Raw genomic sequence first — 1,153,433 nt, forward strand, 5'->3', positions numbered from 1 at the left:
GTAATGGGAGATTCATTCCAGAGTATTAGCACCCCCTCACTCTGGTCCATCGATACCTCTACAGTCTGCTGCCTCGTCCACACAATTTCTTTTCCCAGAAAACTTAATACAGCAAGAGAAAACAGAAAACCTAACAACTCTATACAACAGATGACAAATGAGACATGCAAACATACACTAGTGCTATGAAGCAGTGACGTGTTAGATGACCTGACACATTCTTTCCTTTGATCTACATTGATACTGCTACGGTAGATGTTACTGTGTTTTAAAACGTGCTGCCAAGCCATGTCCACATCAAGAGGCTGGAAACATGTTCAAAGTTCAGTGGGCACTTCCACCCTCTTTCTCACCCCGGACGTCCCTGAACCAAGTGACCTCATTATTGGCAACAAGCTGAAAATTTTGTGCCAGTGTTCTCTGTTTACGAAGACTACAAACTTTTAATTAATATAGTGGTAAAAGTTCAAAGTACAGTAATATTATAAGAAACCATCATCAATAATAATCTCACATTAGAGCACAAATATCTTTTTAATGTGGTTTCACGAAAGACCTTTGGTTCCATGTTTTAATTACACCATTTGACATTATCGGAACATGAGGGAAATCTGCATGTGCGTTTGTGTGTCAGCCCTCAGCCACTGCTTTTGTGATTAGTGCCTAGTGCACTGTAGAGAATGAGGTCGAGAGAGGTAAATGCTGTTAGAAAGAAGAAAAAACAATTATTTCATATTTATTAATAGGCAAAATTTGACATATTTTAATTTCATATTTTGAACATTGTAAAGGAAACAAGTTACAGTAATTTATTCATTTTTGGTTGTTGTTTCCAATACTTTCCTGCATTTTACACACTTTTGGATCAGTCCACTGAAAAGTGTAAAAATGGCGTTTTCTTTACAGGGCTGCTGGATGTGGTGGCAGGAGGGTGCAAAGGTCATGTCATACAGTAGGGACTGTCGCAGCAGCATGAGTTACAGGGTAAGGAAATTGCTGCAGAAGCGGCATAAGGTCAGATACGGATATTGTGGAGATTGCACGGGCGATGAAAATCTATTCTAGGTGTGGTGGGCAATGTCATACAGAGTGGACCTCAACTCAGGACATGATTTTAGGAAGTCATAGCCTTGTTGAAGTATGTGACTAATATATTCAAGACCAGGATAAAACTGAGTGGTAAGAAGTGTACTCCTAAATTATTTTCTGGATGTATCAGCAGTAAAAGGATTGGATGTGATGGCTAGGGACTCCGCTTTTACACTAGGCTGGCATGGGTAATTACATCCACTAAAGACTTAAGGGATAATGGCGGTATATTGCTGTAAACAGTCTGCATCTGAACAAATACATTTGTCTCAAATACCAGGGCTGTGTGTGAGGCCGCATTTAATGTGAAAAGGATGACAACTGTCAAAATGGAAGTACTTTTTGTTGGTAGGTTTAACATGGGAGAATGTATTTAGATGCCAAGAATTTTAACAAGTCAGCCTCACCCTGAGTCCATATGACAAAGATTTAATCAAAGTATCTAACCAAATCAGGTGCTGAGGGCTTATGGAGCCCAAGGAAGCCCCCCTCTGAGAGACCTATGAAAAGGTTGGCCTAGGAAGGAGCTATTTTGGTCCCTATGGCCATGCCCCAGATCTGTTTGTAGGTCAGCCCCACAGAGGTAAAGTAGTTGCTGGTAAGTACAAAATTAAGATGAGCAGGAAGGAAGTCATCTTTGGAATTGGGCCAGTGCTGATTGAGAAGTCATTCAGCGGTAGACAGACTGTGTACATGGGGGATATTGACACAGGAAGAGGTGGCAGCAATGGCGACAAACATGGTGTGAGTGGAATGGGCACAGATTTCAGATGCTCTAGGAAATGGTTGATGTCCTTAACATAGGTGAGAAGACTCTGTACTGTGGGTTGTTGGTGTTGATAAACTAAGGCAGATATATGTTTGGTGAGTGCTTTGAAGCTAACAGCCTTGTGGTGGCCAGGGTGGGTTTGTAGATTTTAAGAAGGTAAAAGGTGAGGGTGCTCCATTTGGGTGGTGTAAAAAGTTCTATGGATTGAGGTGTTAGTCCTTCAACAGTTCCAACCACGACCTCAGCTTTATGTACCAATACCACCTTAAAATCATTTCTTACAAGCCTTCCAAGACATATGACCAGAATTTTTTGGATTTTGTTCAGTGTCATTTGACATTCTGCTATGATGGTCATTGAAGGTGTCATGCATTGTTCTCTTGACAGCCAAATGTTTCATTCAGCATATATCTATAGTCCAGAATGAGATTTCCACTCTGCAGTGGAGTGTGCGCTGATATGAAACTTCCTGGCAGATTAAAACTGTGTGCTGAACTGAGACTCACTCGGGACCTTTGCCTTTCACAGGCAAGTGCTCTACCATCTGAGATACCCATGCATGACCAAGGTAGGAAACGAGGTACTGCAGAATTAAAGCTGTGAGGATGGGTCACGAGCCGTGCTTCAGTAGCTCAGATGTGCTGGCCAGTGTGGCTGAGCGGTTCTAGGTGCTACAGTCTGAAACCGTGCGACCGCTATGGTCGCAGGTTCGAATCCTGCCTCGGGCATGGATGTGTGTGATGTCCTTAGGTTAGTTAGGTTTAAGTAGTTATAAGTTCTAGGGTACTGATGACCTCAGATGTTAAGGCCCATAGTGCCAATAGTGCTCACAGCCATTTGGACCATTTTTGCATCCTCCTCGGTAGTATAGTGGTTAGTATCCCCACCTTAGCTGGCACAGTAGCTCAGTGTTCAGACAGCTGGTTGGCCTCTGTAATAAAAAAACTGAGTGAGATCAACAAAGAACTTGAACGTATGTCAAGTGACATCTGCAATGACCAAACACAATGATCAACAACAAACAAAATGCAAAAGAAAAAAGATGGTAGAGCACTTGCCCACGAAGTCAAAGGTCCCAAGTTCAATTCTTGGTCCAGCACTCAGTTTTAATCTGCCAGGAAGTTTCATCTATCTATAGTCTTACTTTTGCACCTATTATGCAGTAATCTGTTTCTTTACAGGGACTGTATATTGTGGAGGTTCCCATTATAAACTGTTCTTCTGGGTACATATATATCCAGTGCATGGTCAAATATTCTTTTAAACTTAAGCCAGAGCTCCTCTACATGATTCTGGCCTGTGCAGAAAGTTTCAGGTTCCTTATTGAGATAAGGCATTGACTTTTTATCTAGTTTACTGAACACACATCTTTCTGTTTTAGTTCTCCTTTGTGCTTTGTTAATGACAATATCCCTGACCTGATCATGCAGGGATCACAGTGTTGGTGCCTGTGCTGACTCCTCCCTATGTATGCCAATGATTATGTGCCCATCGTCACTGGGGCATGGAGACTCTGAGCAATGGATTACTGGCCAGGTGGCTGTTCCTGAAGCTTGGTGGCACTTACAGCTAGAGCCCCTGTTTGAAGTGGGTGGCACCCTGGCAGATGACTCACATAAGAAGTGGATGAATCTTTCCCCCACAAGTAGTCATATGGCCCCAGGAGTATCTTTAAAAGGGAAGAACTTGGGCAATGCATATCGATGTGACCCCAAGACACTTCCTTTCCTGGCTGTGCTGTGGAAGGAACATCAGGCTAAGTAACAAGCAGAAGAATAGCCCCCCCCCCCCCCCCCTCCAATACCTGTTTTTGTACGAGGACATGTGGGGATTCTTTTTTGGCATCCTCCTTTGTAGAGACAATAGAGGACAAGTCTTTGGAAGTTGTAACCATCTTTGAAATGAAGAGACGATCATGATTGGTTTTGATTAAAACAGCATTCTCTGTTCAGTCAAAGGTGTCACTTGCTGCTTGCTTATGACAAGCTGAGTAACATTCCAGTGACTATCACTCCCCATAACAGTCCAAACATGGTTCAGGGCAGACCTCTTGCAGTCTGATAATGAGCTACATGTCAGCCTGGAATAACACTCTGTATATTTTGTCCATGTCCATAGGGGCCAAAAAACAATGGGATTGCTACTGGGCCTTCATCTTGGGCTTGCAGGACACTTCATTGCCTGAAAAGGTAAAGGTAAAGGTGTTGGTACATTGATGTGACATGAAACCCTGTATCTCCTCGCCCCCCCCCCCTTCCCCTTCCCCCGAGTTACTTCAACTGTAGGGATTGTGGATGATTGTTGCACATAGGCATTCCTTGTGCTCCCTTCTGCCCATCTGTCAACTGCGGAGTGCATCATTCTCCCTGTTCACCAGACTGTATTTCAGAGAGAGAGCCCTTCCTGTCTCCTTGGTCCCTTCACACTCTCACAGTATATTGACAGCATGATTCTCCAGTATAATTGTAGTGGTTTCTTCCAACACCTGGCTGAGCTATGACATCTCTTAATCTCCTCTTCTGCTTTCTGCATTGCCCTTTGTGGCTACTGTGGGTATTTTGAGAATTGTGCTGATTATGATAGTGTCAGGTGGAGTTCGTGCATATGTTCTGAACCCTGTATATTGTGAACTTGTCCCTCTTGGTGAAACTTTGAAGGCCGTGGCTGTTGAAGTAAGGATATCTCAGAATGTTACCATCTGTGATGTTTATCTTCCTTGTGAATGGGAAATTCCTCAAAATATTGTCTGCATTGATTTTTCAGCTCCCCCTACCTTTCCTAATCAGTGGCAAGTCCAATGCCCTCATCCCTTTGTTGGTCAAACCACAATCACTGACCGCAGTAACTACATCAAAAACATACTGACAGATCTCTATCTCTCTTGATTACTGGTGCCTCTACTCATGTCAGTGTGACATGTGGAACTTACTTGGTCATTGCTATCTCTGTTTACAGCTCTGATCTTTTCCCATCCATCCACTGGAGGATCCACAATAATCTGTGTGGTAGCAACTACTTCCCAATTTTACTGTCCCTCCCTCAGCATCACTCCCCTGGGTGCCTGCCTAGATGAGCTCTCCATCTTCATTGTTTTTCTGAGCTCCCCACTAAATGGAAGCATTGACAAAGCTGCACAGAATGCAACAGTCATTTAATCAGCAGCTGATTTAGTGAGCCCCTATTCTTCAGGAATCCCCCACCCCCCCTTGCCCCTGCCCCCTCCCCCTCCCCCTCCCACACACACCCATTGTCAAAGGCAGTAAGTTGGTGGACCTTAGAAATTGCCCAGGCCATTAGAGGTTGCAGCTGGGCTCTCAAGTGCCATCCATTGATCGAGCACCTCATTGTCTTCAATCTTTCAGACTTGAATTCTTCCTGAAGGAAGGAAATCTTTCCTTTGTGGTAATCCTCTTAGGTGGTTTTTTTAATGGTTTTAGGTACAGGATGTATAAAAGAATCTGTACCCATTTTCAAAACATTGTTTGAACACTTGCCTTCATTTTATGGACCAAAATAACACAGAATATTCTCTATTGTAGTAAATAGTAAAATGATCATTCAGTAATTATCATGCAAAATAACAAAAACAATATTCATTTTTACAGTGGAATATAGTGAAACAACTACATTGTCTTCTGGTGGTCATGAGCTGCTGTACATGGCTACATTAACTTGCTGAAATTTTCATAGTGATGCCCCTACATTTGGCAGTACTTGTGCATGATGGACGTTGTAGCCAAATATTTTACTCTGCATTATGCTCAGGCCTCTGCATCGGAGAACTACCAACCTGCCTTTCTTGTTCTTAAATGGTGGATCAAACAACTGCATTTATCTTTCACTACGTTTCATTTGGAGCCTTATAATGCTTCATCACTGAGTGGGAATTCTTCAGTGCCCTAGTCATTTGCCATGATACAGCCCCAGGGCACACCACATCCACATCCAAATGCTCAAACATTTGCCAGTGGATTGTAGTGTCATACCCTTACCATCATCAACCGTAGCCGAAGTGAGGGAGAGTTCCCATCTCATCGGTGAGAAAGCACTATCATCTCAGTACTGAAACCAGGCAAGCGTCTGCTAGAGATGGACAGCTATCATTCAGTTAGCCTCACATTGTTGTCTGTAAGTTGCTCAAATGCATAATGAGCGAGTGGCTGTGTTGGCTTCTTGAGTCTTGGGGCCTTTGGGCTCTGTCTCAGGGCAGTTTTTGCCAAGGCCATTCCACTGTTTATAATTTGGCTTGCCTGGAGTCTGCCAGACAGTGGACAGCTTTTCACCACTGTCAACACCTTATTGTGGTCTTCCTTGACCTACAAAAAGCTTAAAGCATCACATGGCAACACCATTCCCTTGCTAACTTGCATGACTGTGGTCTCTGGGGGCCACTTGAGATTTTCGTCCAGAACTTCTTGTCATACCATACTTTCTGTGTTTGAGTTCATGCTTCCCACAGTACTGCCCATATCCAGGAGACTGGGGTCCTGTAGTGCTCTGTATTACTCTTACTAGTGGCAATCAACAGTCTAGCAGCAGCTGTGGGATCTTCAGTATCCCCTTACTTATATACTGACAATTTTTGCGTTTACTATTCTCCTCTAGTGTGGATGGTGCTGAATGCCAATTGCAGGATGCCATTCAAAAGGTGCAATTATGATGATAACTCATGGCTTTGTTTCCTGCCCCAAAGACTCATGTCATGCACTTCTGTTGCAGTCATACTGTTCATCCACAACCATAACTTTACTTTGACGACAGATTACTCTATGCAGTGGACACTTGCCACTTTTTGGGACTGGTCTTTGGTTCCTGAATGATGTGGCTTTCCAATCTTCACCATTTTAAGCAAAGTAACTGGCTGCAAGTTATTAAGCTTTGCTGCCTCAGTGACACCAGCTGGGGTGCAGACTGTTCTAGCTTTCTGCAGCTCTACAAAGCCCTGACTCTGTCCTGTCTAGATTATGGGAATCTGGCATATGGTTCAGCATTGCAGTCACTGGACCCAACACACCAGTGTGGGGTCTGACCTGCAGCAGGAGCCTTTTGAACTGGTCCTGTGAACAGCTCACTTGCTGAGGCTAAGGTCCCTCCACTATGGATCTGTTGCCAACAACGGCTACTCAGTTATGCTATACATGTTTGCAGCTCCCCTAAGCATCCCAACTATCTTGTCCTTTTTCCTACTTGGGATGTACACCTCCCACAACAGAGGCTCAGAACTTGGGGTAACAATTGCAGTTCAGTTACAGTATATCTCCTCTGAACTCACTTTCCCTACTGTCACCTATTGTCAGGGAGCAATTGCATATGTCCGCAGGGCATGTACCCCTTTAAATCAGTCTCGATTTAACCTGTGGACTGAAAGATTCAGTTAACCCCATGGTGTTTCACCACGTCATTGCCTGTCCTCGGTGCATGTACAATTTCGAAAGTGGTATACACTGACAGCTCAACGGTTGGACGAACTGGTTTGCATACACATATACAAGGTGAAGTGAACTACACTCCTTGCTGTGTGTTCACTACTGAATTGGTGGCTACCAAATAAATGCTGAGCCAAGCTTGTTCTTGCACAGGCAAGATACTTCCCATCTCAGTGACTCCTTGAGCAGCCTTCAGGCTATAGACCAGTGCTACTCTCGTCAGCTGTTTGTCATGACTACCTAGGATCTTCTGACTTCCGTCGAGCTTGATGGCCAGTCATCTTTGTTTGAGCCCCTGGATATGTTGGGATCTCATGGGACAAACATGCCAACCACTTGGTAACATTAACTACCAATATATCAATTTTGGAAATGGTGTCCCAGAACTGCACCTTCAGTCGACATTGTACTGTCAATTGTTGGATTTCTGGAACTTGGAATGGGTCACCTTGGACTCCCGAAGCAAACTGAGACAAGTTTCCCCTTTACACTTGTCACAGGAAATTGTTCTTTTTTTTGGCTACACATTGGCCGCACTTGGCTGATCCACAGCCACACTCTCAGAAGTGACGACCCACCTTACTGCCGATGTGGTGCCTTCCTGACTGTGGCACACATTCTACTAGACTGCCCAAATTTGGCTCCTTTGTGGCAATCTCTTAACCTTTCTGACACACTACCTCTGGTGGCAGTGGATGATGCCAAAGCGGCTGACCTGGTTTTATGTTTCATCCACGAAAGTGGTGTGAGGTGCTTTGTCCTCATCGACTCCTTGAGGGGTTGAAGTGGCACTTCTCACTAGTTCTGGCCCAGGGGTCCTATGGTGAATCTTTCTTGGTATTGTGGACTGTCTCCTATTCTTCCAACTTTTTATCCTACTTGTTCTTTTACGTTTGACATTTTTAATTTTTTATCATTTCTAAATTTTATCATAATGTTTATGCTGCTCATTTTCTTGGGTAATGGATAGTGAATGAGGACATTACCTCTGTTGCAGTAAGGAACAGTCTAGCTCATGCAATAGCAACAATAAAGCTGTTGGAGCTGTGACTGGGCAGCATCTGCTTGGCATCCCATCATGAAGTGGGGCCATGACACTGCTGCAGAGGATGATTGAGGTATTGAGCTGCTGGAAGCTTGGCATAGTGCATGCGAAAGGTTGAGTCCACCAGATCCCATGTCAGACAGAAACTTGCAGTTTCATTGTTATGATGCCTGTAGAGTGGTACTGAAGAAGGAACCAGTGGCTCTGAGAGCTTGCTAATTTCAATACCTTTATATGTGCTTGCTACTGCCACCAATTGGTGAGATTATTTTTTTATCTATGCAGTTGGTCAGCACTCAGTAATACCACATATAAGTAATATAATGTTGATGAATAATTCCACTATGTGGATCAATGAGAAAGCTGAGATAATTTACTCATATTTCTCAAATACAGTTGGATGTATTATGTACATACAAAAATGAAAAGTACCTCTTGTTTAAGAACTTGATGCAAGGGTAAAGGAATTGTGGCACAACTATTCATCTAAGTAATTATTACAATGTGGACACTTTATTACAAAATCCATTTCATTTAGTACTTAAGCTAGATACAGTCACTGAAATTGTCTTACCAGCACTTCTGGAGTCAATAAATGTCTTGGCACAATAAGCAGGTGCTACAGATGCCAGTCTTCTACGTACTCATATTTGTTACCACAAGTAGTTGTAAAAAATAATTTAGATATAGTACTCAGCAAAACCATGTAAATATTAATCTTAAGCAAGAAAGTTTTGTAAGAGTACAAATTCCTAGCTTCTTGTGGTTTTGAACATTGTTCAGTTTGGGCCTTTATTTTCCTTCGCATTTAGTTTTGCAGTTGATATACCACAAATTGATTTGATGTGACAGTCTGTGTCAGTCTTGTTGCTCTACAAATAGAAAATGTCAGCTCAACCTTTCTAAAGTGTCCTAATGTAAAGTAAGGATATATGCTGGTCAGGTCTCATTGTAACTGACATGGTAAAACTGTTGTAAATGTATTCTATTGTAATTTATGGCAGCAATCTTCATGCCACAAACTGGGCTTACTGTTTTGTAAATACATGTTGGTTAGAAAAACAAGCAAAAGGCACTTCTATTCTGTGGGGGAAAAAAATATAGACTGAAATGTTGAACTATTGGACTATGATGTGAGCTCAGTTTCTTGGAAACAACTCTTCAGACTGTGAATAAGTGACGTGATACAAACAGTGATCAACATTTCAAAGATAATATTGGCATGGTCTGAGCTACCATGGTGATGAAAGGTGTTACGAACTGCAACATGAACTAACATACTGCCAGTGCACACCTGTTATGAAATATGGCACTCACCAGTGATGATTTAGTCAGCAATGATTAATTTGCTATTTGTGTCATACAAGCTTTCTGACAGTGTGATCTGGTGTGAAGTAAAACATCTGCTCACACAGAGCATAAGCACTCCCACTGACTGGTGCACAGTTACGAAATGTTGGAGTTGGCAACCACATTCATGTGCTTAACGGGTTTCCAGATTGTTGCTATGAATATGTAGCGGGCCAGGATTGTCAAGTTGGAATGTGTGTCGTGAAAAACTTAAAAGGACTTTCTAACAGAGACACTAAAGATGTGCATGATGTTACAGGCATTACGTAAAGTAATGACTTTACTTCAGACTAGTTCATCATGAACTTCAGTAACTGTAAGCTCTATAAACAAAACTGAAATTTTAGAAAATGTGAAGTATAAAATGATCTTCTGTGTATCATATAAAGAAAAATCTGTTATGGCATAATATAACTCTTGATATAACTTGAATTGGCTTTCCTCTACATAGTAGTAATAGAATCATACAATTATTTACATGATCCGTGATACGATGGTGTATGAGGCAACATGAGACTAGAAACTCTGGGCAAATTATCATGCCTGCTGTTAGATAGTGAACTCTCTTGCCCAAAATAAAATCGTTCAGGTGGGACCGATCTCATCTGGCAACACCACTTCAACCAAATTCTTGACCTGCCACATCTGATCATCCTGTTGTAACCTTCAACCAACAATCATAGTACAACCAACCTGAACTGTTACCACAATTTTGTAAAGCAAGAATAAAATTCATACTATGCAAGATCTGTGATCACCAGCATTAATACATTTACAAGACTGTTAAAATCATTGAACTTCACTTAAATTACAATTTGTTTCAAGAACTAGACTATCTGAAATATATTGTATTCTAGTCATTAAATCAGGTTCTAATGTGTTATTGATGGAAAAACTAAACTATGCATAGTAATGACTGACTTGAAAGAAGTTATTAAAAAAATCCTATGTATTATGCCTTGGACTTAAAATATTAATGCAAGAAACATAATATAGTGTAACCTCACACTGAATGAAATGTTAAAATGTATCAACTATTGCAATTCATATGTACCATGTTATGCAAAATTTACCCCTTCCCCTGAGATGACTGTTGAATGGCTACTTCCAAACTGATGCCAAATGTCGCCAATATTCAAGGAGGCAGTGCAAGCAAATATTTCGATGTCACTCACATATTGCCACTACATACCTACAGCAATCTTGGGTGTGAATGAAGACTTTATTTTGTAAATAAGAGAGACAATTCACCTCTTATTCTTTACTAGTTCTCTGTAATTCTTCTCTCTCCTGCAGCAGTTTAGCACATCAGCATCAATTTTGTGTGTGTGTGCACGCTTGGTACACACAGGGCCTCTGTTCTAGTAGTACTCCTTCCTTTCATATGCTGTGTGTCTATCCTATTCTTTCCCATCTTCCTTGGGATCACGTCTTGTGTAAAATTGGGAAACTGAAACTTTTGTGGCGGGGTTCGTAGCGACAAACACTTCGCTGTAGAAACGGCTTACGAAGTCACCGCCACACTTTTAATAGTGGGCCGACCAGTCCGCTGGAACAGTGTACAGAAAGATGACAACCCAAACACTCTGATTAAATAAAAGTCGGTACTTATCTTTATTAACGAAGATACAGAAACACAGTAGTGAACTCCGTGTCTACAGAAATCTGTCTAGTTCGAGTCGGAGCGGCTAGGTCAGCGTCGGCTGACGACAAACAACAACTCTGCTGCGATGAACACACAACTGACTAGCAAGTACACAAATCGGTGGCGAGTATACCACTGAGCAGCGAATACAGAACTGTCCTAGCGCTCGCGACTCCAGCGCTTAAGAAGCCAGAAGCCAGCGGTGGAGCGCGCGCAGACTTGCGGCGATTTCCTGTATCACTGGCACCGCTTATGCGGATGGCGTCCGGACTTTGATGCTGCCAACCTTTTGGCAGCGGGCTCGGTTGGCATTACTGGCTAGGATATAACAGAAACTTGTGAAAGTTTTGGAAAACTTGGGTGGATTTCAGATTTTTCTTCCTCTCCTTTCTGGTTTTGACTTCTCTTGTCTTTCACCCACTTTGGCATTTGAGGTCTCCCTCTGTGTATTTCTTTCCCCTGTGTGTGCCTGAAGGCCAGGTCATGTGTTTGACGCATAATGGGAGACTGGGTAGTGCAGAGATTCCAGCACCTGAGTTGACAGGTAGGGCTAGCATGTACCATCTGATAAAGGCCAGGCGAGGGGTGACTGTCTGAGCTGTTACCTTCCCAACATCCAATTTAGCCCTCTATCTGGAGTTTAGGATGTGTGACCTGAGCTATTATCTTCCCAACTGATCATGTTGTCTAGAGTTTGGTGTATCTGACATAAGGTGTAAACAATCTCATAAGGTGGGTATACTCCCTTCTGTGGAGCCCCCAGCAGGAAGAAGCATGCTGTTGGAGATATTTGCAATCTTGAGGATTCACTTAAGATGGGTACATAAACTCCAGCAATGCAACCTCTGTCTAATAAACAGAAATGAAATGTGGCAAAAGATGGAATGAACCTTCCAGTTGCACTCTGCTATCTTGTGGTGTCATGCACAGGAAGTTGTCAGAACTTTTCTGCAATGAACCTGTTCATCAGAAAGGTTTGGATACAGCTGCAGTCATCCTAAAGTCCTGCAATCTCTTATGTAACTTGTCTTCTAGAGACAGTCAGTGACTTCAAAGCCCAGAAACTGCTTAGTTATGCTCATCCATGGATACCCTGTTCATGTTCAGACTCATCAAACACTGAATTCCTCACACGGTGTCTTATACACTCAGCTGATTGATGGTATGGTTGAGGGAGGTATAAAACATTCTCTCTCTGATGAGGGTGTGATCAAAAACCATCAGGTTATGAGGAGAGTTGATGCAGAATTAGTGTCTACCTGCACCCTTTTCTTACTGTTTGATTGAGTGGAACTCCTGTCAAAGGTCAAGCTGGGCTATGAAATCAACCTGTGGATGCCCAGTGTACCTCAAAGAGCAAGCCATTCAGGAGATCTGTGTGAAGGAAAACATACCCCTGAATGTTGTTCACGAAACATTACCTAGCCAAGCACTTTGAATACCACTATCTGGCAGATAAAGTACCATTGTTGCTGTGCCACAACCCATGAAAGATATAGCTGCATAGCCCTGTGAACTTCAGGTCAGTGATACACGTGTGAAATTACATAGTGCTGAGGTGACGTCCTCACCTCTGCACACTGCAGTTGCTAAACACACAAAAATCCTTTGCTCACACTGGTGAAGTTGCTTGTGATGCAACCACAAGAACTGAAATTCACAAGGAGTATTCCTGAGATAATTTTGTGCACACCTCAAGTCAGAAATGTCAATGTCTGACAAATGCAAAGGTACCAATAAGTTGAACAAAGAACAATGTTCTTCCCCTTCTCCAACTCAGAGATCCTATAAAACAATGACACCATACAACACCCCTGTCTGGCCACCTTCCATTTGATCGATGGGATTTGTCAACTGGTTCTCTACCCTGAAGTCAGCTGACTTGCCCAAGGAGAGTACTGATACCTCTTAATGATGGAACAGTGTTCTCCAGCCTCAGAACCCTGTAGTAGTATGCAGCCAAAATCTGGCACTCGGCAATCATCTAAGTAATTTCCCCATACAAGGGAAATATCTCCAATCATCTAATATGGCTTTTCTCCAATGAAACATTTGTAGCATAGATCACACAGGGCAGACTTACAGCTGCTATTGCAACCACAGTGCCCAGTTTTATGCCTCCAAGAAATGAAATTATGCCCTAAAGACTGCTTTGAATTGTTACACTTCACTCCAGTATGTTTCGACCTCCCTTCCAAGGGACAATCATGCTCATTTGAGATGACATCCATAGCCAAACCAGTTTGTTGAACACCCAGCTACTAGCTTTTGCTGTCTTTCTTGCTGGTGGTGAGCCGTTGCCTGTTGGCTACACTTAAGGGTTACTACAACCCCCAAATGCAGATACTTATACTAATGTAATGCCTCAGTTCAGGGAGACAATACAATTTAGATACTTCAGCATTACTGACTATATAGAAGATATGTGCATGCAGGGTGAAATTGAATATGAAGTGAAGTGACCAGGCACCTGAAACATCACATGTTTGATTGGGCCTCCTTCCAGGCTGGTCTCCTTTTATGAGTTGACAAGCTGGAAGACGAAATACTGGGAGATAGTACAGAGAAATGTAACAATGTCATTTAACATCCTGAGAATGAAGATGTCATGGAGTTCACAAGAAATCCAACACCACAAGCAAACACACACAAACAAAGACAATTGCACACTACCCGCACAAGTAGAATAAGATACAACCAAATGTAGACCTTATATTACACCGGTTTGTTTTGTCTACGTGGGTAGCACAGAGTCACTACAAAAACAGAACAGTAAGGTAGCTGAATGGAAAGACACATTCTGCACTAGCACAACACCAGACATAACCACCCCAGAAACAGACATACAACAGTCACCTTACATGAACAAGTACCTGGTAGAGATAAAAAACAAGAAGTCACTGTCGGGGGAAATACTCAGCAAAAATGCATGAAACTCCATACTGCCAGAAAAGATAAAGCAGGAAAAACATTCTGCACTCAAAATTACTCGAAATCAGAGCAACAAACAAACTTCAACCAGACACAACCAAGGACTCAAAGATGAATACCGTTAATCACGTTAACTACAAAAACTTAGAAGCTAACCTACAGCTCAGCAGACTAGAAAAAAAGGATATATTTCAAACAGCTCTTTGCTATGTGATATGAACTAAGCATGAAAATGGGGATAAAATCTGCTTCCCAACTACAGGACGAACTGACAGGATATCATAAGACTTGAAAATCTGCCAACGAACACCCCAAAGGACTATGCAAGCTTTTGCGGAGGCTTGTGAACAAAGGGGTTAGGGACTAAACCTACGGGAGAAGTATACAAGGACTTTGTGAGAGCATGTGGATGTGTTTCTGGATTTTAAAGAACCCACACCAAAGAGGTTTTCCTTCACTAGATATTCCTTATGAAGTTGTATATGTCAATACACATAACGTGGACCATGAACAGCAACATTTACTCACAGGAAGAGCCGACTGGCAAAATATTAGAGATGTTGTTGACATGTCATTACTACACTGTTGAAGGCAGTGTAGATTACAAAACACATGTACTGACAGGTCCTACAAAGAGCACAGGCAGCAGCTACACCAGTGGCAAAAACTGGGTGGGGCAGAAGCAACCGTGGTCAACAGAACTGGCAAGATTAAGGAAGGATTCACTGGACAAAAAGTACTACCAACAAGCAAAGACAGCTCCTGAAAGACAGATAGGACTTGACCTGTATTGTGACACTAAACAGAAATACCAGAAACAACTAAAGACAAAACAAGGCAAGACTACTGGACCAATTTTGTCAAAACCCCAGAATGACATCTGGGCACAACCATTCAAGATAGAAACAGAATGAGTTAAGACAGTTCTGTCAACACCAAAACAAGCTGTTGGTACAAAGGCCAGAGGATGTAGGAGCACAGCAGAATATCTCCTGAACAGCTTCTCTCAGATGACGAGCCCCACAGAAGACAGGTCAATGTGGTGTCACTTAAGGCAACCATACATCTGACAGTGTAACCGAACCATTCTCACAAGAAGTCACAACAGCAATCAGCAGGCTTAAAAACTGAAAAGCACCCAGACAAGACAAAATACTTTCAGAAACATTAAAACAAACAGTAACATTAAAACAAACAGTAACACAAATCACACCTTTTCTTACTAACATGTTCAAACCTCTGGAAAACTGCTAACTAGTGATAGTACAGAAATGGCAAGACAAAGAGCCAACAGACCCCAAAATATACTGACATATCGGCCTCTTAAACACACTCTCCAAGGTACAAGACAGGCTCCTTTGTGACTGGCCTAATGCCCCATTGATTCAGCTTCAGGGAAGAGACATCAATAGTTGATACCATCAACCAAGCACTGACAGTTACAAATAGCATCAGCCACAGATACATGGCCACCATACTGACACATAGCGGGGGCTTTTGACAACTTGTGGTGGCTGTCCCTCTTTCCCAGGTTAAGAGAAATGAGGCTATCAGCCTCCCTCTACAATAGCATCCTCAACTGCTGCAGAGGCGGAGTGGAGGGCTGGTACACGTAAGGTTGTCAAGAGAATAACAAAGGGACACCCACAGGGATTGATCTGTGGACCAATATTTGGGACATCACAATCGAGCCCTTGCTGTATGGTGACGACAGGGTAAGAGGTGTGTAATGGTGTCAGCCAACTCGAGAGCAGTATTAGACAAAAGGCGCACAGCTGCTTCAGAAAATTAACAGTTGGTGCAAAGAAAATAAATTAAAAATAGCTTTACTGCTCAGAGGGACACTACAGAGGAATCCAATTCTAAAATTAGACAATACAAGCTTACAGAGGAAGCAAGTCACATATTATCTAGGACTGCATATTGACGAAAAACAACTTTCAACTATCATATCAAATTGAAAATGCCTCCAAAATTGTGCACAGACTAGTAACACTCAACACAAATCAGTATAAATTACCTCTTAAGACAATAAGGACCTATCACATTGGTATTTCAATCCATTGCATGCTTTGTCATAAGTGCTTGGGCTCAGACAGAACATACAGATAAGACAACTGAAAGATTAGGTCAATGTAGTGTACGCATGAGAATGAACAGAGCCTTCAACACCACTCCACTAGAGGCACTTTGTGTTGTGATAGGGACTGGCCCTTTAGACATAACAATGTTATAGAGGCCCCAACTATAACTGAATGGGAATCACAGTTCTTTTTCAAAGACAATGACGAACCTTCTCAGTGTCTATTAGGCAGTCACATAATCAAGTACTACAGATTTGTTACAGAATGACATCACAATACCATGCACAAAAAATGCAAGGATTTGGATGGCACTGAAAGAGCAGGAAATTAAAATGATCAGTAAGTAATTTGAACTGGATCCATTGTTTTGTCCATGGAGAAGCACATTGCTCCAAATTTGCAGGCATGGAGTTTGTGATGAAATTGGTGAGATGAATATAAAATTTTCTGAATCCTCAAGGTTATTACATCATCAGCTTCAACAGTTCTGGATGTAACTGAACACAGAGTACATCACTGAAGTACATTTGTTAAGGGGTAGGACATGCCTAGAATAACTTTTTTGATTGATGTGACTGTTATGAATCTGAAAGTAAGAAAAAAAGGCAGAAAACAAAATTAGGTCTGGATGGCTTGCAGATTTAGCATTTTTAGTGGATTTCAACACTCAGTAAGTTGGATTTGATTTAATGGAGAAAATGGAAGCATTTGAAAAGAAAATCGGATTGTGAAAGGAACAACTTCTAAAAGCAAGGCTGTCCATTTTCCTAAGCCTTCTGGTCTTAAAGGAAGTACAAATTTTGAAGAACTGACTGTGGCATTAAAAGAATTACAGGTACAGGTGACTAAATATTTTCATAGCATGACCAGTTAACATCTGTTTTTTGAGGCGTTTGTTTGTTGAGGCGTTTGTTTGAACTGGTTGGTGGTTACAGTTGAAAACGCCTCTGTGCATGTGCAAGTTGGAGCTGGTAAAACTGTCCAGGAGTACCATGAAGTTCTCCTCAAGAAGACTTTTCCACTTCTCCATAATGAGGCTGCAAGAATAACTGTGTGTGAAAGATGTTTGAATTATGAAACTAAATAAACCACAATTAAGTGGCAATCTGAGTGACGCAAATCTGCAAAACTGTTATCATTTGTTAGTGTGCTGATGATCCAAAGCAAGCTTAAATGTTGTAAGGCTTTTACAGGAAATGTCACTCCCAATATTGCTGGTGTAATGCAGTTGCAAACTGAGCTTTGTTATTACTTTTGAAGGTTTGTTGTGTTGTCACAGTAGTCAGGAACAATATACTGTAATATTGCTCTTCATGTGAGTTGTAAAGAACTTCAGATTTTATAATATAGCATAATATTAGAAAACAAACCACATACGAGCCATTCATTGATCTGCACCAGTCAACAACCTATATGGTGAATCACCCAGTAGGTCCTTCATGTCATCACCCACCACATGATGAAACAATGTCAGTCACCAGTAGGTACTACCGCCTGACCTTTTGCTGATTATGACAGCAAGTCATTAATTTGGCATGACACCCAAATGCCACCTCTGCTGCTCAGCACAGCAGATGAATTTGCCACCACTGTGACATGAACAGTTGCCTTCTACCAAAGCAGCTGGGAGCTAGGGTGGCCCCACACTTTGCCTCCATCCTGGGAGTACAATGTAAGGGTACAGCTATGGTATCAACAGAAGACAGCTGTGGTATCAACAGAAGACTTACACTCTGGACACTGGAGCATTATGCAGCCAGACATTGTCACAGTAACTGCCTATGGCCATGCCTCTACTGACAGCGGCAGCAGGGTACACACTAAGCAGATGGAGGCCGAATGGGAAACTCTGCAAGATTCACATTGATCACCATTGTTTCTACATTGCAAGCCAATATTTGTAAACAAGCTGCAATAAAGAAGTTATTGTAACCCTGATAGGACCTTCTTTGACTGTACACATTCTTCTTCAGCATCCAGGAGATTCCACTGTAATCAGTGGTGTAGAAGCAAGTCAGCCAGCCAGTCTGCCTCAATACTGTTATAACTGATGTCAAAATACTGTTGAAGTCAAAGGTAGAGGACAGGGTAGCAGCCAGAACCATGAATCTTCTGCAGCTGGGATAAACTATGTGACAATGCCAGTAAGTACCAAGTTTTAAATATTTTTGGGCCTGTATGGTTGTTCCCCTGTTCTTTTTTTTTCTACCTTTATATTGTCTTTTTGGGTTTATTTTACATTTGTATTGGCAGTAGGTTGACAATATGGAAACACAAATTCCTGCTCAAAATCCAATTCAAATGGGTCGGTTACAGGCAGATTAAGGCAACTAAGGGAGGAAAAAGGGCAATTATCACTTCCTAATACAGCTGTCCTGAACACTAACACCACCGCATTTTCAATAAATGTATTCATACATGATTTAGAGACAGCTGCTTTGTTAGGAAATTGGAATGAGCAACAATTGAGTGTGGCCAAGGCAAAAGTAACAGAAGAAACTGGGACACATGTTAAGTGCCACAAAAAGTTGAGGGAAGAGCAGTCATTTAATGAATTAAAGGAAGGGTTAGTGGAAAGATATAGGAGAAAAAATACATCAAGATACTACCATGAGCAACTTACTGAATTGTTTCAAGAGAACAGAGAATCAGTAGAAGGTTGTGTAGATCATATTTGCAAAATAAATGCCAGTATGTGAGAATTTTCTGAGGATGGTAATGCTGACAAAGCTATTCTGCAGGAAGTGGTATGTTAAATCTTGTCTGATGGAATTTCTGAAGACTTTTAATGAGGCAGTAGAAGCCACAGCAGCATTATCAGAGACAGATGTGATCATCAAGCTGCAGGAGAAGAATGTAAAACTTGGTGCCCTGGATGGCACTGTTCCAACTCTCCCCAGGGGCCTCACTGTTCTTTGGCAGTTTTATGCTTGGCATTTTCAGCTTCTTTCCCCAGCCTTGCTGCTCATCTGAGATGACGTTCATAGTCAAGCCATCTTCAAGCTGCTACAGTCCACATTTTCCTTCCTCACTTGACCTTTCCCCTTTGTACTGTTTGTATCCCTCTGTCATTCAGTGCCACCAGGGCAGACTTCCTCCAGCTCATTAGGCAACTCCCTCATCCCTTCCTGCTGCTCAGTGATCGTCCCCTCTGAGCTTTTCCCAGAACCTGTCCGAAAGGTGCCCTCATGGCTGACCTTCTCAATCAACTTAAACTCATCTGCCTTAACATGGAAACACCCACTTTCCTTTCAGACTCCATACACACTATTCCCATTTGGTCCTCTCCTTCTGCACTGCCTATCTTACCCATCGTCTTGAGTGGTCGTTTCTCCCTGACAGGTTCCTGAGCTATTTATTTGCTGACTCCTACCTCATGTATGTGCACACCAAAATGGCAGATTTATAGGTCTGAACTTTGACAAATTGGTTGTGATAACAAGATAGAATATCTTATAAATGTTATCCTTACCACCACGGAACGTACCATTCCCCGCACTTCCTCTTTACTGTGCCATGTCCCTGTCCCTTGGTGGACTGAGGTATGCTGTGACATAATTTGCACGTGGAGGCATGCTTTCCTCATTTTTAACCATCATCCTATGATGGCAAACTGCATTCATTATAAACAGTTTTGTGTGCAGTGTCATCGCAGTCTCCATTTCCCATTTTCTGGATTGACCATAACAGGTGATGTCACAGTGGACCATATTGCTATCTCTGTCACCTTGGGCTGCTTTTTTACAGAGATTTTGAGCACCAACCACTATCACCTTGTCTTCCTCCATCAGAAACTAGAAGAGGAGGCTTGGGCAGTACTGTTCTCCTCTCAGAATTGAGTGCTACACTGCTGCCTTTACTATGAGACAGCTAGATCAAGCTCTCACTTCATCCTGATCCTCCACCCCAGGACTGGACAACGTTCACATTCAGATGTTGCAGAACCTTTCTCTTGTGGGCAAGCACTTTCTCCTTCATACATACAACCATATCTGGGCAGAGGGCACATTTCCCAGATGCTGGCATGAAGCCACTGTCATACCCATACATAAGCCCAATAAGAACAAACACCTTCCTTCTAGTTATTGCTCCATTTCTCTCACAAGCTGTTTTTGCAAGGTGATGGAATGTATGATTCATGCCTGGTTAGTATGGTGGCTCGAGTCTCAAAATTTACCAACCACTGCACAGTGTGGATTTCGAGCAAGCTGTTCTGCAGTTGACCATCTCATCACTTTGTCAACCCATGTCATGAATGGTTTTCTGTGTAAACACCAGACTGTGGCCATGTTTTTTGATTTGGAGAAAGCCTATGATACCTGTTGGAGGACTGGTATTTCCATACTTCAGGAATTTTTAAAAGATAGAGTTTTCAAGGTACATGTGGGTTCTGCCTTGTTTGACACCTTTATGCAGCAAAACAGTGTGCATCAAGGTTTCATCCTGAGCATCATCCTCTTTGCTATCGCTATTAAGCCTATTATGGTCTGTCTTCAACTGGGCATCTCTGACTCCCTTTTTGTTTGCGATTTTGTGATCTATTGCAGTTTTCCACGGACTTGTCTCCTTGAGCATTATCTTCAAAGATGTCTCAATTGTCTTTACTAATGGAGCATTGACATTAGCTTTCACTTTTCCAGTGGCAAAACCATTTGTATGAATTTCTGGTGATGCAATTGGTTTTTTCCATCGTCTTTACATCTTGGGCCTGTTGCTCTTCCATTTTTTTGAAACTACAAAATTCCTGGGGCTCATGCTCAATACGAAACCTCCTTGGTACTCCCATGTGTCTTACATGGCAGCCTGCTGTGTATGGTCCCTAAATGTAATACTTGTTCTCGGCAGTACTTCCTGGGGAGCTATTTGGACCACTCCCCTCTGTTTGCACCGGTCCTTTCTCTGTTTAAACTTGACTTTGGGTGTTTCATTTATGCTTCTGCACTTACATCCCTCTTACACTGTCTCAATACTATCCACCACTGTGGCATCTGTTTGGTCACTGCCACCTTTTACACTAGACCAGTTGAGAGTCTGTATGGAGAAGTTGCCAAACTACTGCGGTCATACTGTCATGACTTCTCCTCAACAGATATGCATGGCGTCTGTTTACCATGCCTGGCCACCCATTCTATGCCTCCTTCTTTGATGACTCCTTTGACTTTTGACTTCCAGTACAGGGTGTGTCCCCCTTCTCTATTACCTCCTGGAGTTTGCTTTCAGCACTTGCTCTGGCAGCTTAACTTCACACTACTTGCCACTTTCCCAGTGCCTGTGAAACCTTCACCACCTTGGCTTTGTGCAGCAGCCTTCATTTGCTTCCTAAGGACACTACTGCAGCCTTGCTGTATTGCCATAAGTTTCATGACCTTTGCAAGGAACTTTGTGATAGTACCTTAGTGTGTATACTGATGGCTTTTGGCCTGTTGGGGGTGTTGGGTCTGCCTTCGTCATTGGCACTGATGATTTTTGGTATTGGCTTTTGGAACACTGCTCAGTACTTACAGCAGAGCTCTTTGCCCTTTATCAGGCCATGCAGTACAACCGGAGACACAGGCTTTTCAATTGTGTCATCTGTTCTGACTCTCTGTGCCCTTCAGAGCCTCTGTGTGTTGTACACCATCCATCCCTAACTGCAATGGGTCCAGGAAAGTTGTCACTTGCTCACTCTTGATGGAACCACTGCAATATTTATGTGGGTTCCCAGTTGCATCCATCTGGTGGGAAATGAGGCTGCTGACACTGCTGCCAAGGCTGCAGTCCTCGTATCTCGACCCACTAGCTCTTTCATTCCCTCCAATAATCTTTTTGTTGCCATCTGTCAGTAGGTTGTGTCACTTTGGCATCACCACAGGTCCTCCCTACATGGGAACAATCTCTGTGAAATTAAGCCTCTACCAGCAGCTTGGATGATCTTCTCTTGGCCTTCTCGCTGAGACGAGATCATTTTAGCTAGGTTGCATATTGAGCACTGTCCTTTTAGCTATCACCATTTATTAAGTGGTGGTCAGCTGACCACTTTGTGCTCATTGGCCTTAACCTTTGACAGTTCACCATTTCCTGATGGAATGCCCTTTTTTTAGCCATTTACATTCTCATTTATGTTTGTTGTCTGAGTTTTAGCGAACTACACGCAGGCTGTTGACTGCGTTTTACTTATTACTCATTGTAGCAGTATGGCGAAGGGCATTTAATCTTTAGTTCAGGACCATTTCTCTATGGCATATTTTTTGGACCTTTCTCCAAGTCCCTGTTCTTGGCTGTCTTTCTTTCCATCAACTGGGTTAATATGTAGTTGTTTTTAACTTCTTTTTTCCTTTGTGTTCTATGGTTTTGACATGTGTGTGTATTTCACTAGTTGTTTTTGCACCCTAAAACAAAACAGAACAAACTGCTCCAACTAGTAACCTAAGTTGCAGTACTTCTGCCAGCATTAAGTTTGAGCAATGGCAAACTGTACATCTAGTGTTAGTTACAGAGTCAGTATCCTAGTGGGCCTGTGGTACAGAAGAGTGTGCATATGTTGCATATTTAGTCAGCCTGGGCTACTCAAGCTCATCATGTTAACAGGTACTGTTATATTTGCTGGGTTCTGTTATGGATCACAGCTACCTGTGACGAGTCCACTGGCAGACTGTGTTCTTGTTTTTAAAGGCACAGTGTGTTTCAATTGGCTTTGACATGTCTGCATATTAGCTTCTGAATCCAAGTTGGGCTCATGTAGTTGACAGTCAGTTACTAGGCTGTGTACTGGTATATTCATGGGGCCACATTTGTAGTCAACAGAAGAATTACTGGATGGCCTTGATTATAAGAAAAGTGGCGACCAGTTATTAATTATAGTTTGTCACAGGTTTGGCTCCATTGTACATGCACTACTTGAATGAATCTTGAATGCCTACCACATATAGGAAGGAGGGCTGTACCAATGCAGCACACAGTGAAGAAAGGAAGCTAACATTTTCATATCCTTACATAAACCTAAGTTACTGTTTCTCTTGCAATAGTAAGTTGCTCACATTAGTTGGATATGTTAAGAATACAGTTCTTTTTATGATTACCTAAACAGTAATCATAAGTCTTTTTCTTATTGATAAGAACTGTATTTTGAATATTGGCTGATCTTATTTTTCAGATAAACTTTTTCAATTAAATGTTACTTGCCAGTCTTTTTTTAAGTAAGTACCGTGTAATTGTTTCAAGTAAATATTACTGGAATAGCTGCAGAAAAATTTGGCTGTTGTTTTTAATTGTTATATGCCAGCCTATTTTAAATAACTGAAAGCATAATTGTTTCCTGGATTATGTGTTGCTGGCAAACCAGTTTGAATAACTAAAATGTATATTGGCTGATGCTGTCTCAATGGAACATTACTTTCCAAGCTGTTGAATAATTAGATTAATGTTTTGTTAATTGAGTGTTGGTCATCAATCTATTGAAATAACTGTTGTGACTTGAAATTGGCTATTTTGTTGAGACTTCCTTATAGTGAGCTGTGAGTCAATGTTGAATTGAATTTTTTCCGCTGGATTATGGTCATGTTACAGTTTATTAAAGTTTTTAATAAATGTGATTATGCAGAATGTGAAACCCCAACTCAGTCACTCCATCCTTTTATCCTAATGGCCCTGTACTCTGCTAAACTTAACACAGATGTAAAGTGTTTCAGATGTGGTCATACATTGCATATGAAGCATAACTGAAGAGAGCAACAGTGTTGGATGCACAAGTGAATTGGGCTTTGTAAGTAGAATTGTAATAGCAGGACTTCGCAGAGACAGAGAAGATGGTCTCAGGTTGGCTCTTGTATCCCACTGTTAAATGGTGCAGGGGGCAGTGTGTCCACAGTACAATGCTCCAAGTAAGAGTTAATACAGGTCTCCTCTGAGCAGAATCAGAGACGGACTACTTTCTGACCTGTTATGTGAAAGGGAAGTTGCGTAAATTCCTATTAGATACTGAATCCCAGGTATCTGTAGGAAGTAGGGGCATACTTGGTAAAGTAGAATTAAATCCACCAGATTTGGCACTAAATGGTGCAGGTATGGGTCATGTACATTCACTTGATTCAATGATAATACATTTCTAAGTGGAGGGAGATAAATTACAAGATACTGTAGAAGTCCTTCCCATAGTCAGCAGTGGCTATGAAAGCATTCTCGGGTTAGATTTCTTGGTTTTGCATAACTCCAATGAACAGCATATAGTGGAACTATTTGGAGCACTACACCATTGTGGCTCTATGGCTGGAAAACCATTGCTGTCACAAAGAACATCCTGGATATTGGGTGGACAGCTGAAACAGGGTACAAGGTCCCTTAAAGTTGACTTAGGGAGTATCACACTGGAAGGTATTTGAAAGTTAATCTGGTTTGATGTAGGAGATGATCTGTTGGTGAATTCTTTGTTTACTGTTGAATCTGTGTCTGAAAAATGAAGCATTGAATAAAGTGATGTGATCTGCACAGTGTAGTTTCCTAAATGTGGGAAAGAAGCAAATTAGTGCTTGTCAGTATTGATAAATTTGGCCAGGGGTTAGTATAGTTATCAATATGGTAATTTAGAAATGTTAGATGAAGATGAATTGGACAGGGATCTCACAACAAATTACACAACACTGGGACAGTCTGTCAGTCTGACTGCACAAAGGGTAAACAGCACATCTATAGGGACCAGACAAAGACGTTACAAGAAAACATAGGGTTATTTAATCCTCCTGGAACACTGTTTACCACACCACTAACTCAACCTTATATTCCCACTGAAAATGAAGCACTTGTCTATAAAATACCATATAGAATCCCACAACTACTACAGCCTGTGATGGAAGAATTTATAAGTCAGCAACTTCAAGATGGAATTATAGAAATAAGTAACGGACCATAGTCATCACCTGTTGTCACCATCCTCAAAAGAATAATAATAACTAAATAAATCACCAGACAACAGTAAAACATATAGGATCTGTTGCAGCTACCACTATTTAAACTGGAATATAATATTGGAAGCTTAACTCGCCAAAATATAACAGAATCCTTACGTAATCTGTTCCAGTATTATTATTTTACAACTATGGGGCTATGAAGTGAGTACCACAAATTTGAGGTAGCACCTGGAGATCATCCAAATACAGCAGTCTCAACACCATCTGATCATTATCAATATTGTCACATGCCTTTTGGGCTGAAAAATACACCAGCTACTTTCCAGCAACTAATGATGAGGATTAAAACTGAAGCAATGCATGACCTATTTGGATGATATAATTAAGACCACCATATACATCCAGCAGCATATAGTGCATTTTGTGTGAAGCTTTTGATGGTGAACACTTAGTCTGGAAAAATGCTATTTTTTTTGCAAGAAGTTGTTATTTGGGCCACATAATTGGCCAGAATGGCACATGCACTAATTGATAATTTGGTGGTGCCATGGAAAAATTTCTGACACCCACCACAGTAAAGCAATTATCATTTCTAGGCCTCAAAATTTTTTTTATTGAAAATTCATTCGAAAATTTGCTGAAATTGCCAAACATCTCACCCAGTTACTGAAAAACAAATGAAATTCCATAGCTCATCCAACTGTAAAGTAGCATTTCCAAGACTAAAAGATTTAGTAACATCTAGTACAGTTGTTGACTTCCCAGATACTGTTTATACCATCGTGTAACTCTAACAGTTTTGTCTTAGGCAGTGTTTTAAGTCAGGAGGTACATGGACAAAACTGCCCCATAGTGTATGCACCCTGAAGAGCTTAACAGAGCAGAAAAGAATTATCTGACAAAGATATACTTGCATTTATACATGGAATAATGTATTTTTGATGTTACTTTTATGGATGATGTTTTAAAGTAACAACAGATCATGCATAACTCAAAAGGCTATTGGAACCCAAAGATCTAACTAGTAGATTAACTAGACAGCATTGTCTTTCAGTGAGCTTGATTTTGAAGTTATAAATCACCCAAGGAAGTCACTTGCAAACACAGTTTTAGCTGAAAAATACATGATACAGAATGTGCTGGGATAAATGAGGATGAGTGGAAAGAAGCACAGAGCAATGACGCATATTGTTGATAGTTCACCAGACAGCTGCAATGCATCATGGAAAATTGAATGCTGTACAGAAAGATGGGATGAAGATTAGGCGTAATAGTACTAGTAAAATTAAGAAATGAGGTGCTGAGGCAGTCCCATGGCTCTATTTTAGCCAGACATGGTTGTCAGAGTGCAGTGGAATGCAAAGCAGTGCAACATTACTGGTGGCTAACATGTAGACAGGATGTTGATCATTAAGTCAAGAATTGTATTCCTCTCACACAAAGGGTGAGGCTCACTCATGAAGGATTGTTCTACATAGGTTACCTGAGGCAGACAAGCCGTTTCAAATGATTGGAATGGAGATCCTCGGGTCATTTGTCTGAACACCAGCAGGTTATCGTTACGTATTGACAATAAATGATCATTTTTTGTGTTTTGTGTATCTGATAGCCGTACCAAACTAGCAGGCAGAAACAGTAGCACATGTGATGTTGAACCAATGGATACTAAAATTTGGAATGCTTGAAAAAGTAATTTCTGACCAGAGAACAAATTTTATGTCCGATTTCATGAACCAGTTATCCTGGTTGTTGCACATTAAGAAAGTTTGGAGCAGTGCTTTACACCCACAGGCAAATGAGTGAACGTAGAGAAGCCATCATGTGACTGCAAAAATGCTAAACTACTACATGTTCCCAATATACTGCTGATTGGAACAGTGGCCAATATATTAGAACAATTATTTTTTTTAGCCTACAGTCACACTTTTTCTGCAATTTGCCTACTTTACTACTGGTTTCAGTACATAGTACCATCCTATGATAAAAAATATCACAATACATAGTTAAAATAATAATATGAGAAACATTTGCATAATACTTTCTCTCTATAATGGCGAACAATTGGCATTAGTGCAAGCTTAAAATATATAAGCAGCCCTTATCCCTAGAACAGAATTGGCCTGTTTGCTTCCCAAGTAGGAGCGTCAAAATTTAAATGTAAAAATCGATGCTAACCTTTAAAGAAATGCAAATTGCTGCCAGCAATGATAAGTGTGCCCCCTATACACAGAATTTGTTTTTCTTCTTAAAAAGAGTTACAAATAATATCTAAAATTATTTAATTGGATAGATAAAAAAATCTACTCTAAAGTGGTGGCAGAAGACACAATTCAAAAACTGTTGTGATTGGCAAGCTTTTGGAGCCAGTGGATCCTTCTTCAGGCAGAAGGGTTGATGGGGAAGGAAGAAGGGTGAAGGAAAAGGACTGGAGAGGTCTAGAAAAAGGGGTAGATTTTGGGCAAGTCACCCAGAACCACGGGTCAGAGGAGACTTACTGTACAGGATGACAAGGAAAGACTGACTGACAGGGTGTTCCATTTATCTTGACCACCCTAAATAATTGTTTGTCCAGATGCAAATTACAAAATGTTTCAAGCAAACGTTCTTTAGACATCAGGAGGACATCAAACAGCATGATTGCCTTCATTGTAGCTTTATTTTTTACGAAGATATAAACAGTGGTATGACTTTTTTAAATGGCACCCTGTATTTTTTATTCAGTAATTCAGTTTCTCTCCTAAAGACCTATTCAGAAATGTATCACAGTGTACCATTCACTGAAACACAACATTATTAAGTGCATAACACAACAATGACGTTGGAACTCCCAGCGCTTAGTGCAGGTACTTGGTGTAATGGAACACGTCCACATGCTGACATTGACAGAGGACAAATGTAAACATAAGTAGAACGCACACCCATCATTCCATCAACCATCGTCAGTTGAAGAGTTGTGCGAGTAGAATGTACAGCAATGAAGAGAAGGTAGAATTGCTACTCATATATGGGGAATGTGAGTTAGCAGAACAGTAATTGCAATATTGTTTTCTTATCCACAGGTACATTTAGTACAGTAGTTTAGTACTTTTAAGTACTGTTGTGTAGAGTAGGCATACAATAAATGTTGTCCTTCCTACAAACTGTATCGACATAAGATTCCTTTTATTGTTGTTGTTGAAGGTAGGTGAAATTCTACGCAGGCAGGAGAACTGTACAGAGAGCAATATCCTGACAAGAACTCACCTTCCCAATGAATGTTTTCTCATCTTGTTGCAACGTTTCAGGAAATGGGAAGTTTCAACCCATGACAACGCAATCGTCATAGCACTCACACAGACGAAGCTGCTGAATTTACAGTTCTCACTTCCATTGCTATGAATCCACTTGTGAGCACACAGCAGCTTGAACATGAGATTGGCATTCCTAAAACCAGTGTACATCATATTCTCACATGTCACCAGTTCCATCCTTACCATGTACACCTACACCAAGAATTGCATGGGAATGATTTCCAGAATCGTGTACAGTTCTGTCAGTGGACACAGCAGCAAATCCTTGCCAACATGATCTCCAATGTTCTATTTACCAATTTCCTTCTCAAACAAAGGACAAGTAAATACAAGGAACATACATTATTGATCCAGCGACAACCTACGATGGTTTAGACAGGTGTAACATCAACTTCAATGGAGAGTTAATGTCCGGTGTGGGATGCTTGGTACTACAATTATTGGTCCTTATTTCATCAATCATAGTCTAAATGGCACAGAGTAAGCCAACTTCCTCAGACAAATACTTCCTCCTCTTCTGGATGAAGTGCTGCTAAGAACCAATCAACATGATGGATGTCCAGCACGTAATGCCTTGTGTGTGTATCATGTTATGAACCAGAGGTATCCTGCCAGATGGATGGGTTGAGGAGGAACAATTAGGCAGCCTGCTAGATCTCCTGATTTAAATCCTCTGGGGATGCATTAAAGATGTTGTCTTTTGTGATATTCCAACAACTCCAGAGGACACGGAGGAACGTATCATAATTGCTTGTAATTCTCTTCAGCAGGCAACACTGGAAGCAGTAAATAATTCTTTCATTCAATGAGTGCACCAGTGTATCAGTGCCTAGGGTCACCACTTCGAGCACCTTTGAATGTCCTACTCCTGGGCGGTGGTGCAGGAGAGTCAGTCAATTTTGTTATGTTTTTACTTGGTTTTCATTTGTTTTCTGACAACTCCAGCAAGTGGATGAGTTTGTGATCCTGGGCTCAGTCAGTGTTGTGTTATGTAATTAATAATGTTGTGTTTCAGTGAATGGTACACTGTGATATGTTTTTGAATAGGTCTTTAGGAGAGGAAATGAATTACCAGATAAAAAATACAGGGTACTATTTAAAAGTCATACTGCTGTTCATATCTTTGTAAAAAAAACAGAGCTACAATAAAGGCAATCATGCTGATTGATGTCACCCTGATGGCTGAATAACATCTGGACAAACAGTTATTTATGGTGGTCAAGTTATATGGACACCCTGTATATAAATTTACAAACTCACATAATAAAACAAAGAATAAAACAGTCCCCACTGTAATAAATCATTAAAAGAAGCAAAATTGCAAATTTTTGCTTGTCATGTTTACATAAACCATTTGTAATATGACTTATATCACTTAAACATCAATATGATCACAAATCATTTTATCAAGTAAGTATCATCATAACAGCAGCTTTATTCACTGAAAACCCAAATCATTCTTACTTAAAATGTGTGTAAAGCATCCAGGAAGAATAGCAGTGCAGTGTGGTTAAGTATTACTCTGCAACTGTCAGTTGAAAATCTTTGACAGCATTTCCTGTTTATCCCAACACTGTATGTGTGTACTCTGGGCTTTCAATGGAACTACATCATGCTTGATGCATGTTGTGTCACTGAGCAGCCAGCCATGGCCACGATAGTCATTCCTCATATATACTGTGCAGCTGTGCCATGTTGGATCGATGGGCATTGGTATTAAAAGACCATGATATTAATTTGTACAACTGCTTCATGCTGTGAATGTTATTCTACTGTAATAGTTAAATCCAGTACATATGTTCTAAACTTTAATTTTTTAAAAGTGGTGGAGCCCCTCCATGCTTACACTGGCATGATGGGCAACACAGAAGGTCTACTGCCATCTCTGTATAAGGGTTAGTTTTCACTAAAGTGAGGTCTTGCAGGATGCAGGTACTGTGGTGTTTGCATATGTCTGGTTAAGGTTAACCATTAATACATGCTCATTTGGAGATAGACTGGGTAGAAAGCTGAATGAAGGGTAGCAGTTTGAAGGGCAGAAGGGAAAACAGTGCTAAGGCAAGACCCAAGGGAAAAAAACCTCTCTGATAGTTGGGTCGGGTTGTAAGAGCAATAGCAGTTTTCTTGCTGCCTGTGACAGGTCATACAAGGGTAGGCTTTGTTAGCAATGGGTATAATGCAGGTCGATACCTCTGACATTGTGTGGTGGTGTTACTTGGGGTCTGCCGCTGGGTGCTGCTAGTGATTTCTCTGTCAGCATCAGCATCAGTTAAGCTCATTATTGTTTTGTGTCCAATAGGTCATATATCAGATTCAGTGCAGGATAATGTTTGCATTTTGTTTTTGTGTCACTGTGCGAGCTTGTTGGTTTCCCTGCTGTAGCCTGTTGGTTGGCTTTAATAGCAGCTGACATATCCAGTAAACGTTGCTGATATGCAGGGGCTTGCCTACATTGTTGCTTATGGGTGTATGTTAGCTTGCTATGGGTGGTTATGTCCTAGCTAGTAGAGTCATTGGCCGCTTATGCTTTCACCTATGGTTGTGGTCATAGTTTCCCAAAGTATGGCTGAAAGGATTGTTAGAGGGTCTCAAGTTCCTGTATAGTCATGTGGCATGTTTTTTTGAACACTTCCTTGAGGGTTTCAAGGCAGTATTCATTGTGAAGATTCATGGTGCATGTATAGCACTTCGTTCTGTATGATCTGCAAGTGGTGCAGGTGTGTAGGAGCTGTGTATTGCCAGATGGGAGCTGTGCACATCATAAGAGGTCTAATCAGTGTCATGTTTATGGCCCTTGACACCCCCCCCCCCCCTATTCAGTGTACTTTCCCTGTCAAGCATTGGGTAGTGTTGTTTGAGCCTCGCATGTGCTCTGTTGGCAACATATTCAATGTGGTCCCCCATGTAAGTTTCTGGTTCAGCCAAACACTGAGATATCTGACATTTCTCTCGGAAATGTATTGGGCATGTATATAGTGTTACTTGTTGACAGTGTTGATGTTTATGCAGTAGTTTTGGTCAGCATGTGAACAGAACTGCTTTGCACTTGTCGACATTGACTTTAATACACCACCGTTCCAACCAAGGCTTGGCAGTTCTGAGTGTCATCTGTATTCATGAATTTATGTTCGACGGTTTCCAGTCTTGCACAAGGATGGCTGTGTCATTGTCATAGATGGCTAACATCATGTTTTGTATTGCTGGAAAGTCATTAATGTACAGGTTCAACAAGATGGGCCCCAGGATGCTTCTCTGGGGTACTCCAGATTGGATACCATGTTGTTGAGTGTTTCCCCTGTGCATCAGTGTTAAAACATCCATTTGTGAGATATGAGATGTACGAATCCATCTGCAAAACCAGCTTCACTTAGTTTGCGTATAAGGACGTTGTGCCAGAGATGGTCGAAAGCTTTTTTGATGTCCACGAATATGGCCCCTGTGGCTTTGCTCATGTTGTAGCCATATGTTATATGTTTGATTACATGGGGGAGTTCTAAACTTGGTAATGCTGTGTATTTATAAATGATGACACCACTTTACATCCCTAGTTATCTTGTGCATCTCCTGCTTAAAACAGTAGGTCTACTGCATTTAAATCATCATGCTGTTATGACCCCTGTCATCTTAAAATCAATTTTGATGTCAATAATTTTAAACATAGCAGACAGTGGGGTATATAGGACTAAGTACCATACATTTGTGTATTATATTGTGTAGGTCAGTTCTATTGGTTCCTCCTTTCCCTATGCCTCTTACTTTGCATCTCCTCCCCCCCCTCCCCCCACACACTCAATGACACAGCCTAATTTTTTAAAAATTCTTTAGATATTTTTTTTACAGAGTAACTTTTTTTAAAGAGAAAAACACTCTCTTTAAATCTTAGTCAGACAAGTACAGAAAAAAAGAGTGAAAACTTTGCTAGCTTTCAGATGAAGCCTTTAACAAGCCAAGACCCATTAATTTTTTATTTAAGGATAATAAATTCCATTATTTTAGGATTCATAGGTAGGTAGGTGAAATTGAAAGATGAACTAAATAACATCAGATACAATTGGATTAACTGAAGCATTGGAGAAAAAAGGAAAATAGAATAAAGATCAGGAAATAACATTTTACTACAGAGTATCAAAGAAGAAAGAATAACAGCATATGTTTTAATAACAAACAAAAGACATTTAGGTTCATGCACTAAGATGAACATTATTAGGTCTGTAGAAATATTTGGAAGAACTTTCTTGAGAAACACCAATAAATAGTGTTCCCTACCTACCTTCCTGCCTGTCTGCTAAAACACAGGAACTGTTTAGTAGTGACTAGATTAGCATCCACTCCTTCCCTCACATGGACTGTATGGCCTGCAGAGACTTTTTTGTTTTTATTTAATTGAATTTTTATGTTGTTCACAAACTGCAACACCTTCTAAGCTCTTCAGACTAATTAAGGCCATATAAGCATGGTCTTCTCTAAATGTACTTCTGACTATAAAGTGATTCTGGTAAATGGAGTCCAAAGTTTTTGTTAATTATGGCTTTTGCATTCTTTTGGAAATATTTTCATAGTAACTTTAATCCCTTAACAATTATTTCTTTGTGTCTAACCCAGAAGTGAAATACCAATTTTCATAAATTTAGTGTTAAAATTTTTTTAATGTAACAAAATATTTTTTTAAAAATTCTCTTCCTCTATTGCACTCCCTTAGGGAGTGACTCTCCAGAAACACTGAAACATGTCAAATACCAATTGTCATAGATTTAGCCTGAAAAAATCCTTTAGTAGTTCCTTAGTAATTATTTATCTTTTAAAAGAAATTTTCAGCCACTATTTTACCTGCTTAGTGGCTGAATTGTCAAAAATGCTAAAACATATACTTTTTATTTTCCTACTGGAAAACCAAATACCAGTTTTTGTAGTTCTAGCTTCAAAATTCTCTTAAAACTGACATATTTTCAAAAACACTTTCATCCCCTATTTCACCCCCCTTAGGGGGCTCAGTTTACAAAAACACTGAAACACATTTTTTTTTAATTTGTAGCTGAGAAGTAAAATACCAGTGTTCATAGACACAGCTTTAAAAATACTTTAGTAGTTCTTTAATAATGATATATTGTCAAAAAAAGCTTTCACCCTCAGAGTGTTAAATTTCCAAAAATGCTGAATCACATATTTCTTTATTTCTGGCCTAGAAACCAAATACCAATTTTTGTAGATCTAGCTTCAAAATTGCCTTAATAGTGACTTTTTCAGAAAAACCCCCACCCCCTTAATGTTGGCATTTTGAAATAGTCACTTCTTAAACAAGGCCTACAGTATAAGATCCACACCTTATCCAAATTTCAAGTTATATCCTTAGTGATTGGGACTGAGTGATGATGAGTCAGTCATTCAGTCAGTCAGGACGATGCCTTTTATATACAGAGACAAAGACAAGCTCACACTGAGTACACTTGATGTCTATCAGATCCCTGGCCAATGCAGCATCAAACATGTAGAGTTTGAAGACTGCTGCCAAGAATACCAGCAGCATACTTGACAACTGTAATGGAACATGCCTGTGGTCACATAATGATGTCTGTCCGCAATACCTGGAATAGATTACAAATGGATAAACATTATGGTATAAATGCCAAACTATTCGGATTACATCAATCCACTGAGACATCAGTGACAGATAGTCACAACCATCACTAAATCTTAGTAAGGTCTGGGCACCTGCACTTTGATCAATTAAAAATCAGAAAGAAGGAAACTTGGGTCTGGAAACCAATGGTTTTCCCTGATATTACATGTGAACAAGTGCAGCCATGCCATTGGTATGTAACTGTTAATGTCTAAGGCTACAATTAATTCAAAATATCATACTTGAGGTGTAAATTGCAAAGTTATAAACTGCTCTCAGTTACTCTTATCATTGTTCTAGATACCCAAGTACTGATAAAGAGCATCTGAACAAGTACATCAGTCATTAAACTTCCTGGCAGATTAAAACTGTGTGTCAGTCCAAGACTCGAACTCAGGACCTTTGCCTTTCGCGGGCAAGTGCTCTACTTGCCTGCGAAAGGCAAAGGTCCCGAGTTTGAGTCTTGGTCCTGCACACAGTTTTAATCTGCCAGGAAGTTTCATATCAGTGCACACTCTGATACAGAATGAAAATCTCTCTGGATATATCAGTCATGGCTTATCAACACTGTGGTCTCCCAGGTCCTCCTCCATGAAATCTTTGGGTTTTTCATGTGGGGATATTTAAAATATGTTGTGTATTCCACTTCTGATGCTAGTGTTGATGAACTCTTGGTAATGCTTTGTAGATGGTTGTCAGTTCATTCAGAAGCCTGGAATGTTTGAACATGCATGGGCACAGATGAGGAGAGGTGCTGAAGTCTGCCTTCACATGAGCAGTGGCCATGTGGAACATTTGTTGCTGTGTGTTTGTTCTCAAGTGAATATCTGCATTTTGGATCCTTGCTGGCTCTGTTATAGGTTTCACATGTATTCACTCATAATATGTGGTATTGGGGAAGCCATTCTATTCTTCTCAAGAACCATTGATTTTCCTGTGGTGGGGTGACTTGCACACCTTGATAATACAGATAGCCACTATGCAGGTACAACCATGTTTCAGGAACATTTGTGAGGAGGCAAGATTAACCTATGGTTCCTGAAGAGGGGCAACAACCATTTTACTAACTGCAGGGGCAAGTGATTAACCTTTAAATATCATCCAACGTAGCCTTGCTTATGTTGGTACTACAGCACAACTGAATGCAAGGCACTATATTTCCTCGACACATACAACTATAGAAGATAGTATCATCATGGCAACCACATAATTATAGGCCTATACTGCTGATGTCAATCTACTGTAGAATTATAGAACATGTTTTACACTCAGATATTATGATTCTTTTGAAGAAAGAAAATCTTCTCTCTAAAAATCAACACGAACTCTGAAAACAGAGAGACGGAGCACTGTAGATATTAGCACTCAGTTTCATGTAGTGCCTCTTGACTTCAGGAAGGCATTTAGCACCTTTCTGCTCTAGTATTTAATAATAAATAAATAAATAAATAAACAAGACAAGTGTGACAGGTGTGAGTAGGACTCACATTCTTAGGGTTCCATATAAAATTACTTACTTGTATAGATATTTCATCTATAGGTTTTGATGAGTGGGTTTGTACCAAAATATGTGACATAAACGGCCATATATTTTAATTGCACTGACTTAGAAGCTTAGATTTTCTACAATTCCAAGCGACCTCAGACCTTAGCATTTGACACAAACTTCAGCTTCATAACTCTATTCATTTTTGAGAAAAAGTGTTCTTAACAGACAGACAAATGGAAAACAAAGTGATCCTATAAGGGTTCTGTTCTTACTGACTGAGGCATGGAACCCTGAAAATATGAGATTAGCAAGTATTGGACTGGATTTGTGACAGGAGTTAGGAGTTCCTTGCAGATAAAATTCAACATGTCACTCTGAACAGAAAAAAATTGACAGATGTAAAATTGATTTTGGGAGTTACCCAAGGAACTGAGATAGGGCCTTTATTGTTTACAACATATATTGAATATGTAAGAATAATGCTGCAGGGCCTGTGAAGCTAATCGTGGATGATATTGTTATCTATAGGATGGCTGCCATGCCACCATACTGCAGCAAAGTGCATGGAAAGCAACAGAGAGTTGATTGTTGTATGGACTGGCAGGTGTACATGAATGTAAATAAATGTAACATTCATGCTTAAATAGGTGAAATAGTCCACTACTGTCACACTTTGTGACAAATTACTGGAAACAGTAACTACCAGGAGTAACGATCCAGAGTGGCATAAACTGAAATAACCAATAAAATAAAGTAGGAAAAGCAGATGCCAGGATGATAGTGAATTTACTCGCCAAGCTGTGTAAGAACACACACACAAAAGGAAGTTACAATTACACAAGCTTTTGGAACCAGTGGCTCCATCTGGCAGAAGTGTTGAAGTGGAAGGGAGAGGGGTAAAGGAAAAGGACAGGATAGGTCTAAAAAAGGGTTAGATTCAGGAAAAGTCTTCCCTGACTTGCAGTTCTGGTGGCTTTTCCAAAATCTACCTCTTTTCTTAGACCTCTTCAGTTCTTCTCCTTCATCCCTCTTCCTTCCTCCTCAGCCTCTCTGCTGGAAGGAGGAGCACTGGCTCTGAAAGCTTGCTGAATTATAACCTTATATTTTATTATAACCATTTTTATTTTTATATTTTATTATAACCTTATATTTTATGTGTGTGTTCTGACCCTGGTTGGTGGGTAGATTTTTTTATCTGTCCAATTACATTATTTTGTCAAAAACTGATTGTTTTCATTGTTATAAATGCCATGCTGAGATTTATAGGAAAAGTCAGTGACTTACAAAACAATTCAATGTATTCTTGAATATTGCTCATCAGTCTGGGACACGTACCAGGTTGCAAATTTTCAACAAAGAGCGACACATTTCATCACAAGACTGTTTAGTTAGTGTGACAGTGCTATGTAGACACTCCAAGAGCTTCAGTGGTAGATGATAAAAGAGAGGCGCTATTCATAACAGAGTGGTTTACTAATCAAATTCGAAGAGAGTACATTCTGGGAAAAGTCAGGCAACATATTACTTCCTTCTATATACACCTTATGAAATGACCACATCAAGAAAATTTGAACTAATGCAGAGGATTACCAACAACCATTCTTCCCATCTACCATTTGCAAATGTGTTTCTACAGCTCAGAGTGTGGTGTGATAGATGCCTTAATTTGGTAGCCATTTCGAAAAGAGAAATAGATAGGTTCAATATCAAGATAGTGGGATGAAGAACAGGACTTATGCTCAGTTGGATACAGGGTTGTCAATGCAAAACCAAATAGAGGTAACGCAAGAGTATGTCTAATACTAAAGCAGATACGCTACTATGAAAAGCAGTGACTGGGGGATAGAAATGGAAGTGGAAGCTGCCTGGTGGAACTGTACACTGAGCACACTTTAATCAATAGAAACACTTGGTTTAAGAATCATGAAGGAAGACTGTGTAATTGGAAGAGCTTGGAGACACTTGAAGAAGACAAGTAGGAAACTAAGGTCCTAGGACCTGGATAAGTTGAATGAACCCAGAGATTGTTGGTAGTTTCAAAGAAAGCATTAGACAAGTGCTAACTGATATGTTGTGAATGAAAAATGTGTAGCTTTGACAGATGAAATCAAGAAGGCAACAGAGTATCATATATGCAAATGGAGAAGGCCCAATAGAAATCCATGCATAGCACATGTGACAGTGAATTTGATGGAAGGAGGAAATATAAAAATGCATCAAATGAAGCAGACAGAATTACATTTACACCTTTTGTACAGTTAGAGAAAACTTTTTACTATGTTGATTGACATATATTCTTTGAACGGTGGTGGGGCAAAATATAGTGAGCAAAATGTTATCTACAACTTCTTCGGGAACCATACTGCAATTCTGTGAATCAATGGACATGGAAGGGAGGCAGTATTTGAGAAGGGAGTGAAAGATGATCATATCCTATCCTCCATATCATTAACTCTAAATGTTGACCAAGCAGCAAAGGAAAAGATGAAGAAATTTGGAAGGTATGTTTGTAAATAAGTTCAGGGATAATAAATGCAAACATTAAGGTCTGCTGACAATATTGTAATTCTGTTAGAGAAAGTGTTGGAGATGGTAGATAAGTTGCATGGAATTGATAATGACTTGAAAAGAGGATATAAGATGGACATAACAAAAGTAAAACAAGGGTAATGGAATGCAGATGAATTAAATCTGGTAGTACTATGGGAATGAAACTAGGAAATGAGACACTAAAAGATATAAAAGAGTTTTGCTATTTTGGCAGCAAAATAATGGACAATGATCAACATAGAGAGGGTATAAAATGTAGACTGGATATAGCAGTGAAATCATTTCTGATAAAAGAAATTTGTTAATTTCAGACATAAATTTAAGTGTTAATAACTCTTTTTCTGAAGGTATTTGTCTGGAATTTAGCCTTGAACATAGATGATAAGCAGCTTGTACAAGAGGAGAATAGGTGGTTTTGAAATGTGGTGCTACAGAAGAATGCCGAACATTAGATGCAGGGACTGAGTAACCAATGAGGAGGAACTGACTCAAATTGGGGCGAAAAGACATTTATGGCACAACTTGACTAAAAGAAGGTATTGCTTGATAGGGCACATCCTAGTGTACCAAGGCATTGCCAGTACAGTAATGGAAGTAAATGTTGTGGGTAAAAACTCTAGGAGACAACCAATGCTAGGCAACAGTAACTAAGTTTAAATGACAGTAGGTTGCAATAGCTATGCACTTGTGAAAGGATTTGCACAAGGTAGACCAGTATAGGGAACTGCATAAAAACAGTATTTTGAGGACCACACAAGAAGTTCAGTGTCCTAGAAAATGAAGGTGAAATTGGTATAGGAAAAGAGGAAATTATTTATTTCTTAAAAATAAAAGTGTTTCAGATACAAGAAAAATAAAATAACAGAAAATCTCTCATGTAAATGGCAATTGCAATGAGAGCTTCAAATAAACAATATTATGAATTTGATAGAATATATTAATTAATCAGATGTTTGGAAATGTCTGAAAGAGGTCATAAAGAGATATGAAAATATGGCAACAGAAACAAATGAAAACGGTGTGGGTATGACAAATACAAAACAGACCCTTGTGTTTGGTAGACACCACAATTTAAGAGTAAAGAAGGGATAAACATCCAAAATAACCAACTACTACAGGCATTCTATAAATGTATTAAATATTTGTACACATTAGAAATTCTAGATGAGATATTTGAAGGTATTAGAGTTGTGAAGCAAGGGAAGGTATCAGGAGGTGAAAGAAATGGTTAAAACTGGACAAAAATAATGCAAGAACTTGCAAAATTGATTGTTTGCTGTTCTGGAAATTAATGCAGTTCCCTAAAACTGGAACACTGATTTATTGTACTACTTCTCAAGGGATAAAAAAATCTGTAGAGCTGTCAGCCTAACATTAACACCAACAAAATAGAAAAAAAAACATTCAATTTCAACTGGGCAATGGAACAACATAAGTTTACAAGTGTTTATAGGACAAAGGATCTTTAGTAAATCCTGAACAAAACTACACAAAGGACCAAAAACTAAATTACTACATTTGAGATTTTGGAATTACGGGAAAATATTTGTCTTAGTTCTAATAGAATTGGTACAGTCAGTACATGTAAAGCTAAGCATTAGTTCAACATGTTGATAGCCCCCATTACTTTTCATCACAACAGTATAACTTTTATAATTGAAAGTTAAACCGTACAAGGAGATTCCACACCATCAAATCTCAGTTTTAAGATACATAAACTGTATAAACAAAGAAAGGGTGTCGTTTAATTGAATATATTGTTTTAGTAACATTGTACCATTTGCCTCTAGTGTGGATTAACTTCAGTAACTATTCCAAAAATTAATAAAGCTAACCTGAAGATACTACCAGAATCAAGGAAAAAGTAGAGTCCCTAAAGAAAAAGGTACTAAGGGGCAGATCTCTCCTTCAAATAACACTAACTGCTGTCATGGAACTAGTCAAGATCCTAAAGAGAACAGACATAAAAGAATGTCCAGTGTACTGAGGAACTATATGAAAACAGAAAAAAAATCATTAGCAGAAGCAATATCTTGTATGTGATGCCTAAGGATGGGCTGTTAAGGCACTGGAAATACGTGATATGTTCAAAGAGTTTATTAAGTGATTTGAAGTTAAATATTTTCAGAAGTTCAACAAACAGGTAAGTGAATGTGGTTCCACTTCTACATCTACATCCATACTATGCAAACAACTGTAAAGTGTGTGGTAGAGGATTCATCCCATTGCACCAGTCATTAGGGTTGGTTCCTGTTCCATTGTCATATGGAGCACAGGAAGAATGATTGTCTGAATGTCTCTGTGCATACAGTAATTATTCTATTTCACTGTAAAAATACAGCAACCAGCCACTTTTTAGTGGCTGATTGCTGTATTTTTACAGTGAAATATCATTATCCACGGCCACGGAGCTCAACAGTACAAATATAATGGACAAATTGTTAGTAATTATTCTAATCTTATCTATATGATCCCTGTGTGATTGATATGTAGGGGGTTGTAGTATATGCCTAGATTAATCATTTAAAGCCAGTTCTTGAATCTTCATGAAGACATTTTCTCAGGATAGTTTATGTCTGTCTTAAAGAGTCTGCCAGTTCAGTTCCTGGAGTATCTTTGTGACACTCTCTCATAGATTAAACAAACCTGTGACCATTCACACTGCCATTTTCTGTATATGTTCAATATCCTCTCTTAGTCCTGTCTGGTACAGGGCCCATAATATTGAGTAATATTCTAGGATGAGTCACATGAGTGATTTGTAAACAATCTCTTTTGTAGAGTGAGTGCACTTCCCCAGTATTCTACCAATAAACTAAAGTCTAACACCAGCTTCACTCACAATGAACCTATGTGATCATTCCATTCCATATCCATACAAAGTGTTACACCCAGGTATTTATATGAGTTGGCTGGTACTAGTAGTAACTCATTGGTATTATAGTCATAGGATACTACAATTTTTCGTTTTGTGAAGTGCAAAATTTTCCATTTCTGAACATTTAGATGAAGTTGCCAATCTCTGCACCATGTTGAAACCTTATAAATATCTGAATAAATATTTATGCAGCTTCTCTCAAGCAGTTCTTCATTACAGGTAACAGCATCAATACACTTCCCTCGGGCACATCCAAAGTTACTTCTACATCTGATGATGACTCTTCATCCAAAATAACGTGCTGTGTCCTCCCTACCAAAAACTCCTAATCCAGTCACAAATTTCGCTTGACACCCCATGTGATCTGACTTTTGACAATAAGTGTAGGTGCAGTACTGAGTCAAATGCTTTTCAAAAATCAAGAACCACTCCATCTACCTGGTTGCCTTGATCCAAAGATTTCAATATGTCATGTGAGAAAAGAGCGAGTTGGGTTTCACATGATCAAAGCTTTGGTGTTGAGGAGGTCATTCTGTTCAACATACCTCATTATGTTTGAGCTCAGAATATGTTCTAAGATTCTACAACAAATTGATATAAAGGATAATCAATGGTAAGTTTTGTGCATCACTTCTACTACCATTCTTGTAAATGGGTGTGACCTGTGACTTTTTCCAAGAACTGGGCGTGGTTTTTTGTTTGCAGGATCTATGATAGATTATAGTTAGAAGAGGCAGTATAGAATTTGACAGGGATTCCATTAGGGCCTGGAGCTTTGTTCAATTTTAATGATTTTAGCTGTCTCTCAACACCAATGGCAGTAATACTTCTTTCATTCATCTTTTCAGTGGCACAAGGATTAAATTGGGGCAATTATCGAGTTTTCATTTTTAAAGCAGCATTTGAAAATGGAGTTATTCATTTCACACTAATTTTGATGCCATTAACAGCCTTTACATATGACCAGAATTTCTTTGGGTTTTGTGAAATGTCGTTTGACAATATTCTGCTATGGTAGTCATTGGAGGCATCATGCATTGCTCTCTTGACAGCCAAATGTGTTTCATTCAGCATCTATCTATAGTCCTACACTTTGTTTTACACCTATTATGCAGTAATCGATGTTTCTACAGCAATTTCTTTACAGGGACTGTATACCATAGAGGTTCCCTCTGATTACGAACTGTCCTACTGGGTACATATCCATCCAGTGTGTGGTCAACTATTCTTTTAAAATTGAGCCAGAGTTCCTCTACATGCTCCTCATCTGAAAGGTTCAAGTTCCTAATTGTGATATGACACTACTGATTTTTTATCTAGTTTACTGAACATATATATCTTTCTGCTTGTTTTAGTTGTTCTTTGTACTTTGGTAATTATCGTTGCCACTACTGTATCATGGTCACTAATATCAGTTTTGATGTGGACACACTCAAAAATGCCAGGTCTGTTTGTTACCATTAGATCCAACATATTTCCATCATGAGTGGGGCCCCCTAACTATCCATTCTACATTGTTTTCAGGCAAGGCATTCAATAAAGTTTCACATGACATTTTATTGTGCCCACCACTAACAAAACTTTAACTTTCCCGTTTAATTGTTGGATGATTACAGTAAATGATAACAATAAGATGGGGAAACTCATGTACAAGTGAAGGTTTTCTCTAAATTTTTAGCTTACATCAGGAGATGAAGCTCATAGGTGATAGAAGGATCCAATTGTCATTTTATGCCCACCCCTGATACTGTGTCTTGCCCAAACAGTCTCACATGCAACTTCAGTTTCTATCTCGGTGGATTTGAGTTTCTCATCTACTGAAACAAATACACCTTTTCCATTCCCCACTTGCCTGTCCTTTTGATACACAGTTACATTTTCTCCAAAAAATCTCATTGCTATCAGTTCCAAGAATATCAACAAAATTAATGTAATTCAATGAAAAATACTGTGAATGGTTGTCTAGAATTGTTCATTACATTAATTTACCTATGTGTGAGCCCACAGCTTGTGGTCTAGTGCCTATCGTTGCTGCCTCTGGATTGCAGGCTCCCAGGTTCGATTCCCATCTGGGCCGGGGATTTTCTCTGCCCATGGGACAGGGTGTTTGTGTTGCCTTCATCATCTTTTGGGAAGTGCTGGTGCCGAGACTGGAAATGGAAAGACTAGGACCTTGTATGGGTACTGATGACCATGATGTTGAGCGCCCCACAAACCAACATCATCATCAACACCCATAGTGGAAACAATGAGGTGGATATTATTATAGGGAAGAAAGCTCTTATTATAGGAAAGGAGCAAAACACAGGGGTAGGAGACCAGTAATGATTTTGGAATGAGATCTGTTCAGATTGGTAGAGAATTTGATGCAGAAATGAGAGGATGAAGAGGTCAAAGATTTTATTGATGCAGAAAGAATCAAGATGATAGGGAACACAACATGGGAAATGGTTCTCCACATCAATAAAGAGATCAAGTGGGGCAAAAGATGAGCAGTGGCCCAATAATGTTTATAGACAGTGTACACTGACAAAGAGAAGATGGCAGACTATATTACTCAGAAACAGAAAAGTTAATGGCTGGAGTGAGTTTAATTGCTGGGAGTCAGTTGCAAGAAGAGCATACTTTTGGACAAATAATGTAGGGGATTTGTGAGAGGATGGAATTGAGGTCAACAGAAATGGAGTCCAGAACTCATTGTTGATGCTCAGAGGAGTAGCAGAAAGCAATGTTGCTGAAGATAGCACAATCTTTCTGCATATACTTGGAAGAGGATATATCCATTCATTTTTCACCTTCGCACTACTTGTGGGTTCAGGTGGTATGAACTGTGTACTGTATAGTGGAAAACTGTTCACTACCTGTTCAAAAACCTCAAAGTATACTATCCATTTGGCTTAATTACTGTGCACATATGTTCTAATGAACCTGTTAAATTATCAAAATATATGTTCACTCAGATGTCATGATGCAGGAAACATGATACTAGTACCTGTTTAATGCCATATTCATGTAAAAATGTATTCCTTGTTTGACAAGGGAAGTGCTGACATTATCTAAATTACTGCAGTCATATTCCCTTCTTCCACTGTCAAGGCAGTAGGCTTACCAACTGTTAATGTATCACTGTTTACTATTCATTTGATAATTGGATAGGCTGCAGTAGACCTTGTAACATACAGTTTAATATACTTGTTGAAAATGTCGTAAATTGATACTATGTACTTTACTCCACCTCTAGGTGATGATAAAGGCCCTGCAACATTAATCATGACAATTTGTAGTGGTTTTGTTGGTATTATAGGGTGCAATCTGTATGATGGCATTTGTTTGTTGGCTTTGCTTTTTGACATATAAGGCATGTTTTTAATAGCTGCTTATGCATCTTCTCATGTTTGGGAAATATCAGTATAAGGTGATGTTGCTGATAGCACTCAGATGCACCATAGTGACTCTGTGTGTTATATGTGTACCAGATTATGGCATCCTCCCATGCAGTTAGAATACAAATACAGCACATGACAGATCATGGAGTGTGTTGTTTTAGTTTATCTGTAGGTTTAAAGTACTTTGTACCAGTATGGATCAGTATTCTATAGATCTGCCACATTTCTATATGTATCTAACAAATATTGACGATAACTGTTAATTTTCTGTCCATAAGTATAATAATTAAATTTTTAAATACCTTTACTACCCCTTATGTTTCCAGTTCTGCGGCTGACTATGCATATTCAGACTCTGACAATACTTGACTTGCAAAACTAATAACACAAATATTTTGATTTCCATCTTCATCATTTACTTGAAACAGACAGACATGTCTGGGTAATGTAAAGTATTTGAGTTAACTAAGGCATCTTTGGAAGCGGGACACATTAGTGACCCCAGCAGGAGTACGATTCCTGTATGTAGGTCAGTAAAGGTCCAAATACAACTCTGTTACCTTCTGCATAAAATCTATAATTTTAGCCAAGTTTGGAGTCATTGTTGGAGTGCAGATAGGTCTAGTGATGACAAACCATGCTAATTATGAGATATAATGTGACAAAGTTTTGCTTTACACAAAAAAAATGTTGATCGGACTTCATGAAAGAAATTTAGACTGCAAAGTTCAACTTGTAAGAATATAAACCTGCAACAATGGTGGGTGGATGACATGCAAGTTGGTACATCACCAAACCCATCACTTCCCAGTGTGATTAAAATGTGGAAACATTAAAACCAACTTTACACATCATTAGTAAAGGATAGTGACATCATTTCCAATAAATAAAACATACATAAGGTCAGAAAAAGGTCACAGTAATTTTTTTTTTTTTTTTACCAGACAGCGAAGTCATCAGTCTTATTGGATTAGGGAAGGACAGGGAAGGAAGTCAGCCATGCCCTTTCAAAGGAACCATCCTGGCAGTTTCTTGGAGTGATTTAGGGAAATCACGGAAAACCTAAATCAGGATGGCCAGACGTGGGATTGAACTGTCGTCCTCCCGAATGCGAGTCCAGTGTGCTAGCCACTGTGCCACCTCGCTTGGTTATTACTATCTAAAATTTACAACAAGCAAATAAAATGGCATGTTTAAAGTATGCAAGATGACAGAAGGTAGATAAAAGTCAGGAGATGATATGTGTCTCATTTATTTATTTATTTTTTTAGCCAACAGTCAAAGATATGTTATGAATGTTATGTGTTTACAAAGAAACTTGATATATTTAGATTTAGGATCAAGCATAATGAATTAATTTATTGTATACCCTTGGATAAACATATCTGATGCAACTGCTCCTCTTAGCAGCTGTAAATACCTTCCTCAACTCAGGATGTAATTAGTTTCATATATGGGGATGTTCACATTATATCCACTGCTGTTGGCCTCAACCATGGTCTTTGGTTTCAAGGTGGGGAGCCATCACTGTACATAATGATGCTGTAATTGCCAATACATGACAAAATGATTTCTCCTATCTGATCATTTATATAGCAATGCTACGCTGTGCGATGGAGCTCCATCCTGTTGGAAAATGGAGTCCTGGGAATCTTCCATAACTTGAGGGAACAGCCATTGTTCCAACATGTCCAGGTACGTGATTCCTGCTACAGTTCTTTCCGCAATGAAAAATGGTCCATAAACCTTTGTATGGGATATGGCACAGAACATGTCGATCTTCAGTGAATCTCTTTCATGTTGCAATGGTGAATGTGAATTTTCCAAACCAAATATGTGAACATTGTGTTTTTTGACTTGTTCAATAAGGTGGAATGCCACTTCATCGCTAAAAATTACACACTATTGAAAAGTGTTATCATCCATCTTTGTTAGCACATAACCACAAAATGCAAGAGGCTTCTCTTTGTCATTGGGGTTGAGAGCCTGCACAAGTTGTAATCGGTAGGGCTTGTACAGCAAACGCAATCTCAGACCTTTCCATACAGTTGGCTGGGGTATTCAAAGTTCTCGACTGGCTCTATTGGTAGACTTACTGAGACTGAGCAAAAAACTTTCTTGCATCTGTCAGACATCATCATCTGACACACGCGGTCGGCCTGTGCTTTTCCCTTTGCACACGCTCCCAGTCTGTATAAATTGCTTAAACCCTTGGCTAATGCTTTTGTGATTTGGTGGTTGAATACCTAACTTGTTGCAAAATGCCTGCTGCACTACAATTTGCAACTCACTTTTTGCGAACTCAAGAACACAGAAAACCTTGTGCTCCACAGTCACTATCTCACTCACAACTGGCAGTGAAATGGAAAGACAGCCCTATTGCCATGTAAACTCTACTGGCCACTTCTGAAATGATCAGTGCCTGCCTGCCACAAACTTTGAAACTTCCTGTTTTTATTGGTATAAAGCTTATTCATTTTGGATTTGTACTTGAATACGTACAAACTTTTGAAAATGGCTCCATCATTTACAATTACCCTGTATTTCAGCGAGTTTTTGTCACTTATTATTATTATGTTCATGTCATCTGAGAACAACATAATTTTGGTAGCAATATTTGAACTCTTTATATCATTTATATAAAGCAAGAATAACAAGGGACCAGTAACACTGCCCTGCAGGATGCTGACTATTTCACTTTTTTTTTTTTACATCTGAAACCAACTTGATTTTCTGGTTATTATGATCTAAGATGATTTCTACAACCTGAGTTCTGTTTTGAAGGTAAGATTGAAATCATTCCCACACAACTCCTCTTATTCCTATTGCCTCTACCTTGCTTAACAAAATTTGGTGATTTACTGTATTGAAGGCTTTCAAAAGATCTAAGTTAATTCCTACTACACATTTTTTATTGTAAAGATTTGTGACAATCTCTTCAGCATAGGCACAGATGGCTGATTTTGTGCTGTGGCCTGAATAGATGCCATGTTGATTGCAGTCCAGAAGTTTGTATGCATCTAAGTAATTTACGAGACTGATTTTCATAGATGCCTCTAAATGATTTTCATAGGTGTCTCTAAAATTTTGGAAAATGATTGGAGAAGGGAAACTGGTCTGTAATTTTCTACCTTATATCGATCTCCTTTTTTAAACAGAGCTCTAACCTTTCAGATTTTCAACCTCTGTGGAAACACCTCTTTGCTGAATGACAAACTGGCAATATGCACCAGGGGCTTTTAATTTGTTGGGCAACTTTTTTAATTAGTGACATAGGCATTTCATCCAAACCTGCAGACATTTTTTGTTTCAGACTCTTCACCACCTTTAATATTTCATTTTCATTTGTGGGTGTTAACATGATACTACTTTCTATTTTTGAAGCTGTTAATTGCTTATGTTCGATAAAGTTTATGCCTAATGATAAAGGTACACTTAAAAACAGTTAGTAATGTAATTTACCAGAGTTTCATCTTTTAATTCAATATTTTTACTATCTTTGAGTACTATTTCCTGATCCATGAGGCTCTTACCTATTTCCCTTTTCACTATTTAGTAAAAAGGGAAAGTAGTTCTTGATTTATTGCCTGAGTTTCTTACTTAGTAATTTTGCTTTTGTAATTACCTTTCTATATATTTTTTGTAGTTTATTATATTTTCTTTAAACTTGTGGTCAGTACAACTTTTCAATTTAGAGTTAAGCATTTTCATTGTCCTGGAGGAATGTCTAATACCTGTCATAATCCAGGAAATGCTCTATCAGTTTGTTCCAACAAGTTTTTTTTTTAGGAAAAACACATTTCAAATTTAAAAATAAAGAGGGAAGAGAAAAAATTATATGCAATATTTGTGCTTGTTTTTAACAATACTTCTACCCTTGACTGGTTAAACAGTGTAGTTATGAAATGACAGCACCTGTTAAAGGAGAAAGTTCTTTTGTACATTTGATGTGAAGCATTTTTGTCAATGTGGCTGTGAGAATTTTAAGGATTAGTGTATTGTGATTAGATACTCCTAGGTCGACATTAATTACTACCTATGGCTCCTATATTTGTACAGAAATTATCCACGAGATTTTCTGAAGAGTTTGTTACTCTTGTAGTGCTAGTTATATGTGCATACAAGTTGAAGCTCTGTAGAACATTTAGGAATTGATCTTTAGTTGCACTTTCGGTTAACAAGTTGACATTAAAATCTCCACTATAATTATTGCTGTTTTTTTAATCATGTAATATGTTGAGCAATGCTTCTAGCATATTTCTAAATATTTCAGGATCACAACATTGTCATCTGTACACTGACATTATTATTAATTTACTCTTTTGCTTACTCAAGTGTACTGCTGTGACCTCAAAATGTTTTTCTTCACTCATAGATTCAGCTACAGACAAGTTTTTAACTTTTACTCCATGTTTTACATAAATGCAACCACAATGTCTTTTTTCCTTTCTGCAGTAATTACTGACTAAATTATTTAGGGAAATGCTAATGTTCACTAGTTCATAACCAGCGTTCTTCAACACAAATAAAGTCTATATTAGTTTCACTGGCTGTAATCTCAAGTTCTAATATTTTAATTTTAATACACTGTATATTGAGTCTCATTATTTTTAAATGATTAAAAATAGCTTGAGAGGGGTTTGTAGTTATGCTATCTGATGTCACCAGCTGTTCCTTGTTGAGGCTGCATACTAAAAATCCTTAAGAATTACACGTCTCCTGCTACTTGCATTTCTTACCTGTAGAGGTGCTGCAATTCTTGAAGTTGCATCTGATGTTGTAGCTAATGTTTCTGTGGATGATGGAAATATTTCTGAATCTAATGTTTCAATGGATGATGGGGATCTTGCCAGTTTTGATGTTGGATCTGTTACTGCAGCTAATGTTTTGGAGGATGCTGGAAATTTTGCTGAAGCTGTAGTTTCATTGAAAACTTGAACTGTTGATGCCACTGGAGTTTCAAAGGATGGTGGTGCTGCTGTTGAAGCTGATAATTGATGTTCTGATGATCATCATTTGGCTACTGCTGTGGCTGATGTCTGTGTGGCAGTTTGTAGCACTGGTCTTCACTCTGTTCTTCCGATTGCTGGACTAGTCACTGACCCTAGGCTTGCTGTTCAAACTGCTGCAGACAGTGATAAGTCCGTAGCTGATGGAGATGGTTCAGCTGTTATTGATGATTTTGAAACCACTGATGGGTTGCCTGTTGTGGCTGCTGTAGTGGGAGACAATTCAGATGCAGATTCAGATTGTTTTACTTCATTTAATGCTGAAGATTCATCTATTGTTACCAATGATTGAGGGACATCGGTCCTTTCTGATTCTACTGACACTGATGCTGTAGTAAGTTCTTTATCAGACAGGGTGATAATGTGTTGCACTACTTTACAGTCTTTGATAGCATTCAATATTTCAACACAGATGGCTTCTTTCCCTTTCATGTTTCTGTGAAGACCATGCTTTGTAAAATGTTCTCTGCAATCAGTGTTTATCCTTCTACCTGTAGCCTTAGAATAACCTCTACATATCCTGGCAAAAAGTCTGTTGGTAATAATAATCTCAGTATTTATGCACAAGTTTTCCATGAGATCAAACCTATGAGGAATACTGACAATGAAAAATTTAACTTCAGGGATTTTGCAGATTATTTCCTGTAAAATTTTCATGGCGTGTCTAGTTTCATTGTGGTGTGTCTAGTTTCACTGTGGTTTTTGTGTAGAAATTGCAGACGGAAATAAATTAATGCGTCAGAAAATTTTGTATTTATTGGTATTGCCGTTATAGTTAAAATTCCGGGCATCTGTGGCGCATCAAAACTTGGGCTAATGGAAAATTATATGTGAAAGGGGCCTCTGCGCAGTATCGGTACATCAACGGAACACACTGGAAGGGGTACAGACGTCACTGTTATTCCCTATTCCTCGAATAGGGATGACAGAGGTTGAAACGTATCGTACAAACGATGTATTTTTATTATTTTTTCACGAAGAAACCCTCATCCAGTAAGAACTTTTGTATCACAAAATGTCCAAGTTGTAACGAAGATCGAATAACGGATGTCAATTAGAACTCAGTCAGTATGCATAAAGCTTAATAAGCAATTTTTTTTTGTATAAAACAACCACCACCTTAGGAAGCGTGGACCACCTCTTCTGGCTGCTTTTGTTTCTGACTGAGGCATTAAGAGGTACGTGTTGTCCTGTCTGTGTAATATCTCATTTATTCAGTAATAACTGTTTTATCCACATTATCCATAATTGCTGATGTCTGCCTTCAATGTAGAAACCTTTTTTCATTACTATATTAATTTTATTCTGGTGATTTCATGCGTTCCAGGAGATGTGTCAGCAAATAGTGCAAACATTGATTGAGGGCAGAACGGCTGATTGCCTATCGCACCGGGTTGATTAAACACCGTAATCTCAACTAGTCGAACCTGTAGATTTATTTTTATGAATCGGAGTTAATACTGATTACCACCTTCTACGTGGAAGTCCATGTAGTATTTTCATCGTCAACGAGCCTTCAAACAATGATGTTGTTCAATAGCCACGAGGGGGGTGGGAGGGGGCGGAATACATCAAAACCTCATGATGAGCGATGGTATGGCATTTAATGACAGTGATTCAGTCCAAAAGAAAATTTAATTGTACTTTAATTCGCGTCATATTATTAACGACATCGCGCCATCGCATTTGTAGTGTCTCTTTCCTGAGGTAAACCTTCATTCATGCACTGCATAATTTCAGCAAGATTTATAGTTTTCTTACTTTTATCTGCCAGAAAGGAAAGATACGTTACAAGGTGAAACATACTTTGCAAGTCACTATAAATTACGAATGAACGGTAAATCGCACCAAAACAGCATACTGGATCCACATCTGGTTTCAATTCAGTGTAATTATTAGATTCTCCCTGATTCACTGCCATCTATGCTTACGTTTATTTCCGCATTGCATGAGGACTCAACAGTCTGGAAATGGTGTCACACGATTTCATGTTACTGGTGAAACCACGGTAAAACTTTCTTAAAACACTAAATAAAAGATTATGACAAAATTTCACGTCTAGTTTGCAAAATATCGTGGTGCTAAATTACAACAGCTGCAGATTTGAAGACAATCCGAAGATCGCGATGTTAATAGTCTCGTTTCTACTACAGGTCTGTTTAACCCCAGTGTATCAACTAACTTTTGCGTAACCTTGGTGTTTAATAGTTAGCTAGAAGTCATCAGTGCAACTAAACAATAGTCTATGTGCAATTTATACCATGGGGTATGATAGTACTTAGTGTGGTGTGTGTGTGTGTGTGTGTGTGTGTGTGTGTGGTGCACGCGCACTCTGTTAGTTTGAGGTAGTTTAAGTAGCGTGTAAGTCTAGGGACCGATGCCCTCAGCAGTTTGGTACCTTAGGAACTCTCACACATTTGGTATTACTATTTAAGCTCTTGATTTACGCGCCTCTACATATAATTATGTGGGCTCTTCTGCTCTTACGTAGGGGAGAGGTATTTGTAAAGGGATGAAGATTCTTTCCTTCGCATTATGCCTCGGTCATAAAACAGAGACCTAAGGTTCTCACGCGTTGTGATAACAGCGGCGTCGTAATTTATTACGAAATATTTTATACTTACTTTGAAGTGAATTTTCCTCAAGAACTATCTTCTTCCAAGACGAAGTATCTCGAAGAGAAATGACCTCTTCCCTGCTAACCAGCATGGATTATGAAAACATCGAGCGTGCGAAATCCTTCTTCTGCCTTTCTCACATGCCTTTCTGAAAGCATGGGTCGAGGGAGTCAGGGGTATTTCTTGACTTCGGGAAAGTATTTGGCTCCGAACCAGACCTACACTTGTATCTAAAGTAGAATCATATGAGGCATCAAGTGAACTTTGTGACTGAATAGAGGACTTCTTGGCAGGGAGGACCCAACATGCTATCTTGTATGGCGAGGACTAACAGATGATGTATATTAATGATCTTGTAGATGCGCAAATATTCAGTCAGATATTGATAAAATTCTAAAGTGGTGCAAATATTGATAACTTGCTTTGAACCCTCTGTAGTGTTAAACAGTACACTTCGCAGTACAGCAAAACGTAGTATACTACGAATAAAGTATCAATGAAGCACAACTGCAGTCTGTCAGTTCGTACAGTTAGCTGGTAGTCAATCCATCACACACGTTTCAGCCTTTGTAAATCTGCGCAAGTCAACTGTCGGTGAAGTGACTGAAGCGGAAATACAAAGGAACAATCACAGATGAATTAATAGCAGGCAGACAGGGACCGTCGAGCATAGCGGAGGGTGGCTCTAAAAAGCTCATAAATTCAACGGAAGGAACCCCTCTTGCTCCAAAGTGCTATCTGCAATCCAGCTAGCACACTTACTGTGCGCAGGGAGTACAAATGATGAGGTCTGGTTTGTGGGGCACTCGACTGCGCGGTCATCAGCGCCCATACAAAGTCCCAATTTTTACACAGTACACTCTAGCGACTGTCACGAATGGTGGTGGTGATGAAAATGATATGATGAGGACAACACAAACACTCAGTATCCTGGCAGAGAAATCCGCCAACCCAGCTGGGAATCGAACCTGGGCCACTATGGTTCAGAGGCAGCAACGGTAGCCACTAGACCACGAGCTGCGGACGCAGGGAGTACAAAGAATGGGATACAGTGGTCGAGCAGCCTGACATTTCTGTAGCCAGTGTTAAGCGGCGCTTGAGGGGGTACGAAGAGTGACACCACTGGACAGTGGATGACTGGGATCGAGTGATCTGGAGTGATGAAACACGTCAAACCATGTGGCAGTCCAGTGGAAGGGTTTGAGTTTGGCGAAAGCATAGAGAACTCTATCTGCCGCCACGTGTAGTGCCGATAATGAATTACGAAGGAGGTGTTATGTAGTGAGCCGTGCGTGACTCATTTTCGTGCCATCTATTATGTAACATCTTATTTTACCATACGGCCGCCTCGTCACTTTAAATTTCAGTTACTGGTGTCACTGAATTACTGTCTTGCCTGCCCATGAGTGGCAGCAGCGCGTATCGATATTTGCCCCGCCCTATTATCTTTGCTGGACGGCTATTACTTCCTGGTCGTGTTGTGTCGTGGAGAGAGATCGGACCTGGAGTAGGAACGCGGCAGAGGTGCAGTCGGGGACGGAGCGCCAGGTAGGCGCGGACAGCCAGTACTAGGCGACAGCTCGCGACACAGGATGAACTGTCCGACGAACGGAGATGGCAGCGGGATCGACCGTTGATCGGTCGTTCAGTTGGTCCCCTCTTTCGGCGACGTGTGTTCGGTCTTTTGACCGTTTCTGGGCCTCGTCACTGGGTCATCTTGCTGGACGTGGCTCGGTTCCTTCTTGTGCGGAGACGTCGTGGCCGATGCATGATTGGGTCCGAGCCAGTGTGCCCGGATCACCGTGTCTCCCAGTTTCCGGAAGGACAGCGGACGCACATTGTTTGAGTGCCAACGACCTTGGTTGGTTGTTGGTCGGTCGTCTGGTCAGACGTCGTGTGTTTCGCCACCGACCGTCCTTCGGGTTTGTGTGAGTGTCCGCCGGTGAGTTGTTCATCAGTGATTCGTTCTACGAGTAGTCGAGTTTCTTGTGGCAGTGTTTCGTGCAACACTGTGTACCTTGTGTCAGTTCGACTGAGCAATGCTTTAAATGCTGTCTGCGTACTGCAGTAGCCAGTTGGTCGGTTGCGACAGAGCAGCGAGTGAGTGTTTTCTCACCGTGTTGATGCTGTCCGCCACGGCGTGTAGGTCCACAGCCGTAGCGATGTTCATGTATGTCAGTAGTTATTGTGCCCGGCTTATTAACAAACCAATATTTGAAGACGTGTGTTACTGGTATCTTCGCCTCACTGGCAATTTGGTTGTAGTGTTTTTGGTCTGGTCACCGTAATCAGGTAGTTGCTTGGTTCGTCGGCTGTCTGTCGGTTGGGTTGCCCTCCGATTTAGAGACTGTTGGTCAGGCTGCCTGCCTGCCTGCCTCGCCTAAACGTGTGTTGGTGTTACAATTCTAGGCCGACCCTTGGAAACTCCAGAGCGCCGTTCCGTGTCTGTCACATAGTAACTTCCCTGTTTGAGTTTTAGTTATTTGGTTGATGTGCGGCCTTCAGCCGAGTTTTTATATATCCTGAATTAATGTTCCTGTCTTGCCCTTTAGAGATAAGCTTGTTATTCCTTATATGGGGCTTTCAGCCGAATTTTACATCAGATCTTTTAAGGCCTTAACCCGTTAAATCGTTTCGTTGATGTGTGGCCTTAAGCCGAGTATTAATATCTCTTAAATTAATGTCCTTGTCTTGCCCTTAAGGCATGAGATAGTTATTCTTTATTGTATGAAATGTTTTAAGATAAGGCCTTCTGCCTTTTGATTGAAACTCCTCTTATTGCTTAATATGCGACCTCCAGCCTAGTTCCATTAAAATTAAATTGCTAAGGCCTTCAGCCGATTAGATTGAAGATTTAGAAAATATTCTTGGGCGAAACCTCCAGAAGAATCTTGTATTTCAGTTTTGCTTAGGCCTTGTGTCTTGGATTTTCAATGTGGCCTTCGCCGATCTAAAGTTAATCAAAGGAAGTCTATTAAAGTTTTGTAATATTGTGTGTTGATAAATAAAGTTTGTATGTTGAGTGCAACTGACAGGAACTCATTTTGGCCCCTTTCCACAACCTAATCCGCTCTGACCTGCTAGCCCAGGCATTTCATGCATAGAGGTGTTTTTTGTGGTTAGGATGTGATTCAGTTATTGCACTTACGAAAAGGCTAAATGCCGAAGGGTATAAAAGCATTTTGCGGCACTGTGTACTGTACACAGAAGAAGAACAGTTCGCGGACTGCTTGTTTGCAATGCTTATTTACACTAGCACAACAATGCACTTAATCGAAAAGCAGCATCTCTGAGGCAAAGATTTCTTGGCAGCAACATTCCTGAAATGGACTGGCCTGCTCTGGGTCCCGATCTGAAACCAGTGGAACACGTTTTGAATGAATCAGAACGTCGACTTCATTACAGATCGTAGCGTACAACGTCACTATTTTCTCTGGTTTCGGCTCTGGAATAAAAATAGGTTACCATCTCTCCAGACGTTTAGACCCATCACTGAAAGTGTTCTCAGCAGAATTCAATCCATCAAAGGTGGAGTGAGCACACACCTTATGTTAATGACCAGTAAGAGGTTCAAATGGCTCTGAGCACAAAGGGACTTAACATCTGAGGTCATCAGTCCCCTAGAACTTAGAACTACTTTAACCTAACCAATCTAAGGACACCACACACATCCATGCCCGAGGCAGGATTAGAACCTGCGACCGCAGCGGTCGCGCAGCTCCAGACTGACGCGCCTAGAACCGCTCGGTCACTCCGGCCGGCCTAGTAAGAGGTGTCTGGATTCTTTTTACCAGATAGTGTTTAAGACCCTTTTGAAAAATACTGACAGAATTATTTACAGAAGAAAGGAGAAGCTGGCAGAAGCCTACCTCAGGGAAGATCAGTTTGGATCCCAAAGAAATGTAGGAATACGAGAGAGGGAAGACCCTGTGACTTGGCTTGGAAAATAGGTTGCAGAAAGGCAAACCTACGTTTCTAGTATTTGTAGATTCGCAAAAAGCTTTTGATAATACTGACTGAGAAACACTCAAAGTCTGAAGCTGAGAGGAAAAAAATACAGGAAGCGAAACGCTATCTACAACTCGTACATTATCCAGACTGTAGGTTTGAGATACGAAGGTCTTGAAGTGTAGGCAGTAGTTGAAAAGGGAGAGAGACTGGTTGCAGCCTTTCTTCAATGATATTCAATCTGTGAACTGAGCAAGCAGTAAAGGAAATCGAGGAGAAATTTGGAAATGAAATTGAAGTTCATGAATAATAAATAATAAGTTAGCTGCTTACTGAAGACACAGCAAACGACTTCGAATGGCAGTTGAACCTCCTGAAAATGGTTTATGAGATGAACACCAACAAAAGTATAACGAAGGTGATGTAACGTAGCCGAATCGAATTAACTGATTCTGTGGGAATAGCTCTGGGAAAAAAGTCACTAAAAGCATTATACGATTTTGCTATTTGGACAAAAAAAAAACCGATAATAGCAGAATTAGACTTTTACAGAAGTGAAACGTGGAGGATACGTAGTTCAGACAAGAAGGTAATAGCTTTTGAAATGTGGCAGTATAGAAGAAAGTTGAAAGTAAGATGGGTAAATCAAATAACTAATGAGGAGGTACTCAAATGATTTGGGAAAAATGAAATTGAAGAAAATGGCTCTGAGCACTATGGGACTTAACTTCTAAGGTCATCAGTCACCTAGAACTTAGAACTACTTAAACCTAACTAACCTAAGGACATCACACACATCCATGCCCGAGGCAGGATTCGAATCTGCGAGCGTAGAATTGAAGACACTTTGTTATATAAAGGGACTGCTTGTTAGGACATACATTAAGGAATCAACGAATCGCCAGTTTTGTGTGGAGGCAGCGGTGAAGGGTAAAACTGCACTGGGAAACCAAGACTTGAATACTATATGCAGGTTGAAATGGAGGTATAGTTTGTTGTAGTTATTCGGATGTGAAGAAGTTTTCACAGGACAGGAAAGCATGGAGAGATGCATCGAACCAGTCTTCGGACTGAAGACCCCAACAGCAGGATTAAGCTAACATTTTAATAACGCAGAAGGCAATTTAACCCCCATACAGTTTGGGAAGACCAGTCCATAGAGAATACGTTTCTTTTATTTCTTTAAATTTAATTTAACGCTTCGAGTTCTCTAGGTGCAAACTGAGGAGTAAATGTCGTGTGACTAGGGCCTCCCGTCGGGTAGACCGTTTGCCGGGTGCAAGTCTTTCGATTTGACGCCACTTCGGCGGCTTGCGCGTCGATGGGGATAAAATGATGATGATCAGGACAACACAATACCCAGTCCCTGAGCGGAGAAAAATCTCCGACCCAGCCGGGAATCGAACCCGGGCCCTTAGATTGACATTCTGTCGCACTTACCTCTTTTTAAGCCTCATTTTGTTCGTTGTATCTACTCGGGGCGGACGTCGCAAGACATCCGTTTCAGTTCGTCGTTGGTCCATTAACTCAGTTTTTTTATTTCAGAGGGCAGTTAACTCTCTGACCGAACACGCAGAGGTACCGTGCCGGCGTCACTCAGCTACTGGGGGCGGACAACTGAAGAGTAAATGTTTATGGTCGTGGAACGAGTCAATACAAGAAATTATCATAGATAAAACAAAATGTAGACGAATCCTATGCAGATGACAAGCTGCGACTATATATTACCATAATCAACAATGTAACACAGACATTAATTTCTTTCCAGAAACTCCTGGACAGAATAGAAGGAACGATCCATGAGGGAATTCTCCAATTTAGACTTAAGTGTACCAGGATTTCTGCTAAGGTTTTTTTAATTTTTGTAGTAGCTTACAGAAAATTGACGCACCTGAATTCTTTCTGCAAAGGAGGTAAGGAGGTGCAATCCAAATGCCGATTGGTTTTCTGCCTAGTATTTAACTGAAAGAAAGCTGATCGTTGAGAATAACCTCACATTCTTAACAAACGACATGAAGGAAAATAGATATTGAGAAGCCACTGTCAGAATTCCCAGATCCATGGAAAGGTTTCGACAAGAGGTTCGCGAACTTACACGAAATATTGCTTGACCTGCCCGTTTATGAGCCAAAAATCGCCTTTGTGAATTGGAAGAGTTAACCCAGAAGATAATGCTGGATATCCTAAGTGAACTAAAATAATCAAAGTAGACTAATTTTCGGATTGCACCCTCGCTTATTGCAGACGCTGTTCTAATGGTAAATAGAGCAGCATTCAGGTTTTGAACAAGATCCTGAACACAGGTTTTCCATGTCAGTTTACTATCTGTCAGAACATCTAGAAATTTAAATTGTTATTGACTGCATCACTATTAAAAGTTTGTTTCCATGCAAGGCAATGTCTAACTGCCGGTTTCGACTGTTAGGAGAAGATTATAGGATGCAAATACCCACGAAAACACACACACACACACACACACACACACACACACACGTATATCATCATATTGCTTCCAAGTATTTAGTATAATTTGAAACCTGACTCATCCTGAAGATCGTAGCTTACTGACTGGGGATGCGATAGATGCTTCCATCAGAAGTTTGTCACGAGGATGCATCCCCATTCACCAACCACAGAATAATAGACTCTCCAACTTGTTCCCGAGACTCAAAGTTTTTTAAGTCGCTTATTATTTTCCTGTGAGAAGTATCACGATCAACGTGTCACCATGCACAAAAGACCAGCAAAGTTGAAATACCAATTCCCATTACATTTACCATTAACTTCTCTTCAGGATATACAACCTACGGCATCAAAATGGTTCAAATGGCTCTGAGCACTATGGGACTTAACATCTTAGGTCATCAGTCCCTAGAACTTAGAACTAATTAAACCTAACTAACCTAAGGACATCACACACATCCATGCCCGAGGCAGGATTCGAACCTGCGACCGTAGCAGTCGCGCGGTTCCGGACTGCGCGCCTAGAACCTACGGCATCATTGTGGACTTTTTAACAGATTGTAACTCAGCGGATTTTTATTGAAAGTCTTTGTAGTATGTCATTGCTCTCAGTTGATGGTGTTAGGCCTACTCATTGCTTAATATTTGCTTTACAGGAAGCCATCGTATAACCTCATGATAATGTCGTAATATCACTTCAGGACAAAATAAGTGTATTGGTACTAGTTTCTCAGACATTTTACCTCAGTAATCTAAATAATATTGTATGTTACCTGCTACCATGACGTTTTATAACGATCCGTTATCAGTTACTATATGCATACTTACACAAATTTGTTTTCATCGTCACATGTCTCAAATAATATAGCACTGACCACATGGTCTGTGCAACACACGCCAAAAGATAAAAGAACAGGAAAGATTAAAATGTCTTATCTACCGCGAAAACTTTGGAGGTCTTAAAATGTGCTAGAAAATTTTGAAACGAAATGAATAGCTATTTGTCTTATGAAAAAGCGTATGCATCGCAATCTTTGAACCAACAGAACAATCCTAGACGCGCTATCGACTAGCCCTGCGCAGAGTGAGTGATGGCACCTAGATCTACGGCCTTTCTGCCTTACCCGAGGAGCATTGCCAATAACAGTGGTTGCATTTTGCGGAAATACGATGTGAAATGTGTTTTCTGACCTTTATCTAAGATTAGGATCCTCTTACGTTCCGTTAACGGTGATTTTCGTTTGCATAAGTCAGGTGTCTGTCTTATTCCTTGCAGTTGCGACTAGTCTGATATTGGTCGGTGGAGGACCGATGTACTGAGCACAAGAGTCATACACGCTTACAACAGCCGAGCAAATCTGCTGTTGTGTAATATTTCCTTGGCACTGGTCATCATATGGAATGTAACAAATCAGATTCTGGCATGCACTTCCAGCTATTGTGGCAGTGTTATTAAGGAAGCAATAGCAATTAAATTAGCAAGCGAACTTATAAGTAAAGATGGAGGTTTTCGCTTAAATTCAGGGTGGAATCCTGCTCTCTCCCTTGTTAATGAACAGAGGAACACGGTTAAAGCTACCTCGGTACTGATGACCTCAGATGTTAAGTCCCATAGTGCTCAGAGCCATTTGAGCCATAAAGCTACCTCACTCGTTGGTTGTTAATTCTCTCCCTCGATGACTTCTGATGGCGGCCGTGTGTGTGTGTGTGTGTGTGTGTGTGTGTGTGTGTGTGTGTGTGTTCGGGAAACAGCCCCTACTTGCTGCAGAGTTTTGCCTTGAAAATGATAGGGTGTGCACCAGTAGGCGTATCGGCGGTTATCGACAACGTTACCCGGCTGCATTCCCGAAAGTTATTGGAACGTTGTGTGCACTGGGAGAAACTCAGATCTCAGAAAGCTCAGATACGCTTCGAAATCTGTGGAATAACGATGACTATCGTATAAATACTTGGCGATGTGTTTCATGGCAAATATTCCGGATTAATGATACAATGGATTTTAAAGAATAAGAAGAATTTTACGTTGCCGCGAGTGAGATGCCACCTTTTGGGGAAATTCTTCATGATAGCTACGCAAAGCGTATTACCGAAGCTTAAAGAAGACAGTCTAGGAGGAAAATATCCCAGTTTTGAAGAGACCACCGGAAGAGCCAGATTTAAATTCTATTTAAAGTCTAAGATGATACCGATAAAGCAAGAAAACTTTCCGCAATCTAGAATGCGTTAAAAAACACTTTGTATTTTCTGTGATGATGAGTATAGGTGTTTGGTGAGCTCAATGAGCAGAACATATAAAGCTACGCTGGATATTACAACATTCCCTGCTAGAGTAGTTGTCTGAAGTACAGGAATCAGACAGTTTATTAAAGTTGGGTTAGTTATTTCGATCCAAAGCAAAGGACACTTAACATAGCATAGTTTAATTTAAGTACTTGCATTGTTATTGGCAAACAGGATAAATAACTTAATTTTTTTCGAAAATACAAAAGCGATTAATCTGTACCATCAATATTTGCTGTTATTTCGTTATAATTATAGCATGTATACTTTTCTTGTCATTGTAGACTGAAGTGAAATTAAGACTGAATACAGTATCATGGGTTTGAGAAAGAGGAGAATTCATTTTGGCAGGGAAAGATCTTCGGAACAGGAGAAATTTACCAATGGTGTAGTGATAGTCCTTGTTATTCAGCAGAAAGACAATCTGGTTTACCAAAGAACGAACATGTTCAGACTGTAATTTAGGGGAGTGAAGGTGATATTTTGTGGCACGGGAAGAAGGTAAGAAGAAAAATAACATGAAAGTATGACAGAGTGGACTAATTTCAAAGAATCATCTGTGCTAGGTTACAATAAACGGTGGCTGCTCAACATCACCATAGTTCACTACTTGATGCTTTTCTGCATCTATCCTTCATACGGACTAAAGTGTTAGTTTTGTTTAGAAAGTGTCATGGGTAAGTCATAGTTGGCACGCTACCTTTATTAATATTGATTAGGAATTTTACTTTTCATTTTGGAAAACGCCAGAAATAAAATCTGATTTCTTGATACATTGGACTAAAGGTAGCTGTATTACACCTTTGATAGTGATGTTTCGAGTAATGAGAACTTTTTGATGTAGTAGAAATGTTATATATTCAGTGGATATGATATACTGTCATAACGCGATAAACACGGGTTGGCCCGCTTCTAAGATTTGATTTTTTTTAAAAAATGAGTTAAGTCGTATAAATTAATTTACGGGAGCCACACTGATCATGTAATCAATAAGACGATATTTAATTCTGGTTGCGTTTATGTCTTATTCGAGTACAGTGCATTTGGCTACTTTAGTATTCACTGAGATCAGTGCTTAAACTATCTTAGGAAAATAATATAAAATACAAGTATTTTGACTTTTTCGAATTCCACTTCACTTCATACGTGGGCACACATTGTTGCAGCCGGCATCAAATTAAGTGCTTTCCTGCGCAGACAGACATTCAAGCTAAACTTTGTGTGTCAATTTTTGAACGAAATATTCCATTTGGGACGCCATACACGAAAACACTGATGGTTGTGCAGGTACATAAGGTACAGATTGCTCTGTGTTTTAAAACTAAATGAAATATCTCTTAATTAGGGTATTACTTGGTATATATATGTATATTTCATAACTAAAAGTAATCACAGAAACAATTACATTATGAATGCTGAGCAATATTAAAACAGTATCAAAACACGGAACACACTTCTTCAAGCAACAAACACTTTTTTTTCTAGATGCATCAGGTTTACTAATTTAGTTCACAATTATCAGTTTTTATATGTGAAACGGGCTTAATTGACTTTGGCAATAGTGAACATTGTCTCATTTATATGCTTCCTGAAAACTCTTATGTGAATATGAAGAAAAAGTACACATGATTTTTTTGATTCAAATTCTGTGGCATTGTGCAATATTTACTTGATATGATTTGCAGTGCTTCTGCCGAATAAAATTTTAGTACAGTTTTGAATTGGGAGACTTTTTCCATTGATAAAAACAAATTTCTCATGAAAAACATTTCTGGTTTCTGAGTAAAATTACTTCCTATTCATACTTTTCCTTTAAATTAGTCTTATACATTATTCTTCTGTCAGAATGTCCCTACTTTACTACTTGAGCAAAGAGTACCAACGTTCTCTCGGCAATAATCTCATATTTTAGGTGAAGTAGCCATTTCAGCTCAACATGTTAATACAGACTGGCAAAAGAATAGATATATGTATAATAATGTTTGTTCTGCTTTCCTCCACGTTTGGCTTACTGGCTTAGTTTCAAGACTATTCGCGTTGACTTCTCTCCACAGGCTTCATGTTCACCGAAGTAGTTAATTTTATATGAAATTTCACTCTCGCTGACTCTTCACTGGCGCTCATATCCTGGAGAAAGACACGTAGTTTTTCAGCTCGCCGAGAAAAGCGAGCAGCGGTTATCGGCTGATCGGTTAAGATGAACAACATATCAGTATAACAAATATTATCTGCGAGTGGCGGTAACATGTCCATCACTTCCGTCTCTCGGCTGTCCCGAAATGCTTTTCTATGCGCACTTTTTCCTGCGCTTGCCCACCGTATTGTGAGCAGTGCAGGAGTGAGATGATGTGAAAGGGGATGAGGTTTCCACCTCACAGGCAGACCCGGATTGGTCGCAGCGCGGGGCACAGTCTCTGGGCTGGCCAATCACGATTCGGCTTCGGGGTCGGGGTCTGTGCTGATGTTGTTGAGCAGAGTGTACGAGTCCCGGAGTATGAGTAGCCGGTGCTGGCCGTTGACGATGAAACTGCTGCCCCGGCGCAGAGTCTTTTTGCCCCTTTCCAGGGTCTCCTTCGTGAAGACGACGTTCTTGTATGTGCGCACGAACATGAAGGCTAACACTGCCAGGCCGGCTACGATGCAGCCGTAGTTCAGGATGGGTACCGCTATGTCAGCCACAGTTGTCGCCAAGAAGATCCACCGCTTAATCGGAGGCGTCAGTTCTTCAACCCCCTGTCGACAAAAACACACACATTTGAGAAGTTATAAAAAATAAGTTATAAAAGATATTGAATATAAGTATCCAAACAGAGAATGAACGTCATCTACATCTACATGATTACTCTGCGATTCACAATAAAGTTCCTGGCAGAGGGTTGAATGAACCACCTTCATGCTGTCTCTACCGTTCCACTCTCGAACGGCACTCAGGAAAAACGAGCACTTAAATTTTTCCGTGCGAGCCCTGATTTCTCTTATTTTATCGTGATGAGTCCTACACACTGATGAAATGGTTCAAATGGCTCTGAGCACTATGCGACTTAACTTCTAAGGTCATCAGTCCCCTAGAACTTAGAACTACTTAAACCTAACTAACCTAAGGACATCACACACATCCATGCCAGAGGCAGGATTCGAACCTGCGACCGTAGCGGTCACGCGGTTCCAGACTGAAGCGCCTTTAACCGCACGGCCACACCGGCCGGCACACACTGATGAGCCAAAACATTGTGATCGCATGCTAAACATCTTTTATTTCGTTCGTAAGACGGACAGACAACACTTATTTTGCGCGCCAGCGATCCGAAAGTTCGTGGAGGTATGTGGCATTGGATGTCTACGCACAGGTCATGAAATTCGCGTAAATTACGGGTCGCTGGTTTGCGTTTGCGGTGATGACGCCCGATAGCGATTGAGATTGGTTCCGTAAGATTTACTTCAGGCGAATTTGGTCTCCGAGATATCAATATGAATTCACTATAATGCTCCTAAAACCACTGTAGCGCGGTTCTGGCTTCGAGACATCGACAGTTATACTGCTGAAAGATGACATCACTGTCGGGGAAGAAATCAAGCGTGAAGGGATGCAGGTGGTTCGCAGCTGTCAGCGTGTCTTCGACTACTACCACAGGTCCCATGCAAATGCAGGAGAGCGTCTCCCGTAGCATAATACTGCTCCCAACGGCCTGCGTCCGAGGCGCGCTGCACTTTTCGAGCAGCCGTTCACCGCGATGACAGCGCTCGAGACGACGACCCTCTACCTGTTGTTGTTGTTGTTGTTGTTGTTGTTGTTGTCGTCTTCAGTCCTGAGACTGGTTTGATGCAGCTCTCCATGCTACTCTATCCTGTGCAAGCTTCTTCATCTCCCAGTACCTACTGCAACCTGCATCCTTCTGAATCTGCTTAGTGTATTCATCTCTTGGTCTCCCTCTACGATTTTTACCTTCCACGCTGTCCTCCAGTACTAAATTTGTGATCCCTCGATGCCTCAGAACATGTCCTACCAGCCGATCCCTTCTTCTAGTCAAGTTGTGCCACAAACTTCTCTTCTCCCCAATCGTATTCAATACCTCCTCCTTAGTTATGTGATCTACCCATCTAATCTTCAGCATTCTTCTGTAGCACCACATTTCGAAAGCTTCTATTCTCTTCTTGTCTAAACTATTTATCGTCCACATTTCAGTTCCATACATGGCTACACTCCAGACAAATACTTTCAGAAACGACTTTCTGACACTTAAAACCATATTCGATGTTAACAAATTTCTCTTTTTCAGAAACGTTTTCCTTGCCATTGCTAGTCTACATTTTATATCCTCTCTACTTCGACCATCATCAGTTATTTTGCTCCCCAGAGAGCAAAACTCCTTTACTACTTTAAGTGTCATTTCCTAATCTAATTCTCTCAGAATCACCCGACTTAATTCGACTACATTCCATTATCCTCGTTTTGCTGTAGTTTATGTTCATCTTATACCCTCCTTTCAAGACGCCGTCCATTCCGTTCAACTGCTCTTCCAAGTCCTTTGCTGTCTGACAGAATTACAATGTCATCGGCAAACCTCAAAGTTTTTATTTCTTCTCCATGGATCTTAATACCTACTGCAAATTTTTCTTTTGTTTCCTTTCCCTCGATGTAGTGTATCAAAAATGTGATTCACCCGAGGATCCGACACGTTTCCGTTGATTAACGGTAGAATCCCGATCGTCCAGTGTCCACTGCAATCGTAACTGGCGAAGTCGTCAGGTCAACATATGAACACGTAGTGGTGGTCTGCTGCGGAGCTCCATGTTCAACAATGGACGATGAACATTGTGCTGTGGAAAACTTGGGCTTGTATCAGCATGCCGCTCAGAAATGCCACAAGTCACCATCTATTCTACTTTACAGAGCAGACAAACCTCCGAACCGCACGTTCTGTGTAGACTCGTGGACGTCCAACCATTTAGCGCCCAGTGGTGGTTTCACTGTCCTCCTTTTCGCAGATCTCACGACAGTAGCACGTGGACATTCGACTATCTTCGACGTTTTTGAGATTTTCGTTCACAGGCTGTGCGTAACAATAATCTGCCCTCTGTCAAAGTCGCTTATCTCAATGGATTGCCCCCATCTGCAACCCCTATCTTCTCTAAGGTGGTCCCCGTCCATGTCCTCTCCATACTTGTGTTACCGCGTCACCTGCCCGCAACGCCCCCAGGCGGCATCCAATGTCGCGGTGGGCAGTGATCATAATGTTTTGGCTTATCAGAGGGTTACTATGGCGTGCAAGTGGGAAGGCGGGTGCACAGAGGGGGTTGGAAAATACTTTCCGATATCACAAAAGTTCTTTTTGTCTTTGTCCGCCGGCCGGTGTGGCCGTGCGGTTCTAAGCGCTTCAGTTTGGAACCGCGTGACCGCTACGGTCGCAGGTTCGAATCCTGCCTCGGGCATGGATGTGTGTGATGTCCTTAGGTTAGTTAGGTTTAAGTAGTTCTAAGTTCTAGGGGACTGATGACCTCAGAAGTTAAGTCCCATAGTGCTCAGAGCCATTTGAACCATATTTTTGTCTTTGTCCCATGCCGCTCTTTTGCTGTTTCCTACACTGCTAGGAAAACCTACGTGACCTTTATAGATTTACAAAAAGCATTTGACATGGTTAATTGGAAATTGTTATTCCGAACAATGAAGGAAATAAATCTTGATTAGAGGTACAGAAGATTAATCTGGAACCTGTATAAAAGGCAGGAAGCAGAGGTAGAAGAGAATGGTGTGAAGAGGAAAGCAAAAATAAGGGGGGGGGGGGAGTAAGGCAAGGATGCCCATTATCACCATATTTGTTCAACTTATTTATTGAAAAAACCATTGAAAAATTGGAACGAATAACCAAAGGAATTAAAATTAACGGGGAACGAATGCACTGTATCCGTTTTGCAGATGATATAGTAGTATGAGTACTTGCTGACTCAGTAAAGGAAATGGAGTTTATGTTGCTAAAATTTGCCAAAATCCTAAGAGAATTTAATCTAAAAATAAATAAGAAGAAAACAAGAACTATGGTAGTATAGAAGACAAAAGAAAATGGTAAAGTTAATATTAAACTAGAAGATGATGTTCTACATCTACATCTACATCTATACTCCGCGAGCCACCTTACGGTGTGTGGCGGAGGGTACTTATTGTACCACTATCTGATCCCCCCTTCCCTGTTCCATTCACGAATTGTGCGTGGGAAGAACGACTGCTTGTAAGTCTCCGTATTTGCTCTAATTTCTCGGATCTTTTCGTTGTGATCATTACGCGAGATATATGTGGGCGGTAGTAATATGTTGCCCATCTCTTCCCGGAATGTGCTCTCTCGTAATTTCGATAATAAACCTCTCCGTATTGCGTAACGCCTTTCTTGAAGTGTCCGCCACTGGAGCTTGTTCAGCATCTCCGTAACGCTCTCGCGCTGACTAAATGTCCCCATGACGAATCGCGCTGCTTTTCGCTGGATCATGTCTATCTCTTCTATTAATCCAACCTGGTAAGGGTCCCATACTGATGAGCAATACTCAAGAATCGGACGAACAAGCGTTTTGTAAGCTACTTCTTTCGTCGATGAGTCACATTTTCTTAGAATTCTTCCTATGAATCTCAACCTGGCGCCTGCTTTTCCCACTATTTGTTTTATGTGATCATTCCACTTCAGATCGCTCCGGACAGTAACTCCTAAGTATTTTACGGTCGTTACCGCTTCCAATGATTTACCACCTATGGCATAATCGTACTGGAATGGATTTCTGCCCCTATGTATGCGCATTATATTACATTTATCTACGTTTAGGGAAAGCTGCCAGCTGTCGCACCATGCATTAATCCTCTGCAGGTCTTCCTGGAGTACGTACGAGTCTTCTGATGTTGCTACTTTCTTGTAGACAACCGTGTCATCTGCAAATAGCCTCACGGAGCTACCGATGTTGTCAACTAAGTCATTTATGTATATTGTAAACAATAAAGGTCCTATCACGCTTCCGACTATCATATCTGACCCACCTTTGATACTTAGCTTAACCCAGATTATTTCACATTCGCATTCGCTAATAACTTCACTGGATATTATTGAATTCTTTACTGCTATAAATACTCCTCCACCATTGGCGTTTATCCTATCCTTGCGGTATATATTCCATTCTGTGTCTAGGATTTCGTTACTGTTCACTTCCGGTTTTAACCAACTTTCCGTTCCTAATACTATATGCGCACTATTTCCTTCAATAAGAGATACTAATTCAGGAACCTTGCCCTGGATACTCCTGCAGTTTACCAACATTACGTTAACTTTTCCTGTTTTTGGTCTCTGAGGACGGACGTTCTTTATCAACGATGATAATGTCCTCTCTGGTAAGCCGTCAGGTATTTTATCGTTTCGCCCAAGTGGGGGTCCCTCTAACCTAAAAAACCCCCGTGTGCACGCCACACGACTCTGCTACCCTAGTAGCTGCTTCCGGTGTGTAGTGCATGTTCTAGAACAGGTTGAGAACTTCTGTTATTTGGGGAGCACAATCACTGACGACAATAAATGTATCACAGATATAAAGAGAAGAATATCCTTGGCAAAGCAAACTTTCCAAAATAAAAGGAATTTACTAACATAAATCATATAAGCCTAGAAAGTAGGAAAAAGTTTGGCAAAACTTTGGTCTGGAGTGTCTTAACACACGGATTTGAAGTGTGGACTTTGGGAAAGGCAGAGAAAGAGAGACTGCAAGCAGTGGAAATGTGGATATGGAGAAGAATGACGAAAACAAGCTGGATAGATAGAAAAAGTAATGAACAGGTCTTAAGAGAAGTGAATGAGAACAGAATGCTGCTAAATTATATAGGAAGAAGAAAATAAAAAATGATAAGGCACATAATGACACAACCAGTTCCTAAAGAATGTATTTGAAGGAAAAGTTTTAGGGAAAAAACCAAGAGGCAGGCTAAGAGCAACGTATTTTAATAACTTCAAAGAAGATATAGGGATAAAATTGTAAGAAGAATTGAAGTGGATGAGAATGGAGAGAGGGACTTGGCTAAATCGACAAGGCATAGCCTTTACTTTGTGATGACTCTTCCTAGAAAAAATAGTATGCTCTGAAAACTCTCACTGGTTCTTGTTTAATGAATACTTGTCATCGGGATGAATTTTTATTCTGCAGCCGAGTGTGTTCTTATTATGCAACTCGTGGCAGATTAAAGCCGCGTGCCTGACCGTGACTTCCACGTGTGCTAAGCCCGCAAGTTTTGTAAGGGAACGTCTGTGAAGTTTGGAATGTAGGAGATGGGGTGCCCTCGGAAATAAGGCTGTGAGGACGGGTTGTGATCGAGATTGGACAGCTCCGTTGGTAGAGGCAAAGGTCCCGAGTCTGAGTCTCTGTCCAGGACAGTTTTAATCTGCCCAGAAGTTTCAGTACTTTTGTTTTTTGTCAACTTCGATAGGAACCCACACGACCATGCGAATATGGTTTCCATTTTTTTTTCTGCCGGACTGTTTCTTTGCCCTGCTTCAAACTCAACAGCATTAAGTGTGCATATTTGCGCAACGTTTTTCTGTTCATTATCCTTCCACTCGGCGGCAGTACATCGTCCTACATGTAACTGAGTTTTATCAAGACAAAGCGCCATCCTGCCACTAGATCAGTAGTTGGTAACTACGTTAAACTGAGTTATTTTACCGACCTAATGGGTATGTTTATTCGGAAAGGAAATAACTGGTGTAAGGTGTGCTATCAAGAGTAGCAGTAATCCAAGTCTGTGCGTAGCAATTTTGCATTAAGTTTGTACTAAGACATTTGTCCGTTTTGGGTACTGCACTTTATAACTTCAGACTTTAACAGATACGCCGGCCGGGGTGGCCGAGCGGTTCTAGGCGCTACAGTCCGGAATCGCGCGGCTGCTACGGTCGCAGGTTCGAATCCTGCCTCGGACATGGATGTGTGTGCTGTCCTTAGGTTAGTTAGGTTTAAGTAGTTCTAAGTTCTAGGGGACTGATGACTTCAGAAGTCAAGTCCCATAGGGCTCAGAGCCATTTGAACAATTTTTTTAACAGATACGGTCGTTTAGTTCCACTATCTTTGTTATTTGTACATTTTCTTGAGAAAGATTCTGTGCTGAGTAGTTTTGTTACATGCCAGTTCAACAGAAGATCAGATTCCCTCTCAGAGGATTCTGTTTTCAGTGGCGCTTTGTCGGAGTTTGCTGCATATTGTAAATCTTTCAGATGACAGCTGCTGGTTTCAGTACAGAGAACACTGCCGTTAGAACAAAGTGGCAGAAAAGAGCATTTTGGAGCTTCTTAAACTTAGGGTATATCTGCTAGATGCTCTGTTGGCTTGTCTAAACAGGATGAAGGGGGGTGAAGCACTTTTAGAAGATGACTTAGGCACCTGAAGAAAGGCTAAAATATGCAAACATACTCCAAAATCAGGTTTGAGTAAAGGATATGATGGATTCCCTCACTGTCTGGCAATGGATAGCATTTTGTCACCATGCACGTGTCAATACGAGTACTGCCGTAGCAGAACTAAAACTACGTAAAATGCAACCAGTAGCTCTGTCTTGCAAGACGATATGATTGATTGGAACTCTTTCACAAAAAGCGAAGCCTAGACCATGTCTTTGTATGACAAAAGTTATAATATTTTTGTTGGTATTACATTTTAAATATGAGTTGCAATCTGTGTAATACTTTTCTGGCATTTCTCTCAATGTTAAAATAAGAACAAACTTGTATTCGCTACTGTTATCTACAATACCTGGTATGTAACAGTTAGTCATTGGCCAGTTAAGCTGGAAAAAATGGTTCAAATGGCTCTGAGCACTATGGGACTTAACATCTATGGTCAGCAGTCCCCTAGAACTTAGAACTACTTAAGCCTAACTAACTTAAGGACATCACACACATCCATGCCCGAGGCAAGATTTGAACCTGCGACCGTAACAGTCGCGCGGTTCCGGACTGAAGCGCCTAGAACCGCTAGGCCACCGCGGCCGGCAGTTAAGCTGAAATAAAAACTAACCTACGTGATCGTGCTAGCGGTTTTCCCATTAAATTTTTAGTGAAAGAATTTTTTCTCTCTTTTTCAGTCTGATATGCCAAAACATTCAGAGAATTGAGTTTAATCATCATATGAAAGAGCGTGTTCTGTTGTGGAAACTGATACGCCAGCCATAATGAACATTGCAGTGTCTGAGTACCTTCACCACACCTAAGTTAACATGAAAATCGACACCAGATGTCCTACGCGCAGCCAATGCTACAGGCTGATGGGACAGAATGACGCCGTTGGCTAGAGCGTCACGATGGCAATGAACAGCTCCTTGTCACTGCGCATCGCATCGCTACCCACCTTCTTACGTCTTACGTGCACACCCCGGCAGCAATGGCAAAAGGAAAGTAATATAAGTGAGCCTGGGTATTCGCGGACGGGGAATATTTCAATGAGATTCTTCTGAATCTGGTAACGAGGCCGTGATGTAATGTGATTAAACTGACGACGGTTCGGCTACTATCGCAAACCTCGGTAGTTTAATCGCATCATGACGTGGCTGCAGTTCAAGGAGAATTTTATTGAAAAGGAAAATACAGTGTTCTGATATGATGTGTAAAACTGCTCCACTGAAAAGCTGGCGAAGTTAATGGAAATAAGCCCATGACTACAGTGAACTGTAGAGAACAAGAGTGAGGAAGCTGTGACGCAAATATCAAAGCTCATGTGGAAACCTACTTTGAGAAAGCTCAGTTTTATAGTAGTGCAAAACTGAAATAGCGAAAAACGTACGGCAGTTTAAACTGCGATGATGCTTCACACTGATTACGCCACTTGACTCTCATTCTGGGTTATTGTGTGGAATATCAGAACTTTATGCCTCCTAAATAGGGAGTGTTGCGGAGGAGCCAGTTGTACCTCAGCCGGGCATCTTAATTTAGTTTCCTTTGGCGAAGCTCGGATAGTTCCTTTAACAACACCACGACAAATTACTTCCTCACTATTTCTACATCTACATCTACATCCATACTCCGCAAGCCACCTGACGGTGTGTGGCGGAGGGTACCTTAAGTACCTCTATCGGTTCTCCCTTCTATTCCAGTCTCGTATTGGTTCGTGGAAAGAAGGACTGTCGGTATCTACATCTACATTTATGCTCCGCAAGCCACCCAACGGTGTGTGGCGGAGGGCACTTTACGTGCCACTGTCATTACCTCCATTTGCTGTTCCAGTCGCGTATGGTTCGCGGGAAGAACGACTGTCTGAAAGCCTCCGTGCGCGCTCTAATCTCTCTAATTTTACATTCGTGATCTCCTCGGGAGGTATAAGTAGGGGGAAGCAATATATTCGATACCTCATCCAGAAACGCACCCTCCCGAAACCTGGCGAGCAAGCTACACCGCGATGCAGAGCGCCTCTCTTGCAGAGTCTGCCACTTGAGTTTGTTAAAAATCTCCCTAACGCTATCACGGTTACCAAATAACCCTGTGACGAAACGCGCCGCTCTTCTTTGGATCTCCTCTATCTCCTCTGTCAACCCAATCTGGCACGGATCCCACACCGATGAGCAATACTCAAGTATAGATCGAACGAGTGTTTTGTAAGCCACCTCCTTTGTTGATGGACTACATTTTCTAAGGACTCTCCCAATGAATCTCAACCTGGTACCCGCCTTACCAACAATTAATTTTATATGATCATTCCACTTCAAATCGTTCCGCACGCATACTCCCAGATATTTTACAAAAGTAACTGCTACCAGTGTTTGTTCCGCTATCATATAATATTGCGCCAGAGTCAATATTCGCTGCAATATTGTTAGATCAACAGCTAAAAGTTTGATCTCTCAGAAAGAAAAATACGTTTACAACAGTGAAATTGGCTCTTTCACTGCTCACCTCTTCCAACCAGATGATGGGAAACGTTATAGAGGGGAAGTTTGAGACTACTGACGAGCTGGAACGCTCTGTCCTCAGATTAAGCTGCACTCGAACTTCGCCTTCGACTGGTACTCCCAGTTTCTGAAAAAGAAAAGCATAATTAGATGAAGTTGTTATGTTAGCGTTATAACGAGTTGGATATGTTTATTCTACTGGCGGTAGAAGGGATATAATACGCTCCACTTTTTATTGTTTTTCAGTACACAGATATGTTAATAATGATTTTGTTGATGAATCATATTCAGTATCTGCTGATATATCCAAAAGATAGCCACTCATACCTTTTGCATACATTTGTGTGCTATTAGAAATACATGTTTAATAAAATGTTCGTTGACCCAACGATTGCTGTTCGCACTCTTATTTGGTTGTTACGGCACTACAAAATTTCTTGTTAAAGTTAAGTCGTGTAGCTTGGTTAGCAGGGATACGGTGAGGGGCAGAGAGAGCTACCCAACTGAAAAAGCTATTTTCTTTTTTTATTCCCGCAAGCTGGAACGTTTCGTCCCCAGATTCTGAGTCTTGTGTCAGAAGTGTACATGTCGAATGTAGATGACTGTGATGAATGTATGTGCACAGTCGAGTGCAGTGTTCATGTTGCATTTCAGTGGGTGAGGGAAGAGGGTGAAACCCGATGCCAGTAAATCGTCTGTCCATCTCTAACAACACTGGAAAGGGTGTCGACAGAAGGACAAATGTATCCACATCAACAGTGTCAAATGCTCTCACACGACGAGACACTGCGGAGGCATTAGGAATACAACCCAGGACATTGGCGAAGGGCTAATTATCAGGAAGTGACCACCACCACCACCACCACCACCACCACCACCACCACCACCACCACCACCACCACATTATCTCCTCTGCCACGTACTAGCGATGAAAATGTCTCAGTATTCGAAGTGGGTACTTCTGAATTGAGCGCCACTGCACAAGTGTGCATTAGCGTCCTAGTATATGGAGCGAGCATGCGCTTTCCTAACGTTCGGAGCACATATTTGTGTTCTACTACATACAGAGAATCTCTCAACAGTCATCCATTTTACTACTACTACTACTACTACTACTACTAAAAAAGACTTTAGGAATCACAAAACACACGACTTTTACAAAACGTTCGTAAATTATATCAAAGAATACATTCCATCAAACCTTTGTTTCAGGAAATAAAAGGAGAAATTCACAATAACTAATAAGGAAAATTGTCAAGAATTAGTTAAATATTTCTCACGACTTCTGTACTGCTCACATCCAAGGACGAGATTCCCTGGATTACAACCAGAATACGCGAATGAAACTTTACTACCGCCAACACAAGAAGAATTTTATTGTCAAAGTAAAAAGCTCAAATATAATAAGTCATCGGGAGCAGATGGAATTGTAGCTGAACTAGTGAAGAACATTGTTCCAAATTCCTTAAAAGAGATCACTCAAATCATCCAAGAAATTTGGCAGACGGAAAATGTTCCAGAGAATTGGAAATGCGCACTAATTCATTCATTGGACAAAAAGGGTGAGATCAGATGTAAAAAAAATAAAGAGGTATTTCACTTCTGACGGCCACTTACAAAATTTCATCCACCTGTCTCCTGAAGAGCGCGCAAGAACAACTAGAATATACAATTTCAGATTACCAAGCAAGCTTTCGACCTAATAGGTCGTGACCGGAACGTATCTTTAATCTCAAAATTATTTTAAAATTTAAACCAATACTCACATTCGTTGATTTTCAAAGAAACCTACGATTCTATAGACAGACAATCTCTATGCAGTTTTCTAGAAGAAGACGGACTAGACATCAAAACTCTAAAACTGATCAAACAAACACACACGAACCAAATCGAAAATTAAATTCATAGATAAAATTTCGTAACATTTTTAGTTAAAATAGGAGTAAGAGTAGGAAATGGGATCCCGACGCTATTATTCAACAAGTTTTAGACGAAGTAGTGAAAGAATGAAATAGGAAACTAAGAAAATAAAACTTTTGGAATCAAGTCTAACTAGGAACAGGTCAAGGGAAATTGAACATTCCAAAGTAGATCCTCAAAGAATGTGCAAAGGAGGTTGGCCCGTAAAATCTCTTTTGAGGAGACTGAGTTCATGTGTACCAAGTTAGATACTCTGAAACTTAAATTATGGTGAAATTAACAGAGTCAAACACTTTAAATATCTCAGTGAAATTATTGAACCAACAGGACTTGAAAAAAATAGCACAAAAAACAGATTGCAGAAAACCAAGAAAGTGTCCAGGCTTTTTTCACATTTTTATGACAAAAAATGCCTGTCAAGAGGCACTAAGATAAGACAACAATACAGTAATCAAACCGACAGGCATATAAGCAAGTGAAACACTCTCATTGAATTGAAAACTAGATTTACAAGAAATTAAGGAAGTAGAGAGAAAGATTATCAGCAAAATTCTAGACTACGATTCACACAAGATGGAAACAGGCTGCAAACAATCGAGACAACAGAATTAGTATCAAACATCAAAACTGATATAAGAAAGAGACGAATGAAGTTCTATGGACATCTAGACTGATTACCTGGAAACAGAGTAACTAAAAGTGTATTGGACTATGTGACATCACTTCCAGCATCAATACTCTTGGTAACTGATGTTGAGGAGGATTTGACAAAAGCAAAAATTGACGTAAGAAACACATCAGACAGGGATGCATTCAGAATCAAAATTGATAACTGGAAGTTTACTCTAGAGACGGAACCAAAACCATACCGAGCAAGTGGATGAAAGAAAGAAAGAAAGAAAGAAAGAAAGCCTTTGGGGAGAAAATGAAGAAATATTGGGAAAGTAAGAACAATGCTAAGAAAGACTGAAAATCACGTGCTTATCGTTCTCGGTTGGGGACATTCGCTAATAATAATAACAATAATAGTAATACTAAACAGACGTGATATCTGCTAGCTGAGGCATCTCACGCTGATGTCCGTTGTCTTGGTGCAATGGTTAGTCGGCAGACATTTAAATGTTCTTTGATTGTATTGGTAAATCGGTTGCGATCATTGGTATGCGGGGTATAAGAGAGAAGCTTGTCCAGTTGCTGGATCTGTGATGGTGGCAGTTTCAATGAACTTATTTCGCATGGTTTTAACTCTTCAAGCCGGTAACAGTATACAGTTTTGCACGACTCAGACTGTGCAATACACTTGACAACATTGGCCAACGTACCGTAACTATAACCTTCCTAATTTACAGGTTTTCTGTTAAAATCGACTGCGAAAAAGAAAACTGCATATTTGTCATGGCGCAGCGCAACCTTTTCTTTCTCATAATCCATCGTTAACAAAAACCCTGTATATCACTGTTTAAAATAATATATAACCTACGTCGGTCCGAATGTTTATTGGAAAGCATCGTGTAAAATTTGAAGTATATCTATGAAGAACTTTGAGATTTTTGCTAAAACCGTTTCCTCACTGTACGCTGGTGTGCAAAAATTAAGGCCGAAATAACCTTCGTATGATGGTTCAGACTTCGATGAAACTTCGCCCATGCATGAAAGTAACTGCTACGATATAGTACAGAAGGTAATTGACAGAAATATGCAATGCGACGAACAGAAGCGACAGTTCTATTCGAAGACAATAATTGTACTGAATTATGCGATGCGTGATGTATTCTCATATGGTGAGAGACGGGAACACGTAATCCACTCGGGAACATAGTCGACCATGATACGTTGGTGGTCCAGGAGTTATGGTGTGAGGAGGAATCATATTGCACTGACCTCCAAATCTAGGAACACTGCGCACTCATCGGTCAACGTAATTGAGGGTGCTGTACTCTTTCGCCTGTGCTTATTTTCAGGCGTGCATTCCACCCCGACTTCATTTTTATGGGTAACAATGCGCGACCGCATCGAACAGGGCAGGTGGAAAAGATCTTGGAGCGTGAGATATTCGGAAAACGGACTGGCCTGCTCGTTCATCCGAGTTAAATCCCGTCGAGCACGTATGGGATCCGTTGGGAAGATTTACTGCAGCGCGTCCACACGCACCGACACCATCCAGCTGTTGTTTCTTGCGGTAGTTGAGGAATGGAACGCCCTACCACAGTAATTCCTTACCGATCTTGTGGTCAGCATGGGAGCAGTCTGCAGACCACGCATTGCCGTTCGTGGCGATCTTACACCCTATTAATAACCGTGTTCTGCCTCTTGTAGTGTCTGGGTGACCGTCATGAATCGCGGTGACTTCAGTATAATTATTGACCTCTAATAAAAAGTGACATTTCTGTTCGTAGCATTCGTATTTTATCAGTTACCTACTGTACTATATAGTACCAGTTTTTTTCTATATGTGGTCCAAATTTCTTGTAGCTATATTACTAGATGTTCCGTCAAAATCTTGTCAATAGACGTTTTGCTGACATCGGGGATCATTTCGGAGAGCTCACGAACCGTCACTCTTCAATCTCAGAGCACCGCTGCCTCCACTTTTGCGACTGTTTCGTCAGAAACAGATGGCCGTCCGGAACGCTCATCATGGACGCCAGTACGCCCGTTCTTGAACACTCTGCGCCATTTGCGCACATGTTGTACGCTCATACACTTGTCTCCATAGATTTCGCATAGCTGGGAATGGATTTCTGTCGGCGTAATGTTTTTTGCAGACGGGAAACGGATCACCGAGCGCAGCTCACACCTGGCGGGCGAAGCGGTGGGGAGATGCATCACGTACAGCTGCTAGGAAGGGGATTTGGAGTGGGGGAACCAAGGTACACCACAGAATCGCGGGATCCACCGTAACAGCGCTTCTCAGGACTGTAGCGCCATGGGAACCTTTTACGGACAACCCTTGTACTTGGCAGTGACATGTGCGAACGTTATTTTCGGTCTTAAGGGTTCTGCACACCAGAGTCTTATTAGTATAGATTACTACTACTACTACTACTACTACTACTACTACTACTATTATTATTCGCTGTTACGATTTGTGTTAGTCATTATAACTGCTCTCGTTATAATTTCTTAGTTGTACGTAATTGAACCATGAGCATGCACAGAGGCAGAGAGAGTTATTGAAATATTTTGTGGTACATCGTGTGTTATTTCTGGACTGATGTAAGAGAGGCACTTACGGCGTCAATCTGGTCAAGCCAAATAAATAATTAAAGAATTAATTAAACAATTAACTAAACAATTAATCAAACAATTAAATAAGTACACCAATAAGTACACCAATAAGTACACCAATAAGTACACCAATAAGTACACCAATAAGTACACCAATAAGTACACCAATAAGTACACCAATAAGTACACCAATAAGTACACCAATAAGTACACCAATAAGTACACCAATAAGTACACCAATAAGTACACCAATAAGTACACCAATAAGTACACCAATAAGTACACCAATAAGTACACCAATAAGTACACCAATAAGTACACCAATAAGTACACCAATAAGTACACCAATAAGTACACCAATAAGTACACCAATAAGTACACCAATAAGTACACCAATAAGTACACCAATAAGTACACCAATAAGTACACCAATAAGTACACCAATAAGTACACCAATAAGTACACCAATAAGTACACCAATAAGTACACCAATAAGTACACCAATAAGTACACCAATAAGTACACCAATAAGTACACCAATAAGTACACCAATAAGTACACCAATAAGTACACCAATAAGTACACCAATAAGTACACCAATAAGTACACCAATAAGTACGTACTCTTAAGGAAGTACATAAATAACATACCTGAAAGTTGATTGCTAAGAAATGATTTTGGTTCATGGTAATGATGAAACATGTTTATAGAAGATGACCGACGTGTTTAGATAGTTACGCAGCACGCAACATTGACTTACAAATATGTGACATATTTCTCCATCGTTAATGAAAACCTGTATGATAATTTAAAAACCAAGTGTCTTTAGTTTTGAATTTATAATTATCTTAGTTAGCTGTACTCAGGAACTGAGAGAAGAGTTTGTCAATGGTCAGTGCAAAACAGCTTTCACTTACCGGCTGAATCTTGAAAAATGTCTCATGTTTATCCTTTTCAGGTTTCAGTCCCACGACGGCTTCAAGGAGAGACGGGTCAGCTTTGTAGAAGTGCGGAAACGACAGGTAAACTGGAGCGGCTGCGAAGCAAACAAATTCATCGGTTATACTCATTTCAGTTTGTGCATTCAACGACGTAGATTTAAACAAACTGATAGTTTAGTCTCTTTATGCTTATAACCAGTCAGTCTACAACAGACAAGCATTACTGTTGTCGTAGTCTGTAGTTTTTTGTCAGAACTGTCCTGTATATTGTCTTAGAATATGCTACTAATAGAAGCAGAACAGAAGTTATAAAACAGCGTTCATATATAAATGTAAACTGTATGCACGAAAGTTTCGGCACCGCATACGTTCAGAGGGCTATGAGTTTCGTTTTAGGAAGGCTAAAGCCACCCGTGTGGAAGTTATAACGTTATTCGTGGCAAAGGAGCAAGACATACGGAAAACGAAGACTTAAAGTGCTATTGGTTGACCTATAGCAATTGTTCAATAGCATGAGGTTCTGTAGGATGATCGAAATTCTCAGGATAATACTAATACGCTATGGGTAACTGGAACGAATTTGGGACAGTAAGAATAAAAGTCCAAGAACGAAGTGCTCCGGTTAAAAAGGATATAAGCCAGGGATGCAGACTTTCTCCTGTACTGTTCGAAGAAGCAAAGGAGGATATTAAGATAATGGCTCAAAAAGTAGAATTAAAATTCAAGGTAAAATTGTGTCTCTGACAAGGTTCACTGATTACATTGTTATCCTCTGTGAAAGTGAGGAGAAATTACAGTACCTATCTAATGAAGTCTAATGAGCAGAGTATGGACAGAGTTAACCAAAGAAAGACGAAGGCATTGAGGAGTGACAGATGTGGGATTAGGGGCACACACAACATCAAAGTAAGCGACCGATTCTCTACTAAGTTGCAAGCAAAATAATGTATAACGAGCGTAAGAACAGTAAGAACACAAGGTAAAAGAGAATTCCTCGCCATAAGAACGCAAGTATTATCAAACGTAGGCCTTAATTTGAAAAATAAATTGGTGAGAATCTACAATAAAAAAATAAAATAGCCTGATGCACCACGAAGGAATTATCCAAATTGGACGAAAATAGGTACATGTGATGCATATGTACAGACAAATGATTACAGTTACAGAAAACACAAGACATTTGGTGCAAAATTTGCGGTAACAGCTCTATCTCATCGTAAGGTGGTTCGTCGACTTAGAAATTTCGGAAGGCAGACTGAAACTCTAAGACTACATAAGCTAAACGAACAGACGTAGTTGAATATTTCTACATCTAGCAAGTAATTGAGGACATAAGTTGCAAGTGCTACTCTGAGATGAAGATGTCGGCACAAGAAAGGAATTTGTGGAGGGGCAGCATCAAACCAGTGATGACTCAAAAGCGGCTTGCGAAGTATACAGGGTGGTCAGAAACAGCCTGAAAAGCTTGTAAGGATGTTGTTTGGTAGGCTGTGTTGAGAATTAATTGTTAGGAAATAAAATTATATACCTTGCGGCGTTTTCCCGATTTAATTAGCATTTAGATTAGCCAATCAGATCAATGCAAAAGAAAATTCAAGTGGCCGGCCAGATACAATTATGGTCAGTTGATCACATACTGTAGATGATAGTGCACGAGTAAGGGTACCAACTCTCCCATATTTCCTCGTATCTCCAGTATAATAGCAATTTCTTTTAAATCCTCCCTGCTCCCTTACAGACAGCCTCTCTCTACCGTGTATTTCGTCAGTGATCACTGTTATAAATGTTAATCCCGTGAATTACTATCGATAGTTCGAACGTCCTCTCCGACAGATCTCGAAAAGTTTTCTTGTAATAATCGGTACTGTTGTCGAGATAGAGTCGTTTTTCTGTTCGTGTTTCTACGGGAAGAAGACAGTGTGACTTAAGTGAATGAGAGGAGCGGAGAAAGAATGACATAGCCTACGCGTCTCGAGAGATCGTGAGAGGGATGATTTTTGTTTGTTTCTCGAAGCCCACGGAATTGCATGACGAGTACAGCTCAACAGCTGAGGTATATATATTACACACTGAAGTAAAAAGGACTCACTAAAGCGGATTATAGAGACGTTCATATTTACGCACACTGATTACAGATCGTATTTCTCAATTGACACACACAACAAAACATTTTGGAACGCTTTGAAAGGACCAGTACTTATGGATCGCATAAGTTGTGAGCAATCCAAAACAGAGGACGTTCAACACCAAATGTTCCGATTTGTTTGGTCGTCCTTCTGTGAGTGTACTTATTACACTGTCAGCGTTCAAGTGTGTCTGCATTTGCTGCTAAACTGAAACAATTTCCATCATGTGCTCTTCCAGTGAAAATGGAGACATAAAAACTCCACGAAGCACATGGCCTCCAAAGTTAAATGAGCTTGCTGCGTACTATTTTCTTCCTCTCGCTTTGTGAAGTAACGCCGAAATACGATACCGTATGACAAAAGAGTAAAAGTTAGCAAAGTACGCCAGTTTTTTTCATATTTTTATAATGCCATTGTCACCCATTCCAAGAAAATACCATCTAGTTGTGCTGTTGCAATTTATCGCTACTGAATCTCCCTTAAACCTCCCTTAACATCATAGATATTGGTCATATCCCATAAAACTATGATAAAATGTTGGTCGTCTTACTCACGAGACAGCTCAGCATTTAGCTCGGGTATGATATCTACCATATTTTACAGACAACAAGACGCACGTTTTTCTTCGGAAAATTGCCTAATTCAAGTGCGTTTTATGCTCGAAATTAGTATACAAAATCTAGCGTTTGGTTTAAAATTTCTGCCAGTCTAAAAAATAACCATGTATTTGATGGCGCGGGAAACGTATCATAGGCTTGCTAACACTGTCTCCCTCCCACCCGTCATCACAAACCTGGAACACAATCTAGCCTATGATGCGTCACTGCAGTGCACAGTGTCAGTGAAAAACAAAGAGGAAGAGGGTGGTGAGGAGGAGGAAGAGGGCGGTGAGGATGAAGAAGAAGAAGAGGAGAAGGAGGAGGAGGAGGAGGATGAAGAAGAAGAAGAGGAGGAGGAGGAGGAGGAGGAGGAGGAGGAGGAGGATGAAGAAGAAGAGGAGGAGGATGAAGAAGAAGAAGAAGAAGAAGAAGAAGAAGAGGAGGAGGAAGAAGAAGAAGAAGAAGAAGAAGAAGAAGAAGGAGGAGGAAGGAAGAGGAGGAGGAGGAGGAAGCTCAGAAGACGATTTTCAGGGATTTGAAATGTAGGTTCGGTTTCTTTTTTTTTTTTTTTTTGTCATCAATCTACTGCTGGTGTGATGTGGCCTGCCACAAATTCCTTTCCTGTGCTAACCTCTTCATCTCAGAGTAGCACTTGCAACCTATGTCCTCAATTATTTGCTTGACGTATTCCAATCTCTGTCTTGCTCTACAGTTTTTGCCCTCTACAGCTCCCTCTAGTACCATGGAAGTCATTCCCTCATGTCTTAGCAGATGGTCCTATCATCCTGTCCCTTCTCCTTATCAGTGTTTTCCACATATTCCTTTCCTCTCCGATTCTGCGTAGAACCTCCTCATTCCTTACCTTATCAGTCCACCTAATTTTCAACATTCGTTTATAGCACCACATCTCATCGGTTTTATGAACTAAAAAAAAAAAAAAAAAATAGGCCAGCTTTGAAGTCTAATAATAAAAATGGTAATATCATTTTTTTTAAAAATGCTTAAAATTAAGGTACGCCTTATAGTCCGTAGCATGTTATAGGCTGTAAAATACATTACTTCTGCACTATGGCCAGTTTTCGTGCAGCTCTTCTTTGATTTTAGAAAACCAAAGTAAGAACGCAGTTGGCGACACTGTCTCTGGCGAGCCGCTTGAATTAGAGCGTGCAACGGCCTGATTGGCTGCCTTCAATGTTAATTAACCTTCAATGTTAAAACGGAGGAATGTATCTAATATTTCTCTTAATTTTTTTTTCTTCGCACAACTTACCCTGCAACAGCCTTGCAAGCTATTCAGGCTCTGAAGAAGAGGAGTAGTGGTAGAGAAAGTCTGCAGTACTCACAATACTGGCAGGGGCTGATGTTCTGCAGACCTCGGGGCGGGCAGGAGCCGTCGGACGCGGGACAGAAGCAGCGGTTGTCGGGCTTCTTGTCGGGCGCCTCGAAGACGTCGTCCGGCGGGACGTAGTAGCCCGCCTCGATGCCGTCCTTGGCGGTCATGTGCGTGAAGCGCAGCGGCAGCACGCGGCACAGGTCTTTGTCGTAGACGTGCACCACGTCGGCGCCGGTGAAGTAGCGCGGCGGGAAGAAGGAGCCCTCCGAGGCGCTGATGCTGTTGCACGGCGCCTCGGGCCAGTACGGCAGGTGGTCCAGCCCGTTCAGCCGGTTGATCAGCCCGAACTCCTTCATCGTCGTGTGGCCCGTGTAGATGGTGGACACCTCGTCCAGCGTGCCGTTCCGCTGAAACAGGCCGGGGAGCTCCAGTCAGTGTACTCACTAGCCCCAGGGTCACTAATGTCGCCATCACCCAGTGGCGTGTGTTATTACGCTTACTGCTCATCTTGTACACATGGTGAACAGAATATGAACTTAACGGATTGGGGGGGGGGGGGGGAGGGGGGAAGACTGACCGAAAAAAGGTCATTCCCGTTTTTAAGAAGGGTTGCAGGACAGATGCACACAATTATAGACCTATATCGTTGACGCCAATCTGTTGCAAAATTAAGAGACATGTTTCATGCTAAATAATTATGACTTTTTGGAGAATGAAAATCTCTTCTATAAAAATCAACATGGATTCCGCAAACGGGTCTCCTCCGATACTAGGCTCTCTATTCCTTCGGTGGATCCACAGCGCCGTAGACAACGGCGCTCAGTTTGATGACGTACTCCTTGACATCAGGAAGGCATTTGACACCGTCCCGCACCGCCGTTTAGTGACAAAAATACGAGCTTATCGAGTATCGAAGCATATTTGTGACTGGTTTCGAGACTTCCTGGCAGACAGAACTCAGCACGTCTCTCTTAACGTAATAAAATCGACGGATGTAAAGGTAATTTCCGGAGCACTCCAAGGAACTGTGATCGGACCGTCACTGTTTATAGCATATATAAATGACCCAGTATGAAAGTGTCGGATGCTCTATAAGGCTGTTCTGTAAGACTGTAGCAATGCCAGTAGATAGTATCGTAGTAACAATTTGCAGAATAATCTCCAGAGAATTGATGAAATGTGTAGGCTCTGGCAGTTAAACATAAAGGTAAAAAAATTTGACATCTTGGGATATGTAGGAAAAAAATCCGCTATTATACACCTATATTGCTAATGACAAAACGCTGGAAACAGTATATACTGTAAAATATCTAGGGGTAAATATCTAGAGCGGCCGTAAGTGGAATTTCCATATAAAGCAAATAGTGGGAGAAGCAGATAGCAGACTCAGATGCATAGGAAGAATCTTAAGGTAAAGTAACTGATCCACGATGTAAGTGGCTTATACGGCGCTTGCTCGACCTATTCTTAAATATTGTTCATCTATCTCGGGTCTCTGCCAGATAAGACTCATAGAACCGACATAGAAGATGCAACGAAGAATGGCGCATTTCGTCACGGGATCATTTAGTCGGCACGAGAGTTTTACGGAGATACTCAACGAACTCCATTAGCAGGGGTTACAAGAGAGGCGTTGTGCATCGCAGAGATTTGCAATTGAAACTTTGAGAGAGCACTTTCTGGGAAGACTCTGACTACATGTTACTTCTCTCTCTCTCTCTCTCTCTCTCTCTCTCTCTCTCTCTCTCTCTCTCTCTCTCTCTCTCCCGCCCGAATACGTCTCGCGTAATAACCACAAGGGGAAAATTCGAAATTAGAGCCAATACAGAGGCTTGCCGACAATCAATCTTCCCACGCGCTTTTCGCGAGTGGAACAGCGTTTCAGGCCTCAGTTAGTGGTACAAAAAGTACACTCCTCCACACGCCATTAGATGTCTTGCGGAGTATTATGTGGATGTAGATGAGTAGCAGTGGGATTAGCGATAAACTTATAGTTGGTGACCAAAAAGTAGATGGAATGAAGGATTTCGGTCAGCTTGAAGACAAAATGATTCATGATGGCCGAAGCAAGGAGGATATAAAAATCAGGTTACCCGAAAGGAGTCTGCTAGCATCAAACACAAGTTTTAGTTTGAAGAAGAAATATCTGAAAACTTAAGTTTAGAGCATAGCATTACATTTGAGTGAATCAGAAACTCTTAGAAAGCTGACAAAGAAGAATCTAAACGTTTGAGATGTAGTGCTCTAGAACAAAGTTGAAAATTATGTGGACTGATACGAAATCAGGAGTTTCGTTGCAGAAACGGCGAGGAAAGGAATATATGGAGAATACCGACATGAAAATCGGATAGAACCATGGGATATTTTTTAAGAGATCAGAAAATAGTTTCCATGGTGTTGCATGGAGCTATGGAGGGTAGTGAAAACAGAGATCTGAATATCTCCAACGAGAATGCAAGTGTTATTCTTAGCTGAAGAGATTCGCGTAGGAGAAGATCGCAGGCCGCAGCAATGCAGTCAGAAGTGTGATGGGAGAAAAAGAAAATAGTGTGAATCCGAGCCTCACAGACAGGGATAACTTCGATACAACGGCGGAAGGGTCTCCGGTGAGCCTACATCTATATTCTTTAAAGAATGTCAGAGTGTGTTTCCCATACCAATTCTTATTAGTGTGACTTCGCGATCCACACCCATGTTGAGCATAGGAAGAATGACTGCTGTTTAAACGGCTCTGTGCGTGCTGTGATCGATATAATTTTGCCTTAGAAATCTCAATGGCACCAATATATATGCGGTTGTAGTATATTCTAGCTGCTTGACTTCGAGCTTGTTCTAGGAACTTTGTAACTAAGCTTTCACGAGATAATCTGCGTCTGCCTTAAAGCGTGTGCCAGTTCAGTTTCTTCAGTATGTCTGTGACCTGACAGGTAGGTCAGACGCACCTGTGACCGTTCATGCTGTCCTTCGATGTATACGTTCCATATCTCCTGTCACTCCTATTTGCTGCGAATCCCACGAATAGCAATATTCTAGAATGGGTCACACGATCGTTTTGTGAGTAACACCCTTCGCACACTGACTGTATTATTCCAATATTCTGTCAGTGAACCGAAGTTTGCCATCTGATTTACCTGCGACTGAGGCTTTGCGAACGTTCCATGTCGTACTTCTACAAATTGTTACTGCCAGGTATTTATATTAAGTAACTGATTGCAATTGACTCTGTGATACTGTAATCTTAAAATGCTACATTTTTCCGTTCTCTGAAGTGAAAAAATTTTACAAGTTTGATTATTTAGATCAAATTGCCAATATTTGCACCACTTTGAAATTAATCATAATGTAACAGAATGTTCGTCCAACTTTCTTCACACAATACTTCATTACAGATAAAAGAATTATCTGCGGGAAGTCTGAGGTTCTGTTAATATTGTTAGCAGTACCATTAATATACAGGATATTCGGGTTAGATATGTAATAATATAAAATGTAATAACTTGAGAAGTAAACGAGATATTTATTGACGGTACATTTCTACAAGTATGGTAACTTAAAAAGTATTTTACACATAACACACGTCGATATGCGCATTATTAGTGGCGCGACAGATATCATATCTCTATTCCACTCCTGCTCAAGTGTTCTCAAACATTGAACACCTGACATTTTGTGGTATCTGCGCGAATGCGAAGGCACAGATCTGGTATATTACAAACTAGTGTCTGGTACACCTATTTCTTGATAAACCCCCATAGAAAGGAAAGTATGGATAAATGCAACAGTAGCCTCTGTAACTTCGTGCTTGGCGTGGTGGTCCGATATCGAAATTCCCACTTCCTTAAGGCTATTGTCCTATTTCTTGATTGTTACGTAAGTGGGATAACCGGCAGCTGGACGCAGTGAATACTCACGCAGAAAACGTCGTTGTACCAGTGTGACAGACTTAGCTCCACGACAGAAAGCACACAGAACACCTTGTGCTGCGGAGTCCACATGTGTACTGATGCCCGTTTGCATGAACAAAGCAGTTACGTGCATGTGTACGCAGTACCAATTGCAGCAAGCAAACACAGTAAACATTTCACAATTAATAAAATGTTCCCAGCTATTATGCCGCGGTCGAATGGATTTAGATTTAAAACCTGACCTTTCGTTCCCATCTGCGGAGAACATTTTCAAGGGGAATCGTATCTTTGCTGAATGTCCGATTCTCACCCTGGCTCGATACCGATTACAGCAAAATTCCGCTTCCGTGTGACGTCACATGTTTTGATTACGCGGTCGCAATTGGCCGTTGTCGACTGCCGTCGTCCGCTGTTGCTGTCATCCTGTTGTGGAAGACTGATACACATCTTCAGCACCGGAATCCCAATGACAATTTCACGCCCTTCTCCTTCCTATTGAAATTCCTGGGGTGTTTTGCAATCTCTACGATCTCACTGTATAGCCTTTCACGATATCCGCTTGTAACTGCCAGTACTTGAGTTTTATCAAAATGAATGTGGAGGTTTCCTGGCTGTAAGGCATGTTCCGCAACAGCATATCCGTCAGTCTCCCTTCTTCTGCAATTGCCGACTCATCGAGTCGTTTTTGGACAGTTCTTTTTACGGAATCCTATTAATTGTAGCTTTTACCAGCGGTTGGCATCCTTGGCCGATTTTAGGTGATCTTTTATCTTTCGTGTAGATGTGTACATTACCGCGATGTTCCGCTATCTCAGGATTTTTCCCTACGCGGTCAGTCACGTCTTTAATAAATGGCAGGAAAACTTTCGATTTCACCGGCGCTGGAGTATCGCTATGATTTCTAAGCGGTGGTACTAACGCTTTTTCCACTTCAGTGTACTAATAACCATTCTTGAGCAATGCATTGGTGAGATCCAGAATCCAGTTTGGAAGGTAGGTACTGGCAGCAGTACAGCTGTGAGGACGGGGTGTTGGGTAGTTTAGTTAGTAGAGCATTTGCCCGCGGAAGGCAAAGGTCCCGAGTTCGAGTCTCGGGATCGCCACCAGCCACCTCACCACACTCATCACAAGAAGAACGTGTGCAGTGATAGTGAATAAGTGCAACAGAAAATATAGTGATTTCTGCTCTCGCCTCAAATAGGTAAGTGTAGTAGTATACAGTTCAAATGGCTCTGAGCACTATGGGACTCAACTTCTGTGGTCATAAGTCCCCTAGAACTTAGAACTACTTAAACCTAGCTAACCTAAGGAAATCACACAACACCCAGCCATCACGAGGCAGAGAAAATCCCTGACCCCGCCGGGAATCGAACCCGGGAACCCGGGCGTGGGAAAGAGAACGCTACCGCACGACCACGAGATGCGGGCTAGTAGTATACAGTGTTTCTTATTGGTGAAATCAGTGATACAAAGTGCTTCTCACCGAACATCTGTCATGCTCGCGGCCAAATCAGTGTCAAAAGTATGCCCAGTAGTACTACGAGTGTTTTTCTTTTTATTTTACTGTATTGTGTAGGATAAAAGCTTTACTTACAAGGGAACCTCCCCATCGCACCCCCATCAGATTTAGTTATAACTTGGCACAGTGGATAGGCCTTGAAAAACTGAACACAGATCAATCGAGAAAACAGAAAGACGTTGTGTGGAACTATGAAAAGAATAAGCAAAATATACAAACTGAGTAGTTAAAAAAATGGTTCAAATGGCGCTGAGTACTATGGAACTTAACATCTGTGATCATCAGTCCCCTAGAACTTAGAACTACTTAAACCTAACTAACCTAAGGACATCACACAACACCCAGTCATCACGAGGCAGAGAAAATCCCTGACCCCGCCGGGAATCGAACCCGGGAACCCGGGCGCGGGAAGCGAGAACGCTACCGCACGACCACGAGCTGCGGACTAAACTGAGTAGTTGACGTGTAAGATAGGGAACATCAAGAACACTATGAACGCATGAGCGCCGTGGTCCAGTGGTTAGCGTGAGCAACTGCGGGACGAGAGGTCCTTAGTTCAAGTCTTCCCTCGAGTGAAAAGCTTAATTTTTTATTTTCAGTTTATGTGACAAACTCTTATGTTTTCATAACTTTTTTGGGAGTGATTATCACGTCCACAAGAAAACCTAAATCGGGCAAGGTAGAAGAATCTTTTTACCCATTCGCCAAGTGTACAAGTTAGGTGGGTCGACAACATATTCCTGTCATGTGACGCACATGCCGTCACCAGTGTCGTATAGAATATATCAGACGTGTTTTCCTGTGGAGTAATCGGTTGACCTATGACCTTGCGATCAAATGTTTTCGGTTTCCGTTGGAGAGGCACGTCCTTTCGTCTACTAATCGCACGGTTTTGCGGTGTGATCGCAAAACACAGACAAAATACTTATTACAGTTAACAGAGACGTCAATGAACGAACGGGCAGATCATAACTTTGTGAAAATAAAGAAAGAAAACTTTTCACTCGAGGGAAGACTTGAACCAAGGACCTCTCGTTCCGCAGCTGCTCACGCTAACCACGGGACCACAGCGCTCGTAAGCTGAGGCTATCCTTAATGTTGCCTATCTTGCCCATGGACTATTCAGTTTGCATATTTTGCTTATTTTTTGCCATAGTTCCACATAACTTCTTCCTGTTTTCTCGTTTGATCTGTGTTCAGTTTTTCAAGGCCTATCCACTGTGCCAACTTATAACTAAATCTGAGGGGGGTGTGATGGGGAGGTTTCCTTGTTAGTGAAAAGTGCCAACTACTCATTTTTTCTTTAATGATTTCCTTTACTATGTGCCCTATAAAATTTTTACTCACACTTCGCTCTCTGCTTCTCTTATATGACATAAATTTCTCTCCTTCAGTCTATGTATAATCTGTAGTATATGTAAAAAAGTTTCTTCCACTTCTGCTCCATCTATCATACTGATGTTTCCCTCATACTGCCCCACCTAACAGTGCAAACAAGAGAAGAGATCAAACCAGAATGCCTGTGGCATCACAAGTGCATGACATACAGAAACATGAACTCAAAATCAATGTATCGATGCTACATATAAATTATTATGCCTGTCCTGCAATGTTTTACCCAAAAAAAGATGACAAATGGCCATGTAAAAGGGTTCAAGAAATAACAATAAGAGCAAAACGGAAAAGAAAAGAATATACAATGGAAAACCTATAAAATGACAGTAATGTTAACCAACACTAGGAATATAATAGGTTAATAGAATAAATTGTTTTTTTAATGCATCGTTGTTAATATATTTAAATAAATATATATGGTTACAAAAAAAAGGTCCGGCACACAGTTTTAATCTGCCAGGAAGTTTCATTGGTGAGATGTTTTAATTCTGCGTTAAGCAGCTGTGTAACATTTCCGGCCATGAAAGTTTACATTTTACCATACTTTTAGAAGCAAACCGCCAATAAATATTCAGCTACATCTCAAATTACTACATATTGTATTATTATACGTTTAACCCGGTCACCATGTACAATGTGAACAGTAAGGTAAGAGAGAGAGAGTCGAGCTCACACTGCGGCTTGCCAACACACGCTCTTCCCGAGCATCAGTCACGACTGGACCGGGAAAGGAGAAACTGTCAATGAAACACAAAGTACACCACAAGGTGGCTCGCGGAGTACTCACAGTGAGCAGTAGGCCCATCTTGGCGTTGGGCCGCTGGCCGCGCGGGAAGACCTTGCTGGCGATTTTGGTGAAGGGGTCGTCGTAGCCGAACATGAGCTCCTGCGCCGTCACGTGCACGAACGGCTTCTGCTTCCACACGCGCAGCACGATGTTGAGCGCCCTGGCCGCCAGCCGCGGTATGCTGTTCATGTGCGAGGACAGCGTCTGCAACACACCAGCTCCACTTACCTACCTGTCACTCTCTTCCGTTTCTACAGTACTCATCTTTCGGGAATCCTCTACATCAACATCTGTTAGCATTACTACAAAGTTGACAAATTGACGTTACTCGTAATTTGGCAGTTTATGTCGGTATAATATGCAGTCAGTCGCTTTCTGAATTTCATACGATTTCTTGCACCTGAGGGGTGGGGACGCATGAAAAAAATACGTGGGTACATGTAAGTTAATGTAACTTTTTCACATGTCACTATGTTACTGGCTGTAAACTGTCTTTTTTCTTTTTTCAAATGATTTGCTCGTGGCATTGCTGGATACTTTTAGAACACACACTATCAGATGAACTTTTTCTTTACCTACAAATTCCAGAATGTGGTAGGTTATTCTTAGTAATCAGATAAATTGGGTACCAGTCTTTTAAAATCAGTCTTAGAAACCTTGCAACAATTTTTTTTAAAAATTTGTTTATCATACATATTTAAATTTTTATGAAATAAAATTTGCTAAGTCTGATAGTAATGCACACTGAAAAATTCTGTACCACAGAAGGTTGTTTTATAGTATGTACATGGTCCGTAGCTAATCTCACCTTTTTATCTTCAATGGTTCAGCAGTAAATGTTCCTTATACACCTAAGAATTAAAGTTGCGAGAAATGCAGAAAAAAGATTTTATCAGCATTTATGCCGGAACCAAACACTTGATCTTCATATAGCTCCATTCTTCTAATCTGACCATCCCGTCACGCCTTTTTTGCAATATCCTTCACTAACCATTCAGAACTAGCAACACGCACATCATCTGTCATCTTCAGCTGGTTTTAGTGAAGTAACCAGCATCAAATCTCAGTCTCTTAACGGCCCTGATTCTTCCAGTGTTATCATCATTAAACACCAGACAACCATCATATGACGAAATTCTGACGATAGTACATGAGCAAACGTTTTCTTCGGGCGTTTCTTGTAAACAAGTATATTAAAGATTTCGTTCGGGTTGTGTGTTCCACCAAGTGTGCATTCCTTTAATGTATCGTAATTAATCACACAGTAAATGGCTCACAGCCTTCTGTATTCTACACATGTCTTCTCTGATGACACGAATCTATAAAATTTTAGCCGGCCGCGGTGGTCTAGCGGTTCTGGCGCTGCAGTCTGGAACCGCGGGACTGCTACGGTCGCAGGTTCGAATCCTGCCTCGGGCATGGGTGTGTGTGATGTCCTTAGGTTAGTTAGGTTTAAGTAGTTCTAAGTTCTAGGGGACTTATGACCTAAGATGTTGAGTCCCATAGTGCTCAGAGCCATTTGAACCATTTTTATAAAATTTCCCAAACAAGGACAGAGTCGTGTAGAAAAGTAGGCGTGGCACTCGCGAATTGTTTGAAACAAGATGGGTTTTACATCTTTGTATCACGAATTAAACTCTGAAAATTGGAGACAGTATTTCTAACATGCTATAGAAATATCTTTCTAGCCACTGCAGGCTCATCATCAGTTAGAAATGAAGGAATGTTATTTTCTGGACCGTGTGCAGTCAGATAGTAGAGTAGTCGTGATTACACTGCTTCGTCGTATCCACGACAAATTCATTCTGATAATGCACCTTTAGTTAGGTTACACACACACACACACACACACACACACACACACACACACACACACACACACACACACACAGAGAGAGAGAGAGAGAGAGAGAGAGAGACAGAGAGAGAGTAAAGAGGCCTTGCGTTTGTTTACTGTGAGCCAAGTGCACCTAAATAGAGTGTGTGTGTGTGTGTGTGTGTGTGTGTGTGTGTGTGTGTGTGTGTGTGTGTGTGTGTGTAAATGTACATTATTGGCTTGAGATTCTCATGGATACAACGAAGGAGTGTAATTACCACAACTCTACCGTCTTACTGTACATAGGCCAGGAAATATTGCTCCTATAACGCCTCGATCAGATGATGAACTTACAGTGGCTGGAAAACTATTTAATGGTGCAAGGAATCTTATCAAAGTCAGAAAGCGACTGATTGCGTATTATAACTACATAAACCATCAATTTAAATCACAGACGCTGTTCGCCATTGACAATAGCTGTAATGAATTCACTCAGAACTGTTTCTGCCTTAATCATTGTCTCACAACTCGTTATACACTGTTTGATACAAAGTGTCTGATCTCGAGGTCTAATTTACATTCAAAGGTGATTGATCCTAGTTTCGATGTGCGTGGACGCCTTCACGGGAACTGTCTTAATCACGGCTCGGTAGTCATGGCAGAATGCGCTCAGGTGAGAGCAGTAATGAATACTTACCAGTAGAGGGATGTTGGGCACAGTCAGCTTGAGGTTCTTGTCAGCAGAGATTTCCGGGACGAACTGCAGGATCTTGTTGTGCTGGTAGGTAACGGTGCCATTGTCGTGGAACTTGATGTTCACCTTCTCCATGTCCTCCCTGCCAGGCAAACAGGAAAACTATTTAGCTCACGATTCGTCTGCATCATCGTGTTTCGCGCACTGGTTTACTTGCGTCATATTTATATCAAAAACTACAGCAAAGAAGAATATTACTCCAATCACAGGTAAGTGAGTGGTTCATCTACAACAGTTATTAACAAATAGACGACATAAAAGTACAAAAACATCTTGCATTTCGTTCACACAAAGCGGGAATACGGATGGGTAACTGCAAAATGTTTCTGCATTGCCTTGACAATTGTTAAAATATTGTTTGGAGTGGTTTGTTGTTACGCCCTGTATTACTTAATATTTTCCATCATCATACGTTTTTGACCCATTTGAGTTTCAGTAACCTGTTCAATAGTTTATTGGCTATTCGCTTGTGCAACAGAACAACATACGTCGGAGATGTTTCCTGTTTTATTTGTAAGACCATAAACAGACCGCTGAAGATTAAACGATACTAGTAAACATCTTTCTGCGCTTCCAGAATGAGTTCAACACTGTACATTACAGTGTACACTGTTGTCGAACTTCCTGAGAGGTTGACATTTTACGTTAGATAGGAGATTCAACGTTGACACTTGCTGTAGAATTAATTGTCTTACCGACTAAGGTGTCTGGGCTACATTGCCAACCGTGTTCACGATTCCTGTCTATAAGTAAGTCTGCCATGGAGGTATCGTACCAATTTTTTTTTGGAATTCCGACATTTATACTGGCGAAGACTTAGTTTCTTTTCTTCTTCTTTTTTACTGTTCTGTCAGAGCAAAGGACCATAAATTTACTCTCTTATACACGTTTCCGTTTCACACTGTATTAGAAAGGCGCATCTCAATGTAAGTAGGATAACTAACGAACCGTTTCAGATCTAAAAAACCAACGATTTTATACAACGAACAAGGCTTGCAAGTATTAAGTTCTTTTGTACCACTGATGAGGTGATTAAAAGGCGAGCTTTTTCTGACGTGAACATACACCGTAGTACTCGGTTGCAGAAGGGACAATAGCAAAAACTAAAAAAAAATCTTTAATATTTACATTTAACCGTGTTGTACATCAGCAAACAGTGTATTATCTACAACAATATTACAATATTTTATGTAAAGACAATAAAATCAATTATCTCTGTAGCGTGTCATTTTTAAATGTGACTTTCCTTCGATTTATTTTATTTTATTTTATTTTTTTTTTTTTTTTTACAGGCTTATTGCTTTGAAAACTTCTGAGTTCAGATTCGTAACAAACTATTTTCCCTGTAGAACGGTATATGAGTTCGATCTTTTCGTCGTTGTGTTATCTATCCTTTATTTGTATTCGCTTATAAGAATCTGTCATCTCTTATCTATACTGTTAGTAATGTTGTCGATTAATGATGTGGAGTGAATACTGGTCGGAGTCTAGCAGAGCAAAACCATCAACCCTTATGCCATTACCTCCGGAAGTCCTAACATACATTTGCGTGATAGATGCTGACACTCGAGGAACACGATTGAAAATAACTCGCCTTATTTGGCTGTTGGTATTAAAGATACCAAGCATTTGTCTCCTTTTAGATGTACAGGCCATCTGGTATTGTCCTAGTAGATACTCTCTTCGAAAACATTGAAGTCATCACGATGTGATAGAAGACGTCGTAATGACAAAATTGACAGCTTTGGTTTAGCGCGAATGTTAAAAGAGACTGCGAAACAGGTTTCCAATTGGAAAAGAATCAGATCTTTACATTCCACTAGGGTCATTGCGGGCAGAGCACAAGTTCGGATTGGGGGGAAACTGGCGACGGATCCGGCTTTGCCAATTTAGATAATCTGAAATAAACAATGCTCCCTGAAAGTGCCTATTTTGGAATTCCTAAAACAACTTAGTTCACCCACATTCGCACTTAGAATTATTACGAATCTTGGCGAAAGACAAGTCAATAAGTTGACACATTTTACATAGTATTATTTAACAATGTGATTAGGATATTGTTCTGTGGTGCCTCATCTTTCAGAACGTCTTCATAGCTCAGAAACATTGTAGAAGAATATGTGGTGCTCACCCACTATCATTTTGTTGACATCTGTTTAAGAAGGTGGGTATCTGATATTGCTTCACAGTATACTTATTCCGTCATGAAGTTTATTAGAAAAAATTCATTTCGGTTCAAAGGTAACAATGATGTGCATAATTACAATACCAAAAGGAAAAATGACAACCATTACTTCACATTAAGGTTTTGCTTAGCGCAAAAAGTGGTGTACAGTGCTGCAACTCAAATTTTTGTTTATTTACCCGGGTACATAAAATTGAGAAACAGCAAAGTAAAATTTGAAAATAAACTGATACAGTTTCTCCTTGACAACTACCCCTGTTCCGTAGCAGAATTTCTGTTATTGTAATCTGTAAAAGGTGGTGGGTAGATACACATACCTCCGTATATATAAAAAAAACCTTACAAATGCTCATGTGTAGCCATATTTACAAATTAATTTTCAATGTGAATGTAAAATGACTTGTTCAACGTCATTAGGATTACTCGTCCAAAACTATCAATGAAACACTAAGTTAACTAACTCGTTCTTCAGTCACTGTGCTGCGAGCTGTGAGTCTAATGCTACCATGTCCATCATGCCACTGATTCGATCTTTCTCATGGTCCGAAAGGTAACGATAAGCTACACATTCGCGTATTCTGTTGAAGGTACGTTACGATCTCCGCTTGAAAGTTTCCACTCTTATTAGACACCCAATAGCCATAAAGTACTCACGCCATCCTTCATCTGTGGCAGTGACTTTTCCCTAGAGGAATATCTTGTCGGTAGCAGCTTCGAGCACTGTAAAGGTGACTAAGGCAGTTGATAATGACGGTGCACTGGAGAAAATTGGTACCAGGACATTACTCTTTGAAGGAAGCTACTGGATAATGAGGAAGAAAAACTTGTCCACGCTGTTGCCAATTCAGATCATCTGAAATAAACGATGCTCCCTGAAAGTGCCTATTTAATCTCTAAGCTATTTGAAACGGTAACCACATTTTCAAAGAATTCTGACGGGAGGATGTTGCCAGCAAAGGAGAGGGATGGAAAGAAAGCTTTCTCGTTCATAGTGATGTCTAATATATAAATAAATTTCAGAATTTTTATTTTTTTTCATTTCCCATTACAGGTCTGTTGAGGATCATCTTTAAGAAGCTTATCAAAGATTTCATTTCTTCAATTTTATCTTTCCTTTCTCTTCCTTCGGTTCCAGGGTTAGTAATGTATCTAAAATCTTTTCACTTCATAATTTTCTTACTATATGTTATGCTGTTTTTAATGGCTTTCTTATTCATGGTAACTTCCTTCGGCTATTTAACCAGTTCCTTAAGAGAGTTATTTTTACATTTCAATTTTAAAATGTTGTTAATTTTTTCTTTTTAGTCTGTTAAGTTCCGTTCATTCGACGTGCCTGTAAAAAATTAACCTCTGCTAATTTCATGTGCATTTGTGTTTGACTTTAACGGTGCAATATTATTGTTAGCTGTAAGACTTCCTTATGTCTTTAGTTTGTCATACATTGTTTTTTCAAGTTTTCTGTATATAGACAATTTCCATCTTTGATTTTATAGTGTTACGTCCACACTAGCATCTTAAAAAATGGCTCAAGAACGAGAAGATATAATTTTCCACCTTCAACACTGCCGTGTATTTAACAACAGCGCAGAGACCAATTACGGGTGCAGATTTCTAACAGATTAAGAGCGTCATCATAAAAAAAAAGCGAAACCGTTTTATCTCATACAACAGGCTTTCTGACATGCAACAGAATGTCAGGAAACAGCAATTTGTGACAGGTACTCCATAAAATCCTTAACTGAGATCATGAGAAGGTTCCGAGACGGAGTAAGATACAGATTCACACTTTGGCTAGATATTAACTACAATCGCTGACAATATGATATCACGGCAAATGTTTGGAAAAAATAACATACATCCAGCGTAATAAGTCGCAGATACTCTACAAAGACACGACAGCACAATGATTGTTATTCATTTCAGAATAGTTTTTGTTCCCATAACAGCGATATCTCGAAATTGTAGATCTCATCAAAAAGTGTCATCTACAAAGAAAAAGTGTTTCCGGAGATGCATGTCCCCGACTCTCTTAACAGCTTAGCTAGCTACTCCTGCTATTCAGTTCGGAACCACCTTATACCTCAGATTTATTGTCGCTCCGGCCTTCATCGATGGTCACTTCGTTCTCGCACTCTCCTTACCCAAGATCAGAACTTGTTACATTGGATTCCGCACTGAACATTAATTAGTTTACGCAACTGACCTTGGCATGACCTCTTTACTGATACGATTCGGTTTAGATTCCTAGCATAACCTGCGACTACTATTGTATACAAAGGTTTACTCCTTACTTCCGTAACAGTTTTTCACTCTTAGAAGACTCTGGTATGAGGCAGTTTCAGCGACATGTTTTGAAGGACACAACTGAATAACAGGTAGTATCGTTCAAACGTGTCACGCACATTGCTGCTTCCACTATAAACACTGTTCACATGGCTGTAAAAATCGCAGGGGAATCTCAAGGAGCCGAAGCCCTGAGTTCGAATATCGGCATCTAAAAGCTTGCTTTAAAATTTCTTTATTTCATGAGATCATTCCAGACGAATGAAATGTTTTCTTCAATACGCTTACCGCTGATATCTAAACCAATGATTGTCGGCCAAGTGACTTAAGCAAATACTCTCCTTAAGTTAGTTCCTTGTCAGAAATAAAGAAAGGTGAGTCGCATTAGCTTGCTCACTACCACGTTTCTGAGATATGAAGACTTTATGAAAGATGAAGCACCCCAGAAGAATATCCTAATCACATTGTTGAATAATACTATTGTAAAATGTGTCAGCTTATTGACTTCTCTCTCGCCAAGATTTGTAATAATTCTAAGTGCAAATGTGGCTGAACTAAGTTGTTTTAGGAAATCCAAAATGTGCTTTTTACGGTTTAAATTCATCTATACGGATACTAAAAAATTCTGATGTCTGCACCTGTTTATAATTTTCTCATCATGTATTACACTTATCATTGGTTTAGTACCCCCAGATGTGCACAGCATTTTCAGTTTTGTCATTTTAAAATTGCGGGTGAGGCCATCCACAGAACACCAGTCAATGATACTTTTAAGAATATAGTTCATTTCTTCTGTTTCTCTATGTATGCCTGGACTGATTACAATACTAGTGTCATCTGCAAAAGTAACTGGTTCTGCTTGTAGTATATTAGACGCAAGGCGGTTTACACATATGAGGATCGATGATGGATCTAAGACTGAGCCCCGGGGAACGCCCATACGTTATTCTCCCCAGATATAATAAACGAGATAGGCTCAAGACAACTGTGTGGCAAGAGGAATGGACACGAGTCTTTCCAGAAGGCCTACACCACGAGGAGAAGCATGACTCTCTTACTGGTTGTGCAGAATATGCGTGTGAAAAGATGTGATGACAGGTCCTAGTGGTACACGAACTCAACTCTGCTCGCAACACAGGTTGGCTGGTTTGCTGAGACTCTAAGATGTTCTTGGTGGCGGTTGAAGGGCATCGCAGAAATGCGTAAAAGGACTCAGAACTGCAGCCCTCACTAGGCGGTCGGCGCTTTGGATATCTTCAGGTGCGGTAAGTTCATCCATCAGAACAGTTCAGAATGAACAGGCTTTATCGTCTGTTTAAGTGTGCCTTAGAAAAGTCACAGATATGGTTCAGTGCCTTATTTCTGTGACACCGGACATTAATTTTTTTCAGACCACCAACAAAGACAAGAAGCTCTGTACTCACATCTAGTGTGTTTTTCTACTCAAAAGCATAATGAGGTTACTGAGGGAGAGGGTAGAGTAGTATCTACACCCAGCATCCTCAGTTACTTGTTGCGAAAGTTCTACTTTATGTCTTCCTGTACAACATTTTGTACATTTCGGCAGCCTCAAGTACCATCACGTCAGGTGCTTAAGTCCTGTTTGTTATGTTATCAGCTCAGTTTTCAGCATCGTACTTTATTATATCGTCGAGGCAGGCCTGATAATCTAGTGGTAAAGTGCGCGCCCTGAAATCGAAAATTCACAGTATCGAGTACCCATCGGGCGACAGAATATTTCAGTCTAACTTAGCCTTCAACTCTCTATGATATGAAAATTCACTAGGGACGAAACATGGTATGGATTCCAGTTTAAACTGTAGGACCCATTTACGAGATAAAATTAATAGGGTAGGAACACACAAATCGACGAAACGACGTCGAGCTGAAAGACTTGCACCAGGTTGTGATTCTCGAGTTTCTCCCGGCGTATTTGATAATCAAAATATCCACGGATGTGCTGCCGGTCTATAGTGTCCAACGGGCACCAGGTTGTTAAGCAGCACGAATTTATTATTATGGTACAGCATCTCAAACGTTTAGGTTCTATTTTCCGGTGTTCACTGATTCAATGATTGAGTTGCGCACATTGCTGTATTTTCTTTCGCCCACTCCACGTACAACTGAAGCAGTCCTCCGGTTCTAAAGATATCGACGTCCACAGGACTTTCAACCTTAACATTCTCGCCTCTATTCTCTTCAGAAACTGTTGGTACGCTTGGGTCCAACATTTTTCTAACATTATTCCTGTCTTGAAACGACGTAGAATTCGTTAGAAGCGAATAAACGGATGACGTAGTGATATATAATTGCGAGCGAAACATTTTGGCACTCTCCTGTTGTTTTACATAATACTTTCTTATATACAATATCATCAAGGTGTTGAGACTCCTATTTGTGAACAAGCCTTTACGACAATTTTAACTACGCTGGAGATATTTTGAATGACGTGTCTGAGTGTCTTTGGACCCATTCTACCTGAAGAGCCGAAACCACATAAGGCACTGATGTTGGACACTGGGGTCTGGAGCGAAGTTAATGTTTCCAACTCATCCCAAAGGAGTTCCATTGGATTCAGGTGCGGGTTCTGGTTTGTCAGTCCAATTGAGGACCACTGTTGTTCACAAATCATTGTCTCAGAGATGCTGCTTTATGGCAGCAAGTATTTTCATTGTGACACAGTCATTCCCTAGGAACTGTTTCGCTACCGTGCACAGTACACAAATCTGTAAAATGTGCTCACATCCTTACACATTTAGCGTTTCCTTAAGGGCAGTAAGGGAGCCACACTTTTATTACGAAAAAATTCCGATGTCTTGCCAACACCTGCTCCGCTCTTCATTGTTGGCACTATACATGATGCCGGGCAATGTTCCTCAAAACCTTCCATTGGATCTGGGCGTAGCACGATTCATTACTCTAAAGCACTCGTTTCCATTCGTCCACTATGGCGTCGTTCTTTATATCACCCCGAACGTCGCTTGAAATGTGTGGTTTATGGGAACTCTCTCCGCCATTGCATACCATTCTCTTTAATTCCCTACACACAATAATCGTGCTGATTGGGCTGCTGATAGGACTTCGGAACTCACGAGTTACTCCCTCCGCTGGTATCACGCGATTTTTCACAACCACACTCCACAATGAAACTTCCTGGCAGATTAAAATTGTGTGCCGGACCGAGACTCGAACTCGGGACCTTTGCCTTTCGCGGGCAAGTGCTCTACCATCTGAGCTACCCAAGCACAACTCACGCCCCGACCTCACAACTTTACTTCCGCCAGTACCTCGTCTCCTACCTTCCAAACTTCACAGAAGCTCTTCTGCAAAACTTGCAGAACTAGCACTCCTGGCTTATCCACAGCCTGGGGCATGTTTCCAGGATGATATGTTCGCTCTATAGCGGAGTGTCCGCCGATATGAAACTCCGCTGCAGAGTGAAAATCTCATTCTGGAAACTCTCCACAATGCTCGACGATCCCTGTCCGTCAGTAGATGAATTAGGTGTCGCTCTTCCTTTCCACTGAACAGTCACATCGCCAACAGTCGCCCCGGGAAGCTGTAGGATCCTTCATGGATCTGTTACTCAGGTGACATCTAGTGGCTAGTCCATGTTAGATTTAGTGAACTCTCCTGACTGACTCATTCCGCTGTTACTGCTTCTCTGTTGACAAAACAGTATTCGCAGCCTCTTTTTATATTGGCGCGTTCGCTTCTGCTGCTGACATATGGTTGTCAGTTCCCATTACGTACGGGTGTCCGGATACTTTTGATCAGATAGTGTACGTCGCCCATGGATACAGAATAGACCATTCAGAAAAATTCCATAGTTTGCACTTGAACCACAGTGATTAACACCTTTCTAACCGGCATCGAATAACCTTTGCTCCTAATAATCTAGATGACGCGATACCACGTACGCAGACCTTGACCGCCTTCTATCACAAACATGCGTCTAATCGCACATATTTTACATTAGCGTAATAGAGGTTAACTGCAGAGATACTCGCCGCTCGTAAAATGAGACGGCGCGCCGCAAGCGACTTGCTACATCGATGAAGTACGCAACGCACTTGAGACTGAGGGGCAGTCGGACACGATGTGCGTACACGTGTCTTGATGTGAGAGCCAGACGAAGAGGTCGGCCTCGTGGATGCAGAGTAAGTGTGTTCTTAAGCGAGGCACATGGCAGGCCTCCGCAGTATTGCGACAGAACCGCAGCACAGATACGTTCTTAACAGCACTCGCTTTTAAGGGCCTAGCTGTTCTTACCAGCAGACAACTGCCGTGACTGACGTCTAAATTTACAAAACAAATTACTCCTATGGTTTTAACTGACTGGATGTTAACCAGTCCTTCTACACCACTGTAACTGAATGAAGGATCTTAACTACTTCCAAGCTCTTCTAACCTTTTGGCCAAATGCATTCTAAGTGGGAAAAAAACGACAAACCACGAAGGTTGAAATGGCTCTGAGCACTATGGGACATAACATCTGAGGTCACCAGTCCCCTAGAACTACTTAAACCTAACTAACCTAAGGACATCACACACAGCCATGTCCGAGGCAGGATTCGAACCTGCAACCGTAGCAGTCGCGCGGTTCCGGGCTGAAGCGCCGAAAACTGCTCGGTCACCGCGGCCAGCTAAACCGCGAAGGAATTATCCGAAGGGACGGAAATCGGTAGATCTAATGTACATGTACAGATAAGCAAATGATTACAATCTCAGAAGAACTGGATGATGTATTCAGAAAATGAGCAAGTCAATAACGCGTTGGTCCACCTCTGCAAGCACCTTATGCAAGCATTTAGTCAGCTTGGCACTGATTGATAGAGCTGTTGGGTGTTCTCCTGACGGACATCGTGTTTAATTCTGTCCAAATGGCAGTTGGATACTACCCATAATGCTCCACACTTTCTCAGTTGGGGGAGACACACGGCGACGTTCCTGGCTAAGATAGCGTTCGCAAGCATAATTACAAGCATGATTACAAGCGTGATTACAAGCGTGATTACAAGCGTGATTACAAGCAGCAAAAACTCCATGTTCGGGAGGGCATTATCTTGCTGAAATGCAAGTCCAGGATAGCTTGCCGTGAACGGGAATACAACGTGACAAATAATATCGTCGACGTAGAGTAGTGCTGCAAGGTTACCACGGATGACAGCCACAGTGTACTGTTATGAAATGAAATTGCACTCCAGGCCATCACTCCTAGTTGTCGGGCTGTATAGCGAGCGACAGTCTGGCTGGTATTCTACCACTAACCGGGGCAGCTCCAGACACGTCTTCGCTTGCATTGGGGCTCAGTTCGAAGTCTGACTCATCACTGAAGACACTTCTGCTCCAGTCAATGTGACTCCAGGCCAAAGACGTAAATGGGTGGATCAGATTAGTATAGGGAAGGTACCCAATCAAACTGGGGAGAAAAGAAATTTATGGGGCAAGTTGGCTAAAAGATTGTATCAGTTGACAGGACGCTTACTGATGCACCAGGGAGTAGTCAAGTTGCTAATAGTGATGTGCAGGGGGGTGAGTGACAGTTGTAGAGAGAGACCGAGACTTCTCTGAAGCAAGCAGATTCAATTGGACGTAGCTTGCAGTAGTTGCACAGAGGTATGGTGGCTTGCACATGGTAGGCTAGCGTGGAGAGCTGCATCAAACCAGTATTTGGGATGATGATGAACACCACCACCACCACCACCACCACCACCACCACCACCACCACCACCACCACCACCAAAAAAAACAGATTGTATATTCTGGGCAAGTCCGAATGGCTCACTGATGGCAACCAAATATTGCAGTTCTTATCTCGTCTGATAATCAGCGTAAATTCCAGCACTTTATGGGGCTCATAAAGACGGAAGCCAGGAGTGTATGAGCATTCGCAGTGAGGGCCAGGAGAGTCCCTCCTTCCACCCCTGATAAAGCAAATCTCTGCTGAAACCGGTCTAGCACCCGTCTCAGAGACAACCGTATCAGTTCAGTACAGCGCAAGTTTGAAGAAATCCAGAACGCATAATGGATACTGCCCAGTAGCTGATGTACTCAGAACTATTCGTCTCAGTAGCGTTGCACCTTCAGTTCACCATTTTTTCCCCTCCTATCACCGGCCAATGTCGAGTACTACTAAAAATAAGAACAATGAAAGTATTCACATGTGACTGAAAATTTGGCAGGCTAGCCTAACATCAATATGATACGTCCAAATCTCATACAGGATATACCCTTTCAATTAAATACTTTGTATGTACCTATTATAAAGTACTAGCACAAGTATGTTAAGTGATTGATAAATATAGTTATTATAGAGTAGTAGTTGTGTTGCTATTTCCAGTTCAAGAATGGTTTGATGCTGCCCTCCGTGTACAACCCTCTTGTTCTCAGAGTAACTACTGGAACCTACATCCCTCTGAAGCTGCGTACTGTGTTCATCTCTTTGTCTCCATCTGCAGTTTTTACCCCCAACACTTCCCTCCAGTACTAAATCGGTGATCCCTTGATGTCTTAGAATGTGTCCAACCAACCGACCCCTTCTTCCGTTCAGGTTGCGCCACAAGTTCCTATGCCCCCCCCCCCCCCCCCCAATTCTATTCAGAACCTCCTCATTAGTTACGTGATCGTCCCCTCTAATCTTCAGCATTCTTCTGTAACACCACATTTCAAAAGTTTCTATTCTGTTTACTGTCCGTGTTTCATTTCCATACATGGATCCACTCCATACCAATACTTTCAGAAAAGACTTCCTGACTCTTGAATTTATACTCAATGTTAACAGATTTCTTCAGAAAAGCTTTTCTTGCCCTTGGCAGTCTACATTTTATATTCTCACTACTTCGGCCATCAGTTATTTTGCTTCCCAAATAGCAAAACTCATCTAGTACTGTGCCTCATTTTCTAATGTAGTTGCCTCAGCATCACCTGATTAAGTTCCGGTACATTATTGAGTTATCAGTACAATTTTATGACAAGCCCGTAATGTAATGTTATCTCAGACAAAAAGCGGTTAATAAACAGTCAAGAGGAAGACAGTGACTTAATGTTATTTTGAATATTAGAAGCATTTGACTTACTATGTATAAAATACTCGTTTTTTGTAAACATGAAAATAATATTCGTTATAATCTGGCTACAGCAAGATAGAATCTTATCAGTGGCGCATTTTGGCATTGTCACATGTGCAAATATAATGGAAAGCCCTTTAAGTGTAATAAAAATTTCTTAGGACCGATGGAGAATTGTTCACTCGCTCTTACAATTAGAAGTCTGGAACTTAAGCTCACCAGAGAAAATTTCAGCGTCTCCCTTAAGAGAGCATCGTGGTCATTTAGAAGCTCCGTACCAGGTGTATATATGGTACCAGGTGTCCAGGTAGCCCTCCACCTCTTACGTAATCACGACATTGCAGTGATGTGCGTGTGTCCGTGGGTTGTATGGAGTGAGAGCGTTACGACTGGTCCACGTGTAGGCATGACAGAATGGCAAGAAGGACTTATCGTGTTCGGAGGTGTCATCGCCAAGCAGAGTGAAGTTGTCGCGTTCTGTTGGTATATCAGCGCGAATTGTTGAAGGTGTCTACGAGGAATTGTGTACAATTCGCAACCAGGGGTCGTAAAAGAAAACTAACTGACGAGAACCGGCGACGACTGGCACTCGCTGTATTAAATGACTATCGGTTTCAAACGCCACAAGAATTAATGCCATCAGTGAACGGAGGTGCATCTTAACCAAGATTCTGAGCGAACACTGAGAAGACCACAGACGGAGATTTGGGATCGGGTACCTTGCAAAAAGCTATTGCTCACATGTGCACATAGAGCTGACGACGTAAATGGCCCGAACGGCAGAGAAGATTGACAGGAGCTGATTGAAGGTCTTTAGTATGAAACTTCCTGGCAGATTGAAACTGTGTGCCCGACCGAGACTCGAACTCGGGACCTTTGCCTTTCGCGGACAAGTACTCTACACTTGCCCGCGAAAGGCAAAGGTCCCGAGTTCGAGTCTTGGTCGGGCACACAGTTTTAATCTGCCAGGAAGAGTCATATCAGCGCACACTCCGCTGCAGAGTGAAAATCTCATTCTGTCTTTAGTATGGTCTGACGAATCACGATTTTTCCTCTTTTCAAATGAAGCAAGACGCAGAGTGCACCGACGACCTAATGATTTCTATACACAATATCAAGCGCTTTCAAATTTGTTCGTATTTGATTGACAACTAACAAGAATTTGCTTTTCGTGAAGATGCTATTAAAATACTTTCAATCGTACGTCGCCAGTTTCCAGCACCGATATTTACGAAAATATTGCGTTACGCATGATTTGCACCCAGATTCTCTGAAGAAAGAAATTTTTCAAAATTTCAGCGAGCTCTGTTTTTCCTTAGAAACTCCTAAGATTCCTTGTGCATGAGGGAAAATTGCATTCATTTGATGTAGTAGACGCCGTTTTAATTTATGTTTTTGGTGTCTGTCTGAAAAATCATTCTGCAACTTGTAATGTATAAACATCCGACTTTAATTGTACACTATCCCCATAGTCTGCCGTAATGTAACTGGTTGTATTATCGGATAGAGCTATTAGCATCTTTATTTATCGACGTTTGACGTGTGCTTTCCAAACCTATCCCTCGTCCTTGAAAATTGTATCTGTACCTCGAAGGGTCCAGGTGCAAAGCAGTTCTCGGTTGCTTACCAGATTGCAGGTACAAGCGATTTCTGCAATCACGACAGGCATTCGTTTTCAGGAAAACGTTACCTGTTTTTTTGTTTACTTGTTGATAATTACAAATATAGCATTTGATGTGATAGTAAAAATTAGCAAATAACCAAATGACATTGTAAATTCAGTAGTTCATGCAAATATACGTGTCGTTTCATAATGTCACCTTTCAAATGTGAGACGCCTGAAATAATATGACTAGTGTTGAAAAAATACAAAAAACATGAGCAGGACTCAATCCAGCGATCCACGGATAAGAAGGCTGAATGCGAACCACACGATAGCAGCCAACCCATGCTCAGTATAGCAACATCCCGGCAAATCACTGACACGTAAGAGTTGTCTTTCGTAGTACGCCTTACTACTTGCACATTATGTTGTCCTAATGAACTACTAAAAGTGTAAGAAGTCTGAAATGAATACATGATCCAAGTGTCGTGGCCACCCATTGTTAATTCCATAGAAATAGTTGAACAACTTTGAGAGAAACACGATTCTTATCTGAGTCCGGAGTTACTGCCCATGTGCGGTGTTACAAAAAGGTACGGCCAAACTTTCAGGAAACATTCCTCACACACAAATAAAGAAAAGATGTTATGTGGACATGTGTCCGGAAACCATTAGTTTCCATGTTAGAGCTCATTTTAGTTTCGTCAGTATGTACTGTACTTCTCCGCAGCTCGTGGTCGTGCGGTAGCGTTCTCGCTTCCAACACCCTGGTTCCCGGGTTCGATTCCCGGCAGGGTCAGGGATTTTCTCTGCCTCGTGATGACTAGGTTAGTTAGGTTTACGTAGTTCTAAGTTCTAGGGGACTGATGACCATAGATGTTTAGTCCCATAGTGCTCAGATCCATTTGAACCATTTTTACTGTACTTCCTCGATTCACCGCCAGTTGGCCCAATTGAAGGAAGGTAATGTTGACTTCGGTGCTTGTGTTGACACGCGACTGATTGCTCTACAGTACTAGCATCAAGCACATCAGTACGTAGCAACAACAGGTTAGTGTTCATCACGAACGTGGTTTTGCAGTCAGTGCAATGTTTACAAATGCGGAGTTGCCCATTTGATGTATGGATTAGCACGGGACAATAGCCGTGGCGCGGTACGTTTGTATCGAGACAGATTTCCAGAACGAAGGTGTCCCGACAGGAAGACGTTCGAAGCAATTGATCGGCGTCTTAGGGAGCACGGAACATTCCAGCCTATGACTCGCGACTGGGGAAGACCTAGAACGACGAGGACACCTGCAATGGACGAGGCAATTCTTCGTGCAATTGACGATAACCCTATCGTCCGCGTCAGAGAAGTTGCTGCTGTACAAGGTAACGTTGACCACGTCACTGTATGGAGAGTGCTACGGGAGAACCAGTTGTTTCCGTACCATGTACAGCGTGTGCAGGCACTATCAGCAGCTGTTTGGCATCCACGGGTACACTTCTGCGAATGGTTCATCCAACAATGTGTCAATCCTCATTTCAGTGCAGATGTTCCCTTTACGGATGAGGCTACATTCCAACGTGATCAAACTGTAAATTTTCACAATCAACATGTGTGGGCTGACGAGAATCCGCACGCAATTGTGCAATCACGTCATCAACACAGATTTTCTGTAAACGTTTGGGCAGGCATTGTTGGTGATGTCTTGATTGGGCCCATGTTCTTCTACCTACGCTCAATGGAGCACGTTATCATGATTTCATACGGGATACTCTACCTGTGCTGCTAGAACATGTGCCTTTACAAGTACGACACAACATGTGGTTCATGCACGATGGAGCGCCTGCACATTTCAGTCGAAGTGTTCGTACGCTTCTCAACAACAGATTCGGTGACCGATGGATTGTTAGAGGCGGACCAATTGCATGGCCTCCACGCTCTCCTGACCTCAACCCTCTCGACTTTCATTTATGGGGGCATTTGAAAGCTCTTGTCTACGCAACCCCGGTACCAAATGTAGAGACTCTTCGTGCTCGTATTGTGGACGGCTGTGATGCAATACGCCATTCTCCAGTGCTGCATCAGCGCATCAGGGATTCCATGCGACGGAGGGTGGATGCATGTATCCTCGCTAACGGAGGACATGTTGAACATTTCTTATAACAAAGTGTTTGAAGTCACGCTGGTACGTTCTGTTGCTGTGTGTTTCCATTCCATCATTTATGTGATTTGAAGAGAAGTAATAAAATGAGCTCTAACATGGAAAGTAAGCGTTTCCGGACACATGTCCACATAACATATTTTCTTTCTTTGTGTGTGAGGAATGTTTCCTGAAAGTTTGGCCGTACCTTTTTGTAACACTATATATATATATATATATATATATATATATATATATATATATATATATATATATATTTATTGTGTGTGTGTGTGTGTGTGTGTGTGTGTGTGTGTAGAGGAGGAAAAGCTCACTGCATTGAAGGGGTGCAGGGAGAAGTATTTTCGCCTCTGCATCAATGCTGACAACCCACACTCGTTATTTACTGTCTGTGCTACACAATGGTAGGTCGCAATCGTTGGTAGTAGGCGACAGTGGCACGGAAATTACCGACTACTCCCGAAATGTGCCGATTTGAACATAAAGAAACAACATTCAAGACGCGTAAATAAAAGTAAACATCTAGGGATGGGTTGAACATAAAATGAATGTGCTGCCAAAAACGCATGTTATGAGGCAGGAAGTGTTGGTGTGGTGTGTCAGGAAAGAGAAGCCGTTCATCTTAGTCCCTTACCCCATTAACATTAACGCCACGGACTCTGCAGTTTTGACTTTATGCGCCAGGAGCGCTGCTGCCGTGTCGTGGCGAGGCGGTTCGCGAGCTAATATGTGAATCAGGCCCGTGGGTCACCAATGTTGCCCGTGCATTGTCTAAACACACCTCTCTCCCGGCCGTTTTCAGCTTTCCCGATCTTGTAGCTCGTAGGTCTCATTCAAGTAACCCGCCACTTTGCCTCACGAGGCTAACAGAGCCACTTTACAGTGCACCCACCTATGCCAAATCCCTAGCGATATTGGGAATTGAACCCGGTACTCCGCAAGGGACTCCGTCACGCTGGTCTTTCAGCTACAGAGTAGGGTATTTTTATCCACTGCTCGTGTGCTATAGTTGCGATACCAAAACATAATAGCATTCTTAAACGTAGCAAGAAAGCATCCAGAACTTTGGTGATGTATTTAACAGCTGCAGAGGCTATTATCCTTCGCACAAGAGTAGTGTCGGCTGATTCGTTTCCTGGACGTATTGTGTGAGCGCTGTCTGATGTAGAGCGGTTGTCCACCTCCTCCTCTCCCTCCTCCCCGCTCTTTCTGTGTGTGTGGGGAGGGGGGGAGGGGGGGGGGAGAGACGTGTCCAGGGCGGGAACCGGCCAGCCCACTTTCGTTTTTATCTCGCTACGGCCGCTCGGCGTAGTCTCGTAAACTGGAACCACACTGGCCGGCCTCCAGCAGCGATATCCGCTGTGCTCTGTGACTGCACACGTGAAGGTGACGTTCACGGCTGAAGCACTTTGTGCACAACGCAATCTACGTCGTCCCGATTCCGTTCTTACAACTTCCTGAGCTGCTCAGCTACCGTGGATCCTCTTCTTAGCTTTTCGCGTGGTTTACTAGAATTCAAAACAACCAAATCAATGTCGTGAGATATTTTGCATATTTCTACTTAATGTCTTTTGTAGTCTGCCTGTGTATCCTCAAGCGGCCACCCGGGTTCGATTCCCGGTAATGCCATGGTTTTTTACTTGGTGGGAGGAGTGGCCCTGCGTGCAGCCAGCCTCGTGATGCCAATTGAGGAGCTACATGACTGAGAGGGACTCCAAGGTCGAAACGTTGACAATGAAGGGGAGCGCGGTGTGCTGACCCCATGCTCCTCCGTATTGCATACGATGATGAATGACTGAGGATGACACGGCGGTCGGTCGACTGGCGCGAGATCTTCAGAACCTTATCGCCTTTGTTTTTAAATGTCTTTTGCTATATTCTCTGTGGTAAGTCATCACTTATGAAGAAAATACAGGTTTAAGGTGGGAGACGAATTAGAAAGTGTTGTATTCACCCAAATGCATCTTGCAGGCGCCTCTTCTAAGCGCATCTTAACAATATATGCATTTATTCATTAGTGAATTTCATTATAAAGAATCAACTGAAATTTAGTACTGTCCACAGTGACCCACCCGAGTAACCAAGAATATTAACACTCAGCTTCTGCGATTTGTGGAGACGAGCTTGCCCTGGATAAAATCCATCTCGCCATTTAACAACGAGGGCTGTTTAGTCGGTCAACCCGGCTGACATGACTAAAGCTCTCATTGACTTTGGAAGGAGTTCAGTATGGAACCACAAAAATCTTATTTCTTTGCAGGGGAATCGTAAGACCTGAACACCTCTGCTTTCAAATGCTTCATCTCCTTGAGGAAGAACTGTAGTAGGAAAAATACCAGGACCTCTTGCAACCTTTGCTAAATGTCACAAAACCTAAAACAGACAACAAGGTAAAGAGTAAGAAGAGACAAAAGCACAAACTCGAGTTCAAAATTCAAATGGCTCTGAGCACTATGGGACTCAACTGCTGTGGTCATAAGTCCCCTAGAACTTAGAACTACTTAAACCTAACTAACCTAAGGACAGCACACAACACCCAGCCATCACGAGGCAGAGAAAATCCCTGACCCCGCCGGGAATCGAACCCGGGAACCCGGGCGTGGGAAGCGAGAACGCTACCACACGACCACGAGATGCGGGCACAAACTCGAGTACTGTAATGAGAGGCAGTCAAATTATAATCGAACACCCGTCACAACGCCGCCACGGAATGATTCCATTCAAATGTTATCAGCGCACCTACTGAGAGATGAGACGATCAATTGCTGTTGCGTAGAACGCAGTCGACCGCTAACCGATCCACGACCACACATATTCATGCACTTCGTCTTACTGAAATCGATGTCCACGCTTGTCTTTCTTCAGGTCGCCAGACTTGTGAAAATCACACGGTCGAAGATCCGGGCTACACAGAGGATGTTGCAGTGTTTCCCAAACAAATCGCTGAAGCGTAACCTTCGTTCGATTGGTAGTGTGGGGGCGGCCGTCATCGTGCAACAAAATGATTCCGTCCGATAGCACTCCTGAGCATTTCGAATTTACAGCGCATCGCAGCTTCTGCAAAGTGTCTTCATTGTGCTGAGCATTGATTGTGGTTCCACGCTCGAGGAACTCTACCTGCAGTTGAAGGAGGTCATCACGACCTTACCGGAACTTGTGTGACGAGCGTTGCAATTCTTTAACGGGTGAGACTTCGCTAGTTTCCACTGTCGACTTTGCCATTTGCTCTCGGGCTCGAAATGGTGGCACGATGTTTCGTTCCCTACGACGATGCAGGACAGAAAAACATGCCCTTCCTCGCTATACCACAGCAGATGACTCAGAATTCACGCCATTCTGTCTAACTTTTTTCCTCCGTCAAGTGAAGTAGCATCCACTGCGCGAAAATTTTGCGATAATGCAAGTGCTCTTTGACGACTGCATGCACAAATCCATGCGTAATGCTGACCCGAATTTCATCCTCTGTGATTATTCGTCGGTCTCCCCGGATAAGGCCATCAGTTCTGCCCCCCTCCCTCCCACACCCCCTCCCCACCCCATTAGATCAGTGGTAATGACTAATGGGCCTGTTCCGGGCACAGATTTTCTTGCAGTGATATACGCCCGTTGTATTATAATAAATAAAAATAAATGGAAAGAAATTTAAAGAATAGTACAGATGCATTATTAGAAATGTTCTGCGTGTAGGAATTTAGGCTATTCGGACTTCCTCTCTTACATTTCAATTGTAGATGCAGGCAGCCCTTCAAGGACACCAGTGAGTGTCAAAAAATGAAGAAAATCCTCCTTACTTGGCTCCACTGCAGTTCATTAAAAATTCTTAATACTGTAGTTAAGTCTTCCCTTATTCAGACTCACATGTAGTACCTAACACTCGTAATGCTTCATACTTTGAGCTATATATCTTAAGCATCCGTCCACACACGAGATAGTCAAACAATCATGTACAAAGAAAAATTATGTTTCTTGTTCATTTGTCTGCGCCTTCCCGCGAATTCATAACTAACGTCTCTGCCGACGCTTATGGTCGATCGCTATTTTTTTTTATAAATTTACTATATCGTGGGGTCTTTCATCATGTACCTACACACCTTCTCAATCTCCGCTGCCACTCATATACAAACGTTGGGGATATGCGGCGATGAATTCCGTGTACTCCAGCACCGACAACCACCAGAAAACGGATCATACCTCCAAGTTCTCCTTTGCATGTCTTCATGTCAACGGCTGGACTGACACACTAGACCAGTCCCTCAATAACGAAGGTCATAAAATAATTGCATGCACCTGTGATGTGGCGCTTTGCCATTCCCCTACCGCAGCGGTGACAGTATCGAAACGTAACAACAGTGAGGCCACCTGTCCTACGGACTTGTGTATTTCAGTGAGTGTTCGGTTTTCATCTGGCTGCCCCTTGTTAGAGTGAGTGCGGCGAGAATTGGTTAAATTCCGTTATCAGGAGTCGGCGCCACGGTCTCCCCGTTTCTGCGCAAGCACTGTCCGCGGCCACGCTGCGTGGTGTGTGGTGGCTGATTCACATGCAGGCACGTAACACGCACCCAACACGAGTTTATTTAGACCTGCAAGTTGCTTGTGTGTACGCGCTTAAGCTATCTCTACTGATAAGTACCAATAAAATAAACACTCAGTTCATTATAGTCTGGCCTGTTGTACGTAACAGACAATTTAAAATTTTATATTACGCTTATACGTGAACAAGGCTTCTCGACAGCTTGGTCTAGCGTCAGAAAATGCGTCTTACGACATGAACGAGCATATCCTGGTCTGAAACTGTTGAATGTTTCTCCGTTTCAGTCGTATGTGTCATGCACTTCTGCTGGCTGCCTCGCAGTAATGCAGCTTGTATCGCATTCCGGTCGGAGGTTCGCCTACGGCAGCGAGCTGCATCGCCGCCCTCCGCGGTGCCGGAAGTTGGCGGGCCCGTGCCGTGTGTGCGCGGCCGCCCCCGGACAGGCTGACCACTTTCGCTGTCGCCCACCTCCGCCGGCTTTCTCGTTAGCTGCAAAGTGGACACTTGTCTCATCTGTACGCGACTGTCCAGGCCATGTCTCCGGCTAGAGGCACCTTTGAAATGCCGTCAACAGGTAGGAAGCAAAGGCAGAAGATTAAACCAAGACCGGAGGAAGGACAGCATCGTCGTAAATCTTGATCGGTTTATTGCAGATCGATTTCAGCTACCGTGTAGCTATCTTCAGTACAATTATATCCAAGTAATGACAACTCATCCTGAATATAATAGCACAGACAACACAGTCTTGTACGTAATATTTGTAATACACTCCTGGAAATTGAAATAAGAACACCGTGAATTCATTGTCCCAGGAAGGGGAAACTTTATTGACACATTCCTGGGGTCAGATACATCACACGATCACACTGACAGAACCACAGGCACATAGACACAGGCAACAGAGCATGCACAATGTCGGCACTAGTACAGTGTATATCCACCTTTCGCAGCAATGCAGGCTGCTATTCTCCCATGGAGACGATCGTAGAGATGCTGGATGTAGTCCTGTGGAACGGCTTGCCATGCCATTTCCACCTGGCGCCTCAGTTGGACCAGCATTCGTGCTGGACGTGCAGACCGCGTGAGACGACGCTTCATCCAGTCCCAAACATGCTCAATGGGGGACAGATCCGGAGATCTTGCTGGCCAGGGTAGTTGACTTACACCTTCTAGAGCACGTTGGGTGGCACGGGATACATGCGCACGTGCATTGTCCTGTTGGAACAGCAAGTTCCCTTGCCGGTCTAGGAATGGTAGAACGATGGGTTCGATGACGGTTTGGATGTACCGTGCACTATTCAGTGTCCCCTCGACGATCACCAGTGGTGTACGGCCAGTGTAGGAGATCGCTCCCCACACCATGATGCCGGGTGTTGGCCCTGTGTGCCTCGGTCGTATGCAGTACTGATTGTGGCGCTCACCTGCACGGCTCCAAACACGCATACGACCATCATTGGCACCAAGGCAGAAGCGACTCTCATCGCTGAAGACGACACGTCTCCATTCGTCCCTCCATTCACGCCTGTCGCGACACCACTGGAGGCGGGCTGCACGATGTTGGGGCGTGAGCGGAAGACGGCCTAACGGTGTGCGGGACCGTAGCCCAGCTTCATGGAGACGGTTGCGAATGGTCCTCGCCGATACCCCAGGAGCAACAGTGTCTCTAATTTGCTGGGAAGTGGCGGTGCAGTCCCCTACGGCACTGCGTAGGATCCTACGGTCTTGGCGTGCATCCGTGCGTCGCTGCGGTCCGGTCCCAGGTCGACGGGCACGTGCACCTTCCGCCGACCACTGGCGACAACATCGATGTACTGTGGAGACCTCACGCCCCCACGTGTTGAGCAATTCGGCGGTACGTCCACCCGGCCTCCCGCATGCCCACTATACGCCCTCGCTCAAAGTCCGTCAACTGCACATACGGTTCACGTCCACGCTGTCGCGGCATGCTACCAGTGTTAAAGACTGCGATGGAGCTCCGTATGCCACGGCAAACTGGCTGACACTGACGGCGGCGGTGCACAAATGCTGCGCAGCTAGCGCCATTCGACGGCCAACACCGCGGTTCCTGGTGTGTCCGCTGTGCCGTGCGTGTGATCATTGCTTGTACAGCCCTCTCGCAGTGTCCGGAGCAAGTATGGTGGGTCTGACACACCGGTGTCAATGTGTTCTTTTTTCCATTTCCAGGAGTGTATGTTATCGGCTGGTCTAGGCGGAGGTTCGAGTCCTCCCTCGGGCATGTGTGTGTGTGTGTGTGTGTGTGTGTGTGTGTGTGTGTGTGTGTGTGTGTGTTGTTTGTCCTTAGGATAATTTAGGTTAAGCTGTGTGTAACCTTAGGGACTAATGACCTCAGCAGTTCAGTCCCATAAGATTTCACACACTTTTTTTGTTGTTGTATGTTATGATATAATTGCCCTGAAAATAGCCGCACAGTAGCTGAAATCGGTCTACAATGAACAGATTAAAATTTACGACCGACAATGAACAGATTAAAAATTACGACCGATGTTGCGCTTCCTCCTGTCTCGGAACTCATTGACTCGGTCGTGGATACCTTGCTCCTCATGGAAATAAATCTGAAGAAAATTAACCTTCGAAGTGACGTCGACTGTGAATAAAGCAATCTAGGCCACTTAATATACTAATTTATTTCGGGTCCTGCCATCGGAACAAAAGTTAAAACTTTTAAACCATCATTTGTGTATCAATCAGATCTATGCCTATGCGGAACAAGAGATGACACCTCGTTCAAGCATAGGTTTCATTGATACAGATTCTGAGCATTGTTTTACAGGCTCTAAGATTTGATCTGATGACGGCAGTATTCGGAACTTCATTATAAATAAAGAAACATCATTAATCAGTCTAGACGGCTTGATTCACGAAAACTGAATGGTCGTAGACATAGTCGAGATATTTATTTACATTATTAATAAGAAAGGAAGCGTAATTACCCCACATCTAAGTCATTAGAGACGTAGAACATGCTCGAATTCGACAAGGAAGAGGACACTGAAAAACTGTTCGACAAAGCATGACCACCTTAACATGTCGTATCGTTCAAAATTCTGGATTTTTAAAAAGTGATTATCTTTTTTGTGTCAATGTCCTGCATCTGCGCAGCGTCGCTGTGGTGATTACAGTATGTGGCATAGCTACTTTAAGGCGTGGCTTGTTGCCCTTCCTGCCACCAGCCCGTTACACCCCACTACCCACTCCCCGCGACAGAACATGTGTACTCATGCTGTCTGCGTGTAGTGTTAGTCATGTAAAATTGTGTGAAACGGTTCTACAAGTTTGCGAATCGTTACTGAGGCGACGATTTAACGCGTACAGTTATCCGGGTAGGTATTTTATATAAAAACGGTGCGCGGCTATAACCAGTGACAAATCGTCTCGTGATTTTGACTTTTAATGAACGCTTTTCTAGACAGATATTTTTCGTATTTTTCCTTGACTCTGACGAATGTGCCATACTTACGCCAGCTAGTCCAAACCTTTTTTCCACTTCCTTCAAGTCTTTGTGCGATTATTTGCTCTTCAACGATTTACTTTAGGCGAGGTGTAGAACTCCAGCCTTCTCCTACCTTGTAGATCGGTGTTAACTTATTGTCGATTCCTGAGCAAGCAGTTTTCGATTTCTAAAGGTGTGGGTTGGTAAAATTATTATGGTTACGGATCAGCGTAAAACGAAAGTATTTTCAATTACTCGCATACCACGTCAAGAATATTCTCTTCTACTACGAAAGATTTACCATAAATTGAGAACTTTTTAGTTTCAGTTTTAGTAATCCTGAACTTTATGTGCTCCATTCCGCTTCCATATGACACTTCAGCTGCGACGACACCGTTCTGATTATACTGAAGAAGAAAAAAAAAGCTCAAATGTCTCTGAGCACTATCGGACTTAACATCTGACGTCATCAGTCCCCTAGAACTACTTAAACCTAACTAACCTAAGAACATCACACACATTCATGCCCGAGGCAGGATTCAAACCTGTGACCGTAGCAGTCGCGCGGTTCCGGACTTAAGAGCCTAGAACCGCTCGGCCACAACGGCCGGAAAAAAACCTCTGAATTAGCCACAAATGGTTTTATTGCTATAGGAATGCTGATACTATTTATGAAAGATTTAGAGCAATGACATTAAACAACTGCATACAAGAGTGCAGAATGAATTTTCATTCTGCAATGGATTTACGCTACTTTTGAAGTTCGTGGCGGATCGAAAGTTCGCGTCGGATCGGGACTCGAACCTCGGACCTTTGTCTTTCGCGGGCAAATGCTCTATCTACTGAATTATCCAAGCGCAGTTCACGACTTTGCCTCAAAGCTTTACTTTCCCCAGTACCTCTCTCCTGAAAAACTTGCGGTCTAGCACTTCTGGAAGAAAGGATATTGTGGAGAAACGGATTAATCACAGCCTACAGGAGTGTTTGAAGAGCGGATTTTCGCTATACAGCGGAGGGTGGTCAACTGTGAAACTTTCTGGCAGACAAACTGTGTCGGACGGGGACTACAATCCGTCGTACCCTATCTTCATTGCCTCGAGGCGTGTTGGTTTTGCATTTCTCCGTCATGTGATGCAGTGATTTTTTGAGAAACAGCGTAGACATCTAAGACCTGTTAAGGTAAACAATACAAAATGCTATAGCTGATAACTCTCATGTTATCTGGCTGGTGTGTGATTGTCTTTAAACAATCCATACATTTATAATCTACAAATTGTTTAATGTTATTCCCATAATGGCATTTCAATTGACTTAGAACGGTAATATATTTCACACATATCATTCTTGTCTGTACTGCAAGACTGGAAGCTAATTATTTGCTTTGTTTACCATCCACGGACGTCTGTGACGTGTTCGGGAGGGCCGTGAGAGAAAAATGATGTGTAGGGAGTCCCCTTTCGACAACAAAGTTGTGTCACTCCAGATCGGACTTTTACGTCTCTAAGAGGCGAAGATCACGCAATAAAGTTGCGAAGTGCTGCGGCATACATCATCTGTATGTAACAAGGCTAGACTGTGCTACCAACCGTCACAGCTCGATAACATCTAGTTTCCGAATGCGAAATAATCTGGGGGAATGTGTGCGTCAGAGATAGGTCAAACATTGTAATAAAATGCTTTTATAGACCACCTGCCTCTGTAGATGTTGCTGCAGAATGCACAAAAGAGAACTTGGTATCATGGTTAAAGTTTTTAGATCATCTAATAACTAATACACCCAAATACTGACTGCTATTCAGTTACCGTAGAGAAAAGAATGTGTGTCCAGCATGCTGTTGTAGCATCTATTACTAAGGATGGAATTTTAAGATACGTAGGAAAATATTTGTGCTTAGCAAGCCTGGAATGACACAAATTGCAGAATATCTTAACAATGATTATCAGTCAGTTGTCTCTGAGATGGTGGGTGTCGCTGGATAAAATTCGAAAGTATTGTACGTCGCACCTTACACGTGTATGTGCCGCGAAAGATTGTGATGATGGGGAAAACCCACCGTGGTTCAATAACCGTGTTAGAATGTTGCTTCGAATGCAAACATAGCTTCACCATATATTAGAACGAAGTAAAAGCTCTGTTGGGAAACAAAAGCTGAATGAAGTCAAAAGGATCGTGAGGAGAGACATGCGAAAAGTGTCTTATGTATTCGAAAGTAAACTTTTGTTAATCGGTGTGATGAAAAGTAAGTTTTTTTGCACTTAATTAAAATCAGAAAACATAAAAAAAATCAGCTATTCAGTCACTCAGTAATTCTTCTGAAATCCAAAATCACAGAGCAGAGGCTGAATACAGTTTTCGGTCTTCTGAAATGGTTGCACAGCAAATAATCATACTCAATTTCCTCCTGTCAGTCATCAAATGTAAGCTTAAATGATAGATACAGAGACTGGTTACCGAATAGAAAACCAAGTAAAATTGCTCAACACAGTAATAGCAACTGGACTGTACGATTCCTTACAAATTAAGTAAAAGAACTTTATGGGCTTCTAGCTGCAGTTTGTCGTACGTCCGCGGAGCAAGTGATCGGAAAAAGACGAGGGTCATTCCCGCTGTTGTGCTGAGAAATTGTTGTAGAAAGAAAGTAGGTAAGTTGTGCCGTTTGCGAGTTTGAAGTTAGCCAACCAGGTCGCTGCGCGCGAAAACAAGCGTCCCGCCACATACAAGGAGAGAGAGTTGCATAGCGTAGATGACTGCTCAACCTTTGGGTCAGACTCTATCCTTACTACCGTTCCATCTCCAGTTTTTGTATCGCTTCCTTGTTCGAAGTTAGGAAACCAAGAGACTAACACCTTTGTCAACACCGTTTCTGGGTGGCCGCTTGAACGTTTTTACGAAGCTGACAAACGCTCAAGATGTATTATCACTTGTTATTTAGAATTCTGATTTGTCTTATTAATTTTGTAAAGGGAACCATAAGAAGCATTTTGTCCTGTGTTATTTGTTTAAAAATGAATATTATGTGAAGTTTGATTTCTGGAACATGCAACCAAATAAAGAACAAGTACTGGGATCAATAGCAATTGGCGTTTACTTAAACGCATCTAAAATTTCGGCAACCCCTAGACTATAACAGCAACATGATTGTACTTCCAAATGGTCTTAGAGCTACCAACACTGCACCTAAGTACCTTGAGTAAACATTGTTATAGCACTAATTTTCCATTGTTTCTGATTATATGCTTAAATAGCTGTAAATAATGATAAATGTATTGGCACGATAGAAGTACGTCGTTACTCAGGAGTGCCGATTAAGTCTTGTCACTGTCGCATCTTTTGATTACACCATAATGTCATCATCACCGAAGACAAACTTTGAGAATAACGACGGACATCGAGTTCCCTTCTAGCTATCCACGTTTACGTTTTCGTGGTTTCCCTACATCATGGAGGCGAATGCTACCTTTCAAAAAAATACGTAAATGGCCAATCTCCTATGCCACCCTCGGGTCTTTTAGTCTAGTGGTAAAGCACGTACCTGTAAATCGAATCCCGGTCGGACGCCGGAAACATCGAGTCTACCTTTAATCTAGCCTCCATCTTTCAAAGAAGTGAGTTGCTAGCAATGACAGGTGGTTCGGAGTCCAAGTCACGCTGTTGGTTCCCTTTCGCTGACTGGACGACTGTGGTAGACTAGGGACACTGAAGTCGACGAAGTAGCGTCCAATTGAAAGACTTCCACCAGGCCAATCAGCAACTTGAAACCGCCACAGCGCGGAACCTGTAGGTCTGAAAAGGCCGCGCGCAGTATCGCTGTTGGCTAGGGGGAGTCTCTGAGTTTGGCTTCTATGTCCTTTCGAACAGGGAGTATACAGTTTTTTTGTTTTTCCCGGACCAGTGGCCATTTCTATAGCCATTCGAGCATCTGTCTTACTGCAGCTACGTTATACAGTATATTAAGCAAGGTTAGAATGGCGAACGGGAGCTGGCGCCCCGGAAAATGGTGCAAATGTATTAATTACTTTTGGAAAAGATTTTGTCATGAGATTAATAAATTGACCTGAAATTAATTAAAGGCGTCATTTGTATATACAGCATTCGGATTTACGTGTTAAAAATGCAAAATGCCAATTTTTTGAGAGTTTTTGAAGTGTTCCACTTCTATGTTTCAAATTAATGCGAGTCAGTTCTTATTTTGTAAATATGTGTGATTAATGGTCGTCCAGCTTTGTGAAATCTTTGTCCGTTGCCACAAGTTAAGCAACATGGTCTGAAAGACAATAAAAAAAGACTTTTACCGGATCAATTGCCATTCAAATGAACAAAAATATGACGATATAGTGTCTAAATTATGGCAGAATTTGGATTCAAAATAACAAATGCTCCTATCATAGCAAGAAGAAAGGCGAATATGTCCAGGGCAGAGTTATGGATGTCAAAGGAGGAAACTACAGTACTGGCCATTAAAATTGCTACACCACGAAGAAAGAAAGAAGATGCTGTGATATGCAAACGATTAGCTTTTCAGAGCATTCACACAAGGTTGGCGCCGGTGGCGACACCTACAACGTGCTGACATGAGCAAAGTTTCCAACCGATTTCTCATACACGAACAGCAGTTGACCGGCATTGCTTGGTGAAACGTTGTTGTGATGCCTTGTGAAAGGAGGAGAAATGCGTACCATCACGTTTCCAACTTTAATAATGTTCGGATTGTAGCCTATCGTGATTGCGGTTTATCGTATCGCGACATTGCTGCTCGCGTTGGTCGAGATCCAATGACTGTTAGCAGAATATGGAATCGGTGGGTTCAGGAGGGTAATACCGAACGCCGTGCTGGATCCTAACGGCCTCGTATCACTAGCAGTCGAGATGAAAGGCATCTTAACCGCATGGCTGTAACGGATCGTGCAGCCACATCTCGCTCCCTGAGTCAACAGATGGGGACGTTTGCAAGACAACAACCATCTGCACGAACACTTCGACGACGTTTGCAGCAGCATGGACTATCAGCTCCGAGACCATAGCTGCGGATACCCTTGACGCTGCATCACAGACAGGAGCGCCTGCGATGGTGTACTCAACGACGAACCTGGGTGCACGAATGGCAAAACGTCATTTTTCCGGATGAATCCAGGTTCTGTTTGCAGCATCATGATGGTCACATCAGTGTTTGGCGACATCGCGGTGAACGCACATTGGAAGCGTGTATTCGTCATTGCCATTCTGGCGTCTCACCCGGCGTGATGGTATGGGGTGCCATTGGTTACACGTCTCGGTCACCTCTTGTTCGCATTGACGGCACTTTGAACAGTGGACGTTACGTTTCAGATGTGTTACGACCCGTGGCTCTACCCTTCCTTCGATCCCTGCGAAACCCTTCATTTCAGCAGGATAATGCACGACCGCATGTTGCAGGTCCTGTACGGGCCTTTCTGGATACAGAAAATGTTGGACTGCTGCCCTGGCCAGCACATTCTCCAGATCTCTCGCCAATTGAAAACGTCTGGTCAATGGTGGCCGAGCAACTGATACAAGATGTACTGATTTAAATGTCCCTTCTTTTGCATCCCTTAATCTGCCCAGGATATATTCGCCTTTTTTGTGCTACGATAAGAGCATTTTTCCTTTCTGGTTACTGCTACGTGCTCTGTCTACGACGATCTCGCCGAGGGCGCAACAGTAAACCTTGATCCTGCTTCCTTCATTCCTTCCTTCCTGCCTTCCCGCGTAAATCTGGAAGTGTATTCCAGCGGGGCCCGGGTCATCCTCGTGTCTTTGTCGATGGCCCCCTCCGGCCCTGCCATTAATACAGGCGGGTCCTCGCGCTTAGGTAAGCAGCTTGCGTAAGGCGGCTGGAGACACACGCGGACCCGCGCGCCGGCCGGCGGCGCCCCGGGCGTCGCGGTAATTGCGGAAGTGCCGCGCGGACGCACGGCGGGCGGGCTTTCTCCGCTCAGCGCGCAGGCTCGGAAATGGCACGGCGGGATACGGCAGCCCGCACCAGACAGGTGGCAGGCCTCCTACTTACTGATCGTGGAGCCCTGCTGCCTAGAAGAACTAACTCTGGCTAGATCTGACGCCGTCGCACTGTACAGTCAGCGCACCAATGTTCCCAGCAGACCTAAAACTGCCAATAGTATGTCACTTCACAGAAATAATGATATTCAGTCTATCGTCTTCCTTTCTTAAAGTAACTGAAAATATCACGTGTGAACAGTTGCCTTACATACATACATATCATAAAAATGTACATGTATGTATGGATGAACGAATGAAGCAATGAATGAACAAATGAATCAATGAATGAACAAATGAATGAACGAATGAAAAAAATGAATCAATGAATGAACCAATGAACAAATGAATCAATGAACAGATGAATGGACGTTCCACATCTCCTCCACCGGCCGCGGTGGTCGAGCGGTTCTAGGCGTTTCAGTCTGGAACCGCGCGACTGCTACGGTCGCAGGTTCGAATCATGCCTCGGGCAGGGATGTGTGTGGTGTCCGTAGGTTAGTTAGTTTTAAGTAGTTCTAAGTTCTAGGGGACTGATGACGTCAGAAGTTGAGTCCCATAGGGCTCAGAGCCATTTGAACCATTTGTTAAGTCCCGTAGTACTTAGAGCCATTTGAGCCACATCTCCTCCTGAAGCATTAGACCGATTTCAACCCAATTTTGTAACGTATCACTCAGTGCCTGGAAGGAATTGCTGTGGGGCAAGAACTGCGTACCTATCATGCCCTATGCTTTATTTTACACTTGTTTGCTGTAGTCTCTGTTGTTTCAGAAATTTCGTTATGTGACATTATAGCATAGAAGTTTATTCTGAGCCTTGACTGTAATATATTAGCCTCCAACAATGACACAATCACGGAAAAAAGGAAAGTGAAACTAGGAAAGGTGAGCAATCACCCAACGTCACCGCCAATGTTTACCTACAAACCCTATTTGCTCGCTTTGTATAGCGAAGGACTACTTCATGCTGTGAACAGCGGGGAAACCGAAGGTAAAAACAAACAATTCATGAGACCACTCATCTTTCAGTCTTGTTTGTCAGTTCGTAGTGAGCAGAGTGTGGTCTGTTGGTGAAGTTAACAACATAATGCCACGAAGACGCTATCTGGATCTTGTTTTATAGGACCGAATACTCGACCGCCTAGAAACAGGCCAGATACAGATCGAAGTCTCGGTATCCTGAGATGTGCCACAGAGTGATTTCCAGGCTTTGGTGACGTTTTAGAGATACAAGTGATGTTCGTCGTAGGTCAGTACAAGGCCGACCAAGAATAACCACCCCACAGTAGGACCCATATCTGGCCTTAAGATTGTAGTTGTCCGACCAAATCTGAGTACACCTGCAAGAAAACTGGCTGCATAGCTTGCAGGTGCCTCAGGAGTTGCTGTTTAACGACGAACTGTGTATCGCAGGCTCGGAACAACAGGTTTTTTTTGCAATACGTCCAACCGTGTGCGTCCCGCTCACTCCAGCACAGATTAGAGAAAGGTAGATTGATGGGCGGTCTAGAAGAAACTGAAATATGTAGCGCCTTCATAGAACAACCGGAATACGTACTGAGTGAACAGGATGAAAAAATTTCTAGACAGTTTTAGACATTTTCTCAAACATCCTATAAGTATACATTTTTAGTTCTGCGACATTTACAGTCCACTCAAAATCGCAGGACATGAAATGGAATATTGACTTGTAGCGCTGTCTAGTTGTTCCTTGATGTGCAGTTGTGCATATTACGTTGTTATCTCTGCCTGTATGTCAATTTCCTGTAAATATAATATACGAATTTCAAGTAATTATAAAACTGATTGTACCTATTGTTAATCCCACTGTACATTGTTCTTGTTACATTGTATTATGTTTTGTAGTTGCTTGATAATGGCTTAACGTCGAGATTCTCTAGAGAATCTGGTAGCCAATACAACCCCAGGGACGTAGTGGAAAGAGACTAGTTTGGTGGTGATGGCGTCATGGTGTGGGCAAGCATCATATGGAACGCCTGTAAGGAACTGCACATCGTCGGGGGTGTACTGTAAACGCTCAGAGGTACAGAAATGACAAACTGCTACAACATTTTCAGTTGGCCCAGACTTCCACTATATCGACGATAATATCGGTCCGCGTCGACCTGTTCAGATGGGTGGTTTTCTTGAAGGTGAAGACCTCTGTCACATGGACTTTCCAGCGAAGTCTCCAGATCTGAATTCTACAGGACATGCCTGGGATGCATTAGAGAGACGAATTGCGTCCCGCTAGCCTCCACCAAGGCCACTTCCAGACCTCCGCACCGCTTTTGCTGAGGAATGGGATCGACTACCGAGAGAGCTTTCTAACTGCCTTTTAGAGAGCGTGCCATGTCGCTGTGTAGCATTAAACGCTTCATGTGTATCTTAGCTGTCAGAACTTTTGTAACACTATGTTTCGGGCACTGTTGTATGCCAAATGTCTTATGATTAAGCTGCAGCTTGTTCAGTAATCCTTCCGGCATCCTGATAAGGCAATGGTCTTCTTTTCGTTAGTATGCTTAACTTTTGGACACTCGTGTACTAGGTATATATTCATCACAAGCGTGGTCTACAGTTCGTCTAAATCTGTGCCACAGTTCTGCCACATGCTCCTCTCCAGAGCCAAATGTTCCGACCTCCTTGTGATTTCCCTAAATCACTCCAGGCAAATGCCGGGATGGTTCCTCTGAAAGGGCACGGCCGACTTCCTTCCCCATCCTTCCCTAATCCGATGAGACCGATGACCACGCTGTCTGGTCTCCTTCCCGCAACAACCAACCAACCAACCAACCGACCTCCTTATTGAGATATGATACGACTAGTAAGTAGTACTCACTACGATCATCATCTTGACACCTGCCTAAGAAGTAATGGATTCTGACTACTGTTTAAAAGTATATGCTTACTGTAAATAACCCACTATAGCGCAACAGGAGCAATTACATACACAACTACAGCACCAGACGAAAAAGTGACTCCTGTTATTCCACATAAAAGTTGACTGTAAAAGTTTTAGGGGCAGCATTTTGCAGTCCTTTCTGGGATAATCACCTCGCCAATGATATAAAATGTCGGACAGATAGAAAAGGTAAATTTGATAAACTGAAAAGCTTGTTCTTGACAACCTCTCCTATTCCGTAGAAGAATTTCCATTTATTTAATATTTAAATGGTGATGGGTTGGAGTTACTAAATTAGATGTAGAAAAAAAGACAACTTGTAAATGATCAGCATGTAGCCACATTTACTTAAGAATGTCTACTGTGAGTGTAAAACGACACGTTACGATTAATCGTACAAATGATCCATGGAACATAAATCTAACTAAACTAAACGCTTGCAGCAAGCTTTGAATGCTACACACCAAATTTAATTTGTGAGGTGTTTCTAGACCTATCTAAAACATCTGATGTGATCAATCATAATCTACTACTTAGGAAATTGTACATATACAGCACGCATGGAGTTTGCAACGAGTGATTTAAGTTTTATCTTGCTTGCAGATGATACTAACATTTACTTTCATGACTCGTCAACCACTTACTGTCTATTTGCAAGACTGCTTCTGCTGTCTACAAATGAGAAAATAACATTTTTATTGAAGGATACAAGCAAGCTAATTTACAGCACAAGGTCTCTGGACAACAAAAGTAGCAGAAATATGATTTACAGTCTAATGCATGGAGGTAAAGAAGAAAAAGCAGTACGGATGAGGTTCAAAGAGCAATAAAAAGTACGATATGCCATGTAATGATAGAATTAAGTGGCTGAAGCATCAAACACACATCTTGCAAGATGTTTCTAGGAGTTTGGTTTGGTGATAGTTGGAGGTGGGAAAACATGTTGCACTACTGAATTAAAGGTGGTGTAAATACTATAATGCCTTAAGAATGCACTGAAATAGTACTGTGTGCTTACTATGCAAATGCGCGTAGTCTTAAGATATAGTGTGTTCTTGAGGAATGAGAGATTTCCATGATTCCCCCGAATCAAAGCGAATTCCGGGGTGGTTCCTTCGAAGAACCGCAGCCGATACCTTCCCCATAATTTTTGAATCCCTTTCTAATGGCTTCGTTGTTGACGGGACGTTGTAACCTAGTCTTTCCGTCAAGTCGAGTCGAGATCACCCTACATTCTTACATTAATGAATGCTACGTTCCTCAGACATGTGGTAACAATTCTGTCAACACTAACGCAGACTATGTGCTGGAGGGTATCTTTAGTTTTAAAACCTATTAAGGTTTCTGTGAAACGTACCTTTTCCTATCCTAAATGAGTCTTTTTAATAGCTCATATTTATACATACCCTTTGACACATTTGCTTCTGTATTCGGAAAATCACTATATATGAGGAGGTAGTATTTATATCCCGGTTGTTTCTGGAGGTAACAGACATGCCTTAACAGCTTAAAGAGTCAAATAAGTATGTATTCTGTTCCCCACGGTTCCTGAAATATAGGAAGTTCAGATACATCAGAAATAAAGGAGGCATAGGTGACAGCACGTCACCAAGTCGGCTTTGTCAGACGACCTTTTAAAGTGCGGTTGGTTCAGGTCCGAAGTCTACAGGCGACAGAAGGGAGAAACTGTTAATTGGCGTCTCAAATGTTTACACACAGGTTAAAAAAGAATGTAGGCATTAACGCGGATTAGTAACGCAGTATAGGTCTATAATAGCTACAAAACATTGAAGAAGGCGATGGCAATTTCGAATATGATATGCAAAGAAAACTGGACAATGAAAAGTACCAAGTGACTATCTGTTAATTCGTTGTTACCTGCGCCTTTTTTGACCTGGGTAACAATAGGGTCAGCGTGTCCTGGTAGAAGTTTCCTGGCGATTCTTTAATCCATCTCAAACGAAAGTCGTAATGATACAATCGATTTCCGCTACTCGGACAGTCCGAGATATTGCTTAATAACAAATTACCACGCTGTCTGAGTGTGCAATAACTACTTCTTTGAGCAGTTTCCTTTCCTGACAGAGTCAAAGAGCTGCATCTCCAATATCACTGAGAACAAAGCATCCTTCTGCATTATCCATATTCCACAGGATTTCGACTAAAGCTGAAAACAGTAAAAATCGAGTGACATGTTTTACAGATACACTGATTAGTAACCAATAGCCAATAGCAAACTCAGCCACTTAGCTACATGAATTAAGCGGTATTTTATAACCACTTTTGGAAAATCTTCATTCCTGGACTGTAAAGCATACAGCACAATTGTGAGCATGTCTTTCACGCTGTAGAACCATTTTGCTGACATTTTACAGATCCATTTGCTTGCTTTACGAGAGTACGTAACTTCAACATCAAATACGTAGTGCTAATCTTTGCAGTCCTCCGTACCCATTACACTCAATATTCTCAATAAGCTGTTCAGGTATATTAATCTTAAACGGCCTCTACAACTTTCCCCTCGCTAGGTCTTTCCAGTGCCTAATTAACCATTTCCGAAAACTTCTAGAAAATTTTTGACAAATAAATTACTTTTTACAAAATTTTGTGTTTGTCTTCCTATGGGTCGAGAATACGCCGCAGCTAAATACAAAATTGTCCTGAATAAAAGACTTACTTCATTACTGTTTTCGAGAGTCACTAATTTTAGTACTAGATTTAAAAACAGATTTTGAAGGCTAGACGTAAATGACTAAAGGAACACATGAAGAAATGAGACTTACCTGTAGACAAAAGGACCCACTTCGACGAGTATAGGTTTCTCGCCGTTGTTGAGAAAGCCATCAGGATTGGTGACATTGAATACGTAGACCTTAGTTAGTCGGATAACGCCTGGCTTCTGCCAGTAGTGGTAACTGATGGTTCCATTCCACAGCCGAAGATGCTGCAACACGAAACCATACGCTACCGTAAGCATTGTTACTTGTTACTAGTCGTAAGGATACTTCTTTGTCACAGTGGCGCTTGACGTCAGGAAGCGCGCAGCTTATCGTTAAACTATAAATACTGCCAGTAAGGAGGATCTGGTTTATTTTAAATTTTTTTATTTGTCTCCTTTTTTAGGCTCTGGTGAAGCTTAGCTCAGTTTTTGCGGAAGGATGAGTCTGATGTGTTAATGTTGGGAAAACTTACCGATCAACGAATTATTGTTGATGCACTGTTATTTCCTTGCCTTGTAAAAGTACTATAAATATCGGCCGGGGAGGGAGCCAAGTTCTTTAGGAAGAGGAGATCCATTGGACATTAATTTGCTGTAAATGAGAGTTTTTCAGATTGTCGAAGACTGAAAATCACGTGTACAAGATGCGAAATATTAACTACTAAATACGACATTTCATCCGAACTTCAATAATTCTCATGCAGAAATTTCCAAAACGGTAGTAACTCGAGAGAAATAGTATTGTGAAAATAATGAACGCGAATGCGAATGGAGTATTGTTACGTTGTAATTCTTTTCTAATAAACAGAGGCTATACTGTAGAAGCGTTGTTCATCAAAATTATTGAATATAATCAATGTGCATCCTATAATTCGTGAAACTGAGATATAACTGAGCAGCGTGAAAGTCTAAGAGGGACATGGCATTGATAGTAGACCCACGGTCACAGCTCTTCAACGTTTCATAGGTTACCTTCGAGTTCTTCGTCCCCCCTCTCTCTCATATCCGCCAGTACGCACAGAATTATGACGTACAAGCGTAATTACTGCAGAGTTTATAGCTTTGGTGATCTGTAATTTGGAATAAGGTTCGCACTTCATTTTAGGAACAATGTGAACTCTTAAGGCTTCAGGGGTGATTGCCTGGAAAAATTAATAATGTCGCATTTAGTTTGCCGATAAGTGTAAAGGTACTCCAATTTTAGGGCTTTTGGTATTCTGATGTTTCTAATTTTACATTGGTCAGATCTCTTTATATTACTTTGTACATTTTTCGTGTGTCTCTCATGACTGTACTACAGTTTTTGGTTGCTTGCATTACAATCGTCGTCCGCCCCCGGTAGCTGAATGGTCAGCTCGACAGAATGTTAATCCTAAGGGCCCGGTTTCGATTCCCGGCTGGGTCGACCATTTTCTCCGGTCAGGGACTGGGTGTTGTGTTGCCCTAATCATCATCATTTCATCCCCATCGACGAGGAAGTCGCCGAAGTGGCGTCAAATCGAAAGACTTGCATCCGACGAACGGTCTAACCGACGGGAGGCCCTAGTCACACGACATTATTATTATTATTATTATTATTATTACAATCGTCTACAGTTCACATAATTGAGTCCTGTACTTTCTGTAACATTTCATGTTCCTTGGTTTCATGCCAGACATAATATATAGAAACCTCAATCGAGGGTCAATGGCTTCTTTTTATTATTTACCTCAGCGGTGAAGAAATTGCTATGAAGTGCTTGTAAGTGAACTTGCAGTTAACGTTTTGAAGGTCAAAACTCAGGAGACTGGTAAGCACTGTTTCCCAAAAACGCTAATCACGGCGTCGGCAGCACAATGGATACAATTTTCTCAAATGGCGGAGACAGCTGAAGGATTCGTTGCCTGTCGCACGAAACACCAGACGGACATGTACTGGCAGATGCTGAACTGCTGCCGTCCCTGGTAGGGGAAGGATCTTCTCCATTACAGTAATTTCGGCGGTTTCACTCCAGCGTGTGCACTAAGCAGCTGGCCGTCACTCGACTGCAGTCACTGCACAGCGGGGAAGCCGTCGCATCCCGCCTGCGTTGCGTGCTGGCCGTCACAGGCGGAAAGCGACGCGTTTCTGAAACTGACTTGTCTTACTTTCTAGGTTGGTTTCCGTTCGAAAAGACAACAACCGTTGTATTGGAAACTCTCCAAGCAGTTATTCTAAATGTACACTACTGGCCATTAAAATTGCTACACCAAGAAGAAATGCAGATGATAAGCTGGTATTCACAGGACAAAAATATTATACTAGAACTGACATGTGATTACATTTGCCGGCCGGGGTGGCCTAGCGGTTCTAGGCGCTAAAGCCTGGAACCGCGTGACCGCTACGGTCGCAGGTTCGAATCCTGCCTCGGGCATGGATGTGTGTGATGTCCTTAGGTTAGTTTGGTTTCTAGGGGACTGATGACCTCAGAAGTTAAGCCATAGTGCTCTGAGCCATTTGAACCATTTGATTACATTTTAACGCAATTTGGGTGCATAGATCCTGAGAAATAACTACCCAGAACAACCACTTCTGGCCATAATAACGGCCTTGATACGTCTGGGCATTGAGTCAAACAGAGCTTGTATGGCGTGTACAGGTACAGCTGGCCATGCAGCTTCAACACGATACCACAGTTCATCAAGAGTAGTGGCCGGCGTATTGTGACGAACCAGTTGCTCGGCCACCATTGACCACACGTTTTCAGTTGGTGAGAAATCTGGAGAATGTGTTGGCCACGGCAGGCCCGTACAGGACCTGCAACATGCAGTCGTGCTTTATCCTGCTGAAATGTAGGGTTTCGCAGGAATCGAATGAAGGGTAGAGCCACGGGTAGTAACCTCCACTGTTCAAAGTGCCGTCACTGCGAACAAGAGGTGACCGACACGTGTAACCAATGGCACCTCATACCACTACGCCGGGTGATACGCCAGTATGGCGATGACGAATACACGCTTCCAATGTGCGTTCACCGCGATGTCGCCAAACACGGATGCGACCATCAGGATGCTATAAATAGAACCTGGATTCATCCGACAAAATGACGTTTTGTCATTCGTGCACCCAGGTTCGTCGTTGAGTACACAATCGCAGGTGCTCCTGTCTGTGATGCAGCGTCAGGGGTAACCGCAGCCATGGTCTCCGAGCTGATAGGCCATGCTGCTGCAAACGTCGTCGAACTGTTCGTGCAGATGGTTTGTGTCTTGCAAACGTCCCCATTTGTTGACTCAGGGATCGAGACGTGGCTGCACGATCCGTTACAGCCATGCAGATAAGATGCCTGTCATCTCGACTGCTAGTGATACGAGGCCGTTGGGATCCAGCACGGCGTTCGGTATTACCCTTCTGAACCCACCGATTCCATATTCTGCTAACAGTCATTGGATCTCGACCAACGCGAGCAGCAGTGTCGCGATACGATAAACCCCAATCGCGATGGGCTACAATCCGACCTTTATCAAAGTCGGAAACGTGATGGTACGCATTTCTTCTCCTTACACGCGGCATTACAACAACGTTTCACCAGGCAATGCCGGTCAACTGTTGTTTGTGTATGAGAAATCGGTTGGAAACTTTCCTCATGTCAGCACGTTGTAGGTGTCGCCACCGGCGCCAACCTTGTGTGAATGGTCTGAAAAGGTAATCATTTGCATATCACAGCATCTTCTTCCTGTCTGCTAAATTTCGCGTCTGTAGCACGTCAACTTCGTGGTGTAGAAATTTTAATGGCCAATAGTGCAGTTTGAAAAAAAAACCATACAGAATTAAGGTAATTTTATTAAAATATAGCCACCCCTTTAAAAAAAAAAGCACGCTGTTCACTTTGCAGCTATGTAGTCCGTGTAGAACTGGTACCAGGAGATCATGTGACCCTCCAATGCTGAACTCAGTCATGGCAGTTAAATGGTGTGTACGAGGTGTGTTCGGGGAATGTTCTTTTTTGGAAAGAAATTTATTTATTCGTCTACATTGATGTTATCTTCTTCACTGCAGTCACCATTAGATACTATGTACATTTGCAGCGTTTCTTCTAATCCTCTAAATACTTCTGAAACTCTATCTTTGGGATAGCACTTAGCTCTTTCAGCTATCCGCTTTTAATCTCATCTAAGCTTATGAAACGGTGTCTCTAAGATTCTCTTTTTTTTTAGGAACAGAAAAGAGTTACACGGTGCCATACCTGGCGAATATGAGGGCTGAGGGATCATTAGTGATGCTGTTCGTAAAAAATTCACGAACAAGCAATTAGGTGTGAGCAGGTACGTTATCTTGATGCAAATGCCTCGAATTGTTTCATAACAGATCCGGGCGTTTTCTTTCACATGACTGTCCGCAAACTGTGATCTTTTAGATAGTACTCCTTATTGATCATTTGGATTTTTGCAAGAACTCTTCAAGCACTGTGTCGTTAAAATCGAAGAAAACAGTGAGCAGAGCCATCACATCCGACCGCACTTGCCCAACTTTTTTCGGTCTTGTCTATCCAGCCTGCCTCCAGTGGGACCACTGAGTCGTCGTTTCGTCGCCATACGCTTACAGCCGTGTTTCGTCACCTGTTATGACACGTTTCTGTAGTTTTGCCTCGTTGTTGACTTCATTTAGCAACTCCTGAGTAACTTCCATTGGCGCAAATTTTGCTGTCACACGTTTATAAAACAACATTTGAAAAGATTTTATGGCATGAGCCAGTCGATACGCTGACATCATCATAAACTTCTCCGATTGTGATTCGGCGATCGTTCGTAATAATTTATTTCACTTCTTCAAATGGTTCAAATGGCTCTGAGCACTATGCGACTTAACTTCTGAGGTCATCAGTCTCCTGAAACTTAGAATTACCTAAACCTAAGTAGCCTAAGGACATCACACACACCCATGCCCGAGGCAGGATTCGAACCTGCGACCGTAGCGGTCGCTCGGTTCCAGACTGTAGCGCCTAGAACCGCTCGGGCACACCGGCCGGCTTTCACTCCTTCCATGTTTGCGAGTGGATGTGCTGTTGCGTGGATGTGCTGGGGCGTCCAGAACGTGTGCCATTTTCAGCTCCTTCAAAGCCATATCGGGAACGCTTATACCGCTCGTAAATCCTTGGTTTACTCGTACCAGACTCACCAACAGCAATATTCAACATGTCTAAAACTTACGTTTTTTCCTATTTTATAGCAAAATTTAATACAAACACTCTGATCCACTTTTATAGCGAACGGTAAGGCAAAATTCTCTGCTCCATCAGTTTAGTAATCGCCATTCGTAAGCAAACACATGTAACCTTTTCGACAACTGGCTACAGACTAAACATCTAACATGCCAACAGTGTACAGATCCCTTTGATGCTCTTGTTTTTCAGAGCTCGCACAATTACTCAGCGTTTCTCAGCTTTAGTGGGCGTGATGGACGGGAAGAACTTAAACTGAATTCCAGGCCCAAAGCCTTCTTTAAATTTAAACCTCCGCCTTTGTTTAGCAGGTTTTCTGACATATTTAACTCGATAGACTCTAAATCACCATATTTTATTTCTTGATTATATTAGAGATGGTCCCTAGCGAGAGCTGATTTGCTTGTTTTAGTCGGGTTTGTCGATGTTCTTTGCATCTCTCCTCGACTTCTCTAACAGTCTGCCGAACGTGAGATATGCCACATTTGCACGGTATGAAATACACACCCATCTTTCTGAGGCCTAGATCCTCTTTAATGTTACAAAGATGGCATTTTTATGTTTGTCGGCGGGAGGCAAATACACTGGATACCAAGTTTCCGTATGAATCGACCAATTTTTGCAGATACTGGACCAGCATTTCTCCTTATCTGTCTTAGTTTTAAACTGTTTCGCAGGTGTTGTAGATATTGTGTTAAACATCGATTTAATTTGACGATCTGATTAGAAATTCCTTGGGAACTGTATCCGCAGGTATTTTAATTCTTCAGTGAGGTGCTTCTTAAGAGGAAGTGTTAGAGCTCTATGGAACAGAGTCTTTAGCACCCAGTTTTAATGTGGGCTTTGGAAAAACAAGAGCGTCAAAGGGCGTATCGTACGTCAGCTCAACGATGAATAGTGGTGCACGTTGGCTTATTTTTATTTTGAAAGCCGCGCGCTGCTCTGCCCTGTATCACTACACTCGCCCTACCTTCTCTTTGCTTCTACACACACACACACACACACACACACACACACACACACATATATATATATATATATATATATATATATATATATATATATATATATATATATATATATATATATCTCACCCACAGCCGAGGTGGAGTCCAGCCAGCATGTTCACTTAGCGGTGCAATTTACAGCACCCGAAGGAGAAGACTGAGTAGTTCATCGAAATATTGTCCGGAAATTGGAAACAACAATTCGGCTGAACACCTGGAAGAACATTATTACTCTACCACAGAGAGGAGTCCTGAGAAATCACACAGTGTTACGATAGTTTCGCTGCCATTTCGCTGACCAGTCTGTTTATATTTATTTTCGCGCTGTCTTCTGTTGGCCCAGTGCGTTTCAGAGGCAATACCAGCACTAACTTATTTTAACAAGTTTTTCTTTGGACGCTTTCTTGTCTGTCTGCATTCCGTACGATTTGTGCAATAGATTTTAAACTATCTTCCCGATGAGCTACAGACTTGAAATTTTAAACAAAAATCCGAACTGGGTTACAATGAAATTTTAACTCGCTTTCCTATTCTTCTGTTCGTTAGGGATAGGGGTATGGGTTGAAAGAGGTTGATGAAGCCTGACATCTCCCTGTTCTGCAGAACTGGTGTGAGGGCGATATCTGAATGTGTCCAGGTGGACTGCGACCAGATGGGCACAGCTAAGAGAAGAGAGAGGGGAGAAACTGAAAGAGGGGGAGGAGAAGATGTGAGTAATACTCGTATATGTGGCATACATACGTGTACACAGGTGACGCCTTGGGTAAAGAGCTGGTAATATCTACAAATATACATTTTTCTAAATATCAAATTCTCATGAAAATATTTAAAATTCTTTGATAAATTACACACACACACTAAAAAAATCAGGAAAGCATTTAAAAGATAATTTTTAATAGGTATGAAAATACTTATGAGGTTTAAAATGAAAAACGTCAGGTGCAAGCATTACACAATTATTGCATGAATAGTTCTCCTCCTCAAATTATCTGCTGGCGTGCACCCACATCTTTCGTTTTATTTTACCGGTATTTTCATAGGTATTAAATATTTACAGTCAAAAATTCTAATAATTATCTGTATGGGTTTAGGAGTCTGTATGTGACATACTTTTTAGTATGATTTGAAAACATTATAGAACACATTTCTATTTAAATAATTATTTATTTTGAAAGTCATGAGCTGCTCTTCATTTTCGCTGCCTTCTCGTAGCTTGCGTACACGCTAAATGTTTCGTGGTCTATTTCGTTGTCAAATTGCAGTTGCCCAGTATTCTGCCAATGAAATGAAGCCTACTACTTGGTTAGACACAAATGAACATATCTCATCTCCCAGTTTAATATCGCTATGCTTTGTAAGTTGGTCATTTGTGTATCTGTGTCTCTTATAGTATTCCACTGTTTTCGATAGTTTTGAGGTGCACTACAGCTGGTTCAGCTACCGGAACACGCGGCAGGTACCTCTGCAATTGTCTGCGGCCTGAAGAGGGGGGGCTGGGGAGGAGGAGGAGGAGGAGGAGGGGGGAGGTGTGGAGAGAGAGAGAGAGAGAGAGAGAGAGAGAGAGAGAGAGAGGAGGAAAAAGGGGGGGGGGGAGATAGAGACGTGATTGTGTGACCGGCGCACCTGCTTCTCGGTAAGTGGCGCAAAGTCATTCGTGCTGCCGCTATCCTGGCCCCGATTTGCCTAGATGGCGATTGTCTCTTTAATAGCGTAGTATTTCGCAGTGTGGGGTTTTGTTAAGTCGAAAGTGTCAATAAATAGAGTCCACAGTGTTGCGAACGTCGTCTCAGTGCTCTGCTAGAGCAGGCATCGCCGTGCAAAATTATGACTCACCAGAGGCGAACCACTGAAAGAGCTAGCGCATTTATTGACCGCAACTCTGGCACAGAATAATACATGTGGATCCAGCTGTCTTTCATGGATGCGACTCTACGCACGCGATTAGCTTCTCATTCGCATTAAACTTTCAGTTTTCGGATACTGACGCGGCTCTACATTGTTATAGATACGTCGAACGTCCTGAGAAATGTTTAGCACATGCCATTATCTGTGTAGCACATACACATAATACCTCAATCTAAAACACTACTCTGCAGTTCACATTTAAGTGCCTGGCAGAGGTTTCGCCGGACCACCTTCAAGCGTTCCAGTCTCGAACAGGGCCTGGGAAAAACGAACGCCTAAATCCACCCGTGCGAACTCGGATTTCTCTAGTTACAATGATCATTTCTCCCTTTTTATGTGGGCGTCGACAGAATTTTTTCGCCTTCAGAGGAGAAAGTCGGTGATTAGAATTTCGTGAAAATATTTATTGCTACCAGTTTGGGGTCGTCTGTATTTGGCATCAGGATTTTCGATTGAGCTATATAGGTTAAGTGATTTTTAGTTGCCATAATTCTTTGACGTGGCGATTTTTGGCCAACTGTATTTTATCTGATTTTTCATTTGAGCTACACTGAAGAGCCAAAGAAACTGGTACACCTGCTTAATATCGTGTAGGGCCTCTGAGAGGAAGCAGAAGTGCCGCAACATGACATGGCATGGACTCTACTAATGTCTGACGTAGCGCTGGAGTGAACTGACACCTTGAATCGTGCAGGGCTAGGGCTGTGCATAAATCCGTACGATTGTGAGTGGGGGGGGGGGGGGGGAGGGGGAGGGGGGAGGGGGGGAGATTTCCTCTGAAAAGCACGTTGCAAGGCATCCCATATATGCTCAGTAAAGATCATGTCTGGGCCGTTTAAACTAAGAACAGTGTTCCTGGAGCCACTCTGTAGCAATTCTGGACGTGTAGGGTGTCAATTGTTCCGCTGAAATTGCCGAAGTTCGTCGGAATCCACAATGGGCATAAATGGATCCAGGTGATCAGACAGGATGCTTACGCAGGTGTCGCCAGTCAGCATCTCATTTAGACGTATCAGGGGTCCCATGTCACTCCAACTGCACACACACACCACACCATTACAGAGCCTCCACCAGTTTCAACAGTCCCCTGCTGACATGCAGGGTCCATGGACTCGTGAGGTCGTATCCATTCCCGTACACGTTCATTCACTCGATACAATTTGAAACGAGACTCGTCCGACCAGACAACTTGTTTCCAGTCATCAAGAATCCCATTTTAGTGTTGACCGGCTCAGGTGAGGCGCAAGGATTTGCTTCGTGCAGTCATCAAGGATACACGAGTGGGCCTTCGGCTCTGAAAGACCATATCGACACTGTTCCGTTGAATGGTTCACTCGCTGATACTTGCTGATGGCCCAGTATTGAAATCTGCAGCATTTTGCAGAAGGGTTGCACTTACGTCACCCTGAACGTTTCTCTCAAGTCGTCGTTGGTTCCGTTCCTGCAGGATATTTTTCCGGCCCCAGCGATGTCGGAGATTTGATGTTTTATCGGATTCCCGATATGCACGGCACACTCGTGAAGTGGTCGCACGGCAAAATCCCCACTTCATCGCTACCTCGGGGAGGCTGTGCCCCGTCGCTCGTGCGCTGACTATAATACCACGTTCAAACTCACTTAAATCTTGATAACCTGCCATCGTAGCAGCAGCAGCCAATCTGACAACTGGGCCAGACACTTGTTCTCTTACAGTGCCGTTGTCGACCGCAGCGCCGTATTCTGCCTGTTTACATATCTCTATTTTTGAATTCGCTTGCTCTTCAGTGTATATAGATCAAGTTAAGATTTTGCCGTACCAATTACATTGTTTTCTCTGTAATGTTGTATTTTTTGTGTCTTTGATTCTACCATTGCAACGTGATTTTCTGTTTGTTTTGTATATTTTGTTACCTTAGTGATATTATTTTAGATTTTAGTGTGTCACAGCACAAGACCTCGAAGTTCCCGCGTTTGCCCGGTTAGATTCAATATTTATTATTAAATGATTTGTATGATTTTTTCGATATTTACATTTTCGTGCCATGGGACGAGTTTTAGCACAGTCGCTATTTTGCAATCATGTTTGTGTTGAGTTTTAGTAGTTTTGATGACATCATTCATCAAAGGCGACGGTTGGTATCAATCTCTGGTTTATCTATCCCAAGTGGACGGTGGTAATATTTCCAACATTTTTCCGCAAAGAGCAAATATTAACAAGTCTACCATTTAACGAGGTACAGAGTCAGTAATGGACAAAGTCATATGGCTTTGTTTTTGCCAACACATCGCAATCTACCCACCATTTGAAGTAAGAAAAATAGAAGTCTTACGAGTACCTCAGACGCTTCCTTTATGAGGCCTAAGTGTAACGCGACAGCTACACGCACCAAACTATCTTAAACAGCCTGAAAAAACTGGTATGTTGTTCTTCTAGTCGTGGGGAATGTATCTTCTAATTCTGGCATTATCACTGGAAGTGGGAGGACGCAATCCAGATATTTTTAGTGAAGGAATTCGACGGCAACAAAATCAAACACTCTGAGATCCGACCATGGAAGTGAGTGCGTGTGCAGAAGGTAGTTTCTCTTCCCACAGTGCACGACCAACATGTCGACGTGCAAGTGTCGATTTACGTACTCTTGAGCTTTCGTAATCGAATGTAGTATACGGCTGCAGTTGTGGGGAACGAATCCCCATTCATTCTACAGCGCTTTGACTAGTGGTAGCCGGCCGCGGTGGTCTAGCGGTTCAGGCGCTCAGTCCGGAACCGCGCGACTACTACAGTCGCAGGTTCGAATCCTGCCTCGGGCATGGATGTGTGTGATGTCCTTAGGTTAGTTAGGTTTAAGTAGTTCTAAGTTCTAGGGGACTGATGACCACAGATGTTAAGTCCCATGGTGCTTAGACCCATTTGAGCCATTTGCTGTTTTCGTCAATCAGCTATAAGTAGGCTGTTTAGGTTTTCTTATTGGTAACGCCACGTAGCGCGCTGTCTGAAAATCACTGGCTGTGCTGTGTGCAGTCTGTGGCTAGTTTGCATTGTTGTCTGCCATTGTAGTGTTGGGCAGTTGGCTGTTAACGGCGCGTAGCGTTGCGCAATTGGGGGTGAGCCGCCAGCAGTGGTGGATATGGGGAGAGAAATGGCGGAGTTTTGAAATTTGTAAGACTGGATGGCATGAACTGCTATATATATATATATTATGACTATTAAGGTAAATACATTGTTTGTTCTCTATTAAAATCTTTCATTTGCTAACTATGCCTATCAGTAGTTAGTGCCTTCCGTAGTTTGAATCTTTTATTTAGCTGGCAGTAGTAGCGCTCGCTGTGTTGCAGTAGTTCCAGTAACGAAGATTTTTGTGAGGTAAGTGATTTGTGAAACGTATAGGTTAATTTATTCAGGGCCATTCTCTTGCAGGGATTACTGAAAGTCAGATTGCGTTGCCCTAAAAAAATATTTTGTGTCAGTTTAAGCACAGTCTTGTGTAATTTTTCTAAGGGGACGTTTCACAGCTAGCAGTTACGGTGCACTGTGGTGGTCTTCGTTACAAAATGGCCGGCGATAACGTGCGGATTATTTCACGCGGGTAATAATGGGCAGGAAACTGTAGGATCGATGAATGGTGACGATTGTAGCCCAGGATACTGGTAGTGGTCACAGCACTGTTTCAGGTGCATGGCAGCGTTCTGAACCACATGCACTGTGCCCAAAGGATAGGAGATGGTCGACCACGGTTAACTGCAGCAGTAGTTGACCGCTACATTGTGCAACAGACGAGAAGAGACCGGTGGCTGAAACTGGAAACACATTTAACAGGGCTGCAAGGCACGCAATCTCGCGCTGCACAGCGGCGACTGCCTAGTGGTGGTTTCTTTGCCCGCGACCAGTACGTCATGTTCCCTTGACATCCGCATAATGGCGGCACCGTTTGCGATGGTGCCAAGAGCAACGAGAGCTGGGCCGCGTACTCTTCTAGGATGAGAGCACATTCGGTCTGATCAGTGATTCTGGACACACGCCCATGTGGAGGGAGCTGAGTACACGTAATGCGACCACGAATATTGTCTAACATGATCGCTTTGGTGCTCCAGATGTTATATTGTTGGGTGGCATGATGTTGCACGGACGTGCTCACCTCCAAATCTTTGAACCAGTACACTCTCCGGTCAACATCATCGTTGCATTTTACTATTTCCCTATGTATATCTTTTCTGTGGTGCGCTTCGCCCTGACTTCATTTTTGTAGAGGACAGTGCACGACCGCATCGAACATCGCAGGTGGAGCAGCTCTTGGGGCGAGAGGGTATTTGGCCTATGGACTGGCCTACTCGTTCCCTCACCTCCTCAGACTTAAGTACCATTGGATACGTAATGCTGCACGTCCACATGCCCAACGACCATCCAGCAGCAGTCAATCGCGCTGATGGAGGAACTGAACATCCTATCACAATAACTCGTTACCAGCGTTGTGGCCAGCATGGGAGGACGCTGCAAACCATACACTGTCATCCGTGTTGTTTTATTTATTTAATCGTATGGCTAGGGCCCCCCGTCGGACAGGCCGTTCGCTGGTTACTAGTCTTTCAATCTGACGCCACTTCGGCGACCTGCAGTCGATGAGGATGATAGGATGATGATGATGAGGATAGCGCAACACCCAGTCCCTGGGCAGACAAAATTCCCCGACCCAGCCGGGAATAGAACACGGACCCAGGGGATTGACAATCCCTCACGCTTACCATTTTTTTTGCGTTGTGTTCGTTGTTGATTGTTGTGTTCGGTCGTTGCGGACGTCACATGACATTCGTTCAGGTTCGTTGTTCATCCTTTCACTTTCTTTTTTTATTACAGAGGCCAACCAGCGCTTTGACCGAACACGCTGAGCTACCGTGCCGGCAGAATTTGTGATGTGTGTCTGAGGGTTGGTTTGTTTGAGGGAGGAGACCGGACAGCGAGGTCATCGGTCTCATCGGATTAGGGAAGGCCGGGGAAGGAAGTCGGCCGTGCCCTTTCAAAGGAACCATCCCGACATTTGCCTGGAGCGATTTAGAGAAATAACGGAAAACCTAAATCAGGATGGCGGGACGCGGGATTGAACCGTCGTCCTCCCGAATGCGAGTCCAGTGTGCTAACCACTGCACCACCTCGCTCGGTACCATTCAGCTATTTGGGGCGGACATCCGTGTTGATTAAACACCGTATTAAGAACCATGTCCCGCCCACTGTATGAGGTGCATTCAAGTTCTAAGGTCTCTGATTTTTTTTCTAATTAACTACTCACCCGAAATCGATGAAACTGGCGTTACTTCTCGACGTAATCGCCCTGCAGACGTACACATTTTTCACAACGCTGACGCCATGATTCCATGGCAGCGGCGAAGGCTTATTTAGGAGTCTCTTTTGACCACTGGAAAATCGCTGAGGCAATAGCAGCACGGCTGGTGAATGTGCGGCCACGGAGAGTGTCTTTTATTGTTGGAAAAAGCCAAAAGTCACTAGGAGCCAGGTCAGGTGAGTAGCGAGCATGAGGAATCACTTCAAAGTTGTCATCACGAAGAAACTGTTGCGTAACACTAACTCGAACTGCGGGTGCGTTGTCTTGGTGAAACAGCACACGCGCAGCCCTTCCCGGACGTTTTAGTTTCAGTGCAGGAAAGAATTTGTTCTTCAAAACATCATTTTCGTAGGATGCACCTGTTACCGTAGTGCCATTTGGAACGCAATGGGTAAGGATTACGCCCTCGCTGTCCCAGAACATGGTCACCATCATTTTTTCAGCACTGGCGGTTACCCGAAATTTTTTTGGTGGCGGTGAATCTGTGTGCTTCCATTGAGCTGACTGGCGCTTTGTTTCTGGATTGAAAAATGGCATCCACGTCTCATCCATTGTCACAAACGACGAAAAGAAAGTCCCATTCATGCTGTCATTGCGCGTCAACATTGCTTGGCAACATGCCACACGGGCAGCCATGTGGTCGTCCGTCAGCATTCGTGGCACCCACCTGGATGACACTTTTCGAATTTTCAGGTCGTTATGCAGGATTGTGTGCACAGAACCCACAGAAATGCCAACTCTGGAGGCGATCTGTTCAACAGTCATTCGGCGATCCCCCAAAACAATACTCACCACTTTCTCGGTCATGTCGTCAGACCGGCTTGTGCGATCCCGAGGTTGTTTCGGTTTGTTGTCACATGATGTTCTGCCTTCATTAAACTGTCGCACCCACGAAAGCACTTTCGACACATCCATAACTCCATCACCACATGTCTCCTTCAACTGTCGATGAATTTCAATTGGTTTCACACCACGCAAATTCAGAAAACGAATGATTGCACGCTGTTCAAGTAAGGAAAACGCCGCCATTTTAAGTATTTAAAACAGTTCTCATTCTCGTCGCTGGCGGTAAAATTCCATCTGCCGTACGGTAATGCCATCTCTGGGACGTATTGACAATGAATGCGTCCTCATTTTAAAACAATGCGCATGTTTCTATGCTTTTCCAGTCCGGATAAAAAAAAAAAATCGGAGGCCTTAGAACTTGAATGCACCTCATAATGTACAGGTGATCATCAGTAACTGCGGTGGCTTTAGAGCAATTATTGTCTTTGAACAGAAGTGTCATTTCTGTTCTTATCGTTGCCTATTTCTTTCAGTTGTCCCCTTTACTACACCGTAGCAGTTCTTTCTATATATGCTGCAAGTTTCATAGAGCTATGTTACTTGGCAGTGACAAATCATACGAAAATTGCATCCCAGCGTATAATTTTACAATCGCATAAAAAAAACCAGTGTTTCGAGATGATGGCAGCACCACGTAGACTATTCATGTTTAATATTACTGAAAACATTTCCTTTGAAGTAGCCAAATAAACTGCTACCAATCTGCAGTGGATATGAAACACGTAATGGGAAAAAAAGTCATGGAGCAAGCGGAGTGATTAACTGTTAGGACCTGGCCAAATGCGAGCTTTGTTCCGCCTGTAGTTAACAGCGGCTGCGTCCTCACCTTCAGGATGATGTAGTCCGCCCAGGGGATGGTGGACAGGATGATACCCAGCACCAGAGTGAAGACGCCCACCACGATCACGGCAAGCCGACCTGCAACAACAAATGGACGTAAGTCTACCGTGCAAAGCAAAAGGTACACAGGAGAAGATACGAAAAATAATTAGTTCGACGTGTGTCAAAAATGTGTTCGCGCTGCAGATCTGTACAAGAATTAAGTTTAATTGTGGTGTGTTGCAGCTCTCACATATGATCCTGGCGCGACGTGGACACCACGCAAATAATCTATTGTATCACTAATCGACTAAGTCGGTTCATGGCTCGTGGTGCACGGCTCCAGTTCCTGGTTGCCAAACTAACCGTTTCCAGAGACGACAAAAATTTGATTTTCAACACTTCGTGTAGTTACTGACGAAATTTAAAAATTTAAAGTGCTGTTATTTTCTCTTCATTGAGAGGTGTAATCTTATGTAAAAGTTCAACACAGCGAGGGAAGTATTAAAGTTAGAAATACGTTGAGGCAACGTAGGTCACGACATGCAAGTAACCCAGACTATATTCATCCAGAATTTGAATACGAGAGCACTTCGCGACTTCCAAAGAACTTCAAGCAGAATTCATAAACTTATCTCACTTACATGCTTAGATTCAAATATTTACCACGTTAAATCATTTGTGAAGTAATCAGTCGTTTGGAGCTACTTTATACGTGGGTGTTCGAGACTATAAAAGATCCAGAGTGTGAGTTTGCTGGCCTATGAATACTGCACCCACACTCGCGGCTGCAGGAAGATACTTTATCTGTCCACTTTAATCCCAAGGAAGTCTGTGAACAATGTTTAGACAGAATGCACTCATGTCATCTCAAACAGTAACAACTAGTCTGCAACATTGTTAAAAATAATTAAGTTCTTTATCACCAGAAAAGCAGAAAATCCTCATTGTCGTCTCAAAACAGTTACGACAAAATGGAAACGCATTCTGTTGCGACGGTAGGATAACCGTGGAAGCTTTTGTGAAACTCTTTACTACTGGTTACACAATTATGACTTACTGGACTTACAATGAAATTCACAATAACTGCTACTTAGTGCTATGGTCATTTGTGGAAGAGCAACAACTGTTCATTTAAATTCGATATACGGACGAATAGCATTCGTTTACAGATGTGTTCTTATAATAAACGATCAGTTTATCTCTTGTCTAAGCAGAATGTTACTGAAATACGTCAATAAATTCAATTATTTAAGGTTGGTTGGTTTGGGGAAGGAGACCAGACAGCGAGGTCATCGGTCTCATGGGATTAGGGAAGGACGGGGAAGGAAGTCGGCCGTGCCCTTTGAAAGGAACCATCCCGGCATTTGCCTGGAGCGATTTAGGGAAATCACGGAAAACCTAAATCAGGATGGCCGGACGCGGGATTGAACCGTCGTCCTCCCGAATGCGAGTCCAGTGTCTAACCACTGCGCCACCTCGCTCGGTGCCAATTATTTAACCAAAAGTCCTCATTTCATCTGTCTGTCATGGAAATACGAAGGGCGTCCACAAGCTTCGGTTACTGATCCTCTTCGCAATACGTAAACGGCCATTCATTTCTATCGAAACAAGAGGTATATCTACAGAGCACCAACGCGCGAGCGATCTTTGAAGTCGCCTTCTAAAATATGCCGTATTTTGTTGGGAAAGGCTGAAATAGAAGACTACTGTTTGAGAACAGACCAAACTATTTGGTAGTATTATAAGTTGATATCGATAACAACTGGTTATTTCGAAGCATTTCGCAAGGTAGCAAGTTAGCGAATTTTTCACCCGCTGGGAGAAACGAAAGGTTAGTTATGCATAATACTCTTTCCTTGGTTTCGATGTCATTCGAGGCTGTGAGAAGCAAAGGTGGTTTTTATCTTCCAGTTAAGGATTCGAAAAAACGAATACATGAGTTTCTAGTCGTAATTACATCCTTGATAGAGATTTCTGGCGTACGTTAGGCCCAAGCGATTCGGCCTCAAGGACTCGTGCATCCTGTAAACCGGTCCTTTGTGTAGACGAGGCCTCCCATGGACGCAATTACGCCTTTTTCTCGTTAGTCTTGACCCAAGTGGCTCGTTAAGAAGGCTGGTCTCACTGTCAAGGACACAAAAACTGCGTGTCAAATGAGAGTTCTTCGAAGAGGGAATATAGTAACAGACTTTGTTCTGTTGCTGCTTAGTCACAACATCTGTAAAGTTCACTGGTACACAAGATAATATCATACCTGACATATACAGTCGCTATTCTCTCTGCTCTGAAAGTTACCGTTTCGCAAGTGAAGACGTAATGGCACACCTAGTGGCAAGACAGCCGTTCATCACTTAACATCGTATGTGCCATACCATTAATGTCTGTCTTAATTATTTTTCTACTTGATTTACGAAATGATTGTTATATTTTTGCGCACCAAGACTTCGGAAAATATCACGAGTCCTGAATAATCGTAAAATAAATGTAAACAGAGCCCAAACTCATGGACAAAATAACATGAGCTATAATGTCTTCCTGTAGAAATACTCGAAAAACTGTATATAACTGCAGCTCGGCCCACTGAAAGCAAAATAATATAAACACAGTATTTCACTCCTAAGAATCATGCAATTATTTTTCCCGAAATCTACAGATTTGATCATTGCTGCCCTTCAGTCGTGTTTCTGAATTAATATACAGTGGTAAGTTGTTCTTCAACAAAGGAATATGTTGAATAATTTTTACGTTATAGCTCTGATGCAGCAGCAATCACGGAAATAGTTTCTTTATAGAGTCGGCAAATAGTTTTATTGTTTTTGTCGTTTTATCATCATGGTAGTTTCCTCTTCAGCTACGGTTATAGCAACTTATTTGTAACGTTAAATAATACAGAAACTGAATTCAATACTTGTTTCCCACTTAATGCAACCATAAATTGATTTACTTTCAACTGTAATAAACAAAACTTCACGTTCTATAGATGTACGACACCTTCCTGCTGTTCGCCGTGTCTTCGACTGTTTGCTGTTTATTTCTTGCTCTTAAAAAGATACATCATTCTTCAGTAAATATCTGTAGGTTATAAGAAAATCTTAACTTATTGGACCTGTAATGTGCTCTTTCGCACCTCCTGTAATGCTTAGGAAACCTATAGGATGACAAATGTTGTGTGTCCTTTCTGTTATTGTTACAACTTATTGCGCTACGTTAACTCCCTTTTGGAAAAGCCGTGTTACAGATCATCATCATGTTCAACAATGCAGCTTACGGTACGCTTGGCGCATTACAGTAGCAGTGTATAACAAAAGTGAGCGGAAGTGTCGCGACAGTATGTGCTAAATTGTAATAATATCACAGTCTAATAAACACAGGCATGACGCACATCGGTGCTGGTGTCACTGCTATTTTATGGCTGGAGCTACACTAGCGCTCCAAGCGGTGAGAAAGAGTGTCACATGCGTCGTAAGGATAATGTTTGTTTTTAATTATTTTCTACTTAATTAACAGAATAGTTTTTATATTTTTGGTTTCCATGTGTTAGTAAGTTACCTAGAGACATGAATTTTGAAATACATGTAAAAATAGCCGAATCACACTGATTCAGTGACATAAGCTACAACGCATTTATGAAGAAATACATTATAATGTATCTGTATTAACAGCTTATTCCGCTGAAAACACGTTTCAAGCATGAAAAATATATTTCTGTTACTGTCTGTTGTTATTATCGTAGACACTTTCCTAGACAAAAATTTTTTTACGCAGTCCAATGAGTCGCCCATTCTTACATTTCACTCAAAATTCTAATACACTAGTTTTTTTTGTAAATGTAATTGCTTTTGCTTCAAAAATGAATGTGTTGAAGATTCTTGCGTATTTGGCTCCGATTGAGGAAGAATTGTGGAATCGATTTCTCCTGTACCGGGAAAGAGTTTTATACCATTTGACGATTTGTTATCATGTCTACCTGCGGTTTTGCCTTAAGCTACAGTTGTGATGGCTTATTTGATACGTTAGATAATGCACGTATTACATTCCGTTCATGTTTCCTTCTTTCCACATTCACTGATTTGGCTGAAAATGTAGCGAACTAAAAATCTGCTTTGTTGAGTAGATATACGATGTTTTTCTGTAAAAGTCCGGTCTTTTGGTGTTTATTGGCACATTTTTGTTATTAATGGAAAACGATATTATTGAACAAGTGTCGACGTTATAACATAATCTTAAACTGTCCTGTAATGTATCTTTTCGTATCTCCCAGAGTGTTCAGGAAATCTAGCGCTCACAAATGTGGTGTAATTTTGTGTTATTGTTGATTTTTATGCACTGCGTGCATTCCCTATTGTAAAATAACTGTTACAAATCAATATAAACGTTAGTACGCGAATTCATCCGATATCGTATTCAGGAGTGTCACTTGCCGGCAGCTTGGGACGCTGCTGTCGCTGAGATAACAAAAACGAGACGAGAGACGCGACTGTTATGTTAGACGGTGGTAATATCTTTGTATCTCTGCTCTATAGTAGCTCTTTGGTTACATATCATAACATTTTCTGTTGTAAACTCCTAGAGCAAGAGTATCTGTGGAGTGTGCATAGCGCTTCGACCATAGATACTAGTAGACTGGCCTTGCTGTGCAGAAGCTATAGGGCTGGTGTGGCTCCAACATAAACCACGTGACTGTTGCCAAAACGTGGCGGGATTTCAAATCAGCGGTCTGTCATCCTATGTTTGTATCGTATTTTACCCACATTTCTCAGTTGACTGCCAAACGCTTCCAACAAAAATTACTTTATTTGCGAGAAATTATGTCAGAACTACATTTGACCTGGATTTGTTCATAGTACCATTTATAAAATCTAACAAATACATCGAACGCCCCTCTGGTGGCCAGCGGGACGAAATTAATATAAACTAAGTAAAATGTCGTTAAAATTCTTTTATACGGTAAGAGTGGGCTCGTGTCAAAACTTCTAACATTGGATTCGCCGCGTTTTGAGCTCTAGTCACTTATAAAAGAAAATGGGATATGGGAATTACGTCAACTATAGGTGCCAAAATTGTCGACTTTAGGAGCAGGTCCGTTTTAATCAATTTTAGGTGCACTCTAAAGGTTCAGTTCCTGCTATTTTTTCAAAAGTTTAAACTATCAGTTTAAAAAAAATGACATTTTAGATGAAAGGTGAGACTTTGAAGTTTCAGAAAATAATTTTGGAGCCTACATTTATTTAATAGTATCAGAAGGTAGAAAAAAATTCTCTTCATGTGTCGACTATAGGTGCTCTTACCTTATTATAATCTCACTTGTATATACAAAAAGGCGCGTATGTGCAGATGGCTTAAAGTTTTTCCATTTCAGGGCCTGTATCCAAAGCAGCCTTCGGTTTTCATCCTTAGGGAACCTATGAGTAGGAACGAGAAACAGTTATACTTACTTCTGTAACCGAATTATCACAGATACTTTCGAAAATGGAATATGAGTCTGACTTCACAGGCATCACTTTCAACACTTTAATTTACGTGATACTCTATTTCAAGTGTAAAAAACATAAAAGTCACTTCAGCAGATTTCCATAAACGCATCTGCACCATCATAGGAACGCTTACACGTGAAATGTAATGCCATTTCCCCCGACAAAACGCTGAGTACAGCCGAAAGCGCAACACGAAACAACCATGTTTTGCCAACAGTCACGTGACTTTAGCCCTGAGATGTTGGAGCCACGAAAATGACGTCAGGGCCAGTCTATTATATTTATGGTCGAAGGCATAGCGTAATTCATATGTACATACACTGATAGTTCCAGTAAGATGGGTTACTCTAACTACGAGGAATGATCTGAAGATGGGCGACATTGCCGGAAACCAGTCATGAAATAATAAACAGAGAACAAGGTAATTTGTTAAAAGCATTTTACTGTATTCAGATTGAATTAATGTTTTTTGAAGGACAGCGATTTCGTGTTTGCTTGTCAGCCTTACGTAAGACACCAATACTTATAGTCATACATACCGCGTGAGAACTCTTATTGGAAAATTGGTTCACATACAAAGTTTGTACGGTAGTAGGATTCAATGATATTTTTTTTGCGTTTCACGAAACTTTCAAATTTTAATCTGGGCTGTAGCACATTAATGTGAATAGTTCGTAGTTTCTAGGGTATCTTTTGCACTAGCGGCGTCTGAATCGAATGCCATGTGACGGTTCTAGCTGCGCTCGATATTGTATCGTTGTGAAATACAAAAATGTGGGTGCAATAATTGACGATCACAGGGCAGAAGAGTTCGAGGCTAAGAATCCGTTGAACCTGTTACGAAGGCTGCCGCTCTGCAGCATAACAACCCTTACATCTCGCATTTGGTTGTAGCGTCGTTAACGCTGTCAAAGACGTGCAGGGTGAGGAACGAGCGAGGTAGCTCAGCGGCTAGCGATAGAAAAACCGGACCGTTTAAAACTGATACCGGTATTTAAATTCTGAATAACAGGTATTATTCGGTGTTTGTTTGTTCTTGGTTATAACAGGTATTCATTTTTGCTAGTAGCCGTGAGAAAGACCGAAATTTCATTAGCCATGGTAACAGTGCTAGAATTTTTAGTTTTTAAATAACTTTTTTTTAAAAAAAAGGAGTAATTTTTGTTCGTAAACTTTACATTGGTTTGAAGTATTTCGTTATTGTAATATGTGAAAAGCGATCAGTGCTAAACTATCGAGAGAAACGAACAACAAACACCTGACATAAGCACTGGTACAGCATTACTGTCTAAATTTCCCTGTTGACGTAGGTGGTTCGTTGGTTTAGGGGAGGAGACCAAACAGCGAGGTGATCGGTCCATCGGATTAGGGAACTATGGGAAGGAAGTCGGCCGTGCCCTTTCAAAGGAACCATCCCGGCATTTGTCTAAAGCGATTTACGGAAATCACGGAAAACCTAAATGAAGATGGTGGTGCGTTTGAACTGTCGTTCTCTCGAAAGCGAGACCAGTGTGCTAACCACTACACCACCCCGCCCGGTCCCTGTTATCGTATGTCGTGGCATAATGTAGGCAGTACGTGCAGTGTACAAGACTTGCCCTCACTGGTCTATACGGTAGTTTCTCGCTATCGTCGTCGTAGTTCAGAGTGGCACCGACTCTACTCTGGAAATATTTTTACGAAGTGACGTAGCAATGAAGTACAGTGCTTCATTTGCTTTAAAATTTTCAAGATTTGTCTGCCATTCTTCGAAACAATAAAAGAGGAAGGAAATTATGGTAACAGTAATAAATTAGAAACTTAGCAATTCACTTGTTGTTTACAATAAAAATAGAAAGTAGCTGACCTGCTGTCTATGTCTGCATAATATGCCTGTATCTACTTGAGCCCTTGAAAACGACAAATTAGCACGAAAAATATTTTTCAGTCGCAGTTTGTACCCCTTAATACTGACTATTCGTAATGCCCAAATGGTGGTGGTATTCTCGTTTACGTGATTTTTGAGCAATCAAAAAATAAGAATCAATGGGAAGATATGGTGATTTTTTTTGTAGTATTCACTTATCATTTTTAGAGAAAAGCAACGAATGGTGGAAGGACTATTCTGTTTTATTAGCCTATTTAATATTCTCATTCTATATGCTTGAAACTGAGTCAAAACTTTTGATCTTTATTCGAGTTTTACGTTTATTACAGGAAATAATAGGAATAAAAAACCGAAACCTGTTATTTTGAGCGATTTTAAGTCTGGTTAAGGTGGTGTGAAAAAAGAAAGATATAACCGGAAAGTAGTCGTTTCAGTGATAGCCGCCATCCATAACTCTTGACACGTGCGGAGCTGTTTAACGTCGATGCAGGGACAGTAAAGGGTCAGGTTAGTCGGCAGAAATAAGAGAGACCACCGTGAGCAGTCTCCTCGCGCCTCTTAACACGGGTCATTATCACATCCAGCACTGGAACTGCAAGCTACTTCGACAAAAATGACGCCTCCAGGCCGGGGATTTACCTCTCACCCAAGGCGCCTGGAATTGTGGGTTCCGACACAGCGGCCTCGGCGTTGTATGAGTAATTGGTTTTCGGGCGCAGCATGGCTTGAAAAAGTCACGTAATTAGCGAGAAACCGCAGTAGCAAGAATGCAGGATTATCCGTCTGTTGATTACATGTAATTCAGTTTAAAGACAGAAAAGCGGGTGTCCTGCTTGATGGGCAACTATTGCTGCCGTGAGTAAGAGGCTATTAAATGACAACTTGATAGAGGCAAGGGCGCGGTGCGCCAGAGTTGACACATCCACGTTACTACACCTATATGAATATCTATGTCTCGAAAGCCACTACTCGAGAATATTGCGCAGGAGAAACGACTTTACCATCTGATTTTCTCGTTGTGGTCACTTCACGAGACATGTGTGAAGGAGTAAGATGTCTCTGGCTCTTCTTAGAGAGTACGCTGTGGGAATTTCAGGAGTAAATCTGTTCATGATGCTGTGATAGCATATACCACTGAAGTTCGTTGAGCATCTCCGTCGAGCTCTCGCGCTTACGGAACGATCCCGTGACAAATCACTTGTCTATCTGTTCTATTAATAAAGTCTGTTAAGGTTCCCAGACTGATGAGCGACACTGAAGAATCGGTCTTCAAGAGTTTTGTAGGCTTCTTTTATGGATGAATTATACTACCGTAAGATTCATCAGTAGAGCGGTGATTTTTTCTCCTGATCTCTGAGCTGAAACTGCTGCCGACCAGATTGTGTCGTCGATGAAATAAAATGTCTCCCTTGTTCTCCTTGAACTTTTGTTCTTGTTATGAAGCTTTTCTTCATTATTTCTTGCTTGTACCAGTGAAACAACAGTACGACGGTATTTTTCATGTTTTTCTCACGTAATGGACTGCAAATGTTGGATTAATTCCCAAGGATAAATCTCGTTTATACTCATAATTGAACTTGATAAAATAAGATAAATTCATGTAGTGAATGTTTATTGTTACTATTTTAATTTTGGCATTTCATATTCAGACATTGATTTTTGCGTAGTTTTTCCATTTAAGGCGGTTTTATGTCATAGGCAACAGGAGATGAAATACTCCACATTTGAGAAATCAACCAGTTTTTGCTGTATATGAACATTAATTTACAGGAACACGACCAGTTTCGTGATGTCAAATTACATCCACAGGTGGTCATATGTAAGCAAAACATTAAGCCCATAAAAGTGTGGAGGAAGAGGACTCTACTTGCTCCAAAATAAAATGATGTTCCCACAGCAAGAGGGCGTCACAGATTAAATTCACCAGTGGAAAAACTGACATTTTCCACTTAAGAACTTCTGGCTAGGTGTTAACATGTGCTATGATGATGTGTCACAGACACAAAGGTCCAGTGGAGGAAACATACTCAAAAAAATAAGCTCTCTGGAACACTGTCTCGTTTCACAGTCTTAGAAGAAATTCCACTGTTTGCAGTCCCGCTTGCAACAGTAAATGTGGCAGGTTATTCGTTCTCATTAGTCTCGAGGTTCTGAACCTTTACCTTCTCTGGCAATGTTAATGCTCACAATCAGAATGTAAATATCCTGGTTACCCTTATTCTTTCTATCATTACTAAGCACTGTCTTCCTCTGGCAGATTTTATCTTCCATGAAGTCAAACCGATCTACTCTAATTCACAAGGTGCGGCATCTCTAAACAAATAACACATTATAACAAAACGTCCTCGCCTTTAGAATTTCACAGAATGATATTTTTGATCAAAATAAGCTTTTGGCAATATTTATATATTAGCAGAGCACTGACAGCAAAGACACTGTGGAATCTAATGAAGCATTGACATGACACCTGTTTCAGTGTGCTGAGGTGTGCACTTGTTACTGTGATCGCTACTTATCCTGCTCAGGATCGAACTAACCCATTTGTGATCTTTTCAAGTTTTACAAAAATGATATATTTTATTCAGTCGTGTCAGTGAAACCTCCAGCAATTTCGACTCATGTTGCTCTCTGCCCTTCAGGGAGTTTGTGCACCTCACACCGAAAACGGAGATCTCGTTATTCAAATCTTGCAAAGTTAACACCGTATTTGATATCCCGCAATTTCTCGTTTATCAATCACAGAGACAGTCGTCGATTTCGTGGCAACATCTTTCACACTTTCTCGCAGCTGATCGTTTTACCGGTGCAGGTTCCTCTTCATTAATATCCTTCCTGCGCAGTACGGTTTGAACCTATCGTAAAGACGTTCTCTCTCTACGTCTGCAGTTGTGTGCACTTGCGTTAATATTGTAGATGTTTCCGTTTTCGTTTTTCGCAATTTGTAGCAAAACTTGAGATTGTGTCTTCCTACCTTGCAGTATGGTAACAGTTTTGAGATTTCACAACTTTAGGCTTCCATCAGGCGTATATTTTGACATACGTTGCCGCGTAGATATCTGTCAAATCAACAATTATTTGCGACACAGAAGCAGTATGTGTGCTACCCGCCACCGTAGCCGAAGTCGCAAACGCACGACTGTGCATGGTGATGGACTCCGAGGTGAGCCCGTTCGAATCCCGGTGATGGTGACTGCCGTTATTGGACTGGTAAGCGGAGGAGAGGTGGTAGCATAACGTTCCTGATCTTGCGCCAGTGTCCTGGATTAGATTCCAAACGTCTCCTCTGTGTCTTATGAAGCAAGGGCATGTGACACTATTGAAGGTGATCCGTCCGTCAGATGGGGGTGTTCAGCTCGGCATATACGGTGGTGCTGTTCGAGAAAAGTACGCTATGTGCCGATACTCCCTTCACTCGCTCGCTCATCCATCATCATCATCATCATCATCATCATCATCATCATCATCATCATCATCATCATCACCACCACCACTCCCTTCACTCGCTCGCTCATCCATCATCATCATCATCATCATCATCATCATCATCATCATCATCATCATCATCATCATCATACATGAACATAACGCTACACTACACATACATCCATTACCCTCTACAAATACACACAGGAAAGGTGGGCAAGGTACTCTGAGGAAGGAGACACTTTCTGAACCTTCCTGGCAGATTAGAACTGGTTGCCGGACCGAGACTCGAACTCTGAACCTTTGCCTTTCGCGAGCAAGTGCTCTACCAACTGCGCTACTGTGACCCGTCCTCACAGCTTTACTTCCGCCAGTATCTTGTCTCCTACCTACCAAACTAGGTAGGAGACGAGGTACCGGCGAAAATAAAGCTATGAGGACAGGTTGTTGGTTGTGCTTGGGTAGCTCAGTTGGTGAAATTGTAGAGCACTTGCCCGCGAAAGGCAAAGGTGCCGAGTTCGAGTCTCGGTCCGGCACACACTTTTAATCTGCCAGGGAGTTCCATACAGCGCAAGGTCCGCTGCAGAGTGAAACTTCATTCTGGAACACACTTCCTGATAGGCGGTTGAACCTACGCCGTGGGATATCCCAGGCAACAATGCCATACGACATTTGCACTTATATTTAGTGTGAGCGCTGCCACTGGATACATTTTAGATTAATACGATTTCCAAGTTGACACTATTCGCAGTTGGAAACTGCTTTTTTTTTTTTTTTTTTTTTTTTACCCCGAGGATGTTACGCATTAATGGATGGAGAACTTGAAAGTCGTGCACAGTAACTTTCTGTGGAGCGCAGTGGGAGGACTGGAAGTGGGGCAAAGGCAGGTCGATATTCCAAGGCGGGGCAGTGTACGTCCTTCCATGTTCTGTAGGCATCTGCAGAATTCGCAGTAAGGCCGAACGTCCCACAGAATTGCGCTGGAGGTCGAACGAGTGTGTACGCTTAGGTGCGCGATGCGACAACGTGATTTTGTACAGTAACTGTGCCTAGCTTTGCCAACCTGTACCCTGAATTTACATTCCAAGGAAGTTCTCAGACGGAAAACGTGCATTACGAGGCAAGTAATGTATAGATTGCTAGAACACATACTGTGTTGAGGGATTTCGTTAAATTGGATGCTACATAAGTTGTTATGAAAGCACCTCGTTGTGCTACTGCTTGTTGTTTTTATTAATTAATAGTTTTTTGTAACTTTACATTTCTGTATCAATAGACATTACCACAGAATGTATCACTGAAGTAAAGAATTTATTAAGATGAAAATAATAAAACTGTAAATCTGAATTAAGGAATTTACGAACTTTCAGCTTAATGGAGTACCCTGGGTCAGCAACTTCTATTAATCAGTAGAACGGAAAACCAAAGCTACAAACTTTACTTTTTATTCACTCGACGACTAGTTTCTGTGCGCGACCTATTTCCAAATTGTCTTAATCTAGTCGAAAATGGCATGAAAATGACTTATTTCGGGCTGAGTGAATAAAAAGTAATATCTGCAGCTTTGGACTGGTTTTTCTGTTCTACTGGAGTACCAAATGCCTATGTAAAAATGATGAAACAACAAAAATGATAGTACTACAAAACAAAATAATGCCTAAGGAACGGGAAACCGCCGGGTAAATTTATCAATTAAGGCTCGCCCCAAAATTCGATTTAAACGAATTGTAAGAACCTTCGAAAATTTGAATCATTATGAGGTTAATCTTCTTCACATGGACAGCCTGTTCCTACTTTCCAGCTCACTGAATTACAATTAATAGAACATAATTAATCAAGCCTGAAATATTTAGGTACAGTACTTTCTACTTTTCCACTTATTTCAGTCAACTACAGCCCCATAACACAAGAGTACCTTTCGTGTCACAGCGGTAAATATTAACAATTTACCACCACAAAATGCTTAAGTTTGCGTTTGAAACTGTTAGTTTATCCGTAACTGGCTTCAACAACTATGGAAGCCTTTAAAAAAAGGTGTTTTTTGGACAGTTGCTGCGCATGTTGATATAAGGAGCATAAAGAAGCAGAGAGAGAACTCTTCAGCATTTGGTGACGTGGATGTAAGTGGCACAACCCTGCATCATGGCAAATCATATCAGGAAACAAGAAGCGTATAATCTTCACGAAATTTTGAATGAATGTCGTATAATCCGTGTACGGAAGTAAAATACGTAAACGACTTCTGTAGTATAGGAACATTGGGTTTAACAATGAAAATCAGTGGTGGCAAGATATCACTTAGGGTAGTACCAAGCGACGGAATGGATGAACTAGTCGCGTATTCAACACAGCAAACAGATATATGTGACGCTGCCAGGACGTCCTAGGGTGTAAAATCAAAATTAAAGCTATGTGGAAACGATGGAAGTTCCGTTTAAAGTACAACAGATTTAGAAACCAATGTATTAACGTCACATGACGTTTCAGCACATTAACTAGAAACTTCTACATATCACTGCAAGATTTCTGTGGTCGAAACGAACCAGAAATGACATCACAATAGCTATCGACTGAACTATTTAATACAATTTCTACGATTGAAATTTCTATCTTACGTCATTTTCTGGTACTTAAATGTGCTGAAAACATCGCTTCGAAAAGAACTAATATCGAAGTTACAATCGTAGAGATTGCAATAAGTTGTTGAGTCGAGGCGGATTAGCTGCAGTTTTAAAACTTCTACGAGACTACGATACCATAAGAAATACGCTTGTGTGAACGGGAAATGGTTTACTTCTTGGTGCTGCTGCAACTGATGTTGAATTCTTCGTTTCTTAAAATGGTTCAAATGGCTCTGAGCACTATGGGACTTAACATCTATGGTCATCAGTCCCCTAGAACTAACCTAAGGACATCACTCAACACCCAGCCATCACGAGGCAGAGAAAATCCCTGACCCCGCCGGGAATCGAACCCGGGAACCCGGGCGTGGGAAGCAAGAACGCTACCGCACGACCACGAGATACGGGCCTTCGTTTCTTAGTTTTATCTGTTTTACTCTCTGTTAAGTATCGAAAAAGGCTACGACTGTTGACAGCAATAGAGCAGTTAGTGTCCGGCAATATTTTATTGTTGGATCCTGGGAACACCGAATCTGCCTGTGGCGCTACAGTATGTACACACATTCCGTGTTCATAGGCTGTCTGTAGTTATTTCAGATAGTTACCCAGTACATCTCTAATATCATCTACCTGTCATTGTTTAATAATCGAGCAAATGGGCACACATTAGATATTTGTAGTTAGGATAACGTTCAGGAAATTAAACAGATCCAGATCCAGTTTCTTCAGTTTCAAAGAATGTTTTGAGGTTGGTAAGGGAGTAGGAAAAGTAACAGATGTACTTGCAGTTTCGTGTTCAATGACAGTAGATACCAAGTGACTGAATGGTTCGACCGGGAAACGATGCCGGCCGAAGGGTTCGAATCCTAGTCAAACCACGAATATGAAAGATAACAAATGCCTACACATTTGTAAAACTCTGATGCTAACAGTTACACTCGACACGTTTGCACAAGCTCCTGTATTGCAAGCAAGAAATTCGCCGCCTTACGTAAAGCGCAGAGAGTTTTGGCCCGGATGCTGGCGGTGCTGAAAGCGACAACAGGAACGTTATCCGCAGAGATCCTGCACCGCCATCCAATTAGGACCAGTTCCTTTCTTGAGATACTTTCTCTGCAGATACCTGCCCCAGTAACTTGCTCACTTGTTACAAGAAATGCACAGGACACGGAGCAATCTCAATGTCGTTAATGAACGATCCAGGCTGCGAGTGTGTTTCAATCATGGCGCATCAGACGATGAACTGTGAACAGCGTAGGACTCAAATTCATTCGCTTTTATATGTTCTGATGACGAATGAAGAAACTTCTTGATAGTTTTCGGTTATTTTCCACGATACATACCCTTTGTGATCAAAAGTATCCGGACACCTGACTGAAAATGACTTCGTGGCGCCTTCCATCGGCAATGCTCCAATTCAGTATGGTGTTGGCCCACCCTTAGCTTTAATGACAGCTTCCACTCTAGCAGGCACACGTTCCATCAGGTACTGGAAGCTTTCTTGGGGAATGGCAGCCCATTCTTCACGGAGTGCGGCACTAAAGAGAGGTATCGATGTCGGTCGGTGAGGCCTGGCACGAAGTCGGTGTTCCAAAACATCTCAAAGGTGTTCTATAGGATTCAGGTCAGGTCTCCATCAGGCTAGTCCATTACAGGGATTTTATTGTTGAGTAAGGACTTATGAACAGGAGCTCGATCGTGTTCAAGAGTGCAATCGCCATCCCCTAATTGCTTTTCAACAGTGGGAAGTGTGTGTGGTATCGATAGCTAGGATGCCACAACGTAGGTGCGCTCTGCCAGGTTGGCACTACGATACCGACACCGACGACAGCGCCCTCTAGGCGGCGCTGTGCAGCTCTACGAGCGCCGCTCCAGATTCAGCCCATTTGACTCCGAGTAGACAACCAAGCAACATTGTTTCTAGTTCATAGTGGGCGAGCCACTACAGATTTTGCCTTTGTTACTTCTAGCCGATGTTAGATGTGATGGATGTACAGCTTCGCACCTACATGCTCCTCAGTGCAAAGTTATGTATTCACATTCTTTCTATAGTAAAGGTGATTTAAATTCAAATGCAGTACCGAAGCATTTCACCTTTTTCTGCTCCTACTCGGTTCCTACATTCTGCCTACCCTTCAGTTTACAGTAGCAGACCCACGTGCCGCCTTCCAGGCGAGATACAAAAGGAAGTAAGCAGGTGCTTAAAACATCAATATAAGCCTGTGTTGTGATAGTGCCACGCAAAACAAGGGGTGCAAGCCCCCTCCATGAAAAATACGACCACACCATAACACCACCGCCTCTGAATTTTACTGTTGGCACTACACACCTTGGCAGATGACGTTCACCGGGCGTTTGCCATAGCCACACCCTACCATCGGATCGCTGCATTGTGTACCGTGGTTTTCACTCCACATAACGTTTTTCCACTGTTCAATCGTCCAATGTTTACGCTCCTTACACCAAGCGAGGCATTTTCGGGTGTGATGTGTGGCTTATGAGCAGCCAAGTTTTCTCACCTCCCGCCTAACTGTCAGAGTACTTGCACTGGATCCTGATGCAGTTTGGAATTCCTGTGTGATGGTCTGGATAGATGTCTGCCTATTACACGTTACGACCCTCTTAGAGTGTCTGCGGTCACTGTCAGTCAACAGACGAGATCGGCCAGTACGCTTTTGTGCTGTACGTGACCCTTCACGTTTCCACTTCACTATCACATCGAAACAGTGGACCTAGGGATGTGTGGAAATCTCGCGTACAGACGTATGACACAAGTTATACCTAGTCACCTGACCATGTTCGAAATCCGTGAGTTCCGCGGAGCGCTCCATTCTGCTCTCTCTCACGATGTCTAATGACTACTGAGATCATTAATATCGAGTACCTGGCAGTAGGTGGCAGCATAATGCACCTAATATGAAAAACGTATGTTTTTGGGGGTGTCCGGATACTTTTGGTCACATAGTGTAAATAAGCAGTGTTTAGATCACAAGTATTTGTTACCGACTACCAGTTTGGATCTGCGGTGCAGACCATCTTCGTCCTAGGTTGGAACGTGCAAAAACGTAACAATAAAAAATTTTCGTAGATGTGTCGTGACAAACACTTCGCTCAAAGGTTGCACAAATAAAATATTGTGAACTAACACATATCAAGCGTCGCAAATTGCACTTTGGCAATAGTCGTCTAAAACTAAAGTAAAATACAAAGACGTTGTGCGGAAAGAAACTTCTTATAGTTAGGTAACGTGTGTAATACAACAAAATAGTGTAAGAGAGATTCTTCCATCATAAAATAAATTAAAATCATTAATAGAAATCAAATATTGCATTAAGGTGGACAAGATTCTTATTGAAAACAAATCACTGAATAGTTTTGTTCTAAATCACAAAATAGAAGACCATAAACAATACTAGAAGGAACATGTGGAGCGGATGCAAAGAACAATACAAATACAATACAATACGGTCTATTTAAAAGATGGAACCGAGGACAGAACAAGATTATAGACCTAAGAGAAAGAAGAATAAGAATTCAAAGACCAATTAATGTAATACAGTTCAACACGTGTGATGCGTTATTTAGCAAATGATGATAGATAGAGGACAAATGTAACAAATAATTTCACAGTACATTGTGCGTCGTTCATTTTAGTTATTGTTTGTATACTTTTTTAAAGACATTATGAAATTAACGGACGTATTTCATTTGTAAAGTTTGAATCCGCCATCTGTTTAACAAAGCTTTGAGACTTTACCCTCATTTCACTAAATAAAAAAGGAGAGAACGAAGGAATATAGCTACAAAAATAAATTTTGCTTTTAGCTAACATTGTCTAGAAATTAACGATTGTGTTGAGTGATAATACTTCGAGAAATGAAGAGTAGTCTATAGAGTGCGTCACCGCGGATAACAGGCTGAGTGACAAAGATACTGAACAACATGTGACATTACTTAACGGGAAGCGGCGGTTCTTAAAGCTGCGGCGATACCCGACGCGAGTGCTAATGGAGTGTGGGTAACGGTAGTGAAAACGTGCTAATCAACGAGCTAGTCTCTTTCACCGACAATTGAGTACCGTTGTTGTGTTTACCTTCGCAGCTACCATAGGCGGAGGCAGCAGACTGGTGTAATGCGACGTGTCAGAGCCACAACAAGTAATACGGATTTGTAAGAAAATTTTTCTGGGTCAGAGGCGGATGCTGACGTATGTTTCTACCAGAGGGAGAGTCTCAGATTGCTTAGCATAGATGCTGTGCTGCTTTTGTATGTTACGATGATTAAATGCAGTGGAACTTCACTAAGGGTGTAAGGATTGTACCATTTATCATGACCACCACAAATAACTTTTTGCCCCAAGGCAAAACAAAAAATGTGTCATGAAAATGTTGTATAGCTACCGGAGGGATATTAACTAGGATGATTGCCTTTCTTCGTTCGCTGCGAAAATATGAGCAATAACACGTCTGTTTTAAAAAGCGCCTTATATATTTTTTATTATGTAGTCCACTTCCTCTCCTCAAGATCTGTTCAAAAGCATGTTACAGCGTACCATTCAGTAAACATGACATTAGAAAGGTAGCATAAAACTGACTGACTCTCCAGTGCTATACCCAGTGCAGTACGAGGGGTAACGTAGCTCGTCCCCTTGCTACAGTTGACTGTAAACAAACGGAAAGACGAGGGGGAAAACGAGGGGGAAAGACGAGAGGAAAAACGAGGGGGAAAAGACGAGGGGGAAAAGACGAGGGGGAGAGACGAGGGGGAGAGACGAGGGGGAGAGACGAGGGGGAGAGACGAGGGGGAGAGACGAGGGGGAGAGACGAGGGGGAGAGACGAGGGGGAGAGACGAGGGGGAGAGACGAGGGGGAGAGACGAGGGGGAGAGACGAGGGGGAGAGACGAGGGGGAGAGACGAGGGGGAGAGACGAGGGGGAGAGACGAGGGGGAGAGGCGAGGGGGAGAGGCGAGGCGGAGAGGCGAGGCGGAGAGGCGAGGCGGAGAGGCGAGGCGGAGAGGCGAGGCGGAGAGGCGAGGCGGAGAGGCGAGGCGGAGAGGCGAGGCGGAGAGGCGAGGCGGAGAGGCGAGGCGGAGAGGCGAGGCGGAGAGGCGAGGCGGAGAGGCGAGGCGGAGAGGCGAGGCGGAGAGGCGAGGCGGAGAGGCGAGGCGGAGAGGCGAGGCGGAGAGGCGAGGCGGAGAGGCGAGGCGGAGAGGCGAGGCGGAGAGGCGAGGCGGAGAGGCGAGGCGGAGAGGCGAGGCGGAGAGGCGAGGCGGAGAGGCGAGGCGGAGAGGCGAGGCGGAGAGGCGAGGCGGAGAGGCGAGGCGGAGAGGCGAGGCGGAGAGGCGAGGCGGAGAGGCGAGGCGGAGAGGCGAGGCGGAGAGGCGAGGCGGAGAGGCGAGGCGGAGAGGCGAGGCGGAGAGGCGAGGCGGAGAGGCGAGGCGGAGAGGCGAGGCGGAGAGGCGAGGCGGAGAGGCGAGGCGGAGAGGCGAGGCGGAGAGGCGAGGCGGAGAGGCGAGGCGGAGAGGCGAGGCGGAGAGGCGAGGCGGAGAGGCGAGGCGGAGAGGCGAGGCGGAGAGGCGAGGCGGAGAGGCGAGGCGGAGAGGCGAGGCGGAGAGGCGAGGCGGAGAGGCGAGGCGGAGAGGCGAGGCGGAGAGGCGAGGCGGAGAGGCGAGGCGGAGAGGCGAGGCGGAGAGGCGAGGCGGAGAGGCGAGGCGGAGAGGCGAGGCGGAGAGGCGAGGCGGAGAGGCGAGGCGGAGAGGCGAGGCGGAGAGGCGAGGCGGAGAGGCGAGGCGGAGAGGCGAGGCGGAGAGGCGAGGCGGAGAGGCGAGGCGGAGAGGCGAGGCGGAGAGGCGAGGCGGAGAGGCGAGGCGGAGAGGCGAGGCGGAGAGGCGAGGCGGAGAGGCGAGGCGGAGAGGCGAGGCGGAGAGGCGAGGCGGAGAGGCGAGGCGGAGAGGCGAGGCGGAGAGGCGAGGCGGAGAGGCGAGGCGGAGAGGCGAGGCGGAGAGGCGAGGCGGAGAGGCGAGGCGGAGAGGCGAGGCGGAGAGGCGAGGCGGAGAGGCGAGGCGGAGAGGCGAGGCGGAGAGGCGAGGCGGAGAGGCGAGGCGGAGAGGCGAGGCGGAGAGGCGAGGCGGAGAGGCGAGGCGGAGAGGCGAGGCGGAGAGGCGAGGCGGAGAGGCGAGGCGGAGAGGCGAGGCGGAGAGGCGAGGCGGAGAGGCGAGGCGGAGAGGCGAGGCGGAGAGGCGAGGCGGAGAGGCGAGGCGGAGAGGCGAGGCGGAGAGGCGAGGCGGAGAGGCGAGGCGGAGAGGCGAGGCGGAGAGGCGAGGCGGAGAGGCGAGGCGGAGAGGCGAGGCGGAGAGGCGAGGCGGAGAGGCGAGGCGGAGAGGCGAGGCGGAGAGGCGAGGCGGAGAGGCGAGGCGGAGAGGCGAGGCGGAGAGGCGAGGCGGAGAGGCGAGGCGGAGAGGCGAGGCGGAGAGGCGAGGCGGAGAGGCGAGGCGGAGAGGCGAGGCGGAGAGGCGAGGCGGAGAGGCGAGGCGGAGAGGCGAGGCGGAGAGGCGAGGCGGAGAGGCGAGGCGGAGAGGCGAGGCGGAGAGGCGAGGCGGAGAGGCGAGGCGGAGAGGCGAGGCGGAGAGGCGAGGCGGAGAGGCGAGGCGGAGAGGCGAGGCGGAGAGGCGAGGCGGAGAGGCGAGGCGGAGAGGCGAGGCGGAGAGGCGAGGCGGAGAGGCGAGGCGGAGAGGCGAGGCGGAGAGGCGAGGCGGAGAGGCGAGGCGGAGAGGCGAGGCGGAGAGGCGAGGCGGAGAGGCGAGGCGGAGAGGCGAGGCGGAGAGGCGAGGCGGAGAGGCGAGGCGGAGAGGCGAGGCGGAGAGGCGAGGCGGAGAGGCGAGGCGGAGAGGCGAGGCGGAGAGGCGAGGCGGAGAGGCGAGGCGGAGAGGCGAGGCGGAGAGGCGAGGCGGAGAGGCGAGGCGGAGAGGCGAGGCGGAGAGGCGAGGCGGAGAGGCGAGGCGGAGAGGCGAGGCGGAGAGGCGAGGCGGAGAGGCGAGGCGGAGAGGCGAGGCGGAGAGGCGAGGCGGAGAGGCGAGGCGGAGAGGCGAGGCGGAGAGGCGAGGCGGAGAGGCGAGGCGAGAGGCGAGGCGAGAGGCGAGGCGAGAGGCGAGGCGAGAGGCGAGGCGAGAGGCGAGGCGAGAGGCGAGGCGAGAGGCGAGGCGAGAGGCGAGGCGAGAGGCGAGGCGAGAGGCGAGGCGAGAGGCGAGGCGAGAGGCGAGGCGAGAGGCGAGGCGAGAGGCGAGGCGAGAGGCGAGGCGAGAGGCGAGGCGAGAGGCGAGGCGAGAGGCGAGGCGAGAGGCGAGGCGAGAGGCGAGGCGAGAGGCGAGGCGAGAGGCGAGGCGAGAGGCGAGGCGAGAGGCGAGGCGAGAGGCGAGGCGAGAGGCGAGGCGAGAGGCGAGGCGAGAGGCGAGGCGAGAGGCGAGGCGAGAGGCGAGGCGAGAGGCGAGGCGAGAGGCGAGGCGAGAGGCGAGGCGAGAGGCGAGGCGAGAGGCGAGGCGAGAGGCGAGGCGAGAGGCGAGGCGAGAGGCGAGGCGAGAGGCGAGGCGAGAGGCGAGGCGAGAGGCGAGGCGAGAGGCGAGGCGAGAGGCGAGGCGAGAGGCGAGGCGAGAGGCGAGGCGAGAGGCGAGGCGAGAGGCGAGGCGAGAGGCGAGGCGAGAGGCGAGGCGAGAGGCGAGGCGAGAGGCGAGGCGAGAGGCGAGGCGAGAGGCGAGGCGAGAGGCGAGGCGAGAGGCGAGGCGAGAGGCGAGGCGAGAGGCGAGGCGAGAGGCGAGGCGAGAGGCGAGGCGAGAGGCGAGGCGAGAGGCGAGGCGAGAGGCGAGGCGAGAGGCGAGGCGAGAGGCGAGGCGAGAGGCGAGGCGAGAGGCGAGGCGAAAGGCGAGGCGAAAGGCGAGGCGAAAGGCGAGGCGAAAGGCGAGGCGAAAGGCGAGGCGAAAGGCGAGGCGAAAGGCGAGGCGAAAGGCGAGGCGAAAGGCGAGGCGAAAGGCGAGGCGAAAGGCGAGGCGAAAGGCGAGGCGAAAGGCGAGGCGAAAGGCGAGGCGAAAGGCGAGGCGAAAGGCGAGGCGAAAGGCGAGGCGAAAGGCGAGGCGAAAGGCGAGGCGAAAGACGAGGCGAAAGACGAGGCGAAAGACGAGGCGAAAGACGAGGCGAAAGACGAGGCGAAAGACGAGGCGAAAGACGAGGCGAAAGACGAGGCGAAAGACGAGGCGAAAGACGAGGCGAAAGACGAGGCGAAAGACGAGGCGAAAGACGAGGCGAAAGACGAGGCGAAAGACGAGGCGAAAGACGAGGCGAAAGACGAGGCGAAAGACGAGGCGAAAGACGAGGCGAAAGACGAGGCGAAAGACGAGGCGAAAGACGAGGCGAAAGACGAGGCGAAAGACGAGGCGAAAGACGAGGCGAAAGACGAGGCGAAAGACGAGGCGAAAGACGAGGCGAAAGACGAGGCGAAAGACGAGGCGAAAGACGAGGCGAAAGACGAGGCGAAAGACGAGGCGAAAGACGAGGCGAAAGACGAGGCGAAAGACGAGGCGAAAGACGAGGCGAAAGACGAGGCGAAAGACGAGGCGAAAGACGAGGCGAAAGACGAGGCGAAAGACGAGGCGAAAGACGAGGCGAAAGACGAGGCGAAAGACGAGGCGAAAGACGAGGCGAAAGACGAGGCGAAAGACGAGGCGAAAGACGAGGCGAAAGACGAGGCGAAAGACGAGGCGAAAGACGAGGGGAAAGACGAGGGGAAAGACGAGGGGAAAGACGAGGGGAAGACGAGGGGAAGACGAGGGAAAGACGAGGGAAAGACGAGGGAAAGACGAGGGAAAGACAAGGGAAAGACAAGGGAAAGACAAGGGAAAGACAAGGGAAAGACAAGGGAAAGACAAGGGAAAGACTCACCACCTAGGCAGGCAACCGTCTTCAATTGAAGATTTTTGTGTGAGTGCAATGTACAGACTCGACGGTATTCAAGCAAACCTTCAAGTGAAGACGGCTGGTTGACCGATGATCTAGCCCGTCATGGGACAGAGCCTTTCCTTGCAATCCAACGAAGAGGGCATATGCTGTTTAGATGCTGTCGGGCGTTAATACTGAAGTGAGGTTGGACAGCGTCTTGTTGAAACAACGTAGTAGTTTCAGACTGCACCACTTGCTGTGCCAGTAACTAAGGCAATACATCTCTATACACACCACGTAACTTGCTGCATTCTAGAGTGGTGGAAACAAAATTTACATCTGCAGCTACACAGATACTCCCAAAGTCCCGTGCGGTGTGCGAGTTCCGCGAAGCGCCCTATTCTGCTCTCTCTAACGATTGTCTCTGATGAACACTTGTTGTTGAGCACAATGTACAAGGTTCTTTTGCTTAAGAAGTCTCCGAGCCAGTCACGTATCTGAGAACTTATTCAATACGCTCGTACCTTCGTTAACAGCTTGCAGTGGGACACCGTAAATATAGAAATATCGAATTTGCCTGTTGTCCTCCATCCACAGTTTCTAGGATGTCGTGAGAAAAGGGCAAGCAGAATTTCGCACTAGTTATGCTTTCTAAAACCGTGCTGATACACAGACCAAAGATTTTCTGTCTCATGGAAATATATTCCATTTTTTCTGAGAATATCTTCAAGAACTCTGCAACAAACCAATGTTAAGGATACTGGTCTGTTCCTTTAACTTTCTTATATACAGGAATCACTTAAGTTTTTTTCAGTTACTTGAGACTTATCTCGGGGCGACAGATTCGCGATAAATGCAAGCGAAATCGTGTTACTTTAACTGCAGTGCACATTTGATAAAGAATTGATGGTGAGACGGTCGTGGCGCCTGGATATTAGTCAGAGCAGAAGTGGCTATTGCATACCGGGAGTGGTATCAGCTTAAACTGTTGTTACACTGATGGCCATTAATGCTGCAACACCAGAAGTTGTTATTCACCCAATGTCACTTTGGCACACTTAGATATGCAAACAATCTACTTTAAAATGCAGGTCTATAGAGTAGGTAGGATCGTCGGTATTTGTGTTTTATTAATAAGGAAAGATCACGTAGCCAGTTTCTAATTAAGAAATCGCATTGTAAGGTTTCAAAAATAGTTTATTTATGTCGTGTAAGGAGGAGAAACTTCTGTTCCGACGTCTGGTTAAGTTTGTCACTTATCGAGATTATTTATCGTTACGCGATATTTCTGCTCATGTTACTCGAGATAAAACGACTGTCAGGGAAACATGGTATAGATGCTTATAGATGGGTCGTACTCAACGTGTTACAGAACCCTACGGCCCCACTCGATAAGCGCCCGAGAGGGCAGTCCTAGTGTTCGCTCAGCCGTGCAGGATCGAACAACGTCGTCACGTACCTTCCATCAGAGAACTGTTTCGAGTGCAGCAAGACAAGAAACTAAACTGATAGTGCAACGACTTTTGAGCACCACAAGCTTGGCGATCATTGTTGCAGCTTCCCTTGCCGCTGCAGCAGAGAGAGAGAGAGAGAGAGAGAGAGAGAGAGAGAGAGAGAGAGAGAGAGAGAGAGGGGGGGGGGGGGGGGTCGAACGACAACACTGGATAGAGGAGCGTCAACACCACGCCCTCGTTTCAGACGAATCTCGGTTCCGAGTAAATCAAGACGGTGAAGGTATCGTTGAGTTGAGGCAGTGTGCCAGATTATATTTGTCATCTTCAAGTGGGCCCAGTACCTGTGGTGATTGTCAGGGTGCACAAAACCACCACCTCCGGTTACTACAGCCTGTAATTGGGACAACAGCCACTTTCTTTGAGGTCTCCTTGATGTTATCTCGCGACGTGCTGATGCAAGACCTCATTTCTACTGGGCTGTCTTGACCTATCTCAGTAGAGGGCAGTCGACTGTTTCTGTGGCAAGCACGTTACTGAGAGCACGCAGCCATTAATAATACCAGATAATGGATGTCCGAGAGTGGAAAGTCACTACCCTCCAGCCACTGCGATCGATGACTGCTGACATGTAGCTACCGTCCAAGCTCAGTCTGACTCAACGCCCCGGCGGGTTAGAGCCTGTGAGAATACGGGTGTATTTAATAAACTATGAGTGAGCAGAACAATTCTACCACTGACAATAATTATAAGGATTGTTCAAATGAAAATCGAGATGGGTTGTCCCTTATGCTGTTCAACTTTGCCCTCGAGAAGATCGTACGCGAGACCTTCCAAGAGAACGAAGGGATTGAAATCGAAGGAAAGAGACTGGCATACTTAGCCTATGCAGACGACATCTGTTTACTCTCTAGGTCGGAAGAGGAGTTGGAGCAAATGACCAAAGCACTAAAGGAGGCTGCCAGCAGATTTGAGCTAAACATAAACGAAGCCAAGACAGAGTACCTCGTTATGACGTGTGGTCATTGTCAGACTGCTGATCATCTATAATCACTGCAGGTTGGGGACCACTCCTACAAGAAAGTGCAAGAATTCAAATACCTAGGGGCACCTTTCACTGAGAACTCGTCATGTGAAGCAGAGATCAATGCCAGAATACAAGCAGGAAACCGATCTTACCACAGCCTAGCACAACTGCTTCGGTCCAAATATCTCTCCAGACAGTTAAAGATCCGACTGTACAAAACCCTGAGCCAGCCTGTTGTTCTATAGGGCTGTGAGACATGGAGTATCCGGAAACAGGACTTCCATAAGCTCCTTGTTTTTGAGAGAAAAGTGCTTCGGAAGATCTTCGGTCCGGTTCTGGATGCAGATATAGGGGAATGGAGGATCAGAGACAACCAAGAGCTTGAGGAACTATACCAGCAGCCCAACATAGCAGGAACTGTCAAAGCCAAACGAATGCAGTGGGCCGGCCATGTGGCCCGGATGGAGGATCACAGATGGTCTCGGAAGCTCCTGGATTTCACACCTACAGGGAAGAGACCGCCAGGGAGACCCAAGAAGCGTTGGAGGGATGGACTCCATGAAGATTTAAACCAAGTGTCAATAGATGTGAACGGATGGCAGATAGCAACAATGGACAGAATACAGTGGAGGAGGAAACTTGTAGATGCGTGCCGTCCACTGGGCCTGATTACGTAGTAGTAGTAGTAGTAGTAGTACAAATGAAAAGGTACGAAACGTTGTAACAACCAAACCGGCTGTAATTTGCGTATGCCACATTGGGATAACTTAGACATCTAGAAACGAAAATTTAATGTTTGGCGTGGTTTTGCATCACCTGCCGCTAAAAAATTCAAAGCTCTGCCCTCAGCAGACAAGATGATGCTGTCTTTTTCGATGTCCGAGGCCCAATACTGATCGAATTCTTGGAGCACGGAAAAACCATTAACAGCGACGTGTAATGTGAGATACTCCGTAGTATATGCAAGTCAATCACGACAGTACATCGTGTGCTGCTCACGGAGGGAATGATTCTGCTCCACGATAACGCGCGTCCACGCATCTCTAAGGCCACCCAAAGTGTAATGGCCAAGATCAAGTGGGAGCAGCTTGAGCACCCACGCTAGAGCCAGGACATGTCGCCATCCGACTTCCATGTGTTTGGTCCACTAAAAAAAAAAAAAAAAAAAAAAAAAAAAAAAAAAAAAACCATCACAAACGGAAGCACTTCGACGATGAACTGAATGACACAGTGAAGGACTGGCTCCGGTCACAGTCGCAGGAATTCTGGGAACAGAGAATCCTTCGGCTCAGGTCTCTGGTGATTACTTTTGAATAAATACTTCCATTACACATACAGTGTTGTTTCGTACCTTTTCTTTTAAACACCACTGATGTAACTGAGTAATTGTGAATAGCTTCAAATATAGGACGTTCTGATAGGAAGAAGAAGACTATGGTTTCACATCTCGTCGACATCGAGGTCATTAGAGACAGAGCACAATCTCGGATGGCGTCAAGGAGGGGGAGGAAATCAGCTGTGCCCTTTTCAAAGGAAACATCCCGGCATTTGCCTGGAGCGATTTAGGGAAATATCTGTTAATCTAAATGTGTGTAGCCGGACACGGGTTTGAAACTTAGTTCAAATGGCTGAGGTCATCAGTCCCCTAGACTTTGAACTACTTAAACAGATCTAACCTAAGGACATCACACACATCCATGCCCGAGGCAGGATTCGAACCTGCGACCGGAGCAGCAGCGCGGTTCCGGACTGAAGCGCCTAGAACCGCTCGGCCTCAACAGCTGGCTGAAACTTAGTCCTCCCGAATGCGAGTCCTGTTTGCTGACCGGTGCGTTGCTTCGCTCGGTTGCGTTCTGATAGGTTTGGTTGGTATTAGATGAAGTGTTAGTGCGATTCTGGGTTTGTTTGCTTGTTTGTTTGTTATTTTATGTTTGAGGTGCTACTGGAGCGTCGTGCGGCGTTGAAAGAACTCCATTCGACATGCTTACGTCGGCGTAATTCCTCCGAGTCTGTAGCCCCACCCACCGTATCGTGGAGCCCCTCTATCATGAAATTTTGTGGCTTGGGCTTCACAGTAGTTCAAGAAATTATCTGTGTGAATCCATTCGACAAAGAGAACATTGTTCGTGTGAACTGAAGTGTTTCGTAGGTCAAGCGTTTCGGTTATTGAACGTTCATGTTGTAAAGGAGATAATAAATCCAAACTTTGTTCGGTATACACGATCTTTTACTCCGCAGAGGTAGTAGCATTAAATGAAAAATGTCTGGCAGCAGCAAGGATTCCGACTGGCACACACAAAAATTCACTTCACTGCTGTCGAAACCCTCGCGAGGCGTTATTGTTGCGTGGTCTGTATTTACTAAATTTCGCACCCCATGCAGCCGCTTCCTTTCCCTCCCCACTTTTGCCTACATACTGGGTGTCCCAAAAAGAATGATCCGATTTTAACTTGTAATAATATTGAGACAAACGTCACTAGGTAATTGAAACAGCTCTAGATGTAATCGGCATGGTCTAGAGTTTCAGAAAAAAGCGCTAACCTAGAGCGTGGACATGGAAGATGACACTTTTATATCACGGTTGATATTCAGGGATGTGGCAACTTTCCATATTAGTGGTAAGGTTCACCGATATAATGAGCGTATATGGGGGCTCGAAAATCCTCATGATACAACTGAACACGAACGTGATTCACTAAAAGTGAATGTTTTTGTGCTGTTTCGCAAAGCAAGGTTTATGGACCATAATTTTTTGAGGAAGAAACCGTAACAGGGCAATCATATCTTGCAATGCTACGGAAATGGTTATTCCCCAAACTTGACTCTGACAATTTCATGTATGAGTAAGATGGAGCACCACAGCACTGGTACAACAACATGCGCAGTTTCCTAATGGCCAACGTGCCTCAACGTTGGATAAGGAGTACAGGACCGCGAGGCCAGGCTTTACACTCTTGGCCTCCTAGGTCCCTTGGCTTAACACCATGTGATTTCTTCCCGTGGGGATATGTTAATGGGGATGTGTTAAACTATGTGTTTACGTTCCTCCCTTACCTCGTGACATTGATGAACTAAATACCAGAATGTCAGTTGCTGTAGCTTCAGTGACAGGAGACACCTTACGCTCAGTTCGGGATGAATTCGGCTATCGGCTAGATGTCGTCCGTGCAGCCAATGGAGAACATATTGAACATTTATAATTGATTTTTATAAACTATCTTTTCTGAGTAATTTAGTATGCAATTTGTTGGTGTTAAGCCCTGCTTCCTAATAAATAATTCTATTTAAAATCGGGTCATTCTTTTTGGGACACCCTGTTTTTAATAACATTGTTTATGCTCAGGGAAGTTCATTATTTTCAATCCTTCCTTGTGCATCAATTTTGACAGCTACGAGTAAATGAGGTGTTTGCTGTAGGGGTAAATAGAAAGTATTCATTGCTGATCATTATTGTCTGACCTCGTCGTGCTCAATTTAGGATTGTCCTTGTTAAAGTGACCGTGAAGGTTTGTGACATCCAATACTGTATAGTTCTTTGCTAACCAATTTGTTCCGTCTTTGCAGCACTTTTGACTTCGCGTGCACTGGCTGTGCGGTGTAGCGTCCAGCGTGCAGGAGACGTGACGTCAGAGAGCTGCGAGGAGGGGTTGGTGTGCTGTCTGCGGCGCCGCCGGGCTGTGACCACCCGGCGCCGACTTCCTGTGCGGCCCGGCGCCTCCTTTCCCTTGTTTCGTTCTGCTCCAATGTCAGGAGCGCCATTACCTCGCCGGATTGCACAGTAGCAGCCTCGGCAGCCACCACGATCACGACAACCGCCGCTCGGGACACGAACTCTTTTGTCTCGAGGCCGCTGACTGAGGCTGTGTTTCGACAGGTGACTTGGCCCTGACTGACGAAGAGCCAGGCGAGCTCAGGGGAATAACCTGTACATAGTGGGAATGTCTTTAGTATTAAGATGTGATCATTCTTAACATAAACTTAAGCGTGCAATTTTTAGCACCTAGCGTACGTATTCGACAAAATAGGAAGAAAGAAAATGACTATATTTGCCGGCCGGCGTGGCCGAGTGGTTCTAGGCGTTTCAGTCTGGAGCCGCGCGACCGCTACGGTCGCAGGTTCGAATCCTGCCTCGGGCATGGATGTGTGTGATGTTCTTAGGTTAGTTATGTTTAAGTAGCTCTAAGTTCTAGGGGACTGATGACCTCAGCAGTTAAGTCCCATAGTGCTCAGAGCCATTTGAACCATTTTGACTATATTTGGATATCACGTCCCAAACTAGTGCTTTCTACTACTGTAGCCAACTCTTAAGGTTCAATGTTGAATTCATTCATTATTTCTATAGATTACGATTTCACCAACAAATCTGATTCTACAGTCTATGTTACACGTCTCACACAGCTGAACCTAAAAAAGCGTCGTAGTTTATCATTCACATTGCATGGGGGCTTAATTAATAAGAAAATGACTATAATATTAATGAATAAATGCAATAATTTTAGTAGCTGTGTGACCGGTTACGAAGTTTCGTAACCGGTTGGCCCTGACTAGTATTAGCACGCAACATGACTGCATAAAATAAAAATAAAGAATGACAAGTAATTTCCAGTAACACAATTGATTGATTAAGTTCCCTGCAACTGTAAAAGCTACGAAACAACAAAGCACAAGTGTAACTGTTCTGTGTGTGGTAATGTGACTCAACGTGCTTGTATCTGGTTCGGTTCTTTCTCAATACGACAAAATATTTTGAACACCATTTACAATGAACTAATTGAAAAACCAGAAATACTATAATTGCACATAGAAACCAGAATTACAAGTGTAATAAATGAACACGAGCCAGATGCTTTGTTGTCTGTACCTGTGAGGAAGAGGGATTGTCATTAAAGAAAACTGTAATACCTTTTTACCTAATTATATATTGACGAAAATATTCCATTACACCAGCATCATAAATCAAAAGCCCATATCCTTTCTCAAATATATTCTGACAGTTGCAACTTTTTCCATCTGTACATTACACCAACGGAACAGCGTCAACTCTCTCGTCCAACAGAACAACAACTGCCCTCGACATCCTCTGAACTACTACTGCCCAGGGGAGGCGGCGGAATAATAATCTTTGGCGCAATCTCTGGCGCTGTGACTCAGTGTAGCCAGCTTTCAACATAACTCTCAGCTACTCTTTATTCTATACAATGAAATTTATTAAGTTTAAAATCAGTTTCAGGAAGTTAACAAAGGAACATTTTATAACCCTCATGTGGAAATTTGGAAAGGTACAGCAGAAATTTTCTACGAACGCATCGCTCAGGAACATACACCACGTAAAGTTTCGCCAAATTATATGTTAATCAAGTTTAAAATCAGTCCCCGCATTACCCATCAAATTACAAATCTTTTCCGTATATAAACTGATCTTAGACCACAAATGGCAGTTATAAGATGAGGCCTCAGTACGGAATCATGTATGAACCATCTGACTGTGGATTAAAGAAAACCCGAAATCGGATAAATGTATGAATATTTCTATACCTTACTTATTGCCGATTGCTGTATGGAAGCGATAATCTTTGTAATTATGCTACAGAAATATTTTAAGAAATGTCTGTTTCCGACAGGAAAGCGGTTTTACTTTTGTGCACAATATTCCACTACCGATGAGATCGCAAATGCCTGCTTCTGAGAGTTCCGATTTTTCATGTGATCGCTGCCTAGACTTCAACCAAAGCACTGCTCGGCAAGGTCAGTGGTCAAAAAATTGTGCGCCCAGATCGGCGAAGGAAGATATTCTGTCGGTAACACTCGAACGGACTGTTCAAAACTGAAATAAGGGACGAGACAAATAATCTACAGAATTCAGATTGAGAGCAACATATATCCAAAAACTAATAAGTAGAAATTCTCTTTAAGAAATGTATAGGGCAAGATTGTAGTTAACTGCCGCAACAATTTGCGCGGTGTGACGCATAAAAAAAGTAGATTAAAACTGAAGAAACTGCAAAAAGGTGGGAATTTAAGGAGATGGGACCTGGATAAACTGAAAGAACCAGAGGTTGTACAGAGTTTCAGGGAGAGCATAAGGGAACAATTGACAGGAATGGGGGAAAGAAATACAGTAGAAGAAGAATGGGTAGCTTTGAGGGATGAAGTAGTGAAGGCAGCAGAGGATCAAGTAGGTAAAAAGACGAGGGCTAGTAGAAATCCTTGGGTAACAGAAGAAATATTGAATTTAATTGATGAAAGGAGAAAATATAAAAATGCAGTAAATGAAGCAGGCAAAAAGGAATACAAACGTCTCAAAAATGAGTTCGACAGGAAGTGCAAAATGGCTAAGCAGGGATGGTTAGAGGACAAATGTAAGGATGTAGAGGCTTATCTCACTAGGGGTAAGATAGATACTGCCTACAGGAAAATTAAAGAGACCTGTGGAGATAAGAGAATCACTTTTATGAACATCAAGAGCTCAGATGGAAACCCAGTTCTAAGCAAAGAAGGGAAAGCAGAAAGGTGGATGGAGTATATAGAGGGTCTATACAAGGGCGATGTACTTGAGGACAATATTATGGAAATGGAAGAGGATGTAGATGAAGATGAAATAGGTATTTCAGTGCTCTGCCAAACTCTTCACGCAGTATCGTATCTCCCGAGTCGAAACAAGGCCCCTGGAGTAGACAACATTCCATTGGAACTACTGATGGCCTTGGGAGAGCCAGTCCTGACAAAACTCTAGCATCTGGTCAGCAAGATGTATGAAACAGGCGAAATACCCTCGGACTTCAAGAAGAATATAGTAATTCCAATCCCAAAGAAAGGTGTTGACAGATGTGAAAATTACCGAACAATCAGTTTAATAAGCCACAGCTGCAAAATACTAACACGAATTCTATACAGACGAATGGAAAAACTAGTAGAAGCCGACCTCGGGGAAGACAGTTTGGATTCCGTAGAAATACTGGAACACGTGAGGCAATACTGACCTTACGACTTACCTTAGAAGAAAGATTAAGGAAAGGCAAACCTACGTTTCTAGCATTTGTAGACTTAGAGAAAGCCTTTGACAATGTTGACTGGAATACTCTCTTTCAAATTCTAAAGGTGGCTGGGGTAAAATACAGGGAGCGAAAGGCTATTTACAATTTGTACAGAAACCAGATGGCAGTTATAAGAGTCGAGGGACATGAAAGGGAAGCAGTGGAAGAAGAAACTGGTAGCGTTTAGGATGTGGTGATACAGAAGAATGTTGAAAATTAAGTTCAGAGTTAAAGCACTGTATGAAGAAGTGAGAGAGAGAGAGAGAGAGAGAGAGAGAGAGAGAGAGAGAGAGAGAGAGAGAGAATAGATGAGGAGATGAGCTTAAGGAAAATTCTTACTAGTAGAATAGACAGGCTAGTGAGACTACTGCTCAGACATTCAGGAATAGCTTGTCACTGGAAGAAACTACAAAGAGGACAAATTGTAATTGTAGACAAAGAATAGATTATGTAAAACAGATTGGTAGGAATGATGGATACGTGTACTGACCTACAGTGATTGATTGACGACTGAAGGCGACTACTGTACAACTACACTACCGATGAGGAACTGCTGGAAACAGCATCCACCGTAAAATATGTAGGGGTATCTATCCAGAATGGCCGTAAGTGGAATCACCACATAAAACAAATAGCAGGAAAAGCCGATTCCAGACACATTAATAGGAAGAATCTTAAGGAAATTTAACTGATCCACGAAGGGAGTATCTTATAAGCTTTAGTTCAACCTATTCTTTAGTAGTATTCATCAATATTTTATCCTTATCACTTAGGACTAATAGAAGAGATTGAAAAGAGCCAACGGAGAGCGGCTCGTTTCGTCTTTTAGTCGACACTGGAGTGTTACGGAGACGTTCAACAAACTTCAGTGGCATTTCGAGAGAGCAGTTTCAGGAAAGAGTAGGACAACATATTACTTCCTCCCATATACATCTCGCGAAATGACCTCTACGAGAAAATTCGGGCCAGTACACAAGATTACCGACAGTCAATCTTCCTACGCGCCACTCGCAGGTGGAACAGGGCACGGTAGATCAGTTAGTGGTACCAAAAGTATCCTCCGCCGAACACCATTAGTTGGCTTGCGGAGTGTGACGTATATTTAGAAACGAACAATTAGTGCGAAGGAGCTGATGTTTCTGGGTGATGATCCTAATTCTGGTCCATGAAGGTAGTCCTTTCTCCCGTGTCAGATTGGATGCGTCGAGAAAGCCTCTCGTCAGCGCGCTGATGCACAAAATAAACTGCGGACACGGAAAAAATTACGAGGGAAATTGCGTATCAGACGACGCGGGGAGAGCGCGCAGCGGCGACGTGACCTGCTTGCCAGAGTGCATGAACGCTAGGCATTCTGGGAAGCGGGGACCTCAGGGGCTTGTAGCGAGTGGTTATTTCTTTTGTAGAATACTGAGGAGGCACGCTCTGCAACTGCCTGCCTCATCTGAAAGTGTGTCGCAGCATATATTTCCATCTTTGCAGCCGAGCTGAACATCCTGACCACCTCTTCTTGACGAACTTGCGTCCTGACAGTACAAAGCGCAACCTGTTACCATCTTCACACCTCTTACATCACACGTTATGCTCGTGCACCTGCGATCGAATGCCACCAGCGACTTGAAAGTAAATTTTATCAACTCTCTATTGAAATAGCGACACGGGCTGTCAATGTCAATGAAAACCCGCACAGCTGTATGTCACATCCGTTAACGCGCCCCAACTGGTTTCGTTCTAAGTGAATATCATCCTGTGACGCCGAAAGTCCCCAGAAATCTTCGCAATTAATTCTCATAAAGTAGCAGAAATGTGTCGGCGTTATTTTTGCTACTTTGTGAGAATTAGTTACGAAGACTATTGGTGAACTTACAGTGTCGTCTGAAGATGTTCATTAAGAACGGAACCGATTTTTGCGTATTAACGTATCGGAGCTACAGCTGTCGTGTATATGTGGTGTCTGTTCTTTCAGACACCATTTTCATCCTGCAGCAGCTATGAATTAGTAAGCAGGAGACACAGGGTAGAATCCCGCTCTGTCACAAATTTTCAACTTACCCCCACTGATGTAAATCAATGCCCAAGGGTAGCTGATGTCTTTAATTCCTTTGTCTGCAGCTGCAGCGGTTTTAGTTAAGATTTACTTTAACTAACTGTGAGTGCACGAAATTATAAATATTATTTCGACAGACTTTCTTTTACGCCACTGTATAAACAAAGAGGAAGAAACTGATAGCATTCCATTACAAGATCAGTGTCGAACAATCGTCTTGGAAATATCACGTTCAGCTATCTTGTGCAGAAAATGAATACTGCTGTCGTCACTAGCAGTAGTCTCCACTGTCTCTGAATCGGGAAGAGGAAGGCTTGTTTACTTTCCTCAGTTACACTCTATTAGCTCCTATGACATCATATTTTGTGCAGTTCTCCGCACTCAGCAAGAATATCTCTTGCACAGAGCAGGACGGTCAGGCAGACCAGCGGTGTGAGTTCTCAGTTTTCCTGTGGACACTTGTTTAGGTGTCCCAGAATTAGACTCTGCCATCCTTATCCGTATATCCCATCCCAGGATTTATTCTTGACAAAAAGACTGTTTCAGAATAAAATACTAAGTTCATTCTGTGAATACGAAACAGACAAATATATGCAAATGGATAACACTTCCTTAAGGACTGAACGTAGGTATGCGAGCTATTCACTTGGTTTCATTTTCAATCGCTTTCCAGCAGCCAGAAAAAACTGAGTTATAGACCTTAACGTCAAATTGAAGTTGATAGGCTCCTTTGTCGCAAACTCTTTGCATTCTGTACAAGAGTTCCTCGCAATAGTGGAGAACTTTCCTCTGTAATGTGTTATAAATCGGTATACCCTCTCCAATGTTTTTCCTGTTTTATCGATTGTTTAGCTTCTTTATCTATAAATTTTATACCAGCGTTGTGTAAACGATGTATGCAGTAGCTATCGCTCGCACGGAACCTGATAAATAAATAAAAAATCAGTAATAAGGAAGGAGAATCTAAGAATTAGGTTTGTTCCAAGTGTTTGGAACATCACTGCGCATCTGTGAAGCAAATGGTAAATAAAAATCCGTATGGCAAGGAGTATTGCTTCAGAAGTTGAGTCGAACCTTATCTAGCAGGCACAATAGCAGTTATCGATCGAATTTAGAGACACACGTAATGGGTCAGTGAAGAGCAGCCAAAAGTGTAAAGAAATTCTCGAAGAAATTTAATTAAAACCTTTGGAAAAAAAGACGTTCTCGTGAACGGTGTTGGGAAATTCAGAGAAATGGTATTCGAGCAAAAAGGTGCAGCTGTTGCGCTGCGATAATATGATTAAGGCAATAGGGACAGAGGTGCGTACCGAGCCATAAAGGCAGTCTCTTTTCTCTCGCTTATCGCGTGAATATGAGAGGACAAAAATCCCTAATACTGGTAAGAAGTTCTCTTCAACACCCACTATACAGTGGCTTACGGCGTTGTAATTGCATTTAATCCCGCTCTAGAAAAGGCAGCGACGATTATCAAGAATCGAATCTGGGAATTTGTCTTAAGTTGTCAGAGACGCTGTAAATACGGCCAGGTGGTTGCGATGTTAAGAGAACTGCGATGAGAAAACCTTATTCTGATGCTCACTTCTTTGTAAGCATTCTTATTAGCATTGGGTGTTCGTGCTCGGGAAGGTAATAGTTAAGACTGGAATTTGAAGTACCACAGGTGACGATCTGACAAAATTACTAACATCTGTGTGACTGAGTTAGAATCATAATGCCTAACGGAAATATTTGGTTACTAGGTACTTCTGGTATGTTTAACGCAGCTTTACGGATTTCACACTTGAATCGAAACGTGTTCATTGTGCTTCTTTTGAATGAGATCTCTACTCTGACCTAGTGAACAATGTCTGAAGTTCCTTAAGCTGTCGTATGCAGAGAAGTCACAACGCTAGAAAATTGTAATGAAATGGGGAAAGACTTTTATAGGATGAAAGCTTCGTCCAGTTATTGTCACTTGACCCTCGACCTAAGCAAATTTACCGTACTGCGCATTGCCAGAAAGACCCATTACTGTATCAAGCGATTGCAGAACAGTCACTGGAAACAACTAAATTCTTGTAATAGTTGAGTGTATGCGTACATATCAGTTTAATGTGGAGCGACCACATAACACTGATCGCAGGTAAGGAAGTGCCTGATAAAATCATTGGAAGCATTGTCGGGAAATGTAGTCAACCCACGAAAGGTGGTAGCTTACAAAAGCCTCGTTCCACCAATACTCTAATATTGCTCATCAGTCTGGGATCAGGACTAACGCCGCAAGTATAGAAGAGCAGCGCGTTTCGTTACAGGTACGTTTAGTAAGCGTGAAAGCGTCATGCAGATGTTCAGCCAAAACCATTGGCAGAGACTGCAAGAGCGGCGTTCTGCATGACGCTACTTACTGGTGAAGTTAAAAATGGTACGTTCCCCGAAGAGTCAATGCATTTGTGCTTCCTCCTACCTGTATCTCGTGAAAAGGCCATTAAGATAAAATCAGATTCGTGGTTACACGGAGGCTTACCAACAATTATTTCTCCCGCGAACCCATTCGTGACTAGAACAGAGAAAGGGGAAAGTGACAATCGTACACAGGATATCCTCCGCCACACATCAAAAGGAGCTTGCGGAGTACAGTTATAGATGTAGATGTAAATGTTGGTCATGATCATCTTGCTTCAACAACCTATCCTCCTCCATCGGTCAATCAAATTTGAAATATTTACTTTACTTTCTTCTGCCTACAGAGACTTACATTCCGCTCGTGGAATGTTTCCTTGAAATTTGGAAGAGATACTGTCATGTGAGTGTGCTCTTCACATTTTGCTTTACATATGTATAATACTGTAATGTTCAGCTTAGAACTAAGACAGTCCCTTTATGATTTCTGTTTACGATACCGTAATTTAACGGTAGCGTGACTCAAGATTGTTGCCTCTTAGGATCACCAACTCTTAGACAGCTCAAATAGGGCAGTATTAGCCACGTTTTTGATGCTCGCATCTGTTTGCAAGTGCTCTTCTTTCTAATTTTGGTAGACATGAAGGGACGACTTATAGCATGTCTTCCCCCTCTGTTACTGGGAAGCTGTTTTGTATATTCTTTGTTACGTGAAATTTCGTATTGTTTTGGATAAGATTTACTATAAAATGGTTATTTTTCGGCTGAACTTTCCACGTTCCTCAATGGGATGTCTATCTAGATTCGGTGCTGCGTGTTAACTAATGTTCAGATAAAGCCTTCGTTTATATCTTTATTCTCATATACAGGAAACAGCAATTGTCGCTCCAGTCGCTCTGTACTCCTTGTACCAATGTACGGTTCTCCTTTCAACACCGTTCTCTCTAATCTTTTCGCTCATTTATTTTCGTCTCATATTCTTCGTTACTCAACGACCGCAAAGCAGAAAATGTGTTTGCAAATGTCTGTAAATCGTGGGAGATGGTATTGTAGCTACGAACTACAGTCGTGTTACAGCAGATTGGAATTTACAGATCTCAATCTGAGCAGCCCATTTGGGATGGACCTCTAAATACATACACAGTGTATGACGCTCCTACTCTGATCAACTGTGCTAGTGCTGCATCTCGAGAGCTCTCGACTACGTGGGTCTTCAAACTTTAATTTTCTTTCCTTATAACAATTTCTAGCGCAGTGGCATCGCTTGAAAATGACAGTGTATTCTTCGCATTACTAAAATTGACAAAATTTACTGTTTATAACTAGACGTATTTGACGTAAAACTTCGGCGGATGGCCGTATCTTTGAACGGAGAAATGAGAACGATGTATCAGTATCGGATAGCGGACGATCCCATTAGAAAAATAAATGTGTACGGCTTAGTTGGCTGGGAGACCCCCAACGGCACGTTATGCCTCCTAAATGAAAGGGTTTTCGTATCTTTAGCCCACAATAATACCTTTCCTTTGCGATGAGTGAGAGTTGTCTGTTAAAGAGTACAGTATTTGGGAAGTGTAGGTAACTAATTGGTGTGTAGGGTGTCGTGCCATTTTTGGGCGTGATGATGATGATAGAAGTGAGAAGGTGCCAGGTCATAGCCTACTCCTGTCGAACGGCATCAAGGGGGTCGCAGAGCTTGAAGTCTCATTTCACAGACGTATCACCGTCTAGACTGTTGCCGGCCGGAGTGGCTGTGCGGTTCTAGGCGCTACAGTCTGGGGCCGAGCGACCGCTACGGTCGCAGGTTCGAATCCTGCCTCGGGCATGGATGTGTGTGATGTCCTTAGGTTAGTTAGGTTTAATTAGTTCTAAGTTCTAGGCGACTGATGACCTCAGAAGTTAAGTCGCATAGTGCTCAGAGCCATTTGAACAATTTTTTTCTAGACTGTCAGACGCTCTCAGTGACTGAAATATAGAGGAGATGTTTTGAATTTAATCCAGGCCATTGCCGCAAAGACTGGTCATCAGGCACTTCACGCCCCCCCCCCCCCCCTTCCCCTTTGCCGTTAAACCGTTAAACTGAGGGAAAGCGGCCAACAGCGCCTGATGTACATGGGCGATTACCAATCCAAGGACGGGTCACGCCCGACTTTGCTTAGCTTCTGTGATTTAGCGAGAAGCAGTGTCTCGGACGAGGCAAGACCGTTGGCTCACTAGCCTAGTGAAGAGCTGGGACGGCGCTCCAGGCGCGGTCGCGTGGGGGTTCCGGAAGTGGTCCAGCAGTCAGCGGTCGGCTCGGCTGACCCTCGGCGAAAGCTGCGAGGCGGGGGCCGCCACCACGTAGCGCCGTCTTTCTCCCGGCCTGTTACCTCACACCGTGTACCCGTGGCCGGTGGACAGGTCCTGCACCAGACCAGACCCGCTCTCAGCCTTGGCTGGTTACAACGTCTGTTGCCGATAGCTGCCACCAGCTGTGGACTGCTTCAAATAGCAACTTTTGTGCTATATAAGCGACCGTAATTTATATAGCATATTTGAAGCATCCTGTTTACACTGATGACCCGTATCATTATTATCACCTGGCTAATTGCGCGCTGGTACGTCTTTCACGCACTGTACAACAGCGATTCTGCGTGGCGTGGAGCCGACTTTGTTCGTTTTCGGAGGTATGTGGCACCAGATGTCTATGCCATGTCACACTATTCCCGTAAACTACGGGCGGTTGTTGGCTCGAGGCTGGCGTCCAATAGCGTGCCAGATGTGTCCCATCGGATTCATGTCAGGCGAAACTGGTGGTTGAGTTCACTATAACATTCCTCAAATTACTATAGTACGATTCTGGCCTTGGCGACACGGACAATTACCCTGCTGAAAGATGCCACTGTTAGAGAAGAAATTGTTCGGAGTTATGTTCGCGCGGTCCACAGCTGTGTTGGTGCCTTCGATTACCACCAAAGGTCCAGGGAAGCCCAGGTGAACGTCTCCCATAGCATAATACTGTTCCCATAGGGCTGCACGGTGCATGTGTCGAGCAGCCGTTCCCCTGGATGATGGCACATCTGGAGATATTCCTTATCTGTAACACGAAACGTGATTCATCCGACCACGCCACACGCTTTCACTGATCCGGAATCCACTCTAGAATATCCCGCACCCATTGTAGTCCGAACTGACGACGTCGTTGGGTCGACATGGGAACAAGTAGGAGTCGTCTGCTGCTTGACCCCATAATCTACAATGACCACTGAACATGGTGATCCGAAACACTTTTTTCTGCATCAGTGTTTGTCGTCATACCTGTCACAGATCATCGCCTGTCTTACTTTACAGAACAGGCAAGCCACAGAATTGTACGTTCTGTGATGAGGCGTGAACCTCCAACATGTTATCACCTACTCGTGGTACACCGTACTTCAACCTCTTTCCGTAGATGCTAACGGCAGTACCATGCCAGAAGCCGACTAGACTCTGCTTCCGGAATACTTTTCCGGAGTCGCCGGACTGACACAGTCAGTCCTTTTTCAAAGTCTATTACGTCAGGGGATTTCCCCATTTGAGGCTCGTATCTTCACTAGAATGATTCCCCATTCATCTCGCTACACTTACGTGCAGGGGGTGGACAAAAATGTGCAAACACCAAAAACAACACAATACAGTACCATGCCTAATACGGGGCAGGAAAGCTGTTGGCATTCTTAACAGCTTCCAGTCGTCTCTGAATGGATAAATACAGGTCCTGGATGGCTTTCAATGGAATCTTAGACCGTTCTGTCTACAAAACAGAAGTAAGTTCAGGTAACGATGACAGATGAATAGCGATAATGCATCCTTCTACCCCAAGTAAAGCAGAAGGGCTCAATATTATTGAGATTTGGTGATTGTGGCGGCTAGGGGAAATGCTACAACTCCTCCTACCGCTCAAAAAACTGGTGCTGGACGATGCGAGCTGTATGAACAGGGGCACTGTCTTCTTAGAACGCATCACCACCACTGAGGAACAAACATTGTACCAGTGTATGCACCTGATCAGCCAAAATGGTCACATAATGGTTAGCAGTAATGGGACCTTGCAGAGCACCTATGAGGTGCATGAAATACCACGATACGTCTCTCCAAATCGTCACCGAACCTCCGCCATGTTCCACTCCTGGTACGTAAACTAGGCCAGAAGTTGCAAACAGTACGAAACAAAACTCATCCGATCAAATTACGTCGTTACATTGCTCCATAATCCAGTTTTTTACAGCTTCGCCACCACGTTTTCTATACGACCATCTGTATCACTAAAGGGTGGCTGTTGAATTCCAGCTCACCCCGAAATATCCTGCTTATTGGCCTCCCGCCGTGTTTTTTCGGTGGTGTCAGGGCTCGCGAGTGCGACATTCAATTCTGTAGTGATTTTCGCAGCTGTCGTTCTGTTATTTGTCGTAACGATCCTCTTCAATGACTGTCCGTCACTACATCTCAACACACACTTTCCTCGCATTATGACGTAGTGAATGATGACTATCCGCTTCTCCTGTATGCGGTATAGTCTTCAGTACGGTGCCTGTTGAAACACCCAACGCTTTGGCTGCCTTGGTTACGAGCGTGCCCAGCATACGAGCACCAACAAGTTTCCCATGGCCGAATGCACAGAACTCCTACTAATACACTCTCTCCTACACGGAACACTGTTCTGAGCGCGAGACACACTTGCAACATATTGAGGACATTGCACAGGTGATGCTTGTGGTCAAATACAACAGCGCCACTTGCAGGTTTGGTTAGCGTCTGCATTTCTGTTGAACTCTCATTTCTCGCTGTGTTCCCTATTTTTATCCACCACCAGTATCTTTCGTATCGCGAAACGCACCAAGTCTTGCGATGTGCAGTGCGAACAATATTTTGTCTCATATTCTCTACAGTGGGTGGCGGAGATTACTTCGAATTTATCCTGTCTCTCTCTCTCTCTCTCTCTCTCTCTCTCTCTCTCTCTCGTAATCCGCATCCGTACGGAAAACAGGAGAATTAACTGTCTGCCACTGTTTCTGCTTACTTCTCTTATTTTCCTGTCGCTATGCGAGTTTGCTATGGTGGCTCTAGAATAATTCTACAGTCTACCTAGAATACCAATTTCAAGGCTCGTTTCATCCAACGACTTCGATTTCAGTTGCCTCACAACGTCTCATATTTTCGTATGGGCTACATCGGTTTGTTTCGATATGAGAAACGCGTCTCTGGTTTCTTGTTACGTCCTCTGTCAGGATAACTTTACAAGCGTGCCAAGAACTGGATCTGTACGTAAGAACAGGGTGGCTACAGTCTTGTACGTAATCTTTTCACCAGCTGAACTGCACTCTCCTAGAATATTCTCGAGAAATCTATGTCTTCCATTCACCTTCCTCATTAACGATGTTACGTGATAATGCCATTTCTCTCGCATTGAGACACATTAAAAAAGTCATTCCACTCCGTAAACAAGCTCGAAATTGTTAAGTGTCACCTTCCACAGCACCCTCTTCATATTACATTCCTAAGTGGAGCCAAAGCAAGTCGGTATGCCTCCGAACAGTCAATTTCTTCAACTTTAGAGTCGTGGCCATTGTATGAAGTATATCTGTAATTATTAAGTCGGATATCGTTATGTTAAGAGTAGGCCTATCTGGATTTTTTTCACTATTTTCTCGTACGTGATTCTCTCCTGCGGAATATAGAAATCTGTGAGAATCTTACTGCTCGTCTTTGAATCTCTTATGTCCACTAATTGAACGTTATCGAAGACCCAGGTGGACGATTAGTATTCGTAAAACGGTTGGACAAAACGGCGGGAACGTTTATAGGCACATCTGCGTAATCTAACATGAGGCAATATAATAAGTAAATATTTTTCCACCTGGCAGTATGCCACGGCTTTATATATTTGCGTTACGCAACAGATGCAAATGTGTTACTAAATAGCACGAGAAAAGTGTAGACAATTAAATTTTCTTTGATGTGTTAGCCAAGAGAGTTGGATGGCAATGGTAAACGCTGCTAAACATTTTACAGTGTTTTGCGTTCTGTTTTGCAAGAGCTGTGACGTCCGTGTGGTTTGCTGCCGTAACAACGACCGTCCTTGATAGAGTAATGACTTTGTGGGAGCAACAAAATTACACAATCTAGAAGTCAAGGGGGGAGGTTGAAACGCTTGTGTCTGGGTTTTTCCGGGTATGGCTGGGAAAAAGAGCACAGCCTAACCTCAGAAATGCGCACATACTGCTCGCTGCTGGCTATGGTCAGTGATCTCTGTGGCGGAAGGAGGACTACGCACCAATCGCTCTGACGTCACTGAATGTCTCGTTCTCAGCGCTCTGTACCTAGTCGTTTCCTTCAAAATGGCTCAAATGGCTCTAAGCACTATGGGACGTAACATCTGGGGTCATCAGTCACCTGGACTTAGAACTACTTAAACGTAACATAAGGACATCACACACATCCATGCCCGAGACAGGATTCGAACCTGCGACCGTAGTAGCAGCACGGTTCCGGACTGAAGCGCCTAGAACCGCTCGGCCACAGTCGCCGGAGTTGTTTCCTTCACTGGCGGTGATTCGCAGCTCCCGTGGTCTACATCAACACTTCGAAGAATGACGAAGGGTGTGATTGTCCTTGCTTGGATAGCTGCTGATATAAATGAAATGAGATTCAAGCTACCTATGGAACTAACTGTTACGACAGCTAAACTCTTAGCTGTGCAATGAGCTCTTCAATACTCCAAGAACCATGTTGACTAAAAGTTCATTATCCTTTCCAGATCAGTGCTAGGATTACTAAGACATCTTCACAGCGAACGATCCAACTATGGAATAGCATCTGGTATCATAAATCTCATGTTAAAGATCGTAATTCTAAATCGGGATATTATCATGTATAGAGTAAAAGCGCAACACGGAATGACAGGATAACTAAATACAAGACAAAGATTATATTAAAGCAAAATCAGTGATGATTACTAAATTGTAGCATGAGGAACACCGATGCTTCAGACAAGTCAGTATCACTGTATGACCCCTAAACTTTAATTGCAGCTGTTACAGGAAGCATCTACATCGTGAAGGTCTGGTCGCATTCCCACTGTGAGACTGCTGTGAAGAAGAGAATGTCAACAACATCGTTTTCGGATTCCCAAACAACTACAACAGTAATGATCATCTAGAACAACGTATGGTCACAATCTGTGGTTGTTTGCCTGTAATAGTACTGGTTTGTTTGAAAGACTTGAGGACATACCGCTTTTTATATACATTTTTGCGGAAGGGAAAAGTCAGATTTTAATTTTGTTCTACTGTAATTTTATGTTGTCGTCGTCGATGTTGTTGTTGTGTCACTCTCGTCAATAGCAAAGTTTGCCCCACTGGTTAATATCTACAATATGTTGTCTGCAGTGTTCACTGTTGCCGCCTAGGTAACTCTGTACGAACAGGGTGATGTTTGCCTTTCAAGGACAGACGAATTGGAAGTGATGAATCCTATTCTAGGTTATGAACACACTGAGCCTGTGTTTAGACGTCTAGCCTGGGTTGTAAGTTGTGTGAACCGCTATTAAAGATAAAAAGATAAGAGTGACTGTGACATTATATCTCTTGCCCCGAGAGTAAGGCCCCGCAATTAAGCGCCGTAACGGCTCGGGCAGTCGCAGGCTAGTGAGCTAATGACGGCGCTCTGGCAGGTAGTTTGCTAGCCACGTGACCGACCAGCAGCCGAATGCGCGAAGCCGCTGCTTTCACATTTCTGGTCGCCTGTGATTATTTCCGCCATCGGCCCGTGTTCCCCTTTCGTGAAGTTTCGACCGCATTGCCTCCATGCCCGAAGAATAAAGCATAGTTTTTTTATTTTTCTTTTAGCGATGGTAAGAGACAGTCCATTTCGAAATAGAGTGCTGAAAGCTGTCTAATAACATTCCCAGGTACAGGGAAACAAATTTCTCTTCTCCAGATGGTCTGGACTGAATTAAGAGTAGCCGAGGCAATGTTCAGTTAGCATTGTTTAGCAGTCCCTGCCAGTATTCCGAAACACTGTGCTTACTTCTTGGCATAAGGGAATGATCCTAACATTTCATTTTCTATGAGTTCAAAGGTCTGTACGTTCAAACTCGTGTATTACTTGCTTTCCATGGACTTCAGACTAATGGAGCCATTGTACCACCAAGTCTATCCTAAATTCTTCACCCTCGTTCTGATGATGCTAATGTAGACATGAAGTTCAGCGAGACGACTACGTTATATCACATGTCAGAATCTCTGTTTAGATTTTCGGATGACATCTCTGTAGGAATTTGCAAAATTAGTCTTTTTTGCAGTTTAAAAAATTTTAAACACTACGTAGACACAGAAATTGGAGACGACGAAGTAGAAGCAATGAAGGAACTGCCCTATCTTGAGAGTAAAATAACAACCGATGGTCGGGGACATGAAGAGACTAACAAAAACGAAGATGGCATTCCTGGGAAAAAGATTTGCAACGGTCTTAATTCGAGGAAAGAATTTCTAAGAATCTACGTTTGGAGCACAGCATTGTATGGTAGGGAGTCTTGGACTGTGGGAACACCGGAAAAGTAGGGAATCTAAGTGCTTGTAATGTGGTCCTATATTAAGGCCGTTGAAAATTAGGAGTGGTGAGATAAGGAATGAAGAGGTTCTTCGCAGAATCGGCGAAGAATGGAAAATGAGTGATATATTGACAAGAGGACGGACCACGATGATAGCACTTGTGTTGACGTCAGGGAATGACTCCAATGGTAGCAGAGGTAGCTGTGGGACAGTGGTGGTCAAACTTCTGCTCAAGAGCTAAAACTGACATTGTGGGTCGGCATCTCGGGCAGCATATGTACCAATCTTAGTACTAATTGGTAAAACACATGAAGTGGTATGTTGTGAGCACTGTATTGAATCATATTTTTCTTTCTTTTCTTCTATATAAGCTATGTGTAAACTGAATGAGCTAGAAACCAAGAAGACCGCCAAAAGTAAATTAACGATTTTTTTTGTGGCGAGGATAATGTTTCGATACATCGTTAAATATCAGTATGAGACAAAGTAGGAAATACGCTCTTCAATTTATTAATTCACGTATCTTCACCCTTTTGTTTCGGGAAGTGGTAGAGCACGGACATGTGCTTGGACCTTTCGTACTAGCATTGTTAAAAATGTGTATTTTAACCGTTTATTAAAAGTATTATAAAAAGTCATTAGAAAGGAATATTTATTGGCATGATTATAAATTCCACTTCTACTTGTTCATCATTTCACTCGCTGGCGAGATCCTGCATTAAGAGTTTCGGTGCAGACAGGAATAATTAACGCCGTATGTGGAGGTGTGTTCTTGCTTCGACGTTGTCACACTCAAGACTAAACACAGTGGAATTAATGTGAAGGTAATGACTCAGACATGATCGGCACCTGCTTGATTAACTTATACTAAAAATATTGTGCTTCGTGTGTTTAAAAAGTTTTTGACAAATAGTTTCAGTGGTTGCGGTGATTATTTGGTACCGCACACTACTGAAACTGCACTACGTAATGCAAATTATGTTTATTGACTTTAAATGTAATGATGTACAAGGTCTGTTGATAATGGTAGCAGTTAAATTTCATCCAAGATTGTGCACATATTCATAAATTACCTTCAAAATTTTCTCGACTGTTTTTTCCAATGAATTTTACCAATTATTCAAGCAATTATTAATCAATTTCAATTTACAAATGCCTATCCAGCACGTAATAGACTCTCTGTAGAAAGGGCGTGATTCTAGGCCGCCGGCCCCTTGATAATGATCGTTAAAAGTCGTAAAACTTGGTTTAAACTGTTCTGTCCCAGACTGCTGCCACCCTCGGTAACCCTAAATTGCGACAATGTAATTGACTGACGTAGTCTTGTGTTGTCTGAGGGGATGATTAACTGGTTAATAACAGTAATAGTACTGTACTTAAATGCATTGCGCAATACGAGACACGATCAAAAATGTTTACTAAATGTTCCTAATATTTTCCTCTGTTCATTACACTGTATTACAAAAGCGTTGATTTAATTTCATATTCCTTGCTAGAAACATGTACCGAATTTGAAGATGACTATTTTTATAAGGCGCATTCACGATTCCATGTTACTTCCTTCTCAAGATTTATGTCATACCATCTGTATGGTACTTCCGCTCGCGCCCATGTGTCGTCACTACTGGAAGACAGACGACAAAATTTTCTCCCTATCATAACCTCTAATCCCGCAGTGGTAGTCCTACTTGCCCCTATGCCCCTGAGGTGAGCGACCAACTTTACTCAGCTGGTAGCTAATTAACTGACATGAATTAAAATTAAGCATGTCTTAAAAATACTGAGTCTGTAAGTTATTTTTGCTGTTACTGAGCATGAAATTACTCACTTATGTATGCATCGTGGGAGCAGACAGTGATCAATGTTGTTACTAATAGTTACTATTAAAATCAGTCTTGATCACAAATTTATTTATTCTGGTAACCGTTTTCGACCACGCCGGTGGTCATCTTCAGACCAAAATGCTGTATGAGCAGGAGCCTTCTCCTGGTGGTAAATCACTGCAGTGCTTCTGCTCATACAGCATTTTGGTCTGAAGATGACAACAGGCGTAGTCGAAACCGGTTACCAGAATAAATAAATTTGTGATCAAGACTGATATTAATAGTAACTATTATGAAATTACTCCGTTAAACAGCTTTCAACGTTAGTTGATGTTTTGATTTCGGCTGTTAGTCGCTTGGATGCATGTTGTTGTTGTTGTTGTGGTCTTCAGTCCTGAGACTGGTTTGATGCAGCTCTCCATGCTACTCTATCCTGTGCAAGCTTCTTCATCTCCCAGTATCTACTGCAACCTACATCCTTCTGAATCTGCTTAGTGTATTCATCTCTTGGTCTCCCTCTACGATTCCTACCCTCCACACTGCCCTCCAATGCTAAATATGTGATCCCTTGATGCCGCAAAACATGTCCTACCAACCGATCCCTTCTTCTAGTCAAGTTGTGCCACAAACTTCTCTTCTCCCCAATCCTATTCAATACCTCCTCATTAGTTACGTGATCTACCCACCTTATCTTCAGCATTCTTCTGTAGCACCACATTTCGAAAGCTTCTATTCTCTTTTTGTCCAAACTAGTTATCGTCCATGTTTCACTTCCATACATGGCTACACTCCATACAAATACTTTCAGAAACGACTTCCTGACACTTAAATCTATACTCGATGTTAACAAATTCCTCTTCTTGAGAAACGCTTTCCTTGCCATTGCCAGTCTACATTTTATATCCTCTCTACTTCGACCATCATCGGTAATTTTACTCCCTAAATAGCAAAACTCCTTTACTACATTAAGTGTCTCATTTCCTAATCTAATTCCCTCAGCATCACCCGACTTAATTTGACTACATTCCATTATCCTCGTTTTGCTTTTGTTGATGTTCATCTTATATCCTCCTTTCAAGACATTGTCCATTCCGTTCAACTGCTCTTCCAAGTCCTTTGCTGTCTCTGACAGCATTACAATGTCATCGGCGAACCTCAAAGTTTTTACTTCTTCTCCATGAATTTTAATACCTACTCCGAATTTTTCTTTTGTTTCCTTTACTGCTTGCTCAATATACAGATTGAATAACATCGGGGATAGGCTACAACCCTGTCTTACTCCCTTCCCAACCACCGCTTCCCTTTCATGCCCCTCGACTCTTATAACTGCCATCTGGTTTCTGTACAAACTGTAAATAGCCTTTCGCTCCCTGTATTTTACCCCTGCCACCTTCAGAATTTGAAAGAGGGTATTCCAGTTAACATTGTCAAAAGCTTTCTCTAAGTCTACAAATGCTAGAAACGTAGGTTTGCCTTTTCTTAATCTTTCTGCTAAGATAAGTCGTAAGGTCAGTATTGCCTCACGTGTTCCAACATTTCTACGGAATCCAAACTGATCTTCCCCGAGGTCGGCTTCTACCAGTTTTTCCATTCGTCTGTAAAGAATTCGCGTTAGTATTTTGCAGCTGTGACTTATTAAACTGATTGTTCGGTAATTTTCACATCTGTCAACACCTGCTTTCTTTGGGATTGGAATTATTATATTCTTCTTGAAGTCTGAGGGTATTTCGCCTGTCTCATACATCGTGCTCACCAGATGGTAGAGTTTTGTCATGACTGGCTCTCCCGAGGCCATCAGTAGTTCAAATGGAATGTTGTCTACTCCCGGGGCCTTGTTTCGACTCAGGTCTTTCAGCGCTCTGTCAAACTCTTCACGCAGTATCTTATCTCCCATTTCGTCTTCATCTACATCCTCTTCCATTTCCATAATATTGTCCTCTAGTACCTCGCCCTTGTATAAACCCTCTATATACTCCTTCCACCTTTCTGCCTTCCCTTCTTTGCTTAGAACTGGGTTGCCATCTGAGCTCTTGATATTCATACAAGTGGTTCTCTTCTCTCCAAAGGTCTCTTTAATTTTCCTGTAGGCTGTATCTATCTTACCCCTAGTGAGACAAGCCTCTACATCCTTACATTTGTCCTCTAGCCATCCCTGCTTAGCCATTTTGCACTTCCTGTCGATCTCATTTTTGAGACGTTTGTATTCCTTTTTGCCTGCTTCATTTACTGCATTTTTATATTTTCTCCTTTCATCAATTAAATTCAATATTTCTTCTGTTACCCAAGGATTTCTATTAGCCCTCGTCTTTTTACCTACTTGATCCTCTGCTGCCTTCACTACTTCATCCCTCAGAGCTACCCATTCTTCTTCTACTGTATTTCTTTCCCCCATTCCTGTCAATTGTTCCCTAATGCTCTCCCTGAAACTCTCTACAACCTCTGGTTCTTTCAGTTTATCCAGGTCCCATCTCCTTAAATTCCCACCTTTTTGCAGTTTCTTTAGTTTCAATCTGCAGTTCATAACCAATAGATTGTGGTCAGAATCCACATCTGCCCCAGGAAATGTCTTACAATTTAAAACCTGGTTCCTAAATCTCTGTCTTACCATTATATAATCTATCTGATACCTTTTAGTATCTCCAGGCTTCTTCCAGGTATACAACCTTCTTTTATGATTCTTGAACCAAGTGTTGGCTATGATTAAGTTATGCTCTGTGCAAAATTCTACAAGGCGGCTTCCTCTTTCATTCCTTCCCCCCAATCCATATTCACCTACTATGTTTCCTTCTCTCCCTTTTCCTACTGACGAATTCCAGTCACCCATGACTATTAAATTTTCGTCTCCCTTCACTACCTGAATAATTTCTTTTATCTCGTCATACATTTCATCTATTTCTTCATCATCTGCAGAGGTAGTTGGCATATAAACTTGTACTACTGTAGTAGGCATGGGCTTCGTGTCTATCTTGGCCACAATAATGCGTTCACTATGCTGTTTGTAGTAGCTAACCCGCACTCCTATTTTTTTATTCATTATTAAACCTACTCCTGCATTACCCCTATTTGATTTTGTATTTATAACCCTGTAATCACCTGACCAAAAGTCTTGTTCCTCCTGCCACCGAACTTCACTAATTCCCACTATATCTAACTTTAACCTATCCATTTCCCTTTTTAAATTTTCTAACCTACCTGCCCGATTAAGGGATCTGACATTCCACGCTCCGATCCGTAGAACGCCAGTTTTCTTTCTCCTGATAACGACGTCCTCCTGAGTAGTCCCCGCCCGGAGATCCGAATGGGGGACTATTTTACCTCCGGAATATTTTACCCAAGAGGACGCCATCATCATTTAATCACACAGTAGAGCTGCATGTCCTCGGGAAAAATTACGGCTGTAGTTTCCCCTTGCTTTCAGCCGTTCGCAGTACCAGCACAGCAAGGCCGTTTTGGTTAATGTTACAAGGCCAGATCAGTCAATCATCCAGACTGTTGCCCCTGCAACTACTGAAAAGGCTGCTGCCCCTCTTCAGGAACCACATGTTTGTCTGGCCTCTCAACAGATACCCCTCCGTTGTGGTTGCACCTACGGTACGGCCATCTGTATCGCTGAGGCACGCAAGCCTCCCCACCAACGGCAAGGTCCATGGTTCATGGGGGGGCTTGGATGCATATTGCTAAGCAATAGCTTGGATGCATATTGCTTTAAAATACGGCTGCACGAATACTCGACTACGGCCGTATGCGGCCGCAGTTTGACAGCCACTGCTATAGGGGTAAAAATTGTAGAAGACGTCAGAGATTGGAATAGATGCAATTAATAATTAAGGACTTACGGTGCAAGTGGTACTCTGACACGAAGAGGTTGGCACAGGAGCGGAATTCATGCCATGCAGCATCATACCAGTCAGAGGACTGGTGGAAAAATAGTTATGTTACAAACTGTACTTCACGAAACAGTTTCAACCTCAACACTGAGGAGGTCTTCCTGATGAACTAAGCGGAACGAAAATAACCGTGTTCGATGGTGGAACAAGTTTCAAGTTAGGTAAATCAGATTAAGTGTACCCACAATCGGCGACCATCCTGAAACCTAGCAGCCATTCTGTTATTCGGCTTTGTGGATTTGCCCAGGAGAGAGCATTGAAAAGGCTAGTAGCTGAACAGCGGCCAGGCAAATTCGCGTTACAGATCTCATCTCAGTCACGAAGCAATCGTCCGTTCCAGTAGTTTCGCACGTGACTCACGGTGTAGGTTGTCTGGGAGCCTCGGGGTTGGCTCATATTTCTGTCACAGGAAGGCTGGTTAGGTTGGCACAGAGTGACCAGATTTCCTCATAATGAATACGTCCTATCAGAAACCCTACTAGACTTACACCCGCTACCAAAATAATGCTGAGGAACATGAGTTACGCACTTAATTTCACCCATAAATGAACGAGTTAGAATTACTGCCATAATGGAGACACGGCGTTCCAGTCTCCTCTAGAAATGCAGTTGTTACTATTTAAAGTTTGACGTAAGATCATCCATTCTGCCCTTTTTAACGAATTGTGATCAATTACAACGTGCGCTATGAATTAGCCTACATTGTAACTTATTTAGACAGCATATGTAGTTTCAAGATTGGAAGGAAGATTCGGATTTAACATCTCGTCAGCGGCGGATCGTTAGAGAGCACAAGCTCTGATACCGCAAGGGGAGTAGAAATCATCCATACACTTTACGAAAGAACGATCCCAGCATTCGCGTTAAATGATTCTGCAAAATTAAGATGACCGTATGAGGATTTGATAACCGCTCTCCTTGAACATGAGTTCTAGTCCACTGCATATTATCGTTCGGTACGAATCTGAATCTCGAATCTTATTATCGTCGTCTTGCATACAGTGATTAGGCATTTGGCTGTTTCCTTATCCCGCTATATTCTATGAATTGCATTCTACTTATTTACGGGCCTTGCGCATACCAAGTTCCTCTCTATGAAGCAGCGACGCTTTTCAGAGACCAGGCTGTCGGCAGTTGGAGTTGTTCGCTATGTGTATGTCCGTGATGAGTAATTTTGTGCTGTCCATTTGGGAGACAAGACGGTGAATACACTATATCCCAGCGACTGTGGACAGACATTCGGATATTTCATTTCTGTAGTCGTATAGGTACTGGACATTTCACAGGCCGTCTTGGCAAACATTAACAATATGTACCTCGACTCGAGTAGAACTGCCACCGCTGCGCCAGGGACATTTGAACAACAAGAAACAGTTCGGAATTTTTTCGATTACAACAGAGGAATTCGTGGAGACAGTGTCACAACTCATTTATTTGATCGTTGACAACAGTGCAGTCGTTGTCGTAATGCGAAAAGGGTGCGTTTTTTCTGAGCTCCAAAAGAGCATGATCATTGGCTTTCGGGCAAAGGGTGGAAGCATTTCCGAATAGGCTAAGTTATTGACTTCAGAGGTAAATAAGCCTTCTAGTGACAATTGCTCCGTACAGTCATCATATAGTTAACAATTTTATTGACTGTGATTATTCTGCAACAGCAACTTGCAATCGTTTACATCATGGTATAACATTCCTGCCATTTATGCCTGCTCAGCTTGAAAATTCTCTATGGCCGATACTAGCTGGACTATGCAAAATAAGACAGCTGAATGATTTCCACCATAAATATCAACGATTGTTTAGCAGCTGATTTTCTCACCTATATGCATACTACAGGGTGACAATTATTGAAATATATGAAATAAAATTGTCGTAACTTCTGAACGGTTCGCGTTAGGAAGTCCAAAATGCATGGTTGGCCGCGGGGCATGATGGTAATTAATAAGCGCTGTGTGGTTTGGTTTAGCGAAGCAGCCCAATTTCTTTCGGGTGGGTTCGTCAATAAGCAAAATTCGTGTACTTGCGGGACTGAGAATCCGCATTTCGCGTACGAGAAGTCTCTTCACCCTCAATAGGTGACTGTATGGTGTGCAATGTCCAGTCAAGGAGTAACAGGTGCGATATTCCTTGATGGCACGGTGACTACCGAACCGTACTTGAAGATTTTCGAAGGTGATTTCATCTCCATTATCCAAAGTGACCCTGATTTCAACAAGCTGTGGCTCATGAAAAACGGAGCTCGACCTTATCGAAGCAGAAGAGTGATGTCCTGGAGAAGAACCTTGGGGACCGCATTCTGACTCTGGGGTACCAAGAGGTTACTGGAATGCGTCGCGATTGGCCGTCGTATTCTCCGGATCTGAACACATGCGACTCCTTTTTGTAGGGCTGTACTAGAGACAAGGTGTACAGCAATAACCCCAAAACCATTGCCGAGCTGAAAACAGCCATTCAGGAGGTTATCGATACCATCGACGTTCCGACACTTCAGCGAATCATGCTGGATTTCGCTACTCGTCTGCGCCGCATCACTGCCAATGATGGCAGGCATATCGAACATGTTATAACCTAATTGCGAATATCTGTTGTGGCGTTAACATGGTCCACGCCGTAGTTTGTAACTGATTTACATTTCTTCTTTTTTCCATGTAGTTCAATAATTGACAACCTGTACCTTCACTGGTTTTGACTCTTGAGGAAGAATGAACTGCCATTCCTCTACAGACACTGAGACACTGTATGCGACCCCAGCAGTTCTAGCCGTCATAAAGGCGTAGGGTAGACGTTTCCGGATACTTTTTGTCAGGACTGTTCTTAAATCACGATCACGATCGTCGAAGCAAGCACTTTTGTCTCGCCTCTGGAGGAGGCGGAGCGAACGTGACCAGCGCAGCAGCGACGGCCGGCGTGCCCAGAGGCGAAGGCATTGTGACTGCAGAGGGCGCGCGCGCGAGCCGGCCGTCCAGAAGTGTGTCAGTGTGCCGGCGTCCGTAACAGATCTGCTTGCCGCCTGCAGCGTGGATCCACCGATGCCTCCCGGAAGTCGCCGACGCACAGTCTGCAGGATCGCGCTCTTCTCACGTTCTCCAATGCCAGTAACACAATAAAGCGCTCCCAAGGCGATACTGCCAAGTACTGCCATATGTCACCGAAGTTACGTTCATTGCAGTGGAGTGGGCGCTGATGTGAAATTTGCAGGCATATTAAAACTGTGCTGGAGCGGGACTCGAACCTGGAACCTTTTACCTTACGCCGGCAAGTGCTCTACTGACTTAGCTACCTGCGAACGACAGCGTGCTCGTCGGTGATTGGCTGTCTTCTTGTGGCCGTAGTTCAATAACGCTGCATTTTCGAACTGTGTTCATCTGGAGAACTTTCCTTTTATTATATGACCATGCAATATATCATAGAATTAAACTTTTAATAACCTGAAGATCATTTTCCCCACAACATGACATCGTAAGTTCAAGAACTGTAAGTGGTTTTACAGGGTGAAAATTATCGAATTATATGGAAAAAACGTAAATTAGCTACAAACTACGGCATGCACACACTTTATAGCATGTTCAATATGCCTGCCATCATTGGCGGTGATATAGCGCAGACGAACAGCGAAATTCTGCATAACCCGCTGGAGTTTCGGAGCATCAATCCTGTCTGTGACCTCCTGAAGGGCTGTTTTCAGCTCAACAGTTTTGGTTATTGTTGTACACCTTGTCTTATAATATACCCCACAAAAAGGAGTCATGTGTTCAGATCCGGAGCATATGGTGGCCAGTCGAGGCCCATGCCAGTGGCCTCTGGGTACCCCAGGATCAGAATGCGGTCCCTAAAGTGCTCCTTCAGGACATCAAATGCTCTTCTGCTTTGATGGGGTCGAGCTCCGTCTTGCATGAACCACGTCTTGTCGATATTCGGATAAATGGGATGAAATAATCTTCCAAAACTTCACGTACCGTTCGTTAGTCACCGTGCCATCGACGGATATGGCACCAGTTTTTCCTTGACTGAACGTTGCACACCATACAGTCACCCGTTGAGGGTGAAGAGACTTCTAGATGGAGAAATGCGGATTCTCAGTCCCCTAAGTGCGCAAATTTTGCTTACTGATGAATCTATTAGAAAGAAAATGCGTTTCGTCGCTAAACCAAACCATGTATGCGCATACTAATTCCCATCGTGTCCGCGGACAACCGTGTAGTTTGAACGTCCTAATGCGAACCATTCAGAAGTTATGATGATTTTACTTTATGTAGTTGAAAATTGCCACTCTGTTCATGTGCACAGACTTTCACCATTTTAAATTGTACTGAATGCAAAGCCGACAAAAACTGCATTTCAGAACAGACATCGCTTTTGCATTTCACTTTTCCAACGACACGCGCGCCACTAGACGATATTACGGCATTTCGACATTCATGTTATCACCAGCTCCCTCTCCCCTCCCCAAATGGTCCCAATAATGAGCCTTTGAGGGACACCTCATGTCTCTCCACTAGGCTCTATCCAGCATAAAAGGTTGGTGACTTTGACTACACAATTCATTCTATGCTGACTTGTGACGGAACCCCAGTTACATCGATTTGGCAAATATTTTGTAGAAATTAACAGTACGAAATGGGTTCACGATATCATTAACAGTTTGGTAACATTTTTCCTTCTCTTCCACTACCAGCTATCAGTAACTAACCAGTGATGAAGGTCCTGCAGAATTTTACCCATTAACTCCCTCTTTTCAGGAAATATTAAGCTGCTTAATCGCCCAGAAGATTTTAGCTTTGCTTAACACGTAATTTCACATAGTTTGTCTGTCTGCGCGTAGTGGTGTTGCAATACTTTCCAAATATACAGTTGGGAGATGGTTGGTTGGTTTGGGGAAGGAGACCAGACAGCGTGGTCATCGGTCTCATCGGATTAGGGAAGGATGGGGAAGGAAGTCGGCCGTGCCCTTTCAGAGGAACCATCCCGGCATTGGCCTGGAGTGATTTAGGGAAATCACGGAAAACCTAAATCAGGATGGCCGGACGCGGGATTGAACCGTCGTCCTCCCGAATGCGAGTCCAGTGTCTAACCACTGCGCCACCTCGCTCGGTACAGTTGGGAGAAATGAAAGTGAAAATTCAGTATGTGCAACCGGGCAAGTGATAGTATACTGTGCAGCGTAATCAACGTAATATTTGCATCCATAGTACTTCACACACAGGACGCGACATTTAGATGATTTCGGCGTACGATATTACGTAGGAGGGAGAATATTTGACTATGTATACCACTTTCAATAAATTTTTTTTCTTGTGATGTGGTGAAAGTGGTATACCTCTCAGTGACACATGGAGAGAGGAATTCATTGTCACAACTATTAGTAATTTTTAGAGTAAAAATTTTTGCATAAATATGGAGGAAACTTGTAAAACGTGGGACCAAAGTGTGCCGGTACAATGACGTTTCAGTCCCGTTGTACTATTTTTACTTGCTAAACTAAGTTGTTACAGCGGCATTAAGAACATTTAAAGGAATAGGCAATACCTTTAAAACTTATTTTGGTCTAATTAAGGAAACTATAATGGCTGTAGTGTCTGTACATATATAGGACACTTAACATTACAGGAAAGTATTTACCTCTGTTTGCACTGTCAGTTTCCGGAAACATTATTTCTTTGACGTTAACCATTTGTTTAATATCACGCTCATCCTCGTTACGTGTGGCATCCTTTATGCTCTAGCTACATCTGCAAGTGGTGTAAAATAGATGAACACATGATCAAGCCCAACACTTAGTGAAAGTAAATAATTCCACATTTTACTACAGAGTCGGTAGAGATATTTTCTCGTAGGTTTCGTATACAATGTAGATTCTGCCGATCGCTGGAATGGTCACTTTAACAAGGGGATGCCACGATGTTGGGATTTACTTTAAACTTTGTACACCTTCAATTGAAACAACACAATGTGCAAGTAGTCAGGTGCACTACTCTGGCAATTCTGAGAAAAGCAAAAGAGAAGTTTTACGCTACTATTATGTAACTGATGTATCTGTGCGTAGGTGCCGGACGCTAGAGTTCATGGTGGTCAAATGAGTAACGTTCTGCCTTCGTAAGACATATGTATGAGGCGACGGTTCGACTCCTGCTCAAACCATCATTTTTGTGGTACAAGTGTAAATTCTGTGTTAAAAAATTTGCACTTACACTATTCGTTCTTGCTTCATTAGCAACGTCTCACCGCTTTGCAGGTTAACTACCAAATGGGGCCTGCTTTTGTGTCTGCAGCTCGAAGCGTCGAGGTGCAAAGGAGATCCGGGTACCTTACCAGATTTCGCAAATCACGATAGGCATACGCCTTCAGGAAAACTGAGTTTCTTCATTTACTTGTCAAAAGTTTTGGTATGTTTGTTCCAATAATTAAATTTAATTAAAAATAATTAAAATTAGTAAGTAATCAAATAACATGAAATTAACGAAAACTTCATGCAAAAACATGTGGGTTTTTTAATTATATTACCTCTCAAATATCATAAATAATATGACCAGTGACGAAAAAAATAAAGATTAAAAGTTAATTGTGAATGGGAGTCGAACCGTCGCTTCATACACGTCCGACTCACAACGCTCGAACGCTAACTACCTTTTTTGTTGATCTCATTTTGGTCGTTATTGTTCGTTGCATTTGTTCTGAGACAACGTCCTGTGACACCCTTTCAAGTTCATCGTTGATCCGTTCACTCCATTCTTCTTTCTTTTCTTTCTTTTTTTTTCTTTAATTACAGAGGGTAGCTAACCTTCTGACCGAACACGCTGAGCTACCGTGCCGGCACCGCTTGACCACCATTAACTGTAACGTGTGGCATCTACACATACATACATCAGTTACATAATAGACGCGTAAGACTTCTCTTTCAAATTTCTCGGAATTGCCAGAGGATTGCATCTACTACTTTCACACTATGATTTTTTAACGCCCTACTAAAGGACTGAAGTTGTACAAAATTTGAAGTCAATCCGTCGTGCCCCCCCCCCCCCCCCCCCCCAACAAGACTGAGAGGTTGTCGAAGCTCATGTCCCGTCTCGATTAACTTTGATGTCGTTGGAACACTTCGCTATAAGTTGGTCATATGTAAAATAAAGCTACGAAGGAATGCCTTGTAATGGTGAAAAATAGTTCTATCTGTGACATCATGTGAAACAAGAAAAATACGTCGTAATGTACAGGGACACGTTTAGATAGAGGAGGAGGGGAAAAAACTGTTTTGCAGCGAGTCTGATCACTGCGTTTCATTTCTCAAGCATAAACAGGGCGCAGAAAAAACTCGTTGTGCCGCGAGCAAAACACACGTGCTACATTTTTCTTGCTGTGCAGGATGACGGAGCCAGTGTTCACCCGTCGCCTTCGCGACAGTTGAGTTTATTCTGTCGGAGGAAGAAGGGGCGCTGCAGGTTGAGGTTTTATGGGGGTGGGGAGTGGACGACAGAAAAAGCTGCCCGGTTAATACCACCAAAGTGCCCGCCAGTCGGCAAACATCACTTTTATAGAGCGACCGCGGGCCGACAGATCGGTAAGAAGCTACGAACTGGCGACACACAGACTGTGCAAAATCACTGCGGCTTCCAGCAGGTACGAATAAGGAAATTCAGAATGGACTCAGTCGGGAACAGTTAGCTTTAATTCGCGGTGTATCTGTGCCGTGGCTTACGAGTGACGCAGAAAGCGTCTAGAGTGTAGTGTCATAGTTTTTTTTGTTGCTGAAGATAAAAAAGGGCTACTATGCTGGATTCGTGGTGTACTGGTTCCCGGTGAGCACATCAGATTGTTATACAGTGGTGAGGCGTGCAGGAATGTCCATCAGTTTCGTGAAGCCAAAAGAAAATAGCTTGAAAAAATAAGCAATTAAATTAATACACAAGCTGCCGAAGTGGCATAAAATCAAATTTTTTGTTCCATTCTGGGAGCCACTCGAAATTTATTATTTACTGAGCAAACTCTTCTCGAATGACCCTTTTAGACTGCTGGGTCTGATTTCCCCATCTGACACGAGCTCTGCTATATGCCATCACTGCACGTAAGACTGTAGACGTGATTATAATGCAGCGCACGATACTGGCGTACAGTTTAGCGTTCAAAAAGTGTATACCAGGACCTCTGCACACATTTCCATCCAAATACTGGTGATGAACATGCGTAGGACTCGATCCAGCCTCAGGGTCTCACATCGCTCCATATCATTTAGCATTTGCCTTTGTCGGCATTAGCATTATGCTAAAGATATTGTCTACTCGACGTCGTTTCTTTCTTAAATATCAATTTCTTCGTGCAAATTTTTGTTGAAAAGATGAAACGCAAATACAGAGTTATTTATTAGCAACTGCAGCGTCCTTGTAGACGTCTGTGTGAAAACTCCAAGGCATACGAAGAAATGACGCACGGCGGTGCATGGAGGGTCTCTCGAAGTGTGGAACACACATTACAGGTGCCCAATAAGGCGGCCGTTTTCGACACGGCGGAAGTCAGTACATGGGTGCAAGTCATTGAAGATGCAGACACGAACTGACCGCCAAGGTACGACAGCAGCCTGCTGTAGAAACCGCCTCATCGGGCTGCCTGTCTGCAGGCACGAACTAAGTCGATGCATCAATATTAAGAGGATTTGTCTACACGTTCTGATAAGCCTGGCTCTAGTGCAACTACAGGATGGCAAATATTACGAAGCGAAACTTGGAGATATGCTCTATCCGCTGATATGTGTCTTTTCATGATTGGCTTTTAGTTTTTATGCAGTCAACTTCTGGAACCTCTGAATAACCTGTAAATGCCTTCTCATGCGTTAGCATTCCGTCAAAGAAATTTTCTTCTCGAGGAGATTTCTTCTTTGTAAAAATAAATTAACGCCTGCTAGTTGCTGCTTTTAAAAAAAGAAAGATACGATAGCTTTTCCTGAAGATCTTTTCTTGAGATGAACAGGAGGACATCACCTTTCCAGGGCATGGGGAAATTAATGAACAGGAATTTTACTTCATGGGGATGAAATGTCTTCTTCATGCCTTCTTAATGTTGTTTAAATTGATCAAGAATTTGAAATATACTTCTTGTGAATGGCTTTTAGTGATGACCATAATAAAAATTATTATTAAGAAACAATAAAGCATGATAATAGGTTCTTTTTTCTTGGCGAATCTTTAACTTCGCCTTCAGATTTCATTGTTTCTAGGACTTTTATGGATGGGGAGGATTATATCTACAATATTTTGAAACGGTTTTCTGTATCTCTCTCTAAATTTTGTTTGAAGGTTTCAGTGCTGACCAGTTAGATACAGTGATAAATAAGTATTGGGGTTTGATGTGTTAAGTATGTAATACGTAATATGACTGGCTAACCGAGCGTAGCTGTTGCATTTAGTTGCAGGGAACTTTCGGCATTCGGCTCTCAGAACATGCGTGTTGATCATAATTCCAGCGATTCTGTCCGGATCAACTAATCTCTTTAGAGGCCAATTCTGTACCTCAGACTGTAATTCAATGCTCTTCGTTTCTTAATGTTGAAAAACAAATTGCGTTTTTGTTTTATTAATGTTTATTTACTTCGAACGCTCATAGGACCATCGTCAGGAAGCAACTAAATAGCTCTTACAAGAGAAACCCAACACTAGAAATAAAGATGGTGCCACAATAGACTTTTCACACTATTTATTTGGTTTTTCCTCGCAACCTATAGTACTGTATTTACACAACTTGTACACTTTAATATTGTGCTTTTCCTTACATATATTGTTTAATACTACCGATATTGTATATTTTAACACCATAATTTAACATATTTAGTGCATAACATGAGTGATGAGTGCTCGATTTGACTCTGTTGTTGTTGATAGTGTCTTTGTTTCTAATGTTTGGTTTCTTATGCGCTAGAGGCTCTTGTGAATGCTGGTCAGTTGTTTCCTGATGGCCAAAAAAGCTGAAAACCAGTTTGAAATAAATATTAGTAGAACAAAAACTGTTTTTCCAACATTAAATATGAAATTGTTTTACCATAAAGTGACGGAAGAATCGATTAATATTCTCTTCACTTTATTTTCCCATGACTTATTTCAAGATTTCTAGCCCAATCTGCAGAGAGACATTCCATGTCATGACCAAGGTAGAAGCCTTGAAATAGATCATGATATAGGGACGATTAAATAGTTTTCGTTCGAAGGCCTTACACTCCAGAATCGGTATACCAATCATGCAAAACTGTAGTGAGCAACGAGACAGCAATCTCACCGAGACACCAGGTTGAAAATACTCGTTTGGAAAAACACCATGTCGTGCTACGTAAGTCCGTAAGTGCCTGCTGCAAATCTTCGTCCGCGAGGAATCTTCGACCCTTCAATGCCTTTAAGGGATTAAAGGACTGTGGGGAAGGCGCTGGAGTGTCTTCCATGTGAGTTGGCGCAACTTCTGCATTAAGACATTTGCGATATGAGGACGTGCATTATCATGAAGCACCATCATCCCTTGTCACAGTTTGGCCAGACACTTCGCCTTAACTGCACGCCGTAATTTCTCCAGCGTTGCGCAGTACCGTTCCACAGTGATGTAGACACTAGGTACCTGAAATCAATAAGCATTGGGCCCTGGTAATCAAGGAATAGTGTGAGCATCAACTTTTCAGCATATGGCTGGCTCTCTAACTTCTTGGGACAAGAGGAAGGTGTACGACACTACTGCATCGTCGATTCTTTCGACTCAGATTAGCACTGGTGGCACCAGATTTCGTCGGCTATAACAGTGTACTCAACGAACGTTTCGCCTTCAACACTGAAACGCATCAGGTGCTTGCCATTTGTTCGCCATTCAACGTCCGAGGCATCCGCTGGCCGCAGACCTTGCGTTGGTTGAACTCCTGCTGCATAATGTGTTGCACCCTGGCGAAGCTGATGTCGAGATCGTTTGCTGGTTACGAATGATTAGGCACCGGTCCACCCTAATCGCAGTATCAACCGCACGATTGTTGTCTGTAATGAATGACGCTGGCGTCCCAGATCGTAGCGCACCATTCCTCAACGCTGGACGTGCTGTCCCATGTACATTATTCTTTCTCCGACGGATGTCTACCGGTGTTTGTCCTCCAGCAGCCAAGAAAGGTCTTGTTTGGACGATTTAGGTAGTAACGTCGCTGTAGTTTACGTTTCCGCATTTCCCTTGCTTACATGTCGATACTTATTTAGACGCATCGAATTCGTGCGATGTTGCATATACCCTGCAGCAACGCCCACAAACGGAAATTTTTTGTTAGCGTCTTGGATAACAAAACGAACATTTAACTGAAGTCCGTGTCAAGTTCGTTTTTCGTTATTTAATGAGATGACCATTCCCCGACGAGGGAAGGTTTAAATATCTGTTTCATATCATGCCAGTCGAGATTTGATAGGAAGTTTTGTACACTGAGGTGACTAAAGTCATGGGGCAGCGATGTGCACATGTACAAATGACGCCAGTATCGCGTACACAAGGTGTAGAAGGGCAGAGCATTGGTGGAGCTGACATTAGGACTCACCTGATTCATGCGAAAAGGTATCCGACGTCAGTGTGGCCATACGACGGGAGTTAACAGACTTTGAACGCGGAATGGTAGTTAGAGCTAGAAGCATAGGACATTCAGTTTCTGAAATCGTTAGGGAATTCACTTTCCCAAGATCCACAGTGTCTAAAGCGTGGCGAGAATACCAAATTTCAGGTATTACCTTTCTCCATGGACCAAGCAATAGCCGACGGCCTTCGCTTAACGACCGAGAACAGCAGCGGTTGAGTAGAGTTGTCAGTGCCAACGGACAAGCAACAGCGCGAAAAGTATCACAGAAATCAATGTGGGGCGTACTAAGAACGTATCCGTTTAAACAGTGTGGCGAAATTTGGCGTTAATGGGCTATGGAAGCGGACGACCGACGGGAGTACCTTTGCTAACAGCACATCGCCCTCAGCATCTCTCCTGGACTCGTGACCATATCGATTGGACCCTAGACGACTGGAAAACCGTGGCCTGGTCAGGCGAGTCCCGATTTCAGTAGGTAGGAGCTGATGCTAGGATTCGAGTGTGGTGCAGACCCCAAGAAGCGATGGACCCTAATTGTCAACAAGGCACTGTACAAGCTGGTGGTGGTTCCAAAATGGTGTTGGCTGTATAAACATTGAATGGACTGGTTTCTCTGGTACAATTTAACCGATCATTGACTGGAAATGGTTATATTCGACTACTTTGAGACCATTTGCAGCCCAAACAACGATGGAGTTTTTATGGATGACAATACGCCCTATCACCAGGCCACAAGTTACGCGATTGGCTTGGAGAACATTCTGGGTAGTTTGAGCGAATGATCTGATCATCCATTGAATATTTATGGGACATAATCAAGAGGCCAGTTCGTGCACAAAATCATGCACCACCAACACTTTTGCAATTACGTACGGCTACAGAGGCAGTAAGGCTCAATATTTCTGCAGGGAACTTCCAACGACTTGGTCAGTCCTTGCTTCGTCAAACTGCTGCGCTACGCCGTGAAAAATGTGGTGCGAGATGATATTAGGAGATATTCCCTATCCCGGTGTATGTTGGCCCAGATTTCAGTACAGTCCTTTCTTGGGCATGTTGTCACTACTGGATTAGTGGAGGAATGTTTTGCGAAGACTCGATACATTTCCACAGTCGCGGTTGCAGGGAGGAGCGTGAATCTCGGCGGTCACAGGATTACAGACTCCACTGGTTGGCTGATAGTGGACAAGCCATCAGTGCGCGCTTGAATCGACTCTGTGCCTTGCCTTCCCCTCCCGCTGCGACGATCTTACGCACAGTAGCTCTACGGCGACATTCCTGCTCCCTACCGGTCTACCTGCTGCAATAACCGGGGGCTTGCCGCTTTCTACTACACGCAACGGACTCTGTTTCGTCAGAGGTCGCTACGCCAAGTCCACCATCTCCGCATTTTGCTTTGGAAGGTTTCTCCCGTTTTTGTCTTTGTCCAGAGCCTACACTCTCCGGCGTTTTTAGGCGCTCGAAGAAATGCTAGGGGGAGATCAGGTAACATAGGATTCATAAGCTCTTTCGAAATTATAATATATTCTAACTATTGTATTGCAACATTCTTCACATTAAACAATACTACGATACATTACTTAATGTATACTACTATATGAAGACAATTTTTTAATTTTCTCACCAAAAATTTCGAGAAGTTCTCGGCCGATCTACTTAAGATTTCTACACTGTAACAGTTTTCGATCTGTAAACCCGAATTCCTTTGTCCGACACAACCCGAAGATGCCACTGAGTACTTTCACATTCCCATAGTTATTACTTCTGATTTACATATTGTCACACACTACAATGTACATCTACCTCTACATTTCGCAAGCTCTGTGTGGTGAAGGGTTCTCAAAGTACAACTGTCACATCCCTTCCTTTCTCGTTCCAGTCAGGAATAGCTAGCTGGAGGGACGATTGCCGGTAAGCATCCATGTGGGCTCGAATCTCTCTAATTTTTTCTTCTCTTTTTGCGAGATATACGTGAGAGAGAACAATACGTTTATTGACTCTTCTAGGAACATACGCTCCGGAAACTTAAACACTAGAGCACACCGCGGTTCAGGAAACCATTCTTGCAGGGTTTGCCACTGGAGTTGATCATCCCTGTGATGCCTCAGCGCTTACTAAAAGAACCTGTAGGGAAACCCGCTGAAGTTCTTTGGATCTTCTATGCCTTCGGTTTTCAATCCTATTTTGTACAGATCTCGTGCTGACGAGCATAATTTCGTTAAACTGTATAACTCGTTTCACCCACAATGTAGTCTTCCAGTTGTTCGTACAGTTGATCACGAAAGTCTCAAATGTCATCTTGAGGGCAGTGTTCCACACGTGCTGATTGCACTCCTCTGGACTGAACTCGGTTCCTCTCTCATCAAGTGACATCTGCTTAGTAACTGATATACCTATCCGTATGAAAGTCCGTCCCTCTCCAAGTACCGTGTTCGCAACTGCGCTCTGTCGTTAACCTAATTCGCGTATGCCCTGTTCCAACAAGATTTTTAAAATGTACAGTACCTTGTGCTCTGGTCATTGCAGTTCAGCTCCAGTGCCGAACTCTGATACGAGAATTAGAAAGAAGAATAGGAATCAATGACTGTCAATGTCGACGTTACACTCTAGCAAAAATTCGGATGAGGCAACACTAGGAAGGTAATCGGTCGAATCCTTTTCGAGGGAACCAGCACAGCACTCACTCTGAGGAGAGAAAGGGAAAACCACAACAAACCTGCGTGTTGATAGGCGAATGAGGATTAGAAACCGGCTTCTCCAGCATAAGCAACACATCGTTCAGTTTACGATTGTTCTGTTTCTATTCTGAAAGTATGATATACAGGATGGGGAAAAAACAACCTCATAATTACTTCAGAGAAGGGTAGGGGGCGTCAAACAAAGTATTCTAAATAACCCCAGTGGTCGAAAACGGACCGTTGTGGTTTTACGGCTATAAAAGGATAGCGAATGAACGACAAGCGTGTGAAAATATGTCCGCTAAGAGAACATTTTTGGGAGTGTCTGGCAGTGTTCTCCGACTAAGCTCTTGCTGTTATGTTGCGTTTGTTGCGCTCCACTGCAATTTTTGTGTGCTGCCAGACATGCGAGTTAAGGAACGAGATAGGTTAAAAATTTTGTATCTGTGTTCACCCTTGCCATACTTCAGAAGCAGCACAGCAGTAAGAGTGTCGATATGTGATACAGTAAGGTGGATTGGTACGAATAATGAAGTCTAAATGCCATTTATAATTATCGTTAGAATAAAAGTGTATACGGAGGTATATTTTCATAAGATTGCACCTTACAGTATCATATGTCGACTATCTTACTGCTGCGCTGCTTCTGCAGCATAGCTTAAGTAATGGCATTACGGTACTTTCAGGGAAGTTGATTTAATAGACAAGGTATACCCAGTAAACGTACGGAAAATTCGCATTTAACGTAACCAGCCGTGGATACGAAGTTGAATTGTGTGTTCAGCTGAAACTATTCTCTTCAGCTGATTTACGCAGGCTGTAAGAGAAAATGGTCAATGGTTCACTTTCACTATGTATTTTACTTCTCGAGAAATTGAAATAAATATACTACCCGATTCACTGACATTCATTACAGACTGCAAAGTTCAAAATCCATATTTATGAGTAAACGGACAGTAGTACATTGTTTTATTTACATTAAATTACAGAAATATCTAAAGAAGAATTATTCGAAAGAGAAAAAGAAAATACCGAAAAGTTTCGATAAACATTTTTCAAAATTTTGAAGGTATTTTAAATAATTATTATTATATCGATGATTTGAAAATATTATTTAAGTAGCCTATTCATCAGATATGACTTCCTTTGGATGTATAAATCGGCACCTGGTAATATTTTTGTGCTGCGAGATTCGTAATCTAGCTGTCGGCGCATGTTAATGGATTTTTGCTGGAGAAGTGCTGTTCCTTTTAACCGTTATTTTATCTGTTTGAGTGTGATGTGCTAAGATATTTTGTATGAAGCAATAAATAGTGAAGATTAAAGGAACAACGTTTTATTATACAACTTAATGTATATATTGAAAAACCTATATAACGTTATGAAGTTGAAACCTACTCAAATGAATATTGAGAAGCCAAATAAAAGGAACTCCGAGGAGTTTCCATAGAAGAGAGAAACTAAGTACCATAATTTTTCTCATAATATTCTGTTCGAATCTTCATGATCATTTGCCTCTCTTTTATACTTTGTCATGTGCAGCAGACAGCAATTCACGCCCATGTCTGCTGACGTGCTTCAGTTGCTCGGTTTTAGTAAATTGCAAACCAAACGGACGAGGTCAGGGGTTGGAGGAAGTTAGTTTAGTTTAAAAACAAACACCCGTTGCGCGCTCGTCACTAATTGGTTGTTTTATAGCTGTAGATCCACAACGGTGCATCTCTGACCTACGATCGTTTGGAAAAGTTTTCTAGATTCAACATTCTCTCTCCCCCCCCCCCCCCCCCCCCCACCCCCACACATCCCATTCTGCTCTGCCCTTATCAGGTTTTCTTCCGTGCAGTATATGGTAGCAACTGTAAGGTCGTCACACATGTTATCTCAACTTTTAAGGGGCTGTCCTTGTTGCCTCTGTCCGTCAAGTACAGGACTACTACAAATGATACATCAGTTTTCGAAATTCTGTATTATCAAATTATTAAACGAGCCAATAAGACTGATGCAGAGGTTTGCATTGTGCTCTCCAGTTTCCGCAACGTGTCGAGTGCCTTGTCAAAATGGCGAAAAGGAAGAAAAGAGTTTCTGCGTGTTGGAATATGCGAGATGTTTATTCGTTGCAACAGAGCAGCGTGCATTCAGAAGGATATGTGGAAAAAAAAGCCAAGTAAAGAGCTTTTTGAGTTGGTATCGAAAATTTAGGGACACTGGTTGTCTGTGTGAACAGGACAGTACCTGTCGACCAAGTGTACCAGATGTAACCCTGGAGAAGGTTAGGGGAAGTTTCGTACGCAGTCCAGAGAAACTAAAAAAAGGTCAACGGCCCACACAAGGCACAAACTAGGAATATCGCAGCACACTTTGTGAAAGATTTTATGACGGTGGTTATATTTGAAAACGTGCAGTTCGACCAATAGTTACAATCTGAAGTTTACGGCTAGGGCCTTCAATTTGGCATCACAATGCGGGAAGCAGTTTAAGATGGACATTTCCCCTCCAAGCAGATGTTCAGGGCGAAGCAACCTGGCTAATCGCTGTGAAAGAGTGGGGCACCGACCATCCTCATGAAATGGTGGCGCATGCACCGGATTCGCTGAAGGCGTGTGCCGTGCCACAGACGCAGCTGTATGGGCCGTTTTTCTTCTCTGGGAAGGCTCTGACGGATAGCTCTTACCTCGATGCAACCCTGACTGCTGATACCAATAGTTTGATCTTCCAACGAGACAGGGCACCTCTTCATTGGAGCATCTATGTTCATCGGCACCTAAACGATGAACTTCCGTATCACTCGATTGGGCGTAATGGTGAAAATGATATGGAACTGTGCCCTTGCCCCCCCCCCCTCTCTCCTCTCCTCGCCTGACCTAACGCCTTGTGACTTTTTCGTTTGGGTGTACCTCAAGGACTGTGGTGGCGTACCACCACTGGGAAGAACTGGAACAGCTCAGAGAACGCATCAATGTTCCTAAGACGAGCAGTGGCAGGATGTTACAGCATAGGATATAGAACGAACTTTACTACCATCTTGGCCGTGCGTCGTGTGACCAGAGGGGGAGGGGTTCAATCATAGAACATTTTGAGAGTGCAGAATGCAAATTTTGTGAGTTGAAGGTTTCATATTTGTAGAGGGTGACAATTGCTGAACTATATGAAAAAAAAGTAAGTTGGTTACGAACTAAGGCGTGCACAACTTTATTCAACATGTAAACGTCACTTCAGATATTCGGATTTAGGTTATGACATTTTCGATATGCCTGCCATCATTGGCGATGATGCGGCGCACACGAATAACGAAATTCTGCATGACCCGCTGAAGTGTCGGAAGACCTCCAGAATGGCTATTTTCAGCTCAGCAATGGTTTTGGGGTTATTGCTGTACACCTTGCCTTTAGTATAGCCCTACAAAAGAGAGTCGGATGTGCTCGGATCCGGAGAATATGGCGGCCAATCAAGGCCCATGCCAGTGACCTCTGGGTACCCCAGGGTCAAAATGCGGTCCCCAAAGTGCTCCTCCAGGACACCAAACACTCTCCTGCTTTGATGGGGTCGAGCTCAGTCTTGCATGAACCACACCTTCTCGAAATCAGTCACTTTGGATAATGGGGATGAAATCATCTTCCAAAATCTTCACGTACCGTATGGCAGTTACCGTGCCATCAAGGAATATCAGTCCCGTTATTCCTTGACTGCACACCACATTACCTGTAGAAGGTGGAGAGACTTCTCGATCGTGAAACGCAGATTCTCAGTATCCCAAGCGCGCCAATCTTGCTTACTGACGAACCTATCCGAAAGAAAGTGGGCTTCGTCGCTAAACCAAACCATGCATGCGTATACTAATTCCCATCGTGCCCTGCGGCCAACCGTGCAGTTTGAACGTCCTAACGCAAACCTTTCAGAAACTATGACCATTTTATTTCATATAGTTCAATAATTGTCATCCTGTACATGCAATACTTTGGAGAAAACGGTGCTTTGATAACAAATGAATCATTTACAGTAGCTCTGTATTTACGGTGACTGCTAAATCACTTTTGCTTGTATTTCAGATGCTTCTAAAATAATAGCTGTTCCTTACAATGAGTAACAACACGTTATTAGGGCACGTATGTCAGTAACTAGCTAAAACCATTTAGTAATTGTAGTTCTCCGAGTGTAAAGTTATCAGCACGGCCGTATAGTAATGTAAATATTTTATATACCGAATAAAATCTGTCAATGACAAGCGAAAATGATAGTATTTGTATGCGGAATTATTTTACGCTTTTATACACAGTTCCAGCTAAGTCATGCTGCAAGTAACTACAACAGGAAGAAAATTAACGAAACCGAGGACAGTCTAAAGCCTATTAAACCGCATGTCTGAAACAGACGCTAGAGGTGCGGAGCTCCTACGCTATTAGCACCAACCAGCAGGTAATGACACCGTTCGCGAGACGACTTCCGTATACAATTTGTCTCTCAAGACGTGTTCGCTCGAACCCATTAAATTGAGGCGGAACTGGCTTGCGAGTTTGCAGTAAAGCAGAATCTTAAGTACAGTATCAATCCTTAATTGAACAGCAGGCGAGCCGCCTGAGAAACGTACATTAACTTCCACTTAGGCTAATAAGAATTTCAGTTCACTCCTGTCGAGGCCTGATAATATTAATCATTCTAGAAGGGAGAACTGATGACGAGGTTAACAAGGCAGTTTGAAATATTCGCTTTTTTGCATGTGCTTAAGTTCGCTCCGGCAGCAAGGTCGGTCAGTTTAGATATATAAGAACAACACTTTACGTAACTATGTGGCTGAAGACTAAAAAACCAGGTATTTGCTAGTTCGGAATTGCCATGTATTTTGAGATGTGTGTATCTTACCAAAAGTTTTAACTGATCGTATTTCTGTGTTGATCATGTTCTACGTTGATGGTCTAAGCTATATTGGTTAATATTGTGAAGAGGACATCACATTTTGTGTACTACAGCTATTCGGAAAGTAAGTTCCGATTGGCCGTGAAATGGAAACCACTATGAAAATCCGATAAAGCTTTGCACAGACGTGTTGGGCAGTGTTTCTAGTATGCCCGCCGATCGCGTCACGTCGCTCTTATTAGTTCTGAGCTCACAGTGAGCACGTAAAGATGCCTAGAAAATAGTGTCTCCCGCCGAGTACGAGGGCCCGGTGAGAAATTTCGCCTGAAGTAATAGAATCCACATAACTGACATGCGTTTCTTTCAAGAGAATTCTCAAACACATTCTGCAGGGGCAATGAAGGTGCTCCTAAGAGTTTTCGATGGGAAGCGTTCGATCACCGACAATACAGCTCGTAATTGGCTCCGTCTGAGTTTCATCTCTGCTCACATGAACCGCTGGCTATAAAGACAACATTTTGGCACAGATAACTAGCTGAATAACAGCGTAGAGAATAGGTGGAAAGCAGTGCCGGCTGCCTCTCATGACGAGGGCGTTGGAAAGCTGGTACAACGCCGTGACAAATATTTAAGTCTGAGTGGCGACTATGTGGATAAGTAGCTGGAGGCTGTAGCTAACTGTTGCAAATAAAACATTTCTGATTTTCGCAGTGGTTTCATTTCGCGGCCGATCGGAATTCTCTCCCCTAAAGCCCCCTTATAAATTAACTCAAACCCAGGTTCGTCGGTACAGAGAGAGAGAATAAAAAGGATTGTGATGTACAGTAGGAAATCCATTTCACATTGGTTGTTATAAATCAAGAGCAAACCAAATTCTTATTGATAAGTCGGCAACAAATAACCATATTGTGGCACGAAATCTGAGTGTGGTTTTACCCTTTAAGAGCAGTAGAAAGCTATCACATGAAGTGGAGCTGCAATTCAGTTATGCCATCTGTACATATCAGTGTTTGAAAGCAGGACTGCAAGAGGAGACAGATAGGCAGCAACTTGGTCATTTACTGCTATGGTAGACCTGTGGGACACTGGAATCGCTTCAGACTCTCTCTGATGTGGCCGCCAGGTGGTTAAATTTTCATTTGTAGACTGTTTATTGTGGCAACAATATGAACCAAGTGTTAGGCTTTTAGTAAGTTTAGCAGTAGGCGGCGGAAAACTATGGCGCTTGACGATGAGCGGTAACCGCTGTTATTCGTTTGAAGAAACAGTACTGCGAACTTCAATCTGTTCTTGCTGTGGCCTAATCAGTAGAAATGCGACTAAGGAATAGTGTAAACGGGAGGCTTTTGAATGTGGTACGTGTACTAGGAGATCAGCCACGTATCAACTTTCATATACTAATAACATGAGACGTTGATACTTCACTTTGTCGAATCTCTCACGGATAAGAAATCATTTCTCTAAGGCCATACTTTAAAATTAGGTCTCCTAATCTGCTAAATATGGCAACACCTTGTACAAGAAAGGTGCAAGACCTTTTTCTCGCTACAATTAACCCACTGAACGTAGTGCGTCATAGTTTTGAGTGATAAACGAAAGAATAATTGAAAATTCTTACACTAAAAGTACAGAATACCAAAATACTTATTAATGTAATGGAAGTATGTGACATACACACCTCACTCTGTGGTGTAAATGATATGCTAAGCTAGTATTATTGCATCTATGATTTACTCACACGAAACTGGAAAGTACAGATATCATCATAACCTCATTTCTTGACAAGCATTTCTACCACGTTTTCTGTCTAGAAGCTTGTGGAGACGTCTCAAAAATCTGTTTCTCCACATTACGACGCGATCATTTTCATAAATCTACGAGACCTCGTAATTTTTACGTTAATGTATTTCCGTAGAAGAAAATTACTAACTTATATTGAAATAATAATGTGTCTGGCTGTTGGGAGATACTCCACAGTACAACAACAAACCGAATCTGTTTTAACCAGAGATGGCTAACAGAGAATACATAAGAATTACAAGTACTTATTTTTAATTAAGTGTGTCAGCTACTTCACTGAAATGATATCAAAACAGTATTTTAATTGTGTAAATCAGAAGAAATAAGAGAAAGAAGATGGTCTGCCTGCACAAGTGACGATGTCGTTAGAAACATAACATAAGCTCGGACTGGAAAAAGGTGGGGTAGAAAGTAAGCTGTGTGCTTTCCATATCACCTGAGAATCCAGTAGAAGCGATTCAGGAAAACCATGGGACACCTAAACTAGAATGACCAGTCGGAGGTTTGAACAGCGCTCCTCTTGAAGTGAGTCCAGTGGCTTAAACACCTCATGAAACTCAATGAAGATATCTATCCAGTTTTTAAACTCTAAATAGGTTTATTAAGTAACTTTCAAGCTATACGTCTTCATGAACTTTGAATTTCTCGAGTTACAGAGCCTCTTCGCCAAATATAGTTCCGCTGTTTCGGTTTTTTAAAGCATTCATAAAATTTCGTTTTGCTCCTCTTCGTGGTTTGAAGCTTTGATCATTAGAATTCCTTCAATTTTTTCGTCACGAATTTTTGATGATAACTGAAGATTCAATTTAAATACATCTTCATATTGGTCTGTCAGAAGCTATAGATGAAGTTCAGAGGCGCTTTTTTTTTTGAGATTCAGCACAGACGGGATTCATCGCCACCATGCAGATATACCAGTAGCACATGGACTCTGATTAATTTTCAACTCGCGTCAGCGCAGTTATGAGTAGGGAAAGCCATCCGCTAGTCTGACAGCAGCGATATGTAGCTACTTGTCAGGGCGCAGTAGAATGGTACATATTAATACTCTCCATAAAGTAATGCCTTCGTTAAGGAGACATAGGAGGAGCGTGTTAGGAGATTAGCAACTGTAACTCACATGCGGCAAATTGCTCTGTGCAGTCTACTGTACGACCTCCTGCGTCAAGTCACTATTTGGATCAGCTTGTCTAGTGTGGTTCATTGCCTGCTACTCAGATTCTGCCACTGTATAAATCTTAATTTACCTGATTTTACCATAATTATTTATGGGTGATACGTGTAGGAAGAATCACTATGCTGATTGATTAACTGGAATGTGGGCTCTCGAAATTTTTAATAGTAAGCCTCTCCGCAGTGCACAATGGTTCACTTGTAACGTCTGCCACTACACTGGGCTGCGCATTCCTCTGATGATTCCACAGTTCGTCGTCTACTGCTTACCAGTTTCGCAGGTCACGGGTTCGAATCCCGGTCGTATAGGAGATTTTGTTCGCTCCGGAACTGGGTGTGCTTATTATCGTTTCACCTCATATTTACCAAGGAGCAAGTCGCCGAAGCGGCGTCAAATAGGTCTGCCGGGTCTCTCGACCAGTAATATCATTCAGTCATTTCATTGTAGTAGTTGGAAAAGTGAGCCAGTGGCGGAACGTATAGCTATCTTTTAAATGGTGCCTATTTCCTCTATTAGTGTAGTAATACCTGGTAAGCGTCCCAGACTAAGAAATATTACCTACACCAACCAGTCGAACGAGCGTTCTGTAGGAAATTTCCTTCGTAGATAAATTTACTTTCGTAATAACGCTTTCAACGAGAATTTATCGCTAAAAGCATTACCGGAGACCGCAAGCGTCTAGATTTGAGTCCCGGTAGGGTGTACAGATTTACTCTGTCAATTTCTTAAGAACTAGTTGACCGTTGTCAGGAAAGGGAATCTTGTACTTTGTATTTATTCAGATTTTCTTGTGGATAGTGGTACGTGTACAGCCGTTCATAAAGTTAGGGTAAATAATGTGCTAGATAGGGTATTAGTGTTGAATCTAGACAGAAAGCGAAATTCGGATGAGTTGCCACTGTCTAAGCTAAATATGTAGTGACCTACATATTGTAGGTAAGAGCCTCTCGCTTCCGTTTATTTGTCGAAATATCATAGCAGCTCCTGGATGAATTTCGGCTGAAATCCTTTAATGACAAATGTTTCAGTATATGGATAACATCCCTTGAATGGCACTTTAGCCAATCGCACCAGATATCAGCAGTACCCAAATACTGGACGGGCGGTCATCAATTATCTATCGTTTACGAAGGACGTTATACAGACATCAATACAAATACAATGAACGAATTAAAACACTAATTACGGATCATTCTTTGTTTCTTAAATGTCGAGGAGGTAGGCGATACAGTACATTTGTAAGTATACACCTAAAAGAAAAAAAATGCAGTTCCACTATTTCGTTTTGTGTCGATGACTTATTAGTAGCTCCATTACATGCAAATTTATTTGTACGTCGTGCATAAGAATTGGAAAATATCCATATGCACTTCTGTGGAGTTTTTAGTAACAATTGGATTATATTTTCCTTTTGCATGATTCCACTATCATCATTGGTGAAGGGTGGACTCTGTCACTGATGTGGGTCCATTAGTAGATACGATTCTCCACAGGCATAATGAATAATGTTTACTGGAAAGAAAACAAAAAGCAAATTATAGTGTGATCACATTCATTAACACGTGTGTCTACATGTCCGTCAGCATATAATTTATATTAGAGAAGTTATTAATTCTGTAATAATCTTGTCGGGTTCGCAGCTGAATCATACTGTCTTCTTGACAATATTTGAGCGGTCCATCTGACCTCCATCTACAGCGTTCTCTCCTCTAGATGGCGGCCATATGGACCTCTGAAATATTGGGTCAAGAAGACAGTATGATTCAGCTGCAGATCAGAGAAGACAACAGTTGTAACAATAATTTCGTGTGGCTCAACGACCTGTTGCAAGTCTTTCAATTTTCTTTCGCTTCGGCGATTTGTGTATCCCCAACCTATCCCAGTAATCCTATCGGGTAAGGAGGCGTACAGTTTAACTTGGAATGCGAAGCACATGTCGTTCCTGGCAAATCTTCACCCCTTTAAGAGGTGAACGGTAGGTTAAAGGCAAAAAAATATTCCCGTGATTCGACCGGGATTCGATCCCGCGACATCTGTTTCCATGTACGCGATTCGCCGCTAAACCAAAACCGCAAGACCCGACATTAACAGTTAATACTTTGGGACAGAAGTCACAGCATACTAATGCTGTATGATGAGGATAAGTAGCACACAAAACTTAGTCGATTGTCTTCCTGTTCCACTCATGAAGGGTGCGTAGGAAGACCACCACCACTAAGATATGATTTCTCTACTTTCACCTATATTTTTCTGTAATTGACGGAAGTCCGTATGACTTCTGGAGGTAATTTAGAAGTACGTGGAAACAGTGAATAGGGGTTTTTCACTGTTTCCGTATTCAGCTACACTGCTGTGCATAAATTAAGGACGAAAGTCACTTTTGCACACGGTGTCACTGGCAAGTAACGTAGGTCTATGAAACTTGGACCATACATAGAACATCTACACTGTAGTACAGAAATTAATGAAAGAAATAGACAAAGAGACGAACAGAAATGACCCTTTTATCCAAAAGTCACACCCTAACATCTGGACCACCGAAACCATCGTGTCACTCAATGCTGGAAGTATGGTGATATGCTGAGAGGAAACGTTGTCGAGTATAATCGTTTTGGTGGTCCAGATGATGATGTTAAGGGAGGTATAATGTTGCATGGGCGTATTGCCCACCAAATCTTTGAACATGGTGTATTCACCGGTCAAAGTTATTACAATACTGTACTACTTCGCCATGTACGTTTTCTCAGGGGTGCCTTCGGCCCTGACTTCATTTCTACAGATGACAATGCGCGATTCCAGCGAACATCGCAGATGAAGGAGCTCTTGGAACTCTATTATAGACGACGTTCGGCGAGTGGGCTGGCCTCCCCGTTCCGCCGACTGCGTGTGGGGTGCGTTGGGGAGAGGTAATTCAGGACGGCAATTGAGTACGGCTGTTTAATAATGTTGCTCCTATTTCTTTCGAAAAATTTCCATTTTTTTCGGGGTTCCAGGTCATAGTCCTGTTTGCATGTATTATCTCTGACTTCATGGAGTTAATTGTCGATTTTACAGTCTGTTTTATAGCCTCCGTCCTAGTTATTGACGTGACGCTGTGGCGACCATCTGGCTCTTGTGCTTACAAACCACTTCTTGGACAACACACCTATTTTCGCCGCTCTATTGTCGGGTATCAGCTTTCACTTTGTGTAAATAGCACGACGATCTTCTTTACGCGTTCTCTCTCTGCCTTTCTTAATTCTTTCTTTTACGTGTCCCGCACAAAGGCACATAAACGGCTGATTTATTAGCGGCGGCTGTGATTCGGTCGGTCGGCAGAGATGGTGCCCTTTGCGCGACTACAGTCTGGACCAGACGTGCCGACTTTCACCGCAGCACTTCCTGTACGTCTGCATAGACTTCCGCTGTCACACACATTTCCTGTGCCACGTAACGATTTTGATGGCTGTTGGCAATGAAATCTTAGTAGAGGAATGGGATATGTTGTGTACCAGTTACGCACGTCAAGAGTCAGATCATAGCGTTCCAACTATAGGACAACAGGTTTTCTAATTCCCTGTTATATTAAGCATTTACCTGCATTACTAATAAAATGGTAGCCGCTGTTATTGACGAATATATCAGATATGCCCAGCGTGTCTCCAGAAAGGGAAACACATACAGAGACGTGTAGTCAGATGCCGAAAAACGTAAAGATGTTAGTTTACTGACATACTGGGCGTTCGAAGTCTACGAAATACGTTTCAGGTTGGAGCTGAATTCATCATAGACAGTGCTACAGAATAAAAGAGGGGATCAAAAAGTGTCCGTTCGAAGGCCGTGCTTTCCAGAAGTGATATGCCAATCAGGAAAAACGGCCATGAGCACTGAGAATCATCCCATCGACGCACCAGGAGAAAGATACCCGTTTGGCCGGCCGGTGTGGCTGAGTGGTTCTAGACGCTTCAGTCTGGAACCGTGCGACCGCTACGGTCGCAGGTTCCAATACTGCCTCGGGCGTGGATGTGTGTGATGTCCTTAGGTCAGTCAGGTTTAAGTAGTTCTAAGTTTTAGGGGACTGATGACTTCATATGTTAAGTCCCATACTGCTCAGAGCCATTTGAACGATTTTTGATACCCGTTTGGTAAAACATCATTTCCTGCTGCGTGAGGAAGTCCGTGACCGCTTGCTCCCATCCTCGTCCGACAGTATTCGTCAGCTCTTCAAGTCGTTTTTTAAGGGAACGAAAACATGATAACCGCATAGTGAGAGATCAGGACAATGAGGAGGGTGCTCGAGTGTCTCCCGTATGAGTCATCGTAACTTTTGTGTTTCGTTTACGGTGTGGGGACGTGCGTTATCACGAAGGAGCAGCACCCGTTTGCGCACCGTTCCACAGTGGTGGTTTTCGACAGAGATGCTGTTCCATGTGTGGTGTTCATTCTCCGATGAATGTCTGCCGGAGTTTATCCTTCGCCAGCCAAGAAAAGAATAACATCACGTTGGTCCTGTTTGGACGACATTGGTGACAACATCGCCGTAGTTCACGTTTCCGCATTTACCGCAAGCACAGGGGAAAGACACGAATGCCACACAATTCCTTCCCTACTTAACCGCGCTTATGTGTCAGCATCGAAGTCGCCCTACGTTGTATATTCGCTGTAGCAACGTCCTCGAACGAAAACCCTTTTTTGCCCCTTCTAAAAAGAATCAGCGTCCTTTAATTTCACTCCCATGAGCGATGAAGACGAGCCTCTTTCATACAAACAGCTTCAGAAAGTATTTCTGACAAAACCGTGTAGCATACAAAAAAAAAAAAAAGGCTCTGAGCACTATGGGACTTAACATATTAGGTCATCAGTCCCCTAGAACTTAGAACTACTTAAACCTAACCAACCTAGGGTCATCACACACATCCATGCCCGAGGCAGGATTCGAACCTGCGACCGTAGCAGTCCCGCGTTCAGGACTGCAGCGCCTAGAACCGCACGGCCACCGCGGCCGGCTGTAGCATACAAGGAATCGAATTCTAACTATTGCATTTGGTCGGTATACTCACAAATAGACACGAAGTTCCAATTGCTCAACCGATGTATTAAAAATGTATCTTTTAAATCAATATGTTGGCGAGGTTTTAATAAATAATTGTTGCAAGCAATAAACTGTACTTTCACTATTAACTTTATACATGTCATAACGACCTGATGTAAAAAATGGCTCTGAGCACTATGGGACTCAACTGCTGTGGTCATAAGTCCCCTAGAACTTAGAACTACTTAAACCTAACTAACCTAAGGACAGCACACAACACCCAGCCATCACGAGGCAGAGAAAATCCCTGACCCCGCCGGGAATCGAACCCGGGAACCCGGGCGTGGGAAGCGAGAACGCTACCGCACGACCACGAGATGCGGGCGACCTGATGTAAATTTTACAAAAGAATTACCTAATGAAAGCGATAAGACTGAAGAGCAATCCCAGGCTCCCCAGACTCTGGTGCTCAAACGAATGAAGTTGCAGCTGAGTATGATGTAAAAAAAGAAAGAGAATGGTACTATTTGCGTTACGCGTGATTACATCTAAAATGACCATAAAAATGTTTGCCGTTACACGCAGAAATCTAATTACATATCTGAAGTATGATTTTTAAGTGTCTGAAATCGGGATATCTTTAAGCGAAGTTTCATAGCCGTCTACATTTGTGTTGTGTAACTAGACGAACACTGATTCGTACTCATAGAATTTATGCTTCCACAGCCGGTGTTTACTTCAGTTACGACGTTCCGGATGAGAGGCGTGGCGGAGATAAGCTATTCCCCGACGTTTCGTTTCCGACTGGTGCAGACGTGTTCTGAGGTAGAACTGTAGCTGCATCAAGGGTTTCAGAGTGTCCCTTAATCTGTTTAACTGTGCGGAGGACACCACCATTCGTCAAGCGACGTCGATTGCGCCATTATTACTGGCTGGTGTCATTGTTGTCAGTCGAAAGAATGGCGATCGAGTACTTCTAATCGAGAATAATGACCCCCAGAAAGATTATAACGCAACTGACATCACATAACGAAAGGTGGTGCTCTCTATCCAGCTGCAGAAATTAAGAAAACCTTTAATGAAATTCCAGTTTTACCTCCAAAGATACAGTCGGAGATGAAACGTCAGGAAATAGTTTTACATATCCATCACGTCTCTCAGCTTGGAAGTTTTGATTTTCTAGATTCCTAATATTCAGTAGCATCTCTATTCAATCTCCAAATAAACTTTTTGCCACGTTACACGTATGAGAAATATGAATTATAGCTTTTCGATAATTTTAATACACCGAATCACCCGTCGTAAGTTTTTTCTGTGATTTAACGATATTTCCAGTCTTAAATTATAGGAAGAATTTGGGTATTGCAGGGAAGCTAACGTGGGAGCATTGATACATGTGAAAAATGTGGATTAATTTATAGACATCAAGTTCGAGATACTTCTGATACTGCAATTGTTAAATATCTCTTAAATTAAAAAAAATCAGAGGGAAACGAATTATTGGACCGTGAACAATTATTGAACTTTTTCAATGTGCAAAACATTATATGACGCCAAATATAAATTTAACTATTTGAAAATGTGAGGTGCACGATTAGTGCAATGTTAACTGCAAGTTTATGTGTAGGGACGTTCCTCTTCAATCTTTTTGAACGAACTGCGTCTCTAATGACCAAATAACGCGATAATCACTGTTCGGCATAAGAGGTCATCACTAAAGTGCCACTTTAGCGAACTGAATTATAAATCAGCGGTAGCCAACAACATGATGAATGGTTAGCAATCATCCATTGGATACGAAGGAAAGAAGTCTATTATTCTGGCATTACGCCGGTATCAAGACAAACACAGGGAACGCAGGTAAAGCTGTTTACGGATTACGTCTCTTTTATATGACGAATTCTTTGGCAGTATTCTGCATTTATAGTTTCGTATCTACCTATGCAAAAATGAAACGTGGCACACTTTTTTGTGTCAATGATTTTTTCATGGATCCATTAATGAAAATTTCTTCCACGTCGCGCACAGAAGTTAACAAAATATCTGCATTCTCTTCCGGTGGTTATTAGCAGTAACTGAATTTATATATTTTTGCATGGTTCTACTGTTTATCACTGTTAGTGCAAAATAAACAGCTTTGTCACTGTCGTGTGTGTATTAGTAGCCAGACTATTGTTTGACATTCGTTACATGCGTAATAAACGTAGTTTACTAGAAAGAAGGCACAAAGATCGCTGTAGGGTGTTCACTTCCGTTGTAATGTGTATCTACATGCCCACCAGCATCTAGTTTAAACTTGAGAAGTTACTGACACTGTAAATTGAGGATAAGGAGTGTACAAGAGTCACTTTATTATCTCACTGTTCCACTCATTGATGGTAAGTTGGAAGAATCACAGTTCTTAGGCAATTTCTCTAATTTTACGTTTTTTTTCTGGGTGACACCACAAGTTCGTAATACTTCTGTCACAATTTCGACATACGTAATTATTGTGAACAGTGGTTTTTCCATTTTTTTCGTACTCAACTGTTCTCAATCTTTATTCTTGTTAACACACTTCGCATAAGTTATATCTATGCTGATTATCGTCTGCCAGTTTACCAAGCGTGCCGTCACACTGAAAAACTTTCCGAAGTACATTTAAGGAACATATAAACATACTTAAAAATTAACACCACAGAAATATGCCATAGACACACAACATTAATGAAATAGGGCTTGCTTTAGATAATGCAGACGATAATCCATTGACAAATTTTAAATTAAATTAGGTCCCATAAATGAATCCATTTTAAGTGTTCGAAAGTTTCATTAACAACAGAAAACATTGACTGAACGTATTCAGAGTAGAACCTGGGACTATGGCAGTGAACATTTATAGACTCAATATATTAGACGATATTTCCTGTCAATTACTCGTTAATGACTGAAATTATGGGAGCCAACACTCAATATCTAAAGCGTCAAGCCAAATCATTATCAAATATATATACTATAACGCATGTAAAACGCTTTTTTTAATAATAGCTATCTTTAGGTGACCAATATGTGCATATGTTAACACATATATGCATGGCATGTGTACCATTGATTCACAGTGTAAACTGATAATTTTCTCTCATTTACAAGGCACATCTATACTACGATATCTGGACTCCTTTTGTTTTAGTTACGTTTTGTATTCTCTGATGCAAATGTGTGCATGTAACAACGTGCAGTATTACTTTCCTGAAATATTTTGTACGTAGCTCTGTTATTGTTTATAATGTACAATTTCAGTGTCGTGTTTCGATAGCAGCTAACACATAACTAATTTCTAGCAAAATATTGAGTGGGTGGTATCATCCAGGAAAACAAACTGATGTAAACCAGTTATCTACCTGAAGAGTGGGTTTAAGTATTGAACACGGGTCATGGACGAGAATGAAAGTGACTAAAACAGGTAAGTGTTTTAATTTGCTTTTATATCAAACAGTCAATTTCCTGAGCACGAGCAAACATACACGAACTAACGTGATGCCATTATTGAGTGAGCGTCGTCAAAGTAGTGTTGTTGTGATGTTCATTTCGAAGACTGAGGTGTTTCCAGCTAGTCTCGTGCAAGCATAGGGGTCCGCAAGGGAGGGGCGGTGTGGGGGGAGGGGTAGGGAGGGTGAAATGAGGATGCTTGTCCCCTGCTGGGATATGGGGGTATAAACTACTTTGGTCATTACAGAATTCTAACGAATTTTGAGCGACGATTGTCTGTCACCGTATCAAACTGCGCATTGAACCTTGTCGAGCTTGATGGGAAACACGGTGACTTTAGCAATTACTACATCTTGGGATTTTTTTTTTGTTGCCGTACTGTCCACTAGAAATTATGCCGATTCACTGGTGCGGCGAAGGTTTCGGCACTATTCTGCAATCAGGATGGACGCGAACGTCTACAGAACAGTGTGGAAAAAATGTCCTCAGACTTCTCTCTGTCCTTTCCACGTACACCCTTTCCCGAACAGCGGCCCAACATCCTAAATGTCCAGATTCCCAGCACATGGCGGTCAGTCCCGCATTTAGTATGTTTGTGTGTGTGTGTGTGTGTGTGTGTGTGTGTTTGTGTGTGGGGGGGGGGGGGGATGCAAACCGGCGTAACTGCCCCGGGTGGCAACTTCAGGGGGCATCAAATTCATATTGTTGAAGTAGAAAGACACAGCTTGTTTCACAAAGCGCCTAGCAACCAGCGCACCTTGGTCTATCGATTATTCGTATGATTTTGAAAAGCATCTCAGTTGGTTTTTGAACGCAATCATATCGCGTCCATCTTGACGGCAGAATAGTGTCGAAACCGTCGTCGCACCAATGAATCGGCATAATTTCCAGTGAACAGTGTGACAACCGAAAAAGCCCAAGATGCAGTGATTCCTAGTCACCGTGTATTCCGTTACATGAGCTGAAAAAAGAAAATACGATTCTCTGCACTAGAAGAATGGGGAGAGTGTCACATTTCAAGATCGAAAATACTTCCTCCCCAGGAATTGGGACCTTCTCAACTTAATAGTCCTAGTCTTATTTTGGTCCTGAACTACATTTTATTCACCCAACGCCAGAAACGTACGTTTGACAAAAATTATTTTGTACAGCTTTTGTTGCCGCAGACAACATTAAAAAAAAGCACGAAAACATGGAAATCGTGTAATAAATCCATTAAAATGTGAAGCGCAAGCAAACAAAGCAAGGGCGCCCATATCCGTTGTTGGGGAAGAGTCTCTTCCCCCCCCCCCCCCCCCTCCCCTAGCCCCAGTTTTCAAGGAAAGGTGATTTTCTTTCCAGAAAGTTATTAGAAAGTAGGTATTACACAGGGATTTAACAGGGTCATAACTGATTCTTTCTAGTGGCTAGTTTCCAGTTGTCATTCGTGTTCCAAAATAATTGAAATACTCCGTGTCCCAGGTCTTGCCGCCCTCCCTCCTCCCGCAACAGACTGTAGTATGGGCGCCCTTGAAATAAAATAGTGCATTTCGGTTGCGTAAGATTTTTCTTCTCTTTGCCTCCAGTTCGAGGAGTATTAATGGGGCATTATTTGTTAGATATTTTCGATGGTATCCAACAGGATTTTACCAGCCGTACTGATTTTTACTTTCTAGTTCGGATTTCTAATTTTGAATTTCAACCTAGCGTTATCAGAATGTTAATAACATCTTGTGGATACATTCAAGCTATATATTCCGTAACTCGTTAGGTATCGTGGATTTAATTGTATATGGACGTATTTTTAGACTTCAGGAAATATCGCATCCATATTCATCCTAATAAAGTAAAATGTATTTTGGGTGTATGATTTGCGTACCGTGAACGTATCAATTTACGTTAAAAATTATAATGAACATAACTGTCAATAATTTCACATAATATAATTTTTTTGTACTTTGTCAAATTTAGTTTTCAAACCAACTGAATCATTTCTGTAGAAAACTGCTATTTTAGAATCTTTCCCTCTCTTGGAAAATTGCTGAAGACGTCCATGTGCACAAGAGTATTTATTTCTGTGTGACTACTGCAAGCCATATCCGTTTGAACCAGCTAATTATAGTGGAGTCCTATGGTACAGCCAGAAATATCTCCCATCGAGATACTGTATGTGACAATTATTAGAATAAGACAGAGGCACGCATGTCTCACTGCGCACTTGCACCGAATGGGAATGATCGACTTCTCTACATGCAGCGAACACCCAAAAGACGACGACATTCTTGATAATAGCATTTTGGGGAGTTCCAAATACACTCCACATTAATGACTGGGAACAACGCCAAAATTAACGATTTAACAGTGCGTCACCTACGATAAAAGGATATAAAGCGTTGAAGTACCAAATAATGAATTTGTGATTTTATATACGTATAGAATAGTTCGGTTTTAAAATTTAGTCGTAGTCAGTAACAGGAGCAATTGCTCAAATGGTTCAAATGGCTCTAAGCAGTATGGGACTTAACATCTGAGGTGATCACTCCCCTAGACTTAGAATTACTTAAACCTAACTAACCTAAGGACATCACACACATCCATGCTCGAGGCAGGATTCGAAACTGCGACCGTAGCAGCAGCGCGGTTCCGGACTGAAGCGGCCGGCTAGAAGAAGCAACTGCATTGGCTGTATTGCTTGCTGCGTGAATCCAATAAAATTAATCAAGTACAAAAAATGATTGCTTCTCTTTAATACCCTTAGACACACTATAACTGCTGTCTAATACATGTTGTAAATTACCTTTCACTCCCTGCATTTTACCCATTCTACATTCAGAATTTCGAAGTATTCCAGTTAATAGTGTCAAAAATTCTCTCTAAATCTACAAATACTAAAAAGATTGGTTAACGAGCTCCTTGGCACGCCGTAGAGGCCCAAGGTGTATCTACGGGCCGCAGTGTCATCCTCTGCTTGCAACGTCATATGGAGAGTCACATTTACATAGAACAACATTTTCCTGTTGTTTTGCAGTCTTTCCAGAGCGTTTAGCCGCTACTTCTCAGTCACGTAGCTCCTTAATCGGCATCACGAGGCTGAGTGCACCACGTACCAATCCTACCACCATGGAAATGTCACCGACAGTACCGGAAATCGAACTTGTGTCTTCTCCCTGGCAGCAGTCTACGCTGACCATTCAACTACGGAAGCGGACATAAACATCGGTTGGCTTTCCTTTAACCTATTTTATAACAAAATTCGTGGAGTCAATACTGGCTCTCGCGTTCCTATATTGCTCTGCATGGCAAACTGATCCACCCCAAGGTCGGTTTTTACAAGTTTTTCCGCTCTTTTCCAAATACGAGGGCGTGCTGAAATGTAATTGTTTATATGAAAACTGAAATTTTTAAATAAAGCAAATGCTATTAACATTCCGCATCTTTATTCTTTATGTCCAAATATTTTCAGCCATCTGCCTCTAGAGAACCCCTAATTGTAGCGTGTAACATGACGACGTGTGTGAGAAACAATGTGCTGTAATAGAGGTTCGAATTAGAAGAGTTTGTTTACACGTGGAGCACTCTCTCCTTCAGCACGACAATGGCAGACCACAGGCGGGCGCTGCGAAATCAGCAACAAACCGACGGCCTTGGAATCACTGTCCTCCGTCCCGACTTGCCCCCATCCGATTTTCATCTGTTTCTGTAACTTTAAGAACGCCTTCGAGGACTCCACTTTGATAATAATGAAGCAGCGAAACCAGCGGTGAGGTGAGGTCAACAACGTCAAACATAGTACAATGACGGCATCAACAAACTAGTCTCGCGTTGGGAGAAATACGTTAGTCGTCAGGGTGATTGTTCAGAAATAAATACGTATACATAAGAAAGATGTAGATTATTAAAAATGTCCATTAATTAAAAATCTTTGTAGGTTTTCACATAAAAAATCAGAGGTATTACTTTTTAGCACTCACGTGTAACTGATAATCGTTTCATTTGGGAGTGAAGATGGTAGGCATTCCCAATATTTCGGGCTAGTGAGCGTGCAAGGTGCACCGAGAAGAAATAGAAACATAACTGCCAGTACTTCATAAGTTGCCCTGGTCGTTACGAGTACCGTACAGCTGAAGCTCCCAGGATAGAGAAGTGGATTTTAGAAGCAGTGAGGCTGTGGGAGCGAGGAGACAACCTAATTGTAGAGCTGCGAGCGAGTTCTGCCTTAGGCGGGCCCGACTCGCCTGCCAAGGCCGCGGCGGGGCGTACAACGGCCCCGCAGTCTCCCCACACCAGGTAGGCAAGCGCTCGCTACACGCCGAGATCCGAGATCACGTGCCCGCTCAGCGCCTTCCCGTTCACGCACACAGTGTAACCGTCCTCACTAACAGTAACCATCTGCGGAAGGCAGGGCGGAGTACTTTTGACATTTCATTACCTGGCTTCCCATGTGTGCTAGCGCTACTGACTTACAACCGCCTGGGCCGTTTACCGGCTGCACGGGGTAGGGAGTTGGTCTTCAGCCTGCAGCGCAAGAAAATTCAATGGGTTGTGACCGGGGCCTATACGGCGGGGTTACAGCAAAAGTGATTTCCCCACGATGGGTCGTGTTTCCACAATCCGTTGCACAAAAGATGCTTAATGTCTTGGCAAGAGGCAGCACCTCAGACGATCGTGTTTTCTTGGCAGGAAGGTCACAGTTCGTAGTAACTGCCAGACTCCTCGAGAATAACAGAAGTGGCAACTTGCGTTCAACAAGGAAGTGTCATAGGCCGTCTGCTGTTTCTGATCCGTATAAACGATTTGCGAGACATCCTAAGCACCCGTCATAGATTGTTTGCAGATGACGCTGTTGTTTACTGTACAGTCATCATCGGAAGATCTAAGCCAATGGCAAAATGAAGATACGTAAGGCAATTCTCATTTATTGTTTCGTCTCAGTTGCCCATTTTTAAAAATTTGATTACTCTGGATCATCTTCAGATGTAAGTAATTGAATCAGCAACACGTCTTATTTCTCTGAACAACATACCAGATTATGTTCTGAGTAGACAAGGCGGGTGCTGATGCTATCAGCTAGATCTGAAGATAACTCAGAGTAACTGATTTAGAAAAGTGTACAACTGACACGGAGCAATAAATGAGCATTATCTGAAGTATCTACTCGTATAGAATTGCAATTTTGTCATATGCTGACATGTTGGAGACCGTGGCTGTTTTTGAAGACAAATGTTGATGGTGTAATGACAGCAACCAGCCACAAATTTACTTTGAGTTCCTTTATTCAAAGGAAACCGTTACCGGTTTCGAATCGTTGCGATTCATCATCAGACGGTTTACACGCTTTCTTTCTGACATTTGGTGTGTTTTTATAGATTAATTGTCGTGAAACGTCGGTTTCGAGTGATTGTTTCCATAACGTTTTGTAAACTCTTTGTATGTACCAAAACATGTGTTGCGTGGTTGGAATGATCTCAGCGACAAATCTAAAGTGTACAGTGAGAACTATTACGTGTGCAACAACGAGGATGCAGTGGAAATGCATTTACATCGATTGGATGAACGTTATGGAAACAATCAGTCGAAACCGACGTTTCACGACAATTAATCTATATAAACACACCAAATGTCAGAAAGAAAGCGTGTAAACCGTCTGATGATGAATCGCAACGATTTGAAACCGGTAACGGTTTCCTTTGAATAAAGGAACTCAAAGTAAATTTGTGGCTGGTTGCTGTCATTACACCATCAACATTTGTCGTATAGAATTGCTGAATGTTCTTAAGAAGATTGTGTTGACTACAAAGAATTGAAAATGATTTGGACAAATTATCTGCACGGTGCGAAAAGTGGCAACTGATCGTAAATAATGAGAAGCGTGAGGTCATCCAGCTAAGTCCTAAAACGAATCCATCCAGTTTCGGTTACAGGATAAATCAACCAAATATAAAGGCTATCAGTTCAACTAAATACGTATCGATAACAGTTATGAACCACTTAAATTAGTACGAGCACATAGAAAATGTTCTGTGGGAGGCGAACCAAAGATTACGTTTCATTGGCAGAACACTTAGAAAACGATACAACAGGTATACTAAAGAGACTGCGTATACTATGCTTGCCAGTCCTCTGAATATTGCTGAGCGATAAGGGATCCTTACAAGGAAGGACTGACGGAGGAAGTCGGATAAGTTCAAATAAAGGAAGCTCGTTTTGTATTTTCCCGACTATACGCAAGGTGGGGTGGCAATCCTTAAAAGAAATGCCTTCCTCGTGGCGGCGGGGTCTTTACATGAACTTTCAATTTACAAGATCAAATTAGGCATTAGAGTCCAGACGGAGGCTTACCAACAAGCGTTCTTTCAGGAACCACACGCGACTGGAAGAAAAAAAATGGATGGAGGCGCCAGTGGTATCTAAGGTACCTATCCTGCACAACACACCGTAAGGCGGATTGCGGAGCATGAATGCAGACGTAGATGTACTCTCAAAACGTCTGTTGTAAAAGAATACAAGTCGCTTTAAAAAGATTCATCTTCTTGTGCTATTTTTCTACATCAATGTAGGTAGGCGCTTGTGGTAAATTTTGCTTACGCGTAGCCCTATGAAGCTTATTCAGAAGTATCACTCGAATCTATCTTTCACATGAATGCGTATACAGAAATAGTGCACTGTCAACAATTACGCTTAGAATGTTCAACGTTCCCTTCATAGGATGCACAACAAATATGCGGAAGATATTATAACTCGGTCGATACTACTGCGAGCACGTCTTCAGTGGTAACCACCTGTTTTATAGCGTTTATCCACTTCTGGAACGCAGTACGGAAGCGATTTTAAGTGGCATGGATTCAGTAAGTACTCGGTAGGTTTCTGAAGGTATGTGGCACCCGATGTCTTCGCACAAGGCACACAATTTACGTAAATTACACGCCAGTGGTTTGTTGGTGCGGAGCTGGCGCTCAGACGTGTTCCATCGGGTTAAGACCAGCCGAATTAGGCGGCCAAGACGTCAACGTGATTTAACTTTTACACTCTTCAAACCACTATACACCATTCTGGTTTTGTGACACGAAGAGTTATCCACCTGGAAGATGCCACACCATCGGGGAAGACATCAAGCACGAAGGGAAGAAAGTGGTCAGCCATAGTGTTCACGTAGTACACGGTTGTCATGGTTCCCGAAATTAGTACCACAAGTCTCATGAAAGTCCACACGAGTGTCACCCACTTGTCTGGTCCTTGGAGCGGTGCATGTTTCGAGAAGCCGTTCGCCTCGATGACGATTTATTCAGACGCGACCATCGGTCTGGTGTCACGAGAAACGTGTCTCATCCCACCAGACGACGTATTTCCATCGATCCACGGTCCAATCTCTATGTTCCCGCGTCCAAAAACCGTACTCCTGCACTGTACACTGTCATCATACATGCCACAGATAGCCGCATATTTTAAGTGTACATTTTTCGTATTTTGAATAGGATGGTATCCCCAGACCTCGATTGATTTTGTTTCCAGTACAACAGCTCTTCCTTTCCTAGCCTATATCCCTTCATAGGAAGGCCACTGTTTTCGTGCTGCAACTTCTAGTAAGAGAAATTAATGGAAAATCTGTGTTACGCTCTCTTGACACTGCCGTACCGGTTTACGAAGTGCCAAATGTAGGTAGTATTTTGCCTAGATTCGTTGATTTTTTTGAGCTAGTGTGAGCCTGAGTGCTTCATTTTTCGACCAATAGATAACCATAGCACGTACATCGTTATTTTGTCTATAATCTCGTAGATTTAATTATAGATATCGGCTGAACTGAAGATTAAGAACTCTTCAGGAATAGCCAAGGCATAGCTGGTGACTAATAGAGCAGGAAGCCCGAACGACCGCTGGGAAGCCCTGCTGCTTACTCAGACAGGTCGTCGGACCACTGTGAAAGCTTCGCTCTGCCGACACGCACCTGTTTTTACGCAACTGCAGCCCGCATTCTTCGTACAGGCCGACCGCTTGACCGCGAAACTTTGAAGTTAATTCTACGTTCTGCGTAATGTTACTTTCGTATGGCTCCAGACGCACCATATGCTACTTAAAATACTTTATAAATGTGAAGCCATGTGGGACTGTCCGTAGGAATGTGACTGGATTGGCAGTTGATCCGTATAAATGGAGAGGTTTCCTTTACTCGACTGATTGAGTGATTGATTGATTAATTGAGAGGGTTTATGAGACGATTCTGAAGTGAGTCATAAAAGAAAGAGCGTCTGCGAAAAAAGGACGCATCTAGTCTGGGGAGTCAAATTGTAAAATATTAACAGCAAAACACACAGTAAAGGCATAAAAGGTGAGACCAAATACAGAAACGGGGGTCACAGACCGAGAAGACTGTAAAAGAAGTCCCAACCACAACCAACCCGCCCCTGCTCCGAGACTACAGGATAACCTTTTATCTGGAAATAAAAACCACTTTCTCGGAGGAAACCGAGGACCAGTTCAACCATCCATGAATCGTCTGCTGATATTACATTTAAGGAATCGGGAAGACTATACTTAACACGAAGGGCCGAGAGAAGGGGACATTCCACCAACATGTGATATATCGTCAGTCTGGATCCACAACCACATTGTGGGGGTGGGTCGCCACGTAGGAGGGAACAATGGGTGAGCCGGGTACGACCAATGCGCAAACGGCGTAAAGCAGTGGACTCCTTCCGAGAGGAGTGGAAAGAAGAGCGTAGAACTACAGTAGATTCCTGGATTGCTCGGAGTTTATTACTGAGAGCAGTAGCGTTCCAGATGGCATTCCACTTTTGGGCAAAGAGATATTTGACGTAGATCTGCATATGCGTAGTTGGAATCATGAATGGAAATGGGGAGTAAGTATCTGCTTCTCTAGCCAAACGGTCAGCCAGTTAATTCCCTGGGATGCCCACATGACTTGGGACTCAGAGAAAGACAACTGAACAGGCGGTATGTTCAAGTGCAGAGAGGTGGTCATGGATAACGGACCAAAGGGGGACGAGAGTAACATAGGTCGATAGCCTGCAGGCTGCACATGAAGTCTGAAGAAATTAAAACAATGTGGAGGGAGGCCTTAGAAACAAAAAGGAGGGCCCTGTGAATGGCTAGAAGCTCTGCCGTGAACACGCTACATGGTTCCGGCAATAAACGGTGTTCGAAGCCAGTAGGAGACGTGAAAGTGTATCCCACCTTATCGATAGTCTTTAGAACCATCAGTGTAAAATACGGTGGCACCCTGGAACTCTGCAAGATTGGCACAGACAAGATTCCGGAAAACCTTAGGAGCGACAGAGAACTTAGGAGCCTGGAATAGATCAGTCCTAATCCTTCACTCGATTGCGTCGGCATCGTTGCTTCATCGTATCTGAGTGTTATCTGTCCGATTATGCAAATTGGCTACGTCTATAAGCATAGATGTTAGCGTATCCCTGAACGATAGGCATTAATATTAATGATAGTCAACGCGAAATTTCAGTCATAGAAGGTAAAAAATGGTGTAGGATATCTTTATGATCTACCCTAGACGGGTTTTTACAAAAACATGCCCGTAATTTCATTATTTAAAGTTCTCAGTCGTCAGGATTGCAAAAATATTTTTTGATAGACCAAGGTCGTTTGTATCTTCATTCTTGTCGAATTGTGAAAGTAGATCATTCGTGACCAAGCCATTGGTGAGAATGTGTCTTAACTCTGTCATTTTCTTTTCAGATCGTTATCAGAGGGTGTCAGATTTTCAATGAACATTGTATTAATCACAGAGCATATCAGAACTCTCTCTAGTTCACTGCCTGTCTTCTTTAGTACTCTCTGCATTGAACAACAGCCTCTAATGTGCCAGTCCAATTTCATGTAACTTCCAGAATTAAATGGGAACAAATACGCTGATATCCAAGTATGTAGTATCTGATTAGCTGACTGTGCGGTTTTGACGGAAAAAGCGTGAAAGAGTGTGTATCCTGTAATAAATGAAACTGCAGAAGGAAGAGACTGGAGAGGTTCAGTTTGCTTTGTTACATGTTCGTTTATTTGTACGTTTGGGATGGGAGGAGCGCCAGATTCTTGCTTTGAGTGAACGGCTTGCAGTCCCTGGAGATTGCGTTGCGGTTTGACTGGTCAGTTGCTAATACCCGCGGCTGGACCCAGGTAGCGGGTAACGGAATCGCTTGCCGAGCCAAGCAGCGTCGCGTCGCGTGTGGTCTACCTCACAGGCGCTAGGTCGTCGCAAGGTTACTGCAGCCGTGCTTGCGAAACGTGAAAGGTGGTTTCCAACGGAGAACAGAACTGTAAATTAACATAACAACAAGTGCACTTAATTCTATAGTTATGTTCGTGAGCCACAGAGTCAACGGCAAGTTCAAGCGAATGTAATAGAAAATAGTCGCATAGCTCTGAAATAATTTATAGGTTCTTTCTATCGTGGTGCGCCATATTCTTACTATAGTTGCCATCGTTTCGATGCCACTGGACAAGCACTCCTCGGAGCTATTATTCACTTCTCAGTTTTTAATTCTGTCGTTGACTCGACGTTTTACTAATGAGATAATAACATGAGTGTAATTTGCGGTTTTCTGATGTGACACCTATAAATGGTTTGCTTGTCTACTTACTTTCGTATGCCGGCTGAGCTTTCTAATTTCGTTCTATAAAATGACTGAAGTCTTCCTTATAACTGTACGAATACAATTTTCAATTTTATACGATTTTTAGCATACAGAGAAACAGGGCAGAGGAAGTACACCAGCAAGAAGTTAGTCACGGCCAGGAGACACCTCGGTAATATCGTGTAACAGCGCCTCAGATCTTGATAATGGCTTCAGTTTGGCGAGGAAGGGAGACCACAAATTTATCCAGATATGCCGGATGCATCTGAAGCTACACATAGACGACTGGATCCGTACAACTATAAAATTGTGTATCTGTTGACTGCTACAGTCGTAGATATTTTCTATGAGATTAAGGTGGGTAGTTATGATGGACCAACTTAGGTGCGTTAGGATGCCTAAGTGTTTGTTGAACTAGAAATAAATGCCTGCAGTCCTACTTACAGAACTTCTGCCAACTCTGAAGACGGGGCGTAACCACAGCAGATACATCACGAAACTGTGAAAGAGATAGCACCACTTGGACCCAGAATATTTATTTAAATATTGTTCGTGACCATCTTCACGGTATCCTGAATAAGGTGGCCCAAGTCATGTTAAGAAGAACACCCCCAAAATCAAAACAGAGCTATTTCCAAGACGAACTATACCCTACTCACATTGCGGGTGCGGAGGCCTCACTGGGCCATCTGTGCAATTTACGCGTTGCATCATTTGGAAAGAGGGGAAATAACGACTAGTAGGACACGCCTCCAATGAGCTACTGTCCAGTTTCTGTTTTGTTTGGCGCACCGAAGACGTGCAGCTTTATACGCCGCTGCGAACAGTGGTCTCTCGCATGGTGACCAACGCCAAATGCCCGTTTCATGCAATGTTCGCTCGTACGGAGGTTGAGACAAACCTCCATTCACTGATAGCCCCCGAGAGTAATTGATACAACGCGACATGACATTCGTCACCAATCCCTGCACTAGCGTATGTTTACGGCCACTGTTCTAACGTCGTGCTACATGGCTGCGAATGGTAAGCCATTCATTGTAGAATCGTTGGATAGAATGCACTGATTCGCCAACAAATCTGGCAGCTTCACTCACTGTGTGGTCATGGGCATGTCCAATTTCAGCCACTCTCACTTCTCTACGTCTACTTATAAAACCGATTGGTAGATACCAGTTTCCCACCATGGCTTCCGTTGGTGGCGGAGAGTCACCTGTCCACCTAATGCTAGTTCTACACCGCGTACCGCGCTCCAAAGCGGCCAGCTTGCTCTTTTAAGAGGAGTCCAGTAGGTCAAACGCGAGAGGAGTGTGCGGAGCTGTAGCATATTTGGGCGGCTCCGCGCTCAGTTTGTCCCGGAGGGTGTACGTGGTCAGTGGCAGCGGGTGCTTACGTAACGGAGACCGGCTGGACAGGCCAGCAAGCCAGACGAAGGGAGCGGGGTGGGGCGACTAGCAGTTTCTCTGGCGCGCGGCTTCGGTCTCCATCTGACGGCTGCAGCCGTGGGAATCGGCAGCTGCCAGCCACTGCTCTGCCCGCGGTAAACAAGCCGCCGAGCCGGAACAGCGCGTGCTTATGCACAGTGCTTATACACTCTTCCGGCTCCAACAAGAGTAGCACGCGATGGCTAATAGGCTGATTGCTGGTACAGCTGAGCCCATGCACACCAAGTCAACGAAACGATGACAGCTGGTGTCATTGATAACCTGTACAAGGATAATTTTGCTACTGAAAAAACGTCGTCGAAACACCGAAAAGTATTGAAATGTGTTGTGTGTTTCAAACGACAATTCTGAGGTTACAGGCTAACAGTACGTCAAGCTGCTGGGCCTCGTAATCTGGCGATAGCGTTTCTGTAAACCGAGAGATCGCGGAATCGAATCCTCGTCGGACTACGGAAATTTTCAGTTCGCCTCAAATCTAGCCTCCACCACTCAACGATGTAAGGAGGCGCCATAAACGACACGCGATTCACATTCCAAGTTGTACCGCAAGGTGGTTTGTGAACCACAGGGAGTGGACAACAATATGGAAACACCAAAAATAAAGGCTTTCAAAAGAACTTCTAGTCGTCTCGGAATGAATAAATAAAGGTCCTGTATTGTATTCAGTGGAATATTATTCCATTCTGTCTCCAAAACTGTGCATAGTTTAGGTAACTATCATTGAAGTGGATAGCTATCACTCATCCTTCTCTTAGAAGTAGACCATAAAGGATCAGTAATAGAGATGTGCCGACAGGTGGGTAATTTAAATATGACAGTTCATCCTGATTATCGCCAAACCAGTCCTGGACGATGCGAACAGTGCGAACTGGAGCCCTGTCGTCTTTGAACACAGCATCACCATTGATGAACATTGTACCATGGAAAGGACCTCATCAGCCCAGATATTAACATCATCCCTGCTGTAGTGCAGCCTCGCAGAACAATGGGGCCCATGAAATATCATGATGTGGCTGCCCAAATTATCACTGAACTCCTGCCATGTTTCATTCTTGGGACGTAAACTAGGCCAGAAATTAGAAAAGGTGTGAAACAAGACTTGTCAGAGCAAATGACTTTGTTCCATTGCTCCACAGTCCAAATTCTATGGCTTGGGTACCACGTTTACCTGTTATGGACATTTACACCACTGATGAGTGGGTTTGGAATTTCATATCGCCCTGAAATTCCCTTCTCATGGAGCTCCCTTCGTATTGTTTTGACGTGGACAGGGTTCACAAGTGACACATTCTGTTATTCAGCGACTTTTGCAGCTGTCCTCCTCTTGTTTTTCTACACAACCTTCGACGAAATTCCATCACGATCATTCAACACACTTTCGCTAGCGCTGTGATTTAGCGGATGATGTCTTTTTCGATTTCCCTGTGTGCAGTATAAATCTTTGACACGATGGCCTTGAAACGGCAACAAGTGAAAAACAGGGCATCTAGTGTTAAGGCCTATGCCTGGAAACCGGGAAATCTCGGGATCTACTCCTGGTCGGACCACGGAAAATCTTCATTTTACTTTTCATCTAGCCGTCACTGCTCATCGAAATGAGGGGGCGCCAAGGAACGATGTGGTTGTACTGTATGTGCTCACACCGTATGGTGGGTTGCGGATTGTAGATGTATTCGAACGCTGAATCCGTAGAATCTTAACAACAGTTCCTTCAGAGGTCTACAGCGGTTACGTTTCTCCAGACTACTGTCTCTTTCTTCGGGGTAACTGTATCTGCCATCTTCCGCGTTAGCATCTCTCGGTTCAGCGCCGCGCCAACCTATCTAGACAGCGTTATCTGCTAGCCCCATCGACATAAAGTTAGTACGCTCCCTTCCAGCTGTGTCACTGGCCGTTTGCGTAAACGGTCATTAGTATCTGCTTTCGATCTGCGCTTTCTGCTCGCAGGCGGAACAGCTACCTGCCTGCGTCTGCTGCGGGCTTTCTCGCAAGCATCGGAGCGAGGCCGACTGTTTCTGTCTGCGACAACGAATCATCTTGGCAGGTGCCTGCGCGCTGCTCATACTACTGCTCTCCTCGTTCCATTTCATTTCAAGTGTGCCAGACAGTTGTTGCTACACTATATGATCAAAAGTATCCGGACACCTGGCTGAAAATGACTTACAAGTTCATGATGCCTTCCATAGCTAATGCTGGATTTCAATATCTTGTTGGCCCACCCTTAGCCTTGATGACAGCTTCCACTCTCGCAGGCATACGTTCAATCAGGTGCTGAAAGGTTTCTTGGGGAATGGCAGCCCATTCTTCACAGAGTGCTGCGCTGAGGAGAGGTATCGATGTCGGTCGGAGAGGCCTGGCACGAAGTCGGCATTCCAAAACATCCCAAAGGTGTTCTATAGGATTCGGGTCAGGACTATGTCCATGACAGTCCATTACAGGGATGTTATTGTCGTAACCACTCCGCCACAAAAAAAAAAAAAAAAATGGTTCAAATGGCTCTGAGCACTATGGGACTTAACATCTTAGGTCATCAGTCCCCTAGAACTCAGAACTACTTAAACCCAACTAACCTAAAGACATCACACACATCCATGCCCGAGGCAGGATTCGAACCTGCGACCGTAGCAGTCCGCCGTTCCGGACTGCAGCGCCTAGAACCGCAAGACCACCGCGGCCGGCCACTCCGCCACAGGCCGTGCATTATGAAGAGGTGCTCGATCGTGTCGAAGAATGCAGTCACCATCCCAGAATTGCTCTTCAACAGTGGTAAGCAAGAGGTGCTTAAAACATCAATGTAGGCCTGTGCTTTGATAGCGCCACGCAGAAAAAGGTGGTGGAAGCCCATCCATGAACAACACGACCACAACACCACCGTCTCCGAATTTTACTGTTGGCACTACACACGCTGGCAGATGACGTTCACCGGGCATTCGCCGTACGACACCCTGCCATCGGACAGCCACATTGTAACCGTGATTCGTTACTCCACACAACGTTTTTACACTGTTAAATCGTCCATTGTTTACGCTCCTGACAACTAGGGAGGCGTCGTTTGACATTTACTGGCGTGATGTGTGGCTTATGAGTAGCCGCTCGACCATGAAATCCAAGTTTTCTCAGCTCCCGCCTGACTGTCATAGTACTTACAGTGGATCCTGATGCAGTTTGGAATTCCTGTGTGATGGTCTGGATAGATGTCTGCCTGTTACACATTACGACCCTCTTCAACTGGCGGCGGTCTCTGTCAGTCAACAGACGAGGTCGGCCTGTACGCTTTTGTGCTGTACGTGTCCCTTGACGTTTCCAGTTCACTGTCACATGCGAAACAGTGGACCTAGGCATGTTTAAGAGTGTGGTCATCTCGCGTACAGACGTATGACACAAGTGAGACCCAATCATCTGACCACGTTCGAAGTCCGTGAGTTTCGCGGAGCGCCCCATTCTGATCTCTCACGATGTCTGATGACTACCGAGGTCGCTGATATGGAATACCTGGCAGCACAATGCAATATGAAAAACGTATGTTTTTGTGGGTGTCCGGACACTTTTGATCACTTCGTGTATTTCAAACCCTAGATGCTCAAGATGACTTCCACCATAATGGCTGGAAAGTATATGCAAGATTTGCTCAAAAGGCTATGTAGGATTACAGTAAAAGGAAGTGCCCTAAACCACTCACCTAAAGTGGACCATCTGGTTTCTAGGCTCTGCATTTTCTCTACCTCTAGTGGGATTAAGTGTAAACTGTAGTTTACCACTTTGTAATGGGGTGCACAAATCCCCCATTTCACTTTTTGGGCGTTCGCAATCATGTTTTGACAACGGAGACATTTTTTACGATTTGCTACACTTCCGGTCATTTCTACTAGATATTGGCAGGTAAGCCTTTCAACATACGAGGGCGTGCTGAAAAGTAATGCCTCCGAATTTTTCATACGAAAACTCTCAATGCTTTTTTAAATAAAACATCCCTTGCCAACATTCTGCATCTTTATTCTAAATGTCTATTCTCTGCTGCTTGTGGGCTCCAAACTGCAGCGTGTAACATGGCGGTGTGCGATGAAAGTATGCCGATGCGTGAGAAACAGCTTATTGTAATCGAGTTTCGATTTAGGTGAATTCGTCCAGACACTGAACATCCTCTCTGTTTCAGTATGGCAATGCCAGACTACACACGAGCGCTGCAACATCTGTAACAGTCCGACAACTTGGGTTCATTGTAATTAATCGTGCTCTAGTCAGCCCCAGGTTGGCTCCATCCGATTGTCATCTGTTTCCAGAACTTTCGAGAACATCACTCTGATAGTGATGAAGCGGTGGAGGTGGAGTCAAACATTCTACAGCGACGTTATCAACAATCTGGTCTCCCGTTCCGAGAAATGGGTTCGCCGGCAGGATGACTATGCTGGGAAACGCATGTAAACATGAAGAATAAAGTTAAAACGTTAATGATGTGTGTAACAGTTTCACATAAAAAAATTGGAGGCATTACTTTCAGTTCACCCTCATAAATGTATTCTTCAACAGTAGGGTTTTAAGTTTATATCTCTTACTAAATCATTCCATTTAGACTTTTGGTTCAAAATTTATTCTGTTAACAAAATGTAGGCTCTAATCACGGGAAGTGAATACGAAAAAGTGAGGGGTTTGGCTTAAGGAAGTGAAGGGGCATCCAAAGTCTGCCTGAATTAGTACACATTAGTTTTCTCTTGGTATCTGTAAGTGACGTCAAAGAAAACTGAGCTCGCCTAAAGTAACTAAAGCTAATGAGTTGTTCACATAAAGCTGGATTGGAAGAAGAGAACAGTCTGATGTCAAGCAGACCTACAATTTTGGGTACAGATATTGAAGAGGAGCTGGTAGTATTTTCTTGCTGTCATAACTTCTTCGGTGTTCCTCGTAATGACTTGTGAAGAATTTCCATACAATTAGCAGAGAGAAATGAAAGTGAAAAATCTTTCAAAGACATAATTGCCGGGCCGCGCGTGATTAGCCGAGCGGTCTAGGGCGCTGCAGTCATCGACTGTGCGGCTGATCCCGGCGGAGGTTAGAGTCCTCCCTCGGGCATGGGTGTGTGTGTTTGTCCTTAGGATAATTTAGGTTAAGTAGTGTGTAAGCTTAGGGACTGATGACCTTTGCAGTTAAGTCCCATAAGATTTCACACACATTTGAACATTTTTTGAACATAATTTCTGGGAAAAGTGAGCTGGTCGTTTTGTTAAAGGCTATGAAAGCAAGCTGTCAGAAAGAAAGCCTACAGGTACACCCTGTAACAGGGCATACAAAGCTCTTGTTTTCAGCAAATACTATAATCTTCTTCAAGACGTTATATTAAACCAGTTTTGAAACTACGTTGTATTTTCTCTCATTTAATACCCATCGAGGCACGTCATAATATAAGGTACTTTTAGTGTGAATTTGCGGCAGTGAATTGCAGGCGTACCCGTAAGTCGGCCGCGGACTTGCTGATAATTCCTTCTTGCAATGTCCAGCAACGAAGTATGTCGGGCCGACACGGGCGCGAGACTGCCGAAACGGCCTGTACAGCGGAATTGCAAGTAACTCTTGCGCAAACCGTCATCGAAACCAGCGCAATGGCGCTAACGTTGTGTGTTTCAGTACGTGACTTGAAGAGGCGCATTCGGAAGCATATCCGGACTGGCGATTTTTAAAAGGGGGGGGGGGTGCAGTCAAGTAACAGCAGTGTCTTTATCGTCACAGCTCTCTTGGATGACGGTGCTGTGCTACACGGCTGGCCACATAATGCTTCCCACAGAAGACCACAGTTCGGGTCTGTGGTGGGGCCACGGCTCGACCCTCTGAGTTCGCAAGAGACTCGGAGCGAGCCAGCCAGCAGCGGGTCAGACCAGGCCTTCCAGCAGCACAGTCGGCTCCTGCCCTGAGGCAGGAGGGTCGCATCCCGGCTGCTGCAGAGGATGTCCACCCACCAACTTCTTCCTTCCGCCGTCGCGGAGAGCGGGTCGCCGTAGCCCGAGTGCCACTTGTCACAGGAGGTTGGCGCCCGGCCGGCGTCGGAAGTTTCGCTGCTGGGGTAGCGCGCTTCGCCGCGGCTGTCGCAACTGGGCCACGGGCAACGGGGCTGCGTCCTTAGCAAAGCAGAGCGACCAAACAGCCGAGTGAGCGGAATTAAAAATGATCGGGACAACGCACACCAGTACCGCCTGAGGCAAAAGAAAAAGAAATGTTTACTGATTGCCGCAGCGTCTCTCTGCAGCTATTAACTGCCCAGTGCCCCCAAAGCCTCCACGCCTGCATTCCCGTACCTCTGGCACCTTCACCTTTTTCTGATTTTTTTATTTTGGTATTTATTTGATCATTTTTGCAATGGGTTCGATTCTGGTAAATGTAATGTTTTTTGGTAATTTTTTCGTAATAACTTGTCATAAGTTTTCTAAGAGTAAAATGTAAATGGTGCATAACATCGTGAAGTTAACACTAAAAGCTTTTAAAACGTAATTTTTTATGATTTTTTTTATCTTAAAGAGAGAAAAAACACAAGGGGGTCCAGTTTAGGGCACTTTCCTGTTTTATTCACTGTATCGAAATCGATGATTGTTAACCCTGTGTCAGTAGCGTATATGATTTATCATAAATAATAGCGAAAGCTGACGTGTGTGAAGTTTATGATAGTAGAGGCAAAAACTTTCCAGTTAACATGGATCCCGAAATGCGCCATTCGCGAGATAATTGCGAATGTTTGGTCACCAGTAGTCACTGCGTTAGTGTGAAGTACTGATCTTGTTAGTACACATGTATTGTATTGTATTGTATTGTTTTGTATATTAACCGGGGACCTAGAAACGACGGAGAGGCTTCTGTCCCCGCGGCAGCCGCACTGGTCCACAACCCCACGACGACTACCGCAATCCACTTCACCCTTCCACCGCCCCACACCGAATCCAGGGTTATTGTGCGGTTCGGCCCCCGGTGGACCCCCAAGGGAACGTCTCACACCAGACGAGTGTAACCCCTATGTTTGCGTGGTAGAGTAATGGTTGTGTACGCGTACGTGGAGAACTAGTTTGCGCAGCTATCGCCGACATAGTGTAACTGAGGCGGAATAAGGGGAACTAGCCCGCATTCACCGAGGCAGATGGAAAACCGCCTAAAAACCAACAGACTTGCCGGTTCACCGGACCTCCACACAAATCCGCCGGGCGGATTCGTGCCGGGGACCAGGCGCTTCTTCCCACCCGGAAAGCCGTGCGTTAGACCGCACGGCCAATCGGGCGGGCGGGTTAGTACACGTGTATTTGAAATGCAAAATTTTGTATATAGTCCCCATCAAATTTCACCTATTGCTCGTGGCTGGCTGGGTCGAACTGTTAGAGGGACGGAGGGAGTCCCAATTGGGAATATCTGGGAGGTAATTTTCCGTTCCTACATTTGCACTAGCTCAAAGGAAAACGTCCCGAAATCCTTGGTCAGAATCCGAGGGGAGGGGAGGCACTATTTTTAGTTGTATTCTGGGACCTTGAGCCCCAGACAAAATAATTCTGTTAATTCCAATTGTAGGTAATAGTGCGTATGGCTTGCTGAACATGCGCAGTATTGTATTGTTGTTATGTGCTTCTCAATTAATTATGGAGATGAAGCGAATGCTGGTTTTTGGAGTAAATGCTGTCGGTGTAGATTAGACCCGCGTTTCAGTTGCTATTATCTACATTTACTCATTTAGAATTATGTAGTTTGCGCTGTCGAAGTTTACAGAGCTCGTATTTAATACAAATGCAGACCTGTGAACTTCATTATACATTCGGAGCAGCAGTGCATGGCTGTAAGTCTCTGAAGGATAGCAATTCGAGAGGTATTCTCGTTTCGCAGAAAAAGGAGAGACGCTTTGAATGCCATACCCTCCATCGTTCGGCATACTTGTCTTATTTGGACGTTCAAGGCAACTGCCACAGTGCCGTGTGGTGACCTGGAGGTCGGAGAGACCTCTTCTCTTCTGCCTCGAAGCCTTTGTATGCAGCGCAAAAAAATTGGAGGTATCGTTCTAAGAACAGTAATTTTTGAGGAAAAATTACTGCTGCAAACGGCGTGTCACGGTTGAGTAGTTGGCAGCCCCCTGTTTGCCTGCAGACGGACCACTGTGTGGAATCCCAAGAAGCCGACGAGTTGTTAGTGCGGTGGCACAGATTACGTCACGAGAAAATTTCCCAGTCTGACCCCACAGATGGCTATCGGTGTTAAGGCTATCGTGCCATAAATTGCATGTGCTCTGCACCACTATTCTCAAGTATGTTGCAGCGTCGAGGAAAAGATGAGGGCCCGCATCTCGTGGTCGTGCGGTAGCGTTCTCGCTTCCCACGCCCGGGTTCCCGGGTTCGATTCCCGGCGGGGTCAGGGATTTTCTCTGCCTCGTGATGGCTGGGTGTTGTGTGCTATCCTTAGGTTAGTTAGGTTTAAGTAGTTCTAAGTTCTAGGGGACTTATGACCACAGCAGTTGAGTCCCATAGTGCTCAGAGCCATTTGAACCAATTTTTTTTGGAAAGATGAGGTATTTTCTCTAACAACACTATCACATTGTTTATTGTCTTTCAACACCTAGATCTACTGTACGTCTGTATTCTGTTGGTCGCCGTACAGCGTGCAGTGGAATGTACATTCTGAAACACACAATTTTTTTTTCCTTCCTGTTCGATTCACGAATGATACATTAGAGGAAAGACTGCTGGTACCAGTCATCATAGTTACTAATTCCTTTAACATTACTGTCGTGGTCATTTCGCGAGATGTGTACTGAAGGACTACTGTACATTTTGAATTTGTATTCAGTAACGTTATTTAGTCATATTGAGGTAGGCCAGTGAGCGAAATATATCGAGAATGTTCTCATAGGCCATAAAACATCTAAAGCTTCTTTGGAGCTGCGTGAATTGTGGAGACCACACCAATAAACATACTCTTATTAACGCTGAAGCGTTTTTGCTTTTAAATGCGTGAAACAAAGTTTGGAAACGTGTGTGTGGACATTACCAGCAGCAGGGTAAGAGAAATTTTGACTTCTGTCGTTTTTCCATTCATCGTTTTTCGTATCAGAAGGACGACGCTATTTTATAGCGGGCGGTAATATTTGTGGATGCTATCATCATTGGCTTTTAGCTATCTTCAAAGCGTCGCCTGATTGTGTTGTTTGTCGACCCAGTAAACGTCTGAACTCATATGGACATAATTTTTTTGGTGTTAAATATTTCGTTAGCGACTCGTTCCTAGTTGACTGGTCGTAGCCATCTTATATGCCGCCAGTTATTGTAGAGTTTTTCGTAAACGGTAAAATGAGTGCGGAATACCATTGTATTCCAAGAGTGCACTGTCTCTTGTCACGTACCTACGTGATATCTGAGGCCTAAGGCGAAAGTTACGGTAGATCCCAACGATGTGTGTGTCTAAGGCGTTCCGTGATTACTTGTGCGTGTCGGAAACAGATGGAAAATTAAATGAAACTTTGACAAAGAGAGGATGAAACTATTATCTAGGTTTGTACACCATTAGATTCGCTCTTTATGTGGTGTAGATGGTTAAATGAAAAAGGTCCGACGTCAAGTTTCCTTGAGCGAAAGGAGGATAATTTTCTTTCCTAAGCCTTCGTGCCTGCAATGTGTGTACTAATTGTTCTTGCTTCCCCCCCCCCCCCCCCCTCCCCTCCCCTGCTAACCATCAGCTAGCAGTGTAAGGCTATAACGGCTGCAGCTTACTCGCTAATGTGAAGCCCAGAACATCCATATGTATGGCATGAACGAAAACAATGTTACTCTGACGCTGAACATCTGCTTAGGAATTTTTGCATTCGTAGTATCCCACACATTCATTCACATAGTGCACAAACCGCTACATTCTTTCCTGTTGGCCACTCAGCTTGGCCTAACGGAAACAGGAGAAAACATCTGTTCATGCGGGAATTCTAAACCACAATGACTACTGCCAGCAAAGCTTTTACAGGTGTTTGCCCCTTGATACTTATTTTTCAGCTTTCTTTTATTGAACCGTACTACCGACAGTTTGGTAAAATATGAAATATACGCACAGAGATGTCTCAATATAAAATGTTTGATCATTAATTTAAAATTATTTCACAATGTCTATAAGAGTACAGTACATATAGCTAAGGAAAGATGACTTACTAACCGGGGACAAGACTGAAAATTAGCTCAGCAGAAATTAGAAAACGTATACCGGAAGCTTCGCGTGAGTATTCAACCACAAAAAACATGAAGCAAAAACAGGCATTGTATATTTGGGGATCTTCGTGACATGGTAGGACAGGAGCACTTGTGGGCAGGGGCACCTTCAGTTTCACAAGGTTTTTCAGTAAGCGATTTTGCTGTGTTCCGAAGAAACTGCAGGAAAACAGCAACTGGTTGACATCACCTTCTTCATTGTTGTGACAGCCGCAGGAAGATTTTTCCTTGATGTGTATGCCATGCAAGTGGGTTGGAGTTTAACCGTGGTTAATACGTATTAGTACCAAGGTTCCTACTCACCTAAAATTCTCGAACTCCGGGGGTGCTTCCAATTCCTGGTACTATTGTTCGTTATGGTGGACTGTAAGGTGTCTTAGAAGCAGGAGCTCAGTCAGTGTCAGAGCTTGGAGCTCAGTCACCTGTTCCCTAAAACATTAGAGTCATATAAAAGAGATCGAAATGAACGGGCGCCTGGTGGGGTTTCAAAAGCAACCTGCTCCGCGACGACGCTCAGCAGTACAGTTTAGGGGAAAGCGATACTGCGCCGCCAACTCGTTGAGCAACAGACACCTAAGAAACGCAGAGTCGACCTGGTATTTCGCCAGCTCAGTAAGTGTGTTATATTGATATCGGTTGGTCTACGGAGGGAAAAAAAAGAGGGAAGGGTGTAGAGGTAATAATTATACGAAACCAATTAATAAAGTACACGTCGAATCAGTTACCAATTTTTATTTACTTTTAAACTTCATCCATGTCTCGATACCATTGAGGATATCTTCTTCATAAGGAGGAGTTATTTGGTTTACATTACATAAGACATGCTACATCTATCACTAGCTGAGGAGCTCAAGTCACTTACGGACAATATAATTAAATTCCATTAAAAATATAAAATAAAAACCGAATTGAATAGTGAAACGTCATACTAGTCGTGTCGAAAGTATTTTATTAATTGGCAACTTACAGTTGCTACTAACCTCAGTGTTGAAGACTGAGTTACGAGAAACTTTATGTGATCTGGTGTATAACACGGACACGATATTGTGTGTAGCTCCATCTTTTGCAGCGGACTGCGGGAGACAGAGATAAAATAGAACACGGGTGAAACACTGGCAGCTTTTGGAAGAACGATCTACACGATCACTCAGAATTTAATGGGCAGTGGTGAAAAACATCTAATATGATACAGCAGGAGTGTAAAATTATTAACCTAGTTTATAACAAAGTGAAAAGCGAACGAAAATTATGGAATTAGACTGGTACATGCTCGTGTTTTGTTGTACTGGTGTACCGGTTATTTCCTTCCGTCTTTCGTCTGATTTGTCTACATTCCTACAATATTTAGCCATCGTGCTCGTGGTGTCCCGTTCAGACCATCGGATCCTACGGGAACAAGCTGTTCCGTTCAGCGACAGTGGTGTAATTAGCAACTTATACTTACCCACAGATTCCTTATATTTTTGTTTATCCTTATTGCTGTGTAAGAGGTTTTAAAACAGATAAAAATACTTCGAAACGCGCAAAGTTTTACAATTATTTGTGTATACTTTCTTTAGGCTTGTGTACGTATTTTTTAAACACACAATTAGTGTACTATATGATGAACCCAACAGAAAAGAAGGGAGAAAAAGTCTGTAGTACACCATATGAAAAGGAGACGTCTCCATATGGACATTTCCTCCCGTATCAAACGAACATTAAGCAAAATGGGAAAATGGGGTCCCAAGCTGAAGTAATCATCTGAAAACCAAATAAATTTTTACGGGCATGTTCTAATTCGTTTCCTTTCCCTTCTGTTATCGCCTTAGTGTATTTTTTTCGAATTTATAAACTTCAAATGTCAGAAAAAATGGTTATCACGGTTTTGTTCTTTAGGTGTTCAGTTGATTCATACAAGGATTAGCTTAGATCACTACATGTTGAAGAGGCCTTTAACAGAATTTACCTACCTGGTTGGACAATTACTTTGACACCATGCGTACTTTTTTGTGAATCATTATATTTAGTATTAGAAAGACTTTAGTAGACCTTGTACTACTTCTCGAAATATCTTGCTACGTATTTTATGAACAATGCATACAGAGATCTTCAACAATAGTTTGGAATGCAGGGAAAGTTATCTGCTAGAATGAAAGTATTTAAGACTTGCTTCTTGGTGCTTATTTCGCGGTATCTAAAAGAACTTCTTTGGGAACTAAGGAAACGAAACATCGTAGGTTCCACCAACGACGGGTCTAACTTATCGAGCAAAGTGTCACGATTGTAAGCGACTGACCACATAAGAAGAAATGGGACAGTGCAGACTCCATGACACGATAATAATTAAGGTTTTTCACAGTTTCCAGTCCACCTCGTTAAACAATGATTCTCCCCTCCAGCAGTCAGACACCCTCCCGCCCCCCTCCCCAAATCCTTACGACTCGCCGCGAAAACAGAATATGGTAACAGTCGGAACATTTGAAGTACGTTTCGTCGAGTCAACCAGCACAATGGCACATGGGAAGTCATCAATAGTGCTGAAACGTACCAGTGTGTACTCCTGACACTTTTTACCGCTGTTGTTATCTGCGGATTCCAGTGATTTCACGCGCTGCCCAAGAGAAGCTGCAGTATTAATTAACACCAGTTCGGGTTAGAAGCGGGATAACGACACTGAGGGAATTCCAGGATGCTCGGTTTTCCCGTAAAAGTATCTGCAGGTGAGTCTGCTCGCGGAAAGACCGGCTTATTTCAAACCGGTGCTTGCTTTGACCTCACCGTGACTTCAGCTCGGGTTTCGACCAGTCTGGGAACCGGTCTGGGGAAAAAGGTGATGCGTTCCAAATGCCATACATATGACTAGACTGACATGCTCCTACAGTAGGGGTTATAAAACATATTTCTCAATGTCACTATATGCTAAAGTGAATATATTTTAATCAGTAACCACTAAGTCAAATAAATGCTGACTTCCCTATGTTTGAAAAGAATTCCACTGTATGTTGCTCTGAAGTAGCTATTGAGAATAAACAAAAACTGTGATTTATTTCGTAGGACTCAAACAATTATGGAGATAAAAAAACCGTGTATATTACAGAATTTGCTGTTCTTCATGCGGGATTTGGAGTGGAAACACCACATGCGACTTCAAGATAGGAATTTTCGTTCCCAAGTACGTTCTCTCCTTCGAAAGATTTTAATGGAATGCAGCAGAACCACTGTATATGTAGGTCACAATAGTTGCGAAATTATGTTGAGTTTATTTACGGCATGTTGCTATTAATGTTTTGACAGTAGCCCCTACTGATTTAGGGAGCCCATTGCATTCACCTGCCACGTTAAATACTGTGACTTCTTCCACTGCAGGCTCGCATCTGTTTCACTACGAGAGAGAGAGAGAGAGAGAGAGAGAGAGAGAGAGAGAGAGAGAGAGAGAGAGAGAGAGGGGGGGGGGGGAGGCAAATGGACAGTGAGTGAGTGAGGCGGTGGAATGGTTAAGACACTGGTCACACAATCAAGGTGATCAACGATCAAATTCCCGCCCGGCCGTTCTGACGTAAAGCTTCTCAAAATGTGATGTACTTATCGACACTGAAGCGAGGAGTTAAAATTTGTACACAGGCCAAGATTCGAACCCTGGTCTCCCGCTCATTACACCTGTCTGGGGTTCTCCAGAGGATCTGAGGATACTACGACCACTAATGTCTTTCTTCAGGACTCCAAAAATATGGAAACCACATGGGGAGAAATCGGGACTGTATAAAGAGTGCATAAGGGTTTTCCAGCGAAACTTCCTCCAGCATACTAGAAACTCCCTTGGCAACATGTGGGTGGGTATAATCCTACAGCAGAATGATGCTGTCCGTCAATATTCCTGGGCCTACGGACTTGATGGCGCGCTTTAGTTGTTGCGAACAGTCCACCTAACGCTGTGCGTTCATTGTATCAACGTGTTACGGACAGTCACAGCAGCGGGGCCTTGCATTCAAAGAAAAAGGTGGTCCTGACTTTCACGGAGCTGGTGTGCCTGTTCTTTCGACTACGGTGCAGAAGTTTTGCTGCGACGCCCCTGTACATCCTCCATACAGTCCCGATCCCTCCCCATGCGATTTTCGTATCTTTGGAGCCCTGAAGAACGATATCCGTGGCCGTCGAATTACTTCAGGTGAAGATGTGCACACCTGGATACAATCATGGTTCCGTAGGCAACTGCAAACATTTCTCCATGAAGGCACCGACGTTTATTAACAGTTATGCTGATTATTTTTAAATAACAAACACTATACGTAGTATTTTTCCATCTGTCTTGTTTTCACTTGACTCTCTCTTATCGGAATATGGAGTCTGCCTGCTCCCCTTTACCAATCGCAAGCTGAGTTTTGCACGGGTGATGTTTTCTAAATTAGTGCTTATTTATGAACAACAGCTTTCCTGTGTCAAAAGAATGTTATGTTAGAAAAAATATGCTTAATAATTCTGCAGGAAATTCATGTCACGATATGGGTTTGTAATTTTGCGATTAATTTCTTTTAGCCTTATTATATAGGGTCACTCAAACTAACTGTTTACACTTCATAGGTGTAATGTGTCGATCAAAATAAGAGTAGAATGTTAAACAATATTTTGCCTGAAATAACTTTATTTCCGAGCTATGATGCATTATGTCACTTGTGGTGTGCATTAAATCATCGGCCAGTACAGGTTTTTGGCACGTCGTGTTCACCTGCATATCGGCTGATGTTGCTTTGTCGGCAGCGGTCCTGCACATTTCAGTCGAGAAGCAAGAGTGTGTCTGGAAGTTTCTTATCCCGATAAGTTCACAGGTCGTGCAGAACCAGTTGCTTGGGACGCCAGGTCTCCGGATCTTAGCCTCTGGACGTGACTGCAAGGCCCCGCTGCTGTGACTGTCCGTAACACGTTGACACAATGAACGCACAGCGTTAGGTGGACTGTTCGCAACAACTAAAGCGCCGTCACAGGGAGCTCGTGTTTCATGTTGTAAATGGGAATGTAGTAGAACTACAACAACGAATTGAAAATGGCCGTGCAGAATGAAATGAGCAGTGTCTGCAACCTTCCGAGAGCAGGAAGTAGTCGAGCACATCACTATCATCGTCTACACGGATATCATTTTGAACGTGTGTTATGGTAAATATACATGACACAGTTGTGTTGAATTGCGTGTCCCTCCGTGTCGTTGCTTTCCGAGAGGAATTAATTTTGTGTTGTTTGTGTTGCACTTGTGATCTCTACTTTTCTCCGTAACTCTGAAAAAGCTTTTTTTGATGCATAGACTATATCCACGAAGTTTTTCCAGTTAGATTTGAATCGTGCTGTATTCAGGCTCTCGTGCGGTGTTTGTTTTTCTGTCATTTGGAACTTTGTACTGGTTGACAGATTCCCGATAAATCCAAGCTTGCTTTGTTTGCTGGGTCATGATTGCATTAGCGTTTTTGATTTTATTATAGTATCCCTTTATCTATAACAGTTTTCGATATTAATTAGCATACTTCTTGATATCAAGCATTTGAAGACAGTCTCCGTAGCTGAATGAACAGGTGGCACGGCAGCGTGTTCGAAGGCCACCCTCTGTAACAGAAGTGTGAATAAAGTTCTCATCCAGAGAATCTGAAAAACTTCATGCGACATCCTTTGACGGCAGAGTGACGGGAAAATAAAAAAAGAATACACAAAAAATGCATAGCCTTGACGCCATCGATTCGTAAAGACTGATTCGATTCACGGTACCTCCTGTTGAGTCTACGATGAATCGTGGCAAACACTGACAATTTCTGCTCGGCGACGCCAGACAAGTAGGAATACGTGTTATTATTGTGTGTTACAAATTTTATATGAACTGATGTACTGAAAATTTTTGTTTTGTATTTTTTCATGATCCACGATCGATTTCGGCAAGGTGTTCCAGTGCTGTTCTGAAGACGCGCCAGTGGGTGAACCGGGCGCTGTTGGAGTTCAACCGTCGACAAGCGGGCGGCAGACGAGCTGGAAGACACAGCCGAGATATGTCTCCAAATTTGGAAATTAGAGACTGCGTGAGTTTTGTGACTCAGTGTCTGAAGTGTACAGTAATTATTTTTTATCATAGACATTGAACAATATAGCTACCATCGATGACAAATGCAATTATAGACCATAATATCTCCCGGAAAGCGATTGACTCGGTGCCCCACTGCAGACTCCGAACTAAGGTACGAGCATATGGGATTGGTCCCCAAATATGTGAGTGGCTCGAAGACGTCTTAAGTAATAGAACCCAGTACGTTGTCCTCGATGGTGAGTGTTCATCGGAGGTGAGGGTATCATCTCGAGTGCCCCAGGGAAGTGTGGTAGGTCCGCTGTTGTTTTCTACCTACATAAATGATCTTTTGGATAGGGTTGATAGCAATGTGCGGCTGTTTGCTGATGATGCTGTGGTGTACGGGAAGGTGTCGTCGTTGAGTGAGTGTAGGAGGATACAAGATGACTTGGACAGGATTTGTGATTGGTGTAAAGAATGGCAGCTAACTCTAAATATAGATAAATGTAAATTAATGCAGATGAATAGGAAAAAGAATCCCGTAATGTTTGAATACTCCATTAGTAGTGTAGCGCTTGACACAGTCACGTCGATTAAATATTTGGGCGTAACATTGCAGAGCGATATGAAGTGGGACAAGCATGTAATGGCAGTTGTGGGGAAGGCGGATAGTCGTCTTCGGTTTCATTGGTAGAATTTTGGGAAGATGTGGTTCATCTGTAAAGGAGACCGCTTATAAAACACTAGTACGACCTATTCTTGAGTACTGCTCGAGCGTTTGGGATCCCTATAAGGTCGGATTGAGGGAGGACATAGAAGCAATTCAGAGGCGGGCTGCTAGATTTGTTACTGGTAGGTTTGTTCATCGCGCGAGTGTTACAGAAATGCTTCAGGAACTCTGGTGGGAGTCTCTGGAGGAAAGGAGGCGTTCTATTCGTTAATCGCTACTGAAGAAATTTAGGGAACCAGAGAACCAGTACAATGTTACTGCCGCCAACTTATATTTCGCGGAAAGACCACAAAGATAAGAGAGATTAGGGCTCGTACAGAGGAATATAGGCAGTCATTTTTCCCCTCATTCTGTTTTGGAGTGGAACAGGGAGAGAGGATGCTAGTTGTGGTATGAGGTACCCTCCGCCACGCACTGTAGGGTGGATTGCGGGGTATGTATGTAGATGTAGATCTTTTCTTGTTCCATAACAGAATCGGTCGTAATTGCCGCTATGTCATCCGTCTTTCTTATCTTTGTTTTCGCCGTTTTTACAGTAGTTTACATTGAGGTGGTGCGTATAACATTCAAACCTTGTTATTATTGAAAGGAACCTCCCAATCCCTCATGTCGATGTTCAGAACATTTAAACAATTTTTAGCAATTTATAGACGCCGCACAGTCAGGAAACAGAATCTCGCTGATGTGCAACGATCAGCCACCATTACACGGCAATTTCAAATATTATAATTATATTATACAGCAGCATCCACAAAGCAGTTCAAACCATTTCATTTAATAATAGCTTGCGTACCAAAGAGTTTATTTTTTATAGTGTCAATATTTACAAAATTTTAAGTCCAAGTTAGATACAGCAGCTTCGGCATTGACTACGAAGAAAGAATCTTAAAATATATGAACTGTTTAGTCGTGTTGTATGATAAAAATTAGCCCACCAACAAAAAGTAAATACAAAGCCACTATTTTGTTCTCTTTACATTTTCTTATTTCATTGGCTTGCCAACTGAAGTCTGACCACTATTGCGTAATTTATTGGCAGACTTTGTGTTGGAATATCAATTAACAGGCCTGTAAGCAAGAATAAAATGAAACAGACTGAATTTAATTGTTAAAAATGTCTTACCAATAAATGAAATAATGAACTGTATTCACTTTTGTACCTGAGGTGCGACTGTGAAGCCTAAAAAGTTGTGATGTATCATATTTGTGTATGTTGTTTGATTGTACGTAATAAGAGCTCAGAAGATATGTTAAGGTATCCCAGTTGTGAGAATTACTTAATACGACTATAATTAATTCTGATAGTTTCGAGTTGAATGAAGATAAGCCAACCAGCTTTGAATGGAGACCCTTGCAGCTCAGGGGCAGTAAGTAGAAGTTTAAATTGAAATTCAAATGAGAGTAATTGTGACTTTCCTAGGTTACTGTTGTCTTGCAAACCACTTATAATTAACTTAGGAGTGACATTTTGTCACGCATTACTCCGATTATCAGTAACCGTGTTATCTCCGATTGCGATTCATAGCTGACGTGAAACCTGACAAATTCTAATAACGAAGTGTAGCTAATATCACTGAGTTATTGAAACGCTTACGTACTCAAGAAAAGGCTTACCGTTACATACTTTCATTATGAAAGTGTACGAAAGAGGAAATTGACACCAGGAATTATCGCGTTACTGGAACATCGATGCATGAAATATTAGTTTGTTTCAAAAGATTGCAAACTTTTCCCACGAATTTAGTTCAACATTCTACATCCAAGTTGTCCGGATACCTCCTTGGCGCTGCCGCCCATGCCTTGGCCTTCAGGACAATCTCTGCCCACTTCTCTGCTGGCTGCCTTGGCTCTCCATCCTCTAACTCCCATTCTTCTCAAGTCGCCCTCCACGCTGTCTGGCCATCTGGTACTTTGTCTGTTCTCCACCATTCAACACATGTTATTTCCAATTCGCCAAAACCTCCTATCATTCACTGACTCATAGAGTTTCGAAAGTATCTTCCTTTCCCATCTCTCCAACAACTCCTCCTCATTTTGCGTCATTGTCCAAGTCTCCGAACCATACATCACCACAGATCTCACTACTGTACGATACACAGTCCCTATGTCTACTCATTATTAGCGAAAGAAGTTTGCTATTGAGAATCGTATTTCAATAGAGGAAAGTTTGACTTATAAGAATATTACTGCGGGTTAGTGTGGGTCCTGGCTATACTGCGATTTGCACCTGCTGTGTGGCAGCACACGGTCACAACAGCAGCTGTCTGAGAAATGACAGACCTTATCCTTTTATTTGTCGCAGGCAGCTTATAATTGACGACCGGAGAGGAGGGTCAGTGCTATCCTCAGACTTTTTTCTGAGGTAGTGAGGTCTGGTACGGGGTCTACTCAGCCCTTGTGAGGACAAATGATGAGCTGGTTGAACGAAAAAGCATCATATTCATCATCATCATCATCATCATCATCATCATCATCATCATCATCATCATCATCATCCACCTATCTGCAATAACGACTGGAGGAATTGACGATTGATCACAGGCCCCAAGTTCGTAGACGCCTCCTCGCACTGCCTTGTAGATAGCAGTGGGCCAGTTGAAGAGGTCTAAGGCCTAATCTGTAAGTGGCGTTTAAACTTGTTTAATTTGAACATGAATTTTAACGCAAATTTAGATCTCGAGTTACAATATTTTGTTAAGTAGCTCGACGCCTCTCGCCAAGATAGGTTTACTGCAGCAGGCGTAGCGTCGAATTCTCATCTAAGAATCTGTGCTGTGCTGTACCGGTCAGACTGGGAGTAGCCGACGCAACACGTGGAGCGCGTCCTTGGAAGGCCGGCCTGTGCGGGGCTATTGAGAAGCGCACGTGGCGAGGTTACCGCGCCCGGGGGTCCGTCTGGACCCACTGAACCGCTGCTTGCCTCACCAACGCTCACATTAATGGGCCACACCTCGCACAAAGGGAGATCGCCGCCCCCCCCCCCCCCCACCATGACACTATAGTCTGTTATCAGGCATCTACTCTGCCAAAAGGCCATTACTGTGCGTGCTGTAAGCACACCGCTAAAAAACATCAGTAGCGACCAGGAGATATCGCGCTAATACCGTGCAGCACAGCGTACGGTCTTGATAATGGCCTCAATTTGGAGAGGAAGAGTTTGCAAGTATCTTCAGGTATGACGTATCCAACTGAACTTCGGCTGATTCCGATTTACTACTGCTGTTTGGCTAAAACTGCTTATGAAAAAGTGGCAGGCACTGTCATTTGGGTACGTGTTTTATAATGATCTGGGCCGTGTCCTGATACTTTCCCCCCAGCTTGTCAATTAACTTGTAAAATTTTAAGTGCTTTGCTATACGTAACACACACAGTTTCTGTAAGGAAAAAATAAAAAATCGAAACAGCTCTTAAAATGTTGGGATTAGAATGTCACAAACCTGTTCATTTAACCCAACCTCTAGACGGTCTGTTTCTATCCTGAACTAAAGCGCCTCTGATATTATCTGGTAGATTTCGTGTATTTCCAACGAAGGTATAGTGAGATCGCAGTTACGGGACAAGCATACTTCAATCACGTACAAAATTAATAGTGTAATTGGGACGTATAAACAGATAAAATATCTACAAATAGTACTTAGCAAGAGCTGCTGTAAAAAGAAGAATGACTACATTACTGTTTGCTAATGAAGGTAGATATGTGGGAAGACAGTACAACTTTGTTATAAGGAAACGTCTTTTATGAAACTAATAAATCTAGTGACTATTGGCTTATTGTTGATTACAATTCAGAAATGTCAGAATTCACCAAGTCTTTGGTGCGAAATTTCAGTTATTAGGTAGTGAATCATCAAATAAGTAAATGATCCTTCGCTGGAATAAAGTTAACATCAGCACTGAAACATGAGTGATGACCTGGCTGGAAAAGACATAGCCGCAAACAGTTTCAAGTCGTCGTGAATCATCAAATAAGTGACTGTATTGTTTCACGAACACCATCTTCAATAATTTGAGTTCACAGCATCAACAAAGTAAAATTGTTCCATTTTTATCAGAATAAACGTTAGGACAACACACTTCGTTATCTGACAACTACTAAAATTTCTCACATCCACATTGTCCTCAACAGCACAAATGTAATTTTAATTTGAGCGGTTTCTGAATGAAAACTGACTTGAGTCTATGTAACACACTTTAATAATATTTGTCTATAGATGTTTGCTTATATTGATGTCCAGTAGCAATTAAATGTCTGTTGACAGTTGACAGTGTGATTGCGTCGATGTGCGATCGGCAGGTTCCCATCTGAAACAGCTGTTGCGATATCTCTGGTGCCCATGTTCTGTCGTCTCATCGATCGCCGGTTCGTCGGAATACACTATCAATAAAACCTCTCTGGTCCAAACGTAAAACAGCCCAAGGACAATAGAGTTAATTTAATACTAAGAACGCAGATCACTAGGCGTAGTCCGTCCGTTTATTTTTCCACTCACCAAAAATTAAACCGTTCAGCATTCGACCCTTTCACAGATTCAGATTCAGTTTTGACCGTACCAAGTCAGACCATAGACGACAGCTCACGGTCCCAAACGAAGACAATCCGTTCCACTCTCAATATTCAGCTTCACTCGTAGTTGCAAGGCAACATAGCTCAACATTGCTCCTCAACTATCTTCCTAACATTATTCAAAGATATTAACTTTCCTAACGGGTCGAAACTCCTAAAATTTACACACGCATCTGGAATTAACATTACACAATAAATAACAATACTGACTGTACGGAATATGTCATACTGCGTCTATACGTACAAATTCATTACAATCCAAGATAAACAACGTTAGCAGAGGAAAGAGAAAGAAAACAAAAAAAAGCAAAAATGCGTGTTGACTAAACGGTTTTTAATAGTAGTAGAAGATATAGAACACAATAGCATAAGCTGATAAAGCCCGTTACAGACCCGTTCATGATTCGATCCCGCAGAGCAGGAATATTGACTGGTAGAGCACTTGGGTGCCCTGCAAGGGCGGTTGTTGGCGTCTTGGAAGATGGGAGATGATCAGAGAAAACTGATGAGTATGTAGAAGAAAGGGCAATACTTGGGCACCGCAAATGACGAAATGAACTTCCTGGTTCATGTTTACGGAACCCTGAATGAGTGACATCAAGTGATGGTCAGAAAAATATCCCTAAAATACCACAAAATCATCTCCAGAACCATCTATGTCCTCCACTCAGAGAGAGTTAAGCGACTCGTTGAGCCCACAGTGTACTCTCCTTATATTTCTGAATTGCTTGCCCATTGAAGGGACATCATTATGTGCCACTTTGAGCAATGGACTTTTACAACGTACCTGACATCAGATGTCCGTTGCATACCGTTCCCTTCCAAAAGGCCCCTCGAAAAGTGCTTGAGCTGGACCTACATTCCCTAACAGCAACAGTTTCTGTCGAATTTGAAAACTGACTGTAGCTTACTGACAAGAAATGACACTTGCATCTTGTCATTATTGGTTATTATCTCTTTATGTTCACTGTTCTTCCACCGTGTTAGATGGCTCTGTGTGGTACACCATTTCCTGCAGACCCTTTGGACAGTCCACGTTGAAACATCAACAAATTTGGCATCTTCATTCAAATGTATGAGTACGCCCAAAAATGATAGCTCATTTTCGCCACCATGTTACGTTTCAACGTCCATCCATCTTACAGCTCTCATTCGATACGACCGACTGGCACGTACACATAATTTGATAGCCATGAAATATCAGCGATGGAAGAACTCATGACGAGTTCTACGGCATCTACAATGCTCCAAAGCAATCGGTGTGTCCGTTAAGGGAAGGTGTAACGTTGGCACCTCTAACATACCAGTATCTGAAATAATCGTAGAATGTAGGAAGTTGGTATGGTTTCTCACGAATCGAAATTGTCCTACCTGTCTGCTGCCAGTATAGAATAAGCCCACCGAGCGAGGTTCTGCTCAGGTAAGTCGCAGTCACGGTGACGGTTGCTCAAATCACATTCGAGCCATCCAGATTTAGGTTTAGCGAAGTGTTCCTAAATCGCTTAAGGCACTATCGCTGTGATTTCTTGTAAAAAGAGGCAACCGATATCCTTCCCAAATCCGACATTAGTTTCGAAAAGCTTCGTTCTCTACGGGGCATTTGAAGTATATCCCTCTTTTTTTTCAGTAAATCTATGATTCTGCGTATGACTAAAAGCAATGCGTTCCAGAGATAATACTTGAGTCATGTTTATACTAGCTATGAACAGCATGTAGTCTTATGATGAAATTTACAACCGGATTCACGAAGATTTTCTCTTTGTGGTAAGCTCTTCAGATTGTCATTGAGACGGTGAGCTGTATTTACCTGAACTATAAGTTTAGAATATTGCACTCAAATGTCTTCATTTATGATATTCACATTTAATTACATCACCGATTTTGGAATTCTATAGTTTGACTGTGGAGTAAATACGGTAATTAACAGCATATCCATAGACGATCAACTGTACGAGCCAAGTTCAGAAGACACAAGAAAAAGTTATACCGAAGTCTGGACACACACACACACACACACACACACACACACACACACACACACACACACTACAGGTGAAAATGGGTCTTATCAAGTAGCCAATGCTGCTTCATTATCTTAGTAGATAAAAAGTACTCGTGCTTGAGTTTTCTGTAAGATGCCGAAAAATTCGTTTCACTGTGTAGATGCAGAGAAAAATTCTACTTCTGTCCCACAGTATTAATCAATGAAGCCTGTTCAGGTCAGCAATTTGTCTCGCTTCTTGCTGTTCGTAGGTTACGCAAGCACAGGTGCAGCCAACGCACAGCTCTCTACTCGATTATAGAGTGAACAATCAGTCAGCCTTGATCTAACAATACAGCAGCTAGGGCTGGAATCTGGTAAGTCAACATTCCGGAGCGCGCTTAATTAATCGTCGTATTACGAGCGCTCGTTACAGCTAATACCCGGTTCCTTCGCAGCATCGATCAACACGCAACACGCCTCCAGCTTGTGAAAGATTCCTTGCTCGACTAAACGGTAGCAAATCCTTGTCTTCGGTTAATGTAGTCAACTTCTTCCCCCCACCATGTTCGACACATATGCCTATAATGTGTTCTTTCCTTTCTCTGTGGCCGCGACAGCTACATTGCTATCTTTTATCACCGATATTTTTCTTTTGTCCGTCTTACGGCAGTGCGTTTGCTGCACTTCTATTGGCCAACCCTTTTCTTGCCATTCCGCGAGTGTGCTGACTGACTACCGAAAGCTACATGGCTGCAAAAATGTGTGAGAAGTTGTCTTTTCGACAGATCTTTCTGTTCTATGGATGAAGAGATACGCAAGTACTTGAACAATATTGGTTTCAGCATACAATTGTAGCACTTGTTTTATGCACTGAAGCGCCGAAGAAAATGATATAAACATGCGTTTTCAAGTTCAGAGATATGTGAACAGAATACGACGCTGCGGTCGGCAACGCCTATATTTGACAACAAGTGCCTAGAGCAGTCGTTAGATCGGTTACTGCTGCTACGATGGCAGTTTTATTAAGATTTAATTGAGTTTCAGTGTGGTGCTATAGTCGGCGCACAAGCGATGGGACACAGCATCTCCGAGGTAGCGATGAAGTGCGGATTCTCCCGCACGGACATTTCAGGAGTATACCGTGAACATCAGGAATCCGGTAAAACGGTCGGTCTCCGACATCGCTGCGGTCGGAAAAAGATCCTGCAAGAACGGGACCAACGACGACTGAAGAGAATCGTTCAACTTGACGGAAGTGCAATCCTTCCGGAAATTGCTGCAGATTTCAATGCTGGGCCATAAACAAGTGTCAGCGTGCGAACCATTCAAGGAAACAACATCGATAAGGGTTTTCGATGCCGAAGGTTCACTGGTGTACCCTTGATGACTGCATTACACAAAGCATTAAGCCTCGCCTGTGCCCGACAACACCGATATTGGACTGTTGATGACTGGAAGTATGTTGCCTGGTCGGAAGAGTCTAGTTTCAAATTGTATCGAACGGGAGGACACGTAAGGGTATGGAGACAACCTCAACAATCCATGGACCTCGCATGTCAGCAGGGGACTTTTCAAACTGATGCTCTGTAATTGTGTGTGGCTTGAGCAGTTTGTGTGATATGGGACCCCTGATACGTTTAGATAAGACTGATATGATACGTACGTAAGCATCATCATGTCTGATCACCTGCATCCATTCGTATCCATTGTGCATTCCGACGGACTTTGGCAATTCCAGCAGGACAATGCGACACCCCACGCGTCCAAAATTGCTACAGACTGGCTCCAACAACACTCTTTCGAGATTAAACTCTTCCGCTGGACGCCAAACTCTCCACACATGAACATTATTGAGCATTTCTGGGATGCTACGCAACGTGCTGTTCAGAAGAGCCTCCTCGTACTCTTACGGATTCATAGTCTCAGTTCCCTCCAGCACTACAGACATTGCCCGCAGCTCGTGGTCGTGCGGTAGCATTCTCGCTTCCCACGTCCGGGTTCCCGGGTTCGATTCCCGGCGGGGTCAGGGATTTTCTCTGCCTCGTGATGGCTGGGTGTTGTGTGCTGTCCTTAGATTAGTTAGGTTTAAGTAGTTCTAAGTTCTAGGGAACTTATGACCACAGCAGTTGAGTCCCATAGTGCTCAGAGCCATTTGAACCATTTTGAGCTACAGACATTAGTCGAGTCCATACCACGTCGTGTTGTGGCACTTCTGCCTGCTCGCGGGGGCCGTACACGATATTAGGCAGGCTTACACGTTTCTTTGGCTATTCAGTGTATATGTATGTGTATCTAGTTTTAAGTAAAGAATGTCATTTTACAGAAATAGTGTCGAATGCAACGTCACATAATAGATATTTTTAGAAATGATTTGTGGAACATTGAATTAAATCACTAGTATCAAGGGACTGATATTCAGTCGACGTCGAGATGACTGCAAATGCTACACTAGAAAAGAATAATGCCTATAGCGGCGGGTACTCTTTAAGTGTGACAAATGCTTAACTGTAAGCGTAGCCAGAAGGCTCATCAGGGTACACGGAATAAAATTTTATTGATTACGTGTTTGTAATAGAAACACCAAATGCTACAAAAGCACTATAGAAGGTTTCCTATTTAGAGGGAAGTAGGTTTGCTCCATGTCATGTAAAGACACAAGAAGAAAGTCGATAATAACTGTTTTGGAGAAATGTCGTTGCCACTTCTTATTTTTATTTATCTCCTCTGTTCTTCAGTCTCTCACAAGTTGAGGAAGGTGTGAGATATGTAATGGCCACTAAATACCGATTTTCCCGTAGAGCTTAAATTTATACATTTGTCGGCGTGTTGGCGGGAAGCCTGCCGAAAGATGATGAGAAAGAAGATAAAATTAACTTAACTTTATTCAAATATTTCATTTGTCCTACGGCAGTATCGCAAATGAGAAATATTATGGAAAAAATTAGCCTGCCCAACTGCAGATGTCTAAAGGTTTCCGGACTGAAACAAACTCTGAGTGATATTCTTTGTAGCATTAACACTCTCAATTTACCCAACTACCCTTTGATAGAAACAGATATATAAAAATTGAAACTTTTTCTGGCAAGCATTTTTTTCCTACGGGAAAGTGGACGTGTCATTACGAAAGACATTCATGGGGTACCAGCTTAGCATTCGTGCAGAAAAAGGTGGGCCACAACAGAATGGCTCGGGGCGACGCACAAAAACAGCGCAGCGTCGTGTGGGCGACAAGAATAGGTGGCGGCGAAAGCTGCCGTATTGTGCTTACGAAACACGCGGCTCCCTGACAATAGATGCACGAAGCGCCCGGCTGCAGCAGGGACGCACGCCATCAGGCACCAGGAAACAAACCACAACCTGTGCAGTCCGTACGGAGGGCATTAGGTCGTTCACTTAAACGTCCAACTGAGGCGAAATTTATGTTGTTTTCCATTAGTAACAGTAGTAATAGTGAGAATAATGAATATAAAGATCAGTTTTTCGTACACCGGAAGTAGTGTTACGCTAAATTTTTGGACTACTCGACGTAGTATAGCAGCACCTTGATGGGATCACTGACGAAATGTATTATTTAAACACGGGTTCCATAACTGCCAATAATGCAGGTTAATTGGATGGTGTCTGATTCGGAATAGCTAGTTCGAATCCAGGGACGGAAAAAAATTACCTTTATTTATTCAGCGAGGGAAGAACAGACACACAGTTTTACATCAAAAGACTATACAACAGTGTCTTAGGTTAAGTGCGCGTCCTTGAACGAAAAAAAAAAATCAACATCTCTACGGAGCCCCGTGGACTGAGATATGCTGCTTTTGCTTTTGACAAATTTGGTTGCTGTTTTGGTGCTATTCAAATGTAATAAGCAATGTGCTGGCATTGGATTTCGCGAATTGCTTGGTTCAAATGGCTCTGAGCACTATGGGACTTAACAGCTGAGGTCATCAGTCCCATAGAACTTAGAACTACTTAAACCTAACTAACCTAAGGACATCACACACATCCATGGCCGAGGCAAGATTCGAAACTGCGACCGTAGCGGTCGCGCGGTTCCTGACTGACTGAAGCGGATTGCTTGTGTAATAGTCATCTACATACCGAACGCAACTCTAAATTGTATCCACATTCAGAATACTCACGCTAAACAGACCACTTGTGCAACTTCTACACTTCGTAGAGGGCAGGTGCTCAATGAGAGCGAAGAAACAAACAGTTGATATCTGGGCGGTTTGACCCCTTGAGATATCCTAAGCAACAACGCCACTAATCTTTGTATTTTATTTATACTACATATTTTTTGTAAATATCCGAGACTGGAAAACAAGTCCCTTCAGCTGTTTGGTGACGACTTTTATTACTAGTTGTTCCAGAAGTTTCTCATACATACCCATATGCTTGCTGATTTTGGACCTTGTATTGTTAACTGCGAAACTACGGCAGAAAATTTGCTATTTGCCATAACCAGATTTAGGCATTTATACTGCCGGAAAAGAATTCAGCAGCATCAAGGAATGCCTTCAGTGACACCAGACTACACTCCTGGAAATGGAAAAAAGAACACATTGACACCGGTGTGTCAGACCCACCATACTTGCTCCGGACACTGCGAGAGGGCTGTACGAGCAATGATCACACGCACGGCACAGCGGACACACCAGGAACCGCGGTGTTGGCCGTCGAATGGCGCTAGCTTCGCAGCATTTTTGCACCGCCGCCGTCAGTGTCAGCCAGTTTGCCGTGGCATACGGAGCTCCATCGCAGTCTTTAACACTGGTAGCATGCCGCGACAGCGTGGACGTGAACCGTATGTGCAGTTGACGGACTTTGAGCGAGGGCGTATAGTGGGCATGCGGGAGGCCGGGTGGACGTACCGCCGAATTGCTCAACACGTGGGGCGTGAGGTCTCCACAGTACATCGATGTTGTCGCCAGTGGTCGGCGGAAGGTGCACGTGCCCGTCGACCTGGGACCGGACCGCAGCGACGCACGGATGCACGCCAAGACCGTAGGATCCTACGCAGTGCCGTAGGGGACCGCACCGCCACTTCCCAGCAAATTAGGGACACTGTTGCTCCTGGGGTATCGGCGAGGACCATTCGCAACCGTCTCCATGAAGCTGGGCTACGGTCCCGCACACCGTTAGGCCGTCTTCCGCTCACGCCCCAACATCGTGCAGCCCGCCTCCAGTGGTGTCGCGACAGGCGTGAATGGAGGGACGAATGGAGACGTGTCGTCTTCAGCGATGAGAGTCGCTTCTGCCTTGGTGCCAATGATGGTCGTATGCGTGTTTGGCGCCGTGCAGGTGAGCGCCACAATCAGGACTGCATACGACCGAGGCACACAGGGCCAACACCCGGCATCATGGTGTGGGGAGCGATCTCCTACACTGGCCGTACACCACTGGTGATCGTCGAGGGGACACTGCATAGTGCACGGTACATCCAAACCGTCATCGAACCCATCGTTCTACCATTCCTAGACCGGCAAGGGAACTTGCTGTTCCAACAGGACAATGCACGTCCGCTTGTATCCCGTGCCACCCAACGTGCTCTAGTAGGTGTAAGTCAACTACCCTGGCCAGCAAGATCTCCGGATCTGTCCCCCATTGAGCATGTTTGGGACTGGATGAAGCGTCGTCTCACGCGGTCTGCACGTCCAGCACGAACGCTGGTCCAACTGAGGCGCCAGGTGGAAATGGCATGGCAAGCCGTTCCACAGGACTACATCCAGCATCTCTACGATCGTCTCCATGGGAGAATAGCAGCCTGCATTGCTGAGAAAGGTGGATATACACTGTACTAGTGCCGACATTGTGCATGCTCTGTTGCCTGTGTCTATGTGCCTGTGGTTCTGTCAGTGTGATCATGTGATGTATCTGACCCCAGGAATGTGTCAATAAAGTTTCCCCTTCCTGGGACAATGAATTCACGGTGTTCTTATTTCAATTTCCAGGAGTGTATAATTCACAGCTGGAAAAAAAAATGCTAGACCCAGAAGAATTGTGATCTGTGGCACCAGGGCATAATGAGTGGGTGTGGTGTTAATGATTTATTTGTCACGGTCATCGGCGATCAGTTGGGTCTCAGGAGGCCTGCCTGCGCACCCTCTGTTTCGTCTTTGCAAGCAGTAGCTTTGCTGAGTTTATAGGCGAACAGTGTTGGCAATAGTCATTCTGGGGTACAACCATGTCCCACCGACGAGTACGTACTTCTTTTGAGCACTTTCAAGCATTTGAATGAGGTCGCATATTGTGCCTGCGGGAAGCTAGATGGAAGTATCGACGTATTGCTACAGGTGTTGGGCACGATGTATCGATGGTGTGTCGCTGCTTTCCACAGTGGTCTGTGGAAAACTCCACGTCAAAATCGACGGACTGTGTGAGCAAACGTGACCGACCGAACAAGCCACGAAATTGGGGCACGTATTGCGCCTGCTGTAGCAGGGACTATTGGGCACCATCTGCTTGCAGCGGCATTAAGATCACGTGTGCCTCTCGCCAAGTTCCCACTCTCACTGTGACACCGTCAAGCATGGCCACTCTGGGGTTGCGGAATAATTGAATGGAGTGTGGAAGGGCGCTCTATTGTCTTCAGTGACGAGAGTAGGTTCCGTCTGTATGTGAGTGATGGACGTACACATGTATGGTGTAGACTTGGTGAGCTGCCTACTTCATACTGCATTCGTCCACGTGACACAGGGCTCTTATCAGGCTTAATGGTGTGAGGGGGTTATCAGATACAGCTCGCTATGACATTTAGTGTTTCTGCAGGGTTCAGTCATCAGCGCCCGCGACATTGCTGTGATGCTGCCATTTCTTCGACAAGAGAGTGGCGTGCTCTTTCAGCGGGACAAGACACGTAACTTACTGCTGCTGGGACGTATCGTGATATGCATGCTGTGAACATCTACCATACACAACAAGACCAAGAGATCTTTATCCAATTTAACACGCATGCGACATGATGTAGAGGGAACTTAATCGTTTTCCAGGGCCTGCCGGAACCATTACCAAATTGCAGCAAAAGGAGCTAGATTCTTGGGACAATCTATTGCAGGATGCCACTGGGCATCTTTATGATCGTTTGCATGCGAGAATACACGTCTGCAACCCCCCCCCCCCTATAGGGGAGGTGCACTGTACTGATGCAACTGTTTGGGCACATTTTTCGACAAGGTGACGGATGAATTCTCAGAGTTCCACAGTCACAGTTTGATGTTGGGAGCTTCCGTCAACAGTATAGGTTTTATGCACAAATACTGTGTCCTGTGGGAAATCTGTTTAAATGTTCCGTATACGATGGAGCTCAGAACCAATAACCATTTCTGAACTCTCTTAGCTAGTAGGAGGCGTTTTCATTTCACATTTCTAACGATTTGTCACAGATTGTAGCTGTCACCAGCGAGCTGTTGAGCACGACGCCAATGTACGTTTCGGATCGTAGCCGATTTCTTGCTCGTCAAGGCCTGTCGTGGTGAATGAGCAGTTCAGAACTGTTTCGAGAATGAATTTTCACTTTGCAGCAGAGTGTCCGCTGATGTGAAACTTGCTGCCAGATTTAACGTATGTGCCGCAACGAGAATCGAAAGGGAGACCTTTGCCTTTCGTGTGCAAGTGCTCTATCAACTAAGCTAGCCACGCACGGCTCACGACCCATGCTCACAGCTACACTTCGCCAGTACCTCACTAGTAATGCTGTAAGTGTGGGTCATGTGTCGTTCTTGGATAGCTCAGTCGGTAGAGTACTAGCCCGCGAGAAAGAATGGTCCAGGTTCAAATCCCAGTGCGGTACACTTATTAATGTTCAAGGAACCTTGAGTTCAGGGTTTGGTTCAAATGGCTCTGAGCACTATGGGACTTAACATTTGAGGTCATCAGTCCCCTAGAACTTAGAACTACACAAACCTAACTATCCTAAGGACATCACACACATCCATGCCAGAGGCAGGATTCGAACCTGCGACGTAGCGGTCGCGCGGTTCCAGACTGAAGCGCCTAGAACCGCTCGATCACTGCGGCCGGCTCAGGATTTGGGGGGAGGGGCCGGGGAGGTGGAGCTGTGGAGCTATATGGCTGAGTGTTGGAAACGAATACAGTGGAGTAGACGTCATGCACTTGGAAACTATCCTCTTTGTCATATGTAACTGGACATACATCATTTTTGAGTGAGAACTATTCAACCAGTCCAGCGGATAGTTTGCAGTGTATCCCAAGGTTAGTGCGGAACTTTGTAATGTATTTGCCTAAGCTCACCAAGTACCGCCACAAGGCTTCCTGGTAAAGTTCTTACATATCCGTGTCTGGGAGGGAGAATTTTCAAAATGCTGTGTTAAAGATGATATTCTGTCCAAAGCCACTCCTATATGCATACCTGGAGGCTATGAGCACATTTTCCTGTTCGCTGCTTTGAAACACACATCTTCTAATGCAAACTCTTTGCTGTTACGAACGACCTACGGAATGTAGTGAAAAATAAAGTCACGTTCCATTGTTACCGTCTGTGCATGCAGTAACCATTTATTAGTTCGAGGTGCGAACAGTGCATTCATTACTTCAATTGGAACCAGTTTGTGTTTTGATAGGTTTGTGAAATGATATTACATTGTAGGTTGACTTCTGCAAGGTATCGCTAGTTTCTGTTAAAGTACTTGTCAACCCTGGTAGAGGAGGTACCACTCCAACAACGTCTAGAGATTTAGTTAATGCATGATGGAGTACGAGTCTATTTTCTCAGAAATATCGGAGAACACCGCACATACAGGGTGTTTCAAAAATGACCGGTATATTTGAAACGACAATACAAACTAAACGAGCACCGATAGAAATACACCGTTTGTTGCAATATGCTTGGGACAACAGTACATTTTCAGGCAGACAAACTTTCGAAAGTACAGTAGTTACAATTGTCAACAATAGATGGCGCTGCGGTCTGGGAAACTCTATAGTACGATATTTTCCACATATCCACCATGCGTAGCAATAATATGGCGTAGTCTCTGAATGAAATTACCCGAAACCTTTGACAACGTGTCTGGCGGAATGGCTTCACATGCAGATGAGATGTACTGCTTCAGCTGTTCAATTGTGGATTCTGGCGGTACACCTGGTCTTTCAAGTGTCCCCACAGAAAGAAGTCACAGGGGTTCATGTCTGGCGAATAGGGAGGCCAATCCACGCCGCCTCCTGTATGTTTCGGATAGCCCAAAGCAATCACACGATCATCGAAATATTCATTCAGGAAATTAAAGACGTCGGCCGTGCGATGTGGCCGGGCACCATCTTGCATAAACCACGACGTGTTCGCAGTGTCGTCTAAGGCAGTTTGTACCGCCACAAATTCACGAAGAATGTCCAGATAGCGTGATGCAGTAATCGTTTCGGATCTGAAAAATGGGCCAATGATTCCTTTGGAAGAAATGGCGGCCCAGACCAGTACTTTGAGGATGCAGGGACGATGGGACTGCAACATGGGGCTTTTCGGTTCCCCATATGCGCCAGTTCTGTTTATTGACGAAGCCGTCCAGGTAAAAATAAGCTTCGTCAGTAAATCAAATGCTGCCCACATGCATATCGCCGTCATCAATCCTGTGCACTATATCGTTAGCGAATGTCTCTCGTGCAGCAATGGTAGCGGCGCTGAGGGGTTGCCGCGTTTGAATTTTGTATGGATAGAGGTGTAAACTCTGGCGCATGAGACGATACGTAGACGTTGGCGTCATTTGGACCGCAGCTGCAACACGGCGAACGGAAACCCGAGGCCGCTGTTGGATCACCTGCTGCACTAGCTGCGCGTTGCCCTCTGTGGTTGCCGTACGCGGTCGCCCTACCTTTCCAGCACGTTCATCCGTCACGTTCCCAGTCCGTTGAAATTTTTCAAACAGATCCTTTATTGTATCGCTTTTCGGTCCTTTGGTTACATTAAACCTCCGTTGAAAACTTCGTCTTGTTGCAACAACACTGTGTTCTAGGCGGTGGAATTCCAACACCAGAAAAATCCTCTGTTCTAAGGAATAAACCATGTTGTCCACAGCACACTTGCACGTTGTGAACAGCACACGCTTACAGCAGAAAGACGACGTACAGAATGGCGCACCCACAGACTGCGTTGTCTTCTATATCTTTCACATCACATGCAGCGCCATCTGTTGTTGAAAATTGTAACTACTGTAATTTCGAAAGTTTGTCCGCCTGAAAATGTACTGTTGTCCCAAGCATATTGCAACAAACGGTGTATTTCTATCGCTGCTCGTTTAGTTTTTATTGCCGTTTCAAATATACCGGTCAATTTTGAAACACCCTGTACATATTTAATGTGGAAAGGATTTCTCGGGGAGGTCCAGTACTTTGGCTGGCTTGTTCCTCCGATTCTGATCTCATGGAATTTTGATTGTAGGACACTTCAAATCTTTGGTGTTTACAAGCTCCATTAATGATATACAATCTCTACAGGAACGCAAGGCCTGTGAGCGCATCCGTGACCAACCTGAGTTTCTTCAGAGAGTGCTTCTTTCCCTAACACTACAGACAGAAGCCTGCCTTTGTAGGAACTTAAACCATATTAGGCAACTCCACTAGTGATAGCTCACAAGTGCAGGTCGTACCTAATAGCAAGCAGATCACATTGAAATGTTTTCTCATTTGCTTACTCAGTTGTTTAGTGCATTCTGTAGGTCGTTTGTGATGGCTAAGAGCTTGCGGTAAAAGATGTTTCACAGTTGCAGAGACAACCAAATGCACGCAGCTTTTAAGGTATGCATTTTAGAGTACCTGTTTAATGAACGTTTTTTGTCTTTATTTGGTCTATACTAGCACTTATCAAATTGCGTACTACCGTTCTTAACGTCATATACACTACAGGTCATTAAATGCAGATGATAAACGGGTATTCATTGGACAAATATATAATATACTAGAACTGACATGTGATTATATTTTCACGCAATTTAGGTGCATAGATCATGAGAAATCAGTACCCAGAACAACCACCTCTGGCCGTAATAACGGCCTTGATACGCCTGGGCATTGAATCAAACAGAGCTTGGATGGCGTGTACAGGTACAGCTGCCCATGCAGCTACAACCCGATACCACAGTTCAGCAAGAGTAGTGACTCTCGTATTCTGACGAGCCAGTTGCTCGGACACCACTGACCAGACGTTATCAGTTGGTGAGAGATCTGGAGAACGTGCTGGCCAGGGCAGCGGTCGAACATTTTCTGTATCTAGAAAGGCCTGTACAGGTCCTGCAACATGCGGTGTTGCATTATCCTGCTGAAATATAGGGTTTCGCAGGGATCGAATGAAGGGTACAGCCACGGGTCGTAAAACATCTGAAATGTAACGTCCACTGTTCAAAGTGCCGTCAATGCGAACAAGAGGTGACCGAGACGTGTAACCAATGGCACCCCATACCATCACGCCGGGTGATACGCCAGTATGGCGATGACTAATACACACTTCAAATGTGCGTTCACCGCGATTTCGCCAAACACGGATGCGACCATCATGATGCTGTAAACAGAACCTGGATTCATCAGAAAAAAAAAATGACGTTTTGCCATTCGTGCACACAGGTTCTTCGTTGAGTACACCATCACAGGCGCTCCTGTCTGTGATGCAGCGTCAAGGGTAACCGCAGCTATGGTCTCCGAGCTGATTGTCCATCCTGCTGCAAACGTCGTCGAACAATTCGTGCAGATGGTGGTTGTTTTGAAAACGTCCCCATCTGTGGACTCAGGAATCGAGACGTGGCTGCACGATTCGTTACAGCCATGCGGATAAGATGCCTGTCGTCTCGACTGCTAGTGTTACGAGGCCGTTGGGATCCAGCACGGAGTTCCGTATTACCCTGCTGAAGCCACCGATTCAGTATTCTGCTAACAGTCATTGGATCTCGACCAACGCGAGCAGCAATGTCGCGATACGATAAACCACAATCGCGATAGGCTACAATCTGACATTTATCAAAGTCGGAAACGCATTTCTCCTCCTTACACGAGGCATCACAACAACGTTTCACCAGGCAAGGCCGGTCAACTGTTGTTTGTGTACGAGAAATCGGTTGGAAACTTTCCTCATGTCAGCACGTTGTAGGTGTCGCCACAGGCGCCAACCTTGTGTGAATGCTCTGAGAAGCTAATCATTTGCATATCACAGCATCTTCTTCCAGTCTGTTAAATTTCGTGTCTGTAGCACGTCATCTTCGTGGTGTAGCAATTTTAACGGCCAGTAGTGTATATACCGGGTTGGTATACTTAAAGTGTAGCTATTCACAGTGATCCATTGTGGACTGTAATCATCGTATTGCAACTAAACTTTGTAGATATTGTAATGCGTTAATGCGGAATCTATTTACGCTCAAAAAAAATTGTTTCAATTTTGTCCAGCAGGATCAAATCTGGCGTTGTGAAAGCAAGAAAGACGTATTGAAATATTTTGTGTGTAATGGATTAGGAACGGGACGTAGGCAGGAAAGGTCAAACAAGGGGGAAAGTGATTTTATTATTAACTCCGCTTACACACTTTGCTGAATATGAGCACCAGATACGAGGGCGAGATACTGTACTGCGGCAAACCTACATCTGGTAGCCAAAATAGAAACTAATTTTTTCCCTGCGTAAATCGGTTCCGCATTAAGGCATTAGCATTTCTACAACGCTTCAGTGCCATTCGATAATTACAGCCTACACTGGACCTCTGTGACTGGCGGCACTTTAATTATGACCATCCAGTATGTGGTGGTTTTTGGTGTTTGAACACTGTGCTAGTAGAAGTGTTTTACAGTTTACGTTCTACATTTCTGTTTATGTGGAAGTAATTACCTTTGATCTTGTTAAGATTTGATACAAATGTCCTTTTTCTATCGAGAATGTGACTCTGTATAATGGAATAGCGGTGGCGAGGGAGGTTCATTTGGGCGCGTATCCGAGCGGCGGCCAGCGGCCAGCTGACGGTCGCAGAGACAGAGGTGCAGATGCGTTACGTGAGCGTCGCGCCGCGCCGCGCTCGGGTCAGCCCGCGAGATGTCCGGAGAAAGCTGGTTGCGCAACGCGCCGGCTCGTCCCGTGGCTAGCCCAGCCGCAGCCTCCAGAGCTGCAGCTGTTGCGCAACTCCCGCCCCGGCGGCACGCGCATCGGTCCCACGCCGCCACCGGCCACGAGCCACGGGCGCGCCTTACGGCCATAGTAACTCGCCGACACATTCCCGCCCAGTCTGCGCCGAGGTCGTCGCAGGCACCTAGGCGCGTCTCGCTGAACACATTCGAGAGGTGAGCGTCCCCTAAGCGTCTATAAATACACACGGCCCACTGCACGAGCTGGCAACACTGCGAGCCATGTCTGCTGTCCTCTGAGATCTATACACGGTGGTTCAGTTGCCCCTGCCTATAGTTTTATGCAACCCGCAACGCCTTCAAATACCAGAAGCAAGATTTTCGTATTCTCTGCCTCTATGTGCAAACTACTAGTTCTACAGCAATAATGAACAGTACCTTTTCGTAGACAATTTGACGTAATTAAATTTTGTACTGGCATAAGTTTCCGCTATAGGCCGTAGCTTTCGAATTACTCGAGAGAAACGTTCAAAGGTGACCTTCAAAAGCATTTTTCTTGAATAACTCTACAACTGCCGTATCCTGTGAAAATGTATGCCAGTAAAAAATTTAGCTACAGTAAATTTCCTACAAAAGGTCTTTTTCATTTTTTCTGTAAAACAACATTACTGGCCATTAAAATTGCTACACCATGAAGATGACGTGCTATAGACGCGAAATTTGACCGACAGGAAGAAGATGCTGTGATATACAAATGATTAGCTTTTCAGAGTATTCACACTAGGTTGGCGCCTGTGGCGACACCTACAACGTGCTGACATGAGGAAAGTTTCCAACCGATTTCTTGTACACAAACAGCAGTTGACCGGCGTTGCCTGGTGAAACGTTGTGTGATGCCTCGTGTAAGGAGGAGAAATGCGTACCATCACGTTTCCGACTTTGATAAAGATCGGATTGTAGCCTCTCGCGATTGCGGTTTATCGTATCGCGACATTGCTGCTCGCGTTGGTCGAGACCCAATGACTGTTAGCAGAATATGGAATCGGTGGGTTCAGGAGGGTCATACGGAACGCCGTACTGGATCCCAACGGCCTCGTATCACTAGCAGTCGAGATAACAGGCATCTTATCCGCATGGCTGTAGCGGATCGTGCAGCCACATCTCGATCCCTGAGTCAACAGATGGGGACGTTTGCAAGACAAAAACCATCTACACGAACAGTTCGACGACGTTTGCAGCAGCGTGGACCATCAGCTCGGAGACAATGGCTGCGGTTACCCTTGACGCACGCTGCATCACAGACAGGAGCGCTTGCGATGGTGTACTCAACGACGAACCTGGGTGCACGAATGGCAAAACGTCATTTTTTTCGGATGAATCCAGGTTCTGTTTACAGCATCATGACGGTCGCATCCGTGTTTGGCGACATCGCGGTGAACGCACATTGGAAGTGTGTATTAGTCATCGCCATACTGGCGTATCACCCGGCGTGATGGTATGGGGGTGACATTGGTTACACGTTTCGGTCACCACATTGACGGCACTTTGAACAGTGGACGTTACATTTCAGATATGTTGCGATCCGTGGCTCTACCCTCCATTCGATCCCTTCGAAACCCTATATTTCAGCAGGATAATGCACAACCGCATGTTGCAGGTCCTGTACGGGCCTTTCTAGATACAGAAAATGTTCGACTGCTGCCCAGGCCAGCACATTCTCCAGATCTCTCACCAACTGAAAACGTCTGGTCAGTGGTGTCCAAGCAACTGGCTCGTCAGAATACGAGAGTCACTACTCTTGCTAAACTGTGGTATCGGGTTGTAGCTGCATGGGCAGCTGTACCTGTACACGCCATCCAAGCTCTGTTTAATTCAATGCCCAGGCGTATCAAGGCCGTTATTACGGCCAGAAGTGGTTGTTCTGGGTACTGATTTCTCATGATCTATGCACCTAAATTGCGTGAAAATGTAATCACATGTCAGTTCTAGTATATTATATATTTGTCCAATGAATACCCGTTTATCATCTGCATTTCTTCTTTCTGTAGCAATTTTAATGGCCAGTAGTGTAATAGTTTGGGCATAGCAAGCGGGAGAATATGAATATCTCGCACGTGGTTTTTGAAGGTGGTGTGGATTGCACAAAACCCATGGGTAGAGGCATCAGCTGACTCAGCATGTATGTGTAATCGCCTCGTAGTGTTCATAGTCGAAAAATGGGTAATATGATTTGTTTGTGCTGTGGATCAAGGACGTTCTGGCAGAGAGCACTGATCAAGGAACTGGTGATAATACTGCTTCCAGTACACAGGATGATCCAGAAGTATGTTAACATTTGACAACTTAGTACTTCACTGGATAATTTAGGTAGAGGGGTTAAAACTGCAACACATGCCTGAAATGACATGGAGGTTTTTTTTAAACCAAGAAAGTCCACAAAATGACCAACAGAGCCTGTTCATCTGATACAAGAGCAATATTTAACGTAGCAAGTGATTTTTAGCAAAAATGATGTTCTTTAAAATAAACGCTCAATATGTTAGCCATCATTCATCAACAACACCTGTACTACTCGACCATAGTAGTATTGCACTTTATATCCTATGGCCGTTATCGCAAACACACGGCGACGATACAATAAACAAGTATAGTAGTGACTACGAAAATGCATCATGTTACGTATCATTTCAGGAGAGTTCCGCATGTTCTATCAAGTGTCCTGGAAGTATCACGCGAAGAACTCTCGGTAAGTTTACTGAAGCGCCCTCACTCCCAGGTGTATAGTATTGTGGTCGACTAACACAGCGTATCGGTGTGTATGGTGAGAATTGCCGTCGGAAGTTGTCTTTTGGCATCCCTAATGAGGTCGGACGATCGCGGTAAACTTGCGACATCACAGCCAATAATCACACAGATATAGGTCTGATGGCCTGGAAGGCCAAGCATTACGAACGTGGTGGCTTAAAAAAAAAATGGTTCAAATGGCTCTGAGCACTATGGGACTTAACAGCTGTGGTCATCAGTCCCCTAGAACTTATAACTACTTAAACCTAACTAACCTAAGGACATCACACACATCCATGCCCGAGACAGGATTCGAACGTGGTGGCTCAACACGCGATCCTCTCCAAACGATTTGCACAACCTGTCTTTCACACGTGTAGCGATGTCAGGTGGGGCGCTATTCCCCACAAAAGTCGTACCTTCCAGCAGGTGTTTATCAGCCCGACTTGGGATGATCTCACTCCCTCTCTACTTACAGCTTATTTTATGCGCGATTCACATGCGGCGTCACTGAAATTGTTGTCCAGCGCCAGCTGTTGGCCATTTTTGCACTCTTTGCTTGCGATGAAGCCAAACGCCATTTCAGGCATGGTTGTCAATTTTTACCTCTATCTATTTTATTTCGCGAATTAGTGCCGTTTCAAACGTTAATGGACATTTGGGTCACCTTGTATCTATTCTTGATCAAATCTACCGTAAATACTGCAGGGTGGCCGAGAAGTGTTTCTTATTTTGAGATGTGGTAGTACAGGCCAAAACAAGGGAAAAATGCATAGTAAATATGAGCTCTGAAATGCATACCTCAAGAGCTATGAGCACTTGTACATCATCGCTACTGAGCAAAACAGCCTTTGCCACGGTAAGCTCTTTGCTAGTAAGTATTAAGTACTTGATATTAAGTAAGGAAACAAAGATGAACTTGGGAGTTCATCTAACCTAATTCCTAGCACCACTAGAAGCAATAAACAAACAGTATCACACTGAATAGCAGGCAATACCCAGCCAGTAAACACTGCACCATCAGTAGCGGGCAATTTACCCTAGGCCTGCTTGGCTGCCCTACAGATTGCAGTAAGCAAATGACACATTCCTGTTAGTGTCCATGGACATGCATACAGTAAACATGTGTTAAGTGTTACTGTAAACCGTATTTACAGTTATGGGTAAGTGTAGCACATATATTAACTAGTTCTAATGGTCTCCAGTTCGTGTTTGTTAATTTTTTTGAAATGCTTCTTCATTGCAGTTTTATCTTTGCAATGCCCAGCATAATGAAATCGTGTTATTTCACACGGGAAATAGTTGATTCCATATGTCGGACCGTAACAGAAGACACATCTGACATTTCCTGTATGGAATAATAGGCTTTCATTATGCTGGTAAGAGTAAAGATATAACTACAACGCAAAAGCATTTCACAAACTTACCAAATCACAAACTGGATAGCATTAGAACTAACGTATCTGCTGCACTTACCCTGAACTCTGAATACGGTTTACAGTAGCGACACTAACTGATGTTTACTGCGTGCTGTATTCAACGACAATCAGAGAGGAATGTTCACTTATTATGTAGGCCGTTCGTCATCATGAAGAACTTTTAGTGTTAGAGCTGTTTTTCACAGTAGCTAAGATAAACAAGTGCCCATAGCGCTCAAGATTGCATTTTAGTTCCCGTGTTTACTGGACATTTTTTCTAGCTTTTGCTCATACTACCAGCTAGCAAAATATGGAATACTTCCTTAATATCTACCATGTCCCTTTTTCAGTCCAACATTTCAGTTCATCGAATCAATACTAAAAATAAGAGCAATCTTCATAAAGATTTAAAGTAACTCATCTGTCCAGATACATTTCCGTTATTCAGGAACACACGCTTTCAATAACTTTCCAACAGTCATAAGAAGTTCAGTTTAAGATGAGCCTAAACTAATTTTTGAAGGCTAGTTCCCCCTATGCAACTGAAGAATTTCTGAGTAAGACCTCTGATAATAATTACATATATATCATCATCCAATAACGTTACTGTTACATGCAATCTGAGTCCTGAACATTTTCTGTGCGGCAATGTGATCAACTGGTTTCCTGTTTGATGATGCGTAAATACAAAAACCCAAAAATTATCATATAAACCGCTGTGTTATACATTTACAACTTTTAAGAAAGTTTATTACCTCTTAAATGAAAATGTGTTTAAGATTTTTTGACTTAGTCCACGTCTGTGAGAATAATTTCACTTGGGATCTGTGGAAGAGACTTTTGTAAATACGTATTATTTATTCTTGTTTTATGAGATACAGCCTGGAGGATCTGTTCACTATGGGTCTGTGGAGCAAAAGAGGTATCTCACCTTCAGTTCAGATGGAAAGCCGGTGCTAAGCAAAGATGGAATGGCTGAGGGGTGGAAGGAATATACTGTCTTCAAGTTAAATGAAAAAGGGAAGGAGAAGTAGATGAAGATAAAATCGGCCGGCCGGAGTGGCCGAGCGGTTCTAGGCACTTCAGTCTGGAACCGCGCGACTGCTACGGTCGCAGGTTCGAATCCTGCTTCGGGCATGGATGTGTGTGATGTCCTTAGGTTAGTTTGGTTTAAGTAGTTCTAAGTTCTAGGGGACTGATGACCTCAGATGTTAAGTCCCATAGTGCTCAGAGCCATTTGAACCATTTTTTGAAGATAAAATCGGGGAAAATATACTGAGAGAAGAGTTTGGCAGAACAGTAAAAGCCTAAGTCGAAACAAAGACCCCGGAGCTCACGACAGTTCCTCAGAACTAGTCAGATTTAGAGACAGCCAGCCATGATAAACTATTTCATCTGGTGAACAGGACGTATGAGACAGTATAAATGCCCATGGACTTTTAATAAGAGTGTAATAATTCCCATTCCAAACAAGTCAGGTGAAGCTGACAGGTGTAAATACTACCGAACCATCAATTTAATAAGTTTTGGTTGGAAAATACTGACAAATATTTACAAAAGCAGACCGAGTTGAAAATAAATTTGATCCGGAAAATTTTAGGCCAAACAAGGCCCTTTAATAGCATTGCGGACATTACGGAGGCCACCGAGTTTTGTCTACCAATCCAATCTAGAGAAAACACCCCCCCCCCCCACACACACACACTATCACATGTCGTCAGTCCCTCAAGACGATGTGCACTGGTTTCCATTTTAATCCTGGACATTAGTACGCCGGCTGACGACCTTTTTGCACATGGTATCGAACCACTTACTTCGGGTTGTGCTACCTTAGGGTCCGTTAGCAACCGCAGTTACAGACACAGTAGTGAAACTGATGATTTTTAGTTAAATCGAACAATGTCTGTGTTCCATGTGTTTTAGTAGGAAGCAGAAATGACAAATATGTCACACGGCAGTTTGGGTTAACAGAGGATGCGCAGGAGGTCCAAAAATGAGCCGCTCGTTTCGTCACGGGTTCGTTTAAAAAAGCTAGGGTGTCATGAAAGGGCACATCCAACTCTGGTGGCAGATGTCCGAAGACAGCTGCCTCACGGGTTGGTTTACTATTAAAATTACGAGAAATCACCTTTCAAGCAGAGGTGAGAAGCAACAATTCCTCCCACTCACGTTCCGCAAAATGACAAGTATAACCGGATTCATACGAAGGTTAACGCACAGCAATTATTCCTGCGCCCTTTTTGCGAATGGGACAGAAAAAGGGCTATAACGATAATCGTACGTGTATGAGGAACCGTCCGCCACATATTCAATGTAAAATGTAGATTTTAAATGAAAATACAGATGTAATTGTGTTGTTTTACATGTAAACTGCTGCAGAAATAGAAACTAGAGGTAGGCCTACGTGTTGCTAGTTCACAGCACTGGAACGGGCCAGCAGCATTTCTTCATTCATTCATTCATTCATTCATTCATTCATCCATCCATCACCATCACCATCATCTTGCAATGATATCAGATGTCATTAAACTATAATGAAATCTAACCGCTCAAAACACACACACACACACACACACACACACACACACACACAGGCAATATGTAAGTATGATTTGCTTTATGAGGCTGGGACAGATATCCCGCTGTGGCCTTAATAAGCGATCACAGTATTTGCCTGAAATGATTTAAGGAAAACCACGGGAGACCTTAACCAGGATGTCCGGAAAGGCAGAACCATAACTGTCCTTTTCGTTCAGTGGTGTGATTATTGTTCAGCAGAAACCACTTTATCTATGTTCTGAAAGGTAACCTCTGATGTGACGCAGGAAAGGTTTGTCACTTAATGCTCATCACATAATTATTTTTCTTGCACGTGTTCCTGAGCGTTACTTCAAATCTGTTTTAGCATCCAGTCTGAATAATTTATCCACCTATGTATCCGTGATGGATAATGGACGCTAGCGCGATGACTGTCGACCTGGAGAAAGCCAAAGGAGTATAGTATATGTACTCTTAAATCTACAACTACAGCGAGACTCCGCAATCCACCTCCCGGTGCGTGGCGGAGGGTACCCCGTGCTACTACTAGTCATTTCCTTTTTCTGTTCCACTCGCAAATAGAACGAGGGATGAACAGCTACCAATATGCCTTCGCATGAGCCCTTATTTCTCGTATCTTCGTGTTGCTTATGCGAAATGTATGTTGCAGGCAAAACAGTTCTTCAGCAGTCACTTTTAAATGCTGGTTCTCTAAATTTTCTCAATATTATTCCTCGGAAAGAAGGTCGCCTCCCCTTCAGGAGTTCCCATTCGAGTTCCCATTCGAGTTCCCATTCGAGTTCCCATTCGAGTTCCCATTCGAGTTCCCATTCGAGTTCCCATTCGAGTTCCCATTCGAGTTCCCATTCGAGTTCCCATTCGAGTTCCCATTCGAGTCCCCATTCGAGTCCCCATTCGAGTCCCCATTCGAGTCCCCATTCGAGTCCCCATTCGAGTCCCCATTCGAGTCCCCATTCGAGTCCCCATTCGAGTTCCCATTCGAGTTCCCATTCGAGTTCCCATTCGAGTTCCCATTCGAGTTCCCATTCGAGTTCCCGAAGCGTCTCCGTAACACTTGCGTGTTGTTCGAACCATCTGGCAGCCCACCTCTGAATTGGTTCGATGCCTTCCATTAACCCGACCTGGTACAGATCCCAAACACTCGTGCAGTACTCAAGAACAGGTCGCACTAGCGTCGCATATTCGCTCTCCTTTACAGGTGAACCACTCTTTCCTAAAATTCTCGCAAAAAACCTAAGTCTTCTATTAGCCTTCCCTACAACAGTTCTCACATGCTCGTTCCATCTCGTATCATTTTGAAATGTTACGCCCATATATTTAAACCACTGCGTTAAGTAGGACTCTACTAATCCTGTATCCTATTCATCCGCATTAACTTACATTTTTCTGTATTCGGATCTCCTGATTACAGCAATGCTCGCTAATGTCGTGGGTTGTCTCATACATCTCCACAATTTCTCACGAATAAGTGCGTAACAAACTATGATCTATGCGTCGGATGCCACTTCCGTTCTCAATTTTCATACGCAATACCATACTGTACACTCACTCACTCACTGCAGTCCACAACTCCAAACTGATACTCAGTTAACACACTTAAGAAAAAACATTTCAGTTTGTACTAAAAACAGTCATGAAATTTTATCACTGGATTCGATATCAAAGTAATGACTAGACGTTACCAGTAAGCGAGAGATTTGTGTGTAAGTGAATAGGACCTTAACGGTTCGTGATTCCTCGCACGACTGCTTCTGGTTCATCCGGTATTTTTTTACCGGGCGGACTAGCTCGGCTTCCATTCGGCCAGCCTATGTGGGACGCCGGCTAGTTAAGTCGTCCGCGATCTCTGAAACCCACGGGGGACCGCGCGAGCTTCCGGCCGCTATTCTGCCGTGGAAGAGAGGCGGCGTGCGCAAAGCGACCCACTTGCTGTCACATCACATTACAGGAAGACGCCGCTCTCTGGAGAAGACGCGCGGGCCGTTTGAGTTCAGCTTTACTAGGCCATTAAAACAACACAATGTGCAAGTAGTAAGGGGCGCTACTCAGGCAATTCCGAGAAAATAGCAAGTGGAGTTTTACACGTCTATTATGTGGCTGATGTGTCTGTGTTAAGTGTCTGGCATTAGAGTTAACGACGGTCAAGTTGTTAGCGTTCGAGCGTCGTAAGACGAACCTGTAGAAGGCACGGTTCGACACCTGCTCAAACTTTATTAGTAATCTACCTTTTTTCATCGTTAGTCATATTATTTAATTTTCAGAACGTCAACGATGTGTGTTTTTCCTTAGAAACTCTAAAGATCCCCTGTAAATGCGAGAAAACCACATTCATTGGATGTAGTAGTTGCCGTTTTAGTATGTGTTTCCACGTCTGTGTAACAAATACCATTCTGCAACTTGTCGAGAGCACATCCGACGAGTAACTGTACGTTACTTTTGTGGTCTGGTACACTGCGACTTACTGTATCACTGATTGTGAATAGCGTCATTCGCATCGTTATTTATCGAGGTTTGACTTGGGCTTTCGAAGCCTGCCCCTCGTCCTTGAAAATTTAATGAAAATAGTAAATAATCAAACAATAATTATGAAATACACTACAACTTCATGAAAACGCACGCAATTTTTTCATTATATTACGTCTCAAATGCCAAATTAAATAACGTGACCAATGATGAAAAAAATATAGTTTAAAAAATAAGTTTGCGCGATTCGAACCGTTGCCTTGTCCACGACCCTGTCGTCACGCGCGAACGCGAACCACTTTTTTTTTGTCTCATTTTGTTCGTTATTGTACGTTGCATTTGTTCGGGGCGGACGCCTCATGACGCTTGTTGAATTCACTTGTTTTAATTTATTTGCAGAGAGCAGCTAACCCTCTGACCGAAAACGCTGAGCTACCGTGGTGGGGATTACTCGGGCACAAACACTTTTTACTACCTTCCCCTTCGCGTAGATACGTCATTTGCATAATAGACGCGTAAAACTTCTCTTGCGACTTTCTGGACATTGCCAGGGTAGTGCACGTTGTGTTGTTTTAATGGCCTACCGAAGGTGTACAAAGTTTGTAGTAAATCCGCGATCCCAACGTCGTGGCCTCCCGTTGTTAGTAACAAGCTCACAGAGCGCTGTACTAATCTTGATGTGGTGCGTCATCACATTTTTTGTAAAAAAAGTAATCAGTAAATAGTAATTACTTTTTTTTTTACAAAAATCGCAAAGTGAACTGTTTAATAATCTAAAACTAATAAAACTGTATCCTTATAGATCCCACAGATGATGCCTTAGAACAGGAGAAGACTAAACGCGTATGGGATAAATAAAGTAACTAGCAGCACGAAAAGGCAGTTTTATTTACAAAACAAATATATACACTGTTGGATACCAAAACTGCGACTTCGTGGACAATAGTAAATAATGAAAGTTTACTTATTGTGCATATTCATTACACACTGATGAAAAAATCGCGACACCAAAGGGGAGTTATACGACATAAAAGAAAGTCGGTAGGCGTGTTTCTACATCTGGAACATGACGTCTGTTCAAATTTCGTGCCAGTCGCGTAAGAGTAACGCTAGTAGCGCCGGTATGAGAATGCAAATCAGGTTTGCTTTAAATACGCACTGTAACGGTCGTGAGCGTTACTTACTTTTGAGATTGGACGGGGTGTGTTGGTAGTAGTGAAAAATGCCTTTAAGGCGACAGAGACGCTATATTATCAACAGCTCACAGTTTGAACCAGCTCGTGTAATAGAGTAGGTGGTGTTTGTTAGGAGGAGGCCAGTGGAGGACCTGCAACCAACCTGTCTGCGTGCTGTGTACACTGGACCTATACCTTGAGCTATGGTCTGGGGGGCGCGATTTCGTACGACAGCAGGAGCACTTTCGTGGTTATCCCACACACCCTGACTGCAAATTTGTACGTCAATTTGGTGATTCGCCCTGTTTTGCCGCCATTCATGAAGACATTCTAGGGGGTGTTTTCCGACGCGATAACGCTTGCTCACATACCGAAACTGTAGCTCAACATGCTCTACATGGTGTCTGTATGTTGCCTTGACCTGCTCGATCACCAGATCTGTCTCGAAACGAGCACAATTGGACACTCCCACTACTCCAGCGTCATCCTCGAACAGCATTAATCGCCCCTGTACTGACCAACGAAGTGCAACAGTCTTTGAACTCCATCTCGCAAGCCGGCCGTGGTGGCCAAGCGGTTAAAGGCGCTACAGTCTGGAACCGCGCGGCCGCTACGGTCGCAGGTTCGAATCCTGCCTCGGGCATGGATGTGTGTGATGTCCTTAGGTTAGTTAGGTTTAAGTAGTTCTAAGTTCTAGGGGACTGATGACCTTAGAAGTTAAGTCCCATAGTGCTCAGAGCCATTCCATCTCGCAAACTGACATTCCGCACCTGTACAACAGAATGCATGCACATTTACATGCTTACTTTCAACATTCTGTCGGTTACATCGGTTGTTAATGTACCAGCGTTTCATATTTGCAATAGCGTATCTAGCACTTACATTAACCTGTGATCCTGCAATGTTAATTACTTAAATAAGTTACCTAGACAAACGTGTTCCCGAAATTTCATTACTGTACGTTATTTCTTGGTGTTGCGATTATTTTCCGTCAATGTAGTAGGAAGAAGAAATCGTTGACTTTGTACGTGAGTTGGGGGTGGACAATATGGTGATATTTAGTGCACAGAGGTGCCACCTCTGGTACCAACAATGGCGCTGACGCAGGTATGTATCAGGTCGGACTGAGTTTGATTGACAGGCTGCGTATTGCTTGAACTTTGTACTATAGTTCAGTGTTAGCGGTGGCGAGACCGTGTCCCGGAACCTGTGATCAGATGTTTTCAGTGAGTGGTGGTCTGGAGAACTTGCAGGTCAGGACTCCAGCTGAACGCCCTCCGTATTGAGGTAGATATGGTCAGCACGAGCAGAAGTTAAAGATAGCGAAGTGGAGAACTGGAAAACAGGACACAGCCATAGAACACAACACGTGAGAAATTTGAAGGCTGCTCTCCAAAATACCGACTGTGTGAGCCAGAAGAGATCGTGCTGTGTACTCAATTGTATCACATACAAGCACGCCAGGTGCCTGCATGACGACGACGAATGCCGTATGGTGACGTTCTTTCTTCTCGGACCCTCAGCACACGGTATGTTCATCTTGATACTTTACGCAGAACGGGGAACCGTCGGCTCTCAGTGTTGTCGTTCGGCGCACCACAGCAACACCGACTCAAAGGAAGGCCTCGGCGCTTGTTGGTGACGTCACGTCAGCTAGGCACGGCGAACGCCAGGTCTGTTGCAGGCAGAAACGCCTGGGCGTGCTTATCACTATAAATCATTTTTGGACAAACTGTTTGGTATTGTTTTGGATTCTTCTGTTTTATTTAGATGAAAGATTTTCTTACTATCGTAAAGCTACAAATGAAGGTCATAGTTCTGTATTACTGAATCCTGCCGAAACAAACGTAGATCAATGTGAGAAGATGCTTTGCCGCATTGCAAGCTTCGGAAATTTTACATTCAAGAACTGTATTTACTTCATCCATTTTGTTATCGAAACTTATCTCAAACCCCTTTACAACGAACTCGTTTCTTTCTTTATTTATTTATTTTCGTTTGAGATTGTCACTGGAAATGTGAACTAATTTACATGTGTAAATGTCCAACTGTTGCCAGTCATTAGATTACAGTCGTTTTCAACGAAATGAATTCTAAACAGGAAACATAATAGCTTCATACATCGAAAATGCTGCTGAGCTTAAACTTTTTAAACATGCACATTAGAAAAGATAAATATTCCCCTCTTGCAACTGAAAGGAGAAACTTTATAAGATAAAAAATTTTATTTGACAAAACAAGTATCTCTCTTTTGCCTCTTCTTCTGTCCCCCACCCCGTCGCCCAAAGTGTACAATCGCAAGATATTTCATTAACATTCAGTGCTTCTCACCCCATAGGCAACCAAGATACCTAAAGAAGAGCACCAATATGTTCACAGTTTCTTGTAAAAGCAACCCAGTACAAACGTACCTTCCTCAGATTTACAAACAAGGTAAAGAAGCACGAATTCTGTTGCTGCTGGACCATGAAGTTCTTTTGTATGTCAATCCTTAAAACAGGTGGAAATTTCATTTCAGGAGTACACTATTTGTTAAGAAGTGTAATGAATTGCACAATTAATTGATTGCAGAAATCTCTCAGAACAATGTGTGTTGGTCAACTACCGCCAGTAGTTTCACATTTTCCTGTGTCATAGAGGGGGACACCATTATGAGTAGGCCTGCAACAGACCTGGCGTTCGCCGTGCCTAGCTGACGTGACGTCACGAACAAGCGCCGAGGCCTTCCTTTGAGTCGGTGTTGACCACAGTCGGCACCCTACTGCCCACTGTCGCAATGCATACTAACTCTGTTATACAGAGCCAGCACTTAACGGCAATAGAGATGTTAGCAGACTTTTTCCGATGTGTAAACGAAAGTGTTTACTGGAAGTTGCTGGTGAAAAATTCGTAAACTTGAGCAAAGCAGACTCCGCGGCGCTGTCACTGTGTGCTGCTGTGTAGCCCGTGCCTCAGTTGCAGCCTCACTTCCGCCAGTTGCACGCCGCGTGCGTATTACCGTGTTCGCTATTGCGCTTCCTGCCACTCTCGCTGTGTTACGACTTGATTAACTTTCCTTCTGAGAATTTCTCTTTTCCGTCAGAATCCGGCCTGCAGAAACTGCGGTCAGGCACCATGAGAGTACTGCGGTTACAGACGAGGACACGTAATTTTTTCGCAACCTTCTACACTCTGGTTTTGCCTTCATGCTTCAGCTACGTGGAATGATGAGGAGAGAGAATTGACGAATGCAACCTTTCGAACGACAAATTTAATTAATAGTTAATGCTTGTTATTTACTGAATGCTTAAAAATACGAACCACATCGCTAGTCGTGTGCTGTGTCTTTGGTCGTAATCAGATGGAGAGACTTTATTACGTAAGACTTTATTACGTCCAGAAAATTATTAAAATAGTTTAATGCTGTTACGGGTTTATCGTTCTTTTCTTGATCTCATTTTTCATGCAGCAGGCGACCCTGGGAATTAACAGCTCTTTAGGAAAATTCGAGGTTCGTGTGAGACTAAAGAAATTCTTATTTTTCGCAGATCTAAAACATACAAAAGGAAGTTATTAGTAACAAAATAAATTTTCAAGAGGCGTCGTGTCAAAATAAAACTAAAAAGCTCAAAGCACGCTGACATCTCAGTTTTCTGAATGACAGCTTACAGGATTAGTAAACACCCACAATAAGACAACATGAGAATGTGTGTATTGCTCCTCAGTGGAGTGCGTACTATCATGAAAGCTCCTGGTAGATTAAAAGCTTGTGCTCAAAATTCAAAAATTGTTCAAATGGCTCCAAGCGCTATGGGACATTACATCTGAGGTCATCAGTTCCCTAGAACTTAGAACTACTTAAACCTACCTAACATAAGGACATCACACACATCCATGCCCGAGGCAGGGTTTGAACATGCGACCGTAGTGGTCGCACGATTCCACACTGTAGCGTCTAGAACCGCTCGGCCACTCTGGCCGGCCATGTCAGGTGTGACAATCGTCTATGGTCTTCCCGACCGCTGCAAATCGTGGAGCTATGCTGAAATGACTTCTGATGACTTCAACCTCCGTACCCAGCGAATAACTGTACTACTGTCTTCAGCAGTGTGGTGTCACCGCCAGACACCACACTTGCTAAGTGGTAGCCTTTAAATCGGCCGCGGTCCGCTAGTATACGTCGGACCCGCGTGTCGCCACTATCAGTGAGTGCAGACCGAGCGCCGCCACACGGCAGGTCTAGAGAGACTTCCTAGCACTCGCCCAGTTGTACAGCCGACTTTGCTAGAGATGGTTCACTGACAAATTGCGCTCTCATTTGCCGAGACGATAGTTAGCATAGCCTTCAGCTACGTCATTTGCTACGACCTAACAAGGCGCCATTATCATTTGCTATTTATCTTGTGATGCATGTACTGTCAGACCGATGTTCACCAATTATGGATTAAAGTTAAGTATTCCAGAAGCTACGTACTTATATTTATTAGACTCAATTCCCTTAACTGTTCCAGACCTCACGCCAGCCTGCGTGAGCTTAACGCGTGCCTTTCGGCTACCAATCATAGTGGCTTGGCTGTCTTGCCAAGTCACAACAAGCAGATGCTCCATAGGCTGTGCACAAGCGTTTGCAAATATTTCCACACTTTCTTTCTCTGCAGTGAGAAAATCAATGACGGCACGTTGCTAGTAACGTGCATCACCTGCAGCTGCCATTTTGAAACTGCCCTGCAGCTACGCTATGTGTCGGAAGTGACGGAAACTTGGCGCGCTCACTCAGGAGACTTCAAATAATATGTACGTAACTTTTCGCATTCGTAACATTGTTATCGGCTGAGAAAATAAAATGCGGTACATTACTTTCTGGGCAACGCTCTTATATTATCTGGTACACCCCTAAGCTGCTTGTTCTCACTGTGACGTCCAGCAGAGGAGAGAACAAACATTGCACTCGCTCATTTTATACGAACTAAAATTCGTTTTGCGACGAGCGTTGCAGCTACGCTTCTTGTGTGGTCAAGACCTGCGACTTGATTTTCTAGTTATTTCCACATAAACAAAGGAAATGCGGTTAAGAAACCGAGTAAATCATAATTAAGCCATTACTTTGTAAGGAGCTACCACAGATAACGGGTTCATTATACCAAAATAGAAAATGTCCCTGTACGATCTTCGAAATTTTGGCGGTGCAGTTCGGGTTCCGCTGTATAAAGTATGTCATCTGTCAGGCATTACTAATGCTTATTACCTTCACTAGATGCTCGGCTACGCGAGCTGGGATGATAAAAGGGAGTACCATGAGGATTTAACACCTCGTCGACGAGGAGGTACTCGGCTAGGAAAGACTAGGGAACAAGTGAGGTCATGTCCTTTTCGTAAGAACGATTTCGAGGTTTGCTTTAATAGAATTAAAGCAGATGCCAGACAGATTCATTGGAAGAATCCTAAGGAAATGCAATCCGAAAACAAAGGAAGTAGGTTACAGTACACTTGTTCGGCCACTGCTTGAATACTGCTCACCAGTGCGGGATCCGTACCAGACAGGGTTGATAGAAGAGAGAGAGAAGATCCAACGAAGAGCAGCGCGCTTCGTTACAGGATCATTTAGTAATCGCGAAAGCGTTACGGAGATTATAGTTAAACTCCAGTGGAGACGCTCAGTAGCTCGGTCGGTCTTTTGTTGAAGTTTCGAGAACATGCCTTCACCGAGGAATCAGGCAGTATATTGCACCCTCCTACGTATATCTCGTGAAGAGACCATGAGGATAAAATCAGAGAGATTAGAGCCCGCACAGAGGCATACCGACAATCTTTCTTTCCACGAACAATACGAGACTGGAATAGAAGGGAGAACCCATAGAGGTACTCAAAGTACCCTCCGCCACACAACGTCAGGTGGCTTGCGGAGTATGGATGTAGATGTAGACCGCAGGAACCTTGAGTCTCGATGGAGGGACTGGGATTTGAACCCCTGTTTCTCCTGAATGCATATTCATAGCTTTAACCACTGCGCCACCTTGCTGTTGCAGCAGCCTATGTCTGTGGACCACACAGCGATCAGAACTCTTATCTGCTGTCGAAAGCAAGGCTGGCTGTTTTGGGATCAGGGACTCCCTCGGGTTAGTTTCTCCGGCTAATAACATTCCTTCAGTGACCTCCACTCTTAATAGCCGCTCCAGTTTAATATTTACTTTTCAAACGGTCCACTACACGGTTCTGTTGTAATCAATTGCTTGACATTACCGAATAACACAGTAATTATATTTCTGCTCCCTGTCTTACGTGTGGGTCTTTTTCGAGTCTTGGCCTTAATTAGGAGGTTCACGTGCGCTACGTGCGCATTGCAGTTATTGACGCGATACACGGCCCTGACGCAGAAGTAGTTTCGCAGTCTACGTATTGACTTGTGGTCTACAACGATTCCCCCGGCGACGGCGTCCGCACCAAATAAAGGCCAGGAGACAGGAGGCCTACTTATTTGCAGATCAGGTCGCTTTTTTTTCTCTTTAACGTTCCTACCTTTCTCCCAGCGTCGAAGGAATGCCTGCTGCTTACAAAGGAAAGCTTGTCTGCTGACACCCCTTCATCGCAGTGTATCACCACCTGAATCGTAAAAGTCCTTGCGACGAATGTATTTACATAAGCGCACAGAGAACAGATCTCAACGTAAGTGTGAATCGTTGAGTAACTCACTTTGTTAACGAAAAGAGATAGTTTCAGTTAACGGTGGACGACGTTACTCGTTTCATTTTAGTATTAAAAATGTACAGAATATCGTAAAGGAATAGCGTAAAGTGTTAAGTAATGTTGTCAAGGCCATATCAGCACCCAAATCGTAACTTAAATAGGTCCGATTTTATAGTAACGCACTTCGTATTGAAATGAGAACACACAGGAGCCTAAAAGGGAGTAAAAAAAAGACCTAAGGAACTGTTTGCAGGCAGACGCCGAGGGCCATATTCGGCCGCCTAATTGGAAAGATTTTTCCAATCTTTCGCGCTCACTGGCACCGGCGAGAGAGAGAGAGAGAGAGAGAGAGAGAGAGAGAGAGAGAGAGAGAGAGAGAGAGAGAGAAATGGTTCAAATGGGTCTGAACACTATGGGACTTCATCTGTCATCAGTCCTTTAGAACTACTTAAACCTAACTAACCTAAGCATATCATACACGTCCATGCCCGAGGCAGGGTTCGAACCTGCGACCGTAGCGGCCTTGCGGTTGTAGACTGAAGCGCCTAGAACCGCTCGGCCACACCGGCCGGCACCAGTCACTTCTTAGGTTTATTTCTGCAAACTAGTTTTCAAGCCTTTTCAGGCTCATATTCAGATGGGGAATGATGATGTTACTTATTTTTGCAGGGTGATGCTAGATTATGGTTCTGTGACCACATAATGGGAAACACGTATCATCACGGGAGTTCCGTGGCGTTGTGTTGAAAATTAGTTCTCTTACGGTACGGTATTTTAAGTGTTATCCACCTGCTAGATACACTGTAATTGCCCATTTCCCCCAGAGTTAAACACTTTTACCTTCAAAATCGGATTGTTCCTGTAAATCTATGAGTATCCAGCGTCCGCTGTAGAACTGACGTGTACTATAAACATTTTCACTCGACGATATAACATTTTTCTCTTGGGAACAGTTCTTTGGTTTTTGTATATGTAATACGTTATAAACGAATGTATGGTTTCACGACGACATACATAATGTTTCAGGCGCCTAGGGGTAATATATCACACCACAGAGAACAAATTTTGGAGACGGTGTTCGTTCATCGACACTACCCGGCGACATAGGCGTCCTTTAGTATTCGCTAATCCTGGGACGTAGAGATTTCAGCGACGTAGGAGGGTCTGCTAAACAGGTATGCTGCATATTACGTACCCAAGTAAACTACAGGATTATTTTCAACAAGAAACCCTAAGTGGAGAAAGATATTTTTGAAGCGAATCAGTACCTGGAATTAGCCCGGTTTGTCCCCTTTCTGGCAAGGCAGACGACTGGTTTATAGGCAACACACATTGCTGCCGTCCGTCGGGGAGTACCAACGCCTTGCCGCCTCTGAGGGACATCACCAATACAGAATGACACCTTGCGCTGCCGGAAAGCATGGGCCAACATTTTGTCCAGAATAAAAGTTGTCTCCCATGGCGTGCTCTATGACCCCTAGACGTTTGGTGCAAAGATTTTGAAACAACCTGTATATGTGTAAAATTTTCACGGGCCTCCAGCCGCATGAAGTCGTTAAAATCCATAATCTGCAGGCCAAGTGTTTCTCGGCTTTGTGATATGGTGAATGTTGTGTGTTTACTGCTGCCGTCGTTATATGGTCGTACCATCACCTCTGACGTCACTGGTGCCCTCTCCAGCACCATATGGAACAGACAACAGTGACGTTACGGCAGCAGTACTCTCACGAATGTCACCATTTGGTACTGGCTGAGGAGAACTCATCCGAAAGTTCGTGCACTTTGTACCGCAAGACGCGGTTGGAAGCTCGCGAAGATTAAATATGATCATTGTATGGCCAAAAAAATACTGGAAAAGTAACCTTTCGTAGTTATCTGTATTTGTGCTCAATTTTAAAGCCGTACTCTGCCAGTTGATGGCTGGCAAGCTTGTTGACCTTTAACAGAATGCCGTAACAACAATATAAACAGTAGTAGTACTGAAGATGAGTGCACACCGCTCGAACACGGTGTGAACGGAATTTAAACACGGTTGCTGAGAGGTTTCCTTTGTATCCCTAAGAAAGAAATAACCTTGATGCCTCAGTCTGCTGCACTGCGGAGTGAATGCATCTTGACTAAGAAGTAGTGCTCGGTAAAAGAAGTGCCCTTATTTGAATAGCTGTGAACACAGTGATAAGTGAGTCTTGGGCCGGAGTGCCGCTGAAGTGACGAGTGTGTGGCTGGCTGGGGGGCGGGGGGGGGGAGGGGGGGGAAGTCTGTTGTGCCGACCACAGTTGCAGCTGACGCTGACGCCTGTCACTGACGCTCTGTGTTTAGACAGCTTGCAACACGCGCTAGGGGGAGCCCACAGTGAGGCCTCGCACAGAGAAAGTCGCACATTTATTAACGCCTCTTGAGAAATCACGTAAGAGTTCTTCTAAGTGGACACTCTGCAATTCCTTCGGGCCACACGAGAGGTGCGTATTCGCTAGTTTCATTTTGTAACACGTGGGCTCCAAATACGACTTCAAGATGTCAAACAAACTGCTCAAGCAAAGGATTTGCATCACTTGGAAATTTGAAAACGCGTTTGAGCTTAGATTCAAAAAGGAGCAGGGAATGAGGAAAAGAATGTGATGAAACTCAGAAGAGACTTCGCTGTTTAGAACCAATCAAGATCTGCTGCTGGGTAACATTCAGTGTCCTGTTGCTCCTCTCTATACACTGTAACGTGCTTGGATCCACCTCACCATGCTGTCCAGTTTTGTTGAATTCTCTAGGCGGTACCTTAGAGCGATAATTTTTAGGTCGCGCTCATCAGCCAGTACTGGTGACCACGGACGATCACTACGAGACAGATCTTCAGTGTTTCATGTTTTACCATAGTGATTCGAACGACAACGCGACGATGTACATTAATTCATCGGGCAGCTTCCCCTGTTCTTGACCGTTCTGACCGAAAAATGAAAATACACTCTCTAAGGTATAAATGATCCTTCGATGCACGTAGACTGAACAGTGCATGTGAGTCGTAACGTTTACGATTGAAGACACAGTAAGCTGTAGTGAAATGCATTAAGAAATAAATTTAACTTTTCCTCAATTACAAAGAGACATTCTGTAGCGATGACCTGTGGTCAAAATAACATTGATGCTCAACGAACTCCATTGGGAGACGCTACAAGACTGGGTTTGTACCATTACAGTGATTTTGTTGTTGTGGTCTTCAGGCCGAAGCCTGGTTTGTTGCAGCTTTCCTAGCTAGGCTGTCCTGTGCAAGGATTTTCTCCTCTACATTACTACTGCTCACTACATCTGAACCTGCTTATACTAGACATCCCTGTGTCTCGCTATACAAGTCTGGTCCCCCTACTACGCCCCCTCTTCCATACTCCACTAAATTACCAAACTAACGATTCCGTGATGTCTTAGGATGTGTCCTACCAGTTTATCCTTTGTCAAGTTGTGCCACAAATTTATTTTTTCCCCGATTCGATTCAACTCATTACTCATTCTACCCATCTCCAACAGTCTTCTGTAGCACCACATTTCAAAAGCTATTTTTTTTCCTTGTCTGACCTGCTTATCGTCCAAGTTTCCGTTGCATACAAGGTCGCACTCCCGACAAATATCTCCAGAAAAGATATCCGCATAGTTTAATTTGTATTAGACGTTAACAAATTCATCTTTTTCAGGAATGATTTCCTTTCCATTGCGGATCTTGATTTTACAACCTCTCTACTTCGCCCACTATCATTTATTTTATTAGCCAAGTAACAAAACTTATGTTTTACATTTACTGTCTCATATCCAAATCCAAGTCCCTTAGCATCGCCTGACTGAAATCGACCACTTTCCATTATTGTTGTTTTAGTTTCGTTGACATTCATCTTATACGGTCTTTTCAAAAAACTATCCATTCCGCACAACAGATCTTCAAAGCTCTTTGCTTTCGTCTGAAAAATTTGTAAGATAAGAAATACTCGTCTTTTATTTGGCTGCTTATTAGTATCCAATGGCCAAATTAAATAAAAAAAAAATATAGAGCTTCAGGCAAATTCTCGGATGGTGCCAGTTTGTCCCCCCAAACCAATTGAGCGACATACGCCTGAAGACCTACACAAAGACGAGGTATTTAATTCTAGCCTTCCTTTGTTGCTAAAGATATTCCCATTAAGCTTTAATTCTCGTATGAGAGTTCGGAAAGCGAAAGGTGGTGGTCCGATCGAAATTTGTTACAATAGCGGCAGTGCAAAAAATTTACTGCGCGATATAATTCTCGGAGAGCTGAATTGAGAAGAAAGATGCTGTAACACATCCTGATAATGAGACAGAGATCACACTGCGGTATTTATTTTAAGGGCTCTGACAACAACCATCAGATCAATAATTCTGACGTCTAGTCGTTGACTGACGGACGTCTTCCATTTAACTTCACAGTTGGTGATGGAGTTGCTCCGTTGTCGGAGGACTAGTCTTTACTTTCGGATGTTGTGTAAGTGGCGGTCCGCACAAGGGCAACGTTTGCAGCAGCGCGACCTTCACGAGATTAGTGGCCGTTGGCGGAGAACTGCGAGTTCCCACCACATGTACTGGTCACGAGAGCTGTTGGCCTCCCCCCAATTTCCCTGCGAGTTCAGCTGTTTTCTGGCGGCTTAGCCTCCGAATACTAAAATCAAAAGTTTCGTACATGAGCGACGCAAATTTGCCCACAGAGCATGAGGCACACTTCCGTAAAATACAGCTATTCAACAGCTCTATAATTTATTTGCGTATGTCCGTCTCACTATTGTATTATTAACACTTCATGAGATACCAGTTTCATCTACATACATCTGAGTGCCTTAAAGTTACGAATCCTGAGACGTAATGTTCACTTCATAAAATTCGATTTTATCTCCGTCTATATCGCCGACTGCTGTGGCCGAGCGGTTCTAGGCGCTTCAGTCCGGACTCACGCTGCTGCTACGGTCGCAGGTTCGAATCCTGCCTCCTGCATGGATGTGTGTGATGTCCGTAAGTTAGTTAGGTTTAAGTAGTTCTTAAGTCTAGGGGGACTGATGACCTCAGATGTTAAGTCCCATACTTCTTAGAGCCATTTCCCATCTATATCCGTAACCACAAACCATTGTGCTGTGCACGATATTTCCCAGTGTACCACGTCTTAGAGCTTCTCATAATTCTATTCGGATATGTATTGCAGCTAGAATGCTCAAATGCTATGTCTTCGCGGACAGTTTGATGGCTTTATTCCTCGCTTTATACGGTTCTTGATACTTGGTAAGAAGGATTTCGCGGGATTGACGTTTATCTCAAAGCGCCTCCAGTTTAAGGTTTTCATCATTCGCGATACATTCTTCTGTTGGTCAAACAAAGCTGCGACAATTCGTGGCTCCCTTTGTCGTGCACATTACAGATTGGCTCTGAGTCGTATTTTGTATGGATCACACACATGCTACCTATTCCCCAGTATGGGTCGAATGAACGATTTGTAAGCAACCTCCTTTCACAGTTGGCCTTTTGCTAGTAAAATTCATAAATTTTGTGGATTTGTCACTGCTTAGCTTCCGAATGCTAAGGGAAATTAATTGTAATGATTAATCAAACAATCTCAGCTGTATTATTATGCATTTATTGTGTTAACATCGGTTTCGTTTTTAGAACATCTTCAGGTTGCCTACAGGTAAACAAATCGAGTAATTATGATAAAGCTATAGCATCTTAACGAACAAAATAAGCAACTCACATTCTCAGCAGCCTTATACTAAATTTGTGCTAAGGGCTTTATATAAATGGTATAGCTGTTCGATATAATGTTAAGGACAAATACGGAAACAATGGTCGCAAACATTCACCGATCGCCTCGCTTAAGTCTGGTGAGCAGACACGGCATGCTCGGTGCAACAGACTGTCCAAGACAGGGCCGCTCCACGAGTGGTAAACATGTACGATTCTGTCGATAATCTATCATGATCGTTACAAGCAATAAAAAAAACCAAGTTCAGAACCGACATTAAAGTGTAAAATACCACTATACAATTATTCAAAACAACTGAACAATAAATGCAAACAAGATATTTAGTAAAAGGCTGTTAGCAGTGTGACTTGCTTGTTTTATAGATTAAAATACTGTAGCTTTAGACTATTTTTATTTTTGTTTTTACTTCTATTTAAAAAAGACTCTAGGCAACCTGAAGATGTTCCAAGAACGAAACCTGTGGTAACACAATAATTGTTTAATACTGAAGTTGAGGCGTATTTCATTAGCCACTAGAATTATGTCAGTACAGCTGTGGTACTCATCATGATCAAGAAAATAAATGACATAATTCCTTTTGAAGAAACGTGTATGACGTACATCGATAGGAGTGCTGAACTAATGTTCTCAATTTTCATTCCCGAGATACAGGTTTTGTGACTGTTAGCTGCATAAACACCTGGAGATATTTTTAACTTCTTCTCACCGTATGTTAACCACGTAACACAGCTGAATACATGCAGTCAAGAAAGGGTTGCTCAGTCATCTCGTATCTTTTGCATTTCATGTAGAAAATGTTTCATTAGTTATCAAATAAAATTCTAAGGAACGATGGAATGTTGGCGTGCCACACGCACTGAACGTTATTTTGATCAAGAAATGAGATCAATCTTGCAACTGATTTCAACATTCAGGATATGAAGTGAAACTGCGAATTGGAAAGCGTGAGGTAATGTTATCTGCAAAGAAAGCTGGTCGTGGAAACACCGTAGTAGGCTGTCAGAGGATTATTGTTTCTAGTGCTGTCTGCGCTTGTGTACTGCAACGGACAACAGAGTCGTATCCGTAATGATGTCCTTTCGTAGTCCGTAAACTTTTCGTACGGCAAAGGTGAAAGACAAGGAGCGATCAAAACGAGCGTCGCTGCGTCATATGCGCAACGTAACGCTACACCAATGCAGGTATATAACTACCGACATGTAGGAAACTGTTTAGTATGGCATTTGTGTCTTTCCGACGAGCATGCGGTAAATGCGGAAAGTGTTCTATGGCGACGTTATTATCAAATGCGTCCAAATAGGACCAACGTGCTGGCAAAAGCAACTGTTGTCGAACGGTGCGCAAACTTCCGTACTGCTTCACGACAACGCATGTCTCCAAATTGCAAATGTCGTAACGCAGAAGTTACGCCAGCTCAAGTGAGACACACTCCAGTACCCGGCCAATACTCCTGATCTCTCCCCATGCAGTTTTTACGTCTTCGCTCCCCTAAAACAAGGGTTGAAGCGTCGACGGCTGCTGTCGGACGAGGACGTGAAGCAGGCAGTTACGGACTACTTAACGCAGCAGGCACGGTGTTCTACCAAGTGGGTATCTTCAACTTGGTTCGTCTATGGCACGATTGCCTGAATACGCACAGTGATTTTGCCTGATTGGCATATCGACTCTCGATCGGACGGCCTTCTACGGAAACTTTTTGATCGTCCCTTATAGTACAGATTTACCCGTTAAGACCAAATGCAGTAACTGGGACTTCTACCACGAACTTCTGTAACTTCAGTACTTAAGATAGTTCTCTCTTGTCACATTCAAACATAGGAACTGTAATCACTGCTACAAATTTATTAATTACGGAAAATAATACTTTTGACTAAGTGGTCATATTCGGGACTCACATATAAACTTCAAGGACGTGTCTGGATGATCACAATTTCATTTACATCGAGAGTTGAAGTAATCTGAATATACCGGCTGATCAAAAAGTCAGTATAAATTTGAAAACTTAATAAACAACAGAATAATGTAGATAGAGAGGTAAAAACTGACACACATGCTGGGAATGACACGGGGTTTTATTAGAACCACCCCATATTGCTAGATGCGTAAAAGATCTCTTGCGCGCGTCGTTTGGTGAGGATCGTGTGCTCAGCCGCCACTTTCGTCATTCTTGGCCTCCCAGGTCCCCAGACCTCAGTCCGTGCGATTACTGGCTTTGGAGTTACTTGAAGTCGCAAGTGTATCGTGATCGACCGACATCTCTAGGGATGCTTAAAGACAACATCCGACGCCAGTGCCTCACCGTATCTCCGGACATGCTTTACAGTGCTGTTCACAACATTATTCCTCGACTACAACTATTGTTGAGGAATGATGGTGGACATATTGAGCATTTCCTGTAAAGATCATCATCTTTGCTTTCTCTTACTTTGTTATGCTAATTATTGCTATTCTGGTCAGATGAAACGCCATCTGTCGGACATTGTTTCAACTTTTGTATTTTTTGGTTCTAATAAAACCCCATGTCATTCCAAGAACGTGTGTCAATTTTTACCTCTCTATCTACATTATTCCGTGATTTATTCAGTTTTCAAATTTATACTGAATTTTTTGATCACCCGGTACAACTATAAATTAATAATTCTTTAAAATGAAGGATAAAAATACACATGTAAGTAAGGCGCAATAAGGAAATCCAAATTATGTCATAACAGGAAGCGTGTGAAGGTTACAATGGGGCGTTGTTAGTGTGTAGGTTTAACAACTTTGTTGCTGCTTTAGAACATGTCAAAGATAGAATATGGTATAGGCAGTTCGTCTTAATAGTTACTGCCCCATTCTCAGTAATACTGTAATATGAATACCAAGTTTTGCTAGTTTTTTTTTTACAACAATCTGAATATTTTTATAAAATCGCTGTGACCGTTGTTAGGAAAGAACGCATGCGACAACCTTGTATTTATCGTTTATCTTATACCACTTTTTCATTTAAGTGTTGGATTTACATTTGTCATACAAATCTACTGGGGTGGCACACGGGCTGGTGGTTTCTGAGCGTGGAGTTACTACCTGAAGTCCCATTGAAGCCTTGACTGTGTATGCGGACACGATCATCGACCTCGTGTAACCAAAAACGTGACTCGTCCGACCAGGTGACATGTTTTCATCTAGCGACGGCGCAGTCTCAATGTCCCAAGCTTAACAATGTACGCTGAACGGTGCACCCCGAAACACTTGTACCTGAGCCAGCACTGTACTCCGTCGTGGGATCTTCCACCGATCGCCGCCTACCCTATTTCACAGAGCGGGCACGCCTCCGACGTCCACTTTCACTCGTGAGACGCGGACACCCGAAACCCTGTAGTCCGCTCGTGGATTCACTGTCCTTCAGCCACTTTCAGTAAGTGCGGGCGACGATACTCAGTGGCACGCGAACAGCCGACCAGCTTCGCCATTTCCGAGATTCTCGTTCCCAGGCGCTACGCTGTAACAATCTGCCCTCTGTCAAAGTCGCTTATGTCAGTGGGTTTTCCCGTACGCGATCCTTATCATCGCTTAACTTTCCATACTGGTTCACGTGCCCTCAGCGTCACCAGGCCGCATGCGCTTTCGTGGTTGGTAGTGGTCATGATGTTGACTTATCACAGTAGTTATCCTGCTCTCCCTAAACTATAGTCCTCCGCCTCCCGCAACGCACGTACAGACGATGAAGAGCCAACACACTTTCGGCAGTTCCCATCACTCCACGCTACACGATACTAGCTACATTACTGGCCATTAAAATTGCTACACCACGAAGCGACGTGATACACGCGCGGCATTTAACATACAGGAAGACGATGCTCTGATGTGCAAATGATTAGCTTTCCAGAGCATTCCCAAAGGTGGGCGCCGGTGGCAACACCTACAGCGTGCTGACATGAGGAAAGTTTCCCACCGATTTCTCATACACAAACAGCAGTTTACCGGCGTTGCTTGGTGAAACGTTGTTTTGATGCCTCGTGTAAGGAGGAGAAATGCGTACCATCACGTTTCCTACTTTGATTGTAGCCGATCGCGATTGCGGTTGCGGTTTATCGTATCGTGACAATGCTGCTCGCGTTTGTCGAGATCCAATGAATGTTAGCAGAATATGGAATCGGTGGGTTCAGGAGGGTAATACGGAACGCCGTGCTGGATCCCAACGGTTTCGTATCACTAGCAGTCAAGATGACAGGCATCTTATCCGCATGGCTGTAACGGATCGTGCAGCCATGTCTCGATCCCTGAGTCAACAGATGGGGACGTTTGCAAGACAACAACCATCTGCACGAACAGTTCGACGACGTTTTCAGCAGCATGGACTATCATCTCTGAGACCATGGCTGCGGTAACCCTTGACGCTCCATCACAGACAGCAGCGCCTGCGATGGTGTACTCAACGACGAACCTGGGTGTACGAATGGCAAAACGTCATTTTTTCGGATGAATCCAGGTTCTGTTTACAGCAACATGATGGTGGCATCCGTGTTTGGCGACATCGCGGTGAACGCACATTGGAAGCGTGTATTCGTTATCGCCATACTGGCGTATCACTCGGCGTGATGGTATGGGGTGCCATTGGTTTCACGTCTCTGTCACCTCTTGTTCGCATTGACGGCACTTTGAACAGTGGACGTTACGTTTCAGATGTGTTACGACCCATGGCTCTACCCTTCATTCGATCCCTGCGAAACCCTACATTTCAGCAGGATAATGCACGACCGCATGTTGCAGGTCCTGTACGGGCCTTTCTGGATACAGAAAATGTTCGACTGCTGCCCTGGCCAGCACATTCTACAGATCTCTCACCAACTGAAAACGTCTGCTCAATGGTGGTCGAGCAACTGGTTCGTCACAATACGCCAGTCACTACTCTTGATGAACTGCGGTATCTTGTTGAAGCTGCATGGGCAGTTGTACCTGTACATGCCATCGAAGCTCTGTTTAACTCAATGCCCAGGCGTATCAAGGCCGTTATTACGGCCAGAGGTGGTTGTTCTGGTTACTGATTTCTCAGGATCTATGCACCGAAATTGCGTGAAAATGTACTCTCATGTCAGTTCTATTATAATATATTTGTCCAATGAATACCCGTTCATTATCTGCATTTATTCTTGGTGTAGCAATTTTAATGGCCAGTAGCGTATTTGTGAAGCTGTAAAACTAAACAAATGAGAAATGTGTGCAGTTGTGAGGGATAGCCTGGCCCCTGCTGTGTGCCATTTAGCGACCGTGTTCCTGGCCGGATGATGTGGACTTATGCAAGCTGGAAGCGATGTGTCCGTGCCCCAGTATTGTGGCGCCGGGCGGCCTTCGCCGAGATCTAGCCGTTCACAGATCAAGAGCGCGCTCCCGTACCAAAATACCTCCACGCTGACACTGAACGGAGACATTCAAACAACACCGGCTGAAACACTAACCCACTAAATCCCGGCGGGCAGATAATTTGTATCTCAGTGTAATGCGTCAAAAGTCCACGGGTTGATATTTGCGAGCTTTCACAGGGAGCCAGTTACACAGCACAGTGTCGGGTAGTAAACCCAACGTTATCTGTTTTCCATCAGTTTATATCCATTTACTGACAGGTGATTTTCCACTCTCTCATATCTTCCCAACAAGCCAGAGTCTTCCATTTGTCTCTCATAATACTAATCTGAAATCTTCGTTGGAGTGTCACATATTCTGATGAAATAATGCACCATCTGTGGGTATGTAAACAGTCAGATTTTGAGGCACTCTTTCAAGAGACCAACTATTCACATTATATACCCACTGAGATCAATCGGTATCCGTAAATGCAGTACTGACGTAATATAGATAGATTCAAAACAAAAATTTTTCCCCCAAAGTTAAATTCGTAATTATCGGCGCCCTCAAACAGTCTGTCGCGTTGTTATCTATGGGGTATTAGGCTGCCAGTGTCTGCGAAAAAGGTCAGTGTTTTCGTAGGAAGACAGCTGAAAATGGTAACAATTCAAAAATGTCAGAACTCCCGCCTGTGCCGTAGAACTTGCAGCTTGCAGTTAACATTTAATTTTATAGGCTGCTAGACACCATACACGCCAGAAGTAGATAGTGTCCGGAAATTCTCAACTTCATATGTTGAAGTCTTAAAAGAATTCTCGTTCAGTAAGTAACTGTAATTAAATTGTAAAGACAATTTAATTTTTTTTTTGCAACTATGTATTGTTTAGTAATTAAAACTTCCGGGCTAAGAGGCCGTGGTCCAATAATAGAAATACTTCTCCCTGACGTTTCGTTGCCAGCTGCGGGCAACATCATCTGAGGTGAGTCTACGACTGGCTGCTAGGCCGTGGAGGTCCTGTTTATATAGAGCGCGTAGAGGGCGCCACCACTCGTCACATGTTGTCAACAGTAAAACTATCTCTGGCTGGCGTCATTACTCTCGATCGAAGGTAATCGATTGTCACATCTTTGGTACAGAGTCGATCGCCATACCTTATCTAGCTTCAAGCCTTCTTCTTTCCTGTTAAAATTATTGTGGTGTTTAAAAATCTCTACAGCCTCTCTATACATACGTGTGTAATAATGCGATGTCTTAGCTAGCACGCTCGTCTCACTAAATTTTATTTCATGGTCACCCGTTTCGAAAACATGTTCCGCTACAGCCGATTTGTCCGTGTGTCCCAGTCGACAATTCCTTTTATGTTCAGTTAGGCGAGTATTGATACTTCTTTTTGTGGTTCCAATGTAAACCTTCCCACAACTACACGGAATCTTATAGACACCAGGAGTAGCTAGAGGGTGTCGTGCATCTTTCGCCGATCTTAAGCATTCACTAATCTTCTTTGTGGGTCTGAAGATTGTTTCAACTCTGAACTTGGCCAGCACTTTCCCGATACGGTCCGTAATATTGTGGATGAATGGAAGAAAAACTTTCCCCACCGATGGTTGTTGTTGTTGCACGTTTTCGGACATTTTTCTTCTGGGATGGAGTGCCCTATCTATCTCCTTGCCAGCGTACCCATTTTTCTGGAAAGCGGTTCGCAAGTGGTTTAGTTCCTCTTGCAAATAAGCTGGCTCACAGATTTTATTAGCCCTGTCCACCAATGTCTTGATAATACCTCTCTTCTGCCTGGGATGATGGTTTGAATCCTTATGAATATAACGATCGGTATGCGTATCTTTTCTGTAGACTTGGTGACCCAGAGTCCCATCTGCTCGTTTAATTACTGAGACGTCCAAAAAATTTATCTGTCCGTTACTTTCTGTCTCCATAGTGAATTGTATTTTTGAATTGATGCTATTCAAATGCTTCAAAAAACGGTTCAGTTCGTCTTCACCGTGATTCCATATGACAAAAGTGTCGTCCACATACCGATACCACTTCAAAGGCCTTTTTCTAGCTGACTGCAGTGCTTGCTGTTCAAAAAATTCCATAAAAATATTAGCAACGGCTGGACTTAGAGGGCTACCCATTGCCACTCCATTAATTTGTTCATAGAACTCATTATTATACTGAAAATAAGTCGTGGAAAGGCAATGTCTAAACAAAGCTACTATATCAGTAGGAACTATGTCAGATATGCAAGCAAGAGCTTCGTTGACAGGAACCATGGTGAACAGAGACACCACATCAAAGCTGACAAGAATATCACTGGGGCTGACGGTAATCTCCTTCAATTTTTCGATGAAGTGCATAGAGTTTTTAATATGATTATCAGTTTTTCCAATAAACGGTTGTAACAAGGTGGCAAGATATCTAGCCAGCTCTTGAGTAGGGGATCCAATAGCACTTACTATTGTTTGTAGCCTAGTACCAACGACAAACAATGCTCACTACTATAGAAAAAAAGTGTACTGTAATTTCAGAATAGTCCCGTTTGTCACAAACTGCAAAATATTTTGTCACTGGTCTGCATGTTATATTAAAATTATATCTAAATTCTGATTACTTGTAATACTTCTTACACCTAATGTGTCCCAACAGTACATCCAGAGCAATCGCGACTGGACTACTACAGTTAATCGCATCGTTCGTTTCTGATTCCATGACGAGCAAATATTCGTGAGGTACATTATATAATTACTCTAGTAGCGTATCATCTAATAATCTTTGCAAAATGTGTAATCCGAATTATCCTTTTATTCACATCCTAAAATATGCATACTGACCATCGATGGAAAATTTATTTTTTAATGAGCTGTTACATATCTGAGCATCTCGCCATGGAATAAGCGTAACAAATATGCAAATAAAAAGAGAAGATTGTAAAAGAAAGGAAGAGAATGGAAACAAAATCCAAACTATGAAAATGACGTACCTGAGGTGAGTTACAAGAATATAGAGAATGAGAACTTTGGACAGCTGTACATTTGAACGATAGGGAAAGGAATGTAGCTTACACAAATAAATGGTCGAACCCTGTATAGATTATTGAGAGTGAAATATTAAATAATTATAATTAAGAATGCTCAATTACCACCCAAGAATAATAATAAATATTTGCAAACCAAACAAGTTCTATGTAACACGCACAGATTGAGACTCAATGGAAATCAAGAAAAGAAAGCAAGAAAACGAAGGAGTAGAAGATTTAGAAAAAAAAGTTACGACGTTTTCCACGCCAATTAGATTTGCAAAGTAGTGAAGTAGATGTGGACGTAAAGACAGATGACACAGCGGTACCTCACCTGCCACGCCCACCTTTGCGCAAGTGCTTCCTCGCCTTGTATAACTAAGGCGACAGTGCGAAACACACACACACACACACACACACACACACACACACACACACACACACACAAAGGTACTACAAATAACAGAGTGGCGACGTCGGGTGAAATAAGACGCACTGAGCAGTGTGGCCTTAACACGCTTCCTTCGGCAAAACCGCGCGTATTTGCATACCACGGCCGACCTGCGATTGAGGGGGGGATTGGCCATGACCGCAGCAGTGGCGTAAGACGGAAAACTACAGAGACAAGCAGATACAAACAGATACAAACAGATGAAACTTTTATCTGTAGCCACTTTGTTTAAGGCATTGTCTGGACCAGAGCTACAATGTTTCTTTTTTCTGCTACAGTGCCTACAGTTAGCATTACAACATTTAACATCGCAGTCATCATACGGTTATACTCAGAATCTAAGTTATTACTAGTGATTTCATTATTTTGCATTTTATGTTGTATTTCGAAGTAGGAGGCATACTGTATGAGGCCTCTGAACCCCTCACATTCATGCTCGAGGCACTACCACGAGATCATATAGCGCCAGCACAGAACTTAACTATGCTAAGAATTTTGCATTAAGACTACAATGGTTACTCCGCAATATTTTACAGTGGGGAAAAACTGTCATGAGTGGTCTTTGAATGGAACTGTTCGATAATTCGTATCGTTCGCTCACAGCTTGTGCCGTGTCATCCAGTTGACTAACTGTGCATTCTGTTTCTGAGGATGTTAGAGGAAATCAGTTCACATATATACAGCCTGAACAACACACACAGGCTGGTCGAGATGAGAGCCTTGGAATCGACCGGGGTGTCCGTCACTTCTGTATCTCACAGAGAAATGTACTGTGTAATAAGTTGTACGCGCAGGGCAGATAATGTTATGTTGCATGGTTTATATACCCATTGATCCAGAAGAAGTTTTTCCATTGACTTTAATAAAGTTGTACAAAGAATGTTTGCTACATTTTAATCCTATCACCAGGGAGGGCATCCGACAACGTACACACGATAACGATACCAGATACGAAATAACACGCCGAACCCGTGGAGACACGGCATAAGGCTACGAAGAAAGACTGTGTGTAATAGCGGTACCGACGTGAGAGTCTATGAGAGTTCTTTATGCTGGACTGTCAGCCTGGTAACTTCCAGTTCATGAGGACAGGAAATTGTTCATTATTCCATACATTTTGAATAAGGCTGGTAAGTTTTTGCGTAAAACCCTCGCAACCGATTTCGAAGCATCCACAAAGCTTAACGAGACAGAGATGCTGGCTTCACAATGAACCATGACGAAGTAAAAGGAATTTTCCAGAAATTTAGGTCGATTCATCATGTCGACGACAAATGGTTCAAATGAGCACTATGGGACTTAACATCTGAGGTCATCAGTTCCCTAGAACTTAGAACTACTTAAGCCGAACTAACCTAAGGACATCACACACATCTATGCCCGAGGCAGGATTCGAACCTGCGACCGTAGCGGTCACCCCGTTCCTGACTGAAGCGCCTAGAACCGCTCGGTCACAGCGGCCGGCTGTCAAAGTCAGTCTTCCATTTCTCCTCTATATCAAGTAGTAGTACCGTTTCAATTTATTTAGTGTAGGCAAATTTTAACTGTGCCACATTTCTAATAGCAGGAATGGCACATTCACTTTTCACGGTCTACTGGGTCCTTTACTTGGTAGAAGCCATGAAAGGGACTTGCCTAACGCCTTCTGGTACCGGATCGTCCTGTGGAGGTCGGCTTGTTGGCTACGTGTCCCCCAAGACGTATCTCACGGCCTACATCTCCGACGGAAAGGGATGTAGTCGTCCGCGATAGCTCAGCATCTTCCGAGAAGCTCACGCAACTCGTTACGTCGCTGGCATGAGAGTAGCAGCGCACGTATGCAGGTAAGGCCCTTGCTTACATCTGGGAAGGTGGCTGCGCCTTTGACTTTGTGACTTGCTCAAGAACTGGATGGTTGTAAAACTATTTTAAACATATTTTATGAATAAATTTCCGTCGAATATTTTAATTTTGGTTGTTTAGATTTTTATTTCTGATAAGTTTTTGCAAAGGAATAAAAAGTGGCATTTGACATCACGTCGATCGCAGAGTTATTAGAGATGGAGTATAGACTCTGGTATTGAAGGGCGGAGAAGCAATTCAGCAGTGCCTTTTCAAAGGAACCAACCGTGTACTTACCTTAAGTGATTTAGGCAAATCGAGGAACACCTAAATTTGGTTGGCCAGACGGAGATTTATACCGTTGTCCTTCCCAATGCGAGTCCAGCGTGCTAACCATTGCTATGGCGGCCCGGCACAGGTTCCTTCCCCTGCGTGATCCATCAGGACGTTAACGACATTGTGAATTTGGTTTGCTTTGTAATTAGCCTTTATAACGGAGATGAAAGGAAGAAAATCTCCTCGGTTGGAGGGGTTTAGGTTACAGAAGAATGGCAACTCTCGTGGAGAAGACAGGAATGGTTGTCTGAAGCAGCAAGTCTTTCTTTAATCAGTTGATTGTTCTAGCGAACAAATTTACCTAGTGAGGTGTCTGAACAAAACTCCTTATTAGAATGTCAGATGCTTGTAATAATTACTGGAAAAGATCTCTATCAAAGACGAGCTCTATTGTCACTTGGTCTGCGAGTTGGCCTAAGTAATGGATCATCAACACGGTGCACTACTTCTCTAGTACTCATCCGGCACTTTGCCTATCGTAGAAGAGACAAATACCAAGCAGTAACTTGTTTCTGCCATTCACTGAAATTCCGCTATTCTACCTCTTTGAGACAGTGACACACTCACTGTTCAGCTCTACTCCCTACGAATACTGTAAAACGCTGGATAGTTTGCACTTACTGACTGTCCATCAGAGTCCATCAGCGTCTGGTCCTGGATGAAGTGTTTACTACTGCAGCGGAGCGCCACTGCTCTCTGCATGCTCGGTACTGAAACTGATTACTCACTCTATTCACTACATGACTGACTGCAGACGTTCCTCTTCAATCTCTTTGGAGCATTCCCTTCTACCCTTCCCTCGACATGGAATCGCGTTAATGTTTGATTACCTCTCTAAATCCTATCCGGGATTCTTCCATCGCGCGTTGGGAAATTTCCTCTTATTCCGTTGACCTCGATCCTCGGCGCCGTTGACGCCATTGTCAAATGTAGTGCCCAGCTGCTTTGGGAAGCGTCATCTCTCCTCGATATCCTGTTTGGCTTCCCTATGTAACGCACGAATGTTGTCTTGCATAAGAAACCTGGCTCACTTCTCTCGTTATGATCTGTCTTGTAATAAAATTTATTACGCTTTCTGAAGTCACTACATTGTTAAGCTAGCGCGTAGATACATATTTCGGAGCGAAAGCTCCACAGTCGCTAAGATTCACTCGAGGCTTTTCGTATGACCTGGTAAGATAGTCGCACCAGAGTAAGACGTGGAAACGGGAACAAACATATGAGCGTTATAAATGGCCAACACTTGATAATGCTGCATTGCTTGCGTCGTAATCAAATTTAAGACTTCAATGTTGGCCAATTAGGTTTCAGCCTGAGTCGTTTGTTGAACTGTAAGACATGAGCGAATGTTGCTGTGGTCCTTCCTGCAATGGTTTCTCTCCGTCGAGAAGGAAAATATTCTGCGCGTGGGCAAGCGAGGAACTGGTACGTCTCGCTTTCCGATCCTCGCACGAGACTGGGCTCGAGTAGCGCAAGATTCGAGTTTAGCCAGATAACTGCTCGCCTGTGTCGTACAAACGTTGGCATAACATCGTTACGTTGCCGGTGGGAGTGGAGCGTAGATAGCTCAATTTAAGCGCCACACACACTTAATACATTTAACTCTAGCGTCTGCCGTATACCGAAGCGTAATAGTGACAGAGCTACATCTGGTGGCGCGTGTGGACACAGCGTCGTGACGATGTCTTAGCGTTCAGCAAACACGGCGCTCGACACTTGCCGAAGCAGTGCGGCTAAGCGAAGGGCCGTGTCTCATAGGCGACGTGACGGTGCACTTCGTGCCGGACGATTTCTAAGGCGCCGTTACTTCTGCCAGCGTATTTTTGCAACATTTTGGCCGAAAACCTTTGTTTCTCGTTCACTCGGGAAAACCCGCTTTCTCCTGTGGGGCGATGTCGACAAGGAGACTTTTGCAGATGCTCTATTGCAGGAGCTATGTTGCTGCGGTAAAAGAAAAAAAAAGTTTCTACTGCGCAATTTGGTTTGGTACTGCAATGAAGACGTCTCATGAAAGAAGGAAGGAAAGTTGCTCTTTAATCTCCTATCACCATCAACTTCATTTGAGCCCGAGCTCAAATAGACTATTCACAATATATTAAAATTTGGTGCATCAAACAGAAAATAAAATACATTTCTATTTTTAGAAGTTGAACACTATTGTTGTATATAGTTTCTTCATCTAGCGATGAGGCGTATAGTATCGCGGTATGAAATTTTAATTTATCTTCATGCACTTAGTAACTAAAAATAGAAAAACGTTATTTTTGCTACAATTAAGATTTAGTATTTGACAATTAGCGCATCCATTTGATAATAAGTATAACTTTTAAGTAAGAGTAAGGAAACTGAGATTAGAGAAACCCGAACCTGCTGTTTCGCGTTTGCTAGAGCAATACGCAATCCACTCAATTACAGACGACATTTATTCAAATGTTTAAAACGTGTACTTAACAGCACTCTGAAATCTTTTAATCTTCAAAGCTATTTTTGTAAGTGTTTTTTGGGAATTTCCCCGTGCAGCTTTAGTAAATTCATGTTCGGCACAGAACTACGAAGGAATTTGAAGAGGAACAGCTCATAAGATCCACTTGTCAAATCAGTTCAGGTGACTTGTAGGCTGTGTATGGTGTAGGCGAGCTTGAGATTTCGATCAATATGCAAACATCGTATCTTGTGGAACACGTCTGATTCATGTTACAAATAATAAGAACCACTACTGTTGCTGTATGAAGCAAATGCAAACATGTGAGTTTCTGAAAGTCTGCTTTTGTCTCTGACAGGTCACCTGTATAGATTCAGATGTGCATCCTGCACCAAACCTTCCACATCATCGCATTCCGGATGTAGTCCTACTCATGTAGTGCAGTCATTTCGATCGTTTGCTTTCGGCATGAAAGATGTCTGTGCAGTTGGTTAGAATCATAATGCATTTCTGAATATATGCATTTACGTTTTTGTCAACCGTATATACAGCAAATACGACACTCTGTTAGCGTTTGACCTTTTGTTCTCAGCAACTTGTTGCGTGAAAGTGCTGAGAAGTAGTCTTTCATGAATGGACCATGAGTGAAGACAATGTCTAGAGGTACGGTTGACAGTAGTGTTAACCACATTCAATTTGGAGGAAACAAACTTAGGGACTGGAGATTCAAAAAGTTAGCGGATTAGAGAACTATACGACAATAACAAATAAACGACGTAAATTTCCAATAATTAGGTAAGTATTTCCTTATAATGTATAATGAAAAAGGTACACTCGTATGACTATAGTCAGAAGTACCATTTTTCGAGTGCGAACTCAAGGCTTGTAATAGAAAAAAAGTTCAGCACAAGTCAAAAACGCAATGATTGGCGTGACTGGAGAATCCGTGGCCAGTCAGTGGTCGAAAGTGGAGGGGGGGGGGGGAGGGGAAAAAGTTGAAACAATATCGCTATTCAGAAGACAGCGCCATGGTGGTACGAATACACCATCGGAAGCCATGCGTACAGTTCCGACATGCGCTGAGGAGTCAGTTAGTTCATCGGCTGTTCGGAACCTCTGAGGGCACAGCGTTCTAACTTTCTTGGTTACCATCATCGTCGCCTTCAGAACTCATTTCGGAACTGACACGTGCTCGACCATGTCTGAAGTCAACACACACTATATTTGGAATTGTTAGCAGTGACCAAAAATCTAAACATTTAACATCCCACATAAGGTTTATGCAATACGTGTTAACACCGCTAATAATCGGAACATCTGACAATACTAGATATGGATTTCACCTTCAGGCCAATTACTGTTCAGGGGTTGGTTCCCTTGATGTTACAGTCACCAATTCAACGACATATCTTACGTAACACTTCTGAACACCACTGATTTGTGTTCAGCTACCGAAGACACCATTAACAGGGCTACCTCCAATGATTGAAGCATTTTTCACGATAATACAAGGACGAACGACAATCGCACAAGGGCGGCGATGGACTTGTGAACTTGTCTGTAATATTGGTTCACCTTCAGAGTCAAACACGACTTTAACGGCTCCGGTTTCAGGGTTCTCAACTAATCAGGCAGGTGGCAGCAGCGTCGCCACACCAGTCGGATCTCAACCTATCAGCCTTCTGTTGTTCCAGCTCCGGTCAGGGGCAGTGCTTCAGCGGATTCGTGGAAATTTGTGACAGCTCCGCAAACAGTGACCGACGTATATTTTTTTACTAGTGAATGAAGTAATGAACAGCTTTATTTTGATCAGGATTAAACATACCTTTGTTCTCAAAGATGGCGATTGGTAAGTTTTATTTTTAGTTCATTTTCTGTTGTCCTCTTCCAATGATTTTCATGTCACGTAACTTAAGTTGGCTTAGTATGATGTATATTGATCCTTCAGTGATAATGAATCTCAGTTCGCTTTCATATTTTAGTGCATTAAATTTAACTATCTGCATAGAATTCCGCATCAAATGAGTTTCTTTCTCCTCATTATGTCTTGCTGTCCGAACGATCTAACGAACGATCACGTTTCATCTTCAGTTTATCTTATTTCTAGGCTCTAGCTTGCTTTTCCGATGTGTTGTTATATTATTCCATATTTTTACTTACTTTATACTTTTTGTACTGCTCCAGATTTCGTACCGTTTTATGCACAGGTGCCTAAACTATGTATTTTGTTTTTAATGTGGTAGCCCTTTATTAATTCCATTTATTTGACCATTCTTTCTTGATATTTGTTTCTGTGATCCAAATAACTGGATATTTCTTCTTTTAAAATTACTCGTTTGTTAGTCTCGCTGATACGTCCTCAGTGAGTCCGTAAATATATCCAGAAAAAATTAATTTTATTTTTCCCCACCTTTTTTCCTTGTTACCTCATCGTTTTGTGTTTTGCACGTATTTTTACTTTTCTCCTATTTCTTCTTTTTGCTTCCCTAGCTTACGTGGCCTACTACTCGCTTTTAAATGTGTAGATACGTTCTGGTCTAATTCTTTTAGCGAAGCGTTCTAGATTTTTGTTACTAGACGTGCATTTCTTGTTGCAGGTATTATAATTCAACTTATAAGCTCTTCATTATTATTTCTATTGTAGATCTTTGTTCCACTTCATTTGTGTATACCTACAAGAAAGAGAAAGCTGCTTAGATTATCTATTTAAACTACGTCTGTTAGCAACTATTTTTGTGAATTTTTGATATAGCATGATTTGCAGGTCATAATTATTTTTCTGTATTTGTTATTATCTCAAACATCAACTACTTATGTTACATATTCTGAATGTATATAAGCTAGTATTTTCTCTTATTAAAATAGTTTTATCTTCAAAATTTAATTCTACAGTTCCTTCCAAACATAAGTGGTAGTTAATGTGCGTTTTTAATTATATATCGGCTCTAACGAAATCCAGTCGTTTTTCGTGTTTCGTGTTTCGCTAATGTCTGAATTATATTTTATTTATATATATTTCAGTTTTGAAGACACCACTTCGGCATTACACATAGGTTAGAGCTGGTCGCACTACTGATGCTATTAAATGTGTGACAGAAGGTAGACTAACTCCGGATGTATTCTGGGCAACTAATGATTCTGTAAATCATACTTTGGTGAAGAGAACATTGCTATTAGTGTCTACGTTAGTCGTCAAATTAGGTACACTGCTACTAAACCATCGTAAATTTTACTAGTACATGTTTTATTCGAATGACGTAATTTATAGTTTCTGCAATAATTAATTGCAATTTTAAGGTCCCAAATGGTACGTCACATGCCATGTAGGTACAAAATGTCACGTTTTACATCCAGTGCTGACGATACCAGATTGGTGGGAACCGTAAAATGGTACCAACTGCAACTGTAAATTTTACGAGACTGTACTAATTTAGAATTAAGATGTTCTGGGCAAATTTTTGTTCAGAGATTGGCTGACACACTATATAATCTTCCAAAATACTAATATTTACAACATTCTTGGAACGCATAAGAATCTCTTTCATTGTGCTCTATTCAAATTAAACATGGCAGTGCGAAAAATCATATTTCATAAATGCTTGAAGATATCGAAATAAGAATTTTTGAGTGCTTGTAAACATAAGGCGTAATTATTTTATCTACGAATTGTTGATGAAAATACCTTTTTAAATGGTTCTTCATTTGTTTGATGACAATCAGTATCTGTAGGTAAGTATCGTGGTATATGTTTGTCACCGTTTAGAGCGAAACGTTTCGCGAAACAACTGGGACGTGAGAGTTTTGTGCGGCCCAACTCTCCTGCCATGGCGTTAGAGACATTCCATTACATTCCATTCCCGAACATACTGTTTCTTTAAGTGTCTGACACTGACCTCATGGAGCTCAGGTCGGGACGCACTATGTGTAGTTCCAGCGGAAGCTTCTGTCTCTCTGCTGTTTCTTCATCTGAGGAGTGTTGGCTTGTCGCGTGACCTCCCGCGGTGCGGCAGCAGCCATAAAACGCCGGGCACGACTTCTTCAGTTTGCGGGCAGTCACGAACCCTTTGTTGTACAGTTCGCAAGTGCTGATGAGGACAGACAGCGGTGGAGACACGCTAGGCAATCACAACGCAGAAGACTTCCTCGACACGCCTCGCCTAACCGGCTGGTTTACGGCGCAGCCGAGACCCCACGGGCAGGTCGTGCCTGAGCAGCATGTTTACATTCCGGCACCGCAGACAAAGTGTTAGTCCCAGGGAAGGGGAGTATCGTGTAGCAACCAATACTCTCGTCCCACTTTCAGTTGTTGAATTCAGTGTCAAGTATCCGCAGGTGTTCCCTTACATCCTGGCACTGTCCAAACTATGTTGTTCGCACATTAATGAAGAAGCCGTTCTGGTTGATATTCATATGTTTACCGAACCTTTTTATCTTCGGATCAAACGAATGGAACCATTAAATAGTTTCGACTTTTTTTTTAAAGTAGTGCAGTACGGATCCTTTTGATGAGATACTTTGTGGCATATTCAAAGCGTCTTATGGGAACATGTGAAAACCTGTTACGACGCCATTTGTGTGAGCCGTACTTTGCTCACGAGGCGGCTAGACAGTATTTCTCGAGTGACTGTTCCGTAGTTCACGTACCACGAGATATTGTGACGACGTTTGTACGTTAATTGGTTTATAAAAAATATCACATTTTGTGACTGTATGGAAAGGAAGGAAGAGTAGTGTTAAACATCCCAACAGCATTCGGAGAGACACACACACAGAGAGAGAGAGAGAGAGAGAGAGAGAGAGAGAGAGAGAGAGAGAGTAGATTGCACGGAGCGTTTACACAGTATGCTAAAAGAAGTCCATTGCCTCGAGTTTAGAATCATCAAACAGAAACAAGGATGCACATGTGTACTCGTATTTCTATGTATCATTCCACTAAAAAATATTCTCTTGAATATTGCAGTTTTTTTAATGCAAAGCAGAAACGATAATAATATACTATTTTACCCATGTTTTATCATCTTCTGTGCTATCTTCTTTTACTTAACACCGTAATAGTCTTACGTCGACTGCACCATATGATACATAGTAACTTTTTATCATCTTCGGTCGCTTGTATCTGTTTGTACCGCAAAAAAGCAACCAGAAATTGGTTAAAAGGAGCACAAATAACCAGTATTACATGAGTTGAATAATTTATAAAACACTACAGGCACTTCAGTTCGCATTATTGAATGTGTTCATTCATTCAATAGTGGGAACTTTAGTGCCTGTAGTGTTTTATAAATTATTCAACTCATGTAATACTGGTTATTTGTGCGCCTTTTAACCAATTTCTGGTTGCTTTTTTGCGGTATTGCTGCGGAATAGAATGAAAACAGTTGTGCTACGCATAATACGAAATTCCTAGAAAAAGATATATGATTTGTATCGATACCTAGGTGCAAAGATAAAAGAGCTTTAAACATACTACAAAATTCTTCTCCCTTTCCACACCAACTCTGACTTATAACCTAGTTGTAGTATCCTGAATAGAAGTATTAACGGTATTATCGTTACATCTGACAATGGATATTCTTCACGGCAGACAAAATCAAAAGGAGCACAGGTGAAAGCTCTGTGTACAACTACCAACGCATCTCTTGAATATAAGTAAATTTCAATGTAAGTAAATTTCAATATATCTCAAAATGATACGCGTGCAACCAATAATAGTTATAGCTAAATATTGTTGAACGTATTTTAAGTAGTTGTTCATATGACAACAGAGATATTAAAAATTCACCCATCCGAAAAATTTTTTGCTGGTCAACGATTCTGGTATGAATCGCATAGGGCTGCATACCAACGTTTCCACTCTGAATGATTTATGCTCAGTGCGGTGTCGATACTCATAAAGGTAACACTGCTCTTTTTTTTTAAAAAAATCAGGATATATGGGGATATAAACATGGCCATTAACACTGAAATTCTCTTTTTTTGGTATCGGATTTCATTTTCGAAGTGGCAGTGTAATACTAAATTCGTACTTCATGAGGCATCAGCACTTTCCTGACACCTCGGACCAATGTAGTAAGATGGGATTACGTAAGTCCTAAACACATTGCACGTGAAGTGGTATCCTACCCCTTATGCAGAAGGTCAACAATAACGTTTTAACCTAATAATGAATAATTCTGCCTCTTTATCATCCCAATATTGGCACCTTCGTACATGACTATTACGCTCATTGCCTCATCGTATTTTCGCACCAGGCCATTTAAACGAGGCAGGATGAAATGCAAAGCTCTTGTTTCACGGGATCTCAGTTGCGTCAGTACCCAGTTTCGACCTGAGTTTCTATCATTAGAGACACGTAACAGCGATCCCATGAACAGCAATTATGCGTTCAATTGGCTATTGAATTTCGTCTGCAGGTTCTGCAGGTCTGTTACGCAAGCTCTAATCACACATCGTGTCATTACATGGAGTCGCACGCCAGTAGTAAAACTACCCACCGTCCTCGACCCAGTCTGACGTCGCGAAGTCTGAGGTGAGGGCTTGCCGCGTCAACCAATCATCTCCAAATTTCCCTCCAAGGGCAAAGCAAACTTTCCTGACAAGTGTCACGGCTATTTGGCCGTGCTGACATTCGCTTACTATTGTTTCCTTGCAGTCGGATTCGTTCTTGTAAGTTATACTTGGTGTATAGAAATATAATACTAAGGAGTGTTGTGAAATTGAACGAACATGTAAAATCAGAATTAGGGAAGGGAAAAGGAAGACATATTTCTCGGAAGGATTCTACGAAAGTGCATCACTAAAGTAAACTACATTCTCCAGCCAGCGAGAATATGATACGAGAAATTAGGATGCTTACAGAGGCATGTAATTTTTTCCTTGCTCAATACGCGAGTGGAACAGGGCAGCAATTACGTTAGTACGAAGTACTCTCCGCCATGCACGGCACAGTGAGGTAAGGAATATGTATGTAGATATAGCTGTGGACAAGTACAGTGTTCATGACCTAGCATTTCTGGCTTTCAGCTGGAGAGCAACTTCAATATTAATGAATAGAAGTGCCAGCAGCTCACAGATTTTGTCATTTTGCTCTGTGATAGTGCACACTTATACACTGAAGAATCAAGGAAACTGGTACAACTGCCTAATATGTGCGGTCACCGCGAGCACGCAGAAGTGCCGCAACACGACGTGGTATGGACTCCACTAACGTCTGAAATAGTGCTGGAGGGAACTGGCATCATAAATCGTGCAGCACTGTCCACAAATCCGTAAGAGCACGAGGGGATGGAAATCTACATCTACATTTATAATCCGCAAGCCACCCAACGGTGTGTGGCGGAGGGCACCCTACGTGCCACTGTCATTACCTCCCTTTTCTGTTCCAGTCGCGTATGGTTCGCGGAAAGAACGACTGTCTGAAAGCCTCCGTGCGCGCTCGAATCTCTCTAATTTTACATTCGTGATCTCCTCGGGAGGTATAAGTAGGGGGAAGCAATATATTCGATACCTCATCCAGAAACGCACCCTCTCGAAACCTGGCGAGCAAGCTACACCGCGATGCAGAGCGCCTCTCTTGCAGAGTCTGCCACTTGAGTTTGTTAAACATCTCCGTAACGCTATCACGGTTACCAAATAACCCTGTGACGAAACGCGCCGCTCTTCTTTGGATCTTCTCTATCTCCTCCGTCAACCCGATCTGGTATGGATCCCACACTGATGAGCAATACTCAAGTATAGGTCGAACGAGTGTTTTGTAAGCCACCTCCTTTGTTGATGGACTACATTTTCTAAGGACTCTCCCAATGAATCTCAACCTGGTACCCGCCTTACCAACAATTAATTTTATATGATCATTCCACTTCAAATCGTTCCGCACGCATACTCCCAGATATTTTACAGAAGTAACTGCTACCAGTGTTTGTTCTGCTATCATATAACCATACAATAAAGGATTCTTCTTTCTATATATTCGCAGTACATTACATTTGTCTATGTTAAGGGTCAGTTGCCACTCCCTGCACCAAGTGCCTATCCGCTGCAGATCTTCCTGCATTTCGCTACAATGTTCTAATGCTGCAACTTCTCTGTATATTATAGCATCATCCGCGAAAAGCCGCATGGAACTTCCGACACTATCTACTAGGTCATTTATATATATATTGTGAAAAGCAATGGTCCCATAACACTCCCCTGTGGCACGCCAGAAGTTACTTTAACGTCTGTAGACGTCTCTCCATTGATAACAACATGCTGTGTTCTGTTTGCTAAAAACTCTTCAATCCAGCCACACAGCTGGTCTGATATTCTGTAGGCTCTTACTTTATCAGGCGACAGTGCGGAACTGTATCGAACGCCTTCCGGAAGTCAAGGAAAATGGCATCTACCTGGGAGCCTGTATCTAATATTTTCTGGGTCTCATGAACAAATAAAGCGAGTTGGGTCTCACACGATCGCTGTTTCCGGAATCCATGTGGATTCCTACATAGTAGATTCTGGGTTTCCAAAAACGACATGATACTCGAGCAAAAAACATGTTCTAAAATTCTACAACAGATCGACGTCAGAGATATAGGTCTATAATTTTGCGCATCTGCTCGACGACCCTTCTTGAACACTGGGACTACCTGTGCTCTTTTCCAATCATTTGGAACCTTCCGTTCCTCTAGAGACTTGCGGTACACGGCTGTTAGAAGGCGGGCAAGTTCTTTCGCGTACTCTGTGTAGAATCGAATTGGTATCCCGTCAGGTCCAGTGGACTTTCCTCTGTTGAGTGATTCCAGTTGCTTTTCTGAACAGCACGTTGCAAGGCATCCCATATATGGTCAATAATGTCGAGGGAATTTGTTGGCCAGAGGAAGTGTTTAAACTCAGAAGAGTGTTCCTGGAGCCACTCTGAAGCAATTCTGGACGTATGGGGTGTCGCCTTGTCCTGCTGGAATCGCCAAAGTCTTTCCGAATGCACAATGCACATGAAAGGATATAGGTGATCAGACAGGATGCTTACGTACGTGTCACCCGTCAGAGTCGTTATTAGGGGTCCCATATCACTCCAACTGCACACGCCCCACGCCATTCCAGATGCACCGCTAGCTTTAACAGTCCCCTGCTGACATGCAGGGTCAATGGAATCGTGAGGTTGTCTCCATACCCGTAAACGTCCATCCGCTCTGTACAATTTGAAACGAGGCTCGTCCGACCAGGCAACATGTTTCCAGTCATCAACAGTCCAATGTCGGTGTTGACGGGCCCAGGCGAGGCGAGGCGTGTCATCAAGGGTACACGACTGGGCCTTTGGTTCGGAAAGCCCATATCAATGTTTCGTTGAATGGTTCGCACGCTGACATTTGTTGATGGCCCACCACTGAAATCTGCAGCAATTTGCGAAAGGGTTGCATTTCTGTCACGTTGAACGATTCTCTTCAATCGTAGTCGGTCCCGTTCTTGCGCGATCTCTTACCGGCCGCAGCGATGTAGGACATTTGATGTTTTACCCGATTCCTGATATTCACGGTACACTCGTGAATGGCTATACGGGAAAATTCCCACTTCATCGCTACCTCGGAGATGCTGTGTCCCATCGCTCGAGCGCCGCCAATAACAGCACGTTCAGATTCACTTAAATCTTGATAACCTGCCATTTTAGCAGCAGCAACCGGTCTAACAACTGCACCAGACACTTGTTGTCTCATATAGGCGTTGCCGACCGCAGCGCCGTGTTCTGCATGTTCACAGATTTTTGTATTTGAATACGCATGCCTATACCAATGTCTTCGGCGCTTCAGTGTAAATAATACTATAAATTGCTGTAGTGTGATGCGCTTCTCAAGTGTTTTTGAGAAACTGAAGTCATAAGGTTTACGAGCCTGTTCAATACCGTACTAGCGCTACCGGACCCCTGATTGGCCAGCGCACGTTGCACTCAGGGAATCCTACAGGCGAAAACGGAACAGGAGCTAACGGCGAAAAAAAGATAATCGCTGAAACTAATGACTTTTCTTTGGGAGGAAGATACGTGTTATTACTTTTGTTTTCGACATGGATAGCGCGTACTGCCGATTGTTGATCTGGCTATTACAAAGTTGATCAACGGTTTTGTATGTATTTTTGTTCGGGACGTGACAGAACATCTATGGATATAGTTTCGTATTCGAATGTTATGGTTTGGTTGTGATTTGTCGAAGCCGACGCAATTGACTGGAGGAAAACTGGCGATAGTAACGGACCAATCTACAGCGCAGTCCGAGACATGGGTTAGATTGAAATGTTACAACATGGCTGTGAGATGGCGAAGACAACGAATGTGAGTCGAAGAAGACTGCCTGTGGTGATAGACTGGTCTGTAGCGTAGGCCCATGATTGTTCCAAAACGTTTGTCAAGTGTTTTCAGACGCTCCCGATTTCCGAGGTGGTTGTTACGCAGGAACAGTTTAAATTTTGCGGTATATACTGTTTTATACTCCGCATAATATGTACAATTATGTTCAAATGTGTGTGAAATCTTATGGGACTTTACTGCTAAGGTCATCAGTCCCTAACACACTCCTTAACCTAAATTATCCTAAGAACAAACAAACAAACAAACAACACACACACACACACACACACACACACACACACACACACACACACACACACACACACACACACACTCATGCTCGAGGGAGGACTCGGACCTCCACTGGGACCAGCCGCACAGTGTACAATTATGCCACTACGTAGTTTCATACACTCTACATTATGACGATGTTGATTGAGCATTATTATCTCATTGGTTCCACCGTCTTGTCTAACACCCGACTTATGATTCGTCGTGTTCAGCTCCCATTATTCACCGCCGAAACCCTTACCAACAGCGGCACACAATAGAAAAGTTGCGGACACCGTAAGTGTGCTTTCGTCCAACAATCGATGGCTCCAACTTGGGAGTCACCAGTTGTTGAGCTTTCAGCCGTGTGACGCGAGCATAACGACGCTGTTCGATGACTGGTGCTTTCCCGTGGTATTGAACAGGCTCGTTAGAAACTTCCTGGCAGATTAAAACTGTGTGCCGGATCGAGACTAACTCGGGACCATATCAGCGCATACTCCGTTGCAGAATGAAAATCTCATTCTGGGGGCTCGTTAGACTTTGAACACTGATTTCTCTGGACCGCTTGGTAATTGCGTAATGACAGAGTAGCATTTGCGCCATCTTAGTGTATACTACAAGCGTATGAAGGAAGAGGAGTATCTGTGACTTTTTCGTGTATATGCTTCCCTTGTAGGTGTAAACTTCCACTTGATAATGCACTTGTGGGTAGAGATGGGTAGTTCGTGAACGAACGGGTGCAAAGGAACGGTTCACCAAGATGAACGAAAGGACCGAGGAACGAATTCCAAGGAACGATCGGTTCATAGTTCACTAGTTCACTTCGGTCGCGGCGGTCACTTCGGCAGTTCTCGTTCCAGCCTCGGTCGCGTGCTCGTCTCAGTCTCGGTCTCTCTCGGCCGCACTCGTCGTTCTTCGCATAACCGCCTGTCTCAGTTTCACTGCCGAGTGCTCCTAGTTAGTTCAGTATCCAGTTGTTCGTTTCGTTCATTGCGCTCGCCTATTTTACATGTGTTCCAGACTGTTCTTGCACTTGGTTCTGGCTATTCAGCGTCCACGACCGGTACTCAAAAAGTATTTTATAGTTACGTAAATTACATAAAAATTACGTTGTATGTAATAGGTACGTCTTTTCAGCTAACAAAAGGACATATCAGCTCACTTCATTATATCGATGAACAGCAGAAGACATATTTATAGCAAGGCAAGATTTTGTTATTCATATACTTTTTGGTTTCATCAACAGCAATTTAGCAGCTAACTTTCAATAATTTGCTTACTTTTTAGTGTAAGAAAATTCATATAAAACGATTTTCGAGTATCTTTCATATACAAAACATTACATTTAGAAAAGCTCCAATTATTTTTAAGTTTGGTTGTTTCCAATTTGCATTACCTGCTAATTTGGTTTCTTTGAAGAGAGAAAAAAAAAAGGTTGGTTGTGGGTCATTTTGGCTCAGTAGGAAAAGCAGTGCCTCTCCATTTGAAAAGGACAAATTGCCATAAAATCGTATTTACTTATTATCTCAAAAACATTTGTTCAGAAGGAGCTTTCAAACCAAAAACTTTATTACTGCGAACTTATTATTATTATTATTATTATTATTATTATCTTTTTGACTTTTTTTTTCTCAGACTTAAGTCTGGTTAAAAATGGAACGTGACGCAGACCTTGGTCAAGCGTGACTTCCTTGTAACTGTATGGTATATGTTATATTGCATTTAGGAACTTTCGGGTAATTGAACATGTATCAATAATAATAATAATAATTATTATTATTATTATTATTATTATTATTATTATTATTATTGCTGAATTAACTTTAGTAATGCAACAAAAAATTGTTCAAATGGCTCTGAGCACTATGCGACTTAACTTCTGAGGTCATCAGTCGCCTAGAACTTAGAACTAATTAAACCTAACTAACCTAAGGACATCACACACATCCATGCCCGAGGCAGGATTCGAACCTGCGACCGTAGTGGTCGCCCGGCTCCAGACTGTAGCGCCTAGAACCGCACGGCCACTCTGGCCGGCAATAATGCAACATAAAAGCCTAATTTTTACTAAGCGTGTGACGCAAGTATGAGAAAACCACATTTTATTTTATGCTTCCATAAAGTCTCTACTTCGCCTACGAACTCAGAGACAACGTGAAGTATTTATAGGGTGTAAACCGTTATTGTTTACAACATAGCATAGCTATGTAGTGGAAGTCGAAACGAAGAATTTTATACAAGACACTTGTGGTCTATTAAGTTGGGAAACAGCCACCAACAGGTTTACAAGGCTACATGAGCTATAGCCGTCATCGATTGGTTCGCAATTGTTGCTTGCATTAGCTTGTTATTTCTTCACTGCCTAATTATTACGTATTTGTCTGTTTGTTATATCTGCTCGTAACAGGCAACACATCGTCCGTAATTGGCAAGCAGTCCGTACTCAGGGGCCGGTTTTCCGTGTGCCACCCTATATAATTTCCCTTCGATCAGCCACACAAGGCTACCATTGGCTAAACGAGAGGTTCTGCAGAATCACAGAAATTACTTCTAGAAGTGTGTAATAAATCTGTAGTGAATAAAAGCTCTATGCTCCAGGGGGGAGGCAAGTGCCCCCTCCATCCTTCAGTCACCTACACTAATAGTTTTCAGTTTTTCATAAGAACCATATACCAAGCACAAATGAACTGTGAACGAGGAAAAATGAACGGTTCCCAAAAAAGAACGATCAGCAGTGAAGTAGTTCCCAAGGATGAACGAGTTTTCCCACCTCTACTTGTGGGGCACCCTGGTAGGGGCTCGCGCAGGTCGGCAGCGGCGTGCTCCCAGTCGGCTGCGGCTGCGCCCGCGGTGTTCTGCACCAATCGTAGCGCAGCGTGCGGGGGCCGCGCTCCACACGGTGCAGACACCTCCCGGCGTCCGCTTTCTCCTCGCCGCCTCGGGACGGTAGCTGCAGGGCATTCGCGGACCAAAATTCGCTTCCGGAAGCCTGCTGTCCGTTCAAGCCTATCAACCTGCCCCGCTCCCAGACATTTGCTTTTCAGTTCTAGTGCCCATTTCCCAAATTATCTGCGTCCGGCTCTGCTATCGAGAGCCGTGTAAAGCTTGAGATATGATAGCTCAAAATATCTATAACAATGCTGTATTACGTACAGTGAAACCTGGGACTGCCGCGGCAGCTTCACGCGTCTAGTCAAACGAGTCACATAATTGTATATCTCTACAACGGCTCTGTGATGTCGCAATTTTATATCGTGCCAGATATATACAATACATGCATCGGACGAGAATCTCTTTTACTAGTGCTAGCATTCAAGTCTTCAGCCACAAAACGCCAGTGGATAAGCCGCGCGGGGTAGCAGTGCAGTCTAGGGCACCTTGTCACGGTTCGCGCGGTTCCACCCCCGTCGGAGGTTCGAGTTCTCCCTTGTGTGTGTGTGTGTGTGTGTGTGTGTGTGTGTGTGTGTGTGCGCGCGCGTGCGTGCGCGTAAGTTGGTTCAAGTTAGATTAAGTAGCGCGTTAGCTTAGGGACCGATGACCTCAGCAGTTTGGTCCCACAGAACTTACCACACATTTCCAATTTCCTTTTGCCAGTGGATCGGCTGGAGAACGTATAGGTTACGTTTGGCTGTTCGAGTAACGATGCAGTTGGAAAGCACAGAGTGCCCCAGTCGGGAATATTTGGGAGGGGAGCTACACTTCCGGCATTCGCCTTACAGCCTAATGAAATCTCTGTAAAACCTTGATTGAAGAGTGGCAACTATTTTAACACGTTTTTATTACGTCGCTTTCCTGCGAGACGGACTAACCCCAAACAGATAGTTATGAAAATTTGTGACTGAATTTTTATTAACTGCAAAAATATTTTTAAGATTGGAAACGAAGAACATAGGTCGCATGCGATACATAATTGATGCATGAATAGTTCATCTCCTTAGTATTATCTATTGCATGTGCTCAAAAATGCCTCTGAGCACTATGGGACTCAACATCTGAGGTCATCAGTCCCCTAGAACTTAGAACTACTTAAACCGAACTAACCTAAGGACATCACACACATACATGCCCGAGTATTGCATGTGCTCCGCACGTATTTCCATAGCGAATAAGTTGTCCTATCTTCAAACTTTTTTATATTCAAACTACATTTCCGGACATAAGTTCCTTTTGAAAACGTTATCTAGTAAGTCCCATCTACAACCCATAGAAACAGGTAGTGAGAAGAACTGTGTAAGACCCTGCATTGTTTTCAGTCACGTAGCTTCGGTACCGCCATCAACAAACCTTTACTCGTCGCAAACGTATGGTGGCAACAGAGGTGCCAGCTTCAAGGCTCCTCCATTACAACAGGCAGACAGTTACATGAATAAAGATTTTCTTAAACAAAAGCTTATTTTGTATCAGACACTACTTTACCATGCGTTGTCCTCAACAGTTGTACTCTTGCGATTCTATGACTACTTCTGAACTCACCTAGACGTTTGTAGGAGTACATACTGCCTCAATCACTTTTCAGCTTTGCATTCTCCACCAGTGTATATATATCCTCTGAACCATAGAATTTGCAGTTCGACATTCAGCAATTTCTTAAAGGACCCTATTGTCTTGACTGTAAAAAATTAACTACAAACTTCATTTTTGCAATTGCAGCCTATTACCGTTTTCCAGCACAAAAATAGTGCTTGGATGTGGCTTACAGGTGAAATTTCAATCGTTTACTTCGTAAATAAATTTATTTTTACAATCGTAGATGACAATGAAGTTTTTTAAATGTTTAATATCAGTGTGAACATGGACACTAGCAAGTACTGATGAGCAGCAACCGAGCACATGATACTTGAAATCAGGATTCTGCGCTAGATCTAGTTCAGGATAACAATGGCTTCTGGAGATCTAGAACGAACAATGCGTCGGGTCGTCTCATGCAAGGTAGGAGAATAGCCTGGCTTTGACAAGTCCTTAAGATGAATGCTGGGAGGACAACTAAAAAGGTTTTTGGATGAATGCAAACTGGAAAACAGAGTAAGACCACAAAAGCGGTGTATGGAGGATGTGGAATGAGCCATAAAATCTTAGAGGATGGCGGAGAACCATGCTGGAGAGTTCTGAATAGACGAAACTTGTTGAAGAGGGTAAAAACCAGACAGGATCGTGACAATGTGAGGGAAATTATGATTTGAATGTGAATCACAAGAAAGAAAAGTAATAACTTAAGCATTTAGTCACCACGTCTCCCACTAACACAAATTTATGATAAAGGACTGTCTGTACAACATTAACTTAACCACAGTCTGCGCTTTATAAAACGTGGATATTGGAAGGAGTGGTAGAAAGGTTAACGCACTGGGCTGTCTCTTTTTGTGGTAAGATCCAGTGGCTCACACACGAGCAGTACCATCTAAGGCCCCTGACTTTTCTCTGAACTTAGCGTGAACACGAGTATGAAGCCAAGCCTCTTTCCCGAACTGAGTTACTCATTTCTGATGGGTACTTTTTTATTAATTACTTCTTTCTAGCTTTCGTCAAGCTTCTACTCAGTTTAATACGGGGCCCCATGTTTTTCGGGATTTGGCAAGTTTTCGTTTATTATTCAACTTTGTCACAGGATAGCCTTCCGCACGCCACATTCGTTAATGTAACCTAATGGAGGGAAGTCGCTTGCATTGTCTGCCTGTGAATTGCGGAAACTTTGCTCTGTGTTTTGGCTGTTTGTGTACAGTGCTCTGTGAGGCGGAAGTTTGGGACCAGCCCAGTATAAGACTAATAGAGCAAACAGAGCAGATTCAAACAAATGCAGCACGTTTCGTCGCACGTTCATTTAGTGTGTGCGAAAGCGTCACGGACACGCTCTGTCAACTCCAATGGAAGGCGCTGCAAAAGGTCTGTTCTGAACCTCGGTATGGTCTACTGTTAAAGTTCCGAGAGCGTCCGTTGCGAGGAAAGTCAACATGTTGCTTCCTCCGAAATATATCTCGCGAAAAGACCCATCAAGATAAAATCAGTGAGACTGGAGCACACACGTAGACTCACCAGTAATCTTTCATCCCGTCACCGATACGCGGTGAAAGGGAAAGTGATACCGATACACGAGTACCGGAAAGTAAGTTGCGGACTGTAGATGTAGATTAGTCGAAACGAGCGTTGGAAAGCTCTCAAAAGTGTCATTCAGTCCAGCCGGTGTACCAGCCCATGGTGGTTAATCAGCTGTGCCTCACCTCTGTCTCGCAAGCTAGGGCGCTTTGCATTACGCTTACACGGACAGGTTCTGTATCTTTTTAAGTAATAACTCTGAAATTAAAAGTAAATCACTTACTGTGGTACATTACATTACGTGAAACCGTACATAATTTGACCTCAACTTTGAAACTCATAATCCAAAAACAGTTATCGATTAAAATTGTAGGCAAAAATACACTACTTGCCATTAAAATTCCTACACCGCGAAGATTACGTGCTACAGACGCGAAATTTAACCGACAGGAAGAAGATGCTGTGATATGCAAATGATTAGCTTTTCAGAGCATTCACACAAGGTTGGCGCCGGTGGCGACACGTAAAATGTGCTGACATGAAAGTTTCCAACCGATTTCTCATACACAAACAGCAGCTGACCGGCGTTGCCTGGTGAAACGTTGTTGTGATGCCTCCTGTAAGGAGGAGAATTGCGTACCATTACGTTTCCGAGTTTGATAAATGTCGGATTGTATCCTACCGCGACTGCGGTTTATCGTATCACGACATTGCTGCTCGCGTTGGTCGAGATCCAATGATTGTTAGCAGAATATGGAATCGGTGGGTTCGGGACGGTAATACGGAACGCCGTGCTGGATCCCAACGGTCTCGTATCACTAGCAGTCGAAATGACAGGCATCTTATCCGCATGGCTGTAACGGATCGTGCAGCCACGTCTCGATCCCTGAGTCAACAGATGGGGACGTTTGCAAGACAACAACCATCTGCACGAACAGTTCGACGACGTTTGCAGCAGCGTGGACTATCAGCTCTGAGACCATGGCTGCGGTTACCCTTGACGCTGCATCACAGATTGGAGCGCCTGCGATGGTGTACTCAACGACGAACCTGGGTGCACGAATGGAAAAACGTCATTTTTTCGGATGAATCCAGGTTCTGTTTACAGCATCATGATGGTCGCATCCATGTTTGCCGACATCGCGGTGAACGCACATTGGAAGCGTGTATTCATTATCGCCATACTGGCGTATCACCCGGCGTGATGGTATGGGGTGTCATTGGTTACACGTCTGTCACCTCTTGTTCGGATTGACGGCACTTTGAACAGTGGACGTTACATTTCGGATGTGTTACGACCCGTAGCTCTACCCTTCATTCGATCCCTGCGAAACCCTACATTTCAGCAGGATAATTCACGGCCGCATGTTACAGATCCTTTCTGGATACAGAACGACTGCTGCCCTAGCCAGCACATTCTCCAGATCTCTCACCAATTGAAAACCTCTGGTCAATGGTGGCCAAGCAAGTGGCTCGTCACAAGACTCCAGTCACTACTCTTGATGAACTGTGGTATCGTGCTGAAGCTGCATGGGCAGCTGTACCTGTACACGACATCCAAACTCTGTTTGACTCAATGCCCAGGCGTATCAAGGCCGTTATTACGGTCAGAGGTGGTTGTTCTGAGTACTGATTTCTCAGGATCTATGCACCCAAATTGCGTGAAAATGTAATCACATGTCTGTTCTAGTATAATATATTTGTCCAATGAATACGCTTTTATCATCTGCATTTCTTCTTGGTGTAGCTGTTTTTATGGCTAGTAGTGTATAAGGAAGAGAGGAAGATTAGGGTTTAATGTTCCGTAGTGAAATCATGGACGTCTAATATTTCGTGAGAATATATTTCTTATGGGCATCACAGTTAGTGCAATTTCTTTTCAGCTGTAGAAGACGGCATCCTGGCGTTTCTGAAGAATACATATTTTTAAAACCGCGGTACGCAATCAGCGACGTGCTGTAGAGCGTCGTTTTAAGGCGAATTGCGTAAGTCAGGAAATTAGACTGACTGTGAAGTTCTACAGGAAAGTATCATGCTGTACTGTGAAAATAGATCGAATGAGTATTCATTGCCCCCACGTGGGCGCCTTCCGCGAAAATTTCACAGACGGATCCGATGCGCCTAATCGAGCGTGAAGGGACACTGATCGTATTCTGTCGGCTTAACATCCAAGCCGCGCCGCCGCGTCGTTAATGACAAAGAACTTCAGCGGCAACAGTAACCTCAGCGCACAGTCTTAACAACGACCGTGCCTACGGAGTTCTGTCAGTTGTGAAATATCCACAAAACGTGTGGCGCTCAACAGCTCACTACACCTCATTTCAGCTGACAAAAATCACACTCAAATTCATTTCGTGCCATGTTACTCGCCGAAGCTGTTAAAAAACCTCAACTAGAAATCAATTCTCCATAAATCGAACTAGGCACACTACAAACTTGAGGTACTTAGCACTACTGTATAGTCAACTCTATCTTGACTCCTAGCTAAGCGAGGTAGCGCAGCGATAAAATATGAAACTTTTGTGCCTCAAACCGCGAAACGATCACCCACGTTTCGGTTTATAGTGGTTTTCGGAATCTCTTCAGCCTTATGTCGTCATGCGTACTTCAGTAATACTAAACCGTATCTTTTCTCAAAGTTCATCCACCTGACAAGAAGAATCCTCCATATGTCGTTCTCTAACACAGACGAAACGTTGCACGGCGGAAGAAGGATGAAAACAAAGGAACACCTTTTCACGTGGGTGACAAGATTCAACAATTTCTGAGAAGACAATTGTCAAACTTTCGACGCAGCTGTATCAGTCCGCTTGCGCAGTGTGAAAGAAAGTGCGTTGCTAGCGTAGTGCTGTAGTCCCCAATTTTTGTTTCCGGTGTTGAAATATAATACTGTTTTTTCTATACATTTCGTTGTCGCCGAAGTATGACATTTTATGGGGCAATACGAAATAGAATTGTTTAAACAGATTTTTACCATGCAAACTCATTTCTTTGCACGATGGGCTGTTTGCCTATGAAGTCAGAGTACCAACGTGTTCATTGAAAGTAATTACAGTGAAGTGAATGCTATTCTATCGCCCCTGGGCCGTGTAAATTAACATGTAAGTAAAGAACTACATCAGCAGAGTATGGAAGATCCATAATCTCATCGGACAGCAAAGAGAAATCTTAAATGACGCATTTGAAACACTTGCCTTCATCCATAATCAGTTACAGGCTCCATATTTCGCCAGATCGCCAAGTATTTAGCAACGATAACGCGGGATTGCTTTTCCTAATGATATTCACACTGATAAATGCGGCTGTGGTAAATGTGCTTTTGTATCTTTCTTGTGGTGTTCTGATATTTTTTTGTTTAGTTCACGTTTTTGTGAGATAGTTACCGCCATGGGGGATGCAAAAATTTATCTTGAATCACCTGAAACTCGACCGCAAATATTGCGAAAATAGAAAGTGCTATCAACGTGCGGTTTTCACGGGATGTATTGGTAGTTAGGGGCTAGTATTGTTAGGCAGTCAACGGACTCTAACAATACTTAGTGTATTTTTGTACAAACAAACACTTTTCAAAGTAGGACGTTGCCTACTTACGTTAACGGACTAAAAGTAGGGTAAATGTCAATGTTGTTTGTCGCTGAATTCAATAATTGCCACCATGTAGTTTTACACTACGCGAGCAGACTGATAAAGTAGCGTGCAGACTTTAATCGTAGTTTCGTCGGAAACTATTGAATGCTGGCACCTAACCCAAAGTAAGAGTCCTTTTATTGTGACCCTTCTTTCGCCGTGCGATGTTTGGTCTCTGAGCGAGAGCTGCCTACAAAGGTTTCTCCTTGTGAGATAGAGCTCCGCTTCTAATGATCGTTACACTGACAAGATATCAAGATCTATTTTTTCTCCTTTTTCCAAAAGCTACAGGGTTGTCCTAAAAACTACGCAGAATAGGCATAGCTGACACAGAGGATGCTGAATTTGAGCCATAAATCCATAAATTTCTTTTATTTTTCCAAACTAGTCTGGCGTAAAGAAGTGGCTGTTAGCTTATTTGTTTTCAAGTGGGGTATATTATTAGGTGATAACACAGAGGGCTATTTTTTATTTATCTATGTATTTCACCTTATAGTCTGTTACGTAGTGTCCGACAACAGACAAGTTTCTCTCGTTATGTTTATGTTTCTTCCTTGTCTTCGGTAAGAAATAAAATATAAGCAATACCAGTACTGTGCCCAGTGCCTCTGCTACTGCTATGTCTACTAAATCTGCTACTGTACGTGTGTGCCTTTATTATTGTTACGGACGGAGAAAGCTGCAACAGAGGTAAACACTCTGGACTTTTCTTGGAAAATTTCTTTATAGCCACGTAGATTTTTCTGCCGATTCCTTAAATTAGTCCATGAGAATGCTGTGATGTTTTCTTTTTAAAGGGAACGACCGATTTCCTGCTCCGTTATTGACTAAGGTTCAAATTCATCTCTTCATTTTCACGGATCTCTAAACCTTAAACTGACTTCCTTCACCAAAACTGCGGTTGTTATCTTAGTGATTGCTGACCTGTAGAGCCCTACATCAATGATAAAAATCAACGCAGTGGGCCTCGTCATGGACAGGGGCTGCCCTAGAAGGCCACACCAGCTAGGTGTGGAATCCCTGCGTTCTCCAGAAATGGAGATGGTGCGCGGCCGCAGGTTCTGCCTCGACCTCCGCCTGCCTCAGCTACGAAGGGTTACGCTCCACGGACTCCCCATAATTTTCGCCTCTGTCGGCAGCCCGGACCACGCCTCCGCGAGCTGGCCGTGATAATCAGATAATCACTGCCCTTACGCCTACTCTCATTAGCGATCTCCGCACCCTTGCACCTCATTTATTACCTGGATTTTTTATTTGTGGTGTCCTTCCTACTGCGCATATTTCAGCATATAAAGGGCAAGGCCACTGCCTCCTCTCTTGTGCTCTTCTTCTACATCTGCACGGTCCAGTCGCATTAATGTGACCGCCGCCTACGTTCGACGTCAACGTGCAATAATCACTCACACACGACAGGTGGCAGCTATAGTAGCGGAGGGCATATAAAGCGTGTCGGGGGCGACGCAAAAAACGCCGCAGTCGTCGTCGCAATGCTGGAAGGAAGCCATTTATCTTACGTCCAAAAGGGCACTATTATTGTTTTGTTTTTTTTTGGGCCAAGGGTGGAAGCATTTCAGAAACGGCTAATTTTGTGTGCGTGGCAAAATGGCGCCATCCAAAACTGGAGTCGAGGCAAATGTGATGCACTACCGACCATTAGAAGGAAGTGGTTAACGACGGCTGCGGAGATTTGTACGGGCGAATAGACGTGCAACTGTTGAGCAACTGACAGTCCAGATAAGCCCAAGGAGCTACCAACAATGTCTCCGCAACTATCATTAAGCGATCATTGTTCCTTATGGGCCTGCGCAGTAGGCGGTTAGTTCATGCTGACTGCCATGCTGGGTGCTGTTCATCGGCAACGAAGGCTGGGATTTGCACATCAGTACAGCACTGCACGTCCACTGAGTGGCGACTGGTGGACTTTTCAAATGACAGATGGTCGTTAGCGTGTACGGCGTGAAATGTCTGGAAGCAAACAATCTACAACAATTATCGGAAGGGCCGAGGTCAGAGGAGAGTGTGTTACGATCTGGGGAATGTTTTCGTGGTACATCCTGTGTGATCTCGTCATTCTGGAAGGCACTATGCATCAAGTATTCTGTTTTTGGGGACAATAGCCACCCCTACATGCAGTTTGTTTTCCTTGGCACGATGGCATCTAACAGTTGGACTGTGTAGTATGTCACACAGTTCACAGTGTACTTGCGTTGTCCGACGAACGCCAGGATGAGCTTACTGTACTCCCCTGGCCACCAAACTCCTCAGATTTAAACCCAATCCAGAATCTGTGTTATCACCTCGATCGGGCTATTCGCGCTATGGATCCTCATCCGAGAATCCTATTGCAGATGGCCGTGAGATTGGAGTCGTCATGGCTTCAGATCTCTGTCGGTACCTTCCAGAATCTCAGCAACTACCTTTCTGTACTTCTCGCGCTGCAAAAGGTGGTTATTTAGGGTTCTGAGAGGTGGTCACAATGTGTCTGAACAGTGTACATCTACGTCTATGCTCCGCAAGCCAACGCATTTTACGTCCATGGCTTTTTTTTGTTGCGAGATATACGTAGGAGCAAGCGATGTATTGGTTGACTCTTCTAGAAACGTACGCTCTCGGAACTAACGGTGAACCACTCCGTGAAGCACAACGCCTCTCTTGTAGCATCTGCCACTGAACTTTGATGAGGGTCCCCGTAGCGTTTTCACGCTTACTAAATGAACCTGTGAGGAAACGCACTGCTCTTCTTTGGTTCTTTTCTATTGCCTTCTTAATGTCAAATCCTGAACCGGGAGAACAGCATATGAGGTCCTGTTCCGACGAGACGACACAATCGTGTGCAGCGCTTGCGAGTTTGTAGTGCACGATTGTCATTAAGCCTCGCGCTGGAGTGCCTCTAATTCGTTTATGAGAATGAATCCCACAAATCGGCAGCAGGCTTCTGCTTGACACTTCATCCCGTGGATTGCGTGTGTGGTAGAATTACGTCTGTCTAATAAGGTTTTATAAAAAGCTGTTCTGTTGGAACACTTACTTTCGTCATAAGAATGCCTTCTATCAATCAATCTTTCCTGTCAGTGAAGGCTACAACGTTTTATAGCTCTTGTGTAAGTGCCTTTCGGTATACCCTTCACTTTTGCTTGTTTTATTGATCACTGTATTGGCGGCCGGAGTGGCCGAGCGGTTCTAGGCGCTTCAGTCTGGAACCGCGCGACCGCTACGATAACAGGTTCGAATCCTGCCTCGGGCATGGATGTGTGGGATGTCCTTTGGTTAATTATGTTTAAGTAGTTATAAGTTCTAGGCGACTGATGACCTCAGATGTTAAGTCCCTTGGTGCTCAGAGCCATTTGATCCCTGTATTTTTAGCTTTTCCTTCCTCTGTGGTAATTATGTCCTAGATTACAGTATTTTCACTTTTTTGTTTACTGGTGTTTGGGCGCCAATGACGCCAACACAAGTAAGATGAACTGTACTAACATACCGCTGTTTTCGTATCGATTCTTGCTTTTGTTAGCGTGTCACTCGCGCTGTATGCTATTTCCGCCCTGCCTTTTTTTTATCAACCGTTCCGCGCTAAATACTTTTGCGCAAACTACGCGCTCATGGTTACTATCTAGTACAATTACAGAGCATTGATGTGTATTGATGAGCGTCTCCGTAGCGTTTTCACGCTTACTAAATGAACCTGTGAGGAAACGCACTGCTCTTCTTTGGTTCTTCTGTATTTCCTTCTTAACGTCAAATCCTGAACCGGGAGAACAGTATATGAGGTCCTGTTCCGAGACGACACAATCAGCTCGAAACAGTGGTCGCTAATACCATCTTAGAATAATTGGAAATGCTCCATCCTATATGATTCGACTTCTGTGGAATGAGGATCTTCGAGGTCCACAGTGGTTGCTGTGGGCCTTCGCCACTAGTAAGGAATTAGTTAATTAGTTGCTCAGGTCAGAGAAGACAAGCAAGAAATTGGCTTAGAAAGCAATGGATGGGTTTCACAAAGTAAATTACTGTAGGTCAAGTCCTTGAAAGACAGATTTATGTACTTCCGCGGACGTTCGTGTAAGGTGTGCTAGTGCAGTGTAATTCGTCCATTATCTCCCTAGACTTGAATCTGTACGAGTCGAAAGTATCGGTCGATAGCCATTGTTTGGTTGCAGTCGACATTACCAAGCTTAGCATTGTGTGAAGTTACCTAATGTTGTCTGCCGTGTTACGGCATTGGACATCTCTCTGTCGTACATTTCCTATTCCTATGTTAAGTGTACATACGTAGGGACTTAGCAAACTAAGTTACACGCGTCGTACCCAGCTAAGACAAGACCATTACGCAGCTAGGGTGACTTATTCTCACAACAGGGTACGCGTTCAGTTTTTCCTGCAGACACAGTTATGCTGCCGAATGGATAAAGAGGTGTATCACAGTGAGCGGAAACTGGAAGCGTATTCTGAAGCTGATCTGAGCGGGACAGTACCATCCTTGTGGTCAATACGACTTAATTGCACACCAGCTCTGTGAAATACTGATGGTATGTGGACGAATGTAATGTCGAATCCAGACGTAGTGAAATGGTTTATCGACGCCACACGGGGGAAAAGGGAGGAAGATCTCGCAACAGGCGGTTTATATCTTGTAAGAAATCTGAATAAAGATCTGGGAGAGGAGACATTTCCCAAGGACGAGAACGTTCACACAGCGTTTCTCGAATGGCTCCGTAACCAAGGAGCTTATTTCAGTTGTCGTGGAATTAAACATTTGGTAACGTTTCGACTGTTTTTTAGACAAACTTCGTTGAAAAATATTGTCGTACATCTGTGTCACTTTGAAGTGTGGCGTAGCATTGAGTGGAAGTTACTTTGTCTGCCATAATAACTTATAACTTAGTTTTTGATGTCCCCTCGTAACTGTTGCAATTACGATCTTTATCATACAAGTCAGCACATAAGACGAACAACTTGTAAGTGAATCATTCCATGTAGGCTTTCACGGCCGGCGTCTTCATCAGTAAACACTTCCGGGCTAAGTTGCCATGGTCGACCTGTAGAACTTCTTCTCCCTGACGTTTCGTTCTCAACTACGGAGAACATCTTCCGAGGTGAGTCAACGACAGTCGTTGACTCACCTCGGAAGATGTTCTCCGTAGTTGAGGACGAAACGTCAGGGAGAAGAAGTTCTACAGGTCGACCATGGCAACTTAGCCTGGAAGTGTTTACTGATGAACTTGTAAGTGACTTTTATATCCGTACGAGAGTTCTGTTGTCGCGGGAGCACGAAACACAGATGAATGAGCCAGCGCTGCGGGACGCGGACGTTTCGACCCCACAGCCAATCCGTGGCTGTCCATGTGGTGGCTGGGCTTGTTTTCCCACAATTTACAGATTTGATGCCGTATATCTACTACTGGTGTACCAACCTCTTCTACTGATCACAATCAGCTTGAAACAGCTGATTTACTGACATTTTGTTTTGAGGAACTAGTATCATATATTCTACAGGACAATGCCCGCCTATGTAGCTCAGCGGTGACGCGCTTGCCTACCACGCAGCGGGTCCGGGTTCGATGCCCAGACGGGGCTGGAGATTTTCTCCGCTCGTGAACTGGGTGTTGTGTTGTTCTCATCATTTCATCCTCATCACCGGCGCACAACTCGCCCAATGTGGCGTCGATTGAAATAAAACTCACACTCGGCGGCCGAACTTCCTCGGATGGGGCCTCCCGTCCAACAACGCCACACGATCATCTCATTTGGAGGACAATGCGTGTGAGATAGGCCATAATGTTGTCATGTCAACCATTGATCCTATTATCGACAGGACTACTCAGAATTCCGTAAGGGGGAGATTGCAATTCCCACTCCGGTTATAACATCTTCCAAGAACGATTTTCAGGCAGTACGAGAACTTTTCATCGCCTTTATTTAATTTTAATTTTTATTTTATTGGAATTATGAGCTGTTTTTCGGCAACAAGCACGAGGCATATCGAACTTAAATATTTGGAACAAATTACAATTACCATAAAGACAACTGCATACGTCCCGTAGTTTGTTTTACTCTTGCAGCAGATAACGACGGAATATCAAAAACTGAAGTTTTTCGGCGTAATGCAAACGCGCACATTATTCGTTTTCTGTAGGTCACGTTGCCCCTCAGGAGAAAATGTGCAACTGAAACAGAGCGATTGATAGTACAAATGATATTGGGGTCTGCAGTTTAGAGATGCTTAGGTTGCTGATTCAAAGCAGCTGTTCGCTGCTCGTGGTCTCGGGGTAGCGTTCTCGCTTCCCGAGCACGGGGTCCCGGGTTCGATTCTCGGCGGGGTCAGGGATTTTTCCTGCCTCGTGATGACTGGGTGTTGTGTCGTCTTCACCATCATTCATCGCCATTACGGTCGGAGGAAGGCACTCCACTAGGACATTGCCCAGTAAGGCGATGCGGGTCTCCCGCATCGTCCCCCTACGCTCTGTCAAGAAGCGTGGGACTTCATTTCCATTCATTTCATTCGGTATTTACCTCAATAGGTAGACAGTGATCGCGGTGGAGCGGAACAGGGAAAGATGGTACACGATACAGATTTAACCTACCCGTCGTTCACCTAACTCGATTAAAATCAATGTTGGGTTCGCTTGGTTGAAAAGATTACGTCAGATTTCCTACCCCAGTCTCATGTCTTATCCGAGCGTGCGGTCCGACTCCAATGATGTTAAAAACCCGTTTTTTTTTGTGGTCGTGAGATGGGGATGCTGGGAGGGGGCAGGGAAAGGACAGGGATGGGGGGAGCTGCCCACTACAGTAGCTGAGGCGTCAAAACCTTTGCTCGGACGTGGCGTGAGGTGGCGGCGTTTCGACACGCTGACCTTAAGCGCGGCGGCGACTTTCTCTGGCGGGCCCACTGGGGCTGCGACGGGCGAGCTGCTCCCAGCCGGAGGCAGCAGTCTGACCACCAGCCGGGGTGCCGCTCCGCACGTGACCGAATTCTCTGAGACTAATAGTAGGAGAGGCTCGAGGGGTACCGCTGGTCTCCAATAGTCATTCCGCTATCACCGGGTACAATGGCGCAGTGGTGAGGCACTGGATTCCATTCGGAAGGACGGTCGTTCAAATACAGGCACAGTCTTCCAAATTTATGTTATGCGTGGTTTCCCTAAATCGGGTGGAAACGAATTGCCCCTTGGATAGGATTGTACAGGTTCCGCGCCCATGCTTTCCTGACCCTAACTTCTCTCTCCAATGAAATGAAACTATGTAGTTTCAGAGAACTTTTCAAGTCCCAAACACTTAAGATGTATACAGGGTGTTACAAAAAGGTACGGCCAAACTTTCAGGAAACATTCCTCACACAGAAAGAAAATGTTATGTGGACATGTGTTCGGAAACGCTTACTTTCCATGTTAGGGCTCATTTTATTACTTCTCTTCAAATCACATTAATCATGGAATAGAAACACACAGCAACAGAACGTACCAGCGTGACTTCAAACACTTTGTTACAGGAAATGTTCAAAATGTCCTCCGTTAACGAGGATACATGCATCCATCCTCCGTCGCATGGCATCCCTGATGCGCTGATGCAGCCCTGGAGAATGGGGTCTTGTATCACAGCCGTCCACAATACGAGCGCGAAGAGTCTCTACATTTGGTACCGGGGTTGCGTAGACAAGAGCTTTCAAATGCCCCCATAAATGAAAGTCAAGAGGGTTGAGGTCAGGAGAGCGTGGAGGCCATGGAATTGGTCCGCCTCTACCAATCCATCGGTCACCGAATCTGTTGTTGACAAGCGTACGAACACTTCGACTGAAATGTGCAGGACCTCCATCGTGCATGAACCACATGTTGTGTCGTACTTGTAAAGGCACATGTTCTAGCAGCACAGGTAGAGTTGTTGTTGTTGTGGTCATCAGTCCTCAGACTGGTTTGATGCAGCTCTCCATGCTACCCTATCCTGTGCAAGCTTCTTCATCTCCCAGTACCTACTGCAACCTACATCCTTCTGAATCTGCTTAGTGTATTCATGTCTTGGTCTCCCCCTAGGATTTTTACCTTCCACGCTGCCCTCCAATACTAAATTGGTGATCCTTGATGCCTCAGAACATGTCCTAACAACCGATCCCTTCTTCTGGTCAAGTTGTGCCACAAACTTCTCTTCTCCCCAATCCTATTCAATACTTCCTCATTAGTTATGTGATCTACCCATCTAATCTTCAGCATTCTTCTGTAGCACCACATTTCGAAAGCTTCTATCCTCTTCTTGTCCAAACTATTTACCGTCCATGTTTCACTTCCATACATGGCTACACTCCGTACAAATACTTTCGGAAATGACTTCCTGACACTTAAATCTATACTCGATGTTAACAAATTTCTCTTCTTCAGAAACGCTTTCCTTGCCATTGCCCGTCTACATTTTATATCCTCTCTACTTCGACCATCATCAGTTATTTTGCTCCCCAAATAGCAAAACTCCTTTACTACTTTAAGTGTCTCATTTCTTAGTCTAATACCCTCAACATCACCCGACTTAATTCGACTACATTCCATTATCCTCGCTTTGCTTTTGTTGATGTTCATCTTATATCCTCCCTTCAAGACACCATCCATTCCGTTCAACTGCTCTTCTAAGTCCTTTGCTGTCTCTGACAGAATTACAATGTCATCGGCGAACCTCAAAGTTTTTATTTCTTCTCCATGGATTTTAATACCTACTCCGCACTTTTGTTTCCTTTACTGTTTGCTCAATATACAGATTGAATAACATCGGGGAGAGGCTACAACCCTGTCTCACTTCCTTCCCAACCACTGCTTCCCTTTCATGCCCCTCGACTCTTATAACTGCCATCTGGTTTCTGTACAAACTGTAAATAGTCTTTCGCTCCCTGTATTTTACCCCTGCCACCTTCAGAATTTGAAACAGAGTATTCCAGTCAACATTGTCAAAAGCTTTCTCTAAGTCTACAAATGCTAGAAACGTAGGTTTGCCTTTCCTTAATCTTTCTTCTAAGATAAGTCGTAGGGTCAGTATTGCCTCACGTGTTCCAACATTTCAAACGGAATCCAAACTGATCTTTCCCCGAGGTCGGCTACTACCAGTTTTTCCATTCGTCTGTAAAGAATTCGCGTTAGTATTTTGCAGCTGTGACTTATTAAACTGATAGTTCGGTAATTTTCACATCTGTCAACACCTGCTTTCTTTGGGATTGGAATTATTATATTATTCTTGAAGTCTGAGGGAATTTCGCCTGTCTCATACATCTTGCTCACCAGATGGTAGAGTTTTGTCAGGACTGGCTCTCCCAATGCTATCAGTAGTTCTAATGGAATGTTGTGTAATTCCGGGGCCTTGTTTCGACTTAGGTCTTTCAGTGCTCTGTCGAACTCTTCACGCAGTACCGTATCTTCCATTTCATCTTCATCTACATCCTCTACCATTTCCACAATATTGTCTTCAAGAACATCGCCCCTGTATAGACCCTCTATATACTCCTTCCAGTTATAGACTAATTAAGGATGTCTTTATTTCGTACGCTGGGCGCACTACTTTTGAGCGGTGTGTTGCCGCTGCCACTCGGGAGCGTGGCCAGATTAGGTAGCAGTAGAAGGGAACAATGGCACTTGCTGAGGACCCCCATAAAAAGGCCCGCCGAGTCCCGGACCGCCACGGGAAAGGGGTTACACGGTTTCGGAGCCGCGACGTTCGTGCTCGTCTGCCCGTGACGCTGCTGCCGCCTTTCTAGCGGACAAAAGGTGAAGGAGCTGCAGAGTTACGACTGAGGCAGAACCCAGACGTGTGGCTGAATAGCCGCCACGGCGCTGTAAACAGACACGTGCCGCGCGCAGCCAGAAACATACATTGCGAGAGCGATGTGAACGAGAAACCGCGACACTGTTGTAATTTTTGTAACTGACGTGGAAACCTTTATTGCTCTGACATGATAATAATACACACACCTATTAGTGGACGCTAATGTGGGTTGTGTCAACCCCTCGCCTTTATGACAGCTTGAACCCTGCTGGGGACACTTTCTGTGGAGGAATGGCCGCCCACTCGTTCTCAAGAATCGAAACCAGAGAAAGTAGTGAATTTGGACGCTGGGATGTCGATAGAAGTCGGAAAGGTGTTCTACTGGTTCTGGTGGGGATTCTAGGCTGGCCAGTCCATTTCAGGAATGTTACTGTCCACAACCCATTGCCTGACAATTTTGCTTTATGACAGGGTGCATTGGCGTGCTGACACCATCAGCTTCTTTGGACTGTTCCACTAACATATGCAGTACACAGTGTTATGAGATGCGTTCATATCCTTCTGCATTTAGAGTTCTCTGAAGTATAACAGGACGACACACTAATCATTAAAAACGCCAAAATATCATACCACCACCAACTCCTCTGTCACTGTTGACACTACACATGATGGCAGGTAAAGCCCTGCAGGTATTCACCAAACCGAAACTGTTCCATCGGGTTGCCACAGGGTATAGCGTGATTCACCACTCCATGTCTCTCGTTTCAAGTTTTCCACGGTTTAGTGGCGCCGATCTTTACACCAACTGAAGTGTTGTTTAACACTGACTATGGAAATGTGTGGCTTATATATTTTCAACCCCTTACACACAGCCATTGTGTCAGCTTGTCTGCTGGTAGCTCTTTGGAACTCAGAAGTGAAGCATTCGGCTGATTTCATGCTACGTTTTACAACCGCGCTCTGCAATGTTCGACGGTCCCAGCCTGTCAGTGCGTAAGGTCACTCCGTTCCTGGTACAGCTGTGGTTGTTCCTTCGCATTTCCACTTCACAACCACGTTATCAAACGTTGGGTAGCTTTTGAAGGGTTGAAACGTCCTTGGTGGATTCGTTACTCAAGTGACCATCCAGATTTGAAGTATCTGAGCCCTCCTGACCAATCTGCTCTGCTATTGCTGCTTTTCTGTTGACAACACAGCACTCACTACATCCTTTTATACCGGGAGGTCCGCCTCTCATGGCATGTATTGGCCAGTTCCGCATTACATAGAGGTCCCCAGTTACTTCTGTTCAGATAGTGTACATAACATTCATTTCGGTAAAAATGCATTTACTTAAGGAATACTGTCAGCTCACTAAAACACTGAGTGCACAGACGTTAAGGGAAGCGTCTTTCTATTTGAAGAAGGGCGTGAATGACATCTAAATGCTTCAGAATAACATTGCATATGGTGTGGGTAAAGACAATGTGTGTGTGTGTGTGTGTGTGTGTGTGTGTGTGTGTGTGTGTGAGAGAGAGAGAGAGAGAGAGAGAGAGAGAGAGAGAGAGAGAGAGAGAGAGAGAGATCCCAAACTGCTGGATCGATTTGGTACAGAAACAGCAGGCCTCTTGAGTATTAGTATTGTGGGTTTTTCCTAGCTACAATAGGAGCAGAGATATGGGCAAAAAAGTTTTTTCTCCAGCCTCTGACATGACAGGCATATTGCACGTGAACAGTATCTACCTACCGCATCAACCTACTTTGTAGGGCAGCATTCATGTCAGGGGCAAGGAATAGTTTTCTGGGACCTGGCATGTAGGCTACCCTACATGACAGGCATGTTGTGTTGGAGTACTATCAGCCCGCTTTATCGACCTGTTTTGCATGGCGGCCTGTACATCAGGGGTAAATAAGGGATTTCCAAGCCTTTAATGAGTGGCCTGCACTGCATGACAGATGCATTGTGGGAGTAGTATCTGCCTGCTTTATTGGTCTGTATTGTAGGGGATGTGTGTGTCGATGAGCTTGACTGGGGACAGTTTGAGATGGAGGAGGGGATGGACAAGAGGGGGATGATGGGGAGATGCATAAGGCAGTTGATAGGTGTAGAGGGGCAGTGAGCAGGTGGAAAAGGAAGACGGGAGAAGCACATGGTAACAGGGAGAGGGGGAGGTGATTTGATATGAGAGAGGGGATGAGAAGATGAAGAAAGGTTGGGGAGGTTTCCTTGTTTGGTAAGTAAATACTGTAACTGGTTATTCCTCCCCAAATATTCCCTATTGGAACTCCCTTTGCCCTACTGCCTATTTCTGCCTACTCCGTCTTTATCGATGGAAAAGGGAGAAAAATAGTTAGAACAAGCTTCTTCAGCAGGTCACTGGTTTCATGGAGGTTGCCTCATCTTTGTAACTATATGTTAGGACAGTAAAATTAGGCAGCGTATCCTTGTCTGCTCATACCAGGCGACTGCTGTTGGCTGTTGTAGAGAAACCCCCCTCCCCCCCCTCATCCTCCTCTCCGCACTCCAATAATGACATTATTTTTGTTCTTTATTTGTAAATGGCAAGAAGCAAACAGCAATATCATGAGAGCGGCCACCACTACATAGGTACATTCACACGCCAGGCATCCTCTCTGGATGATGCTCGCTCATTGAGATTACACTCTGCTTCCGTGCCACATCCATCAGCTCATATTTGTCTGCCAATAGTGCTGTCAGCCGCCTGAGGGAAAGTGCTGTCAACAGCGCACTATTTCTCTTCCGCCTAGTAGCGATGTGTATGGAGATCCATTTGCGAACAGGCACAAAGAAGATGCGTCACCGTCTCTTATTACCTACAGCGCCAATAGTGTATACACTTCGTGCGGTTCGCCTAGTTACAACAACGCAGCAGTTCTGACAATTACGCTATGGCACATAGATCCACAAATTACGTTCAGAAAACAACAGTTCCGACATAGCAGTCGCCATTTCGGGAGCAGCAGAGAAATTTATGAGTCTCTGCGCAGTACTTTCAGTCATAGTGACAAAATCAGACAAAAGTTTTATAGAATTTCATTATGTTAGGTATAGGACCTAAAATGCCACTTAAAGTTAAGTAAGTTTTAGGTATCACTATTAATAAATGTTATTGATCATTTCTTACTGCGCTGTCACATTTCTGTTCTAGTGATGCGCTGTCAAAATGTTAAGCAGATTTTGACTTGCGTGCATACTGCCGCCTTTTTAGTGAACTGTAATAGAAATAAGTTTTCTACTACCGTCAATGTGTGTGGGTTGAATTGATATTAACATTCAGTTAAATCATCCGAACAGCTCTGAACGGACTTTCCTTGGCGTGCTGGGTCGTTATTGTGCGAAGGCAACAGAACGACTTAATATCTGAGCTGCAAGCCGGGCTGGAATAGTAATAGAATGAAGGACTGGCAGTAACTATTTCCGTTTTCTAGCAATCAGAAACGACACTAAATAAATTCTATGAACGGCGTGGGCTGTGGCTGCTGTCACAGCAGGCTGCCAACGAATGAGTTAGATTTCACCTCCTTGCGGTACATTCTGATTTATCTGGGGCAGGTGCAGTTCTGTATTGTAGATGTGGGGGTATGGAAAGGTACTAGGAAGCATCAGCCTGAAATAGCTCACCTGCAAAACGCTGCAATACTCTGCGAATGTTTGGGTCGCATGTGACATCGGTGTAGCGGATGACATCGAGTGAGTGTGATAAAAATTTTGAATAATTCATAATGCTGACACCAGGAAAGTATATCGCGGCAGTTCGTTTATGAAATTTAAAGAGGCGGCTTTAGGGGCAATATCTATGACTCTACATCATCGTACGTGTGGTTATAGGACTGAATGGGAGAAAAACTCTTATACAAAATGCCCATGTTGCTTTGAACAGCGAATTCTATCAGAATGTTTTCGGAATGCGTGCTGCGTCAGCCTCTATCCTTTCATCAGTCAACATTCACATTACTGGAGCAACAATATTGCTGCTATTACTTTACGAAATATGGCTCCTTCGTTCAGCGTAGCCTTCAGTACACCATCTCCAACTACAGGGAGTAGACTTATATCCGGAGCGAATCAGTCAGGTGGGTAAACGCACCGATTCGATCCTACATTAACTATACTTGGTGTAGGCTTTGAGTAGTTTTCCTCGCTCGCCTAGGCAATTACTAATCTGGCTGCTCATCTCCAAACCAGAAACGTGATGTGCAATTAACTCTACCCCAACACACCTCATGCTCGTACCGACTGTTACAATCTACAACTCCTCTGCAGCTATTTTGTCACATTTGAGTAGATACATCAAAACGACAAGAAAATTATTGTAACTCTCGCAAATAAAGTAACTAAGCGTAATTAGGATCAGAAAATTATGAGCAGGTGTTTGAATTCAGAAGTACCTGAGAAACGCGTTAACCATTGAAATTGTGAGCACCAATACGAAGGTTTCTTGTTTCGCCAGCAGAGGCGACAACCATTCTAAGGCAGAAGGAAAGCAAAGATCGTTAATTTATGAAGCTGCCTGACAGATAAAAACGGTGCGCTGGAACAAACGGCGATGTGAACCCGAATGGTAAGAGGATTGTCTCAAAAAGGCAAGGATCTGTGTTTTAGTCCCGCTTCGAGGTATGCTTTTCTTCCGTCAAGTATGTTAACGCCGTTGCGGTGTGAAGGGCGCATGCTGGTTCGTAAATTAATACTCTTCATTTTTATCTCAAGATTTGTGAGAGACGAAAAGTGCTCTCTCGTGTGTGTGATTTTAAGTGAGAAAAACAACAGCAGTGAAACAGGTTTTTAAATCGTTAGGGATTGGGGATGGAGTCCATTTCAAGAACAGATAGGTCATAAACAACAAAACACACAACGATTGCAGAATCGAATCATCCTAGTATTGATTTACTAAATTTTTGTTATTTATTTATGTCATATTATTACTTATTTGGCGACACCTGTGTCACCACTGCGAATAAATCGTTTAGAGCACTGGGAAGGTACGAAGGTTCATTCCGCCAGGTATACAAGATATTAGGAGTGTAAGTGCAATTATTGTGATCGTTGGTATCCTAACATGAACCTGCTTAAGGTTATTCTTTTTTTACCTCTGCAACTGGCAGTCTTTCCGCGAAAACGTCACATAATTTACTACCTAACGTTTTCTGTGCGGTCATAATTGCACCAAAAAGTAGACTACACCTACCAGTATGGACTAAACTTTTTGCGTTCATCCGTCCGCGATTCAACACCTACCTACTGCCCAGGGGAAAATAAGCATTAATTGCTTGCTCTTGACACATGTACTTGGAGGTACTAAACAACCTAAAAAATACTTCTAATAGCTATGATATTTAATCTGGTATTGAAGTAAATACTAATGTAATTTTATTCAGTACACTGTCCTCAGTCGTCAGTAAAGATATCTGCATTTACATCTCTTACACCTGTGTTAACTAACCAACGGGTACCCACAAATTCCAGCGACATCAGTGCCCTACCCAATGGAGAGATAAGAGTCGATAGTATCGGTACCTGAAGGTGTCTAACATGAGTTAGATACTTTTCGGTTGATACAGTTTCCCTAGACATTGTGAAGAATGGTACATGCAGCTTTCACACTGACGACGCACACGACTGATATCTGTAACTGATGACCGTGGCTCCAAGAAGTGCTTTTGGCCCCAGATTATAAGTAACTGTTGAAATAAAGCATGCAGCTGTTGATCATTGACTGGCTCTGCTGTGGGGGGACAGAAGGTGCTTGAGAGGAAGATCAACCTGACGCTGCCATCACTGGAATATGTGGAGCAAGTGATGATGCAGTACGCATAGCCACAGACACGTTCCAATACGGCGATGGCAATTAACGCGGTGGCGGCAGCGTCTGGCACGAGGAAGTGACCGGCCGGCCACGTGAAGATCAAATTAAGGTCGCTTTCCACACGCGCGCCACGCCGCCGGTCATTCCCATTGACAAGACTCTGACTCGAAAATAGCACCACTTAAATCCACGGTGTGACGAAAGAGGAGCCGAGCAGCTGTTCCCGCTGCAGTGTGTCTGTCTCCACTCTTGTCCGGCCTTACCTCTAGGCTCATGAGATGCAAAGCCATAACGGTAAAAAAGAACAGTCTTGTTTCCAGAATAGATTTTATTGCTTTATTCAAGACGACAGTTTCAGTCAGTATAAGGCATTCTCAGATTGACCGTTGTAGTGTAGGTTAGTGGGATTTTGGTACCACGATCAAGCCATCGGTAAAAATAAGAACCGAAGAAACTGAGCATCCGAGGACTACAAACAACAAATTCAGGCTGAAGTGGAGATTTGGTCAATTTGAGATGGTCATCACTGCACGAAACCATCAAAAGAATTAGACCACGTCCCTCTCGAAAACTGGGAAGCCTGGAATCACTCGACGGGGACAACGAGATCGAAAGTAAATCATGTAAAATGGTGTACGCAGCAGAGTCTCATCTGAGCAACTGTTGTGAGGTCGAAATACTCCAACACATTTATGATCTACCCCGTCCAGTATAGTTTCGAGGACGTCTTGTTAGTAAATTCTGACGCAATTAACAGCACCTGCTTCTGGAGCTAAACTAGTCTAACTAGTACACACTATCTGTCATTGTAATGCGTGCTGTGAGCGTAGAACAATTCTGTTGCTTTGAATTATACTTTTTTGTAAATTAGTAATTTGTCGTTTGTGATGTGAAGAGAAAGTAAGATTTTACGGCACAACGGTCCTTGCGTTCAATGCCTGAGAAAAAGACGAAACCATCAAACCATGTATAATTCAAATATTTTCCTAACAGGTGACGTCTCACCCGTAATAAATTGTTGAATAGAAGGTTTTATCCGGTTCTCACTGTAAAATTCTTATAGCCAGCGATGGATATCCACTGCCATGTCATTCTCAAGCAAGCATTTTCGCTCGAGTGCGTGCGTGTCAGTAATTACGTCTGCCGTATGTATACTACATAGAAAGAACTGAAATTCGCCACCGAGAAAAAAATTAAAGAGCGCAATTTGACCCTTACGAGCGTTATCGTCACATGAAGAGGAAGTTTGGAACAACTTTGTTTCTGAAAATTACCCACATGTGGCTGCAGTAACCCCCCCCCCCCCCCACCCGCCGCATCGCTCCATTCGCCACCCCCTACTACCCTACTAGTAATCCAGCCATCAACGAGAACGTGAACCTCGGTTACACCGTCATCATCATCATCATAATGCCCCATCTCACAAAAACCCAGCTACGGTCGCAGGTTCGAATCCTGCCTCGGGCATGGATGTGTGTGTGTTGTCCTGAGGTTAGTTAGGTTTAAGTAGCTCTAAGTTCTAGGGGACTGATGACCTCAGATGTTAAGTCCCATAGTGCACATAGCCATTTGAACAAAACCCCATACACACAACCACCACCACCACCACCACCACCACCACCACCACCACCACCACCACCGTATTGTTCTACTACATTCATTCACATGACTGTACGGCGACTTCTTAACCTTCAAGCGAACCTAGAACGACAACTTCTTTGAAAACTGATATATTCATCTTACATTAATTCACGGCCCATCTTTGATGTTGCTGAATTAGTAATCAACGGGCACGTGTCTGAACTGTTGCGAGCTGAACACACGCTGCCACCCGTCATGGGCTTCAATACGCAATCATCCGTACTGGACCTAAGGGCTCTCCGTTCAGAAATCTAACGTTTCGTCACTAGCGCACGGTCGTTTACCGCAGTACTAAACTGTGCGGAAGGAGTCTAGACAGGTTATTTTGCTCTGCTTGTTATTTTACACGTTCAGCCCAAGGCTGTGGCTAGGACATAATACAGAGCTTTACGACGGTATTTTTCCTCTGGCGAGTTTCAAAGCCACGTCTGTAGCAACTACTTGTTGTTGTACCCTAGTTTATCTCACTCAAAATGCTACAGAACACTTTTTCTGCTTCACTGTGATGTGGCAGACAAAGCATATCGGGGATACCATATATTACACTGGAGCGACAAAGAAACCTAGTATAGACATGCGTACTCGAATACAGAGAGATGTGAACATGTAGAATATGGCGCTGCGGTCAGCAACGCCTGTATAAGGCGAGTGTCTGGCGAAGTTGTTAGTTCGGCTGCTGTCGCTACAATGGCAAGTTATCAAGATTTAAGTGAATCTGAACGAGGTGTCGGCGCACGAACGATGGGACACAGCATCTCCGAGGTAGCGATGAAGTGGGGATTTTCCCGTACGTCCATTTCGCGAGTGTGCCGTGAATTTCAGGAATCCCCGTAAAAACGTCAAATCTCCAACATTTCTGCGGCCGGGAAAGATCTAGTGACTGTCGTTGTCGTCGTCGTTTGAAATAGATTCACCTTTTCGCTGTATTCTTTGTGACGTCGTTCAAACAACGCAAACTATTTCGGGATTGTGTGACTTGTCTTAGGCACTTCTAATACATTATCCAGACTTTCAACAAAAAAGCAATGTGTTAGAGATGAAAGAATTGCTTTTCCTAAGGAAAACTAGCTCCACGTTAAGGCATCCATAGACCAAGGGATGTCGACGGGCTGCATTGCAGCGTCATGCGGATGCGGTATTGAGGGGCATGTGGTCATGACACCTCTCCAGACTGTTTTGCCTACTTTCCAGATGGTGGAGCCGCTACTTCTCATTCAAGTATTCTCTCAATTGACATCACGAGGCTGAGTGCACTCCATACCATTCCTCCTCTATGCTGACCTGTCAACTACGGAGGCGGAAATTTTTCCATCAGTAGAGTGACAGGGTAATTACAGAGAATCTCAATCTAGGAAACAGGAAATAGTCTGCAGACTACGGCTAAAGAGCAAATGGGAGACGACGAGGCATGTGGGTTGGTCACGAGCCTGGGAGGCAGTCGACGGCTATAGACGGCACTGATATGGACTCCTCTTTTAATAAAGAAGAGAGAACAGTGGGTAAGAGAAGGGGTAGAGTAAATGAGGCGCGACGATGGTGACAAAGAGAAACAGGAAGAGGAACGGAGAGGAAGAGCCCTAGAGAAGAGCCTTCAGAAGACTGATGTAATCTCTACGGGAAGGTAAGAAACAACAACTAAACTCCACTAAGGGGTTATGTGAATGGGGCAGAGATCTGTGTATGTGATGTATATGTACAGATAAACAAATGATTACCATTTCAAAAGACAAAAATGTGAATGATATAATCAAGAGAGCTCTTCGCAAATTGAGTGTTGGTCCACCTTTTGCGCTTAAGCAAGCATTTATTCGGCTTGGCATTGATAGAATTGTTCCATGTCCTACTGAGGCTGGTGCGTTAGATCTGCAAAATACCGACCTAGTTACAGAGCCTGACCATAATGCCACTAACATTCTCAATTGTGGAGAGATCCAGATACTTTGTTGGATAAGACAGGGTTTGGCAAGCACGAAGACAAGCAATAGAATCTCTCGCCGCGTGCGGGCGGGCACTGTCTTGCTGAAATGGAAGCGCATGTCGTCTTGCCATGAAGGACAACTAAGCGTGGCGTAGGTATCGTCGACATACCACTGTGGTGTAAGGGTGCCGCTGATTACAACCGAAGGGGTACTGCTGTGGAAACAAACTGCGGTCCAGGCCATCAGTCCAGGTTGTCGAGCCATATGGCAAGCGACAGTCAGATTGCTATCTCACTGCTGTCTGGAGTGTTTCCAGAAACGTCTCCGCTGATTAATAGGGATCATTTCGAAGAGGGACTCATCACTGAAGACTGTTCTACTCCAGTCAATGATATTCCCAACCGCAGACGTGTATGGAGACGCACTAGATAGCGGAGGGATACTAATTTATCGTCCGCCATACGGACTGACAACCAGCAGTGCCATTTCTTTTCATGGCAGGACTCCTTTGGTTTTCATCCGCGGCACCCTTACAGCACAGCGGTGCTTCGACGATCTCAAGTCAAGCCATCTCAGGCTTAAATTTCAGCAAGACAATGCCCGCCCGCACACGGCGAGAATCTCTAAAGCTTGTCTTCGTGCTTGATAAACACTACCTAGGTCAGAAAGGTCGCTCGATCTCTCCTCAGTGGAGAACTTTCGGAGCGTAACTGGCAGAGTCCTCCAACCAGATGGGGATTTTTAAGATCTAACGCACCAGTTGCACAAAATTTGGCATAATATCCCTCAGACAGATATTCAACAACTCTATCAGTCAATGTCAAATCGAATAACTGCTTGGGTGTACCAATGCTTTATTGACTTGCCCAAACTGTGAAGCTCTTTCTCTTGAATAAATCATCCAATTATTCTGAAATTTTAATCACTTGTTTGCCTGCATATATCACAGCGACCTTTTCGATCCCATTCGGATAATTCCTTCGTGGTATGTCTTTTTGTCATAGAGTGTACAAAGCCGCTTGTAGAATTACTTGGGCAGAGTGTTACTTACGCAACAGCATAATGACGTGGGCGTAGACAAAGACTCCATTGCGTGGTACGAGGCGCCAGTGCAGTCTGCCGGGAAGGAGATCAAGGTGACCAGCCGCGCGAGCGAATTATTCGCCAAGGAGCCCGTCACGTCACCACGGAGTGCCCAACCTGTCAAGAGACGGGCCCGGACAGCGCGGTCCATTACGGCGTTGTAGCAGAGCAAAGGCGCAGGGTCAGCTGTCACCGGCTTGCAAATGACGCCCAGCCAGAGTACAGCCTTGTAGCTCCGCGTATCGCCTCACTCCAGACACGGCTGGCTGCACTCTACACGCTAACGCTCGACAGCGCTTGTTTTTATCTTTGACACTACCAGTATTAATAAGTTTTTAATCTCATGATGTATAAGTATTTGATACACCAGTACGCCTATGTGCCAAGTATGTTGTTGTGTGCTCTTTGATCTCCTAAATAACCTGAATCCTTTTGAAGATTTTTGATTGGATTGCAGAGTTACTAGCAAATAGAACATAGCATGTTATTCTTAAAGGAGACAAATATTCTGACGTAAAAATAACTTCAGGATTAATCTAAGGGATCGTTATAGGACCATTGCTGTTCACAATATTCGTATAACGTGGCGTTTGAAAGGTTTTGCGTCAAAAGTCTAGGAGTGAGACATCACGCCTTGGCGAACAACTTTTATTATAGAAGTAATGTTTACTGACGTTTCCTGGTGACGCTAGCCATCCTTCGGTATTCTCCGGCAGTGGGACGCTGAGATTTCAATAGCAGGGCCTACTGAAAGATGTGCTGCATACTACCTACTACAGTAAATCCACAGAGTAAGTTTCAACCAGTAACCCTTGAGATTGACTATCTGTAAGCGGAGAAAATTATTTTAGAATCGAATCAGGAACTGTGATTTTGCTGGGTCTGTCCTTTTTCACAGAGAGCGGGTGGCTGGAGCACAGGCAACACACAGGGCACACACATGATGCAGAGTGACTACGCCCTGTCACCTCTCAGGGCCATAATTAATACAGAAGGACGCCTAGCATAGCTGGAGAGCTTCAACAAACACGTTATCTTTAAGGAAAGTTGTTCCCTCTGATGTGATTTATCACCAATAGACATGTGATGCAAAGCCTTTGAAACATCCTGCATATAAATGACCTATTTGAGAGGGAAGTTCCATGAGGCTACGGATGATAAATACAGCAAGTCACAAACATGTAAACTTGTAGTAAGACATACGATCTGCAGAATATCCATGCTTGGTGCAGAGATTGACAGTTAACCCTTAACATTAACAAATGTAACTATTACGCATAAACAGGTGGAATAAATCATTACTGTGTGGTTACACGACCACCAACAATAAACAAACACATCCACTAAATATCCGGGAGTATGCATACGGGAAAATTTAAATGGAATGACCATTTAAAACTAAACGTAGGGAGAGGAGATAGAGTTTCATTAGAAAAAAGCATTACCTAGTCAACTCACGAAAGAGGTAGCTTATCAGTCTGGGACAACCACCACAAAGGTTTGATTGATGATGATGGTTAGATGCAAAGAAGAGCAGCGCCTTTCGTGACAGGTTCGTCTAGTAAGAGGGCAGACACTACAGGAGAGGCATTTTGGTATCCTGGAGAAGTTTACTGCTACAACTATGGGACCTTCCGTTTTTAGAAGAGTAAACAAGTATATTACTCCCTCCTACATATATTGCGAAAAAAATATAGAGATGAAATTAGAGAGATTTGGGTTGACGCGGATCTTATATCTGAGGGCCTGTTAGCAGGAAACAAAATTGACAGCGGTGCACAAGTGCCCTCCACCACAGAACAACGAAGTTGGCTTGTAGTCTAGAAGTAGGTATAGGTGTGAATGGAGCCAGCCGTCGCTTTCGTATTAGTGGGCTCATTGTTAGAGGTTAAATTTTCTGTGATATACCTCTATGAACGATGGACCTTGCCGTTGGTAGGGAGGCTTTCGTGCGTAAGCGATACAGATAACCATACTGTAGGTGCAACCACAACGGAGTCGTATCTATTGAGAGGCCAGACAAACGTGTGGTTCCTGAATGGGAGCAGCAACCTTTTCAGTAGTTGCAGGGGCAACAGTATGGATAATTAATTGGTCTGGCCTTGTAACATTAACCAAAACGGCCTTGCTGAGCTGGTACTGCGAACGGCTGAAAGCAAGAGGAAACTACAATCCGAGGGCATGCAGCTTACCTGTATGGTTCAATGATGATGGCGTCCTCTTGGGTAAAATATTCTGGAGATAAAACAGTCTCCCATTTCGATCTCCGGGCGGGGACTACTCAGGAGGATGTCGTAACTAGGAGAAAAAAAACTGGCATTCTACGGACCGGAGCGTAGAATGTCAGATCCCTTTATAGGGCAAGTAGGTTAGAAATTTTAAAAAGGGAAATGGATAGGTTGCAGTTAGATATAATGGGAATTATTGAAGTTCGGTAGCAGGAGGAACAAGACTTCTGGTAGTTGAATACAGGGTTACAAATCCGAAATCAAATAAATGTAACTCAGGAGTGTGTCTCATAATGAATAAAAAATAGGAACGCGGATAAGCTACTACGAACAGCATAGTGTATGCATTATTGCAACCAAGAAAGATTCGAAGCCCACGCGTAGCACAGTAGTACAAGTTTATATGCCAACTAGCTCCGCAGATGAAGAGATAAGAGAAATGTATGATGCTATAAAGGAAATTATTCACATAGTTAAGGGAGACGAAAATTTAGCCGTCATAGGGGACTGGAATGGGATTGTAGGAAAAGGAGGAGAACGTAAAATATGTGAATATGGACTGGGGATAAGGAATAAGAGGAAAAGCCGCGTGGTAGAATTCTGCACAGAGCATAACTTAATCGTAGCTGACGCTTGGTTTAAGACTCATGAAAGAAGGTTGTATACATGGAAAAGGCCTGGAGACACTGGAAGGTTTCAAATATATTATATATTGGGAAGACAGATATTTAGAAACCAGGTTTTAAATTTCAAGACATTTCCAGGGGCAAATGTGGACTCTGACCACAATTTATTGGTTATGAATTGTAGATTAAAACTGAAAAAACTGCAATAAGTTAGGAATTTAAGGAGATGAGACCTGGATAAATTGAAAGAACCAGAAGTTATACAGTTTCAGAGAGAGTGTTAGGGGAAGATTGAGAAGTACAGGGGAAAGAAATACAGTAGAAGAAGAATGGGTAGCTATGAGAGGTGAAGTAGTGAAGGCAGCAGAGGATCAAGTAGGTAAAAAGACGAGGGCTAGCAGAAATCCTTGGGTAACAGAAGAGAGATTTAATTTAATTGAGGAAAGAAAGACAATATAAAATGCAGTAAATGAAGCAGTGGAAAAGGAATACAAATTTCTCAAAAATGAGAGCGACAGGAAGTGAAAAATGGCTAAGCAGGGATGGCTAGAGGACAAATGTAAGGATGTAGAGGCTTATCTCACGACTGGTAAGATAGATACGACCTACAGGACAATTAAAGAGACCTTTGGAGAAAAGAGAACCACGTGTATGAGTATCAAAAGCTCAGATGGAAAATCCGTCCTAAGCAAAGATGGGAAAGCAGATGGGTGGAAGGAGTATGTAGAGGAGCTATACAAGGGCGATGTACTTGAGGACAGTATTATGGAAATGGAAGAGGACGTAGAGTTGTGACGAAATGGGAGATGATATACTGCGTAAAGAATTTGGCAGAGCACTGAAAGACCCAAGTCGGAACAAGGCCCCGGGAGTCGACAAAATTTCATTAGAACTACTGACGGCCTTGAGAGACAAAACTCTTCCATTTGGTAAGCAAGATGTATGAGACTGGCGAAATACCCTCAGACTTCAGGAAGAATAATTCCAATTCTGAAGAAAGCAGGTGCCGACAGGTGTGAAAATTACTGAACCATCAATTTAATAAGTCACGGTTGCAAAATACCAACACGAATTCTTTACAGACGAATGGAAAAACTGGTAGAAGCCGACCTCGGGGAAGATCAATTTGGATTCCGTAGAAACGTTGGAACACACGAGGGAATACTGACCCTATGACTTATCTTAGAAAACAGGTTAAGGAAAGGCAAACCAGATTGTGGAAGAGGCGGAGAGAAGAGGATAACTAAGAGCATACTATCGATACCCACTGTAAGTCGACCTGAGTACGGAATAGTTTGTCATATTAGGGTTTGTATCTCTTGTAAACCAGTCTTGACTCAAGAGCTGAGAAAGTGAGCTTGCGAACGTATGCATTGCTAGCGCCTCTCCGGGTCTGAGTACAAGTTAGTCTGGCTTGTAATTTACTTTCCTATTATTTTACTATTTTTTTTACAGATAATGTAGTGATCAACTGGCTGTAAGCAGAAACTTATGATACCGTTTGAAACCGAGAGTTGAGGGAGGTATGGAGGGAGGGAGGACGATTAGAGTGTAACGCATTGTCGACATCGAGGTTGTGAGGTTGTTAGAGACGAAACACTCACTGACTCTCTAAGATGGGGAAGGAAATCGGTCGTGCCGTTTCAAGGGAATCGCCCTCGCATTTGCCCGGAGCAATTTATGGTGATGCTGAAATATACAGGGTATTCCAGATCCTCTCAAATAACTTTTCTGTCCAGAAGCACATTAAGAAATGTATGAGCAAATGACGTTTAGCCACGAGCGTAAATTAACCAACATGACTGCTTTTCCCGCAACTTTCTTCGCTACGAAAATATGAAATACAGCTCGCCTTTTTTTAGCAGCACACTATTTTTACGGTTCCGTACCTCAATCGGTAAAAAGCGGAACCCTAGGTCACTTTGTTGTCCATCTGTTTAGCCCCCTTTTTTCTCAGCTACGGGTAGAGGTAACGAGTTTAAATCAATGTCAACTATTAAGGTGCACGGGCAATTGCCGGTATAAAAATTTAAGGTTTAAAATCAATGCAGTAAAAAGATACGGATATTTGTGTCACATATTTTTATACTTGCGAATTCTCGCAACAAAACCTATAGATAGAGTAACTATACACATAAGTAAGTTTGTACGGAACCCTCAGAGCGATGGTCGTACTCTGATTTATCCAGATTTTATTCAGTAATTTACTTAGTGTCCTCAAAACCTGTTCAGAAACTTATCACAACGTACCATTTACGTAAACGTGACGTTATTAAAAACGTTGCACAAGACTGTCTCCTGTAGCTGTACACAGTGGAGGTACCCGGAGTAACGCAACTCGCCCACTTGCTGGAGTTGGCAGTAAACAATGGATACAGAAGGAAAATGCGCGAACGTCAGCCACTCAACCATGTACAGTTGAAGGATTGTCACTAATAAATGACACTGCTTCTACTGTCCACAATATATCGTTTAAAAGTAGTACGTATATTCATATTGTAAATAATGAAAAGTAACTGCTGTTACTGTATTGGTAACTTGCTTTCTCCTTGGATGAATACCATTGCTGTCTTATCTTCGTTGTTCGTTGTACTCAAGCCTTTAATAATAGACGGTTGCCTGGGTGACCACTGAACATCTTCCTCTTGTTTCCATCTTTTTACAGCACGTGGACGAGCAACATTACCCCGCAGTGTGTGCGAATACAGTAGAGTTAAAGTCAGTTATGTGTCACGTTGTTAATAACGTTATGTATACGTGAATGGTACTTCGTCACACGTTTTGAACAAGTCTTAAGGAGAGGAAGTAGAACCCCACTTAAAATGTCTTCGTGACGAAGAAAGTTATGAGGGGCTACATAAAATTTCCGTTCGAAGGCCGTGCAGTCCAGAATCGGTATGAGGTATGAGGAAAAATCACAGTGAGCACTGAGTCAATCATCCCTCCGACGCACCAGGCTGAGGGTATCCGTTACATGAAACACCGTGTCCTGCTGCGTGACCGCGTCCGAAACTGCCTCCTGCAGATCTTCGTCCGATAGGACTTGTTGACCCGTCAAGGCCTTTCGTAAGTGGCCGAGGGCCGGATATTTGCATGGGGGAGAGATCTGGATTGTAGAGCGGGTGCCTGACTATCTTGCACTTTAGTTGGCGTAACTTCCGCTTTACGATATAGAGAAGTGCGTTCTCATGAAGCACCAGGACCTCTGCTCGCCGTTTTCCCGGACGTGTCCCCGTAATCGACAGCCTTAATTTTTCCAGCGTTTCGCAGTACCGTTCACCAGTGATGGAGACACCAGGTTCCTTGAAATCAGTAAGCAGTGGGCCCTGATAATCAAAGAACAGGGTGATCACTGCACTTGGCGCACCATTCCACAAAGGTGGTTTTCAGCGGACATGCTGTCCTTCACATCATTTTCACTCTCCGATGAAGAAAAACAACAACACCGCGTTGGTCCTGTTTGGACGCATTTGATAATAACGTCGTCGTAGTTCACGTTTCAACATTTAAAGCACGCACTTCGGAAAGACACGAATGGCACAGTAATCCACTGCCTACATGTCGGTGCTTATATACACGCTTGGGAGTCGTTCTACGTTGCATACAGGGTGTTACAAAAAGGTACGGCCAAACATTCCTCACACACAAATAAAGAAAAGATGTTATGTGGACATGTGTCCGGAAACGCTTAATTTCCATGTTAGAGCTCATTTTAGTTTCGTTCTTCCACCTACGCTCAATGGAGCACGTTATCATGATTTCATACCTGTGCTGCTAGAACATGTGCCTTTACAAGTACGACACAACATGTGGTTCATGCACGATGGAGCTCCTGCACATTTCAGTCGAAGTGTTCGTACGCTTCTCAACAACAGAATCGGTGACCGATGGATTGGTAGAGGCGGACCAATTCCATGGCTTCCACGCTCTCCTGACCTCAACCCTCTTGACTTTCATTTATGGGGGCATTTGAAAGCAACCCCGGTACCAAATGTAGAGACTCTTCGTGCTCGTATTGTGGACGGCTGTGATACAATACGCCATTCTCCAGGGCTGCATCAGCGCATCAGGGATTCCATGCGACGGAGGGTGGATGCATGTATCCTCGCTAACGGAGGTCATTTTGAACATTTCCTGTAACAAAGTGTTTGAAGTCACGCTGGTACGTTCTGTTGCTGTGTGTTTCCATTCCATGATTAATGTGATTTGAAGAGAAGTAATAAAATGAGCTCTAACATGGAAAGTAAGCGTTTCAGGACACATGTCCACATAACATATTTTCTTTCTTTGTGTGTGAGGAATGTTTCCCGAAAGTTTGGCCGTACCTTTTTGTAGCACCCTGTATAAGCTGCAGCAACACCCGTAAACGCAAAACTTTTTGGCAACCCCCTCCCCCTTATACCCTTAAGGCAATTTGCTTGTTAATGTTTCCGGGTAGCTAAACAACATTTGTATCGTACTCTTTTTATTTTGGTTCTGGACAAGAAGTTGTTTGGTGAGGTAAAGGTAAATTAGACACCCCGTATAAGGCGCTTATGGTGTTTAACTTAGGCAGTATACCTAGCCTGTGCAACATTTTCCGCCTTAACACGGTTGGAGTGGTCAAGAGAATGGCGAGTGAGCAACCTTCGCAGCGTCCGGCCTGGCGTCGAGGTGAGCGCGGTGCGAGCGGGCAGTTGCGCCACGCGAGGTGTCCGGCAGGTGGATGGACCAGGGGGCAGTCCGGAGAGCGACCCTGGCAAGGCCGGCGGCTGCCTGCAGACGGTGTCACGGTAAGTGGGGCGCGCCGCGCCGAGCCGCGGGGACGCGGTCGCAGTCGCAGCCGCTCGCTCTTGACCCTCCTACGCCGCTCCTCCCACGCAGCACGGCGGTGTCGGCGCAACGCAACACCCCGCGCGCCCGTAAAACTCGCTGCTTCCACGGCTGTCTCATTTGAATACGCACACAAAGCGAGACCCGAGACACTCACCTCTGGGAAGCTGGCTGTTCCGCACACTCTGTTGCCGCGTTTACTTCAAATGCGAATGTTTCAAAGTTAGACCTAATCGTGACTATGTTCATGAGTAACACATCCGCTAAAGTTGTACAATGACTTAAGTTTTTACGCTAATAGGATCCAAGGACTCATCTTCAGGAGTACGTGTAAGTTAAAATAAAACATCTCTTTACTGAAAGACCACAAGCAAGGTATCAGTGCTGGAACAAAAACGGTAACTGTGGGTCACTGAAATCCACTCTATTGAGCGTATCTGTGAACAGCACGTCGAGGCGTCCACGTCAAAGCTAAATTACAGGAAAACAATTCTACTGTACATAGCTCATCAGATTGAATACCTAAATGTGCCTTCGTGACAAGCGCCTTTCAACTGTGATTGACGGAAGTACCGGCGACACGGGCGCTTCGACCTACTGTTTATATGCATGCTCTCTGGAGTGCATTTAAGCGATCTTCATTTTTTTCGCTCTATTACTGTTAGCTTGTTTGTGGTTTTTCAGTTCAGAGGTACCGGTTTATTTTAACTTGCACCAGCTAGTTGCACCAGCTAGTTGCACCATAGTTGCACCATAGTTGCACCATCTAGTTGCACCATTAGAAAATTGCATCGAAATGCAGGAAGATCTGCAGTGGATAGGCACTTGGTGTAGGGAGTGACAACTGACCCTTAACATAGACAAATGTAATGTATTGCGAATACACAGAAACAAGAATCCTTTATTGTGTGATTATATGATAGCGGAACAAACACTGGTAGCAGTTACTTCTGTAAAATATCTGGAAGTATGTGTGCGGAATGATTTGAAGTGGAATGATCGTACAAAATTAATTGTTGGTAAGGCGGGTGCCAGGTTGAGATTCATTGGGAGAGTCCTTAGAAAATGTAGTCCATCAACAAAGGAGGTGGCTTACAAAACACTCGTTCGACCTATACTTGAGTATTGCTCATCAGTGTGGGAACCTTACCAGGTCGGGTTGATAGAGAAGATCCAAAGAAGAGCGGCACGTTTCGTCACAGGGTTATTTGGTAAGCGTAATAGCGTTATGGACATGTTTAGCAAACTCAAGTTCAAAAATGGCTCTGAGCACTATGGGACTTAACTCCTGAGGTCATCAGTCCCCTAGAACTTAGAACTACTTAAACCTAAATAACCTAAGGACGTCACACACATCCATGCCCGAGGCAGGATTCGAACCTGCGACCGTAGCGGTCGCGCGGTTCCAGACTGTAGCGCCTAGAACCGCTCGGTCACCCCGGCCGGCGCAAACTCAAGTGGCAGACTCTGCATCGCGGTGTAGCTTGCTATCCAGGTTTCGAGAAGGTGCGTTTCTGGATGAGGTATCAAATATATTGCTTCCCCCTACTCATACCTCCCGAATGTAAAATTAAAGAGATTCGAGCGCGCACGGAGGCTTTCCGGCAGTCGTTTTTCCCGCGAACCATACGCGACTGGAACAGGAAAGGGAGATAATGACAGTGGCACGTAAAGTGCCGTCAGCCACACACCGTTGGGTGGCTTGCGCAGTATAAATGTATATGTACTCTTGAATAGTGTTCAAAATGGTTCAAATGGCTCTGAGCACTATGAGACTTAAACATCTGAGGTCATCAGTCCCCTAGACTTAGAACTTAAACCTAACTAACCTAAGGACATCACACACATTCATGCCATAGGCAAGATTCGAACCTGCGACCGTAGCAGCAGCGCGGTTCCGGACTGAAGCCCCTAGAACCGCTCGTCCACAGCGGCAGGCGCTCTTGAATAGGAGGCTGAGTCCTTGAAGCTTGGCAGTGTAAAAACTTTATAAATCACCATACAACTGTAGCGAATGTCGTAATTATGAATATTAAATGTAACAATTGTGAGTGGCCCCCCCCCAGCAAAAATTTATGCTAATCGTGACTACTACGTCGCTGAAATAGCATTCAATTAAATGGCCTGTACCACGATTTTATTATTGTTATTATATCAATTGAAAAATTGATTACTATCGATAGTCACATTATTGACCTTCCTGCTATGCAGTTCTTAGAATTGTTTCATAATTGATGAATAGATATTTACTGATAAAGAGATACGCAACCTGGGCCACTGTATATGTTTGTAAGGACAACCAGTTTCGATCACTGATAAAGGCGACACGCAGATCCATACATCTAATTAATGCGAAGCACATTATTTCAACAGCTCGAAGATTTAGTTCTAAACGGAGGTTTTTGACTGAACCTTCTCTGTGCTGACAAGCTGCGCTTTGCAGTATTTGGGAGTACGGACGTAAGGAGGATTTGTACCAAAGGACAAAACAGGTTATCCTAATGAACACACTAACTTCCCCAGGCGGTGTATTTCTCCATTAACTATGGACTGTACCTGCATCATCAGATTTATTTAAATTCGCAATACGTATCTACTTTGCAGCATTTGTACATTTAGAGGAAGCTTTAAACGAAGTTCCTTGGATTACTCTCTCCGGAATTAAGAAGGTATTAGTGATAAACAACTGGGAGCGAATAGTTACCTGCAACCAGAACAGAAACTGGGCTGCAGTTAACAGTCTGAGGTCACGAACGGTAGATAGTACTTGAAAAAGGAATGAGATGTCGGTATAGTCTGTGGCTGATGTTATTCAATCTGGGGAATTTGGAAAGGGAATTAAAATTCAGGGAGGAGAAATTGAAACTGGACAGTTCGCCGATGACACTGTAGTTCTGTTAGAGAGCGTAGGACTCTGAACAGAAGTTGAACGAAATGTGTAGCGTCTTGAAAATATATGAGGAGTATATCAATAAAAGTAAAAGGAAGGTAATGGAATATAGTCGAATTAGATCAGGCGAAGCTGAGCGAATTTGATTAGCAAATGACAAAGTAAAGGTAGTCAGTGAGTTTTACTATTTGGGAAGCAAAATAACTGATTATGACTGAAGTAACGCGGGCACAAAATGCAGGATGGGGATAGTAAGAAAAGCGGTTATGAGAAAGAGGTCTTGTTAGCTTCGAATATAAATTTAAGTATTGGGAATATTTCCTGAATGTATTTGTATGGAGTGTAAACATTTACAAAAATGACTCTGAGCACTATGGGACTTAACATCTGTGGTCATCACTCCCTTAGAACTTAGAACTACTTAAACCGAACTAACCTAAGGACATCACACACATCCATGCCCGAGGCTGGATTCGAACCTGCAACCGTAGCGGTCACGCTGTTCCAGACTGAAGCGCCTAGAACCGCACGGCCACACCGGCCGGCATAAACATTTACAGAAGTGAATCATGGACGATAACCAGTTCGGGCAAGGAGTTAATAGAAGCATCTGAAATGTGTTCCTACAGGAGAATGTTCAAAACTGGGAGAGCAGATCGAATAGCTAATGAGGCGTTGCTGAAACTAAAGGAAGAAAAAGAAATTTGAGGCACAACTTGATGAATGGAAGATAAGACACATCCTACGCCATCAAGAAATCGTTCAATGACTAACAAAAGCAAGTGTGGGAGCTAAAGTAGTAAAGGGACACCGAGGACTGAGTACAGGAAGCAGCTTCAATTGGGAGTAGACTGCAGATGTTATGCAGAAATGAAGAGTTTTCCACAGTATAGAGACTCTTGGAGAGCTGCTTCAACTCCGTCTTCTCACTGGGGGCGACGGGGGTGACGAAGGACTATAAATTAAACACTTTGTGTTGACTGTGGTGCCGAGGTCTAACCTCTTGTCACTAGACAATACATAAGTGAGGATGATCCTGTCTAATGAGGGGAACTAATCAAATAAGTCAAATAATATGTGACATGTGGTGGTTTATCTGTACATTAATTACGACGGTCGTCGAGTCCCACCTGGGCGAAGCCTGATTTTGCTGCTTCACTGTGGTCTCACAAAGAACGACAGTTCCTTCCGGTGATCTAGATGGCTAGTGTTTCAGAGTACAAGGATCGATGTCTCTCGGCAGTGCTAACAGTGACGGCAGAAAGATAACGAGTGGGCACGTTGCAGGAGTGGCCGCTTTCTTATTCCACTTTGCGGCATATGGCCGCCTTTTTACTTTCTCTGTAGGCGCGCCCCGCAGTCGACAAACTGCCGGACAGAATGGGCAACCAGAGCGAAACCGCCAGATTCCGTTCCGCCACGCTGCCAACCTAACGCTTCAATTTCTACGCAACATAGCTTCGCTAGAAGAGTGCTACGTCACGTCAATGCTAAATTGGTCTGAGTAGTCTTATCTAGTGTTACGTAAGACATTTTTCTATCGCTTGTAGGCACCATATGTTACATTCCACAACTTTCCCGTCTTGTGTAACAGTTTATTTACGACTATGAACACTCACTGTCATGAAGCGTTGTTAAATAAGTAACGAGTTTTGCAGGTTTTGGTGGGGTGCATTACTTTGTCAGCTTTCCCTGAACGGTGACGAGCGGTGGGACGACGAAAGGGGAGTGAACATTATTTGCAGGTTGTGAGGAGACCGTGCTAGCCACACTGACATGCGTATCTACACAGTTGCTTTTTTGTATCACTGAGGTACACTGTTCTAGATCTCTATACTCAGCTCCGAGAGAAGACTATACTAGTTTTCTATAACACCATCTACACTCAAAATGAGATCTCTTCTGATTCCGTGAGGTTCCTATCTTCCTACTGTTACATGAATGTCGTTATTCTTTATCAGCTACGTCTTGTCTATAACCATTTTTGCTGCTTCTACATTCTGAACAAATGACTATGCTTTACAATCCTATCTCAAAAAATGGCTCTGAGCACTATGGGACTTAACATCTATGGTCATCAGTCCCCTAGAACTTAGAACTACTTAAACCTAACTAACCTAAGGACATCACACAACACCCAATCATCACGAGGCAGAGAAAATCCCTGACCCCGCCGCAATCCTATCTCACACGTAAACTTATTGTTAGAAACTTCTGTCGAGACCTTACCTTTATACTCGAGCCTACACAGTAACCTATCCGAAATTGCTGAATAGACATTGTGCCATTATCGCTCCACCTTCCCATAAGAAAAAACCACACGGCAATTTCAGTTTAATAGTTAACAACGAAAAGAAATACTAAAAGCAGTACGCATACTATGATTGTAAAACCGACGTGTGACTAAAGAGATTCAAAGACCAAGAACGAAATTTGAAGTGAACGTATGAAAGAGTCCACCACAGATATGAAACACGTACTTCGAAGACTGAGTCGATTTTATTCGTGAGTCGAGCAATGACTTGTGTGAAACACTGTCGTGTTCGTTGATCTCTGGTTTCTGAGACCGATGGAGGTGGGGCAGTGATCACGCCATTAGACTCGCATTCAGTGAGAGGCTGCTCAAAAGGTCGTCCAGCCATAGAGATTTAGTTTTTCATTAAGTCCCCTACATCTGTTACGGGATATACTAGGATGTTTCCTTTGAAAGGAAAAAAGGAGAAAAAGAGCGAGGTGGTGCAGTGGTTAAGCTACCGAACTTGTATTCAGGTGGACGTCACTTAAAATTCCCGTCCTGTCTTCCATATTTAGATTTTCCATGCTTTCCATAAATCACTTAATGCAAATTTCGGGGTGGTTCGTTCGAAATGGACACAGCCAATTGCCTACCCCACCCGGTCCTCACTTCACTTCAAGTTCGTGATTCGTTTCCAATGATCCAGTTTTGAAGGGACGCTAAGCCACAGTCATTCTTCCTTCATTTCCTTCTGTCTGACAACAAGGATCATACTCCTATTACTAAGAATATATGCCGAAAGTGTTCAGGGAAGTCATATTGGGGTCTGTGATAAGTTGACACTGAGAGGATACATTTTACCCAAAATAAAAATAAAAAGATATCCTTATTTGTTACTTTAATTTCATATTTTTTACACCACAGAAAATGCGTCAGGACGCTGGCTAGTTTACCGTTCACCCGAAAGAGTAGAGATTCTCTGTGTGCAGTAATAGTAGTATGACGTTAGCTAGAGAGCTACATTGTATCTACAGCGTAGGTTAGTCCATATTTTTAGAGGTCGTAGCATGGACCAAACAAGAAAAAATTGCCCAGTAAATATGGGCTCTCAAATGCATTCCTAAAGAGCTGTGGGCGCTTGTCCTCTTTTGCTACTTTGAAACACATCTCTCCTACTGCAAGCTCTTTGCTATTAATAACGATCCAAAGAATGGAACTAAGTAAATGAAGACACGTATGTCTTATCGTCCATGCAAACAACATACAGTAAACACCTATTAGTCTTGTTGCAGTAAACGGTATTCACCACACTATAGGTAAGTGCAGAGCATACATTATTTCTGATGTAATCAGTTCATGATTTGGTCACTTTTTAAAATGCTTTTACACTTTAGTTTTGTCTTTGCTCTTGCCAGCATAATGGAAGTCGTTTATTCCACCCGGGAAATAACAGACATGATCTTCTGTTATGTTCTGATACCAGCCCATTTTCTTCCGAAATGTCCGAAAACACCTCACGTAGACATTTAATGTGCAATGGATCGGTAGGGAAGGTCCAGTCCTTTGGCCATCTCGTTTCCCCGACATTAAAACCTTGAAATTTTGGCTATGGGGACACTTGAAATCTTTGGTGTATGCAAGCCTCATTGGTGACATACGACGCTTTTTTGGGTAATCACCGTTTTGAAGTAGAATAAAACAAACAGACTTTGCTTAGCAGTTTTTTTATGTGAAAGCCTGTGCTTTAATTTACATTTATACACGATTTCCGTCAGTGTTACGGCGCTTATCGTGTCGTGAAATCAGCTTTTGAATTCCATTCTCGTACAAATCTGACGCCAAACAGACAATAACTGCATAAAGCACACTTCTTGACACTTGAGGACGTAACGTCGAAATCGTAAAGCGCCTGTTCTCTTTCACTTTTTCATCAACCAAATAGTCTGTATTGACTGGAGATCGCCCATTTCTTTTCTCATCATGCACATTCGCACGGCCATCTCTAAAAGCTTTCAACCATTTCCGTACCATACTATCATGTTTTCCCCGTACACATCATTGATCTGACGAATTCATCCACTTTCATGCCTTTAGCACTAAGAAAACGAATCACAGCACGTATGTCACAGTCGACGAGCAGGAATTTCTCACAGGCAAACGTAGACACGGCGGATATAGACAGGAATTATGTAGGAAACTAGATTACAGTAGAGACTCTCACGTAAAAATGAAATTGAGGAAAGTCAGCTTGTTTTGTTTTACTTTATTTCAAAACTATACGCACTTAAAAACATTGCAGAAACTCGTCAGCAGTGACTGCTAGCGGATCCGTGACCAAGCTGGAATTTTTCGGAGTGCATGATTCCCTAACACGTCAGACAGAAGCTTGCCTTAGTATGAATATTAATAGCAAGCAGATTACATGAGAAGCTCAGCTGTTTACCGCTAAAAGAATGTGTTCTCATTTGTTAACTACATTCCGTACCTCAATAGCTTACTGTAGAAGACTTGTTTCACAGGAGCGAAGATGAAAAAGTGCTCATATCTCTTAAGGCGTGCATTTTTTGAGCCCATGTTTACGGTCATTTTTTTCTTGTTTTTGTCCATATTAACACCTGTTAGAATATGGAATACATTTGTTTAAAACCATGCACACTCCTAGAGCCAGCGTCCAGTGCGTAGAGGAGGATACATCTTATCAATATTTTAGATCATGCAGAATGAGATTTTCACTCTGCAGCGGAGTGTGCGCTGATATGAAACTTCCTGGCGGATTAAAACTGTGTGCCCGACCGAGACTCGAACTTAACAGAAGCTCTCCTTCGCAGGAGAGCTTCTGTAAAGTTTGGAAGGTAGGAGGCGAGGTACTGGCGGAAGTAAAGCTCTGAGGACCGGGCGTGAGTCGTGCTTGGGTAGCTCAGATGGTAGAGCACTTGCCCGCGAATGGCAATGGTCCCGAGTTCGAGTCTCGGTCCAGCACACAGTTTTAATCTGCCAGAAAGTTTCATTTTAGATCATGTTTCTTATTCTATTTGCTTATGGAATGAAGGAAATCGTTTGCATTTCGTCTGTACGTGCCCTTATCACACCTCATTATCATGATCTGTAACCCAGATATACGATCGCGGCAGCATGTTGCTCGCACAGTCATATTCGAATATGGATCCTCTACATCTAAACATGGCTTCTCAAGAACTACGTCTTCTATCCTCCAAGGGTTTCCATTTAAGCTGCCCTCGGTGACCTCCACAAAGTAGAAATATGCCTTCGTTTCTGGCGTACCAGTATCGAGTACGGGGCCGGCAAAGAATGCCGTGTCCTAGAGGAGACGGCGCAGCTGTATGTCGGTTGCTGACCTAGCCTCTTATCTGCTGCTGAGGCTCTCTAGCGAGACGACGTGCCGCTTGCTAGGACGCAGAGCACGCCCACTGCAATTCCTCTCCAGTTTGCAAATGCAGTGACTACCATGTCTACGTGGATTGTTATAACGGCAGCATTAACGTAGGATGAAATATCGTACTTTATTTGTTTACTTCTTATGTCTATGGACTTGCTCTTCTTCGCTCCTTTGAAACTTAATTGTACTAATGAGCAAGTGCTCACAACTTCTAAGGTACGCATTTTAGAGAATATCTTGGCTGGACTATTTTTTTTCCATACCACCACTTCCCAAAGTATGTAAAGCAAAGAGGCTGCAGAAGGAGAGATTTGTTTCACAATATCGAAGATCAAGAATTCCTCATAGCTCTTAAGGTATACGTTTTAGCGCCCATGTTTACTTGACTTTCTTATTTCGAATGATCATCCCTGTCATATCCCCGATTGTTGACCATCACTTCTGTATGTTTTTCATTGTTTTCTAAGAAAAGAGAGCGAGTGGTGTATCAGGTGTCTTGTCGTCGAAGTAACGGAAAGAACTTGTATATCGAACGGGGCAATGCCTCGTAGTTGTATGGGAACTGGATGTACATCCAAATCACCTTCTCCCCACTCATTGTCCATCTTTTCCTCCTACCTCCTCCATTTATCTGTCCATCAACTTCATCCTGTTGTCTCTCTCCATCTTTTCCTCCCCAATGTCTCCCTCCATCTCCAACCCCTCTTCACAGTTCCTCTCCACAGAACCTTCCCCCCCCCCCCCCCCCCCCTCTTCCGGTCTCCTCTTCTCCCCACCGATCTTGGGTCTTGTGTATTGTGATTGCAAACGGAACCTTGATTGGAAACTGGTGTAACTTTAAATGAATGTGTAAATCGGTTGAGATTTTTGGTATATGGGGTATGAGACAGATCTCTCCAACTGCTGTATCTGTGAGGATAATACCTTCGATGATAGTATTTCGCCTAGTTTTAATCTGCGCATTGGTAGGATTACAAAATTCCGAACCATTCAGATTGCATAGTGATACTCTAATGATAAGCCGAAAAGCCATAAATGCAAATTTGCTATTTTCTGTAAAACGACAGCGACGAAGAAAATGAAACCGCACTTTGTTGTGTACACAGTTTTTGTTTAAAATTACATATAAGGAGATAATATGTATTCGGGAGAAAAAATTACTTTTGTGATTTACATGCCCAGCATCGTAGCTAAAATAGAAAGAAAACGAATCATCACAATTACACACCCCAGCAGTTTCTTTCAAGCAATCGGTTTTGACAGAAAACCAGTATAGTAATTTGAAGTAAGTCTGTCAAGAGGATATCAAGATTTTTGTTAAAACGTTTTAAACTTTATATTTTACACATACAATTACACATTAAGTTTATTAAAATAAATAGCCATACGTACGTCCGAGCATCGTATAAATATTAGAAAAAAATCTGTCCAGCAGTTTCGAGATTTTTGGTAACAACATTAAACGGCTTGCCTCATACTATCCTGGCAATCTGTACACACAACAGGTGATGAGATTTTGTTACTTCACGATTTCCGTGTATTGTGCATCAGACGTTACACTGTGATAAAAAGAGCTTTCACCGTTGGTTGCGCGGAAGGAAGCTGTTAAAGAACTGCCTAGCGGCGTCTATGGAAAATCCAGGGTATGAGAAATAACAGTGCCAGCAAGAGAACGATGCTACGGCTTAACTGCCGAACAAACTGCATTAGCCATGCTTTCCCGTTGCTTGAGGACCAGCTGAGTTGACTGACAAATACTTACATCGCTACGGTACAGTGATTTCATCCTGACCTAAGCGTGTTTTCGAAGCATCGGAGAAGTTTTTAACGAGACATACTGGCAGGTTGCTGTCACTTTTATAATACGTGAGCATCTTTTGTGGACGTAAATATTATAGACGGCTGACAGTAGAGGCCGCAGATGAGATAAGCACATTTGCGGGATTCATGACCCGTATAAAAAGGTCAATGGCGAAGACCATGCACTGTCGATGAAATTCGTGCCAAGGAGAGCCGTTTTCTTCCACATCTAGCGAAACGAAAAGCTTGTTCGTGCTTGTCGTCTCTCCCATCTCAGACATGCATTTCACAGCAGTCGGTAAAGAAATAAAGAAAAATTGCAGAAGGTTTCGTTGCACAGTATCAGGTGCAGCTCCTGCTTCAGTTGGTTTAGCAGGTGTAGTAATTAGCGCACCAGTAAGAAAATAAATATTGCAGAATATTTAGGAAATTAAGTTAACGACAGTTTCGATCACAAATATTTCAAAACGTGGCGAAGTTCAACAACACTAAGAAACATGAATAAGCACTTCCACTACAAAAATAGTGTAATGACATGGATTTACAACTGCCGCATCACGCGCGATGTTTAAACTTGTTACTTCTTTGCTACTATCTGTATTCGCAACATTGGATAGCGGTGTTCAGTGCTAAGAGCGGAAGCGGTCATCTGCAGCGTCACTGTGTAAGATAAAAAGGCTTCAAGGAAGGCTAGAAAATGGAGTTAAGAGAAAGCATCTACCTTTGCAGGAAAGGAGCCAGTCACGCCAGGGAGCTGCTTAAGTTGTCTGCTAGCCATGTAAATTAACTCTCAGCCTGCCCCATCGAAATCTTGAAAACTGTGCAGCGCGTAGGTCAAACACTCATGAAAGGAAAGATTGTTCATTTCCTTGACCACAATGGAGGTATTCAAATTTTTGCGACACGTAAGTGATTGATAGCTCAAAATGGTTCAAATGGCTCTGAGCACTATGGGACTCAACATCTTAGGTGATAAGTCCCTTAGAACTTAGAACTACGTAAACCTAACTAACCTAAGGACATCACACACACTCATGCCCGAGGCAGGATTCGAACCTGCGACCGTAGCAGTCCCGCGGTTCCGGACTGCAGCGCCAGAACCGCACGGCCACCGCGGCCGGCAGCTCAAAATCTGCAGTGGTACGCGGCCTTGTCAGGACATGATTGATCAAGAAAAAAATTAGGATTTTCATTTCACTTAAGCACAAGGAATGATTCTAGTCGATTACTTTTCCATGTTTCGGAAAGTAAAAAGTTGGTTCTCTTGCACGACAGTAAAATTATTCGATATGCTGACAACGTGTACGATCTTTCATCAATATGTCACATCGTATTCATGTGTCTGTTTTGTATGGGGATTCGTTTACGAAATGTATATGTGAACTGAGTAAGTTATGACTAGTATGCGTGAGCAGAACACAGAGCGGCCGAAATAAACGGTCATGTCGTGTTTTCAGTAAAATCGCGAATGGCGTGGCAAGCATTCTAAAGTTAAGGATGAACTGAATATTTACGGGACCCTGGAGTTTTTAAGGAGAAAATGAAACGATGCTGCGATTCCTCTGTCACGATTGTTGGTTTCAGCTGATATTACAGCTGTTTCAAAAGTAATGATACTATATCACTCATTTCCTGTTGATCGCAATTGCCATCATTTTTGACACTGACTACCAAGCGTTATATTACGAACGTTTTTCTCTTCTTCCAGTAGTTTGTATATTTTCAGTACACTCTCATTTTCTAACAATGTTTTCTTTTTATTACCATTCCATACACTTTCTCATACAAATGTTTTTAAATCTTACAGATATAATTTAATATTTATTTTTTTAAAATATTTCTTCCCTCATTTCTTTGTTTTTCTCAAATTCTAGATTTCTCCCATAGAAACTATCTAGGATTTACCGCCTCATAAATAGCGGAAAATTGTATTGGTTTACTGCACTAGGAGAGAGAGAATCTACGTCTTCTCCCGGATAAAACAGACGCGCATAAATACCCTTTACTGTGTTATTTCCCTGATGAGGAATGTTTGAGACATTAGAGACTAAAATTATGAACCTCATGTATGAAAAAAATCTTCTCTTATCATTACTGTTGTTCATGGAGTAATTATAGTTATTGCCGTAATAACCGCTTTAATGTTTACATGCATTTAACTGAATAAGAAAGTCTTTAGTATTGTGGAAGTTGAGGTCAATGTTTTCTAAAAGTTTTATGTTTAGTTCCTGAAGGCCGTAGCCTCATTGTAACACACAACCCAATAACTATATATACAAAAATAAAATGAATATCATATGTGAAGTAGAAAAATGATAACCGAATGCATTGTATATTCTCCTATTCAGAACGAATGCACATAAGAAATGTTTGATGCCTCGAACCTCCCTGTTCATTTTTCGATATACGTCCCCTCAGTACAGAAAAATTTATTAAGGGGACAGTTGTAATGTATAAACAGTAGTAACACGTGTCATGTCGGCTAATGTTTAAAACAGTGCAGACGTGGATGTCTGCTGTCACCCTTAAACTGCTTTGGACCGAGCGCTCGGAAATCGGAAGCAGAACATGTTCAGAAACTGTAGCATCACCTAACAATCTGTCATTATGGTACTGTATATATAGTGCTGAACAGTGTCAGGAGGTAATGTTAGGTTACTGGAGATGCGACGCTAGCTCAGGTTTAATACTGTGACTGAAAATTAGCTGTGCGATTGTTTACAAGCGCCACCCGAACATTCACGTACAGTGATATCGGTTGTGGTATCACATAATGTTTTTAAGTGGCAGAGAAGGTTGAGAAAAGCCTGCATAGAGGTGGTCTCGAGGTCAGTACATGGCTCCAAGAGCCCACTGCGCACAAGCGCAACTAATCTGCATTTCGATGCAGTAGAAAGGCAACAGCTTGGCAGAAATATTCTCTTCCGCCATTTGTGCGCTGCCCCCCCCCCCCCCCCCCCCTTCCCATACGTACCGTGCGGTAATGAAATTGCAAAACCATAGGCCACATATCAGAGTTAACGCTGTACACTGTTATATCTTCGTGTTCCTGGTGCTACAACGGTTTGACAGCTGTTATCCGTAAGACCCCCCCATGAACCATAGACCTTGCCGTTGGGGAGGCTTGCGTGCCTCAGCGATACAGATAGCCGTACCGTAGGTACAACCACAACGGAGGGGTATCTGTTGAGAGGCCAGACGAACGTGTGGTTCCTGAAGAGGGGCAGCAGCCTTTTCAGTAGTTGCAAGGGCAACAGTCTGGATGATTGACTGATCTGGCCTTGTAACAATAACCAAAACGGCCTTGCTGTGCTGGTACTGCGAACGGCTGAAAGCAAGGGGAAACTACGGCCGTAATTTTTCCCGAGGGCATGCAGCTTTACTGTATGATTAAATGATGATGGCGTCCTCTTGGGTAAAATATTCCGGAGGTAAAATAGTCCCCCATTCGGATCTCCGGGTGGGGACTTCTCAAGAGGATGACGTTATCAGGAGAAAGAAAACTGGCGTTCTACGGATCGGAGCGTGGAATGTCAGATCCCTTAATCGGGCAGATAGGTTAGAAAATTTAAAAAGGGAAATTGATAGGTTAAAGTTAGATATAGTGGGAATTAGTGAAGTTCGGTGGCAGGAGGAACAAGACTTCTGGTCAGGTGAATACAGGGTTATAAACACAAAGTCAAATAGGGGTAATGCAGGAGTAGGTTTAATAATGAGTAGGAAAATAGGAATGCGGGTAAGCTACTACAAACAGCATAGTGAACGCATTATTGTGGCCAAGATAGATACGAAGCCCACACCTACTACAGTAGTACAAGTTTATATGCCAACTAGCTCTGCAGATGACGAAGAAATTGAAGAAATGTATGATGAAATAAAAGAAATTATTCAGATAGTGAAGGGAGACGAAAATTTAATAGTCATGGGTGACTGGAATTCGAGTGTAGGAAAAGGGAGAGAAGGAAACGTAGTAGGTGAATATGGATTGGGGTTAAGAAATGAAAGAGGAAGCCGCCTGGTAGAATTTTGCACAGAGCACAACTTAATCATAGCTAACACTTGGTTTAAGAATCATGATAGAAGGTTGTATACATGGAAGAACCCTGGAGATACTAAAAGGTATCAGATAGATTTTTAAATTGTAAGACATTTCCAGGGGCAGATGTGGACTCTGACCACAATCTATTGGTTATGACCTGTAGATTAAAACTGAAGAAACTGCAAAAAGGTGGGAATTTAACGAGATGGGACCTGGATAAACTGAAAGAACCAGAGGTTGTACAGAGTTTCAGGGAGAGCATAAGGGAACAATTGACAGGAATGGGGGAAAGAAATACAGTAGAAGAAGAATGGGTAGCTTTGAGGGATGAAGTAGTGAAGGCAGCAGAGGATCAAGTAGGTAAAAAGACGAGGGCTAGTAGAAATCCTTGGGTAACAGAAGAAATATTGAATTTAATTGATGAAAGGAGAAAATATAAAAATGCAGTAAATGAAGCAGGCAAAAAGGAATACAAACGTCTCAAAAATGAGATCGACAGGAAGTGCAAAATGGCTAAGCAGGGCTGGCTAGAGGACAAATGTAAGGATGTAGAGGCTTATCTCACTAGGGTAAGATAGATACTGCCTACAGGAAAATTAAAGAGACCTTTGGAGATAAGAGAACCACTTGTATGAATATCAAGAGCTCAGATGGAAACCCAGTTCTAAGCAAAGAAGGGAAAGCAGAAAGGTGGAAGGTGTATATAGAGGGTCTATACAAGGGCGATGTACTTGAGGACAATATTATGGAAATGGAAGAGGATGTAGATGAAGATGAAATGGGAGATACGATACTGCGTGAAGAGTTTGACAGAGCACTGAAAGACCTGAGCCGAAACAAGGCCCCCGGAGTAGACAACATTCCATTGGAACTACTGACGGCCTTGGGAGAGCCAGTCCTGACAAAACTCTACCATCTGGTGAGCAAGATGTATGAAACAGGCGAAATACCCTCAGACTTCAAGAAGAATATAATAATTCCAATCCCAAAGAAAGCAGGTGTTGACAGATGTGAAAATTACCGAACAATCAGTTTAATAAGCCACAGCTGCAAAATACTAACACGTATTCTTTACAGACGAATGGAAAAACTAGTAGAAGCCGACCTCGGGGAAGATCAGTTTGGATTCCGTAGAAATACTGGAACACGTGAGGCAATACTGACCTTACGACTTATCTTAGAAGAAAGATTAAGGAAAGGCAAACCTATGTTTCTAGCATTTGTAGACTTAGAGAAAGCTTTTGACAGTGTTGACTGGAATACTCTCTTTCAAATTCTAAAGGTGGCAGGGGTAAAATACAGGGAGCGAAAGGCTATTTACAATTTGTACAGAAACCAGATGGCAGTTATAAAAGTCGAGGGACATAAAGAAAAATTCGGAGAAGGTATTAAAATCCATGGAGAAGAATTAGAAGCTTTGAGGTTCTCCAATGACATTGTAATTCTGTCAGAGACAGCAAAGGACTTGGAAGAGCAGTTGAATGGAATGGATAGTGTCTTGAAAGGAAGATATAAGATGGACATCAACAAAAGCAAAACGAGGATAATGGAATGTAGTCGAATGAAGTCGGGTGATGCTGAGGGAATTAGATTAGGAAATGAGACACTTAAAGTAGTAAAGTAGTTTTGCTATTTGGGGAGCAAAATAACTGATGATGGTCGAAGTAGAGAGGATATAAAATGTAGACTGGCAATGGCAAGGAAAGCGTTTCTTAAGAAGAGAAATTTGTTAACATCGGGTATAGATTTAAGTGTCAAGAAGTCATTTCTGAAAGTATTTGTATGGAGTGTAGCCATGTATGGAAGTGAAACATGGACGATAACTAGTTTGGACAAGAGAATAGAAGCTTTCGAAATGTGGTGCTACAGAAGAATGCTGAAGATTAGATGGGTAGATCACATAACTAATGAGGAAGTATTGAATAGGATTGGGGAGAAGAGAAGTTTGTGGCACAACTTGACCAGAAGAAGGGATCGGTTGGTAGGACATGTTCTGAGGCATCAAGGGATCACCAATTTAGTATTGGAGGGCAGCGTGGAGGGTAAAAATCGTAGAGGGAGACCAAGAGATGAATACACTAAGCAGATTCAGAAGGATGTAGGTTGCAGTAGGTACTGGGAGATGAAGAAGCTTGCACAGGATAGAGTAGCATGGAGAGCTGCATCAAACCAGTCTCAGGACTGAAGACCACAACAACAACAACAACAACAACAACATCCGTAAGACGATATTTTAAGTGTAATATTTCGTGTAAAAACTGATTTTCGTAGGATTTCTTAACTATATAAAGTTGTCCTGATACTGCTACAACAGCATGTCATCTACAATGTCACTGTCAGTTTCAGTTGTCGCAGTCCTAAAACAGTCGTCTATTTTATTATTAATGCCTATCTTTTCCAGAAACTTTTCTAGCTGTTGCTTTAAATCTTATCTGCTTGTGTAATCGTCAGTTAATTTTGAGCCTAATTATGGAAAGCCATATATCTACAGTAAGTTTCTCATTCCCTTGTGTAATTCCCTCAGCACCGTCTTATTTAATTGGACTACAATCCGTTAGACTTTTGATTGCCATTCATCTTATCTCTTTTCAAGACATTGTATGTTCCATTCAGCCCTGCTCCCCTGTCCTTTGCCGTCTCTGGTGATATTACAATGACATCGGCAAACATCAAAGTTTTTATCGCTCCTCCATGAACTCCAAGTCATTTACGTGCTTGAACAGCATGACTAGTAACGGTCGTACGGGAAAGTCGATGAACCACGAAGGACTTATCCGAAGGGAACGGAAATCGGTAGAAGTGATCTACATGTGCAGAAAAACAAATGATTACAAATGGAAAAATATTGGAATTTCATTCAAGAAAAAGGGGTTCGCAAATTGAGAAAGTCAGCAGTTCTATCATCCACCTCTAGCTCTTACGCAAGCAGTGCCCCTCTTGGCACTGATTGACAAAGTTTTTGGGTGTCCTCCTGAGGGAAATTGTACCTAATTCTGTGCAATAGGCGCGTTAGACCGACAAAATCCCGAGCTGGTTGGCGGGTCCAGTCCATAATGCTCAAAATGTTCTCAACTGGGAAGAGATTCGACGACACTGCTGGACAAGGTATATAGTTTATCAAGCACGGAACAAGTGTTAGAAACTCTCGTCGTGTGCGGGCAGGCATTATCTTGCTGAAATGTAAGCCCAGTTTGACTTGCCATATAGGTCAACAAAACTGGGCATAGAATATCCTCGCCGTACCTCAGTGCCGCGGATGACAACCAAATGGGTACTGCTATGAGAAGAAATGCCACCAAAGACAATCACTCCTGGTTGTCGGGCCGTACGGCATGCGAGAGTCAAGTTGATGTCCCACCGATTTCGAGCGTCTCCAGACGCGTCTTCGGCCTGGGATCTCATTGACTGGATTGAAACCGTCTTCACTGTTGAGTTCCACTTCGAAATGAGCCCCGATAACCAGCGAAGGCATGTCTGGGTACCAACCTGACTGTCGCCCGACATACGGCCCGACAACCAGGAGTGACGATGTGGTGTGGTATTTCATTTCCTAACAGAACCCCTTACGAAAAGTCCTGGCAGATTAAAAGTGTGTGCCGGACCGAGACTCGAACTCGGGACCTTTGCCTTTCACGGGCAAGTGCTCTAAAATCTGAGCTACCCAAGCACGACTCACGCCCTGTCCTCACAGCTTTATTTCTGCCAATACCTCGTCCCCTACCTTCCAAACTCTACATGAAGCTCTCCTGCGAACCTTGCAGCAGTAGCACTCCTGAAAGAAAGGATATTGCGGAGATATGGCTTAGCATATCAGTGCACACTCCGCTGCAGAGTGAAAATCTCATTCTAGAACCCCTTATGTTGTCACACGCGGCATCCTTACACCAGAATGGTTCGTCGACGATATTCTGCACCCAGTTTTGTTGCCCTTCATGGCAACCCATCCTGAGGGTTGCATTTAAGCAAGATAATGCTCGCCCCCTCACGGCGATAGTTTCTACTGATTGTCTATGTGCTTACCAAGTCCTACATTGGGCAGCAAGATCGTAGGGTATCTCCCCAGTTGAGGACGTTTGGAGCATCATGGACAGGGCCCTCCAGTTAAGCATTTTGGCGATGTAACTCACAGATTGGATAGAATTTGGCACTATTTCTCTCAGGATGACATCCAGCAACTCTACCAATCACGAATAACTGCTTGCATGAAGACAGCGGGGACCAACGCATTACTGACTTTTTCAGTTTGTGAAGCTAGCTCTCTCTCTCTCTCTCTCTCTCTCTCTCTCTCTCTCTCTCTCTCCCCGAATAAATCATCCATTTTTCTGAAATTCTAGTAATTTGTTTGTACATGTACATCACAAATACCAAATTTCTGTCACATTCGGATAGGACCTTGGTGGTGGATCGCTTTTTGTTCTTTTGTCTTAGAGTGTGTTACTTAAATACAAATAAATAGCCGGCATGAAAGTGTTGTCTATATGATCCCTTCTACACGCTATTGTTTATCGTCAATATGGTTTGTCGACACGACATGCAGTTACTAAGCAAATGAACTGGTAAATACACCAGACTCACTATCGCGAGGAGTGTTCGTTATAGCAGTTGACTAATTACAGTTAGCTATTGAACTACAGTGAATATGCTAGGTTAAGGTGATTATCGCAGTTCCCGTTGAGGGGTGATCAAAACAATTACTGAAGTCACTTTAATGAAATATGATTATTAACTTCAAAACCCCCACCTACAATCATCATTGTCCTCACACACTTCCCACCAATAATCCTTGTCTTATTCTAGACGATGGTCTGCACTTTTAACCCCGAAGTGGAGGGTACGGTAAACTCCAAGCCCACCACAGTTCGCTTTTTCTACCTCGTAACTTTCTTCACATTCGATTAATGGACGGCGACGGAGTTATTCTTGAGTCAGAGGGAGCACAGCAAGGTGCGCGGGTTCGTCGTTTAGCCACAGCCCTGTCATCTGGCCCCAGCCACACCTCGCCCGTTGTCTCAGGGACGACGTGTTGCAGCGGTCGGTTAGAACACCTTCCACCTGACGTCAGTTAACCTCCGGATGTAACACATTTTATTTTTGTACGAAACGGAGACTGTGCGAGGTTTGTTTGTCAGCTTCGCCGTGGAAGTTTTCCACAGCGCCCATCTGGTTTTTCCAGTACTCTGTGCAGCTTATCGGATTACCGAGGAACGTGCTACTAGCGTGCGCTAGTTTCTTGTAGCATTTCTAAGAAGTGCTTGCTGTGGTCTTCCCACCACACTATACTGAACCGTATCAGATTTCCGAAAACATATTTTAAGGGATCTGCAGGAGTCTTGCGTAAGAGGCACACATGACTCGTTTGAAGCGTCGGCGGAAACTACGGGAAACCGGAGTGAAGACAATTTAACCGAGGCTCTAATCGTGAACGAGGTCAACATCGCACGCCACTCGCGCGCCGCTTCAGTCGGCGGCAATTACAATCACGCAACGAAGTCCCACGCAAATACGCACCTTTTCTAGGAAACTAGTCGAGTCGTTCGTGGGAGGAGAAAGGGGGAACTTGAACTGTGGGTCCTAGAGCAGCACTTTCAGAGACGAAGTGGGCCAGCGCGTTCACCTGAAATGACCTACTCAGACGAACAGAGTTGTCGTGTTCCTAACTCATCGACGTTTTTTGTAGCTGATTTCTATCATAAATTTTTGAAATTTAAATTTAGTTTTTGAAAAATTACAACAACCCTATACGTAGCTAAAGGTGCAGTTGTTTATTGAAAAGTTTTTGAATATATTTACAGTCAAACAATTCAATTAGGTTTGAAGAGAAATTACACATTTCAGTAAAACAAACAGTTCCTGTATGTAGAGACTGGATTCCTCAGATTTTTTTAGCACAATGTGTATGTTATTTTTGCCGATTTTGTAGCTAATTTCTGTATCTTATGCTGAATACGAAGACCATTACTGAGTGAAGAGAACACTGAACAAAAAGCTCATAGTGCTAATGGAGACGTCAGAGGTATTTCATGAAACGAACTGATAAGTGATAAGCCTTTCTGAAGTGTGTGATGCAAGGCGTACGAATTTCACGCGGAAGAATTACTTCATTGCTTCTTCCAAGTGAGGTAGCGCAGTGGTTAACACACTGGATTCGGATTCGCGAGGACGACAGTTCAAACCCGCGTCTGGCCATCCCGATTTAGGTTTTACGCGATTTCCCTAAATTGATTAAGGCAATGCTAGAATCGTTCTTTGAAACAATACGGCCGATTTCCCACACTGTCCTTCCGTAATTCGCGCATGTACTCCGTCAGTAAAGACCGTGATATCGACGGGACGTTAAACTCTAATTTTCGTCTTATTTTACTTCGTTTTTCGTATATTCATTGTTGGTATACTTGCGATGAGGTGCTGTAATCGAAAGATGCTCAACGTTGTTAACATTTATGCTCCATCATCTAGTTTTGATACGCTTCAAGGATGTCGTGTGTGAGTATTTAAAGATGTTGGCACAGTCCACGGGAAGTGGTCGTTTAATCATAGAATCATTACTGGAATGCAGTAAATTGAACATTTGCTTACAAGATGAGACCAAGGCGTCCGGATCACTGATTTACTTCCAAATTTACACACATTTAGTAGTCCATTAGGACAATTCAATGTGCAAGTAGGAAGGCGTACTACTAAGGCGACTTCAAGAAAATCGCAAGGAAAGTTCCACGCGTCAGTGATGTAGCGGTACGTTGCGACCCGAGAACGAGCCGGCGGCGGTGATGTTAGTGGCGTTCAAGCTCCGTAATCGGTTTATCTGTCGCTGGATCCAGTCCCAATCAAGGCCCTTTTAATATCCTCTTCAATACCAGTCCTCTTATTTCGTAGATATTACATTTTAAAAGCAATATGATGAAAAGAAACGTGAATTTCTATGACCTTTTATTGAATTTGCAATGTTTGGCTGTTTACTAATTTTTTACTATTACAACGAATATCATGCGATTTCTTCTATAGGCAAGTTAAAAACTTGATCAAGCACCTTCAAACTCACTCGTATGTGATTGAGAACGAACAAGAAATTGCTTTTCGTGAAGATGTTATTAAAATACATTCACGCGTACGTCGCCAATATTCGGCACAGATATTTACGAAAATATTGCGTTACAGATTCCTGGCCAAGGAAGTCTACTAGAATCAAACACAGGCCTTAATTTGAGGAAGAAATTCCTGAAAATGTACATTTTGACCACAGTATTGCATGGTAATGAATCATGGACTGTGAAAAAACCGGAACACAAGCATTTGAGATGTGGAGCTACAGGCGAATGTTGAAAATTAGGTGGACTGATAAGGTAAGGAATGAGCTGATTCTGCGCGAAGTGACGTGGAAAGGAATGTGTGGAAAACCCAAGTAGGAGGAACAGGATGGTAGGACATCTGTTAAGACATCGGGGGATGACTTCCATGGTACTAGATGGAGCTGTAGAGGGTAAAAACTGTAGAGGAAGACAGAGACTGGAAACAAATAATTGAGGACGTAAGTTGCAAGTGCCTCTCTAGATGAATTCATGGCGGGCTGCATCAAACCAGTCAGAAGACTGATGACCCCTCCCCTCCCCTCCCAACTCCCCCCCCCCCCCCCCCCCCTCAAAAAAAAGTATCTGTTAAGATTGTCGGCGGAAGAACGGGATAGTTTTCAATATAACAACGAGCTCCATTTTTCCTTAAAAGTTCTGAAGATCCTTTGTGCATGCGGGAAAATATCATTCATTCCATGTAGCAGATGTTTTCTGCGTCTATATAAAAAAATACCACCTGCATCTCGTATTGATGAAACGGCATCCGACGATTAATCGTGCATTACCCTCATATTCTGGCATGTTTTAACTCATTACATTACTGAATAGAATTTTGTATACCTTTATCGATGTTTCACTTGGGCTTTCCTAGCCTGACCCTCGTCCGTGAAACTTGTGTCTGCAGATCGAAGCGTCCAGTGCTAAGCATTTCTCGGTACATTACGCAATTGCAGATACAAGGGATTTCGGAAATCACGACATACATTTTCAGGAAAATTCCCTGCGTTTGGCAGTTTACTTGTCGATAGTTACAATATTTCTTGTGATGATAAAAATTATAAGCAACCAAATAACATTGGAAATTCAGTGAAGGTTCATGCAAATGTATAAAATAATGACTAGTGTTGAGGACACACAAAAAAAGAAAAAGCAAAGGCGGGACTCGATCGAGCGATTCACAGATTACGGAGCTTGAACGATGGCCATATGACCGCCGCAATCTCGTGCTCAGGTCTCAACGCACCGGAACATCACTGACGCGTAAAACTACACTAGCCTTTGCCTCGAAATCGCCTAAGTAGTAAGCCTTGTTACTTGCACATTAAGTTGTCCTAATCGACTACTAGAAGTGTACGAAGTTTGACAAATCCGTGATCCGAACGTCGTGACCTCCCTTTGTTATCAGAAATGTTTACCTGTATGGAAACCAATCTGAAAGAGATGGGAACGAGATCGCTGCTGGAAAGACTCACTGAACAACTCAATAAGCTTCATAAACCGGTCGTGACTGAACCAATAAATCTGTTTACAAATAAAGCGGTTTATTATCTGATTTCTCGATAAACTTCATCATAGATCCAATAATAAACGGTGAATCTGAACAGCAATGGATGCGATTCCACAGCTCTTTAGTAACCATGTGAGATTTATTATGGAGAGATGCGGAAAAGACGTGAGATAAAACAGTTTAACACGTGAACGTGACCTATGCGTTGTTATTTGCATCGAATCAGCAGTCGATGGACCGAGATGATATGCAAATGGACCAGTGGAGGAGTTAACCATCTCGGAAGACCGTAACCTTCAGACACACCTGCTGTATGCTGTCACTACATGTGTTGGGAAAAATACAGCAGACCTTCAGAGACATTACTTCGTTTTACTGGAAACCGGCTGCAGTCCATTGCCACGTATCCTTGACTTCCTAACGGACCGGTCGTGCAAGCAGAGCAAAAAATAGCCCGAACGTCGCGGAAACTTCCTATGGGTTTCCATTGCAGTCATTCGTGAGTATGTGGACCTGTCCAGAACGATTATTGGGGCCGTTGAGCACTATTGATGTGTACGTCCGAAAGAACAGACACCATATATATGCCTCGACGGCCCAAATAATCCGATATCTAAATTTCAGAAAAGTTTCCTGCTCCTCACACAACAGAAGACGAACAACATCAACTGTTTCAGAATCGTGAAATGTGCTCAGTAGAGGAGCCATGACGAAATATAATGAATTCTGAACGACAGAACACACCAATAGACATGGTAGAATACTCTGAAAACTTCTGTCTTTAACTAACTCTGGCCGTAGAAGCCTAAACACTTATACCTTTTCATTAGTTTCATATTTTTTAGAGTAAGTTTAAAAAACAGCTATCTCCTTTATAGCAACATTACATACTGTTTGCCGTGACACTAAACAAGATGTCAAACGTAGCAAGTATTATTATTATTATTATTATTATTATTATTATTATTATTATTATTAAACATTTGTATGATTAGTCGGTAATTGTAACTGAAAAGTGAAAATGGAAAACGTTGTAAGCGTGTTTTTTCAAAAGACGTGTTTTCAGTGCTGCTGTGTTGTCGGTACTCTTATGTTCCTAGACTTGAGCCACCTGCAAAACCATGGAGAAAGTCTCTCAAACATGCGTTAGTGGATGGCGCATGGTCTTTCTGTCTAACTATGCTTCCAAATTGGAGTTCATGAGAAGTGGTTTCTGTTGACTGCTGTTATATTACTTGAAAATCTAATACTGTATTTCTGTACTTTTATTATGACAAACTGAACGTTGTGTGTCAGTATTAAGAGCACATTAAGCAGGAACTTTCTTCCTGCTTTTTGTCGAAAACTGACATTTTTGAGACTGTGGCTGTGTACAAAATCCAAGTTGATTCTTGGAAAGAAGGAAACAGCTAAAAGTCGTTGTTAATGATGGTATTTTTTTAAGCAAATAGCGCCGTTTTCTGTTTCGAACCAATGAGTTTATCTTCAGTCGGCTATTCACTTCGGTTTTTGTTGACACTGGTAGTTGGAGAAAAATAGCCGAGACCTAATGCAGACAACAACAAATTTTATACAATCTGAACAGTCATGTCACAATTTGGCTAAATAAATTTGCATAAATAAATGGTTGGTTGCTGTTTTCTTTTCAAGAACTGACTGATAATCATCTTATTGGCACCTAAAACCAGTCAGTATCCTGGTATGGCACTTAACGTTTTCAATGAAATATTTGTTTTTTAGGTTGTCTCATGTTTTGCGGAGAGCAGCATAATTCAGTGCTTTCAGAATACATTCTGAACTTTTTGCATACAGATCAGGATCTACAAGGGGAGAGGCATTGTATTTCATTTACCCGTCAAAAGTCAACTTAGGTAATTAGAATGTTTCCCCATTCACACTCTTCAATAGTTCTCACGATAGTATGTCGGATGTTTATGTGACTGAGCCACAAGCAGGTTTGTAAATAATATTAAGTAAGATGCAAGACTCATTCCAAATGTGATTCACCATTCGGTTCGTTATTAAAGCCCCGTTTCTACGCCTGTGTACAATTGGAAAAATTAAGAAAATAAAATATGCCACACCGCAAGTCTAGAATACAACCTACATAGTCGACGTTGACAGTCGTTCCGAGGTACTGATATATCAGATATCTTGTTTTACATGCACATATTTTCGCCGTCAGAGAGCGACGAAGCTGTGACGACCCAGCGAGTCGGTCCCTTGTCACCGTGCTTGCAGCGGAACCGAGCAGCCGCCGCTAGAACAAATAACAGGTGGCAGCGTGCAATTTGCTAGCAGTCAGCTTGTCAGCGAAACGAGTCTTTTGAAGGCGGCCGCCATTGTCATACCCGTTTCACGAAATCCACAGGACTGCCCGCCTTGAAATCCTCTAGGTGTACAGAAACTCAGTTTATCCCGATAGTAAAACAGCTTGTAGGTGACCAAGGTACAGAGAATTGTGTGTCTGGTGTCCTAGCTAACACACTAGTTCGACGGTGTTATTACCTAATTATTTCAGTTAGCCTTATCAAATTAGCTGTAAACTGAATGAAACTAGGTCGGTTCGGAGTTTCAACTAGATTGATGGTAAAAAATCGCTAAAAAATCTCAAAATTGAACATTTCATGTGTATAAATATTTATAGTAGTTGATGAAAATTCGATAACGCTTAATGAGAGTAATAAAATGTATTCTAAGGTTTTGGGCGTCCATTAACACATTTTAATGTTGTTGTGAGAAAAAGTGAGTTTCTCATACCTTCAATTTTAAATGAACTACGTTTACTTATTACGTTAAAGACATTGTAATTAAAAATTATTAAATTTATTTATATAATTATAAAAGACCGCATTGAAATGCTCCAAAATTTGAAGGTAGCAATAATTTGTTGGTTTCATCATTTCATAACATAAGAAGCAAAAGTAACGTTTTAAACAGCTAATTGGATGTCGATGACTAAATTTAAAACGTTACATTTTAGATTCAATTAATATTTCACAGTATTATCCTGAAATTACGCGAAAGTAGGTATTTGCTTTTTTTTTTTTTTTTTACATTTAACAACTACGTCGCATATTTTTGAACAGGGAACTGCCACAAAGTATGCTCGACTGCAGTCTATCCCAGATGAATGAGAGCGTCACCAGCTGTAGGGGTTCGCTATTAGATTGGCGTGCTTTCCCATACAAGGATACTGTCTCTAGATGTCTAAAACCTCAGAATACTGTTTTGAAACCATGCTTCGATAGATCTAAGTGGCAAGTTACTCAACTGTTTTTCTGGAACCGCGTATCTTATATTTTTGTCCTCTATTTAGCAGACCTGCATGGACGTAACTGCATCCCGTCACTCGACACCGAAATAAAATAATGTCCTTACGTAAACAAATTGTCAGCAAATCCTCTGTGACACCGCTTAGTAACAGTTCTCGTATTCGTTTGCACTTTCTCAACAGTCGTTCGACTTGTTTAATGATCCTTACCTGACTAGCACATCTACTAATCTTTTCATCGCAGCCTAAGTGCTACACTCAGCATCATGTGTGATATCTTCCACATTTTCTAATCTTCGTCTCGGCTACAATTTTTGCCACCTGTTCTGTGTTCTGGTGCCAATTTAAATATTCTTTAATGCCATAGCAGATGTTCTGCTAACTTGTTTTGTCACTTGGTAAGCGTCTTACATAAGCTTCTTTCTCTTATTATTTTTAGTGCTACACTTTTTCTGCTCACTTTATTTTTAACATTATTTGATAGCAATATACTTAGAACGTTTTGAGTTTCTCCTTCTTCGGATTTCCGACAGACCTTTCACTAGCTTCTGGTCCAGAAGACATTTCCAGGAACCTGTTTCTAAGCTCCATACCAACATCTGATACCAGTAAAAGCCTCTGTGTTTGAAGGAAGCTTTTCTTCGCTTGTGACACTCACTCTATCTTCGTGCTCTGCCATCCTGTGTAATCTTAATTCCTAGTTACAATTATATTACTTCTTCCACTACTGTAATAAAACAGTAATAAACATTTATTTTTTGTGTTTCCCAAATTTCATAAAGGCTATGTACGTCTGGAAGTTTAACTGTAACTTGTTTCATATTTTACCGGATATCTCACCTGGATTCTAAGCAGAATAGTTCGTGTAACGCCGTAGGAGACTGATTCGTTCAGTAGTATCAAACGAGTTCGTTTCTTTAATGTCATCCCTTCCAATTCTGAGACTAACATTTGTATTACTTCTCCGTCAAACTGCTTGTTTACCGAAAGAATAATTTGTGATTGTAATTACAGTGTACGATGAATTATCAGGAGTACCACCCTCTTAATGCAATCTAAACGAGTTTTGGAGTTAGCTGGTTCACATCGCGCTGGCAGTTGAGCTATCTTTCTCTCTGAGAAGAGCCAAACGCATTTCCAGTTCGCTCAGGGGATAAAGCTGATGCATATTTATAGTTTACATCCAAACGTTACCTACAAAATTTTCGATGGTTTGTTGGGTTTGTTTCGCAGATGTTTACCACACTAGTGCAGTTACAGGAGGGGCAGAATGTGCAGTGAACAGTGTTGACATCATCATCCAACAAAGCTTTTTTTCACCGACGCACATTTCACAGAATACGTTTCTATAACAGAGTGGAGTGCAGTGCAGTACAGACTCTATGTTTATGATAAACTGAACTAATTACTCTTTATCAGTACACCGGAGACCGACGTTGCTTATATGGAAACGCTCAGCAAACAATTCCGATCAGCCTAAGAAAGTAATTCGGAGTCGCCCTGTATATAAAATGTATCTCCCAATTTTCAGCGTATTGTGTGCTGTAGTGAGACTTCCTAAAAGACTGAAAGTGACTGCAGATTCTAGATTCGATCTGAAACCCTACCTTTTCGCAGGCAACGATCTTACTATATGAGTTACGACTCACGACCTGCCCTCACGTATGTAATGCTGTCAGTAAAGCACAAGGGACCTGTTGCGAGTCCCACCCCGGCACACATTTGTGTCTGTCAGTACTTTTAAGATACAGTGTGTTTGTGGCACTGAGAACCGGATGATAGTACACAAACATTCACTACAGCCATGGCTCTGAGTTTTACGTCCCAGTGGCTCCTTAATGCATTGATAAGTATAGTTCCCAGAATGAAATTTCATTCTGCAGTTGTGCGTGCGGTGTGCGCTGATTAAAACTATGCGCCGGACCGAGACTCACTCCGTACCTTTGCCTTTTGCGGGCAAATGCTATAGTTGTCAGGATATATCAGTCAGTGCAGCCAGCGAGTTTTGTTATTCGCATTTTTGTTGGAACTGAATCAGATGAATAGTTTAAAAGAAAAGAGAAAAGGATCTGTGATTACACGGACCAACAGACAGCTGGGTGACATTACGATTTCAGATTCCTTGCGCGACCGTCTGACGCGATACACAACAACATGGCTAAGTAATTATAGCTATAGTCGATAGCAATAGCCTGAATTTTTGTAGATAAATGGTTAACCGTGCGTACAGACCTACCAGTAGTTCGCATGAAGACTGCAGTCGTCCTATGTCCTAAGTTAGTTGGGTCCAAGATTAAGCACGGACGTCAGCTATGTATTGGCTGTGTGCGAACCAGCCGCGTCCCATGCACCGGCAGCGGCCACGCCCACAAAGCCGTTCGCGTTGTTTTTCTCCTCCTTGTCTCTATGCCAGGTCTCCTTTTACCGCCCGCAGCACCCCCACCTAACAGTTACAACAGGCCGCCGGAAACGACTTTGTCTGGCCTTATTGTGCGTAGGAGACTGAACTTTGCTAAGAACTTATCAGAGGTTGACAATGATTATTTGTCGTGTATAATGAACACAGGTTCTCCAGCAGATTGTTGAGGAATGATTCATTCTAATTGCCACCAAAGCTACTATAGTAAGTATGCAGTTATACATTTCTTAAGAGGTTATGTATTGTTAGGTACCATACGGGAGGGTAGTATTTTTGTTGCATAACACTTCTCTTTATTCTACTAACATGGACTAGCGTTTTCAATGTACAGTCCTGCAGTAGTACATTTAACTGTTTTATTAACAGCATGTACAATGAATCAGTGAATGTTTTACTTACAAACACCATACACTCACGTATATTAGTCTGCAAGTGTTTGAATACAATTTAGTCAGAAGACAAATGATTTAATTAACCGAATGAACCTCTCTGTAATGTGCCTTGTCGTTGATATAAATAACTGAAAGAAGAAAAATCTGAAAAATACTTCAGAGCCAAGATCGCACTTTAACATTTATTTTGAATTACAATCTGCAGGTCGCCCCATGATCACACTGTCTAATGTATGAAAGTACATTTTTCTATCCTGCCTTTTCATTTTGTGGTAAAACAAACGTTGAACAACAAGAGCATCTGAAATTTATCTTTAAAACTGTTGAATCTGTTAAAGGAACAAGTTACGTATATTGATGTTCCGAGAGATTTAAGGAAACATAGTGCGTAATGAAAGTCCAGTAGCATGCAGAAGCTGAATTAAAGATGATGTAAAACACTTTAGTCACACGTAATTTGATTTGTGTCATGTTTCTCACATATCCGGATAACTATCTTCTAACGTTGATATCTAAGTTTTCCTTATGGATTACGTATCATGTATTACGCATTTAGAACTAAATCGAATTGTTCAATACATGTCTGTAAACAAAATTCACAAATACACTCTTAGGGGAGACCTATTATTGAGCTCTGCACGTATTTCCGTACATTTCATTGTATAGCATCTGGAGATTTCAATGCTACATTAAGACACTAACTCCTACAGTATAGGTTTGGTAAACAGGGAGAATTCAATGCAAGGCAAAGACACGAACTCTTAATGTTTCTTCAAAGCTTGTGTATTGCGGCTTACGAATAAACTGACAGCAGACCATACCGTACAGGAGATGTACCCCCGTCAGAGGGCAAAGAGGTGGCACAGAAAGACAATACACTAAAATGAACAGATATATACAAAGAAGCACCACATAGAGTGTAAGCACTTACCATGGTTGATCTTGCCCTGCTCGGAGATAAGCATCTGAATCGGGGAGACTGTGTCACCATTAGCTGGCGTCCTTTTACCAGAAGGAGGAATACCGAAGAGGCGGTTCTTGGCTGACCGACCAACTTGCAAGTACTGCTTGTGTAGGCCCATTTCTAATGGCGAAACACTCACTCCTGTTGTAGCAGTTATCAACAATAGTATATTCACTTATTAATCACTAGGCAGAGAGTAGTAGCTGCGGAGTAGCTTTCACTCTTCAGTTAATACTTGTCACACTTTCGGAGAACTGGCCTTTTGAGGTAGTGCAGTGAAAAACACAGCACGGTCGCGGAGGACTACAGCGTTTGATGTGCGCTCGTCACTAGCTACTTTAGAGAGAATCAGTCACGGCTGCTTCGGAACGATGCGATGGTCGCTAACTACTCGCGAAAGAAACAGCGTGGGTACTGGTCCTGGGAGCGGTTACGGAGCACAGCGGAAGGCTCTCCATCCGGGGTCCACTGCACTTCACTGGCGTGGTCGCGTGGTCCCGTTGTCCCGCGGTGCTCGGTGGAGCGTCGCGGAGATGCCGCTGCGCCGTCGGCTAAACACCCGCGGAGGCGCGCCGTCGTCCAAGTCTTCGCTCCAGAGGGTGCGCTGCCGGCTGGTGGCCGCTGGAGCTGTCTCGGCTTCGTCCTGCTGCGGCCGGCTCTCCCCCGGATGGCCAGAGAGAAACTGCGCCCGCGCCGAGTGGTGGGGCTCGCCTCGTCTGCAACACAGGGCACCCGCTCCGCGTCACTCTCGCGACGGCAAGTAGGTCGTCTGCCGTGGACCCACACTGACACACACACTCACGCACACACACACACAGACGCGTGGCCAGCGCCTCCGCCGTCACGGCCCTGCTTCCAATTACACCCCCGTTACTCACCGTGACGTCCTTAGGAATTCCCCACCAGCTGCGTCTATATGCGACGCGATACATACCTGTCTGGCTGGAGACGGCCTTGGCGGAAAATATATGGAACATAGCGTGCTGCTGACTTATTAAAAGAAAAGTGACGTACGTTCTTTTGTACGAAAACTTCTCTCTAGTTCATCACTGCCTACCTCGCACTTCCATAGCAGAAAGTGAATACGCTTTCGGCAGAAGTTTAGTTCAGATCACAGTTCGGTCATTCAGAATAGTGTTACAATTACCATCTTGCTGGAGAGGCGAAAAAAAGTCTGGTGACTTAAGCTGCTGTACTCTCGTTGCGCAGAACAATGAATTATTTATTTTTCTTACGATACAAACTTCACACAGCAGAATTTAATCTTGTTTATTAATCGCTATCTATTTCTAAGTGTACAGGTTAACTTTAATTAATGAGGAGCGTTACTTGAAAACGAACCGTGATTATGAAATAATCTTTTGCGAATAAATAATAGTTTGACTGTCAATACTGATGCTGATGATGCCTTCGGTGATACGAAATCGACAGCAGTTAATAAAGAATATCAAAGACAACCGTGTGAAGCGGAATTAATAAAAAAGTGCATAAATAGTTCAGAATTCTCCGCAGCGAACAGAATACAGGTTTCTGTTTTTCTATAAATTACTCGGACGATTGCTTTCGAAAAGCCTCTGATGGTTTCCTTTTTCCATTCTTGAAAAAACTGATCTCATGCTCAGTCTCTAATGAGCTGGTCTGTAACGATAGAGATATTCCTAACTTCTTCGCCTTTTTAAAAATCTGATGTCGAACACTATGTAACAGATCACAATGGTTCACACCTCCCCAATAAACTATAAAAAGTCGATGTCGGTGATTAATGAATGAATACTACTGCTCCTTTGAAAATTATGAATGTTCGTTACAGATATAAGAACGCGTGTGTTAGTGTTAATTGGATATAAGAACATAACAGCCATCAATTAATTTCGAAATATTTGGTTATATCCATACTAGGTTTCTAAGACTTTTCAGGCTTATCTGCCGGATGGAGCATACAGAAATAACATTTATTCGGGAGCAACTAGCTATGTGGCAAGAAGAGAGGAAATACGTTAAAATATCGCCATGACAACGTCGAAGAACGAATTTGTTTACTTACTGCTGCAGTAAATAAAGAAATTCGTTTTTCGACTCAAATTACCTTTTATCTATCAGTTATGGTAATACACTAAGGTATTTCTTATATGCGTGTCAGAGACAGTTCACAACAACATGTTACGAAATTATGTATCCAGCTGCCTTATGAATTTCATAAGGGTTTTAAACTAGTTTATGGAAATAACAAATATTACAAAAGTGACTAGTCCGCAGAGGTACACACACACACACACACACACACACACACACACACACACACACACACACACACACACATTCGAGTTTTGGAGTTTTGCGAAGCAATCACATAAGAAGAATACTATATTACGAAATACTGGAATTATATTAAACTATTATATACATATCACAATTATAAATACAGAATACAAAAAGTGTTTTCTATTTTATTTTTATTGTGTGCATTAGAATTCAGTCCAGGCAAACACTATTTACAGGGTATTTAACGAGCACTCCAGTACAAAAAGACATGTTTCTATTTCCACTGTAACAACAGTGTTGATTCCAATGTAATTTTTATGTGGCCAATCGACAGAACGAGCGATATTTAGTTCAAGGACTCTTACTGATGAGAGCAGCAACGCATAAAGGATAATCAGTATTTTAGCTAGTAACTGAGTATTGGGAGTAACTGGAACAATTTAACGTTTATTTTACTACATGTTCTCAGCTTTGTTTTTACGATATGTGTCAGCAATCAGGCGTGTATAGTATTTCAAAAAGAAAAGTCTCGGTTGGGGCATCATCACGAGATCATCTACAAAAGAGGGCAAAAAGAAAAATATTAATACGAAACAAGGGACAAGGTCGTTTCATAAACGTCTACAGTGAGTAAATAACTAATTGAAAAATCGTCCCAAGGGAAAACTTCCGCATTATTCTGCAAATAAGCATGCGTCAAAAACGTGCGCGGTAGGGCATGGACCTATAAATAAAGTATAGCGGTGAGACGTTCTGAAAGTAATAGGCAAAAAGAGACAGAAAATTCAAAGAAGCCAGGGCAGAAAACACAAACTTTACCTTGAACACACCAACATCCGCAGACGTGTAAGCGATAATATAGGACCACTTTTACAAATCTGTGCAAATGTGGCATAAATTGTGTGCACAGCAATAGTTTCCTCAAAACACACTTAAACATGTACGTCGAACTGGAGGAAAACCGTACGCCGCGAGAAGTTTACTTAAGGGAAACTACGCCTAGGTGGCGCGGATGGACGTAACGTAGCGATTACAGCATTTAAAGGTCCCTACCCATGTACCAATTCATTCGCCGACCGACGGACCGTCCTATGTTGCGGCAACCTACACGCGTCCCGAAAGACTGCACTCAGCGATTTTTTTTATCTAATGTGTATTGAGGTTTACGAGATCCCCTTTGGTTTTACACAGGAACAGAAATTGGCATTTGCCTTGGCTGTTTTAGAGCAACAAGAATAAAAAAAGAATCCGAGAGATAGAGCTGTGGACAAAGCAGTGGCTAACGCGAAGAAAGAAATTCACCCACGTTCTGTTACTTAAGAAACTAGGAGCCGATGATTTTCTTAATTGTCTAAGAGTGGATGAAACATTCATTTCCGAGCTGCTGAATATCATTAAACCATTCTTAATGAAAAATAATGCAATCACGAGAGATGATATTAGCTATATTACGGTTTCTAACCACTGGCAAAAGTTAAGAGGATCTGGAATTAAATGCTGTTATCATATAAAACGGTAGCTGAAACCTGCAATGTTATTTATAGTTGTCTGAGGAAATACATTGTGCTAAAGCAAAATAAATGGAACAAAAGATGTTCATGTATACCTTAATTTATTTGTGTATGTAGCATAAAAGATGCCTCTGTACGTTTTAGATATTTCAAATGAGAAAAAGAAAGACTTCAAATGGTGGTGACTCGCATCATCTAATAAATACAACATTTAGCAACTGTCAGAATTGGTTCAAATGGCTCTGAGGACTATGGGACTTAGCTTCTGGCGTCATCAGTCCCCTACAACTTAGAACTACTTAAACTTAACCAGCCTAAGGACATCACACACATCCATGCCCGAGGCAGGATTCGAAACTGCGACTATAGCGGCCGTGCGGTTCCAGACTGTAGCGCCTAGAACCGCTCGGCCACTCTGGCCGGCCCAACTGTCAGTATAGAAAGATCTGATAATTTGCTTTGCATAACTGAACGCTTGCATACAATTTGGTCTTTTTTTTAACAATTATAACAACGGTGTACGAATATTTGACGAATAAAGGTCCATTGACTGTCAATATTTTGGTTTTTAGGTTCTACTGCCAGTATGTGTCGGAAAGGAAATCTAAAACCCAATGTGTCTGTACTTCGGTTTTAGATTTCATTTTCGATGGGTATCTAAAATCAAACCTGGAAACCGAAATACGGAAGGTCACGTACTTTATTCGTAAAATGTATATCTTTTACTGCCTTTATGTGCCACATAAACTATTATGGATTCAGGTTTATAATTTATAAAAAACAGCTACCAGCCACATGTATGGTTTAAAAAGGTTTATTATCTTCAGACCATGTCCGGTTTCGGATTTTTCTTTACAAATCCATCTTCAGATGGCAGTTACAAGCATTCTAAGTTGGACCTAGTTTTGTTTTTGTTATTCGTTTGCTGCAATGGGAAAGAAAAGAAATATTTTTGGTGTCATATCGGTAATGGTATTTTTACAAAAGATTTACTTCTTTTACAAAATCTAATTGCTCATGAGATAGTTTTCTGTTTTAAACTTAGTAAACGTGCACGTTATTGTACTTACGAGCTATGTAGTTCTGCCTGACGAAATATTACTGCGTTTATGTTTTCGAGCGCAAGCTTAATACACTTTCCAATATGCGTTATGTGAGTGCTATTCCAGTCAATGGACGTCACTTTCAACCTCATCATCTTAATTACACATGCAGCACACACGAATAACGTTTACAAAACGTGGCCCAGCTTCATATTATTTGTAGCGCCTAGAACCGCTCGGCCAAACCGGCCGGTAGCGAAGAACAATCGATATTTTCAGTAACGACTACTTAAGGCTGATGGATGACGGCAGTCATTTTGCTCAGTTATTCTTCGTGCGTTGTTGCTAACACTCAATAAACATCCTCTCTTTTCAGATCTTTTTCGTTGACAATGGCTTTTGTATAATAACACCATGCGTGACCTATATTTGGAGTGACTATTTACTCATTACCAGCATTACTATCTCCGGACACACTAGAGAAATTTAGAAAATTTTGTAGTCATTGTGGTTGTGTCAATGGTCAGAGACGTCATGGAAGATGACGTGGTGGAAATGGAAGGGGCACCTGATTTCAGAAATGAAAGAAAATGTGAAACTATCTGTCGGCTGTACTCAGATTCTTGCATAACGAAGAAAAGCAAACGGAGTAACAAGTTCGAAGGCAGATGGATCTCCCTATGAAACATATGCAGGTAGAAAAGGAGAACAATTTATCTCTACTACACCAAGTAGTATTAACCATGAGGTCTCTAGCTACATGCAGCTGCACCTGAAATCTCTTTCGTTCGTCGAGTTTGACTCAGCACTAGTAGACCATAAGGATCACTACACGGGTGCAACCGTTTAATCCCAACGGCGAATGAAGAAATCAGGTTGATCTTTGTTGAACAAGTCTGTCGCTAATACATGTTGTCATATCGTTTCCACCACGAAATGAAAGAATAACGAAATCTACATAAAAATGCGATTAGTTCAGGTAACTCATGTGGGGCTGCTAATATTCTGCAATAATTTTTACCTGAAGTAGTGATGTGTGTTGTAAAATTTTTGATTTATTTCATGAGCTGTTATTAGAGCCCTGATCACTAGTTACGACCACGTGTCCAGTTTGAAAAAGAGCACCACCTTTTAACGGATCTTTTGCGACAGCCACCGGAGCTCCGGAAATTGTTTGCAGTAAGGCAGTAAGGTCTAATATTAACCTCTATAAAATGTATGTCAGCAGATCGTGGTCTCGCGGTAGCGTTCTCGCTTCCCGAATACGGGTCCCGGGTTCGACTCCCGACAGGATCAGGGATTTTCACTTACCCCGAGATGAATGGGCGTTGTTGTGTCGTCATCATCATTATTCATCCCCATTACGGTCGGAAGAGGGCAACGGCAAACCACCTCCACTAGGACCTTGCCTAGTACGGCGCTGCGGATCTCCAGCGTCGTTCCCCTACGCTCTGTTAAGAAGCGTGGGACTTCATTTCCATAAAAATGTGTGCACGAAAGGCAATGAGCACCTTCCTCGTTTATTGTGCACAGATTTTCTGTTATAATATTGCAAATGTTTCAGCCAGGATTAAAAGGTTAAATATTGCTGCTATCCCGGGAAGTGCGGCGAGCTTTTACCAGGTATTTTTGTAACAATAACTAAAGAATAAGAATATAATACGTAGCCGATAGGGCGGCCAATTGAATGAATGACAGATACTGACGTTCCTGTCCGTAACGTAACTATTTAGCAATTAAATTTGTTGTCAGTTTAAAACGGTATCCTGGGCGCGTATTCCAAGGCACCACGTTCTGTTTTTGTAGGCGACGCACTGCTACTCAGTTACCCCTACACGATACAGACCTTACTTCATATCTGTAGATGTTTGGCAGCAGTAGGCGGCCTACTGACTGATGGAGGTTTGAGATATGGCGTGAGAAGTACGCAACTGGCTAAGGATTGGAACTCTTCTAAAAGAGTCAAAGATCCAAGGTTCTTTCTGTATCACAGTTTCAGTCTGAGTTGAGGAGCGCTTTTTACATACGTAGTATTTTAGATTTGCGTTAAACTTTGCAAAGGTGAATGTATACGTCCAGGAAAGTGAAATCAACAGGAAAGTGAGATGAAAAAGTATCTACAGCATTGAAATGTGACTTTCTGCCATGTTCGACGATGTACCCCCTCTCTTGGCAGACATGTATGTTAACTACAAGGATCACCTTTTAAGTCATTATTCAGTTTGAAGATTACGTTAAAAACGAATGAAAGTTGTTAGATATACACACTGGCATGGGTTTGCCTTAGATTCATTCAAGGTTTATGAGGCTAATCATTATGCATTTGAAAGTTCAACATGGTCCGTAGTAGGCTGTAATGCGATGTTTATTTAATCGTGCGATTAGCTAATTTCGACTAAGCGTCATTGTCAAGCATATTTGTAACATCTGTATTTCATGTCATTTTCAAATCACTCTTAATTATAAGTAAAAAGTAGCCACATGCCTGCAGTTTACGAAAGGATTCACATTACAATGACTCCTTTTAAGATCGTGTTCTGAACTGTGCTCTATGTACAACAATGTCGCACAATTAAATAAACATCGCATTACAGCCTATTAAGGACCATGTTTACGTTTATTAGGCATCTGGAGGCTGTGGATCCCCACCAATAAATAAACTTGTTGTTTTCCTCGTACTATCGAGGTCGTATTTTCCTCATTTACGTCAGTATGAGTTACTCTCAGGATCGTACATTTAAATACTGTAAGGTCTTTCGCTTGACTTTATTTGTGATGACTGTATCATCTTTGATCTCATAAGTTCATTAATTTCGTCTTTTTAGGCGTAAAAAACTGAAAAGCAACTCAAGGAAGGCCTTATTTGAATACTTGCTGGTTTAAGTAGCCCTTTGGCGGCATGAACAGTTTTTACGTGCTCAGAAACCCTGTTGATGCGACATTGCACCAAGTAGGCGATGTCAAGGAAGACGCTATTCAGCAACGTGAGGGCTTGGGCACCATCCATGAAGGACGTACCTGTTGGCAGGAGGACAGAAAGACGAAAGAATTACTGCACACGGCGGAACGGAAACCCCCACAGTTGGCGGAGAGTTACTGACCTCGAAGAAAATAAGACGACCCGGTGTTTCCCTGTACTGTAGCGTAACAAACGCAACGATTAACGTTAAGACACAGCCTGCTCATTATACATGCACGCCGTTTTTCTCCAACCGCTGTGAAGACTAATCTCACGAAAGCATGTTTTCCATCTTTTGTTAGTGTTTTTGTTCCGTGAGGTTTAACTTCCTTTCTATGTAACTCATTCGACAAGGAACATTAACTCCGTGATACACAGTAAATTCTGCGAAGACAACGAGCAGTAACTTATTAGAAGGAATACTAAGTGCTCTTTGACTGGCATTGTAAAGAACTTTAATCTATATAAATAAAAATCATTTGCCGCTTGTAGGAAAGACCATCTTCGAGAACAGCTCGACCGATTTTTTTGTTGTGTTCAGGTTTGTAAGAAACAAAATTGTTGGAAAATCCACCGGAAAAGTCGGAGATTTGGATCGTAATCTTCTATCAAAATCTCAATGAAATAAATGTAACGGTCAGTCTGACAGTTCAGCTGTCTCATGTTTTCATAGAAGAAAATGTGACGTTCAGTTTGAAAATTCTGTTGTCGCATATTTTAATAATAACGACAAATTCCGCATTGAATATTACTTTGCAAAAAAAGATTATATTTGAAAGCGATGGTCATCGTATCGTTGGTGCGTTGCAAAGATTGAATTGAAGTCACTTCGTAGTAATTTGGAGTGTAGTAAACATACAAATGATTTCATTTCGTGGTTCATTTCTTTCGGTAAAATGTCTTTCGAGAGAAGTCGAAATATCGGTCGGTGTACGCGCAACGGAAGCGAACTCAATGATCATCCCCAGTCAATGATTCTGACGAAGTGTGTAGACAGCTTTTGGAGGCAAGTCGATTAAAAATTATACAGTACACACTTCCTGTTAAAATGGCTGCCAGAAAGACCGTGCTGCGCTGTGCTGTGAAAATGTGCTGATTTGTTTACCTTCTCGCAGTAATTTTTAACAGGAAAGTTGAGTTTGCGGCTAACTTTATAACTCATCCTGTTCGTAGATTAAAACCTTGCGACATACTAGCCGGCCGAAGTGGCCGTGCGGTTAAAGGCGCTGCAGTCTGGAACCGCAAGACCGCTACGGTCGCAGGTTCGAATCCTGCCTCGGGCATGGATGTTTGTGATGTCCTTAGGTTAGTTAGGTTTAACTAGTTCTAAGTTCTAGGGGACTAATGACCTCAGCAGTTGAGTCCCATAGTGCTCAGAGCCATTTTTTTTGCGACATACTGTCATTAAACCTGCTATTCTCACAGATGCAGCCCTGGAAAAGTCTCACACGCAGTGTATTAATAATTCCAACAGATTTACCCATTCATTTTGACTCTTATTCCCAAACAAGGATCTGTTTGCAACAATACATGAGGTCAGTGAGGGGGGGGGGGGGAACGAGGAGATGTGGACAGAAAGATGATTGAGGAGGAGATGGATAGAGAGAATGTGGGGTAAGAGATGTACAGGGAGGAGGTGAAGGTGATGGACAGGGCTAGGGACGAGGAGGAGATGGACAAAGGGATGGAGGGAAGAGAGAGAAAGAGAGGGAGTGGAAGGAGATTTGGACGTATATCCAATTGCCATGCATATGTAGCAGCTACGAAACATTGCCAGGTTCACTAGTCTCCATGTGTAAAACAGAGCGTCCTTACTGAATGAATGACAGTTTCATCATTGCCCAGCTAAGTGTAAAAGCTTTTAAATTTTTAGAGCGTGTTGATCTTATTCTTTAGGCACCGTTTAAGATGGGATCTTAGAAATTCCATCCCTAAGGCGGTGAATTATTTGATGAAACGCTATTAAGGTAGTTTTGAAACTGGAACTACGAAAATTGGTATTTGGTTTCTCAGACAGAAATAAAAAAAGGTGCTTTAGCATTTTTTGAAATTCAACCATTAAATGGGTAAAATGTTATGTGGAATTTTATTTTGAAAATAAATCATTGTTTAAGGTCTACTAAAGTATTTTTAAAGTTACGTCTATGAGAATTGCTATTTGACTTCTCGGTTAGAAAAAAAAATGTGTTTCAGTGTTTTTGGAAATTCAACGCTTAAGTGGGTAAAATAAAAGATGCAAATTTTTATGAAAATATTTCATTATGAAAGTATTTTTAAAGCTAAATCGATGAAAATCTGTATGTGGCTTTTCGGTCAGAATTTTAAAAACTACATGATTCTGTGTTTTTTGGAAATAAAAGTGACGGGTAACATAGGGGGTGAAAATTTTTATGACTATATTTCGTTATGTTAAAACACATTTAAAGCTAAAGCTAAGAAAACTGGTACTGAATCTAAAGAAATATGTGTTAGGGGATGAAAGTTTGTATCGAAATATCACCACAAGAACTCAAAAGGCAGGTTTAACAAAGAGCTCAGATCCCATCTACCAGCATCGCTTTGTGGTCAGATGTACATTCGGTAAAGATCATGCTTCTATGGTCATAATCAGTGTGAAAAGTTTTGAAGACGTTGAAATTTGTGAACAGAAGAAAAATACGATTAAAAAAAATAGTGTGCAGACCATACAGTCTACGCCAGCAAAGCTGTGGGCGCTAAGCTACGGAATAGACACCGATCAGACAGAGCATTATAGCCACCTACCTAATAGCCGGCATGTACACCTTTGGCACGCAAACAGAAGCGACACGTCGTGGAATGGGAGCAATGAGGCCTCGGTAGGTCGCTGGAGAGAGTTAGCGCCACATCTGCACACGCAAGTCCCCTAACCCCCGTAAACACCGGGGAGCGGCCGATGAGCTCTGGCGCCACGTTCAGCCACTCCCCAGATGTATTCGATCAGGTTCAGATATGGCGAGTTGGGCCGGTCAACACGTCAACTGGAGCTCGCCAGTGTGTCCGTCGAACCACTTCGTCACACTCCCGGCCTTGTGACATGGCACGTTATCTCGTCGAAAAATGGCACTGCCGTCGGGAAACATGATCGTCGTAATGGGGTGTACCTGGTCTGCAACCAGTGCACGGTACACCTTGGCCGTCATGGTACCTTGCACGAACTCCAGTGGACCCGCGGATGCCCATGTGAATGTTCCCCAGAGTACAATGGAACTGCCACCAGCTTGTCTCCGTCCCACAGTACAGGTGTCAAGGAGCTGTTCCCCTAGAAGACTACGGATACGCGCCCTCCCATCAGCATGATGAAGAAGGTGTCGCCATTCATCAGACCATGCAACGCTCTATCGCTGAGCCAACGTCCAATGTCGATGATCACGTGCCATTTCATTAGTAGTTGGCGATGTCGTGGTATTAACATTGACACATGCATAGGTCGTCGGCTGCGGAGGCCCATCGCTGGCAGTGTTCGGTGCGCTGTGTGTTCAGACACACCTGTACTCTGCCCAGCATTAAAGTCTAATGTTAGTTCCGCCACAGTTCGCCGCCTGTCCTGTTTTATTAGTCTGCCCAGGCTACGACGCCCGGCATCTGTAATGAGGGATGGCCGCCTAATACCACGACGTCTGGATCACCCGACAAGTTGCCCAGTTTGCGAAGTTCTCGTGCCGAGCCTCCGGGTCACCAGAGTCTGTCCTCAGTAAAACTTGGATAGATCGCGCAACCTCACCATTCTACACACCGACAGCACGCTCACTAAAACCACATTCGCCGTGCGTGTGCCTGACTAGCAGTCATTTCTCGCCAGGTATGGACGGCTTTATGTCGATAGTAGCCCGGTGGTCATAATGTTCAGGCTGATCAGTGTATAGTAGTCTGAAATATTATAAATCTACTTTTGTGGGACTGTTTTCGAAATATGCAGCAAGATCTGCTGCGAAACTATTAACAGGACTTTCTAAATCTGACACATATTCCTTTGCTATTTGGCCTTGAGCCGGCCGCGGTGGTCTAGCGGTTCTGGCGCTGCAGTCTGGAACCGCGGGACTGCTACGGTCGCAGGTTCGAATCCTGCCTCGGGCATGGGTGTGTGTGATGTCCTTAGGTTAGTTAGGTTTAAGTAGTTCTAAGTTCTAGGGGACTTATGACCTAAGATGTTGAGTCCCATAGTGCTCAGAGCCATATTTGGCCTTGATTATGCAAAAGAACTTCTCGTTGTTTATGTAGATATATAGTTACTGCTAAGTCTCTGTATCGTCACGGGTAAAACTGTACCCTACTGAATGTTAGTAATATCATGATCATCATTTATTCGCACTCGCTTACTATGCAATACGTTTTCGAATGAATGAAACTGATTTTAACGTATAAAAGGCGAACATAACAGAAGGAAGACGACAAAAAATTTAAAGTTATACAACGTGCAACTGTTATGCTCCGGTGATCTTTCTGTCAACTTCGACTGCCGTGCCGGCCACTGTGGCCGAGCGCTTCTGGGCGCTTCATTCCGGAACCGCACTGCTGCTACGGTCGCAGGTTCGAATCCTGCCTCGGGCATGGATGTATGTGATGTCCTTAGGTTAGTTAGGTTTAAGCAGATCTAATTCTAGGGGACTGGTGACCTCAGATGTTAAGTCCCATAGTGCTTAGAGCCATTTGCACGATTATTTTGACTGCCGTTAATTGTTGCGTCTCAATCTACATATAAAAACGGTTTTCATGTTACCGATCGACAACTGTGCTAAAACTTACACGCACAGCTACCGAACAGTAAAGTGACGGAAGCTGAAACTGTTATTAGTCTGAGTGGTAGTAATGAGTTGTTCCTGTTATGGGCCATGAAATGAGTCATTACTCTTTTCCAAGCTAAATAATTGAAGCACAACACACTAACAGGAATACTGCAATGGTAGCTGTGCAACAGTTTGGTTATGCAGACTGGCGAACACATCATTTTGTCGAAAATTTTCGATTACTGGCTGTTCAGGATTAAGGAGTGGAGAGGCAATTCGTATTTTTCTGTATGAAGATCCAGTTGCTAATACTTGCACCAAGTTAGACATTTATCAACATCTCAACGGTTATTTACGAATTTTTAAAAAAATATAACACTGCAGCTAATTCATTGTCTATAAAAAAGTGCTGACAGATCATTAAGATGTGATATGAACGACAGGTGTCTTTTCATATTTTATGGGGTCAGAGTCGAAATCTCAGCTCCATCTTGGAAGGCTTAATTTCACTAAATTTCTGGTATGTATTTATTGCAGCACTGTGTGGAAATAGGAGTTAATTAAGATAAAATTTTCCTTTTATTATGACTCAGAAGTTGAACATTTCATGCAATGCTAGAAGGAAGAACGGTTAGGCCGCTCGTCGTTTAACACATCACTAGATTTTTAAAACTAAGCTCATTTTATGGTTTGAAAGGGAACCAGCAGTACACATTTTGAAAACTACGTCCGAGAATTCACTCGAAGTGACTTGGAGAAACCACAGATAAATAAAAATTGGTATCGTTGAACGTATATTTGAACTTCGCTGTTCGCTACGAATGGACCCGTCTCATAAACCATGCGGCACCTCGCGCTGTGAGTATGTTTTCGACGTACATAAAATGCTGCTCGATATTGATATACAGAATGTTTCTCTCTGCTTCTTTTTACGTAAGGCCAACGATAGCCGCTGTCCGAGGATATGGAAATTTCCTGTGTAGCTGTTACGTAACAGCGTCGCCAGCCAACCTCTCGAAAGCTGGTCGCTGAGAAGAAGAAGATGCCGGTAATTTGGAGGGGTCAGGGCCATCCATACGAGAGGGCTTGCAGGATAAATGTGTACAGCCCACTTTGAGAGCGTCCTAAATACCGTTTCTATTGTCTGCGGTGGATCTATCGTATTTGTAGTATTCAAGCCGAGGCATAAAGCCAGGCTGGTATAAGGTTTGTCCATAAGGTGAGAAAGGAAGTTATGGCTTGTGCGCACTTAACAGAAAAATGGATTTGCTTCTCCTGACTCGTCAGATTAAATTTCCCATTTTATTCCACCTAGTTCTATCTGTGAATGTTTGCGTGCACTTTACGTAGCCACTCATTTGTTAATGCTACATGTTTCGACGAGCTGTCCAGGTAACACGGCGTTGGATATCAATGAACGAAAACAGTGTTTACTGATACAATTTTGTGACGGCTGTGAAAATTCAGCACATTGGCTCTTAAATGTAGGCTCCAATAGCTAACAGCTTACTTGTTTCTTCTATAGAAGTAGCGTTGGCGTGCACAGGAGAGTCAGTTCGGCAAACTGCCTAAGAAATTTGGAAGTGGCATGGAAAAGTTGTAGCAGTAAATAAAATATCTGAGACGATCCAAAAGGCGTCCTTGTCTCGTTTTTGAAAACTGTACAAAGAAAGGTAGGGCTCCGGGTTTGAGTATAAAATTTTACACAATACCAGCGAGAAAATATTTGGAAAAATTGGAAATTAAGGTCTTATGGGACCAAACTGCTGAGGTCATCGGTCCCTAAGTCTACACACAGCTTAATCTAACTTAAACTAACTTACGCTATGGACAGCACACACACCCCTACCCGAGGGAGGACTCGAACCTCCGACGGGGGGAGCCGCACGGACCATGACAAGGCGCCTTACACCGTTCGGCTAACCCGCGCTGCGAGAAAATATTTCTTCTACAGCTTCAGTACGAAAACAATGTGAAAACATTAGCTTTTTTAGTCTACTTTTGTAACAGGAGGCATCAATATTTTTTAACAGCAGTTGGTAATGGGTACTAGTTATCCGCTATGGGTTTTCATGGCTCACTTGTGGATGGTTTGTCTAAGGACTGATTTTATAGACAATCATTGGCTCTTTTACTCAGTCATAAACATACTAAGCAGTGTCATCATAGTGTTTTATGTCAATCGATTAGTGTTAAAGAGCAGCGGAATTTAAATACCCATCCACTCGCCCTGATTTAGTTTCAAAAGATTTCCATTTGCTTCTGCATCGGCATAATACTCCGCAAGCACTGTCCAGTATGTGGTGGAAGGCAATACGTGCAAATATTTTCCCGAGTTTCGATTCTATTACATTCGCGCTTAGAAAGACGCAACAATAAGTGTTTGTGTGACTCGGCACGTGCAGTAATCTCACTAATTTTATTCTCGTATTCCTCAAAGGCGGATGAAGTGTTATACATTCTAACGGTTCTTTAAGTTCACTCAATGGGGTTATCAGAAAAACAACGCCCCTTTCCTTCATCACTTTTCATTTAATTTATCTATGCATGCCTGTCACCAAGAAACAGGGCGAGGTGATTAGCACTTGGACTCGCATTTGGGAGGACGACGTTTCAAATCTCAATTAGGCCATCCAAATTTACGTTTACCGTTGGTAGTTAAGTCGTTTAACGCAAATGCCGTGATATATCGTTAAAAAAAGGAAATGACTGATTTCTTTCCACATCCTTCCCCAAGTCAAGTTCCGTCTCTAATTACCTCGTCAACGACGTTACGTATAAACCCTAATCATCCTTTCTTCATTGAATATCTCTGCTACACAGTCGTATAGGCTATACCAAGGTCATAGCAAAAAGTCTCTTATAATGACTTCCATATATGTTGCCAGGTATACTTGTTAAAACACTAAAGCTGTTCTCACGAATACGTTGTACTGCAAGTCGTGGATGCGGTTTCCTTTTTAGATGCAAAGCAGTTTGTCAGAACTCCCTCATGAAATTAAGTCTTCCACTCATCTTCCTTACTATTCATTAGCTATGTTCGTTCCATTTCATACACTAGCTACTGAAACGATGTGACATGCTTCTGAAGCTTAACACGAATATTGTAAAATGATATTATGTTTCTTGTCTTTGCTGCGGGCATTATCTTGTATTTTCTCGATGCAGAAAAACAGTTTAATTGCCTAACTGCGGCAACGGAGTTGTAAATGATCGCAAGAGAACGAAATAAAAGTATCGGTAACCACGCCGCTGTTCTCGTACATTACTGCTGCACCATCGTTGTGTCACAGTTCCTGTTTATATATCTTTGCTTAGGTTCGCCACATGAAAAATTTAACAGCCTTGATCGCACTAAAAAATAAAATTACAACTTGCTAACTACCGGTTACGTTTGGCTAATAACCATCAAGGCTATGAAAATAAACAGAGAATTGTCTTTTACTTAATGTGGAATTCACAATCTTTGAAAAACACAGCTTGCTTAAAAAGAATAAAAATACAAAAATAGTAAAAAGAAAACCGCACTGTGCTTACTAATGAATCAGTACCAATGCGCAACGGTGGCATAGCATCATCGTTACTAGCAAGGAGACCATACGACTATCGGGTTTTTATAATTTTTTATGTTTATGATATATGAGATTTAGAACTCAAATATCAATCCTCTCAGAGCAATAGAATACATCCTTCAAAAATTGTCGCGAAAATCGACTTTAAAGCGTTTCGATGATATTAAATACGATAAAGTAAGGTTGATTTATTGATAAGTAGTGTGGCCTTGGTTTTTAAACAATGTTACGCGTTCTACGACCAGTACTGTGAAGCATAAAATATATGAAAGTGGAAAAATTCGGTAGCGTTCGAGCCATGTAATCGCTGGCACGAATTTCGTTTCGATCGTGGTTTTTTAGTTTTTTTTTCGTTTAGTTTGAATGTCAACTCATTTAATATCAAACTCATGAATGTATGGTAACTAACACATGTACAATTGTCTTTATTACCAAAAATGCGCGTATTCTTATTTCTAATTCCACATCACAGACAAAAATCAAGCTCTCATTGTAAACATAAATTCTTAATCATTGACCTTTATAAAAAGATTTTTAACCAAGATTGTTTCAATTAAAAAAATACAAATTAATTTTCTCCATCTTTATGTACTTTAAGGTTTGCGCAAATGCTTGTAGAAGATGCATCATTGTTTAAAATTTTTAATCCGCCATGAATATATTTTTGTTATCTTTATCAATATGTTTATATGCTTTATCAGTTACTTATATTCCAGAAACATGTATAACTTTAATTCAAGGATTATATTTTTCATCGATTAACACTAATACTTGTTTATCATTGTATGTTGGTGATTTTTATTTGAAAATATTATTTTTATTAGAAATTTTTTGTAATACAAATAATAATGAGAAATAATATTTTTATATCATCTAATATTTCAGCTACCTCTTATAGCATTTTTAAAGAATACAATACAGAAAATTGAACATTTAGCTACTATATAATTCTTTTATCTTAGTCATTGTTTTTCTATTAACTGGAAACGATTAAAACTAAAAAGTTTAAAAATGTGCAGCATTGAGAAATCGACTGATAATTTTAATTTAAGAAATTCACAAAAGATGGATATAGGACAATGTGGACAATGCTGTAACTAGTATCATAAAAATGTATAATAGTAAACGACTTCTGTGTGTATGTGGAAAATATATTTCTAAATGTTCTTGTAAGGAACATTTAAAAAAATTTCCAATGATGAATATCCGAAGATATTATTATGGATGGAGAACTTAAGAACACACTGAGTGTGATAGAAAACAAAAAATTAAAGATTTGATTGTTTTTACACAAATCCATCATTTAAAGACAAAACATACAAACAGATGTAAAAATTGTATTCGGGAATATAACAAAAGGAGATGTTTGTGGAAGTATCGGAATTAAGTTCAAATTCAGTTCCTCGACCCCATCACACCGACGAACGAAAACTGTACCACACAGCATCAATACTTTTACTAAAGCGATCTTACCATAGCTTATTACAGATGTTTGCAAAACGTCAAAGTCTATTTTCTCGAGAAGATTTATATTTGAGTTCTGAATTTCACGCACAATAAATATAAAAAATACAAACATCCGATCGGCGTGTGGTCTCTTTGAGAGTGTAACTCACATCATAGTTACTAAGAAATCGGAACGTAAGTACAAAGTTTGCTGGATCGTTTGTCTTCTCAAGGTTTCATACATCAACAGCCACACTTTGTCCAGTTTTTTACTACTGACGCGTTACACATAGTAGCGTTGGTATTGTGGCCAACATTTCACGTTGTTCCCCATTATTCAGCATAGCAAGTTAGTTCTTATTTTCATGTTTTGATACTTTTTAAATACTGTTTTTTTTAAACATTGCTAAGTTGACGTGAACTGAAAGGTATTATATTTTTATTTTCGTAGACCTGAAGATGGCTATTAGTCAACCGAAATCGGTAATAAGCAAGTTTTAATTTTTTATTGCGATCAGGAATACGGAAATGTTAACATATAATAAAGATCACTGTATCTCCTTCACCCGACGATGTCATGCTTTACGAACGTAATACTAGATGTTTGCCTTGGACAGTCAGAAAACGTCCCCCATATTGAATAACGCGTGGAAAATATTAATTCTGCGGAACCGACTTTGTTACCGCACAAAGACCTTGTCCGTATTTTTCTTCGACGAATGTTTCGATCGGTGCGTCAACCGTGCGTCTAACTCCGAGAGAGAATACTGCGAACGGTTCGCGCCAATTTGGCGAGCACGGGATTTCTGGTTTCGCAAGAGGCGACAGCAACGCGCAAACCGGTCAGGTGCCTCGCAGAAGTGCGGGCTTCAGAGCTGTATTCTGTCGTTCAGAACCAGTTGCGTGGCCAGCTGCGAGGAAAGTGAGGGTAATGTTCTCCGGAGCGCGGTGTATTCCGCGCAGCCATAGGAGGCCTGTGCGGGGCCAGTGCTCAGTGACCAGAGGACACTCCGGGAGCCACAGGGCACGTCGCCCTAGAAACGGCGGCTTCAAAAACGTCTTCCGATACCTCAATGTTAGTGCTCACTGAACCACCGTCATAAAGCTCTAAGGAGGAACGCATCCGTGTTGCAACCACGCTTCTCTCCATCTACAATTTTCGGCTGTAATTGCTGCAGTTCACACTTTGCAGTATACATTTTCTATGCCTTCGTCTTCAGTTTCTTGCCAGGATTTTTACTTCGAAGTTGTTCTTTACAAAGTTATGTGCCAGAGTAGCGAAATTAGTTGCCCATTTAATGTAGGAGTTATTTTCTGAAGGGTATTACTCTCCTTTCACGTTTATTTATTTTAACATTTTCCTTTTGATTTTTCCTGGTATTTTTGCCTTTCTCTCCAAGTCGACGTCTTTATTACATCTACATTTTAGTTTCACACTTCCGGAGAGCGCGCTCAAATCTACGTCCCAACTCTTACTGTTTATTTTCAGTTTCTATTTCTCCGCTTCCACTACACAAAACTATTGCTTAAAACAGTCCAAATAGATATCTGCATGAATTTCTTCCTTATTTAAATATCAAAGTGATTATTTGTTACTCTGTTACTTTTATTGCTGAAACATATTAAGTGATTTTAATTCTTGCAATACAAATTAGACATCATTTCTGTTAACCCGTAATGGTTGTAATAATAACTTTTTCTACTTTCTGCGACGCCGATCCTACACTCCGGCCTCGCAGTGTATGTGGAAGTAACTCTCCTCTCCGGTGTTGAGTATTGTTTTGCACAGTACTAACAAGCATTAGGAACTCGAGATAACTTTAGATATAGAAAAATATGGAAAAAGAAATATATTCCATATACTGTGCCTATTGCTTGTTTCTGTGAAGTACAACTGAATATAAAATTGAGACTCTATAAGTATATTGTATATAATTATGAGCGAGAAACCGCCACAATCCTAGAAACCAGTAGGGAAATAAAAACTTTTTTCATGAAACTTTTATGAACACGTTTTTATTTTTCGTAAAAGTGATCTGTATATTATGATGTTTGTTTTTACAGTTTTAATGTTATTTGTAATCCAAATAACTGGGTTATTGCGTAACTTTTCTTTGTTCCCGTATGTCAAACCAGACATGCATCACCAGTAATTTTCGTCGGCGCAAGGACCTTTAGAATGCTTCCAACATATTTTTGAGACAGCAACATTACAGCCCCAATATCTTCTAACGCAAACCACTGCACGTGTTTTGAGAAACGATTTTTGCAAAAAATCTTATGTTTCATTGTTTTTGTAAAAATTTAGAAGGAGAGCGATTAGTCGCAGCTTAGACAGAAGCACGTCACCTGATTTTCCCGGCGCGCTACCCGCTTCCTAAGATTGCGTGAGTCTTACCCATCCGGCACGCGTCGATGCTTCCATCCTATTCCCGCCCCCTCCCTCCTCCCCCCCCCCCTCCCTGCGCAACCAATCCAACTGCAGCACGAGACGGAAGAGAACGGAACCGGTTGTCTGTGAGGTCTCCATCTCCATCCGGAGTGCACTTTAGCGCGCACCTTTCTCCGGAGTCGCAGGTCTTCTTGTGCTACGCAAGAAAAACCTATTTACTAACACGTACTTCAAGGTGTGAAAAGGTCTAGGAAAAATGTGCTCCCAAGAAGGAGGCAGAGGTTTACGAAAAAATCATCATCGAATTCACACTTAGAATTTCGTAATGTAAAAAGTTTGCCGTGAGCTTACCAGCGTTATGAAAAATAGAATAAGCGACTGTGACGGTCCACTATTCGGTTTTGAGTTACGCTACAGCGGTCAAAAAGTAAATCACAACTATAGAGGTGCCTGCACATCACGTCGTCTGGCATACGTTAGAAAATATCTTGCATCTATTTTACAGCAGTTAATAGCACCTGTACAAAGGAGATGAACTTGAAGGCAATGTTATAGAAAGAGAAGAAGACGTAGATGAAGATGAGGTGGCCGATATGCTACTGAGACAAGAATATAACACAGCACTAAAAGACCTACGTCCAAACAAGACCCCTGGGGTAGACGACTCTCCGTCAGAACTGCTGATAGCCTTGCGAGAGCCAGCCATGACGAGAACACTCTTCCATCTGGTGTGCAAGGTGTATGAGATAGGCGAAATACTGTCAGGATTCATGAAGAATGTAACGATTCCGGTTACAAAGAAAGCAGGTGCTGGCAGGAGTGAATATTACCGAACTATCAGTTTAATAATTCACATTGCTAAATGCTAACACGAATTATTCACAGAAGAATGAAAAAAACTGGCAGAAGCCGACCTTGGTGAAGACTGGTTTGTATTCTAGAGAAACACAGGACATGTGAGGCAATATTGACTCTACGTGTTGTAAATTTGGAGAAAGATTTTGACAACGTCAATTCGAATACATTCTTCCAAATTCGGAAAGTAGCAGGAGTAAAACACAGGGAGCGAAAGGCTATTTACAGCTTGTACAGAAAACAGTCGGCAGCCGTAACAGTCGAGGGGTATGCAAGGGAAGCAATGGTGGAGAAGGGAGTGAGACATGTTTGTAGCCTATCCCAAACGTCCTGCAAACTCTAAAGGAAACCAAAGGAAATTTGGAGTAGGAACTATAGTTCATGGAGAAGAAATAAAAGCTTCGAGGTGTGCCGATGACACTGTAATTCTGTTAGAGACAGCAAAGGATGTGGAAGAGCAGTTGAAAGGAATGGACAGCGTCTTGAAAGGAAAATATAAGATGAACATCAACAAAAGCAAAACAAGATAATGCAATGTTGTCGAATTAAAGCAAGTGATGCTAAGGGAAATTATATTAATAAACGAAACAATAAAATCAGTAGATGAGTTTTGCTATTTGGGCAGTAAAATAAATGATGATGGCCGAAGTAGAGAGGCAATGGCAAGAAAACCGTGTCTCATTAACAGAAATTTGCTAACATCGAATATAAATTTAAGTGCACGGAGGATATTTCTGGAGGTATTTGTCTCAAGTGTAGCCATGTATGGAAGTGAAACATGGACGGTAAACAGTTTCGACAAGAAAAAAATAGATGCTTTTGAAATGTGATGTTACAGAAAAATAATGAAGATTGGATGGATAGATAGATCGCGTAACTAATGAGGAGGTACGGAATAGAATTGGAGACAAAAGGAATTCTTGGCACTACTTAAAGAAGTGTGTGGTTGATAAGATATATTCTGAGACATAAATGAATCACCAATTTAGTATTAGAGGGAAGTGTGTAGGGTAATCATCGCAGAGGGAGACCAAGAGATGAATACAGTATGTTGATTGAGAAGGATATAGGTTGCAGTAGTTATTCGGTATTGAAGAGGCTGGCGCAGGATAGAGTAGAATGGAGAGCTGTATCAAACCAATCTTCGGACTGAAGATCAAAGTAACAATTGGGTGTTTAGTAGATTCTCGCTCTCTTCCCCTACGCGAAGCGTCTACTGAATCTACACACAAGTAATTTGACACTCTAATGAAAGCATGTACACAGACACTGCACATTTTCTTTCCTCGCACGAATAACACTCTGCGTTGACGACAGCGCATTATAACGTTAAGTTCCTTCCTCCTCCTTACGGATTCTGAAGTAACCTTGATTCATCGTCGTACGTACACCAACGATAAATATCATTTGGAACCGTTGGTCATGTATTTAGTACGCGTGATTTTGTGTCACTCGGGCGACAGTTAGCGATGCTTGACAGCATCCTGGCAGCTAATAATGCCTACGTAAATGCAATCCTAGTCGGAAAAGTAGTTTTGCACTGTTTGAGGTGTTACAGAAATTCCTATAATTTTTTGAGTTATTACATTTTTTTCATTTTACGTACATTTTTTACTGTTGTACTCCTATAATGTTTTGAAGCATTTCTCGATAATTGAGGACCACAGAGATGAGTAAAGAGGAAATGAGCACTGTTAGTGTTTACCCGTTCCAGTCTCTCTCAAGTTTAATGCTTTTCACTGGGTTTGAAATTTCTTTCCAAATAGAAAACTCACCGAAATTTAAGGTAATAACGAGAAAGAACAAAAACACCAATTGCAGTTAAAATTATAGAGCTGTTAATATCTGCTATACAATTAGGATCTTGAATGGCACTTGAGGCTGACGTGGATTTGCATGGAAAGCTCGTCAACATACTATGTGTATACTAGAGGACAGATATAAATCGTAGAATAAATCATTAAGAACACATGCATATTTTTCTTCAAACAGTAGAAGTTTGTATGACTGACATTTGGAAACTAAAGCTGAAATTAAAATTCAAGCTTCAGAAATTTTTGTGTAACACACTTGGATACACTTTCTGAGGGAACTACAAGGAAGGACTTTAATCTTGGACAAAGTTATGAAACTTGCTTATGAGTAAGATAAACACAAACAACAGAATGTACTACGAATGTTTACAGAATGTCCTTGGACACAGATTGTCAGCAATGGCAACATATTGTGAACCAAAGAAGAACAAAGGACTTAGGGAGACAGAAGAATAAATGGGTATCGCCAATAGGTTTTGTCCTCACCTGACCTCTGACATGAGGGTTTACAATCTTTGAAACAGTGGCGATTCTCTACATCTTTCTTCGAACAGAGGGTTCATACTACTTTGACTATTCCTCTATCATTCCACTCCTCTATCATTCCTTTCCGTGCAAGCTCCGGATTACCATAATGATCTTCACTCCCTACGAAGGTGAGAGTCAACAAAATATTTTGGTATTCGGAGGAGAATGATGGTGGTCGAAATTTCGTGAAAAGATTTCACCGCAACGAGAAAACGGCTTCGTTTTAACAATAGTAACCCGACTCACTAATCATATACATGACACTTTCCCTTATTTCGTGAACATTTTTGATGTCCACCGTCAATCATATCTGCTAAGGCTACCATATAGCGCAGTTATGCTCCAGAAGAGGATGAACAAATGTAATTCAGAGAGTTTCTTTAATAGATTTGTTGCACATATTGTTCTATCGATGAAACAATCTATGGTACGCCTTTCCCATAATATTTTATATGTGATAGTTTGAATCTAAGTCTCTTTTCTTTGTGATGGTTTGAATTTAAGTTTCCGTAACTATGATCCCTAGGTTTATTAGTAGTATCAACAACATTTAAATTGGAGTTACTTATCGTGTAACACAATTTAAGGTGAATTTTTAGTACTCATATTGAAGACATTGCAATTTTTACTGTCCAGGATAAATTGCCGCTTTTCACACTATGCAGATATCTTGTCTAAATAATTTTGCAATTTATTTTAATCTTCTGATGACTTTACTAGACAATATATGACATCATAATCTACAAACAAAGAAGTCTGATCAGATTGTCTCGGATACGGTTAAAAAATTAAGAATAGCAGAAGGTCTGTAATGCTTCGTGGAGGAATCTCAGGCGATAGTAGTTGACTTTCTGCCAGTTTCTGCGCGCTATGACGTCTGTGACCTAAAATCACCGAAAGTATGTAAAGATATGATTTGTTGCGAAACAATAGAATTTTCTTCTTGGCAGAGACTTTTCAACACAACAGAATGCACTACGCGATGAGAGCGGTCATATACTCTGATGGATGAAGTACATAGGTGTCCTGTTGGACTGAAGTTTGGCTGACGAAGTAAAGTGACCGTGCGGTACTTTCTCCCGCGGTCAAGGCGTAACCGCCCTTAAGTACCGGGTACCTGCACCTCAGAGGTCACGGACATGAACATGCCTAGGTTTCGGAGTATCCCTCCGCCGCTAACCACGTCAAGGACGCACATTAATTTAGTCCTGTGCGGTAGCACGCACGGTGCATGAGGAGGAAGGATCGGCATTCCAAAAGATGACAGAAGGGGTCATTTGAAGCAAGTATGTTCTAAGCGACAGTGCATTTTACGAATATTGAATTTTTCTGCTAGTAGCGCATAGTTTCCATCTATATTAACTAAACTCTACTTAGAAAGCCATTCAGCTATTAGTAGTCCTTCCGCTGTGTGCACAAAATACAATATATTTCCAGCGTTATATAATGGCTTCCAGTGAACCATAACCTCTAATAGCAGAATTATTTCATTGGTGGCTGCAGTACCATTATTTAGCCTTCAAACTCTCCAGACCAAACGTCATGGTTGCAAGAAATGAACTGCTATGTATCATCGTAACTACTATTGTTGGCCGTAGAGCGGTCATTCACTACTGTTGAACAACAGTCAACACATAATCTTGTCCTCTGAATGTAAAGATGTAAAGTAGCTGACGGTAAACTTAAATAAAATTTGTGGACTGTTTACAATAAACTAGGAACTGCAGGCAGTTTATTTACAGCTCTTGTAATTGTGTGATGTATTGTTCCTCAATTTGTTGAGACCTGTTGGAACTGTATTAGTAACTAAGTATATTTATGGTCTGGAAAATAAATATTTATCACCAAACACTTTTGTGACTTGCAAGTAGGAAATGTATGGTTGTAAGCAGCTGACACAGTACCGTATTTATAAAAGTTCTGAATCAACAATAAAAACCTGCGGCACTCCCCTACCAACAGTAAGTAACAAAGTTACATCGCCGTACTGAAACGGAATACTGTCACAAACTATAAAGCGTCAAAGTCTACAATGTACACATCCGAAAAGTCGATAGAGACGGCGACCATTTCGAAACCTAGGACGACTTTACGTCGTGTCGTTCCTTTCGATCAACGTTTCCATTCAGCTTGTTTAACTGGATTTCCCAATTAGTTCCTCAGCTTTCAGTATACATGTAGTCATTTACAAATTCAGGACCAAACACGTTTCAGTGCCATTTTATAGTTACTGCCAAGAACTGACCGAAGATTACTTACACGGAACTCAAGTTCAACTAGGAAAATAACTACCACATAAAGAAGCCCCTTCCTAAGTTCATAACTTACTCACAACTTCCCGACGATTGACAGCTCATCTCGGAAGGAGTTTGTATTGTACGATTTGTTCACCTGACCACTTAAACCAGTCGTTAAATTACCCCCCGTTGGTATTCCACAAGGTGAAGGTCAGCCAGTCGCAAAGTATTGTCGTGGCCGGGGAATTTCCGCCTGCTCCATCACAAAGAATTCCGATGCTTGATATAAGAAATTTAAAATTGTACTTTCATATTTAACAGTTGCATATAAGAAACATGATATATTTAAAATACTGTGAAATGCACTTGATAGCTGAAGACAAGAACAGGCATTCTGTTGTAGATTTATAGCGCAAAGAAATATCAGTCGACCGTTTCGAAAGCATTCTTTCCCACGATGAGATGTTGATGAAGTCTGAGTGCGAGTGGGACGTTTGGAATGTACTGGATATCCGTCAACGCAATACTGCGAATAAAAGTGTTTCCTGTTTTATAAGCAATTGCTAACTTCATTCGACTGTATATTACGGCGCTGAAATAGAAGTTTGCAGGCAGTTATCAAAATAACAGAACACCTGAGCTGACATAATTGACATGTATTTCACAACCGTTAACATGCAGCACTGAATCACTGAGGAATGGATAGTGGTACTCTTAAATAGCTTACTAAATAATCAAGTACTTTTTGTCATACAGCGCAGTACTCACTTCCATCAACGATATTTTTGGGTATGTGTGCGTGTGTTTATGTATGGGGTGAGGAGGAGGAATTTACATCAGCTTCTTCGCCCTAGGCCGACTAGATATTCGATACGTATAATTATTATTATATTTTTAATAATGTCTACTTCCACAATGGAGACTGGAATAACTGAATGTAACTGACATCCATATTTAAAGACACAGGGCGGAAGAATAATATAGGGCGGAAGAATGATATACAGAACAACAGGAAAGAAAATTGAGGATCTGTTAAATGACGATCAGTTTGACTTTACGAAAGGTAAAGGTAACAGAGACGCAGTTCTGACTGAAGAAAAATCAAGAAACGTTCATAGGATTTGACGACCTTGAAAAAAAGTTCGACATTGTAAACTAGATGTTCGCAATTCTGAGAGAAATAGAGGTAGGCTATAGCAAAAGAGAATGTGTACAAGAACCAAGAGGAAACAATGTGAGTTGAAGACCAAGAGCGAAGTGTTCGGATTTAAAATATGCAAGACGGGGATGTAGCATTTCGTGCCTACCGTTCAATCTATACATCGACGAGGCAACGGCAGAAATAAAGGAAAGATTCACGAATGCGATTATATTTGAAGGAGAAAGGATATCAATGATAAGGTTAACTGATGACAATGAAGAAGAATTACAGGATCTGTCGAATTGAATGAACAATCTAACGAGTACTGAATATGGATTGACAGTAAATCGGTGAAAGACGTAAGTAATAACAAGTAGCAGACATGAGTACAGCGAGAAACTTAACATCAGAACTGATGACCACGAGGTTGATGAACGAATTCTGCTACCTAGACAGCAAAATAACTGATGATGACGGAGCGACGAGGACATAAAAAGCAGACTAGCACTAGCAAAAAGGGCATTTCTGGCCAAGAAAAGTCTACAAGTATCTGTGGGAAATCAGAAAAGAGTCGAAGCATTTGAGATATGGTGCTACAGACGAATATTGAAAATTAGGTGGACTGAAAGGGTAGAAATGAGGTGGTTCTCCACGGAATCAGTGAGGATAGGAATATACGGAAAACAATGACAGAAAGAAGGGACAGGATGATAGGACGTATGTTAAGATATCAAGGAATAGTTTCCTTAGTACTACAGGGAGATGTAGAGGGTAGAAACTATACACGGGGACAGAGACAGGATTACACCCCGCAAATAAATGAGTGATACTCGGAAATGTAACGGTTGTCAGTGGAGAGAAATTCATGGCGGGCCGCATCAAACCAGTCAGAAGACTGATGTCACAAAAAAAGGGGCGGTCCAATAATTTTAAGCTACTCTCTGTTGAAGGTGAGTACAAACGTATAGACGGACTTTCCAAGGTTCATCGAGGTTGAGTAGTGCTTGTTTGGATCTAATCGACTAGTGGTCTCCAGTGGCCAGTTACAGGCAGTAAGTTTGTTTCGCTGCGTAACAAAGACTGTTTCCTCACATCAGCTGTTGAATATTTCACCCATCTTGATCGCGAAATGTTGTACATTAATTCAACATAGAGTACTTTAAACATTCCGTACCGTTAACTGTTGTGTTGACCGGTAACAAGGTTGCTGGGGTACTCTGTTTAACTTTCTGTCACACCTACTTTCTTAATGTAGTTTTAGGCGATTTTCCGCATGTGCACAGAAAAATATCGGGTCGTTGGCCTATCTATGCCTCAGGAACGCTACGCAAACTCAGTCAACACGAAAACAAACACAGCCGAGTAAACAATGGTATCGTGACAGCAACGATCTATGCCTGCAAATTAACTGTAATTCCAAAATCTGAGATTATCGAGTGTCTGTGATATGAGGGTGGGAATAATACGAGATAGTGATAGTGTAATACGAGATAGTGATAGTGACACGTACAACGAGCTGTTACAACAACTAAGTACCGTCAATTTAAATCACATTTCAAGAGTTATTACCAATAGTAAATTTGATTGTAACCTGGAGTGGAGTCTAAACAACTTTTGCCGCAGTAATAAACTGATTTAAAAACATGCAACGGGACCTTTAGCATGCATAAATACGTGTAACCTAATTTGCAGACAGCAAAACATATTACCATGACCCGTAGGAGAGGAATAATAAAAGCGAACGAAACGATACAGGCAGGCAAAGGTAACGTCAGCACAGGAGTATTAAAATTTTCAGTAAATCAGATTACAATAATATATGGTAGTTCGTCCAGTGTAATGCAATGGTCATGACTGGGTACGTGCGGAGTGCAGGGTCACGGCTAGCGTAGCTACTTAACATTGCGTTGCGGGTTGCGGAGTTTCAGGGGACACGGTGATACTGAGCAGTCTCGCTTGCTATGTCGTGAAAGATTTTTGCGGAGTTTCGTGAAGAAGGATCGACCTGGAAGAGAACACGATTTCAGAAGTTAATTTTTTGCTAGAAAGGACTTACTTCTTCTATCGTGTCAGCATGAAATACAGAACTTCTACACTCGATAATGCAGAAAATTTCGAAGAAAGTACCAGTAAGGTAAGCGCTAGATGTGATATAGCGTATGTTACTCGAAAACCATAAATAGTATGCTTATTATGTCATTAATTAATCTAATTTATGAAATGAATAAATAAAAATAAGATATATTTTGTGTGCAAAATATGAAATTTTTCAGCGCATTTCACGACGGACTGTAAGTTAAGAGTTTGCATTCGTTCCCGGAAGTTTCGTGCTTCAAGTCGTTGTCCAGCCATCTAGATCCAACGCCTATTTTGCAGGAGGTTTCCAACAGCAGTAAAAAATATTTTTAAATGCATGACACAGAGTTGTATTAATGACTTTTGTCACAATCGGTTTCGGTACTTCAGTTTGTACTCTGTATTCGTATCAGCCAAAAACATTAGAGATACCGAGAAGATGGGACATTACCGAAACATACTGCAACAAAAACACAGATCTGTGCAATGCATTTCAAATAATATATCTAGATTTCAGTTTTCAGGGCCTTTCCTAAAGGCGAATGTTGGGATGGCTCGTTCTGCGTCCTTCTTCAACCCGCCTATAATAACCTTGTCGTAGATGGAACATGAAACCCTGATCTTCCTTTTTATCCATTTACCACTTGAATCATAATGTTCTCTGAAATTCGTCAGACCTGTGCTTGAAACCATTTACGATCATGACTCACTCAGGTGAGCACTAGCCCGTCTGCGACCGTCTCTGTGTTGAGCTGTACTTGTGTGAGTCACCTGAGGCGAAAATTTCATTCTCTTACGGCAGTTTCTCGACGGTAGTCAAGGCTTTACAATATCGCGATTTCAGTATTGTTGGGTCAACTCGGCAGTCACAGGAATAACTGAGGAACCCAGCAAAATTATAATGAGAGATTTAGTTGTTAACTTCATAACTGGGTCAACAGCCATCAAATACTGGTTATCCATTTCACTACCATTGTCACGTATGTATCCCACAATAGATTATCAATTTAGAAAATTTGCTGAATTTTATTGCTATCAATGCACTACTACTAAGTAGAAGCCTGCTAATGCCTTGGAAAATCATTATAATTCAATTTTGGTCCTGTAGGTGGGACTGTCAGCAAGTTTCATTGTTAAGCCTCTGCTCAGTACTCTCGCATCGAATTACTTCGCCTCAACAGAGGAAACCCAATGAACATATGTACAAAGCGAGCTGTTGTCACGTCTTAGTCGACATTTCTTGTCAACGGATCGCATGCATCTATACTGATGTGATGAAAGTCATGAGATACCTCATAATATCGTGTCAGACCTTTTCTTGGCTGGCCCGGTGCAGCAACTCCATGTAGCACGGATTCAAAAGGTTGTTCGAAGTCCCTTGCATAAAAATTTAGCCATGCTACCTCTGTAGCCGTCCAAAATCGCGAAAGTGCTGCATGTGCATGATTTTGCGCACCAACTGACTTCATATGTCCAGTAATATATGATGGGATTCCCATCAGACGATTTGAGTGGCCAAATCATTTGCTCGCATTGTTCCAAATGTTCTCACATGACGCAGTGTCACCCATAAAAATTTGTCTTTGTTTGGGAACAGGAAGTTCATGAATGACTGCAAGTGGTCTCCAAGTAGCCGAACATTACCATAGCCACTCAATGATCGGTTCATTTTAACCAGAGGATCCAGTCCAATCCTTTGAAACATAGCCCACACCATGATAAAGCCACTACCAGCATGCACCGTGCCTTGTTGTCATCTTGGATCGACGGCTTCGTGGGGTCTGCATCACACTCTAGCCCTACCATCAGCTCTTAACCCCTGAAAACGGGACTCATCTGACCAGGCCCTCAGCTTTGCCATAGGCTAGGGACCAACTGATATGGACACGAACCCAGGAAAAGCGCTGTATGTGATGTCGTACTGTTAGCAAAGGCAGTCGCCTCGTTTGTCTGTTGTCATAGTCTTTCGGCAGTTGTTTTCCGCAGTGTTGCTTGTCTGTTAGCACCGACAACTGTACCCAAACGCCGCTGTTCTCTGTCGATAAGTGAAGGCCGTCGGCCGCCATTGCGTTGTCCGTGATGAGAGGTTATACCTGAAATTTGGAGTTCTCGGCACACTCTTGACGTGTGGATCGCAGAATATTGAATTGTCTAACTACCCGAAATGGAATAACGCATGCCTCTAGCTCCAACTATCATTCTGCGTTCAGAGTCTGTTAATTCCCGTCGTGAGGACGTTTGTGTATTGAGGTTTGCTGCGTCACAAGCGGTGCTCATACTGAGCATCCGCAATGTGGATTAAATATTTGAAGAGATGCTCCATCGGCGAATGTGTGTCTGTTTTCTGTATGTCGTGTAGTCTCCTGAAACTCGGAGGTAATCCTGTACCTCCCATCCGTCCCTGCGTTGGAAAACGAAACGGCCTCAAATATTTTATTCATATTGATACTTTCGGCTACAGCATTAATTAAAATAAACAATGACTTTGACATTGAAGAAATGAAATTAAATAAGTTAACATGAATAGAGAGGAACTGTTTAGATGCTCGTTTGTATTTTTGTACTCAGTAGATTACTATCACTTAATTTAAAAGCTCTTCCTATTAATTAAGAGAAGACACGTGTCCTAAGAGTCTGTAACTGTATATATTACTTTTATTTTGTACTGAATAGTTTCAACTACATGGCGACTATCAAGCATTTGAATGTAAGTGGTTGTATCCTGATCAGTTCCCCTAGTAGAGAAATATGTTCACCCATTTAATATTTCTGTAACATGTAACTGACGACATGGAGCTCTGAAACTTGTAGCAGTTGGTAATATCACCTTACGGAAAGTGAGGAAATTGTTGACTTGTGTATCTTTGGCTTTACATGGAGTCTTTACGTAGATAAGTTACTAGTTCAGTATGTCGTATAAGATACGCTGTAAGCGAAGAGAGGGTTTGTAGACTATAAGTGGAGCCAAAAAATAAAATATTAGAAAGAACGCCGTTGTCGAACCGTGAAATGTTTCCGTGAAAAACGTAACAGCGACACATGTGCTCACTTAATTGCTAATAAAAGCCTTTAAATTAAGACAAGAGTAATCTACAGAGGAAACAAATATAAACGAGTAGGGAAATAATAGCTCTGTCTCCGCGTTACTGTACTCAATGGCCGTTTTGTGTAATGCTTGTATTGAGTGCCCTAGTTCTACCAGATAGAGAGTTAAGGAGAATACGTGAGGAGTCCCTGTGTTCACTGCAGCAGTGCAGAACACAAAGGCACAGCGAGTTGCAGTCGGTGAGAGGGACGCAGGCCAGAATATGCTGAATAGCCGTAGAAAGTGCTGCCGAGAGGCAGGCGGAGACAGGCCCAACATCGCGTGGTCTGGTGTGAGTGAGTGAGAGAGAGAGAGAGAGAGAGAGAGAGGTGAGGCTCAAATGCAAGGATATCGGGACCGGTGCTCGCTAGAGCAGAGCCCTGACGCCTGTCCTTGTGCCCATAACACAGAAATACTTGTAGCCAACACAAAAAGTTAAAGCAGCTCTAGAGCTCACACTAGCCTAGTCATCACTCACGGCGGCCACTTAACGCACTTCATCACTTACCTGTCTTCCTTCAGCTGTTTACGTGAAAGCAGTAGTCCAGAACCTTGCTGCAGCGTGAATTTCTGAATTTTAAAACATTTATATAAAACTGACAAATAAAAAACTGGAATGATGAATGAGTTTACGAGTCTTAAAATATGTAACGCATGTAGCCGTATCTTTCGATTGCATTGGCTTAGAACTTAAATGTTTTACATAGCCAAGGGACCAAAAGACCTTGGTGTTTCACATTGCCGGCCGGAGTGGCCGAGCGGTTCTAGGCGCTACAGTTCGGAACCCCGCGACCGCTACGGTCGCAGGTTTGAATCCTGCCTCGGGCATGGATGTGTGTGATGTCCTTAGGTTAGTTAGGTTGAAGTAGTTCTAAGTTCTAGGGTACTGATGACCACAGAAGTTAAGTCCCATAGTGCTCAGAGCCATTTGAACCATTTGTTTCTCATAACTTTTAACTTGATACCTCTAACCGCTCCTGAGAAAAAGGAATCTTAAGAGAACGGGTTCCGTTTTAATCCAATGAGGTACGGAGCCTAAAGAAATGCACCAAATCCATAGAAACGCCAGTAAGAAAAAATACAGTGAGTTGGTAAACTTAAATACCTTGGAGGAATCGTATCACAGAATAGACTAGGAAAACTTGCAACAGACGTATGAGTTAATAACATGAAAAGAACATATGGTTTGACAAAACGACATCTACCATAAGAAATTCATATACAGAAAAAATCTAAAGAGCAACACCACAGTGGTATCACCAAAACGTTTAAGTGCATGTGAATACTTAACGATGAATTATAAGCTCGGTAGAATAAAGGTACCTGAAAGACAGATTATAAAAAAATAACATATGCAATACAAACTACAGATGCTTGGAAAAGGAGAAGTAACCAGGAGTTCTATAAAAACACAAAGAAAAAAAATCAGAAGCAGTGGCAAAGCGAAGATTAATATTCTTTTGACACCTCTATCGACTGAATGAGAAGAGGCTAACGAAAGAAACTTCCTGTATTTCTGGTAAAATAAAGTGATAATGACATGAATTACAGAATAAGAACAGATCTATAAAATAATTAATTTAGAAGGCTTTCGAGGCAGTAGAAATAAGAAATACGCAACGAAATTCACAGAAGAAAGGAAACTAAAACATGGAGAAGATAAAGGAATACTTAAAAAAAATATGAAACGGAGAAATAAGAGGAAATTGGTACGTGTTCTACTTGGGAGTACGAAGATAAAAAATCAGCACATCAGTGCATCATCACACACTCTATTTTCTGCTCGTACTGTAAAGAACTATCCTGCCAAGGTGAAGCCCGAAGGCTCGATTACCGAACAATATGTCTATTCTAACGTCTACTGAATAATCATACTCAAAATATCTGCCATCACATACAGGATTCCTACTACGACAGAACTCTCGAGAAAAATGAATCCATACATTCAAAATCACTGGAGAGCAATAAACGAGGAAATGGGAATACCAAAGACCCATGTGGGGGACAAAAAGGACAACAGGGCTCAAGTGGACTGCCTAGCCTTTGCAGATGACAGCAATTGTAAGTGAGAGGGAAGAAGAAACAAAGGCACAACTCGACAACTTAAGTAAGGTAGCCAGAAAGGTGGGACTGAGGATCGCCTATGACAAGACAAAGATATTAAACACCACTGCAAACTGGGAAACACCGGAAGGCACTGTGCAAATGGTGGACAAATTTAAATTCCTGGGAAAATTTATAACAGGAAGGAACAGGAGCAAGGAGGGAATCACAGAGAGGATAAAGAAGATGAGGTCAGCCTTCTGCATGACGAGAGAGGTATACAAAAAAAGAATATATCCACAGAGGCAAAGATAAGCCACTACAAGGCAACATTGAGGAATGCAGTATTATATGCTGCTGAGACGATGACACTAGGAAGAAATGGGGCAGAGCAGCTAGAGAAAGAAGAGAGGAAAATACTGAGAAAAATACTAGGTCCCAAAAGATGTGAAGAGAGGTGGATGCGAAGACCTAGGGAAGAATTGTACCGGAACATGAGAACAATATACGGGGAAATCAGACTCGAAAGGACAAGGTTTGCTGGGAATGTAGTTAGGATGAGTATGGACAGAATGACGAAGAGAGTGTGGGAAACAACAGGGAGGACAAGGGGAAAGACAGGAACCAAGTGGATTGTTGAACTTCGAAAGGACTGGTTGGAATTGCGGATCAAGGTCGAAGGAAAGGAAAATTGGAGGAACAAACACCGACAAATATGCTGGAGCTCAATGACAGAGAAGAATACAGGAAAAGATTAGAATGTCACCAGTGGAGCCGCCAGGAGAAACGGAAACTGAAGATCTCGGAAGAAGAGCGGGAGAGGAGAAGAGAAAGAATGAAGAGGTTCTGGGAGAAGAAGAGGAAAATGCAGTCCACAAAGGGGCTACCCGTGGTTCTACAGAGGTCGTAACGCAAGAAGAAGAAGAAGAAGAAGAAAATCACCTTTCTCACAAATATTTTCACCAAGTTCCAGGGTGTAACATCGGCGCGGCAGCTACCCCCTTACATCGTAAAAGTTACGTATGTTCACAGTTTAAAAAAATAAACTTATGCTCTTTCTCGACTCTAGGTAAGGATGTAAAGATTATAGACAGAGACTAAGGAATAACGAAATCAAACAGGTTCGGATGGTTTGCTGTAGCTATGTAGAGGAGAAGAGCCTTGTACAGTATAGGCTGGCGTGGAGAGCTGCATCAGACCTATTTTCAGGCTCAAGCCCACAACGAAAGGAAGAAGCAAACTTGATTTTACTAAACTAGAAGGTTGCTTTGTGAGTCACCGCCTTTTCAACCGCATTGCAATCAGCGTTGCTGCTTCTAAGTGGCTGTGCAAAGAAAGTTTGATGTCGTTATTCGCGTTTTGGCAGCGCGAGATGACGCGGGGGCCGATGGTAACGCAGCGGAAAACACGAAGGCCTCGGGGCAGCGGCGTGCTAAGTGAAAGTTCAAACAGTTTCCCCGGTAAGGAACAGCGCGGCGTTCTTAAGAAATGCAAAGCACGCAGTCTGCTCGGCGCCGCACCCATCAGCCGAGAACGCACAGTCGGCTGATTCGGGTGACGCGAGAAACGGCCCGAGAAGCGGCGGGGCTTGCTACTCTCCGGCTGAAGCGTCTGCCGCGAAGAGAGAGGAGGTGCAGCGATGTAGCAGTTAGCAGCTAGTAGCCAGCCACCGTGTTCCGGCATCGCTGTAATTAGCGCGCGTTTTACGACGGCGCTTGGTCAATCGAAGGGCAGTAGTGAATGGAAATGTAGCCTATCACGCGACAAGAAAACCAATAGCTTGATTCCGCCTGTTCAGTCTGACTCTTGCGTACCTGATGCGCATATGTAACGTCGCTTTCCTGTTAGTTTATTCATAGTCTGATTTAAATTACCTGGCATCTGACGGTCAAGGTTCGAAGTTACGACGTTGTCGAGACAAATACTGTCTGCATGGAGTCGCTGCAACTCTACACGCTCTACGACGGTATAAAAATTACTTTAGTCTCTATGCTCTACGAAAAGCACATAAAAATTCTAAAATTCACATATGCTTCGTGTCTCTACAATTTTTTTTAAGATGCCTATTTCCTACTGCAGTGCCGGAGAAATTAAAAGAAAAGTTCCTGTGACGGTTTTTCCGAGGAACATACCTACTGACGTTCAATATGAGCCGTTGGAATCCGTATCTCACAGCCTGTATTTTACTTATACGCAGATGAGACAGGACCCACAAAAGATGGCAGAGCAAATTACCATAATACGTACGTGTGGGGAAATGCAAAGCCTGGAGCAATCACGGAGGTGAGGTGATGATCGCCTCAGCATCAGTGTGTGTAGTAGTAGTAGTAGTAGTAGTTGAAATAATAGCAGCTTTATTCATCTGTAGATCTCTTTTTGCAAGGATGTAGGACATGTCAAAGTATTTCCAAGTTTAGACAAATTTAAAATAAGGTAATTCGTACACACATACACTTACAGACTTCTAGTTAGAGACAATCATTAGATTTACTCCCGGTATACTTCTCTTACAAATAACTTATTAAATAATGTAATGTCAAACTGTTCACTCATATCTCACTATCAGTCACTGGACACACTATACACACATTGTTTCATAACACTTCACTCACAACACACACACACACACGCACACACACACACACATACACACACTTGTGATATCTGGGCCATTTTCTGTACCGCAACTTCCCATTTGCTCTCCTGAAAGACTGAGTCAGCATCCCTCTATAATGAGTGAGATGTTGAGATCAGAAAGAGGAAGCGGTGCTAGTATTGTGCTTTGCATAGCTTGGGGTAAGTTTTTCTAGAAAAGAAAAGAAGAGGGAAAAAACACAGTGTGAAGGTGTTATATGGACTGTTGGATGTTTTATAATCATTATTATTATTTATTTGTATAAAATTTTTTAACCAAACCCCTACTCTGTTTTATCTTAGTAATCCTTCAATCTATAAACTTTTAGCTGCCTTTTTAAATAAGTGTATTTTTGCAATTTCTTTGATCTTCAGTCCGAAGACCTCCGAAGACCGGTTTCTTGCAGTTCTCGATGCTACTATCTCCCGTGCAAGCGTTTTCATCTCAGAATGACTACTCCTATCTACATCCGTTTGAAACTGCTTACGGTATTCATTTCTTGGTCTCTCCGTACAGTTTCTCACTTCCCGCTTCCCTCCCCCCCCCCCCCCCCCCAGCTCCCCCGCCCATGCACACACACACACACACACACACACACACACACACACACACTTCCCTCCACTGCTAAATTGATAATCCCTTGATGTCTCAGAATGTCCCATCAACCAATCCCGTCTTTTAGTCACGTTGCGCCACAAAGTTCTTTGCTCCAAAATTATATTCCATTTGTCGTCACCAGCTACGCGATCTACTCACATAATCTTCGGCAGTCTTCTGTAGCACATTTCAAAACCTATTCTCTTCTTGTCTTCGTGTCCTTAAAAGGCTATATACCAGACCAGCACCTTCAGAAAAGGCTGCTATAACTTAAAGTTACATTCGTTGCTAAGAAATTTCTCTTCTTCAATGTATGGGCAGAAGCTGTCGGTGACAGACTTAGCCAAACAGATTAACAGGCGCTATCGCTGATTTCTGCGCGGCAAATTACCATCCGAAAGACAACGATCGTGACTTATGCATATTTCCTACGAGTCATGCGACAGTACCTCGCCGAAATGTTTCGTAGGCGATGGGTTGGACGCGGAAGTCCGGTAGCGTGACTTAAGCGTTCAGGGAGTTGAATCCGTCGAATTTCTGGCTGTGAGGACCCGTCAACAATGTGCAGACGTTACAGGAGCGTGTGACCAATTTTTGTGACGAAATCCCAATATAACGAAGTGTATTTAAAATAGTACGCAATTCACTGAGAAGAATGTCTGAAAAATGTGCCAAGATGCGTCATAACTACAAGCAGCACTTTTACGTAACTTATGGGAATGAGAGGAGTGGTTAGCCCATATCTTAAGAGGTATTGGTTTCTGTATATTTCACTTAGGAACTTTACTTCTACTTTTAACCAACACTACCTCCTACAGAAATATGCGGCCTTTTTCTTTAAGAGCATGTATATTTAAATAAAAGATGTATAGTGTATATTCCCACAAAGGTGACAGTAAAACTGCAAGGAAATGAACAACTGGTTGTATAAAAATGTTGCTGTGATTCTAATGCAGCCAAGGTAAAAAGAAAATGGAATTATCTTTTAAAATACGTAGCTTTGGCACCGTATATTGAACAACATACTGAAATCTGTCGGGTTATCCATCTTCACTGGGAATTTTCAGCATGAGAAACAGCCAGATGATGGACAGATCGTAGCCATGTTAGATAGTGGAGTGATGGAAAACAGAGAACTATCAGAACGCTGAATGATGCCTATTTAGGCTTGGATTGCTGATTATTGAAATAAGTGGTGCCGGTGGTGGTGATGACAATGATGAAGATGCAGATGAAGATAAGGGTGTAAAGTTGCTGATATCACGGAGAAAAAGCTTCCTCGATGCACTCTTTGAAGTTTTGTTCGGTTAGTTTGTAAAATGTATCCGCGCACTGCCAATTCAAGGCAGGTCTGAACGCACAAACAAGCGGGGCTTGGGCTACCACGAATGTAAGCATCGAGTAAACATGGTACAGATATCCAATGAGTACGCTGGCGTGTTCTTAATGCTTTACGTTCTGAACAAAATCTAGAAGCAAACAATTCGAGAAAGGGTGGTGGTAAGAGATGAATACCAGCAAAAAGTGTGTGTGTGTAGAAGTGCTTATTTTAGCTGCAATACACCACGAGCCTAATATCACCTTAAGAGAATTTGCTGCAGACACTGGTAGCAGCCTCACTTCCGTGTGGCAAGGAATATACGGTCAGAAATTTCTCCAGTACCTGCTGTTACCGACACTGCAGCTGTATAGGAACGATTTCAGTCGGAGAGTTAGGTTTTGCGAATGGGCTGTGATAAATTTCACTCCGAACGCGTGACAAAGTGTTATGTGCTCTGATGGACCCAGGTTCCCAAATTAAGGTGCATTGGTCGGTCATAATACGCATTTTGGGACACACAAGATCCTAGGTAACTATGTCATGTCGATCTCAAAGGAGGTGAACTATTAAGACATTAGAAGTCGTATGTGGATGCAGTATGATGATCACCCAACCCATTATGCTCGTGATTTGCAAGAACAACTGATTTCCTGGAAGATGGTTAGGACGCCGTAGTCCTCAAGAATGGCCCGCACCGTCTCCAGAATTAACGCCAATAAATCTCGTTTTGTGGGGATGTAAGGAATCGTGTTTATGTAACCGAACCAAAAACCTTTAGATGGCTTCAAACAGCGAACTGAAGAAACTTGTAGCTCAGTGACATCGGCAACTTGACATATTTTCCGCTCAGCCAGCAGATCTTCCATCTGATCACAGCTAATTCACCTCTAAGACTTTGAAAGTTTCTCGCTTCCTAACTAAAATTGACAGAAACTTGATTTTTACGCGGGTGGCTTAATTATATCGGCTGCATGATAGATAAAACTAATGAGCTATTTAATAAAATTATAGTTTGTTGCTGTAAATCTCTGAAAAACAGCTAAATAAACTCTGTACGTAGCACCGCACAAAGAGTAACGTTTCTTACGTTTACCTACCTAAATAAATAGTCATTTCTCTTATTACTCTGTAAGTTATAGAGAGAAATAACTTATCTCAGACATGTTGTGCGTGATGTGAACAGTAACAGTCCTGGGATAGTCGTTTGGGATAATCATTGAATTACTTTTTCATTTGACGGCTCCAGTCTGTTAAGAAAGACAGCTTGAGTTTTGAGAAGAGCTCCCATTAAACCTTACCTACACACGTGGGGACTTGAGGAAAATAAGTTAAACATGTAGTCCGACGCTACGACCATTGAACGAAAAGATGGCGCTCATAGTGTGCGATTGAAGTCATCCAGCTTGTGGACAATAAGTCTAAATATAATCGGGATTTTCCATGAAAATTTGCCGGTTTGGGAATTAGGTGAAATGGTGTCAGCAATTTGACCCACGTTGGACAGGCGTGGATGATGCTAATCGATAAGTACAGATCTCGGTCTTGGGCGAAAGCGTATACACAGTCGTTTTACGCTCTCCCCACTTGCGAACAGTACAGGGAAAGCAAGGACTAGAAGAGGTATATCGTACCATCCGGTATGCACCCTACGACAGCTTGCGAAGTATCTATGTGGGTGTATTTGTAGATGTTAGGAACGCACGACAGGGCGAATGAAGAGGAAAATCATAAAACAGTGTAGTTCATCAACAAAGGAGTCGGTTTATAAATTGAGTGAGTAAAAAATTCGTCAAGGATGGTCCAGGTTGTAGGTTCACGTGTATGATGATCGAATGTTGCTGATAGGTGTGGGATTTGGCTCTAGAATAGACACGATATCCAATGTGGCTGTGAATTCGAGAATCTACTGGCGGGGGCTTATATATACACTGCTCCGCAAAACTAATGACGAGATAGATAAGAAGCATAACATATTAACAATTCTATGGAAATGAATGAAAATGGTGTTGCCTGAGGTCTCCCAGTCGCGCACAGAAAGTTAGACATCGTACGATGTGAGGTCAGAGTGGCTGTAGCGTCAGAAGGGGCTGGCTCCGCAACACATGGCACTTTAAGGAACGGAAAACTGCAGTGTGTGTGTGAGCGTGCGCGCGCGCGTGTGTGTCAGCGAGCAGTTGCGTTCCACTGTGGTCGTATTCATAATAGCGTGGCGTAGAAACAACACCTGGATGACTTCACACAGGGAAGAATCATTTGGAAACGGGAAGGAGAACAAAGTGTGAAGAGTGGAGCTCTGGAGTTTGATATCGCTGACAGCATTGTCTCACGTGCATGAGGAGCATTGTGAACTACAGGCAGTGCTGCCGGAAGGAGAAGAGATGGTCGACCACGTTCAGCTACAGCAGCAGACGTCCGCTACATTGAGCAGCACTCGAGAAGGGAGCCACGCTGAACAGCGGTTGCTGTTGAAATCGCATTTAACAGGATTGCAAGGTACGCAACTCAGGCTTCACAATAGCACGGCGAGCGCATGGGGGTGGTCTCTCTATCTGGCAACCGCTGACATCCGCACATCGGCAGCAACGTTTGCGATGGTGCCAAGAGCATAGGACCAACAAGGCGTGAGATCGCGTGCTCTTCCGGGCGAGAGCAGTTTCGGTCTGAGTAGTGGATCTGAACGTACCATCATATGGCGAGAGATGGGAACAAATATTGCTCACAAGAACATCGTCGAACGTGAGCGTAAGTGTTATGATTTGGTGAGGCATAACTTTGAATGGGCGTGATGACATCCAAATCCTTAAGCACGGCGTACTCGCCAGTCAATGTTACTGTTACACTGGACTCCTTTCGCATGTGCGTCTTTTATGGATGTGTTCGGTCCTGATTTCATTTTTATGGCTGACAGTTCGCGACCCTATCGAAGCGCACACGTGGAGGAGCTCTTGTAACGAGAAGTTATTCGGTGAATGGACTGGCCTGCCCGTACCCCGACTTAAATCCGGTCGAGCACATATGGATGCATCTGGGAGACGCATTGCCAGATGTTCACATGCACCAACAATGGCCCAGCAGTTGTCAACAGCTTTGATGGAAGAAAGGAATGCCCTACCACAACGACTGTTTACTAGGCTTGTGGCCAGCATTGGCGCACGTTGATGAGCGTGCACAGTTGTCTGTGGTGATCACACACTCTATTAAGGACCGTGTCCCTCATTTTGTAGTGCCCACGGGACCATCATTAATCGCGGTGACTTCAGTGGAATTATTGTCTTTGAATAAACGTGAGATTTCTCTTTATCTCATTGCGTAGTTAGACTGAAGAGCCAAGAAACTGGTAGACCTGTCAAATATCGTGTACGGCCCCCGTGGGCACGCAGAAGTGCCGCAGCACGACGTGGCATCCACTCGAATAATGTCTGAAGTAGTACTGGAGGGAACTGACACCCTAAATCCCGCAGGGCTGTCCGTAAATCCGTAAGAGTAGGAGGGGGTGGAGATCTCTTCTGAACAGTACCTTGCAAGGCATCCCAGATGTACTCAATAATGCTCATGTCTGGGGTGTTTGGTGGCCATCGGAAGTCTTTAAACTCAGAAGAGTGTTCCTGGAGCCACTCTGTAGCAATTTTGGACGTATGGCGTGTCGCCTTGTCCTGCTGGAATCGCCAAAGTCCTTCGGAATGCACAATGCACATGAATGGATATAGGTGATCAGACAGTATGCTTACGTACATGTCACCTGTCAGAGTAGTATCTAGACATATCAGGGGTCCCGTATCACCCCAACTGTACACGCCCCACGCCATTACAGAGGCTCTACTAGCTTCAACAGTCCCTTGCTGACATGCAGGGTCCACGGATTCGTGAGGTTGTCTCCATACCCATACACGTCCATCCGCTCGATACAATTTGAAACTAGACTCGTCCGACCAGGAAACAAGTTTCCAGTCATCAACAGTCCACTGTTGGTGTTGACGCGCCCAGGCGGGGCGTAAAGCTTTGTATCGTGCAGTCATCAAAGGTACACTAGTGGGCCTAAGGCTCCGAAAGCCCATATCGATGACGTTTCGTTGAATGGCTCACACGCTGACACTTGTTGATGGCCCAGCATTGAAATCCGTAGTAATTTATGGAATGGTTCCTCTTCTGTCGCGTTGAACGATTCTCGTTGGTCTCATTCTTGTAGGATCTTTTTCTGGCCGCAGCGATGTCCGAGACTGTACCGGATTCCTGATATTCGCGGTACACTCGTGAAATGGTCGTACGGGAAAATACCCACTCCGCCGGCCAAACAATACAACATTGCAGAGTAAACAATGTAACTGGTACGGCAAAATCTTAACTTGATCTATATACATTGAAGAGCGCCGGCCGGGGTGACCGAGCGGTTCTGGGCGCTACAGTCTGGGACTGCGCGACCGCTACGGTCGCAGGTTCGAATCCTGCCTCGGGCATGGATGTGTGTGACGTCCTTAGGTTAGTTAGGTTGAAGTAGTTCGAAGTTCTAGGGGACTGATGACCTCAGCAGTTAAGTCCCATAGTACTCAGAGCCATTTGAACCATTTGAAATACCCACTCCATCGCTACCTCGGAGATGCTGTGTGCCATCGCTGGTGCGCCGACTATAACAATACGTTCAAACTCACTCAAGTCTTGATAACCTACCACTGTCGGAGCGGTAACCGATCAAACAACTGCGCTGGGCACTTGTCTTATATAGGCATTGCCATCCGCTGCGCCGTATTCTGCCTGTTTATATACCGCTGTATTTGAATACGCATGCCTGTACCAGTTTCGCGCTTCAGTGTATACGTTTATCTTCTGTACTACCTATAGCTGTTCTTCCTTTGTATGGTCCTACTTTTATGGAGTTATTTGCTTACCAGCGACACATCATGCGAAAATTACTTTCATCCTCAAGTTTTTCACGCCAGTGTACTTCGTAAACGAGAGACGCTCCTACAGAGCACAAGAGAACAGTCTGGTACAGGGAGCGATGGGTGGAGGACACGGTTCGCAGCGCGGCGGTGGCCGTCGTGTGCGCGCGCGCCTTCCGACTCTTGCTGACTGGCGGGCGGTGTGTGTCCGGCGCGGCTGGCGGCGAGTGGCTCTGTTGCCCAGCGGTTCGTAACGCGGCGCCGCGCTTTCTCGGCCTTACACTCTCGCGTATTATGCTTTGCAGCACAGGCGCGCCATATGGGGAGCACTCGGCCCTCACCGCTCTGGCCGAGCGGAAGAGTGGCGAGACGCGGCCGCTTGCTGAAATCCGCAGCCGGGCCCCGTCTTTTCGCCATCCGGAGGACTCGGCGGAATGTCAGTGAAACTCAGCACCACATTACATAACGCTCTCTCTCCCTTGTAACAAGGCCCAGTTCTTGCACACACAGATGCCGAAGGGGACCCGGACGCAGAAAATGAGGAAAATTTCGGTCTTTTTTGTTTTGTCTTGCACACTGAAATGGCAAAGGCTTCGCTCTTGAGAATGACATACATAATCTGCTTTTAGTTTAATTCTAGGCAAGAAATTTTGGCAACGAGTTAGAACATCAGCGAGTGTTACTTTATACACGGTTCTTAACAGTTCATGTTACTCATCTTTACAGGTTGTAGAGGGAACTTAGTAGATCAAGTTTTACGTAGGACACCATAAAAACGTCATCCAACGACGCTACAGAGCATCAAAGTTACAGGTACCGAGGAGTTAAATGTAGGCATATGAATATACAGGGTGATTCTGTGATGATGTTACAAACTTCTTATGACCATGGAAAAGGATAAATGTATTAATATGAGATAAAGGAAACGAACCAGCCGGAAGTTATACGCGAAAAACATTCCGATACCTCTTACATTGGCATACACGTACCCCTATTGTTGCTGCTAAGATTGTAGGGTAGCAACTTTCAGGGGTGGTATTATGGACCAGGCCGGCCGGGTTGCGCGAGCGGTTCTAGGCACTACAGTCTGGAACCGCGCGACAGCTACCGTCGCAGGTTCGAATCCTGCCTCGGGCATGGATGTGTGTAATGTCCTTAGGTTAGTTAGGTTAAAGTAGTTCTAAGTTCTAGGGGACTTATGACCTCAGAAGTTAAGTCCCACAGTGCTCAGAGCCAGCCAGCCAACCAGCCAGCCAGCCAGTATGGATCAAGACAATAAAAACGTCGAGTAAACATGGGCTCTGAAACGTATATCTAAAGAGGTATCAGCACTTGTTCAATAGAGGAGATGTGGTTCACACTAGAGAAGATTAACATGTGCTCATAGTTCCTCAGGTATGCATTTGACAGCCCGTATTTACATTACATTTTTTCCTTGTTTGGTCCATACTACCACCCCTGAAAGTTTCCTACCCTACAATCTTACCTACAGCGGCACCGGTACATGTATTCCACTATCAGCTATAAACGAATGGTTTTTGCTTAAAACTTGCGTTCCTTTCCGGTACAGGGACGCAGATCTCAGATTGATACATTTATTCTTCTCCATCATCCTAGAAAGTCCGTAAGATCATCATGGAGTAATCCTGTATATACATACACATGCAGGAGCCGGCGCCTATAACTTTGACGTTCTGTAGCGTCGTCGGATGACGTTTTAGGACATGGATTCCTATGTAAGACTTGATCTACTAAGTCCTTTCTACAGCCTGTGCAAGTGTATAACACGAATAGTGAAACACCCTCGATAAGTATAAAAAGTAAGTCTAAATCGGAAGGAAAAGAGGCATCGGTGGGTTACGGGCTGTGAGAGATTATCGTGAGTCCTGCTTGGATAGCTGACTCGGTAGAGCACTTCCCGCCTAAAGGAACGGTCTCCATTTCGAGTCCCAGTGCGGCACGCAACTTTAATCTGCCAGGAAGTTTCAGATCAGGTGACACTCAGCTGCAGAGTGAAAATTAATTCCGGGAACAAGTCTCTACCATGTAGCTTAGCCATTTCTCCGTCGAGTATCTCAAGAGTTATCTTCGATGTGAGATGACACTTGTAAAACACAGCAACATACGGGCAGTACATAGAGTGAATTGTAAATCTCTTTCATGAGTGTCGTTCGACCATCGGTACAGTTTGTGGCTACGCAGTGTCCTCTCACATTAATGTGACCACCAGCCGTGCAGGAACAGAGTAAACGAAGTTCTGACTGGTAACGACAGGGATGTGCAGCCCTGCCGTCCAGCGGCGTGGCCAGCTGCGCTACGTTTCCTGGTCGGGGATCCGTGGCACGAACAGCGCTAACCAGGTGGGTTTAAATACGAGGAGTTTGGCAGCCAGGGGAGTACGGAAAATTCATCCCGCGAGCTGTGTCAGACGTTGCATTGTCCTGCTAATACACTCCTGGAAATTGAAATAAGAACACCGTGAATTCATTGTCCCAGGAAGGGGAAACTTTATTGACACATTCCTGGGGTCAGATACATCACATGATCACACTGACAGAACCACAGGCACATAGACACAGGCAACAGAGCATGCACAACGTCGGCACTAGTACAGTGTATATCCACCTTTCGCAGCAACGCAGGCTGCTATTCTCCCATGGAGACGATCGTAGAGATGGTGGATGTAGTCCTGTGGAACGGCTTGCCATGCCATTTCCACCTGGCGCCTCAGTTGGACCAGCGTTCGTGCTGGACGTGCAGACCGCGTGAGACGACGCTTCATCCAGTCCCAAACATGCTCAATGGGGGACAGATCCGGAGATCTTGCTGGCCAGGGTAGTTGACTTACACCTTCTAGAGCACGTTGGGTGGCACGGGATACATGCGGACGTGCATTGTCCTGTTGGAACAGCAAGTTTCCTTGCCGGTCTAGGAATGGTAGAACGATGGGTTCGATGACGGTTTGGATGTACCGTGCACTATTCAGTGTCCCCTCGACGATCACCAGTGGTGTACGGCCAGTGTAGGAGATCGATCCCAACACCATGATGCCGGGTGTTGGCCCTGTGTGCCTCGGTCGTATGCAGTCCTGATTGTGGCGCTCACCTGCACGGCGCCAAACACGCGTACGACCATCATTGGCACCAAGGCAGAAGCGACTCTCATCGCTGAAGACGACACGTCTCCATTCGTCCCTCCATTCACGCCTGTCGCGACACCACTGGAGGCGGGCTGCACGATGTTGGGGCGTGAGCGGAAGACGGCCTAACGGTGTGCGGGACCGTAGCCCAGCTTCATGGAGACGGTTGCGAATGGTCCTCGCCGATACCCCAGGAGCAACAGTGTCCCTAATTTGCTGGGAAGTGGCGGTGCGGTCCCCTACGGCACTGCGTAGGATCCTACGGTCTTGGCATGCATCCGTGCGTCGCTGCGGTCCGGTCCCAGGTCGACGGGCACGTGCACCTTCCGCCGACCACTGGCGACAACATCGATGTACTGTGGAGACCTCACGCCCCACGTGTTGAGCAATTCGGCGGTACGTCCACCCGGCCTCCCGCATGCCCACTATACGTCCTCGCTCAAAGTCCGTCAACTGCACATACGGTTCACGTCCACGCTGTCGCGGCATGCTACCAGTGTTAAAGACTGCGATGGAGCTCCGTATGCCACGGCAAACTGGCTGACACTGACGGCGGCGGTGCACAAATGCTGCGCAGCTAGCGCCATTCGACGGCCAACACCGCGGTTCCTGGTGTGTCCGCTGTGCCGTGCGTGTGATCATTGCTTGTACAGCCCTCTCGCAGTGTCCGGAGCAAGTATGGTGGGTCTGACACACCGGTGTCAATGTGTTCTTTTTTCCATTTCCAGGAGTGTAAATGCCATCTTGGCGAGGAAAACCAAACTGCGTGTAGGGGTAGATATATTTCCCAAGGATAAAAGCATACTTGATACATTGTTCCTTCCAGAATGACGAGATCACCCAGGCAATGCCACGAAAACGTTTCATGCCGTACACGCTAACGGTCATCTGTTCGAAGGTGCATAAAACGTGAATATTCTGAAAAGGCCACCTGTCGCCACTCAGTGGACGTCCAATGGCGGTACTGGTGTGCAAATTCGAGGCTTCGTTGTCGATCAACATGTCAGCATGGGTTTATGAATCAGGCGCCTGATGAGGAGGCCCATAGGCAGATCGTTCCCTGAAAAGTCGTCGAGGAGACACTGTCGGTAGCGCCTTGTTCCATACGGGCGGTCAGCTACTCAAAGTTGCATGTCTGTTCGCTGTAATGCCACTTCCTCGGACGAGAAATGAAAATAAAAAATTAGCTCCAAAATTCCCAAAGATTTCCCCAAAACAAGTTCCAAATACCATGAAAAATGAACAACCAATAAATTTCCAGTTAACACTATTATTTGGATGTTGTTGTTGTTGTTGTTGTGAGCCCGCATCTCGTGGTCGTGCGGTAGCGTTCTCGCTTCCCACGCCCGGATTCCCGGGTTCGATTCCCGGCGGGGTCAGGGATTTTCTCTGCCTAGTGATGGCTGGGTGTTGTGTGCTGTCCTTAGGTTAGTTAGGTTTAAGTAGTTCTAAGTTCTAGGGGACTTATGACCACAGCAGTTGAGTCCCATAGTGCTCAGAGCCATTTGAACCATTTTGTTGTTGTGATCTTCACTCCTGAGACTGGTTTGATGCAGCTCTCCATGCTACTCCATCCTGTGCAAGCTTCTTCATCTCCCAGTACCTACTGCAACCTACATCCTTCTGAATCTGCTTGGCGTATTCATCTCTTGTTCTCCCGCTACGAGTTTTACTCTCTACGCTGCCCTTCAATACTAAATTGGTGATCCCTTGATGCCTCAGAACATGTCCTACCAACCGATCCCTTCTTCTAGTCAAGTTGTGCCACAAACTTCTCTTCTCCCCAATCCTATTCAACACTTCCTCATTAGTTATGTGATCTACCCATCTAATCTTCAGCATTCTTCTGTAGCACCACATTTCGAAAGCTTCTATTCTCTTCTTGTCTAAACTATTTATCGTCCATGTTTCACTTCCATACATGGCTACACTCCATACAAATGCTTCCAGAAACGACTTCCTGACACTTAAATCTATACTCGATGTTAGCAAATTTCTCTTCTTCAGAAACGCTTTCCTTGCCATTGCCCGTCTACATTTTATATCCTCTCTACTTCGACCATCATCAGTTATTTTGCTCCCCAAATAGCAAAACTCCTTTACTACTTTAAGTGTCTCATTTCCTAATCTAATTCCGTCAGCATCACCCGACTTAATTCGACTACATTCCATTATCCTCGTTTTGCTTTTGTTGATGTTCATCTTATATCCTCCTTTCAAGACACTATCCGTTCCGTTCAACTGCTCTTCCAAGTCCTTTGCTGTCTCTGACAGAATTACAATGTCATCGGCGAACCTCAAAGTTCTTATTTCTTCTCCATGGATTTTAATACCTACTCCGAATTTTTCTTTTGTTTCCTTCACTGCTTGCTCAATATAGAGATTGAATAACATCGGGGAGAGGCTACAACCCTGTCTCACTCCCTTCCCAACCACTGCTTACCTTTCATGCCCCTCAACTCTTATAACTGCCATTTGGTTTCTATACAAATTGTAAATAGCCTTTCGCTCCCTGTATTTTACCCTTGCCACCTTCAGAATTTAATATTAACCAGTAATTGAATCAGGAACCTAATACTTAGTAATTTATTAACATACGAAAGAAAGATAGGATTCCAGTAAAATCAAACTCAAAATTCAATATCATAGTAAATCGCAAAATCATTAAAATTCGCAAAGTAGAACCAACGTTCCCAAAGAATACTCCGTGTGAATAATCTTTGAGATTCGTGAGTAGTGGTTAAGGATAATTCAAGCCATTGTCACTGCGTTACGAGAGTTAGCCGAAGCAGGTCATACTTTTGAATGCTCGTATATGTATGCGCAGTTAGATTGTTTTTTTCAGAATTGATTATTGCGATCTACTATGACGCAGTGAAACGATACGTTGACTTCAAATATTACGTTATTTAGAATTCAGATAGAGGACTTGCATATATTAGAAGTGACTTTTAATTAGATAACCTGAAGTTCACACTATTTAGGAAGTGAACACAGATAAACAATTTCATTCGTAATAACTAATGGACTATGGAACTTGGCGATAGTTACGAAGCATATAATTTATAATTCCCCCCAATACCTGGGAAAACTTCTTCCTCACGGCTCTGTTAGGAAGTGACTAATATTGTGTAATAAACCAGCATATCATGTCAATTCACGCATTTATCATTCAAGTTTTACAATATTATTTATAGAGATAACGTGCTGTGATATTATTTGACTGAAGCGCTCGGCGCTTATATAGAAACTCCTTGACGTTAGGAATTAATAACGCTGTTACGACTGATTATAGATTTGAGATTACAGCTAGTCTATAAGGAATTTGGTGTCGCTGGAACTAATTTGAACTTATCATTAATATTTAAATAGCATCTGATAAACCGTCGATTATAAACGATTTAATTACGTCATTTGGTGAAGTAAATATGTCGCACAAGTCACGAGTTCAGTTCAACAATGTCATTTTTGTAACGTCGATACCGATACATAGGAAATAAAAATCTCATTGCTCTACCGCTGAGTGTTAACCAAGACCGAAGATCCGAAGGATGTTAGAGCGCCAGTACACATCTCTGCAGCCGTCGTTCACTCCTGTCATCTATAACCCATGGTGAACCACAATTGCCTCAGCACCGATTTCGGATAGCGCCATTTAGCCAGGTACCGTATATTTTATCCATGCGCATTGTCACAGTCCGTGCGCCCCCCCCCCCCCCCCACCTCCACCGCCCCAACCCCCACCCACGTCGGAGGTTCGAGACCTCCCTCGGGCATCGGTGTCTGTGTTGTCCGCAGCGTAAGTTAGTTCAAGTTAGATTAAGTAGTGTGTAGCCTTAGGGGCCGATGACCTCAGCAGTTTGGTCCCGAAAGACCTCACCACAAATTTCCGATTTGATCACGGTGGCACGCGAACGGTTTACAAACGTAGCCGTTTCGGTAATGATTTCAACCGTGGTCCGAAAGCCAACGATCATGTCCTTTTGGACGTCGGATAAATTGCTCTGTTTCCGCATTGTAACAACGACAGCACAGTTTCCCGCCCCCCTTCCCACTCCCGGACACACTCCACATACCCTCCACCATTAGTGCTGCCATCTACCGTCCGTGAGTGGTTATTGCACTTTGACATTGAGCATAGGCCGTGATGACATTAATGTGACTGGACCATTTATTTTATACTATATACATAGTTTGATTTCAACCGTTAGAAATGCGCAATGGTGGGATGCAACCGTAAGAACAGTTTCTCCTTTCTAAATTCTTTTTTCTGGTACCAGTCAATATTTTTTTCTTGTTTATCTTTTGCACTACGCCGTGGGAAATCATTCCAACTTTCAAGTGCGTTTATCATATCCGTGAACGCATGTCAAAAATTTCTCGAACAAATGTCATAAAACACGAAAAAAGCATCTGAAATAACAACCATTTCTCGAAACACATCCTGTAAAAGAGAAATAATAAGAAAATCGTGACTGGTAGGAGGAAAAGTTACTTTCTAAATTAACCCATAATAATAAGTTCATTAATAAAATGCTGAACCAAAGCTGCTACGCCTTCGAACAAGCGCCAGGTGTTATAATATAGTCCCAACTTAATGAGTGTTTCCAATAGTATGTTAAGACAGTGGTTTCGGATGACATACTTTTTCTGCGACGTATGCCCGACGTCCTCTACAGCGTAAAATATGTGTCTATGTGTGACTGATTCACTACATATCCCCCTACTAAAATTTTCACAGAATTAAGTACACGCCCAATGAACTTCTCAATGGGCAAAGATTCTTTGTAACTTATTCTTGGTGTACTTCATCACATGGATCACCGCCCATAATGAAAAAAAAGAGACTGCACAGCAAGCTTGAATTTGGGTGGACATGACGTACAGAATAGCATGAAATCAGTATTAATATTAGTCCAGTTCCGCCTTATTTAACAACAGATTTGATGAAGAAAAACTATAATTTAAATAATGCTTATAGGTTTGTCCTTTTTATAATCTTTCTCAGTGTTTGTAAGGACAAAAATCGAGAAAACATTCTAAATGAAACATTCCGATTTAGTTTTAAGGTCCCAGTTGGTTATTAGACACATCAATAAAAACTGCAGTAATGGCGGAAAATTACGGGTGGGAATTTAATGTACGCCTTCACTTATGTGTTATCAGACACTTAAGAGCTGTTTGCTGGGCATATCGGCAGCTAGCGCAGGAGCCGATAACATTGATATACGGCGCATAATAACGGTCATTTCGCAATGGGACGACCTTGTTTGTCGAGGCGAAGTGGATGGAATGTGCGACAACGAAGCTGACCGCAGTAGAGTAATTACTTCAAAATGCAATCTCAGTGACTTCAAACGTTACGTATTAAGACTCCTGTTACTATAACAGGGGTCACGGGTCTAGAAGTGTGTCGTCGAATCTGGCTACAGTGGAAACAGCGTCAGACAAATAATGATTTAAACTTCAGATGGAATTTTCCTGTTTGGGACATTTTATTCCGAAACTTCTTTAACGCACGTTATTTAAAAACACATTTCACTCAGTTCAACAACAGTAAATTCACCACACCACGAAGCATCTCAAACAGTAATCCGATGTTGCAGAACTGTTCAAAACTGTAGTAGAGACCAGCAAACGCCTGGTTCGTCGCCACAAGAAAATATCCACAGGTTCACTACTTACAGTAAACACCATCTGCGTGTTGTCGCACAGTTCGTGGGAAATGAACTGATACTCCATCGCGAATTAACGCCAGTGCATATCTATCGGGCCGGCCGCGGTGGCCGTACGGTTCTAGGCGCTCCAGTCCGGAGCCACGCTGTTGCTACGGTCGCAGGTTCGAATCCTGCCTCGGGCATGGGTGTGTGTGCTGTCCTTAGGTTAGTTAGGTTTAAGTAGTTCTAAGTTCTAGGGGACTGATGACCACAGCAGTTGAGTCCCATAGTGCTCAGAGCCATTTGAACCATTTGAACATAATATCTATCACTTCGTAGTCTGTGTACCGAACGTTTCTTATGAGCAGATTGCGTTTTGGTTGTCTAGCTGCATTTCCACTCATACTTGACACAGCATATTCAATGCTTATAAGGCGTCGTATATTTTCCAAATAAACCTCTCTTCGTTGCCTGACGGATGTGACACATGTCCAAAGGGCTGTTAAATCGAAATATAATGGCTTGAACTCAAATTCAGTGTGGTACTTAGCTATGTTTGTACAGACATTTGCTTTTTTATTTATCTTACAGCCTACATAGGAAAAGTGACAGGTGAACTGAAGAATAAAATTGTGAGGAAATGATTATAGTCTGATTTACCAGCCAAAGAACTTCGGGAGAAAACGTAATATTAAGAGGCCTACTTCTTCTATACATGGATTTTTTTTGGGTAAGATTTTGTGTTGATATAGATAAACAACTCGAAGGTATCGAAATAATCGAAAACTGACTTCAAGTGCTTCAGTACTGATTTTCTACGAATAAACTGACGTGAATGAATATCTGAAAATTGCCAGGTTGATAGTTGCTACTACAGCAGCAGAAATTATGACGGAGTACGAGGGTTTTCTTTTTTCCAACCTCCGTTCGTTTGCGAGATGGAAACCACGATGAAAATAAAACATGCGGTATTTGCAATATTTAGCTAAACTTTCGAGCTACTTCCCTACGTAGTCACCGAGCGAGGTGGCGCAGTGGTAAGACACTGGACTCGCATTCGGGAGGACGACGGTTCAATCCCGCGTCCGGCCATCCTGATTTAGGTTTTCCGTGATTTCCCTAAATCACTCCAGGCAAATGCCGGGATGGCTCCTTCCAAAGGGCACGGCCGACTTCCTCCCGTCCTGCCCTAATCCGATGAGACCGATGACCTCGCTGTCTGGTCTCTTTCCCCAAATACAACCCAACCCTCTCTACATAGTCGCCTCTCTGACTTAGATACTTATCCTAGCGTGATAAATGTAAATGAGAGTTTGACGTCATTGACCGGGAGGCCCCTTGCGGGGCAGGTCCGGCCGCCTTGGCGCAGGTCTTATTACATTCGACGCCACATTGGGCGACCTGCCGGGAATCTAACCCGGGCCCGTAGGACGGCAATCCGTCACGCTGACCACTCAGCTATCGGGGCGGACATCCTAGCGTGGTACCAGCTTACCAATAATCTTATCACAAAAGGCAGGCGTGTGTGATTTCCCCCAGTTCCCCACGCGGTATGCAGATCATTGTATGTGTAAAATGCTGTCCTCGTATTCAGAGGTTCATGTGAGTGAAGAGATGAATCTCAGAGAGGGCGAAGCCCTGGCTGTAGTGTGAGTGATCGAACACTTCCCATCGAAATGCTGTAGGAGCGTCTTCACTGCACACTTGGTGAGAGACACTATTATTGTAGGCATCTTTACTTGCTCACTGTCCGTTCAGAACTGAAAAGTGTGATGTGATGCGATAGTTTGCCATGCTGGAGATACTGCGCGGTACATCTGCGCAAAGTTTCACTGGAATTTCCCTGAGGTTTTAATTTCGCGACCGGCCACAAGTTGATAAAAAAATAGCCTTCTTAGATTCTCGAATAGTGGACGGTTTGCTCTAAAATTTGTGTTTAACCTACAGGAAATGTTATTCTGAAAGATGATAATCTTTCAGCCCAGCTTGAATTGAAATTTATTTTGCTAAGTTTCATGACGAAATTCGGAGCAGTGGAAGCATTTTTTTTTTTTTTTTTTTTAATATCAGACGGATTAGATGGCACTGTACATCTCTCATATTGTGAATCAGAATTTCTCTTTCACAAAACGGGTTGAAGTTAATACGTTTCACGGCTGATCCACGTTCATCTGACAACAAAGTATGAAACGTTTTACAATAGATAATAATGATTTCATCTCCTGGGATAAATTTATTCTTTTGCGGTGTGCACAATGAAGTGGTCCTCATTATTTTCTTGACATGTCTGACGGAATCTTTTGCAGTGAAAAAGTCTTAACTCATACTCTTTGCTTGTTTTTATACCCTCGTTTACAAAATTTGTGCGGTAAAAAGCGACAAATCCATTTCCAAGCTCGGCATGTTTCTTGCTCTGGTACTGATTTTGTGTACCGTTTGCGATCTTAGATGATGATCTTCACGCAAGATCAGAAACGAAACTGAAAAGCCACAAGTGCACGATAAGATGGACTTGATACATGAACGATGCAAGAAATATACTGTTTCAGTCCTCTAAGTACGAACAATGTGCACCCTGATTACGTACCGTACTTCAGGAAAAAAGCTCAGGAGTACTCACGGCAGTGGTATACAATTATTTTGTCGCAGTTTATGCATGCAGTGATGACGACGCATCATAGTATGCGTAGTGCTCTCTCCATAAAGTCCCTAGTGAAAAACGGAGTAGAGAAACATGTTCGTCTGTAGATGCAGAACTGCTCCGGATGAGCACTGCGTAGTGGAAGGCGACCGACAAACGCAAGCTGCTGATCTCGTAACTACAGAGCCATCTAGCGGTACCAGCGTGCACTCACTGGAGCTAGTTGGCTGGTTCCTGAAAATCTGGTTTTTAGCCTTCTGCTGAGAAGTTCAGGTTTCAGTCTAGATACCTAAACGAGAAAAGATGCAGCAGGAAAACAGGCTTTTGCGAGCTTGGAAAAAAGAAATTTGTTGAAGTTAGGCAAAGGAAACTCGTGGCATCATCAGGTAACAGGAACGACGGGCACCTCTGAGAACCTACTATTGTATTCACAATTACTATTTCAACGAAGGTCGTACAGGTTACTATAACGTCACGACACGAGCAGTAATATGCAAATACGGTATTCAAGCGATAACTGAAATTGTTAATTTAACACAGGATTTTATTCAGAGCCTGAAGACATTAATTCAGAATACAATCAGGTAACTCGTAAAATAAATATTTCTGACCCGAAATTGACAACCAAGGGCAAATAGCTTCACTGAGGGCCAAACGTAGTGCTATGATGTCACACGCGGAATTCTCGTATTACTGACAAGATGAACACTTACATCGCAGGGCACAGTTGTTTCTCAAGTATTAATGCGTCGTGAAGTACATATACCTCACTTGGTATACAGGGGTAGACTTCATCAATGATGTTTGCATCGAGCATGTCTCAGGAGCGGGTCGCATGCAAACCACGTATACTTGCGATTGCCGAACAGTATTTAAATTCAGCAATAGTGATAGTGATGACCTGGCTGAACTGAAGTATATTGATAAGAGCGTGCAGTCTACTTTCACAATACGATGAATATGATTGTCCAAGGCCTACACCCACGGTATTATTACTATGGGCCTTCTTCGTATTTACCAGAGGCATATATGGAACACGAGGGCAACGTAGTTACGAAAATTACGTTGTAACCTTATAAACATGCACTTTATATTTTTCGAAAAAAAAGTGTCCAGTATGAAAAGGTTACACTATTGAGAAAAAGGGAAAACCGTTTTACATCGTAATTATAGCCGCTTTTTCAACGATATTACTTTGCACAGCTACTTTCGTTGCTCGACGTACTTAGAAATAAGAAAAGCGCCATTAAAGGCCTAATACCGATGGCGTACCGAGTATTAGGCGTCAGGCTTCAATTAAATAGATCCGAAGATGCGGTATTCGGGATTATCAGTTTATCCTAGAACTTTTTTATGATATAGATCTCAAATTTCTTCTTAAGCAGTTCTTTGTGTATGTGAAATACAACAAAATGCTCAGTGGGTCAAATTCCACACTGAGCTGAAACTCTTCCCAGAACTGAATAAGGTGAATCAGCTCTCAAAGCGGAAAAGAGCAGGGGGTACGTAAAAACCACGCGTATTCCAAGTAAACGAGTGTGATGTTCGAAACAACTTTCTTAGTGACTGCTGTTACACTTCAAACAAAAATAAAACCACTAGTATACAAGCATGATATGCCGTTCCCCTTAACAGAAGATATTCTGAGAATTTTACTCTTAAATGAGAGGTGTACCCACACTGATTTTAGCAGTCATTTTCGCAAGACATTCCAGGACTGAAACTTACTGCCAGATTAGTGTTGTGTGCCCGTTAGGGCCTCAGACAACAACCGTACTTTCCACGATTAACCCTTGTGCAGACTGATCTGTTCGCTCATGACTCGCGATTCGCTGTCGTTTATGTCTGAACATCTCTCCTTCTTTGCATGCACAAGACATGGTTCTGGGTTCGAGTGTCGATGCGGCATACACATTTATTCTGTCAGAAAGTTTCAAAACTGTGCTCACTACGCTGCAGAGAGAAAAATTGATTTATTTCGAGGTTATTTCAATAATAGGCCAGCTACAAGCAAAAATAAGTATCATTTAGCGTCCTGATGCTTATCTGTTTTCCATTTAACATGGATTTCATCTGTCCATCATTTGGCCGTTTCTAATGCTGCAAATTCTCGTATCGGATGTCACAACCACAAATTTTTAAGACATTTTCATTTTACATCTTGGATTTATTATGACCACAGTAATTTATTTCACACGATGAGCTGTTTTTGGTGGTGTGCTATTTTCAAGTGTTAACTCATACACTCGCAATCTAGCAGTTACCTTGAGTATGTGTATACATCATACATCTTTCACTGAAATATGTAACTGCTATCGTAGCAGGTTCTAACGAGTAGGGAACGTTGTTCCCGGTCGAGTCTTCTGCGACAGCAGTTGTATACATTGCCCGATAAAAAAGTGAACACCCAGTAGCGGAGAAAGAAACGAAATGAAACTTCCCGAGCCGAGGGGCTACATGATGTTATTTCGGTGATTACAAGATCGAGTCGAATTTACACTACTGGCCATTAAAATTGCTACACCAAGATGAAATGCAGATGATAAACGGCTATTCATTGGACAAATGTATTATACTAGAACTGACATGTGATTACATTTTCACGCAATTTCAGTGCATAGATCCTGAGAAATCAGTACCCAGAACAACGACCTCTGTCCGTAATAGCGGCCTTGATACGTCTGAGCATTGAGTCAAACAGAGCATGGATGGCGTGTACAGGTACAGCTGCCCATGCAGCTTCAACACGATACCACAGTTCATCAAGAGTAGTGACTGACGTATTGTGACGACCCAGTTGCTCAGCCACCATTGACCAGACGTTTACAGTTGGTGAGAGATCTGGAGAATGTGCTGGCCAGGGCAGCAGGCGAACATTTTCTGTATCCAGAAAGGCCCGTACAGGACCTGAAACATGTGGTCGTGCATTATCCTGCTGAAATGTAGGGTTTCGCAGGGATCGAATGAAGAGTAGACCCACGGGTCGTAACACATCTGAAATGTAAACAGAACCTGGATTCATCAGAAAAAGTGACGTTTTGCCATTTGTGCACCCAGGTCCGTCGTTGAGTACACCATCGCAGGCGATCCTGTTTGTGATGCAGCGTCAAGGGTAACCGCAGCCATGGTCTTCGAGCTGATAGTCCATGCTGCTGCAAACGTCGTCGAACTGTTAGTGCAGATGGTTGTTGTCTTGCAAACGTCCCCATCTGTTGACTCAGGGATCGAGACGTGGCTGCACGATCCGTTACAGACATGCGTGTAAGATGCCTGTCATGTCGACTGTTAGTGATACGAGGCCGTTGGGATCCAGCACGGCGTACCGTATTACCCTTCTGAACCCACCGATTCCATATTCTGCTAACAGTCATTGGATCTCGACCAACGTGAGCAGCAATGTCGAGATACGATAAACCGCAATCGCGATAGGCTATAATCCGACCTTTATCAAAGTCGGAAACATGATGGTACGCATTTTTCCTCCTTACACGAGGCATCACAACGACGTTTCACCAGGTAACGCCGGTCAACTCCTGTCTGCGTATGAGAAATCGGTTGGAAACTTTCCTCATGTCAGCACTTGTAGGTGTCGCCACTGACGCCAACCTTGTGTGAATGCTTTGAAAAGCTAATCATTTGCATGTCACAGCATCTTCTTCCTGTTGGTTAAATTTAGCGTCTGTAGCACGTTATCTTCGTGGTGTAACAATTTTAGTGGCCAGTAGTGTACAAAGAATTTGGCTGTATGGAGCCACGTATCATTTTGACATTACGCTCCTGTGGCTTGCATGTATACGCTGATTTGCTTGTGTAAGATGTTAAAATGCTGTTGCATCCTCTCCTGAGACACAATTTTTGTAAATGGTCCTTGATACCCTGGGTGCTGGTCGTAGGACGGAGTTTACGTCCGAACTAATGACATATATATTCTGTCTGGAACAAATATGGGGACGTTGCTGGCCGCCAAAGTACCTTGCGCAGACAGTTCATAGAGACTTGTACCATGAGCGGAAGAGCAGTTTCCTTTTGAAAAATGGCACCGTCACATGAGTATTAACATCTGGGGACGGAGGTATCCGTGACGTACCGTCGTGCCGTCATAGTTGCCACAATCACTACCAACCGTGACCCGAAGTAATATCAGAAGACCACTATTCTGCCGCTTCGAAACACTAGAAGAATGGGACATCTCTGCAGGTCGACGTCATACTCCCTGACGATGGTCATGCGGGACAATACCGAACCGTGATCCATCGCTCAACACAATGCGATGCCATTAATTATCAGTCCATGCTTCCCGCTCACCGTACCCCTTCAGAGGCATCCGTTTGTGGTGTTATTTTAACGACAGACTAGCGCATGGAAAGGCAATTCCCTTCTCTGACTGTTGCTAGTCTGATACCAGTGGTTTGGGATGACATAGACTGTTATTTGTTCTCGTATGGGATGTGCAGATGTGAAGGGGCTGCAGTGACTTTGGTGATCCTCCCCTATGATGTCACTGGAATCTTGACGATGAGTTCTTATGCCCTTATGTTCTCATGCAGCCCAACACTAGCCCACTGCTGCATCCGAACCCACACATATCTTGGTACCGGATACCAATAATGAAGCCTGTTTCAAATTCTGTCAGGCGTTGATAACGATCACATAATCATGCAGCATAATGACCCTTCTTTATTCCTACCATGCTGGTAATACAGCCAAACATTAACAGCACTAATGCACTCTGGTGGCCTTTTTATTAATCGCAGAGAATTGCATCTCCAATCATCTATATACTCGCCGAAAGTGTGTTCGTGTACAAGCCATTCGTACATATGTTCTGGGTGCTTCACTTTCTCGGTCAGGCATTGTATTTAAAGGAGAGATGTATGTCAAATGACTGATCGTGGGAAATAAATCACTGAGATACCTCAGAAATATGACTTTCGAGCTGGTAAATACACTCCTGGAAATTGAAATAAGAACACCGTGAATTCATTGTCCCAGGAATGGGAAACTTTATTTACACATTCCTGGGGTCAGATACATCACATGATCACACTGACAGAACCACAGGCACATAGACACAGGCAACAGAGCATGCACAATGTCGGCACTAGTACAGTGTATATCCACCTTTCGCAGCAATGCAGGCTGCTATTCTCCCATGGAGACGATCGTACAGATGCTGGATGTAGTCCTGTGGAACGGCTTGCCATGCCATTTCCACCTGGCGCCTCAGTTGGACCAGCGTTCGTGCTGGACGTGCAGACCGCGTGAGACGACGCTTCATCCAGTCCCAAACATGCTCAATGGGGGACAGATCCGGAGATCTTGCTGGCCAGGGTAGTTGACTTACACCTTCTAGAGCACGTTGGGTGGCACGGGATACATGCGGACGTGCATTGTCCTGTTGGAACAGCAAGTTCCCTTGCCGGTCTAGGAATGGTAGAACGATGGGTTCGATGACGGTTTGGATGTACCGTGCACTATTCAGTGTCCCCTCGACGATCACCAGTGGTGTACGGCCAGTGTAGGAGATCGCTCCCCACACCATGATGCCGGGTGTTGGCCCTGTGTGCCTCGGTCGTATGCAGTCCTGATTGTGGCGCTCACCTGCACGGCGCCAAACACGCATACGACCATCATTGGCACCAAGGCAGAAGCGACTCTCATCGCTGAAGACGACACGTCTCCATTCGTCCCCCCATTCACGCCTGTCGCGACACCACTGGAGGCGGGCTGCACGATGTTGGGGCGTGAGCGGAAGACGGCCTAACGGTGTGCGGGACCGTAGCCCAGCTTCATGGAGACGGTTGCGAATGGTCCTCGCCGATACCCTAGGAGCAACAGTGTCCCTAATTTGCTGGGAAGTGGCGGTGCGGTCCCCTACGGCACTGCGTAGGATCCTACGGTCTTGGCGTGCATCCGTGCGTCGCTGCGGTCCGGTCCCAGGTCGACGGGCACGTGCACCTTCCGCCGACCACTGGCGACAACATCGATGTACTGTGGAGACCTCACGCCCCACGTGTTGAGCAATTCGGCGGTACGTCCACCCGGCCTCCCGCATGCCCACTATACGCCCTCGCTCAAAGTCCATCAACTGCACATACGGTTCACGTCCACGCTGTCGCGGCATGCTAGCAGTGTTAAAGACTGCGATGGAGCTCCGTATGCCACGGCAAACTGGCTGACACTGACGGCGGCGGTGCACAAATGCTGCGCAGCTAGCGCCATTCGACGGCCAACACCGCGGTTCCTGGTGTGTCCGCTGTGCCGTGCGTGTGATCATTGCTTGTACAGCCCTCTCGCAGTGTCCGGAGCAAGTATGGTGGGTCTGACACACCGGTGTCAATGTGTTCTTTTTTCCATTTCCAGGAGTGTATTCCGGCGAACCGACAACCGCCTGCACGAAGACGGAGATCGCAAGAGCAAAGAAGGCGGTGAGACGTCAGCCAATAGCCCGCTGACAAGGACCGCACTTCGACAGGAGCGCCCTCTAGCCGAAGAGAATATAAGCGCCACTCCTGCCAGCCTCGGGGACAGTACTAGCACAGTAGTAAGAGAACACTGCGATAGCAGTGACGTGTGATCCATATCACTTCCTCACATGGACGCTGTATACAGCGAAGGACTTTGATTGTTTGCATGTCTCCCATCGCTTGCGACACGATCTTATAAATACAAAGTTAAGTATTGTCAATCTGCTTTATTGAAATAAAAATATTAACGTTGTTTACTTGAATTGTTGTATAGGATTCCGAGAACGCAGTGTCCTCTAGGCAACCTCTACGAGACGAGTGGGCAGGTCCGCACAGTAATAGTTGTGTGTATCCGCGTTTCCCGTTTGTATATGCGTGCTTGTTAAGATCTTCCTCCATGTTTACAGAAAGAGAGACTGATATTTTTATGCTTGACTCGAATATCTTATATATGTTCGTAGTTCAACTGGATTGACTGTTCGTCTTATATGAGTGCAGAAGTTTATGTGTTTCCACTTCAGTCTCGTCTGTCCTGACTGTTGTGCAAGGCATTTGCCTCTTTACAACTCAGAAAGATGGCTCTTTTTTTCGCATAAGCTAGGACATTCAGAGAAGCCAGTTTGATGTCAGCTGTAATTGAGAATTGTGACTATTGTAGAAACAAAATTATGTTCGTCTCTAGTGAGATGAAATCTAATTTTAATATTCGTAGCTCTTGTTCTTAGCGTCTGTTTATTTAATTAGTTTGACTCAATGCGTACACATTGCCATGTACATTTATTATTATTCATTACATACATTTGATTATTATTATTTAATATGATGAAGGTAAAGAACCTGGAAAGAAGAGAAATTCTGCTGACGGAACGATTGTAAAATATCACGTCCTAGATCTAAATATTCATACCCACCTGCAAGTCTTCTATACTGTTTACGTCCATTGCTTTATTAGCAAAATATATCTACAACGCGATCACTCGCTTCGCGGTGAGTGTAATTGCTCCCATTAATCATGTCAGGTGATTAAGCAGTGACTCACTAGAGGATTGAGAGGTAATCGGTAATTACAGCCACGTTTGCAGCCAGATACCAGTTAATAAATAATGAGCAGGGAAATAAAAATATTACTGCAACATATGGTGCCAGACATAATTCTTCTGTCGCTGAGGTTTGAAGGTGAACGGAAAAATTTCAAGAAATTTGAAAGCATCTTATAAAAAAGAGAATTTTGTCATCCAAAATTACGTCTATACTTATGAAGTTACTGTGATGAGGCATAACTGACGAAAGATATCTATTAATCGACAAAGTATTGAGGTCAGTGTTCTTTGAAGATCGATACCTTCTCATTTGCACAGCAAGTTGTATGTACATCTGCGTAAAAACAATAATAAATTATCTGATGTTGCACTAGGAGGCCGTAAACCGATTCTCAACGAAATGTTAAATAAATAGTTCTGTGGAAAACCAACACTGTGTGGTTCAGTTTTTAACATGACTATTTGTCAAAAGTACAGATCCAAATTACCGACAGAATATTCCATAAATTAAACTTCTGCATTCTTCTGTAGTACCACACTTGAAAATATTCTGTACTCTTCTTGCCTGAACTGTTTATTGTCCACGTTGCACTTCCGTTACAACACTACACTCCAGAGAAATATCTGCAGAAGAGACGTCCTAACTCTTAAATTTATATTTGATGTTAAGAAATTAATTTTTTTCAGAAATGCTTTTCTTGCGGGCAGGCCGACCCATTCGCCGAACAGCCTCTCGTTCCAAGAGCTCCTCCACATGAGGGTTCAGTACGGTCACGCATTGTGATCCAAGGCAAATGAAATCAGGAATGAATTCAGCCTTGAAAATACGCACATGGGGAAGGAGAACAGTGTCGCAATGACGTTGACTGCTGCGTGTGCCTTGTCCAAAGATTTGGAGTTCACTAGCCCCCCATCCCCCACATCATAACAACTGGATCACAACAACCATCATGAAACTTCCTGGCAGATTAAAACTGTGTGCCCGACCGAGACTCGAACTCGGGACCTTTGCCTTTCGCGGGCAAGTGCTCTACCAACTGAGCTACCGAAGCACGACTCACGGCCGGTACTCACAGCTTTACTTCTGCCAGTACCTCGCCTCCTACCTTCCAAACTTTACAGAAGCTCTCCTGCGAACCTTGCAGAACTAGCACTCCTGAAAGAAAGGATATTGCGGAGACATGGCTTAGCCACAGCCTGGGGGATGTTTCCCCCAGGCTGTGGCTAAGCCATGTCTCCGCAATATCCTTTCTTTCAGGAGTGCTAGTTCTGCAAGGTTCGCAGGAGAGCTTCTGTAAAGTTTGGAAGGTAGGAGGCGAGGTACTGGCAGAAGTAAAGCTGTGAGTACCGGCCGTGAGTCGTGCTTCGGTAGCTCAGTTGGTAGAGCACTTGCCCGCGAAAGGCAAAGGTCCCGAGTTCGAGTCTCGGTCGGGCACACAGTTTTAATCTGCCAGGAAGTTTCATATCAGCGCACACTCCGCTGCAGAGTGAAAATCTCATTCTGAACAACCATCATGTTCAAAAGTGCTCCAGGGTGCATTACGTATTCCAATGTCTTTACATATAAGGGTACGTCCAGACCATCCATCAGTCGTCAACCGCGCCGGTGGAGGATTTGAATGACTTCTACAAGAACTCCTTATTGGCTTTGTGACCAGCATGGCAGCACGTTGCAGAGCATGTAGCGGTGATCACACACTCAACTGAGAATCGTATCCCGCCGTTCGCAATGTCCAGGGGACCATAATAAATAGCGGTAATTTCAGTGTAATTATTTACTTTGAACAAAAATGTAATTTCTGTTCGTGTCATTGCGTTATCCTCTGCACAGCCTGCCCGGCTAGCCGCGCGGTCTAACGCGCTGCTTCCCGAGCGGGAAGGCGTGCCGGTCCCTGACACGAATCCATCCGGCGGATTAGTGCCGAGGTCCAGTGTGCCTCCCAGCCTGTGGATGGTTTTTAAGGCGATTTTCTATCTGCCTCGGCGAATGCGGGCTGGTTCCCCTTGTTCTGCCTGAGTTGAACTATGTCGGCGATTGCTGCGCAAACATTGCCTCCACGTACGCGTACACCGTAATTACTCCACCAATCAAACATTTGGGTTACATTGGTCTGGTATGGGACGTTCCCGGGGAGGGCGGGGGAAGGGGGGAGGTCCACAGGGGGGCCGGACCGCACAATGACCCTGAGTTCGGTGTAGGGCGGCTGGTGGGGTGGGTGGACTGCTGTGGCCTGTTGTGGGGTTGTGAACCACAGAGGGCTATGGCGGGTCGAAGCATCTCTATCTTTTCTAGGTCCCCGGTTTAATACACGATACCCACAATAACCTCTGCACTATACTGCAGCATTTCTTTCTTTGTATGGTCCAAGTTACATCGAGCTATGTTACTTGGCAACGACACATCAAGCGAAATTCGCTTCCATCCTTAAGTCTCACAGATGGATAATCGGCCTAGGTTGGAGAAGACTCTGAAAGGAAACAGGACACGTCATTGCAATTGAACTGTCCAGGTATTCGCCTTACGCGTTGTAGGGGAACGATGGGATACCTTAATCAGGATGGCTGTACAGGTACTTGAATCACCGTACTCCCGAATGCGCGTCCAGAGTCGCACCATTGTCCCACGTCACACGGTGATGGCGACACAACATGTTTCCTTGGGCCGAGGAGGGATGACCACATAAGCACTCTCATGAGTAACGAGTTGCTCTCAGACCATTCCGGTGCATTTTAGAGGGCGATGTGTTGTAAGGCAGCGGCCATGTATAGGCTACCGTAAGCGATCAAACGAATGTAATTACATTATCGAGCGGTAAGTTTCTGTCTGGTACATTATTTATTGGGTCCATCCCGTGAGGCGATTTCTGTACCTCATAATATGGTGGTTGATCTGTTTGATATGTCTGTTCATACATTTTTTCCAGCATTAAATAATTAGGCGAAATGCTGTACTAAATGCTGTGGAAACCCACCGCAGTCGCCTGTGGGTTTTCTCGTTAGCATGTTTTTATGTTTTTGCCCTCTTCAGTCGACTGTGGCGCTGCGGTTTTGCCCATTCAAGATGCTCACGGTGCACACTTTGCAGGATGACAGCATTTCGTAGTGGCCAGTTGCACTTTCCAGGTTCATTGTACGTACCAGTTATTGGAAGAGCCACGGTAACGGAATTCCATTTTGCGTGTGACGGCTGGAAAAACTCGTTTCCGCATCGTTTTCATTACTGGCTACCTGACGTTGATATCTTGCACGAACTATAGGAACCTGCTTGACAGCTTCATCCAGCCCTTTATAACAGTTCAACCTTCACCTTCTCTTTCAAGTCCTTCATTTTACAAACAAGTCTTCCACATTCCTCTACACTTTGCACATAATTCCTTCGTAATGTATCGTGTTATCTCTAAGATTGGAAATATTTTTCGAAGTTCATAGTTAGAAAGAGTTATTGTTGGCTGTAAATAACTGTCAGGACAAATAAACATTCCGCATTTTCAGAACCATTATCCGAAGACTAAATACATTCTTTTGATGTATGTTCCAGCGGATTTCAATTGATGTCAGGCATGTGTCGTTCCGTATTACATAGCAAATCCGTACTTCCTTAACTATCAATTATTTTTCTTCAATTTTAAGTTGACAGTAACAAAGCACAGTACGCAGCGGATTTGTAAATGTAAGAATAATACACTAGCTATCCCTTATTGCCTATAATAACATCATTGACTGCATGTTAAACGATAATTTGCTTTTCTTCCATTTTCTTTAATTATGCTTTCAATCTATTCATCTGCGTGTGAACCAATATGTGTCCCACAACACACATAATATAAACAAATGAAATATTGCGGAATGTACATATTTAGAATGACATTTTCTTCAATTAAAGGGCTTGCTTGAAGCTGAAATAAAGTGAAGGTGCGTCTAAGGAAAGCCTAAAATGCAACGGTAGGTACCTTGGTACATTAAATCAAGTTATATTCAAGAGTTGTGTATAGAGTAAAAGATCGTACATATAACTTGCTTGGCTCTATGCAACAATTTTAGTTTATCTGCTATATATCTATATATATAATCAGTCATAACTATTTAACTCTTTTGTGTAAATAAGAGAACTAGTAGAAATTGAACGAAGAAATAGCATTAATTAAGAGGACGTCGTTGTCGAAAGTAAACCCTAAGGTTAATAATCAAGAATTTCCCATAAAGAAGTAACCGTCCCTATAAAATAAGTCGGTGTTGTAGACCAATACCTCAATGTTAAATGGATACATGAATTAAACTTCCATATGAGTTAAAATTTAATAGTAATGAAATAGTTCCTATCTTGATTAAAAAATAAACTTCATACAATAGAAATATGGCACTCAGAATCAGTTAATATGGAAATAAACAAGCACACACACACACAAACACACACATACACACACACACACACACACACAAACACACACACACACAAGCGCGCGCGCGCGCGCGCGCGCGCACAAGGTAAATTACTAGCCGACTCGGTGTATAACAATAACCGATGAAATGTTGTTGAACGAAACTGGTATCAAAGCTTGTAGTTATTTAAAAAAGGTATAAAACCATAAAAAGGATTCACTGATGATACCGATAAACGTATTATTATACAGCAGTTTCTGCGGTCTTAATACCATCTGTACGAAACGTAAGTCATAGCTTTTGGGACATGGATTTTAAAAGGCACCAGAATAACTGAGTCATTATCTACGGCCCGCATCTCGTGGTCGTGCGGTAGCGTTCTCGCTTCCCACGCCCGGGTTCCCGGGTTCGATTCCCGGCGGGGTCAGGGATTTTCTCTGCCTCGTGATGGCTGGGTGTTGTGTGCTGTCCTTAGGTTAGTTAGGTTTAAGTAGTTCTAGGGGACTTATGACCAGAGCAGTTGAGTCCCATAGTGCTCAGAGCCAGAGCCATTATCTATGGAAAGAACATAGTTGCAAAGAGACTGTCAGTTTTTTTACGAAAAATGTGAAGCATCGGAACTGAAGTGCCCGAGATTTGTTCAGGCGAACCGTGACTCCTACGCAGTACGCTGTGAGTAAATGTCAACAATGTTAAACAATAGTCCACGGCAACCGAACTTCTGGCATCAACGCAGGAACACCTACCATCTCCTGTTTATTACATAGATTTAATTTTGAAATAAAATTTTTCCCCTTCTGCTTTCGCTGTACCATCTTTACCTAAACTCTATAGAACTGATCTGCAACCTAGCAAGGAGTAAGATCTGTAGTCGTAACAGGTTAGGCATCTCGCTCTCTGACCTGAAAAAATAACAGCTGCAACTTTTGCTACTAATAAACATACGTCGTGTCATCCGACCTGATGCAAGCCCTTCAGCGTAATGCCACTTCGGTGAGATACGCTGCACGTCCTGTCTACGATCTTGTTAAAAACGAGCACTTCTTTCAGTGGCGCGTGCAGACGGGTAGCGTATAACAGCACCCTGCTTGTAACAGCTCTGAAGTGTAAGCTATTACTCCCCTTCCTGGCCGGCCGAAGTGGCCGTGCGGTTAGAGGCGCTGCAGTCTGGAACCGCAAGACCGCTACGGTCGCAGGTTCGAATCCTGCCTCGGGCATAGATGTTTGTGATGCCCTTAGGTTAGTTAGGTTTAACTAGTTCTAAGTTCTAGGGGACTAATGACCTCAGCAGTTGAGTCCCATAGTGCTCAGAGCCATTTGAACCATTTCCCCTTCCTGCTTTTCGGGATTAAAGACGACAGTGTTGCCACTCTCGTCGGATATTCAGTTTGCCTTGCTGGCACTAACAACAAACGCGGAGAAACACATAACACTATGTTTATTCCCTTCTGAGCTTGCGAATACCATAGTAGGGTGAGGAGACAACGAACACGAGAGGCAAAGAAAGCGCGTGCCGCGTGCTAGGCTGCCCGCGGCACGTGTGGCTGTAGCCGGGACGACCTCCGCGTGGCCTTCGCTGCAGCCTTTATATTGCTACGCCGCGGGCGCAGCGTCGCGCCTGAGCGCAGGCTGCACCGCCGAACAGCCACCTGTCGTGTGTAGCTACGACACCTCGGAAGCAAGACTTCAAAACGGTTAGCTCTTCAGTGGGCAACTGCTTCTGCCCTCTCAGGACGATGCGATATGGGGAACGCATCGCGAGAATATAACGTAACGCCAATGGCCGCATCAAAGTGCACCTTAAAAGTTCGTGAAAGATCTCAGAAAATAAAGGAAACAAGCAATAACAATAAATGAAGTAGGCTCAGGCTGCAGTTCTGGTGTTAAAAGTTTTATTGCGTGATCGATTTCGAGGCTTGAAGCCTCATCCTCAGACGCACCTTTATACACATGTAATCGACAGTTACGTGTCAACAAATATACTGGTAGCTACTTCTTTTGTTTGCAGCGCCATGCAATGTGTCGCTTGCTTGTGTGTTTCTGTGATCTGGGAAAATAAGGCGTCATTGTCAATTAGAGGTGTACGAAGGTGCATCTGAGGATGAGACGTGAAGCCTCGAAATCGATCATGCAATAAAACTTGTAATGCTGTAACTGCAACCTGAGACTACTTTATTTATTGTTGTTATTTACATGGGACAACATCCCCATCATCCACTGTGATGGACAATGAAGAAAGGAACCAAGGACTAGAAACAGAACACCTTCTTCTGGCCTTCGAAGTAAGCACCATTAACTACAACACACTTCTGACATTGGCTGTAAAGGTATTGGACACTGTTAGCAAAAGCTTCTTACGGAATCGCTCGAGGCACCGTCGTCACGCGTTCTTAGATACTTGCCAACAGATATAAGTGCTCCATTAGAGATCCCTACTACTGATTTTATATGTTCATTCCATTTAGTATCGCTTTTTAGTATTTCCCTTAAATTTATACACGACTACTCATCATGTTACTGGGCATCTCATTGTTTGTACAGCTCCCTGACACACTGATGGAAATGCATCGCAAAAAAAAGAAAAAAGGAAGAAAGGCTCCGCTTATCATCAAGCGCTGTCCTACGTTTACGTGCACTGCAATTACTACTTCAGTTGCTTTTCTAACGAGCAGTCTTAAAGACCTACTGAGGAGCTGCTTGAACAGAGAAGTAGTGTCATAACCAGGATTCATCTGCTGGCAATATCGGCTAGAGGGGCTTCGATTTACTGTCAGAACAATGAATAAATGCGGGTTGCGTGCTGACTGAGCATATGGGTACATAGCACATTTTTCTGACAAGAGGTCGGTGGTATTAAAAGAAGAGCGTAAAATTATGTAACGTGTTTATGCCATGTGTTTCGTTAATAATCTTTCAACATATAAAATACAGGAATGCAGTGCAACCGCAATATTTGCTCTGTTGTACAGATGGAAACACTAGCGACCGTTCAAAACCATTCCACGAAATTTGAACGTAATTCGAAGTATTAGACTTTTTCAGAGCTCCCGTTTCGTGCCCTCCTGCAGCATGATCGTTGAGGTTTGTGACATTGACAGATGTGTGAATAAAACGAGAAAGGGTTCCCATAAGACTCTCAGTTCGGCAAAATCCTCGGTGGCTCCCACACACATTTATTGAACGTTTTAAAGATAGCCATTTACAGAGAAAACCTGCGAAATACTCCTAGACGCCTGCAGGCAGGCAACATGTGATGGAGGTGTGTCAAGTGATTGTCTACCTGCAGGTGTCTTGGGCTACTTCACAGGTTTTCTCTGTAAAAGTATATTTTTAAAAGTCTCAATAAATTTGAACAGGTGTCACTGAGAGTTTTGCTGAACTAGAGGGTCTTCGGGGGGACCCTTCGGCATTTTATTCTCACGTGTGTTAATGTCGCACCCCTTCATGATTACGCCACCAGAGGGAATGAACAGGACCACTGAAAAGGCCATAAGAACCCTTTGCTGCATCTGACAGGGATCAAATTTCGCCGAGTGATTTTGGAGAGTCGCTAGTGTTTCCAGCCCGTATAGAAGAGCAAAAATTGTGGTTGTGCAGAGGAGTGCATATTATTCAATAGGAATGCAGCCCCACAATGTCCATAGACAGGGGTTGAAACATCTGAGGATTTCAGCGGTGTCAGAGGTTGTTAAGGAAAGGTTGTTAAGAACGTCTCCCTCTTGCTCACCACACTGTGAACTGTGCGGCAAGCAATGTTCCAAGGAAAGGAGTGGTTTTATTGACGCCCTTTATGCCATCCCCTGTGGACTTTTAGTTTCGATTCTGAGGAGCAATGTGTCTGAAATATTTTCCTCAGCAAACCATCAGAAAATCGCCTGACATCAATGCTGAGCACCGCACGTCTGACCTCCATTACAGAGGTAAGAGGGACTCTGAAAACCTTCCTATGGTGTTACACGTCCACAGTGGCGTTGGGCAGAATTGTGGTGAAATTTGGTGTTGGTGTGACATTAACCCACTTTACACGTAACATGGATTTCCGAGCTCTGGCGCTCTTTTCGACACACTGCCGTTTGGAGCGTCGTCAAGCCCGCGTGTGACGTTGTAGGGCGTCCCGCGTTTTGCACCATTACAGAGGGAGGCTGTAGACATCTTCAAGTCTAATTTCAAACTTATACGTCGTAATGGGACACAAATACGTGGTTTCGATAAAGTGATCCTTTAGTTCTGTTGCGCAGTGTATGTTTGACGGCATTTTGGCGATTTGTGTGTAGATGAAGGTAAGATGAAATCATGAGGACAACACAGACACCCAGTCCTAGAGCGACGAAAATCTCCGACCCGACCGGGAATCGAACGTGGGACACGGTGATCTAGATGCAGTGACACTAACAAGTAGTCCACTCGTTCTGATGGAAGAAGGGGGTCCTGTAACGCAAAGCGGCGGTGCAGCAAGGCAGCAGGCTAATCAACTGATTGTCCACCACAGTTAAAAAGTTAAATTATGTAGCAGCCTAAACTCAGGTCCAACTTCACAACTTGAACTTGAAAACAAAAATAATCCAACAAGTAAAAATTTTACACGGTATACTGTCATCTCATAAGATTTTTAGCATTTCTCTTAAGACTCTGTACACATGATTTGCGATGTGAATGTAAAATGACTCGTTCCACATCATTACCATATATCGTGCAAAATGATCCATGGAACAAGTAAGTAACTAAATAACTAACTAAAAGAGTGTGATTGTGGGAGACGCTGTATATGTGAGTGTATGCTGCAGAATAGTCATATCCCGCGGCCACTGTTTGCAGAGACAACGCATGTAGTAAAAAAAAAAAAAAAAGTAGAGAAGAACAAGACGGAAAAGGAGGAGCGTCGGAGTAAGCGCTTGCGTTGTTACGTATATATTTACGCGCCTGCTATTAGCGACGAAAGAGGAAAAAGAAGAACGGTGCGTCGGTCGACCTTCTTTCACCGGTGGAAGGCTGCAGGGAAACCACGTCAAGGACGCGCGGCACGCACGCCTGCGGTGGCGGCAGGGGCAGCCACGAGACCGTCTCCCAGAGTTTCCGAGAAGCTGCGCCTTCCAATCGGAATCTGCTGCCACTTCATACGGACTGCGCGTGATTCACCCAAAGTTCCCCAGACGGGTTGCGCTGCTCCAACTACGCACGGCTCACTACAGCACGTGGCCTAAGGATGTACCAACAATATTCGAGAAAAAGGAGAAAGAATGGTTCACCGAAGCGATATCGGTATCCTCTGCTCATACATCGGGTTCTGTTGGTGATAAAAACGTAGGGTCAAGTGTTTTGTATAGCCCATGGGCTAGTGACCATTTGTATACCCAACAGAAGGGTCGTCTTAGTTTCCCTGTTCTCCAGTACAGGGTCAAGGTACGAGTGTTACACACTTCCTCCTGCTTGGGCAACTGGAGAAAATTGCATTTGATGTAGTCTACAGGGGGCTTTATGGGACTTACGGAGGCACCGTTAGTTATTGGGTGGTTCTTCGGTCAACCCCGGGAAGGGTCTTTTTCTACTAAATTTTCCCGTCACCAGCGGACCAAAACCCAGACGGCCGTGTACACCAAATACCTGAAATTTTTACGATATATTTCTCAAGACCCGACCTCGAACAAGCTTGAAAGTTTTCTTGACGTCTTTATTCGTTTACGAGATACACAGGTTCAATATTACCTTGTAAGTAGGCTGTTTAGGTTTTTATATTGGTAACGCCACGCAGCGCTCTGTATGAAAATCACTGGCTGTGCTGTGTGCAGTCCGTGGCTGATTGGCATTGTTGTAATATTCGCTATTGTAGTGTTGGGCAGTTGGCTGTTAACAGCGCGTAGCGTTGCGCAGTTGGAGGTGAGCCGCCAGCAGTGGTGGATGTGGGGAGAGAAATGGCGGAGTTTTGAGAGCGGATGATCTGGACGTGTGTCCATCAGAGACAGTAAATTTGTAAGACTGGATGTCATGAATTGCTATATATATATTATGACTTTTGAACACTTTTAAGCAGGCAGTATTGGCGCTCGCTGTATTGCAGTAGTTAGAGTAACGAAGATTTTTGTGAGGTAAGTGATTCATGAAAGGTATAGGTTATTGTTAGTCAGGACCATTGTTTTGTAGGGACTATTAAAAGTCAGATTACGTTGCGCTAAAAATATTGTGTGTCAGTTTAGTGATGATCATAATAAGTAAAGAGAGTAATGTCTGAGTACGTTCAGTTATGCTCAGCTGTTTGAAAATCAAATAATGTAAGAGGTTTATCAGCACAGAAATTCATTAATTTTTCTAAGGGGACGTTTCAACCTCACTTCTACACGAAAAATCCGCTATGAGGAGAAATCTAAATAATAAATAACCACAGAAAATTGCTCAAATTTTAACGGTATATTCCCTAGACATTTATCTAGAAAGGCTGTGTCCCTTTTTTTTAAAAAAAAACTTTGTCCGACATCGAGAAACATCCCAAAAACGTGTTTCGTGGGTACCAAAACTCAGCTATGGATTCCGAGGCGGCTGTCCGCAGCCTTATTATACCTATCCCAACAGCTTAAGAAATTTTCCCAAAAACTTTTGCATGCCAACATATGCGTGCTCTATTATGCTGAGAGAGAAGATATTGGCAGTGCAAAGAGTCGGAAAAGTAATAACTACTGGAAGATACCTAACAGCGGTTGTTTTAAAGAAAGAGCGAAGGAGACAATGGCAGTCTAAGAGAAAGTGGCAGTGGAATGAGTTTGACAGTGACAGAACAGTGGTAGGAAATGAATGAAGGAGACAATGCCAGGACAGAAAGAATGAAGAGAAACAGAAAGTGGGTAGTATCCAGCGATAATGAGAGACAGAATATATGAAAAAGACAACGAAAGACAACGAAGGAGACAGAATTTTGTAAGCGAGAAGAGATAGCAGCAGTCGGAAGGAAGAAACAGAGAGAGCAAAACCGAGACAGTGCCAGTGCGAGGAGAATGTTGTAATACGACTGAAAGAAGCGGACTGGCTGCGACATAGGAGGCAATGACACAGAGACACACAAGGAGACAATGAGACTGAGATGGGTTGAATGAGTCAGTGTGAAAGGGCACCTGGGAGTGAATTGGTATGGGCGATTTACAGTGATGGACTGCTGGATGTAAGTGAGTTACTGTTAGGGGAGTTTCTGGGAGTCAGTGGTGAGTTCTACGTTAAAAAAAAAGCGCAAATATGTTCGCATGCCAAAATTATTGTGAAGATTTTTAAAAGTGCGGGGGAATGTAGAATAAGTCAGCTGCTATACCACTTTACAATGAATCTATTAAATAAACAGGCGCATATTCGCATTTTTTGTGCTCCGATAGGAGCATTTTTCCACTGATGTATGTATGGTTGCATGAGGTGCGACATAATCGCGAATAGAGACAGGGATGCAGCAAGTACAAATTTGTTTATTTGAAGCCAGGAAATGATAACAAAAATTGTCATCACATCATAGATTTCTGTCCTTAATGACCATATTCATATCTTTCAGGAAAACAGAAACCAATACGTCTGTTGTATAGTATGCTTCCAGTATGACAATAAATTATAAAATAAAAAAAAGGTACTAATTTCACATATACAGTGCTTGGTTCCTAAATAAATGGAGTTTCCTCTACTGTGACCTTCCAAGGGGTGCTTTTGAAGTTTAGACTACTTAAAACGCTTTTCAGATCATTTGAAAAGAGTGAATACAGCATTTATTTTGCATCCCTTCATCACAACATAAATTCTGTCGTACCACATCTCAAAATCTGTGGCTCCAATTTGTTTTTCGTCAAAGGTACCAGTACGGCGTACCGGCGCGTACTTATTTAAATCAAGCACATATAGAAAAGACGAGATTAAAAATATAGTAGGACATACCTGATCAGAACCCGTATATGATCCTAATATGTGCAGGCCAAAATGGCATCGTCATATGATGTAAGCCAAGTTAGTCTGGCATTGTCGAATAGGCGCAATAATACAGTGCAATGAAGTACACCGTACCGGAAGAGGCGTGTTGAGTATTTATTGCAATTTTGGAACATCAAAGCTCTGACGCTCAGTCCGATCAGTCTCATGTTACTTATCCACCGCTTCTCTCTGACATTGTTTGTTGATGTGAAATATATCGAGTTTCACAGTCGTTCAGAATGCACTATAAATTGTAGGTCCTGCTATAACTGGCTTAAAAGTCAGTTAAACGATCGGAGGAAGGTTAGGTCATACCATGTCGTACAGTACCATTCGTAGTAAAGCGCTGAGGTGTTCATACCAATTTTAGGACTGATAACGTCTTCAATCAGTTATGATCTGTGCTGTAGAATAATAAATTCTGCTGTTCAAAAAGTACTTGTAGCTGAAAAACGGTAGAGTATGGTTCACTGGATGTGAATCACTAATTTATGTATAATGCAAACATGATGTATGGTGCGAAACGTTGAAGTCTTTACCATGCTTTATTATTTAAAATTACTAATAGCTGTAAAGAGAAATAAGAAGAACAGAGCAAAGACTAGTATTAACACTAAAGTAATACTTTGTTGCGCTTGCGACTAAATATTTATTTCTTTTGACTTCTGCATGGCGTATTGACCTCTTCAATCTCAGAAATACTGTTTCCTTTCCACATGACCATAGCCTCGTAGATCTGATAGGATGAAGGAAGACGATGGCGTAACACATCACGCATGTTGGAAGCTGCTTACAAGACAATGCTATCCACAAAAGTTTGCATTGTCCAAAATTTTGCTATCTCTGTTTTCATATGTATGTGCAGCCATCGAACCATTAGCAAGAGAGTAATCAGCTCCGTAGAATAGTTGGAGACAGCTTTAGTACTTTGTATGGAAGTTTGCATTTGGGTGAGATACTTTCTTATGGCAATGTGCTCTTAACATTAATATTTTAAAGGACACTAAAAATTATGCTGATCTTGTTATCCCATAGCCTTCTATCTTCTTTTGTCAATTTTCATCACTGCACTAACAAATTTAGTACGCTGATGCACATGAAATGCCGCGCGGGGTAGCCGTGCGTTCTGAGGCGCCTTGTCACAGTTCATGCGGCTGCCCCCGTCGGAGGTTCGAGTCCTCCCTCGGGCCTGGGTGTGTGTGCTGTCCTTAGCGTAAGTTAGTTTAAGTTAGATTAAGTAGTGTGTAAGCTTTGGGACCGATGACATCAGCAGTTTGGTCCCATAGGCTCTTACCACAAATTTCCAAAGTTTTGCACATCAAATGGCTAAATGTGTGTCACATACTACTAAATTATTGCGACATAAGTATCACTGTCACCAAATATACATGGCAGTAAGTAATCAAGTAAACATACTCGCTCTTCAAACTCTGAAATATAACGTAGATCAGTTCGTAGGAGCAAATGATACTTAGGAATCTGAGGAAGAATATAAGAAATGAGGTTTGAAAATAAATTTTGAGAAGGCGGAATACCTACGTTACGAAAAGAGGGGAAGAAACTTGGACGTTGGCGGACATCAAATTCTAAAGTGTGTCAGAAGTTTAAGTACCTGGTATATCGCATGAAGTGGGAAAGAGTAGCTATTCAAAAATTAAATTCTGTAGTTTGTTGCTCAAAAATGAGTTTAAAGGTCAAAATGCGATTATATAAATTTATCGCGGATCCAGTACGCAAGTTACAGGTGTGAGTGTTGAGAAATCACAGACAGAAATGAAAAGAAACTTAGAGCTTTAGAAATTAACCTCTTGAGAAGAGCATGTAGAATTTCCTGACTTTACCGCGTAAGAAAGAGGAAATAAGAGAAAGTACGTAAATCAATGAGGTATTCTGGATAGAAAAAAAAGGTCGGTGAAGATGGTTAAGGAACGCAAATGACCATGACAGCACTTTCATGGCAATCTCCTGGAAGGAAAAGAAAAGGAAGAACACGCAAAGTGTGGCTTAAGGAGTATATAAAGAGGCGATGTAGATCAGTAGAAGAAGGTGAAGATTGATAAGTTCGAGACATTTGGCGACAGAGATGTGGGATACGGGGACAGCTGTAAGACCCCAGAGACTAGAAAACGAAGTAAAGATTATTAATTTTATTCTGTCGCATGGTATTAATTTCCATACAAGAAGTTGACTTGAATACTAGGCACTGTCACCTAGGTTAAAGTCCATTAGCCTCGTGAGAAATCCAGAGGCCCTAGCTCCGAGGCTCTAACGCAGTTAATCTGAGACTTCGTGGAATAATCTGCATTCATTAATATTCGACGTTTTACGGTCGATGACAGAGAAGCGTTTGTCTGTTGGTATGGATAAATTTTAGATCATCGTCCGTCGACAATCTATTATTTTACTGCCGTTACTTGGGTAGTCGCCGGCCGAGGTGACCGAGCGGTTCTAGACGCTAGAGTCTGGAACCGCGCGACCGCTACGGTTCGAATCCTGCCTTGGGCATGGATCTGTGTGATGTCCTTAGGTTAGTTAGGTTTAAGTAGTTCTAAGTTTCTAAGTTCCAGGGGACTGATGAACTCAGCAGTTAAGTCCCATAGTGCTCAGAGCCATTTGAATCATTTTTATACAGAGCTCAACAGAGCGCAATAAGGGGATCACAACCTAACTATGAAGAACACCCCCGCACCTTAACTCCACCTCCTCCATATTTTACTACCGGCGTTACTCACTATGGCAGGTAGCGATTTTCGGGCCCCTCAAAACCCATAGCATTCTGTCGGATTGCCAGAGGGTACACCGTGATTCGTCAGTCCGAATCACTCGTTTGCAGTCATCCATTGTCCTGTGGCGTAGCTTTTTACGTCACCTCAAGCGTCTCTCAGCATTCAGTACAGAAATGCGTGGCTTATGTGGAAGGAGCTGCTGAGCGATTTTACCCGACTCTTTGACTCCCTACACCCGGTCAGTGTGCATCTTCGCGTTTACACTGCAGAATTACACCACGTCATCAACAGTCAAATACGACAAATTTACAATGGTTGAAATATCTCTGATGCATTTTTAATTAGGTAAGATCCAGTGAGTATACCAAGTTCGAAGTCTCTAGTCTCTCCTGACCAACCCACTGTCGCTGCTTCTCTACTGACAACACAACACTCACCGCCCCCTTTTATTCTGCTGGGTCCGCCTCTAGTGGTGAATTCCGCATTACGTAGGAGCGTCCGGAAACTTGGTATCAGGTAGTGTATCTGGCCGCCACATCGCTGAATGTTCATATTACAAATGTGAAATGATGATACCTTCAATGGTTCTGGAATTAATTAAAGCGGCCAGTTTGGCTGAAATCCCGCTGTGTTGTTATTGTATGCACGGTAGGTACATAATATCGAACAGCTGTCATGATGTAACATCACGCATTGTCATTTAAAGTGTGTGTATAAAATATAAGGTATCTAGTGTGATATGTATGTGGCGGTGTCTTTGGGTACACAACTAAATAACTAAATGACATATCGCCTCCATTTGTCCACAAACAACATCGAGGATTTATGTTAACGTCTAAGAGGGCAACTCCTGCTCCTTCTCATCTAAGTTCACAGAATACGTCAATGTTTACGTTGTGCACGTAACCGGATAAACGGCTTTGGAAGAGTATCTACGCCGCGGCACGTGCTGTAATATTACTACATGTACTTCCCGGAGCATAAATCTGAAGTTTTTTTCCGCAACAAAGAAGAGACTAAGTACTGTATTTTATAAGTCTACATTCCCGAGGTGTTCCAGCTAAACGCTTACGAATCGAGAAGGAGTGACGTAACAGGGGTATGTAAGGCTAATGAATTCATGTGCACGTACGGCCTCGTGGCTGGGTGTTTCCTGGGTCTCAGGTTTTCCTTACGGAACAGCCTGGCCTTGCTGGGAGCGCGTGCGTGGCGCCTGCAGCGTGCACCGCTGGTTCTAGGCGCTTCAGTCCGGAACCGCGCTGCTGCTACAGTCGCAGGTTCGAATCCTGCCTCTGGCATGTATGTGTGTGATGCCCTTAGGTTAGTTAGGTTTAAGTAGTTCTAAGTCTACAGAACTGATGACCTCAGATGTTAAGTCCCATAGTGCTTAGAGCCATTTGAACCATTTTTAAGAGCGCACACTTGTCCCCATTACCCAGTAATCGAAGATTTACCAGAGGACAGCCGTTCTGTTGGAGGCGCAGTTAATTGTTTACTTCGCTGTGTGCCCTCTCTCCAGTTCTGAATCTATTTTATATTTTGTCGAGTGTCTGCTCAACATGTAAATACAGTTTCCAATTCTTATTTAAATATTCCGGGCTATCCGCGGTTTCCCGCAACCCACTACTTGAATACCGGGCTGGTACCCAAATTCCTCCTATGTTACACAATTAACAAACATTTATAAAATTTTCTCTCACTTACACATTAAAATAACACGACGCACAGACAATCGAGGTACACATATTCAGTCCGGGATAGGGGTGGGGGATGGTTGGCAATAGGAACGGCATCCAGCCACCCCTTAAGTTAATCACGCCAAATCCCTAATCAACCACGCTGGCCCAGCGCTGATGCGGGACGAAGGCACCATAAAAAGAAGGAGATTAAAATATTCCGGGCTGCTAATTCCAAGGTTCCGTCCCGGTCTGCAGACGACATTTTCAAGAGGGGCTGTAGCTTTTTCGGAGCCCCGAGGCATACCCTGGATCGCTATTCACTTCCTTTGAAGATGTCCTTCGCAGATGGAGACGAAGGTTTGGATTTAAACAAAAAATTTGTACAACCACGGCATAACAGCCAGGTACACTTTAATAAAGTCTGTATTTTGCAGTTGTTTCCAACAACAATCTATACGTACGAATATATTATAAGCGTCACTTGATGGAAGTGATGCATTACACACAGAACCACATTTATGTTCGGCAGGAGGGTGGGTAAAATCTCCGTTCGAAAATCCAGGATTAGGTTTGCCGTAATTTGTCCAAATCAATTTAGACGAAAGTTGCACAGGTTAGTTTGAAAAGTTCAGCAGTGACTTCATACAACACTAAAACTCAAGCAACCCACATGTCTTAGAGTTGTAATGCGTTGCTTCAACGTGGGAGGCAAAAAGTATCTACGTATTTGATAGTTTATTAAGATTACTACAACAAACACACAAATTCTTATTCCCCTATATCGTCAGCAAATTTGGGTATGAAAATCCTGTGTAGCTAAAGACGTTTGATTAAAGTAGCTCTAGTCTATAGATATACAACATTGGAGAAACAAGATTACCGTGAAAGACTATAATTTTCTAGAACTACGAGTAATTGTGTCACTCATAATGAGAAAAGGTAGGAAAATTTCACCATGGACCGCTACAAAAGCATATTCGCACAATACCCGAGTATTTTATAGCCGTGTAGTTCACTTTACTAGGGCTCATTCGTTTCCTCGGTTGTGAGACGTGTTTCGATACTGTAGTCGATAGAGCACATGCCCGCTAAAGGCAAAGGTCGCGGGCTCAAGACCCGGTCCCGCACACACTTTTTATCTGCAAGGAAGTTACACCCCCGCAGTAGTTCGTGAGATTACGCTACACATACAAAATTAAAAAGAAAAGCAGCAGAGGACTCAAACTTACGATATACATAAACATCATCTCACTCACGTGTGACTGTTTCACCAGGCCAGGCCTGTGAGAGAAGGAAGTAAAATAATAACTTTGGCCTGTAATTGCGGGTGTTTCATCTTCTTTCTTTTTTGTACCAGCGTTCATATATTTTTCCATTTATATAACAACTAGCGTTTTACCCACGGCCTCAACGGCAGACGCGAATGTCACGCTTGTTGCACACATCTCCAACTGCCCCCTCTCTTTCTCTATCTCCTCTTCCCGCTCTCTCTGTCCACTTCTGCCCCACCCTCCATCTGTACATCTCTTCCACCCACCTATGTCTGTCAATCTATGAGACCCTGTTTTCACCTCCATCCCTCTCTGCTCCCACCTTAACGAGTGGTGACTTTTATCCCCACAGTGATCCTTTCCAGGTAATAACTGATATACAGGAAATGTATTCGCTTCAGGTCACGCTGAGGGCTTGGTACTGGCGAATATGCATACATCTCCGGAGGACTATAGAACGTGCTTCTTAATAACACAGGCACTCTCTTTGGTAATAAGTGATACGTTTGCAAAGTTTACTTGAAATCGATTCATTCTTTTAGAAGCACGTATATATATATATATATATATATATATATATATATATATATATATACTAAGTATTCCACGTGAAACCATTATGAATTCGTTAGTAAAATTGATATTATTGTTTATGAGCTAAGGAAGTCACTCTGTCGGTCTGTAATGTCTCTTGCAGCGGTCTCTCCGTGATATTTTCAGAAATTTTATAAATTATATGACTCAGTACATATCTCGAAATATCTCTTCTTATCTTACCGATTTCAATGCAACGTAGTTTCAAGCCCAATTATTCCTTGGAGCGTCCATTTACTCCATGGAATAGCTTCTCTGCTATCTATGTTTTCTCTTAGAAAAAAGAATGGGGACTTCTTGCCGATTAGTCGTGAAAGAAGGATGTATATGTATGTATTGTTGAGCTAGTCGCCATCTTGATGAGATTCTGTATGAGAAGGAATTTAATACATGAACTAAACTAAAGTAAGTGTGTTCGCGTATTATTTAACGGATTATTATTATTGACAGTGTCTGCTTACTACGCTGTGTTGCACGGGATCAGTGGGGAACGTCTGATTTACACTGGACGAACCTGCCGTTTTGTATGCTCAAGATATCCAGTTACTTCAAATAAATAGGCTAACACGGTCTTACCAGCAGATCTCCGGTCTTCCCCATGTGATCACCGAAAGTTAATAATTATTACAAATGTTTCCAGGAGATCGACTGACAATTTTCGTCGCACCGAGACTTCGAAATTGCTTCACTGCCTTATGGAATTTAAGTTAAGCTTAATTTAATCAGGATAGAACAGTATTGAACTGTGTGAATGTGATAAGCCTGTTTTGTCAACGAAAATTCCATTAATATACGCATGTTTTTACTATCCTGATCAGTGAAGCTAAATCAGGCCGGTGTGAGAGAGGTTTTTAAATTTTAGATCCCATACAAAATATATTAAAGGTCCATGAAACTTTCGTCTCTTCCTCGTAGTTTAGAGATGTTGCGAGGCTCCCAGATCGGCAGTGAGAGCCGAGAATTAGACACGCATTTCCCCCGTATGAGAGCCTGCGGGCCACAGCGCCTGGCTCCAGCACTGTGAGGTGTGTCAGCTCTAGCAGCAGCAGCAGCAGCAGCAGCAGCATGTGACGAAGTACCGTTTGGAGCCGCCAGATCGTTTTTACACACTACCTCCTCTCCAGTCTCGGCATAAACAACTGCGGAGGTGAAAAAAGTTGGTGGCCAAGGTGGCTAATTAACTGCGCCTACATGACATGCCCAGAGGCCAAGGAAATTTCTGCTAAGGACGCCACAGATGGCATTGGCATTACCTACTGCGCAAGCGCCGACCCGCTGTTAAGCAGCTGCCAGATATTCTGAACTCGAGCTTGTCCTTCGCTCACTTAATAGTCCAGATTCCTACACTAACAATCGAACAACCACCACTGCTTCAATTTTTTTTTCTTGGGACGATAGAAAAAGGTGGTTAACGCCAGTTTATAAACGAGGTCAGCAGAGACTTTACTAGCCACAGAAAAGTAGTATCCTACGTCTACAATGAAAATCAGTCACAAATGAAACCATTAAAATTATAAAAATGTGTGTGCGTAAGAATTTGTATGGCAGTAACAAGGAATGATCACATAAACTCAATTGTGCGTAATGCAGGTGACAGATTATGCTTCTTTACAGGATACTGCGAAGTGCCAGTCGAACTTCAAAGGAGATTGTCTGCAGAAACCTTGCGTATTCAACCTTAGAGTATTGCTCAAGTATGTTTAGTACCCATACCAAACATTATATCGAATGTATTCACAGAAGGGTAGCACGAGTGGTTACAGTTTTGTTTGACACACGGAAAATCGTCACGGAAATGCTGAAAAATATGTTGCATGTGAGTAGTTGGCAATTTCCATTCGAAAGCTTACTTACAAAGAAACTGATTTGAATGAAGTATCTAGAAATAAAGTGAAGCTCCCTACTTACGGCTCACGTATGGGCTGTGAAGAGAAAATTATGTACGATAGTTTGGGGGGGGGGGGGGGGCGACTGGCTAGACTTGCGGTAATGAATATTTTTAATATTTTGGAAGATAAATGGCGACTTGTAAGTAGTCATAAAAATGTTCCATTTCCAACCCTGTTAAAAATCTGCCTAATAGCGACTTTTGAATAATTTTCTTGTAAGAAAAACACCTGATTACACCATATTCTTTCCTCCCCCCCCTCCCCTCCCTTGTCCACGGGTCTGGGCGAGCTTGTCGTGAAACAACGACCAAGTAATGCCTACTTGCACAGCTAGGCGGCTTTGTGAATTGGCCTGGACTCTTGAGCAGGCTGTCTTTCCACTGGGCAATACTTTGTGCTGTACGGATTCGTTCCGATCAGTTTTCTAATGACGTCTTTGATATTTAGTCCAGGCTGTGGGGAAAGCACTTTCAGGGGGGCGGCCGTGCGGTTCTGGGCGCTACAGTCTGGAGCCGAGCGACCGCTACGGTCGCAGGTTCGAATCCTGCCTCGGGCATGGATGTGTGTGATGTCCTTAGGTTAGTTAGGTTTAATTAGTTCTAAGTTCTAGGCGACTGATGACCTCAGAAGTTAAGTCGCAAAGTGCTCAGAACCATTTGAACCATTTTTCAGGAGGGCAGTTTCATTTTGACCATCCAGCAGATCAGGGGATCGACGAGAATACGGAAAAACTGCAGGAAATGCTTGAACGTAGGTGCAGGTGGTAGTTATACCTGCAGGTTACGGTGTTGTATTTGACCACGAACGGCACGTGTACAATTTCGGACACACGTTGCGTGAGTCAGTCGCGCTCAGAACAGCGTTTTGTGTAGTTGTGAGCGCATTATGCGCGTGGTAAGTGAATTACAGCATGGGAGAATTGTTGGCGTTCGTATGGTGGGTGCTTCCGGAAATAAGTAAGCAGAAGTTTTTGCTGTTTCTAGAGCCACCGTATCGGATATGGTGAAAGCAAAAACCATCACCATCACTCGCTGTCTCCACGCGGCCGCAACAGTGCGTTGAATGATCGTGACAGGCGGTCTCTGAAGAGGTTTGTGACGAAGAGGTTTGTGACGACAGCTGCAGAACTCACTGCACAGCTGTGTGTCGCATTCGCGAGCCGTGTCAGCACCGTAACAACACGAAGGATTCTTCAGAAGGGAACTGCACTGCGAGCTGGAATTCCAAAATCACACATTAGTGTTGCAACTGCCCGGAACAGAAAAAACTCGAAGACGAACTTATGAAACCTGGACTCTGGAGCAATGTAATTGCAAATATTTAAGGAATGGTTAAGAAACACTCATAAAATGACTATTTATGATAATGAGTTCAATAAAAGTGAACCTATACTGCTCAGAGGAAACAATTCAGTATTAATGAATACAACAGAAGACGTTATTAGAAAACGTGTAATCTTCGGGACAGTTACGGAACGCCTTGAAAAGAAAACTGAACGAAAGAAATATCACTGCAAATTTAGAAAAAAGATATGGTAGTATAATGCGGCAAAAACAGTCAAGCTAACTAAGAAATTTAAACGCGCTTTTTGATGAATTCAAAGATTGATTTAAAAGCCGCAAAATTTTACTTGGAATAGTCATTTTGGAGACTGACTTTCTGAAAATTGTATTTATTGTGGAGTACAGATTTACGCGGAATCCGTACAAAATTTCCACTTGCTTATTTTACTTACACAAGGAGTTACCACAGATGAAGATAACCTTGCCTGGCAGTTACAAATCGTTGGATAAACTTAGGGACAAAATGTAGACTTCAAATCACGTTGTGTGATGAAACCTTTGCCGAATTTTATTTAACTCATTCCATTTATTTTAAATAGAAATCTCAATTTTTAGCAGATGTGTGGAAACTGAGTCTCGTGAAGTGTCTTGTTTCGTGTATTACTTTGCAATATAATTAATATTCAGATTGCCATTAAAAGTATTTCGTTGTATTACAGTTCCATAAAATATGTAAAAGATACTTTGTCTATGTACTGCTACTGGGCCCATCTTACTGTTACATGTATTAGGTACTCATATTGGTCTGCTCCTGAGTGTCTGAGCTATCGAAATTGTGCAGCGATGTGAAACAAAACATCTTGTTTCAAACAAATGGAGTGTCCCATATGTGAAAAGTATATGCTGATCGATTTATGGTGCCTGTGTACCCTGAGGACGAAGCAAACAAACAAACACCTGCGCACACACACACACACACACACACACACACACACACACACACACACACACATACATACATACATACATACACACACATTTATTACGGCTATCGGTATCGTGTGGCACGCAAACTACTGAACCGCAAAAAGACCCTCAGTTAGTATTGGATGTGCAAAAAAATGGTTCAAATGGCTCTGAGCACTATGGGACTTAACATCTATGGTCATCAGTCCCCTAGAACTTAGAACTACTTAAACCTAACTAACTTAAGGACATCACACAACACCCAGTCATCACGAGGCAAAGAAAATCCCTGTCCCCGCCAGGAATCGAACCCGGGAACCCGGGCGTGGGAAGCGAGAACGCTGCCGCACGACCACGAGATGCGGACTTGGATGTGCATATACAGCAAGTACGTCTTCGTTAAAATCTCTGCCATCTTTTCAGTGTCCTCTACACACTTTTGTTAGCTTATGATGACAGATTATCTTATATGTAACTTGTTTTTTTATATATCTCTCGAAGTCCATGTCGAGAATGAAAAGTAGACATGGACATTAAGTACTAATCTTTTTTCTTCTCCCTTTACAATTTACACATAGGACACATGAAATATCGATATACGTAAGACCAACAGAAGTATGCAAACCTGGGCTCGAAACTTTGATAGCCGCTTGGCCAGCGAAGCAATCTGTAGATCAGAGAGAGGCGCGAGCTATTCACCTGACCACCACACCGTGGAGGTCACGTGAGCAATAATTTTGTGACTTAATCTTTCGGCTGCAATGACTGATTCCTTCAGAATAAGAACATTCCCACATTCCTACTTAGATAAACTGTCAGCAGAAATGTGAACAAGCTTCGCTGGCGATTAGAACAGCGATTTCGTGACTAGACATTGCTGTGACTGCGAGTATCTCACGTAAACGGCACAAGGAAATTCCTAGTTGCCCATGACACGAGACCGGACTCGGCTATCCAACCTGCGTTTCGTAACATATTTTTGTTTACGTCTAACACGCTAACTTTTACGGTTCCGATGGAGTAAAAAACAGGAAATGAGATGTTTAGAAAAGCACTGATCCAATCGCAATGAAGCTTGTTGTCTGTAGACTTACCTTGTGCGTTCGATAGCAGGAAAGCAAGAATCCCTGTGCTCCCTGTATACCACTGATTCTAAACTAAATGAAGCACTAGGACTTACTTTTCTGAGGAATTCGATTAAAACTATGGCCGACAGTCCGTAATTAGATTTTCCTAAGTCGCTTGCGACGAATACCAGCATGCCTCCAATAACGACAAGGTCGATTTCCTTTCCTCTGTCCTGTTAGAGCCTTAGCTCCGTCTCTAACGACCTCAGCCGCTACGGCACAATAAACTCTAATTTTCCTTCATTTCTCTTCATCAGTAATTAGCAGGCAGGTCATTACCTACTTTAAGGTTATGTGTGGTAATTATAATTGAACTTATTAATAAAAACGCTACCATATTGTTAACTGATACTTGAAGAAAAAAGTTTTATCGAGGATAACTAATTGTATGAGAAATTGTTCTTTATTTTATTCTTTTATCGCGCTCAACTAGTAAAATAAAAAATTCATGTTTTAACTGCACCCTAAAATCTATCAACTTCGACATTTTGCAATTAACCATGTTGGAAGCAGTCGTAATGGAGATCACCTGCTGCGTGCATTTGACTTAGCCTGACGTGTTCTGAAAAAGGGCAACGAATTTTGGATGTAAATATAAAAATAAAGGTGCGTGTCAACACGAATCCAGTAACGCTTTGCTTTTGTTTTATGGAACTATACGTCAGTTTAAATATATTGTCAATATCTTTGTCATTTGTTGCTTTTTACGGATGGTTCGCAAAAGAATTCAAAATATCCCCACGCCGCCGGAATACATTCTGTTCGGACAACGTTCCAACACGCGTGGTTTTATGGTTATTGCCTTATTAACTCGCACGAGAAGAACTGCCACCTCTTTGTAGATGGTGCGTAAATATCAGACTTGGCATAGGCCACGAGGAAAAAGATAAATGAGATTAACTCAAGTGATTAGTGGGTCAACGAACTGGTCCACATGTACGTATCTACCAATGAGTGTAAGGTGTATGAATGTGTGCTAGACCGAGGACGGTGAAATGTGGAGGATCGCCATTACATAGTAGTCAAGGTTCACATGCAGCTAAACTGCTACTTATACGTCTGAATGCAGGGTGTATAGAAAGCAGTGATGAATAGTTGGGGGTCAGATTCTTCGAATTAACTCAGGAAGTAACATTTATTTCGACAGATTTACTTATTTGCTTCGTGTGGGACTCGATCTGAGCCAGTTGCTAAATCGACCCGTTTTGAACAACCTGATCCACAATTATTCGTCACTGCTTCCTGTACACCGTGCATGCAGACATGTAAGTGGCAGATTGATTTGCTTTGTAGATTTTCAGATTATTCTATATCTCAAGGAAAGAAATATCAGACAAAATCTGGAGGAATCCAACAGGAAATGAGGTTCCAATGGATTTCTATTTAGTATCAATGTGTAAAACAGATACAAGCAAATAAGGGAGTATTTACATGAACACTGTACGAATATCGCGAAACAGTATAGACACAAAGCTTCACAATCTATGAATGTAAATTTTAAACGTTCATAAACTCATCATATTGTATAAAATGTATTGAAGATATAATCAGAGCAAATTTCAAAATAAGAAAAAGATGATAATGCAGTAAATAAAACTTGAGAAATGTAACGTGAACGACTGGACTGAAGAGACCATGAAGATGAGATCTACTAATCTACTATACTTAGTCATATTGTGAAGGTAGAGTACGAGATAATGAAAAAATACCAAGAATTTACAGGAAGAACTTCATTAAAATTTTTTGGATGGATTTATTCCAAACTTGTCAAAAGACGTTCATCGTTTTTAAAGAAGTGGAACACATATTTTCGCATTTATAAAAGTTAAATAAAATGGATATCTGCAATAATAAAACTTAACAAGTACGCTACTATCCAGTACACAACTAGAAGAAGTAAAAGAAAGACATATTTCTCGTGTTTAGTGAGGTTTTTCCTTATTAATGACTTGTCAGAATGCCACTATATCCACGCTGCCTACACTATGAAATATGTACCGCTTATGCCACTTGTATTCCCAAATTTAAGACGACTGTGCTAGAGAAATTTAGACAGGAATGAATTAGAAGTGAAATTAATGAGGACTGCGAAATCACTTGGCCATCAAAGACGTGGCTTTCCTCAGCTTTAGAGATCATGACAAATATTTGAAAGGAAACGGACACTTCTCTTTTATTTGGACGATATGTTACCGTCTTCGAATCCTTACATTCATTTTAGAGTACAGGGAGTGTTAAAGAAGAAAAAGCGTACACATTAAGAGAGGCTCCTGTGCAAATTCTGAAGGCGAAACAGCATATAAATGAACATTCATTCTGAATGATTTCCGAGATACAGTTCCATGAAACGCATAGCAATTACCATGTTGGTAATCTGAAGTTCCTCGATAGATTATTTATTCTGCGTTTCATTATAGTTTCATGTTCAAATTGAAACCAATCTCTAATGACCTCATTGTCGACGGCACGTTAAACACCAACTGTCCTTCTTTTTAAAATCGATGTATCAAGGCAAAAACATGGAACCAAAGGAGTACATTCTTTCACGAACTTTAACTGCTTGTTCGGACTTCAAAGACGTATGTTGGTACCAATAACGAGTAGCGATAGAGCATCACCAGACCGCTATATGCATTGAAACTGGTGTTCAAAGTTACGTGCACAGCTTAGGAACGGAACTGGCAACAAGCTATATTTGCCAAGTATTTCATTTACGATTTGGAGTTGGGCTACGCTGTCCTAGAAGAAGTCCTTGAATTTTCATGTCTCAGGTGTCATCAGTATCACTACGAAATCAAACTTTGTGTGGATACATGCTGATCACACAGTTACGACCCATTTAAAACGCATTCCCAGTGATCCTGCGACCAAGGCGGTAAACGGGTTTAGCACGACCTTCATCGTCCCTGTTTATGACATTTTCAAATAGCTCGAAAGTCACTGAGCATAACTAATACGGTCATTTAATATTTTCTCTTCAGAATGGCCTGTTTTCTGAGTGGTCTCAAGATGTTTCCGCAACGTCATTTATACAACAGATCCGAAATTATTGTTTGGTCCATAGTGTTTCCTATGTTTGCACAATCACTTTGCATATGTTTGCACTATCACTTTGTATTGAGATGTGAGATTCTCCAGTGGACACAATGTTTCCGTGCATTACACATCACTGTCAGAATACTGGCACTGTTTCAGTAGACAACAATGTGTTTCACCCAAGAATACTACAAAAGGTTAATCTGTCGGCGTCATGACAGTCGCTGTTACGTACGTCTTGTGTAAGATCGTCCAGTCCACTAAAGAGCAGTTACTGACATTATACTGTTTCACACACATCATTTACACATCTAATAATCTTGTCTTCACTTAATGTTACAGCGGCGATCAAGCTGTTTCGTAAAGTTTTCACGTTTTCCCTCGCTTTGTCACAATTTATGGCTTACGATGAACACAATTTGTCTGTAGAATTGCGAGGCGAAGTAGATGTGCAACATCTGCCGGCAACAACTTCCGCGTTCACGCGCGCTCACTGTCCACGGCAAGGAAGTCGTAGCACACGAAAATGCCAGCAGTACTCACCTGCTACGCTGACACAAGCTCCTGCGAGAAGACGCGTCGAGTCGGTCGCGCTGGGAAAAACTGGCGGAGCGTGAGCACCTGTTACGTCACCACACCCACTCTTCTCGACGACGAGAGGAGGAATGAACAGAAACACACTCGCACGACCGAATACGTTGTTCTCCGCGACAATGCCAGCCTCGGCGATGCGAGGTTTTGCATAAATGAAGACTAGACCTAGCCGCGCCAACTGTTTTAACCTAGCGCGGGTTTTTCCCCTCCAGTCCAGGCCGCGGCGGCTCGACGGCCTCCTATTGGTCGACTCGCGACCTGCGTCATCGGCCGTGAAAACGCTAATACGACAAACGAAACAGTCGTGCGGCAACAAAAAAAGGACGGGACGCGCACACCTCCGAGGATCCGTCCCTATGCGTTGTCGCCGTGGTCCTCGCGTCAACGTGGCCTGCCTGCTCCCAGGCGTCCGTTCTGCGCCAGTAAGGTCTTCCGTGGCTCTTGGCCGGTGCCAGACTGACCTACATCTCCGCGTCCTCGCCAGCGCGGGTCGCGAGGGTGGCTGTGCCAGACAGCAGGAATGTTTTGGTGTGTGTGTGTGTGTGTGTGTGTGTGTGTGTGTGTGTGTTGCGTCCGGAAACCACTGAAGTGCAAGGCAGACGGTACTCAGCGTGATACTACATAGGCGGTACGCAGCACGGTACCACACTTTAGGTGTTCTTCCCGTTCCAAATCGCTTACGGAGTGCGGGAAAAATGGCTGTTTAAATGGCTCCATGTATGCAGTAGCTAGCCTAATATTGTCTTCGTAGTTTCTTCGAGAGCGATACCTAGCCGAATGGGGGATATCTATACCGTGATCGGCCGCGACGTACAATGTGCTGCCTGCGTGGGGTCCTAGTCTCGGTTTGTCTCAGGACCACTCGGGACTTCTTGGATTTGCTGGTCCTTCTCAGTCTAATCTAAAAGCCGTAAATTCAACTAAATACCTAGGTATTACAATTACGAACAACTTAAATTGGAAGGAACACACAGAAAATGTTGCGGGGAAGGCTAACCAAAGACTACTTTTTATTGGCAGGACACTTAAAAAATGTAACAAACCTACTAAGGAGACTGCCTACACTAAACTTGTCCATCCTCTTTTGGAATGCTGCTACAATGTGTGGGATCCTTACCAGATAGGACTGACGGAGTACATCAAAAGGCAGCACGTTTTGTATTATCGCGAAATACGGGAGAGAGTGTCACAGAAATGTTACAGGATTTAGACTGGAAGTCACTGAAAGAAAGGCGTTTTTCGTTGCGACGGAATCTTCTCACGACATTCCAATCAGCAACTATCTCCTCTGAATGCAAAAATATTTTGTTGACACTGACCTGCGTAGGGAGAAACGATCACCACGATAAAATAAGGGAAATCAGAGCTTGTACGAAAAGATATAGGTGTTCGTTCTTTCCACGAGCTATACGAGATTGGAATGATAGAGAATTGTGAAGGTGGTTCGATGAACGCTCTGCCAGGCACTTAAATGTTATTTGCAGAGTATCCATGTAGATGTAGATGAAGACTTCTTATGTAGCAGCGCGATATGACACATTCTTCCAGCATTTCGTGCGGCTTATTTTGATAAGCTCGAGTTTCCTCAGTTCGGTGGAATCGTGCTGTAAGAATCTTTATCGTTCGCTCTTTGTTCGTAGTATAAACAAAGCGCAGTATACAAGTCCAGTGACTGTTTCCGCAAAAGAAGGCAGTCAAGCGATCTACCGTCGCAATCCTTTAACCCTCAGGTGCATAAGGGACTTGACTCGCAAAAATGTATGAGCACGGTCTGTAAGACATCTACCGCAGTACAAATACTAAAAGCTAGCTATTAAAACAATGTTATCGAATGGTCTTGGGGGTACAGAAAGCATAAGGAGTATTTATTATGACCTATCCTTCATTTTAGTATGTGAAATTCAATATCCTAAATTAAGTCATAACTTTTCTGTGATTAAACAATAAACTTTCAATTTTAGTGGACTTACATCAGAAGTTCTGCTCTCGAAAAATATCCTCTTTACAAAAAAAAATTAAGCTATGTTTTTGCAAATATTATTGTGCATTTGCTGCATGCTGAACAGTTTTTCGTTAGAATCTACGTCGGAACACGAAACGTCTTCGTTTTGCTGATCTTGCAGTTGGCGTCATGTTTCCTGTTGCCCGTAACTCCACAACGAACTATGGCTAGTAGAACATTATTCTGGAGGCGTGGCTTGTTGACTCTCTTCTCCAGCTCAAGATGTATCATTTTTTGTCCTTATTCTTTGAAGAAAATTTCCTCGTTTATCAGATCTACCTCATTAGACATTGGGATGTTGCTGTTCAAAACAAACACACAGTATTTACGGGCGCTGCATTCGTTACATGCGTCCGTAAATCAAAAAACTATATTCTCGATTGTCTCTTGCGTATGTATGTACGTCCGTTCTGCTAAAGAGAATCAATTACTAATTTAGTTTTATTACTGAATAAAACATTTCTGTCTTCTTTTCTCGTCTTTCGTCTCTAGTAGCACTGTGGTGCAGTATAACACTTCCGTCTTTTTGTTTTAACTCGTAACCATATGGTAAAAATAAAACTTCTCTGCTCTTGGAAGCTTTCATTTCTGGTGGAATTTCCTTGTTGTTTTGTTTCAAAGTTCCAAATGCCGTAATCTTTTCCTCTAGCCGTTCTTCAAATAATGGAGTCCTTGTGAAAAAAAATATGGATATTAATATTTGTTGAGGTACTTCCCAAAGTCTGTGTTAGTGTATTTACCGTAGTAGAAGCAACAAAGATTTGTTTTGTCTGATCAGGGTCCAAAAATGCATTCCTAATATTCTGCTACTTTTTTCCTAGATAATAGCAATGCGATACCTTCTAAATCAATAAAATACACAATCTCTTCTTACGTTTTTTGCTCAATAAAATAGTCCCACGCATTATTAGAACGACAGTTACACTACCTGTGGCTGATTCAGGTAGAATTTTCATGATATTCTGTAATCGAATTCTGCTACACGATGGCGATGTTTCACTCCACTGAGTCCTGTCACGTCCAATGCAGGCGTCAACAGTTCTGTAGTCTGTCTTCACTTGGAAGACTAAAAGACGTAGTTTCATTGTCCTGTAGACCTTCAGTATACTTATGCTTCTAGTAATATGGAACTCATGCTGCAAGTAAAGAATGAAAGTACATTGTATAATTTTTCTGTTCATGACGTTAAACTTATGCTTATCTGAAACAGTTTTGGCGTAAAGAAATACACTTATATTCGAAAATAATAATCAGTTGTATCTTTTGCAGTACTTCTGACTTTTTAACAATTATTGTACTTGTGCCGAACTGTTAATTGTTATCGATCTTGGCCATACAATGTGCCAATCGGACCGAAGATAATGAAACTATTTGGAAGCTGGCTTGTTCGGTAAGGCGTCTAAAAGATGTCTGCCATGCATTAAACATGTAGGATTACAAAATTAGAAAAGAAACTTATTGATTTAACTTGCACCAAAAGACTTCTTCCCAAACAAAGTCGGTTGTATATCCAAGGATTACAAATAACATATTGTAAACTAATATAAACTATTTTTAAGATAGATTGTTGATAAAAATGGAAGCCAACCGGGTCCAAAAGACCCCTGTTATGCATCCAAAGATTGAAAATTAATGGAATCACAAAGGAAGATGATGAGAACTCTCAATATTTATTATACAGTCGCATAATCGACGGGTACCTCAGATCTGCTACGAAACGGCATTACAACACCATGCAGAAATAATTGAGAGATTTATTTGGCTATGAATGAGCTAAAAGTTATAACAATTGATAGATGATTTGTACGGGATTCGCTGTTTTGTAAACTTTGTGGTGAACGTGCAGGCTTGGAACACATGATGGAGCTGGTAGCGCGGATAATAAATTTTCTGAATTTGTACGCTTTATTAAATCGTCAGTTGCCTCAGTTTTGCATGGGATTAGACGAAGAGTACGGAGGTGTTATATTACTGCAATGTACGTTGGTTACTTCAAAACAAATGCCTGGAACGTGTTTTCGATTTAAGCCCCGCTGTTGTTGAAATTTATGAAGGAAAAAGGGAAAGCAAGAAGGAAAACTGGAAGATCCGAAAGGGACTGCAGACCTTGCAGTTTAAATAGAGCCAACTGCTGACGGCCCTCAGCAAGAGATTGCACCGAGCGAAGTGGCGCAGTGGTTAGCACACTGGACTCACATTCGGGAGGACGGGGGTTCAAACCCGCGTCCGGTCATTCTGATTTAGGTTTTCCGTGATTTCCCTAAATCGCTTCAGTTCCTTTGAAAGGGCACGGCCGACTTCCTTCTCCATCATTCCCGTATTAGGGATGGGACCGATGACCTCACTGTTGGTCCGCTCCCCCGAATCAATCAACCAATCAACCAACCCATGAGATTGCAACGTGAGAAATCACATTGTAGAAGGAACAACTTCTGACAAGAAAAAATGTTCATTTCTCTCAGTTCACTGGTGTCTAAGAAAACGCGAATTTTGAACAATCCATTGTTGCGTTGAAATAATTTCAGGAATAGCTTTGTAAATGACTGATGACACTGCTAGTCTTACGTCTGTTACCCAGACCGTTTGCCATTCAAATCAATTGAAAGCACCCCTGCGCATCTGCAGACGGAACGGTCGATCTGTACTGGATTTCCCGTTTAAAAGACAAATTATGTTACGTTAAACTGTCCAGGAGTTTTACGTTGTTTTCTGCGGGAAGAGTTTCCTGTCTCCATAATGCGGTTTAAAACATATTAATGTTTAGATCAACATATATGCATGAAAGGCTTTTTCGATTATGAAACTGAATAAGTCACGGTTACGTGGCAGAGCGAGTGACGAAAATCTGCATTTGTGCGTATGGCAACAGTTTGGGCCAGATATGAATCTTATGATGTCTTCAGGACGCTAAAAATAATTAAATAACGGTAAAAATTTGTTTTATTTGAGATCTATATTGCTGGGAAATATGAAATATGAAACAAAGCAGCATGCTGCGTTATCGCAGATTTTCATTCTTCCCTCTCTCCACTTTCCGTCTTCCAGCTTAAGACATCGTGGCGTGGCAGAGGGGGAAGCGTAACCTCGGGCGAGAGAGAATGTCATGCGGGCACGAGCATAGCACATGAACGGAGTTCTTGGCTGTTCCCGTTGTATATGCGTCACTTAATGTTGGTTCTTGAAACTTTGCAAGAAAGCTTTCGCAGGATAAATGGCGTCTTTCAGCAAACGTTCAATATCCTCTGTTACTCGCATCTGGTTATGCCTGCCACGCACTTCAGCAGTATGCTCGAAGGGATGCACAAGTCATATTTAAGCTATCTCTTTTGCTGACTGACTGAATTTTCTAAGTGTTCTGCCAGTGTGTCAGTGTTCACACATATCCTTAATCATTCCACGCTGAATAATAATAAGACCAGTGCAGTCTATGTATCACTTTGGAGTGCACATTACAAAGGGAACGTGGAAAGTTGGTCTGTCAGCGACAAACAGTCAGGTTTTTTGCTGCAAATTGATTCCTTTTCGAAAGGTCAGCATAGCTGCAGCTCTTTATTAGGTTCTATAAGATTTCTCAGACGTAAATTTGAGATGTCAGTACATGTGGAAATCAGAGGTCCCCTAAACTGGTGGCGCACACAGTGGACGACTCAACAATTCTCTCGAAAGTACCAAGGGAACAGTCAAGCTTAACATATCTATCCGACTGACGTACCCTGATTTGTTTTGTTTTCCTGTCTCTTCTAGCAGTTCTCAATACGATTTACTCACATGAGACACTGCGGGGAGGTTTGGAATTTAAACGAGGATATTAGCGCAAACTGTGGAGCTTAAGAATTTTATACTGTCATCTCTAGTCTTCTTGCACGCCAAATACTACACTCCTGGAAATGGAAAAAAGAACACATTGACACCGGTGTGTCAGACCCACCATACTTGCTCCGGACACTGCGAGAGGGCTGTACAAGCAATGATCACACGCACGGCACAGCGGACACACCAGGAACCGCGGTGTTGGCCGTCGAATGGCGCTAGCTGCGCATCATTTGTGCACCGCCGCCGTCAGTGTCAGCCAGTTTGCCGTGGCATACGGAGCTCCATCGCAGTCTTTAACACTGGTAGCATGCCGCGACAGCGTGGACGTGAACCGTATGTGCAGTTGGCGGACTTTGAGCGAGGGCGTATAGTGGGCATGCGGGAGGCCGGGTGGACGTACCGCCGAATTGCTCAACACGTGGGGCGTGAGGTCTCCACAGTACATCGATGTTGTCGCCAGTGGTCGGCGGAAGGTGCACGTGCCCGTCGACCTGGGACCGGACCGCAGCGACGCACGGATGCACGCCAAGACCGTAGGATCCTACGCAGTGCCGTAGGGGACCGCACCGCCACTTCCCAGCAAATTAGGGACACTGTTGCTCCTGGGGTATCGGCGAGGAGCATTCGCAACCGTCTCCATGAAGCTGGGCTACGGTCCCGCACACCGTTAGGCCGTCTTCCGCTCACGCCCCAACATCGTGCAGCCCGCCTCCAGTGGTGTCGCGACAGGCGTGAATGGAGGGATGAATGGAGACGTGTCGTCTTCAGCGATGAGAGTCGCTTCTGCCTTGGTGCGAATGATGGTCGTATGCGTGTTTGGCGCCGTGCAGGTGAGCGCCACAATCAGGACTGCATACGACCGAGGCACACAGGGCCAACACCCGGCATCATGGTGTGGGGAGCGATCTCCTACACTGGCCGTACACCACTGGTGATCGTCGAGGGGACACTGAATAGTGCACGGTACATCCAAACCGTCATCGAACCCATCGTTCTACCATTCCTAGACCGGCAAGGGAACTTGCTGTTCCAACAGGACAATGCACGTCCGCATGTATCCCGTGCCACCCAACGTGCTCTAGAAGGTGTAAGTCAACTACCCTGGCCAGCAAGATCTCCGGATCTGTCCCCCATTGAGCATGTTTGGGACTGGATGAAGCGTCGTCTCACACGGTCTGCACGTCCAGCACGAACGCTGGTCCAACTGAGGCGCCAGGTGGAAATGGCATGGCAAGCCGTTCCACAGGACTACATCCAGCATCTCTACGATCGTCTCCATGGGAGAATAGCAGCCTGCATTGCTGCGAAAGGTGGATATACACTGTACTAGTGCCGACATTGTGCATGCTCTGTTGCCTGTGTCTATGTGCCTGTGGTTCTGTCAGTGTGATCATGTGATGTATCTGACCCCAGGAATGTGTCAATAAAGTTTCCCCTTCCTGGGACAATGAATTCACGGTGTTCTTATTTCAATTTCCAGGAGTGTATTATAGGAAATTTTTTCCACGGCAAGGTTTAACCGGCTATCTTAGAAGCTAGCGCCACCGAAAGGCGTTCTTTACTGCCAGTAGCTGCGGAGGTGGGTGAGTAAAAATTCTGTAAAAAGGATTCTGTAAGAAATTTTTTCTTTGCCGCGAAACGTATATCATAATCATCATTATCATCATCAACAACAACAACCATCGATCATCTAACTTCCACCTTTAGACGTATCCATTCATTATAATCTTATAGTATCGCAGCTGAGTCACTTGGGTAGATTTTCGAAAGTCATCCATCTACCTTCTACTAGGTCATCTGTCTTTTCTTACCTCTTGGAATCCAGCATGACTATATGCTCGGGTGTCCTCTTACTCACATTTATTACAGACATAATTACACATTCAAATACAATATGTTTCCCGATTGGTTTTGTTTTCGTGTTTCTTCTAACAATCTTCAATTAGAACTGCTCTATTGCTGCGTGAGCAACCCTCAGTATTTTCGCATTAAAAGTGAATTTCTCCCTGCCGCTGCTCAAAATTTGTGATAGGTTATATACTGATTATACGTTTTTCGTTTCAAACGCGTCCACCAAAACTACTCCAGACCGATTTAACTCTTCTGTTCAACTCTTTTGCTATTGATTCAGTCTTCTTCAGGTGCGCTAAATACAGAAACACAAGTGGTCCTATGACTTCGTACTTAGTCGGTGTCATTTTCTTTTCGGTATGTTGTTTGATAATTATTTCAAACTTATTATAATTAGTCACCCTAAAATTTGTTCCATTCATTTCATACATAACTTGTTGAGGTTTAGAAAATATAAGCAAAAAGTGCATTTCTATCAGAAGATCTAAGACGTTTCAGATATGTTCTACTAACACGTATTTCTTTTTTCATCCGCTTTTACGACGTGAAAACGGCTACTAGCGTTGTTGGTGATATGAAATTTCCTAGCCCAACTATTGTTTCTCATTCGTACCTTTTCATGTCATCTATAAGACACTTTAGAACACTTTTATTCCGTTCAGCATATTTTATGATATTCCTGTTATTTGATTTAAACCATGTTTCCCTTTAACAGTTCTGTGTCCCTTGACATTTACCGTTCCTTTGCCTTTTTCACGTCCTCAACGTGTTTTGGCATTTACCTAAGTAGTCTTGTTAAACAATTTCTCTTTTCGTCCGTGTCGGTGTAATCTTCATTTTCAAAAGTGCTGAAACAGTTGCTTATGTTATAGCTCCTCATAGATAAATAAATTCTGATAATGCGCATTGATAATTTCCTGCCCAGTGAGTTTATTTCTTTTTACCTTAGTGCCTAAGTTTGTTCCGAATTTTGAGGTCTACGATCGTTCGAATCTAAAGTGGTTTAGGATAATCATATTTTGATTGTGACTGTATGATAAAATATAGTCCGTTCAAGTCTGAGTTCATACTTTATTTCTTTCTGGATAAATGTGCGAAGGCTGAAGTTTTGTCAATCTCGCCAAATTCTAGTGTAGTATTACTTCACTACTGTCTGGTATCACACCGAAAGTTTCCCAGCGAAGAATTGTTCTTTTGTCCTACTTTCACATGAGTTGCTGTAACATATCAGTTCCTGTAACTCTTTACAGAGGTCTTCTGTCTCCTCATCAGAATGTGAGTCCATGATGTAAAGACTTGAATGATATCGTCTTCACTTATTTTTAATGCTGTTTCAATTCTATTTCGCCATCGCCTTTTGTCGCCTTGCTTATGGTCGGTACAGTGAAAAATGTTCATATTGTACACTTTAATAGACAGACATGTTCCCCACGGGCTCGAGCCATCAGCCGGCCTACTTCAGTGCGCTACTCTCAATACTCTTTCACTCTGACCGAAAATTGACATCCCAGTAATACAGACGTACCAACAGGGCCTCCGACAATTCTGTCAATGGTGCACTAGCCTGCCTGGGTCCTAAGAGTTTGATGAGATATGTGAACAGTAGTAAACCTCAAAAAAGCCGCTACCTAGGCCTGAGTGTTTCTGGTCCTCGCAGCCTGGCACTAACACGACGCATTCACAGTCCGATTACGTACCAGAAAGGACCTGAAATCGGTACTGCCACTTGGCTAGTGTTTGTATGATTCGTAATGTATTTAGATGTATCTTTTAGAATTATAAGCACTGAACTGGCAAGCTACCTGCAGTGCTGACTGGTGAGCAACCAATCTATGTATGTTCTGAAAGGGCTCTGTCCACATCGTTTGCTACTGGAGACTGACAAAAGCACGGCATGAATGTGTGGTTTGGGCGTTGGAATCTATCCTAGTTGGTCCCCAATGTTTTTAGTAAGATCATCTCTCAGTAGTGTCACCTTTTGCATAACATAACTGGGTCTCGAGAAATCATCAAATACGTAGAGAGGTGAAATAAAAGTTTGCGTTCTACTAGAGAGAGAGAGAGAGAGAGAGACAGGGGAACGTGACACGTTCTGATATAAAGTACAGTCCTACTGACAGAAATCGATAGCCCATTAACGGTTCTAGGCGCTTCAGTCCGGAACCACGCGGCTGCTACGGTCGCAGGTTCGAATCCTGCCTCGGGCATGGCTGTGTGTGATGTCCTTAGGTTAGTTAGATTTAAGTAGTTCTAAGTCTAGGGGACTGATGACTTCAGATGTTAAGTGCCGTAGTGCATAGCGCCATTTGAACCATTTGAACTAGTTTGATAGCTCATTTGGATAGAGAGGTTACCAACCAATTAACTAAATAATGATACTGTGTCAACGCACTGGGAAAGGAATACTGAGATCTTTCAGAGATGATGAACTGAAATACTCAGTGAAACAGTATCCCGCTCCTCCGTCCGTTCCTCGCTTTCTCTCTCTCTCTCTCTCTCTCTTCCTCTCTCTCTCTCTCTCTCTCTCTCTCTCTCTCTCTCTCTGTGTGTGTGTGTGTGTGTGTGTGTGTGTGTGAATCTTTCAGTGGTCTCTAGCGTGTGAAATCCTCTGAATCCTTAACCGTTTCCCGTCAAATAATTAAGAGATAGCAGCCTCGCTGAAAGTGCGTCACTTCATACTCTTTGAAATGCACTTTGTTCTATGCAGTGCTAACGTTGGAAAGTGAATGTAGTAGCTCCAAAGGATAAGCCGTCACATTAATTCACAACTAACCGGATCCGCATTCGTAATAAGTATTTGTCTAGAAGGAAAGGGGCAAGGCCTTTAACGCGGTTGGATATTGGTAGGCACTTGTGACGACGGGCATGTCGTAGGGCGTCCAACGTAATCTAACGAACTACGCATGGACGCAAATAAATGGTCCATCTCGTAAACGCAACTATACACTAGAAAAATATAAGAGATCGAAACAATATAATCAACAAAAAGATCTACTAAGAATGAAAAAGACGTCGAGCCACTCACAGTTTCTTCGAATGTGGCATTTACTTAAGCAGTGTATCTGATAATGGTCCGATAGTTACACCCTGAACGGCTGCAGAGTTCTATTATTCCCAAACGGACTTGGATCAAAGGATATCTGTTAACAATTTTAAGTAATAATTATTCAAGCGAAAAATTCTCCCGTCGGAGCACAAAAACGGCAAAAATGTTCCTTATTCAGAGTCCCTGAGAGTGGAGTGGGAAACGACCTGCCTTCAATACTCATTCTGCGATCCTCACAAAAAATTTTGGAATGAGAACATTTTCGCACTCTTTTAACACAGAACATTCCAAATCCTTTTACTCAGTCTCTTTGTAACTAAGTCTTTGTACACAGTATCTACGTCTCTCTGCCAAGGTCTCCTTCCATTGTCTCCTTTCTCTCCCATTGCTTTACATTATACCTCACCACCACTATATCTCCTCTCTCGCTTACAATGTCTCCTTTTGTCTTTCTTTCTCACTTCCACTGTCTCCAGCGCACTTCGGCAGCACAAATATTCTGGAGGGTTCCTCTCATTTTTCCCCTACACTCACGTGTTTAAAACTTCGGTCCAAAATGGGCCCTCCCCTATACCTAGTGTTAGAGTTCACCAGTCTGGAAAGATACAGACCACCACAAGCCACCCCATCTGTATTTTTTATTTCCACTGTCCGTTCTGCCTTTGGTCCCACTGCTTCTACCTCCATCTGCCTCTCTTTTACTGCCACTGTCCCTCACTGACCGTCAATATCTCCTCTCTTTGGTTCCCAGTGCTATTGTTTCCATCCATCTTTCTTTCTCTTCACTCCCACGTTCTCCCACCCACCACCACTGTCTTCTCTCTCTTTCCTTCCCACTGGCATTATCTCCTGCATCTTCTACCGTAACTATCTGTCTGCTGCTATCTTCCAGTACAAAAAACCGAGAATATGTTTGCATGCCAAAATTTTTGGCGTGAAAGCCAGAATGAGAATAGAGGCAGTTGGCTCTCCACTTTCCTGTTAGTCTTGTTAAACAGGAACGTGTTCGACCTTTTTGTACTCCAACAGGAGCACTTTTCCGATGGTTTCCTTTTTCTCCCGATTCAGCAGGGTGTGCTCCTTATAAAAAACGAATTCTATACGTCAGTAAAGTTTTGGCAGTTTATTTATTTACTAAGACAGTATTGTACTTTCATACGTATAAGCAACAAATACGTACGCATAATTTAAGGTTAAAACAAAATCGCTTGCTGTATATGAAGGGCTTGTTTCAATAATGGGACAAGTCCATTACCTCCACTTTTCTGTCTATAATGCTTCTGGCATTAATGGCCCAAACAAACAGAAAGAAAGGTTCATCTCTAGCAAGAAGCCATATGCTTCAATATTTCTGGTATCTCAACTGCAGATTTTTCAGCACTCACTTAACTTTAGGACCCTGTACCTCAGAATGAACAAAAGTGGACTTGTAGCACTATTGAAATAAGCCCTTCATATTTCCTCTCGATGCTTTGCTGAACGATCGCAGTTCATCGAAGAAGCCTGGCTCATGAAATGTTACCTAAAGGAATAAAAATGTTATTACAAATGTTTTACTGAACTCGCAGTCTTACCAGTTTTACATAGCATTTTGTAGTCATTTTAAGTTCTTTTCTGGCATGCTAAAATCCCTTTTAGACCATTGATTTTGTCACTGCAATACCACTTTGGGCGTATCTGTATAGGCATGAAACACCCATTATACAGAGACGGCTCGTGATAAAGTTTTATTAGTGAAAAAAAGTACTGCCTAAAAACATGGTTAGGTCACCTCAAAATCCTTGCGATGACCCTAGAGCCCTTTCCATTTGTCCACTGCCCCAGACGAAACGCTTCAGACCGGATAATTACTATGTGCATAGTTTACGTCCATAAGTCGGTAACTTTGAACTTCTGGATCTCGGTAATGGATAATAATGTCCAAAATTTTTCGAGAATATCGTCTTAAAAACACATTATCGAAATTTCGACAATCTGCTACGAACATAAATTATAGAGGTGACCATCTCCACAACTGGTACTTCCGCACCCAAAAATTATGCTTTTTCGAGGTTTTCTCAGGAACTGCCCATCAACAAACGGTACTTTCATAAGCCACCGAAGGTTCCCCTAGACTTCACCCCATGCAAAAGAACCAACCGATTTCCTCAATTTTCATAGGGTGGAGGATGTGTCTAATATTTAAATTTTTACCCTGTACTGCAGGATAGTTACAGTATGACTGAGGGGAGGAGGAACTGAGCAAAGAGAGAGAGAGAGATAAAGAGAGAGAGAAAGAGAGAGAGAGAGAGAGAGAGAGAGAGAGAGAGAGAGAGAGAGAAAGAGAGAGAGAGGAGAGAGGAGATAAGCAGAGAGAAGGGCATGGGATGGATAGAGAGTGCGGGGTGGAAGAGGTGGACAGAGAAAGGAGGAAGCAGGAGAGAGAGAGAGAGAGAGAGAGAGAGAGAGAGAGAGAGAGAGAGAGAGGGAGGGAGAGGGGGGGAAGGGGTGTAGGAGATGGACTAATAGAAGACTGGAATAAAGACACACCCGGGCAACGCCGGATTCGCAGCTGGTAGCTGATAAACATGGGGACCAAATGAAACGTAAATTTTCTGATTTTGCAAATAATGGAAACATAATATGTTAAAACTTCTATGGGTTGCATATTATTATTGTATGCGTAGTGTTTGAGCAGCTGTTTGAAAAGCCGACTGTCGTAGTTGTTGAAAGCTGCATAGCAACCTATGTGGGACTGTCGCAAATGATCAACAGTCGCTGTGCTGCAATGAGATTCGTGGAAGTAACTGCAGGGCTGCAGGGGTCAAGCACGCCACGCATCCCACGTCATCCAAGTACAAAGCACCTACTGGCGTCATAACTAGTTATCGATCTGGGCATCGGACAGGACCACTAAAACCGGTTTGTCTCTAATTAAACTGCCCGATGTACTGTTCGCTAAGTACTGTACTGACCACAGCGAATAAATATGAAAGGTAGATCGGACTGTTAAATGAAAAAAAAGGTAGTCAACCATATCAAAGAACATCATCTTCGTGTATTAATGTGTACAGTGGGACCACAATTTCGTAATCTCGTAACATTTTGTTACCATTACCGAACATCTTGTTGACTCTTTACCTCTGATCCTCTGCGTATTCCTTTTGTAACTGGAACTGACAAAAAGGTATAAATAAATGTTTTATTTGACTTCTTTGCACTATGCAGGGGATCACTCGAACACAACCAATTCGAATTTGGTCATGATTACCCTCTATAGCATTATTTTACGTCGAGATTCGTTTACAGAATACGCAAAATCATTACAGTGCTTTGTATGTAAATAAACTAACAAAATACACAGTGTGGTCCATTGATCGTGTCCGGGCCATATATCTCACGAAATAAACGTCAAATGAAAAACTACAAAGAACGAAACTTGTCTAGCTTGAAGGGGGAAACCAGATGGCGCTATGGTTGACCCAATAGATGGCGCTGCCATAGGTCAAACGGATATCAACTGCGTTTTTTTAAATAGAAACCCCCATTTTTATTGCATATTCGTGTGGTACGTACAGAAATATGAATGTTTTAGTGGGACCACTTCTTTCGCTTTGTGATAGATGGCGCTGTAGTAGTCACAAACATATGGCTCACAATTTTAGACGAATAGCTGGTAACAGGTAAGTTTTTTTAAATTGGAATACAGAACGTAGGTCCGTTTGAACATTTTATTTCGGTTGTTCCAATGTGAACTTATCATTTCTGAGAACGCATGCTGTTACAGCGTGATTACCTGTAAATACCACATTGATGCAATAAATGCTCAAAATGATGTCCGTCAACCTCAATGCATTTGGCAATACGTGTAACGACATTCCCCTCAACAGCGAGTAGTTCGCCTTCCGTAATGTTCACAAATGCATTGGCAATGCGCTGACGCATGTTGTCAGGCGTTGTCGGTGGATCACGATAGCAAATATCCTTCAACTTTCACCACAGAAAGAAATCCGGGGATGTCAGATGCGGTGAGCGTGCGGGCCATGGTATGGTGCTTCGACGACCAATCCACCTGTGAAGAAATATGCTATTCAATACCGCTTCAACCGCACGCGAGCTATGTGCCGCACTTCCATCATGTTGGAAGTACATCGCCATTCTATCATGCAGTGACACATCTTGTAGTAACATCGGTAGAACATTATGTAGGAAATCCTCATACATTGCACCATTTAGATTGCCATCGATAAAATGGGGGCCAATTATTGTTCCTCCGATAATGCTGCACCATACATTAACCCGCCAAGGTCGCTGATGTTCCACTTGTCGCAGCCATCGTGGATTTTCCGTTGCCCAATAGTGCATATCATGCCGGTTTATGTTACCGCTGTTGGTGAATGACGCTTCGTTGCTAAATAGAACGCGTGCAAAAAATCTGTCATCATCCCGTATTTTCTCTTGTGCCCAGTGGCAGAACTGTACACGACGTTCAAAGTCGTCGCCATGCAATTCCTGGTGCATAGAGATATGGTACGGGTGCAATCGATGTTGATGTAGCATTCTCAACACCGACGTTTTTGAGATTCCCGATTCTCGCGCAATTTGTCTGCTACTGATGTGCGGATTAGCCGCGACAGCAGCTAAAACAGATAGATATTATCAGCATGGATCTATGGAACGAAAAACTAATCTGATCTAATCTAATCTAACACCTGCTTGGGCATAATCATTTGTTGCAGGTCGTGGTTGGCGTTTCACATGTAGCTGAACACTTCCTGTTTCCTTAAATAATGTAACTATCCGGCGAACGGTGCGGACACTTGGAGAATGTCGTCCAGGATACCGAGCAGCATACATCAACAAGATATCGACCTTTTCCGAAATTTGTAAACGGTCCATTTTAAAAAAGGTAATGCATCACGAAGCAAATACCGTCCGCATTGGCGGAATGTTACGTGATACCACGTACTTATACATTTGTGACTATTACAGCGCAATCTATCACAAAGTGACAAAGTGGTCCAACTAAAACGTTCATATTTCTTTACGTACTACACGAATATGTAATAAAAATGTGGGTTCCCATTGCAATTGATATCCGTTTGACCTATGGCAGCGCCATTTAGCGGGCCTACCATAGCACCATCTGGTTTCCCCCTTCAAGTTAGACGACTTTCGTTCTTTGTAGTTTCTTCATTTGGTGCTTGTTTCGTGGGATATTTGGGCCGGTCACTATCAATGGACCACCCTGTATATTTAAACTTGGCTCAACTCGTACTCAGATAAATTAAATATCATAACAAAGATGCAAAAGACGGGAGGTGGCATCATAGCAGTAGAGGATATATTAAGTGTCGGACGTGTGGGGAGGGGGTGGGCGGAGGGAGGGGGGAACGCAGAATACAGTGCCGGAGCGGGGCAATTTATCTGGCGTTCAAAAGGACATGATCATTGGCTTTCGGGCCAGTGGTGGAACTTTTTCTGAAACGGCTACATTTGTAAAGACTTGGCGTGCCGCTGTGGTTAAAGTATACCGTGCACAGCAAAATGGCGCTATACAGAATCGGCGTCGAGGCAACTGTGGCGCAGCAGGAGCCACAGAAGACAGACGCAAACGGCGGCCGCGGAGATGTGTACGTGTGAACAGACGTGCAGCTGTTCAGCAGCCGTCTGTCCAGATGAAGCAAGAGTCTACAGACAGTGTCTCTTCAACGACCGTTCAGCGAACGTTGCTGCGCACGGGCCTCTGCGGCAGGCGCCTGGTTCGTGGGCCCATGCTCACTGCTGTTCATGGGCTGGAATTTGCACACAATTACTGCGACCGGACGTCCACTGAGCGGCGGCTGGTGGCCTTTTCAGATGAATCACGTTTTACACCCCATCAGGCAGATGACCGTCAACACAAACGCCCTGCATGTATTAAGGTCTGGGGACTGGTTTCGTGGCATTCCTTGGGTGGTCTCGCCATTCAGGAAGGTACAATGGATCAACACAAGTATGCATCCAATCTTCAGAACCATGTCCACTTCTACATGTAGTTTGTATTTCCTGGAATGGATGGCAGCTACCAGCAGAACAATGCAACGTGTCACACAGCTCACAGTACGTGCGCTGCGGCGAAGAACACCGGATGAGTTTACCGCACTCCCCTGGCCTCCAAACTTCCCGAATTTAAGCCCAATCGAGAGTCTGTGGAAGCTCCTCGATGGGGGTGAATCCTCAACCGAGAAACTTGGCGCAGCTGGCCACAGCACTAGAGTCGGAATGGCTCCTCAACCCAGTCGATCGGTACTTTCCAGAACCTCACTGACTCTCTCCCTTTACCTCTCGCAGTGGTCCGTGCTGCAAAATGTGGTTACTTAGGCTTCGGGAAGGTAGTCAGAAAATGTGATTAACGGAGGGGCAAGCCTTTTGTCAGAATTTCAGTGACGCGAACGAGTTGACGGTGTTTTACCCAAATTTAAAATCCCAGCATAACTTATCATTTATCCGTGCAGGTCACTTACAACAATGGCGTCAGTCCACGTCAGTACGGAGGAATACATGAATAGACTATAGCTTTCTACACTACTGGCCATTAAAATTGCTACACCAAGAAGAAATGCACATGATAAACGGGTATTCATTGGACAAATATATTATACTAGAACTGACACGTGATTACATTTTCACGCAATTTGAGTGCATAGATCCTGAGAAATCAGTACCCAGAACAACCACCTCTGTCCGTAATAACGGCCTTGATACGCCTGGGCATTGAGTCAAACAGAGCATGGATGGCGTGTACAGGTACAGCTGCCCATGCAGCTTCAACACGATACCACAGTTCATCAAGTGCAGTGACTGGCTTATTGTGACGTGCCAGTTGCTCGGCCACCCTTGACCAGACGTTCACAGTTGGTGAGAGATCTGGAGAATGTGCTGACCAGGGCAGCAGTCGAACATTTTCTGTATCCAGAAATGCCGGTACAGGACCTGCAACATGCGGTCATGCGTTATCCTGCTGAAATGTAGGGTTTCACAGGGATCGAATGAAGGGTAGAGCCACGGGTCGTAACACATCCGAAACGTAACGTCCACTGTTCAAAGTGCCGTCAATGCTAACAAGAGGTGACCGAGACGTGTAACCAAAGCACCCCATACCATCACGCCGGGTGATACGCCAGTATGACGATGACGAATACACGCTTCGAATGTGCGTTCACCGCGATGTCGCCAAACACGGATGCGACCATCATGATGCTGTAAACAGAATCTGGATTCACCCGAAAAAATGACGTTTTGCCATTCGTGCACCCAGGTTCGTCGTTGAGTACACCATCGCAGGCGCTCCTGTCTGTGATGCAGCGTCAACGGTAACCGCAGCCGTGGTCTCCGAGCTGATAGTCCATGCTGCTGCAAACGTCGTCGAACTGTTCGTGCAGATCGTTGTTGTCTTGCAAACGTCCCCATCTGTTGACTCAGGGATCGAGACGTGGCTGCACGATCCGTTACAGCCATGCGGATAATATGCCTGTCATATCGACTGCTAGTGATACGAGGCCGTTGGGATCCAGCACGGCGTTCCGTATTACCCTCCTGAACCCACCGATTCCATATTCTGCTAACAGTCATTGGGTCTCGACCAACTCGAGCAGCAATGTCGCGATACGATAAACCGCAATCGCGATAGGCTACAATCCGACCTTTATCAAAGTCGGAAACGTGATGGTACGCATTTCTTCTCCTTACTCGAGGCATCACAACAACGTTTCACCAGGCAACGCCGGTCAACTGCTGTTTGTGTATGAGAAATCGGTTGGAAACTTTCCTTATGTCAGCACGTTGTAGGTGTCGCCATCGGCGCCAACCTTGTGTGAGTGTTCTGGAAAGCTAATCATTTCCATATCACAGCATCTTCTTCCCATAGTGCTCAGAGCCAGCATCTTCTTCCTGTCGGTTACATTTCGCGTCTGTAGCACGTCATCTTCGTAGTGTAGCAATCTTAATGGCCAGTAGTGTAGTTCGTTATGTCGGCTTTTGCAAACCGAAGTCGTTACTTCCAGTTCAAGTAGGAAAATAGTTGCTCTCTCCAGGGTATCCTTCTCTTTTCCTACCAAGGAAAAATCCTTGCATCAATCGGGAATTGATCTCGATTTCTACGCGCTGCAGCCAGGCATGCAGGCCAAACAGTTACGAAGGGGAGCGCTAATGTGTTGTTAATCTCAAAATTCGAACTAACATACAACCACCGTTTAAATCTAGTAATACCTTCTATAACCGTCCAAACGACAAGCACTGAAAATTTCATATGAGCATTGATGCAGAAATATCTTCACGCAGTATTTGTTGGAAATAGTTTATATGTAGTTTTGTCAATTGAACATTTTTGATCTTCCATGCAGGCCGAAGCACAACAAATAGGGAAAAAGTAAGAATGAACTGGTAAGACAGTGCCTGTCAGAAGTTCTCTTTTTCATGTGTTCTGCGACAGTCTTTATGTTGGCATGTGTCGGTCTCACGGTGTCCTTACTTACATCTTATCTTTTTCACTGCTTTTGCTTTTCAGTTGCTTCCTCTACAATTCTTATGTAATGAATACAGCTCTCCCCTTAATAATTTATTTTATTTTAATGCTCTTGTTTCCTCTCTCAGTCATATTTTCAAGGCTATAAATGAAGTGACACAACAGAAAAGTAGCGTTCTATTTTCCATATGATGCGTTCACCTTCTGCTACTTTGTCCTAGGACTTATACTTCAACTTCATTGGACAGGTCTGGACTCTATTTCGTAGTATACCTTTCCTTAATTCGGCATTAGGTGTATCCTAAAATTTGGTGATGTTACTTATGCGTGATGAGATAGTTATTTTCCAGTATTTGTGTATGCAAATGAGGTTTATATGCCTCTTATTATTATTATTATGGAGTTTTTATTTTTCAAAACCACTGTAAACTATTTCCCTTTTATCTTTCATGTTCCTCTGCATCTTATCATTCGTGAATGTCTCCTGCATTAGTTCCAAGCATTTAGAACCATTGTATTTTATTCGCCTTTCTTGTGATGCGGTTCTCAAACATCTTCCACCATTGTTGGCCATTACTTCAGAGGGCGACTGTGAATAGTGAAAAGTCCTCAATAAGTTTGTATAATTTATTATGCAAATAAACAGTTTAATTTTTGTAGATATACTCGAGAACGTTATCACAGAAGCAGCTGTTTCTATAATAAAAGCCATGACGGTATGATAATTGTGGACGCCAAAGAACACATGCTATTTCGTTCTCAAGACAAACTTAGTTCTGTTCTGTTCTTTATTGGACAATATTCCTCTCAAACAACACAAAATTGCTCATATTTTTCTCCTTGTTTCTTGATTGGATGTGTAATGATTCTCGCGAGCAACGCTTACGTTCTCTGATCCATAACTATTCTGTTCTCTCTGACGCAGAGAGTCCGAACAGTATGCGTCTTTAGCAGACACCATGTAATGTCACATATCGACTACCTGTGTAGCAGTCTGCTTCAGTTTCGTGGCACTGTTTTATTTTGTGCAACAAAAACTGCTCATAAACGGAAAGAGAGTCTTGAAGGTGAGTTATTATACAAATATGTTAATAAATTGTTGTTGCCTGGGTTACTGTAAAGGGGCTGATGTTTTCTGGGAAGACGAAGCATGGCGTATGACTACTGGATGGGCAACCAACCCACAAGGAGAAGGGTACAGTAGCTCCTATGCCAGTGAACGTTGTATGGTATGACAGTTTTAGTCACTGTGCAGACTATGGGCCGAAGGGAAGATGTAGGCATTGCTCTCAGGGGTATTTTATCCTAAAATGTGGAACTGTTCCGTGCTCTGTACCAAAAAGGAATTGTTTTAAGATACTTTACATGAAGTAATGCAAAATGAAATCATTTCAGACACGGGGAAAAATTACAGTTTTTGTATTATAGCACCCACGCGCGTTTTACCGGCAATGATCCTTACAGACAAGACGCTGTATTTTGAAAAGAAAAATCCACGGAAAATTGTTCACGTGACCATGTAGCAGTAGTAGTAGTAGTAGTAGTTTAGTAGTAGCAGTAGTAGTTGAGGTCTTCAGTCCGAAGATGCATTGATGCAGTCCTCCATGCTTCTTTATTCTGTGTAAGCTCCGAGTAATACATCTAGTTTAAGTAACGTAATATTTTCTATTTATAATCTTCCCGTGTATGACCAATTAAAGGTTAATATTTTTTTCGAAGCCCTACTATTTGTACAGACGACCACAGAGGACACAATAGTCATCGTATCTGATAATATGCCAGCCCTATAACTGATAAGAAGCCATCGTAATAGTTATACCAACCCCATAGATGCAGCAATTGTCGACCTTGTGTAACGGGTGCAGAGTAACTATCGCATCATCGTGGTGGTATGGATGAAAGGCCACACTGCGATACCTGATAATGAACAAGTAGAGGCCCAGCAAGACAGACATCTCTTCGTGGAGCTATCGAGTATGATAAATTCCCTCTCACAGATATGACACTCACGTTCACGGACTGGCAAGAGGAATGTTCCCGGATATCTAAAATCAAAGGCAGTCACTAGGCACTAGTTCGTTCCACGATTCCTAGAGTACCGTGGTGTAATAAAGCACAAACATTAAGGAGCTTCAAGACAGCTATAGCATGACTGAAATGTAATCATTGTAAGTTTAACAAACACCTAAGCGCCACACCTCTGTGTGTTTTCGGACAGGAAGAATATCTCAACCATGTATTCCTAAATGTCCTCGGAACACGTATCACATAAACGTTATTGCAAGTAATTTTCGGGCTCTTGGTCATCGGTTTCTCTGTAGCCTCCAAAACTTGTTGGCATCCAACGATACAGCGACGTATAAACTGATATAAGAGTTCGTCAGCAGTACCAACATAAAAGGTATAGCTCCCTGCGCTGCTAATCTAATGCTCCTGTTACTTAGAATGCCAAGGGAAGACCAGGGCTGACTATATCCCCATGTGCTACTTTGCAGAACATGGCACGCTCAGCCTTTAAATGTATGTCACTATGCACTTCCTATATTTATGTGTGTGAATAGTGATGTGTCTATACGTCTGTTCTCCTGTTGTGTCTAGATATTGCTTACAAACCTGCACAAATATTCACTTCTCTACCCGCAGCTTTTGAAGCATCGACCCAGGATATACAAAGAACATTTTATTGTTAATTTATATATGTAGTTATTAGCATGGACCGAACTGGGAAGATCCAGAATGTGTACAAATGACGACTTGTCTTTTATATTGTGTTGCCACTAGCGTTTCTATAGCATACTATCACTATTTGTCCTGTGTTCCATTTTCGTATTGTTTATTCGATTTAGTGTATTGTGACTATAAATCTTGTTTTGTGTCGAATCAGTCCTTTGTTAATCCTCTGCAACTTCGTACCAGGATACGACTTAAAATAACGTCTACCATGAATTTAAAAAAAAAGAAAAAAAAGAAGTATAACATTTCCTGTATTGAGAGGTTATATGAGCACGTTCCAACAGGCAGTGAATTAAAAAGAAGGTTAATAATTCTGTCACTATTTTTGACGTTATAGATAGCTTCTGTTTCATGGTTTTATGTTTTTTACATGGGACATGTACTGTCTGCAGGCATACATCCATGATTTTTCATAGTTCTGGCATTTAACATTCGTTTCAGTCGAGCGACGACACGTGTTCAAGAATGAGGAAACAACGCTGGTACTCGTAACATATCAAACCACGCAATGTCAGACACTGCTGACCTGGAATGATCGGAATGGAGGTACAGAGCGCAATTCACTGGCCTGCAGTCACGTTAAATGCTCGTAAGTTTCAGAATGGCAACCGAGACGCAGAGGAGTGCGTTTCAAAGAGCGCCGTTCTGCAGCGCTTTCCCTTGAACTAAAGGTCTCGCTGGAAAGGACATTCGCAAGGAGACGCTGCCAGGCAATTCGATGAAATGCCCAGGGATAAGGCTCCATCGCGACATCGGCATTCTGCACGTAGTACGATCCTCCACAGAGAGAAATAACGTGAAAAATGTGCAACGTTCTACGTTATTGTTCTGTCGTGATCCATATGGCCGTCGACGGAAATCTAAACTTCGTTTTCTTTTATTTACCCACTAGTAAGAGTCCAGAATCATGGTCCGTTGGGGTGACTCTTGGATTCTGTAACTTACCATTAGAGGTTACTCTCAGCTTTCTGGAAACCGTCCATCTTCATAGACGACGACGACAGCGGTGGTGGTGGTGATGATGATGATGATGATGATGATGATGATTATGATCATGAGTCAGTACTTAGGGCACACGATGACTTGTCATTAGCACCTTTTCTGTTTTCACAATGGTATGAAAATAATGAATAGATCAAAAAAATTACGCAATTTGAGCAAGAATTGACTCACTATTGATAACAGTTAATAACTTTTTTTAAATCGTAACTAATTTTCATGAAACAAAAAAAACATTTTGCTCCTGAAATACCTGTCACTACAGGTATCAGTGACCGAACGACCATGACGCAACGTCTAACATTGCACGAGCGGGCTCAGCTAGCATCCCGATATGAAGTATGGCGGTCCGTGGTACAAGTCAGAGATGGTGGCGAAGTGCGAAAGTGACCTTGTGCCTCGACGCTAATGGACACATATTCTACAGGGTGTTACAAAAAGGTACTGCCAAACTTTCAGGCAACATTCCTCACACACAAAAAAGAAAATATGTTATGTGGACATGTGTCCGGAAACGCTTACTTTCCATATTAGAGCTCATTTTATTACTTCTCTTCAAATCACATTAATCATGGAATGGAAACACACAGCAACAGAACGTACCAGCATGACTTCAAACACTTTATTACAGGAAATGTTCAAAATGTCCGTTAGCGAGGATACATGCATCCACCCTCCGTCGCATGGAATCCCTGGTGCGCTGACGCAGCCCTGGAGAATGGCGTATTGTATCACAGCCGTCCACAATACGAGCACGAAGAGTCTCTACATTTGGTACCGGGGTTGCGTAGACAAGAGTTTTCAAATGCCCCCATAAATGAAAGTCAAGAGGGTTGAGGTCAGGAGAGCGTGGAGGCCATGGAATTGGTCCGCCTCTACCAATCCATCTGTCACCGAATCTGTTGTTGAGAAGCGTACGAACACTTCGACTGAAATGTGCAGGAGCTCCATCGTGCATGAACCACATGTTGTGTCGTACTTGTAAAGGCACATGTTCTAGCAGCACAGGTAGAGTATCCCGTATGAAATCATGATAACGTGCTCCATTGAGTGTAGGCGGAAGAACATGGGGCCCAATCAAGACATCACCAAGAATGCCTGCCCAAACGTTCACAGAAAATCTGTGTTGATGACGTGATTGCACAATTGCGTGCGGATTCTCGTCAGCCCACCATTGTTGATTCCGAAAATTTACAATTTGATCACGTTGGAATGAAGCCTCATCCGTAAAGAGAACATTTGCACTGAAATGAGGATTGACATATTGTTGGATGAACCATTCGCAGAAATGTACCCGTGGAGGCCAATCAGCTGATGATAGTGCCTGCACACGCTGTACATGGTACGGAAACAACTGGTTCTCCCGTAGCACTCTCCATACAGTGACCTGGTCAACGTTAACTTGTGCAGCAGCAACTTCTCTGATGCTGACATTAGGTTTATCGTCAACTGCACGAAGAATTGCCTCGTCCATTGCAGGTGTCCTCGTCGTTCTAGGTGTTCCCCAGTCGCGAGTCATAGGCTGGAATGTTCCGCGCTCTCTAAGACGCCGATGAATTGCTTCGAACGTCTTCCTGTCGGGACACCTTCGTTCTGGAAATCTGTCTCGATACAAACGTACCGCGCCACGGCTATTGCCCCGTGATAATCCATACATCAAATGGGCATCTGCCAACTCCGCATTTGTAAACATTGCACTGACTGCAAAACCACGTTCGTGATGAACACTAACCTGTTGATGCTACGTACTGATGTGCTTGATGCTAGTACTGTAGAGCAATGAGTCGCATGTCAACACAAGCACCGAAGTCAACATTACCTTCCTTCAATTGGGCCAACTGGCGGTGAATCGAGGAAGTACAGTACATACTGACGAAACTAAAATGAGCTCTAACACGGAAATTAAGCGTTTCCGGACACATGTCCACAAAACATCTTTTATTTATTTGTGCGTGAGGAATGTTTCCTGAAAGTTGGGCCGTACCTTTTTGTAACACCCTGTATATTAGATGTTCGGAGAAGCAGCCGACCATCCGCCTCCAGTCTGGAGGAAAATATGTAGGTAGTTCAGGAAACGTTCACTCGAAGTCCTCAGAAATCACAAGGGCAGACATCTCGAGAAAGTGGTTTAATCCGATGCACAGTCCGAATTGCTGTGAAGAATACACTACTGCCAGGAATTATTGCCGGAAGACTGTGATCATTGGGTAAAATATGGGGAGATGGTTCTTGCTTGGTATGAAGACTGGTCCAATACTTTCGGTGATATCCTGTGGTCAGATGAAGCCAAGTTTCATGGTGGGGGTTTGTTAAGCGGCATTTAGTTACTATTGGGCAACAGAGGATAGGAGGATGGTTGTTGCAAAAGACAAGTTGCGGCTCAGTATCTCATTCGAGACATAACGAATGCAGGACGGTACCTTCATTTGCTTGAAAATTACGTTCACTGTGTTGTATACATATGGGACTATTACAGTGACCTAATCTTCATCCAAGATGGGGCCCCGCCTCATTCTTCGCATATTCTGTTCTTGTGTGACACGATACCCATTTTCCAGGTTGATGGCTGGTACCTAGCGGCCTCCTTGAATGGCCAGAAAGGAGTGCTGACCTAACGCTCTGTGATTTCTTTCTCTGAGGGTGGGTGGAAGAGTAAGTTCATCTACATCTACATCTACACGGATACTCTGCAAATCACGTTTAAGTGCCTGGCAGAGGGTTTATCGAACCACCTTCATAATTCCTATTATTCCCGTCTCGTATAGCGTGCGGAAAGAGCGAACGCCTGTATCTTTCCGTAAGAGCTCTGATTTTCCTTATTTTATCGTGGTGATCGTTCCTCCCTATGTAGGTCGGTGCCAACAAAATGTTTTCGCTTTCGGATGAGAAAGTTGGTGATTGGAGTTTCGTGAGAAGATTCCGTCGCAACCATAAAGGCCTTTCTTTTTATGATTTCCAGCCCAAATCCTGCGTCATTTCATTGACACTCTCTCCCATACTTCGCGATAATACAAAACGTGCTGCCCTTCTTTGAACTATTTTCGATGTACTCAGTCTGTCGTATCTGCTGAGGGTCCCACACCGCGCAGCAGTATTCTAAAAGAGAACGGACAAGCGTAGTGTAGGCAGTCTCCTTAGTAGATCTGTTACATTTTCTAAGTGTCCTGCCAGTAAAACGCAGTCTTTGGTTAGCCTTCCCCGCAATATTTTCTGTGTGTTCCTTCCAATTTAAATTCTTCATAATTGTAATTCCTACGTATGTAGTTGAATTTAAGGCCTTTAGATTCGACCGATTTATCGTGTAACCGAAGTTTAACGCATTCCTTTTAGCACTCATGTGGACGAACTCACACTTTTCGTCATTTAGGGTCAAAAGGGTTATCGCACAAAACCTGAAATCCTTGATGCACCGGAGAAGCAAATTCGCCAATTTCTTGGAAACGTACTGCTGGCTTATCTCCAGAAGTCCTTCGCAAACATCACATCCACATCCGTTTACGGAAACTGGTAGAGCAAGGTGGTGCTTATGTTGAATTTTAACAATGATTATCAATTCTACATCTACATCCATACTCCGCAAGCCACCTGACGGTGTGTGGCGGAGGGTACCTTGAGTACCTCTATCGGTTCTCCCTTCTATTCCAGTCTCGTATTATTCGTGGAAATAAGGATTGTCGGTATGCCTCTGTGTGGGCTCTAATCTCTCTGATATTATCCTCATGGTCTCTTCGCGAGATATACGTAGGAGGGAGCAATATACTGCTTGACTCTTCGGTGAAGGTATGTTCTCGAAACTTCAACAAAAGCCCGTACCGAGCTACTGAGCGTCTCTCCTGCAGAGTCTTCCACTGAAATTTATCTATCATCTCCGTAACGCTTTCGCGATTACTAAATGATCCTGTAACGAAGCGCGCTGCTCTCCGTTGGATATTCTCTATCTCTTCTATCAACCCTATCTGGTACGGATCCCACACTGCTGAGCAGTATTCAAACAGCGGGCGAACAAGCGTAGTGTAACTTACTTCCCTTGTTTTCGCATTGCATTTCCTTAGCATTCTTCCAATGAATCTCAGTCTGGTATCTGCTTTACCGACGATCAACTTTATGTGATCATTCCATTTTAAATCACTTCTAATGCGTACTCCCAGATAATTTATGGCATTAACTGCTTCCAGTTTCTGACCTGCTATATCGTAGCTAAATGATAAGGGATCTTTCTTTCTACGTATTCGCAGCACATTACACTTGTCTACATTGAGATTCAATTGCCATTCCCTGCACCATGCGTCAATTCGCTGCAGATCTTCCTGCATTTCGGTACAATTTTCCATTGTTACAACCTCTCGATATACCTCAGCATTATCCGCAAAAAGCCTCAGTGAACTTCCGATGTCATCCACAAGGTCATTTATGTATGTTGTGAATAGCAACGGTCCTACGACACTCCCCTGCGGCGCACCTGAAATCACTCTTACTTTTGTTTCATGAAAACTGGTTAAGTATTTAAAAACGCATAAACGTTATTTAATAAAAAGTTAATTTTTGCCCATCCTGTATATACATATGCTGCTCCACACACACATCTTAGCTTTTACTTTCTTGAACATCGCCCATAGTTCCTAACAATTTGTTAAATGATTCCATCGGTTCTACAGCAGCCAATTTTTGCCTTATTTTCTGTACTATCAGCATCTATTTTTACATTTGTACTTTACAGACCGTTGTGAAGTCCATTACACTGGGTGTCTCGCATTGTACCAGTTGATAGGGCTTCATCCCATTCCTTGGAGAGCCAGGAGGAGACATGCTTAATCGCCTCCGTACGAGAGTGATACGTAGATGATTGTAGTATATTCACAAATTCACTTAAATCTGGCTGTTGGAACTTTGTAAAAAGTCTTTCTCGAGAAAGTTTGCTTCTGTCGCCAAGAATGATTTGCCAGTTCTGTTTTCCGTCATCACCGTTAGGCCCTCCCGTCGGTGAAACAAACCTATGATAATCCGTGCTGCCATTGTTCGTATATTTCTATCCCCCTCTGGTTGTGTTCTCACAGACTACCGCAATATTCTAGTAGGATGGGGCGTACGTGGGTTTGCTAACAATCTTCTTTGTAAACTAATTGCATTTTCCTAGTATTGTAACAATGAAACGAAGTCTGCCACTTGACAATATTTTTTTTCTGTTGTGGACAGTTTCTAATTACACAACATGTAAAGTATGTTTCCCATTTTCGCACTGTTTTGTAATCTAATGAAGGCCCGACCGAATCTTTGTGCAGCCTTTTCAGACAGCACTTCACTGTAGATAAAAGATTCATCTGCGAGAAGTCTGAGGTTTCTTCAAGGCCATTAATACAGAACATTCTCTGGGCTACACCTGAGTTTACTTAAACATCTGTTGGTGACTCTCCATCCAATATAATATGCAGTTTCTCCTTACGAATAAAGCCTCAACTTAGTCACAAATTTGGTTTGATGCCCGAAACGATCGTACTTTAATAGAGTAGTTGTGGTAGTGAGTGAAATATTTTTCGGAAATCGAGAAATACTGCACATTCCTGATGCCGTGACCCCTGTCATAACGTGCGATTTGTGTTTCATGTGGTAGATGTTTTTGGGATCCTTCGAATTATTTTGGCCTTAGGTAATTTTAGAGTACTCGAATACATTTGTTGTCAGTATGATCAGCAACGTCTTTGATGGCGAAACGCTCGTAGTGCTGCCATCAGTAAATGTTCACTGCCTGATAACAAAAGTACCCAGAATCGGAAGAGGCAACAAAAAGGAACTTGACAAGTTGAAGGAGTATGTGACGCACTTTCAGTGATCACAAAGTCTCGTCATTTTACAAAGTACTTGACCGTATGAGCCCATTTACCATTATGACGTTACACCCTCTCTAGCCTGGATGCAAGCAATGATTCGGTTTGGTCGGGTGTCACGAAGCAATTGAAATATTTTCCCGAAGTACACGGACCTAAAACTGTTGTAGCTGGTCTTTTATATCGTGGATGCAGGCGCTGGGACGGAGTTGACGACCGAACTGGTCGCACATATTTGCTATCGGGGACGGATTTTAGGATCTTTCTGACCACTGGGATACCTCAGCATCACGCCTGCGGTTCACAGAAAAATGTGCAATTGGTGGACGAGCATTGCCCTGTTGAAAAATGGTACCACGACACTGTCGGATGAGAGGTAACACAAGAGAATGCAGACTGTTAGTGACGTACCGTTATGATGTCAGAGTTTCTTCAGCCATTACCAGTCGTGACAGAGAGGGGGAGGGAAAGGAAATGGGCCGAGAGAGAGAGGGGAGGATGTAGGAGATGGAGAGAGACTGGTGGGAAGAGGAGATGGACGGCGAGAGTGGAGAAGAGAAGTAGTTGGACAAAGATAGCGGTAAGAGAGGGAGATGGACGGAGAGAGGGAGGAGGACATTAGGACGAATACATAATTCCCGCAAATATTTAGCAATTGTAAAGGATTGCCAGGTTCGCTAGTAATAACAGATAATAAACAATTTTATTAAAGTGTAGATTTAAATTCGATGATCTATAATTAAAAAGAGGTTTACTTCCAAGGACTGAAAACAAAAACTTCAAAATCGAAGCAGTGATCGTGTAAAAATATTGCTTCAGATGGGCGATAGAGTGAATAGCAGTATAATTACTGAGGAGCCATTGATATATACCGAAGCTTTCAAATATTCTAAATTGTCCTTGTAGTATAACTGTCCATGTCACAAAGCCAGAATCGTATTACAGTGCTTTGAGAAACATGCTACTGAACTCAAAGAATGTCGAATCAAAAGAACTTCAACAGTCTAAATTTCCAGTTGTTATATTATTTGATCTTCCGGTTTCAGCGCTACAGTACGACATCTTTAGGCCCTCTGACTGACGTGTAGGAAGAATTTCACATCTGGTCCAGCCAAAATAGGGGCCAGCATTTAGTGACTGGTATCTGTAGATTTTTGATACAGCTATTGCTTCGATCATCACTTACGAGTGATGATCGAAGGGATCTCTGTGTCAAAAATCAACGGATACCAATCACAGAGTGCTAGCGGCTGTTTTGGCTGTATCAGAGGCGGGATTCTTTCTACACGTCGATCGGGGGCCTAAAGATGTCTTACTGTAGCGCTGGAACTGGTAGATCAAATAAAATAACAACTGGAAATTTAGACGGCTAAAGGAGTTTTGATTCGACATTTCATAATGAACAGCTGAGGCCCCGCAGAAATTAATGCTTACAGCCTACCGAACTCACACTGATATTTTGAGCACCAAATTAAACTGATCTGAATTCGATGGAACAATCTGGGATGCTGCTGGTCGCCAACTCTGCTCCCACAAAACCACTCCCCAGTAATTTACGGGAATTATGTGACATGTGCCCGGACATTTTATTTCACATAGGTACATCCGGTAACCAATCAAGGACTCGTGAAATCCTTGTCATACAGAGTTCCTGCCGTATTGCGTTTCATATGTGAACCAACATGCTCTGGCTGACATGTTTTGGCTGATTATTCTAGATGGGGCAATAGTGAAATCATCGATGTTGATTTCGGGAAGTGTGGACGTTAAAATATCAACCTGTCTTTTCAAATTACGTGTCTGCAAGATTTCTATAAATTTCTTCAGGTGTGTGTCAGAGTGTTTCATTTAACACCACCGCAGCAGCCTTCGATCCTCAAGGTCGACTGAACTGGTTACGTCACTCTCCACGTCCACGACATGTAAAACTTCAATCTTCCTTCCATTCTCAGAAGGCTAGCGCTAGGTTGTAAGGAAATTGGAGGATATTTTTAGCATTCATGTGGAATAAACTGCCGGTATCAATGTTAAAAAAGCTGGAGATAGCACAGAACCCTGCGTAGCCCATCATTCAGCCTTCCCCATATACGTACTAATATTTCTCCAAGGGGATTTTATTTATTTATTTATTCTTCTTAAATACAGCCTATTATCTGAAAAGCTAAAATAGATCATACAGATCAAATTTTCTTGGACAGTAATAAATTTATGTGTTAACTATTTATTCCCGAAACCTTTTTTTTAAATTCTGCAACTGCTTCAAGTACTGCAAAACTACGATAAAACCCTTAACCAGTTACCCGACCACCCTGCAGAATATATTCTCTGTTTGTTAATTTATTCAGGAGAATTTAATACGCTGGTTGTTGTTTCCGCTACAGGATTCGCCCGTATACTATCCTTGTCAACAGCCATTGTCTGCTGTCCTTGGGCGTCCGGCACCACGTTAGCAGCCTTTCCACCATAGCAAGCAATTCCACACATCGCTGTTACGTCTTAAAGTTCACACATCCATGATCACTTGTTCCAGCCCAATGTAGAGTCTTGGGAAACTATTTATTCGGTGGTCGCCGACCTCAGTTCTCTCCATCTGCAGAGTATCTTGTCTAGCCTGGATGGCAGCGTGCTAACTTATGGTTGAATGCTTCATGACGTCTTCCTTGGCCTTCCTGGATACTGCGGCTGCAGTACGGTCCAAGATGCGCTGTATCGACTCGCTCCTTAGAGCTTCTCTGAGGTCCATCATCGTTACTACCTGACGTCCGTTACCCTCCGAATTTTCATAGAGCACAGAGTCTCACAACCTGTGTTCTGGTGCTCCCACACTGCCGCAGCGCAGCTATCATTCATCTGTCTTTTGGTTTTGTACAGATACGTAGCATACGGGACATAGCCTGTCAGACAATGTATCACTGCAAACGAAAAGTTAAGAAATCTCATATTTAGTCTCTCTATGGTGTTAAGGAAAAATTCGTATGATCCCCTGTCTGTGCCTTAAGGTCCCATTCATTTTGCCACTGTTGTAATTGCGATTTCTTATTACCTTTTTTTCGAATTGCCCTCTGTTCCAAGCATCTTTCGTACTTCCATTTGACTGCCTTTCTTTAACCGGTAAAATGTTTCCCTTTTCCTAATTTGCAAGTTAAGAGGGCATATTCCTAGAATTACTAACAAAGCACCTTTCGGGGTAGTGCAGTAAGTGGCCGTTATTCTTAATAGAAATCCTCATTGAACTCTTTTTACTAATGAGGCTGGCATCATTAGTTACAGTCTATGAGCCCAAACGCTCGCACCATACCCTACGACTGATGCTAATATAGACTGGTAGTACGTTTTGATTGTTTTTAATGGAGCCCGAAATTGCCTGTTTGCAAAGACTATATTTTTTTTTCATCACGTTTGTACCTTTTCTGCTTGTATCCTTTACATGATGCAAAGTTACGATATTCATCCAGAACCAGAAATACCTCTATATATCTCGTTACTGCTCTTTCCTAATCGTTACATCTTTTAATTTTCCTTTAGGGTTTCCAATTAGGTTTCGTTCCAGCAGGAGGTTCGTTGTTTTGTGAGCTGCTAGTGACAGTTTAACACTTCGACACCAGCCCTCAAGTTCGTGGAGCGCCGCATTACATTTGTCTTCAGTAATTCTTGTGGACTCACCACTTATAACGAACATCACGTTATTTGCAAATGCTACCAGTCCGCTTATGTTACCGCTGACATGTAACTTCCGTACTACGAGTTCCAGTGCTACATAGCAAGACTCTCAACCATGCACTGATCCCTGCGGACAGCCTTTTGCCATTGTCTTCGTTACGTTATTTCCTGGGCACGTCAAGGCATGTCACCGGTCTCAGGCAGTTGTACGACGAAATTGGCGTTACTTCTCGACGTAATCGCCCTGCAGACGTACACATTTTTCACAACGCTGACGCCATGATTCCATGGCAGCGGCGAAGGCTTCTTTAGGAGTCTGTTTTGACCACTGGAAAATCGCTGAGGCAATAGCAGCACGGCTGGTGAATGTGCGGCCACGGAGAGTGTCTTTCATTGTTGGAAAAAGCCAAAAGTCACTAGGAGCCAGGTCAGGTGAGTAGGGAGCATGAGGAATCACTTCAAAGTTGTTATTACGAAGAAACTGTTGCATAACGTTAGCTCGATGTGCGGGTGCGTTGCCTTGGTGAAACAGCACACTCGCAGCCCTTCCCGGACGTTTTTGTTGCAGTGCAGGAAGGAATTTGTTCTTTAAAAGATTATCGTAGGATGCACCTGTTACCGTAGTGCCCTTTGGAACGCAATGGGTAAGGATTACACCCTCGCTGTCCCAGAACATGGACACCATCATTTTTTCAGCACTGGCGGTTACCCGAAATTTTTTTGGTGGTGGTGAATCTGTGTGCTTCCATTGAGCTGACTGGCGCTTTGTTTCTGGATTGAAAAATGGCATCCACGTCTCATCCATTGTCACAACTGACGAAAAGAAAGTCCCATTCATGCTGTCGTTGCGCGTCAACATTGCTCGGCAACATGCCACACGGGCAGCCATGTGGTCGTCCGTCAGCATTCGTGGCACCCACCTGGATGACACTTTTCGCATTTTCAGGTCGTCATGCAGGATTGTGTGCACAGAACCCACAGAAATGCCAACTCTGGAGGCGATCTGGTCAATAGTCATTCAGCGATCCCCCAAAACAATTCTCTCCACTTTCTCGATCATGTCGTCAGACCGGCTTGTGCGAGCCCAAGGTTGTTTCGGTTTGTTGTCACACGATGTTCTGCCTTCATTAAACTGTCGCACCCATGAACGCACTTTCGACACATCCATAACTCCATCACCACATGTCTCCTTCAACTGTCGATGAATTTCAATTGGTTTCACACCACGCAAATTCAGAAAACGAATGATAGCACGCTGTTCAAGTAAGGAAAACGTCGCCATTTTAAGTATTTAAAACAGTTCTCATTCTCGCCGCTGGCGGTAAAATTCCATTTGCCGTACGGTGCTGCCATCTCTGGGACGTATTGACAATGAACGCGGCCTCATTTTAAAACAATGCGCACGTTTCTATCTTTTTCCAGTCCGGAGAAAAAAAAATCGGAGGCCTTAGAACTTCAAAGAACCTCGTACAGCGCTTCTAGATCCTCAAAATCCCTAAGGTGATAAAAGAAAGACTGCCACAGTAGGTTATCGAAAGCGCCAGCAACATCGATCGTCATCGCTAGAGCGTGCGCAGAATGAGTATCCGTCGCTAGTGAAATAGCCTTATTATTTGCGTCTTCAGTTGACTTGCCTCGTGTAAACACGTACGGGTAAGGTCTCATCCCATGTAGCAGTCCACAATGTCATAATCTTTTGGATTATAGTTTTTCAAATATCTTGCCGAGAAGTTCAAAAGACAAATTGGTCTGTAGGATTTGGGTGTCATTGAATCATTATCTTGCAATTTATTAATTATTACCACTTTAGTGTTTTTCCACGGTGCGGGGACCCTTCCTTGCAAGAGACACCCGTTGTACAGTTCGCTCAAGTATCTATCCAATTGGACACACAGGGCTTGTATTACTTCTGCAGGAATCCCATCCAGTCCTGGAGATTTTTTCTTCTTCATTCATAAGATCATTTGCCTAAGTTCTTCTGGTGAGAAAGGGTACACATTTTTATTGTGTCTATAATCTTCCATAACAGATTTCGTAACATACGCTGTTCCTCTGTCTCGTCTTCTTCTCTGTCCTCAGGAAGTAGTGTTCCCAATTACCTGTAACCGTTCCTTCATTCCTTTTGAGCGTGGATGAGACTGTTGGTGTTTGTATTTTCTCGCAGACTGTCTTATATGGTACACCCCAGGGATCGGTTTCCAAGTTAGCCATCACGAATTGCTTCCATCGTTCCATTTTTGTTTCCCATAACTCTTCCTTAAAACGTTGTTTAGCATACCTATACCCATGCAACCCTCGCATTATTTCTTCTTGGTTGATGCTGCTCTGGTATAACTTCCTGGATCTACTTGTTTTACGCCTTAATTTCTTCAGCAACTCGGTGCAAATGAAAGGTACTCCTTTAAAATTTCTGCTGCCCCCATTGCTCTGTTTATAGCGACTGTCAGTTCTTGCGCTTTAACATCTACGTTACCACCGAGCGCTGGACCTACCGACCATTGAAACACCCTTCTTAGTTCTTCCCAGTTAGCGTCCTTGGTGTTGTATTTGCCGTCTTGGATTTCCCTTCCAATGATGGTAAAGTGTATGATTTTGTGGTCACTCGATGTCATTCCACTCGTAACCTTCCAGGGTTTCACACGGCGCGCCGCCGCCGTATTTGACGCTGCTCCGAACCCCCTCCGCCCCCCCCCCCCTCGGCCCTCGCCCCCCCCCCCCCCGCCATCTTCGTACATTGGTGGTTTGCGAGGTACATTAGGTTGAGTTCCATAATGGCTTCTTCTAGTTGTCTTCCACTGTCATCAGTCAGGCGGCGATGCCACACTACTGACTCTCATTTGTATCAGAGGAGTACACAAGAGGCTTAGTTCGTTCTAGGTGACTACCCTTTAGTCTTTGTAGCTTCTCGTCGATCACATCAGTAAGTGCAAAATACATGGGGACTAGGATGCAACTCTCCATTCCGGTTAAGATTTTTACATAGGTCAGGTGTCCTGAACAATAAGGTGATATTTTTATTATTGTTATGGCCTTATTAAATACTATTATTACTGCCATAGGGCGTTCCTCTCGTGTGACTATCTAGGCAGTTATTGGCATACTGTCGAACTTTCTTACTTTCTTACTTCGTATACGGTTCTTGGAGGTACGATACACCTAACGGCACCTTTTCTACCACTCTTCTCGCCTCATGTATTTCTCATGGCATTGAGCTGTCCTATCTTTATCTCCATTACGGATGATGGATATATATTTGCCAATCTTGTCCTACTCGTCTCTAATCTCATGCTGTACGACCACGCATCATTACGAAATACTTGTACAACTTATCTAATACGGATGAATCATTTCTTCTGGCAGAAACCTGCTTCAATAATTTCTCCAGTTTTTCCACTTCTGTTGGCACATTATTCACTTTGAGATGGATTCTATCTACGAAACCAGTACAAGAAAAGTAATATACTTCCCTTCTGGATGTTTATTCCTTACTAGATTTCTTAACTCTGTAGTAAGCGTCATCGGCTCTTCCAGTCTAGTGAACTGCATAACGTTCTCTATGCTTTCCTAAATCTGTCGCCAGTCTGTTCCGGTCTGTGTTTCATTGTTTACTTGTTTGTAGTAGATATTTGTTTCCTGTACGACCTAGCTCTGAGTCTCGTGCTGTTTTTATTCCATATTCACGTCCTGCACTGGCGAATCGTCTTTCACTTCTGTAGGCAGCGCAGTGCATTCCTGAGGAATACTTGGAATCACCTGTTACTAAGCATACTATCCATTAGATCAACCAGTATTTTGCATGGTACGATTTCCACCAAGTTAGGTGTAAGGCCATGGCACAAAACGGTATCAAATGCGGCCGTAAGATCAGCAAATGCTGCTGCAGTCACCAGTCTTACAGGTAGCTTTCTTCGATAAAAGATGTTAATTTCGATATCTCATCACACAATTGCGATTCCTTCGAAAACGGGCTTGTTGGAGCGGATTTACTTGGCCAATAAATAGTTGGATTCTATTTGGCACTATTCTTTCTAGTAGTTTACAAACTGCACTGGGTAGTGATATCAGTGAAGAAAGTGATGCTCCATTGCCTTTTTTCCAGGTTTTGGCCGCTATTACTTTTGCATCCCTAAAATTTGTGCCGGCCCGAGTGGGCGAGCGGTTCTAGGCGCTTCAGTCTGGAACCGCGCGACCACTACGGTCGCAGGTTCGAATCCTGCCTCGGGCATGGATGTGTGTGTCGTCCTTAGGTTAGTTAGGTTTAAGTAGTTCTAAGTTCTAGGGGACTGATGACCTCAGATGTTAAGTCCCATAGTAATCAGAGCCATTTGAACCTAAAATTTGTTCACAGTTTTCCAATAATAGAAATCAAAAATACAGATAAAATATCATCATTTAGAGGAAAGCCATGGACAAGGACTCAACCCTAGTGGGAGTTTAAACAGCATATGTTATTATTGTCATTGTTATTATTATTATTGTTTCTTTACGAGTTTTCGGCATATTCGCCATTCCTTGTGCACGTTTACATAAAATACACACTAAGACTACCAATATTAACTGAGGTGAAGAAAAGATCATATAATGACAATGACCTCTCTGACACATAGACAACTGCTTCTGCGATAGCTATGGAACCAGAGTATTGCCCTTTTTCGAGAAATGAAGTTGGTACATTTTCATAAAAACAGGGTTATTCATAGGTGTGGGCAAAACCACACTTCTAAAACAGAAACAGGTGCAAAAACGGGAATTTAAAGTCAAGCAGTATGGCATGAGAGAAGGAAACACCTGAGACGCTATGTTATCGTTACAGCCGCCGTTCTAGAATCGTTCATCTTGGAAGTAACACATAATTTTCAAATGGAAAGGAAGTCATGTGATGTATGAATCAGATAGAGAATCACATCGGAAGAGCTTTGAAGTTCTTTCCGTAGTCTTGTGAAATCGGATAAGCATCCTGGTTGCGTAAATGTAGAACTTTAGACTTTAAAAGTCTACAGGAGTCAGTCAGTATTAGACCTTCTACTTGCGACAGATTATGTTTGAATTCAGCAGATGATTGTAAATGTTTAACAGTTTGTTGATAGTGCACAGCAGCAACCAGCTACAAATTGGTTTTAGGCTGCTCTATTCGAAAAGTACAGTTTCACATTAGCACAATACTTCATCGGACGGCCTGTTACTTTGTTCTAATGGTGAATAGTGTTAGGATAAACAATAGTTCACTGTTACAAAAGTGTAATAAAGATAGTTGCGCCACAGACACGGGTTGGAATGGAACATACGTGAAATGTCCGCACGGAACTTTTATTTTATTTTTATTCATTTTTTTGCAGTTTTCGTCCAGCGAAACATATTTATGTAATTTATGATATTTTAACATTCCCTCCCTCTGCTTTTCATTCCTTGAGCATTTTCGTTGGACTGCAAAACAAATTGCCGATACAGAGCACGTATTTTCACTCACAAAATATAAAAACAAAGTCACAGTGGCTACAAAGTCCATGAGCGTCAAAGAATCTGCAATACCCGTAAAATAATACATTGCAAACTTCTGGAATTTCGGAAAAGAAGCAATATCACTGTTATATTAAACTGAAATTGGATTTTAGATTAAATATAGGCTGGAATGTAATGAAATAAATGGAGTTTTAGTGAATTACGGATTGCAAAGTGTTGTGTCTAGACGAGACAGCCTAGACACAATGAGAGGAAGCCGAAAGGCACGCGCTTAAACTCACGCAGGCTGGCGTGAGGTGTGAAACAGGATACGTAATGAATGCTATAAAGAAAAGTACGTTGCTTCTGGAATACTTAACTTTAATCCACATTTGTAGAACATCGCTCTTGATGATACATTAATAGAATCTCAATATCTATACTGGTAATGGCGCCTTGCTAGGTCGTAGCAAATGTAACTGAAGGATATACTAACCATCGTCTCGGCAAATGAGAGCGTAATTGTCAGTGAACCGTTCCTTGCAAAGTCGGCTGTACAACTGGGGCGAGTGCTAGTACGTCTCTCAAGACCTGCCGTGTGGTGGCGCTCGGTCTGCAATTACTGACAGTGGCGACACGCGGGTCCGTCGTATACTAGCGGACCGCGGCCGATTTAAAAGCTACCACCTAGCAAGTGTGGTGTCTGGCGGTGACACCACACAAAGTTGTTTTACTAACTGAGAAACTACTGAGAAATAAATGTAGATTAGCAGGTGTGCGGATAACTTTCTATGCTATTCCAACACTGCTGACGATAACACATTGAAATTACTAAATATTTAGTCGCAAGAAAATAATTTGCTATAAAAGATACACACAATATTGTAAGATCCCTTGTCCACGGAACAGCTGTCACAAAACGTTCACTCCAAAACAAAAACAGTCTCCCACGGAAACCAAACCTAAACATTCTGTTATCCGATACGTAGGGCAGGTATTACACCAAATAGCGAACTTATTTTAAAACAAGAATATTAAAATCGGCTCCTCTACTGACAATAAATTAAAGCAAAAAGTAATTGATGATATAAATTTTTCCAGTGCTTCCTACAATAAATGAGGGATACGCAGGTTCAGATGGGATAAATGACTAAAATTCTAGATTGATCAGACAGAAAGAAGTTTTGAAATTAAATACAAAATACAAGAAAATCTACATCTGTAGCCAACATTGCCGAAGAAAACCATTGAGTGAGAAATACTGAGAAAACATAAAAATATTACATTTAGCAGAAAAAGGGGCCACTACGTAATATAAATGTATACACAAAAAAGCTCCCCTGATCATATCCTTAATTGGTTAATACTTCTTTCCTGAAAACTTTCAGGAAGTACTTTCCGCACTGTAATATAAATAAATGTTCTTAATCTTGAAATCAAGTAACAAATCTTACAATCAATTTGTGGTTGTTTGCTGCTGCTGTGCCCTACCAAAAATCGGTATCATAATTACAGCTACGGTTGCCTATCATTACTTTATTTAGTAAAATTGTAGTATAAAATAATGTCCATCTCGGCCTGTCTGTTATGGAATCCCCGATACTTACAAGAGCTGCAAATTACACACCATACTTTCCAAAATCAGGCTTGAACGGGATTCCTTCAGGCTGATAATCTTAATTTCAACGATTTCTACATATCCGTTCTCCTCCTGATATTTTGGGTTGTTTCGCAAAAGTTGTCTTTTTTGAAAGTATCAGTACGCACCACAGCCATTCATTCACAAGTGAACTAGTAACTATAGAGTTTAATCCGTCGTCACTGTACACTTTAATTCCGTATGTGACGTAACATGTGGCAGATAGTATACCTAAATGGGAATGTCAATAACTCTCTCGTGGAGATTGCGATTGTTAAGATGTTGAACTGAAATTTGGGAAGAAAAAATTTGAAATCTCCGTTCGTTCACCGTTATTTGGGCATGTCGTTATTTTTCTAAATAGCTTCAGATGCATGCGGTGGTGCTTCCTTACATATATGACATCGCATTCTTCCTGCGTCCTTCCGTAACACAGTGATTTGCCTGTAACGACATTATTAAATAAAAGTTAAATTCTACCTTTCCTGTTTTATGTCTTGTGAGATCTCCGATCGCTAATTCATGAATAACACGAATATTAACAATGGCCTTGCAGAGAAGCATATAACGGACCCTTGCATTTACTGCCGGGATATTGAAGGATAAAAGCGAGATAAAGTTATTTTAAGCCACGAAAATGGATTAATGCGTCATACGGGCGTGTGCTCGAAAACATTCAGCAAGCCCAGCTGCAAATCTGTGAAGGACTCGACAACCGTAAAGGTTGGATACTTTGACGCTTTGCATTCACATCCCCGCACGTTTCTTGGTACAATCTGTACATTGGAATTTACATGGCGCTTTGTCACAAAGAGAGTTGTGGAAATGTGTACTTTCCTGGATTTAACAATGCCGTAACCGCATACCAAGGTCAAGGACCTATTTTTATAGACGTGGTGAACATCGAGCATCGCGGAGCCGGGTGGAACTTTACAGAATGCCTGACTTATGTAACAAAACTATCACGAGGTATTCTAATAGAGTGTTTCTTTCTCTGATTAGAGCTACCGTAGCAAAGAAGCAATAGTCCACTAACTATAAAACAGAAAAAGGAGAAGAGACACCTAAACTACGTCGCTGATTCTGCCGTGGGAGGCTAACAAAAACTCTTTCGGGAAAATGACTACAACACTTCGCTAGAAGTCATAAAATTATTTCGTAATTTGCAAACGTAGATTAAACAGTTCAAAGACGTCAAAAAATTCCGCATGACGTAGGAATGTGTGAAAACCGCTTCACAAATGACTCTTACAGTCCATTGCATCTGTAATGAACTTGTCACTTATGAAGTTTTAATGTGCCGGCTGACGTCATCCGGGCACTTGATGAAACACCGACTCCTTGAGCGCACACACTTATATAAGATCGCGCCCCTGAAAATGAATCGGAAAGACTTCCTCGTCAATGAATTTGCGGTGTGAAATTTTCCATTTCTTTTATAGTTGGTACAAATAATTTCAATAGGTTGGAAATAACAGCCAACCAGTTGCAAAATACAGGTTTCGACAGTTCTAATTAGTGTCTTCTTCAAAAGATATTATACCTATTAACAAATAATATGACACTGTACGTGAAACAGGTGTGCTTTCTTTATAATAAGTAAAATTACTGGAAATTTTTACAAATTATTTTAGTGAAGCACACTCACGTAGAATCACATGTTATCTACATCCGATGTGGGAATAATTGAATCTGTCTTGCACATGTGCGTGTCATCCACTTAATCACCATTTAAAATACGTGATTTAAAAGTAGTAGCTCTCTACTGTAGGGCTGTCTTAAAACTTTTTAAAGTAGCACCCATTTCACAATGGATCCAACAACGTGTAGTTTTGCCACCTGAAATATTTGTCTATATAAAACATTTAAATATAATACGTGGCATTGGATCCCACAGAGGGTAAGTTTCATACCTGCATATTTCTCTGTAACGAAATTAAATTTTTTAAAGGGTGATGCAGATTATGTTTCCCTCTAGCGATGTACTTACGAACACGTCTGTTACTCTCAAACTCAGATGAACTGTTGATAACATTAAACGAATAAATGCACTGTCAGCGTCCATAGCTCAGTGGATATCGGCACGGTAGCTCAGCGTGTGCGGTCAGAGAGATAGCTGCCCTCGGTAACAAAAGAACTGAATGAATGAATGGATGAACGATGCACCTGAAAAAGCGTCATGGGACGTCCGATCCGAACAAATACAATGACCAGTGACGAACAAAATGAGATTTAAGAAAAAAAGAAGTGATCAGTGCGGCGGAATGCTGTGCAAAGGGGCCAGGGTTGGATTCCCGGCTGGGTCGGGGATTTTCTCCGCTCAGGAACTGGGTGTTGTACTGTCTTCGTCATCTCATCCCCGTCGACGCCCAAGTTGCCGAAATGGCGTCAACTAAAAAGAGTTGCTCTATACGACCGGTCTATCCGACGGGAGGCCCTCGCCATACGACATTTCAGTTTTCAATAAATGCACTGTAGTATTGTGGTGAATATTCCCAGTTGTTAAAAGAGATGCCTGCAAGATGTACATTTGTAAACCCCACACATAATTCTAATTACTTTCTTTTGTGCTATGAATACTTTCTCCCCAAGTGAGAAGTTGCACCAGAATATTATCCTACAAGGCGTAAGTGAAAAATATGCCAAAAATGTTAACTTACTGAGTTGTAAGTTTCCTAATATTATTCTGCTGCACCCTGCAGCCCTCTACAGTTCCATAAGGCCATTCCTTCTTTAATGCTAGTAGCAAGCGAAATCTATTGCTTAACTGAATTTCGAATTTCCTAATAAGATTTTCCCCTGTGCCCGCTTTCCGTGCCATCTCTTTCCAGCACCCCTTCTCTTTTTTTCTTCTCTATCCAACAACCGTAATTCAACTCCTGCGGTTTGTAACTCTGCCTGAAGGGCACAAATCTTTGCTTCATCTTTCTGGCATTATGTAAAAATCCATGGACGAACCTCATAGACTAACCAGTCTTCTTCCCTACTGGAATCGCTCCAGTGAGAGCATAACGTATAGTTTTTGCTAAACGCTATCTGTTTAATTGATCTGTACTAACATTTATACTTATCACATGTAGCAAATACACTCCTGGAAATGGAAAAAAGAACACATTGACACCGGTGTGTCAGACCCACCATACTTGCTCCGGACACTGCGAGAGGGCTGTACAAGCAATGATCACACGCACGGCACAGCGGACACACCAGGAACCGCGGTGTTGGCCGTCGAATGGCGCTAGCTGCGCAGCATTTGTGCACCGCCGCCGTCAGTGTCAGCCAGTTTGCCGTGGCATACGGAGCTCCATCGCACTCTTTAACACTGGTAGCATGCCGCGACAGCGTGGACGTGAACCGTATGTGCAGTTGACGGACTTTGAGCGAGGGCGTATAGTGGGCATGCGGGAGGCCGGGTGGACGTACCACCGAATTGCTCAACACGTGGGGCGTGAGGTCTCCACAGTACATCGATGTTGTCGCCAGTGGTCGGCGGAAGGTGCACGTGCCCGTCGACCTGGGACCGGACCGCAGCGACGCACGGATGCACGCCAAGACCGTAGGATCCTACGCAGTGCCGTAGGGGACCGCACCGCCACTTCCCAGCAAATTAGGGACACTGTTGCTCCTGGGGTATCGGCGAGGACCATTCGCAACCGTCTCCATGAAGCTGGGCTACGGTCCCGCACACCGTTAGGCCGTCTTCCGCTCACGCCCCAACATCGTGCAGCCCGCCTCCAGTGGTGTCGCGACAGGCGTGAATGGAGGGACGAATGGAGACGTGTCGTCTTCAGCGATGAGAGTCGCTTTTGCCTTGGTGCCAATGATGGTCGTATGCGTGTTTGGCGCCGTGCAGGTGAGCGCCACAATCAGGACTGCATACGACCGAGGCACACAGGGCCAACACCCGGCATCATGGTGTGGGGAGCGATCTCCTACACTGGCCGTACACCACTGGTGATCGTCGAGGGGACACTGAATAGTGCACGGTACATCCAAACCGTCATCGAACCCATCGTTCTACCATTCCTAGACCGGCAAGGGAACTTGCTGTTCCAACAGGACAATGCACGTCCGCATGTATCCCGTGCCACCCAACGTGCTCTAGAAGGTGTAAGTCAACTACCCTGGCCAGCAAGATCTCCGGATCTGTCCCCCATTGAGCATGTTTGGGACTGGATGAAGCGTCGTCTCACGCGGTCTGCACGTCCAGCACGAACGCTGGTCCAATTGAGGCGCCAGGTGGAAATGGCATGGCAAGCCGTTCCACAGGACTACATCCAGCATCTCTACGATCGTCACCAAGGGAGAATAGCAGCCTGCATTGCTGCGAAAGGTGGATATACACTGCACTAGTGCCGACATTGTGCATGCTCTGTTGCCTGTGTCTATGTGCCTGTGGTTCTGTCAGTGTGATCATGTGATGTATCTGACCCCAGGAATGTGTCAATAAAGTTTCCCCTTCCTGGGACAATGAATTCACGGTGTTCTTATTTCAATTTCCAGGAGTGTATATTGTAAAAAGCTTCGACACTAGTTGTAACAAAGGAAAAACAATAGATATAATGAAAAAGAAATTTATGTTGCCATCTTTATATTATTCTCGAACGTAAAATTAGGCTTAAAATTACAGCACCAGGCGCGAGGACAAAAACCTCGTTTTGCACTGTTTTACTGTATTTAACACGACACTAATGAAACTACATTAATATAATGTTTGTAACGTTAAGAAACATTTAAAAGTAATTGTTTTGGAAGACACAGCAGATGAATGTCTTACATGTGCTTAGGCAATATGTTTTTCAGTTCGCTTTTTACTCTAACAGTTTTTCTGAAACCACGCATAAAGTCTGTGAAAAATAAGCACTTCAATTGTTTGAAATAACTACTAGCCGCGAGGCATAAGTGCTTCACAAGTAATGATCCGATACACAGGTAATATCTTCAAAAATCATTACGCTACACTGAAGAGATTTTTGTTCTGTCTTTTCTCTGTTCACGGGTCAAGTAGTACACAGGGTGGTCAGAAACAGTCTGAAAAGTCTGTTAAGGTGTTGCAGGGGTGGTTGTGCTAAGGTACGCTGGGATGTTTCCGAGTTAATTAGCACAGAAGTTAGGCAATCAGGCCATTCCGCGAGGATCTTCAAGCGACACGGTAGTCGTAGATGCAATTAGTGTCAGTTGTTCTCATAGCATGGATGATAGCGGGAGAGACAGCTCAGCCTTTGGCTTGGGTTCGATCCTCACTACCGTTCTCTGTCCAATTTTTGTAGCACTTACTTGCAGACTGCTTGAATACGTGTGTGCAACGGATTGATTAGCTAATTTCTCTAATACACGCAGAAACGGTGCAACGTATCGAATTTTTTTCTTAAAAATTGTTTCTCAGCACAACCTACCCCGCAACACCCTTACAATCTTTTCAGACTGTATCTGACCACCCTGTATACTTCACCACTGTGTGTGCACGACTTATTATTATTATTGGTGGAAGTAGTTAAAAGTCCGTAGAGATCTATCATTGACAAATTCCAGTATTTATATGATATTTAAGTTAATTATTTTGTGCTATAGTTACAAGGTTACGCTTATATTGCGCAACGTATTTTTTTATTCGTTTCATATTGTAATAGAACACGCGTGAACAGTTATATTTTATAAAGACATGTTAGAAGGTGGTGAATGCGCTTGGAAGTTGCAGTTTAGCTTGAAAGAAATATCACTTCGTATACAGGGCACCACCATTTGTTACGTGTTTATGAAACGGGGATGGACGGAATTTGAAGTAACATTTACATGTGAAGGAAACCCTGCCTTTTTTCTTGTGCTGTTCAGTTTGGTACCCAGTGGATGGGAATTACTAGTGCGGTTAATGGTTGCGGCTTTCTATATGTATTCATTTCGACATTTCGGTGTCTGCTGGAAAATCCTGGAGAAACGTCACAAGGCCTACCAACAGGAAGAGCATTAAAGTGGTCTACAAATTCCATCGAAGATACGAATATTTTATCGCACCTGCAATGGAGTTCTGTCGGAAATGATATGATATGGTGTGTATTTTCAGTCATGGAAAATTTCTTCCTGAAGTCAGGATGGAGTTAGCAAGAATATCAGACGGTGCGTTGAGCCGATGGACACCAGACGGGGAATTTCTGTATGAGATACCGCAATTGCTGGCCATCAGGACTAGTGTGTTAGGCTATATGAAAAAAAGGTATTTCCGTGAATAGTTTCTATCTATCTTATAGCCTTTAAGAAGTCGTAGTCGTTAAGTCTTACAGAAAGAAACCGTACTCTACTGCCAAGGCGTTCAGTTTGGGAGACAACAAGCTATAATAAGAATGCAAATTTTTGATAGCCACATACGCATTTCTGTTCTTAAAATGTAAATGTGGTGAGACTAGGGCCTTCCGTCGGGTAGATCGTTCGCCAGGTGCAAGTCTTTCGATTTGAGGCCACTTCGGCTACTTGCGCGTCGATGGGGACGAAATGATGATGATGACACCTAGTCCCTGAGCGGAGAAAATCTCCGACCCACCCGGGAATCGAACCCGGGCCCTTAGGATTGACATTCTGTCGCGCTGACCACTCAGCTACCGGGGGACGGATTTCTGTCGGTGCAGCACGGTATCTGCTAACAGTAGCAGCAACCAGTTTTCTTGAACAAGTAACAGCGATACTATTGGCTGCCTGATACGGTCAAAGAAACGTCGATTCGAATGATAGTGCAGCCATAAGTTACTGGTCGCGAAGTTCAGCGTCCGTTCCTATCGAGATCTCATACATTATTGAGCTGAGATGACCAAGTAGACACGAAACAAATATTAGTCTGTCACTGGAATGTGGTGGTTACGTCACTGTCCTCCTTGACCTGTCAAATCTTCGCCAAACGCGATTATAAGTTGTTGGCGAGCTGCCAAGATGGAGTATACGGAAATGCCGTCCTTCTGCTACCATGAACGTTTTCGCGTACGCACGTCCTCCAAAAGAATGGGCAGTACGACCTCTGAAAACTGCCGATAATTATGGCCCTTACAACGAAGAGGCAAAGTATAATCTACTGAGACCGTCACTTACAGTGTCAGCCCATACATTAATTGCAAATGCTGTTTGTTGACCGAGTTCAGCGTATGAATGTTTCTTCAGATCTCACAGGTTCGTCCGTCTACAGATGTAACGATGGAAGTCAGATTCGTCTCCACTGTGAAAACGAGTCATGAGTGGAATTCAACTGATTATCAGAACTGCATCGTTTTTAATACATACACTCCTGGAAATGGAAAAAAGAACACATTGACACCGGTGTGTCAGACCCACCATACTTGCTCCGGACACTGCGAGAGGGCTGTACAAGCAATGATCACACGCATGGCACAGCGGACACACCAGGAACCGCGGTGTTGGCCGTCGAATGGCGCTAGCTGCGCAGCATTTGTGTCAGCCAGTTTGCCGTGGCATACGGAGCTCCATCGCAGTCTTTAACACTGGTAGCATGCCGCGACAGCGTGGACGTGAACCGTATGTGCAGTTGACGGACTTTGAGCGAGGGCGTATAGTGGGCATGCGGGAGACCGGGTGGACGTACCGCCGAATTGCTCAACACGTGGGGCGTGAGGTCTCCACAGTACATCGATGTTGTCGCCAGTGGTCGGCGGAAGGTGCACGTGCCCGTCGACCTGGGACCGGACCGCAGCGACGCACGGATGCACGCCAAGACCGTAGGATCCTACGCAGTCCCGTAGGGGACCGCACCGCCACTTCCCAGCAAATTAGGGACACTGTTGCTCCTGGGGTATCGGCGAGGACCATTCGCAACCGTCTCCATGAAGCTGGGCTACGGTCCCGCACACCGTTAGGCCGTCTTCCGCTCACGCCCCAACATCGTGCAGCCCTCCTCCAGTGGTGTCGCGACAGGCGTGAATGGAGGGACGAATGGAGACGTGTCGTCTTCAGCGATGAGAGTTGCTTCTGCCTTGGTGCCAATGATGGTCGTATGCGTGTTTGGCGCCGTGCAGGTGAGCGCCACAATCAGGACTGCATACGACCGAGGCACACAGGGCCAACACCCGGCATCATGGTGTGGGGAGCGATCTCCTACACTGGCCGTACACCACTGGTGATCGTCGAGGGGACACTGAATAGTGCACGGTACATCCAAACCGTCATCGAACCCATCGTTCTACCATTCCTAGACCGGCAAGGGAACTTGCTGTTCCAACAGGACAATGCACGTCCGCATGTATCCCGTGCCACCCAACATGCTCTAGAAGGTGTAAGTCAACTACCCTGGCCAGCAAGATCTCCGGATCTGTCCCCCATTGAGCATGTTTGGGACTGGATGAAGCGTCGTCTCACGCGATCTGCACGTCCAGCACGAACGCTGATCCAACTGAGGCGCCAGGTGGAAATGGCATGGCAAGCCGTTCCACAGGACTACATCCAGCATCTCTACGATCGTCTCCATGGGAGAATAGCAGCCTGCATTGCTGCGAAAGGTGGATATACACTGTATTAGTGCCGACATCGTGCATGCTCTGTTGCCTGTGTCTATGTGCCTGTGGTTCTGTCAGTGTGATCATGTGATGTATCTGACCCCAGGAATGTGTCAATAAAGTTTCCCCTTCCTGGGACAATGAATTCACGGTGTTCTTATTTCAATTTCCAGGAGTGTAGTTTTACAAATGTACCGGCGAAACTTTCGATATAATTCTCCTGAATTCTCTGCGCTTTCTGACAATCGAAGATCGATTGCAAGCTCTCGATTCACATTATTCGTATGCTTCAGGCGGAAGGCTTTTATTGCACTACTACCTAAATATTCACGTAATAAAAGTTAGTTCTGATGTAATACAGCATATAATTGCTTGAAATTATCCGTTTCTTTGCATACTACTCATATTTTTATTCTATCGAGCTTTACCGCTTTACCGCATGGCTGGCGATTCAGCTTTTGCTTTTCTTTTTGCAAATTATGCTCAACATTACCAACATTGAAATTCAGAGCCACCTGTTATTCGCAGAGACGTGTGCTGAAGGACAAAAAAAGAAAAAAATGCGACACCCTCAAGGACACGGTAATTTTATCGACAAGTGAGGTGACAATTCACCACTTTTGGTGTATGTTTCAACAAAAAGAGGCGTGTTACAGTAAAGGACGCTCAAACACTTGCATCAATACACAGTGTACACCACTCTGGAGACAATGAAGGCATGTATTCTCACATGCGGACGACCACAGAGGTGCCGAAGGTGCCGAATGGCGTCCTGCGGTAGACTGTTAGAGTCATCTTGAGACTTTTGCTGCAATTCGCCGATGGTCCTAGTAGGCCCTGAGGAACGAGTAAGTTCTTGCTCCATCATTCGCTACGAGTTCAATTGGCGAGAGATCTGGTGACCTTTCTGGCAAGAGCAGTTGTTGTGCCCGACAGTGAGCACATTGCGACGCAGCAGTCGTATGTGAACGTGCACTGTCATGCTGAGACAAGCAGATCACCTTCCTATCGGAAAAATTGCCGTAGCACGAAGATAACTTGTGTAATGTAGCAGGCAGTGGTTACTTCATGCTGCAGAAACACTCAATATGGCCGTCAATCGCAACTGATGACTCCCGCCACACACCACAAAGTGTGGGATGGTACCTGTTTTTCGTGGGCGAATTGACTTAGGAGTAGGTGGTTCAACAGGTCTACATCATACACATGTATGTCCATGACGAGCATACATACAGAACCAACTCTCATCACTGAAGACGACTGGGCACCATTCCACTATCCAATCAACTCTTCCACGGCACCAGAGCAGCCTTGCTTGGTAGTGTCGTGATGTCAGTGACAGCCTGCCCAGATGTTCACGTGGTCTTAACCTTACTGCAAGTAGACGAGTCCCAATGGTCTCTGATGATACAGAAGCTGCAAAATGATCCCGAATTTAATATCTCGATGACGTTCGGTCGGTGACCGCAGCTCGCAGAGTGGAACGATCTTGATGTGCATCTATACTACGTGGACTCCAAAACCTGATGTACAGGTGTGGGAATGTTCAAAAGACTACTGTTGGCAGCAGCACCACACCGTCGATACATTGTTCCCAATACGAGCAGCAATCCTTTGATACGTTCATCCAGATCTCTGCAGACACACAATGCGACCCTATTCAAACGGATGAAATTGTTCAACAGGAGTATATACTTGTAGGTGGGACATGATTGTACCATAGAATGAATGTTTCAAACGCTGTTCACCTCTAACCTCTGCACAAGCAGATTTCCTGAGCGCCATCTGATACCTGACGTCTGTGAAAAATTAGTCACTAAAACTACAGCCCCTCAATGGACATATTTTATACCCCCAGTGCCACTGAACACAGTCCTTGAAGTTACTGAATTTTTTCACGATCTTAAATTTTTTTGGAGGATAACCTTCATGAAGTAATTCTACTAAGCCTGAAACGAAAGCACTGCTGCACTTATCTGGTGACACTTTTTTAAAAAGTATTTTGAAGCGATCTCAGTCGAAGTATGAGGTCATAATACTGCATATCAAGTTATTAGTCTCATCTAAAAGATATTTTAACTGATATTAATTAATTAAAACACCCATAACTTTGAAAATACTATGGTTTAACACAATCAGATTTCAAATTTTTACACTTCAAACCAAACGCAATAGTTAGATAAAATTAACTACTACTTCTGTACAATTTTTATTTAGGCCTTTCTGGTAATGATATTTGTGTTTGCATACTTTTATTCCTGCTGTTATTATGAGAACTCAGTTTAATCAACATGATATAATATGATCTCCAAGTGAACAGAATTGGTAGTCCATGAGACTCAAGTATTTTTGTTGATAAATTTTCTATAAAACTAGCCCTCAGCTTTTTTGAAATCACAGAAAAGACCATTTAAATTAAGACATGTTGTAATTGTGACCTATAATTTGGGTGTCACCAGTCCCATTACAGATGAAACTGCCGCATCTCACAGTGACGAGAGCGTCTGCAGAGTGATAGGAGTTAGAGGTAGCAGCTGGTTTGAGAGGCACAGCTGTACATCACTTCACGGGGCACTGTATTTTTGTACCTGTGATGCCAGTTGTTGGGAGCAGAGGAAACTATCAAGCCTGACCGCCCACCTCCCACTTCCCAGGAGACACGTAGAGAACACGCCCTGGTGCCGCCTGTAGAGTCCATGTAAATTATTTAGCCAGTACATGAGCACTCAGCAGAACACACATGGGGAGAGCAGTAGTGGTGGGATTACGGGTAGGCGCTGTAGGGGAAATGCTGAGCACTGGAGGAGAAGTGAAGTCAAAGCCTACATTCACATTTTTTTTGTAAATATTAAGTGGAGCCCCTCCATGTTCACATTCGCATGGTGACCATTCAAAAAGATCTGTGTTCTCTGCTTTGGTTAGTATCTAAAAAGAATTACGCTGGAAACGCAGCGATTTATTTTCGCCTGGCTTATTAAACTTTTGTAACTTTCAGAGAAACGTGATGACTCGCTAAATTTGAGTAAAACCTACCTTTCTCTGCTTGCCATGTTAAAATTTGCTTCTTTTGCCAAAACGCAACGGTTTTTACAAAGTGTCACCTCACAGATTTTTTGTGTAGACCCAGCTGTGAGAGAATTCTGAAACAGCGGTTAATTAATTGAGAAACTGAGGAAAAATGAGGTTAGTAGCTTATGAAAAAGCGCATAATCGGTGCCAAATACACGTGTAGTGTCTGCACTTACGTTGTTCCAAAACTCACAGCATTTTTTGTTTCACCAGCTATCGATAGCCTTGAAGTCTTTAGTTAGTGAAATAGGATGGTAGATAATGTGGTTTTGCCTAATAAGCACATGGCAAAATACTCTCCTCTTTGCATGCTATCATTTGCCAAAATTTAATTTCGATATGAAATATGAGGAATGATATGGATATTTCACTCTAGTTTTACCGCTGGCTCGGCGCTATCGCAAATGAGTGTGCAACACCACATGAATTTTCTCAAGACGGGTGACAGAGACCTATGCTCGAATCTGTAGAAAAATGCGGTACGTTAGTTAAATTTCATATAACAAACATATTATGTAATATGCACCAAATGCAAAACCATAGTGACCCCTATCTTTCACTGAAAGCTTTTTCGAATTTTGCGCAGTGTCTTACTTCCATGTAAATATCACAATAACTATGACCATTAACGAAATGATACGCACATAGTCATGAACCTGGCATATAAAATTATAAGAAACGCAATAACGATTTTTTTTACTGAATAGTGTCTATAAAATCGTTTAACCCACCAGGTTAGCCACGAGCGCTAATGCGCTGCTTCCTGGAGTCAGGTAGGCGCACAGGCTCTGGATAAAATTCGCCCGGTGGATTACCGACGAGGGCCAGTGTGCCGGCCAGCGTGGATCTGGTTTTTAGACGGTTTTCCACATCCAACTAGGTGAATACTGGGTTGGTCCCCACGTCCCGCCTCAATTACGCGACTCAAAGACATTTGAACACGTTCACACTCTTCCATGACTTACACTAGATGTAGACAACTGGGGTACACTAATTCCATCCCAGGGGATACGAGGTGGCGACAGGAAGAGCATCTGGCCACCCTCTGACCCTAACAACGCCAAATCCGTAGTAACAAGGCCGACCCCGCGTTGAAGAGGGACAAAGGCACGAGGAAATCCATGATTTTTTATCAAATCGTTTGAGGAAGATTGCGGGGCTTGCGCCTCGATTTTTGTCATTGCTGGTCGGCTAAAAGTTAGTAAAAACTGTCGCCCTCCCATTGTGGAGAAATTAATGAACTCGCTCAGGGCTTCGCGCGGAAACTGGTCACTGCGCGTCGACCACCATATTCTGGTCGTCGACCACTCCTTCATGGTTCCATGAAAGCAGAAGTCAGAAACGGAGGTAATCACTGTATGCCCTATCCCATTTACGTGCTTGCGCAGCAGGGTACCAGAGAGCGACGCTGCCATTCTTCCAAGGAAACTCCCATCTGAACACCTCTCTAAAAATGTGAATAACCTGTTCTCGCCAATTACGATTGTAACTGCACGTCGATGAATTCTTTTCAATTGTTTTGTCATGCTTATTTAATTAGAATTTCAAACGCTGGAGAAGTATTCTAGAATCTATCTCACTAGAGCCTTGTACTTGTTTTCCTTTACAGGGCACCTCACCTATCTTTGTTCTCTAGCACTGCTACTGTCACCACCTGCTGACCCTATCTTGCAGCGCAAAGTAGTACTACTCCAGACGTTAATACAATGTGACAGGCTGCACAAGCATACCACAATTGTGTAAAATGAGTAAGACCGGGATATTTCTCTTTGCTTTGGACATACTCATGCATTTATTCACGTTTAAAGAGAGTTACCATTTACAAAATCAATTGGGAAAAATCTGTCCAACTTGTCCTACGTTTGTTACGGTCATTCAGCGATGATACTTTCCTGTATACAACAACATTGTCAGCTTGAATTTAAAAGTCCTGCCCATCCTGTCTGCTAAATAGTTTACATACGTCGAGAATATTAGTGGGTGTATTGCACTACCTTGGAGCACACCCTACAGTACCTTTGTTTGTATTGAACACCGGCAGCTGTAACGTACTGTACCAGGTTTCAAAATCGAACATTTTTTGAGTACGTTGAGAATTTTGATGTGATGCAAATCTGGTCCTACGTTTTAGTGTTGGTTTAAACATTGGGACCAATGAACGAGTTCCAAAGCCCGTCAGCTACTTGCTTTTATTTTAAATCGTGTCATAAGCAATGAGACTCTCTTTATTTGCAGAGACATATTTCTTTTTGCAACAGGTATAGACAAAAGGCTCAAGATTTATCAATACAGTAGGCATCAATATTCATCGACAGTGTTGTCTGTTCATTTCTTAGGCACTTGGATAAGACCAGCTGCAGGCAGTGTCTGTATTCTGATAAATCTGTGTCGCAACAATGTACTTTTCCGGAAACGTGCATTTCGGCGTAAAAGGTGCACAGTGGAGAATTCTACAGAAGATGCCCTGACATTTCTTGGCAAATGAAGTATGAGACCGACGTACACGGTAAAAGGACAGCGGTGAAGTAATCCCAATGACATCGGGGTCATAAGAACCGAAGATCTCGACCAGTCGACGATAAAAGCCGCCAGGTATCGATCGTGAACGGCGATACACTGTCCCATGTAGGGAAACAGCGCAATAGCGCAGGAACGTTTGTATGTAACAAGACAGATTAAATGACGTTTTGTCACAATACAGCTAGTTTTCAAAATAACTGATCCACACTTTCCGGCTGTAAATGAAATAGAACAAAGAACCATTTCTGTCAATAAAAGGAAACAGTATTACAAATTTAATAATTATCGTGTGTTCATCTATTTTTAAAACATATGATGTTGTAATAAATATTTTCGCGAAGTTCTTTCTGTATTTTTCGCTTGTGCTTATAGACAAGTAAATAAATAAAACAAGTTTATTTGTGTGGCAATTTCCCGCAGCAATTATTAAATAAGAAAATTTTTCTGTGTTACTTTACTTCTAAAAATATTTGGCTTTCTCTGTTTAGCGTATTTTAGAATCGCTGTTATGTCTAAAATACTATTTGCAGATTTTATTGAGATATCCAGATACTGTAGGAGGAAACGATCTTCGTGTATTAAAAAAATTAAGTGCTCTGGAAACATTTATTGCTGCCTACAGCTGTATTCTTCTTATGCCTCTCAGTCTTATTTTCCCTCGACATGCGTTCTTTATTTTGATTCGTTAGCGGAATATTCTAAAGATTATTCAGAATTACTGACACAGTGGCCACCCAAAACTCTCAGATGGAACAATGTACATGCACGAGGCTGACCGGAAAATTTTTTAAAAGTAACGTAATTCTTCTAATGTTACTGTTGTTAAACACAAGGTAGACATTTTAATCAGCAAACATGACAGCAGAAGGCGCAGGAAATGAAGTTTTAGTAATTTTTATATGTTAACAGGCTACAAATTTCCTTCGAGTGGTCCAGTTGCTCGGTTTGCGAATGAGAAACACCAGACAGACAGATGCAGGAATGTTTTTCTTGTGTTCGTCTGAGCTCCGGCGCATTACAGAGTCGCCGTTCTTTTCAGACAATAACCAAATACAGATTAAATTTGTTTCCACTTAACAGCTCCTTGTATATCACAGAGGAGTTCTTGAATAGAAATAATTCGTTGCTTACAAACCTATAAAAAATAAGTTTCAGCATGTTTCACAACTCCTATCACAGGAGTCTAGGGGTTGTAACGAACCAATATCGGAAATGTACCATTTGGCTATAAATAAGTTTGAAGATCGGATAACTTTCAAATCTCTCGTTTCAACGTACACACATGAAATGAGAAGAGGGAGATGTCACTATTGTAATTATGACATTATACACCATTTTGTATGACTACAACCGCGGATACGTGAAACTGGGACGGTCGCAACTAGAAGGGTTCGCTCTGGTGATGCACAGAAGTGACACATTCTCTACGTTGACACGTGGAAGACGACCATCCAGGCACTGCTGCTTCTGTGGGCTCCTGTGGAGCACCCAGTTCAGAGCTCATTGTCTCCTCTGTGTGCATACGTAAAGCGAAGGGTTTGAAAGTACTTTATAATTAGACCAATGCAATTAGTGGATATCGCTGTGACTGGGAGAAATTACTTACGGGAATCCACAGGGCTCAATATTAGGTCCACTATTCTTTCTGATATATACAACAAATAGAATTAGTTCTTTTTGCAAATTATGCTAGTACTGTAATCAGTGGAGACATACAGACAGCAATAAAAATACGGTGAATAACTTTCTTAAGAAGTGTTATTCAGTAGGTTTCTGCAAAGAGTCTCACTTTCAATTTAAAAAAGACACATCATATTCAGCTCTGAACATGTAGAGATACAGCACAATGATGAGTGTGTTACAGGGCAAGGGTCATAATTGGGTCATAATTGATGAGAATTTCAATTGTTAAAAAGACTTCTCAGAACTCTTAAGAATAAACTTAGTTCATCTGCATGTGCACTTGGAATTGTTTCATATCTTGGGAAGGGACAAATCGGTAAGTCATAATATTTTGCGTATTTCGGTTCAATAACGTCACATGAAATAATGCTCAGAGATAGCTCTTCTTTAAGAAAAACTTGCTGAAAAACGTAAGAATTATATCTGGTGCTCGTCCGCCGTCATCTTGTAAACAGCTGTTTAAGAAGTTAGATATTTCGACTACTGCTTCACAACATGTTTATTCTCCGATGAAGTTTATTGTAAATAGCCCTCTACAAAAGGAACAACGATGTCCATAACGGCAAAACTCGAAGAAAAAATGACGTTCATTTGCCTATTTCACGTCAAGGTTTTCTGTAGCGCAAAAAGGAATGCACAGTGCTACTACCAAAATGTTTATCACCTACTCAGTGTATAAAACGATTGACAGACAATAAAGTTAAATTTGAAAACTACTTAAAAACTTTCTCCTTGACGACTACTTCCGTCGAAGGATTGCTATTTTTGCAATACATAAAACGTGCGTCTCTATGAATATGTGTGGAGCGGATTGGGATAGGAATTACTAATTCACATCTATATTATATTCAATGAAAAACAAACTTCCTAAATGGTTAGTATGCAGACATATTTACCTATGAAAATTTAATGTGAATGTGAAATTAACACGAAACTAACTCAATATACATGTAGTTGCCAAGAAAAATTTAAAGCCACCTCAAACGCATCAGAAAGATGCGTGAGAATACCAAGGATCCCTTTACAAGTTAGTTATTGCAGGCAACCCAGAATCTGATTGTGGTGCTGTGGAGTAAACAGCAGGACAGCGACCAGTCAAAAGGTATTAAGTAGGCTGGAACGACTTCTTAAAAGTAGCCAAATGACCGACGAGTGAGACGAAAAGGTCTTTCTCGTGCATAATTATAAATCATTTAGAGTTTTTCGTTGCCAATTTGAAATTGTAAAACAAGTAAAAATTCGACTGTTCAGTACGTTTTCAGGATATTCTGACTTCCGACACACGAGGTCTAGGCCTAATTTTCCCGAATGATAAATTCTGTAAAAATACGTTAGCAGTCGCTGATCTGATTACATTTTGTAAAAAGTACGTGCATTACAGTCTGTTGTTGGCAGAGAGTGAAGAGTTGGCGCTTTGCATTGCATTTTACGAAACACACTACCTACCAAAAAGTATGTGACACTCCTATGTAATGTGGAAATGTCCACCTCTGTAGCGCAGCGTTAACGTTACCGCCTTCCACGCAAGGGAGCCCGGGTTCGATTCCCGGCAGGGGCCTGTGTGTTGTGTGTCCTTCAACGTCATTTTCATCATCATTGACACACAGGTCGCTGAAGTGGCGTCAACTAAAAAGACTTGCCGAATCCCGAAGGCGATATCCCAGCCATACGATCATTTCATTTCAGTGTGGAAATGGCCGCTAGATGTCACGTGAAGCTAGGATAAAAGAAGATGGGAGTTCTGTGTTGTCAGAAGAGAAGATGTAACAGCAGAATGGATCGGTGGGGATAGCCCATTGACTCTTAACGTGAACTAGTCATCGGTTGTCACCTCAGGAACAAATCAGTTAGGTAGATTTCAACGCTTCTGAAGCTACCCAAGTCGACGTTGGTGATGTGGTTGTGAAGTGGAACCGCGAAGGAACAAGCGCAGCTAAACCAAGACTAGGTAGACCTCATGTACTGACGGCCAGGGACCAAGGATCATCGAGAACTGCGGAGGGTGGTTATTAATAATCGCGTGAAATCAGCGGAAGGAATCACAGAGGTGCGATCAACAGTCCGGATAGAGCAATGACTGTGTATGGGGATTTGAAGAGAATGGGGTACAATTGTCGAGCAGCTTGTCATAAGCTGTGTATTTCTGCAGTCAATGCTAAAAAGAGTGACGAATCACGCTATCCCCTGCAGCAATCCGATGGAAGGGCTTAGGTTTGGCGAACGCCTGGAGAACATCAGCTGCCATCATGTGTAGCGCTAACGGTGGAGTACGTAACAAGTGGTATTACGGTGTGGGGGTGTCTTTTGTTCTTAGGCTGTGGTCCCCTCATTGCTCTTAAGAGAACGCTAAATGTGTACAGTAAAGAAATAGTTAGGAGAAGATGATTGTTTGTATAAGCATAAGACTGCGGTCTGTCATAAAGCAGTATATGTGAATCTATGATTTGTGGACACTAGTATTCGTGAAAGTGACTGGTCTGAACCCAACGGATTACCTCTGAGATGAGTTAGTTAAGATCCTGAGGAAGAATGAACTGTCCTTTCATGCCTCACTGGAAGTGTCCTCGCCAGAGTTCAAGACGTCAGAAGGAGAAGGATGGATACACCCCTTATTAATGCCCAGTAACAAGTGTCCTGATATCTTTGATCAAAGAGCCTCGTATCTGCTTTGAATTTCCGATACTCGTAATCCAGCCTTCATTTTACGAGCGACAGATTGAGAATACATTTTAAAGTAAACAAATTACATGGATTTCTTTTAAAAGTAAGTAAACGACAATTCATTCGACTGACAAACATTTAAACTACTAAACAAAAAGTGGGAAGCGAATTTTTTACGTTATTAACACAGTTTGTTTACATACAGCCCATTTTACCGAACACGCCAAGGTTGTGCATTCTGCCCGGCCACAGTGGCCGAGCGGTTCTAGGCGCTTCAGGCTGGAACCGCGCGACCGCTACGGCCGCAGGTTCGAATCCTGCCTCGGGCACGGATGTGTGTGATGTCCTTAGGTTAGTTAGGTTTAAGTAGTTCTAAGTTCTTGGGGACTGATGACCTCAGAAGTTAAGCCCCACAGTGCTCAGAGCCATTTGAACCATTTTTCTAGGAGACTGATGACCTCAGAGCCATAGTGCTCAGAGCCAATTTTTGTGCATTATGGCGTATTTACACAAACTAGTATTTCTGATTTCATTGACTCTTCGTTTCAAAATCTCTTTACTTCAGTGGAAGGTGCGGGAACTTCAACGAAGGGCAGTGACAAATGGCCTTTTTGTGTATGTTGTGGGAAATTGTTTCATAGGGGGAGGGGAGAGGGGAGAGAATGCATCAGGGAGTGTAAAACTGTTAGGAACGAGAATGTACTGCTTCTAGGAAGAAGCCATGGGCAAGGTGTAGCCCCTCTGTTTCTGGAAATTCTAGGTTAGTAGAGCCAGGTCACTAGCATTTTTAAACTTGATGCGGGCCTCAGTCAAGTGATAGAAGACTTAGACCTTCATGTTGGGAAGTACACATGAGGACAAAGTAGAAACTGCTTAGGTACGGATTGGCGAAGTTATATACGAGGAACGTGCTAAAAGTAACTTTCGTCATTGTTCTCGGAAGAGTGGAAGGTACACCGGCTGACACAAACGAATACCATATGAACCCACACTCGTTGCTTGTTCAGCGACGGAAGAGGCGTCAGCGGAATAGGAATGACGCAGAGCGCCACAGAAGAGCGAGTAACTGCAGACCGGCGTTCGCGGGTTTATTTGAGTACACATTATGATACCAGAAGAACGAGTAGTGACAACGTGGTCGCTAGCGGAAATTGGGTGCTGTTATCCGGTGTGAATGAGCATGTGGGACTAGTGTGTCCATCATACATGAACGCCTATAGACCGGGTAAGGTGAGCAACATTGCTAGCGTACAGCAAATGATGTTAATGACCAGACGTATAAAGGGTCAGATGTGGCGTCCAAGCTGCGTATTGGCCGTGCTCGGACCAGTGACATGCTCCATGATTTGTTGCGTTACTGGAAAGTGTATGCATGATGGATGCCGAGAAACGTGACACTAGATCACAAGAGTTCAATAACGGAAATCAGCCTCGATCACTTGAGGAAGTACTCGTGAGAAGGAAATTAGTTCCTGTTCGGAATCGTCACTAGCGGTGAGAAATGGACGCACCACTTTACCCCAGAATCCAAGACCGCCTCAGTGACGTGGAAGCATCCCCGTTCACCGGATAGGATACAATTCAAAGTGTCACCCCCCGCAGGAAAGGTTATTGCCAAAGTGTTCTGGCACGCGAAAGGTGTGATTTCCTTTATTCCTTCTAGCAAGGGACCATCAATGCCGCATGATACTGCGAAATCCTTATCAGCCATTTGACGAAAGAGACCAGGGCTCTTGAGTGAAGTGTTTTGCTCTTGGACAACAATGTAAAACTACACACAGCAATGCTCACGTCGAAACAGATTCGTCGCTTCAGATGGGAGAGTTTGGATCAGTTGGCCTGCAGCCACAATCGTGCGGCATCGAACTTTCACCTGTTCCCTATATTGAAAGCCGTCACTTAGAAACCAGTGCTGAAGTGGAGCAGACTGCGCGACAATTCATTGCATCGCAGGACACCGAGATTACCAGAGTGGTTTCTTCAAACTGTTTGCACGCTATGACAAATGTCTCAATGTAGGTGTCAACTGTGTCGCAAAATAGTGCATGGTGTTTAGTTTGTGATGCCATGATGTAACTGTTTTTGATAATTAAATTTATGGCTGAAAAACATTGAAGAAACTTCAAGATGTCCGTCGCTGATGGATGGATGAGTGGTTGGTTGACTGGGGGAGGGGATCAAACAGCAAAGTCCTCGGTCCCACGATTTAAGGTGGCAGAAACCAAGGGAAGAACTTCACACTTACTACAGTCTAGTACAAGGGGAAGGGTAAACGGGCAAAGAAAGAGGTGAAAGGTACATCGGTGCAGCAGGAAGAGAAAAGAACTGGAGGGGAGAGGAAGAATGGCGATAGCAAGGGCGCCTCACAGACACTATCTGTTTTGGGACACCAGCACCGCCACCCACCTTTCCCACTCCCTGCACCATTTCATGATCATGACAAGATAGGAACAACACCAGGGGAAGAGGACATAAGAAAAGGCTAAATAGAATGGCATAAAAGACCATACAAAATGCAGGGAAAGGGGGAGAACATGGTCAGTGAGGAGGCAAGACAAAGGCCTCTGTAACCAACGCCAAAACTAACCGAGCAAATCCAGTTCGAGAGGTAAATTCAGGTACTTAAAGCTGGGAGGACAAACTGGGTTCGCAAAGAAAACTAAGGACCGATATAACCATGTGCAGGTCGTCCGCTAACACCAAGGACAGGAAAGGTGGGAGGGCATATTAGTATGAAGGGCCAAAAAGGTGAGGGCAGTCCAACAAAATATGGATCACTGTGGTGGGGGGGGGGGGGGGGCATGATAAGGTGGAATCCAAGGGAAGTCAACTGAACAAGCAGCAGCAACAAGATAGGCGAGAATGCCTAGAAGGCCGAGACGAAGGGATGGCAGGAGAAATACAGAAGGATGCCTGAAGGCCACTCATTGAGTTCTTGAGGGAGGACTGTTTAATAAAGCAGAGTGCCCAGTAGGTAACCATCAGTTCCACAGTAAACATCCACTCGCAGTGGGCAAGAGATGGTATTCTATGCCAGCAGTGACATGAACGCATATCCCACATGGTCAGCGGATTTAAAACCATCAGCGCACAAAACGAAAGTGACCTGGAATTCCCATAAGAGCTGGCAGATGAAACAATGGGTCTCCATTGGGGCATTAGAACAGGTCCATCCAAATCTGGGGCTGAGGAACTAACCAAGGGGCAGGTGGTTGGGAAGAGGACAAGGGGAGCTGCAAATCCTGAGGGGGAGACCAACAGGTAAACCTGCCTGAGGGCAGGCAAAAGGCAGGCGATGTCCTGAAGCTCTAAAAATAATAGAAGCGGTGAAGAGGGGAAAATCCAGTACTGATCATATAGGAAACCAGGAGCTGGGACCGCCAAACTGAAATGGGAGGGATTCCAGTGTCAACTAGAAGACTATCGACAGGGCAAGTGCAAAAGAAACCACTGGCTAAATGGATACCATGATGGTGAACCAGATCCAAGAGGAGCAGCGTGGAAGGAGCGACTGATCTGCAACTTGACAACTGTAGTCCAGATGCCTGATACAGGTGGAGAAGAGTCAGTCTACACACCAAGGGGTGAGAGCAAGGAAGCAAAGAACACTTTTACGAAAAAAGCCTATCTTCAGAAGATGGATATGGGATAACCACGTAAGCTTGTTGTCAAAAAGAAGACTCGAGAAATGGATCTGGTGTCAACGATCAGGCATTAGGCATCAACACAGAGCTCCAGATGTCAGACTGACAGACCTGAAAACGATGTGAGAGAAGAAGGACACTTAAGATGGAGATTTGTGGTATACCATACTGCAGGGTCTGTGGAGAGCTGAGAATGGTGCCAACCCGTACTCAGAATGACTAGTGGGACAGGAACTGGCGTATATAAATCGGAAGGCGGCCTCAAAGACCACACTCGTGGAGCGGAAGTAAGATGTGATGTCGCCAAGCCGTATCAAGACCTTATGAGCGTCAAAGAGAAGTGTAGAAAGATAGCAGTGCTGAGAAAATGCCTGCCAAACGGCTGTTTCTAATCGAAGCAGATGATCGATCAGAGACTATTCCTCGCAAAAGCCATACTGGTAAGGAGACAAAAGGTCCCAAGATTTGAGGATACAACTTCGATTAACCTGCAGGGGACACTGGTCACAAATGCCCAGTAACTATAAAGGGATGTTGAACAGGAACTACAGTACTCTCTCTCCAATGAGAGAGGGAAATGTATTAGTGCCCAATTTGATTGAACACCTGGAGGAGATAATGTCATTCTGGAGGACTGAGGTGTTAAAGCAATTAGTTATTGATGGAACTGGGACCAGGGGCTGAATCTTGGGATGAAGAGAAGACCAGAAAGTTTCCCACTGGGTAAAATGTTCATTGTAGGATTCTGTCTGACAAGGGGTAAAACATAAGTGGGAAGCTCCAGCCTGCTATTTTTAGAAGAGAAATGTAGCTGGATAGGAGGCTCATGCTGGTTCCATCGAAGAAATGGGTGCAAAGTGTTCAGAGAGGACTGATGGATGTGTACAAAGGCCACGTAGAAGGACAAGGCCCAGAATAGAAGACTGCTGCTGACAACTTTAGAGGGGTGAGTGTAGCCCACACCTGTGACCAAGGGATAAATGAACCTGGGGAGGAGACAAAGCAGTCCCAACACACCTGACTGCTCTGTTTGATTAAGTAACGAGCTTTGGCGCGAAAATGTTTAAAGGTTATAAGACTGGCAGAGGGCGAGTGTTGCTTAAAGTGTTGGCACGAAAGCGATCGTGGATGGTGGTGGCGATGGCCGTACCCCACGACTGAACCGGCCACTGGTGAAAGGGGCTCGTCAAGAGTGGAACAGGAATGCTGGCGGCATGCTTTATCTTATTCAACAGATCATGAAAGACCTCATAAAAACAACTTGACAAGCCGTAAACGCGACCTGGGAGGTACATAGAGGCTAATTAGCATGATAAAAGCCCAGAGGGGTAACTGGGCCAACTGCAGATGGGAAGGGAACGAGAGAATCAACTGGAAGTGGTCTCTGTCACAGAGGTCGTCGTTTGGCTACCAATGTAAGGAAAGAAGAAGGGAGGGGAAGTGATTTAAACAGTGATGGCAAAGAAAGTGTCATAGGTGGCACTAAAATGAGTAGGGGAACCATCCATTATCAAAAGCACAGGTCGCAGTCCCCAAAAAACTGTCAATGAGGAGCCCCTGACTAGACGAAAAAGCACTGCTCCACAAAGTGTGATGGACATTCAAATCCCCAGCGAGGAGGAAGGGAGGGGGAAGTTGGTGAAGGAGGGCAGTTAGGGCAGCAGGTGTACGTGGACTGATACAGAGGAAGATACATATTGCAAACCGTGACTCTAGAGTCCAAATGGACCTGGACAGCAACTGCTTCCAATGTGGTACAAAGTTGGACACATGTATAATCCCCACAGAACGCTGTGGTTATTAGGTGTAGAGATGGCAGAGCATGTGTGGGGAGAGCGGTAGTGGTGGAGGTTATAGGCAGCTGCTGTAGGGGAAATGCCGAGTGCTGGAGGAAAAGTGCCGTTCTTAACTGAAGCCCACTCTCATATTTTTTGTAAATATTAAGTGGAGTCCATCCACGCTTACGCTTGCATGGTGGCCATTCAAAAATATCTACTGACCGCTGAAAATGTAGCTTTTAATTTCCACCTGGCTCGTTAACAATTTGCAACTATCAGAGAAGCGTCATGAGTGGTGAGGTTTGAGTACAACCTACACATTTCTCTGGTTGCCATGTAAATATTTGCTTCTTTTGCCAAACAACAGTAGAGTTTAGTCTCATCTCACTTAAATGTGTCAGAGAATTTTGAAACAGTGGTTTATTAAGTTTGTTAAGTGAGGAACTGAGAAAAGTGAAGTTAGTACCTTATGAAAAATCACATAAAAACATGTAATGTCTTTACTCATGTTGTTCCAAAACTCATAGCGTAGTCTGTATTTCATCACTTATCGATGGCCCTTAAAAATGACATTATTTCATCGAATAAGTCTGTATTTAGTGGAAGAACGGGGTAAATAATGAAGTCATACATAATAACGACATGGTAAAATACTCTCCTCTTCGCGTGCCAAAATCTAATTTCGATAACTGAAAGCGTTTGTGAAATATAAGAAGTGTTGTGGATATTTTAGTCTGGCTTTATCACTGACGTGGTGCAAACGCAAATGAGTGTTCTACGTCAGATCCATTTCCTCGAGTAAGGTGACAGGAAAAATTCAATATGTTAGGTAAATTTCGTACGCAACAACATATTATTTAATATGTACTAAAAGCAAAACAATAGCGAAGTCTATTTTTCATTGCAAATTATCAGAATTTCGCATAATGTCGTACTTCGACGTAAATATCTCAATATGTATGACCATTAACAAAATGATGGGCACATAATCATGAACCTGACGCATAAAGCTACAAGTAAAGAAAAATCGATTTTTTTACCGAATAGTTTCTGTAAAATCGCTTGAGAAAGATTGCAGGGCGAGTGCCTCGATTCTGTCATTGCCGACTGGCTGAAAGGTGAAAACACTTGTCAGCCTCCCCTTCCGAACAAACTAATGAATTCGCCCAATGCCTTGGACGAAAACCAGTCACTGTGAATCGGCCACCATATCTTGCGTGCGCTGTATTAATAACATCCGTAAGGACCAACGTGCAAACGCCACTGGAAGCGCTCACAGGGCTGATACGTTTCCTACAAAATGTACAGAACTCGCAAAGGGTTGATGGGTGAGGAACAGTAAAATAAGATTCCTGGAGAACGAGGCAAGTGACAAAAAGAAATAACGGAGGGCAGCTAGTGTAAGTGACGGTAGTATCCTTTACAGTCTCACTGAATAAGCATGATATGGGTGGAATGGGTGGTGAATGAACTGGAGCTGGGGTCACCGCACGTCACCAATTAGAATGGGGCGACATCCATAAACAGGCATTCAGACTGAGGTTGCGACGCGCGTGGTAGCACCTCCAGGGGTACTGGAGAGGCTTTATGCTGGGACTGGGCATGGAGAGGGAGCAGGCTTCTGATAGATCAAGAACTGAGAGAGAGCAGGTGATCCTGGGTTGCAAAGACTAGGTCCTGCGGTCGAGACGTGGCAGCAGACCTCCAGCCTGGGAGACGCCAGAAGAAGGGGTCCTGGGATGGGGCCCTGTCACCAGCAGACACCGAAGAAGGGAGACATTTCTCCAATTGGAGAGGGGACTGGCACCCAGAGGGAAGCATGTAGGAACTGTAGGGGAGGGGGAGAGAAGAGGGGTGGGACTGTGATAAGGAGGAGGGGAAAAGAATGTACTTTAGGCAACAACACGGGGTGAAGACGGTCACATTTCTGAAGAGTCTCAGCGTAGGATAAACGATCAAGGGACTTATACTCCTGTATCTTCTTTTACTTCTTATAAACTGGGCAATCAAGAGTGGAGAGTGATGGTCGAGACAATTAACACACACAACAACCAGACAAAGGAGATCCCCTCACGGAGTGGGAGTCCACATTCACCAAAGAGCGGGTCCACTGTACAGCAGGAAGATGTGCTCAAAACCTAAACACCGAAAATACCTCATGGCTGTCAGGAAACAGGGCTTCACGTCACACTCGTAACACGTAACATTAACCTTATCCAGGAGCGTATCTCCCTCAAATGCCACAATAAAGGCACCAGTACTGATGCATTTGTCCTTACAATCTTTCTGAACACGCTGAACAAAGTGAATGTCCCTTCATTCAGATTGTTCTGGAGTGCCCCACCAGTTTGAAGGATGAGCTCCCTCAGAAAAATGACGCCCTGAATCACATTCAAAGACTGGCGTGGAGTAACGAACACTGGGGCCTTACCAAGATGGTCAAAAGCACGAAGGCTGCATATAGGGTGGCAGAAGAACTTTTGATAAATAGCGAACCGACCGAGTTTTACTGAGACACTCTACTTTGCCAAAATTGTCTTTGATATTTTCCACAAGAAATAACGGCGGTGGTGTAAGTGTCCCTGTCAGTCCTAGTGCAAGCCAAGTAGCAGGTAAATATGTCAATCCAAGCCAGCGAGCCTGGCCCTCGTCCCAGGGTATAGCCGGTGAAGGGAAGGCCACAGGGTCATAAGAAGCATGTTAACTGATCCATTGCCAAGTGAAGAGACAGCCGTAGAAGAGCGGCCAGTTTACTGAAGTTAAATGCGTTTAATATGCAAAGCATCCACCTTTATACCACGTACTCCGGTCAGGGGCCCTCCCTGGTGCGCCACGCAACCACAACAGCGGCTGTCCGGCGTGGCAGCTGCTGTCAGGAGTTCTGATGCTCCATAGTGACAAGCAACCACTCGTTGGCATGGACAGGCAAGCAACAGCTCAGGTTTCAGAACTGTGATCCCTGTGTTGTCAGGGGGCTAAGGCAGATTGATACATAACAGCCCCACCACACATACTGACTAGACATGGTGTGAGGGAACTACAGCATGAAAGGGAAAGGGGAAGGAAGGGAGTAGAGAGATTCACCCCATGGATGCTGGGGAGGGAGTCCTTACACACATGGCTCACATTATGGAGAAAAAATTTAGAAGTGGACATCAAAGATGCCAAAAAGAGAAGGAGAAAAAGAAAAGACAAGGGAACAAAAACTGTTAGGCAAACAATAAACCAGGTGTATAGCCAGGTCGACATAAGTAAGAACCTCGAGAGAGGGAAAAATGGGGCAGGGTGGAAGGGGCAAGGACTGGGAGGAAGAAAATCTAGCCCACAAAGGAGTACTGGACGACAATAGCTCAGGGCCCCATGTGCACCACGCACGAACTCACGAAAGAGCCGCTAGCCCCTTCAGGGTGGGGAGGGGCAGGAGAGTTGGCTTCCAAGATTTGTGACACCAACGTGCGCTTTGTTGAGTTGATGTGGCACCATGATCGAACATGCCTTAATAATACTGTAAAATGTATTAATGCAGAGTGTGACTGACTTCGAACTTGAGCTGTTGCAACTATTGACGAATTGAACTTCACAAAGCAGAGCCTACATCCGAAAAGGATTGGGAAGCGGAAATTGGTTGAACTAATTAGGGAAAGCATAGTAGGTGGGTCTTGGACTACCTATGATCAAATACCTTTTGTGGTTGGCAGAAGGACTAGACCTTTTTTAGAATAAACAGAGACAACAGCAAAAAGCTAACGTATTAGGAATCATAATCAGAGAGAAGACACAAGGGCAAGTAATACTAGAATTCATACAGATTTAGCCACCCTTCGTAAAAAGTACAGTTAGTAAAAAATAAAATATAGTAATTTGAAATTGAGGCTTTTACTATGGAGTAATTTGCGTTACAGAACACTGGTGCAAAGGTCAACATATAACATTACCCATGCGTTACTTACCTTAGTTTGTGATTACAGACATTTTGAAAGATATTAACATTGCCAGACGGTACATCCGCTGCTTACCAATTTCAATTAGTACGATCTGCTATGTTACGTAAAAAAGAATTTAAGAATAATCGTTGTATTGCTGATTAATAATACAACGGGAGTTGTTAGTCATTGTGGCTGCAGACAGTAATACTTAGTTCTCCTAAGCTTAACCATGACCGTCAACAAAAATCTGTCAGAGCGGGTGTAAGATTCCGAAAGTGCGATTATGGTGTAAATGATAGTTACGGTTGAGAGCGAGTCGAGCTACGATAAATAAATGGAAGTACACAAACATTATTGTATGTTGAACGTTTGATAGTTATCCAGTCAATATTTTTTAAAAGGTAGATCACTGTTATATCTTAGTAATAAGTGTATTTCATTAAGATATCCGAAGTACATCTTTTTATATTGTTAATAGGAGTAGGGATGCGTGAAACCTTCGAACACAAGCATTAAGCTGCTCAATAGGACATCTGCCAGTTGATCGGCAGAATAGCCGAGGACTGGACCACAATGATGCTCGTCTCTCTGGTTTGAGAAATTATTGTGTAACCTTAGCAGATGGACTACAGAACCCATAACTCTACGGCTGGATGTCGCGCTGTACTACACATCATATGGCGTAAGAGCCGTATGTATACAGTGATCAAAATCAGTATAAATGCAGGATTCCTACGGAAGTAATGGTGCAAGTCTGAAGCACACATGTACGAAATTATTATTATGAAAGTAGTAGATGCATATGAGACGTAAACAATTACATATTTTCTTCCATAACATAATAAATCGTGGCATTTGCACGGAAAATGGCACTCACTGTCCTGTTGTGTTATTTCACTTTTATAAATTTGTCCAACGTCCATTCTTCGTAAGTACCTCAAAATCCTCTTAACGTTGATTTTGTTAGGATTTGTTGTTTCTCGCAGTGAAACTGTCACATACTCTTGTTGTATCGCTCTTTTCAGCTCACATACGGCCTCAGATTACCTTCTATTGCGATAAACACGACTTGCAAGTACTCCCCAAATGTTTTCCACGGATTTCAAATCCGGACTACATGTAGGCCAGAGCAAGGCATCGATGTCTGTATCTTCAAACCAGTTTTCGGTTGTAGCAGAAACATGCATATTTGCATTATCTTGTTGAAACATTGGTCTTTTGTCCCTGTAAGTTTTGTTTGTAGAATCTCAGTGTACACGTTAGAATTCATTCTAGTGTTCAGTCAAACAATAAGTGATTTACATTTAGTGCAAAAGCCTGCCCAAATCGCAACACTTACGCCACAAAATTTCTACTCATTCTTACCTGCTGATCTGTTCTCACATCATGCCAATAATACTGAAATCCATCAACCTATCCAAGCTAAACTTTTTCTCGTCACTGAAGATCACTTCATCCCACTACATCCCTGACAGCTGTTTTTCAGCAAACCCCAATCTTGCCTGTTTATGTTTGAGTGTTAGACCAGGTCTCTACAGTCGTTTCCTGAATGCAAAATGTTTGTCAAGTAGCAAAATCTGTGGCAATCACTAGCAACCGTAAATCAACAACAAGGTGAGAATAATAACGGTTTGTAACTCTTGTTTAGCGCAAAAGTAACCGTTTCCATGCCTAACACACTTTACCCATATTTTCCGTTCTGTCTATATAGTGCACCCAATCTTTCGAATTTTTCTGTCATAGTACTTGAACAGTTCAACTTCTTATCGATTTGACGATCGCAGAGTCCCATTTCCTCGTACACACAGATTTTTGCTTTTTCATCATATGACAACTGCTTTCCACGTGGCTCTGCCACAATCGTGCTTTATGAACACAAGACTCAATGTCACTAATGCTGTCTGTTTGCCATCTGCAGTAAAGGCATGTACGCACACACTAACATCGCACAGACTTTCACCTTTGCCTTGAAAAGATAAATTTTTAACTCATCTTCAGCAAGATAGATGTTATGGTAATCCACTAACGGTCTTAGTAGAGTCTAAGGTTATGTATTGCACATTTCTCTGAAATGGTATAACCTAGTTCTTCCAAGCAGTAATGACGTAATTGATGTAACAACCGTTGTTTTCCAATATAATGTGAGGCTTTTCACAGCTATTTGTTCTTCCAGTGGCAGCTGAGGGTTTAATTCACAAACTATGACTTTTTTTAGTTTAGTCAATTTATCTGGTCTTCTTGGTCATGAAAAAGAAAGATAAAGTCCACAATGATGTGTAAATAAAAATTATGCTTCTCGTTTTGCATCTAGTGATATCAAAGAAGGCATGCACCATTTGCTGTCTTAGGCACAAGCAACAAGTCCTACAATCTGTTCAAAAGCACGCAGTATCTGGACCCACTTTAATTTTATGACCATCAAAATGCTTAAAATCAGAAATAATTTTGCATTGCCCTTGTCTTTGCTCATAAAAATAAATGCATGATACGTCAGTGTTCCTGTGACTGTTGTGGCTTTATAAAACTATTTGCCAAGCTCCTTTTTTATGTTGCATGCTCATCCTTTGCCACGTACAAGTTACTGACGGCATATATGCTTTACTTCAAATGGTTAAAATGGCTCTGAGCACAATAGGACTTAACTTCTGAGGTCATCAGTCCCCTAGAACTTAGAACTACTTAAACCTAACTAACCTAAGGACATCACACACATCCATGCCCGAGGCAGGATTCGAACCTGCGACCGTAGCGGTCGCACGGTTGCAGACTGTAGCGCCTAGAACCGCTCGGCCACCCCGGCCGACATGCTTTACTTCACTCAAACAACAGGAAAGAATATTTGATCATGTTGTGCTTCCACAACTGATTAATATGAGTGTTAAAAAAGCACTTCGACTATTATTTTACCTACATTTATTAATATACTGGTTTCATTCTATAAGGGCATCGTCAGGTTGTAGGGACAAAAAAGTATCAGTGTCATGATTTAAAATGCTTAATTTGCCAATAAAACATTGAACCACTCGTATCAGAATACAAGTACTGCGCTTGATACTTATATTCCAACATGAGCCTTTCAGCGTGTTATATGGAGATTAAGAATTTCAAGCATGACGCCAGCAGTTTTCTGCCACTTCAACTCCTGACCGCATCTGCTTAAAAAATTACACGTGCATAGAGTAAACTGGTCCTCTTTTCCTGACCAGTGCTTTCAACTGGTTGCTATTAAAGTGAATTACTGTCAGTGGAAGCGAATGTACACACACACACACACACACACACACACACACACACACACACACACTTTTGTTCTATAAATATGAGCTACAACTACTGTAAAATAAAGTTATATAAAATGGAAAATGTACACTATCCGTCACATTATTCATGTTAATTGTTATAGAGCATAGTTTAGTACAATTTTTACGTGATACAGAGGATTGTGCTTACTTAGTGCTCAATAATTTCATTTTAACAGTAGTTTAATTAATCGGCTTACAAATCAAATGCAGTTGAGATACATTCAGCAACATGAATAGGAATAAAATAAAATTTATTTCCGTATGTTTCACTTGGAATACCACATGAAATTCGGCAAACACATTAACAAATAGTGTACGACTAACATAAACATATTTCAAAATTTAAAAAAAAATACGATTTTGAAATTTTCATATTTTGAAAAAGTTTCGGTTTGGAAAAACTTGGCATTGTAACGAATTTGATGAAGCAGCACATATTTTTAAAGCCTACAATAAACTGAATAAAACTGTATAGATTTCAGGTCTTTACGTGAAATATTGTTTGAGATATGGCTACTTTAAGATTTTGCAACCTGACGAAAAAAAGGTTAATTTTTTTTTGTTAATCTTGCGTGGAATTCCCGTTACTTTCAATTTATTTAAAGTGTCTGTTTAGTTTATTTACTTACTACAATAATACATTTAATTTGTTGTGTGCAATACTTTTCATCAGTTTAGTTCATTTAGGCAATATTTTTCAATAGTGTTTCTTTCCTTTTATTAATCTCCTCAGTTCGTGTGTAGCATACATGCTACAACCGATTTTTCTTCTCTAGCTGAGGGAAAGAAATAGGCTCACTGCGCCGATTGTAGCATATACTTTACATCATGTGCTCTTTGTGCATCGTTTGTTTTCGTTTCTGTATGTTCACAGTAGGTGGGCAACATCTACTTGAAATATGCTGTTTGTCGCAGTATTAGTATTTCTTCGAAAAATAAAGTTAATATCAGTTTGGTTTTAGTAACGTGTTTAGAATATACTGTAATACCCTAATAGAATAAGTGATGATGTATTGCATGACGGCCATACAGGACGTATTGTTTACGATATAACACTGTATCCACATTCAGCGATGACCTACAGCTTTTTGAATTAATACATATTTGAATCATTTTTCAACTTACATAGCACTCAGCTTGAACATGTCCACCCCAATTTAAAAAAAAAATGATATATTAGTCCTATTTGGCCCAGAACAATTCATTAATCACCAATATAAAACTTTCGTTCATAAAATTTGATATCAGGCCTGAGGAGGTTAATTCAACTTACAAGATTATATAATATGTTAAATTTTCGTATAAAAATTGCAGAAAGGCAGTTTTATGTGAAAAAGGGGCTGTAGCTTTGGCAATTCTGAAAGCGGCGCTTGATCACATCGGTAGGGCTCTAGCTTGCATGCACACTGATTATCAGCACAGGCGGAAGGATGTTCTGAGTTGTACGTAACATTACTATATTTAAAGATAGGTTGTAAAGGTATGATTCATTAAATTACAGGTCGCCTGTTACTTTTCAGTAAATTGTGGCACGCGAGCTAAACTATAAGTAGCCTCCTAGTAATTTTTACGAAGTATTTCTCGCGGAGCGTATGCTGGAAGAAAGGCTAAGTAGTGTTTAGCGTGCCATTGAGTACGAGGTCACTATACACGAAAATCCTGTTCGGAATGGACAGAGATGGAGAAAGAAATTAGTCGAGTCCTATGCGTAGGAATCAACCCGGCATTTGCCATGTCTGATTTAGGAACAACATAATTATAGCTGGCCGGGTATGGATTTGGATTGAATGTGAGTCCAGTGTGCAGGTCACAGCGCCATTTCAAATGCGAGTCCAGTGTTCAGACCACAGCACCATCTTGGTCGGTCCAGTGTTGAAAGACAATTTGAAATGTAATGACTGCTCCGCTCCTTTGTAGCGGCGTCGGTTTTGAAACTGGTAATGGAGTATAAGCTAGTATCGCGAGGACGCGCTGGGAAGTATTGGCTCAGAATATGTTATTGCGTTCTCAATGTCGGTTGAGGCGTTATTTGTCATGCATATCACTCGGTTGGCTTTCCTGTTTCGCTGAAGCAATTTGCAACCCTCTGCCGCTAGATGGCTCTGAATTTTAGCGTGTAACATGGTGGTGCGTAACGTAACTATGAGAGAGAGAACCCTCATAAAACTGAAAGTATGAATTTGAAGAGTTCGTCCGCACATGGGGCACGCTCTCCTTCAGCATGTCAGGGATGATTTTCATCTATACACGTCAAAGAAGTTTTGCATCACATCGGTTTCGAGAGTTCCGGAACCTGTATAGTAAATTGGAACAGAGATTAACATAAACATCATTTGCACCCTTTTTATTGCTCATAAAAACCGCGCATTACATGTAGTATCACCATACAGCGAGACCTTCAGAGTTGGTGGTCCAGATTGCTGTACACACCGGTACCTCTAATACCCACTAGCACGTACTCTTGCACTGATGCATGCCTGTATTCGTCGTGGCATACTACCCACAAGTTCATCAAGGCACTGTTGGTCCTGATTGTCCCACTCCTCAACTGCGATTCGGCGTAGATCCCTCAGAGTGGTTGGCGGGTCACGTCGTCCATAAACAGCTCTTTTCAATGTATCCGAGGCATGTTCGATAGGGTTCATGTCTGGAGAACATGCTGGCCACACTAGTCGAGCGATGCCGTCATCCTGAAGGAAGTCATTCACAAGATGTGCACGATGGGGGTGCGAATTATCGTCTTTGATAATGACTCGCCAATATGCTGCCGATATGGTTGCACTGTCGGTAGGAGGATGGCATTCACGTATCGTACAGCCGCTACGGTGGCTTCCATGACCACCAGCGGCGTACGTCGACCTCACATAATACCACCCGAAAACAGCAAGGGACATCCACCTTGCTGCACTCGCTGAACAGTGTGTCTAAGGCGATGAGCATGACCGGATTGCCTCCAAACACGTCTCCGACGATTGTCTGATTGAAGGCATATGTGACACTTATCGGTGAAGAGAACGTGATGCCAATCCTGAGCGGTCCATTCCGCATGTTGTTGGTCCCAACTGTACCCTGCTGCATGATATCGCGGTTGCAAAGATGAACCTCGCCATGTACGTCGGGAGTGAAGCTGCGCAGCATGCAGCCTACTGCGCATAGTTTGAGTCGTAACAAGACGTCCTGTGGCTGCCGAAAATCATTATTCAACTTGGTGGCGTTGCTGTGAGGGTTCCTCCGAGACATAATCCGTAGGTAGCGGTCATCCGATGCAGTAGTAGCCCTTGGGCGGCCTGAGCGAGGCAAGTCATTGACAGTTCTGTTTCTCTGTATCTCCTCCATGGCCGAACAACATCGCTTTGGTTCACTCCGAGATACCTGGACACTCCCCTTGTTGAGAGCCCTTCCTGGCACAAAGTAACAACGCGGACGCGATCGAACAGCGGTATTGACCGTCTAGGCGTGGTTGAACCACAGACAACACGAGCCGTGTACCTCCTTCATGGTGGAATGACTGAAACTGATCTGCTGTCGGACCCCCTCCGTCTAATAGTCGCTGCTCATGCATGATTGTTTACATCTTTGGGCGGGTTTAGTGACATCTCTGAACAGTCAAAGGGACTGTGTCTGTGATACAATATCCACAGACAACGTTTGTCTTCAGGAGTTCTGGGAACCGGGGTGATGCAAAACTTTTTTTGATGTGTGTATTTCCCAAAACTTAAAAGAACTCCTCCAACGACTTTACTTTAATGGTTATGAAACTGTGCAAGCAGAGGTGAGGTTGTGGCTCTGTCGACAAAGTAAAAAATTCTACCTCCAGAATTATAGTACGTTGAGACATAAATGTATGTAGACATGATGAATAGAGATGTAGAATGTTATTATTTAAAAAGCTTTATGAGTTTTCACATAAAAATTCTGAGACATTACTTTTCAGCACTCAGGTCACGTGCAGCATGGCATCCTACGTCTCTGTTTCGGTATATATGCCTTAAGAATATTCCTGTGCAACTAACACCACCGCAAATCGTAGTAGTATTAATCCAACCTGAGCTATCAAGTTACAGCGCAAGAGGAAACCGATCTTTACGTAGACTTTTTATTGTGGATAACTTTTAACTGTAACAGCTCGTTACATGTGACGCAAATATGAGAATTTACTTAACGCTGTAGGCGCTATTTCGCACGGCGGAAATTTACCGGACTGTCTGTCGCCTTAGTTGCACGCAACTGTAAAACCTTTTCCATATCCCGATCTCGTGTTTGACTTGCTTCGTCGTTAGCCATCGTTGATAAATCATCCATATCTGACTACGTCTCAAGCGATATGAGGTCGCACAAACTATTCCGTCGCTAGCAAAGATCGTCAGTAAAATATGCACTGGTGTGAAAATAATGACATGCAATTCAGTTAAATACGTATTTCCGTTGTTGCTTGTTATCTACGCAGAATATTTTCGTTTAAATCAAGTTCATAAATCGAGGTGTACCTATTGTACTCATTCCAAAATTCTCAATCGTGTTATAGTATTACTACGATGAATACGTGCTGGGTGTCACATAACTACTAACGGTATTAATTCAAATATCTGTCGATATCTGTACTCGGAGGTACTACGACATTTCAAAATAACTTATAGTACAGGCGCTCATTAAATATTTAGTCGGGTAGTAATTTTTGCAGTGTCTTTTTTGTTCCTTGTTGAGGGCTTTCATGACGTCGTACGCACATTACTGTCTGCCGAGTACGTCGTGTTCTAAGACGCTTATGAATGAGTCCCACGACTCTTGATGTGCTGTGCACATTATTTGTTTCCCGACATTCCATAAAGTACAAAAAGAAACCATAACGAAATTATATAAAGTAATGGCGATTACAGTCTTATCCTAGGGAATCGAAATCTGGGTTACCATATATAACTAGAAAATAAAATTAAAATAGTAGAGATGAGGTTCCTAAGAAAGACAAAGGGATGCACAAGAAGAGATACGATTCGAAATGGAGATATTAACACAGAATTAAATATTTTTAGCATAAATGAAAAAATTCAAAAATATCGTTAAGACTGGAAACAATACCTCATGAGAATGCAAGGTGACAGAATTCCTCAGAAGATCCTTAACTACAAGCCGAATGGGAAAAGAGATACTGGAAGACCGAGAAACAGAAGGGAATGATTTTGCTTGTGAGTTCGGAACAGGCAACAGCCTAATCCGTGAAAGGAAGATGACGAGTAATTTTTGTTGATTATATAATACCATTCAATTCCGAACACATAAAGTAGAAGGTAACTGAACTTTTCTATCATGTTAGGCCACTGTGAAAATTTATAGAGCCTCACGAAATAATTGCTATAAAATGTGTGATCATCATAAACATAAGTGGAACTGGTGCCATCTACCAGTTCATTTACATACAACAGAACGGACAACGTCATTCGGTCATCGTCATGGGGCTTGACGTAATAAGGTAAACAGTGAACACGTAGGAATGAACTGCCCTTTCTTATGAGCTCTTGGTAGAGCTCGGCTTCCTCTGCATCGTGATGATGTGAATAATAGAAAAATAGCTTTCCGAGTAGCGAAGAATGTAAGTGGAGCAGCTATTGTGCGCCATATCTTGCGCACTTTTTCGTACATACTTCTTGCTGTGTAATGGTGAACTCCTTTCACCACCTGGAGTTGTTTGCTGCATTAGCCTTCGCGTGGCTGCAACCCATTTCACTTTAGCTGAATAAGTGGATTCTCTGTACGTTTAAACGGTCTTTCCAATTGCAGACTTTCCACAAAAAACTGTTACGTGCAATGGCTGCGGTCCCAATAGCCGTATGCTATAAGGTTTGTTTATCGTACAGTTTATTTTATCGATGAAAGAATTTATTTGGTTTATTCCTCACTGGAGCGTATAGGTAAACGTAAGTTTTGATACCTACCTATTATAAATTAGTTTCTTTCAGCTTAGAATCGCCTTTTGACCTAATTACAGCACATCGCATAAACTACGCCAGATTACATAGGTAGACTAGATTCTGTTGCTTACTGAATAGCGTAGTGTCTTAAATACTCTTTCAACGACAGGACAGATTAATGTTCTGACTTCCTAGGCATCAATTTTAGAAAATACTTGACTGCATTTGCAATGCGAAATCAGGTATACGTTACGTAAATAACTAAATGCGAAAAATGGAGTGTTCCGCGCTGTTGTAGAGTGAGACATCTTAGATTTGACCCTGACAAAGAAATATATTACAATAGGTTGATAGAATGTCTGATAATGCAAATGTTGTGAATTAATGGTAGATACAAACACTGATTAACGAATGTATTAGAAGGGAAGACGGAATATTTACTGAAATCAAACGCTCCAGTTGTGAATTATGTTGTCGTTTATCTCGCACTGCCGGTTTCGACTCAATTACGAGTCATTCTCACTTGCATTAAGTATTTATGCTAAGGAAGGCATTGTCACATAATAAATGTTTCAAGTTCGAAGTTAATTCGTCGTTGCCAGCGTAAGTGCCAAGAAGCTCTCTCATAAACAAAACAAGAATGAATATTAAGGATCTCGTTTTTTACCAAAATATTTGTTTCCGGGAGTCACAATTGCTATTTTTTAAAGATATCCTGTGCAAAACGTATTTCGGGAAATAATTTTTGTTATGAAGTGCGGTTTGTATTATTTTTTTACTATATTTGGCAAATGTGGCGCTTGCAGTGTTCGAATTGAACCAATATCCCGTGTGTGGTAGGCGAACGAGTTTCTTTTTCTCCTCCTTCCTCTTGAGCAGCATGTTGTAGTTGCACAAGAAATAAGAACGAGCATCTTTGGCCGGCTCGCAGAGACAGCTGCAGTTGGGCATCCACTGAACCTACCTCAGTTTATCGTGTATCTAAGGCGGAGTCGATAGCAGTATTTTGAAGAAGGCTGTTTTGGAGATGCCAGAAAAGTAACATGACGCTAAAACAAGAAAATTAACAAAGGGCATGCTTACTTTCACCATGTAGATTTGGTACTGAAACGGCATACCCTTCGCAAAGGGGCATCAACATCTTTATTGACAGTCGATTTCATCCTTGGCAAAGCGATTTGAGGATATTTGGAAGTTCCATGGTTTATGGCGGAGGGGATGGGCGTGGTGAGCTGAACGGGAAGCATCTTCCCAAAGCGTCATAAACAAAATGAAAGCATTAAGACTAGATAAGTCGCTGGAGAAACTATATTGTGGATCTCTTCTACCTGAGAGACATTCATCCATCACAGCAGTTCTTTTTCATCTCAGAAGAGCAAACTGATCTAGTTCCATCCACAAATATCGCACATGTGGTTCCAATATCGCAACTCAGAAATTCTGTTCGTTAAAGGCATTCTTCCATCTGCCACGTGCTTGTGCGGAATGGTAGTCCACCTCATCAGAAACCTTTGGCCACCAGACGATGTTCTTGTTGTAAGAGTTCCATATTTTCCGCACTGATACACTTTTAAAATACTGAAGTGGAGCTTCCGTGCCACACCCGCCGAAACGACGCCACGTTCCGCAGTGTCGTTGTCTCTGCAGCGTTTACAGAGGGGTACGTGCACTAGGGCACACAATGGGAACTATTGACACGATTGTCGATGCGACTACGCTTTCGGCGCTTGCGCTGGCGAGGCTCGTGCGGCTGACGTTACGAGAAAACTCAGCTACGTGAAAGGACAAGAATCGCACGTCGACATTTACGAGTGTCGCAGTCATTGAGTGATAGATACAATAGATATTGAAACAATTAAAACTTCAGTGCAAAATTACAAATAAGTGTTTAATATTTAATACCCAGAATCCATCAACTTAGGGACAACATTTAGACAGAGATAGGCACGTTAATTAAACAAAAGGTTGCGACCGAACCGCTGAATCTTTCCATCAGTAAATGGGGTATGTTCTCCACTGACTCGGTTGTTTTAACCCCCTCCACTGACGGAATTACCCACTTCCCAATTCCGTATGTATAAAACCAATACGGACTTGTAGCTGTCACGCCTTTGCGCTTACTGCTACGTATTTTGACTGTAAATTGCTCAGTCCCAATGGTAAGAGGCAGTAGTGAATTCACGTAGTTAATATTTGAATCCAGCACAGCTGCCACAAGCTCAGCTCACTTTTACTCCACTCCTACCCTCGCCATTGCACCACATTAACTAGGTGCTACGTGGACCTTGCTAAATTCACTAGCGTATACATTTTTGACCGTTACTCGCCAGTATTTACCTAATGATTAGTACACTCCTAACCGGACTATTTCCCTAAGAGCTGTGATGATTGAACGGGTTCGATCCACGGCCTACAGTGCCCTACAGTTCACACGGTAACACTGCCTACCTGACCCACTTAACTTGGTAGTGAGCTTATGTATCCAATCACCACTGCTAGCAGCAGTGGATAATCCTATCAGCACGACGAGAGCAGCAGACTTACCGTCGAATCCTCCTGAAAATACTTATAACTACGGTCGCCAGCTCTGAAGGAGCAAAAGAATAAATCAATTTTTGGGCTCGTTTCAAAGTGAAATAGCTTGAGTTGAATTTAAACTTAATTCTGAATAATACTATTTCTGATCATTCTAGATGATTCTACAAAGCAAATACTCTCTCAATTTCTGTGAGGTGGCTTGGTAATTACTACCAAGACAGGTTATGCAACATCGGTTAACAAAATTCTATCCTTCAACTTATTTAATGATTTTGGATATTACTCTTTGGACCATTGATACAGAATTAGTTAAGTGACTTTACTTGAAAGGTTGCTCAGAAAAATTTAAGTAACTATAAATAGGCGACTCATTCTGGTGTGACCATTGCTCTTTTCAACATTCTTATACGCTAAGGTATTCTACAACCAAAAGAATTGTAAATGAAAGAGGCGATGGTGGCCTCAGTCTGATTTCACTATACTATGTTTGAGGTTACTACACTTTACAATGAACAACATGCGTCGTAATTTTACTCATTACTATATTCTGTCCTCTGCACTTGCATAAAAGAAAACCGGTATTCTCCTTTTACATGTATACAAAGTTCGACTTAACAATTGCAAGCAGTCTTGCCTTGGGTAGACGTGTCGGTGCTGGTGGTGAGATGCATGTGGCTAACGCAGCTCTTCACGCCTCATGCCCTTAATGGCGGCTGGAACTACGAGCTGTAGCACTCGTATAAGCTACTGCACGTCCGCCATAAAATCTGGGCGCAGGAACTCTTACAATCAGCCCCAGTGGCATAGAGGCGGCTTCAACAACCATTCGTCGCGTTTTACTCCAAAAACGGCGACGATATTCGCCTCTTCGCTGTTGCACAATCACTTTTACATGAGCACAGTTACGCACGTCCGATCACGTCAACACTCCCCAGGCCATTCCATTGTTCAGTCCCTGTGTCTCCAGCTACCCCTAGCTACGCTCGTATCACCAAGAGTGGGGGCGTTCCCCTACCACCTTTTTACCGAAATCATTTAGTATTTAAGAATATTTATATTTACTACCCTGGAGTCCATACCAGTCATAATAATTTACTACTAGCGCTTTACAACATTAAATTATACAGTAATAACTTATAATTACCAAGAAAAAGAATACATTTGACTCCGAGAGCTTAGTGCATTGTCTGACAGGCAGCGCTAATTCCCAGTTTCGCCAATAGATGGCATCAGGGTGCACTCCCTGGCAGTCTCACACAAGCGCGCCCGTTTCCGACGCGTGGGCTCCAAATTACTGTCAGCCCACCATCATTTCAGTTCCGTTACAAGGTACACTATGTATTACAAATAGCTATTATCAAACTTTCAGGAAACATTCCTCACAGTTTGGAAATTTGTGGTAGGTTTTATGGGAGCAAACTGCTGAGTCCTCACACGTAGAGTAATAAAATTTATTGTATGGACAACGGTCCGGAAGCACTTTGTTTCCACGTTGAGCCCATTTTCTGGTTCTCCTCAGAATCACATTACTCACGGGAAACATACAGAAACAGAACGTACCAGCATTACGCAATACGTTTTCTTACGTGAAATACTCAGAATACCCTCTTGGTTACGTTTGGTTACAATGTACATAAACTTGTAATTCTTAGGTCCATCTCCAGTGTTTTTGTTCCAACTGAACGAAGGTAATGTTGACATGTGACTTATTTCATTGTTTTGACATACTGCGACGTAACGCGCTCTTTCGCACATCGACGGCGGTACAGAAATGTAAATTGTCCTCCTACCTCGATACTGCTGCAGATCTACACACGTAACTCCTGACTGCAGCTACTTAAGAGATCTCAGAAAAGCAGTGTTGAAGAAACTGAGATTTCATAACTACACGTCGGAGGCCGATATAAGTACAAAAACCTGAAAATAGTCTGGTGAACTCTGAAGAATAAATCGGAAATGGGTTGCTGTTCAAATTTCTAAGTTCAAAGGTCAATTTAAACTTGCATTAGGATTTTTTATTGCTATTAAGCAAGATCATCAGCCCACATGTGTTCAAATCATTCAAGTTCCTGTTCACAGTCCTCGTCACACTCAAACAGCCAGAACTTTTCCTATCCATTTCCGAAATCATTTACGAGAGTAACACAGTCAATAAACTGCTATTTACTTTTGCACTCGGCATTCAGTGGATGTCTTTAAATAAAGTTTTTTCTCGCCATAAATACACAGTAAAAAAAATTTGCTTAGTACCGCCACGCTTTTAGTTCAAAGTTTACACACGCGAATTTTTCCAGAACAAAATATCTCTCGACTCTTAAAATTTCACAAACAGTTAATGGTAAACACCAGCTACCTTTATCACTGTACCGAAATGCGGAAGTCACAATATCACTTCATTTTACACATAATGCGTTCGGACACTTTCAGCATGACCGGCTCCTTCGAAAGCTAGCCCTTCCTTCTTCTCTCTCTGCCTCTACAAGCATCTCCATCTCATGCGTTAGGTGCCAAACCGTCTCACTTCTTATTGGCTGTACAGAACTACGGCCAATCAGAACTGATTTTCAGGGCGCGGCTCGCGCCATAATCTAATAAGAACCACCTCTCAGCTCATTGACGTCATTAAAATAAGCAACTCAAAACTCTCTTGTTAAACAAATAAAATGAAATAAACTTTAAGCTGTACTTTACGTCTGGAATTTAACTATACAGTCGCGAACGTTCTGGCTGTCTCTTACATATTCAAACATGCTTAGAAATCCGTCATCCACTAGTACGGGAACCACTGGTGGATTCGTTCCCCCGATACAAAGCTGGAACACTTGCAAGTTCCTATAGAGAATTACAAACTGAAAATTTAATTTAGGCGAATGTCCCACATACACTCACACAAGTACTCTCTTTCACACTCGCCGGCCGCGGTGGTCATGCGGTTCTAGGCGCTCAGTCCGGAACCGCGCGACTGCTATGGTCGCAGGTTCGAACCCTGCCTCGGGCATGAGTGTGTGTGATGTCCTTAGGTTAGTTAGGTTTAAGTAGTTCTAAGTTCTAGGGGACTGATGACCACAGATGTTAAGTCCCATAGTGCTCAGTGCCATTTGAACCGTTTTTTCTTTCACACTCACCCTAACACAAAATATAAATATCTACTTGAAATTCTTAAAGTTATTACTACAGCAAAATTACGAAAGGTTTTCAAAAATGAGAACTTCCAAATTTGAATCTAAACACTGACGGCGTTATCATATCTTTTCAAATAGTCGCAGTTGATGAACTATTGACACACACACACACACACACACACACACACACACACACACACACACACACACATATATATATATATATATATATATATATATATATATATATATATAATGTGTGTGTGTATATGTATATTGATTTAATTTTTTAAGTGTCAGATAATTACGTTTTTTACTGACTTTCCTTTTTTTTGTAACTTCCAAATTATGACAGTTATTGACTTCAGATTTTGACAGATTGTTCCCTTACACAACAGAAGGTTATGTACCTAATATGAAGGTCCCCAGGCTATTTATAGATCAGCTATTAATTTTTATAGTTCCAGAGAATGTAACTACTCTGTTAACGCCTCTCCGCTACTTTCACACGCTGCAGTCACGGCATATGGTCATGAGGCACGTTTGCAGGACACAGCTCGCCCGTTGCAGATCGTATAAGATTCTGAATGCTTACACTGGAGCCCACATACATTCATACAAGAAAGCTTTAATAGACAAATTGGCGATCGCACCCTAGCTACGGCGCCTCAATACCACTAACTTTATTGCTCTACTAGCGAGAAGCACGTAGCGTCAACTGTTTAGTGTTAATCATGGACTTGGTTTCCGACGCAGTGCAGTGGAAGAATTGGCAGATGCCCATTTGCTGTGTGTATTAGCAGATGGTTGTGTCCGTGGCGCTCAACGTTTGTATCGGGAGAAATTTCCAGAACGACGACGCTCCCGCAGGACATTTGAAGCAACTGATCGTCGTCCTCGGAAATGTGGGACATTTACGTCTGGTACTCGCGCTTGGGGGAGCCGTAAAAGGACGAGGAAACCTCAGCTAGAGGAGTAACGTCTTCGTGCAGTTGACGACAACCCTGGTGCCAGCTTTAGACAATCTGTTATAACAGATAATGTGACCACATGAAGAGTTCTACATGACAACCTTGTGTATCCGCATCATGTTCAGATTTTGGCAGCCGATTTTCCTGCATGGTTACAATTCTTTAAATGGTTAATTCGAAAATGTGTCAACCCTCACTTTGACGCAAATATGCGTTCACGGATGAGGCTTCGTTTAAAAGTAAATGCTTAATGTGATGAACAGTTGTAGAAACTGAGCTGTAGTATGGAAACAAAGTGTTTCCGGACCCATGTCCATACAACACATTTTCTTCTTCCTATTAGTCTGGCCGTACCTTATTATTACGGGCCTAATTTTCAAGGTAGTTCTGCGAGATCTAAAGATCAATGAGCATGATATCTTCTGTGGATGGCTAACCTTTTGGTTCTGTAAATGATGACAGTTGGAAAAAGACACTAATATTCTTTCGCATGACGGCAAATTTAGTAATGCTTCCAGTTATTCAAGCTGAATTTTTTCAAAAAATAATAAAAAATACCTGTAACAACAAAAATAAGATACTAAAGAATAATCCACAGTTTCTTTGAGTATATTTGGAAAGTAAGAAGAATTTGAGAAACTGAAAAACAAGTTGACAATCTCTTAGCAATTTCTTCATCAGTATGACAAAACTGTCAAAGCGTTAGCACTGCCAGACTAAATAAAAATAAGCTACCTGAGATGGTTACAGGAACAGAAATGAGGTTTGCTGCTGCATCATCGGAAACAGTTTCAGTGCAAGCGATTGCCGTAGGAAACAGCTACAATTCTTCACAACAGAAAGTACTTTCTGTAGAAGCATGTGTTTACATAGCTACACTTTACCCATTTAGTTTAAAAAGCATTGCCATCGTTTTCGTTTCAAATGAGCTCAATGTCACTTGAAGTACGACTTTCCAGGTTACAGTAAAATGAACACGTCGGGCAAAAGGTTCGTCCACAGAAGATATCATGCTCATTAATCTTTAGATCTCACAGCGCTAACAAATAGTGGGGATGTCGGATGCAAACTCTTAATTCACTGTTCCAAAGAGTCTCAGATATTTTCTATGGGATTTAGCGGTTGTATTTAGCGGGACAGTCGAGATACGGTAGGCTGGCTGAAAATTCCTCAAACCACGAACGTATACGTGCAGCCTTGTGAAGAGTAATAAAGAGGAACTTCGAAAATGCGAACATTTTAGGGTAGGCTTTATGTGACTGTTATTCATATCGAATGAGACAACAAGTTTCTTGTTACGTCTTTGTTTATTTGTATTCACAACGCTTTTCAAAGGTTTAAACCTCAGTGTCCAGATGGATTTATGTGTGTTAATATGACATGTAACGCGTCACACACGTCATATTGACACACGCGAATCTACCTGATGACGGAGATTTAAAACGTTGAAACGCGATGTGGACATAAATAAACAGTGACTGGTAGTTGTAAACTTGGTATCTCATTGCAAGAAAGAGGAACACTTGGTCACCGGGAATATTGAAATAACCATCGTGGTTCGTGTTGACGATGGTCTGAAGGAGTGGTCCCAAGCCACGGTACGCAAAACACGCCCAAAACATCACAGAACAACTTCCGGCTTGAATTAAACTGCAGGTTGAAGGTCTCCTTGGGCCGCCGTTGCGCCAGACGGATTACATCATTTGAAAAACGGCAAACACACGATTCGTCGGACCACACTACACGTTTTCAATGAGCTACTGCCAAGATTCTGTGTTGTTTGGCCCACTGAACGATTGCAGTTTTGTGTGCCCCTGTGGTCAATAGTCATTTGCGATGTCCACTACTCTAAACGTCACTGTATGCAGATCCCTTAGCAATCTTCGCTGAGAAATAGGTTGAGATTGAAAGGTGCTTGTTCACTCCGCGACTTAATGCCATACATCAAACTTTTTTTACAGTGGACTGTGATATTTATTTTAGGTATACAAGACGCGAGCCTGATACAATCGTGTTAGATAAATCAATACAAGCACAGTGGTAGTCACTTTGCTTGGTTACTGATGCTGTTCTACATCTTTGGCGAATCGGTTTGCTTTCGATCAATAGCAACTGGGTTGCAGGTCACATGGTTCTAATCATTTGATAGAGAATCCGTCATTCTATTATGGTTCAAGATCTAGTTCGGTTCGTATACGAATCTCTGAGCCAGTTGGTAGATCTGGGTTTGGAGAGAACACTGTCTTTGTGTGAGGGAGGTGCGCGCTGTCGTACAGATTCTGCAATGAATAAAGAAGCTTAGTTATTGTGCCGGTGTTAGATTAGCATTGTTATGTCACAATCACATTGTGCGTAGCAGTCAGGCTATGTGGTTATGCATAGTATTGGGGTGGTGCGTAAGTTAGTAGTGTGTTTGTTTCCCATGTAGGTATTCCGGTTGCTATGGGCTTATTTAGCGAGTGTTATTTTTTATCTGTAGTTCACTCTATTTGAGTTTATGTATTATAATTTTGTCATTTTGAGAGAGTAAGTGAAGCTGTGGACGCTAGAAAGTGGAGTGCCATATGGAGTAATTGGAACATTTCCGACATATTCCTCTGTCTGAGTTCAGTGTATGGGTAGCTACAGCGGAGGCAGCCAGAAACAACTGCACCGTTTATGGCGATAATGCAAATGGACAGGCCAGCCAGAGTGGCTGAGCGGTTCTAGGCGCTTCAGTCTGGAACCGCGGGACCGCTACGGCCGCAGGCTCGAATCCTGCCTCGGGCATGGATGTGTGTGATGTCCTTAGGTTACTTAGATTTAAGTATTTCTACGTTCTAGGGGACTGATGACTTCAGAAGTTAAGTTCCATAGTGTTCAGAGCCATTTGTCCCATTTTGCAAATGGACAGAGCATGGCTAGAAATGGTTTTCTCGTTTTAAGGAAGAACGTTTTGACATTAGTAACTCTCCAAGTTCAGGAAGAACGTTCAAGGTTTGGTGAAGACCACTTAAACGCACTGTACTGGAGAACTGGCAAATGTGATGAACTGCTCTCATTCCATAACTGTGCGAGATTTCCATGCGATGGGGGAAGGTCGATAAACCGGGTGTACGGGTGCTGCGTGCCCTAAGCAAATGGTTCAAATGACTCTAAGCACTATGGGACTTAACATCTGAGGTCATCAAGCTTAGAACTACTTAAACCTAACGAACCTAAGGACATCACACACATCTATGCCCCAGGCAGGTTTCGAACCTGTGACCGTAGGAGCAGCGCGGTTCCAGACTGAAGCGCTCGGCCACAGCGTTATCCTATCCTGAACTATAAAATACTTTTCAGTTATTCAAGAAATGACAGATGAGATGTTTCTACTCCTTGCCGTAAATTTAAATTTTGTGTTTGTTGGTTTGAGTATCCCTGCAGGGCTATGACGTTATTTTCTTCTGTTTGGTGACAATTAGTCTAATCAGACTGTCGAAAAAGAAAAGCCTATACCTTTAAAAGGTGTGATGGAAGATTTTACTCAGTTTCTTCTCTTCCTAGTCGTTTGATGCCTAATTCCTTTTTAAAAGAGTACCCTACAGTTCGTCATGAAATAACGATTTTCCAACCTTTGTGTAAAATGGGAAAATACCAAGTTCTTGAGCACTTTTATTTCAGTTTCTGTTTATGTAGTCGGATTTATTTATACGTTATGTTATACATTGAAACTGAGCATCTCACTATGCGGCCGCCAGCATGTACAGTAAGTTTGACATTGCATTCAGTATCTACTAACATAGTCAAGAGAAGTTTCTTTTTGTGGCATATAAGGTAAACTAACTGTGTGCAGGTTCCGCACATGTTTTATACACTTATGGAAAAAAATCACAAAACCAAAAAGGAGTTGTGCGACACAAACGAAAGTTTGTAGGTGTGTTTCCATATCTGAAAAATGACGTCCATTCAGATTTCGTGCCAGTCACATAAAATTGGCGCTAGGATAATGCAAATCAGGTTTGCTTTAAATAAATGCTGAAATGGTCGTGAGTATTAGTTTCCTTTTCAGACCGGATGTTGTGAGTTGGCGTTAGTCAAGAGTACCTCTAAGACAGGGCCGGACGCAGTATGCTAAATTTCAAGCGTGAGGCGTGTTCGGGTCGTGGGAATTCCAAGGCCTAGCCTGCCGCTTTGGTTTTCTCCGTCCTTCTCAAAAGTACGCGGAACAGCTCCATATTTCATTTAGAATTGCGGTGCGGCATTTTTCGGTCGGTTCAACTCTCCCAGATCGGCAAAATCGTGGTGTGAGCGCTGTTTATCCTTCGCTGTTTGTTCGTGGAATGAAGGACGTACACAGGTCCGGTGGCTGTTTACGGGAAAAGAGGCAATCTAGCGATCTGTCATCAAAATCCTTTAAAATGCATGGGAATGACAGAAGAGAGGGATGAGAATTCTCAATTCGCGTAAGCGACAGGTACTGTTTATTTTCTGTGAAACGACATTACAGTACCATCCGCAGAGAAATTAAATGTTCAGATGAGGATGAAAGAGCAAAAAATTACAACGATCAACAGACGGGTTTCATTGTGCTGTACAATATACTTTGTACTAAACTTGCAGTCATGGAGCAATTGAAGAAATTGGTGGTGGGAATGGTAAAATTCCTGAAGTCGCACCCATTACTCCATTGTAAGTTGCAGACAGTTTTCAGTGGAAATGAACGAAGGGTATGGAGACTTCATTACTGGAAAGTACGTTAGTTACGCCGAGGGACATGCCCGGAACGATTTTTCGATTTGAAATTCGCTAGTGTTGTATTTATGAAGGAGAAAAAAGTGCACGAACGAAAATTATAACATCCAGAAAGGACTGCAGACTTCGCATTTGAAGTGGATCCGATTGCACACTGCTCACATTAAGATATTGGAGTGTGAGAAATAGATTACTTCTGATATGATGGGGATGCATTTAAAAAGAAAATCGCGTTGTAGAAAGCACACATTCTGACAAAGACAGTCCAGTTCCCTAAGTTCACTAGTGTTAAAGAAAGCACGAGGTTTGAAGAATTCATTGTGGGCTTGCAAGAATTAAAATGATAATTTTATAATGGTTTCGAGGACACTGTCAGTCCTATATCTCTTTTCACGTTGTGTTGGAGACAGTTTGCCATTTTAGTTGAAAGCGCCCTTTGCATGTGCAGACGTAACTGATTCACCAGCCTTGTAATTCTAGTTTCGATGACAAATCTTTTTGCACTGCTTTTCTCAAGTAGATCGTCCATGCCTCGAAGATGAGATTGCAAAGTGCTACAAAATTTCGATCGCCGTATTTGTATGAAAGATCTTTTTTCGATTATAAAACTAAATAAGTAATGATTACGTGGCAACTCACCGCGAAGCTCTTTATGTTATGTCTGCAGTGCGCCAAAAATAATTAATTCTGAAAACTTGCTTTGCTTTTGATCTATGTTGTTGGAAAATGTGAAATATAAAACCAAGTCGCATGCAGTGTTACCGCAGTGTATTTAAATGCAGTGCGCTTGCTGTTTTACTATCTGCCGCCTCCTTGCACTCAGAGAGCATGGCTTGGTGGTGGGTGAAATGTGAAGCGAGGCACTCTGGCCCGGGCATGACCTGCGAGCCAAAATCTTAGCCGCCATTGCTCTAAGGCGATAAAGACACCATTATTACCAGCTCTCTGCGTCTGAACGAGGTCGCTATGAGAAACTGGATGTTCCTTCTGCGATACTGCAGAAAAGCTTGGCAGGAATGTAGCCACTGTATATGACTGTGGTGGTCACGAGAATGTATGGTGGAAAGAAGACCAGACTCTGGATGGCCATATGGCACTGCCGAGAAAGAAGGTTATCATGTTCGGTGTAGGGATCTGGCGCATCTTATTGAATCTGCAGCAGCAGTTTGAGCAGCATTTGGCACCACAGTGACACAACAAACTGCTACAAATCGGTTACTTCAAGGACAGCTCCGAGACAGACGCACTGTAGCGAGCATTCCACTGATCCGAAGCCAACGCTGTTTGCAACTTCAGAGGTGTCAAGTGAGAGCTCATTGTACGGCAAGATGGAGGTACTTTATGTCTCCTGATGAAAACTGGTTCTGCCCAGGTGCCAATGATGGCCGTGTGTTGATTAGAATGAAGGCAGCTGAGGGCCTCCAACCAACTTGTCCGCGTGCAAGGAGCACTGGACATACATCTGGAGGTACGGTCTGGGATGCAATTTCGCGTGACAGCTGGAGCACTCTCATGATTATCCCATGCGCCCCGAATGCAAATTTGTACGTCAGTATGGTGGTTCGACCGGTTATGCTGTCTTTCATCAACAGCTTTCCAGGGAAGTTTTCCAAAAGGATAACGCTCGCCCATATACCGCTGTTGTGACACAATACGCTATGCAGAATGTCGACACGTTGTCTTGGTCTGCTCGATTACCAGATATGTGTCCGATCGGACACATATGGCAAATCATCGGACAACAACTTCAGCGTCATCCACAAATAGTATTCACCGTGCCTGTGCTGCCCGACTAAGCACAACAGGCATGGAACTCATCCCAAAAACTCACATCCAGCATCTGCATAACACAATTCATACACGTCTGCGTGCTTGTATTTAACATTCTAGTGGTCACAGCGGTTATTAATGTACCAGCATTTCACATTCGCGGTGGCTTATCTCGCTCTTACATTAATCTGTGATCTTGCAATGTTAATCACTTAATATGTTACTTAGACAAATATATTCCCGAAATTTCATTATTCTACAGAATTTTTTTTTCGGTAGTATAGTTGAATGATGTTAATGATCAGTTATAAGAAAAAAATATGTAGAAATTGTTCGATTTTGGAAGTATGGCTATAGTGGCGTAGATGTTAACCTCCTCGTGCTCATGACTGGTTCAGGACAAGGCATCGAAAGCTTAATTTTTTCGAAAGCCAGGAAGGGGAAGAGCGGAAGACAAGCGGTTTTGCATTGCATCCTACAAGTAGCACTGTGAATATATTCTGTTCACTCACGTCTTTGGTCGATATGATACAACTTCCGCTATTTTCGGTCAAGGAGAAAGGATGTTTTTCAACATTATCAAGAAACATGGCACCTAAACTCAGCACTTGTCACGTTCAAGAAACCAGACGCTACTCGTAAAGAAATAGTAACAACTGGAGAACGTATCGTATTGTACAGATAAGGTGTCAGAAGCTCCCAGACGCCAGACGATTTTCGGTCCACCTGTTTGTTAAGTGTGCCACAAAAAGCAAACTGAATCATGTAGGCCTGCCACACACAAAAGATGCTTCGCAACATCATTCGTTACGTGGCTGCCAGCGAGTGCAGAGTTGAGTGGCAAACCGGAAACGTCCTGAGAAATGGGGTTGCACTCACAGTAACCACTGTCGGATGCCTGTTGTAATGAGCTAAGATCCGGAAGCTGAGTCAGTTCTTCACTTTGCTTCGTGCTCATTTAAGTTGAGCTATGGCGGAGCGTGCTCCTGCAGTAAAGTAGGCTTGAAACATTCTTCCATTTGAAAGAACTGCAGTAGAGTGAATTGTGAAAACGTCTCAGAATTACTATATGAAGGAAGTGAAGAAGATGTAGATTTTAAAGAAATTATTGAGGGAACAGACGTCGGTATCAGCAACCTGGAAGAAGCTGACTCACAGTTGGAAGAACAGGCCGATCTTGGACCCATTCGATCCCCTTACCTTGCTTCTAGTACTCAAGGCATTTTCCGTGACGCTAAAGAACGTGGTCCATCAAAACGTGGAAAGTGACCCACATATCCACCTCATGTGCGCCAGAGGTTGAAGTACACTGTCAGACTTACTGCGCATCCATAAGTGCTGATAATTATTAAAGTGATATAAATGTTAATGCCTTTTTCTTATATACGTATAATTAGCTATCCATTTCGGTTTGTCTATTTCAGCTTATAACGGTTCACTTTTTTGTCACTGGTTATTTAATTTATATAACATAATGAGTGAATGATGTTGGCCTAGAAACGTGCTTGAGTCAGGGCCGAAATGCCCTTGACTTTACTTCGACTTTCGATGTACGAATCATAACATATGGATGGCCAGGAATCGCACGACTGTACACGGAGTAATTGAATACGGCAAATTGAGGGCTCCAGTTCCAGTATATAACACAGTAAATAATATATTTCAACTGTGTAAACAGAACTGAAATGAAAGTGTTCAAAAACTTGGTGTTTTTTCCATTTTGCATAAAGTTTGAAAAAGGTTTTTTTTTGACGATGGGTCTTGGTGCAGAAGAAAGTTGTAGTTATAATATTTGTACAGAATTTTATGCTTTTATGAAAAAGGAACTAGACGCCAAAGCGCTAGGAGTACAAGAGACCGAGATTTTTTTTTTTTAAACTGAAAGAAGTCCAAAAGTTTCAAAGTTTTTCGACTGTAGAATGTTATCCCCAATATAAAATTAGTTGGCAAAACTTGATTTTCCAATCTCTCAAAACATATGAACGAGTTAAAAAAGATCTTCTATCCCACATTCTGCAACGGTTATGTACTATCTGACTCGACTAAATATCGTTGAAACTCGATCGACTTCTTTCGGACTTTCTTCTAAATCTGTCCTACTTAATGCTGTTTGGTTAATATGCTAAGTCTCTCTTCTAAAAAATTAAACTAATGTAATTTTAGGCAGAACTTTAAGGTTAAAAATCTAAATGAAGGTATAATATTAACAGTCGTCGGGAATACTGACGTCGGCTTCGAACTTACGATAAACAGTTTGTGGCGAGACTGAAAATTCTAAACCATTTGAAAGCCCAATGCCGTTATCTTTTAGGCATTGCGGGATATAGCAATACCCGCATAATTAAGACCAGGTATCAGTGCTGCTGTGGTTTCTCAGAGTCGGGGTTTCTACTGGCCTAAGATAAACATTTCGTATGCCGCTGAAGTGTCGGCACAGCCCTGAAAAAGCCGTGTGTAGGGCTCGCGACTCCAATAGTAGCAGCACCGTCAATGCTGATAAGAAAGCTCTGTGTATGATCTGGTTCCAAGTGTCCGAGGATTCTGACGTGGAAAATAGGCTCCATACAGTGTCTTTGTTCGTCTCATGTAGTGTGCAGACGCGACCGATACTTAGGTGTGGGTGCAATGAAGCACAGTTCTGTACCTGTAATTCGCTTTTCTCTTTACATTTTCTTCTCTTCCCGATACTAGATTTGGAGGCTGTGATTGCATGTTTAGTGGTACGGGAGCACTTTTGTTTTTAAGGGAGTTTCTGGATTGGGCTTCCCTTGATTTGTTGTGCAGTGTGCTAAACGGTAAACGTCTTGTGTTAAGACGTTGTGGGTGGCTAGTCTGTTAGATCAATAAATGGAAAGACCTCAGTTCAAATCCAACCAAATTATTGGCTTTCTATTATATCCAACTTCCTTACATGTTAACAGGCATAAATTTTCCACCAATCTGAAACGACTGCACAGAGTATCCCAGGAGCAATTATCAATACTCACAAAGGAAACTTCCCGTCGCATCCCCCTCAGATTCAGAGCTTGGCAAGGTGGTCCAGTGGATAGCGGGTCAAAAACTGAACGCACATAAAGTATGAAAACAGGAAGAAGGGGTACCGAACTGTGAGAAAAAAGCAACATAGAAACAGTGAGTGGTCCAAGCTGAAAAAGTGCTACATCGAGCGAACTGGAGGAGCCACGGCGTCTTGTTAAATCGTCGCGAAGCGGGCAAGCCGCATTCTAAATTCACTCGTGCCAACTTTTTTCTTTCTTTCGCAAAGTTATGAACTGGTCGTCCGATCAGTGAAATGTTTGTTCTCATTCTACAGCTTTGGAAATTGTTGTACTAAGCATTGGTTACAGACTGTGAGTCATGTGGTAAGAATACATTATCGTCGCAAAGTAACTGTGATAAATAGTGAGGGCAGGCGGGATACCACATAGACACGGCACAGAAATGAAAACAACAAATAAATGGGTGTGAACTATGTTACAACAAAGTCATTCAAGAATCAAAAATTCCAAAAGGGAACGCAACTTCGAAAACGTTGCAGACATATGTTTTGATTGAGCACAGGGAAAACTGTGTGATTGTGAAACTGCTGAGTTCATTTGTTGCAGCTTATGTGGCAAACTAGTATGCTTTCATCATTTCTTTGGGAATGATCACAGTCACATTAATACGAAGACCGAAATCGGGCAAGGACTCATGCCTCACTCACTCACCAGGCGTACAAGTTATGTGCGTCGATAAGAGATTCCTATCACATGACATACGTAGTGTCACTAATGCCGTGTATGACACACAAAACGTGTTTTCCGGTGGTGGATTCAGTTGACTTGTCGCCTTGTCATCAAACGTTTGCTGTTCCCACTCGGAAATCAGTTCCTTTCGGCTGCTACTTGAGTAGATTTTCAGAATCAACTTTCATTATGGGTGCCTTCCCTACACATTTCTGTTGCAAACGGACGTTATACCACGAAACAGACATAAATTTGAATACGGCGAACAGACACGTCAATGACCGGACAGATAGTACGTAATTTTGTTGGGGGGAAAAAAATAACGCGAGGAACCTTTGAACGGAAGCTCGCCCGCTTTACGCTCTAACACCGGGACCATTTAACCACGATGCCGTCGCTCTTCTACTTTACTTGATGCTGTATTTCTTCAGCTTGGGCCGTTCATTGTTCCTATTTTGCTCTTTTTTCACAATTCTGTAGACTTTCTTCCCGTTTTCATGCTTGATCTGTGTTCAGTTTTTGATGGGCTGTCCACTGCGCCCTCTTACTACTAAATCTAAGAGTGAGGCGACGGGGAGTTTCCCTTCTCACGGATATGAGAGGAACGACTGCTCGAAGAAAATAATCTAGTGAACGTGGCTTTTAAAATGCATACGTTAAGAGCTATGAGGGCTTTTCCCACTTAGACACTGTAAAGCAAGTCCCTTCTACTGCAAGCTGTTTGTTTTTCACATTTTGAGAAGTGGTAGTATGGATCAAAGCGGGGAAAAAGTCCGGTAAATATGGGCTCTAGAGAGCATACCTGAAGAACTATGAATGCTTGTTCATCCTCGCTGTAATGTCCCCACACGAAATACCCTCTACCACGCACCAATTAATCATTTTCAATCAAACCATCCACATTCATTCACTTTGGAAAAGTTATCTGATCTAATTTTCTCGTAATATATGCGGCGACAGCTCGACGACGCCAAAGTATTTTCTGGTGCGTTTATTCTTTGAAATAACAGAGATGCATATATGCATTCTCCATGGTTCTTAGAGTGGTAACTAGGACAGCTTCTGGAGTATCTGTTGAGGGATTGACGTGTTTCTGAGAGATACATATTCTGCTTTTCTTCTCGCTAAAGCGAGCCAATTAACATCTGTGCCGCTAGCAGTTTGTTTGAGGAGAAAGAAACTGTAAAAGGAAAATAATTAAGGCGTGGAATCCCCGGAGATCTGGATATGTAATGGAGATGGATTTAATACACAATTTCCTCCATAAATAAGGTTTCTGGAAAGAATGAACGAATGAGTTTTTTCCGAGTCATTTGATGATCACGTTGGCCCTGTAATTAGTGGGGAAGTTTCAGCTGTGTCGAAGAGAGCCTGCAATCACGGAGTCTGTGTTAAATCGTCCAAAAAGGCTTCGTACACATCTGGAATTCGCAATCTTTCGTAAAAGGAACAAATTGTCCAAACGATTCATTCTCCCGACTGACTGCAGTTTTTAACAGTAATAATAAATGTAAAGATCTCTTACAGCAAGCCAGCCGCTGATTACCAAGACGAAGGACTCCACCAAAGATCCTATTTGGCTGATTTCACGTAATGAAATATTGTATTAAAAACTGTACATAGATAAAGGAGAGAAAGAGAGAGAGAGAGCGAATGAAAATAGAGATAATACTACACTCCTGGAAATGGAAAAAAGAACACATTGACACCGGTGTGTCAGACCCACCATACTTGCTCCGGACACTGCGAGAGGGCTGTACAAGCAATGATCACACGCACGGCACAGCGGACACACCAGGAACCGCGGTGTTGGCCGTCGAATGGCGCTAGCTGCGCAGCATTTGTGCACCGCCGCCGTCAGTGTCAGCCAGTTTGCCGTGGCATACGGAGCTCCATCGCAGTCTTTAACACTGGTAGCATGCCGCGACAGCGTGGACGTGAACCGTATGTGCAGTTGACGGACTTTGAGCGAGGGCGTATAGTGGGCATGCGGGAGGCCGGGTGGACGTACCGCCGAATTGCTCAACACGTGGGGCGTGAGGTCTCCACAGTACATCGATGTTGTCGCCAGTGGTCGGCGGAAGGTGCACGTGCCCGTCGACCTGGGACCGGACCGCAGCGACGCACAGATGCACGCCAAGACCGTAGGATCCTACGCAGTGCCGTAGGGGACCGCACCGCCACTTCCCAGCAAATTAGGGACACTGTTGCTCCTGGGGTATCGGCGAGGACCATTCGCAACCTTCTCCATGAAGCTGGGCTACGGTCCCGCACACCGTTAGGCCGTCTTCCGCTCACGCCCCAACATCGTGCAGCCCGCCTCCAGTGGTGTCGCGACAGGCGTGAATGGAGGGACGAATGGAGACGTGTCGTCTTCAGCGATGAGAGTCGCTTCTGCCTTGGTGCCAATGATGGTCGTATGCGTGTTTGGCGCCGTGCAGGTGAGCGCCACAATTAGGACTGCATACGACCGAGGCACACAGGGCCAACACCCGGCATCATGGTGTGGGGAGCGATCTCCTACACTGGCCGTACACCACTGGTGATCGTCGAGGGGACACTGAATAGTGCACGGTACATCCAAACCGTCATCGAACCCATCGTTCTACCATTCCTAGACCGGCAAGGGAACTTGCTGTTCCAACAGGACAATGCACGTCCGCATGTATCCCGTGCCACCCAACGTGCTCTAGAAGGTGTAAGTCAACTACCCTGGCCAGCAAGATCTCCGGATCTGTCCCCCATTGAGCATGTTTGGGACTGGATGAAGCGTCGTCTCACGCGGTCTGCACGTCCAGCACGAACGCTGGTCCAACTGAGGCGCCAGGTGGAAATGGCATGGCAAGCCGTTCCACAGGACTACATCCAGCATCTCTACGATCGTCTCCATGGGAGAATAGCAGCCTGCATTGCTGCGAAAGGTGGATATACACTGTACTAGTGCCGACACTGTGAATGCTCTGTTGCCTGTGTCTATGTGCCTGTGGTTCTGTCAGTGTGATCATGTGATGTATCTGACCCCAGGAATGTGTCAATAAAGTTTCCCCTTCCTGGGACAATGAATTCACGGTGTTCTTATTTCAATTTCCAGGAGTGTAATAATCCTCCATTAGTCTAATTTTTCGCCTGTCTTATCACGGATCAGCCAAGAAGCCTTAATTTACTGTATAGATATATGTGTGAAGGTGAAGGGATCTTAAAGGCAGATACACGTCTATACAGACAGGACATTACACAGAGATAGCGGCTGCCGGCCGCGGTGGTCTAGCGGTTCTAGGCGCTCAGTCCGGAACCGCGTGACTGCTACGGTCGCAGGTTCGACTCCTGCCTCGGGAATGGATATGTGTGATGTCCGTAGGTTAGTTAGGTTTAAGTAGTTCTAAGTTCTAGGGGACTGATGACCACAGATGTTAAGTCCCATAGTGCTCAGAGCCATTTGAACCATTTGAACCAGAGATAGCGGCTAGCTGCATTCATCATCTATTCTTAGATAAAGAGACGGCAACTTATTATTCGAACATTTAAAAAATGTTAAAATGGCCAATCCGTGACAGGACACGTTTTTGGATGTTGCTAAAATAATTTTGTTCTCTGTTTCATGTCAACTACGAAGAGCTAACCTAACTGTTAAAATGGCCAATCCGTGACAGGACACGTTTTTGGATGTTGCTAAAATAATTCTCTGTTTCATGTCAACTACGAAGAGCTAACCTAACTGACGCTTGGAAAAGAGAGGAAAGACTCGCAGGTGATATAATTGGATCTACAAATAAAGCCGAAAGACAGCACTCTGGCCGGAGTGCATAAACCATATCTATATTTTATAATTGAAGCTTGCTAGTACAATTGAGGAATTCGCTTTTATGTTTAGTGTTATTTGATATTTGAACATTGATTAATTGTGTTCATGTTAGATATAGGAAGTGTTTGATTGACCTGGTCCAGTTGCATTTATCTGTATATGTACATTAAGAAAGTAGACGCAGAAGTACTCTTGTGTGAACGGAGTTACATATAGTGACAGTAGAAGGGAGTTATATATATAGTGACAGTAGAACATTCATATGGTTTTAACTAGGGCAATGTTTAGGATGAGTCTAGCAGAGCAAAGCAGCACGCATCAGCCCTCAGCTGTTAGCACTGATAAAAATGAAGCAGTAAGAAGTGTTGTAGGACCGATGGCTACAGAAAGCGCAATAGAACGCCCTGTAGACACGGCTGGAGGGTTGGTAATTATTATGAGACAGATGCAGATGATAACCGAGAGCATGAATACTTTGAAAACCGACATTAACGTGAAATTTGCCTCAGTTACTGAAGGGTAAAATGATTTGAATACGAAATTGGCCTCAGTTACTGAAGGGCAAAATCATTTGAATTCGAAATTAGCCTCAGTTACTGAAGGGCAGGAAAATCTGAAAACCGACATTAACGCGAAATTAGCCTCAGGTACTGAAGGGCAGGAAAATCTGAAAACCGACATTAACGCGAAATTAGCCTCAGTTACTGAAGGGCAGGAAAATCTGAAAACCGACATTAACGCGAAATTAACCTCAGTTACTGAAGGTCAGGAAAATCTGAAAACCGATATTAAAGCACAATTAGTGACAGTCACTCAAACTCAAGAAGAGATGAAATTAGTCCAGACTGAGATTAAGCAGCAGTTACAAGACAGTTTTTCCGAATTAGAGCAGCGGATAGAGGCGAAGACCAAGGAACTCAAAGATCAAGCCGAAGAGACGGAACGAAAATTAACTGCACAAATAGAATTGGTGAAAGCACAATGTGAGGAATCTACTCACCGCGTACGTGTCGAAATGGAGTATGTGGATATTAAGATAGATACTGTACGGGAACAAGTGGAAATGGTTCCGCAATTAATACAAACGCAAGACGCCATGTCATGTGCAATTGCGCAACTTCCTGAATTGGCACGTACACAGACTAACCTAAAGGAAAGCGTTGAACATCTGACAGAGCGTCAAGACGTTATAGACCACCAAATTAACGCATTAACGGGTAAATTATCCGAAATCACATTAGAAAACAAAAGGCTAATGTGTGAAAACGTTGAGCAAAATGTTAAGGCAGCATTACAATCTGGCAAACAGGAAGAGAATTTGTTTGCGAAAGGACTTGAGGAGGTGCGACAGCAGTTAGGTGCTGATTTGGAGCATTGGAAACAAACGATAGAAGAGTCGATGCGCGCTTCACAACAAAGCTCAGAGCAAGTGAATACAGGGCAGCAGCAGAAGTTGGCAGCGACTACAGAGCCAGTTACTCCCCATTCGCACACAATACCGACTTGTGCAAGTAATTCAAACATTAAATTGCCACAAGCTGGTTGTTCGCGTGAATTCTTATCTAACGGAGATTATGAAAGCCTTTGCCATGCCGAAGAAAAAATGATAAAGCATCGGCAATTCCAGATTTTTACACCTGACAAAAGGGGGTCTATCCAATTGTTTTTATTCGAAGTTTCAGAGGAGTGCTACCCAGAAATTGGTCGGAGTGGCAGAAGATCAGTTTTGTTACAGGATATATACAAGGTTCGGGGGCGATCTGGGCCTCGGACATGACTTCTGTTTGCCCGACATATGACGGTTTTGAGAAGGCGTTTTTAGCAAAGTTCTGGTCAGAAGGGGTACAGGAACACCTAAGGCAGGAGGTGCTCTACCCAGAGCCTTTCTCCTTTTCGAAAGGAAGCCTTAGAAGGTATTTCGAAAAATATATAAATAAAACGAGATACTGGGACGGACCTATGCCCTTGCCAGACATAATAAACATACTTAAGGCAAGACTACCAACTAGCATCCGAAATCAATTGATTTACGGCAACGACAAAGACTTGGAGTCGTTCCTCACGACGTTAGACCATATAGATATTATCGAAGAGAGCAACCAGAAAGCTCGTGATAACAGATTCCAATATAGGGCAATAGAACCTCCGCCAAACGGTAGGCACGGTGAAAGTATGGGTTATACCAATGGCGATCAATCGACACTTAGAAGGAATGAACAGAGATCGTTAAATAATGGAGGAACCCCTCAAAATCTCAATAGTAATCCCGGCAATGGTCTTGCGAGGGGCTATTCAAGGAACAACAGGAACGGGAAAAGATCCAACCCCGTGTGGGGGAACGAAAGAAATTTCAGACCCCAAGCCTGGAATAATAACAATAATAGAAAGTGGAATCAACCGGGAGGAATGAATTCAAATAGCCAACATCAGTGGGGACGGACATCTACGAATCAATCGGTAATTACCGAAGTGACGGATGATGTCAACCAGCAGACAAATCAAAATCCAACAAACTTGTAAGGACCCACTCATGCCCCGGAGGAGCGGTCAACAATTGGTTGAGGGGCAACATGATATGTGTACCCATGCTAACGTATAATGATGGACGATTACTGGCAGATGAACTGACCGAGGACTTATAACCACAAGATGAGGATAAGGAACAGGTGGCAGTAGCCGAAGTGCAAGTCATTATGGAGACCGTACCTATAGTGGCGGTTTTAGACAGATCTGCAACCACAAATGTTATTTCGGAGGCACTATTTAACAGGATCAGAAATATAAGACGAGTACCAATTTTTGCAGTTCAAAATTGCAGAATAATAGGCGCCGTTGGGGCTCGATCGGCTAATGTAAAGGTGCAGTCACTACTTGGTGTGGAATTCGAAAATGTAGCAATATTAAGCACATTCCTTGTTGTGAAAAATTTGGTGGTAGATTGCATTATCGGAGTCGACAGCCTACGTCAATACGGATGCAGAATAGATTTTAAAACAGGAAAATTTGGTTGAATGTTAATAAACAAGAAATTGAGTTGGAGTTGTTGAAAAAAAAAAGCCTCACGAGAAAATATAATAGTGGGATCAGTGTGCAAGTAATCAGGACGGCCCAAAATTCTAAAGAGCACGTAATTAATGAGTTCCAAGTCAAAGAAGATTTCGGTCAATTAGTGTTTGAAAAGTTAAATGAATCCGACTGCATTATCGAAGATCAGAAGAAGCAGCTCAATGAATTATTATTAACGTATGAAAACGTTTTTGATGAAAGGCCAGGAGTTATTAAGGGATACATATGCCATCTCTACGTTAAGCCGCGCGAAATGTATTGTAGAACTTTCTATCCTGTTCCCTGGCGGTTAAAGGCTCAAGTTCAAAAGGAAATAGATCACGTGTTGAAATGGGGTTTGATGGAACCCTCTACAAGTCCATACTGCTCCCCATTGTTAGTCGTGCCAAAAGCAAATGGGACTGTTAGACTGGTACTCGACGCCAGAGAAATAAATAAAATCATAATTCCAGTGAGGACACATCCGGAAAACATAGACGAACTTATACAACGGTTCCAGGATGTCCAATATTTGACGAGCATTGATTTGCGGAGCTCTTATTGGCAAGTCAAGCTGGATGAGTCATCAAGGAAGTATACAGCTTTCATTTATTCCGGAAGAAGTTACCAATTTACCGTAGTTCCTTTCGGACTCAACATTAGTGCTGGAATCTTTATAGCAGCTCTAGATTATGCACTAGGCCGAGAACTCAGAAGCAGGATAACAGTGTTTGTTGATGATTTGCTTATTGCATCGAAAACTTGGGAGGAGCATATTACCTTACTGAACTGAATGTTGGACGTGTTCAAAACCATGGGAATAACTGCTAACCTACAGAAATCCCATTTTGCAGTAAACAGAATCAAGTTCCTGGGGCATATAATTGACGCAAAGGGAATTTTACCAACCAAGGAGAAGCTAATTGCGATTAGTAACTTTCCAACACCCAGGAATAGGAGGCAATTAAAAGGGTTTATGGGCCTTGCCTCATTTTTTAGAAGATTCATAACAAATCAGGCGATGAACGCAGCAGCTCTAAATAGTCTGTTGAAGAAGGATGTGCCCTGGCTCTGGACATTAGAGTGTCAAGAAGCATTCGAAGAGATAAAGAAGCAATTAGTAAATGCACCGCTTTTGTACCATCCGGACATGCAAGAAGAATTTTACTTGTCAACAGATTCTTCGAATGTGGGTATTGGAGAGTGCCTTTTCCAAGTACGCAAGATAAATGGACAACTCACCTTCTGTCCTATTGCCTTTGCTAGTCGTGTTTTGTCCAACTGTGAACGAACTTACACGATGACAGAATTAGAGGCTCTTGCGGTCATCTGGGGTTTTAAAAAATTTCATTAATATCTGTATGGGTCAAAGACTATCGTATATTACGATCATCAATCATTAAAGTTTTTACAAACGTGTAAACTGTTACACCCCCGACTGGCTATGGACTCTCGCTCTGCAACAATACCAATTTAAGATCGTGCATGTCTCTGGGCAGCAAAACATTATTGCTGACGCTCTATCAAGGTCACCACAGGGTTTGACCAAAGAGATTGAAGTAAATAATAACTCAGAATTCCCTGTATTGCTGCTGCAGGAAAATCCATATAAGATGTACTACGTCAATTTGTGTGCGCATATGGTACAGTTACAGAAAAGAGATGCTCAATGGGGAAGTGTCATTCAAAGGTTACAACAGCAACCTTCGGATCAGATGGCAAATTATTACAAGTTGGTAAATGGCGTATTATTTTTCCGCTGTGGAAGGCCAAACAAAGTCCGTTGGTGTGTTTGTATACCTGAGGCGCAAATAGAGAAACTCGTATGGTTCACCCATTTAACCTGGGGACATTTCGGTGCGACAAAATGTGCAGACAAGATAAGTGTGTACTGTTATTTTCCCAACATAAAGCGCAGAGTGCATGAGGTCTTGAAGAAATGCATAATCTGCCAAAAAGCAAAGCCGGATTCAAAATGGAGTAAGCACCCATTATGCTCTATATTAGTCCGAGAACCAAAAGAATTAATTTCGTGCGATCTGTGTGGACCGTTACCTACTTCAAGAGGAGGTGTTAGATATGTGTTGGCATTTCTCGATGTGTGTACGAAATACGTAAAGCTATACCCGATAAAGGCGGCTACAGCTAAAGTAATTGTATTAAATTGACAAGGGATTATCTTCCACATGTTGGTATACCTAAGGCGATAATAACAGACAATGCTAAGATATTCATGGGACTCCGATGGAAACAGGCTGTGTCTCAAGTCGGTGTGAAACACATACTAACATCATTTTACTACCCACAAGGCAATTTGGTTGAGAGAATTTTTAGAGAGTTCAATCGATTTATGAGGACCTATTGCCATAATAAGCAGACTGCGTGGGCAAATTATGTGGAAGAATTTGAGCAGATATACAACAACATGCCCCACTCCTCCACTGGATATACACCCCATGAATTGATGTTCGAGGCAACTTCTGGACTGAACATATGCCCAAAACTCAGGAAACTGAGCTGCCTTGGGAAGAAGAAATAAGACAAGCCATCATAAATATGACACAAAAGGCTGATCAGAGAAAACAACAATATGATAAATTAATCAAGACGGTACAGGCGTACCACGTCGGAGAGAAGGTACTAGTCAAAAGACATACCAAATCATTCTTAATAAAGAAGAGTATAAAGAAATGGGAGTTATTATATACTGGCCCATACATCATTCTACAAATTCCGAACCCTGGGGCTTATCTGTTAGCATACCCGGGATCTAACAAAATTAAAGGTTTATTTTCCCATAACGACTTGAAAAAATTTAATGAAATTAGAAGATAGGGAGGAATAGTGTTGCGAGTGACAGAGATGAACGCTCGTAAAACCATAACAATAAACTGTGTGTGTTTAGTGTTAGAAAACTTTAAACTGAAATAATTAATCAGTGACACAGATTGTAGAGATAGTGACTAACTATTAATATCGAGTGCTGCAAAGAAGATAGTGGAGATAGACTTCACCTGTGTTTGGGTAAACATAGAACTTTAGCATTGCTAATGTCATCAAGAATTATAAAAGGTCTGAAGGACCTTCAAGAAGAAAAAAATATTTCCCGAAAATGACGCTGCATAATCAAAAGAGGTTCCCAGTGAATGTTCATATATAATTTCAAGTGCACGCTTAGATGTGTATTCGAGTGAAGTGAAGTTTTGTGGTTAAGTAGTGAATCATGAGTGACGGTTAACGCCGCAAAGATAATTTCCCGCGCAAAACAATTGACGTCGGCGCGGTATAGACGACACAGATCATCAAACGCGAGGGGAAACAGATTGATGTACAACTTCAAAAAAAAAAAAAAAAAAAATGTGTCATAATTAGAGGTTAAGAGTTTTTGATTTATTGTTGAATGTCAAAAGAAGTTAATATTCATAGAATTAGTAGTTATTTAATGGGTCTTGTTCACTTTGGAATTTTGTTTGAAAATCCATTTCCATATATGTGCACGTATGAATGCCGGATGAATCAGAGAATAAATGAAAGAAGTGAATCCACATTCCTCACTACTAATAACTTTTACATTACAGCAATCAAGTGGAGAAATATATGTATTTAGGATAAAATTTTTATGAGTATAGATAAATGATATAACTTTTCAAGGAAATGATGGATTATGTCCTTGTACAAAATGAACCACTCTTTCCATTATTCGATGATTTGAATCCAAAATCTACTGCAAGTTGCATGAATCCTTTAAATTACGAAGAATAAATCATTGACGGAAAATGTGTCAGAATTTTTGGACTTATAAGCACAAGTGGTGATGTGAAGTCCAAAAGAAAATTCAAACTAGAGTAAATATTATGATGTTTTCAGCAACAGCATTAGTCAATGGATAAATGCAAACCTTAAGTCAATGGCTAAATTCCTTGCAGTACATCGTAAGAAAAAGGATGCATGAAGCCATAGGGATTTTGTTTTCAAAAAGGAGAATCTTGGACGGTGCAACCTAACCAGTTCTTTTACAGGAAGAGTTTCCCTTTCGATCATTGCTAATTCTTTTGGAATGAATGTTGCATGTAAAATCTGGTATCCCTGTCCCTTCTACTCTTCCCATTGTGGGCCACGTAGAAGACCGAATACAAATGTGGACGTCGGGGACATGCAAGATCCGGGAGAGTTTCAGCACCGCAAGATATTGTCCTGGGAACAAGATTGTAAAAACAACAAAAAAAAAAAAAAAAAAAAAAAAAAAAAAAACAATAAACTCGAGTTATTGATTGTAAAATTTTTTGTAGCTAGAGGCGCAAATCACTCTTCTACAAATCGTTATATAAATCGATCCCTATCTACATCTACATCTACATCTATACTCCGCGAGCCACCCTACGGTGTGTGGCGGAGGGTACTTATTGTACCACTATCTGATCCCCCCTTCCCTGTTCCATTCACGAATTGTGCGTGGGAAGAACGACTGCTTGTAAGTCTCCGTATTTGCTCTAATTTCTCGGATCTTTTCGTTGTGATCATTACGCGAGTTATATGTGGGCGGTAGTAATATGTTGCCCATCTCTTCCCGGAATGTGCTCTCTCGTAATTTCGATAATAAACCTCTCCGTATTGCGTAACGCCTTTCTTGAAGTGTCCGCCACTGGAGCTTGTTCAGCATCTCCGTAACGCTCTCGCGCTGACTAAATGTCCCCATGACGAATCGCGCTGCTTTTCGCTGGATCATGTCTATCTCTTCTATTAATCCAACCTGGTAAGGGTCCCATACTGATGAGCAATACTCAAGAATCGGACGAACAAGCGTTTTGTAAGCTACTTCTTTCGTCGATGAGTCACATTTTCTTAGAATTCTTCCTATGAATCTCAACCTGGCGCCTGCTTTTCCCACTATTTGTTTTATGTGATCATTCCACTTCAGATCGCTCCGGATAGTAACTCCTAAGTATTTTACGGTCGTTACCGCTTCCAATGATTTACCACCTATGGCATAATCGTACTGGAATGGATTTCTGCCCCTATGTATGCGCATTATATTACATTTATCTACGTTTAGGGAAAGCTGTCAGCTGTCGCACCATGCATTAATCCTCTGCAGGTCTTCCTGGAGTACGTACGAGTCTTCTGATGTTGCTACTTTCTTGTAGACAACCGTGTCATCTGCAAATAGCCTCACGAAGCTACCGATGTTGTCAACTAAGTCATTTATGTATATTGTAAACAATAAAGGTCCTATCACGCTTCCTTGCGGTACTCCCGAAATTACCTCTACATCTGCAGATTTTGAACCGTTAAGAATGACATGTTGTGTTCTTTCTTCTAGGAAATCCTGAATCCAATCACAAACCTGGTCCGATATTCCGTAAGCTCGTATTTTTTTCACTAAACGTAAGTGCGGAACCGTATCAAATGCCTTCCTGAAGTCCAGGAATACGGCATCAATCTGCTCGCCAGTGTCTACGGCACTGTGAATTTCTTGGGCAAATAGGGCGAGCTGAGTTTCACATGATCTCTGTTTGCGGAATCCATGTTGGTTATGATGAAGGAGATTTGTATTATCTAAGAACGTCATAATACGAGAACACAAAACATGTTCCATTATTCTACAACAGATTGACGTAAGCGAAATAGGCCTATAATTATTCGCATCTGATTTATGACCCTTCTTGAAAATGGGAACGACCTGCGCTTTCTTCCAGTCGCTAGGTACTTTACGTTCTTCCAGCGATCTACGATAAATTGCTGATAGAAAGGGGGCAAGTTCTTTAGCATAATCACTGTAGAATCTTAAGGGTATCTCGTCTGGTCCGGATGCTTTTCCGCTACTAAGTGATAGCAGTTGTTTTTCAATTCCGATATCGTTTATTTCAATATTTTCCATTTTGGCGTCCGTGCGACGGCTGAAGTCAGGGACCGTGTTGCGATTTTCCGCAGTGAAACAGTTTCGGAACACTGAATTCAGTATTTCTGCCTTTCTTCGGTCGTCCTCTGTTTCGGTGCCATCGTGGTCAACGAGTGACTGAATAGGGGATTTAGATCCGCTTACCGATTTTACATATGACCAAAACTTTTTAGGGTTCTTGTTTAGATTGTTTGCCAATGTTTTATGTTCGAATTCGTTGAATGCTTCTCTCATTGCTCTCTTTACGCTCTTTTTCGCTTCGTTCAGCTTTTCCTTATCAGCTATGATTCGACTACTCTTAAACCTATGATGAAGCTTTCTTTGTTACCGTAGTACCTTTCGTACATGATTGTTATACCACGGTGGATCTTTCCCCTCGCTTTGGACCTTAGTCGGCACGAACTTATCTAAGGCGTACTGGACGATGTTTCTGAATTTTTTCCATTTTTGTTCCACATCCTCTTCCTCAGAAATGAACGTTTGATGGTGGTCACTCAGATATTCTGCGATTTGTGCCCTATCACTCTTGTTAAGCAAATATATTTTCCTTCCTTTCTTGGCATTTCTTATTACACTTGTAGTCATTGATGCAACCACTGACTTATGATCACTGATACCCTCTTCTACATTCACGGAGTCGAAAAGTTCCGGTCTATTTGTTGCTATGAGGTCTAAAACGTTAGCTTCACGAGTTGGTTCTCTAACTATCTGCTCGAAGTAATTCTCGGACAAGGCAGTCAGGATAATGTCACAAGAGTCTCTGTCCCTGGCTCCAGTTCTGATTGTGTGACTATCCCATTCTATACCTGGTAGATTGAAGTCTCCCCCTATTACAATAGTATGATCACGAAACTTCTTCACGACGTTCTGCAGGTTCTCTCTGAGGCGCTCAACTACTACGGTTGCTGATGCAGGTGGTCTATAGAAGCATCCGACTATCATATCTGACCCACCTTTGATACTTAGCTTAACCCAGATTATTTCACATTCGCATTCGCTAATAACTTCACTGGATATTATTGAATTCTTTACTGCTATAAATACTCCACCACCATTGGCGTTTATCCTATCCTTGCGGTATATATTCCATTCTGTGTCTAGGATTTCGTTACTGTTCACTTCCGGTTTTAACCAACTTTCCGTTCCTAATACTATATGCGCACTATTTCCTTCAATAAGAGATACTAATTCAGGAACCTTGCCCTGGATACTCCTGCAGTTTACCAATATTACGTTAACTTTTCCTGTTTTTGGTCTCTGAGGACGGACGTTCTTTATCAACGATGATAATGTCCTCTCTGGTAAGCCGTCAGGTATTTTATCGTTTCGCCCAAGGGGGGGTCCCTCTAACCTAAAAAACCCCCGTGTGCACGCCACACGTACTCTGCTACCCTAGTAGCTGCTTCCGGTGTGTAGTGCACGCCTGACCTGTCTAGGGGGGCCCTACAGTTCTCCACCCAATAACGGAGGTCGATGAATTTGCAACCATTATAGTCGCAGAGTCGTCTGAGCCTCTGGTTTAGACCCTCCACACGGCTCCAAACCAGAGGACCGCGATCGACTCTGGGCACTATGCTGCAGATATTAAGCTCAGCTTGCACTCCGCGTGCGATGCTGGTTGTCTTCACCAAATCAGCCAGCCGCCGGAAGGAACCAAGGATGGCCTCAGAACCCAAGCGGCAGGCGTCATTCGTTCCGACATGTGCTACTATCTGCAGCCGGTCACACCCAGTGCGTTCAATAGCTGCCGGAAGGGCCTCCTCCACATTACGGACGAGACCCCCCGGCAAGCACACCGAGTGCACACTGGCATTCTTCCCCGATTCCTTTAGAGATCAATTTCAAAATTATTTTTTCTCTTCTGTAGGCTTTCCTATCTTCCATGTACCGTAGGCTGGGGGTCTAGGCTTAAGAGGTTTTCCAAGGTTTCCGTGCTTAAGAAAGTTCCCTAATGGGTAGACCCTGATAACAGTTTCATGAAAGATCATCTTCCTTAGTTGAGCACAGCAGACATAACACCTTGATGCACACAAAAGCAATACAGCCGCGGTACCTGTCTCTTCATTTCTTCTGTTTTCAATGTTTCTTTGCTTCGTCTGTATTAAACATAATTATTTTTTTTTCAGTCGGGGGACTGACACTCATCACTTCCGGGTTACCCACACTAATAGATAGCTCGCGAAGTGTGTTCGGTAAATTAAAATTAGGCTCACAAACTTCGCTCGCTGCGAGGGGCATTGTAATGTCCCCACAGAAAATACCCTCTACCACGCACCAATTAATCATTTTCAATCAAACCATTCACATTCATTCACTTTGGAAAAGTTATCTGATTTTCTCGTAATATATGCGGCGACATCTCGACGACGCCAAAGTATTTTCTAGTGCGTTTATTCTTTGAAATAACAGAGATGCATATATGCATTTTCCATGGTTGTTAGAGTGGTAACTAGGACAGCTTCTGGAGTATCTGTTGAGGGATTGACGTGTTTCTGAGAGATACATATTCTGCTTTTCTTCTCGCTAAAGCGAGCCAATTAACATTTGTGCCGCTAGCGGTTTGTTTCAGGAGAAAGACACTGTAAAAGGAAAATAATTAAGGCTTGGAATCCCCGGAGATCTGGATATGTAATGGAGACGGATTTAATACACAATTTCCTCAATAAATAAGGCTTGTGACTTTTTTGTTCTGGAGTGAATGAACGAATGAGTTTTTTCTGAATCATTTGATGATCACGTTGGCCCTGTAATTAGTGGGGAAGTTTCAGCTGTGTCGAAGAGAGCCTGCAATCACTGAGTCTGTGTTAAATCGTCCAAAAAGGCTTCGTACACATCTGGAATTCGCAATCTTTCGTAAAAGGAACAAATTGTCCAAACGATTGATTCTCTCGACTGACTGCAGTGTTTAACAGTAATAATAAATGTAAAGATCTCTTACAGCAAGCCAGCCGCTGATTACCAAGACGAAGGACTCCATCAATGATCCTATTTGGCTGATTTCACGTAATGAAATATTGTATTAAAAACTGTACATAGATAAAGGAGAGAAAGAGAGAGAGAGCGAATGAAAATAGAGATAATACTAATAATCCTCCATTAGTCTAATTTTTCGCCTGTCTTATCACGGATCAGCCAAGAGGCCTTACTTTACTGTATAGATTTATGTGTGAACGTGAAGGGATCTTAAAGGCAACAGATACACGTCTATACAGACAAGACATTTCACAGAGATAGCGGCTAGCTGCATTCATCATCTATTCTTAGATAAAGAGACGGCAACGTATTATTCGAACATTTAAAAAATGTTAAATCACTATTGTGAAACACATCTCCTCTACCGAAAAAGTGCTCATAGCTCTTAAAGTATGTATTTTAGAGCCCATGTTTAGCGAACAATATTTTTTTAGGTCCATATTGCCTCCTCCAAAAACATGGAAAGCAAAGGACTTGTAGTAGGAGAAAGATGAAGAAATGTTCACATCTCTTAAGGTATGCATTTTAGACCCCATGTTTGTTAGACTTATTTGCTTCGAATGATCCTTTCTGTCATATCCTTGAATACTGACAATTCCTTCTGACACAGGCTGTACTGTTATATTATCAGTTTGGAGGTAACTGAGATGATATAACACAGCATCGTGTCACGAAACTAATATGACAGTGAAGTAGGCATTTAATTAATAACGAAGATAATAATAATTGTTGTTTCCATACCTCCTGTGTCTTTATCAGAAAGAAGTGTAAGACATGTAGGAAAACAAATCCAAAACACGAAAATGGTTCAAATGCCTCTAAGCACTATGGGACTTAACATCTGTTTATAAGAAGGGTAGAAGAACGGATTCTCAAAATTACAGACCAATATTCTTAACATCGGTTTGTTGCAGGATTCTCGAACATATTCTCAGTTCGAATATAATGAATTTCCTTGAGACAGAGAAGTTGCTGTCCATGCATCAGCACGGCTTTAGAAGGCATCGCTCCTGCGAAACGCAACTCGCCCTTTTTTCACGTGTATCTTGCGAATCATGGATGAAGGGTATCAGACGGATGCCATATTCCTTGACTTCCGGAAAGCGTTTGACTCGGTGCCCCACTGCAGACTCCTAACTAAGGTACGAGCATATGGGATTGGTTCCCAAGTATGTGAGTGGCTCGGAGACATCTTAAGTAATAGAACCCAGTACGTTGTCCTCGATGGTGAGTGTTCATCGGAGGGGAGGGTATCATCTGGAGTGCCCCAGGGAAGTGTGGTAGGTCCGCTGTTGTTTTCTATCTACATAAATGATCTTTTGGATAGGGTGGATAGCAATGTGCGGCTGTTTGCTGATGATGCTGTGGTGTACGGGAAGGTGTCGTCGTTGAGTGACTGTTGGAGGATACAAGATGACTTGGACATGATTTGTGATTGGTGTAAAGAATGGCAGCTAACTCTACATATAGATAAATGTAAATTAATGCAGATGAACAGGAAAAAGAATCCTTGTAATGTTTGAATACTCCATTAGTAGTGTAGCGCTTGACACAGTCACGTCGATTATATATTTGGGCGTAACACTGCAGAGCGATATGAAGTGGGACAAGCATGTAATGGCAGTTGTGGGGAAGGCGGATAGTCGTCTTTGGTTCATTGGTAGAATTTTGGGAAGATATGGGAGACCGCTTATAAAACACTAATACGACCTATTCTTGCGTACTGCTCGAGCGTTCGGGATCCCTATCAGGTCGGATTGAGGGAGGACATAGAAGCAATTCAGAGGCAGGCTGTTAGATTTGTTGCTGATAGGTTTGATCACCACGCGAGTGTTACGGAAATGCTTCAGGAACTCGGGTGAGAGTCTCTAGAGGAAAGGAGGCGTTCTTTTCGCGAATCGCTACTGAGGAAATTTAGAGAACCAGCATTTGAGGCTGACTAAAGTACAATTTTACTGCCGCCAACTTACATTTCGCGGAAAGCCCACAAAGATAAGATAAGAGAGGCTAGGGCTCATACAGAGGCATATAGGCAGTCAATTTTCCCTCGTTCTGTTTGGGAGTGGAACAGGGAGAGAAGATGCTAGTTGTGGTACGAGGTACCCTCCGCCACGCGCCGTATGGTGGATTGCGGAGTATGTATGAAGATGTAGGTGTAGACATCAGTCCGCTAGACTTAGAACTACTTAACCCTAACTAACCTAAGGACATCACACATATCCATGCCCGAGGCAGGATTCTAACCTGCTACCGTAGCAGCCGCGTGGTTCCGGACTGAGCGCCTAGAACCGCTCGGCCACAGTTGCCGGCCAAAACACAAGTGATGGCAAGAGATTGACGTCATACCATAACGAAGTAGCTATTGAAACCAAGAGGTTTCGCACTAGCAACCAACTCTTATGAGACAAGAGCGATTGTTATAGAAAGCAATAAATGTACTGAGCTAACGGTGCACGTTAGCGATAGTTTTGTTACGTGGCCATGTTTTGTAGGACGCCAGTCGCCTGCTCTGAAAGGTCAACATCTTTTACTCTTTCAATTTTGAGATTAATTACACGAATCAGACTTAATCAACAAAAATGAAATTTATCTGATTTTATACCTATGGCCGTGTATCACTATGACCTTTAGGCGGAAACCTGACTGTTACATTAGGTCGACACTGCATCACTAACTACCTGTGCTATGTTTATAGTAATATTAGATGAGCAGCTAGAAAGGGGGAGAGATTACGTCGTTCACATCGGTCTTTTTCCGTCGTAAAAAAACAAAAGTCAATACATAATGAGCGTTTCCCTCCGTAACCACCGCAATCGAGGTTACCGTGATTAATCACACTATTAGGATACCAGCTTTTTCTAACCGAAAACAAGAGGTAGTTCCCACCTTCAGCAGTTCCTTGCCGCCAACAATCTCTGGACAGTGTGCGTCCACACGCAGAAGTGAAAAGGAAACAAAGATTTAAAATCTGACGGCTATCTACATTAAACTACGAACTTACAAACTCAAAATAGCACCAGGAAACCAATTACAGCCACTGATAATCCAGTAAATGACAAACAATTAAGTATTACTCTAATTTTTGCCCTAAAACATAAATCAGTCTAGCTCTAATCATCATAAAAAGAATGAGCGTAATTAATCATTTTAAGGGAATGAGCGGTTATCTAGGTGTTATAGTATTAGGGGTTGGTGGCGTTAAGCCCACATTCAGGATCTTGTTCAAAGACTTAATGCTGCCATTTTTACTATTCGAACGGTATCGGAGTAAGGGATCGTACGACACGAAAATTAGTCTACTTTGGTTATTTTCATTCGGTTATGTCATATGGTATTATATTTTGGGGTAACTCTTCCCATTCTAAAAGGACACTTTTGGCTCAGAAACTGGCAGTTCGGGCGATAAGTGATGTAAGTTCACGAACCTCTTGTTGACCCCCTTCACTAGTGTGGGTAGTTTGACATTGCCCTCTCAATATGTATATTGTTTACTGTTGTTTCTTGCTAACAGTATCAGCTTACTCCCAAGAATTAGTAGCTTTCACTCAGTTAATACTCGCAGAAATGCAGTCTGCATCTGGATCGCACTTTCTTAACTCTTGTGCAGAAAGGTGTGCAGCATACTGCTGCATCCATTTTCAATAACCTACTACAAGAATTCAAAATTCTTAGCAGTAATCCACGCGCTTTCAAAACGAAGCTGGAGACTTACCTCATGGGTCACTCCTTCTGTTCTGTTGAGGAGTTCCTTGAAAAATTAAGGTGATTCTTATGTTATATTGTTGATTCCGTTTATTTAAACTTATGGCTTGACATTTCTTGGGTTCATAAACACTTATTTTATCTGTCTTTACTTTTGTGTTGCAATTTCATGTATTGACACGTTCCATGACCTTGGAGATTTGCTTCTCAATTTGGTTCTAAGGAACTGGACGTGTAAATAAATAAATAAATAAAATGTATCGTAAGCGAGGGACCTCTGTCTGATGCTGCTATCCTCGAACTTTGATATATCTGCGTAGAAGGAAATGGACTGCTGATAGTCTGTACTGAGCCTGATAGTGGAGGGACTTTTAAAAGATCACGTTCATCGGTTTGGTCGCTTGCAACAATCAAACGGATATCTGTATGCCCAACGAGAGATGAAACCAAAGTAAGCTGTGTGGCTGAATAGTTTGATTCTGGAATCGTCCCTGTATGATTTGTGCTGTACACATATGGGTTGCTGTCGAGAGTAATCTAAGTTTGTTTTGCCCTGCTACGCCCTATTTTAGGTGGTCGCAGGTCACTGCTTGCTGTTATGGTAAGAGAGGGCACTGTACCTGGAGAATAGTGTACCTATATTGATGTTTCCTGCTCGGTGACCAATTCTAGAATGATGTGAAGTAATGCACAATAGAAACCCCCGTAATTAGTTCACTAGATTTTGTAACTTTTTTGTTCCTGTGAGACATGAGGTTGTGTTTTGTGCAGCGATTGTTAATATACTGCCCGTGTAAGGAAGTGCAAAACCCCCAACGGCTGTTTTCAGGGCACCAGGGTACAATATATGTATACTGAGGGATTGTAGCGTTAGCGATTCATTTGTCACAGTCATCGGCGATCATGGTGCACTCTGGAGGCGTGTCTGTGGACTGTGCGCCCTGTGTTTCGAGAAGGCAGCCTGTAATTTCCCCCCTCCTTCCTAATTCGAGCTATTGTCCACGTCTTTTATGTCAAATTTTGGAGCAGCGAAGATTACAATAAACTTTATAGTTAACTTAGCTTTTCGTGTAGAATTGGCCCCAGTTCTTCTTGTGTAGGGGTCTGATTCTTGAAGCTGGAATTCTCACATTATAGGTTCTCACGATTGAACTGATGTCAATAAATTTGAAGATTGTTGTTGCAGAATTTTTGTTGTTTCGTTAATATATTTTGTCACATTTTCGTCTTTTGAATTTTTACATTAGCAAAACCGAAATTACATTGTTTGCCCAAAATAGAAAAAAAAGCTCCGACCACATGATAGGCATGCTTACTACTACTTCACTCTGCGGTAATAACCATATTCTAAAGGGTTTACAATTGTTCTTGGTAAATGAATTTCTATTAATTTCAATTATTATTTCGTAAATGAATCCAGAAGTAAACAGAGTAAACAGTACTAGATTGCGTAATTAATAATAGAAATTTGAAGTTTGCAAATAATTCCTGATTTTAAATGATTCTAAAAAAAGAAAAGAAAATTTTGCTAATGAAGATGTCTTCCTGTTCAGGTGCATTTTTGCTTCTGATGAAGGTATATTTAGATATATCGAAACAGAGGTCAAGGATTTCAATAAATCTTTATCCTGCAACTGTTTGGCTGTTATCATTTACCGTGAAGATTTTAACAGTTGCTGCTTCAACCATGTTTAAAATTTTGAAAAAAAGAATTAACTCTATTTCCGAGCTGGTACTTATTGTTTGTAACATCGATTAATTTTCGTAAATTTTAGCTTGAAATATAACGTATTGTGTATAAATTTATATAAAAGTTTTCAGAAAAGCAGCTGCGATAATATTGACCTGTCCAAATTTCGAAAAATAATACTGGTATCGACAACTACTGTTGAGGAAAAGTAATGCTAGAGGAGGTTGTCCCGTTACAAGGCATTAAGTGTGCTGAGCGTAGAGTGGGCTTGCTGGACGCTCGATGGACGTATCGAAGGGGTACTGCATCAGACTAGCAAAAACTATCGGTGCTCTGTCGCCGCTTTCAGCACTAGTCTGTGGAACATTTCCACGCCCTTAGGCCACCTTCTGTACGCCCCCGTACACAGACGCACACCGACATCGACGCATTGTGGCCGACCGAACATCATCCAGGGAAGAGATCTAGGCACATATGGCACTTTATGTATCACCGAGGACCATTGGGAACAATCTGCTTACTGGCCGGGCTACCGCTCACACCGCGACACCGTCAAGCATGCGTACTCTGGTGCAGTGAAAGAGTCGACCGGAGAGTGGAATGGCGCTCGTTCCTCTTCAGTGACGAGAGTAGGTTCTCCTTGTACGCGAGTGAAAGACTTCCGCGCATTTGGTATAGACCTGGTGAGCAGCGTACGAGGTGCATTCAAGTTCTAAGCCCTCCGATTTTTTTTTCCAACTACTCACCCGAAATCGATGAAACTGGCGTTACTTCTTGACGTAATCGCCCTGCAGACGTACACATTTTTCACAACGCTGACGCCATGATTCCATGGCAGCGGCGAAGGCTTCTTTAGGAGTCTGTTTTGACCACTGGAAAATAGCTGAGGCAATAGCAGTACGGCTGGTGAATGTGCGGCCACAGAGAGTGTCTTTCATTGTTGGAAAAATCCAAAAGTCACTAGGCGCCAGGTGAGGTGAGTAGGGAATATGAGGAATCACTTCAAAGTTGTTATTACGAAGAAACTGTTGCGTAACGTTAGCTCGATGTGTGGGTGCGTTGTCTTGATGAAACAGCACACGCGCAGCCCTTCCCGGACGTTTTTGTTGCAGTGCAGGAAGGAATTTGTTCTTCAAAACATTTTCGTAGGATGCACCTGTTACTGTAGTGCCCTTTGGAACGCAATGGGTAAGGATTACGCCCTCGCTGTCCCAGAACATGGACAACATCATTTTTTCAGCACTGGCGGTTACCCGAATTTTTTTGGTGGCGGTGAATCTGTGTGCTTCCATTGAGCTGACTGGCGCTTTGTTTCTGGATTGAAAAATGGCATCAACGTCTCATCCATTGTCACAACCGACGAAAATAAAGTCCCATTCATGCTGTCGTTGCGCGTCAACATTGCTCGTCAACATGCCACACGGGCAGCCATGTGGTCGTCCGTCAGCATTCGTGGCACCCACCTGGATGACACTTTTCGCATTTTCAGGTCGTCATGCAGGATTGTGTGCACTGAACCCACAGAAATGCCAACTCTGGAGGCGATCTGTTCAACAGTCATTCAGCGATCCCCAAAAACAATTCTCTCCACTTTCTCGATCATGTCGTCAGACCGGCTTGTGCGAGCCCGAGGTTGTTTCGGTTTGTTGTCACACGATGTTCTGCCTTCATTAAACTGTTGCACCCACAAACGCACTTTCGACACATCCATAACTCCATCACCACATATCTCCTTCAACTGTTGATGAATTTCAATTGGTTTCACACCACGCAAATTCAGAAAATGAATGATAGCACGCTGTTCAAGTAAGGAAAACGTCGCCATTTTAAGTATTTAAAACAGTTCTCATTCTCGCCGCTGGCGGTAAAATTCCATCTGCCGTACGGTGCTGCCATCTCTGGGACGTATTGACAATGAACGCGGCCTCATTTTAAAACAATGCGCATGTTTCTATCTCTTTCCAGTCCGGAGAAAAAAAATCGGAGGCCTTAGAACTTGAATGCACCTCGTACTATGGAGTGTATTCGCTCACGACACACCAGTGCCACCTCAGGCTTCATGGCGCGTGGAGCCATCAGTTTCAACTCACGGTCACGTTTAGTATTTCTGCAGGTAAAGTAAGCAGTCCCCGGTACTTTCATTGCACAGGTTGTTCTCCCTGTGCTACTGCCACTTCTTCGACAGGAGGGAGATGTGCTCTTACAGCAGGACCAATACATGTCCACATACGGCTGCTTCGACGCAAAGTGCTCCTCATGGATTATAACTACCCCACTGGCCACCAAGATCACCAGATATTTCGCCAATTGAACACGTACCCCTTTCCACCCTGGTTTGGTTCGTTTTTAAGTTTGCCATTCCTCAAATACATCGCTTTCTGCGTCACTAGAAATTGCAACGACTGTGCAAGCTCCCGGTTTGCGTTTGGCAGCTGTTTTGTTTCATAAGGCGACCACCAGAGGGCAGCAGATGACTTCATACTTCGACGAGAAGACAGAGTTATGCGTCCGCTAGGTAAATACAAAGTAATTTCCTTCATTTCATTCATTTAAGGGAATGCTGTATAATTTTTGGCTGAAAATGTGTCACTCATCATATACAGGGTGTCTCAGCTATCTTGTCCACCCAAAATATCTCTGGAACAATAACAGCTATTGGAAAACGACTTTCACCGGTATCAATGTAGGGCTGGGGCCCATGAATGTACATATTTGGAAACATTCTAAAACGAAAGCATATGTGTTTTTTAACACAAACTTATGTTTTTTTTAAATGGACCTCCTGTATTTTTTCTTCAGCAATCCTTAACATGACAAAGCACATACACACTGGCGTTGATTGCATCGCAATATTCTCATTACATCCCGAGATATTAAGACGCGAAGTTGACGCTTGAAACACCCGACATGCGCTGCTAGAGCACGTCCCGAGGCTCAGGCGTGAACCCCATGCTGCCCGTAATCGCGATGTGATTGACATGCGTAATCACACCTCCATACTTATCAAGAGGTCCGAAACGAATAATACGGTCTGCTGCCATCCTGCATTAACGTCGTACATTCCAACAGGGATTTATCCTATAGGCTAGGGGTGATGCGGTTCTGTAACATATTCATGTACCGCAACGTTAGTCGCAAAGTTAACTTCGCTTATCGTTAATCCGTTACTAAAAAGGTAATGCCGTTCAACGTTAAAACTTTACTTTACTGTAGATCTAGCGCAAGTGACAGTTAATCATTCACTCGTAATAGTGAAATTCATGTTGATGGTTTTAGCGAAACGAGCAAGTGGACTAAAAGTTTTACCGTTGTTTAGGTAAAAAGTTTTGATTTGGAAAGTGCAGGTAGGACGTAGAAGATGAATGTAAACATGTTTAACGAATTAGTTTTATTATCACATAATTATCAATGTTATGTTTATCTAATGCGTTAAATGACAAATTGTTGCAAACAAATGTTTCTTAACATCACTGGGTAAAATGGCCCTTTCTAGAAACTTCCACTGTGATACCAGCACTACATACTAAACATAGCGTTCACATCTCATGCTCAAAGTGATGCCCATTGGCTTGCATACATAGGGTCATTCTGCGGATGAAGGATGCCCTACTTCGTGCTACTGTTTCCTCTTTGATGGCTGTACAAGCATCAATAATGCGTTGCTGCATGTCCTCTGGTGTTGTTGGTTCATGTTGGTTAACAGCATCCTTCACTGCTCCCCAAAGAAAATAATCCAGCGGTGTAAGGTCCGGAGATCGGGCAGGCCACGTAACTGGGCCACCTCGTCCAATCCACCTACCAGGGAACTTACGGTTCAGAAGTCGTCGTGCTCGTAAGGCGTTACGTGCAGGGCATCCGTCATGCTGATACAACATGACCATCTTCCGGTTCAGAGGTACGGTGTCCAAGAGAACAGGAAGATTGTGTCGTATAAATCTGGAGTATTGTCTGCCATTTTGGATGCCATTTATAAAGAAAGGTCCGATAATGGTATTTCCAATAATCCCACACCAAACATTAACTTTCCACGGACGTTGATGCTCTACCTGACGGAGCCATTTTGGATTGTCTGCGGACTCATAATGCATATTCCTCATATTGATAATTCCTTTGTTGGAGAATGATGCCTCGTCGGTAAAGAGAACATCTGCAGAAATATTTGGATTAGTCAGAAGTTTTTGCTGAGCCCACCGACAAAATGTTACCCTATTGCGGAAGTCATTTCCATGAAGATCCTGGTGTAAATGAACATGGTAAGGATGAAATTTATGACGTTTAAGAATACGCTGTGCACTTGATTTCGACACACCGACTTCACGTTCAATTTGATGTGTGCAATTTGAGGATTCACAGCTATGGTAGCGAGCACAGCAACTTCAGCACGTTCATCTGTGCGTGTTCTAGGACGATGTCGAGGTCTTGGATTTAAGCTTCCCGTTTCACGTAGACGAGATGTGAGACGACCAAACATCCGGCGCGAAGGCGATGGCTTGTCAGGGAATCGTCTTCTGTACAGTCGTTCTGTCTGAACAGCATTTCGTCCACCTACAACTGGGTACAGTACAGGTATGTAGAATAGGGTAGAAAACAGACATATTAACTTAATAATCATAATGTTCGCTAACAGTACTATCAACAAACAAGCAATCTCATAACGTATTTCCCGTCAACGTACATTCTCCATAGATCAGCAGCATTTCTACCATATCTTCATGTGTGTACATTATACTGTACAGTATAAGTTCCACAACACAACGTTTATTCACAATGTGTACTACCTCCGTGGCGTCACTAGATTACTCTGATGCACGACTACACTGGCAAGCGGTGTACTGCAGCCGGCCGAAGTGGCCTTGCGGTTCTAGGCGCTGCAGTCCGGAACCGCGGGACTGCTACGGTCGCAGGTTCGAATCCTGCCTGAGGCATGGATGTGTGTGATGTCTTTAGGTTAGTTAGGTTTAAGTAGTTCTAAGTTCTAGGGGACTGATGACCTAAGATGTTAAGTCTCATAGTGCTCAGAGCCAAGCGGTGTACTGTACGCCAAAGCAACAACAAATGGGATGCTCGGAGGGTGGTGGAGTACAGGAGTTTGCATGGGTCGCAGATCATAAACAAGGCGAAGTGGTAACTGTGGCAGTAGTGGGAAGTACGTTGGACACTTGACTAGGTAGAGCCAGGCCCTGCGCGACAGGCACAATGGGTCATATAACGCATTAGATAAACCTTATTTTGGGTGTGCAGGATAAATAAGACAACCTGACGGGTGTACACCGATCGGTACTGGTTCATCTTGTGTACGTAGATACGTAAAACATGCAAGAGGGAAACCATTATGTGCTTATGAGAGTTGATGGCAGCAGACTGTATTATTCGTTTCGGACCTCTTGATAAGTATGGAGGTGTGATTACACACGTCAATCACATCGCGATTACGGGCAGCATGGGGTTCACGCCTGAGCCTCAGGACGTGCGCTAGCAGCGCATGTCGTGTGTTTAAAGCGTCAACTTCGCATCTCAATATCTCGGGATGTAATGGGAATATTGCGATGCAATCAACGCCATTGTGTATGTGCTTTGTCATGCTAAGGATTGCTGAAGAAAATATATAGGAGGTCCATTTAAAGAAAACATAAGTTTGTGTTAAAAAACACATATGCTTTCGTTTTAGAATGTTTCCTAATATGTATATTCATGGGCCCCAGCCCTACATTGATACCGGTGAAAGTCGTTTTCCAATAGCTGTTATTGTTCCAGAGATATTTTGGGTGGACAAGATAGCTGGGACACTCTGTATAAGGTGTCTAAACAAGTGAATGAAGTTGTATTTTATAAATGTATATATTTGGAGTAGCATGGTCGTGTTTCTCAGGTGTTAATGATGCAATGCTTTGACATTAACCTCACTTTCACATGCTGGCAGTACAGTAAATATTCGCACGAAGACCTATGAACAGATAGTACTGCTTTGTTTTTTATGTTCAAATAAAATATCATTTTGTCTTTCAGGGTTAACACGATGAAGAAATAATGCAACTTATTTTGTTTTGGAGGATTCCGATTTAAGTGACCACTCCAGTGACGACAATGACGCCGATTTTGAGTAAAGTAACGTTGCATCAAGTGTGACCAATAGTTGTGCATGTCCAACGCAAATTTTTTATTTACTCGTGTCCAGAACATAACATACAGATATAGTATTGGCGCTGGAATATCTTCCAACGTTGCCCAGGGTACGCCCGATCGTTTGGTTTTTTCCAACGCAAAAAAACTGCTTTCGTTTATTCCATATGTGTGTGTGTGTGTGTGTGCGCGTGTGCGTGTGCGTGTGTGAATATTTGTGTGAGAGTAGGTTATTTTGCAACATATCACTTTTGTCATTCTTTTGTATTTAAGTCCTTGAAAGATAAATAAATAAAAGCACCTCTTGAACAGCACAGTACATATTATTTGGACTGGGATAAAGCCTGACTTGTACGATCGTACTAATGACGTTTTGAAAAACGTGTCATACTGAGAAGTTTTCCAATATTTTTACCTGATTCCACAGGTATGCATTGGAATTGGCATATTTCAGATAAAGGTTTAAAAATTTGCTCTCAGGGTGGAAACGGGTAGGGGACATGGTCGAGTGGGAATTTGCACGTTCTCCAGAGTGTGCAAAAAGCATTGCCGAAATGCAACGAAAGATGCAAGGTGCTCGCAGAATGCCATTCGGCACCTTTACCATCATTTGCATGCGGGAATACACACCCGTATTGCCGCTAGAGTGGAGTATACAGTATCCTGATGCGAATTTTTGGGCATCCTTTGCTATGACAAGTGTGTTTCATTTGGTATGAATCCGTTATCACATACTCCCACAACGATGAACTACCTACTACATCATTTGCCACTAAAATGATCTTGTCATTGAGGGCGTTGAATTTGCTTTTCGGGCAGTGTATTACGAGTTCTGCACGTCGAAATGCTATGTAATATATTGAAGCTATTTGGAGGTTATTGCTATTTCTCCAGTCACTTAATGTTATGGTGGGTAAAAATTCTGTATATTTTTGAAACTACACTCCTGAAAATGGAAAAAAGAACACATTGACACCGGTGTGTCAGACCCACCATACTTGCTCCGGACACTGCGAGAGGGCTGTACAAGCAATGATCACACGCACGGCACAGCGGACACACCAGGAACCGCGGTGTTGGCCGTCGAATGGCGCTAGCTGCGCAGCATTTGTGCACCGCCGCCGTCAGTGTCAGCCAGTTTGCCGTGGCATACGGAGCTCCATCGCAGTCTTTAACACTGGTAGCATGCCGCGACAGCGTGGACGTGAACCGTATGTGCAGTTGACGGACTTTGAGCGAGGGCGTATAGTGGGCATGCGGGAGGCCGGGTGGACGTACCGCCGAATTGCTCAACACGTGGGGCGTGAGGTCTCCACAGTACATCGATGTTGTCGCCAGTGGTCGGCGGAAGGTGCACGTGCCCGTCGACCTGGGACCGGACCGCAGCGACGCACAGATGCACGCCAAGACCGTAGGATCCTACGCAGTGCCGTAGGGGACCGCACCGCCACTTCCCAGCAAATTAGGGACACTGTTGCTCCTGGGGTATCGGCGAGGACCATTCGCAACCGTCTCCATGAAGCTGGGCTACGGTCCCGCACACCGTTAGGCCGTCTTCCGCTCACGCCCCAACATCGTGCAGCCCGCCTCCAGTGGTGTCGCGACAGGCGTGAATGGAGGGACGAATGGAGACGTGTCGTCTTCAGCGATGAGAGTCGCTTCTGCCTTGGTGCCAATGATGGTCGTATGCGTGTTTGGCGCCGTGCAGGTGAGCGCCACAATCAGGACTGCATACGACTGAGGCACACAGGGCCAACACCCGGCATCATGGTGTGGGGAGCGATCTCCTACACTGGCCGTACACCACTGGTGATCGTCGAGGGGACACTGAATAGTGCACGGTACATCCAAACCGTCATCGAACCCATCGTTCTACCATTCCTAGACCGGCAAGGGAACTTGCTGTTCCAACAGGACAATGCACGTCCGCATGTATCCCGTGCCACCCAACGTGCTCTAGAAGGTGTAAGTCAACTACCCTGGCCAGCAAGATCTCCGGATCTGTCCCCCATTGAGCATGTTTGGGACTGGATGAAGCGTCGTCTCACGCGGTCTGCACGTCCAGCACGAACGCTGGTCCAACTGAGGCGCCAGGTGGAAATGGCATGGCAAGCCGTTCCACAGGACTACATCCAGCATCTCTACGATCGTCTCCATGGGAGAATAGCAGCCTGCATTGCTGCGAAAGGTGGATATACACTGTACTAGTGCCGACATTGTGCATGCTCTGTTGCCTGTGTCTATGTGCCTGTGGTTCTGTCAGTGTGATCATGTGATGTATCTGACCCCAGGAATGTGTCAATAAAGTTTCCCCTTCCTGGGACAATGAATTCATGGTGTTCTTATTTCAATTTCCAGGAGTGTAGTCACTTAAGGTGAAGAAAGTTAAGGCATACTTCGTCGGTCACGCACCATCTTCTACCTTGAAGCACACGAAGGTCTTTTACCATAGAACATGTGATATTTGCAAATGAACAGAGTTTCGTTACTGTCTTCACGATTTTACCTGTCTTTAAAATGATACTTTGTGTTAGTTGGCGACAGCTTATATTTCAAAATGATTTAACTTGTAACTGATTTTTGATATACTCCTTCTTAATTTGATTCCACTAAGTGGTTATATGTGTGTAGTACAGTAACAATGTAAGACATGGATTATTAAATGAAGTACGGACAAGATTTTCTCGATTACAATGCTTTTGAATCTGAATGAAGTTTTGACTATGTTGTAACTTGGAACAGTTTTTCCATATTTGAGGAAAACCTTAATTTCCACAGCAATTTTTGTACTTTCAGAAAAAAATTGCACCGCACATGAAGTGAATGCTATCATGTTAAAAGGGAATGAGAAAGTACAAGGCGCGTACGAAAAGTTCGGTGAATGGTCTCAGAACAAAAGGACTGCAAACAAAATACCTTTACTGGCCTTCAAAATAACCAGCATTAACTATAACACACTTCTGGCATTGGCTGTAAGGCTGTTGGAATCTGTCAACAAACGCTTCTTGTGGTATCGCTCGAAGCACCGTCGACGTCTGCATCATTACAGGAAATGACACCTGGTGCTACTAGTACGATGCGGAGGCCAATCGCCAGTAGACGGCATGGCGTTCATCACGTTCCCCGCCTACCACGAGTAGAAATTTGTGACGCATCAAGCCCCCACAGTCGAAAAAGGCGACCAGTGTCGTGAGAATCTTGAATATTATCAGCTGACTTATTTTGATATCTGACGAAGTCGATGCTCACAATGCCACTGGCTATCGATTGGTCTCCGGACAGTGTTGGTAGCACCAGATCTTATCTCCTCTAATTAAACGAATGTCCAACAATGCGTGACCACGGTGCTTAGAGCGATTGCGCGAGAAGTGTTTTCTGGCAGTTTCCAGAATCTTTACTACCAATGTCACGTGCTGAACCTAATGGTGTTTACCTTGAAGACCAGCAACGGTCTTATGTTTGTAACACTTGTTTTCTTTATTTTCTGAGACCATTCAGCGAACATTTCAGGAAGATCTTGTAAATTAAACTTCTATTACAGGGATGGCTGGAGGTGGAGTTCTTTACAGCATGAGCCCTTAGGTCTCTGTGGTGTACAAAACACCGTTTCTGACTGCAGCCATCAAGGCGTTCACTACTAGACAGGATTATTAATGTCGTTGCCACTTATTTTCAACGCCACATGCAACTTTCGTTAGTGGAAGCATGTGACAACTAACCATTTAGAGGGGACGTTTGTGATTTTCTTTTATTGGATCTTCATTTACAACATGCTATTGAAATTTCAATTCCTGAATATTACCTTTCAAATCCACTGCTAAGTGTGATAAAAATAATAACAAAAGCTTGCACGGAGGGGCGCCGCTTTGTTGTTCTCCATTTTCCCACGTTATTATTCCTGCGGTGTTTTCTTCTAGTTTTATGCAGTCACAATGTGGAGAATATTTCGGAGTTTAGCAGACCGAGAACTCCTACAGAAGTGTGTGTTTGAAAAAACTCAAAATCCTAATGGAAGTTATAGCTCTCTGATGGGAAAACCACGCCACAACACATTTGTTCCCGCAACTCTGATGAAGCTGCAGCGGGTGATGTTTGTTCAGTTTTTAACTCTGCTAATATCTAGGCAGACTAAGGATTCTATAGAGGCTAGGTTTTGATCCAGGAGCTTTTACACTGACGATATTGAAGGAAACCCATAATGTGGAGAACTATGCAATTGTCATTATTGTTATTCAGTTTAAAAATCAGGTTAACCCAAGTGGAGAAGCAAAGAAAAGACAGCTTGAGGATCAAGAGACGAATGCATATGGTTTGCAGTAGCTCACCCAGCTAGGATACGGCCTAATACAAACACTGTCAAATCTCAGATTGAGGTTTACCGTAACTTACATTTTGGCAACTTTATGTACTTTTTCCTCACAAGCCACTGACATTATAGTACTTAAAATTCCCATGCAATTAGTCAATACCAGAGGAACTTTCATTTGCTACAATAGTAAGATATTTATGTAAGAGAAAAGCCCTAAGATTAGGTTCGCTTTTTTCACAGAAATTTGGAGAGCTGTAAAAATCTAGCAAAAGGAGATATAAATATTTAGTTCCACGGACATTCGTAATAATGATATATCAATCTTTGTGAAAAAAATAGATTAATTTCGTTCTGACAGATTTTTCTACAAAGGAACATTTGTACTCATCGTGTTGAAAGAATTCCAACTGCTTGTAATTGAAAAGTATAATCTCAGTGAGCATGAAAATGTATGTGTGTATCTATATGACATTCTTTAACGACTGTGCCAAATTTAGTTACATTGAATTGAAAACTTTGAACTTTATAAATTTTTCTTACAAAGTATTGCAACCTCGAATATGTTCTCCGTCAATTGATTCACTTGCTGCTTCTTGCTGAAACATTTCGTGTTACATTAACTATACGAAATACTTGTTTAGCTTTACTTCACAAACTTAACAGTGATTTCCTTAGACATTGATGCAGTGGTATTCAGAGTTCAGCTTTCGTTAATTGTGTCCTTGAGGCTGTGACGGGAACATATACTAGTCTCTCGTGACAGTATTAGGACGACTGATTCTGAAAACATTGGGTTTCCTACAAATGTATTGCCCTGAATTTCCTAATTTCTGCAGCGAGTACTGAACATCCATTACTAGATTGCTGCAATTTTCGTTTAAGTTATTCAGCATTCATCCTTTCTAGCACACACATATTTGTATTTACTTGTAATATAATTTCACCGGTTCTGTTAAGCTGCCTGGTTGAAACAGAAGGTAGATGTATCTCAAAGTTTTGTGTTAGGAGTGGCTGTAACGGGATCTAGCGTGACCGTGAGCACTAATGTAACCTGTTGCTCTATTCAGGGGCAGACAGTGGTCATACCCATTCCCTAAACCGGTCTAATTGCTGATTCGGATCCATTGCTTTGGTTGGAAACTTACTGCTTTCTGTTCTGAAAAATCTCGCGTGACAAAATTCAGGTCACAGAATGGAGGTCAGTGGGTTTCCACTTACACGAAGCTTGGAGTGACTCACATTTCAGAGACACAGTTCACTCTTTTACGAGCCTGTAGAATACAGCCTTCACGGTATGGTTGAGAAACAGGACAAAACTGAACTTTGCTCCAAATGACAGAAACGCCGTTGCCTGTGGGTCGACCTATCCTCTTACTCCGCCTGCGATGTACAGAACATTTGTGCTTCCCTTCCGTACCTCTATTATGTTTTATCGGAAGCAGTTAAAAACGAGAAGATCAGAAAGGTAGAATGAAGTAATGGAGATTCAGCATTATGAAATTAAAAGTAATTTTGTTGCTAAGTGGAAACATATTTTCACAAATAAGTGCGATGGCTTTCCGTTAAGACAGTCAAACTGATTCACAGTGACTAACCAGAACTCAATTAACACGTCAAGCGGATTGTCGCTTATCTTATAGTCTCCATTTCGTTAACGGCGGCTACGTTTCTCTTGATAGTGGCAAGTGCAATAGGCGCTGGTGCCAACACAGGAAAAGAGGTAGGAAGTAAGATTAGATCTCAAATCCCGCCGACAACATGATCATTATAGATGGAGCAAAAACGCTGAGTAGACAAGCATGGGATTGCGGGCTATTCAATAATATGCAAAGGTATTTTTATTTTTTTTATTTTTTTATTTTTTAAATTACCGCTACCAGTCACAAACTTTGTCAAATGGCATTACGAAAGCCTGAAGATGAGAGATTCCCTCGAAACATGTCGCTAAATAAATAAGTAATACAATAGTTGACGAAGTTTGTGACTGGTAGCGGTAATTAAAAAGAAAAAGAAACCTTTACATGTTTCTTGAAACAGTCACGGTCGAAAGCTAGTCAAAATGGCTTCAAATTCTATTCAATAGAATTTTTCCAACATTAGCCTTAATCAGTTTATGACACCTCCAGAAAACCTTTAACTGGATAAACTGACAGCCATTTGAACCTCATTCATTTGGAATGCGAGTGTATGGTGCTAAAACCGGCTTCTACCTTCCTGACTTCCTCTGAGTCTCCTAGTGAAGCACTACTTTTCAGAATGAAGTCCACAAAAAGTTTTTTTTTTCCGAACAACTGAAGCAGCCGCACCTTATAAAGGCACATCTGCATGCCGTGCGTGAGTTTCCTCGGAAACGCGAAATCGTAATTAAATAATCTCTGACAAATAAATAAAACCTATGGCACAGAACTGCAGTGCTATGCCGCTGATAAAACATAATTACGACACTCTTATGTTTCATTAAGAAGAAGTAGGTCCTGTAGAATAGCTGGTGCGGGAAGCACATATATTTTATTAACTGGTACACCGCCATATTTGATGTTATATAAGAACACTGCTAGTTGCAATCTCACCAGGCACTCGACTCTGTAACGATTCTGTATTTACGAAATAGACAGTCACCTCTGCACGACGTATTGACATGGCTGGTAAATTATTCTAATATTGAGATTTTGAGTCCGCACCTACCGCAGCAGTCTTTGGAAACGATTTAAATACGAAGTCCGATTATTTGAATCACATTTCACGGTCGAATACAAAAGACATTGCATTTGCGAAAAAGCCATTGTCAAGCGTCTGATACCAAATAATTAAACGTCCACGTTCCAGATAAGCAAATATTAATTACAACCAATCACTATCATACATATACAATAATTAATATTATATTTTATTTTTTTATTTATTTATTTTATAACCTTCCACTCTGCAGATAGAATTGTGGCAAGGCGAGACACCTGGACGGCATAGCCAAAACCTGAAGGAAGATACCGTTCCTAGTTTATAACAGGCCGGCCCCTGTGGCCGAGCGGTTCTACGAGCTTCAGTCCGGAACCGGGCTGCTGCTACAGTCGCCTCGGGCGTGGATGTGTCTGATGTCCTTAGGTTAGTTAGGTTTAAGTAGTTCTAAGTTTAGGCGACAGATGACCTCAGATGTTAAGTCCCATAGTGCTTAGAGCCATTTGAACCATTTGTTTCTGACTACTTTACCACATGTGGAAGTCCTCGAACAGACTGCGAACTGGACTGACTTGCTGCAAACATACCTTGAAGGGTTGGGGATACATTTCTGGTGATGCTAGGATGAATGTAGAGAACAAGAAACACAAATCCTATGGGTGTGCTCGAATTTACCTGTAATCTGAACACTGGATTATCTAATATCAGCAAATTTAAGAGGAATCAAAACCCTCGAATTCTGGGACTTTAAATCCATACGATGTGCAGAAATGTTCTGTATGTCCTGTAAGCATATTGTCTGTGTCTTGTAAGTCTGTAAATAACTGTCGGTGCTGTCCTGGATACGAAAATAATAACGAATATGGTGGAGTTGTAGGATTTGGAAAAATTCTTCTGACATGAGTACTTCAACGTCAACGACATGCGTTTAGGGTTCTGCATATATTTTTGTACAATTTTTTAAACACTGGAACAATTTACGCCCTCTTGTAATCACACGCAACGCTCCACTGTTCCACTGACCTTCGATGAATAGCTGCCGGAAGACGGGCTGGTTAAGTTTCACAGGGAAATGGACTAGCCGCTGGCAACTGACTTTCATTGCTTTCGATATTTACAGTTATTTATATATTTATCTTAAATTTTTAAATCCGAAGACCTCCAGGATTTAAGATACGGTACATTCCTGTTTCGTGAAACTGTTTCTGGATACAGGTATCAATTTCAGCCATTATTTTATCGTCGATCCGCTCGCCTTATCTAGGTTCAGCAACTACGTATTTTGTTAGTTGGTTATGCCAATTAACTGATTTTATACTCAGTAGATTTCGCACTCAGGAGACAAAAATTTGCGTTCAGATTCATTGAATGCTTCACATATAATATTCTTTGATGATGACTTGATATCAGTCACGTCTCTTTGCCGGCCCGGCTAGCCGCACGGTCTAACGCGCTGCTTCCAGAGCGGGAAGGCATGCCGGTCCCTGGCACGAATCCACCCGGCAGATTCATGTCGAGGTCCGGTGTACCGGTCAGCCTGTGGATGGTTTTTAAGGCGGTTTTCCATCTACCTCGGCGAATGTGGGCTGGTTCCCTTTATTCCGCCTCAGCTACACTTTGTCTGCGATTGCTGCACAAACACCGTTTCCACGTACTCGTAGACCATAATTATTCTACCACGCAAACATTTGGGGCTACACTCGTCTGGTATGCGACGTTCCCGTGGGGGTCCACTGGCAGCCGAACGGCACAATAACCCTGGGTTCGGTATGGGGCGGCGGTGGGGTGGGTGGACTGCTATAGCCAGTTTGGGGTTGTGAACCACTGAGGGCTACGGCGGGACGAAGCCTCTCCGTCGTTTCTAGGTCCGCGGTTTAATAGATACGTACATACATGTCTCTTTGGTCAGTTATGTTATTACCTGTTTCCAAGCTACAATGCAGTTCTCTTTATTAGCACTGATATTAAACTGTTTCAGTCTTTCCTCATCTTTCATTACCTTGTATGGCTCCCTCTTATAAGGTGACCGAGTCTACCTGTCATCATATATTGCGTCAAAAATTATGGTATATGAAGAGTCTGGCCAGAAAAAGATGTGGAAGCTCCAGATGGCCAAGTGTTTATCAGAAATGGCGTTCTTGGTGCGAGTCGAGTTGAGGGAAAGGAGTAGAAGGAAAGACTATAGGAGAACATGGGATTGGGACAAGGAATGAGAGAGGAGAAAGACTAATTGAGTTCTGGAATAAATTTCAGCTCGTTATAACGAATACTTTGGTCAAGAATCACAAGAGGAGAAGGTATGCTTGGAAAAGGCCGGTTGATACGGGAAGATCCAGTTAGATTACATCAAGGTCAGACAGAGATTCCGAAATCAGACACTGGATTGTAAGCTGTAACCAGGAGCAGATATAGACTTAGATCACAATGTAGTAATTATAAAGAGTAGGCGGAAGTTAAAGAGATTAGTCATGAAGAAACAATACACAAAGAAGTGTGATTCGGAACTACTAAGGAATGATGAGATCTACTTGAATTTCTCTAAAGCTAAAGATACAGCAATAAGGAACAGTTCAGTAGGCAGTGCAGCTGAAGAGGAATGGACATCTCTAAAAAGGGCAGTCATAGAAGTCGGAAAAAAATCATGGGTACAAAGAAGGTAAATAGGAAGAAGCAATGGTAACAGAAGAAATACTGCAGTTGGTCAATGAAAGAAGGAAGTACAAAAACGTTCAGTGGAATTCAGGAATACAGAAACACAAGTCACTGAGGAATGAAATAAAAAGGAAGTGCAGGGAAGCTAAGACTAAATGGGTGCATGAAAATGTGAAGAAATCGAAAAAGAAGTGATTGTCGGAAGGGCTGACTCAGCATATAGGAAAGTGAAACAACCTACGGTGAAATTAAAAGCAGAGGTGATAACATAAAGAGTGCAACGGGAATTCCACTGTTAAATGCAGAGGAGAGAGCGGATAGTTGGAAAGAGTTCATAGAAGGCCTCTATGATGGGGAAGATTTTAATAATGCGATAGAAGAAGAAACAGGAGTTGATTTAGAAGAGGTGGGGACCTAGAACTAAAACCAGAATGTAAGAGAGGTTTGGAGGACTTAAGGTCACATGAGGCAGAAGGGACTGAAATATTCCATCAGAATTTCTAAAATCATTGGGGGAAGAGGCAACAAAACGACTATTCACGTTGGTATTTAGAATGTATAATACTGGCGACATACCACATGACTTTCGGAAAAATATCATCCACACAATTCCGAAGATTGCACAAGCTGACAAGTGCGAGAATTATCGCATAACCAGGTTAACAGCTCATACATCCAAGTTGCTGACGAGAATAATGTACAAAGGAACGAAAAATAAAATTGAGGATGTGTTAGATGAGAATCAGTTTGGTTTTGGATAAAGGCACCAGAGAGGCAATTTTGACATTGCAGTTGGTAATGGAAGAAGACTAAATAAAAATCAAGATACGCCCTGGAAAAAGCGTTCGATAATGTGAAATTGTGCAAAATGTTCGAAATTCCGAGAGAAATGTGGATAATCTATAGGGAGAGACGAGTAATACACGTTATGTACAAGAGCCAAGAGGGAATAATAAGAGTGGACGACCAAGAAAGTGTTCGGATTAAAAAAGGTGTAAGACACGGAAGTAGTCTTTCCCCCCTACTGTTCAGTATGTACATCGAAGAAGCAATGATGGATATAAAAGAAAGCTTCAGTAGTGGGATTAAAAATCAAGGCGAAAGGATATCAATGATACGATTCGCTGTTGACGAATTTCAACCAAACTTGGTTCACATATGCCTTACTGTCACGCAACAATCGGTATGGGTCTTAAGAGCCACCTACCGATTCCAGTTCATGAGGCATAACTCCATAAACAACGAAATGCGCGAAAAACTGCCGCATCATGCGTTAAGTGTTAATACATTTATTCTTTACTGATAAGGCACTCCGGTTGTCGAGTGAGGTTGAGGAAATCCTTGATATCTGGTAGAGCTTTTGGGAGCTTTCAACTGTTATGCGCCAATATGCGCCAACGGCTATTGGGAAAACGATAACCATTTATACAGCTATGAAAAGGCGTTGCCGTAGAGCCGTCAGTCACGCGAATCAGCTGCGCCCAGCATGCAGAAACTGTGTGGGATCATCTCAAGCCGAGTTTACTTCAGCACTGCGTACAAGGTTTCGTTCCTAATGGAAAAATGTTAAAATGAATTCACGGCCAATGCCGAGACTGTCAACTAGTACTTTCATGAAAGGCGTGGAAAAAGAAACGCAAAGGAAATTTTGGAATTGCAAATAAATCTTCAGAGAGGCTTTGTAAAGCCTACACGAGAAATTTGTATATAAAGTTACCTTATTTTAGGGCTGATGATTTACACCGGCTGGCGTAATATTAAACTTCCTGGAAGATTAATACTGTGTTCCAGACCGAGACTCGAACTCGGGACCTTTGCCTTTCGTGGGCAAGTGCTCTACCAACTGAGCTACGCAAGCACGACACACGCCCCGTCCTCACAGCTTCAGTTCTGCCAGTACCTCGTCTCCTACCTTCCAAACTTCACAGAAGCTCTTCTGCGAACCTCGCAGAAAATGAAATGTTCAAATGTGTGTGAAATCTTAAGGGACTTAACTGCTAAGGTCATCAGTCCCTAAGCTTAGACACTACTCAACCTAAATTATCGTAAGGACAAACACACACACCCATGCCCGAGGGAGGACTCGAACCTCCGCCGGGACCAGCCGCACAGTCCGCTCGGCTAATCCCGCGCGGCGAACCTTGCAGAACTAGCACTAGCACTGCTGGAAGAAAGGATATTGTGGAGACATGGCTTAGCCACAGCCTAGGGGATGTTCCCAGGATGAGATTTTCACCCTGCAGCGGAGTGTGCGCTTATATGAAACCTCCTGGCAGATTAAAACTGTGTGCCAGACCGAGACTCGAACTCGGGACCTTTGCCTTTTGCGGGCAAGTGCTCTACCAGCTGAGCTACCCAAGCACGACTCACGACCGACCTTCACAGCTTGGTAGAGCACTTGCCCGCGAAAGGCAAAGGTCCCGAGTGCGAGTCTCGGTCTGGCACACTGTTTTCATCTGCGGGGAAGTTTCATATCAGCGCACACTCCGTTGCAGAGTGAAGATTTCATTCTTGGCGTAATATTCATCGTAAGAACGGGGGAACCTACTGTTAGAGTGCAGCTGATGAGGGTTCCTCGGAGGTCGAAATGAAGCTAACGGAACAATAAGTTCTATATCCAGTGCTTACCGTCACTTCATCGAAAGTTATTTGCAGAGTCCTTGTCAACGCTCGAAGTACAATCGTTTCTTGGAAATTATTTGCAATCCCATTTCTTTGTCTTTTATTTTCGTGTCTTTTTACGAAGGTATTAATCAGTACAATGTATTGAGCATTATTTCTGTTTATTTGCAATGTGAGTAAAGTAAAAATAGAATGTAGAAAAATTTAAAATGTTTCCCCATAGGGACTCGAACCAAGGACACTTGTATAAAAAAAATGGTTCAAATGGCTCTGAGCACTATGGGACTTAACATCTGTGGTCATCAGTCCCCTAGAACTTAGAACTACTTAAACCTAACTAACCTAAGGACATCACACACATCCATGCCCGAGGCAGGATTCGAACCTGCGACCGTAGCAGTCACGCGGTTCCGAACTGAGCGCCTAGAACCGCTAGACCACCGCGGCCGGCACACTTGTATCACCGTTCTATACTCTTTCCGGTGCACCAACCGCTACTGAGAAACTACGTTAACGTAAAAAAGTGGCTCATGCATCACCCGACCAGGACCAAAACACTTGGCCATATTGAGCTTCCCCTTCTGGCACTTCCATTTCTGGTCAAGCCCTGCATATATACCATAAATCTGAACTAGATCAGTTATGTCTATGCGCGGTCCCATTGTTATCTAGTGCGCGCCTAAGATCACGTTGGAATTTGTGTCCGTGGGTCGACATCATTTTGATACCTACTGTTAATGATCGCAACTGAGTACACGAGTAATCGAACACCCTGATCTTCTACCACATCTCTTTCCGTGCAACTGGTCACTGACGCTTCAACGTACTCGCTGTCGGTTTTTTTCTGTGCGTTAGACTTGAATTCTCTACAAAACTGTCTCCGAAAGCCACAGCCTCTGTGCCGTGTCTTAACAGCTGGCCTCCGACGTACATCGAGGTGGCAGTCCAACTGCGCGCCCTCGCTTCCCCCGTCCCTCCCCCCCTCCCCCCACCTTCACCTTTATCGCAGAGTCGCGTCGCTGCTTCGTGTCACCACACTCCTGTTCACCTTCACACGGCTATCTGGTGATTCCAGCCAGTCTCTGCCCGTCGTTTTCTCAAAGCGCAGCCTTGACCTCAAGATGTTTGACGCGTTACACGCTGAGCATTAAACAGCAACATAGCACTCAAATTGTCAACTGCTTTCTTTGAATTGATGCTTCACGAGGAAAAGGCCAATACTAAAAGTTTCAACACGGAACTAGGAAGCTGTTTCCAAACGTAGGAACTGAAAATCTGAATTCAGCCTGCTTTACTGTGGAAATTGTAAGTACTAATGAGAACGTAAATGCAGCTCGAAACTTTAGATAACGTAAGCCGGGTAAACTTTGATCGAGGTGATTATCTTGACCACTCATGCACCAAAAGTTTTACAGCTCTCCGCTGGTTCTCAGTTCGGTGTTTAGTATACTGCGTTCGGTGGTAAAGTTCCTTCAATGTACGCTAGATTGTGCTATACAGTGCTGCTTTTCTTGGGCAACAGTTGACGAGTCTCTTGCGTCTTATAAATTTATGGGAATAAGTATGTTTAAGTCGTTTGTGCAAAATTCACCGTTATAATTTCACTGCAACGTGGTTGAAGTTTTCAACTATATCATGAATGTTACTCGATTAATTCTCCAAACAGATATAGATTAGTTTTTTGCTCACATGTATATATATCTGTCACTGTATTACAATTTCTGACGTCATGTGCATCATTTGTCTGTTTATCGGTTACTTTGACCACTGGTCGTAGTTACCCCAGGATTACACACATTGTATTAAACAGTGTTGATCATAATGGTAGCATGGAACTAAGGAATACATTAATTAACAATCGATATATAGACGAAAGCTCATTTGTAGTTCTTAATGTGCCTACAACTAAGAAAAACGAATGTCAGTCATGTATTGCTCAAACTGCAAGCTGTTATGGTTCAAGCACTGATTCAGGCACAACATATAGTGTAAAATGTCTCCGGAAACAAGGAATGAAGTTTGCTTTTTTCACAAGTGCCAGTATTCTCTCGATAAATAACAAACAGATAATCTTAATTCGAACTGCAACGGATATTTTAAAACGAGGATTTGGCTATAATATGGATGAAACTGAAGGTATTACGCTCAGCCGAAGTTGCAGCGATGTGTGTGGTACTCCGTCTTAGTACCTTCCATTATATTTATAAGTAATTTTGATCATGCATCACGTTGTTTGATTTGTGGCCCGATAAAGCACTTGATAAAGCACTTACAACAATTTTAAATCCAGGTATATATTTATAGATGGTCAAAACTTCTTTGCGTTTTTGAAATATTGACCACAAATGGAACGGTAGCTGACTGTTGTGGAGGAAGTGTAGACCGGTCAATATGTCCCCAAATCCATGGTAACTTAGTCCACACACATTTTTCTACATTACTTCCTCTTCATTTTCGAAAATGTTTAAACTAATTGGTATGTAATTCTTTTATAGAAGCTCCAATTTTCCCTAGCACAAATGACACAGCAGTTAAAGAACAGTTATCTGAATCTGATAATCGGTGAAAGTATAATCGGTTTATGGTAATTCTAAAGGATTCTAACTGCATCCGCATGAAGCTATCAAGAAGGAAGAGAAAACTCAAGAAATGGAAATACCTGTTGGACAGGCTCTCAGAAACGAACCTTAAAAAGTAATGCGTTCAGCCGTCTTTTTTACCTCTTTCGCGTCGTCTCCCCTACACCATGTCACTGCCTGGATGAGACTCTTGAGAAAGGTCACGTCCAGTTTCTTCTCATCTTTCAATTTCCTAGTAACTTCACTGACGATGTTGCTTTAAACCATTTTTTTATCTGAAGATGCAACATTCCCTTCAGGAAGTCGTACCACTACTCCATTAAAGAACGTGCAGGATGTTTAACGGCATCTACTTGCAATTCATGAATGGACTGGCACTTCGTTTGAAAGTACTCTGCTTGTGTAAGTACACTAACAGGTGTCAGGGGTGGGGGAGCTATTGTTTAACTATATGTTAAGCAGTATCTGTTCCATTTTGCCGGCCGGAGTGGCCGTGCGGGTCTAGGCGCTACAGTCTGGAGCCGAGCGACCGCTACGGTCGCAGGTTCGAATCCTGCCTCGGGCATGGATGTGTGTGATGTCCTTAGGTTAGTTAGGTTTAATTAGTTCTAAGTTATAGGCGACTGATGACCTAAAAAGTTAAGTCGCATAGTGCTCAGAGCCATTAGAACCATTTTTTTGTTCCATTTAAATGAGGAAACAAATGTGAAACTGCGAGTGTTGATACCTTGGAGACATGTTATTCACTATTTTAAGATCATTTATGATAACATGCTCTTCTTAGCTGCCACTTAAACAAATCATTACTTTGTAAGATATACCAAGAATAGTGACAGTGTTAGCTTTTTCTTGGGTATTCATACTTATACCTCACAAAAGAATATAATTCAAAGCTATTTAGCGTGCAGATAACGAATGCCACATCTGCTTCCAAATTTATCCAAATTTCTTTCAGGGTCGCACTATTTATTGATACCAAGTTGTATTTATAAGCAGAGTCTTGTGAATTACTTGCTTTGCAGAATTACTAACGAATATCTTGAATTTTGGTCGAGACTGGCGTATATACTCCATGAGCCAAAATATTACGATCCCATACTTAGTGGCTTGTGTGTACGTCTTTGGAACGAAATACATCACTGATTCTGTGTATCAGGGATCCGACAGTTTGTTGGCAGGTTTTCTGAGGTATGAGGCATTGGATGTCTACGGACAGGTCACGTAATTCGCGCAAATAACGAGCCGTTCATTTGCGAACGTGATGATGGGCGCGATGGGTTCCATAGGACTCACATCAGGCGAATGTGGTCGTCGAGACATCAACGTGAGTTCACTATAATGCTCCGCAAACCACTGTAGCACGGTTCTGGCTCCAAGAAGCGGGCAGTTATACTGCTGAAAGATGACATCGCTGTCGCGGAAGACATTCAGCATGAAGGGATGCCGGTGGTTCGCAGCTGTCAGCATATCTTAGATTACTGCCAAAGGTCCCATGCAAGCGGAGGAGAAAGTTTCCCATGGTATAGTACAGTTCCAACAGCCTGCGTCTGTGGTGCGCTGCACATTTCGACCCACCGTTCACCGCGATGATGGCGAGTGTGGAGACGACCATCGACCTAATGTAGCGACATTGTGATTCACCAGAAGAGCCGACACGTTTCCATCTCTCGACGTCGAATCCCGATGGTCCCATGCCCATTGCAATCGTGACTGACGATGTCGTTGGGTCAGTACGTGATCACGTGGGCGTGTACGATGAACGGTGGGCTCCGAAACACTTGGGCGTGCACCAGCATTGTGCTCTTTCGGCAGAGATGCCACAGATCACCATGTATCCTACTTTATACAGCAGACAAGCCTTAGAACCTCACATTCTGTGAAGAATCGTGGACATCCCACCATCAACCATTTTGGGCCCAGTGGTAGTTTCACTACCCTTCTCTTTCCGTAGATGCTCACGGCAGTAACACGTGAACATTCGACCAGGTTCGCCGTTTTCGAGGTTGTGCGTAATAATAATTTTCCCTTTGTCTCAATGGATTTCCCCATCTGCAGCCTGTATCTTCGCGAGGGTGGCCCTCGTCCGTTTACATACTTTAATTACCGCGTCTCGCGCCCACAACGTTCATCTACATCTACATTTATACTCCGCAAGCCACCCAACGGTGTGTGGCGGAGGGCACTTTACGTGCCATTGTCATTACCTCCCTTTCCTGTTCCAGTCGCGTATGGTTCGCGGGAAGAACGACTGTCTGAAAGCCTCCGCGCGCGCTCGAATCTCTCTAATTTTACATTCGTGATCTCCTCGGGAGGTATAAGTAGGGGGAAGCAATATATTCGATACCTCATCCAGAAACGCACCCTCTCGAAACCTGGCGAGCAAGCTACACCGCGATGCAGAGCGCCTCTCTTGCAGAGTCTGCCACTTGAGTTTGTTAAACATCTCCGTAACGCTATCACGGTTACCAAATAACCCTGTGACGAAACGCGCCGCTCTTCTTTGGATCTTCTCTGTATCCTCCGTCAACCAGATCTGGTACGGATCCCACACTGATGCGCAATACTCAAGTATAGGTCGAACGAGTGTTTTGTAAGCCACCTCTTTTGTTGATGGACTACATTTTCTAAGGACTCTCCCAATGAATCTCAACCTGTTACCTGCCTTACCAACAATTAATTTTATATGATCATTCCACTTCAAATCGTTCCGCACGCATACTCCCAGATATTTTACAGAAGTAACTGCTACCAGTGTTTGTTCTGCTATCATATAATCATATAATAAAGGATCCTTCTTTCTATGTATTCGCAATACATTACATTTGTCTATGTTAAGAGTCAGTTGCCACTCCCTGCACGAAGTGCCTATCCGCTGCAGATCTTCCTGCATTTCGCTACAATTTTCTAATGCTGCAACTTCTCTGTATATTACAGCATCATCCGCGAATAGCCGCATGGAACTTCCGACACTATCTACTAGGTCATTTATATATATTGTGAAAAGCAATGGTCCCATAACACTCCCCTGTGGCACGCCAGAAGTTACTTTAACGTCTGTAGACGTCTCTCCATTGATAACACACGTTACAAGGTGACATCTAGCGCCGCGGTGGGCAATGGTCATAATGTTTGGCTGATCAGTGCATACGCCGTCGGTGTTAGTCAAGTCTGCAAAAGACGTGGTAGTTGGCGCCGGGATCTGTGAACATGGATTTTAAAGGCAAACGACACAAAACGTAATAGAAAGAGACCTCTTAATATAAAGGTTGCTGCACTATACATTGACTGATAGTTTCAAACAGCAAGTAAACCACTGAGCATGTTGAGCCGTGGTAAAAATTGCTGTTTTGAAGAGCGCGCCGCAGCGCGTAGTGTGAAGCAGTCGCCCTCCGTTTCTGGCGGTGGCGCCGCTGTGGCAATCGCAGCTTTGGTGTCTCCCTCTGGTGGGAAAGGGGAAAGGTTGCCTGTTCACGTACATTTAAGGGGCGCTATGAGCTCGCCAGTCAGTCAGTCAGTCAGTCTGGGTCAGTCTCTCGTCCCCAGCTTGCTAGTCTGTCTCTCGTCCGCATTTGTTAGGCAGGTAGTGTCTGTTTGTCGTTCGGAGTGCTAGTATATCTGTCGTTTGGATCAACCTTTAAAGCCGGTAAAATGAGTCTTTCCACTTCGCCAGTAAAAGCTCAGCGAGTGGTCGCCCGGTCGGGGCTTAGTTCCTGCATCTGTCTGCGCGTTAGGCCGCCAGTCTGCTCGAGCTTGCTCAGGCAATGGTCATTGGCGGTTGGATCGATCGGTTGGTATGTCACGCACTGAGACACAAGATGACTTGTCCGTCTTGAGCGACGGCGCATGTGAGGTCGCCACGTGAGTCCAGTGGGCCGCGGCGTATAGCGAGGGGTAGTGACTTCGCGGTCGACACGATAGCAACAGGAGTCAACACACATCAGTCTGGCCGGTGCGAGCTGCGACGCCGTGAGACGGGAGATCGGCGCGCCTTCCTGCGTCCGTTGAAGCGGCTGGCAGCGGACGGTTCGGGAGAGAGATTTGGGGGTGCTGCGCCAAGTCTTCTCGAGAAATCGCAGTTTATTAGAAGTGATTGGTGATATGTTGTTTGATTTACTCTTGTTAAATCCTACATGTTTTCTTTTTCGCTTTGGCGTCGTCCCACCATTCTTCTCCGTTTGCCCACCCTCGGGAAGGTGGTTGTTTATAAATCGGGTGGTCCGTTTTTCCTTTGTGGAGTAGGGGCGGGTTAGAGCAACCTGCGGTTCTGGTTGTTCGGTAATCTCCCTATCAATCTACCGTACGTTAGTAGCTGCCTCTGTCATGTTTGTCGGATTTGGTGTGTTAACGAATTTATTGCTTGGAGTGTAACGGCCTAATACCTGAAATATGTTTTGATCTTTGGAAACTTTGATATTATTCCCTATGATCTTGAGAGGCGGTATCTGTGTACTGTAGAGCATCTTAAGTATTGTTTGGCCAACCTTGTAGAATTTTATATAAAATTGCATTTCATGGGCTTTTATTTAAATGATCATTTTAGTATATAAAATTGCCACCCTTTCACCGTAAGACTTTTCTTAGAAGTTAAAATCAAGATGCATCTTCGGTGGCAAGGTTAATATTTTAATTGTTAGTGTTTTGTACCATTTCCATCCCTCCGACGGGGTGCACAGTTTGTGTGCTTGTGTAAATTGTTAAAACACTAAGCTTAACGTTATCTGGTGTGTTGCAGATTTGCACCAGTGTAGTCTTTCAGAGGCTGTTGTGAGCGGTCGTAACGACGGCCGTGTCAAAAGGGAGCGGCAAGATTCTCTGCCCGAAAGCTCATACAGTCAAAACTTATTTCTTTTGCCTCTGAATAAATTGTAACTTTAATATTTAGAGGGTGCTTTCTGATTATAATTGTAAATCTGTTTCTTTTAAAAAATGCTTTTAGGCACTATTAAAGTGAATAAAATTCTTATTTGTTAAAATGAATTAGGTTATGATTTCGTCAGTTACTGCCTGGCAACTACTTCCACGCTGAAATAGTGTGATTAAATGTGTTAATGTTCTTGATGAATCGCTAGTAAATAAGATAAATTTTTAAGAATATCCTTTGAAAATAAATCACGGTTCACATATAGAATATAGTCATATAGCTTCCCTCATTAATGAATTATCGACAGCGAAATTAGCGAAATTCAAATTCAATTTTGTGTTAAATTACTACGGGACCAAACTACTAAGGTCATCGGTCTCTGGGCTTACACGCTACATAATCTAACTTAAACTAACTTAAGCTAGGGACAACACATACACCCATCCTCGAGGGAAGACTCGAACCCCCGACGGGGGAAGCCGCGCGAACCGTGGCAAAGCGCCTGTGACCGCACAGCTACCCGCTCGGCGAAATTAGCGGAAAACTATCTCGCCTGTAGAGAATTTAGAAGCCATTTTCATTGGCTCTCACATGTCGTTGTGGCACCGTAGTCCTACGTGCCTTACCAGGCTGTTGCTGGAGACCACCACACTCCCTCTCAGCACGTATACAACTTTCGAAAGTCCCGCCGCCCTTCTTTTACTCCCGTCACTTTTCCCTTGAACTGAGCTGCGTCCGTACTGTGATAATCCCGGCGCAATTGATATCCACGAAGGCAATCTATGGTTTCCTACGTCAGCACATTTCACCGATTGTGGTTGAGGGGAAGCTTCCCCACGTCGACTGGCGTGCCGTTTGGCGATCGGTGTGCGCTCCTTATCTTGAAACTGACGTCCGCATGGTACCTTGCTGTAAATGGGAGGCAAGTATGGCGACCACGCCTTCACAGGATTCACCTCGCAGACACCCCGTTGTGTGCTGACTGTGATGTTGTGGACACAGACGAGCACCACTTGTTGTGCAGATCGGGGAGAAGTCTCTGGTTCTTGGTGCGACAGATGTTGTCCCTAATTACCCGTACCACTCTTAATCAGATACCTACTCAGCCGCTCCTTTTTCCGGACGCGGGATACTTTCAGTAGGCGAAGCCGATCTCTGTGAGGTGGATTTGTTGACACGTGAATTGGTACGTAAGAAAAGCACTGACAAAAAACATTATCGTGACCTCTGGAAGCGTCAGAAAAAGGTGTATTTTACTATGAAGGAAGGCGGTAACAAATGAGGGAAACCACCTTGAATTTTTTCGTCAGTTAATAGAGAGACTCTGTCTTTAATTCTCGTGGAGAGAAGACTTTTTGTTGTGAATCAATTTGAATAATAATCCTATGAAAATATTAAGCCTAGAAGTTCGTTTTTGTGCAAAACCACGAAAGTTTTCCTTTCTTCCGCGCATCGTCTCAATGTCAGGTCAACAAACGGCCTGCATCGGAAGAAGAAGCCCGATCAAGAACTAATGTTATAAACACGGTCAAGAGATAAATACTTATGGCGGAAGAAGATGAATATAGCAATTTGAACACGCAGCACACTACTTGTTTGCTGGTGGCGAGAAAACTATCCTTGACTTTTGGCAGTTCCTTAATGAACGTCATTGTGCAATTGTCCGCAGTCTAAAATACAGACAATTTTTCTCCAATTTCCTCTGCAGTGTCTCCCTTAATCCATCCCAGAGCTGGGGTGTGTGTCATGAAGAGTTGATCACTGCCTCTTCCACACTTGGAGCCGATATATTCCCTGGTAATCTGATTGTCCTTCTAGGAAAAACTATACGCTGATAGTCTCAATTAGTTTGGCGTCTTGCTCCACCCTGCTCATCGCATTACGTCTGTTTCTTGATATTTTTGATGGTATTAATGACAAAAATAGATAAATAAAAATAAAAAACAACGAAAAGAAAAATAAATAAACAAGCGATGTTCATTGTACCTCTGGCCCACGTTCCCTACTCTTTCCTTGGTTCCTGGATGGTGGGAACGGGACAAATTTTCAAGTTTCCCCATTGATAAAATGCAGTGCCCACTAGCAGCTACATATCGTAATTCCTTTGTGTCGACATTGATAAGCGGCAGAATCAAAATGGTGTCTGTTATTTCTGACATGTCCGAAAGAACAGACACCACATATACAAACAAATACAATTTTGGAGTACATTAGAAAATGTTTTTCTTTGTATTATTATTATCGTTTGGCGAAACACTGATGGAAAATTCAGTACATGCTACACATGAATGTTAATAATTCATGTAGTAGTAACTGTTGTTGTTGTTGTTGCAATGTAGTAGTAACTATTGCAATGTAGTAGTAACTATTTAATGTAAAACTACGAGGTGTTTGTTTTCGGTTTTATTCGTTGCATGAGCGTCGCAGAGATCGGGCGAAATCTGGCGGCTGACCTTCTTTCGGCACGACAGCCCGCGTCATTGAATTAAATCTTCACCGGGACGAAGGCCGCCCACCCCAAGTCGTGCCAAATATCCTGCGACAACTATTTATAATAATGAAAGAAAACAACTACTTTAAAAATTGTAATGTTGCTGCTAAAGCTATTATTAGTTACGTTGATGATGATGATGTTTGGTTTGTGGGGCGCTCAACTGCATGGTTATCAGCGCCCGTACAATTACCCAATCTTTGCTCAGTCCAATTTCGCCACTTTCCTGGATGATGATGAAATGATGAGGACAACACAAACACCCAGTCATCTCGAGGCAGGTGAAAATCCCTGACCCCGCCGGGAATCGAACCCGGGACCCCGTGCTCGGGAAGCGAGAACGCTACCGCGAGACCACGAGCGGCGGACTATTAGTTACGTTACGTTGTGGCCATAATATAGTACACATATATGTTTTTCATTGCTGAACTATTTTGAATACATGTGGTTTTTTGTGATCTGTGGTTATAAATAAGCCAACTTGAAGTGATTGTTAAGTTTACTAAACGAGCTCTGTATTAACACGTTGGCTACCGTACGCTGCGTGATGGATTTTCTCCAACACGCCAGTCCAGGGCCTAGAGATGGGAATAACTGACACATTAAAAACGATACTGATATTAAACAGGTCTTTTTCATTTTTTACTAACAACTGGGAAAAAACCGTCATATCACTTTGCCTTAGCAACTGTGCTAAAAGTTTTTGGCTTTTAAATACTTCTTTTTTTTTTTAAAAAAAAAAACGAGTGATGTTTATTAGTAAAATTTCAATTGATTCGAAATTTTGTGCTATTACAGAAATTGGATCGGCCGCTGTGGCCGAGCGGTTCTAGGCGCTTCAGTCCGGAACCGCGCTGCTGCGACGGTCGCAGGTTCGAATCCTGCCTCGGGTATGGATGTGTGTGATGTCCTTAGGTTAGTTAGGGTTAAGTAGTTCTACGTCTAGGGGACTGATGACCTCAGATGTTAAGTCCCATAGTGCTTAGAGCCATTTGAACCATTTGAACAGAAATTTGGGAAAGCAGTCAGCATTATTTTAATAACAACTCTACAGTTAGAAACTAGCAACAAACACATCGGTACAGCATTGCAGAGATAATAATGTACCTCTTGCTGCGCGAGGTGGCCTACTAGATGGAACCCGTGTACGTGGAGTGTGCAAGACTTGTCCCCACCTGTTCCATGCGGTAGTTTTTCACTGTCGTCCTTAGACATTAGTTGGGTTGCAGTTAGTTAGGAAGTATTTTACGAAGTGCGATAACAATGAAGTACAGTGATCGATTTGCTTTAAAAGACTAAAAACTGGAAGAGGCACAACAAACTTGTGACATCACATAACGGGAAAACATTCACAATGATCCATGGAATCAATAGTAAATTTCATTAATGTACCGAGCGAGATGGCGCAGTGGTTAGCATACTGGACTCGCATTCGGGAGGACGACGATTCAAACCCATGTCCGACCTTACTGATTTGGGTTTTCCGTGATTTCCCAAAATCACTTCAGGTAGGTGCCGCGATGGTTCCGTTGTAAAGTCACAGTCGAACTCCTCCCCCATCCTTTCCTAATGCGATGACTTCGCTGTTTGGTTCCCTCCCCCTTATATCGGTCAGTCAATTAATTGATGGCGTCCGCTGTGGCTGAGCGGTTATAGGCGCTTCAGTCTGGAACCGCGCGACCGCTACGGTCGCAGGTTCGAATGCTGTCTCGGGCATGGATGTGTGTGATGTCCTTAGGTTAGTTAGGTTTAAGTAGTTCTAAGTTCTAGGGGACTGATGACCTCAGACGTTAAGTCCCATATTGCTCAGGGCCATTTGAACCGTTTGAACCAATTACTTGACGTAGACTATTTATAGTTTTATTGAAGCGACATAAACTCGGGATAATAACTGAACCCTTAATTTTGTGGTTGCTTCAGATTGAAAGATTGGTACCTTCCGAAGTTGGTGATTCAGCGAAGTCATCAGTTTGTGACCTTCCGCCCTCGCTGTCGCCACGGCCCTCTCCTCCACCTTCGCTATCTTTGCTGGAGACAGTGAGACCTCAGACCCATATCGTTGTGATCTTCTGCTCCTTCACTTTTATTATAATGTTTCAATCTTTGTTAGAAGTGTACGTTTATTGTAAGTAAAAGCAATAAAAACCGAAAGTCAGTTATTTCAGGAACCAGTTATTTTGAGCAGCTTAACAGTCAGGTCAAACTGGAGACGAAAAGAACCAGTGTAACTTAAATCCGGTCCAGGGACACGGCTTTAGACTTGAGGCTGTTCCGTACGCGCCGCCCGCCAGCAATGCCACCTAGATTAGCGACTAGTGCTGAGCATGGGAGTACGTGAATGCTACACAGTGTAACTGTTCTGTAATGTTTTAACTCTATTTCTGTGATACACAGTATTAATTTGTGTTAATGAAAGACAAAATGCCATACAGATGTTGTGTGACCGGGGGTAAAGGCAGTTTTCGCGCAGGCCCGAAAGTGCAAGTTTTTTCGTTTCTAAATGAAGAAGAATTATTAGAAAAATGGAGGCGGGCTATCCCCAGTGAAAATTTAACAATCAAGTAAACAATAGAAGTAAGTCATTAAAATTCCTTTATGAGTATACTGTAGTATGAAATTAATAACATGAAGCATAACCTCAAATTTATGCAACACTTGCTGTGTCAATGTTTTGGCACTATGTTACTAGTTTAGAGCGCTGCGTATGTGAGGTTTATTACTATGTGAAACGGGCTGCTCATGAAAATTCAACAAGGCCTTGTGTTCAGCAGTTTTAGATATTTAGGTTTGTCAGCTTTTTAGTATGATTACCATGCAGTTGGCTTCGTCAACTGTAATTTTAAAGCATTAAAGGAAAGTGCTATCATTAATAGTTTTACTAACAAGATAGAACACTGATATTCTAATTTCCACAATTATACATTTTAGAACATTGTTGTTGAGCTCATGACAGTCCTCTCTCCTCGAGCTGTTCAGCAACTTTACCGAGTAGATAAGGTCTGTAGCAGTAATTCTTCTCCGAGTGAATCTTTTACCAGGTGTAGAATTATGAAACCGGAATTTGGTTGCAATAATTACACGTCTGTTGTTTGAAACTGATAAACAATATTTTATTCAGAATAATCTCCATTCCTATTTATACATTTCTCCCAGCTGTCCGGCAGGCTATAAATGTCACGCCAAGAAACAGTTCTTCTTTTGAAGCACACCAGTCAGCGAGCTATTTTCGTACATTTTCATACAAATGGAAGCGATGTTCAGAGTTCATGACAGTCCTCTGTTCTGAAGCTGTTCAGCATGTTTACCAAGTAGATAAGATCTGTAGCAGTAATTCTTCTCCAAGTGAATCTTTTATTTGTTTTACCCTGTGACTGCAAAAAGAAGGCCCCCCCACATCACATTTATCACTACTTTGTGATACAAAGAAACTTTCAGAATTCACAAAACACTCGTTGAGAGTCTTACAGTTAACTGGGATAGTGATTTCCTCCTTTCCGATGTTTACTTCACTTTGTACCACATTCCAGATTGCTTTACAGTTGTTTTCCGAATTTAAAATGTACTCCTCATCAGATTTGATTATTGCTGCTTGAATTTCAGATATGAAGGTTTTTCTTAAGCTTATAGTTTTCCTTGTTCTCACAACTGTAGCAGTTATGTCCTTCAGCATGAGTAAAATAACCTGATTTTAGTTGCAGTGTGTACCATTTTTTGTATGTTGTGGTTGATGACTGTTGCAAGTTTTGCATATTTTAGAAACAAGATGGCAGTTTCTGCCTAGTCTATGTTTCATGATAGAAGTGAATGTGAAGAAGCATTCATTAATATCCTTTTCACTGGTTAGTATATTGGGCAACTCAGTTTCAAGTCATTTGTCATTCTTTCAGTGTTGTCTTCATTGAGAACTATGTATATGAAGTTAGCATCTTGGAATTTTCAGTAAGCAGGTTTCCAATTTTGAGCCATATGCGATAATGGCCAGGTATTCCTAGTTTGATAGTGTCACATTCTACTGAAATACTACACACATTGCCAATTGTAGAGGCATGCTCCCTTCCTAGTCAGTTTTTCATTTCAGCAATAGAAATTCATTGATCTTAACATATTTAGGAAACATGTCACATTTATTTCTCTTATTTTTGGGTTAATATCCCCTGTGACAAAATTTTTTTAATGCTTATATTTGGCAGTTATTACAATTAAAGTGTGCCACTAGCATTATTTAGCCAGAAAAAAGCATTTCTAGAAGTGCCTGCCAGTAGAAACTGTTCTTGGATTAAAAGACCTCTATGACTACTCTTGCTAAGCGGCTGCTCAGGGCCTTCTCTGTAGGTCGCGTTGCCGCCAGACGGCAGTCAACGTGTTGAACACGATCTCTGGTTGTCTAAGCAACGTAGCAATGGGGAACTATACTAGGACAACTTTAGCCAAAAATTTTGACAAAAGTTCATTATCCTTTCTCGCCCCTATTTTATGTCAAGAAAAAGGAACATGCAAAGTAATAATCATAAGAAGCTAAAAAGACTGGTTCAAAATGGTCTGAAGACAGAAAGAAGAAGCACAATGAACAGGTGAAAGCACACAGGAAGAAAAGGAAAGAACAAAGAACGAAGGACAGAAATTGGAACTTGGTCCTCAGCCTATTCGCAATAAAAAAAGGAAGTGGTGCTGTACAGGTAGCAATACACAGTAAAAAAAAGTCAGTAGTGACGAAATATCACCGGTAAGTGTAAAATCAATAAATGGGACGAAGTGGTTAAACACGTTGTAGGGGAGGCGAATGGAAGGCTTAGATTTGCTGCAAGAGGGTTGGTTTGTTTTGGGGGAAGAGACCAAACTGCGAGCTCATCGGTCTCGGGAAGGATGGGGAAGGAAGTCGACCGTGCCCTTTCAAAGGAACCATCCCAGCATTTGCCTGGAGCGATTTAGGGAAATCACGGAAAACCTAAATCAGGATGGCAGGACGCGGGATTGAACCGTCGTCCTCCCGAATGCGAGTCCAGTGTGCTAACCACTGCGCCACCTCGCTCGGTCTTGCTGCAAGAATTATGATAAAATGCAGTGGATCTCTAAAGTAAATAAAATAAATACAAGGCACTAGGGCATCGATTTTGCAGTATTGCCTCACCGTTTGCAGTCCTTAAGAAACAGCATGAAGGCAGGCATCAAACGAATTCAGAGACCCTTTAGGATCATTACTGTACGTTACACGTAATTTGATGACAAGTCAGAAGCTTATGCGACTTTCCGTCGCAGAATGTAAATATTGATCTTCGTGCACTTACGAGAGGGAGCGTAGCCTCATCGTCACATCGCACGCTGCTGAAAGAATTCGCCACTGATGATACTGAAAACAGTTACGTAAGAATTGTCGTTCAGCTCAGGGTGATGGATTAACCGTCGAAACGCTTGGTGGATGAAATACAAGCCTTGTGACTAACGCAGAACTAAGTTTTTCCTTCACGAGCAAGAGGCACAAGGCGAGCAATGACAAAAGTATCGGTAGGCCTTCAAACCGGTTCTTTATTTTTCCTCCTTATATTTTCAGTTAGTGACATGTCTGGAAAATGATCGTCTCATAGGATAAACGTTTCCTTCTGTGGAGTTTCTAATGTGAGCTTGGAAATTCTGTCACTAATTCCTGCGGCAAACATGACATGTTTCGATGGCTCTGAGCACTATGCGACTTAACTTCTGAGGTCATCAGTCGCCTAGAACTTAGAACTAATTAAACCTAACTAACCTAAGGACATCACACACATCCATGCCCGAGGCAGGATTCGAACCTGCGACCGTAGCGGTCACTCGGTTCCAGACTGTAGCGCCTAGAACAGCACGGCCACTTCGGCCGGCTGACATGTTTCGAGAATCTGTTCTTGTTTCCAAGTGTTTAATTCGACCATTTCAGATTTTGTCTTAGTTTTACATCAGGCGAACCGAGTGCTATCAGAAATTAAAAGTTTTCTAGATGGTGTGTCACCGGGAGATGGTAAATCTCTGTCCCACTGGACGGAACAGAGCCGTCCACCGAGGCGGCATGAAGACAACAGACTTACATCGCGCAGCGCTACAGCGGCAGTCGGCCAGTTCTTCGGACAGGAAACTTTGTGGCCCAGTACCACGAAGCCGCACAAAGCACGCCGTTTCTTTGAACGAGGGCAGCGCTGGCTTCACCGCCTTCCCACTACCAGTTCAAGCGAACACGACCATCGCTCTGTACAGCCGTCCGCATTAATTCTCCGTCCCATTACCTGTTAGCCGCCAGACGCTATGAACCCATAGGTGCCGCTGATTTCTCTGGTCCTGCGCCGCACCGGTCTCGAACCAGGACCTATAACACGACCGACGGCGCCCTACAAACCGCCGCCACATCCACACTCTACAGAATCGCGTGCGTAACAGCGACTTTGCTGTGTTTTGTCGCCAGCATCATGAACCGTGGCAAAATACGAAGGGGAGCCACCTTCGTTATTCCGAGTAGACTATTTTCCCTGAGGATATGTCTAATGATGGTGATTCACAGTAGAAAGAAGCACTATGGAGGCATGGGGTGGTCCAGATTAGATTGTAGCTGAATCAGTCATTTTTGAAACACCGTAATTCACGTAACGTAAACTTGTGGGGAAACAGGTATAAATGATTGCTGAATAAACTAAACTATTTGTAGGCTGTTTTACCTCTAAGGATTACAACTTGTGGAAAGACATAATGCAAGTATGATATGAACATTAATGCCACATTAAATTTTACTATAGGTAAGTTTGAAACTCTGTGACTTACAGGATTTTTAAACTAGATGAACAATATTTTAGAACTGTCTTAAAAAAATTCATACTCATGGGATGTACTAATTTTGTATATCTATTTCACTTGTGCATAAAAAGTAATAAACATTTGCAGTAGCAATAGAATGGGCACAACATTCACAAAAAAAATTATTTAATAAGTAATGATACAAGGAACATACTTCTTAAATGAAAATAAAAATAAAAATTCCTAGTTAATTCTTTGTGAGTGGTGCTCTTCATTAGACAGGTATCTCTCTAAGCTACTCAGTTTTCTTTATACCAGATAGGTTACTGGAGTATACCCTTTTTTCCGGCATCGTAATTGGTTCGGGATCACAGTTCAGAAGTCTGAACGTGCGACTTACAAGGCCATTATCCAATGGCTAGTCTTAAGTACACCAAAGTGATCTTTCGAGTAACCAGATGATTACATTGTGGTATTTGAAATGAGTTTCTCACTTCGAGGCACTTCTTTACCATTGATTTAACAAACAGGGCAGTTTTCTTGAAGAAGGGAAGCAAAGAGGTTTTACAAGCAACAATATCATAACGTTCTACTGTGTTGACTGGGACTCTACTGTTCCTGGATGCATCAGCCCTCCGCTACTCGCGCGGGTTTTGAGGACACAGATGCTCGCGCGGAGTAAAAATGTACTCCACCACTCTTTTTGTTAAAAATACGTTTCTCTTCTATTTAATTATTTTATTTGTTTTTTTGCGATGCATGGGCAAATTCGTTACTAATACTTTTGAAACAAGGAGTGGATTAAAATTTTAATTTTTTAAACGCAAAATGAGTTTCTGTCACACCACCCGTTTATTACTCATAACATGCTACATTACATAAGAAGTAACTAAAACCTTTCAAAATAATTTTAATGAAGAATCTCATAAAACACAAAAAAGTAATCATACTAGATATGTACAATAAGAAATCACGTACAATTCTCATAAACAACGCTAGTTTTCGAATGTTCAGCACACAACCATTCGTTACATTTTGCACACGCTCTTCGTGTTGATTTATTTCATGATCTGCCACATAGTTTACAACGTCCTTGGTCATCTTTTTTTGGTTTAGCTATTTCCATATTTTCTTCTGAATCCTTTCCTAACATCAGTCTTCGAATTTTTAGTTGTCTGGGTATCAAGGACTGCTTCTGCGTTCATGAATCTGCTGTTTCACCATTTGCCAACTAATTTCGTCAAGGAAATCAGCTCATTTCCCATTGATATAGTTTTTGTCTATTGAATGAACGCATGAAGCATTGACAGCAGCGATATTTAAAATATTGTAAAAAATTGCTGTTGGTCATCTTTTAATAGTTCTTGCTCTATCATAATTTGAACAAAGTTGATCGAGTACGTTAACTCCAACTTTCGTACGATTGTAGAATGTAACAATCTGTTTGTTTTTTGAACTGGTGGACTCGTCAATCGCTGCGTCATTGTGCACACTTGAAAGTAAAATTACTGCGTTCTTTTTCCTTTCGCAGTAGGATGCAAGTGTTGCATCATGTCTAAAGCCGAAAACTGAAGTATTTATTTCTCGAGATTAGCTGGGTAAAAATTCTTGAGGTATTTTTTTGTTGTGTCTGATTGTTCCAACATAAGTTGTCTTTTTCTCAAGCAGTTCTTGAAGCAGAGGATAGCTGGTACACGAATTATCGCCCGTGATGTTACGTCCTGGCCTAAAATTGGTTTCGCAATTCTCATGACGATCTCCTTTCCTGCATTTCTTACATCAAAAGGCCGCTCCGGCTGTTTTCCAGGATAAATTTCCATATTCACAGAATACATTATTCTACAATCCACTAATGCAAACATCTCCAGGCCATAACGAGCAGGTTTACTAGGTATAAGCTGTCTGAAGGGACATCTTCCACGAAAACCAACCAGCTGCTCATCAATTGCTAGGTACTCCCCAGGAGTACTTCTGAAAGTTTTCTAACACCAAATCCACAAGTTCTCGTATTGGTGCCGATTCATTCTCATTTCTGGTGCCTACGTCATCAAATCTGAGGCAATGAAATTTATTCCTCGACATAGTCAAATAGACTCTTTCAATACCACTGCCTTTTTCATTGTCCCATATTTTGCAAGTATTCAACTTGGAAGACTTTAGCATACCAGTGAAAAAAAGTATACCAAAAAGGGCGCGCATTTCATATTGATCTGTAAATTTTGCATCTCTTTCTCTAGAAAATTTGTGCCTGATAGTTTCTATATAAATATTTGCACTTTTCACGATCAACTCTGTCATTCTGTCATCAATAATCAAGTTAATATAATCGATTTCAGATTTTGCATTTTTTGCCTCTCCTTTTGTACCAGAAACACGAAGAACGACATTGCTAGACTTCGTTTTAATATTAGGACGAGGCGGTAATTTATTCCATTTTGTTTTATCTTCTCCAAAATAAAAATCAGAATCTGCACTTGCCTTCTTGAAGCTCTCTTCCATGTCCACATTGTCTTCTTCCGGTTCTTCCACGACATTGTTTCCAATTTGCTCGTCTGGTCGATTATCATTCATCGCACAGATCAGAATCACACTCGAAAGGCTCATCTGTCTGCAGTTCTTCCTCTAGCCATTGCACCCAAATCCTTTCATCAGAAGTGCGATCTGCCGTTATACCTAAATAATAACGATAAATTGATACTACAATACCAATAAAATATATTTCAAATATAATGGAAATTAAAATTTTTACTTACCATATAAAGTATGTGCTGGTACTTTAATACTCGAGTGGAGTACACGTGTGCGCCAAATACGACAGGGAACACTCAAGACTTTCCTAAGAGAAGATCCGTGCAGGACGGCGCACGACAATTACTGTAGGTACAAGTTAGAACAAGGACGCCAGAATCTGAGAATTTTAGCCCAGCCATTCTTGCCAACAATAAGAAAATGACGATTATATCGACAATGGAGTACATTTGTACTCCACGCAAGTAACCACATTCTCCACATATTCCCCATCGCATTCTCCATCACTGTGTTTTCCCGATGACACGAAGGAATGACCTGTCAATGGGAAATACTGGGTTGTAGAATGAAACCTGTCGTTGACAAGTGGAAGAAGCATTCTCATTATAGTATTATTCCTGTTTTGGGTAGAACGCCCATGTAAGAATGTGCCATTGTTCTACTCTTTTGGGAATATCTTTAGTCATTTTTCAGTGAACATGCCTCATCAGGTCCTTGGGTGATTAGTGAAATTCGTGTTGCCAACGGCTGATACCGACAACACACTCCAGCGGTAAAACACTGTTACGTCGAGAAACCTCGCAAATCAGTGACGTGCCGAGTTTCAAATCAAAGCAAATACTGTATTTACGATCCTTTCATGGCCATTGTATACAGGACACTGCGGTTTCTACCCATAATGATGTATCTATCCTTCAGGTTTCATTTCGTCACACAAAATGGAATTGTCAAAAAGAATGACTTACGGGGTTTCAAAAATAACCGATTCAGTTTCAAGTTCCCATCGTAGTTCTGGATGACCTGACTGTCGCACCTCGTGAGCATCAAGGTCGTTAACTGTTTTTCCGACTAACCAGCATCCTTTATCGGACTTTTGATGGCCGTAGTATTCAATTAAACTGCCTCAACATGGCCCCTGAACGGTGGGACCACGTGGTCTGGAGACTGTTCGTGCCAGCTACGCAGACGCGCCTTCACGACTGAAGGATTCGGGTCCCAGTGAGCAGAGCTCTTACTGTTGGCGTTATTTACAACCTCGGGTATCTTAGGAAAGGGTCGACTCCACAGAGGACTAATTTCCACAGCCAGTCGGCGCTGATCTGCACAGTTTTCGGCAGGATGTTTACTTTCCTTTAGTTGCCAGACCCTGACCTCTACTAACGGTCAGAACTGCTTTTCTGGTGTATCCATGAGCGGAGGCCCATTAAAATTTAGCACAAAGTTATTCATTTCGGCGAAAGTCACTAACTTGCTAATTGCGATCAAGAAAAATTATGGACAATGTCTCTATACAAGGGAATCATTACTTTCTACTTGATATCTCTCATTCACCCTCGCAACTCACGCAGAATCACAAATGCAATTGTAGTCACAAGTAATTAACATGGTACTATTATTTCTTCCTTATTATGCTATAAAACTATCGTTCATCTGAGATACAATCGGTAGCGTCGCCAACAACTCTGTCCATATGACCTACGTTCAGAATGGATCTATTTTGGTTTTTATGTAGACACTAACAGATCAGACAACATGGTAAACGACTAGATAAAACTGTCAAATGGAACATGCAAAAAATTTTGGTGTGTAGACAGTCGACAGTAGACAATCGAAAATCATATAAATCTTTAAAAAGTCTTAAGAAATTTAACATGCAACTTTTATGCATGCATGTCACACAAAACAAAAACAGTGCAAGCAGAACTGTTCAAATTAGTTTGGAGATCTAACTGATAAAGTCATTGAAGAGGCTACTAATCGCATCTCTAGAGTTCAGGTTACTATGTTTGTAACCTAACAACAGGGATCTACAAGTACTTGAATGCGACGTAAGTAAACTATTCCCATGATTCAAACAGCCCAATATTAGCACCAATTACATATTTGTGAATATGATTTTGTACGATTTCTGCTTGATGAAAAGCACAAATCTAAATAAGTAACAGAAATAAAGAGAGAAAAATTTCCACTTTTGGCGAATTATTATATCAGTAATAGAATCTTGCCGATCTTCAGTGTTGTAGCCATCGACGGAAGTTATAGAATAAGAGCTTAAGTTGAAAAAGTTTTTTTTAAATTTTATTTTACGATTGCTTTAAAAAGTCACACATTTTGAAGTAAAGTGAGAAATGCAGAATGATGAATCCATAATGTAAGAATCAATAATGTTCTTCGCCTTCAGCCCATCGTGAAACAAAACAAATTTCAAGTAGCCAAATTTGTTGAACCTGTGTTTGGTTTTCCTTACGTAATTTTAATCTTATCATTTTTATCCTTTTCATTTTATAATATACATGGTGTCCCGTCCCAAAAAGTACTTTACAAATTCAGTGCCACGTAACTCGATTTCTAATTCCCTAAGAGAAAAAAAGTACAATTTGTCTGGTGCACTCCAGAGTCTTTTGTGTAAGGTAATAAATAAATGTTTTATCTTTGCAGGTGATAAGAGTAAAATAACTGAAAAAGGATTTTCTTTGTTGTTGCAGGGTGACAGAAGCACCATTAATGAGTCGAAGAAGGGAGTCTGCTTAGGAAAAGGAACAGTGTGTGGCTTGGTTGATTGAAACGAAGCCAGACACCCAAGTTCACGGAAATTTCAGAACGAGGTATGGGAAACTATCACCCTCTCGGCCCTCCAGAAGAAAATCACACAGGAGCTTCATGGTAACAGGTATAGTGGATCTGAATCACCATGTAGACAGGCCAAGGAGAAGTGACGCAGATACAGAGATAATTCGATAGGTTCTACAGCATTCAACACATACATCTGTCTGCTAGGTATCGAAAGAACTGCGAACACCTCGTATGACAGTGCACCAGGTACACCAAAAACTATTCAGATGTTTACGTAGACACTGCAGTTGTTACCGAAGATCAGACCAGATTACCAACATGTTGCTGATTTGAAGCCAATAATAACGGCAGCTATTGATAGAGTTCATATTAACATGTAAAAATGTTTCTGGATTGAGTTGAAATAACGACTGGATGTTGTACGACTCAAAAGGGAAGTGCATGTACAAAATGATTAAAAAATCAGAAAAACCTTTTTGCTTTGGTGCATCAGACTCCCCAATTTTCAACTTTTCTCATTGATTTTAATCAATGTCCACTCGCGTTCAGTGTCCGTAATTCCATTGTATCTTATTTTATATTGGCTGCTGGATCAAAAAACGGTGTTTCTTTTTTTGGACATGTCCAAGGCAACACACATATATTTAGTTTTTTTCTCTCTAAGTTAGTTGCAAATCGAGTTACATGACACGGAAGTTGTAAAGTACCTTTTGTGACACGTGTATTTCTACACGCTTACTGATCTAAACTAAGAAAAGAAGTGATTTGTTCCAGAGGAGAAAATACCACCGGAATGTGACCCGTTTGGCTCTTAGTGGAGCCCAACTCAGCTAAATTCATTTCACTTTTTCCTTGGAGAAACTGAGTTTCATCGTTTCAGATATTACAACCACGCCCAGGTTCAAAGCGGTCTTCCCTGTCATTTCGTGGAACGAGAGAATATGTCTACGAATAGCAGCGGCGAGATTTAACACTTTAAGTTATCTGACAAGTAGAGAATGTGGAGAAAATGTCTCGATGAAAGAGATGGCACAACACAAATCCAAGACGTCTTCAGTATGATATGGCTACGTAGTAGTGAGTGAATAAATCCTACCGAGGGAGAAAAGATGAAAAATGCTTACTTTTTCTTCTATTGTCAATCTACATAAACGGGCTGTGAGGAAAGTCTTTCTCCCACACTCTGAACAGCCAAAGCAAATCGACATCAGGCGGAAACTTCACAGCTTTTGCCACCTAGAGTTGGATTCTAAGAATCTATAATAAACAGTCAAGTAAATTGTTTTTACCAGCGCAGTATCTTATTACGAAGTGGCATACCAGACGAATAGCCAGGTGCGAATGGAAGGAGATAGTTGCCGAAGTGATACAGAGTGAAACCAACCAGTGTAAGCGTTATATACAGGGTGTTTCAAAAATGACCGGTATATTTGAAACGCAAATAAAAACTAAACAAGCAGCGATAGAAATACACCGTTTGTTGCAATATGCTTGGGACAACAGTACATTTTCAGACGGACAAACTTTCGAAATTACAGTAGTTACAATTTTCAACAACAGATGGCGCTGCAAGTGATGTGAACGATATAGAAGACAACGCAGTCTGTGGGTGCGCCATTCTGTACGTCGTCTTTCTGCTGTAAGCGTGTGCTGTTCACAACGTGCAAGTGTGCTGTAGACAACATGGTTTATTCCTTAGAACAGAGGATTTTTCTGGTGTTGGAATTCCACCGCCTAGAACACAGTGTTGTTGCAACAAGACGAAGTTTTCAACGGAGGTTTAATGTAACCAAAGGACCGAAAAGCGATACAATAAAGGATCGGTTTGAAAAATTTCAACGGACTGCGAACGTGACGGATGAACGTGCTGGAAAGGTAGGGCGACCGCATACGGCAAACACAGAGGGCAATGCGCAGCTAGTGCAGCAGATGATCCAACAGCGGCCTCGGGTTTCCGTTCGCCGTGTTGCAGCTGGGGTCCAAATGACGCCAACGTCCACGTATCGTCTCATGCGCCAGAGTTTACACCTCTATCCATACAAAATTCAAACGCGGCAACCCCTCAGTGCTGCTACCATTGCTGCACGAGAGACATTCGCTAACGATATAGTGCACAGGATTGATGACGGCGATATCCATGTGGGCAGCATTTGGTTTACTGACGAAGCTTATTTTTACCTGGACGGCTTCGTCAATAAACAGAACTGGCGCATATGGGGAACCGAAAAGCCCCATGTTGCAGTCCCATCGTCCCTGCATCCTCAAAAAGTACTGGTCTGGGCCACCATTTCTTCCAAAGGAATCATTGGCCCATTTTTCAGATCCGAAACGATTACTGCATCACGCTATCTGGACATTCTTCGTGAATTTGTGGCGGTAAAAACTGCCTTAGACGACACTGCGAACACCTCGTGGTTTATGCAAGATGGTGCCCGGCCACATCGCACGGCCGACGTCTTTAATTTCCTGCATGAATATTTCGATGATCGTGTGATTGCTTTGGGCTATTCGAAACATGCAGGAGGCGGCGTGGATTGGCCTCCCTATTCGCCAGACATGAACCCCTGTGACTTCTTTCTGTGGGGACACTTGAAAGACCAGGTGTACCGCCAGAATCCAGAAACAATTGAACAGCTGAAGCAGTACATCTCATCTGCATGTGAAGCCATTCCGCCAGACACGTTGTCAAAGGTTTCGGGTAATTTCATTCAGAGACTACGCCATATTATTGCTACGCATGGTGGATATGTGGAAAATATCGTACTATAGAGTTTCCCAGACCGCAGCGCCATCTGTTGTTGAAAACTGTAACTACTGTAATTTCGAAAGTTTGTCTGCCTGAAAATGTACTGTTGTCCCAAGCATATTGCAACTAACGGTGTATTTCTATCGCTGCTCGTTTAGTTTTTATTGCCGTTTCAAATATATCGGTCATTTTTGAAACACCCTGTACATCTTGCGTCCACGTAGTACGCACTTTATCAGACCTGGCAAAGCGACAGTATAACGCACCCTCGACAGGCTTCTTGATTTTTTGCAATGACAATACAGAATTGTTTGTCACGTGACAATAGAATCAGAATGGGATACAGGAAAGCGAAGCCCCAGAACCCAACAAGTTTGTCGCTCTATACAGGACCGCTGCAAAGCCGGTGAAAACGCCAGTTTTACTGTCGCTTTCTGTGTTTTAAAGTGACGCGGCCTATTACCAACAATTGGATTTTGCTTTAATGACATACACTACTGGCCATTAAAACGGCTACACCACGAAGATGATGTGCTACAGACGCGAAATTTAACCGACAGAAAGAAGATGCTGGGATGTGCAAATGATTAGCTTTTCAGAGCATTCACACAAGGTTGGCGCCGGTGGCGACACCTACAACTTGCTGACATGAGGAAAGTTTCCAGCCGATTTCTCATATACAAACAGCAGTTGACCGGCGTTGCCTGGTGAAACGTTGTTGTGGTGCCTCCTGTAAGGAGGAGAAATGCGTACAATCACGTTTCCGACTTTGATAAAGGTCGGATTGTGGCCTATCGCGATTGCGCTTTATCGTATCGCGACATTGATGCTCGAGTTGGTGGAGATGCAAGGACTCTTAGCAGGAAATGGAATCGGTGGGTTCAGGAGGGTAATACGGAACGCCGTGCTGGATCCCAACGGCCTCGTATCACTAGCAGTCGATATGACAGGCATCTTATCCGCATGGATGTAACGGATCGTGCAGCCACGTCTCGATCCCTGAGTCAACAGATGGGGAAGTTTGAAAGACAACAACCGTCTGCACGAACAGTTCGACGATGTTTGCAGCAGCATGGACTATCAGCTCGGAGACCATGGCTGCGGTTAACCTTGACACAGCATCACAGACCGGAGCGCCTGCGATGATGTACTCAACAACGAACCAGGGTGTACAAATAGCGAAACGTCATTTTTTCGGATGAATCCAGGTTCTGCTTACAGCATCATGATGGTGGCATCAGTGTTTGGCGACATCGCGGTGAACGCACATTGGAAGCGTGTATTCGTCATCGCCATACTGGCGTATCATCCGGCGTGATGGTATGGGGTGCCATTGGTTACACGTCTCGGTCACCTCTTGTTCGCATTGACGGCACTTTGAACAGTGAACGTTAGATTTCAGATGTGTTACGACTCATGGCTCTACCCTTAATTCGATCCCTGCGAAACCCTACATTTAAGCAGGAGAATGCACGACCGCATGTTGCAGGTCCTGTACGGGCCTTTCTGGATACAGAAAATGTTCGACTGCTGCCCTGGCCAGCACATTCTCCAGATCTCTCGCCAACTGAAAAAGTCTGGTCAATGGTGGCCGAACAACTGGCTCGTCACAATACGCCAGTCACTACTCTTGATGAACTGTGGTATCGTGCTGAAGCTGCATGGGCAGCTGTACCTGTACATGCCATCCATGCTCTGTTTGACTCGATGCCCAGGCGTATCAAGGCCATTATTACGGCCGGAGGTGATTGTTCTGGGTACTGATTTCTCAGGATCTATGCACCAAAATTGTGTGAAAATGTAATCACATGTCAGTTCTAGTATATTTGTCCAATGAATACCCATTTATCATGTGCATTTCTTCTTGGTGTAGCAATTTTAATGGCCAGTAGTGTGGTGATCCTTTTACCTGTTACTAACTGGAAATGGCACACTCAAGTACACTTTTGGATAATCAATATTTGTACTTAAGTCAAATTAATTTCTGGTATAAGGTCTACAACCCATTATTAAGTAAAGTCGCTGTTGAACGCGGGGCTAAGAACAAAGCTGATACCAATTTTCAGCGTTCCAGTCCGATTCCTTTTGTTTATTGCCGTATACACACTGCCGGACAAAAAATAATACACCCTTTTAGAGGTTTCCATTTAATTAAAGGTTTTCTGTTGCAAGAGTGCATATGCACCTGAAATGATTGCACTTACAGATGACTAGCACAAGCGGTTCTGAGTTCCCACGTATCGACCTATCCTGAAACACCCACGTTAGTGTGTGGTTTTGCCTCCACAGGCGGCAATGCAGGAGCTGACTCTGCCATCCAGTCTATAGAACAGATGGCGAACAAAGTCCTTGGATACATTGTGCCACGCCTGCTTGACCTGTTCGCATAGTTCTGTAAGAATTGTTGGTTGACGAGTCGCACGGATCACCTCTCGGCCCATCGTGTCCAACACGTGCTCAGTTGTGGAGAAGTACGGAGATCGTGCTGGTCAGGGTAGTTGCTGTAAGTCTTGCAGAGCACGTTGAGTTTCACGGGCAGTGTGTGGGTGAGCACAATTCTGTTGGAAGAACACCATCACCTTCCTGTTGCAAGGACGGCAAAACAACAGGTCTAACAACATTCTACACGTACCGAGCGCTGGTTGTCGTCCCCTCCAGGAACACAAAAGGTGAACGAGAGTTGTAGCTTATGGCACCCCAAACCATAAGGCCTCGAGTGGGGCCAATCTCTCTCGGACAAATGCACTCTACGAGACAGCGCTCACTAGATCTACGTTGTACACACATGTGCAGGCAGAATCTGGTTTCATCGCTGGCGATCACTTTGTGCCATTCCATCTTCCAACTGAGTGGTGTGCGTGCCCATAGTTACACTGCTAATTACGAGTTCACAAGAGTTCGTGTTGACACTAGAGATGGGTCGTTCGCGAACTAACGGGTCCAAGGGAACGGTTCACCAAGATGAACGGAACGAGCGAGGAACGAATTCTAAGGAAAGGTCTTCCATAGTTCACTTCGGTCGCGGATTTTTACTTATAGTTCCTGGGAACGGGAAACGGTCGGTCTCGTTCCCGAACAGCATGTCGGCCGCTCTCGTTCCAGCCTCGGTCCCGTTCCCGTCTGTTTCGGTCTCGGTGTCGCTTGGCTGGACTCTTCCTTCTTCGTGTGTCCCCACTCGTCGCAGTTCCACTGCCGACTCCTCATAGTCAGTTCAGTGTCGAGTTGTTTGTTTCGTTCGCTTTTCACACCCGTCCTAGATCTGTTTCAAATCTTTTTTGATCTCTTGAACTTCTGATTCTTTTCGTATTGTATTCAGCGTCCAAGACCGGTAATTAAAATGTATTTTATAATTACGCCAATTACATAAAAAATACGTGGTATGTAATATATACTTCGCTATTTCGACTAACAGCAGAAGAAATACTTGTAAAAAGGCAAGATTATTTGTTACTACACTTGCAAAGGACGTCGGAACGGCGCACACGAGTGGCCATTTTTCCTCTTTTTTTGATCCAAGGTAAAAGAGCATATTCATTGTTACGGAAGGCAGACCGATTTACAACCGAATGAAGCCCGCGCTTCGTAATCGAGTGTATGGTGTCACATTTTGTAAAGGGAATATGATAACTCCTACAACATTATTTCAGTGGTAAAGGAAGGCGCACGAAAAATCGGCCCCGAGTACTGGACTGCTCATTGTCGCTTACCAATCGTCATCTATCGTTTCGAAGTTGTTTGCATTAGCTTATTTGTTATTTCTTCACTGCCTAATTATTATATGTTTATCTATTCTGCTCGTAGCGGTCAACAAATCGTGCGTAATTGGTAAGCAGTCTGTACTCGGGGTCGGTTTATCATGAGCCCTCTTTTATTATTTCACTGCGATCAGCCAGATAACGCTACAGTTGGCTAAAGGAGACGATTTGCAGAATCACGAAAATTACAAGTGTTATGTTCAAATGTGTGTGAAATCTTATGGGACTTAACTGCTAAGGTCATCAGTCCCTAAGCTTACTCACAACTTAACTAAATTATGCTAAGGACAAACACACACACCCATGCCCGAGGGAGGACTCGAACCTCCGCCGGGACCAGCCGCACAGTCCATGACTGCAGCGCCTGAGACCGCTCGGCTAATCCCGCGCGGCATACGTATTATGAATAAAAACTCTGTACTCCAGGGGGGAGGCAGGTGCCCCTCTTGATGCCATCCGCCTTCAGTCACCTGTGCTACTAATTTACAATTTTTCATAAGAACCATATAGCAAGCACAATGAACGGTGAACGATTAAAAATGAACGGTTCCCAAAAAGGAACGACCACAAGAGAACTAGTTCCCAAGGATGAAAGACTTTGCTCATTCCTAGTTGACGCATCTGTGCTCACAAGCCCTCTTTTCTGTGTTATGGTAGCTGTACTATCTGCCACTGCTGCCCTTACAATTCTGGCGTGCGGTTGTGCTGCATGGACGTCCAGAACCTCGTCTACTGGTGTGATGATGTTCACGTGACTACTGATACCAGCATAGTTGCACAAGTAACGCAGCACGTCCAACATATTTGGCTATTCTCTGAAAGAACCACCTCAAACTCAGAAGGCCGCTATTTGATCCCTTGCAAACTCGCTCAGTTGGCACTTGGAAGCGCAATTGTGTCCTCGTGGCATGGTTGTCTGCTTGCTTCAAACGTCTGCACCACACTGGGCCTTCTAGCTGTGAGAATTCCCTATTAAAGGATCGACACAGATGGCGCTCTGATAGCTACGCCACCCTCCTATCTGTTGGCGGACGATGCTGAAATCATTATCAGTACACGTACTATCCCCTTGGCGACGTATGTCGTCAACAGTTCAAAATCGACGCCATCTTTCCAGATGTACAAATTTTTTTCCGGCAGTATGTATGTGGTCAAACAAGTTGTACCTATTTCACCGTTTTGAATAGTAGAGCTCTCATTGTCATACTGTGAATCACAGGAAAGCAACTAAAGCTATTTCTGTACATAGATCAAATGTTAAATAGAATAATGGAAATATTTTCATAGCCTATGTCTCATGTTAGCAATCTGACAGTCCGTGAGCTAGTTTGACAATCATGTAACTATATTTTCAGCCCGCATCTCGTGGTCGTGCGGTAGCGTTCTAGCTTCCCACGCCCAGGTTCCCGGGTTCGATTCCCGGCGGGGTCAGGGATTTTCTCCGCCTCGTGATGGCTGGGTGTTATGTGCTGTCCTTAGGTTAGTTAGGTTTAAGTAGTTCTACGTTCTAGGGGACTGATGACCATAGATGTTAAGTCCCATAGTGCTCAGAGCCATTTTTGAACTATATTTTCTCGGTCCTCCATTCTAATGGCGTCAGTATTCCTTCATTTATCTATCAATGCTTGCTCGTTGACAGGCGTCTGATACCACCCAGTTCTTAATCTTCAGTTTAAAGAAATTTCGTTCCATTGCACTTGTGTTTAATCACGTTCAACATATTCAAACGAATTTTTGTACCATCGAGATTTGGCTTTGATCTCCCAAACTCGTGTAAAGATAATTCTTATCGGCGTCCTACAGGGAGTTTGTGGTCGTTTCTGTACCGATTGATGACTGGGTGTTGTGTGATGTCCTTAGGTTAGTTAGGTTTAAGTAGTTCTAAGTTCTAGGGGACTGATGACCATAGATGTTAAGTCCCATAGTGCTCAGAGCCATTTGAACCATTTGCACCGATTGCGTTGCGGTCTGTTAAGCAAGCAGTTTTCCTGACTCAGTTGTACTGGGAAGAAGAAAGCCTCTACGGGCATATTCAAGTTGTAGCTCGTACATTGTAATTACTAACGGTGAGATATGTCTATGTGTATTGCTCTATGTCGGTAGACATTAAAAGACGGAGAATCTTGGGAAAATTGCTAACGCCGTAAGTACAAGTGGCGTAATAGAACTGAGACTAAACATACCTCGGAAACTACATGGAAAGTCTCGTTCCAAGTAAGTGAGGAAACGTGAAACAAAACATTAATGAGCAATTGAACTGCAGATGCCGACTGCGTACAACAGAAAGATCCGTAGAGGCGGACAGAATACATCAGCATGGCAGGTAACCGTAATGTCATCAGACTTTCTACTGCTCGTCGGAATGAGAGTAAAGCGTGGGAGAGGCAGATACGAGATCTCACCACGTTCGACAGCTGCGAAATCAGCTGAATGCTGCACCACGTGCACGGTAGCCCCACATCGTCACTCTTGCTAGCTCTTTTCGTCATACATCCCAATAACAGGTCTGTTTGGAGTACCTCTGTTCCAACAATACCATAGTCGCCACAGTCAAAGTGGTAAATAACTCAGCTGATAGATGGCGTCATCGGCCTTCTCGAACTGAAACAGTACAAAATATAAGAATGTTGGAGACAGTTTGTAGTTATTAATTAATGAATAGCCTTTCCAGTTGCTAATGTGATCTTTATTTTTCTAGACAAAATTAAATATTAGCAGTTGGATCATCTATTGATTCATTTGGTATACAGTTGCGGAACAACTTCAGTTCTAAACATAGTGAAACTGAGAGGCTGTTTGTAGTCATACCAACCAGAACCAACTTCTGATATGAGACGTAGAAGTAGAAATCGAACTGAATACCTCTGCGAATAACATGCCATAATGCACACCGCTTACAACTTGTTCTTTCAGAACAACCTGATTTCGTAGAGAAAGGCTAATTGCAGATAAAAATCTTACTCTTAGCCAAATAGTCGACAAACGTAGAGAATGACAGAGAGAAACTCAGATTTATAGACCATGTGAAAGCATTTGGTGAAGGAAATTGTGGAAAACTACGGTTCTTTCTTGAAAAAGGTATTTTTTGCGAATAAAACCGGCTAATATATTTCTTTATTTATAATGGCTCTTCGGCTACTGCTTTCATCACATCAAAACTTAACTTGCAGATCAATGTTCAGCTGCAGTTTCAATGTTTAAATGGGGCATTAACGGTCACGACCCGTTCAGACGTAGATTATATTCCAGGTGATAAAGGATGTTGTTTTATAAGTTCTGGTCAGATGGAACGCCATTATAAGCAAAGAAATATATTAAGCTATCTATGCTGCTTGATTCGCAAAACTCTGCAATCACTTTAAAAAAATTTTCTTTATTAATATAAAGGCAAATTATCTTCAGTCCCGACAAAGTTGTAAAAACCACACATGAAATTTCCTGGCCGATTAAAACAGTGACCGGCCTGAGATTCGAACGCGGGATCTTTGCCTTTTGTAGGCAAGTGTTCTAGCGATTTTTTTTGTTGCTGATCTCATTTTGTTCTATATTGTTCGTTGAATTTGTTCGTGGCGGACATCCGATGACACCCGTTCAGGTTCTTCGTTGATCCGTTCACTCAGTTGTTTTTATTATAGAGGGTAGCTAACCCTCTGACCGAACACGCTGAGCTACCGTGCCAGCGCCGACTGAGCAACCCAAGGACGACAAATGATGGCTCCTCACAGCTATACTTCGGCCAGTATCTCGTCTCCCATATTCCAAACTTCACAGAAGGTCTCCTGCGACACTAGCAAGGTTAGCACTCCTGGAAGAAAGGCTATTGCGGAAACATGGCTTAGCCACAGCCATGGGCTGTGCAGTAGTGCTTAGGTGGTTCAGTCGGTAAGGCATTTGCCTGCGAAAGGCAAAGGTTCCGAGTTCGATTCTCGGTCCAGCGCACAGTTTTAATGTGCCAGGAGGTATCGTTTCAGCGCACACACCGCAGCAGAATGGAAATTTCATTCTAATAAAAACCATGTAGAGATTCAAAAGAAACCTTGGCTTTAAGTGAGCATTTTAAGAATAAAGTAAGAGTGAGTAGCAAAATGGTAAAAAGAGACAAAGTGCTGCGAAAATGACGCAAAGTTTAAGAGCTACAAAACAAATTGCTTGAAATACATTAGCTGGGTTACTGGCAGATAACCTGCTAATAATTGGTTATAAAGAATATGCCATGCTGTTAACATTTATTTTGTAACTAGAGAACACGATATTAACATTTGAATCGATAAGACTAAGAGTAATATACGGAGACTCCTTCAGGGGAGTGTAATACAAGCGTTGCCATTTACTTTGTACATGAACGCCTTAGCAAATATTAATAGTTGTTATCTCAGCATTTTATCTGATGGTGCTATTGTCTATGAGGAAATTTCATGATGTATATTTGAATTATGTACATTTTGATACAAAATATCAGCCAGGTGCAGAGACAGGTAAGTAGCTCCTAATTTAGAAAATAGCGTAGTTGTGGCCTTTACAAAACGTAAAAGCGTGATGTTCTTTGATTACAGGGGTAATGACTGACGTCACTGATTCAATGGAAAAGCTGGAGAGTAATGTGTATAGACATGAAGTGGAAAGATCAGGCTCAATGGCACATAAAGCAAATTACAGTCTACGATTCGTCGCGGGATACTGAGAAATTGCAAGACCGCTACGGTCGCAGGTTCGAATCCTGCCTCGGGCATGGATGTTTGTGATGTCCTTAGGTTAGTTAGGTTTAACTAGTTCTAAGTTCTAGGGGACTAATGACCTCAGCAGTTGAGTCCCATAGTGCTCAGAGCCATTCGAACCATTCGAACCATACTGAGAAATTACACTTTATCCACTAAAGTAATTACATACACAGTACTTTTAAGGTTCATACTTGAAAACTACTCAAGTGTTTGGGACACGTATCAAGCTTAGCATGGGACATCCTAGTTATAGAAAGAAGGACAGTGTGAAAGGCCACAGGAAGGGGGATTATCAGTCAACGGCCCGTCCTCAACGATGTCATCAGAGACGGAGCGCAAGCTGTGAGTGGAAAAAGGATGCCGAAGAAAACAGGCCGTTCCACTTCGAAGCAACTATGCTGGTAGCTGCCTTACGTGTTTTAGAAACGTCGCAGGAAGGCTAAATCTTGGCGACTGCTCAACAATTTTGGCCGAATTTGATGGAGACGCAGCTAAGGCTCAAGCTCGACTCGTCCTGCGGCAAACAAAGCATCTGCTCTGCTTCTTCCTCTAAATTCCCTGCAGGCGTGTAGCCACAGGCAGACCGGTGTGACTGATCGGTGCGATGTGTCTGCTGTACCCGGCCGCTTGCGAGTAGAGGCGTATCTGTGGTCTAGCGTGAAATGTAGCGAAATTTTCTCAAATATCGCTACTTTTCAATAAATCGTCATACTGGTATCGTTGAAGACGATAAACCAGATTCCAAATGCCGGTATTTTCGATAAATCAAAAAGAGTGATATTTATTAATAAAATATTCTCGTGTTTCAAGCCGCGTTAAGTGGTTAACTGCCCAAGAGCTCTCCTACGCCATTGTGAACTGGTTGACTGTTGTGTGGAAGCCGCTGCCCTGCTGGATTGCAGCTGAGTACGACATGGGATCTACCGATTGTGGAGTTGAAGAGATATGACGGGCTACCAAAACGTTACCGTATATAGTGCGGGACTGGGTACCAGTGACGTCACTGGCGAAGGCACGGCTGTATAAACACGCGAGCGGCATTCACACTACAGTCAACCACTTGACAATGGCAGAGATCTCTGCCGGAAGCTCGTGGGCATTTAACCACTTGACGCGGCTTGAAACCCGAGAATATTTTATTAATGGGTATCGCCGCGAGCACATGCATTCCCACAGAGTGATTCTTACTTCTTTGTAGTTGTTAGTTGTGAAACAAGAAACTGATGTGATTCAAATTTGATCTGTGAGTAGTCTCTCATCGTTGTCCGACACATGTTTCGTAAAGAATTTTTTTTAATTCATACAAAATATTTTCGTACTTCTTAAAATAAAGAAAATTTATAGAGACAATTAATTACTGAATTTATGCTAACACATATATTATAAACAAAATAGTTCTTCCTAAAAAGAAATTCTAACGTCAAAACTTTTAACATGTTGACTGCTACCATCGCCGACAATGGAGCCTCTCTATTAACGCCGTGAAACATCCGTCACTTAGCGTGCAGCAGTCAATGTGTTAAAGCTCTATTTTATATCTCAGTTCAACGTTGTCTCGAACGAATAATAAATGCTAACAAAATACGCTATCAATTCAATAACACTTTCACTCGTGAGAAAACTGAAGATGAACAAAAAATCGTGTAACACACATTTTTCAGTCTGAGAAAAGATCTTTCATTTTTTGTTGGTACGAAAGTTTCATTTTTAGTGTCGCATACCTCACCCGTTAAAAACGAAACATTTACAGGATCACTTTGTTGTCGGTCCGACTACTAAAAAATACATTTTTTTTCAGCAAGAGGTAAACGTAACAAATTGAAATTTATGCCACATACTAAAATCTGCGGTTTCTTGGCGGTGTAAAAAACTGAAGCTTCTAAGTCAATACAATCACAAGATACGGCCGTTTATGCCACATATTTTGATACCCTCAAACTCAGTCATCAAAAGCTATAAGGTAAAACGAAAAAATCTAAAGATTGTGGAAATTTATAATTATATTACACGAAAAGTTATTTATTTTGTCATTTACTATCCGACTTCAAACTTAAAATTAAAACATTCTCGAAAGTCTTGGGCCGCGCGGGGTAGCTGTGCGGTCTCTGGCGCCTTGTCACGGTTCGCGCGGCTACCCCCGTAGGAGGTTCGAGTCCTCCCTCGGGCATAGGTGTGTGTGTGTGTTGTCCTTAGAGTAAGTTAGTTTAAGTTAGAATAAGTAGTGTGTAAGTTTATGGACCGATGACCTCAGCAGTTTGGTCCCATAAAACTCACCACAAATTTCCACTTCGAAAGTCTTGGAATTCTGAGGACTGATATCTTGCCAGTATCGATGTCGACAACAGACAAAAGTCGTCGTGATTCTCGATTCCCAGGATAGATGACTGTCTATGTACTAATTAATTTTCTACGCAACGCACAGAGTTCTAGTCCTAGTCGCACAGGCCACTTTTTGGTGAAACAGGTGTCAGAGTGTGAAACCCGGTGCCACCGCAAACCCTACTGTACTCATTTCTGGCTGGGCCAACGTATCCACTGAATTTAGCGATTCCATTCAGTGCATCGCCTAACGTCACCCGACACTGCGGAGCTGTTTGCAACGCATCCCAGGTTATCAAAAATTTTCTGGTAGCACCTCTACTCATTTCTCCGACCAAATACTGACGATGAAAATTTTGCCCCGCAGGATTCGAATTCCTCCCGCAGACTCGTAACAGTTCGGTTCGGCCCGGCCCTCGTCTATCTCCTCCCCAGCCACCCCACAACCACGTCCCCTACGAATAGGACCTTATTCTCATCCTAAGCTCCAAAGGCAAATATAAACTCAGACACAAAACACACACTGAGTATCGAATCAGCATCAGGCGACAGACTATTGTTAAGTCCTCATGAATTACGACAATTCCTCAGGCTTTTCACCTCTCTCGATTTGTACCAGTTCACTTACTTGTAAACTCACTGAATGATCACATAGAGGATTTTCAGCACTCTAGTAAGTCACCGATTTGCACCTTAAGTATACATTTTTTCTGTAGACTTCACGTGTCATCCATCTTTATTGTTGGGAGACGCAGTTGTTGAAATAATATGGTCGCTGCTGCCAACTTACTGGTTGGAAAATGTTAGACCAAGTGATACTTTACGAGCGAAATGAGCAAGGGATAAGGTTAAGCCTTGTAACCGAAAGAGACTCCTCCTCGTGGTTCATGTAGAAAGCATAGCCGTTTTATACCAGTATCTGCTACATCATTTATTCACAATGGATTTTCTGAACGCTGTTTTCTCTTTAGTTACATATTCCAACCATCTGTTGTTCTAATACAACCCTGGGAAGCATTAATTAATATCTGTGGACACTTTACTTTGGAGAACGTGTAGGTAGTTTTAAAAATTCACAGTTCTTAGGTTACTAGTAGTCAAGGAAAAAATGAATGACTGTCTACCTGCGTCATGTCAATATGGAAAAATTAATCAGACTTTTCATATTTTTTTAATAGTTTCATCTCAGTTTACTTAGTAACAATTTTAGGTTCAGGTTTACAATCGGAAAATGAAGGAAAATAAAATAATGAAGCAATCCAGTAAGTGTGACGTTTATTTCTGTCAATAATACTTATTACGCGTGACTTTGCTTGAAAATGTATTGAGACTACGTAACAGGAGCACGTGTGTTGCTGAGTTGGTCCGTGTAATGTCGCCCGACTGTCAAAAAGTCGTGCGGAGACCACAGGAAAGCTCAGACAAAGACCACGAATATGTGGGCTGCACGTGCGCTGATATGCGCTTTGTGGTCGTATCTCGTATTCGCGGTTCATTCTAACGTCAGTTATTTTATTGCACTCGTTCTGGCAGCGGATGAAGACGCCGTTACCTTAAACCTGCTTGTGAAAGCACCACACATTACGTCAACCACGTACGGCGCTGCGAAATCATGGTTCAGTTTACCGTAGGTTAACTGGTACATCAATCTCGATTACTCCGCACGGCTGCGAGGTAGATGTAGTTTGTGATATTCGTGTACTGTCTTACAATTAAAGTTGTTAAAATACTTTTAGGGCAGAGTTATTTTGTAAATGATCTTCACGTGCAGTGCATCCCATGTGCCTCTGCGATCAGACTTCCATTTGCTTCGTACGTATCGATTTACTGTACTTACCCTTGACACTATACCATTTTTTGTCTATAGGGAGTGATAAGCAGAGTAAACGAATGCTGGATGCCTCATTGTATAGTTTTTGCAGATTATGAAAAGGCGTTTGCTTCAGTTAGCCATCCTGCTGCTATGCAAGACTCAGCTGTGCAAAGGGTGAAGGCGGCCTGTATTAACGTCCTGTACCACATATACGAAATTCTACAGCGCTTCTCACTGTCAGGGAACCAACTCAGGCGTTTCCAAATCACGAAGGAGTGAAAGAAGGTTATCCAATCTCTCTCAAGCGGTTTTATGGCGCCGTTGGCATGGCACTGTCAGAATTAAATTAGGAAGAGAAAGAAATTTGAATCAACAAGAAGAGCTTTAACAAACGAGATTTTCAAATGACATTGTGCTGTTGGCAATTCATTTCGAAGCACTAGAGACGTTGATATCGTATCTCGCCTGAGAAGGTCAGACAGTGGGACAGAACATAAACATTTCCAAGACGAAAGTCTTGTTTGTGTTCTCTGTACATAATACAATAGTAAAGCAAGTTATGTAGTAATATTACATTAAAATGTAATTACAAATTCTTTTCATGTACGCGAATTTTAGATCTAAATTGAAGTTGTAATATAGGAAATCGGTAAAAATATGTTATTCGCCAAAGTACATAGGTTAATCATGCTTTAATATCTGTTTACAGATACCAACATAAATGCTTCTATAGGTTCTCAGTTGCTGAAAAGGAACTATTGTCGACATAATACAACAATATGCCCAAAAAAGATGGACAGGATGAGTACTTAGGTGCTCAAATTCTTCCCTTTATACCAAAAGAAACAACGTCGAAATAAAATGACTCGTGGGGAGAAAATGTTCAAATGTGTGTGACTTCCTAAGGGACCAAACTGCTGAGGTCATCGGTCCATAGACTTACGCACTACTTAAACTAACTTGCTCTAAGAACAACACACACATCCATGCCCGACGGAGGACTCGAAGCTCCTGAGGGAGGGGCCGATGGGAGAAAGACAATGTATCTGAAAGTGAAGTTTGGGACAGTGATCAAGAGTGACAACTTTTAACAAAATTAACAGCGTTGTTTAATAAGTAATAAACGTGGAGTTAACTACCACTATACAAATCAAGTCATTAAAAAGGATAATGATTTCCATTATATTGTCTATTTTGATACGTATTGTTTAATTATGAACTTTTATACAAATAATAAGAATTTGTATGAACACGTCGAATTGACTAAAAAGAATATTTTTCTTGAAAATATACTTTTTTTGTTAACCGATATTTGTGATAAAATGCTTGTTGTTAAATAAAGAAGTGGGTATGTCAGTCTTTTCTATTACCATTTTCTGTAATTTGGCTTCATTCTATGCTTCAGCTTCCGGTATCAGAGTGTATTCTTTCTGATGAGAATGTGGGAGTTACTATGAGGTTTGTGAATAATACTATTCAAGATTATCAAGCTTTTTCAATACGTCTCAAAACTACTGTTGAGCGACATGTCCGCCTTTTGCTCTCAACATAACCTTCGGTGGGGATCTGACCGGAGGAGGGAGTGTTATGGTCTGACGAGTGTTTTCGTGGCATTCCCTAGGTGATCTCGTCATTCTGGAAAGCACAGTGGACCAACATGGTTATGCATCTGTCCTTAGGAACCATGTTCGTCCCGATACGTAGTTTGTTTTTTCCTCGATACAGCGACATATACCAGCAGGACACAGATCCTGTTGTACGTGAGTAGTTCTGAGGCCACAAGGATGAGTTTACGGTACTGTCCTGGAACCAAACTCCCCGGATTTAAACCCAATCGAGAACTTGTGAGATCACCTGGACCGGGCTGTTGACGCTATCGATCCTCATCTGAGAAACATGGCGCAGATGGCCTCGTCTGTGGGTTCACCATAACTCCACATCCCTGTCGGTACCTTCCAGAACCTCACTGGCTCTTTTACGGTACGTCCGCGCAGTAAAATGAGGTTTCTCAGGCTTTCCACAGGTGGACACATTGATGTCACTGAACCGTGCAAATAGCTCCGCTCCGCTCCCTGTATGAGAGGCATTTGACACTATTGATATGATCTGACCGTTGGCTGAGGATGTTTAGGTCGGTGACCCTCTTGGTACTATTCCTGCGGATAAGATACATGGCCGGCCGGTGTGGCCGTGCGGTTCTAAGCGCTTCAGTTTGGAACCGCGTGACCGCTACGGTCGCAGGTTCGAATCCTGCCTCGGGCATGGATATGTGTGATGTCCTTAGGTTAGTTAGGTTTAAGTAGTTCTAAGTTCTAGGGGACTGATGACCTCAGAAGTTAAGTCCCATAGCGCTCAGAGCCATTTGAACCGTTTTGATAAGATACGTGTCAGCATAGAGTTTCACCCTCTCCTTCGTCATCAACAATACAGAGAGCACACCCATCACGAGTTCAAAACAGCCTTTTTCACTGAAAAGTTGCATAACACCTGACATGAAAGTCACTGAAGTGTTCCCACACTGCAGCGACCATGTCTTGAGTTACAGCTACCACAGCTGCTGTTACGCGAAGTCGCAAGTTCATTCATTGTTGTTTGTAACGGAGTCTCTTATAAAGCCCCACAAGATACATACAGTCAGTCTGAGGTCCGGCGACCTTGGAGGCCAGTAATGTAAGGCTGAATCATTTGGTCCAGTGCGACCGATCCATAGTTCAGTAATTCCTTGATTTAAAGATTCCCGTACTCCCAGATGCCAGTGTGGCGGTGCTCCATCCTGTTGGTAAATGAAGTCATTCGTATCAATTTCCAACTGTGGGAAAAGAAAGTTATCAAGCATATCGAGATACGTGCTTCCTGTAACAGTGTTCTAGGCAAAGAAAAATGGACCATAAACCTTTTCCCGTGAAACTGCACAAAACACATTAAAATTTGGAGAGGCACTCTCATGTTGTACAACTTAATGTGTGAGCCGCGGCGTTTTGCTGGCGCGCCAGCGTATTTGCAAGTACCTCGCCTTCGCGCTATTATCTTTGCTTGTGACACCTACTGAGTCTTGGCTGCTTTATCTTTGCCGGAGGAGTTAACTGGAGGCTCTCCTGAAGAACGTGACAGTTGGCGTCCGATGTCACCTGAGGCCGGAGTGCGCTTGTGGTGGAGCGGGAACCGACCACATGTATGGGGCAGCTTGGTGGAGAGCCTTCCATGTCGCCTGTGAGAAGGGTTGTTGCTGCCTTGGCTTGCGTGCTGCTAGTTCCGGACACGGCTGTCTACGGTCGTCCGCTGCATTATTGCCCCCTGTTTTACCCGACGCAAGCCATATCGGACGTCTAGCGAAAGGTTAAGTGAATTTGTCCGTGATATGTGACTGCAGATTTGTCAGCATTGCTGTAGTGCTTTAAAATATATCGAACGTTTTTCATTTGCCTTATGTCATAATAAACTTCCTGTGGTGTGAATGCATTCTGTGGATCCACTATTGGGTGTATTGCTGAAACGTTGGCTGTAGAAGTTCTGCAGATGTTCAGAGTGATATGCTATGTAATGAGCCTTGTATGTAGGAATAATTTATTTAGTGAGGTGTGTAATTCTTCTTTTACCGCCAAATGTGTATTAGAAGAAGGGATGGGAACAATAACAGCTACTGAGGAATATAAATATTTAGGTGTGAAAATTACAAATGATGGGAAACAGGACAAACAAATTAGATCAAGAATAAATTCTGGAAAGACGACAATCTCTTTATTGAATGGAATTCTCTGGGACAAACACATAACAACTGATAACAAAATAAGGATTTTTAAAACAATAGTTAGGAGCATTATTACATATGGTTCAGAAGTGTGGACAACAAAATGGCAACTGAAATCAAAATTATTAGCCACAGAAATGGATTTCTGGAGACGTTCAGCAAGAATATCAAGACGAGAAAGAATAAGAAATGAAGTAATCAGAGACAAGATGAAATGTAAAAATTCAATTATTGATTTCATCGAGCACAAACAATTTAAATGGTATGGACACATCAGACGAATGGAACAGGAAAGGCTACCAAAATGCATAATCGACTGGGTACCAATTGGAAGAAGAAAAAGGGGACGACCACCTGATACATGGAAACAGGGAGTTCAGTCAGCAATGAGGAAGAACAACATTCCTGAAGATTTATGGACAAATAGAGAAGAGCGGAGAACAATAATTAGTGACTTACTGTAATCTAGAATAGGTGCTGGAAAAATGTACTCACATTGTAAATCCAGAATAATAATAATGTGTATGCTTCATTGTATTGCCACAATTAATCCAAGATTCGGTATTTTTCATTGAGAATAGTTGCACATATTTGTTACAACTGATTTTGTCCTTTTATCTGTCAGCTAAGTGATAAGACTTGCTGTACACTGTATTTATATTTGGAAGTTGATTAGCTGTGTCTGCGTGGTCGTCATTCCGCAGGAGAAATGTTTATAAATATTAATCGAAACATAAAGTACTTGATCTTAAAGAAGGCAGTATGCCGTTTTATTAGTGAATAATTTAACCTGTTATTGATATCTTTTGGTGGTTGTTTACATAGTCCCTGCGGACCTGTTCTGTGCGCTTGTTTAATGTTACAGCTGGCTGGCTGGTGTTTTGGAGTAAGCGCTACCTTTCCACCCCCGGGTACCGGGGCTGTGAAATCCTGGATAGCTGGAGGTAACTTCGGGTCGAAGCTCGAGAAGTGGATCATGTACGAACTGCTGACTTCCGCCTTCCGCTCTTGGCTTCTCCAAGTTAAGTTATCGTTCCGCCTTCGAGCGACCTGGCGTCACTGCTCGCTAATTAATTCTCGTGCTAATTATGTTTACTGGGGTTATTATTATATTTATAAAACTTTGTCTGAAGAGCAACATACAATTGTGAATTAATTTTCAGCCGTCAGGCTCATAATTGTTAGTGATTTTAAAATTTTCTTATATACGAGATTTGTTTCATAAAAGATGTTGGTAGCAGGTTAAGATATTGGTGTTTTAAAGCAATTTGTTTATGTGATTGTTAAATAAAACGAGTGATAACAAAAGGGGTCCAGTCCTTCCTATTTGTTTCCCTATTCCCCAGTAGACCAACGTACCAATTTGGTTGTTCCATACCGCATGTTCTCAGATTATGACGGTTCACCTTTCCATTTAAATGGAATGTTGCCTCACGACTAAACATTAAGGGTGGAAGAAAACAGACATCGTCTATCTAGCCAAGAACGAAACTACAGAACGCCACACATTGTTGTTTTTCACCTTCGCGAAGTGCTTCCAGTAGCTGAATTTTGCATGGTTTCATGTATAAAGGTCGACGCAACATACGCCAGACAGACATCGGGGGCATGCTGAGCTGTCGAGCTGCTCAGCGAACGGATTTTTGCGGACTCCTTTTGAAACTATGGCGGATGCGTTTGACGTCTGCGTCGGACACTCGGGGACGGCCTGGCGATTTGCCTTTAGACAAAGAACACGCTTCTCGGAATTGTTCATGCCACCGTGTAATGCTCTGTGCCGGCCGGAGTGGCCGAGCGGTTCTGGGCGCTACAGTCTGGAACCGCGCGACCGTTACTGTCGCAGGTTCGAATCCTGCCTCGGGCAAGGATGTGTGTGCTGTCCTTAGGTTATTTAGGTTTAAGTAGTTTTAAGTCTAGGGGACTGATGACCTCAGAAGTTAAGTCCCATAGTGCTCAGAGCCATTTGAACCATTTTTTTGTAATGCTCTGTGCTGTAGGAGAATCCACACCATACCTAGTACGAAAGTCACGCTAAATAGTTATTACTGACCCGCACTGCGCAAAACGTAGAACACAAAATGTTTTCTGTTGACTCGACACCATTTTTACTATAACTGAAGTGGGCGCAAACTGCCGCTACGTAGCGGGAACCATGTAAAACTCGAGAGTTTACTATTTCCAACAATTCATTGTTCACGCATTATCTCAAATAACATAATAGTTACGATTTTTTTGACTTTGATGATTCTTTTAGTATATTCCACCGTACTTTGGAACGCCTCGACTCGTTTGAACCTAACGTAGTGCACAGAAGGCTGTCTACAAGAAGAAGAAAATAATTTGTAGGTAAGATATGTAGAGTCGCCCTAGAGGTGAGAATGGTGATGACGAGTAAAAATAATGGATTGATGCCGTGACAGGGAAACATGGACTCCTGTTAAATAGCGTTACATTGCGTTACATTGGCGTTCTGCACTACCATCGTTGGCCAGTATGGGGGCGGGCTGGGAAGAGATTATTTCAATGATTTGAAGAGGCGCAACGGTGTTGCTCATGGGGTCATAGTGTGGCCACTGGGTATTACTTGAGATCATAGATGGTAGTGATTGAGAGGACTGTGGTGACATCACAGATACACTGCATCGTCATGTGTTAACTGTCATGCTACAACATAGTGGTGTGATTTTGCAACAGCGCAATGCTGATCGACAAGACTTTTTCCTGTCGCTTTTGAATCCACGTTAGCCATCAAAGTCGCTAGTACTTCGTGACTCTTGGCATGGGCATTAGGCTCAATATGTACTCTCGGAAGCACCTGGAAGAAAAGATTTAGTTTTAAAAACCATTCCACCTGAAACTATAAAATATCCACAACTTCTGAACGTGTATTTCTTCAGGCAATATAAAACGTATGGCAAGGGACTTTCTTAAATTATGTTCCAGGAACATACAGCCAAAATTTCATGACAGATTTTTTATCATGAAGAGTGCCTTCTGTCATTTACTATCAGTTATTTGCGGAAGCATGCAGACCAGTGCTTCCTTACGATTGACAGAATGCTGGCTGTAATGGTGAACATGTGGCATTCGGCACTGATGTTACAGAATGTGCAGTTATGTCAGCTGATCAACTTGATTTACTTCACTCTGCGGTTTTCAGTCATTCATGTTGCTGTGAGCATTTTGGTCCTCATTTGCATGTGTAGTTAAGATATTTGCATTGCATTTCGCTCCTACAGTGACATTTGCAGTGGCATCAACATCAGGTTTGCAGAGTCTTTCAGAGTCTTGCAGAAAATCTACACTCTACGTAATGGTCCTGTAGAGAAAATTTCATACAGACATGTTCCTTCGAACGCAATTACTTGTTAATAATTTCTATTAGATTTTAGTGTCTCACAATTACCATAAATACCCTACAGTACTCATATTTGGAGAGTTTTTCCTGTTGTTCCTCTTCAGTAAGCACAACGTAGGTCTAATGAATTCATGCAGGATACAAGAAATTTATCGGAGAAGGAGCTTGAACTTGTATTCGGAAACTCTCACGGAATTATGTTTAAAATACGGGTACCTCTGCTGGTCCTCGCCTGCCACTTCCAGGCTCAACCCACAGAAGACTTGCTTGGACGGGTGTTGAGGACGAACGTACCTTCTGAGCAGCGCGATAGGCTGAAATGAATGCTGACGTGAGCTTCACTCCACGCCGGACCCCTTGGAGTCACGGAAATAGTCGTTATAGCACACGGGCAGATCACCAGCTCCCCCGCGCATATGCACCGGACAGAAGAATCCCAGAAGACTGAGGAATGTGGACTCGCACAGCTGCGAGTGAAGCGAGCACGTGTGTGGTGGCGCTAACCACGAGTTCACGGCCCGCCTGCTCACAGCCTCCGCAGTATTTCAATGAAGTGAGAACAAGCAAAGCAACCAAAGCACAAGACAAGCAGACGAGTAGGGGATCGAGTGGTGTGAGATGGCATTCTCTTGGCTGTTACATATGACGAGCAATGCGACCAGTTAACGGACGTCCTGCAAAGGCCCAACTAACTAACAGTTAAGGCAAGGAGTGCAGTAAACAAAAAAAAATATTGTCACAAAACTTCTTGTATTTTATAATGTAAAATAAAAATAAGAACCCGCCGATGATGACACAAGTGTCCCGAAACATTTTTGGGCGAGACTAGTAACTTAAGGAGAATTGTGTTTTGTATAAATAGATGGTATGCAATGCTAAAACATTAACAAATATCGTGTGCCAAAGTCATCTTAGTGCTACGCAATCTCCGGAAGCCGTAGTGCAGGGAAGCCTAGAAAGAGGTGGACTGTTAAACTGTATTTGCAGAATCAGCTATTGCTGCTGATCTGATTAGGGCGTATAGCCTACATATTTCTCAGTAGCTAGCAGTAAAATCTGGTGGTCTTCTGCTGTTGAATTGCCACTGTCATGACAATTCTACTGCTACGCATTTTTCAACGAAAATCAAGGAACATAAGGACTTAACATCCCGTATTGATTTGGTTATTAGAGAAAATACGCTAGCTCAGTATGGTGAAGGATGGACAAGGAAATCATCCGTGCCTTTTTAAAAGAACGCTCCTAGCATTTGTGTGACTTAAAGAAGTAGCAGGATAGATGGACTGCCGGGTGAGGATTAGAGCTGCTGTCCTCCCGAAAACGAGTCCAGGTCCTTCCGCTGCGCCAACTCGCTGGCAGGGTGCTAAGCAGTTAAACTGACTGCTGTTGAAACTTGGTTTTGGTTTACTTCGGATTATAAAACCACTTGAAACGTTGTAATGAGCCATTGTCTGTCTTGGAATCACCGCAATCAACGTTACGCACAAATTTACGGCCATAAAGTAATATGTTAATGCCATATCAGGCGTACAAGCGTTGCCTCGCTTCCTTCAATCACGTGAATGCCTTCGTCCGTGTTCGCTGTAACAGAGAGTTCTCTTCCTTCGAATATCTATTACTTAGTAACTTTAATGTTCCTGGGATCATTAGTATGATAAATCCTGACGATGTAGAACGTTTTATTTTACATTCATGTTATATGTTCATTTCAAAACTCGGCTATGTGCTGCTATTTACAGTTTTCTTTTCGTAGGCAATAGGAGTTGTCAAGGACAATCTTTTCAGATTATCTCCAAGGTTACTTTGATGTCTGGTAGAAACTTTATGTAACTGGATAGATTTTTAAAAATTATGGTGGTAGCACTGGGCATCCTTCCTTGAGCTAAAGTCAACCTTCCTGTGAACTAATGATGTAGTTTTCCCTGCGGTGTCGTAATTATGTACATAACTGCTCTTTTTAAGCTCTAATGCCTTATTAAAAAAAGACGGACTACATCTACTGTGAAACAGTAGCCAAAATGCCTAAGTCCTTAAGCAGAGGTGTGAAAGATGGTCGAACATCACATACTATCCTTACAGTATGTTACGAGCAATAAAAATTCTCTTTACTGAAGTTGAATTACCACTTAACATATACCATAGGACATTATTGAATAAAAATACACAACATATATTATCTTACTACTTCGTTTTCCCTCGAGGTATGCAATAATTCGAAGCGCAGATGTTGTTGAACTGAGTTGTTTAAGCAGTTCTAGGTTGCGTCTTCGCCAGTTTAAATCCACATCAATGCGAGCAGCTAAAAGTTTTGAAATTTCCTCCCAAATATTATTTCCTAACCGTGTGCTACTGTTATAAATGGTGTAGTACTTCTTAGAAGTGTTTTCGAAATTTGCAGCAACACTGAGTAATGCACTGCCCACAAAAAAGGGCCGGTTGGAGTGGCCGAGCGGTTCTAGGCGCTACAGTCTGGAACCGCGCGACCGCTACGGTCGCAGGTTCGAATACCGCCTCATACATGGATGTGTGTGATATCCTTAGGTTAGTTAGGTTTAAGGGGACTTATGACCTCAGAAGTTAAGTCCCATAGTGCTCAGAACCATTTGAACCATTTGAACAAAAAAAGGAAAGTACCATTTGGAAGGAAGAAACGAGATAAAACTTCACGGCTAGAGACGTTACGTGGCTTTACTTCAGTGGTTACAAAATCGAGACAAAAAACAGCATGACGTTGCACGCTGTCTTGCCTAAATGCGTGCAATGATTAGGTTTGGAAGACTGTTGCAAAGCCGTTGTGTACTCTCATGAGGCGAGCTGATCCACAACTATTGTAAAACGTCTTGGATCTTCTGTGTACTAGCAATGGGACAGAGTTGACGCCCGAATTCGTCCAATACATGTTCGATAACTAACAGATCTGGGGATCTTTCTGGCCACAGGAGTACATCAAGCAGACATTTCATAGAGCAGGGATGCACAAACCGCAGCCTGTGGTCCACATGTGGTCAGCCATTGATCTGATGGGGTGGCCCGCCCCTCACTGCTCATCCTTGTAACTTGATGAAAATTGACCCAAAAATCAAAGTAACTATGAAATGCATGGCATGTTATGATTCAAATTGTCTAGATAATGTTTCCGTAAAAATAATTTCTTGTAATCATATTTGTTAAATAAAATGAATATTTTTGGAATGAATTATGTGAATTTTGTTTTTTACGTAGTCTCAGTGAAGGGTTTGCGGCCCGTATTAGTAGCAGTTCTGCACACCCTCGTCACTACTACATGTGGTATAGCATATAAGGATGTGTGTTGTCTGTGCAGTACAATTCTCACATCAGAGCTCCCTTAGTCACTACCAGCCCTGGCCTGACGTCATAACAGTTGGTACCCCACATCACTCCTCTAGAAGTAACTCCGGCTGTTCCTCTCCAAAACGTTGGAAGAGTTGGACCTCTCCCCAGACGATAATCATCTGGGGTACCGCACAACCATGATTCATTGCTGAACACAATGCGATGCCACTCACAAGCAGTCCATGGATCCCAACTATGGCTGTTTGTGTTGAAATTTTAACGGCAGGCTTAGCATGGGACGGCAATTCCCCAGTCTATCAGTCTCTAGTCAATTGTGCGGCATGGAACCGTCCCTCTTTGGTTTTCTACATGCAGGGGCAATGACCTCGAAGTGTCTTTGTGACATTGAATTCATGACATCATGTTTCTCTCTCCCCTCCCCCCCCCCTCCAACCCGCACCCGCTTCCCTCTTTTCCCCCTCCTCCCTCCACGCACTTCATCAGCTCTCTTCCAATCACTGCCTAGTATTTTACCTGGCGTTAAAACGAACCAGCCAATCAGTAAGAACCACAGAGCCACATATGTTCCTATATTCCTCCTTTACGCCCTTTTTCAACTCCTTCTCAAGCCACATCTCTTTCTTTGAAACAGGACAGTCAGGGAGATTCTAGGTCAACACCGATATACATATGCAGATCTTCCAATCACAGTCCATTAAGTTACAAGCCATTGAAAGCTCAACAGCTAACCCGTGTGCACCCCTAGGATCTCTGTACCTCCCATTTATCAACAAGTGAAGTTCAATCTTCGTACCTCCTCTTCATGCAAGGCACAGTGAACACACAAAATAAATTTTTGTACATCTAAATTGCCCGTTTTACTTATCCACATACATGTGACTTGCTTATTGCCATTACTGATCTAACTTAGAGGCTAAGCTGCACATGGTGTCGACATTAATTTGGTTTCTGCATCGCACTTGGTTCAAGACTCGATAGACCCTCTAATTGTTCCACATCCAAACTCTCTGTATAATTGGATATACGTGGCAATACAACTTACAGGTTTGATCTTCGTATCCCACTTGCTGCTTGTGCTATAACATGACAGTTGGTGTTAGCTATTGGAATTCGTAACTCAAACAGAATTTTAAAACGAGAAGGTGACAGTGTATGTGCCCTAACCTGACACTGTGTGTCAGGAAGAGTACTGAAAGAGTACAAATAATAGCCTTATGTGAGAAATAAAATAAACAAAAAAATCTCACTGAAAATAAAGTGCTGAAACATGCTTGGGTAATAACAAAACTACAAAACAGTGTCTTGCTTAAGGCAGAATTTTTCTCCGGTTTTTCTTAGCAAGGGCGGAAAATAAGAAGAGCTACAACATCCGAAAGATGATTAATAAGTGATGCTATGAAATATAGACAGCAACAGATTAAGGTCTAACAACATTTCATCTAATTACTCTCATATTTTGTTGACACAAGCTCAGTGAACCTTCTCCTCTTTATTCTTCTTTTACAGAACTATATTCCGCCACTAAGGGAACGTTCCTCAACTGGTTCTTGCAACGATGGCCATGTAATAACTTCATACTGAGCTATGATTCCCATAATGAGATGTGATAGGTGTGAATACTGGACTGAGCCCACAGTATAGTCCCAGAGTTTCACGGGGACAGCGACAGTCCCAGCCTATATCAAGAAGGCATCAGCATCTCTCCACGCTCCATAAAACTATAAAAAGCTATTTCCTCTTGAGCTGAAAGAAACAAAACTTTAACAAACACTTATACTTCCAATTATTGGTTGCATATATGACGTGCAAGGTCTTTCTCAGGAAAGCTCACTGCACCTGGATCTGGTCATGAATGCATGTGTTCGTTATATTTGTGATGTTCGACTCTTTGATCATGTTTCACCGTAATGTGCGAAACTACCCTGGATCTGTCAGAAAAGTGCAGAGATGTCCATGCCTTCTGTCTTCTCTACTACCTCATCAACGAACACTGTCGCCCATATCCGTTCTCGAGCTTAACGCTCTTATCTGAACCACATGGTAGAGACACAGGTTTTCATGAAAGAAAAATCCTTTCTGTGCCACCCCATCGTTCAGAGACTTTCTCGTAATCCTTCTCAGTAGCAGGAATCCGACTCTGACATAACTTCCCGCATTATATTAAAGAACTGAATAACATCTCCAGCTTCAAAAGACAGTTAATGACATATCCAATGAAGCAACAGTAATAACTACCATTGTCCCTGTATGCCCTCGTTAGTCTTGCACATCCTTCTTTCCAAGAAAAAGTTCCTCTTTTCCCAGGATTCAGTGCAGTCTCCTTAAATTTCTTTTCCCCAGGACTTGCTATATTAGAGAGCATCTATCTTGTACGCTTATAAACTCTTTCTATATATGTCAGTGTCACACTGCCACTTCAGCCACTCAGATCATTAAAATACTGTTTGTCATGTTAAAATTGTTATTTCTTAGGGGACTATGACCTATATATATCAAAACCTGGTCCGACCTGATAGCCCTAGTCAGATCAAATTAAACAAATAAAAGATATCACAGGCACCTCTATACTCGCAGCTCGGCTCATTAAAAAGAAATCAGAAGGCGGGTGCATCCTGGAGATACTAGACGTCAACAGTTACCCGTTGCTGTCATCTCTATATGTCATCGCTACTGCCATCCAGTCTTCTCCATCTCTGACCTATCCTATCTTCTGCTTCTTTGCGTCTCGAAAGTAGCCCAATATTTAATTGAATTGAAGGTCTTTTCGTAGATACACTATATTTTATAAAATATTAGGCAAAGCTGCAGTAGTTACACTTTACTAAAACAAGGAGCTTCGACGTCTCTGTGTGGTGGAACACAGGCTGTGGCACTCTCAGGCCATAGATGCCTATGTGCAATGACTAAGAGGCCATAAGTTGAAGCACCGCCTGTTGTAATTACTGGCATGGTTGCTCTTTGAATATAAACAACAGTGGGGACTATAACATAAGAGTTTTACTGGTGCTTGGTATTTGGCATTGCTTTGTCTGTGTGACTGTTACGATGTACAGCACCTCCGTAGCACACATATAACTCTAAGCCGGACGTCTCTACCTAAGAAATATGCGTTGACAAGGATTACAAGTTACAGGAAAGCAAGACCTTCCATTTTGTAACGAGACCACGCCTAGTAAAAAGCACCAGTGCTGAAACCTATCTTCGGTTTGACGACTATGTTAACCTTTTGTAGATGTGGACCAAAAGAACAGACAACTCCGCTGCTTATTTTGCAATCGAAAGAGCCAGCAGTTGACATCTGCTAATGCAATTCTGATTGTAGAACAATGCGGAGCTGCTTCTGACTGACTGCCGAGCTTGGTGATCATTTCACGGTGGCAGCTCAATAAGTCCCAATGAAATTCGCTTTTCTTGGTTCATCATGACGTATTCGCCGAGAAAATAAATGAAAGAAATCGGTCGGAAGAGAACGTCTGTCAGTCAACAGCTGTCGGTAATGGTTACCACCTAATCACGAGATTATTGCACGTGATCTCCCTTGACGGTTATCGGAAACGCTCGGTCTTCTGATTGGTACGATGCGAACCGCCACGAATTCCTCTCCTGTGCTGACCTTTTCATCTCAGAGTAGCGATTGCAACCTGGGTCCGCAATTATCTGTTAGATGTATTACATTCTCTGTCTACCGCTACAGTTTTCACACTCTACAGCTCCCTCTGGTACCAGAGAAGTTAACTTTGATGTCTTAATGTATATCCTAACATACTGTCCCTTCTCTTTGTCAGTGTTTTCCACCTATTCTTTCCCTCGTCGATTCTGCGGAGAACCTCCTCATACCTTATCTTATCTATCCAACTAATTTCCAGCATTCTTCTGTAACACCACATCTCAAATGCTTCAGTTCTCTTCTGACGGTTTTTCCACAGTCCATGCTTCACTACCATACAATGCCATGCTCTCAAAAATTTATTCCTCAAATTTAGACCTATGTTTGATACCGGCAGACTTCTCTCGGCCAGGAATGTCCTTTTTCCAATCTGCTAGTCTGCTCTTTATGTTCTCCTTGCTCCGTCCATCATGGATTATCTTGCTGCTTAGGTAGCAAGATTGCTTAACTTCGTCTGTTTCGTGATCCTCAATTCTAGGGTCAAGTTTCTAGCTGTTCTTTTTTCGTTACTTCTGATCAGTTTCGCATTTCTACGATTTAGTCTCAATCAGTATTCTACACTCTTCACATTGTTTATTCCATTCAACACATCTTGTAATTCTTCTTCCCTTTCACTCACAATAGCAACGTCATCAGCGAATCTTATCATTGGTATCCTTTCACCTTGAATTTGATGAATCCCTGTCTTGAACCTTTCTTTTATTTTCGTCATTGTTTCTTCGATGTAGAGACTGAAAATTAGAGACGAAAGACTACGTCCCTGACTTACACCCCTTTTAATGCGAGCACTTTATTCTTCGTCTTACGTTCTTATTGTTCCTCCTCTTGGTCCTTGTGAATATTGTTATTATACGTCTTTCTCTGTAGGCTACCCCTGGTTTTCTTAGAATTTCGAAGATCTTACACTTGACATTGTCGAACGCTTTTCCTAGATCGATAAGTCCTAACGACGTGTCTTGATTTTTCTTGCTTCCATCATCAACCGCAACTGCCTCTCTGGTGCCTTTACCTTTCCTAAAGCCAAACTGATCATCATCTAAAAGATCCTCAATTTTTCTTTCCCATCCTCCCATATAATATACCTGTCAGCAACTTGGATGCATGAGATACGCAAACAATTTGTGCGGTAGTTCTCGCACTTGCCGTTTCTTGCTGTCTTCGGAACTGTTTGGATGATGTTTTTTCTGATGGTATATCGCCAGCTTACACATTCTACACACGAACGTGAATAGTTATTTTGTTGTCAGTTTCCCCAGTTATTTTAGAATGTAATGTTATATGTCCTTTCAGTCTTATTTCATCTTAAATTGTCAAACCTCTTTTAATTCTAATACTGGTTACCCTCTCTCTTCTCTGTTGACTTCTGCTTCTTTTTAGATCACTTCATCTTCTCTACAGTACCAGTGGAATTCTCATTGCACTCTTAGTGTTATCGCCCTTACTTTTAATTTCACCGAAGACAGTTTTGACTTTTCTATATACTGAGTCATTTGGTCCGATAATCATTTCTTTTTCGATTGCTTCAGATTATTCATGCAGCCATTGCCCCAGCTTCCTTGCACTCCTTACTTACTTCACTCCTAAGCTGCTTGTATTTCTGTATTCCTGATTTTCTCTGACCATCCTTGTATTTCCTTCTTCCGTCATGGTTTCTTCACAATTACCTTCTTTGTACCTATGTTTATCTTTCCAACTTCTGTGATTGCCCTTTTTATAGATGACCATTCTTCTTCTACTGAACTATCTACTGAACCATTCATTATCGCAGTATCTATAGCCTCAGAGAAGTTAAAGCGTATTTCTTCATCGTTGTCCCACCTTTATGCGCGTTGATTCATCGATATTTGCTCCTGGGTACACGTTACACCACAACCTCTGATTTAGGGAATCAGCCTGACCATGATGTAATCTAATTGGTATCTTCCGTATCTTCTGGCCTTTCCGAATTATAACTCCTCTTCTTGTGATTCCTGAAAAGAGTAGTCGCTATTACTAGTTGCAGTTTATTGCAGAACTCAATTAATCTTTCTCCCCTCTGATTCCTTGCACCAAGCCCATGTTGTCCAGGCACTCTTTCTTCCACACCTTCCCCTACAACAGTGTTCCAGTCCCTCATGACTATTAGGCTTTTGTCTCCCTTTATGTACTGGATTGCCTATTGAGTACTCTAACTCCTCATCCTCTGCTTGTGACTTGAACTATTGGTATTGATTTGCTGTCGATTCTGATGAAAACAACCTTATCACTGAACTGTTCATAGTAACTTCCTCTCTGCCCTACCTTCCTATTGATAACGGACCCTACTCCCCTGAGACCATTTTCTGCTACTGTTGACATTACCGTATGCTCGTCTGATTAAATAAGCTTGTCTTCTTTACATTTTACTTCACTGACCCCTAGATTGAGGCTCAGCAATTCCCTTTTCAGATTTTGTAGCTTCCCTGCCACGTTCAAACTTTTGACTTTCAACATGACTCGCACAAAGTTAACGTTTCATTGGTTATTCACTTTTTCTTATGGTCACCTCCCCCTTGGCAGTTCTCACCAGAAAATCCCAATGGCGTACTAGTCCAGAAATTTTTGCGAATGGAGAGATAATCATGACCATTTTTTCAGTTACAGGTCATATGTCCTGTCTATACACGTTATATTTCTTTAATGCAGTGATTTTCATGCCGTTGATCGCTTTTGATTCTTCTGCCTTTTAGAGACAGTTCCTCATCCCAGGGGCAGGAGAGTGCACTGAACCTCTCTGTCCTTTCGTCCGACCTTTTTGACAACACCGTTGGCAGAACGACATTACAGTAAACAGCAACCACATCAATGTTTTCGACTGTCGTACACAGTGAGGAAGTCCTAATAGCTTCACTAACAATTTGTCTGGTTGCTGAAAGTGCAAAGCACATTCTGATCGGCTTCAAGCGCACGGGTAAAACACACGAGCGGACCGAAGCGCGCCCACTCCTGGCTGCAGTAATATTTTTATCACTAATATTGCCACAATCGAGCGCTCCGTTCCCTGTAAGTTCCAGTGCGATCATTCATCGCACATAAACAACACTTTATGTGTAGTGAGTTATCTACGTGAAGTTCACTGTCACCACCGTGTGAATCAATGTCGTAAGTTAAACTGAAAACATCTGCGGATTAGCGTGTTGTGAGGTAAAGTAAAGTAAATTTTATTTTTTGCTAATCGTCTGTTGGATGTCTCCTCAGTGTTATTCCAAGTGAGGAAGACTAATGTTAAAGGACCCACCGACGACAAAGTTAATGGGTCACACACTCACAAGAAGACCGAATGCAGTCAGATTTTTGTAATTTTTTTTTATATTTATGATGCGTTGAGAACTCAAATATCGATCTCCCAAAGTAGTGCGATGCAACTTTCAAATTTATTTTTACTTTATTTTTTTAAATTATTTACGCTCCTGGAAATGGAAAAAAGAACACATTGACACCGGTGTGTCAGACCCACCATACTTGCTCCGGACACTGAGAGAGGGCTGTACAAGCAATGATCACACGCACGGCACAGCGGACACACCAGGAACCACGGTGTTGGCCGTCGAATGGTGCTAGCTGCGCAGCATTTGTGCACAGCCGCCGTCAGTGTCAGCCAGTTTGCCGTGGCATACGGAGCTCCATCGCAGTCTTTAACACTGGTAGCATGCCGCGACAGCGTGGACGTGAACCGCATGTGCAGTTGACGGACTTTGAGCGAGGGCGTATAGTGGGCATGCGGGAGGCCGGGTGGACGTACCGCCGAATTGCTCAACACGTGGGGCGTGAGGTCTCCACAGTACATCGATGTTGTCGCCAGTGGTCGGCGGAAGGTGCACGTGCCCGTCGACCTGGGACCGGACCGCAGCGACGCACGGATGCGCGCCAAGACCGTAGGATCCTACGCAGTGCCGTAGGGGACCGCACCGCCACTTCCCAGCAAATTAGGGACACTGTTGCTCCTGGGGTATCGGCGAGGACCATTCGCAACCGTCTCCATGAAGCTGGGCTACGGTCCCGCACACCGTTAGGCCGTCTTCCGCTCACGCCCCAACATCGTGCAGCCTGCCTCCAGTGGTGTCGCGACAGGCGTGAATGGAGGGACGAATGGAGACGTGTGGTCTTCAGCGATGAGAGTCGCTTCTGCCTTGGTGCCAATGATGGTCGTATGCGTGTTTGGCGCCGTGCAGGTGAGCGCCACAATCAGGACTGCATACGACCGAGGCACACAGGGGCAACACCCGGCATCATGGTGTAGGGAGCGATCTCCTACACTGGCCGTACACCACTGGTGATCGTCGAGGGGACACTGAATAGTGCACGGTACATCCAAACCGTCATCGAACCCATCGTTCTACCATTCCTAGACCGGCAAGGGAACTTGCTGTTCCAACAGGACAATGCACGTCCGCATGTATCCCGTGCCACCCAACGTGCTCTAGAAGGTGTAAGTCAACTACCCTGGCCAGCAAGATCTCCGGATCTGTCCCCCATTGAGCATGTTTGGGACTGGATGAAGCGTCGTCTCACGCGGTCTGCACGTCCAGCACGAACGCTGGTCCAACTGAGGCGCCAGGTGGAAATGGCATGGCAAGCCGTTCCACAGGACTACATCCAGCATCTCTACGATCGTCTCCATGGGAGAATAGCAGCCTGCATTGCTGCGAAAGGTGGATATACACTGTACTAGTGCCGACATTGTGCATGCTCTGTTGCCTGTGTCTATGTGCCTGTGGTTCTGTCAGTGTGATCATGTGATGTATCTGACCCCAGGAATGTGTCAATAAAGTTTCCCCTTCCTGGGACAATGAATTCACGGTGTTCTTATTTCAATTTCCAGGAGTGTATTATTAGTATTTGTTTAACGGACAGCGTGGCTTTGTGTCAGAATGCTCGCCTGTCTTGTTTGGGAGGCTAGGTTTGATTTTCAGCCAATGCAAATTTTTAAGCAATGGTGCATGTTCTACGAGCTTTCTATGAAGTTCGGCAGCAATAGCAAATTGATATTTCGGTTTCCTGTACTCGGTTATTAGTAAAAAATGAGAAAAACGCCTGTTATAACTCAGACCAAACACCGAAAAATACCGGTTATTCAGAACTAAAATAACGGTATCGGTTTTAACCGGTAATTTTTCCCATCCCTAAGAAGAGGTCCCACAGCTAGTGGCTCTGTCGTTTGCGAATGCCCACACCCATGTCCTATTTTAACAGGACAATGTTCGCTGTCATATCACTACATCGAAAACGAGTGAAACTCCTTGCCATGACGTCCGGACCACTGTATTCGCAACCATGGCATCAAACGCTGTACTCACACGTACTTTTTGTGGCCGTGTTGCGCAATAATAACAATCATTCAGTATATGAAGCATCATTTAATTCCCTGTCAAAGTAGACAGGCAGTGGGAGAATTAGATAACCATATAGTCGAAATGGCTCTGAGCACTATGGAACGTAACATCTGAGGTCATCAGTCCCCTAGACTTAAAACTACTTAAACCTAACTAACCTAAGGACATCACAGGCATCCATGCCCGAGGCAGGATTCGAACTTGCGACCGCAGCAGCAACGCGACTCCGGGCTGAAGCGCCTAGAACCGCTCGGCCACACCGGCCGGCTTTAGATAACCTATAAATGACTTTTGGTGTCATATTACAGCTTTGAATGTTATATTGAAGGTGACTGTCGGCACATGGCTGTGTCACCAAAGGAAGGGAAGGGGAGAGGAGGGGAAGGGGAGACAGGGGAGGTCGTCCAATGCGAATAATGGAGCTTCCTCTCGTACCCCACCCCTCCGACCCCTAACCTCCCGCCCTTTTGTTCTCATCCAATAGAACCATTCGAGTTCTGTGTTCAGCAGGGAGAAGAAATTTTGATCAATTTTTGTAACAGGTTACTGTTATTTAATAAAAGTAATTGTCCAATCCATTAATGAGAGGAGCCATGCGACGCCAGCGTCGCACGGGCATTACGCCGGCTTCGATACCGACGTCGACGCCGCTCCTAAGCTACACGCCGCCGGCACACGACGTTTGCCAGGGCGTCCATCGTACTATGGTCGCACATGTTGCGATCTTTTCTCTAAACTCGGCGTCGCGCGAATTTTGCGAACACACGGAAACGATGGAAGCGGTGAAAGACATTAAAAAATTTATCACGTTAATCGAAATGGTGGAATACAAATTAAGCTTGCACAGATTTTAAATACATTGGCTGGAGCCTACGCAACATCATGCACTGTGTCTGCATTATCATCTCCGGTGTACCATAGCCCAACCATTACCTGAGTTAGATCACGCGTAATTATACGCCTCCAGAAAAAAAATTAGTACATGTGGATAGGCGACGTCGATATTGATCCGATGACGGCACACGCCACCTGAGGGATACTAGAAGTTTCAATCCGGCCGCTGTGGCCGAGCGGTTGTAGGCGCTTCATTCCGGAGTCGCGCTGCTGCCACGGTCGCAGGTTCGAATCCTGCCTCGGGCATGGATGTGTGTAATGTCCTTAGGTTAGTTAGGTTTAAGTAGTTTTAAGTCTAGGGGACTTATGACTTCAGATGTTACGTCCCATAATGCTCAGAGCCATTCGAACAATTTTTTAGAAGTTTCAACGTTATCCGCCAAGAGATAGCGTAGTGGCATAGCTACCAGAGCCCCGTCTGTGTGCACGCCTTAGTAGGAACTGCTCACAGCCAGAAAGCCTAGTACGGTGGAAACGTATGCAGCAAGTAGGTAACCGTGCCGCGGAAACTCACTCGTGCTTCCTACAGCCAACTGAGCGCGTGTGGCAGGGTTCAACTTGTGGGCTGCCGAGTGGCGGTACGGACCTTTCAGGTAATTGTCTCACAAGTAGGACGTGCTGCATCAGTTGTGCGAAGATGCTGGTATCAGTGGTCACGTGAACGAGTTTCTAGACGACCACACAGCACAGACGCCCACCAGGATCGTCGTAATCTATGAGGAGCAGTGGCCGATCGTATAGCTACCACAGCACAGATAAGAGGGCATACGAGCCCAGACATATCAACACGAACTGTAGCGAACTGGTTATTACCGTTGAGACTACGCCCACGCAAAGCTCTAGTCCATCTTCCACTCGCTCCTTAGCACTGATTTGTACTACCCGACTGGTGCAGTCACAAGATCACTTCGAAGATGGAATGGCGCGCCGTGGTCTTGAGCGGCGAATGCAGGTTCTGTCTGCACGAAAGTGATGGTCGTTTGTGCGTACGACGCAGACCTGATGAGTGCCGTCATTTAGAGTGCATTCGTCCAAGGCACACTGTCCACATCCAAGGCCTGGGGTGCTACAACTCTCGTTAACCTATGGTGCTTCTGGAAGGGACGCTAACCACCGCTCGGTAGCTGCAGATTATCCTTAGACCCGTTCTTTTGCTGTTCTTGCAACAGGATGATGATATACTGTTCTAACGGGATACTGCTCGCGCCGGCCGAAGTGGCCGTGCGGTTAAAGGCGCTGCAGTCTGGAACCGCAAGACCGCTACGGTCGCAGGTTCGAATCCTGCCTCGGGCATGGATGTTTGTGATGTTCTTAGGTTAGTTAGATTTAACTAGTTCTAAGTTCTAGGGGACTAATGACCTCAGCAGTTGAGTCCCATAGTGCTCAGAGCCATTTGAACCATTTTTGATACTGCTCGCCCACACGCTGCCCGTGAAACTCATTGTCCTGCAAGATACACATCAACTTCCCTGACCATCAAGATTTCCAGACTTCGCTCCAATAGGGTATGCTGATGTTGAGGGGTGGGGGGTGGGGGGAGGTTGGGTTGTTTTTGCGGAAGGAGACCAGGCAGCGAGGTTATCGGTCTCATCGGATTAGGGAAGGACGGGGAAGGAAGTTGGCCGTGCCCTTTCAAAGGAACCATCCCGCCATTTGCCTGGAGTGATTTAGGGAAATCACGGAAAACCTAAATCAGGATGGCCGGACGCGGGATTGAACTGTCGTCCTCCCGAATGCCGGTCCAGTGTGCTAACCACTGCACCACCTCGCTCGGTAATAGGGTATGCGTGTATTATGATGCGACGAGAAGCGTCACGTGCGACTCGTCAACCAACAATTCTTGCAGAACTACATAAACAGGACGAGAAGGCGTGGCATTACATATCCCAGGGCAGTATTCGCATCTGTACGGTCGACTGGATCTTGTAACTCAGAAACGCTTGTGCTGTTGATCTATACATGTAACGATTCCATGTACTCTATATGCACTGTTGTGTCATAAATCTAGTCAACTGGAAACCTCTAAAAGGATGTACTAATTTCTTTCCCGCAGTGTGTGTTAGAACCTACTCCTGTTTCCCGATATCCAGATAACTGAGATTTATTGCAAATGACAAACACTTCCAGCCCTGACATGAGGCGGAGGTAGGATCACAGTGCCGTCATAACACAAAACGGTGTTTGCGGCCAGTTACAACTTTAAAAAAAGCGCTTGCAAACGCGTGAGGATGGTAATTTTCATTCAGTGATTATATTCGAAAAAATGCGCGATAAAGCGACAGCTAAGTAACATTATCTCTAAGTGAATGGAATCGTCTTGAAGTAACATAAATATATTTTCATAACAGAGCAGTCGTCAAGTCCCTAAAGCTATAATCATCAATCTATCTTTATTCTAAAAATTCGTGGCAAATGGAAGAATGGATCACAAAGCTATTTCTGAGGGTAGACGGGATTGGAACAGTCACTGTTGTAGAAATGGCGTAGAGTATGGTCTGTGGTATTACAATACAGCACGAAAGAGAAGCCCCAGAACTAACACATATGTCACTGTTGCTCCCTGACAGCAAATTGCGCAAAATCACTTTGATTCCATGTTACCGCGCTGAACAACATCCCTGTAACGTTTGGCACCCAAACAGTACAGCAAGCATTTGCATTAGAATTTACTTAGATTTCGCCATAGTCCTGAGAAGTACTGAACCAGAAAAAAATCTATGACATGTGTAAATACCTCCTCGTTTGATGTATATTCAAACACATAACTCCGATATAATTACATGCACGTCTGTATACTCCGCAGTGCTGACTGAGACGTGACGAGACATATGGCGAGTCCAAAAAGTATTTTCCCGACTTTAGCGCATATAAATAACAACCATAATCATAAAAATTTACTAAAAACGACAGTTGTTATTTTCCTGATATCTAAATTTACAAATAAAACGCAGTTTGAGTTCATATGGGGTTTGATTTGGAAAAAAATCCACGTTATTCAAAAATCGTACCGTATTTGATGTCAAACAAGATTCTGAGTATGCTACTGTCATCAAAAATCCCCCTCTCCCCTTCCTTACGCAGTTGTGTTTCATCCAGATTGTTCTCTCTGTTTTTTTTTTCAAAGCCACTGTGTGAAATTACAAAAGAAGGGAGAGAAACGTGCATCAGGTTTAAGTTCGTAATCTTTTATGGCCTATGTAGTTTTAATAAAATAATTCTGGGCAATAGGCCCCGTCATTACAAACTACTAAAGTAACTAAATTGCCGCTGTTTATTCAAAACTGCATCAAGTTCTTTCGAAAAGAAGAATCTGCTATATACGGATATAATCAGAACAAAACGTACGAAAACCAATTACGAGCGATCCTCATGCAGTTCTGTTCGAGTCAAGAAGCCCGTAGAAAATTATACATCAGTAAAATCAACAGGAGGAAGAAGGCTGCATTTGCAATGCAACATAACTCCAAAGGGTCTGGTTCCTGGAAGAAGGATGAATCTACTGACGAGAGTCAATTTGAGTTGTTTAAGTCAAATTGGGCTAGTAGCTGTATGAAGAAAAAAGAAAAAAAAATTGTGAACTTGAACAGACAAATATCAACTCCAGAAGGTGGAATATGTCGAGTACTTTTTCAGTCGAGATATTGGTCCCAGCGATGTGTAACTTGCACCGCGGTAACGATAACCTTGGTTAGGACATGCACGCTCCACCGACATCCGATCCACACAGTCAAATGGCTCCAATGGCTCTGAGCACTATGGGACTTAACATCTGAGGTCATCAGTCCCCTAGAACTTAGAACTACTTAAACCTAACTAACCTAAGGACATCACACACATCCATGCAGGATTCGAACCTGCGACCGTAGTGATCACGCGGTTCCAGACTGAAGCGCCTAGAACCGCTCGGCCACACCAGTCGGCCCATACAGTCAGCAACCATCCCATCTCCCTACAGTCGCAATACAGCGAACCAAAGGGAAAAAAAAGTCGTTCGGGATAAAAGTCTCAAATTAGCCGAATTATTTGTTGTAAATAACGTACCGCGGTTCATACCGGTGTATTGTTTGTCTTAACTAAATTATGCTCTGAAGCGCCAAAGAAACTGGTATAGGCGTCTGTATTCGAATACAGAGATATGTAAACAGTCAGAATACGGCGCTGCGGTCGGCAACGCCTATATAAGACAACACGTGTCTGCGCAGTTGTTAGATCGGTTACTGTTCCTACAATGGCATGTTATCAAGATTTAAGTGAGTTTGAACGTGGGCTTATAGTGGGCGCACGAACCGTGGGACACAGCATATCCGAGGTAACGATGAAGTGGGGATTTTTTCGTAAGACCATTTCACGAGTGTACCGTGAATATCAGGAATCCAGCAAAATATCAAATCTCAGACACCGCTGACGTCGGTTAAAAGATCCTGCAAGAAAGGGACCAACGACGAGTGAAGAGAATCATTAAACCTGACAGAAGTGCAGTTCTTCCCCAAATTGCTGCAGATTTCATTGCTGGACCACCAACAAGTGTCAGCGTGCGAACCATCGATATGGGCTTTCGGAGCCGATGGCCCACGCATGTACTCTTTATGACTGCACGACACAAATGGTTACGCGTCGCCTGGACCCGTCAACACAGACATTGCACTGTTGATGACTGGAAACATGTTGCCTGATCGGACAAGTCTCGTTTCGAATTATATCGAGCGGATGGACGTGTACGAGTATGGAGACAACCTAATGAATCCATGGACCCTGCATGTGCATGTCAGCAGGGGACTGTTCAAGCTGGTGGAGGCTCTGTAATGGTGTGGTGCGTGTGTAGTTGAAGTGATGTGAGACCCGTGATAGGTCTAGATACGACTCTGGCAGGTGACATACGTAAGCATACTGTCTGATCACATGCAGACAGTAATTCATGTCCATAGTGCATTCCGACCGGCTTGGTCAATTCCAGAAGGACAGTCCGGGACTCCATACATTCAGAATTACTACGTAATTATTCCAGGAACACTCTTCTGAGTTTAAACACTTCCGCTGGCCACCAAACTCTCCAGATATGAACATTGTTGAGCATATCTGGGATGCCTTGCAACTTGCTGTTCAGAAGAGATCTCTACCCACTCATACTGTTACGAATTTATGGACAGCCCTGCAGGATTCATGGTGTCAGTTCCCTCCAGCACTACCTCAGACATTAGTCGAGTCCATGCCATTTCGCGTTGCGGCAGTTCTGCATGGTCGCGGGGGGTCTATACGACATTAGGCATGTGTGCCAGTTTCTTTGACTCTTCAGAGTAACACGCTGTCGTAACTGTTCATCAGACTCTCAGCACGATGTGTGTTTGGCTGTGAAGCTGCACATGTAAGGCGCGTGGGAAAGTGTTATTATACTACGAGGGCAGTTCAATAAGTAATGCAACACATCTTTTTCTGAAACAGGGGTTGTTTTATTCAGCATTGAAATACACCAGGTTATTCCCCAATCTTTTAGCTACACAACACTATTTTTCAACGTAATCTCCATTCAATGCTACGGCCTTACGCCACCTTGAAATGAGGGCCTGTATGTCTGCACGGTACCATTCCACTGGTCGATGTCGGAGCCAGCGTCGTACTGCATCAATAAATTCTTCATCATCCGCGTAGTGCCTCCCACGGATTGCGTCCTTCATTGGGCCAAACATATGGAAATCCGACGGTGCGAGATCGGGGCTGTAGGGTGCATGAGGAAGAACAGTCCACTGAAGTTTTGTGAGCTCCTCTCGGGTGCGAAGACTTGTGTGAGGTCTTGCGTTGTCATGAAGAAGGAGAAGTTCGTTCAGATTTTTGTGCCTACGAACACGCCGAAGTCGTTTCTTCAATTTCTGAAGAGAAGCACAATACACTTCAGAGTTGATCGTTTGACCGTGGGGAAGGACATCGAACAGATTAACCCCTTCAGCGTCCCAGAAGACTGTAACCGTGACTTTACCGGCTGAGGGTATGGCTTTAAACTTTTTCTTGGTAGGGGAGTGGGTGTGGCGCCACTCCATTGATTGCCGTTTTGTTTCAGTTTCGAAGTGATGAACCCATGTTTCATCGCCTGTAACAATCTTTGACAAGAAATTGTCACCCTCAGCCACATGACGAGCAAGCAATTCCGCACAGATGGTTCTCCTTTGCTCTTTATGGTGTTCGGTTAGACAACGAGGGACCCAGCGGGAACAAACCTTTGAATATCTCAACTGGTGAACAATTGTGACAGCACTACCAACAGAGATGTCAAGTTGAGCACTGAGTTGTTTGATGGTGATCCGTCGATCATCTCGAACGAGTGTGTTGGCACACTCCGCCATTGCAGGAGTCACAGCTGTGCACGGCCGGCCCGCACGCGGGAGATCAGACAGTCTTGCTTGACCTTTGACCTTGCGGCGATGATGACACACGCTTTGCCCAACGACTCACCGTGCTTTTGTCCACTGCCAGATCACCGTAGACATTCTGCAAGCGCCTATGAATATCTGAGATGCCCTGGTTTTCCGCCAAAAGAAACTCTATCACTGCCCGTTGTTTGCAACGCACATCCGTTACAGACGCCATTTTAACAGCTCCGTACAGCGCTGCCATCTGTCGGAAGTCAATGAAACTATACTAGACGAAGCGAGAATGTTTGAAAATATTCCACAAGAAATTTCCGGTTTTTTCATCCGAAATTGGCCGAGAAAAAAAAAGTGTTGCATTACTTATTGAACTGCCCTCGTATATGCGTACTCTGCAGCAGGAGAGATAGACGCTGATATGCGTAAATGGGAGGCATGCCGCGAACCGGCGCTGTGGCTGTAAACTTCACGCTTTCCGCCAACTTCAGTGTTGTGAAATACAAATAAACTATCAAAGCACGCGATTAAAAAACGCACCGTTCTACTTTGCGCTGAAAATAATTTACAAGCGGACATTAAAAATTAATAGTTGCGATGCATAGATTGATTCCTAGAGCACATGCTTTTTACAAGATAGATGGTGAAACGTTGCCTTCTTCCCGATATTAACACTACAGTCTTTACGTGTGTTGTATCATGAACTCACCTCTTGACTGTGTTCCATAAATGTTTGATGGGATTCCCGTCGGTGATCTGGGTGACCAAATCATTCGCTCGAATTATACGGAATATTCTTGAAACTAATCGCGAACAATTTGGCCTGGTTAAATGGTAAATTGTCGTCCATAAAAATTCCGTCGTTGTTTGGGAACATGAAGACCGTGAATGGCTGCAAATGGTCTCCAAGTCGGATGGAATACCATCAGCACCACATGATGATAGCGGGACGGTTATTCGCCGAAATATCGTGAAACTTTGACGATCGGATCCGGCTGGACACCCGAGAACCTTGGATACAGCACATTCGCCGGGAAAGCCTCAGATCACAATGTCCTTTTCATTTACATAACATTTATTGTGTTTTTTTATTTCAGGCTGAAACGAAGAGATGTTGGTGAAGAATCGTTGGATAGTGAAGCCCCGATCACCAATCACATTCCCACGTAACTTATTTGTTCAAATGAAACTGAAGCGTCCCTGAGATACTTGTGCCGGTCTGTCTTCAACAGCTTACATAATATTTTCCATAAGAATTGTAAGAAGTTGATCGGCCGCCCGAGCTCTAACAACACCAATTCGCTTAGTGCGATGAGAGAGCCTTTGGGATAAAAATTTACTAACTTTTTGTTGATTGTCAGATTTTTACTAAGCTTAAAGGAAATATTAAACACTGTTCTGGTCTCCATCTTCAATGAAGATTTCTTCCCCTAAAACGGCATGTTGTTGTGGTCTTCAGTCCTGAGACTGGTTTGATGCAGCTCTCCATGCTACTCTATCCTGTGCAAGCTTCTTCATCTCCCAGTACCTACTGCAACCCACATCCTTCTGAATCTGCTTAGTGTATTGATCTCTTGGTCTCCCTCTACGATTTTTACCCTCCACGCTGCCCTCCAATGCTAAATTTGTGATCCCTCGATGCCTCAGAACATGTCCTACCAACCGATCCCTTCTTCTGGTCAAGTTGTGCCACAAACTTCTCTTCTCCCCAATCCTATTCAATACCTCCTCATTAGTTACGTGATCTACCCACCTTATCTTCAGCATTCTTCTGTAGCACCACATTTCGAAAGCTTCTATTCTCTTCTTGTCCAAACTAGTTATCGTCCATGTCTCACTTCCATACATGGCTACACTCCATACAAATACTTTCAGAAAAGACTTCCTGACACCTAAATCTATATTCGATGTTAACAAATTTCTCTTCTTGAGAAACGCTTTCCTTGCCATTGCCAGTCTACATTTTATATCCTCTCTACTTCGACCATCATCGGTTATTTTACTCCCTAAATAGCAAAACTCCTTTACTACTTTAAGTGTCTCATTTCCTAATCTAATTCCCTCAGCATCACCCGACTTAATTTGACTACATTCCATTACCCTCGTTTTGCTTTTGTTGATGTTCATCTTATATCCTCCTTTCAAGACACTGTCCATTCCGTTCAACTGCTCTTCCAAGTCCTTTGCTGTCTCTGACAGAATTACAATGTCATCGGCGAACCTCAAAGTTTTTACTTCTTCTCCATGAATTTTAATATCTACTCCGAATTTTTCTTTTGTTTCCTTTACTGCTTGCTCAATATATAGATTGAATAACATCGGGGAGAGGCTACAACCCTGTCTCACTCCTTTCCCAACCACTGCTTCCCTTTCATGCCCCTCGACTCTTATAACCGCCATCTGGTTTCTGTACAAATTGTAAATAGCCTTTCGCTCCCTGTATTTTACCCCTGCCACCTTCAGAATTTGAAAGAGAGTATTCCAGTCAACATTGTCAAAAGCTTTCTCTAAGTCTACAAATGCTAGAAACGGAGGTTTGCCTTTTCTTAATCTTTCTTCCAAGATAAGTCGTAAGGTCAGTATTGCCTCACGTGTTCCAACATTTCTACGGAATCCAAACTGATCTTCCCCGAGGTCGGCTTCTACCAGTTTTTCCATTCGTCTGTAAAAAATTCGCGTTAGTATTTTGCAGCTGTGACTTATTAAACTGATAGTTCGGTAACTTTCACATCTGTCAACACTTGCTTTCTTTGGGATTGGAATTATTATATTCTTCTTAAAGTCTGAGGGTATTTCGCCTGTCTCATACATCGTGCTCACCAGATGGTAGAGTTTTGTCATGACTGGCTCTCCCGAGGCCATCAGTAGTTCTAATGGAATGTTGTCTACTCCCGGGGCCTTGTTTTGACTCAGGTCTTTCAGTGCTCTGTCAAACTCTTCACGCAGTATCTTATCTCCCATTTCATCTTCATCTACATCCTCTTCCATTTCCATAATATTGTCCTCAAGTACATCGCCCTTGTATAAACCCTCTATATACTCCTTCCACCTTTCTGCTTTCCTTTCTTTGCTTAGAACTGGGTTGCCATCTGAGCTCTTGATATTCATACAAGTGGTTCTCTTCTCTCCAAAGGTCTCTTTAATTTTCCTGTAGGCAATATCTATCTTACCCCTAGTGAGACAAGCCTCTACATCCTTACATTTGTCCTCTAGCCATCCCTGCTTAGCCTTTTTGCACTTCCTGTCGATTTCATTTTTGAGACGTTTGTATTCTTTTTTGCCTGCTTCATTTACTGCATTTTTATATTTTCTCCTTTCATCAATTAAATTCAATATTTCTTCTGTTACCCAAGGATTTCTATTAGCCCGCGTCTTTTTACCTACTTGATCGTCTGCTGCCTTCACCACTTCATCCCTCAGAGCTACCCATTCTTCTTCTACTGTATTTCTTTCCCCCATTCCTGTCAATTGTTCCCTAATGCTCTCCCTGAAACTCTCTACAACTTCTGGTTCTTTCAGTTTATCCAGGTCCCATCTCCTTAAATTCCCACCTTTTTGCAGTTTCTTCAGTTTCAATCTGCAGTTCATAACCAATAGATTGTGGTCAGAATCTACATCTGCCCCAGGAAATGTCTTACAATTTAAAACCTGGTTCCTAAATCTCTGTCTTACCATTATATAATCTATCTGAAACCTGTCAGTATCTCCAGGCTTCTTCCATGTATACAGCCTCCTTTCATGATTCTTGAACCAAGTGTTAGCTATGATTAAGTTATGCTCTGTGCAAAATTCTACAAGGCGGCTTCCTCTTTCATTCCTTCCCCCCAATCCATATTCACCTACTATGTTTCCTTCTCTCCCTTTTCCTACTGACGAATTCCAGTCACCCATGACTATTAAATTTTCGTCTCCCTTCACTACCTGAATAATTTCTTTTATCTCGTCATACATTTCATCTATTTCTTCATCATCTGCAGAGCTAGTTGGCATATAAACTTGTACTACTGTAGTAGGTGTGGGCTTCGTATCTATCTTGGCCACAATAATGCGTTCACTATGCTGTTTGTAGTAGCTAACCCGCACTCCTATTTTTTTATTCATTATTAAACCTACTCTTGCATTACCCCTATTTGATTTTGTATTTATAACCCTGTAATCACCTGACCAAAAGTCTTGTTCCTCCTGCCACCGAACTTCACTAATTCCCACTATATCTAACTTTAACCTATCCGTCTCCCTTTTTAAATTTTCTAACCTACCTGCCCGATTAAGTGATCTGACATTCCACGCTCCGATCCGTAGAACGCCAGTTTTCTTTCTCCTGATAACGACGTCCTCTTGAGTAGTCCCCGCCCGGAGATCCGAATGGGGGACTATTTTACCTCCGGAATATTTTACCCAAGAGGACGCCATCATCATTTAATCATACAGTAGAGCTGCATGTCCTCGGGAAAAGTTACGGCTGTAGTTTCCCCTTGCTTTCAGCCGTTCGCAGTACCAGCACAGCAAGGCCGTTTTGGTTAATGTTACAAGGCCAGATCAGTCAATCATCCAGACTGTTGCCCCTGCAACTACTGAAAAGGCTGCTGCCCCTCTTCAGGAACCACATGTTTGTCTGGCCTCTCAACAGATACCCCTCCGTTGTGGTTGCACCTACGGTACGACCATCTGTATCGCTGAGGCACGCAAGCCTCCCCACCAACGGCAAGGTCCATGGTTCATGGGGGGAGGTAAAACGGCAAGTAACGCTTTAATGTATTCAAAGTCGCCTTCGTAAAGACTTGAAGGACGTGATAATGGGAGAGCGTAATACAGTTTATTCGGACCAGCCAGAAGTATAGTTCAGCAGATAGTTCCAAAAGCAGCAGAAAGGTATGAAGATGACCTGAGGGGCCTCCCGAGACTATGGGTTGTATTTTCTGGAACTGCAAGCCCTTTCTGAAATCACCATCGAGTCTTCTTCTTCCAGCACGCACGAAATGCCGTTGAACACACCGAGAACGGAAAGACATGATGTGGTAATTTATTCGGGTTACCCAGCAATCAAAAATGTATACGTGTGAGGGACGAAGCTCTGACAGCGCAGTGGTACAACAACGGATCCCACCATCACTGCTTTTTCCTGAAGATGGTGAATTACTGAGCTCGAGGTATCGTTTTACAGATGTACCAAAAGCCAATAATAAATTACGTTTTTATACAAAATTATCTTATTCTCCTCCACCCCATCCTGTAGGTAGTTGCCCTAATGGTTTATTAATGATGATTTCATATGCACATGAGTCTAGAGGTTGATAGAGGATCAGAACAACGTTCTGCAAAACGAGTACCTGTCAGAGCTAATTCAACTGTTTCTCTAATTATTCCGTGTATTCCGTGCAGAGCAAGATTTGAGGATTTGTTTTCGGCCCCAACTATCCTGGAGTTGTGGCAATGCAAATATTAACACTAACAAAAAGAAAAAAAATAGAGCTGATGCGCCCGCTCTCTAGCAATGCATTGGCGATTGATATACGTATGAATACACTTCAAGTTTCCACTGTGATCGAAAGAAGGAAAGAAAAAAAAGACACTCAGCGTCGTTTCAAGTAGGTGAAATGAAACTATATAGTTCCCGAGAACTTTTCAAATCTCAAACGTGTATGATGTATATATGCTGACTGAACCGACGAAAGAAAATTTGCACCAGGGCCGAGATTCTAAACTAGGTCTTCTACTCTCTAGGCAGATTGACTATAACCACGCCGCCGTGCATGGTAGCAACACGGTCTCAGGCGCTTTGTCATGGTTCGCACGGCTCCCGCCATTGGAAGTTCGAGTCCTCCCTCGGGCATGGGTGTGTGTGTGTGTGTGTTCGTGTGTGTGTGTTGTCCTTAGCATAAGTTAGCTTAAGTTACATTAAGTAGTGTGTAAGCCAAGGGACCGATGACCTAAACAGTTTCGTCCCATAGGAACTTATCACAAATCTCCAAAAATTTAATTACCACGCCACCCTGTCACAGTGACTTTGCACAAATGCTCGGACTACACCGGCACGCCTCCTTCCTCAGTCCAAATTCCCATTCACGCTCCACCCCATTTGGTTTTCCTCTAAACTTGAACAGCATATCAGAGGCTCTTTAACTGTATTGGAATAGCGCCTCACTAGCGAACGAAACAGGATATCCTGCCTGGAACACAGACAAAGGTGCTTTAACGAGATGAAACTGTATGGCTCCAGAGACCTTTTCAAGTTTCAGACATCGGTGACGTATATATGTAGACTTCAATGACAAATGAAATATTGTACCAAGGGCGAGCTTCGAACCTGGTTCTTCTCCTCAAAGCCGACTGCGAATCGTATCATGTCACTTACCATTAACGTGTTTCGCTTTATATCTCCAAGGGAATAGATGCAGTTGTCTTCACATTACCCATTGTAAAAAACTGTGATAAATCCCATAAAAATGCTCTCACTGTAGACGAAAGAGGTCTCTGGCAAACAGCACACAAGGAAATCGGAGATCCACATTTAATACACACAATGATATGACTACATGAGACGCATATTACTCCCACTTCTTTCTGGAAGCAGATTTTATATAGGTGAGTAGTGCTGCAAGCTCTCGCAGTCACACAGCCTTTTAACGCTGCTTTCAGACGGTATGGTGGAGATTTCATATGAACCGCAGTAATTTTACCACCAGTGTTCCGGTACATATTATCCACACAATCTTTACCCTTTACAGCTCTTACGAACACGTGCTTGGAAAACCATACTCCATATTCGACTCATGGAACATGTATTTCTTTCCAGCATCTTAACCCTCCTCCACACTGCACAGTGAAAGCTTGCAGCTTGATCCACATCACCGATACAGAAGAGCCCAGCCTCACCTAATTTGTTAGAATGCTGCTTAATAGCCAGCGATCAAGCATCGAAGGAAGCCAACCTCGCATCTTACGGTCTATATTTAACGTGGTCTAGCTTTATCGTCAACATTTTTATTACATGCTGTTACATCACTTCACGAGTTATCTGTCTCGAAAATAAAATGTGGAGTATTAATCTTTCCCCAGTTGTTGGATAAACCAAATTTTAATTATACGTAGAGCACTGAAAAATAGTATCGTATAATGACTCCGAATCTGCAAAACACCTCATAAGAGAATCACCGCTTTGCTGACATAAGAACTCCGGTAAGCAGTAATAATGGTTTGTAGACAGCTGATACGCATCTACTACAACTCAAAAAAGATTCACTACGGTGATTTTAAGCTTAAGATATGTTACCCTTCTGACTTGAAGCATTTCTTTGAGGCTGTAATTCAAGGCCTAAAATGTCCGATAAAGATTTTGCATACTTGTGGTCTCCTACAAAGCTGCAGTTTCGGTCCACATGTTCCTCAGGGTGTCACAAACTCCTCTCTTCGCCTAAAACTTAGTAGCTGCTCATAGTTCACGTTCGTCGATTTGAGCGAAGAAAATTAACAGTTTTGGATTCGTCAGAAGTCTGTACATTCGAGAGATGAGATCGATTGCATTCTGATCACGTACGTGGTGGCATCCTGATTTGAGAACGTGAAACGTCTTCGCTCGACATCGGAATCTTCCGATATCGGTGCCACCGTAACCACATTCTTACAGAATTTGGCTCTTTTCTAGTCGGTGTGAAAAATGCGATTTTATTTATTTATTTATTTATTTATTTTTTTACTGGCGACCATATAATACCTGGGGGAGGGATTCTAAGGGCTTGAGGGATTCTAATGGCTTGTTGTCTATGTTGTCTATGACACAAGGCAGAATAAAAAAAGTACATTTTTGTATAATTCAGTTCACTCATTACCACAATTACAGGCTCCAGGTAAATATTTAACATAATGAGGGAGAGAATTGCAACACCAAAAAGTAACTAATGGAGAGTAATGAAACTGCGGGAATACTTCTCTAGGTAACATATTTAGGTAATTAAAATTGCAAGGTCATTGCTTATTTCAAGACCGACACAAATCATTGCAAATTTGAAATGCTGGTACATTAATAACCGGTGCAGCCGTCAGAATGTTGAATGCAAGCATGCGGAGTTGTGTTGTACGATGCCGGATGCCAGTTTGTGGGATGGAGTCCAATATCTGTTGCATCTGGTCGGTCAATACAGGACGGTTAATGTTGTTTGTGGATGACACTGGAGGTGTGCTCCATTGGAGACAGATCTTGTGATCGAGCAGGTCAAGGCAACATGTCGACACTCTGTTCAGCATTTTGGATTACACCAGCGGTAGGTGGACGAGCGTTATCCTGCTGGAAAACACATCCTGGAATGATGCTCATGAATGGTAGCATATCAGGTCGAACCACCAGGCTGACGTACAAATTTTCAGTCAGTAGCCTCGAGAGAAGTCTTGGCTGTCACATAAAATCGCACCCCCAACCATAACTCCAGGTGTAGGTCCAGTGTGTCCAGCACACAGACAGGTTGGTTGCACCCCTCAGTTGGGCTCCTTCTGGCGCCGAGGCAGAACCAGTTTTCATCAGAAAGCATAACAGACCTCCACCCTACCCTCTAATGAGTCCTCGCTTAGTACCACTGAAGTCGCAACTGCCGGTGGTTTGGGGTCAGTGAAATGCTCTCTGGACGACATCGGGGTCGGAGTTGTCCTTGAAGTAAACTACTTGCAATAGTTACTTGTGTCACTGTGGTGTCAACTGCTGCTCAAACTGCTGCTGCAGATGCAGTACGATGCACCAGAGCCATGCACCGAATACAATGCTCTTCCTTCTCGATCTTCTCGGTAGTGCCACGTGGCCTTTCGGAGCCCGGTCTTCTTGCGACCGTACATTCTCGTGACCACCGCTTCCAACAATCATACACAGAGCCTACGTTCCTGCCCTATCGGGGCATACTCGGTTCGCTAGACAAATAATCAAACAACTCGCATTAATGAGTTTTATTACACTACTTGTATAGACCCTCAACATACTCCTTCCGCCTTTCTGCTTTCCCTTCTTTGTTTATTACTGGATTTCCATCTGAGCTCTTGATATTCATGCAAGTCGTTCTCTTTTCCCCAAAAATCTCTTTAATTTTCCTGTAGGCAGTATCTATCTTACCCCTAGTGATCTGCGCCTCTACATCCTTGCATTTGTCCTCTAGCCATCCCTGCTTAGCCATTTTGCACTTCCTGTCGATCTCATTTTTGAGACGTTTGTATTCTTTTTTGCCTGCTTCATTTACAGCATTTTTGTATTTTCTCCTTTCATCAATTAAATTCAGTATGTCTTCTGTTACCCAAGGATTTCTATTAACGATGTTCTTAAGGACAATATTATAGAAATGGAAGAGAATGTAGATGAAGAAATAGGAGATATGATACTGCGTGAAGAGTTTGACAGAGCACTGAAAGAACTAAGTTGAAACAAGGCCCCGGGAGTAGACAACATCCCATTAGAACTAATGACAGCCTTGGGAGCGCCAGGCTTAACAAAACTCTACCATCTAGTCAGCAACGTGTATGAGACACGCGAAATACCCCCAGACTTCAAGAAGAATATAATAATTCCAATACCAAAGAAAGCAGGTGTTGACAGCTATGAAAATTACCGAAATATCAGTTTAATAAGCCACGGCTGCAAAATACTAACACGAATTCTTTAGAGACGAATGGAAAAACTGGTAGAAGCCGACCTCGGGGAAGATCAGTTTGGATTCCGTAGAAATGTTGGAACACGTGAGGCAATACTGACCCTACTACTTATCTTAGAAAATAGATTAAGGAAAGGCAAACCTAAGTTTCTAGCATTTGTAGACTTAGACAAAGCTTTTGACAATGTTGACTGGAATACTCTCTTTCAAATTCTGAAGGTGGCAGGGGTAAAATACAGGGAGCGAAAGGCTATTTACAATTTGTACAGAAACCAGAAGGCAGTTATATGAGTGGAGGGACATGAAAGGGAAGCAGTGGTTGGGAAGGGAGTAAGACAGGGTTGTAGCCTCTCGCCGATGTTATTCAATCTGTATATTGAGCAAGCAGTAAAGGAAACAAAAGAAAAATTCGGAGTAGGTATTAAAATCCATGGAGAAGAAATAAAAACTTTGAGGTTCACCAATGAAATTGTAATTCCGTCAGAGACAGCAAAGGACTTAGAAGAGCAGTTGAACGGAATAGATAGTGTCTTGAAAGGAGGATATACCATGAATATCAACAAAAGCAAAACGAGCATAATGGAATGTAGTCGAATTAAGTCGGGTGATGCAGAGGGAATTACATTAGGAAATGAGACACTTAAAATAGTAACGGTATTTTGCTATTTGGGGAGCAAAATAACTGATGATGGTCGAAGTAGAGAGGATATAAAATGTAGACTGGTAATGGCAAGGAAAGCGTTTCTGAAGAAGAGAAATTTGTTAACATCGCGTATAGATTTAAATGTCAGGAATTCGTTTCTGAAAGTATTTGTATGGAGTGTAGCCATGTATGGAAGTGAAACGTAGACGATAAATACACTCCTGGAAATGGAAAAAAGAACACATTGACACCGGTGTGTCAGACCCACCATACTTGCTCCGGACACTGCGAGAGTGCAGTACAAGCAATGATCACACGCACGGCACAGCGGACACACCAGGAACCGCGGTGTTGGCCGTCGAATGGCGCTAGCTGCGCAGCATTTGTGCACCGCCGCCGTCAGTGTCAGCCAGTTTGCCGTGGCATACGGAGCTCCATCGCAGTCTTTAACACTGGTAGCATGCCGCGACAGCGTGGACGTGAACCGTATGTGCAGTTGACGGACTTTGAGCGAGGGCGTATAGTGGGCATGCGGGAGGCCGGGTGGACGTACCGCCGAATTGCTCAACACGTGGGGCGTGAGATCTCCACAGTACATCGATGTTGTCGCCAGTGGTCGGCGGAAGGTGCACGTGCCCGTCGACCTGGGACCGGACCGCAGCGACGCACGGATGCACGCCAAGACCGTAGGATCCTACGCAGTGCCGTAGGGGACCGCACCGCCACTTCCCAGCAAATTAGGGACACTGTTGCTCCTGGGGTATCGGCGAGGACCATTCGCAACCAGCTCCATGAAGCTGGGCTACGGTCCCGCACACCGTTAGGCCGTCTTCCGCTCACGCCCCAACATCGTGCAGCCCGCCTCCAGTGGTGTCGCGACAGGCGTGAATGGAGGGACGAATGGAGACGTGTCGTCTTCAGCGATGAGAGTCGCTTCTGCCTTGGTGCCAATGATGGTCGTATGCGTGTTTGGCGCCGTGCAGGTGAGCGCCACAATCAGGACTGCATACGACCGAGGCACACAGGGCCAACACCCGGCATCATGGTGTGGGGAGCGATCTCCTACACTGGCCGTACACCACTGGTGATCGTCGAGGGGACACTGAATAGTGCACGGTACATCCAAACCGTCATCGAACCCATCGTTCTACCATTCCTAGACCGGCAAGGGAACTTGCTGTTCCAACAGGACAATGCACGTCCGCATGTATCCCGTGCCACCCAACGTGCTCTAGAAGGTGTAAGTCAACTACCCTGGCCAGCAAGATCTCCGGATCTGTCCCCCATTGAGCATGTTTGGGACTGGATGAAGCGTCGTCTCACGCGGTCTGCACGTCCAGCACGAACGCTGGTCCAACTGAGGCGCCAGGTGGAAATGGCATGGCAAGCCGTTCCACAGGACTACATCCAGCATCTCTACGATCGTCTCCATGGGAGAATAGCAGCCTGCATTGCTGCGAAAGGTGGATATACACTGTACTAGTGCCGACATTGTGCATGCTCTGTTGCCTGTGTCTATGTGCCTGTGGTTCTGTCAGTGTGATCATGTGATGTATCTGACCCCAGGAATGTGTCAATAAAGTTTCCCCTTCCTGGGACAATGAATTCACGGTGTTCTTATTTCAATTTCCAGGAGTGTAGTTTGGACAAGAAGAGAATAGAAGCTTTCGAAATGTGGTGCTACAGAAGAATGCTGAAGATTAGATGGGTAGATCACATAACTAACGAAGATGTATTGAATAGAATTGGAGAGAAGAGAAATTTGTGGCACAACTTGACTAGAAGAAGGGATCGGTTGGGAGGGCATATTCTGAGGCATCAGGGGATCACCAATTTAATATTGGAGTGCAGCGTGGAGGGTAAAAATCGTAGAGGGAGACCACGAGATGAATACACTAAGCAGATTCAGAAGGATGTAGGTTGCAGTAGGTACTGGGAGATGAAGAAGCTTGCACAGGATAGAGTAGCATGGAAAGTTGCATCAAACTAGTCTCTGGACTGAAGACCACAACAACCACATTACACTACTTAACTTTGATATGTGTCGCAAGGAATGGGCGACATACAAATTAATCATTCATCTTCAGAATAGACAAACACAAGGCGGTGCTACATAGAGATAGCTCAATGAAGTGGCTAAAATTGAGACTGCTATCGAAGTGGCCTGCTGAGCAGTGGCGACTGGCGCTAGTTATGTTCCACTTGCGTCGCTGATATCGATATTCACCTGGTCTTGTATTTCTGACTGTTCCGCCTTTGGTTTTCCGGTTTGGCGTGTGGCCGGGGTCTCTCTCCGGTCGGCGTCCGACGAGGCAACATTGTTTTGAAGGGAAGCTTTCGTGTCTATCTGCAGTGCCTGGGCTTCGCCGTCCTTATCTTTTGGCCGCGCACCAGGTGTACGGCGCTGATTAGTCGGGGCCTTTGCTTCCGAAACGGTGGCGGGTTCGTCGTCTCATGCTGGACCTCTTCTCATCGCGTAACTGGAAGAATTAAGTTTCGTATGATTCATATTCTGACGTCAACTGGTGAAGATGTGTGAGACTTATGGTGGCATGTGGTTCCTGCCGGAGTTAGTTAAGGATAGTTCTGAACTTAGTTCCACAGTGTCTTATTCATTGAGGCTAATGTATTGCTTATTCTCCTTCAGAGCATGTTCAGTGTGTGTTATTTTAAGTGGTTTATATGGAAATTTTAGTCTGTTTTAGGACACACTGTCCGGTCTGAGCTTGGCCGGGACTGTGTACGTGTCCAGTAGCCGTAGAATTCAACACAATTGGCTCGGGGTTGGTTTAATCAATTGTTCCAGCAGGATTTGGTATAATTATTTAATGCGGGAATTTCCTTAAGCCTACTGTAAGTGGTGCCTTAAATTTTTGCTAACTTCTTAGAAGGCTGTTAATTTCCAGGATCGCTCCGTAAGAATTTGCATTAACTCTTGGGAGGGTAATTATTATTAATTATAATCTTGGCTGTGACTGGAGTTCCACTTATTGGAATTTATGTGTGGTGCAGGGTATTTTGTTTAGACTACTTGTGCGCCGGGGTCGGTGCTGTTTACAAATCCCTGTCAGGGCTACTTATGTTGGGCCCAGTCGGATTACACATCCGCCAGTTTATGCGATCCTGTACACAAGTTTTGTGCAGCGAAAGCTCGCGCTGTCTGTCTTCCGCAGTGTTATTTTTTCCAAGCGCCGCTATGGCCTTTAATGCTGTTGTTTAAAGTTAAGTTGCAATTGAACGATTTTGAGTCATTCCATTTGTTAATTAAGAGATGCTATCCTTTTATAACCTTATTGCTTCTGGAAGTTATTTAAACGTTGTACTAGTGGTTGAGATAACAACCGTCATTCTCATTTAATGTTAATTTTACTTATACGCATATTGTTGGGGAACGCTGTAACCCTTGCTGTCATTCATGTTTGGTGAGGTTTTCAACTCCGGGTTCTCCTTCTTCGGCCAACTTGTGTTTTAGTGTAAGAATTTTTGGACTGTGGAGTCTAATGCAGCCGGTTCAGTTTTATTAAATTTTTATTATCTCTCGTGCCCAGGAAGTTTTGGTAATTTTATGGCTGTTTAAATTTGGCTTGAAGGTTGTATCATTAGTATCTTATCTTGTGGTCAGGCAAAGAATGATTGCGTGCGAGTTATAATGGACATTTTCTGCCATCGCTGAGTATGGTTCAGTGTTCAAATTAATTGTTTAATTAAAATCTTAACTGTGATAATATAATTCAGTCTATGAAAAATAAATTTGTATCTTGTACTAGTAAAAAAAAAAAAAAGGAAAAAGGGGGCAAAGGTCCGGGTTAAATTTTTATATTGCAATTTTTTTGATTCTATAATTTTGTAATAATGAAAGTTGTTATCTACTCAAAATTAAAATTATGTACTAACCACAAGTTTGTCCATCAGCAAAGGTCCCTAGCTTTCTATTTCCTTGAGCAGTTGTGTAATTTGAGCACTAGACAGCTCAGCTGCCCCCATTTTTTTTACATTTTTTTTTTCTTGATGTCGGAGGCTGAAATACCGTTTCACTGGTGGCTCACAGTCTTACTGTGTTGGTGAATGGTAAAACTGTTCCATTCGACAATGTTATTCCAAAGACATCATTGGAGTGCACTTTGAAGGTGTGGCGTTAGGACTTGAAGTCCCATACTACCCTCCGACGGTGGAACGCTGCCACCAGTCAGGCGTGGAGCTTATGTCGTCTTCACGTAGGGACCGGTACAGTCGCGTCGTCGTCCAGGAGGAAGGCCGGTCAGCGTGTGATTGGCTGACCGCTTCTCATAGACTTTCTTCCCTATCGTTCCTGACCGGCTTGCCGGCGCTGACTTTATACCGTAACATTATCTTTCTGCGATATCACAGAAGGAAGATCCAGATTCTCGTAGTCCTATTACACGATCTCGTTCAAAATCCGCAAGGTATTGGTAATGACGCCTTCGTCGCGTCACGGACTTTCTTGACTAGTATCAACTCACCACGTGCGGTGTCAAAGGTAGGCCTAATCCACGCTCACGACTGTTACAGCGTGTATTCAAAGCAAGCTTGATTTGCATCCTCACAGTGGCGCTGCTAGCTCCACTCTTAAGTGACTGGCGCGAAATTTGAATACAAATCATCCTTCCGATGGAGAAACACGCCAACCAACTTTAGTTTATGAAGATGGCATCTGCGCTTTTGGACATGTGCGAAACCACAGATGCCATCTTCATATCGTTAAGGCTAACCGGCTGATGACCTTCTTCAGTGCGGATGCACGCCAATTGCCTGAACTCTTGCGGGACTCGGTGGACTGTCTGCCGCGAGTAATGGGTATAATGGCAGGGGCGCTACGAATGTAGTGTGTGGACTGTAAGTTGAAAATGTCGGTCTCACGGGGAGTGTGCCGGCAACAAGTCCCTGCAGTCATACTATCCTCTGTCCCCTCGGTGGCTCAGTTGCATAGAGCGTCTGCCATGTAAGTAGGAGATCCTGGGTTCGAGTCCCGGTTGGGGCACACATTTTCAACTGTCCGCGTTGATATATATCAACGCCTGTCAGCAGCTAATGGTATTAATTTAACTGTAATTTAACTTTATGTCTTACAACTGCTTCTTGGTGCTTTTTTCCTTCAGTGTATATTGCCTATGCTGCTCATGAAGATTTGGGGTGATAATTTTTGGGGCTTTGTCTGTACGACGTCAGAAGTGACTGCAGTCGATGGTTGCTTGCAGACAGGGACCTCTGAGAGCCTTCCTGTGAATCGAAAAACTCCTGTCTTTTAATATATGAACTGACTACAATCAGTATTTGGACAATAAACTTTCTTCTTCTCCTCCATGTTCGACAGTTGGGTTGAATTGGTGGAAGAGACCAAACAGCGAGGTCATCGGTCTCATTCAACCAGGGAAGGATGGGGAAGGAAGTCGGCCGTGCCCTTTCAAAGAAACCATCCCTCATTTGCCTGAAGCGATTTAGGGAAATTACGGAAAACCTAAATCTTGATGGTCGGACGGGGGATTGAACCGTCGTCCTACCGAATGTGAGTACAGTATGCTAACCACTGTTCCACCTCGCTCGGACTTCCATGTTCGATCTCTCGAGGTTATCAGTAAATGATATTCTGTACTTATTCATTTTGGTTTCGTACGCCCCACGATTCCGTGAGCTATCACACGACTCGTGGCAGATGCGCGCCGTGTGTCAAGTTCTAATAGGCGCCACGCGACTCAACGTCTGCAAGCGCACGCACACCAAGGTCAGTACAGCGTCTCTATGTCGCAGAAATATCGCAATCATTACAAACCAGCTCACCGCGGAATGTACTCCGTACATCTACTGCCGACGATGCTTCGATAAGATTTATGCAACGCCTACAGCAGAACATTGTTTGTCATCTAGTAATTGACAGAGTTGTGAGCTTCAGTATCCGACGCCGTGTCATACACTTTCTATCAAAAGCACCGACTGTAAGAACACATATCACGTATTATTGTGGCCATAAATTAATGACATTGTTTGTAAGCACAGCATTGTAAGCGATATTGCAGTGCCTGCGTTGTTAAGAAGAACAGTAATGCCCGAAGGAACATTGCACCGTTCTTCTTAACAACAGTGTCAGTGCAATATCGCATTTATCCGCCGATGCCAGGTAGAAACTTTCAATTAAAATGTCCTCCCCTGTACGAGAAATGCATAATGTGTGTACGAATGCAGGTCGCGACGCTCGAACGACAACATACGGGAGTTGCTCGGATAGCTAAAGCGGTTAAGGCGACCTCTCGCGTAACGCCGGAAATCCCAGTTCGAGCCCCGCTCCAGCAAAAATTTTCATTGTCGACGTTCCCTTACACAACTGATGACCCTCCATATTCACAAAGGCGAACACAGTCCATGTATTTCATAACGGATGTAGTCGCTGCAGTGCTTACTCTTGGGACATGGACGTTTTTCCAAAGAAATATTCCATCTCGCTTCTTAACAGCACAGGCACTGCAATATCGCACTGGGTAAGCGACTTTCAGTTAAAATGTATCACCTGTTAGAGAACATACACAGTGAGTGTACGAGTGCAGGTTTGTAGACACATGGTTAACGACATGTGGAAGTTTGGATCTGGCCTTGAGTCTTGCTTGGATAGCCTCATGGTAAGGCGACCGCTCGCGATAAGCGAGAAATCCGGGTTCGAGTCCCGGTCCTGCCCAAATTTTCATTGTCGTCATTCCATTATGCAGCTGATAGTCATTAATACTCGCAAATGTGACTACATGGCAAGGAACTTTGCATCGTGCCTCTGAACAATACAGGCAGTGCAGTTTAGTAGGTACAACAGTTGTAGGTCAGCTTTCCCAAGGGAGGATACAATAGCTTCGTGACACTCTTCACAATCCAACGATTGCGTGCATCCAGACCAGAATAGTCCCCCTCAGGAGACACCGCCTTAACGAAACACCGTCCCTGTGAGCGAGAGTGTTTGTGTGATCCAATGAAGTGGAGGGCTATACCGGCGGCAGTCTAACTACCAGAAGAACCTCCCAAGCTGGACATATCTCCATAGACGATCCAGACGAACTGTGTGTCACAACGTCCCGTCTAGTGTCCTGTCCTGTCCTATTCTATCCTATTCTGTCGTACCCTATCCCATCCTATACTCTCCCTTCCTTTCTTTTTCTTCTCTGTGACTGTGTGGCAGCGGGCACAGTCCGCTCATGTGGACAGCGGAAGACCCTTGGGAACCAGGACAACTGTGATGCACATAGGTCTTACTGCGAAGGGATGGATAGCGTTCTGTAGTCGCGGTGAAGACGAGCTATCTAAGGGATAAGGGCCTCAAGTAAAACCTTGACAGGTGTCCAGGCCATGAGGTGGCAGCCCCACCAGGACACTCGGGAGCTGTAGGCTCATAACCAGTAAAAAAAAAGGAGAAACAGACTGATGGATCTTAAGGATATGACCTTGTAGCATGAAAACAAAAAAACCGCACTGGTTTTTGGAATGTAAGGACGTTGAGAGAGGAAGGAAGGCTAAGTCAGGTACAGAGAGAGATGGAGTACTACTGACTAGATATATTGGGACTAAGCAAAATAACGTAGCTAGAATCTGGGGAATTCCAAACACAAAATGGAGGAGTGCATCTGTATGCGGGTCAGACAGGTGAGGACGCGATGTATAGGAATGGTGTAGGGCTCTTACTACCTAAAAGCAGTAGGAAGAGCTTAGTGGAGTGGAAACCAGACTCTGAACGGATAATAACCGCACGCTTTAAAACAAATGCGCGATATGTCATTGTAATTCAATGCAGTGCACCTACTGAAACAGCTAAAGGAGGATTAAAAGATGCATTTTATACAGAGCTTAACAGAGTCCTTAGGCAAACATATTCTAGGGGCATAAAAATTTTAATGGGGGACTTTGTTCAGAAAATGAAGGGCTTGAACATATCATGGGTATGCATGGCATGTGGATGAGATATGTAAATGGTGGAGTGTTGATAGATACGTGCGCTGAACATGACCTAGTACATTGGAAGCACATTGTTTCCACATCGTAAGTGCCGTAAGATAACGTGGGTTTCTCCAGACCATGTTCTTGAAAATCAAATAGACCCCATAGTCATAAGCCGCAAGTTTCGACACTCTCTGTTAGATGTCAGGAATAGAAGAGGAGCAGACGTTGGACGTGACCAACACCTAGTTGTCACGGAATTCAGACTGAAGATAGCGGCAAATAATACCAAGCTCAATCAAAGGAGCAAGAAAATAGATGTGGCAAGGTTAAAAGACCAACATATCAAAGAAACATTTGTCTTTGAACTACAAAACGGATTCCAGGTCCTCTCTGAAGAAAACTTTATGGAAGAGGGAATTGAAACAGTTTAGCAAAAAATGAAAGACAGGTATTTAGATCTGGGAAAAAATCTTAGGATTTAAGGCACATCAAAGGAAGGAATGGATCTCCGATGCTACATGGAGTGAAATCTGCCACAGGAAAGAAATAAAACTTAAGTTAAATCTTTGTAAGACAAGAACTCAGAAGAGCGAAGAGTATAAAGAATACACAAAGGCAAACAAAAAAAGTGAAAATATGGCTACATCGAGATAAAAGGAAATGGATAGATGAGCAATCAGAGTTAGCAGAAGACGCAGAAAGAGAAGGAAGTATGAAAGAGCTCTACAATGTAACCAAACGGTTGTCGATGTAGAACTTCAGACGTGAAGTACCCGTTAACAACAAGGATGGAGTGACGCTTACAATTCAACAGGCACAGCTACAGAGATGGGAGGAGCACTTCAAGGAACTGTTAAATTGTGAAGACAACAAAGAGGAATAGGTAGAAGATGTTCCAGAGGGAGTAGAAGAAAATCAAGATAAAAATCTGCAGTGCCCCACAATGGACGAAATTAAGACTAAAGAATGCAAAGGCTCCAGGCGTAGACAACGTAGTACCGGAGCTCTTAGAGACCGATATTGAAAGTATTGTTAAAATGGTCCATCCACTGCTGAAGCATATTTGCTTAATGAGAAATGGTTTGGTGGTACAGCTCCCAAAAAAGGGAAATTTGTCAGACTGTAATAATTGGCATGGTATTGCATTGTTGTCAGTGCCCAGTAAGGTCCTCACAAGAATTATTTTAAACAGAATTAAAGAGTCTCTTGAAAACCGACTGCGTAAAGAACAGGTCGGTTTCAGAGCACAACGCAGTTGTGTTGATATTATTAACACTCTTAGGATAATTTTAGAGCAAAGCAAAGAATTCCAAGCAACCATATACCTGGAATACATTGATTTTCAAAAGACCTTAGATTTTGTGAAACATAAAGTGCTCTGGCAGGTGATGCTGAAGTATGGTATACCACAGAAGATCTTACACATCACAAAAGATCAATATGATAGGAACAAATGCTGCACCCTCCACAATATGACAGAGCTCATAAAAGTAACAACTGGAGTCGGGCAAGGTTGCATTTTATCACCAACACTCTTTTTACTTGTTCTAGACTCAGTTAGGAGAAGAATCACAGCAGGCAGGAGACGAGGAATCCAATGGGGGATCCATGAACGTCTGGAGGATTTGGATTTTGCAGATGATATAGTTTTATTAGCTCAAAGGCTGACTGATATGCAAGCTAAATTAAACTTGCTGAAAGAAAAAGCAGAGATTGCTGGCCTCAAAATAAATATAGGCAAAACGAAAAGAGAGTAAATTCAGGGAACATGAAAGTGCCACTGTTAATAGGGGAGCAGCGGGTGGAGACTGTCAACTCATTCCTGTATCTGGGTAGTATAGTGACGGAAGATGGTGGAGCTGGAGTTGACGAGAAAAACTGCATTTAAAAGGCAAATGCAAAAATCCGTATTTTAATACAAATGTGAAGGCTGTCCGTTTGTACGCCAATGAAAGCTGGAAAATGGATAAAAAAGTAACATCCCAGTTACAAAGCTTCATAAATATATGTCTCCGATGCATCATGAACATCTGGTGGCCAGAAAAAATATGTAATGAGGAGCTCTGGCGAATAACAAACCAGATACATACAGAAGACGAGATACGAGAGAGAAAGTGGGGGTATCTGGGGCACACATTGGGAAAACCAGATGGAGCTATCGAGAAAAAATCATTGGAGTGGAATCCCCAGGGAACAAGGAAGAGAGGAAGACCTATGGGCACATGGAAGAGGACAGTGAAAGGGGAAGCAAAAATAGTTGGCCAGAACTGGGCAGAATTGAGGCAAATGGCCAGAGACGTATGGCGAGTTCTTCTGGATGCCCGATGCCCCCATTCGGGCCAAAGGAATTAAGTCAAGTAAGTCAAGTGAGACCAGAAGAGTGCAAGGTCACTCTGATAAGTAGGCTCATGGTGCCAGTTCTGTATGAACGTGACTTCTTTTGTAATCGCTGAAATAGCATCACACATCCTCTCAATTCGTGAAGCTTTATTTCGCATCCCATCTCCGTTGGAAGCTTCACTTTTTTTGTCAGTGAGTCTAATTACAGCCCATGGTTTGTTCTGGAATATCACTGAACAGTCTTCCAACACCGAATGGATAGTGTCGGTGACAAATGCATCTGTTATTAACTCCCCCAACCCCCTCCCCCGATTTCGCGAGGCCAGCGTGTAACACGTTCAACCTCTTGAAATCCCTATCATTGAACGGAAAAAGTCCCCATTGTAATTTTTCATTTCGGTTACGTAAAAGTTTTACCATGTAAAAATTAGTAATTTTCAGAATAAACCTTTCATTGTGCAGTGTAGTGAATTTGGTTTGGAAATTTCTTAATTCATTAAAACTGTATTGGACCGATACTCGAACCAAAAACCCTGTCTTCATTGGTCATTTCTTCAAGACTTACTTGTCAAGTGATGTAAGCAGGAGTGAAATTACGAAAGTAGCGGAAACGTACTGACAGTATTAATAATTTACCGAAACATGGAATTCACGTTGAAATTTTCAATTGAAAAAAACTTGCCTCTTTTCAGATGACGTCAGCTCTAATGCGTAAATCGGTCACACATATACATCAAACGCTCCTCCTATTACAGCCTTGGATAATACAGCTGATGTCTGCATGACGCTGCAGATATCTGACCACCTCGTCCTACCCTTGACCTCCAGTTGTCGTTTTTCATTAACATTTTTTCCTTGGCTGTTGAATGTAACATCCTTTTGTTCCGTCTTTCATTTTTCATGTTAAGATATTTGTGCAGGCACAGAATATGTATGTCTAAAGTGTTTTGTTTCATTTGCGGCTTTTGAAACTTAATAACATATGTAAGCAAAATCTGAAATAAACTCTCCAAAATGCTAGGAAAGGAGAGTTTCGTAGGAAATAATTACATTACTTTGATTTCGAAATAAAAAAGGAAAAGCAGAACATCTTATGTCTTCATTCTTTACTACAACCTGCTAGCCAATTGTGAAATTTAACTTATAGGCTCTTGCGTTTGCAACGTGTTGATTAAACTTTTCTTTAGTCAGATATAAGAGAAATAATGATAGTAATTTGCAAGCTGTAATTCTCAATACTAATGCAGACGAATCTAACTTTAGCAAGTCAAGTGTGTTTTCTGTACAACAACCGATAAAGCATCTAAGGAGCTCTCTGTCTTCATTTGTACGTTTAGTCTCCGGATGGGATACTTAGCAATTTGCCGATTGTTTGTTAACTTCTTCAGTTTTCTCTGCCGTACAGGATCATATAGAGGCACACGACGTTTCCGTTCTAGAGCTGAGAATCGAATTATGGCTGAGTCATGCTGTCGGATTGTGCAAAGGTCTATAGAGACAGCAACTGGCTCTTTTTGCCTTAGCGTTGGAGGAAAAGGTATGTAGTTATCCCCATACGTATCATTAGCAGCAATTTTGTTCTGTATGGTGGGCAATTACTCATCCACATATGCTAATGCGTGGTCCTGAGATGATATAGCATTATCTGGCCCTCCAGGCTGGAGTAACTGTTGAGATGAACCATGAAGCAGCACGCTGATAAAAGAAGATAATCATCTATCACAATGTTATTGTGCAATTTCTTACATCTTTATTTGTTTCACGACATGTTAAATGCCATTGCGTGGAACATCAGACTTTCGTGAAAAATGGACTCCAGGTTACACTAAAATATATGGTATTCACATGATACTGTGAAGCGATATCAAGTCGTTGCCAGATTTTCCTCTCGCACTTTCCTCTGATGAATTTTTGAAAGAATGTTTCCATAGAGTTACCCAGAAGACAGTAGTTTAGCTTAACAATGATCGAGAAAGACATAGGCAGTGGACTTCCTGAAAGGGCTGTCTCTACACTTTACAGGAAAAATTTTGCTAATACGCTATGGAACACGTCTTTTGTGGCCAAAAAACGTGCAAACGCGAGTACATCATAGCAGGAAAAAATTTTCCATCATAGATAAGAGGATTTAAAAGTTACGGCGGCTGTTGGCACTCAGCGCAGCGACCCTAAACCATTGCTTCACCGTTATATGAGGGTTGCCCAGAAAGTAATGCACAGCATTTTATTTTTCTCGGCCGAAAACAATGCTAGGAATGCGAAATGCTATGTTTGTATTATTTGAAGTCTCCTAAATGAGCGTGTCAAGTTTCCGTCACTTGCCGGCCGCGGTGGTCTCGCGGTTCTAGGCGCGCAGTCCGGAACCGCGCGACTGCTACGGTCACAGGTTCGAATCCTGCTTCGGGCATGGATGTGTGTGATGTCCTTAGGTTAGTTAGGTTTAAGTAGTTCTAAGTTCTAGGGGACTGATGACCACAGCTGTTAAGTCCCATAGTGCTCAGAGCCATTTGAACCATTTTTTTTCCGTCACTTCCGAGAGATAGCGTAGCTGCAGGACAGTTTTAAAATGGCGTCTATAAGTGACGTACGTTGCAAGCAACGCGCGTCATTGATATTCCCTCTTCAGAGAAAGAAATTGTGGGGAATATTCACAAACGTTTGTGCAAAGTCTGCAGAGTATCTGCTGTCGACAGAAGTACAGTTAGTCGCTGGGCACGGAGGGTGAGGTCATCAGACGACGGTTCGGCGGAGCTCCACGATTTGCAGCAGTCAGCGAGACCATCCACAGCTGTCACACCTGACATATTGCGGCGAGCTGATGTTGTAATACGTGAGGACATTTTGAGGATGATGAGGGGGTGATTCATGCAGTGAAGCAGTGGCTGCGCCAACAGGGCGAGGATTGGTACCGACAGGGCACACACGCCCTATTTCGCGCTGGAGGAAGGCCATAGAATGGGATGGAGGTTACGTGGAAAAATAGGGTGTGTAGATAAAACAGCATTCTTTCATGCGTGTGATTCTCATTATGTTCAATAAAAAATTGTCGAAGAAAAAAATGCGGTGCATTTTCTGGGCAACCCTCGTTTATTGCAGTCTGGTTTCAATTATTTTTATGACGGGTATGGATCTCTTCACAACGCCTCCCCATTTCTGCTAGGGCTGATTATGTTTTATACCACAGCAATAAATTGTTTCAAATACACAGAACTTTATATTTTCAAATACATAGTGATTCATATGTGTACCAAGTTGGGTTCTGATCCCTAACGCCGTTCCAGAGGTATCCTGGGACATAGATACACATGTTGTTGCTGTTGTTCTTGTTGTGGCTTTCAGCCTGGTGGTGGTGGTGTTAAGTTCCTATGAGACCAAACTGCTGAGGTTATCGGTCCCTAGACTTACACACTACTTAATCTAACTTAAACTAGCTTACACCAAATACAATACTCACACACCCATGCCCGATGGAGGGCTCGAACCTCTCATGGGTGATGCCGCGCGAATCCTGGCAAGGCGCCTCAGATTATTCAGCTACCCTGCACGGCTTTCAGCCTGGAGAAAGGTTTGATGCATCTCTCCACACTAGTCTATTCTGTACAAACCTATTCATTTCTTCACTCTGGGAAGCGAAAAAAAAACATTGGCGCGCCACAGTGTACACTGAGGTGACCAGAATCATGGGATTGCTTTATGCACATATACATATGGCGGTAGTAAGTTTACACAAGGTATTAAAGGGTAGTGCATTGAGAGAGTTGTCATTTGTACTCTGGTGACTCATGTGAAAAGGTCTGTGACGTGATTATGGCTGTTCGATGGGAATTGACGGACTCTGAATGAGAAATGTTAGTTGAAGCTAGACAAATGGGACATTCCATTTCGAAAATCCTTAAGGAATTCAATATTCCGAGATCCACAATGTCAAGACTATGCCGAGAATATCAAACTTCAGGCATTACCTCTCACCACAGACAACACAGTGTCCAATGGACTTCACTTAACGACCAAGAGCAGCAGCGTTTGAGTAGCATTGTCAGAGCTAACAGACAAGCAAAAGTGCGAGAAATAAACACAGAAATCAATGTTGGACGTATTAAGAATGTATCCGTTTAGACAGTGCGGCGAAATTTGGCGTTAATTGGCTACGGCAGTGGATGGCTGATGGAACTGCCTTTGCTAACGGCGCATCACCCTCTGCTGAGCTCATGACGACACCGGTTGGAACTTAGACAACTGGAAAACCATGGCCTGATCAGATTAGTCCCGAGTTCAATTGATAGGAGTTGATGATAGGATCCGAGTTTGGCGCTGATGGTTCAAAATGGTTCAAATGGTTCTGAGCACTATGTAACTTAACATCTGAGGTCATCAGTCCCCTAGAACTTAGAACTACTTAAACATAACTAACCTAAGGACATCACACACATCCATTCCCGAGGCAGGATTCGAACCTGCGATCATAGCGTTCCAGACTGAAGCACCTAGAACTGCTCGACCACAGCGGCCGGCTTGGCGCAGACCCCACAAAGCGATGGACCATAGTTGTTAACATGGCACTGTAAAGCTGGTGCTGGCTGTGTGAACATGGAATGGACTGGGTCCTCTGGTCCAATCGAACTTATCATTGACTGGAAATGTTTATGTTCGCCTTCTTGGAGACCATCTCCAGCCATTCATGGACGTAATGTTCCCGAACAGCAATGGAATTTTTATGGACGACAAAGCGCCAGATCGACATAAATCCATGTGTGTGTGTGTGTGTGTGTGTGTGTGTGTGAACTCCTACGGGAAAAAACTGCGGTCATCGGTCCCTAGACTTACACACTACTTAAACTAACTTATGCTAAGAATAACACACACATCCATGCCCGAGGGAGGACTCGAACCTCCGGTGGAAGGGGCCGCGGAATCCATGACCTGACGCCTGAAACCGCGAGGCCACTCCACGTGGCACATAAATCATAGGACATTATTGAGAGGTAAGTTCGTGCGCAGAATCCCGCACTAGCAACACTTTCGCAGTTATGGACGGCTTTTGAGGCAGGTCGGCTAGTGCTCAGGCAGTGTACACTGTAACAGTTCATTTCGGTATTTGTTCTACTTCCCTAGGCCCTGCCAAATCGTAAAAACTTCTGCTATGCTGCGATCACGTCAATGGGCGGCGGAAATTGCAGCCAATTGCTCCACAAACTTTCCAAAACCAACCTCTCAGCATCGCAATGGATACAGATACACTTCATGCACCAATCAGTGAAGTGATTAGCAACACAATCATCGCATCCCACAATGCACACCAAAATATTCTACCTGTCTATGCAACTGTAGCAAAAGGCCTGCAGCCTTCGCAGAAATGCCAACGGAACTGCACTAACGAGACAAAATGCAGAAAGTGCTATGAGTCGACGCCACGCGAGAAGGAACCGTCACCCATCTAAGCGTAAGTTGCACTGCTAACTTATCGCAACTACCGACAAAGGGCGTTTCATCTTATTTGTTGAAAGAGAGAGCAACATGTATAGGCTCCATCCTATGGCATTATGCGAAATTATTAAATGTGAATGTGAGTCGTTATTCAAGCATGTAATTAATATTACGGCGGCTGGGGAAAACCGTGTGTCAAATTGAGGCTCTGTCAGGATTAACTGCTGATGCCTTGGTTCAACAGCCTTTCTTAGACGAAGCAAATTTGGAGGCCTATATCCCGAAGTTCTCCCCTACTAAACAAGATATACCAGTCGGTTTCCTCCTCCGGCAATTTGCAATTCGTGCCGTTGCGGTTCTAACGCGGTTCCTCTGCATTCGACGAAGTGTTGTTTGTACCTAAGTTAGCCGGCACGGTAGCTCAGCGTGTTCGGTCAGGGAGCCGGTTGGCCTCTGTAATAAAAAACTGAGTGGAAGGATCAACCACCGAACTCGAACAGGATGTCTTGCGACGTCCGCAACGACCAAACACAACGATCAATAATGAACAAAATGCAAAAAAAAAAAAAAAAAAAAAAAAAAAAGAAAGTGCGCGCAAGTGGCAGTGCGGCGGCCCTAGCGGCGTCAGAGGTGACAGAGGTGACAGCGTGGAGTAGTGCGAGCTAGCTCGAGCCACCAATTCTTGACTGCATGTGTTGCCGGCCCCAGAGACGAGGCAGAGAGGTGTTGGCCTGGGTCGTGGTTGCCGATAGCAAGTGTGTCCGTTGGTGTTAAGCTCTGCGAAAGTGCTTTAACAGGTGTGTGGTGGTTTAGTTCTGTGTTGCTGTTCATCGTTTTGATTATTAGTTGGATTCAGTCAGAATACTGGAGAGAGTAATTCGTCGGGTTCGACTGATAGTCCCTCTTTCTCTTTAACGTTGCTAGAGGGTTCGATTAAATGGTGAACAGCGCCATTGTAACGTTTATTTCTATCTTAAGCAGACAACGCAATTGAACACACTGACGATAAGAAGCTGTGTGGTGTCGCCACGGTGGTTGACTGGGAGCTCTGGCTAAGACAGCTACGACGGAAGACTCGAATTGTTAGTGTTATAGTTCAACTGCGTGCGACACGTTGACTTACTTGTCTTGTTTTGTGATGGAGTCATTGTGAGTTATTGCAAAGACTGGCTTTGATAAAAGCTGTGTTTTTGTGTTTGATGGTTAAAATGTTACCCTAGTTTCAAATTTTCTACCGCTCTTTCTTGTTCTATGATATTTATACTTTTCGTATAGCTAAGTAGTTGAGCTTCAGCCATGGACCACACCCATTAGAGCTAAAAAGAATCGATTAAAAATTTACTGATCATTGGAAATTTAAGCTGTTAAGCCCACTGGTAAATTGCGCTAAGTTATTTCCAGTGATTGGGGTCTTAGTTTCAAGATTCCTGCCACAGCGTGTAGCATATTTGGTCTGGATTCATGTCTTAACATGCAATCATGCGGCAGGTCTTACTGGGGACCAAGATCCAGAGCTCCATCAGGACCGAGAGGGGTTCGCCATTGAACATATGGGAGCGCTTGATCTTTTTTTTACTGTTGAAACCAATTTAAGGAAATTAAAAAGACTGATTCCATTCCAGCCTCGACACTTGTGGATCTGTTAGCTATTATTTTCCGATAGTTTCAGAATGAGCGTACATGCCATAAGAGATCCACATGCTGAGGCAGGAGAAACTAAAATACAAAGTCCGGATTCGAAGAGACCAAGATGAAGGTACGAAGCAGGAGCTACTGGACACATTCAAGAGTTTGGAGGAAATTCCTGTATCTGTTTCATCCTGTGGCAGTAAACGGTGAGTGACTCGTTATCGCCTATTGAAAAATCAGTCACCGAGTTGCAGACAGTCACAGAACTTTTCGATATCAGTAAACCATCACTGGCTGAGCCGTAGAGAATAAGTGCAAAGATAGTACATTACCAAAACAGGTGGAATGATGCTCGAGAAGCCGGCCGGAGTGGCCGTGTGGTTCTAGGCGCTACAGTCTGGAGCCGGGCGGCCGCTACGCTCGCAGGTTCGAATCCTGCCTCGGGCATGGATGTGTGTGATGTCCTTAGGTTAGTTAGGTTTCATTGGTTCTAAGCTCTAGGCGACTGATGACCTCAGAAGTTAAGTCGCATAGTGTTCAGAGCCATTTGAACCATTTTTATTTGATGCTCGAGAAATTAGAGGAGCGGAGAAAATGTAGAAGCAGTAGAAGCAATTGCAAAATGATCTGAGTGGATCGTTGCAGTGGGCGGAGTCAGAGAGTGGTGATGGTGTATAAGATGGAGAGGTGCAGGGTCAGTGTAAGTCAGGGTTAGTGACTGGGGTGGATAAGGGAGCGAGAGTATTTAGTAACCTACCCCATCCTTTGCAGAATTTTATGAGTGATATTGGTGTGAAGTGTGATAGTTCCATTTATAATGTGGCTAAGTTTTAACGTATGCTACTTGATTTACAAGAGAAATGTGAATTGTCTGGTATTGTAGACATTGTACTAATAGTTTTAATCGCATATGAGGTGGAGAGTGGTTTCATATCTTACGTGCATCGGGCTATAGATAGTGATAAGGGATTGATCCAACTCGGAAGTAAAATTGTAGTGGAAATTATACCTGAGAGCATCGTCCAAGGGCTGGTGTAAGTACATTGCAGCAGAGAGTAGGCACATCAAGAATCGTTACATGACTATATACGGGGAGTATATCGAAGTTGGGTTGGGTTGGGTTGTTTGGAGAAGGTGATCAGACAGCGAGATCATCGGTCTCTTCGGATTAGGGAAGGACGGGGAAGGAAATCGGCCGTGACCTTTGAAAGGAACCATCCCGGCATTTGCCTGGAGCGATTTAGGGAAATCACAGAAAAGCTAAATCAGGATAGCCGGAAGCGGAATGAACCGTCGTCCTCCCGAATGCGAGTCCAGTGTGCTAGTCAATGCGCCACCTCGCTCGGTACACCACAGTATTAATGGACTAATAAGCCCGGAGGATAGGATGAGAGCAGCATTGTGTCAAGCACCACACAATAATCAACAGTTGGAGGAACTGTCACGCCAAGCTCAGGGAATAATGAACACAGACCAAAGAAGGTAGGTTAATCGCCAGAGTTATTGCAACCAGGACGTTGTAAAAAGACAAGATAATCGTAGCAGGGGTCAGCTTAAATCTTTTAGAGGGATCACATCCAGAGGTTTTGTGATCAGAATAGAGGCAGAACAGAGATTTGGTAATTGAGTAGACGGTGGCCAAAGAGAGTTTAGTCGAAATGTTGCAAGCAAGGGTAGGGACCCTCCCGTTTGTGTGTTGCCATGTTAACGAGAAACACGTCTGTGGATTATTGGAGTCTGGAAGTGCCGCTATGACCACTGATAGTTACTGAATGGAAAAGAACCAATCACACTGGAGATTTCCGCCAGCACGATCTGACGGAGGAAGCTATACTGCAGCCAACAAATCACGGGTAGGAGTTACATGTACTATTGAGGTAAAACTGCGGATTGATAACTTCACGTGGAAAGTATAGGCTAGGGTCATGGAAAATCTTACGAGAAACCTGGACTAGGATCGGACCTTAATGCCAAGGTCAGTCTTGTGCCCAACTTGGCCGATCAGTATTTTCAGTTTAACTTAGCCAAAGTAAAGAAATTTACATTTTGTGAACATCAACGCGCGAAACACTAAGGGGAGGTACGGGGGAGAAAATGGTGGTTGCCGCCAGTGGTACAGTTGTGTGAAATGATAGAACAGTTTCAGCATTTGTCTAAGGAAGGTAACACTAAGATGAGAATTTTGTGTGATAAATCTCCTGATATCCTAACTGAGAGATAAGGGATTACTCGTCTGATGAAGTATAAAATTGAGGTAAGTGATGGCGAAGCCATTTGGAGACAGCATTATAGGTTATACCCTCCTCGCATGAAACAGCTTAAGTTCGCTGTAGAGAAGATATTGCAAGAGGAAGTTGTCCAACCATCCTTTTCATCTACATCTCTACGGGGATACTCTGCAAATCACTTTTAAGTGCCTGGGAGAGGGTTCATCGAACCACCTTCACAATAATTCTCTATTAATCCAATCTCGAACTGCGCGCGAATAAACTAACACCTATATCTTTCAGCGCGACCTCTGATTCCCCTTTTTTAATATGATGATCGTTTCTCCCTATATAGGACGCCGACAACAAAATATTTTTGCTCTCGGAAATGAAAGTTGGTGAATGAAATTTCGTGAGAAGATTCCGTCGCAACGAAAAACGCCTTTCTTTTAATGATTTCCAGCCCAAATCCTGTATCATCTCAGTGACACTGTCTCCCCTTTTAAGCGATAATACAAAACGCGCTGATTTTCTCTGAACTTTATCGATGTGCTCCGTTAATCCTGTCTGGTACGGATTCCAGACCGCGCAGTAGTACTCCAAAAGAGGACAGACAAGCGTAGTGTCGGCAGCCTCTTTAGTAGACCTGTTGCATTTTTTTCTGCAAATGAAACGCAGCCTTTGGTTTGCCTTCCCCCAAAAATTATACGTGTGTTCTTTCTAATTTAAGTTGTTCGTAAATGTAATACGACCTTTAGATATGACTGTTTTATCGTGTAACCGAAGTTTAACGGATTCCTTTTAGCACTCATGTGGATGACCTCACACTTTTCATTAATTAGGGACAGTTGCCAATTTTCGCACCGTACAGATATATTTTCTATTCTTCGCCTTATTCTTCCCCTACATGCACGGTTAAGGAGCGGCAAGGAGGAATTCGGCCTGTTGTTGGTTACTGTGAACTTAACAAGGAGGTAATTTTGCGTTCGGTACCGTTACCCGATCTCCACTCCTCTTTTGCATGGTTTAAGGGAACTAAGCTTTTCAGCATTCGAGATTTAAATCAGATATACTACCAAATACCTGCTGAAGAGTCATGTATGGTGTTAACCTCATTTAACACAGATTGAATGTAACTGGGTTCCGTTCGGCCTTTCAACAGATGCTGCGGTATTGTCGTAACTCCTGGATCCAGTTTACATGGGATTAAATTTGATTTCCGTGTATCATTAACTAGATGTTGTAGTTTATAGTGCAACTGTGGAAGATCATTTACGACATCTTGAGACAGTTTTCGAGGGATTACGTAAGGCCGGTCTGATGGTGAATTCTGACGAGGTGAGGTGTGCTTGTCACTCGACACACTTCTTTGGGCATGTGGTACTTGCAGAGGGTGTCACTATAGATAGTGAAAGAGTCAGGGCGATTACTAAATTTCCTATGCCCTGTAATATGAAGCAGGCCGCAAGATTTATAGGCATAGCTTTTCTTTTAGGAAGTTAATTCCTGGATTTGCCCAAACGGCAGCCCCCTTGAATGCTTAGACGAAAAAAAGAATGAAATTTCAGTATGGTGAGTCTCCAGATGCTACTTTCCCCACTATCAAAGAAGCCTCGGTGGCGGTACCGGTATTGGCGTTACCGGATTTTGATAAGGCGTTCATCGTTCAGACTGTTGCACCGCGGATAGCTGTAGGGGCCGTCCTCCTACAAGAACATGGTGAGGGACGCCACCCAGTTATGTTTGCTTCGTGTTCACTTAATCACTTGGAGCAGCGGTATTCTGTTTACGACCCTGAAGCACTAGCAGTCTTATTGGCTCTGGTAAAATTTAAGATTTATTTGGTGCACCAGATGTCTGAATTTTAGACTGACAGTGAGGCCTATAGTTGGGTGCTGAGTCGGCCTAGAGGAACTGGGCGGATATCTCGATGGGCGACACGAATACCAGCTTTTCAGTTCAGAATAAGAAACATCAAGGGCGTGGGCAACGTGGTGGCGGATGCCGTAAGTCGAATGTTTCGAGGATTATGACCAGGATGAACAAAATGTGGAAGGAGGTGGTCAGTTGCCCTATAGGATCAATGCGATATTCGCTGAGTGTCCCGAACGCTTTCATGGAATTGAGAATTATCAGAATTAAGAGTGAGGGTTAAGGCTGGCGAGGGATAGGACCAACAAGGTTGAGAAGAGCTACCCTTACCTATTGAATAAAGGGGTTTTGTGATGTCAGAAGCGGAGTGAAACTCGGACAAGAGTTGTGGTCTCAGATGCTACAGTAGTTTTTCTTCTACGTTAATGTGTCTCCAATGGGCGGTCACCATGAACTGTTTAAAACTATTGAGAAGGTTAAGGAACGTTTTGTTTGGCCAGGTATGGACAAGGACATAGAAAGTTTGTCAATAATATCAAGATTGCGCGTCGACGGGATGCAAGGCTTCACAACCAGCCTAGGATTTTATAGGTACATAGAGCCGCTCTAAGAAAGGAACGGCTACTGCAAGTGCTGCAGCAGAGACTCTGAAAGGTGTAATCAGGGTGTTTGGTGCTAGTAGAGTCCTGGTGTTTGATAATGCTAACGCCGTCACCTCCAAGCAATTTGATAATTTCTTGTTTGATTTGGGTGTGAAAAATCACCGTGCTACGCCATTCTACCCCAACCACTCTGCTGAAAGTGTCAACCGAAATCTCTGGGCAGCCCTTACCGCTTACCATCGGGAGAATCAGTCAAAGTGGGACGAAGCCTTGAGTTAGCCCTTGCCTTTAATAGGCGTGACACGAGAGCCATTTGAATACGCTGGCTCGAGTGATGTTCGCTTATGTCCCGATTTCTCCACTGAGTAACTTTTGAGGAATTGAGGATTGTTACCTGAGAGATTCTCACCGTCCGATATTAAAGAGCAGTTGCGTAAGGCCTGGAGAAACATTCGCCGGTCACACCAGAATCAGACAAACAAACAACCTTGCAAATACACAGATTTTGGAAGAATTTTGCAGCCATGAGCAAGGCCAGCAAAAAACTCTGTAAGAAACTGCTACCCTAGTTTAAGGGTCCCCTCATCATTCTGGGGTTGGTCGCTGTTGTATTGCAAGACGCTCAGAGCACAAAGTTCTTTGGGCACACATATCATAGACGAAGCCGTTTGGTTCGTAGGCGTAGTCCACTGGGGGAGGTTGTGCCGGTTGGTTTCCTCCTCCAGCAATTTGCATTTCTCGTCTTTGCGGATCTGCTACTGTTCCTCTGTATCCTACAGAGTCTTGGTTGTGCTTAGGTGCGCAAATGTCGGTGCGGTGACCCTAGCGGCGTCAAAGGTAACAGCGTGGAGTAGAGCTAGCTAGGCCGGGCCACCAGTTCCTGACTGCACGTGTTTACGGCCGCGGCGATGGGTCAGAGAGGTACTGGCCAGGGTCGAGGCTGCCGGCAGCCAGGCTAGCGGACGGCGTTAAGCTCTGTGATAGTGTTGAAATACGTCTGTGACGATTTAGTTCTACGTTGCTTTTCATCGTTTCGGTTATTAGTTAGATTCGATCAGTACTGTGGAGAGAGTAACTCGTAGCTCGCCCTATTTGCCCAAGAAATTCACAGTGCCGTAGACACTGGCGAGCAGATTGATGCCGTATTCCTGGACTTCAGGAAGGCATTTGATACGGTTCCGCACTTACGTTTAGTGAAAAAAATACGAGCTTACGGAATATCGGACCAGGTTTGTGATTGGATTCAGGATTTCCTAGAAGAAAGAACACAACATGTCATTCTTAACGGTTCAAAATCTGCAGATGTAGAGGTAATTTCGGGAGTACCGCAAGGAAGCGTGATAGGACCTTTATTGTTTACAATATACATAAATGACTTAGTTGACAACATCGGTAGCTCCGTGAGGCTATTTGCAGATGACACGGTTGTCTACAAGAAAGTAGCAACATCAGAAGACTCGTACGTACTCCAGGAAGACCTGCAGAGGATTAATGCATGGTGCGACAGCTGGCAGCTTTCCCTAAACGTAGATAAATGTAATATAATGCGCATACATAGGGGCAGAAATCCATTCCAGTACGATTATGCCATAGGTGGTAAATCATTGGAAGCGGTAACGACCGTAAAATACTTAGGAGTTACTATCCGGAGCGATCTGAAGTGGAATGATCACATAAAACAAATAGTGGGAAAAGCAGGCGCCAGGTTGAGATTCATAGGAAGAATTCTAAGAAAATGTGACTCATCGACGAAAGAAGTAGCTTACAAAACGCTTGTTCGTCCGATTCTTGAGTATTGCTCATCAGTATGGGACCCTTACCAGGTTGGATTAATAGAAGAGATAGACATGATCCAGCGAAAAGCAGCGCGATTCGTCATGGGGACATTTAGTCAGCGCGAGAGCGTTACGGAGATGCTGAACAAGCTCCAGTGGCGGACACTTCAAGAAAGGCGTTACGCAATACGGAGAGGTTTATTATCGAAATTACGAGAGAGCACATTCCGGGAAGAGATGGGCAACATATTACTACCGCCCACATATATCTCGCGTAATGATCACAACGAAAAGATCCGAGAAATTAGAGCAAATACGGAGACTTACAAGCAGTCGTTCTTCCCACGCACAATTCGTGAATGGAACAGGGAAGGGGGGATCAGATAGTGGTACAATAAGTACCCTCCGCCACACACCGTAAGGTGGCTCGCGGAGTATAGATGTAGATGTAGATGTAGCCAAGATTTTTGGTTAGGCTCGTCTGATAGTCCCTGTTTTTCTCCAACGTTGAAGGATGGTTTGGGTTAAGTGGTGAATAGCGCCATTGTAACGTTTATTTCTGCCTGAAGAATACAATGACGATAGAACCACGCCGACGATAAGAAGCTGTGTGGTGTTGCCATGGTGGTTGACTGCGAGAATTGGTTAAGACAGCTACATTGATTGCTTAGCTTCTTGGTGGTGTTCTCTATCGTATTAAAGTGCCGGTAACGACTACGAATTTTTAGCGCAATTCTTCAACTGTGTGCGATGTGTTGATTTCATTGTCTTTTTTTGTGGTGCGACCATTGTGAGCTACTACAAGTTACTGACAACAGCTGTGCTTGATAACCTTCTTGTTGCTAAGGAGAACCACGAAAGCATCTCCACCGAAGTAAAGTGACGGAAAGGACCGTTGCAGACTAGCTGCTGATATTCTAGGGAAGCTGCGCTTGATTCTCCTTGTCTTGTTGTGGTGTGGTTAGGCCGTTGTGAAATGTTGTAAGGATTGCCTCTGACGGCAACGTTGATGGCAACAGCTTTGTCAGTTATAACGGAGTGTTAGCACATGGACCCGTCTTAGTAGGGTGACGGAAAGGATCGTTATTCATCAGTGATACCATTCTTGGCTGTGGCAATTCTGGATGCTCCGCATCTGGTCGTTGCCCCTCAAAAGTGGGAGGTACTGGTGGTCTGTCACGTGGGTACGTTGTGTTTAAAAAAAACTGCAGTTTCGACTGTTGACAACTTTGACGTCCCTATGCTGTATTGTGGGGCGACAATGCGGGAGGTCTTCCTGGGATGGGGGGGGGGGGTCGCCCAAAATCCAGAACTCCTTCATAACCGAGACGACTTTCGCTTCCTGTCATCATACAGCGGGCAACGGGCGTTGAACATCCGGGAGAGCTTGATTTTTTTTACTATTCAAACCAATTTAAAAAATTAAAAAGACTGATTCCATTCCAACGTCGACACTTAATAATCCAACCCTTCAGCCCTACGAAATGGGGAACAAAGGCATCATCAGTAATGTTGAAACCTCCCTTATGGATGACTAATTATTAACAGAAATAACATGTTCCTGAGACTTAGTAAAGTTATAAGGTGACAAAGCCGTCTTCAGTTTATATTGTGACACGTGACACAGTGATGTTGGGACCTGTTTCGTTAACAGCATTCTAAGTATGCTGGTGGTTGTAATGAACGATATATCGTACTAGAAGGCTACTAATGAGGCCACTCCAGTATTGCACACAGATCCCATCTTGATGTCAATCCATATTATGTTGACCCCACTCCTCACATCCCAAAATCGTCTATAAAATCATGGAGTGTAACATAATACTGCTCAAGCCAAACAAAGTCTGCCATCGCCATTTTCCGCTTGAAACTAATGTAGAAATTTGTGCCATCACCGAAGCAAGGTTAAGAGCGAACGAACCGTTCACATTCCCAGTTTACTCAAATCACTGACTCTATCCGGAAGCCCATAGTGCTACGAGGTGACTATCGTACTCTGTGAGGCTGCAGAAATGCCAACGCAATGGAAAAAATACTAGTGGATTCACTAGATTCGGAAAAGCTTGTAGTACTAAATGATGGCTCCCACCAACTGAAGTCTCGACGCAGCAGAGTTAAGCATAGCATCCCCTGCACTGTCTACCAGGACAACATGTGAAACGATATCAGATGCTTTAGATCGGAACACTTGGCAATCAAAATGACAATACACGCACAATGGAGGAAGTCTGTCAAACACGCAGTCAGCCGGGAATGGAGCAAACAAAGCCAACTGGAACCTATACGGAACAATAATGGACCAAACTCTGGAATCAGTCATTGAAAATGACGATCGCGAAAGAGACTATAGGGTCTTCGTATCCCTTATCAATGAAGCAGATAAAGTCTCAGTATTTCAAAACGGACATAAGTGGGCTACTCATCGGCCATAACGCTGTTTGTGGGTTTCAGAATGTGACGCAGTCGTCAAGAAACAAGAGGGGGCAGTGAAAAAATACAAAAACGTCTCTCATGAAACAAACTTTCTTGCTCTTAAGAAAGCACAGGCTATAGCCAAGAATGTATTCAAGTACAAAAAATAAAATCATGCATGGCAAAATTTCTGCACAGCAGTCTGCAAAGAAACATAAATAATCAGGATTTGGAATGTCATAAGGAACATAAAATACGGTCTGGCAATTTACATGCATACAACTCCATTTTAGAACTGTGCCTGTATATGATAGCTACACCTGACGGGATAGACGAGGCGGAGTATGAGCAGTGGAATGAATTTCTTTTGTTCCCGCCAATGATTATAAAACTTTTTGTCTGTAGACTACCGGTCAGCAATCACCATTTTCAAATCTGTTTTATAATATATCCTAATATAATAAATCCATAGTGTAATCGTCACAAATTATACACCTCAACGTATTATGAATATACACATGGACATATTATGAATATACACATGAACATATGAAGAGGACGTGTCATTACACAACACTTTTCGTTGGAAGAACTTCAGATTGTCCTCTCCCAAGTGACGGGCCAAATTATGTTGGCTACCGAATGCTATGACATAGCCCACACAAAGGCAAACTTTTCCTGCTCACAATTTACAGTAGTTTATTGACACAAAAGACGAAAATCGGCGCACTGGAAACTTGACGTGTTGTCCCTATCCACATATCAGGAAAAGGGCGTGATGAACCTGGGACGTATCGATATATCACCTTACTACCATGTTCGGGGAAGGTAATGGAAAGAATTATTGAACGGAACTTAGAATGATGGTGTGAAAAGAAGAAACAGTGATGATTCATACCCGCCACTACTGAGGACATACTACGAATGAGCACCAGACGGCACGGTGCAAATACTGTGCAGTAAAAAGCCTTGCGTATAGAGTCTGGGGCGTCCATGTCAACCTCAGCCAATGCATTATCGGCTGAAACGACGGATATTTCTCTGCAAGAAATTGCTCCTGCGACTCTGTTTCGACGAATACGAGGCCCTTCACGAAAAAAAATCCGGGAATTAACATTCTGTTGCTTGTGTGTGGAAGATATTGGACAAATGAGCAACTTTCACCCTTCGCGGCTTAACGGAACTCATGTCGTACTATCACGATGCCTGCATGGTTACACAGATTGGTCCAAGTTTAGTGAAGGCGCTGGTACCAGGAAGCAAATAACAGGGCCTATACAAGCTGGATCCACGCCCTATTATTATGACAGCCGAGCTGTTTGCCATTTTTAATCCCTACTATTCGTACAGACGACCACAGCAGACACAATACTTATCATCTCTGATAGTATGTCAGCCCTACAAATGATTAAAAACCAACATAATAGTTGTACTGAACCCATAGTTGCAGCAATTGTCACCGTTGTGTTTAGGATGCAGAGGGACTGTCGCAGCATCGTGATGATACGGATGAAAGGCCACTCTGGGATACATGAAATGTATAAATAAATGCCCTAGCTAAGCAGGAAGCTCTGGATGGAGCTATTAAATATGTGATTCCCATGTTCAGAAACCTGTTGCCCTCGAACTGGTAAGAGGAATGGTGGACGACACCTAAGATCAAAAGCGGTCTCTACGCAGTAACTGATTCTACAATTCCAAGAGTACCGTGGTACAATCAGGCACAAACACCAAAGAGTTTCACGACAGTAATAGCACGGCTGAAATTTAATCATTGGAAGTTCAACAAACACATCGGCTCAACCTAAGCGCCACCGCTATAGACCTATGTGTTTATGGAGAGGAAGAGGATCCAAACCATTTATTTCTACAATGTCCTCGGAACACGTATCAGATAAACATACTTGCAAGTAATTTGCGGGCTCTTGGTCGTCAGTTCACAAGCAGCCGCCAAACCCTGTCAGCATCCAACGATACAGCAACGTGTAAACCACTGTACGAGTTCGTCAAGAGTACGAACATCAAGATATAGCTCCCTGGCCTGATAGTGCTCTTGGTAATCAGAATTCCACGGGAAGACAAATTCAGTTAGCTGACTATACTGCCACATGTTTCTCAGCAGAATAGGGCACGCTCAGCCTCTAAATGTATGTCACTATGCACCTCCTCTATGTATGTGTCTGAATAGTGGTGTAACTATACATATGGCTGCACTGCCCAAACTGGTTCTTGTAAACTGTTCTGTCTAGATGGTACTTATAAATATGAACAGATATTCAAATCTCTATACACAGCTTCAGAAACAGCTCTTGGCATGGAATACAACATTTTATTGTTAATATACACGTAGATATATAGTCATTAATACGGATTGAATTTGGGAAGTCCCAAATGTGCACCCCCGGCCGCTGTGGCCGAGAGGTTCTAGGTGCTTCACCCCAGAACCGCGCTGCTGCTATGGTCACAGGTTCGAATGCTGCCTTGGGCATGGATGTGTGTGATGTACTTAGGTTAGTTAGATTTAAGTACTTCTACGTCTAGGGGACTGATGACCTCAGATGTTAAGTCCTATAGTGCTTAGAGCCAAATGTGTACCAACGGAGATTTATCATCTTGTATAGTGGATTTTAATAGTATACTACTTCTGTGTATCCTGTGCTACATTTTAGTCTTGTTTATTTGTTTGTACTTTTCATTATGCCGTGGGTTGTAAAACTTGTTCTACGTCGGAATCAGACGACTATTTAACTTCGTACGAGAGTACGACTTAAACTAACGTATACTTTAAACTGTCAAAACAAACTGTAATATAATATTTCCAGTGTTGCGGTGGCTGCATGGCCGAGGTCAGGAAAAAAGAATGCTCTGGAATTTTTACTCCTTATACTTCACCTCAATATTTAGTTACCGATTTCTTGATGCCTCAGGATATGAATCTTTTTTCAGTTGAGCTGTACAACAAATTTATTTACTCTCCAGTTCCTTCAGTGCCTCCATATTAATTGACCGACCTACCTATAAATTTACATAATTTAAATTGAAAGTATGCAAGTGGCGAGCATGTAGCAGTATTTTCGTTGAGAAATTGTGTGTTCTTCAATAAATATACTAATTCGTACAATCATATAACGAGTTGCCTCTAATGTAGTCCACAGTACACTAAGGCGATTGCCTAAACTTACCTATAGCACTCGTGCATTTATACTAAAACTCCCATTTCTACTATGACAGTCTTATCTCTATTTTAAGTCCTTATGCTGCTAAACAACTAACTTCATTCGAGATCGAACCCTTCTTGAGACGATCAGAGTTGATGAAATGAATATGGTGTGACTTTTCCGAGAGGAAGTTTTCTAGTGAAGTTGGGAGTATTGTGAGGAAATACCCGTGAATCGTCGTGAAAGAACAACGGAAAGGCGTGTGACGACATACTCACTGCGGCAGGTCGAGCTGTTGACGCGGAAACGTCGTCGTTTCGCAGGCACGACACGCACTCGCGACGAACACAGGTAATCACTTGTCCAGCCTTATTGGTCAGGCACAGCCAGCTCACAAGCGCTACTGCTTACTGATGATGCCACTGCTGCTCTTGTCGTACGTGGAAGAACAGCACTGTGGCCATTCATAAAAGTGACCCGGACGCTATTACAAAATAACTACTTACTGAAAACCAAACCCCATTGCGCACGACTCAATGAAACAAGCATACAAAACTACGCAATCGATCGCGTCGTGTCAGTTGTCATACGATATCTGATCAAACGTATCCAGACATCTTCTGGAAAGGTGAATATGCGGCGTGTTCACCATTGGCCTATGCAGGGTGGTCGGAAATTCCCGTTACAAATCTTTAGGACATGTACAGGTTAGTGAGTACATAACATTTTGAATAGGAATCCATGTCCGGAAACGTATAGTTTCCGTTCTACGACAGTTTCAATGCAGATGATAATCTCATCCACACCCACGTGAGGAATGTACTTAGGCGTGACCCAGTATAGTTGTTGCAATCCATTTGAAAAGAAAATTGACTCGTTCCGTTATTACTTACGCATTTGCATTACAACTTACACTTTATGATTTATATTAGTCGACAACAACAAGAATCCAGCATCTACGGCACCAGCCGCAACGTACCGATGCATTACAACAGCGGCTCGATGTGGCGACCACCAGCGTTGTTACACACATTGTACCTCCGAAGCATGTTCTGTTACACGCTCTCCATCCCACATGGTGTCTCTTCAATGTCTTGTGCAGCGGCCAGAACTCGTGCCAGCAGATCTTCCTCTGTCTCTACAGGTGTATCATAAATTAGGCTCTTCATACGACCCCACAAGCAGCACTTCCGTTACCTTCAGATTCGCCATACACAAGGAGCATGCCTGTGTATTCAGCAAACGTGTACTGCACCGTGTTTCCTCTATCGGTGATGCACAGGTATTGTCGGTCTCACAGCAAAGCGGACAATAAGTGACATCTGGGGATCGTTTGACGTAGTACACGTCATCATGTTTACCCTGTTGCATACCAGGACAGGGAACTCTGAGACTTTTCTCTTTCCCCAAGCAGACGTTGACGAGGTACACATATGAATTGAAACTGTCGTAGAACGGAAACGATACGATCCCGGACATGGGTTCCTATTCAAAATGTTCTGTACTCACTACCCTCTACGTGTCCTAGAAGTTTGTACCTGGAATTTCCCACCACCCCGTAAGCCTGCTGAACTCTGATGGGGACACTTTCAGTGAGGTGTCTACATGACTGTGGAGGAATGACAGCTCATTCTTCTTCAAGAGATGAAACTAGAGAAAGCAGTGATGTTTGACGCTGGAGTTTGGAGCGCAGTTGACGTTCTAACACTATCCAAAACTTTTCCGTAGGGTTCGGATTGGGAGTCTGCGCAGACTTGTCTGCGTCAGGAATTAGTTGGCCACAAACCTTCGTCTCGTATAAGCAAATTATGACGTTGATGCAAACTACAATCGTTTCTGAATTTATCCTCCACTGCAAGCAGGACAAAATGCTGTAAAATGTGTTCATATACTTCTGCATTTAAAGTTTTCTTAAGCGCAGTAAGGATACCACGTCTAAACACAAAAATCATCCCCATGCAGCAGCACGCTCTCCTTCGTACTTCAACGTTGGCCTTACACATGATGGCAGGTAACGTTCTTCAGAGATTCGCCAAACCCAAACCCTTCCATTGGACTGCGTGATTTATCGTTCTAAATCACTTGTTTCCAGTCATCCGCTGTCCACTGGCATTGCTGTTTACAGCTCAAGCTTTGCTTAGCATTGACTATAGAAATGTGAGGCTCACAGGGAGGTGTTCGGAGATTATACACCACATTTTTTAGCTTCCTACGCACAGATATTGTGCTAACTGGATTTCCGGTAATACTTTTGAAGTCACGAGTGGCTCCTTCCGCTGGTTTTGTGCGATCTTTTACAACCACGTGCCGCAGAAAGACCACTCCTGTCCGTCAGTACATCAGGTCTACCTAGTCTTGGTTTAATTGTGGTTGTCCCTCGCGTTTACACTTCAGTCACGTGACCAACATCGACGTGGGCGCCTTTAGAAGGGTTTGCGTGTCCCTGATAAGTTTCTTACTCAGCTCACATCCAGTGACCACTCAACCTTCGAAGCCACTGACCTCCCCCGACCCAACCAGTCCGCTGTTACTTCTTCTCTACTGACAACACAATACTCCTCGCCGCCCTTTCGTGACATCTAGTAGTCAACTACGTATCACAGAGTGGTGTCTGGTTACTTTTGATCAGACAGCATGGTTATGTGCCAATGTTCAGTGTTGAACACTGTGCGATGGCTGACAGCTGAAGAGTAAATAACTGCAGGAAAAAGTTTTGCATCGCCTCCATATCTCTGAACATGTGTGCGATTGTATTCAGGGAATTCAATCTGTTTTTGAATAATGACCAAAATGAATGCAATCTTTTCAAAAGTGCATATCTGTGATACCCAAATCTGCAGCTCGGTAATGTTCATTACCACGCTGCTCCACTCAGTGCCTTGTTACATCCCCGCTTCCTCCTTGACATGCTGTCCAGCTTCTTGTCGAGGCATTACTTATCAAGCCTGTCCGACTCTTCGACAGCGTCGGTCCTAGTGTCATCTACTGTGTATGTGGTTTCCTGTGACGAAGCACTGGAAGATTCCGCTGGTGTCAAGTTATTCTCAGTCGAATTTATGTCAGCGGATACTGTAGCCCATTTTATTCGTTTGATTTCTTGCACCTGGATAAAACTGTTCCTGCGCTGGGCTCAGTGCTCGCGTATTATCGACTTGAAACACCCGTACAGGATGTATTGAATGCAGATTTGGATAATAGGGTGGAAAATCCTCTGCCGATATCGCACAGCCCTCAAATTATCCTCGATATTAATAAGAAGCGCCGTCGTGTGTACATGATACTGGGCTAAGACATGACTGAACCATCACTCTGAAGAACCAGCAGAACTGCTACCTGAGGCATGAAGTGGTGCCAAACGATCTCCACACTCTTCTACGGCGATCATGAAATGTCAGACACACACTGTACTAATCGGTGAAGGGAACCCGACACCACTTATCCACAGTTTCCATTCCAGACGTTCTCCTGCCCCACCACGGTGATGGAACTTGGGGGGAGTGAGACGAGGGAGAGATGGTTGTATTTTTTTCGTAATGGGTAACTAGAAGCAAACTTTATCAGTTGGAGATGGTTGTGTTGATCGACATAGTCTTCCCCTCCAAAAATGCAGCGCCTCCAAAAAGGCAGCATATAATCGAACTCAATTCACCTCGGGGTAGCTGCAAGCCATAGTTTGTAGGTAAGGGTTATTGGCCGGTGTCGTTTGTCACGTGTGACATCTAAAAGTCGGATCTTCAGTATTTTGTAACTCAAGACTGCACATGAATGTTCGAACTGCGTAGCTGTGAGGCTGCCAACTGACTGGTCAACGTCACTGCTCTGCAAATCACAATTAAGTGTGTGGCAGAGGGGTCATAGAACCATTTTCACACCGTTTATCGACTGTCCGCTCTCGAATAGCACGTGGGAAAAAATGAACACCTAAATCTTCCAGTGCGAACTCTGATTTATCTTATTTTATTGCGATGGTTGTTTCTCCATATGTGAGTGCACTGACAAATTATTTTCGTGTTCTCCACCAGTCGTACCTTGTAACCTTTAGATAATTTTTAGATTTCAGTACCTCAAAAGGTGTCAGCGGAGCCCTTGTAGGATGACTTCGCTGTCTGTTTGTCTGTCCGACTGTTGAAGTCTCTTTTTACTAGGTTGAGATAACAAATTGAAATTTATATCACATACTAATTTCTATGGTCCCCTAGTGATACCAAAAATTTAAGCTTCATGCCTTCATATAATTGATTCGCCACGATGGGCAATAAATCCACAATCTCTCATACTGCGCAGCAGTACTCTATCAGAGGATGAAGACTAGTGTACGCAGTCTCTTTAGCAAATTTGTTGCTTTTTCTAAGTGTTCTGCCAACAAAACGTAGTCTTTGGCTCATCTTCCCTTACCAAAAATTTAAGCTTCATGCCTTCATATAATTGATTCGGCACGATGGGCAATAAATCCACAATCTCTCATACTGCGCAGCAGTACTTTTTCAGAGGATGAAGAGTAGTGTACGCAGTCTCTTTAGCAAATTTGTTGCTTTTTCTAAGTGTTCTGCCAACAAAACGTAGTCTTTGGCTCATCTTCCCCCATTACATTTTCAGTGTGATGGTTCTGTTTAAGATGTTCGTCACTGTAATCGTCCGCCTCCGCAGCTGAGAGATCAGCGTAGAAGCCTGCCATCGAGAGGATCCGGTTTCGATTCGTGGTACTGTCAAGGATTGGTCCTTGGTGGGAGGACTGGTACTGGGTGCATCCGACCTCGTGATGCCGATCGAGTAGCGGCTCAAAGGTCTGGGAAGTCGGCAAACCGGACGGAGAGCAGTGTGCTGGCTGTATGGCCCTCCATACCGCATATGACACCGCATGTCAGATGATGACATGGTGGCCGGTCGGCATCCCTTGGACCTTCAGGATCTGGTCGAGAAACTAGTAATTGTAATCCCCTGAATCGACGATCTTCAAATTTGTATAATTTATCGTGCAACTCAAATTCAGCGCATTATTATTGGTGCTTATGTGGAGGGCCTCACGCTTTTTATTGTTGAAGATCAACTGCCACTGTTTTGTACCCTACAGATATCTGGTCCGAATCATTTTTATTTAAATTTTCATTAATCAACTGATGACTTCAATAGACGGTAAACGACAGCAGCACCTCCGAACAACTATAAGGGCTGTACACATAGTCTCGCAAATCGTTTATGTACTACAGTGTGCTGGAAAGTAATGCCTCAGAACTTTTTATGTGAAAACTCTTAAAACTTTTTAAATAAAAAAACTTTATTAGCATTTTCATCTTTTTTTCTTCATGCTTACATATTTATTTCTGAGCATAGGCACCCTGGTGAGTAACACATTTCTCCCCACGAATGACCAATTTTTTCATACCGTCGCTGTAAAATGTTTGACTTTGCTGACGGAGGCACAACCTCACCTCTGTTTGCTCCGCTTCATAACTATCAACGTGAAGTCCTCGAAGGTATTCTTTAAGTTTGGGAAACAGATGAAAATCGGATGGGGCCAACTCGGGACTGTATGGAGAACGCTCGGTGACAGTGAACCTAAGGTGTCCGATGGTCGCAGATGTTGCAGCGCTCATGTGTGGTCTGGCATTTTTATGCTGAAGGAGCGAGTGCCGCTTGTGTGGACAAACTCCACGCATCGCCACAGTTATGTTATACATGGCCAAGTTACACACTACAATTAGGAACGCTCTAGCGCCAGAAGGCTACAAATATGTAGACTTGAGAATAAAGATGCAGAATGTTAATACCGTTTGCTTTAGTTAAATAGCTTTAAGAGTTTTCACATAAAAAATTCGGAGGCGCTACTTTCCAGTACGTCCTCGTAGATTAGAAACAGCTGAAGGCGCGTAACACTTGCTTGTGGACCACCAGTTATCATTTCTGCTTCACTTGATGACTTCCGTTACAACGAACTGCGTCCTTTTTGACAGGAAATCACGAATCCACTCGCACCATTGAGACGTTATTCTGTAGGCTCTGAATTTGATTAGAAGCCGCTTGTGGAAATGGCGTCAAAAGCCCTCTGGAAATCTAGAAAGATGGAATGAATTTGAGATCCCCTGTCGGGAGCATTCGTTGCTTCGTGTGAATAAAGGGCCAAGTGTGTTCCATAAGAATGGTATTTTCTTGACTATTGCAGACTATGTGTCAATAGATCGTTTTATTCAGAGTAATTTCAATCTGTTATTTCTTCTGTTATTAGGTTTTCTTATAGTCAGCATTTCCTGATGCTCTACTTTCACAATTCCAGAAGTTTCTTTCCTACTCTTACGCCAGTTTTTCGTATCGGTAGTATTGTGCACTAGATGTGGTAATTTGTTATAGAAATTCATTTCTTAATTTTTATAATAATAATCACAATGGACAAACTAAGAATTCGATTTTACGATCGGATACATAGAATGAACGACTCCAGATAGGGTGACTGCAAGTTCAAAACATTCGACAAAGCGAACACGATAAAACATGAACGTTAGGAAACATTTAGAAGAAAGTGGCATATTCGGTCGCCCACAGAAAGTATGGAATAACTTTCTAGACGTTTGAGACTTTTCGAGAAAATATGGAAAGTTGGTGCCAAAGTACCGTATGAACATCTTTCTAAACGCAGTAAAATTATAAAAAAGATCTGGGTCGAGCGAATGCAAAACGAATGAGAACAGTTGTAGGGTTTGTGAGCTTATAGCGGGCGTTAGATACAGGAACAACTTTACAAAAAATCTTAATGTAGTAACAAATACTTATTGTACGTTGTCCAATCTGGTAATATCAAGCGTTCAGGGAAGCGAGCTTACGCAGAACTGGAAAAAAGAGGATCTTTTTATCTATTAATAGGTGACTAATCTGCGGTCACCTTTAGTTGTGCAAGATATTCACGGCGCCACTCAGTCTGGAAAATTTCCTCCCTGTGCTTTTTGCACACTGAGGCCTGAGTGCTCATATATACTCCGTTGCCATACGCACGCGGAAGCAAACTTTCCAGTGTGACGTGGAAATCACAAGGGACCGAGCTGGCTTCTACAGAAAAAAAAAAAAATCACCTTTCGTGGCGGTGTCCAGCAAACCTGGAAAGGCATCGTTTGCTAGAGCCCTTATTACGTAGCCTGTCTGCTTTAATTATGTTGGAAAAATTGAACAAACTGGGAAGTCTTACCTTTTCGTTATTTCCAGAGTTCGTTTGATGTTGGGGGGAAAAAAAGTTGCAGCCAATAGTCTTTGAGTTCATCCCATGTTTAAGGTCTTCGTAATACCTTTTCCATGTTGTAAGTGCACTGCTGAGAAATTGAAATAGAAATGTCTGTCTGCTTCTTGTTAGGACAGAGCGGCTCCAAAATAAAGTATATGAGCCATGACGCTTCGTTTCGTAGAACAGGGTACCTCACGAAGGCTGCACACAAAGACCTCATTTGGGCGGAATCAGGTAACACTGAGGATTGAGAACTAACCGAGTGTAACTTAATGCTTATCAAACTATTCTGGTGCAATCGCGGTCCAATAGAGTGGTGAAATGCTTCTGAGCAAACAAGGCTCCTTGGGATACTGAAGGAGAACAAACGGTGAACCGAATCTGTCAGCAAGTGTCTTCTGGGTCGCGTATGATATGCGGCGTACCAGGAAACCCGAAATATTACAAGTAAGCAGGCAGCATTCGAAGACAACGGGTAGAACAATGTTCCTCTCTCTACGTTCTAGCACTGTCTACAGATGTACACTCCTGGAAATTGAAATAAGAACACCGTGAATTCATTGTCCCAGGAAGGGGAAACTTTATTGACACATTCCTGGGGTCAGATACATCACATGATCACACTGACAGAACCACAGGCACATAGACACAGGCAACAGAGCATGCACAATGTCGGCACTAGTACAGTGTATATCCACCTTTCGCAGCAATGCAGGCTGCTATTCTCCCATGGAGACGATCGTAGAGATGCTGGATGTAGTCCTGTGGAACGGCTTGCCATGCCATTTCCACCTGGCGCCTCAGTTGGACCAGCGTTCGTGCTGGACGTGCAGACCGCGTGAGACGACGCTTCATCCAGTCCCAAACATGCTCAATGGGGGACAGATCCGGAGATCTTGCTGGCCAGGGTAGTTGACTTACACCTTCTAGAGCACGTTGGGTGGCACGGGATACATGCGGACGTGCATTGTCCTGTTGGAACAGCAAGTTCCCTTGCCGGTCTAGGAATGGTAGAACGATGGGTTCGATGACGGTTTGGATGTACCGTGCACTATTCAGTGTCCCCTCGACGATCACCAGTGGTGTACGGCCAGTGTAGGAGATCGCTCCCCACACCATGATGCCGGGTGTTGGCCCTGTGTGCCTCGGTCGTATGCAGTCCTGATTGTGGCGCTCACCTGCACGGCGCTAAACACGCATACGACCATCATTGGCACCAAGGCAGAAGCGACTCTCATCGCTGAAGACGACACGTCTCCATTCGTCCCTCCATTCACGCCTGTCGCGACACCACTGGAGGCGGGCTGCATGATGTTGGGGCGTGAGCGGAAGACGGCCTAACGGTGTGCGGGACCGTAGCCCAGCTTCATGGAGACGGTTGCGAATGGTCCTCGCCGATACCCCAGGAGCAACAGTGTCCCTAATATGCTGGGAAGTGGCGGTGCGGTCCCCCACGGCACTGCGTAAGATCCTACGGTCTTGGCGTGCATCCGTGCGTCGCTGCGGTCCGGTCCCAGGTCGACGGGCACGTGCACCTTCCGCCGACCACTGGCGACAACATCGATGTACTGTGGAGACCTCACGCCCCACGTGTTGAGCAATTCGGCGGTACGTCCACCCGGCCTCCCGCATGCCCACTATACGCCCTCGCTCAAAGTCCGTCAACTGCACATACGGTTCACGTCCACGCTGTCGCGGCATGCTACCAGTGTTAAAGACTGCGATGGAGCTCCGTATGCCACAGCAAACTGGCTGACACTGACGGCGGCGGTGCACAAATGCTGCGCAGCTAGCGCCATTCGACGGCCAACACCGCGGTTCCTGGTGTGTCCGCTGTGCCGTGCGTGCGATCATTGCTTGTACAGCCCTCTCGCAGTGTCCGGAGCAAGTATGGTGGGTCTGACACACCGGTGTCAATGTGTTCTTTTTTCCATTTCCAGGAGTGTATATCATTGTTGATTAGTCACGAGAACATTTTGTTCGACTTGAGCACTAGCTGAGTTCTGTTACTGGCGAAGTGGCGAGACTCTCATTTTCTGGCTTAAAGTTTGATCCAAACGACAGACACTCCTTGCCCCACACTGAGCCGGCTGACTAACTGACTAGACTCGCCTCGACTGACCGACTCTGCTCTGCCGAGTTTTTTTGTTTTTTTACTTTATTGTTAGTTTAAAACATGTACAACAGGCAGGCTGTCAGCAGCACTCTACGCTGCTCTTCAGCCATAGAATACACAATGAGAAAAAAACAGTAAGAACACACATAAGTTACAGAACGGTGGGCAATAAAACAGTAGACACATAAAGACAAACACGGAGCCGTTCACACTCGACGATAATCCACACTGCAAACTGTTGATACGACGCACAGGCACTGAAGATGGCGATGGCACAGGTGTACGATGGAGTGCGACGGTGAACAATGAACACTAAACACGACGGCACACACACGAGACACTGATGGCGATGATCTCTGGCGCGCGAAAGTCCACGTAGCGTGTGCGACTCCGGGGACCTGCCAAGAGATGAGGAGGGGGGGGGGTGGAAGAGGGAGAGGGGAGAGCAGAGATGCCATGGGCAGAGGAGATAGGGGGAAGGGAGGAAGGGGGAGGGGAAGCCCAGGGGAAGAGGGATGGAGGATGGAGCAAGGGGGATGGGGGGAAAAGGAGAGAGAAGGGAGGGAGGGTGCCTAAAGGAAAGGACACAGGAAGTGGGGGGGGGAGGATCAAAGTTGATAGGAGGGGTAGATGGAAGGGAGGAGGACATCATCAGGGCGGCGAAGCTGGCGGAAGCCACCTTGGGAGAGGATAAGGAGGGTGGAGAGATGGAGACCGGGTGGGACGTGGGAATACAGACGCGGCAGAGGGCGGGGGTGGGAGAGGATGGGTGAGACAAGCGGATGTGGAGGATCGAGTTTGCGGGAGGTGTACAGGATCCGTATCCTCTCAAGGAAAAGGAGGAGGTGGGGGAAGGGGATGAGATCATACAGGATCCGCGTGGGGGAGGGGAGACGGATGTGCCGAGCTCATAGCGCCCCTTAAATGCACGTGAACAGGCAACCTTCCCGCTTCCCCACCAGAGGGAGACACCAAAGCTGTGATTACCACAGCGGCGCCACTGCCAGAAAGAAACGGAGAGCGACTGCTTCACCTAACGCGCGGCGGCGCTCTCTTCAAAACAGCATTTTTTTTTTTTTTCCACGGCTCACATCTGAGAACAAGTGATGGGTTCCCTGCAACTTTATTTGTCATCCAGAAAGCAACAGCCGGACTAGAGAACTGCAGTCTCATTTGTGGGCTGCGTTTGTAATGGTGCCGTGGCTGTGAAGCACGGAATGCAGACATACGGAGTCACATTCCGTACAGCGATGAGTCGTGGCTCTGCACTACGCCGGATGACCACCGCCGGTGGGTACGGCGGCGACCCGGGGAACGTGCCGTTCTTTCGATGTTTTAGAGAAGCGCTCGGCTGTTACTCCTGGTGTCACGGTTTGGGGAGCCATCTACTATGACTTCAGTTCGCGTCTGATAATGACTGAGGTAACTCTGACGACGTGTCAAGGACACGCCCACTCACGTGACAGTATTTTGGAGCCATTTATAATAGGACAGCACTCGTCCGCACATGGTACGAATCATGACAAATTGCCTCTGTTATACCGGCGAACTCCCGATGGAACACGTATGTGACCAGTTCTGTTATCCACTCCGTCTTGCTGCCAGTATCCATGGTATTAGGGATTAGATATAACTGTTGTTGGCTAACTTGTCTCGGGAGTGGCAATCAACGCACCCTTCCAGGCCAAAGAGGGCACAAGATACCGGTAAGGGGACTAATTTTTTCAAGTTGTTTGTAACTTTGGTTGAACTTCTTAATCATAAAATAACATTATCTGCCCTATCAACTCATGACTTTTCATTTCCTACCTTCCCTTCTTTGCGCTTCACTTTTTTTGTCAGGCATTGTAACATGACGGAATCTTCGTAATAAATGAAAACATCGTATGCCAAGTATCTTGACGTATCTGTTTAAGATGGAACTATCACACAAATAAAGCTGTGTTGTAGGCTAGACTGGAATTTATGAGAAGAAAGTATACGTCATCGGCAAAGCAAGTCGTCTGTAAATTCTTGACTACAGTTCATCGAACTGAGTCGCTTACCGACTCAAATAAAGGTAAAGACTCCAAAAAGAGCTGCATACAACGTCACTGAATTGTTTAGCCGGCGCGACAGCATCCAGAAATACTGCACAAACTGATGCAATAAACACGCCCTGCAGCTTGTAGAGCATTACTCTCAAAATTCCGATAGCCCACGTCCCGTTTGAGTCAATGTGCATATTACAGCCTCCAATTCATACATATTGTAATGTCCATGACCGTCAAATTTAGAACTTTTGCGTAGTGATAGGCAGTCAGAAACTGCGCGCTAACCTTTTTAGCCACTTTATGGCAAAACAGTGGCCGGGAAAATGTTTTCACCGGCAGGATTCGAGACGGTTAAAAAAATGGTTCAAATGGCTCTGAGCACTATGGGACTTCACTTCTAAGGTCGTCAGTCCCCTAGAACTCAGAACTACTTAAATCTAACTAACCTAAGGACATCACACACATCCATGCCCGAGGCAGGATTCGGACCTGCGACCGTAGCGGTCGCACGGTTCGAGACTGTAGCGCCTAGAAACGCTCGGCCACCCCGACCGGCCGAGACGGTTATTCACGGAGTTGAATGTCGTCGCACAATCGTCCGTTAACGATCTTCGCTATGAAGGTAAGCGTACCAAGTGATCTTGACGCACGTATATCTTGTATTGAATGATAGCCAAGTACAATTTCGAAAAAGTCAATACATTACCGTAAAACTGGCAGAGGATGAAATATCCACGTGAAATACGTACATGGGTACACATACTTAAATTCCATCATCGAATAAGTTCTGGGATTTCGGCAATCAATTGCGTCAGCGATCAATTGTGAGTGCTTCTTCTGCGGTAACACCGCCTCTGCGAGCAATTGTAGCTTTGCACAGCGGTTGTGGCTGACAGGTGTTATCCTCATATAAACTGAATTTAACAAGGGACGGAGAGGCCACAATCTGTATTTTAACACAAGCCAGCAACTACACCGTTACATGTACAGGAATGTAAATGTAATGTACTAATAAATGTAAATATAAATATTTTCGCTGACCACACATTGTAGACCACACAAAGTCGAACAGAGGTGATCAAAGCGCCTCTGGCAGACTTGTGATAGCTGCTAAAGCTAGGTTTCTGCATTTTTCTCTACACAGTTTTAGCAAACTCTATAATTTTCCCCGTATATTTAATAAAAGTGAATCATTCATGTAAAATATTACTTAATTGAACTGTATTGACGAACAGTATTGCATAAAAGACGATAATTATATTATAGTAGTACATAAATTACAAACTGTAGAGCTTCCTAAAAAGTAAAATAAATCTATATATTTAGTGTTTATAGTAGCAGCTGTATGTTGTTTACAGTTTGGTGTGTGATAAAGAAAACATTTTATTCGCTCCTCATAAACTATTAATAGTGCATAAATTATTAATCACAAATAAAAGCAAAAGGGCTGTGGTTGAATACTGAGAAGTATTCCTCTGCAGGTATTGTGGTTTTTATTATGATACTGCTTTGTATTTTCTTGCTTTGAGCCAAGTAACTTCTTTGATTACGTCGCTGAAGTCATTGGACAGGTGTGTCTGTCGACAAGATAGCTAAAGCTGATAGTCTGCTTACACCCGTACTCCACCATAAGCAGTTTTTTATCATCTTTAATTTGCCTACACTTCGTTCTAAAGATGCTGCTGTCTCTACCATTATCAAAAATTCTCTCAAACTTACATCGGCTTTTCGAAAATAAAAACCTCATAACATCCGAATGGGAACCTGTGCCAATGCTCTTTATCATCCCTTTCACATGGAGCTTGATATCAGCTACGTCGTTAACTAACTCCGCTGCACCATTATCCCTGCTATATTTGGCACCATAATGAGCTGCATATTTTTCAGGATAAAACACAGACGTTTGATTTAAGATGCCTGCTGAGAGGAAATTCAAGTCAGATTAAATGGCGTGATGCATGTGAGATATGTAATACTATTACTCATTGACACAATGCTTACTCTGGAATTACTTTTTATTTTTACAGCAGGTCGAGTCAACCGACGCTTGGGAGCAGTGGAGCGGCCGGTAAATTATGGCATTACGGCGCACCTTTTCTGCTTGCTTCCTCCGCCGCCAAGTCTAACTACACGCCAGTCTGCAGAAGTTGACATAAAAGCCATCAGCAAAATATATTTCCTTCAGCGTCTGGCTGCCGATATTTGAGATCCTACAACACGGTAGCGAAGTAGAAGCAAGAACTCCCTCGTTGAGCACAATAATTGCAGGCGGCAGATGTGTGTACGAAGTGCATTGATTGCAAGTAAAACGTATTAGCCATCGGCCTCTGTTCGGTAGTAGTCGTTTCTTTATGCGTTGTTGACCGAGGAAAGGCCTATTGTTGTAGGCTTCTCCCTGATAATTATGAGACCACCTTTTTCCGTCAGTTTTTGCGTCCCTCCTTGCCTACGGTCTTGGCGGGAATCTATCACTCTTCCACCCCTCGGTACGGCTCTGAGGCCATGGTGATACAATGTGAAGTAATGAGTGGTTATACCGTGGGACTGTGTGTGTGTGTGTGTGTGTGTGTGTGTGTGTGTTTGTGTGTGCGCGCGGACAGCGCTATCTAGTGGCTGGTTGTGAACCACTAGAATCGCAGCAGGTAAACGTGCGCGGAAAGGGCAGTGTGGTGACGACCGTTGTTAGTCGTGGAGCAAATAGTTTTATTATTTTATTTATTTATTTATTTTTTTTTCTTTATTGTGATTTCATTCCCCTGCCCCATATGGGCAGGGGAGGGCTGTCAGCAGCACAATCCGCCGCTCTTCAGCCGAGTGACACGACAACTAAAACAAGAATAAAATAATACATACATAAGGAGATAAAAAAGGGGAACAAAAAACAGAGTAAGGGGAGAAAATGGAGGTAAAAATACACTGACACGTAGACGTTCATTGGGGACAGTTAAAAAAGTCACCAGAAAGTTAAAAAACACAGTTGGCGATTCTTAAAACACAGAGAGGCCACTGGATGCGCATGCACAGGTTAAAAGTTGGCCACAGTATTAAAAACACTCCGAAACAACACACTTAAAACCCACTTGGAGCACACACGACGAAGAATAAAACTACCAGGTGGGACCTGCCGAGGGATAGGTCAGAGAGGATGGAAAAGGAGGGGAGAGCATGGAGCAGCTGGGGAAGCGGCGGGATGAAGAGAGGAGGGGCAACCGTGGGTTCACAAAGAGGCAGGAGACACATGGGGCGGGAGAGAAAAAGGGAAGAACGGGCAGGAGGGAGCGCAGAGACACTGAAAGAAGGCACAAGAGATGGAGGGGGAGTAGGAGGGGAAATCCGCTCAGAAGGAGAGAGGGGGAGGAGAGGGAGCCCTGAGGAGGAGGCAGGAAGAGAGGGTTAGAGTTGGTAGGAAGGGTAGATGTCAGGGCGAAGCTCATTATCTGGGAGGGGTAGACGGTGGAAGTTGTGGTGGGAAAGGAGATGGAGGGTGTGGAGATGGAGAGAGGGAGGGACACAACGGTAAAGGCGCGGCAACTGGTTGGGAGTGGAGAGGAAGGGAGACACCAGGGGGTGAGGGGGATCAAGGCGGCGGACAATATATAGTGTGCGGATGTGTTCAAGGAAAAGGAGAAGGTAATAGTTTTATCTTGTGACTGCGGTTTTACATATCGTATGCAAAAGAATGACCATGAGAGCAACTTTTTATTTTTTGTGGCAATGACTTCATATCAGCTGGTCTGCCTCATGTATCGTTATATCCAAATGGTTTATAAATGTTAATCTACATTCAGATATGTGGTACTGTACTAATAGTAATGTATATAGTGTAACTCATGTAAGCCCTCCCTCAGACCTGTCATGTTATATCTTCACAGATCCGATTATGGCACTTTTAGTGCGTTGAAACCGGTTATCCAGTAAACAGTATTTAAGCGATCTTGGCTTTTAAATTATTTCTACAACAGAATGATCGCCCCACTACGCACTATGTCTTCACTGCAAAATTTCAATAGAATGGCTGTCCTACTTCTGGATATATAAAGTTCCATTCACGTCTCTGTGCCTTGGGACCTCTGCTGTTCCTGATCTGTATAAATGACCTGGGTGACAATCTGAGCAGTTCTCTTAGGTTGTTCGCAGATGATGCTGTAATTTACCGTCTAGTAAGGTCATCCGAAGACCAGTATCAGTTGCAAAGCGATTTAGAAAAGATTGCTATATGGTGTGGCAGGTGGCAGTTGACGCTAAATAACGATAAGTGTGAGGTGATCCACATGAGTTCCAAAAGAAATCCGTTGGAATTCGATTACTCGATAAATAGTACAATTCTCAAGGCTGTCAATTCAACTATCTGGGTGTTAAAGATGCAACAAGTCTACTAAAGAGACAGCTTACACTACACTCGTTCGTCCTCTGTTAGAATACTGCTGCGCGGTGTGGGATCCTTAGCAGGTGGGATTGACGGAGGACATCGAAAGGGTGCAAGAAAGGGCAGCTCGTTTTGTATTATCACGTAATAGGGGAAAGAGTGTGGCAGATATGATACGCGAGTTGGGATGGAAGTCATTGAAGCAAAGACGTTTTCCGTCGCGTCGAGATCTATTTACGAACTTTCAGTCACCAACTTTCTCTTCCGAATGTGAAAATATTTTGTTGAGCCCAACCTACATAGGTAGGAATGATCATCAAAATAAAATAAGAGAAATCAGAGCTCGAACAGAAAGGTTTAGGTGTTCGTTTTTCCCGCGCGCTGTTCGGGAGTGGAATGGTAGAGAGATAGTATGATTGTGGTTCGATGAACCCTGTGCCAAGCACTTAAATGTGAATTGCAGAGTAGTCATGTAGATGCAGAATCGCGCAATCCAAAACCAGCGCCGAGGCAACTGTGGTGCACCACACGCCTTGTATGTCAGGGGTTAACGACGGCTGCGATGTGTACGGAGGAACAGACATACAATTATTGAGCAACTGACCGTCCAGATCAAACAAGGGGCTACCAATAGTATCTTCTCAACGGCCGTTCCGCGAACGTTGCTGCGTATGGCCCTCAGAAGTAGGCGCCTGGTTCATGCGCTCATGCTGATTTTGTGCATCGGCGACGGAGAATGGAATTTGCCCGTCAGTACCGCAACTGGACGTCCTCGAGTGGCGACAGGTGGCCCTATCACGAGAGTGACATTTTATGCACTAACGGACAGATGGCCATTGCCTGTACGCTTTAAGTAATGTTCCGTCTTCCCAGAAATTACTTGGTCGTACGCAAATAAAAGAACATTTAAACTTTCCTCATGCCCTGTTTTAAAATCTTAGTGCTCATCCATCCATCCTCATAGGATGTTGTGACTATAAATGTCAAACAATACATGTGAGAGGCTACAGCCCTGATGTAGGTCCTTTTCGACCTGTATTGGTTCACTCGGTTCTTCATTGATTTCTACTACTGTCTTTGTACAAATATACAGACCTTTGAGAACTTTAGTGAACTGCCTCATGTAGCCCATTTTATCCAGAAACTCACACAGATCCCTTTTTATCAAACAATTGAAGGCCTTTTCATAGCCTATAAACGCTAGTGTATTTCTATATTGAATTCTCAGTGTTTCTCAATAACTTGCTTCACTGCGAATACGTCATCAGTTCATGAGCTGCAGCGCGACCCTCCATGGTACACATCTGAAGGCAAACACCATGCAACCAGGAGAAGGCATTAAGGTTTGGGGAATGTTTTTGTGGCATTCCCTGGAGGATCTCGTCTTTCCGAAGGCACCCTGGATCAACACAAGTAAGAATGCTTCCTTGGAGAAAATATCCACAACTACATGCAATTCGTTTTTCTTTAGCAGTAAGGCTTCTACCAGCTGGAAACTGCTATATGTCACACAGCTCGGAATGTAAATGCGTGGAGCAAAGTGTTACTCCCAGGATTTAAACCTAGTCGAAGATCTGTGGGGTAATCTCGATCGGGCTCCTTGCACTTGTAGATCCTCACCCGTGAAAGCTAGAGAGCATCTGGCTACGGTACTAGAGTCGGCATATCTTCATATCCCCATTGGTACCTTCCGAAACTTCACTGATTCTCTTCCTGTACATCCAACAAAAGGTAGTTCTTCAGCCTTTTGACAGGTGGACACATTAATGTGACTGGACAGTGTGCGTTTCTAACAGAACATATCATGGTAATAACGACCATAGAACATTTCATGATGGGAGCGACCCTCCACGGTACACAGACTCAGAAAAGAAACTTTAGAGGGACTACTGCACAGCCGGCCGGGGTGGCCCAGCGCTTCTAGGCGCTACAGTCTGGAACCGCGTGACCGCTACGGTCGCAGGTTCGAATCCTGCCTCCGGCATGGATGTGTGTAATATCATTCGGTTAGTTAGGTTTAAGTAGTTCTAAGTTCTAGGGGACTGATGAACTCAGAAGTTAATTCCCATAGTGCTCATGTAATATCTCTTTATATTCGATGAATTATTCTGATACAATTCTACCCTTTAATGACGTTTACTAATTTTCTATCTTCATACTCGCAGAATCCATGCGAAAAGTAGTTCATGCAATAGCTATGCCATGAGCGCATAAGTATTCTTTGTAGTACTCTCTCTGGTGGTTGTTAGAAAAAAGAAAGAAAGAGAGCTTCCGAGATTGTCTTCGTGCCGATTAGCCTGAGCTTGGTTTGGAAGAACTGTAATCTGATTATTGAGATTTATCACAGAAGATAACTGATAAGAACTGTACGATTAAAAGGAAAAATATATAGATGGCTCCTTCAAATAAAAGGTGTGTATGTGACATTTGGGAATTAATGATATTTATCGATATATTGCGTAGTTGTTAATCAGAAGGGACTTCCGAAAGACTGGATACGAACCTGCATTTAATAATCCAAGAGCTCCATTACTTCTTCGGAAGGTTAAACTTCATCAAAGCCAAATATCCGCTTGATCTGAGGTTTCCCGACTGATTATACAACGCTCCCAAAATTACGAGGCATTTTATTTGTACAGATTAGCAGACTGCCGCAAAGCACGAGCCTGCAGAGAAGAAGAATCATCGCCTGATTTCATTCTAACAAGGAAAATTTCAGAATCATTTTGGAGTGACTGAGCTATGACTGTGTTTCCTATCATGAATGATTGATTGCTCGAACGAATTGAGAGCTTCAGAATTACGTAGTTAGGAGAAAAAATTACACTCAGAGCCATTTGAACCATTTGAACTACTGCACAATAGGTTTAAAACAAAATGTAATGTTACAGATTGGCAGATTTTATAAGAACTGTTTTTTTCGTGGAAATGGCAGTGGATGAATCTTTCATCGGCTGCTGTACCAGAATCTTATATAAAGAGTTCTCAAGAGTCCCAAAGAAATTCTGCTCGTCTATAAAGGCTGCCAGAGGCACCAAAGTTAGTGCCCGGAAACCGAAACTGATGGTGAGTAAATAATTCCGCAATCAGGACCAGGTAACCACGCAGTGACGACCTGCTGCCGTGTCGTCCTCTGCCGCAATGCGTCATTTGCCTGCAGTGTGGAGGGGCACCGGTTAGTACATCGCTCTCCCCGCCGTTGTCGTTTCAGACGGAACCGCTGCTTCTGATTCAAGTAGCACCTCAATTCCCCTAACTAGGCTCAGTGGGCCACGTTCCATTGTTCCCAGCAAGAAAAATTTCCTGGTAGTACCGGGAATTGACTCCTGGTCTTCCGCGTGGTAGTCAGACGCGCTGGGCGGACGCTCAGCCACGGAGGCGGACGAAGCTTGAGGTAGAAAAGCAAGAGCGAGGAAGCTGAACGGTTTCAAACGTCTCTGAATACAGGAAAATTGAAGAGTACTGTCACACTTTCGTTCTCGCGCCACTGTACTGCAAATAGGAGGGATGTAGAGATTAGTGTCAGTGATGTTGAGAAATATTTAAGACTGGCCAAAGCTCTAAGACCCGAAGGAATCGCCGTCGGACTCTGTACAGAATATGTATCGGAATAAGTCCCTTTTTAAGCAATAATATCGAACATTCCTGTAACAGAAAGCTTCGTCCAGAACTAGGGAAACAGTATAGGTCACACCTATCCCACAAGAAATGCAACACAGGTCACTCACAAAACTACCCCCCCAATGTGCTTGACATTCATGTGTTGTAGAAACTTCTCCTTACTTCAGGAACTGAGCCTTATACCAAGTTCCGGCTTCCTTCCATTTTCTCATCAATTTTCCTACGTTCTGTCTGTATTTCCCATTTTTTCCTATAGTCGATCTTATCATTCGGGGAAAAAATCTTTATCTACATATGAATATATTCACCCATTATTCTGTCCTGTCTTGTACATCCCTTTACTGTCCTTAAAAAATCTGATGTCTGCTGCTTGTATTTGTTGTTGTTCTTTTTAACCCGGAACCCGTGGTCACTACCATATATTAAACTAGAGACGGCGACTGGACTACAAAACTTCATTCTTTATGTTCTTCTTGTTGTTACATACGTTAGTCACCACTTACTCACCTCTTCCTTAACTTCAAAATTTCTATCATACGGTATATCAGACGCTAGATACTTCAAATAGCTTATTTTATCTATTATTTTTCCATTAATGGCGATGCTAGTTCTTAGAGGATCTTCTCCCCTAAATGTCATTAATCTGATTTTGCTTGTAGAGATCTTGAAACTGAGTTTATTGGCAATTTGGGTGTCTGTCTACCAGTATATGCAGTTCATCTTCCGTTTTTCCAGAAATTACTTGGCCGTACGCAAATGGAAGAATATTTAAACTTTCCTCCCGTCCTGTTTTTAAACTTTAGTGCTCATCCATCCATCCTCACAGGATGTTGTAAGTATAAATGTGACCGGCTACAGCCCTAATGTAGGTTTTTTTTTACCTTTATTGGTTCACTCAGTTTTTCATTGGTTTCTGCTACTGTCTTTGTACGAATATACAGACTTTTGAGAACTTTAATTAACTGCCTCGCGTAGCTCATCTTATCCAGAATCTCCCACAAATCCCTTCTTCTCGTACAACCGGAGACCTTTTCATAGCCTATAAACGCTAGTGCGTTTCTATATTGAATTCTCAGTGTTTCTCAATAACTTGCTTCGCTGCCAATGCAACATCAGTTCATGAGTGGCATCGCCTCCTCAAGCAGTAAGGTCTCCGTAGTTGCTTTATTTCTTTGAATTATTACTTTTGCACCATTTTACAGCAGGCTGTCGTAACACTGATTCTGCTGTAATTATTGCAAACTGTTTTATGTCCTTTCTTAAAAATTTAAATCACTTTCATTATTGTGTAGTTCCGTGACATTTGTTGTTGTACCCTATCACGAACTGTACGAGTGAGGCACACTTAATTCAACGGATGTTCCAGCATACTTCAGAGCTTCTACGATAATCTCGTCTATCCATGCAGCTCTCTTATTCAATTTACATCTACCTCTACGTTCATACTCTAAAAGCCACCGTATATTGCATGGCGGAGAGTTCCCTGAACCTCTACTAATCATGTCATTTCCTATTCCACTTCCACACAGACCGAGCGAAAAACGACTGTCAATATGTCCCCGTTCGAGTCATTTTTCTTATCTTCGTGGTTCTTACGCTAAATGTACGTTGGTGGCAGTAGAATCGTCCTACAGACAAATTCAAGGCCCGTTCTCTAAGTTTTCTCAATAGTGTTTCGCGAAAACAACGTGTTCTTCGCCCCAGGGATTCACATGTCAGTTCACGAAGCATGTCCGTAATGCGTTGCTCGAACCTACCGCTAGCAAATATAGCAGGGCTGTTTCGTTGACTTCCTTTTATCCGACCTGATGGAGAACTCAAACACTCAAACAGTACTCAAGAAAGTTATCCCACGTATTTTTATGACTACCTGTGGTCATTTGCTTTACTATTCACAGTTTTTATTTGCAGAGATTTATATTTGCGTCATGGGCCTGTCTCGACTGTTATGATAAGCTTGGTTCTTTTTTTACTGCTTGCTTTATTTCTTTCGTCCATCCTGACAATCTATTCTTCTTTGGCTTCTCAATAGTTTCCCCTAGGACTTCTCTTGCTGCTTGGTGAATGCAGTTGCGTATTACGTTCCATTCTTCTTCTAAATACCAGTTTCTCTACTTGTAATAGATATTGTGATTATCCGTTTTGCTAAAATTTCCTGACACTGTCCTCTTGAAATAAACAGGTTTTGCAGACTGTCTACCTGTGCTTAGTTTTTGTTGTATTCCCCCAATTTGTACGCACACTGATTCTTGGAACAAGAATGAAAATGAGAATGAGATTGTCACTCTGCAGCGGAGTGTGCGCTGATATGAAATTTCCGGTCAGATTAAAATTGTGTGCCGAACCGAGACTCGAACTCGAGACCTTGGTAGAGCACTTTCCAGCGAAAGACAAGGTCCCGAGTTCGAGTCTCGGTCCGGCACACAGTTTTAATCTGCCAGGAAGTTTCAAGAATGAAATTGTCTGAGAAGATGTCACATTCACGGTACACTTGTGTGTCGGTAATGAGAGGTGACATTTCCGGTTTACGCTACAAAGTCTATTAATGATCTCATTCCTCTTGCATTATGTGTGTATTTATTGAGGTCCTTTTTCCTGTGAATGGTGTTCTTTATTTTCAGCTGTTTGAAATTTGCAAAATCTTTGAGCTCTCAGCTATTGTCTTTCTTATAACGTTCCACATAGATTCAACCTACGCTTGGTGTTGGTATACTGCCAGCTCTTGTATTTAAATCTTCACTTATAACAAGGTAGTTGTTATAGTTCAGTTTATTCAGCTGTTTTTGATGTGTGCCATAGAACATTTCTATTTGCCTCTTCCTTCCTTCCTTCTTCTGTTGTGTATACTGCAAAGACTGTCGTATGACTTCATCCTAGTTCAAATGTCGCTGGTAATATCCTTTCATTTATGTACTTATAGGATACTAATTTTTATTTCATTTAGTACCAGCTGCGGCGCTACATTTGTTTGTGTTCTAGTCTCCACGTCCATCCCGCTTTATATCATTAGATAGTCATCAATAGATCGACTTTTCGGAATGACAAGTTTCAAATGAGTTCTTAGTCCGACAAAGTTCTATCGACTTCTGTTACAAATAAAATCTTTATCCCCAAATAAAATTTTTATCCCCTTTAAGACACGTTTTAATTTCTACTATGGCAGCTATATTTATTCTGCCTTGCCTTATTTTCTTAACTCGCTCTCTTTTTGACTAATATCATGCACATTCCAGAACAGAAATTCAATCTGTATTTAACGACGAATCGTTCTTTTTTTATACGTAATTCGTTTGTCACTAGGTGACTTTGACTTACTACAACATCAACTATTATTAATGAAAGTACGATTATGTGGTGTATCGTGTGTGTGTGTGTGTGTATTTAACCTTACGGACGCTCAACGTCGAGGTCATCAGCGCCCTGACACATATTACATGAAACAAATGTGGACAAACGTAGCAAAATGGATGCTTACACGCAAAGAAAGCAGGAAAAGAAGAAAAACGCTGTATAAGAAAGGAAAACGAAAACGGAGCGTCAAGAATGCCACAGGGAATTGTCACTGGCTGGCCACTTACATAAAATATTGTCGAGACAGTCACTCTGTGAGCAAATTTATACCCTCTCCCTAAAATCTTGGTAAAAACATTGGACAAGTCACAGAACTTTAAAACTTCGACCACATTCGGTTGAGTATTTCGTAAAAGAGATGGCAGATCCGGCGGCAAGTCATCCGCGGCCCGCTGGTTAGAAAATAAAACGCAGTCCAATAAAACGTGGTGCACAGTGACCTGGACGCCACAAGCACCACACATTGGAGGTTCCTCTCGCCGGAGCAGGAAGCCATGCCTCATAGGGCTGTGGCCTATCCAAAGTCGAGTGAGGAGAACCTCGCCCCGTCTATGGGGCTGGAAGTAAGTACACCACACGCGCCTTGTGGGCTTGACTAAACGGAGCTTATTGTCAGTCATTGCCAGCCACTCATCCTCCCACTGACGTATGATTCGTGAGCTCAACAGCGAGGTGAGTGCGTGCAGGGGGATGGCACACTGGAATACTTGCGTATCGAGACACGCTTCCTTGGCTGCGAGATCTGCCCTTTCGTTCCCAGCAAAGCTGACGTTCGCTGGAACCCAGCAGAAAGCCACCTCCTTCCCCAGTCGTTGTAGTTGGAGGAGGGCATTTATGACTGTATTGGGGATTTGTTAGTCGGAATGGCACAACTTGTTATTCTTGCTGGAGAGTCACCAATAGATCGACTCTTCGGAATGACAAGTTTCCAACTGACAAAATCGAAGGAAATGAGTTATTAATGTGACAAGGTTCTATCTAACGTCTGCTACAAGCAAAATGTACTCGTGCTGCAGTCTGAGGAGAACTAACCGAGTTACAAGAACGTCAAATTTGCAACTCATATCGCTTTGTTTGATTCGTTGGGAAGACGAGGTTCAGTTTGACGAATGAAACTGGGTGGTCCTACGGTCGAATTTCTGCTGAATGGCAGAGTTCCTAGTGCTCAGTTGAAACTTTGTCATACGAAAGCGATCTAGTTAGTGATTTTAGAACCATAGTTTCGACATCTCTGAATTATTTTTGTTAGTCATGAATCATTAAAAGTATTGTTGTTCTGGTTTCCTGTTTGTGTAGTGTTCATAATAAATAATAATGGATACAAATAAGTATTGGTGAACTGAGTTACTAGAGGATTTCGGTTCGCAGATTAATGTAGAAAATTTAGATGTTGAAACCAGTTCTCCTCTGAAAGGCAACTAACTACACGCCTGTGTCCTCCCAGGATGCCTGACATATGCCGGTAAATAATTGTCTTGGGGGCCGAAACCGATCGGGGTTTTAAGTAAAAAGTAAAATGTAACTGGTGCGGACATTTTCTTCAAAATTATGGGAATTTACAATAAGCCTGGCACATATTTCATACCAAATGTCATGTACTCCAACCACTGTAGACAAGGTCAGCTTCAGATTTCGAAGAGGAGGGACACGATCAAAGCGCAGAACTTTCACTTCTAAACATAATGAATGTACGTAATGAACAGAGAGTTAATTAAACCAAAAAAATTGAATAATATTAAGGCATTACTATCAGAAGATAAAAAGTAGATAACAATGACACGTTGAAGTACATGGCTCCTGCGAATCAAGAATATTATAAAGCTATCAAGTCAAACTTCCATATGAAGAAATCATACATAGGCTGATTTCGTTGTATTGAAATTTAAGTAGACTTTATTTTTTATGATTGTATTATTTTTCTTGTAAGTAATGATAAATAAAGTTCAATATTTCTTTAATTACTAGTGTTCATTAATCTAATCTTATCACCCTAACCAACATTATGATTTAAATGGAAAAAAATACTTCCAATTAAATTGCTCATTTTTTGAAGGGCGAAAAAGGAAAAGGAAATTTGCTGTTATAAACTGAATGAAGAAACAGGCGTAGAGTAGAGGCAGTGACACGTGGAACTGCACGAGCTGCTTGAGTAGCACGGTCAGATACCAGTTTCTCGTAGTTTTAAAATGTTTGCAGCAATAGCTTAAAAATGGCTCTGAGCACTATGGGACTTAACTTTTGAGGTCATCAGACCCCTAGAACTTAGAACTTCTTAAACCTAACTAACCTAAGGACATCACACACATCCATGCCCGAGGCAGGATTCGAACCTGCGACCATAGCGGTGGCGCGGTTCCAGACTGTAGCGCCTAGAACCGCTCGGCCAATTCGGCCGGCAGCAATAGTTTCACAAAGTATCATATAGCAGCAAGGTGAACAGAGCTATGTCACAATTTTATTATAACGATTTGTAAATGTCCTTTACAATTAATTGTGAGAGGCATTGACTAGGACCATATCAAAAAATCACTACTGTAGATAGAGAGACAACTGAATAATGAATTACTGAAACTTTGACATCAGTTTACACGAAACTAATGAAGTGTTAAGACCTTGTCAACGCAAAGGGTAGAGATGTTGAAGCAACCTCTGGTGTGCCTTACAGAAAAGTGCTGGAACACTAATTGTTCGTGTTGTGTAATAACTTCCTGGCAGACTATGTTAATGACTTCCGTTACGAAGATGCTGTAAAGCCTGACATGCCATACTCTCGAAGTTAGACGCCACCTGCACCGCGAATACCTATTTTCAAAGATTCAAAATACAGCGTTATGCAATGAATCTAGGACTATACTACAAGCCCTATACACTCAAGTGACAAAGTCATGGGGCAGAGATAAACACATATACAGTTGGCGGCAGTATCCTGTACTCAAATAATAAAAGTGCAATGCAACGGCAGAGCCGGCATTTGGACTCAGTTGAGTCATATAAGAGGTTTCCTGCGTGATTATGGCTGCACGACCGAAATTAACAGGTTTTGAACGCAGAATGGTAGCTGAAGCGCTAAGTCCATGGGACATATCATTTCGTAAATCGTTAGGGAATTCAACATTCCGATATTAATAGTGTCAACAGTGTGCTGAGACTATCAAATTTCAGGCATTACCGCTCACCACAGACAACGCAGTGACCGAGAGCCTTCACTTAACGACCGAGAGCAGCGGCGTTTACGTAGAGTTGTCAGTGCTAACAGACAAGCAACACCGCTTGGACTAACCACAGAAATCAATGTGGGACGTACGACAAATGTATACATTAGGACAGTGCCGTGAAATTTGGCGTTAATGGGCTAAGGGAGCAGACAACGGATGCGAGTGCCTTTTCTGATAGATTAGATTAGACTAGATTTACTTTCATTTCATATGATACATAGTGAGGAGAACCTCCAGGATGTAGAACATGTCAGAAAAACAACATTACATGATAAATATTTACAACTAAAACAAATAAGGTAATGTACCATTCCACAGGTCCCAAGTGGAATGATCGTCATTTTTTAATGAACACTATATGAAAGAGTCATTTTACAAATACTAATGTACTGAATTTAAAATAAAAAAGTTTTTTTTATTTATGAGGTAATAAACCTGTAATACAACTACTATAATACTTATTTACGATGAACACATTACTGCACTGAAATGGTGCAGAAGTTAGATTGTACTTACACACACACACACACACACACACACACACACACACACACACACACATATTTACAATGAAACCATTACTGCGCTGAAATTGTGCAGAAGTTATATTGTACTTTATATATATACATACAAAGCAGTGGGTTTTACTGAGAAATTCATCAGTGGAGTAGAAGGAGTTGGCCACCAATAAATCCTTTTGGCTTCTCTTACTCTGAATTTCATTGGTTTTTAAGCTTTTTATGGCTGCTGGCAAGTTACTGAAAATGTGTGTTCCTGAGTAATGCACACCTTTTTGTACAAGACTAAGTGACTTTAATTCCTTGTGACGATTATTCTTATTTCTAGTATTGATTCCATGAATTGAGCTGTTAGTTTGAAAAAGTGATATACATTTTAATGACAAATTTCAATAACGAATAAATATATTGGGAAGCAGTAGTTAGTATCCCCAGTTCCCTAAACAGGCTTCTACAGGATGTTCTTGGGTTCACACCAAATATAACTCTTACTGCACGTTTTTGTCGCGGAAAACTTTAGCTTGGCTTGGTGAATTACCCCAATTATGGAATGAAAGTAAGCATAGTATGCCAGCTTTTTCATTTTTATATCGCCTATGTCTGCCACAATTCGCTTTGCAAATAGAGATTTGTTAAGATGCTTCAGCAGTTCTGTGGTGCACTCGTCCCAGTTGAATTTATTATCAAGCTCTAATCCCAAGAATTTAACACTCTCCACTTCTTCTATCTGCTTGTCATCGTATGTTAGGCATACACTCGTGGGACACCCATTACAAGTTCTGAACTGCATGTAGTGTGTTTTTTCAAAGCTTAGTGACGAAGAATTGGCTAGGAACCAGTGATTAATGTCCACAAATATTTTATTAGCTGATCTTTCTAAGACTACACTTGATTTGTTATTTGTTGCAATGTTTGTATCATTGGCAAACAAAACGAACTTGGCATCTGGTAATGTTACTGATGGAAGGTCATTGATATACACAAGAAAAAGTAAGGGCCCCAAAATGGAACCTTGTGGTACCTCTACGACGTCGCCTGCAGCGCCCTTCTCCTAGGCTCGTGACTATATGGGTTGGACTCTAGACTCTGGAAAACGGTCTCATGGTCAGATGAGTGCCAATTTCAGTTGGTAACAGCTCATGGTAAGGTTCAAGTGAGGTGCAGACATCACGAAGCCATGAACCCAAACTGTGAAAGCTGGTAGTGGCTCCATAATGACGTGGGCTGTGTTCACATGGAATGGACTGGGTCCTCTGATCCATCTCAACCGATCATTGACTGTTAATGATTATTCATGGATATCATGCTCCCATACAATGATTGTATTTTAATGGATCACAGTAGGTCATATGACTGGGCCACAATTTTTGGTGATTGGTTTGAAGATCGTTCTGGACAGTTCGAGTGCCCGACATGAACCCCATCAAACATTTGGGACGTAATCGAGAGGTCAGTTTGTGCACAAAACCCTGCACCTCCAACATTCTCGCAATTATGGACGGCTGAAGAGGCAGCATGATTCCAATGACTTCGTCGAGTTTCTGCACTACGCTTGGCAAAAAGAGGTCCAACACAATATTAGGATGTATGCCATGACTTTTGTCACCTGAATGTATATCATTCCATTTCAAACCATGAAAGCAGCATGAAATTAATTCCAGTGGACACAGAGGGCCTTAAGCAATCTTTTTACACAACTGTTTTTTTCGGAAACGGTGCCATAACGTATGTAAAATCATCATGAAAAAAAAAACATTTGATCGAAATATTTAATCGACACCGAGACCTGCGATACATAGAAGTACTAAGACTGCCAGTAGCTGACTAATATAATATTACTATTCATTTACTCTGTTATTAGTATTTGCACGCATCTTATAAATGAGTGGATGGTGAAATGAGATATCGGATGGTGCCGAAGCACCTGGACCACCGGGGCAGTAAAGCAGGCCACCACCCTTGGAGTCGTTTCTTGACATGGCGCTCCAGAGAGGTGCAAGTCAATGGCTCAAACGCCACTGGAAAGCTTTTTGCACTGCTGCACTGGGGCGCCCAGGTTATCGTAGACAAACACAGGTAGGATTCCTTATGGGGTGACTTAACCAATACCAAATGTTTAAGTAAAACAAAAATTGCAGACGTTGTTAAAGGAGTAAATTAGAGGTGAGACAGAGCAGCGGTGCTGATGAGGACATGCCTTATTGCTCACAGAGAGAGATGTAGATACAGTTTCCGGTGCTAAATGGTAGAATAAATGTTACTGGTTAATCAACTACAGAATAGCACAGGGAAGGGACAAGCATTTTTACTAGTCAGCAATCAGAAGATCTGAAGCCCAGCCAATCTGAATACAATAAGAGACACCAAATGTGGCAATGCATGGTTTTCCTTTAGTGAACATTCGTTCAGAAATTACTTGAGCTTTGGGAGTCTTGATCTTGGGAAGTCTTGATCTTTGGAAGTCCTGATCTTTGGGAGCCTCCATCGCAAGTCATCGGATCCACCGGTCTGCTGGACCAACAGAGCTGATGTATTGAGGGACTTCGAGAAATTTTGGGCTGATTTGCACTTTGCCATTGGGAAGTGTCGTTGGGGCCGCCAGTTCTGAGTCTGTAGCCACTTAAGCGTCCATCTATAATTCACTATGGCGAGATCGAGCCGCAACCATGGGGTATCAGTCATTTTACAGTATTTCTGTTACTTTTATAGACTTGCATTTAGATTCAATGAAGAGTCTCCTTTCAACTTTAACCACATGCGCAATGTATTACCTTCTTTAGTATTGTCTGTCGTTTCATTTAACATCATGACACTCATGGAGCAAAATTGCGACTGCAATTATTTCAGTTTGGGGATTATTAAATTCTTCCCACCCCAAACCCCTTTGTCACAGATGTCAAGGTTTTTTTTTATTTTGTAAGAATATTATCATTATCTGTCAGTTGTTTTACGTATAACCAAACATTATTATCACTGCCTGCCACAAGACAGAGTCATGCCTGCTGGCAGTGGGAGAGTTACGTAACACGTTTAGGAAAGTACACCGAAGTAATTGTGAGTCTTGTTTAATTTATTATGGACTCCTGATTTCTTATTTTAGAAGGGGATTAATTAAGGTAAGTCAGATACAGAGCCCCTTTACATATATAACTGCCTCTACCCAAGTTGTCAACTTGGACGTTCCACACACGAAAGTAATTTCAAGAATTAAAATTACGAAATTTCAGTACGTCGTGCAATGAGAAGCGTCCTCTGCCATTCACTTCACAGTGGCTTTACAGAGCGTAGATGTAACGTGCACTGCGTTTCACACGACTGGCTTTTTTATGAGCCCTGGTAGAATCACACGCATTCTTATCACTCAAGTTAAGTTTTAGCTGGGTGAGTTCTTCTGACTAATGATTAACTGACGCACGATACTACTGAGCGAGCTAGATTTCACAATGCCCAGCTTTCTCGGCTCCAGGTAGCCTTCTTTTTATTATTTTTTAAATATTTTATTTGTACCAGTGCAGTTTGATCCTGTAACAGGACATGGATATTGATCTCACCAATGACCAGGTGTCCTTCCCACCTTGTCAGGGCAACAGGGAATCATTTTATAAGTAGAGCAGTGGTTCTGGTATCAAAAGCGGACCATAAGTACAGTGAGAGGGCTATGTATTCAACGATGCTTTTAGCACGGACTGAGGCAGCAGATGTTCAGCAGAATCACTTGCTCTGACGGGTGCGATCACGGAGTTACGGTTTTATAAATTTTCTTTATTTCGTCAGCTGTGTGAAAAATTGTAGTTCTGCACAGGAAGGAGAAATAAACGCGTTAAAAATGTTGTTGAAAGAAGGGAAACCGGTATATTAGACTGGAACTTCGAGGCGGTTACAGCTATCCTACAGTACTGAGGAAGATGAGATTTCAACGGAGAATATTCACTGATCAGCCATAACGTTGTGAGCACTGCCCACCAGAAGAATGAATGATGCCTGCTGCCGGTGGGATGATTATGTGACCCGGTTAGGAAAGCACATAATAGGAGAAGAGGGAATGGAGGATCATTCTAGCGACGATACGTGTAGTCAGCTGGGAAATGTACTGACATAGGCGACTTCGACAAAAAGTGAGCCTGGGAACGAACACCTCTGAGACGGCGAGGCTAGTCGGCTGTTGGCGTGCTGCTGTCGCGTGCATGTCTGGCAAGTGGTTGAAACGCGTTGAATCTATGACTGACAATGTTCTAATAACCCCGTTCCCTGATTCCAATAAACACGAAGATAATTAATTTAACACAAACTGTTTTCAGGACATTTCTGTCGGCATCAACAGACGTACAAATGTATAGTATTACAACGTGGAAATAAGAGCTGTAGATATGAAGCGCCTATGATATTTGACGCAATAAACGGAAGCAAAAAAAAATATACTCACCTCGAATTCTCATTGTTGTTGTTGGCTCCGCTCGTCTTCTCGTAAAACGTCGGGGTATGAATTTTCTGAGGCCCAGATCTTCTCGATATTGAGAGAAGATATAAAATTATTATTCATGAAATCATTTCTGTCAACAATAGGATTCCGTTTAACTGCGTAAAAACGCGACTGGATAAAACTGTAAACTTGTGAAACAAACACTGTTTTAAGGTAAACGTCTTGTATATTCCACCGTAAACAATTGCAGAACACTTTTTGAATATAAACGTATTTGATCATAGTCTAACTTCAGCAAGAACATATTACTTAGTTAAATATGAAGGCAAGTCCCAGACTTGGTGACCCACGTCCAATATCCTCCATCACCTCACACAGATTTTTTTAGAGAAGATATTTCATAGTCAACATAGATACTACATTTCATCAGTTCAAGGAATTTGTTAGATGATATTGCAGCAAATCTGCTAAAACCTTTTCATAGAAATGTTAATAGGGACATAAATATATTTTATAGAGAATGAATGATTACGTGATGTAAAATATAATTTTTACTAAGGAGTTTTAGTAATTTGTGTATTGCCGGTTGTTGTTGTCGTTGTCTTCAGTCTGAGACTGGTTTGATGCAGCTCTCCATGCTACTCTATCCTGTGCAAGCTTCTTCATCTCCCAGTACCTACTGCAACCTACATTCTTCTGAATCTGCTTACTGTATTCATCTCTTGGTCTCCCCCTACGATTTTTACCCTCCACGCTGCCTTCCAACACTAAATTGGTGATCCCTTGATGCCTCAGAACATGTCCTACCAACCGATCCCTTCTTCTGGTCAAGTTGTGCCACAAACTTCTCTTCTCCCCAATCCTATTCAATACTTCCTCATTAGTTATTTGATCTACCCATCTAATCTTCAGCATTCTTCTATAGCACCACATTTCAAAAGCTTCTATTCTCTTCTTGTCCAAACTATTTACCGTCCATGTTTCACTTCCATACATGGCTACACTCCATACAAATACTTCCAGAAATGACTTCCTGACACTTAAATCTATACTCGATGTTAACAAATTTCTCTTCTTCAGAAACGCTTTCCTTGTCATTACCAGTCTACATTTTATATCCTCTCTACTTCGACCATCATCAGTTATTTTGCTCCCCAAATAGCAAACTCCTTTACTACATTAAGTGTCTCATTTCCTAATCTAATACCCTCAACATCACCCGACGTAATTTGACTACATTCCATTATCCTCGTTTTGCTTTTGTTGATGTTCATCTTATATCCTCCCTTCAAGACGCCATCCATTCCGTTCAACTGCTCTTCCAAGTCCTTTGCTGTCTCTGACAGAATTACAATGTCATCGGCGAACCTCAAAATTTTTATTTCTTCTCCATGGATTTTAATACCTACTCCAAATTTTTCTTTTGTTTCCTTTACTGCTTGCTCAATATACAGATTGAATAACATTGGGGAGAGGCTACAACCCTGTCTCACTCCCCTCCCAACCGCTGCTTCCCTCTCATGCCCCTCGACTCTTATAACTGCCATCTGGTTTCTGTACAAATTGTAAATAGCCTTTCGTTCCCTGTATTTTACCCCTGCCACCTTTAGAATTTGAAAGAGAGTATTCCAGTCAACATTGTCGAAAGCTTTCTCTAAGTCTACAAATGCTAGAAACGTAGGTTTGCCTTTCCTTAATCTTTCTTCTAAGATAAGTCGTAAGGTCAGTATTGCCTCACGTGTTCCAGTATTTCTACGGAATCCAAACTGATCTTCCCCGAGGTCGGCTTCTACTAGTTTTTCCATTCGTCTGTAAAGAATTCGTGTTAGTATTTTGCAGCTGTGGCTTATTAAATTGATTGTTCGGTAATTTTCACATCTGTCAACACCTGCTTTCTTTGGGATTGGAATGATTATATTCTTCTTGATGTCTGAGGGCATTTCGCCTGTTTCATACATCTTGCTCACCAGATGGTAGAGTTTTGTCAGGACTGGCTCTCCCAAGGCCGTCAGTAGTGCTACTGGAATGTTGTCTACTCCGGGGGCCTTGTTTCGACTCAGGTCTTTCAGTGCTCTGTCAAACTGTTCACGCAGTATCGTATCTCCCATTTCATCTTCATCTACATCCTCTTCCATTTCCATAATATTGTCCTCAAGTACATCGCCCTTGTATAGGCCCTCTATATACTCCTTCCACCTTTCTGCTTTCCCTTCTTTGCTTAGAACTGAGTTTCCATCTGAGCTCTTTATGTTCATACAAGTGGTTCCCTTATCTCCAAAGATCTCTTTAATTTCCCTGTAGGCAGTATCTATCTTACCCCTAGTCAGATAAGCCTCTACATCCTTACATTTGTCCTCTAGCCATGCCTGCTTAGCCATTTTGCACTTCCTGTCGATCTCATTTTTGAGACATTTGTATTCCTTTTTGCCGGTAACTGTCAAAATAAACAAATCTGATTTTATAGCATAATTAACGTTTTCAAAGATAAAGTTATAAGGGTAAAAAAGTGGATTCCAAAAGTTAATAGAAGATATAAAATTAAAAGAAAATATAAAAATTAAATATCGTATAAAGATCAGTAAACAGCATAATAATCCCGAAAGCTCCCTTTTTCAGCATTGTGTAAGCAAATTTCAAAGAAACGTCGTCAGAATGTGAATGGTATCGATCGGTTCATTTGACACAGATCTGTCGTCATGTTCTGTTGAACAGACGTCAAAAAAGTTTAGATTCGTTTCAAGGCGTTGGCCTTATCACAGAACGTGCAGGTCACAGGCTAACCCACTCTGTAAAGCAGGAAAGACGGCGATCTGCGGCATGTCTGACGATAGAGTATAATGCTGGAGCAGGTGTGAGTGATTCGGAGCACTCAATTCAGTGCACACTGTTGAACACAGGCCTCTTCAGCAGATGACCTTTACGTGTTCCCATGTTGGTAAAAGACGTCGACAAATACGCTGCAGTGGGCACGGAATCATCGATTATGGCGGTGGATCAATGGAAACGTGTCATCCGGTTAGATGAATCATTCTTGTTACACCAAGTCGATGATCAACTCCAGATACGCTCTCATCAACGCGAACGGCTCGTCGAAACGTGCACCGCGCCATGGACTCTGGTTAGTGGCGGCAGTATTAGGGTATGGAAGACTTTCGCCTGGGCTGCCAGGAGCCTGTGGTGCAAACCGAAGACACCGTGGCAGCTATGGACTTCGTCAACGTTATTGCGGACCATCTACATCCTTTCATGCTTGGTGTCTTCTCCGTCGGTGGTCGCAACATCTAGCAGGATAACTTACCGGGTCAGAAGGTCGGAATCGTGCAACAGTGGTTTGAGCAGCGTGTTTGTGAACTCCCGTTGATGTCTAGGCCACCAAATTCGCCTTATCTGAACCCGATGGAACAAATGTGGGACCCTATAGAACTCCAAATGCACACCCACAAAACACCGGCTTATAATCTACGAACATTGTTTGATCCGTGCACTATCCTGTGTTACATACTCGTATAAATCTACCAAAGAATTATCGATTTCTTGCCACTCTGAAACACAGCTGTACTGCGTTACGAAGGTGAAAAAAACGCTACTACGCAGGTTGTCATAATGTTTTGGATCGACAGTGTATATCACGTATGAAAAGGCCGGCGCCATTATTAATGTTGCCAGTCTGGGTCGCTAAAATACATCTCGAACAGTAAGTGCCGAAACACAGCCACTAGGATTAACCCTCAAGTTATTTCTGTGTCTGTTGCTGAGACGCCATCCAAGATAATCAGCGTCCTCCCTCCACAATCAAGAAACAAATTTCGTTTGATATCCCATATAGTCCTACTTTCGTTAAGGGAGGTGTATTTAAAATTGATCAAATGTTAAAATTTTTTGGCAAACAGATAGTCCTGTAGGATGTTAAAAATATTGTGTGCGTTTTCTGAGTTTAATTCGTCCTATATTCGATATAGAAGCCAACTTGTTTCAACCAATGCGTAGTGCCACGCACCCTTTTTCTTTACTCAACTCTGTCTCTGTTGACGATGTTTTATTATTTCCTGCAATCAGAAAAGACATCTATTGAATTTAGAAAACCGTGAGCACATTTACGATTTATTAAGGAAATGTACACATGCTGGAACACAAAACCTGCCGAAAGACAACATTGTTTTCATCTAATACTGTTAAAATTTCCTCATTTGGTGTTTATTTGGTGTACAATGACAATAACTACAAGAATTAGAACAGTTATGAAACTAGGTTTTGATTTAGTTTACTTCACTGAGAACCTACAGTAGAGGATTTATAGTGTGCATATTGCTAGCTCTGAAATGTCAATGAAGGTTTGTGCCGAAAAGACATGCCAAACGAACCAGTCTATAAGAAAAGAGCTACATGAAGACCATAAAGACCAAATGTATTGTCATGGCCAACATTAACGTACTTGTTTCTGGCATAAATACTAAGATTTTTACCGTGTAATTATTTTTATTATTTATTTATTTTTGCGGTTCCTGCAAAAATCATTTTACATTGTGTAAAGAACATATTCTGGTGAACAATTGGAGGTAAAAATGTGTCTTTCCTATAGACTTCGCACATACTATACCACACATTCCTGTGGTACAGAATTTTTCAGAGTGAATTACTGTCAAATTTATTTACATTTTTGTGAAAGAAACATTGCTATGAATCATATACATAAACTTAAAAAAAAAATGCGAGAGTTCTAAAACCTACACTACAGACCATTAAAATTGCTACACCACGAAGAAATGCAGATAATAAACGGGTATTCATTGCACAAATAACAACCACCTCTGGCCGTAATAACGGACTTGATACGCCTGGGCATTGAGTCAAACAGAGCTTGGATGGCGTGTACAGGTACAGCTGCCCATGCAGCTTGAACACGATACCACAGTTCATCAAGAGTAGTGACTGGCGTATTGTGATGAGTGCCGTCAATGCGAACAAGAGGTGACCGAGACGTGTAACCAATGGTACCCCATACCATTACGCCGGGTGATATGCCAGTATGGCGATGACGAATACACGCTTCCAATGTGTGTTGACCGCGATGTCGCCAAACACGAATGCGACCATCATGATGCTGTAAACAGAACATGGATTCACCCGAAAAAATGAGGTTTCGCCATTCGTGCACCTAGCTTCGTCGTCGTGCACCATCGCAGGCTCTCCTGTCTGTGATGCAGCGTCAAGGGTAACCGCAGCCATGGTCTCCGAGCTGATAGTCCATGCTGTTGCAAACGTCGTCGAACTGATTCATGCAGATGGTTGTTGTCTTGCAAATGTGTCCATCTGTTGACGCAGGGATCGAGACGTGGCTGCACGATCCGTTACAGCCATGCGGATAAGATGCCTGTCTTCTTGACTGCTAGTGATACGAGGCCGTTGGGATCCAGCACGGCGTTCCATATTACCCTCCAGAATCCACTGATTCCATATTCTGCTAACAGTCATCGACCAACGTGAGCAGCAATGTCGCAATACGATAAACCGCAATCGCGATAGGCTACAATCCGACCTTTATAAAAGTTGGAAACGTGATGGTACGCATTTCTCCTCCTTACACGAGGCATCACAACGACGTTTCACCAGGCAACGCCGGTCAACTGCTATTTGTGTATGAGAAATCGGTTGGAAACTTTCCTCATGTCAGCACGTTGTAGGTGCCGCCACCGGCGCCAGCGTTGTGTGAATGCTCTGAAAAGCTAATTATTTGCATATCACAGCATCTTCGTCCTGTCGGTTAAATTTCGCGTCTGTAGCACGTCATCTTCGTGGTGTAGCAATTTTATTGGCCAGTAGTGTACATTAAGAACTGGTATACAGGTTTGTTTGTCTAATTACTGAGAATAATCTATCATATTTCGAAATTAATAAGTAACCATTGATAAAATGTCCTCATGTAATGTAATGTGATCTAAAAGTATCCAGCAACGTCATAATTAAATTACTTGTCAAAAAAGTGCAGATTATAGCCAATAACATAATGACAACTTTTACAAAATTTGGTAGAGTTATCTCTCAAACAGTAAAAGTTACATTAGCTTATATGTGTCTGTTTAGTTTTTCACAGTCACCCCCTTAATATGTTTGGTGTGGCACTCAGAATTCAAGAAACGCTTCATCCACCTAATTGCCTTGATCCTTGGTCTTAAGAATACCGTGTGAGAGAAGCGCGTGTTCTGTGCCACACGATCGACGTTTACGGTATGCTTTGTGTGGACATGGTCCTTTGATTTTTTTACTTTGGGACAACGTCGGGAATGTTCATTAGTCCAGTTGTCACAAAAGCTGAGCTGACTGTCAGAATGAGATACGCATTCAGAACAAGTATCAAGACCGCTACAGCTCTATGCTCTATGTGGTTACACAGTCCTTGGGGGAATGTATCAAGCATGTAATGAGACGCAACACATTATTTGAACACCTATTGTAAATTTGGTTTACCGCAGCTTTAGTGAAGTGTAATGTGCATACTCTGTCGATATCGAGCGACAGCCGTATCATCCTCCGCCAGTGTCGTCACTGGATGCGGTATCGAGGTCCACGAGAATGACAGGGCTTGGTGTGTGCGTCACGGCACATGGTGCTGCAGGTGTTACGAGTGCCAGAAACCGTATCCGGCCGGTAGCGAATAACGATTTCAGGCGATTTTGATAATTCTTGGCTGTCTCTCGACTACACCCGCCGAAATTAAGACCTTCATCGGCTACCTTTTCAGTTACTTATTGGGAGAGACGGGTCATATACAATATGTACAACAACCAAGAGGGAATAATAAGAGTGGACGATCAAGAACGAAGTGCTCGTATTAAGAAGGGTGTTAGACAAGGCTGTAGCCTTTCGCCCCTACTCTTCAATCTGTACATCGAGGAAGCAATGATGGAAATAAAAGAAAGGTTCAGGAGTGGAATTAAAATACACGGTGAAAGGATATCAATGAAACGATTCGCTGATGACATTGCTAGCCTGAGTGAAAGTGAAGAAGAATTAAATGATCTGCTGAACGGAATGAACAGTCTCATGAGTACACAGTATGGTTTGAGAGTAAATCGGAGAAAGACGAAGGTAATGAGAAGTAGTAGAAATGAGAACAGCGAGAAACCTAACATCAGGATTGATGGTCACGAAGTCAATGAAGTTAAGGAATTCTGCTACCTAGACAGTAAAATAACCAACGACGGTCGGAGCAAGGAGGACATCAAAAGCAGACTCGCTATGGCAAAAAAGGCATTTCTGGCCAAGAGAAGTCTACTAATATCAAATACCAGCCTTAATTTGAGGAAGAAATTTCTGAGGATGTACGTCTGGAGTACAGCATTGTATGGTAGTGAAACATAGACTGTGGGAAAACCGGAACAGAAGAGAATCGAAGCATTTGAGAGTTGGTGCTATAGACGAATGTTGAAAATTAGGTGGACTGATAAGGTAAGGAATGAGGAGGTTCTACGCAGAATCGGAGAGGAAAGGAATATGTGGAAAACACTGATAAGGAGAAGGGACAGGATGATAGGACATCTGCTAAGACATGAGGGAACGACTTCCATGGTACTAGAGGGAGCTGTAGAGGGCAAAGCTGTAGAGGAAGACAGAGATAGGAATACGTCAAGCAAATAATTGAGGACGTAGGTTGCAAGTGCTACTCTGAGATGGAGAGGTTAGCACAGGAAAGGAATTCGTGGCGGGCCGCATCAAACCAGTCAGTAGACTGATGACCAAAAAAAAAAAAAAAAAAACGGTTTCCCATGGGCTCCGCACGAAACTGAGCGTTCGGGAAGTATGGCGGACAACGACCAGTGTGACGTGACAAGTTTCTTCCGGAGTCAGCATTTCTCATGAGGCCCGTGTGTTGTGGAGGGGCGTGAGCTCAGCGCACGGCCCTCCCGGCCGTTGTGTTTTCGTAACCTGGAAGCACTGCTATTCGGTCCAGTAACTCCTCAATTGGCATCGCGAGGCTGTGTGCACACCGTTGCAATCCACGAAGGAATAACCCTTGGCATTTCCAGGAATCGAATCTGGGTCCTCGGCATGACAGTCTGCCGATCTGACCATCCAGCTTAGAGGCGGACGATGTACTTACAGCAGTTGCCTTTTGACATCAGAACTTCACAGAAAGCAGATGCACATAAAAAACGATAGGTGTGACACATCGTTCCTATTGCTGTTCATGTGGTGCAATTAAGCTCACTACTGCAAATTACGTGATGTACGAGTGTTGTTATCTTGAATATTACATTTAATGTTCTGTTTTTTAAAGCTAAGTGCGCCTACAATGGTTATTGCTTCGGAATCATGGAACAGATTTTGTGATGGACTGATTTTAGTAATACAAACTGCATTTAGTCTCTGTTTGCTGATTTAACTTCAGTATGCAGAATGGGTCTTTTAATATGTGAGAGCACATTTGTTTCAAAGTTGCAGAGAAATACAGTCCCTTTCTAATTTTAAAGCTGCGTTGGGAGAAAGGTTAATTCTATTCTAGATTTTATTAAGATTTTTAACTGTGTATGTATTAGAATACGAATATGAACATAAATTGAAACCTTTGCACAGCGGGAAACATACTAAAAGAAAAAAGAATGCAGACTTCAGACGGATCAAAGAGTTAAGAAAGACTTAAAATGGATTCTTCATTCCCCGATGTTTTTTCTTTTCTTGTGTTTCTGCAAGGTTTTATTTATTTATTTATTTTTTTTGAAGGACACGTCAATATATTCTTCCATTTTACTACAATGTGACTGAAAGAAAATGAGAGAAAATGTTTATCTTTTTAAACATTATAGCATTCCACCAACGTTTGAATTTTAGCGTCATTAAACTCTGAAATATTGAGCACAACAAGAACTGTATCCGTATTTGAAGAATCTCCACGATGGGCACTATCATTTAGACACATGTTTGTTTGGTACCGAGGAAGAATTATCTAGTTTGATGTATAATTTAAGGCGTTTGCATACGCACGTTTTATCTTTCTCACCACAATATTATCTGTCTATTGTGTGGAATGAAGGTAAACTGGAAAAGCAACTTCGGAAACTGTAAGAAGTGTTCACGTTGACACTCATGCCTGCAGTGTGGGCATGTATTTTATCAGAGTTGTCTCATTGTCTGTACTACAAGTACTTTTATTTTTTTACGCTACTAATTATAATAGTAGTGCCTGGACTGACTTGTTTGCAGTTAATAACCTTGTCGTTTTTGCTAGGCAGTGGGAGCGAATATAATGACCTACATGTGCAACTCGAAGCAGGAAACAAGAAAATAAGTCTTCACTTGTTGAAATAACAACGACAGTAAGTGCTGTTCTGCTCCTGTCATTTCTTATCTACACGTGATCTTGTGGAGAACGTTTTTCATTATGAAGGAAATATGTAATGACGCTGTCAGACAGGTGACTCTGTACTGAAGTTGCAGTGATTTTTCTCTCACAAGTTGTAGGGTAACTTGTAACAAGGTTCGCACCTATATTTATTATTCTACAAGTGATGCTCATGTAAAATTTTCACGGGGGCTTCAAACAGTAAGTTACACATTATTCTGGCGGATCAAGTATCAAGATCTTGTTGAATGCTGCACTCCACTACACAGTGACGCCATTACGTGACACTATTTTTCGACATAGTCTATCAATCGTCCTGTTCCTCGGCGATAGAGATCCGCTCCTTGCTCACAGAGTCATTCGAGAAAGGTCTCATCGGTGTAAAATCTCCCCATCTCCCCTCCCCTTCACCACACGCTCTTCTAGCATGCTGGAAAGATGGCGCTTACCTGGACACTGTCGTCTGTGGGCGATGTCCATCTCCTTCCTTCCGGATCAGCATCACCCCTATCTGGTTGGCCTTGGTTAAATTGTTGGAACCATTTCACTACGTCTGGCCGCAATCTTGTATTTGGTCTACATACTCTCAAAGTTTCATAGTGAATCTGTGTACGATTTAGACGTTTTTCCCTACAAGTACCGTACTATCCTGCGTACTTCAAATCTGGAGTACCGGTACGTGTCCGGTTGCCGCGCCATTTCAGTCGCACGCTATAATGCACCTCTTCTTCATAGCGCAGCAGAACTGCGACTGCAGGAAAATGATCTTAGCGTGGGACAACATGTACAACTTACTTTGGGGTGTCCCTGTGTACTAGGACATGTAGTTATAGGTGGTCGTAATGAGGTCAACAAGATCATTAGAGACAGCACTCAAATTAAGAATGATAAAGATGGGGTAGAGAATCTCTCTCGGATATGCTGACGCAAAAAGAACGACCTTTGATTGAAATGGTTTACAGATATCAGGAAGAGGTAAACCAGGGTGGTTGTACTAGGATTTGAAGTTCAGTCCTTCCGAATATGATGCAGAAATTTACTTTCTGTGCCGCTATAAATTTAATCCGAGTGATTCTTACTTCTAATAACTGCCTTGAGCTAAGTAAAATTCTATCTATATTTACTGCATTCCAAGTTTCCATGTAGTGGTTCATAATTCATCCACTGTATAATGAAATATAAGGAACGCTGGCGAAACAAGTCTATGCTTTCTATATCAAAAGGATGTGAATTATCAGAAATTATGTCAAAATATTGTGAAATGCTTTAAAAGAACTGGACCAGGATGTTTCTACATCTACATATACATTTATACTCCGCAAGTCACCCAACTGTGTGTGGCGGAAGGCACTTTACGTGCCACTATCATTACCTCCCTTTCCTGTTCCAGTCGCGTATGGTTCGCGGGAAGAACGACTGCCGGAAAGCCTCCTTGCGCGCTCGAATCTCTCTAATTTTACATTCGTGATCTCCTCGGGAGGTGTAAGTAGGGGGAAGCAATATATTCGATACCTCATCCAGAAACGCACCATCTCGAAACCTAGACAGCAAGCTACATCGCGATGCAGAGAGCCTTTCTTGAAGAGTCTGCCACTTGAGTTTGCTAAACATATCCGTATCGCTATCACGCTTACCAAATAACCCTGTGACGAAACGCGCCGCTCTTCTTTGAATCTTCTCTATCTCCTCAGTCAACCCGACCTGGTACCGATCCCACACTGATGTGCAATACTCAAGTATAGGTCGAACGAGTGTTTTGTAAGCCACCTCCTTTGTTGATGGACTACATTTTCTAAGGACTCTCCCAATGAATCTCAACCTGGTACCCGCCTTACCAATTAATTTTATATGAACATTCCACTTCAAATCGTTCTGTACGCATACTTCCAGATATTTTACAGAAGAAACTGCTACCAGTGTTTGTTCCGCTTTCATACAATCATACAATAAAGAATCCTTCTTTCTATGTATTCGCAATACATTACATTTGTCTATGGTAAGGGTCAGTTGCCACTCCCTGCACCAAGTGCCTATCCGCTGCAGATCTTCCTGCATTTCGCTGCAATTTTCTAATGCTGCAACTTCTCTGTATACTACAGCATCATCCGCGAAAAGCCGCATGGAACTTCCGACACTATCTACTAGTTTATTTATATATATAGTGAAAAGCAATGTCCCATAACACTCCCCTGTGGCACGCCAGAGGTTACTTTAACGTCTGTAGACGTCTCTCCATTCAGAACAACATGCTGTGTTCTGTTCGCGAAAAACTCTTCAATCAAGCCACACAGCTGGTCTGATATTCCGTAGGCTCTTACTTTGTTTATCAGGCGATAGTGCGGAACTGTATCGAACGCCTTCTGGAAGTCAAGGAAAATGGCATCTACCTGGGAGCCTGTATCTAATATTTTCTGGGTGTCGTGAACAAATAAACGAGTTGGGTCTCACACGATCGCTGTTTCCGGAATCCATGTTGATTGATACAGAGTAGATTCTGGGTTTCCAGAAATGACATGATACGCGAGCAAAAAACATGTTCTAAAATTCTACAACAGATCGATGTCAGAGATATAGGCCTATAGTTTTGCGCATCTTCTCGACGACCCTTCTTGAAATCTAGAACTACCTGTGCTCTTTTCCGATCATTTTGAACCTTCCGTTCCTCTAGAGACTTGCGGTACACTGCTGTTTGGAGGGGGGAAAGTTCTTTCGCTTTCTCTGTGTAGAATCGAATTGGTGTCCCGTCAGGTCCAGTGGACTTTCCTCTGTTGTGTCACTTTTTTCGATGTCAGCCATTTTACATTGGCAGGTATTTTTATACTGATGGGTACAGGAGCCGACCCACCATCTACTACTTTAGAAACACGTATCACTCAGTAGAGAAAGTTGAATCGGATAGATTTCTCGGAGGCCTCACCGCAGCAAAGGCTTTGGATCACATTGGGAAATAATATTCATCGCGTCCAAGGCTTTGACAAGCCACAGGTCGTTCCTGGATCGTGCCAAGTGGCGAGTATATCTGGATGCTCGGTCCTTGTTGGCTGTGTACTGGTTTGGTGAACCCGAGGCTCCCGACCTGGGACTAGTGAGCGCCACCAGTCTTCTGTTTCGGTAAGCAGCGACCACCAGGCGTCGCTGCTGTGGAACATTGTGTATCACATTGAGGGAAGGAACAGTCTGCATCGTGAGGATGGTGTAACTTTTATCAAAAACAGCCCTCAACCTCAAAGTGTGGTCGACCACTCTTTCCTTACCTATTTGTAAGACACCATTGCCGTCTAAAACAGCACTAAACAATGCAATCGTTTCGAATGAATCGTAGCAAGTATCGAACATTTACGACAAGAACAGATCGAGGGAAGCCGGAAAACCAGTAAATGGCTCAACCAATGAGCCAAAATAGCTGCTGGTAAACTTTTCGGGATGTGAGGTCGTGGACAAGAAACTCTTCTGTTTCCAACGTTTCGTCCAGGACTGCGCTAGACATCCTCAGAGGCGCTCCTCCGCTGAGTCTTTCCGACTGACCGGTCGGACGTCTTCTTCTTCTTCAGTAGCTCTACAGCCCTTCGTGAGCCTTGGCTTCTTCAACAATCTCCCTCCACACTTCTCGGTTATTTTCTGCTCTTTTCAACCCCCGGACTCCCATATTGCTGATATCCATTATTACCTCATCGATCCATCTTCTTCTAGGTCTCCCTTTTCGCCTAACTGAATGGATCATACCTTTCATCATTTTCTTTGGAATTCTATCCTCTGCCATTCTCTCCAAGTGTCCTAGCCATCGTATTCGCTGTGATTTCACAAATTTTACTATGTCCCTGCCTTGTATTAACTCTTGTAATTCGGCATTGTAGCGTATTCTCCAGCCTTCTTCCTCCCTTATTGGCCCATAGATTTTGCGTAGTATTTTCCGCTCAATGCTTCTTAGAGCATTTTTATCGTGTTCTGTCAGCGTCCATACCTCTGAGCCGTATGTGATAACTGGGCGGACTAGGGAATTATATATTAGCAATTTAGTTTTTCTTGTAACAAGGCTACTTTTGAAAAGCTGCATATTTGCAAAGTAAGCTCTGTTTCCTGCTTGTATTCTTTCCCTTATAGCCTTTCCAATACTGTTTCCATTTGTTATTATGGCTCCCAAGTAGTTAAAAGAGGACACTCCATTGAAGCATTTCCCATTGATGTTTAGGTTTTTAGGGGTTCTTCTGGCCTCAGATTGTGACATTACCATATATTTTGTTTCGTTTACATTTACTATGAGGCCAATTTTTAAGGCTTCTGTTTCCATTGCCCGGTATATTTCTAGGAGTGTATTGGTATTTCTTCCTACTATAGCAATGTCATCAGCGTATGCACATATCTGGCTAGTTTTCGTAAATATGGTGCCTCTTTTGTTGATTTTATTTACTGCACTATGCAGGGCAATGTTGAATAGGACAGTGGAGAGACTATCCCCTTGCTTCACACCTTTATTAAAGTCATAGCTTTCACTTGTTCTGCTAAGGACGTTTACTTTTGCTCTTGTCTCTGTCATTGTCATTCTGATTAGTCATATTAATTTATCACATGTACCAACTTCTTTCAGTACTCTGTATATTTCTTGCCGATTTATGCTGTCAAAGGCTTGTTTGAAATCGATGAATAAGAAATGCAGATCTATACCATATTCATAGAACTTTTCCATCATTTGCCTTATCACAAATATTTGATCAGTTATTCCTCTGCCCGGTCGAAAGCCACACTGATATTCCCCTAGTATGCCTTCTGCACACTTCCGTATCCTTTCGTTTAATATACCTGTGAAGATCTTATAAGCTGTACTTAGGAGTGTTACACCTCTATAGTTTTCACATGCTGTTCTGTCCCCTTTCTTATAAATGGGGACTATTATTCCAATTTTCCAATTATCTGGCATAGTTTCTGTTTCCCATACATCTGATATTAATGTGTGCAGTTCCTTTATTACAGCCTCACCACCAGTTTTTATTAATTCAGCAATTATGCTGTCTTCCGCAGGGGCTCGATTGTTTTTTGACTTGTGCACAGCCTGGGAGACCTCTTGTAGTGTTGGCTTTCTTGCCTCATTGGTTTCATTGTCTACTTCCAGCTCCACTCTTCCCTCCTGTGCACCTGTCTCTTCATCTTCTAGGCTGGTGCTTAGTGTATCTTTGAAATATTCTGCCCATCTTCCCACTATCTGTTCTTCCTCCCTTATCATTTTCACATCTTTACTGGAACAGGCCATCGTTTTTGGTTGGAATCTATTCTTCAATTTTCCTATGGCATGATAGAACTTTCTTATTTCACTCTGTTCCTTTAATTCTTCTAGTTTTTGAGATTTCTTCTTATTCCACTCTTTTTTCTTTCTCTTGAAGAGTCTGTTAGCTCTTCTCCTTAATTCTCTATATTGTTCCACATTATTTCTGGTTTCTCTCTGTAGCATTTTTGTTCTTGCCCTATTTTTTCCTCTATTGCTGACCTGCAATCTTCATCAAACCACTCCTGGGTTCTTCTGTTCCTTCTTATGCCTATTATTTCCTTTGCAGCATCCTTAATGGCTTTTTCAAACCTGTTCCACCTTTTATCTACTCCTAGTGTGGTCTCTTCATTGCTCAACTTTCTGCTTAGTGTTACTTGGTATTTTTTTACTTCATCAAGGATGTTCAGTTTGTCTTATTCCATTTCATCATCTTTCCCATTCTGTTGCCATTTGTTAGTGACAGTTTCTCTCTCAAGACTGATTTTATCAAAAGGTGGTCTGAATCAAAGTTTGGTCCTCTGCAGCTCCGTACATCCGTAACTGACGTGGAGTGGCGTGCAATCACTAAAATATGATCAATCTGATTGACTACTCCATTGGCTGCAGACTTCCAAGTACCCAGATGGATCCTTTTATGTGGAAAGCAGGTACTTTTAAAATCATATTATTCCTTGCTGCGAATTGGCATAGTAAGTCTCCATTCTCATTGTTTTCTTCATGTAGTGAATATTTTGCAGAAACTCCATACAGGTGTTCATTCCTCCCTATTTTTGCATTAAAATCTCCTATTACTAGCATCAGGTCATATTTAGGTACTGCACCATATACTTTTTCCAAGTCTTCGTAGAACTGTTCTTTAATTATATCCTCTTTTTCCTCTGTTGGTGTACGTGCGTTAACTATTGATATATTCCTAAATTTACCTTTTAGTCTGAGTCTGCACATCCTTTCAGTTATGGGTTCAAATTCTAGAAGGCTTTTCCTAACTTCCCTAGTTATTATAAACCCTGTTCCAAGTTGGCCTGTTCTTTCTTCTGGTCCACTATATACCAATGAGTACTCGGGTTTATCTATCTGCCCATTCCCCTGCCATCTTATTTCCTGTAGCCCTACAATATCATATTTGAATTTTAAAATTTCATTGGCTATTTCTTTCATTTTTCCAGGCTGAAGCATTGTCCTCACATTCCATGATGCTACTGTTAGGTCCTTTATCCGTTTCCTTTGCCGGGGTCGTGATACATGCTTTCCATCCAGTATCCGAGGCTTCTGTTGAATTTCCGTAATATTCTTTTTTTTACAGTATGGGGTTATTAGTCCCATGCCCAACCCCCAACCTGGAGGACCAGGATTTGTATGAGGTTTACTCCTCTAGGGAAGCTGGCTTCACTACGCCTCTAGAGCCCTCCGTGCCCTATGTTGTGGGACACACTTTGTGTGGCTCCTCTGTCGAGACCAGTCCGGCTTGGGAGACCCTGCCAGTAGCTATGCTACCGCCGGCATAGATCTCGACTTCACCGAAGCACGCAAACCCTCCCGCCCGGCACTGAAGGTGCCTACTATAAGGCGGTGTCCCCTGAGAGGCTCGGACGTCGGAGAGCGACATATTTGCTGTAGGTAAGGGGGCGTGGTCGAAGTAACACGAGATGAACAGCGATAATCCTTGTCAAAGGTAAAATTGTCTAGCGATTCTGGAGAGTTACTGCCCATACGTCGCTAAGTTTCATTGCCTCCTTACACTGCTAAAAGAGCACAAAAGTTATTGCCGACTACGAAAAATAGAGAAATCAGCTGTAACAGAGCATGCTCTTCAGTCAGGACACCACGAAGTGAAGTTTTCTGAAACAGAAATTTTATGTACAACGTCAAATTATCATCCACGACTATATAGAGAAGCCATTGAAATTTAGAAGCATCAGGATAATTTCAATAGGAAAGAGGAGGCAATGAAACTTAGCGTCTTATGGACGGTAGCTCTCCAGAATCACTAGACAATTTTATCTTTGATAAGACGACAATCGATAATTTTTATGTTTGACAAAGATTGTCTGTGCTCATCACGTGTTACTTCGACCACGCCTCCTTTCCTACAGAATATATGTCGCTCTCGGACGTCCGACCGGTCAGTCGGCAATACTCAGAGGAGAAGCGCCTCTGAGGATGTCCAGCGCAGTCCTGGACGAAACGTCAGGAACAGAAGAGTTTCTTGGACCACGACCTCACGTCCCGAAAGGTTCACCAGCAGCTATGTCACCCGGTCGTGAAAGCCTTCATTCTATAATGAGCCAAAATGCCTGTCATTTTCTGAAGGAAAAGCGGAGACATTTGTAAATACGTCTCGCAAATATGCCTCACTTTTATATTCACAAGAGCTTTGCCACTTGGTGGTAAAAACACTTTGCAACGATAGCATGACGTTCGAAACTCTGTTTCTCTAGATTGCTCTAGAAGCCAGGCAGTTGGAGTCGAGATTTCGCAATATCCATAGATTAGAAAAGAAATTCAAGAAATAATATTTACAATACAGATCTCTTAAGCAAAGGCCAAAAAATAATTTAAGAAGACTAAACATTCAATCTTTGCCATCTCCTATGCTTCTTTGTCAATAAATCTATGAGTAAAGCAGATGCCTGAATGCAAACATCCATTGAAATAGGGATCACACCAACATACCCACTTGAAACACCTGAAATTATATCTGCAAAAGCAAATATGGTAAACAAATAATAAATCATACAGCCACAATACAATAGCAAAATTAGACAGAATTTAATGTAGTCGTAAGAGACGGCAGTGTAAAACCAAAGTTTCCCTCTACATACTGCTCCTCCAGCATCCAACAAGGGTCACGAAACTATGTCATAGCGACACAACAGATGAGTAGGAGAGTCCCGTCCACCAATAGCTGGCTCACCAACCTCATTCGGGATGTAAGCCACCATCTGAAATATTCGAATACGCGTATGTTGTCCACATTCTCGATAGCTGAGAGCGTTGTTTTTCGGTATGGGCACTGCATTTTTGAGGTAATTCTCTCTTGAATTTAATCCTGTTCACACTAATGGCCATTTCTTTGTAGTTCTGGCAATGCTTTATTTTCACATCGCAGCGTTTGAGGAAGAAGGGAAATTTCATTTTCCAAATTCACAGCCTCGTATTTTTAGAGTTTTTAACTTACACAAATGAAGTACAGAATGAGTTGCGACACTTACACTGTCTTTCAGGGTAACACTTCGTTGACTCGGTTACGATAGCTAATGAGTAATGATTTCATTGATGTAAACGTCTCGAGTGCATACAGTAAAAGTCGTCAGTTTATTTTGCAGATTTACAAGTATCCCCCTGTCAGGATTGTCTGATCGGTAGTCGTACGTTCTACCATCCTTTACTTTGAAACAAGATCAATATGGCAGCTATTTATGATACGTGCTTGAATGAAGTTTAAAATAACTTCGAAAGTCACGTTGCCCGTTTGGACACAATTGTCTCCCTGGTTTCGATTTGAAGACGTTTACTCGTCAAAAATACTGTTTCTAAACGGTTTTGCTGTAATGTAGTGGTTATTTGTGAGATGTCGTCCGTAAAACTATTTCTTGATGCCCAGGTAGTGGCGTAGCTAGTTAGTTGGGCACCTAGGGGAAGTTTCAACTTGTAAAACCCGCCAACCCCACCCGCAACAACCCCACAAACACACCAAATAGTTTTTTTTTTTGGGTGAGTGGGAAGAAGCAGTTTTTAATACAAGTGGTTAATTAAGTAAAGTATAACCTTAATCATATTGTAAACAGTTTATGATTTAAAACAAATAAGTATAGCGAATTTTTTATAAATAACACAGTGAAATTGATTATTAATGAAGCAGTACAAACAACCAAAAATCTTCTTAGCGATAGGCGACTTTAACATCTAGATTAGAATATCTTCCTTCGAACTTTTTCTGCTGAAAATTTTGAACTTGTGTCATCAGTACGTTAGCGGTAGATACAATATTTTCGACCGACAAAATGGCAAAGCTAGACAGTCGTGCCTTATTAATAGTGGGCTTAAGATGATTGTTTATTAGTTTGAGTTTTGACAAACTCCTTTCATATAACCCAACCGAAACACACGAAGTTAAAAAAAAAGCTTAATGCCTAAATGAGGTTGGGAACAGATTTGGAAAATTAATATCCATCCACGGACTGTAAGCATCTTAAAGTTGTCCAACCAACAAACATTTGCTTTAGAAATTCGGCAGCTTGAGGAAATCTCCTTAAGCGTGCAATGATACAGTATTGAGAAAGCTCATGGTAACTGTCAATAAAACGTTTTAAAGTCGTGGGAAGTTTCGTTTCTGTGGTTTTAATCAATTCGCTTGGCTCTGAAACAGCAAAACGATCTGATGTTCGATCCATAGTTTTGTAACGTGTATCGCTGTCTTACATAAACATGTCGATGGACTCTTTACTTTCATTTTCTTAGTTCCTAGTGCAAAGTTAGCTTCTCATTTGCAGCCTTCTATCTATGCATAATTTTCTTCTTGCTGATAACTCTACTTTTTCCACATATAGTAACAGGTGTCCTTCGCAAATTGAAGTGCTTCGCGAACGAGATAATGTCTTGTGTCTTTTAACAAGAGTTTTAGGGTTATCATCTTCGTGATATATATATTCGGAAGCTGACTCCAAGAATGTGTTAATACTTTCGAGCTTCTTCTAGGCCATTATTCTGTTAACACAGGAACACAAAAAAGAGCACTCGTGCAATGCAGACAACATAGTTCGAGGAGATTCTGTGGTTGCTATGGTTTTGGAACAATAATACAGTTCCTCAATAGCATTCATAATGTTTTCAAAACACTGAAACTCCGTCTTGGTAGCTTCGCAGTGAGCACTTCATCGTGTATTTGAACGATAACTTCTACGTTTTCGTCTATCTGTTTGTAGAATTTGAGTAAAACACATAGTAACTTTTTATGGTCCCAAAAGAGCCACACATAATGGAACTGTTACAGAAGCGTATAATCCGCACAGACTGAGAGAATGGTTTGCACTGGGCTCAAACAGAGTTTAGGATTAAGTTTATAAACTCCTGTTGAAACTGCCGAATACACTCCAGCCAATGTAGAAACAGTGTCTATACTATCCTGTTCAGTAAGCTGTAAATTATCTTCCGTTACTTTAACGGCTTTCTTCTAGATGTGCAGATAACCTATAACTGATACTTTACTTCTACTTTTATGTTTCGTATGTGAACGTAACGAATGATTTCCATGATCTGATTCATGTGTGAGATTTAGACAGTTTTAGAATCTACGAAAGAAAATTCTCTCAGGTTACTTTGACCCGATGCACGTACTTATCTATTTACATTACAGAATTAAAAAAAGTTAAGCGATTCTGAAAAGAACGCTGCATCCAAGAACGTGCTATCGCACTTACATGATTCACAAACACATACGACCGTCTAGAGTACCTCATCTTGAAGACATTCGTAATTTAATATATTTCCATCGTTACATCTATTCAGCTACGCGTTTTGAGGAAAAACGCTTTTTTAAACCTGGTGACCCTAAATCGCGTATCTCGTCTACCCACAACCTCAATTGCGTTACGCTCACAGTGCGTTCGCTAACAAAGGTTCAAATGATTGGCTTTCTCTATTTTACAATCTGAAATCTCTGCTTACCACAAAATAACAACAGCACAAAAACCTTTACAGACAACCAAATCACAAAAAATATTTTAGTGACTGAGAAACTATAGAAACTAAGTTAATCTTGCTCTCTATTCCTCAAACTAAGATAGTTGACACCACTGTCTCAGTAGTGAGAATAATTTTTATTTACACGCTGTTTTAGTGGCAAAATGCGTTCATGCGAAAAGGGTCCAGCTTAGTCCATAAACGCTCTAGTTTCTCGATCCCATATTTGTGAGTAATAAAACGACAAAAAATATTTTTAGTACTCATTCCATAGAACCAGGAAGGTTTTGTCACTCTGTGGAGTTGGTAATCGGTGCAAAAAATGGTTCAAATGGCTCTGAGCACTATTGGACTTAACATCTGTGGTCATCAGTCCCCTAGGACTTAGAACTACTTAAACCTAACTAACCTAAGGAAATCACACACATCCATGCCCGAGGCTGGATTCGAACCTGCGACCGTAGCAGTCGCGCATTTCCAGACTGTAACGCCTAGAACCGCTCGGCCACTGCGGCCGGCGTAATCGGAGAATATCGCACCCCTGGCACCTCCCTTGCTAAACCACTGTCTCCAGGAAAAAATCATGGAACCCTGTAATATAAACTCCCTTTGGTACAACAGGCATCGTCGAGTTGATGCAGCAACGTGCAGTCGGATATCGTCGTTTAATGGAACGGCATCTGATAACGGCATACTTCTTGGTTTGTCTTTATACTCCCAGATTATTGACACACGCCCTCTCTCTCATCGTCCTTTGCACTACCGAATGTTCGTGATAGAAGTCACCCGGTAACAAGTCTTTCAGTAGGACTTCCGGCTTCATTTTTATTTTCTTTCTCATTTAGATGTGTTGCTGTGGTGGTCTTCAATCCAAAGAAAGGTTTGATGTACATCTCCACATCAGTCAGTCCTGTGCAAGCCTCGGCATCTCCACATAACTACCGCAACAGGCAGTCTTGGTCACTCTCTAAAAATTACCCCCCCCCTCCCCCTCCACCCCGCCGCTTCGCTTCATTTCCAAATTTACGGTTGCTTAATTCTTCAGCATATATCGTATCAATCGACCCAATCTTTTAGCCCCCTTGTGCCACAAATTGCCTGATCTACCCATCCACTCTTCAGCACTCTTCTGTAGCGCTACACTTCTAAAGCTTCTGTACTCTTCTTGTCTGAATTACTTGTCGCCCACATTTCACTTTCTTACATGCCTACAGGAAAAGTTTCATAAAATTTAAATTTGCATTCTATGTCGGTAAAATTTATCTTTTTCAGAATGGCTTTTCGTGATACTGCCAATCTGCAGTTTATATACTCTCTACGCTGACCATTGCAATCTATTTTGCCACCCAAACTGTAAAACTGTTCTACTTCCCAAATCTAATACCGTCGGCATCTCCTAATTTAATTCGCACGCGTTCTCTTAGCTTGTTTTAATTTTGTTGATATTCATCCAATAAACTATTCCTCCGACTGATCAACAATATCCTTTACCGTCTCTGACAGAACTGCAATGTCGTCAGAAAACATCAAAGTTTTAATTTTTTCTTCGTGAATTTTAATTTTCTTTTCAATTTTTCGTTGGTTTGCTTTACTGCTTGGTGAGTACACACATAACATTTCACTTTCTTCATTCTGTCCCGGCTACCTTCAGAATTTCAGAGAGTGTTTTCCAGTAACCACTGTCAAAAATAAAAGTTAGGCGTTCTGATCCAGAACAGGTCAATTATCGTATGCCAATAGCGTCACTGGATGTCGCATGGAGGAGTATGACGGCAGCACGCCGCTCCTCCGGTAGTTATCGGGTTTCATGACTTTGGGACGGCTACTAATCGACGTAGTAGCTCCTCAGTTGGCCTCACGATCCTGTATCCACCCCCTACCAGACATCGCACCAAGGAAACATACCTGGTAGCACTGATAATCGAACCCGGGTCCCCGGCATGACAGTAAGCCGCACTGATTGCCTCGGCCACGGGGGCGGATATCATTGTCAAAAGCTTTACCTGAATTCACATATGCTATAAATGTAGGTTTTTGTTTGTGTAACCTGTCTTCAATATTCTCCGGAATCCATACTAATCTTTCCCGATGTCGGCTTTCACCAGTTTTTCCATTCTCCTATAAATAAGTCATATCAGTATTTTGCAGGCTCGTCTTATTGAACCACTGCTCTGTAATATTCTCACAGTCAGCAGCTGCCTGATTTGAAATTGGGGTATTACATCTTTCTTGAAGTCTGAGGGCATTTCTCCCGTATCCGTTATCTTGCGTGCGACATGGAAAACTTTTGTCATGGTAGCTCTCCCAAGGTTCTCACTACTCAGGAAACTACAGTAACGGAAAAATACTTATAATGATACCGAAATAAGTACGGGTTGGAATAGTGAAGGCTAATTTATCCTGAATGATCAGCTGTGTAGCACATGTTCACGTATCTGGATATATACACATTACGTCATCGGAGGTTCGGCCATAACAGCCAAAAAATGTTTGGAAAAGAAAAACTGGTCAAATATTTTGTGAAGTTACTTGTGTAAAAGTGAGAAAAAAACTAGATTAGAGAAACGTTTCATCAACCGTTGAACCTTGCACGGAATAAGGTACAGGAAATGAGATGCCGATAGAGAACGCGCATTCTTTTTCCTGACATTTAAAGGATTCTCTATTGAAAAATTTTTGAGAATGAAAAACTGTTGGAACTTTTTTACAGATTTGGGCCTAGATAATAGTGACGTCAAGACCACACAACAGCAAACAGCGCAGTCTACGTAATCCATGACTCTTTAAAATAAAATATTGCACTTTTAATTCTCATCAGCAACTTTCTTGCTACACGTGACTTAGAGCATCATTCAAAGGTGTAGCAAAGGCTTTTCTAGTCTATTTTATTTCTTGCTTTCATAAAAATAATTTTAGAGAACATTTAAGGGTTTCTTTTTCCAATTTTTTTTAATTTTCAAGTTTTATTCAGAAAGCATGATATTTTTGACATCTCATTTGCTTTCCGAACGTCTTCTGTTCTTTAATGCACTGAATTTATGATTTGATTCGAAAGAAGTCATTTTGACTGTTAAATATCAAGCCAATATAAATTTTTATGGGTGAAACAGCTACGTCGTTGAAGAAATGAACTTTCTTATCCCTCAAATCACTCTATAAATTTTTGTTAATTACCCTGATTACTTTCAAACAACTAAATAAAATTTTCAAAAACTAGGCCTCATGCTTTTATGTCTTTTATACCCGATATGTCCATCCACTTCTCTTCATCTGGCTGTGAAAGTGTGGACAAAACTTTTTCCTCAAATCACAAATTCACTTACCCTGATTACTGTCAAGTAAAACTACACCTCACGCTGGCCAATTTGATACCCAGTTTGGCCATGTCTCAATCTTCATTTGGCTACGAAAATTCGGATAGAAACCCATTGCGTAATTTATAGTGGTTCTTCTTTTCACTCCCTTCAAGGATCTGACGAAAGAACAAGAGGATATTAATCGGAACACTATCTAAAGTGAACAAACAATCATGAACATGGAATCATGAACTTCAGTAAACCAGCTTCACCAGTCAGTGTCGACGTAGAACCTTGTAATGTTACGATGGGGTGACACACGCAGCCAGCCAGAAACTGATACGAAAACGAAGTCTCTCTCATACATACTTACGATTTGTATTATTACTTATTTATTGGCCTTTGAGTTTAAGCGTTTATCCAGAGATGTAAGTACAGACTTCGTATACACTACGTTATATACAGAAAAGGCATTGTAAGTTACATTACTATCAGTTAAAGTTTATGATACACTTTGTACAATCAACACAGTCCATGTATCACATCTCCACTCCTTTGCGGCTGATTTATAGATGTGTCTCCTCTTGTAGGAGTAACAGGGAAATACCGACATAGTCCAACGTGGACAGCTGTCGCAACAGGTCTGTCACAGATGTAGGCTGGGGAATTCCTGCTCTGATCACGACCCTGCAAAACTCGCGTGTATATCTATCCTAACGAGAACACCCAAGATATCAGCCATTATCTAAGTGATACACTCTTACGTTAAAAGTTTAACACAATAAATGTAATGCATTTAGAAACCGTGCACATGTTTTTAGGCAGCTTAGCTCACAGTGCTCAAATTATACAACTGATGTTCATCGAGTATTCGAGAATGAGAGCACTTAGCGTCTCCCAGTAAACTTCACACATGATTTCAAACTTTGTAGAAACTTTTTCTTGGTAACATGCCGCTACCCCTTCTTTATTACTAACTCAGTTCCAATAAATTTGTGAAACAATATCCACATACACGTACCACTGAATGTAACCACAACATTGTTTTCGAATTGGTATTTCCTCCATTTGACTGTATAGAGCATATGCATTCCATCATCTAGATTTCGGCCTTAGGACATTTTCAAGTGCCACGCTGGAATAAATAGACAACAAAAAGTACAAATAACAAAGGGCAGGGCAAAAATACACAAAATAAAGATTACTGTATGACTCACACGCTTTGCTACACTACTCGCGCGTCAAAAAACGTCCAAGTTGTACGAGAAATTGACATATCAGGTTATATAAATTAGTTGTCTCGTGAATCAGTGTTAGTACACATCTGCGATATAGAAAATTGCTAGAAATTTGCATGTCTGGCAAATGTACGACACATATTTCAGGAGATACGACGTCGTAAGCATTCACATAAGATATGACGATTTCAACAAAAGATTTAGATTATTTAAGAAATCGGGACTGTGTGTGTGGTGAGGGGGGGAGGGGGAGGGAGGAAGGAGGGGGGATAGACGGAGAAGGGAGGAGGAGCGGGGATAGGCGATTTACTGCTATGTATCTAATCTCTGTTGTTTCTGCCGCTAACAAAGCCCATCACATGGGTACCGTTCTTTCTATATCAATCATTCCAACCTCACCATTAATCTTAATTATTTAAACCTCATTCCAAAATTACCACACTGTGTTGTTCAGTATAATGATTAGTGAAGTGTGAAATGAAGAAATAAATCTTTATTATTTAAAACACATTCCAAAATTATCAGACTGTAAATTTCAGTATAGTGATTATTTCCAAGTTTGAGGTGAAAAAATAATTTTGTTCTCATTAACCGGCTTCTACGCGAACCGACTATAATCTCTATCTTGTTTCCGATTGAGCAAGTGCTGTTCCGAGTGTAGTAAAAAACACCTGGTAGTTCATTGATGAAACCGTTACTTTTTATCTTAATGCTTTCCCCTTTGGTTACCGTTAGATCGGGAATGTGGGGTCATATGATATTGAACGTGTGGGTGCAATCATGCCGAAATTCAATGGGTAAACAAATTTAATGTGACTGAAGTATAATTTTCTAAATTTCGAGTCCTTTATTTTTACAATTATTGATGGGTTTTTGTTTTCAGAGAGAGAGAGAGAGAGAGAGAGAATGGAGGGTAAATATAGGAGTCCAGCAGTGAGTTAAATCCACATTATTGGTTGTGTCGCGTTGAAAGTTTACGTCAAACATTACATTTAACTAACGCACTGCAATTGCTGACAAGCTTAGCTTTTGGGTTATTTGCCTATACAGTCTCAGTTTTATCTGTGTATAAGAAAACATTTACAGTGGTATACACTCCAATAGTTGTGTTTAGTATTATGCTTCGGTATGAAACGAGTATAGACGAGAACTAGCGCGTTACCGGAATTTAGGACCTAGTCCCGTAACCTAAAATTCGGAACACTGTTAGTAAGTTTAACGTAGAGGGATTATTGAGGAAGATACAGCACAATAATTTTATCAATTTCTAAGAAATTAAGAATAATTGTTATTTTATCTCGAGTAATAATAATCATATGTTTGTGTAGTACGAATCACTTCGGAAAGTTTTTCTCAGCTTTCTACATTAAGAACTGCGTCATTGAGACATGTTTGAGTGATAAGAAAAGTACAAATAACTGTGTTTTGTAACGTCGCACTTTAAATATAGCATTGTTTCGCCAATGTATGCGAATTATATTTGTTTCTGTTGTGAGCTGCTTGCCTTTCCACCAAGAAATGATCATCTGTAAGATTCCTTGTACTTCGCATCATTTTATAATGACATCTTTTCTCTATTTGTATGAAAGTACTTCGTGAACGCTATCTTAATTACAGAGGGAATGTCGAAGAAGTGGTTGAAATTTCGAAGTATGAACACTGTACCATAACGTACTAACAGCTCGGTGGAAATGAATAAAAGTGGGAGGTAATGTTTCCAGAAGTGTTCCAGTCATGCACAGAAAGCTAGACGTTACACGGCGTGAGGTGAGGCGTGAATATAGCGCCACATGGGGCTGGGCACGCAACAGGAGTTGAATGAGCGGGAAAAGACAGCGTGTGTCAATCATTGAGCAATTGTGATGTGCGGTGGTTGCGTTCTCCATGACTGCATGGAACGGAAACAAAAATGTGGATGACTTCATAAGGGGAAGAACCATCAGGAAACTGGAAGGGGCACGAAGTGTGCCGAGTGTAGCTCAAGAGTTTGGTATTGCTCACAGTACTGTTTCACTAGAAGGAAGCGTCCCAAACCACAGGTACCGCTGCCACATGGAGAGTGAGTGGTCGACCACGGTCAATGACAGAAGCGATTGCCCGCTACATTGTGCAACTTGCAAGGAAGCACCCACGTCAAACACCGGGTGCATTTGCAAGCACTTTTAACAGGACTGCCAAGTACGCGCTCTGCCGCTCCCCAGTGGCACGGCGACTGGATGGGTGTGCTGTCTTTGCCCGACGACAAGTTCTATGTGTTTTGCTTAAACTCACATATCGGCAGCACAGTTTGCGATGTTGTCAAGAGCATAGGGATTGGACCAATGACGAGTTGTGTCCCTCGCTCTTTCCAGATGAGAGAAGATTCAGTGTGAGTAGTGATTCTGGATGTACCACTATATGGGAAGAGGTGGAAACACATATTGCACCAGAAACCATCTCTAACATTACAATGAAATGAATACCCCTAGCCGCATACAGGTGTTGATATACGTCAATGGGGACAGTTGAAAATGTGTGCCCCGACCGGGACTCGAACCCGGGGTCTCCTGCTTACATGACAGGGGCTCTATCCTTCTGAGCCACCGAGGACACAGAGGATAGTGTGACTGCAGGGACTTATCTCTGACACGCCTCCCGTGAGACCCACATTTCCAACTTATTGTCCCGCACTATATTCATAGTGTCTCTGCCCATTATACTCATTACTCGCGGCTTTTTGCCGATTCGCGTAAGAGTTCGGGGACTGTTTGTGCATCCGCACAGAAGGAGAAGATGGTCAAATGGCCGGTGAGCCTTAACTGTATTTATATATGAAGATGGTATCTGTTCTTTCGGACAGGCCACTTGACCATCTTCTTCTTCTGTACGGATGCACAAACAGTCCCAGAACTCTTACGGGAATCGCAAAAAGCCGCGAGTAATGAGTATAATGGGCAGGGGCACTATGAATATAGTGTGGGACAGTAAGTTGGGAATGTGGGTCTCACGGGAGGAGTGCCGGAGGTAAGTCCCTGCAGTCGCACTATCCTCCGTGTCCTCAATGGCTCAGAAGGATAGACTGTCTGCCATATAAGCAGGCGATCCCGGGTTCGAGACCCGGTCGAGGCACACATTTTCAACTGTCCCCATTGACGTATATCAACGCCTGTATGCAGCTAGGGGTATTCATTTCATTGTAATTTCATTCTAACGAGCTGCTTGGTCATCGATGGTATCTGTTCTTTCGGACATGTCCGAAAGAACAGATACCATCTTCACATATAAACATCTCGAACATGATCGTTTTGTTGGATTAGGTGTTATGGTTTAGGGAAGCATAATGTTGCATGTGTGTACTGGTAAAATCTTTGGACACAGTACACTCACCAGTCAAAGTTATTGTGACATTGTGATGCTTCCGAAAGTACGTCTTTTCAGGGATGCGTTTGTCCAAGAGTTCATTTTTATGTCAATGTTGCCGGCCGCGGTGGTCTCGCGGTTAAGGCGCTCAGTCCGGAACCGCGCGACTGCTACGGTCGCAGGTTCGAATCCTGCCTCGGGCATGGATGTGTGTGATGTCCTTAGGTTAGTTAGGTTTAAGTAGTTCTAAGTTCTAGGGGACTGATGACCACAGATGTTAAGTCCCATAGTGCTCAGAGCCATTTGAACCATTTTTTGTCAATGCAGGACCACTTCGAGGAGTGTAGGTGGAGGATCTCTTGGTAGGAGAGGATATTCAGGGAGTGACTGGCCCACCCGTTCTCCCTGACTTAAACCTCATGGGGCACGTGTGGGATGCGGTGGGGACACGTCTTATTTTCGCACGCCCACATACGCTTACGACCATCCTGCAGTTGTCAACGCGCTGGTAGAGGAATATAACACACTGCCACAAGAACTCCTTACGACCCTAGTGATAAGCAGTGGAGCACTTCGCAAAGCATGCGTTGCCGTCAGTAGTGATCACTCACCCTATTAAGATCCTAGTGCCGCCTTTTTGACGTACACGGGAGGTTACGTATCGAGGTAACATCATTGTTATTTTCTTTGAATAAATGTGTCATGTCTGTTCGTCATACTACGTATTTCTTTGAATTACCATCTGCACCATACTGCAGCAATTGTAATTTCATCGAGCTCTGTGACTTGGCAGTGATACTTCATGCAAAAGTTACTTTCGTCCTTAAGTTTGGCCACCAGTGCAATAGAGAGAACAGCTGTAGGCTTATGGCGTGGTGACTCCCAGCCACCAAGAAAATACTCTCCTGAGCCAAAATGTTATGACCACTGCCAATCATGAGGTTGTAGGATGCCTGGTGCGGCTGAGGGCACGTGACGCAGTAAGAGAAGTGTATGAGCGGAACAAAGACGAATGGGAACTCATTCTAGCGACGATAAGTGGCGCAAATGCGAAAATCCGCCAACTTAAGCGACTTTGCCAATAGTCAGATTGTCGTGCAACAGTGCGTGGAAGCGAGCCTCTCGGGAACGGCGAAGCTAGTCGGTTGTTTGGAACTGTCGTGAGCATTTATGGAAAAGTGGTAGAAGAATGCTGAAACCATGAGTAGGCGACAAGAAGTTGGACGTTCTCCTCATAACAGTACATAGGGATAGGAGACTTGCGCCCTCTCTAGAGCATAATAGGCGCCCATCTGAAAACAGAATACAGTGCTGGCACAGGCACAAGTGTTTTGCAACACACCGTTCAGCACGTGGTGCTGAACATGGTGTTCCGAAGCAGAGCACCCCTACATGTTCCCATGTTGACCCAACAACATCGTCAATTGTGATTATAGGGGCACGTGATCGTCGAGATTGGACCGCGGATCAACGGAATCGTGTCGCCTGGTCTGATGAAGCCCGTTTATTGTTAAACCAGGTCGATGGCCGTGTCCAGATACGACGTCTTCCAGGCGTACGGCTCCTCGAAACATGTAGCGCGCCACAGACTCAGACCGGTGGGAGCAGCCTTATGTTTTAGGGGACAGTCACCTGGGCTTCCATGGGACCTGCAGTAGCAATCGAAGGCACCATGACAGCTGTGGACTGTGTGAACATTATAATGGAGTAACCCCAACAGCGCTGCATCTTCCAGCAGGATAATTGTCCCTGTCACAAGGCCATAATCCTGCTGCAGTGGTTTGAGGAACGTGACAGTGAAGGCACGTTGATGTCTTGGCCATCAAATTCGGCTTATCTGAATCCGATGAAACCCAACTGGGACACTATCGGGCGCCACTCAGCACCCACAAACCAACCGCCCGTAAATTGCGGGAAGTGTATGACCTGTGCGTAGCCACCTGGTGCCACAAACCTCTGGAAACGTATGACGTACTTGTCGAATCCATGAAACGCAGAATCACTACTGAAATGCGTTCCAGAAGTGGATCAACACGCTTTTAAGTAGGTGGTCGTGACGTTTTGGCTCATCAGCGTAAATACGCCGCAACTGCGTGTGAGGAATTCAAACAGCGACCAGGAAGCCATCTCTGTGGCACGACAACAGTACTGTAACATACATTCCCCTTCTCTTCCCCAGGCTGAGCCGCTTTCTGTCTTGGTGCTATGGTCCACCTACAGTAGCTTGAAAAATTTCACCCAGTAACGACCCTTCTTCAGAAAACTGCGAGAAAACCCGCGCGACGCTGAGCTTTGGTAGTTTTCACCTAACCAAGAATACCAAAATATCCGAGCAGAAGGGTCGAAATCTCGATTATGTACGAATAAATTAAAAGACAACTAACAACTTCATAATACATCACTCTTTTTCCTAGTGGTTATCTACTTATTCGGCCAATATTCTCGAGGTATCACAACTGATGATGTATTCTTATTGAAGATACCGTATTTACTGTGTGATAAGTAGTTAGCTACTCAGGTCGACATATCTTTCTAAGCCTCGGAGAAGGCTTTTGACAATATTGACTGGAATGCTGTTTTTGAAATTCTGAAGGCAGCAGGGGTAATATACAGGAAGTAGTTATGAGAGCGAAGAGGCGCGAAAGGAAAGCAATGGTTGAGAAGGGAGTGAGACAGGATTGTAGACTATTGCCAGTGTTATACAATCTGTTCACCGAGCAAGCATTAAAGGGAACAAAAGAAAAAATTTGGTGGAGGAATCAAAGATCAGGAGAAGAAATAAAAACTTTGAGGTTTGCCGTGGACATTATAATTCTGACGGTTGCAGAAAAGGATTTGGAAGAGCTGTTCAGCGGAATGGACAGTTTCTTGAAAGGCGGATGTAAGATGAACATCAACGAAAGCAAAACAACTATAATGCAATGCAGTAGAATCAAATCAGGTAGTGCTGAGGGAATTAAATTATATAACGGGACAATTAAAGTAGTAGACGAGTTTTGCTTGCAAAATAACTGATGGTTGCCAAATAGAGAGTGTATAAAATGTGAACTGGCAATGGCGAGGAAAGTGTTTCTGAACAAGAGAAATTTGTTTACAGCGAATATAGATCTAAGCATCAGGAAGTATTCTGAAAGTATTTCTACGGAGTGCAGCCCTGCATGGAAGTGAAACATGGACGATAAACAGCCTAGACAAGAAGAGAATAGGAGCTTTTGAAATGTGGTGCTATGGAAGAATCCTGGAGATGAGGTGGATAGATCACGTAACAGATGAGGAAGTACTGAATAGAACTGTGGAGAAAACAAATTTGTGGGACAACCTGACTACAAGAAGGGATTGGTTGATAGGAGAGATTCTGAGGCGTCAAGAAATCATCAATTTAGTATTGGAGGGAAGTGTTGGGGGTAAAAATTGTAGAGGGAGACCAAGACATGAATACAGTAAGTAGATTGAGAATGATGTGGATTGCAGTAGTTATTCGGAGATGAACAGGATGACATAGGATAGAGTAGCATGGAGAGCTGCATCAAACCAGTCTTAGGACTGAAGACCACAACAAAAACAACATCCTTTTGAGTGAAGTGGTATGACGTCAAAAACAAAACATAACAGACAGTTGGAAAATATATGATTTACACGACGGATACAGAAAGGGAAACAAAGAAGGAGACGGGTCTGGTTGTAAGAATTTGCACAAGTGTGTAGTCAATACACGCTAGGTGATGCGGCGACCCGGAGGTAGGGATTTGCGTGCCTGTTGCCAGCACGCAGCCTGTAGCTGACAGACGTGCAAAAACGGGCCCCGTCATTGTGTGCCGTGTGGGGCACACAGCACGACGCTTGGTCAAGGCAAACGGAACTCCAGCATCAGATCAGTCCCTGTAGTAACCCCCAGCTCATCTTCTCTACCGTTGTACTTTTCCTCCTGCCATTTTGCACCTAAGGTCTCAAGTCTGGAATATTCTCGTGTGAAATTTTTGTATTACTGAGTCGACCTTTTTGTTTATTTCTCCTTGTCACACATTTAAATGTAAGCAAGCTTAATGCATATTAAAAACCCTTCGATACCGGTGGGTACCGATCACGTCACTTAAAGGAGTGTAACAATTTGTGTCAAGTGACTTCTGTACTAGGGATACACTTTGTGAATAATTTTTTTCATTTGATATGAACTGAGCAATCTTTTAGTTAGTTAATTTATAAAGTGATTTGCAATAACGTTTTCACCAATTTTTGAAACATTTAAGTAAAACGTTGCGTGAAGTAAACGTAAATACTCCAGTCGTCAACTACGTGAAAGGAAATTTGGAAATTTGTGGTAAGGTCTTTTGGGTCCAAACTGCTGAGGTCATCGGTCCCTAAGCTTACAAACTACTTAATCTAACTTAAACTAACTCACACTAAGGACGACACACACACCCATGCATGCCCGAGGGAGGACTCGAACCTCCGATTGGGGGGGGGGGGGGGGGGCTATGTGAAAGCCAAGGCTCTGGCCTGCAACTGTAGTATCTCTGTTCTTCCGTTTTGCACTTGTCAGAAAGGCGTACAGTATTAGTGATTAGTGAGTTATATGGATTCAGTTGTAAGAGAGAGACGTATTTTTGCAGTAATAGGGAGTTTTATTTTTGTGAAAGTTCGTTAATTATTGTGAATGAGTGTGCTTGTTTAAGAACACAAAATACAGAAAAAATATGGATCTCTTATTATTTACAAGCAGAAGCTATGTTGGTAAACAGATGCACATGACCTGAAAGTAGGTTCCTGCTCTGTTCGTTAGAGAGAAGTGATGGCAGTCATATTGTGACCTCCATTTCAACCAATATGAATGTCCCCTATTCGATGGCACCTTCATTGCCTACATGTATGACATACCGTTACCAAACGGGTTGCGTCACCTTCATTTATTTTTAACATATTTGTACCTTTAGATGAATGTGTATCAAAGTGATCAAATGGTACAGAACTCACCAGTTCAAGCGACATTCACCTACATCCAATTTTGGTGTTCTTTACGTATGCTAGACTCCGTACCCTGTGAAGTATCATGAAAATAAGCAAATATATAGAGGGGTTACTTTTTTACACCACTGTATTTAGGCGTTTATAGATGGTGTGATTGTTGAACGTTTATTGTGTAACATTATATTATCCTAGGTATTCATAGATGAGTGCCCCGCTTACTCGCTGCTAGAATCCAAGATTTCTGTTACCCATATTTTGTTGTCCATGGCAGTTTGCCGATGTCGTTTCTCTTCGAATCTAGATTCTCTTATCTGTTCAAAAGTATTTAATCAGTAGAGAGAAGCAACAACAGCGGAATGGGCCGTTTAGTAGAGCTCAGTGACTATTCACAGGGTGTCACCTGAGTAACGAATTCATCAGCGACATTTCAACCTCACTAAAGCTGCGCGAGTCGCGTCTTGATGACGTGCTTGTGGAATGGAAACGCGAAGAAACAACCACAGCTAAGGCGAGTCACAAAGGCTGACGGACGGGGATCGTTGAGCACTGCGGAAGTTGTTAAAAATCGCAAGAAATCAGCGGAAGTAATCACTCGTTACTTCCAAAGTCCCAACAGAGACCCAGATAACACAATCACTGTGCATAGGGAGTTAAAAATAAGGGGTACAATGATAGAGCTCTTCCTCATATGCTACGCATTTCTATAGTCAACGTTTAGCGTCGTCTGAGGTGCTGCAAAGAGCGATACCATAAGACAGAGGAAACGAGTGATTTTGAGTTTGAATCATGCTATGCCCTGCGACAATCCGATGGAAGGTTGTGGGTTTGGTGAAAGCTTGGATAGCAAACTGTCATCGTGTGCAGCACCAAAAGTGAAGTACACAGGAGGTGGTGTTATGGTACAGGGCTGCTTTTCGTGGTTGGCGCGTGGTTCCCCATCTTACAGCATTTTGTTCCGCTAACAGTAAAGCAAAATTTAGGAAACAATGATTGTTTGTATCAACATGTCAATGACCCTGCCTCAAAGCAGCGCCTATGAGGCAATGGTCTGAGAACGATAACATTCCTGAAATGGACTGGCTTGACCAGAGTCCAGACCTGAACAACCAAACACCTTTGGAATCAGTTAGAACATCGACTTCGCACCACATCCCAGCGTCCAACATCACTACCTTCCCTGGTTTCGTCTCTTGAGGAAGAATGAGCCTCCTTTCTTCCACAGACACTCAGGCACCTCGTGGGAAGTGTTCCTAGCGGGATTCAAGTTGCCATTAAGGCGAAGGCTGAATACACTCCATATTAATATCCACTAAGAGGTGATTGGATAGTGTGGTCAGATATTGTATTCCAGACGCTCTGCAGATGGTGGTATATAAATAACGCTGTTCTTACACACTCATGCTCACAAATTAAGGAGCCTGCCAGTGTGGCCGAGCGGTTCTAGGCACTTCAGTCTGGAACCGCGCGACCGCTACGGTCGTAGGTTCTAATCCTGCCTGGGGCATGGATGTATGTGATGTCCTTAGGTTAGTTAGGTATAAGTAGTTCTAAGTTATAGGGTACTGATGACCTCAGACGTTAAGTCTCATAGTGCTCAGAGCCATTTGAACCATTTGAGCTATATATTACGGATAATTGCAGAATGTGGTGCCATACAATGTGGCACTACACAAAACTGGCGCTAATAGCATAGGCACATAGGCAACACACACGACACGTAACTGTAAGTCTACGGTATTGGTGATAAGTTGAGAAAACCGTCCCAAAACACATATGCTACAAAACGCCACTGATTCCTGCACATGTACCCTGACATCAATATGAGATGTGATCACCATGCACACGTACACAGGTCGCACAACGGGTTGGCATACTCTGGGTCAGATGATCAAACAGCTGCTGGGGTATAGCCTCCCATTCTTGCACCAGTGCCTGTCGGAGCTTCTGAAGTGTCGTAGCTGTTTAAAGACGTGCAGCGATACATCGACCGAGAGCATCTCAGACGTGCTCGCTGGGGTTTAGGTCTGGAGAACAGGCAGGCCATTCCATTCGCCTGATATCTTCTGTTTCAAGGCTCCACGATGGCAGCTCGGTGGGGCCGTGCGTTATCATTCATCAGGAGGGAGGTGGGACCCACTGAACCCCTGAAAAGGCGGACATACTGGTGCAAAATAACGCCGCAATACCCCTGACCTGTTACAGTTCTTCTGCCAAAGACATGCAGGGGTGTACGTGCACCAATCACAATCCCACCCCACACCATCAAACCACGACCTCCATACAGGTCCCTTTCAAGGACATTATGTGGTTGGTATCTAGTTCCTGGTTCACGCCAGATGAAAACCCGGCGAGAATCACTGTTCCTATTATACCTGGACTCGTCCGTGAACATAACCTGGGACCACTGTTCCAATGACCATGTGTTCTTGACACCAGGCTCTACGGGCTCTCCTGTGACCAGGGGTCAGTGGAATGCACCTTGCAGGTCTCCAGGCGAATAAACCATGTCTGTTCAATCGTCTGTAGACTGTGTGTTTTGAGACAACTGTTCCAGTGGCTGCGGTAAGATCCCGGGCAAGGCTACCTGCAGTACTCCGTGGCCGTCGGCGGGCACTGATGGTGAAATATTTACCTCCTTGTGGTGTTGGACACTGTGGACGTCCCGTAATGTAGCTCCTGGACACGTTTCCTGTCTGCTGGAATCGTTGCCATAATCTTGAGATCACACTTTGTGGCACGAGGAGGGTCCGTGCTATGACCTGCTGTGTTGGACCAGCCTCCAGTCGCCCTAGTATTCTACCCCTCATAACGTCATCAATATGTGTTCTTTGAGCCATTTTAAACACATAGCCACCATTAGCACGTCTGAAAACGCCTGCACACTCACTCGCTGCACCGTACTCTGACATGCACCAACACACCTCGGCGTATGTGGACTGATGCCAGCGCCACCGTGCGACGACTGCAGGTCAAATGCATCGCATGGTCATACCCCGAGGTGATTTAAACCCGCATACCGCCCGCCAGAACGTTGTTTCACCGTGTATCAGCATTATCCTTAATTTATGAGCATGGGTGTACTATCTCTAATATGTTGTGTCTGTGCGTCCGGCGCCTACGACAAGCTTTTTAGCAGACGTTCAGTTGTTGCACGTTCCTTCACATCTTGTGCACGTCTGTCACGTCGACATCAAGTGCAAGTACTGACGGCGTCACAGTCACGTGACACGAAGAACTATTCCATCTGTGGTTGTCACAGCAGTACTCTCCGTCCATTGCAGCAGCCGTCTCTGAAGCCGATGCTCCTGAGCGTAAACACTGATAGTGAGACTTCCTGGCAGATTAAAACTGTGTGCCCGACCGAGACTCGAACTCGGGACCTTTGCCTTTCGCGGGCAAGTGCTCTACATCTGCCAGGAAGTTTCATATCAGCGCACACTCCGCTGCAGAGTGAAAATCTCATTCTGGAAACATCCCCCAGGCTGTGGCTAAGCCATGTCTCCGCAATATCCTTTCTTTCAGGAGTGCTAGTTCTGCAAGGTTCGCAGGAGAGCTTCTGTAAAGTTTGGAAGGTAGGAGACGAGGTACTGGCAGAAGTAAAGCTGTGAGTACCGGGCGTGAGTCGTGCTTCGGTAGCTCAGTTGGTAGAGCACTTGCCCGCGAAAGGCAAAGGTCCCGAGTTCGAGTCTCAGTCGGGCACACAGTTTTAATCTGCCAGGAAGTTTCATATCAGCGCACACTCCGCTGCAGAGTGAAAATCTCATTCTGGACTGATAGTGAGCTCCGCCGAAGTTAGACGACGATGGTAGCTGCTTCAGTTGGAGTTCAAGCCGTCCTATACGCGAAGGATAGGCACACCCACACTGACAGATGCCCGGATACTTTTGAGAGGATAGCGTATATGAAATACAGATAATAACGCCACCACTCTACGAAAGAGTCTCCGTATTTCTAGAGTGCCGAGATATTACAGGAGTCATAGGACTCCTAGACTCGCTTTACACTGGGAAACCGTAGACCCATCGTGGGAGGTACCGCCCTATCGTCTGTAAACTAGGAAATCTTGAGCTGAACAGTTGGTACTTTTCCACTGTCTGGTCATTGTGTCTGGCTGTCTACACGACGACGGGTGGCTGATGGCGCCTGATCCTGCTGACTCACTCCCGCGTCAGTGGGCGGGTTTTTGTGCGGCCGGGGGTCGCTGAGTGCTGGCCGCTGGACCTGCGCACTCATTAATATTGCTCGCTGTTTTTGCCCGCGGCATCGAGATTGCGCCTTCCGCAAGCTAATGCCTGCGCGCGCTTTCAAGGGCGCTGCCTTCAATACGGCGATTGCGTCACGTTCCTCTAAAGTGCCGGCGCATATTATCTGCCCTCTTACCCCTGACGCACATACGTCGCGATTTTATAAGGTACGTTACATATCATTGTGGCAGGCCAAGTTACTTCTGTTGAATACTGGACTGCTCTTCGTAGTGACAAAGATATTGTTTAGTGTAGTCAACAAGTAGCTACCCGCCAGGATAGCCGAAAGCGGTAACACGCTGCTTCCTGGACTCGGGTAGGCGCGCCGGCCCCACATCGATTCCGCCCCGCAGATGTGGTTTTTAGGCGGTTTTCCACATCCCACTAGGTGAATACTGGGCTGGTCCCCACGCTACGTCTCAGTTACACGCGTTGCAGACATTGGAAAACACGTTCGCACTATTTCACGATATACACTAGACACAGACGGAGTACACTAATTCCGCCATGGGCAATCCGGGGTGGTGGCAGGAAGGGCATCCAGCCACCCCTTACCATTCACATGCCAAATCCGATTAACCATGGCCGACCCTACGTAACTGTGGGCTAAGGTGCAAACGAGGTCACCAAGTAGCTGTAAACAATGGGTGGAACTTTCTACGAATCTCGATCATGCTGAGCACTGCACCTCACATTTGCACTGGTTAATTAAATAATTGGACAAGTGTGGACAAGACTCGAGCTCCTAGGGTTCTGTATCCTCAATTATGTTCACGTTGTTCATTCATCTTGGGAATCGAGTATCTTGACCATTTTTCCTCTAACAAGTGGCGTTACTGGCGAGGTATTGGTCTCGGGAATTCCCATGCTTTCCATAATGTTTTAATTTTAAGTTTGAATTTTAAATTTCGTGTGTAATTTTGCATTTTCTATCGTAATACCTGAGAAAAAGGAGTCTTAAGTGAGGGTACAGACTGTAGGACAAGAAACAAAAAAACGTTTTTGTGTGTGTTATAATTTCAAATTAACCATTTACGGATTTTTTCCTTTACTTGTACTGTGAAACCTTGCTTCTTGTCAACTTTCATGATTCTAAGCGAACAGAAAGTACCCCACAGGTTTTGATGGGTTTGTGAGTATCAAAATATGTGACAAAAATGGCCGTATCTTTTAACTGCGTTGACACAGAAGCTTAAATTTTTTACATCACTAAGGGACTCTAGGCTGTAGTATGTGACATACATTTCGACTTGATACGTCTACCTGTTACTGAGAAAAAAGATTGTTAACAGTCGGACAGACTGACAAACAGATGGGCACTCACACAGAGAGACTGACAATAAAACAGTCCTATAATGATTCCGTTTTTACCCATTCATACACGGAACCCTCAAAACCAACTCAGGTGAGTTATACACTTTTATTGTGTTACGACCGATTTCGTTCACTGAACATGTTCATGTTGCTTTACTCAGTGCAACTCCTAAGACGATTATCCAGCCAATCACCCAACCAATTTTGTTGGGTACGCTGCGTCGCTATTTCTCGTTAAGAAACCTTATCACGTTACTCATATTGCTCGGTAATTGCCGCACGAAGCGATCACATTCACAATAAGAAGTGCAAGTGTTTTGGAATACTGAGTTTTTCGTTGCAACCCACGCTGTGCTGCCACCTAGAGAAGTTCCATTGCTTCTTTGGCGGACATTTCCATTTTGCCCATTCTAAGACGAAATTACCAAAATTTGTATTCATTTCGACTTCCAACCTATGCATCATATTCATCCTTGTTGTCTTTTACAATAAATCTTTCTTCATCTAACAGTCCGCAGCTCGTGGTCTAGTGGCTAGCGTTGCTGTCACTGAATCACGGAGTCACAGCTTCGATTCCCTGCCGGTTGGGGATTTTCTCTGCCCGGAGACTGGGTGTTTGTGTTGTCCTCATCATTTTCGTCATCATTCGTGAAAGAAGCTGGATTAGACTGTGTAAAAATTGGGACTTTGTACGGGCGCTGATGACGGCGTAGTTGAGCGCTCCACAAACAAAACAACATCTTCATCTAACAGACACAATCACAACTCAACACAGTATTACGGAATACTTTCAGCACATACCACAGTTCAAATAAGAATGTTTCAGTCTGCGCAGACTCAAATACTATGCCACAACAAGACAAAAGATTGTTTAACAGTAACATAACTTGCTCTCTCTCTCTGACGTGCACATCGACAACTTACAAAAATCAAAATGATGTCTATCTTACACTGTTTCGGGAAACAGACAAGTTTCTTGACCAACCACCTAACTTGCGCAACACCTATAAGGCATAAATTTAAATTATGGCTTGATTCTTTTTTGCACACCATATTATACGCTACTCATACCCTATACGCCGCCATAACCTTGTGCAAAAAACTTGCTCGCACCTAGTCCCTCCTGTTCTGTGTATTCACTTAACTGATGTTCGACTCCCAATCAAAATTGATCTTTGACGTGGTAAAGGTGGTAAATGTTTCGCATTTGAAAAACCTTCAAAATAAACTTTGATTATTATACCTTACAGAAATACTTCTCCTAATTGAACGATTTTACTAATTCTTCCAATTTTCTTTGCCACGTGTCTTCTTAGACTAAACAATATATTACGACGTGACGCTGTTCTCAACAACAGAAGCGTCCCTGCTCGGCCCAAGCCGTTGCTTAGCAATAGTTTGGGACGAGTCGAATGGTGAGCAGCATGAAATGTCCTGTCATCACTCAACATAATCTTGAGAAAAAGTGTGAAATATATTAAGACCACGGAACAACGACGTCAGTTGGAAGGTAAGATATCAATAAACACCTCATTTCTGCCGATCTGTGACATCCGAAACACAGGAATCAAATTGACTGATCTTATATACTGATGCATAACGTAAATTCTCATAGGTTCATACCCTTAATGAATATGCAGATCTTCGAAGTAGTTATACTCACGGTATTTGATTTTGCAGGTAAGTCCTTCAGACTGTTTATTAAAGTTAGTTCGAGGCAGTTTGCTGTGGAAGAGCATGAATTTTATAAATCTTGTAAATGTAAGAAACTCGATATATCACAAGTCATACATTCTCCAACGAAATTTCTCTCTCCGAATACACTCGTATGGATAATGTTCGGCATGACGAGTGCGTCATAATGATGTCTTGAAACACGTTTTCCCTGTACATCTAATAAGAAATAATGGGTCAACAGAAGCGTCCGATCTTACCCGTCGGCTTTGACCCGTGACGTAAGCGTGTTGTGGTGTGTGACGTCATTACGGCGCGGAGTTTGATTTGCGATTGTGGCGTGTTTGTAGATGTCTTGTTTTTGTTTGTCGTGCTCTCTGGTGGTGTGTTCATGGTTTTCGTTTGTTTCGTTTGTTTCGTGTGGTGGGGTCAGTTTTCTGTTGCTCAGGTGTTGGATTTGAAGCGGAATTTCTATTAGTGAGTTTTTTTTTTTGGTTATTTATGTATGTTTTGTGTATTGGGTATAGGTTGGAAACATCCGATCTCACGCGTCGGCTTTGACCCGTGACGTAAGGGACCTACACATTGATCTGTAGCGTAGCCCTGAATACGAGGTTAGGTTGGGAGTTTTCTTTTGGAATGCGGCCGCGGCAGAGGCCGCCTATGATTCGAAAATATTGATTTGACACTAATGAACATGTATACGTAATATGAAGCAATTTGATGAACATATTGATCTGTAGCGTAGCCCACTTGAGGTTAGGTTGGGAGTTTTTTTTTTGGAATGCGGCCGCGGCAGCGGCCGCCTATGATTCGAAAATATTGATTTGACACTAATGAACATGTATACGTAATATGAAGCAATTTGATGAACATATTGATCTGTAGCGTAGCCCACTTGAGGTTAGGTTGGGAGTTTTATTTTGGAATGCGGCCGCGGCAGCGGCCGCCTATGATTCGAAAATATTGATTTGACACTAATGAAGCCTGTGGGGGATGGGGGGCACTGCAGACTCCCCCCCCCCCCCCCGCATAACGACACATGATGATAAAATTTTGAAAAAAAATGAAAAATTTTTTCCGTACCTGCTAAACTGCATAAGTGCCGATGTATGTAGGTGTAAGGGAAGCTTTCGTATCTTAGTTTTCTATTGGGGGATGTGATCGGTAGGTTCTGTTGAGCTATATAGGTTAAGGGAAGTGTCCGATTATGGATAGGAATGTGTTTTTTGGTATTTGGTCAGTTTTGTGATGTTGATTTATTTCGTTGTTTTGCGTGGTTTTGAATGGCGGTCGGTGGCTATATTTCTGTATATTTAGTTTCTCCGCACCCAAAAACCCCTAATTTCCCACGCTTGTCCCGTTACAGTCATTAGGCTTTTTGTGAAACTTGTGTATTTCAGTGTTTACAATACGTATGCGATGTTTTTATATCCGCCATATTGGAATTGTTTATAGTCGTTTCCGCGGTATTTGTGACGTCATGGGTCAAAGCCGACGGGTAAGATCGGACGCTTCTGTATTTCCGAAATAATAGCTTTTTATAAGAATTTCTGATACCTTAGTGACATATATCGTGCTCTAAGCTGTATTTTTTTTAGAACATTTATTTGCGTTTGAAACTGTAAGCGTCTTATTAGCGGAATGAAATTTGATTTGAAACTGTTGTTCCCTCTTACTTATAATCAAACAAGGTGGGTCAGCTTTATCATCTTTGTGACACAGTTGCCCACGTCCTCAGTCAACGGACAGTGTGTGCATATTTTATTGGCTCCTCGTCTCCCCTGGTACTGATTCGCTAGCTGTCACTGGAATTCGAGCTGCCGATGTGATAATTCCTCTTACTGCTAATTTTGGCGGCCAGGTGATACTGCGCGCAATAGTCCTGGCACTGCAGTCATCGTTGCTTGGTGGACTTCATTTCGGTGATAAGAAATTTATAGCATTAGGTAACATTTCTACACGACCTCTTACGCTATTGTTGACACCCTGATCTATTTTTAAGACTGATGATGTAATTTATATGACTATTTGACAACAGGTAACTCTGTATAAACGTGATATGTCTACGTTTTTATCGATGTGCTTTTACGTAGTCTGTTACATTATTCTGTGTCGCCTAATATGATGCAGTGAATGTTTCATGTGAGTGTATAACGTTTTCAATATGTAGCTTTTTCGTAAATATCTACATTAGTTCAACTTTGTAATTTTCTTTATACGTACCTTTCATTAATATATAGGAATTCGATGATGGTGCGTGGACCGAAACTAGTCTTTCAGTAAAAAAATTCTATCAGCATCTTTTGGCAATAAATCAAGATGTCCCTTCAAAAATGTACGAGATGTGGACCACCACCTACTTAAAATATTCTACTGATTCAGCTATAACTATCTTGTGATCGTTGGTTTGTCCAAGGTTGCAGAACCACAACTTCATATAGTGTTTGAAACGATTTTAAATGGATCAAAAACAACCATTCCATAATGTTTGCAGCCGTTCTGCACAAAACAAAGACATATCACTCCACTGCCACCTGATGGAGTCAGTGCTGACATGGTACTGTCTAATAGAATCATATCATCAGAGTCTGTCAGCTAGTAGCTGGCTATAACTGTCTTCCTTCGGCTGAAGCCGATTACTTTTTATGGTGGCGTGTGACGTCACTCCTTTGACGTCGAACAAGCCATACATCAGTAATATAAAGTGCCTTCTCAAATAAAATTAACATCTCTACAACTTCCAAGGACGTTGAAGATCAATTTCCCGCTTCATTCAGCATGTCAGAATAGTATTCACGAATCTTCACAGATCGCTTCTGTTTGCATGCAAACCGTATTTTCAGTATATTGATTCAGCCGAAAAAAAGCGACGCACCACCAAGGAATTATGAAAATTTGTCAAAAACTGAAATTCATTCTGTTATCGACGAATAATGAAAAATTGTAAACTCTGGCGGGTGATGGATGAACGTGTGACGCTGTGGCGCTGTTTCACCGTGCGGCTGCCAATTCTTCACAAATTTCATTCAATATACGCAGTTGGACAGTAACTATGCCTCGCAGAAAGATGCGTGAATAATATACGCATATCGCAACACTTGAGAGAGGACGTGTAGTTGGGCATAACGAAGCAGGCTGGAGTATTCGGCGAATCGCTCCACATTTCAATAGGAGCGATGCTTTTGACGAAGTTGGCAGGAAGATGACCGAACCGTGGTTGAACACAGAGTGTCAAGAAGGAAGCGGTCGACCTATAGAGACGACAGAACGCCGGCCGGAGTGGCCGAACGGTTCTAGGCGCTACAGTTTGGAACTGCGAAACCGCTACGGTCGCAGGTTCGAATCCTTCCTCGGGCATGGATGTGTGTGATGTCCTTAGGTTAACTAGGTTTAAGTAGTTCTAAGTTCTAGGGGACTGATGACTTCAGAAGTTAAGTCCCATAGTGCTCAGAGCCATTTGAACCATTTTTTGAAGACGACAGAACTTGAGGACTGACCAGTCGTCAGGGAGGCATTCAGAGCCGTGGATTGATCATTACCATTGATCCGACGAGAAACTAGTGCTTCACTGACGACAACGACCAGGCGGATCACAGAATGGGGGCTAACGTCGCCCCATTGCACCGACTACCACTGACCTTTGTACACCAACAAGCCCTTTTGCAGTAGTGTCTGGAATATCGTTCACTGGTGTAGAATTGTCTTCAGTGATGAGTCCCGTTCCTAAATGAGTCCCGATGACCAGAGAAGACGTGTCTGGAGACGCCGGGGAGAAGTGGGATACCAACCTGACAGCCGCCCGCCATACGGCCAGACAACCAGGAGTGATGGTCTGAAGTGCCATTTATTTTCATAGGAGGTAATGCACGTCTGGCAACGGCCTTGCCGGAGTGGAAACACCGGTTCCCGTCAGATCACCGAAGTGAAGCGCTGTCGGGCGTGGCCGGCACTTGGATGCGTGACCGTCTGAGCTGCCATGCGCTGTTGCCATTTTTCAGGGTGCAATCAGCCTCGTGATGCCAATTGAGGAGCTACTCGACGGAATAGTAGCGGCTCCGGTCAAAGAAAACCATCATAACGACTGGGAGAGCGGTGTGCTGACCACATTGCCCTCGTATCTGCATCATCAGCGGGATGACACGGCTGTCGGATGGTCCCGATGGGCCACTTGTGGCCTGAATATGGAGTTCTAATGTACGTCTGCACCTGGCGATTGTTTCTACTACTTGTCTCCGTGCTGGCCAAACCCTACCTTGGCAGCGAGGTGGCCGAATCTCTCCCCAGTTGTGCGCGGCCCCTCCCGCCGGAGGTTCGAGACCTCGGTTTAAGTAGTGTGTAAGTCTAGGAACCGATGACCTCAGCAGTTTGGTCCCTTAGGAATTCACACACATTTGAACATTTTCTGTCCCCAGTTCAGGACGCATGGAGCATTATGGGGAGGGCTCTCCAACCATTTCGTAATTTTGACGAACTAACGTACGAATCCGACAGAATTTGGCACGATATCGTTCAGGAGGACATTCAACAACTCCCTCAGTCAATGCCAAGCCGAGTAAGTGTTCCCATAAGGATCAGAGGTGGACCTACGCGTTATTGACTTGCTCAATGTGCGAATCTCTTTCGCTTGAATAAATCATCCAGTTTTTTCTGAAATTACAGTTATTTGTTTGTCTGTATACGTACATCACATTTACCCATTTCTGTTCCATGTGATAATTCCATCATGGTAAAGCTTTTTTTTATATTATGCTATATTTAAACTCAAGCGCAAAGTATCTCGAAAGATATCGATGCACTTGTATTAATGCTTCACTTAATTAATACTAATTACAGAACTGTGGTCTGTAAGAAACAACTTCTATTGAAGACGGTTAACACACGTGATGTAGGGGTAGCGCCCTTCATTGGTTATCAGAACGTCCTCGGTGCCTGGTTTGAAACCCGCCACCGCAAAAATTTTCATTAGTAATAAGCATTGGCGTAAGAAGTCGCCCTCATTCTGGCAACAGCCTTGTCAAAGATGGCGGAGGAGGGAACAGAGGTTCAGGGCACTCGCTTGTCATTGAGGTTGGAAACTGCCCCTAAAGGTGGGAGAATCAGCATTGATCAGTGGCATGAGGATGCAGAAAGCAATTGAAATCACTGCATTAAACACACGTAATATGTATCCACAGGACAAGTGGCTTATAATTCAAATAGTCCCCGATTTGGATCACCCGGAGGAGACTGCCAAAGGGGAGCTGACCATGAGTAAAAGATTAAATAACCAACGAAAGGAATACGTTCTACGGAACGGAGCGTGAAATATCACAAGCTTGAACATGACAGCCGGCCAGAGTGGCCGAGCGGTTCTAGGCGCTTCAGTCAGGAACAGCGCGACCGCTACGGTCGCAGGTTAGAATCCTTTCTCGGATATGGATGTGCGTGATGTCCTTAGGTTAGTTAGGTTTAAATACTTATAAGTTCTAGGGGACTGGTGACCACAGATGCTAAGTCCCATAGTGCTCAGAGCCATTTGAACCATTTTTGAACATGACAGGGAAGCAAGAAAATTTGAAAAGGGAAATGCAAAGGCTCAATCTAGATATAATAGGGGTCAGTGAAGTGAAATGGAAAGAAGATAAAGATTTCTAGTCAGGTGAATATACGGTAATATCAACAGCAGCAGAAAACAGTATAATTAGACTAGGATTCGTTATGAATAGGAAGGCATGGCAGAGGCTGTGTTTCTGTGATAGGGTTGTTCTTATAAGAATCGACAGCAAACCAGCACCGACAACGATTGTTCAGGTATATACACCGACGTCGCAAGCTGAAGATGAGGAGATAAAATGTATGAGGACATTGAAAAGGGTAATACAATACGTAAAGGGAGATGAAAATCTAATAGTCATGGGGGACTGGAATGCAGCTGTAGGAGAAGGAGTAGAGGAGAAAGGTTACAGGTGAATGTGGGCTTGGGACAAGGAATGAGAGAGGAGAAAGACTAATTAATAAATTTCAGCTAGTAATAGCGAATAATCTGTTCAAGAATCACAAGAGGAGGAGGTATAGTAGGAAAAGGTCTGGTGATACGTAATGATTCAGTTAGATTACATCATGGTCAGACAGAGATTGTAAAATCAGATATTGGTTTGTAAGGCGTACCCAGGAGTAGATATAGACTCAGATCACAATTTAATAATGATGAAGAATAGACTGAAGTTTAAGATATTAGTCAGAAAGAATGAATACGAAAAGAAGTGGGATACGGAAGTATCAAGAAATTAGGAGATACGCTTGAAGTTATCTAAGGATATAAGTACAGCAATAAGGAATAGTTCAGTAGATAGTATAATTAAAGAGAAATGGAGATGTCTAAAAATGGCAATCACAGAAGTTGCAAATAAAAACATAGGTAAAAGGAAAGTGACTGCAAATAAACTGTAGGTAAAAAAGAAATACTTCAGTTGATCGATGAAAGAAGGAAGTACAAAAATGTTCAGGGAAATTCGGGAATAGAGGAACACAAATCGCTGAGCAATGAAATAAATAGGAAGTGCAGGAAAGCTAAGACGGAACGACTGCATGAAAAATGTGATGAATTCGAAAAAAGAAATGATTGTCGGAAGGACAGACTCAACGTACAGGAAAGTCAAAATGACTTTCTGTGAAATTAAAAGCAAGCGTGGTAACATTAAGAGTGTAACGAGAATTCCACTGTTAAATGCAGAGGAGAGAGCAGATAGGTGGAAAGAGTGCACTGAAGGCCTCTATGAGGGGGATGATTTGCCTGCTGCAGTAGAAGAAGAAACAGAATTCGATTTAGAAGAGATAGGTAATCCAACATTAGAATCAGAATTTAAGAGAGCTTTGGAGAATTTAAAACAAATAAACCAGAACGGATAGATAACTTTCCACCAGAATTTCCAAAATCATTGAGGAAAGAGGCAACAAAACGACTATTCACTTTAGTGTGTAGAATCTATGAGCCTGGTGACATGTCATCTGAATTTCGAAAAAAATATTTACACAATTCCGAGACTGCAAGGGCTGACAAGTGCGAGAGGTGTCGCACAATCAGCCTAACAGCTCATGCATCCAACCTGCTGACAGCAATAATATGCAGAAGAATGGAAAAGAAAATTGAAGATGCATTAAGTGGCGATCACTTTAGCTTTAGGAAAGGTAAAGGCACCAGAGGTGCAATTCTGACGGTGCGGTTGGTAATGGAAGCAAGACTAAAGAAAAATGAAGACACGTTCATAGTATTTGTCAACCTGGAAAAAGCGTTAGACTGTGTAAAATGATGCAAGGTGTTCAAAATACTGAGAAAAGTAGGGGTAAACTAGAGGAATAGACGGGTAATATACAATATGTGCAAGAGCCAAGAGGAAATAAAGAGAGTAGACGACCAGGAGCGAAGGGCTCGCATTAAAAAGGGTGTAAGACAGGGATGTAGTCTTTCGATCCTACCGTTCAATCCGTGTATCGAAGAAGCAAGAATGGAAATAAAAGAAAGGTTCGCCGCGCGGGATTAGCCGAGCGGTCTTAGGCGCTGCAGTCATGGACTGTGCGGCTGGTCGCGGTGGAGGTTCGAGTCCTCCCTCGGGCATGGGTGTGTGTGTTTGTCCTTAGGGTAATTTAGGTTAAGTAGTGTGTAAGCTTAGGGACTTATGACCTTAGCAGTTAAGTCTCATAAGATTTCACACACACCTGAACATCATCATCTGAAAAGAAAGGTTCAGGAGAGGATTTAAAATTCTCCGTAAAAGTATATCAATGATACAATTCACCGATGACATTGCTTTTTGAGTGAAAGTGAAGAAAAATTACATGATCTTCTGAATGGAATGAACAGTCTAATCAGTGTAAAATATGGATTGTAAGTAAATCGAAGAAAGACAAAAGCAATGAGAAGTAGCACTAATGAGTACAGCGAGAAACTTAACATCGGGGTTAATGGTCAAGAAGTAAGTGAAGTTAAGGAATTCTACTACCTAGGCAGCAAAATAACCAATGACGGATGGAGCAAAGAGGACATCGAAATCAGACTAGCACTGACAAAAAGGGAATTTGTGGCCAAGAGAGGTCTACTAGCGTAAAACATAGGCCTATATATGGGGAAGAAATTTTTGAGAATGTACTTTTGAGCACAGCATTGTATGGTAGTGAAACATGGACAGTGAGAAAGCTGGAAAAGAAGGGAATCGAACCGTTTGTGATGAGGTGCTACAGACGAATGTTGAAAATTGGCTGGACTGATGTAAAGAATGAGGAGGTTCTGCTCGGAATCGGAGAGGAAAGGAATATATGGAAAACACTGACAAGGAGAAGGGGCAGGATGATAGGACATCTGTTAAGACATCAGGGAATGACTTTCATGTTACTAGAGGGAGCTGCAGAGGGCAAAAACTGTAGAGGAATACAGAGATTGGAATACATCCAGCAGGTAATTGTGGAGGTAGGTAGGAAGTGCTGCTCTGAGATGAACAGGTTGGCACAGGACAGTAATTCATGGCGGACCGCGTCAAACTAGTCAGAAGACCGATAATTAAAAAAAACAGATCGACTGTGATAATTCAGTTGCTACAGATCTACAGATTACTTTTCGAAAAAGCTAGTTGACCAGTACCCTGAAATCAGGATTCGTAGTATTAGTTCATGGAACATATCCCTTATAAAAGCTATTACGTCGCTAGTAACTAGACCATTTCTGACCTCTGATATCTTCTAGTAATGATGGGAATTGGCGATCTTCTCAGCGACGCGACAGTAGCACCTGAAGATGGCGGGCAGTTGCCTCGCTGAAATATTGTGCGGTTTTTACAATATTATCCGGCGTAATTCCCGGGAACCTATCAAGCAGATGCAGTGCCGGGAAAGCCTCAAACAGTACAATGATGGGAATAATTTTCAACAGATAAACCAAATACGAAAACTAGAGTCACACAAAGCGATCTGGCATACTAATAAGCCGTGCTAAAATGTAACGCTCCCGAATTTTCTATGTGAAAAATCTTGAAGTTAAAAAAAAAAAAGTTATTAAAATCCTACATCTTTATTTCATGTATACATATTTATTTCTCAACATAGTCACTCTGGTGACGAACACATTTCTCCCACCTAGAGACTACTCTGTTGACACTGTCACTGTACAATGTTTCACTCTGTCGACGGAGCGACAACCTCGCCTCTGCTGGAACCACGTTACTATCGAAGAAAAGTCAAAGACAATCTGTAAGTTTTGGAGATACTTGAAAATAAGACAAGGCCAAGCCGGGAGTGTACGAAGGATAATAGATGACAGTGAACGCAAGGTGTCGGATTGTTGCAGATGTTGCACCGTTCGTAAGTGGTCTGGAATTACCATGCTGAAACAGAGGGTGCTCCACATGTGGAAGAACTCATGGAATTCGAACCTCGCTTACAGCAATCTGTGTCTCACGGACCGACATAGTTACGTTACACACCATCGGAGCCCTCTAGCGGTAGAGGGCTGGAAATACGTAGATATGAAGAACAGGGGTGTGGAATGTTAATACCGTTTGTTTTATTTAAAAATCCTTAAGAATTTTCATATAAAAATTCAGAAGCATTGCTTTTCAGCACTCCCTCCCGTATTAGTTAAAAGCTCGAAACGGAAGGAGACGGAGAAATGTAAACAGTTTTATGTAGCAGGCAGTCTTCACCCATAGCTAAGTGGTTAGCGTGGCTGACTGCCATGTGGAGGACGCGGTTTCATTTCCCCTAGTGTCAAAAAATTTTCCTTGCGGAAGGTCTGGTACACCAACGGTCTTGCCGCAATGGTAACACCGGTTAAGCTATGTCAGGCTGGGCTTGCACTTTGATAGATCAGAATCCGGTTTGCCGAGTGTTGTTGGCAAGCGGTATGACCTCAGCCCGTGTGAGACCAATAGAGGAGCTACGACGGTCACTCCAAAAGAAATGCAAATTATTTTTTTAATCCATCTTTTATTCTACATGTTCGAAAGTTTTACAGTGTGTAGATACATCCTTTAGGAACAATATTTTCGTTTCTCCGCATAATTTCCATGTTTCAGTGTTGTCCATCCGAGTTTTGTGGTCGCTTCCATGGTTTTTTGACTGACATGTGGCCGTGCATTGTCGTGCAACTGCAAAACATCCTGCCTTTGTCGATGTGGTCGAACACGACTCATCCGATCTTGAAGTTTCTTCAGTGTCGTCACATATGCATCAGAATTTATGGTGGTTCCTCTTGGCATGATGTCCACAAGCAAGAGTCCTTCGGATCGAAAAACACCGCAGCCATAACTTTTCTAGCACAAGGTGTGGTTTTGAATTTTTTTCTTGAGTGAATTTGCATGATGCCACTCCATTGATTGCCTCTTCGTCTCTGGCGAAAACTGATGGAGCCATGTTTCATCACCTGTCACAATTCTTTCAAGAAATTCATCTCCACCATTCTCGTACTGTTCCAGAAGTTCGCTGCATACCGTTTTTCTTGTTTCTTTGTGAGCCCCTCTCAACATCCTGGGAAACCACCTGACACAAACCTTTTTAAACGCCAACACTTTCAGTATTCTGCGAACACTTCCTTCCCCTATCCCAAAGTAGCGTTATAATTCGTTCACTGTGATACGCCTGTCAGCAGTCACCAATTCGTTAACTCTCTACACATTGTCTGGAATGTGTGCAGTACGAGGCCTGCCGCTGGAAGGACAATCCTCAATATTGCCGTGCCCGCGTTCTTCACGTAACCTGCTTGCTCACCGACTAATTGTACTGCGATCGACAGCAGCATCTCCATACACCTTTTTCAACCTCTTGTGGATGTTTCCCACTGTCTCGTTTTCCCAGCAGAGGAATTCTATGACAGCACGTTGCTTCTGACGAACGTCAAGTGTAGCAGCCATTTTGAAGACATGCGGCGCCACTCACGGTAACAGGTTGAACTAAGTTTGAAAACAAGCGGGAAGGATGTATCTACACAACGTAAAACTTTAACACATGCAGAATGAAAACTGTATTTTTACAAAAATAGTGTGAATTTCTTTTGGAGTGACCCTTGTACATGACTGAGAAGTACAAGACTGACAACGGCCGGGAGAGCGGTGTGCTGACCACATGCCCCTCCGCATCCGGCGAGCCCTATGGACTGAGGATGACACGGCGGCTGGTCGGTACCGTTGGATCTTGAAAGCCTGTTCGGACGGTGTTGTTGTTGTTGTTGTTGTTGTTGTTAGGAGGACTGGTACAGGGTCCACCCAGCCTCGTAATGCTACTAGAGCAATGGGTTGTCCGAGTACTGAGGCCATCAGCTCTGCTAACACGACAACGACCTGGCGTGCCGTACATCGAACCCACCCCGCCATTCCTCAACCCGACGACTGCGGCTGACGGCTGACACGATGGTCGGTGGGGCCGCTTGGCCCGACTGTGGCCACAACGGCGGTGGTTACTTCATCTTATTACTCGATAGTCGAAAGTATCCGCTTTGTTACATCAAAACCTAGTTTTATTATTTAAAAATGTAGTTACGATCAGTCAGCTAAGAATACATCGAGTGCTCGCAATCGATCTATGATTTACAAAATGAGCAGAGAATTTAATAGAAATGTCTCGGAGAACAGCAGCAGTTGAGTAGCCTCAACCTCCAGAATTAGCTCCTTGCAGCGCGCCATAAAAACTACACACTGCACGTGGCTGTCTGTACAAGCGACGTCGCGGGGCGCAGAGGTTACCATGGTCGCAAAAACACCGCCGCTGGACGCTCGAAGCATTGGAAAATGTCTGCGCTGATGAGTTTCCTTATATGTTGCTACATACCGGTGGTAGGTTGCGAGGACAGCGGAAATCTTATGAGCCACCGTATTCCGCTTGCCAACAGGGTACCATACAGGCGAGTGATGGAGGCTTTCTCGTGTGTGAGAATTATACGTAGGATTGAATGGCACGTCTTATTGACTGTCATCATCTCTCACCGACAAACGATACACGAGCCTACTCTTCGACAAATTTCGTTTGCTTGTTCACCTGTAGAAAGACATAGCCCAACATTACCTTCAGCAGGGCAATACGCCACACCATCGCTCCCAAAACGTATATGCATAGCTTGATAAACAATGACATGAGGATGTCTGTGCGCTCCCTGTCCCACTTCCCACGTCACTTGCTGAGAATCATATTGAACACAACAGCGCTACCGAAAGCTCTAAGCTCCGGCCAGACGGGGTGGGTTTTGAGCCGCGGCTCTGCGGTCAGTGGATCAGGATGGTTCCTCGACACCCTTGGAGTCTCGTCGTAATTATGCCACGAAGTGCTGTGGCTGAAGCGCGTACTTTATCCTAACAAGTCGCTGATTCTATTAGCTCATTAGTGGCCGTAACAAACTCTGGTTTTATCGTTGAGGTGGTGTCTTCGCCGGTTTTGAAATAACTCAGGAGTACTACTCTATTCTGTATATGTGAAGAAATTAGATCTGAAAAATAGCTTTTATACACAGTAACTGAAGCAAGTCGTTAAGGCCTAGAAAACATTAGTCACACATTTTAACTTCAGATCAGCTGTTTTCATGTTGTAATATTTCTGGCTTAGTCATCCATCATATTAGGCTCCAAGAAGCTGTTCCCAGAGCAGTGGAGATGCAAGAAGTATATAGATGATGAAATGTGGTGTGAGGTACCTGTGACAGATGTTAGATTCGGTACCATTCCAGTGAGAAAGACCGCCTGCATAATGCTACTGCTCTGTGATTGGCTGCTGTGTTCGGAGCAATGGCGCCAAAACGTTAAAGTATAGTTATTATTATTAGTTAAACTACTCATTGACATGACTTCACTTTTTAATATAAATACCTCACAACAGCTGACTATGAATCAGTTATTTTAGAATTATTAAAAACAATTTAAATCAAAAACTGACGAAATTGGAGACGAAGCACATCGGAACCGTTCGGGTCACGCCTTTTCCGGTATGGCGCGCGAAGTGTTTCGGGCTGTTCGTCACTCTGGATTAGGCAGTCGAGAAGAACAGAAATGTTGTATGTCGTAGGATGTGTTTCCAATTTTTATTTAAGTTCCTGTTCGTCACTCTGGATTAGGCAGTCGAGATGTACAGTCATGTTGTCTGTGGCAGGATGTGTTTGCCAGTATTCAGTATTAAAAGATTCACTCCGGTACTCATGAGGCACACACACGTGCCACAAATAGTGTAAAGATACATTTTCGCAAACGTTGTGTTTGATCATGTACTTTGCTGTATCAGAAGGTGTTGTGTTAAGATCATGTAGTCTTCTCGTGTGGCTATATTAAAATACGCGTGTGGCATCCCAAAGAAGTGATACATTATTTCAGAACAGAACCTCGCTAAAAGTCAGTTTCAGCCTCAACATACAGAACCTACGACCTGCGTGCTGTTTTCTGCGCTGGGGACATGAACTTGAAGACAGCAGGTTAGTGAACTATAACAAAACCTTCGTATTCCACACAGTGCAGTGGAAACAACTAGGCGCCTCACGTGTACTGCATGCAAGAACAAATGTGCTCAGTGACACGTCATATGCAGTAATGCAGAGGAGGTAAAGGAGGATGATCGTTATTAACACCAACAGTATGTTCATTCTTCCTTTCTTGCCGTAATGTCTTCATTCATAATGGGAGAGAAAACGCAGGTGAACATTACCTTCAGCAGGACAATACACCACGCCGTCGCTCCCAAAACGTATCTCCATAGCTTGATAAACAATGACACGACTGTCCCACTAATAGAGTTTTTTTTTAGTACCAGCGGTGCCCGTTCTCACGGTTTGAACGTAATTTGCGAATCATCTGGCACGTTTGACTGTAATGGATCTCGTGTAAACACACACTCGCTTCATCCATAGAAATTCGAAATATACCAGCATTTAAACAACAATCTTATGGTATATTTACATTAAATTTCATATTAAAATGAGTTCTTGCGGGGGCACTTGGGAAACCATCTATATGCATTCGAGGTTCTTCAGTTACTCTTTCAAGATAGTTTTGTGCAAAATTTGAGAATAAAATATTTTACATCTTATTTCAAGAAATTTGTCTAAATGCTTGCAGTGCATTGACTGTGAAAATACCTGTACTGCGGTCAGTCAGTTGACGTTAGCATTTTCTCTACGGCAATGTAACGTTTGTTTTCATTCACATTTCACGAACATGAAAAATATATTGAATTTTAGTAAAAGTCATATCTCAATGGAGCCATTTCTTCGTACGACGTAATTCGATTCCCGTGTAGCCAGTCGCATGATCGTTCGAATTTCTGTGAACTGTTTAGTTCCTTGAAGACACTTCTTCGCACAAATATGGTTAGTTTTCCGTGTCGCGAATCAGAAGCAGGGATGCAAATTTCGTGAACTGTGCCGTTATGTTGTGGAACTATACCTGCGTGATTTACGGTCTTCGAAAGGGATGAAAGCCATTCCGAGTGATTACGTAGGAATTTCTTTCTGTCACTACTTGCCACGCTCTTCTGAAGGACACGATAACCACGATACTGGTATAGGCATGCGTATTCAAATACAGAGATATTTAAACAGCCTATACAATACAAAAGTGTCTGGAGCAATTTTTAGATCGATTACCGCTGCTACAATGGCAGTTTATCAAGATTTAAGTGAGTTTGAACATGGTGTTATAGTCGACGCACGAGCGATGGGACACAGCATCTACGAGGTAGCGATAAAGTGGAGATTTTCCCGTACGACCATTTCACGAGTGTTCCGTGAGTATCAGGAATCCGGTAAAACATCAACTCTCCGAAATCGTTGCGGCCGGAAAAGGATGCTGCAAGAGCGAGATCAACGACTACTGAAGAAAATCGTTCAACTTAACAGAAGTGCAACCATTCTGCAAATTGCAGCATCGTCGACAGGACTGACTGCGGACCTTTGGTACAGAGCCGAGTGGAGGGTCTGAATCAGAGGCTGAGACGGTTCTGCGACCGTGTGGGCTGCAGATTCCTCGACTTGTGCCATAGGGTGGTGGGGTTTCGGGTTCCGCTGGATAGGACAGAAGTTCACTACACGCAGCAAGCGGTTACACGGGTAGCAGGGGTTGTGTGGGGTGGGCTGGGCGGTTTTTTAGGTTAGATGGCCTCGGGCAAGTACAGAAAGGGCAACAGCCTCAAAGGGTGCGGGGCAAAGTCAGGACATGCGGGGACCAAGCAGCAATCGGTATTGTAATTGTAAACTGTCGAAGCTGCATTGGTAAAGTACCGGAACTTCAAGCGCTGATAGAAAGCACCGAAGCTGAAATCGTTATAGGTACAGAAAGTTGGCTGAAGCCAGAGATAAATTCTGCCGAAATTTTTACAAAGACACAGACGGTGTTTAGAAAGGATAGATTGCATGCAACCGGTGGTGGCGTGTTTGTCGCTGTTAGTAGTAGTTTATCCTGTAGGGAAGTAGAAGTGGATAGTTCCTGTGAATTATTATGGGTGGAGGTTACACTCAACAACCGAGCTAGGTAAATAATTGGCTCCTTTTACCGACCTCCCGACTCAGCAGCATTAGTGGCAGAACAACTGATAGAAAATTTGGAATACATTTCACATAAATTTTCTCAGCATGTTATAGTCTTAGGTGGAGATTTCAATTTACCAGAAATAGACTGGGACACTCAGACGTTTAGGACGGGTGGTAGGGACAGAGCATCGAGTGACATTATACTGAGTGCAGTATCCGAAAATTACCTCGAGCAATTAAACAGAGAACCGACTCGTGGAGATAACATCTTGGACCTACTGATACAAACAGACCTGAACTTTTCGACTCTGTAAGCGTAGAACAGGGAATCAGTGATCATAAGGCCGTTACAGCATCCCTGAATATGGAAGTAAATAGGAATGTATAAAAAAAGGAGTTAGGTTTATCTGTTTAGCAAGAGTAATAGATGGCAGATTTCAGACTACCTAATAGATCAAAACGAAAATTTCTGTTCCGACACTGACAATGTTGAGTGTTTATGGAAAAAGTTCAAGGTAATCGTAAAATGCGTTTTAGACAGGTACGTGCCGAGTAAAACTGTGAGGGACGGGGAAAACCCACCGTGGTTCAACAACAAAGCCCGCATCTCGTGGTCGTGCGGTAGCGTTCTCGCTTCCCACGCCCGGGTTCCCGGGTTCGATTCCCGGCGGGGTCAGGGATTTTCTCTGCCTCGTGATGGCTGGGTGTTGTGTGCTGTCCTTAGGTTAGTTAGGTTCAAGTAGTTCTAAGTTCTAGGGGACTGATGACCATAGATGTTAAGTCCCATAGTGCTCAGAGCCATTTCGACAACAAAGTTAGGAAACTACTGCTAAAACAAAGAGAGCTTCACTCCAAGTTTAAACGCAGCGAAAACCACTCAGACAAACAGAAGCTAAACGATGTCAAAGTTAGCGTAAGGAGGGCTAAGCGTGAAGCATTCAGTGAATTCGAAAGTAAAATTCTATGTACCGACTTGACAGAAAATCCTTGGAATTCTTGTCTTACGTTAAATCAGTAAGTGTCTCGAAACAGCATATCCAGACACTCCGGGATGATGATGGCATTGAAACAGAGGATGACACGCGTAAAGCTGAAATACTAAACACCTTTTTCCAAAGCTTTCACAGAGGAAGACCGCACTACAGTTCCTTCTCTAAATCCTCGTACAAACGAAAAAATGTCTGACATCGAAATAAGTGTCCAAGGAATAGAAAAGCAACTGGAATCACTCAACAGAGGAACGTCCACTGGACCTGACGGGATACCAATTCGATTCTACACAGATTACGCCAAATAACTTGCCCCCCTTCTAACAGTCGTGTACCGCAAGTCTCTAGAGGAACGGAAGGTTCCAAATGATTGGAAAAGAGAAGGGTCGTCGAGCAGATGTGCAAAACTATAGACCTATATCTCTGACATCGATCTGTTGCAGAATTTTAGAACATGTCTTTTGCTCGAGTATCATGTCGTTTTTGGAAACCCAGAATCTACTCTGTAGAAATCAACATGGATTTCGGATACAGCGATCGTGTGAGACCCAACTCGCTTTATTTGTTCATGAGACCCAGAAAATATTAGATACAGGCTCCCAGGTAGATGCTATTTTCCTTGGCTTCCGGAAGGCGTTCGATACAGTTCCGCACTGTCACCTAATAAACAAAGTAAGAGCCTACGGAATATCAGACTAGCTGTGTGGCTGGATTGAAGAGTTTTTAGCAAAAAGAACACAGCATGTTGTTCTCAATGGAGAGACGTCTACAGACGTTAAAGTAACCTCTGGCGTGCCACAGGGGAGTGTTATGGGACCATTGCTTTTCACAATATATATAAATGACCTAGTAGATAGTGTCGGAAGTACCATGCGGCTTTTCGCGGATGATGCTGTAGTATACAGAGAAGTTGCAGCATTAGAAAATTGTAGCGAAATGCAGGAAGATCTGCAGCGGGTAGGCACTTGATGCAGGGAGTAGCAACTGACCCTTAACATAGACAAATGTAACGTATTGCGAATACATAGAAAGAAGGATCCTTTATTGTATGATTGCGGAACAAACACTGGTAGCCGTTACTTCTGTAAAATATCTGGGAGTATGCGTGCGGAACAATTTGAAGTGGAATGATCATATAAAATTAATTGTTGGTAAGGCGGGTACCAGGTTGAGATTCATTGGGAGAGTCCTTAGAAAATGTAGTCCATCAACAAAGGAGGTGGCTTACAAAACACTCGTTCGACCTATACTTGAGTATTGCTCATCAGTGTGGGATCCGTACCAGATCGGTTTGACGGAGGAGATAGAGAAGATCCAAAGAAGAGCGGCGCGTTTCGTCATAGGGTTATTTGGTAATCGTGATAGCGTTACGGAGATGTTTAACAAACTCAAGTGGCAGACTCTGCAAGAGAGGCGCTCTGCATCCCGGTGTAGCTTGCTCGCCAGGTTTCGAGAGGGTGCGTTTCTGGATGAGGTATCGAATATATTTCTTCCCCCTGCTTATACCTCCCGAGTAGATCACGAATGTAAAATTAGAGAGATTCGAGCGCGCACGGAGGCTTTCAGACAGTCGTTCTTCCCGCGAACCATACGCGACTGGAACAGGAAAGGGAGGTAATGACAGTGGCACGTAAAGTGCCCTCCGCCACACACCGTTGGGTGTATTGCTGAGTATAAATGTAGATGTAGATTTTAGTGCTGGGCCATCAACAAGTGGCAGCTTGCGAACCATTCAACGAAACATCATCGAAATAGGCTTTCGGAGCTTTATGCCTTGCCTGGGCCCATCAACACTGACATTGGAATGTTGATGACTGAAAACACAATTGCTTGGTCGTATGAGTCTCGTTTCAATTGTACTGAGCAGCTTGATGAGTACGGGTGTGGAGACAACATCACGAAGCCATGGACCCTGCATGTCAGCAGGGGACTGTTCAAGCTGGTGGAGTCTCCCTAATGGTGTGGGGTGTGTGCATCTGGAGTGATATGGGACCCCTGATACATCTAGATATGATTCTGACAGGTGACATGTACGTAAGCATCCTGTCTGGACACCTGAATCAATATATGTCCATTGCGCATCCCGACGGACGTGTGCAATTCCAGAGGACAATGCGACACCCCACACGGCCAGAATTGTTACAGAGGAGGAAGAGGGAGAGGTTGTGGATTTCCTAGAGGGATGGGGGTGGTGGAGGGGGAGTGGGAGTGGGCCATTCTAAGAAAGATTGATTGCCTCGAGGGGATCATAAGCTCCAGGTCATAAATCTATTAACAGGAAATTAGGTTAAGCAGAGGCGTAGGGGGAGGTATTACATGGAAAACCACTTAGCAGAGCAATAGGTTAAGGTCATAAAATATCTTCTGTCACAATTTAATTAATTTACATATCAATTTGATATCAAAACTGCACCAGAACGCAGATCACCCTACTACTCCAGTTTAGTAAAACACCGTGTCCTGATGCGTGAACAAGTCAGCAAGTGCTTGCTGCATGTCCTCATCTGACAAGAATCGTCGACCCTTCATGCCATTTTTTATGGGATCAAGGGGTGATAATCGCATGGGGAGAGATTACGACTATAGGGTGGGTGCTTGATTGCTTCTCATTTGAGGTGGCGTGATTTCTGCGTTACAACATTTGTTGTATCGGCACGTACGTTATCACAAAGCAATGGCACTTCTTGTCACAGTTCTCCCAGAATTGTCACAAGTCATACTGTTCCATACACACTCTTCATTCTCCAGTGAATGTATACCGATGTTTGTCCTTCGACAGCCAAGAAAAAAAATAACGTCATGTTGGTTCTGTTTGGACGTCTTTGGTAATAAAGATGTCACAGTTCATGTTTCCGTATTTACCACACACATATCGGAAAGAGATGAATTCCACACTTGTTTACATGTCGGTGCTTATATAACTGTGTCGGCGTCGCGCCACGTTGCATATTGCATATAAGGTCCTCGAACGGAAAGTTTTTGGTCGCTCCCTCAAGTTTGAAAGACCATCGTGTTAAAAGACCAAATTTCGCTGTCGTGAATAAAATGTGGTTACAAGAACTATTTGTTAGTATTTCTAATTGTTATTTGTTAGTAATTCTAATAGTATCTCATTTTCTTATTTGGAAAACTGCCAAAGAAGTTCATGAATTCTAAGATTACTTTCTGTGCATGAAAACATATATTTAGGTATTGAAATTTGAGTAGAGGTACATTTATTGGACCTGAAAACCATGTTCCAATTTCGATTCTTCATTCTTTGTCATTGTTTTTTCTACCAGTACGCTTTCATCTGCTATCTTCTTCTTTCTGTCTTCTTATAATTTTGAATCAGTCTTTTTAGCTATCCTGCCTGGGAATACTTCCATTTTCAGTAGTTTTTCCGGAAAGGCTTCTCTGCTTTTCAAGTGTTCTGTTTTTATATAGTTTCTTTCTAAATCTCTTTCCACTTCGTTGACCCAGCTTGTTGTGGACTTCTTAACCCCACAAATATTTGAAAATCTTATTAGTTAATCTACAGCCTTGCATTAAGTAAATGTCCAAAAACATTAGTCTTCTTTTTGTCATTACGTTTGAAATGTTTCAATACTCTGGTATATTCAACATTACTTCGTTATTTCCAACCTTCTGCTGTGTTTTGTTGTCCTAATATTTTTCTTATAATTGGCCTTTCTGGTACTCACAATTTATGTAAATTATAGTTCAATGTCGGGCATTCACTTGCATACACCAATTTTGGCTTCACTACTGTGTTGTAATGCCTTTTTGCATTTATGAATAGACACTTTATTGTTGAGGTCTTTGGTGATACCATATGCTCTCCCCGTTTTACGCAACCTTCCCTCTACTGCAGATTTTTCCGAAGCATTTTCTTGGATTATCTCCCCTGGATATTTGTTTTTTTTTTACCCTCTCTATTTGTCCAAAATCTCTTTTCAAGAATTTTGGAGCATCTTTAACGTTTGTTCCAATTTTTTTCTCTGCATAAACTCTTAAGCCAGTTCTGCTGGCTCTTCTCTGCCACGAGATTTATTTGTATTACGATGCCATATTTTCAGAAAGGACAGTAAAATCATTTGCAAATGCAGGGGAGCTATTTAGATCTTTTTGCTTCCTCGTCCTAGCCTTATAGGCGATATGTTGAGTTCAATAAGATTTTTGTTCCAAATTCTCAGTGTTCTCTCTAACACGCTATTAAAAAGAATTGTGGGCAGGCCGTCACCATGTCGTACACTTGTTTTTATTTTGGAAGGCTGTGAAATTTCTCCAGTAAATTTTTCTTTACAGACTGTATCTATAAGTATTTCACGGATTAGGTTTGCCAGTTTAGACTTGGCGTCAAATTCTCGAATTATTTTAACTATAGTTTCTCTGTCAACAGAGCCAAAAGCTGTTCTGAAATCCACAAACATAACTACAATGCCCATTGAATAGAGTAATCTATGACGAATTACTGACTTGAGATCAAATATTTGTTCTGAGCATGATCTTCCTTTCCTAAAACCATCCTGATATTCACTTAAACGTCTGGCTATTGTTGCTTCTATTTTCTCAATAAAATTTTGGATAATGCTTTATACGCTACTGGCAGTAAAGAGATTCCTCTGTAGTTGTTTACGTCCTGTTTATTACCTTTTCAAACACTAATCTCCTCCTCCTCCTCCTATTACCTTTTCTGTGGAGTGGATTTATCAAGGCTACTTTCTATTTCTCTGCGAAGTTTTATGTTTTCCAGACTTCTTCGAAGAGTAAATTTATCTCCTCTGCTATATCTGGCAATGGCACTTCAAAATTTCAGATGTAGTAGAATCTTCTCCACTACCTTTGTTGAGGGCTTTAATTACTTCTTCAATTTCTTCTGTAGTTGGTGGTAAAAATCCTTGCAAATTTTCATTAATATATGAGAATTCCAATTTACGACATGGTTCAGGACAGTTCAGAAGCTCCTGAAAATATCTTGCTAGTATTTCACAATTTTCAGTATCGCTTGACGCAGTTTTGCGTTTTCGTTTTTGAAACAGACATTTGGAGTTTGATATCCCTTACATTTGTTCTTAAAGGTTTGCTAAAAGTCAACGGATATTATTTTGTACAAAGTTTTTGTCTATTTCCAAAAGTTTCTCCTTTTCAAAGACTTGTTTAGTACTTCTAATTAACCTATTATTACTAGGCCTTTTATTATTATTGGAAGAGCTCTTAAGAATACAAATTCCATTTGCCACAAATTACAGGTGTGGAATTAGACCTTCTACTATGGTAGCAGTAGAAGCAAAATCGAAGAACTAAGTGAACTTGGAACATGACTTACAATGTAAAAATGATTTTTAGAAATAAGCATAATCAGAAACACCATGGGATCTTTATTTCTTTGTTTAGTGAAAAATTTATATCAAATACATCATAGGCTCTTTATTTCTTTGTTTAGTGAAAAATTTATAAAACGCTTGAGTTCCTTTTGTTTGAAAGTTAATTATTATAACTGACATTTCACTTTAAAAGCAGAGGTCTTAATTTGTGGCAGTTTAATGTGTAGTTAGATACCAGACTCGATTCCTTTTTGGATGACATATCTCGTTCAGAGGGAATGGTCTGAGGTTGCAACTACTGTTACAATAGCCGTCAACACCCCTTAATCAGAAAACCTTCCGTTGCTTGTGATGTTATATTTTACATCTTAATTTAGTGATTTTATTCAGTAATCTACGGAAACCAGAGGACATGAATGAGTTTTCATGTATGAGCCCATTTTTTGTGAGTCTACCAGCATCAGGTGAATGTTGATTGCGTACACGGTGACTGGTGAACTGCCAAGAAGAATGAGGCTCTCGGATCCTGGTTCTACTCGCGCAGCTGGTTATTAATCTGTGATGGAAATGATTGTCCACTTCCCAGTCTGCGGTGTCGCCTTACACATAAATGCGTCATATCCATCATGAAATAACTACTAGTAGTTTTCCTAAATTGTTCAGCCTCTCCTAAGAAAGATCAAACCATCATTTTTATATTAGCATGTTTCCATCCGTTTCTTTTTTTCGCGCTTTGTTTTATAGGAGAGAGCTGTGCACAAACAGTTCTTCTAACTAGAGTCGTTAGTGTGTCCATCGTTGATGACATCTTGTTCTGTGCTCTTAGGCGATTAACACCACGCAATGGACTCAGAGGTAGCCGTTTTCCTTAAACCACCTCTGACTGCGCTCAAAATAAAACTTGTTTCTTCGTCTGCGCTGACGTTGCAAAATTCTATAGTCCTCTCTCTATGCAGCTGATTTACATTTTTTAAGTCATCAATAAATAAGCTGGGAAATATTCCGGACTAATTCGTAGCTAAACAGTGCTGAGTCGTGAAATAGTCGAGTATCTATATTTTATTCTGTATGAAACATTAGTTTCGGCGCTACATGGTGCATTTGATAAAATGTCATTTTGTCACTACCTCCGGGCCTCTTACTAATTTACACTAGACCGTTATTTTAATGTTAATTCGTGAATATTCGATGATCATACAACTTAGATGAACTATTAGTGGATTTTTCTGGCAATGAAACTGTTACGGTTACTTCCAGCTACACTATGTCCCTTATGTGTATTTTAATCCAGATCATCGTTTTCTTTACGTCTTGATCTGCACATATTCATAAGTAATATGAAAAGGATATCAGGCAGCAGGAATGTTACTTTATGAAAAATACAAAACCACATAATCAAAGGCACACACACACACACACACACACACACACACACACACACACAATCACACACATGCAGTAAAAAATAATCCAGTCTCCCCGGATCCGACCCAGGTTCGATGCAGGTTTTGTAGATGCTTGCTTAAGTTTTATAACAGCTCATACCGGCCACCTGAGTAAGGTACGAATGACAAGGTATGAGTAAGGTATGAGTAAACCAAGAAAAGTAAATATCGAGAAGCTTGTGGACTAGATACGTTGACAGTTACGTGCTTCCTACCTTTGCATATATGTGACTGTTGTACTGTAAGTGAAAATAGCTCTGAACAGGTGGTGTAGCTGTGAGGACTTGGGAGTGGGCGTTCAGAGCTGTTGATAAATGAAATAACAGGAAATTTGGTCAAATACAGAACATGTCTTTCAGTATACGGGATAAATGGGGCCTGTCTTGCGTAGTAAGTACGAGGCGTAAGCCAGTCTAGGAGATCGAACAAACTAAAAAAGCGGGCAACGGGAGGAGAGGTGGTTCGTGTTAAGACCTGTTGGTGGCCAGCCATGGCGCACAGAGCCCGAGACTCTGCCTCCGAAGGGAGACCTGTTGTGTCTGAGGTCTGGATCACAAGAGAGGCAAGCGACTCAGTTGTGCTCTCCAGAAGCCTCCAACGTCCACACCCGTGACCCGCCTCCCACACTCGCTACTGGCTAAACCGATGTTGTGAATTCGCTGGCAACTTCAGCAGAGGGCTGAAGATGTCTCTTGTCAGCAGCTTTAGTAGGACGGAACTGCCTCGGTTCTGAAAAGCAGGCAGCTTTAATCACGCAGGTACAGCTGAAGTTATTCTGGGAGAAAACAAGGATAGGATTCACTCGGACTTTTGAAATAATTTTTTTAAAGTAATTCCCTAAAATTTCATTGACTGCCTGCCAACCATTACAGTTTCTTTTTAAAGGCTAGATTATTTTCTTCACTGTAAGACACTATTCCCCAATGGAAGCTCCCTGCCTCAATTTCAGTTCATTGGGATCCTGCCAGAAACTTCGTTGCATCAAATTAAATTCATAATACTTAGTTCTGACCAAGATTTTCAGTGCCTTTCTCTTGGTTTTAAGGGAAATACCGGAACTATCAATTACGTCTGATGTATTCTAAACTGGTAGCTCTCTTAGTCCTCTGTTATCTCAGTAACATCTGAAATGATCCTAGGATCAAAGTACGCCGAAATCTAACACTGCAAGACCAAGACTATTTCAGACATATTGTAAGCTAAGTCTGAAAGCACTATCTAGTTTACCAAAAATCATGCATATTTACCATCGAATCTGTGTTATCCTCTGCTCTCCGTTAGTTCTTCTCTTTAACTGAACTAAATTTTAACGTTGTTCAACTGGTGGTGTGACTTCATTGTTAATTTCTACTATTTTCAAAGCCGGCTTTCAAACTTATTCTCTGAAGTTGTCTCAATTGTTGTTCTAAATACTTGTGCCTACTACACGCAAGCAGTGCAGCGTCATCAACTAAACGGTTCAACAGAGGTCCGTTAATACGTTTTCCTTCTTCATTTTATCAGCTGAAGAAGCTATAAACTTCCTCTTGGACCGCCGAGAAAAATTTTGTTGATAGAAAAAATCCCCTTCCCTGATCTGATTTAGTTCTAAATATCTCAATATTCTGCCAACGCATAAAGCAAGCTGCACCGTTGATGGATATATTCCGCAGTTTACTAACATTACTTCAAGGAATGTCTTGCTTCCCACAGTTTGTCAGCACAGAAACTAAGTATAAATCTTCGACAAGCTTAATGAATTCCCCACAGAGCGGTAATTCAGACTCATTGCTCTGTTCCATTATTTAGTCCACGTCTCGACATGGCAAAAATAAAATAATAATGAAGACTATAATAATAATACGCCACATTGCTACACTGCTCCGCAGTAATCCGCCCAGAAGTACTTCATGCAATCGAACGTTAAATTCTAAATAAAAAGACGATAATGGAAGTACTGCAAACCACAAAAAAATACGAAGGAAAATTGTGGGACCACTTAAAGAATAACCACAACACAGAAGTTATCATACCAGTGAACCTTACACACATACTGAAATAATTACAGACATAGTTAACAAAAGAACAAGCATCTTCTACGGACATATCCAAAAAAGGAATCCGAAGACACTGACAAAATGATTGTTTATTTATTTCTATAAATTATAAATTGATAACACATGGACAAAGACAAACTAAAAATTTCTCCGCAATATATTGAGGAACAACTGCCCCTCATAAAGATTCTAAACGTTCCATGAAAAACCCAAGAAGAAGACTGTAGCCACTAGGACTAAAGAAAGAAAAGATAGCCACCGAGAAATGATGAGGGAAACGTGGAAGAAAAGAAAGGAGGCATACTTGCAACAAACGTAGTCCATACCGGCTCATACGCAAAATAATAATAATACTTATTATTATAATAGTAGCAAACATAATAATATTTCCTGTGGGATTGTTAGTCTTCCCATAACTACAGCAGAGGCTAGTTAGTGCAGCAATGGTGCCAACATTAAACTGGAAACTACAAGATCCAAAAAGCATAAAATTTTTTGGCTTGAACGTTTCTGTTCATCTCACGCCTACTTCGCCAGTATTTAAATAGCTTCATTGACCTGCTGGACACTACACTAAAAAACCCTAGTCTCGGGAATAGCTTACCTTTTAACAAAACACTGAAATAGAACAAACTCCTCCAAATATCATCTTATCAAATTCTCAAGCGCTAAACATTTGGTTTTCACATAAACTACGATGTACAGACGACTGTTACAAAGTATAAGTCGGACATAATTGACACCAGGAAAATTTCTGTGGTGTATTCAGCTTCTGGAGGAATTCGCGAAATTGCACGAGATCTAAACACCCACTGTGTCCCAGAAATACGGCGTCTTCTGCTTCACTCATCGTTGCGCAGTTGTCGGCAGGTGGCATGTCAGTGCGAAAAGTAATGTATGTACGTCACACTGGACTGCAGACACCTGGTTCTGCTGGAATATCTCCGGATAGTCGCATTTTTTCATCAGAGTCTAGAATCTCAGTCCGGTAGAGTTTCCAGTACGATCCAGTTCTAGGGTGGTTCAGTCCAGTCGAACCGTTTCCGATCGAATTTCCAACAATGTGTTTCTCGAACCTGTTTGAAAATGCGGTTCAGTGCGTTACAAGTCTCGTGGAAAACTGAAATGCTTGAGAAAAATTACTCGAGTCGTTGTCCATATTTTTATGAGAAGGATATACAATTGAAAGAACACTTGTCGACATTAGAAGGTGCAAAATAAGTTACAGAGAAATGCTACAGTGGATGATAACGTTAGGGATGCTGAAGAACACCAACGGTACGGTGTTGAACAGCCTCTGACTAATCATACAAGAGACTGTCAACTGTGAAATAATTCAACTGTTTAATAGTCCAAAATATTTAGAATACGAGGAAGATGGTGTTCCCATGGACTTCGATATTGCTCACAGCCGACAAATTGCGAAGTTCAGTGGCCAGTTGTGAGTAGTATTGTAATGTATTCGAACCTAATCCACGTAAAGCATTCAAGCACAGAGCTAATTTTCATAAAATATGTGGTCATAGCTTCCCACGTAAGTCCAAAAAACACTCAAAGAAATACGTATTTGTAAAAAAACTATATATAGCGAAGACCGCATAACAATTCATATTTTCGACACCCAATTACGACAGACTTTGCTGTAATCTTCAGATCTTCAAAAACTTTTATTACGGAACATGTTCATTGTGAGTTGTACCTTAAACGGCATCTAAGGTGGACCATCAGTGAATGGAAAACGTCAAGCTCACGTAAACACATGTGCTAATGTTTATTTTGCTGTGTGCCTAGATTGCGATTTTTAAGACTTAAAAGAGATCTGTGAGCTCTACGTCTACGGACATGGCCGCGTGCACAGAGTGCTTTTTAATAGTAAATGTTTTATTTCTGACAAATCTTTGTATAATATGCATTTTATGCCCTAATATGACAACTTGACATGAGTTTCCAACTCACAATGAAAACATTTCGTAACAAAAATATTTGATGACCCGAAGATGACAGCAAAGTCTTTGGAACCTTTTTTTGAAAATGAAGAAGTATTTACATACACTCCTGGAAATGGAAAAAAGAACACATTGACACCGGTGTGTCAGACCCACCATACTTGCTCCGGACACTGCGAGAGGGCTGTACAAGCAATGATCACACGCACGGCACAGCGGACTCACCAGGAACCGCGGTGTTGGCCGTCGAATGGCGCTAGCTGCGCAGCATTTGTGCACCGCCGCCGTCAGTGTCAGCCAGTTTGCCGTGGCATACGGAGCTCCATCGCAGTCTGTAACACTGGTAGCATGCCGCGACAGCGTGGACGTGAACCGTATGTGCAGTTGACGGACTTTGAGCGAGGGCGTATAGTGGGCATGCGGGAGGCCGGGTGGACATACCGCCGAATTGCTCAACACGTGGGGCGTGAGGACTCCACAGTACATCGATGTTGTCGCCAGTGGTCGGCGGAAGGTGCACGTGCCCGTCGACCTGGGACCGGACCGCAGCGACGCACGGATGCACGCCAAGACCGTAGGATCCTACGCAGTGCCGTAGGGGACCGCACCACCACTTCCCAGCAAATTAGGGACACTGTTGCTCCTGGGGTATCGGCGAGGACCATTCGCAACCGTCTCCATGAAGCTGGGCTACGGTCCCGCACACCGTTAGGCCGTCTTCCGCTCACGCCCCAACATCGTGCAGCCCGCCTCCAGTGGTGTCGCGACAGGCGTGAATGGAGGGACGAATGGAGACGGGTCGTCTTCAGCGATGAGAGTCGCTTCTGCCTTGGTGCCAATGATGGTCGTATGCGTGTTTGGCGCCGTGCAGGTGAGCGCCACAATCAGGACTGCATACGACCGAGGCACACAGGGCCAACACCCGGCATCATGGTGTGGGGAGCGATCTCCTACACTGGCCGTACACCACTGGTGATCGTCGAGGGGACACTGAATAGTGCACGGTACATCCAGACCGTCATCGAACCCATCGTTCTACCATTCCTAGACCGGCAAGGGAACTTGCTGTTCCAACAGGACAATGCACGTCCGCATGTATCCCGTGCCACCCAACGTGCTCTAGAAGGTGTAAGTCAACTACCCTGGCCAGCAAGATCTCCGGATCTATCCCCCATTGAGCATGTTTGGGACTGGATGAAGCGTCGTCTCACGCGGTCTGCACGTCCAGCACGAACGCTGGTCCAACTGAGGCGCCAGGTGGAAATGGCATGGCAAGCCGTTCCACAGGACTACATCCAGCATCTCTACGATCGTCTCCATGGGAGAATAGCAGCCTGCATTGCTGCGAAAGGTGGATATACACTGTACTAGTGCCGACATTGTGCATGCTCTGTTGCCTGTGTCTATGTGCCTGTGGTTCTGTCAGTGTGATCATGTGATGTATCTGACCCCAGGAATGTGTCAATAAAGTTTCCCCTTCCTGGGACACTGAATTCACGGTGTTCTTATTTCAATTTCCAGGAGTGTATATTGGCTGCAGAGAGTTTTTTCTCAAGTAAAACAGATAGCCCCTTCTCTTCTTCTCAACATGAGAAAATTGAATCAAATTGATATTAAATAATGAACATGATCCAAATAAGTTGAAAACCGTTATAGACGAAAAAGAAGTGAGATTTTATGGGGCGGGGTAGGCGCAGAGGGGGGGGGGGGAGGGAGTCACATTGGGGTGTATTTATCAAGTTTTTGGAGAGGAAAGAAATTTGTTGTCTTCTCTAACCATGTGTACTTCAATAGCAGTGAAGAGAAAAGTATTTCATGTGGCAAAGGAACAGAAAAATATCAATTTTGACTATAACGTGAATCCGCTCAAACAACTTGGTGTGTCCGAACAGTAGCAGTAGAAACTCCTGCAATGTGTAATTTGTCTCTCAGATCGGCTACCTGCTCGCGAACTAGATCATTTTTACCGTTTACAAAGTACCCTCATCACCGCTGAGTACCGATAGGTATGGATAAGTTAAAATATGCTTGCCTCAATAAAACTTATTTCTAATAACTCATTGAATATTCTTTTTCGTTTTGTATGTCATCCAGCTGTCGTCTGTTTCAATCCCCATCCTCCTTTGCCAGGTATCTTAGGCTAGACTTCCATTTATTCTAACATCTATACCTTACGTCCCGTATGACCAGACTGATTGCTCTAGTACTTCTTTGCCTCCATCGCCTGTTCCTGTCAACGTCAAATTAATTATTCCTAGTGCCACAGTAGATGCGTAAGTGAGCTATGCCTTCTTTTGCTAACTGTTTTCCGTAATTTCTGTGGTGTCACCGCCAGACACCACACTTGCTAGGTGGTAGCCTTTAAATCGGCCGCGGTCCGCTAGTATACGATGGACCCGCGTGTCGCCACTGTCAGTGATTGCAGACCGAGCGCCGCCACACGGCAGGTCTAGAGACACTTCCTAGCACTCGCCCCAGTTGTACAGCCGACTTTGCTAGAGATGGTTCACTGACAAATTACGCTCTCATTTGCCGAGACGATAATTAGCATAGCCTTCAGCTACGTCAATTGCTACGACCTAGCAAGGCGCCATTATCATTTGCTATTTATCTTGTGATGCATGTACCGTCAAACCGTTGTTCACCAATTATGGATTGAAGTTAAGTATTCCAGAAGCTACGTACCTTTTTTACTAGACTCAACTCCTACAACTGTTCCAGACCTCACGCCAGCCTGCGTGAGCTTAAACGCGTACCTTTCGGCTTCCTCAGAGTGGCTTGGTTGTCTTGCCAAGTCACAACAATTTCTTGCCTCGCTTGTTATTTTTAGTGCTTGTAAGTTACATTAGGAGCCCTGTCTATAGTACGACACTTCAAATGCTTCCTATTCCCTCTAGAGGTTTTCGAGACCACGTTTCTCATCCATACAAGTCTGTGCTTCAGACGTATTCCGTAAAGAAATTTGTCAGCCAAGTCTCATTAAAATACGCTACCTGAGAAAAAGTGAAGAACATGGAAGACATAGTCGAGGATAATATAACTTCATACAGATACACACCATCGGCGGTTGAGTAAATGATTAGTGTTGCAATTCTCTGTGACAGGCAGAACGACCGCGACAGTGCGTTAGTACTGTTCGTGTTTAGTGCTGTTACCAGGCCTAGTATATAATTGGCTAAACGCATTATATGCTGCTGATCAATGTAAAGGACACGGGCACAGAGACGATGCGTACCCGCGTGAGACATTGATATCAGCACCTGACAGAGGTCGAAATGGACCTCATTGTGGGTCTCTGTTTGACCGGCTGGTTGAATCGTGGAATATCCAGATTTTTGGAGCATTCGGATGTGACAGTGGTCCTAAGTTAGGCTGGATGGGAAGGTAAGGACAGGCGTACTCTTCATCAAGGTTCCGTTCGACCACGCGTATCTGCCACAATGGAAATTCGTCACATTGTGGGCGGTGGACGTTGAGACTCCTTCACATCCCTGCCTGCCATTCGAGCACTAGTAATCGACTCACTGAAACATTCTCTGTTATCCCAAACCAATAGTCAGAGAGTACCAGCAGCCTCAGTACGGAATCACACCCCCATGTGTAGGCTGCCGCTCATCCCAACACAAGCATCACCGTCCGGTTGGTGCCATGAATAGGAGACGTGGGTTACTGATGAACGGGGCTGCGTTGTGTTCAAGTATGAACTGCGTACCAGGGTAGGTCGTCGTTGGCGAGTATTGTGACGAGCTGGGGACAAATCCTATTCTTCTAATGCTTTGGGACCACGGCGTGGGGCGCCATCGGGTATGACTTCACGTCACGGGTGATAATTGTGGTGTCACCGCCAGACACCATACTTGCTACGTGGTAGCCTTTATATCGGCCGCGGCCCGTTAGTATACGTCGGACCCGCGTGTCGCCACTATCAGTGATTGCAGACCGAGCGCCGCCACACGGCAGGTCTAGTCTAGAGAGACTCCCTAGCACTCGCCCCAGTTGTACAGCCGACTTTGCTAGCGATGGTTCACTATCTACCTACACTCCCATTTGCCGAGATGACAGTTTAGCATAGCCTTCAGCTACGTCATTTGCTACGACCTAGGAAGAAGCCATATTCAGTTACTATGAATGTATTCTGAACAGATAATATTGTGACTCATGTACTGTCAAGAGCGACGTTCATCATTAATGGGTTAAAGTTAAGTATCAAACTAATTACGTCCGCTTTCTGAATTCTAATTCCTTGTCATGCCCAACAGACGCTATCGTCGTCGTGCAAGACAAACAGTCTATAAAACTATTGAGAATATAGAATTCTCAACGTCTGCTGCTGACAAGAAGAAGAACGCTGTGAAGAACATTGCTTCAACTGCACTTCTCGACGGACCTGCTGTATTCTGTGGCTGTAGACTCAACTTCAGCATTGATCTGAACGATTCTTTTTCACATGGTAACGGATGTCATGTTCCAGACCTCACGTCAGTATAGTTCTTCCCTCCTCACGCCAGCCTGCGTGAGCTAAAACGCGTGCATTTCGGCCTCCACTAGTAACACGGTGTTGGCTGTTCTGCCAGCACAACAATAATGACGAAGGGATCTTCCTGTGTCCTCATGAGTTACCTCTAATTCGTCATTGTCAGCAGGACAGTGCTCGTCCAGACAAGGCACAAGTCTATGAACTGCCTGCTGCACAGGCAACTGCATTGAACGCTGCCAAGATGCCCAACAGACGCTATAGTCGTCGTGCAAGACAAACAGCCTATAAAACTATTGAGAATATAGAATTCTCAACGTTTGCTGCTGACAAGAAGAAGAAAGCTGTGAAGAACATTGCTTCAACTGCACTTCTCGACGGACTTGCTGTATTCTGTGGCTGTAGACTCAACTTCAGCATTGATCTGAACGATTCTTTTTCACATGGTAACGGATGGCTAACAGTGGCCAGCAAGGTGCCCAGACCCGTCCCTCATAGAACACGTGTGGGACCAGCTCGGACGTCAGCTCTGTCCCAGTGTCAGTATCCAGGATACCATGGACCAGTTACAACAGCTTTGCGAACATCTCTCAGGAGGGAATACAACGGCTTTACGACAGCCTTCCCCAACCGAATCAATGCGTACATCCAGGGTTGGTTGGTTGTTTGGGGAAGGAGACCAGACAGCGTGGTAATCGGTCTCATCGGATTAGGGAAGGATGGGGAAGGAAGTCGGCCGTGCCCTTTCAGAGGAACCTTCCCGGCATTTGACTGGAGTGATTTAGGGAAATCATGGAAAACCTAAATCAGGATGGCCGGACGCGGGATTGAAACGTCGTCCTCCCGAATGCGAGTCCAGTGTCGTACATCCAGGGCAGAGGGTTATTAACCTCATATTGATCAGTGGGTTCGTACTGCCAACTTATTTGTAAATTTGACGCGATTTTGTAGTCACTGAGATAACCTCATAAACCCTCTCAGCCGCGCGGAGTGGCCGCGTGGTTCGAGGCGCCATATAGCTGACTGCGGCCCCTCCCCCTTCCCTCCCCCCCTCCTCCCCCGTCGGAGGTTCGACTTCTCTCTCGGGTATGCGTGGGTGTGTTCTTCTTGGCATATTTTAGTTTAAGTAGTGTGTAAGGCTAGGGCCCGATGACCTCAGCAGTTTTGTCCTTCAGAAATTCACACTCATTTGAACATTTGAAACCCTCACAGAACGTGACGTTTCATTTTGTTTCCTCCTACCCTTCCACATGCTTCCACTTTTTCCGTCAGGCAGCTTAGAATACCAGTAGGACACTTTTACTGAAGACAGGATTCTATGAATTCTACTTCAGATGTCTTTCTTGCTTTGGCAATCGTGTATACTCTCGTTCATGGATGGCAGAATTATTTAACTTTTTCAACTTACATCTCATTCTAGATTTACATGCCAAGCAAATCATTATTCTTCTTCCTACAACTCTGTAATTTCCTCATCCTAGCTTTGTTATACTTAACTCACTGTCTGCATGGTCCACTTATTGGTCCTTTGCTTCTTCCTTCATTTCATTTATACAGCGTGGTCCATTGATAGTGGCTGGACCAAATATCTCACGAAATAAGCATCAAACGAAAAAACTACAAAGAACGAAATTCGTCTAGCTTGAAGGGGGAAACCAGATGGCGCTATGGTTGGCCCACTAGATGGGGCTGCCGTAGGTCAAACGGATATCAACTGCGTTTTTTTTTAATAGGAACCCCTATTTTTTATTACATATTCGTGTAGTACGTAAAGAAATATGAATGTTTTGTTGGACCACTTTTTTTACTTTGTGATAGATGGCGCTGTAATAGTCACAAACGTATAAGTACGTGGTAGCACGTAACATTCCGCCAGTGCAGACGGTATTTGCTTCGTGATACATTACCCGTGTTAAAATGGACCGTTTACCAATTGCGGAAAAGGTCGATATCTTAATGATGTATGGCTATTGTGATCAAAATGTCAAACGGGCGTGTGCTATGCATGCTGCTCGGTATCCTGCACGACATCATCCAAGTGTCCAGACCGTTCGCCGGATAGTTACGGTATTTAAGGAAACAGGAAGTGTTCAGCCACATGTGAAACGTCAACCATCACCTGCAACAAATGATGACGCCCAATTAGGTGTTTTAGATGCTGTCGCAGCTAATCCGCACATCAGTAGCAGACAAATTGCGCGAGAATCGGGAATCTCAAAAACGTCGTTGTTGCGAATGTTATATCAACATTGCTTGCACCCGTATCATATTTCTGTGCACCAAGAATTGCAGGGCGACGACTTTGAACGTCGTGTACAGTTCTGCCACTGGTCACAAGAGAAATTACGGGACGATGACAGATTTTTTGCACGCGTTCTATTTAGCGACGAAGCGTCATTCACCAACAGCGGTAACATAAAGCGGCATAATATGCCCTATTGGGCAACGGAAAATCCACGATGGCTGCGACAAGTGGAACGTCAGCTACCTTGGCGGGTTAATGTATGGTGCGGCATTATGGGAGGAAGGATAATTGGCCCCCATTTTATCGATGGCAGTCTCAATGGTGCAATGTATGCTGATTTCCTACGTAATGTTCTACCGATGTTAGTACACGATGTTTCACTGCATGACAGAATGGCGATGTACTTCTGCCATGATGGATGTCCGGCACATAGCTCGCGTGCGGTTGAAGCGGTACTGAGTAGCATATTTCATGACAGGTGGATTGGTCGTCGAAGCACCATACCATGGCCCGCTCGTTCACCGGATCTGACGTCCTCGGATTTCTTTCGGTGGGGAAAGTTGAAGGATATTTGCTATCGTGATCCACCGACAACGCCTGACAACATGCGTCAGTGCATTGTAAATGCATGTGCGAACATTACGGAAGGCGAACTACTCGCTGTTGAGAGGAATGTCGTTACACGTATTGCCAAATGCATTGAGGTTGACGGACATCATTTTGAGCATTTACTGCATTAATGTGATATTTACAGGTAATCACGCTGTAACAGCATGCGTTCTCAGAAATGATAAGTTCACAAAAGTAAATGAATCACATTGGGACAACCGAAATAAAATGTTCAAACGTACCTATGTTCTGTATTTTAATTTAAAAAACCTATCTGTTACCAACTGTTCGTCTAAAATTGTGAGCCATATGTTTGTGACTATTACAGCGCCATCTATCACAAAGCGAAAAAAGTGGTCCAAGTAAAACTTTTATATTTATTTACGTACTACACGAATATGTAATAAAAATTGGGGTTGCTATTTAAAAAAACGCAGTTGATATCCGTTTGACCTATGGCAGCGCCATCTAGCGGGCCAACCATAGCGCCATCTGGTTTCCACCTTCAAGTTAGATAAGTTTCGTTCTTTGTAGTTTTTTCGCTTGACGCTTATTTCGTGAGATATTTGGCCCGGTCACAATCAATGCGTGTATGTTGCCCTTAGCTGCAGTTAGTTTAAGTTAGATTGAGTAGTTTGTAAGTCTAGGGACTGATGACCTCAGTAATTTGGTCACAAATTACCTTACCACAAATTTCGAAATTTTTATCTCGCGGTATGGTTGTTTCATTGTCGCTTAAGTCAATAGCTCTTTCGAAGGTATCTTTGACCGACATTTGATTGTGACTGCTAACATTTTTGGTTTTGTCTCCGACACTGATTCTCAGCATCCGTTCGTCCACAGTTCCATGTGCGCGCAGTAATTTACGAGCACTCTTCATTGTCAAAAGCAATTTTTGTGGATCGTGATGTATCATACACTACGCTTTTCAGTTACATTGGTTCATCCTTCTTAGTGAGAATGAATAGGAGCTTCGCGAATGCACTCCTGTTCAACGCTGTCTGGCATAGAATTTCTGTCATTTGATTGACTGTTCCTAGATAAGGTTAAACAACGTAGATGCAATCGAACACAACTTCGAGTGATTCATTGTCAGTCGGAAACTGTTGGAGGTGCAGACTCAGAACATTAAGTAATTTTTTGGGAAACGATTTCCAAGATGTAACTTTCTGATCAACACCTTATTAAAATTTCTCTTAATAAATTTCGATAGTATGTTAAAGGGAAGCTCTGAAGGCTGTTGTTAAGTGTCCAGAACGAAGAAGAGCGTCTCTCTGACGGGATGACTACGCCATTCTACAGGAGCTACACAGGCGTTTGTAAAATTCGATATGGAATGACAGTGGAAATTTGCAACTTATTCTTATGAGGTTGCCTATAAACAACCTTATCGGGCGAAGATTAGGCGGGCTGCCTTCGAGCTTCATCGTGTAGCAACATGTTCCTCACAAGCTACACTCTGTTCAAAATTACTTTACAGGTGACAGCTGCGAAGGGTGTAGCGGTCTGAGGATAAAATGGGAGGATGGCACGCATTCAGCCGATCTCATGAGACCTGTAGCTGCAGCAACACCCAACCACCCACTGTTGCTAATCTTCACTTCCACCACTACACCACCGCCCCTGGCAGTCTGCTAGCCGCGCGGGATTAGCCGAGCGGTCTCAGGCGCTGCAGTCATGGACTGTGCGGCTGGTCCCGGCGGAGGTTCGAGTCCTCTCTCTTGCATGGGTGTGTGTGTTTGTCCGCAGGATAAATTAGGTTAAGTAGTGTCTAAGTTTAGGGACTGATGACCTTAGCAGTTAAGTCGCATAAGATTTCACACCCATTTTTTGCAGTCTGCTTCAGGAAGCTTGTACTGTGCGATCGTTCGTTGGCCTCTCAAAGTTTGTTAACTTTCATGTCTTTCAGTCGAAGGCTTAATACTATATGTATTTATGTATTGTTTCTTGTGTGTTTGTGGTACTGAACAATGTTCTTCAAATGTTATTCAATGGAGGGTTCGTCGTCCCTCTTTTGTACATCAATTTTACGTCTACATACACAGATACTCCACAAGCTACAGTATGGTGCACAGCGGAGATTCCCTTGTACCACTACTGGTAATTCCCTTTTCTTCTCCACTTGCAATTGCAGAGAGGGAAAAATGATTGTCTCTCTCTACTTCCATACGAGCCCTAATTTATCTTATCTTCGTCATTCTTACGGGACGTGTATGTTGGCGGCAGCAGAATCGTTATGTAGTCTGCTTCAAATGCCGGTTCTCTATATTTACTCGGTAGTTCACCTTGAGAATAACGCGTCTTTCCTTCAGAGATTCCTATTTGAGTTCCCGAAGCAAATTTGTAAAAATTACGCCTTGTTCGAACCTACCGGTAATAAATGTAGCAGCTCGCCTCTGAGTTGCTTCAGTGTCTTCCTTTAATCCGACCTGGAGGGGAACCCAAGCACTCGAGCAATACTCAATAATACACTCCTGGAAATGGAAAGAAGAACACATTGACACCGGTGTGTCAGACCCACCATACTTGCTCCGGACACTGCGAGAGGGCTGTACAAGCAATGATCACACGCACGGCACAGCGGACACACCAGGAACCGCGGTGTTGGCCGTCGAATGGCGCTAGCTGCGCAGCATTTGTGCACCGCCGCCGTCAGTGTCAGCCAGTTTGCCGTGGCATACGGAGCTCCATCGCAGTCTTTAACACTGGTAGCATGCCGCGACAGCGTGGACGTGAACCGTATGTGCAGGTGACGGACTTTGAGCGAGGGCGTATAGTGGGCATGCGGGAGGCCGGGTGGACGTACCGCCGAATTGCTCAACACGTGGGGCGTGAGGTCTCCACAGTACATCGATGTTGTCGCCAGTGGTCGGCGGAAGGTGCACGTGCCCGTCGACCTGGGACCGGACCGCAGCGACGCACGGATGCACGCCAAGACCGTAGGATTCTACGCAGTGCCGTAGGGGACCGCACCGCCACTTCCCAGCAAATTAGGGACACTGTTGCTCCTGGGGTATCGTCGAGGACCATTCGCAACCGTCTCCATGAAGCTGGGCTACGGTCCCGCACACCGTTAGGCCGTCTTCCGCTCACGCCCAACGTCGTGCAGCCCGCCTCCAGTGGTGTCGCGACAGGCGTGAATGGAGGGACGAATGGAGACGTGTCGTCTTCAGCGATGAGAGTCGCTTCTGCCTTGGTGCCAATGATGGTCGTATGCGTGTTTGGCGCCGTGCAGGTGAGCGCCACAATCAGGACTGCATACGACCGAGGCAAACAGGGCCAACACCCGGCATCATGGTGTGGGGAGCGATCTCCTACACTGGCCGTACACCACTGGTGATCGTCGAGGGGACACTGAATAGTGCACGGTACATCCAAACCGTCATCGAACCCATCGTTCTACCATTCCTAGACCGGCAAGGGAACTTGCTGTTCCAACAGGACAATGCACGTCCGCATGTATCCCGTGCCACCCAACGTGCTCTAGAAGGTGTAAGTCAACTACCCTGGCCAGCAAGATCTCCGGATCTGTCCCCCATTGAGCATGTTTGGGACTGGATGAAGCGTCGTCTCACGCGGTCTGCATGTCCAGCAGGAACGCTGGTCCAACTGAGGCGCCAGGTGGAAATGGCATGGCAAGCCGTTCCATAGGACTACATCCAGCATCTCTACGATCGTCTCCATGGAAGAATAGCAGCCTGCATTGCTGCGAAAGGTGGATATACACTGTACTAGTGCCGACATTGATCATGCTCTGTTGCCTGTGTCTATGTGCCTGTGGTTCTATCAGTGTAATCATGTGATGTATCTGACCCCAGGAATGTGTCAATAAAGTTTCCCCTTCCTGGGACAATGAATTCACGGTGTTCTTATTTCAATTTCCAGGAGTGTAGATCGCACTAGCGTCCTATACGCGGTCTCCTTGACAGATGGCCCAGGCTTTCCAAAAATTCTCCTAATAAACCAAAACTGACCACTCGCCTTCCCTACGTCCACCCATACGTGCTCGATCCATTTCATATCACTTTGCAATGTTACGTCTGCGTGTTTAATGAACGTTACTGTGTCAAGCCGCGCGCTACTAACGCTGCATGGGAGCATTGCGAGATTTCTTTTTTTTAACCATCTGCATTTACTTACATTTTTCAACATTTAAAGGAAGCTGTCATTCATCACAGCAACTAGAAATTCTGTCAAAGTCGTCTTGTATCCTCCTGCAGTGACTCTTCTTCAACAACGCCCCGCACACCACAGCATCATCTGCAAACAACCGCAGAGTGCTGCCCATCCTGTCCACTACACCGTTTATGTGTACAGAAAATAACAGTCGTCGCGTCACACCTCCCTGGGTCACTGCTGACAACACCCCTGTCTCTGATGAACACTCGCCGTCGAGGACACCGTACTGGGTTCTATTACTCCAGAAGTCTTCGAGTTTCTCACACATCGGGGAACCCATTCTGTATGCCCGTATCTTGGCCAGAAGATTGCCGTATGTGGTCAGAAGAGAAAAATGGAATTCTGGTTCATGCGCTACACAGTCAACAATTGCTCTTGACGATGCTTGCAACATTCAGATATAACTGACAAAACGCCTATCATGAAAAAACGAAAGCAGGAGATAATTGATTGGCTTTACGAACACTGGGCATCAACGTCATTGTTGCAAGGACATGAATGGTGTTGTTTCCTAAGGCGTAGGTGCTAAATTTAGAAATTAAATAAGTTTTAGGCTACCGAGATGGGTCGACGTTTTTTGTGACAGGAAGCTTCCGTCTATCGAAATCCTCGGAAACTATGAATACTTGGTATTCTTCTGTCGCTTAGGTGAGATATGGAGCAAAATCAAATGGCTCTGAGCACTATGGGACTTAACATCTGAGGTTATCAGTCCCCTAGACTTAGAACTACTTAAACCTAAGTAACCTAAGGGCATCACACATTTCCATGCCCGAGGCAGGATTCGAACCTGCGACCGTAGCAGCACTGCGGTTCCGGACTGAAGCGCCTAGAACCGCTCGGTCACAGCGGCCGGCTATCGATTCGACAAGTCCTTGGTTGATTTCCGAATGTATGTGGCTTCAGATGTCTTGTTACCTGTTCGCGGTTTCACAGCCCTTCTACCACTTTCCACAGGTGCCCTCGACAGTAGGATGCGAAGAGCCGACCAACTTCGGCGTTTCCCAGATGCTCGTTCCCAGGCGCGAGGCCATGACAATCTGCCATTTGTCACAGTCGCTTATGTCATTGTATTTCTCCATTTGCGGCCCGTGTCATCGCTAGTAGCATTCCCCCACTAGTCTCTGCTCCTTTTATGTAATTTCCTTAACCTCGTCACGACCCTGTGACGACACCCGGCGGCATCTCGCGGTGCTCAGTGGTAATAAGAATATTTTTGCTCATCTCTTTTTTATTGTCTTATGTCAACCTCGACGGCCTTAAGGAATTTACAAGGAACAACGACGCACTAGCGAAATCTGCGGAGCCTCTGAGCGTCTGACACGTGTGATCCCCCTGCCCTGGATCTCGGCGACAGGCGCTGGTCTCTCAGAATGCTCGCCGATTTACATCCCAAGTTATCTAAGCAGTCCAAGTTCACAGGGTGTCTCAGCTTCTTCCAGGCAGTCCGCAACTGCCACCTACCTGTTTGGAACAAATAAGGAAATCTGAACCGGTTATGGGCCTCGAACGCTGCACAACCCACCAATCATCGTCTGTCACATCCTTTTGAACGACGAAGTCAATCGACTTCAGTGCCAAAGGTGACTGTGTACGTGGATCTCTCCCTGATATCGTGAATGGCGCACCCAACGAAGTACAGTCACTGAGAAAAGCACCAGCACCTAGTGTTCTTCAAAAGGCATAAGACCTGTGTCACACGGTGTATGTTTAGGCTCCACTTGGATCGATGGTGCACGTCGTAGTTCCGAGAGCGTACGATCCTATAAAAGTCAACCAACGTATTGCTACCTCTAACGTATTTCTCGCTGAAAGGTCACAAACGTAAAATCAGAGGAATTCGAGCTCACACCAAGGCTTACCAGCAATCGTTCTTCCTGCGAACCATTCGCGACTTGAACAAGAAAATGGGAAAGTGACAATGGTAGAGTACACTCCGTCACAACCCGCAGGGTAGCTTGCGGACTTCAGATGCAGATGTAGTTCTACAGGGTGAGTCAATGACCATTGCTACCAAGAACAGCTCTGAAAGTATGGTTGTTGTTGTTTTTGTTGTGGTCTTCAGTCCTGAGACTGGTTTGATGCAGCTCTCCATGCTACTCTATCCTGTGCAAGCTTCTTCATCTCCCAGTACCTACTGCAACCTACATCCTTCTGAATCTGCTTAGTGTATTCATCTCTTGGTCTCCCCCTACGATTTTTACCCTCCACACTGCCCTCCAAAACTAAATTGGTGATCCCTTGATGCCTCAGAACATGTCCTACCAACCGATCCCTTCTTCTGGTCAAGTTGTGCCACAAACTTCTCTTCTCACCAATCCTATTCAATACTTCCTCATTAGTTATGTGATCTACCCATCTAATCTTCAGCATTCTTCTGTAGCACCACATTTCGAAAGCTTCTATTCTCTTCTTGTCCAAACTATTTACCGTCCATGTTTCACTTCCATACATGGCTACACTCCACACAAATACTTTCAGAAATGACTTCCTGACACTTAAATCTATACTCGATGTTAACAAATTTCTCTTCTTCAGAAACACTTTCCTTGCCATTGCCAGTCTACATTTTATATCCTCTCTACTTCGACCATCATCAGTTATTTTGCTCCCCAAATAGCAAAACTCCTTTCCTACTTTAAGTGCCTCATTTCCTAATCTAATTCCCTCAGCATCACCCGACTTAATTCGACTACATTCCATTATCCTCGTTTTGCTTTTGTTGATGTTCATCTTATATCCTCCTTGCAAGACACTGTCCATTCCGTTCAACTGCTCTTCCAGGTCCTTTGCTGTCTCTGACAGAATTACAATGTCATCGGCAAACCTCAAGGTTTTTATTTCTTCTCCATGGATTTTAATAATGGAAAGTATGGTAGGAGCTGAAAAGATTGTGGAACAAAAGTTGCATGGGATGACGGGGCCCATAATCATAATATGACGTTGGTTTTTTGTTTTTAGGTGTGATCGCGTCAGAGATATGAAGGTCAACTTAGTTTTTTTTATGGGATACTATAGTTTGGTACTTATTTTCTGATAGCAGCTATCGAGACAAATCCAGTGATGTGAAACTAAGATCTCTGAAGGTCAACGAAGGTCACAAAGGTGGTATGAACGTCCATTTACAGAAGGCGTTGGATGTGATGACCATTGGTATCAATGCAGTGCTACAATCTTCTTATCATGGATTGAGTGGTATTCCTTATCACATCGGCAATTATCGAAACGCATACTCTGACAATTCTCTCTCGCATACCTTCAGGTGTAGTTGGAACGTCTTTATAAACAATGTCTTTTACGAATCCCCTCAAGAAAAAATCCAGAGGCGTCAAGTCTGGCGAACGAGCCGGCCATGACACATCTCCTCCGCGTCCAATCCAACGGTTTGGGAACTGTCTCTGCAACTCATTTCTAGCTATCATCAAAAAAAGTGCCGGACATCCATCATGTTGATACCACATTCTGTTCCTTGTTCCTATAGGTATTTCTTCCAATAACAGACCTAATGTTTCTTGAAGGATGAAATAGGGACTTATGTTTCTGTCCTCCAGAATCTCACACCATACATTCACCGACCACGATTTTTGGTGTGCAACTTGCCGCAGGCAACATGGATTTTGAATTGCCCAAATGCATGTTACGGAAATTAATAAATGTGCCATCCCTCTGAACCTAAAGTTGAGCCCGTCGGCAGAATTCAATGTGACGCTTACAATGCGTACTGGTTAATTCTTGGTGGAGACTGATGTGGTAAGGATGATATTTATGGCCATGCAGAACACGAACAACACTACTTTCGCTCATGCCAGATTCCCTTGCGATTTGTCGCGAACTAACACAAGGATCTCGGACCACAGTTGCGAAAGTATCAATTTCTGTTTCTTCGTTAGTAACTTTCCTTTGTCCAATATGTTTCCGATCCGTTAAAGATCCAGTTGTTCCCAATTTATCATACACATATTTAAATGTACGAGACGTGTAGTGTACGTACGTTGAGGATATCTTTCAACGTATAAGTCTCTAGCTCTCACTGAATTTCATTGGCGTTCTCCGTAAATGAGAAGCATATCGACTTGTTCTTCGAAAGAATACATCATTCACATTCGCTTGATTCGACGATACTAGTCTTACCGTTACTATTAGTGTTGTATTGCGAACCGTCGAATGGTGTTTACATGTCAATGGCACGTTAGATGGATATGCCGTATCTGGCTAATATTTACTATTTGCACGATATACGAGGGAGAACTGTCAGAGCATGTGCTTCGATAAGTGCCGATGTGATAAGGAATACCACTCAATCCATGATAAGAAGATTGCAGCACTGCACTGATATCAATGGTCAACACTTCGAACACCTTTTGTAAATGGACGTTCGTGCCAACTTTTTGACCTTCGTTGACCTTCAAAGACCTTACTGTTGCACACCACTGGATTCGTCTCGATAGGCGCTATCATAAAATAACTACCAAACTATAGCATCCCATTTAAAAAAAAAAAACAAAGCTGACTTCATATCTCTGACGCGACCCCACCTAGTAACAAAAAAACAACGTCATATTATGGCCCCCACTGTTCCGTACAACATTTGTCCCACAAACGTTTCAGCTACTATCATACTTTCGGAGTTATTCTAGGTGGTAATAGTTAGTGACGCACCCTGTATATGTAGCTGTCGGCTAGTAGGAAGCGGAGATTGCTAGTTCGCGTACCGAATATTCAATCTTCATACGTTTTAAGATCTTCGGCAAGTTATGTGGCAAACTGCCGACATTCAGAAGAAACTGTCGTTATGAACTTTTTTGGTGCTAAGTGACACACAAACGGAGGCCAAAAGTACCGTGGTGGTCTACAGGTAGATAGCAGACTCCCGGTGTGGACGTCCTGGATTCAATGTGGGTAGAGGTGGGGATTTTCCTCTTACCACTCCCTCCAGGACGGATCCAGATACATTTTGAATGGATCTCTGTGATCTTTTTCCGGAAAACGAGGGTTGGGGGAGAGGCGCAGAGGGGGGAAATAACCTGCGCCTGGTATGGGGAACTGTACTAAAAAACCAGTAGTTTGTTTTCTTCAGGCTACCAGTTTAATCAGAAATTCGTCCATGGAATACGAATTATTCAGGAGAAACGAATTTAGGTTAGATTTAAAACTTGCATTGTTACCTGTCAGATATTTTATGTTACTGACCTAATACATATATATTTGCTGTACACTGCAGTCCTTTTCTGAGATGTTGACATCTATAGTAGTATGTAATAGAAGATCAGTTTACCCTCTAGTTTTGTAGCTATGGATATCACTTTGAAGAATTATTTCTATAGCGAATATAAAGTATGTATTGTGATGGTTCTGTCAAAATGCCTGGCACCTTGAAGATGTATCTGGTATCTACGCGACGACCGTGGGTGAACAGTACACATTATTCTTAACGCTCGCTTTTCTGCAATGAATACTTTCTTTCTGAGTGATGTGTTACCCATAAAATTTTTGCATAAGGCATTACTGAGTAGAAATACGCAAAATATGTCAGAAGGTTGATTCGCTTGTTTCTAAGTTATTGTAGAGGACTGAATATAGCGTGATTCCTCAAACTTAGGCATGGTACATTTGCCAAAAACCACTTAACAATTCTTCTTAAAATGTCATTAACAACCTCTTCTGCTGCTTTCTCTCAAATGGGATTTACTATAACACTTGTTTCACCTGTAAAATGAACCAATTCCGCTTGTTGAATGTTGAATGGAAAGTCATTCACGTACATAAGGAGTAGGCGTGGACTCAAAAATGTACTCTATGGTGCTTTGTGAATTCTCCCCAGTCACTGAAAGTTACTTTCTTTCCAACAATGTCTAGATCGTCTGTGGTCTAATGAAATTCATTCAGTCTCTCACTCTCATTAAATCACATTATTGGCCTGATCATTCAAAGCACCAGGACCTTTTAAGTGAACCGTCGATTAAATAGTTATGGACGGCGTAGAGTTCAACACAAAATGCTGAAAGTAAAATTTCTTTCATACCATTTTAGCACTATATGTAACGTAAGTTTCGAGGCACCGACCACGTACAAATGCTAAAAATGTTGGGAGTTGCAAACACGCATTCAGAGAGCCAAAATGTCAAGAAATGTTGCATTAAAAGATAAAATGTTCGGTTACCTTTTTTATCACAATCTGCTTGCGAAGACATGTTTCCAGACTGCTGATAATTCAGAATGTTAGAGAAATAACTGTCTTTTGATTGTGAAAAGAATCCCTTACTATCTGAACTACCAGATCAAGCAGCATATTTTGCCGGGTTTATGCTTTTAACTTCGAAATTTGTGAAATAACTTCGAAAGCAATGCGGTTTACGGAAAATACGTTTATATATTGCTGGTCAAAAAGTGAGGTTTTCAGAAGTTTCAATCAAATAGCTTCTCGTGTAAATTATAAGTTAGTAAATGTACTTTTCCTTCCACTGCAAATCCTTTTGCCGATAACTGCGGGAGACAAAACAGAAGTCAAATCATGGTAGATTCGCAGAGTAAGTGTTTGTCAACTAAAGCATCAGCCCAATTTAAAAAATGTTGTACTTTTTTCAGTGTATTATCACTCTTATATTGTCCAAGATCAAACATTTTGTCGTATGGAGAAATGTATAGAAAGACGGAAAATAGTTCTAAACCCACTTGGACACAGATTAATTTCGGAATTTTGAAACTGTGGTCCATCCGGGTGGATTCTGTAACTGGAAAAAAGCAGTGACGGATGTACTGAAACTTCAAGCAAAGTGGCACTTCAGTTTTGCGCCCACACAAGGATTCATTCTTCAGCGAAGCAAAATAACAATGTTGTCCAAGTTGAGCAAGTTGAGCCAAGCAGTTTTACAGAGCTTCAAGTAGCAAGGGGTGTTTGCAGAAAAGGTGTAAGAACTAAGCAGATACTTGTTGAACCCTTACCTTTGGATGTTGTAACCAAATCTTTAAAAGTCGAAGACGTTCTCCGCCTGCTAAATAAGCGCAATGGCTCCATGTGGGACGATAATCCAGAACTTAAGTTTTACAGAGAATTTTTGGACTCTTGCAAATTTAACTTAAAAAAAGGAAGAAGATGAAGAAGATAATGAACCAATGAGTGTCAAAGATTCCATTTAATTTCATTCTTCAATGAAGCAGTGCTTTGTTTATCATGGATTGTTATTTTTAAGCTATGTTCAGCCATAGTATATGTTTGCTATATGATGCTATGGATGCTATATGAACAGTGGTAAGAATAGCACATGGTTAGCCATGATGTCTTAAACATTTTTGAAATTCTGTTGAAGACAGAAGGGCTTCTTTGTTTCAGAATATATTACGCATTACAATTATTTTTCAGTAAGAACAGATGTATCATAAATGGGTGAAGCTGTAATACCCCAAAGTATTTCACATAGGCAGCTTAAACCCTTCTGAAATTTGTTTGAGAGGGCAATGTTTTTCTCATTCCAGTTGTAAAAAATTACAAGTTTCTTTCATAAAGTACATAATTGTTAAACATTTCGTTTAATAATGCAAAGTATTCAACTTTGGTAGCTACACTCTTAATCACATCTAAATTTTACTCAGAAAGCAGTTTCTATTTTTTAACTGCATTAATATATAAATTATTATAAAATATGTACATTGTATATGATAATTACCTTATTGATTTAACTACTTTATATTTATATTACAAAAGGTATCTCTCTTAGATTTCTTGTGAAAATTTCATGATTCTCGAAAACCTTCATAGTTTATCCATTCCAGATCTCAATACACCCATATCGGTTGGTTCAAAACTAAACATGTTCTCTTGTCTTTTTCCAAAAGTCAAAATGTCCATTAAACATTCACTATTGTTTATCAAAAATAGCGATGTATTTCAGATACATCTGTTTGAAGCAGTTCTCTGCATTTATATTATTTTTCATTGATTTTTAATTTGAATATAAAGTGATCTAATAGCTCTTCCGTTTTCCTCCAGTTCCCTTAACACGAAAAAGTTTAGTTTTGGAACTAACCGTCTTCTGTTACTAACGGCATTACTTACTAAGTTTGAACAATTTTCTGCAATTCTGTTTGAAATTCAGCGCCATATGAGCCGTTGTTTTTAGAATTCCTAATTATTTCAGGGAAGGATGATGATTCTACTCTTATTTGCTTAAAGATTTGTGGAATGATTTTTTAGTACAGACAACTGATATTTGATCAGAATCATTTAATCCTACCTTTTCTCCTATATTTAAAACGTGATTATTAAAAAGGCTTAGAGCTTGTGAAATATCCGTGGCAACAATGTCATTTAGTTTAAATGTTACACTGTCGTGTTCACTGATAGACTGTCTTGTACTGTGTTGGACAATGTTCCACATAGTTTTAACCCTATTACCCGCATTATTAATTTCTGCCAGAAGATGCATATGGCTGCCAATTTAATGACTTTAGTTAAAATATTACAGTTTTTTTGTAGTGCGGAAGTAATGTCGGATCCTGAATTATTCTGGCCTTCATATAAATTTCCTTGTTCAATTTACATGAGATTTTAATTCCCTTGGTTAACCATGGCTTACATTTTCCGAATAACTTTTCGAAAAAGTTCCTTATAAACTGTGACTGAAATTCACTATGGAATAAACTGGATTTTGCATTATCATGCCTTTATATACATTTTCTCAGATTCTATCCTCGTATCTGGACACGTCATTGTTGCACCAGGCCACTGAACCACATGAAAGTATTATTATAGCTGCACCAAAATTTTTCCAGCTTCTGCTTGTTAATACTTACGCTCTGTCCTGCCCCCACCGCTGTGCGGAATGGAAGCAGTTTTTATCATACCAGTATCGGCCACTTATTCAGTGGAATTCGTACGCCAGCTTTTGGTCGATGATTTTAATTACGTTCTTTCGCAAATGGATCAAGCTCCGGTATTCAATTTTCTACTGAGCACCTACAGATATTTGTACTAGTGCAAGAAATGCAACTCGCGGATCAATCGCTACATGAGGGTCTTTGTGCTGTTTTATAATATCGCATGACTGCAGGTGTTCGCCAACAGAGAAAACCATAATTATCTTTGCCCATCCATTACTAGCTATGAAAGATGGCTCTTGAACTTCGCGGGCCGCTTCGCCTGTCACGTTGAGATATTACGTTCACGACCTGTTCCAAGAACGTGAGGCGGTTAACCCATCTCTGGAAAATGCCGCAGCTATTAAACAACCCCGTTTGTCGGCTTACAGTTATCCAGTTCGCATCTTTGATTTCACTAACAATTTACGAACGGTGCTGAATATTACTTGTGACGGACTAGTATTTTTCTCTCATATTTTTGTGTTTCCTTGAGCTCTCTCGAAAGTTGCCGATTACGCGTCTTTTCTAACAAGCTCTCAGATGGAGTATTAAATGACAACACAGTCATAAGAATTTCTTGTTGGACATGGGTAATTTGTAATGAATGTAATGCTACTAGGCTCTCATATGTGTACAATTTATTTTCACGTAAGTAAAAAAAAAAAGATAAAATATGCCTCTGGCCGAGCGAACTTTGGAGTAAAGGACTCAGGTGACACTAACGTTGGTCACAATTCGAAATTGGAATGTACTGTGGGAAGGTGGGGAGTTCGAGGACTGAATACCTTTATAATTCAACAGATGCCTACATGTTGGCGCGATGTAAACTACGACAGGAAGAAGTTACTAAGCAGACGTACAAAGAATACTGTACAGTTTGTAAACTAGTATTAAGTACGAAGCAGCAAAGGGAACAAATATGAATATCAAATAGAAATTTATGTTTCTTAATTTGCAAAATGTAAATGTCACAACGTAAGTTTATCGACGTGTCACGACAGTGAAAGGAACCTGTGACCACTGGAGACAGCGCCTAGAGTTCCTCCAAAAAAATCGTAACTCAAGACACACGCAGATGTCATACTAACAAATGTAAATCCATCTGATTATGGAGGTTTAAACCTTCGAAACGCGTCGTTGAGATAAATGAACAGTGACTGGTAACAGTAAACTTGTTGTTTCATTTAAAGAGTTTATTTAGTTCTTTCGTTTTTCAAACTAGATAGTTCTTCCTGAGTTTAATGTTTTCATATGATAATACAGAAGTTCGCCAGTATTATCTATTCGGCACCAGTTAGGAAACCAAATGCAGTCTGAGAAATATAGTTTTCAGTTAGTGAAGTTGAGCAGTTCTTTATACGTAGTTTTTTTATGTTTTCTGACTGACAAACAAATAAAAACAGTCAAGCAGCTTTCCACATTGCACATCTGTGGTAAACGATAGCACTGAAGTCCAAGATTTATTTAATGAAAATAGAGATATATTTTTTAAATAATTCTTTCGTGATGTTGACCAACGCGGCACGTTATTGTGTTTACAAATAAAGATTTATTTAATCCTATTTCCTCCTTGAGGATACCTCTAAAATTTGCTTGTCATAATGACGATTTCCAGACCTGTTACTTCTTCTGTATATTTTGAACTTGCAGACATGCTTGTGCACCAGGCAATCGATCATTAGAAGTTTCACAGTATTTTGTAATATTTTTGGCTTTGCAGCCATCATATTCGGCTACAAGCAGCTCTTCTTAGAGGAGTTGAGAAAGCAGCTGTGGTAAGACGACGTAATGTGGTGTAAGGTACGGGTATCGTGAGAAAGACCGCCTAAATTGTGGACCTTCTCCGCGATTGGCTGCTGCGTTCGGAAGTTGCGCGCCAAAATGATAATTTTCCATTATTAATATTAGATAAACTAAACCGCATATTTACTTGAATTTCAAATTAAAGCATCTCTAAATAGAGTAATATCATCCCATTGTTTCACAAGGATTAAAAAACGGCAGAATAATAAACAACTTGAAAATGAAAAGGCAGACGAAGCACTTCAGTGAACTTCGGATCGCTCCTAACTTGGATGGCGGGCAAAGTAGTTCGGCTGTAAGAGCAGAACTCGTTCGGCAGTCTCGGTGGCAGGACATGTTGTCCGCCGCGGTATCAGTTAAGACGTAATTTTCAGTGTCTAGTTTGTAAATGTGAGAGCTGGTGGGGAGGCCTCGGAGGCGAGACATGTAGTCTGCCGCGGTATGTGTTGAGACTTAAATTGCAATGTCTAGTTGAGAAGAGTGTGATTGTAATTACAAAAACACGCAGTTAATTATTTTGTTGAAGAATGGAAAGTGGAAATTAATTTTGCGGTTTCTAGTGTTCTGTCAATAAAAAGCGAGTGCCATCCTGTATAAACAAACTGATTGGAAATTTAATGATTTCTGAAACATTCCTTCCTCGCTAAGAGTTTCTTACAATATCGAGATTACGGACTCACGATCTACGTGCTGTTTTCTGCGCAGGGACGGCAACTATAGAAGACTGCATGTTGGTAAAGATTTGTTAGAACCCATTATTGGATTCTGGTTTCCATACAAATTGTAAATAAAATCCAGATCGATGTACACAGCCTAACAAAAGAGTGGCGGTCCCAAAAGGCGGCGAGGAAACGGAATCAAATACCACTCAGGGTGGTGGAAGCGAATAGGCACTTCGCGTGTGCTGCAGTCTTAGTACAAATGAGATCAATGACACGTCATCTGTGGTAACACAGAGGAGGTATGAAGAAGAGAAATATTTTTGAGGGAGAGGTTTATCATACGGACTCATAAAAATCACTTCTCTCTCTCTTTTCCAACTTGCCGTACTTTGATGAACGTAAAAGAAGTATATCAAGCGAAATACTTCGGCGAGCTGTTGAGCTAGCGAATCGGAAGAGAGAGTGGCCGCTTGTTTCGCTGGGAATTGGCCGCTGGAACTGCACAATGAGACTCTAGTCTGGTCTGTCCTTGTCTGTGTTTCCTGTTGGCGCTTTTTGGCTACCGTGGCGCTGTCATGGTGATAAGAGTTGGGGAATACTAAGTCATGGGTAAGCTGCCGTTAACGCCATAAAACAAACGGCTGTATTTAGAGTGGTTCGGCGAGCAGGGAGCCTGCACTGCTGATGAACAGCGCCGCACTGCGTTGAGCGATGAATCGCGGTCCTGCACTACACCTGGTCGACCACCGTCGACGAGAATGGCAGCGAACTGGAAAGGGGCCCCAATCTTCTCACGTTCTGGAGAGGCACACCGGTGTTACTCCAGGTGTCAGAGTATCGTGTGGGGAGCCAGCGTGTACGACTTCAGGTCTGGGCTCTTAGTGACTGAGGCAACTCTGGAGGCTCAGCTGTTCGCCCGGAAATCCTGTGTACTGATGTGTTATCTATGAAGCGACAGCATCGCAGTGCCATTTTCCACAGATAAATAATATTCTACGTATAACATGTGTCTCTGTCAGCTATCAATGTGATGTTAAGGTATTCCCATGGCGAAAAACATTGACCTGTTGCCGATAGAACATGCGTGGAACCAGTTCGGATGTCATCTCCTCGAACGATGATATGCAGAATGCCTAACACTACGAATATTTACAGAAGTTCTCGGACAACCCGCCTGAGGAGTGGATACAACTGCTTTGACACCATTCCCAACCTAATCAGGGCCTACACCCAGGCCAGAGCAGGTGCAACGTCGTACTGGTGAGTGGGCTCATAGTGCCAAGTCGTTTGTAAATTTCACTCGACGTTGTTATCACAGTAACAATATCACATTCCGTTTCAACCTGTGAAGTTTGATTCCGTTTCCTCGCCGCCTTCTGGGACTTCCACTCTTTCGTTAGGCTTTGTACATCGAGCTAGAGTTTATTTACGATTTGTATGGAAACCAGAATCCAGTTATGGGGGTCGAAGGTTCAAAATGGTTCAAATGACTCTGAGCACTATGGGACTTAAGGTCATCAGTCCCCTAGAACTTAGAACTACTTAAACCTAACTAACCTAGGACATCACACACATCCGTGCCCGCGGCAGGATTCGAACCTGCGACCGTAGTGGTCGCGCGGTTCCAGACTGCAGCGCGTAGAACCGCTCGGCCATCCCGGCCTGCGGGGGGGGGGGGGGGAAGGGGTCGAAGGTCATGAAAGGGAAGCAGTGGTTGAGAAAGGAGTGATACAGTGCTGTAGCCTCTCCCTAACTTTATTCGCTCTGGACACTGTGCAAACAGTAAAGGGAACCATGGAAAAATTTGTAAATAGAATTAAAGTCCAGGGGATAATAGATAAAAACTTAATGGTTTGCCGATGACATTGTAATTCTATCAGAGACGGCAAAATACCTGGAAAATCAACTGGACAAATGGATATGGCTTGAAAAGAGTTTATAGGATAAAGAAAAACTGAAGTAAAACAAGGGTAATGGTCGAATGATTAGATTAAGAAATGAGACACTTAAAGTAGTAGATGAGTTTTCCTATTTGGGTAGTAAAATAACAGGATAGCCGAAGTACAGGGGATGTACTGTCGAAAATAGAAATAGCAGGATAAGCATTTCTGAATAAGAGTAATTTGGTATCTAATATAAATTTAAGCGTTTGGAAGTCTTTTCCGAAGGCATTTGTCTGGAGTGTAGTCTTGTGCAGAAGTGTAATGCGGACGATGAACAGTTCAGACAAGGTTACACTAGAAGCTTTTGAAATTTGTCGTTACAAAAGAACGCTGACGATTATATGAGTAGATAAAATAATTAATGAAAAGGTATTTAATCGAACTGGGGGAAAAAATTAAATCGTCGGTTGGTGGGACCCATGCTGAGGCGTGAAGGATAATTTGGCGATGGGGAGATTTTTTTTTTAGGGAGGGGGTTAGAGGGAGGCTAAAGGGTTCAAATGGCTCTGAGTACTATGGGACTTAACATCTATGGTCATCAGTCCCCTAGAACTTAGAACTACTTAAACCTAACTAACCTAAGGACATCACACAACACCCAGTCATCACGAGGCAGAGAAAATCCCTGAACCCGCCGGGAATCGAACCCGGGAACCCGGGCGCGGGAAGCGAGAACGCTACGACACGACCACGAGCTGCGGACAGAGGGAGGCTAGTTTTTGGCTACAATAAGCAGGAGCAAATGATTACAGATACAGTAGTTATTCAGAAATGAGGATGCCTGCACGGGAAAGACTAGTGTGGCGAGCTGGAACGAAGACCGCAGCACGCAGGGACCTGTGTACTTCGCATGGTACACGTGCTAAGATGTGCTCTCTATTATTAGACCGACGCATTTCAGGACGATTCGTGCATCACCTATACGAAGCAAACAGATAACCTGCCTTATCATGGACCAATATGCGGTTTCTTTTATACTAAGGAAGCTGTGTACCGCTGGGTCCATGCTTCGAACTCTTTTAGCTCTATTTCCTTTGAGTTAAGTATTGCCTCCTTCACACCAAATAAATAGCATTCGTCTTATTCTCAAACATTCGCCGCGGAGCAATCCCTGGAAGCGGATGAACTCCATACGGAATTTTACGTCCATTCACTGTCTCTGTTTAGTGAGAGAATCTCAACAGTTTTCAGATATTTGCTCTATGGTATACGCTATCCTATAGACCTATCCAAAAGGTGTTTTTACGCCAAGTGTTCCGTGAAACAGAACACTTTATTTATTGTACCCGTAGCGGGGTCGGAGCATCATGGTCTTTTCCCCAAATATCACTGAAGGAAAGACCTACATTTAATGACAGTTTCTGATGGATGCGTTATTTCACCGCAACTATTTTCGGGCCTGAGCTCATCGTCAGACGACAGCGAAGATTCTTTTTTCTAATTTCTTCACATTGTTGTGGTTACGTATTACAACGAAGTATTCATGATTTTCTTATTTAGAAAAGCTTTTATGTTACGTATGACGCCCTTATATTTCATTTACTTGAGGAAACGTTTTTCTTTATGCTCTTGCATCGCACCACTCTGTATCCTCGATAATTATGGCGCATGCTGAACATGAGCTTAGTTAAAGACAAGATCGTCGACACATGTGTTTACATCTGACCAATCAAATTACTAGGCGACTTACATCAGATGTAAACAAATGTGTCCCTCACCTTGTCCTTAGCCAGGCTCATGTTCAACTTATCCCACACTATGGATGAAAACCGCTATGTGGCAGAGCACAAAGAAAAAACTTTCCTCAGATAAGTAAAATGGAAAGTCTTTGTATGTAATATAAAATCTTTTCTAAGCGAGAAAACCGTGCATATTCTGTTATATTATAGGACCAAAACAATGTGAAACTTCTTCAAGAAATCCTCGCTGCCATGTGACGATGGGGCCAGGTCCGAAGATAATTACGGCGAAATGAAGCAATCGTCAAAAAGTGTGGCTAAAGCCCTTTAACTAGGTTCTTCATATCCGCATTTCAGGTGAAAGTTCAACGTGTTAATCACTGACTTCTATGTGACCATTAACAATAATTTCAAGCAGGTAATTAAACTTAATTTCAGTTTTGGACCTACAACACGTCGTTACGCTTGAATACCAACATGAATGCAATATGTAGTGTGATAGTTAGTTCTAACCCAACAAAGAGGGGGTCGCACGTTTACATTAATGAATCAAGCATACCGTTACGATCAATAGGGTGTAATACTGATAGTTCACTGGAGACTACAATTAATTGTCCTCGCTTTCACTAAATTGACCACGCATTTATAGCTCACTGCTGTATTACAAGTGCACGCTTGAGATATATTGAAGAAAGCACACAGCTTGTTTTCACAAATAAACTTGTAGGAATTCTATTTTATTTTACGTCACTGCCAGTTGAGATTCGTCGCGGCTTACAGTATATCACCCAGACATTTAGTTAACCCAGCAGTAAAGTCCGCCCCGGTTACAAAAACTAAAATCGTTAGGTTTGCAGATGTTCCACCTTAGTTTCTAAGGATTCACACAAGAATTGAATAACAGAACGTCAGGGCTCAGGCAAGAATTGAATAGTAGAACATAAGGACTCAGACAAGAATTGAATATTACAACATAAGGACTCAGACAAGAATTGAATAACAGAACAAATATACAGAGCCGAATTACAAGACACATGCTGTTCAGTTACCGCGACAGTCTAAGAAAGAGAGATGATTCGAATGGAGAACGGAAAGGTGAATCAGCGTCTTAACATATTTAGCATAGTTTCCCTGATTAATGTCTAAATTGAAATCGTTTCTTCTGGACAGTCCTTTCTCTTCTAGCAACACGTATACAAGACAAAGACATTCCAGTAGTTTCGTAAAATTTAAAGACTTTTCATCAGTAAATGAATTACTTAAGAAAGTGTTACATGGTTAGCGGTAGATATACATCCAAACAAAACATACATAATAGGCCTTTAATCTGTCTCTTTCCACATCAGTGAAGTAGAAGCAAAATGCAAATGATCTATGGAACGAAGAATTAGCAATACACCTGCCTAGACTGAAACGCCTAGAACCGCACGGCCACACCGGCCGGCATCATGTATTTAAATCCCCGCCATCTTTCGTATATATTCCACTGAATTGTTTTATTTTCTTACTTTAATTGTTTTCTACTTTTTCATTAGTATTCTACCATTAAATTTCATATGAAATTCGAATATAACGTGGACTTCAAATTATATTTTAACGCACAAAAAACAATGACACGTTAAAAGAGATACCCGTAACTGGAATCGTCAGTGTCTCCCGTAAGAGATAAAATCCCTACTTCAAGATCTCGGAGGTTGACAGAAAGTTTTATTAATTGTAGCACTAATGTAACATTCGTATGACTGTAAGACGCGATGTTAGTTTTCATCTGAGATGTGTGGAAGTGGGCCAATAATGTGTTTAATAGAAGACTAAGTAGGTATTTAGGTTATCAGAGATAAAATGTGTCATGTACAGGGGTGTATAAAAAAATGAAAACATCAAAAACGCAACGCATTACCTTCCGCAATACGGTATAGGGAAGAAGATTGACATTTAAAACAGCTTCTAGTCGTCTCGGATTGGATAAATACAGGTTCTATATACACTCCTGGAAATTGAAATAAGAACACCGTGAATTCATTGTCCCAGGAAGGGGAAACTTTATTGACACATTCCTGGGGTCAGATACATCACATGATCACACTGACAGAACCACAGGCACATAGACACAGGCAACAGAGCATGCACAATGTCGGCACTAGTACAGTGTATATCCACCTTTCGCAGCAATGCAGGCTGCTATTCTCCCATGGAGACGATCGTAGAGATGCTGGATGTAGTCCTGTGGAACAGCTTGCCATGCCATTTCCACCTGGCGCCTCAGTTTGACCGGCGTTCGTGCTGGACGTGCAGACCGCGTGAGACGACGCTTCATCCAGTCCCAAACATGCTCAATGGGGGACAGATCCGGAGATCTTGCTGGCCAGGGTAGTTGACTTACACCTTCTAGAGCACGTTGGGTGGCACGGGATACATGCGGACGTGCATTGTCCTGTTGGAACAGCAAGTTCCCTTGCCGGTCTAGGAATGGTAGAACGATGGGTTCGATGACGGTTTGGATGTAAATGGTTCAAATGTCTCTGAGCACTATGGGACTCAACATCTTAGGTCATAAGTCCCCTAGAACTTAGAACTACTTAAACCTAACTAACCTAAGGACATCACACACACCCATGCCCGAGGCAGGATTCGAACCTGCGACCGTAGCAGTCCCGCGGTTCCGGACTGCAGCGCCAGAAACGCTAGACCACCGCGGCCGGCATGACGGTTTGGATGTACCGTGCAGTATTCAGTGTCCCCTCGACGATCACCAGTGGTGTACGGCCAGTGTAGGAGATCGCTCCCCACACCATGATGCCGGGTGTTGGCCCTGTGTGCCTCGGTCGTATGCAGTCCTGATTGTGGCGCTCACCTGCACGGCGCCAAACACGCATACGACCATCATTGGCACCAAGGCAGAAGCGACTCTCATCGCTGAAGACGACACGTCTCCATTCGTCCCTCCATTCACGCCTGTCGCGACACCACTGGAGGCGGGCTGCACGATGTTGGGGCGTGAGCGGAAGATGGCCTAACGGTGTGCGGGACCGTAGCCCAGCTTCATGGAGACGGTTGCGAATGGTCCTCGCCGATACCCCAGGAGCAACAGTGTCCCTAATTTGCTGGGAAGTGGCGGTGCGGTCCCCTACGGCACTGCGTAGGATCCTGCGGTCTTGGCGTGCATCCGTGCGTCGCTGCGGTCCGGTCCCAGGTCGACGGGCACGTGCACCTTCCGCCGACCACTGGCGACAACATCGATGTACTGTGGAGACCTCACGCCCCACGTGTTGAGCAATTCGGCGGTACGTCCACCCGGCCTCCCGCATGCCCACTATACGCCCTCGCTCAAAGTCCGTCAACTGCACATACGGTTCACGTCCACGCTGTCGCGGCATGCTACCAGTGTTAAAGACTGCGATGGAGTTCCGTATGCCACGGCAAACTGGCTGACACTGACGGCGGCGGTGCACAAATGCTGCGCAGCTAGCGCTATTCGACGGCCAACACCGCGGTTCCTGGTGTGTCCGCTGTGCCGTGCGTGTGATCATTGCTTGTACAGCCCTCTCGCAGTGTCCGGAGCAAGTATGGTGGGTCTGACAGACCGGTGTCAATGTGTTCTTTTTTCCATTTCCAGGAGAGTAGTTATCAAGGGTAATGTTGTTCTATTCTTTTTGCATAATAGTGGCAGGTTGATAAAAATGAAACTGTGGGTAGCGATAACGCACCCTTCTCTCCAAAGTAGACCACGGGGGACCAATACAACTGCCTAATATCGTGCAGGGCCACAACGAGCTCGCAGAAGTGCCGCAACACGTCGTGACATGGACTAGAATAATGTCTGAAGTAGAGCTGGAGGGAACTGACACCATGAATCCAGCAGACTATCCATAAATCCGTAAGAGTACGAGGGGCTGGAGATATCTTCTGATCAGAACGTTGCAAGGCATCCCAGATATGCTCAATAACGTTGATGTCTGGGGAGTTTGGTGGCCAGCGAGAGTGTTTAAACTTAAAATAGTGTTCCTGGAGCCACTCCGTAGCAATTCTGGATGTGTGGGGTGTCGCATTGTCCTGCTGGAATTGCCCCACTGCAATGCCTAGGCGACGTGCATGGCGACGTCGCTTGCGGCGCAGCGTTCCTGTCTATCGTGCTTTGAAGGCTATAGACATTGATTTAGCTGGACAGTTTAATAAGCAACAACTGATTGGAGGTCCGAATGTGTTTCGAGGCCTTCGTTTGAACTTCGCATGTGATGTACAAGCTCTGTTTGGAGATAGTACATGGCTCACACTTGCTGTAGTGTAGGGTAATCATTGTGACTATGGTGGCCTTGAAGCCTTTCCAGATGCAAACATTTTATGTTGGAAAACATGGAGTATAGCTGAGACAACAGGACTCTTAGCTAAAGTTCCATATGGCACACTTGTTCCATCTATGCCATTTGTGTTGAGTACCAGTCGGAATGCACAATGGTCATGAATAAATGCAGGTGATCAGACAGGATGCTTACGTACGTGTCACCTGTCAAAGTCGTATCATGACGTATCATGGATCCCATGTGACTCCAACTGCACACGCCCCACACCTTTATATAGCGTCCACCAGCTTGAACAGTCCCCTGTTGACATGCAGGGTCCGTGGATTCATGAGGTTGCCTCGATACCCGTCCACGTCCATTCGCTCGATACGATTTGAAACGAGACTCGTCCAACCAGACAACATTTTTCCAGCCATCAACAGTACAAAGTCGGTGTTAGCGGGCCCAGGTGAGGGGCAAAGATTTGTGTCGTAGTCTCATAAAGGGTACAGGAGTGGGCCTTCCGAAAGCCCATATCGATCATGTTTCGTTGAATGGTTTGCGCTGACACTTGTTGATAACCTAGCACTGAAATCTGCAGCAATTTGCGGAAGGGTTGCGCTTCTGTGTGACGTTGAACGATTCTCTTCAGTCGTCGTTGGCCCCTTTCTTGCAGGATCTTTTCCCGAGATTTGATGTTTTACCGGATTCCTGATATTCACGTTACGGTCGTACGGGGAAGTCCCCACATCACCGCTACCTCGAAGAGGCTGTGTCCCATCGTTCGTGCGCCGACTGTAACACCACGTTCAGACTCACTTAAATCTTGGTAAACTGGCATTGCAGCAGCAGTAACTGATCTAACAACTGCGTCAGGCACTTGTTGTCTTATGTAGGCGTTACCGACCGTAGCGCCGGATTCTGCCTGTTTACATACACGAATACGCATGCCTATACGAGTTTCTTTGTCGTTTCAGTGAATTTTATTTTCGCTACCAGTTTCGGTGATACACCACTTGACCTTCAGGCCCCCTGACCGACATGTAGGAAAAATCCCAACACTTGTACAATCGGAGCAGGAGCCAACGTACAGCCACTGGTATCCGTAAACTTCTTTTAACAAAGCGATCCCTTCGTTAAACACTTGCAGACTCACTGCTGAACGTCAGGAACTCCACCGCTGTGGCTCTCCAAAAAATTGAAAGAACTGGACCCTTTCCCAGGATGCCGCTATACTCACCGAGGATGGTCATCGGGGGTGGTACAGAACGGCGATCAATCGCTGAGCACAATGGGATGCAATTCGTGTCTGTCCAGATTTGCCGCTCACGGCAACACTGCACAAGCGACCATTTGTGTTGTGGTGTTAACGGCAGCTTACGCGTAGGACTGTAGTCCATTAGTCCTGCTGCTGCTAGTCTCTCACCAATGTTTCCGGGTGATACAGCATGATGCAGGGAGTGTATTACTTGTTCCCGGATGGCAGGCGCAGATGTGAAGGGCTTACGAAACGCCTGATTGCTGCGATCCCCCACTTCGGTGGTCTGACGTGGTTGCCTGAAACGTTGCCTCCCCAAACGTTCCCGTGCACTCCGAATTCGGGCGACTGTCACATTCGAATACTCTACAAACCTGGATATGTGCGATCAGCCGGCCACAATGAGGTTCCTTTCAAACACTGTGAGATTTTGATAACGCTGTCTCACACGAGTAAGTGGCGTTTCCGTGTCCTTCACAGTGATCACAACATATGACGCCACCCTTCCAGGCCTAGGAGCAACAGTAACCCGAACAGCACTAATCAACTGCTGTAACCGTTCACCAACTTCAATCATTTGCATACTCGACGAAAGTGTGTACGTGGACGAATTTACATTGATATCGGACTATGTATTCAAGGTGTTTCAATTCTTTTTTCAGGAAGTGTAGATTGAAACCAGGCAACAAAATCTACAAGTTCTTCAAATTACACTACGTGTTAAAAACAGGATACTTTTCCACTGGTTGCGTGGCTGCCTGCCCTTGTGGATGCAGATGACATGAAAATGTGCCCATCTGATGACTGACCGTGTTGCAGATCCAAACGCGACCGTTACGGTTTATGGGCTCACATGTAGAAAAGACTAACCACAAGAAATTGATAAAAGCGAAGCAGAAGCATTCTACGAGGAAAACAAAGAGAGAAAGACTGACTTCCAGAACGCAGATGATGACACCGAAAACGCATAGCACTGCGATTCTGGAAACGGGTCTGCCGAATAAAGCTATTAGCGTGTAAATCAGAGGAATGCTAAGTGAAATGCGGTTAAATGTGAGTGCACACTGCGATTTCATATGGTGTAAAATATGACGTTACTAGAGTTTTGAGAGTTTATTATTATTATTGTTGTGTACATAGTTTCGCGTAGTCAGCGCGTACACAACTTTCCCACTAGAGCGCGCCCCGCTAAGCACAACAGCGCAGGCGCAGCGCTCGTCCGTCTCCGCTCTACGAGATGACGCAGCCATAAAGACGGACCAAATTCTGCTTCCGCCGATCCGCGTATTAATATGTTACGCAGCCAATGAGATTGCTGCTTACGTAGAACCTTTTCTCCTCGCGGATCACACTCGCGCAGCGATACCTGAACGTGCGAATTATTATAATGATTGTACAGACCTCCGATTAGTCAGTCTGCATTAGTCTGCATTAGTCTATAGTCAAGTTTCAGTCAGCGCCTAGTAAGATTATCATATTCCTGTACATAGCCATGAAGATAAATGTATAGACACTTTGTCAAGTATCAGAGATATGTTGAATAAGATTAACGTACCAAGACCAAAGGAACTTCAGATTGTCAATTGTAAATAGCACCCAGAATCAAGTTAAGTATGGTTTATGATTGTTATTATTTTAATAAATATGTGTGAAAATTAATCAAGTGCTGTTTAAAGTTGGTCACCGTCAATCTGCTACTCTAAGCGTGCAAGTGACATTTCTATCGTCTGACCTAACGGCAGAAGATAAACACGCCACGATAAGACCACGAGACATATTGCTGACACTCGGCTACTTCGTTAAAGCGACAAGTCAAATAATCTGATGGTTTGTGTACCGAAGGTCTTACAGTACGCACACCACAATTATCCTTCTTAAATCAATAATATACATATTTTATAAATTTTCGGACGAAGCCTTAAGAAAAGCTATATTTCTCAGAACAGCATACTTTTGGAAGTAGTGTTAAACACTGATGTAAACCAATTATAATACACTATAATCTCCTAGACTTTCCCGGCGATTTGGAGTCATCTTGTGGAAAAGGGTGTACTGCCGGTGGTCTGCGCCCTCCTAACACAGTATTTCGATGTCATAATTCGGCGTCTTCATCGGGTGTTTCCTGCGACTGGTCGACAAGCTGACCGTGTCCCATATTTACGCCTGCGCAGTGTCCAGTGTTTCCTACGCCGTCGGCGCCCGCTGCGCCAGTTTCTGGCCGTTCTATTTATCTCTAGGTGTTTTCCGTCTTCCAGACGCACCCGTTTACGCTGTTTTCCCCGGTGGCGGCCCTGCCAAGGCGTTCCGTACCAGCTCCGTGACCTCCAGGTGCGTTTCCAGCACTACTGTCACGCTGCAGAAGTTTCTTATGTTGTTGGCGACAGCTCCGGATTTCTATCGTGGCCCTGTCCTTCTCCTGGCCTTGTGTTTGTTCAGGATCCTGCTGATCTTAGCAGATGTAGGCTCTGCATACGACAGAAAGGTTACCCTTCTCGTCTCTTTTTCTTGTTCTTTTCCCGTCATATAAGGTTGTCTGGTGGGATGTAGCTGTTTGCGGATGTCCTTTTTTGAGTACCCGTTGTCCGTAAACACGTAGTATGGATGTTATAACTCTGTTTTCTGAGCCAGACAGTGTCTTGGCTCGGTGTACAAGTGTTCTCAGTACCTTGTTGTGCTGCGCCGGATGATGGCAGCTGTCAGCCTGTAAATGTAAGCCGTGTGTGTTGGTTTCTTATATACACTGTGGCGTAATGTGTCGTGTGTCTTCATTTTCACCAGGACATCCAGGAATGGATCTTCAGTCTCTAGTTCCATTGTGAACTTAATGTTTGGGTGTCTCGAGTTCAGATGGTCAAGGAATGCATCCAGTCTTTTCCGACCATGTGGCCAAATGACGAATGTGTCATCGTCATACTTGAAGAAACAGGTCAGCTGGTCGGCAGGAGTCGTATGTGTCTCATCCACGAATATCTCAGCAAACAGATTTGGCACCACCGCAGACAAGGGGCTACCCTCGCCACTCCTTCAGTCTGTTCATGGAACAGATATGAAACAATTGTAATACACAAATTTACGGACGAAGGTAACTTCCGCGTGATGTGTCAGTGCCAAATAACACATCTCGATGAACTTTGGAACACGCGTGGAAAGAACTCCTACAGCGTAGTACAGAAGGTAACTGAAAGAAATACGCAATGAAACGAACATAAACGACAGTTTTATTAGAAGAAAATAATTACGCTGAATTCAGTGTTGTTTACGCTCGTCTCCTGGATATTATAAAAGCCGGGGCGTAGTTGTTCATAGAGAGTGTGATAGCCACGGACGGCAGTGCAAGGTATGCAACGTGAGCCATGCTGTCCACAGAGTTGGTAAGGAGTTCCTGTGGCAGGGCCTTCCATTCGTGCACCAGCGCGGATCGACAACTGGTGGATGGTTGTCGTTGGACGTGGACTTGCTGCAGTACGACTCTCCACCGCAGTCCACACGTCTCGATGTGATTTAAGTTGGCGGAACGTGCAAGCCAGTCCACTGGGCGAATCGTTCCAAGAAGTCCTCCACTTGCCCTGTTGGGTGCGGTCACTCGATGTCATCTATAAAAATGAAGTCAGAGCCGAATGCAACCCTGAAAAGATGCACGCGGCGAAGGAATACACTGTCACAATAATGTTGACCGGTGAGTGGACTGTGTTCAAAGATTTGAGGGTCAGTACGCCCATCCAGCACAATACCTCCCGACACCACAACACATGCACCAGCAAAGCGATCATGTTCAACAAGGAGGACTTACCCTCATATGAAGAGAGATGGGATTCACGCAGTGGACCCATCTTTCCCCACACCATAATACCTGGATGACCAAAACGATCATGTTCGGCAATGTTACTGGGTCCGTTACGTGAAACCCACCTCTCGCTGTATGGCGGTAAGTCCTGAATTGTTGAAGATGATAGTTTTTGATTTCCAGATGATATGTTGTAGGGAGGCATAGTGATGCAAGGGCGTAATGATTTCATTTTTACCGATGACAATGCGAGACAGCATCGAACAGCACAGGTGGAGAAGCTCTTGGAAATGAGGGGCGTATTCGGCCAATGGGCTGGCCTGCCGTTCCACCGACTGAAATCCTATCGAGCACGTGTGGGATGCGTTGGAGGCACTTATCGTATAAAAGTGTCATTTCTGCTCGTATCATTACGTATTTATTTCAGGTGCTTTCTATACTATACTGCAGGAGTTCTTTCTGTGATTCATCGATCTATATTAATTGACAGTGAGGAACCACAAGGAAATTAGTTTTACTCTTAAGTTTTGCAAACCGCCGTAAAAACACACGCTATATATAAAAGGAAACGTCGCGACTGATTCACACATTCATCATTCCCGAGCTCAAAATGCTAAGGACAGAAACTTGAAATTTGGCGAAGGTGTTGATGTAATCCTGTAGGCGTTGCTTAAGAAGAAACTTCTCGAACTCCAACCATTAATGAGGAAATAGGGGGAGAAGGATTTTTTGAAAATATATCGCTATTAGGGTAATTTTGCCCGCATCTCGTGGTCGTGCGGTAGAGTTCTCGCTTCCCACGCCCGGGTTCCCGGGTTCGATTCCCGGCGGGGTCAGGGATTTTCTCTGCCTCGTGATGGCTGGGTGTTGTGTGCTGTTCTTAGGTTAGTTAGGTTTAAGTAGTTCTAAGTTCTAGGGGACTTATGACCACAGCAGTTGAGTCCCATAGTGCTCAGAGCCATTTGAACCATTTTTAGGGTAATTTTGAAGCTAGAACTGCGAAAAGTGGTATTTAGTTTCTCGGTCAGAAATAAAAAAATGATGTTTCAGCACTTTCGTAAACTGAACCTCTAGGGGGATGAAATCATGGGGAAGTTTTTTAAAATAAATTATCATTAAAGAAGTACTGAAGCATTTTTAAAGTAACATCTATTAAAATTGATATTTGATTTTAAGGTTAGAAATATAAAAATAAATGTTTCAGGGTTTTTGGAAATTCAGGCTCTAAGGGGATGAAATAGGAAATAAGAAAGCCTGGTGTTGACAATTCAATCCCTAATGGGGTGACATAGGAAATGGAAACTCTTATGCCAATATTTCATTCTAAAAATATTTTTGATGCCAAATCTATGAAAACTTATATTTGGCTTCGCGATTAGGAATTTAAAAAAAAAAAAAAAACTTGTCTCAGCGTTTCTGGAAAGTCAACTCCTAAGTGAGTGACACAAGGGATGAAATCTTTTATGAAAACATATCCTGATATTAAAACACTTTAAAGCCAACTCTATGAAAATTGGTATGTGGTTTCTCGGTTGTAAATAAGGAAATATGTGTTAAGGCCTGAATGGTTCCAAGAAAATATCACCAAAAGAACTCAAAACGCAGGATTAACAAAAGCCTCCGAGTCCAGCCACCAGAATCGCATTTAGGACAGACCATGCTTCTGTGGCCTTAATTAGCGTGAGAAGATTAGATGGCGTTGCTATTTGCGAACTAAATCAAAGAAAGCATTTTAACAGTCATCACTACAGATCGGTTTTGTGAGAACTGCGTGGAAAAAGAGACGGCTCTTTAATGTATTGATTTTGTCAGTAGAACGGGTATACAGTATGTTTATGACATTATTTTTCTTGTAATTACTAAACACACGCGAGTGAAGCAGGTTGGGGCTAAGCAAGCAATTATTATTATTATTATTTTCGACTATTCCGTTTTAAGAGAGCGATTGAGCTTGAGTTAACCATGAATTTTCTTCTTCCTCCGTTCTCCATAAATTCTCTTCATACTCTCGCTGTGTTCTCTCTTGCGCTCTTTCGACCTTAATTCCCTCCTCTTTTTTCGGTGTGTTTTGTTTAAGTGTGTTTTTCTTCATCATGTTTCTGAACAGTTCTCGATTGTTTAAGTTGTCTTATGTTTTTCACAATTCTTTGATCTCTTGTACTGTTTCAGTGATCCATTTTGTCTTCTGTTTTTGCAACTGTTTGTTATCTCAAAGATTTGCCATGTGAGCAACTTACTGCTTGACCATAAGAGTTAATTCTTCTCTTTCTAAAGGTGTCCGTTATTGTTTCTGACTGTTTTCAGGTCTCTTTCGATAGTCTCTTTATCCAGATTCCTTCACGAAAAACTGGTCCGAATATTTTTCTTACAATAACCCTTTCCTGCTTTTCAATCTATCTCATTTTCGTGTGATCGTGAATCATTGCAGTTCCTGCAGCGTAGAGTGCTTCCTGTAGAACTGCTATGCTGTAATGCCTTCGTTTTGCCTTGACAGTAATAAATTTTTTATTGTAGCGATTCCAAGTGAGCTTATACACTTTTGTAATTTGGAGATTCTTTCTTGATTGGCTATTGTGTTAAGTCTTGATGATTGGATGGTCTCTGCTAGATATTAGAAGTGCTTGTGTGATTTTACCTTACTGAGTTGTAATGGAGAGACTGTCTGCAGGTTTGCCTTCCATGTATTTAGTTTCATCGCTGGAAATTTGTGAACCAGTTTTCTGTGAGACTACGTGAAGCTTCTCCATTTTAATCTGGCTTCTTCCCTAATGTTCATAAGACTGGCAAAATTGTCCACAAAAGCCAGACACTTTACATTGATTCTCTGCTCCTTTTTAGTTCAGCCTTTAATTCGCACTATTTCCTTTTCCCATATCCTCACATTTTTTAAAACACATTTTAAGTAGAAGGGGGCAGAGTACATCTCCTTGGCGAACACCGGCATCGATACGAAATGCTTCTGACGTTCTTCACATGAATTTAAACTTCGAGGTTGTACCTGTTAACGCCTGTTGGATAGCTGATCTTGTTTTTCTTCAGTGTCTAATTTCTCTATGGTACGGAATAAAATATATCTATCTACTGAATCATAATCCTTTTCAATGTCGACATAAGTCACCACAGTATATCTGCTCCTTCTTATTTGCAAAATTGTCTTTAGGTACCAATCCGCTCTATACAAGATCGACATTTGCGACACCTTGCCTGTCTGTTCTCCTGGTCGACTTAACAGGGACTTTGAAAGAATTTTGTATACTTCAGAGAGAAGTGAAATTCCCTTACAGTTATGTGGATTGGTTTTATCTCCTTTTCTGTGGATAAGATAAATTAATGCACGTTCCCACTCTGTTTTATCGCAGTTAAATAATCTATTATTATTATTATTATTATATTTCATATTTAGTTATTATTATTACTAAAATCGTGGTTATCTGTTGCAAGTTTAAGGTGAATGTGACGGGAAGTTGATCGGCGCCTGGATTGTGTCGGAAGCTTTCAGTAAGTCACAAAGTATCAGTTAGAGCTACGCTGTCTACAGCTGCCTTCTGTATCTCAAAACCAAAGAAGGAAGGGTGGGTTTCACGCAATCGGTACTTCCCATATTGATACGTTGTTAGGAATTGTGCGGTCTCCTAAAAAATCACCTTAGACGAGCACAATGTGTTCCATATTTGAGTAGTTTAGCCTGGAAGGGTTTAATAACTCCGTTATTGTCCGTAAGCTAAACATGCCCTCCCCGCGTGCCACTGTACAGACAGAACCTCGCTTCGGGCTGCACGACCAGTGACGGCTGGGTTCAGGTTGCTTCAAACGGGTTTCGCTAGCTGGGGACTGCTCAGCGCTTCGGACCAGCCCACCGCTATATCACTGCCGGTAAGCTCTGTACGCGCCCCAGTGTCAGCGAAGGTGCGACGGCGTTTATCTTGGTTTCGCTTCCTGGGTCGTGAGTGGGCAGATACCACTCCCTATTAAAAACCAAACAGAAGAAAAAAACACCAAAGCTCAAGGTGAACTGCATGCTGCAGAGGTGATCAGAAGTAAAGGCGATCAATCTCTGGGGCACCTATCGAAAAAAAGTTGCATTAAGCTTGCTTCGTAATCGGCGGTATGTCAGAGTATGCATATATTTCCTGTTACCCGTAGGAACAGAACCGACCTCGGTTCACTAACTATGTACGCTGACGGCTGGAAAGGCATACTCTGACAGAGTAACAACATTCTCCTAACAAGGGGTCCTTGAGACAGCATACTTACAGAGCAGCACCTTAATAGAGAATTTTTTCTACAATAGTTTGATTTTTTCTTCGCCGTCCCGACAGGCGGAGGCTAATGCGAAAGCGAAGGGGAAGACTGTATCGAACAATATGCACTATGTTGCCACTCACCATATATATATATATATATATATATATATATATATATATATATATATATATATATATATATATATATATACACTCCTGGAAATTGAAATAAGAACACCGTGAATTCATTGTCCCAGGAAGGGGAAACTTTATTGACACATTCCTGGGGTCAGATACATCACATGATCACACTGACAGAACCACAGGCACATAGACACAGGCAACAGAGCATGCACAATGTCGGCACTAGTACAGTGTATATCCACCTTTCGCAGCAATGCAGGCTGCTATTCTCCCATGGAGACGATCGTAGAGATGCTGGATGTAGTCCTGTGGAACGGCTTGCCATGCCATTTCCACCTGGCGCCTCAGTTGGACCAGCGTTCGTGCTGGACGTGCAGACCGCGTGAGACGACGCTTCATCCAGTCCCAAACATGCTCAATGGGGGACAGATCCGGAGATCTTGCTGGCCAGGGTAGTTGACTTACACCTTCTAGAGCACGTTGGGTGGCACGGGATACATGCGGACGTGCATTGTCCTGTTGGAACAGCAAGTTCCCTTGCCGGTCTAGGAATGGTAGAACGATGGGTTCGATGACGGTTTGGATGTACCGTGCACTATTCAGTGTCCCCTCGACGATCACCAGTGGTGTACGGCCAGTGTAGGAGATCACTCCCCACACCATGATGCCGGGTGTTGGCCCTGTGTGCCTCGGTCGTATGCAGTCCTGATTGTGGCGCTCACCTGCACGGCGCCAAACACGCATACGACCATCATTGGCACCAAGGCAGAAGCGACTCTCATCGCTGAAGACGACACGTCTCCATTCGTCCCTCCATTCACGCCTGTCGCGACACCACTGGAGGCGGACTGCACGATGTTGGGGCGTGAGCGGAAGACGGCCTAACGGTGTGCGGGACCGTAGCCCAGCTTCATGGAGACGGTTGCGAATGGTCCTCGCCGATACCCCAGGAGCAACAGTGTCCCTAATTTGCTGGGAAGTGGCGGTGAGGTCCCCTACGGCACTGCGTAGGATCCTACGGTCTTGGCGTGCATCCGTGCGTCGCTGCGGTCCGGTCCCAGGTCGACGGGCACGTGCACCTTCCGCCGACCACTGGCGACAACATCGATGTACTGTGGAGACCTCACGCCCCACGTGTTGAGCAATTCGGCGGTATGTCCACCCGGCCTCCCGCATGCCCACTATACGCCCTCGCTCAAAGTCCGTCAACTGCACATACGGTTCACGTCCACGCTGTCGCGGCATGCTACCAGTGTTAAAGACTGCGATGGAGCTCCGTATGCCACGGCAAACTGGCTGACACTGACGGCGGCGGTGCACAAATGCTGCGCAGCTAGCGCCATTCGACGGCCAACACCGCGGTTCCTGGTGTGTCCGCTGAGCCGTGCGTGTGATCATTGCTTGTACAGCCCTCTCGCAGTGTCCTGAGCAAGTATGGTGGGTCTGACACACCGCTGTCAATGTGTTCTTTTTTCCATTTCCAGGAGTGTGGCCGTGTTGGCCGTCGAATGGCGCTAGCTGCGCAGCATTTGTGCACCGCCGCCGTCAGTGTCAGCCAGTTTGCCGTGGCATACGGAGCTCCATCGCAGTCTTCAACACTGGTAGCATGCCGCGACAGCGTGGACGTGAACCGTATGTGCAGTTGACGGACTTTGAGCGAGGGCGTATAGTGGGCATGCGGGAGGCCGGGTGGACGTACCGCCGAATTGCTCAACACGTGGGGCGTGAGGTCTCCACAGTACATCGATGTTGTCGCCAGTGGTCGGCGGAAGGTGCACGTGCCCGTCGACCTGGGACCGGACCGCAGCGACGCACGGATGCACGCCAAGACCGTAGGATCCTACGCAGTGCCGTAGGGGACCGCACCGCCACTTCCCAGCAAATTAGGGACACTGTTGCTCCTGGGGTATCGGCGAGGACCATTCGCAACCGTCTCCATGAAGCTGGGCTACGGTCCCGCACACCGTTAGGCCGTCTTCCGCTCACGCCCCAACATCGTGCAGCCCGCCTCCAGTGGCGTCGCGACAGGCGTGAATGGAGGGACGAATGGAGACGTGTCGTCTTCAGCGATGAGAGTCGCTTCTGCCTTGGTGCCAATGATGGTCGTATGCGTGTTTGGCGCCGTGCAGGTGAGCGCCACAATCAGGACTGCATACGACCGAGGCACACAGGGCCAACACCCGGCATCATGGTGTGGGGAGCGATCTCCTACACTGGCCGTACACCACTGGTGATCGTCTAGGGGACACTGAATAGTGCACGGTACATCCAAAACGTCATCGAACCCATCGTTCTACCATTCCTAGACCGGCAAGGGAACTTGCTGTTCCAACAGGACAATGCACATCCGCATGTATCCCGTGCCACCCAACGTGCTCTAGAGGGTGTAAGTCAACTACCCTGGCCAGCAAGATCTCCGGATCTGTCCCCCATTGAGCATGTTTGGGACTGGATGAAGCGTCGTCTCACGCGGTCTGCACGTCCAGCACGAACGCTGGTCCAACTGAGGCGCCAGGTGGAAATGGCATGGCAAGCCGTTCCACAGGACTACATCCAGCATCTCTACGATCGTCTCCATGGGAGAATAGCAGCCTGCATTGCTGCGAAAGGTGGATATACACTGTACTAGTGCCGACATTGTGCATGCTCTGTTGCCTGTGTCTATGTGCCTGTGGTTCTGTCAGTGTGATCATGTGATGTATCTGACCCCAGGAATGTGTCAATAAAGTTTCCCCTTCCTGGGACAATGAATTCACGGTGTTCTTATTTCAATTTCCAGGAATATATATATATATATATATATATATATATATATATATATATATATATATATATATATATATAAGGGGAGCGAGAGAGAGAGAGAGAGAGAGAGAGAGAGAGAGAGAGAGAGAGGCACCAGGTAGGAAGCAATTATCGGAATGAGGCGAAAATCAATGGATGTTAGTTGTGATGTAGATGTACAGGCAAACAAATGGTTTCAGTTTCAGAAAAAATTGGAAGATTTATTCAAGGAAACAGCATCACAAATTGAGCAAGTCAATAGTGCATTGGCCCATCCCTGGTCCTTACGCAAGCAGTTATTTGGCTTAGCATTGACTGACAGGGTTGTTGGGTGGCCTTGTCAGGGATACCGTGTCAAATTCTATCCAACTGGTGAGTTAGATCGTCGTTGGAGGTTCCCGTCCCTAATGCTCCAAATGTCGTGAGTTGCGGAGAGGTTCAGCGATCTTGCTGGTCAAGGTAGGGTTTGGCAAGCACTAAGACAGGCAGTAGCAACTCTCGGCATGTGCAGGCAGACATTATCTTGCTGAAATGTACGACCAGAATGTCATGAAGAGCAACAAAATGAGGCGCAGAATATCGCGAATCACAACCAGAGGGGTCTTGGTGTGAAAAGAAACGCCACCCCAGACCATCACTTAGGGTTGTCCAAAAATGGCTCTGAGCACTATGGGACTTAACATCTATGGTCATCAGTCCCCTAGAACTTAGAACTACTTAAACCTAACTAACCTAAGGACAGCACACAACACCCAGCCATCACGAGGCAGAGAAAATCCCTGACCCCGCCGGGAATCGAACCCGGGAACCCGGGTGTGGGAAGGGAGAACGCTACCGCACGACCACGAGATGCGGGCAGGGTTGTCCAGTCCCATGGCGGGCGACAGATAGTTTGGTAAGCCACCGCTGTCGCAGAGGTCTCCAGACTCGTCTCCCATCGCACTGGAGCTCATTTCGAAGCGGGACTGAAGACATTTCTACTTCAGTCAACGAGAATCTAGGTCGAAGACGTGTCTGGAGACGTCCCGGACAGCAGTGAGATACCAACCTGACTCTCGCCCGCCATGCTCCCGACAACCGGGAGCGATGGTCTGACGCACCATTTCTTTTCATAGGGGGACCCCTTTCGTTGTTATCCGCGGCTCTCTTATAAAGCACAGCGGTAAGTCGACGATACTCTACGCGCCGATTTGTTGCCCTTCATGGTAAGTCATCCTGGGCTTACTTTTCAGCAAGATAACGTCCGCCCGCGTGCGGCGAGAGTTTCTACTGCTTGTCTTCCTGCTTGTCAGACACTCTCTTGGTCAGCAAGGTTCTCGGATCTCTCCCTAGCTGAGAACATTTGGAATATTGTGGGCACTGCCCTACTACCATGCTGCTATTTTGACCATCTAACGCGCCAATTGGATGGATTTTGACACGATATTCGTCAGGAGACCATCCAGCAGCTCTATCAATCAGTTCAAATGGTTGAAATGGCTCTGATCACTATGGGACTTAACATCTGTTGTCATCAGTCCCGTAGAACCTAGAACTACTTAAACCTAACTCACCAAAGGACATAACACACATCCATGACCGAGGCAGGATTCGAACCTGCGACCGTAGCGGTCGTGCGGTTCCAGACTGAAGCGCCTAGAACCGCTCGTCCACAGAGGCCGGTTATCAATCAGTGCCAAGACGAATTACTGCTTACATAAGGACCGGGAGTGGCCAAAGCGTTATTGATTTGTTCAATATGTTACGCTCTTTCTCCTCAATAAATAAACCAATTTTTCTGAAATTGTAATCGTTTGTTTACGTGTACATGTACATCACATCTGCCGACTTCCGTCCCATTTGGATGATTCCTTCATGGTGCGTCGTTTTTTTGTGTGTTAGATTTTACATACGTAGTGTACCAACTAAAATGAAGACTCAATATGTCCCAAGTGATTTGTCAGAGGGTAAGTGCCAGACTACGAATGTAAAGTTCCGTGATTGTAATCGTCAACTCTTCCTAGGATTTGACCTGGCGGTTACAGCTTATTACGCTTCTGGCAGTGATATGTATCTGTCGAAAGCGGCAAACTGCGGCGTGGTTCGAATATCACGTTAAATTTTGGATCCCCCTGTAACTGCTTACGAAAGTCATTTCTCAGATTGCAGGAAAGAAAGGGCATACGACTTCAAATAGCATCAGTCACAACGTGGTTCGGAGTCCCCATTAAATTTTGGATCCCCCAGTAACTGCTTGGGAAAGTCATATCTCAGATTACAGGAAAGAAGGGCATGTTTTGAGGGAGATTTTACTTAAGTAACGGAATATGTATAATTTAAAATGTTGGCAGTTATTATTACTAAATGGAACTAAGACCGTTTGCATCGGTGCTCCATTGATCATAATAACACGTTTATAATTACATACTGATACTAACAGTGAAACGGTTTGAAAAGAATGGCCCGGGTAAGGGAATGCTTATCAGCCAATAGAGCTTGAACTGCACTTTACTGCTACACCTTAGCCTCGCATTTACTATATTCTTCGAACTTTTTTGCAAAATAGTCCCCTGTGAAGGTTTCATTTAAAGACATAATAGCTTCAGCATCTTGCTAGATGTCAAAAATGTGCGTATACAGATACACAGAAAAATGACCATTACTATGCTATTATCTTTTACTTCTTCTTTTTCCTGACATTTACGGTTCAAATGGTTCAAATGACTCTGAGCACTATGGGACTTAACATCTTCGGTCATCAGTCCCCTTAGAACTACTTAAACCTCACTAACCTAAGGACATCACACACGTCCATGCCCGAGGCAGGATTCGAACCTGCGACCGTAGCAGTCCCGCGGTTCCGGACAGCAACGCCTAGAACCGCACGGCCACCGCCGCCGGCCCTGGCCTTTATCCCGTATCTTCACGGGGTCGGCATGTTTATCATTGGCCCTGGCACTGTTAGTCGCATAGGGTTGGCGGATGCCTTCCTGTCGCCACCCGTCCCCCTGCGACGAAATTTGTGTATCCCAACTATTTGCGTGTAGTGCTATCCCATGTCAATGTATGCGAAAGTTTTCTAAATGTTTGAGAATATTTTAACGAAGGCGGGACGTGGGAAACAGCCCAGTATTCACCTCGTCTGATGTAGGAAACCCCATAAAAATCACACCCAGTCTTGCCGGGGCCAGCTCATTTACCGTAATCCCGGCAGTGACGTGCCAAGGTGCGTAGCTGCCCGGGAGGTGTTAATCTCGTGCAGCTATCACTTCATCAAAAGGATGTTTCGATACCTTGAAAGTGTATTAACCAAAGATGTCCCATTTGGTTGAAATGTTGTTGTTGTTGTGGTCTTCGGTCCTGAGACTGGTTTTATGCAGCTCTCCATGCTACTCTATCCCATGCAAGCTTCTTCATCTCCCAGTACCTATTGCAACCTACTTCCTTCTGAATCTGCTTAGTGTATTCATCTCTTGGTCTCCCTCTACGATTTTTACCCTCCACGCTGCCCTCCAATGCTAAATTTGTGATCCCTTGATGCCTCAGAACATGTCCTACCAATCGATCCCTACTTCTAGTCAAGTTGTGCCACAAACTTCTCTTCTGCCCAACTCTCTTCAATACCTCCTCATTAGTTATGTGATCTACCCATCTAATCTTCAGCATTCTTCTGTAGCACCACATTTCGAAAGCTTCTATTCTATTCTTGTCCAAACTAGTTATCGTCCATGTTTCACTTCCATACATGGCTGCACTGCATGCAAATACTTTCAGAAACGACTTCCTGACACTTAAATCTATACCCGATGTTAACAAATTTATCTTCTTCGGAAACGCTTTCCTTGCCATTACCAGTCTACATTTTATATCCTCTCTAATTCGACCATCATCAGTTAGTTTGCTCCACAAATAGCAAAACACCTTTACTATTTTAAGTGTCTCATTTCCTAATCCAATTCCCTCAGCATCACCCGACTTAATTCGACTACTTTCCATTATGCTCGTTTTGCTTTTGTTGATATTCATGTTATATCCTTCTTTCCGTTCAACTGCTCTTCTAAGTCCTTTGCTGTCTCTGACGGAATTACAATGTCATTGGTGAACCTCAAAGTTTTTATTTCTTCTCCATGGATTTTTATTCCTACTCCGAACTTTTCTTTTGTTTCCTTTACTGCTTGCTCAATATACAGATTGAATAGCATCGGGGAGAGGCTACAACCCTGTCTCACTCCCTTCCCAACCACTGCTTCCCTTTCATGTCCCTCGACTCATATAACTGCCTTCTGGTTTCTGTACAAATTGTAAATAGCCGTTCGCTCCCTGTATTTTACCCCTGCCACCTTTAGAATTTGACAAAGAGTATTCCAGTCAACATTGTCAAAAGCTTTCTCTAAGTCTACAAATGCTAGAAACGTAGGTTTGCCTTTCCTTAATCTATCTTCTAAGATACGTCGTAGGGTCAGTATTGCCTCACGTGTTCCTATACTTCTACGGAATCCAAACTGGTCTTCCCCGAGGTCAGCTTCTACCAGTTTTTCCATTCGTCTGTAAAGTATTCGCGTTAGTATTTTGCAGCTGTGACTTATTAAACTGATTGTTCTATAATTTTCACATCTGTCAGCATCTGCTTTCTTTGGGATTGGAATTATTATATTCTTCTTGAAGTCTGAGGGAATTTCGTCTGTCTCATACATCTTGCTCACCAGATGGTAGAGTTTTGTCGGGATTGGCTCTCCCAAGGCTGTCAGTAGTTCTAATGGAATGTTGTCTACTCCCGGGGCCTTGTTTCGAATCAGGTCTTTCAGAGCTCTGTCAAAATCTTCACGCAGTATCGTATCTCCCATTTCATCTTCATTTACATCCTCTTCCATTTCAATAATATTGTCCTCAAGAACATCACCCCTCCATAGACCCTCTATATACTCCTTCCACCTTTCTGCTTTCCCTTCTTTGCTTAGAACTGGGTTTCCATCTGAGCTCTTGATATTCATACAAGTGGTTCTCTTTTCTCCAAATGTCTCTTTAATTTTCCTGTAGGCAGAATCTATCTTACCCCTAGTGAGATAGGCTTCTACATCCTCACATTTGTCCTCCAGCCATCCCTGCTTAGCCATTTTGCACTTCCTGTCGATCTCATATTTTAGACGTTTGTATTTCTTTTTGCTTGCTTCATTTACTGCATTTTTATATTTTCTCCTTTCATCAATTAAATTCAATGTTTCTTCTGTTACCCAGGGATTTCTACTAGCCCTCGTCTTTTTACCTACTTGATCCTCTGCTGCCTTCACTACTTCATCTCTCAAAGCTACCCATTCTTCTTCTACTGTATTTCTTTCCCCCATTCCTGTCAATTGTTCCCTTATACTCTCCCTGAAACTCTGTACAACCTCTGGATTAGTCAGTTTATCCTGGTCACATATCCTTAAATTCCCTACTTTTAGCAGTTTCTTCAGTTTTAATCTACAGTTCATAACCAACAGATTGTGGTCAGAGTCCTCATCTGCCCCTGGAAACGCCTTACAATTTAAAACCTGGTTCCTAAATCTCTGTCTTACCATTATATAATCTATCTGAAACCTGTCAGTCTCTCCAGGCTTCTTCCATGTATACAATTTTCTTTTATGATTCTTGAAGCAATTGTTAGCTATGATTAAGTTATGCTCTGTGCAGTATTCTACCAGGCGGCTTCCTCTTTCATTTCTTAGCCCCAATCCATATTCACCTACTACGTTTCCTTCTCTCCCTTTTCCTACTACCGAATTCCAGTCACCCATGACTATTAAATTTTCATCTCCCTTCACTATCTGAATAATTTCTGTTATTTCATCATACATTTCTTCAATTTCTTCATCACCTGCAGAGCTAGTTGCCATATAAACTTGTACTACTGTAGTAGGCGTGGGCTTTGTGTCTATCTTGGCCACAATAATGCGTTCACTATGCTGTTTGTAGTAGCTTACCCGCACTCCCATTTTTTTATTCATTATTAAACCGACTCCTGCATTACCCTTTTTTATTTTGTATTTATAAACCTGTATTCGCCTGACGAAAAGTCTTATTCCTCCTGCCAGCGAACTTCACTAATTCGTACTATATCTATCTTTAACCTATCCATTTCCCTTTTTAAATTTTCTAACCTACCTGCTCGATTAAGCGATCTGACATTCCACGCTCCGATCCGTAGAACGCCAGTTTAAATATTGTCTTTGAAATGTTTTCCAGCGTTTCATTCGGCACGAAGATTTAGTGGAAGGAATTATTCTCACTACATCTAACAGCATCCAACGGAAATGAAAACTTACAACAATCGCACCCTTATTGACGCCGATGTTTTCTACAAGAATCCTTTTGAATAGTTAAAGGAAGGTTGCCATGGCCAAAGCCAGAAATATACGTAAAAGGAAATACGACCTGCGCGAGCGTGAAGCCGCGAAATTGTGTTTAATTACACTATTGTCTGTAAATTGTCCGGAAAACTATTTGCTTTGGTGCGTAAACTGCTAGGCTTTCTCTGAGAAAAAGGTAATTGGTCAAACAGTAACGTAACGGAGGTAACAGTTGCGGGCAATTGAATTATCTAGCTTCGTGTCGCACCATCTTTGGCGCTAATGACGATGGCGGCGACGTTTCGTGAGTGAATGTGGTCGGACAAGAGGTTCCTTTACGGTTCGAATTGAAGTACGATGGCAGACATATCGGGATTCATTTCATGGCATCCTTTGCCTTAATGGTGTCCTGCTGGCAAGCGGAATGGAACAAATCATGTTGTTGTCAACGTTTATGTACTGTGATCGGCGTGTAGCATAGCTTATCAATCAGGTAACTTTTTACCTTACTTCTAACGAACAACTGGGACGTTCTTCCGGGTATTGTAATCTCTGAGGTCCGGCGACATTTCAGTTACGCGACAAGTGATACTAATTCCTTCGTCGTCGCAACTGGACATCCTCCCTCCATACTAGTAGCTGAGTCTAATTGTAGTGTTCATAGCGTATAGTCAGAACTGGTAAAAATCGTGCAATCTTAAAAGTGCTTTTGAGCTGAGGATTCTGTAATGGAAACACTCAAACTGTATTCAGGCTGTTTTCAATTACTGACGTCCCTATCACTTCCGCTGGAAGAGAAGTGCTTAAAGTAAAGCCCACAAAAATTAAAATTGAAAAAAAGAAATGGCTGGCCCACATCTCCAGACCAAACTGTACTGGTCTAAAGCTAAAGCACTAACGAATAAGGAGACAGGAGTTGTCTTTGTAGGCTAAGTCATCTGAAGAGGTGTTATTCAGTGCTGCAGCTGGTATTGCTACACATTCTTATACACGCTTCCTAAGTTCCCATAAGATGAGATACGTGACAATGGCTCAAAAGATATCGAGGTGACGAATGTTCCAAACAACACTTATCCTAACAGACTGAAATCCGTAACCTATATCAAGCAATAAACTTTTACGCATATTCCGACGACGTCACAAACCACACCGTTCACACATACCAGAAAGGCTGAGAAAACTGAAATAGCAGTGCAGTAAAACCATGAGGCAAGGTCGTTGCAACAATTACCGAAATACCCGAACCATTTCATAATTGGACACCAGAGGAACCCCAGATGTAGATAAGTTATATAAAACTGCAACTAGTCGCTTTTTTTGAATAATTATGTTTTATTGCATGAACCGGTATTCTAACTTTTTCATGTTCATCTTCAGATGGTTTCTGGATATTACATCATTATTTCTAGCATAATGCTGGGTGCTGGCTCTATGACAAAAAGATGGAACATGCTTTAATGTATCGCCATGAATATAGCTAATCTGTCGATATGGATGCAAATTTAGCTTTTTACTTACTGCTACAGTATGGGCGGCTTTTTTAGGTTAGTGCCCACCTGTCTGCCTCCATTTTGATGTCCAGTTGTTATATCACTACACGCACTTTCACACAAGCTATGTTAATTTACACTCTGACAGCGAGACTTTGCCAGCATCGAGCATGCGCTTTACAACTGATGTTTGTAACAAAGATCTTGACAAAAAGTTATGTCATAGGTTTACTTTGCACAGAGATGTAATTTGGTCTTTTCTACATGTATTAAAATCGATATAAAGGCAAATATTTTCATCAGACTGGCGATAACAAGAGAGCACAAAATGAAATAAATAAATAAATTACTACTAGAAAAAACTTCAGGTGATCCGATATCTTACTTCTGTTTGTTGTTGTTGTTCTGATCTTCTATTTGTATATTAACATATAATACAGGCAGTTTACAGTAAATATTTTAATCATGATTGGCGTTAACATGACTTCCCAGGAATCATTAATACATACAACCATGCAGTAATAGATAAAGTAATCCATACAGCAAGATTAAATCAACCAACTGCTGAACAACCACCCACAAACAAGAAGACCATATTTATAAGCCTGCCTTTCCTGGGGAAGATTTCTCACCAAATTGCCAACCTGTTCAAGACATACAACATAAAAATAAGCTTCTTCACTAACAACAGAATAAATAATAAAATCATACACAGCACCAAAACCACTACACAACAGTCTCAAAAGTCAGGTGTATACAAGCTCAATTGCAACTCATGTCCTAGCATCTACATTGGACAAACTGGTAGGAGTTTCACAACAAGGTTTAAAGAACACATAGATGCACTCCGTCTTAACAACCTGAATAAATCCAGCTTTGCTTCACATCTTGCCCAACACAATCATTCTGCAAACAACATAGAACAAAATCTCCAAATACTCCATTTTGCCAGCAAAGGCACGATACTTGACCTTCTTGAAGAAACTGAAACATTTAGCTACATAAATACAGCACCTGACTACCTACTCAATGACCAAATCGAATTGAGAAACAAATTTTTGCTTCCGAACTTTGAAGATCTACTAGTTCAAAACAAGTAACCGCTCAACCAACCATACACCGCCTCCCCGTCCCCTCCCCCCTCCTTAACGACCCCCTCCCCCCACCATCCCTCTCCTTACATCCCACTTACACTGGTGTCAATATAATATCCTACCACAGTATAAACCCTCTACTATATTTCTAAATGGTAAAGTCCTGCACTGTTAACATAAATCAGTACTTTTATACTTATTACTTCTAGCTGGAACAAACAGAAGCCGCCTTCACCAATATTCCAGATCACTTTAATGTAAGAACAAAAATAAGTCAACAGTTCACTTGAATTTTGTTCTTGGTTTTTAAATATAAAGTGTAAGGTTATACAAACTGCTTTAGTCTATTACAGACGCTATAACTTTTATACATACACCTTTAGCTAAAATAAACAGAATCTACTCTTGCTAATATGCCAGATCATGTTAACGTAACAACAGAAATAAGTCAACATTTCATTTGAACGTTTGTTATTAATTTAAAAATTTTAATTTAAATATAAAGGTCCTAGTCATACAGACAGCTGAATCTCATTGCAAATACAATAATTATGTATTAATGGTTCCTGAGTATTCATGTTAACGCCAATCATGATTAAAATATTTGCTATAAACCGCTTGTATTATACGTTAATGTACAAATAGAAATAAGGTATCATATCACCTGAAGTTTGTTATTGTAGTAATTTCTTTATTTATTTATTTTATTTTGTGCTCTTATGTTATCGCCAGTCTGATGAAAATATTTGCCCTTATATCTAATACGCGTAGAAAAGAACAAGTTACATCTCTGTGCAAAGTAAGCCTATGCCATATCTTTTTTTTAAGATCTTTGTTAGAAGCAACAGTTGTAAAGCGCATGCTCGATGCTGGCAAAGACTCGCTGTCAGAGTGTAAATTAATATAGCTTGTGTTAAAGTGCGTGTAGTGATATAACAATTGGACATCAAAATGAAGGCAGACAGATGGGCACTAACCGAAAAAAGCCGCCGATACTGTCGCAGTAAGTAAAAAACTAAATTTGGAACCATATCGACAGATTAGCAATAGTCATGGCGATACATTAAAGCATGTTCCATCTTTTTGCCATAGAGCCAGCACCCAGCATTATGCTAGAAATAATTATGTAACTTCGAGAAACCATCTGAAGATGAACCTGAAAAGGTTCGAAAACCAGTTCATGGAATGAAACATAATTATTCAAAAAAGTGACTGGTTGCAGTTTTATATAACTTATGTACATTCAATTTTAAGTCACGGTTCTAAAATACCCGTAGTGGATAGCCGTAATCTAAAGTACTATGTTGTCTGACTCCTCCTGAAAAGTGCTGTCCCGAAATTTCAGTAGTAAATCTCTCCGAAATGCACAACGCCTCTCTTGTAACGTCTGCCAGCGGAGTTTGTTTAGCATCTCCGTAACGCTCTCTCGCCAGCTAAACGATGAAACGTGCCGCTCTTCGTTGGATCTTCTCTCTCTCTTCTATGAGTCCTACCTGATAGGGATCCCAGATAGATGAACAGTACTCAAGAATCGGGGGAAAGTGCCTTATAAGTCGCTTCTTTCGTGGCTGAGTTACATTTCTTAAGATTCTTCCGATGAATCTGAGTCTGGTGTCTGCTTTTCCCACTATCTGATTTATATGGTCATTCCACTTAGGGTCGCTCTGGATAGTTACGCCAAGATATTTTACGGCAGACGCTGTCTCCAGCTGTTTGTCATCAACAGCGTAGCTGTACAGTAGTGGATTTATTTTCCTATGTATGCACAATATGTTACATTTATTTACGTTCAGGGTCAACTGTCAGTTTTTGCACCATTCATCAATTCTCTGCAGGTCGTTCTGCAATTCTTACTATATTCTGCCGTTGCTACTTTGGTATAAACAACTTCATCATCTGCGAAAAGCTCTAAAGAGCATCCGACGCTTTCTACTAGATCATTTATATATATTGTGAACAGCAACGGTCCTATCACACTTCCCTGTGGTACTGCGGATATTACCTTCACCTCTGTCGATTGAGTTCCATTAAGAGCGACGTATTGAGTTCTATCTGCAAGAAAGTCTTGAATCCGGTCACAGGTCTGCACCGATAATCCGTAACCTCGTATTTTTTCAGTAAACGGCAATGCGGGACGGTGTCAAATTCCCTACTGGAATCAAGAAACACGGCATCAATCTGAGCGGTGTTCTCCACTGCGCTGTCGATCTCATGGAGGAACAAAGCGAGCTGTGTTTCGCAGGATCTCTGTTTGCGGAATCCATGTTGATTTTTATAGAGATGTTCTTTTTCCAAGAACTTCATTATTCTTTAGCACAAAACATGTTCTGTAATTCTACAATAGATTGACATCAACGATATAGGCCTATAATTGTGTGGATCTGTCTTACGGCCTTTCTTAAAAACGGAAATTACCTGTGCTTTTTTCCAGTCGTTAGGTACCTTTCGTTGCTCAAGAGGTCTACGATAAATTACTGCTACAAGGGGAGCAAGCTCTTTCGCATAATCTGTATAGAATCTTATAGATATCTCAACTGGTCCTCAAGCCTTTCCACTACTAAGCGATTATAGCTGCTTTTCAATTCTGCGATCGGTTACCTCAATTTTTGCCATTTCGACATTCGCACGACGATTGAAAGGAGGGATAGTGTTACGATCTTTCGCGGTAAAACAACTTCGGAAGACCGAATACAGTATTTCGGCCTTCTCTCTGCTATTTTCCGTTTCTCTGCCGGAGTGGTCGCTGAGAGAATGAATAGATGATTTTGACCCACCTACTGATTTTACATACGACCAAAATCTCTTAGGATTTGGTTGGAGAGATCAGATAGTGGTTCCGAAAGTACCCTCTGCCACACACCATTAGGTGGCTTGCGGAGTATGATTTAGATGTAGATGAACTTTCGGTCTCGCCGCCTCGCACCTGCCTCCTACACTTTCGCTATCTTTGCTGGAGACCGTTTTCTGCCACAGCGTCAGCCCCATATTAATCGAAATCTCCTACTGATTCACTTTCACTAGATGTTTTAATCTTTATTCGAAGTCCACAGTTTTTACGGGAAATAATGGCAATAAAAAACCGAAAATCGGTTGTTTCAGAAACTGTTTATTTTGAGCGATTTTAAGTGTAAGGTTAAGCCAGAGACGTAAAAAACGTGCATAACCGAAAAGGGGTGTTTCAGCGATAACCTCCATCCCTAGCAGGCACTGAGATTGTAGTGTTGATACCAGTACGCCATCTGTCCTGCGACGAGGCGAGGAGGGTAAGTCCGTCCGCCCTCGTACCTCTCATACTGCCCCCCCCCCTGCCCCCACCCTACACAGCAGCCATATACTAATGTACTAGACGGCGAAGGCCTAATAATGCTCCCAGCATTATCCGCTAAAGTGCACAGGGCAATGTGAGTATTAAATTAACCGACACGGCAAACGCGCCATGAACTAGAAGAAACAAAAATGGTTCAAAAGGCTCTGAGCACTATGGGACTCAACTTCTGAGGTCATTAGTCCCCTAGAACTTAGAACTAGTTAAACCTAACTAACGTAAGGACATCACAAACATCCATGCCCGATGCAGGATTCGAACCTGCGACCGTAGCCGTCTTGCGGTTCCAGACTGCAGCGCCTTTAACCGCCGGCCACTTCGGCCGGCCAAACTAGAAGAAACCTGCGTTTTTAGAACCATTGATAACGTAATGGACATGTGAAGACTCCCTTCTTGAACGTTTCATACTATCGTACTAGGATATATAGATCGATCGCGCGTCTTCCCCATTCCACACGGACAGCACGCTCACTATTACCACATACACTATGCGTGTGTTTGACTAGCAGTCATTCCTCGCTAGGTGACGGCGCTACCTTCCAGACGGGTTTATTATCATTAGTTGGTCAGTGGGCTTAATGTTGTGGCTGATCAGAGTGTACTTGACATGATTCTACGTGTTTTAATAGTTACTGACGAATTTAATCAAGAACTGTAACTATTGTTGTTCAGCTACTGACTTTTCTCCTGCATTTCTAGTTGATGTCGCTGTCGCACGATACTTCAGGGGTGCTCGGAACAGGTATAAACGACGAGAATCCTAATGGGAGAAGGAGGTTTCATGCCTTTGATTATGCCCCTCTACTGGACCCTCTTGAAGTTATTCGAGAGATGTACGTTTCTCGCTGGCAGAAAGTTTCTGTCCCTACCTCACTTTCTTTCCGTTCTCGTTCATATCGGCGGGAACACAACGCCATGCTACACAAGCGCTCACATCAATCCTCTAGAACAGTGCCCTGCTCACTAGCGAACTGGACAGCGTCTGACCTACAAAAGTAACGCTGCAGGTTCGCGGGGTAGCGCTCCATAACCATCGCGTTTTAAGGCAGCGCTCAACAACTCTGCAAATAGTATCTGCGCGAAGACTGACAAAAAAAGAAAAAGTGTTTGTGCGCCTATTCGGAGCGGTCGGTGACAGTTCTTAGTTTCTGATGGTTTCGTTAGCAATTACACTGTCAGAAATAAGTGATGTCCGAAGTGTAAACAACACAAGTAAGCAGAAATGTTATCGCCATAAAATCAGAATCCGGTGCTTACTGAGGAGAACTGCATGTAAGCGAGCGAATCACGTCATATGCATATATACTGAGGTGGCAAACAAACTGGTATAGCCATGCGTATTCAAATACGGAGATATGTAAACAGGCAGACTACGGCGCTACGGTCGGCACGACTATATAAGATAATAAGTGTCTAGCGCAATTGTTAGATCGGTTACCGCTGCCAGCAGCAAGTCGTATATTCTTAGCTCACTTATTTGTAACATAGTTTAATTCTTAATTTCTTTGCGTGTTTTTGGGCACTTGCATTGTTTAATTTTTAAATTTCGTGCGTATTGTAGTATTTGAGAGCTGTAGCATCGCGTTTTAGTACCTGAATAGTGTAAAATAGCGTAGTCTCCTTCTGCCGCCGAGCAGTGTGTCGGCAGCGCAAGGAGCAGCATTACTGCATTTACCAGGCAATCTTGTATTTTAATAACCGTTTAAATTTTGTGTCGAATTGTTTGTGCTCCCTGTAGATTAATTCAGACGTTCTTTGCAGAACAGTATTTAGCATGGATAGGGACTGCGACTGCTGTGTTCGGATGCGGGCTCAGTTGGCATCCCTTCGCTCCCAGCTTCAGGCAGTGTTGGCTGCGGTCACACAGCTTGAGGCTGTTGCCAATGGGCATCACTGTAGGGGTCCGGATGGGGGTTTGTTGGGGACGGCCAGCTCGGCCCACGCATCCCCCGATCGGACTACGGCTGTGGCTGCCCGGGATACTGCCCATATTGAGGCTGACCCCTCACCTGTGGTAGAGTGGGGGGTCGTCTCGAGGTGTGGCAGGGGGCGAAAGACATTCCGGAGGGCTGAACGGAAGGCCTCTCCAGTTTGTCCGACGAACTGGTTTCGGGCTCTGTCTCCGGCTGATACTGATCTTCGGCAGGACATGGCTGCTTGTCCTGTTCCAGCGGTTGCCCTTCAGTCTGTAAGATCTGGGTGGTCGCAGAGGGTAGTTGGCAGCTCCAACGTCAGGTGCGTAATGGGGCCCCGTAGGGATATGGCAGCAAGAGAGAGGAAGAAAACTAATGTGCACTCGGTGTGCATACCGGGGCAGTCTTTCCAGGTATGGAAAGGGTCCTTCCGGATGCCGTGAAGGGTACAGGGTGCACCCATCTGCAGGTGGTCGCTCATGTCAGCACCAATGATGTGTGTTACTATGGATCGGAGGAAATCCTCTCTGGCTTCCGGCGGCTATTTGATATGGTGAAGACTGCCAGTCTCGCTTGCGGGATGAAAGCAGAGCTCACCATCTGCAGCATCGTCAACAGGACTGACTGCGGACCTTTGGCACAGGGCCGAGTGGAGGGTATGAATCAGAGGCTGAGACGGTTCTGCGACCGTGTGGGCTGCAGATTCCTCGACTTCAACCATAGGGTGGTGGGGTTTCGGGTTCCGCTGTATAGGTCACGAGTCCACTACACACAGCAGGCGGCTACACTGGTAGCAGGGGATGTGTGGCGTGGACTGGGCGGTTTTTTAGGTTAGATGGCATCGGGCAAGTACAGAAAGGGCAACAGCCTGAAAGGGTGTGGGGCAAAGTCAGGAAATGCGGGGACCAAGCAGCAATCGGTATTGTAATTGTAAACTGTCGGAGCTGCGTTGGTAAAGTACGGGAACTTCAAGCGCTGATAGAAAGCACCGAAGCTGAAATCGTTATAGGTACGGAAAGTCGGCTGAAGCCAGAGATAAATTCTGCCGACATTTTTACAAAGGCACAGACGGTGTTTAGAAAGGATAGGAAACTACTGTGAAAGCAAAGAGAGCTTCACTGAAAGTTTAAACGCAGCCAAAACCTCTCAGACAAACAGAAGCTAAACGATGTCAAAGTCAGCGTAAGGAGGGCTATCCGTGAAGCGTTCAGTGAATTCGAAAGTAAAATTCTTTGTACAGACTTGACATAAAATCCTAGGAAGTACTGGTCTTACGTTAAATCAGTAAGTGGCTCGAAAAAGCATATCCAGAAACTCTGGGATGATGATGGCATTGAAACAGAGGATCACACGCGTAAAGCTGAAATAATAAACACCTTTTTCCAAAGCTGTTTCACAGAGGAAGACCGCACTGCAATTCCTTCTCTAAATCCTTGCACGAAGGAGAAAATGGCTGACATCGAAATAAGTGTCCAAGGAATAGAAAAGCAACTGAAATCACTCAAAAGAGGAAAGTCCACTGGACCTGATTGGATACCAATTCGATTCTACACAGATTACGCGAAAGAACTTGCCCCCCTTCTAACAGACATGTACCGTAAGTCTCTAGAGGAACGGAAGGTTCCAAATGATTGGAAAAGAGCACAGGTAGTCCCAGTCTTCAAGAAGGGTCGTCGAGCAGATGCGCAAAACTATAGACCTATATCTCTGACATCGATCTGCTGTAGAATTTTAGAACATGTTTTTTGCTCGCGTATCATGTTTTTGGAAACCCAGAATCTACTCTGTAGGAATCAATATGGATTCCAGAAACAGCGATCGTGTGAGACCCAACTCGCTTTATTTGTTCATGAGACCCAGAAAATATTAGATACAGGCTCCCAGGTAGATGCCATTTTACTTGACTTCCAGATGGATTCCGGAAACAGCGATCGTGTGAGACCCAACTCGTTTTATTTGTTCATGAGACCCAGAAAATATTAGATACAGGCTCCCAGGTAGATGCTATTTTTCTTGACTTCCGGAAGGCGTTCGATACAGTTCCGCACTGTCGCCTGATAAACAAAGTAAGAGCCTACGGAATATCAGACCAGCTGTGTGGCTGGATTGAAGAGTTTTTAGCAAACAGAACACAGCATGTTGTTATCAACGGAGAGACGTCTATAGACGTTAAAGTAACCTCTGGCGTGCCACAGGGGAGTGTTATGGGACCATTGCTTTTCACAATATATATAAATGACCTAGTAGATAGTGTCGGAAGTTCCATGCGGCTTTTCGCGGATGATGCTGTAGTATACAGAGAAGTTGCAGCATTAGAAAATTGTAGCGAAATGCAGGAAGATCTGCAGCGGATAGGAACTTGATACAGGGAGTGGCAGCTGACCCTTAACATAGACAAATGCAAATGTAATGTATTGCGAATACATAGAAAGAAGGATCCTTTATTGTATGATTATATGATAGCGGAACAAACACTGGTAGCAGTTACTTCTGTAAAATATCTGGGAGTATGCGTGCGGAACGATTTGAAGTGGAATGATCATATAAAATTAATTGTTGGTAAGGCGGGTGCCAGGTTGAGATTCATTGGGAGAGTCCTTAGAAAATGTAGTCCATCAACAAAGGAGGTGGCTTACAAAACACTCGTTCGACCTATACTTGAGTATTGCTCATCAGTGTAGGATCTGTACCAGGTCGGGTTGACAGAGAAGATAGAGAAGATCCAAAGAAGAGCGGCGCGTTTCGTCACAGGGTAATTTGTCAAGCGCGATAGCGTTACGGAGATGTTTAGCAAACTCAAGTGACAGCGGTGCATCGCGGTGTAGTCCAGGTTTCGAGATGGTGCGTTTCTGGATGAGGTATCGAATATATTACTTCCCCCTAGTTATACCTCCCGAGGAGATCACGAATGTAAAATTAGAGAGATTCGAGCGCGCACGGAGGCTTTCCGGCAGTCATTCTTCCCGCGAACCATACGCGACTGGAACAGGAAATGGAGGTAATGACAGTGGCACGTAAAGTGCCCTCCGCCACACACCGTTGGGTGGCTTTTGGAGTATAAATGTAGATGTACAATGGCAGGTTATAAAGATTTAAGTGAGTTTGAACGTGGTGTTATAGTCGACGCACAAGCGATGGGACATAGCGTCTACGAAGTAGCGAGGAAATGGGGATTTTCACATACGACCATTTCACGAGTGTACTGTGAGTATCAGGAATCCGGTAAAACATAAAATGTCTGAGTCATCACTGCGGCCGGAGAAAGATTTTGCAAGAACGGGACCAACGACGACTGACGAGAATCGTTCAACGTACAAAAGTGCAACCTTTCCGCAAATTGCTGCATGTTTCAGTTCTGGGCTATCAACAACTGTTAGCGTGCAAACTATTCAACGAAACGTCATCGAAATGGGCTTTCGGAGACAAAGGCCCACTCGTGTACCCTTGATGGCTGCACGACACAAAGCTTTACGTCTGATGACTGTTGATGACTGGAAACACGTTGCCTTGTCGGACGAGTCTCATTTCAAGTTGTACCGAGCAGATAGCCGTGTACGGGTACGGAGAGAACCTCATGAATCCATGGACCATGCATGCCAGCAGCGGACTGTTCAAGCTGGTGGAGGCTCTGTAATGATGTGGGGAGTGTGCAGCTGGGGTGATATGGGACCCCTGATACATCTAGATACAACTCTGACAGGTTACACGTACGTAAGCATCCTGTCTGATGACCTGCATCCAGTCATGTCCATTGTGCATTCCGACGGACTTGGGCAATACCAGCAGGACAGTGCGACACCCCACACGTCCAGAATTGCTACAGAGTGCCTCCAGGAACACTATTTTGAGTTTAAACACTTCCGTTGGTCACCAGACTCCCCAGACATGAAAATTATTGGGCGTATCTGGGGTGCCTTGCAACGTGCTGTTCAGAAGAGATCTCCCCCCCCCCCCCCCCCTGCACTCTTGCGTATTTATGGACAGCCTTGCTACATTCTTGATGCCAGTTCCCTCCAGCACTAGTTCAGACATTAGCTGAGTCCATGCCACGTCGTGTTGCGGCACTTTTGCGTGCTCGCGGGGGCCCTGCACGATATTAGTCAACTGTACCAGTTTGTTTGGCTCTTCAGTCAATATGGACTTAATATTTGACGGTTTGTGGTATTGTCACAGAGTAGTGCTTCTCTACAGCCAGAACTTCCGTGTCGGCGAATTTTATTACGTGCTCGGTCTCATTCAGTGCGTGCTCTGCCACGGCCGATTTCTCCACCTGCCCCAACCTGCAATGTCGCTTATGCTCTTTGATCCTGGTGTTAATGGATCGTCCAGTCATTCCGACATAAACTTTTCCGCATGTGCCGACACGGAAGTTCTGTCTGTAGAGAAGCACTATCACACGCGCCTGTTCAGAGAAGCTGTAGAAATCCAAAAACACGCGAACAGTTTCAACAAGAAAGAGGAAAGCCTTAAGGTAAACGGATCCTGGCTTCCCGTACTGCAGCGAACGACCGTCGCAGGTAGCAAGAGGAGAAACGCACCGGAAATGACCGCGGAGAAGCCCTCGGACGTTGGCGCGCCAGGTACATATAGCCTGCGGCCGCGAGCTCGCCTCCAGTTCACCACCGGCAATGGAGGGTGAAGCTTTGACAATGCCAGCCACTCGTGCTGGCGAAACGTCAGAAAAATCATTAGATGAACGTCGGCCGAAGAACCCGAGACAGAAGCCAAAAGGCAGTTTGTCAACAAGTGGCCACGAAAGCCTTAACAATTTTGTGATTCTTATTTCTTCCCCATGTCCCTGACATTAATGATACGAAGTTTGGTATGCGTACGGTAATTATTTTCCGTGTTGTGACGTGTTAAATAGGGAAAGTTTAATTATAACCACCCGGTATATGACTAGCTAATGTTTCTTTATTTAGCATTTGTTGTACCTGAAAGAACGTGATTAGTTTCGATCGTGTCGCCCAGTATCCCGTAAGACACAGTCCAGTCGCTGGAGATATTTGTCTCTATTGCAGAGTGTCTGCAGTGTCGGTACCGCTCTGGAGGTAGTCCTCTGTGTGCGTCTAGTGTTGTCTGGACTTTCGAGAGCCGAGAAGCGCATGCCCGGGATCGGCTGGGGTCAGCCGCAGGCTCTTGATTTCCACTCATTAGCTGCGGTGCTTCAGATCCTCTCCTGGGAACGCATAGGCCTGTCGAGCCATCGCCTCTTGTCCATAACATTCTAGAATATTTATTATTTTACAGACTGGTTTTCTGCTGTTACGCCATCGCCAGGTACAAAGACAAATGTGAGTGGTTGTGAAATTTTTGTGGCGTCAAAGAATTTAAAATGGTCAATCTACAGAGTGTCTCACACGGGGAGGCACCGACGTTCGGATCACGGGTTTACGTCATATTTTGTTCGAATTTAGTAGTCCATTAGGACAACATAATGTGCAAGTAGTAAGGCGTACTACTTAGGTGATTTCGAGAACACGGCAAGAGAAATTTTACGCGTCGTTGACGTATAGGTGTGTGGCCACATTGAGCATGAGATGGTGGCGGTCAGGTCGTTAGCTTTCAAGTTCAGTAATCGGTTGATCGCACCCCGTTCATGGCTTTTTTTAAAATTTATATTTCTTTACAACACTAGTCGTATTATATCATACATATTACACGTGAAAGCTAATATGGTAAAAAGACACTTGTATTTGCGTGAAGTTTTATTGAATTGCCAATATTATTTGGTTGTTTGAAAAAATTTTATCATTAAAACAGTTTTGTGTTTATGATTATCCACAATTAGACGCTCACACGCATAGAGATATCCTGAAAATGTATGCCCTTCGTGATTTCCAGAATCTCTGATACTTGCAGTCGGGTAGGTTGCCGAGAACTGCTTTGCAGCTGAACGCCTCGAGCTGCAGGCACAGGTTTGAAGGACGCGAGACACGCTTGGAAACACATCGATAAGGAAAGGTGTTAATAACTTTATTCAAAAATACGATGATTTACTCTATGCTAGAACACGAGGGTAATGTATGATTAATCGTCCAATATGCTTTCGATATTACAAGCTGCAGAATGATATTTTTCATAGAGTCACGGAAAACATAAATTAAAAAGGAATCTACTACATCAAATGAATGCAATTTGCCCGAAAGAACAAGGAATCTTCAGACTGTAAAACGAAACACAAAACTATCTGACATTTTGAAAAGTTTCTCTTTCTTCCGACAATATGAATGCAAACCATGTGTAACGCAACATTTTATTACATATCATTGCTGAAATTCGGCGGTCCACGATCGAATGTATGAAGTTTGAAGACGCTTGCTAAAGTTTTATACTTGCCTGTATAATTAGCGATCGCATATTTGCCGTAATAATAAAAATTAGCAAACAGCGACGTAAAATTGGAAATTCAATAATAGTTAACGCAAATACACGACTCTTTTAATCGTATTACTTTTCAGATGTAACACGTACGAAATAATATGACTATTCTTTAGATCTGCGATGAGGTGGGGTTTTACAGCGGTCAAATAATTGTGAAACTTCATTGTAGATGACCATCAGCTGTTTATTTTTGTGCTCAGTGCTATTAATTTCGATCAGTAGACTACTATAAAGCCGAAGCAAAGCGCAATCAGCTTGTCACTACAGAATTTGAAGCGAACGACTTCCATGATGATAGCAAAAAATGTAGCTTCTGTTACAATAAATAGTCTCCAAAAGACACAGATATGTAGGAGACGCACACAAGACGATCATACATTAACCGACAACAGGAGGGGGGGGGGGGGGGGGGGGCTGACAAGGAGTTTGAAATGTATGATTTCCCTGATTTCCCTGTGTGCATCCCCTACATATCTGTGTCGTTTGAATATTATTTATTGCAACAGAAGCTATGTTTTTCTACCTACATCGAAGTTGTTCACTTCAAATGTTGTAGTGGCAAGCTGACTACGCTTTGCTACGGCTTTCGCACTGAGCGAAACCTGTAGCGCTGAGCATAAAAATAAACAGCTGATGGTCATCTAGGATGAAGTTTCACAATATGACTAGTGTTGAAAAAGATATACATTAAAAAGAAAAAAAAAAATACATGAGTGGGACTCGATATAGCGACCCATCGATGACAGAGCATAAACGACAACCACATGACCGGCACTAGCTCGTGTTCATGGTCGTAAGGCACCGTTACATCACTGACACGTAAGACTTCTCTTCCGGTTTTCTCGAAATCGCCTAAGTAGTGCGCCTTACTATTTACAAATTACGTTGTGCTAATGGACTACTAGAAGTGCACAAAATTTGAAGTAAATCCCTAATCCGAACGTCGTGGGCTCTCCTTATCAGTTGCTTTCCAAACATATCTGGTGTTTCGGTAGTAGAGGTGGCCATTAAACACAGATTTCTACAAAAAAGGCACCTCGTAAATAAGTTAAGGTAGAACTCGTGCACTCAATAATTGACGCATACGTAATTCTGAAGTGCTGTAGGTCCTTCTGTGGTGCTGATTTATATACAATTAGAGCAATGATCTTGACAGAAAAAAGAATCTTGACTGCTGATACAATCCGACAAGTCTCATGCAAATAGAAATGCTTATTAGCGTCTGCGTGCTGCGTTGAAGTAATACTTTCACTTCAGCTTTCCGCGCGCCGGCCAATCAGCGTCTCGAGCACGAAACAGGAAGGTCATGTGAATTCCAAGTCCTCTAGTGGTATGTATCCATATCCCTAACCTCCCCCCCCCCTCCCCCTCTTCACACACACACACACACACACACACACACACACACACACACACACAGGTTTAAAAGAGCCGTCTCCGACGGAGCCGCGTGTAGCGTACGGCGCATCAGAAGGAGTTGAGAAAGATGCCGTCGGCAGAGTAACGACAGCTGTCACTGTTTGATTTAGGACGAAAACGAGAGAAACTATTGCAGCAAAAACGTGATGTAAAACTGATTAGCTTAGATAAAGCATGTGAAACATTATAATGAACTACATGACGAAATAAAACGATTGTTTTGAGAAGAAAAGTTAGTTGAACAATATGTAGTAAAATTTGGTGAGATGTTCCAAAGGATTTACAGAACCGGATAATCTTGCCCTTAAGAGATTTAATGTAATAAACGGGTAAAATTTCGCGGGCACAGATATTTCTCTATGCACCTGACGATGCTGTAACAGAAGAAAAGCGGTTTGTAAAATAACAATCGACGTAACAGTCAGTTAGCGCATTTAACTATACTTTTACCTATAACTAACTTCATTAATCATATCTCAAAACAACGAATCTCAAATTGACAAAGATTAGACTACGTTATTTACTCTTTCTTGAGATTTACAGAAACAGTAAGTTCATGTAGTCTTCCAGGGGCAGTTTGAATAAACTCATTTTGGATGTTAGTCCGCTCGATTATAAAAATCAAAACTAGTGCTTTATACAGTGAGGTGACAAAATTCATGGGATAGCAACATGCACATATGCAGATGGCGGTAGTTTCGCATACGCGAAGTATAAAGGAGCATTTCATTGGCAAAACTACCATTAGTGCTTACATGATTCATGTAAGAAGATTTCCGGCGCGGTTATGGCCACCCAACGGGAACGAACAAACTTTGAATACGGATTGGTAGTTGGAGCTAGATGCATGGGCCATTCCATTTCGAAAATCGTTAGGTAATTCAATATTACGAGATACATAGGGTCAAGCGTGCGCCGAGAATACCACATTTCAGACATTACCTCTCACTATGGACTACTTAGTGACACAGGTCCTTCACATAACGACCGAGAGCAGCGGCGTTTGCGTAATGTTGTCAGTGCTAACAGACGAGCAGCACTGCGTGAAACAACTGCAGAAATCAATGTGACATGTACGATGAACGTACGACGAACGTTAGGATAGCGTGGTGGAATTTGGCATTTATGGGTTATGACAGCAGACTATCGAAGCGGGTGCCTTTGCTAGCTGCTCTATTATAGTCTGCAGTGCCTCTCCTGGGCTCGTGACTGTATCGGTTAGACCCCACCTGACTGAAAAATTGTGCGTGGTCTGGTCAGATGAGTATAGATTTCAGTTGATAAGAGTTGACGTTAAGGTTCGACTGTGGCGCAGGCCCAACGAAGCCATGGGTCTCTGTCAGCAAGGCACTGTGCAAGCTGGTAATGGCTCCATAGTAATGTGTACTGCCTTTACATGGAATGGACTGGTTCCTCCGGTTATGATCAGCTGCTTGAAGTTCATTATCAGCCGTTCATAGACTTCAAGTTCCCAAAGAACGATGGAATTTTTGTGAATGACAGTGCACCGTGTCACTTGGCCGCAATTGTTCGCGATTGGTTTGATGAACATTCTGAACAATTCGGGTGAATGATTTGACCACGAAGATCGCCCGACATGAATTCCATCGAACATTTGTGGGACATAATCGAATGGTCAGTTCGTGCATAAAATTCTGCACCGACAACACTTTCGCAGTTACGGACGGCTGCAGAAGCAGCTTGGCTCAATATTTCTGCAGAGGGCTTCTAGCAACGTTTTGAGTCCATGTCACGCCACATAGTTGCATTGCGGCGTTCAAAACGAGATCCCACACGATATTAGAAAGTATACAATGACTTTTTCCACCTCAGTGTAGTACCACGTCTTTATACTCGGAATGCTTTTAATCAGATTTGCAAATGCTGATCTTAGACCTTTTCATCGCGTGATATTTTAGCCGTTCTTATGTAGCTGCCAGTAACCCTCCTCCCCCCATCCCCCCCTCCCCCCTCCGATTATTGATAGAATCAAACGCTCAGGTATAAAACATCCGTTTCATGCATATCAGTTTTTATGATTCGTATCTCTCAACTATTTGTCGTAAAGTAATATAATTTTTCAGATATTTCCGGTGGTATACAGGGCGATCATAAATAGAGTTCCAGCTTCAAAACACTGTAGAAAGAGAACCACAGATTAGGATGATGTCAAATTTCAACAGCCCATTATGGACGCAGGGGGAGACATTATATAACTAAAAAAATTACTAAAATTGTAGCAGTGTATGGCACTGTAAGCTGCTTAGCGTAAATCCGCTACAGACAGATACGACGGCTATGGTACTGTTCAATGTGCGTGATTCGGCAATCAACAATTGTGGCACTATTAGTTAGCTGAGGCTATCCACCACGGCAAGGTCGTACCACATCGGAGGGGAAAAACAGTTTTTAATTATTCTGAGGCTAAAGAGTCACATAAAAAGCAAAATCACACCCGTTTTTAAGTGTACTGGGGCTAAAAACCGCATAAAAAGCAAATGACATCGGTTTGTAATATCCCTGAGACTTACGCAAGGCGTGTTCAATATCCCGTCCACCGTTTTTGCAACAAGTTAAATCGAGAAACACCATCTTCCACAACTGATCGGAACGTCTCGGGAGTCACTTTCAGAACGCGTTATTCAGTGTGTGCCTTCAGCTGAACTACGTTTGTAAATAGAGCACTGAACAAATATCTTTCAGATAAGTCCACAGCTAGAAAGTTACACGGATTATCAGGTGATCTGGACGCCCAGGCTGTAGGCAAATGACGGCTGATAATTCTAACATTTTCTAAACGGCTCTGCAGCAGCCGCTTCACTAGCTGTGCAACGTGGAAGGAGCACAATCTTGCATAAAAATTATCCTACCTACGCATCCATGCTGTTGAAGAGTTGGAATGACGGTGAGAAAAAGACTCTAACAGCGTTCACTAGTGACGGTTGTGATGGTTCTTTATTTACGTGACCATTACGGCACTCCAACCCCAGTTCTCGATGCCACTATTATCATACTAATTTTCTGCGAAGTAACAGACATTTTTTTGTGACAATATTCACATTAAGTTTTATTAATGTATAGGTACTCCGATGTATCGATATATTACAGTGATATGGTTCTTGTGTGTATTCATTTCTATGAGACTGTCATATTCTTTGACTTACTTGTAACCGTTTTGGCGCGAATGCGCACAGAGCAGTCTTTGTTTCACTTTGCAGAAGTTAAGTTGTTATTTCGCTTTGTAAAAGAACAGTCAAGTCTTGTGTTTGGTTAAAGTGGAAATTAAATATATGAAGATTGATACAACACTGTTTTCTTGATGATGTGACAATTAAGAAGAAGTATATGTGAATTTACAAGAAGTTTAATAAAAATGTGGATCGTAAACACCAAGTCAAAAATTATTTCTACCATACCATTGTTTTGATCTGGGATTGTTTGATCATTAAGAATTTCCTGAAAAACGCTTTTGTTAGGTCTTTAAATATTGCTAAAATACAGATCTGGACCTTCTAGCAGTCAAAGCGGAATCACCCTAGAATCAACAAGATGAGCCATAACAACTTCGACGAAATCTACGAGGGAATCCATTCAATATAAGTGCCAAAATTAATGACTTTTATACAGCGAATTCATTATTTCCATTCTGACGATACCATCCACAGTCAATAACTTTGTTGTTGCCCGATAAAGCGAACATATGCTGCGTGAGCAACATTATTAATGTGATTTCTAACCTAATTTGCAAGTGGTGGTATTGTTAGACGGTGCAGGTAACAGGACCCCAAGAACTCTTCTCCAAAATATGTGCCCACAATAAACGACGCAGTCAACCCTCAATATATAGTCACGTTTTCAGAATGAAATGGTACCGGTCGATTTGTGTGCGGATGTTCCGACACCAATGTTCCTTAGCGACTCATTGTCCAATTCCATGCGCGCAAGAAATTCCAACAGAGCGAACGTTTGTCGTGATGGCAATCAGCAGAAAACAACTCCTGAACATGGATGGTTCTGAATGAAAAGAAGTGCAGGAATTTTCGTAGGATTTTATGGACTCTGCTCGCAGTCATGTCCGACGTTCGGGCAATTCGCTGTGCACTGGATGTTTGCACGCCACCACTCGACGCCTTCTGCAATGCTGTGACCACAACTTAGACACACGTCTGATCAACTGCTTTCCTCCCTCTGCCGCATTGCACTTCAAAAGAACCTGTCTTTTCGAATTTTGTACTGATTTTCTCCGGACCTTTAGCTGACATTGGACCAATGCCTTTTTTCCTGAGTGTCTGGAATTCATACAAGTTTGCTGGCGTGCAGTCACCGTTCCTGTAAAATGACTTTTACTAATAACGCGCTATGCTTCATAGACACATGCTGAGGAACAACCATGTGCTGCACATCTGTTGGTGTGCATATTCTGACGCGCACAGCGCCATCAGATGGTCAGATTTTCGTTGAATTCGTCTTGTTCCATGATGTTTCCCCCTGCGTCAATAATACGCTGTCCAAATTTGACGTCACTCTGAGCAGTGCATCCCTTTCGAGAGCGTTTTGAAACTGGAAGTTTAATTATGAGCACCCTCTATGTGGATAGATTTGCAAAATGTTTTGAGAATACAGTTAGTAGTAACTATGTAATAAAGTGAAACGTTATGCATGATGCTGTAGTTTTATTGCATGTACAGCGAAAATGAAAATGAAAACACTTTTATCGTCATTTTGTGGGGGCGTTAGCGAGAAAGTGTTTTGAAAGGGCTTGAACTTATGTGTACGGTTTGTTGGAAGTCGCTTAGTGCTTTCATTCTCAAATACTATATGAATATAATCTGGGTATCTTGCGCGCAGCGAATTACGCTGCCTCAAAACATGCATATGGTTTCTAACGTCAGTACTTGACTTATTGTATTAAAACATTAACATAAAAATAATACCTCTTAATGAGTAGATTACGTCAGCATTTTAATTTTAAGTTCGGTCAGTAACTATATGAAGTACTGAAAATCAAATTTGTATCTCCTCTGGAAGCAACGACACCAGACTTGTAACCAATCATTACAGCAAATGCATCTGTTACGACTGAACAAAGCCGTTCCCAGAAATTTCCTGTTTTCCGGTACGTTTCGTAAGCAAGAAGATTTGACATCCAGCATAGTTGTGTCATGCATTGCGATCAGATAAACTTCTTCCATCACGTTCCACGTTGAACTCAGCGTCAACACCTCTCACTAACACGGGAGTTGAGCAATATCACTTACCTCAGTGCTTACGTCCAAGAGAGAAAACTAAGTCTTTTTCCTGAATTTCTTCAGTTTGTCTGTAAACTATTAACTCTGAAAGATGAACTGTTTTGAAAAGAGGAATTGCAGCTGGACATAAAATTTTTGTGGTGTTCACGAAATATACTCTCACAAATTCTCTATCTCCTAAAGAACGCTCACGTTTTACTATTTTCAGAGTTATGTGATAAATCAGTTTCATTACAGCACCACTATACACCGCATGATAATCTTCCTGTAAATATTTGATGCCGGCCTGTGTGGCCGAGCGGTTCTAGGCGCTTCAATCTGGAACCGCGCGACCGCTACGGTCGCAGGTTCGAATCCTGCTTCGGGCATGGATGTGTGTGATGTCCTTAGGTTAGTTAGGTTTAAGTAGTTCTAAGTTCTAGGGGACTGATGACCTCAGATGTTAAGTCCCATAGTTCTCAGAGCCATTTTAAATATTTGATAAGGAAGTGGTAAAATCGACCGCAAAACCTCATAATGCATTATCAGTTGTGACAATAAATTAAAAACCTAGTCATATAGCTACCGAATGCTTACTTGTTACTCTATGTTCTATCTTAGCTTCCTTTTTTTCCCTATTAAAACTGATGGCACATTTCTCAAGAAGCAGTTCTCACTGCTCATTATTCTTTTTCGAAGCTAATAATTTTGTATTACGAAACAAAGACTTACGGCCGCTCTGTGTTTCAATAAAAAGGCAATTTTCTTCACAATGTGCGGTTAAAGCCTAGCGATTCATTAGATTTCCGCTGCGAGGATGTTAAATTCTCCTCTGCTATTTCCATGCCATTAGTTCTGCCTTATTACCACAAATGAGGTCTTAACATAAGCAATGCTAAAGACACAAGGCCAACAGGCCGCGTTCGCGTTGCTGAGCCCGTGTCCGTTTGCAAATGCTCGGTGTCACTATGCTGGTTCGGTGGACGGAGAACTGCTCGCTGACAGCTGTAGAAGGCGGCGGTGGAGGCGGCGAAGGGTCGGTGGGGAAGGAGCAGTGACGGGCAAGCTGTGCCGCAATCTGTGAGCGGCCGTGCCTGCATTATTGAATTTGCACAACCAGGGTTTAGGAGCCTTTTACAGTCAGTGTTCTGACGCCATGTTACAAGGGTGCTACTGACATGCAATTTACTTTTCTTCGGTCTTTTAATTGGTTTGATGCAGCCGACCACCAACTCCTCTATTGTGACCACCTCTCATTTGAGAGTAGCACATGCGTACTAGGTCATCAATTATTTGTTGGATGTATTCCAGTTCCTGTGTTCCCCTACAGTTTTTGCCCTCTGCAACTCCCTCTATTACCATGCAAGATAATCCATAATGTTTTTAGACACGTACCTCTGTCGATTCATAGTGCGGCCGATCAAATACTAATCAAATAAAAATCGCCAAACAGCCATACGTTTCCTGAAGTTATTTTATTTTGTCGATCGGTTTCGGCATCTCATTAATGCCTTCTTCAGGCCCCTCTGCACTCCATGTTTAAACAGTCACATATATCGATACCTGCATAACTGGTGGATTCCGTAAATTCGTTTTTGGAGTGTTTACTTCGAACACTCGTCAAGTTTGATAAATTACACATGGAGCGTATAAGGGCCTAAGACGGCGGCTCAAAAAAATGGCGCTAAGCACTATGGGACTTAAAATCTGAGGTCATCAGTCCCCTTGACTTAGAACTACTTAAACCTAACTAACCTAAGGACATCACACACATCCGGGCCCAAGGCACGATTTGAACCTGCGACCGTAGCAGCAGCGCGGTTCCGGACTGAAGCGCCTAGAACCGCTCGGTCACAACGGCCGGCTCTACGACAGCGTTAATGAGAAGATAAAAACTGGTCTTTTAAATAAAACAACTTTCTTTCGTAAGTAATGTATGTACTGTCATCTTGTCCCTTCTTCTTGTCACGGTTTTCCAAATGTTCGTTTCTTCGCCGATTCTCCGGGAACCACCTCTTCTCATCAGTCAACGCAGTGTTCAACATCCTTCAATAGCACTACATCTCAAACTCTCCGATTCTCTTCTTCTCCGGCTTTCTCGCAACCCATGATTCACTACCATAAAACGCTGTGCTCCAAGCATACATTCTCGGAAATGTCTTCCTCAAACGCTCCGACGTTGTTACCAGTAGACTTCTTTTAGCTAGTAACGACCTTTTAGCCTGTCCTTATCTACCTTTTATGTCAGTGTTTCGGACGTCATGTGTTGATTTCCTTCCAAAGTAGCAGAAATCCTAAACTTCGTCTACTCTATGGTCACCAGTTTTGATGTTATGTGAATCTGGTATCTGTGCAGATACCACTGGTGACTACACCTCTCGAAGAATGTCCCCGTTGACGTTTATCAACACCTGTAAGCAGCTTAAGGTGTGGATTTCATTATAATTTCAGTTTTGATGTTTGCTTTATCGCTAATCTCGTTTCTACTCCTTCTCTTTACATTCACCTTTCTTCGATTTACTCTCTGTCTGTATTATATACTCATTACATTGTCCAGATCTTGTATCTCTTCTTCGCTTTCACTGAGAATAGCAACATCTTCATCGCATCTTATCACTGAATTTTAATCCCGGCCTTGAACCTTACTTAATTGCTCTTAATACATCTTCGCTGTATTGTGTAAAGAGTGTGTGTGAAATACCACATTTTTGTCCTACACCCTTTTTTATACAAGCACTTCATTCTTGACCTTCCATTTCTGTTGTTCCCTCTCGGTTCTTGCACATATCTTGGATTAACTGTCTTTCCCTGTAACTTACACGTACTTCTCCTCGAATTTCGAACATCTTTCACCGTTCTATATTGTCGATTTCTTTTCAAGGGCGACAACTCTATGAGCGTGTCTTGATTTCAAATGGTTCAAATGGCTCTGAGCACTATGGGACTTTACTGCTGTGGTCATCAGTCCCTTAGAACTTAGAACTACTTAAACCTAACTAACCTAAGGACATCACACACATCCATGCCCGAGGCAGGATTCGAACCTGCGACCGTAGCGGTCGCTCGGTTCCAGACTGTAGCGCCTAGAACCGCTCGGCCACTTCGGCCGGCGTCTTGATTTTTCTTAAATCTTCCTTTCATTATCAGTCGCCACATTAGAACTGCCTCTCTGTTACCCTTCCCCTTCGGAAAGCCAAACTGAGCGTCATCTAACAGATCCTCAATTTTATTTTCCATTCTTCCCTGTACTATTCTCGTCGACAACATGGGCGCATGAGGTAATGAGCTGAATGTGCAATAGTTCTTGCACTTACCTGACCTTGCTATCTTTGAGATTGTGTGAATGACATTTTTCAGAGTCTGATAATACATCTCCGGACTAATTCTTTCTACAAACCTACTTGAGTTGTCGTTTCGTTGCTACTTCTCCCAATGATTTTAGGAAGTCGAATGTAATGTTATCTATTCCTTCTGCCTTATTTGACAGTAAATCTTCCAAAGTACTGTTAAACGCTGACTCTAGAGATGGATTTCCTGTATCTTCCGCATGTTCCTACTTTTATCCTATCACGTCATCTGATAAGCCTAATTACTCCCCTTCATAGAGGTCTGCAATGTACTCTTACACCTACCCGCCCTTTTCTCAGCGTTTAGAATGGAATTCCCACTGAAATTTTCATATTAACACTATTGATTTTAATTTTCACTTGCGGCTGTTTTGACTTTTCTGTAAGCTGAATCAGTACGTCAGACAAGAATTCTTTCTTTTTCGATTTCTTCACGTTTACGTGCTGCCAATTCCCGTAGGCACCCGTGCTTTCCTAAGTGACTTATCATTCTGTATTACTGTTTCCCCAAACATGTATGCGGTATTTTCTTTCATCGATTAGATGAGTTATTTCTTCTGTTGCCCAAGGTTTCTTCGCAGTTACCTTCCTTGTACCAGTGTTTGTCCGTCCATCTTCTGTTACTTCCCTTTTTAGAGAGATCCATTCCTCTTCTACTGAAGTGGATGCTACGGTACTCATTCTTGCGGTGTTATATCCTTAGAGAACATACGTCTCATCATTCTTCAATACTACAGTAACCCACTTATTTCCACATTGATTCTTCCGGGGGATTATGGTAAATTTCAATCTACTCTTCATCATAACTGGTTTGCTGTCGAGTCTATAGATGAACCTAGGTACTCTTTACAATCCAGTATCTGATTTTGCAATCTTCTGCCTAACTATTACGTAGCCCAATTGGAATCTTGAAATGTCTCCATGCGTTTTCCAATTATACTTTTTCTAATTGTAACTATCGAACAGTCTACTCGCTGTTACCAGCTAAAATTTATTGCAGAACTTCATCGACTTTTTCCTGTCTCTTTGCTGTTACGAAATAAGATTTCTTCTGTCTCTTACTCAAATACTGCGTTTCAGTACCTCATGATCGTTATTTCCCCCGATGCACTGAATTGTCCGTTAAGCGTAGTGATATACTTCCTCTATATCTTGATCGTCTGCTTGTGATATCGGCAGGTATATCTGAAATGATGTTATTGGCACAGGTTTGCTGTCGATTGTCATGAGAACAATTCTATCATCGAGCTTTTCGCAGTCACTCACTCTGTGTTCTACTTTCCTATTCGTAGCGAATCCTACTCCCTTTATACCATTTTCTATTGTCTTTGGCGTTATCCTATATCCATCTGACTGGACATTATTTCCTTTCGATTTCACTTCACTGAAGTCCACTGTATCTAGATTGAGCCTTTGAATTACTGTATTTCAAATTTTTCAGCTTCGCTACCGCGTTAAAAGGTCTGACATTCCACGTTCCTACTGATAAAATGTTACTGTTTCGTTGGTTATCCAGTATTTTTGTCATGGTTCCCTCTTCCCTCCCCCCTCCTGCCTGACATCTCCCTTCTGGAAATGAGGTGCTATTAAGGAATCTTTTGCCAATGGAGAGATCATCACGACACGTTTTTAATTACTCATCACATGTTTTGTGGCTATACATAATCTTTTCTTCGTGCAATGGTCTCCATTGCCTACTGCATCCACATTCCGTTCTCCCTACTTTAACGGGTAGTTTCCCACCTCACCATTCCACAGGGCTAAGTGGGTGGCCTGAACCTCTGTCCACTCCTCCACCCTCTTTCACAAGCCATTGGAAAATACACTGCTGGCCACCCAAAATACAACATCGTGAAGGAAGCAATCAAATCAGGTGAAATTTATAATATGCGTTTAGGTGACGAGAGGTGCACACGATTAGCATTTTAGCGCAGGCGCATATCACGGGCGCCAGAGACGCCATCTGCAAGCGCTATATAAATCGGGAACAGACGGCCGTGTGTACCTACTAGAATTGTTCTTTCGTGCTGTTATGTTTTCATAAGCAGCTTCAGTATGCCTAACAGAAGACAGCGAGCGTTTCTAAGTTCGGTCGAGGAAGAATAGTGGTCTATAGGGTTTGCGGATTGTCTTTCAGAGAAATCGATGACCTTTTCCGACGGAACCAAGTAGCTATGATGCCGATCTGTGATCGTTGGCTGCAGGAGGAAACGACGGACCGACGGGACAGGTTGCACCCACCTCATTGCATCACTACGCGTAATGATACGCCTACTGTGCACATGGCAGTGACGGACCGATCCTCCACGTCACACGAACCAGATCACAACATAAACCCGTCTGTTGCGCAACAAGCAGTGTCCGCGTCTACTATTCGACGTCGTTTGTAGCAGAGCGGACTGTCCGCAGTGCGTCCATCGCTGCGTTTACAATTGAGCCGGCAATTGTGCGATGAACGACGGACATGGACAACGGAATGAAACGATTTTGTTTTTACCGATGAATCCTGCCTGCAGCACCAGAGTGGTCGTATTAGAGCTTGGAAACACCGTGATGAAAGACGGTTGAACTGCTGCAGCTGGTATAATGGTTTGCGGTGGTATTGGATTTCACTCACGTATTCCTTTAGTACGCGTCGCCTGTACAATAATAACCAGCCAGCGTCACATGACTGAACTTTTGGGGCGTGTTGTCTTCCCACACCTTCGGAGTTTGCCGATGGCCACATTTCAAAGGTAATACGCGCCCACACGTGTCACGCAATCTGTAACACTTTTCCGCGCCTATCAGATTACATTGCTGCCTTGGCCTCCCTGTTCGCCCGATCTCTCGCCTGTCGAAAACGCCTGGTCGATGATTGCGGAACGACTGGCCGTCGTACACCAGACGCAGCTGCACCAGATCAACTATGGCAATATGTAGAAGCAGCATGGGCTGCTATACTCCAGCAACACACCCAGAGCCTCTTTGATTCAATGCCGAGGCGTGTAGCAGCGGTTATAGCCCTCAATAGGCGCAACACCCAATACTGATTTCCTCATCTTCCTCACTTCCGCATGGAGCCATATTTTCAATCGCGTGATCTTTGTACAACGTGTTTTCTCCCAAGTAAATTTGGCTGTGATATCTCCGTTCCTCCTTCGTGTTGCAGCTTGGATGGCCAGCAGCGTAGATCGACAATGACTCGGTATACCGGAAGACTACAGTAGCAGTTAGTGGTGATTTATGCTCAGAACTGAAACAGTGACTGGTATCGGACCCGGAACCTATGACGATGTGATTAATACTGAGAGATAATACCATTACATCACGGAGAATCCCTTTTAATGTAATATCAAGTGGTTCAAATGCCTCTAAGCACGATGGGACTTAACGGGTCCCCTAGACTTAGAACTGCTTAAACCTAACTAACCTAAGGGCGTAACACACATCCATCCCCAAGGCAGCATTCGAACCTGCGACCGTAGCAGCAGCGCGGTTCCGGACTGAAGCGCCCTGAACCGCTCGGTCACAGCGGTCGGCAATGTAGTATCATACTGGACATCTTTGTTGATGTTGTGGTAATGAGCACTTGTAATTGCAGCAACTTCACACTGCCATTCTGTAACGTTGACTCAGTTTATTGTTCTGATTCCATTTATTTGACTGGCACATACCGCTTCACTGCCATGACCTTCGTCAGCAGTGAAGGGTCATATTGATACCAGCTACTACTTCTACACCATCTGCAGCGCTCCAAAGAGACCAGTGTATCCTTTTACGGAATTATTAATATTTTGTCCGATGGGATTCTTTAAATTCATGCTGGCCGTTTACGTATCGTCAAATACTACACCAAATTCAGCAAGAAGGAATAACTGAACTTGCTGTGATACAACTAATATATAATATACAATATGTTAAAATTTGGGGATATCGGAAGAACAAAGAAGTTCAGTTAAGCCGGTATCGGTTAAAGATCAAACAAGCCATAACTAAAAAATGTCCTTCACAGGGATCTGTCCCTGAAGTACCGACGGAAGTGAAGGAAGGGAGGAAAGAAGGAAGGAAGGGAGGAAGCACATGACTGGATATCTGCATCTAAATACATACTTCTCAAGCCACCTTATGGTGTGTGGCGGAGGGTGCCCTGTGCCATTACCAGTCATTTCCTTTCCTGTTCCACTCGCAAACAGAGAGGAAAAGAACGACTGTCTATATACCTCCTTACAAGCCGGAATTTCTCTTTGTAGTCTTTAGGCGAAAACTACGTTAGTGGCAGTAGAATCTTTCTGCAGTCACCTTCAAATGCCGGTTCCCTAAGTTTTCTAGATAGTGTCCGTAGAAAAAAAACCGTAAATTTTCCTCTTGGGATTCCCATTTGAGTTCCCGAAACACCTCAGTAATACTTGCCCGTTGATGGCACCCACCAGTAACAAATCTAGCAGCCTGCTTCTGAATTGCTTCAGTTAGCCGAGCGGCCTAACGCACGGTTGTCCGGAGCGGAAAGGAGCGCCTGGTTCCTGGCACGAATCCGCCCGGCGGATTTGTGTCGAGGTCCGGTGCGCCGGCCAGTCTGTGGATAGTTTTTAGGCGGTTTTCCATCTGCCTCGGCGAATGCGGGCTGGTTCCCATTATTCTGCGTCAGCTACACTATGTCGGCGATTGCTGCGCAAACAAGTTTTCCACGTACGCGTTCACGCCATTACTCTACCAAGCAAACATAGGGGTTACACTCGTCTGGTGTGAGACGTTCTCTGGGGGGTCCACATGGGGCCAAACCGCCCAATAACCCTGTGTTCGTTGTGGGGCAGCGGAGGGGTGAAGTGGACTGTGGTAGTCGTCGTGGGGTTGTGAACCACTGCGGCTGCACCCGATTCACATACAGTGCCGAACAACGTGTAGCACAATCTTCTATACGCAACGTTCTTTACGAAAGAACCACCCTTTCCTAAAATTCTACCACACGCCAAAGTCAACCATTCGCCTACCCTACTAATATACCTACACTCCTGGAAATGGAAAAAAGAACACATTGACACCGGTGTGTCAGACCCCCCATACTTGCTCCGGACACTGCGAGAGGGCTGTACAAGCAATGATCACACGCACGGCACAGCGGACACACCAGGAACCGCGGTGTTGGCCGTCGAATGGCGCTAGCTGCGCAGCAGTTGTGCACCGCCGCCGTCAGTGTCAGCCAGTTTGCCGTGGCATACGGAGCTCCATCGCAGTCTTTAACACTGGTAGCATGCCGCGACAGCGTGGACGTGAACCGTATGTGCAGTTGACGGACTTTGAGCGAGGGCGTATAGTGGGCATGCGGGAGGCCGGGTGGACGTACCGCCGAATTGCTCAACACGTGGGGCGTGAGGTCTCCACAGTATATCGATGTTGTCGCCAGTGGTCGGCGGAAGGTGCACGTGCCCGTCGACCTGGGACCGGACCGCAGCGACGCACGGATGCACGCCAAGACCGTAGGATCCTACGCAGTGCCGTAGGTGACCGCACCGACACTTCCCAGCAAATTAGGGACACTGTTGCTCCTGGGGTATCGGCGAGGACCATTCGCAACCGTCTCCATGAAGCTGGGCTACGGTCCCGCACACCGTTAGGCCGTCTTCCGCTCACGCCCCAACATCGTGGAGCCCGCCTCCAGTGGTGTCGCGACAGGCGTGAATGGAGGGACGAATGGAGACGTGTCGTCTTCAGCGATGAGAGTCGCTGCTGCCTTGGTGCCAATGATGGTCGTATGCGTGTTTGGCGCCGTGCAGGTGAGCGCCACAATCTGGACTGCATACTACCGAGGCACACAGGGCCAACACCCGGCATCATGGTGTGGGGAGCGATCTCCTACACTGGCCGTACACCACTGGTGATCGTCGAGGGGACACTGAATAGTGCACGGTACATCCAAACCGTCATCGAACCCATCGTTCTACCATTCCTAGACCGGCAAGGGAACTTGCTGTTCCAACAGGACAATGCACGTCCGCATGTATCCCGTACCACCCAACGTGCTCTAGAAGGTGTAAGTCAACTACCCTGGCCAGCAAGATCTCCGGATCTGTCCCCCATTGAGCATGTTTGGGACTGGATGAAGCGTCGTCTCACGCGGTCTGCACGTCCAGCACGAACGCTGGTCCAACTGAGGCGCCAGGTGGAAATGGCATGGCAAGCCGTTCCACAGGACTACATCCAGCATCTCTACGATCGTCTCCATGGGAGAATAGCAGCCTGCATTGCTGCGAAAGGTGGATATACACTGTACTAGTGCCGACATTGTGCATGCTCTGTTGCCTGTGTCTATGTGCCTGTGGTTCTGTCAGTGTGATCATATGATGTATCTGACCCCAGGAATGTGTCAATAACGTTTCCCCTTCCTGGGACAATGAATTCACGGTGTTCTTATTTCAATTTCCAGGAGTGTATATGCTCATTCCATTTCATAATACTTAGCAACGTCACGTAACGTTATGTTGGGACGAGGATATGGAAATGATCTTCGATCTTGTAGATGAATATTCCAGACTGTTCTTCAACAGATGCTTGGTATCAATTGAGAACGATGTCTGCATATATTTGAACCCAGCTCCTCCTCAATAAAGGTAGGTGGGATAAAGTGGCCACGAAAAGGGAAACTGAATTTTCACCGAACTATGGTTGTTGATAGAAGCTAACCGCCCCCACTTTTTGGATATACATATTACAAGGGATCACGCCACATATTTCTAAGTGAAAACGAAAACAATATATAGGAGCTAGATGCACTTCTCTGAAGGCTCACGAATTGGCCACTTTTCCCTACCTAGGAAGGTAATGTGGTCAGTTCCATCGCAGTAAGATCCCTTGTTACTTGTTCTGATTTTCGGACACGCTTTCTATACATTTTGATGCTCTATTATCTGAAACAATCCAAGCACTGTGGCCAGACCGTTTTCAATACGATTTTTGTATTGCGCCACATACACTGAAGCGCCAAAGAAACTGGAAATAATCTTTGATCTTGTAGATGAATATCCCAGAATGTCCTTGAATAGGTGCAGTGTACCTATTGAGGACGATGTCTGGATGAATTTGAATCCAGCTCATTCTCAATAAAGGAAGGTGGGGTAAAGTGGCATGCCTATTCAAATACAGACATATGTAAACAGGCACAATACGGCGCTGAGGTCGGCAACACCTTTACAGGGTGTATCATAATTAATGGCGTAAACACATACAGTTGAAAGTACACGATACTAGAAGCAAGCCGGCTGTTGTGACCGAGCGGTTCTAGTCGCTGCAGTCTGGAACCGCGCTACCGCTACGGTCTAGTTCTAAGTCTAGGGGACTGATGATCTCAGGTATTTAGTCCCATAGTGCTTAGAGCCATTTGAAGAATCAGAAAATATTTCACTAAAATACAACGAACAAACTTTCTGTTTCAAACTTACCGACAACAGTGACGATGCATAGTAGAACTAGTCTGACAACTTTTCTGTAGGCAGCAGCACTATTATGTGCAAAAAATATGCAATCGCTACTTTGCCACCCTGACCACTTTACTCCAACTTTCCCTACTAGCATTGAGATTTAACCAGTCCGTCACTATGGTCTACGGAGCGAGTTCATAATTTCTATAGAAGCAAGGAGCTTAGACAAGGATTCCATCCCGCTTAATAGTTGGAACAGTTCCTTTATGAAAGAGGCTACATAGCCAGAATACGCTAAACGATATGATGGGAGTAATTTGAAGCCTTCTCCGCTGGTTATAGGAAAGGGATCTGCTGTGTGTATGTCTAGATAGAAATGAGTGACTTAATTTTTTTTATAGCTAACTAAACGTGAGAAATTTTGGTGCATGTTGTGTCTAAAATTTGTCGAATGCTGACCAGAATCAACTCGAAAAATAATATTTGTGCAATTTAGAGGTCGGCATAGAGATTGAAACTAATTATATGCACCGATTTGACTTGTGTTCTCGCTAAGAAACAGGGCAGATGTCAGTGGCTCTGCAGAAAGAAAGATGAAATCGACTCTTTCTGCCAGAAGTTTATTTAAAAGTTTCTTGTTGTTGATTACCCTGTGAGAAATAAAGGTATAAACTTGAGACTATTAAATAAATGTTTTATAATAAATGGGTGAAAAAAAAGCAGAGAGAGAGAGAGAGAGAGAGAGAGAGAGAGAGAGAGAGAGAGAGAGACGGTGTCTGGTACTAACCAAGAAGAGCATCTTCCTTCACGTGTATGCATTTGATACCGAAGGCAATATTAACAACGAGAGACCTGGGTTCTGAGATACGAAATGTTGGAACATTCAGATTCACTAAATTTTGAACACATCCAAAGGAGTCTGTAGCTGGAAAGTAATTCGAGCACAGTGAGTAGGTTATGCAAACTCTAAGATACGTGTTGTGTAAGCCGCCGAACTTTAGCGACAGTATCCACCCAATGGGAAAACGTCTGTCGCAGAGTATTGCCTTATAGGGGGCCTACTTTGAAATACACGTGCACCTCTAGACTAAATTAAACACAAAAAGTTCTTTCTACGGGTTTGGAAGCTTCTATTTTTTTCTTCCTACACCAAGTATATATTTGCAACCTATGTTTAAACCTTTGAGACATAAGCGCGTCTAGGAATGGATATCAGTTACTGCAAGTGGTTGTTAGCGTAAAATACGTTGGAATTCTTGTTCGGAGCTATTTAAAGTGGTATGACCACATAAAATGTTTTTAGGAAACGCTGATACCAAATTTACAGTCACTGGAAAAAATAATACGCCACCTGGCAACAAAGTGAAGCACCCGGAAGAGAAGGAGAACACGAAATGAAATTTTGCGTGCTTAGAGGGTATGTGATGTTCTTTAAGTGATTACAAAATTGAGTCAAATGTAACTTGTTAGTGTGAGACACTTCAGTATGATGTTGCACCTCCTCTGGTCTGGATGCACAATCTGAATCGGTTCCGAATGGTGTCATAAGGTCGCTGTATCTTCTCCTGTGTCAATCTGGCCTACAACAGCGGTAACTGGTCGCTGCTATCCCGGATACTGACACTGAGGCGGAATTGACGTTCGAGATGGGCCATCACGTGTTCCGTCGGGAACAGATCTGGCGATCTCGTGAGCCACAGGAGCACCTCGTCGTCACGGAGACTGTTCGCTGGCAAACGTTCTGTGTGTGGATGTGTACTGTCCTGTAGAAAAGTGGCACCACGACAGCGTCACATAAATGGCAAGACATGAGGACGCAGCGCGTTCGCGGCGTATCATCGAGCCTTCAGAGTATCCGCACCTGTCAGTGAGAGAATAACGACATACTTCTTCAGTAGAAGGAATATTTTAAAACGTGAATTTTCACCTCGCACCCGGAAGTGACGTACGGGACGAAGCCTACTTCAAGCTACCTCGCTGAAATGATGTTCCTGTTGTGACCAAAAAGTGCGATTGACACATGTATGCAGTAACATTAAATCTGAAAACAGAGGTGGCTAAGTACCCTATGACAGTGACCTGTATTGAACTAGCGAAATTGAGGTAATCTTCGTAAAAGGGCAAGTTACAAGTTTTTGAGTATAAGCATCTACAGGGTGAGTCACCTAACATTACCGCTGGATGTATTTCGTAAACCACATCAAATACTGACGAACCGATTCCACAGACCGAACGTGAGGAGAGGGGCTAGTGTAATTGTTTAATACAAACCATAAAAAAATGCACGGAAGTGTGTTTTTTAACACAAACTTACGTTTTTTTAAATGGAACCCCGTTAATTTTGTTAGCACATCTGAACGTATAAACAAATACGTGATCAGTGCCGTTTGTTGCATTGTAAAATGTTAATTACATCCGGAGATATTGTAACCTAAAGTTGACGCTTGAGTACCACTCCTCCGCTGTTCGATCGTGTGTATCGGAGAGCACCGAATTACGTAAGGATCCAAAGGGAACGGTGATGGACCTTAGGTACAGAAGAGACTGGAACAGCACATTACGTCCACATGCTAACACCTTTTTATTGGTCTTTTTCACTGACGCACATGTACATTACCATGAGGGGTGAGGTACACGTACACAAGTGGTTTTCGTTTTCAATTACGGAGTGGAATAGAGTGTGTCCCGACATGTCAGGCCAATAGATGTTCAATGTGGTGGCCATCATTTGCTGCACACAATTGCAAAATCTGGCGTAATGAATGTCGTACACGCCGCAGTACATCTGCTGTAATGTCGCCGCAGGCTGCCACAATACGTTGTTTCATATCCTCTGGGGTTGTAGGCACATCACGGTACACATCCTCCTTTAACGTACCCCACGAAAAGAAGTTCAGAGGTGTAAGATCAGAAGAACGGGCTGGCCAATTTATGCGTCCTCCACGTCCTATGAAACGCCCGTCGAACATCCTGTCAAGGGTCAGCCTAGTGTTAACTGCGGAATGTGCAGGTTCACCATCATGCTGATACCACATACGTCGACGCATTTCCAGTGGGACATTTTCGAGCAACGTTGGCACATCATTCTGTAGAATCGCGATGTATGTTGCAGTGCTCTCCGATACACACGATCGAACAGCGGAGGACTGGTACTCAAGCGTCAACTTTAGGTTACAATATCTCCGGATGTAATTAACATTTTACAATGCAACAAACGGCACTGATTACGTATTTGTTTATATGTTCAGATGTGCTAACAAAACTAACGTGGTTCCATTTAAAAAAAAACTAGGTTTGTGTTAAAAAACATACTTCCGCGCATTTTTGTATGGTTTGTATTAAATAATTACACTAGCCCCTCTCCTCACGTTCGGTCTGTGGAATCGGTTCGTCAGTATTTGATGTGGTTTACGAAATATATCCAACGGTAACGTTAGGTGACTCACCCTGTATACAAGAAGTATGTACATGCTCTAGGGGACTGTACAGATGATTAAAGTCCTACGGGAGGTATAGCGCCACCAGCGCTAACTACTGGCGAGAGAGACGCAAGATGTATCTCATTTGACGGAAATCTACCGTTGCGGTCTGAGAGTACCTATAGGGGTTGGCCGAAAGTATGGAAACACCACGAACGCAACACATTACCAAGCCTAATACGTTGTGGGAAATCCACTGACATTCAAAATAGCTTCTAGTCTCCGGAATGGATAAATACAAAACATGTATAGTTTTAAAGAAAGTCTTACGCTATTCTTCCTGCAAAATAGTGACATATTCAGGTAACGATGATGGAGGTGGATAGCCATACCCACCTTTCTCTCCAAAGCCATAATGGCTCAATAACATTGAGATCTGGGGACAGTGGTGGCCAAAGGAGGTTCCCCAATTCATCGTTGTGCTCACATCCCTAGTCCTGGACTATGAGAGCTGTGTGAACAGCAGCTCGTCGTCTTGGAACACAACAGCACCACGGGGGCTATGGAATACGACGATACAGTTTCCCAAATCGTCTCCAAACTCACGCCAAGTTTCAATCTTAGGACATAAATTTGGCCAGAAGTTGGAAACAGTGTGAAACGAGATTCATCCGACCAAAAGACTTTCTTCCACTGCTCCAAAGTCCAGGTTTTATGGCTTCAGCACTACGTTTTCCTATTATGGGCATTTGCATCACTGATGACTGGTTTTGGAACCGGCTCGGCCTGCAGTTCCATAATGCTGGAGATTCATTCGTGTTGTTTTGATGCTGAAAAGATTCGTGACTGCTACTCTGTAGTGACTTTTGCAGGATTCGTCCTCTTTTGTTGCGTCGCACACTTCTTCGATGACCGGCTGGACCATCGCTCAACAGGTACTTTTGCCCGCCTTATGACTTAGTGGATGGTGTTTTTCCAGTTTCCCTGTGACATAAATCTTTCATACGGTACCTCTTGCAACACCAAACACTTAGTCTACTTTGGTGACAGAGGCCCTATATGAGCACCAACAATTTCACCGCTTTCGAATCCACTTAACTCTGACAGAATGCACTTACAACTACACAGAATACAATTCTGACCACGACCGACATCTCCCACGTACTGAGGGCAATGCACATTTGCCGTTAGTCTAACAGCCGCGCAATGTGCATATTTCTTTAGCATCTGCATTTACGTTCTACTTTGCATTTCTCGCACTGTTTCGGTACTTTTTTCCAACCCTGGTATGACTGAAGCCGACGGAACTTCCCATTACAAAAATGTAAGTAATATTGAAAAATTGTCTCTTGTATGGCGTTTCGCGGGGGTGAGACTGACTGTAATTATCTATCCTTTGCTGGAGGGGGACGCCCCTGTTCGAATGCCTCTGCCCAGTGTTCCCATGATTACAACAAGACTGCTGCTGGGTTACAAGTGTCCGCACGAGCTTCCAAGCTAGCAACCACGTGCTTGCAGCAAGCCTGATACAACTATGTGACTGGAAACCTCGACCTGTTCGATACAGGTCAACCGCTGTGTAAGGTAACAGCTGTCTTCAGTTACTCCGACCAGGCGACACAACCAGGTTTTTCCAGGGATGACATTTTGCTCGTGGACACACAGAAAGAGCGTTAGCTTTTCCACTGTTTGCTCACCTGCATCAGTTCTCGCTTCTGGTGTAGCCTCTCGGTTTCTCCCACATTAACACTTGCGTTTGCTGACGCAGATAACAACAGGCTAGCGTACTGGTAGAACATGTCTGATGACTGTTAGCAGTAGTACACATCAGATTTTCGTCATTTCACGTGAGTTTTTACAGGCTAAAAGATGATTTTTTTCTTTTTTCTGGATGGAAAGCTACTCGTTAATAATAACAGTTTAATGTCTAGTTACGACTGATATGAGACTTGTTGTGTCCAATAGCGTTTACTTTGTGCTTGTTCAAGAAATATGGCTGGAGCTGAAGTTGTGTCCACGCACTAGAATTGGGGAAATTTTGTATAATACACCGAAGCGAAGCACCCAGTAGCAGGCAGATTTACGTGCCATGTTGTACCTATTACGTGAGTCAACGCTAAATTGTTCACGCTCTTCAATAAAACTGGATATATCTCGTACCTCAGTGATCTCAATAGGAAGTAAAAATGCAGAATAAATCTTGGGAAGCGACGTTGTATGGATATTCCCTACCATAACTTTTAAGTAATATCATTATAATCACGAATAATGTAATCATCTTACTAGAGAAGTTTATTTGCACAGACCACAATGAACATGTATGTAGACAATTAGGTTCTGTAAGTTAAACTTTCATCTTCAGACCTGAAAAGTATTAAACACTGTTTCAGTCTAACAATCGTTATTCGTTACAAAGAATAAATTACTATACACGTAATACATATCATCTACATACATAGACCACTGTGCAACGGTAGGTAGTGCACAGTTATTCAGTCATGGACATATTTGGGAACAAGTGCAATATAGGTAAAAATGGTTATGGAAAATCCAACATCAAAAGTATGAACATATCTCGTTGAAGAAGACTGCGTAGAGAGGCATAATTGTCCGCGTATGTAGAGGGTACGTACGACAAAAGTGTATTAAAACTTCTTCTTTAAAACGAATAAGACTGTAATTTTTTGTAATACTTTTTCAGATCTGAAGATGGCAACTTAACTTCCCGAAACTAGTTGTCTGTGTATACATTTACAGAGATCTGGGCAAATAAACTTCTCTAGTAAGAAAATCACATTATTAAAATACTGAAACTTTCTCCTGCTGGCAATATCAAGTAACTATTTTGATCACGTTTACTTAAAAAGTACTCTGGTTCTAGAAGCCCGCTCAACGACGCTAGGGATGTCCGATGTCTTCACTGCACTTTGGATCGTAATTCAAAATACCGTACGGCATTTTTGTGACTTGCGTTCTTTTACTGATGTCCTTTAAAATTTCCTTATAATCATGAATCCGTTTCAAGAATAACTTCCATTTGTAGGTGGTGCATAGATAAGATAAAGTTCTGCATTCTGGCCCTGACGGGTCAATACGGTCTGACCAGCCGCCATGTCATCCTGTCTAATGGCATCATCGGATGCGGTATGGAGGAGCATGAGATGAGTTTATCGCTCTCGCGGTAGTTGTCGCCGTTCTTGACCTTGGAAATGCTACTGATTGGTCTACTGGCTCCTCAGCTGACCTGACGGGGCTGTGTGCACTCCGTACCGGTCCACCCAGCAAGGAAAAATTCCTGACGGTACTGGAAGTCGAACCCGGACCCCCTCTAGGACAGTCAGCTGCTCTGACCGCTCTGTCTCTGAAGCGGACGAGGAGCGTTCAATCAGTAATGCAAATCATTTTTTCTCTGCCAGTCTTTGTTGAAGAAACACGGACTTTGTTGTGGGACATCGTGGAATATTCCCGCTTCAGCCCCTATAGTTTCATGAAGATTCGACAGCATTCAAAATGGCGTCTGTAACGGAGGAGCCTTCCAAGCAGAGAGCTCAATTGAGTTTCTTTTGGTGGAAAAGCAGAGCACCCTAGATGTTCACAGGCGCTTTCAGAATACCTACGGAGACTTGGTAGTGGACAAAAGCAAGGCGAGTCGTTGAGCGAGGCGTCTGTCACCATCGCAACAAGGTCGCACAAACTTGTCCTATCTCTAGCTTGCCTGCCGGCCTTAAAACTTCTTAATGACGTTGCGACGCCACACACAAGTCTGCATCCCCGATAGGAACTCACAGAACTTCATTGACCCGTTCTTCCTCGTCCATATTACAGCACCTTCAGACTTCCATCTGTTTCGCCCAGCTAAGGATGCACTTCGCGGGAAGAACATGGACGATGTGGTGATTATTGAAGCAGCAAGACGTTGGCTGCGATGTCGACGAATGAAGTCATCCCATGCGGACATACAGGCCCTCCCAGTACGATGGCGTAAAGCTGTCGCGCTGAACAGGGACGATGTTGAAAAATAGGATTCTGTAGCCAAAAGTGTGGGAAATAGTATGGTGTATTGGAATCATGCACAAAACCTGCCTATTTTTAGGTGAAAAATGTGTTCGATTACGTATTGAGCCGGCCATTGTGACCGAGCGGTTCTAGGCGCTTCAGTCTGGAACAGCGCTACCGCTACGGTCGTAGGTTTCAATTCTGCCTCGGCTTTGGATGTGTGTGATGTCCTTAGGTTTAAGTAGTTTTAAGTTCTAGGGGACTGATGACCTCAGATGTTAAGTCCCAGCGAGCACGCAGAAGTGCCGCAACACGACGTGGCATGGACTCGAATAATGTCTAAAGTAGTGTTGGAGGGAACTAACACCATGAATCCTGCAGGGCTGTCCATAAATCCGCAAGAGTAAGAGGGGGTGCAGACCTCTTCCGAACAGCACTTTGCAAAGCATTCCAGATATGCTTAATAATGTTCATGTCGTGGATTTGACGCATTGTCCTGCTGGAATTGCCCAACTTCGTCGCAATGCACAATGGACATGAATGGATGCAGGTGATCAGACAGGATGCTTTCGTAAGTGTCACCTGTCACAGTCGTATCTAGACGTATTAGTCACATATCACTCCAATTGCACACGCCCCACACCTTTACAGAGCCTCCACCAGCTTGAACAGTCTCCTGTGACATGCGGGGTAAGTGGATTAATGAGGTTGTCTCCATATCCGCACACGTCAATACTCTCTATACAATCTGAAAAGAGACTCCTCCGACCAGATAACATGTTTCCAGTCATCAATAGTCCAATGTCGGTGTTGACGGGCACAGGCGAGGCGTAAAGTTTTGTGTCTTGCACTCATCAATGGTACATGAGTGGGCCTTCGACTCCGAAAGCACGTATCGATAATGTTTCGTTGATGGTTCGCACGTTGACATTTGTTGATGGCCAGCACTAAAATCTGCAGCAATTTGATGTCACGTTGAACGACTTTCTTCAGTCGTCGTTAGTCCCGTTGTTGCAGAATCTTTCTCCGGCCGCAGTGATGTCGGACATCTTATGTTTTACCGGATTCCTGATACTCAAGGTACACTCGTGAAATAGTCGTACGGGAAAATCCCCACTTCATCGCTTGCTCGGAGTTGCTGTGTCCCACCGCTCGTGCGCCGGCTGTAACACCACGTTCAAACTCACTTCAATCTCGAAAACCTGCCATTCTAGCAACAGTAAGTGACAAACAACTGCGCCAGTCACTTGTTGTATTTTGCCTGTTTGCATATCTCTGTATTTGAGTAAGCATGCCTATATTAGTTCCTTTAGCGCTTGAGTGCATTATGCTACAAATACAGAGGTATCCGGGGCGGAGCAGTAGAAAAAGATACTTATGACATTACTGCGGAAGTCTTGGATTTATAGGTGGTGCATAGCTAAGACAAAGCTTCGCGTTCTGATCCTGACGGACCAATAGGGTCCGACCAACCGCCATGTCATCCTGGGCAAATGGTATCATCGTAGCCGGACGCTGTGGCCGAGCGGTTCTAGGGGCTTCAATCTGGAACCGCGCTGCTGCTACGGTCGCATGTTCGAATCCTGCCTCGGGCACGGATGTGTGCGATGTCCTTTGGTTAGTTACGTTAAGTAGTTCTAGGTCTAGGGGACTGATGACCTCAGATGTTAAGTCCCATAGTGCTTAGAACCATTTGAGACAGTTTTGAGCATCATCGATCGCAATTTATTTTTGACCTTGAAATGTGTTCCGTTGGGTGACAAAGTTAATCAAAATCAGTTTTTTTAGTGCCTGTGAGAGAGAAGCTTAATGCAGACGGATCTTGGTTTCTACCCAAAGAACAAAGTTACTGCGTTCATGCACAGTATTTCCAATAACATTGCTTAAAAATATTTAGAGCCATGGAAGGTAGGAATGAAGAAGTGTGTGGGGTCAAATGGACTCTACTTTGAAGTCGACCACCACAAACTGAACAAAACTGACAAGTACACAATTTGTTATCATTTTTCATCACTTCATACGCGATAGTTTTCTGAAGAGCACACAAACAGCTCGTAGTAAACGGCTTGCCCCCTGCGACTAAGCTAACCGAATTTACTAAAAGTATTCATAGTGAAAGGACACATTTCAGTGCCAAAATGCAACTCAAGTACTGATACATCACGATTAATATTTCCTTAGAAATGTGACTCGTCTCGTCTCATTTTCATATATTGTGTAGCGGGCGAATTAAAAAATGAGTCTTCCATCAACGTTCCAGTTTTCATTTGCGGACGAAGAGTGTTCGTTTTCTCCATTTCACAGTAATTACGCAGTACAGTTGTATTGGCTTGTCTCGCCGAAATACACGTAGAACTGGCTCTGCATTGGAATTAGTATGAAAAACGGTTTCTATCTCGCAGCAGTCGCGTCTGTATGTCACTAACTGCCATTCTTCTTTATGTGGTGTGAGATAGCGTAGAAATGGGTTTATATGTAAACATTTGTCGTTTGTTTACAGTTATTTTATACAGGAGTCTATGATGGACTAAAGGGATTATGAACTAGTGAAAGCTTTATAAACTTCGGTGTTGCACTTTTCAATGTATAAGGTCGTACATTTGTTACATCTTTGACAATCCAGCTATTTCCTCTACAATTTTAGCCCTGTACAGCTCCCTCTAGTACCATGACTGTTATTCCCTGATGTCTTAACAGATGTCCTACAATTATGTCTCTTCTTCTTGTCAGTGTTTTTCACATATTTCTTTTGTCACCGATTCTACAAAGAACCTCCTCATTGCATACCTTATCATTCGACATAATGTTCAACATATTTTTGTAGCTCTATATCCCAAATACCACCCCCCCCCCCCCCAATGAACCATGGACCCTGCCGTTGGTGGGGAGGCTTGCGTGCCTCAACGATACAGATAGCCGTACCGTAGGTGCAACCACAACGGAGAGGTATCTGTTGAGAGGCCAGACAAACGTGTGGTTCCTGAAGAGGGGCAGCAGCCTTTTCAGTAGTTGCAGGGGCAACAGTCTGGATGATTGACTGATCTGGCCCTGTAACACTAACCAAAACGGCCTTGCTGTTGTGGAACTGCGAAGAGCTGAAAGCAAGGGGAAACTACAGCCGTGATTTTTCCCGAGGCCATGCAGCTTTACTGTGTGATTAAATGATGATGGCGTCCTCTTGGGTAAAATATTCCGGAGGTAAAATAGTCCCCCATTCGGATCTCCGGGAGGGGACTACTCAAGAGGACGTCGCTATCAGGAGAAAGAAAACAGGCGTTCTACGGATCGGAGCGTGGAATGTCAGATCCCTTAATCGGGCAGGTAGGTTAGAAATTTAAAAAGGGAAATGGATAGGTTAAAGTTAGATATAGTGGGAATTAGTGAAGTTCGGTGGCAGGAGGAACAAGACTTTTGGTCAGGTGAATACAGGGTTATAAATACAAAATCAAATAGGGGTAATGCAGGAGTAGGTTTAATAATGAATAAAAAATAGGAGTGCGGGTAAGCTACTACAAACAGCGTAGTGAACGCATTATTGTGGCCAAGATAGACACAAATCTCACGCCTACTACAGTAGTACAAGTTTATATGCCAACTAGCTCTGCAGCTGATGAAGAAATTGAAGAAATGTATGATGAGATAAAAGAAATTATTCAGTTAGTGAAGGGAGACGAAAATTTAATTCTCATGGGTGACTGGAATTCGATAATAGGAGAAGGAAGAGAAGGAAACGTAGTAGGTGAATATGGATTGGGGCTAAGAAATGAAAGAGGAAGCCGCCTGGTAGAATTTTGCACAGAGCATAACTTAATCATAACTAACACTTGGTTCAAGAATCATGAAAGAAGGTTGTATACATGGAAGAAGCCTGGAGATACTAGAAGTTTTCAGATAGATTATATAATGGTAAGACAGAGCTTTAGGAACCAGATTTTGAATTGTAACACATTTCCAGGGACAGATGTGGACTCTGACCACAATCTATTGGTTATTAAATGTAGATTAAAACTGAAGAAACTTCTAAAACTTGGGAATTTAAGGTGATGGGACCTGGATAAACTGAAAGAACTAGAGGTTGTACAGAATTTCAGGGAGAGCATAAGGGAACAATTGACAGGAATGGGGGAAAGAAATACAGAAGAAGAAGAATGGGTAGCTTTGAGGAATGAAATAGTGAAGGCAGCAGAGCATCGAGTAGGTAAAAAGACGAGGGCTAGTAGAAATCCTTGGGTAACAGAAGAGATACTCAATTTAATTGATGAAAGGAGAAAATACAAAAATGCAGTAGGTGTAGCAAGCAAAAAGGAATACAAACGTCTCAAAAATGAGATCGACAGGAAGTGCAAAACGGCTAAGCAGGGATGGCTAGAGGACAAATGTAAGGATGTAGAGGCTTATCTCTCGAGGGGTAAGATAGATACTGCCTACAGGAAAATTATAGATACCTTTGGAGAAAAGAGAACCACTTGCATGAATATCAAGAACTCAGATGCAAACCCAGTTCTAAGCAAAGAAGGGAAAGCAGAAAGGTGGAAGGAGTATATAGAGGGTCTATTCAGGGGCGATGTTCTTGAGGACAATATTATGGAAATGGAAGAGGAGGTAGATGAAGATGAAATTGGAGATATGATAATGCGTGAAGAGTTTGACAGAGCACTGAAAGACCTAAGTCAAAACAAGGCCCCGGGAGTAGACAACATTCCATTAGAACTACTGACGGCCTTGGGAGAGCCAGTCCTGACAAAACTCTACCATCTGGTGAGCAAGATGTATGAGACAGGCGAAATTCCCTCAGACTTCAAGAAGAATATAATAATTCCAATCCCAAATAAAGCAGGTGTTCACAGATGTGAACATTAACCAACTATGAGTTTAATAAGGCACAGCTGCAAAATACTAACACGAATTCTATGCAGACGAATGGAAAAACTGGTAGAAGCCGACCTCGGGGAAGATCAGTTTGGGTTCCGTAGAAATGTTGGAACACGTGAGCCACAATACTGACCCTACGACTTATCTTAGGAGAAAGATTAAGGAAAGGCAAACCTACGTTTCTAGCATTTGTAGACTTAGAGAAAGGTTTTGACAATGTTAACTGGAATACTCTCTTTCAAATTCTGAAGATGGCAGGGGTAAAATACAATGAGCGAAAGGCTATTTACAATTTGTACAGGAAGCAGATGGCAGTTATAAGAGTCGAGGGACATGAAAGGGAAGCAGTGGTTGGGAAGGGTGTGAGACAGGGTTGTAGCCTCTCCCCGATGCTATTCAATCTGTATATTGAGCACTCAGTAAAGGAAACAAACGAAAAGTTCGGAGTAGGTATATAAAATCCACGGAGAAGAAATAAAAACTTTGAGGTTCGCCGATGACATTGTAATTCTGTCAGCAAAGGACTTGGAAGAGCAGTTGAACGGAATGGACAGTGTCTTGAAAGGTGGGTATAAAATGAACATCAACAAAAGCAAAGCGAGGATAATGGAATGTAGTCGAATTAAGTCTGGTGATACTGAGGGAATTAGATTAGGAAATGAGACACTTAAAGTAGTAAAGGAGTTTTGATATTTGGGGAGCAAAATAACTGATGATGATCGAAGTAGAGAGGATATAAAATATAGAATGGCAATGGCAAGGAAAGCGTTTCTGAAGAAGAGAAATTTGTTAACATCGAGTATAGATTTAAGTGTCAGGAAGTCGTTTCTGAAAGTATTTTTATGGAGTGTAGCCATGTATGGAAGTGAAACATGGACGATAAATAGTTCAGACATTAAGAGAATAGAAGCTTTCGAAATGTGGTGCTACAGAAGAATGCTGAAGATTAGATGTGTAGATCACATAACTAATGAGGAGGTACTGAATAGAATTGGGGAGAAGAGGAGCTTGTGGCACAACTTGACTAGAAGAAGGGATTGGTTGGTAGGACATGTTCTGAGGCATCAAGGGATCACCAATTTAGTACTGGAGGGCAGCGTGGAGGGTAAAAATCGTAAAGGGAGACCAAGAGATGAATACACTAAGCAGATTCAGAAGGATGTAGGTTGCAGTAGGTACTGGGAGATGAAGAAGCTTGCACAGGATAGAGTAGCATGGAGAGCTGCATCAAACAAGTCTCAGGACTGAAGACCACAACAACAACAATATCCCAGATACTTTGATTGTATTTTGTTCCCGTTTTGCCACCGTCCATGTTTCATTACCATACAATGCTGCCCTCCAAACGGACGTTCATTAAGCCCTACGTCTGATGTTAGCAGGGTTCTCTGGTTAAGGAAGCCTTTTCTCGCCAGTGCTAGTGTGCTTTATATATCGTCCTTGCTCCGACCATCATGGGTTGTTTTGTTGCCTAGGTATCAGAATTCCTTAACTTCATCAACTTCGTGGTAACCAGTCCTGATGTTAAGATTATCGCTGTTGTTATTTCTGCTGCTACTCATTACTTTGGTCTTTGTGTGTGTTTGTGTGTGTGACATGTTATGGGACTTAACTACTAAGGTCATCAGTCCCTAAGCTTACACACTACTTAACCTAAATTATCCTAAGGACAAACACACACACCCATGCCCGAGGGAGAACTCGAACCTCCGCCGGGATCAGCCGCACAGTCCATGACTGCAGCGCCTGAGACCGCTCGGCTAATCCCACGCGGCTTACTTTTGTCTTTCTTCGATTTACTTTCCGTCTGTTTTCTGTACTCTTTCGACTATTCACTCCATTCAACAGAACCCGTAATTCTTCTTCAGTTGAGCTGAGCATAGTGGTGTCACTAGGGAAATATCATTGATAGCTTTCCACCTAGAATTTTAATTCCATTCTTGAAACTTCCTTTTGTTTCATTCATTGTTTCTTTGGTGTGTAGATTGAACAGAAGGGGGAAAAATTTCATCCTTGTCTTACATAATTTTTAATCCAAGTACTTTTGTTCTTGGTCTTCTAGTGTCATTGTTCCCTTTTTTCTTGTACAGATTGTATCTTACCCGTATTTCCTATAGGTTATCGCTACTTTTCTCAGAATGTCGAATATCTTGCACCATTTCCCACTGTCGAACGCTTTTAGGAGGTCGACAAATTTTATGAATGTGTCTAGATTTTTCTTCAGTCTTGTTCTGATATCAACCGCAACGTCAGAACTGCCTCTCTGGTGCCTTTCCCTTTCCTACAGTAAAACTGATCGTCGTCTGATAGGTCCTCAGTTTCATTTTCCATTCCTCTGCACGTTATTCTTGTCTATAACTCGAATGTATGAGCTGTGAAGCTGATTGTGCGATATTTATCACACTTGTCGGCTCTTGCAACCTTGGAAATTGTACGGGTGATGTTTTTCCGAAAGTCTGATGGTATATCGCCAGTCTCATACATTCCAGTTACCAACGTGAAAAGCCGCGCGGGGTAGCGGAGCGGTCTGGTGCGCCCTGTCACGGTCCGCGCGGCTCTCCCCGTCGGAGGTTCGGGTCCTCCCTCAGGCTTGGATGTGTGTGTTGTACTTAGCGTAAGTTAGTATAAGTTAGATTGGGTGGTAGTGCGTAAGCTTAGGAACCGTTGAACTCAGCGGTTTGGTCGCATGAGACCTTATCACAAATTTCCAATTTCCCACGTGAGAAGTTGTTTTGTTGACATTTCTCCTAATGATTTGAGAATTTTCTATGGAATTCTGTATCTTCTGCCTTATTTGATCTTGAATATTCCAAAGCTCTTTTAAGATCTGATTCTAATACCGAATGCTCTGTCTCTTACCTATCGACTCCTGGTTCTCCTTCTATGACGTCATCAGACAATTCCTTCCCACCATAGAGGACTTCAGTTTATTCCCTCCATCTATTCGCTCCCTTCTCTGTGTGAATTCGCATTTCATTTTTAATGTTACCGTCCCTACTTTTAATTTCAACTAAGGTTGTTTTGACTTCTCTGCATGCTGAGTGAGTCCTTCCGAAAATCATTTCCTTTTCGATTTATTTACTTTTTACATGCAGCCATTTCACCTTAGGTTTCGTGTACTTCCTGTTCATTTTTTCCCTAAGTGATCTGTATTTCTGTAATCCTTAATTTCACCTCACAGTTTTTTACTTCCTTGTTTCGTCAGTCAGATGAAGTATTTCTTCCTTTATCGCTGGTTCCTTCGTAGTTACTTTCCTTGTACCTGTCTTCTTCTTTCCCAACTTCTGTGAGTGCCCTTTTCAGAGACGTTCAGTCCTTTTCAGCTGAACTGTCTACTGAACTATTCACTATTGCACTATCTATAGCCTCAGAGAACTTCCTTAGAACTTCCATATTCCACTTCTTCGCGCATTGATTCTTCCGGACTAGTCTGTTAAACTGCAGCCTACTCTTCATCATTACTAAATTGTCATCTGAGTCTGTACCTACTCCGGGGTACGCCTTACAATCCAAAATCTGATATCGGAATCTCTGCTTGGGCATGATGTGATCTAACTGAAATCTTCCCGTATCTCCTGCTTTTTTCAAGTGTAACTCCTCTTCGTTGATTCTTGAAGAGAGTATCCACTATTAATAACTGATGTTTGCTCCAAAACTCAATTAGTCTTTTTTATCTCTCGTTCCTACTGCGCCTATATTCTCCTGCAACCCTTTCTTCCCTCCCCTACAACTGCATTCCAATCACGCATGACTGCTAAGTTTTTATCTCGCCTTTCATCATATACTTATCTCTCTCTTTATGCTCTGTTTGCGACGTCGGTATGTATACTTAGCTGTTGTTGTCGGTGTTGCTCTGCTGTCGATTCTGGTGAGAACAATCGTATCCCTGAACTGTTCATACTAACTCACTCTCTGTCCTACCCTAGCTCCCTTTACAAAATTTTCTGTTGCTGCTGCTGATGTTACCCTAAACTCATCCGAACAGAGATGTTTGTCGTCTTTCCGTTTTACTTCACTGACCGCCATTATGTCTAGACTGAGCCTTAGCATTTCGCTTTCCACATTTTCTAGCTTCCCTAGCACTCCCTCACTTCTTACGTTCCACTCACAGAAACGTGGAACGTTATAATTTCACTGGTTATTGGATCTTTTTCTCGTGGTTACCTCCCCCTTGGCAGTCCCCTTCCGGAGATCCCAATGGGAGCTAGTCCGAAATCTTTTGCCAATGGAGAGATAATCATGACACTTCGTTCAGTTATATGCTACATGTCCTGTGCAAACGTGTTATGTGTCTTTAATACAGTGGTTTCCATCGCCTTCTGCATACTCGTATAGTTATCATAGCTGATTCTGCCGCCTTTTAGAGACAGTTTCCCACACCAAGGGCAAGAGAGTGTCCTGAAACTCGGTCCGCTCCTCCGGTTTCTTTCACTAAGCTTTTGGCAGAACGAAGATGTCAAAATGTAAGCAGTGGCGAGGTTTCAACCCGAAACCGAGCGCGTTTTGATTACCAGTCAAAGACGCTGCCCCCCTTTTTCCTCCCCTGACCACTCCTCACCCTCCTTCACCTAGCATTCCTGACTATACCTAACAAGAAGAGATCCCCAGCGGTGTGATCGACTTTTTGAAACTATCTATACGGTGATGTAGGTTAAGATCCCAATATCATACACTGCAGCAATTCACCCATGTGAGCCCTCGGTTGCGAGTAATCGATGAAAGAAAAAAAATAATAATTTGGAATGTTGTGTGATACTCAGTAGCGTTAAATTAGTCGAGTTATTTGGTCGGTTGTGAAGTATAATGGACTTCCTAAATAGTCTGCATGAGGGAAGTTGTGGATTCGACTCTCATCCACTAACTTTTTTTTATTTTCAAATCTTTGTCGAAAAGACTTTGAGCGTCATTTTTTTCAGTTAATTGATTTAAATGTATTTTTTTTATACCATTCCTTTGACACATAATTTTAATCATAATATCAAGTTATTTTTTTGCTCCCATTTATTCTCCTATCATCCTTTCTCCCCAACAAATCTTTGTTCATTTTTAAATTAATTTTATGTATTAATTTCCATTTAATTTATTTTGTTTTATCACCACATTTTTTCATCTACATTATTGAGTTCATTATATCTATTTCTCATTTTCTTGGATCTCGTTTTTGAACCCGTCTTTCATTTAAATTTTCATCTGTGTTATTTTGTCCTCAGTGCAGTAGGAATTTAGGTTATGTTTTAAATTTTTGTATGGCGATTTCTGTGCAAAAAAACGCACATCTGGTAATAAAAATACATTCTTCACACCATTGCACAAATATAAATAGATTATTTCATCTTTTGCTTTTTAACTAATAGCTTGTAATTTTCAATCAACTACATATTATAATAGATAAATATAATTAAATTCATATTCAGAATAAGAATAATATAAAGAAATAATGAAAGAAATGGAAAAGTTCATAATTATGGTGACTCAAATGGTGTGACAAGGCAATAGAAATAAAAAATTACATTTAAACTAATGAATTGTATACAAATAACAATCGAGGTAATTTCGACAAAGACTAAAGAAAAAAAGTTGTGCATTTGACGACATTCGAACTCACTAACTCCTGCATGTGAAGCTGTTAGCCTCTCCATTACACCACGCAACCAGATTACAAAACGCACCTATTCAACGCTACTGAGTATCACACGAAATTCCCATTTTTTTCGTCAATTACTCGCAAACGAGAGCTCTTCATGGTGAATGACTGCAGGGTATGATACCTGGCATCTTAACCTGCATCACCGAATACATAGTTTCAAAATGTCGATCACACCGCTCGGGCCTCTCCTTGTAAGCGTTCACGGGCTGGGTGTGTGGGCTGTTGGAGGGCCTAGGCTTTACCTACCTCGGTTTTGCTCTTTCGTCCCCGGAAGTTATCGGTACTGGGCGACATTTTATTTAATTCTGCGGTGTGATATTTATCAGTCTCCTCAACTCTATCTAGCGATGTGTATCCGCCGATATTTGTTCGTAGTACGAAAAGCATTCACAGGTCCAATGAGTGTTTGCAGAAAGAGAACCAGTCAAAAACTCTGTCGTCGCAAATCTTTAAAAATGAAAGGAAGTGACAGAAGAGAGGAATGAGATTTTTCTGAGTGCTGCAAATTTGCTATGAAATGATACTCAGTACCTTGTGGAAGGGATTTAAAGATTCAGATGACAGCGAAAGAGCAAAGCATTACGAGAATCGACAGACGGGATTAATTGTTGCGTACATCAAGAAGCGTATTGTGCTAAACTTGCAGGCATGCAGCACATGAAGAAATTGATGGTGTGAACAGTAACTTTCTGAAGTCACACGCGTTATTTCACTGTCAGTTGCAACAGTCGATGCAACTGAAAAGTATGGAGACTTTATGCATTACTGAAAAGTAAGTTGGTTATGTGGAGGGGGCTTGCCTCGAACGATTTTTCGGTTTAAAACTCGCTGTTGTCGATTTTATGAAGGAATGAAAACTAAAACATCTGTAATGGTTTGCAGGCCTCGCATTTTAAGTAGACTTGACTACACACTGAGGGAACTAAGACAATGCAAGGTGAAAACAACATCTTTCTGATATGATGGAGATGCACTTAAAAACAAAATCGCGTTGTAGAAGGGACACATTCTGACAAACACAGTCCAGTTCCCTAAGCTTCCTACCGTTAAAACAAAGGCGATGTTTAAGAATTAATTGCGGCCTCGAGAGAAGTACAAGAATAGTTCCCTTAACCTTTTGAGGACTCTACCAGTATTACTTCTGTTTTCAAGCTTTTTCGAGTGCGTTTTCGTTTCAGCTGACTAACCCGCATGGTAATTCCCGTTTTAATGTCAAATGCTCTTGTTAAAACTGTTAAGGCGTCTTCGTTGGTTTTCTCAGGAGGAGTACCACATCTCCATAATGAGGTTGGAAAAGTGCTACAATGTTTCAATCGACATATTCGTTTGAAAGATCCTTCTTCGATTATGATACTTAATAAGCCACGATAGCTTGGCAGCCTGAGTGCAACAGTCTGTGAACTGTCCGTATAGCTACATTCGATCTATGTTGTTGAGAAACGAGAAATACAAAACCAAGTTGTAATTAGTGTCATTTAAATGCAGTGCATTCGTAGTTTCCCCCCCCCCCTTCCTCCTCCACGCACTCAGACAGCGTCTTGTGGAGGTGGGGAAATGTGCAGAGGGCTGAGTGCAACGGCACTCTTGTCACGGCGTGGCGCGCTAGCTGATTTCTTGACCGCCCCTGCCTTATAGCGATTTATCGACCATAGTCGTCAGGAAACCTGAAGAGTGTTATAATCCTGTTTTAATCGGAGTTGTAATTTCTTAAAATTTAAACTGTAGTACATCTTGCAAATCCTTAGTATGTGATTGTGTTGGTACTATATTAGTGCCTCAGAAACATTATTGCATCATCTCTGGAATGTGAGGTTCGAGCTGAATTGACTTATTAGGCACAATATTTCGGCGTGTGATACAGACTTTTTTTCCAGGTTCCGTGAGTGGTGATCATACTGACATGTGGGCCTCTACCTTGGCTCCAACCAGACTGTGCTGCTCGCAGGACAGCATGTGAAGAAGACGAACAGGCCAGACATCGAAATACACTATCTTCTCAAAAGTACCCAGACACTACTACGAAATACGTAACTGACTAGACGTCACGAGAGGTTGTCCTGGTGTAATGGAAGAACGTGGGGAGTATTGTAGAGAGGCAGTAACAGCGGAACTGGTCGGTTGGGAGAGCTGAGTTTGTTTGAATCTGGACTAAGCATTGGGTGCCACCTGAGTAACAAATTTACCACTGGGGTTCCAACCTTTCTAAAGCTAAAAATGTTGTGACTTGGCAAGACAGCCAAGTCACTATGCGAGGATGCCGAAAGGCACGCGTTTAAGCTCATGCAGGCTGGCGTGAGGTCTGGAACAGGTCAGAGAAATAAGACTAGCAAAACAGGAGGTAACTGGTAGAATACTTAACTTTAATCCACAATTGGTGTACATCGGTCTGATGGTACATGCTTCACCATATAAATATCAAATGATACATCGCAAAGGATAAATGGCGCCTTGCTAGGTCGTAGCAAATGGCGTAGCTGAAGGCTATGCTAACTATCGTCTCGGCAAATGAGAGCGTAATTTGTCAGTGAACCATTGCTCGCTAAGTCGGCTGTACAACTGGGGCAAGTGCTAGGAAGTCTCTCTAGACCTGCCGTGTGGCGGCGCTCGGTCTGCAATCACTGACAGTGGCGACACGCGGGTCCGTCGTATACTAGCGGACCGAGGCCGATTTAAAGGCTACCATCTAGCAAGTGTGGTGTCTGGCGGTGACACCACAAAAAGCGAAGGCACAAACTTCTGTTAAACTAAGAGAAGGTAAACCTCATGTACTGACAGAAAACGATCATCGAGCATTGCGGAGGGTGGTTCTAAAAATAAATCGCATGAAATCAGCGGAAGGATTCTCTGTTCAAATGTGTGTGAAATCTTATGGGACTTGACTGCTAAGCTTACACACTACTTAACCTATATTATCCTAAGGACAAACACACACATCCATGCCCGAGGGAGGACTCGAACCTCCACCGGGACCAGCCGCACAGTCCATGACTGCAGCGCCTAGACCGCTCGGCTAATACCGCGCGGCGAAGAAGGATTCTCTCCTGAGTTCGGAAGTGCCACGGGCAATCCAAGTAGCACAATGACAGTATGTACAGAGTTAAAAAGAATAGTATTCAGTGGTCGAGCAGCTCCTTATAGGTTACACATTTCTGTAGTCTATGCCAACCTAGGCTTGAGGTGACGTAAAGGGCGATGCCATTAAACAGCGGACGACTAGAAACGAGTGATATGGAGTGATGAATCACGCTATATCCTGCGGCAATGCGAAGGAAGGGTTTGGGGTTGACGAAGGCTTGGAGAATGTTACGTAACATCACTTGTAGTGCTAAGAGTGAAGCACGGAGGAAGTGGTGTTACGGTATTGTGGTTATATTTAGTGGTCATTACGCTTAAGAAAACACTGAATGAGAAAGAATATGAACACAATTTAAAAGTTGTGTTTCTCAAGAACGATTTTTCCTGAATCAGTGCTGACTATTAGTCGATAAATCGTTTTCTTCTAGGTAATTCATTATGTTCGAACACAGAATATGTCCCAAAACCCTACTGCAAATCGACATTAGTGATAACTATCATCCGGTGAGTAAGGTGGCGACATTGGTAGAGACGCCATTATTTAAATGTTTGCAGACGTACAGCGGCGTTACTACTGGCGTCATGGTTTGGGGAATCATAGAGTATGACTTAGATCGTGGCAGGTAGTGATTGAGGGATTCCTGAGGGCACAATGGTTCGTCACGGTCATCCTGCGTCCCATGTGTTACTTGTTGTGGGACATTTTTGTGGATTCATATTTCAACAGTACAATTCTCGTCCACACACGGCACATGTCTCTATGAATTGTGTGTGTGAGAGTGAGGTACTTCCATGGCTAGAGTAAGTCCCAAACCTGCACCTTATTCAACATTTATGGGACCAGCGAGGACGTCAACGTTACACCAGTGTTAGTATCCAGGAATCAAGGATCATTTACTACATCAGTGACCCATCCGGTGTCAGAGAGGACGCAAGTGTTTTTTGATGCTCTTACCAACCTAATCAGTAAATACATTCAGGCCACACCGGGTGCAACGTCATACTGATAAGCAGGCTAATACTGCAAGTTACACTAGTGGCCATTAAAATTGCTACACCAAGATGAAATGCAGATGATAAACGGGTTTTCATTGAACAAATATTCTAGAACTGACGTGTGATTACATGGGTGCATAGATCCTGAGAAATCAGTACCCAGAATAACCACCTCTGGCCGTAATAACGGCCTTGATATGCCTGGGCATTGTACCAAACAGAGTTTGGATGGTTTGTACAGGTACAGCTGCCCATGCAACGTCAACACGATACCACAGCTCATCAAGAGTAGTGACTGACGTATTGTGACGAGCCAGTTGCTCGGCCACCATTGACCAAACCTTTTCAATTGGTGAGAGATCTGGAGAATGTACTGGCCAGGGCAGCAGTCGAACATATTCTGTATCCAGAAAGGCCCGTACAGGACCTGCAACATGCGGTCGTGCATTATCCTGCTGAAATGTAGGGTTTCGCAGGGATCGAATAAAGGGTAGAGCCACGGATCGTAACATATTTAAAATGTATTGTCCACTGTTCAAAGTGCCGTCAATGCGAACAAGAGGTGACCGAGACGTGTGCCCCATACCATCACGCCGTGTGATACGCCAGTATGGCGATAACGAAGACACGCTTCCAATCTGCGTTCACCGCGATGTCGCCAAACACGGATGCGACCATCATGATGCTGTAAACAGAACCTGAATTCATCCTAAAATATGACGTTTAACCATTCGTGCACCCAGGTTCGTCGTTGAGTACACCATTGCAGGCGCTCCTGTCTGTGATGCAGCGTCAAGGGTAACCGCAGTCATGGTCTCCGAGCTGATAGTCCATGCTGCTGCAAACGTCGTCGAACTGTTCGTGCAGATGGTTGTTGTCTTGCATACGTCCCCATCTGTTGACTCAGGGAGCGAGACGTGGCTGCACGATCCGTTACAGCCATGCGGATAAGATGCCTGTCAGGATAAGATGCCTGTCATCTCGACTGCTAGTGATACGTGGCCGTTGGGATCCAGCATGGCGTTCCGTATTACCCTCCTGAACCCACCGACTCCATATTCTGCTAACAGTCATTGGATCTCAACCAACGCGAGCAGAAATGTCGCGATTCGATAAACCGCAGTCGCGAAAGGCTACAATCCAACTTTTATCAAAGTCGGAAACGTGATGGCACGCATTTCTCCTCCTTACACGAGGCATCGCAACAACGTTTCACCAGGCAACGTCGGTCAACTGCTGTTTGTGTATGAGAAATCGGTTGGAAACTTTCCTCATGCCACCACGTTGTAGGTGTCGCCACCGGCGCCAACTATGTGTGAATGCTCTGAAAAGCTAATCATTTACATATCACAGCATCTTCTTCCTGTATGTTAAATTTCGCGTCTGTAACACGTCATCTTCGTGGTGTACCAATTTTAATAGCCAGTAGTGTGTTTGTAAATGTGGCACGAGTTTGTAATCACTGATAAAACACCTCATATTCTCTCAACCCGTGAAGATTCGATTAGTTGCTTTCTCCCCTTGTCTGTGCTTCACCATCCTTGTCAGGCAGACTAATTAATATGAATAATACACTGCATTGATCACGAGCTTTTCGCCTGGCGAACGCTGCTTGGTGTGTTTCACTGTTGGATTCTGCTCACTCCTTTGAATGCTTTTTTTTTCTTTCTAGCGAGAATCTGCGGACACAATTTTATCCATAGTGACAAATTTGTGCACCAAATTAATAGGATTCGTTTCTAAATGATCTCAGCTCAGGAGAAAAATTCATTTCGGAGTGTTCTTTTGGTCAGCTTCAATAAATGTGGCCCCCATACTGCTCAATTGCTTCGTTTTCATTTGTCGTTTATGTCCCATACTCTTTCTTTCGGTAAGCCTACGGCTTCAACTGCCGCAATCATCTGATACCATGTTGTACTTCAAGAATGTGGGACGGCCCGTGCTTGCAGTGAATTATCTTCAAGAAATACAACACAAGTTTGAAAGCAGCCATCCATTTCGTAGCTACTGAAAATTACGGGGAAAATGCTTCATAAACTGTAATCATTTGGAAAAATTTCCGTTAGTGGTAAAGCTTCAGTACGTCACTTAAGCCGTTGGAACGTAACATCTTAACGCGTCTGTTTCAAAAAGCCGTATAAGCGAAACCATTCCATAGAACAAGTTGAGCCTCTCCTTATTGTGAAAACGTTCCACCACAGGAGAAATAAAATTTTACTTACATCAGCGCCATCTCTGTGTGAGGCCAGTGAAACCTTGTATCTATCGTTACACGTAACCACAGTGAGCGTATAGCGCACTGTAATAAACCATTGTAGGAACCTGACGATAGCAGCTTGTGGCTGAAACGCGTTCTGCCTACTTATTTGATATTTAAAACGTGACTGATGCAAAAAGTGAGCTGCAGCTTAAAGAAACGGCCAGATGCGTCAGCAGTCAAGTGAGATAACTACAGCACTCAGTCTCAACGTCATGTGTGCCAAGGCAGCCGAGTGTCTTCTTTTGGAAACATAATATCGCAGTGCAATGGTGTAACACATTTGGAATGGTGCCACTGAGCAAATATCTGTTATTTGCGGAATGATGGCCATCATCGGTCAGGGATGATAGGAGCCTGTGCGAATGCCAGCTATCTTGTTCTCATGACTGACAAGCTGGCGAAAGCAATGGCCTCTCACGATATCTATAGAATAAACAAAATGCCATGCAGCAGACATTCGAAATCTAACCAATGTAGCTTCACTTGAAAATACGACGGGTCACTACATTAGTATCACGTGTACACTTTAACAGCTGCGGGAGAAACAATGTAGTTATCTTATTATATTGATTAGATGACTTAGCAGGAGTACACTGAAATTATGAAAAGAGTAGCCAGGACGTACGTGCTGAACACAAAAAATGGCTCTGAGCACTATGGGACTTAACATCTATGGTCATCAGTCCCCTAGAACTTAGAACTACTTAAACCTAACTAACCTACGGACATCACACAACACCCAGTCATCACGAGGCAGAGAAAATCCCTGACCCCGCCGGGAATCAAACTCGGGAACCCGGGCGTGGGAAGCGAGAACGCTGAGCACAATAGGGGCGCATAGGAACTTGATGGTATATTGTTACTTACCGTCACAAACTTCTACGACTTTTAGAGAAGAGTGACTACATAATATTTTGAACAGGAAACCATACCTGGAATCATATCGTTTCCGCTCTACGATGGTTTCAATTAAGATGTTTAGCTCATCCAACTCTGCTTGAGGAATTGAAGAGGCGTGGCGCAGTACATTTACTACGTAACCATTCGAAAGGAAACGTAACGAAACACCCATTTATCATTTAAGCACGTTTGTTTTTATTAACACGTAAAAATTACATGTTGATATTTTTCCAAGGCAAAAAGGAACCCAGCGTACTGTACTTACAGAAAAGTACTTCTGCATTACAACAGCGGCTCCATGTTGTTGCAGACATAGTAACTACATAGCATGTTCTAGTACACACTCTCCATTCCACCTGACGTCTCTTCAGTTTGTAGTGCAGCTGCCAGAACTCTTGGCAGCAGATCTTCCTCTGTCTCTACACGTGTCTCGTAAATTACATTTTGCATGCGACTCTACAACAAGTAGACCACAGCGGTTAAATCCGGCGATCGCGGAGGTAACGCGGTTAGACCACCTCACCCTACCCATCTTTCACCACATCGTGTGTTGATTTGTTTCCAAACTGTATCTGAAAACTTAGGTGGGGCACCATTATAATTAAACCACATTTAGTAACGGATAATAAGTGGCAGTACACATCATCCTTTCTACCTTATTGCGTACCAGTACAAGCAATTCTGAAATTTTTGTTTCCCTCAACAGACGTCGACGCGTTACACATCTGAATTGAAAAAGTCGTAGAACGGAAACGGCACGTTTTCGGACATGGATTAGATTTCAAAATTTCATGTACTCACTCCCTTCTACAAGTCCTGGAAGTTGATAACAAGAATTTCCGAACACCCGGTATTAGCAGAAGCTGATAGAGATGTCCGCAGTAGTCAGCAAATACGAGTACATACTCAATGAACAGTTTGCTCTATATGTAAGTCCAAATACACCATCTTAATCGGTTTCACATTATTCGTGTAAAAGGTAATGGTAGTCGGTCTACAAATTCCCCAAAAAAATGGTTCAAATGGCTCTGAGAACTATGGGACTTAACATCTATGGTCATCAGTCCCCTAGAACTTAGACCTACTTAAACCTAACGAACCTAAGGACGTAAATGACGTAAAAATGCAGTAAATGAAGCAGGCAAAAAGGAATACAGACGTCTCAAAAATGGGATCGACAGGAAGTGCAAAATGGCTAAGCAGGGATGGCTAGAAGACAAATGTAAGGATGTAGAGGCTTATCTCGCTAGGGGTAAGATAGATACTTCCTACAGTAAAATTAGAGAGACCTTTGGAGAGAAGAGAGCCACTTGTATAAATATCAAGAGCTCGGATGGAAACCCAGTTCTAAGCAAAGAAGGGAAAGCAGAAAGGTGGAAGGAGTATATAGAAGGTCTATACAAGGGCGATGTACTTGAGGACAATATTATGGAAATGGAAGAGGATGTAGATGAAGATGAAATTGGAGATACGATACTGCGTGAAGAGTTTGACATAGCACTGAAAGACCTGAGTCGAAACAAGGCCCCGGGAGTAGACAACATTCCATTAGAAGTACTGACGGCCTTGGGAGCGCCAGTCCTGACAAAACTCTACCATCTGGTGAGCAAGATGTATGAGACAGGCGAAATACCTTCAGACTTCAAGAAGAATATAATAATTCCAATCCCAAAGAAAGCAGGTGTTGACAGATGTGAAAATTACCAAACTATCAGTTTAATAAGTCACAGCTGCAAAATACTAACGCGAATTCTTTACAGACGAATGGAAAAACTGGTAGAAGCTGACGTCGGGGAAGATCAGTTTGGATTCCGTAGAAATATTGGAACACGTGAGGCAATACTGACCTTACGACTTATCTTAGAAAATAGATTAAGGAAAGGCAAACCTACGTTTCTAGGATTTGTGGACTTAGAGAATGCTTTTGACAATGTTGACTGGAATACTCTCTTTCAAATTCTAAATGTGGCAGGGGTAAAATATAGGGAGCGAAAGGCTATTTACAATTTGTACAGAAACCAGATGGCAGTTATAAGAGTCGAGGGGCATGAAAGGGAAGCAGTGGTTGGGAAGGGAGTGAGACAGGGTTGTAGCCTCTCCCCGATGCTATTCAATCTGTATATTGAGCAAGCAGTAAAGGAAACAAAAGAAAAGTTCGGAGTAGGAATTAAAATCCATGGAGAAGAAATAAAAACTTTGAGGTTTGCCAATGACATTGTAATTCTATCAGAGACAGCAAAGGACTTGGAAGAGCAGTTGAACGGAATGGACAGTGTCTTGAAAGAAGGGTATGAGATGAACATCAGCAAAAGCAAAACGAGGATAATGGAATGTAGTCGAATTAAGTCGGGTGATGCTGAGGGAATTAGATTAGGAAATGAGACACTTAAAGTAGTAAAGGAATTTTGATATTTGGGGAGCAAAATAACTGATGATGGTCGAAGTAGAGAAAATATAAAATGTAGACTGGCAATGGCAAGGAAAGCGTTTCTGAAGAAGAGAAATTTGTTAACATCGAGTATAGATTTAAGTGTCAGGAAGTCGTTTCTGAAAGTATTTGTATGATGTGTAGCCATGTATGGAAGTGAAACATGGACGATAAATAGTTTGGACAAGAAGAGAATAGAAGCTTTCGAAATGTGGTGCTACAGAAGAATGCTGAAGATTAGATGGGTAGATCACATAACTAATGATGAAGTATTGAATAGAATTGGGGACAAGAAGAGTATGTGGCACAACTTGACAAAAAGAAGGGACCGGTTAGTAGGACATGTTCTGAGGCATCAAGGGATCACAAATTTAGCATTGGAGGGCAGCGTGGAGGGTAAAAAATCATAGAGGGAGACCAAGAGATGAATACACTAAGCAGATTCAGAAGGAAGTGGGTTGCAGTAAGTACTGGGAGATGAAGAAGCTTGCACAGGATAGGGTAACATGGAGAGCTGCATCAAACCAGTCTTAGGACTGAAGACCACAACAGCAACAACAACCTAAGGACATCACAAATTCCCACAAAACGGCTTGTGGAGACTACTTTCACATGTTTGGGACCCTAGTAATGGTGCCCTAACAGGGCGTATGGTGTGTATATACACACATAAAAAAAGTTTTGCATCACCCCCGTACCCAAAACTCCTGAAGACAGACGTTGACTGTGGATATTGTATCACAGACACAGTCCCTCTGACTGTTCAGAGATGCCACTAAACTCGCCCAAAGATGTAACCAACCATGCATGAGCAGCGCCTATCAGGCGGAGGGATTCCGACAGCCGATCAGTTCCCGTCATTCCACCAGGAAAGAGGTCCACGGTTCGTGTTGTCTGTAGTTCAACCATGCCTAGACGGTCAGTACCGCGGTTCGATCGCGTCTGCATTGTTAGTTGTGCCAGGATGGGCTCTCAACAAGGGAAGTGTCCAGGCGTCTTGGAGTGAACCAAAGAGATGTTGTTCGGATGTGGAGGAGATATGGAGAGACAGGAACTGTCGTTGAAAGTCCTCGCTCAGGCTGCCCAAGGGCTACTACTGCAGTGGATGATCGCTACCTATGGATTATGGCTCGGAGGAACCCTGACAAAACGCTACCATGTTGGAAAATGCTTTTCGTGCAGCCACAGGACATCGTGTTATGACTTACACTGTGCGCAGCTTCACTCCCGACGACCACGGCGAGGTTCATCTTTGCATCCACGACACGATGCTGTGAGGTACAGATGGGCTCGGCCGGAGTTGCTGAGCGGTTCTAGGCGCTATAGTCTGGAACCGCGCGACCGCTAGGTCGCAGGTTCGAATCCTGACTCGGGCATGGATGTGTGTGATGTCCTTAGGTTAGTTAGGTTTAAGTAGCAGTTAAGTGTGCGCTGATGCAGAGTGAAAATCTCATTCAGGAAACATTCCCCAGGCTGTGGCTAAGCCATGTCTCCGCAATATCCTTTCTTTCAGGAGTACTAGTTCTGAAAGTTTCGCAGGAGAGCTTCTCTAAAGTTTGGAAGGTAGGAGACGAGATACTGGCAGAAGTAAAGCTGTGAGGACTGGACGTGAGTCGTGCCTAGGTAGCTCAGATGGTAGACCACTTGCCTGCGAAAGGCAAAGGCCCCGAGTTCGAGTCTCGTTCCGGCGCACAGTTTTAATGTGCGAGGTCACGCCTGGGATAGCTTCAAAAGTCTGTTTGTGTACGAAGTGACCCACCAACCATTCTGAGGGATCTACGCGTAATCGCCGTTGAGGAGTGGGACAATCTCTACCAACAGTGCGTTGATGAAGTTGTGGACAGTATGCAACGACAAATGCAGGCATGCATCAAAACAAGACGACATGCTACTGGGTATTAGATGAACCGGTGTGTACAGCAATCTAGAACAACGCTCCTGAAGGTGTCACTGTATGGAGGTACAACATGCAATGTGTGGCTTTCACGAGCAATGAAAAGGGCGGAAATGATGTTTATGTTTATCTCTATTCCAGTTTTCTGTACAGGTTCCTGAACTCTTGGATCCGAGGTGATGCAAAACTTTTTTTTATGTGTGTAGTATTCTCAACACAGTAACGCATAATTATCACATTATTTATTTTTGCAAACTCGATATTATTATCTGAGTATAAATGTATATTTTATTGACAGCGATAATCAGCTGAAGAGATGTAATGTATATTTATGACAAACAATTTGAAAACAAGATTGTAAAGAAATGTATACTGAGGTGGCAAAAGTCGTCGGATACGTCCTAATATCATGTCGGAACTCCTTTTGCCCGACGCAGTGCAGAAACTCTACGTGGCGTGAACAACAATTCGTTGCAAATCTTCTGCAGAAATATGAAGCCACCTGCCTCTACAGCCGGCCATAATTGCGAAATAGTTGCCGGTGCAGGATTTTGTGCACGAACTGACCTCTCGATTATGTTTCCATGATGTCCGATAGGATTCACGTCGGGCGATCTGGATGGCCAAATCATACACTAGAATTATCCAGAATGTTCTTCAAAGCAATCGCAAACAGTTGTGGCTGCTGAAATGGCGTATTATCACCCATAAAAATGCAATCGTTGTTTGGAAACGTGAAATCCATGAATATCTGCAAATGGTGTCCAAGTAGTGCAATATAGCAATTTACAGTCAGTGATCGCTTCAGTTGGACCAGAGGATCCAGTACATTCCGTGTAAATACTGCCCAAACCATTATGGAACCACCACCAGCTTGCATAGTGCCTAGTTGATAATTCGGGCCGATGGCGGCACCACATTGGAACTCTACCATCAGCTCTTACCTACTGAAATCGGGAGTCATCTGACCAGGCCACGGTTTTCCAGTCGTCTAGGGTCCAACCGTATGGTCACGGGCCCAGGAGAGGCGCTGCAGGCGATGTCGTGCTGTTAGCAAAGGCACTCGCGTCGGTCGTCTGTTGCCATAGCGCGTTAACGCAAAATATTGCCGTACTGGCCTAAAGGACAGGTTCTTCGTAAGTCCCACATTGATTTCTGCGATTATTTCAAGCAGTGTTGCTTGTTGGTTATCACCGACAACTCTAAGCAGAAGCTGCTGCTCTCGGTCGTTAAGGGGCTCCGGAAAGGCTCAAAATCATGAAAAGTTCAATTTTTACTTTTTTGCGTTTTCTGAATCTACAGACTATTACCTTTTAATAGATATATAATTTATTCAATTCCGAAGACTACAACTATTTTTAAATTTTTTTTGAAATGTGTTCTACATGGGCGTGACCCACTGTGGCGCTGTTAAACTGCTGTCAAATGGTGTTATTATTAACGTCCGTGTTCATCAGGTACATTTTAGTGATGTGAGATAAAATATGTGTTGTGGCTAACCTGTGATGGTTCAATATATATCGCTGGTGTGATTGTCGATTGTTTCATGTCTATTTACTCTGTCGTTATCTCGAAAATATTCGTAATTAATTCTGTTTCTTGAGTTTCTGTTTTGTTGAAGTATAATAATGAGTAAAAGTAAAGTTATTAGAAATCCTCTGAAGGCTTTTAAGAAAAGGAGAAATGTTGGAAAGCCAAAGGTATGTGTTATTACTGTAAATAATAAGATTCTAACATGGTACGAGCGATGCTTGCTTTAGACAAGGAACGCCTCCGGGCTGCAGACAGGGCTGTAAAGAGTCTAGAAAACAGGAGGAGGAACAAGAGGAAGCTGGAGGAGGAGTTTGCAGAGGATGAAGATAATCCATCCTATGGACCTGGAATGCACTAAAAAGTTAATCCAATCTTTGTCGCTCGATTCCCAAAACTTTTATTTTCTCATACTAATTACATGTTTTCTAAGGATCTTCCAAACATATTTGTTTCAAACTTTCAGTAAATGTTACACAGTACCTTCTGCATAATTTAACACAGCCTTTTTCCAAAAAACTGTATATTTTTGAATATATAAATAAAAAATTGCAAAAAAATGTTGTGAATTTTCATTACAATTGAAAAAAATCATCTTTAATAACTGAACTAAAATTTTGTAAAATTCCTGTGTTAAGTTGTAGCCCATATTCCAATAAATAATTTGTAAAAAGTTCAACTTCCTACCTCAAATACTTTGTGAGGAAAGATGTAATTTATAAGCGTTATTTTAACATTGCAAATATAGGGCGTTCCGGAGCCCCTTAAGTGGAAGTCGTCTATCACTACGTTGTCCGCGGTGAGAGGTAATGTCAGACATGTAGTCTCAGTACACGCCTGACCCTGTGGAACTCGGAATATTCAGTTCCTTAACGATTTCCGAAATGGAATGTCCCAGGCGTCTAGCTCCAACTACCATTCGGCGTTCAAAGTGTGTTACTTCCCCTTGTGCGCCGTTAATCACGTCGGGAACCTTTTCACATGAATCAACTAAGTACAAATGTCAGCTCCGACGACGCATTGCCCTTTATACCTCGTGTACGCGATACTAGTACTAGCTGCAGATGAGCATCTCGCTATCGCAGGACATTCGTCACCTCAGTGTCGAAGACACGCTGCCAATGTCAGGGACCTCGCATTATTTAGGACCCAAAGGCACTGCTAAGAGAGTGGCACTAACATCGTAAGAACGTGAGCTTACTAAGAGGGACAAAAGGAATCGCAAGGCAAGAGTGCTATGGGACGGATGTAAAGCGGCGGTGCTATCGTGCACAATTAAGTACTGTGTCGATATGATATCTAAAGTGTGGCAAGGCATTGTGAATATACGTGCGGGCATTTCTATGGGCCAACAGTACAACGTTTAATCAAGAAGAACTGGCAGATCGATTACTGTAATAAAATTACTGTGTGGCCAAAATTAATACAAATTACTCGTTACTGAAAGAAGACCCTGTTGCCAATTATTGTTGCCACAAAAGCGTGAGCGACAGCTTCACCAGAAAGTAAGGTTATGCCGTTTAGCAGTGTAGTAGTATAAAAGGCTTGCCAGTGTCGTAGAACCAATACTTGCGGACATCATGGTGCTTTCTAGTAAAACATAAACAGTATTCGGTGTTAATGATTTTCCCAAGTTATCAAGCAACAGTAGAGTCCTTTTCCTATCGTCATTATTGCCGAGTGACTATTATTAAAACACATATTACTAAAGCCAACAGAACTTGAATGAAAATTTGCTTCTTCATGAAAAAAGAAACATAACAAATACTGGAGTAATAAATTGATTTTAATACTGAAAACCGCCGCTCCACCCCTTTAAAGAAAGTGAGAAATTATGCTAGCCAGTTGTCTACCTACATCTCCTCCTAAAGAACCGCACTAATTTAACTGTACACAACGGAGTTAATAAACGATAATTTTTGGCCCATGCATTAATGGGTGGGGGTCATCACAGAGTTTTTTTAATTACATACATGAGTGACCAGCGATGAAATGAAACTTAAAGGTCCGGTGTAAATTCCTGAGTTTATTAGCACAAGTTGATTTCCTTAAAATCATTGTTACTCCAGATGTAACAACAGGCGATGAAATTGAAATGATTAATGGTTGACATAGTTCAGTAAGAGAAGCATGTGATAATAATTTCAGCTCTCTAACATATTAAACTTTAACTGGCTGATACCAGCGACCCGACAACACTGATTGCATTCGCGCTTGGATTATCAGTGAAGGTGTTGTGCACTGTGACAGTCCCAGTGGCTTGGTAGATCCTAACTTTGACATTATTGATGTCATTAAATTCACAGCGACCTCTATCGCCGGTGCTGCCTGTAAAACCCACCAACGTTGGGGTGTGACAACGAGTGTACTGGCTGTGAAAGGTGGCTATGGCTCGTTACGAGCGCGTGTGTGCGCGCCGCTGCTACATCGTCCTCCCAAGAGGTTTGACCCAGGAGTCTGTCGGACGACGATTGTCCCAGTTGGGGGCGGAACCAGAAGTGTCTCTGGCGAGTACAAAACACAAATTGACTCTGCTGCAAACTGAGCATGAGGTCCTCTCTGCAAGGAGAGGGAGTCACCATACTTAGAGCAGAATCCGAAGTGAAGCGTCGAAAAAGGGCAGAGCGCGTAGGTTCTGCGAACGTCTCCCGCATCTTGGCTGCAATTGCAAATCAAAAAGTAACATTTTTTACTCAGCAATGAAAAAATTAAGCAGACATCGCTTTACGCGCACCGTCACAGGAAGAACACGGCCAATCCAATCAAGTGCACTGCAACCCCTCATATACAAACTTGCGTCTAGTAATGTTACTTCATGATACTCCAGCCAATCCAGACGTCTTGTTTTGACGCGTTTTTCGCGTTGTTTTCTAGCGTCGGAACATAAAAAGGGAAAAATGGGGGAAATCTTAGGCTTGATACCGCAGAGACAACCGAAGCATTTGAGAGTCATTTCCACGGACTGCCCGTTCGTTTTAGAAAACTTTCGAGTTTGATATCTACCGAAGAAATTTTTCTCTTAAGAGGGGGTCAAAAATGTGTTATTCGAAAAATCCTCTTCCCACCAGGAAAGCCTTTTGGAGATTTGCCTTACAGTAAAAATGTTACAGAATGCTCCTGGCCGCAAATGTCTCTTCAGGAAGAGATAGAGCACAATGATCGGCTTTCTCCAGCATCCCTCGTTCACTATCTGAGTCCGATACCAGAGTCGGATGCTTTCCCTGCCTACTAAACCGGTGGGTGTTCGGACGGTTCTGTTGAACTACCTTGTTGCTCTGCGGCTGTCACAGCATACAGAAATTGTCTTAGCCCGCACCCAGTACAAGCAATGGAATATCTTACAACGATGGAGATGGAAGAAAAGGACGAAATCACCTATGCAGACACTGTTGTTCTATTGCAACTGAAAATAGACGTGCGCTTCCACAGTCTCCCCGATTTCGATCAGATTTAATTTGAAACGCAGTTAATTTGCATGTCAGACACTCTAATTTGCATACAAAAATGCCAGTAGTATGCATAATGACGTATTGCAGAATGAAAAGAGATGAGGGCTACTGCTTCGACGCTTTTCAATACGTTAACTGCTTTCCATAATTATTTGAGATAGAAGTTTAGCACATATTAAAAGTAACGCCAAAATGCTGACAAAGTCAAGTGACATAAACTGCCGCGAAAAAATAGTACATCTGGAAAGACGACGTCGATTTTGATCCGATGAAAATTTGTAAATTTTTGGTAAAATTACCAAATATGCAGCAACCAATAATTCTATGGTTTACGGTCGCTGCACGACTTGGGAACCACATGGATCCCAACATTCATCAATTTTAGGTAAGGTCCTATGGGGCCAAACTGCTGAGGTCATCGGTCCCTAGGCTTACACACTACCTAATCTAACTTAAAATAACTTACGCTAAGGACAAGACACACACCCATGCCAGAGGGAGGACTCGAATCTCCGACGGGGGTTGCCACGTGTACCGTGGCAAGTTGCCCCAGACCGCTCGGCTACACCGCCTGGCGATCCGATGATGGCCCGCATCTCGTGGTCGTGCGGTAGCGTTCTCGCTTCCCACGCCCGGGTTCCCGGGTTCGATTCCCGGCGGGGTCAGGGATTTTCTCTGCCTCGTGATGGCTGGGTGTTGTGTGCTGTCCTTAGGTTAGTTAGTTTTAAGTAGTTCTAATTTCTAGGGGACTTATGACCACAGCAGTTGAGTCCCATAGTGCTCAGAGCCATTTGAACCATTTTTTTGATCCGATGATGGCGTATGCCACCTGGGGTATAGTAGATCTACTGACAATGTTTTCAACTACCTCCGCCAAGAGATAGAGCAGTGGCATAGTTGCTAGAGCTCTTTATTAGGAAATACAGCCAGAAGACTCTGTCTAGCGCAGACGTGTGAAGTAAGCAGGCAACCATGCCACAGAGACACCAAGGTCAAGGTTCAAGTTGTTATCTTCCGAGTGGCTGGTTGGTCTCTTCGGAGAAGTGCCAAACAAGTTGGACGCGCTGCGTCAGTTGTGCAACGATGCTGGTATCAATGGTCACGTGAAAATTCTCACACCCGTAGACGAGGTTCTTGACGTCCACCCAACACAGACGCCTATCAGGAGCGTAGTGTTGTAAGGCCAGATCGTACAGCTGCGATAGAGCAGAAATGGGCGCTTGTGATTCAAATGGTTCAAATGGCTCTGAGCACTATGGGACTCAACATCTTAGGTCATAAGTCCCCTAGAACTTAGAACTACGTAAACCTAACTAACCTAAGGACATCACACACACCCATGCCCTAGGCAGGATTCGAACCTGCGACCGTAGCAGTCCCGCGGGCTTGTGATTCCAGACATGTCAACAGGAACTGTTGTGAATCTGTTATTAGGAGTGGGACTACAGGCACGTACACACACCTTTAGCCTGTCTTCCACTCACGCCACAGCGTCGACGTCTGCGGCTCGTCTGGTGCTGTCAGAGGATCACTTGGAAGATGGAATGACGCGCTATGGCCCTCAGCGATGAAAGCAGGCTCTGCCTGTACACAAGTGATCGTCGTCTGCACGTACGACGTAGACCAATCAGGTTCCATTCAGAGGACGCTGACAAAATAGCGCCTTTCTTAGCAATCATATACAACCGCTCACTTAACGAAAGGTCTGTTCCTAAAAACTGGAAAGTAGCACAGGTCACACGAATATTCAAGAAAGCAAATAGGAGTAACCCATTGAATTGCAGACCCATATCAATGACCTCAACTTGCAATACTGTACAAGAACATTATGAATCACCTTGAATAAAATGAGTTATTCATACATAACCAACACGGATTCAGAAAATATCGTTCTTGTGCAACACAGATAGCTCTTTATTTCCATGAAGTAATGAGTGCTGCCGACAAGGGATCTCAGATTGATTCCATATTCCTAGATTTCCAGAAGGCTTTTGACACCATTCCTCACAAGCGGCTATTAATCAAATTGCGTGCATATGGAGTATCGTCACAGATGTGTGACTTGATTCGTGATTTCTTCTCAGAGGGATCACACTTCGCAGTGATACACGGTAAATCATCGAGTAGAACAGAAGTGACATCTGGCGTTCCGCAAGGTAGTATCATAGGCCCTCTGCTGTTCCTGATTTACATAAATGATCTAAGTGATAATCTGAGCAACCCCCTTAGACTGTTTGCAGATGATGCTGTAATTTACCGTCTAGTAAAATCATCAGACGATCAATTCCAATTACAAAATGATCTAAAGAGGATTTCTGTATGCTGCGAAAGGTGGCAACTAGCACTAAGAAAGAAAAGTGCGAGGTCGTCCACATGGGTACTAAAAGAAATCCGATAACTTTTAGGTATACGATAAATCGCGCAAATATAAGGGCTGTCAATTCGACTAAATACCTAGGAATTACAATTACGAGCACCTTAAGTTGGAAAGACCACTTAAACAATATTGTGGGGAAGGCGAAACAAAGACTAAGCTTTGTTGGCAGAACACTTAGAAGATGCGACAAACCCAGTAAAGAGACAGCCTACATTACACTTGTCCGTCCTCTGCTGGAATATTGCTGCACGGTGTGGGATCCTTACCAGGTGGGATTTTTTTTGGTTTGCTTTTTGGGGCGAGATATATTTACGAAATTTCAATCACCAACTTTCTCTTCCGAATGGGAAAATATTTCGTTGACACCCACGACGTAAGAGAAATCTGAGCTAGAACGGAAAGATTTAGGTGTTCCTTTTTCCCACGCGCCATTCGAGAGTCGAATGATAGAGAAGTAGTATGAAAATGGTTCGATGAACCCTCTGCCAGGCAATGAAGTGTGAATTGCAGAGTAGCCATGTAGATGTACATGTAGATGTAGCTGTAGCTGTAGATCTGCTGAGTGCTGTCTCGTACAGGGCATTCATCCAAGACACACTGTCCCCGCCGCAGGCCTTGGGGTCTTGAGTGTGATACGCTACAACTTTCGATCACCTTTGCTGTTTCTGGAGGGGACGCTCAACAACGCTCGGTATGTGCGGAATGTTATTAGACCAATTCTTTTGTATTCCTTGCAACAGGAAGATGATGTCCTGTTCCAACACGATAATGCCCGCCCACACACTGACCGTGAAACTCAACGTGGTCTGCAAGACGTGGAGCAACTTCCCTGGCCAGCACGATCTCCGGACTTGTGTCTAATCCAATCAAGTACGTGTAGCATATGATGGGACGAGAAGTGAATCGAGCGACTTGTCAAGCAACAACTCTTACAGAACTACGTGGATAGGTCGAGCAAGCGTGGCATAACGTATACCAGGATAGTATTCGCCACATGTACGATCTACTGGATGAGCACAGTCAGCGCCTACAGGCTAGACCACGAACCTGTGTGCGTGTTTCAGCTTCGGTCGATATCTGGTACCTCAGAACCGCTCGTGCTAGTAATGTGTAAACGTAATAATTTCATGTACTTCATATGCACTGTTGCAACAATAAATCTGGAGTGAGTTTGAAATCTCTAAACGGTGTACTAATTTCTTTCGGGCAGTGTATAATGATTAACAAGAGTGATTATAATTTATGTGTTCTGTAAATATGTTGTGTATCTTGTTCAAATGGGTCTGAGCACTATGGGACTTAACATCTGAGGTCTTCAGTCCCCTGTTGCGTATCTTGACTTTCAGAATGTCAGTGATGCCTAAATTAATTGCTCCTATTTAAATAAGGCTGAAGTTAACTGTCATATTATTAGGTGTGGAGTATTGATTAATCGTATGTATTGCTTCACAATATCTGATGAGAGTCATCTTTATTATGAAAAACGTCGTTCAGTCTACACCGCGTTATGTACTGCTAGTAGCTAATCAGTACTGGTTTTCATTGGCTGTAAAGTCATCAGTACGATGACACTTTATTCTCATCCATGTCGCCATTACGACAACTTCATTTTAGCTTCAACATGTGCATTTATCGCCGGCATCTAAATGCATGACGGTATACGTTACGTAAAATCAGCTTCAAACAGGATTCTAAATATTCATAACTTCTGCTCAAAAACGAGTTGTTGACGGTATATTATCATTCAGTACTTAATATTTCAGTGACTTTCAGGTACGTAATTAATGACGAGCTTGTTCAATTTCATCTGCATAGTTAACTTAATTACACGGTTTGTTTTTGATCGTTTTGTGCAGCATAATTGTTTGTGCTTTAGCCATGAGTGCTACACTCACCGGCATTTTTTTAGGCAGATATTATTCTTCGAACTTGATGCCTTTTCTGGAAGTTACAGAACATTAGATCACACATGTAATTAATATACGGAAGATGCTGGTCGGGTTACAGGTACACAATCAGTAACAACGGTCATGATAACAGCTTTGTTGAAATGCGTTAATATGTGATATGATAAACGTTGATAGACCACGGTAAAAAGACTGAAGTCTTATAAAATCCCTAGATTATTTTGTGGGTAACACACGGGAAACTATTGCCCCCGCTTCCGCTTTTGTTCCATAGATACTAAGCCTGGAAGAAACAAATGAGACAGAAATTATCATCACGGAGGAGGACATAGTGAAAGCCATACGGAAGATGAAAAGCAATAAAGCGGCAGGAGAGGATATGGCATAGGCAGAAATGTTGAAGTCAGGAGGAAGTGGACTACAGAGCGACCTGTGCAGTCTCATTCCGTTCATTTGGGAGACAAAGGCGTTACCGAACAGCTTAAAGACAGCACTCATTTGTCCTATATACAAAAATGGAAGATAGTAAGCAAGATGGATTGCTCTAACTATTGAGGAATCAGTTAACCTAACGTGGAATACAATGTCCTTTCCATGGTTATATTAGAAAAGCTAAAGCCATTTGCAGAAAAAATCATGGGATAATATCAGAATGGATTCCGTCCAAACTGTTCAACTACTGACGATGTGTTTGCTCTTAGGCTAATTCTGGAGAAATATTTGGAAAGAGAAAATTCCACGTAATGTTTCAAAGAACTTGTGGCAGAAAACATCGAGCTAACCTCTATGAAATTCTGAAGGAGTTCCGAATCCCAAATATGCTCATTGAAATGATTAAAGTATGTATGAGTGAATCTAGAGCGATAGTAGGACTGTTGGAGCATACTTATAACCTTTACCCACAAGAGCTGGACTAAGCCAGGGGGATACAATGTCATATGTCCTATTTAATCTCATGGTGGAGGGTGTCACAAGAGAGAGCAAAGCTGAAGAAGGTAATGATCTACGAATGAAAGGTGACAGGCTTCAGATGATTGTTTACGCAAATGACATAGCGTTAGTGAGCCGCGCGGGGTAGCTGCGCAGGGTGAGGCGCATTGCCACGGTTCGTGCAGCTTACCCCGTCAGAGGTTCAAGTCCACCCTCCGGCATGGGTGTGTGTGTGTGTGTGTTGTACATTTAGCATAAGTTAGTTTAAGTTAGATTAAATAGTGTGGAAGCCTAGGGACCAATGACCTCAGCAGTTTCGTCACATAGGAACTTACCACAAATTTACGATATAGCGTTAGTGAGCGATACTGAATTAGATCTTGAGGACATATATAAAAGGATCGCCACAGCAGCAAGTAAAGCACATCTATCAAAAATAAAGAAGCAAAGAAAGAAATAAAATAAATAATAAAAATTCAACCAGGCAGAACTAAATATGCACAAAACATTTAACAAGTTAATGGAGACAAATCAAGGTCTGTTGATCAGTTCAACTACCCGGGACGTCGGTACAATTGTTGTAATCAAATACCCATAGATGTGAAAGAATTTCTGCTGATTCCGAATGTCTATATACACGTGCAGATATGTGCAAGGCTAAAACCATATCACTTTCTGCGAAAATGAAGATCTACAATGCTGTTGTACTCCCCATTGTCCTCTTTGGTTCAGAAAGCTGGACGCTAAATAAAAGGGAGACGTAAAAGCTTGAAAGAAAGCCGATGAGAATAATTTAGTGCCCACTTAGAGACTGAGATACGTGGAGAGCAATGAAGATCAATGGAAATTACAACCTTGAACCAGACCAACGTTTTACAATTATCTTGCGATTTTCTCAATAACGCTTGCGAAGTACGCGCTACTACTTACACATTTTATTGTCCTCATGGAGTACTACGAGTGTACGAACTTTGCAGTAAATCCGCATTCCAAACGTCGTGGCCTCCCCTTGTAAGTCACAACGACAGCTGTGTACCATGTAAACATTAATACAGACCACCTGCAACCCTTCATGCCAGCTCCTCACACGCTCACGACTCTTTTGTGGTACCGTGTGTAGAGAGCACAAGACCCCAAGCTATTATAACACCTACTCCCATTCTTGAACTACAGTCTTCCATCTCCGATTATCTTTATACCTCGATTTGACGTTAACCCGGTTCTGCTTTCGCTAATTTCCAAGAATGATTGCATATCGACGTCGCGGGGTCCAATGATGCATATCGAACGTGTGATAGTAAATCGATCATGCGAGTCTCGTGGCGGGCGTTATGGATATGTTTAAGGTGGTCTCTACAGCAACGACAAAAGAAAAGCGTTACAAAAATACTTGTAATTTCAAAGCAGACGACTTAACTTACTCGTCATCGGTGTTATCGTCATGTGAAAGCCCACGTGATGTATACGCGAAAGGAAGAATTCCCTTTTTCCCATATCCAGGGTAAACTCTGCCAATATCACGCAAGAATATCAGCAGAGTGTCGCATGCGTTAACTTTTCTCTGCAAACGCAAGTTGTGGAAGTAGAGGTACTGAAACAAGTACAGTTCGTCTCTTTGTCCAAGACGCCCTTCTCTTTTTATGGAAGACTTCGCAGATTTCCACAGCCGCTCAATATTCTGCGTGTCGACACTGGGGTCATCCGAAGACACGAACTCCACAGAATAGTTCACGAATTCGTGGTCGAACCCTTCAGCTTTCAGAGTCTTGTACGACTGAAGCCCGTCTGTAATGACTTTAGTACCAGGCAGTATGAAGTGTTTTATGAGACACACTAAAGTGACCTTGTCTCGGGACAATACTCTCACAACGAAACACTTCCGGGACTCTCTTTCTGTTCCACCGAATACCCAAACATGATCGATTTCACTTTTTTGAAGGTCGTCCTTTCTGGTTCTTCCATCTAGCTATATGAGATTCGTCTAATTCTACAACTTTATTCGCTCCACCAATTGGTACACTATCATTTGTCACTACCACGTAACAGACTTATCGGCAAAATCCGAAATAGTCACACACGGTATTTGCAGATAACTCAGTTTCTGATGCTGTTGGTTGCAACGTGTAGTCTGGAACCCAGCACAACAGAAAAATTACGCTCGTCTGAATGGATAACTTGGAAGAGTCGAACCACGCATTTCTCCTGATACTCGTTCGTTTTCCGCACTGTCCGCAATGAAATTGCAACGGCATTTCAGCATCGACGCTCCTCTTTGAAATCTTACAGACTTTGCAGCGCCACAGTCAACACAGCCCCTCCTTTCCTCGTCCGGCAGAGCTCCATATTTGCGGCAAAAGGGCAAATAATTATCTACTCTGGATATGCATGGAATTAGACTTTTCCATGTCAGAGAATCCGCCGAAGAAACGTCAGGAACACTAAACATCACACTCTATATCGACCGAAACCGTCTGGGTTTCCCAATCAAGTCACATACACTCCATTAAATTTCGGGCATGCAGCCGCGCAAATAAAATTTCTTCTACTGATATTTCGGCCGCGTATCGTCCGGCCATCTTCAGAGCGAGTCACAAGACTGATGACAAGGTGCCAAGCGCGGCCTTATATGCTCCACCGCGGCGGTACTGCGCATGCGGGTCACAGATGCTGCGCCGCCTGTGGCGAAAACGTACGGACGTTCGATGTGCTTATCGATGTTTGATCGGCGGCGATGACACGGTGACGACTTCTCTGCAATTTAATTAGTCCAAGAGCCGGATTCCATGCTTTGTCCAAATTGAAACCTTTATCTCTGTTTATTAAATTGTTGGCTAATCGAGTTTCTATGGCTTCCTTGAATACAGAATCCCAAAAAGAAGAGGTGGATGTTAAAATCTTCACATCACTGTAATTCATGGAATGACCCGTATCAATACAGTGTTCGGCCACAGCTGACTTGTCTGGTTGTAATAGGCGTGTGTATCTTCGGTGCTCCACGCACCTTTCATGAACGGTGCGTGTTGTTTGACCTATGTATGACTGCTCACAATTTCCGCAAGGAATCTGGTACACACCCGCCTTACGAAGCAATAAATCGTCCTTTACAGAGCCGAGTAAAGCCGCAATCTTCGTGGGGGGCCGAAAGATCACCTTAACACAGTGTTTCTCTAGAATACGGCCTATCTTTGAAGAAAGAGCACCCACATAAGGCAAAAACGCCCTAGATCTGAAGAAATTACTATCTTCTTCCGCATCGTATACCTTCTTTTTAGGTTTTACATCGAATGCTCTACGAATTTGTTGCGGAGAATATCCATTCGATTTAAAAATACTCTTGAGGTATGTTAGCTCTCCTTGTAAATTGTCTTCATCGGATACACAGTACGCCCAATGCACTAAGGTCTTAAGGACACCCATGCTGTGAGAAGGGTGATGGCAGCTACTGGCATGAAGGTATAGATTTGTATGCGTTGGTTTCCGATGTACGGCATGTCCTAATGTGCCATCACTTTTACGGCGAACGACAACATCCAGAATGTTCTTGTTAGTTTTGACGTAGTATCATTATACACCAAGGTACCTTTAAAGGACTCTTTAGCTCTTATCAACCAACATTTTGATAAGAACATTACGGCCTTATTTGAACATGTGCTTTTATCATCTTATTTTCAGTTTGATGGTGAATTTTATGAGCAAATTGACGGTGTTGCCATGGGAAGCCCCCTCTCCCCTCTGGTAGCTAATTTATTCATGGAAGACTTTGAGGACAAGGCACTGGACTCAGCATGTTTTAAACCCACGGTCTTCTGGAGGTACGTGGACGACACATTCGTGGTATGGCCCCATGGTATGGATGAATTACATCGATTTCTTCAGCATTTGAATTCTATCCATGCTAGCATTAAATTTACCATGGAAATAGAAAAAGACGGGTGCCTCCCCTTTCTGGATGTTGTCGTTCGCCGTAAAAGTGATGGCACATTAGGACATGCCGTACATCGGAAACCAACGCATACAAATCTATACCTTCATGCCAGTAGCTGCCATCACCCTTCTCAGAGCATGGGTGTCCTTAAGACCTTAGTGCATCGGGCGCACTGTGTATCCGATGAAGACAATTTACAAGGAGAGCTAACATACCTCAAGAGTATTTTTAAATCGAATGGATATTCTCCGCAACAAATTCGTAGAGCATTCGATGTAAAACCTAAAAAGAAGGTATACGATGCGGAAGAAGATAGTAATTTCTTCAGATCTAGGGCGTTTTTGCCTTATGTGGGTGCTCTTTCTTCAAAGATAGGCCGTATTCTAGAGAAACACTGTGTTAAGGTGATATTTCGGCCCCCCACGAAGATTGCGGCTTTACTCAGCTCTGTAAAGGACGATTTATTGCTTCGTAAGGCGGGTGTGTACCAGATTCCTTGCGGAAATTGTGAGCAGTCATACATAGGTCAAACAACACGCACCGTTCATGAAAGGTGCGTGGAGCACCGAAGATACACACGCCTATTACAACCAGACAAGTCAGCTGTGGCCGAACACTGTATTGATACGGGTCATTCCATGAATTACAGTGATGTGAAGATTTTAACATCCACCTCTTCTTTTTGGGATTCTGTATTCAAGGAAGCCATAGAAATTCGATTAGCCAACAATTTAATAAACAGAGATAAAGGTTTCAATTTGGACAAAGCATGGAATCCGGCTCTTGGACTAATTAAATTGCAGAGAAGTCGTCACCGTGTCATCGCCGCCGATCAAACATCGATAAGCACATCGAACGTCCGTACGCTTTCGCCACAGGCGGCGCAGCATCTGTGACCCGCATGCGCAGTACCGCCGCGGTGGAGCATATAAGGCCGCGCTTGGCACCTTGTCATCAGTCTTGTGACTCGCTCTGAAGATGGCCGGACGATACGCGGCCGAAATATCAGTAGAAGAAATTTTATTTGCGCGGCTGCATGCCCGAAATTTAATGGAGTATTCATTACGCAGCGAGAAGTTGAAAATGCACATCAAGTCACATATAATTTGCTCGGGAATATAATGTAGAGGAACTAAAGAAACGACGGAAAACAGATAAAGATGACGATCACAAATAATTGATCATAGCGTCTGCCACGAGACTTGCATGATGGATTTACTATCGTACGTTCGATATGTATCGTTTGGAGCCTGCGACTTCGATAGGCAATCATTCTTGGAAATTACCCTACTTTCTTTCATCGACACCTTCATTCATTTCCCTTACATCACTTTCCAACTCAAGTATTTTTGTCCCGTCCTGGGTTTGTCCATCATTTCCAAAATATTTTTGTAGTGCAGATCGACTGGGGAAGAGCAACTTAACTAGCGCCTGCAGTGTAGGCAACCCTCTGCACACACTGAATGCTTGGACTCATACATGTACTGAAAATCCGACGACGCAGCCAATCCAGCGTTTAGTGGTCGCTATGTATACTTTCTATGTAGACCCCTCGCAACCCAGGGATCACACTTCTGAAGCCTGATCTACTAGCACCCCAAGCATACCAACGAATAGATGACAGTTTTCATGACGCTACAGACTCCCGGCTGTGGCCGTTGTGCCAAAGGTCCTTTACTGCTGGAGGGTCGCACCTATGCGAGAGCACTTGATCGTAGTAAGTGGCATCATGGCCGACGATTTACACTTGAAACGTATCAAAATGAACCAACAAAACTGCCGTTTGGATTCGGCGGTCTCAGCTACAGGTCTAGATATTTCGAAGTGGACACTTGGAATACTAATGCTTTCTCTAACTCAGCTGCCCCATGGAAGGAGGGACAGGCCAGATGACTGGAAGCGAAACAACTTACTCAATGTCTGGTGTGCATTGGAGTAAATGGAGATATTTTATGGCTGCAAAACCATTATTTTTTTGTGGGTCACATAGAAGAGGAGCTACGAGCTAATCAAGGACGGCGAGGTGTACATTTTGTGCAAGGTGTACAACGTAGCACATAGGATAACAGAAGAGTGCAGTCCTAAAGCATAGATTGGACACCGACCCGTGGAGCGCCGCGAAATGGTTTCAAGAAAGCGCTAACCCGCGCGGCTATGGAAAGAGCGGGCAGTGCTACAACTCCGGGAAGACAGAGTCCAGCGACCCCTGTCAACGCTGACGTAATCAGCTGGCCATCGCTGGTTGGCCCAGTTCGGTCACAGACTTCGAGAGCATCAGTACCAAGTAATAGGGAGACCATATTTAGCCTGCATTCTGCGAGTAGTGACAGTCGATAAATGTAATTGCACGTAGGAGGCACAAGAAGTTATGTTTCTTTCCGTTTTAGAAATAAAGCATTGTGTTAATCTACAGCTGTTATGTACAGGTCATTATGAAGTCCTGCCACCGACTATCGCAACTTCTCTCCATCCTTTTTTTGCCTGTGCTGACTCCCACAGTAGCCGGCACAACATCTAGCGTCGCATATTTTCGAACCAACGCAGCCTTCACTCTTCGACGCTCCGTCACTGTGCGTCACTAATACTTCTCCCTTTTCTGTTATAGGAGCATTGTTTCTTCTTTTAGCCTACCGCAACGCTTCTGCTATTTGTGTATTCACAGTGATTCTCACTATTTTGTGGCGGTGCTCCTCTCATTAAAATGGCCTCTAACCCGCCTTCTACACCACCTGTGCCTATGCCTCCGGCTGCTGCTGGCTTTAATCTAGTGTAGTACATTCAGTTTCAGAACCATCAACTACTACAGTTGATGATGGCAGTCCTGCAGCTCATTAATTCAAAACTCGCTGATGCATCAACTCTGCCACAACAGCCAGCCATGTCAACGGCACCGCCTCCGTACATTACATCGTTCCGAGCTTTCAACAAACAACAAAAGGAATGGAGCAAGTGATGCTCATTTCAACGCTCATTGTGCTGCACATCCCCTCAAGTGCAAGGTACTGTAAAACTTTCTTATTTCTAGTGAATGGCAGGCACAGGAGTTTACCGTCCCGCTCGGAAGTTATTCTCAACTAGTAGGCCAGAGTTGTCAATTTTTGAAGATTTAGTTTCCGCTCTCACTAAGTATTATGAGGATCGGGTACAAGTTGCTGCAGCTCGTTGTAAGTTCCTTCGATTGTGAAAAAAGCCTGAACAGACATATCGTCAGTGGGTCACTGAAGTTTGACAAGACATTGTGGTTGTCATTGTAGCTGTGAACGGTACGCAATGATTCGTGTTGCAGTTATGTACAATGTGCCTTACAGTGGGAGTCGTGAACAAATTCTCAAACATTCTGATCCTTCTTTGAGACAAGTGTTACAAATTATTGAACATCAGGAACCATGTGATAGTGCCGTGGAAAACTTTGAGGTAGCTCCCATCTGTAGTGTAATGCAAAGTGACAAACCGCGTGCAAACTGGCCACTACGTCGTGGACGGAGTAAATATGTATCAACGCATGTGTCTGCTGTGAAATCATGACCCCTCTGCTTTCCCACACATAAAAGACGAAACTGTCCTTTGCCTCCGGCCAGGGTGACCGAGCGGTTCTAGGCGCTACAATCTGGAACCGCGCGACCACAACGGTCGCAGGTTCGAATCCTGCCAGTGGCATGGATGTGTGTGATGTCCTTAGGTTAGTTAGGTTTGAGTAGTTCTAAGTTCTAGGGGACTGATTACCTCAGAAGTTAAGTTGCATAGTGCTCAGAGCCATTTGAACCATTTTTTCCACTGTTGATGCACAAATAGTATTTGACACTTCTCCGTTGTCTCGCCCAGAGGAATTAATAGGCAGTCTTGGTAAAGGCCACTATTTTTTCAAAAACTGACTTAAGCGATGCGTATTTGCAAATTCCGATAGGCTCGGCGGCGGTCCCATTTGCGGCTCTCGGCTCTTAACGCCACCCCCTTTCCTGACAGCACCCCTGCCCCCGTTGTTGTCAGATGGCTCCCTACGCGACAACAGTGCAGAATTTTGCGGGACGGGGGATGAGTGACCGGGGGGGGGGGGTGGAGGAGGGCAGGAGTGGGCAGCAAAGACTGCTGCACACCGCGACCAGCGCAGCACCGCGAAATGGCATCAAGAAGGCGCTGACTCGCGCGCCATTCGAAAGAGCGGGCAGCGCCAAACCTTAAGGAAGACAGAGTCCGGTGTCCTGTGTCAATGCTGGCGCAACCAGCCGGCCATCGCTGGTCCCCCCAGTTCAGTCGCAGACTTCAAGAGCATCAGTATTGAGAAATAGGTCGACGATACTTGCCTGCGTTCTGCGAGTGGTAATTGTGGATAAATGTAATTCACGTAGGAAGTACAAGTAGATAAGTTATGTTTCATTCCTTTTTAGGAATAAAGTGTTCTGTTAATGTACAACTGTTATGTACAGACCGGGAACATGGTCGGAACACACGAAAGGTCGTGTTATCAGAGCAACACTTTTATTGATTCATAACATCGCAATACAGTGCAGTACGACGTTTATTTTCAGCTTCAAATACTATGTGAAACATTGTTCCATGTTAAAAAAGTAACAAAACGAAAAGAAAACGTGGTCCGCTAAAAAGCTTACACGAAAGTGTTAAGGTACAGTAGTACCTGTTCTCTAAAATATATTTCTATGGTACGGTGGGATATTGTTACTGTGAGTGAAAGTTTAATCAAATGGTTCAAATGGCTCTGAGCACTATGGGACTCAACTTCTGAGGTCATTAGTCCCCTAGAACTTAGAACTACTTAGACCTAACTAACCTAAGGACATCACACACATCCATGCCCGAGGCAGGATTCGAACCTGTGACCGTAGCTGTCTCGCGGTTCCTGATTACAGCGCCTAGAACCGCACGGCCACTTAATATCTGAACATACCTTAATAGAGTACTGCACTGACACTCAGGTGATTTGCACTTAACTGTGTCAAAAACGAGAAATTACACGGTAAAAAGTTCTATTCTGAAGCAGGATGAAAAATGTTTGTAGTTTTCGTTTGCTTAGTAGATGATATAACCTTGAATTTGCCGCTATTTTCTTCCGTTTCCAAACCCACAAAAGTCTGTTGGGATAGACTTAGAGCTTTGTTTGATGTATTGAAAGGCTATATTAAACGCAATTTTTAGAATTTTGTTTATTGTATTTGTTGTCATCATTTTTTAGTTCTCGTCGGTTGCTCTAGTTACAGCGCAAATGATTTGGTCGTCAGTTAATGCGGCTTCTGTTGTGGATTCAACGTCAGCTGCAGTTATCCACTCACTCCGCGTCACTGGACTCTAAGTCCGGTTGTAAGAACAGCCTCACATATTTAGGTTTAATTAGTACCGTATTTTAGTTTTACACACTTCAATAAGTCAGTAGGACACTGTAACAAATTTATAGAAGAAATGCTTGCACGATAACGCTTATTGATCGAGTCAGAAACAAGTTATTTCACTCCAAAACTGACCGAACTACCGCATCTAGCAATGGTCAGTTTTCTACTGATGCATCTCGCAGACTATGAGTTATCAACAAGTCTTGTGTGGTGCACGTACTGTAAGACCTTCGGTACACACACCATCAGATTATTTGGCTTGTCGCTCTAACGAAGTAGGCGAGTGTCAGCAATATGTCTCGTGGTCTTAACGTGGCGTGTTTTATCTTCTGCCGTTTGGTCAGACGATAGAAATGCCACTTGCACGCTTAGAGTAGCAAATTGACAGTGACCAACTTTAAACAGAACTTGATTAATTTTTACACACATTTATTAAGATAATAACGATCATAAACCTTACTTAACTTGATTCTGGGTGCTATTTACAATTGACAATCTGAAGTTCCTTTGGTCTTGGTACGTTAATCTTATTCTCACATATCTCTGATACTTGACAAAGTGTCTATACATTTATCTTCATGGCTATGTACAGGAATATGATAATCTTATTAGGCGTAGACTGAAACTTGACTATAGACTGGTACAGACTAATGTAGACTGGTACAGACAGGTGCAGATAAATGCAGACTAATGCAGTTTGACCTATCGGAGGTCCGTACACTCGTTATAATACCTCGAGTGTTCAGGTATCACTGCACGAGTGTGATCCGCAAGGAGAAAAGGTTCTACGTTAGCAGCAATCTCGTTGGCGGCTGGATGACATATTAATACGCGGATCGGCGGAAACAGAATTTGGTCCGTCTCTAAGACAGCGCCATTTCGTAGTGCGGAGATGGACGAGCGCTGCGCCTGCGCTGTTGTGCTTAGCGGGGCGCGCTCTAGTGGGAAAGTTGTGTACGCGCTGACTACGCGGAACTGTGTACACAACGTCTTGTAACAGTGACCCGTGTCCATAAACAAACGCCGGAAATGGGGTGGCCGGACTAACTGGGGTGTCGCACCATTCTCGGTCGGGTTAGCTTTCGTCATGTAAGATTATGCACGAATGGGACGGCAGAAGGTCCCTCTAAATCCGTCAGTTTGACGACACCCCACCTGCACGTATTTGTTGAGCACGTTAGAAATGTGTCTGTGCAGAGACGACCATTGACTGATTCTTGAGTACGTGCTGGAAGGCCACCCCTTCGTACCCCTCTAATGAGTGACATTTCTGCTGCTCTGCTGGAAACTATGGGGTGTCGAAAGGGGTTGCCTGCCCACAGGCACCCAAGAATCGATGTACACGTACAAAAAAATGGCTCTGAGCACTATGGGACTCAACTGCTGTGGTCATAAGTCCCCTAGAACTTAGAACTACTTAAACCTAACTAACCTAAGGACATCACACACATCCATGCCCGAGGCAGGATTCGAACCTGCAACCGTAGCGGTCGTGCGGTTCCAGACTGTAGCGCCTTTAACCGCTCGGCCACTCCGGCCGGCTGTACACGTACATTTTTAAGGTGCTCAGTAAAGGTGTACAGGTTGCCTTGGGAGTGTAACATATCGAGGGGAGGGAGGGGGGAGGTCATAAAGGGACCCTTTCCCAATTTATTCGTGCATGTGTGAATGTTGCACCTCCCCCCATGATCACGCCCCAGGAGACGTGAAACGGGAGAGCTAAAAGAAACTATGAGCTGCTTCGTGTCATGTTCAAGTTTTATCGAATTGTTTTGAACGATCCCTAATAGCTCCATCTTGTATACCAGAGAAAAAATTGCTGTCACATTACACTCCAAAAGGGTCAGCTAACGTTCAGTAGTGCTGCTGGCCCACGATGTCGTTAGAGAAGGGTTGAATCGTCCCAGTGGTGACAATAACGTCAAAGGTTGTGAAGAATGTCGTTATGCTGCACGTTGAAGTGCAGACTGTCTTTTTCGAATGCAAAATGAGTGTAAGTCAACGCGCCAGTGGCAGAAGTTATTTCATTGACACAATTTATGCCACCTCCTGAGGCCTTTACGTTTCGATACCGAGGGGCAGTGTGTCTGAAATATTTGCCTCGGCCGCCCATAATAAACCCACGTGATTTTAGGGCTAGGAATCACGGTTCTGACCACCATTGCAGAGAATTCCGGACAAGAGGTGAAATGAGATGTAGGTAAGGGGAGGGGGAAAAGGTGTGACACCTTTCACACCCACAACCACGATATCCTTGGGCAGGATTGTGGTGAAATTCAGTCTCAATGTGACATCATTAGCCATCATTAGCCCGTCTGACACCTCAAAAGGACAAACACCGGAAATGAGATGGTCGGACTAAGCGTGGAGTCGCACCATTCTCGGTCGGATTTACTTTGATCATATAAGATGTGTGACCTTTCTTTGGTACGTGTCAACACCTTGCGGTTTGAGGCGTCTTCGAGTCAGCGGATTTACAGAAGAAGGAAGTCACTTTTGAGTCAAGTGTCATACTTCTGCGTCGCAATGTGGGAAAATAATTTGCGATTCGAAACAGTGACCCTTTCATTCTTTTCCACCGTGTGTTTGTGTCATCTTGTTTTTGTCGTTGATGTCCCACTTGATGTCGATTACATTTTTACTCTTCTTACTTTCTCTTGTGTCAGTTCTCTCTTCTAATTGCGATACACACTGTATACAAATCTTACGCTTTTGTGCCCCCCGGCGCTCGTCTCAGCTTGGCCCCCAAGCGGACGCTACTAATTGTGATACATCCTTCATAGAAATCATACTGTTGTGACGGTTCTGGAGCCCTTCTCAGCTTTGCACCCCAAGCTGTGGTCCGTGTATCTTGGCAGTGGTCACATTTATGTGTCCATTGCCTACGTTCGATGTTAACATGTTAACCTGCAAAACACACTCACAGATGGTAGGAGGCAGCACAAACAGTGGAAGGTACACAATGCGTGTTGGGTGAGGAGGGGGAAGGAGGGTGTATGTGGGAAACACCAATGTCGTTGTCATAATGTGAAAACAAAGCCATTTATCTGGCGTCCAAGAGAGTAGCAACATTGTCATTCAAGCCAAGTGTGAAAAGCTTTCTGAAACGACTAAGTTTGTAAACTGTTCTCGTGGTGCTACGGTTAAAGCATGCCGTGCATGGCAAAACGGTGCTATCCAAAACGGAAGCCGAGGCAACTGTGATGTACCACAGGCCAAAGATGACAGGGGTCAACGACAGCTGCAGTAATGCATGTGGGCGAATAGATGTGCAACTGTTGAGCAAGTGACCGACCAGATTATCCAAAGGGTTAGCAACAGAGTCTCCTCAGCGACATTTTACTGAATGCTGATGGGTATGGGTCTCCGCAGCGCGCACCTGATTCTTGCACCCATGCTGACTACTGTTCGGCGGCAACGAAAGCTGCAAGTTGCACGCCATTACCGCAACTCTAAGTCCACTGAATGGTGAGAAGTGGCCTCTTCAGATTAATCACGGTTTATGTTCCAACGGAAATTAGGCCAATAGCGTGTATAGCATGAATCGTCTGAAATCAGACACTCTGCAACAACTGCCAGAAGGGTCCAGGCTGGAGGAGGGGGCGTTATGGTCTGGATACAATTTTTTGGCATTCCGTGGGTGATCTCGTCATTCTGGAAGGCACAATGGATCGACACATGTAGGCATCTATCCTCGGAGACCAGGTACACATCTACATGCAGTTTGTTTTTCCACGGCACGATGGCATCTACCGGCAAGACAATGCAGCGAGTTTCACAGCTCGCATGCTGTCCTGGCCACCAAACTCCTCGGGCTTGAAACCAACTGAGAAGCGGTGGTACCATCTGGATCGAACTGCATGCGCCATGGACCCTCAGCTGAGAAACCTGGCGCGGGTTTCCACGGCAATAGAGTCGGCATGGCTCCACATTCCTGTCGGTACCTTCCAGCACGTCACTGACTCTCTTCTTGCATGTCTCGCAACGGACCGCGATGCAAAAGATGATTATTCGGGCTTTTCATGGGTGGTCACATAAATGTGATTGGGCAGTGAACTTCTCCGTATATTACTTTTGATTTCTGGCGCCATTGTTGCTTCCACTGCTTCGATTTTACCGCTCCTACGTACTTTCATCACCATGACACGTTTCTGGCACACGTAACTAAATCCCGATGAACTACCTGTGGACTGGGGGAGTGATATTTTAGTCACTCAAACCTCCAACCAGCCAAATAACCAACGTTCATGCCTAATGTCTCCCCGAAGACGGTGGCACCTTCCAGCAGGGTAAATGTCCCTACCACAAGGCCGAACCTGTGGTACGATGGCTTGACGGTGCTATCGAGCGCCACTTCCGCACCCACAAACCATCGGCTTGCAACTTCCCGGCGAACTCGGGACCTTTGCCTTTCGCTGCAACTGCTCTACCATCTGAGCTACCCAAGCACGACTCACGCTCCGTCCTCACAACTTTACTCCCGCAATATCCTTTCTTTCAGGAGCGATAGTTCTCCATGGTTCGCAGGAGAGCTTCTGTGAAGTTTGGAAAGTATGAGGCGAGATACTGGCAGAAGTAAAGTTGTGAGGACGGGGCGTGAGTCGCGCTTGGGTAGCTCAGTTGGTAGAGCACTTGGCCGCGAAAGGCAAAGGTCCCGCGTTCGAGTTTCGGTCCGGCACACAGTTTTAATCTGCCAGGAAGTTTCGTATCTACCCACACTCTTCTGAAGAGTGAAAATCTCGTTCCGGAAACATAGGTTTGCAGTTTACGGGAACTGTGTGACCTTTATGCATATACACCTGGTGCCATATACCTCTGGAAGCCTGCGAAGTAACTGTCGAATCCCTATCACGCAGAGCCACTGTACTGGATTTCAAAGGTGAAGCAACACACTCCTAAGCAGACTGTCATTCAGCTTTGACTCAGTCTTCATAAACGTGTCAATATTTCAATATATGTTTAAATTCACATCTCCAAATTACGAGGGGCGTTCAATAAGCAAAGCAACACCTTTTTTCTCGGCCAGTTTCGGTTGCAAAAATACAGATTTTTCTGTGGGACATCGTAGAATCTTGCAGATTCATCCCCTATCGTTCCATGAATGGATAGGGGCACCACATGCAGCCTTCAGATCTGGCCTTTTATGAAGGTGCGTTCCATGCAGAGAGCTGTCATTGAGTTTCTTTTCGCGGAAGACCAGAGCATCGCATATATTCATAGGCGCTTGCAGAATGCGTACGGAGGCCTGGCAGTCGTTGAGGCTCTGTAATCATCGCAATCAGGTCGCGCAAACTTGTCCGACCTCCAGCGTGTAGTCCGGCCGCACAAAGCTGTGATTCCTGCAATGTTGGAACGTACGAACTGTCTCATTGGAGGTGATCCATGGATGAAAATCAAACACCTCGCTGCTCAGTTGGACAACGCAAGGCCCCACGCAAGACAGAACACCCGAGAGGAGCTCACAAAACTTCATTGGACTCTTCTTTCTCGTCCACCGTACAGCCGGGATTTCGCACTTACCGACTTCCATCTGTTTGGCCCAATGAATGACGCACTTCGCAGGAAGCAGTACATTGGTGGTGGGGAGGTTACTGATGCAGCACGACGTTGGCTCGGGCGTCGACCATTGGAATGGTACCAGGTCCTGCTAGTAAAGTGACGTAAGGCCGTCGTATTGAACGCAGTTTATGTTGAAGAAATAGCGTTTTTTAACCAAAAGAATGAGGAGTAATATGAGGTATTAGAATCCTGACTAAAACCAACCTGCTTCCAGAAAAAAAATGTGTGTTGCATTATTTATCGAAGCTCCTCACACAACAAAAAAATACTTTGTAATTATGCTAAAGCTTCAGGCTTCAGTCTTTTAAAGGCAACGCCACCATATTTCTGTCTCAGATGGCGTCTGAGGCAATAATGCCTTCCATTCGTTTTCGTTTTTAACGGCGCAACGAGACGCTATTGCTGATATACCTCTGTGTAAGGGCAAATCGTCTGGTCCAGACGGTTAAGACACAAATGTAATGTAGACGATCGTAGCTCTATATCTGTTACGTGATTGTCTGACAAACGATGGCAGTGTGTGCTTTGATGGAAGGAACGAATGAACCGATACCTCCTATACTAGCTAGGAACAGTAACACAAAGTCGCAGCTGTAAATGGCAAAGCAATATGACCGTGTGGTATTTCAGATCAACAACAGTAGATTTTACATTCCATAGTCTTAAATTCAGATCTTTGTAGCTAGGATGCTGAATATTTGCAATAAAGATTATTTTAGTGCTATTCAGTTTAGAGTTTGAGTACATTACTAGAGTCCAGGTAATACTGCGTTTCCTGTGAGGTATCCTGTTGCACAAGGCAACGCGCAAAACTGCCACCGTCAAACCTTAGCAATAGATCTAGCCGAGAGCATGGGAAAATTCTGGTCCTATGTAAAATCGCTAAGCGGGTCTAAGGCTTCCATCCGGTCTCACTTTGACCAGTGTGGCAGTCAAAGACTGTAAAAGGAACCCGAAGTTTAGATTTATGCGTTTAAGAAATTGTTCACGCAGGAGAGTCGTTCAAACGCACCGTTGTTTGACCATCTGACAGGTACCCGTATGAACGACATAATAATAGGCATCCCTAGCGCAGAGTAACAACTGAAAGAGAAGATTACTTACAGAAGAATATTAACAATAGCGTCTCGTTATGCAGTTAAAAACCAAAATGAATTTATCGCGAATCTCACGCCCAGCGGAATGTATCAAGCGATTGGAAAAGAGTGCATGTGACTCCTGTATATATGAATGGTAGAAAAACGCACCCGCAAAATTACAGACCAATATCCTTGACTTCGGTTTGCTATAGAATTCTTAAACATATTCTGGATACATTGCAACAAATTTCCGACAAACGAGGAAGTTATGTCCACGATTCAGCATGGCTTTAGAAAATATCTCTCCTGCGAATTTCATCTTTCCCTTCTCTCATTTGATGTACTGCGAACTATGGGAGAAGGGCAACATCCAGATTCCCTATTTTTAGATCTCTGAAAAGCATTTCATACGGTGTATCACTGTAAACTGTTAATATACGTACTTGCATATGGAATAGGTTCACAGATACGTGTCTTCGTAAGTGATTGAACCCACTACGTTGTCCACGACGGCGAGTGCTCCTCAGAGAAGAAAGTATCATGATAAGTCCTCCATGGAATGTGATAGGTCCGCTGTTAATTTCTATACACATAAGCGATCTGCAGACAGAGTAAACAACCTTCTGCTGATGATGATGAGGTGTGTGGGAAGGTATTGTCGTTGAGTGACTGTAGGACCAAACAAGATGGTTCAAGCAAAGCTGGTGTGGAGAATGACAGCTAGCTGTAAATGAAATGAAAAAGTTAAATTACTGCTGATGTGTAGAGAAAACAAACCCGATCGGATACAGTACTGGTAGAAAGCTGCTTCGCACAGTCACGTCGTTTAAGTATCTGGGCGTCCCTTCGCAAGCGACATGAAATGGAACGAGCATGTGAGAATTGCGGTAGGGAAGGCGAAAGTTCGACTTCCGTTAGTAAAGAGATTTTTAGGAAAGTGTGGTTCATCTGTAAAGGACACCGCATATACAGGGTGTTACAAAAAGGTACGGCCAAACTTTCAGGAAACGTTCCTCACACACAAAGAAAGAAAATATGTTATGTGGACATGTGTCCGCAAACGCTTACTTTCCATGTTAGAGCTCATTTTATTACTTCTCTTCAAATCACATTAATCATGGAATGGAAACACACAGCAACAGAACGTACCAGCGCGACTTCAAACACTTTGTTACAGGAAATGTTCAAAATGTCCTCCGTTAGCGAGAATACATGCATCCACCCTCCGTCGCATGGAATCCCTGATGCGCTGATGCAGCCCTGGAGAATGGCGTATTGTAACACAGCCGTCCACAATACGAGCACGAAGAGTCTCTACATTTGGTAACGGGATTGATTAGACAAGAGCTTTCAAATACCCCCATAAATGAAAGTCAAGAGGGTTGAGGTCAGGAGAGCGTGGAGGACATGGAATTGGTCCGCCTCTGCCAATCCATCGGTCACCGAATCTGTTGTTGAGAAGCGTACGAACACTTCGACTGAAATGTGCAGGAGCTCCATAGTGCATGAACCACGTGTCGTACTTGTAAAAGCACATGTTCTAGCAGCACAGGTAGAGTATCCCGTATGAAATCATGGCGGTGAATCGAGGAAGTGAAGTACATACTGACAAAACTAAAATGAGCTCTAACATGGAAATTAAGCGTTTCCGGACACATGTCCACATAACATCTTTTCTTTATTTGTGTGTGACGACTGTTTCCTGAAAGTTTGGCCGTACCTTTTTGTAACACCCTGTAGAACGCTAGTGCGACCTATTCTTGAGTACTGCTCGAGTGTTTGGAATCCGTACCAGGTAGAATTAAAAAATGGTTCAAATGGCTCTAAGCACTATGGAACTTAACATCTGAGGTCATCAGTCCCCTAGACTTAGAAGTACTTAAACCTAACTAACCTAAGGACATCACACACATCCATGCCAGAGGCAGGATTCGAACCTACGACCGTAGCAGCAGCGCTTTTCCGGAGTGAAGCGCCTAGAAGCGCTCGGTCACAGCGGCCGACGTAGGATTAAAGAAAGACATCGAAGCAATTCAGGGGCAGGCTGCTAGATTTGTTACCGGAAGGTTTGAACAACACACAAGTATGATAGAGATGCTGCGGATACTCAAATGGGAATCCCTGGAGGAAATGTGACGTTCTTTGCGAGGAACACTACTGAGAAAATTTAGAGAACCGGCTTTGGAAGCTGACTGCACAATAATTCCACTGCCACGAACATACACTCCTGGAAATTGAAATAAGAACACCGTGAATTCATTGTCCCAGGAAGGGGAAACTTTATTGACACATTCCTGGGGTCAGATACATCACATGATCACACTGACAGAACCACAGACACATAGACACAGGCAACAGAGCATGCACAATGTCGGCACTAGTACAGTGTATATCCACCTTTCGCAGCAATGCAGGCTGCAATTCTCCCATGGAGACGATTGTAGAGATACTGGGTGTAGTCCTGTGGAACGGCTTGCCATGCCATTTCCACCTGGCGCCTCAGTTGGACCAGCGTTCGTGCTGGACGTGCAGACCGCGTGAGACGACGCTTCATCCAGTCCCAAACATGCTCAATGGGGGACAGATCCGGAGATCTTGCTGGCCAGGGTAGTTGACTTACACCTTCTAGAGCACGTTGGGTGGCACGGGATACATGCGGACGTGCATTGTCCTGTTGGAACAGCAAGTTCCCTTGCCGGTCTAGGAATGGTAGAACGATGGGTTCGATGACGGTTTGGATGTACCGTGCACTCATCAGTGTCCCCTCGACGATCACCAGTGGTGTACGGCCAGTGTAGGAGATCGCTCCCCACACAATGATGCCGGGTGTTGGCCCTGTGTGCCTCAGTCGTATGCAGTCCTGATTGTGGCGCTCACCTGCACGGCGCCAAACACGCATACGACCATCATTGGCACCAAGGCAGAAGCGACTCTCATCGCTGAAGACGACACGTCTCCATTCGTCCCTCCATTCACGCCTGTCGCGACACCACTGGAGGCGGGCTGCACGATGTTGGGGCGTGAGCGGAAGACGGCCTAACGGTGTGCGGGACCGTAGCCCAGCTTCATGGAGACGGTTGCGAATGGTCCTCGCCGATACCCCAGGAGCAAGAGTGTCCCTAATTTGCTGGGAAGTGGTGGTGCGGTTCCCTACGGCACTGCGTAGGATCCTACGGTCTTGGCGTGCATCCGTGCGTCGCTGCGGTCCGGTCCCAGGTCGACGGGCACGTGCACCTTCCGCCGACCACTGGCGACAACATCGATGTACTGTGGAGACCTCACGCCCCACGTGTTGAGCAATTCGGCGGTACGTCCACCCGGCCTCCCGCATGCCCACTATACGCCCTCGCTCAAAGTCCGTCAACTGCACATACGGTTCACGTCCACGCTGTCGCGGCATGCTACCAGTGTTAAAGACTGCGATGAAGCTCCGTATGCCACGGCAAACTGGCTGACACTGACGGCGGCGGTGCACAAATGCTGCGCAGCTAGCGCCATTCGACGGCCACCCCGCGGTTCCTGGTGTGTCCGCTGTGCCGTGCGTGTGATCATTGCTTGTACAGCCCTCTAGCAGTGTCCGGAGCAAGTATGGTGGGTCTGACACACCGGTGTCAATGTGTTCTTTTTTCCATTTCCAGGAGTGTATATTTCGCGTAAGGACGACGAAGGTTAGGTAACGAGAAATCAGGGCTCATGCGTAGGCATATAAACAGTCACTTTCACTCTCTGTAGTTGCAAGTAGAACAGAAAAGGAAACGACTAGAAGTGGAGCGGGATACTTCCGCGACACACCGTAAGGTTTCTTTCGAATTATGTACGTAGATATATATGTAGAGTAATCATTAACTTCTCTGTGACTGAAGACTTTGTATGTTGTGACTACTAGTACTTAAATTTATGGTTTATTAGTAGGAGCAGTAGATTCAGATGCTTACTGGCTTTAATATTTATCTGTTTGATATTAACAATGACGTCTCATTGCGACTTTGAGATTAGAACTGTCATTAAGTATGGCAAATGTTCGATTCATCGCCGATTCGTTATCGTTATGTTACCGCTGTAGCAGATACTGCGGGTGTGAGCTATTGAGGTCAATGGGAGCAAGTCTTTCCAGTAGACTTCGTATTGCCTGTTCGCACGAGATTAATCACGGGGAGCTGTATTGTGAACGTGTGTTGCTTGCATGCCAGTTGTCATCAGGAAGTGTGTGGAAAATTATTTACAGCGTTCTCTGGGTAAAATTAATGGCGACTAGATTAGCATCGGCGTTCAATTATCCAGCTACCGTTGAATGTGAACTGGAAGCTCAGATCTCTATTAGGTTATTTTGAGATATGTCTAAACGTTTTGAGAGAAGTTGCAACTTATACTTTATCTACTCTGCACATGGAAGTTTCAGGAAATTTGTATCGTTGCCGACAACTGAAATAATAAATCAAAATGTAAACTAAATAAAAAACTCGTCAGTTTCTCTAAGAGGAATTATTGTAGAACTGATGTGCTAAAGGTACGTCATCGTTAGTAGTATGACTTTTGTGTACTTAATTAGTTGGTCTTAGTACACGAAATACATTTAACGGAAAAAAATCGCAGCACAGGAAGTAATTGATTGTAGAGTAATGAAATTTCGAGAATGCATTTTTCTAGGGAACATATGTAAGTGATTGACGTTGCCAGATCACAGGTTAATACAAGTGCCAGATAAGCCATTGCAAATGTGAAACGCTCGGACGTTAATAACTGGTGTATCGCCAGAATGTTGAATGGAAGTATACAAACATGCATGCATTATGTCGTACAGGAGCCAGATATCAGTTTGCGGGATGGAGTTCCATGGATGTTGCACTTGGTCGGTCAATACACAGACGGTTAATGCTACTTACGGATGGCGCTGGAGTTGACGTCCGATGATGTCCTATACATGCTCGACAAGTGGCAGGTCTGGTGGTCGAGTGGACCAAGGCAACATGTCGACACTCTGTAGAGCAAGTTGGGTTACAACAGCAGCATGTGGGAGAGCGTTATCCTCTTGGAAAACACACCTGGAATGCTGATCATGAATGGTAGCACGCAACTGGTCGAATCACCTGATTAAAGTGCAAATTTCCACTTAGGATGCCTGGGGTAACCGCGAGAGTATTCAGAAACAGGTCCAGTGTGTCTAGTCTAGCATGCAGACAGATTGGTTGCAGGTCCTCAATTGGCCTGCTTCTAAACGACACACAGACATCACTGGTACCTACACAAAGCCATGATTCATCAGAACACACAACGGACCTTCACACTGCTCTCCGATGAGTTCTCACTTGACGCAACTTGAAGTGCTAAATGGCGGTGGTTTGGGCCATTGGAATGCGCAATATATGGCGTCTTATTCGGAGCTGTCCTAGAAATAACCAATATGTAACAGTTCGCAGAGTCATTGTAGTGCCAACTGCTGCTCATATTGCTGCTGCAGACGCAGTACGATGCACCAGAGCAGTACGCCAAACACGACGGTCTTCCCGGTCGGAAATGCACCGTGATCGTCCCGAGCCCGGTCTTCTTGCGATCGTGCATTATCGTGACTTCCACTGCAAGATTCGTGTATATGGGTACATTCCTGCCACGTATTTCTGCAGTATCGTGGGAGGAACATCCAGCTTCTTATAGACCTGTTACACGACCTTGTTCAAACTCAATGCGTGTTGATAATGGCGTCTTGACTAACATCAACTCACCACGTCTAATATCAAAGATAACTAACGCTCACGACCATTATAACGCATATTAAAAGCAACCCTTATTTATATCATAGAAAACTATTCGGTTACTAGGTACCCATAGAAGCAGTGTCTCTATGTGAATTTTTCATGTCACTGGAGGAACTTGTTATCATTAGGAAATGAATAGAATAAATTACTTTTGAATACACTATGGGAGTGATAGTGATCAATGTCTTACAAATATTTACTATTAAAAACAGTCTTGATCACTATTTATTTATCAAGGTGACCAGTTTCGACCAATACTGTGGTCATCTTCAGACCATTGAGTAGGAACCTCTTTCTGTTGGAGAATCAATACTAATTTTCCAATGGAAAGAGTTTCCTACTCAATGGTCTGAAGATGACCACAGTAGTGGTCGAAACCGGTCACCTTGATAAATAATTCGTGATCAAGACTGTTTTTAATAGTAAATATTTGAATAGAATAAAGTTGAAATTAACCGTCGTCCATAAAGTCTTATATTTCTTCAAAGCGTCAAACGATAAATTTAAAAGATCATCAAAATAATTAAAGGTGTGGACAGATGTGTGAATTTTTGTAACTACTCTCGTATTCTCACCATCAACAAAGAATATCTTAATCAACTGCATTGTTCGTATCGTTGACTTGTTTACTATTAATATGCTGAACGCTTTAGACCTTAAAATGATTTGAGAGTAATATGGATATGGTCACCGACAACGAACCCACTTCAAGGTAAGCTTCAACAGCTATTTCCTGACAAACCTTCATTCTCCAACCACTCATTCAGTCATGCGACAAAACAAAAATATCGGTGTATTCTTCCAAAGTGTTGCTTACTGCAAGAAAGTCAATAGAAAGTGAATTAGCGCCTTAAAAGGTATATACACAGGGTAAATCAATTCAAGTTTTGTAATAAAATATTATATCGAATCAGATATGGTCAAATGTAGTATTGATTGCGTAGTAGCGTCGCTGCTCAACAGCGATCACTGATTCAAGATGTTACGAGTAATGTGTTAGAATAACTTTAGATAGAGAGATGTATGGACTGTCAAGTGTAAAGACGTGTTGTATCTGATGTGTGCTGGATATATATTTACTCGCTAATGGCAGTAATGATTTTTATTTATTTGCAAGATACTATGATGTTTGCTAACTGTAAAAGCAATCTCAACAGAAGTTGGAAATAATTAAGATAAAGAAAGTTGTTTTGTTACTAATGCAGTGCGTATTTTGATAAGTGATAATTGAGACAATGTATAGTGCTCACATCCAATGATTTTGTAAAGCTAATTTCTAATGTATAATCAATTTATTGGATGTGTTAAATGTGAGCATTATCAATTTTCAAAGAGTCAAAATACAAGTTTTAAAATTGGTGCCATATTGTTACTTACCCAAGCAATACGAGCTCCCAGATCTATATAACTACTTTTCTCAAGAAATTATTGTCTCAGTGATGTTAGATTTAATTAAAATGTATGCTAAACAACTGTCTTGCACAGTAGCCGTTTGCTAACTATACAATTTAAAGTACTAACAGACAGCAGTACGAAGAGCGTTACCATTGCGGAGATAAAAGCAAGAAATTTTATTATTTCAGGGATAGCACTCATGACACAAGGACCGCTATTTTCAAACTGACCAAGTTTTGTGTTATTACCAGTGTCTGTTTCAAATCACTAGTGTCGCATCATATTCAGTTTTTGTGTCACGTAAATTCATGCAGTTTTGGTTTGGTTTAAAGTTATGGACAGTTTAGATTCTCGCAGCTAAATAAAATTTACACTCTGGCAGTCATAAAAGTTCAGTATAGGGCAAAGTGCATAAGCGACAAGGTAAATTACACGTTCACATGCCATACCCATCCTAACAGTTGTGTTTTAGACTACTGTCAGTTACGTAATTTCAAAATTTACACTCTGGCAGTCATAAAAGTTCAGTATAGGGCAAAGTGCATAAGCGACAAGGTAAATTACACGTTCACATGCCATACCCATCCTAACAGTTGTGTTTTAGACTACTGTCAGTTACGTAATTTCAATCATATTTCAAACGTATACGTTTCAACCTATGTACAAAATTTTGTGCTAGTTCGAAACATTTAAACTATTGAGTGAGTGCACTGTGTGGAGTACAGGCTGTGCTCCGTATAATATTCTACGCAGTGTGACGGCAGCAGTAGTTGTAACAAAGTGAAAGGAACATTTTTAGGTTGGGTTACACTTTGTATGTGGACCATCGACATAAAATTTTCATAACCTGCTCCTAATATAATTACCAGGCATAAGGATGTTTTTCATGTAGAAATTCCGAGACTTATTTAACACATTTTTCTTCCATCTCCTATTACCAGAAATTTTGTACAGTATGTTCTGAAGATATAAAACGTATTTACTAGGAAACAGGCTTGACACTAGAAATTCTAATTATTTGTGAAAATAATTGGGTAATAGATGGTTCTGGTTTGCCTTTAATTTCTAGATCGTTGTAGCTTCTTGTTATCTAAGAGTAAAATATGGAATTGCAAGTGGCTGTCTTTGGTCTTCAAAGCGGAAGATGGGCAAATTAAAGTTACAGTGTAGCCTGGACATACGACGTAGTTTATCTCCCGGAGAAAAGTAGCAAACGAGCGTTAAGTTCAGCTTAAATGCCGGAAAACATAGTAAAGTAACGTTTTTTAGAAAACAACTGAATCAAAGTTAAGTGATATACGCATTTGTTAACGCCTCAAGTACTGCAAAACGTTAAGCACGCTAGTTTCCTTTTCTGCAGAATTTAAACTACGAAAAATGTAGATAAATTAAAACTTATTAAAGAAGTACTTTTTCTACGGAAATAAGATTTTTTAAAACGTGTGTCTCACTGAAAACCAAATGTTAGGTTACGGTGCGCACTTCGTCGTTTCTCCTGACATACAGGAATTCTAAATGAGATTTATAATAATCAAATCCATCTGATTTATTTACACCGCTGCCAACTATTTCTGATGACTTACGCATTTAATAGCTATTGTGTGCTAGTATCACAGTAGTTAGTATTTACTTATTTACAACTGTTTGTTTGTAATGAAGCAGCCCACGGGTTATGTGTTTCTGCGCCCTCGTGAAAGAATGTAGAACACAGTGTTGGCATGGCGATCTGTTGTGGTAATAGTAGACCCGATCACTCAGAAAAAGAGGGAAATCATAAAATGTAAGCAGCATTCCTCGTAAACAGTAACTCACACGAAGGAATTTCTGCACAACATTTGATCTGTCACTCCTGAAAGACGTATACTAGCATTTAGCACACGAAGACTGTGTTAGCTTTCTGGCAGTAATGATTGCATATTTAACATTGAGGGCTCATGACACTTTCAGGCTTCCATTAATTGCGAATAGGTAATGTTCATAGTTCCTTTAATTATTGTTTAGATGTATGCTGTATCAAATGTGCAACTGCTTCTATGAACTGTTGACTTTAATGAGAGCAGGTGAATAATCAATTCGTTTTTGGTGGGCTTCGTAATATCTGTTTGCGGGAGATTAAACACGGCAGTCTGTGATCTCAAACGCTTTGATTGTTTGCCGAAATCATATCTGGAAGTGTGAGGGAAGTTGTTTACAGAGATCTTATATTAAATCAAATTTACTTCGCGTTATTTTGTATTCATTCGTTTTGAAGTGCATTGTCGTAATTGCGTAGTGCAGACTGAAACACGCGATCCGAACACGCAGTCTTGTAGCTGAATGTTTCACATTCTGTGCAACTTCATATTTTAACACAGATAGGCCTGCTTGCTTGTGAGACTACATACTACGACATAGCTGAAGCAGTGAAGTTGCGAATCTAGCCCGTAGTACGACATGGGCTGCCCAATGCAGGTCACGATGACTTAGTATTTAACTAATTGTGCAGATTTTGTGCTGTAGGTATTAACGTTTTAACTATTTTTGGTGTGGTTGTTAGGCTGAAATGGAAACTAGCCAGTGATTTGACTTAGATCACGACATGAAATGTATGGGAAAATGGTTTTTTTAAAATCTTTTTCTCCGTATATAAACTGTCGTGGCCCAGATCCAACACTCGCATAACTATGAGTCCAGTGATGATACGAAATGTATGTTTTTAATTGATACCCTGCCAGAGTAAAACTAAGTGGAGCGAAGAAGGAGAAGGGGAAGAGGAAATGAAACGAAATTTCAGATGTATGTGATGTGATTTCAGTGATTATAAAGTAGTCAAATTTGTGAAGAACTTAGGTCTAAGGGCCCATTTATCACTATGACCCACCTCACTAGAATGTATGCTCTGATATGCTTAAAATGCGTGTTGTAAAGTCGTGGTATACCCTCCTGGTCCTACATATCCTGGATACTAGCATTAGGATTGAGTTAACGTTCGACCTGGGGATCTTGCTGGCCAGTAGTGTACCTCGACACGTCGCACACAGTTTATCAGTTAATAGATCACTGTTGAAAACTGGCACCATGATGTTGTCGCATGGGAGGTAACACACAAAGTTATGAACCTCTTGTTTCACCTCGCCGTCGGAGCTGAATTGCTTTCCGGCCAAATGTTCTTCTAACCTAGGGAACAGGTGATAGTCACTGGGTGCCAAGTCAGAACTATACGGTGGGTGGGTGATTACGTTCCACTGAAACTGTTGCATGAGAGCAACTGTTTGCCGAGCGCTGTGTGGGCTAGCGTTGTCATGGAGTATGTGTACGCCCTTGCTTAACATTCCTCCTCTCCGGTTCTGAATTGCCCGTTTGAGTTTTTTCAGAGTCTCACAGTACCTGTCAGTGTTAATTTTGGTCCCAGGGATTCAGCTCCGACAATGTAGTGAAAGCAGAGGTTCATAACTTTCTGAACAGCATGGCGGCGAGCTGGTATAACATGGGCATACAAAAACTGCCACAGCGGCTACAAAAATGCGTCGACAGAAATGATGATTATGTCGAAAAATAGCTAAACGTTCAAGCTGTAAACTGATGTAAGCCATTGTAGAAATAAACAGGTCTATGCACTTATAAAAAAATAGGAGACCTTACTTTTGTGATTACCCTCGTATGCGCTGCCGTCGGTGAGCTGAGGCTATGATGGCGGAGAAACCACACACTGTACAGCCAGACGAACCGCAATGACCTCTCACTGTACGTGTGAAAACGCAGACAATGTACGCTCTTAGAATGCGAAAAAATCGACTGGTGCATCACAGTACACACAGTTTGAGCTGATCCCTGGAACGAATACATCGACAACAGTATGGTGTGACTGTAGTTCAGACATGTAAGATATAGTAAAGAAGGAAAATGCTGTCATTCAGTCAACCGATTTCCGTTGAACGTTTGTGGGGCCAGTGCACACTAACGAAGCGAAGGTAGAAGTGCTACTCCCCTCTGGAGAATGTACGAGTAATTTAGTGGGCCAATTGTCGTATTTACGATGTTACACACTACCTCAAGGTGGGGTTATTTTGCGCCTTTGGTGGTAACTTTGGACCACTGGTCGGAAGAAGTTTTAAATTTTTTCCCTATAAAATACATAAATAGCATGGAGTAAACAAGACAGTCTACATTTACAACGTATGAAAAACAATCTAGAAGGACGTAAGTTGCAAAGAAGTAATATTGTGTTGGTAGCAATGGACTCATTGTTGATCATAAATATTTTAACAGCTGTTACATCCCAATAACTTTTGCCTGGAGATTTCACATCAATTAAGCTAAAAATATAGTGAGTGTAGTTTTGAATTCTGTTAGTAGTAGGGAACGAAATGAGAAACTGTCCTTTTTGTGAAACATAGTTTAGATAATATATTTAATACATCTGTAAAACCGTGCACATTTTTGCAAAATATTGGGTTACTTTAGCGCAGGCTAAAGTAACACCAAACTGAAGATAAAGGTGTGCTATGATCTCATGATTCTGAAAGTTTCTCTGATGTCCAGCACCACAGAATGTTGAGAGATAAATTAGTAGTTGGACAACTTGCTAAGGTTTTAGATGAAGAAGAAGAATATTCCGAAACTGCGACTGAGGTAAGTTCAAAACGTTCAAGTGGCTCTAAGTACTATTGGACTTAACATCTGAGGTAGTCAGTCCGCTAGACTTAGAACTACTTGCACCTAACTAACCTAAGGACATCACACATATCCATGCCCGAGGCAGGATTCGAACCTGCGACCGTAGCACCTGCGTGGTTCCGGACTGAAGCGCCTAGAACCACTCGACCACATCGGCCGGCTGAGGTTATTTATGAGAGTGCTAAAGTGAACTGTATGGTAAATCAAAGTCCTACTACAAATAGACAGAACAAAAAGACAGACTCTGTTTTATCCTTGGGAGGATTTGATAAGAATTATCAGTCCCACACAACTAACGAAACATTGCTGTTTCAAGTATCAGAGCTTCAGTAATTTTTATAATAAGGCTCATGACCCTTCTGTACAATATGTTTAACATGATTTATTGTCTTTCAGATAGTTACCTTAGTGTAAATTTTAACTTGAAATTATATTAGTCATTCTGTGAAATATACTACAGTTTGTATATTTACTCTATCACTTTCCAACGAAGATTAATATTACCTGTTCTTGCCATCGAAAGATAGAGTTTTATTTTCATCCTATGCTCCTGATGTCTACATTCATTGACTTTACTTTGCCCCACATTATATTATCCCTTTTACTCGGAGAAATGACAAACTGGGTCAAAGCAACCCTGAGTGCAGGTAACATTGGCACACTTTTTTAAATGGTACCACAGCAACAGATGTGGTGTATTTTGTTTAATATCTTTTTAAATTGATGATGCAAGTATCTGACAGTACTAGAAAAACGTTTTTGAAATTTTCTCTCTGCCACTATCCTTCGTATTCTTCCAAATATGATATTAAAAAACAGGCACAAGTTGGAACAATATAACAACAGTTTACGGTATTTCAATGCTTTTGGTATGTGGTGTACAGTGAAGGCGACTGACTGAACAGTCGGCGTGTATTTTCTTTGTTTTTCCGGTTTTTTCTGTCAACAACGGCAAGTGGGCGAGTTTATTACTCCGGGTACCTGCACTGTGTGCTAGCAGAAGAGAGTAAAAATCACGTTTGTGTTACGTTTCTAACAGCGCCACGTTTACGTGAATGGTACACCGTGATACGCTTTTGAACAGGTCTTGAGGAGAGAATGTCGTTCACCGAATGAGAACACACGGTGCAGTTTTAAAAAAGGCCTTCTGTTGTTCATAGCTTCACGACGAGAAAGTTACAAGAGACGCAACCACGCTAGTTGAAGGCCTCCATTAGCTAACCAAGGATTTGCGTGATACATTTTTTATTTTGCTTCTGGACAAAAAGTTATTGGGGGTGGTGTAGATATACCCTGTGTACGTTAAACTGTAAAGACATATTTTTATATAATTTCTATACAAATCGAGCCAAATATGTTTGAGACACGGAATTACGAGAATAAATTTAGTATAAACAGTGCTTTGAGTGCATAAAGGTGATGCGTCGATGTCTTATGTGAACCATACAATATCAGTGCCACCTTCATAGCGTGAACATTTAGTAACCTCAGGTTAACAGTATGAAGACGTAACATCTGAACTAACTAATGGTGTCATCATGGTGCCTTTATGTAGTAGATGATCTCATTTCCTGTACGATAACGCCATTCTCACACCACATAGTCGTCAAAGGTGGATGTGAAACTGAGTACGTACTGTTTCTCCTCGTCTAATAATTGTGTCAACAAGGAACAAAAATGTAATGTGGGACTTGTAGTCGATACTGCTGTAGCTTCGAGCAGGAACGATAAACAGTTTCTCAATGCCATCGTCATCATCATCATCATCATCAGCAGCAGCAGCAGCAGCATCATCTTCACTTCAAGCACTGAAGCCTTTTTTGTTTTGCCTTTTACGATACCCATCACTTTCTCAATCATGCTTGACTTTTTTTCTCAACTGACTTAAATCTCCTCATTGGAGAGGTAATCTTTTTCCACTCATTCTTTCGAGGTGTTCATTGCAGTCCCTTCTGTTTTCTTGTATTTTATTAAGGATGTTACATATGTTCAGATCTTCCCAATTTCCAAATTTAGAAATCTTTGGATTCTTGTGCATCCCTTTACTGCAATGAAAACTTAATTTCTGTTGCTTGTATGCGGCTTTCTGAGCATTTACCTATAACCAACAATTCACGTCCGTAAATAAGTACTGGAATTTCCATTATCTTATAAAATTTCAATCCTGTTTCTTTCCTCGTTTTATTTTTTAGACTTTTATTTTTTCTCATGTACTCCCAAACTTTTTGAATTGCCTTTCTATTCTTCTTAACACTCACTCTTCACAATCTACATATTTAAAATGTTTGGCCTATTCTGTTGTCCTATTACTGATCACAATTTTTGTCGATACAGGCAGTTTCCCTTTGAAAACTATTGATTTTGTCTTCTTTTCTGAAAGCGTCACATCGTATTCTTCACAAACCTTACACAATAAATGTATTCCCCTTTGTATGACATCTTCATTATCCGCCAGGTGTGAGGTGTCGTCCGCATGTAAAAGACAGTTCAAGCGGGCATTACTGTTAATCTTAATTCTCTGTTTAAAAATCTCCCTTCGTTTCCGAATTGCGTCAGCTAAATAAATGCTAAAAAGTGTGGGTGAAACGCTACACCCTTGTCTTACTCATCCGTTTGTGGCCACAGGCTGTGTTGGAGTGCCATTTATATAAAATTGCAGTCCTGTGGTTGTACAGACTTTTTAAGACGTTCATTAGGTGTTGTGGACATCCACTTCCCCTCATAATTCCCCGTAGTTTGTTTCTGTCAACGTTATGGAATGCCTTTATAAAATCAATGAAAGGCTTTCCCAATTACATTCTCTCTCTTTTCCAGTTATTTGTTTTGGTAAGAATACTGCATCTGTTGTCGACGTGCCCCTCCGAAATCCCATTCGTCCGTCGTCTCATAAACTCGCTGCTATGGCCTTTAACATCTTGCTTGTTATTCCCCCATAAATTTTGTATGCGGTGTCCTATAAGCTGATACCTCTTTAGTGCTCGTAGACATTGCGGTTTCCTTTTTAAAATAGTGACGTTACCTTTGCTTGTTACCATACTTCTGTAATACCTCTATTTCTCCAGCACATATGAAACAGATATACTAATTTCTTTTGTAGCAAAGTACCTCCTTATTTTCTCAGTGTCGTTTGGCTAAAAGTCTAAACAAAACACCAGGCTCATTATTTCAGAGGTCTGTGGGACAACTGGAGCTGCAGGTATCGTAGGAAGGTTTCGCCGTCAAAATTCCATGACTGCAGCTAATTGCGCATAATTGCTGCCACTCTTGGTGACGACCGGTTTGAGAGCTCAGAAACGTCCGTGAATGCAGACAAGGACCTTGAAGAACGACGTTCGTAAAATGCTACAGAGAATGCGAATGTTCCTGGCCCTGATTAAAGGCCTTGGGTGTGTACTCGTTGACATCTTTTTAATCACAGCTTTTAATCCCCGCAGCGAATGTACGTTTAGAAACTACTTTACATGCAGACTAGCTGCCAGTGTCAGTAAAAAATTCTCTGCTTGGTTTGAGATTAAAAATCACCAGCCGGTGACGACTGAGGTATAGCTGTAATTGCAGAAAGAAACGTAAAGAATTTGACTTCACTTCACCTAATAAGCGTAGATATCTTACATAGTCTGAAACAATCCTACGAGTAGGGCATCAGCAGCTAAAATAATTATAAGTGCTGAAAGGAACGCTCAAACAAGTGATAATATATTGAGATGTTGAAACGCTAGGAAAATTGAGAGTCGAAATTGCCGGGTTGGCTGTTTTATTGTAGTTGCTCAGAGACTAGTACAACCGGTTTCGTACCATTGATGTACAGCCTCAGATGCCTTTCTGCGTAAAACTTTTTATACAAAACTTTGTAAGAATCGTACTACTGACTTAATAAGTTCAGAAATCTTAATACTAAAAACATTAAAATCGTGACACGCATATAAAAAACAAAATGTATAAGCCGCTATGATAACATCATTTACAAGATGTAATGTCCCATGTTGTCTAAATAGCTTAATGTATGGTCTAAGGTCCAATCAGGAGCACTAACTGACGAACCCACCAACTGTAGTCGAACTTACAAGGGAACCTCCCCATCGCACCTCCTTCAGATTTAGTTATAAGTTGGCACTGTGGATAGGCCTTGAAAAACTGAACACATATCAATCGAGAAAACAGGAAGAAGTTGTATGGAACTATGAAAAAAATTAATAAAATATACGAACTGAGTAGTCCATGCGCAAAATAAGCAACATTCAGGAGCGTCTGAGCTCAGTAACGTTGTGGTCCCGTGGTTAGCGTGAGTAGCTGCGGAGTGAGAGGTCCTTGGTTCAAGTCTTCCCCCGACTGAACATTTTACTTTCTTTATTTTCGCAAAGTTATGATCAGTCCGTTCGTTCATTGACGTCTCTGTTCACTGTAATAAGTTTATTGTCTGTGTTTTCCGACCGCACCGCAAAACCGTGCGATTAGTAGACGAAAGGACGTGCCTCCTCAATGGGAACCGAAAACATTTGATCGCAAGGTCATAGATCAACAGATTCCTCCACAGGAAAACACGTCTGATATATTCTATACGACACAGGTGACGGCATGTGTGTCACATGACAGGAATATGTTGTCGGCCCACCTAACTTGTACACTTAGCGAATGGGTAAAAAGATTCTTCTACCTTGCCCGATTTAGGTTTTCTTGTGGATATAATCACTCCCAAAAAAATGATGAAAACATGAGAGTTTGTCACATAAATTGAAAATAAAAAATTAAACTTTTCACTCGAGGGAAGACTTGAACCTAGGACCTCTCGTTCCGTAGCTGCTCTCGCTAACTATGGCACCACGGTGCTCCCTAACTGCCACTCTCCTTGATGTTGCCTATCTTGAAATGGACTACTTAGTTTGTACATTTTACTAATTTTTTCATAATTCCACACAACTTTTTCCTGTTTTCTCGATTGATCTGTGTTCAGTTTTTCAAGGCCTATCCACTGTGACAACTTATAATTAAATCTGAGGGGGGTGCGATGGGGAGGTTCCCTTGTTAGTAGAACCGTTGTCACTGGTAATTTATGTTTGGAGAACGCCAGATGTCCCTATCATAAAATATTATTAAAGTAATACTGAGGAAGACCCAACAGGGGCTATAAATAGACCAAAATGAAACAATGATTAAAACAATAACGTCTAGACTGTTGAACATCTGAATTTTGACACGATAGTGATGAATACTGTTGATGGGCTGCTTCTGTGTTGGTAGCGCTGTGTAGCGCTTTGCGTTGGATCTCTGACTGCATTGTCTTTGTAAGAGACTCTGTGGCTGGTTGGACTCGTTGTTGGAAGTTAATCGCCACTAGTGTTGGGCAGTTGGAAGTTAGTCGCCAGCAGTGATGAAAGTACTGTTGGGCAGTTGGAGGTGAACAGCCAGCAATGACGGATGTTAGATGTGAGAAGTTTGTATTGATGGAGGGTAGAGATCTGTACATGTTCCACGTGGAGATTGAATATTATTCATGATTGTATACTTTTGTACCAGATGTCAATGACGATTTATATTCGTGTTTGAACTGGATTTCACATTATTAAGGTAAAAAATATATTATTTTGTTTGCAACAAAATCTTTCCTTTGCTAACCACATGCCTATTAGTAGTTAGTGGCTTTAGTAGTTAGAATCTTTTGTTTAGCTGGCAGTACTGACGCTCGTTGTGTTGCAGTAGTGCGCGTAATGAAGATTATTTGAGGTAAGTGCTTAATGAAATGTATAGGTTACTGTTAAGATTTCTTTTTAGTCAGGTCCGTTCTTCTGAATTAATTATTTGAAGTCAGGCTGTAATTTTTTTGAGCTGTCAGATTGCGTTACGCTAGAATATTGTGGGTCAGTGTTGACATGATAAGAAAAAGTAGTTTTTATCTCCTACACTCCACTCCATTACTAAATCGGTGATGCCTTGATGTCTCAGAGTGTACCCTACAAACTAATCCCTTCTTATAGTCAGGTTGGGACACAAATTTCTTTTATCCCCAATTCTATTCAGTACCTCGTCGTTAGTTATGTAATCTACCCATCCAATCTTCAAAATTATTCTGTAGCACCACTTTATAAAGACTTTCTTGTCCATACTGTTTATCGTCGTCCATGTTTCACTTAAATACATGCGTACAATCCAGGCAAATACTTTTAGAAAAGTCTTATTCTATATTCGATGTTAACAAATCTCTTTTCTTAGAAAATGCCTTTTCTGCCATTGATAGTCAACTATCTATATCCTCTTTACTTCGGCCATCACCGGTTAATTTTCCGCCAAAATAGGAAAACTCATGTACCACTTTGTCTCATTTACTAACGTAGTTCCCATAGCATCACCTGATTTAATTCAGCTACATTCCACTATCCTTGTTTTGCTTTTGTTGATGTTTGTCTTCCATCATCCTTTCAAGACAATGTCCATTCCGGTGAACTGCTATTCCAAGTTCTTTGCTGTCTCTGACAGAATTACAATGTTAGCACAAAACCTGAAAGTTTTTATTTCTTTCCCTGAACTTTAATTCCCACCTGAAATTTTTCCTTCGTTTGCTTTGCTGCTTGCTCAATATACAGCTTGAATAACATCGGGTATAGGCTACAATCCTGTCGCACTACCTTTTAAATAACTGGTTTCCTTTCATAAATCCCATATAGTTTCTGTTCAAGTTGCAAATAGCCTTTCGCTCCCTGTATTTTTCCCCTGCTACCTTCAGAATTTCAAAGAGAGTATTCCAGTCAACATTTTCAAAAGTTTTCTTTAAGTCTACAAATACTATAAACATAGGTTTGCCTTTCCTAAACCTATCTTCTGTGAGAAGTCGTAGAGTCAGTATTGCCTCTCGTGTTCCTACATTTGTCCGGAACTCAAACTGATTTTTCCAGAGATAAGCGGGGTTTTCCATTCTTCTGTGAAGAGTTCGTGTTAGTATTACCAACCGCGACTTATTGAACCGATAGTTTGGTAATATTCACTCGTTTCAGCGACTGATTCCCTTGGAATTGTAATTGTTAATTATTCTTTTAGTCTGAGAATACTACGCTGGTCTCATACATCTTGTACACCAGATACAATAGTTCTGTTGTGGCAGGCTCACCCAGGGCTATCACTAGTTTCTTCTCTTTCTAAAATATTGTTCCCATTGTATATACCCTCTATATACTCCTCCCAGCTTTCCGTTTTCAGCGTGCGATTGGTTTTCCATCAGAGCTTATACAGTTGCTTCTCTTTTCTCCAAACGCCTCTTTAATTTTCTGTATGTGGTGTCTTTATTTCTCCTAGTGACATATGCTTCTAAATCCCTACATTTGTCCTTTAGCCATTCCTGCTTAGACATTTTGCACTTCTTACCAATCTCATTTCTAGACGTTTGTATTCCATTTCGCCTGTTTAATTTGCTGCGATTTTGTAATTTTTCGTTTCATCAACTGAATGCAGTATCCCCTTGGTTATACAAGGATTTGTACTAGGTCTAGTCTTTTACGTATTTAATCCTCCGCTGCCTTAAATATTTCGTCTCCCAGAGCTACACATTCGCCTTCTACTGCAGTCCATTTCCCTCTTCCAGTCAATCGTTGCCGAACGCTCCTTCTGAAACCCTCAACAACCTATGACTTTTCTGGAGACTAGAAATCTACTCTGTAGGAATCAGCATGGGTTTCGAAAAAAAAAAGCGTGTGAAACCCAGCTCGCGCTATTCGTCCACGAGACGCAGATGGCCGTAGACACGGGTTCCCAGGTACATGCCGTGTTTCTTGACTTCCGCAAGGCGTTCAATACAGTTCCCCACAGTCGTTTAATGAACAAAGTAAGAGCATATGGACCATCAGACCAATTGTGTGATTGGATTGAAGAGTTCCTAGGTAACAGAACACAGCATGTCATTCTCAATGGACATAAGTCTTCCGAAGTAAGAGTGATTTCAGGTGTGCCGCAGGGGAATGTCGTAGGACCGTTGCTATTCACAATATACATAAATGACCTTGTGGATAACATCGGAATTTCACTGAGGCTTTTTGCGGATGATGCTGTAGTATATCGAGAAGTTGTAATAATGGAAAATTGTACTGAAATGCAGGATGATCTGCAACGAATTGCCGCATGGTGCAGGGAATGACAATTGAATCTCAATGTAGACAAGTGTAATGTGCTGCGAATACATAGAAAGAAAGATCCTTTATCATTTAGATACAAAATAGCAGGTCTGCAACTGGAAGCAGTTAATTCCATAAATTATCTGGGAGTACGCATTAGGAGTGATTTAAAATGGAATGATCATATAAAGTTGATCGTCGGTAAAGCAGATGCCACACTGAGATTCATTGGAAGAATCCTAAGGAAATGCAATCCGTAAACAAAGGAAGTAGGTTACTGTACACTTGTTCGCCCACTGCTTGAATATTGCTCACCAGTGTGGGATCCGTACCAGATAGGGTTGATAGACGAGATAGAGAAGATCAAACGGAGAGCAGCGCGCTTCGTTAGAGGATCATTTAGTAATCGCGAAAGCGTTACGGAGATGATAGATAAACTCCAATGGAAGACTCTGCAGGAGAGACGCTCAGTAGCTCGGTACGGGCTTTTGTTGAAGTTTCGAGAACATACCCTGACCGAGGAGTCAAGCAGTATATTGCTCCCTCCTACGTATATCTCGCGAAGAGACCATGAGGATAAAATCAGAGAGATTAAAGCCCACACAGAGGCATACCGACAATCTTTCTTTCCACGAAAAGTACGATACTGGAACAGAAGGGAGAACCAATAGAAGTACTCAAAGTACCCTCCGCCACACACCGTCAGGTGGCTTGCGGAGTATGGATGTAGATGTAGATGGTTCTTTCAGCTTATCCTGATCCCATCTCCGTAATTTCTTACCTTTTTACTCTTTCTTTAGTTTTGTTCTAGAGTTCATAACAAATAAATTGTGGTCAGAGTGTACATCCGCTCATGGAAATGTCTTACTACTGACAATCTGGTTCCGAAACCTCTGTCTTACCATGAAATAGTCGGTCTGAAACCTTCTCTCATGATTCTCAAACCAAGTGTTTACGATGACTAAATTATGCTCTGTGCGGAATTCTTGCAGGTGGCTTCCCCTTTCATTGCTTTTCCCCAGTCAATTTTACCCCTGCAGGCCCTGGGGTCAGAAGAGGCCCGAGCTATTCCTGCCTGTCGTAAGAAGCGACTAAAAGGAGTCTCACACATTGTGGTCTTCATGTGATGGTCCCCTGTAGGGTTTGACCTCCATTTTTCAAAATTATCCCGAAGAGCGAGCCAATTGGGATAGGGCGCCTTACATGGTGCATCGTGTCCATTGTGCATTGAGACCTTTAGCCCACTTTCTCGTGGTGGCTTTTCAGTCCCGTTTATTCTCCATCTCTTGAGTGAGGACACGTTCCTGGGTGCGATTTCCTCCATTCACTATGCAGTGTCGTTTCCTGCACCGACAACGACCATGGAATTCTTTGCACCTCATATCCAGCACGGTAGCCAGTGCGCTGTGGTGGGGCCACCATGTATCCTTTTGGTTGTAGCCCCCTGACTACACAGGGATCACTCTGCTGATGCCTGCGCCGTTAACTCCCCACGAATGCCAAGGAGTAGATGCCCGTCACCCTGGGGCATCGGGACTCCTGGGAATGGCCATCCTGCCAGATGGCCGTTGCTGCGGCTTGGTGGCGTCCGTGGGGAGGGTCCCTGGTCGGAGTGGGTGGCATCAGGGCAGATGACGGGAGATGAAGTGTACCACGTCATCGCTTGATGGTGATCAAACGCCAGCAGTCTATAAGTATTCCAAGTGTCAGTACAATGCAAGGAAGTATGATCCTAAATCGTTCCCCTCCCTGGCCACACCATGGGAAGAACGCCAGGCTGAGGATGGCAGCGAACCTTATTCGCCCCAGTACCTCATAATAACAAGAGCTGATGGAAACTGTTTTGTCTTGATGAAGCCTCAGTTTTTTGTAGAGCTTTTAGAGAACAAGTTTGGGGAAGTGGAGGGCTTGTCCATAATGTGGTCAGGGTCAGTCTTGATAAAAACGGCATCCTCAGCGCAGTCACGGGCATTACTTGCTTGTGACAAGCTGGAGGATGTTTCCATTACCATCAACCCCTCATAAAAACTTAAATATGGTCCAGGGTATTATATTCCACAGGGATCTTCTTTTGCAGTCTGACAATGAGCTGCACGCCAGCTTAGAGCGATGAGGAGTTCATTTTGTCTGGTGCATTCATCGGGGTCCGGGGTGTAATCAGGTTGCCATAAGTGCCTTCATCTTGGCCTTCGAGGGGGACACGTTACCCGAGAAGGCCAAGGTGATGATCTACCACTGTGATGTCAAGCCATATATCCCTCCACCAATGTAGAGCTTTAAGTGTTGGAAGTTCGGGCATATGTCTTCCTGCTGTACTTCCAGCATCACATGTCAAGATTGTGGATGTCTATCCTATCCCAATACTCCATGTTCCCTGCCTCCCATCTGTGTCAGCTGTGGAGAGCATCATTCCCCTTGATCACCAGACTGCAGGATTTTACAGCGAGATAGGAAAATCATGGAATACAAGACCTTGGACCGACTTATCTATACTGAGGCCAAGAGGAAATTTGAGCGCCTACATCCTGTACCTATGGTCTCCTCTTATGCCACCGCTACAAGAACAGTTGTAGCCCCATCAGTTCCATGAGTTCAAGTCAGCTTTCAGAACCAGAAGACTACACCTGCCCCCTTGATGGTGGGGGCGGGGCATTTTCCCTCCCCCTTGCTCCCACACCACCTACCTCAGGACACCAACCAGTGTTCTTCGTCTCCTCTCGCTTGGAGGGGGGGTCCCTTGGTTCACTTCCTTCCCAGGTTTCTGCTAGTGACTGACATCTGCCAGTGGCTGAAGTGCCCAAAAGCAGCTCGTCGTAAGGCTTCACGATCGTCCTCAGTCCCAGATACTGAATCAGTGAAGCCCTCCCAGCCAGAGAAACCAAAGAACCATAGCGAGTATGATAGAGTGGCAGGTGGAGTTTGCGTTTATGTCCTGAACTCTGTATGTAGTGAACCTGTTTCCCGTCACACTCTTCTTGCATCTGTGGGTGTCAGGATACAGACGACGCAGGAAATAACTGTCTGCAACCTATATCTGCCTGCAGATGGTGCGGTACCCCTGAACGCATTGGCTGCACTGATTGATCAATTCTCTAAACGTTTCTTACTTTTGGGAGATTTTAGCGCCCATAACCCCTTGTGAGGTAGCATCATGCTTACTGGCCGTGGCAGAGATGTCGAAAATTTACTGGCCCAACACGACCTCTGTCTCCTAAATACTTGGGCCGCCGCACATTTCAGTGTGGCTCATGGTAGTTACTTGGCCATTGATTTATCGATTTGCAGCCCAGGACTTCTCCCACCTATCCACTGGAGAGCACATGACGACCTGTGTGGTAGTGACCACTTCCCCATTTTCCTGTCACTCCCCTGGTGTCATGCCCACGGACGCCTACCCAGATAGGCTTTAAAAAAGACAGACTGGGTAGCTTTCACCTCTTCTGTCACTGTTGAATCTCCTCCACATGGTGCCATCGATGTTGTGAGTGAGCAGGTCACTACAACGATCGTTTTTGCGGCGGAAACGCGATCCCTCGTTCTCTAGAGTGCCCCTGGCGAAAGACAGTACCTTGGCTGTCACCGGAAGTCGCTGAGGCAATTAAGGAGTATCGGCGAACTCTACAGCGACATATGTGGCACCCTTCCCTAGAGCACCTAATAGCCTTTAATCGGCTCCGTGCCCGCGTAACGCCTGCTTACAAAACGGCGGAAACAGGAGTGTTGGCAGAGGTACGTGTCGACCATTGGGTGCCATACGTCACCCTCCCAAGTGTGGACGAAGATCAGACGTGTTTTTGGGTACCGGACCCCAACAAGTGCCCCTGGTGTTAACATAATTGGCGTGCTCTCTACCGACGCAAAGGCGATTGTCGAGCACTTTGCCGAGCACTATGCTGGAGCCTCTGCGTCGGAGAACTACCCCCAGCCTTTCGCACCTTCAAACGGCGGATAGAAAGTATATTCCTCTCTTTCACTACACGCCTCCTTGAACCCTGTAACGCCCCATTTACATAGGAGCTTCTCAGTGCCCTTGCACACTGCCCCAACACAGTTCCTGGGCCGGATCGGATCCACAGCCAAATGATTAAATATCTCTCGTCTGACTACAAGCTATATATCCTCGTCATCTTCAACCGGATCTGGTGCGATGACGTCTTTCCATCTCAATGGCGGGGCAGCACCATCATTCCAGTGTTAAAACCCGGTAAAAATCCGCTTGATGTGGATAGCTATCGGATCATCAACCTCACCAATGTTCTCTTTAAGCTGCTGGAACGTATGGCATGTCGGCGGCTGGGTTTGGTCTTGGAGTCACGTGGCCTACTGGCTCCATGTCAGGGCGGCTTCCACCAGGGTCGCCCTACCACTGATGATCTTGTGTCCCTCGAGTCTGCCATCCGAACAGCCTTTACCAAACGCCAGCACCTAGCTGCCGTCTTTTTTGACTTACATAAAGCATATGACACGACCTGGCGACATCATATCCTTGCCACATTGTATGAGTGGGATCTCCAGGACCCGCTCCAGATTTTTATCTAGAACTTCCTGTCGCTCGGTACTTTCTGTGTCCAACTCAGTGAGTGTCTATTTTTAGTGGCTATTAACGGTCTAGCAGCAGCTGTAGGGCTGTCTGTGTCACCCTCTCTGTATGCGGATGACTTCTGCATTTCGTATTGCTCCTCCAGTACTGGTGTTGCTGAGCGGCGCCCACGGGGATCAGGGAGGGCCATTCACAAGGTGCAGTCATGGGCTCTAGCCCACAGCTTCCAGTTTTCAGCCGAGAAGTCGTGTGTCAAGCATTTCTGTGGGCGTCGTACCGTTCATCCGGAACCAGAACTTTATCTTAATGACGATCCACTCACTGTAATGGAGACATATAGATTCTTAGGACTGGGTTTCGACGCCTGATTGACTTAGCTACCTCACCTTCGTCAACTTAAGCAGAAGTACTGACAGCACCTCAATACCCTCCGCTGCTTGTGCAATACCAATTGGAAGGAAATTTGGTGCTATTTCTTTATCTCCCTTGTTAAACAGTGGCTTAACTTCAAAATATTTCAATCATTCAGGAAATATTCCACTGATAAACGACTGGTTACACATATAGCTTAATATGTTACTTAACTCAGAATAACATTCTTTAATTAACTTTGTTGATATTTCATCATAGCGACTAGATGTTTTTGATTTTAAAGATTTTATAATAGACATTATTTCTGCTGGGGTAGTGAGGGTCAAATTCATATTATGGAAGTGACCTGAAATATCTGGTCTGAGGTATTCCATAGCGGCATCTAAAGAACCTGACAACCCCATCTTTCCAGGAACAGTTATAAAATGTTTGTTAAAAGTTCTGCAACACTACACACATCTGTCACCAGTGTATCATTTACGCTTAATGCTATTTGTCCCTCTTCATGACTGGTTCTACCGGTCTCTGCAGCTCTACAGTGCCCTTGTTCAATACCGCCTTGACTATGGGAGTCTGGTTTACGATTCGGCGGAGCCCTCAGCGTTGCGTTTAGTCGACCCAGTGCACCAATGTGTCGCTCGCCTAGCGACGGGAGCTTTTGGAAAGAGTACGGTGACCAGTGTCCTGATGGAGGCCGGAGTCTCTCGACTGCGGATCCGACATGCACAACTGCTCACCAGTTACGCTGCACACATTCGTAGTTCTCCTGAACATCTAAATTACCGTCTCCTCTTCCCACCCGCGGTAGTTCATCTCCCACATCGGCGGCCCAGGTCAGGGCACACATTGCGGTTCGTGTGCGATCCTTTCTCTCCGAACTGGAGTCCTTCCCTTTATCACCTCTAGCTGAGGTCCATTCAGGTACACCTCCATGGTGTACAATTCGGCCGAAGCTTCGTTTGGACCCTTTGCTTGGCCCTAAGGACTCCGTTAACCCCGCCACTCTCCGCTGTCACTTCCTCTCGATTCTTGACGTGTTCTCTTGTTGTCATCCGCGCACCACGACAATATACAGTGTTTAATGTTCTGCTGTTACCTGGTCTAAGTCGTCCTGTAATCCAGGAAGCCAGTTCTGACAGCTTTACTACTATCGGGACCGAATGTTTATTCAGTACACACATGTATAGCATCACTTTTAGGTAAGTGCCGTCCTTAGGTCCTGCATTCTTCGCGTTGTTGTGGACGGTGAGGAAATTTCTCCTCACATAGACTTTCATTTGATGAACAAACTATTTCTGAGGATATATATGTGTTGCCAAAATAGGAACGGTAGACAGAGGTGTATCCACCACTCTTTCTCTCTTCCCAAGCATTAATACCGACTTGTGGGGTCTGCTGTTATGGTTAACCGGATTTGGCGTGTTAATTGGAAGGAGGAGCCAGATGCCCTTCTGGTCGCCTCCCCTTATCCTCCCGGGATGGAATGCGTGTACCCAAACTGTAATCCATGGAATAGTGCGAACGTGTTTCAAATGTCTGCAAGTCATTTAACTGAGGCGGGACGTGGGGACCAGCCTGGTATTCACCTAGTGGGATGAGGAAAACCGCCTAAAAACCACATCCAGGTTGGCCGGCACACTGACCCTCGTCGTCAGTCTGCTGGGCAGATTCGATCCGGGCCCACGCCTTCCGAAGTCCAGGAAGCAGCACATTAGCACTCTCTGCTACCCTGGCGGATAGGTGTATTCACCACTATCATCTCAAAATTCAGATGTTCAACAGTCTACATGGTTACGCTTTACCACATGTGAGACCGACGTTAATATTTTAATCATTTTTCGTTTGGGTCTATTTAACGCCCCTGTTGGACCTTCCTTAGTATTATTTTTACAATATTTTATGTTAGGGACATCTGTCGTTCTCTGAACGTGAATTATCAGTGATAACCGGCTTACTAAGTTTGACTACCGTTGGTGGTTGCTTCAGCAGTGATCCTCATTGGACCTTGGATCACACATTAAGCCATTTAGGTAACATAGGACATTAGATCTTGTAAGCAATTTTATCATAGTGGCTCATACCTTTCGTTACTAATTTTAATTTTTTTGGTATTAAGAATTCTAAAATTAATAACTCAGTAGTCCCACTCTTACAGATCTTTGTCTGTTTTTTCGCATAAATACACCTGAGGATGTAGCTGCATGGTACGAAACCGGTTGTACCAATCTCTAAGCGTCTACAATTGAACACCTAATGGGGTTAGTTGGACTCTCAGTCAATTTTCCCAGCTTTTCAACATCTCAATGTATATTAATTAGCTTGAGTGCTCCTTTCGGTATGTATCACATTACCGGGTTCCAGATGAATCTGTTGACATCATAAGAATAGCGTAAAGTGAAAGAGCAAACGGTATAAAATGGATGAATGTATTTTTAATCTCTACACCATGTGGAAATTAAGACTGAACTCCTGAATCAGGAGAAAAACTGATTTTCTTCTTTGATCTATTGATGAGGGAGGCCATACTAAAGAAAACTCACCCATCACTACAAATACTCACTTAGTCATTAATTATAGTAATTTTTTGTAATTGGTTGGGCTTTAGAGGTGTACTAACATTGGCAATTTCGGGTGAACCGTCACTTCAGAATGTTAGGAATAGTAGCAATCCTCGGAGGTTTCTTTTACAGAGTTCATTTATTTGTGAAAAATCAAAATGAGATGTTAAATGTCTCCATTCCCAGTTAACACGGTATAATACGTAACGTTTAATATCAGTTAATATTAAATATTTTCGCTTAAGATTTTGTGATAGTGGTGGTCGAAATGGTAGGAATCTCCCTGTTTCTTACTCTTACAGCCAGCAGTTTATCTCATGCAGTATTCTTATGGGCTCAACCATACAGGCATGTGCTCCGACCGCCTATCCCCTGGGTATCTACAGCGTATAGCACCACACCTATCTCGCTGCTGTTTTCTCTCTGTCTGCTTATTTACTCACTGCATCATCCTGCTCTTCAGTCGGGTTTGGTTTAGATTTGTTAGTTTTCAAGTTGAGTACATAGATGAGCGAATCAGTTCAATAACACAGTTAACTGAGAAAAAAATAGTCAGTGTCTTGATCTCATGACAAGAGCGTATGAACAAGAGAAACACAAAGCAACTCTGCACTGCACATTGCAGGCCATAGCAGGTGGCCATAGATGCGCATGTGGCGTGTCAGTGCCAACTTCATCACCGACAATCTCCAATACATGTCATGTATTTTCACGAGAATGCAACTCTTCTTCCTCCGTAAAAAACAATCCAGATACGTTACATACATCTCGTACGCTGTAACGTGTGGCATAAAACGCACCAAACATAAATTGGGCAGCAACTACATTTTCTCCGCAAACTTTTCAAAATATGAGGACGGTTGAACATTACTTTGAATTGTAACAGTACCTCTCGGCCCCAACGAAAAGAGAACAGGTTAACTATCAAGCTGTGACGTGTGGCTATAAATGCGGAAATAAATAAATAAATAAATATATATAGAAGTGAAAGTTTTATTGAGAACTAACTACAGAGAAGAATGAAGCTTTGCTAAAATGGCTCAAGTGGCTCTGAGAACTATGGGACTTACCATCTGAGGTCATCAGTCCCCTAGAACTTAGAACTACTTAAACCTAACTAACCTAAGGACATCACACACATCCACGCCCGAGGCAGGATGCGAACCTGCGACCGTAACGATCGCGCGGTTCCAGACGTAAGCGCCTAGAATCGCTCAGCCACAACGGCCGACGAAGCTTTGCTCTATCTACATAAAACAATGTTTCTTGCCTCGCAGAGCGGCCGCGCGGTTAGAGGCGCCATGTCACTGATTGCGAGGCTACTCCCACCGGAGGTTCGAGTCCTTCCTCGAGCATTTGTGTGGGTGTTGCTCATAGGATAAGTTAGTTTTAGTAGTGTGTAAGTGTAGGAACCGATGACCTCAGCAGTTTGGTCCCTTACGAATTCACACACATTTGATAAGCCCAGTCTTTCTTAGGCAAGTCAGATAACTTGAAATTTTCCTCTCCGCTGTATCGTACGATTCTAGTTGTGGGAAGCGACCAGCAGCTCTGTGGCTGTTGTACCCAGAGTAAGGGGAAAGCTTGACATACCCAGCACGTCCCGAAGGCCACTATGTTTACTTCTGTGCTCTGTGGCGGGCAGTGCGTTTCACAGAAGAATTTGCAGTAAGCCCATAGCCGTCCATTTCGGCTGTAAATTTAGTTTTCCCCTTTAAAAGGAGCTGCCGAAAAGTCCTCAGAGGATAGCTGTGCATGACAAATTGACCTTCCTGTCTGCAGGTTGCAGAAGAGGCCGACTTGGCGTCGCTAGTACATCACGAGAAAATTTGTTGCGTTCCCTCCAAAATCTTATTATCCAATTATATGAACCTTCTCCTATAAGCTGCTTCGGGGTGAAGGACTCGGTCGATGAGTGGTATCTGACGAGGAACCTATACGAACCCCCTGCATGTTGAAATGTATTCAGCAAGGCAATAATGGGAAATTTGTGCAGGCTCCTCCTGTATTCTGGAAAAGTAAACGAAATTCTCGCTGGCCACTGTGCCAATCGCGGAAGTTCTCCCTTCCCCGCTTTGTTTTTCGAGAAGTAAAGAGTTAGGCTGAGAAAACATTCTGTTTCGGAATTTGCCATGAAGAAGCCGTCTGGATTTCTCCTGATCCAGAAGACAGCATTTTCTGCCACCATCTCTCTCGTTTTCGTTGTGGTACACCTTCTTCGAAATCTAAGCAAGTTTTTAATTTCTCAATTAGCGCTGTCTGTAGCTCACATTTTGCAGGATTTGCTGCGCACCTTTGGTTGCAAGATTGTGTTAATTCGTGGTTCTTGCACTATTTTACTTTGCAGTTGGGAGACGGAGAGTGCGAAAGCTTGCAAAAGTTGCCAAGCAAACTGTCATTTAGGTTTGACGTATCCTCCAATGTTTTATCGGTATATTCACATCCAATTAATCATCTAGTAAGCTGCTGCTTGCGGTTAATATTCAGAGAACTGATGTTCGTACAATAATAACTGCTTACCAGCCATTTTCATTGATTCATGGAGAAATTTAATTGAAAAAATTGGTATTTTTCTGTGCAAATTTGCTTTGCAACTATAACCCCAACTGTCCTACAACTAATCTTGACTAGGCAACCCTCAAATAATAAATACAGTCAGTTATTTGCATATCTGATTGGTTTTATCATTGTGCCGGTTTTCTCATTGTAAAACAGGGGCCCATATTCGGAGATTATTGTTAATTTTTTTAAGTGATCTGTAGCGAGCACTGCACTCGCTCGTATAGAATTTTGATGTTGAAGTCGTGAGTGTGGTAGGCAGTCAGCAATCACAACTTCCGAGTTCTAGCGTGGCTTCCATTTAATGTGTCATTGGGAGGCACACAAAACAACAATAACAAGCGATAGTTTTCAATATGAAGAACTATAATTGACTTTCCGGCCTTGAATACACAGGTCGCTTCTTTCAAAAACTTGGGAATCATGCAGAAAATACTCACAGTTACAGGTTCGTAATGCTGTTGAGCTGCGTCCTAAAGATCCACAGTTTTGAGTGGTAATATGAATGGTGATATGAACACCACAGAATTGATCCGAGGGAGACTTTTCATTTCTGCAAACGTTACGGCACAAATGATATCCTTATACATTGAATATTGAAATACAACTTCGCGGTAACGCAGACAGATACCTTGTAACATTGTCAATCGAAGTAAATAATGGAAAAAAGCCATCTATCTTAACCGCGAAAGTACAGAAACGCAGAAGGCAAGCAGCTACAGAACTCGCTAGCAAATTTCAAAACCTTAAAATAATCTATTAGATCCCACGTGATCAAGCAGAGCCTTTCTACAAGTCTCAGTTATCTCATTCCTGTTGTTTAGCTTACATTGAAGAGCCAAAGAAACTGGTACACGTGGCTAATATCGTGTAGGGACCCCATGAGCACGCAGATGTACCGCAACACAAAGTGGCATGGACTCGACTAATGTCTGAAGCCTGGAAGGAACTGACACCGTGAATCCTACAGGGCTGTCCATAAATCTGTAAGAGTACGAGGGGATGGAGGTCTCTTCTGAACAGCACGTTTCAAGGCATCCCAGATATGTTCATGTCTGGGGAGTTAGGTGGCCAGCGGAAATGTTCAAACTCAGAAGAGTGTTCCCAGAGCCACTCTGTAGCAATTCTGAACGTGTGCGGTGCCACGTAGTCCTACTATAATTTCCCAAGTCCAAGGGATCCAGGTGATGAGACACGATCGATGCTTACGTACGTGTCACCTGTCAGTCGCATTTAGACGTATCAGGGGTCCCATAACACTCCAACTGCACACGCCCCGCACCATTACAGAGTCTCCACCAACTTGAGCAGTCCCCTGCTGACCTGCAGGGTCCATGGATGCATGAGGTTGTCTCCATACCCGTACACGTCCATCCACCGGATACAATTTGAAACGAGACTCGTTCGACATGGGCAACAAGTTTCCAATAATCAACAGTCCAATGTCGGTGTTGACGGGCCAAGACGAGGCGTAAATCTTTCTGTCGTGCAGTCATCAAGGGTACACGAGTGGGCCTTAGGCTCCGAAATCCCACATCGATGATGTTTCGTTAAATGGATAGCACACTGACACTTCTGGATGGCCCAGCATTGAAATCTGCAGCAATTTTCGGAAGGGTTGCACTTCTGTCAGGGTGAAAGATTCTCTTCAGTCGTCGTTGGTCCATCTCTCGCAGGGTCTTTTTGGAAGTCCGCAGCGATGTCGGAGATCTGATGTTTCACGGTTCACTCGTGAAGTGGAGGTACAGGAAAGTCCCCACTTCACTTCTACCTCGGAGATGCTGTGTCCCATCGCTAGTGCGCTGACTATAACACCACTCACTTAAATCTTGATAACATGCCGTTGTAGCAGCAGTAACCGATCTAACAACTGCGCCAGACACTTGTCCCATGTAGGCGTCGCCGAGCGCAGCGCCGTATTCTGCCTCTTTACATATCTCTGTTTCAATACGCATTCCAAGACCAGTTTCTTTGGCGCTTCAGTGTAAATTCAGTAAGGACTTCCAGCCATCTTAAATGTAAACGTAAATATTTTACTCGCGGAATATTTCTGCTAATTAACAACATTGATTTTACACAGATACTGTTATGAATACCCTCCCAAACACCACCATTTTTCAGGTTGTGAATTTAGGAAAAACCCAAGCTTCGCGCACCTCGTACCGGTCAGCAGCTAAGGTTAGTTTTTTTTTTTTTTTTTTTTTTTTTAACGAAGATTTTGTGAAAGCACGTTACATAGACTCCCATATTCGTGAGAGAGTATTCGCTTGTCACTGAGAGTTTTTTTTCTAGGTCCACAGATTGCGAGCCAGCAGTAGATTGGAACTGTATCGTGTAAACGTGAAACATTTTCGGCGATTTTTGCGTGCACCATCTCCGAAGGAGAAGTGGGTCGCCCGTAAGAGGCATTACTATTAGATCGCTTATGTTGGCTCAGCACTCAACTAGGCCTTAAAAAGAAAAAATGTAGTAATTAATTGTAAGGGTAATCGATAATGTAAAATTAATTGGTGTGAAAGATACTTCGGTAGAGCCATATTCTTCTTAACTCAATACCCACAGTCATTGTGCAGATCTGCTGGTGTCATTTTGGGACTGACGAGTGACTGCTTCTGCTGATTTCATGAGATTTTGTGCTATCATTGTCCCGAATGCTCGACGGCCCCTGCCCGTCGGTAGATTAGGAAAAGGAAGTAATCGAATGGTATTTATTGGCCGGAATATCCCCTTTGGGGTTCGGCGACCGTATTCCAAGATTTTTGTTGACGCCATTTCGGCGACTTGCGTGTAAGAGATGATGAAATGATGATGAAGGACACACAACACCCAGTCCCCTGCAGGGAATCGAACCCGGACCCCCTTGGGTGGTAGGCAGTAACGCTACCACTGCGCTACGGATGAGGTGTGCCTTGTCTTTCGAGTTTCCACTTCACAGTCATATCGCCAATAGTCATCGTGGGCAGCTTTAGACCTATTGAAATGTCCGTAATGGATTTGCTACACAATGACTAGTACACGTTTAAAACCACTGAACTCTCCTGACCGCGCCTTTCTACTGTTATTGCTTTTCTGCTGACAACACGAAAGTCTCCGCCTTGTCTTATACTGACGGACCTGTCTCTCCTGGCATGTTCTGGTCAATATCTCATTACATAGGTATGGCTGGTACTTTTGCACGTTAGTGTGTATTGCTGTAGAATGTACTGGTATGATTCGTATCACGTGTTGGGTTGTAGGTGTATTAGTGGCACATAGGCTTTCCGGAAACTAATAACTGTAAGTCTGACGTTTTGCGAAAATAATAAGGGTCCATTAAAATAAAGTTATTCTTTATTCCGTATTTGACGACTTCGCTAGTAACCTGCGTCCGTCATACACTATTCCTTAACCTGACAGAACAGTATCCTGTCATGAATTAAAGCTTGAGACATCGCTTCTTCTGGAGTCTGCTCGTTAAAAGAACGATCAGAATGCTATGCAGCAGGATGATAAGAGAGGAGCATACACATCTGCGACAAAATTTGCAATTACGAGTCCTCATATTGCCACAAGAATATCTCCACAGAACGATCGCGACAAAAGTTAAATTTCTTTACTGTTGTAGTCAGGTCCTTGTGCTGTATAGGAAAGAATTATGCGCGCGCGCACACGCCGGACATCAGTATTCTAACGACGCAGCTGACAGACAGTATACAGAATCTCCTGCCTACTTACAAACAAATTAGGAAGCGACCATCGTGTCACTGTATTCAACATCAGTGGTCGCTCTTCCGAAACAATATTGCGGAAGAAGTAATCACCCTATTCCACACGTCACACAGTAACTGCTAGTATTGTCGGCCGCTGTGGCCGAGCGGTTCTAGGCGCTTCAGTCCGGAACCGCACTGCTGTTACGGTCGCAGGTTCGAATCCTGCCTCGGGCATGGATGTGTGTGATGTCCTTAGGTTATTTAGTTAAAGTAGTTCTAAGTCTAGGGGATTGATGACCTCAGATGTTAAGTCCCATAGTACTTGGAGCCATTTGAACCTTTTTTTTTTTCAGTATTACTCCACAACAATCTAAAAGGGCCAGCTTCTGCTAGAAAAGTCAGTAAGGAACACGGAATAGTAAATGTTTTGGCTGTGGAAATTACTCAAGATGGAGAAATTAGTCATTGTAGAAACCGAGCTACCGAACTCCTACAGACGATTGAAATTCCTCAGCGTAAGTGTGGAACAAAGAAAAGGAGGAGTACTGATGGGTTAATACCTGTCGTTGTCCACAGAGTTTCAGAACTACCACCATACGCCTGAGCCTACATTACGGTTACTGCAAGAAATATCTCCACCCTGTAGTTCTTACACTACTCCTGCCGCGTGCAGATGGTGAAGAGGAAACCATCAACTAAATCTCCTTTAGCTGCATAAACTAGCGCAATTCCCCAAGTGCCCTATTGCGAGATTAGTTAAAATTAAGCAGTTATCTTCCAATTTCAATTATATTGTCTTTATCTGAGGAGATATCAAAGTGTTACCGACTCTTACACATCAGTTTAGTCAAGTGGGACGAGACGATGATGATGTTTGGTTTGTGGGGCGCTCAACTGCGTGGTTATCAGCGCCCGTACAATTACCCAGTCTTTGCTCAGTCCAATTTCGCCACTTTCCTGGATGATGATGAAATGATGAGGACAACACAAACACCCAGTCATCTCGAGGCAGGTGAAAATCCCTGATCCCGCCGGGAATCGAACCCGGGACCCCGTGCTCGGGAAGCGAGAACGCTACCGCGAGACCACGTGCGGCGGACGGGTGTCAAGTGGGACGTTCACCGTAATACCGTAATACCGATGTGTATATAATATCGTGGAACCGGTTTATTTGATTCCATTGTATTATTAGTTACCAATGTGACGGCATTGGCCTTAAGAACCTGCTACAGATGCCAATAAAGTTATAATAATAAGAAAGGTACCTCATTGCTTCAAGCATGGTGTTACTGCTTCATGAGTCAGCTTCTTTGGCTCGGCCGTCGTTCGAAGAAAGTTTGACATAATTGCAAGCGACCAGTCTTTATGGCATGCCTTACGTTCACATTCTCTGCCCATGGACGACACGCGTTCAAGAAAATATCTGGAGGGAACTGCAATAAATCGAAGCACACTCACTACGCCAGGTTATACAGGTACAAATTCATCGGCAAGCAGGGACAGTTTGTTAAGTCAGGTAATTGGTGTCGAGAGTACACAGCAATCGTCCAGTGACGGAACATCTATCGCAGTGGATCTGAGATGCAAAGGTTTGACCCCTTCAGGTAAACTGAGCTTAATTTTATAAACTTAACCGTGTACATTAGGCTCTACGTAAGGTATTCTGAACTGATCTGATCATACTTCTGAAAAAAGAAATTGAAAAATGAATAAATAAATAAAATAAAATCAATGTGAGCACTCCCCGAAGGGCACGAAAGCAATTTTTCGAAATTTTAGAAGTTACTGGGTCAACCTCCTCCTTTATCTTCATTTTTCCTCCACAAATCACTATGTACTGTGTAGGAGAGGTTCCTTTGTATTGTGCCGTATGTTAAGATCTCTTCCCGTTTCGTCGAAGGAAACAGCATGTGACAAATGTTCGCTTCCACGCATCTTTGTTAACTTTAATTTATCTAATGTTTACTTAACAGTTTTTTCGTGGTCGTTATAAACTTGCCGATGAGAATCCGCAATCGGAACTTTTATGCCGTTATTGCAGTTTTCATTGTTTCATCCTGGAAAGATGGTTTCTGAAATTTGTGAGCAACTTTCCGCTAAGTATACCACAACATCTCTCGTAGTGTTACAGCAAGATACTTCTTTGGTTTGAGAGCAACCAGAGATTTCAATTCATGCAGTAACTTACTCACACAAATATTTGGCTCGTGTGTGCATGTAGTCACATTCAAGACAAGTTACCATTCCTGTCGGTAACTGTAACTATTTTCAGAATCTTTCTTTCTCTTACAGCTACCCAACGACATTCTTTACCGTAGACAGCTGCATCACAGCCGCACAACCTCAGTGTGTCATCTACTCTACCAATCGACGGCTCTGTCATACTTCCTACTTGATACATGCTACTTGATGAGCGCCCACCGTTGAAGATTATGCAGAGGAGAGTGGTGTAACGTGGGACATTCATTAGACTTTCACCTCTAGCCAACCGTGAAATAGAAGTTTATTTAATTTCTTACTCCATTTTTAAAAGATGGCATTCGCTTTTTGTGTACCGTAGACGTTTTTCTGAAATTACAAAAATTACTCCGGAAAATCAAAATTTTTTCCAGACGTGAAAACACCTTCCTAGTCACAACATGGTCATGTAACTAGAACCAAATATTATAATGAAGTTTAAAAGTGCTGCAATAGAGAAAATCTTGTCAATACTGTATTTAGTCGACTGTCTGTTACATTATTACTCTACTACATACCAGTAATCAGTAAGTGAAATGAAATTAAGCGAAAATATTATCAAAAACCAGTTACAACATTTTGAAACTGAAGATACTATAAAATAACGTAAGTTCACATTCTCAAGACTAGTAAAATATTTTAGACATTAACGAAACTCACTTTATATGCAAGTACCACGCGTTCTTCTGCTTTAAAGTACAAGGTGTTCACAGGCTGTACTAATTTTAAAAATATGCACCTGGTAGTTATAATTAAAGTGTAGCTACACTCAGAAGTCCAGAGTGAACTGTAGTTATCGTATGGCAACGAAACTTGGTTGATAATCTAATGTGTTAACGCGCAATCGATTTACCTTGGAGGAAATTAGTTAGTTCCAGGGTCAAATTTGGTGCTATACAGTACCTCGTCAACGTCTCCAGAGCTAATGTTGAACAACTTGTGTAAGCGGAAGTAATAATAATAATATCAATATTATTCCCCTCTCTCACTTGTCTGACCTTTTCTGCTGACGTCCCGTTCATAATCCATTACATACAGAAACATTTCTATACGTCATTCTTGCACTCACAGTGCCACATTACCACCTGGTGGCCAAAATTGGAACTAATTTTTTTAAGCCTACATCGTTTCCGCGTTAACGCATTTCGATATCTATCACGATGCACTGAGACGGCCGCTGTGGCCGAGAGGTTCTAGGCGCTTCAGTCTGGAACCGCGCGACCGCTACGTCGCAGGTTCGAATCCTGCCTCGGTCATGGATGTGTTGATGTCCTTAGGTTAGTTAGGTTTAAGTAGTTCTAAGTTCTAGGGGACTGATGACCTCAGATGTTAAGTCCCATAGTGCTCAGAGACATTTGAATCATCTTGAACGATGCACTGACATACGGTAATTACAGGCCCCGCTGGAATTCTCTGATAGCTGCAGTTTAATTGTAGCCAACTGGTATAATTTTAATTGCCATAAATTTCTGTAACTGAAAATTAACGATACATTCGAAGTAGCTTTAATATATTATAGATCAATAAAGTGAGTAGAATCTAAAATATTTGCAAATGCCACATGAAACACAGGCTAACATCCCACAACAAGAAGCACAACAAAAAATAGTGGAAACTTCTTTTGGCAGCCTCTGGTGGTTATCCCTTCATGGGACTGTAAAATCGGTCACTACATTGAAACACCGAGCAGGACACAGCATGTGTACACTATCCTCAAGGTATAACGCTCTCCCCTGCTAGAAGTAACACGACAGGAAATCGTCTTGACGACCTCCCGTTCCTTCAGTTTGGGATTTGCAGACGTCGGTACTGTGCCCTGCGGCTGCAGCGTGTCACAGAGGGCCTGTGGACCTGCGGGCAGAGTGGCACACGTGCCGGCGCCCTCACGTGGTGCCCCGGCGAGGCTGCGCCTCCCACTGCGGTCATTGCCGTTGCGCCACTGTAATGACAGCCGGCGAGGTCGAGGGCGCCGCTTTTTCTACGTCACCTTAAGGCGACACACAGCTCTGGGCCTGCTTCGTCCAATCGGAAGACCACCCGATATTAACTTTACGTCACATGACACTTGCGTCATAGTCCTATTAAGGGGCTCCGGAACGCCCTATACTTGCAATGTTAAAATAAAGATTATAAATTACATCTTTCCTCACAAAGTATTTGAGGTAGGAAGTTGAACTTTTTACAGATTATTTATTGGAATATGAGCTACAACTTAACACAGGGATTTTACAAAATTTTAGTTCAGTTATTAAAGATGATTTTTTTCAATTGTAATGAAAATTCACAACATTTTTTTGCAATTTTTATTTATATATTCAAAAATATACGGTTTTTTGGAAAAAGGCTGTGTTAAATTATGCAGAAGGTACTGTGTAACATTCACTGAAAGTTTGAAACAAATATGTTTGGAAGATCCTTAGAAAACATGTAATTAGTATGAGAAAATAAAAGTTTTGGGAATCGAGCGACAAAGATTGGATTAACTTTTTAGTGCATTCCAGGTCCATAGGATGGATTATCTTCATCCTCTGCAAACTCCTCCTCCAGCTTCCTCTTGTTCCTCCTCCTGTTTACTCTTGCTTGCATTTCTAGACTCTTTACAGCCCTGTCTGCCGCCCGAAGGCGTTCCTTGTCTAAAGCAAGCATCGCTCGTACCATGTTAGAATGTTATTATTTACAGTAATAACACATACCTTTGGCTTTCCAACATTTCTCCTTTTCTTAAAAGCCTTCAGAGGATTTCTAATAACTTTACTTTTACTCATTATTATACTTCAACAAAACAGAGACTCAAGAAACAGAATTAATTACAAATATTTTCGAGATAACGACAGAGTAAATAAACATGAAACAATCGACAATCACACCAGCGATATATATTGAACCATCACAGGTTAGCCACAACACATACTTTATCTCACATCTCTGAAATGTACCTGATGAACACGGACGTTAATAATAACACCATTTGACAGCAGTTTAACAGCGCCACAGTGGGTCACGCCCATGTAGAACACATTTCAAAAAAAATTTAAAAATAGTTGTAGTCTTCGGAATTGAATAAATTATATATCTATTAAAAGGTAATAGTCTTCAGATTCAGAATACGCAAAAAAGTAAAAATTGAACTTTTCATGATTTTGAGCCTTTCCGGAGCCCCTTAAGACTGGAAGTGTGACGACGCATTTTAATAGCAGGGAGGTCAATAAAAAAACTGCAGCTGCCTACACGTTGTCAGAGCATATTTCAAGCGGACAGTCTGAACTACAGAGTGTCCAACATAGGACTTCCTGGTTTCAAAACAAAATGTCTAGAAAACTTAGACCGATAGATGAGTGGTACAAAAGGCATGTTTATTGTGAAAACCGTAAGAATTTTATACGGAAGTTGTACAGATTTTGCAAATAGTTCGCAAAGCTGCTAACAGATGTCTCTGTACGCTGTACAGCTCGTAGATACACTACTGGCCATTAAAATTGCTACACCACGAAGATGACGTGCTACAGACGTGAAATTTTACCGACAGGAAGAAGATGCTGTGATATGTAAATGATTAGCTTTTCAGAGCATTCACACAAGGTTGGCGCCGGTGGCGACACCTACAACGTGCTGACATGAGAAAAGTTTCCAACCGATTTATCATACACGAACAGCAGTTGACAGGCGTTGCCTGGTGAAACGTTGTGATGCCTCGTGTAAGGAGGAGAAATTCCTACTATCACGTTTCCGACTTTGGTAAAGGTCGGATTGTAGCCTATGGCGATTGCGGTTTATCGTATCGCGACATTGCTGCTCGCGTTGGTTGAGATCCAATGACTGTTACCAGAATATGGAATCTGTAGGTTCAGGAGGGTAATACGGAACGCCGTGCTGGATCCCAACGGCCTCGTATGACCAGCAGTCGAAATGACAGGCATGTTATCTCCATGGCTGTAATGGATCGAGCAGCCACGTCTCGAACCCTGAGTCAACAGGTGGGGACGTTTGCAAGACAACAACCATCTTCACGAACAGTCTGACGACATTTGCAACAGCATGGACTATCAGCTCGGAGAACATGGCTGCTGCTACCCTTGACGCTGCATCACAGACAGGAGCGCCTGCGGTGGTGTACTCAACGACGAACCTGGGTGCACGAATGGCAAAACGTCATTTTTTCGGAAGAATCCAGGTTCTGTTTACAGCATCATGATGGTCGCATCCGTATTTGGCGACATCGCGGTGAACGCACATTGAAAGCGTGTATTCTTCATCGCAATACTGGCGTATCAGCCGGTGGACGTGCCATTAGTTACACGTCTCGGTCACCTCTTGTTCGCATTGACGGCACTTTGAACAGTGGACGTTACATTTCAGATGTGTTACGACCCGTGGCTCTACCCTTCATTCGATCCCTGCGAAACCCTAGATTTCAACAGGATAATTCACGACCGCATGTTGCAGGTCCTGTATGGGCCTTTCTGGATACAGAAAATGTTCGACGGCTGCCCTGGCCAGCATGTTCTCCAGATCTCTCACCAACTGAAATCGCCTGGTCTATGGTGGCCGAGCAACTGGCTCGTCACAATACGCCAGTCACTACTCTTGATGAACTGTGGTATCGTGTTGAAGCTGCAAAGCTCTGTCTGACTCAATGCCCAGGCGTATCAAGGCCTTTATTACGGCCAGACGTGGTTGTTCTGGGTACTGATTTCTCGGGATCTATGCACGCAAATTGCGTGAAAATGTAATCACATGTCAGTTCTAGTATAATATATTTGTCCAATGAATACCCGTTTATCATCTGCATTTATTGTAGGTGTAGCAATTTTAATGGTCAGTAGTGTAATTAAACTCTTCCTCTCCAAGAATTCTTTGCAGTGACATTACAATCTTTTCAGAATACCCACCACTCGTCTTAGAGAGGTGGTGCAAACGGACACTGAAATTTGCCATCACATTCTGTAGCAACTCATCGGAAACGGTTACAGATGCCACACAGACTGCCGATTCAAGCTGGTCCCGTGTGAAGTGATGGTTCCAGTAGACATTGTCTTTCAAATTGCCCCACAAAAAGTATTCAGAAGAAGTCAGATCGGGAGCATATGGAGGCCAATCCATATCTGCGCCAGTAAATTTCCAGTAATCCAACACAATGACTCTCCTGAAGTACTCATCAAGAAATCGAAACACCTGTTCGGTGCGATGTGGTGTGCTCCCATCTTGCATGAAACACTCGGTGCCTGGTTGATCATGCAACGTTAGCTGTGTCGCGACAAACTGTTCCAAAACTGCAATGTAACATTAATTAGTGATCGCGAAAGTCGGACGTTAGTACTTCTTTGCAAAGTTGACCAATGATCCTGATGCTGTGTGCATACACAAACACTGAGTCTGAGATACTATTATCGCGAGTAATAGCGATCGAACAGTTGTTGAGAGAGGTCAGAAGTGGTTGAAGGCGGGGTGCGGTGGAGAGAACCAGCACGACATGACTGGTCGCAGTCTGCTGTGATCGTGGCAGTAGCGCTGGAGATGACTTTGGTATTGTTAGTAGGCTGTTTAGGTTTTTATGTTGGTAACGCCACATAGCGCTCTATATGAAAATCACTGACTGTGCTGTGTGAAGGCTGTGGTTCGTTTGCATTGTTGGAATAGTCGCCATTGTAGTGTTGGGCAGTTGGCTGTTAACTGCGCGTAGCGTTGCGTAGTTGGAGGTGAGCCGCCAGCAGTGGTGGATGTGGGTAGTGAGATGGCGGAGTTTTGAGAGCGGATGATCTGGACGTGTGTCCATCAGAGAGAGTAAATTTGTAAGACTGGATGTGATGAACTGATATATATATTATGACTTTTGAAGACTATTAAGGTAAATGCATTGTTTTTTCTCTGTCAAAATCTTTCATTTGCTAACTATGCCTATCAGTAGTTAGTGCCTTCAGTAGTTTGAATCTTTTATTTAGCTGGCAGTAGTGGCGCTCGCTGTATTGCAGTAGTTCGAGTAACGAAGATTTTTGTGAGGTAAGTGATTTGTGAAAGGTATAGGTTAATGTTAGTCAGGGACATTCTTTTCTAGGGATTATTGAAAGTCAGATTGCGTTGCGCTAAAAATATTGTGTGTCAGTTTAGTGTTGATCAGAACAAGTAAAGAGCGAAAGGTCCGAGCCAGTTCTGCTCAGCTGTTTGAAAATCAAATAATGTAAGAGGTTTATCAGCACAGTAATTCATTAAATTTTCTAAGGGGACGTATTTAGCACTGGAGGGCAGCGTGGAGGGTAAAAAGAGTAGAGGGAGACCAGAGGGAGACCGAGAGATGAATACACTAAGCAGATTCAGAGGGATGTAGGTTGCAGTAAGTACTGGGAGATGAAGAAGCTTGCACACGGTAGAGTAGCATGGAGAGCTGCATCAAACCAGTCTCAGGACTGAAGACAGCAACAACGACAAGGGGACGTTACATATGTCGACCCTTAGCCAAGGATACCTCACTGGAATCTTCTGTTTTTTTCTTGTAGTTTGTGTAATTAGTGTAGCTATTGTTTATTGCTAGCGCGTAATTATAGAATTTCCTTTGTAGTTGTAGTCTTTCATTGGTGTACAGTAAAACAGTTGTGGCATGCATGTAGATTTGCACCAAGTATTTCGCAGCTGCGCTTGCAATTAACGAGATATTATTTTCAATGCTATGTTAATGTGTTTTCTTATTTTGCTCTTCAAATTATGCTTTTCTGTGTTATCGTGTGAAATATTGTGACAATAATGGCGTGTGAAAAACGTAATACTAGGCTCCAAAGTAAACTGAGAAATGACAGTGAAGACGAAAGCAGTGCGTTAACGCCACCGTGTAATGAATTAACTAATGTTCAAAGTAGTAATTTAGTAATTGTGCATAGGGAAATAGAGCGGGCTGCAAATAATGGTGTAGACAGTGAAAGAATTAGTGAACACGGAAACATTATCGATCGATCGGTCGGCAACAGCTCGCCCCAGGAATCCAAAATGACAGGACACAATCTCGCAATTATTGTAGATTCGGGTTTTGGGTCCTCACCGTTTTCTCAAATAACTCAAGACACATTTTCTGCTTGTCAGAATGTGAATATTGCCGGTGCAACTTCACTGCCGAAAAGCACTGAGGAACATGTTTCAGACACCAGTGGATTATTATTACAATTAACACAACAAATGGGACAAAATCTTCAAAAGTTAGACACAATGGAACAAAATCAGAGACAAACACAGCAAAAGCTTCAAAAGTTAGACACAATGGAACAAAATCTTCAAAAGTTAGACACCACGCTTGAACAAACACCTGAAGATTTAACTGCTGAGTTACATAACATCGAATCGAAATGTCAAAAAGTCTGTAATGACGTAAAAACACAAATTTGTGAGCATTTTGAACCTATTTTTTCGCGGCATGAAAATGCATTACAGAATCACGAAGCAGCCATAAAAGAACTGCAAAGTATTGTTCATGAAAATCACGAGACCTTGCGGGCTAAAATTGACGCAGTTGCATCTACCGATTCGGTTACGCTACTTGCAAAAACTCAGGAAAACTTAAAGGACACAGTAGATACTCTGAAAATAGGTTCAGAAAGACACATGGAGGAAATTAGTTCATTATCAGAGAAAGTAGTCGAACTTTCGGATCAGCTAAATAATATCTACGAAGGTGGATGATAATCTGAATGACACAAGACCGGTAGTCTTTAATGATACAGAAGAGTACGAACAAATTAGGATATTCAAACAAAATCAGAATCAAATTAATACGCAAAACCAAAGAGAAATTCGGGAAGTACAAGATCAGTTGACACAGGTAATACAATAATTACATATTTCAGAGGACACTCGCGCTCCAATGCGGGAAGAGGGACATAGAAATCCGGAACAGCCACAAAATACTAACATAGGGCACTTCGAAAATTTTGAAAGAAATTGGCAAGGTACACCGAATTTTGAAATGGAACCGCCGAAACGACGTAACAATGACCGACATGCGACTCGCCGACATGATGATTTTAACTATAAGCTGTTTATTACTACACGTAAATTCAAAACATTTAAGAATTCTGGCAACGACATTCATCCACAAGCGTGGCTTCATCAATTCTCTCATTGTTTTCCTCCCAACTGGTCATTAGAGCACAGATTAGAATTTATGTGTGGCTATTTAGAGAACGAACCAGCTGTAAGAATGCGCTCGGTCATTCACGATTGTCACAGTGAAGGAGAATATTATCATGCCTTCCTCTCAGCATATTGGTTTCAAGCTACACAAGGCCGAATAAAACATAGCATTATAATGATGAAAGATTTCGAACAATCTGAATTTTCCAGTGTTGTCAAATATTTTGAAGACAAGTTGCACAAGAATCAGTACCTGTCAAACCCATACAGCCCCTCAGAACTTATCCGCATTTGCTTAATCAAATTTACGACATATTATTTTGGCAGGACATTGCAAAGACGACATTGAAGCTTTTCAGGGACTGTTACAAGAATTAGAAATTGACACTGACAATCGCGGGACGCAAAAACAGGAGCACAACAATTACAGGTCACATCTGTCACAATTCCGCGATTAAAGAAATAATAACTGGACACGACAAGGCTATTCTTGCAACGTAAATCGTGACCAAAACGGAGACCACCCGTATGGCAACTGTTGGCAGAGTAGTAATAATTACAGGGATACGAAGGTTCCTGGCAGATTAAAACTGTGTGCCGGACTGAGATTCGAACTCGGGACCTTTGCCTTTCGTGGGCAAGTGCTCAACCGACTGAGCTACCCAAGCACGACTCACACCCCGTCCTCACAGCTTTACTTCTGCCAGTATCTCGTCACCTACCTTCCAAACTTTACAGAAGCTCTCCTGCGAACCTTGCAGAACTAGCACTCCTGAATGAAAGGATATAGCGGAGACATGGCTTAGCCACAACCGGGGGATGTTTCTGGAAAGAAATTTTCACTCTACAGCGGAGTGAATTACAGGGTTAGATCACCTCTCCGCAGTAATGACTATCACAGAGACAATCAGAGAAACAGACAATATGAGAACCAAAATAATTATTATCAAGGGAGACAGAATAACGTCAGACAAAACGGTCCACCGCGCAGTTACCATTCCGGGAGAAATTCTCCACCACATGACCGACAAAAGAGAAACTATGGTATCTACCGACATGACGACAGACGATATAATCGTAAAGACAGACCTGAATTTCATCAGAACTGTCGGGATTCAAACAGGGCAGGGTCCTCTCGACGAGGTGAATTTGTAGAAGTTAGGTCTCCTAATCCTAATAACGATGCGCGCCAACAAAGAGACAGACAATGACTCACACCGTAGGCAGCCACATGCACCCGAAGGCTCCGAGAAAAATAACATAAGACGTTAACCTTGAGAAAAGTTTTAGCATTCCTTACAGACGTACACAACATGATAATTGCTTTGAAGTTGAAACTCTGCGCACTAGGAAGACTAAAGGATTGCACCACATTTCACATATAAAACCATTTATTGAAAGATAATCTGCTTTTTAACTTAGTCTTTGCCATAAAATTTTTCAGTTCACGTTACTAGTACTCTTTGTCACACTTAGGAACTGTTAACATGCAACTATGTTTTAAAGTTAACTATCCAGTCAAGAACCTAGGGAACTTATTTAGACAAGTAAATACAAATGCATTGTTATAGTGAACAGAGGACACAGTGTTGTTGTGTGTCCATTCTTCCTTGTTCGTTCCACGTTTACGTAATGACTATAAGGCTTACATACTTAGAACATATAGCGATACTTCTAATGAGATTTTAATGCAACATTTTGGTTTACTAGAAAAGACATTCTTTATTTGAAGTACTTTCTGTGAGATTAAAGATGATTTAGTATTTGGTTTGTTTGGCAGCTACACGATTATATCACGATGCTACTAATGTGTGACACAATTTACATTGTTGCTTATGTGCTGTATCTGCTTTATATCTGCACAGTTTTTCTGAATTCTTCTGGAAAGTAAAACATGTTTTAGTAATAACTTTTGTGGTACAGCTAGAAGGAGACAGCTTTTTTCGTAGCACAACAATACATTACAGTGTAGTACTTTCTTGATCACAGTACTGTACATAATAACTACGATATCTATACGCATAGCATTTCGCTTTTGTTTATTACGAGGTAAGTACATTGACTTCCACAGAACTTTGCTTACGGACGACGATAATTACGACACTTGACACATTTTTTACCCTTAAGTAATGACAGAGATTATCTTACAACAAGATGCACAATTTAACGTGGCAGTACACGTATTTGAGTGATTCATTTTGTACTTAAAACATTTATTCTTAAAGATTTTTGAATTACAAAGAAAGTTTTCAGCGATACAGTTCATTCATTGCTGTAATCTGTAACACCTAAGGGTATAACTACATTAATCCTCAGGGGGGTACACGCTTACTTTGAGTACCATGTGTTTGGCAAGCACAAGGAGCCCTAGCTAATATGGTATTTGCTTAAACAACTTTACACATCCGTACCATATTTCTCTAACACATAATTACACAGCTATCTGATCATTTAACTGAGAGAGACAAACATTTTTTTCCTACGTCAGTGAGAGATGTTTACATAATTACACAGTTGGATAACTTCACACTTACGAAATTGTATTTTGTCTGTACTTTGTGAACTGTTCATATTTTTTCGGAACCATTGTGATACTATGAGAGCTTTGGTATAGGATCATGATTTTTAAAGTACGTTTGAGGTAGATGACACTGTTGAAATGAGCAGAGAATTTTTCTAGGTTTTGAAATTATTGCCGAAAGCTATGATGTTTTTGAGATTTGACTGAGGTGTTATGATGTTATTACTATGACAACGATGTGTATTATGCTCTTAAGGTATGTTTATGATTAATAAGCTGATGCTAAATGAGGAATTTGATTATGCTACGTATTTATTATGATGAAATATTGAAGAAGTGTCAACAAATATGTATATGTGTAATAAGGTAAGGAATAATGAGTAGTGTTTAGGGACTATGATTTGAGAAAAAGTATGTTGGAAACCAAGAACCGTACTTTAAGAGTTATGGAATGTGTGTCCATGTGCGAACGTATCACAACACGGCTATTCATGAGATTTCGATTCTACGTATTTCTACTGTAATTTCTCGACCTGTGAAATATTTTATATGAGACTGTCACCGTAGCAGGGACCGCTGTCGTAAATATTTCGGTAAGAAACCTAAGTGACCTTGATGTAATGCATTGTGGGCGTCCAGCTGTGCCAGCCACCTGGAGAAACAGCCATTAAGTAGAGAAAAAAAGAGGCCATTAACCTCGCTATTGACATTCCTTTGTAGAAAGTGTCACAAATACGACACACTCATTACTTGGAAACATATTATTAGACTGTGGAGCTTGTACTTTGTGCTACTTACTGAAATGCTTATGAATTGATAGGAAATATTGTTACATCTGCAGACCTGATTATGACAAGTGTCTTTCTATGGGAGTTGACAGAATTTCTACTAACTTATGAAATGCCACATGACTATTGAATGATATTTTTATGCTTTACTTTACATAGTTGCTTATTTCATTTGATATCTGGTTTCCAGCTGTGTTGCAGCATTGTTTTTATAAAATAAAATTAAATGCATTTGCTAATGTGAACACTTTCTGTCAACAGATCTATTAAATAATTTTATGATCCACATTCTTCGAAAAGGAGCACTTGGAAAGGAAAGAACAATAAGAAGGGAATAATAACAGTAGCTGCATACATAATTTTCTTTTCAAGTACTTGGTAATTTTTTTGTAGAATAAGTTGTGGTGCACCACTTTAATTATATAGACATTAAGATGTGAATAGACATTTCCCTTGTCTGCATTGTTGTCTTTAGTGTACTATAAGTTCTGCTTGAGCTTTGTCTTGTTTAGATATAAGTTATTGCATTTTCTGCTGCTGTGTGCCAGGCATAGTGCTACTGAATTTCACTTTGTATTGCTCTGTTAAGCCAGTTTTACTGCTGATTTATTTTTCTTGTTTGCTGCACATTGCCTTATATTAGTTGTAATATTGCATTTGCTTTGCTAATTTAGATATACTGCTGCTTGCTTCGCCAATTTGCATTTTTTTGTCATTGCTGTTTGTGTTAATTTGTTTTGTGCCGCTGCATTGCCTCGTCCCTTAGTTTATGCATCAGAGTTCAGTAGATTTAAGTGAGCTTAAGAGAGGGTAGGCTATATAAGAGAATGAGTTGTGATGAATTGGAAGAAATGCATTGACAAGCTATAAAGAAAAGTGAAATAAGAGGAAACATCTATGAGTTTTGGGTTGGACTGCAGTACAAATGTTACACTGAAAACGAACCCTGTCCTTTCCTTTTGTGTTATTCCGCTATGTGTTTGTGTACCCTTGTGTATTTGTGCTCTTCCTGTCTTTATATGTTTATCTGATAAGAGATATGTTGCAGAATTTTTCTAATAATATGTTATTTACTTTGTAAAGATGTTTAGACATTATTTATTCTGTTTTGTTTTAATGCTCATGTGTGAAATTAATGTTTCGAAAACTAGTCTCATTATTTTATTTATTTACTTATGTCATAATTCCTGTAACACTGATGTATGTGTTTATTTCTATTCTTATGTAAAGCCTGTACTACTAGAAATGTTATCTGTATTGTTATGTTCTTTAATGATGTATTTTGTAGCTTTAGAATTGTATTCTTATGTTGTAAATTTGTAATTGTATAGATACCAGTTATTCAAATTAAGTTTCATTTCAGTGCACACGTTTCTATTGGTCATAGTATATGCACAACATGTAAAAAAAAAAGGGACTGCTAGTGTTAGCACGTGTGTTAATATGTTAATAATTCAGCAAGGGACTGGTTAACAGCATTGCTGGTTCTAAGGTCAACTCCAAAAACTTTGTGAGTGCACAAGTGATGGTTTATGGACTTGCTATATTCTCCACAAGACTCTTCGATGGTGATTGCGCACCTGCACAGTCGCAACATATTGCTGCTGGCTGTCTCTACTAGGACTACAGTGGGTCTGCATCTTTGATGGCCCACCAATACCATTATTTCTACAAGGACTGCAGTGGGTCTGCACCTCTGGTGGCCCACCAATACCATAATCTCTACCAGGACTACAGTGGGTCTGTTCTGTGATGACCTACCTACCAATATTCTTCAACTTCGACTGACTCTGCTGTGGGTTTGCTCTGTTGTGGCCCATTACCTGTCTGCATGTCAAGAGTCTGCACTGTCTTTCCTTTGGAAGGACAACACTACTTCTTCAAGACTACGTGGAAGTTCACTACTTCCGTGTGGATTTTCTTTAACTGCTCAGACTTTTAGAAAAAAACACTGCAATTTTACTGTGATGAATGATCAGGACTGTCTTTATGGACTGTGATAAAATTTTAGCTTTTGACCAACATTGTGTCAATAAGTGTGTGCATTTTATTTCTTTGTTATTGTAATTATGAAAAAAAATTTCAAATCTGTATTGGCCACTGCCCAAAACAATTTGTAAGATTTTTTGCAGGGAGTATGGGGGATATGTAAGTAGGCTGTTTAGGTTTTTATGTTGGTAACACCACGTGGCGCTCTATATGAAAATCACTGACTGTGCTGTGTGAAGGCTGTGGTTCGTTTGCATTGTTGGAATAGTCGCCATTGTAGTGTTGGGCAGCTGACTGTTTACTGCGCGCAGCGTTGTGTAGTTGGAGGTGAGCCGCCAGCAGTGGTGGATGTGGGGAGTGAGATGGCGGAGTTTTGAGAGCGGATGATCTGGACGTGTGTCCATCAGAGAGAGTAAATTTGTAAGACTGGATGTGATGAACTGATATATATATATATATATATATATATATATATATATATATATATATATATATATATAATGACTTTTGAAGACTATTAAGGTAAATACATTGTTTTTTCTCTGTCAAAATCTTTCATTTGCTAACTATGCCTATCAGTAGTTAGTGCCTTCAGTAGTTTGAATCTTTTATTTAGCTGGCAGTAGTGGCGCTCGCTGTATTGCAGTAGTTCGAGTAACGAAGATTTTTGTGGGGAAATGGTTTTTGTGAAAGGTATAGATTAATGTTAGTCAGGGACATTCTTTTCTAGGGATTATTGAAAGTCAGATTGCGTTGCGCTAAAAATATTGTGTGTCAGTTTAGTGTTGATCAGAATAGGTAAAGAGCGAAATGTCTGAGTATGTTCAGTTCCGCTCAGCTGTTTGAGAATCAAATAATGTAAGAGGTTTATCAGCACAGTAATTCATTAAATTTTCCAAGAGGACGTTTCAGTATCATTCTTGGTAATTTAACCCGACAGGTTACCCGAGAGCGCTAATGCGCTGCTTCCTGCACTCAGGTAGGAGCGCCGGTCCCATATCGAATCTACCCAGTGGATTAACGATGTGGGCCGGTGTGCAGGCCAGTGTTTTTAGGTGGTTTCCCACATTCCACTAGGTGAATACTGGGCTCGTCCCCACCTCCCACCTCAGTTACACGACTCGCAGCCATCTGAACATGTTCACACTATTCCACGGTTTACCCTAGATGTAGACAGCTGGAGTACACTAATTCCATCCCGGGAGGTATGGGGTGGTGGCAGGAAGGGCACCCAGCCATCCCTTAACATCAATATTGCCAAATCCGTATCTAACCATGCCGACCCTGCGAAACCGCGGGATAAAGGCCCAAGAAAAAGAAGAAGAGCTTTTTTGGTAATTTGCCCTTTTGTTGCACATAGTTGTTGTTTGCTTGCGCAATGGAGGCATTTTGTCACATTTTTGTATGCATATATTGAGAGTACTATTCGTATATTTCTTGTGGTCAGATACGTTTTTATTGAGTGTATACATTGTGGCATAATTAAGGTCTGTGTAAAGTTTGTTTAAATAATCTATTTTGTGAATATAGTATATCAATGCCATCATCTGTTTCTTTCATTTTTTTTTAACACCGTTTAAAGCTTGTCGACCAAATCCCTCCTTGATCATTCAGTTTATATATAAAAAATTTGCAGTAGTTGAAGCAGTTATTGTGACCATGCATTGCACTCTGCATGGATCGCAGTATTGCTTTTTAAATATTTTTTGCGTGTTGCTGATCAAGCAGTTGCAGCGGCAAGACGAGGCAAGTTGTCCGTTGCGTACAGGAGCATTCTAGAACAGTTGGTAGAGAATATTTTAAAACTCGCAGTGAAATACTTGAGAATTGATTTCTTTGTGTGACTTGTTGCAAAATTAATTAATATCTGTTTCTTTTTGTTCTCAGTCAGAGTTGTATTGTCAGAGGAGCAATGTCACATATTTCCGTGCGTCTTTTCAGCAGAACAATTAATAATTAAAAATAATTACGAACTAGTTTCAATCCTTTCTCGCAAGAAAACAGGGCCAATAATGCCACTGCTGCATGTCATAGCCCAGACAGTAACTTTTGTAAATAAGAGGTTTCGCTATACACAAAAGGGGATTTTATGAAACCAAAAATTACCAGTTTTGTTTGTTCCCGATTCATTTCAGTTGAAAGCGTGCTTTAGCTATCAACGAGATGCAGCCAACATCAAATCTTTCATTATCAATCATTGTGAGATTACGGTTCACAATGTCAGCCCTCAGTCACACAGCTTGCACAGTTACGGCCTGGTGACTTTGAATATTGAATGGAAACAAGTTTAGACTCTGTCTTAGCATTTCCTACGTGCTGGTACACCTCAAACCAGTCTCTGCTGCAATTCTTCGGACGGATTTCCTTGGATTTTGATTAATAATTCCAGAAACCGTGATTACATTTTCAAGAGTAGCTACAGTGTGCCTGGGTCCAACATTGCCTGTTACGTCATCATCCACGATGCCTGTGCGTTGAAAATTCGTGAAGGATTTGCAAATGATTTTGACATCGAGTCGTTTGAGACCATTAAATCGTATTTGAAAACTGCCCTTTTTACCGCATGACTGTGTTCTAACATGTGGTAGTCCAGTACCAGAAGGAGACCTTGTTCAACACAACATATGATTTCAACCTCCTCCTTCAGTACACCAACGGTAAAACTGGTCTTGCTATCTGTTAGCAATTTTTTGAACTACTTAGAAACTTCTGAACAACTTCCCTATAAAATTATTACAGCTTTTGCAACAGACATACCATTTCAGGCATTAGTCTGTCGATGGAAATGGAAATGCCGTGTGACTAGAACCTCCCTTCGGGTAGACCGTTCGCCTGGTGCAAGTCTTTCGAGTTGACGCCACTTCGGCGACATGCGTGTCGATGTGGATGAAATGATGACAACATAACAACCAGTGCCTGAGCGGAGAAAACCTCCGACCCATCCGGGAATTGAACACGGGCCTTTAGGCATGAATCCGTCACGCTGACCACTCAGCTACCAGGGGCGGATGTCTGTCTACCATAGTTTTCGAGATATTTAATTATGAAAAAATGTTAAAATGTGTGTGAATTCCTAAGGGATCAAACTGCTGAGGTCATCGGTCCCTAGACTTACACACTACTTAACTAAGCTATGCTAAGAACAACACACACGCCCATGCCCGAGGGAGGAGTCGAACCTCCGGTGGCAGGGACCGCGTAAACAGTGACATGGTGCCTCTAACCGCATGGCCACTCCATGCGGATTTAATTATGAAATCAGGGACTCCTTCGCTGGACACCTTGTATCTAGAACTTGTGCTATCGTATGGTTACCAACTGTAAGGGAGAGCGATGCGAGTATCGAAAGGACCATGGTTTTGTGCTTGTATACAGGGTGAGTCACCTAACATTACCGCTGGATATATTGCGTAAACGACATCAAATACTGACGAATCGATTCCACAGACCGAATGTGAGGAGAGGGGCTAGTGTAATTGGTTAATACAAACCATAAAAAAATGCACGGAAGTTTGTTTTTTAACACAAACCTACGTCTTTTTAAAATGGAACTCCGTTAGTTTTGTTAGCACATCTGAACATATAAACAAATACGTAATCAGTGCCGTTTGTTGCATTGTAAAATGTTAATTACATCGGGAGATATTGTAACCTAAAGTTGACGCTTGAGTACCACTCCTCCGCTGTTCGATCGTGTGTATCGGAGAGCACCGAATTACGTAGGGATCCAAAGGGAACGGTGATGGACCTTAAGTACAGAAGAGACTGGAACAGCACATGACGTCCACATGCTAACACCTTTTTATTGGTCTTTTTCACTGACGCACATGTACATTACCATGAGGGGTGAGGTACACGTTCGACGGGCGTTTCATAGGACGTGGAGGACGCATAAATTGGCCAGCCCGTTCTCTTGATCTTACACCTCTGGACTTCTTTCTGTGGGGTACATTAAAGGAGAATGTGTACCGTGATGTGCCTACAACCCCATAGGATATGAAACAACGTATTGTGGCAGTCTGCGGCGACATTACACCAGATGTACTGCGGCGTGTACGACATTCATTACGCCAGAGATTGCAATTGTGTGTAGCAAATGATGGCCACCACAGTGAACATCTATTGGCCTGACATGTCGGGACACATTCTATTCCTGGTCCGCCGCTCGTGGTCTCGCGGTAGCGTTCTCGCTTCCCGAGCACGGGGTCCCGGGTTCGATTCGCGGCGGGGTCAGGGATTTTCACCTGCCTCGAGATGACTGGGTGTTTGTGTTGTCCTCATCATTTCATCATCATCCAGGAAAGTGGCGAAATTGGACTGAGCAAAGACTGGGTAATTGTACGGGCGCTGATAACCAATCAGTTGAGCGCCCCACAAACCAAACATCATCATCATCACACTCTATTCCACTCTGTAATTGAAAACGGAAACCACGTGTGTACCTCACCCCTCATGGTAATGTACATGTGCGTCAGAGAAAAAGACCAATAAAAAAGTGTTAGCATGTGGACGTAATGTGCTGTTCCAGTTCTTCTGTACCTAAGGTCCATCACCGTTCCCTTTGGATCCCTATGTAATTCGGTGCTCTCCGATACACACGATAGAACAGCGGAGGAGTGGTACTCAAGCGTCAACTTTAGGTTACAATATTCCCGGATGTAATTAACATTTTACAATGCAACAAACGGCTCTGATTACGTATTTGTTTATATGTTCAGACGTGCTAACAAAACTAACGGGGTTCCATTTTAAAAAACGTAGGTTTGTGTTAAAAAACATACTTCCGTGCATTTTTTATGGTTTGTACTAACCAATTACACTAGCCCCTCTCCTCACGTTCGGTCTGTGGAATCGATTCGTCAGTATTTGATGTGGTTTACGAAATATATCCAGCGGTAACGTTAGGTGACTCACCCTGTATAGCATGGTAGAATACTGTCCATCTGTTTGGTACAACAATGATAAAGTTGCTGAAGTAGACGTTCAGGTGAGGGTTGCAATGGAAGCAATTCGTGGATGGCTTAGATTCACACGATTCGCATAGTTGCCTGTATTGGTGCACATCGAACCACCCGAAGTCAGCTGTATAGATATGCATGGACTTCCTATCAAAACTTCAAGATCTTATCCACACTGCTAAAGTGAAACAATCGACAGTCAGAAGGTTGATTTGAAGAACACGGTACTTTGCTATACTCGGTACTATGTGCCCATGTTTTTCTCCAGCCTTCGAACTGACTAACACACTCAATCACAGGGAACGTACAGTTTTACTTGGGATCGAACCACTGTGCAACTCAGTATATTTGACATACACAGATCATTGCCAGAGGTCAAATAAGCGATAAATAAAAAGAAAAATCACAGTACATGATGAGTATTGAATCGCATAGCCATCAGTTGGTCGTATGACACCCACTGAGCTACTGAACCACTGTTCATAGACACTAACCGCACCATATATAGGTCTCTCCCATTCTCCCTCTCTACGGTAAATAGACGTAGAAGAAGAAAACTTTGATAAGGATCGAGCTCTATGACAAAAATATTAGATGTGTGAAACATAGCCTTATGAGACTCAGTCAGGAAGACAGAAAGCTTACCTGTTATTGGAAAACTGTAGGTAGTGTTGAGTCGATTGGTGAACGCAATGACCAGGGCAGGATGACGGCGGAAGAAGATTAACGTTCTAGCCGACTGCGAACAGATTCGAACCAAGGAACATTTAATGCAGCTCCATTTGGACATCTTCCACTGTTTATCGTAGCACCTTAGCTCTTTGCAAAAACTACGTCCCATAGCACCAGGTACGAACTACCTCATTCAACGCTGAGCTACGTTTCCGTACTATCGCTCCGACATCTTCTGTCTCCTCAGCATTTGGATCTAAAAATGAGCTGAGCGCCAGTTCGAAACCGATTAACTGTTTAGAAAATAGCGAATGACTCAGGTGTTATCTGTGTTGCATTATAAAAAAATAAATGAGCCAAGAGTGTGATGAAAGCTGTGTATAATGCTGTGATGTTGCGATACGTAACAACTGGACGTTTGCATTTTCACGGACACTGTATTAGTAGCTGCGCCATATGATGATAATATATGAATATATATCAAATACATAAAAATATCTACATCACTCCAGATGTGCCGTCAAATGGCTAGATTGAAATGTGGAATAAAATGTTTTCAAGTGATTAACGTATGACGTACAGTTTAACAAATTGCCTTATTTATGTGGATTACATTTTCTGTTGCCACCAATTAATAAAATAACAAAAAGTCTGATTAATAATTGTAAATCGATGTCGATTAATAAAGTTCATAGACCCAATATCGTGTTACCGATAACATTTTTGAAGATCTAACTTCAAAGATGTACTTTACTTATGATAGCGGTAGCATTATCTATGTCCTGGTGTCAAATTTTTGACAACCTTCAACATACCTTCACTTGGTCCTCTAACATGCCATGCAGCTTGCATTAACATGACAATACCTGTAAGAAAAAATAATAAACATTATATTCGTGACATATACAACGACATGAGATTCAACTAATTTGAAAGTACACTAATGGTAAGTAACTTATTAACAGTGTACTCGGTACGACTTTTCATGGCGAAAACTTTAATTTTGTAGTAATATACTCATGCTGAAATGTGTACGTTCATTGAAGAATCATTTGACAATGGCTGCAATGCCGAAATTGCAGAAGAGTATCCAGAAGGAAATATGGAAGTATAGAGACTGATTGACTTTGAGACGCTATGTGTCATTAAGTTGTGCAATACATACTAGGAACTGTACTTTGTAATTAATATTATTAAGTAAAGGAAAGCTGAATGAGAGACATGTCGTGCGGCTTCTCTCCGTCGCAGCCTGCGTCCAACCACTTCGAACCCATCTCAACTGTTCGCTCGCTACTACTCGCGATAATAATATCTCAGACTCAGAGTTTGTGTATGCACACAACTAACGTTAGACTTTCACAATCACTAGTTAATGTCACGTTGCAATTTTTGTCGCGACACAGCTAACATTGGATGATCGACCTGATTTCATACAAGATGGAAGCATACCACATCGCAGCAAGCAGGTGTTTCGGTTTCTTGGTGATTACTTCGGGAGAGTCATTGTGTTGGATTACTGTAAATTTATTGGCGCAGGGAAGGACTGGCCTCCATATGCCCCCGATATGACTTCTTCTGACTACTTTTTGTGGGGCAAAACAGATAGTGATTTACTACACACAAGCAAAAATGTTTATCTTTGTACATGATAAAGGCACGTGCATCCCACTCCGCCATGATGTTGGCAGGTACGAGTAGCACTTTTGATCGCCACGAGACACCAAAAAGATGTTGCGAGGCTCTCCTGATGCACGACCGCTCAAACGCCGGCAGCAACGCCGCACGTCAGACGGATTTGTGTCCAAGACCCTGATACCAAACTCGGTAGACTCAGATGTATTCAACGGTATTAAAGTTGCGTAACCTGCTGATCTGGCAGAAGTATGCGCTAGCACTGCCCATCACACTGTATGACACAATGTTTAGGTGGCGTATACGCATCCTGTGCGGTCAAACAAGTCTGAATGACGAAGAATGAAATGCCGGACCATCTGTCTGTGAAGAAACGGGAATCGCAATAGCTATGCATGATCTGGTGCTCGCAGACCGACGTATACGGGACGGCAGTAGAGAAAGTGAAAATTAGTCATGAATAAGTTTTAAACATCTTGCACGGCATTTTGACCATGGCAGTGTTCTCCGGTTTGTGAATTTTACGACTGCTCACATCCTCGCTGAAAGCTCACCGAACCGAGGAAGCAACTGAAGTTGTGCAGCCGTTTCAGGCAAATCAATAAAACTTCTTCAGCTACCTCAGCACCATGGACGAGTGCTGCGTGTATTACTAAGACCCCAGACAAAGTAGCAAAAGCAAGCAGTGGAAACCTGTAGATTCACAACCACCGAAAAAGAGCAATGCAATGTTGAATGTTTTTGGGGCATTTCGTGCGCTGTGGTTACAGATTATCCTCGAAAGAGGCAAACCGATGCACGAGCATACCGCTTAAATCTGCTGATGAGATTATGTGAGGCTGACAACAAAAAAAATGTGTGTAAAATCTTATGGGACTTAACTGCTAAGGTCATCAGTCCCTAAGCTTACGCATTACTTAACCTAAATTATCCTAAGGACAAACACACACACCCATGCCCGAGGGAGGACTCGAACCTCCGCCGGGACCAGCCGCACAGTCCATGACTGCAGCGCCCCTGACCGCTCGGCTAATCCCGCGCGGTGGCTGTCAACAAGTAGGAAACTATTTATTAAGATGTTTTTACTCCACAACGACGGCCAGCTCACTCTACAGAAGGCACAGTCATACAAGCTGCTCCTTTGAGTATCAGATTTTACGTTAACCCCGAGCCTCCCTATTCTGCTGACGTGGCAGCCAGTGACTTTTTCCGATTTACTCTGATGAAGAAATCATATCGCGGCAGATAGTTCCAGAATGACGCAGAAATTATTTTCGAGGTCTCCTAAACGGCGAAAACGCACAGTTCCGGAACAAGGCCTCTGCAAAGTCAACGATAGCTGAGAAAAACGTGTCTCGTTGAAGGGTGACTCTGTAGAGAAAGGCTCAATATTGTGAACTGACAAGGCAGCCAGTCCACAGTGACGGGTAGCCGATAGAAAGGCACGCGTACACACACGCCGACTGGCGTGATTTCTGGAACGGGATAATTAGTGAATGCGATAAAGAAAAGAACGTAGCTACTAGAACACTTAACTTTTATGCATCCTTTGGTATACAGCAATCTTGATGATACAAGTGAGACTCATTAAGATACATGCAATGTTACAAATGGCGCCTTGCTAGGTCGTAGCCATTAACTTAGCTGAAGGCTATTCTAACTGTCTCTCGGCAAATGAGAGTAAGGCTTCGTCAGTGTAGTCGCTAGCAAAGTCGTCGTACAACTGGGGCGAGTGCTAGTCCGCATCTCTAGACCTGCCATGTGGTGGCGCTAGGTCTGCAAGTACTGACAGTGGCGACACGCGGGTCCGACATGTACTAATGGACCGCGGCCGATTTAAGCTACCACCTAGCAAGTGTGGTGTCTGGCGGTGACACCACACTCAAACCATCAAGTCTCATGATCGCAGCTTGGTTCTTTCCGAGAGGGTTGTTAAAGCAATGTAACTGCCTATCGCTAGTTCCCAGTCAGGCTCAACTGTATCCATCCAATGGCGATGCTCCCAGGTCCATCATAATTTCTGTACCCCGCCATGTACTGCGAGCACAGGCGCAGGTATGAGGCGATGGCTTCCGTGCATCACAGTGACATGTGATCCTGATCAATATGGCTTCTCACTGTTTGTTGTTGCTCATCTTTGAGTCAGACCAGTCGTGGGAAACCTTTGTTGACCCGCGGGCCTGATTCACATACTTACTTGACCGAGCGGGTCGCTTCGTCACGTGACGGGACAGCAGCGCTCCTAGCGCATAAAAACGGACTCCGTGACGTTAATGTTTACGGGAACGAACTGATATGAATGTCACCCTTCTCACAACACACAAATCCAATAAATTATGCCTCAAAACACGCGATTTTGAGAGTACATTCACTTTATGTTCAGCCCATCTTCAAATGTTTACATTTCTTTACGTGTCTAGATCATTCTGTCTTTACGTATGACGTTTTATGTTGCTGTCTTCAAAGCTTCCGTTGAAAACTTCTGCTACGTCGTTAATAACGTCGTTTAAAACACATCAATAAATATAAAAACCTGAAGATGGGATGGGGAAAATAAACGCCTATAAAAGCGACTGGCTGCAGTTAATTCATTATAAATTACCTTCAGCTTCAACTGTTATTGTGTTCTAATACACCCAAAATAGGCAAGAATTATTGACTAATATTAATACGAGAAAGAACAGAAAGCTGTTTGCCAGCTGCGTCTCTCGTAAGCAGGTGTCTTCTCATTTTATATTCCTTCAAAACAGGCCGTAATTTACTACACACAAGAAAACAAATTTATCTTTGTAGGTGATAACCCTCCCTCCATACCTTCTGGCGCTGGCGACTTTCAGCATCTACTTTTCTTTCTCTCAACGTCAGACATTTTGCGAATAAACTTGGTAAAGTCGCACCGAAGCACTTCCACGAAAGTAACAAAACTGGCACAGAAATTTACGTGTGAACTGACAACAGATAACGAGTTTGTTCACCATGTTATGAACTCCTGCTGTCATTGTTCAGATCGGCACATTCCGCGATTAGTCTGTAATTTTCGTGCCGTTGTCGTCCTCTACCAACGTTTGCTATCTATCGATGTGTAGTACAGACATAATCGGAGCAAACAGTAAACAGCGTGTGCGTTTGAGTGTCGCAGGTGGTGAGCTATTTCCCTCACTCTCCACACGTGCCTGAGCACTTCGACCATAGCTTCATCATTAGAGTGGAAACGTGTTTTTCTTTGTTGTTCAAATCCAGCTACGGTAAAACGTGACTGCGCCTTCACGGAGTGGGTAAAAGTTCACGGTCTGCGTCATGAGCTGCAAACCCGAGGCGAGCCGAGCATAGGCGAGAATACCGGGTGATCAAAAAGTCAGTATAAATTTGAAATCTGAATAAATCACGGAATAATGTAGATAGAGAGGTACAAATTGACACACATGATTGGAATGACATGGGGTTTTATTAGAACAATAAGAAATTACGAAAGTTCAAAAGATGTCCGACAGACAGATCAGAATAGCAATAATTAGCATAACAAAGTAAGAGAAAGCAAAGATGATGTTCTTTACAGAAAATGCTCACTATGTCCACCATCATCCCTCAACAATAGCTGTAGTCGAGGAATAATGTTGTGAACAGCACTGTAAAGCATGTCCGGAGTTGTGTTGAGGCATTGGCGTCGGATGTTGTCTTTCAGCATCCCTAGAGATGTCGGTCGATCACGATACATTTGCGACTTCAGGTAACACCAAAGCCAATAATCGGACGGACTGAGGTCTGGGGACCTGGGAGGCCAAACATGACGAAAGTGGCGGCTGAGCACACGCTCATCACCAAACGACGCACGCAAGAGATCTGTCACGCTACTAGCAATATGGGGTGGAGCGCCATCTTGCATAAACATCGTACGTTCCAGCAGGTGCTTATCAGCTAGGCTGGGGATGATGCGATTCGGTAACATATCGGCGTACGTCTCACCCGTCACGGTAGCCGTTACAAAACCAGAATCACGCATTTCCTCGAAGAAAAAAGGCCCGATAACGGTAGATGTGGTAAATCTAACCCCTACTGTGACTTTCTCGTCGTGCAATGGAGTTTCCACGACAGTTCTAGTCTTTTCGGTAGCCCAAATTCTGCAGCTGTGGGCGTTGACAGACCCTCGGAGCGTGAAATGACCTTCGTCGGTCCATAACACGTTACTCAACCAATCGTCATCTTCCGCCATCTTTTGAAACGCCCACACCGCAAATGCCCTCCGCTTCACTAAATCGCCAGGTAACAGTTCATGATGCCGATGGATTTTGTACGGATAGCATCGGAGTGTACGCCTAAGTGCCAACCAAACAGTAGTGTATGGAATACCGGTGCGACGTGTGACTGCACGAGCGCTGACTTTCCTGTGCACAGACAAAACCGCTACAGTCTGCATTTCTTCCTGAACTGTCTCAGCAGCATTACGTCTTGTGCTCGGTCGGCCATTACGGGGTCTATCGTCCAAACAACCCGTGGCTTCGAACTTCGAAATCATTCTCGCCACAGCTGCATTTGTCAACGGACCATTACCCGTTCGAATCCTCTCCCTATGGCAATAGGATCGTAACGCTGAACTAGCACATTCCCCATTCTGATAATACAGCTTCACTAAAAGCGTCTTTTCAGGTAACGTCAACATGCTGCGATGCTGGCACATCTGATTCTCTCTCTCATTACAGGTCCTTTTATACATGATTGTCATGCTCAGTCACCGACGTTTTGCTGTCCAGCGCCATCTATCGGACATTTTGTGAACTTTGTGTTTTTTTTTTTTGGTCTAATAAAACCCCATGTCATTCCAAGCATGTGTGTCAATTTTTACCTCTCTATCTACATTATTCCGTGGTTTATTAAGTTTTCAAATTTATACTGACTTTTTGATCACCCGGTATAAGAAAATGCATCCAGGACGGAGAAGAACGCGAGCGCCTCGCCCCCTCTACCACGAATTTCTTCCGCGGGCCGGACTAAAACCAACTGCTGGCCTGGTGCGGGCCACCAATTGACTACCCTTAACTTAGCGAGTGATTTGCTACTCTTAGTCTATACATCTAGCGGCACAATCCGCAGTAGTCGATGGTGACGTCATAAGCGAAGTGCCTGCAGGATTTATGATATGAAGTATCCCACACCCCGGGGACCCACAATTTGGCTGTCATAAAATACGATAATCAAATGAATCTCGCTCGTCAGTGCTGGAGTACCACACCAGCAGCCAGTACGAAGTATGATCATATACCAGTCTCGTGGCATACCACATTATGCCGGTACATGTGGCCACAGGAACGCTATATATTCTGGGCCAGTTTGATGTGTTGGAGAGATATCTCAAACACATCTCTTCAGTTGACTATGAATACACAGGGTAGACAACATAAAACTGGCCCCGAATATATTTCAAGCGCCTAAAGATAGCCAATTCTACTTACATCATCCACTTCTGGGATGTAAGTTCGGTTACCTGTGTCAAAGCTCATGAAAAATGGGCCAGAGACTGATGATCCTGTAGTTTGGTCCTTTTCTTTCCTACCTAACCAACCATCCAACCAAAAATGTTCCAACGATGCTCGTTTTTCCCAGCTTGGAGGTTGATGAATAACAGGTTGCAACACGCTTCACAGCTTATTTTGAAACAAAATAACACTATTTATTAAATAAAATGTTTTAAAATAATAAACCGCAGTTTTCCTATTAGAATTAGTTAGTTTCGGCTGGTATCTGCAAGCATCTTCAGATCCTTCAAAACGTAAAAAACACCGGTGAATACTCAATGGAAAGTATCATCAGCTGTAGACGGGAGATGAGACGCTTTCATAAATATCAAGACAATGACAATACATAGCTTCAAAACATCAGCCTGAGAGCAAGCCAGTTTGCAAACCGTAATCTCGCGGGGTAACGCTAATAATAAAAAAGTAAATAAAAAAAATGGGCCGTTGCATGAGTAAAAGTTGCATTAAAGACACAGTATTTGCCACGGTGTAGCAGATGTTATAGTGGGAACGGTGCATGCAAGAGTTGGGAAAATTGTCAGCTATTCCGTAGCCTGGCTTACAAAACAATGATCGTGTATCGCTTGTCAAGTAGTCATCTTCACAAAATGTGCACAATTGAAGAATAAAAGGAAAATGTCGCAAGCCCATCAGCCTGACAAATCACGACAAACTTAACATTTTGAACGACCTCAAGATAGATGCAAATAACAGCCAAAACTAGTTGTCGTACATTAATTGGAATAGGAATTTTACTTTAATTTCTTTTTTATGTACCAAACCGCATTAGGATCGCCGCCACCTCCCTCACAATGTCAGGCTTCTCTAAAGTGACATCAGTTGAATAGTTAAGATAATTGGCTCTTTACTTTTTATCCTTTGGTTACACTCTCCTGTTGCACTTATTTTGACAATGATAATCGTTCGTTCAATCAGGCGTTATCTTGAGGTGTCAGTTTCGTGTGCTGTTAAGTTAGTATGTTCTTATTTATTTGTTCTTAAAAAATCGCGAGGTTATCTGCAACTGCATGAAACCGGTGTCGATTGTGATAACAGTTGCCACAGCGGACAGTAAAAAACACATTATAACAATTAAATTGCCGCGGGTTTTCTCCATTTGACACTCCGTCAAACTTTCATGGCTTTAACATTCGTTAAATAATTTCTATGAACTTGCAAAACATTAAAATCGTCTTCCCACTGTGACTGTAAGCTTTTGTGAAATACTGAATCGTATTTGCATATCATGATTTGCAAACATCGGAGCTGGGGGTCACTGTGGAGCAAAACTGAAAACCAAGCAATTAAAACTGCCTGGATGATCACGAGGAAAGCTACGTCTCCGCGTGTCGCGAACATTAAGACGGATGATTGCTTCTTTGCACCATGTTTCCGAAAGGGAAGAGTGTAGCACGGTCCTGCAGCACGGCTATTTAATGCAGTGGTTTCAAATGTCTGCTGGAGCTTTATCTCACTGATCACTGATTTTTCTCCCGTTATAGCGGTTTCTACCCCAAGGGAAAGCAGATAGTCTGAACCTCTACTCATCTGTAGCATCACTGCTGCTGACAGAATGAGGATGAACTATGCTACTGAAAATCTTCTGCTTCCACAGCACTTTTGATACACAATCTCAGCAGTGGCTTACCTATGAACCAATAATATTTGTAGTTGCTAACCAATGTTGTCCTACTTTTCCCCTGGCAGATGACACAGAGTCAGTTGTAGACTCATATTCTGGAAGATGCTGGTTCAAATCCCCGTCCGGTCATTCTGATTTAGGTTCGCCGTGATTCTCCGAAATTACTTAAGTACGAAATGGTTCCTCTGAATGAACGTGGCCTATTTCCTTCCTTATCTTTTTCCATTCCAAGTTTGTGCTTCGTCTATAATGAACTACTCGTCAATGGGGTATTAAAGCCCCAATCTCCCTGACTTTATTTAGTTCTTTGCCATTGCTGACTAAATCATCACTTAAAGAACTGAGTCGTAAGACCACAAAAAGGGACGTTATATAAACTTTCATGTCTGTCTTCTGTTCTCTTTTATTTCTTAAACGACAGCGGTGTACAGTCTTAGGTCAAGTCCTACGTACATGATATATGTACGTTCAAGTCAATATATTCGTTCAGCGCAGGCAAAAACCACAGTGCTGCACACACTTGTGAATATAGTACTTCTTAGCTTATTAGTTAATGGTATACTTCTCGCTGTATTTTTGAGTTTCTTCGACCCTGTACCCGAGTTAGTCGCCGGCCGGAGTGGCCGAGCAGTTCTAGGCGCTACAGTCTGGAACCGCGCGACCGCTGCGGTCGCAGGTTAGAATCCTGCCTCGGGCATGGATGTGTGTGATGTCCTTAGGTTAGTTAGGTTTAAGTAGTTCTAAGTTCTAGGGGACTGATCACCTCAGAAGTTAAGACCCATTGTGCTCAGACCCATTTGAACCATTTTTGAACCGAGTTAGTCTCTCCATAAAAATAGACCGGAGCAAAAGTACCTCTTTCAAGGACAACTTACTCGCATAATAGTACGGTACCATAGATTTTCTTGTGGACACCAAATGATTTGGTTTCGTTGCCTCTCGTGTAGAGAATGGAGAGACGATTCACTGCAAATAGGCAAGTAACAAAGCTTGAGAATTATTAATACTTACGTACCCGCACGAACGTTTGAGGTTGAAGAATCTCACTACTGGCTGACATCTAACCATCATCATTATTATCATCTTGCGAGTATTCTACTGCTAGGACCACTTCTCGCTTCCCGTATTCCACTTCCTCCTGTCATACTGGTCTCCTTCCAATAGTCCTCTGGCATCCATCGCGTCCAGGACCTTTCGACCCCAGCTTCTCCAAGGTAGTCCCCGCCTTCTTTCCGCTGGTGTCCAGTGCCACACTTTCTTTGGCCATCGCCTATCGTCCATACTTCCTAGATGTCCGTACAATTTTAGACGTTTCATGCCCTTGATGTATTGATTCATCGACACCAAGAGCCTCTGTTATACTGATATTTGGTACGTGATCACGTTTGCAGATGCCACAACTTTGCGTCCAGACGTCCACCTCCAGTACAATCAACCCGTTTCTCTGATGTTTGTTTATTTTCCAGGTTACTGCTCCGTCCGTAACTGTGCTTTCAACTTCTGAACGGTATATCAACTGTTTAGTCCTTTTTGCTATTCGAAAGGTCTGAGTTCGCTCATCGTAGAGTCTTCCTGCCTTGCACTACTTTAATATTTATGTTACCTTTACTTTTTGGGTTTAACGATACCATGATCTCCATATTCTTAAAAATCTTATATCCCCTGATCTTACTCGCTCCAACCTCCAGATTGTCGCCAAACCTCAGATATGTGGTTTATGTCCAGCTGAGTGCTGAGGCCCTATCTTTCATACCGCACTCCTGCTGCGTTGCCCTACCCATCAGCGAAGGGAAGTGCGCACAAGTTTGCATCACCTACATTTGCTCTTCCAGGCCTCCTCAAAGGCAGCACACCTTTGGTGTAGCACTTCTGTAAGAGGAAACTCCGTTGACACTAAATTTACAACAATGATGGCACCCACACAGCCCATACACAACTGTTTAATAGCTTTGTAGTAAATAATTAAGACGCGTTATTCATACTTGTCCTCAGATTGCTTATGCTACCGTATCCACGAAGAATGAATGGATTCTAGCCCTCTGACAAACCTCTTCGCTATTTCATTACGTAATGTGAATGTTCCATCAATACACGAAGGCCCTGTTCCAAAACAGTTCCGTTGTTCAGATATTGTAGCCTCCACCTCCATTCTTATTTTAGGGTTTTCCCTTATAATTGTGGTAGTAATGGCATCATACTTATGCTTCAGCAATTTCCATAGTCCTGCCTACTCCCCTTTTCATACACTCAGGTGATGAATGTCATAGAATAGCATTATGCACATATACAGATGGCCGTAGTGTAGCGTACACAAGGAATAAAAGGGCAGTGCATTGGCAAAGTTATCGCTTATACTCAGGTGATTCACACGATAAGATTATGGCTATGAGACGGGAATTAACAGACTTTGAACGCGGAATGGTAATTGGAGCCAGAAACATTGGGCGTTTATTGACAGCACGACATGGCCTGCAGCGTTTCTCCAGGGCTCGTGACGATATCGGTTGGACCATAAACGACTGGAAGACAGTGACCTGGTAAGATGAGTCCCGATTTCAGTTAGTAAGAGCTGATGGTAGATTTAGAGTGGCACAAAACCCACAAAGCAATGTATTCAAAGTGGTTCAAATGGCTCTGAGCACTATGGGACTTAACTTCTGAGGTCATCAGTCCCATACAACTTAGAACTACTTAAACCTAACTGACCTAAGGACATCACACACATCCATGCCCGAGGCAGGATTCGAACCTGCGACCGGCGGTCGCGCGGTTCCAGACTGAAGCGCCTAGAACCGCTCGGCTACATCGGTCGGCAAAGCAATGGATTCAAGTTGTCAACGGGGCACTGTGCAAGCTGATGGTAGCTCCATAATAGTGTGGGCTGGTTTACGTGGAATGGAGCAGGTCCTCTGGTCCAACTGAAACGCTAATTGACTGGAAATGGTCATGTTCAGCTACTTGGGCACCATTTGCAGCCATACATGCACTTCATGTTCCCAAACAACGATGGAATTTTATGATGACCGTGCGTCATATCACCTGGTCACAGTTGATCGCGATTGGTTTGACGAACATTCTGGACAGTTCGAGTGAGTGATTTGGCCACTCAAATCACTTGACATGAATCCCATCGAACATTTATGGGGCACAATCGAGAGGTTAGTTCGTGCACAAAATCATGCACCGGCAACACTTTCGCCGCTATGGACGGCTGCAGCGGCTGAATGGCTCAATATTTCTCCAGAGGACTTCTAACGACTTGTTGAGCCTATGGCACGTCGAGCTGCTGCAGTACGCCGGGAAAATGGAGGTCGGACACGATATCAGGAGGTATCGCAAGACTTTTGCCACATCAGCGTAGACTGAAGTAATAGCAGACTTGTCTCATTCCTTAGTTGCCTGCTCCCATTCCACATAATTACTATACATTATTATACATCATACACAACCAAAGGAGCTGCCTTTATTAATTCTTTGTTTGTTCCACCTGGATCCGCGATGATTTTCCATTTTTTGTATCCTTCCCAGTTCTACAAATTTCATGCGCATATACAGGTTCGACTTCTTCCGTCAAATTTAACACTCCATGTGTAAATTCCCTTCTCCATGAACGGTGCTTGGTAATACTCTACTCATCCCTCCATGCTTATTACAGTAATTCCAGCACTATCTTTGTTCTGAATTCTCACCGTCTTCAGTATCTTCCACGCTCTACTAGCTCTAGTACCATCAAAGTTTTCTTCTATAACCTCTCCGACTTATTGCCACGTCTCATTTTTGGCTTTATTAGTGGCCCTTTGTGATTCTTTTCGTTTAACTCTACGTGTTTTAGGGTCTCATCAAGCCGTGTGCTCAGCCATTTATTAGAAGCCTCTTTTTCCATCTTCAGCAACTCCTCTACATCCTCATTCTACTATTTATTCTTCCTCGCCGTTCCCAATTTTGTTTTCTCTCCCGGACCTTTAAATGGTGCCTCATGTATCATTGCTTCAGAAGACTAATACATATTCTCTACAGTATCAGCCTTGACATGTAATGCCTCAGCTACCGAACTAAGTTCATAGAGAAAGCGTGCTGAATCTTCCTACAGACTTATAAGATCGAGCCGGACCTCCAAAGATTTCACGCTTGCCAAGTTTTCACAACCACTTCTTTTCGTCTAAAGGGGAAGCAGAATCTTGAAACCACAATTAAACATCTGATCCACACTGCGTCCCGAAAACTATCACGTCCTTAACAAATAGCCTTATTTTCTGCCGCATTGTCACACAGTCAATATTGATCTTAACTTTCGAGTCGTTTGTTCCCATGTAAATCTATCAAGAATATTAGTGACACGCGTAAGTTTGAGATAAAATTCCACGCTTGACTTGTCACGAAAGTAGTTCCTAACTCTCATTCGTTAATGTAAACGTACTTCAATAAGAGAAACTAGGTGAGTTCAGTTTAGGCCGGCCGGAGTGGCCGTGCGGTTCTAGGCGCTACAGTCTGGAGCCGAGCGACCGCTACTGTCGCAGGTTCGAATCCTGCATCGGGCATGGATGTGTGTGATGTCCTTAGGTTAGTTAGGTTTAATTAGTTCTAAGTTCTAGGCGACTGATGACCTCAGAAGTTAAGTCGCCTAGTGCTCAGAACCATTTGAAACATTTTTGAAGTTCAGTTTATCAACGCCGTCTACCACAATTCATTCAACTCTATGATTTCTCAAGAAATTCTGTTGTACCTCCAGCAGAACTTGTACTCGACTGGTGGCTGCCCACCACACACTGGCCACTACACGTGTCCCCTTTTACACTGCTAAAAGTTGTCCGTCTCCAATGAAAGTCCGCCTTTTCAAAGTCGTTTCCAGCATCTCTCCAAAGACGTCTTTCAATCGAAATCCACGTCTGATTAAAAGGTTTTCTAGGAACTAAACCGTGTATGTAATCCAATCATTCACCCGGGATTGTGCTAAGAGGCTTATCTGAAATATGCCGTCGTCCAGCGCTCCTGTTTCAAAGCTACCCGAGATTCCATCAAAGTTCAGAGGAACGCTGGTGTGCTAGTCTGACAATCATGTGTACAAAATCATTGGTAAAATATTTCTGAATAAGTTACAGTTCTCCATATCCACTAATGCATGCGTAAATGCTTCTATACCCAAAGTCACCATTTTTTTGTGTTAGGTAGTCACTGTCATAATGCTCTTACTCCCGGGAGCTCCATACGACTACTGTTGCAGTTTCACCTGGAGGCCGATCAATCGCCGGGTCTCGACTTCCTGAACAAAAAATCTCCCTGCATCGCAAGACGCTTACATGAAATACTATGCAAGGCCCTAATTTCTTAAAAATAACCACTCCTAAACTGGTTTAAGTTCGGTTCTCTTCATTTGAAATGATAAACTGGAGACTGGTGTTTCGTTTTATGAGTAGAGCCGGAATTCACTGACGAGACAGACGGCTGAACTGAGATCCATGTAAGAATCATTAAATACGCGAAAAGAAATTGATGAAGCGAAAAAGAGCTAAAATCAGCGAAAGAGTCAATCAGGATGTGACCCCTTCTATACTCCTGGAAATGGAAAAAAGAACACATTGACACCGGTGTGTCAGACCCACCATACTTGCTCCGGACACTGCGAGAGGGCTGTACAAGCAATGATCACACGCACGGCACAGCGGACACACCAGGAACCGCGGTGTTGGCCGTCGAATGGCGCTAGCTGCGCAGCATTTGTGCACCGCCGCCGTCAGTGTCAGCCAGTTTGCCGTGGCATACGGAGCTCCATCGCAGTCTTTAACACTGGTAGCATGCCGCGACAGCGTGGACGTGAACCGTATGTACAGTTGACGGACTTTGAGCGAGGGCGTATAGTGGGCATGCGGGAGGCCGGGTGGACGTACCGCCGAATTGCTCAACACGTGGGGCGTGAGGTCTCCACAGTACATCGATGTCGGAGCTCCTGAAGTGTCCTAGGGGTTTGAAGATGTGCAGCGATAAGTCGACCGAGAGCATCCCAGACGTGTTGGTGGAGGTTTAGGTCTGAAGAACAGGCAGGCCACTCCATTCGCCTGATATCTTCTGTTTCAACGTACTCTTCCACGATGGCAGCTAGGTGGGCCGTGCGTTATCATCCATCAGCAGGAAGGTGGAACCCACTGCACCCCTGAAAAGGCGAACATACTGGTGCAAAATGACATCCCCATACACCTGACCTGTTAGAGTTCGTCTGTCAAAGTCATGCAGGAGTGTACGTGCACCAATCATAATCCCTCACCACACCATCAAACCACGACCTCCATTAAGGGGTTCGTATCTGGTTCCTGGTTCACGCCAGATGAACACCCGGCGAGAATCACTGTTCAGACTATACTGGTGTCGTCCGTGAACATAACCTGGGACCACTGTTCCAATGACCACGTACTGCGCTCTTGACACCAGGCTTTACGGGCTCTCCAGTGACCAGGGGGCCCGTGCTACGACCTGGTGTGTTTGACCAGCCTCCGGTCTCCCTAGTATTCTAACGTCATCAACATGCGTTCCTTGAGCCATTTTCAACACACAGTCACCATTAGCACGTCTGAAAACGTGTGCACACTTACTCGCTGCACCCTATTATGACATGCACCGACGCACATCTGCGTATGTGGACTGCTGCCAGCGCCACCGTGCGACGACCGCAGGTCAAATGCACCGCACTGTCATACCCTGAAGTGATTTAAACCCGCAAACCACCCACCAGAGCGTTGTTTCACCATGTATCAGCATTATCCTTAATTTATGAGCATGAGTGTAGATACGTTACACACCATCGTGATAAGCGCTACAGTGTGGAGCCCTCTAGCGGCAACTTCCGTCAAGGAAGCGGGAGAGTCAATCGAGTAAAATGCCTGACAAGTGATGCCTCAATCGATATTGAGAACAGTATAAAATATTTGAAGACATTACTTTTCGTCATGATCGCGTACAAGTTAGCAAAAATGAGGACTTTTCGCCCATGCACTGTAGCATATCTGAATTATGATACAGGAAATTATCTTGCGTGTGACGAAAGCATCTAAGGGAATTCTAGCGCAGTGACGATAAAAAAGACATGACTTCTCGGTTCTGTCATTCAGAGATATTTAATTTGGAATGGTAGCCACAGGGCAGTGTTAATAACTTAGCGGTGTTGGTAGATGAATGAAATAGGATAATATGAGATATAATAAGATTATAAGAAATGGGACGAAATAATGAAAACAGGGAAATAAGAAGACGGGAAACATGGTCTGTTACAGAAGAACTGAAAAAAAAAGAAAAATAATAACTTTCGTGAAGATGAGCCTGAAAAGCCTCGGAAGCAAAATAAATTTTTCCAAAGTGACTGGTCAGAGTTATACGTATATTTGTATCTAAGAAATCATTCAGATTAATGCTCTAAAGGAGTCAAATTCTTTTATATTTTGAAGAGGCTGAGGTCCTTTAAAAGGAGCTAGAGAAGCAGGTAAGTGATAGCGAATCCCATTACGCAGTGGCAGTGGAGATTTAAATGCGAAAATACGGTCAAACCTTCTGAATGAGACAGAATTCTGTTCGATGTTCAGAATAAGTAAACCCTAATTTATTAACGTTATAAATCCTCTAAAACCATTCATCGGATTTCGGAAACGAAAAGCGGTAGAATTTTTCTCCTTGAGAGGTACTGTTGCAAGAGCGGAAATCACTATAGTTCAACGCGAAAAACGTACCGATATGTATGTAAATGATATCGCCATGCCAAGAGACGTTACGTCATTTTGTGCTGCGTGTCTTACACACATTCCGGGAAAAAACAGAATTGCCTTGACTTAGACGGTTCCGGGAATGTTTGAAGTCAAGAACTTGAGTGAATCTTACTGTGTAATCACGAATATATTTTTTATTGTTGATGAATCTAGGATACAGTGTTTAACGTGTATAGATTTAAAAATAACGAGATACAGCCAAAACGCATCGTATGTTTCATAAACAAAGAACTAAAATAGCATTCTCTTTTAGCTTTGTAAATTTTCTATGGTGATACCAGAATCCAATCATCTTTGTCGCAATATGAATAAATTTAAGATTTACTTTTTGATATAGCCCTTCAGTACTCATCGCGAACACATAGTATAATAATTTTCCGTCACATTTCCGGACAAGATTATGAAGAGTTTATTTATTTATTTAATTCTTCATTCTGTTATTATGGTATTCAGTCCGAAGACTGGTTCGATGCAGCTTTCCATGCCACTCTATCCTATACAACCATCTTGACTTCCGAATAACAACTGCAACCTACATCCTTCCGAATCTGCTTGCTGTATTCATTTCTTGCTCTCTGACTACAATTTTTACCCCCACAATTCCCTCCAGTACTAAACTGGTAATCTCTTGATGTGTCAGAACGTGTCCTATCAACTGGTTCCCTCTTCCGGTCAGATCGACGTATTAACCAATTTCCAGGGTTGTCCATGCAATAACTGTGGATATTTCCTGTTGCATAGTGTTAAAGTCTTGTAAAAGCTTTCTCAATACGTTCTACCTTGTTATTACTCCATAGGATGAAATAATGATGCAGATTGTTGGAAGGAAGGTAAGCGAAACTGTCCGGCAGTCACACCCGATATATCGTCCAGCAAACTGAGAGATTTCTACCTCCATATGCTGGTGAACACGTTTATTGAAAAGAGACATCTGGGTGATAATCAGGCAGCTGAGGAAAACACACGATAGTGAATTGTCACCATAAAATGGAGAGAAGATGTCGTCTCCAAAAGAAAAAAAAAATAACGATTCAACAATTTTGTGACTCGAATGTGTTCACCGAATATTCAGTTTTGGACTGCTACTGAAGCGCTGACACCTCCCAGCGTACACTCTGAAGCCCACATGCAAAAGAAGGCACTGAACGTAACATACCCAGGATTCCACAGCTGAAGTCCTACCGCTACGATTGAGAAACATGTAGTAAAAAGCTTTGGTTGAGTGTAAAATGATTTCATGCAATTTACCCCATTAATTGTAGAAATCTTAAATATGTGTATGAGAGGCGGACGCAAGACACTTGAATTCATTTTGTCAGAGTGTGGAAGTGAACAATTCTGCTCGTATGGAGTACTGCTGAAACGACTGCGAGATTTCCGTACAAATCTTAGAGATCTACAAACTCGACAAATGCACCCGAGGGGAAGTATTGCCAGTCGATAGACCGGTTAGATTAGCTGCAACTCTTCGATAAATCTCAAGTAGTAACTGTACAAATAAATAAAAGACGAAAAGGCAGTGCGACTCGTTTGTCTCCATAGGTGCTAAAAGCAAGTCCAGTCTGTGTAGAACGTAAAATGGAAGCCCGTGTCGGTGTGCTGGTGACTGCTGTCTGAAGTGGGTGACGTATTAACTCTAAGGGCATGTAGCGGTCGTTAGCAATAGTCACAGGTTTTCAACTAACACCACATGGTAATTAGGACGCACATATTTGAATGGAAACGGAAAGAAACTAGAGATGACTCTAATAAAATAACTTTCATGAATGAAATGAATTCTTATACTTAGAAAAGGCTTTAGAAAAACTTGACTGGAATAACTGCTTTCTTTGAAATTCTGGAGCTAGCAGCAGCAAAATACAGGGAGCGAAAGGCTATGTACAACTTTTACAGAAAGAATACGGCAGTTATAAGAGTAGTGGTTCATGAAAAGGAAGGGATGGGAAGCAGTGGTAGAAAAGAGAATGAGACAGAGTTGTAGCCTATTCTCGAAGTTAAAAAAAATGGTTCTAGGCACTATGGGACTTAACATCTGAGGTCATCAGTCCCTTAGACTTAGAACTATTTAAACCTAATCAACCTAACGACATCACACACGTCCATGCCCGAAGCAGGATTCGAACCTGTGACCGTAGCAGCAGCGGGGTTCCGGACTGAAGCGCCTAGAACCGCTCGGCCAGAGTGACCGGCCTTTCCCGAAGTTATTCAGTCTGTACATTGAGTAAACAGTAAAGGAAATCAAAGAAAAATCTGGAGCGGGAATTAAAGTCCATGGAGAAAAATAATAGCTTCATGTTTGCCGATGACATTGTGATTCTGTCAGACACAGCAAAGAACTTGAAAGAGCTGTTGAACGGAATGGACAGTGTGTTGAAAGGAGGGTACAACATAAATATCAGCAAAGGTAATACAAGAATAATGGAATGTGGTAGAATTAAATCAAGAAATGTTTAGGGAATTAGGTTAGGAAATGAGGTAATGAAAGTGGTTCATGAGTTTTGCTATTTTTGCAGAAAAATAACTTACAATGATCAAAGTAGAGGACATAAACTGTAGACTGGCAATGGCAAGAAAAATGTTTTTGAAAACTGGAATTTGTTAATTATGAGGAAATCTTTCCTGAAAGTGTTGTACGGAGTGTGGCAATGTACAGAAGTGAAACATGGACGATAAACAGCTTAGACAACAAGAGAAGCTCTTGAAGTGTGGTGTTTCAGAAGAATGCTGAAGGCCTGACGGGTAGATTACGTAAGTAATGAGGAAGAACTGAACAGAAGTGGGGAGAAAAGAAATCTGTGACTCAACCTCATGCAAGAATATTAATGTGTTATCCTATTGTTCATTAAATGTGATTAGCTGTACAAGACTCAGACATTAGTTTCATCCCTATGTATCGTTTTTGGTAAAAATAAATAGTATAGTTTGCGACCATGGATATACTGTACTTTCCAGACACATGGTCCAGCTGTCTGGCAAAAACAAGGAAAATTCACACAGAGAGAACGTTTAAAACTGACGTATTGTGTAACTGCACTAAATTACAGACGACTTTACCAAAGTTTAATAACAGCAAAATTGTCATGATCCACATAACTGGTGCTTCATGTTCAAAGTGTGTGCAGTTTATTTGGAGCGTAAGAAGGCACCGCACCCCATTTCATGACTAGTAAGCAACACCACACAACATCTGGTAAGCTCTAAATCCCCAGATGAGAGATAGTCAAAACCACTTTGCAATCAATAATCAGAAACGAAGTGCTGCGAGCGTATTAAGATTTGGAACAGTATCTGGAATAAAATAAGAAAATATTTATGAGTGATTTGGGAAACCTAATCTAAGGTATAAAGCATACTTTGTTTGCGGTACACATCTTTTACCAAGTCATTTATTCCGGGTTCCATAGCCACTATCCTCCATATCTTACTGTAACTAATTAACTGTTCTACACCATATATTTATACGCCATTGGAAAATATGGCTCACTGCTCATCACTAAAGCGAGAGATTTTACATAACTGCTCAAAAAAAGTGTTTCTGTACGTGCGTTTCTGCGAATGAGTGTGGGCTTAAGTTCAAGGATAGCAGGATTTGAAAGATTAAGCCATATGAAACTAAAACCATAAGCGTACTGTCTACTAAAAACAAAATAACGAAAGTAAAGGCAAACTGTTCGAAATTGAAAATGTTTTCACGCGTTCAGAATCTGAATCTGTTGCTGTGCGTTGTAACATACTTGGATACTCTTTGGTAATCGGTCAACTCGATGGCAGATACTTCGCTTCCCAAATCGGTCCCGCTCTTACATGATGGCTTACCTAAGGTTGTTTAATGTATGAAGGCGTTTCCAGCTACGACGCAAGGCCAGATTCTACTGGTCCCAAGCAAATGTAGTCGAATTCATATCAGCAGTTATTGGGAGCTATTATACTCTCATGATTATTCCCTCTTGTACGAATATGTCCACAGCGTGCGCTTGGTCTGATTGTATGACGAATGACGATGGCAAGACGCACCAATGAGCGATTTTGACTCTGAGGATCGTGTCCCGATAACGCACATACCTCCAATTACTCTCGATAGTGAGAAGATAATTGAAGCAGGACTGAAAAATGATGAACAGGTCCACAGGATTTGCCGGCCTGGAAAAAGTGTTCAACAATGTAAAATGTTGTAGGACGTTTTGAATTCTGAAGAAAACATGGCTTAGATGTAGTGAAACACGGTAATATACAACAAGGACCAAGAGGGAGCAATGAGACTGGAAGACCAAGAACGAAGTGCTCGGATTTAAAATGTGTAACACAGATATGTAGTCTTTTGCTCCCACTGTTCAGTCTGTACATAGAAGAAGAAATGACGGAAAATAGGAAGGTTCAAGAGTGGGAGTGAAATTCAAGGTGGGAGGATATCATTGTTTCGCTGATGACGTTGAAACCCTGGGTGAAAGTGAAGACTTACAGGACGTGTTGAATGGAGTTAACCATCCAAAGAGTATAGACTATGGATTGAGAATAAATGGAATAAGACGAAAGTAATGAGCAGCTGTAGAAATGAAGATTAACATCTGAACTGGTGACCACGAAGTAGAAGAAGTTAAGGAATTCTGTTCCCTAGGTACCAAATAACGGATGATGGACGAAGCGTGGCCGTGCGGTTCTAGGCGCTTCAGTCTGGAACCGCGTGACCGCTAGGTCGCAGGTTCGAATCCTGCCTCGGGCATGGATGTGTGTGATGTCCTTAGGTTAGTTAGGTTTAAGTAGTTCTAAGTTCTAGGAGACTGATGACCACAGATGTTAAGTACCATAGCGCTCAGAGCCATTTGAACCATTTGACGAAGCGTGGAGGACATAGAAAGCAGATTAGCACTGGCAAAGAGGTCAGTTCTGGGCAAGTGAAGTCTACTAGTATCCAACATTACCCTTAATTTGAGGAAGAAATGTCTGAGTAGGTACGTTTGGAGCACAGCATTCTATGGTAGTCAAACGTAGACTATACCGGAACAGAAGAGACTCGAAGCCTTTGAGATGTGGTGCTACAGATGTCGAAAATTACTGGACTGGCAAGGAAAGGAATGAGGAGGTTCTCCGCAGAAACGACGAATGAAGCAATATATGGAAAACATTGACAAGAAGAGGAGTCGGGATGACGGGATATCTGTTAGACATCAAGTATCTCCATGGTACTAGAGGAATCTATAGAGGATAAATCTACCAAATGATTAAGGACGTAGGTTGCAATTGTTGCTTTGAGATGAAAATATTGGCACAGGAGAGGAATTCATGGCGGGCCGCATTAAAAAAAAGCTGTTGGAGACCCATGAGTCATGATACCGACCCAAAAACTGATTGACCTACTCCTCAGCAGAACCCGCAGGACTGTGTGCCTGAGGTGTGAATTTCTGTCTGGACGCGTCTGCAGTCCCGTACGACAATAATCAGTCGACACACGAATTCTGCACTCGGCAGTGGAAAATAAGGACAGGTTCCATTCTAGAGGTATAGTTGCCCACATCTTCTCACACCGCGATGTTGGAGGATATGTCCAGTTAATTATAATCTACGCCTAGAGACCGAACTGATCATGTTGAGACTTTGCATACCGTGTGTGGCGACACAGCACTCCGAGGCAGATCTTCAATGTATTATGTCTCGGGACAGCGGCTACGGCAGGCCGGAGTGGCCGAGCGGCTCTAGGCGCTTCAGTCTGGACCCGCGCGACCCCTACTGTCGCAGGTTCGAATCCTGCCTCTGGTATGGATGTGTGTGATGTCCTTAGGTTAGTTAGGTTTAAACAGTTCTAAGTTCTAGAGGACTGACGGCCTCCGCTGTTAAGTCCCATAGTGCTCAGAGCCATTTGAACCATTTGAACCATTTGAACAGCGGCTACGTGTTCGAATCAGTTTCTTGTGTTGTCAGCGCTTTCTCTCATAATGTGAAAACCCTACACATAGCCTAAACTCCAAATCACCAACCGAGTCATGGTAACAAAATATGTATGGTACACAAGCCACGCTGTCCCATTCACTTTGCGAGTTTCAGATCTCTCTGTGGAACGGAACATTACGAGATGGCTTGTTTATTCTCACTTCCATTAGCAAATGGGTTAGGAACAATATCTGAGGCCAAACCGAGTTGAGAAACAAGTTTCCTATAGAAAAATAGAAATAAACTGTAAAAGCCATTAGGGTGGCACCAAGCATTTTTAGCAGTAGACTGTTTACATAATAAGAGTATTTAATGCACGTTAAAACTAGTTGTTGAATGGCCGACCTACACACACACACACACACACTACCGGTCGCAAGACAAAGTTACTTGCACCAGGACGTGCAACAATAATCTGCCACAGTTCTAATATGCTTTGAAATCTTTACCTGCCAAGCGGATCTCGCAAACACACCGCCAAATTCTGGCACATTCGCAACAAACACAGAATAACAGAAACCTCTCTCTGTCGCAAACAAATGGTCATCAGCAATGATAAAGTAACCCTATAAGACAGTAAACATTAGAACAGTAAAAACGCCTAGCCTACCTACATGAAATATCATAATGGCACCGCAACTGCTATAAGCTTTGCCTGTTTGTCACAATTCAAAATGTACTTATCAACCAGAAACAAATTCACTGGCTATGTGACTTGGCTTGCAAAAATATTACTAACGGGATAAGCGCAAGGACAAAACATATTTTGACACACTTATGGAGTTACCTCTCGCATCATGTCCAGTAGCTTTGGGTTCCAGCCACGTTCCCTAAGAAATGGTGCTTCCTCTCCACTGCGGGCCATCATGGGTGACAATGACATCACGCCGTCCTCTCTAAGAACTGTTGACCTTATTGGTATTAAAATACCTTCCGTTGATAGCTCCATGTGATATACTTGCAAAATGATATCCGCCACAACTGTTACAATTCACCGCCGCTCGTGGTCTTGCGGTAGCGTTCTCGCTTCCCGAGCACGGGGTCCCGGGTTCGATTCCCGGCGGGGTCAGGGATTTTCACCTGCCTCGAGATGACTGGGTGTTTGTGTTGTCCTCATCATTTCATCATCATCCAGGAAAGTGGCGAAATTGGACTGAGCAAAGGTTGGGAAATTGTACGGGCGCTGATAACCACGCAGTTGAGCGCCCCACAAACCAAACATCATCATCATCATCATGTTACAATTCATAACTTTATCATTTCCTGCTGCTCCTCCTGGTCGAAAAGAGGGATGTCTGCTGCTGCAGATTAAACGTTATCTCTGCTTAGGCACAGTTCCTATCCATCTGTCAGCCTTCGAACCTTCCCCGACGGCATGGCATCCCATGCATCCTGGTGACCTGCGTTTCCTCGGCGACCACCGCCCCACTCTGCGACAATGGCGGATCCCACTCGTTTCTGCCACTATCAAATTTAGATAATCTACGTTAGAACATTAACATGTCGTGATTAGCTACTCAGATCACGTTACAATTTTCGTCACCAATATTCTAATAAAATTCTCTATACTCTTAAATATGCTTATATTTGCTCAGTTCTTTCTTCCATTATTTTAACCTACCCAATTACGGACGATGAGTGAGATACCACTGTATCGTCTCAAACGTCACTCATAAACCCATCACAATGACTGTTGCCAGTATTTAATTTCTCTGTCTGCTTACTGCCTTATGAATAGAGAGTTATGACCGCTGAAAAATTGACTTCAAACATTCTTGTGGATGCAGTTACATGTCAAACGCAAATTCGAAACTTGTATGTCACTCTTATATCTCAGACTGCTAAGCTGCAAGACACAGATTAGCAGCTTCATTTCGACAAGAACTACCTCAGAGATAGCATAAGTTTTAGATTCTCTGCTGGTGATGTACTATGGAGAGGATACTGGGTTTATCAGAACCTTGAATAATTTAAAGGGCACTTACTCTTGGTGCCTATCAAAGTCAAGTTTCTACGATTAAATAACTGATTTAAATTTAAGAGGACTGTGTCTAACATCACAATGAGATTCGTTGAGCTTGAAGCATAACGTTTTCTCAATAGTAGCGAGTTTACAAACGAATACCAAAAAATTAGTCCAGAATTATTTACACATGAATGGAATTTTTTTTTGGAGGTTGACCTAAGTAAAGATCAGTTCGGGCTCTGAAGAAATGTAAAAACACGAGAGACAAATCTGACTCTGCAACGTATCTTAGTGAATAGGTTAAAGAAAGGCAAACATATGTTATAGCGTCTGTACATTTAAGGTTAGCTTTTGACAATGTTGGCTGGAAGTCTCTCTTTGAAATTCTAAAGGTAGCGGAAAGAAAATACAAGTAGCAAGAGGCTATTTACAGCATTGACAGTATCCAAACTGTAGTTGCAAGAATCGAAGGACTTGAAAGGCAAACAATGATTGAGAAGTGAGTAATAGAGGGTTGTAGCTTATCACCGATATTATTCAGTCTGCGAATTCAGCAGACAGTAAAGGAAACGAAACACAAATTTGGAAAGGAAATAACTCGGGAGAAAAAGTAAAAGCTTTGACGTTTTCTGATATTTATTTTGTGTCAGGGGCGACAAAGAACTCGTAGGAGCAACTGAACGGAATGATTAACGTCTTGAATGGAAGTTCCAATATGAATATCAATAAACGTAAAAGAAAGGTAATAAGCTGTATTCGAATTAAATCAGGGGATGCTGAAAGAATTAGATTAGGAACTGATGTAGCAAACTGTGAAATTTAAATGATAGGAAATATTTTTGAAGGTATTTGGCTGCGGTGTAGTCTTGTACGAAAGTGAAACATGGACGATAAACAGTGCAAACAAGAAGAGAACCCTTTTAAAGGTTTTAAAGGTTTACGGAATATTGCAGGAGATTAATCCGAGATATCGAATAACTAATGAAGAGACACTGACTCTAATTGTGGAAAAAAGAAATTAGTTTCGCACCCTGACTGAAAGAAAGGGTATTTTGATAGGACAGATCTTGAGCATCAAGTAATCGTCAATTTGGTAACGGAAAGAAGTAGACTCGGAAGTAAAAACTATTGACGGAGACCAAGGTTCGAATATAGTAAACATATTCAAATGGATGTAGGCTGCAGTGGCAATACAGAGATGAAGAGGTTTGTACAGGATCTTCTAGCGTGGAGAGCCACTTCAAACCAGTTTTCGGACTGGAGACCACAGCAACACAACTCTATTCACAAAAGCTTACGATGTGAACAATCTCGAAGAAACGGCAAAGCATGTCGAACGATAAATCACGATTCTTTTTTTTTTCAAAAAAAAAAAAAGAGGAAAAGAACAGAAACGCCGTAGCAACGGCTGTAAGGCAGCTTTGTGCTACGTAATAGTCTTACACTTCACTGAAATAAAAATTGTGTTACGTAGAGTAGCGTGTGCAAACTAACGATAGTTACCACTTTCAAGAATCAGTGAGGGAAACTGATCAAGACGAACGTTCCTGGATAACAGGTTTAGTATGAAATGTTTCCGTTCCTCTTTGCAGTGATGGTTTGTGCCAGTAACGAATTCCAAAAATAAAACTAAAAGTTACACTAAAGTCACACAGAGAGCTCCTACATATTCGCAATTAAAATGAGTTACACATGATGAGGAGAGAATGATGCTTGTTATAAACGATGACAGGATACAAAATGGATGGCAGTAAGATAACTTGATTTCACACTTGCTACGATATTTTTACCGTCGTTATAAATGCAGCAATAAGTACTGTGTTGCTATTCGACGAGTCATTTTCAATCTTGGTTGGCTTATTTCGAAGTAGACTTCGAACAGTTTCAATAGATCTAAGTGAATTCTAGGTATATTCCTGCAACAACTGAAGTATTGACTACTGCCCAAATAATATTAATAACAAAACAGAAAACTTGTATTTTATCGGAGTCGAGCAAGGCACACGCATTGATCTCTGTTATTTGGAAACTTACTACGTTTGCTTCGGAAGCAAAATTTTAATTGCAATTTACATGAAAATTCTACGAGATGAATCGGCCATTTGGATGCACTTTAATAAATTTTCTGATGTATTGACCATACTTCTTTTTTTTTTTTACTGCCAAAATCAACTTACGCCTCTCCACATTCCGTCATTTCAAAAGGCAGTGTTTTGTCAATCATATAAAATTGTTCATTAAATACGTTGTATGAAGTCAACATTCTCGTGATTGAGAATGTTGCCGAGATACGATGTATCTAATGAACAGTTTTATATGGTTAACATAACACTTCCTTTGAAAATGACGGTATGTCGAAACGTGTAAGGTGATTTTGGAAATAATAATAAAAAAATCTGTGGTTAAGACATCAGAAAACTTAGTAAAGTGCAAAATTTCGCTGCCGTTATTGTGATCAAATAACGGTTTATTCCCACTCATTTTCACAATACATGTCTAGATAGTGCTGTAGCACTTTTATTATCATAAGCATGTGTTGACCACTAAGTAATACACCAGCACAAAGTTTCCACAGTGTGCTCAATGATCGGTATCGTAATGAACATACGCAAGGAAAATGACATCCGCAGTTTCTAGGTACGAAAAGTGAGCAATACGTGCGATTAAGCAGCTACGTGGTAACGAGATAAAAATGGACTGTTCTACAAAGACGCCATTTTATTGGTAGACGAGATAAGTGAAAACGACTACATTAGTTCTGGCTTCTGCGTGGCTTTTAAAAGCAGATGATAACTACTATTTTAGATAAACTGACGCCACAAATAAATAAAAAAACGAAGGTTTGAAATTGAAAGGACAATGAATGGAACAACAAGTTTACTGTTGCCAACCACTGTTTATTTATATCAACAACGCGTTTAGAAAGATTCAGCCTCCATCAAGATGTGAATTTACATGTGTTAGTACAATACGTGTGTGTGTGTGTGTGTGTGTGTGTGTGTGTGTGTGTGTTGTGTTGTGTCATGACTTTGGGGTAACCTGTGGCACTGTCCAGTGATCACAGTGCTCTCTTTCTGCCATAGCACATGATACGCGAGCTGTTAAGCTTTGTAAACGAAGATGAAGTCTGGAATGATAGAGGTTAAACCTTCTAAACACGTTTTGGATGTAAATAAACAGTGACTGGTAACAGTAAACTGGTTTCATTCGATATCAGTAACAGTCACGCTTAGCCTAACCTAAAATTTTCGCACTTAAATTGAAAAGAAAAATTGTTTTTACTTTGATGTTATGGGACCTCACGAATGAAACTAATTTGTTTTCTTCCACAAACAATCATATTAAGATTCGTACATAACCAGTATCAACCACATCAAGGATATGTCGAGATCAATACGCAGTTACGCGCTTGAATCCATGCGTGGTCCTGAAAAATGCATTGACTTCATTGCCGTTGCAATGCGGTTGTCTCGAATACAATTATGATGTCGTACTTCGAGATGTTCCAGTCGCTCCTGACAGTAACGAGCTTCACGATGAATCAGTTGTTGTGGATGAATGGACCTCTATGGCGGCCGCTACGTGCACATTTTCCTTGACACTTTGTTGGCTACCTTAACCTGTATCAGCGATGCAGTGCTAGGGCTGGCCTACCTTTGTGTCTTCTGGACGCTGCGTCTTCAGGAAATGGGAAGTCTGTTCTTCTTCGAGGTCTTCACGTAGCAGAGGTTCGCCTGAGCCAGTCGCCTTCCGTTCGCCAAGTCAACTGCAGTGCGAGCTGATGCTCAGGTCTTCCGCAAATTGACCTTAATGGGACATCCAATGAATAACAAGAGGTGAGGGGGCAGCCGTTGAGCACGGGAGAGGAGAGACAAGGGAAGGCAATAAATCAGTGCCGGCAAACCCTCTGACTGCTAAAGGTTCCAATTAGACCTGCACGTTACGAAATGTGTTTTCCACATGCAATGATGCCGGTCCAGAATGACTACATTTTTCGTCCACAGAGTTTTGCTTGAGATCAGAAGCAGCCCTAATACACAGGGTGTTTCCACTGGTGATGTCATGAATTTCCAGGTACAAGGACGAAACCAGATTGTCGGGGGGTGGGAGATAGGGGTGCGAACACCCAAATCACGTAAATGAAATTATAAACGCCCGAGTTGCTGTGATGTGAAATTGAAAAATATTTTGATTCTTAATCTTGTCACGAAAAAGTAATACGCACTGTTGATAGTTAGCTAGGTCACCTACACTTTTAAACTATCGATATATCGATAGCATTATCAGCTATCGTCTGTCCCCACTGAAGCCAAGTCTAACTACTGTAAATTTTTGACCCTACTTGAGCATTTAATTTCGAATTTGCAGATGAACTGTGCTGTCTTTTATTGTTTCTGTGTAATGTGTTGTCGTGATAATTTCTAACTGTGGATAACTTTCTAATAAGAAACAAGAGGAAAACCGATCCTGATTCGTCTACTAGCGTTATAGTAAGTTAAAAGTATGTACACAGTACCATAAGAGTCTAATTACCTATCTACACCAATTGAATGTTAGCACTGGAGTCGCTATTTGGAGACTGGCAGAACTCTGGGGTTGCAATATTTGAGTCTTTCAGAAGGAAGTGGACAGGCAAGCAACATTACAACTAAAATTAGATTAAAATCAATGAAAAAAATAGAACTGAATTTTTTTCTGTCTCCCAGTAATCGCGTTGATCGCCAAAAATATCACCGAAAAGGCCATGATGACATTTCTTTAATACTAATAACAATAATGATAAGATATTCAGTTCAACGCTAAGATTATTTTGCTGTGCGACAGTGGACGTTGTGTTAGAAGACTCAGCTGTGTTTTGTTAGCAAAAAAAACAATACATTGTATTAGAATCTTAATTCGTTAGCAGTAGACCGGAGGTTTTTTTTAAAAAAATTTCTTGCTTTATTTTATAGAACAAATACTATTTGTATGAAGGTTTCCCAAAAGAAAATTGTGTGTATAAAAATAAATAAATAGATGTGTTTTCAGAATAAATAAAAAACATGAGCCTTTAACAGATCGGACCTCCGCTTTGAAAAAATCCTGGCTACGACCTTGCCAGAGATGATGGAGAATGGTCAATAAATAGGTTTGTGGTAAGGAGCCCTTCTTCAGAAAATGAGTTGCAAGCTGCGAAGTCTAACTTGCTGCAGTATAGCTTTTCCAGCAGAATACAAGGGCGTGCAGATAATTATTTGTACAGCGTGATAAATTGATTTATTATGCACATAGTAAATGACAATACTGGACACTTGAAGAGTACAAATGGGAAAAGCTCTAATTGACATTGCGCATTTTTAGTGCTATTGTTTTCTCGGTACTCTGTTCCATGACCCTAGACTTTCTCCAAGCGTCAAATCGTTTTTTTACTGTATGGTGCATGGCCTTTAGCGTTGAGGTTTGAGGAGATAACACTCAAGCTTTTGGTGAGTAGGGACTGCTTTTAGAGCTGCGATTTTTCAGTCATACCGAAACGAAGAAAGGCAAGAAAGGCCTTTGTTCTCCAAGATTTTACCATCATTGTAGAGTCAGCTGAAGCTATGAAAGCTTGCATGTAAATCCAGTGCATATAACTGACTTTTTTGGTTATAAAGATGCTGCTGAAATACTGTTGTCAATGCAGGCGTGTAAGATATGAAAATACAGTATAATCAAACTGTCTCATATTCATTCATCTCGTATACAGTTATAAAAATTCTTACTCTGGAACAGAACAATGAAAAAGTGTGAATGTATTCAAAAGAGGAAAGACCATCGCAGACGTATGGCGCGCCGTACTTCATCGGAAAGACCAACAATGTTTATCAGCTGCAAAACATAAAGACTTACTGATTATATTGCCATTTCTTCCCGGATAGCACAGTGAGTTTCACATTAAATTTTGTAACATTTGATCCTATCTTCCGTGGACCATGGACCTTGCCACTGGTGAGGTGGCTTGCGTGTCTCAGCGATACGGAAATGCATACCGCAGGTTCAGCGACAACGGAGGGGTATCTGTTGAGTTGACAGACAAACGTGTCGTTCCTGAAGAGGGGCAGCAGCCTTTTCAGTGCCTGCAGGGGCAACAGTCTTAATGATTGACTGATCTTGCCTTGTAACATCAACCAAAACAGCCTTGCTGTGCTGGTACTGCGAACGGCTGAAAGCAAGGGGAAACTACAGCGTAATTTTTCTCTAGTACGTGCAGCTCTACCGTGTGATTAAATGATGATAGAATCCTCTTGGGAAAATATTCCGGAGATAAAATAGTCACCCATTCGAATATTAAAGGGGGGTGGGAGCTGCTAAGGAGGCCGTCGTCACTAGGAGAAACAAAACTGGCGTTCAATGGATTGGGCCTTTTAATGTAAGCTCCAGTAATCGGTCAGGTTATAACACTCTTGTTCGCTACTGTTATACCATAACCTCAAAACTGGAGGCAATTTGCAAAACAGAATTATTTTGTTGGAGTAATAATGGTATAAAGCAACAGAGCAGTGTTACCCCCTGAGAGGAATTTTGTTATGTTGACCGTATTGTACCTAACGGAGGTGGCTTATCGGAAATGAAAGTCAGAATTACGTAAATATTTGAACAGTACGAACAAAATTTTGCCTATCTGCACTGTTTAACTGATAAAGAAAACAGTCGCCAGCCTAATTAGGCAAGACAATGATTAACATTCTCGTTTAAGAAAGTAGGTATAAGTAACTATAACGGACAAACACAACCTAGACTTGGCCACACGCGAGTGCAATGAACTCTGACACATACATATGTTTTAAGATTGAAACTAACAACTGGAGCAGCACAAACTATTTGCAAAAATGTAACAGATATCGAAACACACTATTACTTTCAGGGCTTAAACAAACTGAATGGTCTTTATAACATTACTATTAACATTCCCTCCAGGATCATAAATTGGACATAGGTTAAGTCTCTCTCAGTTAAATACTTTACTATTTGAAATGGAAGTTAATTGGAATCCACCTACAGGTTGCTTCTCACTATCATTTGAATAAAGAAAATATGGTTTTCGTAATTAGTGATCTACCTGTTACTTGTTACTGAGCATTGACACAATAGACAAACTGTGGATTCTTTTATACTATTAATATGCACTTCTAATACACAAGAGACTAACACTTAGCAAACATGAGTATACAACGTTTCACAACTGCATTTTTCCACTTTTACTACAGTGAGACACAAAATTAACATATATGTAAGATGCTGACTCACCTTCTGCGATTTACAACAGGTAGTAATGTGATCATTTACTAAGCAAAACTTTATAAGCCTCAGTCTTAAGAACTTTTAATTTGAAGTTGGCAACAACACGTTAGTAAGCTGTTTTACTAGGAAAATTATTTTCAGCAAGCATCATTAGCTTTAACTCACTCTCTTGTCACATTAGCTTTAACTCTCTTTTTACTATGTTCAAGAGGCATTAATTAGCGTAAATGCTGGTCTTAAATGTTCTTTCAGTAGGGACACTCGGTAATTACTTTAGTTCAAACGGAGAGGAACATGAGAGGTGTTATGATGAGGAAAAAATCAAGGTAGTTACATAAATTCAGTTATAAGTTACCTTATATTTGTGCACACTAAAACATCCAATGAGCTGATCCTTCACTGTACATTATTATAGCATTCCGCTACAGTGATTGCGCAATGTGGTGGCAACTGCATGTTGGTAGGTAGATTTGCAGGTAGAATTGATGGACTCTGTCCTTTCTTGGTGGCGATGATGGATACCAATTCCAGAATCGTTCCAGCTATTTATCCATCCATCCGAGGCATGGGCAATTGGCAGAAAAAGCCTCTCACGGAACCAGTACAATATGCTATCTTTAAACGGCAGTTTACAGTTTGGTAGCTCGTCCCCAACTAGTAGCTCGTCCCCGACTGACTATCAGTTCCACCTTTTCTACGTAGGCCAACCACAATTTGCGCGTGCTACACAGTTCCGTTCCCGAGGGGAACCACTGCACCTTTTACATACAAACTCACTAAGAACCCTAAGTGAGGATCAGCAGTTTACATCACAGCAACCAAATATTTTAAATAAAACAGAACATTTGCACATATTGACATTCTACAAAAAAATATTCACACAAAATTACAATTATATACAGAAAGTTTTGTTCCCTCCAAATGGGACAAAGCATTTAAATGACAGATACACTACTTTGCATCGAACTAAACCATGACATCAAAGTTTGTACAAAGAAAGGAGTATACAATTCTGTGTTATCTATTCAATCAAACACATTTACAGAAGCTCAATGATGTAACATTAAATGAAACAAAAGCAAAATAAATCCATACAGCATAAGAGCTATGGTGTTACAAGGTAGGCTGGAAAATTTAAAAACGAAAACTGGTAGACTGTAGCTATTGAAGTTCGGCGACAGAATGTTGTGTTCCAATGTTCCAATGTGTGTGAATTCCTAAGGTATCAAACTGCTGAGGTCAGGTCCCTAGACTTACACACTACTTAAACTGATTTGTGCTAACAACAACACACACACCAATGCCCGAGAGAATACTCGAACCTCTGGCGGCAGGGGCCGCGCAATCCGTGACATGGCGCCTCAAACCGTGCGTCCACTCCTCGCGGCGCGACAGAATGAACAGAACTTCTGGTCAGGTTATACAGTAAACACAAAATTGAATAGGCGTAATGCAGGAGTAGGTTTAGCAATGGGTAAGAAAATAGGAATGCGGGTAAGCTACTATTTATTCAATTGCATGGTGATTTTATACAATATACAGTTGATATAAGGCAAATGATGTTATACAATTTACATATGATATAAGACAAGATTAAACAGAGTCCGTGTTTTTCAACCAGTTAATTAAGGTGAGTGTGAGAGTGAACAAGTCATCGGGAATTCCAGGGTGTGAATGAAGTGGACAGCGTTGGACTAAATGTTCAATTGTCTGCTCTTCTTGATTACATTCACACATTGGTGAACTGATCCAGCACCATTTGTACCTGAAGTAGCTACAACAACCATGTCCGGTCCTTAACCTGTTGAGGCGGCACCAAAGTTTCCTCGGTAGGTCAAAACCTTTTGGTTTCTTTGTGGGATGAAGGTAATGGACTCTTGTTCCAAATGTTTTTGTTGACCATTTATGCTTCCAGTTTTCATTTAGATCAAAACCATCCGCGATGAGCCCTGCAGTAGTACTTGCTGGTCTTCTTGATCGCAGTCGTTGCTGTGGCGGATGACAGAATTCCTGGTGCAGTGGTAAAGAAGGTGATGCATAGATTTCCTTGGCATCCTTCAGTAGAGCTTGTTTCCGCCTTAAGTGAGGTGGAGGGATGTGACTCAGTACAGGTAACCAGTGGCATGGGGTTGATTTGATGGAACCAGTAATGGAGCGCATAGTGTCGTTAAGTTTTGTGTCTAGCTTCTTCACACGTACACTTTCCAACCAGACAGGTGCACAGTACTCGGCAGCAGAGTACACAAGACTGGTGCCAGTTAAACGCCGACAGTCAGCAGAGGTTCCCCAGGTGGTACCACTGAGCTTATGTAGTATGTTGTTCCTTGCAGCAGCTTTATGAGAAAGCTTGGTGATGTGCTCTTTGTAGCTCAGGGTTCCATCTAGAGTGATTCCGAGATATTTTGCCACCACACTGCGCAATCACTGTAGCGGAATGCTATAATAATGTACAGTGAAGGATCAGCTCATTGGATGTTTTAGTGTGCACAAATATAAGGTAACTTATAACTGAATTTATGTAACTACCTTGATTTTTTCCTCATCATAACACCTCTCAGGTTCCTCTCCGTTTGAACTAAAGTAATTACCGAGTGTCCCTACTGAAAGAACATTTAAGACCAGCGTTTTTGCTAATTAATTCCTCTTGAACATAGTAAAAAGAGAGTTAAACCTAATGTGACAAGAGAGTGAGTTAAAGCTAATGATGCTTGCTGAAAATAATTTTCCTAGTAAAACAGCTTACTAACGTGTTGTTGCCAACTTCAAATTAAAAGTTCTTAAGACTGAGGCTTATAAAGTTTTGCTTAGTAAATGATCACATTACTACCTGTTGTAAATCGCAGAAGGTGAGTCAGCATCTTACATATATGTTAATTTTGTGTCTCACTGTAGTAAAAGTGGAAAAATGCAGTTGTGAAACGTTGTATGTTTGCTAAGTGTTAGTCTCTTGTGTATTAGAAGTGCATATTAATAGTATAAAAGGATCCACAGTTTGTCTATTGTGTTAATGCTCAGTAACAAGTAACAGGAAGATCACTAATTATGAGAACCATATTTTCTTTATTCAAATGATAGTGAGAAGCAACCTGTAGGTGGATTCCAATTAACTTCCATTTCAAATAGTAAAGTATTTAACTGAGAGAGACTTAACCTATGTCCAATTTATGATCCTGGAGGGAATGTTAATAGTAATGTTATAAAGACCATTCAGTTTGTGTAAGCCCTGAAAGTAATAGTGTGTTTCGGTATCTGTTATATTTTTGCAAATAGTTTGTGCTGTTCCAGTTGCTAGTTTCAATCTTAAAACATATGTATGTGTCAGAGTTCATTGCACTCGCGTGTGGCCAAGTCTAGGTTGTGTTTGTCCGTTATAGTTGCTTATACCTACTTTCTTAAACGAGAATGTTAATCATTCTCTTGCCTAGTTAGGCTGGCGACGTTTGTCCTTTGAGCAGAACTCTTGGTTTGTAGTTCGCAGCACGATTCGGTAGATGGAAACAAGAGACTTCAGTGTTTGATGTGTTTGGTATCAATCTCCAGGCCTTAAAGAAAGTTGACATCTTCTCCAGATCCTCTGTAAGAATTCGTTCACCAGTTTCGAAATTACTGCTCTGTGCTACCATTGCAATGTCATCAGCATAGATGAATTTAGTTGATATTGTGGTTGGTAAATCATTATTGTATAAATTGAATAGTGATGGGGCTAAAACAGATCCCTGTCGTAGTCCACTGTTTAATTTCCGTTTGTGGCTTTTAGAGCTGCCTAGAAACTCTTCAAATTGCCTTTCACTAAGCATGCTGGATATTAAACTATAAACAGCATAGTGAACGTGTGGTGTCACCGCCAGACACCACACTTGCTAGGTGGTAGCCTTTAAATCGGCCGCGGTCCTTTAGTATACGTCAGACACGCGTGTCGCCACTATCAGTGATTGCAGACCGAGGGCCGCCACACGGCAGGTCTAGTCTAGAGAGACTCACTAGCACTCGCCCCAGTTGTACAGCCGACTTCGCTAGCGATGGTTCACTGTCTACATACGCTCTCATTTGCCGAGACGACAGTTTAGCATAGCCTTCAGCTACGTCATTTGCTAGTACCTAGCAAGGCGCCATATTCAGTTACTATTCTGAACAGATAATATTGTAGATCATGTACCGCCAAGAGCGACGCTCATCTTTAATGGATTAAAAGTATCAAACTAATTACGTCCGCTTTCTGAATTCTAATTCCTTGTCATGTTCCAGACCTCACGTCAGTAGAGTCCTTCCCTCCTCACACCAGCCTGCGTAAGCTAAAACGCGTGCATTTCGGCCTCTTCTAGTAACACGGTGTTGGCTCTTCGGCCAACACAACAGAACGCATTATCGTAGCCAACATAGATACCAAGATAAGACCCATCACAGTAGTACAAGTTTATAAGCCAAATAGCTCCACATATAACAAAGATAACGAGATAAAACAAATTGTTCAGATAGTTAAGGGAGACAAAAAGTAAATTGTTGTGGGGGACTGAAATTCCATAGTAGGAAAGGAAGAGATGGAAAAGTGAAAGGTGAATGGTCTGGGGGAAAGCGGAATGAAATAGAATGCCGCGTAGTAGAATTTTCGAGCAGAGCACAATTTAATCATCGCTGACACGTTGTTTAAGAACCGTGAAAGACGAATGTATAGTGAAAAAGACCTGGAGAAGCCAGAAGGTTTCACATTGGTTGTACAACGGTCAGACAGAGATTTAGAAACCAGATTTTAAACTGTGAAGCATTTCCAGGTACATATGTGGACTCTGACCACAATTTATTGGTAATGAACTGTAGATTAATAAAGAAATTGTAAAAAGATAGGGAATTAAGGAGACAGGACACGGATAGATTGAGAGAACCTGCGGTTGTTGAGAGTTTCGTAAGGACCAATACGCAACGATGGACTAGAACAGGAGAAAGGAATACAGTATTAGACGGATTGGTAGCTGTGAGACATGTAAAAGTGAGGGCAGCAGAGGATAAAATAGGTAAAAAGACAAGGCACGGTAGAAATTCTTGGATAACACAGGAGATAATGAATTTAAGTGATGAAACGAGGAAATATAAAAATGGAGCAAATGAAGCAAGCGAAAGGGAATATAAACGTCTAAAACATGAGACTGAGAGAAAGTGCAAAATGGCTAAACAGGAATGGCTAGATGATTTAGAAGGATGTTTCACAAGCGAATAGACACATACCACCAGCAGGAAAATTAAAGATGCCTTCGGAGAAGAGAGCACAGGTGGGAGAACCAGTCATAGGCCAAGAATGGTAAGCTGAAAGTTGGAAGGAGCATACAGAAAGTCTATACGAGGGACACGAAATCGAAGACAATATTATAGAAATGGGAGAAGACGTAGATGAAGATGAGAGGGGAGATACAATACCGCAAAAATAATTTGACAGAACACTTAAAGATCTAAGTCGAAACAACACCCGTGGAGTAGACGATATTCCGTCAGAACTACTGATAGCCTTCGGAGAGACAACCGTGATAAATCTCTTCCACCTGGAGTACAAGATATACGAACATGCGAATTACTCGCAGACTTGAAAAAGGATGTAATAATTTCAATGTCAAAGAAAATAGGTGCTGACAGGTGCTTATATTACCGAACTGTCAGTGTAATAAATCATGACTGGAAAATATTAACACGAATGCATTACAGAATAACGAAAAAAACTGGTAGAAGCCTACCCCGTGAAAGATCAGTTTGAATTTCGGAGAAATGTAGAAGCACAAGAGGCAGTACTGACGCAACGACTTATCATGCTGACGCAAGGACTTATCTTAGAAGATTGGTAAAGGAAAGTCAGAAATACGGTTGTACTTTCTGTAGACCTACACATAGATTTTGATAATGTTGACTAGGCGACTCTCTTTGAGCTTCTGAAGATAGCAGATGGCGCGAAAAGCTATTTACTACCTGTACAGAAGCCGGACGGCAGTTATGAGAGCCGAGGGAGGTTAAAAGGGAAGCAGTGGTTGAGAAGGGACCGAGACAGGTTTGTACCTATCCCGGATGTTATACAAGTTGTACATTGACCAAGCAGTAAAGGAAGCAAACATAAATTTGGTGTAGGTAGACAAGTTCAGGAAGAGGAAATAAAAACTTCAAGGTTTGCCGTTAACATTGTAATTCTGTCAGAGACAACACAGGACTTCGAAGGGCAGTGGAACAGAATGGATAATGTCTTCAGAGGAGGATATAAGATGAACATTAACAAAAGCGAAACAAGGATGATCGAATGTAGTCGAAATAATTAGGTGATGCTGGGGAAATTAGGTTAGGAAACGAGAGACTAGGGGATACGGAATCGGATTTTGGGTTAAAAAATCGAATTTTTTTTTATTGGCGTATTATATTCTGCCATGTTTCCTCTTTAAAATGACGTATCATACATAGCTCTACTACAATTATAACTATTTTATTTTTATATATTTGTGAGATCGGGTATTGCGCTTTAGTTATACACGTCTCTCGTGGCTGACCATGAACTTTTTGGCAGTACCTTTAAAGTGACATGAATTCAAATATCCCGGTTTCCAGCGACTATTTATACACTAGTTGCCCGAAAATGTTTCTCTCTGGTTTCCTCAAGTTACTCTTTGACTTTGTGGCGGGACTGTTTTGTAAACAGTGTGATATAAGAAAGTAGTTGTTGTTGAGTTATTTCGTATTTAGTGCTTCATTTTTCGCAGTGAAAATGCCTAGAGCTAAAGCAAAAGTATTTAAAAAGCGTGTGAACTGGCAAAAGAAAAGAAATAATGATTCATTAGCAAAGCAAAGCAGTTCATCATCATCACTGTTGGAAAATGTGAATCCACTTATTACTGATTTGCCGAACGAACTTACACCAAATGAAAACAGTGCTTCTCATAAAAAACTAAGAGATTTGGAAGAGAAATATAATTTACTTGATAGAGGGAATGAAGTTTTTGAACTCATTGATACGAATATATTGTGTGAAGCTCTTGAAAACAGTTTGTGCTGCAAAAAATGTCATGGAAACGTTTCTCTGAAAGTAGAATCCCATGTTGGCCTGGCTGCCCAGTTTAATTTAATATGCAGTGTTTGTAAATACAGCTGTAAGTTTCCCAGTTCGGTTTCAGTAACTGTAAATAATGGATACAAGAAAACTGAACTTTATAGTGTAAATATTAGGTTAGTTTATGGATTGCGAGCAATTGGTAAGGGCAAAGCAGCTGGTGATATGCTATGTGGTGTTCTAAATCTTCCAAGTGCACCTTCAAAGTTTGAAGCTTACAATTATGTACTAGGATCTGCAGTTGAAGATGTAGCACAGAAGTCAATGCAGGTTGCTGTGGAAGAAGCAGTGGAAGAAAATGACGGCAGTCGTGACCTCACAGTGGCGTTTGATGGCACGTGGCAGAAAAGGGGCCACACCTCCAACAATGGTGTTGTAACAGCAACTAGTGTTGATACTGGCAAGGTTATTGATGTTGCAATAATGTCTAAATACTGTAGGTGCACAGGCAGGCTGAAAAATGAACACAGTGATGACTGTATTGCTAATTATTATGGTAGTAGTGGTGGCATGGAGGTTGCTGGGGTGAAGAAAATTTTTCATCGCTCTTCACAGTGGTATAATGTTCGCTATGTCAAATATCTGGGAGATGGTGACTCTAAAGCATTCAAAGAAGTTTTGGAAAGCAAACCATATGGGAACAGTGTAAATATAAGCAAACTTGAATGTAAAGGACATGTGCAGAAGAGAATGGGTGCCAGGCTGAGAAGGTTAAAATCAGTTATGAAAGGGAAAAAACTAGATGATGGGAAAACCTTGGATGGCAGAGGAAGATTGACTGATTCCATAATAGACCACATTCAGAACTGCTATGGCCTTGCAATCAGGCAAAATACAGGCAATCTTGAAGAAATGAGGAGAGCTATATGGGCTTTATATTTCCACACCGCATCCACGGATGAGCATCCACAACATGGTTTGTGCCCCAAAGGTGAAAACAGCTGGTGTAAATACAATAGGGGACTAACAACAGGAGAGAAATACATTCACCACCACAGTCTACCATCAGCCATCATGGCAGAAATAAAGCCCATTTTCAGAGATCTGGCTGACAGAAGTCTTCTGATGAAATGTCTTCACGGAAAAACGCAGAACCCCAACGAGTGCTTGAATAGTGTGATATGGCATCGTCTCCCAAAAACAGTGTTTGTCGGAATTAATACACTACATTTTGGTGTGTATGATGCTGTGGCAACCTTCAATCTTGGAAATATAACTAAATGCCAGGTCCTTCAAAAGTTGGGTATGTGTGTTGGTTCCCGTACGGTACGTGCTATGTTCTTTTTAGATCAGCACAGACTAAGGCATGCTGATAATATAATCAAGACATTAGTGAAAAAAGCAAGACAGGTGCAGAGGGGTGCCAAAAGAAGACTTGAAGATGATTATGAAGACTGTGAAGGGGGTATTAGCTACGGATCAGGAATGTTTTAATCTTCTTTCTCCGTTTCCCGTAAGTTTACTTTTTACTTCATCTAGGAACATTATCTCAGGTACTGGTCAACCTAGAAGTCTGAAATTTTTATGACGTAGTGACATAGGTCCCTATTACATACTGAAACAACGATTTTTTAATTACTTGATTTACAAAAGACTTAGGGGTGATAGTCTAGTAAAAAGCGATGGAAAAAATTTACTTAAAAATAAATGTACAATATCTCTGTAAGAAAATACTTTGACAATAAACTGTTGTTTCAGTATTGTTGTAACATATGAATGCACATACAGTAAAATTTTTACCTCTCTGTCTCCAGTAGTTTGTGAGAAAATGTTCCCTATAGTAGGCATATATTAACATTGCGGGGATAGGTGATTCCGTATCCCCTTAAAGTAGTAGATCAGTTTTGCTATTGAGCAACAAAATAAATGTGATGGCCGATGTAGAAAGGATATAAAAATCCCACGTTTTTACTAACGATGTGGCTCATCGTGTTTTAGGATGAAATCATGTTCGACCTGAGGACGCCTCTCATTGGTATCAGAATAATTTGAGGCCTATGCAGTATCGGGTCACCATCTACCAACGTTAAGTCGTCCCTATGGTCACCATTTCGCCAATGTGTTCGGCTTAAACGACGACAATGTAGGAATATACTCCTCCCATCTAGTGAACAGCTTCCTGCAGAAGGGAGGATTCAAGCGAAAGGAATGACCTGCGGCATCTGTTGACATGAAGCCGAATGAACAAGTTGAAGCTTGCAATTCACTCTTGCAAGAATCGTCTGCACCCAATGGATGACATTGGGAATGTCACTGTCGAAGAATAGGAGAGCATAGAACTACAACTTTTCGATTAGTTTCTGGAAAGCATGTGGAGGACGATCCAAACATGATACAATGCGCGGGGCAAAGAAATCCGATATGAAATGTTTGGTAGCATCAACTTTAGGTTTCAGTGATGCGCCCTCTCGGAAAGAGTGCCTTTATTTTGATAACTGTCTTACATTATGTGACAGTAAAGTGTTTATTTTTGATTTCATGAGTTTTTTCTCATTCCCTAGTACCATGGAGTCTAGGACCACACTCGTTCGTATAGAAGCAAGTTGTGCATCACTTTTAAGTAGTTCATATTTTAACAATCTACTCGAGCACAATTTTTAATGTACCTAATATAAGTATTCGCTCATGTTGAAGGTAATTCCAAGGATCAAAATCAACGAAAAGCTAAATTTATTCTGAATGGGAAAAATTTCAGAGGGCTACAGGCACATCAGTGCAAAGAGCTCAGTATTTTCGGAAGACAAGTTGACCTGCAGTTTGTGCTGCCAGAAACAGCGTGTTTCAGGACCTCGCCGTCGAATGCTGAGGAACGAAAATTGACACATAGGGAATGAATTTTATTTACTTAATTTATCCTTTTTTACCTGTCAGTTGTGTGTTATTCACGCACTGGTCGTGGTATAGAATACATTCTAGCCAATCGGATTTAATAATCGTTTTGCTTTTAAGCCTGAGGTGATGTACCAACTCCAGCCTTATGAAGATGGCTTTAGATGGGATTTTGTACTCTACTTTTCTGGAATAGTAGTCTAGTCTTTCAATCAGTGTGATAACTTTCATGTTTTGAATCTGAAACGTTACAGTGGGCATTACCTGTTGAAACAATCATGTTTCCCACATCCACAGGCGCCTAGTACTGTTATTCCTGGTGAATGAGGATCCTACAACAGCGCGCAGAATTTCCGATAAGAAGTTTTGGATAAACTGACATCAAAATTCGTTGATGCATTATGTGATGCTGTTGCTTACGATAAAAGTCCAATACGATATTTCAGCAATTATGTCGTTCTTTTTCTAGGCTACCCTAGACATCAACTACACAGAGTTTGTAATACCAAAAGAGGACATGATTCCATCAAAAAAATGATACTTTCATTCTTCAGTTGTAAAATAGTCACAGAATGACAGAATTTTAATGTACACAGTTATCTTGGTTCATGAGGTTCTGATTTCATATGCCTCGAGGAAAGAAATGATAGGCTGAAAAATGCACATTTCCCCTATACCTACACCGAATGTGTGAAGACCATAAAGGAAGCAAGATGAACTTATTTCGAGAAATAAGAAGATGAATGTACCCTGTCCTCTCATAATTACACACTTGTAAACCACTTTGGTCTATATATGTCGGGAACAATAAGAGAAAAAACAACCGAGGAATGTAAGCGATGCCTGGAAGTAAAAACTTAATTTGCATCGTTGAAAACGAAAGAGTCTTACTAGTTCGTAGAATTGAAATGCATTTTTGCAAGGTAACATTTTTTCGCTATTGAAATGTCACTCTTAAGCAGATGAATAATAACGTTATGTTGCAATGCTGCTACATGCCTTCTGTCACAAATAATTGTCATAAATGACACTAGTTGGCTTCCAAGAGCTTATCGACTGTAGTCCAAGGACGTAGACTTTTCTTGTTCTTTGTTTTCCGAAAGCAATAATTTGTGTGGTATTGTGGCAGAAGTGAAATAGCACACAACAGTGATTATTTCACAGTTTTCTTGCACTATTTGAGAGAAAACGTCGTCCTCAATGTGTAGAAAATACTAAATTTTTGACCTGAAATAGTAGACAGTTAGTGCATCATTAGATAGAAACATCTATGATGTTGTTGATGTGTCAGTCCTCAGTTGCTATTAGTATTATAATAATTATTATTAGTTTATGACGGTCTGTATGCAGTGGAATAGAGGTGATGCTTTTTTTCGGACGCATTAGGCCTCATTTTATTAAGGCCTGAAATATATACAATTTCATTCGCATATGGTACTTACAAAATATTCTTGTATTGAACAATTCTGACCTAGCCACCTTTTGCTTAATACGCGTTTTGTTAACAGAGAAATCCGCTGTTGCCCGTATATGTATTATTAGTCGTGCCCTGACTTTGTACACGCGTAATTTGTTTTTGACTTAAGAAAGTTCTTTGTATACAACATTTGATGTAGTAAGATTGTAAACATTAAGCTTGTTTGCTTAACTAACACGGGAGAGCTGGCCGTGCAAAAAGCAAGTGACAATATGTGCCACGCCTAGAACACGCATTACCTGACCTTTTGCTTTTTTAATGGTCGTGGCATAATACAGGCTCACCGGAAACAGTACATGTTTAAAGCGAAATGGTAAATTGTTAGGAATAAGTGGGATATGGGGTATAAAAACTCCCTCGCCCGTGCCACTTCCTTCAAAATTTCCGCTTCGATGATTTTACATTGGAGATCGTAACTTTAAGCCTTTGTGAGTGAAGGGTTCTGAGGAACGAGATAACGCATTATGGTCTAGATCAAAGTTACATAGCTCATCGCTTTTAGAAGACGTTTCCAAAGAGCAAGTTAATGCCTCATATTATCGATCCACAGCAAGTCTCACTTCACGATCTCCATTCTATTCCTGAGACTGCATTGTCCTCAGTATTTCAGCTATTTTTGTGTAATCAGAAGGAATTGTCTGATTCCTAGGGATTTTTATTTGTAAATAAACGAAATCAAAATGTAATGTGTAGGTACCCAAATCACAAGGCAAACTTAATAAATTCTCTTTTCCTAGCAAAGAATATAAGTAAATATCGAAAGAAACAAAGTAATGTCCTTGACTAACAAACAAAGGGAAATCAGTAAATCTGATTAGTTTAACCATGTAAATTCAATGTTAGTTTGTGTTTGTAAAAGACAAGGTTGCCGCCCTTTATTCGGTCACTGACATAAACTTCTGAAAATACTTTCACTGAATTAAAAAAAAACCTAACAGTTCCATCCATTATTTTTGGTGCGTTACTCCATTATGCCTAAACATCCGAACTACTAATGTGAGCAGGCGATTTTAGACAGAGCTTTAAATTACGATATTTTTTTCCATGCCCCTATTTTGGTGAAACAAAATCTACACGTTGCCGGAAGCTACACTCAGTTACACATGGAAACACCATGAAAATATGTCTAGTAGTTTTGGAGATTAGTGTGTTCAAACAGACAAACAAATAGACACAACGATTATACAGTTTTGTTATTAATATAGGTTACTTACTGCGTGTTTTTTAATCCTTCTACAGTGTTGGATGTTCTCTATAGTGTTCACCTACCACGATACACCGACAGACAAAACAGTACGAAAGTGCAGAGTCTGTTTTCAACCTGTTGTAGGAAGGCGTGGTAAACAGTAACGCCTCAGAATTTTTTCTGTAAAAACTGTCAAAATGAAACAAATGTTATTCACATTCTACATCTTTATTCTTCATGTCGACATATTGCAGCCCTCTGCCGCTAGAGAGTCAGAATTACAGCGCATAACATGGCTGTGTAAAGTGAGTATGTCGGTGCTTGAGAAATAGCGTGCTGCAATCGAGTTTAGAATTCGAGTTGTTTGTCCACACTAAGAGCACTCTCTGCTTCAGCATGACAATGCCAAGTGACACACGATCGCTGCAACATCTGCAGCGATCCGACGCCTGGAGTTCACTGCCATCTCTACACAGTCCCGATCTCGCCCGCCACATTTTCATCTGTTCCGAGAACTTGAAGAACACCTTCGAGGACTTCACGATTAAGCGGGTCAAAAAGGTGTGGTTCTGGCTCTGAACAAAGCCGAACGACGTACAGTGACACGCTAACAACTAACAGCTCTCTCTTTTGCAGAAATGTGTTCGTCACCAGGCAAATTAGTACTTAAGAATGGAGAATAAAAATGTAGAATATTAGTAAGATTTGTTTTATTTAAAGAGATTTAAGAGCCACCACATAAAAAATTTGGGAGCACTATTTTTCAGGATGCCCACGTGCATGAAGTGATGTGGCAACAGCCAGCAAGAGATGTCAGTGGCAGCGGTCGATACATGTTTTTGTTTTTCATCACCTCTATCCTTGATAAATCCTCAGTTCTGCTTCCATAAGTTTCTTCACCTATGGCTAATCCACCTGATGATTACGTCACGGAGATTTACTTTATTGCTTGATACTGATTGTTACCTTCTCTCCCCGTCCCAAATAGTGCAAGACACGCGGTCGGTGTACGCGATACATTGCACCATCCGAAAAGAGGCTAAATCACAATTGTTAATGGAACACTACACGCCCCCAGTTAGTTGCAATCCAGTTTGTGTTGTATGGAAATTAAAGGCATGGTTCGCCTCGATAGCTGAATGGTCAGTGCAACCGAATGCTATCCAAGGGTGTCACAGAGTCCGATTCCCGGCTGGGTCGGAGATTTTCTCTGCTCACGGACTGGGTGTTGTGGTGTCTTCGTCATCATTTCATCCCCACCGACACGCAGGTCACCGAAGTGGCGTCAACTCAAAAGGTGACCGGTCTACCCGACGAGAGACTCTAGCCACACGACATTAAAGGCGTGCAACCTTATGCGGCACTGTGAGCAACGATTGCTTTATGCGAATTACCTCACTCCAAATATTACACGACCGAGTGAGGTGGCACAGTGGTTATCACATTGGACTCTCGTTTCACCATCCTTCCCTAAGCCGATGGGACTGATGACTTCTTTGCTTGGTCATCTGCCCCAAACAAACCAATCAGATATTAATCGCAGATTCTTCGCAATGTTCGATCCGAAACTGACTGAGATGGACTTGCGTTCACTGATGCCTCAATTGCTTTCAGATTTGGTTCACGACCTCTGTTCTTACGCCGTGTTACATAGGTGCGAGTGGTACATCGTTCCCCATAAACACGTTCGTGATTCCACATCGTTAAATTAAAAAATCGTGCTCATGGTACACTCTTAAGGGGCTCCGGAAAGGCTCAAAATCATGAAAAGTTCAATTTTTACTTTTTTGCGTTTTCTGAATCTGCAGACTATTACCTTTTAATAGATATATAATTTATTCAATTCCGATGACTACAACTATTTTTAAATTTTTTTTGAAATGTGTTCTACATGGGCGTGACCCACTGTGGCGCTGTTAAACTGCTGTAAAATAGTGTTATTATTAACGTCCATGTTCATCAGGTACATTTTAGTGATGTGAGATAAAGTATGTGTTGTGGCTAACCTGTGATGGTTCAATATATTTCGCTGGTGTGATTGTCGATTGTTTCATGTTTATTTACTCTGTCGTTATCTCTAAAATATTCGTAATTAATTCTGTTTCTTGAGTCTCTGTTTTGTTGAAGTATAATAATGAGTAAAAGTAAAGTTGCTGTTGCGACTTTCAATGATGGCAACATTGTAAGGTGCAAAGTATTTAGAAATATGGGAATGAAGATAGGTTCTAACATGGTACGAGCGATGCTTACTTTAGACAAGGAACGCCTTCGTGCTGCAGACAGGGCTGTAAAGAGTCTAGAAATACAAGCAAGAATAAACAGGAGGAGGAACAAGAGGAAGCTGGAGGAGGAGTTTGCAGAGGATGAAGATAATCCATCCTATGGACCTGGAATGCACTAAAAAGTTAATCCAATCTTTGTCGGTCGATTCCCAAAACTTTTATTTTCTCATACTAATTACATGTTTTCTAAGGATCTTCCAAACATATTTGTTTCAAACTTTCAGTAAATGTTACACAGTACCTTCTGCATAATTTAACACAGCCTTTTTCCAAAAAAACTGTATATTTTTGAATATATAAATAAAAAATTGCAAAAAAATGTTGTGAATTTTCATTACAATTGCAAAAAATAATCATCTTTAATAACTGAACTAAAATTTTGTACAATCCCTGTGTTAAGTTGTAGCCCATATTCCAATAAATAATCTGTAAAAAGTTCAACTTCCTACCTCAAATACTTTGTGAGGAAAGATGTAATTTATAAGCGTTATTTTAACATTGCAAGTATAGGGCGTTCCGGAGCCCCTTAATAAAATACAAGAAAAAAAAAATGAAAGACTGCACACCACGAAGGAATTACCTGAATTGGACACGAACTGGCGGATGTGATGTACATCTACAGAAAAAAAGCGATTACAGTTGAGACATGGGCGGCTCGCATTTATCCCATTTATTGTTTGTCATCTTCTATTACTGTATTGCTGCCATATTCCATTTACTGTCATCGCTAACTTCCTGTCTTACTTGCCACTGAGTGGCAGCAGCAGCGCGTATCGATAAGCGCACTGTCGTGCCATCTCTGGAGCGAGCGATAGTATTTCCGGGTCATCGTGTGTCTGAGCTAGTCAGCTCGGGACGGACCAGCAGTGAAGTCGGGGACGGAGTGCCGGTGAGGCGCTGACAGCCAGTGCTCGCCCGTGTTTTGACTGTAAATGTACCACAGCAGAAAATTATGTCATTTAACTAAATTCTCTGTAAAAGCCCATTGCACGCCAGTACCAGACATAGTTGGTATGATAACGAGGCATAGTGTTCACTATTTTCTATAAAAACCCATTGCACGCCACTACCTGACTCGACCGACACCTCACCTGGACCCCTCATCTCCAGACCATCCAGCAGAAAGCCCATTCCCGCCTCCGCCTTCTGAAACTCCTGTCTGGCCGGACATGGGGATTGCATCCTTCTGCCATCCTCCACACCTACAAATCCCTCATCCGTCCTATCCTCTGTTATGCCAGCATTGCCTGGATCTCCGCCCCCACCTGCTTTTACAAGGCCCTCCAAATCCTTGAACGCCATGCGCTCTGCCTTGCCTTCCGTATCCGCCTTCCTTCCCCTACATGGCTCCTGTATGAACTGATCCCCTTCCCCCACCTCCTCCTGTTCCTCCAACATCTCCGCATCCTTTACATTGTCCGCAGTCTTGATCCCCCCCACCCTCTGGTTTTCTCCTTCCTCTCCACCCCACACCCGTTGCCACGCCTCTATCGCTGTATCCCTCCCTCTCTCCACCTCCACACCCTCCATCTCCTTCATCAGGGCAATTTCCAACGCCTCCCCCTCCCGGATGACGAACTTCGCCGTGACATCTACCCTTCCTTCCAACTATAACCTGGCCTTGTTCCCCCCCCCCTCCCCAGGGCTCCCTTTTTTCCTCTTCCCTCCTTCTTCCAGAGCGGATTTTCCTCCTTCCCCCCCCTCCCCCTGAGACCCTGCACACCATACTTGCCTCTTTCCTTCCCACGTCCCTCCCTACCTGGCCCTCTTCAGCGCGCCCCCCGCTCATCTCCCCCATCTCTTCCCCTCCCTCCCTTCTTCCAGTTTCCCTCCTCTCCTTGCGCCTGGCAGATCCTCTGTCTTGATCATCGTCAGTGTGCCACATCAGTGTTGTGTTTAGTGCTGTTTCTCCTGTGCGTCAAGAGGTGTGATTTTAATTGTGTACTGCCTTGAGGTTCGCCATCAGTGTTTGTTATGTGCTACACCATCCATCGATACCTTTCATGCTCCAGTCATACTGTGCCTTGTGTTCTTTTAATTGTCGCAGTGTGTGGCTTTTTGTGTGTGCTACTTTTAAACAGTTTTAACAGTTTTTTATCTCCATTTTACGGTCACCCCGTTTTTTGTCTATTGCCTTCCATGATGATCCCCCTTTTTTATAACTATGTTCATCATATTCTCTCCTTTGTTCTTTTTAAATGTCTTCTATTGTTTGTTCTATGTCTTTGGGCTGAAGAGCAGCGCATATGCTGCTGCCAGCCCGCCCCGATGGGGAATTGAAATACAATAAAGGAAAAAAAACCACTACCTGACGTAGTAGGTATCATGGCAGGGTGAGTGAAGAATGAAGACTTTATCGCAAGCAATTAGAGCTGTGACAGTGTGCAAGAAGACCGGAAGAAAAAGACATGCTCCTTCCCAACAACTAACATGCAATAACTGTAGGTCCATCCAACTGCGGAAAGACAGATGTTCTCATGTCGCTGCTAACACATCCAGATAGATTCCGCTCTGAGCATTTATGTGTCTTTTCAAAAGCGCTATTTCAGTCCAAATACCAGCTATTACAGAATATACTGCAGGGTGTATATGGTGTGGCACACACGACATTCAGTGAGAGCAGTGATATCTCTCCATCGGAAAAAGTAAAGGCAAACACAGTGTTCATATTTGACGATGTTGCTGTGGAAAACCAAGTTCAAATTCTATGGTATTTCTGTTTTGATCGCCATATGGCGGTTGATGTATTTTATCTGAGTCAGACATATTCCAGAATCCCAAAACAGCTGGTGAGGGATAATGCAAACCTAATTATAGCATTCAAACCGAACAACCTAAATTTAAAACGCATCTACCAGGCTTATGTAGGAACTGAAAATGTTCAAATGTGTGTGAATTCCTAAGAGACCAAACTGCTGAGGTCATCGGTCCCTAGACTTATACACTACTCAAACTAACTTATGCTAAGAACAACACACACGCTCATTCCCGAGGGTGAACTCCGTGACATGATGCCTCTAACCGCGCGTCCACTTCGTGTCATTCAGTAATTTTGTAAAGTGTGTGCAAATTGCTGGAATAACTCACAGCATGGGTTTCTCATTGTTGATAAAACAAGCAGCGCGGAGTGACCGCGCGGTTAGAGGCGCCATGTCACGGATTGCGCGGCCCCTCCCGCTGGAGGTTCGAGTCCTCTCTCGGGCATGGGTGTGTGTATTGTTCTTAGCATAAGTTAGTTTAAGTTAGTTTAAATAGTGCGTAAGTTTAGGGACCGATGACCTCAGCAATTATGAATTCACACACATTTGAGCATTTTTTGATGAAAGAAAATAACGGAATGGTGGCAGGTATAGTCGGAACTTCCATGAGTTCCTACTCATAGCGGTGGAAAGAGGTGAGTACATCAATACATGCAACACCATGGATAAATTTGCATGCATGCCGGGAGCTCAGTCTGATGCGGAGGGTATGTGTAGGCAAAATATTCGCTTTTACACAGACGCGGAAGTTCAAACTCTGGAACATGACGTTGAAGGCGTACGCAAGGATTTAGAGACGTATTGTCATATCCTTCTGAGACAGAACAATACACTGAATAATCAGGTTAATGCAATCAAGAAGAAATTAAACGACTTACCTGAAGGAAGTACACATTGAAGAAGGTGACATTGTATGCATAGCTTAACGCATTAAAAAAATAGTAGGCAACGTAACTGAAGGGAAAATAGCTGTTACTGAGAAGGGGGAGCAGACTAAGAGGAAGAAGAGGGGATATATAAACCCTCACGCTGAACAGATGTCGAATAAGCATAGAGTCATCAAAGCACGGAAGGCAGTTCGAGAGACGTTACGGTTGCTGAGGTCAGCGCATCTGAAGTGGGAGCAGACACTGCGAGAAACCGTTAAACCAGTTACTGAATCTCCCCATGAACTCACAACGAGATTCCACAACGACGATGATGACGCTTTCGACGATTTCATTAACCGCCACTGCGACGCTAGGAGAGACAAGACATTCAGTGAAACTTCCTGGCAGATTAAAACTGTGTGCCCGACCGAGACTTGAACTCGAGACCTTTACCTTTCGTGGGCAAGTGCTGTACCATCTGAGCTACCCAAGCAAGACTCACACCCTGTCCTCACAGCAGGGGAGCTTCTGTGAAGTTTGGAAGGTAGGAGACGAGATATTGGCTGAAGTAAAGCTGTGAGGAAGGGGCGTGAGTCCTGTTTGAGTAGCTCAGATGGTAGAGCACTTGCCCACGAAAGGCAAAGGTCCCGATTTCGAGTCTCGGTCCGGCACGCATTTTTAATCTTCCAGGAAGCTTCATATCAGCGCACACTCCGCAGCAGAGTGAAAATTTCATTCTGAAGACATTCAGTGTCAGTGGTGAAAAACCACACATGTTTGGCACGCAGCCTATAACTTTAAATGAAAAAAAGAATACTGATCGGTGACAGGCAGATTCGAAGAACACCCAGTCTATTGAACTTTATTCGTAGGACCCATATAAACAGTAAGCTATTCAAATAAAGATCTAGAAACGTAACGTGAAATATTGCTTTTAACTGATCTGCATAAGAATATAAAAAGCTAAAGCAGTGTGAAATACAAGTCCACCATAAAACCTATATTAGATGGTGAAAAAAAAAAAAACTGCAGCGGAGTGGTTTTGACATTCAGCATGAATTGAGCAATCAACTCCGACAATATATATATTACGACGACCCCAATGAACTAACAGATCGGCTGCAACAGCTCATGCCATCGACTGCCTCTGGTAATACAGTTCATTCGAATGAAGTTGTTTCAATGATTTCTGAGCTTAGAGAGAGAGGTATCATCGAATAAGTATGGAGACTGCAGATCGAGAACTGCACAAACCAGCACGCAAAACATACCCTTGAAGATATGTCATGATTAAAGGTTTGGGCGACCTGTGGCAGGCAGATCTTGTCGACATCAGCGAGTATTCACATGTGAATAACGGATTAAATATATTTTAATGGTCATCGATACTGATTCCAAATTTTCCCGGGCATTATCCAAGCGAAAACAGGGAAGGATGTCGCGCATGTGCTTGAACGATTGCTGCAGAAGGGGACGAATCGAAGCCCAGAGAACCTTCAAACAGATCACGGAGGCGAGTTTTACAATAGGCATTTCAAGACTGATGGAGCGGTACGGAATACATCACTTCTCGACATTCACCCATCTGAAGGATGTCTGGACAGAACAGTGAAAGCCCAAATGTGCATTCGAATCAATCTTCGTGGCTCACACAAATGGTCCGATATTCTCCAGTAATCAGTTGCACAGTATAACCGACTGAAACATCGCACAATAAAAATTAGACCAATCGATGTTCATGACAATAGATTTCTAGATACAGTATACAGTCGTATTAAAATGCTAGATCGACGCAAACAGCAATTTAATGTAGGTGATTTAGTACGTATTTCAAAACACAAGACAGTATTTGAGAAGTCATACATGCCAAACTGGTAAACCGAGGTACTCACAGTTTTCGAAGTACAGTGAACGGATCCTAGAACCGACCGATAAAGGAGAGCAGTGGTACTGAAATTGCAGGACGGTTTTACAGAGAAGAGCCGCGCGAGATTAGCCGAGCTGTCTGAGGCGCTGCAGTCATGGACTGTGCAGCTGGTCCCGGCGGAGGTTCGAGTCCTCCTTCGGGCATAGGTGTGTGTGTTTATCCTTAGGATAATTTAGGTTAAGTAGTGTGTAAGCTTAGGGACTAATGACCTCAGCAGTTAAATCCCATAAGATTTTTCATACATTTGAAAATTTTTTTACAGAGAAGAGTTGCAGAAGAGCTCGGGACCAGATGTGTCTCGTAGACAGGATAATACTTCATCGAAAGAATAGAGCATTAGTTAAACGGCTTAGTTTCCCCGCATCACAAAACAGCAGGATCGACGCTGACGATTTGCTATATAACAGGGTGCACAGACTGCAACCACCTCAGTAGCATAACATACGTGATAGGAGACGCATTAGAGGAAAAGGCAGTATTCACGACAAACTGAAAGTTTACCGTCTTATCTCCTTGCCTATGGACGCCAGATGAAAGTTGGTGTCATCAAGCCCTGAACCAAAATTGCGCAACGGATAACTGGGGAGAGGAGCTTGAGATCGCTACCTAGAGAGCGTGTCCTTTCTGTACGATACTAGGCAAGGGGCTGGAGGGCTAACACGCTGATGTGTGGGTCCCTGCATTCTATACCTTTTATTTTAAATAAATTCCTTTAACTTGACTTCTTTGTAATTTTTAGGTATGTTAAAGATTGATGATAGTTGATTACCTATTTATTTTAAACATTATCACTCGACTTTACAGCGATAGCAGCAATTGTTTCAGTTTACAGATATTACAATTTTACAACTTATAACTCGGGTATATTATATACTAATCTGCACGCACATTTCTACGGGTATGACGGAATTGCGTTGGCCAAATGTATACCACCAAATTCTCCCAATATATTACATAGGACATTCACTATGTGAGGAGGATAACGGGCAAACTGGGGACCAGATACTTTAACACAGGGGGTCAAATATCCGGAATTAAAGGAGCACATTCATTACCTTACACAATCCGAAGCTGGAAATAAAATAATTAGTAAAAATATTCAAATACCTATCTTCCATGCGTGAACATTGAGACAGACGCACTGAGGGCACGTCTGCTCACTTACCCGCCTTCTGTAACACTCCTAGAATATGGCGGGCAGCCGGAGGTCTTCCTGGGCCCCGGTGGAGGGGGTGGTCGAACCACTTGGCCGTGACCAACCTCTCCACCCCAAATCTTGTAACACTGGAAAGTCTTTGACTTTTACCTGCCTGTGCTGTCTCTCTGATCCCCTAGCCAGGAGTAAGGTCGGAACTACTATATTACAGGACTACTTCCCAACAAAGATTTGGCCACGCTTTCCGGAAAGGTGTGAGGAGGATTAGGAAAGTTCATGTGCAGATTCACATCCACGTACAAAAAATGCATAATACGCGACACATATAAATACATATTATGAAGCCTGACAAATTTCTTTCCACCCGTCCACATGGGTTCTGTTGCATCCGTGGCCGGCCGCGTCGTGTAATAAAATTGGCTGCGGAGCCGCCTCTGTTTCTATTTCCCGGTGCGAGCGGGCAGCAAACCCTGCTGCTTATAGAGCGGAAACTACTGTACCGTTTCAAAACTACCAGTCGAATTACACATTCTTGGATATAACTACTTTGGACCTAAAAGAAAACTTCTAGACCGATTGGCATGCGGTGATATGAAGATAAATTTGCTGGACTAAGGGTGCATGATCGAATTTTAGCTTTAAGGATATTGGTACAGGTAAACGCACTGCAGCATTTGCAGTTGAAAACGCTGCACGGGATAGCTGTGAGGTGTGAGGCCTCTTGTCACGGTCCTCACGGCTTCCCTCGTCGGTGGCTCGAGTACTGCCTCGGGCATGAGTATGTGTGTCGTCATCAGCTTAAGTTACATTAAGTTAGATTAAGTAGTGTGTAAGCTTAGGGACCGACGACCTCAGCAGTTTGGTCCCATAAGACCTTACCACATATTTTCTGATTTTTTTCCGCAGTTGAAAGATCTCTGGGTGATAAAGTTAAGTTGGGTTTTGGAGTGAAGAAGTCCAGCCGACTTATGAGCGCTGCATGTAGGGTACTAAGGAATAAGATGACAACCACAGGATGCATGGAAAACTGTAGCCTGACAGCGTTGTATGCAGCTAAAAGCTGAAGCAGAAAGGAACGAGAAAAAAAAGTCAATTATACCACCCAGGCTTCTACCAACATCCAAGACGCGTCGGGTGGAATTTCCATTCTTCACTCCTGCCCTAGCCTGTCTCTCAGCGCTGGGCTCACTGGCTGGGAATGCTTCGGCTATTGCCAGGACAGTCAAGAATACACAAAATTCTCAGGAGCAATGCAGGAGGCACGAAGACATGATGGAGCATGATGGAGGCAGCAGGTATCGGGAAAAGGGTTATAATTGAAACCATACAAGAAAGGACTAGGTCTCTTCACAAACAAAATCAGTCCCCTAGCAGTCTTACGAGACACGGTGCTTTCAAATACAGATCTGCTTATGTTTGTTAAGAAGAAATTCAACATTCCGAGATTCCGAAGACGGATTATGGGGAATACATTACCGAAGTCTATGTGGATATCAGGAGAATGCGGAACTATGAATCAAGATTTAGCAGGAGGACCTGAAACTCACTGGGTAGCATATGTTGAAAAAAAGGAATATAAAAACCCTTACTATTTCGGCTCATTCGGGACCTGTAACCCCGAGAAGAATTACGATACTTCACAGGCAGGAGATATGTTCTACAATTTTCGATGCTACCAAGACTTTAAAAGGTTCCTGTGTGTTCATCTATGCATCATGTTCCTCCTGATGTTTACTAATGATATATAAGGACGGGTATTAAGCATCCGTTCACCAGTTGATGTTTAGGCATCGTGTCGTACACTCTGACTTTAAGGGAACGATTGTCTGTATTACATGCGAATTACTTCACACCAACTGACTTAAGCATTGGACACTGGAATATTGTGCTGGCTGCACTGGAGACATACAAAACCATTCCAAATATCACAGAGAGCAACAAAAAATTGCATCAGGAAATTAATGGAAACTGAACATGGTGCATACGATATTCACTATTGGAATCAAGTTTTAAAACAGTCTGGAATTGGGATTGAGCTCCGTGCAAACATCAGTAAACTTAAATCTGAAATAAGGAGATGAATGCGTCGGTTTACTTTAAGCGCAAAGGGTCAATAGATCCACTACGGGGTTTCGTAAAGGGACTGGTTTTGAAGACGGATGACAGTAAATTTTACAAATCTGATCAGACAGTGGATACTGTCCCTGTCAACACAATCCATGTAAAGTGTAACACTGCAACGAACTCATATCTCAACGATAGATTGGTTCACTCAATTTACGGATTCTTACCATCAGCTGGAACAGGGTATAAGATTGTTTAGACACCTACGAATGTTGTGTACGTTCCGGTGACAGTTCAGACATGGGGCTATCTGGAGATGCGTATTATGGACCAGAATAACCCACTTGTTGACTTTCGTGGTAAGGAAATCATTGTACGACTATTTCTACTACAGGATGGGCGTAGGATGTAAAACCAGCGCACACAGTACACAGCACAGTACTTGACAGCAGAGTCGCAAGGTAATAACAAGTTCGTGCTACGAGTTTCTTTAATTAGTAGGCTTGATACTCGCAATGACGTCACCGCTCAATGTACATCACCCGGTGGAATATGATGAGCGAATCATACGCCAGCAATACTTCCCGCATAAAACTTATGCTTCAACGACATTTAACAAGAACGATGAAATTAGAATTGTCGTCCAGCACCAAGACGCTTTAATTCTTCCATGCAACAGTTTCATAGATTTGTATGGATCATTTAAGAAAAAGGTTGATAGTTATGCATTTGGATAGAAGGTTACACGTAATGCTTTGGCATTCCTATACCAGGAAATATAATGTGAATTTAATAGGGTAGAGATTGATCGTACACATGTAGGCACAGCATCAATCCTTCAAACATATGTCTTGTCATCACCATCGGATTTGAATGGTTTACAAAATGCAGAATGGTTCATAGATTAGCCTGTGGGCAGAACAGCATAAGAGTGCCGCCGATTTAATGCATGCACACATATAAAAACGCTTATGGGGTACTTTGAGGACATGCAGCGAATTATCATGAATACTAAACAGGAGCTGGTTCTGGCGCGGAGAGCAAAGGATAGCAACTCATACATTCAACGAGCTGAAGAGGAGAATCATATCATCATCAGTAAAATTATACAGCAAATGCCACACATCATTGTGGCAGACAAGAAGCATTTGAAGCGTTTAAAAGTTCTGAATGTACATGTATATGTCTGCCATTAACTTAGTGATCGTGGGAGGTTTTTGAGTATCCAGTTATAACTTCCCTGTCTGCTACTGCTATACCATAACCTTAAAGTTGGAAACAGGTCGTGAAATAAAACTATCTTGTTAAAGTAATTATGGTATAAAGCAACAGAGCAGTGTTACCCTCTGAGAGGAATTTTGTTATGTGACCGTGTTTTACTTAACGGGGGTGGCTTATCGGAAGTGAAAGTCAGAATTACGTAAACATTTAAACAGTATCAAACAGTATTTTACCTATCTACACTGTTCAAAGAGCAAGGTAAACAGTCGCCATCCTAATTAGGCAAGATAATTATTGACATTCTTTTTTAAGAAAATAAGTATGAGTAACTTTTATGGACAAACACAACCCATATTTTGCCACACGCGAGTGCAATGAACTCTGGCACCTGCATATGTTCACTTTTAAAAAAAATGCTAACAGTTATAAGATAACATGGCTATTTGCATAATGGCAACAGAAGACGACATATACTTTTGCCTCCAAGGCTTGTTCAAACTGAATGGTCTCAATAATATTACTATCAATACTGACTGTAGAATCATGAAGTAGACAGAGGTACAATATTACTTTTCAAACGTTTTCCTATCTTATAAAAAAAGTTGTAAATGTAGTTCACTGCAGAATTATGAACTGGTCATACGTTAAGTCTCTCTCTCAGCTAAATACTTTTCTGTTTAGAATGAAAGTTAAATGTATTTCACTAACAAAAAATTTCTCATTGTATTTTGAATAAAATAAGTTACTGTTTTCATAGATAGTGGTCGTTCTATTAATTGTTATTTAGCATGAGCACAATAGACAAACTATAGATCCTGTTACAACATTAATATGCACTTTCAATACACAAAAGAAACCAATGCTTAGCAAGCAAGAGTATATAACTTTCCACAACTGCAGTTGTTCCACTTTTACTACAGTGAGACACAAAATTTACATATTTCTAAGATACTGACTCACCTACTGCGATTTACAACAGGCAGCAATGTGATCATTTACTAAGAAAAACTTTATAAGCCTCAGTCTTAAGAACTTTTAATTTTGAAGTTGGCAACAACATGTTATAAGCAGTTTTAATAGGAAAATTATTTTCAGCAAGCATCATTTACTTTAACTCACTCTCTTGCCATATTAACTTTAACTTTCTTTTTGTTCTGTTAAAGAGGCATCAATTAGCAAAACACTGGGCTTTAATGTTGTTTCAGTAAGGACATTCGATAATCACTTTAGTTCAAACGGAGAGGAACCTGAGAGGTGTTATGATAAGGAAAAAAATCAAGGTAGGTATATAAATTCAGTTATAAATTACCTTATATTTGAGCACACTAATACAGCCAATAAGCTGATCCTTCACTGTACATTATTATAGTGTTCCGTTACAGTGACTGGGCAATGTGGTGGCGATTGCATGTTAGTAGGTGAATTTGCAGGTAATTTCAGAAAATTTCCAGCTCTTCATCCATCCATCCGAGGCATTGGAAAGCGTCAGGAAAAGCCTCTCTCAGAACCAGCACAATATATAACTTTTACATGGGCAGTTCACAGTTTGGTAACTCGTCCCAGACTGACTCTCGTTCCACCTTTTCTACCCAGGCCAACCACAACTTGCGTGCACTACTAAGTTCCATCCCCGAGGGGAACCATGCTACCTTTTACATACAGAATAACTAAGAATCCTAATTGAAGGTCAGCAATTTACATAACAGCAAACAATCATTTTAAACAAAACATATCATTTGCACATATAGATAGTTCTAAACAAAATTATTTAAATAAATTTATTTAATTTTAAAGATAACCAAAGAGATTATATGAGGAAGACAAAAGATCATTTGCTCAGATTCTTCATATTACAATGATTACACTTCATTACGGTATAGAATTAATCGTACACTAATTACAGAAGTTCAACGATGGGATGTTGAACAAAATAGAAAGCTAAATGAATCAACAAAATGTATGTAGTATCTAAGCTGTGGTGTTACACAGTGCTACCGACAATGAACAGACATACATGAACTATTAAAACCTCAGTGCAGCTGGAAACACTGAGGTTCATCATACTTTCATTTCAGACCAATAGAATGGGTAATTTAACAAATGATTCTGCTGTATATGACAACTATAATTCAATTAATAACAGAGTCTACTTGAATCCAGAATTCTAGTCGTATGACAATTTACTGCTACAGTGGGGTCAGAATGTATACAGTCTATCATCTGACAGTAGTAGGATAGTGGGATTAAAGGTGCCATTTTGACATCAAACTGATATAAAAATTAATTAAATTGATCAATTAATCGCTCTCGCCCATGACCACCCCCGCCCCTGACCATGCCCACTCCCACCCAAAAACACGCATAATGCCACACCCAGATGACGTCACGTGTTTTTCTCATACCCTCATCGGCCCCAGGACCTTCCCCTCCCCCCCCCCTCCGCCCCTATCCTGTCCAACAACTTACCCTATTGGTGGAAATTTCGAATTTTTGTGAGAATTTAGAATTTTGACGGGCTGTGTTGGCATCAGACTACAACCCCCCACCCAAGAACTGGCGGGAAATTAAAATTGGTAGTTCCCTTTCTGGGACTCGAACCCTGTTTCTCCTGGATGGAAAGCCCAAGAGCGCCCCCTATCACATGCAAACTGTCCAGACGCGGGAGACGAATGTTAGGTTAGTGTTCTTTATTTATTTTGGTCGGGAAAAGTGACTTAAGGTTGGTCCTAATTACGTAATTAATCACAAATCTCGGACCCAATTATACAACTTTCTGCATAGCGTTACACAAGGATAGCATAAAGTCGCAATACAACTCAAAAACTGACAATGCCATACAAGTGTTGTTATCCTGCTGGGAAAAAAATTCGCAATAACACTCAAAACTCTACCAAACACCTACAAGCCGGCAGGAAAAAGGCATGGGTCTAAGGTACTGTCTTTATTCTTTTTGGCAGGAAATATGTTCATCTGACGAGATACTGGTGTTGGATAGAGAGGAGTTTAAAAAGTCTATTACCTGTAAGCATACAGCATCTATCACTGTTTGACATCGGAGATCGCTACAGACGGCTGCTCAAAAACCATCCTGCAGCCTAGGTAATCGAAGCCAATACATGCTGTCACCATTGATTTAGAAAATTGCTTTACAGATCTAATTATTACACTTGGACATTGTTGTGAAAAAATCGAGCAGTCGGAATGAACAGGTCATAACGCAGCACATTTATTGGGAAAATCGTCTTCCTAATAGACTGCAAATTGGGTAGTAGTCGAATATGCATTCTCCTCGACATACAATCGCAAACTGTCGAAAACCGAGGCACTTTCCCCTCCCTCCCTCTCCCCTGCCTCCCTCCATTCACCTGCGGGGAAGACACGTGCTTTTTCAAATGGACAGATGCTCCGCAGGGTGTCTTGCAGCCCCACTACCACCTCTCCAAGGCCGCTGACCGCACCAGGCCTTCCACTAGCCTCTTTGGTCGCTCACGACAGATGACTGACCTTGAGGCAGCGTCCCTTAGCACAAAAGGGAAATTTACCAGAATAACCCCGTCCACACACAGCAGACACACTCCTGCTACCACCCCATTTGCAACCACTGGCCGCACTCGGCCCTCTGCGGTCACTTGTGATACACAGCATGCTTTCAGGCTATGGTCCTAAACAACACAAAAGGGACAGTTAATAGCATAAACCCACCCATCTGGTAAAAGCTCCAAATGGTCTATAGCACTCGGCTTTCCACCATCTGGCTGCCGCCTTAAAGCAATGGTGCTACGCCAACACAATAGCATGTATAGTCAACCAAACAATAGCAGCTAATTGGAAGGACGCCTCAAGTACAACTTCCTCGCCTAAAGCATAGCGTCACAGTCATCCCTAATGGTTAGGGAGCGCACCTGCGGCAGCGACCTGACACAGGCTAAACAGGCCCCCAACACCTCCAGTAGGTCTCTTGTTCTGCGATGGAAAACACTTTTATTTAATGTCAACAACTCTTTCCTGCAATCCGTTAAAAAAAAGGAAACACAATTTGATACAATAATAAATGTCCCCTTTCCACAAAAATAGGACAAGTCCATTTTCTTTTAGTTTCATGAGCAAATTAGGTATAGGATACAATCCTGATCTCACTATTTTGTGATGTACAACGAAGTACACCGCCACCGATCGCAAATGATCAGCAGAGACATGTCTACTATCTGTAAAATCAGGAAAAAACTTTGTCTATTTTGCTGCGAATATTACCGAAGAATGTCTTCGTTTTCTCGAAACAGTAATCGGAGTAAAGAAAAAGCAATAATATAAACTCCAAAGAAAAAATCTCTTCTAGCTTGTTGAAAAAAATTACATGTCCTGAGAGCATCTATCGTGTTCAGTGTCAGTAAATAAACCGTCATCCATGTATGTATTACAAATATTTCAGACAATCTTTCACCTCATTGGCTCATATGTCGGAAAGAAACACGTTCATTTTACATTCGACAACAACAAGCTATAATTCAAGAGACCGTGGCTTTTTCGTACACTGTGGCAGGCCCCCTTTCACCAATGCGATGCTATATCATACTAGCGTTTACGAAACAAATCGGGAGAGCCTGTCTCGTCCTGTGTAGGTTGAGACTGAATTTTCGTTAACAGATATTGCCGCTACGAAAAGAAAAGAAATGCCTGCCAAGAATAATTTTGTGGTGCCCTAGCCATCTCCCCCATCCACCAGGTAGTACGTCATTGCTATCAATTTTTATAGGCTAAGTATTTAAATTTATCATGAGAGTCATTTTTTTTTCAATAGTCGAATTACACTCACCAGGTAGGTCAAATGGGAATCCGTAGAGGGAAATCAATGTTCTTTTCGAGGAACGCTATTGAGAACTGATATTTGAACTGACTGCAGAGGGATTCTACAGCCCACACCACACATTTTGTGTAAGAACTGTGCTATTAAAAGCACGAACATAGCAACTATGTTATCGTCACACTGCATAAAAAGAGGTCTTGAGTCTATAGGCCTACACATGAGTAGATGATAGTGTTACGCTTTCAGGTATAAACGCTGTCTGCGATTTGGAATCAAGTCTATCTATCCTACCACATACTTGAGTTGGATCCTCTAGAGACGCCTGGTGAATCATATTCATACCACTCTCATATCTCGAAACGAGTCACCTTTTTCGAATCTATCTGTTGAGGATCAGGTAGAGCAAATCCACAGCGCTATTTTTTAGACAGTCCCTCTGCATCTTGGTCACGATGGAAGTCGCTTCCACAGACCAGTGTAAAAGTTCATCACAGACATACATAAAAACAAAGCAAACGTGCTGCAGTTGTATAATATGTGGTTGGAGGTGACTGGATGCATTCGAGTACATTGCTATACTAAGACCAATATAAATAAAGTACACTAATGTAACCTTCGTCTCCCACACCTGCACAGATTCCATGTGTTGGAGGATGCACTTGGCTCTACCGTTCAGGTGGGGCAGGGTTCCAGTCCCAGAAAGGGAACCACCAATTTTAATTTCCCGGCAATTCCTGCGCAGGGGGTGGGGTGGGACATCGACACAGCCCTGAGACAAAGAAATTCCCACCAAAATTCGAAATTCCCACAAAAATTCGAAATTTCCGTCAATAGGGTGGGTTGGTGCAGGCGGAGGGTTGGGGAGGGGAAGGGTGCTGGGGCCCAAGAGCAGGGTGAGAAAAACACGTGATGTCAACTGGGACGGTGGTTGGTGTGGTCATTGGCGGGGTTGGGCGTGGTTGGGGCAGGGGTGATTAATTGATCAGTTTAATTAATTTGCATTACGATTTGATATGAAAATTTCACCCATAACCCCACTACCCTACTTACATTCTTGTTACTATGAAGGTGTTGAAGAAGAAAGAAATTCAAGGACCTGGCACCAATCATCGTAATAGACTGAGATAGTTAAATCTGGACCAGAAGATGTACGAATCGAATTTGAATCCTCATCAAATTTCCCAGTACATAATGCAGCGTGTGCCTACGTGACCGCGTGATTAATTATTTCCCACTTAATGATGTTGTGCAGTGTGCTGTATAAATGACCAAGGGCTGTGGCATATCCAGACCATTTCACAATGACGTCTTGCAGTGTGAACGTAATTGCTGATGTTCAAGCTCTCTATGATGATGAGTATAGACAATTTATATTTAAAGATGTTTCATTCGTAGCATACACAGAAGATGCTGGTATAATAGAAACATTCTCACCAAGAATTGCATCACTGAGGTCTTTCAAGTACGTAAGCTGTGCTAAAACACGAAGGACTGCAAAGTGCTTATCACATTTCTTTCATGGACTCTACTGGGACGATTCTCGTATATTTTATAAAGAAATGATGACGTCACTTCAAATATTCGATCGTTCTGAGACCATCACCGAACTCAAAGGCAATGAGATCACATGAATGCAGCGAATCTTCAAATTTCCATCTATACTTTACATTGCAATACTGATTGCAGCTATTACGGACGTACAGTTTCTCTTACACTAATACTATTACTGTTACTAGTAAAAATTCCAGCCAAACTGGGGAATTAATTTGTACGTTTAGCTGGGTGCCTCTAAACATTTTCCACCTCAAGCAGCTGAAATAAATTAATAGTACAAAAATGGTCAAATGGCTCTGAGCACTATGGGACTTAACTACTGAGGTCATCAGTGCCCTAGAACTTAGAACTACTTAAGCCTAACTAACCTAAGGACATCACACACATCCATGCCCGAGGCAGGATTCGAACCTGCGACCGTAGCGGTCACGCGGTTCCAAACTGACGCGCTTAGAACCGCACGGCCACACCGGCCGGCATTAAATAGTACAGTGAAGCGTATAGCCCTAAACAGTTAATCCCAAACAGCTGCACTAAAGTGAACTGTGTGTAACTCACACTTAAAACTAGTGTGACTTGGACAGTTAATGGTAACTGAAAGTTAATAAATGATCGATTTACATATGTAACTTTTTATTTTTATAATTTTTATAATTTTTTTGTAGATACCTATATATGCATGCAAACATATTATGCTGTTTATTCAGAAAAAAATTAAACAGAATATATTTACACACAGGCATACATATTTACACAGTCACCCACACTCAAACACACTCACAAGCATACATACAGACACACATCAGCACTCACACATGTACTCACACCATATAGCACACGCATACAATATTTACACTATTATGATAAAAGAACCATACTATTAGGTTAGGTACAAGCTCTCACTCAGCCAGCCAGTCACTCACTCATTAATACCAACGGAGTCCCTCACCCCCCTCTCGCACTACAAGAAATGGCGGTGAGTACAGCGTCTTCACAAATGGTTCTTTTATCGTCATGAGGTGACAATTCGAATAGCACAGTGTGCACCTCATGACGTCGCGATCGAATACTAGTTTGCTGTACCGAACGTGGTGGATGTGGCCGAGCACCGCGAACACCACCGTACAGGCACTGCAAGTAATCTTCGACCGTTAGAACACGTGATGCTGCATCCAGCATACCAGTATCCAGCCTCTATGTGGCTCTGTCTATTGTAAGCTGTGCATACATTTTGTATCTTAGACCCACAAGCTCTACAATTGGCAATCCATCCGCCTCATCTTTCATTATGCCAATAACATTGTTGTTCCGAGGAACAATACTGACTGTGTATCCTGATGCGTCGAATTCATTACAGTGATACCTAATTACTTCGTTTGGATCACACTTCTTCACACAACACATGTATCCATATAAAGTAACTATGGTCAGGCAAAATGAGTTTTAGCAAACTCATGGTGAAATCGGTACATGAGGAGTTAGAGATATCCAGTATAAACATACCCAAATAGATTGGTTTTGTAAACTCTGCTGAAACCTTCGACATCTCCACACCAACAAAAACAGTGAACCGCTTAAAATTTGGTCTGGCGACGCACTTTCTTATGTCCCAACGCCCATCCCAGTCGGTCCTAATCAAATCGCGTTCATTTCTTACGTTATCCACAGTTTTACTGAAAATGGAATTATTCATTAACTTATAAAAATATTTTTCAAAATCACTCATCGTGCCTACCCTATTTTCAGTATTTAATTGTATATATTCCTTCAATCAGGGGGACTTATTGAAGGATATAGCCCATGTGATTCTACCTAACTCCATCCCTAAGCTTAGTCACTTCTGGAGATTATGACAATGCATTACATATATCTGCTTGTGTCCAACAGTGGTCATGTGTTTAGGTATAGTGCTTCCTCGAGGAACTTGTTGCTCCAGACATAACGGCAAGTTCCTTGTCATTTTATGCGTACTAACAGGGTATACGAGGTCTACCTCCTCGAGTTACCCTACATCAGAATCAGCCACCATACCCAATATTTTTCCTCCTAATCCCTCTAATCCGTTTTCGGGCACCCACTGAAACCTACCAAATTCCAATGGCTGCAACATGGCTTGCTCGTGTAAGTTATTTATTCCAAATATAGAATATAGCTTGAGCTGATGGATGTGTTTAATCTCGCACCCATGCATGGATTATTTGGTTTGGCGTGTCTATGGACACACTGGCAAAGTCTACCACGGATCCCATGCACAAAGAAAAGAAGCATATCAGCATCTGTCAAAAGTTCGATGCTACGCCTCGTTTTCTTGGGCACTGAGCCCCAAGACAACGCAGGTGCTGTGTAATAAAAGACGGGGTCTGGATAGTATGTGGCCATGCACACACTGCGGAACTTTTCAAGAACATGCACAAGCAAGCGCTCATTGGTGTCGATGTATAGTTTTGTGTATTTATCGATATTACACTAAACGTTCACGGCATGCTCATAATCTGCTCTGAACTACCCACAGGCACCAGAGGGTATGCTATGATGTGGGGGCCAGCAGTGCAGCAGCCGCAGCTGCTTCGGCCACCTCTCGTTCAGCGACGAGGACAGCGGTGCATGTCAGTCAGCTGTGTGCTTCATACCTGCCCCACAATCAATGTGTTAGGTGCGCGTGTCACAGCAAGCTGTTGTAGAGGCGGTGTTGGTAGCTCCCCTGTAACATCCAAAAAGCAGGAAAAAATCAAGCACAATGATCAAGATATTTTTAAGCATATGCTGTAAACAAATAACAACAATTAAGTACATCAGTATTCCAGAATAATAATTATTTGCTGTAATGATGATGGTTGTATTATAATCACCTTTTAGACGCTACATCTCAGGATTGAGGAGTTCACTTGATCTTCCCTTTAGTTCTTCCACCCGGTGAAATATCCGCACCTCGGCTTCCAGAAGGGAGAGATCGCACTGCCTTTCAGCACCAACCATCTCACAGTCCCACTCTGGTATTTCACTGTCACCAAAATTTTTGTTGTTGTGGAGCCACTAACTCATCTCACAGAAGTCGTCTATACCAATAGACAGGTAGTGAGAAACAACAGCAACAATTAAATCTGTACTGAATTTGCCTACACACACTGATTTAACAGAAATACGAAAAAAAATGTAAAACGTTTATACCAGATGGAAGTGATGATTCATCGTCATCATTCTCGACGCATTCCCCTCGTAGAATCTCGTCTTTCACTTGATCTATAGAAACATCTATAACAATATATAATACACTACTGGCCATTAAAATTGCTACACCACGAAGATGACGTCCTACAGGAAGAAGATGCTGTGATATTCAAAAGAATAGCTTTTCAGAGCAACAAGGGTGGGGACGGTGGCGACACCTACAGCGTGCTGACATGAAGAAAGTTTCCAACCGATTTCTCATACACAAACACCAGTTGACCGGCTTTGCCTGGTGAAACGTTGTTGTGATGCCTCGTGGAAGGAGGAGAAATGCGTACCATCACGTTTCCGACTTTGTTAAATGTCGGATTGTAGCCTATCGCGATTGCGGTTTATCGTATCGCGACGTTGCTGCTCCTGTTGGTCGAGATCCAATGACTGTTAGTAGAATATGGAATCCGTGGGTTCAGGAGGTCCGGGTTCCCGGGTTCGATTCCCGGCGGTGTCAGGGGTTATCTCTGCCTCGTGATGACTGGGTGTTGTGTGATGTCCTTAGGTTAGTTAGGTTTAAGTAGTTCTAAGTTCTAGTGGACTTATGACCATCTATGTTAAGTCCCATAGTGCTCAGAGCCATTTGAACCATTTGGTTCAGGAGGGAAATAAGGAACGCCGTGCTGGATCCCAACGGTCTCGTATCGCTAGCAGTGGAGATGACAGGCATCTTATTCGCATGGCTGTAACGGATCGTGCAGCCACGTCTCGATCCCTGAGGCAACAGATGGAGACATTTGCAAGACCGCAACCATCTGCAAGAACAGTTCGACGACGTTTGCAGCATCATGGACTATCAGCTCGGTAACCATGGCTGCGGTTACCCTTGACGCTGCATCACAGACATCAGCACCTGCGATGGTGTACTCAACGATGAACCTGGGTGCACGAATGGCAAAACGTATTTTTTTCGGACAAATCCAGGTTCTGTTTACAGTATCATGATGGTCACATCCGTATTTGGTGACATCGCGGTGAACGCACGTTGGAAGGATGTATTCGACATCGCCATACTGGCGTATCACCTGGCGTGATGGTATGGGGTGCCATTGGTTACACGTCTCGGTCACCTCTTGTTCGCATTGACGGCACATTGAACAGTGGACGTTACATTTCAGATGTGTTACGACCCGTGGCTCTACCCTTCATTCGTTCCCTGCGAAACCCTACATTCCAACAGGATGATGCACGACCATTTGTTGCAGGTCCTGTACGGGCCTTTCTGGATGTTCGACTGCTGCCCTGGCCAGCACACTCTCCAGATCTCTCACCAATTGGAAACGTCTGGTCAATGGTGGCCGAGAAACTGGTTCGTCACAATACGCCAGTCACTACTCTTGATGAACTGTGGTATAGTGTTGAGGCTGCATGGGCAGCTGTACCTGTACACGCCATCCAAGCTCTGTTTGACTCAATGCGCAGGCGTATCAAGGCCGTTATTACGGCCAGAAATGGTTGTTCTGGATACTGATTTCTCAGGATCTATGCACCCAAATTGCGTGAAAATGTAATCACATGTCAGTTCTAGTATGATATATTTGTCCAATGAATACCCGTTTATCATCTGCATTTCTTCTTGGCGTAGCAATTTTAATGGTCAGTAATGTATACGTTTTACACAACTATTTACAATTACAAAAGAAGTCTAACCGCGATATATTACAAATGTACTTACGTTCTCGCTGCATTTCGTCGTCAAGAAGCCGCTCAATGTCTGTCAGCTGCAGCTCTAATGCCACAACACCGAGGTCAAAAATTTTATAAACACTTGTTATAATCTGAATATATGAAGAGATATTTTCTGGACATATAAACTATCACACAAAACTTGGAAATGTATTTACGTGATAGAAGCAAAACCTTTTCAGCTTGCTGGCGACTTTCAGCTTCCAGATTCCAGTCAACGTTTCAGGAATGAATGCTGCAATAGCAAGAAAAGAAAATAACTTTTATAACCGCTTGTTACGAAAATATACCTCAATCTCAAAAAATTTGAAAACTTTGCTATTATACACTCCTGGAAATGGAAAAAAGAACACATTGACACCGGTGTGTCAGACCCACCATACTTGCTCCGGACACTGCGAGAGGGCTGTACAAGCAATGATCACACGCACGGCACAGCGGACACACCAGGAACCGCGGTGTTGGCCGTCGAATGGCGCTAGCTGCGCAGCATTTGTGCACCGCCGCCGTCAGTGTCAGCCAGTTTGCCGTGGCATACGGAGCTCCATCGCAGTCTTTAACACTGGTAGCATGCCGCGACAGCGTGGACGTGAACCGTATGTGCAGTTGACGGACTTTGAGCGAGGGCGTATAGTGGGCATGCGGGAGGCCGGGTGGACGTACCGCCGAATTGCTCAACACGTGGGGCGTGAGGTCTCCACAGTACATCGATGTTGTCGCCAGTGGTCGGCGGAAGGTGCACGTGCCCGTCGACCTGCAACCGGACCGCAGCGACGCACGGATGCACGCCAAGACCGTAGGATCCTACGCAGTGCCGTAGGGGACCGCACCGCCACTTCCCAGCAAATTAGGGACACTGTTGCTCCTGGGGTATCGGCGAGGACCATTCGCAACCGTCTCCATGAAGCTGGGCTACGGTCCCGCACACCGTTAGGCCGTCTTCCGCTCACGCCCCAACATCGTGCAGCCCGCCTCCAGTGGTGTCGCGACAGGCGTGAATGGAGGGACGAATGGAGACGTGTCGTCTTCAGAGATGAGAGTCGCTTCTGCCTTGGTGCCAATGATGGTCGTATGCGTGTTTGGCGCCGTGCAGGTGAGCGCCACAATCAGGACTGCATACGACCGAGGCACACAGGGCCAACACCCGGCATCATGGTGTGGGGAGCGATCTCCTACACTGGCCGTACACCACTGGTGATCGTCGAGGGGACACTGAATAGTGCACGGTACATCCAAACCGTCATCGAACCCATCGTTCTACCATTCCTAGACCGGCAAGGGAACTTGCTGTTCCAACAGGACAATGCACGTCCGCATGTATCCCGTGCCACCCAACGTGCTCTAGAAGGTGTAAGTCAACTACCCTGGCCAGCAAGATCTCCGGATCTGTCCCCCATTGAGCATGTTTGGGACTGGATGAAGCGTCGTCTCACGCGGTCTGCACGTCCAGCACGAACGCTGGTCCAACTGAGGCGCCAGGTGGAAATGGCATGGCAAGCCGTTCCACAGGACTACATCCAGCATCTCTACGATCGTCTCCATGGGAGAATAGCAGCCTGCATTGCTGCGAAAGGTGGATATACACTGTACTAGTGCCGACATTGTGCATGCTCTGTTGCCTGTGTCTATGTGCCTGTGGTTCTGTCAGTGTGATCATGTGATGTATCTGACCCCAGGAATGTATCAATAAAGTTTCCCCTTCCTGGGACAATGAATTCACGGTGTTCTTATTTCAATTTCCAGGAGTGTATTTTATAACTGTCACAATTTGAACCCATAATTCTTTTTTTAGAAACACGTTGTAATACCCCAAGTTTTGTCGTTTGTCACCATCACTGCCGCTGCCCTCACTGCTGGCTCACTGTTTCACATTGTGGCAGTCACACAGGTATAACTAGGTACTGTCAAAGGCAGATGATGATTTATGTACCGTCAGACACCGCCCTCTATTTTGAAGAAGAGCAATACAAACTCAGAATGCCATGCCAGCAAGTTATAACTTGCCTTCTTTTTCTTCAAGCAGGCTTGGTGCAGGTGTTTGAGGAACAGAACGTCGTTGTGAAGGAGAAAAGAAAAATTCTGAAACCAAAATCGTTTGTTTTCTGGCAAGTGCCTGCAATATTGGACGCCGCTGCTAACTTTAGAAAAACTCTCTTTGTTCATTCTGAGGCAAACAGTGGCTTGACACTTCTGATATCAGCTGTATCCCACGAAATACATGTTGTCAGTTGGGGTACAGCTCTAGGAGGAGGATGCTAACCTCGCCTTCTTTTTCTTCTTCAAGCAGGCTTGATGCAGGTGGCTGCTGTAGGGGACAAAAAAATTATGACAGATAGAGGCCCCTTCTGAAAATATCCTTTGTTTGCTGGCAAGTGGATGGAAAATTGGACGCATCTGCTATCTTCAGAAAAACATCCTTTGCTCATTCTGAGGCATATAGGTAGCCTGGCATGCTCAGTGCTGGCTGTATCCCTCGAAATATATGTTTTCGTTAGGCTACAGCTGCGGGAGGAACTTGCCAACCTTTGAAAACAAATCTGTTGTTTGAGGTAGATGTCCACCCACCTTGGGACCAATGGTGTCCTACATTACAATCATCTGCTGATTGCCAACTGCTGGTTGCCACCCCCTTGTGGTGTGGAAGCCTAGGAGCCACCTGTATGGGCAGGGGAAATGAGGAAGTGATCACCATTCACACCGTTAGACACTGAACCAAGCGGCACACCAGTAGCGCAGTTGCACTTGGCAGTGCATCTTGGAGCGTCTTCATGACTTTGCGGTTGCAGTAAACAAAACGATCGGAAGTTAAATAAGGGTTTCCCTGTCCTATGAAATGCTAATTATGTCCTCTGCAGAGCAAGGTTCACAGATTTCCCATCCTCTGAATTTTTTATTATTTCTACCACCTATTCCCATTTTACGAACAATTTACATGAACAGTTTCCGTTAATACTACATACTCTGAACTGACGATTGAATTATACAGCGAAAATTCGGCAGAAATTCGAAATTCCCGCCAACAGGGTATGTGGGGGATGGGGAAGGGTGTGGAGGGGTAGTGTGTGGGGACCCACATGCCAGCTGAAGAAAATACATGACGTCATCTGGGGATAGGGTAAGGTTGGGATTAGTTAATTCATCAATTTAATTAATTTGAATATCAATTTGATATCAAAATTGCACTCATGCCCCCATTACGCTACTATTTATGTGTACTTCAGTTACATTCTCAAAGCTTTTTCTGTGTTTACTATAAAGTGTAAATATTAGCTTGTTTTATTCTGAATGAGAATCACCTCACAGTTACTTAAAGCATTGGCTACATGTACTTTGACTGTTAGGAAACAGATAGTTATAAGTTAACAATCAATTTATTTTTAGTTATAAATAATGAATAAATACTACGCATGCTAGTGGAGAGTGAGTTCACACTGTTATTGTTATCCTCCTGTGCTGCAAGGGAGCCACAAGGTCAACTGGTCAGTAAATAGATAAGTCCAATACCAGAACAAAGAAATCACAAGTTAAATTGTTTTAGCCATGTTACTGATTTAGCTGTTGTTAATTTACGGATTATATACAAACGATCTTGTACAAAGGAAAGCGTACAAAAATGTAATGGGTAGTTCCTGGTAAATTTCGGACTAGATGTGGCTAAAGAGTTGTCATGTTGGAAGTTGCTCGTGGAGCTTCAGAGCAATATCTGTGGATGAGTGGGAGAGTTCTGACAGTTCTGGATCTGAAGATAACACACGCAACAGTAGAGACGCCGCGCATCCAGGAAACCGAATTCGAAATAACGAGCCTTATCAACTTCTCTAATACTGTATGTGGGGATAAAGAATGCCTCTAAATGTCGCTGTGAAGGGTGCAGAATCGTTAGCAAGAAGTGTAATGTGTATTTCTGTGTGCTTAAAAAGATATGTTTCTTTTAATTCCATGAACAAAAATCAATATGTATTGTAAAATATTATTTGTTATACCTGAACTGCCGATATCTGTGCCTATCACTAACTTTGAAAATATAAAAAATAAAAAAGATAATTTAGAATGTAAATATGTGAAAAACTATAAAAACACACGATGAAAATATCTCTCCATCCTTATTTAATCATCGGTACTGATCTCTATTGATCTCCTTGGTAAGCATGCCCCGCGAGCAACAGAAATGACTCCAGTGACGAACCCCAGATCTAGAACTCGAGGCCACTTGGGAGAACACCTAGTAGAATTGCAACCTGTTTCCGGCCCTGCTTCTCGGAAACCACCTCCCTGTCCGACTGTTTGGAAATTTGTGGTAAGTTCCTAAGGGACCAAACTGCTGAGGTCATCGGTCCCTAGGCTTACGCACTGCTTAATCTACCTTAAACTAACTTTCGCTGTGGACAACACACACACACACACACCCATATCCGGAAGAGGATTTAAACCTCGGGTGGGCCGACGGGGAAAGGGGGTGGGGGCGGGGCGTGCAAGAGCCGTTGCACGCCGCCTAAGACCAAGCGGCTCCAACCACCGAACTCTTAGAGAGACCCAGCCGGTCACCCTCTGGCCAAAGATGAGTACACTTGAGGTCGTGAAGAGACCTATCGATTCGTGGCACAGCTCAATCTTGGGTTAAAAAATATGGATTACTGAACTACATGAAGCAATGCGCAAGAGGTAATTTCCAATATACTAAATGGCAGCTTTGATCATACTGGCACCACCCATTAGAAAGGCTGACATCCCTATTTTTCAGTAAAATATTTTGATTTATTCGGAACACATTAACTTACGATATAATTAACTTTGAACTTTGTGACTAGCTGTATTTTCTATTGCATATTTTTGCCTATTTCCTCTTAGATGCCGACCTATGCCATTATATTTTTGGTTACCTGATTTTTGTGCACTGGGTGACGTGCTTCACCAGTTAATGGGGTCAATAATTAAGATTTTTATAATTTACCATAATTTTCGGTATGGCGCTTGTACTCGGGAATGAGGTATTGCCAATCAAATGGTTTCAAAAGCTTTTCTAATATGCTAACCCACAACGTATTTCATAAATCAGATTAGTGTTAATACTTATTCTACATTATAAGTAGCTAGTTTTCAAATGATTATGTAGCTTCCGAGATCACAATCTGTTCATATGCCAGTCTGTAAATATTCGGACTTCTGCAAAAATTCTTAGGATTTCTTCTGATTCAGGGCCATTCTTTTGTGTTAATTACTTGCAGTGAGATTCCGTTGCATTTGTGTATTGTGGGTAATAAATGAATAGGATAAGTTTGAGTTGTGTTTGTCAAGGTAAATTCTGTAGGGCAGTATTGAAATGATAAGAAAACAAGCAAAGAGAGAATAGGTTCAGTTTCACTAAGAAGTTCCACTCGGCAGTTTAAGAAGTTTCACTCAGTTGCATTCAGCAGTTTAAGTAAATCAAACGTAGAAGTTTCACACTTATTGAATGTGAAAACAGGTAGTCAACAACAGAGTTGGAGGGTGTCTCTATTGTGTGGCCATTTAATAACATTCCATTATTAATTGTTTAGTAAGCATGTGCGAGTATACAGCGATCATCAAGCACTAAGTTATCTACTCACTTGTTGGTTGTAACACAATCGACTCGCAAGGTAGACACTATTCTTACAAGACTGTGACTTTTAAATTATACATGTGAACGGTAATTAAACTTAAATGTTAATGCCTTATCACGATTGCCTCAAGGTCTACCTGAATTCGAGCAACTGGTAGAACAGGATACTGAGGATGCTTATAAAGGACACTAAGTTTATAAAATATGTTTGGATATGTTTAATAACATGGCCAATCAAAATGGATCGAGTACTTAAATGTCTTTCAACGGGTGGTAAACAATCTGCCGCTTTACAGCACAACAGTCACACCGTCGGATCTAATTCATAACCAAAAACAGGACAAATCCCATTCCATCTGTTCCAAGAGAACAAGTAAATTTAGATAATAAGATGAGGCAAGTGAAAATTTCTGCTGCCGAGAATGACAATCGTAGGAAGAAAGATTTTGACAGGAAATTACATGGTATAACCAGATTTTTTTATTGGAGAAAAGATCTTGCTTAAAACTCACGATAAACCATCCAGCTTAGAGAAAAGCTAAGTGGCAAATTAAATATACTAGCCCTTGCACCATTGTACATATTCCAAACGATGGATGTTACTGAATTGCGTATCCACACACCTGCAAAGTCAAAGAACATTACGCACGTCGAGACTTAAAGAAGTTTTACCATGTTTAGAATAACACATTACATTTGTTTATGCACATAAAAACACAATGTACTCTATGATAAGGGAAACGAAATCTGGCCAAGGTAAGTTCTGTTTATACTATGCAGCAAAGCGAACGGTCCACAGGTGTACTGTCGGTCCATAGTGTCCAACGGGCACAATATTTCGGCGATCAGACATGTCGCCATCGTCAGGTGCGCTGACGAACTGAGCTCCTGAGGGCGGGAGGCCGTCCTAAATCCCATCCCCCAGCGAGGCGTTCTCCCCGCGGTCCGCGCCCGCGGCCTCGCGTCGGCGGTCGCTGAGAGGCTGGCGTCGGCGTCGGCGTCGGCGTCTGTGGTGGCGTCGGTGTAACTGCCTCGTCCGCCCTGGTCGCTCGTTCGTTTTCTTTGCTGAGCCTCTTTTTAATAAGACTCAGTGCTGGTTATAGCCGCAATCTCTGTTGATGAGTCCGTCCCTGGCAAGAATTTCGATAGCCTCTTTAACGACGCTGTCCCAGTATTTAGATGTCTGTGCCCAGACCCTGATAATTTGGTAGTCCATTTCGTGATTTTCGGACAAACAGTACTCTGCGACTGTCGACTTGTTGGGGTACATAAGTCTAGTGTGCCTCGGATGTTCTCGGCAACGATCTTCGATGGTGCGCACTGTCTGTCCAATGTAAGTCTTCCCACACTCACAGGGAATCTGGTATATGCCGGCCTTCCGCATACGTCTTTGATACTTCCCAGTAATGCTCGTGTTTTATTTGGTGGGCAAAAGACAGTTCTTACTCGGTGTTTTCTCAGTATTCGTCCTATTTTCCCCGATAGTGCGCCAGTATACGGTATATAGACGGTGGTTATGTCTTCCTCCGTGACTTCGTCCTTCTCCACACCCTGTACTGTAGAGGTGGGGCGGAGAGGGCGTCTGATCTGCCGTTCCGAGTACCCGTTTTTTTTTCTGAAATACAGTTTTGAGGTGTTCCAGCTCATGGGGCAGACACCCTGCGTCCGAGATGGTGCGCGCCCTGTGCACCAGTGTTTTTACTACCCCATTCCTCTGCGAAGGGTGGTGGCAGCTATTTGCATGTAAATACAAATCGGTGTGCATTTCCTTCCTGTATACCCCATGGCCCAGGGTGCCATCCGCTCTTCTTTTGCCCATGACGTCCAGAAATGGTAAACTTCCTTCTGCTTCGGTCTCCATAGTGAATTTGATGTCCGGATGTATGGAGTTCAGGTGTATAAGGAAGTCTAGGAGCTTGTCCGTTCCATGGGGCCATATCACGACCGTGTCATCAACATGTTAATTTTCTTTTCACCGCAAGTAAATGTGTACACGATCCGTAATTAAACCAGAACACACAGACAATAATTAATGACGAGCGAAATAAGCACAGAATGTACTTGTAAGAGTTTGATTGAATGATTTTTTGACCACAGTGGTTTTAGTTTTAAGTTTACGAATACGGGTACCTGTGAAACGTCCCCTTAGAAAAATTATAAATGACTTAAAGTGACACACAATGTTTTTAGCGCAACGCAATATGACTTTCAATAATCCCTACAAAAGAATGGCCCTGACTAACGATAACCTACACCTTTCATGAATCACTCACCTCACAAAAATCTTCGTTACTCGAACTACTGCAATACAGCGAGCGCCAATACTGCCAGCCAAATAAAAGATTCTAACTACTGAAGGCACTAACTACTGATAGGCATAGTTAGCAAATGAAAGATTTTGATAGAGAGCAAACAATGTATTTAACTTAAAAGTGTTCAAAAGTCATAATATATATCAGTTCATGACATCCAGTCTTACAAATTTACTGATGGACACACGTCCAGATCATCCGCTTTCAAAACTCCGCCATCTCTCTCCCCACATCCACCACTACTGGCGGCTCACCTCCAACTGCGCAACGCTACGCGCTGTTAACAGCCAACTGCCCAACGCTACAATGGCGGGTATTACAACAATGCCAACCAGCTACAGACTGCACACAGCACAGCCAGTGATTTTCGTACAGAGCGCTACGTGGCGTTACCAATATAAAAACCTAAACAGCCTACTTATATAGCCCCCATGATCCCCACAACAATTTTACAAATTTTTTTGGGCAGTGGCCCATACAGATTTGAAAATTTTTTTCATAATTACAATACCAAAGATATCAAATGCACACACTTATTGATACAATGTGGGTCAAAAGCTAAAATTTTCTCACAGCCCATAAAGACACTCCTGATCATTCATCACAGTAAAATTGCGATTTTTTTTTTTGCTCTCAAAGTCTGAGCAGTAAAAGAAAATGCACACGGAAGTAGTAGATTTCCATGCATTCTTGAAGAAGTAGTGTTGTCCTTCCAACGGAAAGACAGTGCTGACTCTTGACATGCAGACAGGTAATGGGCCACAACAGAGCAAACCCAGAGCAGAGTCAGTCGAAGTTCTGAAGAATATTGGTAGGTAGGTCATCACAGAGCAGACCCACTGTAGTCCAGGTAGAGATTACGCTATTGGTGGGCCACCAGAGGTGCAGACCCACTGCCGTCCTTGTAGCAATAATGGTATTGGTGGGCCATCAAAGGTGCAGACCCACTGCAATCCTTGTAGAGACGGCCAGCATCTATCTGTTGCGACTGTGCAGGTGCACAATCACCATTGAAGAGTCTTGCGGAGAATATAACAAGTCCATAAACCACCACTTGTGCACTCACCAAGTTTTTGGAATTGTCCTTAGAACCAGCAATGCTGTTAACCAGTCCCTTGCTGAATTATCAACACATGTGCAAGCACTAACAGTCCTTTTTTTACATATTGTGCATATACTATGACCAACAGAAATGTGTGCAGTGAAATGAAACTTAATTTGAAGAACTGGTATCTATACAATTATAAATTTACAATATAAGAATACAATTACAAAGGTACAAAATACATCATTAAAGAACAAAACAGTACAGATAACATTTGTAGTAACACAGGCTTTACAAAAGAATAGAAATAACATATACATCAGTGTTACAGGAATTATGACATAAATACATACATAAAAGATCAGAATAACTTTTGAAACATCAACTTCACACTTGAGCATTAAAACAAAACACAATAAATAATGTTTAAACATCTTTACAAAGTAAATAACATATTATAAATGCAAATTATGTTTGAGAATAACAGTATTCCTCATCATAGTGAATGTAGCTGAGTGTTAGAAAAATTCTACAACAGAAGTCTTATCACGTAAACACAAAAAGACAGGAAGAATACAAATACACAAGGTACACAGACACATAGTGGAATAACACAAAGGACAGAGTTGGATTTGCTGCAGTAATTTGCAAACAAAATTTTCTTTACATCTTGGAGATCTCCCTTCGTTCATCATTATTTCCAAAAAGTCCTATCTATACCTGCTTTCTGTATTCTATTCATCCTCTTTTAAAATAATTATTCTTCATTGTACAATACTCATTTTTACCCAAATCTTTTTCATATAACTTCTCAATGCATTCTTTCCCTATTCTTCATAGTTAGTTTCTTATATAATCTACCCCCTCTTATGCTAACTTAAATCTACTGAGCTCAGATACGCAAACTAAGGGACGAGCCAATGCAGCAGCACAAAACAATTAACACAAACAGCAATGACAAAAAAATGCAAATCAGCAAAGCAAGCAGCATTATAGAAATTAGCAAAGCAAATGCAACATTACAGCTAATATGAGGCAATGAGCAGCAACAAGAAAAGTAAATCAGTAGTGAAACTTGCTTAACAAAGTAATACAAAGTGTAATTCAGTAGCACTATGCCTGGCAAACAGCAGCAGCAAATACAATAACTTATATCTGAACATGACAAAGCTCAAGCAGAAAAAATATTACACTAAAGATGCCCATGTCTAATACCTATATCACATCTTAACACTAGAGTGATGCATCACTGTAACTTACTCTAGCAGACAAGTTACCAAGTCACTGACAAAAATTGTGTATGCAATTCCTGTGAAGTGGAAATGTCTTTTTGTGCTCCCTCGTTTTTTCGGAAGTAGATCATAAAATTATTATTTAGTGGATCTGTAGGCATAAAATATCTATATCAGTACATCTATTAGATTTTATTTTAACCAATGCTGCAGTGCAGCTAGAAACTAGATATTAAACGACATGAGCAAATATATACAAAGCAATGTGTGAAATGTCATTAATTAGACAAATGGCGTTTCCAAAGGCAGTAAAAAATCACTCAACAACAAATAGATGTAGAAATGTTTCTCATCATTTCATTAGGCAATTTAGTAAATATCATAAATTAAGAGCTCCACAGTGTAATCATTAGTTTTCAAGTTTGGACGTGTCGTATTTGTGATGCTTTCTACAAGGAAATGTCAATAGCGTGGATAATGGCCTCTTTTTTTCTCCACCTGTGCCTCTGAAAGGCACACACTAATGGCTTTTTTCCAGGTGACTGTCTCACAGCTGGGTGCTTACAGTGCATTACGTCAAGGTGACCTACCTTCCTTACTGAAATATTTATGACATCAGTTTCCGCTACAGTGACAGTTTGATACAAATAAAATTTCACAGGTCGAAATATTTGCGTTACAAATCTGTAGAAACAAAATCTTATAAATATAACAGTGCCCAAAAAATTTTTGCCAGCATTGTAATACATTCACGCATTTACACACATTTCACAACTCTTAAAGTACGATTCTGGGTTTCCAACATCCTTTTTCTCAAGTCAGAGTCCCTAACCACTACTGATTAGTCCTTACCTTATTACACATATACATATTCATCAACATGTCTTTAATATTTCATCATAATAAATACATAGCATAACCAGATTCCTCATATAGCAACATCTCATTGATCATAAACATACCTCAACAGCAAAACACACATCGTTGTCATAATAATAACATCATGACACCTCAGTCAAATCTCAAAAACGTTATAGCTTCCTCCAATAATTTCAAAACTTACAGAAAATTCTCTGCTCATTTCAGTAGTGTCATCTACCTCAAATGTAATTTAAAAACCATGATCCCATAGCAAATATATCATTCAAAGGTCCCACAGTATCACAATGGTTCCGAAAAAATATGAACAGTTCACAAAGTGCAGACAAAATACAATTTCATAATTATCCAACTGTGTAAAGGCGTAAACATGTGTTACTGACATAGTAAAAAAATGTTTGTTTATCTGTTAAATAATCAGATAGCTGTGTAATTCTGTGTTAGGGGAATATGGTACCAATGTGTAAAGTTGTATAAGCAAATACCATATTAGCTAGGGCTCCTTGTGCTTGCCAAACACATGGTACACAAAGTAGGCATGTACCCCGCTGAGAATTAATGTAATTATACCCTGAGGTGTTACAGATTAAAGCAATGGAACGAAATGCATCACAAAAATCCTTGGTAGGATTGTAATTCAAAAATCTTTAAACATAAATGTTTTAAGTAGAAAATTAATCATTCAAATACGTGTACTGCAGCGCTAAACTGTGTGTCTTGTTGTAAGTTAATCTCTACTATTACTTAATGGGAAAAATGTGCCAAGTGTAGTAATTATCGTAGTCTGTAAGCAAAGTTCTGTAGAAGTCAATGTACTTACCTCGTAATAAACAAAAGTGAAATGCTATGCGTATAGATATCGTAGTTATTACGCATATTGTCGTGATGAAGTAAGTACTGTACTGTAACGTATTGTTGTGCTACAGAAAAGGCTGTCTCATTATAGCTATACCACAAAAGTTACTACCAAAAAAAATGTTCTCCTTTCCAGAAGAATTCAGAAAAACTGTGCAGATATAAAACAGATACACCGCAAAAGCAACAATGTAAATTGTGTGACATTAGCAGTACCTGTACATGTTCTAAGTATGTGAGCCTTTGTGTCGTTGCGTAATCGTGCAACTAACACGCAAGAATGTACACACACAATAACACTTTGTCGTCTGTTCACTATAACAATGCACTCGTAAGTACTGTCTAAATATGTTCCCTAAGTTCTAGACTGGATAGTTAATTTCAAAACATAGTTGCATGTTAACAGTTTCTACGTCTGACAAAGCATACTAATAACGTGAAGTGAAAAGTTTTATGGCAAAGACTAAGTTAAAAAGCTGATTACCTCTCAATAAACGGTTTTATATGTGAAATGTGGTGCAATCTTTAACCCTTTCTAGTGCACAGAGTTTCAATTTCAAAGCAATTATCATGTTGTGTACGTCGGTAAGGAATTCTAAAATTTTTCTCAAGGTTAGCGTCTATGTTATTTTTCTCTGAGCCAGCCGGCGCGCCTGGCTGCCTGCGGTGCGAGTCAATGTCTGTTTCTTTGTTGGCGCATGTCGTTATTAGGATTAGGAGACCCAACTTCCACAAATTCACCTTGTCGAGAGGGCCCTGCCCTGTTTGAATCCAGCCAGTTCCAATGAAATTCAGGTCTGTCGTTATGATTATATCGTCTGTCGTTATGTCGGTAGCTCCTGTAGTTTCTTTCTTGTCGGTTAAGTGGTGGAGAATTTCTCCCTGAATTATCACTGCACTGTGGACTGTTGGTCTGAAGTTATTCTGTCTCCCGTGATAATAATAGTTCTGGTTGCCATATTGTCAGTTCCTATGATTGTCTCTGACATATTCATTACTACGGAAATGCGATCTTTCTCTGTAACTATTACTCTGCCAGTGATTGTCGTATGTGTGGTGTCTGTTTTGTTCACGATTTGCGTTGTAAGAATAGCTAGCCTTGTCGTGTCCAGTTATTATTTCTTCATCGCGGAATTGTGACAGATGTGACCTGTAATTGTTGTGTTCCTGTTTTCGCGTCCCGCGATTGTCAATGTCGATTTCCAATTCTTGTAACAGTCCCTGAAATGCTTCAATGTCGTCTTTGCAACGTCCTGCCAAAATAGTAAATCGTAAATGTTCAGGCAATTTGATTAAGCAAATGTGGATGAGTTCTGAGGGGCTGTATGAGTTTGAAAGATACTGATTTTTATGTAACATGTCTTCCAAATATTTGACAAGACTGGAAAATTCAGATTGTTCGAAATGTTTCATCATTATGATGCTATGTTTTACTCGGTCTTGAGTAGGTTGAGACCAATATGCTGAGAGGAAGGCATGATAAAATTCTCCTTCACTGTGACAAACGTGAATGACCGATCGCATTCTTACAGCTGGTTCATTCTCTAAGTAGCCACACATAAATTCTAACCTGTGCTTCAATGATCAGTTGGGAGGAAAACACTGAGAGAATTGAAGGAGCTATGCTTGGGGATGAATGTCGTTGCCAGAATTCTTAAATGTCTTGAATTTACGTGCAGTAATGAACAGCTTATAGTCAAAATCATCATGTCGGCGAGTCGCATATCGGTCATTGTTACTTCGTTTCGGCGGTTCCATCTCAAAATTCAAACATGTTCCTCAGTGCTATTCGGCAGTGCATTTGAACTGGCAATATTCGCATTTAGAAAAGCAGAAAATGTGTCTTGACTTACATGAGAAAACGGTGAGGATACAAAACCTGAATCTACAGTATTTGCAAGATTGTGTCCAGTCATTTCGGATTCCTGAGGCGAGCTGTTGCCGACCGATCGATCGAGAATGCTTCCCTGTTCACTAATTGTTTCACTGTCTACACCATTATTTGCAGCCCGCTCCATTTCCCTATGCACAATTACCAAATTACTACTTTGAACATTAGTTAATTCACTACACGGTGGCGCTAACACACAGCTTTCGTCTTCACTGTCATTTCTAAGTTTAATTTGGAGCCTAGTGTTACGTTTTTCACACGCCATTATTGTCACAATATTTCACACGATAACACAGAAAAGCACAATTTGAATAGCAAAATAAGAAAACACATTAACATAGCACTGAAAATAATTTCTCGTTAATTGCAAGCACAGCTGCGAAATACTTGGTGCAAATCTACATGCATGCCACAACTGTTTTACTGTACAACAATGAAAACTACAACTACAAAGGAAATTCTCTTTATAATTACGCGCTAGCAATAAACAATAGCTACACTAATTACAGAAACTACAAGAAAAAATCAGAAGATTTCAGTGAGGTATCCTCGGCTAAGGGTCGACATATGAAACGTCCCCTTAGAAAAATTATAAATGACTGTACTTAAACTGACACACAGTGTTTTTAGCGCAACGTAATCTGACTTTCAATAATCCCTACAAAAGAATGGCCCTAACTAACAATAACCTATACCTTTCATGAATCACTTACCTCACAAAAATCTTCATTACTCGAACTACTGCAATACAGCGAGCGCCAATACTGCCAGCCAAATAAAAGATTCTAACTACTGAAGGCACTAACTACTGATAGGCATAGTTAGCAAATGAAAGATTTTGATAGAGAACAAACATAGTATTTATCTTAAAAGCGTTCAAAAGTCATAATATATATCAGTTCATGACATCCAGTCTTACAAATTTACTGTCTCTGATGGACACATGTCCAGATCATCCGCTTTCAAAACTCCGCCATCTCTGTCCCCACATCCACCACTACTGGCGGCTCACCTCCAACTGCGCAACGCTATGCGCTGTTAAAAGCCAACTCCCCAACGCTACAATGACGAGTATTACAACAATGCCAACCAGCCACAGACTGCACACAGCAGAGCCAGTGATTTTCATACAGAGTGCTACGTGGCGTTACCAATATAAAAACCTAAACAACCTACTTACACCTGGAGTGAACAATTAGCACAGACCTGGCATTAAAATAAAGTAGTTGTAAGTTTTTTCACCACTTGTGTATGATGATAATAATGATCTCTGTAAGTTACGTAAAAAATTAGGATTGCCTAAGCCACGGTGTTAGTATATGGTTACACAACTACATGTCATGGTGCATAGAGACTTTAACGACCTATCCGCACCACTACTCAATTTCAATGCAACTTTGATTAGAACTGAATCGATTATAGTGTGTTTTACGAGGATGAACTGATTTCGAACTGCTGAAGAAAGTTTTTCGCATCATTTACTATTTACTCTGCAACCTAGCCTAAGCTATGTGCATCAAAACATTATACGAGTACTTATAGAATTAGTGTGAACTGGCAAGGATACATTTATCTTTATCTTGATATGTGATAGGGTAACTAGCTAATGAAGTATGATTTGTAAACATGTTATAAGGTAAATACTAAACCGTCCAGAGATAAGTACAAGGTAAGTTACAAACGCAAATCTGAGGAGAAATGCTAGCTAACAACGAGTCATACACAATTATTTACTGGTGGTGCCCGTCGAAGTTCTACAATATTCCATCCGGTGATAAAAAGCCGTAAAGTTATACAGACGTCACTGCTATTTAAGGCAATGTTGTAAAGTTTATCACGTGCATTGCCTGCACACAACATGCCGCTCAGTAACGCTAGTGGAAACATGAGTTTTAGGTCATGATAGTTTGCTATGATTACTATTAATAGTAATAACAATAAAACTTGTGCATACTTTGAATTTTCTTATATTTATAGTATTTTACTCAGAATAGGTGAGAGATATTTGATTAGTGCGTGCACATACGGGTGCAGCCTAGAAGCAAACACATGAGACATGCACAGTACAGTGACACACACTCAGAAGCAGTCTAGCGCATAGAGGCCAAGCTTCGTTATTACTAATGTTATTCGTATTACTTGTCATATTATTCTTGTTTGTTTTGTATTTATATGTGATTTTAGGTATAGATATTTGCTCCATTACTGTGTCATTTATTATTTTCTTTCTTTGGTGCTCGTATCATGCGTTGTTACGTAGGTTTGCGTGACGTAATCATGAGATTACAATAACTCGCGGGTAGATAAAAGCACAGACTTTGCCTCATTTGGAGACAATTTCTACAAGTGCTTTTGGTGCATCAATTTTTAAATAGTCGTTTCAATGTATAAGTGCATTTGTAGCACGATCCTATGTTGGGGAAGTGGTGTTGTTCTCGAAAACGTGTTCTCCTATGCCCTGTGATATGTAAGACAGTATTGCAGTCGCGAACTGTAGTACTAGAGGCACTTATTTTCTGCGAGCACATTCACCTGCCACCGTGTATAATGAAGTATAGTGAGCAGTACGTATACAGACAAAGTTTTGAAAGAGGGTACAGGAGCAAATAACGAACTTGGGCATAAAGTACTAAAACCTAGCCTTGGGTCTCATGAGCTACAATTTATTGAACGGTAAAAATGAACGGAAACCTGATACAGAACGAGTGTTTGTGCACTAGGACAGTATGCCATTGGCAAACTAAATAATAAAGTGCAGTAGTTACCTTCGTGCAGTGAATGTAGGCGTTGCCCTGTGGTCCCTTCTCACAGCCAAGGTGTGCGAGGAGTTGAAGGGGGTGTTGTAGTTTCGTAAATGTTGCAAAAGCTGCACAAAACACTTCATAAAGATGCATTGACCTGCACACGCAGCATCGCTACCCGTCTGTGTGTGCGTGGCTATTGGACTCCAAACGGTGCGTAGCGTGCTCCTAGACTAAAATTGTTGCGTGTGCGCTTACTTGTACTGAAGCATTATTGACTGACTGCGTAATGCAGGAGGACAATTTGAATGGAAATCAAAATATACCTTCAAATGGACACTCACCATTGCCCAAAGATATGTAGAGACACCATTTCCTGACCCACTAAATAAAGTTTTACCACTAGAGCTCATGATCTACGTCCCACGTTACGAAATGAAAACGACACCCGTGTTCATTGAACTTAAGGTACAACAGCACCTATGTTTATATATACGTTAGTGTTAAGTTAGACTAAGAATTAATCTCTGTGAATTTTATTTGTTACATGTTTATCTTGCCCATGATGAGACAACTGTAAAACCCAGAAAGGAGATATACTGGGACGTTATCAAATATATCCTGGTATAAACGGGGGAGGCAGTGGAGAGCATAAGCAACTATAAGGAAGAATTTATTACGCTTACCGCTACAGATACCCTTGCTAACCCTACACCCTGTATAGGCACACCAAAATATACAACGTTCTTGTGATTTTTTTTATTTTCAGGAAAAAACATAATTGTAGAATCGTAGAAAAGACTTGTAAAATATAATTTTATTGTCAACGTGCTACTGAAAACGTTATTTGTACGCAGGATAAATGACCCTACAAATCAGCCGTAAAGAACTGAACAAAGCACTTGTATAAAATGTAATGTAATATTCATGTATTTGATTTAAAGAACGATGCCGTCATTTTTGTGTATAGTATGTAAGTTAATGCATATTTTATGTACCCTAGTGTATATGTTTTCATTGCTAAAAAATCATAAAGGTACAGTATAACAGAGAAACGAATGTTACGACAAGTGATTAGCTAAGACCAGGGCCGGCACCGGAACTACTATACATAAGCAAAGTGGTGACGAGAAATCTCTTAAAACACACGAACAGTACAATTCAAGTACGTGTGTAAAGGAATGAAAGAACTACAAGAGTGTAAAGTGGTTGGGCTCATTGCTCAGAATTTGATATTTCAAAAAAATGGTTCAAATGACTCTGAGCACTATGGGACTTAACTTCTGAGATCATCAGTCCCCTAGAACTTAGAACTACTTAAACCTAACTCACCTAAGGACATCACACACATCCATGCCCGAGGCAGGATTCGAACCTGCGACCGTAGCGTTCTAGCGGTTCCAGACTGTAGCGCCTAGAACCGCTCGGCCACCCCGGCTGGCTTTGACATTTCTTCAGACAATTCGCCCAAGGGGCCAATTTAAAGAAACTTAATAATTTTTTTCTATTGGTAAATGTATTTATAATTATTCGACACTCATACCAAAGATTCATTTGAAAAGTATTTAACACTGACGGACAAAAGAAGATTTATGCTCGTCGTTTACTAGTTTTAGTAATAGTTACCATTCCTCGTTCTCATGTCCTGGTGATAAAACGTATGCACAAAGTGCTCTATAATTCCAAGTGAAATTGTGCTAAATAATGAAAGCAATTTTTGAAACGATACGATTTTCTCATTTACGATACCATGGTCGCCAGATCCTGTAACTCTGTAAGATTATTATTATTATTTCAATTTTGTATGGAGAATTTAGACTGAGGCGACGATCTTCACGACGGCGATGCTCAACGATAGAGGTACGTGAATGTGTTCATATCCTCACCTTCGTGGCCGCCAATGTCAATTTCAATATTTAGGTCATATTTGCCGCGACATTCAGAACCTGCAATCTTTCTTTTGATTTAATTACGAAGTAAGATTATTTTCCTTATCAGATGACTCAATGCATTTAAAGACAATTATTTTTAACCAGGCTATGGGGAATGATAGAACGTAGAACCTAACACGCCTCTATCCCGATCGCACGTTCGCATACAACCGAGTGTGTACCGATGCAACTATACTGATGGCCCGTTTTCCTTACAGTGTTAACTCTTATCATGAACCACCCACTCACCGATGTATGTTCCCTCTTATTTTGTGAAGTGAGTCGGGAGTATTCCTTAATAACATTACTTTTAATAATCAGTGGCTTAGTTTCCGCAACTGAGCTTTGCATCTGTCACAAGGGCGCTTCACGCGAAATATTTATTACGCGACATTCATAGCATCTCATTTCAAAATTACGACAGCGGCTCACTAAGTTTTTAACAATTTAACGGGGCTGTTACATACTTTATCCCTTGAAAGCCATGCATTACTAAAAAAGAGCAACTGAGGGTGTTCAGCGTCCATCTTCTAACATACCGCTTAAAGATGCCTTTATCATAAAGATCTTGCCTCAATAATGTTAACTGTTTCTATAACCGTTTGCAGATGTGCGAGTCTACACTGCATCATTAGCTGCAGTTTTAAGTTTGACTTGCAATCCACGATGAATCCCAGATAGCTGAGCGAACTACATCTGCGCATACCCCAGTGCACCTACTCCATGATATCGTCTTCTGGGCAAATAATATTGCTCGTGTCAGAAAGGCTTTAAGCTGTAGCTGTTTCCAGTACCGCCTCAAAGTCCTCTTGACTATTACATTCATAGACGAAAAGAACATTAGCAATTAAATGTGTACATCTTTAAAAACAGATTGTAAGTCTCTTCGTCCACTTCAAGTGCAAAACAGTTGTTAAGCAATTTGTCTTTTAGCTGCTCGAGTAAACCGTTAGCTTTGTCTAAAATTCTTCTACGACCTGTGTAATTAGAGATAGGAGTACTTTTTAACCACTCAGCAAGTGAGTCACTAAACATCGTTGATATTATATCAACTGCTGCTGTTAAAACAATAGTTTCTGCAACGAGGTGTTGGGTCTTGAATTTAGCGATCCTATGCGAAATGTGGTAACAGGCTAAAAAGGTCTTAGAAGTCACATTTGTCATTTTAGGAAGGTTCTTATGATTAGGCAGTAAAACATGTAGTCTTCTAACAAAGAAGTCTTTGGCTCTCCCGTTAATCCATATATTTGGTTTCAAGATATTTCTTTAACTTGTTCTAAAATGGTTAAACAAATTACACACTGCTGACGTTCTTCACCATTGTTTGTAGCTTTCGTGAAGCCTAGCATTAAATATTTCTCATTCTACCTTTTCGCTCTTGACTTTGGAGTATCTGCCTCCCCCCCGCGAGATGATGGACCACCGGTGTCTTCATGTGTGTCAGTAACCACGTACAGCATCATACTGCAGTCAAAACTTCCTCGCGGAGTCTGAAAGACTATAAGGAAGCGTTGAGATACGAGGGCCAAAGTTTGCATTGGATACTGTCTTTGAAGATTCAGCGACGGTGAAGCCGGCAGCGGGAGATTCCGTCGACCGCCGACGTGGCCCTACTCACCTGACAGTTTCAAACAGGACTAAAAAATATGAACGCTTCTGACGATTCGATCCAGGGCTCTTATTTGTTCGAAGGAAAAGGACACCTGAGGATTAATTTTTGACCGTTGGCCACATAAACTTGCTTTCTCTTACATTCACTGACGTTTTTATGGTTTTTTCAATATTTTTATCGAGAAGACCACACAAATTTTAATTGTGAAACCAATATTTTGCGAAATCGAGGATCTTTTTCTTTGAGCTACGTACTTCTAGCTTCTTTGAAAGTTTTTTTCTCATACTTTTAACGAACATTAGGTTTTGCAAAATATACAAAATTTAACAAAGGCCAAATCAATTTTTATTTACCATTATAGTCCTGTATTCTACTTTCAGTAACTGAAAACTTACAACCAAGCACCATAATAATAAATGGCTGCAGTCGTTTTGAAATAATATAACTTTTTTGTGTGATACCCTTTTGTCAACCGCCACGTGTCTGGAATGATACGTTGTGGTTATGCAATCATCACTGTATCACTCTCTTAGTATTCTGAACCTACAACAAATAAATAAAGTTTCGTGATTCAGAAAATGAAGAAACATCAGGAAAGAACTCAAACAGTTGTTTAAACAATTTTTTACCAAACCAAAACGAAAAAAACTCACCTGGAGTTTGTCGCATGTCTTCTTGCACAAAGCCAATATCATGCTCCGAATCAGCTATATCGCCAGACTCACTCTCATTGTCAACAAAATAGTACTCCACAAAAAATTTCGTCGTGGAGCCGTGTCTTTCGTTTCTTTACGTACAGGACGGGCAGCAGTCGCTGTCCCGGCTGTTTTAGAACCTACATGTCTCTTGCAACACAATAAAGATCGATCAAGTCGCTCAGTAAACGTGATCACGTATTTAAAAGCGAGAAAAATCGTAACCCGTTAAACGAGGGGATCGGCAGGCTATCAAATTTTTCGCGTCCTGTCGCTTGACGGGACTGAGTCAGAATGTTACGTATTTTCAACTGATGTATTGGACAACTGTCCAAAACAAAACTGAATAGAATAAACTTCGAGGATACTTTCCATCGGAATTAGATTATATATATAAATTGATTAATGAACTGGAACGTGTTTGCATGTGTTTTGAAGATAAAGAACGCTGCTGTCAATCTATTCAGCAGTAACACAGAAAACTGTTGGAATACTTCCCAATTGGATGATATAGTTGTGCAGTGTGTGAAGCAGTGAATATTGTAGGCTTCTCTAGAACAGCGGAACTGTTAGGAAAGCCTGGATGTGATAAATCTCAGTGCCAAAATTGCATTAGACCAGTAATGGATGCGGAAAAATCATTTCAACTTAGAATCAGGTCCGTACTATGACAAAGTTTGTGCATCGTCTGCTTCTGTGGTTGCTTCTGCGGATTTCGTCTTTGTTGATTTATGTTGGCAACATCTACCGGGATAGTCATGAAATCCCAGAGGAATAAAGTTGGCTAGTCCACTGCATGTCTTTCTCTGATGACAGTATCCATCCCAAAGTTTCATGACGAATGGATCACAGAGCAGTGAATGAACTTTATATGTTTACAAAGTTCTCTTTTTATCTAGATACCGTGCTCAAAAGTCTTCTATCCTCAAGGGTGTTACGGGAGCGATACGTTTGAGAACTCGAATCTCTCAACTCTCGCTCTTTCATGGTGATCATCTCAAAACGTTCTACCATCAACACTTCGAAAGAGTTATTTCCTTTCGATGATTCAGAGGACACAAGTCTCCGCTGTTATCCATACGTTTTCGTCCGTTCAGCCATTAATATAGCCCTAACTGGGACACAATTGACAGAAATCTTTCAGGGGTTTTGGTTTAGAAAAAAATAATGGTCAGTTGACAGTAAGACTCGCTCACAGAGGGTTTCGCACAAACTTAATTAAGTGTGTAGACAGTCTGGGAATCGAGGACATTGACGATTTTTGCCTGTTACCGAGACTGATACTGGCTAGATATTGGTCCCAAGATTTCCAGTCAGAAGTCCGGTAACAAATAACAAAAGAAATATTTTTTTGTTTCATATAATTACAAATTAACGATCTCGGATTATTTCCGTTACTTGTACAGCGAAATCTTACTTCTTGCAAATTTCATGATTCTACGGCAACTGAAAGTACTCTACAGTTTTTGATGAGTGAGTTTCCCACCATTGAAATATATGGCAAAAAGACCGTATTTTTGACTGAACTGTCATAGCAATTTAAAATTTTTATTCCGTCAAGGGACCGTAGACGTTAGTATGTAAATTTGAACTTAATACGCCAAACTGTTCTAGAGAAAAAGGATCTTAACAGACGGACAGACAAACAGACAGGCGGATAATTAATGATACAAAAATATTTTTTGTGTTATATAATTAAAAATTAATAATTAGCGGATTTTTTCTTTACTTGTACTGTGAAACGTTGCTTTTTGTGAAATTTCATGATTCTATGTCAATGGGAAGCACCCTATAGATTTTGATGAGTGAGTTTTCGACTATGAAAATATGTGCCATAAATAGCAGTTTCTTTTGATTGAATTAATTTAAAAGCTTAAACTTTTTCCACCACCATGGAACCACAGACTTTGGTATGTGACACAATTTTCAACTTCACGTGCCAAACTATTTCAGTGAAAAAAGATCTTAACGGATAGATAAACAAACAGACAGACAGATAAAACAGACAAAAAATGTTTTTCGCGTTATACAATTACAAATCAAGGACTTTCGAATTTATTTCGTATACCTGGACAATTAAATCTTGTTTTCTGCTAAATTTCACGATTTCAGGTCATCAGGAAGTATGCTATCGATTTTGATTCACTTAGAAGCTTAATAAAATTGCACCGCCAAGATACCTTACACCGTAATATGTGACATAAATTTGAGCTTGATACGTCAACTCGTTCCTGAGGAAAAGAGGTCTTAAGGGTCGGAGAGATAGACAGGTAGACACACCGACAACAAGGCGATCGTATAAGATTTCTTTTTTTACAGATTGAGGTACGGAAGCCTAAAAAAAAGAAAGATTAGGGTTCACAGCCCGTCGACATAGAGATCATTAGGTACGGACCTCAAGCACAGATTGATGACCTCGCACAGGAACCATTCCGACATCTGCCTGGAGTGATTTAGGGAAATAATTGAAAACCTGAATCAGGATAACCGGATGCGGATTTCAACCGCCGTCTTTCCGAATGCGAGATCAGAGTGCTAACTGCTTCATCATCCCTCTCGGTAGTGATTTACAGGAGAGGAAAAAAAATTACCACTGTAAACTGAAGAAGAAAAGAAATTTCTGAGACCATTTAGACGCATAGTTGAGCTGCTGATGGATTACCCTCCCAGCAGCGGCAGTTCTTGCAAGTGTGCAAGAACGGCACCGAGATGTGTTCTGGGCCAACCGCCATAGCCCTCTTCAGGAAGGACTGTTTCATTATAAAATCAGCCACTCATTGTAGAGTTTCGTGCGTGGATGCTTCGTGGTTTTCTTGTCATCAGCTTCCCCGTGACAACGGTTGTCAGGCTGCACGAGCGTAACTGGTAGAGTCAAGAACATTGGCTGTAGTACAGGGGATCGCTGACGTGTGTTGTTTGCGGTTTTCGGGTTTGATGTTGCCGCAGATGGTCAGTTATCTGTACGAAAGGGTGTTTTGGGCCTGCTCTATTTCCAACTAAGATCGTGATAGTAGGCAGAAAGAAACGTTTCAGTTCATCCAGCATTGTGTTATGGTAGCATGTCGCTGATAACACTGTTGTGCGATACTTCCTGTCGCTGTCAAACCATCGCTCGATCTACCAGAATCGCTCTATGATTAAGACGGTCGAGCGCAATCAGGAAGTGGTGAGGAGACGTACTTTGTAGCTTAGATGGCGTGATGAGGAATCTGCATCATCACCGGCAACCCATCACCACAGCTCTTACATGAAAAGTGTGAGACTTGACTGTTTATCCATTGTCGAGACGATTTATGCTCCAATCATGTGTAATACTCATAACAGGTCCTGGAAAGTTTGCTTTATTTCTTGTTATCAGCAACAGTATGTGAGATGCTGACTCGCAGAGACACATTGTTAAGTAATACTTTTATTACTATTATTTGACATGTGTTTTGCACATCGTTTCGTGAACGCTTTACTTTGACAAAAGTAAACTTGTTGGAAGAGTAATAATAATAATAATAATAACTGCGTATGGCTGAGTGGCCGATAGCAAGTCTTCCAATTGGACGCCACTTTGTCGATTTGCGCGATCCTAACCTACCCTAGTTATCCAACAAGGGGAAAGGATTCTACAGTTTAAAAGGAAATCCGAAATGCGTGTCATTACTAGGGACTAAATGCATCATTGAGAGGTGAAGGTTGATTGCTGGAAAACAGATAATTTCAGGAGTGCGACCGTTAATCGATCGCCCAACGAATCATACCGCGACCTCTCGGCTTCCAGGCATGCACTTTACCACTCGACCTTCAGGCCCGATGACATATCGATTACGTTTTTCTTTTATTTATTGGATTCTGGTTTCATGGCGATACAACCAAACATAATTTATACACACTAGTGACGACTGTCGGTTTTGCTTTTATATATGTACAGCATTTAAATCAATTCATAGCGAAAGGCGTAACATTTTTTGAAAAATTTTATATATACACAATGATTACCTATGTGCAAAAATTAAATTAAACTCACAGGAGTATCACTGACAGTGTGGTATACCAGTTTAACCAACACACTCGTAAAGAAAATGTCAGTACTTAGCAAAATATTCATTTACAGTCCTCTAAATTTGTTTCTCTTTTCCTGTACGAGCTGTCAGTATTGTGGTACTCCTCTTGTAGTTATCCTAATGAGATAATTGGACTATTGTTGGTGTAAGTGATATATCAGAAGGTCATTTTGGTTACAGTTATACTCTAGAATATTGTTTAGTAATTTATAAAACAGTTTGCAGATAAGTAGGATTGTGAGAATGCGTAGTTAGTTACTGGTAAATAACTAATCAGGGTTATTTTGGAGCAAACCAACTCCTTTGGCGGGAAATCTGACGATACATGTCTACGATTATTTAGAGATTACCTCCGCCATTATGAACTGTCAGTTTGTGGCAGTAATTAGAGTTACGTTGCCTGTACGTGCCACTGAAATAATGATGCTAATATTACACAATGAATTTACGATATTTCTAAGCTGAGTTTATCGCAACAATAACTAGAGAGATTCGTATATTTGACAGAGCGGTCAACATTTCGTGCCTTATTCGCCATTCAACTGAGACAAATAGCCTAGTATAAGTCACATTTAAGTTTAAGCTAAATGCGACGAGATCGCATTTCACTGTTGTAGAAAGTGTGTATAAAAATGAAGGTGTGACATAAATCTGAATTACCATGCAGGAACATTTGCTGCATCCGCTTTGTTGCGATTAGCAGAACGCATTACCCGACTGATGGTAAAAACACAGCCGCTACCCACATACCTTGACGTCATAAGACTAACTGCGCACCTTGAATGCGAAAAAGCTTTGCAATTAGCTGGCCGCGAGAGCTGAACGCTCCTCCCGTTGCTACAAGGCACACGACGCACGCCACGACAGGAATGACGTCACAACGCACGTTTTGTTTCCAGTGCGAGTCGCCGGGGGTCAAGGGCTACACCGGCCGCGCATCCAGTGCTTACGCACAAGGGGCTGCGTGCTGCAAATGAGCGCCCACTTGCAAACCATTCTTCCCACGTCTGTCGACAACAGCTGCAACAGGTTCACTGCAGTATTAACTTTTTACTCGTTTATCTTAAAACGACACTTCGAACACAAATAATGTGCAGTTTGAGAAAGTATTTAGCATGCATTCAATAGAAGAAGGTTACGACGTCAGTTCACAAGAAAAGTTTACATCATTGTGATATGGCTCTATCTTTCTTCTCACACAAGCATCCGTGCAGTGAGGTATGATCGACTAAGGACGAACGTTTTTTTTTTTTCTTTTTGCACCATTCACACTTTGTATAACGTCATAATCCTAGGAGCATATGCTTACCTACAGCTACATTTCCAAAAACCACTGTGAATTGCATTGTACAAATTATTAGGTTTTCTGCCTTTCCATGCACGCATGGAGAGCGGAGGAATGATCTTTTAAATGCTTCTACGCGACCTGTAATTAATCTAATCTTGTCCTCACGATCCATATGGGAACGTTAAGTAGGAGGTTGTAGTATTTTCATAGACTATTCATTTGAAGATTATTCTTGTAAATTCGTGAATGGGCTTTTTTGGGATAGTTGACGTCTGTCTTCAAGAGTCTGCCGGTTCGGTTTTTTTAACATCTTTGTGACATTCTCCAGCAAATCAAACAAACTTGTGACCACTCATGCTGCCCTTCAGTATATACGTTCAATATTCCCTGTTACTCCTATTTGGTCGGGATCCCACACATTTGAGCAATATTCTAGGATGGCCCGCATGACTGATTTCTATGCAATCTCCTATGCAGACTGATTGCATTTCGTCAGTATTCCACAAGTAAACCAAAGTGTACTACCTCCTTTACCTCCAAGTGAGCCTATGTTATTACACTATTTCGTACCACTACGAAGTGATACACCGAGGTATTTTTATCAGTTTGCTGATTCCTATTGTGACTCATTGATGTTACAATCATAGGATATCACTTCTTTTAGATTTGTTAAGTGGACAATATACATTTCTGAACATTTAAAGCAAGTTGCCAGTCTTTACACCACTTTGAAGTCTTATCAATCTCTGACTGAATATTTAGCATTTGTTTCAGACAGGACCTCGTTGCAGATAAGTACATCATCTGCTAAAAGTACGAGGTTAATATTGTCTGCAAGCTTATTAATATGCAAAATGTGCTGCAATGGTCCCAACACACTTCCCTGGGCCACACCAGAAATTACTTTTACAACTTTCGGTGACGCTCCATCCTAGATAACTAGCTGAGTCCTCCCTACCAAAAATCCTCAATCCTGTCACAAATTTCACTTGATACCCCATATTATCACATTTCTGATGATGCGCATAGATATGATACTGATTTAAATTCTTTTCGGAAATACTACAAGAAATACTACATCTACCTCACTGTCTTCTTTCAAAGCTTTCAGTGTGTCATGTGAGAAAAGCATTAGTTGGGTTTCACAATCTCGTGTTTTCGGAATCCACGCTGGCTAGCGTAGAGGTCATTCTGTTCGGGATATCTCATGACCGATTCAAACTTCCTCATGTTCACGTAGTCACAACCCTTACGCTCGCACAGTTTGTGATACCGGCATAGGATGACAAAATATTATATCTACGTATTAGTCTATCGAGGCATGGATGCATCACTGATTCTTAGAATGTCCGTATTTATACAGTGCCTGGATATTCACAATACAATCTCCTTCAGACATACACGTCTCAAGGAACCGAAACTGTTCGGACGATTTCAGCTATGGCAAATATTACGAAATGGATTCGAATTTTGCAAGCTGGGATTTACGCCTACTGCTTGCGCCACAAGAGAAGTCCCAGCGGGACTCGAACCCGGATTTCCTGATAATCGCTAGCTGTTGCCTTAACCACTACGGATATCGTAGCACGCTTCCAGGACCGATGCAAATCTCCATATTTCCCTGTGTCTACATTCATATTGCTTGTGCCATGTGCGATTCCCACAGGGGGAACGACTAATTTAGTTTTCTCATCAGATTGCCTTTACTTTGCCATGAAATACAATAGCGCAGTGCCTGGATATTCAAAATACAATCTCCTTCAGACATACACGTCTCAAGGAACCGAAACTGTTACGGTGTCTGTATCAAAGAGAAGGCAATCCGTCCAGTAAAATAATTCTATCCTTGGTGTAGGAATCACAGGCTGTGTGAGCACTATGGTTTGTAGGCACTGAGACAGTGGAGGTTTGATTCGGCTCTGGAGGTGTGCTCGGATAGATGAAGTGGTTAAGGCGACAGCTCGCGAGAAGTGGGAAATCTAGGTTTGTGCCCGGTCTAGCACAAATTTTCACATATTCCTGGTAAATTGTATAGCTGTTGCATAACTTTATTCGCAGTGTGCAAATACATGTCACTTTTTAATACGCCTGTCAATCGTCAGCAATGTCTAGATCGAACAATACAGACATTGTAAAATACAGAAATTGCACCAATTTATTCAGCAGGAATGTTAGTCAATGGGGGAGAAAGATGCACTGTATAAGTTGTTCATCAGACCTGCAGCCAGCAGAAACCCTTTACAGTTCTTTGTGTTCCTTGCAGCTTGAAAGGTATCTGGCTGTATGGAGGCTGTGACAGTGCTTGTTGCTTATCAAATTATTTTCGACGTGATTCTTGTCCAATTTTATATTTCACATTTTGTGTCAAAAGGTTTAGCTTATCAGGCGTCATGCAGACTGCCCGTGATTTACCCATAAGATTCCTCATTTACATGTTCTTCGAATCACATTATGAAACTGCTACAAGTTACTGTGGTCTTAAAATTAATTCAAATATTCATTTATGCCCACAATTCTTTCCAGTGTCCAAAGACACCAGTTCCTGCCACTGAATACGTTTCTGAATTACTTGAATACTGTATACATCACGCCTTGCGCGAAAACTTTATGTAGAAAAAGGTTCTTATTCAGGGCATTTTTCTGCAGACATAGATTCGTCCATGGAGGATGTGCTAGAGAGAGTGGGAGGCTCACAATGCTTACAATGTGTACTCGATGTTGGCAGAAGATAAGTTTTATTGTGCCATCTATTATGTATTTATGTCATTCTACTCACTATAGAAACATAGCAATAATGTGTGCTTATACTGCTAATTCCATCTCCAGGTTCTTTAAAGGAATTTACTTCAAGATAATCCATCTAAAAGTATGTACATCACTGAGCTGCAGTCTTCCTGCCTCAGGACGAGATATTTCCTCCTATCCTTTACATGTGGAGAAAAAAAGTTGAACAATGAAATCAAGCCGTCCCCTGTGCTCCACGACCGCAGTTACTGCAAGACTGATGGGCGACAGTGGCTCAGGGGGCAGTGACCCAATGAGATGGGCTTAGCAGCCGCCGCCACTGCCTGTCGTTGCAGCACCTGCGGTCATTGACTTCGGTCAGTGCACACCACTTTACAGCGCCGCTAGGAACCGCTGGAGTGATGTCAGACCACCCAATTCCACCTGACACTTGACATGGCATGTTACCAAACGCTACAAATGAAACGCACAAATAATAGGTTCCAGTAATGGCTGTACAAGACAAATGTCAATAACGCTGCATTCAAATATACCATAGATACTTACATAGTTCTTGTAGAGAGTTCCAGAGGGAGCATTAGGCAACGGTTGACTAGAACAGGGGAAAGGATTACTGTGGAAGACGAATGGGTAGCTTTCCAAGACGAAATAGAGAAGGCAGCAGAGGACAAAATAGGTAAAATGACAATGCCTAATGTAAATCACTGGATATCACAGGATATATTGAATTTAATTCATGAAAGGAGAAAATCTGAAAATGACGCAGCCGAAAGGGAATACAAACGTCTAAAAAATGAGACTGATGGGAAGTGCAAAAGTGGCTAAGCAGGAATGGCTAAAGGAAAAATGTAAGGATTTGAAAGCATATTTCAGTAGGGATTAGATGAAAACAGACGACAACACCTGAAGGAAAATTAAAGTCCTTTCGAGAAAAAACTGCCAGCTGTGTGAATATCAAGAACCTAGTTGGAAAGCCAGTACTAAACAAAGAAGAGAACGATGAAAGGTGGAGGGAATATATAGAGGGGCTACACAAGAGAGATGATATTGAAGGCAATATTACAGAAAGGGAAGAGGACGTAGATGAAAATGACATGATAGAGCAGTGAAAAATCTAAGTCGAAACAAGGCCCCTGGAGTAGATAACATTCAGTCATAACTGCTGATAACCTTGGGAGAGCCAGTAATGACAAAAATATTGCTTTTGGTGTGCAAGGTGTATGAGGCAGAAGAAACCGTCCAAAGTTCAAAAAGAATGTAATAATTTCAACTTAGAAGAAAGCATATGCTGACTGGTGTGAATATTACCGAGTTGTCAGTTTAATAACTCATAACTGAAAAATACTATCACAAAACTGTTAGAGTCCGAACTCGGAGACGATCAGTTGGGATTCTGGAAAAATGTAGGAACATCTATCTTTACACCATCTCTTGACTTAAACAACGCTTTTGACAGAGTTGACTAGCATACTTCCTTTCAAATTCTGAAGGTAGTGGGGACAAAATACAGGGACCGAAAGGATATTTCCAACTTGTACAGAATCCAGACGGCAGTTATAAGATTCGAAGGGGCATGAGAGCGAACCAGTGGTTGAGAAGGGAATGAAACAATATTGTCGAGTATCCCCGATGTTATTCAATCTGTATACTGAGCAAGGGGCAAAAAGAAACCATAGAAAAATTTGGAGTAAGATTTAAAGTTCAGGGAGAACAAGTAAAAACTTTGAGGTTTGGCGACGACATTGTAATTCTGACAGAGACAGGAAAGGACTTGAAAGAGCAGTTGAACGGAATGGTCCGTGTCTTGATAGGAGCATATAATACGAAGATTAACAAAAGCAAAACAAGGACAAGGGGATGTAGTCGAGTTGAATCAGCCAATGCTCAGGCAATTAGATTAGGTAACGAGACACTTAACGTATAGATGAGTTTTGTTATTAGGGCAGCAAAGTAACTAATGGTGGCCAAAGCAGAGAGGATATAAAGTGTCCACTGGAAATGGCAAAAAAAAGAAAAAGGAAAAAAACGGTGCTGAATAAGAGAAATTTGTTAACATCGAATATAGATTTAATTGCCAGGTAGTATTTTCTGAAGGTATTTACTTGGAGCGTAGCCACGTATGGAAGTGAAACATGCACGATAAACAGTTTAGAGAAGAAGAGAATAGAAGCTTTTGAAATAGGGTGATACAGAATAGTGCTGAAAATTAAATGGGTAGATCACGTACTAATGACGAAGAACTGAACAGAAGTGGGGGAGGAGGGTGAAAATCGTAGAGGGACAAATGGCTCTGAGCACTACGGGACTTAACATCTGAGGTCATCAGTCCCCTAGGACTTAGAACTACTTAAACCTAACTAACCTAAGGACATCACACACATCCATGCCCGAGGCAGGATTCGAACCTGCGACCGTAGCGGTCGCGTGGCTTCAGACTGTAGCGCCTATAACCGCACGGCCACTCAGGCTGGCGTAGAGGGACACCAATAGGTAAATACACTAAGTAGATTTAGATGTGTTTAAGTTGCAATAGTTATTCACAGATGAAGAGGATTGCACAGTACAGAGTAGCATGGAGAACTGCATCAAACCAGTCTTCGGACTGAAGCCGACAACAACAGGTACAAAGTTTAATTATTACCTCCGAAAAGTAGCCACATCACCATAGCCTTCCATTAGAGGATCCAAAACTCTGTGCAGTGATCATTTTCTCCATCTGTAGGAGGACTACGTCGCAGAAATCCGTGCTCAATCTGCTGTTGTATGAAATAATGGTTCGGTGGTTCACAAGCTCCCGCTGTTGTCAGACATCTCTGAACGACGAAGTACAATATAACAAAACATCTCTCTGTGGACAAATGGGTCTCACAAGAAAATTGGGGCCTCTGGTACAGGAATGTGGAAATCGAGGCGACAACGGAAAAAGCGAAAATTAGTCATGGATCGAGGTTCAACACCTTGCACGACATTTCGAATATGACAAATGTCGCCGCCCTTTCACACTCATTGGAAAAGTCCGCACTATGGAACGTGTGATGGATTCATCACTAAGGCTCCGAGAGAAAGGAGCAAAGCAATCGGCGGAAACATGTGGGTTCATCACCGCCGAAAAGGAGCTGACTGCTTTTTGGGACTGCTGTGGTGTTCTGCTGAGAGATTATGCTCGTAAGAGTCAAACAGCCATACGAAATGTCCTGATGATGTTGTTGGAAGCTCCTCAGTGTGGCATTTTGCTGTACGACGACGACACAGATCGATCCGCAACACATGTTGCTTGTTTAGGCTTTCAAATTTTGCTTCACTAAAAAACGGTTCAAATGGCTCTGAGCACTATGGGACTTAACATCTGTGGTCATGAGTCCCCTAGAACTTAGAACTACTTAAACCTAACCTAAGGACATCACACACATCCATGCCCGAGGCAGGATTCGAACCTGCGACCGTAGCGGTCACGCGGCTCCAAACTGAAGCGCTTATAACCGCACGGCCACACCGGCCGGCCGTTTTGCTTCACTCCCTCAAATTCTCCTGACCTGGCACCCACTGACTTCTTACTCTTTCTTGGGATGAAGAATCTGTTGTGCGGCAGGCTTTCCCAGAATAACGAAGAAATGAAGTGTTGTAAAGCGTTCCTGGCATGTGGCGTTGTTCGGCCACCTAATATAAGTCTTTTTGTTTGACGTGAGTTCGGTGACTTCCGCATCGATGACAATGAAATTGTGGTGAGGGCAACACAACATCTGGTCCCCAAGCGGTAACGTACCCCACACAGGAGGAAGTCGAGCACGGGACTCCATCATGTTGAGGCAAAGTGGTCGAAATGGCTCTGAGCGCTATGGGACTTAACGTCTGAGGTCATCAGTCCCCTAGAACTTAGGACTACTTAAATCTAACTAACCTAAGGACATCACACACATCCATGCCCGAGGCAGGATTCGAACCTGCGACCGCAGCAGTCGCGCGGTTCCAGACTGAAGCAATGTAGAGGCAGCTGCGCTAACGACTAGACCACGGACTGCAATGGGAAGACATTCGAGGAGAAACGTTTTGTGATCAACCAAAACGTAAGCTTCTACAGCCTAGGCTGTAACACTGAAAATGTAGATGAAACATTTTCTCCGCCATCCAAAGTTTTCGCGGTTTAATATCCGTTAGTAACTTGTATTGCACTTCTGATTCTGAATATGTAAGCTTTATCACAGAAACTACAGTTAATATACAGGGTGGTGCATTGATCGTGACCGGGCCAAACATCTCTCGAAATAAGCATCAAACGAAAAAACTACAAAGAACGAAAATCGTCTAGCTTGAAGGGGGAAACTAGATGGCGCTATGGTTGGCCCGCTTGATGGCGCTACCATATGTTAAACGGATATCAACTGCATTTTTAAAAATAGGAACCCCCATTTTTTTTACCTATTCGTGTAGTACGTAAAGAAATATGAATGTTTTAGTTGGACCACTTTTTTCGCTTTGTGATAGATGGCGCTGTAAAAGTCACAAACACATAAGTACGTGGTATCACGTAACATTCCGCCAGTGTGGACGGTATTTGCTTCGTGATGCATTACCCGTGTTAAAATGGACTGTTTACCAATTGCGAGTCCGCAGCTCGTGGTCGTGCGGTAGCGTTCTCGCTTCCCACGCCCGGGTTCCCGGGTTCGATTCCCGGCGGGGTCAGGGATTTTCTCTGCCTCGTGATGACTGGGTGTTGTGTGCTGTCCTTAGGTTAGTTAGGTTTAAGTAGTTCTAAGTTCTAGGGGAGTGATGACCATAGATGTTAAGTCCCATAGTGCTCAGAGCCATTTGAACCATTTGAACCAACCAATTGCGGAAAAGGTCGATATCGTGTTAATATATGGCTATTGTGATCAGAATGCCCAACGGGCGTGTGCTATGTATGCTTCTCGGTACCCTGGACGACATCATCCAAGTGTCCGGACCGTTCGCAGGATAGTTACGTTCTTTAAGGAAACAGGAAGTGTTCCGTAACATGTGAAACGTCAACCACCACCTGCAGCAAATGATGATGCCCAAGTAGGTGTTTGAGCTGCTGTCGCGGCTAATCCGCACATCAGTAGCAGACAAACTGCGCGAGAATTGGAAATCTCAAAAATGTCGGCGTTGAGAATGCTACATCAACATCTATTGCACCCGTACCATAGTTCTATGCACCAGGAATTGCGTGGCGACGACTCTGAACCTCGTGTACAGTTCTGCCAGTGGGCACAAGAGAAATAACGGGACGATGACAGAATTTTTGCAAGCGTTGTATTTAGCGACAAAGCGTCATTCACCAACAGCGGTAACACATAAACCGGCATAATATGCACTACTGGGCAACGGAAAATCCAGGAGGGCTGCGACAAAAGCCCTCATTTTGTAAATGGCAATCTAAATGGTGCAATGTATGCCCACATCTACCGATGTTACTACAAGGTGATCACTGCATGACAATATGACGATGTACTTCCAACATGATGGATGTCCGGCACATAGCTCGCGTGCGGTTGAAGCGGTATTGAATAGCATATTTCGTGACAGGTGGATTGATCTAGAACTTAGAACCACTTAAACCTAACTAACCTAAGGACATCACAAACATCCATGCCCGAGGCAGGATTCGAACCTGCGACCGTAGCTGTCGCGCGGTTCCGGACTGAAGCGCCTAGAACCGCTCGGCCACCGCGGCCAGCCAATAATTACAAACATTACTTAAAAATTAACTACAAACATCTAAGCATGATTGATAAAAAAAATTATTGCACCATTTCGTTCCGCCTGTTTCACAATGCATCTTTCAGCAGTCGTGAGTTCCCATTAATGAGTTCTCAAATACATCCCAGACCTGTAGGCTCAAATTAAAAACACAATAATGCTAAACAAAAATGCCAACAGTTAATAACAGGATTCCTGTTTTTTTTCACACAGAATTGCTTTGGCATTTCGTTGTTCATCGTCCAGACTTGTTTGGGCACAATGGAAGCTTCTGCGCCAGCAGACCACAGTGCCATTTGTTGGTGCATTGTTGCCGGGCGCTTCAAAAACGCACAAAACGAATTACAACACGATAATCCAGTTCATCAATGTATACCTCGTTTAGTTTTGGCTCCTCTAGCCGCGTGCTGCTGCACAATTGTCCAAGTATTTCAACTGAATCTGCAGACATGTCCCTCACATAAACAAAAACTAATTAGCTAAATTTGTATTTTTTTCTAGTTGATAATTAAACCTAGATGAGTAACCTACGTATTTTTTTTTACATAGTAGTATTTGTACAAAGTATGACTGGAATGTATCGCGAAAGGTCGATTGTATTTCTTTGTTCTGTGTGTGAGGTTCATGTGCCGTTTGCGCACTGAGACACATCTGCTCTCTAATTAGCGCATGTTGTTTTGACACCGCCACTTGCAAGGCACTATTAGGATTCCGTACCTCAGTCGGTCAGAATAGAATCCTTAAAAACTGTCGAGTCACATAATTGTGACCATGTGTCGAAAGCCTGAATGTCCAACTTTTCCATCGCAGACAGCTGCGAGATGTATAGGAAGATAGTCATACAGGCTCTCGAATGTATCGACCGAGATGTGGAGCCTTGCTGACTCCACTACCGTGGCCAGCAGCGCTTACGTTCCTCGGTTGATTATTCATGAAGCGATCGAAGTGGTCCCACAGATTCACCACTGTGTTTGAATCCGGGGAGTTTGGTGGCCATGTGAATATGGTAAATTAGTCCTTGCGCCCTTCGAATGATGCACACACATTGCGAGCTGTGTGGTACCTTGCATTGTATTGCTGGTAGGCGTCTCTGTAGAGGAATATCAAACTACAAGTCGGGGTGCACATGATCCTCAAGGATAGATACATTCATGCATTGATACATTGCGCCTTCCAGAATGAAGAGATCACCCTGGGAACGCCCTCCGGCAGGGTGTTTGCTTTCAGATGCATTACGACGACATGCCAAAGGCCATCTGACTGATGGGGTATAAAACGCGATTCATGCGAAAAGGTCACCCGTAGCCACTCAGCGGACATCCATTTGCGGTATTAGCGTACTAATTCCACTCGATGATTAAGAGAAGTAAGCATGGGTGCATGAACCAGGCACCTAATGCGGAGACCCATATGCAGCAACGTTCGCTGAACAGTTGTTGACCAGATACTGTTGATAGCTCCTTGTTCATCTGGGCGGTCATCTACACTTCTATTCACCCATAAACACCTCTGCATCTGCCGTTCACCCTTCTCCGTGGTGCACCACAGTTGCCTCGGAGCCAGGTTTATATAATGACATTTTGCCATCCAGAGTATACTTTAACCACGGCGGTAGCGAACAGTTTGCAGACTTTGTCGTTTCAGAAACACTTCTGCCCTCGCCCCAAAAGCCAATGATCATTTTCATTTGGATGTCGGATAAATGGCTGTGTTTCCGCATTATGACACGACTGCATTATTTTCTGCGTCCTCCAGATACGCTTTATACAGGGTGATTTTTTCCAACGTGTAAAAACTCTAGGGACTGATCGATGAGAGGATTCAGAGCAAAAAAATGTCTAATGAACTTATGTCCGGAAATGCATGGTTTACATGCTAGAGACCATTTATTCACTCATAATTTGTTACAGAGACTGCGGTCTAAGATGCTCCGTACCATGCAGTCACAGTTACAGTATGCGTGGTTTACTCCTAGAGGGCGGTACTCTTCCTCATACACCATGTCCTAGCGCCCTCTCCTGCCTTAGTAATTAGTGATGTGTCCGCTTCACTTCTCTTGTTGACTCACCTTTTAGTGGATGTGATACAGCGTTGTACACAATGGTTCCGCATTCGAATCGAGAGCTTGACGACATGGTGTTTTCTTACGGAAAGGCAAAAGGTACGGGCGGCAGGTAACAAGGTTGTATCAGGAGACCTACCTCCGCCGACAACGAGCACAGCATTCGATGTTTGCAACAGTGTTTCACCGTTTGCCTAAGATAGCGGCGTTTCAGGTAGGGGGAAATTATGAAGGACGTTTCTAGAATGAAATTTTCACTCTACAGCGGAATGTGCGCTGATACGAAACTTTCTGGTAGATTGTGTGCCAGACTAAGCTAGCTTGGAAGGTAGGAGACGAGATACTGGCAGAAGTAGAGCTGTGAGGACGGGGCGTGAGTCGTGCTTGGGTAGCTCAGTTGGTAGTGCGCTTTCCTGCGAAAGGCAAAGGTCCCGAGTTCGAGTCTCGGTCCGGCACACAGTTTTAATCTGCCAGAAAGTTTCATGAAGAACGTACTCGAAATGTTCGGACACCAGACTTTGAGAAAAATGTGATTAACGCTGTGGAAAGCGAGCGCCGTGTCAGTACCAGGCAGTTGGCCCCCCAGTACAGGGTAAGCCAGACGACCGTGTGGAACATTCTCCATGACAATTGTTGCTACCCTTATCACTTATAGCCTGTGCAGAGACAGACTTTCCACATCTGGAGCAGGTTTGTCTCTGGTTTCTTCATCAGGCAACGACGATCTCGCGATTTGTGTCATTCATCCTATTCAGTGATGAAACCACCTTCACGCGTAGTGGTATCTTCAACTTTCATAACAGGCATCTGTGCGATAGTATGCAGAACCCCAAGGTATTGTGACAGCATATCATCAGCATCGGCGCAGCCGGAACACGTGGGACGGGATAATTGGCGACCATATTTTCGCACCAGTCTTCCCTCCACGTCCCCTGAAAGACTGGAATTATCGGCGTTTCTTGCAGATGACTTTGCTTTTCCTGCTCGATGAAGTGCCAGTGATGATTTGAAGGGTTATGTGGCTGCTACATGTTGGTGCTCCAGCCCACTCCGCCATTAACGTCCGGACGCATTTCAATTGTGTCTTCCCTGGTCGACAGATCGGACAAGGCGGGCGAGTTGCATGGCCTGCTCATTCACCGGATGTCAACCAGTGTGATCTGTGATTAAGGGGCAATCTCAAAAGTATCGTGTATGCGGAACCCATTTCATATGTGGAAACTCTGGAGCAGCGTATTCATGTTGCCTTTAACACTGTTCGAATACAGCCTGGCCGATGTGAAAATGTGAGACAGAACATGTTACGGGGCGCACACACATGCGTTGAGACACATGGAAACCAGGCTCGACACATACTGTAATTGTGGCTACATGGTACAGTGGATATTAGATAGCAGTCTCTTTAATAATTTACGGTCTTGAAACGTCCCCTTAGAAAACTTATACATGACTGTGCTTAAACTGACACACAATATTTTTAGCGCAACGCAATCTGACTTTCAATAATCCCTACAAAAGAATGGCCCTGACTAACATTAACCTATACCTTTCACAAATCACTTACCTCACAAAAATCTTCGTACTCTAACTACTGCAATACAGCGAGCGCCACTACTGCCAGCTAAATAAAAGATTCAAACTACTGAAGGCACTAACTACTGATAGGCATAGTTAGCAAATGAAAGATTTTGATGGAGAACAAACTATGTATTTACCTTAATAATGTTCAAAAGTCATAATATATGTAGCAGTTCATGACATCCAGTCTTACAAATTTACTGTCTCTGTCCACATCATCCGCTCTCAAAACTCCGCCATCTCACTCCCCACATCCACCACTGCTGGCGGCTCACCTTCAACTGCGCAATGCTCCGCGCTGTTAACAGCCAACGCCCAAGGCTACAATAGCAAACAACAATGCAAACCAGCCACAGACTGCACGCAGCACAGCCAGTGATTTTCATACAAAGCGCTACGTGGCGTTACCAATATAAAAACCTAAACAGCCTACTTACATAGCCCCCATGCTCCCCACAAAAAATTTTACAAATTGTTTTGGGCACTGGCCAATACATATTTGTTAAAAAATTTTCAGAATTACAATAAAAAAGAAATAAAATGCACACACTTATTGATACAATGTTGGTCAAAAGCTAAAATTTTCTCACAGTCCATAAAGACAGTCTTGATCATTCATCACAGTAAAATTACAGTGTATTTCTCAAAGTTTGAGCAGTAAAAGAAAATGCACACGGAAGTAGTGGAGTTCCATGCTGTCTTGAAGAAGTAGTGTTGTCCTTCGATCGGAAAGATAGTGCTGACTCTTGACATGCAGACAGGTAATGGGCCACAACAGAGCAAACCCACAGCAGAGTCAGTCGAAGTTTTGAAGATTGTAGGTAGGTAGGTCATCACAGTATTTCTGATAGAGATTATGGTATTGGTGGGCCACCAGAGGTGCACACCCACTGCAGTCCTTGTAGAAATAATGGTACTGGTGAGTCATCAAAGGTGTAGACCCACTGTAGTCCTTGTAGAGACGGCCAGCAGCCATCCGTTGCGAATGTGCAGGTGCACAATCACCATCGAAGAGTCTTGCGGAGAATATAGCAAGTCCATAAACCACCACTTGTGCACTCACAAAGTTTTTTTTTAATTGTCCTTAGAACCAGCAATGCTGTTAACCAGTCCCTTGCTGAATTATCAGCACACGTGCAAATGCTACCAGTCCCCTTTTTTTCTCGCATATTCTGCGTGTACTATGACCAACAAAAACGTGTGCAGTGAAATGAAACTTAATTTTAAGAACTGGTGTCTAATTATAAATTTACAACATAAGAATGCAATTACAAAGGTACAAAATACATCATTAAAGAACATAACAATACGGATAACACTTGTAGTACTACAAGCTTTACAAAAGAATAGAAATAAACAGATACAGCAGTGAAACTTCCTGGCAGATTAAAACTGTGTGCCCGACCGAGACTCGAACTCGGGACCTTTGCCTTTCGCGGGCAAGTGCTCTACCATCTGAGCTACCGAATTAGGATTCCGTACCTCAGTCGCTCAGAATAGAATCCTTAAAAACTGTCGAGTCACATAATTGTGATCATGTGTCGAAAGCCTGAATGTCCAACTTTTCCATCGCAGACAGCTGCGAGATGTATAGGAAGATAGTCATACAGCATCTCGAATGTACCGACCGAGATGTGGAGCCATGCTGACTCCACTACCGTGGCCAGCAGCGCTTACGTTCCTCGGTTGATTATTCATGGAGCGAACTGCCCGATCGAAGTGGTCCCACAGATTCACCACTGTGTTTGAATCCGGGGAGTTTGGTGGCCATGTGAATATGGTAAATTAGTCCTTGCGCCCTTCGAATGATGCACACACATTGCGAGCTGTGTGGTACCTTGCATTGTCTTGCTGGTAGGCGTCACCGTAGAGGAATGTCAAACTACAAGTCGGGGTGCACATGATCCTCAAGGATAGATACATTCATGCATTGATACATTGCGCCTTCCAGAATGAAGAGATCACCCTGGGAACGCCCTCCGGCAGGGTGTTTGCTTTCAGATGCATTACGACGACATGACAATGGCCATCTGACTGATGGGGGTATAAAACGCGATTCATCCGAAAAGGTCACCCGTAGCCACTCAGCGGACATCCATTTGCGGTATTAGCGTACTAATTCCACTCGATGATTCAGAGCAGTAAGCCGACAACGAGCACAGCATTCGATGTTTGCAACAGTGTTTCACCGTTTGCCTAAGATAGCGGCGTTTCAGGAAGGAGGAAATCATGAAGGACGTTTCTAGAATGAACCAGGCACTTAATGCGGAGACCCATATGCAGCAACGTTCGCTGAACAGTTGTTGACCAGATACTGTTGATAGCTCCTTGTTCATCTGGGCGGTCATCTACACTTCTATTCACCCATAAACACCTCTGCATCTGCCGTTCACCCTTCTCCTTGGTGCACCACAGTTGCCTCGGAGCCAGGTTTATATAATGACATTTTGCCATCCAGAATATACTTTAACCACGGCGGTAGCGAACAGTTTGCAGACTTTGTCGTTTCAGAAACACTTCTGCCCTTGCCCCAAAAGCCAGTGATCATTTTCGTTTGGATGTCGGATAAATGGCTGCGTTTCCGCATTATGACACGACTGCATTATTTTCCGCGTCCTCCCGATACGCTTTATACAGGGTGATTTTTTCCAACATGTACAAACTCTAGGGACTGATCGATGAGAGGATTCAGAACAAAAAATGTCTAATGAACTTATGTCCGGAAATAAATGGTTTACATGCTAGAGACTATTTATTTACTCATAATTTGTTACAGAGACCGCGGTCTAAGATGCTCCTTACCATGCAGTCACAGTTACAGTATGCGTGGTTTACTCCTAGAGGGCGGTACTCTTCCTCATACACAATGTCCTAGCACCCTCTCCTGCCTTAGTAATTACTGATGTTGTGTCCGCTTCACTTCTCTTGTTGACTCACCTTTTAGTGGACGTGATACAGCGTTGTACACAATGGTTCCGCATTCGAATCGAGAGCTTGACGACATGGTGTTTTCTTACGGAAAGGCAAAAGGTACGGGCGGCAGGTAACAAGGTTGTATCAGGAGACCTACCTCCGCCGACAACGAGCACAGCATTCGATGTTTGCAACAGTGTTTCACCGTTTGACTAAGATAGCTGCGTTTCAGGAAGGAGGAAATCATGAAGGACGTTTCTAGAATGAAATTTTCACTCTACAGCGGAATGTGCGCTGATATGAAACTTTCTGGTTGATTGTGTGCCAGACTAAGCTAGCTTGGCAGGTAGGAGACGAGATACTGGCAGAAGTAGAGCTGTGAGGACGGGGCGTGAGTCGTGCTTGGGTAGCTCAGTTGGTAGTGCGCTTTCCTGCGAAAGGCAAAGGTCCCGAGTTCGAGTCTCGGTCCGGCACACAGTTTTAATCTGCCAGAAAGTTTCATGAAGAACGTACTCGAAATGTTCGGACACCAGACTTTGAGAAAAATGTGATTAACGCTGTGGAAAGCGAGCGCCGTGTCAGTACCAGGCAGTTGGCCCCCCAGTACAGGGTAAGCCAGACGACCGTGTGGAACATTCTCCATGACAATTGTTGCTACCCTTATCACTTATAGCCTGTGCAGAGACAGACTTTCCACATCTGGAGCAGGTTTGTCTCTGGTTTCTTCATCAGGCAACGACGATCTCGCGATTTGTGTCATTCATCCTATTCAGTGATGAAACCACCTTCACGCGTAGTGGTATCTTCAACTTTCATAACAGGCATCCGTACGATAGTATGCAGAACCCCAAGGTATTGTGACAGCATATCATCAGCATCGGCGCAGCCGGAACACGTGGGCCGGGATAATTGGCGACCATATTTTCGTACCAGTCTTCCCTCCACGTTCCCTGAAAGGCTGGAATTATCGGCGTTTCTTGCATTTGACTTTGCTTTTCCTGCTCGATGAAGTGCCAGTGATGATTTGAAGGGTTATGTGGCTGCTACATGTTGGTGCTCCAGCCCACTCCGCCATTAACGTCCGGACGCATCTCAATTGTGTCTTCCCTGGTCGACAGATCGGACAAGGCGGGCGAGTTGCATGGCCTGCTCATTCACCGGATCTCAACCATTGTGATCTATGATTAAGGGGCAATCTCAAAAGTATCGTGTATGCGGAGCCCATTTCATATGTGGAAACTGTGGAGCAGCGTATTCATGTTGCCTTTAACACTGTTCGAATACAGCCTGGCCGATGTGAAAATGTGAGACAGAACGCGTTACGGGGCGCACACGCATGCGTTGAGACACATGGAAACCAGTTTCGACACATACTGTAATTGTGGCTACATGGTACAGTGTATATGAGATAGCAGTCTCTATAATAATTTATGGTCTTGAAACGTCCCCTTAGAAAACTTATACATGACTGTGCTTAAACTGACACACAATATTTTTAGCGCAACGCAATCTGACTTTCAAGAATCCCTACAAAAGAATGGCCCTGACTAACATTAAGCTATACCTTTCACAAATCACTTACCTCACAAAAATCTTCGTACTCGAACTACTGCAATGCAGCGAGCGCCACTACTGCCAGCTAAATAAAAGATTCAAATTACTGAAGGCACTAACTACTGATAGGCATAGTTAGCAAATGAAAGATTTTGATGGAGAACAAACAATGTATTTACCTTAATAGTGTTCAAAAGTCATAATATATGTAGCAGTTCATGACATCCGGTCTTACAAATTTACTGTCTCTGTCCACATCATCCGCTCTCAAAACTCCACCATCTCACTCCCCACATCCACCACTGCTGGCGGCTCACCTCCAACTGCGCAACGCTACGCGCTGTTAACAGCCAACGCCCAACGCTACAATAGCGAACAAAAACGCAAACCAGCCACAGACTGCACGCAGCACAGGCAGTGATTTTCATACAAAGCGCTACGTGGCGTAGCCTACTTACATAGCCCCCATGCTCCCCACAAAAAATTTTACAAATTGTTTTGGGCACTGGCCAATACATATTTGTTAAAAAATTTTCAGAATTACAATAACAAGGAAATCAAATGCACACACTTATTGATACAATGGTGGTCAAAAGCTAAAATTTTCTCACAGTCCATAAAGACAGTCTTGATCATTCATCACAGTAAAATTGCAGTGTATTTCTCAAAGTTTGAGCAGTAAAAGGAAATGCACACGGAAGTAGTGGAGTTCCATGCTGTCTTGAAGAAGTAGTGTTGTCCTTCGATCGGAAAGATAGTGCTGACTCTTGACATGCAGACAGGTAATGGGCCACAACAGAGCAAACCCACAGCAGAGTCAGTCGAAGTTTTGAAGATTTTAGGTATGTAGGTAATCACAGAGCAGGCCTACTGTATTCCTGATAGAGATCATGGTATTGGTGGGCCACCAGAGGTGCACACCCACTGCAGTCCTTGTAGAAGTAATGGTATTGGTGAGTCATCAAAGGTGTAGACCCACTGTAGTCCTTGTAGAGACGGCCAGGAGCCATCCGTTGCAATCATCATTGAAGAGTCTTGCGGAGAATATAGCAAGTCCACTTGTGCACTCACAAAGTTTTTTTTTAATTGTCCTTAGAACCAGCAATGCTGTTAACCAGTCCCTTGCTGAATTATCAGCACACGTACAAATGCTACCAGTCCCCTTTTTTTCTCGCATATTCTGCGTGTACTATGACCAACAGAAACGTGTGCAGTGAAATGAAACTTAATTTTAACAACTGGTGTCTAATTAAAAAATTTACAACATAAGAATGCAATTACAAAGGTACAAAATACATCATTAAAGAACATAACAATACAGATAACATTTGTAGTAGTACAAGCTTTATAAAAGAATAGAAATAAACAGATACAGCAGTGTTACAGGAATTATGACATAAGTACATACATAAAATAATGAGAACAGTTTTCGAAACATTAATTTCACACATGAGCATTGAAACAGAACAGAATTAATAATGTCTAAACATCTTTACAAAGTAAATAACATAGTATTAATGCAAATTATATTTGAGGATAACAGTATTCCTCATCATAGTGAATGTCGCTTAGTACTAGAAAAATTCTACAACATAAATCTTATTAGCTAAACACATAAAGACAGGAAAAACACAAATACACAAGAGTACACAAACACATAGCAGAATAACACAGGAGGAAAGAACAGGGTTTGTTTTCAGTGTAATATTTGGTACTGCAGTCCAACCCAAAACTTCATTCCATAGATTTTTTGTCTTATTTCAACATTTGTTTCCACAAAAAACATCCTATCCAAGCAGGCTTTCTGTATTTATATGTTCACATATTTCTTACCTCATTATTTATTTTCCATTATCATACCTCACCATTTATTACAAGAAAATCCTACCTAAACCTGTTGCCCCTAAATCCTACTTTTTTGTTCATAACCTCTTTCAAAATGCTTTTTTGGCCAAACCATTTTCTTATAGCTTCTTAATGCATTTCTTCCAATTCATCACACTTAGTTTCTTATATAGTGTACCCCCTCTTAAGCTAACTTAAATCTACTGAGGTCAGATGCTAAACTAAGGGACGAGGCAATGCTGCAGCACAAAACAATTAACAGAAACAGCAATGACAAAAAAATCCAAATTGGCAGAGCAAGCTGCATTATAGAAATCAGCAAAGCAAATACAACTAATATGAGGCAATGAGCAGCAACAAGAAAAATAAATCAGTAGTAAAACTGGCTTAACAGAGTAATACAAAGTCGAATTCAGTAGCACTATGCCTGGTAAACAGCAGCAGCAAATGCTATAACTTATACCTAAACATGACAAAGCTCAAGCAGAAAAAGTATTACACTAAAGCTAACAATGCAGAAAAAGGGAAATGTATATTCACATCTTAATATCTATGTCATTAAAGTGGTGCACCACAAGAAGTTATTCTACCAAAAAAATTACCAAGTAGTTGAAAAGAAAATTATGTATGCAGTAAATGTTATTAATCCCTTCTTATTGTTCTTTCCTTTCCAAGTGCTCCTTTTTCGAAGATCTGTTGACAGAAAGTGTTCACATTAGCAAAAGCATTTAATTTTATTTTATAAAACCAATGCTGCAACACAGCTGGAAACCAGATATCAAATGAAATAAGCAACTATGAAAACCAAAGTATAAAAATATCATTCAATAGTCATGTGACATTTCATAAGATCTTATAAAGTCTCTCAACTTTCGTAGAAACACGCTTGTCATAATCAGGTGTGCAGATGCAAGTATCTTTCCAAGTAATGAGCGTGTCGTATTTGCGGTGCTTTCTACAAAGGAATGTCAATAGCAAGGATAAGGGCCTCTTTTTTTTTTCCTCCTGTGCCTCTGAAAGGCACGCAGTAATGGCTTTTTTCCAGGTGACTGTCGCACAGCTGGGTGCTTACAGTGACCTACCTTCCCTACCGAAATATTTACATCAATTTCCGCTACAGTGACAGTTTGATATAAAAAAATGTCACAGGTTGAGAATTTGCGTTACAAATGTGTAGAAACAAAATCTTATAAATATAACAGTGTCCAAAAAATTTCCGGTGTCATTGTGATACATTCACGCATTTACACACATTTCATAACTCTTAAAGTACGATTCTTGGTTTCCAACATCCTTTTTCACAAATCAGCGTCTCTAACCACTACTCATTATTCCTTACCTTATTACACATATACATATTCGACACTTCGCCAATATTTCATCATAATAAATATGTAGCATAATCAAATTCCTCATGTAGCATCAGCTTATTGATCATAAACATACCTCAACAGCATAATACACATCGTCATCATAATAATACCATAGTAACACCACAGCTAAATCTCAAAATCGTCGTAGCTTTCTGCAATGATTTCACAACCTAAAAAGAATTCTCTGCTCATTTCAATAGTGTCATCTACCTCAAACGTACTTTAAAAATCATGATCTCGTACCAAATACATCATTCATAGCTCTCATTGTATCACAATGTTTCCGAAAAAATATGATCAGTTCACAAAGTACAGACAAATTACAATTTCATAAGTGTGATGTTATCCAACTGTGTAACTACATAAACATCTGTCACTGACCTAGTAAAAAAATGTTTCTTTCTCTGTTAAATAATCAGATAGCTGTGTAATTCTGTGTTAGAGAAATATGGTACCGATGTGTAAAGTTGTATAAACAAATACCATATTAGCTAGGGCTCCTTGTGCTTGCCAGACACATGGTACACAAAGTAGTAGTGTACCCTCTGAGGATTAATGTAATTATACCAAGTGTTACAGATTACAGCAATTATGTATCACGGAAAATCTTTGTATCATTGTAATTAAAAAAAACTTTAAAAATAGATGTTTTAAGTACAAAATTAATCACTCAGATACGTGTTCTTTAGCGCTAAATTGCGTCTTGCCGTAAGATAATTCTGTGGAAGTGTCGTAGTTATCGTCCTCTGTAAGCAAAGTTCTGCTGAAGTCAATGTACTCACCTCATCATAAACCAAAGTGAAATGCTTTGCGTACAGATATTGTAGTTATTATGCTTATTGCCATGATGAAGAAAGTACTGTACTGTAACGTATTGCTGTGCTACAGAAAAGCTGTCTCATTGTAGCTATGCCACAAAAGTTACTACTAAAACATGTTTTCCTTTCCAGAAGAATTCAGAAAAACTGTGCAGATATAAAACACATACACCACAAAAGCAACCATGTAAATTGTGTCACACATTAGTAGCATCGTGATATAGTTGTGTAGCTGTCAAATAAACTAACCACTGTGTCATCTGGTATCTCTCAGAAAGCACTTTAAATCCATAATGTATTTTCAAGTAAACGAAAATGTTACATTAAAATCTCATTAGCAGTACCGGTATATGTTCTAAGTATGTAAGCCTTATAGTCGTTACGGAATCGTGCAACTAATAAGCAAGAATGTACACACACAATAACACTGTGTCGTCTGTTCACTATAACAATGCATTCGTAATTTCTGTAAGTTCTCTTGGTTCTTGACCAGATATTTAACTTCAAACATTGTTGCATGTTAACAGTTTCTCAGTGTGACAAATTGTATTAGTAGCGTGAAGTGAAAAATTTTATGGCAGAGACTAAGTTAAATAGCAGATTATCTCTCAATAAACGGTTTTACATGTGAAATGTGGTGCAATCCTTCACTCTTCCTAGTATGCAGAGTTTCAACTTCAACGCAATTATCATGTTGTATACTTCAGTAAGGAATGCATAACTTTTTCTCAAGGTTAGCGTCTATGTTATTTTTCTCAGAGCCACCCGGCGCAAGTGGCTGCCTGCGGTGTGAGTCATTGTCTGCTATCTCTTTGTTGGCATGCGTCGTTATTGGGAATAGCAGACCTAACTTCTAGAAATTCACCTTGTCGAGAGGTCCTTGCCCTGTTTGAATCCCGCCAGTTCTGATGCAATTCAGGTCTATCGTTATGATTATATCGTCTGTCGTCATGTCGGTAGTTCCTGTAGTTTCTTACTTGTCAGTTACGTGGTGGAGAATTTCTCCCTAAACCGTAACTGTGCACTGGACCGTTACGTCTGAAGTTATTCTGTTTCCCTTGATAATAATTATTTTGGTTCCCATATTGTCTGTTTCTCTGATTGTCTCATTACTGCAGAGAGGTGATCTTTCCCTGTAATTATTACTACTCTGCCAACGGTTGTCATACGGGTGGTGTCTGTTTTGGTCACGATTTACGTTGTAAGAATAGCCTTCTCGTGTCCATTTATTATTTCTGTTATCGCAGAATTGTGTCGGATGTGACCTTTAATTGTTGTGTTCCTGTTTTCGCATTACGTGATTGTCAGTGTCAATTTCCAATTCTTGTAACAGTCCCTGAAAAGCTTCAATGTCGTCTTTGCAACGTCCTGCCAAAATAGTATGTCGTAAATGTTCAGGCAATTTGATTAAGCAAATGCGGATGAGTTCTGAGGGGCTGTAAGGGTTTGACAGGCACTGATTCTTGTGCAACATTTCAAAATATTTCACATGACTGGAAAATTCAGATTGTTCGAAATCTTTCATCATTATGATGCTATGTTTTACTCGGTCTTGTGTAGCTCGAGACCAGTATGCTGAGAGGAAGGCATGATAAAATTCTCCTTCACTGTGGCAGTCGTGAATGACCGATCGCATTCTCATAGTTGGTTCATTCTCTAAATCGCCACACATAAATTCTAATCTGTGTGCTAATGACCAGTTGGGAGGAAAACAATGAGAGAATTGATGAAGCCACGCTTGTGGATGAATGTCGTTGCCGGAATTCTTAAATTGTTTTGAACTTACGTGTAGTAATAAACAGCTTATAGTCAAAATCATCATGTTGGCGAGTCGCTTATCGGTCATTGTTACGTCGTGTCGGTGGTTCCATCTCAAAATTCTGTGCACCTTGCCAATTTCTTTCATAATTTCCGAAATGTCCTGTGTTATTATTGTGGATTTTCCGTATTTCTAAGTCCCTCTTCCCATGTTGGAGCGCGAGTGTCCTCTGAAATATGTAATTCTTGTATTACTTGTGCCAACTGATCTTGTACTTCCCGGATTTCTCTTTGGTGTTGCGTATTAATTTGATTCTGATTTTGTTTGAATTTCCTTTTTTGTTCATACTCTTCTGTGTCATTAAAGACTACCTGTCTTGCGTCATTCAGATTATCATCTACCTTCGTAGATAAATTATTTAGCTGCTCCGAATGTTCAACTACTTTCTCTGATAATGAACTAATTTCCTCCATGTGTCTTTCTGAACCAATTTTCAGAGTATCTACTGTGCCCTTTAAGTTTTCCTGAGTTTTTGCAAGTAGCGTAACTGAATCGGTAGATGCAACTGAGTCAATTTTAGCCCACAAGTTCTCATGATTTTCATGAACAATGGTTTGCAGTTCTTTTATGGCTGCCTCGTGATTCTGCAATGCATTTTCATGCCGCGAAAAAATAGGTTGAAAATGCTCACAAATTTGTGTTTTTACGTCATTACAGACTTTTAGACATTTCTATTCAATGTTATGTAACTCAGTAGTTAAATCTTCAGGCGTTTGTTCCAGCGTGGTGTCTAACTTTTGAAGATTTTGTTCCATTGTGTCCAACTTTTGAAGCTTTTGCTGTGTTTGTCTCTGATTTTGTTAAATTGTGTCTAACTGTTGCTGTGTTTCTCTGTGATTTTGTGTCATTTGTTGCTTGAATTGCAATAATAATATATTAGTGTCTGGAATCTGTTCCTCTATGCTTTTCGGCAGTGCATTTGCACCGGCAACATTCACATTTTGACAATCAGAAAATGTGTCTTGACTTATTTGAGAAAACGGTGAGGACGCAAAACCTGAATCTGCAGTATTTGCAAGGTTGTGTCCTGTCATTTCGGATTCCTGAGGCGAGCTGTTGCCGACAGATCGATCGATAATGCTTCCCTGTTCACTAATTGTTTGACTGCCTACACCATTCTTTGCCGCCCACTCCATTTCACTATGCACAAATACCAAATTACTATGTTGAACATTCATTAATTCATTACTCGGCGGGGCCATCACACTGCTTTCGTCTTCACTGTCATTTCTCAGTTTACTTTGGAGCCTAGTATTACGTTTTTCACACGCCATTATTGTCACAATATTTCACATGACAACACAGAAAAGCACAATTTGAAGAGCCAAATAAGAAAACACATTAACATAGCATTGAAAATAATATCTCGGTAATTGCAAGCGCAGCTGCTAAATACTTGGTGCAAATCTACATGCATGCCACAACTGTTTTACTGTACAAGAATGAAAAACTACAACTACAAAGGAAGGTCTCTCTCCAATTACGCGCTAGCAATAAACAAAGGCTGCACTAATTACACAAACTACAAGAAAAAATCAGAAGATTCCAGTGAGATATCCTCGGCTAAGGGTCGACATATGAAACGTCCCCTTAGAAAACTTATACATGACTGTGCTTAAACTGACACACAATATTTTTAGCGCAACGCAATCTGACTTTCAATAATCCCTACAAAAGAATGGCCCTGACTAACATTAACCTATACCTTTCACAAATCACTTACCTCACAAAAATCTTCGTACTCGAACTACTGCAATACAGCGAGCGCCACTACTGCCAGCTAAATAAAAGATTCAAACTACTGAAGGCACTGACTACTGATAGGCAAAGTTAGCAAATGAAAGATTTTGATGGAGAACAAACAATGTATTTACCTTAATAGTGTTCAAAAGTCATAATATATGTAGCAGTTCATGACATCCAGTCTTACAAATTTACTGTCTCTGTCCACGTCATCCGCTCTCAAAACTCCACCATCTCACTCCCCACATCCACCACTGCTGGCGGCTCACCTACAACTGCGCAACGCTACGCGCTGTTAACAGCCAACGCCCAACGCTACAATAGCAAACAACAATGCAAACCAGCCACAGACTGCACGCAGCACAGGCAGTGATTTTCATACAAAGCGCTACGTGGCGTTACCAATATAAAAACCTAAACAGGCTACTTACAGTCTCTACCGTGGAAGCCACGCATTTCCGGACGTAAGTTCATTAGACCTATGTTATTCCGTATCCTCTCATCGATCAATCCCTAGAGTTTGTGCACGTTGGAAAAAGTCACCCTCCACTTCTAGGCCATCTGTGAGTGGTCGTTGCACGTTGACGTCGAATTGGAGCGTATAGTAGGTTCACCTCGTTGTCCGCCCCTGGTAGTTGAGTGGTCAGCGCGACGGAATGTCATAACTATCAGTCCGGGTTAGATTCCCGGTTGCGTCGGAGATTTTCTCCGCTCAGGGACTGGGTGTTGTGTTGTCCTTATCATCGTCATTTCATCCGCATCGACATGTAAGTCAGCGAAGTGACGTCAACTCGAAAGACTTACACCAGGCGAACGGTCTACCCGACGGGAGGCCCTAACCACCCGGCATTTCCATTGTACATCGTTGTCCGCCTACCTGCCCTTCGGCAAAGACTCCTTTTTCTTAGGAGCCCGTAGAGGTACCAAGATATAACTTATATCAAATAGTAAGATCTGCAGTCCCTTGGTGGTGTAAAAAAATGTAAGCATCTAAGTCAATGCAATCAAAATATACGTCTGTTTACGTCACGTATTTCCATAGTTACAAGCTCACTTATCAAAACCTATTGAAGAACTATCTATATACATAATTACGTTTTCTTGGAACCCTTTTGGAATGCGAGTCCTCCATGCTCTTGACCGTTTCCTTTTCCATTTATGGTTACGATCCAGCATTAGTCTTGTGCAAATGTTTTTGTCAGTAGCGAAACCATTTCTCTACCCTATGTGTATCTGTTGTGTTTTTTTTTTTTTTTTTAAAAAGTTCTTTATTTCCAAAAACATATAAATTATACGAAGTAGCCCACTACCTTACATGATTAGTGGGCCAAAGGTACTTATACATTTATGTAGGTTGCAGCTATTCTAGGTGTGATTAGTAACTAGTTAGTAGGCAAGCTATGTGAACACTACAATGGGCAAATTAAGTATGTTAAATGAGTACCAATTAGTAACCTAACTAATTAACTATAAACTAGTCACTATGCCTGCAGCTTACAAATGTGTCAGCTGGAAGTATAAACCTACTATAGGCCTTGCTCATTGAGCTAACCCCAATTAGCGTGCCCCTGACACTGGGCAGGCCATGGAGTTAGTCGCTGCAGGTTTCTAAGGTTAGTATCTATAATCTAGGTCCTACAACTAACTTATCCTAAGGTCAATTTGGGTGTGTTGTCTAGTCCGGGAGATTTCACCCCACTCCCCCTATCCCGAGTCACGGCGGATTCCAGACTACGAGGTCGGCCTTTCCGCGCCCAGGCGGTTTGGGAATAGGGTGCTTGACGTTATCGGTATTTAATTGGGTCTTTGATGAATGCTAATTTGGTTCTCGCAGGTAGTCCTTTAAGACTTTCTGTGATACCGCGTTAGCCAGGTTGTTGATAGTCTGAAACGTGTCTTGTTGTCTCAGCAGTCTGTACGTGTCTGTATGAGGTAGTTGGTCACGTAGATCTGAGGCCACATCATTGAAAAGGGGGCACTCGTAGACTACATGGTCAGGAGTACCCTCCGGAGCACCACAGTCTCACCGCAGGTGTCGCCTTTATCCCGAATCGACATAGGTATGTCGAGTAGGGTCCATGTCCAGTGAGAAAGTGAATCAGTCCCCTAGCTGGTTCAAAATATGGCATTTCCATTGTTTCCCTAACATCTGGTAATAACTCATAAGTTCTACGCCCTGTTTCTTCACCTTCCCATGACTGTTGCCACAACTGATCCCCTCTTAGCCTAATCTCAATTTTGTTTTATATTCTGCTTCCTAGAATTTCCTCTATTTTCTGCAAGTTCCCCTTTTTTGCCCAGTACCATGCGGCTTGCTCTCGAATTTTGATATCTAATGGGCAGAGCCCCATTATTACTAACAGGGCTCCTCCCGGTGTGGTCCTGTATGCCCCCATAGATCTCATGATCATGTTCCTCTGCACTCTTCTCACTGTCATGGCGGGCACCACCCTCGTGAGCCTGTGTGCCCAGATTCCCGAACCGTAACCCACTATGGAGGTGAGTATGCTATTATGATATAATTTGATGAGATGTGGTGGAAGATGGAAACGTTTATGTCCGATGGAGATGAGGTTGTTGAGTAATTGTAAAGCTCTTTGGGTTACAGTTTCAATGTGCCTTCCAAATGACCACCTTTCATCAATGATGATGCCTAGGTATCGAGTCTCACGTCGCCTGAGGACTGGTGAACCCTCTATTCTGACTGTTGGACTGCGAACAAGTTGTCCCTTGAGGAGTAGATATGTAGATTTAGCTGGTGAAATCGTCATTTTTGTATTCCGGCACCAAAGTTGCAGTGTTTCTATCGTTCGTTCAATCTTGGGCTCTAAGTCTTCTCGGCTCCGGCCGCCGACCAGTAGGAGGAGGTCATCCACGTAGGCTATCACCTCTAGCACTTCATCACTTTGCTGTAATTTGTCTAGTAAGGGTTCCATGTGGATGTCCCAAAACAGGGGCCCTAGTACGGAGCCCTGGGGACATCCCTTTGTGATTGTTTTCCTAACCCTTGTGCTAGGGGATGACAGCCAGACCTCCCGATCCTCACAATAGCTCCTCAGACACCCATATAGCGGCCCTGGACACTCCTTCTCCCGTAAACAGGAGAAGAGCGAAGGCCACCACAGGTTGTCGAAGGCGCCACGTATGTCCACCATGATGCCGACAACGTACTTGTATGGGGTAGAGCCACAGACCTCAGCCGCCAGGGCAATTGCATCAGATGCCGATCGCCCAGGCCTAAAGCCGAACTGCCCGTTGCTCATCCCGCACAGCACTCGGTGCGCAGCCAGTCTGTTAGCCAGCAGTCTCTCCAGAACCTTCCCAAGCAGATCAAGCAGGCAGATTGGTCGGTAGGATTTTGTTTCTACCGGGTCTTCATCCGCTCCTTTCTTAATAATTACTACGTTTGCCTTCTTCCAGATTCGGGGAAACTTTTGCTGTCTGAGACACTCGTTGTATAGGTGAGTCAGAGGGGCAACTATCTGGGGGGCCAGAAACTGCACCACCTCCGCCACAATGCCGTCTGGCCCGGGAGCTTTCCCTATCTTCAGGGATTTTATGTGGGCAGCTACCTCCTCTTCAGAGAAGGGGTGGACTGCCGTATCGTTTCCATATTCATTGCTGTTATAGTTCTCTCGCAGCTGCTGTTGTTCTATTGTCTCTCCATCCGCTGTGTTTTCAGGCAGCAGGGACTGGAGAAGGACCTCAGCAGTTTCCTGCCAAGACTCCGTCATCCCGTCCCCTCGCCTGACGGTTGAGAGCTCCATCGGAGAGCGGATTTTTTCCCGGACAAGCTTATAGGGAACTCCCCAGGGGTCTAGAGTGAGTTGGTTTAGAACAAAGTGTTCCCAACTTTTAGTTCTTACTTCACGTAAATGCTTGTGAAAAGTGTCTTTCGCTTCCCGATATAGCTGCAGCCATCGCTGTCTTTCCAGCCAGACGACACTGCGCTGGTAGTGCCTCCTGAGCCTTCTAACAGACCGGCGCATCTCCTCCAGTTCAGCTGACCATGGTGACTGAGAGGCCGCCACGGCCTTCCTCCTAGTAGGTACAGCAGCCTTTACCGCTCGAGTTAATGCTGTCATCAGTTCCTCAGCTCTGTTGTCAACGTCAATGTCCATGTGTCCGTCACCTTCTGGTAGTGCAGGAATGTCGCACTCCCTAGCAAGTTTCTCCCAGTCGGCTCTTTTATAGTTATATTGCACCTCCCACCCCATGGCCCAGCGGCTCTCCTCGTCTCCCACTCTAAAAGTGATAAGATTGTGGTCGCTTGTGGTGGCGTTTTCTACCACTTCCCACTGATGAATTAAATGCGCGGTATTTGGGGTAGCCAAGGTCACGTCAATGTTTGTGCCTTGGCCTCCTCCCGCCACGTAGGTCGGAGGGTTGCCAGGCATGTTTACCACCACCAGCTGCAAGGCCATAATGGCCTCTTCTGCCTTTTCTCCATTTGGGTCCCTGGTGCCACTGTACCATAGGGGGGATTTTGCGTTTATGTCCGCAGTTATAATTACTTTTCGCCCCCGCAACGCCGTGACAACTGTGGTGAGATGTGCTAGATGTCTTTCAATGTCATCACCATATTGGAAGTACATGTTAATGAGAATAATGGTTCCAGATGGAGACTGCAGCTCCACGACGTTGCAGTGGCTGGTAGTGAACTGTGTTAGAACTATGGCTCTTAGTAATTTGTTTGTTATAATTATTGCCGATCTTGGGTCTTCTCCTTTGCTTATGACTTGCCAAGTTGCAGCTGTGAAAGCTAATTTTCCGTTTAGGGAGTACGGCTCTTCCAGACAGACCAGATCCAGTCTCCTCTCCTCCACTTCCTTACGTAGCTCCTGCATCACAAGTCTGCTGTTATGGGCGTTTAGTTGGCCAATGGTGATTTTCGTCATTTAGTTTTTATGGAAAGTAAGTATGAATTCTGTCGTTAGGCCAAGTCTTGTTCCAGTCGAATGTGATGCGTCCATTAGCCAGAACTGCTTGTTCATAGATGTCATTCAGGTGAAATTTTTCGCCACGTCTTTCGAAGACTTTCTTGAGTAAGTCCCGCAGGGCTCCGAAGTCGGTGGAGAGATTCACTGACTTGAGTTGGATCCTGTCTACAGCCTCCATTACCGAGAAGGTGACTCTCCTACCATTTTCATGTCCCACCCGGACCACATGTCTTAAGGCAGTGGTCAGGGTAGTCGGCTGCTCCAGTCTTGCAAGTTGCATGGTGTATTCCAGGTTTGGATAGACTCTGACTGGGTCGATGGGTGGCAACCTCACAACAGGATTTGTTGTGGCTGGTTCACTAGAGCTAGTTATCTTGTTTTCCTGGACTGGTTCGTTTATGCTTTTGTTCTCCTTTGTTGAGATTGCCACAGTCTCTACTACAGGATGCCATTGCCGTTGATCTTTGGTCGGTTTTGTCTCCCGGCTTTGGGAGGAGGGAGACTTAACTGCGAGAGGCGCCGTTTGAGTTCCTCTATCGGTTGTAGTAGAATATGTTTGGGTACTCACATCCTTGGTATTAATTTTGGGGTCAGTAAGTGACTTCAGAAACAACTTAAAAGCACTTGCCCTTATGGCATCCCTCCTCCTTTTGCTCGGGGATTTTCTTTTGGGCATCCTGTTCACTTTGGCCTGTTCAGCCATAATCTATCCTTGAAATTAGTCTCTGTTCTAGGAGTCTGTAAGTGGGGCAGTTTCGCCCAGTGGCGCCACAAGGTTCCTTGCCCCTTCTCTTACAAGGGATGCAGACTGCTGCAGCCCTGCAGTCCTTCCGTACGTGTCCGTCCTCACCACATTTTGAGCAGGCCGACCCCCTGGTACAGTGCCTCAGAACGTGGTCGAGATCTCCGCAGTTGTGGCAACGCGGTAGCACAAGATAATCTCGTGCATTTACAGCATGGAAGCCTATGTATAGTTTGCCCATTGTAGTGATTTTCCTCCACATTTGAGCGGAGACCTCAGCGACGTGGTGAACCACATCACGGTCCCGAGGCCCCGTTTTGAATCTCAACTTAAATTTTTCTTTGAAATCGTCCTCTGACATTTCCTCAAAGTTTTGTGCTCTTATGGTGCTGTGTATCTCCTCATTAGTCATGACTGTTGGTACATCGTACAAGATGACCAGCGGGTTTCTTTTCCTCGGTGGCTCGCATTTGACCACCGAGTTTAATTTAGGGTTGTTTAATAATTTTACTTTGTCTTCTTCGGAAGCAACTTCTACAATGACAGAGTTTTTACTAGGCTTAACCTTATTGATTCTGATTTTGTCCTTTACTGGATTTATGGTAGTGGTGAGCAGTTCTTGGATTTTTCTGACACTTGTGTCTTGGCCGGGCAAGGTCCTTAGAAAGACCGTTGTGTCTGCTCTTTTGGAGACCTTAGCAATAGTGTCCTTCGTTGTTTGTGGTTTGGGTGGCGCTTGTGCGACCACTCCCGCCCAGGTCTTAATAGGTTGCTTCCTGAGTCTTTCATTCTCTTTCTCCAATTCTTCTATGCGGCCCTCAAGTTTGGCGTTAGCGATAGCCCACGCCGCCAACTCATTTTTAATTGTTAGCAGTGCCGCCTGACTGATCTTTCCATTTTCCACATTTTGCTCAAGGAGCGATGTGATCCTTGAGTGTCTTTGCATGACGTTTTCCTCATTTGCCTGTCCTGACTCGTCCTGGGGAGCAGGTACGGGCATCACAGAAGCTCGCGATAGCGCACTCGAATCACTCGTTTCTGGTGTCTCCATGTTGAACGAGTGATAAAAAGAGGTGGGAGCCCGTCTCTTGCCCCGGACCGGCTCCTCTGGCATGGGGGGGGGGGGGGGGACTTCTGCAGCTCGCCCACCGACCTCGCCCCTAGGTCAAGGGCACTCCAGAGCTGCCGGGTTCAGCGCGCCGTCGCCAGCGCACTGGTCCCCATCGATGGCCTCGTCATCGACGATTTCACACGACGCTCCTCGGCAACTGCACCCCGCACTCCGGAGAGGCGGATGCACCCCTCGCCCTTCGCCGCCTACTTGCCCGAGTTTCCACCTGAAGGCCGAGGACCCACTCCTACTCAGGTGGTGGGTCGGTCCCCCAGTCGTTCGGCGGTCTGGGCCCATCTAACCTAGCCCAGGCGATGTCACCACCTCCTGGGTTTGGCAGAACACGCCCCGGTTACCCAGGGGCGCGGCGAAGCACCCTTGCCGACTCGCGCCGTGATCCCACGCCGACAAACGAGGTCGCCGGCATGCAGAGCACCTGCTGGTCTGTGCCCTGCGAACAGAAAGGGACTGCTGTTCGGTCCCTCGACACAGCTCCCCCTGTGCCACGCACCCTTCGCTTTCGCATCGGGTTGGGTCGCAGCTCTCCCTTTTGACGCAAGGCAGAATGCCGAGCTTGACGTCTGGCACCACGGGAAGGCGGAAAGAGCCACTTGGGAAGGAGAGGCTGTAAGAGACGCATCACTTCCCCGAGTGAGGACTGCCGCGGCACGCTCGACGTAAAGCGATACGCTCCAGTGCGAGCTTCCGTGCCTTACGGCGCGCCGGCAACGGGCGGGCCCGCACCGAAACGCGCCGTCAAGCGACTGACCTCACGCCAGACACCTGTTGTGTTTCCAGTATTTACTATACGTGGCCCAATTTTTATCTAGCTTTTGTCATACATATGTAACACGCCTCTGACACCTCTCTACACTATTCGCGCCGTGCATCATCCGGGAAATCTAACGCTGCTGACTACGGTAGTGTAACCGGCATTGCTCCCCATCGCTGTCGGTACGTCCTCAAACCTCAATGACTGACTCTTCCTGCATGTCTCGCAGCAGTCCGCGATGCAAAAGTCGGTCATTGAGGCGTTTGACAGATGGTCACATTTATGTGTGTCGACGGTGTTGAAGGATTCCGTTCTTACCGAGTGAGGTACTGAACCCTAATAGTGTCTGGCAAGTAGGCGATGCAAAGCAACATATTCTAATATAGAGAGCAGATGTGTGTCAGTGGGCGAACCGGACACAAACCGGACACATGGAGCCATGAACACTCCTGACAAGATCTTTCCTGTTACAAGCTTTTATTTGGAACGCAACAGTTCCTCGGTAAATATTGTTACAGTGTTTACAAATGTCTTTTGTTGAATTAATGTGTGTCATTCATAACATACTTTGTGCATGTGTATTCCTTATCAACGACCTGTTGTTCTGTTTTTCCTGAGGTGCACATTGTCATCCATTATCACTTGAAAACAAATATACTCAACTAAAACAACTAATGAATAAATTTTTTAAATATTGGCTGTCATGGAGACAACGTTTTTTTTTCAGAGTAATGCAGGGTGCGGAGTGCCGCGAGTAAGCTATGTTGAGATTTCTCGAGTCTAAAACCAAAATGAGGTTGAAACCACACATTCCTAGTCTGACCTAAAGATTTCTGTCATGCTTCCGAGCTGCCATGAATGAATTTTCACGCAGAACAGGCTTGAAAGGCATCAGTCCCGTGTAAACCTTTTTCTTGTTTTATTCTGGGTTGCAGGTATTATCCTTCATTTCATGGTCCGCAAATGATCGACCACTCACGGTAGCAGCATTAAAATCGCAGCAAATTCGTGTTCAGCTTCTGAGGTGTCATTTCATCTGTTGCTGTAAGGGGTAAACGTGCCTGACGTCATGAGCTTCTGACGCACGCAGCTGGCGGGTCAGTCGGGAAGGCACCGTTAACGTACAAATTATGCGCTCCGCGTCCCCGTTGCGTCTTGAATCGCACCTGAGTAGGGGTCAGCTGCCGCATCCACTTATAGCACTTGCTATAAACCTGACAAGGCACATGCTATGTAATACCTTTGCACTGACGAGATAATTTTTATGGCCCAGTTTATAACACTGCACTATGGCATAGATCCAGCAATAAGGCCAACATTTTCTCTTTAATTTGAGGTACGCATAACCTTTGAGTCAGACGGAAAAAAAAGTGCTGTAGCTCGTTGCAGCAGCTCAAGTGAATATATAAATCTATTTGTCTTGTTTCACATACTCCGTGCGCAGCCTCGTGTTCACAACACAAACCTAGCTCCCCAGTTCGCATCGGGATTGCAGAAAATTTGGAAAAAAATGCAAAATAAACTGTCGCTGGTGGTGTATCGATTAGCAAGGCTTTAAAATACCTTTTAGTTCATTGCAGATCAGATTAAAGTGTGGAACTGAATTGGATCTGACAAGGGAATGGTCGAATCCGACGTCGAAACCCATCCTGAAATGTTATATGTGGAAAGAATACAGTGAAAGAAATTCAACGTAAAAATTTTAGTTACTAACACGCACTGCAAGTACTTTTCAAATATTGTTGAAATTATTCGTTTTTGTCGCAGGAAAAACTTATCATGGCCGCGCTGTGTACAGCCCTCCTGCCACGCGTACATTCGCCCGTCACAAGAGAGAATAGCGCCCCATAGTTCTATATCCGGAGTGACTCAAGCGAATGTGAAGAACCTAATCCATACAAAACAGGCCACGTATCATTAATGTTTTGAATAAGAGGTAGTTCAGATCGATAGTTAAACTCTTGAATACGTAATTGTTACGAAGGTGACTAGCAGAGGAAAATAAATCAAGGCAGTATTTGATGTTACATTACAGACGACTTCCACTGATCGTGACTTTAAGTTGTTCGAATGAAATATTTCTTACACATACATCCTTCTACAACAATTTCTGTAGCGCAGTTCTTACGATACTCGTAATTTTTGAATAATGCACATTTTAGTAAAAACGAAATAGTTCCTTTTTCTTATCCATAGTCGTCACAATAAAGTGTAGTATCATTTCAATGTCGAAAACAAGCATTTTCCTTACACCAGACACAACTGAAACATTAAGACACTCAGGCACGTTAAGCTAATTACTAGTTTTATTCAAACAGAATGGAGTAAGAAATGTTCCTTGCCGTGGATATACTTAATGCGCTGCATACCGAGCATACTCAAAGCAATTCATAAAATACGTCAACGCAGACTGACAATGCACAAATTACTCATATTTAAGAACTCTGTTCTCCTGATAAATCTCAAATGTCATGCAGCAATCGGATATTACATTGTGCAACAACAATTTCGACAATCGAAAAAATTCCTTGTCGATAATCACATCAATAATCTGAATTACATCAACAGTCTTTCTATCGTCCTCTGGAGATACAGAGGTATAGTTATGTCAAAGCAATGAATTAATTTCTGCAGCTGGTTAGAAATCATTTCGAATAAAATGTTAAAAATTACTCTTTCCTATATTCCCAGATTTGGATATGTCGATTATAAGATTTTTGTCACTAAACCAAATTTTTCTTATTTTTGGTGCTAATATGCCTCGCTGTTCTTAAAGACAAATATAATTCTGCGGAAGCTGTACTCTGCTCGCACCTGTCGCTGTCACTGTTATATACAAAGATGTCACAGCATTAACCGATTGCACAACAAACTGCCTTTTGTTCGCCTTGAAATCAGAAAGTGCGGTCTGTTCGCAGGTCATTCACGAAATGTGACTGATCATCATTAGACACAGCAGATATGGGGAACAACAGTAAGCTTCGTCTTAATGTCAGGTACGTAATAATGGCATCTCCTCTACACTTTTACTTGAAGTAAACGTCGTTGTTTTCCGATCCCTATACTGTATGATTTCTTGATTCTGCTTAACCAGGTCGAAGAAGCCTTGAAAACAGCAGTCATTTCAATTGCCATTCAGAGGGCCCAGTCTCGTAGATATACATTGGTATCAGCGCATTTCCTCTCACAAGCAGCTCTACGTGGTTCATATCTCAAGAGAAGTAATCTAAAGAACGGTTGTTCATATTATTTATTGAACATTAGCTGTTAGTGGGAGACAACGTAACTTTAAGGCAATCCTGTACAATAGGTCTTTTGGATAGGACTTCTTTCATAGTTTTGCGAGTTTCATTTGGCACATATTTATTGCTTTATGTCTTTCTTCCGTTTAAAGGACCACAGTCATATTTTATGGAGCAAATAGGGGTTTGTACACTGCTTAACATTAAGCGTCAGACGTAGTTAATATTAATTCAGTTATATCTCGATTTTTAATACATGTGCTACCGCAGAAGAACTGATCATTATTATGGATATTAAATGAGTTACAAATTTGGGGCAATAGTAACTGCAGACAATTCTTTCACAGAAACTACCAACGAAAATTGAAATTCGCTTTACGATGAAACCTAGTTGTGTTATCTCTTTCGCGATGTGCCATCAACCGAGGATACACACCTGCCACGTAGCGCGTGAACAGCCCACTACTGTTCCGATAAAGCTGCACAATTCTCCAGTCACCTGGTGTGCTATGAATTTGACAATTTTCGTTTAAAAAAAAAAACACTTCTAGTGTGTCTTAGCACCTTATATTTTGACAGGTCCTCTCTGTCTGTGTATTCTTCCTGTGTATCAGGGCATGTTTCGACATGTCGGATTGGAGCATAGTAAGGAAACGTGCATACCATGTTATAGGATGTCGCCGGATTGATACCAAGATGAGTCCATCAGCGTTGTCATCCAGAATTTTATGGTTTCGTGGCCGCACCATCGGCGCTGCACATGCCACATTAGTTAGCAATACTAAAAAAATGGTTCAAATGGCTTTAAACACTATGGGACTTAACATCTGAGGTCATCAGTCTCCTACTCTTAGAACTACTTAAACCTAACTAACCTAAGGACATCACACACATCCATGCCCGAGGCGGGATTCAAACCTGCGACCGTAGCAGCAGCGCGGTTCCCGACTGAAGCGCCTAGAACCGCTCGGCCACAACTGTCGGCTTCACAATGCTCGGTTTGTGATTCAGATTTTCTTCATACACTGTTGACGACTCATTTGTTTTCACGTCTGATTTATTTTGAGTAAGTCCATTTGGATTTGCGTATGCCTAACCATCGTCCAGTCGACCTTTTCTACCACGTAGTTTGCACAGAAAAATTATGTAGTTGCTCTGCCATAGTTGGATAGTCGGCTACAAAAAATTTGAAGATCTGACGTGAGTAGCACACATCAGTTTTCCACCTGACTCGTTTCTTATCTGTTACATATAAGAATTCAAGAAGGACGGCTATTACGGAAGAATGAGAAGACAGACAAAGGCAAAGGAGTTGAAACCAAAGAAAACAGTGTATTTATGAATGCAGAAGGGGGAAAAGGAGACGAAAAAGAAGTGGAATATAAGGGGGAGTCGACATGGGAGATGAAGAAGAATCACGAAAGTTAATTATAGCAGAGATAAGAGGTTGCCTGGCACCATTATATTTTAAAGGCCAATGTTTAATAGAGTGAGCATGTAAGGTGCCACTTTGCTGAGCGTATATCCCACTTGAGAAACGATGGTTTGGTTTATATCATGCGCTTCTACTCGTAAGTTAAACAGTTGAAGTTAATGTTTTACTGCGAAATAGTTGTTATTGCGACCGATGTAACCATGTAGCAAAGAGGTGAAGAGAGGTAACAATTGCATTTGAGTTCCTTGAATCTGAATGTCTACGAGATTTGCTTTCCTGTTCTTTGAAATGTGGAAGTGAAGTACAGTGAGAGCATAAAGATTAAGTACACAGCATGTGCATTTAAGATAACGTTACATTTTCCTTGACTATGTGTATCTTGAGGCCCACATATCTTCAAGACCATTTTTCCTGTTGCTTGAAATGTGGAAGCAAAATATGGGGCTTATATTGACAAACCAGGACTTGTTTTGACTTGCTGACTTATATCAATACTTGCTGACTAATTTTTTTTTTCCTGTCATAATACGTCGGTCACAGTTTGAGCTGGGACGGTCTTGTTGACTTAGCGTAAAGGTGCGTTAAAAATGGTTTACGCCCTGTGTATGTCATGTTATTGTTGCTAGACCATCTTAGATGTCATCATACCCATCATTCTCTGCAGACACGAAATGAAAGTTTAGCATATAGTACATACTATTTCCACTAATAAACTGTCTATTTTGCTCATAAATTACTTGTTGTAATTCAAAAAGTATGGAATCTTCTGGTTGCTTGTTGGGAAACTTGAAGCATCTGGGCGAGGGTGGAAGTCCAATATGCATTGAAAAACTATTGGCATTGAAGGGGCAAACGCGCCACCCAATCTTGAGTGCAAGAGCCTTCTGCACCAAATTTAGGGCAGCAGTGCTGTTTATCCAAAGTACTGCAATTTGTATCTATCATAAAGATTCTTAGCTATACTTGAAACACACATAAAGTACAAATACATAAAAGACATCTAACATATGCAACCATTATAGTTTCAATGGCATGTCATTCCGCGTCAGGAATCCAGGCCTACCAAAATTCTAAAGGCAGAACCCTAATTATTTGGTTCATACTTACGGTCTGGGTATAGATGAGAAGAAAGCAAGCCAGGTAACGTGAAGCATAAAGTTGTTGGACCGCTGTACTTTTCCAAAGTAACTGGTGAGCGTCCTAAGCATGTAGATTTACTGCTATTCTGTGAAAGTGAGAGGCATCACTACTTCCAGATCAAGAATATGTCATGCCTACTTTTCCACACTGTTATTAAAACATCATGTTGTGAAGCATTTTTGCTATAGATGCCTTAGCTCATTCAGTAAGAGTCAGTACTCAGCAAGACAATCAGTTGTCATCTAATGGCACAGTTCCACAATATAGCCCACAGTGCACGTAAATTGAAGTATGAACTGCCATGTCACATTGTGTCTTCTTGCATAATTTGAGTGGGTATGATGCTCACATTTTGTTGAGCACTTTGGATGATTTTAGAATGAAGAACAATAAAGTCAGAGTCAATTCTGTTAATATATAAAAGACCATTTCATTCTCCAAGCGAATCATGCCAAAATAGTACTCCGGTTCCAGGATTCGTTGTGATTAATGCACGCAGCTCTTTCGAAACGTCAAGAGACAATGACTCAGGGGGATATGCATATCACAGAGCTGTATTTGCCGATGATGCAAAGTTTCAGCTTGCAACAAAGTAGGCGGTCGGTCCATACAAATACACGGATTCAATGGACAGAGAAACTCTGTGAAATCACGTTGCCTGCTATAACTGCATCAGTAGCAAACTCATAGGCACTGCCATAACAGATGCTGGGTTCAGGCATGTGGCGAATGTTTGGCAAGAGTTCACTGTCTCTGATTTAGAGGGATACGCTAAATTTTACAGACAGATGTGTGCATACTTAGAGACATTTTCCAGAAGTTCCAAAGAATTTGCCTGGGCACATATACTTTGGATCCCACAATCTATTACACTGTGCCAGAGCTTTCATTGAACGTAATGTTAAAAAATACACTTATCAGCATTGAACTGTTGACTGATGTTGACATTTTGCTTTTTTTCGAACATGGGTGAAACACACAAATGAGTGAGGAGGAGCACGAGCCGTCTGACGATTTGAGTTACATACTTCTTTGGAAGTGAACAACGTGTATGGACATGTTGTTGTTGTTGTGGTCTTCAGTCCTGAGACTGGTTTGATGCAGCTCTCCATGCTACTCTATCCTGTGCAAGCTTCTTCATCTCCCAGTACCTACTGCAACCTACATCCTTCTGAATCTGCTTAGTGTATTGATCTCTTGGTCTCCCTCTACGATTTTTACCCTCCACGCTGCCCTCCAATGCTAAATTTGTGATCCCTCGATGCCTCAGAACATATCCTACCAACCGATCCCTTCTTCTAGTCAAGTTGTGCCACAAACTTCTCTTCTCCCCAATCCTATTCAATACCTCCTCATTAGTTACGTGATCTACCCACCTTATCTTCAGCATTCTTCTGTAGCACCACATTTCGAAAGCTTCTATTCTCTTCTTGTCCAAACTAGTTATCGTCTATGTCTCACTTCCATACATGGCTACACTCCATACAAATACTTTCAGAAACGACTTCCTGACACCTAAATCTATATTCGATGTTAACAAATTTCTCTTCTTGAGAAACGCTTTCCTTGCCATTGCCAGTCTACATTTTATATCCTCTCTACTTCGACCATCATCGGTTATTTTACTCCCTAAATAGCAAAACTCCTTTACTACTTTAAGTGTCTCATTTCCTAATCTAATTCCCTCAGCATCACCCGACTTAATTTGACTACATTCCATTATCCTCGTTTTGCTTTTGTTGATGTTCATCTTATATCCTCCTTTCAAGACACTGTCCATTCCGTTCAACTGCTCTTCCAAGTCCTTTGCTGTCTCTGACACAATTACAATGTCATCGGCGAACCTCAAAGTTTTTACTTCTTCTCCATGAATTTTAATACCTACTCCGAATTTTTCTTTTGTTTCCTTTACTGCTTGCTCAATATACAGATTGAATAACATCGGGGAGAGGCTACAACCCTGTCTCACTCCTTTCCCAACCACTGCTTCCCTTTCATGCCCCTCGACTCTTATAACTGCCATCTGGTTTCTGTACAAATTGTAAATAGCCTTTCGCTCCCTGTATTTTACCCCTGCCACCTTCAGAATTTGAAAGAGAGTATTCCAGTCAACATTGTCAAAAGCTTTCTCTAAGTCTACAAATGCTAGAAACGTAGGTTTGCCTTTTCTTAATCTTTCTTCCAAGATAAGTCGTAAGGTCAGTATTGCCTCACGTGTTCCAACATTTCTACGGAATCCAAACTGATCTTCCCCGAGGTCGGCTTCTACCAGTTTTTCCATTCGTCTGTAAAGAATTCGCGTTAGTATTTTGCAGCTGTGACTTATTAAACTGATAGTTCGGTAACTTTCACACCTGTCAACACCTGCTTTCTTTGGGATTGGAATTATTATATTCTTCTTAAAGTCTGAGGGTATTTCGCCTGTCTCATACATCGTGCTCACCAGATGGTAGAGTTTTGTCATGACTGGCTCTCCCAAGGCCATCAGTAGTTCTAATGGAATGTTGTCTACTCCGGGGGCCTTGTTTTGACTTAGGTCTTTCAGTGCTCTGTCAAACTCTTCACGCAGTATCTTATCTCCCATTTCATCTTCATCCACATCCTCTTCCATTTCCATAATATTGTCCCCAAGTGCATCGCCCTTGTATAAACCCTCTATATACTCCTTCCACCTTTCTGCTTTCCCTTCTTTGCTTAGAACTGGGTTGCCATCTAAGCTCTTGATATTCATACAAGTGGTTCTCTTCTCTCCAAAGGTCTCTTTAATTTTCCTGTAGGCAGTATCTATCTTACCCCTAGTGAGACAAGCCTCTACATCCTTACATTTGTCCTCTAGCCATCCCTGCTTAGCCATTTTGCACTTTCTGTTGATTTCATTTTTGAGACGTTTGTATTCCTTTTTGCCTGCTTCATTTACTGCATTTTTATATTTTCTCCTTTCATCAATTAAATTCAATATTTCTTCTGTTACCCAAGGATTTCTATTAGCCCGCGTCTTTTTACCTATTTGATCTTCTGCTGCCTTCACCACTTCATCCCTCAGAGCTACCCATTCTTCTTCTACTGTATTTCTTTCCCCCATTCCTGTCAATTGTTCCCTAATGCTCTCCCTGAAACTCTCTACAACCTCTGGTTCTTTCAGTTTATCCAGGTCCCATCTCCTTAAATTCCCACCTTTTTGCAGTTTCTTCAGTTTCAATCTGCAGTTCATAACGAATAGATTGTGGTCAGAATCTACATCTGCCCCAGGAAATGTCTTACAATTTAAAACCTGGTTCCTAAATCTCTGTCTTACCATTATATAATCTATCTGAAACCTGTCAGTATCTCCAGGCTTCTTCCATGTATACAGCGTGTATGGACATACCATTCAAGAATCACTGTTGTTTGGATTCCAATGCCTGTCCAAAGATGAAATAGTCAGACTGAAGATGTGGCAGCTGATGCTAGTGAGGGATATATCCACTAGCCTGATCTAGAAAATCTCACCATCAGATGTGGCAGCTGATGCTAGTAAGGGATATATCCACTAGCCTGATCTAGAAAATCTCACCAATTTGCATGACACACTCCGTGACTTGCCACTCTGTCCGGTGCATGTAGTCCCTTGCAATGGTTCTGTACTTAAGCTGATGACAATGCTCTGGAATAAGCAGAGATACATTCTACATTCGAGAAATCTTCAGCAATATCTGAGGTTGGTGATATGACTTATTAGAATCACCTGCAGCATCTCCTTTATCAGCATTCCTGGTTGAAGGAGTACATTGTGTTAATCCCGAAAAGAGGGCTCCCACAATGTGTTATTTTGCAAAAGATATTTTTAAATTAATGAATAATTCAGTTTACCGCAAAACGATGGACTTATGAAATTCATCTACCTTAGCATTGGGATGGTGATTACGGTGCAAGAGATTACACGACCAGGTCAAATTGTGAGTGGGCCACATTCTTCTCAAGGACTAGTCGCTTTGAAGATGGCAAAGGTTTTAGTGAAGTTCACGAACCCTGTCTACATCAGTATGTGTATTCTAGACCCCTCCAAACTTCACATGTATCGATTCCACTACGAGTTTGTAAACCGATCTTCGTTAATCTCAGTTTATTTCAAGGACATATGTAGGGCAAAATGCATTCTTGTACTTAAACATATATATCTCCAAACGTATTACAGCTACAATAGTAAAACATGAGGCTCTTACGTTCAGAATAATGATTGATATTCTGTGCAATTTTTGTTTGAAAATGTGTATCGACATACATTTTATTAGGATTTGAATTTTTAATTATAATTATTTCTATGATGAACCACCTTTTCTCATAAACTAATGAAGCAATAAGACTGGAATTTCACAGTTAAAATCTACATAAGAGGCTGATAAAACATGTGAAACAGATTTTTGTTGAATGTCATAGTTGCTTTGAAACTAGTTTTATAGTTTTGTGTTACACAGGACTGCTCTATTTTTGTCAAATTTTAAGAACTTTTGTCAGATAAGAGAGAAGGGGAAAGTGCTGCATAGGATTATTCAGTAATTAATGATTAAGAGCTATGCCAAATGTCAGGCTGGTAGCTTTTGTAGTTCCTGAGAAACGGTGCATTATATCTCAAAAAAGTCCGTTTAATGCAATTCGCATTTAAAATTTTTATTTCAATTTTTGACAATATTGCTATACATCTAGCGATTAATACTGTCCGTATCCATAATCTTGATTCTCTTCGTCGTCTGCCTGGAGGAATCTCTTTCTCTGCCTCCTTTGCTTACTCAACTTTTGCAGTTTTCTCCTGCTGCCTGAGCTTTGTCCAGTCACCTTCATGGATGCTTCTGAGTATCTTCACTATAAATTCACCTGGATAGGAGACTAGTCTCTGCAGGCATTTAATCCTACCTACATTTCCACTACTGAGCACTAGGCAGGCATGACATGCAGCTGGCTTCACAATAACTGAGGACACAAATACTGTTTTTGGACAGTTCAGCCACGTAAGGTGTTCGTAGCTCTCATTTGTATTCTGTGTTTACCCAGCAGTTCAGGATTGGATAGTACCTGAAATTTGGTTTTATAGCATCTACAACAGCATGTGTCAAGCCATGTTTGTGGGTGTATGGCTTTCCATTAATTTTCTTCTTCCATAAACTCAGTATCTTTGTCGACAAGTGTTCTTCCACTTATGATCAGGGTTTATAACACTGTTACTTAAATTTCCTGTACCTTTTACACACGAAATTGGACATTTCCTTGCTTTTTCGAATATGTATCCATTGTTATAACCCATTTTGAGCAAAACGGGTTGATATATGCAAAGCTAAAAACTGAAATAAGTTTGTAGCACGTAGTATTATAAAAAGCCATGTTGTAAACAGACGAAAAAAGCTAAGATAATCTTTCTCACAGCCTTCTAGACTCATCTGCAGTTTGTTTTGATGGTGTAAACGAAAAATTAACGGACAAAAATTTCTAGCGTAGAGAAGGTGTGGATCGCAGCATAGAAAGGAGGGGGTGGCATGTGCAGGTGCCCCAACAAACTTTTTTAAAACGTATTTCTAGCCATAATTTGATTATGTAACTTTGTGATGTTATTCTTAGAGAATCACTCCAATAAATTACGCAATAAGAAAACTGGATTTTTTCGCAATTTTGCCTTACATCTGCCATTAAATTGATACCGTTAGTTTCATCTGCAGTCCATATGTAGCAATTAGGTAAATCCCAAGAAATTTTGCATATATGAGGCCGACCACAGACCACCACAGAGCAATAGGTTATATATCTGATGAAAGAAAAGACAAATGGCTTGCAGATTGTGGCGTTTGTGCAGCTAAGATCAAAAATTTACATGAATCATGTAGATACTGGTGCCATCCTAAGGTGGGCTAGGGTGTGATTGTTGCAGTCTCACAGGCTTTAACGACTGAAGACTATAAGGAGAATCTGGATGTTAGTGAAGCATCTCCACATATGGTGCACCAAGTAGTCCATCAGCTACAAGGCCATGAGATGCATACTGGACTGCAATTGATAGTGTCTTTCACACCATGATGCACCATGATGTTAAATGCATCATCTGAGCACATAGGATAGGGACACCCCCCTCCAATTCTCACACTATTCACTCAAGTAATTGTGAGTGTTTGTGTATAATATATAATATATAGTTGAAGCATTTGTCACAATTGGATGTATACTCTGTGTGCTTGCAAATTGTGTATTATTATGTGTACCATGTGCATGGTTTCATGCACAATATGTATGCTTGTATATAATTTATACTGTATACATGTGTGTGAAAGAATGTGGGTATGGTTCTCCCTTCTTAAATTGTGTCTGATAGTACCCGTACAGTGTAAGTATTGTATATAAGAAAATCCATGTTAGTGGTATTAGCGTAATGTATCTCAGCAGTCAGTTGCTGTATATATACTGTATATACAATCATTCTCCTTCTCTCTTGGTATGATGTCACTCGGCATATAAGTAATTACTTGCTGCGAGTCATATGTAAAAAGATGAACTGTATCTGCACATGTCAGCAGTCAGAAGCAAGAACAATTACTTTAAAAATAATTGTAAATAACTTAGAAAAAATAACAGAATATATTGTTAAAATGATACACCACAAGTTAATTTTTTATATCAGTGTTAATATTTATGAAAGACCTTGACCTTTTTATCATAAATGTTATTGTAGGATGGAAAGACATAAATACAATTTTTATACACACAGTCACTCAGTTTTACATTGCTGTCCTGATAATTCTTTTTTGTATACCTTGAATTCAGCCTGAATAGTATTCAGACCTAGGAGTGCAATGATATACAAAGCCATTCTGTGCTGACATAAGCTGTTGCCAGCACACCGGTCGGCAAAGACGAAGCGCGAAGATCGGTTAACAGGCGCTGGATCAAGCACACCTATCATGAGAGAGGTCGGAGACACACCCACAAGCAACATGCCGCCAACCCTCTCTCGACAGCATGTATTTAGGCCGCCACCGCTGACCAGAGCGCCTCACACAATTATCCAGTGTGGCTTCTGTCAGTTTACTCTCGGAGTGGGTTTAGTTCGTCACAGGCAATGACAGTACATAGCTATCAGATTAGTGACTATAGCAGACTAGTTTACCTCAACCATAATTATTGTACCTTACCAACAGAGAAACTTAAGTTTGTAATAGCAAGATTATCAATACTGACATTACATCAGTCTGCAAGAGGACTATTACTGATGAGCTTGTACCACAAACATGGATTCTATTCTAGTTAAGTAAATGTTTCCAGCTCATGTAAATAAAGAACCGTATTAATCGATGTGTGCATTTCTGTTATAGAAAGAGGATACCGTCCACCCGTAACATCATCATCTCCTTGCTGTACAAGGCTCTACAATTGCGAACGAGGATAGTTCAGTGGCGCTCGAAGTTAACCAACTTGGATGGTGATTTTACTTGCTTCTATTGTGTTTTAGTTTACAAAGATGCTTATGTTCAAGTGTTTTCATTTGCTAATTTGTTGTTGTGTTCCAGCATGTATTTCAGGAGGGGAACCGGACAAGTAATCAAAATCCTCTTTTCAGAGGCTTTGCTTGCTTTTAGATATAACGTATTTGTGTAAACCATGAATTCCCTTCCACCCCTGGCCATATCCGATTTAGGATGAGCTAGTGTCGCCTAGGACAAACTCCTTCATCGTGTTGTCGACTGGATAAAACAGTTAACCTAGGTCGAATCGGTTTATCCTAGTTAGAATTTACATGCTTTAGGATAAACTGGTATGTCCTAGTCTGAACTAATTTCACCTAGTTTCTATCTCCTATAAGCTTTTCAAAGTGAACTCAACAAAGGACTAGAAATAAAATGGTCAATAAGATTCATGAAAGTTATTTATTAACTAATCAGTAATTTCATATCTATCACTAGATCGACTTACATAAATACATCCACAAAAATCATCTTATCTGCACTGTGCTTGTTTTCTTATTTTTGCAACATTTACTTTGGTGGTGCCTAGAATTACAGAGTATTTAGTTTTTCTTGCAGTTGTATTTGTTTGTTGTACAGTTTTTGATGCAACTGCATTTCACGAAGCCTTGCCCTGATCCACCAGAATGTTTTGTGATTGCAGTCCTTAAAGATATTTCAATACCCTAGTTAATATCCCCCACATTTAAAAACTTCTGAATGCAGACGTCGAAATCAGTCCTAAAAAAAAGAACTTAAAACAAATATTTTTTAATATTTTATTACAAAAAATTATGGAAGATTTTAATAAAATTATACCTGCAGTTATATTTTTTAAGTACGCTGTGCTTGGTGCCAACTTTGGAGAGGCCCTCATCAATCTTTTGAAGTATTGCTCCAATTATGTTTCGAAGCTCACCTCTGCCTTTATCTATATCTGAAATAGGTACGGTTACGTTTTCTTCAATGTCAGGTGGTGGATAGGATTTTTCAGAGGAAGCATTCATTCTTTCAGCTTGTTTTCTTTTTTTTTATTTTCCATCGCAATTTTCCTAGCATTTTGAATGTCGTTTGTGTCAATTTTCACAATCTTATCACAATCACTGTCTTCTAACTCTTCAGTATTGCTGTCAACTTCGATTACCTTCTTTAGGTCATCTTCATCCTGAATACCATTTATGATTTCTTGAGGCAACGAAGACGTGGAAAGTCCTACTCTAGGTTCGATTCCGTATAATGCTTTGTAAGATGATTGCTTTATGCCAGAGTGGTAAGCTCGATTTTTCATGAATTCTTCCGACCACTTCGTCGAATTATTGTGCTTTAACCAAGAACTTATCACATTCTCAGTGTCTTCGTTGGCACGTTCAACAGAAATCTGACTTTGGTTGTACCTTGGTTTTGCATGCACAACTTTCAGTTCCGATCAAAGCTTTTAGAGTTCACTTATAACATTATTGACAAATGCTCTGCCATTACCAGATTGATGAATGCACGGCACCACTACAATTAGGAATATGTCATTCAAATGATAAGCCACTTCTTCAGCCCTCTTTGATTTTAATGCACGAAGGAGAACAAATTTTGTGAGATGGTCTTGGTAAACTAAAATTAATTTTAAATTTCCGTCTGGTTATGTTTGGAAATCAATAAAATCGACTTGTCATTTGCTATTCATTTCCGAATGGAGAATTGGCTTTGAAACTAGCCCTCTTTTCTTTTATCTCTTCTTTTGTTGACAAACATCACACATTGATAAACAGAGGCATATCATTTCCTTTGTGGTATTGGCATATTTTATGATGTCTAGGCTAACATCCTATCGCGACCACCATGACCCACAGCTACATGAGCTGCGTCAATCACATCATAAAGTTCATCAGTTAGAACAAAGCATTTTATATTCCCTTCACACAGTACAGTGAGTTTTTCACCTCACCAATTTTGAAAACAGCAATTCGTTTCAGTCTTCTTTTTTGTAATGATGTTCTTTTTTCCAACTTTTCCGCGTCTTCTACTTGTTTAACCAAATCCGCATATTCGTCTACTGATAACACAGTACAGTGAGAAGACTTTTTGTTTTCACTGTGCAAAATTTCCTCCAGAAACTTTTCTCTCCACAGCTTTTGACTGGCTTGTCTACTACACGAAGGCTCATCCATGATGAAACGCCTCACAGTAATTGTACTACGATTATAATAAAATCTTTTACACGCAACCAGAAACTTAACACGCGCAATAGTCGATGCAGAATACCGTTCAAAACAAAGAACAGTGCGAGCGAAGAGCGGTTGAGAGGGGGCGAGCAGAGATCATTCGAGGATTCACGGTTCGTACAGGCAGCGACATGCGTTCCGACTAAGCAAAATTAGTTCAGACTAGGACGTACCAGTTTAGCCTGAAGCATGTAAATTCTAACATGGATAAACCGATTCGACCTAGACTGAACTGTTTTATCCTATCGGTAACGGATGAACGAGTTTAAACTAGGTGAAACTAGTTCATCCTAAAATCGGGTTTGGCCGGTAACAGATCTAAAACAAGTTTTCCAGTTTCAGAACCAACAAGCCGCTACCTCTCTGACGACAATAAAACAACTACAGGCTCCACAAGCTGCGTCGGCCGCACAATCACGACCGACCAACCAACCAGCACATCAAGTGCCGCCGACTAGTATACCCACGTTCCGGCAATTTAAGGAAACAGAGGAGGAATGAACTGAACACCTAACTCAGTTCCAAGCACATTGTCAAGTTGATAGAGTTCAAGGTACTGTAAAGTTACAATAATTCCTTTCGATTACGGGGTCCTCAGTGTTCAGGTTAATACAAAAACTGTTCCCAACCGCGTTTTCCGACACACTCGTGATCAAGTAATCGCTGCATTAACTCAATACTATGAGCAGCACGTCCAAGCAGCTGCACCTAGATATCAGTTCTTTCGCTTGCAGAAAAAGCCGGAAAAGACGTATCGCCGGCCGATGTGGCCGTGCGGTTCTAGGCGCTTCAGTGTGGAACCGCGTGACTGCTACGGTCGCAGGTTCAAATCCTGCCTCAGGCATGGATGTGTGTGATGTCCTTAGGTTAGTTAGGTTTAAGTAGTTCTAAGTTCTAGGGGACTGATGACGTCAGATGTTAAGTCCCATAGTGCTCAGAGCCATTTGAACCAACCAAAATGAACTTATGAGAAATAAAACTGCAGCAAAAATTTGTGCTAAGGCTCAGAAATTTCAAATTGTTTTTCAGATAAACTTCAGTCTTGGAATGTATCCTGAAGTTTGTAACACCCAGAAAAAAAGCCCCATTTGAGTGCCAAATCTGAAGATAAGTAGAACAATATGTTAGCAATACGACCTCATACAAGTAGTTAAAGCAGCTTTTTTGTTGTATGATCAAACGTTACTGTTTTAATCTAGTACCTGCAAATCGAAGTGGAAGATTGAAAGTGATTAATATGGCTATGAACGTCTAAGAGCCGCGCGGAGTGGTCGCGCTGGTTCAGTCGCTATATCACGGATTGCGCCCCCCCCCCCCCCCCCCCCCCCCGCCGGAGGTTCGAGTCCTCTGTCGGTCATGGGTATGTGGGTATGTGTGTTGTTCTTAGCTTAAGTTAGTTTAAGTAGTGTGTAAGTCTAGGGACCGATGACCTCAGCAGTTTGGTCCCTTAGGAATTCACACACGTTTGAACATATTTTTGACGACCAAGAATGTGGTATCAGAGTGTCAGTGATTTGGAATGACGAACAGCACCTCATCTCTGAGAAACTGGTCTTATGACAACATTTTGTGTCTTACGTAGGATACGTAACCAGCAGATAGAAAATGGTCTCACTCAGTCACGAATGGGCAGTTTACTGAGCAATTCGAGTATGCAAGACGGCTGCCATCTTGGACATATAGACATGATGTATTATAAGACTTTATTCAGTGTTTGCTGGACACTGATGTCATGTAATAGACCTGGGCCACACAGACAGTGTGATGCAGTTCGTTGTGGGATCAGTTGGACAGATGCATGTGTTGGCTCCAGTTGCGAAGAAACTACTAACGTTTCATACTGCAATGTGCACATGGACACTGTCACAGGAGTGTAGCGCGTTTTGAGATGAATCCAACTTTCAGTTGTCCTACACTTTTGATCACATACGTGTTATAAACTGGTTTGCTGACTACGCCAAAGTAGCCTACAGCACTAAGTGACATGGCGACCAAATCCAAGAGCGTATATCTGGGACGCCACTGAGTACAACATGTAAATTCGATTTGTGCTATTGATGACTGCCCTGTGAATCACGGACATTCCCGAGGCGCGATGGCTTGTGTCTCTGTGATACAGATACACATGCAGTGGATACAACCACAATGGAGACGTACCTGTGGAGAGGCCAGGCAAAAATGCTGTTCTTCAAGACGGGCAGCAGCCTTCATAGCAGCTGCAGAGTCAACAGAATGGATGATTGATCTGTCCTTGTAATATCAGCCAGGTGGCCTTGCCATGGTAGTACCGCAAACAACTGAAAGCAAAGGGGAACTACAGCTGGTACATTTCCCGAGGACATGCAGCTCTGCTGTATCATTAATTGACGCTAGAATCATATTCAGAAGGTAAAATAGTCCTCCATTCAGGCACTTGTTAGAGTAATATACAGCGTGTCCAGAAAAGAGCTCCCTGATTTCAAAATTAAATATCTCGAAAACAAAGATCGATAGAGGAATGCAGTAAACGGTATGTTTATTGTGAAAGCTGTAAGAAGTTTATACAACAGTTTGAAATAATAGTTAAAAAAGCTGCTAACAGATGGCGCTGTACGCTGTACAGCTCATATCAGCACACATAAGTGAAATAATCGTATGAAAACAATCGTTGCAAACAATCACATCACAATGTTTTCAAAATGTTCACCATTGGCACTACAGAGGTGGCGCAAACGAAGAATGAAATTCGCCATCAAATTTCGTAGTGTCTCAACCGAAATGGATTCACATGCCACAGAGATCGCCGATTCAAGCTCGTCCAGCGTGGCGGGATGCTTCGGGTAGACCATGTCATTCAGTGGGCCCAACAACAAATAGTCACAGGGAGTAAAATCCGGCGAATATGGAGGCCAATCCATGCCTGCACCAGTAAATTTGGGATATTACAAAGCAATGACTCCATTCCCGAAGTATTCCTCAAGAAAGCGAAACACTTGTTCGGTCCGATGTGGTCGGGCTCTATCTTGCATAAACCATTCAGTACCTGGTCGATCCTCTAACGTCTACTGTGTGGCGACAAATTGTTCCAAAATTGCAACGTAACGTGCACCAGTGACCGTATCTCGAATGAAAAAAGGGCTAATAATGCCTCTGCTGCATACTGCAGCCCACACAGTAACTTTAGGAGAATACAGGGGTTTCGCTTCACACCAATATGGCTTTACGGAACCCCAAAGTCGCCAGTTCTGCTTATTCACGTATCCATTCAGGGGAAAGTGTGCTTCATCTGTAAACCAGATGCAGCCAACATCAAATTCTTCACTATCACTCATTGTGAGCACCTGATTAGCAAAGGCAACCCTTTGTTGCACAGCTCGTACGGGTATGGCCTGGTGCGTTTGAATATTGAATGGAAATATGTGTAGGTTCTTTCTCAGTATTTTCTGCGTGCTGGAACGCTTCAAACCAGTCTCAGATGCAATTCTACGGACGGATGACATTGGATTTCGCTGAATAATTCCAGAAACTGTGGCGATATGTTCAGGCGTAACTGCGGTTTGCTTCCGGTCAACATGCTCCACTAGATCATCAGCTACGCTGCCTGTTCGTTGAAATTTTGCGAAGAGCGTACGAATGGTTTTCGCATCGGGTCCTTTTGGAACATTAAATCGTGCTTGAAAACTTCGACTTGTTGCCGTAGGACTCTCTTCTAACCTGTGGTACTCTAGCACCAGAAAAACGCGTTGTTCAATGGAGTACATGGTTTTAATCTCTTCCTTCGGTACGCTAAACTCCTTTCACGTTTCAATAGTGGAACCGATCGCTCTGGGCTTCGGATCACTATTTATACTAGGCATTACGTATGGTGATTACGGCGCCATCTGTTAGTAGCTTTTGTAACTATTATTTCAAACTGCTGTATAAACTTCTTACAGCTTTCACAATAAATATACCGTTTACTGCATTCCTCTATCGATCTTTGTTTTCGAGATATTTAATTTAGAAATCAGGGAGTCCTTTTCTGGACACCCTGTAGCACTAAGATTATAAATTTTAAGCGGTGGCAGAATTGGTTACAGTTTGTTCCAGTGCAGAGTTTTGTGTCGTCTCGTTATCACTGTAGGCTTGTACCGTGGGAAGCAAGGAGAGGATGTTGTTTAGTGGCCGGTATTCTTTTCTATAACACAAACTGTATGCATGTATGAACAGGGTTCTTTATTCATAAGAATAAGAAGTTAACGTTGGATAGTCCAGGTGTAGTGGTACGAGCTCTTCCGTATCAGTCCACGTTAGCCTCACTGCTGGTGAAGGTCCCGCTGTGTACACTACTCTGGTCGCTATGTACTGACTGACTCTGAGCCAGAGGCTGAGCTAACTTCGACTGCGAGTCTGACTGAGCAGCGACTGATGACTCGACTCGCTGGCTCAGTGAATGACTGACTGGCCCTCCAGTTCGCGGCGGCGATCTAAATACCAGCGATCGAAAGGGCTTTGGCAGCGAGTTGCTTGCGAGTCTCTATTAGGACTCTCTCCAGATAAGCTTCTTGCTTGCGCCTGCTATCGATATTCTCGCAACCTGTTTGGCACCTGGTGTGATGGCGACGGCTAACGCCAGAACACACAGAATCCTGCAGTTTGCCATAACCATGTATGAAACTACAATAAACAAGTGGCTGCCTCCAGATAGCAAATATATAACAAAATCTCATTGTTACACTTGAATATGAGAGTGTAAACTCTCTAAACGTGTCTTGGGATGAAATAAAGTGGACTGATACAGACAATTGTTTTATTTGACTTTTTACTATCGTAAACAATCACAGTTGCTTACATATCCAACAAGTATGACATAAGATCTAAGCTTGGAACTTTGGGTACCTTAATGGGACATGTAGGTCAGAAAATTTAAACGAGTATAAGTAGCCCGTTTATATGTTTGTATGTTGGCAGCGCTTTAGATTGCATTAATATCAATGACAGCGCTGTGCGCACTCTGTAAGAGACTCTGTGGCTGGTCGGACTCGCAGTTAGAAGTTAATAGTTAGCAGTGATGGAGGTTAGAAGCAGCGTTAGCGCAAGCGGACGGTCTGGACGTGTGTCCGTTATGGAGATTTAATATTGGTTGGACATGGATTGTAAAATGTGGGTAATAGGATTATTGACGATTATATAATTTTTGGAACTGGATGTCACGGACCATTCTATAATGGAAGTCACATGATTCAGGAAAAATCTGCTAAATACTTCGTTGTCTCTGCAACAAAATCTTTCCTTTGCTAATCACATGCCTATTAGTTGTTAGAGGCTACAGTAGTTAGAATCTTTTTATTTAGTTGGCTGTATACTTGCTGTATTTACTGTAGTTTGTGTCATGAAGATTTTCTGTGAGGTAAATGAGTTACGAAGTGTATAGGTTATTGTTAGGATTTCTTCTAAATCACGGCCATTCTTTTGTGTTAATTAGTAGTCGGATTGCTTTGCGTTTGTATGTTCTGGATGATAAATGAATAGAATAAGTTTGACCTGTATTTGTCAGAGAAAATTCTGTAGGTCAGTGTTAAAACGATAAAGACAAGAGAAGTGACAGTATATTCTGTTTCACTCAGCAGTTTTAGAAGGTTCAGTTGCATTAAGCAATTTAAGTAATAACGTAGAAGTTTTACCTTCTCAGTAATTTCAGTTTAACTAAAAAAATATATTTAGATGTTTCAGCTGGGGACCCTGCCACTGGAATCTTCTTACTTTCTTGTAGTTTGAATAATTAGTGCATGATTAGAAATTAGTTATTGTTCACTTGTAGCACGTAATTGTATATGGAATTTACTTTGTAGCTGTAGTTTCTTGTTGTTGTACTATATTGTAGTCAGCAAATAGTTTGTGGCATGCAGGTGGATTTGCACTAAGTGTTTCGCAGTCACGTTTGCAACTAATTTCAAATTTATTTTGTTTAGTGCTATTTTAGTGTGTCTTCCTATTTTTCTTTTAAAATTATTTTTTATGTTATTGCGTAAAATACTGTGATAATCATGGCGTGTGAAAAGCGTAACACTAGGCTGCAAAGCAAATTGAGAAATGACAGTGACGACGAGCGTACCTTGTTAGCACCACCCTGTAGTGAATTGACAATTGTACAAGATAATAATTTGGTAATTGTGCATAGGCATATGGGCCAGGCCGTAAATAACGGTGTAGACAGAGAAACAGTGAACAGGGAAGTATTGTCGATCGATCTGTCGGTAACAGTTCGCCTCAGGAATGCGAAATAACAGAACTAGATCTTGCAAATACCGCAGATTCAGTTTTGGGTCATCGCCCGTTTCTCAATTAATTCAAGACTCACTCTCTGCTTTTCGCTAAGAACAACACACACACACACACACACACACACACACACACACACACATATGCCCGAGGGAGGACTTGAACCTCAAGGGGGAGGGTCGCGCAGTCTGTGATCAAATGCATTGTCAAAAAGCGCAAAGAAACATGTTTCAGTTACTAATGCATTGTTATTGCAATTAGCTCAAAATCAGACACAAATACTGCAGCAACAGCTTCAAAAGTTAGACACAAGGGAACAAAATCTTCAAAAGTTAGACGCAATGGAACAAAATCAAAAGCAAACACAACAACAACTCCAAAAGTTAGACACAACGCTTAAACAAACATGTGAATGTTTAACTGCTGAATTACTTAAAATCGAATCGAAATGTCAAAAAATTTATGAAGATGTAAAAACGCAAATTTGTGAGCAGTTTCAGCCTGTTTGTTTGCAACAGGAAAACGCATTACAGGGTCATGAAGCAGTCATAAAAGAACTGCAGATCATTGTTCACGAAAATCACGACACCTTTTAGGCTACAACTGACTCAGTTGCCTCTACCGATACTGTCACGAAACTTTTAAAAGATCAGGAAAATTTAAAGGACGCAGTAGATACTCTAAGTTTTGGTTCAGAAAAACACACGGAGGAAATCAACACATTATCGGAAATAGTAGTCGAACTTCCGGATCAGCTAACTAATTTATCCACGAAGGTAGATAATGATCTGAATGATACAAGACCGGTAGCCCTTACTGATACAGAGGAGTACGAGGAAATTAGGAAATTCAAACAAAGTCAGAAACAAATCAATACGTAACACAAAAGAGAAATGCGGGAAGTACAAGATTAGTTGGCACAGGTGAGACAAGGATTACATATTTCAGAGGATACTCGCGTTCCGACACGGTAAGAGGGATTTAGAAATACGGAAAAGTCCCAAAGTAATAATACAGGGTATTTCGGAGATTTTCAAAGGAGTGGGCAAGGTTCACCGAGCCTTGAGATGGAACCACCGACACGACGTAAGAATGACCGATTTGCGACTCGGCGTCACGATGACTTTGACTATAAGCTCTTCACCAAAACCTGTAAATTCAAAAAATTCCAAAATTCCAGTAATGGCATACATCCACAAGCTTGGCTTCGTCAATTTTCGCATTGTTTTCCGCCTAATTGGTAAGTAGAGAATAGATTAGAATTTATGTGTGGCTATTTAGAAAATGTACCAGCTGTAAGAGTGCGATCGGTTATTCGTGACTGTCACAGTGAAGGAGATTTTTATCATATCTACCTTTCGGCATATTAGTTTCAGGCTACTCAAGATCGAGTGAAACACAGCATTATAATAATGAAACATTTCGAACAGTCTGATTTTTCCAGCCCTGTAAAATATTTTGAAGTTATGTTGCACAAAAATCAGTGTTTGTCAAACCCGTAGAGCCCCTCGGAACGCATTCGCATTTGCTTAAATAAGTTGCCTGAACATTTAAGACACTTTATTTTGGCAGGACTTTGTAAACATGATATCGAAGCTTTTCAGGGACTTTTGCAAGAATGGAATATCGACACAGATAATCGTGTGGTGCAAAAACAGGAAAACAACAATAAATTACGGTTCACATCCAGAAATAATAACTGGACACGACAAGACTATTGTTATAACGCAAATCGTGATCGAAATAGACACCATGTGACAACCATTGGCACACTAATAATAGTTACAGAGAAACATCACACTTCCGTAGTAATAACTATGACAGAGACAACTGTAGAAACAGACAATATAGGAATCAGAACAGTTATTATCAACGGAGACAAAATTACTTCAGACGCAACAGCCCACCTCATAATTAAGATTCTGGGAGAGATTATCCATCACGCGAATGACAATAAAGAAATTTCAGAAATTACCGACATGACGACAGACGCTATAGTTACGACAACAGACCAGAATTCAATAGGGACTGGCTTGATTCAAATAGGGCAGTTCCATCTCGACTTGTGGCCGAGCGGTTGTAGGTTCTTCAGTCCGGAACCGCGCTGCTGCTGCAGTCACAGGTTCGAATCCTGTCTCGGGAATGGATGTGTGTGATGTCCTTAGGTTAGTTAGGTTTAAGTAGTTCTACGTCTAAGGGACTGATGACCTCAGATGTTAAGTCCCATAGTGCTTAGAGCAATTTGAACCCTGTTGAGAAGCTGACATTATAGAAAGTAGACCTCCAAATACCAGTAACGATGCGGGACAACAAAGGGATAATAGACAATGAGTCCTACCTCACACAGCCACAAAACGTACCTATGAAACTGACGACGTAGCTGGCATGTATATCAATTAATACAGTAATTTTACGAGTCCACTTTTGTAGGGAACAGACGATACAGTGTTATTGTGTGTATATTTTTGCTTCTTAGTTGTATGATTGCCTCACGACTGTAAAGCTCACATTCTTGGAATATATACTGCTAATGAGGTTTTACTGCAACATTTTGGTTTACTTGAAAAGACATTTTTTATTTAAAGTACTTTATGAGACGCCACAGAAGACAAAGTCTTTACTCTGTTTGACAGCAGCACAACTATATTATGATGCTACTTCTGAGTGACGCAATCTTCATTATTGCTTACGTTCTTCTGAGAAGTAAAACCTATTTGGTAATGGCTTTTGTGGCATAGCTACAGTGAGACAGGTATTTTCGTAACACAACAATACATTAGAGTACAGTACTCTCAAGGTCACGTCAGTGAACGTAATTACTACATTTATATGCTTAACACTTTACTTTGGTATATGACAAGGTACGTACATTGATTTTTGTAGAACTTTGCCTATGAACGTGGTATATTTTCTACCATTAGCCAAGGACAGAAATTATGTTACAGCAAGAAGTGTGGTGGTGGTGGTGGTTAGTGTTTAACGTCCCGTCGACAACGAGGTCATTTAGAGACAGAGTGCAAGCTCGGGTTAGGGAAGGGTGGGGAAGGAAATCGGCCGTGACCTTTCAAAGGAACCATCCCGGCATTTGCCTTAAACGATTTAGGGAAATCACGGAAAACCTAAATCAGGATGGTTGGAGATGGGATTGAACCGTCGTCCTCCCGAATGCGAGTCCAGTGTGCTAACCACTGCGCCACCCCGCTCGGTAGCAAGAAGTGTAGTTTAGCGCTATATGTCATGCATTTGAGTGATTACGGTTTATACTTCCAACATTTTTAGAAATATTTTGAGGAATATGTTAATGCCATGTGTTTATCATGATGAAATATTGAAGAAGTATTGACGAATATGTATATGTGTAATGAGTTAATTAATAATGCGTAGTGGTTACGGACTCTGGTTTGTGGAAAAGAATGCTGGAGTTATGAAAAGTGAGTATATATGTGAATGTGAATACCAGAACGCCAACGGAAATTTTTGGACACTGTTATTCATGAGATTTCGTTTCTAAGCCCTT

General features: G+C 42.9%; 1 protein-coding gene, 1 long non-coding RNA gene and 1 pseudogene across 2 annotated transcripts; 2 read left to right on the plus strand and 1 right to left on the minus strand.

Moving 5' to 3' along the window:
- Window positions 1-61,749: 61,749 nt before the first annotated feature.
- Window positions 61,750-476,533, minus strand: LOC126101100 (scavenger receptor class B member 1). The gene is made up of 10 exons (XM_049911775.1): window positions 476,325-476,533; window positions 386,786-387,534; window positions 142,940-143,031; window positions 127,931-128,091; window positions 92,903-93,041; window positions 90,390-90,593; window positions 82,794-83,190; window positions 78,702-78,820; window positions 72,641-72,763; window positions 61,750-63,482 (listed from the first exon to the last, which is right to left on the minus strand). The coding sequence occupies exons 2-10, from the start codon at window positions 386,934-386,936 to the stop codon at window positions 63,177-63,179; spliced, it is 1,692 nt and encodes a 563-aa protein (XP_049767732.1). The 5' UTR covers window positions 386,937-387,534; window positions 476,325-476,533; the 3' UTR covers window positions 61,750-63,176.
- On the plus strand, window positions 310,414-651,571 carry LOC126101101 (uncharacterized). Its single transcript, XR_007522262.1, has 3 exons — window positions 310,414-310,589; window positions 631,096-631,280; window positions 651,148-651,571. It is a non-coding gene; the product is annotated as an uncharacterized LOC126101101 (long non-coding RNA).
- Window positions 651,572-787,911: 136,340 nt separating this feature from the next.
- LOC126102510 (5S ribosomal RNA) lies at window positions 787,912-788,029 on the plus strand (annotated as a pseudogene).
- The last annotated feature ends 365,404 nt before the right edge of the window (window positions 788,030-1,153,433 follow it).

This window comes from Schistocerca cancellata, chromosome 9, assembly GCF_023864275.1.
Source record: "Schistocerca cancellata isolate TAMUIC-IGC-003103 chromosome 9, iqSchCanc2.1, whole genome shotgun sequence".
Classification (NCBI taxonomy): domain Eukaryota; kingdom Metazoa; phylum Arthropoda; class Insecta; order Orthoptera; family Acrididae; genus Schistocerca; species Schistocerca cancellata.

What these genes read in the sequence shown, in the direction of transcription:
- LOC126101100 (XM_049911775.1), bottom strand. Translation starts at nt 386,936, where the DNA reads ATGGGCCTACACAAGCAGTACTTGCAAGTTGGTCGGTCAGCCAAGAAC. An exon ending in GCAGGGCAAGATCAACCATG is followed by an intron (nt 143,032 to 386,785) that starts GTAAGTGCTTAC and finishes TTGTTGTTGCAG; the next exon opens with GTCGGCTTGCCGTGATCGTG. An exon ending in CATTTTTCAAGATTCAGCCG is followed by an intron (nt 72,764 to 78,701) that starts GTAAGTGAAAGC and finishes TTTCTTTTTCAG; the next exon opens with AAACTGGGAGTACCAGTCGA.